The 1,153,433-nt window shown below is 45.8% G+C and overlaps 3 protein-coding genes across 8 annotated transcripts; 1 reads left to right on the plus strand and 2 right to left on the minus strand.

The window, feature by feature from the left end:
- Nucleotides 1–54,762: 54,762 nt before the first annotated feature.
- DRAP1 (DR1 associated protein 1) lies at nt 54,763–517,843 on the minus strand. 3 transcript variants are annotated; one of them, XM_085625886.1, is made up of 8 exons: nt 517,765–517,843; nt 511,973–512,059; nt 263,987–264,059; nt 246,344–246,437; nt 245,816–245,935; nt 136,854–136,947; nt 102,433–102,512; nt 54,763–55,967 (listed from the first exon to the last, which is right to left on the minus strand). In XM_085625886.1, exons 2-8 carry the CDS (start codon nt 512,012–512,014, stop codon nt 55,823–55,825), a joined length of 648 nt encoding a protein of 215 aa, XP_085482012.1. In that variant the 5' UTR covers nt 512,015–512,059; nt 517,765–517,843; the 3' UTR covers nt 54,763–55,822. The 3 variants fall into 3 exon arrangements, with proteins under 3 accessions (XP_085482012.1, XP_085482010.1, XP_085482011.1); XM_085625884.1 differs by lacking the exon at nt 517,765–517,843 and adding an exon at nt 517,390–517,497; XM_085625885.1 differs by lacking the exons at nt 511,973–512,059; nt 517,765–517,843 and adding an exon at nt 298,350–298,595.
- Nucleotides 517,844–517,930: 87 nt separating this feature from the next.
- On the plus strand, nt 517,931–562,320 carry C9H11orf68 (chromosome 9 C11orf68 homolog). The gene is made up of 2 exons (XM_085625883.1): nt 517,931–518,071; nt 561,216–562,320. Exon 2 carries the CDS (start codon nt 561,237–561,239, stop codon nt 561,975–561,977), a length of 741 nt encoding a protein of 246 aa, XP_085482009.1. The 5' UTR covers nt 517,931–518,071; nt 561,216–561,236; the 3' UTR covers nt 561,978–562,320.
- Nucleotides 562,321–701,196: 138,876 nt separating this feature from the next.
- RELA (RELA proto-oncogene, NF-kB subunit) lies at nt 701,197–1,068,480 on the minus strand. 4 transcript variants are annotated; one of them, XM_085625888.1, is made up of 12 exons: nt 1,068,345–1,068,480; nt 1,021,053–1,021,420; nt 945,387–945,425; nt 914,580–914,737; nt 913,883–914,031; nt 865,145–865,236; nt 826,519–826,653; nt 818,248–818,352; nt 737,286–737,498; nt 712,832–712,912; nt 711,486–711,557; nt 701,197–707,342 (listed from the first exon to the last, which is right to left on the minus strand). In XM_085625888.1, exons 2-12 carry the CDS (start codon nt 1,021,057–1,021,059, stop codon nt 706,690–706,692), a joined length of 1,704 nt encoding a protein of 567 aa, XP_085482014.1. In that variant the 5' UTR covers nt 1,021,060–1,021,420; nt 1,068,345–1,068,480; the 3' UTR covers nt 701,197–706,689. The 4 variants fall into 4 exon arrangements, with proteins under 4 accessions (XP_085482014.1, XP_085482016.1, XP_085482015.1 ...); XM_085625890.1 differs by having other exon boundaries at nt 705,665–707,342; nt 737,286–737,495; XM_085625889.1 differs by having other exon boundaries at nt 705,665–707,342; nt 711,486–711,560; nt 737,286–737,495.
- Between the last annotated feature and the right edge of the window lie 84,953 nt (nt 1,068,481–1,153,433).

The raw sequence follows: 1,153,433 nt of genomic DNA on the forward strand, positions 1-1,153,433 counted from the left end.
AGTCCCTTGTCCTTCTTGAGCACCAGAAAGTAGCGGGAATAGCAACCACGACCTACTTCTGGGCCAGGAACCCTTTCGATAGCTCCCTTGGCCAAGAGAGCTGAAACTTCCTGGCGGAAAAGCGCCAAATGATCCTCCGACATGCAGTCGAGAGACGGTGGCATGGAGGGAGGGGTAGTCCCGAAGGGGAGGGAGTAGCCCCTTAGGACTATCTGCAAAACCCACCTGTCTGATGTGATGAATTGCCAGTGGGGGAGGTGATGGTGAATACTGCTAAGGTCAGAAGAGGAGGGTTTGGAGGCTGCTGCAGGGAGGTAAAGGGTGGACTGGTCCGCCCGCTGGCTCCCAGACCAAATTCTGTGGCCACGCAGAGGCTGGGTAGCTTGCGTGGACCGGTGGCTAGACTCGGCCGGATGTGGTGGGGTGCCCCTTCCATAGCCACGAAAGGCAGACTATGGTGGACGGGAGGACGCCACGAGCCCTAAGGATCTGGCCGTAGCTTGAGATTCCTTAAAGCGCTGTAGCACCGAATCTGCCTTGTCACCAAAAAGGTGACGCCCATCAAGGGCATGTCCAAAAAGGTTGCTGGAACATACCTCGAAAAGCCAGATGTCCTCAACCAGGCCTAGCGCCGAAGGGCTACCGACGTGGCAATTGTTCTGCCCAGTGAGTCGTGGTATACAGTCCAGAGCGAATCGTGAATTTTACTGCGTCCCTCCCATCTGCCACGGCTTGAGAGAGAACAACCAGGGCCTCCCCCAGGCACTGAGGCAGCACTTGCGCAACCGTATCACAGATTGTATGGGATTATCAGCTCAAGAGGCACACTGTGTTCACCGACCGCAGTGCCAAGCTGGAGGAAGAGAACACGCGCTTCCCAAGATGATCCAGCTTCTTGGATTCTCTGTCTGGAGGAGTAGAAGAGAATGCGCCCTTGGAAGAAGAAGCTAGGACCACCAAGCACTCAGGGTAAGGGTGTTGGATGAGAAAAATGGGATCGCCTGGATCCAGGCAGTGTCGACAGGCAATCGTCTGTTCCACAGGTGCCCCTGTGCTGTGCTTGGACCAACTGCCCAGAAGGACATCCAAGAGGGCTTCATTGAAGGGCAAGAGGGGTTCTGAGGAAGTTTCCGTAGGTTGAAGCACCTTTGTCAGGGTTAGTCCTGACTGCCACTGTAGGGAGCTCCAGGCCCAAGGCCTCAGCTGCCCTACGCACCACCACAGCATAGGACGATGCCTCTATTCCGTAGCCATGGCAGGGGTAGAAAGCATGCCAAGGTCTGGGGAAGTGTCTAGACCACTGGCGTTACCCAATTCCTCCCTCCAGTCCAGTTCTTCCAGCTGGTCTGCCAAAGGATCAAGCAGCTGCTTCCAGTCCTCATCACCACCATCACGGCGATAGGGAACACCTGGGATGAACAAAAGTACCCCCCCCCCCCGCATCAGATCTGGGTCCATTTCGGGGGTGATGATGGGGATGGCATCGGCCGGGGGCATGGCCTTCGGATTCATGACCAGGCAGTCTGAGCACTACTTCGGGTCGTGGTCTCGCTCCATGCACCAGCCGCACACGAGGTGCAGGTCCATCACAGACATAAGCTTGTGACAGACCTCGCAGGGCTTGAAGACAGTTCGACGATGGGACATCCCTCGTGCACCAGGAGTCGATGACTTGAGAAAAGAAGTTATCAAAATTGTCAAAAAGTGACTAAGGGGCAAGCTCTCTGGATCTGCGCTAGGCTGGCACGGAAAAAGAACTGACGTCAGCGTGCAAGGGCGGTGTCTAAGTAGGCACGCGACGTCATAACGGAGACCGTGATGCCGAAGACAGACGCGGAGTTGACGCCACCTACCGACGCCCGGTTGTACTGCCAAGGAAAAAATTCCCCGGATCCAGTCTGACGCCTGGGTGTAATTTTAAGGTAAGGAATCTATAACTAATGGTCTCTTTCAGATATCTCCTTTGTTCATCACTAACTCTGTCTGTTATATAACAGACTAAATTATTTGTATGGCGTGTGCTTCATATAAATAGCATCTGTTCACCAATCTTAGGATTGTACCAGGAGAATAGTGTGTTTCTCCACCACCATTGAATGCACCGTAGGCGAAAAACCTGATGTTTAAAATAAGCATATAACTTCTAAATGAGCGCTCAACACATTATCTACACCTAGTTCTGACATTGATCAATACAGAGTCTCTCCTGTCACTGGTGTCTTGTTGCCAGCTGAGACATTACAAGACCTTGTTCTAATGTCGACTCCTGCACTGTGTTGTTAGTGTAATGGTGTTTGATTGTATTCATCCACGTCCTTTATTGTATGTGACCCTATCCATTTGATGGCAAGTAGATATCCGTTCTTGGTGAAGGGAGCTAGATGAAAACAATTACCCCCCCCCCATTCCTTGCACTGTTCAGTTTTCTCGTTAGGGTGACAGATGCTTCTAAGGTACAAGTGTAGGGTGGGGTGGTGTAGGAAAGTGCTCCTTTTTGCATGATGCACTTTGACTTGGTGTGCCCTGGGTCCCTGCCAATCAGGTTCCCAGGGTTTGTGTTATTTCCCAAAGCTGTAGCTTTGTACCCTAATTGACACATCTCTGGCCAGAGGTAGGCCCCTTGTAAAAGGGACATTGGACACGAAGGGCACTGTGACCAGAGAAGGCCTCTAAGGGCTGCAGCACCTATTGTGCCACCATTAAGGGCCCTGTTCCGTAACACTCACATACTGAAATTGCAGGCTGCTTGTTTTGGTGCAGATAAAAGTGAAGAGTCGACATGGCACACATCCCTGTGTGCCATGCTTGCAGTCCACTGCCTGTGGCCTAGGTAAGCCACTCCTCTAGCAGGGCGCACTAGACCACAGTTGAGGGTACAGTTGCATGATCACTGTACCCCTACAAGTCCATTCTTAGACATTTTAAGTGCAGTAAAGAGTTGATCGTTACAAAATCCACAGATCCATAATGACTTTATTGAAAATTGGGAAGTTTGGTAGCAAACGTCACAGCCCATTAAACCCACACTGATGCCAGGGTGGAATTTAATCTAAAATGCACACAGAGGGCATCTTAGAGATGCTGCATGAAAAAGATCAGTCTTGGTGTGGTTCCTGAATGGCTGCCTGCCATTTGCCACCACCAGACAGGTTTCAGGACCCCTGGGTAGAGATCCTCCGCTCTGGGTACAGAAACAAAGCTCATCCTTGGCAGAGGTGCCATGACTCCTCCCCAGAAAGGGTTGGGTCCACAAGAAGGGAAGCTTAAAAAATCTGCCACCTTTATAAGCTGTCAGCTCCCACCAGTTCTGACGCCCACTTTGGGCAGGAGAATCGGCTGGAAAACAGAGCTAGGAGGAGAGGAGTGCCTACCTTTGCCAACCCCACCCCTCAGGTAGGGGAGGCCAAGTGAAGCACACATCTCAGTCCCCTCCATCTTGAAAATGAGGGCACAGCCAATTAGAGAGAGGCTTAAGCCCCCCTCCCACTGGAGGGTGGCATTATGGGGGTGTACTCACCCCAAGGAAGGGACTCATTGGTCCCAACCTGCACACCCATGTAACACCCCTAAATTTAGTATTTAGGGGCAACCCCAAGCCTTGCCTCCTCAGATTCAAGGAAGAAAGCAGAAGGCCCGAAGAGCCGTGCTGACCCAGGAAGAAGAGGACACCAACTGCCTTGCTCCATGCCTATCGGCCTATTCCGACTCTGACCAGACTACAGCAAGAACCCCGGTGGTTGCAGCAGCCTCCCAGAGCCCGGAAGACCTGCCCTGCATTCAACCTAAAGACTCTGTCTCCCATGTGCACCGGATTTGTTCAAGCAAAGACTCACCCACAGAATCAGGATCCAGGCATTTCCGCGATTTTGCACCAATTTGCACCAGACGCCCACGGCCTGAGTGCGAGGGGTCCAACACCATGATGAGGTCTCTCCAGGGATCCTGACCTGGGATCTGGTGATCCCCAACCTCCCTCAAGCTTCAAGCTGACTCCTGCAGCCTCAACCTGAAGGGACCCCCCCCAACCGGAACTGGTAAGAAGACCCAGAAACCAAAAGACACCCTGGCACCAGATGCTCCGCAGCCTTGGGTGGCCCAACCAACAGTGTCCAGGCATCCCCCAAGAACCCAACGAACCTCTCTAGCTGGTAGTCGCCTTTAGGAAGCCTCCCTGCCAGAGCCTGCTGCATCTTTGCGGAACCGGAGATCTCCACTGAAATCAACAGGGTCCAGACTACGCCTTGGAACTGCACCCAGCCACCCTGTGCCGCTGGTTGTGCAGCTCCTGTACGGAATGTTGGCCCCTGTAGTGCTGATCCTAACCCCAAGAGCTTTGCATCCACAACAGAGTGGCCTGCTCGTAAGCATTCCCTGTCCGAAGTACTCCTTAGCTCCACTGGCCAACATTGGGCCCGACACTCTGCGCCCAGTCGTCCCAGTGCCACTGGTGGTGCTACTTGAGTGCCCAACTGGACCTTGGGGCAACCTTGGTCCTAACAGCCAAAACTCCCACTCGTAAATCATTTACTTACCTGAGGACCGTTAATTATTTTTCTCCCATAGGAACCAGTGTTATGAGTTTATTCCTAAATATGTTCTGTCGAGCTGAACTTTTTGTAGGAAAGAAAGTTAACTATATTCTAACTCTGAAAAAGTCTTACTTACCTTGTATTGTAGGATCCACGGTGTGGTATATAGGCATACCACCCTGCCGAGTAGTCCATGTAATCCAAAAGTAACATAAAAGTAATTTTTCTGTAATTTAAACTGTTTTTAAAGCATATACAAACCAGTGAAGACTCCATCACCAATTGCATTACCTTGTAAAGTTTTATGATTGCAAATACATTTTACCTACTTGTGCCAAGTCCTGCTTGGTTCTAGAAACAAAACAAGCATACCTTTTTTATACTTACCCCTTACCCAACTGGTCTGGATTCTGTCTGAGTGTGTGAAATCAGTCCTTGATTGAGTGAATATAATAAATGCTTAACACACCCTCCTGATGGGCTAACTGCTCGCCCACACTACCACAAAGAAAGTTGTTAGCACTTACCTAATTTAACCTCTGATATACCTCTGGGGATTCCCTGGACTCTGTGCACACTATACCTTTCTTTGGTATAGCATATTCAGAGACAGCTTCCTACAGGCAGGCGTTGGGGGTGGGGTGATCTAATTGTGTGATTGACAGTTTTTCATGACCTGCCTTAAGGTTGCTTCCTCAGTTCTACTCAGAGACACACACAAACGCACTTATACTCTGCTATGCACCTAGATCGCTGGCATTTAATTGTACCTGGCCCGTTGGCCCCTCCCTGCTCACATGTCTACGGGACCACTGTGTCTAGTGGCGCTTACATCTTCCTTTCCCCCTAATGGCGTCCTTCCATTTACTATCTTGGAATGTTATGGCCTCCTAGACCAGGTGTAGTGCACTACGGTCCTGACTTATGCTCATCGCCTTCCCTCAGCAGCCCTTCTGCTCCAGGAGACTCATCTAATGGGGAATCACTGCCCCTTCTTGACACGCAGAGGATATGATAGGGTCTTCCATGCAAGATACGCTCGGGCTATAGGGTTGTGGTGCTCCTTTCCTCACAATCACAGGAACACTTGAAGGCCAAACAGTCAATATAGTGTGTTTAGGCCCTTCCTGCATCTCAAGCTGTATTTTTCAAGACCTTACTAAGATCCTCCTAGACCTACCGCAGGGATCGACTGTAATGGGAGACTATAACGTGGTCCCTGCTTCCAGTGCAACTGGACCCTCCCTCTGGTTCACGGTGCACCGGTGCCCATAGACTGCGTGGAGGACATGGTGTCCACGAGTCCGTCAATACACATACCTCAGCTGCGCATCACTCTCACTCCCGCATAGACCTTTTTTTCTTAATGGCACCCGACTGTCATTGTATTAGTCACAATCAGATACTGGCCATTGGGATTTCCAACCATGCCCAGGTCCTTATTCATATGGGCTCCCCCAGGGAGGGTGCACAGCCTATGTAGGGTCTTAATGCCTGGTATCTATAGGATAGGGAGTTTGTACAGGTCCTAAAAGACCAACTACAAGCCTACTTTCATAACAATGAAGGGTCCGTTGCTGCAGTCGGTACTTCCCTGCTGCTAGCAAAGCTACACTGCGCGGCTTTGCAAAAGGAAGAATCAGTTTGCAGGAGCCTGCGCGTTCCTTGTGCATTATCCAATTGGAGGCACATGCCCTCCATCTATTTAGAATCCCAGACTTAGTCAGAACCAGACAATAGTTCCTCCAGACATTTGGCCCTGATCTACGAGGACATTCGCCTCCTCGCCCTGGAAGCGGCCAAGCAGCTGCGGCAGGCCACAGCAGCTAGGATTTATGGGTTGGGGGAGGGAAAAGAATGGGATATTACTTTATTGGCTGGCATCTCACCATTATGTGAATAGGATTATACAGGAGGGCAACTACTAGCACGGTGCTTCTCTTCAGTCTCTCACAGAGCTCATGCAGGCACTTGCTCGCTATTATCACTGCCTCTACGTGATTCCCCCCCGATTGGAATCCAACTCTAGCCACTTCAATTATTTCTGATGTTCCCCTTCCTCATCTTCCACAGGCCAAAGATGAGGCTCTGGAAGAACCTTTCTCGTTGGAAAAACTGGAGGAGGCCCTGTCCAGGGTCAAACCTGGGAAAACTCCAGGCCCTGATGGGTTCCCTGCCTGGCATTCCGGGACATTCTGAGCCCAAACCTCCTTGCCCTTTAAGAGGAGGAGAACTGAGTACATTCTCTGCAGACAGACACTGCCATGTGTTTGGTGATCCACAAGACACAGCCCCCATCTACTTCCTGCACTAATTATCAGCAGATTTCCTTGATTAATGGGGAGGTCAAGATCTTTGCAGCTGTTAACGGCCCGGCTCAAGAAAGTCCCCCCCACATTGGTATATTTCGACCAATGGGGTTTTATGTCGACTCGTGACACTGTCTCAGACACCTACATGTGGCCCTGGCCCACCGTCATCTTTTACACCAGAATCTAGCTTTACTTCTAATAGACATCGAAAAGGCATTCGATACGGTGGTCAGGGGATATCTCCAAATGGTGTTAGCACAGGCTGGGATTGGGCCCCGTTTCAAGGAAATGCTCTGTGCACTGTACTCTAATCCAAGGGCAAGGGTTCAGATTAACGGTGTCCTCTTTCATATCTTCTCCATAGGTCGAGTGCTATCCCCTATCCCCTATCCTTTTTCCATTGGCGATCGAGCCCCTAGCGCGTCATATTAGAGTTGACACGCTGACTACTAGCTGAAAATGGACTGTGGGTCACAAAGACCGCATTGTCTTGTACGAGTACTATCTCCTGCTTCACTGTCTTCATCTTTTACTATGTTTTGGAGATGCATCGACACTCAAGATAATCCTGGTTAAGCATGTACCGGTACCTTTGGGCCCCTCTTGGGACTGCATGGACTGGCAAGACACAATACCCAGCCTTTGCTTTATGTCCAAATACCTGGACATTTGGTTTTCACTGCACTCTGAGCTGGCCTAGACCCTTAATTGGGAGCCCCTCACTCGGAGGGCAAGGGCTGACTTGGACAAGTGGCGACACCTTCCGTCAAATGTAATGGACGGATCGCTCTTTATAAAATGATGGTCCTGCATGGTTTTATGTTTTTCAAAATGTGCCACTTTTTATCCCGCAGACCTGGTTTAGAGCACTAGATAATAGTGCAAAATACTTTCTCTGGCACAGTTCGAGGGCGCGCCTCGCATTTGCTCACTGCCAGCAGGGACCCTAGGACGGTGGCCTGGGTATGTCAATTTTATACCTCTGTCACTTAGTGCCACACTTGTTGGTCATGCATGGCTGGTTCAATGGAGTGTGGTCGGACCCGGCTCATTGCCTAGAACTCACCCAGTTGGGGTACCCTGCATCTTATCTATGTTGTACGGCTCTCCAGTTCCTAACTCAATGCCTTTGGTGACCAAGCTGGCCTTACAGGCATGGAGAGCTACTCTACGACACATTAACTGGGATGCCAAACTCACACAGCAAACACCTCTTTGGCATGGCACATGGTTGAGGGAGGTGACATCCCTGCAGGGTTTCTGGAGATGGGACCTCATTGGGGTTTCACAGCTGGGAGACGTATGGTCGCGGACCCATGTGCGCTCCTACCGGGATCTTCAAACTGCATACGCTCTGATGCACACACAATTCTATAGGTATCTCCAGTTAAAACATGCACTTTAATCACATCTCAATCCTGACACATTACTTCTGAGCTCATCCTAAGCATCCCACGGCACAACCACATCACCGGCCAACTGAGAGACTTCCACTGGATACCTGTCAACAAGAGAATCACCTTAAAGCTTCTCACACACGCCTACAAAGCCCTTCACCGCAACACCGGACCTACATACCTCAACCACCTTCTACACTCCCAGCAGATAATTCCGCTCCTCCCAAATGGCCCTGGCCACCATCCCACGGATCCGCAAGGCCACGGCTGGAGGAAGATCCTTCTCCAACCTTGCTGCGAAGACCTGGAACACCTCAGAAAATCACCATCACTGCTACCATTCAGGAAGGACCTCAAGACCTGGTTCTTTGACTGAACCGCAGACCCATACACCTTAAGATGCTTTATAAGAATATAGATAGATTGAATTTAATCCACCGGAGGCTAAACTGTTAATGGGTAGCTTGGGCAAAGGAGGAATCTTTAAAATGTGTAGCACTTTGATAATTAGCACCCCTGGTAACCTGGACCACCTTAGGACTCGGTGGGAAACATGGTTGGGTCCCCTTGAGGATGATTATTGGTGTGACACATTGATGGCACCCAGAACAATCACTGTGTGTAAGCGTTCTCTATGATTAGGGAACGTCCCTCTGGGTGTGGTTTTTGTGGATCGCGGGCGTGATTTTTACATTTTAATCCAAATATATGCGAGACGTTTAAGCGTTGTAAATGGTTTTCAACCAATTATTTATTCATGCAATAAAGGTTTCTTGACTTCATTCAACATTGAAGTGTCATCCTTATTGTTTGCAAAGTAATTCTTTTCAATGATCCCAATGCATTTCTGGCTCCGTATGAGCCCTTCATCAGGGGATCTAAACATAAATCAATGTAAGTAAAAATTAGTTCAATGAGGATCCACATCATGTGTACTTTTGCTGTTAGTATAATATAAGTGCCGGTATCTTGTTGACTAGAATAGCCATTGGAGGAATGTGACCATGCTGCTTTGGTATGGTGCCTAAAAAATGTAGATTCAAATCGAGTAAAAGTGAACTTAAAATTGTGCTAGCGTGTTATCTGAAATTTGTGGCCGATCTGCGGTATAAGATCGTGGTCCGTGCAAACGTACAGTGAAAGACGGTGCTGTTAAATAAACGGTGGTTAAAGAAATCGGTGTGCTGTGAATCCAAAAACGAAAAAATGTGAATCCAAAAACAACAAAAGGTGAATCTCTGCCCGGCAAGTGATTGGCAACAAAAGTTTAAATTCCAAATCGGGGTGAAAACTCTTACCTCCCGCTTCTGCAGTGATACGCAAGTTCGGTATCCGTGAACTGCTGTGTGGTTAGAACGTCGGTGAGACTGCTGATTCAAAATAAAAGGTGCGCGCAATAGACTACGGGCTGTGTGGAGGCCCAACACAAAGAAGGGACAAAAAGGTGTGTTTGAGGCTACATCAGAAAATAAGACAGACGCCATCTTGGCAAAGAGATTATGGTCTGAACAGTGTGCCATATTGTGATAGTGGTGCTTGTAATGTGATTATAATGATGGTGCATACAAGATAATAAAGAGCGTTATGCATCATTTTAAATCAGGTTAGTAGATCAGTTATGCAACAATGTCTCATAGGTAACAAGCGAATTCCATCCGGTCATTCAGTCCCTTTGGTTTCATTGATTCCAAGAAATTAATCCAATGGTTTTCTCTTTGTAAGAGGAACTTATTGTTGTCACTCCCTTGTTTTTTTCTCAATCGTTTCCAGGATAGTGAATTTAAGTTGTGAGATGTGGTGGTTGTTCTCATTGAAATGCAAGGCTATTACTGATTTGGTATTTTTCGTACGAATGTTGCTTTTATCTTCATGGATATGAGTTTTTATTTTCCTTTCAGTCTTGCCTAAATATACTAAACCGCAAGGGCATTTCAATAGGTAAATGACGTTGCTAGTATTGAAGGTTGCGGTTACACATAATTTTATTGGTGTGCCTCTCATGGGATGTGTTATTTTCGGCCCTTTAATAAGGTTATTGCAATTACTGCAATTATGGCAAGGAATGGTTCCTTTGTATGGATTTTTTAGAAGATTCTTAGGACAGGTTTGCTTGATTAGTTCTTGTATGTTCTTACCTCTGGTGTATGCGAACCTGGGGGCGTCACCGTAAATACCTTTGAAGTCAGGTTCTAATGACAGAATAGACCAGTGACATCTAATGGATTGTTTATAGTGGTAACTCATGGTGGAGTATTTAGATACTGCCATCATGCGTGATTGGTCTGTTTTAACAATGGGTTGTAACAACTCCGTTCTTGATTTATTGGTAGTTTTCATCTTAGCTTGTTGCAAGATCTTCATAGGATATCCTCGTTCCTGGAACCACTGTATCATGCTTTCTGTTTGAGTTTGTAAGTCTGTTGGATCAGAGACTATTCTTTTTACTCTTGGTAGTTGCGAGAAAGGTAGATGGTTTTTCAATGGGAGCTGTTGAAAGCTGATAGTGTAACATATTGTTTCTATCGGTTATCTTTCTGTACATGGTGGTTTCTAGGCAGTTTCTGTCTCTTCAATAGTATATCTAGGTATGCGATGGTGGTACTTTGAATATTGAAGGTGAATTGAATACGTTTGTTGATCAAGTTGAGATTGTTTAATGCGGATGTCAAAGATGCATGTGAACCTTTCCATAGGACAAATATGTCATCAATATAACGTAGAAACATTATGGCATGTTTTTTCCAAATGTCAAGAGAAGATGCATTTGTTTTCGAATGTATGCATGAAGATATTCGCATATGACGGCGCAGCACAGTTGCCAATCAAAGTGCCCGTGAGTTGTAAGTAACATTCTTCATTCCATTCAAAGTAGCTTTGATATAGGGTGAAATTCAATAATTCCATTAAACACACTTGCAAGTCTTGATCTAGTTGAGAGTGTAAAAGTGTTTCTTCAATGACCTCTGTGCCTAAATTGTGTGGTATCGCGGTGTAGAGCGACTTCACGTCAATCGCACACATCCAGATTTCTTCATCTTCTGGTAGTTGAATCTGGTTAATTTTGTTTAAAAAGTCTGTCGTATCCCAGATATAGGTGTTCATTTTAATAACATTGTTGTATATGTCTGTCCAAGAACTTGCCTACTGGCTCATGTATACTGCCTTTGGTAGAGATGATAGGACGGAAGGGTGGGTGCTTGAGATCCTTATGTATTTTTGGGAGCATGTATAGAGTTGGTGTTTTGGGATGAGTCTGCGTTAGGAATTTTCTGATTTTGTCGTTGACGATTCCTTGTTCTGTGGCCTTGAGTAGTATGTCATTAAGAAACTTCTGGAATTGTTCTGTAGGACTGTGTGGCAATCTGCTATAAGTCTCGGAGACATTAACGTGTTTGTTAACTTCAGTTTTGTAAAAATGTATATCCATCACAAGGGCGCCGCCTTTATCTGCTCTTTGCCAACTGATGGTTTGATTGTTAGCCAAGTTTTTAGTATTTTTCGTTCCTTGGTAGTTAGGTTTTGTAATTTAGACTGTTTACTGAAGTTGTGTGTTAATATCATTCTTTACAAGATTTTCAAAGGAATCAAGACTTTTATGGCTTATGCGTGCTTGAAATGTGCTTTTACTTCTTAGGCCTTTAAGTAATTCGTCTTCGTTGCGATTTTGAACAATATTTTCAAAAAAAAATGGCATAACCGTAAGTTGCGCATGAGCTTAAATAAGCTGATTTAGAGTTCTAATTTGGTGGTGTGACAGGTAGGTACAAATGATGTGCCTTTTTGTAAAGTTTGGAGTTCCATTTGATTTAGCTTGTATGACGAGATGTTGATCACTATGTTTTTGTCATCTAGGTTATCTTCCCCTTGTTCCGCCTGCCCGTCGTTGTTGGTACTTTCGAAGTAGTTTTTACTTGTTCGGTGTCTTTTGCCCCTCCTGGGTCGTAGTCGTCTTTTTGGTCTTCCTCTAAAAAAGGAACACCTGTGGTAGATTGAGTTGTGGACGAAGTAGAGGGTTGATCAAGTGTAATTGTGTGGTTGTTTTGGCTCTAGGTTCTTCCTCGGATGAAGAGGTGTCAGTTTCAGTGTTTTGGCTATATGGCTTGGTTTGGCGTCTTTTGGCGTATACTTCGGCCCATGAATACACCTCACCCATCTTGTAATCAATAGTGTCTCTTATATTTGCGGATTTTTCGTTCTTTGATATGAGAATATTTATCAAGTTGTCTATTGATGTCCTCCAAAGTTTTTTGCCAATCTTCAGTTTCCATTACCTCTTGTAATTCAGTTTTGGTTTGTATAAATTCTCTGATGAGTTATTCCAAGATTTTTGATAGTTCTTCAATTATGAGCAGAATAAGGTCTAGCGAAAATTTGTTGAGTATTGCTTATCATTTTTTAAACAAATTGGGGATTTTTCTTGCATAGCAGCGGTTTTGAGGGGATATTGAGACCTCTAGGAATTTGTTGCGCCCGGTGGTACTTGATCAAAATACTGGCGTGTAAACGCTGATTGATTTCGCTTTTAGTGAGATCCAAAAGTTGTCGGATGTTGTTTTCTTTGTTTCTTGCGTTGGTTATGGGTGTGGAGTCCTCATTGATGAGTGCATAAATTTGAGACGCGTCGTCATCTGCGAATGCAAATGTGTCGGCACTTAAGTCTGTAAGTCGTGAAATATATTCATAAGCCATAGTTCACTGGTTTTAAATATTGCGTGCTGTGTTCAGTTTGATCAGACTAAGTAAAATTGGATAAGGAGTTAGAACACGCACAGCCTGGTTTTTTGAATGCTGAAAAAGTTGTAACATGCCAGAACAATCACCACTTCCTCTAAATTACGCCTGATCCAAACATACTACCTTGTATGGTGCCTATCTTTCACCGGCCCCGCTCCACCGAGCGGGGCAGATCCCAGACCCTGCCTGTCCCCGGTGTGCCGATGCTCCCGCTGATTTTTTACCATGTGGTTGTATCTGGTCATTCAGGGGTTCTGGATGGCTGAATTATTTGGGGTGTTGGGATCGGAGGTCCCCTCTTGCTTTTGCTGGGGATCTTCAAGGGCTTGGATGGCACAAGGGCTGACCGAACAATCCTGGGAACAGCCCTTGTGGTCACCAAGAGGGATGTTGCAGCACGCAAGTCCCCTGCGCCTACCACTCTTTCCCAGTGGCGCGGAGGGGTAGATTGGTTCACAATGAAGGTGCGGCCTCTTTATGAAGCTAGGGGCTACCCCTGTAAACATGGTCGTGTATGAGGGAAACGGTTGGACTGGGGCAGAGGTTGTTGTCTTGGCCTGTAGCACAGAAGGCTGCAAGTCTATGGTACTATGCAGGCAAACAGTGTATGGCATACAGGTTGCCTGCACCCTTGCAAACTTTCAGGAGATGAGAGAGGGCGCTAAAGTAATCTGGCAAACATAAGGCAATATCCCACGACATATGTGAGAAGCTAGCTACTCAGGCATGAGGTACTACTAGCATGATAGGCAAAGACTTTGTCTCTAGGCATCTAGTCTCTTGGATTTTCTATCCACCGCAGCCCAAAGATGTACATTATGTTTCTATCTGGTCAAGGATGCGAAGACTAGTCTGCTGTGAGGCACATAAGATTCAAGGTAATGGTTTAATATTCCTGGCTACTAGAATTGAATGTAGGCTTTCCCATGCTATACTGATAGCACACATGTCCACCTCAGTGAATGGTACAAGGGGCTTAGAATCTTGAGGTGTGTATGATAGAAGGAATATGCTACTTACCAGTATACATCTGTTCTTGGCATGTAGAGCTGCAGATCCACACACTAACATAGTAGATCGCCATCTGGTGTTTGGCTCGGATGCTTGCACGTTGTTGTTGTCTTGGAAGAAGTCTTTGTGGTCACGAGATAGGTGACTCCTCCCTTGGACGATAGTGCGCATGGGCATCAACTCTATTGTTAGATTGTTTTTCGCCATGATGGGAAATGATGGAGTTAGAAGAGAGAGGGATGTCTTTGTGTGATATCCAAGTAAGATAAAGCTGGAACATATACAGGTCCCGGGGAGGTGGGTGGGCGTGGGTGGATCTGCAGCTCTACATGCCAAGAACAGATGCATACTGGTACAGGGATGTGGAATTCCTATAGCCCGACGCCCGGGACATATTGTTTGAGGTCATGGACAACAAGTTTTCATGTGTATTTTGTCCTTGGGACAAGTAGGCTCAACCACCTGCAGCACAAAACCCGTTGGCTGTCAGTTTGCAGTACCACATTATGGATGGGAGAGGGCACTGTCTGCAGTTGAGGTAATGTGTGTGTCTTTGTGTTCATTCTGTTAAAACTTGTATTTATGGTTCATTAATGCAAATCCTTTATTATTAGGGTGTGCACTAAAAGTAAATGTTGTAAGCTCGGCCTGCACTACTGACGGTGGTTCCAGTATAAATGTGCAAACACATTTTCAAAGTTTATTAATATGAGGCTATGTATAATGCTCCCAGAATGCTCTCTGATTATATGCAAATATTTGCAGTACCTTGATAGCAAGAGTGATGATTCTTCTTTCAAAATAAAATGTTCACAAAAAAAATGAAGAAAAAATACATTTTGCCAACTACTGTAAGATTTTAGGTACCATATCTTTGCTGCATCTTTAGTAACATGTTGATGTATGCTTGCATTTCTCAAAAATATTCATAATGGAAAATTAGTGTAACCAGTTTAAATACGATTATGGGAAACAAAAATAAGCAAGCATTGGCAAGGCCAGTAGGTCTGAAATTGGTGGTCAGCCTTTTGGTTTTGTCAAAGCGTGACTTGTTTAGGCATGGTTTTTGTAAAACCTTATCGGTGTGGGAGATGCTGGGCCCTCACCATTCAAACAAGCATTGGCAAAAGCAAAAATTGTTTTTGGTCTCAAAAAGCAGACATTGCCACAGCAGTTCCGGGAACTGAACAAAACTACTTTGTGTGCTAATATCCTCCTTGCAAAAGAGCAGAATATTGTCACTCCCAGTGAAGCGAGCTGATGGACCGAGAGAGAGAGAGACAGAATTTACTTAAACACAAAAGGTCATGATTAACGCCAAGGCTCATTTGAGGCCCAATTATTATTTATTTTTTTTGTCCTCATTACTACCATGGTTTCAGGGCCATACCAGATTACCCTACAGTCAGCTGTCTCAATTCATAAAAGAACTGGCAGGGATATATTGCCAAGGATGTGAGTAGAAAATATCCCTCAGCTTTTGCAGACTCAATCTTGGAAGGCGAAGAACCAGGCATACCCTTCTTATAAACCACCTTGATGTAAGTGGCAGTCAAGTCAGCCCGGGCTCAGACCAGGTATACAACGGATGGCTAGGGCACCATAATAGAGTAATCATCGGACCCGGGGAGAAAAAACAAAAAAAAAAACAAAAAAAAAAAACACAAACCCCGGGTACTTCAGTGTAACCATTGCAACAAATACCAAAAAGCTCTTTTACTCTGATTGCCGGCCCTAGCCAGGTCCATACGCGCTGTATATATAACGGAGGTCTGCCAATCGCCGAAGGAAGGGGGAGACTCGTCCTTCCATTTCTTGCAGATCTCCCTTCTTGCCAACAACACCGCATAGAACACTAAGTTTTTGGCTGTGCTTTGGCCTCCTTCCAAAATCCCGAAAATCACAAGAGGTAAGTCAATATTTACTTGAACACCCAATGAAGTGGTTAGAATACTGCTGATAGCTGCCCAATAGGACGCTAAACTAGGGCAGTCAAAAAACATATGGGTGTCTGGTGCGGCCAAAAGCCCACATCTAGAACAAGCTATTGAGTTGCCCTCGGAAAATTTAGATAGCCTGAGAGGGAAATAATATGCCCTATGCAGTGTAAACAGGTGATTCCTGCGTAGCCAAGATGGTTTAACTATGCTACACAAGAGGCCGCATGATTCTGACCAGAGATTTTGTAAGTTTGGACCAGAAATTGAAGGGCTCCAAAGCGAATCAGGCAGATTGAAGACACCATCCGTTTCCTCCAGAAGGAACCTATACCACTGTGCAGTCTGCTTTTTACCCAGAGGGTTATTCACCAGATTATTTATGAGCAGGCTATGTCCTCCAAGTGGAAACGTGTTTCTTTCTAGAGCTTGAGCTTTGTAGGCCTGAGTCCAACTATGTATTTGAAGGTATTTGAGCTTGGATAGGTTAGGTCCGATCTTAGCCTGAAGATGTTCCCATGAGAGCAGTTCCCCCTCAAAAAAAAGATCTCCCCAGAACTGTAAGCCTGCGTCTCTTATAGGTGCCGCTAAAGTGTCTCCAAGCCAAACGGGGTTTTCAGGAAGCCCCCATAGCGGCGTCTTATCACAATAATAGCTTTGTTTTATAGATCTTGTAACTTCGGCCCATAGTTTTGCTAATCCTTGTAATACCTTCAATTTGATCTTTTTGAAGTACTTAGCATTGCCGAATTTGAAGAGAAAGGCTGATTGACTAACTTCTTCCCCTTCTAACATGGCTGAGAACATCAGGCCCACCCCGTAGTCTGTGGGTTTTTTTAACATACGGGAGTGAGTTAACTGGAAGGCCCAGGCATATAGTTTCAAGTCTGGGGCAGCCAAGCCCCCCTTATCCCTTCGCCTTCTTAGCTTTTTCCAAGAAATCCTTGCCTGTTTATTGTTCCAAATAAAAGATGTTATGTCTGACTGTAATTTAGTTAAACAAGAATAATCAAAGTGCAAGGGAATGGTACAAAACAAAAATGAAATTTTAGGAAGGATCGATATTTTAATTAAGTTGACTCTCCCAATTAAAGATAGTGGGATATGAGACCATGAATGCAATAACCTACGGCATTCTTTAGCTACTAATGTTAAATTAATTTGAGCAATTTTTTCTATATCCTTCCCTATATGTAAACCCAGATACCTCATCGAGGACCCCGCTTGTAAGTCGTTAGCTTGCCCTTCATAATTCCAGACAAGCATCTCGGTTTTAGTATCATTAATTTCGTAACCGGAAACTTGGCCAAATACATGAGCGGTCTTTAAAATTATAGGGAGTGCAGTATCAACATCCGAAGTAAGAATAAGCACGTCATCGGCATATAGGGCTACTTTCCTTTCCCATCCTTTATACGAGAAAGGTTTAATGGAAGTCTCCTCCCTCAGTTGTTGCACAAAAGGTTTGATGTAAAAATCAAACAAAAGGGGGGGGAAGTGGGCAGCCCTGCCGTGTCCCCCTGGTGATAGTGACTGGATCAGACAGATCTCCATTGACCAAGAGGCGTGCTACAGGGTTATGATATAACAAGCCAATTGCCCTACGTAACCCAGCCCCCACGCCAAACTTAGCCAAAGCCCCCGACAGGTATACCCAGTTGACTCTGTCGAAAGCTTTGGTCGCATCCAACGTGAGGGCGGCCAGAGGGAGGGTCCGAGCCGATGCTATATCTATGGCACCTATTAGATCATAGGTTAGCTCGAATAATTGTCGCCCCTTAACGAAGCCCTTTTGGTCAGGATGGAGGACCAAAGGTGCAATCACAGCCAATCTTGAAGCCAAGATTGTGGTAAAGATCTTATTATCCACATTCAGGATTGAAATTGGCCTATAAGATCCACAGGCCGTCTTAGGTTTCCCTGGCTTCAAAATAAGGGTGATTGAGGCATTATCCCAGGAGTCTGGCGGGAGCTGACCCTCCAGTAGGATTTGATTGAAAAGAACAGTGAGAAATGGAACTAATTCTAATTCAAGGGCTCTATATATTTCTGCCGGCAGACCATCAGGTCCGGCCGCCTTCCCCTTTTTACTTTTTTTAATGGCAGACCTTACCTTATCCTCAGTGATAGCATTGTCTAAATCTTGAGATTGCTCGGCAGATAGCGAAGGAAGGTTGATGTTCCTTAACCAAACCTCAACAAGTAATCTCTGAAGGCGCCCCTGATGTCCTCATCTGAAGAGAAGGTGATGTTATCTACCATTATTGCGGCAATGTTATTCCGCACCAAATCAGTTTTGGTTTTCCAGGCCAGTAATTTCCCGGCACCTTCGGTGTATTCAAAATGGGCAAACTTACTGGCTTCCCATCTTTGTTGGAGTCGAAGATTTAATAACGAACTCAAACTACCCTTCAAAGTCACTAAATGATTATGGAGAGTGGGCAGATCTAATCCGGAAGCCATACAGTTGGAGTCTATATCATGTTGTATTTGAAGTATCTGATCTTCAATAGAAGTGACTTCCTCTCTATGTATCTTCCTACGATATGAGGCTTTCCCCATGATAACCCCTCTCAAGAAAGCTTTAAACGAATCCCAGATTATTCTAGTCGTAGCTGAGCCACTGTTGAAATTAAAGAAATTGCGGGTTTCTGATTTAAGAAAAGTAATATCCTCTGAAGATGAGAGAAGAGACTGGTCGAAGGACCATGTGATGGAACTCTTTAATTGAACTAGCAAGTTCCATTTCTACAGCTGCATGGTCCGACAAATGTGATGGGAGGTATCTAATGCACTTTACGGAGTCAACCAGCCTCAGACTTATTAGGATGAAATCTATTCTGGACTGGTGGTGATATTTGTAGTTCCGGAAAGAGACCCCTTGTTGTAGCCCCGACCTCACTCTCCAAATATCGACATACCCATATTGCTTCATAGCACTATGAAGCAGGGCCCTGGTCTTAGAAAAAACAGAGGATCGATTATTGGGTGATTTGTCCAACAAGGGATCCAGTACGATATTAAAATCACCTGCCAGGATAATGGGTTCAGGGAAGGTAAGCAAATGTGAAAATATAGACTCCAAAATGGAGGGGTCGTCCTGGTTCGGACCATAATATCCTAAAATTGTACTTTGTTTACCGGCCATAACAACTGACACTATGGCCCATCTGCCACCTGGGTCGACCGCCTGTGATATCAGCCTAGCTTTAGCTCCTTTTTTAAATACCACTGAGACCCCTCTTGTGTTAGTTGTTTGGGTAGTTGAAACTCCGAAATCTATCCAGCTATTTTTCTTAATAAGGGTGAGCATTTCAGTGTGCTTTAGGTGTGTCTCCTGGAGCACCAAGACCTGCGCATCCAAGTCCCGCAAATATTGCATGATTCTGTTAGCTCTAGGTCTGGTCATTAACATTCCAGGAGATATATTTTATACTACCCATACTTAGAAAGAAAAAAGGTAAAGAAAGCCAAGATTACCATTTGTTGCATTGATTCTTGGGTCAATATCTGCCTACTTCCGTCTTTAGTAGTGCTGCTTAGAATAATGAGGACCATTTTATATTTATACAACCCCCCCAGCCCCCCTCCACCTCCCGTGCAACCCCTCAAACCCACCACCCGCCCCATGGAGGCATATCAAGAGAGAATCACCTAGGGTACCTCAGAGTATGCATAAACTATTGATGCTCCTTGCCTAACATCATCTCAAAAGCTCATCAGCTGCCTGAACTGACCTAATGTTGTACATCCGATTATTGTGCATAACTTTGATGGCTGCCGGAAACATGAGCTGAGCTGTTGCTCCTACTCTCCTAAAGGCTTCCAGTCGCCTCCCAAACTCCCATTGTTTCTCCAATGTAATTCTGGAGAGGTCAGACCTGACTAGGAAGGTAAACCCATTCCCTGCGAGAGATTTTTGTTTTAATGCCAAATTTAGAATCTGCTCCTTCAACACATATGTATGAAAATTGACCAGAATTTTACGCGGCTTCGATCTCTGGGGGTTCCGCCGAAAGGGGTCTCTGTGAACTCGCTGTATGTCCATGGCTAACTCCTCCACTGAGTGCTCTAAGCCCAGGGACTCCTTTAACAGAACAGAAATGAAATGTTTTATATCTGATCCCTCAGTTCCTTCCGGGAAATTAAGAATCCGTATATTCCCCCGCCTGGCATTATTTTCTAACGACTCCAATCTCTCGTCTAGACTTTGCTCCTCTCTGGAAAGCTTTTTTATGTCATCCTTAACTTGCTCCAAGTTAGTTAGTAGAGAGTGCTACTGAGGTCTGTTCCAAAGCCCCTGTTCTGACGGTCAACCCCTCAATCTTATTGTCCAGAGCCTCACAATATTTCCTTATCTCTAGCTGATTTGCAGAGGATTCAGAAAACCCCTTCCTGATCTCCATCGTAAGTGCAGAAAACATCCCCGACAGGGAGGCGGCAGAAATAGAAGACTCGGCCTCACAGCTGGCAGTAATAACATCCGCGGAAGCATTCTGATACAGAGCTTTAATGTTCTCTTCATCCGCACACTCTCCACCAACTGGCCCCTCTATCCCCAATGTAGCTGCCACCTGTACGTCAGAAGTTGATCTTACCGACAATGTTGAGTTTAGTGGGGGACTCAGGAGGAGGACAGTGTTCGATTATAGACAAACTACCTGATGCCTGAATCCCCAACACCACCCCTTTATCTGCCCCGGCTTCTTCTAAATCTTTCACATGTGGGGTAAACTGTGGTGGTATACCCGACTCCTCCACTGCCGCTTCTTCTCTACCCGATATGGGGAGGGATAATGATGACCCATTATCAAATGAAAGGGGGAGGGTGTCTGGGACAATCAAAACCCCTGCCATTTTGTGATCTTCCACTAGGTTAAGAATCAGGGGAACCCCTTTAAAATAAGATCTAAGTGATGGAGTTATATTGGAGCCCAGAGATAATGCTACCTTGGGACCCTTCACTTTAGATTTAGACTTTTGTTTACTACCTCTAGCTCTCACTTCAGCATTTAAGTAGGTAGAAGGTTTCTCTCTCACCGATACCTGAGAGTTCTGGACAGTGCCTGCCCCCCCAACAGCTTGTAAAACTGCTTTACTTGCCTCTTGAATAGCCTGCTCCCCATCAATATTAGATGGCAAGTCCTCAGATCCCCCACGAATATTCACGGACCCTGGCGACAGTCCAGCCAGCGTTCCAGCACTCTCCAAACTCTCAGCGTAGGCAAAAATATCTGTCGCCAACCTTCCTTCCTCGGCTTCCCCCCCCGAGGAGGAGACAGCGACAACTCAGATTTCTGCAACCCGCCTGAGGAGGCTTTAGTAGCAGTCACTCTGGAGTTAACCCCATAGGCAGGACCACGAGGTGATTGCACCAGGCTCCGCAACTTTCTCCCCCGCCTTAGCTCCAGCGCGGCTGACCACAGACGTAGCCTCAGCTTCCCCAGGGGCTCTTGCACTGAAAAACAAACACTTTGGCCAGATACTAGCTCCAGGGGCAATTCCTTCTCCGAAAAACCCTGAGGCACTATTGCCACTGTCGAAGAAATGACACTCAGCGCAGAGACAGTGGGGGGAGAGAAAACTCGGCAACCACCATCCCGTGAGGACTCACAAGGGCGAAAGCTGTAAGCAGAATGCAGGCAGGCAAAAAAACATGGGGCGCCCGATGGAGAAACTCTGTAATGCATCCTCGCCGTTAATTAAAGGGACAGCCTTCGTTATTTAGCAAACGATAATCGAGCCGAAGATGTGTTTATCTTGTTTCAGGATAAAACAATGTAGCCCCCACCGACCTCCAATGCAGACCCCGGAGCTCCGAACACCAAGTTCCAGTCGTTGTCTTTCCCGCATAACGAAGTAGGGTTAGTTCCGACGGCAGCTCACCTTGGAGCGCCGCAGCAGCCTAACCGGCCGCCGCCATGTTTTTGAGGCCCAATTATTAAAGAAAGTCTCAAAAGTGCATCAAAGGTGTATATATACTTGCATTAAGTGCATATATACAGGTTCTGTGAATTCGCAAGAATTTACAGAAGTAGGCCTAGAAATAGTACTGCTAGAAAATATTTGTGAACTGCATTTTAGCATGAGCAAATGTGCATGTGTAGATTTGCTCATGTGAAAATTTGAATGTTTTAAGTTCAATTTTCCTCCAACCACTTTTTTCCCCTATCCTGGTAAAAGTTTTATGTCTGCCACTGTCAGGAGTTGGTGAAAACCCTTAAAACATGCAAGTTAGAAGGTTTGCACGGACTCAAAAGAGCATTCCGACCCTTGAACTATTGCTTACCACTACCTTCAGCCCCAGTATGTAGACCTGCAGAAATGTAGCAACATAAGGGAATTGCTAGTATTCAAACCCTACTATGGTACGAGCCCTGGCATAATTGGAGAGGCTATATCAGAACTCTTATATAATGAGTTTGCTGCCGTAATTTGTTGCCGCACTACATGGCACAAAAGGGACACGTGGATTTTGTTACAGGACAAGTAGATTTATGAAGCAACCTGTCCCATGGACAAGTAGATATTTTATTAAATTCCACACCCCTGATACTGGTAAGTAGCATATTCCGTCTGAGGCATATGAGCTGCAGATCACACACTAGCATAGACTATATAGCAGTATCTCCCTTAGCGGTGGTCACCTGTATCGGTTGCAGCAGTTTGAAATAAAGTTTTAAGGACAGCTTGGCCCACAGAAACTTGTTGCTTTGCTTGTACGTCAACACGATAGTGTTTAGTGAAGGTGTGTGTTGTAGACCATGTGGCTACCTTACAAATGTCTTCTAAGGGAATGTTCCCTAAGAATGCCATGGAAGCCCCTAGTTTGCGTTTGGAATGCACTCTAGGGGGAACTTTTAGTGTGCGTTAAGCTTTCTGGTAGCATATTTGGATACATTTAACTATCCACCTAGCAATCCCAGATTTGGAGATGGGGTTGCCCTTATGTGGTGGAGAGAAAGATACAATTGTTTTGCGGAATGATTTGGTTCTGTCAATGTAGTAAAGAAGGGCTCTTTTAACATCTAAGGTATGAAGAGCTCTTTCCGCTACAGAGTCTGGGTTTGGAAAGAACACTGGTAACTCTACTGATTGGTTAAGATGAAAAGGAGATATGACTTTTGGAAGGAATTTTGGATTTGTTCTAAGAACCACTTTGTTACTGTGTAATTGTAAGAATGGTTCTTGTATGGTTAAAGCCTGAATTTCACTAACCCTTCTGAGGGATGTGATTGCGATAAGGAAAGCTACTTTCCATGTGAGGAACTGTAGTTTGCATTTATGCAGAGGTTCAAACGAGGGTCCCATGAACCTAGTAAGAACAATGTTTAGATTCCACACTGGAGAGGGTGGTAATCTGAGAGGAATAATTCTTTTAAGTCCTTCCATGAAGGCTTTGACCGCAGGGACTCTAAAGAGTGACAAGTGCTGTAGATTTTCTAAGTAAGCTGCTAATGCTGCTAGGTGGAGACGTATGGAGGAGTATGCTAAATGACATCTTCGCAAGTGTATTAAGTGGCAAATGATGTTCTGGATGGACGCATCCAGTGGGTGTATATTATTGTTTGTGCAGTAAATGGCAAATCTTTTCCTTTTTGCAGCATAGCAAGCTCTAGTAGTAGGTCTTCTGGCTTCTTTTATAATGTTCATGCAGTCTGGTGGCAGGTTAAAGTAACCTAACTCTAGGACTTCAGGAGCCAGATCACCAGATTCAGTTGACCTGGATCTGGGTGTCTTATGTCTCCATGGTTCTGGGTTATTAAGGCCGGGGAGAGATGCAGTTTTTGGTGTGGAACTAGAGAGAGTTCCAGTAGTGTTGTGAACCACCGCTGGCGTGCCCATGTGGGAGCTACTAGGATCAGTTTGAGAGACGGCTGCCTGAGCTTGCGTACTACTAGTGGAATGAGTGGGAGAGACGGAAAAGCGTACGCAAATCTGACAGACCAGTTCATCCATATCGCATTGCCCTTTGACTCCGGGTGGGGAAACCTGGCTGCGAAGGTTGGCCATTTTGCGTTTTCGTGTGTGGCGAACAGATCTATGTCTGGTTGGCCCCATTTTTGGAAAAAGGGCAGTAGAACTTGGGGATGTAGTTCCCATTTGTGGATCTGTTGTGTCTGTCGACTTAACAGATCGGCAATCTGATTGTGAACCCCTGGAAGGTGTTCTGCAAGTAGGTATATGTTCTGAGGAATGGCCCATCTCCAAATGTTCTGTGCGAGCTGGGACAGCTGCAGAGAATGTGTGCCTCCTTGTTTCTGTATGTAATACATGGCTGTCATGTTGTCCGTTCGGATGAGGACAGCCTTGTTCTGTACATGTAGTTGGAAGGATTTTAGTGCTAGGAATACTGCTGGCAGTTCTAGGTAATTGATATGGAGCACTTTCTGTTGAGTGGTCCATTTGACCGAGTGGTGTGTCAGAGTAGATGGGCTCCCCATCCTGTGAGTGATGCATCTGTTATCAGCACTATCTGTGGAAGAGGCTCTAGGAACGGCTGCCCTTTGGACAAGTTTGTTGTGTTTCACCACTGTAGAGAGTGATGTGTGTGGCTGTCCACCAACACCAGATCTGTGAGTTGTCCGTGAGCCTGGTTCCACTGAAGTACTAGACATTCCTGTAAGAGATGCATTTGAAGTCTTGCATAAGGCACAATGAAGATGCAAGATGCCATCATGCCTATGAGTTGCATGAACACTGGAAGAGAGTGTTGGTTTTGAACTTTTGTGAGAAGAGCTTGTATACTGGCTATTCTGACTGGACTGGGATATGCTGTTTAGGTGTTTATGGTAGCTCCTAGATATTGGTGTATATGAGAGGGTTGGAGATGAGACTTGGGATAGTAGATAGTGAACCCCAAGTTGTGTAATAGTTGGATGGTTTGGTGAGTGTGTAGAACACATTGATGTAATGACTTGGCTTTTATTAGCCAGTCGTCTAGATACGGGAAGACATGAACTTGTTGTCTTCTGAGATGTGCTGCTACTACCGCAAGACATTTTGTGAAAATTCTGGGTGCCGTTGTTACCCCGAATGGAAGGACTGAACTGGTAGTGCTGTCCATCCACCACAAACCTTAGGTACTTCCTGTGAGCAGGATGCATGGGAATGTGGAAGTAGGCGTCCTTGAGATCTAGTGTGGCAAGGAAATCGCCTTGTTGCAGCAGTGGGAGCACTTGTTGAAGAGTGATCATATGGAAATGATCTGAGTGTATATACAAATTTAGGGGTCTGAGGTCGAGTATTGGTCTCAGAGTCCCGTCCTTTTTAGGGATTAGGAAGTAGTGAGTATACCCCTGTCCCTTGATGCTCTAAGGGAACTGGCTCTATTGCATGCTTTTGAAGCAGTGAGAGAACCTCTTGTTTGAGGAGCGCAAGATGGTCTGCGGACATTGGACGCTGTTTGGGTGGTATGTGGGGAGGGATAGCTGTAAGTTCCAGACAGTAACCATACTGGATAATTTGTCTTACCCACTTGTCTGTTGTGATGGAGTTCGAGAAAGGTAAGAACTGTGTTAGTCTGCCCCCGACTGGAGCGGAATGGTCTGGGGGGAGCGGAGGAAAGTCACTGTTTTGTGGCAGGGGAGGTGCGAGTGTTATTACCTGGACCTCGTCCCTTGTTGTTGTTCCCTCTGTATCCGCCTCTAAAATATCCTCTACTGGGGGATGTTTGTGTAGTGGCTTTGAATGTAGATGATGTGTCTGTGCCCATATTTTTGGAGGCTCCTCTGTAGAAGGAGCGCCAAAAGGAGCCACACGTTTGTGGAGCCTGTAATGCTCCCATGGATTTAGCAGTCTCGGCGTCCTTTTTCATCTTTTCAAGGGCAGTGTCTACAGCGGGCCCAAATAGCTTGTCTTGGTTGAATGGCTGACTGAGTATGGTAGTTTGAACCTCTGGCTTAAAGCCTGAAATGCGTAGCCAGGCATGTCGTCTAAGGAGCACACTGGTGTTAATTGATCTAGAGGCAGTGTCTGCCGCGTCAAGTGCATATTTAATTGACGCATTTGAAATGAACTAGCCCTCTTGGATGAGGTCATTTGCCTGGGTTTTATACTGGTCAGGCAGATGTTGTAAGAGATTTCCTAACTGGTCGTAGTGTTCCCTGTCATATCGTGCCAGTAGTGCTTGGGTGTTGGCAATACGCCAGTGTTTAGCGGCTTGTGTTGCTACTCTTTAGCCAGAAGCTTCTAGCAGTTTGGATTCTTTGTCTGGGGTGGTACATCTCCGGAGGTCTGGGAGTTGGCGCGTTTCCTAGCATTGGAAACGACCAGAGAATCCAAGGGCAACTGTCCTTTGATGCAAGTAGGATCTTCAGGGGCAGGCCTATACTTCTTTTCTATTCTAGGGTTAGGAACCCTGGCACGGACGGGGTCTTTAAATACTTCGGGGGCATGCTTTATGACTCCTTTGATCATAGGTAGTATTTGCACTGACTTTTGAGCTTGTTCAAAGGTATCTAAGAGGAAGTCTTCTTCTGGTGCGTCAGAGTGCATTGTAACACCATAATAAAGTGCTGCTCTATTTAATAATTGGCCAAACCCCAGGTGACCATCTGGGGGAGATGGTTTTGAGGGATATGGCTGTGGGTCTGGTAGGTCTGTTGGGATAGGGAATGCCCAATCATCAAGTGGTGAGGTATCTGGATCCGTGAACGGGTAATTAGGATCATCCCCACCCCCTAGGTAATCATCATCATCCGGAGGTGGTGTATGTGGTGGAGAAGTTACAGCTAAGGGTGATGAAGGGGGCATAGGCGATGTTGCAGAGTCCTTGTGTACAGGAACTGGAGCAGATGGTGTGTCCAGTTTTCGTTTCTGACATGGCACAGCCGTGACATGTCCAGTTTTTGGGTTGATATAAATCTTTTTCTGCCTTGGATCGATGGGATCTGGGAGAAAAAGTTCTTGTTCCTCGGTAACCGTTTTCTGTGCCGATATTTTCGGTTCCGAGCGAGGTTGTGGTTGATCCGTATAGGTTTTGGCTTTAGGAGGTGTATTAGAGTCCTTAGCCGTTTGTTTCGGTGCCGAGGATGTTAGTTTCGGAGCCAAAGTTGGATCTTTAGGCTTCTGTGCCGAAGGGACAATGACATGTGGTTTGCTCGGTCCCGAGCTACCGGAAGGCTTGTCATTTTTCTACGGAGCCGAGCCCGGAGGCTGGGCTTCTGAAGGATGTTTTCGGTCTCGACTGGGGCCAACAGGCGAAGTCTTGACCACTGCCTTTAGTTTTGGAGGGGTTGGTGCAGGGGCATTAGTACTCACACGTTGCCCAGGAGTGATGAGGTCATCTGAGTCCTCTGCCTCGGAGATGGTTTTCAGATCCCTGGAATCTTCTTCTGGGACATCGGGGCCTTCATCAAAGATGTCCTCTGGTTCCAGAGCTAGCCTCTGTACCATGATGTGTCTTCTAGCCCTTCGATCTTGAATGGTCTTTTTGGATCGAAAGGATGGACAGGCTGGACTCGTCGTGTTCAGGTGATAGGCACAGGTTGCAGACCTTGTGATGGTCACTGTGTGGAAATTTTGCTCCACACTGGGGGCATTTTTTGAAAGGCGTCCTTTGCATGAGCCGTAGGCCTTACGGCGTGGATAGGCCCACGTCGACATCCGGAATCGAGCCGATGAAATCGATGTTGAAGATGGAGGTGATTCGATGGTTTTTCTGTAAGTTTTGTGCTTCGAGAAGCTTGGAATTGAGATTTCCAACCGGAGCGGAAAAGTTGCATCCGACCCCAATGGCGGAAAAATAAAAATCTAACGATGGAGTTGATGCCCAAGCGCACTATCGTCCAAGGGAGGAGTCACCTATCTCGTGACCACAAAGACTTCTTCCAAGACAACAACAACGTGCAAGCATCCGAGCCCAACACCAGATGGCGATCTACTATGCTAGTGTGTGATCTGCAGCTCGAACGTTATGTTAACTCTGTATAGAGATGACTTAGCCACGCGAGTGAGAGGGCAATTATAGAGCACCAGATTCAAATATATATATATATATATATATTACCTACTGGCGGTCGCCAGTAGGTAGTTATAGTTAGGACCCTGTTTCCATAGGAAATCCGCAACATTCTATTTGGAATAACTTTGGCGCCGGTCGACGAATCCTCGCAAAAGTTTCAAAACTAATGGGGCGCTACGCTCCGCTCCTACCCTGAAAGTCTCGGGGGGATTCGTCAAGCGGGGGCTGAGAAAAAGGGGGGTCCCAAAATGCGTTTTCCCCATGCATTTTTCCATAGGACCTTTAGACACAGCTACAGCCCGAACGGCTGAACAGAATTACTTGTAATTTGGCAGAGAGGTAGCCATAAGGTCAAGGAAGTGCCTTTTGTAGGTCTGGTGTAAATCTGTTCAGTAGTTCCTGAGAAAATAGCATTTAAATCAATATATATATCTGTGGCAGCGCTCCGTGCGCTTACCGTGCGCTTACGGTAAGCTTACCGTACGCGTACGGTGCCGTGCGCGAGCGCGTTTCTGATTGGTCTAACAACCAAAGTAAACATTCAAATCGGTCGAAACCAGGAAGTATCGGCCGCCATTTTCTGTCTCTCGCACTGAGAAAAAAAGGTTGATAACACGAAAAGGGGGCCATGAAGAGAGTTGCAGACCCCCTAGCGTTCGTCAGGGGGTTCACGAAGGACCAAAAAGTATGAAAAATGAATTTAATAATTTTAAAAAAAAATCGCGGGGTGCGCGTACGGTAAGCTTACCGTACGCGTATGGTTAAAAAAAAAAAAAAAAAAAAAAAAAAAAAAAAGAACAATCACATTTAATATATAAATCTAAGGACCCCCAAGAGAGAAAAAAACAATCGATATTTTGGAAAAAATGGCGAGGCGTGCGCGCAAAAATTAAAAATAAATACATAACTTAGCATTTAAAAAACCGTACAAATTCACTGAAAAAACCATAGGTTTCACACACGTTATAGTTAGGAATTAGCATTTAAAAAACCTTGCAAATTCACTGAAAAAACCATAGGTTTCACACGTTATAGTTAGCTGTACATTTTACTCGTAAAAAACCAATGAAATTCCACGTTATAGTTAGATCAGGTAACTATAACTTGCGCGCCCGTCATCCACTGCTGATGACGTCACATAATACATCACTCATGACATGGTCAGTGGCATCACTCATGACATTACTGATGACATCATCCTTGTGATAGAGTGGCGGTCGCGCAAGTTATAGTTACCTGATCTAACTATAACGTGGAATTTCATTGGTTTTTTACGAGTAAAATGTACAGCTAACTATAACATGTGTGAAACCTATGGTTTTTTCAGTGAATATATATATATTCACTGAAAAAACCATAGGTTTCAGGGGCGTTCTAGTTAGCTGGACATTTCCCTCGTACAAAACCATAGAAATTCCCCCGTTATAGTTAATTCAGCTAACTATAACTCGCGCACCCGCAATGCACTGCTGATGACGTCACATATTACATCACTCATGACATGGTCAGTGACATCACTGATGACATCTCAAATGACATCACTGATGACGTCACTGATGTCATCCATGTGATAAATTAGTGCATCTTCTCACACCCTAATATAACCTTTGATACACGACTCAAAATTTCAGACGGCCATTTTGAAAACTATAGATACTAAAATACCAATAACTACATACCCACTCATTGACTCTTAGGTCTACATACACCTCCACTCACTCACCTGTACAGTCACTCATACTTACAGTCACTCCGTACAAGACTATCATATGCATTTATACACCTATATAGACACACACACACCGCCAATCATCCATTGAGGTACTGACACACCTAGTCAGTTGTGCACATAATTAAACGGTCCAATTTACTCACCTATACAGTTAAACACACTCAAGTTCACTTACTCATAAAAATACTAACAAATTCTGACACTTATACAATTACTAATACAAGCACACACTCATCTATACAGCCACTCCCGCAATCACACTCTCTCACATATAGTTATATACTCTTACACACATATACACTGCGTTTCACATATGTAGTTACTGACACATGTACAACTGAGATATACATTCAATCACTAACACACTCATACATACACTCACCCAACCATACAGTCCATCACAGTTGCACTGTTAAAACCATGCACCCATAGAATCACCCACTCACACATCTATGCACAGAGTCACACACAGCCTACCCACACAAACACTCAGGCACCCATACAGATAATCAGACAACCAATCAATAACCCATATAGACACTCATAGCTATTCACAAAACCATGCAGCCACTTATACACCAACACACAGACACATACATTCACACAGTTTAGTCACTAGTCTGCAGTAAGATACATTTAATGACTCACTTATAGAGTCAGTTACGCACCTAGAAAATCACCCATTCACACACTTATACACCCACTCATTCTTCCATAGGCCTTTCACTATAAATATATAAAACATATTTAAACTTTTCAGAAAAACACACATTCACTGGATGATGTCAGTGATGTCATTTGAGATGTCATCAGTGATGTAACTGACCATGTCATGAGTGATGTAATATGTGACGTCATCAGCAGTGCATTGCGGGGGCGCGAGTTATAGTTAGCTGAAACAAATATAACAGGGGAATTTCTAGGGTTTTGTACGAGGGAAATGTCCAGCTAACTATAACGCCCCTGAAACCTATGTTTTTTTCAGTGAATTTCTAAGGTTTTTTAAATGCCAATTCCTAACTATAACGCCCCTGAAACCTATGGTTTGTTCAGTGAACTTCAAAGGTTTTTTAAATGCTAATTCCTATCTATAACTTATCTCTAAAGACATCATGTTTAACGATTTTGCTTGGATTTCTATATTTTTCAAATTCAGTGTGTCAATTTCATTAATTATGTTTTTTTTAAAATACTTTATCACCATTTATTTAAACTTATTTTTTCAATTAATTCTTTTAAAAATATTTTTTTAACTATATGTTCAAAACTTTATTTTATATATATTTTTTCCATGTTTTTGGATCCGCGCACCCTATGCGCACCGTTCTCGATCCCTACGGGGTAGCATCCGCGCATGGTATGCGTTGGGTACGTGTTTTATGCGCGATCGCAATGCGACTTCCAGCCTATACGCGACACGTTTGATGTACATAAAGCGACGTTTACGCGCTTCCGCGATGCGTCATCTGCATCTATGATGCGGTAGGTGCGCGGATCCCGCGAAATATTTAACGTTTTAAAAAACATATATATGTATTTCATGTGAATATTAATTGAAGACAAACTCTGAACTAGTCTTAAAAGTAATATATTTATACATCTAAGCCTATATTTCTGTTTAATTCAATTTCGCGGATGCGCGTTGGGTGCGTGCTGCGTATGCGCACGGTGCGCGGATCCCATGTGACCTGCAAAAAAAGAGATTTGATTGGTTCATTACACTTCCTGTTCTAACTATTGAAAGACCCCACCAAATTCAATCATTCTTCTTTGACCTTCTTTGGAGGAGCATGTCTTTGCAGCGAAGAAGATTTTTTTAGACTAAGTTTACACTTAGCTCTAACTTTTTTCTACCAAAAATGGCTTCAGTGCAGCAGGCATCACCTGCATCTCCTCATACATCTGAGGATGAATTTTTGGAGGAGACACCACGCACACCACGTTTTTCTTCAGTGGTATGGACATTTTTTACTTTTCCCGAGGGGCAAACAAAGACCAATGCCACCTTGGTCACGTGCAAGATTTGCAAAAGAGTGCTGTCGCCAGGGGATCCCAACAAGAAATACTGAGGCGGCACGGCGAGTATGATGAAGCACCTAAGGACCCTTCATCCGAACAATCTTGCACGAGAAGAGTGCAAACGAATGAGAAACACTCCTGCTCCTGCGCCTTCCACCTCATCGCAGCCGAGCACTTCAAGAGTGCATTCAATATTTAAAAGTGCTCTGCACTAAGTGCAATGCGACTTTGTGTTACGGTGAGCAGTCGATCGATCTGATCTGCCGCCGGCAAGAAAGTCACATTTGCTAGTTTTTTTTTTTTATTGTTTACTGAAGTTCATTGTTTGGTTCCTCCTGTTTTTTTTTGCAGAAAAACCCAAAAAAATTTAAAAATTGTTCAGAAACCCCCCAAAAAATATCAAAGAAGAAGAAGAAAAAAAAAAGTTCTTGTAAGAACTAACTTTCCTGGTTTAAAAAAAGAGCTAAATTTCTTTGTTAGTGTGTGAAAGTTTAGATGAATGTATGTGTAGTAAGTAATTGAGTGAATTAATGCATTAGTAGCGTATGGTGAATGTATAAGTGCAGAACTATGAGGAAGTGCTGCAGCATCACACAGTAACCTCTTTAACTGCAGTGTGCTGTAGTACTTCCGAAGCACAGGGATGCAACATATGTACATAAATATGTTGCAAATCTATGCTTCTCTCTGCACGACTGCTTAAACTGCAGCCATGTGGTCACACAGGCACCCTTGCACCATAGTGCAAGGATATCTGTGTCATGAGCGGTTTGTTTTTGTGCAGGAAGACACACCTTCCTGCACAAAAACAATCAGTAAAGGCATTTTTATCCTTCAATGTATGCTGAGCATTGTAGCATGCATTGAAGATATAAAAATGTGGAGAAATGAAAACAATTCTCCTTGTTGTGCTTTCCTACACCAATTTTAGAATGGTGCAGCATTCCCACACATCGAGATTTATGATTTCTGACAAATCTAGACATGTGTCTTGTTCTATGAGTATTCAGTGCAATCATGCGCAACAACACTTATAGAACACCCTTTCAACGCAAACTGGTGTGCATAATGAGGCTGTATTTACATGGAGTATAAAAAGTGCACAGAGTGCCTTTTCCTCTCTTTGCAAATATGAAAGAGTGTCTTGCACAATCACTATGTTACAAAAAGAGACATATTTCCAGTTTAAAAATTCCTTTAGAATGATAGAAGGTAAGCACAGAGTTTTGTCTGCAAAGATGTTCAAAGAAGAATGATTGAAATAATTGCGGTTCCCCAATAGCTACAATGGGAAATATTATGAACCCCTCAAATCTCTTTTTTTGCAGGTCACATGATATCTGATTATGGTCAGATTTCAAAACTACATAGGTATAAACAGAGTGTTTTTAGAAACTTGTTTCAACTTTGTAGCTTCTTGCAGACCTCCTCATTCTGCATATTGAGACTTAGTTAAACTTACCTTCACAGTAATTTTTTCAGATTTTCATTGCAATCTAAATTCATATAAATTGCTTATTTTTAAATTTGGATCTGTGAAAGAAAAGGAAAAAAAAATTATAACATGTAATAAGACATTTTTTACAACAAAGCATAATTTCCACAAAGTAATTTGTTTGCCTTTTTTGCTGTTCTCAGAATGTATTGAATTTCACTAAAAATAGTGATTTCAATCGTACTCATCACTTAACAGCGGGCAAAAAAAAACAACAATCAAAAAGATTGTTAAAAAAACAACATGCTATTCTCAGCAAAATACCACAAGATACAAATCACAGATATATAAAATGCTTACAGCTAACAAAATTTTATAAGTTTAACTTACAAAAACTGTAAATGTTGTCGCTTTAAAATATTCACCGAATCTAAGGATGAATTTTTGGAGGACGCACCACACCCACAACGTTTTTCTTCAGTGGTGTGGAAATTTTTTACTTTTCCCGAGGGGCAAACAAAGATCAATGCCACCTTGGTCACGTGCAAGATTTGCAAAAGAGTTCTGTTGCAAGGGGATCCTAACAAGAAATACTCGTACGGCACGGCAAGTATGATGAAACATCGAAGGACCCTTCATCCAAACAATCTTGCACGAGAAGAGTGCAAACGGATGAGAAACACTCCTGTATCTGTAAAAAAGAAACACAAATAAATGTATATTAATAACTTTCAAATTTATACTATTCCATTACTGTAAAAACACATTTTATATAAAAACTGACTAAGAAACTATAGCCCTGAACCACAAGTGTGACGATGGTTAAACACTACATGCATAGTGCATACTACTTTGAAGCAGTTCATGCCCTAAAGCCTACCTCACTAAAAGACTACATGCTAACTGACTGAATGATTACAGTACTACAAGGAGACACACTGGGTGAGTGACAGGGTGTTTGCTAGAAGTGTATGAATACTGACTGGGTAATTGAAGGTGTGAAAGACAACTGTGTAGGTGGTTAGAGGACTGCATGCATAGTGAATAGGCATTTGAAGCAGTCTATGTGCTAAGGCCTGGCTCACTGCATGAGTATTTGGGAACTGACGGAATGATTAGAGTACAGCAAAGAGAGTGCCTGGGTGAATTTATAAGTGGTTGGCTTTTGACACAGTGAATGGATTAGTACTTGGCACTGAATGGGTCACTAGAGGAGTGCAAAGGGAGTGACAGGATGTTTGCTGGACTGTATGGATACTGACTAGGGAATTGAAGATGTGAAAGACAAGTGTATAGTATGTTAGAAGACTGCATGCATACTGCATAGACATTTGAAGCAGTCTATGTGGTAATGTATGGTTCACAACATGAGTACTTGGAAACTGACTAAATCATCAGACTACTGCTAGGACATTGCCTGGGTAAAACTTTTAAATTTTCAATTCGGGCACAGTGAAGAGAATAGTACATGGTACTGCACTTTAGTGTCAAGCCCTGACTCATGTTATCAATGCATAAGCAAAGAATAGCTTCTAAAGCTACTAAAACTTGACAACATGACCGATTTTAAACGTTATCTGCCAGCAAATACACAATGTTACCAAATGCTTCTATCATAATCCCTACCCAAATGTACACAGACTAACATTGTGATTCTAGACAAGCAACACTATCCTTGGAGTTCACCAAAACACATTCACTAGTCTAGAAGAGATAAGGGTACTGCACACAATCTACATATTTAAGTACAGCGCATTAGTGTCAAAGCATGACTCATTTTATTAATGCATAAGCAAAGACTGGCTTCTAATGCTACTAAAACTTGACAATATGACAGGTTTTAAAAGAGTTATCTGCCAGAAAATACACGATGTTACCAAATGCTTCTCTCACAGTGGTTCCCAAATGCACACAGACTCACGGTGTGATTCTAGACAACAACCACTATACCTAGGAGTTTACCAAAAATCATTCACTACTGTGGAAGTGATAAGGGAACTGCACACAATCTACATATTTCAGGTCTGCAATTTTGTGTCAAAACCTGACTCATTTAATCAAAGCATAAGCAAAAACTGGTTTCTAATGCTACTAAAACTTGACAACAAGACAGGTTTTAAAACAGTTATCTGTCAGCAAATACACAATGTTACCAAATGCTTCTCTCACAGTGGTTACCAAATGCACACAGACTCACAGTGTGATTCTAGACAAGCAACACTATCCCTAGCAGCTTACCAAAATTGATTCACTACTGTGCAACGGGTAAGAAGACTACACACAATCTACATATTAAAGTACAGCACATTAGTGTCAAAGCATAACTTATTTTATCAATGCATAAGCAAAGACTGGCTTCTAATGCTACTAAAACTTGACAATATGACAGGTTTTAAAACAGTTATCTGTCAGCAAATACATGATGTTACCAAATGCTTCTCTCACAGTGGTTCCCAAATGCACACATACTCACCGTGTGATTCTAGACAAACAACACTATCCCTTGCACTATACCAAAAACACATTTGTTCATCTAGAAGGAGTACTACATTTTAATATAGAAACATAACTAATTTCACAAATTCATAAACAATGACTGGTTTCTAATTCTACCAAAATATAAAAACAGCACAGTTATCTGTTCGCAAACACATGAAAAACACAAATGCTTATCACAGAATGGTTTCTACATGCACACACACTGTCAATAAGATTGTAGAGAAAAAAAGTACTCCCTACACTTTAGCAGGAGAAATACATTAGTCTGATTAAAATCAAAATAGTCTACATACAACCCCTCACAATTAAATAACTCACCTTTCAAGTTGTTTTGTAGATCAAGAAGTATATCAGTCACACACCAGATTTTCTTTTACAGAATCTCTGCACTGTGCACCTCTCAGCAAAAACAAAGAATGGAAAAGTTTCCCTTTCATTTTCCACACATATACATGTAAACATCAAATCACAATCCTTCACACAAATTCAAAAGCAAACACACATTTCTATTGGTTAAACATTTCAACCCTTTCCAAATGAAACGCATTTCAACCCTTCCCCAAATCTGCCTTCTGCCTGTTACCATAGGAACAGGTCATGGAACACTGCACTAAGCACACAGGTCACAAGTTCAGCACACAATGTTGCTAAACAAGACAGCAAGTGTGCTTGACTTTTCAACATATCAGCTTATCATATATAATGTTCCTTACAATCAGTTTTTGTTAACCAATAAGAACCATGCCTTTAAAAAACAGAAATATACACCCTACCTTTCAGTGTAGAAAGTGGTCATACAACCAATGATTTCTTGTCTTTTTTCAATTTTTTTCATTGGATATGTGCACCAAACGCGATAGGATGCGCGCACCGTGCGCGCATTTCGAGTTTTTTTTATTTTTTTTTTAAAAAGGGGGCCCCAGGGGGTCCTTCTGGGACCCCGTAAGCACCTCTAGAGTGTCAGAGTATTTCCACTCTGCCCGCTTTATATGTTTTACACAGTTATTCCCCTTGCTTCTTCAGCCTCGCTTCTACCGAGGCAGAAAATGGCCGCCAACAGTTCCTGGTTTCGAATGTAGACAGACACTCGACAGCCAATTAGCATTCAGCGCGCGATCGGGAGGGTGCGCGCTCGGTTAGAGGGTGCGCTTACAGTGCGGGTAGGGTGCGCGGATCCTCCCCGTCCAAAGATATACATGTACTTTTAACTTTAATTTTCTCAGGAACTACTGAACGGATTCACACCATTTATGCAAAAGGCACGAGTCTGAACTGAGGACTACATGTTTGCCAAATTTGGTGTCATTCCGTTCAGCGGTTCGGGCTGTAGCTGCGACAACAGATCCTATGGGAAATTGCATGGGAAAAACGCGTTTTGGGACCCCCCTTGACGAATCATCACAAAACTTTCAGGGTAGGAGCGGAGCGGAGCTGGCCAAAAGTTTGGAAAATTTCACGAGGATTCATCAACCGGCACCAGACTTATTGGGAAGAGAATGTTGCGGATTTCCTATGGAAAATAGGTCCTAACTATAACTATCTACTAGCGACCGCCAGTAGAATATATATATATATATATATATATATCCTACTGGCGGTCGCCAGTAGGTAGTTATAGTCAGGACCTATTTTCCATACATGTACTCACTTATCATATGTACTCATACACCTATACATCCTGTAACACAATGCCACTCATCCATAGAGCTACTCACACACATAGTCACTCATGCTAATAAAGAATCAAACATACATTTACTTGCATATACAGTTATACACACACCACCACACTTACTTCTACGGAAACTTACACATACTTAGTCTTTTAAACAATCACTTATGGAAATACATACTTATTCATACAGGAACTCTTTCAATCTCTCACTCTCACATATACTCACATATATAAACCAATAGTCACATATACTAGTTTTAAACATATGTAGTTACTCATAAAGACACTATTGAGACAGTCATTCACTCACTAACACACCCATACACACACTCATCCACCCATGCAGTCCTGCACACATGCTCTGTTCAACACATACAAACAGTGAGTCACTCATTCATGCACCTATGCACTACGTCATACCCCCCACCGAACCATGCAGACACTCAGACTGATACTCAAAAAACCAACTAATAACCTATATAGACACCCATGTAGCTACTCACCAACCCATGCAGCCACTTATACACAAAGTGAAAAAATGATACAGATATTTATATATTTAAACATTACTCACTAAGCCATGTATTCACTATGATACACTTAATCAGTCAGTTACATAATCAATTTTTCAAAAAGAAATCATCCATTTAGACAGTAATATACCCATTTATTCTTCCATCAACCTTGAGATATACATATATAAAACATATTTAATTTTCAGAAAAACACACATTCACTGGATGATGTCATCAGTGAGGTCATCAGTGATGTCATTTGAGATGTCATCAGTGATGTCATGAGTGATGTCACTGACCATGTCATGAGTGATGTAATATGTGACGTCATCAGCAGTTCATTGCGGGCGCGCGAGTTATAGTTAGCTGAACTAACTATAACGGGGGAATTTCATTGGTTTTTTACGAGTAAAATGTCCAGCTAACTATAACATGTGTGAAACCTATGGTTTTTTCACTGAATTTCTAAGGTTTTTTAAATGCTAATTCCTAACTATAACGTGTGTGAAACCTATGGTTTTTTCACTGAATTTCTAAGGTTTTTTAAATGCTAATTCCTAACTATAACGTGTGTGAAACCCATGGTTTTTTCAGTGAATTTGCAAGGTTTTTTAAATGCTAATTCCTAACTATAACGTGTGTGAAACCCATGGTTTTTTCAGTGAATTTGCAAGGTTTTTTAAATGCAATTTTTTTTTTTTCTTCTATTTTTTCTAACATATTTTTATTTTAATTTTCTTACCTTTTATAAAGACTATGATTAAATTTTTAAAATTCTTAAATATGTTTTTTTTATATATTTTTTAAAATAAACATGTAAAATTTATTTGCAGTACTTTTTTTCTATTTTTTTTTAAATTTTTTTAGTACGCGTACCGTAAGCTCACGGTAAGCGCACGGTTTACGCAACGTCCGTAATTTTCCTACGCTGCTTGCGTATAGTTACGCAATTTGCGTAGCCGCGCGTACTCCGCGTGGGACGCGTACGCGTGTACGCTACACGCGCACGTTACGCGGAAGTGCCGGGAGTGACTGTTATGCGCATGCGCGCAAGCGCGTGTCTTTTTTACGCGCATGCGCACTTTTGCCGTAAGCGTACCGTAAGCGTACGGTAGGTCATGTGATCATGAAACACAACTTTTGATTGGTTGAAACTACTTTCAGTTCTAGAACTCTCCTACACCACACCCATTCCCCTCATTTCTGCTTGTGATCCCTTGGGAGAAGGAGCTGGTTTGTCTTTGGGATACGATGGCAGAACAGCAGAGCTCTTCTGAGAGTGAGGCTAGCACTAGCAGCACTGTCTTGAGGCAGAGATCGAGGAAACAAAAGCCCTCTTATGTATGGGATTATTTTACTTTTCCTGAAGGCCAGCAAAAGGTAAATGCACCCTTAGTGACTTGTAAGCTGTGTAAGCGTGTACTTTCTAGAGGTAATCCTAACAGGAAGTATTCCTTTGGGAATCACACCATGAAGAGACACCTCCAGGATGTACACAGAAGGACACATGGTCATCTTTTTGGAGGTAACTCTTCAGAAAGACAAGCCAGTACATCCACAGCAGCTCAGACTGAACCATCATCTGCAGGGCTGACTCCTTCTGCAGGTCAGGTGAGCCCTTCATCTGTGGGGGGAGAATCTCCTTTTGCTGGCCCTCTGGAAATCAACCCTCGATTTCGGAAGGTTGATATTCGATGCACATTTTGTCAAGATCTAATTTGCTATAGGGAGACCAGTGTTTCCCTAGTGAACAACAAAATAGATCAACACATTTGTCGCTTTGAATAATTTTCCCATGCTTCCTTTCCTCTGTCCCTGCATGAACACAACGGTTCTTTTAAGAGCCAACCTTATCTTTCATCTTTTTTTTTACATATGTTTTTAAAAACTTTTTTTTATTTTTTTTTACCGTACGCGTACGGTGCGCGTACTTTTTTTTTTTTTAAAAAACACTAAAAATCAATAAACACATTACAAGGTCCTTGAGAGACTACAATTATTATTATTGACTTACCATACTCACTGAAAAAATATTTATTCATTTGTTTTTTTTAAAAATAGTTTTAAAAATGTTTGTAGTTTTCAAAAATTTTCTATATCTATCTGGAAAAAAAGAAAAAAGTATTACTATTTTTAAAACATTTTATAATACAGTACACATATTTACATTTTTTTCCATAAAATATTTTTGCCTTATTTTTGCTGTTTTCAGAATATATTGCATTTCACTATAAATTGTGAAAGCAATTGCATTCATCATTTTACAGCGGGCAAAAAAAAATAACAATCACAAAGATTGTATTAAAAAAGCCCTGATTCTTTTTTTACTTAAACTTAACATTATAGAAATGCATAATATTCTAAAAAAATATCATCTAATACCAATACTTATTTCTTTAAAATACCGTCTGATATGTTTGTTTCAGAAGTATAATCACAATATTATATCTCAAATAACTCCAAAATACATCTGATTTCATTTCCTTTAGACCAAATAGTAATTTTAAAATTCTTTTTTGATTAAATTTCCAATGGTAATCCAATAAAATTCTAAAGTTTTATTTGTACAGATCTCACCGATTCTCTGTAACAATTCCTTTATTGTATTTAAATATATTACTACATTTCTTTTCACAATAGTCACAAAACGAAATTTCTATGCCAATTTGAATGCACACTAACTGCTCTTTTTTTTGGGCAAGTGAAAATCACTTTTACAAACTGTCACATTATGAAACCACTTTTCAGATTTTTTTAAAAGCCCATGTCCAGACTGCTACACTACAGCAAGGGCAACCAGCCTTAGTGATGCTGAATGTATTTGCATTACAGACTGAAACCTGAAAACCCCACTCGCTTGTAAATACTGTGCATGACTATACATGGCAAGCACATGGGTGTGTGCTAAGACTCTGCTTCTTCCCCCAAAAATTCGCTCCCCCTTTCCATCTAATGCAACTGTGAAATCACCAGAGCAAGACGCAATAAATCTCTGCCTATAATTCCTCTCTGCACACAGAGTCATGTTTTCACATTAGTCCCAAAACGAAATTTCTTTGCCAATTTGAAAGCACACTTACTGCTCTTTTTTTTTTCGGGGCAAGTGAAAATCACTTTTACAGACTGACACATTATGAAACCACCATGTGTAACTACAACAAAAACAATTTCCATTTCTATTATTCATTTCTTAAGTTACCACATACATCCCCTCTCAAACTATAAACTCACCTTTAAAATTAGTTAGTTGTGAAAGAAATGTGACACTCAAACAGCAGATTATCAGAGCCAGGATCTCTGTTGTGTTCACCTCTCTCCTCTCAGCAGAACCAGATAATGGCAAACTTTCCCTCTATTTTTCCACACATATACTTGTAAGTTTCAAATCTCAGTGCTTCCCCCTTTTTTTCAAATGTAATCACACATTTCTATTGGTTGAAAACCAACCCTTTTCCAAAAGTACCCTTCCCCCAACTTGACTTCTGCCTAGTACCCTTCCCCCAACTTGACTTCTGCCTGCTACCATAGCAACAGCTCATGGAACACTGCTGTGTTGAGTTAGGTCAGAAGTTCGCCAAACAATGTTTCAATTCCACAGAGCAAGAGTGCTTGACTTTTCAAACCTAACAGCAAATCCATAGTACTGTTCTTTGGTTACACATTTTTTTTTACCAATATAAAACATGCTTCTATTAATTTACACATACAGCCTAGTTTTTATTCTAGAATGGTATGAAACAGCCAATCAGTTCTTTTTGTTTTGAAAAAAATATGTATGCCTCCATTTCCAAACTGTCTTTCTTTTCATATTGCCATTCTACTGAAAGACACCTCCTGAGTGCATCCAGTTCTCCTTTGAAGATGTTCACAGTGTGGATTGTAGGGCACAGCTATGTCTTCTGGAGTGAAAAGTTTGCAGAGAAAACAGGTATGGTGAGAGACCTTGCTTTGCCAAATGTAGACATTAAATGGATTGGTCAGAGAGGGTTAAAGTGGCACCAATTGATGCCATTGGTGAAATCCTTCATTCAAATCCAACACCCTGACCTCATAATAGTGCACTGTGGTGGCAATGACCTAGGCACTTTGACTGGGGTAGGTCTGGAAATGCTTATGAAGGACACCTTTGCACAACTGTTTACACTTTTCCCTAAAACTGCCTTTGTGTTTTCCAACATATGCCAAAGGCAAAAATGGAACTGGTCCAATCATTTCTGTCCACAGATTGACAAAGCAAGAAAGCACGTCAACAAATCTGTTTCTGCTTTCCTCCGTGACTATGGTATGGGTGCCATTTACCACAACAACTTGCGTTATGACATGCAAGACATTTATAGAGGAGATGGTGTGCACTTCAATGATGAAGGGAACAGAGTCTTCCTCTTGAACCTTAGACTCTGCATCGGTACTTACTTGTAGGTACCACTAAAAAAATGACTTCATAAACACAACAGCTCTTTTTAGAGCTCCCTAATTTCTAAACTCTTAAATCTGCTTTTCATTTATTTATTTTTATTTTTTTACCGTACGCTTACCGTAAGCTTACCGTACGCGTACCCCGTGATTTTTTTAAAAATCAATAAATGTTTTTTTTGTACTTTTCTGTCCTTCTTTGACCCCCTTACAAATGTTAGGGGGTCTGTAACTCTCCTCATTGCCCCCTTTCCTTGTTTTCACTCTTTTTTTTCAGAGTGAAATACACAAAATGGCGGCCGCCGCTTCCTGGTTTCGACCGATTCGAATGTTTACTAAGATCTAAGAGCCAATCAGAATCGCGCTCGCGCACGCCACCGTACGCTTACCGTAAGCGTACGGTAAGCGTACCGTAAGCGGGCTCAGATATATATATTGATTTAAAGGCTATTTTCTCAGAATCTACTGAACAGATTTACACCAAACCTACAAAAGGCACTTCCTTGACCTAGGGACTACCTCTCTGCCAAATTTTGAGTAATTCTGTTCAGCCGTTCGGGCTGTAGCTCGTTCTAAAGGTCCTATGGAAAAATGCATGGGAAAAACGCGTTTTGGGACCCCCCTTTTATCTCAGCCCCCGCTTGACGGATCCCCCGAGACTTTCAGGGTAGGAGCGGAGCGTAGCGCCCCACCTATTTTGAGAAATTCGCGAGGATTCGTCGACCGGCGCCAAAGTTATTCAAAATAGAATGTTGAGGTTTTCCTATGGAAACGTGGTCCTAACTATAACTACCTACTGGCGACCGCCAGTAGGTAATATATATATATATATATATATATATAGGTGATCAAGGCCGCTTGGATGGCCGAAACGCGTCCGGACATTGGGAAATAAATAAAGCAAACTGTTTTGGTATAACAGTGGTCTGTGCCCGAGATTTTCCTTCAGGAAAAGGAACTGAGAGTTGATATATATATATATATATATATATATATATATATATAGATGAGAGAGAGAGGAGAGATTTTCCTCAATTTTTATTCCATTGAAGGTGGTATGCAGAATGTTCAGGTGGGAGGAGGTTACCAGCCTCATTCAATCCTCATCATGAAAAGTGGGGATGGGCTAAGGAACCCTAAAGCTTGAGAGTATGAACCAAACAAATCCAGGAATCCCAAAAGCCTTAAATCTTGTAATGTTCCCTATTTGCATCACCTCTTCCTCCACAAGTTACTTTGACTTCTTCTTCCTAATGGTCTAAAGGCTTAAATCAGTCCTCTGTTTAAGACGAGCACCTCAAAACTGGTGCCAATCATCTCGAAGACACCATAGAACCAAATAGGCTCTTGGAATTGGGTCATTCTGACAAGTGAAATCATGTCCTATGTAGAGATGAAAAGTGCCTAGAATAGACTGGCACAGGGGCTACTGTCGGAATAGAGTAAGGTTTTACTACAGGTAGCCTTAGAGGGAAATGCAGTGGCTCTGCACCAACCAAATAATAAAAGCTTCAGCTGCAGATTAAAGATCCCAATTGTGACCTCCTGTACATCAAGCACCTCCCCTAGTGGGACGAAAACTAGTTGTGATAGCAGAAGTCCCAGCAAAGGAGTTTGGAGGTGTACCAGAGGAAGTAAGCTCTAGAGAAAAGAAAACTGAGCACACCTCTTTGGGCTCTGTGCTTAATGAGTTGCAGCCACAGTCATCTCTATGAGGATATTGTAGTGAAGATTGCTATCTATATACGTACAATGCTAAGTTAGCACAACCGCGTTAGATGTTAGAAAGCCATCTTGCCGCTTTTTGTTGCTTTTGCACACGACACCGTAGTTACATGTTATTAATTGAGAAATGCTTGCTCGACTTTGCTTCACATGAGAACTGTCTGTTGTTCACATTCCAAACAGTGAGCAGCGACCTTGGTCTGAACATTGTGTAAAGAAACAGTCTGGGTCGCTAGACGGTGCATGTTGTTGGGTTCAGGTTGATCGGCCCACTATTTAGCCATAACACGCACGCAGCTGCAAATACATGAAAGTCGGGTGCTTATAATATTGCAGTGTTGCATGTTTTACATTACATTCGGAGGAAGAGCTTTCCAAGGAGCAGAATCTAGCTGATCCTGTGATGTGATCCCACTAAGCTGATCTTTACGGTATGGGGTTCCCCATTCAAGCCTAGAGACCTTTTATTAGTCTAATAATAATAATATTAGTTTATTAGCGAAAGGAAGGTGGCTGATATCCACTGTCATTTTAGTATGATTACTCCTTTCATTCTCTATGGTATTGTAACTATGCTGATGGTTTTGATCCTAATCATTTGTCTGCTTATGTTAGCCAAAGTACTGCATCTTAGGACACGAGGTTTATAAAATAAACTCTTTAAACTTTACCGTGTCTCTGTTTATTCTGCTGTGGACTGATATGAGAATAATTACGAACAGGTATTTCTGATTCCCACCATTCCTGAGAATACCCTAAGTCGCTTGTTCTGGGTTGTCTATACATTGGGACCGCCGAGATAAAACTCGGATAACGAATGGGACACTGATGCTGGTCGGATAAGGGGTTCTGGGGTGAGTTTTTGGTACACCACAATTCACTGAGGTCCTGGTTTCCTGTGCATAAGCAGAATCCCTGCAACAATATCAGCTCTGCAAGTTGTTGGGAAGAGGGTAGTTTAATATTTTGCTTTGAACCTCTCATAGTTTCAAGAAAAAAAACCTGTGCTTTCCTCTTGTCAACTTTAGGTGCATTAGGGTAGGGCACCAGAGCTTACCTCATTGCCTTACAGTCGGGGACTAATCATTACAGGCAACACAAGTGTAGGTTAGCCACTCATTTGTATGTGACAATATTGAAAGTGCTTAAACTATTCAATTTGTGGGGAGAGCGATACTGAAAAAAAATATCTAATTCTAAAGACTTTGAAAATGGTAGAACTCAAAAAACCCTAGAGACAGTGGCTGAAAAAAATAACGTATGTAATCAGCAGCAAGTGAATATGCTTTATTTGCCATACGCATAAAAGTCCATGTTGGCTGTACAACTGCACCCCTTCATACTGTTGAACTGCCTTTGGTGAAGGACAGGATTCCAGATCCAGCCAACAATGTGGGGAGAAAGTTTATGTTGAGGTATTGGCAAGAAAATTACTGTTCCAAAATTAACATACTACAATATATTTAGAATCGTGGCACATACTACAAACTTAATGACCTTGCAGCTGCACTAACAGATGTCAATTATCCACTCATTGGTAATTTTAAAGAGTCTGGAAAGTATGAAACCCATGTAAAACCTGTAGTAAGCAGATGGCGCAGCTCTTCAAGGTGTGAAAACCTGATTAAAACACATATGTATGCAATGTAAAAAGGTTTTTTACTAAAACAGCAAACCGAACAAAATAAAATATATTGTACTTTTATTTCTGAATAGACACTACACGCACACACCATACTAAAAACACACAGTGCCACATTAAAATTACATCCCAATAGCTTTTCAAAATTAAAGCAGTGCAACAACCCAAGATATATATAAAAAAAAAAGTTTGGTCATTTTTCTTTTTTATTATAACTCACATAAGCTAAAAACGACGGACAAGTATTATGACTACTGGGAAGAAACCCAGTAGAGAAGATCCAACAGCATCTTAAATGCATACCAAGAACCCCCAATCCAAAGCACAACTCTAATCCTTCCAACTACTCCTCCCACCCACCCTCGATCCTCTCAACAAAGGAGACTTTCATTTGTGTTACAAGCAAGTAGTAAAATAACATACTTAACAATGAAATAATTCTACCACATCTGAAATTTTAACATTAACAAGCATAATTTTCCATTTCTTAATGGTACTGAAAGCATAGGTTGCCTACATGTAAGAGGGAAACAGATTATCCAAAATAAGGCACTGAATGAATACCAGTGTCCCAAAGTTTTGAAAAAACTAATCATTTTGGTTTCTACAGTGACCCATTACAATAATACAACTAGCATTTTCACACCTATGCCCATAGTTTATAGGATCTGCTCCAGCTGCAACTGCATCTCAAGAATACCAGCAGCATACTTCTCTAACGAAATGGTTACTTACCAGTAGCAGTAGTTTTGCAGCTTGAAGAGTTTTCTGGATTTGCAGGTTATGCATAATTCCACCATCTAGTGGTTGGGTCCAGCATAGACGTTGCTAGGTCCATCCCTTGTGCAACGTCAGACGGCACCCCAGTAGTTCCTGTGCGTGGTAGCAATCTTCTGATTCTTTTTTCCCCTTTTGAAGTCTCGGCTGGAGATAGCAGCGCGCATGCGCTGCTCTCGGAATCCGAGAGCTTCTTGGAATCAATACAGATTTTGAAGCTCTCGGAGGCGGAGTTGAAGCTCGGCACATCCTTTTAATTGGCTAGCGTCAGCTTCCATGCAAAACACTGGCTTTTGATTGTAAAGGAGGCTTCTTAGGCCCTCCTTGTTGCCGCCTTGTCTGCTTTTGGCCACGCCCACCAGGATTTGATCTTTTACCGGTGGCGTGACTCTCTCCTTTATTTGTCCCCACGCACTTTTTTCTTCTCTCTCTACTTTGGCAAAGGCAGCTGCGTGTTTACTTTCGCATCGCGCTTTCACTTCAGCGCGATGCAAAAGTAAACATGCAGCTGCTGTTCATACTCGTACTCTTCGACGGCTTAAGAAGATCACAGAGCTGCGCGCCATCGACCTTAAGTCCGACCTCAAGTGTCTTGGGCACATCACGGGAGTCAAGACCGTACTCATTTCTCGCCTTAAACAGGTGAGGCACTGTTACAGTCCTTATGACATTTTACAAAGGGTGAGACCGCACGTTCACCTCGAATATCGGTACCATATGTTTTTTTTTCTTTTAGAGGTGCATGCAACGTGTACTTCTTCGTGGTGCGTACTTCTTCGTGGTGCGTTCTGTGTGTGTGAGGCAGCTATAGTCTGGATTTCCATTCAAGTCCAGTTGGTACTGGAAATTTTGTTGCAGCCCTCTCACCCTCATGGTCTCTCGGGCACGACAGCCTCCGCATGTGATGACGCTGATCCTCAATGGCAACCTCGAAACTCGATCCACCGGCCGGCATGTTGTGTACGTAGACTTTATAGACTGAGGCGGTGCCCGCTGCCTAATCACGAGCTGAGATACTGGTATCTTGTTCTCGTCTGTGGAGGCATCTGGCGAGTCGTTTTTCTTGTGTGCGTTTTTAAGCACTGAGGGCTGGAGGATGCTCTGTTTTCCCGCTGCTGGAAGAGGGGGTGCTGCTGCTCGGCCCCCCGCTTCTCTCCGAAACCCCCGAAGCTGAAAGTCCCTCTGCCCGCTCCCCAGTTTGCAGGAAGGGGGTCTAACGCAGCCCTGCAGTCCCACGAAGCAGAGGAGGACACCGTCCCCTGCAGAGTCCGGTGAGTGAGAAGTCCTCTGGCTCTTCGCTGAAGTTTGCGTCAGTGGCGCTGCGTCATGTCCGCTCCTTTCTGCCCAACGCATTGAAAGGGCAAGTAGCTTGGGGAGTCTGGCTGTGCTGAAAACTCACGCAGGAGTAAGTAAGGATGCACTCGCATGACTTCCCACAGTGTTGCATCCTGTACTTCTGCTTACGTTGTGATCATGGTCCACATTCCAGAAACATTTGGACGTGGTGCTGCTTCCAGCACATTCCGTCAGCAGTTTTGGATATCTCTTGGAGTGCTGTGGCGAGGTGCCATGTATACCGCATGCATCCTTGGGGCGGGCGAGGGGAAGGCAGCCTGTTTGCTTCTGCAGACACTTGGGGGTTGCGATAGTGTTTTCAGCAGACTAAGGTGAGGCACTGCCTGTCTGTTTCTAATTTGCAGAAAGTGTTCTGGAAATGTTTAGCGTAGACGACATTCTGGCGAGTGCAGTTTTAGTGTTTTGTTTTCGCTTTCCCTCTTGCTTCCAAGATTCTTGAGGCAGCGGACTGGTGTTTTTAAACGTTAAAGGAGTTGAATGTAATGTTACTCCGGTTCCTTGGTTTCCGTCACAGAAGCAGGACAGAAGGGCTGAGAATGCAGTTTGTCGCTGAGGAAAAAAGCAGAAACGGTGGAGTTTCAGCAGACAAATGCAAATACCACAGAAAGAACTCCGCCAAGAGCCAGAGAAGTGGTTTCAAACGTGAAGAAAGCCTAGTCCAGAATCCAAGACATTTTAGTGTGCTAGTAGCAGGGCCACTGAATTATGTGATAATGCAGCAGCAGTGTTTTTGTGGATTTACCACACTTGCCCCCTAATCCGCCATCTGCTTCGTAATTTCAGATTCCAACCAAAAAAAGCATTGGAAATGCAATAGGTCTCGCCTTTGATTAAGTTAAAGCCATTTGCTTTGCTAATGGTATTGTATAGCAAAGCAAATGGCTTTAACTTAATAAAAAGCGAAACATATTGCATTTTCAATGCTTGTTTCTCTAGGGAATCCTGTTGTCTCTAGATGTTCGTTTTTTGTTTTCCGTGATATGTTGTCCCACCTGTTCGCATTCATGCACTGAGGGGAGGTGAGTGGGTCGTATGTGAATTCAGATAACTCTTCAAGCTGCCAAACTACTCCTACTGGCAAGCAACCATTTCGTTTTGCAGCAAGAATCCTTTTCTGGATTCACATGCTGTGCACTAGATTATGGAGCGTTTTGCCCCTCCTTGGGGTGGCTGTGGTAAAATTAGGAAGACTTTGCAAACAGGTGTTGAAGTACCTTTAGTCCCACGTAAGCTTCCTTAGTCATCAGTATATCCACGCAGTAATGTTTGGTGAATGTGTGTGGGGATGCCTATGTCGCCGCAGCACATAGTGTCTATTGGCACGTTGGCCATGAAGGCCAGGGTTGACCCCTTTTTCCTTGCTGAGTGGGCCTTTGGCCATGTGTTTAGAGTTGTTTCCTGCGGAGGCATAGCACACTTGAATTGCCTCTACAGTCCAACGTGCAATTGCTAACTTTGTCACAGCTGCTGCCTTGTTGGACCTTGAGTAAGAGATGAACAATTGATTGCCTTTACAGAGTTGTTTTGTCTCTTATAGATAGTATAATAAAGCCCTTCTTATGTCCAGGGTATGAAGGATTCTTTCTAGTCGTGTTTGCGGGTTTTGGAAGAAAACTGCAGCTGTATGCTTTGGTTCATGCGGAATTTGCTTACTACGTTAGGTAGGAATTGAGAATTGTCCTTAGGATAACCTTGTCCTTGCGGATGTGCATGGATGGTTACTCAATAGTTAACGCTTGTAGTTCACTTACTCGTCGTAGAGATGTTATTGCTATCAAGGAGTCTTTATGGTGATGTATTTGAGTTCGGTGTTGTGCATGGGCTCGAATGGTCCTGTCATTAGTTATGCTAGGACTGAGCTTAAGCTCCACTTCGGGCTGGAGCCTTTCTTGGGAGTGCAATCCTTTTGGACCCCTCAAGAAATATTTTGAAGATTGGTGCAGTGAAAAAACTTTTACATGAATTTCCCCTGGTGTAGGCTACAATTGCTGCCAGGTGCATCTTGAGGCTTGAGTCGTTGATGTTACTGTCAAGCAAGTGTGCCAGATATATGAGCACTGTTTTCTGTGTGGAAATTGAGCTTAGTGTATTTTTTTTTGTGCACCATATGGTGTACCATTTCCACGCTGCTGCGTAGCATTGCCTTGTGGTCTGTTTTCTTGTTAGTATTTCCATTGTTCTTTGCAGTAAGTTTAGATGTCCAAACTCTGTATTCAGGCGTCAGGCTGCTCGGCTGAGCGTCGCTGATTCTGGGTGAAAGATTTGCCCCTTTGAATTGTGAAAAGGGGCTTGCCTGTCTTGAGCCTGATCATTTGTCCCCTGGACAGTTCAAGTAGACTTGAGTACCAGGTTTGTCTTGCCCATTGAGGGGCTATGTGTATTAGAATTGTTCCTGGTTGTCTGGCTTTCCGTAGAGGAATCGGAGGAAAAGCATAGGCAAATGTCCCTGACCAGTTTAGTTACAGGGCATTCCCTTTTGATATGTGGTGTTGAAGCCTGGAGGTGAAGGATTGGTATTTCTTGTCCTCCATTGTTGTGAATAGGTCTATTTCTGGGGTTCCCCAGAGGTTGAGGACTTGTTGCAGGGTCCTTTGTTTTATCTCCCACTCATGCAAGCTGCTGTTCTGTCTGCTGAGTTGTCCGCTTCGGTGTTGTCTTTTCCTGGCAGGTGAATTATGTGTAGGCCGATTTTCCTTGATTTGGTCCATTTCCATATTTCCTGTGATAGTTTGCTTAGGGTGAATAATTTTGTTCCTCCCTGTTTGTTGAGGTAAAACATAGTTGTGTTGTTGTCCGTTTGGATTAATACGGTCTTCCTTCCTATGTGGGCTTGGAATGCCTTCAGAGCCAGGAACACAGTCTTAATTTCTAGGAAGTTGATGTGCTTTATAGAGTTTGCATCATTCCATTGACCCCTTACCCTCAAGTTTCCTGAATGTGCTCCCCAACCGTTGTGGGCCGCATTGCTCATGATGGTCACTGGGGGAGTTGGTGTTTTGAAAGGTCTGCCTAGTGTTATGTTCTTGGATGACCACCATTGTATCTTCACCTGAACCCTTTGTGTTACAACCACTAGATCTAACTCCTTGTGACCAACTGCTGCAAAGCCACTTCTGCAGAGGGGGCATGTGGAGGCATGCATGAGTGAAGAGGGTGATGCATGATGCTATTATGCCCATGAGTTTCATGACAGTCCTTGCTGTCAGAGACTGACCCTTCTGGGACAGGTGAGTTTCTTGTTTGATAGCTTGCATTCTCCTTTGGGTCTTGTATGCCCGTGCAACTTCGGAGTTTAATCTTGCTCCTAAGAAGGTTTTTCTTGTTCTGGCTCTGTAGATTATTTTTAGAGGTTTATTGAAAACCTCAATTTTTGCAGTGTTGTGATCACCTGTTGGACATGTGTGTAACATTTTTGCTTTGAATTTGCCTTCACCAGCCAGTCGTCTAGGTAGGGATAGATGTGGATTCCTCTTCTTAGGGATGCTACAACTGCTGCTAGCCACTGCAAGGTGCCGATTTTATCCTGAAAGGCAGGACTTTGAATTGGTAATGAGTGTTCGCGTGGAGGAACCGGAGGAATTTTTTGTCAGCTTGGTTCATGGGAATGTGTAGACATCTTTTACATCTATTGTTGCCATGAAGTCCCCTTTTTGCAGCTGTGGGATTACTTTCTGTAGTGTTGAAATTAAGAAATGCTGTGTGGAAATGAATTGGTTCATGAATCTGAGGTCCAGGATGGGTCTTAGCTTGAGATCTTGCTCTGGGACCAAGAAGTAAGGGGAATAGTTTCCTCTGGAGTGTTCACTTTTTGGTACCTTCTCTATTGCTTGTTTTTGCAGGAGTTCCTTTATTTCTTGTCTTAATTGTAAGACCTCTATTCCTCGGAATTTCTTTTTTGTGGGTTTGGTGGTTTTTTGTTTTAGTTCTATACAATAGTTGTGGTGTACCAAATTTGAAATCCAAATTTCTCTGGTGATGTCTTCCCATTGATGTAGGTGGTGGCAATCATGCCTCCCACTGGTATTGTGTGGGGGTCTTTTGTTCTTTATTTGTTGAAGTGATTCATCTACCACACTTCCAAACAGGGCGTCTCCTGTGAACGGTCTGTTAAGAATTGAGGTCTGGACCTCCTGCTTGAAGCTTGATATTTGGAGCTGGTTGTGCCTTCTCAACGGATGTATGATGATACAACGCGTACCATCACAACGCAGTATGTTACATCGCGGTTTTGACAACGCAAGTCGTTACATCGACTTGCGTTGGACGGCGCTGGATTTAGGAATAGTGTGAATTACTATTCCAACTCCAGTCTACGTACAGTAGGGAAGGTGTTGGAATAGTAATTCACACTATTCCTTAGTCTAGAGCGCCCTCCAGTGCAAGTCGGTGTAACGACTTTCGTTGTAAAAACCACGATGTAACCATACCGCGTTGTAATGGTTGCGTGGTAAAGGATGTTTCCCCTTCTCAACGTTGTGCCTGTGCACATTTGTCTGCTGGCTGTATTGGCTGCGTCTAGGGCTGATTTCAGGCAGGTGTTAGCTTCGTAGTCAATGATCGACAGTCTTTCCAATCGAATTCTTTGATTCTTTCGGGGATTTTGTCCAACTATTCGGAGTGTCTCCCTTTGCTTAGAGATCCAATGGTGGAAAAAATGATCTGAAGATGGCTACCACGCACAGGAACCTCCGGGGTGCCGTCGGATGTCACACAAGGGCTGGACCTAGCACCAAATGGTGGTCGACGCCCCCCCTCTCCCCCCCCCCCTCTCCCCCAAAAAACAAACACAAAGACTATTACGGACCCAAAAACTAGATGGCAATAATGTGCAGCATGTGAATCCAGAAAAGGATTCATGCTGCTAAACTTAAGTTCTGTCTTACCAAGGGGTGGGAGTGAGGGGGTGGAATTACATTTTTCAAACTATATAGTAAGCAGCACTCATCAACCAGGATTCCATTTGCTTCCTACACCGGCTAAATCAAACAAAAACTTGGTGCCCAATGCACATCAGCATAACGGAAATAAGGATGAGCAGAGGACTGAAATCCGTTCCTCCAGATCTGAGCCACCGCGCCCAGAGAAGTACAAAGCAGCAGAATAGAGCACTTATTGAAGTTTGTCCTACCAAACCTGAAGAACGTTTACAGCTTAAGAAACTGGGGTGTGCCTCCCTGTATCACATACTCTTTCATGAGGAACTGGTGTAAGAAGGATAAATAGCAACCATACATCAACCTAAATGCGCAAAGGATCCTAATGAACCTAGATTGTGCATTTAGGAGGCAGAATCAATAATTGCCATTATCAGATCACTGTGCTTCTTTAAGCTCTACCACAGACCACCCACTTTTCATAAAAGCTAGGAAACAAGCGGACTGGATAACATTCAATTAAAAATGTCTGAAGCTTGTGACTAGAGAACCAAAATATGGCATTAAGAAAATTGCTACATCACACCGCAATTTCCTTTAGATAAATCCTTCCTCATCCCTGCAAACATAAAACCGCTTCCTGATTATGCAAAATGGTGGAGCAATGGCAGAATTCTGCTATTTTGTAGCAGGCACTAGTTGTAGGGTAACATCTGTTGAATGGGTTAGCAGTTAAATAGTTGGTGTGGTACAAAAGGAATAAGACCACTATAAGACCACTATAAAAAACCTGAGAGCTCATCTGTAAACCAGCACTTCTTCCCTCACGTGTTCAACTCTTACTGGGCCCCCATTTCATAGAAAATCGACAAGCAAAGCTCCAATATCCAGACCAACTTAAGCGCTGTAAGAGACTATTAACTTTGCATCCTATGGGAATGCAGACCGTTTAGAGTTCCAGAAAAACATTTTAGGAACATTCTTGCAAGACACTTTTGTTGTGCATCTTCTTTCAAAGTTAGACTTTAACAGCTATTCAAAAACAAAATGCGATGCAGTCTCATCATTTTGCATTCATAATGACAAGATTCAGGGTAGGAGTGGTGTCCTAGTTTCAACACAAAGCTGATAAGTTACTATATGAAGCGACACGTAAGAGTCTTTAAAACATATTTGCGTCTGCCTCAAAGCACATTTTTAATGCATTTATGCCTTACTTTTTCTGAGATTAAACTACATGGTTCGTACTAGAATATTAAGTACTGGTAGTAAAAATTAAATCAAAATCATATGGTAGAAAGGCAATTTACCATTTGCCGTTCCCCTTTACGAACTCAAATTTCCTTAAAACGATGGGGGGGGGAGGGGGGGATGGGGGGGGGGTGGGAGGTCAAAATGCTGAAGGAAATGGAGGAGGGAAAACAAACAGCTTTTTCCTAGACCACTTAAGCAACTCTCCTGTCACTCTGCTCTTGTTAGTGTAAGTTGACATTCTTAGACAAGGTGATTCTGCATTTGGAGATGCAGGCGGGCGTGTCGTTTTGTGTTTGTGCTACGTCAAGTGATGTTTCTGAAAATAAAGTGACATAGAAGGACTTAGTCTAATTATATGATTTTGTTTTTTCAATTCCCTCTTATGATTTTGAAAACTCTTCTCGTCTTGCACTGTAAAACCTTAGATGATTTCTTTTTTCCTTACAATAAACTGTCTAAACACATTTATACTATAATCACTTTATCAATTGTTGGAGCGCGAGCTAACTGGGAATTTTAAAACTAAGGTATTAACAAGTCAATATTTCTAGTAGAGAAGTAAACATCGTTTTTAACATTGCTTTTTCTTTTAATAGGGGAAATTTCGTCTTATGTGGTATTGGTTTCAATACAGTGTCAGTTATCAAATGAAAATGACTTGTCCTATTTGATATTTCTGCACAACTGGGAATGCGAAGGGTTTAGAACAGTAAGGGGTGTTTCCCAGCAGTGCATGTGCTCTCCCACATAAAACGCAACTTTAAAACAAATTCGTCCAAGACAGGACATGAACTACTACCCAGAGATTCTCATAACCCAATGAGACGCTTAAATGAGGATAGAGATGAAAACAAAGCGCATGCTATATGGACCATAGAGTATCTTTCTCGTGTGGCAAACAAATTGGAGGGATTGGGGAGGGTGAGATCGCTAATGAAAACAGCAACTGATTAAACAGAGGGAGCATTCCATAAAAACGTTTATTTACACAGTTGGCATTTGTACTGGTTGGTATGATTAATGGGATGTTTTAATAACAAATCCTAGAATCAAAAAATGTGTTTCGGGTGACAAAGCATACCATGAAGTGGAATTTGTACCAAGCAATAGTTTACACTGCTAGCATCTCAAGGTAATTTCTTCTTCTTATCCTTCCATCAATCCTTCTTTCCTCCCCAACATGAGAGAAAGCAGTACATCAGACACTGCAAACCAAATGAGCCTTTCATGGTCCTCCATCTTCTACAGGAAAAAAAGCACTCATGTCCATGGCAAATGAGGTCCAAACTAAATACCTGTTACCATGTGCCAGGCATTAAATTGAAGATCATGACTCATGTCATTTAGGGACGAATGTTACCTTATTTAAAGGTCCTTAACACAACCAAGTTACTATGTTTTTCAAATACTTGGTCTGCTCATTTTTCTTTACATGTACTGCTTCATAAAAATAAAAAATGTTCCTGAGGACATCATATTTCTCTAATTTCTTAAGAAGTCTCTGCCCCATCGATCACTTCCCCTCTCACTGTTAGTATACTAACAAATGTCCCCACCACAAGAACACATTCTGGATATACACAGATTCTCCTAAAACAATCAGCTAATTTAGGCAAATCAGAAGCCTCCGACCTGTTTGTTCTGTCTCGCTCTACTCACCAAGCCCAATCGCACCAAATTAGAGAACACAAGAGACCACCAAGACCCAACCAGTTGTAAATCTACAAGACACCTTCTCCTGAAACAAGAAAGGGGGAAGTAGGTTTTAAAAGGGCATGGTAAGAAATCAAGTCTTGCAATAATGGAGTTTCCATTTCACTTCTGCACGCTGCCTCTGATCCCTAGATGAAAAATAACAAATGCATAAAAGGTAAAACACTTTTTCCTTTTATAAACCTAAGAGCTGCATTTTTCGCTTACTCCAAATGCAGTTACTTAAAACGAAATAAAAATGACGGGTTGGTTTCTTTTCCTTTTCTCCCCATATCCTGGTGGGAATTGGAGAGGGAAGAAACCCTCGGTTAAGAGTCATAGTCTTCCTCATCGTCTTGTGCTGGGACCAGTGGAACAGGTGCTGGCACAGTCGGGGTGGGTGTGGCCATGGACGCGTGAATGGGCATGGTCGCAGACGGGTGGGAGCCAAAGTGCATATATGGTGCTGGAGGGCTGAAGACCCATGAATGATGAAGCAGCAGCCATGTGAAGAGAAAGGAGAGAAAAAAAAATAAAAAACATGAGAAAATCATTTGGCCAATCACAATTGAAGTTTACTGAATTCATGCTGGGATAGATAAATGGACCAATATTTCATGTACCTTGCTGATGGCTGTTCTAGGGCAAGACAACAGGATGGCAAACAAGTACAGTCTCACACAGACCTTTTAATATAGACAGTTTGCAAGTGGAGTGCCTAGGAAATGGCAGCTTATTACTGTTTCATCCCGGGACTTGGCTCAGATCAAATTCGTTTTCGTTGTTATTTAATTTCAGGGAGGGCAGTTATGGGACACATTTGATTAGGGCGGGCGTTCCTATGAAGAAGTCGAGCTAAAAGCTCAAAGGATCCCTACCTCAGTTATGAGCAAGGTGATCTAACTGCGAGGATGAATGAGCAGACTAAATGTAAATGAACTACAATAATGATGTGTGTGTGAAGTTGGGAAAGGCAGCAGGGAGTTGTGATGCAGAAGGCCTTAAATACCATGATAACTATTTCTGACAACGAGAGCCAGTCTAGTCTCTTTGGGCAGAGGGAGGGGAATCATAAGATAAAATGGAAAAACTATTGGTTTTATTGCGATATACAAAGGTGTGTTGAGGGAGGCCTATTTTCAGGAGTGGCAATAATCTAATTTGCTTAACACCAGCATACCACAGAGCACCCATTTGGTGTTTAACACAACTACAACACTCTCACAGCCTCTGATATCACGATTATCATGTAATAGGTGACAATCAGTATGACAAACTACCACAGCACAACAATTAACATGACGCAGAGCTTATACTCCACATGGTAACTGTGTGAAGAAAAGCGTGATAAACCGTACCAAACAAATAGCATGACAGTTCGTAAACCACATGAAAATGGGCAACAGATTAAAAAACGGATTCTTTAAGCAAAACACAATTTCTAATTTTGTACACATCCCGGAGACCACGTTGCAACCCATTCATAGTCCGCTTCAGTAGCTCACTGGGTAAGTGCTATAGAGATACCCATGCCACAGCCTACCATACCCCATTGGTAAGGACTTGGTATCAGAAAAATAATTTTACTAAGGTTGTTTTTTTATGTTGAGTCATTGGACTTTGGTGGTTGAAATTATGAATAGTTTCAGCTGCATTCTGTTAAAAACAATGAAGGGAAAAATAAGGGTGAAGAGAGATCTAGGGACCAAAGAGGCAGTGACCTTCATTATTCAGTCTTTGAAGCTAAGGAACTGAAGTGTAATGCATTTCCAAACTGACAAGAGATTATTAGCTGCAGCTTAAAGCTTCTTGGTGGCTTGGAATGAGTGACAATATTTGAATTACAACTTAAGAGTGACCCCAAGTTAGGATACGAGACAACATGAGTTTTACTTCATAGTTTCTGTAAAACAAACCAAACCAATGAAACAATACAATTCCAAATAATTCAAATTTTCATTACATTTACAAACATTATATCTAAGGTAGTTACTGGCAGAGCAAGGATTTTTCAACACCCCGACAATTTTCAGATTGCTACAGCAATTATTAAACAAGAAATAATGCACTTTGTAGCAATGCATGCATTCCTGATTGATCCCAGCAATAATAACCACCACCCAGATTATTCAAGTCAACAATAGCAAGCGTTATAGAGGACTCAGGGTAGGGACTGTTCTGCCAGTCTCTTGTGATCTGGACTGACTAGTAGCCTTTCTTGTTTTTTTGGATAAGCTGTGGAAGGCCTGCATTGCTTTGGATACCACTGACCAAACGTCCGATGATGGAGTAATAGAGCTAGTATCTTTATAACTGACATCATGCTTTTAAATGCTTGATGTCATCTTCCTCTATGTGTTCCAAAGGGCTGCTAACAACGCTGTTGCAAGATTCCAAGCAATCAAGCTGTGCCTGTATCTGATTTAATACCATGAAGGGTTCTGTCTATTTTCTTAATAATTATTTCCCATTGATGGGAATATCCAAAATTGTGCTTAGCACTTTGAGTACAAAAGACATGCAGCAACACCACCACTGACTCCGTAATACAGACCGTCGAGCTAGCTGTCTGAAACCTGTGGTTGTAACATCCTATGATGCATCGAATATTTAAGCTGGCGCTCCTTGCAGAATGTTCTTGGCATCCACCTCTTTGTGCTTAGGCAGATATTCCAATATACCATATTGACCTCTTATTGCGAACAAGTTAGCTGCAAGCTAGAGGTTGCATCCAATCAAGAGATGATTTTCCAATTTTATCCAGTGTGTCTCTCGCTCACTCTCTCGGTGCAGCACAAGGAGTTGAATGACTTTTTGATCTTCTCTGTGCAGATTACATCATAATTAAATCACCTGGATACCCTCATAGGTGCCAAGAGCTGCTATACAAATCTACTGATTGATTGAATTCATGTAGTTGAGGGAACACTGTTGCCACAGTGCCAGGATTCTGCACAACTTTCAGAGCATCTTTCCAAATATGATCAATAATAGAGATTGCAGCATCTTACTTTTTAGAAGTCTTTAAATTATTAGAGGAAACAACGTCTCATAGCAACTGGCAAATCAAAGTGCTCAAATGCTTTTCCCATTATAGCATGAAAAGTTGCTTTATCATCTGGTGGCGAATCAGTGGGAACTGGAATAGGAGAATCCTGTGGTAGAGCTATGCAATCTTCCCATTCAGGGGATTTTTGCTGCTGTGAATCCCCAAGGATTTCTGTCTTGCTGGTGATCATCAGCCATGTATCCTGTCTGGGTCAGTGACACAAGAGTTTCACTTACCCGACCAACATTTATTGCAGACACTGTTGGAGAAAACAGTCTTGACCTATGAGGCATAGGATAGTTTGATGTTTGTTAGTTTGATGCTCCTGATGTTTGTACAGAAATATTTTGAAAAAGTCAGTCATCATTCTCAAATCCCTTCTTTCCAGGGCAATGGGCATTTATATCATGGATGGGTTTGAATAGTGTTCTTCCTTGTAATATGGTTCATAGCGGTCTTGTGGACACCACTAATGAGGATCTTGTTCAGATTCTTCTTGTAAGCCCACCTCTGGTCTTGTGATGGGGTGCACTTCTTCCTCATCACAGTCCTGACATTTTACCCTCAGCTGTACGGGTCTGTATGCTGGGCTAAATGGTCTTTCAACCTTTAATCCCTCTGTGGCCATCCTTGCTGGTGTGTAGAGAATGCATATTGCAGGTTGATACATGCTGCACAAATATGGATAGAACCCAGGTCGCTGAAATAAAGGCTGTGCTTTGGGGACAGCATTTCTACCAACAGTAATCTCATCAAGGAGGTCGTCGATGAAGACTTTCATGGGTGGTGATGTTGCGGACGGTTAACTGTGAATGTAGTTGCTTTTTTTGATGTCCTCGACGAGCGTTTGGCAGATGAAGACTTAGTTGTGGATATTTCCAATGAAGTAGTTGTGGATGTTCTCTTGCTCGACTGTGTTGTCGCCAACTGGGTCATTGATGCTTGAGTGAGTGACTTTGCTGTCAACTTATGTCATTTACCATTTTAATATCACTGCAGCTGAATGTAAGGCTGACTGATAATGAAAGCTTCTGTGCCACAGGATGTGGAGAATGAGTCAGATTTGGAATCTCACGATTTTCTTTTTAGTAGCGCCAGCTGTTTCATGTTATTTTTGACCAAAGTACTTGCTGCAAGGAGATGAACTGCATTGCCTGACAAAAACCCGTTTCCATTAATTTTTAAGTGACTGTTTCCAAGTATCTCATTCTCGAGCTATGGACTTTTTATTTGCCCTTTTAGACAATTCTGAAGAAGAATCAGATTCTTTATTGGAGGAAGTAGCACCCTATGATCTGGATTCATGTAGCCACTGGAGAAGTCTTCCTCTCCTGTTAGGGTTTTGTAGAACATTTACTGAAAGTTTTGCAACCCCTAAATATGTGGTATGGATACAAACAGTATATGCAGCTCTCGTGTGGGTCATCGGAGAAGTGTTTCTATCCCACATGAGCCACAAGATCTAATAAGGTTCGATTTTCGTAGACACTGACATGTTAGAAAGTTATCCTGACCAAAATAAGTGGAGGAAAGCCTGCTAGTAATCTTCAAATAGGATGAAAATATCAATATTAGGATAGGAAAAAGACTTATCTGAACTAGTGCGAGCAGAGCTCTGGCGCAACGCCCTTCACACAAGATGTGTAGGAGAAAACTATGGGATGGTGTTATCTACAGGGTTTTGCCTTCAGTCTGCTTTAATGTGATTGGCTAAAAAAATATTTTTTTTAATGATGAAGCTACTGTAGTGAGCGTTTTAAAAGCTCTGGGCTGTGTTTAACATTATACTGCTATTCTAATGGTACTGTGGGGCTCCCTGCTCGATGATAAGGAAGATTCAAGCATGTGAATCTATGAAAGATCCAATAGAGAAGCAGATATTGCAATAGCCATCAGACTCGTCACGACACACTCCACAAAATTATTTTTATTCCTGCTTGATAGCCCCACAAATAATAATTTACATTAACAAAACAAGCACAAAATAATCAAATTGCACATAATGAAAAATATCTGCTAACTTTATTATAATTAGGCCTGGGCGGTAAATTCCGTTCCGCTCGCGGAATTTGGGTAATTTCGCGTTCCGCGGAGAACGCGAAATTGCCCAAAAATCTGCTTTCCGCGACTTAGCGAAATTTTTTGCTTATTCGCGTTCTCAATATGCGTGTTCGCGAGATATTGCACCCCGAGCACGCAAACAGCGATCGCGAACAGGAAAAAAGTATCGCGAACAAGCAATTCTGCGTGTTCGCGGAGATTTTTTACCGTTTCGCGGAGATTTGCGTAACGCGATTACGCAAATTCCGCCCACCCCTAATTATAATACCTTAACTACACTTCATCATTCATGTTATTTTTTCTTTTTACTATCAATATTTAAAATTGCAGGATACGTTGACATGAACTTCGACCTCTGGGTGCTTTAATATGGGCATTAGTCCAATATGTTTTTTTAAATTACACAACTGTTAGTTAGCTTAAAGAAGCAATAGAATCTCATGTTAGCTGGTACATTACAACAGGTGCCTTAAACCTTTGAAGGCAGCTTCGGCTAGTCTTAATGTTCGATATTCTTAATCAAACAATGTTATCTTAATTTTCCATGTATCGTAAATTGATGCGTGGTACTGAAATATAACTTGCTTTACACACTGTTAACACTGCCACTCAGTCACTCGTCGCATTTTAAACTTAGTATGAAATAGTTCATGAACAAGTTACTTACCTTTGGTAACGATATATCTGTGAGAACCATTAGTTAGTGATAGATTCCTTACCTTAGAATTACCCCCAGTCATACTGGATACGGAATTTTTTGTCAGCAGTTTTCCTGTGCATCGGAAGGTGGCGTTGTGCGGCTCGGCGTCCGTCGTTGTCACAGAGATGATGTTGCGACAGCTTAGATGCTGCCCTCGCGTGCGGAGTTCGTTCTGTACACGACTTTCCACGCTAGGAACGCAGAGCCATGCAAGATACAGACCACTGGTCCATTGAAACTAGGGCCCTGAAAGGGATGACCTTTACCCTAGAAATCAATTCGCAGAACGGGGAGGATGGGTGGGGCGGTAAGGAATCTATCACTAACTAATGTTTCTTACAGATATATTGCTACCGAAGGTAAGCAACTTGTTCATCTGAAAGAAACACGTAGTGATAGATTCCTTACCTTAGAATAGATACCCCAGCAATACCAACCCCGGTAGTGGGTCTGCAAAGCAAGATCACACCAGAAAGTCGCGGAGAACAGAACGGCCAAAGAAGCAGTCTCTCTGGACTTGGCTGTCCAGGCAATAGTGCTTAGTAAAAGTGTGAAGCGAGGCCCATGTAGCTGCCTGACAGATGTCTTGTAAGGGGACACCACGTCCCAACACCGTAGTAGCAGCCGTCACCCAGGTGGAATGGACGCACAACCCCACTGGAGGCTCCTTTTTAGCCAGAGAATAACAGGCTCTAATACACAAGACGACCCATAGGGAGATAGTCCGCTTGTGTACGGCTTGACCTTTCTTGGCGCCAACGTAGCTGGTCATCCACCCAGAACTGTTGTGTACGAGTCAGGTAAAAGGAGAGTGCACATTTTGGATCCAGAAGGTGGAGCTTCTCTTCCTCTCTGGAAAGAAGGTGGGCAAAGTGATGGTCTGCCCGATGTGAAAGGCAGTGACAACCTTTGGCAGAAACAATGGACGTGTCCTGAGCACAACCTTGCCCGGATGGACAGATAAAAAAGAGGCTTGTACGAAAGAGCCTAGAACTCACTCACTCTACTAGCAGAGGTGATGGCAACCAGGAAAGCAGTCTTTAAAGTCTGTAGACGAAGAGGACAGTTGTGAAGAGGCTGAAAGGGAGCGCACGTTAAATATGTAAAAACCAGGTTCAAGTCCCACTGGGGCATTACGAAAGGAATAGGAGGGAAAAGATGAGTAATGTCTTTGAGGAATCTATTTACCACAGGGAACTTGAAAAGAGAGGGCTGATCAGGGAGCCTGAGAAAGGCCGAAATAGCAGAAAGGTAGCCCTTGACAGTGCCCAGAAAGGGGATCCACAGCCTTTGCTGTGCACCATGCCACAAATTTGTTCCACCTGCAGGTGTATACCAACTTAGTGGAGGGACGCCTGCCTGCCAGAATGACATCACAGACTTCAGGAGGCAAGTCAAAAGGAATCAGCTGCCGCCACTCAATCTCCATGCAAAGAGGTGGAGGACCGTCCCCTGCTGCTGCGACAGAAGATCCTCCCGAAGAGGCAGTCGGATCGGGAGATCGATCCTCATACAGAGTAGCTCGGGATACCAAACTCTTCGAGCGCAGTCTGGAGCCACAAGAATGGCTTGGGGATGGTCGCGCCTGACCTTCTTCAGCACTCTGGGCAGAAGTGGTATAGGCGGAATGGCGTACGACAGACCGCAACTCCACTCGCGACGAAAAGCGTTGCCTAGCTAGTGCCGCCTTGGAATTCCAACCCGCAGAATTGCTGACATTGCGCGTTCTATTCGGTGGCAAATAGATCTAATCAAGGGTCTCCCCACTGTCGAAAGAATCCTTGCGTCACGTCCGAGTGAAGATGCCATACGTGATTCATCATGGACCTGCGGCTGAGTTTGTCTGCCCTGGCATTCAGTGAACCTGCCAGGTGCTGAACCACCAGGGAAATGCCCTGCTGTTCCAGCCATGTCCAGAGGAGCAGAGCCTCCTGACATAGGGTCCACGACCCCACCCAGTTAGTTGCAGTACCACATGGCGGTGGTGTTGTTTGTGAACGCCTGCACTACCTTCCCCTTGACAGAGGGAAGGAATGCCTTCAGTGGAAGTCAGATCGCCCGAAGCTCCAGAAGGTTGATATGGAGCCTGGACTCCGCCGGAGACCATAGGCCTCTGATCTCCGCCTCTCCCATGTGGCCCACCATCCCAGGAGGGACGCGTCAGTCACTGCCGTGTGCTCCGGTTGAGGAAGGGAGAGGGATCTGCCTTGGACCCAATGGCGGTTTGCGAGCCACCACTGCAGCTGTTGTGCAGTGCCCTCCGAGATCTGGACTGAATCAAACAGGTTCCCCTGACGCTGCGCCCACTGGAACTTCAGATCCCACTGCAGAGCCCGCATATGCCATCTGGCATGAGTGAGCAGCAGGATGCAGGAGGCCATGAGGCCCAGCAGCCTCAGGGTCATCCTGACCGAAACCCAGGATAGAGGGTGAAAGATCGGAATCATAGTCTGAATACCCTCGCCGTTCGGGGGGGGGGGGGGGGGGGGGGGGGGGAATAGGCCTGCAACAGCATCGCATCCAGAACCGCTCCGATGAAGAGGAGCTCCTGAGAGGGAATCAGGTGCGACTTTGGCACATTGATGGAGAACCCCAGCAAATGCAGGAGGTCGGCCTTAGCCTGGAGGTGGGAGACAACAGCCTGGGGCGAGCCCGCATTCAACAGCCAGTCGTCAAGATTGGGGAAGACCGGAACCCCTGATCTGCGCAGATGAGCTGCGACCACCGCCATCACTTTCGTGAACACCCGAGGGGTGCTGGTAAGACCAAAAGGGGAGCACGGTAAACTGAAAGTGCTTGTGACCTACCGTGAAACACAGGTAACGCCTGTGGGCCGGCAGGACGGGAATGTGGAAATATGCGTCCTGCAGGTCCAACGCTACCATCCAGTCTCCAGTGTCCAGGGCAGACAAGACCTGAGCCAGGTTTAGCATCTTGAACCTCTTCTTCCGGAGGAAGCGAATGACGTCCCTGAGATCAAAGATAGGACGCAGGCCCTTGTCCTGCTTGGTTGTTATTCCCACTACTTTCTGGTGCCCATGTCCTACTTCTGGCGCAGGAACGCGCTTGATGCCCCCTTGGCCAAGAGGGCTGCGACTTCCTGTTGAAGAAGTGCCAAATGATCCCCCGACATGCGGTGGTACCGGGGTGGCATGGCTGGAGGGGGTAGTCTCGAAGGGGAGGGAGTAGCACCTTCGGACTATTTGTTAAAACCCACCTGTCTGAAGTGATGGTGCGCCAGTGGGGAGGTGATGGTGAATCCTGCCGCCCACTGGCATTTGATGGGCCCGAAAGACCAGACTAGGAAGGTTTTGGGGCAGTGGTGGAAGTGGACTGACGCGCCCGCTGGCCCCCTGACCCGCCTCTGCGGGTCCCGTGGCCGCCCTGAGACTGCTGCGGCCTGTGGCTCTGACGCGAACGTGTTGGGGCACCCCTTTCGTGGCCACAAAAGGAGCGAAAGGCAGAAGGCAAAGGAGGGCGAGTGGCCGAAAGGCCCAAGGACTTGGTCGTAGCCTGTGAGTCCTTAAAACGCTCCAATGCACTATCTGCCTTGTTGCCAAAAAGGCGAATGCCATCAAAGGGCATGTCCATCAGGGTGAACTGGACATCCCCCGAGAAGCCAGTAGTCCTCAGCCAGGCGTGGCGGCGGAGCGCCACTGTCGTGGAAATCGCTCTGCCCAGCAAGTCGGCGGTGTCAAAGCCACATCGTATTGTGAACTTCGCTGCATCTCTCCCCTCAGCAATAGCCTGAGAGAGCACGGTCCGCGCCTCCTCCGGACACTGAAGCAGCACGTGCGCCACCGTATCCCACACAGAGTGGGAATAATGGCCCAAGAGGCATGCAGTGTTCACAGACCGCAGCCCTTAACTGGCGAAAGAAAAAATCTTCTTCCCAAACTGTTCCAGTCTCTTGGATTCCCTGTCCGGGGGTGCGGTAGGGAATGCGCTTTGGGACGTGGAGGCTTGGACAACCAAGCTCTCATGGTGGCGTTAGGAGAGGTAAAGGGGGTCACCCGGGGCCGGGCGATGGCGTCGGGCCACGTTCCTATCCACAGTAGCCCCTGTGTTGGGCCTGGACCAGCTGCCCAAAAGATCATCAGAAAGAGCCTCATTAAAGGGCAGCAGTGGCTCCACAGAGGTAGCCACCGGCTGAAGCACTTCTGTCAGGAGGTTAGTCCTGACGGCCACCGTAGGAAGTTGGAGGTGGAGGGCCTTGGCCGCCCTATGCAACACCACTGCATAACTTGCACACCCCTCCGTAGCCACGGTAGGAGGAGTGAGCATGCCAAGGTCAGGAGAGGTGTCCAGACCACTGGCATCCCCAGTTCCTCTGTCCAGTCCGGGTCATAATCGCACTGAGCTGTGAGAGGGTCCTCAGACCCCTCCCAGTCCTCCCCTTCCTCCGTAGGCTGATGAATAGGCCTAAAATAAGGAGGCTGGAAATAGGGTTAGAAATCCCCCTTCGGCGTCGTGCAACGCCGTACCAGCTCAGTGTTCACATCGGGGCTGAGACCAAGGGTGACGTCATCCGGTGCCACGGGTGACGTCGGAGGTGGTGCTGGTGGGGTCGACGTCAGTGGAGGCGTCACGAGGTCAACCGGCGTCGACCGGGATCCAGGACTGGAAACTAGGGGGCCCTGCGGCCTAAGCCGACAGTGATGCTGGAGCCACCAACAGTAAAGGGTGAGGGCACCCAGTAGGGCCCGAAGGCACGCCGGCAGGGCCTGATGGCCCAAAGAGGCGGACCATGGCTGACAGAAATTCCTGCAGCTGGGCCAGAGTCGCCGGACCCGGGAAGGGCAGGTAGGCTACCAGCGACACAATAGGCTCCGCCGGAGCCACAGGGGAGGCACCACCCGCACCCTCAGCTGCAACGGGTGAGGGGAGGGATGATGCCTCTTCGACTTCTTGTGATGCTTCGTCGTACCTGACCCAGAGTGCGAAGACTTCGATCCCGACGAACGATGGTGATGGCTCCGTGACCGGTCCCTCGACCTCCCGCGGGACCGGGACCTTAAGCGGCACGGAGCCGACTGCCGGACTTCAAGCAACTTTTGGGACTGCTCCCTCAAAGTCTTCGGCGCCATGGCCCGGCTTTTCGGGGCACGACTTGGGGTCGGGGTCGTGCCCCAGGCAGTAGACACACACGCGGTGCGGGTCCGTCACTGACATCATACGATGACCGTCCCCGCAAGACTTGAAGCCGGGCATCCCTATGGCACCAGGAGTCGATCAACTCGAAAAAGACAAAAGGCCTTGAAAAACTCAGTCAAAAAGTGACTGGGGGTACCGCTTTCCCCGGATCTGCGCTTGCTGGAGCAAAAAAAGAAATGACTGACGTCAGCACGCAAGGGCGGCGTCATCTCGGCGACCACAATGCCAACGGACGGACGAGAAGCTGCAAGACGCCACCTTCCGACGGGCAGGGGGTACTGCTGACGAAAACTTTCCAGATCCAGTCTGACGCCTGGGGGTAATTTTAAGATAAGGAATCTATCACTAAGTGTTTCTTTCAGATACAGCAACACAAACTGTATGTTAACATTCCCCGGCCAATTCCTACAATACTGTACACAGTTTTTGTAGTTATCACATCTTATATGTTGCAACTCAGCACAAATCCAAGAAGAGAGTTTGGCAGTGAGAGTCCTGCTGAGATTAAAAACCCAGCACAGCTATCACAGAAGTCCAATCACTTTGGGCATCAAGTTAACTCACAATTTCAACCAATCTATGTGGCCTTATGCAAATAATTGTCATCAGAAAATGCCTCACACTATCTTTTTTTAAATCTTTCATTTAGTTTTATATACCACTTCAATGGAATGTATGAAGAATCAGTGAACATGTCAAAGTAATAAATTTTGCCTCACTGATCATTATTACAGGGCTTTGTGGCACCCATTGTAGGAGTATGCGATGCAAGGTGTTTGGGTGCGCACACCCTGGTGGGGATCTGTGAAGTGAAGGAACACTCTTCGCTAGATATTTGAGGCTATTGTAGAGTCATGTGTTGTCCCAGTCTCTTCATTCAGCACTGGAGCTGTTGGTCTCTGGGGTCGAGAACATTCTATCTATGTCGAGCGTTGAAGGACGGGGGTTTATTAGTGGGCCCTCCCTGTATCACTCAAATTTGTTCTGGTGTCATGTATCAGGGCTGTGAGTCTTTCATTAGCGTATCCTGACAACACCTAGGAAAAAACTGTTATGAAGTGGGGGGACAGGGGCTGTGTTCAGAACTGCATTACTGTGAAGGGAGCTGCCAAAACTGGTTGAGAAATTTACCAGTTGGTGTAGTTAGCAGGTAGTTGGAGTAGGCTCCCAGGGCTCCCATCATGAGTGGGTCCATAGGATGTTTCAGCTTTGTGATCACGTCTATCTCCTGTGACATAGATTCCAAATAGGCATGGCCATGGGGCAAGACCACCACACGTGAACTCTAGTCCCTCGTGCCCCAGTTCCTCTCCAGCAGAGGTCCGATTCAGTTGCAATTGCGTTTAATCGTAAAGGCATGAGGTACCATCTGGTTAAAATTTTGTATGCACTTTGCTCTGCACATATATAGATGATCTTGCCACTCTGGTCCAAATGTGATCCCATATATTGTCTGGCAGTTCATGATCTAGGTCCCTGTTCCATGCTGAGATGTATGTAGGGGGATGGGCGATGAGTGAGTGATTCAGAGTCACGTTTAAGAGAGATCCCCTTTATCTTCGTTTTGTAATAAAACAGCTGTTGGATCTGGGTCTTGTCTGAGCGTTTTCTTATGGAGTACAGTCTTGTAGCCAATGTAATACTTTGGTACGTCTATAGTCATCGTGTGAATGGAGGTGGAAGCATTCTATGCATGTGGTCCTATCCGCTAGTGGCCCATAAAAGAAATTGCCTAACTGTGGTGCGGGCCCCCTCGGTCCAACGTAAGTAAACAGAGTTCTGTTGCCCTGGTAGAATTTCTGGATGATCGGGGTCAAGGGGTATGGAAAGGAAGTCAGTTGGCATTTGTGGATAACAGAGTCCCATTGGTCCAGAAGTATCGCAACTGCGAGGAGCATAGTGTGTGGTTCCAGTCCATGCCTGCGTAATAGCCACAATATAGTGTCTAGTGGAGATTTTACGTAGTTTTGTTCCACTCCAATATTTAGTAGCTTGTGAAGGACAATCTAACGCTGGGCACTATTGAGCTGCTTCTATATAATAAGATATATTTGGCAGGCCCAGGCCCCACTCTGTTGGTTTCTTGAACATAGTCTGTCTAGCGACTCTTGATGATTTATTACCACAGATTAATTCCAGGAGTTTCTGGTGTATATGTGATATGACTGAGGGAGAGCATGTGAGCGGGAATGCGTGAAGGACAGAGTCTGGGTAGAAAATTTAATTTTCACATTCGCTATTCTCCCCAGTCATGAGAGTTCAGCTTCCCCCACCGATAAAGGTCCTTAAATAGTACGTTCAATAAAGGAGGGAGGTTAACCGTGTAAACGTGCTCTGTCTTTTGTTAGTATACTAGATAGCGGAGCGAGTGGTCCTCCAAGTGAAAACCCTCCCTCTGTAGGACTGGCTTGGAGTGTTCTTGGGGATCTGAGATCCCTAAAGCAAAAGATTTTGTGTAGTTAACCCTTAACCAGAGACGGTCTCAAAGCGTGCCAGCTTCCTAGCCAGTTCAGGAACAGAGTTGTCGGCCAGTAAGACAGCAAAGCACATCATCTGCGGATAAAGGCAATTTATATTCTGTCTGGCTCATCCTGATGCCTCAGACTGCATGACTGGCTTTTGTATTTTGTATTAGGGATTCCACAGTGAGGGCAAACATTAGCAGGAATAGTGGGCATCCCTGCCTAGTGCCTCTCATTAACGTTAGGGTGTGAGAGAGTTAGTCATTGATTTTGAGGCGGGTTGTTGGTTGTCAAGTTTGCCAAGATAAACTTAAGGTGGCTGGGGTCCCCCCCCTGTTTTGGCCACAGTTTTTGCTATTAACTGTCAATCCACTCTGTCAAAGGCTGTCCCTGCATCAAGCAAGAGAAGAGCGGTTTGTGTTTTTTGGGTCTGTTTGTGACATCAATTAAAGTATATCCCAGCCCTGTATTATCAGCTGCCTGTGTGTTTTATGAATCTGGATTGTTCGGGCGTAAAAAGCAGCAAGGCATCTTGGATGTGGGTCATCAAAATTGATGTGAAAATCTTCACATCTAAATTCAACAGATCAATTGGCTTGTACGAGTTGCAGGAGGTAGGGTCCTTTTTGGGTTTAAATAGTAGGGCGCGAGTTGATTGTCATTTTGGGTGCATGCTCCCCTTTTGCACGAACAAGTTGTACAAAGTAGTGAGGGGGGCTTCCAAAATAGTAGAGTATGCTTTGTAAAAGGATGCTGAAAGCCTATAGGGGCAGACACCTTATTGGGTTGAAGTCTTTCGATGGCTGCTTTAACTTGGTCACAGCTGATGGGGCCATCCACTGAAGAGCAATCAAGGGTGCCAGCTTGTCGGAAGCGAAAGGGCTCCAAACAGCGATCCTGGTCCTCTGCATTCAATGGTTGAGCTGTTTAAAGGGATAATTAATGCCAACAGAAAGCCTGCACTGTGTCAGCTGTGGTTGTGTAGGCGTGGCCCTTGTCTGTTTTTATTGCTGAAATATTTCTAGTTTCGCACTTCCGCAATTTGCAAGCCAACATCCGCATTGTAGCCTTTCCCATAGTATTTTTGGTTAGTGTAAAGAATTTTCTTTGAGGTCTCTCATGAAAATATATTGTAATCCCCCTTGGGTGGTTCTCAGCTCTCTATATGGACGTTCGGGACCAGATTATTTATGGCGAATCTCTAGAGTCCGTATCTGATTTTCTAGGTCAGTTTTCTTCTGGGCGACCTGGCGAGTGAAATAGGCTGTGTGGGAGATAAGTTCTCCTTCAATGACTGCCTTAGCTGCGTCCCATATCATGTTCCAGCCTACTTTCCAATTATCATTTTCTTGGAAGAAATTCTCCACTGTTTCGTGGATTGATTCACGCAGCGCAGGATCACAGAAGGCAATTTCATTAATCGTCCATCTGCGTGATGTTGGACTTTGGGAAAGTGTCAAGTCTAGCTGTATTGAAACCCGTGAGTGGTCCAACATGATCTTAATGCCTATGTCTACTTCAAGGGCATGGGGGGGGGAGGGGCTGTCTTCTACAAGAAAATAGTTGATATGGGAGAATGATCTATGTACGCTGGAAACAACAGTGTGATCACATTCCCGTGTGTTGTGGGTGTCCCACGTCTACCAATGCCAGATCTGCAATCCACTGACGTAGAGCTGACTGGGCGTGGGTGTGGATTTCCCCCTGGAGCTGACCTATCGAGGCTTGGATCTAGAGCTTCATTGAGATTACTGTCCCAGGATTATGGCCCCCTCTTAAACACCACAATCTGGAGGACTAGGTCGTCATAGAAGGTTGCTTATTATATTTTGGTCCGTAGATCATTAGGAGGATAAGTCTCGTAGATCCAACTGAGCAATCTAAGCCCAGGTATCTGCCCGTTTTATATTTTAGCTTTGCATGTAACTTGAACGGCAGCCCTCTTCTCACTAGGATAGCTACTCCCTTGGTGTTGGTGGGGGCTGCGGAGTGATAATGGGTAAGGAATCAATATGAGCGAAGTCTTGGGGTATCCTTCTATAAAAGGTGCATCTCTTGTAAGAATGGAAAATGCTACTTCCCAGTATGCATCTGTTCTTGGCATGTAGAGCTGCAGAATCTCACACGGTGCATAGATCGCCATATGGTGTTGGGCTCAGATGCTTGCACCTTGTTGATGTCTTGGAAGAAGTCTTTGTAGTCACGAGATAGGTGACTCCTCCCTTGGACGACAGTGCGCATGGGCATCGACTCCATCCTCAGATTGTTTTTCGCCATGAAGGGAAATGATGGAGTTTGTAAGAAACAGAAAAAATGTCCATGTGTAATGTATCTAAGTAAGTTAACACTGGAACAGATACAGGTTCCGGGGAGGTGGGTGGGCGTGTGAGATTCTGCAGCTCTAAATGCCAAGAACAGATGCATACTGGTAAGTAGCATTTTCTGTTCAAGGCATATGAGCAGCAGAATTCACACTGTGCATAGACTGTAAAGCAGTGTCTCCCCTAGCGGTGGTCACCTGTATCCATTGCAGTGGTTTGAAAAAGTGTTTTAAGAACAGCCTGGCCTACTGAAGCTTGTTGCTTCGCCTGTACATCTACACAGTAGTGTTTGGTGAAGGTGTGTGTGGTAGACCATGTTGAGGCCTTACAAATGTCTTCTAGGGGAATGTTCCCTAAGAATGCCATGGAAGCCCCTATTTTGTGTGTTGAGTGCACTCTTGGGGGAATAGTCACTGTGCGTTTAGCTTTCTGGTAGCATATTTGAATGCATTTAACTATCCACCTGGCAATTCCGGCTTTCGAGATTGGATTGCCTTTATGAGGGGGAGAGAAAACTACGAACAACTGGTTTGTTTTCCTGAAAGGTTTAGTTCTATCAATGTAATAAAGTATAGCTCTTTTGACATCAAGCGTGTGAAGAGCTCTCTGCTACAGAATCAGGGTTTTGGAAAAACACTGGTAACTCTACAGATTGATTAAGGGGAAAAGTAGAGATTACTTTGGGAAGGAATTTTAGATTTGTCCTAAGAACCACCTTGTTGCGATGTAATTGTAAGACTGGTTCTTGTATGGTAAAGCCTGGATCTCACTCACTCTCCTGAGAGAGATGATTGCGACAAGGAAAGCTACTTTCCATGTAAGGAACTGCAGTTCACATTTGTGTAGAGGTTCAAATGCGGGACCCGTGAGTCTAGTAAGGACAATGTTTAGATTCCACACCGGAGAGGGTGGCAGTGTAGGAGGGATTATTCTTTTAAGGCCTTCCATAAAGGCTTTGATAGCAGGTACTCTAAACAATGACAAATGTTGTCTGTTTTGTAGGTAGGCGGCAAGGGCAGCCAGATGTAATCTTATAGATGAGTATGCTAGATTGCATCTTTGTAGATGCAGCAAATAACAAATGATGATCTGAATTGAAGCATCTAGAGCACGGGTACTCATAGTACGACCCGCGGGCCCTGGCGGCCCGCGGACCTTGCAGACATCGTACCTACCGCCGGTTGCAGCAGCGCGGACCGGGCGGGCGATTCTTTTAAAAGCCAAGTCACTTGTTAATGAGGCTTTGTTGTATTTCACCTCTTCTTAACGCCCCTGCATCTCCCCTCTGAATGAGTGGAGATGCAGGGGCACTAAGAAGAGATGAAATACAACAAAGCCTCATTAACAAGTGACTTGGCTTTTAAAGACCTGTGAAGTACTTGGGCGCGGCGGCGGTTTGGATTCCAGGGAAGCTGACTCAGCGCGCGCCGTAGAAGTGCTGTGATATCTGAGACCGACTATCACACAGCGATTGTCAGACTCACATGGGCACCAGCCCCTCCCTGGCTTTGGGATCTGGGCACGCTGCCTCTGCCAGTATGTGAGATCTGTAGGTGTGTGCACACAACCCCTTCCAAAATGTGAAATCTATGTACACAGCATGCAAGCCCTGAGATCTGTGACTGGCTGTGAGATGTATGTCGCCAGTCCCTATCAGACTGTTAGATTTATGTACACTACACACCCATACCAGATTCTGCTAACTGTGCCTGACCGTGAGTTGTGTGCACACAGTCCCACCTATGCTTTGAGATCTGTGCCTGACTGTGAGATGTGTGCACACATCCAGCAATGCGCTGAGATATGTTCCTGACTCTGAGGCATGTGTATGCAGCCCAGCCATGCGGTGAAATCTGTGCCTGGCTGTGAAGCCCGTGTATGCAGCCCAAGCCATGCGGGGGCAACCGTGCCTGCCTGTGAGATGTGTGCACACAGCCCCAGCAACGCGCTGATATCTGTGCCTGACTGAGATGTGTGCACACAGCCCAAGTAATGCGCTGAGATCTGTGCCTGGCTTTGAGGCCCGTGCATGCAGCCCCTGCCAGGTGCTGCCAGTCTGCAGATTCCTGTGTACCTAAAAGTGACACTACCTACTGAAGGAGGAGGGGCGCTAGGATGAGGGAGTCTGTAATGCTCGGATTGTGGTCATTGAAGCAGTGTCATAGCCAGTGTATCATGACCCCTATTGCAAGGAAGGCGGTCGGCCCCCTATGTTCTCTGTTTGAACTGTAAAATACAGCAATATTCATGGTTCCGTCGACCTTTGAAGCTGGTGCGGCTGAACCTGCTGCACAAATGGAAGCTCCACCCCTGAATTAAAGAAGGATGCTTCTGGGTGATAAGCTGCACATGCATGGACTCTGAATCCTGGGGGCACAGGATGGACATGAACCTAGCAAGGGTCAGTGTCATGAAACAGGGAAAGCAGAAACACACAGTTAAGGCATGAAAAGAAGAAGAAAATGCATAGCTAGCAGAAAGAGAGTGGCGGGAGAGGTAAGATGGTGGAGAAAGGGAGAGGGGAAAGGAGACGGAAAGAAGAGGAGAAGGAGAGCGAAAGATGGTGAAACACAATTGGGATGGGCTGAGGAAGGTTTTGGGAGGAGATATGATATAACAAGCATTTGCAAGGCAATAGGTCTCGCATTTACGCAAGTTTGAGCTATTGACATTGCAAATAACAAAGCCTTTTATTTTTGTTTTAGTTTTTAAAACAGAAATAAAAGGCATTGTCGTTTACAATGCCAATAGCTTAAACTCTCGTAAATCCGAGACCTATTGCATTGCGAAGGCGTCTGCTGCAGGGGCCTGTGTTCAACCTCAAGGTCACAGTTTTTTTTGCTCTAGCCACGCCCCCTCCCCCACTGACCCCGCCCCCACCGGTGCGGCCCACACTGTAAATTTGGCCCCCGAGAGAAAGTTTGTGAGTACCCCTGATCTAGAGGGTCAATTTTGTTGTTATTGCAGTAAATGACTAATCTTTTCCATTTAGCTGCATAGCAAGCTCTAGTAGTGGGGCGTCTGGCTTCTGGCTTCTTTAATAATGTTTATACAGTCGGGTGGGAGGTTGAGGTAACCTAACTCTAGGACTTCAGGAGCCAGATTGCTAGATTCAATTGTGCTGGATCTGGGTGCCTTATCGCTCCATGGTTCTGCGTCAGCAGGGTTGGGGAGAGACGTAGTTTTTGGTGTGGAACTACTGAGAGTTAGAGGAGTGATGTTAACCATGGTTGCCATGCCCATGTGGGAGCAACTAGGATCATCTTGAGAGACTGTTTGAGCTTGCGTACTACTAGCGGAATGAGCTGAAGTGGCAGAAAAGCATATGCAAATCTGCCTGACCAGTTCATCCATATCGCATTGCCCTTGGACAACGGGTGTGGGAACCTGGCAGCGAAGTTTGGCCATTTTGCGTTTTCGTGTGTGGCAAACAGATCTATGACTGGGGGGCCCCACATCGGGAAAAAGAGCTGAAGAACTTGCGGATGAAGTTGTCATTCGTGTATCTGCGGAGTCTGACGACTTAACAGAGCTGCAATCGGATTGTTCACTCCTGGAAGATGTTCTGTGGAATGGCCCATCTCTATATGCTTTGCGCTAGATGAGACAGCTGCAAAGAAAGTGTCCCTCCTTGTTTTTGTATGTAATACATTGCTGTCATATTGTCGGTGCGGACTAGGACACTCTTGTTGAGAAGATGTGCTTGGAATGACTAACGCTAGAAATATTGCCAGTAATTCTAGGTGATTGATGTGGAGCACTTTTTGTTGAGTGGTCCATCTGCCCTGAATTGTGTGGTTTAGGAGATGGGCTCCCCTGCCGGTGAGTGATGCGTCCGCTGTTAGCACTATCTGTGGAACTGGCTCTAGGAACGGTCGCCCTCTGGAAAGGTTTTGTGTGTTCCACCACTGCAGAGAGCGATGTGTGCGGCTGTCCACCAACACCAGATCTGTAAGTTGACCTTGAGCCTGGTTCCACTGACGTGCTAAGCATTCCTGTAGAGGGTGCATCTGAAGTCTTGCGTGAGGCACAATGAAAATGCAAGAGGCCATCATTCCTATGAGCTGCATAAACACTCTAGCTGGGAGAGAGTGTTGGGGTTGAAATTTTGTGATGAGGGTTTGCATACTGGCTATCCTAGTAGGATTGGGGTATGCTAGAGCTTTGGTAGTGTCTATTGTAGCTCCTAGATACTGATGAAGGTAGGAGGGCTGAAGGTGCGACTTGGTATAGTTTACTGTGAACCCCAAGTTGTGTAGTAGCTGAATCGTTTGGCAAGTGTGGTGAACACACTGGCTATATGATTTGGCTTTTATTAGTCAGTCGTCCAGGTATGGAAACACATGGATCTGCTGCCTTTGCAGGTGTGTTGCTACTACCGCAAGACACTTTGTGAACACCATGGGTGCTGTGGGGACTCCGAATGGGAGAACCTTGAACTGATCGTGTTGGCCATCCACTGTAAACCTTAGATATTTCCTGTGAGTAGGGTGTATGGGAATATGGAAGTAGGCGTGCTTGAGGTCTAATGTGGCAAGGAAGTCGCCTTGTTGAAGCAGTGGAAGGTCTTGTTCAAGAGTGATCATGAGAAAATTATCTGACTGTATGTAGAAATTGAGAGGTCTGAGGTCCAGTATTGGTCTGAGAGTCCCATCCTTTTTGGGGATTAGGAAATACAGGGAGTAGACCCCTGTTCCTTGATGTTCTATAGGGACTGGCTCTGTTGCATGCTTTTGAAGCAAAGAGAACCTCCTGTTTGAGGAGCGTGCGATGTTCTGCGAACATCGGATGTTGTTTGGGTGGTATTGTTGGAGGGAGTTGCAGTAAGTTCCAGGCAGTAACCATACTGGATAATTTGTCTAAACCCACCTGTCTGTAGTGATGGAATTCCAGACAGGTAGGAACTGAGAGAGTCTCCCTCCAACCGGAGTGGAATGGTCTGGAGGGAGTGGAGGGAAGTCACTGTTTGTTAGTGGGAGAGGCGTGAGCGTTGTTACCTCGGCCTGTTCCGTTATTTCCCCTGTACCCTCCTCTAAAATATCCCCTGTTGGGGGATGTTTGTGTAGGATTTTTATAGGAGGAAGAAGGAGCGTCTGTACTGATGGTTTTGGATGCACCTCTATAAAATAAGCGGCGAAAAAAGCCTCGTGTAGATAGAGACTGTAATGCTCCCATGGATTTTGCAGTCTCCGTGTCTTTTTTCATTTTTTCTAAAGCTGTGTCCACAGCCGGGTCAAAAAGTTGTTCCTGATTGAACGGTTGATTCAGGATAGTAGTTTGCACTTCCTGTTTGAACCCAGAAATGCGCAACCAGGCATGCCTTCTCAATAACACACAAGTGTTGATTGATCTGGATGCAGTATCTGCTGCATCAAGGGCACATTTAATGGATGTGTTTGTGATTAACTTGCCTCCTGAATCAGATCATTGGCTTTGGCCTTGTATTGGTCAGGCAAGTGCTGCATGGGGGTCTCAAGTTAGTTATAGTGAGCCCCGTCATATCTGGCGAATCTATGCCTGTGCATTAGCTATCTTCCAGTGATTAGCTGCCTGTGAGGCAACTCGTTTGCCTGAAGCATCCAGTAATTTTGACTCTTTGTCTGGAGGAGGAGCATCACCGGAGGTTTGAGAGTTAGCACACTTCCTAGCATTGGACACTACCAGGGAATCTAAGGGGATTTGGCCTTTAATGTAGGTGGGATCATTAGGGGAGAGTTTATATTTTTTTATCAATCAGAGGATTGAGAATTCTGGTCCTGACTTGGTCTCTGAATACGTCTGGAGCATGTCTGATGACCACTTTGAGCATGGGCAGTGTTTGTACTGTCTTTTGTGACTGTGCAAAAGTGTCCACTAGGAATTATCACTCTGTGGGGTCTGAATGGATTTGAACACCATGATATTGGGTAGCCCTATCAATAAGCTGACTAACCCCAATGTTGTCATCTGCGGGAGATGGCCTAGATGCTTCTGGATCAGGAAGATCTGGAGGATCTACAGGGACATTGTAGTCGTCCCATGGATCTGGTGGTATGTCTGTCATCATCAGGATCAGTTAAGGTGTCATTATTTCGTCCCTCACCCCCTAGGTCGTCATCATCATCCTGTGGTGGTGGTGAATATGGGTGAAGTATGGGAGACTTTGGAGGAGAGAAAGGCTTAGTAGGAAGAACAGGAGAAGAGGGTCTTAAAGGTGAAGTTGTGCAGTCTCTTTTCTTTACAGGCACCTCAGGGATGTGTGGGGTGTCCAATTTCCTCTTCTGTGGAATGCTGATAATAAGGCCCGTCTTAGGGTCCACATGGAGTTTTTTGTTTCGGATCGATGGGATCCGGCAGAAATAGTTCTTCCTCTTCGATGATAGCCTTCAGCGCAGATTTTTGCGGTTCCGAACGTGGTTTAGATTTTGGATCGGGACTTGGGTGTCTTGTCCGAAATCTTTTTACGGATCCGAAGGTTTGAGGTGCCTTCGGATCCGAGGCCTTTTGTTCTTTGGGTGCCGAGGTGCTCGGTGCCAAGGCCTTTTTGGAGACCGCAGGAGTAGGATGTGCTCCCACTTTCGGTGCCGACTATGTTTTTGGGGCGCTGGCGTGGGGTTTGCTCGGTCCCGAGCTGCCGGAAGGCTTCTCCTTGGTCTACCCAGCCGGGCCTTGGGGCGGGGTTTCTGATGTTTTCTTTCGGTCGCGACTTGGACCTTCAGGTGAAGTTTTGACCGGAGCCTTTTGTTTTTCGGGTGGGGTTGGCACAGGGGCAGTTGTACTCACTCGTTGACCTGGAGCGATATGGTCATCGGAGTCGGAGTCATCTGCTTCGGATACGAAGTCGAGATCCTGCGAATCCTCTGCGTCTGGAACGTCGGGCCTTCATCGAAGTTGTCCTCTGGCACCGGAGCAGCCTGTTACGCCATAATGTGTAGTCAAGCCCGGCGATCACGGATAGTCTTCTTGGACCGCAAGGAAACGCAGGCTTGACAATTCTTCTCCTCGTGTTCGGGCGAAAGACAGAGGTTGCAGACCCTGTGTTGGAATTTAGCTCCACACCGGGGGCATTTTTAAATGGAGTCCTTTCTATTAGCCGTAGGCTCGAATGGTGTCGATGGGCCCAGTGGCCCGCGTCCACGACCGGAATCGAGTATGTGAGCTAGCTCGTCGAAAGGCACGTGAGCGAAAACAATACAGTTGAGTTTGCGATGGTTTGAAACCATGGTACCAAACCGGAGCGCTGAAGTTTCATCCGAACCCGATGGCGGAAAAAAACAATCTGAGGATGGAGTCGATGCGCATGCGCACGGTCGTCCAAGGGAGGAGTCACCTATTGCGTGATTACAAAGACTTCTTCCAAGACAACAAGGTGCAAGCATCCGAGCCCAACACCAGATGGCTATCTATGCACAATGAGAATTCTCCAGCTCATATGCCTCGAACATTACCCCTTTGTGGTGTACCTGTTTGAATATAGCTCCTCCTTGCATAGGATATTGAGTGTGACCTCTAACAACTTATTCATATGTTGGCAGTATCCTCGATTTTGCTGATGAAACGCTATGGCCATCGGGTCCCTACTGAAAAAGGTGAGCCAATCTGCATGGAAATCCAGGGAGGTTGGAACCAAGGCATCTCATCAGATGTATGTGGGGTGCAAACCGGCAACTTAGGATCTAGATGTGATGAATGGTTATCCTGTGGAAGGATGTTATGAGCAGTGTGGAAAGAAGAATAGCATCAATCTAGTGTCGAGGACTCCCGTGGGCTCTTCTGCGAGGCTGCGATACCACTCCACTCTGCTTTCTCTTTTGCCAGCGGCAGGCACCACTACCCACACCCGGCGCCTGTCTCCACACACTGGGCCTGGGCATACACTATGGGGGATGGGGGGAGGGGGGGTGTCAGTCCACACCGCTCCAGATCCCATCTTCACTTCAGATCAGCACACTGGGCCTCTGCAGCAGTGGCCCCGCTGTACACCAAGTCTCTAACTGTAGATGAGCGAAGTATGGAGAACTGCCCAGCAGCTCCAGGGCCCCGCCCGAGACTCCTCTGGGGTTTAGCTCCAGGGTAAGGCTAGCTGCTGTAGAAGATGCTTGTGTGGGAGAACGGCCGCTTCTTCAGTGGGCTACACCCGCCATCTTAGATTGGGCTAGGCTTCTGCCGCTAACTGACCCAGGTTGCCTGACACCCCTCAGGCCCGCAATCCGACTGTATCAACAACCACTGGGCTAATGGCATTCACCTCAGCCTCTGGCCTGCTGCCGCAACCTCCAGAAATGTCCTGGGCAGGAAGTTGCAGTAGGTATAGTCGCCTTTAGAGGGCTCCAAACCACCGGCTGTGCTTCCCCTTTGTCCTGGGGGTGTCCCCCTGCAGCAGGCAGTTCATATCCTCTGTAGATTGGGTCGCCGTTTCATGTCCATGGGATCGGCATTCCAGAGCTCAGCAGGGAGACATGTTTTGTCTCAGCCATGGCCATGCCTCTTTGTTATCGGCTTACACTTTATCTAATGACTGACAGACTCTAAAGAGCCAAATCTCAGTATTCAAAGACATTTATAGCTCTTCACCTCAGTAAGTTCAGTATCTTCATAATACACTACTCTTTTACAGCTTAAAAAAGAATAAGGTTTGTTTCTAGACAGAGTTTCAGGTCTCACCTACAAGCATATTTAGCCTTGTATAGTCAAAACACCTATTTTGTAGAATAGCAATACGTAGTTCGCTTTTGGTCAGTCTAATGCAGGTCATTGGTTCGCCTTCCTTCTTGTGCTTGTTCTAACCCTGAAGCACAGCTTCTTTATCAACCACTGATTGGGTGACTTGTGTCCTTCCAGTGCTTAAGAATTAGAGAATTACTTTTTACTTCTGCTGTCAGAACTCCATGGGAGCACATGCATTTTCATGCACTCCCTCATTTCTTCTCTCTTGCTACTCAACATTGCACTTGATGCACTTTTCCATTACAAACTGCTCAAACAGGTTTGTTTTCACAAAGGATTTCAATCTGGTTTTCACTGTCAAAAATGCATTCATCTGCGCTCCCAAATTGTCTTCACCAGCCTTTGTATTTTCAGCCCAGCCTGTAGTATTGTCATCTCTTCCTGTGCAAAATGCTAGTTTGTTTCAAGAGGTGTCATAAATCAATTCATGACCAATGTTTTTGCTCACTGTACACTGCAGCTTGGCTTGTGATTTTTTTTAAAATTTTAGTTACCAATTGGATCAGTAACTAAAAATATTTTTTTTAAAGTTACATCAAAAGCATTTTTTTTTTTAAAAGTATTTCTTAAGCCATGCATTGGTAAACCTAAGACCAGACCAACTGGCTCTGGCAATGCTCGTTTCCTTGTGGAATGGGCTCTACACTTTCCTTCTACTTGGACTGCATTTGCATCAAAATCTGTATTGTCTGAACTGTTCATCGGGTGATGGTGCCTTTTGTTAAGGGTGAGCCCTTATTTTCTGGTAAAAGAAGTGGTATACTGGATTTATCTAGTTTTCTCTATAAAATACATGATTGTCATACGCAAGTCAAGCATATTGAGATCCCTTTCTGCTTGTGTCTTCAGTTACATTCTTGGTTAGCGCTTGTAGCTTGCTTAACCCTCCAAAGGGATACAATTGCCACTAGTAATGCTGTTTTTTTAGTGTTTTTAACTTTTGTTCTACTTTATGCAGTGGTTCAACTGTTTTGTTTATTAACTGTGTGAGCACCAAGTTACGGTTTCACATGGGTGTTGGTGCAGATCTAGGTGGTGCAATTCTATGGCAGGACTGGGAGGCGAGAATTATGCCTTCCTTTTTCTTTATTTCAAATACCAGCCATTAACTGGACAACAATAACAAAACTTAATTTCCCATAAACCCAGGGAGAGAAGTCAACACAAATAAAGTCTGTCCAATCAGGGGTTGCCCGCCTCATTGAGGGGAGTTGTCCATCTTCTCTCTCCCTCTTTCTCCGCTGCTGCAGCAGAGTGCAGATGAGTGTCGGGACTCTGGACTCCTGTGTTTCTTTGTATTGTTAATGTGTACTGTATTTTTTTCAAGGTTTCTGTGTTGATTAGCTGTTTAGAGGTTCGCGCCTCTAAGGTTTGTGGCCGCATGACCGCTGAATCGCTCTTTTCGAAGCAATTCCGTTATTCCTTTTCCCTTGTGTGAGGGCACTGGGGCAGGCGTGCGTCAGTCTGCAGGCACTAGAGGGCGTGTGCCCCAAACATGTCTCTCCGGAGAGACACTGTCTCTTACTGGGCCGTGGAGCGCGCATCAGTTTCTGTCAATGCAGAGTGCCTCCACCCATGGCCGCAACGAATGTAAGTGTCCCTCTAGCCTGGAGCTTAACACCCTGCGGAGTAGGACCGTTTTGGGAGCTAGGTCTCCTGTTAGGCAGACACCGGCCAGGCTGCTGCGTTGACAGTGATTGAGCTCGTTTTGACTAAGTGAGATATGGTCTGCCTGCCCTCTCTAGGGGCTGTGTGCCTGTTGCAGGCCTTACTTTGCTTGGGGTCATCCGTCTACCCTCATACTCAGGCCTTGAAGGTCTGTTCGCCTATATTACTGTGCCTACAACGGCCCAGGGCTAACCAACAGCCGGTCCCTCTCCTGAGGCCCATCACTCCAATTTCAGGTGAGATATTGAGGGTTCCCCCTCTTTTATCCCTCTTACCGAATGGGTGATCACTTAAGTTACAGCCGTTCCTCACTTAGTACTTACCTCACCTCATGGAGGAATATGGCGAATATTACGAAGAGAAGGAGGATGTTTAGTATTTTCCGGTCACAGATGAATTCTGCGAAACAATGGATGCCTCCATCATTAAGGCGATCTCAGATGCAGTGGCCCCTCTAGGGAAGAAAATTATGCAGATACCTACAACCTTTCTCACCGAGGAAAGAGTTACCCGGGCCCTTGGCCCCACAATGTCTGGGCATGCCACTACTCCCCCACTGAGAACTTACATAAACGCCGACACGATTCTAGGGTAGATATGGATGCCTTTGACAAGCCTGCCTTCTGGGGGGCACCCCCCCCTGCGCCACAGGAGTTCACTCCTTCAACCAGATGGGACCCCTTCACAGCCGCCCCCCCCCCCGACAGGATCTGAGGGGGATTCTGATCATGACAGATCTTGGAGACCCTCGTTTCACCCATCAGCAGGCCTAGTGTACCTGAAGGTGATCCTTCTGACTCTCAGTCGGACCTATTAGATCCAGAGGACCTCCTCATACATCCCCGCTCTTCGGGGTGGGTTCAATGCACTGTGGTGGCTAAATAGGTCGCCAGCAGGCTCCGCAAACCCCTTGATCAAAAGGTCAGGAACCGCCTTTGGGCAGAGTGTCCCAGCCCATCTTTGGATGGTAAAGTGTCTGTCACCCCTGAGATAGACGCTTGGATGGCCACTTTCCTAGCCAAATACACCAAAGACCCCAAGAAGGGCATCGGTTTGTTATGTTCTAGGCAATACGAACTGCGCCAGCACCATGGAGAGGCACAGGTCATTGCTGATCAAAATTGACCCTAGGCTAGGGGAGTTTGCCACGTCAGAGGCGGGCGGCACAGGGTGGGCTCTTTGGTAACCTGTTCGTCAAGGAGCTTGGAAAGTTTGTCTCCACGTTGAATTCGCCGGACAAAGTCCAGTCAAGCGGAACCCCAAAGGTAGGCAGAGGTAAAGTTAGATAGCACCTCACTCTCTATTTGTAGTAATGTGGTTGAGCAGTAAGGCAGTCTCGGAGGACAGTGTTAAGCATTTGTTGTACACACTCAGTCAGCAAATGAATTCACACATGCACAGACTGAACTTCATACAAATTGTTTTTTGTATAAAAATATTCTTTTAGTTATTTTATTTTCTAGAACCAAGCAAGTCTGGCACAGGTAAGCAATGGAATATGCTACTTACCAGTAAGCATCTGTTCTTGGCATGTAGAGCTGCAGAGCCACACACAAAGGATAAGATCGCCATCTGGTGTTGGGCTCGGATGATAGCAGGTTATTGTTGTCTTCGGAAGAAGTCTTTGGTCACGAGATAGGTGACTCCTCCTCTGGACAACAGTGCGCATGGGCATCCACTCCATCCTCAGATTGTTTTTCGCCATGATGGGAAATGATGGAGTGTGTAAGAAGTAGAGAGAAAGGATGTCCATGTGTAGTGTCTAATTAAGACAATGCTGGAACAGATACAGGTCCCGGGGAGGCGGGTGGGCGTGTGTGGCTCTGCAGCTCTACATGCCAAGAACAGATGCATACTGGTAATTAGCATATTTCGTTCGAGGCATATGAGCTGCAGATCACACACTAAGGATAGACTATATAGCAGTGTCTTCCCTAGCGGTGGTCACCTGTATCCGTTGCAGCAGTTTGGAATAGTTTTTAGGACAGCCTGGCCTACTGAAGCTTGTTGTTTGGAATGCACATCGACACAGTAGTGCTTAGTGAAGGTGTGTGTAGTAGACCATGTGGCTGCTTTGCAAATGTCTTCTAAGGGGATGTTCCCTAAGAATGCCATAGAAGCCCCTATTTTACGCGTGGAATGCGCCCTAGGGGGGACTGTAAGAGTACGTTTAGCCTTTTGGTAACATATTTGGATACATTTAACTATCCACCTGGCTATACCCGATTTGGAAATGGGGTTGCCCTTATGTGGTGGTGCGATAGCAACAAACAGTTGATTGGTCTTTCGAAAGGGTTTGGTTCTGTCGATGTAATAAAGCAAGGCTCTTTTAACATCTAAGGTATGAAGTGCCCTCTCGGCGCCTGAGTCTGGATTGGGGAAGAACACTGGCAGTTCGACTGACTGGTTTAGATGAAAAGGGGAAATGACTTTAGGGAGGAATTTAGGGTTTGTCCTAAGAACCACTTTGTTGCGATGTAGTCGTAGGAAGGGTTCTTCAAGAGTTAAGGCTTGTATCTCACTTACTCTCCGTAGGGATGTGATTGCGACAAGGAAAGCTACTTTCCATGTTAGGAACTGCAGTTCGCATTTGTGCATTGGTTCAAATGGGGGACCCATGAGACTTGTTAGAACAATATTAAGGTTCCACACTGGTGAAGGTGGTAATCTTGGAGGAATAATTCTTTTTAGACCTTCCATAAATGCTTTAATGGCTGGTACCTTAAAGAGGGACAGGTGTTGCCTATTTTGCAAGTAGGCTGCCAATGCCGCTAGATGTAGGCGTATGGAGGAATAAGCTAAATTGCATCTTTGCAAGTGTAGCAAGTAGCATATGATGTTTTGGATGGACGCATCCGTTGGACGTATGTCATTGTTAGTGCAGTAAATGGCAAATCTTTTTCATTTTGCTGCATAACACGCTCTAGTAGTAGGTCTTCTGGCTTCCTTTATAATATTCATACAGTCTGGAGGGAGGTTGAGGTATCCGAACTCTAAGACTCTAGGAGCCAGATTGCCAAGTTCAGAGTTTGAGGATCTGGGTGTCTGATTTCTCCATGGTTCTGGGTTAATAGAGCCGGGGAGAGACGCAGTTTTTGATGGGGAACTAGAGATAGTTCCAGAAGTGTGGTGAACCAGGGTTGGCGTGCCCAAGTGGGAGCTACTAGGATGAGCGTTAGCGACTGTTGTTTCAGTTTGCGTACTACAAATGGAATGAGTGGGAGAGGCGGAAAAGCGTACGCAAATCTGCCTCACCAGTTCATCCATTTTGCATTGCCCTGTGACTGCGGGTGTGGGAACCTGGGGGCGAAGGTTGGGCATTTTGCGTTTTCTTGTGTGCCGAACAGGTCTATGTCTGGTTGTCCCCACTTTTGGAAGAAGGGGAGTAGGACTTTGGGGTGTAATTCCCATTCGTGTATTTGCTGTGTGTGTCGACTTAGGAGGTCGGCCACCTGGTTCTGAACCCCTGGGAGGTGTTCTGCTAGCAGGTAGATGTTTTGGGGAATTGCCCATCTCCAGATTTGTTGTGCAAGTTGGGACAGTTGTAGAGAATGTGTCCCTCCCTGCTTCTGTATGTAATACATTGTGGTCATGTTGTCTGTGCGGATGAGGACGGTTTTGTTTTTTAGGTGCACTTGGAAGGACTTCAGTGCTAGGAATACCGCTAGAAGTTCTAGGTGATTGATGTGGAGCTGTTGCTGTTGAGTAGTCCACCTGCCCTGAGTGGTGTGTTGAAGGAGGTGGGCTCCCCATCCTGTAAGAGATGCGTCGGTCATCAGCACAATCTGTGGAAGAGGCTCTAAGAACGGCCGCCCTTTGGACAGGTTGATGGTGTTCCACCACTTCAGTGAGCGAAGTGAGCGGCTGTCCACCAACACCAGATCGGTAAGTTGTCCGTGGGCCTGGTTCCACTGTTGTGCTAGACACTCCTGTAGGGGACACATTTGAAGGCGTGCATGGGGTACTATGGAGATGCATGATGCCATCATGCCTAAGAGTTGCATAAACAATCTGGCTGGAAGAGAGTGTTGTGTTTGAAATTTTCTGATGAGATTTTGTATGTTGGCTATCCTGGCTATGCTGGGGTAAGCTATGGCCTTGGATGTATCTATGGTGGCTCCCAGGTATTGGTGTACGTGGGAGGGTTGTAGTTGAGATTTGGGATAGTTGATTGTAAATCCGAGCTCGTGTAGGGTTTGAATAGTGCGGTGAGTGTGCAGAACGCACTTGTCGAGAGTCTTGGCTTTTATGAGCCAATCGTCCAGATAGGGGAAGACATGGATTTGTTGTCTCCTGAGATGCGCCGCCACCACCGCTAAGCATTTTGTGAATACCCTGGGTGCTGTTGTTACTCCGAATGGGAGAACTGTAAACTGATAGTGCTGACCGTCTACCACGAATCGTAGATACTTCCTGTGTGCAGGATGCATCGGGATGTGAAAATATGCGTTCTTGAGGTCCAAAGTGGCAAAGAAGTCGCCCTGTTGAAGTAATGGAAGGACCTGTTGGAGAGTGATCATGTGGAAGTGGTCTGATTGTATATACTGGTTTAGTAGTCTGAGGTCCAGTATGGGTCTTTAGGTTTTGTCCTTTTTGGGAATGAGGAAGTATAGAGAATATACTCCTCTGCCCTGATGTTGGAGTGGAACTGGTTCTATTGCGTGTTTCTGAAGCAAAGACTGAATTTCCTGTTTGAGGAGCGTGAGGTGGTAAGACGACATGGGACGGTGTTTGGGTGGTATGTTTGGGGGGGTGTGTATGAGTTCGAGGCAGTAGCCAGACTGGATAATTTGTCTCACCCACCTGTCTGTTGTGATTGAATTCCAGACAGGGAGGAACTGTTGAAGTCTTCCCCCGACTGAAGTGAAATGGTCTGGGGGGAGTGGTGGTAAGTCACTGTTTAGTGGCTGTAGAGGTGCGGGTGTCGTTGCTGTTGCCCCGTCCACGGCCTTTGGTATTATTTCCCCTGTAACCTCCTCTAAAATATCCTCTATTAGGGGATGTTTGACCTGATGTTTTGAAGGTGGCAGAGGTGTCTGTTTCCACATTTTTGGAGGCCCCTCTATAAAAGGAGCGACGAAAGGAGCCTCTGGCTTGAGGAGACTGTAATGCACCCATTGATTTGGCAGTCTCATTATCTTTCTTTATTTTTTCTAATGCAGTGTCTACTGCGGGTCCGAATAGTTGCTCCTGGTTAAAGGGTTGAGCAAGAATGGTGGTTTGCACTTCCGGCTTAAAGCCGGAAATGCGGAGCCATGCGTGTCGTCTGAGTAGCACGCCTGTGTTGACTGTCCTAGAGGCGGTGTCCGCTGCGTCCAATGCGCATTTGAGGGAGGCATTTGATATTAGTTTGCCCTCTTGGATAAGGTCATTGGCCTGTGATTTGTATTGATCAGGCAGGTGTTGCAAGAGGTCTTCCAGTTGATCGTAATGAGCCCTATCATAACGAGCCAACAGGGCTTGTGTATTGGCAATACGCCAGTGGTTAGCAGCTTGTGCGGCAACTCTTTTGCCGGAAGCCTCTAAGAGTTTAGACTCTTTGTCTGGGGGCAGTGTTTCTCCGGTTGTTTGGGAGTTTGCCCGCTTTCTGGCATTTGACACGACTAAAGAGTCTAAGGGGAGTTGCGCTTTGATGTACGCAGGATCCTGTGGTGCCGGTCTGTATTTTTTTTCTATCCGGGGGTTAAGAACCCTGGCCCTAACAGGGTCTTTAAAAACCTCAGTGGCGTGCTTTATCAGTCCCTTAATCATGGGAAGAATGTGAACGCTTTTTTGCGACTGCTCAAAGGTGTCGAGCAGAAAATCTTCCTCAGGTGTATCTGTGTGCATGGTGACGCCATGGAACAGTGCCGCCCTGTTTATAAGCTGACCAAACCCCAAATGGTCATCAGGCGGGGAGGGTTTTGAGGGGTATGATGTGGGATCAGGCATGTCAGGCATTGGGTAAGACCAGTCGTCTATGGGTGCTGTGTCCGGGAGTGTAAAGGGATCATTAGGAACAGTGGGATCATCCAGGAAATCCGGGTCTCCCCCTCCCCCTAAATCATCATCATCCTGTGGAGATGGTGTGTGAGAAGGAGATGGTAAAGGAGAAGGTGGTGGGGGGGATGGGATAGGAGGTAAGACGGGAGAGGAAGGACGTATGGGTGAGGTGGCACAGTCCTTCCTTGAAGGAGCTGGGGGAGGTGGTGTGTCCAGCTTCCATTTCTTATATGGCACTGCTGTGACATGTCCTGTTTTAGGATTGATGTAAATCCGTTTTTGCGTTGGATCTGGCCGAAAAAGTTCCTCAGTGTCCGAAGGTGGCCTTGGCGCTGATTGTTTGGGTTACGATCTTGGCTTTGTGAGATCGGCAGGTTCTTTGTGGGGCTTTCTTGGCACCGAGGATGTTTTAGGTGCCGAATAACTTTTCGGGTCCGATGGAGTTTTCGGTGCCGAAGAACCTTTCGGTGCCGAAGAACCTTTTGGCGCCGACGATCCTTTCGGTGCCGGTGGAAACGTCGGTGCTGAGTGATATTTTGGTGCCGATGGAGATGTCGGCCTCGGAGCCTGCTTCGGTGCCGAAGGTATTGTAGACACAATAATATGAGGTTTGCTCGAGCCTGAGCCACCTGCAGGCTTAGATGTCTTCGGAGCCGGGCCCGGGGGCGGGGCTTCTGAAGACTATTTTGGATCGCGACTGGGTCCAGCTGGCAGAGTCTTGACCAATGTCTTTTTAGGTGGGGTTGGGGTAGGGGAGCTGGTACTCACGGACTGCCCCGGATCAGAATCGTCGGCCTCGGACACGATCTGGAGGTCTTCAGAACCGTCGTCAGAGACATCCTGTGCAAAGATGTCTTCTGGTTCCGGTACCGGTTTAGCCATGATATGGCGTCGAGCTCTTCGGTCCCGTATCGTCTTCTTCGAACGGAACGCGGCGCAGGCTGGGCAGCTCGATTCGTTGTGGTCTGGTGAGAGGCACAAATTACAGACCTCGTGGTGATCACTGTGGGGGAACTTTGCTCCGCATTGGGGGCATTTTTTAAAGGGTGTCTTTCCATCAGCCGTGTCCGGATCCGGTCCGATGGTATTTCGACGTCGAATTGTAGAGTTTGGCGAGTTGTTGTGATTGCTATGAAGTTTTCTGCTGGAGCGGAAAATAGGTCATCCGAAAAACAATCTGAGGATGGAGTGGATGCCCATGCGCACTGTTGTCCAGAGGGGGAGTCACTTATCTCGTGACCAAAGACAACAACAACCTGCAATCATCCGAGCCCAACACCAGATGGCGATCTTATCCTTAGTGTGTGATCTGCAGCTCATATGCCTCGAACAAATACTTTACTGTAGTAATGCAGCTTGTAAACAGTTTGAATTGTATGTGCACTTTGTTTTTACTTGCAGTAGGTTTGCAGAAAAATGCAATACTTCGTAAATACAGTACATAGACTTGAATGGGCTTTTCAGTAAAACACCAAGTAAGTTACTTTTTAGATTACTTTTCTTACTCAGATTAGTATACCTGGATATCACTCTGACATTTCATGTAATTATGTAAGTAAAATCGTTTTGGTTAAATAAGACCATTTTAAAGAATTTCTTTAGGTTTTCAAACGCCACACTTAGAAACTTTTCCAAGAAAAACAGTCAATGTTATCCTATGGAGGAAAGGAATATGCTACTTACCAGGATGCATCTGTTCTTGGCATGTAGCGCTGCAGATCTATACACTGTGCATAGATCGCCATCTGGTGTTGGGCCCGGATGTTTGCAGTTTGTTTTTCCTCTTGGAAAGTCTTTGGAAGTCACGAGGTTGGTGACTCCTCCTTTGGTTCGTATTGCGCATGGGCTTCGGCTCCATCCTCAGATTGTTTTTCACCAGCAGGGAAAGAAACCCATGTGTGTTGTATCTAAATAAGATAGATGGAACGGATACAGGTAGCCGGGGACGCGGGTGAGCGTGTATAGATCTGCAGCTCTACATGCCAAGAACAGATGCATACTGGTAAGTAGCATATTCCGTTCGAGGCATATGAGCTGCAGATTATACACTGTACATAGACTATATAGCAGTACCCAACCCTAGCGGCGACCACCGGCATCCGTTGCAGTTGTTTGGAACAGTGTTTTTAGTACAGCCTGGCCCACACTAGCTTGTTGCTTGGTTTGTACATCTACACAGTAATGTTTTGTGAAAGTGTGTGGTGTTGACCATGTCGCTGCTTTGCAGATGTCATCTAGTGGTATGTTTCCTAGAAAAGCCATAGAAGCCCCTATCTTCCTTGTAGAGTGGGCTTTAGGGGGAACAGATAGCGTTCGTTTTGCTTTGTGGTAGCAAATCTGTATGCATTTTACAATCCACCTAGCTATCCCTGATTTAGAAATAGGGTTGCCTTTATGTGGTGGAGAGAAAGAGACAAATAGCGGTTTGGTTTTTCTGAAAGGTTGTGTTATTTGGATGTAGTAAAGTAAGGCCCTTTTAACATCCAGTGTGTGTAAAGCCCTTTCCGCAACGGTTTGAGGTTGTGAGAAAAAGACTGGTAATTCTACCGACTGGTTTAGATGGAAGGGAGAAATGACTTTGTGTAGAAATTTTGGGTTAGTGCGGAGTACAACCTTGTTCTGATGCATTTGAAGAAAAGGTTCCTGTATGGTGAGTGCTTGTATTTCACTAACCCTTCTAAGGGAAGTGATGGCCACTAGGAATGCTGTTTTCCACGTGAGAAATTGCAGCTCACATTTATGTAATGGTTCGAAAGGGGGTCCCATTAGCCTTGTGAGAACTATATTCAAGTTCCAGACAGGTGAGGGTGGTACTCTGAGTGGAATTACTCTTTTGAGGCCTTCCATAAAGGCTTTGATGGCAGGCACCCTGAAAAGTGATCGGTGCTGCCTGTTCTGTAAGTAAGCAGCAATTGCTGCGAGGTGTAACCGAATGGATGTATATGCTAGCTTACACCTTTGTAGATGGAGCAAGTAACATATGATGTGCTGTATGGACACATTTAGAGGATTGATTGTGTTGTTGTGGCAGTAAACAACAAATCTTTTCCACTTTGCAGCATAGCATGCCCTAGTAGTAGGGTGTCTAGCTTCCCTGATAATATTCATGCGATCAGGGGGAAGGTTAAGGTATCCGAATTCTAGGACCTCAGGAGCCAGATCGTAAGGTTGAGCTGAGCTGGGTCCGGGTGCCTGATCTCTCCATGGTTCTGGGTTAGGAGGCAAGGTGAGCGGTGTAGCTTTTGGTGTGGTACTACCGAGAGTTCCAGCAGTGTGGTGTACCACGGTTGTCTGGCCCATGTTGGAGCTACTAGGATCAGTGTTAGGGAATGCTGTTGTAGTTTTCGCACCACTAATGGAATTAGTGGGAGAGGTGGAAAAGAGTATGCAAATTTGTTTGACCAGTTCATCCATATCGCATTGCCTTTGGACAATGGGTGTGGATATCTGGCGGCGAAGCTTGGGCATTTTTTGTTTTCGTGGGTGGCGAATAGGTCTATGTGTGGATGCCCCCACTTCTGAAAGAACAGGTGAAGAACTTGTGGGTGAAGTTCCCATTCGTGAATCTGTTGCGTTTGTCTGCTGAGCAGATCTGCCACGGTGTTTTGGACTCCTGGGACATGTTGGGCCAGGAGAAAGATTTTCTGTGGAATTGCCCATCTCCATATGCTCTGTGCTAATTGAGAGAGCTGTGGAGAGTGTGTGCCCCCCTGTTTTTGAATGTGGTACATGGCAGTCATGTTGTCTGTGCGAATGAGGACTGCCTTGCCTGAAATCTGCGTCTGGAAGGATTTTAGGGCTAGGAAGATTGCCAGCAACTCCAAATGGTTGATGTGGAGTAACTTCTGTTGCGGTGTCCATGTGCCCTGTACTGTGAGATGTAACAGATGAGCTCCCCAGCCGGAGAGCGATGCGTCTGTTGTCAGCATTATTTGTGGAACCGGGTCCAGGAACGGTCGACCTCTGGAAAGGTTTGTGGTGTTCCACCACTGAAGAGAGCGATGGGTGCGACCGTCTACCAACACCAGATCTGTCAGTTGTCCCTGGGCCTGGTTCCACTGGCGCGCTAAGCACTCTTGGAGTGGACGCATCTGGAGTCTTGCATGGGGCACTATGAAAATGCAAGAGGCCATCATCCCTATCAGTTGCATAAACACTCTTGCTGGGAGAGAGTGTTGAAATATGAATTTCTGACGCAGAGCCGGTATGTTTGCAATCCTGGCAGGATTGGGATAGGCTATGGCTTTTGAGGTGTCTATGGTAGCACCGAGGTATTGTTTTGTGTGTGATGGTGCCAGGTGGGACTTTTGGTGGTTCACTGTGAAGCCTAGCTGGTGAAGCAGTTGGATTGTAGCGGCGGTGTGTTGCACACATTGTTCGTAGTATGTGGCTTTTATCAGCCAGTCGTCCAAATATGGGAAGACGTGAATGTGCTGTCTTCTGAGGTGTGCAGCCACTACTGCTAGGCACTTGGTGAATACCCTTGGTGCTGTTGTTACCCCGAATGGGAGCACCTTCAACTGGTAGTGTTGCCCGTCCACTACAAATCTGAGGTACTTTCTGTGAACATGGTGTACTGGGATGTGAAAGTATGCGTCTTTCAAATCCAGAGTGGTGAGAAAGTCGTTCTGGGAGAGGAGTGAAAGAACCTGTTGAAGGGTTACCATATGAAAATGGTCTGAATGTATGCAAGTATTTAGAGGTCTGAGATCTAGGATAGGTCGTAGAGTCTCGTCTCTTTGCAATCAGAAAGTACAGGGAGTAGACCCCTAAATTTTGTTAATTGATGGGGACCTGCTCTATGGCTTGTTTTTGCAGGAGGGAGATTACCTCCTGTTTTAGTAACGTAGCATGTTCTTGAGACATAGGGCGTTGCCTGGGTGGAATGTTTGGGGGGGTAGATGTTAATTCTAGGCAATACCCTGAATGAATAATTTGGGTCACCCATCTGTCTGAGGTGATTGTCTCCCAGACGTGAAGGAAATGTTGTATTCTGCCCCCGACCGGAGTGGAATGGTCTGGAGGGAACGGGGGGGGGGGGAGTCATTATTTAGGCAGTGTGGCAGAGCGGGCGGTTTTGTCTTGCCTCTGCCCTTATTATTATTGCCTCTAAATCCGCCTCTTTGATAACCCTTTGTGAAGGTAGACTGAGGAGGGGATTTGTAGGACGTGGATGCACTATCCGAGGGGTAGCCTCTACCCGTGCCCCGAAAGGAAGAGCGGCGAAAAGAGCGCCTAGGAGTGTGAGACTGTAGGGCTTCCATGGATTTCGCCGAATCAGTATCTTTTTTTCATCTTTGAGGGCTTCATCACCTTTTGGGCCAAATAAATGTTGTTGGTCGAATGGGTGATTCAGTATGGAGGCTTGTACCTCAGGTTTAAAACCTGAAACTCTTAGCCAGGCGTGGCGACGGAGAAGGACACTGGTGTTTATGGCCCTGGAGGCTGTATCTGCCGCATCTAGGGCACAGCGTATAGAGGTATTAGTTATAGTTTTCCCCTCTTGGATCAATTCATTAGCCCTATTCTTGTATTTTTCAGGGAGATGGTGCATGATGGTCTCCAACTCATCATAATGCGCCCTGTCGTATCTGGCCAATAGCGCTTGCGTGTTGGCGATATGCCATATATTGGCAGCTTGCGACGCAGTGCGCTTCCCTGACGCGTCTAGGAGCTTGGACTCTTTGTCAGGTGGTGGTGCTTCGCCTGACGCCTGAGAATTTGAGCGCTTCCTAGCTGTAGATACCACTAAAGAATCCAGTGGTGCAGGGCCTTTAATGTATGAAGGATCTGTGGGGGCGGCTTTGTATTTCTTCTCTATACGGGGGTTTGGGACCCTAGCCCTGACTGGGTCTTTCAAAACCTCTGGTGCATGTTTGATTACCCCTTTTAACATAGGCAAAATGGCAGTAGACCTATGTGCATTATCGACAGTGTCTAGGAGAAAATCTTCCTCCACTGGGTCAGTATGTAACTCCACCCCGTGATAATGTGCCGCCCTCTGTAGTAGGTGGTGAAAGCCTAACGAATCTTCTGGTGGGGATGGCCTAGATGGGTAAAGGTCATCCTGTGGGACATCTGGGATGTCCGGATTGTTATAATCATTCAATGGGTCTGGAGATCCAGTAGGGGTGGGGTCTTGTGGCACATCTGCTGGATCATAGTAAGGGTCCCCTAGATCATCGTGGTCTGGAGACAGGGTCGGAGAGCGATGAGGCGGGGTGGAGAGGGTGGAGGTGGGGAGGGTGGAGGAGGTGGGGAAGGCACTCTGAAAGGGGAGGTAGCAGTGTCCTTCCTCTTTGGAGGTGGAGGTGGAGGTGGAGCTGGTTTGTCCAAGTGTCTCTTTTTTTAAGACAGTGTCAAGTGTCCAGTTTTTGGATCCTTGGTAAGTGTCTTTTGCAGAGGATCCGGTGTGAAAAGTTCTTGCGACACTGGTTGTTTGGTCGGCGCCGAGGGTTTCGGGGCAGACGGTTTTTTAGGCTCGTCTGAGCCGTGCTTCTTCGGGACCTCCGATTTTTTGTTCGGTGCCGAGAGAGGCTTCGGCACGGGAATGTCGGTGCCGAGGGCCTTATGATGTTTGGTCGGCACAGAGAGGGCAGCTTTCGACACCGAGGGCTTTGGTCTGGGCTCGGTGTGGAGGCCGATTTTTTCTTCGGTGCCGAAGGGTGTCTTTCGGTACCGCTGGTAGGCTGGCTCGAGCCCGAGCTGCCGGAAGGCTTAATAGACTTCTATACCGGTCCCGAAGGTGGGGTGTGAGAAGCAGTATCCTTGGTCTTGCCTAGGCTCGAGGGCAAAGGTGTGACCGAAGCCTTTTTGGGTATCGGCGTGGGTGTGGGAGGGGGTATTGTACTCACGACCCTCTGCGCCGGAGTGATGTCCTCCACATCTGAGTCGTCGGCCTCGGAAGCACTGATGAGGTCATCGTCCTCTTCTTCGATATTCTGCTGTCCCGGAGCTTCAACGTCGTCTCCGAAGATGTCGACTGGAGCGGAGGTCGAGGAGTGCGCCATGTTGCGTCTAGCCCTTCGATCTCGAATAGTCTTTTTAGATCGAAAAGACTTGCAGGCGGGACAGTCTCGGGCCTTGTGTTCAGGGGAGAGGCAGAGGTTGCACAACTCATGAAGATCGGTGTGGGGAAACTTGGACCCACATCGAGGGCACTTCTTGAAGGGAGTTCTTTCCATCAGCAGAGACCGGAGCCGGAATAGGCCCGAAGGCCGCCGTCGACGACCGGAATCGAAGAAGTGCCGAAGAGAAGGTGATTAAGATGATTTATTATCTGAAGGATCTCGATGAGCGAGGATTTTTGCGTCGATCGTTGAACTGGAAAAGTTCGGAACCGGAGCGCGAAGTATTACATCCGAACCCGATGGCGGAAAAAAACAATCTGAGGATGGAGCCGAAGCCCATGCGCAATACGAACCAAAGGAGGAGTCACCAACCTCGTGACTTCCAAAGCCTTTCCAAGAGGAAAAACAAACTGCAAACATCCGGGCCCAACACCAGATGGCGATCTATGCACAGTGTATAATCTGCAGCTCATATGCCTCGAACATAGTGTTATCGGTTTTGAGGTAAGTATTTGATAGTGGGAGTTGAGGTTCTGGGGATAGACTCAGGGGTCCACCAGGGTCAAGGGTGCACTCTAGTTACACCCTCAGCAGCACTAGGGCGGCCTGTTGCAGAGTGCTGAGGCCCAATGTTATCCAATGGGGGATAGGGGGCCTCCGGTTGGTGGCTGCTGATGAGCAGGCCACTTGGTTGTGGGAGCAAAGCTCCTGGACTCTAGCTCAGGGCAAATGGGGAAACAAAGTAGCACCAAAGGTGCACCCTCAGCGGCACTAGAGCAGGCGGTTGCAGGGTGCCGATTTGACGGCGGGCTCCTTGTTTGCAATGGCACCCAGCTAGAGGGGTGACTGATCTATGCCAGGGTAGTGGGTTGTAGGCATGGCACACAGGGATGTATGCCATGTAGATTTCACTACTTTCTGCTCCAAAAAAGGCAGCCTGCAAAGGCAGTGTGTGTCTGTGTGTAAAGGTACAGGGCCTCTAAGGGTGGCACAATAAGTGCTGCAGCCCTTAGAGGTCTTCCCTGGTCACAATGCCCTGGGTACCTGTGGTACCATTTACCAGGGGATGACCTGTGCCTAGTGATGCCAATTGGGTTAGCTTTGGGGAAAGAACACAGGCCCTGGGAATCTGACTGGCAGGGACCCAAGGCACATCAAGTCAAAGTGCATCAGTAGTCTGGTAAAAAGTGGGGAGGGGTTACTGCAACAGAAACCCACTTTCCTACAGCAGTTGCCAGGCAAACAAAAAAAGATGGTTGAAAAAGAAAAAAAGCAGCTTCAGCTGACTGGCTGAGGTTTAGGTCTGTGTGTCATTTCAAGGGTACTACCAGGTCTATTCACACTTCCACAAGGCACAGTTATCTAGATTCAGCTACTTTTAAGAACACTGACAACTTGAGGGAGCAGTCCCCGATTTTCACTTCCTTATGGATGAAGCCTATTTTGCTGTATTGTTCATCCCTTCAGGTTTTGGGCTATTTCATTAAGTAGTGAAGTTAATGATTAGGCTGCAATGAACTGATGAAACCTTTTTTGTTAATTGGATAAGAAAACACAGGATAAAAAAGGCAAATGCTACTTACCAGTATGCATCTGTTCTTGGCATGTAGAGCTGCAGATCTACACACTGTGCATAGATCGCCATCTGGTGTTGGGCCCGGATGTTTGCAGTTGTTTTTCCCCTTGGAAAGTCTTTGGAAGTCACGAGGTATGAGACTCCTCCTTTGGATCGTATTGCGCATGGGCTTCGGCTCCATCCTCAGATTGTTTTTCGTCAGCAGGGAAATTATGGAGCGTAGTAGTAAGTAGTGAAGATGCCCATGTGTGCTGTATCTAAATAAGATAAACTGGAACAGATAAATGTAGCCGGGGAGGCGGGTGGGCGTGAGTAGATCTGCAGCGCTACATGCCAAGAACAGATGCATACTGGTAAGTAGCATTTGCCGTTCGAGGCATATGAGCTGCAGATTACACACTGTGCATAGATTATATAACAGTACTCGCTCCTAGCGGCGACCACCAGTATCTGTTGCAGTGGTTTGAAACAGTGCTTTGAGTACAGCCTGGCCCACACTAGCTTGTTGCTTAGTTTGCACACCTACACAATAGTGTTTAGTTGAAGTGTGCGGTGTAGGCCATGTAGCTGCTTTGCAGATATAATCTAAGGGGATGTTCCCTAAGAATGCCATGGAAGCCCCCATCTTACATGTAGAGTGGGCTTTAGGGGGAACAGATAGCGTTAGTTTTGCTTTGTGGTAGCAAATCTGTATGTATTTGACAATCCACCTAGCTATCCCAAATTTGGAGATGGGGTTGCCTTTGTGTGGTGGTGAGAAAGACACGAAAAGTTGTTTGGTCTTATGAAAGGGTGTGTTCTCTTGATGTAGTAGAGTAAGGCTCGTTTGACATCTAATGTGTGGAGAGCTCTTTCTGCAATGGTCTGTGGTTGCGAGAAGAATACGGGTAGTTCCACAGATTGGTTTAGGTGAAAGGGAGAAATGACTTTAGGGAGGAATTTTGGATTTGTGCGGAGAACAAACTTGTTATGCTGCATTTGCAGAAAAGGTTCTTGAAGGGTGAGGTCTTGTATCTCACTGACCCTTCTGAGAGAAGTGATGGCTACAAGAAAAGCAGTTTTACACGTTAGGAATAGAAGTTCACATTTGTGTAGAGGTTCAAAGGGAGGCCCCATTAGTCTTGTGAGAACGATGTTTAGGTTCCACACAGGTGAGGGTGGCAATCTGGGGGGAATTATTCTTTTGAGGCCTTCCATGAAGGCTTTTATGGCAGGTACTCTAAAGAGTGATAGATGTTGCCAGTTTTGTAGATAAGCTGCTATGCCTGCGAGGTGCAGTCTAATAGACGTGTAGGCTAGATTGCATCTTTGAAAGGTGTAGTAAATAGCCTATGATGTGTTGGATGGACACATCTAGGGGATTAAAGTTATTGTTGTGACACTAGATCACAAAGCGTTTCCACTTGGCTGCGTAGCAAGTTCTAGTGGTAGGTCGTCTAGCTTCCCTAATGACGTTTATGCAGTCTGGGGGGAGATTTAGATAACCGAATTCTAGGATTTCAGGAGCCAGATCGCAAGGTTGAGCTGAGCTGGGTCCGGGTGCCTGATCTCTCCATGGTTCTGGGTTAAGAGGCGTGGAGAGAGGTGTAACTTTTGGTGCGGTACTATAGATAGTTCCAGCAGTGTGGTGTACCACGGTTGTCTGGCCCAAGTTGGAGCTACTAGGATGAGAGTGAGGGAGTGTTGTTGTAATTTGCGCACCACTAATGGAATGAGTGGGAGAGGCGGAAAAGCGTACGCAAATTTGCCTGACCAGTTCATCCATATCGCATTGCCTTTGGACAATGGGTGTGGATACCTGGCGGCGAAGCTTGGGCATTTGGCGTTTTCGTGGGTGGCAAAGAGGTCTATCTGTGGATGCCCCCACATTTGGAAGTACGGGTGAAGAAATTGTGGATGGAGTTCCCACTCGTGGATCTGTTTTGTTTGTCTGCTCAGCAGATCGGCCATAGTGTTTTGGACTCCTGGGACATGTTGGGCTAGGAGAAAGATTTTGTGGGGTATGGCTCATCTCCATATGCTCTGTGCTAGCTGTGAGAGCTGCGGAGAGTGTGTGCCTCCTTGTTTTTGTATATAGTACATGGCTGTCATGTTGTCCGAGCGGACTAGGACGGCCTTGCCAGATATGTGTGTTTGAAAAGCCTTTAGTGCTAAGAATATGGCTAGTAACTCCAGATAGTTGATGTGGAGTAACTTTTGTTGAGGTGTCCACCTGCCCTACATGGTGTGATGTAGTAGGTGAGCTCCCCAGCCGGAGAGCAATGCGTCTGCTGTCAGTACTATCTGAGGAACAGGCTCCAGGAATGGTCGTACTTTGGAAAGGTTTTTGGGTGTCCACCACTGCAGAGAGCGATGGGCACGACCGTCCACCAACACCAGATCTGTCAATTGACCCTGGGCCTGGTTCCATTGGCGCGCTAAGCACTCTTAGAGAGGACTCATCTGTAGTCTTGCATGAGGTACTATGAATATGCAAGAGGCCATCATTCCTATAAGTTGCATGAACACTCGAGCTGGAAGAGTGTGTTCCGGCTGAAATTTGGCACGTAGCGCCTGAATGCTTGCTATCCTGGCAGGACTGGGGTAGGCTAGTGCTTTTGAGGTGTCTATAGTGGCACCTAGGTATTGTTTTATGTGGGACGGTTGCAGATGGGACTTTGTGTGGTTTGCTGTGAAGCCCAGTTCGTGAAGTAGCTGGATAGTGGCGCGAGTGTGTTGTACACACTGGTTGTATGAGCTGGCTTTTATTAGCCAGTCGTCTAGGTATGGGAAGACGTGGATGTGTTGTCTTCGCAGGTGTGCTGCCACGACCGCTAGGCACTTGGTAAACACCCGCGGTGCTGTGGTAACTCCGAATGGGAGCACTTTGAATTGATAGTGTTGACCGTCCACTACAAACCTGAGAAACTTTCTGTGAGCTTTGTGAACGGGATGTGGAAATAGGCGTCCTTGAGGTCTAGGGTGGCAAGGAAGTCGTCTTGGGAGAGCAGGGGAAGTACCTGCTGGAGTGTGACCATGTGGAAATGGTCCGAGTGTATATAGTGATTTAGGGGTCTGAGGTCCAGTATGGGCCTTAGAGTCGTCCCTTTTTGGTATGAGAAAATATAGGGAGTAAACTCCCATATTTTGTTGGCGGGCAGGAACTAGCTCTATCGCGCCTCTTTTGTAGGAGGGAGATTACCTCCTGTTTTAGAAGTGACAAATGTTCCTGTGACATTGGGCGTTGTTTGGGTGGAATGTTGGGGGGGGGGGGGGGTAGATATTAGTTCGAGGCAGTAACCTGACCGAATTATTTGTATTACCCATTTGTCTGAGGTGATAGTAGCCCAGACATGAAGGAAATTGTGGAGTCTGCCCCCGACTGGAGTGGGATGGTCTGGGGGGAGTGGAGGGAAGTCATTGGGTAGGGGTGGAGGCAGTGCAGGAGGTGTTAGTTTTGCCTCTGCCTTTATTGTTGTTACCCCTGTAGCCACCTCTCTGATAACCCCTAGTGAAGGTGGATTGGGTAGGGGCTTTATAGGAAGTGGTAGGTGCTTTATAAGAAGTGGAGGCGCTGTCTGAGTAGCCGCCTCTGGAGGTGCTTCGAAAGGAGCAGCGGCGCAAGGAGCGCCTGGGAGTGTGCAACTGTAAGGTTCCCATAGACTTTGCCGTATCTGTGTCCTTTTTCATTTTTTCCAGGGCAACGTCTACGTTTGGGCCAAACAGATGTTCCTGGTCAAAGGGGTGGTTCAGGATGGAGACCTGCACCTCGGGTTTGAAACCGGAAATACGTAGCCAGGCATGCCTACGGAGGACGACGCTGGTGTTAATTGCCCTAGCGGTGGTGTCAGCTACATCTAGGGCGCAGCGAATGGAGGTGTTGGTAATGGATTTACCCTCCTGGATTAGCTCGTGGGCTCTATTTTTATATTTGTCAGAGAGGTGTTGCATTATGGCTTCTAGTTCGTCATAATGTGCCCTGTCATATCTTGCCAAGAGCGCTTGTGTGTTTGCGATGCGCCATATGTTGGCCGCTTGGGATGCAGTGCGCTTGCCCGAGGCGTCTAGGAGTTTGGACTCCTTATCAGGTGGTGGTGCTTCGCCCGATGCCTGGGAGTTTGCTTCCTTGCAGTGGAGACTACCAGGGAGTCTAGTGGTGCAGGCCCTCTGATGTAGGTGTGGTCTGCTTTATATTTCTTCTCGATACGAGGGTTGATGACTCTGGCCCTGACTGGGTCTTTAAAGACCTCAGGCGCGTGCTTGATAACCCCTTTTAGCATTGGCCAGATTGAAGTGGTCCTGTGTGAAGTATCAAAGGTATCGAGAAGGAAGTCCTCCTCCACGGGGTCTGTGTGGAGATCAACTCCATGGTAGTGTGCTGCCCTATGGAGTAGTTGGTTAAACCCCATTGTGTCTTCAGGGGGGACGGTCTTGAAGGGTAAAGGTCGTCCTGCGGGACGTTGGGGACGTCTGGAATGTTGTAGTCGTCCCATGGGTCTGGGGACCCTGTAGGAGTGAGATCCCCTGTGGGTTGGTCATGGGGCCCGGCCCCTGTGTCCTCGTAGTCATTGTCATCATCCTCATCGGGAGAGGGTGTGGGGGAATGATGAGGTGGGGGAGAGGGAGGAGGTGGAGGAGGGGGTGAAGGTATTCTCAAAGGGGAGGTAGCAAAGTCTCTTCTCTTTGGAGGTGGAGCTGGGAAGAGCTTGTCCAGAGGTCTCTTTTTGATGCTAAGCATCAAATGTCCAGTTTTTGGGTCCTTGAACAGTGTTTTTTGCAGTGGATCGGGCCAAAATAGTTCCTCTGTGAATGGCCGATCCGTGGGTGCCGAAGGTGTCAGAGCCGTAGGTTTTTTAGCCTTGTAATCTTTTGAACTGTGTGGCTTGCGAGTCCGGTTGTTTCCTCGGTTCCGAGATGATTTTCGGCTTCGAGGTGTGGGCGTCTAGGGCTTTAGATTTTTTGCTCGGCTCCGAGGAAGGTGTCAGTGTCGAGGAACCAGTGCTGGTCTTCGACTCAGAGTGCTTCGGTGTGGAGCTCGGCGCGGAGGAGGAGGCCATTTTCTTTTTCTGCGCCGGTGCGGAGGAGTGTTTCTCGGCACCGACGGCAGGCTGGCTCGAGCCCGAGCCACCAGAAGGCTTGGTGTGCTTCTTAACCGGGCCCGAAAGCGAGGTATGGGAAGCAGTATCTTTGATCGTGCCTAGGCCCGAGGGTGAAGGCGTGACCGAAACCTTTTTTGGTGCCGAAGGTGGGGGTCAATGTCAGTACTCACGCCCCTCTGTGCCGGAGTGATGTCCTCGACATCTGAGCTGTCGGCTTCGGAGGGCCTGACGAGGCCCTCTTCGGTGTGCTGCTGTTCTGGGACATCGATGCCTTCTTCGAAGAGGTCATCGGGGATTGCTGGCGACGTGTGTGCCATGATTCTCCACGCCGTTCGGTCGCGAATGGTCTTCTTCGACCGGAAGGATTTGCACGCCGGACAGTCTCGAGCCTCGTGTTCTGGGGAGAGGTAGAGGTTGCACACCTCAAGGAGATCGGTGTGGGGAAACTTGGACTCACATCGAGGACACTTCTTAAATGGAGTCCTTTCCATGAGCCAGGACTAGAGCTCAGGTAGGCCCGAAGGCCTCCGTCGACGACCGGAATCGAAGACTTCGAGCGATGAGTCACGCCGAGTGTGGAGATCGCGATCTAAACAATACCGCGAAAAGGGAAGGGTTGCACGTCGATTAGAAGAACTTTAAAGTGTTCGGAACCGGAGCGCGAAGAAATACATCCGAGCCCGATGGCAGAAAAAAACAATCTGAGGATGGAGCCAAAGCCCATGCGCAATACGATCCAAAGGAGGAGTCACATACCTCGTGACTTCCAAAGACTTTCCAAGAGGAAAAACAACTGCAAACATCCGGGCCCAACACCAGATGGCGATCTATGCACAGTGTGTAATCTGCAGCTCATATGCCTCGAACATACCTTTTTTCTGCGCATTTGTAAAATTGCAGATTTACCCAATTAGAAATGCATTTATGTAAATAAGAAAGTGTTCAGGAGCCATACACAAGCAGGAGTATCGTACTTATTATTATGAAAGAAGATCCTATGATGCAGGAGAAAATTATTCACAATTTGTCATTAGTAACACTTGCTCACTTCACCTACACCACACCAACACATGCAGAAGCCCTTTCTACAAAGAATTACAGGTGCAACTTACCTCTGAAACCTGGCTGTCTGTTGGTTGGCAGGCAGCTGTGATGTTTCGTCCTCATCTTCCGTTTCACTGTCATCCGTCTCCTAAGTGAGGGAAAAAAAAATATGGAATGTCAGGTTGATGATATGGTCAAATGAAACTGATGCTGATAAAACTGAACTCCTTAAAAAAAGCAGACAATTCTATAACTTGACTCACATGAAACAGACATGGCCTCACGTGCACACATTGGATAAGTTAACAATATACCTGTGATCCTATAGTTAAGGTTAAGTTGGTGTTTGCATTGTCAGTTTGCCTGCCCAAAACAGTGAGGGTACAGCAAATTAAAAAGATCCCCTTTAACATAAGGTGCTTGAGCAAACCAACGGTGGTTCAGATGAAAGCATAATCTACCTGGAGGTTTCTGGGTAGAGGAGTCCAGACTAGACAGTGAACAAACCAACTCCCTGCAGACATGACAACTTATGGGTAAGGGAGTTTCTCTTCTCTCTATTCCTGCAGCAATCACTGAGCGGGCTTGATGGAGGGATAATTCAAGAGTTCATCTAGTAAATGTCAAAAGTATTGAGGAACTTCTTATACTGAGGCTAAGAATGATGCAATGATCATGGAAGACCCCATGCAATGAATGTTACTTACCTTTAGAAGGAATATGCTACTTACCAGTATGCATCTGTTCTTGGCATGTACTGATTGGTTAAGATGAAAAGGAGATTTGACTTTTGGAAGGAATTTCGGATTTGTCCTAAGAACCACTTTGTTACGGTGTAATTGTAAGAATGGTTCTTGTATGGTTAAAGCCTGGATTTCACTTAACCTTCTGAGAGATGTGATCGCGATGAGGAAAGCTACTTTCCATGTGAGGAACTGTAGTTCGCATTTATGCAGAGGTTCAAATGGGGGTCCCATGAGCCTAGTAAAAACAATGTTTAGATTCCACACTGGAGAGGGTGGTAATCTGAAAGGAATAATTCTTTTAAGTCCTTCCATGAAGGCTTTGATCGCTGGGACTTTAAAGAGTGACAAGTGTTGTCGATTTTCTAAGTATGCTAATGCTGCTAGGTGGAGACGTATGGATGAGTATGGTAAATTACATCTTTGCAAGTGTAGTAAGTAGCAAATGATGTTCTGGATGGATGCATCCAGTGGGTGTATATCATTGTTAGTGCAGTAAATGGCAAACCTTTTCCATTTTGCAGCATAGCAAGTTCTAGTGGTAGGTCTTCTGACTTCTTTTATAATGTTCATGCAGTCTGGTGGCAGGTTAAGGTAACCGAACTCTAGGACTTCAGGAGCCAGATCGCCAGATTCAGTTGACCTGGATCTGGGTGTCTGATCTTTCCATGGTTCTGGGTTAATAGGGACGGGGAGAGATGCAGTTTTTGGTGTGGAACTAGAGAGAGTTCCAGTAGTGTTGTGAACCATGGCTGGCATGCCCATGTGGGAGCTACTAGGATCAGTTTGAGAGACTGCTGCCTGAGCTTGTGTACCACTAATGGAATGAGTGGAAGAAGCGGAAAAGTGTACGCAAATCTGCCAGACCAGTTCATCCATATAGCATTGCCCTTTGACTCCGGGTGGGGAAACCTGGCGGCGAAGGTTGGACATTTTGCATTTTCGTGTGTGGCGAACAGATCTATGTATGGTTGGCCCCATTGTTTGAAAAAGGGTAGTGGGACTTGGGGACGTAGTTCCCATTTGTGGATCTGTTGTGTTTGTCGACTTAACAGATCAGCAATTTGATTGTGAACCCCTGGAAGGTGTTCTGCAAGTAGGTATATGTTCTGAAGAATGGCCCATCTCCAAATGTTCTGTGCAAGCTGGGACAGCTGCAGAGAATGTGTGCCTCCTTGTTTTTGTATGTAATACATGGCTGTCATGTTGTCCGTCCGGATGAGGACAGCCTTGTTCTGTACATGTAGTTAGAAGGATTTTAGTGCTGGGAATACTGCTAGTAGTTCTAGGTAATTGATATGGAGCACTTTCTGTTGAGTGGTCCATTTGCCCTGAGTGGTGTGTCCGAGGAGATGAGCTCCCCATCCTGTGAGTAATGCGTCTGTTGTCAGCACTATCTGTGGAAGAGGCTCTAGGAACGGCCGCCCTTTGGACAAGTTTGCTATGTTCCACCATTGTAGACAGCGATGTGTGCGGCTGTCCACCAACACCAGGTCTGTGAGTTGGCCGTGAGCCTGATTCCACTGACATGCTAGACATTCTTGCAAGGGACGCATTTAAAGTCTTGCATAGGGCACAATGAAGATGCAAGACGCCATCATGCCTATGAGTTGCATGAACACTCTTGCTGGAAGAGAGTGTTGGATTTGAAATTTTGTGATAAGAGCTTGTATATTGGCTATCCTGGCTGGGCTGGGCTGGGCTATGCTAAGGCTGTGGAGGGGTTTATGGTGGCTCCTAGATACTGGTGTATATAAGAGGGTTGGAGATGAGACTTGGGATAGTTTATTGTGAACCCCAAGTTGTGTAAGATTTGGATGGTTTGGTGAGTATGTAGAAAACATTTGTTGAATGACTTGGCTTTTACTAGCCAGTCGTCTAGATACTGGAAGACATGAATTTGTTGACTTTTGAGATGTGCTACTACTACTGCCAGACATTTTGTGAATACTCTGGGCGCGGTTGGTACCCCGAATGGAAGGACTGAACTGGTAGTGTTGTCCGTCCACCACAAACCATAGATACTTCCTGTGAGCAGGATGTATGGGAATGTGGAAGTAGGCGTCCTTGAGATCTAGTGTGGCAACGAAAATCGCCTTGTTGCAGCAGTGGGAGCACTTGTTGAAGAGTGATCATATGGAAATGATCTGAGTGTATATACAGATTTAGGGGTCTGAGGTCGAGTATTGGTCTTAGAGTCCCGTCCTTTTTTGGGGATTAGGAAGTAGAGTGAGTATACCCCTGTCCCTGGATGTTCAAAAGGGAACTGGCTCTATTGCGTGTTTTTGGAGCAGTGAGAGAACCTCTTGTTTGAGGAGCGTAAGATGGTCTGGTGATATTGAACGCTGTTTGGGTGGTGAATAGTTGGGGGGGGGGGGGGGGTAGTTGTAAGTTCCAGGCAGTAGCCATACTGGATAATTTGTCTGTTGTGATGGAGTTCCAGACAGGTAGGAACTGTGTTAGTCTGCCCTCGACTGGAGTGAAATGGTCTGGGGGGAGCAGAGGAGAGTCACTGTTTTGTGGCAGGGGAGGTGCCAGTGTTATTGCCTCGACCTCGTTCCTTGTTGTGGTTTCCTCTGTAGCCGCCTCTGAAATATCCTCTACTGGGGGATGTTTTGTGTAGTGGCTTTGACTGTAGATGAGGTGTCTGTGCCCATATTTTTGGAGGCTCCTCTGTAGAAGGAGCGCTAAAAGGAGCCACGTGCTTGTGGAGACTGTAATGCTCCTATGGACTTAGCAGTCTGTGTCCTTTTTCATTTTTTCAAGGGCAGTGTCTACGGCTGGCCCAAATAGCTGTTCCTGGTTGAATGGCTGACTAAGTATGGTAGTTTGTACCTCTGGCTTAAAGCCTGAAATGCATAGCCAGGCATGTCGTCGAAGGAGCACACTGGTGTTAATTGCTCTAGAGGCGGTGTCTGCGGCGTTAAGCGCACATTTAATTGACGCATTTGAAATAAGCTTTCCCTCTTGGATAAGGTAATTTGCCTGGGTTTTATACTGTTCAGGTAGATGTTGTAAGAGATTCTCTAACTGGTCGTAGTGCGCCCTGTCATATCGTGCTAGTAGTGCTTGAGTGTTGGCGATACGCCAATGATTAGCTGCTTGTGCTGCTACTCTTTTGCCAGAGGCTTCTAGCAGTTTGGATTCCTTATCGAGGGTGGTGCATCTCCTGTGGTTTTGGAGTTGGCGCATTTCCTAGCATTGGAAACGACCAAAGAATCCAAAGGCAACTGTCCTTTGATGTCCTTGGGATCTTCAGGGGCAGGCCTATACTTCTTTTCTATTCTACGGTTAAGAACCCTGGCACGGACGGGGTCTTTAAATACCTTGGCGGCGTGCTTAATGACTCCTTTGATCATAGGTAGGATTTGTACTGACTTTTGAGATTGTTCAAAAGTATCTAAGAGGAAGTCTTCCTCTGGTGCGTCGGAGTGCATTGTAACGCCGTGATAAAGTGCCACTCTATTTAATAATTGGCCAAACCCTAGGTGATCATCTGGAGGAGATGGTTTGGAGGGATATGGCTGCGGTTCTGGCATGTCTGTTGGGAGAGGGAATGCCTAATCATCAAGTGGTGAGGTATCTGGATCCGTGAACGGGTCATTAGGTTCACCCCCTCCCCCAAGATCATCATCAACACCATCTGGAGGTGGTGTATGTGGTGGAGAAGTTACATGTAAGGGTGGTGTAGGCAGAGGAGGAGGGTTAGAAGGCAGTATAGGAGAGGAAGGGGGCATAGGCAATGTTGCAGAGTCCTTCCTGAGTACAGGAACTGGAGCAGGTGGTGTGTCCAGTTTCCGTTTTTTACATGGCACAGCTGTGACATGTCCAGTCTTTGGGCTAATATAAATCTTTTTCTGCCTTGGATCGATGGGATCTGGGTGAAAAAGTTCTTGTTCCTCGGGAACAGTTTTTGGTGCCGATTTTTTCGGTTCCGAGCGAGGTTTTAGCTGATCCGTGTAGGTTTTGGCTTTAGAAGGTGTAGTAGAGTCCTTAGCCGCTTGTTTCGGTGCCATTGATGGTTTCGGAACCAAAGCTGGATCTTTAGGCTTGGGAACCTTCGACGCCGGTTTATCTATGGGCCTTGGCGTTTTCGGGGCCGAAGGCGTCGGAGCCGATTTCGGTGCCGAGTGGTCTTTTGGCTTCGGTGCCGAAGTGACAATGACATGCGGTTTGCTCGGTCCAGAGCTACCGGAAGGCTTGTGTTGTTTCTTCGGAGCCGAGCCCGGAGGCGGGGCTTCTGAAGGATGTTTTCGGTCTTGACTGGGGCCAACAGGCGAAGTCTTGACTACTGCCTTTGGTTTTGGGGGGGTTGGGACAGGGGCAGTAGTACTCACATGTTGCCCACGAGTGATGGGGTCGTCTGAGCTCTCAGCTTCGGAGATGATTTGGAGATCCTTTGAATCTTCTTCTGGGACATCTGGGCCTTTATCAAAGATGTCCTCTGGTTCCGGAGCTGATCTCTGTGCTATGATGTGTCTTCGAGCCCTTCGATCTCGAATAGTCTTTTTGGATCGAAAGGATGCACAGGCTGGACAGCTGGACTCGTTGTGATCAGGTGATGGGCACAGGTTGCAGACCTTGTGATGGTCACTGTGTGGAAATTTTGCTCCACACTGGGGGCTTTTTTGAAAGGCGTCCTTTCCATGAGCCGTATTATTATTATTATTTCTGAATTTGTAGAGCGCCTGGTTACACTTACCAGTGTGTCCCCGCGCTATCAAGGATTACAGCAGCACCCACTCAACAAGACCAAGCGAAGCAGAGGGGTTATCCTTTGGGGAAGAGAAGTGTCTTCAGCTCTCTTCGAAATGTCAATTCTGATGGTTCCATCCGTATTCGGGGGGGGAGGGTGTTCCATCTACGGGCAATTAGGGAGCGGAAGGATCTCCCTCCCATCCTAGCGTAACTGTCGAACAGGAGTGTAGGGAAGGAGCAAGTTGCGCAGGAAGCCCGGGCACTTCCCCTGGACTATCCTGTGGGCAATGCATAGAGCCTTGAAATCAATACGTTCCTTGATAGGGAGCCAGTGGCCTTACGGCGTGGATAGGCCCAGCAGCCCGCGTCTACGTCCGGAATCGAGCGGATGAAATCGATGTCGAAGATTAAGGTGCTTCGATGGTTTTTGTGGAAATTTTACGCTTGGAATTGAGATTTCCAACCGGAGTGGAAAAGTTGCATCCGAACCCAATGGCAGAAAAAACAATCTAACGATGGAGTTGATGCCCATGCACACTATCGTCTAAGGGAGGAGTCACCTATCTCGTGACCACAAAGACTTCTTCCAAAGACAACAACAGCGTGCAAGCATCCGAGCCCAACACCAGATGGCGATCTACTATCCTAGTGTGTGATCTGCAGCTCATATGCCTCGAACACAACATTTTGGGTTCAAATGCACATCTTAAGCACTTTGCCTTCCAGGCTTCGAACTGCTCTGGAAATGCTTTTCTCCACCAATAGTGCTTGAGCGCTGCCAGGTAAAGCCATGCTGTTCCAACAGCGACACTGCTTCCACACATGACAACACTAGAGTTTAGTAAGTGCCAAAAGGCATGCTGGCATAACTTTCTTAATTTATTGCGAGCCCTATCAAGGTGTGTGTAAAGAAACCAAGAGAATAGCAATACATGCACATAACACGTTTGCATACCCCAAGATCTAACTATCGCACTAAACCCCTCAGTGGAGGAGGAAAGGCCATTAGGAATCTGTAGCAATGGTATGTATCCACCATAAGGATTATGTTACTTACTCAGTAAGCAACTTTTCTTGGCATGTAGAGCTGTAGATTCACATGCTTTGCATACTCCTGCCAAGTCTTTCCCAGTCACAAGGTAAGGTGACTCCTCCTTCGATGATAGTGCGCATGGGCATCGACTCCATTGTTAGATTGTTTTCCCGCAAGAGGGTGAGAATGGAGTGAGTGAGTGTAGTACAGAGCTGTCCATGCATATGTAATTAAATAATGAAAACTGCAACAACTACATGTGAATGTACAGCTCTAGATGCCAAGAACAGATGCTTACTGGGAAAGTAACAATCCATTTGAGGCATGTGTGCTGTAGATAAAGCCATAGATGTTCCTACTTTACGAGTGGAATGTGGTCTAGGAGGTATAGATAAAGATCTTTTAGCTTTAGTACAACACGTTTGAATGCATTTAACAATCCATTTTGAAATACCAGACTTGGAAATAGGATTGCCTTTGTGAGGTGTAGAAAATTCAACAAACAGTTGTTTTGTCTTAAGAAAATCTTTTGTCCTTTCAATATAGTACAATAATGCTCTTCTGACATCAAGTGTGTGAAGAGTTCTTTCTGCTACAGAATCAGGCTAACGGAAGAACACAGGTAACTCAACTGACTGGTTGATATGAAAAGCAGAAACCAATTTTGGAAGGAATTTTGGGTTGGTGCGAAGTACAACTATATCTCTATGACGCTGAAAGAAGGGTATTTCTAAAGTTAATGCTTGTAGCTCACCAACTCTCATCAATGAAGTGATGGCAATGAGGAAGGCAACCTTCTATGAGAGAAACTGTAACGGACAGTTGTGTAATGGCTCAAAGGAAGGACCCATGCGTCTTATAAGCACAATGTTCAGATTCCAAACTGGTGCAGGAGGTACCCTGGGAGGTATTACTGTTTTAAAGCCCTCCATAAAGGCTTTAATTACTGGAACCATGGACAAAGACAAATGATGCCTGTTTTGCAAATATGTGGCTACTACTGCAAGATCCAATCTAACAGATCTGTAGGCTAGACTGGCACGCTGTAGATGCAAAAGGAAACAAATACTATTTAGGATAGAGGCATCTAGTGGATTAATATTGCTGTTACAATGTACAACAAATCTTTTCCATTTTGCTGCATAACATGCTCTGGTGGTAAGCTTTCTAGCTTCCTTAAGAATAGTCCTACAGTCTGGTGGCAAATTTAAGTATCCAAACTATGACTTCAGGAGCCAAATAGCTAGATAGAGCTCCTTGGGGTTTGGGTATTTGACTTCTCCATGGTTTGGAGTGAGAAGGCTGAAATTGAGTTGTAGCTTTTGATGTAGAGCTACAGATAAACCACGGTTGATGGGCCCAAGTGGGAGCTACTAGAATCAGTGCGAGGGATATTTGCCTGAGCCTTCATACCAGAAATGGAAGGAGAGGGAGAGGCAGAAAAGCGTAGGCAAATATCCCTGACCAATTCATCCATAGGGCATTGCCTTTGAATAGAGGTTGTGTGAACTTGGAGGCCAAGTCTGGCATTTTGAGTTGGCCATTGTGAACAGATCTATTTGTGGGAACCCCATTGTTGAAAGCATAAAAGGAGAACTTGAAGATGAGGTTCCCACTTGTGTATTTGTTGCCACACCCTTCTGAAGAGGTCAGCAATTTGATTGTTCACTCCTGGGAGGTGCTCTGCCAGAAGATTAATTCTGTGATGGATTGCCCAATGCCAAATGGTCTGAGAGAGGTGTGACAGTTGCAGAGTGTGTGTACCCCCCGTTTGTGTACATAGCTGTCATATTGTCCATGTGCACTAGGACAACTTTCCGTACGAGGTGAGACTTAAAAGCTTTGAGTGCTAGATGCACAGCTAGAAGCTCTAGATCACAGCTTTCCAAACTTTTCATGTTGGTGCCACACCTTTTAGACAATCGCGACCTAGTGACACGGTAATGCGAGCGAGCGAAGCGAGCCACTTAAGGGGGATTCGGGGCGGTTCCCCCCCCCCCCCCCCCGAAAAGTTTGAAAAAATAGTGTGCAAATGGTGCATTTTCAAGCAAATTCGAGAAAGCAGGAAGGTTAATAAAGAAATTGTGAATCTGTTCTAACAAAGACAGTGACTGGCAAAACTGGGTGTAAGGTTAAGTTTGTGCCTGAAACAAGAATATAATCATGCACACATTGACACATGCCCCAGGGATTTACGGCACAAAAAGGGCGGGTGCATGCACAGCCAACCCTTTAAACAAGTTGGATGAGAAATGTACACTACCAGATCTAGAACCAAAAGAAGCCTTTGGAAAACAATCTACCAGGCCAACATTGTGGCAAGTGACAATGACCACACCCAAGCCAGTTCACACTAGAAGGGGGAAAGCCCATTATGGAAAACTAAGACCAATTTATAAGATAGTTTGCTCTCATATATCAAAAATGACATATGAGAGAAAATTAGTGAAAGGAAAGGTTGAAAAAAGAGAAAAAAAGTGTCAGAAAAAGAAAGGGAGATCAGAATGAGCAAAGGAGATAGTGAAGAACCAGAAATAAGGATGGCAGGGAAAGAACAAAGAAGTGGAAGATGGAGAGAAACAAGAAGACTAGTGATGGATATGAGAGGAAGGATATAGAATGAACAGAAAGAGAAACAAAGAAGAGAGTTTAGGTTTAGGACGAGCGAGGATGGTAAAATGAGAGGGAGGGAGGCGATAAGACTGAGTGAAAGGCACGAGGGAAAGAGACATGAAGCGATAGAGAGGAGACCAGGTGAAAGAAGGACAGATGAGTGAGGATGGAGATAGGGAAAAGAGCAGTGCTTAATTTAAACCGCTGGTTTCCACCCCTTCCCCCAACCCACCCGCCCCACTGCTGCTTCCAGGCATTAGCCGCGACTGCTTCTTTGTTTACAGAGCCCTAAAATGCGATAAAAAGCAGAAATATAAAATTATGATTTCTCATATCCCAGAAACGAAACAGCTGTTTTCTTTTTATCAAGGCAAATTGCGCAGCCCACATTCCACATTTGGCAACCCCATTCTTAAAAAAAAATAACACCTGACCGCCCTTTGCCTGTCTGCGTTTCGAAGAATGAGCAAACAAAACAGACAGTTGTACAGCAGGCAGATTATTAACATTTAACACTAGAACGCTGAGCTACCACCTGTGGCTTGTTTAAAATGTAAACATGATTACAGACTACTTTGCAGAAAGCTTTCTGAAGGTCGGATACCCCTATCGATCCCTAAACCCTTTAAAACCCCTAAATACCCCTTATCCTCATCCACCCATGAACCCTAAACAGCCCTTATAACCCTTACGACACTGAAACCTTACTCGTCCCACCACCTGAACCCTTAAACCGCCCCCTTTTTAATGGCATAAATATTATGACATTGAAAAAATACCTGCTTGGTAAAGTACTGTCTGGTAAAGTCCCACGTGTTACTTTACCCTCGTAATTACGTCCTGCTGGTTAAAGACTTCAGGCTGCTTACTGACTGCTCCACTGTCGCCCTATGCATAATTGCATTGATTCTGCCACGTAATGCTCTTGTGCAGTCAGTGTTGTCTGACTGCCTGCTTTACTCAGGCCCATAGTACTCCGAAGGGGCTTTAGGCGCGGGGCATACAAAATGTGATACTCCTAAAATAAGTACGTCTGAAGTTCCTTTTTAAAGCCTATGAAGGATTAGCTAAAATGCAATTTGTAAAATAGTAGGTTCCAAAATTAGGGGAAGGGGAACTGTAGGGGAACCGAAGGAAAATGGCGATCTTAGTTTTTCTTTCTGAAACTTAAGGGGCTGTGCATGCTGGGAGGGAAAGAGGTTTCAAGTGAGGTTATGATAAGCCATACATCTGTTTCAAGAAGGCGGCTGCTGAAATAACACTTTTCCACTATCTTTAATGCTTTAATACATTTCTGATTCTCAACTTTGCTCCTATGGGTTTCAAATTAGTATTCCAATATCCGTCTTAATGTTTTTTTTACTTCGCTACAATAAATCGGCCATCTCAGAAGCTTTTGGAGGACCCAGGTTACATAGGTTCTGCAGGGCCCCTCTCTGTTTTTACGGCAGCATGCAGACCTCGTTCAAAGTAAAAAATGTAATTGGGCACATTTTGAGGCAGCTGCAGCAGATGACACAATCTTACCATCTACTTCCCGCCATTCTTCCTTGTCACCGGGCTACCACTCGTGTGAAAAACGTACCGAGCGCCGGGAATTGGGAGCGGACTGGACTGCGCATTTGAAGCCCAGAAGTGACCTGTTTCAATGCTCATTGCTTATATCCTTACAAAACATAAGCAGTATGGCTTCAAAAGACCACGGTCCATATTATCAAGGAACGGCGATAACATACGCAGAACTTACCTGGCATCTTGTCCTTGGTTGGAGACACGGACCCCGCTGCCTACTCCCGTAGCCTTGCTGCTCCAAGCTGTCCCGGTCTCCCGCCGCCGCGTCAACACCTATCGCGGTCGCGGTGGGGAGACGGGACTACACGCCCCAGCAGCCCGAGCGAGCCAAACACAGCTGAGCCCTAATTGCGCGCCAGGAGGCGCTTAAAGCAACGACGCTGCTTCGGCAGAGTGGGACTCTTCCATACGCAGAACTTACCTGGCATCTTGTCCTTGGTTAGAGACACGGACCCCGCTGCCTGCTCCCGTAGCCTTGCCGCTCCAAGCTGTCCCGGTCTCCCGCCGCCGCGTCAACACCTATCGCGGTCGCGGTGGGTAGACGGGACTACACGCCCCAGCAGCCCGAGCGAGCCAAACACAGCTGAGCCCTAATTGCGCGCCAGGAGGCGCTTAAAGCAACGACGCTGCTTCGGCAGAGTGGGACTCTTCCATACGCAGAACTTACCTGGCATCTTGTCCTTGGTTAGAGACACGGACCCCGCTGCCTGCTCCCGTAGCCTTGCCGCTCCAAGCTGTCCCGGTCTCCCGCCGCCGCGTCAACACCTATCGCGGTCGCGGTGGGTAGACGGGACTACACGCCCCAGCAGCCCGAGCGAGCCAAACACAGCTGAGCCCTAATTGCGCGCCAGGAGACGCTTAAAGCAACGACGCTGCTTCGGCAGAGTGGGACTCTTCCATACGCAGAACTTACCTGGCATCTTGTCCTTGGTTGGAGACACGGACCCCGCTGCCTGCTCCCGTAGCCTTGCTGCTCCAAGCTGTCCCGGTCTCCCGCCGCCGCCGCCGCGTCAACACCTATCGCGGTCGCGGTGGGGAGACGGGACTGCACGCCCCAGCAGCCCGAGCGAGCCAAACACAGCTGAGCCCTAATTGCGAGCCCTAATTGCGCGCCAGGAGGCGCTTAAAGCAACGACGCTGCTCCCGCGTCACGGGATCGCGCGCGGGTAGCGCCGGGAGAAGCCCGGGACAAGGGCGGGACCGTCTGTGGCCGTCCGGGGCCGACAGAGGCCGGGCCGGGCCACATCTCTTGCGGTTCTTGACTGTGGGTTAGTACGGTGTTCTCTATATTGGCTTTTAACTGGACCGCAACTATCATTGGCATCTGGATAAGTTAACTACCTATTGATGTGTAAGACGCTCCATTGATGGAATAGAGACTATCAACTGTTTGGACGGATAAATTTATTTACGGTTTGATAGTGTTAGATTCACCTCTATATTGTACTTTACTCGCCCCATTTGCTAATTGAAGAAATGATGAAACGGGGAAGGAAAGTTAAACCTCAAACCCCTGTTACACGGTCACAGACCAAGTCATTAGCTACAGATCCCCAGCCATTACCTACGCTAACTGCTATTGACAAGATGTTGCAGCAGACCATTGGGGTTGTGGCTAACTCTATCGAGAATACTGAGAGATGGCTCTCTATTACCCCATCATTATACATCTCAAGACAGGAAAGAGACACTTCAGTCACTATGACTGAAGCGTTGGAGGTCAGTTCCTATATGACATCATCTTACATAGATCTGCCCTGTAGTCAGGCGCCTACAGAAAATTCTAAAGATCTTCATGGCAGATCTATTACTCTGACCTCTCCCCTGGTTGTAGAGAAAAGGGTGGATACATGTAAGCCTTGTCCGAGAAATAAGAAAAATAGTGCCCCAACTAAATCAAATAAAAATGCTCCTATAAATCATGACCTGGTCACTCCATCTGAAAATCTACACGAATCTACGCCAGGAATACCATGTTGGGTTGCCAATATGGTTTCGGACTTACAAACTTCCCTGGAACGGACAATTATTATGCAACTTAAGCCCCTGGTATCAAAACTTGATAAACTGATTTCTATGTTGAATACCAGAGGCGGAGGGAAAATTGAGGTAGCTAACTCCCAAAGAACTCCTGTGCTGTTTGTTACAGAAGCCCAACAACATAGTCTCCTGTAACCCAGTAGTTGGGACCCATAGCCCACCTGCACAGACTGTAAATATGGGAGTAATGTCAGACACCCAAATACTTGCATCCATTCCACCCCGAGACCTCCCTAGTACTGGTTCTCAGCAAAAGAATAGTCAATTCACAAAAAATTTGGCAAATAAAGCAGATAAAGTTCTGACCAAAGCAAAAGCAGGTGAACTGAGGAATAACACTAACATGCCCACGAAAGGGAATATGATATTAGAAACTACTCCCCAGCAGTTGCCAACAATAAACCTACCCCCCGAAGCCCAACCTTTTGTCGTCGCACTTGTGGGTGTTCCACCCTTAAGTGAGGGTAAAAGAGAAAATGAGGGTGAGCTAAAAAATAAGTGTATCCAGTGGCTCACAGTAAACAGACCCCTACCAGGAGATATTTCAGGAGAAATTTTGCTGGCTAGAAGAGTGGGCTGGATTGGGAGGAATCCAAAGACTGTGGCAGGGGATGTAATAATTTTAAATTTCAGGGATACCACTGCTGTACAATATATATGTAGTAGTGACACCTACAGACAAAATACCCAAATTTCTGCTTTACATCTCTCATATTTTTATCCTACCCCTAGCTTTGAACCACACTGCCCTAGAGCCAGGTTCCCCAACAGGGGGCATTACCTTCCATCCTGTAACCCGGAAAATAGAGGAATATATAGAGAAGGCTGGTCCATTCGCACTCCCCTCTTTCCGATACAACCACATTGGAATAGATTCAGCGTTTTGGAAGAGATAGACTGACTTAGCTTAGGCGTAAAACTAGACCAACAAGTCATTAGTAAAGACCCTAGCCGGGCAAGGGCTTCAGAGGAAGAAATACCGTTAGTAGATCTTGCAAGCAACTCACAAATTGACCAGACACCTGTGGGTAGGGAAATTAATATAAGTAGCTTGGCCGCTGAAAGTTCTGATGATTTGATACAAGGTTGTATAAAATTGGTTTCATGGAATATAGCTGGCCTAAAAAATAAGTTAGATACCCCAGATTGGGTTGCATTTATGGCTAAATTTGATATTTGCCTAATGCAAGAGACCTGGGCATTGGAGGACAGCAGTAGTTCGACTTTTGCTACCTACAATATTTTTGCAACATCCACAGGTAAAGGCCGCCCCTCTGGTGGATTATCGATATGGATAGCTACACACTTGGGAATTCAGGCTGTGCAAATACCAACAAAATCTCTGGATCTCCAATGTGTTTTATTGAAACCTCCAGATAATCCCCCAGTAGCATTAATTAACGTCTATTCGAGACCAATTAGAAATGGCAAAGAATCAGCCACACTGAGTGAGTTGGCACTATTTATCTCAGGGCTAGATCCTTGTATCTCTATACTTCTTGGTGGGGACTTTAACTGTCAGTTCGAACCACTGGGTGGGGTGGATCTGTGTGAACAGGACGAGGTAGATGCGCTATGGCGCATTCCAGATCCCGATATCTCCCCAGTCAGAGCTTGGACACCTCTGGTGTTACAAGTAAAATCCCTCTCCCTCGCAACGTCCTTGCGGGCATGCAATGGGAGAACGGACTCTGACCGCCCAGCAGTAGAGACGTTCAATCGGACAGATAGGGTCTCTATAATTGACTATGTAATGATAGAAGCTAAAAATTGGGACAAGTTGGAGGACTTCAAGGTTGAAAAAAGGCAGGATAGTGACCATAACGCTTTGATTTTAACTTTGAAGCCAGGGTCTTTTGGACTAAAGAACCCTGAGACTAAACCAACTGTGGCAATTTCTCCCCTTGTATTATCTAACAACCGTAGAAGGGTGAAATGGGCCCCACTTGGCAATGTCACCTTTACAACTCGCAAAAATTTATCAAACAGCGATACCCTTGATAACCCAGATGGCTGCCGAAACAGGGCCTACACAGGCAGTGGAAATACACAAACAGCTGGTGACGGAACTGGGAGATGTCTTTTATCCAATAGCCAGAGCAAAGAGGTATGTGCCTAAAGCTTATCCTTGGTTTAACAGTGTCTGTAGAAAATTAAAAAAGAACCTTCTTACAGCAATCAAATTAAAAAATAAATCTAATATCCGAGATGCTAGACAAGCATATAAGAAGGAACTGTCCAGGAGCAGGTCGGAATGGGAAGAAGAGAGGTGGGAAACGTTGAGGGATGCCTTAGTGACAAAAGACGCTAAACTTTTCTGGGCATTAGTGAACACCACTATAGGAGGTAGCGGGGAATCTTTTCTGCCAAATATCGCTCCCTCAGTGTGGGAAATGCACTTTGCCACACTGTACTCTTCCCCTCCGGTCGCAGTTGTGGAGCGACCGAATGGGGCTTTGGCAATGCAATTAGATGATCAATTCTGTGCCCCATCGGATCTAGATCCCTCACACGAGTATTGTCCGCAGGAGTTTCCAGACTATGGCGACCAGCTTGGCCACCTAGGCACCGGGATGCGGATGAACTCCGAAAGTGTTGAGAGTATCTCAATTAAGGAAGTAGAATCCGCAATTGCTAGACAGCCCCCTAACAAAGCTCCAGGACTCGACAAAGTGCCAGGTGATCTTTTTCGTTCTCAACCTAAAATCTGGGGACCCTACTTAGCTGTATTATTTAATGCAGTTCTGTTAGGAGCAAATCTACCAGACACCTGGGCCGGGGCTGAAATTGTTCCTATCTATAAGAAAGGCTGCCCCTTAGTTCCCTCGAATTATAGGCCAATAAGTCTCCTGGATACTACACAGAAACTTATGGGCCGGATTATACTAGATAGAATACTTGGGTGGGCGGAGGAGAATAAGATATGAAGTAGCTTTCAGGCAGGGGTTAGAGCTGGGATCTCGACTCTGGACCAGCTTTTTAGATTACAGGTCCTGTTCTGGAAGATCGTAACTTTGGGGGGCGGTAGCCTTTACTTGGTTTTTGTAGACTTACGGGCTGCTTTTGACCTCGTGCCTAGAGAGAGTCTATGGAGGGTCCTGGAAGATTTAAACCTCCCGCCCTATTTACTAGATGTTTTGAAGTATTTTCACAAAGGGAATTACGCCCAGGTACGCTGTGGGAAAAACTGAGAACTTTCGGACCGCTTCCCCGTTACTAGAGGAGTACGCCAGGGCTGCGCCCTGGCTCCTACGCTTTTTAGCCTCTATATCAACGGTTTGGTGGGTGAGCTAGATAATGTCAAGAATAGCGATGTCCCTGGGCTGTCATCTGGACGGGTGCCTGCCTTGATGTTCGCAGATGACACCCTACTGCTGTCTCGAACCTCCACAGGCATCCAGAGGGTATTGGACGGCTTTGTAACATTCTGCGCTTCGCGGGGGCTTGAGATCAATTTAGAAAAGATAAAGTTTATGATCTTCGGCCCCCCGAAGCGCACCTGCCCCTGCCCAGTCCTAAATGGCATCCCATTAGAAAGGGTTGGTACTTTTGTTTACCTGGATGTTACCCTCACTGAAGACTTTGGATGGGGCCCACAGGTGGTTAAATCCGCCCTGAGGCTCGCACAGATAGCGGGGGGTATAAACAAATTCCAAAGGAAAACGCTATCCAAACCAGTCTCCCCTGGCCTCGAAATATATAAAGCCCAAGCTAGACCCGCTGCAACGTACGGTGCAGAGCTCTGGGGTCATACCCGTGTATTGACCCTTTCCAAGGTCGAACACACATTTATTAGAAACTTGATAGGGCTCCCCCAGAGCACCCCGTTGATACCTCTGAGACTAGATCTAGACCTAGAGCCTATTTCCGAACTCCTGTCGAGTAGACCCCTCCTGTATTGGAGAAGGTTGTGGACAGTACCAGAGCTCGATGATTATAGAGCCGAGTTCTCAGCAATCTGGGACCAGCTGAAGAGTAAAAATATACCTTGGCTATCTCATATTAAGGCTGTATTATATCAGATAGGTCTTCCCCAATTATGGGAGACTCCTGAGGAAAGTTGCACAGCGGTAACGAGAACGGAGTTACTAGCTCTATTCAGAAAGTATAAGTTGGATCAGCTATACCGCCTATCATCTATGGGTAGGCTGACCACGGAATTCCTGCAAATAAAATTGATACCTAGCAGGGAGGAGTTCCTAGACTTGATCCAGCCCCCCAGGGCAAAGAAATTATATATTCAATTAAGGTATGGTTGCCTTCCGATTGGGGAATTGACTTGTAAGTGGACCGGAAGAGGTGAGGGGGTTTGCCCTGTCTGTAATAAAGCCAAAGAAGACCTTGCTCATGTTCTATTTTTTTTGTACCGCCTACAACGAAATACGCAGAGCCTGGCTTGTACCATTGTGCAGAAATCTGGGTCTAAAACAGTGTGCCCAAGCCTGCAGGATTCTACGCTATGACACTTCCCCCCCCCCCCCCCCCCCCCAATTGTGTTCTCTGTTTCTCGCTTTTTATATGGTATGTGGCGAAGAAGGTCTGCCCTGATAAATTGATCAATCAATTGTTCTTAATATTGATGAAGTTTAACTGTTTTTTACTGCTACTTTGATAACTTCTGTTTAATAACTTTTTATCTTATGTGCTGAATTATTTATGTATTTTATCTGTATGTATATATTTTATCTGTGCTTTTATGGTCATCGACCAAAATAAAGCATCAAAGTGAAGTGAAGTGATAACATTATCGCCGCTTTAGTGGCAGGAAACTGCCGCTAAAGTGGCGATAATGAGCTTGATAATATGCCCTTGTGAATTCCCATAGAGGCCCAGATTCACACCAGAACCTGGGCTTATATGGGAATTCTCGAGGGCATATTATCAAGCCCATTATCGCCGGTTTAGCAGCAGTTTCCTGCTGCTAAAGCGGCGATAATGTTATCGCCGTTACTTGATAATATGGCCCCTCATTCGTGTACACATAGCCGCTGTACACATTTTGTTTTCTAGTTCACCCATAAATCTGGTATTTCAGTACCTCCAATAGTGCACATTCCCACCCAGGAAAGCAATGCTTTTCAAAGAGAGACGAGAAAACAAAAGTAGCGCTTCACTGGCAAACACTGTAAAGTGGCGCTAATGTGTGAATAAATCAATCTGGCCACCTTACAACCACTCTGTCTTGATTGAGTTAGTTATTCATATTTTGAATGTTTTATTTCTCCCCACCCCGAGGCTGCACTTAAAAACTGAACAATTTCAGAAATACGACGTTTCCAGCAAAAGTCTTTTTCTTTTTAGGATCCATTTCACAGGGGAGCAAATAAACGAAAGGTGCAAAGAGTAGGTAATACCTGTTTCTTGAAGTCTCGATTTTCACCAAATGAGGAGGCGTGAGACAGAAGGAGAGGGAAGAGGGGGAACAAAGAGAGGGGGGTGCGTGCAGCTGCCAGCAGCAGGAGAACGGGACACTTTCCTTGTCTTCTCTGCCCATTCTGCCTGTCCCCAAAGCCCATCCTTAACTATCGGCCGTGGTGATTTCTCGAGTCGGGGAGGCATGTTTAAAAAACAGAAATTTGGGGAACGGATTCTATGAAATTAAAGTACGGGCACGCCGTGCCCTGCCGATCCTGCTCACTTTGACCTCTGGTCCTCGCAGAGACAGTGTTCGGAAAGGAAACACTAACGGCCCTTAAAACAGAGGATCACAGATTAGACGGATGACGATGCTTACTCCTGAATAAACAGGTCCGTCACGCACTTACGTCACTGTAGGTCCTAGAAAGAAAGAATAGAGCTCGTCTCTTCATCGTTGCGCGACACACCCAAGCACGGCAGGCGACACAGTACTGTGTCGCGACACAGAGTTTGGAAAGCTCTGCTCTAGATAGTTGATTTGAAGACTTTAGTACTTGTCGTCCCATAGACCCTGAATTGTCAAATTGTGGAGATGGGCACCTCAACCTGTGAGAGATAAGTCTGCTGTTAGCACAATCTGTGGAACAGGGTCGATGAAGGGCCGCCCTTTTGATAAATTTTTTGTGTTCCACCACTGCAGAGAGCGATGGGTGCGGCTGTCTACCAACACTAAATCAGTTACTTGACCCTGAGGCTGGGTCCACTGACGTGCTAAGCATTCTTGTAGAGGACGCATGTGTAACTTACATGAGGCACTATTGCAATGCAATAGTGCCATCATTCCTAAGAGTTGCATGAAATTCCGGACTGAAAGTATTGATTGTTCTAAAACAGTAGTAGCAGAGTTTGAATATTTCAAATTCTGGTTGCACTGGGAAAGGCTAGAGCATTGCAAGTGTTTAGAGTCACTCCCAAATAGGACTGCATTTGTGAAGGCTGAAGATGAGACGTTTGCGCATTGACCGTGAAACCCAATTGGCAGAGTAGGTCTAATGTAGTCGGAGTGTGTTGTAAACACTTTGTGTGTGCTGGCTTTGATGAGCCAGTCATCTAAGTATGGGAATACATGAATTTGTGGTCTTCGGAGATGTGCTGCCAACACTGCTAGACATTTTGTGAAAACTCTGTGAGCAGTAGTTACTCCGCATGGGAGTATTTTGAACTGATAGTGTTTTCCTGCTATCATAAATCTGAGATATTTGCGATGTGCTGGGTGAGCCGGAATGTGAAAGTATGCGTCTTAAGTCCAGAGTGGACATAAAATCGCCTTGCTGTAGGAAGCACTTGTTGAAGCTTAACCATGTGGAAATGTTCCGACAGTACGTACAGATTTAACGTCCTTCGGTCCAAAATTGGTCTTCAGGAGCGATCCTTTTTGGGGATTAAAAAAGTAGAGAGAGTAAACCCCTGAACCTTAGAGCTGTAATGGAACTGGTTCTATGGCTTGTTTTGTTAAAAGAGCCTGTACGTCTTGTTTGAGGAGCTGCAGGTGCTCTGACACGGGTTTGTGAGTGTGAGGTGGAATATTAAGAGGATTGCTGGTGAGCACCAGGCAATAACCATGTCACATAATGTCTGGTAACCATTTGTCTGATGTTCTGGATTGTCAAATGGGGAGAAATTGTTGAAGTCTTCCCAATACAGGTGTTAAATGATCAGGGAAGTGTAGGCTAGTCACTGTTTATTGGGGGAAGGGGAGTTACACCTACCCTTGAAATTGTTTCCTCTGTACCCTCATCTATAGAAGCCTCTAGAGGGAGAGGGCTGTGTATTTGATTTCTATGAGGAAGCAATCGGGTCTGAGGATTACTTTTGGACCCTCCCGTATAAAATGAGCGGAGAAAGGAGCCTCTCTTTGATGGGGACTGAAGCGCCCCATAGATTTCGCCACGTCTGTCTTTCTTCGTCATTTCTAAGGCCTCATCTACTTGAGGTCAGAAAAAATGTTGCATGTCAAAAGGGGTATTTAAAATAGACTGCCTGACTTCAGGTTTAAAATATGAAATTCCAAGCCAAGCATCTCGATGTAGGAGAAAGTTGGTGGCAACTCCCCTCGCTGCTGTGTCCGCAGCATCCAAAGCACATCTAAAGGAAGAATTAGATACGAGTTTGCCTTCTTGAGTTAACTCTTGTGCTTTCGGTTTGTGCTCTTCTGGGAGGTATTGAAGTAGACCTTGCATCTCGTCCCGGTGGGTCCGGTCATACCTAGCTAGTAGGCCCTGCGTGTTGGCAATACACCAGTGGTTAGCGGCTTGAGTGGCTACCCTTTTACCGGATGAGTCGATCAATTTAGACTTTGTCTGTGGGAGGTGCATCTGTAGAGGTCTGTTAGTTTGTTCTCTTACGAGCATTAGGGACTGCTAGTGAGTCTAGAGGTAGCCGTCCTTTAATAAAAATAGAATCAGATGGTGGAGGGCTTGTATTTGTTGTCAACCCTAGGTGTTAAAATGCGGGCACGAACAGGGTCCTTAAAGATTTCATATGCAAGTCTTATCATGCCTTTTAACATAAGTAGACTCGGACTAGTCCTATGTGAAGACCTTAGTGTCACAAATAAAAGATCTTCATCCAAAGACTCTTATGTAATTTAACTCCATGATAAGCTGCTGCCCTTGAAATCCGCTCTTGATAAGCTACATTATCCTCTGGATGTGATGGCTTTGCAGAGTATAAATCTGGATGATTATCTATGGGTGAATAATCTGCTGGTAAATGCCATTGTCATCATCATCTCCTCCTAAATCAGCCTGTGTATGAGGAGAACCCTGAGGTGTTATGCGTAGTGGATCTGAGCCTGACAGTAGTAATGGTGAAGATGGTGGAGGTGGAGGGGATGGCAAAGTAGGGTGAAAAGGACTTGTAGCCATGTCTTTCTTCTTCTTGAGAGGAATCTTATAACCAGTGTCCTCTGAACTGATTTTCCTTTTGAAAGGGGTTTTAGCTTAATTGTGTCCAGTATCTGGATTGATGTATAGCTTCTTCTGCTTAGGGGCCAATCTTTCTTTTATAACATCCAGGATTGGTTCCGGGGGTTTTGGAGGTCTTATTTTGATTTCAGAGCCAAACTGGACTTGTCCTTCATGTGCCTGGAAGCGGAAGGTTTCGGTTCCGAACCAGCCTTGTGTTTCAAAGCGAAGGTTTCCGATCCGAAGATGATCTGTTTTGACTCGATCCCCAGCCGAAGGCTTGACTGCGTTTCGGTGCTGGGCCTGAGGACAGGGCGACGTAAATATTGTCTTGGTGCCAACCAAGGCCCGAAGGCAGAGGTGGTCCTGAAGAGAGTTTATGGGGTAAAGGGGCTTTAGTACTCACGGCACCCTGTCCAGGTGGAACGTCCTTGGACTCCAACTTGATTTCCAGCTCAGAATCCAATTTTGGGACAGAGAATACTCCTTTTTCTGTTGCTGTAGCTTCAACCTCTTACTGTTCGGATTTTTCCCTGAAGATATCCGGAGTATGTTGGATGCTTTGGTGCTGCATTTCTAGCCGTCGAGCCAGATGATCACGAAGCGTCTTCTCCGAATGGAACGACCAGACAAGCCTCACAATTTTTTCCTTGCGCTCCTGTGAGAGGCACAAGTTGCAGACTTTATGTATGTCGGTGCATGGGTACTTGAGAAGCAACGAGGACAGAATTGAACCGCAGTCCGTTCCATCGACAGAAGGCTAGACTGAGGCAGCTAGGCCCAAAGGCCGCCCGTAATGTTTTCGACCGAAGATGGACTTTCCCGAATGAATGGATACGTGGAGAGTAGGGAAACTCGTACGATAATACCGTAGAGGGTACCATCGATTACGCACCGAGAGGAACCCGAAGGATGGTTTCAAACCAAAGCGCAGCAATACACGTCCGAAACAGATGGCGGAAAGAAAACAATCCAACAATCGAGTCGATGCCCAAGCACACTATTACCGAAAGGAGGAGTCACCTTACCTCGTGACTGGGAAAAGAATCTTCAAAGAAAAACAACTTGCAAACATCCGGACCCAACACTAGATGGCAGGAGTATGCAAAGCAGTGTATCTACAGCACACATGCCTTAAAAATACTGCTACCGAAGGTAAGTAACTCTTTCCTCTGATGGCTACATCTTCCCGAAGATTACTCATCTTATGAATGGGTCCCAAAGCAATATCTCTCTGGGACCCATTCATAAGGTGAGTAATCTTCGGGAACAAAGGACATTGTAGGAATCTGGCTAGGTTTATGATCTCGCCACCAGGTGGTAATACCGTGCACAGAGTCCAGGTGTTCCCCAAAAGTGCACAGGGGTCAATATAAAACCCAAAAGTGCTCTAGTAGTAGTTGTGAGGCAAGCAGCCTCAGGTCTAACACAGAGAAGTGTAATATTTATTGCACACACATGATCAGTAAAGGAAACACGACTCAAGAAGGAGATCCAGACCAATTTTATAAAATTATACTTTGTTTTAAGACTCAGGTCTTCGTAATAAGACAAGTACGTTTTTAGTTCAAAATACTTTTGACTTTCAAAAATCAACACTCAACCTTTTTCAGAATGTCCAATGTTATCCTATGGGGAAAACAATATTGCGGGTGAACAGGTGAGCACTGAACTTACAATCTCAGTCTTTGGAGCCAAAAGTCAGCAAGGGCTAAGGGTCAGGTAGGTACCAAAACTGCACAACCAGTGGCATAGGGGTAGCTGGGTGCAAAGGTCGAAATCCGAGCTCAACCCAATGCTTTCCAATGGAGACAAGGGGTGCCTGGAGCCACACTGCTTGCAGGTAAGTAAACTAATTGCAGGGGCCATGTTTTGGGGGTTAGCACAAGCACAGGGGGTCAAAGCAGCACCAAGCATACAACATCAGCTGCACGGTGGCGCCGGGGTGCAAATTTGGCAGCCGGCACCAAGTGCTTTTCAATGAGGATTTTCCCAACAGCAAAGAGGCTGCAGGAGTGGCAGCGAAGGTTGCAGGAGGAAGACCAATGACAGCAGAGGTAAGTTGGGATGTAGGGGGTCTTAGGGGCATAGTCGGTTCAGCTCACCAAGGTCCAGGGGCTTCGGGTGCAGGGATGCCTCTGGACGTCTGAATCTTCTCACTGGATCCGGTTGCAGTGAGCCTCTGGATTCACACTGCAGGCGCCGTTGTGGAGAGAAGGAGAGATCAACCAACGCTGGACACGAGTCCGGTTTGTTGGGGAGACTTCACTGCACAGGTGAGCAACTCACTCTGACCGTGGGCGTCTGATACAGAGTGGGCTAGGATCGCAGATCCGCCTGGATCTGAAGTATTTGGAGTCAGTTTCTTCTGGACAGGTGCGCTGTCCTTAGGAGATTGGATTCTTTATTAAAGGCAACTGTCCTCCCAGCGGTTTTGGAGGTCATTGTTGCAAGACAGTTCGCAGGTTTTGTCGAAGCTGGAGACAGGCCGGTAGGGCTGGGGCCAAGGCAGTTGTCTTGTGCTGCAGAGTGTTTTCTTCCTTCTTAGGTCCTCGCAGATCTGGGGTGCAGGTCTGGGGGAAGTTACCTAAATACTAAATTTAGGAGGAGTTTTAGGGGGGTAGCAGGTAGGGCCAATGGGCACCTCACCTGCGGTGAGTACACCCTCTATAATGCCACCCTCCTGAGGGAGGGGACATAGACCAATAGACCCAGCCCTGATTGGAGGGGTCCCCCAATCCTCAAGATGGCAGGGACTGAAAAGTGTGCTTCACATCGCTTCCCTCACCTTAAGCGTGGGCTTGGCAGAGGTGAGCTCGCCTCCTATATTTTTTAATCTTCCTGCCAGTTTTACCACCTGAAGTGGGGGTGTAAACCAGGGGCTGCCATCTGCTGCTAGCAGCAGAGGCTGGGGGTTGCATTACAAAGCCAGCAGGCCTTTGAAGCTCCCCTCTTCGAGCACTGGCCCATCCTGGGGGAGGAGGCATGAGACCTCTGCCCAGGATGTTCATTCTTTCTGGTCCCAGAAAGCTGGGGCTCTCCCCCCCAAGGGTCCAGAAACATGTCTGGTGCTGGATGGCTGCCTAGAGCCCGTCAGAGACTGCACCACGGTTGGTAGGGATTCAGGGGGCACCTCTGAGGTACCCTCCAGCAACCTGGCACAATAATTCCAACACTGGACCAGTGTGGATTTATTGAAAGGAGTAGTTTGGTACCAAACACTCCTATATTCAGTGAAGCCATCATGGTGCTGTAGAACTCGAGCTCCTGGCCCATGTACTCTCTATGGCTTCACTGGTACTTACAATAATGGGAAATGGAGCCCAATATTGTAGGGGCATATCTGCTCATGCCTATATGCTCTCATCTGTAGTATAGTGCACCCTGCCTTAGTCCTGTGAGGCCTGCTAGAGAGGGGACGTACCTATGCTGCCAGACAGTATTAGCTGGCCTGGAACCCAGACAGATTGCTATGTCGACTTTATCATTTTCTTCTTCACAGGGGCATGCAGGCTGCAAGGGCAGTGGCATGGTTCCAGTGAGGAGGGGGTCCCCAGAGTCCTCCTCAGCTCTCAGGCGCTAGGTACCCAGGGTACCAGTTACTAAGGACTTACAAGGGGCAGAAGTACCAATTGGGAATTTGTTTTAGTGAGGGAGCACTCACAGGGCATCTGGCTTGCAGGGACCCTGTGCACTACATTTGAAACCAAAACAAAACCAGGCAAAAAGTGGGGGCTAACCATGCAAAAGGGGCACTTTCTCACAGACATCATGCAACACAGCTCAGGCAAAGTATGTGTCACTGCGTGCCTGAGATGTGAGGTAGCATTAGTGGGCAAAAGTATGCAACGATAACAGTGTAGCAGCTTGGCATGTCTGAACTCAGGATGCCTGTTCAGCGAGCCGCTGAGGAAGGCATGGTTCTAGTGAAACGGGTGGGCACAAATGCCCTCCAGAGGCTCTTTTTTGACCAGAGTGTAGAAAATCCTGATGCAAAGGATGACCCGAAGCAACAATGTGCGCTTGAATACCACCTTGCCCTTTTTAGCACTGTTGAAGCCCACAAAGAGCTGATCATTCACTCGTTCATGACATCTGTGATTGATATAGTAAGACGCTGCACACTTTTGGTTCGGTTTGTGCAGTTTGTACTCTTTCTTGATTGTATGTGAAGGAAGGAAATATAATAGACTTGGTCATATACAATGCAGAAAGCACTCTGGGAAAACTTATACAGGTGCAAAGAAACAAGTTATTTGGGTAGAAAACTAGGAAAGGTGGATGAAAACAGGGTATGACATTTTCCAACTTGAAGATCTTAAGTGTAGTACTATATACAAGGGACTTACAAGTAAATTAATGTACCAATCAGGTGTAGGCCAATTTTGCTATGTTTTCAAGGGGGAGCACAAGCATTTTACCACTGGTTAACAGGGAAAGCATGCACAGAGTCCTAAAAGCAAACCAAAACTGGTTCCGCAGAGGAAGGCGAACATCTAGGGTGACACTGCAGAAAGGGCTAGGTCCAACTAACCCAAAGGCATCTCCATGATTTATTTGGAGAAAGTGCATGGTACAAAATGGAGGACACTTCCTATTCTCAGCAATTGCAATGAGATTCTCTAAGGGAAACCTCTATCTGGAGAAGGTCACCTCTGACACTTCAGGGTACATCTCCCACTTTTGGTTGTCTAGTGAGAGGCAATGCAGAATCTGCCTTCACACCGAGTAATTCTGCCAGGTGAGCAACAACTGAATATTCCCTAAGCTATTCCCACTTTCACAGCTAAATTACTGCTTAAGCAACAACCTTTATGCCAAATTAATCTGTCTATTGTTAATGGATGGTGGTAGCATTGACTGACAATCTTAAAGGTGTTGGTCATGTTGCCCAGATGGGCACCGCAGCCCTGCAAGGAGGAATCTGTGACAACGGTAGCCTCAGTCTCTGGACGGCTGAAAGCCCTGCCCACCAAAAGGTTGGAGTGATCCATCCACCTGTGCAGTCGTATGAACAGAGTGGAGGATCTGCACCTCAACCATGAGATGACCCTTTAAGCACAATCCACTGGGATCTCAGATCCATAGAAGGGCACTTATCCGCCCTCTGGCATGAGGCACCAATAGAATGCACAAAGCATTAAAAAGAATTATCTCCTAGAAATCAGCAATAGTCTGAGGAGGAAACTCCTTCATTCGGTCGCATCTAGAACTATTTCTATGAAGGGGCTTAGCGATGGAATCTTGACCGTACCGTTTTTTTTTCTTAAATCTGTTTATTAGGTTTTCTTTTTCACGTGAAACAGAGCGAGATAACAGAAGTGTCTACAGCGAGAGATAACAGAGGTGTGCACAGTAGAACAATAGGAGTAGCCCCAGGTGAGTGGGGTGGTCGGAATCAGCAAGACCATACATAATGATATGGTGGGTAAGCAAAGTCGACATTCACAAGAACCAGGTGCGGACACCAGCTATGGTAGAAGTACCACCGTGCAATACATGTCAATTCATACAATGCAAGAGCATCTTAAAACACAGATCAGAAATTAAACAGGGGGAGTTAGGCATAATCAAAACAGGGACAAAGTAAATAGAAAAAAAGGGAGAGTAACTGTTAGTGGTATGTTGCCGTGTTGTCCCCGCCCAATACCTCTCCGCATGCGCACTGCCTATATTTTGTTGCTAAGGCGAGGAAGTGTCACATACATAAATGTGTTCGCTGACTGGTTAAGGAAGAGATCTACAGGGGTATTTCCCCGACTATGTAGGGATGGAAGGATGTTCCTATTCATGGCTCCACAACGGACAAGTCCCATTCTGTGGGAGAATATACTGAATCTGTGTCGTCGTTACTCTGCAGGTCCGGCAGAATAGCGTTCCAGCTGGCGGTACGTGGGAGGCTGCAGAGGCCCAGTAAGTCTTCCCTATGGAGGGCAATGTTCTACGCTTTCACCCATGTCAATAAAGAGCGACGCCATGCTACAATGTAGGGGGCTGCAGGAGATTTTCACCTCTTAGTAATTCATCGTTTAGCAGTTGCCATGCCCAGATCTAGAAAGCAGGAAGTGACCTTATATCTTTTGCCACTAAGGAGCAGATGCAGAATATATACTTCCCACCTAAAGGGACGTTGTATTCAGTGCAGGGAGCAAGGGTGTCTGCCTCAGCTGGACAGTATCCAGCGAAAGTGGGGCAGTGCCAGAGCAGGAGTAAGAAGTCTGCATGAATCAATTGACATCTGGGACAAGTAGAGTCCATGCAGTGAAAATACTTGTTAATCATTGCTGGGGTAAGGTACGCTCTGTATAAGATAAAGAATTGGATCTGGCGAAGTCGTTGATTGCGGGATATGAGAGTGTGGCTTTCCAGGGCAGCGGCCCATTCTGGGTCAGTGAAGGGGCGCTCTTCCCACTGAAGCTTTAAGGAGTCTAGTGCGATCGCAGTATGTTGCCGGAGAGAGGCGGCGAACCACCACGTTAGGTGGCCACTGTCGCCCATAATGTGTAAATATTGCATCGTATGGTGCATGGGAGGCTCTGTGGATAGACTGCCCTAGCGGGCCGAAAGGGTTGCAAAAAGGGAACGATGCAGTAAAAAGCGACCTGGATGGAGTGCCTCCTCCAAGACAAGCTTGGTGTATGGGATGAGGGTACCTTCTCGAGAGGTCTCCAGAGTCGTGTATGTCAGCAGTCCACCAGTTGTGTAATTCTGCCGCAGTGGTGATCTTCAGGCCACTAGGTGTTCACAGGAGATGGATAGCAGGATCATATGGTATTGTAGAGTGGGTGATGAATATGCTTCTACGGTAGCACTTGTGCGCTACTGCGAGCAGTAGGGAGTCTGGCTGTGGGTTTCGCACAGGAATGGAACAAATGTAAGATGGAGAGGTGGGACATGGGCGGCTGTAGAGTGGCCCTGTCGGAAAGCTGTGGAGAGGCCAGCCCTCTGGCAATCCGTTATAACTGTGCGGTTAGGTAATAAAGTCCAAAGTTAGGGGCGGCAAGGTCCCCCCGATCTGCGGGTGGGTAAAGTTTTTGGGTGGCTACTTGGTGTCTGGAGGTATCCCAAATGACATTTCTAATGGTTCTCTCAAATTTACTGAAGGAGGGGGGAATATAGAGAGGCCGGTCCGTTAAGTAGTAGAGAAGCCGGGGGAGGATTACCATTTTGGTGAGGGCGATCCTGCCAGTGGCAGACAGTGAGGCAGAGTTCCCCCAAAAAGCTAGCTGGGTATGGATTGCAGTTGTATCTTGACCGTGCCCTGTCAAAAGAACTAGTTGAAAAGCCAAATAGCCTCTTTGTTTAATAGAGCAAGGACTTCAGTTCAAAACTGAGGCATGTGCAGGAGGGCACGTCCTGGTTGAAGGACAGTCTGAAGGGAGACAGGAGAAACAGGGCACAGCCCTTGCGAATTAGTTGGGAGACCCAACTATATAGTGGTCTCCCAATTAGTGGGTAATTGGAAGACAACTAAACTTTTAATTGATGGAAAAGGACAAAAAAATGGGGATCACCCAGGGCAGGCCTATAACAACCTGAAATTTGTATGATTACTACTGGGGTCAAAAAGAGTTGACATGTTGCCATGACCGTTTCCCACTGGTCTTTTTTTAATGGACACAAGCTCTCTGCCAATAAGAAAGAGGGCTGTAAGTTCTCGATCAAAATGTTAGACGCCTCTGCAGAGGTCACAGCCAATTCACAAGCTTCACTGCTTCAACCTATACAATCACAAATGAGGAATCTCATTAAAACATGGTCAAATGCACATGGTAAGTACCCTTGTGGTGAAGAGTCTCGGCTAATCATATTTTAGTCCAAAAATAAGTCATTATATTAATTGTAAAGGAGTTAGAAGCTTAAGTGGTTCTGCCAAGGGAACATATTTAAAGTTTGCCTTACGTTTTTCCTCGCTCTGTGGAGGGATGTCGATGGTTGAAAGCAGCAACAGTCTCCATTAGGGGCAAAAACCGTGCTGAGGGTGACACGGAACACACAGGGGATATCACTATGGCTAGCTTCGAAGTCTTTTTTAGGTGCTGACATCAGAACTTGTAGCATCACACCATTAGGAAGCATCAGTGTAAGACACGCCAAAGTCACAAAGTCAACTGGTGCTTGCTCCCTCTTGGGTGACTGCCATCCTAAATGCAAGGCTTCAACCGGATTGGCGTTGCAGATGGACCGAGAAGGTCCAGACTCATTCTTTTCAAAGTCTAGACAATGAAGAAGAGATTAGCATTGAGATTCTAAAAGGTACCAGGAGGGGGGAATGTTTATTCGAGGACCAATAGGACTTACTCATCCTATGGTGATCCAAGGGCCCCACTTTTTGGGGGGAATAGGAGGGGGAGGGGGAGGGAGAGGGAGGGAGGGGGGGGGAATGGGGCGGAGACGTTTTTGGAAATCTTTTCCCAGGTGAAACAGATTGCTCAACCACATCCCTGCGTGCCTTAGCCAGAAACAACTTGGCCTCCCAGTCCACTATGGCTTTCACATGAATGGAAGTGCAAGATTCACTGGCTGCATCATCATGCACTGATCCAAATGCCACAAAGATATTTTGGTATTGTCCTGTCCAGAGGAAGTTGTGGCTGCAGCCACTTGGCAGCAGTTTAGAGCTACTGCTGGGTCATGGCAATTCCAGACCATTCTGAAGCTGGAAGGAATAATTATTAAGATCAGGAATCTGCTCGAGGATGTAGCCATCAGAATAAATGCTATGACTTCACTGCACAACAGTTCAAAACAGCTACCATGCTAGCCTCACTTATGATATCCAGTCAATTTTGTGAAAGGCTGACGTTGCCAAAATCTAAAACTACAGGAAGCAAACACAGCTTTCAATTACTTGGGAACCAGGTGTCTATCTTTGTCACGAGCACTGTCACAATCCGTTGAAGTGGCTACTGTTTCAATTGCTGTGTATCCTAAGGTCTTTACAACAAACTGTAGAAACATTGGCTCTTTATTTTACAGAGTGTAATGACATAGGCCACCTGCAATGGAAAAGTTATGGCAGAATAGTAACCCAAGTTGAATTTTGAAGTGACTGGTAGCGATGTGAATCTTTCAAAGGAGCCTGGACATAGCATTCAAAATGGATGCTTTATTGTTACAGTTTTATAGTTTGAGTTTAACTCTTTAAGGACTGTGAGAAAGTCCCTCTTCTACATTGTTAGCCACCCTCACTTTTTGCCTGGTTTTATGTGGCTTCAGATATAGTGCACAGGGTCCCTGCCAATCAGGTCCCCTGTGCCAGTGCTCCTTCCCTAAGAACAATTCCCTAACTTGCACGTCTACCCTAGTATATGGTACTCCGAGTACCTAGGGCCTGGGAGCTGGAGAGGACACCCTGGTAACCCCCTCACTGGGACTATGGCACACCCTTTGCAGCTTGCGAGGGAGGAAATGATAAAGTCGCTGTGGCACCCTGCCTGGGTGCCATTCCAACTAGCACTGCCTGAAGGCATAGGTAAGTAACCCCTCTAGCAGGCCTGACAACCCTAAGGCAGGGTGCACTATACCAGAGGGGAGGACATAGCTGAATGAAAGATAAGCCCCTACAATATTGGGGGCCATTTCCTAATACTGCAAGTGCCAGTGAGGCCATGAAGAGTACATGGGCTGGAAACTCGACAACTCTAGTTCCACAGCACCTTGATGGCTTCACTGAACACAGGAGTGTTTGGGAGCAAACTACTCCTCTCAATAAATTAGAAAATGATGACAGTGTGAGATTTATTGTACCATGTACTCAGAGGGAACCTCAGAGGAGCCCCTGACCACCTCCCAACCCCTGGTGTGGTCTCTGACCAGCTGTATGCAGCCAGCCACCACCAGACATGTTTCTGACACCTGGGTAGAGAGCCCCTGCTCCCTGGGATCAGAAACAATGCACATACTGGGCAGAGGTGGCATGCCTCCTCCCCCCGGACGGCCCTGTGCTCGAAGAGGGGAGCTTCAAAGGCCTGCAGACTTTGTAATGCGACCCCTAGCCTCTGCTGCTAGCAGATGATGGCTGCCCTGGTGTAGACCCTCACTTTGGGCAGGAAAACAGGCAGGAAAAATTAAAAGGAATAGGAGGTGAGCCCACCTCTGCTAACCCTACCCCTAAGGTGGGGGAGACTAGGCGATGCACAACTTACAGTCCCCACCATCTTGAAGTTAGGGACACCACGAAAATCAGGGCTACGGCCATGCCCCCTCCCACAGGAAGGTGGCATAATAGAGAGCGTAGTCACCCCTGGTAAGGTACCCATTGGCCCTACATGCTACTCCACTAAATTATCTCCTAAATTTAGTATTTAGGTGGTTTCCTTCGACCTAAAACCCAGATTTATGATAAACTAAGAAGAAAGACGATGACCCTGTAGAGAAGACTGAAGAAGACTACTGCCTTGGCCCCAGCCCTACTGGCCTGACTTGAGCTTCTGCGATCCTGCGACCTGTATTGCAACCAGTGACCTCTGAAACCTCTCCTTGGGATGACTGCTGCCTTCGAAAAAGACTCCAATAGTCCATGGACAGCGGACCTGTCCATAAGAAACCTACTCCAAAGACTCCGGATCCAGGCGGATCAGCATCTCGGCTTCTCCTGCACACTCTGCACCCAACACCCACGGCAAGAGTGAGTGGCTGAACTATGCAGTGGAGTCTCCTCGGCGATCCTGACCTCGTGACCAGCTTAGCTGACCTCTCCCGCTCTCCACAACGGTCCAAGAGGCTCCCTTCGACCGCGACCAGCTTCGGCAAGAAAACTCGGACGTAGAAAGTCACCCCTGCACCCAGAGTCCCTGGGCCTTGGTGAGCTGAAACAACGGTGCCCCTATGACCCCCCCCCCCATCCCAACTTACCTCTGCTGCTGTTGGTCTTCCTCTTGCAAACTCCGGTGCCATGCCTCCAACCTCTTTGCCAAAAGGAGAATCCCTATTGAAATGCATTGGGCACCGGAAGTCTAATTTGCGCCCTGCACCCGGCCGCCGCTGGCAGTGTATGTTTTGTGCTGCTATGTGGCCCCCCCTGTGCTTAACCTAACCAACCAAAGCATAGCCCCTTTAACCGATCTACTTCCCAGCAACCAGTGTGCCTGCTGGCGACCCCTGCCTCTATTGGCAAGCATTGGGTCGAACTCCGATTTTGACCTCTGCACCCGGCCGCCCTTGTGCCGCTGGTACTGCAGTTTTGGTACTTACCTGACCCCTTGCCATTGGTGACTTGTAGCTCCGAAGACTGAGATAGTAAGTTGAATACTTACCTTTTTAACCGTGATTGTTTTCCCCGTAGGATAACATTGGACTGCGTGAAAAAGTTTCTAAGTGTCGATTTTTCAAAGTGTAAAGTATTTTTAATTTAAAAGAGTACTTGCCTAATTACCAGACATGGGTCTTAAAATAAAGTACAAACTATAATTTTCTAACACTGGCCTGGATCTCCTTCTTGAGTCGTGTGTCCATTATTGATTACGGTTGTGCAATAAATATCTTACACTCCTCTGTGTTAAGCCTCAGGCTGCTCGTTCTCACCACCACTAATAGAACACTTTGGGTTTTACATTGGTCCCTGGAATCTGTGCACTATATTACCACCTAGTGGCAATATCGTATAGAATCAGCTTCCTATAAGAACCAAATTCAGAATCTTTTGTGATGTTTTGTTTTACTAAAATGCTTTTAACTTGTTTAACGTATATGAAATTAAACATTTTTGATAGTGCTGTGAATAGAACATGTTATCAGAGTAACACTGCATTGCTTGAATGCAAGTGAAATTAGTGGAATTGGTCAGCAAGTGGCCACTGATCACATTTAACCTCCAAGAAGATTGAAACACACATCGAGGTATTAACTGCAGAGGTATGCAAGTAGAACTCTGCTCTGTTGCTGGGACAGCCGGTTCCGTTTAAGAGGCAGTCAAATCAGAGGGAATATCTGCGATTCACGAGCTCAGAGTACAGTCCCTATAAGCTCAGAAAGAGCGGATTCCGGCCTGCCTTCTTTAGGAAGGATGGAATCAGCAGCAAAGGAGAAAACACATAAAGAAGGCTTCAGCCCCTCTGAAGACAGAATGCTTCTTCTATAGACCCATGGGGAAGAAACTCCAAGGCGCATTGTGGATTATAGTAGGTAATGAACACCCCTACAAAATGCATGCCTAAGAGGAAAAATGCTGTGTGCCACCTCCGGATGCAGACACCACTCATGATCAACAATATAGGGCAAAAGAGGATCCACACAATATACAGGGTTGGTCACAGAAGATAGGTCACTTGAGAGGTCTAAATACAAATGAACAGAAGTGACAGGTACTCATGAATAACAAGAGCATAGAAAAGAAAAGTAGGTGCCATCGGGTGTGTTGGCCAACCAAGCAGCGTCATTTGCAGTATGTTGCAATTCAGTTTGTTCCTTGTTGCATTTGAGGGCACAAACTTGTATGGAGGCATAACACTACACTACATTAGACAGCAACCTGTGTATGGACAAAAAGCTCCAGAGGGAGGTGTGGACTAATAAGAAGTAGGGCTTTTAACACTGCACAAAGGTTTGGTGTTAGCTCAGATGAAAGCAAAATGGAGGCAGGGTACATGCTAGACAAGAATGGCTATATCGTCTAGAAGCAATGAAAGTATCATACAAATGTGAGAGAAATACAAAAGAATTGCATTCTCAACTACAACAGACTGATGATCCCCACCCAAATTTACTTTAACTACAAAACATATATAGTTCTAAAGGGCCCGGGGATAACAGAGCTATCAATGACTTATTTAGAACAATATTTTAACAACCTACATGCCATTAAAGCTAGAGGTAAAACCAGATTCCCTTGAGGGTAGGACTATGAATGATTACAAATTTTACACATGGCCCTATCAATCGGGAAAATGGCAACATTAGTAGTACCTTAAAATGCAATAAAGTTTAGCAAAATTTGGCTCTTGGGACCCCCCCTATAAAGAAAACTACACAGACGTCCACTTTGACGGGTCATTAAATTCTACAGCGGTTAGAGCTCAACACACAAGATAAGGGGAAAGGTATTTGTTGTGTTTTTGGTGTGCTGAGGGAAATGAGGGGCACACAAGAATTCTACCCAAAGGAGTTCGGTAAAACGTGTTGATGGAACCATAATTTTCAGGATTAACATCTCAAGGTGCAAAAGCATTCTTAGGGTCCCGAAAATGGCAGAGGCAGTTTGAGGACAAGGAAAGAACTATAGTTTTGCTCAATGAAAGAGGCATTTATTGGTTTTGTTTAACACCCTGAAAGTTCTATTGGCTAAACGCCTACTAATACAATAAGTCACCATAAATTGCATTTTCACAGAACGCAGTATACAGAAGGCTTTCACAGCATGTTCGCAAATAGTCCACTCTCTCCTGTATATTTATTCTATCCCAACACTGGAAAAGCTGCACGTTACTGTCAAGTAACTTGCATAACACAGACCCCTGGGTACTTACCTCCTGCTCAGACTCAGTACCAGACTGCTTCTTATCTTTCGCCTTGACACTTGGACCACCTCCATTCCTCCTCCCACTGCCAGGCTTCCTCCCCCTTCCATGCAAAGAAGAAAACAATCAATTAGAAAACCTCCATTTATAAAAAAACAGATTTAAAAATTGCTACTTACTCTTATAGTGTGACTGGTCCTCTGAACTATAACAGTAAACACAAAAGTGCTGCAACACAGGGTTAACAATGCAGAATACAAGACTGCACACTGATCCATGAGTGCAGCAACAAAGTACCAGAATAAAATACATCAGAATTTCCTATCCCATTTGATATACCATTATCTCAGCAGAGAAACAATTTCACTGAACATTCTTTCACTGGGTATTGGAGTTAGAACAAAATACAAGCACTGGCATAGCCAATAGGTCTCGCCTTTGGGACCTTATAAGTGTTTAGCCATGCAACGGTTGGTGTTGTTGCACCAAGGATATTGTGCTGCATAACTAAATACTTATAGAGGTCCCAAAAGCAAGACCTATTGGCTAAAAAACATTCACGCCCCCACTCCTGTCCTACAGTTCCGCGTCTCATTGCCGGCGTTATCCTAGATTATTCAATTTAGCATGAACATGGGTATGAAACGCGCCCCTATCTACCCGCTGCAAGTCTCCCGGTCTGGTCTCTTTGCCAGGCATCAGCTGTCCACACAGCCACCAAAACATTCAATCTATTCACCCAGGAACCTGCAGGTAGGCTCGCTGGTTAACATGCTACACTGACAGCCGACCCCTCGAGGCCACACCTGCTCTAGATGCCCAGTCCTCCGGCCGCCATCTTTGCAGGCCTGGGCTTTTCTGTGGCAAGACACTGGTACTGGGACTGAAGGTGCAATTGGTTCATTCAATGGAAAGGAAGGAACCAAAACTTCTACTTCAAGATCACAATAGGTTATCAAGTGAAAGGTCAGGGTGGAAACAGGTGAATCATGCACACAACGTATACATTAACACTCCTGCCGCGCCAAAATCAATGTATGCAATGCTGTCAGATACAAGACAAAGCACGTCATTAACATGTGCACACAATACACTCATGCCACGATAAAAGTTCGCAATTTCAAACCTCATAATAGTAAGGCAAACTGAAGACCGTGCCTACAGCGTAGATACTAAACTAGTTAGCAGATAGCACAGTAAACAAACTAAGCCGGCAAGACGCATGACAGAGAAGGGTAACGCCAGTTCGCACCCTCAGCAGTGTGCCCTGTGGAAGAGAAGGGTGTGGGCACTGCAGCGCTCACTTGCACTTGCGGCCTCACCAAGCCGACACGCCCGGTCAAACAGCAGCATGCCCGTTGTCCAGGCTTGTGCACAGCGCTTCCTCGGCACAGGAGGTTATTTCAGGTTTGCAGGAAGTGGGCCCGGGACCTGCGGTGACCTCGCGGACAGCACCTTACCCCTGCTTGTCGCTTGGAAGTGCCCATGAGCCCTCGTGTGTCCGGAGATGTCGTCTCGTATCCAGAGGCAAGACGAAAATAAAGACAGACCTCATTTCTACTCTGAGGTGAACCGGAACAGCAGTTCTAGCTGCCACTTAGTGATAGGCGTGGAGCGCTGCCGCTCACTAATGGGCTAGCATGCGCCTTCAGGGCTCCGAGAAAGCTCAAGGCACTCGCTGCAATGTGGAGAGGGCGGGGCACGGAGTACCTAAATTCGGCAACTTTAGGTGGGCACGGGCCGTGGGTGCAAGAGGAGCCACGAGGTTGGTGCGGCCGGGTAGGGCCTGGGGCGCTGTTCTCATATTGCCAGCAGCATTGGTGGTGCTACTTGCATTGAAGGTCCGGAGCGGAGCCGGCTCAATTGGATGGGGGCCGGTGGAAAGTGTGGGGCTTGTGTTGGGGGCTCCCCCCCCTCTCATCCAGACGGTGCACAAAGCTGCCCGGGTCTTGTGGAGAGGCTTGCTGAACCTGCTACCTTCCGGTCGGCGGCGGTCCTGGATCCAGTGCAGAGACGGGAGCTGCTCTCGTGACCCCCACTGGAGGATACACTACGGAGCAGTAGACTTCAGCGTGCAGGATCAGCAGGGCCAGTGGCGGTGAGGGGGACTGAGCCCGGCGGGGGGCGCGCTGGAGTAGAAGTGGACCGCAGAGCAGCTTGCCAGGTGGGTGCGCAGGTCGTGAGGTGGTTATTGGTGGTGGCTCATTCCTAACGGTGACGTCCATTCTCTGCTTGTCTCACCTCTGCCACCCCTGTCTGCCCATGTTGAACACCTTTGCACCATCTCCGGCGATCCCTCGTTATCCCTCCGGAATTGGCTGGTTGGAGTGGGCTGGTGCGGGCCGCGATGGATCGCGTCAAGGCCACGGAACCGCGTGGATCCATGAGCACGCAATCAAACAAACTGGATCGCTACACTGTCCCTAAAGACGTACAACAGACCCGGGAGCCCAGGGACTCAGGCTCCGGGGGAACGGGTGAGGAGGAGCAAGAAATCTCTCTCAAAGATGTTATGGTAGCCATCACTGGGGTCAAGACTTCTCTGGACACTGTGGCTATAGATGTCAACCTCATTAGGGCGGATATGGGCAAGCTAAGTGAGAAGGTCAAGCAAGTGGAAATTACAACAGCTAGCTTAGTGGACGATGTCTCACAACTCCAAGGGGCGGTCAAGGAACTTCAGGACTTCCGTACCTTTGCCGCCCTCAAGGTGGACGATTATGAAGGCCGCCTGCGTTGCAACAACATACGCATTCTTGAGGTTCCGGAAAACTCGGAGGGACAAACGCCGGACCTTTTTGTCAAGGACCTAATCCTCAACCACTTGCAACCCAAAGGCCTCAGTAAGTTCTTTGATGTCGAGCGTGCCCACAGGATCCCGGGCGGCCGTCCCACGCCGGGCGCTCCCCCGCGGCCCATGTTGGCATGGGTCCTGAACTTCCGGGATAGAGATGTCATCCTTCAGAACTCCAGAGCTGGAGCCCCCCTGCGGTTTGAGAACTCAGACATATCCTTCTTTCCGGATTTTACACAGCTGGTGCAGGGATAAAGATGATCCTTCATGTCGATCAAGTGTGTCCTCAGAGATCGGGGAATGAAGTACGCCATGCTATTCCCTGCCCGTCTCCGGGTTGAGGCAGAGGGGCGAGTGTGATTTTTCAAACATCCCGAGGCAGCTGCTGATTGGATCGAGAGTAGGAGTGCGAGGAGTCTGGCCGATCGAGGTGGGGGTGACATTGACGGCTTGAGAAGAGACCTGTCCGGGGGTCGGACTCGTGCCTCTGGAAGTAAGTGGGGGGGGGGGGGGGGGGGCTTCTGGTGCCTCTGCCATTTGGTAAGTAGACTTATATGGGCCTGTATGACTTGATTAAGAAGGGTACACAGTGGGATTGCTGGGTGGGGGCAGACCACATCCTCCCCCTCCGGGGTGTTTTCTTTCTCTTTTGAACAGTTTCCTAGGGCGACAGGCACTCTGCAAGTTTTTCATGAGCAGTTCTAAGCCCAGAGGGCAGGGCAGCGGGGTTGGGGGTAGTTGGGTGGCGGTGTTTTATGTTTAGTTTGAAGTTTTGATTACATCAGCAACTGCTATTGATACAATGCTCGGGGAGTGGGGGTGAACGCAGTGAGTTTTGATATATTTCGATATGGCACCAGTGGAGGACAGTGGGGTTAAACTACTGAGTTGGAATGTCAATGGGCTGGGGGATAAAATCAAGCGTAGTGTCGTTCTTGAAGGTATTAAGCTTCACGCCCCTGACATTGTTCTGCTACATGAAACCCATTTAGTCGGCAACACATGCAGGGCACTGCACAGAGGGGGTTAAGTCTTATTGGCTCATGCAGGCTTCACCACGGGTTTCCGGTGGGGTTGGCATACTGATGAAAAGGTCCTTTCCCCTTGTAGTGCAGAATACTTGGTCGGATACTAGAGGACGGTATGTTGGGGTTTCGGGCATATGGGAGGGCCATCCTATTACCTTCCTATCAGTCTATGTACCCCCGGGCCTCCAGGCAACCACGTTCAGGGACTTGGGTACGCTGCTGTTGGAGATCCCAGAGGGTCTCTTAGTGTTGGGAGGGGACTTGAATTCAGTGGTTTCTGGGGACCCCCCCCCCCCCCCCCCCGCTTTCCCTCGCTCGCACTGCTGGCTGCCGGACTTCCTGGAACCCTTGGGGCTGGCAGACGTATGGAGGGTCTTTCACCCCGATGCTTTACACTATACCTTCCACTCCGGGGCGCATGGGAGTCTATCCCGAACTGATTATTTTCTGGTACCTGCCCATGTGCGGGAGGTACTGCATCTGTCTAGGGGCATTTCGGATCACTCGCCGGTCTGGCTCCAGGTGGCGCCAAGCCACCAACAGCCGGGGCGAGTCGCCCCCATCAACCCATGGTATCTTCGCGATCCTCATGTCCGCCGGGGGCTCTGTGGGGCCATTGATAACTATTTCAACGAGAATGAAGGCTCGGTGGAATCCCCGTAGATGCTTTGGGAGGCATCTAAGGCAGTGATACGGGTCTGGCCCTTTCCTTAATATCTGGGAAGAAGAAGGAACAACGCAAAGAGTTCATAGAGGTGGAGGTGGGAAAACTGGAAGCAGATCTAAACGTAGCGGTCACACCAGACAAGCTCCACATTCTCAAACTCAAACAGCAGGAATACAGGGTACTTGCGACTGACCAGGCAAGGGTGATGGGGAGAGCGGTTCAGGGGCGTTTGTATGAGGTGGGCAACAAGGCCGGGAAATTCTTGGCCTGGTTGGACAAGAAAGAGTGGGCAAACCAACTAGTGCCTGAACTTCGAGGACGGGAGGTTACTTACCTGTCGGACCCGCAAGCAATTGCGGACTGATTCGCGACCCACTACCAGGCGGTCTATAATTCGGTAACCCCATACCCTATCGAGGACTCCCGCCAGGTGCTCGCCGACATCACTTTGCCCAGGTTGTCGGCGGTCAACCATGATTTCATGGAAAGGGACTTGTCCAACGACGAAATATCGGCAGCCATACGATCGCTCAAGCCTGGTAAAGCCACCGGCCCTAACGGGCTACCGATTGAGCTGTACAAGCTTAAATCAGACAAGTTAGCTCCGTATCTGAGGGCCATGTACGAGGACGCGAGGCAAGCAGGAATACTGCCATTAGACCAACGTACTGCCACAATCGTTACTATTCACAAAAAGGGGAAACCCAAGAATGAATGTAGCTCCTACCGACCGATATCCGTGTTGAACGCTGAGCCCAAGATCTTGGCTAAGCTTCTTGCTCCCCGGCTCTTGATGACAATTGGGTTTCTGGTCCACCCTGACCAATCAGGGTTCATACCGCACCGTAACACGGCGCTGAACCTGCGCAGGGTCCACGGGGTTCTGGGCAGGGCGGCCACAATGTCGGAACCGGTGGTGATAGTATCCCTGGACGCCGCCATGGCCTTTGACACCATCGAATGGCCCTACCTTTGGGCGGTGTTGGAGAAATTTGGATTTGGCCCTAAAGACATACAGTGGGTGCAGTTACTATATTCCCAACCTATGGCCCAAGTGGTGGTTAATAACAAGAAGTCGACTGCCTTCGAGCTCAGCAGAGGGACCCGTCAGGGCTGACCCCTGTCCCCGCTGCTGTTTGCCCTAGCTTTGGAACCGCTGGCAGCGTGGATACGTCAGGACCTGTGTGTAAGGGGTATGCGCTGGTCCCCAGACTGGGGAGGACCGGATTTCTCTTTATGCGGACGACATCCTCTTGTACGGGTCCTCCCTAAGGAAAATCACTGATAGTGGTCTTGGATATCTTTACGACCTTTGGATGGTACTCTGGCTATTCCATAAATTGGAGCAAGTCCCTCCTGTTCGTGGTGGCGGGTGAGCCACCGATTCCACCGCGTGGGTGCCCACTGCAAATCTGCACCGAGGGGTTTACCTACCTAGGTATCTTTCTCAGTCTAGATTCCTCTCTTCGTTATTCTCGCAACCTTCAGCCCCCCCTGCTTCAGCTGCGCAAAGATATTGCCAGGTGGAAGGCGCTCCCCCTCTCTTTGCTAGGTAAAGCTGCCCTTTTTAAGATGTCTCTCCCCCGATTTCTGTATGCCCTTCAGAATTCCATGGATCTGATACCACCATCATATTTCCGAGAGGTCGAGAGCCTCCAACGGGGTCTGCTGTGGAACGGTAAACCTCGCATTGCTCTCGGCAAGCTTTCCCTAAATTGGTATGACGGAGGCATCAGCCTCCAAGACATACGATTGTATTATTGGGCGTCCCATCTGTCCTCCATTAACCACTGCACAAATGTTCAGCCATGGGACCCGGGATAGAACATGGATAGGTGGCTTCTCCCGGGGGGGGGGGGACCTTTAGTAGAGCCCTTTAATCTAGGCCTCGGCGCTATCCTCTTACAGGCCCCACTAACCATTCAGTACACGTTTGGCATGCGACCACCAATCGCTTAGGCTGGAGACGGAAGTTGACGCTCGCAACACCGCTATGGGAGTCCGAGCAACTGGGTGATCTATGGAAAAGTAAGGGATTTGACAAATGGGATCTCATAGGTATTGCATGCATAGGGGATCTGTGGGATAAATCTGATATTAAGTCTTTTGCATCGCTACAGCAGCAATATAGCCTGGCCGAATCTGAGCGCTTCCGATACACACAGGTTCGACACGCGCTTTGCACACATTTACTGTCCGGGACCACGCTGCCGGAATCTTCCCCACTGGAAGATAGGGTACTGGATGGCCATCTCCCTGACAGCACCATCTCTCTGATATGTAAAAAACTGGTAAATAACATCTCGGATCCCCTCCTGGCTCTTCGGGAGAAGTGGACCAGGGATGGCATAGAAATGGACGATGAGGAATGGCAGGAGGCAGTCTCCTCTCCCAGGGTTGTAGCAATATCAGCTCGTCTCCGTCTCGTCCAATTAAAACTCCTTCACCGTGTCTATGTAACAGGGCCCCAACTGGTACGAATGGGAAGGGCGGAAGAGGGAGCCTGCAGGCGCGGCTGTGGCCAGCTGGGGACCTTTTTTCATATACTTTGGGAATGTGCGCAGATCCAACCCTACTGGCGAGCCATTCATGACATTATCAATACTGTTCTGTCAGCGCAGCTCCAAGTGGAGGCCCGTTGGTGTCTCCTGAACATTTGGGAGCCGACTGACTTGAATGTCTGCTTGACGCAGTGGGTGACTCTGAGGTTAATGTTTGCCAAGAGGAATATTGCTCAGCGGTGGGTGGCATCGGATCCGCCCACGGCACGGGAATGGGAGAAAGACATGGATTGGGCAATGTTTAGAGAGAAGAATGTATATGTGTCACGTGGATGTCCCCAAAAATGGTCTTGTGTGTGGGGCTTTTGGAACACCTATCGAGGAGATATTTGTCAGCCCCCCTTAACCCTTGCATGTGACGATCCCCCATCGCCCTAGTCCTTCCACTATGCACGACTGTATTTTGTGTTTTACGTTCTGCACCGCTGATGCCCATTGATCTGCTCCTCCTGTATGGTCATGCAAATGCTGGTGTTTGGTTTTGTTTGTTAAATAATAAAAAATATATTTTAAAACAAAAAACCACACTGTTGATGTTCACCCTGGGTCATTCTGCCCCAAGATAAAAAAACATACATAGACAAGCAAAATATTATATAGTGCAAAAATTACTTTCAAATATAAGCATGTGGCCTTCGCAGGGTCCAAGGTAGCAATAATCACAGCAGTAGCAAACTTATGGATGCAACATGAATAGCTAATATTGCTATTGAATATTACTAGCATGCATCATGAGGCAGAGAAGCGATGCATAAAGTGCATAGGCAAGATAAAGTGTAAAGTGTAAGAGTAGTGCAAAAATACCTGATTTACAAACATATTGCCCTCGCAAATGGCAAAATTATAGTATTCACTTTGATTGTTTAAACATAATTTTTAAATAGAAACTAAGCCAGAATCATGATCCTAGAAAGAACAGACTCAGCAAATACTTTGTAGCCTGAAGTGTCAGTGTTTAATACCGTGTATGCTACTAAATGACTCTTGGTCCCTAAATTCTGGCACACAGGTCATATCCACTTGCAACGAAACCGGAGGTATGCCACAGATCAACAAAATACATTCCTCCATTTTGGAATCCACGCCGCAAGGAGGACATGAACTTAGAGTCATTCCATTGCTTCACTTTCTTACAGGAGCGTTTAGTGGTAGGTTGCCCAGTCTGAAGCGGACGTTGAAGCTTTTGGCAAAGGGAGGTGTACTGGTGTCTAAAAACAATTACAAGTATGGAATAATCTTGAACTTAAAGTATTGGTTAGTTAGGTGCCCGTTATACATATTCAAACCATTATAGTCATAGACAAATGTCTAGTAATGCAACTTTAAAACTGCAGCATCAGTCTTAAAGATGTTTTCCGCTTTTCCCACAATCTGATTAGACCCAAATTTGCAAGCCAGCTAGATCCAAACTTTAGCCAAAAAACGTTTGGTGAATTCATCAAGCTCATTAGGTCCTTTAAAAAGCTCCTACAATCAAATCACTCTGGGGTAGACCATAGTCTTACCCAGTAAACAAAAGGATTTAGTTCTGCCAGATCAAGAATTCTCTTGAGGCCTGTGTCAAAGAATTAGGGGTCAAGGTGAGTGCTAGATGGAACTGAAATAAGAGTTACTAAACCAATTCTTGTCTGTAGTTAATATGGCATATCATTATTGCTCCATGTGAGAAAGTGCCTCTGTATATACTGTTCCCAAATAGGTACAGAGTGCACAGAGTCCACAGTCCCCAGAGGTTTGGCAGAGGCAAAAGTTAGATATAACCTTACTCTCTAAAGTGGTAGCTTGGTGGAGCAGTAAGGCAGTATCAGAGGACAGTGTAAAGCATTTGTTGTACACACTCAGTCAGCAAATGGTTTCACACACTCAAGAACTGAACTCTAGGCCAATGGTTTATATAAAAAATATATGTCCGTTTTATTTTAGAACCAGCAATAGGTATTAAAATATACTTTCTCAGAATGAGATGCTTTAGGTAAATACTTTTGCAATATGCAATTGACTTTTGTAAATACTGGTTACAGGTTGTTGCAATAGGCAACACAATTTCAAACATAATAATGCATTGAGCTCAATGGAAGTTTAAAGTGATTTGCAATAGATTACTTTCAGGATTACTTTTGTAACTCAAGGACTGGATCATAGAATCAGTCCTGGGACAGTTCTTAGAAACAAGTGATAAAAGTCGACTTAGTTACTGTTGTGATTTTTAGGCAATATTTTGCTATTTTAAAAGTTGACACTTAGAAGAAATTTCATAGAAAACAGTCAATGATTCCCTATGGAAGAAAATTCAAGTTGCAGGAAAGGAATATGCTACTTACCAGTATGCATCTGTTCTTGGCATGTAGAGCTGCAGAGTTGTACACTTAGCATAGATCGCCATCTGGTGTTGGGCCCGGATGTTTGCAGTTTGTTTTTGTTCTTTGGACAGTCTTTGGAAGTCACGAGTTCGGGGACTCCTCCTTCGGTCCGTACTGCGCACGGGCTTCGGCTCCATCCTCAGATTGTTTTTCGCCAACAGGGAAATGATGGAGCGCAGTAATAACAGTGAGAAACCCATGTGTGTTGTATCTAAATAAGATGGACTGGAACGGATACAGGTAGCCGGGGAGGCGGGTGGGCCTGTACAACTCTGCAGCTCTACATGCCAAGAACAGATGCATACTGATAAGTAGCATATTCCGTTCGAGGCATATGAGCTGCAGATTGTACACTTAGCATAGATTATATAGCAGTACCCAACATAAGCGGCGACCACCGGTATCCGTTGCAGTGGTTTGAAAAAGTGTCTTTAGTACAGCCTGGCCCACACTAGCTTGCTGCTTGGAATGCACATCTACACAGTAATGTTTTGTGAAGGTGTGCGGTGTTGACCATGTGGCTGCTTTGCAGATGTCATCTAAGGGTATGTTCCCTAGAAAAGCCATAGAAGCCCCTAACTTTCTAGTAGAGTGGGCTTTAGGTGGAACAGATAATGTTCTTTTTGCCTTTTGATAGCAAATTTGTATACACTTTACAATCCACCTAGCTATCCCTGATTTAGAGATGGGGTTGCCTTTATGTGGTGGAGAGAAGGAAACGAACAATTGTTTAGTCTTCCTGAAGGGTTGCGTTCTTTGTATGTAGTACAGCAAAGCCCTTTTAACATCGAGTGTGTGTAAGGCCCTCTCTGCAACAGATTGAGGTTGCGAGAAAAAGACAGGTAATTCCACCGATTGATTGAGATGGAAGGGGGAAATGACCTTGGGCAGAAACTTCGGATTTGTACGAAGTATGACCTTGCTGTGATGTATTTGTAGGAAGGGTTCCTGTATAGTGAACGCTTGTATTTCACCAACCCTTCTAAGGGAAGTGATAGCTACGAGGAAAGCTGTTTTCCAGGTGAGGAACTGTAGCTCACATTTATGCATTGGTTCGAAGGGTGGACCCATTAGCCGTGTAAGAACTACATTTAGATTCCATACAGGGGAAGGTGGTGCCCTGGGAGGAATTACTCGTTTAAGGCCTTCCATAAAGGCTTTAATAGCGGGCACCCTGAAGAGTGATAAATGCTGTCTGTTTTGTAGATAAGCAGCGATCGCTGCTAGGTGTAGGCGTATGGATGAATATGCCAGGTTACACCTGTGAAGATGGAGCAGATAGCATATGATGTGCTGTATGGATGCATCTAAAGGGTTGATTGTATTGTTACGGCAGTAAATTACAAATCTTTTCCACTTTGCGGCATAGCATGCTCTAGTGGTAGGACGTCTGGCTTCCATGATGATGTTCATGCAATCAGGGGGAAGGTTAAGGTATCCAAATTCTAAGATTTCAGGAGCCAGATCGCAAGGTTGAGCTGAGCTGGGTCCGGGTGCCTGATTTCTCCATGGTTCTGGGTTAGGAGGCATGGGGACAGGTGCAGTTTTTGATGTGGTACCACCGATAGCTGTAGTAGTGTGGTGTACCACAGCTGCCTGGCCCATGTTGGGGCTACCAGAATGAGTGTGAGGGAGTGCTGCTGTAGCTTCCTTACCACTAATGGAATTAGCGGGAGAGGTGGAAAGGCGTATGCAAATCTGCCTGACCAGTTCATCCATATCGCATTGCCCTTGGACAATGGGTGTGGGTATCTGGCGGCAAAGCTTGGGCATTTTTTGTTTTCGTGGGTGGCGAAGAGGTCTATCTGAGGATGCCCCCACTGTTGGAAGAATGGGTGAAGAACTTGTGGATGCAGTTCCCATTCGTGTAGTTGTTGCGTTTGTCTGCTGAGCAGATCTGCCACGGTGTATTGTACGCCTGGAACGTGCTGTGCCAGGAGAAAGATGTTTTGGGGAATTGCCCATCTCCATATGCTCTGGGCTAAGCAGGAGAGCTGGGGAGAGTGTGTCCCCCCCTGTTTTTGGATATAATACATTGCAGTCATGTTGTCTGTGCGAATGAGGACTGCTTTGCCTGAAATCGGTTTTTGAAAAGATTTTAGGGCTAGAAAGATCGCCAAGAGCTCCAGATGGTTGATGTGGAGCGATTTTTGCTGTGGCGTCCATAGACCTTGCATGGTGAGGTGTAAGAGGTGCGCTCCCCAGCCGGAGAGCGATGCGTCCGCTGTTAGAATCACCTGAGGAACCGGGTCCAGGAAAGGCCGCCCTTTGGAAAGGTTTGTGGTGTTCCACCACTGCAGAGAGTGATGGGTGCGGCCGTCCACCAACACCAGATCCGTCAGCTGACCCTGGGCCTGGTTCCACTGTTGTGCTAGGCACTCTTGAAGTGGACGCATGTGAAGTCTTGCATGGGGCACTATGAAAATGCAAGAAGCCATCATTCCTATGAGCTTCATAAACACTCTTGCTGGAAGCGAGTGTTGAGGAAGGAATGTTTTGCGCAAGGCTTGTATGCTTGCGATTCTGGCTGAGTTTGGATAGGCAATACCTTTGGAGGTGTCTATAGTGGCCCCGAGATATTGCTTTGTGTGAGATGGTATGAGGTGGGACTTTTGGTAGTTCACCATGAAGCCTAGCTGGTGGAGCAGTTGGATGGTGCCGTTTGTATGTTGCCCACATTGGTGGTAGGACGCGGCTTTTATCAGCCAGTCGTCTAAGTAGGGGAAGACGTGAATCTGTTGACGTCTGAGGTGTGCTGCTACTACCGCTAGGCATTTAGTAAACACCCGTGGTGCGGTGGTGACCCCGAAGGGGAGAACCGTGAATTGGTAATGCTGACCGTCCACCACGAACCTGAGGTACTTCCTGTGAGAAGGGTGTATTGGAATGTGAAAGTATGAGTCTTTCAGATCCAAGGTAGTGAGAAAGTCTCCCTGACAGAGGAGCGGGAGGACTTGTTGTAGGGTGACCATGTGGAAATGGTCTGAATGTATGTATGCATTGAGAGGCCGGAGGTCCAGAATGGGCCTCAGGGTCCAGTCTTTCTTCGGTATCAGGAAATACAGAGAGTAGACCCCTAGATTTTGCTGATTGACGGGGACCTGCTCTATAGCGTGTTTTTGGAGGAGGGAGAGCACATCCTGTTTGAGTAGTGTGGAATGTTCTTGAGACATTGGACGGTGTCTTGGTGGGATATTGGGTGGGGTAGATGTTAGCTCGAGACAGTACCCTGACCGAATAATTTGGGTCACCCATTTGTCCGATGTTATGGACTCCCATGCGTGGATAAATTGTTGAAGTCTGCCCCCGACCGGAGTGGGATGGTCTGGGGGGAGGGAAGGGAAGTCATTGTGCAGGCGGGGTTGCGGAACGGGTGGTGTTAGTTTTGCCCCTGCCCTTATTGTTGTTGCCTCTGTAACCACCCCTTTGATTGCCCTTTGAAAAGGTATTTTGAGGAGGGGACTTGTAGGAGGTAGAGGCGCTATCGGTGGAGAAGCCTCTGCCTGTGCTACGAAAGGATGAGCGTCGAAAGGAACGTTTAGGGGCCTGTGATTGGAGTGCCCCCATAGACTTTGCTGTGTCTGTGTCCTTTTTCATCTTTTCCAACGCTTCGTCCACCTTTGGCCCAAAGAGAGTTTGTTGGTCAAAAGGGTGATTTAGTATGGACGCCTGGACTTCAGGCTTGAACCCTGAGATCCTGAGCCAGGCATGACGACGAAGCAGGACACTGGTATTTATTGCTCTAGAAGCAGTGTCGGCTGCATCGAGGGCACACTTAATGGAGGTGTTTGTAATTAGTTTACCCTCCTGTATCAGGTCATGAGCCTTGCGCTTGTGTTTTTCGGGGAGGTGCTGCATAAGAGCCTCAAGTTCGTCGTAGTGTGCTCTGTCATAGCGCGCAAGTAGCGCTTGTGTATTTGCAATGCGCCACATGTTTGCAGCTTGGGAGGCGGTGCGTTTGCCAGACGCGTCTAAAAGTTTCGATTCCTTGTCTGGCGGTGGGGCTTCCCCTGAGGACAGGGAGTTAGCCCGCTTTCTAGCTGTGGAGACAACTAGGGAATCTAAGGGAGCAGGGCCCTTAATGTATGCAGGGTCTGTGGGTGCCGCCTTGTACTTTTTTTCTATTCTAGGGTTCAGTACTCTGGCCCTGACAGGGTCTTTGAACACCTCTGCAGCATGCTTGGTCACACCTTTAAGCATGGGCAAAATAGACGTGGACTTGTCCTGAATGTCAAATGTGTCCAGTAGGAAGTCATCTTCCACTGGTTCGCTATGCATGTCCACCCCATGGTAGTGTGCTGCTCTCTGCACTAAGTGGTGAAACCCTAAGGAGTCCTCTGGAGGAGACCGCCTGGATGGGTATAGGTCGTCCTGAGGCATTTCAGGTATGTCAGGGTTGTGGTAGTCTTCCCATGGGTCTGGGGTCCCCGGTGGAGTGGGGTCCATTGGGGCGTCCGCTGGGTTATAATGTGGATCCCCAAAGTCCGGATCTGGGGACGGGGTCGGGGAGTGATAAGGTACGGGTGGCGGAGATCTGGGAGGGGGAGGGGGTGGAGGAGGTGGAGGAGGAGGTAGTGGGGAGGGCACTCTGAGAGGAGAAGTAGCAGAGTCCTTCCGTTTGGGCGGTGGAGGAGGAGCCGGTGTGTCAAGACGTCTTTTCTTGACAACTAAAGTCAATAGCCCAGTCTTTGGATCTTTAAATAGAGTCTTTTGCAAAGGGTCTGGTGTAAAGAGATCCAGTGGCGCCGAATCGTCCGCTGGCGCCGATGTTTTCGGAGCCGAGGGTTTCGATGGTTTCTGTGCGCCATGCTTTTTTGGAACCTCCGTTTTTTTCGGCGTCAAAGGAGTTTTCGGTGCCGGAGCGTCGGTGCCGACAGATTTGTGTTTGTGTTTCGTCGGCACCGAGAGTCCAGGCTTCGGCACCGGTGGCTTCGGAGTCGAGCTGGGTATCACTTTCTTCGGTGCCGGATGGTGTTTTTCAGCACCAGGCGTCGGCTGGCTCGAGCCCGAGCTGCCGTGAGACTTTTGAGGCTTCGACACCGGGCCCGAAGGTGGGGTGATGGAAGCTGTGTGCTTGGTTTTACCCAGGCCTGCAGGCGAGGGTGTAACCTGAGTCTCTTTGGTTTTGGGCGCGGGGGTGGGAGGGGGTACAGTACTCACGACCCGCTGCGCCGGTGTGATGTCCTCCACGTCGGAGTCGTCGGCCTCGGAAGCGCTGACGACGTCGTCCTCCTGCTCGGTGTGTAGTTGCCCCGAAGCTTCGGCGTAGTCTCCGAAGATGTCCGGTGGAGCCGCGGTCGAGGAGTGCGCCATGGTGCGTCGAGCTCTTCGATCCCGGATGGTCTTTTTAGATCGAAAAGACTTACAGGCGGGGCAGTCTCTAGCCTCGTGTTCTGGGGAGAGGCAAAGGTTACACACCTGATGGAGGTCGGTGTGGGGAAATTTAGACCCACATTTTGGGCACTTTTTGAACGGAGTCCTTTCCATCGGCCGGGACCGGAGTCGAGGAGGGCCCGAAGGCCGGTGCCGATGTACGGGATGGAGAAAAGTGCCGCTTCGAGAGATGAAGATTGATGAAGAAAACTCGAAGAACGAGGATTTTCCGTCGAGGCTGGAACCGTAGAAGTTCGAAGCCGGAGCACGAAGTATCACATCCGAGCCCGATGGCGGAAAAAAACAATCTGAGGATGGAGCCGAAGCCCATGCGCAGTACGGACCGAAGGAGGAGTCACCGAACTCGTGACTGTCCAAAGAACAAAAACAAACTGCAAACATCCGGGCCCAACACCAGATGGCGATCTATGCTAAGTGTACAATCTGCAGCTCATATGCCTCGAACAGTAGGTTCTCGTTACTTTTGTAATCCAGTACTGGGCTCCTAGACTCAGTACTGGGATCTCTATATAAAACAGGTAAGTAATTATGTTTTCACAGTTAGCACGATTTTTAAAGAATATTTAAAGTTTGCAAAAATCGACACTTAGAAGACATTTCAGAGAAAAACAGTCAATGATTTCCTATGGAAGAAAATTGGGTTACGGGCAAGTACGGTTGGGAATATTTTTCAGGGTCAGTGCTGGGCACCAAGATCCAGCACTGGGATCTCTCCTAAAAGCAGGTGAGTATTTTCGTTTTCGTTACTCGGCTGATTTTTGGAGAATATTTTAAATTTTAGAAACTCCATACTTAGAAGAAATTTCAGAACAAGCATTGGCATAGCCAATAGGTCTCGCTTTTGGGACCTTGTAAGTATTTAGTTATGCAACTGTTGCATGGCTAAACACTTATAAGGTCCCAAAAGCGAGACCTATTGGCTATGCCAATGCTTGTTTTTAAGCTTAAGAGCATGATGACAGATTTGCAAGTGGTGAGGGGGGGGTGGGGAGGGGGCAATTTAAGAGATGCAAGCGGGTTCCATTTAAGTGAAGTAGGGCCAGGTTGCCGTAATTGGGGTTGAAGTGTGGAGCAATAATGGAGCTGGGTGAAGGGGGGATTGTGAATTATTTTTTAAAGCGAGTTGAGGTGCCTGCGATATCCCGGGAAAAACAGTGGACGGGGCGGGGAGAGTCAGCCATTCAGTGGCACCAGCAAGGGATAGAACGTAGGGATGGTTTAAATAAATTAATTTAAAAAACATGCCAAATGGGAAGGGGATTAGGTGGGGGAAGCAACTCGGAGAGCAAGTGTAAGGGGAGAGCAACTCACAAGAAAGAGTAAACAAGCGGCCGTGAAACTGATCGCGATCAAACATCAAAGCGAAAGTAATCGTGATCAAGCGCAGCGCGCACGCCCGCGCACATGCACTGTAGCTCTAGGCTGGCCTGGTAGCACTTTTTGGAGCCCTCTCAATAAGTCTCGCCAGACCAGCACATGCGCTGGGTCAGGCGAGACCTAAAAAACCAGTCAATGTTACCCTATGGAGGAAAATTGGGTTATCGGCTTTTGGGTAAGTACTCGACTGGCAGAGTTAAGGTTCTGGGCACAGACTCAGGGGTCTCCCAGGGTCAGGTAGGTACAGTTACACCCTCAGCGGCACAGGGGCAGCCGGGTGCAGAGTGAGTTAGGCCCAATGTTATCCTATGGGAGGCAGGGAGGCCTTGGTTGGTGGCTGCTGACTAGCAGGCCACGCGGCTGTGGGAGCTGGGCTCCTGGTCACTTGCTCAGGGCAAATGGGGAAGTAGATAGGTGCAGAGGTTACACTGCCAGGGTGTGAGAAGTTGGCCTGGTATATGCTGTTCACTAGTTCTAGTGACCACCTTGTACCATGCCAAGCAACCCTTATGGTGTGGTTGTAAGTCAACCTTTTCGGACCAGCTGCCCTAGTGGTAGCGTAGGCTAAGCAGTCTTTGAGGCTAAACTCGTGATGCGTGTTAAGCCAGCTGTTTTACCAAATATAACCCCCTTTTATACCAATGAAAGGACACCACACAGATATATATTCAAAATATATATGTATTTATTTCTCAAAGTAACCCCTAGTCTCTTTATGAGCACAGGAGCACAAATCGTCAAACAAGATTATCACAGAATACACAGAAGTTGCACTTTATATGGATAGGCCCTGGTGGCCACTCGAACCATATACTAAAATAGTGGTATAAGTACCACGAACAGAAAAGGGAAAAGGCCTAGGGCCTCTAGAATCGCTGGGCCTACAAGGAGCTAACGTCAGTTAGTGACCAGGAGGTCCACGGGTGGCGTGTGCAGAGCAAATAGTCACACGCGTGCTCCCATAGGTTTCAATGGGTGCGTAAAAAGTACAAAGTTACTGCAAAAGGAATCTTCCGGATGACCTAGGAACTTAAGATTTGGAACACAGGCACTAGAGATGTATTACTACACATGGGCACCGGAGTACCAGCTTTACCTCACCCACAGGAAGCGGGTGCATAGGCCTCAAAGTGCGTCGGGTTTCTTCTATCTGTTCCGTTGAGCCTGGGACAAAGATGCTGCAGGCGGTCGGTCGGGAAGAGATGCAGTGGATCCAAGAGTGGATCGGAGATGTTGAAGACCTGTAAGCAGAGGGGACAGTGTTCACAGTCACTAGCCAGTGACCAGCGTGGCACCAGATGGGTACCAGGCGATGTCGGGTGCAAACAGGTGATGAGGGGTAGCTTGTCTCCGCAGCCACGTGGTCCCTGAAGGTCGACGACGTCCAGGAGTCGGCTCACGAGCTGTCCCACGCAGGCTCTCACTGTCGGCGGTGTCGGCGACTTGATCGAAGCAAACAAGCCTTGGCAAAAGCAATTGTAGAAGGATTCGGAAATCAGCTGTTGGTTCTGACCAGCAAGGTCAGAGGGATTGCTCCTTTGGAGGGGAGCAAGGGCCAGTCTGGAGCAACCAGACCAGCGGTGTTTGTCGTAGATTTCGTCGCCAAGATGGCCACTAGCCAGCGGGCCAGCAACCGGTTAGGCGCGTCGAGTGGCAAAATGCAGAAGGGCCCCACGCAGATCGTGGAGATGCTGGAGGGCTCACCTTTGGTGCAGATGCTGCTCGAGGGTTGGGCTTCTCAGGACCCAAAGCACAACTTGGAGGGAGCCTCGGTTGTTGCACTGGTCAGCTTGTCGTAGTCGTTTCAAGATGGCTGGCTCCACGTGTCTCGGTGCCTCCACGGGTCTCCTCTTTGCAGGGACTGTGGATCGGGCGGTGAGAGGTCTGGAGGTCCAGGTCTTGTCAGTCTCTGGGCTCGGGCTCCGGCGGGAGGCGGCGGCAAAGCAGACGTTGATTCGCTGGATGGTGCTTGCGTTAGCAAGGTGGTCACTCCCTGACCACAGGGGAGATTTTCTTCAGTCTTCTGTGCAGCAGAATGTCGAAGTTCCCGTCTTCTTCTTAGTTTCAAGTTGATTCCAGGATGTCTGAAGTCTTAGGACACAGCTCCTACCTTTAAGCGGATTCTAGGGGCCGGACTACCTGCTAGGTCCCTCCCTATGGGTGGGACCAGGAAGGGGGGTGGTTACACCCCCAATCCTTTGTCCAGCTCGCCCCAGGCCCGGGACTGGTGTGCCCCAGGACCGGTTTGAACTGGCATATGCACCGAGGCTCCTTGTGAGCCACAGGCATGTCTGGTTTCTTTCAAGCCCTACCTGACCAATACACAAAATCCTGTCTGGGGTGGTGCACGCACCTCCCCTGGCAGGAAACCCTTTGTCCACACCTCCCAAGCTGGAAGGACTCCCAGCAGCAGGAGGGCAGACTTGTGTCTGTGGTGGCAGCATCCATTTTGTGGAGCTGAGGCTATGTCTGATTTTACCCGGGTTTCAGGTACTGTACATGTCGTGTCCCTCTAGAAGGGTGGAATGCTAACCCCGTCGCCAGAATTGGCGAGGGGTTAGTATTCCAATTCGTATGACACCTTACTCGACATGTTTTGATAAAGCCAAACCAAAGATAGCATTTAACCGCGAGGTTCATAATGCACTTAAGAGTATATGGTATGACGATATCTGGAAACAGTAGAAGGAAGTTGTTCCGACCACTGCAGACAGGCTCAGCTCATGCCAGAGCACCATCTCACATGGAACCAAGCACTCTGCCTTCAGGATTGTTAAGGCCTGCCATAGGAGTGACTTATAGGTTACCAGGTGTCCCATTTAAGGTTAGGTATAGGTATACTACACCTAAGTAAGAGGTGATTACACCAACTTACCCCAGCTGAGTGATCAGCCAGTTGTGTCAAATTGTTAGGCCAAGCCTGGGGTGGCATAATACATGCTGCAGCCCTTGGCAGGCCTTGGGTACACCAATGCCCTGGGTACCTAGTGTACACTGGTACAGGGGCTGACAGGGTGATCCAACCAATTGGGTATGTACCTAGGGTACATGGAGTCCATTTTACAGAGAGAGCAGATAGCCTGAGAGCCTGAATGGCAGGATCTCAGGCCAACTAAGTCGAAAAACCAGCTAGACACTAGGCAAAAATTTGGGGGTAACCATAGTCAGATATCCACCTTCCTACACAACCCCCCCCCAAACGAAGGGAGATAAGGCTGACCTTGACCAGGTAAGCCTATATTGCCCAAGTGGCCATATAAGGAGGAACCAGCACTGGCATGGTTACCCCCTGTCTCATGGTCCACTAAGCAATCCCTCACCCTAAGGGTATCAGAGGGTCTCCACCATAGGGAATCTCTACCTGTGGTGTGTCTTGGCAAAGTAAAAGGCTGGTGTTGAGATGGAGTACTGAAGTGAGTGTCCTCAAAGTGAGGCCTCAGCTTCCTCCAATCATCCTCCACCATGGATGCCTTTCTTTCTTTAACTGAGTTGCACTGTGCTCTCAGGGTCAGCCTCTGGCTACCTAAAGCTGGAGGCTGGGTCCCTTTTGTGGGCTTACTGGAGGGACAGGTCAGGTTTGGGGCCCTAAGGTCCCATGTTTGCCTGTGCCCAACAGAATCCCCCTGGGGGAGGTCCCTAACTACCTGTAAAGGAGATCCCTCAGGAATGTTTTTACCCATCACCTGACTAGGGCTACTAGCCAGGCAATCCTCATTCTTTTGATGGGGGGGTTCTTGTGGACAGGGGCCCTCTGGGGGTCCACTGGCCTCCCTGACCTCTGCAGCCCTGGGCTGACTGAGGCAGGGTAGAGAGAGGCAGGCTACCTGCACCAGACTGGATCCCACCTTGGAAGGGGCCACTGACATCAGAGGCTCTGCCAGGCCAGGCCTGGCTACCTCTGGGGCAGTTCCTTCACAAGGGGTGAGGTCAGATCCCTGAGGAGGCTGACCTTTTCCTAATGTCTGGGGAGAGGGAGACTTTTCTTCCTCCCCACTACTCTCAGTTTGTGTGGAGTGATCCATTGTTTCAGGCTTCACTACACCTATGTCAGTCTGAGTATAGGCTGAGACCATTACAGCCTTGCCAACCTTTTCAGGGGGGCACTCAGTTTGTGTTTGAGCTGTGACTGTCACAGCTCTGCCAGTCCCTACAGGGAAGTCTGTCTGTGCCTGGGCTGTGGCTACCACTGCCCTTCCAACCTTTTCAGGGAGGAAATCTATTTGGACAGGGGTTGTGAATGGCACAACCCCCCTACCCTTTTGTGAAAGGCCTACCATTTTAGAATGGGTGTCTTGTTCAACTCCAGCCCAAGCTGAGAGTTCTAAGTCATTCCCCAGTAAGCAGTCTACAGGCAAGGTTGGGGACACTGCTACCCTTTTAGGGCCAGTGACCCCCCCCCAGCTGAGACATACCTCTGCCATGGGATGACTGTTCTGTTTGCCATCAATGTTAGTCACCTGGTAGGAGAAACCGGGCAAAAGCTGCTCAGAGGGAACTAGCCAATGGGCCACCATTGTGATGCTAGCCCCAGTGTCTCTGTAGGCCTCAGCTTTTGTACCATTGATGTAGGGCTCCTGTCTGTACCTACCCAAAGTGTTGGGACAGGCAGTGAAGTTGGCAAACCCCATGCCACCATCACAGACAAGAGTGGTTGCTGTAGGGGAATTGGCTAAGCCAGGGTCCCCCTGTGTTCCCCAAGTAAACCCACCCAGATTTCTGGGGGCACTCCCACCACCTGGGGGATTACTGCTGACAGTAATAGGTGGTGTGACAGGAGTAATTGGAGGAACAGTTTTGTTTTTAGCCCTTGGGCAACCGCTGTCAGTTTTCCAATGCCCAGGAGTTTTACACTCATGGCAGTAGGGCTTTTTAGCTGTGGTAGAGGAGGGAGCTTGGGACCCACCACCCTGTGTGGAGTTTTGGGGCCCTGAGGAAGGTTTCTCTTTTTCTTTATCCCCACCCTTCTCTTGAGGCTTGGTGGTATCTTTCTTTTGGTCACCACCCTGGTTTTTAGGCCTGATCCTGGTCCTGACCCATTTATCTGCCCTCTTTCCCAATTCTTGGGGAGAGGTCAAATCTGAGTCTACCAGGTGTTGATGGAGAAGCTGGTTTTGACAATTACTTAAAATCTGCTCTCTCATCATCAAATTGTACAATCCTGTATAATCAGACACCTTACTTCCCAGCAACCAACCCTCCAAAGCCTTAGTGGCACATTCCACATATTCAGACCAGTCCTGAGTCTGTGTCTTCTGGGTGTCTCTGAACATTAACCTGTACTGTTCAGTGGTTAAGCCTAACCCATCAACTAGGACACTCTTCAGGACTCTGTAATTTCTGACATCCTCTTCTCTAACAGTGAGGAGTCTATCTCTGCCTCTCCCCTCAAAGGAGAGCCATAAGATTGCTGCCCACTGGTCTTCAGGAACCTGCTGCACTTTGCAGGCTCTCTCAAGAGCAGTCATCCATTTGTGGATGTCATCCCCACTTTTGTAGGGGGGCACAATCTTGGACAGGTTCCTATTGTCAAAGACCCTATCTTTGTCCCTAGGGACATTGCTGCCACCAGTGGGTATAGACCCACTCTCTCTATGCTGCCTAGCCTTGCTCAGTTTTTCTTCCATCAGGGCTACTTCTAGCTCCTGCTTCCTGATCCTCAGCTGGGCTTCCTGCATTCTGGCCTCATGTTCCCTCCTCTGAGGGGTGGTCAGTCTCCTTCTGGAGTGACCTTGAGAGCCTCTAGAGCCATGGGAAGCATTGGAGTCACCTGAGCGATTCCTTTGCCTTCCAAGCCCTGTGTTAAGTCCACTGGGGAGATCCAATGGGGTGAACCCACTGTCAGTCCCCAATAGCCTTAGTTTAGCTGGGCCAAGTATAACACTTGGCACTGGGCTAGTTCTCCCTTCATCCCCACTCACATCTGTATCCCCATCACTTTCTTCCTCTGTGGTAGGCATCCCATCTAAGGGGTGACTATTGGGAAGGGGTACTTCAGTGGCATCTTCAGAAGGGGGGCCTCCTGTTCCTGTCCCTAAGGGGGCTAACTGGGAAGCTTTCTTGAGTGCTCTCTGATTCTCATCATTCTGTAAGAGCTCTCTGAGCTCAGCAGAGTTTGGGTTCTTGGGCTGTTTAAGGCCTCTAAGAGTTGCCAAATGCCTGAGCTCATTCTGATTAAGGGTAGCAAAGCTGGTTGGTGCCCTCTGGGGGTCACTCTCGACAGAGATGGGTACAGTGGACCCCTCTGCCCCGGCCATTGCTCTTAAGTGTGGGTGGATGTGTTGCAATCTACCTACACTTGGGTTTACCTACTAAACCTATCTAGTAGTTGTAGTCAGGGTGTGCTACTCCCTTTGCTCTACAACAACTAAGTTCAGTAGAACTTAAGTATATCTAATCTTGTTTTATATGTACCTACAGGTACCTATGTGATCTTTCAATTGGTAACCAAGAGATTACAATGGTAAAACACAGCAAGCTCAAATCCAACCGCTGCTCACCAATGTGAGAAGTTGGCCTGGTATATGCTGTTCACTAGTTCTAGTGACCACCTTGTACCATGCCAAGCAACCCTTATGGTGTGGTTGTAAGTCAACCTTTTCGGACCAGCTGCCCTAGTGGTAGCGTAGGCTAAGCAGTCTTTGAGGCTAAACTCGTGATGCGTGTTAAGCCAGCTGTTTTACCAAATATAACCCCCTTTTATACCAATGAAAGGACACCACACAGATATATATTCAAAATATATATGTATTTATTTCTCAAAGTAACCCCTAGTCTCTTTATGAGCACAGGAGCACAAATCGTCAAACAAGATTATCACAGAATACACAGAAGTTGCACTTTATATGGATAGGCCCTGGTGGCCACTCGAACCATATACTAAAATAGTGGTATAAGTACCACGAACAGAAAAGGGAAAAGGCCTAGGGCCTCTAGAATCGCTGGGCCTACAAGGAGCTAACGTCAGTTAGTGACCAGGAGGTCCACGGGTGGCGTGTGCAGAGCAAATAGTCACACGCGTGCTCCCATAGGTTTCAATGGGTGCGTAAAAAGTACAAAGTTACTGCAAAAGGAATCTTCCGGATGACCTAGGAACTTAAGATTTGGAACACAGGCACTAGAGATGTATTACTACACATGGGCACCGGAGTACCAGCTTTACCTCACCCACAGGAAGCGGGTGCATAGGCCTCAAAGTGCGTCGGGTTTCTTCTATCTGTTCCGTTGAGCCTGGGACAAAGATGCTGCAGGCGGTCGGTCGGGAAGAGATGCAGTGGATCCAAGAGTGGATCGGAGATGTTGAAGACCTGTAAGCAGAGGGGACAGTGTTCACAGTCACTAGCCAGTGACCAGCGTGGCACCAGATGGGTACCAGGCGATGTCGGGTGCAAACAGGTGATGAGGGGTAGCTTGTCTCCGCAGCCACGTGGTCCCTGAAGGTCGACGACGTCCAGGAGTCGGCTCACGAGCTGTCCCACGCAGGCTCTCACTGTCGGCGGTGTCGGCGACTTGATCGAAGCAAACAAGCCTTGGCAAAAGCAATTGTAGAAGGATTCGGAAATCAGCTGTTGGTTCTGACCAGCAAGGTCAGAGGGATTGCTCCTTTGGAGGGGAGCAAGGGCCAGTCTGGAGCAACCAGACCAGCGGTGTTTGTCGTAGATTTCGTCGCCAAGATGGCCACTAGCCAGCGGGCCAGCAACCGGTTAGGCGCGTCGAGTGGCAAAATGCAGAAGGGCCCCACGCAGATCGTGGAGATGCTGGAGGGCTCACCTTTGGTGCAGATGCTGCTCGAGGGTTGGGCTTCTCAGGACCCAAAGCACAACTTGGAGGGAGCCTCGGTTGTTGCACTGGTCAGCTTGTCGTAGTCGTTTCAAGATGGCTGGCTCCACGTGTCTCGGTGCCTCCACGGGTCTCCTCTTTGCAGGGACTGTGGATCGGGCGGTGAGAGGTCTGGAGGTCCAGGTCTTGTCAGTCTCTGGGCTCGGGCTCCGGCGGGAGGCGGCGGCAAAGCAGACGTTGATTCGCTGGATGGTGCTTGCGTTAGCAAGGTGGTCACTCCCTGACCACAGGGGAGATTTTCTTCAGTCTTCTGTGCAGCAGAATGTCGAAGTTCCCGTCTTCTTCTTAGTTTCAAGTTGATTCCAGGATGTCTGAAGTCTTAGGACACAGCTCCTACCTTTAAGCGGATTCTAGGGGCCGGACTACCTGCTAGGTCCCTCCCTATGGGTGGGACCAGGAAGGGGGGTGGTTACACCCCCAATCCTTTGTCCAGCTCGCCCCAGGCCCGGGACTGGTGTGCCCCAGGACCGGTTTGAACTGGCATATGCACCGAGGCTCCTTGTGAGCCACAGGCATGTCTGGTTTCTTTCAAGCCCTACCTGACCAATACACAAAATCCTGTCTGGGGTGGTGCACGCACCTCCCCTGGCAGGAAACCCTTTGTCCACACCTCCCAAGCTGGAAGGACTCCCAGCAGCAGGAGGGCAGACTTGTGTCTGTGGTGGCAGCATCCATTTTGTGGAGCTGAGGCTATGTCTGATTTTACCCGGGTTTCAGGTACTGTACATGTCGTGTCCCTCTAGAAGGGTGGAATGCTAACCCCGTCGCCAGAATTGGCGAGGGGTTAGTATTCCAATTCGTATGACACCTTACTCGACATGTTTTGATAAAGCCAAACCAAAGATAGCATTTAACCGCGAGGTTCATAATGCACTTAAGAGTATATGGTATGACGATATCTGGAAACAGTAGAAGGAAGTTGTTCCGACCACTGCAGACAGGCTCAGCTCATGCCAGAGCACCATCTCACATGGAACCAAGCACTCTGCCTTCAGGATTGTTAAGGCCTGCCATAGGAGTGACTTATAGGTTACCAGGTGTCCCATTTAAGGTTAGGTATAGGTATACTACACCTAAGTAAGAGGTGATTACACCAACTTACCCCAGCTGAGTGATCAGCCAGTTGTGTCAAATTGTTAGGCCAAGCCTGGGGTGGCATAATACATGCTGCAGCCCTTGGCAGGCCTTGGGTACACCAATGCCCTGGGTACCTAGTGTACACTGGTACAGGGGCTGACAGGGTGATCCAACCAATTGGGTATGTACCTAGGGTACATGGAGTCCATTTTACAGAGAGAGCAGATAGCCTGAGAGCCTGAATGGCAGGATCTCAGGCCAACTAAGTCGAAAAACCAGCTAGACACTAGGCAAAAATTTGGGGGTAACCATAGTCAGATATCCACCTTCCTACACAGGGCCACTCAGGCGGCTGGGTTCAGGGTGCTTTTGAGCCTTCGGGCGCTCAATTGATTTCAATGGGAAAGCTCCTGGTTGAAAAAAGGCTGCAAGTTCGGGGACGAAGATTCTTCAGGTGCCACCTCCACTTTGAGAGGTAAGTTGGGTAGTTGGAGGATAGATAGATACCCAGGAGTTGGGCACAGGGGGCCGCAGAGCGCCGGGCGAAGGGGTGTCTTTTGATGTCCAAATCTTACCCTCTGTTGATCCCGGTTGGGGGGGGGGGGGCCTGGTTCTGAGGCTGCAGGCGTCGTCAGGAGCATCGAGGGAAGTCCTTGGGTGCCGAACTCTGGGTCACAGTCGCCGGGGGGTCGTCCTCATGGTCTTTGTTCACTCCGGCACAGGCCAGGCTTGGCGGGTGCAGTGTGTGCAGGGTTCGCGGTTCCGGGCTGATGCCATGGATTAGAAGCTGATTTTGAGCAGAGCCTCTGCTCATGGGAGTCCCAGGTGCTTAGAGCCAAAAGGTAGCCAGTTCCTCCGGGGATTTGTGAGGTTACTGGCCACAAGAGGTGCTGGGATGTAGCAGGGGCAGGTTCGAGGGTCAACAGGCCAGTAGGGCTGGGGCCAAAGCAGTTGGTGTCTACCTCTTCTAAGCAGCTGCCCGGCAGGTCTTCTTTCATCTTGCTCTTCTTTGTTTTTCGGAATCTGGAATCTAAGGAAGGAAGGTTCAGGGTGCCCCTAAATACTAGATTTAGGGGCGTTACAGGTAGGTAAAGGGCAGGGACCTATGGGTCCCTGTCCTGGGGTGGGTACACCCCCTATTCTGCCACTCTCCTGTGGGAAGGGGCAGTAGCCTAGTCCTGATTGGGCAGGGCCTCCCATCTTCAAGATGGCGAGCGCCCTGAGATGTGCTTCACTTCGCCTCCCCCACCTGAGGGGTGGGGTTGGCAGGCTGGCACATCCCCTGTCCTTATTTGGGGTTTCCGGCCAGGCTTCCCGACAGAGTGGGGGAGGCTCACAGAGGCGGCATGCCTTTGAAGCTTTCCCCTGTCCATCCTGGGGGAGGAGAGCTAGCGCCTCGCCCAGGATGTGCATTGTTGCAGGCCCAGGAGAGCAGGGGCTCTCCTACCCAGGGGTCCAGCAACATGTCTGCTGTGTGGCAGCCTAGGAAGCCTCCCAGACCAGACGTGGATTGTAGGTTAGGTTTCAGGGGAAATCTCTAAGAAGCCCTCTGGGGTGCTTGGTACATTAAATCCCACACTGGCATCAGTGCGGTTTTAATGTGCTGAGAAGCTTGATACCAAACTTCTCAGTCTTCAGTGTTGCCATTATGGTGCTGTGGAGTTCGTGTTTGACGAGCTCTTAGCACCATGTACTCTTATATGGTAGCACTGCACTTACAGTGCCCAGGAATGGACCTGGGTACTGTAGGGGCACAGGGCTCATGCTCCTGTGCCCATACCACTGGCATAGGGCACCCAGTTAGAGGTGTGGCTGATGTATGCCAGGGCAGTGTAGGTGGTGGGCATGGCACACCAGGATGTGTGCCATGTCGATTCTCTGTTTTGTCTTGTACCCAGACACTCAGCCTGCAAGGGCAGTGTGTGTGTGTGTTAGGGTACAGGGCCTCTAAGGGTGGCACAATGAGTGCTGCAGCCCTTAGAGGCCTTCATTGGTCACAAGGCCCTGGGTACCTAGGGTACCACTTACCAGGGGCTGACATGTGGCCATGGTTTGCCAATTTGGGTTTGAGGTTTTTAGGGAAGGAACATAGGCCCTGGGCATCTGATTGGGAGGACTCCAGGGCACACTCAGTCAAAGTACATTCAGCAATTCAGCAAAAACTGGGGGCATACCATGCAAGAAAGATGGCACTTTCTCACACTCCACAGTTCAGCTCCGTAAACGGCAGCCTTCTGGGCCTTAGCTCCATAAACGTCCAAGGCCAGGGAGATGTAATAGGAACGATTTCTAAACTGCACACGTGAAATAGATTTGGACGTACGTTGGATGAGTAAAAGACTTATCAAGTTGAAGGTCCCAGGTGTACTTCTCTGACAGTTTTACTTCCAAATAATCAAAACCTTTGACCCGTTCCAGCACATCAGACTCCACTCTGACAATGCAATTTCTAATTGGTCTGGCCTCAAATACCATGAACTTTATTTTTGCTGCATTCAGCTCAAGGCCTCTTGATTCACAAAACTTAGTACTTTTAGCAATTACATTTTGGAGACCCGCTGGTGTCTTGGAGATAAGTAACTAATTGTCAACAAAGAGTAAGATTTGAATCTTTATGTCATATAGAGTGGGTGAATCGTTCAAACATTCCAATAACTTACTGGTCACACTTTTACGTAAAGAGAGAATAGAGTGGGCACTAGGACGCACTTCTGACTAATACCTCGCTGAATTGGCATGCAGTTAGTGAATTCTCCCTCATCTCTCCAGTGTACCTGTGCATAGTTATTTTCAGGAAGACACACAATGAGATTGATCATGTTAGCAGGGACACCCATTTCACCAAGAACACTCCATAATTCGTCCAGCAGAAAGAAATCAAACGCGACAAGTAGTTCAACAAATGCAACATACAAATTTTGTCTGTTAAGCAAAATGTATTTCAGGTACAAAACAGTAAATCTAAACATCTGATCAATGGTGCTGATTTTCACATGGAAACCAGCTTGGAGAGGAAATAACTTATGATATTCATCGGCCCAGTTTAACATCTTTTCAAGGACCTGCGTAGCAAAAATCTTCTGCAGGTTGTCTATAAGGCCGATGGGCCAATAATGTGAGTGGTTGCCATCATCACCATTCTTGTAAATTGGTATGATTTTAGCTCCCATATAGGATTCAGGGATGTATCCACTAGCCGCAACAGCGTTTGATGAGAGGTTAATGTAACTGGACCAAACTTAGGGCTCAGACTTGTACAGATCCCCTGGTATCTTGTCTGGGCCAGGTGCATTTGCTAATTTAAGCCGACTTTTAGAATCAAGCGTGTCAGATACACTAAAGCTAACATTACTAGCTACAATTGTGTATGTATTGTGAATGACTGGAATGAAGCTTCTAGAACTTGAGCCCAAAGACAGATCAGCTATGCTAGACAGCGCATTCAAAGATGAAAAATATAAAACCCACTTGGTAGGCTGAATATGATGAGAAAAAATCTAGGCTTCAATGTGAGATTATATGCCAGAAAGTTTTATTATTATTTTTCTTAGTGGCACATAGTAAATCTTGCCAGTTTGTGTAATCATAATAATTCTTAGCCTTTATAAGTGCCATTTCATAGGTGCTTCTAGCCTTACAATATCCTGGCGTGAGCACCTTTGAACAGCCATCAATAATGAACATTTGGCGAGTTTGCAATCAAACTTAAACCACAGTTTCACTTTAACATGTGGGGTCAGTGTGGGGCCTTTTGGTAAAAAAAAAGGTTCGGTAGTTTGTTCGAAATCTTTACCTGGGTAATAGGAATTTCATAATCTGGACGACCTACAAAGTCAGACAAATATTCAACATACCAGTGGGAGATCTCAGCAAGGAACTTCCAGCTGGACAATACTTGAGGCCATGTAACACGCCTGTAGTTATTAGTTATCAAAGGAAGAGGAATCTCCTTGTGATGAGAGGTTAAGACTCAACTAAAGACGTCCCCGTTTAAAAAAGTGGTCAAGAGATTGTGATTGCTATCAGAACTATTGCCAATTTTCATATCATCAATAAATGGTCATAGCCTTAAGTCAACAAGCACACAGTCAATGATACTTCTATATGTTCCCCTGCCAAAGGCGGGTGCCATCTCTTGATCTGAGCGGGTATGGCCATTACAGGCTCTTAGACCGCAACCACTACAACTAAAGCTAGCTGGAGGGTTAGGTTGAAAAAATGCCTCAATGGTTTACTATCTAAAAGCGGTATGCTTCACTGCTCATCGTCTGACTCTGTCAGAGCATTAATACAAGATGAATGCCTAAGGAAATGTAAAAATCTCCGGAAACAATGACATTAGCCTGTTTCTGATGCAATTCAATGAGCTCATCAAGGAGTTTCAAAATGGGAGGGTCCTTGTTAGCGGGTGCTGATCTCACAAATGCATTAAATAAAACTACCTTCAGCCCAGAAGAGAATTTAAGACTAATCCCCATTACATCGGGTGAGTCAACCTTTAGTAGCGAATGTGTGTAGGGGACAGTCTTTACTAGAATTAATAATCCTCCCAGGCCTCGAAAAATTCACTCAACCGCTCGCATTTGCGAGTCAGATTAATTCAGTACAAGCTATTTTTAGGTCCCACTCGCCCGTACTGGTGAGTAGGAATACAAACTGACACTTGACCTCTGCCTCTGAAAACATGGGAAATGTCACAAGATAGCAAGATTTAAAGGCGTCTTTATTGCTCAAAGTAAATGAGCAATAAAAATGCTTTTAAATCTTGTTAACTTGTCACATTTGCTCAGCTTTCAGATTAGAGGTCAAGTGCATTTCAGTTGGGTCGAGGAGATTTTGTAGGTTACTAGACCTGCAGGTCTAGTGCATTTTTTATGATTTTGAGAGCCCTGCTCCTGCAGCACGCCCGGATTTCCCAGGTAGTCTGGCTTTTACATTACAAGAAGTGAAGCCGTTGACAAATACCTTGTTTACAGCTCAGGTCTCTTGAAATGCACAGATATCAGAATCACCTATGCAAGTGCCCCGCTCAGTATCACACAGTTCAGATTTTATACCTGCGAGGTTCCAGGATATCATAGTAAGAGACGCTTTCATAATGAAACAGTCTCTATCTGCAGTGTACCCTGTTGACTGCTCAATCTGAGAAATTCTTGTGCACATAGCATTCCTGCCCCCCAGAGCAGTCTATAATTGGTTAACCCACCCCCAATTATGTCAACTCTTTCCTGCTCTGCCTGTGGGCCCACACGGTCAATAATAGGGCCCGACTGGTCATTCCGGGCATCATGTTTTTCCTTGGGAGGCTGGAAGGGTGACGGACTGTTTTGCAAAGGTATGGGCCGGTTTTGTTACTGGGGCGGTGCTGCAATATCGGCCCCCAGTAACAGAAGCAACAAGCAAGCGTCTCCATCCTCCCGGGGCCAGGCAGAGCTTCACCAGGGGCTGATCCGAGAAAACTGCCAGGGCTGCTTTGGTTTCCCAGTATGGCCCTGGTAAATATAATTAGTTCCCTCACAGCCAATCGACAGGGGTCGATTGGCTGTAAGGGAACTAATTATATTACACAGTGCTCCAGTCAGGACATTTAGTTTTAGGCTTGACTCAACCACTCCTGTAATTTTTCCTGTTACTAGAAGGAGAGGATTGTAAAGAGGTCCCGGTTGTTGAAGCCTTTCCAATTAGATAGAGGATACAATCTTATTCTGATAGAGTGGGGGGGGGGGGGGGGGGGGACGCTTCCATATGGGAGTGCAGGATTCAAGATTGATAAGCCCATTAACCAGTAGCTTATTAGTGTCAGAGATGTAGTCAGATTGCGTGGAACCCAGATGACAGCACCTAGCGTGCACAATATCAGATCTCATTACCAACAAACAATGTGGACCTAATCCAATGTATGACCTTGGTAACTACGGACTCTGTATCTTCGTGGGCATCAGGATCAAGTTTTGGGACCTGGATCAAATCCTTCTGGAACATGTACCAGCCTTTGTTGGTGTGGCTAACCCAACAGGAGGAAAACAAATACAATTCAAACGACTTCGTAAGATAAACCAGTCAAGCCCTATTGAAGGCCCAATCAGTCTGTTGGTGTTCATGAATGAATTATTATCGTCAAGATACTGGGGTATATAAGGAACTCTCCTTGAGGGATTCAGACCCTTTGTAGGCATAGCAGTGAAATCTGCAACAGATTTAGCAGCAGTGGTAATTGTAGGCTTTGTGAAAGTATGCGAACCCAGGCCAAGGTACTTTGTAGACTTTTCTGCTTCAGCGGGCTTAACATATGAACTAAAGTTCCCTGATGAAGATGTCCCACCCCATAAATACAACTACACTAAATAGTTGCATTTGATTGGATTATCACAAGTTCCTCAATTCTTTCAGCTAACTTTATATTTAAGCCTTTCATTTTCTACAGCTCGTGTCTTTAGGAACATAATTCTCCATCTTCAATGAGGACTAGTAGCAGTTATATCGGTTACTACTTGCAGAATTGGACTGGGGGCATGGGGTGCGGACCTCTAACAGAGCAAACTTATTGTGGCAGGGAATTTTTGGAAAGATGGTGATTACAGGAGTAAGGGCAGGCACTTGGGCAATGAAGTACAATTAGAATCCACTTTTTTCTTGGAGGTGTTAGGACCAGGAGCAAGTTCACAAGGGCCTCTCACATGGCAACATTTGATGCTTTCTCTCGCCTAATCATGTCAGTCACGGCTTAAGGGCCAGTCTTGACAACTGGAATCACATCTTTAGATTGCAAAATAGTCCCAATCTCCTCAATGAGGTGGTCAATATCTTCCAGAGTGCAATTTACACCAGCGCTCTCATGATGTTTTAAGATTGGGGCTTTACTCTGCTTTAGCGCGTTTCGCTTCCGCATTGCTAAAGTTATTACACCAGGGCTTGTTGTATTAGAACAACTCAAATTTAAAAGCCAGTTCGCAGTGTGGCAAAAAAGGGGAACATCAATCTGAAAGCAGTTGGCAAGAATACAACTGAAAGAGAGAAGACCTATGAACCGACTTACGCTGGCCGGGGAGTCATTCAACAGTGCGCTAGATCGATGTAATCAAAGAGGAAGGGCCCAGCCATGCCTCTTCCTGTAACTGAAGGGCACAGACTTGCCCACTCTTGACCTGGGCACATGCTTGGGTGCGTCCTACGTGACAGAGCGCGGTTTCAGGTACAGTCCCCTTCTCCTGACCATTGACTCTCTGATGCCTCCTGGGGGATGTTGTCCCACCCCAACATTTACAATGCCAGATAATGCCGGAGAAAACTGCACATGTGCCGCAGGGGACACAGATCGCTTAAGTGCGCGGTTTCAGGCATAGTCCCCGCCTCCTCACCACAGGCTCTCTGTTTACTGCTGGCAGATTGTAGTTCCACCCCAGCAGTTGCAACGCCAGCAAATGCGGGAGAAAACGGCACCCACACAAAGCCTAAATATGCGGTTTCAGGCAGAGTCCCCTCCTCCTGGCCACAGGCACTCTGAGGACTGCTGGGAGATCTAGTCCCACCCCAGTAGTTACAATGCCAGTGAAGAAAACAGCGCCCTCAGTGGCCCTCACTTGTGTGACAAACCGTCCCCTCTCACATGGATGAGCTTAGCTGAAAGGCATACTGAAGGCCTGCTTTCTTCTTTTTGCATAAATCCTTTTATTACATATTCAGGCACTGAGCAGCCAAAAAGCAAACACCCAGCCAAAACATTTGCTATCAATACAATCTGACAAAGCGTTTGGCAATTGTGAATGAACGTTCTACTCCTAAATCAAGTGGTACAAGTAATATTTCAGATTTGAATAAGCCTGGCCCACCTTTTACCCTCATCTGGTCCACCCCACCCCTTTTGCAAATCCTAATTTCAGTGTACAAACCACTGTGAAAACAGCTAAGAGCACACACCAAATATCGACATGTCACTAGAAAGGAAGAAAAGAAAGTTTTAGCATTCACATCAATTAAATAAACCCAGGGTCCTCCATTGCGGATGGAATGCCGAATTTGGTGGACCTCACTCAACTTCAAAAAAACAGGTTTGCATTTAGTTTCATATTGCAAATGAGTGCCGATCATACTGCTCATCAACCGCTCCATAGCAAGGACAGACAAGAGTCTGATACCACTGAGTGGGGGATGGTGAGACCTCTCCCAATTATGAGCAACAGTCAACTTTACGGGCCCCAAGCATTGAAGCAACATACGACGCTTGCTTTTTTTTTGCCATAGCCTTCAGTTCTGTGGGTTTTAAAAACAGAAGCATAATCTCCAGCAAGAGTGGATCCTGGTACCCCGTTTTATCTGTAAGCAGTTTTAACACTCCACCCCAGAAGGGACGGACCCATCCGGCATTCCCACCATATGTGCAGTGCCTCTCTGAACGCACCTCAGCCCCTACAATTAGGAAATGCATTGTGGTAGAAATAATATAGTTTGAGTGAGATGTAATGTCAGCTATACTACATTTTGTAATGTGTGTCAGTACCAAAGATCGATGTGGAAGATCAGCTTATGTCCCTCCCTAATTTTTCATAACGTTTCAATGCGAGTTGCTTTCCCATTCTCTATTGGGTTTCCACACAGGTGGTGTATCAGTGCATAAGTAGCATTCGATATAGGCTAGAAATTGTACCCCTATTACTTCGAACAGCGTCTTATCTCTGTTAGCCCCAAAGCGAACAGACGAATGGGTTATCCAGAGCCAGATCTGGGAACAGAGAAGGTTTTCAGTTTCCAGGAGGTTTAAAATTGCTCGCAGGAAGGTTCTAGGAGTGTAGCACTCATGCATGTGAGAAATCATCCCGCAACTACCTTCTCTCCTGTGATGAAATGCCTGGCGTTCTTGGTTGGGGGCAAAAGCTGTGTTGTAGTGCATGGGAGTGAAGGGAGATGGGTATGTCACCAAGCACCGTGAAGCTATATACCCATCCAACACATTGAATAGAGTATTCCCTGGCGTACTGATCTTAGCGTTTGTGGGAGTGTGTTTGTCCATCTAGACAAAATCTAAAAGTGGCTTTCAGACAATAGAGAGATCCATCTGGTGGTAATTTTTCTCTGAATCCAGCATGGACCAGTCCGCTACGATCCATCTCCCTTGGTTAGTTTAACAATTTCTGGTAAATCCTTGGTGGCCTTCCAATCTAGATGAAATACAGCAAATGTTGTCGCATTGGTTTCCAGTAGTTTCTATCCATCCATACTGTACGTGCCTGAGACCTATAAATGAGGCTCAGTGGGCTATTCATCTTTATTCCATTGACTGTCAAGCAATGAAAGCATCAAAAGGACACTAGATCCTTTTTTATAGCTGCCAATAGGAAGTTGGCAAGGAATAGTTCCCCTGGGGTTTTAGATACTTAATAGACTTCACAGCCCAAGGAAAAGGAAAGAGTTCAACCTTACCACTCCCGAGAGTCTGGTTCAGCAACTTAGACTTGCCATAGTTAACTTGTATCTTGAGGCGAACGCAAAGGACTTAAGTACGCCTACAGCTACAGGTAGAGAGGTGCATGGGGATCCCAGTGTCAAAAGCACATCTTCGTCACACAGGGATACCTTATAATCTTGCAATCCCCATGGGATTATAGCCACAGATTCAGTCTGTTGGATCAGTCAGGCCAAAGGTTTGATGAAAGTGGCAACTAGGAGGGAGGACAGCTGACACCATTGCTTAGTGCCTCTGTGAAGCTGAAAGAAGATCAAAGTGTGTCATTCATTCAGGGTGACCTTCAAGTGAAGTTTGCGTAGTTGGAAGAAAATCATTCCCATGAATTTGGGACCCAAACCCATTTTCTGTAGCCTAAGGAAGACCAATCCACCCGGCCAACAGCCTTCTCCACGTCTGAAGGTATTGGGATTGGAAACTTTTCTATAAAGAGACTTTCTTGACCAGGTGGGTGATCGTCAGTATGTAATAATATGTTTGGCATCCCTGAATAAATCTGCTCTGGTTGATGTGGCCCAGGGAGGAAGGCACATGGTTTAAGCATGCAGCTAAGACTTTAGTGTGAAGCTTTGCATCTACATTGAGGAGGGCTATTGGGCATTAGGACACGCACAGCTTTTCATCCTTGTTAGCTTTAGGTAGGACTGCAATAATGGCCTCGTCCATGTTGGGGGTGGCAGAGCCCATGTTAGAACAGTGATTGAATAAAGAGACACGTTTCTGGGGTAATCTGGAAGCCTGTGTTTTATAGTGTGAATCTCTGCAGCTCTACATGCCAAGAACAGATGCATACTGGTAAGTAGCATTTTCCGTTCGAGGCATATGAGCTGCAGAATTCACACTTTGTGCATAGACGGTACAGCAGTATCTCCCATAGCGGTGGTCGCCTGCATCAGTTACAGTAGTTTGAAAAAGTGTCTTAAGAACAACCTGGCCTACAGAAACCTGCTGCTTCGCTTGCACATCTACACAATAGTGTTTGGTGAAGGTGTGTGTAGTAGACCATGTTGCTGCCTTACAAATGTCTTCTAGGGGAACGTTCCCTAAGAATGCCATGGAATCCCCTAGTTTGCGAGTTGAATGCGCCCTAGGGGGAATTGTTAATGTACGTTTTGCTTTTTGGTAGCATATTTGAATGCATTGGACTATCCACCTTGCAATTCCAGCTTTGGAGATGGGGTTGCCCTAAAGAGGGGGAGAGAAAGCTACAAACAATTGTATCGTTTTTCTGAAGGCTTTAGTCCTGTCTATGTAGTGAAGCAAAGCTCTTTTGACGTCAAGCGTGTGAAGAGCTCTCCCCAATCCTGAATCAGGGTTTTGGAAAAATACTGGTAACTCTACTGATTGATAAAGATGGAAAGCAGAGATTACTTTGGGAAGGAATTTTGGATTTGTCCTAAGAACCACCTTGCTACGATATATTTGGAAGAATGGCTCTTGCATGGTTAAAGCCTGGATCTCACTTACTCTCCTGAGAGAGGTGATTGCGACAAGGAAAGCTACTTTCCATGTAAGGAATTGTAATTCGCATTTGTGTAATGGCTCGAATGGGGGACCCACGAGTCTAGTAAGAATAATAATATTTAGGTTCCACACTGGAGAGAGCGGCAGTCTTGGTGGAATTATCCTTTTAAGGCCTTCCATAAAGGCTTTGATAGCGGGTACTCTAAACAATGACAAATGTGGTCTGTTTTGTAGGTAGGCTGCAAGGGCGGCCAGATGTAGTCTTATAGATGAGTATGCCAGATTGCATCTTTGTAGATGCAGCAAATAGTAAATTATGTTTTGAACTGAAGCATCTAGCGGATCAATTGTGTTGTTAGTGCAGTAAATGACTAATCTTTTCCATTTAGCAGCATAGCAAGCTCTTGTAGTGGGGCGTCTGGCTTCTTTAATAATATTCATACATTCGAGTGGAAGGTTGACGTAACCCAACTCTAGGATTTCAGGAGCCAGATTGCTAGATTCAGTTGTGCTGGATCTGAGTGTCTTCTCTCTCCATGGTTCTGCGTGAGCAGCATTGGGGAGAGACGTACTTTTTGGTGTGGAACTACTGAGAGTACAAGTAGTGTTGTGAACCATGGCTGCCGTGCCCATGTGGGAGCAACCGGATCATCTTGAGAGACTGCTGTTTGAGCTTGCGTACTACTAGCGGAATGAGTGGGAGAAAAGCGTACGCAAATCTGCCTGACCAGTTCATCCATATTGCATTGCCCTTGGACAACGGGTGTGAGTACCTGGCAGAGAAGGTTGGGCATTTTGCGTTTGCATGTGTGGCGAACAGATCTATGTTTGGGTGGCCCCACATGTGGAAAAAGAGTTGGAGAACTTGGGGATGAAGTTCCCATTCGTGTATCTGCGGAGTCTGACGACTCAACAGATCCACAATTTGATTGTTCACTCCTGGAAGATGTTCTGCCAGAAGATATATGTTTTGTGGAATGGCCCATCTCCATATACTTTGCGCCAGTTGAGACAGCTGCAACAAGTGTGTTCCTCCTTGTTTTTGTATGTAATATATTGCTGTCATATTGTCGGTGCGGACTAGGACAGTTTTGTGGAGATGTACTTGAAATAACTTTAGCGCTAGAAATATTGCTAGTAATTCTAGGTGGTTGATGTGGAGCTGTTTTTGTTGAATGGTCCACTTGCCCTGAATTGTGTGGTTTAGGAGATGGGCTCCCCAGCCTGTGAGTGATGCGGCCGCTGTTAGCACTATCTGTGTAATTGGCTCTAGGAAAGGCCGCCCTCTGGAAAGGTTTTGTTTGGTCCACCACTGCAGAGAGCGATGTGTGCAGCTGTCCACCAACACCAGATCTGTAAGTTGACCTTGAGCCTGGTTCCACTGACGTGCTAAGCATTCCTGCAAAGGGCGCATTTGAAGTCTTGCATGAGGTACAATGAAAATGCAAGAGGCCATCATTCCTATGAGTTGCATAAACACTCGGGCTGGAAGAGTGTGTTGGGGCTGAAATTTGGTGATGAGGGTTTGCATACTGGCCATCCTGGCTGGATTGGGGTATGCTATAGCTTTGGAAGTGTCTATTGTGGCTCCTAGGTACTGATGTAGTTAGGAGGGTTGAAGGTGTGACTTGGTGTAATTCACTGAACTGTGTAGCAGCTGAATAGTTTGATAAGTGTGGTGAACACACTGGTTGTATGAACTGGCTTTTATCAGCCTGCCGTCGAGGTATGGAAATACACGGATTTGCTGCCTTCGCAAGTGCGCTGCTACTACCTCAAGGCAGTGAACACACTGGGTGCCGTGGTCACCCCGAAAGGAAGAACTTTAAACTGATAGTGTTGGCCGTCCACTGTGAACCGTCGATATTTCCTGTGAGCAGGGTGTATGGGAATATGGAAGTAGGCATCCTTGAGGTCTAGTGTGGCAAGGAAGTTGCCTTGTTGAAGCAGTGTAAGGACTTGCTGAAGAGTGATCATGTGAAAATCATCTGATTGTAGGTAAAGATTGAGAGGTCCAAGGTCCAGTATTGGGTCTTAGAGTACCGTCTTTTTGGGGGATGAGGAAATACAGGGAGTAAACTCCTGTTCCCTGATGCTGTAACTAGTTCAATTGCATGCTTTTGAAGCAGTGGGAGAACTTACTCTTTCAGGAGCGTCAAATGTTCAGCGGATATGGGACGTTGTTTGGGCGGTATGTTGGGGGGAGTTGCAGTAAGTTCCAGGCAGTAACCTTACTGCATAATTGGTCTTAACCACTTGTCTGTAATGATGGAATTCCAGACAGGTAGGAACTGTGAGAGTCTCTCTCCGACCGCAGTGGAATGGTCTGGAGGGAGTGGAGGGAAGTCACTGTTTATTAGTGGGAGAGGCGCGGGTGTTGTCGTAATCTCAGCCTCTACCTTTGTTGTTATTTCCCCTGTACCCACCTCTAAAATATCCCTTGTTGGGGGATGTGTGTGTGAGACTTTTATAGGAGGAAGAAGCAGTGTCTGTACTGATGTTTTTGGATGCTCCTCTATAAAGGAGCGTCAAAAGGAGCCGCGTGTAGATGGAAACTGTAATGCTCCCTCCCATGGGTTTAGCAGTCTCCGTGTCCTTTTTAATTTTTTCTAAAGCTGTATCCACAGCTGGGACAAAAAGTTGTTTGTGATTGAACGGCTGATTGAGGATAGTAGTCTGCACTTCTTGTTTGAACCCAGAAAAGCGCAGCCAGGCATGTCTTCTTAGTAACACACTAGTGTTGATGGATCTAGATGCGGTGTCTGCTGCATCGAGGGCACACTTAATCGATGCATTTGTTATTCATTTGACCCTCTTGGATCAAATCATTAGCTTTGGCTTTATATCGGTCAGGCAAATGCTGCATAAGGGTTTCAAGTTCGTCGTAATGAGCCCTATCGTACCTGGCAAGTAATGCCTGCGCATTAGCTATCCTCCAGTGATTAGCTGCCTGGGCGGAACCTTGTTTGCCCGAAGCGTCCAGTAATTTTGACTCTTTGTCTGGAGGTGGAGCATCACCGGAGGTCTGAGAGTTGGCACGCTTTCTAGCATTGGTCACAACCAGGGAGTCTAAGGGAAGTTGGCCCTTAATGTAGGTGGGATCATTAGGGGCGGGATTATATTTTTTATCAATCCGAGGACTGAGAATTCTAGCCCCTACAGGGTCTTTAAATATTTCTGGAGCATGTTTAATGATGTCTTTTAACATGGGTACAGTTTGTACTGTCTTTTGTGACTGTGCAAAAGTGTCTATTAGGAAGTCTTCCTCTGTGGGGTCCGAATGCATTTGAACACCATGGTACTGGTCAGCCCTATCAATGAGCTGACCAAAGCCAATATTGTCATCTGGGGAGATGGCTTGGGTGGGTATGCATCAGGAAGGTCTGGAGGATCTACTGGGTCATCATAGTCGTGTCAGGGTCAGTAAAAGGGTCATTGTTGCCTCCCCCACCCCATAAATCATCATCATCCTGTGGTGATGGTGAATATGGGGGAAGTATGGGAGATTTTGGAGGAGAGGAAGGTTTAGTAGGAAGAACAGGAGAAGAGGGTCGTAAGGGTGATGTTGCACAGTCTCTTTTCTTCACAGGCACCTCAGGGGTGTGTGGGGTGTCCAATTTACTCTTCTTGTGTGGAACGCTGACAATATAGCCTGTTTTAGGGTCCACTCAGAGTTTTTTGTTTCGGATCGATGGGATCCGGCAGAAAAAGTTCTTCCTCTTCTATAGTCTCTTTAGGCGCCAAATTTTTCGGTTCCGAGTGGGATTTAGATTTCTGCTCTGGAGCCTTTGAAGGGGTTTTTGGATCCTTCAGCTTTGTCGAGTCGGAAATCTTTTTCGGTTCTGAGTGTTTTGGTTTCGGATCAGAGGCCTTTTGTTCTTTCGGTGCCGTGGTGTTCAGTGCCGAGGCCTTTTTGGAGACTGCGGGAGAAGGATGTGCTCCCGAGTTCGGTGCCGATGGTGTTTGTGGGACACTGACATGCGGCTTGCTCGGTCCCAAGCCGCTGGAAGGCTTTTCCTTTGTCTTTGGAGCCGGGCCCGGGGGCGGGTCTTCTGAAGCTTTGTTTCGGTCGTGACTGGGGCCTGCAGGCGAAGTCTTGACCGGAGCCGCCTTTTTTCAGGTGGGGTCAGGGCAGGAGCAGTTGTACTCACTCGTAGACCTGGAGTGATGGGGTTGTCGGAGTCTTCTGCCTCGGAAACGATGTTCACGTCCTCTGAATCCTCTGCCTCCGCCACATCGGGCCTTCATCGAAGAGGTCTTCTGGCACTGGTGCAGCCTACTGCGCCATAACAGGTCTTCGGGCCCGGAGATCAAGAATAGTCTTCTTGGACCGGAAGGCGGCGCAGGCTAGGCAAGTTTTCTACTCGTGCTCGGGTGAGAGACCTTGTGTTGGTCGCTGTGTGGGGATTTAGCTCCACATTGGGGACATTTTTAGAATGGAGTCCTTTCCTTTAGCCGTAGGCCCGAAAGGCGTCTATCGGCCCAGCGGCCTGTGTCGACGACTGGAATAGAGTATTTGAGCGAGCGCGTCGAAAGGCACGCGGACAAAAACAATACCGTCGAGTTTGTGATGGTTTGCACGTCGAAAAGGTTTGGATAACACGGTACCGAACCGAAGTGCTGAAGTTACATATGAACCCGATGGCGTAAAAAAACAATCTGAGGATGGAGTTGCTGTTCATGCGCTCTATCGTCCAAGGGAGGAGTCACCTATCTCGTGACTATAAAAGACTTCTTCCAAGACAACAACAAGGTGCAAGCATCCAAGCCCACACCAGATGGCGATCTATGCAGAAAGTGTGAATTCTGCAGCTCATATGCCTCGAACATGTGGTTATCGGTTTCAAGGTAAGTACTTGGGTTTGGGAGTTGGGTTTCTGGGGTTAGAACCAGGGTTCCCACAGGGTCAAGGATGCACTCTCAATGCACCCTCAGCAGCACTAGGATGTAGCCTTACGGCTAGAGCGGTCTACCTCAAAGATGGGGGACCGGGCTCGAGTCACGGCAACGACACTCAACATCCAGTGATTCTGGGCAAATCACTTAATCTTCCTGTGCCTAACAAAAATTAATGTGACCTTCTGCAGCTAAACTGGTGCTCATGTAAAGCGCTCCGATACCAGATTTCTCAGGTCTAGTTCACGCTATATAAAATAAATAAATAAATAAAAAAGAGGGCGGCTGGGTGCAGAATGCAGAGGGCCAATGTTATCCAATGAGGAATATCAAGTTGGTGACTGCTCACAAGCAGGCCACAAGGTTGTGGGAGCAAAGCTCCTGGTGTTAGGCTCATGGCAAAGGAGGATACAAGTTAACACCCAAAGTACACAAGCAGAGGCAGCTGGATGCAGGGTGCTATTTTGGCATCGGGTGCTCTGTTGATTTAAATGAGGATTCTCCGGTTGAAAACAAGACTGCAGGCTCAGGGACAAAGATCTTCTGGAGGCGACCACCGGTTGGAGAGGTATTTTGGGATGCCTGTGGATGCTAGGACACTGTGGGTTCGGCCACCCAAGGTCGTGGGGCGGCGGGTGCAGGGGTGTCTTTACGCATCAGGTTTTCTTAGCAGCTCCGGTTGCGGTCAGGGGGATACTCCAGAAAGGGATTGCAGGCTTCGCTTGGAGATTCGAGGCAGGTCAGAGATCACCAGATCTCAGGTCAGGATCGCCGGGAAGCTCTGTCAGCCACTGGAACTCGGCCCATGGGCATCGGGGGAACAAAGGTGCTGACTCAGAGTCTGTGTGTGAGCAAATCCGGTGCTCACGGGAGATAAAGTCTTGGGTTTGGAAGGCAAGCACAACATGAGAAGGAAGTGTGCAGGGGATGGAGAGAAGTACATAATGGAGACTGCTCGAAAACACATGCACTTTCATCGAGTTCTCATCACACAAGAAAAAAGTAGTTCCTGAAAAGCAAGAAATGGAGGCCGAGATGCAAGCCAATCAATGCAATGGTGAAGAGGAAATTCTCCATGGGAGGTAAAAAAATAAATAAAAAAAAAACCCACAAGACTGACCAGCGGGTGCATGAATAAGAAGCGGGCAAATGTGTGACAAGGATATTAACCAATGGTAAGCAAAAGGCAGGGCTCTAAATCCCTCTGTTCTTGATAATTCACAATTTGCCTAGCAACACACCGTGCATGTGCTGTCTTCTATGCTCAGCCTAATAACTCCTGTGGAAGTTTTCAATATGGGTTAAAAGTCATTGTTTCAAGAAAACACAAGTTTTTTATGTTTGTTCCATAATTTGTCCAGTTGTCAAAATCTTCGTTTTCAATTAAATGCTTACTGGTCTAACCAAATTTGTCTTTCAAGCTTGAAAGAATGTTTGACATTCCGTTGAGTAGTAATGTACACATATTAGGCATACACAAACATCGTCATGTGTATGGTACAATACATAAATAGAATAATCATGTTACATTGCACTGAAAAGGTGTGCATGTTTGCTTACTTTTACAGGTATTAAGATGCACCATGCCTTGCATCAAGCGAGGCTGCTGTTTTCCTTGGTCTTCTTTTACTCGAAGGTAGATTTGCTTTCGAAAACCTTCCTATGTTATGCAAAGCACAGCAACTTGTTTTGTTTCCTCTGACGGCTTTTAGTTTAAAAGAAAGAAGTGGCAGCATGTCCAGCTCTGTGGGTGTCTGGACATCAATTGAAAGAAAACATATCTTCACAAAAGGCAATACTGGTTATCTGCCAAATGACTGATGCCTGCCTACTCTTTTTTCCATTTCATGAATCACAGATTTTTTGCTCTGAATAGCTGAAGATATGAATATTAGGGACTGCAGAGGGAGCCGGCAGAAGATGCCGGAATAAGCAATAATACATGACTCAGACACGTGACCAGTGAAAAAAACTGTTGCATTCCGCCCAGTGGATGACTTGTTATAGCAATACTATTAACTGTTCAGGAGCTGTTAGGTTTGTTTGCTCTGCCTCTGTTAAATAAGGTATCCCAAACCTGCAGTGTGGCCGATATGTGAATGGCCTCTCTGATTGCTCCAAAGGAAACACTCAAGCCTCTAATCTGGTTATCTTTTCAACATGCAATGAAGTCTCTCAGTGGCTGAGGGAGAATGAGCGATCGCAGACAGAGCTTGGCGCAAGGAAAAGATGGGCTGCGCACACCTACAGACAGCATATCTTGGCAGCCATGTAACAACCTTAATGCATAAATGGGCTTCCTCAAAACTTAACTCATTGTTTTACCCTCCTTTTTAGGTCTCGCCTGGCGTAGGCTGCGCGTATGCGCAGTCTCGCCGGCGAGATTTAATGAGATGTGGGTATTTTCTGTAAGGGGCATTAAGCCACGCCCCTCTTTTCCATAGGCTGGCGTCACCGTTTATGCTAAACGGTGGCCAGCCATTGGAAAAGAGGTGTCGGTGACGTATTTGCTTGGCTTTCTGAGCTGTCCCATTTGGACGACCTGGCCTGCTTTGCGTTGGTCGTAAAAGGTTTCTTATCTTTATGGGGCCAAACACATGGCCTCAAACACAAGAAACCTTTTCACAGGCGAGGCCGTCCAAGTGGAACGGCAGAAAAAGCCCAGCGAATACGTCATGGCATCCGCTTGTTTTAATTGGAGGCTTAAAAATCATATTGTTAGCCCAGGCCTGCGTCACAGGGACGTAAGCTGCGCTCTTCTTTTTGCAGCTCAGATCCAAGTGTAGACCCCCCACAGGCGCCACCCGGCCTGTACTGCATCACTGTACGTCAGCTCCCTCGACCCCCTCCTTCCCGCTGCTCAGGTCCAGGGATAAGTCCCACCCTATGCCGGGGCTGAGTGCACCTTGTGTGTACCGGGCTGACACCGACTCCTGTAACCAGCGCCTTGACGGCTCCACTCGCAGCTCTCCGTGGCCTAGTACGTGTGCGCGGATGTGGCCCAACCAAGGCAGTGCACGTCAGCACTCGCAGTTCTCCCGACACGCTGTCCCACCAGGTAACACAACATTACCATCACCCAGGGACAGCAACAACAAAACTGCAGTTTCTTCGCCTAGCGCCAGGAACGCAAAATTGCAGCTTCAATCCGCTTCGTATTGTCTGTGCTCCATCCCAGCTGCAGCAGCTGCTTCCATCTGTCCAAGGGAAAATCCATACTGAAACCTGGTCAGCCTTCGCTTGGACAGCCTCATCCCCCAAACCCGGTCTCCTCCTTCTTTTATCCTGTAAAAAGACCCGTCGCTGCCTCCTTCTTAGCTACCTAACTTGGTGCCCCACCCCCACTGTTTGTCCGACCCTAAGCAGCGTGTATGTGCTTGCTATAGGATTACCCGGCCTTGCCCACTATGCTCGTCCCTTCGCTCTGAAACCGCGACCCTGCTTCCACCACATCGTGCTCCCAACCCCTGCCCCCCCAGCATTCCTTCACCTCCATTGAGCCTCCCGCAGTCCCCTGTACCCATCCCCCTTGCGCCTCCTCCCCCTGCCATGCAATCCTCCCCCATCTACCCAAATTTGCACCACGACATCCCCCGCCCCCTCCTCGCTCGCGGTGCCACTAAAAGGTCCGTCAGGTGGCACCCATACTCCCCGTGGGTCCGCAAACACTCTGCCCCACGCCTTTATGTCACTTCAGACCGAATTCCTCATTTTCGATACGGTGGGTGATTAATACTCTGCCCCAGATCACCGGATGTTGTTGAGCCACGGCGAGATCTTAACATTATTCCCCCGTTCCAACGTCGGCAGTTCTGAACCCAGGGCCCCTCCGCTCCTGCATCCAACCACCAAATACACTACTACCAAGCTGAGGCTCCCGCAGCAGTCCCTCCCATCCCCTGCACTTGTATACCGCTCTTTACCCTCCAACACTCCGCACCACATCTCTGTGCGCCAGTCAATCCTGACGGCCCAGGCGCAAGCCCCCTGCATGACCAGGCTGCAGCACGCATCTCTGCCACCCCTCTAATGTTCCACGGCACCCACACCTTAAGCCACCAACATCCACCACCACACCTCAGCGGAACTGCATCTACTTACGCCCCCCCCCCCCCCCCCGGTGCCATACCCTGCTACCTTGGAAGGCGACCACTGCTCTGTGCCACCCGCACAAACAACCCTTGGCCCTCCCCGCACTTCTCCCGCCATAACACCCTTTCTGCCCTACCCCGACTGTGCTCGACAGCGCCCCCTCCCCCCCCCCCCGTGGGTACCACGGCTGACCCGGAACTGCAACCGGTCTTACGGGCCTTAGGATGAAAGGCCGAGGGCATGAAGACTGGGCCTCTAACTGCTGCACAAGGGAAACCAGCAGCTCCCTGAATTCTCTCCTTATGCGTGTGGGTTGGAGCCAAACCTGCACTCCAAGGTGATGAACCCCCCCACCCACCGGTGCCTGCCCCCCCACGTGCAAAGGAATCCCCCACCCCTGCAAGAATGGCACCCACCCCTGCTTCCTGTTGCTAATATATTTCTTAGTATTGGTGCATACCTGACTTCAATTGACAACGCCCCCCCACATTTCAATGCCACCCGATCGTGCCCACCCTGTGCAACCCCCCTTCCCCATAACACCTCATCTCGCACCTTCTTATGCACCACTCCGACTCCCGATTACCCAAAACCCACAATTCAACCCCCTTTCTTTTCCTTCTGAACGCCCGCTTCCTTCACTCTAGTAGTGCCTCTGACGCCTTGCAAATTTAGAACGCACCCTGCTAAACATTAATCCACACTCCCTGCTGGCACAAAGTGCCAATTTCACACCTTCAGCCCCTCCCCCACCCCCGCAATACCAAATAGCGCACTCCCCGCATAGTTCGTGCAGTTCGCATTCTGTGTCAATCTGGCACGTTCACACAGTCTGGAGTACATGCTGCCTTGCTCTTTGATTGTGAATCTTAAAACCCTCATGAAGGCTCTTGTTGCGGTTTCACTCTTTATATGCAACTGGCTCTCTCTGTGAATTAAGACTGGGCCTCGCACCGCTTTCCAAGGACACCAGTGTATCCTTGAATCCTCTTGTTGTGCGAGTTGCAACCCGACCACCAGTCACTTTGAGGCCGGAGGACTGACAACCTTTCCCCCCTCGTCCCACCGGCCTATCCCATCTTGAGCCTGAGTGAGGCGACAAACACCACCCCCGCCCCAATTTGATGGCACTGTGCTGTGCGCTGCCCCCCCACCCCCTCCCTGCATGCCCTCAGTACCCCTGGTCCATCAGCCTACCCTGCCAGCTGCCCCACGCATCTTCTATCCTCTCTCCCTTAACGGCACCTCATCCCTCCCAAGACCTACTGTTCCCTACCCACTTCCTCCACCCTCCCCTCCCTCACCTCACACTCTGTAGCCGCCGCACCTCTTCTCCTGACAAAATTCCCGGAGAAAGAGGGCCTTGTGCTCAGTGCCCACCTTTAAATACCTAACACTTTATAGCCTGTTAGATGGTGCGGGAGTAAAGTATCCTGGGGCACAGAGCCCCGTTTAGAAGGCGCAGGAGTAATTCATGTATTCTGATGGACAGATGCCGTTTAGATGGCGCAGGAGTAATTTCTGTAGCGAACCGTCTGGCGGCAAACACATGAAGAATCATTCTCTGTGGCTTCACCGCCCCCTTTACCTTCGCTTACAGTATCCCCACACACACACACACACACACTCTAACACCTTTTATTTTACCTCCTCTGGTTCCCTCCAAACTCACGACGTGTAAAGCCACTCTGATATTTGAGAGTTGGTTGTGTAGTCTTCAATAACCTCTGTGGTTGCCCGTTTCACCGTGCGCCTATTGCATGTGTCACCAGGAGGCGCTATAAGGCCTACGGGCCATGCTCATGAGAACACATTTATTTAATTTATTTTCTGACTGTATGTAGCGCAGACTCAGGTCGTGGGCATCAGAGCACTCTCCAATAGGGAAAACTGGATGGTAAATAAATAAATCACCTCTGTGGACGGTGAACGTGAGTATGTTTTCACACGCATCCATGTGTGCTTGTTTTCTCGTGAGAACAGGAGTTATATTGTTTTGAAGCTACACCACCGAGCCTTAAACATCTAAACTGATTTCCTACAGATGGCCGAATATTAGAACACGGTATCAGGTTGACTGCTTCGTGGCTCTTTCATGGAAGAAATATTATTTGCTACGAGAAGCCATGTTTCCATGGTTATGGGTCATGAATGTAATACTGAAAGCAAAACAACTACGTGGAGGCAAGGAAAGGTAACTGCGAAGGAAGACCTAGTTAAAGATGCTTTAGATAGTTACTAAGAAGGATAGCTCGACATTTTTCAGTTTGTGCTCTTAGCTGTCTTGTATCTGGAAGGTTACTTGTCTATCTCATAGTACATAGAGCTTTTTTAGGTCGAGCCTGAGTCAGCGCACATGCGCTGCTCTGCGAGCCATGCTGTATTGGAGTATGGACTTGAAGCCCCGCCCACACTCCGTCCATATTTATAATTGATTTGTGTCATTGTCCATCCTAAAAGCTGGCTTCTGATTTGTTAATAGGCTTGTTAGTCCCTCCTTAGTACCGCCTCGTCTTTATTTGTAACCTCCCATGAGGACTGGCCCTTTTACTTCGGTTGTTACATGATGCGTCTTATTTACTCTGTAAGCACAATTTTCTTTAATGGTTCCTCCTACTGAAGGCACTACATGCTTTCCTGCAACATTCAAGGCGCCATACGCGCTTTCACATGCCGCTTTTACAAAACAAGCATTTGGAATGCAATAGGTCTCGCATTTCCGAGAGTTTAAACTATTAGCATTGTAAATGACTGACTTTTATTTATGTTTTAAAAAGCAAAATATAAATAAAAGGCATTGTAACTTACAATACCAATAGCTCACACTTGCGTAAATGCGAGACCTATTGCATTGCAAATGCTTGTTTTACCTGATATCGGATGCACTTTGACTGAGTATGCACTGAGTCCCTGCCTATAAGGTTCCCAGTGCCTGTGTTCTTTCCCAAAACTGTACCTTTTTTCCCACGATTGGCATATCTCTGGCCCACATGCAAGTCCCTTGTAAAAAGTACCCCTGCAACTAAGGGTCTTGAGACCAGAGAGTGTCTCTAAGGGACACAGCATGTATTGTGCCATCCTCAGAGACCCCTACACATGCACACTGCCATTGCGGACAGTGTATTTTGGAGAGACAAAACTCAAGAGTCAAAGAGGAACACATTCCTGTGTGCCATACCCACAAAACCACTACCTATGCCATAAGTAAGCCACCCCTCTAACAGGCCTCACAGCCCTAAGGCAGGGTGCACTGTACCATATGTGAGGACATAGTTGCATGAGCAATGTGCCCCTACAGTGGCTGTTTCCATTCTCAGCCATTGTAGGTGCAGTGGACTATATCGAGTGCATGGGCTGGGAGTCTGTCATTATGAACTCCAGAGCTCCATGATGACTTTACTGAATGCCAAGGAGTTTAGAACCAAACTCCTCAGCATAATAAACCCACGCCGATGCCAGTGTTGGATTTATTACAAAATACACTCAGAGGGCTCTGAGAGTTGCTCCCTGAAAAACGAAAAACTCCCTATTGCCCAGCTGACTGGTCTGCACCAGTCTGCCACACACAGACATGTTTCTGACCTTCCGAGGTGGGAGCACTTGTGCTCTTGTTGGTCAGGAACAAAACCTGCTTGGGGTGGAGGTGCTTCTCCCCTACTCCCAAGCAGAAACAACATTCAGGGTGGTGAGCCTCAAAGGCTTCCTGCCCTTTGATATGCTGCTGACCCTGGCCTCTCCAGATAGTGAATATGCCCACCCGCCTGACAATAACCCACTTTTGGCGGCAAGGTCGGCTGAAAAATTAGTAGTCAGAAGAGGTGTGTCCCTTCTCTACTAGAGCCGACCCTAATGTGCCCTGGACTGAGGTGACCCCCTTAGGAAATCATCCATCATCCAAAGGATTCTACCTAATCAGGTTTGGGGATACCCACTACCCAACGAGAGGGGACATACAAAAGGTGTAGTCACCCTAAAAGGCAAGTAGCCCATTGGCTACCAGTACCTGTCAGGCCCCTAAATTCAGTGTTCAGGAGCACCCCTGAACCTTGATCCTCAGATTCCTGCAATCTACAAAGAAGGACGAAAAAGAGGCCATGCAACAAAAGCTTGAAGACGACGACTGGCTTGGTCCCAGTCCTAGTAGCCTGTCTCCAGATTGAAGAGCCTGGGAAGATGATGGCGCTTGTCCTGTGGCCAGCGACTTCCAAGAACCCCAGAAAGACTGCCACTCTTTAAAAACACAGATCTCCAGAGGAGGGCTTCCCTGTCCAGAAAACTCCAAGGACTCCAGATCCAGGCCAATCGGCGACCCCTGCCCACTCTGCACGCTACACCCATGGCCCGAGTGAGTGGCTTACCTGTCCAGTAACGTCCCCCCAGAGATCCAGACCTCAACTTCATCGATGTTTGACCTCCCCTGGTCCCCACGAGGTCATCTGCAGCCTCAACACCAAGCGGACCTTCTGACCACAACCGGCTCTGGTAACGAAAATTAGACATCAAAAGGTACCCCAACATCCTCAGCCCCCCGATCTTGGGGAGTCCAGCAGACTGTGCCCAGGCCTCGCCCTGCTATCCCAACTTACCTAGCCAGCCAGTGGTCACCTTCATCCAGCCTCCTGGCAAGAGCCTGCAGCCTCTTTGTGCGACCAAGATTCACCACTGAAATACATTGGGCACCCGACGTTGAATTGCACCCTGCCGCCCCTGTCCCACTGGTGATGTAGCTTTGGTGCTTCCTTGGGGCCACCGCCTGTGCTTATCTTAACCCCAGGGGTATGTGCACTGAAAGGATATGTTACTTATCTGTAATCCTAGTTCCTTTCCAGGGGGAATACACATCAAAGTCATAAGCACTGAATAGTCCTGCAGCTATACACACACACATATATATACACACACATATACACACACACACATATATATACACACACACATATATATACACATATACATACATATACACATATATACACACACACATACATACACACACAAACACACACACATATACATATACATATACACACACATATATATTACCTACTGGCGGTCGCCAGTACGTAGTTATAGTTAGGACCTATTTTCCATAGGAATTCCGCAACATTCTATTCCCAATAAGTCTGGCGCCGGTTGACGAATCTTCGCGAAATTTTCCAAACTTTTGCCCAGCTCCGGTCCGCTCCTATCCTGAAAGTTTCGTGGTGATTCGTCAAGCGGGTGCCGAGAAAAAAAGGGGGTCCCAAAACGCGTTTTCCCCATGCAATTTCCCATAGGACCTGTTGACGCAGCAACAGCCGAACTGCTGAACCGAATTACACCAAATTTGGCAAAGAGGTAGTCCTCAGTTCAGACTCGTGCCTTTTGCATAAATGGTGTAAATCCGTTCAGTAGTTCCTGAGAAAATTAGACTAAAAAAGATAGATATATCTATGGCCGAAGGGGATCTGCGCACCATCCCCGCACCCTCTGCGAACCAAGCATGCACCCTCCCGATCACGCGCTGAATGCTCATTGGCTGTCAAGTGTGTCTACATTCGAAACCAGGAACTGTTGGCAGCCATTTTGTGCCTCGGTAGAAGCGAGGCTGATTAAGTAATGGAAATAAGAGTGTGAAAGGTGTAAAGGGGGCAGGGTAGAAATACTCCGACCCTCTAGTGTTGCTTAGGGGGTCCCAGAAGGACACCCTGGGCCCCCCCCCCCTTTTTTTTTTTAAACAGCAAATGCGCGCAGGGTGCACGGATCCGGCCATAAAAAAAAAAAAAACCTGAATTGCGGGCTTCCGCGCTTCGTTAATAATTAGCCCCCGGGTGGGCCAAATCCCGGGGGCAAAAGTTTTACAAATTATTGGGGCAGGGGGGCTGCGTGGCCCCCCTTCTGGAGCCCTCGAGGGCCCTGGGGACCGCCACCCCCCAGGGCCGGCTCCTACAGTGTCCTGGGGTTCCCACTCCCAGGACACTGTTTGCTATGAGAGGGCGGCCATAGCAAACTTCATTAGGATTTTGAAAGAGAGAGCAGGGAAACCTACTCTCTCTTTCAAAATCCTAACGATATTGCTTTCCCACACGGGGAGCTGCATGTCAGCAGCCCCCATGTGGAAAAGCAATGCTGGCTCCCGAAGGACGCGGGCAGCCGGCTGGGGCCGTGGGGGCGTTGGGGCTGCCCCCACGATCCCCAACGTTTTTTTTCATAAGCCCCGGGGATGGGGTCCCGGGGATAATAAAAATTAGCAATAGGGGCTATTTTTTTTTTTAACTGTAAAATTAGGAGTCGCGCATCCTAACGCGTTGGGTGCACGATTTCTCTCGCGTAGGGTGCGCGGTTCCCAACACGTTGGGTGCGCGACTCCAAGGGAAAAAACCTGAAATTTTGGGGAAATAAACATCACGCATATGACGTATCGTGGAAGTGCGCAAGCGTCACGTAACGTGCTTCGTACGTGTCGCGTATAGGCTTGGAGTCGCGTACCGGTCGCATAGCAATCGCGCACGAAAATACGTACCCAACGCATACCGTACGCAGATGCTTTCGAGAAGGGAATCGAAAACAATGCGCATAGGGTGCGCATAGGGTGCGCAAATCCCAAAAAAAAAAATGAAAAAAAAATTATGTTTTGGAAGTAGTTTACAAAATATTTTTAGAAAATGTACAATTTAAAAAAAAAAAAAAAAAAAAAAAACTATATTTAATTTTTAAAAGAATTAATTGAAAAAATACGTTTAAAATATGGTGATAAAAAAGTATTTAAAAAAACAATTAAAAGAATTGACACTGAAATAGAAAAATTTAGAAATCCAATGAAATTCATTAAACATCATAGCTTTAGAGATAAGTTATAGATAGGAATTGGCATTTAAAAAACCTTTGAAATTCACTGAAAAAAGCCATAGGTTTCATGCACGTTATAGTTAGCTGGACATTTCCCTCGTACAAAATTCTAGAAATTCCCCCGTTACAGTTAGTTCAGCTAACTATAACTCGCGCCCCCGCAATGCACTGCTGATGACGTCACATATTACATCACTCATGCATGACATGGTCAGTGACATCACTGATTACATCTCAAATGACATCACGGATGACATCATCCATGTGGTAAATTAGTGCATCTTCTCACACCCCAATATAACCTTTGATACACCGACTCAACATTTCTCAAAACCATAGATACTCCAATACCAATAACTACATACCCACTCATTGACTCTTAGGTCTACACACATATCCACTCACTCACCTGTACAGTCACTCATACTTACAGTCACTTAGTACAGGACTATCATATGCATTTATACACCTATACAGACACTCACACACCGCTAATCATCAAGAGGTACTCACACACGTAGTCAGTCATGCAAATTAATCACACTCCCATTTACTCACCTATACAATTATACACACACAAGTTCACTTACACATAAAAATAGTACCACATTATTGCACTCTTATACAATTACTGATACAAGCACACACTCATCCATACAGCCACTCACAATCACACACTCTCACATATAGCCAGTTATATACTCTTACACACATATATACTGCCTTTCACATATGTCGTTACTCACACATGTACCACTGAGATATACATTCAATCACTAACACACCCATACATACACTCACCCAACCATACACTCCATTACAGATGCACTCTTAAAACCATGCACCCATAGAATCACCCACTCACACATCTATGCACAGAGTCAGACACACCCCACCCAGTCAAACACTCAGGCACCCATACAGATACTCAGACAACCAATCAATAACCCATAAAGACACTCATATAGCTATTCACAAAACCATGCAACCACTTATACACAAACAGACAGATACAGACATTCACACAGTTTAGTCACTAGTCTGTAGTAAGATATTTAATGACTCACATAGAGTCAGTCACGCACCTACAAAATCATCCATTCACATACTTATACACCCACTCATTCTTCCATAGGCCTTTCCCTATATATATTAAACATATTTAAACTTTTCAGAAACACAGACTCACTGGATGACGTCATTTGAGATGTCATCAGTGATGTCATCAGTAATGTCACAGACCATGTCATGAGTGATGTAATATGTGACGTCATCAGCAGTGCATTGCGGGGGCGCGAGTGGTAGTTAGCTGAACTAACTATAAAGGGAGAATTTCTAGGGTTTTGTACGATGGAAATGTCCAGCTAACTATAACGCCCCTGAAACCTATGGTTTTTTAGTGTATATATATATATATATATATATATATATATATATACATATATATGTCCCCACAACAAACCAATAGTGCGCTCTCAGTAACCAAAGGAGGCAAGGTCCGGGATAGTGCAAAGAAGAGGTGTTTATTCCTCACAACGCGTTTCAACTCGTTGCAGAGTCTTGTTCACGTAAGGAAACAATCATGGGTGAGTGATGGATAAAGTTTTTCCGGGGTAAACAGTAACAAAGGACAATCTCGTGAAATACACTGATCAGGTGGTCAACACGGCAGACATATTGTAGTGGCACCAAAGTAAAGGAATGTAATGCTGTTGTGTACGAGTACATATAATGTATATACATGAATAAAGTAAAATACAGGTAAATACCATCCTAGTACGCATTAGACTGTAGGTGCAACAATATGTCAGAACATAATGAATATACGGGCTAGTCCCGAAAGAAAATGTCGTTGAATAGTGTCTTCAACTGTTGCCCAGTGGCGGCCGATTATGAGTAGCCCTAAGGCAATGTGCTCCAAGTTACCCCAAAATCAAGCAAAATTAAGCATGCATAGGGCTAGGGTGTGCCAATTAGTTATATAATGTAATGGACATCTGCTATATCGAAGTGCCCTATGGAGTGAGTCTCTATCTGGGTGATGCTGTGTGAATATCAAATGTCAATGTATAAGCTCAAGTGAGCAGAAACAACAATACCCCAGACTGAAATAGGCACACATCGACACAGGAAGCAGATACATGACAGGTACTGGCAAGTGCCAAGCGACGTATAATGAAGAATCCGTTGGAAAATAGTCTGTCAGTTAAAATCACATGTGACCATACCACAGCCGGAGTGAGCTTCATCCAATCAAAGTGAAGTGACGGGGGAAAGGGTAGGAGGCCCGTGATAGTGCTCATGGGTGATTGGGCTCCTTCCTTCCCTCCTGTGAAATAGAAAGAAACAAAAACAGATCTTAGTGTCTAAAATTGGCAGATATGTAAGTTATCAACAAACCATACCTTAGTTTCTAATCAAATATGTGCATTGTATAGAGGGAGAGAATGAGGATGACAGACTGAGAATTGAGGTCAACAAACATATCTGATACAAGTATTTGCAGTTATGATCCACAGCTCAATGCATCCAGGTGAGAGTCAAACTTAATATAAGCACTGACATGCAAAGTCATGTTGTAAAATACAGTCGATAGGAACTAGGAGCTGCAGCATAGGACAAGGAAGTCGGGTACATAATGCAAGATAAACATTCATTTCAGATGTACCGCCATCTCCTCATCCTGATTCAAACCCCCAGGCTGCTTGGTCTGAAAATCCACGATGTATCTGGATTCTCTCTGTCTCAGTTTCAGAACCCTGTCACCACCTCTGGGGTTATTCTGAATTTGCTCTAAAATGAAGAATCTCAGGAGACCTGGATTGGAGAAATGTCTCTCAGTAAAGTGGCGAGCCACTGCATATTTCTCATCTCCATGGGAGATGGCACGGTAATGCTCTAATATCCGTTTTTTAGCCATAAGGGTTGTACTGCCAATGTACCATAATCGACAGGGACACTCGATCCCGTAGATCACAAATGTGGAACTACAGGTGAGGAATTGTGTGATTTCCTTGTATACCCCATTACAGCTGACCTTTTTACATAGATAACTGTTTCTACAGGCCTTACAGTGACCACATGGATAGAAGCCCTGTAGACCATGTTCCTGCCTTTGGGGGTACCTGGTGACATCGTTGTGCAGGAGTTGATCCCTGAAATTCCTCCGCTTTCTGTACGTGATACTTGGTCTGTTAGGGATGAGGTCCCCAATGATCGTGTCAGCTTTAAGAATGTCCCAGTTCTTATTGAGAATGCCCTGTATCTTGTGGGAATCTGCACTGTATGTCAGGATAATCCTAGTCTCCGTGTCTTCTACGTTCAATGTAGGGGTTGTGTTGGAGAGAATGGTATCTCTGTTAACCCTGTCAGCTCTACCCTTAGCTTTGTTCAGTACCCAATTGGGGTACCCTCTGGCTCTAAAGCGTTCCAACATGCATGTGCTCTCTCGTTGATAGGCTGTTTCAGTATTGCAGTTCCTTTTTGCTCTGAGCAGTTCACCCCTACATTGAACGTAGAAGACACGGAGACTAGGATTATCCTGACATACAGTGCAGATTCCCACAAGATACAGGGCATTCTCAATAAGAACTGGGACATTCTTAAAGCTGACACGATCATTGGGGACCTCATCCCTAACAGACCAAGTATCACGTACAGAAAGGGGAGGAATTTCAGGGATCAACTCCTGCACAACGATGTCACCAGGTACCCCCAAAGGCAGGAACATGGTCTACAGGGCTTCTATCCATGTGGTCACTGTAAGGCCTGTAGAAACAGTTATCTATGTAAAAAGGTCAGCTGTAATGGGGTATACAAGGAAATCACACAATTCCTCACCTGTAGTTCCACATTTGTGATCTACGGGATCGAGTGTCCCTGTCGATTATGGTACATTGGCAGTACAACCCTTATGGCTAAAAAACGGATATTAGAGCATTACCGTGCCATCTCCCATGGAGATGAGAAATATGCAGTGGCTCGCCACTTTACTGAGAGACATTTCTCCAATCCAGGTCTCCTGAGATTCTTCATTTTAGAGCAAATTCAGAATAACCCCAGAGGTGGTGACAGGGTTCTGAAACTGAGACAGAGAGAATCCAGATACATCGTGGATTTTCAGACCAAGCAGCCTGGGGGTTTGAATCAGGATGAGGAGATGGCGGTACATCTGAAATGAATGTTTATCTTGCATTATGTACCCGACTTCCTTGTCCTATGCTGCAGCTCCTAGTTCCTATCGACTGTATTTTACAACATGACTTTGCATGTCAGTGCTTATATTAAGTTTGACTCTCACCTGGATGCATTGAGCTGTGGATCATAACTGCAAATACTTGTATCAGATATGTTTGTTGACCTCAATTCTCAGTCTGTCATCCTCATTCTCTCCCTCTATACAATGCACATATTTGATTAGAAACTAAGGTATGGTTTGTTGATAACTTACATATCTGCCAATTTTAGACACTAAGATCTGTTTTTGTTTCTTTCTATTTCACAGGAGGGAAGGAAGGAGCCCAATCACCCATGAGCACTATCACGGGCCTCCTACCCTTTCCCCCGTCACTTCACTTTGATTGGATGAAGCTCACTCCGGCTGTGGTATGGTCACATGTGATTTTAACTGACTGAGACTATTTTCCAACGGATTCTTCATTATAAGTCGCTTGGCACTTGCCAGTACCTGTCATGTCTCTGCTTCCTGTGTCGATGTGTGCCTATTTCAGTCTGGGGTATTGTTGTTTCTGCTCACTTGAGCTTATACATTGACATTTGATATTCACACAGCATCCCCGAGATCGAGACTCACTCCATAGGGCACTTCGATATAGCAGATGTCCATTACATTATATAACAAATTGGCACACCCTAGCCCTATGCATGCTTAATTTTGCTTGATTTTGGGGTACCTTGGAGCACATTGCCTTAGGGCTACTCATAATCAGCCGCCACTGGGCAACAGTTGAAGACACTATTTAACGACATTTTCTTTCGGGACTAGCCCGTATATTCATTATGTTCTGACATATTGTTGCACCTATAGTCTAATGCGTACTAGGATGGTATTTACCTGTATTTTACTTTATTCATGTATATACATTATATGTACTCATACACAACAGCATTACATTCCTTTACTTTGGTGCCACTACAATATGTCTGCCGTGTTGACCACCTGATCAGTGTATTTCACGAGATTGTCCTTTGTTACTGTTTACCCCGGAAAAACTTTATCCATCACTCACCCATGATTGTTTCCTTACGTGAACAAGACTCTGCAACGAGTTGAAACGCGTTGTGAGGAATAAACACCTCTTCTTTGCACTATCCCGGACCTTGCCTCCTTTGGTTACTGAGAGCGCACTATTGGTTTGTTGTGGGGACATTACAAGTCGGCGTGCTCCGCCGACATTTGCGCCACCTCTCTCGGGTCAAGCAGTTCAGAAGGAGCGATTGTGGACATATATATATATATATATATATATATATATATAGTGCTTATTCAAATTGTATTTTGCTCATTCATGTCATGTTTAGACCACCTCAAATGGCCTTGATCATATAACCTACTGGCAGTCGCCAGTAGGTAGTTATAGTTAGGACCTATTTTCTATAGAAAATCCGCTACATTCTATTCCCAATAAGTCTGGCGTCGGTTGATGAATCCTCGCGAAATTTTCCAAACTTTTGGCCAGCTCTGCTCCGCTCCTACCCTGAAAGTTTCGTGGTGATTCGTCAAGCGGGGGCCGAGAAAAAAGGGGGGTCCCAAAATGCGTTTTCCCCATGCAATTTCCCATAGGATCTGTTGTTGCAGCTACAGCCCGAACTTGAAGGGTGAGTTATTTAATTGTGAGGGGCTGTATGTAGACTAATTTGATTTTAATCAGACTAATGTATTTCTCCTGCTAAAGTTTCGGGAGTACTTTTTTTCTCTACAATCTTATTGACAGTGTGTGTGCATGTAGAAACCATTCTGTGATAAGCATTTGTGTTTTTCATGTGTTTGCAGACAGATAACTGTGCTGTTTTTATATTTTGGTAGAATTAGAAACCAGTCATGGTTTATGAATTTGTGAAATGAGTTATGTTTCTATATTAAAATGAGGTACTCCTTCTAGATGAAGAAATGTGTTTTGGTATAGTGCAAGGGATAGTGTTGTTTGTTTAGAATCACACAGTGAGTATGTGTGCATTTGGGAACCACTGTGAGAGAAGCATTTGGTAACATTGTGTATCTGCTGACAGATAACTCTTTTAAAACCTGTCATGTTGTCAAGTTTTAGTAGCATTAGAAGCCAGTCTTTGGTTATGCATCGATAAAATGATTCACGCTTTGACAGTAAACTGCAGTACTGAAATATGTAGATTGTGTGCAGTACCATTACCTCTTCTAGACTAGTGAATGAGTTTTGGTAAACTGCTAGGGATAGTGTTGCTTGTCTAAAATCACACTGAGTCTGTGTACATTTGGGTAAGGATTGTGAGAGAAGCATTTGGTAACATAGTGTATTTGCTGACAGATAACTGTTTTAAAATCGGTCACGTTGTCACGTTTTAGTAGCTTTAGAAGCTATTCTTTGCTTATGCATTGATAAAATGAGTCAGGGTTTGACTCTAAAGTGCAGTACCATGTACTATTCTCTTCACTGTGCCAGAACTGAAAATTTAAAAAAGTTTTACCCAGGCACTAACCTAGCAGTAGTCTGATGATTTAGTCAGTTTCCAAGTACTCATGTTGTGAACCATACATTACAACATAGATTGCTTCAAATGTCTATGCAGTATGCATGCAGTCTTCTAACATACTATACACTTGTCTTTCGCATTTTCAATTCCCTAGTCAGTATCCATACAGTCCAGCAAACATCCTGTCACTCCCTTTGCACTCCTCTAGTGACCCATTCAGTACCAAGTACTAATCCATTCACTGTGTCAAAAGCCAACCACTTATAAATTCACCCAGGCACTCTCCTTGCAGTACTCTAATCATTCCGTCAGTTCCCAATTACTTATGCAGTGAGCCAGGCCTTAGCACATAGACTGCTTCAAATGCATATTCACTATGCATGCAGGCCTCTAATCACCTACACAGTTGTGTTTCACACCTTCAATTCCCCAATCAGTATTCATACACTTCTAGCAAACACCCTGTGACTCACCCAGTGTGTCTCCTTATAGTACTGTAATCAGTCAGTCAGTTAGCATGTAGTATTTTAGCGAGGTAGGCTTTAGGGCATGAACTGCTTCAAAGTAGTATGCACTATGCATGTAGTGTTTTAACGATCGTCACACTTGTAGTTCAGGGCTATAGTTTCTTAGTCAGTTTTTATATAAAATGTGTTTGTACAGTAATGGAATAATATAAATTTGAAAGTTATTAATATACATTTATTTGTGATTCTTTTTTACAGATACAGAACAGGAGTGTTTCTCATCTGTTTGCACTCTTCTCGTGCAAGATTGTTTGGATGAAGGGTCCTTCGGTGTTTCATCATACTTGCCGTGCCGTACGAGTATTTCTTGTTAGAATCCCCTTGCAACAGTACTCTTTTGCAAATCTTGCACGTGACCAAGGTGGCATTGGTCTTTGTTTGCCCCTCGGGAAAAGTAAAAAATGTCCACACCACTGAAGGAAAACGTTGTGGGCGTGGTGCGTCCTCCAAAAATTCATCCTTAGATTCAGTGAATATTTTAAAGCGACAACATTTACAGTTTTTGTAAGTTACACTTATACAATTTTGTTAGCTGTAAGCATTTTATATATCTGTGATTTGTATCTTGTGGTATTTTGTTGAGAATAGCATGTTGGGTTTTTTTTAACAATCTTTGTGATTGTTGTTTTTTTTTGCCCGCTGTTAAGTGAGGAGTACGATTGAAATCACTATTTTCAGTGAAATTTAATATATTCTGAGAACAGCAAAAAAGGCAAACAAATTACTTTGTGGAAATTATGCTGTGTTGTAAAAAATGTATTATTACATGTTATAATTTTTTTTCCTTTTCTTTCACAGATCCAAATTTTAAAATAAGCAATTTATATGAATTTAGATTGAAATGAAAATCTGAAAAAAATGTATAGCATTTTTTATTCCTATTACTGTGAAGGTAAGTTTAACTAAGTCTCAATATGCAGAATGAGGAGGTCTGCAAGAAGCTACAAAGTTGAAACACGTTTCTAAAAACACTGTTTATACCTATGTAGTTTTTAAATCTGACCATAATCAGATATCATGTGACCTGCAAAAAAAGAGATTTGAGGGGTTCATAATATTTCCCATTTTAGCTATTGAAGGACCGCAATTATTTCAATCATTCTTCTTTGAACATCTTTGCAGACAAAACTCTGTGCTTACCTTCTATCATTCGCAAGGAATTTTAAAAACTGAAATATGTCACTTTTTGTAATAGTTATTGTGCAAGATACTCTTTCATATTTACAAAGAGAGGAAAAGGCACTCTGAACTTTTGTATACTCCATGTAAATACAACCTCATCATGCACACCACTTTGTGTTGAAAGGGTGTTCTAGAAGTGTTGTTGTGCATGATTACACTTAATACTCATAGAACAAGACATGTCTAGATTTATCATAAATCATAAATCTCGATATGTGTGTGAATGCTGCACCATTCTAAAATTGGTGTAGGAAAGCACAACAAGGAGAATTGTTTTAATTTCTCCACATTTTTATATCTTCAATGCATGTTGAAATGTTCAGCATACACTGAAGGAGAAAAATGCTTTTTCTCATTGTTTTTGTGCAGGAGGGTGTGTCTTCCTGTAGAAAAACAAAGAGCACATGACACAGATATCCTTGCACTATGGTGCAAGGGTGCCTGTGTCACCGCATGGCTGCAGTTTAAGCAGCAGTGCAGAGAGAAGCATAGATTTGCAACATATTTATGTACATATGTTGCATCCCTGTGCTTCGGAAGTACTACAGCACACTGCAGTTAAAGAGGTTACGGTGTGATGCTGCACCACATCCTCATAGTTCTGCACTTATACATTCACCATACGCTACTAATGCATTCATTCAGTCAATTATGTACTACACATACATTCATCTAAACTTTCACACACTAACAGAAATTTAGCTCTTTTTTTTAAACCAGAAAAGTTAGTTCTTACAAGAACTTTTTTTTTTCTTCTTTTATATTTATTTGGGGGTTTTCTGAACAATTTGTAATTTTTTTTGGTTTTTCTGCAACAAAAAAAACAAAAAACAAAACAGGAGGAACTAAACAATGAACTTCAGGGAACAATAACAAAAAACAAAAAAAAAAAAACTAGCAAATGTGACTTTCTTGCCGGCGGCAGATCAGATCGATCGATCGATCGACTGCTCACCGTAGCACAAAGTCGCATTGCACTTAGTGCAGAGTATTTTTAAATATTGAAATTGAGGACGGATGTCCAAATTTTGGGCTGATGGATGCACTCTTGAGGTGCTCGGCTGCGATGAGGTGGAAGGCGCAGGAGTGTTTCTCATCCGTTTACACTCTTGTCCTGCAAGATTGTTTGGATGAAGGGTCCTCAGGAGCTTCATCATACTTGCCGTGCCGCACGAGAATTTCTTGTTAGGATCCCCTTGTGACAGCACTCTTTTGCAAATCTTGCATGTGACCAAGGTGGCATTGGTCTTATTCTGCCCCTCGGGAAAAGTAAAAAATTTCCACACCACTAAAGAAAAACGTTCTTTGGGTGGTGCCTCCACCAAAAATTCATCCTCAGATGTATGAGGAGATGCAGGTGATGCCTGCTGCCCTGAAGCCATTTTTAGGTGAAAAAAGTTAGAGCTAAGTGTAAACTTTGTCTAAAAAATCTTCTTCTCTGCAAAGAGATGCTCCTCCAAAGAAGGTCAAAGAAGAATGATTGAATTGGGTGGGGTCTTTCAATAGTTAGAAGAGGAAGTGTAATGAACCAATCAAATCTCTTTTTTTGCAGGTCACATGGGATCCGCGTACCCTGCGCTTACGCAGCACGCCCCAGCGCGCATCCGCGAAATTGAATTAAAAAAATTATGGGATTAGATGTAAAAATATATTAGTGTTAAAACTACTTTAGGGTTGGTCTTCAATTAATATTCACATGAAATACATATATATTTTTTAAAATGTTAAATATTTTGCGGGATCCGCGCACCTACCGCATCATACTCAGATGACGCATCGCGGAAGCGCGTAAACGTTGCGTTACGTACATCGAACGGGTCGCGTATAGGCTAGGAGTTGCGTACGGGTCGCATTGCGATTGCGCACTAAACACGTACCCGACGCATACCATGCGCGGATGCTATCGCGTAGGGAGCGATGCGCGGATCCAAAAACATGGGAAAACAATATATAAAATAAAGTTTTGAACATATAGTTCAAAAAATATTTTGAAAAATATAAAAAAATATGTTTGAAAAACCCATTAATTTCAAATAATATTTTTTAATTTTTAAAAGAATTAATTGAAACAATAAGTTTAAAAAATGGTGATTAAAAAAGTATTTAAAGAAAAAAATTATGAAATTGACACACTGAATTTGAAAAATATAGAAATCCAATCAAAATCATTAAAACATGATATCTTCAGAGATAAGTTAAAAATAGGAATTAGCATTTAAAAAACCTTTGAAATTCACTGAAAAATCATAGGTTTCAGGGGCGTTATAGTTAGCTGGACATTGCCCTTGTACAAAACCCTAGAAATTCCCCCATTATAGTTAGTTCAGCTAACTATAACTTGCGCCCCCGCAATACACTGCTGATGACGTCACATATTACATCACTGATGACATGGTCAGTGACATCACTTATGACATCACTGATGACATCTCATAGGACATCACTGATGACATCACTGATGACGTCATCCATGTGATAAATTAGTGCATCTTCTCACACCCTAATATAACCTTTGATACACAGACTCAAAATTTCAGACGGCCATTTTGAAAACCATAGATACTCCAATACCAATAACTACATACCCACTCATTGACTCTTAGGTCTACATACATCTCCACTCACTCACCTGTACAGTCACTCATACTTACAGTCACTCCGTACAAGGACTACCATATGCATTTATACAGCTATATAGACACTCACACACCGCCAATCATCCATTGTGGTACTGACACACCTAGTCAGTCATGCAAATAAATAATCACAGTCCAATTTACTCACCTATACAGTTAAACACACTCAAGTTCACTTACTAATAAAAATACTAATAAATTCTGACGCTCTTGAGGGAGGAGCCAAGATGGCGACCGAGACGGCAGCGTAGACTCCCGGCTCCGTGAACCTCCGCATCCCGCACGGATATCCTGCATGAGATCCTCAGCCTGTGCGATGCGATCGTGTTTGTGAATGAGAGTGGCAACCGATCGTGTGACTCCGAGGTTTCTGGCTGCGGTACCGCCTGAGAAAAGTGCATTTTAAATTTGCGGCCCGTGCAGCCCTGGAGCCTGGACCTCGAGTGGACGCCTTGGCCGAGTGGCAGTTCAACAACAGCGGCCTGTGGTGACTGGGTGGAGTCGGTCCACCGGAGCGGTGCCAACCTCGGCCTACATTTCGCCGTGGCCGTTCCTGCCGCTAAGCGAAGCGGACCGAGTGCCTGCCCGGGGGTGCAACTCTCAGATTCCCCGGTGATAGCCCCTGCCCTTGGCGGCGAGCTGTCCGGACGCCGCCCGTAACTCGCCCTGATTCTTGCAGGCAGCTCCCGGATTTTCGCGGGAACTGGTCCGTGGTGGGGACGACTGTTGCCCGTGCCCACGCAACGGATAAATTTTTGCCTGCCCCCGGACCCTGTTTCCAGCGCCGTGGGCCTCGAGGCGCTTGTTCCTGGGTCCCGGCCCCCATACGGGTCGGGCCTACCCGACGGCCATTTTGTTGCGATGAAGCCTACCATCCTGTCCACTGGGTCACAGCAGGATTGGGAGTGTGTGACTTTTGGGAGTGTGGCGGAGCGATCGCAGAGAGCTATGCTGGGGTACGGCGACCTCCTCGAGGCCCTCGGTGCCCTTCATTCCTCCCTGGTTCATGGCGTCGGGGTCTTGGGGAGTAAGCTCGATGGTGTGGCATCAGCGTTGGGACAGTGGCGGCCTTCCTGTCCTCAGGTACACAGGGAATTCCCACACTGCACACCGGAGGACAAAGTCGCGGCCACCCCTGAGATTGGTGCACAGCTGGACACTCCGGACAGTATGCTACAGTGTGATCGGCTGGCTGTGGGTCTGATCTGTTCCGGAGGTATTGGACCTGAGCGGGAGGTGGTGGCCTCGTTCCGTGCACGGCCTCCGGTGACCCAGGGACAATTCAAGCAACAGTTGTCTACTTTGGCTGCTTCCGCCTTCCTGGACCCTGTGTGCAGTGCAGACTCTGGGGCAGCACTGGGAAGGCCGTCCTTCCATGATGTGGACTGTGTTGGTACTCAGAGACTTCCACCCCACCTGTGTGTGTCGCTTCCCGGTCGTTTTTGGACACTCCTTTACCTTGGAACATCGGACATGGCGCTGGGTCGAGGGGTAGGCATGGGCAGAATTGCAAAGAGTGGTCAAGGATAAGGCTGATCCTTCAGGGGTGGTCATCTAGTAGACGGGCGGGCTCAGGGGTTGCGTGCTCTCATGGTATAGCTATTAGCATAATCGGTGCATAATGCTCCCCATCTTTCTTTGATATGGTCGATTTTGTGCTGTTCACTGTTTGCTTTGGGGAAAACTTACCGTGCGGGAGGGGGAAGCCGGGGGTATGTTCTGAAGGCCCTCCTCCAGTTTATTAATACTTTCTCTACCCCCCCGTCTGGTGGGGTTCTTTTCTTACTCCTTTTTTCCCTGTTTCTTCTATATTTCGGGTCTGGTTCCGGGGCGACAGGCACACTGCTGGGGGGAGGGGCCGTACTCATCTGCAGAGGTGCAGGGTGGGGGGTTGGGGGAAGGGGTTCTTTAGTCTTTCATCTCCTTTTTCCATGGCCTCCTTTTTCTTCTCAGATTCTTCTTGTTTTTTCTTTTCTGGGATCAGTGTGGTACACCTCCTTTGTTGTGAATCGTCGCCTTTTCATGTGTGCCACAATTTCCGGGGTGTTCCCTGGGCTTTAGGGCAGGGGACTGCAGGCGCAACTGCTCATGATATTCTTCCCCATCCTGAATTTCCTGTGTCTGCGCCATTGATCCAATAGATTGCTGATTATTGCTTATGTCATTATTCTGCCTGCCTCTTATCGCTGTTGGGAAATTGTTCGGCACCTGATCCTTCTGTTTTTTTCCATTATAAAATGAAAACCCTTTTTATCCTGGTGTCCTACCTGCGCTGTTCACTGGCCAGACTATATTAGCATGAAGATTCTGCTCCCCGAGGTGCTGCCTGTGTTCACACTTGATCTTTGTTGCTCTGATTGCTTAGCGGCCGGCCCCGGGGGGTTGTAGGCCCATACTTGTTATTGATTGAAATGTCAATGAAGGTTTTTAAAAAAAAAAAAAAAAAAAAAAAAAAAAAAATTCTGACGCTCTTATACAATTACTGATACAAGCACACACTCATCCATACAGCCACTCCCGCAATCACACACTCTCACATATAGATAGTTATATACTCTTACACACATATAGACTACGTTTCACATATGTAGTTACTGACACATGTACAACTGAGATATACATTCAATCACTAACAGACCCTTACATACAGTCACCCAACCATACAGTCCATCACAGTTGCATTCTTAAAACCATGCACCCATAGCATCACCCACTCACACATCTATGCACAGTCACACATACCCTACCCACACAAACACTCAGGCACCCATACAAATACTCAGACAACCAATCAATAACCCATATAGATACTCATATTGCTATTCACAAAACCATGCAGCCATTCATACACCAACACACAGACACATACATTCACACAGTTTAGTCACTAGTTTGCAGTAAGATACATTTAATGACTCACTTATAGAGTCAGTTACGCACCTAGAAAATCATCCATTCACACACTTATACACCCACTCATTCTTCCACAGGCCTTTCACTATAAATATATAAAACATATTTAAACTTCACAGAAACACACAGTCACTGGATGACGTCATCAGTGATGTCATTTGAGATGTCATCAGTGATGTCATCAGTGATGTCACGGACCATGTCATGAGTGATGTAATATGTGACATCATCAGCAGTGCATTGCGGGGGCGCGATTTATTATTAGCTGAACTAACTAGAACGGGGGAATTTCTAGGGTTTTGTACAAGGGAAATGTCCAGCTAACTATAACGCCCCTGAAACCTTTGGTTTTTTCAGTGAGAATATATATATATATATATATACCCACACACACACACACTCACACATATATATCCCCTAACATATAGGCCAACATGCCAAAATTGCATTGCATTTTCCCTTGAAAAGAATATTATATATATATATAGCATTTCTGTAACATGGGACATGCACACTTTCCAATTTAAAACATAGCCTTTATTTATAAAGGAAAACACAAGGTACTAGTTAACATTGTCAGCCCATTGGCTGCATAGATAAATTCCAACAGAGAAAAATTGGCACCATGCCATTAAGACCTCCCATCATACGTTTTCTACGAGTGAAATGTCCAGCTAACTAGAACGCCCCTGAAACCTATGTTTTTTTCAGTGAATTTCAAAGGTTTTTTAAATGCTAATTTTGAACTACAATGTCCCTATAACGTTTTTTAAGTAAATTTTGAAAAGACGTGTACACTTTATAGTGAAAACTAACTTAACAGTAGTCTTTTATAACTTATAATTATGGCTCCTGGTTTTATGGTATTTATTTTTTGGGCAATTCAGCCTGTATTTATCCATATTTTTATTTTTTTTTAAATAATTGTATCTGTGTTTACCCATATATATTTTGGGTTTTGTGTAAAAATGAATCTGAAATGAGTATATTTCCACATTTATTTGTCTACTAAATATGCACTCATGCCTGAAGGACTGACCGTTTTCAGTCATATAAACACTCTCAGATGATAAAATATGCACAACCTCGATATTAAAATGTGCATGTTTTCTTTTACGAGCATATATATTGCGGTTTAAGGCTCTTGACTAAAATTCTTTAATTGTTTTAACCCTTTTACTTTTAGAACAACAGACCTATTGGCCTGGTAGTCCTGATTGACAGCATTTACAAAAAAATTAGTAATTAACATATAAGTGCAGTAAAAGTGTGACGCAGCACCTGTAATACCCGACTTCGAACAACAGTGTTCACAGTTCGATTCCCGGCCCTAGGAGCATGTTAGCCCACCACTATCTCACTGTGGGCAACACCTTGCTTAATCTTCCCAACGCCCCCGAGCGCCGGCACACCTTTTCGGGGGTAGCTGTACACTTTACAAATGCTGGCATTTTTTTAAATTTAACAGCATAGTGATGACAAATATTAGAAAGTATTTTTTTTTCTTCTATTGTGAACGGTATTTTTTTTTTATGTCTTCTATTTAGATCTTTTTAATCATGAGAATGCAAATGACACAGTTTGGCGGGTAACAGTTTTTAAACACTCCAACGTATGTACATATTAAGGACCTTATACGTGTTACGATGAAAATCGAAACCTTTACAGCTTCACATTTTGTAACTTTTCCCATAACGTGCACAAGTTAAACAGTTAAAAACGTGAGGACGTGTAAACTATAAAACGTGACACCTAAATAGGTGGAGCCGCATCTTCCTTCCATAGACTACTCAATAATCAAAAAGTATATAAATCACACCCATTGTTCGATTAGTTTCGTTGTCGCGAGTTATTTATCAGTGTCCATTCTGTGATGCAGGTTCCCTTTTCTAGTGGCGTATTCTTGTTTTGCGGCAACAAAACATATCCCGGAGTTGTAAGTTGTTTGATTATGGCATAGTAGATATTTATGATACGTAGCTATTTATCAATATTTAAACATTTATATCTAGAAAAAAGTTATTGCATGTTTTTGCCTTTTTTTCCTGTAACGTCAGCAGGTTGTTTTCAGAAACAGACAGATTATAGCAAACATTGCTCCTTTTCTGGCTCCTTTCAGCTTATATATTGTGACTTTCTATATCATAATATTGACACTGTACTTCACTTCAGAGGTGTTGGGTGATCCGTCGGCGCAAACCCTAAAGATTTATAGTTAACGTCACCAGCTTCCAGTTGTTAGTCTGTTTTTCCCCGGGGATCATATACTGTCAATATGTATATTATAATATGAACAGTCATGGTGATCTCAGAGGAGTTCATGACCCGTCCGTGCAAAGAGTAAAGATATATAAGCAACGTCACCAGCTTCCGGTTTTTAGTCTGTTCCCCCCTTTTGATTATATACTGTGAATATATATATTATAATTTTCATTCATAATGATCTCAGAGGAGTTTATGACCCGTCGCCAAGAAGATCAAACATTTTGAAGTCCCGGAGAAAAGAAGCTCTGAAAATATTCACAGCTCGAAAGTATTTAGTTTTTGATCTTCTGTTGCATTCATAACTTTATTATCCTTTTCTTTTTACTGTAACAATGGTGTCACTTATATTGTAATAGACTGTACTATTGTTACAGAAGAGGAATTGGAGATTTGTCGGCGCCATCTTAAATACAGCTTACTAAACTTTATTACATACTTGAGCATATTTTATGAAATTGCAATCTACAAAAATATAGCTTTCATACATACTTTCTTACTTTAAACATTTGATAAACCCGACATTTCCGAATGTTATTTTCTAATTCCTATTTTTCTCAGTTGCGGTTCCTATTCACCTTCTCCCTATAGAATGTATAAGACCAGTACTGTATATTATAATAGTACTATCCTATATATTCTTAAATTAGTATGTGATTTGTTAGCGGAACAGTGTGTGACCTCTAAGCACTACGACAGAACGTTCCCGAATTCTACAAAATACAAACTTGAAAAAATGATAATGCATACATTTCTATGTAATATGAAGTAATTTGTGATGAACTGTTTTTTACTTATTCTTCTGACCTCAGATGATGTAGTGCGGGAGTGTTTGTTGTAGCACTTCTTTTCTACTTTATCTAAAAGTAACTGATGCCCTCTTATATTATCAAGGATATGGGGCAACACTTTTACAAACTATAGCCGAAAAAAGGAGGGTCTGGCCACGCTTAAGTGATATTTTATGAAATTCCATTTTTATTTGTCACCCCTTTGATATATACAGCGTCAATGTCAGCAGAAAGTTAATTTGTAATTGCTAAATAAAAACTGTTTGAAACCTAAACTGACATTTTTGCTACGCAACCACAACTCCCCATCAGAAAATTAAACACCACGTTATGAGTAAACAGTGCTCCTGGAAAGTATCCCACCCACACACTTTATAAAAAGAAGCCCGCAACACACTCTGTTATTTTTCTGCCATGATTTGCACACCCCACCGCAATTATATAAATGGTCCTTAAAATATATATAAAACAATTTTTACCTTCACAATCCCTCTCCACCCCTTTGTGACCACTGTACAGTTAATAGTGTTCCTACCCTCCCCTCTACTACCTTGCTTTCCAGTACTCCTTTAGAAGTGCGTCACAAAATGGATGACAACAGTGAACCGTTCCCACCCAATAAGGAGCAAACTTGTGCTCAGAACACTTTAGCCAATAAAATGTCCATGTTGTTCCGCAGAGGAGGAGGAAATGGCTGCCAACACTTCTACTTTTAATGCTTCACAGCCAATGAACATTAAGCTTGGGAAGGTCCCACGTTACCCAATGAGATGTCCCTAATACTCCGCAGAGGGGGAAGGAATCGCTTACAACACTTCTACTTTCAATGGTTTACAGCCAATCAACATTAAGCTTGGGAAAGTCCTCCTTGGAACATGTCAGCCAATCAGATGACTCTCCTACTCCACAGAGGGGAAGTGAATGGCTGCCAACACTTCTACTTTCAATAGTTCGCAAGCAATCAACATGAAGCTCTGGAAGCTCCTCCTTACAACATGTGAGGCAATTAGATGTCCTTGCTACTCTGCGGAGGGGAATTGAATGACAGGAAACACTTCTACTTTTGATGGTTCGCAGCCAATGAACATTAAGCTTGTTGTTAGAACACCACAGCCAATTAAACGTTAATTTTGTTCCGCGCACAGATACAGAACATGCCCTCCCACATATTAATAAATTTCCTGTAACAAAGTGACTATCCGTGATAACAGTGAACACTGCACAATAAGTAAACATTATTCCACATTATATTAAAGGAAGGCAGCAATAAGGCGCATTGTTGTTTTCCCGATATAATTTCCACAGCCTACTGAACCCCCCTCCCAACATAAGGGAAGCCCCAGGACTGCGGGGGCCCCAGTGAGCCCCCGCTTTTATTTCTTTAAGAAATACCCCCGGGACCTAGCCCACCCAGGGGCCTCATGAAAATAAAACGCGAGAACCAGCGACCCCAGCAGGAATTGTGCAGATTCTTTTTAACGCTTTTTTTTTTTTTTTTTTTACCTTGGGGGTCCTTCTGGGACCCCCTAAGCTGGCCAAGGGGGCCAGAGTGTTTCTACCCTGCCCTACCCTATCTTGTTTTATATCTTTGTTTCTCAGTTTTCTGGTGACTCGCTTCTACAGAGTCACAAGATGGCTGCCAACACTTCCTGGTTTGGAGTGTTGGCAGCCAATCACAGTGAAGCTTGTGCTCGGGACTTAGGCTCCGCCCAGATATCAAAACTTATTTTTAAATTCTCTCAGCAAATACTGAACGGAGTTACACCATTTAAAAAAAAAAAAAAAGTCTCTTTCTGATCCAAGCACTACCTTTCTGCCAAATTTGGGGTAATTCCGTTCAGTAGTTTCAGCTGTAGCCTTGCACAAAGTTTCCTATGGGAAATGGATTTTTTCGCTCTTATTTTTTCATTTTCTCAAAAACTACAGAACGGATTTACACCATTTAATAAAAAAAAAAAAAAGGTCGCTTTCTGAACCAAGCTCTACCTTTTGTGCCAAGTTTGGGGTAATTCCGTTCAGCAGTTCGGGCTGTAGCTCGTCACTAAATTTCCTAAGGAAATTAACATGGGGAAAACGCATTTTGGGACCCATTTTTTTCTCAGCCCCCGCTTGACGAATCACCCCAAACTTTCAAGATAGGAGCTGACCTGAATAGACTTTTTTGGGGGAGACTTTCGCAAAGATTCACCAAACGACGCCAAAGTTATTAGCAAATCAAAAAATGCTTTTCCTATGGAAACTAGGTTGCCGCCAGTAGGTTGTGTGTGTGATATATATATATATATATATATATATCACTATTTATGAACCCACTGAGTTAATAAAACTGATTTGGACTGCTAATACCAGAAGGCAATGTGATGTTGCAGTGAGTGGCTTAAAGACATGCCCATGAGGGCAGACTTTTTTTTTTTTAAATAAAGCAGGTGCTCCAGATAAGCACAGTTGTCTTGTGTCTACATTTCCTGAGGCTCGTGAACAAGGGCAGTTGACCTGAAATGAGTCGAGCCGCGTAGTGGATGGCCGTAGGAGGATTCTGCTGGGGCCCTCGTGATTATGAGAATGCAACCCTGGGCGGCCTCCTCACCTTGGGCAAACTGATTGACTTATGTTTAGCGGGCTGGCTCGGTCGCGATGCGGCCCGCCGCTAACTTGGGGATCCAGACGCCGGGACTCCAGGAGTCAAAGGAGCAGAGTTCTTCGCAAACGAGGGGGTTGCATAACCTAGCGGACTCACCTTGCTCTGTCCATTTAACCCACTTGGGATTTTAAAGTTGGGATTTTGAACTATGGCACTATTTATGAACCCACTGAGGTAATACAACTGATTTGGACTGCTAATACCAGAAGGCAATGTGATGATGTTGCACTTAGTGGCTTAAAGATACGCCCATGAGGGCAGACTTTTTTTTAAAAATAAAGCAGGTGTTACAGATCAGCACCGTTGTCTTGTGTCTACATTTCCTGAGACTCGTGAAAAAGGGCGGTTGGCCTGAAACGCGTAGTGGATGGTCATACGCGGATTCTGCTGGGGCCCTCGTGGTTATGAGAATGGAACCCTGGACGGCCTCCTCACCTTGGGCAACCTGAATATATATATATATATATATATATATATATATATATATATATATATATATATATATATATATATATATATATATATATATATATTCACTGAAAAAACCATAGGTTTCACACACGTTATAGTTAGCTGGACATTTTACTGATAAAAAACCAATGAAATTCCCCCGTTATAGTTAGTGCAGGCAACTATAACTCACGCGACCGCAATCCTCTGCTGATGACATATGTGTCTTTATGAGAAAAAAATATTTGTAATATATGTATAGCTGAAAATTTATGGAAGAAGACATAGGTAAATAAGTGTCTAAATACAGTATTAGCATCAGCAGAGGATTGCGGTCGCGTGAGTTATAGTTGCCTGCACTAACTATAACGGGGGAATTTCATTGGTTTTTTATCAGTAAAATGTCCAGCTAACTATAACATGTGTGAAACCTATGGTTTTTTCACTGAATTTGCAAGGTTTTTTAAATGCTAATTCCTAACTATAACGTGTGTGAAACCTATGGTTTTTTCAGTGAATTTGTACGTTTTTTTAAATGCTAAGTTACTTTGCGCCATTCGTGGCGTGCGCGCCCACTTAATGCAGTTCGTTCCGTGCGCGCACGGTGCGCTTCGCGCACCGTGCGCGCACAGTGAGCACGCGGTGCGCTTCGCGCACCGCGCGCCCACTTTACGCAGTTAGTGCCGTGCACGCACGGTGGGCACGCGGTGCGCTACGCGCACCGCGTGCCCACGTTACGCTAGATGGGCCATGTACGCACGATGCGCATCGCGCACCGTGTGCACATGCAGGACATATGATGCGCTTCGTTGTGAAAGGTAATATTTTAATTTTTCCCATATGTTATGAGCCATGCACAAATGGTGCGCTTCGGCACCATTTGCACATGGGGTGGGGAGAGTATGGATATTTTTTTTTTTAAATAATTTTTACCGTACGCGTACGGTAAGCGTAATCGCCGAAATTATCGAAAAAATTTAAATTCCGTTTTTGGCCTTAGGGGATCTTTGGGGACTCCCTCAACATGGCTAGGTGCTTAGGAGCTGTCTAAACAGCCCCTTTACATGTTTTTGCCCTTTGTTTTTTAACCCCCTCTCAGAGTGCGAGAGAGAAAATGGCGGCCGCCACTTCCTGGTTTCGACCGATTCGAATGTTTACTAAGATCTAACAGCCAATCAGATTCGCGCTCGTCACCGTACGCGTACGGTAAGCTTACCATAAGCGCACGGTAAGCGCACCGTAAGCTGGCTCAGATATATATATTGATTTAAAGGCTATTTTCTCAGGAACTACTGAACAGATTTACACCAGACCTACAAAAGGCACTTCCTTGACCTGAGGACTACCTCTCTGCCAAATTTCAAGTAACTCTGTTCAGCCGTTCGGGCTGTAGCTGTGTCTAAAGGTCCTATGGAAAAATGCATGGGAAAAACGCGTTTTGGGACCCCCCTTTTATCTCAGCCCCCGCTTGACGAATCCCCCCCGAGACTTTCAGGGTAGGAGCGGAGCGTAGCGCCCCACCTATTTTGAAAATTTCGCGAGGATTCGTCGACCGGTGCCAAAGTTATTCCAAATAGAATGTTGCGGTTTTCCTATGGAAACAGGGTCCTAACTATAACTACCTACTGGCGACCGCCAGTAGGATATATATATATATATATATATATATATATATATTCCAATCGAAACTGCTCCCAGTTGAAGACACCACACACAACGTTCGATTTCACCTTTTATTGCAAGGGAGGCAGCAGCAAGCTCAGATACGTCCTCACAGCACATCATAACGCCATGTTTGCCATACGCGTTTCGGATGTATTTCCTTTTTCATTGGCTGGCGTGTAAAGGGGAAAGGAGCAGCTTGCCGGTTTATCAAGGTAGTTTGAAATTGTAGTCCCGCCCCATTGGGCGCATGCTTGCTAGGCATGCTGGATGATGTAGTTCTTGGCGAATTGTTGTCCATAGTGGATGTCGCTGAACCTTTGCCTCCTCAATTAAAATCCCGTTAGGTCGCTTGCAGGGAAGGATCCTCGCTCGCTACTTCAGTGACGCCGCTCCAAGCAGGTACGTTGTTCCGTTTTTTTGGTGCTATCAGCACCCGGACCTGTTTCTCAACAGTGGGGTGTTCCTCGTGGTCAGAGCGGACCACAAAATATTCCAATCGAAACTGCTCCCAGTTGAAGACACCACACACAACGTTCGATTTCACCTTTTATTGCAAGGGAGGCAGCAGCAAGCTCAGATACGTCCTCACAGCACATCATAACGCCATGTTTGCCATACGCGTTTCGGATGTATTTCCTTTTTCATTGGCTGGCGTGTAAAGGGGAAAGGAGCAGCTTGCCGGTTTATCAAGGTAGTTTGAAATTGTAGTCCCGCCCCATTGGGCGCATGCTTGCTAGGCATGCTGGATGATGTAGTTCTTGGCGAATTGTTGTCCATAGTGGATGTCGCTGAACCTTTGCCTCCTCAATTAAAATCCCGTTAGGTCGCTTGCAGGGAAGGATCCTCGCTCGCTACTTCAGTGACGCCGCTCCAAGCAGGTACGTTGTTCCGTTTTTTTGGTGCTATCAGCACCCGGACCTGTTTCTCAACAGTGGGGTGTTCCTCGTGGTCAGAGCGGACCACAAAATATTCCAATCGAAACTGCTCCCAGTTGAAGACACCACACACAACGTTCGATTTCACCTTTTATTGCAAGGGAGGCAGCAGCAAGCTCAGATACGTCCTCACAGCACATCATAACGCCATGTTTGCCATACGCGTTTCGGATGTATTTCCTTTTTCATTGGCTGGCGTGTAAAGGGGAAAGGAGCAGCTTGCCGGTTTATCAAGGTAGTTTGAAATTGTAGTCCCGCCCCATTGGGCGCATGCTTGCTAGGCATGCTGGATGATGTAGTTCTTGGCGAATTGTTGTCCATAGTGGATGTCGCTGAACCTTTGCCTCCTCAATTAAAATCCCGTTAGGTCGCTTGCAGGGAAGGATCCTCGCTCGCTACTTCAGTGACGCCGCTCCAAGCAGGTACGTTGTTCCGTTTTTTTGGTGCTATCAGCACCCGGACCTGTTTCTCAACAGTGGGGTGTTCCTCGTGGTCAGAGCGGACCACAAAATATTCCAATCGAAACTGCTCCCAGTTGAAGACACCACACACAACGTTCGATTTCACCTTTTATTGCAAGGGAGGCAGCAGCAAGCTCAGATACGTCCTCACAGCACATCATAACGCCATGTTTGCCATACGCGTTTCGGATGTATTTCCTTTTTCATTGGCTGGCGTGTAAAGGGGAAAGGAGCAGCTTGCCGGTTTATCAAGGTAGTTTGAAATTGTAGTCCCGCCCCATTGGGCGCATGCTTGCTAGGCATGCTGGATGATGTAGTTCTTGGCGAATTGTTGTCCATAGTGGATGTCGCTGAACCTTTGCCTCCTCAATTAAAATCCCGTTAGGTCGCTTGCAGGGAAGGATCCTCGCTCGCTACTTCAGTGACGCCGCTCCAAGCAGGTACGTTGTTCCGTTTTTTTGGTGCTATCAGCACCCGGACCTGTTTCTCAACAGTGGGGTGTTCCTCGTGGTCAGAGCGGACCACAAAATATTCCAATCGAAACTGCTCCCAGTTGAAGACACCACACACAACGTTCGATTTCACCTTTTATTGCAAGGGAGGCAGCAGCAAGCTCAGATACGTCCTCACAGCACATCATAACGCCATGTTTGCCATACGCGTTTCGGATGTATTTCCTTTTTCATTGGCTGGCGTGTAAAGGGGAAAGGAGCAGCTTGCCGGTTTGTCAAGGTAGTTTGAAATTGTAGTCCCGCCCCATTGGGCGCATGCTTGCTAGGCATGCTGGATGATGTAGTTCTTGGCGAATTGTTGTCCATAGTGGATGTCGCTGAACCTTTGCCTCCTCAATTAAAATCCCGTTAGGTCGCTTGCAGGGAAGGATCCTCGCTCGCTACTTCAGTGACGCCGCTCCAAGCAGGTACGTTGTTCCGTTTTTTTGGTGCTATCAGCACCCGGACCTGTTTCTCAACAGTGGGGTGTTCCTCGTGGTCAGAGCGACCTAACGGGATTTTAATTGAGGAGGCAAAGGTTCAGCGACATCCACTATGGACAACAATTCGCCAAGAACTACATCATCCAGCATGCCTAGCAAGCATGCGCCCAATGGGGCGGGACTACAATTTCAAACTACCTTGATAAACCGGCAAGCTGCTCCTTTCCCCTTTACACGCCAGCCAATGAAAAAGGAAATACATCCGAAACGCGTATGGCAAACATGGCGTTATGATGTGCTGTGAGGACGTATCTGAGCTTGCTGCTGCCTCCCTTGCAATAAAAGGTGAAATCGAACGTTGTGTGTGGTGTCTTCAACTGGGAGCAGTTTCGATTGGAATATATATATATATATATATATATATATATATATACACATATATATACACATATATATACACATATATATACACATATATACATACACATATATATTCAATGAAAAAACCAAAGGTTTCACACATGTTATAGTTAGCTGGACATTTCACTCGTAAAAAACCAATGAAATTCCCCCGTTATAGTTAGTTCAGCTAACTATAACTCGCGCGCCCGCAATGCACTGCTGATGACGTCACATATTACATCACTCATGACATGGTCAGTGACATCACTCATGACATCACTGATGACATCTCAAATGACATCACTGATGACATCATCCTTGTGATAGAGTGGCAGACCTCCTCTTCCCCTAATATAACCTTTGATACACACATTCAAAAATAGAAATTAAAATTTTAAAAACAATGGACATACCAATACCAGTTACAACAACCTATACAGTAATTCTAAGATCCACATACACATCCACTCATTCACCAACAGTCCTATACAGTCACTCATACATGTACTCACTCATCATATGTACTCATACACCTATACATCCTGTTACACAATGCCACTCATCCATAGAGGTACTCACACACATAGTCACTCATGCTAAAAAAGAATCAAACATACATTTACTTGCATATACAGTTATACACACACCACCACACTTACTTCTACGGAAACTTACACATACTTAGTCTTTTAAACAATCACTTATAGAAACACATACTTATTCATACAGGAACTCTTTCAATCTCTCACTCTCACATATACTCGCTTATATACACCAATAGTCACATATACTAGTTTAAAACATATGTAGTTACTCATAAAGACACTATTGAGACAGTCATTCACTCACTAACACACCCATACACTCACTCATCCACCCATAGAGTCCTGCACACATGCTGTCTTCTACACATACAAAGAGTGAGTCATTCATTCATGCACCTATGCACTACGTAATACCCCCCACCGAACCATACAGACACTCAGACACTCAGACTGATACTCAAAAAACCAACTAATAATCTATATAAACACTCATGTAGCTACTCACCAACCCATGCAGCCACTTATACACAAAGTGAGAGACTGATACAGATATTTACATATTTAAACATTACTCACTAAGCCATGTATTCACTATGATACACTTAGTCAGTTACACAATCAATTTTTCAAAAACAAATCATCCATTTAGACACATATACCCATTTATTCTTCCATCGACCTTGAGATATACATATATAAAACATATTTAATTTTCAGAAACACACACATTCACTGGATGATGTCATCAGTGATGTCATCAGTGATGTCATCAGTGATGTCACTGACCATGTCATGAGTGATGTAATATGTGACGTCATCAGCAGTGCATTGCGGGCGCGCGAGTTATAGTTAGCTGAACTAACTATAACGGGGGAATTTCATTGGTTTTTTACGAGTGAAATGTCCAGCTAACTATAACATGTGTGAAACCTTTGGTTTTTTCATTGAATTTCTAAGGTTTTTTAAATGCTAATTCCTAACTATAACGTGTGTGAAACCCATGGTTTTTTCAGTGAATTAGCAAGGTTTTTTAAATGCTAATTCCTAACTATAACGTGTGTGAAACCTATGGTTTTTTTAGTGAATTTTTCATAAAGACACATATGTCATCAGCAGAGGATTACGGTCGCGTGAGTTATAGTTGCCTACAGTAACTATAACGGGGGAATTTCATTGGTTTTTTATCAGTAAAATTTCCAGCTAACTATAACATGTGTGAAACCTATGGTTTTTTAAGTGAATTAGCAAGGTTTTTTAAATGCTAATTCCTAACTATAACGTGTGTGAAACCTATGGTTTTTTTAGTGAATTTTTCATAAAGACACATATGTCATCAGCAGAGGATTACGGTCGCGTGAGTTATAGTTGCCTACAGTAACTATAACGGGGGAATTTCATTGGTTTTTTATCAGTAAAATTTCCAGCTAACTATAACATGTGTGAAACCTATGGTTTTTTCAGTGAATTTGTACGGTTTTTTAAATGCTAAGTTCGTGGCGTGCACGCCCACTTTACGCAGTTAGTGCCATACACGCAAGGTGGGCACGCAGTGCGCTACGCGCACCGCGTGCCCACGTTACGCACAGTGCGCACATGTAGGACATATTATGCGCTTCCTTGTGATAGGTAATCTGTTAAATTTAATTTGTAAGTGATGACAATAATATGCCATGCACAGAGAGTTTTTTTTTTTTATTAAAATTTTTAGCGTAAGCGCACCGTACGCGTACGGTAAGCGTAATCGGCGAAATTTTCAAAAAATAAAAATTTACCGTTTTTGGCCTTGGGGGATCTTTGAGGACTCAACTAACATGGCTATGTGCATGGGCGCTGTCTAAACAGCCCCTTTATATGTTTTTTGCCTTTGTTTACAGCCCCCCCCTCAGAGTGCGAGAGAGAAAATGGCGGCCGCCGCTTCCTGGTTTCGACCGATTCGAATGTTTACTTAGATGTAACAGCCAATCAGAATCGCGCTCGCGCACGCCACCGTACGCGTACGGTAAGCGTACCGTAAGCGCACCGTAAGCTGGCTCAGATATATATATTGATTTAAAGGCTATTTTCTCAGAATCTACTGAACAGATTTACACCAAACCTACAAAAGGCACTTCCTTGACCTGAGGACTACCTCTCTGCCAAATTTCTAGTAATTCTGTTCAGCCGTTCGGGCTGTAGCCCTGTCTAAAGGTCCTATGGAAAAATGCATGGGAAAAACGCGTTTTGGGACCCCCCTTTTATCTCAGCCCCCGCTTGACGAATCACCCCGAGACTTTCAGGGTAGGAGCGGAGCGTAGCGCCCCACCTATTTTGAAAAATTCGCGAGGATTCGTCGACCGGCGCCAAAGTTATTCAAAATAGAATGTTGCGGATTTCCTATGGAAACGTGGTCCTAACTATAACTACCTACTGGCGACCGCCAGTAGGTAATATATATGTATGTATGTGTATATATATGTATGTATGTGTATATATATATATATATATATATATATATATATATATATATATATATATATATATATATATATATATATATATATATATATACACACACACACACACACATTATCTACTGGCGGTCGCCAGTAGATAGTTAGGATCGTGTTTCCATAGGAAATCCGCAACATTCTATTTGGAAGAACTTTGGCGCCGATTGACGAATCCTCGTGAAATTTTCAAAATAGGTGGGGCGCTCCGCTCCTTCCCTGAAAGTCTCGGGGGGATTCGTTAAGCGGGGGTCCCAAAACGTGTTTTCCCCATGCATTTTTCCATAGGACCTTTAGTCCAAGCTACAGCCCGAACGGCTGAACAGAATTACTTGAAATTTGGCAGAGAGGTAGTCCTCAGGTCAGGGATGTGCTTTTTGCAGGTCTGGTGTAAATCTGTTCAGTATTTCCTGAGAAAATAGCATTTAAAAGCATATATATATCTATAGGCGCGCTCCGTGCGCGTACGGTAAAACTTACCGTACGCGCACGCTGCCGTGCGCGAGCGCGAATCTGATTGGTTGTTAGATCTTAGTAAACATTCGAATCGGTCGAAACCAGGAAGTGTCGGCCGCCATTTTGTCTCTCGCAGTCTGAGGGGGTGAAAAACAAAAAGGTGGAGAACGTGAAAAGGGGGCAGGGTGGACAGTTCCTGACCCCCTAGCCTTTGTCAGGGGGTCCCAGAAGGACCCCCAAGGGCCAAAACTTCCTTTAATTTTTTTGCGAAAAATCGCGGAGTATGCGTAGCGTGCGCGTACGGTAGAAACGGGAAAATTCCGCGAACTGCGCAACGTGCGCGTACGGTGAAAAACCTTAAAAAAAAAAAAAATACATAACTTAGCATTTAAAAAACCGTACAAATTCACTGAAAAAACCATAGGTTTCACACACGTTATAGTTAGGAATTAGCATTTAAAAAACCTTGCAAATTCACTTAAAAAACCATAGGTTTCACACACGTTATAGTTAGCTGGACATTTCACTCGTGAAAAACCATTGAAATTCCCCCGTTATAGTTAGTGCAGGCAACTATAACTCACGCGACCGCAATCCTCTGCTGATGACATCAGATATTACATCACTGATGACATATGTGTCTTTCTGGAAAAAAAATATTTGTAATATATGTATAGCTAAAAATTAATGAAAGAAGACATGGGTAAATAAGTGTCGAAATACAGTGATGTAATATCTGACGTCATCAGCAGAGGATTGCGGTCGCGTGAGTTATAGTTGCCTGCACTAAGTATAACGGGGGAATTTCAATGGTTTTTCACGAGTGAAATGTCCAGCTAACTTGAACGTGTGAAACCTATGGTTTTTTAAGTGAATATATATATACATATACACATACACATACATATACATATACATATATATATATGATAACCTACTGGTGGTCGCCAGAAGGTAGTTGGAGTTAGGACCTATTATCCATAGGAAAATTGTAACATTCTTTTCCCAATAACTTTGGTGTCGGTTGACGGATCTTCGCGGAATTTACAAAACTCGTGGGGCGCTCCGGTCAGCTCGTATCTTAAAAATTTCAGGGTGATTCAGCAAGCGGGGGCCGAGAAAAAAGGAGGGTCCCAAAACGTGTTTTCTCCATGTTAATTCTAATAGGAAACTTTAGACATGGCTACAGCCCGAACTGGTGAACGGAATTACACCAACTTTGGCAAAAAGGTAGCCCTTGGTTCAGAGAGATCCCTTTTTGTTAAATGGTGTAAATCTGTTCAGCAGTTCATGAGAAATTTGAAAAAGTTTCAATATCTGGGCAGAGCCTAACGACACATCTCATCATGAGATCTGATTGGCTGTCAGCACTTCATCCTGGAATTACTGGCAGCCATCTTGGGACCAATATACATGATAGTACCCCATTGAAATGCATTGTAGTGAATCGAAGATTTTGAGGGTTACCAAAAGGAGAACTATAAAGGGTGATAACAGACTTTAGTTACATTAGAATTCATTTGTTAATGGTACCATACTAATTTCAGGAATTGTGGTGTGTTCTAAGGTGATTTTACCCTGCGAAAAACCTTCTGCTGGGATATCATGAATCATGTTTGAGAGAAAACTGAAGCTAAAACGAGAGAATAGTTTCGGTAAATTCACATTATCTTTCTCAGTCATGTGAGAATGAAGTCTGTCATTCTCAGTAAATCATGTACATCCAACAAGGGCAGAGACTGTCAGTTGATTCCTTTGTGTTCTACTGCAGCTTCCCAGAGTGTTCTAAAGAACAACTAGAGCGCTAACAGTCTTACTTATGACAAAACTATGGCACACCTGAAGCCATCTTGATTGGAATAGACTGCTAACACTTAAAACATTTAATTTAAAAAGGAACAAAATGAGGGGGTTCATTTTGCCATGGAAATTATGGTTAGTGCTGCAGAAAGAAAATGTAGGGCATGTTTTAGGTGAGATCTCAAATCCTCTTCTATTGCATTAGAAAATTCTGACATGCAGACTGAAACAATCACTTTCAATACTAGCAGTAGACTTCCAGTTAACTCCCTGGTGAGCAATAGCTTTACTACAGTGATCTAATGAACAACTAGAGTGCTAACATACTGAATTTATGTCAAATGTGTGACATATCTGAATGCCTTCTTGATGGAATCAAAGTAAAAAACTGAAAGCATTTCCTACTGAGGAGACTGCAGTAAATGAGGCAATTAGGAAACTTCATAACAAATAAGTCTCCCAAGATGGCCACCAGAGAAAAAAAGAGCCCAAATATAGCACAAATATCACCCAGATGTAGCCCACATATAGCCCAATGACAGAAGTGTGCAAAACACTTTATTTTTAGTTTTTCTGCAGTTCTACATAGTGCAGACTGGTCAGGTATTGGAGCGTTACATCCTACTTGGACCCCTTATTGCGTATTTTTGCACGAAGTACATGAGCTTGATCTTGCGAAACATTGAACTTTACGATTCTGTTAACCTGAAGTTGCTCTGAACCGGGCTTTGTAACACCAGTTTTTACCTACTGGTTTTAAATAATTCTCACTGTATTGTATTAGGAAAGAGGATTTTCTGTTTTTATGTACACTTTTATAATCTATGTTTCTAAATCATATCAAATAAAGTTTAATGAATTCTATGGCAGGACGGAGGTGAGGATTATGCATATCTTTCCTCACTTTATTTGCATAGCAGTTCAAAGAAAACAACACAACAATCATTAAACAAAAGACTACACAACCCATGAGTCTCCAAGGCAACTATAGTCCAATCATATCACAGTCCATCGTATATAATATCATGACGTCCCTTCCACTTCCTCTTTCTTCACTGCTCGTCAGTTAAGTGCATTCCTTACATTTTTGGCTTAATCTGACGTTGTTGCTGTTTGTATAGCGGTTTCTTGCGCACGTTATTAGCATTATTGCCTTGGTATTGTTTCATATTCCCTGCGCAACAGGCTCTTGCCCGAGAGTGTTCTCCCCCTCACCGTTTCTCTCGCTGTGCGCTCTGCGCGCCGTGAGACCCTGTCAGGCGCATCTGGTCCGAGCGAGGCAGCTCCGTCGAGTGCTCCCCGCTGGTCTTTACACGCGTTTAGGAATCCAGTCATTCCTTTAGTGTCTGCTTGATTTCCGACCAACCCTCGCCTAATTTTGACACCGCTACGCGGTGATTTCCCCACACGGCCACGTTAGTGACATGCGCCACCTGGTGGTGGCAATTGGTATTGTGCCTCAGTCTATTCTTATAACAGCTTCGGGGAAAGCCCAGCTGTTGGGAGCACCAGCAAAGGGGGCTGCCTTAAGGATAAGAGCATTGGTTCTGAGCTCAAACCCTCTGCTATCATGTCTTCTCCAGAAGACCATTTTTACTCCTACTACCAGGAAGTGGAGGAGGAATGGCCCCCCAACTTCTCCCTCCAGCAGTGAACCAAGCCCCCTCTCTGGCTATTTCTAGGGCGCTGGCTCCTCTTGGGGATCAGGTTGATAAGCTGGCGAAAAGCATCCCTGGGGTGTTCAGTGACCCACATCTGGTGGTGGTGGGTCCCAGTAGCTCCCAGAAGGGAAATAAAAAGGCCGTTAAGCATAACGCGGGACACTTGGAAGGATTTGATAAACTTACGGAGACCTTCCTCAAGAGTGCGCGAATGCTAAAACATGCACCCTGCCGGGAGGAGGAGGTGTCCGGAGAAAATTGCGACGCTGTTACCACTATTGCAGACCCCGACGGCGGGTTTTCCCTTAGAGGGAGAGGGTGTATCGGCTAAACTAACTAGTACGGGGAAATTTCTATGGTTTTGTACGAGTGAAATGTCTAACTAACTATAACGCCCCTGAAACCTATGTTTTTTACCTACTGGCAGTTGCCTGTAGGTAGTTATAGTTAGGACCTATTTTCCATAGGAAATCCGCAACATTCCATTCCCAATAACTTTGGCGCCAGTTGACGAATCTTTGCAAAGTTTCAAAACTTTTGGCTAGCTCCGGTCCGCTCTGATCCTGAAAGTCTCGGGGTGGTTCGTCAAGCGAGGGCCGAGAAAAAAGGGGGGGCCCAAAACATGTTCTCCCCATGCAATTTTCCATAGGAACCTTTAGTCCCAGCTACAGCCCGAACTGCTGAACGGAATTACACCAAATTTGGCAAAAGGTAGCCCTTGGTTCAGAGTCGTGCCTTTTGGTTAAATGGTGTAAATTAGTTCAGTAGTTCCTGAGAAAATCTAAAGTAAAATCACATATCTGGGCGGTGCCTAACCACACCTCTCATCGTGAGATCCGATTGGCTGTCAGCACTTCATCCAAGAAGTGTTGGCAGCCATCTTGGGACCAATATACAGGATAGCACCTCATTAAAAAGCATTGCAGTTAATAGAAAGTTTTAAGACTTTAGTTACATTATAAATCATTTGTTGATGGTACCATACTCATTTTAGGAATTGTGGTGTGTTCGAAGGTGATTTTACCATGTGAAAAAGCCTTCTGCTGTGATATCATGAATCATGTTTGAGAGAGAACTATTTTCTCATGCTTTTCCCACAGAGGTTTGGAAGGTGATCTATAAGCTAAACGGAGAGCATATTTTCTGTAAATTCACATTATCTTTCTCAGTCATGTGAGAATGAAGTCTGACATTCTCAGAAAAATATGTACATCCAACAAGGGAAGAGACTGTCAGTTGATTCATTTGTGTTCTACTGTAGCTTCCCAGAGTGTTCTAAAGAACAACTAGAGCGCTAAAAGTCTTACTTATGACAAAAGTATGGCACACCTGAAGCCATCTTGATTGGAATAAAGTGGGAACACTTAAAACATTGAATTTGGACCAAAATGAGGGGGTTCATTTTGCCATAGACATTATGATTAGTGCTGCAGAAAGAAAAATTAGGGCACATTTGACTTCTCAAATTCTCTATTTCATTAAAAAATTCTGACATGCAGACTGAAACGTGCACTTTGAATACCAGCAGCAGACTTCCCTGGTGAGCAGTAGCTTTACTACAGTTATCTAATGAGCAACTAGAGTGCTAACATTCAGAATTTATGGCAAATATGCGACATCGGAATGCCTTCTTGATGGAACCAAAGTAAAAAACTGAAAGTATTTCCTACTGAGGAGACTGCAGTAAATGAGGAAATTAGGAAGCTTCATAACAAATAAGTCTCCCAAGATGGCCACCAGAGACAAAAGAGCCCAAATGTAGCACAAATATCACCCAGATGTAGCCCAAGTATAGCCCAATGACAGAATGTTCCAGAGTGTTCTTAAGAACAACTAGAGCGCTTACTGTCTTACTTATCACAAAAGTATGGCACATCTGAAGCCATCTTGATTGGAATAAACTGGTAACACTTAAAACATTTAATTTAAAAAGGAACACGATGAGGGGGTTCATTTTGCCATAGAAATTAGGATTAGTGCTGAAGAAAGAAAAATTAGGGCACATTTTGAGTGACTTCGCAAATCCTCTTCTATTTCATTAAAAAACTTCTGACATGCAGACTGAAACATGCACTTTTAATACCAGCAGCAGACTTCTGTGGTGAGCAGAAGCTATACTACAGTGATCTAATGAGCAACTAGAGTGCTAGCATTCAGAATTTATGGCAAATGTGTGACATATCTGAATACCTTCTTGATGGAATCAAAGTAAAAAAATGAAAGCATTTCCTACTGAGGAGACTGCAGTAAATGAAGAAATTCGGAAACTTCATAACAAATAAATCTCCCAAGATGGCCACCAGAGACAAAAGAGTCCAAATGCAGCACAAATATCACCCAGATGTAACCCACATGTAGCCCAATGACAGAAGTGTGCAAAACGCTTTTTATTTTTTGTGTTTTTGCAGTTTTATATAGTGCAGACTTGTCAGGTATTGGAGTGCTTTACATGAGCACTGGTTACATCACACAAGATCAAATTCATTTTGGTTGTAGACATGGGGAGAAGTGATTTGACCAGAATCACAGAATGTCGAGCTGAAGCAGAAACTCCAACCTGGTTCCCCAGTTGCAAAGTCTGCAGCTCTGGAAGTAACACCACATCCTCTCCCCTAAGTGCAACATTTAATCAAGTGCTCAAAAGAATAAAAAAAACATAGATAACAAATAATTTAAAAAGTGCTTTGTCGCTATTTGAAAACTCAGAAAATATATCCTCCTTTTAGTTTTTTAGAGCACTAACCATAATTTTGATGCAAATAAGACCCTCTCATATGTAATTTCTAAAAATTGCTCTAGGTATTACAGTTTTGATTACATCAAGATGAAGTCAGGCGTTCCACACTTTTGTAATAAATATAGATTGTTAGCAATCTAGTTGTTCATTAGGATACTGTTGAGAGGCAGAGGCACGGACTCTGAAAATTGAAGGCAGGTAGCAGGGTGCAGAGGCAACAATTTGACCACACTGGGCAGGCAGGAAGGGCAGTGGCAGCACAATAGACTATGGAGGGCAGTGGAAAGGGGGGCAGGGGCAACAAACCAACAATACAGGACTGGCAAGAGAGGCTGTGGCAATATATTAGACCATTGTGGGCGGAAGGAAGAGGCAGTAGTAGTACAACCGTACATGCCAACAGACCCGATTCAGCCCGGAAACGTCCAATGTTTTTAAGCTCAAATGGGCTTTAATTGATCTGTCTCCTGTCTACAATCTCCTCTTATTCAATGTAACTCAAAGGGGAAAATCAATACCACAGTTTTTTTTCAAAATCTCCCCCTTACCAAGTTCAAAATGTTCGCAAGTATGGTACATTGGATCATGGAAGGCAGGAGGAATTGGGGTAGGGACAAGGACTCGGATAACAGAGGACAGGAGGGACATGGAGAGGTGCACCAAACTGACCCTACAGGGCAGGCATCAGGGTTTGCAGCAGCACAATACACCACACAGGGCATGCGGGACGGGAGTGCAGCACAACAATCAATAGAAAGCAATAGGGAGGGGACAGGACCATGCACATGGACAACAGAACACAGAGGGGAAAGAGGCAATGGTAGCTAGCTGACCATAATGGACAGACAGGAGAGAAAGCTGCAGCATAACAGACCATAAAGGGTAGGAGGGACGGATCAGGGGCATTACAATGGAAAAGACAAGCCAGGAGGGAGGGAACAGGGGTCTGCACATGGAAACAGAGGGTTGGGGGCAAGGGGGCAGGGCAGGAGCAGCAAGATGACCATGGAGGTCAGGCAGGATGGACACTAGAAGCAAGACACACCATGGAGAGCAACAGTGAGACTATGATGGCATACACACAGACCATGGAGGGAAGGTTGGAGGGGCTCAAGGGCAGCTAGCTGACCACACAGGGAAGGTGGGAGGGGCCGTGGCAGCACGAAGACCATGTATGGCAAGCGGGAGGGTTAGTGGCAGCACAATGGCTATGATGGGCAAGAAGGAGGGTGCAGGGGCATGCACAAAGGAACATGGAGGATAGAAGGGAGGGGCAGGACCTGGGCACAGACAAGAGAGTTCAGGGGAAGGGGCCTCACAACAGACTACACGGGGCAGACAGGAGGAGCAGTTGCAGCACAACAGACCAAGGAGGGCAGAAGGGTGTGGCAGTAAAATGGACCATGGAGGACAGAAGGAAAGGGATAGGGGCATGGAATGTGGACAGGCAGGGTGGAGGTGACAGGGACAGGTTACAGTCATCTGACAATGCTAGGCAGGTGGGAGGGGAGTGGCAGCTCAACAGAACACTCAGAGTAGATAGGAGTGGCAGGTCCATGGAACATGGTGAGCAAAAAGGATGGAGCAGGGGCATGCACAAAGACATCGGAGGGAAGGAGAATAGGGGCAGCAAGCTAAGCACAGATGTCAACGATGGGGCATAGAATTGGGCAATGGAGGGCAGGAGGAGTGGACTGGTACATCATGCTAAATGGAGGGCAGTGGCAGCACATCAGACCATGCATGGCAGGAAGGAGGAGGCTAGTCCATGGATTCAGACAACAGAGGATAGGGAGGAGGTGGATGGGGCAGCAAGCTACCTGTTTAGAGAAGGCGGGAAGGCCAGTGGGAGAACAATGGCCAAACATGGCTGTAATGAGGGAGCATGGACTTGGATAATGGATAGCTAGAAGGAGGGAAGGCAGGAGCAGCAAGCTTGGGTGGGGGCAGCACAATGCCAGGCCCTGCTTCCAACCCCCCACCATCCATTGTGATATGCATCTTACTTAACGTTAAAAAAGAAAACTAGAAATTTGCTGAAAAAAAGATTAAAGGGACGGTATAGTTAGACTCAGATTTCACTCATACATAACCAGTGAAATTCAGCAGTTATAGTTACCTGAGCTAACTATAACTTACGCCCCCGCAATGTACTGCTAATGACCTCAGACATTATATCATTCATGGTATGGTCAGTTACATCACTCATGACATCACTCATGACATCTCTAATGAGCTGTGAATGGAACTATAATCGCTAGAACTTTATTTAGGGATAGTGTGTGTATATTAACACCCCTTTTTTCCTTTTCTTTCGTGTAAGAAACATTATAATACGCAACGTGCCCAGATTAATATGGCCGATAGCCTTTCACTTTAAAGTAATGTGAGGTAAATTTTTTATGTTGATGTTTGCAATTCTAAGTATGTTTATTATGAATAAGTCACGTTGGCGAACATACAGGTATGACGGTCACGGGGCAAGATATGCTGAAATGACATTGTGTGCATATTAACACTTGTTTTCTTTATTGTATCAATTCCTGAATATTCACATCGTGACCAGGCCAATATGGCCGCCAGTTTTTAGGATTAAAGTAATGCACTGCTGATGAGGTCACATATTACATCACTCAGGACATGGTCAGTGACATCACTGATGACATCATCTACGTGATCTGATGCACCTCCTCACACCCTAAAATACAGACTACCATTCTCGAAACCATAGACACACCAATACTAGTACAGCTACAATATTCTGTGCACTATGCATGCAGACCTCTAATCAGCTACAGAGCTTTGATACAGTCTTTTAAATACTCAGTTAGTACCTATGCAGTCTAGGAATCCGTCTGTCTGTCCCATGCACTTCTCCATTCAACCATCCAGCACTATCTATGTATCCTATCACTCTGCCAATACCTAAGCACTAATAAATTTAGCATGCACTCTTTGCAGCACTGAAATTACTCCAGTTATTAGTCATATACTTAAGGAATGGCCTAGCCACTAACACAAGTGCAGGTACAATATTTTGTACACTATGCAAGCACACCTCTAACCAGCTACAAACTATTGATACGCTCTTCTAAATACCCAGTTAGTACCTATGCAGTGTAGGAATCCTCCTGTCTGTCCCATGCATTCCTCCAATCACCCATCCAGCACTATCTACTTATCCTACTCCTCCACCAATACCTAAGCACTTATAAATTCACTATACACTCTGTAATACTGTAATTATTCTAGTTACTAGTCACGAACTTATGGAATGGCCTAGCTACTAACACAAGTATATCTATAATATTTTGTGCACTATCCAAGCAGACCTCTAACTAGCTACATAATATTGATACACTCTTCTAAATACCCAGTCAGTACTCATGCAGTGTAGGAATCGTCCAGTCTATCCTATGCACTTCTTTAATCACTTATCTACCACTATCTACTTATCGTAACACTCCACCAATACGTAAGCACTTATAAATCAAGTGTTCACTCTGTTTGCAGCACTGTCATCATTCCAGTTACTAGTGGTATTCTTATAAAATGACTTAGGCACCAACACAAGTACACAAAGTATTCTGTGCATAATCCCTACAAATCTCTAAGCAGATACATACTATTTGTCCACTCCATTAAATACTGAAGTAGTACCCATGCAGCGTAGGATACCTCCTGTTAGTCTCATGCAATTCTTCAATCACCCATCCAGCACTATGTTCTTATTGTATCAGTCTGCCAATACCTAAGCACTTATGGGGCAGATTTACAAGCACCTTGCGCCACCAGTACGTCACTTTTTGTAACGTAGTGATGGCGCCAGGCACTCTCATGTTTACAAGGAGAGGAAAAGCCAGCCGGCATGGTTTTTCCTCTCCTTGTAAATACGACCCCTTCATACACAGAACTTTGCGTTGAAGGGGCGTCCACATCTCCAGATTTATGAGAGATCGTAAATCTGGAGATGTGTGTGAATGCTGCGCCATCCTAGAGTTGGTGTAGCAAGGCGCAACGAGGAGAATTGTTTTAATTTTTCCTCATTTTTTCCTCTTTCAATGCATGCTGCATTCCACAGCATACATTGAAAGAGGAAAATGCCTTTACTGATTGTTTTTGTGAAGGAAGGGACACCTTCCTGCACAAAAACAATCTCCACACGACACAGACATCCTTGCACCATGGTGCAAGGGTGCCTGTGTCACCGCATGGCTGCAGTTTGTGCAGAAGTGTAGAGGGAAGCATAGAGTCGCAACATGTTCATGTACATATATCACACCCCTGTGCTTCAGAAGTGCCGCAGTGCAGTGCAGCTAAAGAGCTTGCAGTGTCACGCTGCAGTACTTCCTCATAAATCTTCACCTATAAATTCACCATACACTACTAATGCATTCTTTCAGTCAATCATGCTGTATACATATATTCAACCAAACTTTCACACATTACCTTGCAATTATAGTTCTCTCTTTAACCAGATAAGGTAGTTCTGTTAAGAACTTTTTTTTTCTTCTTTTGTATGTTTTTTGGGGTTTTTTCAAAAAATTAACACAAAAAAAAAAGAACGAATACAACAGGAAACATTTGGAATTACCTATCATTCCAAAAACAAAAAGATTAACAACGATGGTTGCGTTGTGCAGCACAAACTGCATCCACTGACTGCTCACCGAAGCATATGAGTTTTACACTTCACGCAGTGTTGCTCGAGAAAGGCGAATTCTGGCCAAATGTCCATTGCAGGTGTTCCTGAGGACGCTCCAGATGTACTTGCCACAGCAGGTGAGGGGTTCAAAGCAGCTCGCCTCATTTCCTCCCGAGCAAGATTGAGAGGATGTGTGGTCCGGAGATGCTTGTACATAGAAGCAGTGACACGAGTATTTTTTTTCACTGCCTCTTGACATGACTCACAAATTTTGCACGCCACCTTTCTCGCATTTACTTTCTTCTCTCTAGGTGGAAAAGTGAAGAATTTCCACATGACAGATTCCGGCCTCTGTGGATGTGGTGCCTCCTGCAAGAATTCTTCTTCAGAAGATACTTCCTCCTGCTGCTGCTGTCCAGATGCCATTTTGTTTGATATTTTTTGAAAAACACCAACAAAAAAACCCAGCAAAAAGGGTTCTTGTAGGAAAAGAGATGATTAAAATGGGTGGGGCCCTTCAATAGTTACAGTGGGAAATGTTATGAACCAATTACATTTTTTTTTTTTTTAGGTCACATGGGATCCGCGCACTCAGCGCTCCCGAAGCACCGCACCCGACGTGATTCCCGAAAATATATTTTTAAATAATATGTTTATTATAAGTACAAATATATTATTTTTATGAATATCAAATAGTCTCTTGTCCGAATATGTATATTAACACACATACATATCATTTTAGAACATAAATAAAATGTGCGTTAGTCGCGCACTCAGCGCGCCCCAGCACGTATATGACGTCTCGCGGGACCCGCTACCGTGCAAGCGTTGCTCACCGTAATGCGCATGTGTCGCGAATGCGCGGGAGCAGGAGTCACGGACTGATCGCATACCAATCGCGCACATCACATAATATTAAATGTATATGATGTAACTGAAAAACACGCGGCTGTCGCACACCGTACGCAGATCCTTCACGACGTTTCTAAAATGGCGGCTAGAATCCACGTGCCCACCGTGATGTGTATGCTTTAGGTGCGCGACTCCGAAAAATTTTGGGAAAAAAAAAAAATTCAAAAAGAAATGCACTGCTGATGAGGTCACATATTGCATCATTCATTACATGGTCAGTGACATCACTGATGACATCTCAAATGACATCACTGATGATATCATCCACGTGACAATTTGATACACCTCATCATACACTAGTATAACCTTTCATCACTCACTGTAAAATACAGAGTACCATATTTGAAACCATTGACACACCAATACCAGTTACTACGTACCCACTCACTGATTCCTAAGTCTACACACACAACTACCCATTCAACAACAGAATCACTTATACATGCAGTCACTAATTAATAGAACACTATCAAATGCACTTATACACATATATAGACATTGACACATCAGCAGTCATCTTAGTCGGTTATGCAGTCATCCTACTCACTCATGAAAAAAATTAATCACACTTACACACTCACTTACACAATTATCCAACAACACCTCATTTATTCAAACACATAGTAACTCCTAGTTAATATGTTAAAAAATCGCCATTACAATTATACATTCATTCATACAGTTACTCTCACAATCACTGACTCTTATATATACACCAACTCTCACATACAATGCCTTTTATTTTTAGGTCGAGCCTAGCGTAAGACTGCGCACATGCGCAGTCTCGCTGGCGAGATTTAATTATTTAGGGTCAGTATCCGTATCGGGCTTTAAGCCCCGCCCCTCTTTCCCATTGGCTGGCGTCACCGTTTATGCTAAACGGCGGCCAGCCAATGGGAAAGAGCACTTGCTGACGTACAGTTTTCTCTATTTGAGCCGTCCCACTGGGACTGGCTCACTTGACTTACCGTCGTCGCAAAAGCTTTGTTATCTTTATGGGGCCATGTGTTTCAAACACATGGCCCCATAAAGATAACAAACCTTTCACAAAGGAGGAAAGTGAAAGCGGAACGTGCTTGGATAAGCTCGTGCCGTGGCTGTGAGTGACAAGTCAATCCAAGGGCTGCACTCCGAGTCGCGCTTCTCCGGTGAAATGGATTTGTCCGCAGAGCAGACGCTGTCCCTGGCGGGTGAGCGCTGGTGCCCCCGGGGGCAGGCCGCGGCTCGAGGCAGTGCGGGCGGGGTGCTGGGGCAGGGGGCGGGAGCTGCTCCAGTGTCAGGCGCTGTCGCTGCCACTGTCGGGGTGCTAAGGCTGTGTTGCTGTTGCCATCTCTCCTTCCACTAAGCCAGGCATCGGCTGCCCTTCACGCCCGTTCTCAAAGGGCGCTGCTGGTGGCATACCTTGGGAGCAGCGTCGGCTGCGCAGGCCGCGCCTAGATAGTCGGATGCCGTAAGAACTCGAGACCGGGGTCTGGGCCTGCGCCGCCGCTGTGGCTCTGTTGCTGCAGGGGAAGTCGATGTCATGCCGGGGAAACGGAGGTGGAGGTGAGCTCTGTTCAGGGAGGGAGTGCTTCCTAGCCGTCTTTGCAGTTTTAAACCGAGCTGTGTGTTATTTTAGACGCTGTCTCAGTTTTGCTTTCTCTTACTTGTGCTACAACAATCTACTGCCCGTGTGTCCATACTGTTACACCGTGCCTCTCTTCGAAGCTGCATATTCACCCTGCTTCTCTGCAGCAAACACTAATGCTTGACCAACTATTGCCCCTTTGCAGGCAGCCTAAGGCGCCCAGTGCTCAACCTCCTCATGTACACAGCCGCACCCCCGCACATCCCTTATCTGGTCCCCGTATTCACCCTCTTCATGCCATCCTGCCCACTCTTCTTGTTTCAGGCTCATTTTGTTTCAGCCTCTTGGCCATTCTGCTTAGCCGACTGTTGTACCTCCCAGCTCATTTTACTCCCCCGACCCATTCTGCCTAGCCCGCTCTGGTGTCCCTATGCCCAGTTTCACCCGGCCCCAATCTGCCCACCCTCCTTATGTCTTTCACTGCCTCTTCTGCAGTTACATTATCCCCCAGTCTTCAATGTTAAACTGACGCTTGTAACCATCTGCCTGTATGACAGCTGTCCATTCAACTCATATTCCTCTCGGATTACAGACGTCATGCTAAGACATTACCCTTTCCGACCCCGGTGCCCACCCTCTACCAGCCCAATCTCCCCAGCCCTTCTGCTGATCTCAGCACAGCCACATGTGCCCCAGTCATCTCACATTTCTATATTAAGCCACTTCCCAGCCATCTGCATGTCTGATTTTGGTCTATTTCTTCACACTTTCCTATTTGCTTTGCCACACCACGTTCTCATGTCGCACTCTGCTCAGTGTTCTGCCCGTCCCTCGTTGCTCAACCGAGGTACTGCCTATGCTCACACACCTTCTATTCATCGGAAATAATCTGGTTGGATCTAACTCCTAGGTCCCGGATTCTCCCAAATCAAATCCAGCCTTGCTTTGTCAGTCTACCTCATGACTGTCTGGCCAAATCCTCTGTTCTTGTCACACCAGTTTTCCTCTGTTTCTGATGACCACTCAACTCCCCCTATCCCTCTTTGCCCAGCCTGTTAATGTCAGTTCCCTGCAAACCTCTTCCTGTCACTTCTTCCCATTTCCTGTCACAGCCTTTGTCACTCTCTTGCCAAACCACTTCCTGTTAGTCACTTTCTTGGTAAACCACTTGTTGTTCCTCTTTGCCCGGCCACATCATTGAACCATTCCCGTTCTGCTCTTTCTGCTCAGGCAGTCCATCTAGCCCCTTTCTGTCTATTCCCTTCACACCTTTCTGTTTCCAGCCACCTTAAAACACTCTGCCCGCTCACCTTCAGCTACTTTTGTTAATCCTTGTCGTGGTCCTGTCTTTTGGGTCACTCCTTCTCTTGGCCCATCCTTCTCCATCCACCTTTTTTTGCCATCGCAGAGCAGTCATTTATCTGCCCTGCTGCTAGCTGGAGCCTTTATTTACACAAGGCATTGGCTCTTGCCCAGCGACCCCAACCACTTTTTTCTCCCATTTGAAATCCTTAATTACCCTGCTGCGACCTCTGCCCTTTTCTGAGAAGCATTGACATCCCTCTTCGCCCATCGTCCTCAACTAATCCACCTGTTCCTGCGCCCAATCACCATTTCAGTCGTCCCCGCTTCTAGCTTCCTGTTTACCCCATCCGCTCATTATAGCACCATTCTCCACCTAATGATTTGTTTTGCCAGGTAACTAAATATTAATAAATACAAAATATTATCCTGTCGGCCCTGTGCCTTCTGTCCATTTGCAGCCTCCCTGCGTGTACCTCCTACTATCCACAACTGCTTCCTTGTGTCTAGTATATTCCTCCTGCATTTTAGGCTGCTCTTATGTATTCCTTTCTCCTCCTTTCCCACTTTTGTGTCCATACTGCCACTCCCTTAATTCTCTTGTCAGGTATCTCATTTCGACATTTAGCTGGCTCATTTCTGTAGCTCTCTATTCTAACAATTTCTGGTATGTTTGTTTTAGTGAGTTCCTTCTTTCACCTGCTCTTACACCAAATAATTTGTTTCTTGCATGCAGGTAATGCCTAGTTTTTTTCTGTGCACAGCCACCTAATTTCTCCTCTTACTACTCTGTTTAATACAATCTTGATAGACCTAACAGCATGGTGAGTGTATGCTAATCCACTGAAAACATAAGCGCACAGTATGGAATTGCACTTTGTCATTTCCGACGTTTGCTGTTTCCTCCGCCCCATTAAGTTAGCTTCACCTTTTCTACTTGTTTGTCAGGGCTGGTTAATTGTAGCCTTGTCTTCTGTTGCTGGGAGCTCGGCAGCTGCTTTACAAGCCGTGATAGTTATCTTATGTTTGCAACGTACCGGTGGTGTAAATTGCTCCTAAGATATGTATGTCATCTTTTTAATAGCTCCGAGAATTACATTTTGATCGCTCTGTATGAATCACACAGGTGTAGATATAAGTGGATCACAGCCACAGGTTTGAAAATAAATACATGTCCCCTTCTAAGAGCACGGGATTCAAGTTCTTAGTAAAAACAACACAATTGGAAAATATTAGAGTTCAGCAATGAAAATATTAAGTTAACCAACAAAATGGCAACTCTCATCCAGTAGAAGTAAGTTTTAAAAACACAGGATTGAAGTAATTTTTGTTAGTGAATAGATCTAGAAAAATCGATACAAGACCTGACAGAGCAAATTTCAGAATATGCTTAGTGACATTTTGTGGAAAACTTGTGCCTAAGTACATTACTCTCTGTAATTGGAACACACAGTGGAACTTTGGGTCAGGACGGCTAACCGGTTTGGTTCGAAGGCAATAATTGCAATGTGTCCACTCGCAAACCCTTCTTTGGATATCATTAGTTATAATATGAGTAGTGATGTGTCGTATGAGAAACTGCTACGTTTGGGGGATGTGCCTGGTGCGATAATTTTCTGTATACTCTTTTTTTTGGGCCTTTTTGACTCTGGCTCAAAATGCTTGCACTCGCTATTATCAGCCAGCAACGTACTTAATTGAAAATACAGTAATAACAGACTGATAATGAATTATGCAAAACTGTGTGCATCGCTGCAATTGTCCTGATTCAAAATCCTGTTATCCAATCTTTGTTGCTCTTGACGTTGTCTGTTTTATGCTACCTACCTTCAATTCTCTGGCGGTGCCTTTGTGAAGTCCTTCCGTGTTAGAAGTGTGTTAATTCGTGCATTATCCCACTGCCCCTTCACTCACATTTACTTACAGCTTCCAACACTTCCAGAATGTTCATGGTTTGCACACCCGCTAATTCTTGTGGGCATTCAAGAGGCACTGACATCTAGACTTTAAAAACTTGCAGTGGTTGAGCTGCTTGTTTTGCTGTAGTATGTGGCTACTGCTCTCTTTGTAAATCTTCCTGCCCTTAAAGGCCACTCGACAACTTTATGGTTTTCTCTTCAACTGGCCATTTATTTCTTATGTGCTGGATTAATCTGTAACGGGGTATTTTTTCTTTCCCATGGTTACTGTCTGCTTTCCTCAACTCTCACCCCTTTTTCGTATAACGGTCCCTAGCTTCATTATGCCTAGTTTTATTTTTTATCATCCCCCTATGCCCAGTCTCACTTTGCCTCAGTTTCTACTCTTAATCCCCCAAAAGTCACCCAATTCAATGCCATGCCATCCACTGTGTTACTGACTTTTTATTTGTACTTGGATACTGCCTTCAGTGCTCTTAAGCCCAGTTGCCCATTTTCTATTTAGGTTGCAGCGTTGCGTAGTATCCCAAGTAAACCCAGACTACAGCTGTTAAATCCGTCACTTCACATGTCTAGCACAAAACCTAAAATACACGTATACTGTCCTTCTCTCTAGGAACATGATTCATGAGTTAATTGGCACTTTTTACATCAGATGCAGCTAAGAAAACAGTATAATAGCGTGACACACCTCTGTCGCAAAATCTAATTGGAAGGATAAACAAGCATTGGCACAGCCAATAGGTCTCGCCTTTGGGACCTTATAAGTATTTAGATATGTAGCACAATATCCTTGGTGCAGCAACATTAACTGTTGCATGGTTAAACACTTATAAGGTCCAAAAGGCGAGACCTATTGGGTATGCCAATGCTTGTTTTACTTTGAAGTTGTACAACTAAAACATATATTCGCTCACCAACACACAAATAAATACTCAGTCACCCAAACACCTGTTTCCACATGCACTCTTAAACCTATACACCTAGTCAATCAACCATTCACACATCTATGAATAGTTACACACACACACCCCATCCAACCACAAACAAACTCATACAAATACTCACCCAACTAATCAATAACTAATATGCACACTCATGTAGTTAGTGACCAACTGATGCAGCATGTTATACAACAACTGAGACAGTGATGCACACATTCATGTAGTTTAGTTACTAATCCATGTATTAAGTGAGACACTTTTAATTACTCAAACAGGCAGTCAGACAGCTACTAAATCCTCCATCCAGAGTTATATATCCACTCAATCTTCAATACAGATTGGTATATATATAATACATATTTAAATTTCAAACTAAACCAGATTCACTGGATGATGTCATCAGTGATGTCATCATTGATGTCATTTGCGATATTAGTGATGTTGTGAATGATGTAATATGTGACATCATCAGCAGTGCATTGCGGGCGCGCGAGTTATAGTTAGCAGAACTAACTACAACGGAGGAATTTCGATGGTTTGTACGAGTGAAATGTCCAGCTAACCATAACACCCCTGAAACCTATGATTTTTTCTGTGAATATATATATATATATATATATATATATATATATATATATATATATATATATATATATAAATAAAGGACCCTGTTTCCATAGGAAAACCGCAACATTCTATTTTGAATAACTTTGGCGCCGGTTGACGAATCCTCGCGAATTTTTCAAAATAGGTGGGGCGCTACGCTCCGCTCCTACCCTGAAAGTCTCGGGGGGATTCGTCAAGCGGGGGCTGAGATAAAAGGGGGGTCCCAAAACGCGTTTTTCCCATGCATTTTTCCATAGGACCTTTAGACACAGCTACAGCCCGAACGGCTGAACAGAATTACTTGAAATTTGGCAGAGAGGTAGTCCTCAGGTCAAGGAAGTGCCTTTTGTAGGTTTGGTGTAAATCTGTTCAGTAGATTCAGAGAAAATAGCCTTTAAATCAATATATATATCTGAGCCAGCTTACGGTGCGCTTACGGTGCGCTTACCGTACGCGTACGGTGGCGTGCGCGATTCTGATTGGCTGTTAGATCTTAGTAAACATTCGAATCGGTCGAAACCAGGAAGCGGCGGCCGCCATTTCGTGTGTTTCACTCAGAAAAAAAAGGGTGATATCTTGAAAAGGGGGCAAGGGAGAGAGTTACAGACCCCCTAACATTTGTAAAGGGGTCAAAGAAGGACAGAAAAGTACAAAGAAAACATTTATTGATTTTAAAAAAAAATCGCGGGGTACGCGTACGGTAAGCTCAACGTACGCGTACGGTAGAAAAAAAAAAGAAAAAAAAAAGAAATGAAATTCAGATTTAAGAGTTTAGATATTAGGGGGCTCTAAAAAGAGCCGTTGTGTTTATGAAGTGATTTGATTTTTTAGTGGTACCTCCAAGTAAGTACCGATGCAGAGTCTAAGGTTCAAGAGGAAGACTCTGTTCCCTTCATCATTGAAGTGCACACCATCTCCTCTATAAATGTCTTGCATGTCGTAACGCAAGTTGTTGTGGTAAATGGAACCCATACCATAGTCTCTGAGGAAAGCAGAAACAGATTTGTTGACGTGCTTTCTTGCTTTGTCAATCTGCGGACAAAAATGATTGGACCAGTTCCATTTTTGCCTTTGGCATATGTTAGAAAAGACAAAGGCAGTTTTAGGGAAAAGTGAAAACAGTTGTGCAAAGGTGTCCTTCATAAGCATTTCCAGACCTACCCCAGTCAAAGTGCCTAGGTCATTGCCACCACAGTGCACTATTATGAGGTCAGGGTGTTGGATTTGCATGAAGGATTTCACCAATGGCATCAATTGGTGCCACTTTAACCCTCTCTGACCAATCCATTTAATGTCTACATTTGGCAAAGCAAGGTCTCTCACCATATCTGTTTTCTCTGCATACTTTTCACTCCAGAAGACATAGCTGTGCCCTACAATCCACACTGTGAACATCTTCAAAGGAGAAATGGATGCACTCAGGAGGTGAAATTCAGTAGAATGGTAAAAAGAAATGAAAGACAGTTTGGAAATGGAGGCATACATATTTTTTTTATTAAAAAAAAGAACTGATTGGCTGATCATACCATTCTAGAATAAAAACGAGGCTGTATGTGTAAATTAATAGAAGCATGTTTTGTATTGGTACAGAAAAATGTGTTACCAAAGAACAGTACTATGGATTTGCTGTTAGGTTTGAAAAGTCAAGCACTCTTGCTCTGTGGAATTGAAACATGGCAGAAGTCAAGTTGGGGGAAGGGTACTAGGCAGAAGTCAAGTTGGGGGAAGGGTACTTTTGGAAAAGGGTTGGGTTTTCAACCAATAGAAATGTGTGATTACATTTGAAAAAAAGGGGGAAGCACTGAGATTTGAAATTAACATGTATATGTGTGGAAAAAGAAAGGGAAAGTTTGCCATTATCTGGTTCTGCTGAGAGGAGAGAGGTGTAAAGAACAGAGATCCTGGCTCTGATAATCTGCTGTTTGAGTGCCACATTTCTTTCACAACTAACTAATTTTAAAGGTGAGTTTAGAGTTTGAGAGGGGATGTATATGGTAAATTAAGAAATTAATAATAGAAATGGAATTCCTTTTGTTGAAGTTGTGTTTATCATTTTCTGTTTTGGGAGAAATTTAAATGTGAGGAACATGTAAAATAATATGGACTATGTTTTCACGATAAATTAAGGTGTACTGGTAAAAATAAGGAATACTTTAAGGGTTTCAGGTTGCACTCAGTAATGCAAATACATACAGCATCAGTAAGGCTGGTTGCCCTTGCTGGAGTGTAGGCAGTCACCCAGGTTAAAAATGGTGCTGGTTTGAAAAAGCAGTTTGGACATGTGCTGTTTTCAGAATCTAAAAAGTGGATTCAAAATGTGTCAGTCTGTAAAAGTACTTATCACTTGCCAAAAAAAAGACTAGTAAGTGTGCTTTCAAATTGGCAAAGAAATTTCGTTTTGTGACTAATGTGAAAACATGACTCTGTGTGCAAAGAGGAATTACAGGCAGAGACTTATTGCGTATTGCTCTGGTGATTTCACAGTTGCATTAGATGGAAAGGGGGAGCCATTTTTTTTGTGCAGAAGCAGACTCTTAGCACACACCCAGCTGCTTATCCTGTGGAATCATGCACAGTATTCACAACCGAGTGGGGTTTGAGGTTTCAGTCAGTAATGCAAATACATTCAGCATCACTAAGGCTGGTTGCCCTTGCTGGAGTGTGGTGAGTCACCCAGGTTACATATGTTGCTGGTCTCAGAAATGGAACCAAATGTATTGTGGAGTTATTTGCGATATATTTTTGTGATTATACTTCTGAAACAAAAATGTCAGACGGTATTTTAAAGAAATAAGTATTGATATTAGATGATATTTTTTAAGAATATTATGCATTTCTATAAAGTTCTGTTTATGCAAAAAGAGATTGTGGGCTTTTTTAAAACAATCTTTGAGATTGTTAATTAATTTTTTTTTTGCCCGCTGTTAAATGATGAATGCAATTGCTTTCACAATTTATAGTGAAATGCAATATATTCTGAAAACAGCAAAAAAAAGGCAAATTTTTTTTTGAAAAATATGTAAATATGTGTACTGTATTATAAAATGTTTTATTAAATATTAATACTTTTTTCTTTTTTTTCAGATTGAGATAGAAAATTTTCGAAAACTAGAACCATTTTTAAAGCAATTCAAATTAAATTTAAATTAATAAATATTTTTTTGAGTGGGTATGGTAAGTCAAAAATTTCATGGTCCCTTTTTTCCACTTCTCCACAATCACATTTTCAGTTTTTCATTGTAGTCTCTCAAGGACCTTGTAATGTGATAATTGATTTTTAGTGTTTTTTAAAAAAAAAAAAAAAAAAAAAAAAAAAAATTACGCGTACCGTACGGTAAAAAAAAAAAACAACAAAAAAAAATCAAAAAAAAAGTTTTAAAAACATATATAAAAAATAGTTGAAAGGTAAGGTTGGCTCTTACAAGAGCCGTTGTGTTCATGCAGGGAGAATGGGAATATTAGTCGGTACGACAAATGTGCTGATCTATTTTATTGTTCACTAAGGAAACACTGGTCTCCCTATGACAAATTAGATCATGACAAGTGGCGCACCGTATTTCAACCCTCACAAACTGATGGTTTGTTTCCAGAGGAGTAGAAAAAGGAGATGCTCCCACCACAGATGAAGGGCTCACCTGACCTGCCGAAGATGGACTCGGCCCTGCAGATGATGGACCAGGCTGAGCTGCTGTGGATGTGCTTGGTTGACTTACTGAAGGGTTACCTTCAGTATGTCGAGCATGTGTCCTTCTGTGTACATCCTTAAGGTGTCTCAACATGGTGTGATTCCCGAAGGAATACTTCTTGTTTGGATTCCCTCTTGAAAGTACACGGCCACACAGCTTACCAGTCACTAAGGGTGCATTTACCTTTTTCTTGTCCTCTGGAAAAGTAAAATACTCCCATATGAAAGAGGTCTTTTCTTTCCTCCTTCTCTGCCTCAAGGTAGTGCTGCTAGCCTCACTCTCAGAAGAGCTCTGCTGTTCTGCCATCGTATCACAAAGACAACCCAGCTCCTTCTCCTAAGGGATCACAAGCAGAAATGAGGGGAATGGGTGTGGTGTAGGAGAGTTCTAGAACTGAAAGTAGTTTCAACCAATCAAAAGTTGTGTTTCATGATCACATGACCCACCGTCCGCGTACGTTACGCTTACGGTGCGCTTACGGTGCGCTTACAGCAAAAGTACGCATGCGCGTAAAAAAGACACGCGCTCGCGCGCATGCGCATAACAGTCACTCCCCAACACTTCCGCGTAACGTGCGCGTGTAGCGTACACGCCTACGCGCCCCACACGCAGTACGCGCGGCTACGCAAATTGCGTAAACCGTACGCGCACTAAAAAAAAAAATATATATATATTTTCATACTAATATATCTTACCTGTTTGGTAAAATAAAAAAAGAGAAAACTTGAAATATTGCAGATTTTTTTGAAAAAAAACAGTGTTTTAAGAGAATAAAAAGTTTTTAAAAAACTTGTTTGTTTTAAAAAAAAAAACACATTTAATATAAGAATTTATAATAAAAAAATCATAAAATAATCAAAAAAAAAAAATATGGGAATCACATATGTCATCAGTGATGTCATGAGTGATGTCACTGACCATGTCATGAGTGATGTAATATGTGACGTCATCAGCAGTGCATTGCGGGCGCGCGAGTTATAGTTAGCTTAACTAACTATAACGGGGAAATTTCATTGGTTTTTTACGAGTGAAATGTCCAGCTAACTATAACGTGTGTGAAACCTATGGTTTTTTCACTGAATTTGCAAGGTTTTTTAAATGCTAATTCCTAACTATAACGTGTGTGAAACCTATGGTTTTTTCACTGAATTTGCAAGGTTTTTTAAATGCTAATTCCTAACTATAACATGTGTGAAACCTATGTTTTTTTCAAATTTGAAATGATGCACCCGCCCCTACAGAATGCGATATAGGGTCTCTGACTCTCCCACATCGCACTGATCTCAATGGGCCGTGCTCTGAATGGGGCCGCAGAACGGTTGGGGCACGCCCCAGGTACGTCACAGAGGCTGCAGGGACTTTTGTTGCGCTCCTGTCTGGACAGCAATACAATTACCCAAATAAATGAAGGGTTCTTGTTATTTTCTCTTAATTTAAAGCATGCTACATGTGTTAAACAGTCTGCAGTTAGCATTTGGGCATCATACAACTAACATAGCTGATCATTGCTCAGTGCTTATGCCCGACACTAGAAAAATAAAACTCTCCCCATAAGTGAGGCAGCTGCAGTGTGTTTGAATGGAGTGCGCGACAGCTCAAGTGAAGGACAGATTAATTTCTCTTAAGTTTACAATGAAATGAAGGGCATGTAAAAGTAGTGATTGAAAATATTGGCTACAGCTTGGAAGGAGCTGGTGAATGCACCCTAGAGCTGCAACGGTGCCCATCAATGGAGAGTTGGGGGAAGTGTTTCACTTAAAAAACAAGCATTGGCCGCGAACAGTGCTGAAAGGACTCCCATAATTACGGCATGCTTGGCCGTGCGCGAAAGTGAAAGCAGCGCGGCGGGGGAGGGGAAGGGCGTGAAAGTGATCAGACGCGCTCTGTGGTAATCACGCGAGTGGTGCGCGCGTGCAGCAGTGATCGCGCTGGCAGGGAGGCGGCTGCGCACATGCATGCTCGCGTGAACGCAAGCGCTAGGCCGGCTGTGGCAGCACTTTGGAAACCCGTATACTAAATGTCTCTCTGAGCAGCGCATGCGAGACCTAAAAAGGTAACAAAAGTCACCTTTTACCCATCAGTTTGTTTCAAATTGACTTACTAATGAGCACACCTACCTGCAATTAATTAGCAACAAAGAATCTGAAGTAAATGCAAAGACAGCTTTCCTTCAGCGCAAACAATTAATACTACTAAATCAGTCCACTAACCTTGGGTTCCAGGCCGGAGTAGCATGCTAATCGCTGTAAGGAGCGTCAATGCCTTGTCAGAGGGTAGCAAGGCCATTATAAATGTAGTTACAACACAGGGACGTGAAATTACAAGTCTCTTATAGACTATGAACTGTAATTTAAAAGCAAGACCCAGTTGAAGAATTTGCAACTGTACAGGATCGCCCCTCCACAAATCAACATGCCAGGGTCAACATTACACTGATCACCTTTAAATCCTTGGGCTATACCTTGGAGTCTCTCTACAAGCAGCTGCTGTGATAGTATTGTCTTACGGCCGCCGATAGACAGGGAAGAACGAACAGGAAACAAAACCCAGCTTAGTTTGGCAGCACCACCAACCATCAAAATGAAGGAAAGCAAAGACTATCAATGCAGACAGGCAAACTTGTTGGCTGCCTTTGAATGGCTGCGTAGCAAATGCAGACAGGCTGTTTTACGAAACAATTTTGGAAACTAGGCAAAAATCGCCCAGCCATCTTTAATTACCAAAATAATACATGTTTCGCAAACAGTCTGTCCGTCTGCATTTGCTTCAAATCACGATACTACCGGAAGCCCATGGATGTCATCACTATGCAGTTACTCATATGGCACTGTATTAGGTTATATCATTTATTGAGCGCTCTGTTACCCGTAGGTGTCCTGGCGCTATGTGAGACTTCCTTAAGGAATGAGACCAAAGTCATGCTAGTCCGCAAACAACCAAGTTTTTAAGGCTTTTCGAAAAGCCAGGAGGTTCGACATACCTCTCAAATGCAGAGGAAGCTGATTCCAGGCTCTAGCTGCATTGACTACAAAGCTTTTGCCACCCAAAGTGGCTTTTTTTTTTACAAACCGCACATAGACCAGTTTGGCATCAGATGAACGTAATGGTCTATTTGGAGTGTACCAGTAGAGCCGCTCTTTTAGGTAGGCCGGTCCTGCTCCGTAAAGTGCCTTATGAACAAGACAACGCCTTGAACCGGTAACGCATCCTAACTGGCAGCCAGTGCAGTTTACGCATCTCTTTCGCTATTGGGGCGTATTTTGGAATGCCCAACATCAGTCTGGCAGCAGCATTCTGCAGGAGCTGCAATCTCTGCAATAATCCTTCCTGAATGTTAAAATACAGACTATTGCAGTAGTTCAGCCTCGACATGGTGAGCGAGGTGAGAACTGTTTTTCGGCATGCATTCTGTGGGTAAAGATGACAGAATTTTCTTAAAGGACCTGAGCACAAAAGATGTGGCCGAGGTCACTGCATTTATCTGGTCTTTAAAATTGAGCTTCTGGTCCACCCACACACCAGGGTTTTTAATCTTCCTGGCTGGGGGGGGGGGGGGGGGGGGGGGATTGGGGGCACCGTTTCTGGCCACCATTCCGGTGTCCGAAAATAGGATCATTGCCAAAACATAACACCTCCATCTTGCTAGAGTTTATTTTAAGGCAGTTTTGGGCCATCCAAAACCCTACGGCGTTCATACACTCTTTAGAACGGTGGGCCGTGCCTTTTGCCTCAGATGGAAGAAGAGACACCACAATTTGCGTATCATCCACATACGTAGTCAAATTAAACCCAAATGACCGAATATGAGGCGCCAGCGAGGATACATATATATTAAATAATGTCGGACTCAGTGAGGACCTCTGCGGGACCTCACATGGCAATGAAAAAGGGTCTGATAAAAATTTCCCCGGCGCCACCTGCTGACTCCGGTTCAACAGGAACGATCCTAAGAGTCTCCCTGCTGCCCCCCCGAATACCAATCTCCTGCAACCGGTCCATCAACAAATCGTGATGGACCGCGTCGAATGCTGCAGAGAGATCTAGCATAATCAGCGCTGCCTTGCCCCCTTGATCTAAAATAGTCCAAACCTCTTCGGTGGATTTCAAAAGTGCCGCTTCAGTACTGTGGCCTCCTCCTGCGTTTGGTCGAGAGCTTGTGTGAATTCCAGAAATTGGCTAAGCTGCGTATTTATAGGTCTCTCAACAATTTGCCGGTATCGGAAGTCTGGATATTGGTCTGAAATTATTAGGCTCATTAATGTCGAGGTTCGATTTCTTTAATAAGGGCAGAATTGAGGTTTTTTTTCCAGTCCAATGGGTAATAGCCTTCTCTATACATGGCATTGAAAATGGGTGTCAAGACTCGTACGACAGGCTCTGCTGCTAACTTTAAAATCGCTATCAGACATGGATCCGAAGGGAAGCCAGATTTCACCTGCATCAGGAGGTTAGCAGTTTCTGTAGTAGTAAGCTGAGCAAAATTGTCCAATGACCCTTTCTTATCTAGATACAGGTTATCTGCTTGGTCCATCATGGTTTTTGGAATTACATTGGTGAAAGCGGAAAAGATGGTTTTCAATTTCGCATAAAAGAAACTGGCCAGAGTTTCGCAGAGTGCCTGACTATGTGTAATTGTAATAGCCACTGGATTGGCCAGACTGGTGACTAGAGTTAATAGCTTTATTGATCTTCAGGGAATAAAATAGAAGCTTAGCCTGATGGATCTGCTGTTTATATATGGCGAAACCGCGTTTATATTCCGCCTTGTCGCTATCCTTGTACTCCGTTCTCCATCTTCTCTCCAGATGTTCACAACTCAATTTCTTTTCCCCGAGTTCCTGTGTGTATCAAGGAGCGGAGGGTTGCCTTCTAGTGGGATAGAACTTTTTTATAGGAGCAAGCTTGTTCCCTGCTGTTTCTAGCCAGCAACTGTAGGAACATGTAGCCTTATCTCAATTTGCGGGCTGCGTAATTATGGTCTTATGTTATTGAAGTTTATAGAGCGCACGATTACCTTACGGTGTCCTGGCGCTGAGCACTGATAACCTACGCTGAAAGAAACTAAAACTGAGAGAAGAACCATGTTTTAAGATTTTTCCTAAAAAAGCTGAAGTCAGAGGCATTTCTCAACATAAAAGGGAGTTAGTTCCAGATCTTTGACGCACCATGAACAAAACTCCTACCTCCCCAGTTTACCTTTTTGATGCAAGGTGTTTTCACTAGCTTAGCCCCGGTTGATCTGAGCATTCTAAAGGGAGTATACCAGAAAAAATTGTTTTTTAAATACTCGGGACCTGTCCCGTTCAAGGTCTAAACACTATGCACAAGGCTTTGAAACGAGCTCTCAAGTGGATAGGAAGCCAGTGCAGTTTCTTCAAATCTCCTTTGACTGACACAGTCCTGGGAGTCCGGGTCAGAAGTCTGGCAGCGGCATTTTGAATAACCTGCAACCTATTTTGATGTTGCAATTGCATATTGACATAAAGACTGTTACAATAGTCAAGACGCGATAATATAAGTGCAGTCACCACCGTACGGAGACACCCCTCAGATAGGTATGCCCTGATTTTTCTGATCATTCTGAGTACCATAGAACATCCTGATGTGACCTTGCTCACCTGGTTATTAAGTATGTCACGCAAATCCTCGGCCACTACTTGTTCCACGCTCTTTTCTCCAGTTTTCTTTTTTTAACTGGTTTTTGCGGGTGGCGCTCGGGAAGTATTAAGATTAAATACCACAGCTTTGTGGTCCGACCATGGTAACGAAATAATATCAGTCTTTCGTAAATGTGGATTATTAGTAAAAATCCCATCAAATAGTAACAAATTGAAGGTAGCTTTGATGTTTTAAATAAAGCAAGCATGATGGGTTCAGAAAAAACAGTATCATTTACTTTACACACAATTTTTGGAAGTCATATTCTGCATCATTCCAGTACAGGCTGTTTCACTGACTTCAAGTACATATAGAGCTCATGTATTACTTTGCCAATTAAAGATTGCTGGAAGATTTTCCCTAGTTTCTTAAATCATTTTGATAGACTGGCAAGAATGAACAGGAAGCAAGACCCAGCCAAGTCCGGCAGTACCACCAACCATTGATATGAAGGAAGGACAAAACTATCAACACCGACAAGCAAACTTGTCGGCAGCCTCTAGCAAAGAAGCACATCAAAGCTATGTTCAATTTGTTACTATTTGATGGGACTACTATGCCATATGAATAACTACAATGCAAGAATGTGCATGGGCCTCCGGTTGAAACACGGTGTCCGCTTCACAGCTGCCATGCTTTATGAAACATGAAGCGTGGCGGCCGTGAAGAGGGAGCCATGCTGATAAAAGGCATGCAGCCGCCATACTTAAACATGAAGCCTTTTGCCATGAAGCGGACGCCACCTGATTAAGGAAAATGCTGCGTTAGAGCTATGTGGGTGGTAGGTGGGGGTGGGAACGTAGCAAGATGTGAGATGATGGAAAGAGGAATACTCTATTAAGATGCAATCAGCTATGCACCAAAGCTGAACACAGGCGAGCTTCAACACGAGCAGGAAATAAAAATAAAATTACAAAAATAAATCCTCAAACAAACAGAACACAACCAGAGCGTAAGGATATAGAAATTGGTCCCTGCTCCATGGGAGTAAACGCAACAACTAAAAGGAGGGACAAAGAGGAAGGATTAACCACTAGTAAGCAAGGATTTTCCAAAAGACACTGAAACAAACAAATGAAAAGCAGGAGGGATGTCTTGAAGCTCACAAGAGAAGTATATATTGAAGTATATACAAGAGGTTTTGAATGCTCGACCTAAAGTCTGAACTGGAGGAAATTCCAAACTAGGTAGGGTTCTTTAGAAGAATTCTAAAAATGGGGGACATAGAATATGGTCCTTGAAGGAGGTTATGGAGCACTAGCCAGGATCCTTTCATGTAATCCAGGCAAAAATTTAGGACTGGCCGTGTTTTTAGCAATGTAATAGAACTTAATAAGGAACCAGAGGTCAGATTTTCACTAATAATCCTAAATCAAAAAGTACCTTTAATTGATTTGCTTGCGGGGCAATCATAAAAGGTTTACTTTTTCATTAAGTAGGATATCATCAGCTGTACCTCTCAGTAGGCATCCAAGTTTTTTAGGATTGCAGCAAAGTTTTATTGCTTATTTCATTTAAAAAAATCCATTTATAGCTACCTGAGACGAGCTGCCTACTTAATACTACATAAATGAATACCTGTTTAAGTATGACTGAAATATGCATTTTGGACAAATTTAATTTTGCTTTCTAATACAAGCCTGGTTTCACTTCAGAACCGAAACGTCATGGGTAAATTACATGCTGCATTGCATTCTGCATCAAGAGCCTGGACGAACACTCACCTTCGAGAAATCTTCTCACCCTCTGTGTGATTGTCTTCAGCATCCCCCTGCATGTCTGGCACGGTGGCCACAAGGTCTTTGAGAAAATCAAACTGCTGCTCCAGTTCTATGCACTGCTTTCTGTAAGAGGAAGACAGGCAGTGAGATTCGACCCGTGTGCCTCCTAGGAACAGACCATTTGTGTTATTTCTACCCAGTCCATATCATTTGGCACTCACATTCTTATTTCAGTCTACACTTTAATATAGAATGTTTAGACCTGTGCTTGCCTAGCTACTTCTATAGATCAAGCATAAACACCTGTTGTAGCGGGCCTACCACAGTCAGCATTGTAGAGTTCAAGCCTGCTAAGCACAGGTTTTATTTGTAGAATTAATACAAGAACTGCAACTCTTTCTCTAGTCCTGGTGGCTGAAAGCTCCAGGTAAGTGAAATCTGCATTCAAAGCCAGATCATGCTTTATCCTGGAAACTCAGGGAGGGGTTTCTTCAACTTACACTGGGCAATAACAGCTACAAGGTAACTCACAGGTGTGATGTTGTCATGGTTTTAGCATTCCGGGTTTGCGTCACCTGGCAGGCCTTGGTAAGGAGGGAATCCAGGAACAGCTCCAGCGCCCGAGCTAAGAGTAAAAGGGGTTAAGGCAATTATGTTTAAGCACTTCTCTTCTCCACCCATAAACGGTCTCACAAACAAGCAATAAAAGGTGCAAGTCACACAAAAAATAATTAAAAAAAAACTAGTAACTGACAGCTCGTTCTGTCAGTTCAATCATAGTAAATTTGTCCAGTCTCTTTTCTCCTGACAAAGATATTCTAAAGGCCAGCTTGGGCATGTGCTTTGCTTCAGATGCATGCACCCCGACAAACTCCAGAGATTTCAGGTTTGGTTTGCTCTCATTTAAGGATCCACCTACTGCCATTTCCTAAAAAGCTCAACTTTTACTGCACTACACATGGTTTTAGGACCCTTGTTCCACAACCTTGTTTTAGCCGTTGAGCTATGTTAAACCGTATCAGACAATAGTACCTAAGCAAAAGCTACTGCAAGCATTGTGCCAAAGGAAGACACCTCTTTCTGGGAATAGGTATACACACAGGGAGCAATCATCGGATTTTATTTAAACAAGAAAGAAATGGCAAGGAAATATAAGATCTGAATGTATTATCCAAATCAGCAAAAGGGAGGATGTTGAGGACCAGTCCAAGAGAAAAGTTACTGCGGTGTGAGAAAGTGCCTCTTTTTGCATGGTTAGCCCCCACTGTTTGCCTAGTTTTGATGTGGTTTCAATTGTAGCGCACAGGGTCCCTGCCATCCAGGTCCCCTGTGCCAGGGCTTCTTCCCTATAAACATATAGCCCCAATTGGTACTTCTGCTCCCTACAAGTCCATAATAAGAGGTACCCTGGGTAACTATGGCTTGGGAGCTGAAGAGTCTCCTGGGACCCCCTCTCACTGGGACCATGCCACTGTCCTTGTAGCCTGTATGCCTCTGTGAGAGGAAAAAAAACCACAAAGTCGACATGGTACCCTGCATGGGTGCCAATCTAGTTAGCACTGTCTGAAGCTATAGGTAGGTCACCCCTCTGGCAGGCCTCACAGCCCAAGAAAGAAAGCGATATACCACAGGTGAGGATAGATCTCCACGAGCAGATATGCTCCTACAATATTAGGGTTGATTCCTTCATATTGTAAGTGCCAGTGAAGCCATAGAGAGTACATGGGCTGGATCCTTGACAACTCAATTTTAACAGCACCATGACAGCTTCACTGAATAAAGGAGTGCTTGGTACCAAACTACTCCTCTCACTAAATTCACGTGGATGCCAGTGTGGGATTTATTGTACTATGTACTCAGAGGGCACCTTAGAGGTGCCCCCTGAAAACCTGCCAACCCTGGTGTGGTCTCTGACCCGCTGCAGGCAGGCAGCCCCCACCAGACTTGTGTCTGGTACCCTAGGAACCTCTGGGACCAGAAACAACGCTCAGCCTAGGCAGAGGTGTCCCACATCATCCCCCAGGATGGGCCAGTGTTTGAAGGGTGAAGCTTCAAAGACCTGCCGCCTTTGTAATGCGAACCCCAGCCTCTGGGGGTCGCATTACAAAGGGGGGGCCCCAGCCCTACCGGCCTGTCTCAAGCTTTTGCGAACTGTGTTGAAGCCAGCGACTTCTGAAAATACTGGGATGACTGCTCCCTTCGAACGACTCCAATATCATGTGGCAGGGGACCTGTCCAAAAGAAGTCTACTCCAAAGACCCCCTCATCCAGGTAGATTCGCATCTCCTGCCCACTCTGCACCAGACGTCCCCGGCCCGAGTCTGAGTGGCTCACTTGTGCAGTGCAGTCTCCCCAGCAATCCTGATCTTGTGTTGGCTGACCTCTCCTGAGTTCTACGGCAGTGCCTACAGTGCAAATCCAGAGGCTCCCCCTGACCACAACCAGGTCCGGTAAAAAGACTCAGATGTCGAAAGGCACCCCTGCACCAGAAGCCCTTGGGTGTGGTGAGCTGAACAGCGGGTACCTCTACATCTCTACTTACGTCTTCTGTCGTTGGTTTCCCTTCTGCAACCTTTTGTGCCACGCCTGCAGCCTGTTTGTCAAAACAAGAAACTCCATCGAAAAGCATCGGGTGCCCAACACAAATTTAATCCTACACCCGCACCCTCCCCTGTGCCGCTGGTGGTGTATGTTTGGTGCTGCTTTGTGGCACCCCCTGTGCTGGTCCTAACCCCCAAATCTTTTTGCCTTCAACAGATCCACTTACCTACAAGCAGTGTGGCTCTAGGCACCCCCAGTCTCCAATGAAAAGCATTGAGCCGACCTCAGATTTTGTCCTCTGCACCCAGCCACCCCTGGTGGTGTAGTTTTGGTACTCACCTGACCCTTGCTGACCTATGGTCCCAAAGACTGGAATAGTAAGTGCATTTCTTACCTGTTTAACCGCAATATTGTTTTCCCCATTGGATAACAATGAGCTGTTCCGAAAAGTTTGTGTGTCGATTTTTAAAAGTGAAAAGTATTTTTATTTAAAAACGTACTTACCTTATTGGGAAGATCTTGGTCTTAAAATAAAATACAAAGTATATTTTCCTAAAATTGGTCTGGATCTCCTTCTTGAGTCGCGTATCCATTATTGGTCAATGTTGTGCGATAAATATCTTACACTCCTCTGTGTTAGGCCTAAGGCTGCTCGCCTAGACTACCACTAACAGAGCACTTTGGGTTTTAACATTGAACCTTGTACACTTTTGGGGAACCCCTGGACTCTGGACACTGTAAACCACTAAGTGGCAATATCATCTAAAGATCCAGCTTCCTACACGCGCTAAAAGATCGGCATGGGGGGGAAGAAATGGGACAAGCCAATTTGTGCAGACTATGACTGGAGATAACGGTGAAAAGAGACACAACAGAGAAAGGCTAACAGAAAAACACCTATATGCTGAACCAAAGATGACTGGCCGAATCAAAGATGACTGCCAGGAAATCAAGTCACAAGACAGTCTACTAAAATCATACACCTCAGAAATAAGAGGATAGGCTGTTATAAAGGGAGGGATATATAACTGGCCACATTCCCTGGTCACTATTCTTTGTTACAGGGTTGTCCAATACTGTCACTTCACAAGCAAAATAGCATGAGGCAAATTCTGGATACTCCAAAGAGGTATTATAAAAGAACAGTACCAGTTAGAGTTTACATTCAGCATCACGCTCATATCAAGAAGAGATTCTAACACCGCCACATTAACGAAAAACAACCATTGGCAAAGCCAATAGTTGTTTTTGAAGCGGTTAGCCAACATTTTGGCCTGGCCAATGTTGAAGAAAGAAAAATCTAAAATGGCCGGCCGTAGCTTGATAATATATCCCTACACATGTCCTTACACATGCTCATCTATGCATCATGATGCTGTGGTGGACATTGCCCTGCAAGCTTTACTGTCCAACCAGAAAAATTATAATGATATATATTGAGGTTCTGGGGAGCAACAGATGATATGGGGTGGGAGCAAATCAGCAGGGAAGGACGGGGGCAACAGACATTGTGGGGCAGTTAAGGCAGGGACGCAGAGATAGAATTAACACGGGAGAGAAAGCAACATGTTCACTTGAATGGAGTGCATACAGGAAAAAAAAGTTCCTTAATTTTAACGGTGGAAGGGCCAAGTCATCCAATTAAAAAATGGTAAAGAAACTATGCTCCAGGACAGAGTCAAGAAGAAGGAAGACCATTGACTAAGAAGCAGCAAATGAGATTTACAAATACAACCAAAGAAAAGCAATGGGCTGACTCAAAGCTTACTCGAAGTAGTACTCCGACGCATTACCTCTTCATCCTCCTTTTGCTCTCCTGCTACAGTTTCTCCTACCCCTACTGACTTTCGGCATATTTCTCTAGCCTTAATACTGTGTTCTTTCTCGGTCTTTCCACCTATTTTTGTGTTCTATTCTCTTTCATCTGACAAAGTCTCTTCTTCAATGTATTGCACATATATGTCTTTCCTTGATACTTCTGCTCCTCCCAGTTGTCGTGCTTTCCAGACTCCTGGTCTACACTTTAAGCGTTTCTGGCAAAAGCCACTTCCCACTTTTCGTTTTTCTACACGATCACAGCCATGTTCTGTTCAATCTGGTTTTTGTCTAGGTCGCTCCACCAAAACAAAGGTCCTCTGTATTTTCTTATTCTTTCTCCACCCTTCACACAAACAGTCTTCCATATTGATCAATATGTGTCTGTCCTTTGCTTTTTACACAGTGGATCATTCTTTTGTTCTGTCCACTCCCCGATCTCTAGGTAACTCTAATTCTGGCTTTCTTCCTAACTTTGACTAATCTTTTTTGGTCACTTAGAAAGTATCCATGTCTGCTCTCTATCCTCTCATATATAGCAGGACCAATGCAATTATGTTGCAGGAGAGGGCCAAATTATGCTGCAGGGTTGAGTAAATTATGCATCAAGAAAAGGCAAATTATGCATCACAATACAGCACATTTTGGAATAGTATTACTTCATTTTTTCGTCATTTTTAGGTCGGGCCTAAGCAGCACACATGTGCTGTCTGCAAGACATGCTGTAATATACATTATGGGCTTAAAGCACGCCCAACGACTGTCATTCATTTTTTGTTGTACCACTCATGAATGCTGCCTTTTGACTGGTGCATCGGTTACAATTGTCCCTCCTTTGGTTGCTTCGTTCCCTCCCAGGTGATTTCACTAAGTGAGCCTTCTGGTTTGGCCATCAACACGTCCACGCTTCCTCCTGGCCCAGCGCGCAATGGCCCCTCCTCCATTCGGTTGGCCAACTGTATATCTGTTGTTCCTATCCCGGTGTTTATTTATGTTATTTATTTATAAAGTTTTATATAGCGCGAACAAGATCCCAAGGGATATCAGAGCGCTTTACAATCAAACCAGAACTAGAAGGATAATAATGTAAACAACAACAAGTTAAAAACAAAATGATCATAAGGTGCACGAAAATTCAAATGGAAGTTATGTTAAACAAAATACAGTGTAGTGACAGAGGGACACAGTATATATATATAAAAAAAAGTATTAGTAAATATCGAAACAGTGGAAGTAGGAACAATGACAATGGGGGCCAAGGGGCTAGCCCAATTACTGATGGAGTTTATTCATCAGGAATCTTTTGACTTCCAGTTTGAACACCGTTCTGGAAATTCTGCGTATTTCTGGAGGAAGAGTTCCATATCTTTGGAGCCGCGCCACAGAAGGCTCTGTGACAGGTTCTCTTTTTGTTAAGGATAGGTGGTTTAAGAGTAAGGTAGTGGCGCTTCTAGAGGCTCTTACACCACAAGATAGTTCAAGTTTTTGTGCCAGGCACCTGTGCGTCTTGAAATGGATAGCTTTGTGCGTCATAGTGGCAATTTTTAGCTGGATTCGTGCTTCGTAGGGGAGCCAATTTAGAGTTTTTAGGACTGGCGATATGCGCTCATTGCGTTTGGTGCCTGAAACCAGTCTAGCAGCAGCATTCAGTGAAGTCCTTAGCGGAGCCAGGGTGTATTTGGGCAGGCCACAGAGGGTAGCACTACCGTAATCAAGCCTCGGTAGGACAAGCGCTTGAACCACCTGCTTGAAATCCTTAAGTGGAAGGAAAGGTTTGATATTTCTGAGTGTCATATCAAGTTTTCTCCTTTACATGTATTGCTGATATGATTTTTCATATTCAGATTCTTGTCCATGGTGACTCCTAGAGATTTGGCTGAGTCTACGATGAACGGAGTGCAGTTGAAAGCAGTGAGGTGGCTCAGCCAGAGGTCAAGATTGGGGGGGTAATTCTGAGGGGAGACTAGCAGGAATTCTGTTTTTGAGGTGTTGAGCAGGAGATGGTTCTCAGTTAACCAGTTTTGAGCATACGTTAGGGTGGTGTTGAGTGATATGATGTTTTCCGAGGATGAGATTTTCAAATAGAGTTGCGTGTCGTCGGCATACATGTGGAAATGAATATCCATGGAGTTAAGTGAGTTAGCTAATGGTTCCAAGAAAAGGTTGAAGAGGATAGGAGATAAAGCAGATCCTTGGGGGACACCCATGAGAACAGACGAGGGCTGGGAGAGAGAGTGATTTGCCTGGACTCTTTGCGATCTGTGATGGAGGAAGGACGAGAACCACTGTAGCACCTGATCACCAAAACCCATCCTGTTTTGCAGAATGGCTAGGAGGTTATCATGATTGACCGTGTCAAAACCAGAGGAAAGGTCAAGGAGGATCAGGAGGCAGGATTTGTTTTGATAGAGAATCTTTAGAATGTCATCCATAACATGAATAAGGGCCGATTCAGTGCTGTGCCCCGTCCGAAAGCCGGATTGATGCTGGTCTAAGAGCTGGTAGTTCTCAATGTGAGCACAGAGTTGGGTTTGAACGCATTTTTCAAGGAGTTTCGCAAGGGTGGGGATGTTGGAGATAGGTCGGAAATTATTGAGATCTGTCCTATCAGCGTTAGTTTTTTTTAGTATAGGGGATACTTGAGCTGCTTTTAGGCAATCTGGGATTGTGCTTTGTGAAAGAGACGCATTTACAATCCTTGTCCAGGTAGGGATGAGTGCATTCTTGATTTCCTTGAAAATGGATGGGGGTAACGGGTCACTGAAGTGGTTGGAAGGGTTGATATTCAGGAGAATCTTTTTGAGGTCTTGTTCACTGAGTGGGGGAAAGGTGTCCCAGGCCGCATTGTTCTTAGGGCTCAGGGGAGTGGAGTTGGGCTTTTCAAAGAGGTCAGGTGGAGAGACTGCCCTGGAGGAGAGGAGTACAGCCTTCTTAGCAGCGAGGTCAGAGGATACGAGTTTCGATTTCTCAATGAAGAAAGAAGCAAGATCGTCACAAGAGGGTAGACTGCTTCCAGGTTCCGATAGGTTTGGACCTACAATTGATTGCTGTTTGACCAATTCGAAAAGTTTCTTGGGACGGTTACCCGATTGATCTAATTGGTGTCTGAAATAGTTAGACTTGGCGTTCCCGATTTGTTTGTAGTAGAGGCTCCTAGCGTCTCTTAGCAGTTTAAGTTGGTACGAGGAGGGATTTGATCTCCAGGAGCATTCAACTGCCCTAAGGTTGCGACGTTCTGTGTTTAGGTTAACATTATACCACGGTTTGGATATTTTTGTTGGGGCATTTTTATGTTTGAGTGGAGCAATGTCATTCATGATGTTGGAGATGGTCACATTGTAGGAGGTAGGTCCGCTTGAGAGGAGAGGGCAGATGTACAGTGGGCAGCTAGCTCAACAGGGTTTATTAGACTGAGGTCCCTTTTCCATATCTTTGACTTCATGGGTTGGGCCTTCCACAACTGTACCTCCTTGTTGATATAAAAAAGGATGCAGTGGTGGTCTGACCAGTCACATGGGGTAATAGAATCCAAGGAAACGGTCTGCCCTTTCGAAATAATGAGGTCTAGAATTTTTCCTTTATTATGGGTTGGTCACAGTGCTGGGTCAGATCCTGATCATTTAGAAAGGCTTTAAGGCTTGAAACTGTAGGGTCATAGGAGTTATCCCAGTGCACATTAAAGTCACCAAGCAAGCTTTGGGACAAAGTTTATCAATATTGCTAGAAATGATTTCAAATAATTGCTCAATGAAGGGGAGATTGTCTCCTGGGGGGTGGTAGAAGGTGTGAAGTTTACACCGGTAGGTTCTTACTTGAGATGTTGAGACAGAGATACTCACAGGAGGAGGGCGCAGAGGACTCAACGGGAGAGATCGAAAGTGTGTTTCTATGAATACAGGCTAGGCCCCCGCCCAGTTTCCCAGCTCTTTCTAACCTAATTATATCATGAGTGGGAGGTACAAGGAGGTCTAGAATCGGAGTGGAAGCGGGATTTAACCAAGTTTCAGTGACGATGATATTGTCTAAGTCCATGTGTTGTATGAGATCGAAGATATCAGTGGCGTGTTTACTGGCTGATCTGCAATTTAGAAGTACACATTTAATTCGTAGTGTCTTTGTGGTGAGAGGAGTCTGGGTGATATTCACGTGAGTGAGGTTGATCTTATTGCTGCCTCTGGGATTGATAGGCGGTCCTCTATTTGGGTTAGAAAGGATGGATTGTATTTGTCTCGGCGGGCTCATGTTGGGGTTGGACCAATTAGGGTAAGAGTTGAGCAGGTCCTGTAGATCTGAGGACGCAAGGTAGGTCTCATATCTTCTAGGGCGGGAGGTGTCATTAGGTAGGGGAATGGATTTCACGATGGAGGAAGGTAGAGGCTTGACCATTGAATATCTATCGCAAGATGGAGCATTAGACAGGTTTGCAGCGGTGAGGAAAGATCTTAGCATGGGTAAAAGGTCAATTGAGAGGGCTTTCAAGCCATGTAGCTCCGACGTTAGAAGGTGCAACTGAAGAGAAATCTCATCTAGGCGCGCAGCTAAGTCTGGGTGTTGAGCGAGAGGAGGAGGGTGTGAAAGGGAATCTATCAGTAAGGGGAGGTCTCGGTGTCTACCTACAAGGACCAAGGTGGGGAGCGGGAGATCCTGTGGAGGAAGATGGTCATTTGAGTCTAGCTGAGATCCAGGTGCTTTTGAAAGTGAGGTAGGTGTCTTAGTGAGGGGTGAGTGATCGTTAGGCTGAGGGTTAGGACCAGGACTCATCAGATTGATTGACGTTGACCGATCATGATCGGTGGTGGGCATTTGCTTGGATTCCAGCCTCTTATGAGACACCGGGTGAGGGCTGGGGGAAGATGACTCAATCATTGGAGGCATGGCGGGTATCATGGGTACTCTCTAGTCGGGTAACAGATAGGCTCGGACTGGCTAGATGTGCGTCGGGACTAGATAGTTGGGGCGCAGCAACCTGGGATGGGACCCCTCTGTGGTGAACAGGAGGTGAGGCGTGATTTAGAAGGAGATGGGGAAATGGGTTTCCTAACGCAGCGGGGAGTGGACTCGATGGGTCCTGAGAGGTGTGAGGGTGAGTCTGGGTGGCATTGGGTTTCGAGGAAGCCGCGTTTTTGAGTAACGGGAAGATGTTGGTTATCTTAAATAGATTGACATTAGACGCTTGGATTAGGATGATACCATTGTTATAGAGGGTGATGGTGGTATTAGCGTTAAGTGAGGACGAAGGAGCTGTAGTGAGCTTGATACCATGAGGTATTTTCCTAGAGCTTGTTATTCGGAGCATAGAGTAGAAGACTTTTTGCCAGCAAGCTCTTTTCCTGGTGTAGAAAATAAGGTCATTAATTCTGGTACCGTTGATAGTGGAAAAATAGACATCAGAGATGAAGGTTTCGGGCCAGGTCCTGAGAAAGTGATGCTTATATTTCTTGGCCGCATTTTTTGATAGGTTGGGTGGGTAGTTGATGATGGAAGCGTTGGAACCAGCGGGATTAGGAATCAGAACCATTCGGTTGGCCAACTGTATATCTGTTGTTCCTATCCCGGTGTTCTAGGTGCATGATACAGCGCTATGTATGGGAAATTTATACCCCAAAAATGTACTGTGTCCCGAGCTTGTTTGTAATAAGCGTAACTGATGCCATACTTCAAAAGCACGATTAATAATAAGTACCTGTTTTCCCGGCACTCACAGCCGGTCTAATCAATTACTGATATTATAAACACACACTGTTTAATTAAACAGCTACTTGACTTTCTGCGCTTTTACAATATGGCAGACAAAGTTTCTTCCGATACCATCTGACATGGTAGGCACGCCCCCTCTATTTAAGCTGGACCCTTGCCACTCTTCCATTTTCCTGTGGAATGTATTCTGTTTCTTGCCGACTTGCCCAGCCTCGAGTTAACTGACTTTTAGCTGCACAGTAAAACCTATGTGAGGCGTTCTTTTACACTTGGTGTTTCTACGGTTGCCTTTTCTATCCCCTCCTAATCAAATGCAAAACATTTGTTTTCCCTGAACCAGATTGCATTGGCTCCCTGAGAAATTTGCACGGCGTCCATGCACAGCGCACATGAGGAAAGTTTTTGATCCGACCTGGCTTTCATTACTTTCCTCCTATGAAAGTACAGCCTATCATTTAATGCTCGACTTTCGGTGTAAGTTGTCACCACCACTTATCACCCTAGCCATTATAACCTTGCATGACAGGGTTCTATTTGCCTTCATCTTTGTACCTCAATGTGTTAAGTGTATACTGTGCCTCGACCAGCCCATGGCTTTACTAGGGTGCCCAAACTGGTATTTGTTAATTAATTAGCCCTTGGTTTGCTGGAATGATTTAAAGTTTAGACCACTGCCACAGCTATACCCACTTTCACTGACCGCTTTTTCAATCCATTTCGATTTATCTAGTTTTTCTTTAGTAAAATTGTTTCCTTAAAGTCCTATCCTGCGCCGAAATACGTACTCCTGCCTTCTATGTCCCAGCGGGCGCAGCCTCAGCCAAGCAGCTGGCCCTTTGTTAATCGCGCTTTTAGTTATTTTTCCGTATGGCCTTCTCAATCTCTATGGTGCCTGCGCATCTTGTGCATCCTCTCAACAGGAACTGCTTGCTTTATTTTTATACAACACAATGTTCAGACACCAAGCCGTCCAATAGTCTACAGACGAGTAACTAGTGGCTTTTTTGAACTATGACAGATACAGACGAAGTGCCCACATTCGGTCATTATTACATGGTTGCTGGTTGGCCAGTCCAGGGAGATAGACCATCCTAGTCCTTTGAGTGGTCACAATCTGTCGTCTCTACAATGCATATGATACTAAGTATAGTTGTAATAAGTAACATTGCACACTCTACGCACGTGGCCACCTTTTCATTTACAAAAGGTATAAATAATTGGGACACAGCGGTGTCTCTCCAACCACGTTTAAATCACTATTGCACAGAGTATTAACTTACCTATAAGGGGATGCATGGACGCATGGTCCCTACTTAAACTCTGCTCGAGCACAGACCATTTTTAATTCTGTAAATTCTTTAATAAAACTTTTTGTACATCTCACGGCAAGCTCTGCATATTCTAGAGGTCCCTGAATGTCTTGAGTTCCAAGGTCCACCATAGTCTTGCCAGATGGAATGTTTGTCGCAGTTAAACCGAGCTAGAAAAAGCGTTGGTGTACTTGATGTCAAAATTAGTAGTGTTAAAAACATATTCTAGCTCACGGCTATCATACGGAGCAGTGCTTTGGCAATGCAGCTTGAACACCTGCAGATCACATGACATGAGCGAAGTAAAGTGCACCTGGTTTTCTGGGCAATCACATTTTCCTGAGCGATTTAGGGATTGTCTCCTCTTAACTCGTATGAAAAGTTTATGCCAGGCAAGGAAAGTAGGAAACCTCTTCAAGAGAAGTTTAATGTAAAATTGCTCGTATTTAAATTGATCAACATTGGGTTGTTAATTAGTTTGTACCCCTTAGGTTTGAGATCTGCTGCCCTATAAATGCATTTCTCCAATTTGATGAAATGTATAGATCATCAGTGTAGTTCAATGTTTGAGTTAATGCTGCTTAGCAGTTAACAAAACTGCCAGTCATGGGGAGCATGAGAATCTCCACATAGCACTTTCATCATCTCATTTACTAGTGCACACTGCACGGAGATGCTCACTTGCAGTAACTACCCCCAAGCCAAATTCAGGATGAACCACAATGCTTGCACTTAATGCAGCAGTTTAAAAAACAAATTAGAAGTGTTCTTCGTAACGGTTTCCATTTAAAGGCAACATTTAGCGCGGTTTCTCAGCTTTGTTGGTTTAATGGGTCACCATTACTCTGAACAAGCTTAATTGTATAGGCCTTATGTTGTAAGGCAGTAGGGATGGACTTGTAACTTTACAAGTGTGAGTTGTCTTGTTACATATTAACACGGGCTCTGATTTTGTAGCACTAAAATACATGTCACTATTCTCCACTGCACCAACCAAAATATAACTCTGTTTCCTGAAGCAAGCATGCAATCCTGAATTAGACTGCATGAACCAATGTGTAGTAATTGTATAGCTCTTCAATCCATGATGGCACAGCACCCAAGGTAATATGCTGTATGGCTAAACACATATAATTAGGTCCCAATGGTGAGACCTTTTGGTTATGCCAATGCTTGTTAAACTCGGTAACCCTGTCTGGGTATTTGCTGCAGCTCATCAGTACCAGTTTAATACCTAAATACAGAAATACGCATCAGAAAGGTGATTAGTCCAGCTTTGCAAAAGGTCTTCCACTGCAAAGCAACATGTGTCGTTTCATTTTTTGTCACTTTTGAACTGCTTGAGCTAGAAACAATTGTATTTTTTGAAAATCTGCAGATTATGCCGCAGATGATGATTTACGGGGGAAAATCTGCAGCTATGCAAAACTTGCTGCAGCCACACAATTGTATAATTAGTGACCCTAACTATTAGGTACTGCAGAGTTCTATTCTACTCTTCTCTCTGCACCATTTCTTAATTTATTTATTAGTACATTGGCTCATGGTCTGGAGATGCATTTCAACAAGACAACTTTCTGTTCTCGTCTTTTTCTGTCTCACTTCAAGAACTTATCCTTTACTCTGCCATAAAAGACCAGACAGACCCTCATTTTCTAAACTCAAACCCAGTAAGACTCAGATTCTACTTTTTCCTGTATAACTTTCATCCACTACAGTATCATTACAGTTTTCTTTTCCCCCTTAGTTTTCTTCCTCAGCACCTAATCTTGGTTACATTTTCAATTCTGCTTCTCAGATTGCTGCTGTTAAATATCCGTTAAATCAAACCCTTAATTCTTTTTCCTCACTGAATCTTCTACTTTTTACGCTTGTTCTTTTTTGCTTTAACCATTTATCTAGAACTACTGCTCCTCTTTGTATGTGGCACTGCCTAAATAGCTCATTTCTCCCACGTGGCCCATTAAGAATGTTTGTATTCCCTTCTTTCACCTATTTAGCTGTCCCTATTGTTTTTATCAATTACTCAGGTTTCATTTTCCTTCACCGTACTACTCTGGTGCTCATTTGTATTATCTTGCAGATCTATACTTCCAATCCCAACCAGCCCATGTATTGCACCCCAGCCTACCTGCTCTTCACCACAATCTCCATGTGACCATTAGTGTTTTGCTCTTTTGAATTACTGAGTTGTTGAATTACTTTGTCACTGAATCGGCTCCATGACAGATCCACTTCTAGCCATGCTAAAAGAACGTGTGTTGTGCACCTGATCCAGATCTCTTATGGCTGTCCTGGATGTAGGTTGACTGGCTTAACTTGATGATTCACTTTTTTTGCACTGTACAGCACAACAATATGGTCAAAAGTGCCATCATAAATTGGTATTGTACACAGTAAGTCATTAAACAACAGGCAAAAAAGGAGAAAAAGAAAAAATGTACCCCAATATCTCTGACACTAAGCCTCTGTAGCAAACAGTGCACGCAATGCCCAATCTTGAGGAACATCACCTGTCCATCAGAGACTTAGTTGAAACAACCAGGAACAAACAAGCTAGGGTTTCAAAAACGGGGGCATAAAAAATATACATGGAGGCTTAATGACGAATACGTGAGGGGGATTAAATTGCCTCATATCGAAGAAGAAAAGGTAAGAAACTCTGACAATGTTTTATTGTTGCAGAACAAGATTTTAAATCTGGCCTTCCCACTTGGTTAACTGATTTGAATTGCTGCTATTTTTATTTCGGTGCGCAGAAGGCAAGAAGAATTATTGTGATGTCTGATTTAATTCAGGGTTCTCAACGCTCAGTTTAAGGTCCTTAAGAGAGCTTAATGGTTTTTTGACCCACATGCTTAATGAAGTTCAAAAAGATGGCAGGATTAGCAATGATGTAGAACGCACAGGTGGAGGAAAGGTAATTAATACTACTAATTGATTATGTATGCAGAACGCCGCAGGAAATCTTTGTACTACTCTCCTGCAAAGGGGTTAGTCTTCCTTTGCATAAGAATCAGAGTCCTTCTGAAACTACAAAATGCTGACAAAATCTGCTCCAAGAGGCAAGTGGAGAGAGGTGGCAAGCCAAGCGTACACAACAACCACATTCCAGACTAAGCCATGAATCAACCAAGATCAAAACAAGTAGTAACAGTCGCATTAATCATTAAGAAACTTCTTTCAACAGTTTATTTGCATATAATAAAAACAGAGGCTATGTTATGGTGTAGGTCAGTGCAGAAGACAGAAAGGCTACTAATCTTACTTCTCCATCTTAAGCACCTTTAAATTAACACATAACATCTCCAAATAGCCAAGATCGTTGCTAAATTTTTCCAGGAAGTAATCTTACTAACAAAATACATTTGAAACCAAAGGGGGAAACACAAATACATGGAAATGCAAAAAAGTGGAACACATAAATGTTCTTGTACAGTATTACTGACTCCTAATATGAAATCAAAAACCAAAGCAAGACCATTTAATCTTGAAGCCTTAACTGACTATGGTAACATTTCAGATGAGTCCCTATAGGGTGATAATAGAGTGATAGTAAGGCAGCAGCATTTCACATGCCCTATTGAGTTGTCTTAAAAAGAGAAAAGTAGGACCAGAAAACTAGTTTGCTACTGAAACTCCTGACAGCAGCATTAGAAGCAGTAAGTAAAAATATTAATCCTTAAATATAATGTATGAAAATGCCTTAACCTAGAACCAGGAATTAAACGCAGGTCACCTCACCTCCCCCGATTCTTGTACCAATGCAGCAATAAATCAGGCTGTAAGTAGAGTTAGTTATGTGTCCTCCAAAAAACAGAACAGCAGGTCGTCTGAACTGCCAAACGCGAAAGAAAAATGCTTTCATGTTCTGCATGTAAGGAAAAAAACGGCCCCCAACCACTACGTTTTTAAAACAGGAGAAACCAAACGTGAGAGCGTCTCACTTAATCCAAAATGGCAGGCCGAAGGAATTTTTGATTTACTGCCTGATGAACACAAACGAGAAGGGCATGCAAGAAAAGGTCAGGAAATAAAACGATTTCCAAACATCATTCTTTCACTCACCATAAGTAAAAACATTAATCCTTAAATATAACGTATGGAAATGCCTTAACTTAGAACCAGGAATTAAACGTATGTCACCCCTCCTCCCCGATTCTTGTACAAATGCAGCAATAAGTATGTAAGGAAGTTAAGGAATTATGTGTCCTCCTAAAACAAAAATGCAGGCTGTCTGAACTGCCAAACAAAAAAGAAAAATGCTTCCATTTTCTTCTGCATGTAAGGGGAAAAAACTGCCCCAACCACCATGCTTTTGGCGAAACCATGGCTTCTTCAGCCGAGCATGGTCGCTGAGACAAATGAGAATCGAGCAGAAAAGCTCCACAGAGATTGACGCCCTGCCTAGAATGGAAGCAAGAGTGAGAAAGGCACGGCACTGAATGCAGCAAGGAACGGAGTAGTAAGAAGGCACATCTCCGTATTAGGACCAAGTGAGGCGTTAATCATGGAGGGTGGGGGGAGCCCGAGTCCGCCAGTCCCGGAACTCAGCCACCTTTCCAAGGGGTGCCTTCCGCTCCTTTTCCTGGAGGCCCCACAGCCCCAACTCTCCCGGTTTGGGTTCCGTCATTGTTGAAGATCCGCACTGCCTAAAAAAAAAAACAGAATACAAAAAAAAAAAAAAAAAGAAAGGAGTTGGGCGAGCAACGCAAAAGTAAACAAAGGCGTGCGGCTGGCATTGTCGAACATGCGGCACGCAGTGCGGCTTAAAAAAGCATTTAATATTGAAAAATAAAAAAAACTAGTTGGGCAGCCACACAGAAGAAAAACAAGCATTGGCATAGCCAATAGGTCTCGCTTGTGGGACATTCTAAGTATTTAGTTATGCAGCACAATATCCTTGGTGCAACCACATCAACTGTTGGGTGGCTAAACACTTATAAGGTCCCAAAGGTGAGACCTATTGACTATATCAATGCTTGGGGTGGTTATGGGTGTGCGGGTGGTTATGGGTGTGCGGGTGGTTATGGGTGTGCGGGTGGTTATGGGTGTGCGGGTGGTTATGGGTGTGCGGGTGGTTATGGGTGTGCGGGTGCAGTGGTGTGCGAGCGAGTGGGTGGTGTGCGAGCGAGTGGGTGGTGTGTGTGGTTGTGCGTGTGACTAATACTAAAAGCATATCAAAATAAAGGAACACAAACATCAAGTTTGTGGAAAGAGAAAGCACATTGTAAGTCAAACGGGCACAGCAAAGCATTAACACAACATGTTCTTTGAGGTTTGATGTTCTTAGCACGAGAACATCCAAGGGGCGCCGCGAAAAGGATCGCGGGCAAAAGTGAAAGTGATCGCGGGCGCTTAATGAGCATGATGAGGTTTGCCATATGGTGCCTCTGCTCCTAAGCGCGCGCCCGCGCACATGCACTGTAGCTCTAGGCTGGCCATGATAGCATTTTTTGAGCCCTCACTAAAAGTTTCGCACATGCGCGCCATTTAAAAACAAGAAAAATTGTGCAGCACACCCCGCTGCTTAAAAAAAAAAAAATCATACAGAGATACCATGTACACAGCTGTGTAGTGGGGCGGAGCGTGTTTAAAAGATAATGATCAGATGCCTCACTAAGCCAGGAAAATACATGCACACTGCTTTGCGGGAGAGGCTGTTGTGCCTGCAACAGCAGCTAGGAAAAGGTTACTAAGAAAATGGTGCTCACCAACTGTACATAAAACATACTGAGTAACAACACACGCAACAGGGGCAGTCCTTATGGGAGTTTACAACAGGAGAAAAGGAGGTACCAAGGAGGGACTACCAAGTCTACTGACCAATGAAAAGCCACCATTACAAAGCACAGTAACAGGAGCCAATTTAAAAGATGGGCAGGAAGTGGGAGGAGCTTAATGCACTTATCATAAACACACATGGTCTCGAAGAGACTGCGCAAGCGCTGCTTAGGCAAGACCTAAAAAAATGTTACACATGGTCTAGAGCTGCAACTTTAGTGGCAAGTACATTCTTAGAAGATAACACTGGCTCCTAAAGTTAGATTAAAACTTCAACAATTACCCACAAATTTATTGTTAGCGACTCAATAGAATATTTGACACTTACATTGCCTTATTGAATCCTGAACTGCACAGCAAATCTGCGATGCAGCACTACTTCATATTGCCAGCAGAGCCATCCGTCAATATCTGATTTCACTCCTGAAGAGGAACTACTGCAGCTATTCTGCAAGTGAAGCCCTCTCCAATGCAACCTGTTCTGTTCCTGTTGTGTGTGGGGAAACATACACTACTGCTCAGTATGCTGTACCGGTTCTAATAGACTGAAACGTGCAGTACTATTTCCCAGGGCACACATTTTTTTGTGAAATGAAAGCTTGCATTGATTTAACAGTAGACTGTACTGTATCTGCTTTCAGTAATGTTATTTCGCATGATTCACTCCTGTGGTCTGTAGTGTATCTTTTTCAATGTCACAGTGAAAACTTAAGTTGTGTCGTCGTAATAGTGACATACTTAAAATTAAAGACCAACTTCCCACTCCAGCACATATCATCCGAGACATGCATGGCTTTCCTCTGAAGGGAAAGAGTTCTTTGCAGTGAGCCAAAACTGTTGGGACTTTCCTATACCCAAACAAAGGCAACTAGCTTTCTCTCTTGCTTTTCACAGACAAACAACTCACAAAAGGTTGCTACATCATATTGCACAAAAACTGGAACTCAGTAGACTACCCTCATTTATCAGAGATTTTTAGGTGGTCCGTGAACTAGCATACTGTATGTTCTGAAATGCTTAAGGATACAGATTATGACAGGAACTGCTGCCGCCACCTTTCCGATCTCTTCATCAGTCTGCATAATCTTCTTGATTCTAGCCTGAAGAAAAATCAGTAATATACATTAGATCTTTTAACTGGGGGAGTTTAAAACGCAGGAGGCAAGTTGTGAGAAAGGGGAACTGGCCTTTATTTACTTAGGACTAACAGCATATGGAGTGCTAACCACCTCCAACACTAACATTGAAAACAAATCCTGAATGCTGGAAATAAGCAATGAATGTCAATAGTTTCAGCTTTCGTCAAGTGATGAGTCTTTATGAGCTTCATTAAAACACAGATTGACAAAACAGGCAATACTTATAGATTTCCCTCATACACAAAAACGGACTGAGTACAGACAGTATCAGTTGTATCTAGGTTCACACACACAGGACAGTCACAGGGGTGCAATAATGCCTTTAGCATCCTATAGTTCTCATTTTGGATGACTTCAGAGATAACAATATGAAAAGTCAGGGAAAGGAAGGAAAATGTTGGTTCAAAGAATAAGTGAGGAGAAAAGGCTATATTACAACTTACGCTTGATCATCCAACACACTGCTACTCGCAGGTGGTCACCATGCACGACGTGGAAACACTTCCCATTCAAGATCAAAACAGAGAATCCTTCTAACTACATTCTTACACAGTGTAGCATGCTACTCATGTAGGCAATCGCTACAACGCCCCACATAGGTGTAGTAAGCGGTATGTAAATGCTGCTATACAATGCAACACATCAGTAAGACCTTTTTGGAGAAAAAAAATTTGCAGTTCAGGAGGCATCTGTGGTTTAGCATTTCTAGTTCTGGAGGCTTCATTTAGAATATTCAGTGAAGTTATCGAGGCCTCAGCTAGATTACTAAAGAATCTGCTAGAGGGCACACTAGTGGGTTTTGACCAGTTCAGGGTTAACACCTCTTATGTATGCTGTCCAGTTCTGGAAGCTCTTCTTGGGGTTCTATACAGTTCAGGAGTAAGTACCCCATTGGGGTATTGTGTTCTGTTAACTTCAGAGGTATTCTTCCCAGTTTTAAATGTCTTCCAAGACAATTTGTGCTCAATTTTGGAAGGATGCATCTGCACGTTGTATCTGCTTTTGTGGGTCACCCATGGCACATTATGTCCAATTCTAAGGTGAATGGGTGGAATATCGGTTCTGGGGCCTGGCACCATGGAGTACTGTGCCCAATTCTGGTGTCCAATTCAGAAGCATGGTGTCCATAACAGACACAATGTGTCAGTTAGGACTAGCTACATCTGCAGCAGTGTATCCAGCCAAGAAGCTCCCGCTATGGCTCATTACGTCTAATTCAGAAAGCAATCACTGTCTCCTTGTGTACAGTTCTGGAGGTCACCCATGGTTCATTACATCAGATCTGAAGGCCACCTCTGGCTCACTGTCCATTTTTGAGGTCACCTCTGGCTTAATGTGTCGGAGGCCGACCGTCAAGTCAACTGACAGCAGTAGCATGCACAGGCAATACTTTCTCCTACAAATGTTGCCGTCTGCCAGAGTTCAGAACTCTGCGGTTAGACTTCGAGCTGCAGAAAAGGATTATTACTGAACTCAGCTTATGCAAGGAGGCATGCTGTTCCTATTGCTTAGCAGTGTGGAGCATAGCTGAACATGTTACATAAAAGAGGTGTGGTAACCGAGAATGTCAGAGGCATCACTTGGATAAGAGGTAGGGCTTCGGCGTCAATGAAAGGAGTGTTCACTCTGGTATACAGCAGTACACACTTGGGGCTTTATAGGCGTGCCTTTAATGAACCAAACCTTTTCCAGTGAAGGGAGAACTGCCAGTAAACGCCTTTTAAATTAGGCTGCGGTAAGCAGTTGCTGTAGACAATAGGACTGTGAAAAGAAAATGTGAGAAGCAAGCAGGCCTCAAGGACATCAGCAGCAAACAGGAAGCTTCCTATCTTGTCAAACTTACAGTCGTATAGGATCAATGGCTGAAAAGAGCTCCCAACACCTGGACAGATCATACTGGCAAAGAGAGGAGAAAAGGAGACATCTACCATGCAGAGCTAATAGCGACAAGTAGTACAGGTCAATCTGAGACATTGAGTACACCTTATTGTACAGAGCACACAGTAAGATGTCATATGGGTACAGAGGGCGAGAAGAAGCATGCAGCCTGGCAGACACTACAGTAACATGAGAGAGTGGAAAAAGCTCTTAGTCAGAATCACAGGTGGTGAGTGGGAGCAGCAAATGTGGAAGACTGCACACTGAAGTGGTTATTTACCACAGTGACAAATTACTATAAAAAAAAAAAAATCACAAACGCCAATCAGTGGCTCACTAAGCTTGCTAAGATAACCTAGGGCACTATACAGACACAATAGAGATGCATGGCACAGACATCTATGCTGAAGAGTTCAGACAACCAATAAAAGTTACAATCCAAAACCACTGCTGGGTCCACCGGGGTGTGCAACACTCACTCCTACCAAAACCTGGGGGAGAGCCAAACTTTCCTTTTTCCAACCACCGCAGTTACACACACTTTGAGGCGGATTATCTTTTCAAAAATCGGGGGAAATATTTTGTTATAACATACCATACTTGGTTTACATCTATTTTTAATCACTGCAACCTGTAAGTGAGTTTAAAGGAAAGAGGAGATCAAGTAGAAGACGTGTGCTTGTAGTAACAGCATTTTCTCTGTGTGTTTTCGAAGTACATCCTTCTGTTAACAAAATCATTTTGGCATAGTTGCATTATTGCTGGCTCTTGGCAGTGCCTGTAGAGTCACCCTTACATTTTGACACCTAGGGTGCTGCTCCTGAACACTATGGGTCACAGGTTTGGTTCCTAGCAGAAGCACAACTGACAGTAGACTGTTCGGTAGGAACAGTCCAACAGGTGCTGGGACTTAAACAAGATGGCAGATTAGGGCAGAGGATGGACCCGAAGCAGTGGCACAGGTAGAGAGTGTAATGCTGCCTGCTCTTTGGAAGTGAACCACCCTGAGCACTTCTTTGGAGCGCAGCAGGCATTCAGTGATGAGGCATCTGTTTTATTGGGTCTATGGCAATTCTGGAGCAGGAGAAGCTTCTGCGCTGCAAGCAAGGAAAAGGTGGTAGAGTCAGAGACGAGGTGTAGGAGGAGCAGCATTTTGCTGTTCTGCAACAAGTGAGAAATGGCACCCAGGTAGCAAAAAATGACAAATAAGAAACCTTTTGCCGAATACTCACAGAAAGGAGACCACTAAGAACAAAAGAGAAGAAAACCTGACGGTTAGTAACATGGTAAGGGATCATAGGGATATGAATGTAGGCATCATTTGAGGCACTCATTACGAAATTAGACAAAGTGGCAAAATATTCAGACACTGTGGAGTCCCGGTTGTAGATGATGGAAAGCAAACTGCTGGGCTGTGAATTGGCTGTGAAAGTGAAGAGACAAAAGAAGCACATCTGGAGAAGAAGGCAGGTAGAACAGACCTGAAGTGAAGTAGAGTTACAGAGCAAAGTACTGTATGTGCGTTTAGACCCACTGGCTCGCTCATATAAAATTCTGCTTCTGTAAGCTAACTCATAGCCTAGTGAAAACACCCCCTGTGCATGTTATGCATGCATGTGTGGCCTTTGTAGTACAAGCATTGTGTGTCTGAGATAACCAGAGTAATGGAGGACTACAGATTCCATTTGAAAGCCCCTTGCCGGTTTGTGCTGGACACCAGCCTGCTGTGAGGAGCATTACTTTACACACAGACGGTGTCTGGAGTCCAGCCTGGAAGAACATGACAAGTAAAACCACCCCAAACTGATACTGAAAGCTCAGAGAATCTACGCCTCCGGTTTGCTTTGACTGTATAAAAGCGGGTGCCACTGACCACCTTGCAATTCCAGTCCCGGGGGGGCTCTGCAGAGTACTCAGGAGACTGGTGTGTAACCAGAACTGGCATCTGCCAGACAGCCAGCTTCCCAGAGTTGAGGGGACATCATCAGGGATCTGTCCTTGCTGGAAGAAGCGGAATCACTGACCTGAAGCACCCTGAAGCCAACCTGCTGCCGAGAGAAGAAGACTGGGTCAATCTCAACTTCAGAGGCAGAGTTGACAAAGCACCTGAGTAGTTTGACCCACAGATGTATGTGGGCCTGCCGGCCAAAAGAAGACTAAGAAAAGCAATCTGCGTACCCTAAGGCATGTGTACTAAAGACTCTCCATGAGCACAATTCCTGGAGGAATCACAGACAGTGGCAGTCACCACTGTCCCCAAGAAGAACATGATGTAGGCCAGAAGCTCATGTCGAGGTGGAGTTCATCACCGTCACAAAGATGTGGCAAGGCTAAGTATTCCGTTGTCAAGAAGCCATTGTGCTCACAGCAGAGCCTGTCACTGTTCCAAAGACTAGACCCAAGTAGACCGTGTTCCCGCCATTTCAAACAACTGCACACACGGTGATGTGCCACTGCACCTGTGATCCCCACTGTGGCTGCTCCAAGGTGCGGTGACCTCGGGTCTTGGCGGCCTGCTGAGTACAACTCACAAGTGACCCAGAAGAGAACCCTCTGTGCGCTAGACAGACAGCTGCATCAGAGGATGAAAGAAGCCGGCTTCCACTGGCGTTCTGCTGTAGTTGTTCCTGGACCATGGATCAAGTCTTCACCTGGCGTATCTCACTCTACAGGACCCCGCAACTGCCGCCAAACTCGTTGAGGCCTAACTGGGAGAGACTGTAAATCTAAGATTGGCTTGAGGCACTGATAACCGAGTCTGAACGTCAGTGCAATCTGTATCAGGGACTTGCAAGATATACACTTAACACGGGGGTGAGGAGGACTGCTTAGATTCATGTGAAGGGGGAGGAACCCAAGAGAGAGCAGTGAGGTGGAGCACATTACAAGGTGCAGTAGCCTTAGCACCTAGACAAAAATTGTACGTGTTTTTCATTGCTTTGAACTAATATTTTAAATTGTGTACATTATTAACTAAATGTTCTTTTGGACCATCAGTTAATACCCTGCTGGGTGACTGTAGAGTGTTGCACTTGAGTACCCCACAAGCTACCTCCTTAAGAAGCCTATGACTGCTCACCATCGCTACCACTAGGAGTCAAATGCTGAAAGGGTTCTACTTGTCCCAGTTTACACAGTTATATTAGTGTCTTCCTAAAAAAGGACATCGAACAACAAAAGCCCATGAATGAAGTCCTGTAGCCTCTTCTAGACCCATGGCTCCTAAAAAGGGTTTGGCCAGAGTCCAATATAAGAGTAATGAGGTTCCTAGTGTACTACTAGTGAGATAAATCAGCGTTGTAAAGAAATCATTTTAGTCAAATACCTAAACCTCCCTTGCCGCAAAAGGCTTGACATAGTCAACAAGCATTGGCATAGCCAATAGGTCTCGCCTTTGGGACCTTATAAGTGTTTAGCCATGCTGCAGTATATGTTGTTGTGGTAAGGATATTGTGCCGCATAACTAAATACTCATAAGGTCCCAAAGGCGAGACCTATTGGCTATGCCAATGCTGGTTTAATTTTAAAATGTTTGCCTGTATGATCCTTTAAAGGTTTGGGGCAGATTGTTACTATTTCTAAATGTGTTGCTTTGGGAGGAACAACACACACTCGTTAAAGTACAGGGCAGACGGGAAAAAGGCGAGGGGTATGCTGGTAAGAGGTACAGTGCAGATATGCACCTCAAAGTAATGGGGGCACGGTAGGATGGCACGGAAGGATGGTAATAAAGTTGATGCCAAGCTGCAGGCAGACTAAAGTGAGAGGGAAAAGTGCAAGGCAAGCTGGCAATGCAGAGGAAAAGAGCAGGGCAGGAAATAGAGGACAGAGCCCAGGGCAAATACTGTATGGCAAGGTCGGGCAGTTTGGCAGTGCAGAGAATGAGGTGCAGGGCAGGCAGACGGGTTAAGGGAAAGTTGCGGGGCCGACTGACAGCGCTGAAGGGAAGCTGCAGAACGGACAGACAGCACACATAATGTACTGTCAGCCTGTCTTGTAACTCAAAGAGGACAAACTGACAGCGCAGAGGATGGCGTGAAGGGCGAATTGATACTGCAGAGAAGTATGGCCGCCGGGCAATGCAAAAAATGAGGCACACGGCAGGCGGTGCTGAAGAGAAGTTGCTGGGCAGTTGGGAAATATTGAGGATAAGCGGGACAAACTTGCCGTGAGAAGGATGAGAAGGAAGAAAGGGTGTTAGCTGAGGGGAGAAGCAGAAAAGATCTCTCATGTGTAGAGGCACTCAGTGCAGAGACTGGGCGTACAGCGCAGCGGATGTGGTGCAGGGCATTTATGTGGTGTGCACGGTAAAGATGTTCACGAGAGCCAAATGCATTACCACACACACAGTACAACGACCCTGCTCTGCACGGTGACCTCGGCTCATGAGTGTGCGTTTTTGGCTGTGAGGAAAACTACCACTCTTGCTAGGGAAACTTAGGAGAGCGACGTAAGTGACAGAATTATAGGCGAGGTGTCAGCGCAGGCTTTAAAGATCTCGTTCTCTGGTTAGCAGGAAACGCAACAGCGTTTGGAGGAAAACAGGAAGCGGCTGGGGGATTATCAGTAGGAAGCCGGAAATGGTTAGCGGAAGAGGATTTCAGGAAGCGGTTCGGGTTGGCAGAAGTCGCTGAAGGACAAAGCAGCACGTAGTTAGGACGACGTTGGATGGATTTAACATGAAGCAGTGAGAGATTAGGGCTGGGGTTGGCAGGAAGCGCTGTGGTTTGGAAGTTGGAAACTGAATACGCAGCACATGAGCAGATGTATACACGCGCTCGTCTGAAAACAATAGAATTGAGGGGCTATGGAGGCGGATTGAGGTAGCAACACACACTTGTTAAAGTACAGGGCAGACGGGAAAGAGGCGAGGGGTATGCTGGTAAGAGGTTCAGTGCAGATATGCACCGCAAAGTAATGGGGACACGGTAGTCTGGTAATAAAGTTGATGCCAAGCTGCAGGCAGACTAAAGTGAAAGGGAAAAGTGCAAGGCAAGCTGGCGATGCAGAGGAAAAGAGCAGCGGCGGGAAATAGAAACAGGACAGAGCCCAGGGCAAACACTGTATGGCAAGGTCGGGCAGTTTGGCAGTGCAGAGAATGAGGTGCAGGGCAGGAAAACGGGTTAAGTGAATGCCAATAGCTTAAACTTGGGTAAATGCAAGACCTATTGCATTGCAAATGCTTGTTTCTTTTCTGGTTGATTCATTATCTGGCTGATTACAGTGACAGGCATTAAAGTGGCCAACATTAAAGTGGAGTCACGTATTTATAGCACCTCCATAACTGTCCAGGGTACTCGTAGCACTGTGTGCCTGAGCAAACTGATGGCAACACGTGGTTTGCACTGCATGCGGCAATTTCAGGGGCGGGCTCAGCTGAGCTTGTAGCGCCACAATATAGCCAATTTACCCGACACACCAGTGGCACCAGCACGGACGTTAGGCGGGTCAGTTTGATTTTGCCCAATCACACAAGCACAGACTAGTGTGTAACACAGAGACACCCTTATTGGCTGGCTTTGCCGCACTAGTGGGTGGGACACTGTAGTGCAAAAGTTTTCAAACAGCAAGCAGCTCCGGCCGCAGCTCGCACCGTGCCTCCTATTGCACCCACTGGTACCCACAAGTAGTGTGCCTCAACTGATACGGAGGGTGCACTGCAGTCAGGCAGCCAGTGCAGTGCCATTATGCCACAGCGAGTCACTAGTTCTGGACTGCGTACAGGGGGAAGTCAGTCATGCAGCTGGCCGGCCCGTCCATCGAGCTCCACAGAGCAGTAAGTGTTGCTGTGAAGTGTGTGTGCAGCTCCAGCCTCAGAGTCTCTCAACTGAGGCGTGGCTTGCTCTGTGCTCCAGTCAGTCCTAATTTAATTTACTTTCGTTGTGTGTGCACTGCAGCCAGCAGCCCTGCTCCTTGGACTCTGAAATACAAGATGAGCAAGCGCCCATTGTGGTGCAGAATGTGACAGGGCTCCTCCTCTTAGGAGTGCCTGTTAATGGGACCTCCCGGAACGTGCTGACGATAGTGCCATGCTGTGTTGAATTGGGTTTGAAGTGCCGTGGGGTAATCAGGAAGGGCAAATGGCCTCAGGATGACTATCACCGATTTTTATTTAAAGGCCCCTCCCAGCCAGGCACACTGCTGTAAAAAACAAAGCATTTGCAATGCAATAGGTCTTGCAGTAACGCACGTTTAAGCTATTGGCATTGTAAATGACGATGCCTTTTATTTATGTTTTTAAAACAAAAATAAAAAGCATTGTTATTTGCAATGTCAATAGCTCAAACTCACGTAACTGCAAGACCTATTGCATTGCAAATGCTTGTTCCTCCTGTCATTCACGTGCCCTCGTTGCAGCAAAAGCAATGCATCCTCTGGTAACCGCATTTCAAATTAAATGAACGCGACTGCTGTACTGGTAATGCCCGTTTGCATTCTACAGATCTCCACGGCAGGGACCTAAGTCCCGGAGCACAGGCAGTGAAGTACTGTGGAATGTTTCTAATATGAAAAAGCAGGCCGCTGCAAACCGCATGAACAACAAAGCAGCCAAGCACGAGCCGGCAGACGGCTGACAGGAGCTCGGGCTGCCTACGAAAAGACATACATCACGTGGGCTGCGTCCCTGGAAGCAGAACACCGTGGGAGAGGTGAGGGAGCTAAACAATGCATTTATGTATTTATTAAGAACACATTTATGACTGGTTCTGCCGTGCCTTTGTTTGATGTGCGTGTCCTGTCAGTGCCTGGGAGTCAGAGCTGAGGAACATTTCAGGGCCTGGGTTTACGGAGGGATTCTAGGTGTGCACGCAAGTTGCTGCAGTCTGGAGCGTCTACGAAGAACCATCAGTTTTACCTCATTCCCTTTTGTTGTGGGCGCTGTACGTGTTAGAAGCCTTGCAGATAGCAGGACAGCTAGAAATGTAAATAGTGATTTTGGCTCGGACGGGCTGGGTGAGTAACAAGCACTTGGTCGTGCTGTGCAGTTCCTATGTTGTCTGTATGAAGACAGATACACTGTTGCTACTAGCCTGGTGCCTTTTTCCTATGTGCAAATCGAGCTTGTGCTGCTGCTCCGTAAACTTTATCTAATATGTATCTTGTCATATATGTGGGCAAAAGTGTTTAAGGAAGGATTTGTTTGCAAAGAAAGTGCTGCTGCGCATTTTTTTCAGTCTTTCAATCCTTGCGAATGCTTCGGAAACATTTCTAAACACACAAAAAACAAAACTTTTTGCTTTGTCGAGATGTGTTCGAATGCATTACAAAAACATTAACCTTACCACTCTAAGAACTTGGCATCAACTTGAAACTGAACACAATGCCTAATTACTGCGTTCCGCAAGGGTCGCTTCCGGTCTCCGTCAGGAAGAGTGCTTTGTAAATTGACAACAGTGGCTTGGGAAATGGTGAGCAGCAGCCAACAAGCAAGATCTAAGACCCACATTCCTAGCACTTAAGGTGCCGTGGAAACCTCCTGCATGTGCTCACAAATGGAGAAGTTGAAGGTCAGAGGGCTACACCACCTACTCACACAAATTTTAAGAGAAACAATGTAAACAGGAAGCATGTTACGTAGTGAGAATCTGAGGGAAGCAGGGACTTGCCACTCTGACAACATGCAGGATGTCTTGTTACGATTCCTTTTGTTTGTAAATTTCAGTTGCTCTTATTATCTCACAGCCGATCACCTCTACTTAAACATCACATTATTTCAACAGTAAAGTGATATAAACTCACAAGAGAGAGTCAGCAAGATATAACAAGCGAATGCGTGCACGTCATTTACAGGGCAGGGAGCATTGAAAAGGATGAGAAAGTATAATTGGAACAAGCGCGGCCACATTTGGAGTCATTTGTAGGATTAAAAGAAACTGCTTCAGTTGCCGCTTTGTACCTGGGGAGGGGAGAACACAGATGGCCGCGATGAGACGGAGGTAAGGGAGACAGTGTTGGTGCCCTGTTCATCGAAGGGTGGGGGGCTCCAAGGCAACGGCTGTTTACCGCGCGAAAACAGGACAGGACAGACAGGAGCAGAAGCAAGAGGAGAGGGCGTTTGGAAAAAAAAAAAGCATGCGAGTGAAAATAGAACAGGACAGACAGAAGCAGAAGCGAGAGGAGCAGGGGTGAGTGGTGTGCAGTTAAAGCAGCTGCAGCGTCACGTCTGGCGAGTGGTGTACGATGTGCGCACACCATGACCAGAAAAAGCCAGATGGTCGGCTGCGCTCGTAACCGCAAGCTCTAGGCCACAAGCAAAAGCGTGTGGTAGCATTTTTTTAAGCCCACTTACTAAAAGTCTCGCCAGAGCAGCGCATGCGCTGGCTCAGGCGAGACCTAAAAAGGGAGTCCACACTTACGCAATAACTCCATCTTGCTGGTAAGCAGATACTGGCCTTCCTGAAATTTAAGCCCACATACAATTTGAGAAGAGAGAGTGGTACGGCCTATGTAAGGCATTTTTGGATGTACTCACTAAGCCCTTCCTTTGAAGTCCTGTGAAGTTATTGGCTATTTATGATAGCAAATCCTAGAGCAACGTAATCGCAGAAGTAGCACAAAACTTTCTGGTTACCATCAATGGTGACACAAAGACAGGTCAACCAACTTTGAAACATTGATTACAATGAAGAAAATGGATCACTAAATTGCATCCTCAGTCTCCTGCATCACAAACGGCACGACATGTGGTGGATCATAGGCGATGCATTAACAGGTGACGGTTATGGGGGAAGGACATCTTTTCTAACATCGCCCCAATCTCCTTTGCCATGTTCCTCATTCTATTTCCTTTTCTTCCCTTATTTATGCTTCTAGCCCTTCCCTTATCACTCTCACTCGGATATGCCTACATTACTTCACAAGTCTTAACAAGCATTGGAATACCCAGTAGGTCTCTCTTTTGGGACCTTATAAGTGTTTAGCCAGAGCTATTGGCTTTGCCATGTCTTTAAGCTATGCTTTAGAGCAGCATGGATTCTGTGCAGCATGTTTGCCAGGCTCTCCTTCGCCACCTAAAGAATATTTTTTGGGCAACTGCGAGAAGTAGTAGTTTGAGGTCCTGTCCCCTATGGGAAAAAGGCCAGTGCCTTGGACTTCACACATTATAAGCTGAGCCCTTAAGTATGCCAGGTCTATGCAAGATTCTCACCCAGTTCACTTGTTTTGGTTTGCACTGTGGAACTTGTATTCAAATTTTTTGTCACGATCTGAGGGAGGGGGATCAGGAGTTCTTCTTGCAGCTTCGCCTCATTGGACTGGGTCAAACATGCTGATGGACTGAGCTGCATCACGAGTACTGGGTAGGGGCTGAGCATGACTTTGTGCCCTGCTTGTCATGTAAGCTATAGCACTGTATGTTGATGTGCTCACTTGTGCATCCTGAAGACCACAGATTTGACTGTATGTTTACTAAAACTCAAAAATCTGCTAAAAAAAAAAAAAAAGCATTGCCATTGCCAATAGGTCTCGCTTTTGGGACCTTATAAGTATTCAGTTATGCAGCACAATATCGTTGGTGCAACAACATCAACTGTTGCATGGCTAAACACTGATAAGGTACATGATTTAGCCATGCAACAGCTGATTTTGTTGCACCAAGGAAATTGTGCTGCAAAACTAAATACTTATAAGTTCGCAAAAGCGAGACCTATTGGCTATGCCAATGCTTGTTTAAACGGCATTAGAGGTGTCATCTATGACATAAGCAGCTAGGACAGGCCTAGGAGAGCAGGGTTGGGGGCTGTGCCTTCTCAGATCAGGCTCCAGAAATATGGATGACCCCCCCCCCCCCCCCCCCCCCCCAGATGAGGTCTCAGACAAACAGAGGTCTGCCTCACCTTCAGAAAGTCACTGACAATCAGAGATTTAGCACAAGAGGATAGGGCAGTGTACATTTTGGCAAGGGAACCCCCAAAATATCTCTAATGCTGGCCAGCTTTTATATATTTGAATGCTAGGCAAAGTGGAATCTTTTTATAGAATGTCCCCTCGCCTGCACCGAAGAGTAACAGGTTGAAGTTGCTTAAATTAAGTATCACCTTTGTTGAAAAGCTTGCTATTCAAGCCGTGCTTATGGTCTCCAGTTTTCTGATGCGAGAGCAAACGCTATGACCTTTGTTTCTGTAAGTTTACAGCACCAAGAAGCCGTTTATTGGGGCATGTGGCTCTATAGAACAAGATAAAGAAGACGACGAACTGAAGCGCAGCGTCCATTAAACGGGCACCGTGCTGTTAAAATAAAAGTCGTGTGGCCGTGTCGCGGCAGGGGAGGGGCGGAGGAGCAAGAGGAAAGACAGATGGCGCCTGATCGGGCTCTTTGGCTGGCGGCTGCGCGCGTTCACGTTCGCGTGAACACAAGTGCTAGGCCAGCCAAAGCGTGGGGTAGCACTTCGAAAACTCACCTACTAAATGTCTCGCCTGAGACAGCGCATGCGCTGGCTCAGGCGAGACCTAACGAAGGAGCTTCCCCAAAAATGTTTTGCAGCTTGCCCACAGTTTAGCAAACACTGTGATAAAACGAGCGCTGGCAAAGCAAAAAGGCTGGTGACCAATGTCAGACTTGCTTTGCAAATGCTTTTTTATGAGGACTGAAAGTCCAGAATGCAAACTCAAAACCTGGGCTGGATGGGCTACTCACTGACGAAGCTGGAGAATAGTCGATCTATGTAGAATGTGAGAGACATGACCGAGAAGGCAATAGCAGAAGCAGGACAAATAAAACAGACTAGACTTGATGCCTAGACATGATGAAAAAGTCACAGGTGACCTTTCGAGTCTGGACGGCCATGTCGAGCATTCTAACAGAATGCTTAGTCACTAGGCAGCAGTGAACAATCTATGGTCTTAGTGTTGCAGTTTGACAACTGAAACCGCAAGGCAGTTCAGACTAACACCACAATCTGTTAACCAGTGAAATTGTGGGACATGGCGAAATAGATTTCACAGGAACGGGGAATAAATTCCCCGCTATAGGGAGACTGAGTGTGCCATGGATGGCTGCGATTGGGACGGTGGGAGTAGGAGCACTGGATCCGATAGGACAGGAGTATGACACCTGAGCTCTTTGACTGGAATACTAAATCATTTATGATGAAAGTGATGCCTACAGTCATTGGATGGCATGTGCACTGTCTGAATGTTGGCGTCTGTTGATGAAGTGATAAATAAAGCTATTTAAAAAAAGCATGCTTCGGAGGGTAATACAAACATGAAGACAGGTCTTTGGAAAACGTATGGGAATGTAGAAGGGCCAGTTACCTCGTCGTCAGCAAGGAGTAGGAAACGTCTGACTAGAAAATCTTCAAGGAACGCTTGAGCGTTTTTCCAAAATTTCAAAAATATACGGTCATACCTGACCCAAAAAAGTATTGGAGGATTTTCCCTCAAGTGCCAGGCGTCCCAAGTATATACCTACTGAGATGGAAATAGTAAAAGAAATATAATGTGGTAGGAGTGCCTACTACACATGAAATGACAAAGCACAGTGTGCATCAAAGGCCCTTTACTGAGGGAGGGAGGTGCTAGAACAGAGTCAGGGAGCAGTTTCATTTGCTCTTTTATTTAGTTGAAAAAAGTGTCGTAGCTGCAACCATTTTCTAAGGATTCCTTTGTTAAAGTAGCAAAGCTGCGAAATTTGCAAAGCGAGACATTCACACTCCAATGAACAATTTTGCGAAAAGGAAACACTTGCACTGTAATATGCTGGTAATCAGGCTTACTGACCAGCACACTTAGTCACCTACAGCAGATGCGCACAAGTGGAAGCAGTGACCCCTAGAGGTGGGAGAGTCAGAAAATTAACATGCCTGCGCAGAGCTCAGAAAATGTTTGCCATCTAAATCATACAGACATTATCAATAAAGGCTCTTTAAAATTCAGAAAAGTGAATTTTTTTAACACAAAAAAGCTTTGTAACTATTATAAAGTTGAAAATGGGTGATGGTGTGTGGTCTTTGATGGATGTCCCTTAGCGCTGGACGTGCATGGAATTCCCACACAACATTTAAAGCTTCAGCGTGCCCTTGCTCCATGTTGTCCACAAATTGCACTTTGCATTATCACACAAATTGTATTGGGCTGTGCTTGATTACCCAGAGTTTTTGATGTATTTGAAGCAATGGTGCCGTTTTGAATAGGCTGCCCCTCGTGAAGTCTCCCAACCCCGCCATGTGTTCCTGCACGACACTCTTTGCTGCTGGCAGGTGGGCTGTGTGTGAAGAAACTAAACATTCTTCGAGCGGGGGATAGGGGCTTTAGACGTTTGGCTTGTTGCATGCTCAGTCGGTGATTCATTGGGGGTTTACGTGCACTGCATGTAAGCCACCCAAGATACCTCCGGGCTACAGGAATTGTGAAGGGGGAAACCAGCAGCAGTTAAGCCATATAACAGCGCAGCACTCAGCTGCAGGCAGGTCGATCTGAGCAAAAAACTAGGTTCAACTCTCGGCATCTGCTCTACCAAAAACATGCTGACCGTAACAAATAAAATTGAACTCATAACAAATAAAATTAAACAATGGCTAATCGAAACCAAATAGGAACGGAAACAAAATTATAAATGCTGATCCTATTTCAAATGCCAACCCTGCTAAGGCAATGATTGATCTCCCTTCTGAACCTGTACAACATGGGGTGAACAAACAGAGAAGGAGAAATTCAAAGAAAGAAAAAAAAGCGGTGCATAAAGTAAACAAAACACAAACACGAGCAGAGGCAGGCCAACGAAAGAGTGCTCTCAAAGTATCCTAAATAGTATGAAAAGTAAGAGCACACGTTACAGGGGCAGTCCTCATGGAAGGATACAAAAGTCCAAAATGAGAGACTACTACATATATTCACCAAACAAAAGCTGGCATTTACAAAGGACAGTAAGAGGAACCAATGAAAAAGATGGGCGATGCTTGATGACCTATTGTACCTACAGCATGTCTCAAAGAAACAGTGTGCATGCACTGCCTGAGCTAAAACTAAAATGGGTCGATATGAAAGCGCTTGCATAACGATTTTGCCTGAAAATCACATCTAAATGTAGATTACTGCACAACATACCACTGTTGCTTGAAAAACTGTGGGATACACAAATACTTTTCTTCTCGAGTCCTATGGCTCACTTTTGGATGAGGAGTCTTTGTTTTGTATATTTTACAATAGAAAGATTTCAAGCAAAATAGAGAACTGCGTGAATTAGAAAGAATATGGTGTCTAAATAACAAATCCTCTACTTCTAAAAAGAGTCACCTTTAGGAGGCTAACCTGTATAACTGCAGATGAAAATATGAAATGCCATAAGGGCCAAATAACTCATCACAAATATTTATGGAATCAACACTGCAAGATACAATTTGCAACAATCATCAAATAAATGGATATGGTAAAACTAATCAGGACTGAAGTTCAGAGCTCTCAATTGCACTACTGAGAAAGACCTTCTGCTTTCACACATCTTTAATGAGATTCAACGAAATAGTAACCACCCTTAAATATAAAACTTTATTTAAAGAGAGATACCTTCTTTATCAGCTTCAAACTAGTCATGTTTTTTTTTGGCAAGGTTGGACGTCCTTTTCTAACATCATCAACTGTGCCACAGCACATACATCAAAAGTAGCCCAATACACAACTAAAGCTGAAACTTCTAAGAAAATTCAGTCAACACAATATATTTTCCTGACTTGTAAAAACAACTGAAAGTTGTATTTGTCATTCATCGTCGAAGACAGTGAAGATCATATCCTCCTCGCTAGCCCCCAGGTTTGTTTCGGTCTAGGTCACAGCCCTGAAACAGCCACAAAAACGAATCAATAATTCTTTCTTCTCAATGTACCTATGAAACTCATGCCTTCTCAATTGGTCAAAAGCCTTCAATATTCACCAAGGGAGACTGGTCTCAATCACAGGAATGAGCATGGATTTTTAGGGCAAAGATGTAGACTTGGAGACTTCCTTCCAACGTAAAAGAGATCTGTATCACCACTCATCAGCCTGCAGATGACATCTACCTTTACCCAAGAACCTCACCTATTCATGACATTCACCTTTTGCAATCCTGCGGAGGGAAAATCCTGTGTGCAAGACAATCTCATCATGCTACACCCGAACTATGTTGCTGCCCCCATTCCCTATTAACAAAGGTAACAAACACAATAGCTGACAAAACTCCAAGTATATGGTTTCCGACTTCACTCTCCTGATTTCTTGTCAGACTCAAAAATCCCAATTCTCAGATCTAACAATTTGCGAAGTCACTGAAATTCATCCATATTTCAACTTAAGCATGTGCTTCCTCTGACTGCAAAATTAGCAAACCAGGTGAGAACCAAGGAAAAGCTTTCATCACCATGCTGAAATACAATATTAGCTACACGCGGTCCTCTTCTGTCCTTGGTCATAATTTATTTTAAGAGTTTGACTCTACTCTTGTTTTTCTTTTATCCAAGTTATTTAACATGAAGTCCTCTCACAAAAGAAGAACTATAAGCAATAACCAATTATAGCTAATAGATTGACCTGCTTCTAGCACTGGAGGTGGAAAGAGCGGCAGCATCTGACCTTTTCCTGCAGTTAGTGGGAGCAGATTTCTCGGGGTATTTGAGGGGCAATGGTCCTTTATAGGTCCCATCTACAGGCAGCTTTTAACGGTTTGTTGACAAAAGACCAACCTCAATACTTGGAGTAGGCTTTGGATTACACAGTTGCTCATGATTGGTTTCCTTGCTTGTCTACCTCATTTGCTTGTTTCATATTCCATGACTTTCCTTCTTGCATTTGTCCCTCGCTGGAGCATAACTTTCTTTATCATGCTTTTGACTGTATGAGTTATACTTATATGGCTCATGTCAGGGAACTACTGTGCTTCTATGGCTCACATAATTTTTATTAGCACTTCATGGGAGCACATGCATTTTCTTGCTTCTCTCCAAAGTGCTGCTTCCATGTTCACATGCCCCTGTGTTCTGCATTGCTCTTAACCCCCAACTTGTTAATTGAATCGCTGCCCTGCTTTTGTTGTTGTTTTGTTTTTCAACCCTCACCCCCTTCTCTGCTGGGTGTTAGTATTCACAGTACAACTGCTCCTCTGCCTGATCTGAAGACATGTCATTACTCAGTTGGAGGATCCAACTTAATTATAACCTCAAAGAGCCAATGGGGAGAGGATTGCAAGCAGGGTGGATTGAACCATCCATCTTGCATGAGAAATTGTAAATGTCCGAATGAATTCAATAAAGGATTTTCTAAAAATGAGGGTTTGCGGATATGATCAGACAAGGAAGCAGAGAAAGGGACAGTTTCAGCAAGTAGATAAAAAGTGATGCATACTCACAAAGTCATACACAGATTTCCATCTGCAAGGTAGTAACTAAAGAGAAATCAACTTAACAGTCTTTCAATATGAAGAGGGGAAGCAAGGATTTATGACACAATGGTAGTTAACGGAATGCACTTTTGTTCTACCATGCATATGTAAAAGGAGGGAAGGCATATGCCATTCAGATCAATCAAACCTCATGGAACAGCATATGTGTCAAGCTGTTTGCGATATTTTAACATCACAGAATTTTTACCATAAATCCATGGAGATCAAAGTTCTTACTTTTGCTCAAACCATTTCCGGAGTTGCAGAGTATTCAGGTGATGTAAATGTTCTCATCTTTCCTTCTATTTTGGCTATCAACCATTGACACCAGGCAATCTGTTACTGTGGTAATATTTATTCAAATACATGTTTCCTTCTATCGAAAATCTCAGTGCTGCCAATTTGTTATGTCAGAAAAAGACGTTAAGGCAACGTTCTTCCAGACTTGTTAAACTCCCTCATCACTCAAGCAATAAGAGAATCATGTTGGACTATACTTTCATTTAAAGACCTATTTTACTTTGAAGAAATTTTACTTTGATCCAACTATCTAAAAGGCTGTGGCTTAAGTTTCACCATTTGACTATCCTATCATGTATGCAGCAAATTAATTCTGCTGTCCGTCGGCCAAGGCTCAATGGAGACACAAGATACTTTAAGGGCATGCTAGGACGTATTGCAAGAAACAATATACAATTTTAGCTTCTCTATGAGTGGCCATTTTAATTTCTATGCTTTCTTCACGTCTATGCTGTGGTTTGTACCAATTCGTTTGGTGACGTTCAAATGTAACCAATTTCGCTTCCCACTGATTTCTATTACGTATTGCTAGGTTTTCTTTGGATTTATCAGCAAAGACTGCTTTTCCCCAAATGAACGTGTGAAGTGCCCAATAGGCCTCTGTATTTATCACACAAAAAGTGATTGGAGGAATGCTTGCAAACAGACTAACCACTGGAAACAGCTTGAGGCACCATTCTAACCCATTGTATTCCCTTCATGATGTCACATTAGATAAGACCATATGTAAATCACCCACGGCCCTGCTCCAATGGGAACAGCCCAGTGCAACAACCCAAGTGTGACGGATATGCGCGGACATGGGTCCTGTGCTCACTGGAATTAAGCTACACCTGTCTGAAGAGCCCAATCAGGGTGAAACCTACTTTGGTTGCTGGTGTTATGATTCAGGGAGGATCTGGCCTGGCAGTTCGGACTAGATTGTTTCTACTGGAGCAGGGTCAGGACTGGTTTGCATATGACTGGGTCCAAACTCAGGTGGCACGGTCTGCAAAAATAATGATGGACTGGGATGGGGCCCGAGTAATAACCAGTGGCTGAGATTAATTCAAGAATTGCACCCATCACCTTTTTGTACACTTCAGAGCAAATGCCTTTGTAAGCTGGGCACAACAAGAGAAGGGGACTACCTTTCTAAAGTTACATTGAAGGGAGATTCTATCCACACTGGGTTTGTCCTTCTAAATGTGTCAACTGGTCTTCATTGCCGATATTTAGTCACGTAGTGTAGACTTGGTGAGTTTTTGTCCTTCGGTTTGTTGACAATGGGGATAAATGATGTTAATTTGTCACATTTAGTTGTTTGAAAACGATATACGCAACACTGGTGGTTATTATGTTGCTCTAGGTGCATCTCCCCGTAGATTGTGTTTAAATCAATTAAGAACTTCAGGGCTCGAAAAATCCACTTTCCCACTCAAAATGGTGAGCAAGATGTATGTATTCAGGACAAGCTATTTTCAAGGACTACTAGCCCTTTCTGGTGAGCTGAAAATCCTGAAAGCCGAGCAAATGTGACAAGATAAGATTTAAAGGCATCTTTACTGCTCACAAAGTGAAAGAACAATAAACATGCTACCTTGGTACTTTTGTTGGCTTTCAGAGACAGGAGGTCAAAAGTCAGTTTGTCTTCCTACATTTAATTTTCTTTCTGTGACTGAAGTTAGAGGATTTTGTAAAGTGAACCGTGTGAAAACTGAACTGTGCAAAGCAAGTGAAATGAAAGGCTGTAAGATGTCAGGAATTGAAACACAACACTGAAATGGCCAAGTGAACTCTTTAAACATTTTAAATTTAGTTCACAGGTTATGAAGACCTATTTTTGTAATTCTGTGGTGGAAAAATATTTTTATAGGATCAAAACAAATGAAAACACTTTACTTGGTGATGTGCAAATGTAAAATATTTTTGCTGAAACCCAATTTCCACACATTGTTTACATGCTATTATCAGTAAAACTACATGTCAGTGGGAAAGTTTTGTGGCCATTTCAATGGAAAATATGCTATCTGTAAATGACAGTGCACTACCACGTCATGCTTTGATAATATTTATGAAAAGTGAGTTTTTCAACATGAACCGGGAATTATTACTGCTCCTATCCAGATGACAATGCTATTAATGAACTGAGAGGCAAGCCAGGGATCATGTGTACCATTTATATGGGCTTGAATCTTGTAATACATTGATCAAACATCTAGTCTAGTAAATAAAAAGATTTTTGTACCACAGAAATAGTGAACTTGCATATTTGAAGGTGCTCTCTTATGTGATAATAAAGAAAAAGGCGTCGCCATAAGACAAAATATTTGCCTAGGATCACACAAGTTGAGACCAGTTCACGGGTCAAGTACATTACACTTAGGTCAAGTAGGTTTAAAAAGTTACTAGATCAGCAGGTCTTGTAACGTGTTTACGATTTTTCAAGCCCTGAAGTGGTTAGTCCATCCCTGGTCTCTATCAAGTTCCATGAAATAATGCTCTGGGGTTGCTAGTGTGTTTGTCTGCAGTGCTGCAAGATAGCATCCTAACCTGTACGTGGATTATTTATGTCTTAGAGAGCCTGACAGTTAAAGAGTGTGTGTCTCTTTCCTTAATGTTACACCAGAATTTAAAGATGCACTTCTAAGCAGTGCGTTCTAGATGGTAAATAATCATCCGATATAAGCACTGTTCCCGGTTGTATATCACTATATTGAGGGATCATCACCACCTCTGCATCAAGTTTGAGTGGGAAGACAGGTTAGGTGGAGATTACAATGCACTCCCTCCTTATTTTCAAACTATGCAACTCTTACTGTAATTAATTAACCACTAACCTCTTCCCCCGGCCGTCCGACGTCACGGTGAGCGTAGGACGGCCGGGGGCCGTCCGATTTGCGCATGTGTGAAATTTACCAGCACAGCGGGGGAATGTGCTCCGCGGCAAAGCGGTCAGTCTTTACATATTTATATCCCTTTCACTAACAAAAATACAGACACTGATACAATGGATGAACAATGCTGGATGGGAATAATGTTTATGTTCACCTAACATGATTGAGGCACACATTGATTGCATTATGCAATATGTTTTTCTACCTAAGCCAGTCTCAAGTGGTTTCATGTTTAGTCTTTTGTGCCAGATGCAGCCAAAATGCCCCATGGAATTAATAAAGTAAATAAACACTCTTCTAGATCTTCTTACCTGGAATGTGAAGTTATGGTCTATGGTTCAGTGATGGTGTAGGAAACACATTTGACTCCCTTGCAAAATGTTACTGTCAAGAACATTTGTCAACTTTTAGTCAAAAAACTGCCAAACGTTTGCTTACATTATGGGTTACACAAATTGCCTTGGAGTTATATTAAGGTTGATGGCTTTCCTGCCTTTATAAATAAGTGTTAAGAGCATTCAGCCCATGCAAAGATCTGGGATGTGGCCAGTTTGTTGTCTGAGGTTAAAACATTTTACTGGTGATTTTTAATTTTGTAGGAGCTATGTGTGTTTAGTATTTTGTTCAAACTGTAAACAAACTTTATTGCATTTCAGCCCAACTGCGCTAGTGAAGCATAGTACGTGTCACAGAGAGTTACATTGCAGAGAGTGGTAAGCAATGCATACAAGGCAGAGCATCAAGTAGGCATAGAGCAATAAACGTACAAAAGAAACCCTTGCCACAAACCCACTTCTAGATAAGCCAAATGATCTAGTCATTTCCCCCACATCGGCCATGTTTCTAGGGGCAGCCACAAGCTTCAAAGACCACACGCTCCTGCTGCACGCACCAATCCACTCCCAGTCTCCATCCTGACAGGGTAGGTGAGCAAGGGGACATCCAACTTGCAGCGATATCCTGTTTCGTCACCAGAAGGGCCGTGCCCAGGAATGCTTTCTTCGCCCTCGTACCCCAATACCCTCAAACACCCTAAAAGAATCATATGGGGGAGAAAGGGGAACTGCCAATCCCAGCACCTCCGACAGCTCCAGGGTCACTCTTGTCCGATTACTGAGTAACCGCAGCGGAGGTGCATATCATATGATAGAAATCAACTTGATCGGTTCTGTATCGAGGACAAGCCTAAGTGTGTCGCAAACTTGCTCGATGCAAGTGGAGCATTGAAAATAAACTGAGTAAAGATAGTTTATCCGAATGAGTCTCAGTCTGCAAGGGGTGGTAAGCTCGTGGGGAGCCACCAGGGCATCTCGCCAATCCTCAACGGGGCCTATCCAACCCTCCCACCGAGTCTGAAGGTAGTCCAGTGAGCAGGGTGAGTTGACAACGAGCGTGCAATAAATCTAAAAAATCCCACCATGGTCCAGATGTCCCATAAGTAACTTAGCTTCTACTGGACTGAACTCCCGGAGGGTGTCGGCAGGGAGGGAATGGGTGTGGAAAGCGGCTCTGTGCTGGAGGTACTTATAGAATATAGGTGCGCGTGAGACTGCCCATCTGTTGGAGGTCTTGAAAGGAACGCATATGCATCCCGACCGCACATCCCCCAGCCGTGTAATACCAAAGAAGTCCCAGGAGTGAAAACCACTGAGGTCAGCAACCTCCCCTAGCCAAGTACCATGTAAGAGTGGCGTCTGCTGCGTACATCTTCCCACTGAACGGGGCGGAGGGTCACCCTCCATGCAAGGAACACCACCCAGGTAACCAGCTGCATCGAGAGGGAAACCAAAGACCCATAGCACTGGGCCACAAGATGGGGAAAGCCCAGTAGTGCAAGTTCAAGATGATAGGCGGGGGTCGGGGCAACACCCCCCCCCCTCCCCCATTGAACCAGTCGTGGAGGACAAGGAGATGAAAAGACGGGTCATAGAGATAGATTGGTCATGTCCAACCCTCCATCATAGGGGCCTGGTTAACAATGTGTAAATGCAATGCGTGGCCGTGAGCCCCACTATAGAAGAATCATCGTTTAGTAAAGGGCGAAGCGCCCTAGGACAATGAGCGGGAGGGTAAGCCATCTAATAAGATCTGACTTGGCTTTCCGAACTAGGGGCTGGAGGCTTAGGAGCCAGGTGAGTTTAGGGTTCACATCAACCCATATGCCAAGATACCTAAAACTAAGCCTACGGAGGGGGGGTTGTAGTTTGCAAATCGAAGCAATCCCTAGAAGATGCCAGAGGGACCAGCACCGAATTAGAAGGGTTCATCCGGGGGCCAGAAGTAAGCTCAAACTGCATCAGCAACGATAGACATTGGGGACATCGGGCAACCATGATAAAGCAGGACATCGCTCGCATTCAGTGCGATGTGGTCCTTATGTCCCCTTCCCCAGACCCAACCAGTAAAGCGAGGGTCCGCATGGATAAGCTTGGCCCGAGGCTCTATTGCCAAGGTGAAGAGGAGGGGAGACAGGGGGCAGCCCTGTCTAGTCCCTCACTCAATAGTGAATGCCTAGGAGAGGACCCCATTCACCCGAACACAAGCGGCGGGACTGGAGCAAAGAACCCTGACAATGCGCCGGAATTGTGGTTTCAGGCAGATGTGAGCCAATACCGAGTGGAGGTAGCCCCAGTCAGCTGCGCCGAAAGCCTTCTCAAAGTCATTAAGGAATAGGGCTAGGTAAGAAGGCACTTGATGACGTGAGCCAGGACCAAGTGCAAACGGCGGTTGCAATGTTGCATGGTCCGGGACAGCATAAAGCCGCACTGGTCCGGCTGTACCAGTCCAGGCAGGACCCGATTGAGCCTATTTGCCAGTTTCGCCACAAAGATTTTTACTTCACAGTTAAGGAGTGATATCACATGGTAATCCGCATATGAAGTGGAGGGGGGCTGCTTCTTGTGTACTACGACTATGATGGTTGCGTCTAACTCTCGCTGGAATGACTCAACCGGACAGCCCTCCTGGTATAGCGATAGAAGGTAAGGGGTAAGCGTCTGTCAGAACGCGGTGTAATATCCCATGGGGAAGCTGTCAGGGCCTGGGGTTTTGCCTGGCACCATACCAGACAGCGCTTCTCCGATCTCGTCTGCCATAAGAGGCTCGTGCAAGCATCACGAAGAGGCAACAAAGGAAGGGGAATAGAGTTGAGGAGGGGCAGGAGCGCAATCCCACCCCATCCACTGGCTTGGCATACGTTTGATAATACTGAGCGAAAGTTTGGGCTATCGGTGGGACTGGTCAGGTTGACCAGTGTCATCGAGGATTTCAGAAACTATCCTGTCAGCTTGCTGACGTGAAACCAGCCAGTAAAGTAGTTTCTGGTTTTATCCCCCAACCATAAATAATCCCCGTTGTTGCCCGCCAGGTGTTTGGCTGCTTCCAAGGAGTGCAGACTAATGTCTTCGCGGATGAGGCCCAGCCGTAGAGATATCAGACTGGAGGTCAGACCCTGACTGCTGCTCCAGGCAAAGGGTACATCATTCCAACTGAGCAATAAGCGCACCACGCTCCAGGTCCATGATATAGCTCTTGGCTGAGCCTCAGTGTGTTGCTTTACTCGCAACCCATAGTGTTCCTACACAGTTGACAGAGCCTTCATTATTATCAAAGTAGGCTCAGAGCGAAAACCCAAGGGAGTCAGTGAATTTCTGGCCTTGGAAGTACCAGGCGTTTAAGCGCCACATAGGGTGTTGACCTATAGGAGGGTGCCCAAGATGGAGGAGCAGTGAGAAATGGTTTGAAATGCCACTGGGTCTAATCGGAATCAACAGTTGGCAGTCAGGGGCAGGTAAGATGGTATGGTCTATCCGAGAGAGAGTGTGGTGAGCCACCGAGGTGAGTGGCAACGTTCTATACTGGGGATGCAAAAATCACCGCGCATCACAGAGGCCAAGAGGCATGGCCAATTCATTGATAAGACAGGCGCCAATCCCCTGTGATGCTGTGGGGCCACCAGAACTAACCAATTCAGGGTCCAGCACTGTGTTGAAGTCACCCACTATTATCGTGAGTCCGTGGGGTAGGCGGGTGAGATGGCGGGAGAGGTCCAGAAGACCAGAGGGCAGCGAAAAGAGTGGTACATAAACACACCTGCCTTTCCAAGGTGCCCTCCAAAGCAATGAGGCGTCCCTGTGGGTCACGGGTTTGACAACGAGAGGAAAGGAGCATTGCAAAAGGATGGCAACCCCTCTGATGCCCCAGGAGAACCCCACATGAAAGACTATCATAGCCCTTGCGAGCTAAGAAGGGCCAAAGCTACCCCATGAGAGGAGTTTCCTGCAACAGCATAACCTCTGGGTGGTGTTGCTGCACAAACAAAGACCACTGCTGCTCACTCGGTCCAACAGACCATTAACATTCCATGAAAGGACTCAAAAAGTCAAGGGGGTGTGGAGTATTAATGAGTGTGCCATGGACCGGTCGTCAAAGGATGCCACCCCAGAACTGCGTATTTGAATAGAGCAAGTGTGTGAGACAAAACCTTAAAATAAATTTTTTATGCAAAACCTGCATTCAATAGGTACCAACAGCGTATCACTGACCATGCCTTGTAATCAGTAGAGTCACATCTACCATCCAGACGTGAAGTAAACCTAGCACGGTCCTAAGTTACTAGGACACAATGCCAGTTCCGTACAGGAGTAGGGTCCAATCTGTCCTATACCATGGTGCTAAAATCTCTTCGGTCACAGGGATATGGTTTGGTACCAAAGCCGTATTCGGCCAAAGAACATGCTTCTATCAGATCCGGATCGGATCTCATCGAGTGATTTTTTTATGCCCCGATGAAGCCCTGTTGAGTGTGAAACGCGCTGCCTGCGCTGTTGTTTTCTGACTTTATACAATAAAGAAGCACACATCTTCAACACAGAAGCCTCAAGAATAATTGTTTTACTTATTGTCTTGTTGCTAAGGTTGCCTCTGTGTTTAGGAATTGTTTATCGTAGGGTATGGTCTATGAGCAGCGGACCATTGAGGTGGGCAACACTGTCAATTACTACTTGATTATACTTTAATGTGACGCTTAGGGCGGTGGAGCTTTAATTCCCTTGGCTGCTTAAGGTAATTTGAATTTGGAGGCGGAGGATAAGCAATCAACATGATGTAGGAGAGAAAAGGCAACCATCAATGCCAGAGAGAGCGCTGTCCCCAGAGTCAAGCCCCCTCTTATGGCAGAGCTCCGGGGTACAGGAAGCCCCACATTCAGATCAACAGGCGTAGAACAGGGGGAAGGGATGCGCAAACCCCAGGTTCCGCATTGTCCCCTCCAGCTGACAATGCCAAGTCCGGTGCAGACTTAGTAATACAAAGATAGCAATCACAGCATCACATTCATCCAAATGTCCTTGGGCCGTAGCAAATAAGCAGACGGGATAAGGCCAGACTCAGGAGGGTGTTCAGCGGATGTAGATCAAAGTTAATCAAATAAGAGGACTGCGAGACAAGTCAGAGTGGATGGTATTTGCATCCCAGAGTAGGGCTACCACCCGTTGATTGCCACCTTGTCTTCACCCCAGGAGGAAGGGATCGAAGCCTGTCAATGAAGCATCTCCAGATGTTGCGTGGGGGTGACGACAGGGCCGTGCAGTGGGTGTGCCTCCGTAAGCCACTGCCAGTCAGGGGTGTCAAAAAAGTGCGACTTATTGAGGTGGAGAACACGGAGAAGTGCAGGGGATAGAGCAAACTGTATTGGAGTCCAATGGCTCTCAACTTTTGCTTGACTTCTGTGTATTAGAGCAGCGCTGCTGGACCTCACAGGGTGTAATTTGGAAAAAAAAGAAGCACCCCCGTATCGGAGGTATGTATGTTGTTCGGCCTCTCGCAGAATGGCGTCCCTGTCCCGGTCATTGTGATGCGGTCTATAATGGGACGGGGTGAAGCTCCAGGTGCAGGCCTAGAGGTCCGGGCGCGATGGGCTTTTGCAATGGCAAACCATAAGGACAGGCAAGTAGTGGACATCCAGGATTTGATCCAACGTTTCACATGGGCCACAACTTATTGGGTGTCGTCCCCCTCCGCCAACTCCGGGACTCCAATCAAGCGGATGTTATTACGTCAAGAACGGTCTTCAGCGCACCTTTGGAGGTCGGCTGTCCGAGTGACTAGTGTGAAGGGAGACCTGCTTTTTGAGAGTGGCTAGGTTGTCTTCTGCCAAGGAAATCGTTTGTCTCAGCGATGTGCAGAAAGCTTTTCCTTATCCATCGCGACAGGGTGATGAGTGGAAAGACCAGCAGTGCAATGTCAAGCTGGACCACGTCAGCGAAGAAACAAGACAAGAGAGGGCAGTCCAGTCCCCCGACGATCTACCCCCAACCGCAGCCTCAAGGGTAAAGCAAAGTAAAGTAAGGCGCTCCGTTATGCCAGGAGGTGCATGGTGGTGGGTGAGTGCCTACTTTCACCTAGGATGCAGTCAGTGGGAGCCCAAGATAAAGATCCCTTGGTAGAGGGAGGCAGGAGCTGCAATTACCAGGGTGAGCCTCCGGTCAGTTTAATACTATGTCTCCAGGGGGACAACCAGCCCCGGGCAGTGCCTCAGTAGAGGAGAAAAAAGCCCCCCCCCCCCCCCCGAGAACAGCGCAAGAGGTGCGGGCCTTGATCTCCTCAGGCTGTAGCACCTCAGACCCTGCAAGGGCTCTGGTCTCCCAGGGCCGAGTGCCTAGCACAGGAAAACACAGGGCAGCAGGAGCATCTCAGCCAGCAAGCAAGGCCCATGGCTCTAGGCCGGCATGGTGATTCCCCCCCATAGAAGCGAGAGGCCCCCGGGAAGTCGCCACACAGCAGACACCAGCTTGAAGAACTGTGGAGTCTCAGCCAAGTCGGAAGGCCACACCGCCCGCCCAGGGAAGAAAGCAAGGCCGCAGCTGCATTCCAGATGGAGGGCAGGGCCTAGTCAGGAAGCCGCAACCTACCACCAGCCCGCGGTCTGCAGGGATTTACTCGGTGGGGCTCCGGCAGCCACACAGCAGGCTGCACACCTCATGGGCTTGTGCTGTCCCATAGCCCAGCACATTGGCAACAGGTCACCTCCGGCTCCAGAGGCCTCGAGTCGTTCTCCTCCACAGTAGCGGGGGTAGCCCCAGAGGGAGGGAGCCCCCGGGTCACACTTCGCCGCACACCACGCAGCAGTGGGTCCTGTCGCGGGCACATGGCTACCCAAAGTTCCAGGGTCTGCCACAGAAGCCAAGGGGAGCCGGAAAGGGTGTCGCTCCTCTCTCCGGCACCCTAAACATGTCTGGGCATACTGGATGACGGTTGGTAGTCCAGATTAATGGCGGATAAAGGGGGTTTAGCAATGAGCCATGTTACAGTGTGACCGCCATGTTGGCCACCTTGGCACACCCCTTCATGTTCTATAGAAATAAAATCTTATTACACTCACCCTGCAGAAAGACGGTACTTTCATGCTCCTATCCAATTAGAGGTTCACCAATGCCCTGTATAGAATATGGACTTAGTGAAAACCGGATGCATTGTTTTTATAATTATTATCCATGTCACCGTTGCTCTTTTCATTTTGGTTGGGAGGGGTTTGGGAAGTGTACAGGGATACTTGCACTGAAAAGCCCTCTCATCATAACAACTAAAACCTCTGTGAGTAATCGCTGATCTATCCCCTCACATCATCCATCTCACAATTTTTTGGGTTGTAGTCTTTATTTCAAGATAAAGCCTTTTCTAGTTATAGTTTAGGGCTGTCCACACAACAAATAAGATTCCAACTTGCAACTGTAAAACGCATATTCGTTGCTGTTCTGAGGCTATGGTTGGGCATGACAAAACACTGGTGTTTAATAATAAGTCATAGCAGCCCGCAAGACTCAGGCTAGAGTTCTGAAATACAAAGATACTCCCTCTTTCTTTATGCCAAGATATTGTTTTGGGGCATCTTTTCATCACTGCTACTCTGAGACTGAATTGTCAGTAGTATATAATTTACATTTTAAATAGACTTGGTAGTCTAAATATTCTAGGCTTGGCTCTGCTGGAAAGTCTCTCTTACATCCCTAGTCAAAGCCCAGCCTTGGGTGCGGAGCTGACACCAATATTGCCAGAGGATTTCCTGCCCACATCACAGTCAACCCTAGCTACCCACATAGATCAACATGCACCACAAATGCCAGTAATTTGTAGCCAAACGTAACTGATTTGTGATAGTTTCCAAAATAAAATGTCTAAATAATGAAGCTTAATGACCTATTGTTAACCGTTAACCTAATATATCAGCCAAATAAACACCAACAGATGGGGCATATTGATAACTTCGACCATCTCTAAACAACAGGCAGAGTACATGGACATTACAATCTATATTGAGAATAAACAAATTCACAGCAAGATTCACCGAAAGGACACGGTCTCCACAATTCAGTACTGCACACTAACAGCTGTCATCCAAGAAACATCATAAATAAAATCCGTAAGGGTAAATTTCAGTAAAGAAAAGATATATCAGGAAGAAGCACAAGAAAAATACGAATGACTGGCCAGTACGGATTATGCCCGAACAACTCTAGAACAAGCAGTCAAAGAAGTTTCTGACATGGATCGATTCACAATGATTCACGAAACAACAAAACAACATATTTGAGTTACTGAAGAACCCATGGATTTCATGGACAACTAAAGTAACACCCACCACTATATTTGAAAACTCCAACAGATGCATTGGAATTTATTCAGCAACAACACATCTTGCATTATCCCCAAATTTATTTTAGGAAAGCACGCAACCAGAAGCAAGAGCTGTGTTTATCTTTATTCAAGGATCAAGGTTAACAGCAAACAACATTCTTGGACAACCCAAAGGTCTACATGCCATAATTGCTCAATCTGCAAATTAGGTGAGAACATATCTACAGAACTAACGTTGTGTAATGGGTAAAGACAGAAAGTACTTTCATAGGCTCACTGCAACAGCACCTTTGTAATCGACATAACATAATACCCTTGCTAACAGATATATGTTGCAAGCAGCACCAGACTATTAAAGACTCATTCAGGAACATCCTTAAAATCAGACACCAAAAAGCCATTATTGAAACATTTCCCACGGCACCATGTAACAAATCATTCAGTCTTGTGTAATTAAAGCAAATATCAAAAAATGTTGGAGAACGTGATCAAGAACTCAAACTATGAAAAGGGAAAGCAAAATAATCCTAACAACAGACTTAGTATGCTACTGACTCAATAAAGAGGCAGAGATGCACTACTGGATTTACTAACTTCTCCAGGACAGACCCTTAGAACAACAATACATGCCAGTCTTCTTTCCCCTCACATATCACCATGGAAGACCACAACCCATTGATTTGGAACAAATCCCTTGACCAATTATTTTCTATACAGGCTCCACTAATCTTTAATTGGATCACATCATGCCTCCCCGCTCCTATGAACTAAATGAATCCTTAACATTCCCAGAAAACTACTCCGACAAGATTATCTATATGCCCTTTCAGGATTGGACTGCTTATTCAGATCTTTCTTACCTCCGATGTAATGTCTTCCCATCTATTAGGATAATGATGATTAGATCATGAAAGGTTCTATAAATTGCTTTTACCGATTTACTCTTTGTGTCCCACCTCCCCTGTCCTACGAGCCAAGCGGACCATGGGAAACTGACATTTCATCCCAAAATCAAATGCTTATGCTAGTCTATTTTACTGTGCTTCACGTGCAATTCCATTTCAAATCTATTTGCCACTAACCAGAATGTCTTTAGGCACTTTTATGAAATATCATTACATATGATATATTTTCTTCAACTAAGAATTACGGGCAAACTTAATTTATCTACAATACACCATAAACTGCTATTATTTTTGGAAACTGTCCAAATACTATTTGGTGTAATCATTCCTCATAATGCAGCACAAAGTTGGACATATTGCCGCACAAATCCGGATGTCACATCAATTAACTATCACTGACCACATTAAGCAGACTTCAATACATGAGATATGCATCTTATACAACCTACCTAAGTACTCTAGTGACTTCCTTACAAATACTGGCACAAATACGCAAACTTTATCATCCACCTAATACAACAGCATCTTTCTTCCTATTCAGTGACCTAGACTTGGACACCTATCGCTTTAGATTGGACTGACAAATCACTTGCTTTTTTTCCCTGATAAACCAACCCTACGGGGACACCTACCACCCAGAGACATGTCAGTGACCTAGTTTTCTAACTAGAGAAAATTGTCCCTGTGTGCATTTAGTTTTATGAATTATCTGACAGCTCCCCAACTACTCACATCCATTGAAGCCTGCACGGCTGGCTGTCATTCCTCTCCAAGATGGCTGCGAATAAGACAACTCACTATTTATAATAAACGTTGACAAGCCTAAGCTGTTACAAACCATATGTTAACCTTCTCAATGGCATACATTATAAACATTGATTATTCTTTATTTTTCCTGTTTTAGTGGTCATAAATACTACTGCCCCTTGGTTCCTGAACAAGCATACCATTCCCTCACTAAGACAGCCGACACCATAGGACATAATGTTACTTCCGCTATTGCACCACCCCCTCTCCCCCAACGGTGCTTCCATATTTCCAAATCCACACTGCCATTTCGCCATTTTCCTGTAACACATGCTTCCCTATATTGTCACTATCAGACTTCTAATGAGCTTGATACACAATTCGCAACCTGAAGATCCCATTTCCATCGCTCTTTCCTCACCCAAGATCGCCACCAAATTGGATGTACGGCACAACCGACCACTTCTGCAATTTTTTGCGCACCTTTTGAGCACTTAAAAATTAGGCCAGCGCCACTCGTAAATTATCCTCTTACCATAATGTACACTAGTGCATACCAACGGGGCCACAATTAATAAGAGAATGGGATCCTGCAGAAACCCCCTAAGCTTATATTACACATGGATTGGCACTTGTGTTGAATATACTGAAGACAACTGAGATATACAGTTACTTAATAGCGGTACTTAGGTCCGGATCATAGTCGGAAATGGTACCCTTCTGTCAAGAAAGATCTATACCCACAAATATCTAAAGATGGGGTGTGTGTTAGCACCATATCTTTTTCAATCTTTTTATGGTCGACCTTTGTCCAACCCTCGATACAACTAACAGCCACGCCCTTTGCCTCAGAACATCTGAATTGAATCACTTTATGCAGACAACGTGGTTTTGTGCAGTCAAACCCACGTTGTAGACCTGCAGAGGTTGATCAGCATACTGCAACTGTACGCCTGACAAAACAACATAACCATCAACAGAAATAAAACAAAGGCAATGATGGTCAGTACGGTCATTAAGAACACTTCCTGACACTTGTGCATGCACACCCTGGACACAGAAAAGAATATAAATATCAAGGTGTCCTGCTTGTCTTCAAGGAATCCGTTAAGCAACAGCTGCGAGCAATCACAAATAAGTGCAGTGTCTCAATTACAGCCTTTAACACGTTATATAAATGTTTTAAGTGCCCAATGCTTGATCTACCATTAATGGAAATGGTGGAAAGGGTCTTGCCAACCCTCACATACAGCAAAGAGGTCCTCCATGATTGTGATGCGGTCCTATTGGATAAACTTCAATAAAAAGATTAATCAGCAAGTCTTACTTAGCACAGAGTTCATCTCCCAGCCAGATACGCTTAGAGTTTGATCTTCTGAGGCAAACAAATCAGTAGGCAAAGTGCTGCTTCCAGCTAAAACACTCAGAAGCCAATACACTGAATAACATCCTGTGGTCCACAATTTCCAACATAGGCTCTGTTAACAGTAATACATTTAAAGAGTACTCAGACCAATCTTTAGCAAGCCTACTGCCAGGCAACTTGTGGGAGCTATCAGTCACATATGATTGATTTAAAACAAAACAGTTAACAATGGCAAAGCTTTCCATACTATGGGGCAAAGACGAATTTGTGAAAAGATCTCACGCCTGGACAGTGATTAACAGCTACTCCAAGCTGAAGCGTGAAAAATACTTGGAAAGCACATATCCATTACATATAAAATACAAGCTGTTACAGTCCTCCAACCCAAGCGTAAAAACTAGCATGACAGCAAACTGGAAACAGAGGCTGCCGCTTGCGTGGTTCCATCTCTGAAGATCTTCTCAATTTCATATGTATCTGCCCTGAAATTGCAGTTTACAGGAATCGTCTCCTTAAATACATATTTGAAACAAAAGGGATTAGTACATGTAGACCAGATGACCCTACACTGAACTGCCGCTTCCGAAATATCTAAACAGATTTGAACGAAAAATTAGCAAGATGGAAAAAGCGTTGAGTGCAGTCCGACAATAACCCGTAAATAAAACCTGTATCTTGTTTCCAGGGGCCAGGCTGCTAGTCTGGGAGAGGAAACTTACAGCACACCCTTGTGCTATCTTGGCTCCTATGCAGAACTCATAAGCAAGCTCCACAAAGCCTGTGTACTTTTGCATATGCCAAAAAGCAACTTGCACCACCGCACTTTAAAAGATGTCTTTTGTACCATCTGGGGCGCCAACTTTTGACTATCTTAATCTGCTATTTTAAATAGATTCTTTTAAACTCGAATGTTTTGTATATTTTTGCAAGGGTTTTAATAACTGAAGCAACTAAAGTTTACTTACTGAAGATAACTTGTATCAACCATCTTTTACCTTCACATGTCACAAATTGTTTTTTCCTCATAAAGATAATTTTTCTTCAACCAATTACACGCTAACTGACTTTCCCTGTCAAGGTAATTCCTTCATCCACTTTGGTTTGATTAAATCACATTCCATTCCCACCTTGACTCGATTCTCAGACTACTTCTGTGCCGTACTGTACACAATACAATGGAGGTACTTTGTAATTATCTAACTGGGACCTGCTTAACGTACTAGTATACCATTCTATAAAGTTTACCTTTTTTTGCTTCTTTCTCTCTACAGACAATCTTTCTTATGCACCTCTTACCTGTCTCTCATCACTATTTCATTACAAAGGAACGTGATAAATACATCAGATATATGATTACAACTGACCCTCCTACTACATCATAATATATACTCCAGTGCAAACTCCATTTAGGTTTCAATGTACTTGCCTAAAGGAAAAAACAACGAGGAAGCATATCCTGAACCCTTAACGTCCTCTGAACTCACATGTATAAATCAAGTTGGATGGACAGGTCATATGTCCAGCTTCAGATGTCCAGGGGTAATCCACTGAGTACAGGTGTATCAGTGAGAGTGCTCTGTATAGTAATCAGCACATTAAAACTGACAATTGGTGTCCTAAAATGGGACAGGGCTCGAGGTGATCAACAAAGTGGGTACGTTGTAGTGGGCTCCAGTCTCAAATATACCGTCTCAGATGGGGAAAGTATGTGGTGTGGTCGAAAGGTTTTAAAGGTAAAAGTGGTAGCAGCGGTCTCAAAAGAAGGATACCTAGAGAGTGTCGGATGCTTAGAAAACAAGATTCGACTCTTAGAGGGGATAAGCTCACAAGGAGACTGGGTGCTGAAGACAGCCGCAGGAGGGGACCAGGAAGAACCCTCGTCATAGGTGGAGACTATGCAGAGATCGGTAACTGTTCTCAAGGCACCAAGTTATTTCTACTCACAACAAAGGCGGCAGACTGAACTCAGTATATTAGGCCAATTTCCGGGCACGTCACGCTATCGCTGAGCTAACAATTTGAGGGATGGAATGGGAGATTCATTAAAATGGGGAGGGTTTTGAATAGAAGACGGGTTTGTGGGAGAGAAGCTCTTGATTTTGCAGTACCTGGTTTAAGGTGAGTGGGTTACACGGGGTTAAGACAAGTTTTTGGGAGGGGGGGGTAGGCAGAGGCTAAAGCACGGGAGCTCACCGGTGGGAAGCGCGCATTGTACTTCTTCTTCTTGCTTGGCATGGCTGTCGCTTCACACACCGTACACAAGGAGCGGCCACCAGTGCCGCTACAAGAGCCTCTGCAGCACCGCCGCCCGCTGTAGCCGGTATCCACAGGGGTCCCAGCGCCTGCTTCGCTCCGTAGAAGTAGAAAAGAGACTATCATCAGAAGCAGCGGTGGCTTGACTTCAGTCAAAACGTCGCTCCTTTTGCGTCACTTTGGCGGCCATCTTGAAAGGTGTATGTGGCTCTTGCCCACGTCTGGGGTGTCACAATGGATGCCATCTTGACTTTAGCGTTTGAAGATTGTCCCACTGTTGGCGTCACAAAGTGACTCGTCTCAAGAAGGGAATTTGGTGGGTATGCGTAAGTGTCCTTATCGCAGGCTTATGGCCCGCCCTAGGATACTAGGTTGAGATATTAACGCCTATCTTGTAAAGTGTTTATAACAACAACGAAATGAAAACAAACATTTGCAAAGCAATAGGTCTCGCAGTTACACGAGTTAAAGCTATTGGCATTGTAAATGACAATGCCAATAGGCATTGTTATTTGCAATGTCAATAGCTGAAACTCGCGTAAATGCGAGACCTAATGCATTGCAAATGCGTGTTTAGCTTAGGTGTTTTTTAAGCCACGCCCCTTTGAGAGACCCCCCCCCCCCCCCAGTTTTTTATCCCACCTAAAGCCCCGAGGTCACCAGAAGGAAATCGTCAATTTGACCAATTATAATTCAGTCAAAAGAGATAACGGAGGATAGGTCTGGGGTAAAAGCAAAACATAATGTTCTATTAGGTCAGGGTCCATAGTTAGTTCTCGAGGAAACGGCAACGCCAAGTCTCCGTGCTGCTCTGCTCCTCCTCATGGAAAGTCAGAGATTGTCTACACTCTGCAATAAACAAGAACAGTGTTCCCTTCGAGTCCTTACTGTTTGGACAGTGTACTTTGTGATACAATACCTCTTTGGGTGCTTTTGCTTGTTAAATTATGTGCTCAAATATTAATACAGCGAAAGAAAAGAAAATGCAGTGCTTAAAGGTGAATGGGTGCATCGTGTGGGGGGGAGGGGTGGTGAAGTGATGCAGGGAGCCATGTGCAGAGAAGGAAATAGAGTGTGTAGGAGGAACGAGATGAAGTATGAAATATGCATATGGATTGTTCACAAAAACTTTCGGAGAAAAATAATGCAAATGTCTCACAGGTAAGATTCAGATGTATGTGGCGTGAAGGGCGTTATTTGGATGCAATAACAGAACATTCGGAAACAGGCAATCGAAAAATAGTCAGGTGGTAGGTTGTGTGAAACACAAGATTTTTACGTTTTAAGCCACGCTCGTAGGGCCTCATGTAGGTAAATAAATTTTACCGGTTCTTAAATACCGAGCCGTACCGAATCGGTAAATTAGAATCGGTAAGTTATATGTAGGTAAAAATTCGGTAACAGTTACCGATTCGGTAACATTCGGTAAATACGAATCGGAATTCACCGATTCGGTAAATACCGAGGTGATAATTACCGAATCGGAAAATACCGAGGTGGTATCTACCGATTCGGAAAATACCGAGGTGGTATCTACCGAATCGGAAAATACCGAATCGGTATGTACGGATTCGGTAAATAACATCACATGACTTGACGAAACAGCTAATCCTGTGCAACGACAGCCCACCCAACCAGGAACTGCCCACACCCAGGCAGGTGTACACAATTAGCCGACGTGGCCACACCCAGGCAGGTGTACATAATTAGCCGACCCTGGAGAGGCTTGGAGTGCAGAGGAGAGGCAGGGAGCAGTTGCATGTGCGAGCGGGAAACGAACAGCATGTCCAGCCAGAGAACACAGAAAGACGGAGGGGAAAGGAGGAGGAAGCTCAAATTCAGCCCCAAGGAACTCCAGGTGCTGGTGGAGGAGGTGGTGAAGCAGCACCAGAAGCTGTTTGGGAGGCAATCCCTGCAAGTGCCTGAGGCCGAAAAGCGCAACATATGGCTGGCCATCCAGGCGCAGGTCAATGCTGTGGGAGTGACCCACAGGGACATTGAGGTCCTCAAAAAGCGCTGGTATGACCTGAGGATTGTGACCAAGAGGAAGATGGGCGACATCCAGAAGGAGGCCAGCCAGACCGGAGGTGGAACCAACAGGGCACCTGCCCTCACCGAACTGGAGGAGCTGGTGGCGGCCACAATCGAGCAAGAGAGCGTCGTGGGTCTTGGGGACGCCGACAGCTCTGCCAGAGCCGCAACACACCAAGGTAAGACGAAAGCACAGCAATGTAGCCTCCCCTACCCCTATCCCACATCCCCCATTGTGAAACGAGAATCACACTGCAGTCCACACGTGTCAGTGCAGACAGGCAATGCATTCCGGGAGATGTAGTCAGGGCAACACTAACCATGACGTAAATGTCACAGGGCAACAAGGCATGTCACGCACTCGAGGCACAAGGAGACAGAGGACAGATTGGAATGTGAAATGATTTATTGTGACGCTTGCAATGCAGCCCTTCGGGGACACTGAGCCAATGTTGTTTTTCTGTCCACAGATGTGACATCATGCAGCACAGGGCATGCTGCAGGGGAGACGGCACACCGGCCACAAAAATCACCTCTAGCCAGCACGAGTTCAGACCAGGGAGCAGGCCCACTGGCAGCCGAACCACCAACACAGCCAGCCTCGCCGCACACAGAGCCAGCATCACCTCACCGAGAGCCAGCATCACCACAACCACAGCCAGCATCGCTACTCATGTTCGAATCACCGGCCACATCTCCGCTTGCAGGTGTGAGAATGAGGAGGCGTCCAGCAGCCAGGCTACGAGCCTTCGACACCTCGTCAGACGACAGCATGGGCCCAGAAGACCGCACCGGGCACCAGGAAGGGAGCCATCCCACTGTGCCCCACACCTCACAGGCAGCACAGACGGGAGCAAGAGGGCGCCGCAGGTCGCGTGTCCAGAGTCCACCAGCACCCACTGACGGCCATGGTGTCTTCTTGGGGCTCGAGGGCCAAATGTTGAAGCAACAGCGCCTGCAATCAAAGGCAGTTATGTCAGTCCAGAGGCACATGCGGGTGATGAAGACAAGCTTAGTCAACATGGACACAAACATTGGCGGCATGGCTGCGGGCATTCGGGACATGTCCCAGTCAATCCAGCAGTTGTGCAGCAAATTAGATGCTGACATCGAAGCACGGCGCCGGGAACGCCAGAGAAGGGACACTACCAGCAGGGCACTCAACCGTCTGGCAACTGCGACTTCCCTACTTTGCCGGCGCTCTGTGACGATGCAGGAGGGCCTAACACAGTGCTGCAGCGACCTGTCTCGGGGGATGGTGCAGGTGACAAGTGCACTAGGGGTGCTATTGACTAGTCAGGCGTCGACAACTGCTGCAGGGGATGCTGCGGAGAGCATCGACACCAGCAGCAGCATCACACCCCCCGTCCCCGAAGCACGCAGGAGCAGCAGGCGGCTTGGGGTTGGCTCTAGTGAGGATGCACAGGCCGTGCAATCCACCACTGCAGCGCGTATGCGCAAACATTGATGTGGCCATGCTTAGCCACTTCCCATTGGGTGACGTAACCCTGGACATACTCCTTGTATAGATGGTATATTGCCAGATTGGCCTGTTCATGTGTTCATGGCGTGGTGCCACATTAAACTACGTCATGACTTCTCACAACTCGCTGTGTCCCCTCACTTACTCAGAAATAGTTGCATGTGATCTCTGCCCGTCTCTCTCTCCCATCGATTGCAGTTGGCACTCTAGCTGCGTTGCCCTGTGGCTGGCCTGACTCATCCTCGTTGTCCTCAAAATATGTTAGTTCCACATCTGTACCTTTTTTCGTGGCAAGGTTGTGCAGCATTGCACAAGTGGCAATAATCTTGCAGCAGGTGATGGGTTTGTACTGGCGTGCGCCTCCGCTCTTGTGGAGGCAGCGGAACCTGCTCTTCAGTAGTCCAAACGTGCGCTCCACCACATTGCGTGTTGTTTTGTGGGCCACGTTGTATCGTCTCTCACTCTGGGTTGCTGGGTGTAGGTAGGGAGTGAGGATGAATGAACGGCATGCATATGCACTGTCGCCTGGATGAGTAGAAGGGAACCATCAGTTACATGCCTCTATACACTCTGATTTGCAGGTTTCAAGGGGCGTCACTGTTACTTACCCAGCAGGTATCCCTCTCCGAATTCGCCGGCACTCAGTCGTGTGTAGATCCCACTATTCTGGAAGATGTAAGAGTCGTGGGTGCTCCCAGGAAACTTTGCAACAATATCTGTGATGATGTTCCCTGCATCACAGATCACCTGCACATTGATGGAGTGGGTGGACTTCCTGTTCCTGTAGATGTGCTCTGTATCAGCTGGTGGACAGATTGGGATGTGTGTACCATCAATACAGCCGATGACATGGGGGAACTGTGCCATGTGATAAAAGTCTGTTTTTGTTTTCTGCAGTGCAGCCTGTGTGTTTGGGAAGCTTATGTAGTGGTGCATTCTCTGCATCATGGCATCCAGGAACTTCCTGAAGAAACGGGACAGGCAACTCTGGGATACACCACCCACCGCAGCTATCACCACCTGATAACTGCCGGATGCCAGTAGATGTAGGCTGCAGAGCACCTGCACATGTGGTGGTATGGCGTGCGCCCTTCTTGTTGGCTGGTCCAGGAGTGGGTGCAGGTCCCTTATCAGGTCCATGATGGTTTCGGGGTGTAGCCTGTACCTCTCATGTATCTCTGCATCAGTCAGCTGTAATAGTGTGATGCGTTGTCTGTAGATTTGTTCCTCCCGTCGCCACACCCTCAGTCCTGCTGCCTGTAGACGTAGGCGCCTTGCAATGACGTACATGGCGGCCATGTTGTCCACGCTGTTGCATTTTGGGATTGCTTATGTGCATTGTTGATGGTTACCACCTGCTTTCAATCCGTGTTAATTACCGACTCTTATTTACCGATTTTCCTGGATTTCTTAATTACCGACTGCTCCTACATGTCATTTTAAATTTTTACCACTTCATATTTACCACTTCATATTTACCGATTCGTTAATTATGTATTCGGTAAATATGAATCGGTATTTTAGAATTCGGTAACTATGAATCGGTATTTACCGCCTCATATTTACCGAAAAGTGGTTTTTGGACTCCTACATCTCACTTGTCTGAATACCGGTCGGTAACGGCATATTTACCGAAAATCGGCCGTTACCGACCGGTATTTCGCTACCTACATGAGGCCCTTAATGAACTGGGCCGCTCGCTCATCGTCAGTAGAAACAGGTAAACCCCTCATTTTGCTGCAAGAAGACATTCTATTGGCGTGAATATCACAAGGAAGCATTCTTCTGAAACTGAAAAACAATCTACTAAATATTAAATTGCCTGTCTAAATGCACCCTGGGGGTAAATAGAAAAACATGTCAAGACATTGTAGATCATTTCAATCCAGAATAACAGAGGTGAGATAACCCTAGTCTCTGTGTCCTTAATATAATTAAATGTTCATGTTTCCAAATGCTATACATTATCTGATTCTGTGGCAGAACTGGAAGCTTCACATTATGCAAGTTTAACAATGTATAATCAATCATCATAATTTACTCGTTTGTATTAGAATTCCTTAAAAATTGAGTCTGAGGATCAATCTGTCATGCAGATGAAATGAAAAATTTCACGAAGGAAAGTTTCAATTCTATTAAGGACGCGGAGACGATGATTATGCATTTCTTTCTTCACTCTTTATTGACAGCAAATTCAAAGAAACGTAAACCAAAACACTACAAAACTACGACTCCCATGAACACCGGGAGTAACCATGGCCACCAACAGTCCAATCAAGGAACATTCCGACTGTCCAAATATTCTAATCAGCAGCATAGTCCTTCCTCTTTCTGAGCTGAAGAAAGTTAAGCTCATTGGTAATCAATCTGCTTTGGAATCCGATCCTAGGATGAAAGTGTAAAAAAATTACTACCTTACCCCTAAACGAATCTCAGCAAAAGGCCAGACATTCAATACCTAAGGAATTGAATTCACCTAAACACTGGTATAATAACACAGAAAAAATATCAGCATACTGAAACACAATTCAATGGTAAGAAAAAAACAAATCGGAAACAGATGACAATAGTAGAATCAATACATTATCAACACAAGGCACAGTAGAATAACTGCAGTATGAATAAAGATATATTACTCCCTAGTAAGTAGAAAATCTCAAAACGACCTCCATAATTTTTATCAACAATCCGATTCTAAAAACCCCCAAGGGCGGGAGGCAACCGAAGAGTATGCCCAGGGGGGATAATCATCGCCTCCGCGTCCTTAATAGAATTGAAACTTTCCTTCTTGTAAACTAGGACATTTTTCATTCTATGGCAGGACCGGAGGCGAGGATTATGCATGTTCAAAGCTTACTTACCACCAGAGTAGCGGCCCCATGGATTGGCTTGAAATAAAACTTTTTAAAAGTGGAATCGGACGACCAATCCGCCGCGTTCATGATATCTTCCAATCTGCCCCCCACCTGGACAGCTTTGGAAGTCATAGTCACTCTGGTAGAATGAGCCCCAAACTCGCTAGTATCGATGCCGGCCTCTGTCATAATCCATCTAACCCACCTAGCAATGGTAGGGGATGACACAGCCTTGAATGGCTTTTTAATGGCAGTCAGAAGCTGCCGTTCTCCCGGAGGCCGCACCTGCAAAGTCAGTCCTCATAGGCCTTGAGGCATCTGACCACACACTGTTGCAGGGATTCTGCTTATACACAGAACTATGCGTAGAACCCCAGGACCTCAGTGAGTTGTGGTGTACCAGAAACTCACCTCAGAACCCAGAACCCAGTATCCGGCTAGCATAAGTGTCCCATTCGTTATCCGAGATTCAGCTCGGCGGTCCCAATGAATAGACAACCCAGAACAAGCGACTCAGTACATACTCAGGAATGGTGGGAATCGGAAATACCTGTTCGTATATTATTCTCACATCAGTCCACAACAATAATCAACAGAGACACGTTGTAAATAAAAGGAGTTTATTTTTATAGACCACGTGTCCTAAGATGCAGTACTTTGGCTAATACAAGCAGACAAATGATTAATATCAAAACCAGCAACATAGTTACAATACCATAGAATATAAAAGGGGTGATCATATTATAATGACAGTGGATACTACCACCTTCCCTTTACTAAGAAGCTAATATTATTATTATGCTAATAGAAGGTCTCTTAGGCTTGAATAGGGGACCCCATACCTCAAAGATCAGCTTAGTGAAATCACATCACAGGAGCATCAGGAGTCTTCTCGCAGGAAGGCTCGTCTTCGGTCTGAATAATAAACATGATGTCTGTGATACTAAAAGCACTAATTTTCAGGCATTTGCAGCTGCGCGTGTGTTATGGCTAAATAGTGGGCCGATCAACCTAGAGTGAAAAACATGCATTGTGTAATAACCCAGACTGTTTGTCACACCATGTACAGACCAAGGTCGCTGCGCAGAGCTTGGGATGGTAACAACAGCTTGCTCTTGTGTGAGGCAAGTCTCGAGTCAGCAGTTTGTTTTAAGAAATAACATGTAAACGCAGTGCCGTGTGCAAAAGCAAAAAGATGGCGTTCTAACATCTAACGTGGTTATGCTAACTTAACAATGCCTGTACGTATTCAGAGAGAACTCACTACACGCCCCCTTGATCGAAGCACTATTTAGTAGGCAAGAAAAGAGAGAACGCAGAGTTCAGTTTCGTCAGAGCAGAACAAGGCGTAACCAATCCAAAGGTTCAGCATGAGTTAAAGTCTGAAACGAAAAAATTTTGAAAAGCAAAAAGGGGAAACTGTGGTGTCCGGAAAAAAATATAATCAATTAAAAAAACTCAAAACAACCATCAGGGAGAAAGCGAAAAAAAAAAAAAGGTAAATGCTGCGGCAGGGTGCTGTCCAGGAGCGACAGGCGCCAAGGACGATAGTTCAGTCAATCCATGAATGTATAGGCAGCATATGTGGCAACCGCTTCCAACAAAAAATCATTTGCAGGGCCAGCGAAAGTCTCAGCCATCCAATCCATCAACGAAAAGGAACACACGTGTTCTTCAATCAGTGGAGCTTCCAGCACGATCAGAGGGCACCCGGAATGTTCCTCCAAATAGCTCATAGCCAAGAAGTTGTAGGCAGCTGTAGAGATGTCCCAATTACCCAGGATCCCATGTGCTGCTCCACAAGCCATTATCCGGACACCAGAACAGGTCAACTCGTGAGACACTAAGGGCCTCATTAGTCGATCGAAATCCGGCACCGGAGACACCAGGCTGGTCAAGCACAAATCCAAAGGCCATTCAAAGGGGCAATCCAGGCAGTGAAGCACAGGCTGCACGCAGGTGAAGTAGCAATACCGGAAGGATAATCCATATGCCAGGCTTAATGTCGCCAATGGCAGAGTTCCATAAAAGTCAAGCATCCTATCCCGAAGAAGATGCAGGCGGGACAGGTGCACGTGTGGCACAGAAGGAGCAGCCATTCCGTAGTATGAAAAGGAAAAGCAGCACACCCGCCACTAGTGCCAGAAGCAGCGGAACACCTCCAAAGATGCTCGAGAAAAGGGAATGAAAAAAGCCCGGAACCACACCAAAAATAGTTTGGAAAGAGGTCACGAGACCCGAGCCCACAAGTTTAAAAAAATGAGCCAGGCCGGTCGTGGACGAGGCATTGAAAATAGTTTGGATCAAAGAGCCGAAATGCAGGGGGAGGTCAGTATTCAGAAGCGCCTGTACCTCAGTGCGCGTATTAGCCACGTGAAGGTCGAATGTTTCACGAGATGAAGTCAAAGACACCTCTTTTTGGGACAATAGGGCGCTTATTCTGCTCAACTTGTTGAACTCTGCTTTCAAGGTTGGAATCGAAGGCCAGATGGAAGCATCCAGCCGCCCATGCGGGGGTGGAAAGAGAACATTATTGCAGCAGACCACTTTCTGCGAGACAGTTACTATATACGGGATTCCCACTAACATCCCACAGCAAGCTTCACTATTCAAAATCAAATAACTACCGTTAGCAAGCAGTGTGAAAGAAGGCGTAATCACAGGCACTGGGACACCTCGTAGGATGCAGGCTAAGTTCGGTGCTTGTACATTGCATGCGCCGTGTAATTGAATGTGCCTACATACCAAGGAATGGTCTGGTGACGTGGTACATTCCTCGCCTTTCAAATAAACCTCAGTCCCGTCCCTAGTACATCGATACGTAAAGGGGAGGGACCAAACCTCATGTATGAAAGCGGTGCCCAGCGGTTCATATCTACCCAAAGCATAATGTTTCATACAAGACGTAAACTTAAAAAGCGCGAAAGGTAGTGTTATCAATCCGTGTGCTAGCCACGTAGCCGAATTGATCTCTGCTACTGAGAAGGGCAACGGTTCTAACTTTTCAATATGCAACAATGAATATGTAGCATCCTTCATGGACATAAAGCGCTGTTTGTCAGTAAGGTTAAAGGGAAGGAATAACGATGTAGTGTTCAGATAGTCCCAAGGGACCTTCCCTGCCTTCAACGTCTGCAACGTCCATGCAAACTGCATAACAGAACGCAACTGGTTTTGACCATGATATAACACAGACATATCATCATGCACAATATCAACAACCGATGAAACAATATTATCTAATGTATAAATCCTAGAAGAGAGAGTGCTAATGCTGTTATCTATAACGGCTAAAACCTTTTCCATGTTGGCTTGGTCAATAGCCCTCAATCTGGAAGCCGCCTCAATCTGTGACAACTTCCAGACTTCGTTGTAAATAGCATACGCCCACCTCTTGGTTCTGCCACCCACAGGACCCTTAACAAAATCATTCAAATCTATTTTGTCATGTAATTGTGATAAATGAACTTTGACAGACGCCAAAGTGGAATGTCGCAGCCAAGATTGACATAACTTGCCCACAGAGTATGTAGTTACTGTATGTGACGACTCAAACCGAGGGTCTACGCGTTCCTGAGAATACCCCGGTTTCAGTCCCAGAAAACGTCGTTGACAGATATCTGAACTGCTTTGCCAAATTAACCAACCCTCACTATTAACTTTCGAAATATTGAAAGATGTATTTGAAACTAAGGTGCGCAAAGCAGCAAGGGACAGATCTGTGTGATTATCCCAATTGGGATAAGCGCCCAGATCCGGCACAGAAGGTGACTTCAATTGTTTAGAAGTAGCCAATCCAAAACATGTGGTTTGGAAGATGGATGAATTTAAAAATAAAATATGATTTGGTATAAGACAGGCACGATGTAAAGCCTCTGTACCCTGTACCTGCCACGGCTTGGAACCCCAAACCGACTTTAGATCAATAGTAGCCTTCCATACATCATAACCCTTGATTGACAACTCGTCCATAAAGGACTTAGAATAAAGTAGCTTCGTGTGTGTCAGTCTAACCTTTGCGGCAGACTCAGGCAGCACCTTAAAATAAAACGCTGCCGGGTTGGAAACACTGAAATCGGTAAAATATGAATACTTGTTAACCAGTGTTTGTGAACTTCCGAATTCGGGAGTAGGACAGTGTTCCCATTGGGTAAAATTTACAAAATTTCTAAATGTATTTGCTTTATGCAGGAAATGATTGCCATAATGTTGAAAACAATACTGTTCCGCATAATTAGCCGCATTTTCGTATAAATCTTCAGCATCAAAAGCTGCATAATATTTCAAATCAGAAAACAGTGATTCAATGGCGTGTACATCCCAATCATCAGAACGTATGTTCTGCCTAACCACATCACCCATAGAAACACGAAATACATTAGGTACATTAATGACCTCTGTAGGCCCATGAATTTGGAATTTAACAGCATCCCATGCGATTCCATCCAAGACGGGCCAGGCCGTAATATTCACAAAAGTCTGGTCCCTCTTCATGATGTGGGACGAGGAGTGGGGGGCCAAAGTTCCATTGATAAGTCTAATTGTCGATCTCTCAGTCAGATAGTGGCCATCCACAAGACGGAAAAAAACTATCACGAACCCAATGGACATAAACAAAAAAATACTGAAAAGCAACAGCCAAATGTATGTCCAAGGGGCAATCAAAAAATGTCTCTTAAACCAGCTGAAAAAAACAGCAACGTTCGATGGGGGGCTTGAGGGCAACGAGTTAGTGTCAAAGGAGAAACGGGACTGTCCAAGCGCCGTAGATTGTAAAACAGGCGATGGACCACGTGTAGGATAAGCATACTCAGTCTCTTCGGGCAAACCACCAGCCGATGGTATCAACAAGGGATCAGTAACCGATTGCATCTCGATGGCAACATCAGGCAAGGTGTTAGAAGCAAGAGTCAACATTGAATTTCTTTGCATCGTCTGGCATGAAACTGCTGGAGTCATGCTAAGAAGTATCGGCCACTCGCTGAAGTTTGACATTGTCAATAGAGATGTACCTGTTTTCTTTGCGACCAGGAAGTGGAGGTAAAATGACTGTTCTTGTACCCTGCACCCCAAGCACTGGAACTGGTGCACGATAAGAGGGGCCGAACTCCTTCTTGTTCTCCACCTTCTCACGGACCAGATCTCCAACTCGGGGTAGCCAGCCGACTACCGGAACCTGAACTTCAACTTCAGATGTGGAGGGCATGTGTTCCTTCGATAGAGTGTCTCTGGCTTCTTGTAGAGTCTGTAAAACAGCACAGTGATCATCTACGTCAAAGGGTGCGGTCGACGCCGCCATGTCTAGACCATCAAGGTCTGGTACAAACATTCTGATTCCGAAGAGCATCATGTACGGGGTCCGCCCACCCAGAGACCTTCTAGGGAGATTATTAAGTGCACGTTGGACGTTATACAAATGGGCTAGCCAGTTCCGGCCTGTGCCTAAAACACGGGCTGTCAATGATTGCTTTAAGTCACGGTTCATTCGCTCCACCACACTATTACCCTCAGGTCGGTAGGGGGACGAAAATTTGACTAGGACCCCCAAATTTCTCATAGCCTCCTTGTAAGCCTTAGAGGCGAACGCAGGGCCCTGATCAGAATGGAAGGTACCACACGCAAAAGTTCCCACAAAGACACGCAAATCTCTGATGACAGTCCGCGAGTCAGCACTCCTTTGTGGCCATACCCACAGAAAACGTGTGCACGAATCCACTGCAACCAAGATGTACTTGTACGCAGTATCAGAAGAAAAAGGACCGCAGTGATCCAAATAAACACAACCAAATGGTTTATTGGATATATACAACTGTGTTTGTGATGGGCGCGCAACAGTAGAAGGTTTAATCTGTTGGCAAATGTCACAATCAAGAACATAAGCGCGCGCTTGTTTATATAAACCAAACCACCAGTAACGTTGTTGTAGCAGAGATATTGTGGCTGACACTCCGGCGTGGGCAGACGCCAACCCCTCATGAGCAGCCAGAATCAGTGCGGGTCTGCAGTCCGCGTTGGGAATAATTCTGTCACCAACGTCGTTAATCCTCACTAATGGGACATTATCAGGACTTAAATGGTAAATGTAACGAGAAGGAAAACCCTTCGGGTAATCGCCTCCCTTTTCTGTAGCAGCAATAGCTGCCAAGATGTCATCATCAATCTTACTCTTTGATCTGGTAACTGCTGCCACCAAGTATGTAGCCACTGCTGTTTTAGCTGCCTCGTCAGCCAAGCTGTTGCCGACAGCATGGACACCAAGTCGCTGGTGACCAAGAGTGTGAATAACATTCACGAGAGGGAGACGTTCTTTAAAGTCTGCCACTCGAACCCAAAGCGTTTTATGCTTAATTGTGCCACCTTTTGTGTCTCGATAGTCATTCTGAGACCAGAAGTGTAAATTGTCATTATAGGACTGGACACAGTAGAAAGAATCACTCACTATTAGAGTAGTGACTCGGGGATCAGCAAACTCCAGTGCAAGCACTAGAGCCCGAAGCTCCGCCAATTGCGCGGTACAATCGCCCAATGACTGCGTATGCACTGCATCAGATTGGAATTCACCATTTACGAAAGTACCTACGACAATTGCGCAAGCCGCTGAGTAGGCGTGCTTTGATCCAATTGCGGGCTGCGCAGACCCGTCAGTGTATATGACACAATGGTATTCTTCGAGCGGGCGCAAAGACAGAGGAGCCGGATGAACGAATTCATACTGCAAGAACTCTTGAGTCTGTAATGAGGCATCAAAGATGTAGGTGACGTCTGGCGACGTCAGTGTTGTGGCCCATTGTATCCACCGAGGATGCAAAGCTTTAGAATTTGGTACACTTGCCTTTGTCACCGCTTCTAAGGCAGGATAGGGTGTTACAACCAGAATCTGTTTCCCATGTGACAGTGCGCGTTCTTTAAGGATCGCCATCTGTACAGCAGTCAGAACTTTTTCGACCGCGGAAAAACGTAATTCAGCAGAGGTGTACAAGTGGGATTTGTACGCAATGGGGACTGTATCGCCCTCATTAAACGTCAAATACGTGAAACCCACGGCGCCTGGCACTATTCTTATTACCAGGTTGGTGCGGTTATCACGTGTCAGCAAATATTGTGAAGCAAGAAGGTCAGCCTGTAAAGACTGTAAAATTTTAGAATGTTCCAGCTGCCAGCTAGACTTCGAAAATGTGGGTTGTACCAAGGCGTAAAGCGGCTTGATACGCTGGGCATAATCAGGAATGTACGTACGGCCGAAATTCAGAAAGCCCAGCAGAGATTGTAATTTCTTTAGTGTCGTTGGCGCACTCAAGCATGCGCACTTCTCCAGAAAGTGGGGAGCTAACCCCTTACCTTCATTATTGAGCTCGTAGCCCAAAAACAACACTGTATATTCCGCGATGTGAGACTTCGCAAAATTGAATTTGTAGCCATAGTCAGCAAAACTCACTACAATATTGTCGACTCGAGACAGATGCGGCAACAGCTCGTCATCCGTGAGGTAGATATCGTCAACATAGGAGTATGCCTCGGGGTCTATTCTTTCTAAGAGAGAAACCACGCGAGCGGAAAAGACGCCAGGGCTATTTTTGTAGCCCATGGCTAATCTCGAAAACTGTTTTTGTTTACCGCCCGAAGTAAACGCTGTCCACTGGCTACTCAGTGTGGACAGGTTATGGCTAAAAAAGCCATTGGAAATGTCAAGTGTCGTTTTAAACCGTTTACGCACGAGACTGTCGACTAGAGCCGAGCTATGTGTATTTTGTACCGCGCAGGTCCGGCAATGGGAGTTTAGGTGCCGGTAATCCAAAACTAAACGGTACGAGCCGTCAGGCTTCGTTACAGTGAATAAAGGGTTATTCATAGGGGACACACAAGTTTCAATCACACCCTGATATTCCAATTGTTCAAGGATCGCCGCGACGTGAGGTCTAGCTTCACGACGCATGGGATATTGGGGCTGAGGCTGGGGCATAGACCGCAATGGAATCTCATGGCAGGGGGACAACCGGTCCCAACCCACTTGAGTACGATATACCGCTGGCGCAAGCGCCAGCGCCCACTCACCAGCGTACATTTCAGCTTGGTCCTTAGGCACCGTGTGCGCAAAGGACGGGAGGATTTTCTCCTCCCCTCTAGGAGCTTCCAAAATGAAGGCTGGGGGCCAATCTGCCTCCGCTAGGAGGATATCATAGGTGGTGGTCAGATTATCCCAAAAAATCCCTTTTATAGTACGTTGTATGTCACCCTCTATTAATAAGACTATTTCATAAAGTCTATCAGGGGGAGCCACTCTGGTGTCAGCTGTTTCAACAGTAACCAATACATCAGTTGCTGTCGCCGCCAGAAATGGACGCAGAGCTTGACGGACTATGGTAATTTCTGCTGCGCTGTCCAGTAGCGTCAGTGCCCATGTCCGGTTCTGAAGCTGTGTCCGCACTATCTGAGGCATATTTTGCCGTCAGAGCCGCCACTTTCTTCTTCTGAAACGGGTGTCTTTGTCGAGCAAACTCGTCCTGCTTGCCTTTACCCTCAGTCTGTCGGGGTTGGTCACGCTGTTGTGGAGCACCCCGACCTTTGCCACCGCCTCCGCCACCAGACTGTGTAGCCGATGTGTCCTGTGAAGAACGAGGAGAGCGCGGTTCAGAAACCTGAAATCTATCAGGAGACTTAATAGTAGCACGATCTCGCAGATCATAAGTGCGTTCACTACTTGACTGAACGGGAGAGGCAGGCCGAGAGCCCTGTTTCTGCTGCTGCTGCTTTCCCTGTTGTTTAGTCCGCCAAGGTTGTTTTGGAAAAATTGGCCGACCATCCTTACCAAAAGTTTCTGCCTTACCCTGCTGCTTAGAATCGGGATTTTTGATCACAGGCTTAACTCCTAAAGAGCTACGACCCAAATCACGATATGCTTCTGAAATTATTTTTGCAAATTCCTGCGGCTTGTCCTCTTCAGCAACTTTCTTCAGTTCATTACGAACCTGAAAGTGCAACGCATCACCCTTAAGGTTTCCCATTATCATGGTAGCCACCAGGCCAAAATCTCCGAGGAGCCGCATCCCCAATTCTATCGCAGACTCCGCTCCATGGTCCTCTTGAACCTGTTTAATTATGGAGGGCAGCTGTAACATAGACGGAGTGCCGAAGCACTGCGCGTACGTCGCAGCAAAAATCTTACCCCAGGATACACAATCATCTATATGGGGAACTAAGTCTTTAGGCAAACTAATGGTGAGGATCCTGTGTTTTTCCACAGGAGTTGTATGCGGATAAACCGCCTCTATTTGGTCAAATTTTTCAGCAAGCCAAAAAGGATAATCATCCCTTGTGAGGGGGCGCTTGCCCATAACAGAATTGACCATAACAGGACTAATGACCACCGCGTGACGATCACTAGGTTGTCCCGCACTAACAGGCGCCCCCGCCTGTACAGTGCGCGACACATACTGCACCAACGCCCTATATACTGATATAAGGGCAGTGTGTAGTACACGCAATTCAGCCACCGTCACCGTGAGGTAACGGGGATGAGGCGTAAATCCGGCTAGTACCGGCCAAGTGGCCCCTGCAATTGATAAAGGGCCCATTCTCGGCGGTATAACCACATGGGGGAGGGCGCCATTAAACCAAATCTGATGTTGCCAAGCAGATATTGGTATCTCCTGTGTCCTATACGGCGCATAGTTAGCAGGCACGGCAGTAGCAGTGTAAGAATGAAAGGTATCGTCATCCCCACTGACTGCCGGAATCGTCACCCAGGAATAGAACAACTCAAACGGGTGAGCCGCATCGGCTCCCACCACAAAGATGACGTCCATGCCCGTGTCCGGCACCCCATACTGCGTCAAATGACGTTTCAGAGCTGCACGGCTGTGCGCCGCAATGTCTACTGCCATAAGGACAAGCTATACTTCAAGTATTTAGTAGCACAAGGGTTCAATAACCTTTTTAATGATCAAGCTTGAAGGAACCTATATCAATAGAACTAGGTAGGTTTAAATCCGTCAGACTTGTTATCCGGAAACAAGAATGAGGGTGCTGTGGACTAAATGTAAGCACTACTAAGGCGTTTCAACTCATAGACCAAACGTTAGGTGCGCCATGTTGCAGGGATTCTGCTTATACACAGAACTATGCGTAGAACCCCAGGACCTCAGTGAGTTGTGGTGTACCAGAAACTCACCTCAGAACCCAGAACCCAGTATCCGGCTAGCATAAGTGTCCCATTCGTTATCCGAGATTCAGCTCGGCGGTCCCAATGAATAGACAACCCAGAACAAGCGACTCAGTACATACTCAGGAATGGTGGGAATCGGAAATACCTGTTCGTATATTATTCTCACATCAGTCCACAACAATAATCAACAGAGACACGTTGTAAATAAAAGGAGTTTATTTTTATAGACCACGTGTCCTAAGATGCAGTACTTTGGCTAATACAAGCAGACAAATGATTAATATCAAAACCAGCAACATAGTTACAATACCATAGAATATAAAAGGGGTGATCATATTATAATGACAGTGGATACTACCACCTTCCCTTTACTAAGAAGCTAATATTATTATTATGCTAATAGAAGGTCTCTTAGGCTTGAATAGGGGACCCCATACCTCAAAGATCAGCTTAGTGAAATCACATCACAGGAGCATCAGGAGTCTTCTCGCAGGAAGGCTCGTCTTCGGTCTGAATAATAAACATGATGTCTGTGATACTAAAAGCACTAATTTTCAGGCATTTGCAGCTGCGCGTGTGTTATGGCTAAATAGTGGGCCGATCAACCTAGAGTGAAAAACATGCATTGTGTAATAACCCAGACTGTTTGTCACACCATGTACAGACCAAGGTCGCTGCGCAGAGCTTGGGATGGTAACAACAGCTTGCTCTTGTGTGAGGCAAGTCTCGAGTCAGCAGTTTGTTTTAAGAAATAACATGTAAACGCAGTGCCGTGTGCAAAAGCAAAAAGATGGCGTTCTAACATCTAACGTGGTTATGCTAACTTAACAATGCCTGTACGTATTCAGAGAGAACTCACTACAACACAATTTTGGGGACTCAGAAAAAGCTGGATATGATACCGACCTGATACTCGTTTTTGTCCTCCGAGAGATGTTGAATGTAACCCCCTCTGGGGTAAAGACCCTAGCCGAGATATCCAAGGCCCTCACGTCCGACGATCTCTTACAGGAGATGAGGCAGAGGAGCATGGCAAGCTTTGCCGAAATCTCCTTCCTGGACAAATATTGGTCTCCAGCTGAAATAACGGGATAACTGGGCGTTCCATCTGGATGTAAACAAATCCACTTGACACGCACCCCAAAGCGCAGTCAGCGCTTGGAAAACTGCCCGGGTCGAGTCTCCAGTCGCTGGCATCCTTGAAGTGTCTGGAATTCCAGTCTGCCACCGAGTTCTGCGACCAGGGAAGATATTCCGCTGTCACCGATATCTGACGGTGAAGGCAATAATTCCAAAAGTCTTTGGCCAGCTCCGCTAGAGTCCTGGATCGGGTACCCTCCAGGTGGTTGATGTATTGAACCGCCGTCGTGTTGTCCATCCGGAGGAGCACACAACATGAAACCCTGTCCCTCGTCAGGGACCAAATGGCGAAGGAGCCCGCAAGCAGCTCCAGACAGCTCCTCCTCTGTCCATCTTCCTCCCATAGTGATCGGCCCACACCTGGCTCCCCAGCCCAGGCGGCTGGCATCCGACTCGATCACTAGATCCGGCTGCGACCCAAAGATCGCCCGACCGTTCCAAGCTTCCATGTGGTCGATCCACCACTGAAGCTCCGTCCTGGCCTCCTGATTCAGAATCACCAGTTCCAAATAGGTGAGCCCTCTCCGCAGATGGGATGCTTTCAGCCTCTGCAGTGCCCTGTAGTGCAATGCACCTGGAAAGATGGCCTGTACCGAGAATGACAACAAACCAACAATCTTATCCAGCTGTCAAAGGGATATCCTGTTCCTTCTGAGAACCTTCCGTAGCTCCTTCGTGATCTTGGCGATCTTCTGAACTGGTAGATTCAAGGTCGCCACGTTCGTGTCGATCTTGAAGCCCAGGAAAATCATCTGCTGGGGGACCAACTCCGACTTCTCCTGGTTGATGGTGATCCCCAAACCCTGGAGCAGAGAGATGGTGGTATTCAGATGGGAAATCAATCGCTCCCGAGACTGATCCATCAGCAAGATGTCGTCCAAGTAGATAATCAGTCGTATGCCCAAGGTGCGTAGGTGTTCCAACACTGGCTTGAGGAGCTTGGTAAAGCACCAAGGTGCTGATGAAAGGCCAAACGGCAGGGTCCGGAATTCGAAAATCTGTCTCCTCCATTCGAACTGGAGAAACCTGCAGTGAGGGGGAAAAATGGGAACTGAAAGGTAAGCGTCCTTGAGATCCAGACGCGCCAACCAGTCGTTCTGCAGTAGAAGGTCTCGCAGGAGGTGAATCCCCTCCATCTTGAAGTGGCGATAAACTAGCCACTCATTGAAAGATCTGAGGTTGATGACTGGGCGGAAATCCTTGTCCTTCTTCTCCACCAAGAACAGGTTGCTTACGAAGCCCCTGGGATGTAGCTCTGAGAGGGAAACCGCCCCTTTGTCCAGAAGATCCTGGACCTCGTGATCTATCAGGGATTCTTCCTAAGCGGAGAAAACTAGGGGCCGAGGTCTGACTGCTTGGATTGGGGTCCCGTAAAACTCTATGTGAAACCCCCTTACCGTCTCCAGAACCCAAGGATCTGAGGAAACTTCGGCCCATCTGTGTGAAAACATGCTTAACCTCCCCCCTAAACGATGAGGAGATAACAGACTGGGACTTACCACCATTTCCACCGGCGTTGTTGTGGGCCCCTCCACGGCCCCGGCTGTTCTTGCCCTTGCCACCACAGGAGGGATAGAATGTTCCTTGTTGGCCATCCTGCCAGCCGTTATTCCTTCTCGCCTGGGCTCTGTTAGGGCCTTGGTGTGACATACGGCCGGAAGAGCAACCCCTGCCTCTTCCAGCCCCTCCAAAAGCCTTTCCAGGTAACATTTTCTTTATCGACGTCTGCGCCTTGTCCAGAGCAGAGAATGTTGCAACGAACCTCCCCAGCTCCTTAACGAAGGGATCGCTGAAGAGTGTGCCATGGGCCACCGGACCAGCCTCCGAAGAAGAAAGCTCCCCTAGCTTAGGATCTATCTTCAGAAGAAGCAAACGGCGATGCTCCGCGGAAAGGGCGCAGTTAGCATTGCCCAAAAGCACATCGCTCTCTGCGCCCATCCCGCACGTCGTCTGTGGGAAATGGTTGACTGGACTCCTTGGATCGTTCTGCTAGCTCTATAATCTTAGTCAGTGGCCCAACTACATCAGGCCCTCCACGATCTATCTATCCCCTTCTTGGGATCCTTTACGTACTTACTAAAAAAGGTGCACAGCTGTGGGTCTATCTCTGGCGTAGCTGTGACCTTGTCAGGCAGGGAAGGACGAGTGCACTCTGATCTACGGCAGGCCCTCACCTCCTGAGAGAGTGGCTGCCTGATCTTATTACCAACATATTCAGCCACTTTCTTGTCTGGGACCTATTCTGTGGAACGAGGCCTGAAAATCCCCGTAGGGCCAAACATGTCAGAAGAAGCGCCCTCAGTGTTCCCGGTCTCAGAGCAGGAGGATTGTGGGTGCCAAAACCGGCCCGAATCCTGCGTCTCCTCCGAGGAGCCATCAGCATCCTCAAACTCGCCCTCGCCCATGTCAGGGAGCCCCTCTTCGGGGTCAAAATCAGTGGTGACCTCGTTGCTGGCAATCCTGGGTATCTCCTCCTCCCGGTAGGGTGATTCTTTAAGCGTTCGCGCACTTTTGAGAAAGACTTCAGTCAGTCGACTGAAGCCCTCAAGGTGCTCCGCGTCACGCTTGGGAGCCTTTCGTGGGCGTGCTGGGATCACCCCACTAGGCCCAGCCCCCCCGTCTCCCAAAATCCCCGTGCCTTTGAAGACATGGGCGGACAACGCTGTCCTGCAGGGGGGCCAAAGCTTGCGCAATGGTGTGAGAAAGAAGCTTGTCCACCCCTGCAGGAAGGCGCTAAGGGGGGGCCTTGTCCTCCTCAGAGGAATGCGAGGGCTCCTAGTCATGGTCTCTCTGAGACATCATATCTAATGGAGGGCAGGAGCACAATACAAAAACACACGCCCGTATGATACTGTGGGAAGCCCCCTCGCTCGTGCTCCTTTGGAAGGAAATATGTCCGTGACAACAGGACTAAATATCCTAGGCTGCCGGTTGCACCTAGGAAGAAAAACAATCACCGTGGGCTATGCCCTTCAACTACAACCGCAGCGCAGTGTCAAGCGAGGGTTGGGGGAGAAGGAGGCACGAGTGCAGAACGCTCACCTTCCCCAAGCGCACACGAACCACGGGAGCGCAGCGAGCAGCTCCGTGGATCGCTAAAAGCGCGATAGAGGCGCGAAATAGCGCCACCTGAAACCGATATAACTCCCATAAATGAAAGCGCTCACAGAGCGATAATCATTCACATCAAAGAGCAACCAAATATAAGCAATTTAAGCAACTACACGCCAGAAAGCCCTAAGTCAAACCCCCTGAAGAGAGGAAGAAGGCATGAAGGGACTTAACTGACGAGGCAGCAGTGAAGAAAGAGGAAGGACTAGGCTGCTGATTAGAATATATGGACTGTCGGAATGCGCCTTGATTGGACTGTTGGTGGCCATGGTTACTCCCGGTGTTCATGGGAGTCGTAGTTTTGTAGCGTTTTGTTTTACGTTTCTTTGAATTTGCTGTCAATAAAGAGTGAAGAAAGAAATGCATAATCCTCGCCTCCGGTCCTGCCATAGAATCTCCTAGACATGCTCCAACACTGAAAGATTTTGAAGCCATTGCTCCCCTGACTTAGTGGGTGCCAAAGATGGAAGTGTCAGTGCCCATCTCAAATAAGATAGATTTGACCCAACTAGCATGTGTAGGGCAAGAAACGTGCATGTGGATGCACATAAGAAATTAGCACTTGACCAGAAGAAGAATTTCTGATGGAAGAAGTGACCTCTTCATATTCTTGAAAGCAATGAACAACTCATAGCTTTTGGTCTCCTGGCAAAGCTGGAAAGGAGATTTGTTTGGTTCTTTTGGAAATCACAAAGAAGACTCCATCTGGAGTAAAGAAACAACCTGCTAAATTTAAGCCTCAAACTCTGAAACACGTTTGTAAGGATCCAGCAAAGAAGTAAAGCTAATAGAGAGAGTTGCTTCGTTGACATGGAAGAATTATCTGGCCAAGATTGAATAATTCTTAGAACCATGGAAATATCACTAGGACTAAATAACTTGGTTAAAGAGGAGCAGAAAATCTTATACTTCTTAAGCTTGGAAACTAGAAGATCTTCGCCAAAAGGCCTGTTAGCATTTGGAAGGTGACGAGCAGATATTGTCACTCTGTAAGAACTTATCATCCTGTAAGACAACCCATCATCACTGAAGATGCAAGGAAATTGGTGACACAATCTATATCTGCACAGTATCCAAACTCTATTTCATGCACCCATGTGACTGCCTGTTCCAGGCCAATTTGTACCTCTTGTGAGTTGAATGGGACCCGGCTTTGTCAATGAGCTCAATAGCCTGTTCTGAAAGTCCTGGCATTTGCCAGCATCTCCCAAAAGTTTCTATTCTACCAGTCTCAGCAGATGAAGCATGACAAGGAAGCATGACAAGCAAGTGTAATTGGCCTAGAGCGTCCAAGACAAGATTCAGACACAGTGAAAGTAAGAGGTGGGGATCATAAGACAGTGCCACAAGGGTAAAAACAATACTAAGTCCACTGATTGTTTACAGACTTGGAAAGCCACTCTTAAAACCATGGAGAACAGAGAAAAGATGTCCTTCCCATCTTTCCAAACCTGCAAGAATGCATTTGTCGCCACTGCCAGAGAATTCTGTCTCCAGCTTTAAAACAATGGTAATTGGAAAGTCAGATTAAATGCAGAGAGATCCATGTGATATGGGCCCCATTTTGCCATAATCATGGAAAACAAGGACGGTTCTAGCTTCCATTCCCTGAAATCCTTAAATTTCCGGGAATTCCAGTCTGCCACAATGTTCTGTTTGTCTGGCAAATGAAGGACTGTTAATATAGAATGTGGTTCAGGCAGCAATGCCAAAAGTCTTTGGAAATCTTTGTTAGACGGGTGGATCTCATTCCTTTCAAGACGATTGACCGATTGGACCACAGAATACATTGTCCATCTTTAGCAGTGGGTTTATTGAGGGGAGAAAGAAGGAATCGTAAAGGAACCTGCCAGTAATCTGAGGCAGTTGGTGAAGAGTCAGACCCTCTTTGCACAATCTACCTCCAATTGTCACTCCTCCACATCTCACACTCCATTCCAGATGACTCGCATCTGGCTCTATCACTACGCCCAGAAAAACACCAAAAATGGCCCTTCCATTCCATGTATCCATGTGATTAAGCCACCATTTGTAGCTCTTGACCATTTTTTTGTGTCTGAGTAAGCAAGATCTTTTTTCAAGTGTCATATCTTGAGACACTGAAGGGCACGCTAATAAAGCGGGCCAGGAAAATCCCTTGTATGGAGTTTGCCACAAGACCCACTAGTCAGGCGAGCCAGCAAAGTGTGAGTGCTTCTTTCTCTAGGACTTCCTGACTTCTTCTTGTGAAAGGTGAGAGCTATGGTAATAGAGACAGAATATATGGAGAACCATAGGAAGGCGATTTGTCTTGATGGGTTCAGGTCTGACTTGGGGTACCTAATCACAGAGCCCAAGGGATCTAAAAGAGTGATTGTCAGGTACAACCGTTGTTTAAGTAGAATGGAATCTGGTGATTACTGGCTTGAAAACTTTAGTAAAGCACCAAGGAGCTGAGGTAGAGCCAAAAATTCATAAGTAGTATGGCTCTTCTGCAATTGTAGCAAGTGTCGATGAGGTGTAAAAATCAGGATTGCTAAATAGGTGTCCTTCAGATCCAGTCTGACCATGAAGTCATCTTCTCTTAATAGGTCTGTCAACATGTGTATCCCTGCCATTTTATGATTCCTGTAAAGGAGCCATGTGCTGACAGTTTTTAGGGTGATCGCCAGGTGAAAATCTACCCCTTTCTTTTCTACAAGGCTTACATTGCTCAGTATACCTCGTAAAGGGGGAGAACAGGGAGATATAGCTTTTTTTGGGAGAAGTGAAGAGATCTCTACATCTATGAACTGTTGTTTGTGTGTTGGAAAATGTATCTGCCTATGCAGAGGGGCCTCAATGGAGATTGCATAAAACTCCAGATGGAAACCCAGGGCTGTTTGAAAAATCCATGCATCCAGCATTATTTGTGTCCAATTGTGTAAGCAAAAGTCAGGTCCTGCTCCCCAGAAAAAGTCAGGTCCTGCTCCCCAGTTCTGGAGGGAAAGAAGAGAGATGCCTTACCTTGAAGGGGAGTGTGCTGTCACACCACAGAAACCTCTGCTGTGAAAGTGCCCTATGTGACCCTGGAGGGAAGCTGGGGAATCTCCTTTGGTTGTTATTCCAAGAAGCTTGTCATCATTAATGTCCACTGAAGGATGGAGCCTGCTACAAGAAACAGCTACCTCTGCCCGTCCTGTGAAAAAGATAGGTTTGGACACCTTTTTAAGTGTAGGTTGGTCTTAGTCCATGGAAGTGTAGGAAGCTGTCTCTCTATATAGTTTACCAAAATGAGGTGCACTCTGTAGGGAGTCCAGGTATACCTTACTAGTGTACAGAGGTTTGCTTTAACAGTACCATGGTGCTCGATTTGTGGTAGTGTTGTTGAGCAGCCTTAGGCTTATCAGAGGGGAGTGTTAGGCATTTGTTGCACTTACAGAGTCAATAAATGAGACACACACTCGATAAGGAAATCCGACACCAATTTATAAAAATAACCCAGATTTTTATATTAATTTAGACACCAAATTTTTCTAGATCAGTTAAGTACTTTTCGAGACATAGAAAATAGAGCTGTCAGATTTGAGACATGAGCCTCAAACGCTGTAATGTTATCCTGCGGGAGAAACATACACTACATAGGGTCACTTGCAAATGACTTACAGGACTGTTCTTCTGGACTTAACGTAGGTAGGTGTCAAGATCCAAGAAAACACCAAGAGTTCAAGTTTACCTGCCCTGGGGTGGCCAGGTGCAGAGGTGCTTTTTGCGATGGTAGACTTGAACGCTACATTCTGCAGTCAATGGGGAGCAGAACCTGCAAAGAAAGGCTGCAAGTGGGGACTAGGGGGATCAGTCCGGCAGAACCCAAAGGGGGCTCAGCTCATGAGGGACTCAGGCCCACAGAGACAGCACCAGTTTCAATGGACTCAGGCTGGGGGTCTCAGGGGTATAGTTTTTTTTTCCCGTCAGCGAGTTTGAGGTTCTAACAGTTCTCGTGCACCTGCAGAAGAGGGAGTAGAAACACAGCAAGATGACTTCTGGCATAGAGCTGGCCTCTCTTGAAGTCCCTCGAAGTGCAGATAGGTGTGGTTGGCAGTGGTGTTCGATTTGAACACAAACAAGCCTTGGTGCTTGCAATAGCCTCTGTATCCCAGGTATTGGTGCAGGGAGTCTCCGGGGTGGATCAGCGTCTCCAAGACTGGTTGGATCAACAGGGCTGACCTCCTGGACACTTGGTGACCTCTTCCTGGGCTGCAGCTGTGTCAGTGTACCCAGTGGTCAGCAGAACGGTGAACTGTGCAGTCTGTGCATGCATGCTGTAGGGAAGGTACTCCTTCAGTTCAAGAGAGATGCTGGCTGGTTGGCAAAGTGCTGGCAGCCCTCCACGGCTTTTGGAGGATGCACAGCTGCAGGACGAGTTCGGTCTTTGCAATTGTTGTGACAGAAGCATGCTGGCAGGGTTTGGCGCCAAGTCCACAGCTAGTCCACAGTTCTTGTGTTCTTCGTTCTTTCTTGTCCTCCTTCTTCTTAGTCAAGCAGATCTGAGTTCCTGGTGTCAGGAGGCCACCTAAATACTCACTTGAGGGGGTTAAGGGGAGTGAAAGGTAGAAGTCAATGGGCTACTTACCCTTTGGGCCACTACACCCCCTATATTACTACTTTCTGTGGGGAGTGAGCATAACCCTGTACCAGAGTTACTAATTCCACCAAAACCAAGATGGTGGAATCCTTATTCCGTGGAGCACATCAGGCAGTCCACCTTGGAGGTGTGACTGGCTTGGTGGTGCAACATGCCTACTGCATTGCTAATTTCCTGCCTATCCTTCTGGAAGTGGCATCTTCCAAGTCTGGGGAAGCCGAGTCGCATATCAAAGGTGGCAGGGGCTTTGAAGCCCCTGGCCTAGTTTATGCTAAATCACTAGCCATCCTGCTGGAGGAAGTGTGAACACCTTCCTCTGGAGCAGGAATTGTTTCTGCTTCAGACAGCGTGTGCTCTCACCTCCATGGGGTCAGAAACTTGTCTGCGGTGGCAGGCTAGAAGGTACCAGTCAGTCAGCACACTAGACACTGGTAGTTCATTCAGGGGGCATCTCTAAGGTGGCCTCTGGGTGCATGTCATAATAAATCTAGTACTGGCAACAGTACAGATTTATTAAGAAAAGGTGGTTGATACCAAACATAGATTTCAGTAAACCCATCATGTAGCTAGGGAACTCGTAATGACCAGTGCCCAGTACATATACTTAAGATGGCTTCTCTGTTCACTTGCACCATCTAGTAATTGAACGAGAGAGCACAGGGGCATATCTGCTCATGCATATATATATCCTCACATGTAATATACAGCACCCTGCCATAGGGCTACAAGGCCTGCTGTAGGGGTGACTTATATATATTGAATGCAGTGACTTTGGCATGGCACATGTTTTCAGTCATGGTTTGTACCATGACATACAGTCTTCAATGGCAGTCTGTATGTAACTTGTGTGTGGGTCCCTTAGGGTGGCATTAAACATGCTGCAGTCCGTAGGAACCCTTTATAGTACACATGTCCTAGATACCAGGGATACCATTTACCAGGCCCTTATAGGGATGCTAAAGTCCATGCCACATGGGTTACAATTAGACTTTAACTTGTTTTAGGGGGAAGAGCACTGGCACTGAGGGCCGGTTACCAGGCCTCAGTGCACTGTCAGAATTGAAAACCAGCATCTAGTAGTCAACAAATGGGACAAAAAGTGGGGGCAACTGCAACACAATTCCAGTTTTCTACAAGAAGTGAATGTGTTAACATACTGTTGTACCTCCTTGACAAAAGGGTCACCAAATAAAAGACCTTCAGCCGAAAGGGCCTGCCTTATTAGTCGCAGAACTGCACAACTTAGGGTCTATTCTCAAGAGAATGAAGCAGTGACATTTCGAAGACAGGACACTGTTGACACAACCTCCCAGGACATCCGGATCAATCATGGAACCCTGCTCCTTGGCTGCAAAAGCCAAATCTAAGATATTTGAAAGAGCTGATTGGTCTAAAAGCAAATAAAGGGACCTGGATGGTCCGCGACCGTGATTACTCAAGAAGGCGAGACAAAATGGTGGTGGTGCAGAAGATTAGTAAAATATATATATACCTGATCAGCAGATACTACTAAAGGAATTAATAATAAGTAGCCACCAACCAGAAAGTCTGTGTGCCCAAAAACTAGACCTAAACAGAAAAAAGTTAAATCTTCATCAAAGAAAAAAAACCATAAAATCTAAAACGCTATATAACAAGAAATGCAAAGTAGTTCTTAACATGATTGCCTAATAGCAAAAAAGAGGTGGGTTCCATGTTTCTACTGCTGTTTATGTGACTAACAGCATTTTGATTGAGGCATAGGCTCTCTTTAATAGGCCATGTAGTTTTTTTAATCTTTCAACTATTGGTACTGTATTCTTTGTCCTACTGCAAACTTATGTTGATGTTTTGATATGTTTACATGGCTGCTAGTGTATTAAAGCAGATAAAAAAACGCATAACCTAAAGTCTCTGGTACTGTCAAAGACTCTCTTACCACTGTATTGTGTAGCTATTCACACCAATATAAAATCACCAATTTTATATCGAGCCACAGAGGCTACAACTTTGCATGTACACTTTTCTCTGCCAGCATGAAAAAATATATATACCCTAAATGAACAGAAAGAAAGAAAATATAGCAAATACACCGGGTCCTTATGTCAGAGCTCTCAAGTTTCCAAAGTTCAGATATTTACTATACATTCAGGGACTTGCAGTCCAGATTTTATAATGGGATAAACAGGACTACAAGTACCATGATGCAAAGTAAAGCCTGGCCTGTATAAGCTGCTCCCTGAGGGACCCAGCAAACTAGGGTGCTCGATCTCTAACCAGCACCTAGTGCCAGAATTCTCAGTTATATTTCCGCAGGAAAGCCATGGACATGAAGAAGGGTCCGCGACCTCCCCAAATCACCTATTGCACCGAACAAGAAGTCAAAGTGGCAATGGTAACCTGGGGAAGAAGGGAAACAAAACAAAGAGAGACAAGGATCCTCGTCCACCTCAGGCTGCAACAAAACCAGGCCAGTACGGGGCTATTTCTGCTATAGACAGAGAGAAAAAACAGAGAGGTGGTAAGTATGTAGAGTGGTGTACTGTAATTCCTATTCATCTAAAGGTGCTATCTCATACCTTAGGCTTCCCTTCTTCTTCTAAGTTATACAAAAGACTGCAATAACAGGCGTATGTCTGAGTCTGGAGGAGGACACAAAGGCTACTTAGTAAAAGGATGGTCAATAAGGCATGTAATGAAACAGAAAAAACACTTATGTTAACAAGCCCACCTTGTTACATATCTGCATAATTCGTGTGAACCCAATGAAAGTGTCAATAATAAGAAAAGAAAATAATGTCACCTTATCTTCAGGTGTAAATAACTAATGTTCTCTAAATTTCATTATAACAGGTAGCCAGCCAAACAGGAAGAGCGGAGAACCACAACCTCGGGATTGCCAAATCAGATAAGTATACTCGGGCACCAAGAACAAATAACTTTGTCAGCGCAGAGCGCTGTTACCGTATATACAGTCATGCAGCTTTCTTGTTTTTCTTCTATTTGTTGTAGGTACAAAGGAGTCCAGGACAAATAATGAACCCGAAGCGAAGGAGGACCGTAGAACACGAACACTAGCTGTCCAACGAGGTCTGGAAGAAAGGAGAACACTGTTGCCAGCAGGACGTGAACGAGGGGACTTTAACAGATCAAAGGCACCGGATCCCACGAAAAGCAAATAAGGATACCCAACACTCCGAAAATGCCTCAGGCATTGGATTCCAAAAGGTGATATTGAAGGGAACCGACGGTCCGAAACGGAAGCGGAAGGTAAGTGTGACTCCGTTGCTAGAATGCGAAGCTTCATTGCTCGGAGACTGCTGCACTTTGAGTCGGTTGATCAGCCGCTGCTCATGCGTTCCCACACGCGGCGGCCATGTTTGTAGTTCGCAGCAGCCCCCGAGATCGGCATTCGCGACAGTACACTCCCCCCATGAACCCTACCGGTTTGGGTTTCTTGGGGTACCGCCTATGAAACACACGCAACAATCGAGGAGCATGCACCTGACTAGCAGGTTCCCAGGTGCGTTCCTCAACTCCATAACCTTTCCAATGTACCAAATACTGGAGCCTGCGTCGTACCCTACGTGAATCTATGATAGCCCCAACCTCATACTCTGGTTCGTTGTCCACTATTCCAGGGGCTGGGATTGGAGGGAGACGTATGCCAGGTACTATCGGCTTCAGGAGAGACACATGAAATACTGGAAGTATTTTTAAGGAGGCCGGGAGATCAAGCTTCATGACGACAGGGTTCACCACTTTACAAATCTTGTATGGGCCTATATACCGGGGCTTGAATTTGCAAAACCCTCTCAACTTAAGATTCTGTGTTGATAGCCATACCTCGTCCCCTTGGCTGAATTTAGGCTCTGCGCGTCTGTGGAGGTCCGCTCCCCTCGTATAGCTTGCCTTGGCTTTGCCCAAATTTACTTGGGTTGTCCTGTGAATATCTTGTATCCCTTTCACAAAGTCTATGGCTGCAGGTGCAGAACTGGAGGAAGGAAGTGAGGAGAGCAGGGCTCGAGGGTGAAAACTGTAACTACAGAAAAAAGGGGGAAAAGCAGTGGAAGAGTGACAACTGTTGTTGTAACAAAACTCAGCAATCCACACCATCTCATCCCAATCAGAAAGAGAGTTTAAGACTTGGCATCTGATATACTGTTCAAAACACTGATTTACTCTCTCCGTCTGACCATTTGTCTGAGGGTGGTGGCTTGAGGACATTCGGACTTCAATCTGCAATGGGGCTCCCAACCCCCTCCAAAATCTAGAGATGAATTGAGGCCCTCTGTCAGACACCAGTACAGAGGGAAGGCCATGTAAGCGAACAATATGTTGAACAAACACAGAAGCTAACACTCTAGATGAGGGGAGAGCCTTCAACGGAATAAAATGGGCCATCTTAGTCAGTAAGTCTACTACAACAAAGAGAGTAGTGTTCCCTTGGACAGTTCTTGGTAAGTCTGTTAAAAAGTCTAAAGATATTGTATGCAAGGGACAAGGTGGAGTGGGTAACGGTTGTAACAACCCCACAGGGGCTTGGTAAGAGGCTTTTCCTTGGGCATACACATGACATGTCTGAATATAGTTCTTTGTGTCCCTCCCCATGCTAGGCCACCAGAAGTGCCTCTTTAGTAAATCCAGTGTTTTTTTGTACCCCCGGTGTCCAGCGAGATGATGAGCGTGGCTCCACTCTAAAGCTTATAACCTTAGATCGTGGGTAGGAAGTATCAAACCCCCTTGGACATAAAATAGGTCTTGAGTTTTAGTGACTTCTTGGGAACCTATTGTCTCTTTTATAGCTGCGGACCCTTGTTCCTCTTTAACTGTCTTTAGGAAGTCATCTTCAGAATACAGAGCACCAATTATTCATTCTCTGGCTATTATAGGGGGAGGCTCACTTTGAGGTTCGGTGGGTTCATACCCTAAGCGGGATAGGACATCTGCTTTCCCATTCTGTTTCCCTGCATGGAATTGTATAAGGAAATCGTAATCCCTAAAAAACTGAGTCCAACGCAGTTGTCGCATGGATAGAGCCCTTGCGGATTTCAGGAACTGCAAATTACGGTGATCCGTAAGGACTGTTATCCTGTGATTGGCCCCTAATAGATACTGCCTCCATTCTTCAAAAACCCTTTTTATGGCCAATAGTTCCTTGTCTCCTATAGTGTAATTCATTTCAGCCGTGGCCAGTTTCCGTGAATAATAAGCTACAGGATGAAGACGTCCTGTACTCGGGTCTGCCTGAGAAAGAACACTTCCAACTGCCACCTGAGATGCATCTGCTTCAACTACAAACAGCCGAGAAGGATCTGGATGTCTTAGTATGGGTGCTTGTGTGAAGGCTTCTTTCAGTTTTATAAAGGACTCGTCTGCCTCAGGGGTCCATTGAAATCTAACCCCTTTTTTTAAGAGCCTAGTTATTGGGGAGGCTAAATCAGAAAAATTACTGATAAAAGTCGGTAGAAATTGGCAAAGCCAAGGAAGCTCTGGATTTCTTTAACAGACTGTGGTGCTTGCCAACGCGTGATGGCTTCTACTTTCTGTGGATCCATGCTGATTCCCTGTGGGGACACTATGACTCCAAGGAAGCTTTCTTGTTGCGTATGGAAAAAACACTTCTCTAACTTGCAGTACAAATGGTTTTCTTGCAAACGTAGGACCTCCCTGACATGGATTTCGTGTTCTTGCATGGATGAGGAATACATCAAGAGGTCATCAATGTAAGCAATGACAAACAAATCCAGCATATCTTTTAAGACTTCATTAATAAAAAACTGGAAAGCCGAGGGGGCATTACACAGCCCGAAAGGCATCACTAGGTATTCATATAACCCATACTTGGTGCAAAAAGCCGTTATCCACTCATCTCCCTCCTTGATTCTCAAAAGATGGTAGGCCCCTTACAAATCTAACTTGGTGAATACTTGAGCGTTCTTAATTTGATCAAGGAGGGAGGATATCAGGGGCAAGGGATACCTATTCTTGATGGTAATGGTGTTTAATGCCCTATAATCTATACAGCATCGAAGACCCCCTTCTCTTTTAGGTATAAAAAAGAGAGATGACGATGTCGGTGACCTGAAGGGACGAATAAACCCAATCCTCAACATTTCATACAGGTATTCTCGCAAATACAAGTTCTCCTTTTCTGTTAAGGAGTAAACTTTACTACAGGGTATGCGAGCTCCAGGCAGCAGATCTATCCAACAGTCATAAACCCTGTGGGGTGGAAGACTAGTGGCCTTTTCCATGTCAAAAAGTTCCCTGAGGTCCTGATATATGGAAGGTAATGTAGGTTCTTCTGTACTGGTAGATGCCACAACTTTCTCCGAATTGCTTTTGGCACAAATAAAATGTTCCATACAATAGTTGGGGGTTAAAAGCTAACGTCATAGTCTTCCAATCAATAAATGGACTATGTTGACATAACCAGGTCAACTCTAATATAGCTGGAAATTGTGGGGACTGTATAAGATCAAATTCAATAAGTTCACTATGTTTCTCTTCAATGATCAATGTTAAAGCGATAGTCGCATGATTAACAGGACCAGACTTCAGGTTGCTACCGTCGATAGTTGGGACTTCCTCCCAAGACGATTTAGATACCCAAGGAATCTTTTTGTTCTTTGCCCATTGTAAATCCATGAAGTTACCTGAAGCACCAGAATTCACCATGAGTTGCACGTCAACAACTTGGTGTCCCCATATCAAACGGGAGGAGAGAAAGAAATTGTGTGGTAGAGAAGCTGGTACTTCAGTTTGCGAGACAATTAAACCTGAACTACCCGAAGTCCTTGTCTCTTGGGACTCTGGGTTCACTAGTTTTCCGAGCTCCTTGCCTGTTTTGGCTTTGCGGAACAACCTCTAAGGAAATGGCCCTGCTTTCCACAGTACAAGCACAATTTCTTGTCTCGCCTTCTCTGCTTCTCCTCCTCGCTGAAGGGCCCTCTTATACTCCCTATTTGCATTGGTTCAGGTTCTTCAACTGTTTTTTCGGGGTCAGACTTCTTTTCCCTATAGGAATAAACTCGCCCGTCTGCTCTGCCCCTTTCTCTTTTCCCCTCACTGATTCTATGGTCCAATTTGACCACTAGATCAATAAGGGCAGTAAAAGATTCAGGAGGGTCAACCACTTGTGCCAACATATCTTTTAGATCTTCTCTCAAACCCCTGTAAAACAAGGAGCTACGCTTCTCCTCGGGCCACCCAGACTCAGCTACTGGTCTATTGAAGGTGGAAATGTATGTGATTAAATCTTTAGTTCCCTGTTTTAAATTCAAAAGCTCAGTGTCTACCAACTGTGTAAATGTGTGTCTGTTGAATAACTTCCTAAGTTATCTTTTGAAGGCATTATAGTCCTGTAGCAGGGGATCGTTCCTTTCTATTAGAGGGATGGTCCAATTAGCAGCGGATCCCCCTAAATAGGATATAACAAATGCCACCTTTGCTTGGTCTGTTGGGAAGCAAGCAGCCTTACACATAAAGTGAAGCTGGCATTGACTGATGAAGGCTGCGAATTTAGTGGGGTCTCCCAAAAAACTTTCAGGGGGGGCCAAGGGAATGGACGGTGGTGCAGAGACTTGAATGACTGGGAAACTAGTACCAGGATTCTGAGTTCCTACCCCTGAGTCAGACCTCATGCCCCTCCTCTGCATTGCATCCACTCATGCTGACAAGGCTTGGGTGTCTTTCTGAAGATTACCCAGCATGTGGGTTAAATCTGCTAAGGACACCTGACTCATCTCCATGGCGCTCAGGCAAAAAAGAAAACTTTTCTTTTTTTGGCTTCGCGTTCTGTCAGAATTCTCAGTTATAGTTCCGCAGGAACATCATGGACATGAAGAAGGGTCCGCGACCTCCCCAAACCACCTATTGCACCCAACAAGAAGTCAAAGTGGCAATGGTAACCTGGGGAAGAAGGGAAACAAAACAAGGGTCCTAGTCCACCTCATGCTGCAACAAAACCAGGCCAGTACGGGGCTATTTCTGCTGTAGACAGAGAGAACAAGCATTTGCAATGTAATAGGTCTCGCAGTTGTTAAGAGTTTGAGCTATTGGCACTGTAAATGGCAATGCCTTTTATTTATGTGTGGGTTTTTAAAACCTAAATAAAAGGCATTGTCATTTACAATGCCAATAGCTCAAACTCGTATAAATGCGAGACCTATTGCATTGCAAATGCTTGTTATAAGAAGTCGTAACAAACTGCAAGTATTTGCTTTTATGACAGAACAATATTAAAAGGAAAGCATAGCAAGCAGACTGTAAATGTACGCAGCCAGGCCTGCTTTGTCTATGGGGGGGTGGTGCGTGGCTAAACCGGGGTGACAAATACAAGCATTAGCGAATACTGATCTGCGTGCTGGTGGTACGAAAACATGTTTTAAAATGTGTAATTACCTAAATAATGTAATTACTGAAAAGGCCTCAGAGGTTGAAATGTTTATAATTTGAAGAGCACCTAAACCTGTCAAGCGTTTATAAAATGCATGCTACTGCTACCGAATTTGCTATGACACTAGTTTTGAAAGTATATGGTTAAAAACTGAAGTTAATAATTTACTAAGTATTGGAGCTAACATTTTTCTAAAAAAAAAATATATATATACAGGAAACAAGTAGTTTTTGCAATAAGTGCAGACGAAGAAATGCGTGCAGATAGGAGCAGATAAACAACCCCAAAAAGTACATTTGAAATGCATGGAGACAGGAGGAGCCGAAGAACTTACAACAAATGGTGGTTAACAAGGAGGCCCTAAATGCAGAGCGATAGCGATCAGGGAAATGAGGCTACAACCAGATCAGGCTTCCCCAGGGATGAGACTCTTAGGGGCCCACAGCCAGGCGTCCTGTCCCCAATCAAAGATTGGGGACAAGATAAGAGAAATGGTGGAGGGACGAATATGGTGGAGAGATCTTCTGCAAAACTCCAGTATCTCCCTGGAGCATTGGTAGGTAGTGGATTGCTCACCTAAAGTGTCTGAACAGCAAGTAGTGGGAGGGATCGGGAATAGTACCAGAGGAAGCGGTATTTGGTAGATGTGAAAGAAGAGATAGAAAGTAGACATTGGGGTAGGGTGCTTAGGAGTGACAGCGCAAGGAAAACTGTGTTGGATTTTAGAGAGCGTAGCATAGGCACGTTTGTTGTCTCCTGTTGAGGCTCTGTGGTTGACGGTGTCGGGCGACAGGTGTTTTCTATTGTACTGTAGTTATATGCTGAATGGGACATTCATGAGAGGGGGTGGTGGGGAATAGGGAGAATGTATCGCATATTGGGTTGAAAAGGGTTGTGTGTAATATTTATGGATGAGTGTGTTACGTAGGGCTGTGCGGTACGGGCTGTTATTTGTGGTTGGAGGACGTTGTCTAGGGACGGGTAGTGGAACACCTGTATTAAGTGGTGATAGGTCGGTTTTTAGCAGGAGTTATTATGTTTGGTATTTCCTGGGTTGGGTGTTGGGTGTATACCCTGGGCTGGTGATAGGTAGGGTAGAGTTATGAGCACAGCCTGCGGTGACGAAAGATAGGGGGTTGGCGGGGTCACCTGAGTGTAATGCAGTCCTTAGCTGGGCAGCTGCGCTGACATCTGTGACAGATCAGAGTCCGTTACATTTAGACAACCTTCTGTTGCCCCCTCCGTGGAGCTGCTGAATAATGAATACCTTCTCCTCAGGAGGGGGCGCGGGCGACGTGCTTCTAGGTGAAGAGAAAGGAATGGGCCAAACCCTCGGGGGACATTCCCGGACATCTGCCCCTCGCTACAGCAGGAACATGGAGCGGGGGAGGGGAGAGCCGAGGCGGGGCGGGTGCTGTTGCTGCAGTCACTAGAGGAAATGAGCAGGAAGACTGGGGCAGGACAGTGACAGGAGAAGTGGGTGAGGAGGCGGGGAAGAGAAAGGGACATGAAGGGAGCAGGAAGTAAAATAAACTGAAGAAGAGGGGCGGAAGAGGCAACTGAGTAGAAGAGAGAAGGGGGAATGAAACGGTAGAGAAAAGGACAGCAGAGGGAATGCAGCGAGGGAGACGGAGCAGAAAAGTGGGCACGAGAAGATGGAGTGCGGGAAGGGGAGGGACGTCAAAGAGACCAGTGAAGTGGGGCAGAGGCAGGAGAGAGTGGGAAAGGGTGTGAGGAGAAGGGACAGTATAGGAAGCGAGGCTACGGAAAGAGCGCGGCAGCACAGCGAGCGAGCTGCTGGGGTAACAACAGGACTCAGGAGGGTGGCGGAAGAGTGTCAGGTGAGGGAAAGAGTGGCAAAGTAGAGCGGCAGACGAGGTAGTGCGAAACTGAGCGATCGGATCGGGGGATGGGAAGGTTGGAGAGAGGATAGAGAAAGCGAGACGGTGAAGGAGGGAGAAAAGTTAGGAGAAGCAGTGAGAAAGGGGAGATAAATAATAAGGAGCAGCGAGGTAGTGACTGTAAGGGGGAGGACAGTGTACAGAAAGTGAAGGATGAAGGCGCGGAAAGGAGCTAACTGTAAAATGAAACTAACAAAAGGAAGTCTCTGACTGGATAAACAAGCACAAGCCCGGCGGAGCGTGGCGCGCGCGCTTAGCGGGGGAGCTTGATGACAGTTAATAGCTAACTGTAAACTGAAACTAACAAAAGGAAGTCTCTGACTGGATAAACAAGCACAAGCCCGGCGGAGCGTGGCGCGCGCTTGGCGGGGCGGGGGAGCGCATTCCAGGCGGGGGAGCGGACCCTTTGAAGTGCTCCCAAAAGCGGAGTGCATGGCGGCACGATGCACGTGATTGTGCGCGTGCTAGCCATGCAATCCGCTTTTGGGAGCACTTTGAAAAGCCCTTTTACAATAGTCTCGCTTTGCGATCGCTTATGCGATAGCAAGGCGAGACCTAAAAAACAGAGAGGTGGTAAGTATGTAGAGTGGTGTACTGTAATTCCTATTCCTCTAAAGGTACTATCTCATACCTTAGGCTTTCCTTCTTCTTCTAAGTTATACAAAAGACTGCAATAACAGGCGTATGTCTGAGTCTGGAGGAGGACACAAAGGCTACTTAGTAAAAGGATGGTCAATAAGGCATGTAATGAAACAGAAGAAACACTTATGTTAACAAGCCCACCTTGTTACATATCTGCATAATTCGTGTGAACCCAATGAAAGTGTCAATAATAAGAAAAGAAAATAATGTCACCTTATCTTCAGGTGTAAATAACTAATGTTCTCTAAATTTCCTTTATAACAGGTAGCCAGCCAAACAGGAAGAGCGGAGAACCACAACGTCGGGATTGCCAAATCAGATAAGTATACTCGGGCACCAAGAACAAATAACTTTGTCAGCGCAGGGCGCTGTTACGGTATATACAGTCATGCAGCTTTCTTGTTTTTCTTCTATTTGTTGTAGGTACAAAGGAGTCCAGGACAAATAATGAACCCGAAGCGAAGGAGGACCGTAGAACACGAACACTAGCTGTCCGACGAGGTCCGGAAGAAAGGAGAACACTGTTGCCAGCAGGACGTGAACGAGGGGACTTTAACAGATCAAAGGCACCGGATCCCACGAAAAGCAAATAAGGATACCCAACACTCCGAAAATGCCTCAGGCATTGGATTCCAAAAGGTGATATTGAAGGGAACCGACGGTCCGAAACGGAAGCGGAAGGTAAGTGTGACTCCGTAGCTAGAATGCGAAGTGTTATTGCTCGGAGACTGCTGCTCTTTGAGTCGTTTGATGAGACGCCGCTCATGCGTGCCCCCACGTGGCGGCCATATATGTAGTTTGCAGCAGCCCCCGAGATCGGCAATCGCAACAGTACACTCCCCCCATGAACCCTACCGGTTTGGGTTTCTTGGGGTACCGCCTATGAAACACACGCAACAATCGAGGAGCATGCACCTGACTAGCAGGTTCCCAGGTGCGTTCCTCAACTCCATAACCTTTCCAATGTACCAAATACTGGAGCTTGCGTCGTACCCTACGTGAATCTATGATAGTCCCAACCTCATACTCTGGTTCATTGTCCACTATTCCAGGGGCTGAAATTGGAGGGAGACGTATGCCAGGTACTATCGGCTTCAGGAGAGACACATGAAATACTGGAAGTATTTTTAAGGAGGGCGGGAGATCAAGCTTCATGACGACAGGGTTCACCACTTTACAAATCTTGTATGGGCCTATATACCGGGGCTTGAATTTGCAAAACCCTCTCAACTTAAGATTCTGTGTTGATAGCCATACCTCGTCCCCTTGGCTGAATTTAGGCTCTGCGTGTCTGTGGAGGTCTGCTCCCCTCTTACAGCTTGTCTTGGCTTTGTCCAAATTTACTTGGGTTGTCCTGTGAATATCTTGTATCCCTTTTACAAAGTCTATGGCTGCAGGTGCAGAACTGGAGGAAGGAAGTGAGGAGAGCAGGGCTCGAGGGTGAAAACTGTAACTACAGAAAAAAGGGGAAAAAGCAGTGGAAGAGTGACAACTGTTGTTGTAACAAAACTCAGCAATCCACACCATCTCATCCCAATCAGAAAGAGAGTTTAAGACTTGGCATCTGATATACTGTTCAAAACACTGATTTACTCTCTCCGTCTGACCATCTGTCTGAGGGTGGTGGCTTGAGGACATCCGGACTTCAATCTGCAATGGGTCTCCCAACCCCCTCCAAAATCTAGAGATGAATTGAGGCCCTCTGTCGGACACCAGTACAGAGGGAAGGCTATGTAAGCGTACAATATGTTGAACAAACACAGAAGCTGACACTCTAGATGAGGGGAGAGCCTTCAACGGAATAAAATGGGCCATCTTAGTCAGTAAGTCTACTACAACAAGGAGAGTAGTGTTCCCTTGGGCAGTTCTTGGTAAGTCTGTTAAAAAGTCTAAAGATATTGTATGCCAGGGACAAGGTGGAATGGGTAACGGTTGTAACAACCCCACAGGGGCTTGGTAAGAGGCTTTCCCTTGGGCATACACATGACATGTCTGAATATAGTTCTTTGTGTCCCTCCCCATGCTAGGCCACCAGAAGTGTCTCTTTAGTAATCCAGTGTTTTTTTTGTACCCCCGGTGTCCAGCGAGAGGATGAGCGTGGCTCCACTCTAAAGCTTATAACCTTAGATCGTGGGTAGGAAGTACCAAACCCCCTTGGACGTAAAATAGGTCTTGAGTTTTAGTGACTTCTTGGGAACCTATTGTCTCTTTTATAGCTGCGGACCCTTGTTCCTCTTTAACTGTCTTTAGGAAGTCATCGTCAGAATACAGAGCACCAATTATTCGTTCTCTGGCTATTATAGGGGGAGGCTCACTTTGAGGTTCGGTGGGTTCATACCCTAAGCGGGATAGGACATCTGCTTTCCCATTCTGTTTCCCTGCTTGGAATTGTATAAGGAAATCGTAATCCCTAAAAAACTGAGTCCAACGCAGTTGTCGCATGGATAGAGCCCTTGCGGATTTCAGGAACTGCAAATTACGGTGATCCGTAAGGACTGTTATCCTATGATTGGCCCCTAATAGATACTGCCTCCATTCTTCAAAAACCCTTTTTATGGCCAATAGTTCCTTGTCTCCTATAGTGTAATTCATTTCAGCCGTGGCAAGTTTCCGTGAATAATAAGCTACAGGATGAAGACGTCCTGTACTCGGGTCTGCCTGAGAAAGAACACTTCCAACTGCCACCTGAGATGCATCTGCCTCAACTACAAACAGCCGAGAAGGATCTGGATGTCTTAGTATGGGTGCTTGTGTGAAGGCTTCTTTCAGTTTTGTAAAGGACTCGTCTGCCTCAGGGGTCCATTGAAATCTAACCCCTTTTTTTAAGAGCCTAGTTATTGGGGAGGCTAAATCAGAAAAATTACTGATAAAAGTCGGTAGAAATTGCCAAAGCCAAGGAAGCTCTGGATTTCTTTAACAGACTGTGGTGCTTGCCAACGCGTGATGGCTTCTACCTTCTGTGGATCCATGCTGATTCCCTGTGGGGATAGTATGACTCCAAGGAAGCTTTCTTCTTGCGTATGGAAAAAACACTTCTCTAACTTCCAGTACAAATGGTTTTCTCGCAAACGTAGGACCTCCCTGACATGGATTTCGTGTTCTTGCATGAATGAGGAATAAATCAAGAGGTCATCAATGTAAGCAATGACAAACAAATCCAGCATATCCTTTAAGACTTCATTAATAAAAAACTGGAAAGCCGAAGGGGCATTACACAGCCCGAAAGGCATCCCTAGGTATTCATATAACCCATACTTGGTGCAAAAAGCCATTATCCACTCATCTCCCTCCTTGATTCTCAAAAGATGGTAGGCCCCTCACAAATCTAACTTGGTGAATACTTGAGCGTTCTTAATTTGATCAAGGAGGGAGCATATCAGGGGCAAGGGATACCTATTCTTGATGGTAATGGTGTTTAATGCCCTATAGTCTATATAGCATCGAAGACCCCCTTCTCATTTAGGTATAAAAAAGAGAGATGACGATGCCGGTGACCTGGAGGGACGAATAAACCCAATCCTCAACATTTCATCCAGGTATTCTCGCAAATACAAGTTCTCCTTTTCTGTTAAGGGTATGCGAGCTCCAGGCAGCAGATCTATCCAACAGTCATAAACCCTGTGGGGTGGAAGACTAGTGGCCTTTTCCATGTCAAAAAGTTCCCTGAGGTCCTGATATATGGAAGGTAATGTAGGTTCTTCTGTACTGGTGGATGCCACAACTTTCTCCGAATTGCTTTTGGCACAAATAAAATGTTCCATACAATAGTTGGGGTTAAAAGCTAACGTCATAGTCTTCCAATCAATAAATGGACTATGTTGACATAACCAGGGCAACTCTAATATAGCTGGAAATTGAGGGGATTGTATAAGATCAAATTCAATAAGTTCACTATGTTTCTCTTCAATGATCAATGTTAAAGCGATAGTCGCATGATTAACAGGACCAGACTTCAGGTTGCTACCGTCGATAGTTGGGACTTCCTCCCAAGACGATTTAGATACCCAAGGAATCTTTTTGTTCTTTGCCCATTGTAAATCCATGAAGTTACCTGAAGCACCAGAATTCACCATGAGTTGCACGTCAACAACTTGGTGTCCCCATATCAAATGGGAGGAGAGAAAGAAATTATGTGGTAGAGAAGCTGGTACTTCAGTTTGCGAGACAATTAAACCTGAACTACCCGAAGTCCTTGTCTCTTGGGACTCTGGGTTCACTAGTTTTCCGAGCTCCTTGCCTGTTTTGGCTTTGCGGGACAACCTCTAAGGAAATGGCCCTGCTTTCCACAGTACAAGCACAATTTCTTGTCTCGCCTTCTCTGCTTCTCCTCCTCGCTGAAGGGCCCTCTTATATTCCCTATTTGCATTGGTTTAGGTTCTTCAACTGTTTTTTCGGGGTCAGACTTCTTTTCCCTATAGGAATAAACCCGCCCGTCTGCTCTGCCCCTTTCTCTTTTCCCCTCACTGATTCTATGGTTTAATTTGACCACTAGATCAATAAGGGCAGTAAAAGATTCAGGAGGGTCAACCACTTGTGCCAACATATCTTTTAGATCTTCTCTCAAACCCCTGTAAAACAAGGAGCTACGCTTCTCCTCGGGCCACCCAGACTCAGCTACTGGTCTATTGAAGGTGGAAACGTATGTGGTTAAATCTTTAGTTCCCTGCTTTAAATTCAAAAGCTCAGTGTCTACCAACTGTGTAAATGTGTGTCTGTCGAATAACTTCCTAAGTTCTCTTTTGAAGGCATTATAGTCCTGTAGCAGGGGATCGTTCCTTTCTATTAGAGGGATGGTCCAATTAGCAGCGGATCCCCCTAAATAGGATATAACAAATGCCACCTTGGCTTGGTCTGTTGGGAAGCAAGCAGCCTTACACATAAAGTGAAGCTGGCATTGACTGACGAAGGCTGCGAATTTAGTGGGGTCTCCCAAAAAACTTTCAGGGGGGCCAAGGGAATGGACGGTGGTGCAGAGACTTGAATGACTGGGAAACTAGTACCAGGATTCTGAGTTCCTACCCCTGAGTCAGACCTCATGCCGCTCCTCTGCATTGCATCCACCCATGCTGACAAGGCTTGGGTGTCTTTCTGAAGATTACCCAGCATGTGGGTTAAATCTGCTAAGGACACCTGACTCATCTCCATGGCGCTCAGGCAAAGAAGAAAACTTTTCTTTTTTTGGCTTCGCGTTCTGTCAGAATTCTCAGTTATAGTTCCGCAGGAACGTCATGGACATTAAGAAGGGTCCGCGACCTCCCCAAACCACATATTGCACCCAACAAGAAGTCAAAGTGGCAATGGTAACCTAGGGAAGAAGGGAAACAAAACAAGGAGAGACAAGGGTCCTAGTCAACCTCAGGCTGCAACAAAACCAGGCCAGTACGGGGCTATTTCTGCTGTAGACAGAGAGAAAAAACAGAGAGGTGGTAAGTATGTAGAGTGGTGTACTGTAATTCCTATTCCTCTAAAGGTGCTATCTCATACCTTAGGCTTCCCTTCTTCTTCTAAGTTATACAAAAGACTGCAATAACAGGCGTATGTCTGAGTCTGGAGGAGGACACAAAGGCTACTTAGTAAAAGGATGGTCAATAAGGCATGTAATGAAACAGAAAAAACACCTATGTTAACAAGCCCACCTTGTTACATATCTGCATAATTTGTGTGAACCCAATGAAAGTGTCAATAATAAGAAAAGAAAATAATGTCACCTTATCTTCAGGTGTAAATAACTAATTTTCTCTAAATTTCCTTTATGTAGGAAGAGCGGTGAACCTCAACGTCAGGATTGCGAAATCAGATAAGTATACCCGGGGCACTAAGAACAAATAACTTTGTCAGCGCAGGGCGCTGTTACTGTATATACAGTCATGCAGCTTTCTTGTTTTTCTTCTATTTGTTGTAGGTACAAAGGAGTCCAGGACAAATAATGAACCCGAAGCGAAGGAGGACCGTAGAACACGAACACTAGCAGTCCGACGAGGTCCGGAAGAAAGAAGAACCCTGTTGCCAGCAGGACGTGAACGAGGGGACTTTAACAGATCAAAAGGTAAAAGTGCCAACAAGGGATTTTTTCTGAAATGTTTAATTATATGATTTAACAAAATTAATTGGCAGGTGTATTTACAAAATTAACACCAATCAAGAATATCAATCGACTGATTCAATCATTAAATATAAAGAGCAAGACACACGGGAAGTCTTTTTTGTGAAGAAAACACAAATATTTTTATATATAGATCAAGTTAAAAGGAGTACAAAGAACATTTGTTCGGCAATGGAACATGAAAAAAGGTCAAATCATAACCACAATTCATAAGGAAAACATCTATTTCAATACATTTAAACAGAGATATATCTCTTTCCTGAGAGAATGATCTACTGTGTATAGCAGATATTGTGAAAATAGATGGTGAAGTCGACGTTTCGGTCTTGGGTGGCATCAATCCGTCAGACCATCTTCAGGACAGTAATTATTGCACATAAAAGACCCTTCAGCAATTATAGATCTCACACGATACTTGTTTTGCAAAACTTTTTTTGTCGTGGTACAAATGTTTCTTGATGTTACAGATTTTCTTTAAATTCTCTCGCAGCAGAAACATATAAACGGAAGAATCCTTCCTCCTTCGTTTTTCAAAAGTGTCCTTTTTAAGAATGAAGGAGCACAGGTCAATCCAAATCGAGAAAGCCTCAGGCTGCTGCGAGAGAATTTAAAGAAAATCTGTAACAGCAAGAAACATTTGTACCACAACAAAAAAAGTTTTTGTAAATACACCTGCCAATTAATTTTGTTAAATCATATAATTAGACATTTCAGAAAAAATCCCCTGTTGGCACTTTTACCTTTCAAAATCGTTTGCCCAAGCCCTCAAGGGTATATTGGGTCTCCCCCCTCTTTTTTGCATTTAACAGATCAAAGGCACCGGATCCCACGAGATGCAAATAAGGAGACCCGGCACTCCAAAAATGCCTCAGACCCTGGATTCCAAAAGGTGATATTGAGGGGAACCGAAGGTCCAACACGGAAGCAGAAGGTAAGTGTAACTCCGTAGCTGGAACGCGAAGCGTCATTGCTTGGAGACTGCCGCTCTTTGAGTCGTTTGATCAGCCGCCGCGCATGCGTGCCCCCGCGCGGCGGCCATGTTTGTAGTTCGCAGCAACCCCCGAGATCGGCATTCGCAACACCTAGGTGGCAGACGGCTATCATTATCTCTTTGTGAGCACAGAGACATTTGGGCTCTGATTGACTAAACATTGGGTTGTGTGAAACTGGGAGAGGTTAAAAAAATGCAGTGTGATTCAACGTAAATGCTCAACATCTTTCTCCCTGCACAATACCCCAATCAAAAGTGTAGAGGCATTCACCAGGACCAAAAATCCACTCTCAAAATAACCAAGATAGAGCTATAGGTAAATACAACCAGTGGTGGCTGAATATGAGCTTCATACACTGGTGGCTGGACCCACTTCTTGTTGGGTATATGCCTCCACCCAGCTCAGACTGCCAGCGCATGAACGGAACTCTGTTTCTGCGGCAGTCTGGTAAGAATGTAGCAAAACCAAAGGAAATGATGGACGGAGTGTTGAACATTGCAAGCACTCACCCCCAGTCAACTGATCTGGGTTTAATCCATCACCGTTCTTTAGCCCACTCTGCCACCCCAGTTCAGACATGGCCATATGCAAATCAGTCTGACCCTGTGCCTCATGGGAACAGTCCAGCTCCGAACTGCCAAGCCATGTCTTCCCTGGACCGGAAACAAGCTTCCTAGGACCGGTTTCTGGCATTTCAGCCGTCTTCAGCCAGGCTTGCTTGAATCCAGTGGCAAAGTGAGCAAGGGACTCACGTCTGAGCATACCCTGCCAACTTATGGCGAACAAAGCAAAACCAAAGGAAATGATGGACGGAGTGTTGAACATTGCAAGCACTCACCCCCAGTCAACCGATCTGGGTTTAATCCATCACCGTTCTTTAGCCCACTCTGCCACCCCAGTTCAGACATGGCCATATGCAAAACAGTCTGACCCTGTGCCTCATGGGAACAGTCCAGCCCGAACTGCCAAGCCATGTCTTCCCTGGACCGGAAACAAGCTTCCTAGGACCGGTTTCTGGCATTTCAGCCGTCTTCAGCCAGGCTTGCTTGAATCCAGTGGCAAAGTGAGCAAGGGACTCACGTCTGAGCATACCCTGCCAACTTATGGCGAACAAAGCAAAAACCAAAGGAAATGATGGACGGAGTGTTGAACATTGCAAGCACTCACCTCCAGTCAACCGATCTGGGTTTAATCCATCACCGTTCTTTAGCCCACTCTGCCACCCCAGTTCAGACATGGCCATATGCAAAACAGTCTGACCCTGTGCCTCATGGGAACAGTCCAGCCCGAACTGCCAAGCCATGTCTTCCCTGGACCGGAAACAAGCTTCCTAGGACCGGTTTCTGGCATTTCAGCCGTCTTCAGCCAGGCTTGCTTGAATCCAGTGGCAAAGTGAGCAAGGGACTCACGTCTGAGCATACCCTGCCAACTTATGGCGAACAAAGCAAAACCAAAGGAAATGATGGACGGAGTGTTGAACATTGCAAGCACTCACCCCCAGTCAACTGATCTGGGTTTAATCCATCACCGTTCTTTAGCCCACTCTGCCACCCCAGTTCAGACATGGCCATATGCAAAACAGTCTGACCCTCTGCCTCATGGGAACAGTCCAGCCCGAACTGCCAAGCCATGTCTTCCCTGGACCGGAAACAAGCTTCCTAGGACCGGTTTCTGGCATTTCAGCCGTCTTCAGCCAGGCTTGCTTGAATCCAGTGGCAAAGTGAGCAAGGGACTCACGTCTGAGCATACCTTGCCAACTTATGGCGAACAAAGCAAAAACCAAAGGAAATGATGGACGGAGTGTTGAACATTGCAAGCACTCACCCCCAGTCAACCGATCTGGGTTTAATCCATCACCGTTCTTTAGCCCACTCTGCCACCCCAGTTCAGACATGGCCATATGCAAAACGGTCTGACCCTCTGCCTCATGGGAACAGTCCAGCCCGAACTGCCAAGCCATGTCTTCCCTGGACCGGAAACAAGCTTCCTAGGACCGGTTTCTGGCATTTCAGCCGTCTTCAGCCAGGCTTGCTTGAATCCAGTGGCAAAGTGAGCAAGGGACTCACGTCTGAGCATACCCTGCCAACTTATGGCGAACAAAGCAAAAACCAAAGGAAATGGTGGACGGAGTGTTGAACATTGCAAGCACTCACCCCCAGTCAACCGATCTGGGTTTAATCCATCACCGTTCTTTAGCCCACTCTGCCACCCCAGTTCAGACATGGCCATATGCAAAACGGTCTGACCCTCTGCCTCATGGGAACAGTCCAGCCCGAACTGCCAAGCCATGTCTTCCCTGGACCGGAAACAAGCTTCCTAGGACCGGTTTCTGGCATTTCAGCCGTCTTCAGCCAGGCTTGCTTGAATCCAGTGGCAAAGTGAGCAAGGGACTCACGTCTGAGCATACCCTGCCAACTTATGGCGAACAAAGCAAAAACCAAAGGAAATGGTGGACGGAGTGTTGAACATTGCAAGCACTCACCCCCAGTCAACCGATCTGGGTTTAATCCATCACCGTTCTTTAGCCCACTCTGCCACCCCAGTTCAGACATGGCCATATGCAAAACGGTCTGACCCTCTGCCTCATGGGAACAGTCCAGCCCGAACTGCCAAGCCATGTCTTCCCTGGACCGGAAACAAGCTTCCTAGGACCGGTTTCTGGCATTTCAGCCGTCTTCAGCCAGGCTTGCTTGAATCCAGTGGCAAAGTGAGCAAGGGACTCACGTCTGAGCATACCCTGCCAACTTATGGCGAACAAAGCAAAAACCAAAGGAAATGGTGGACGGAGTGTTGAACATTGCAAGCACTCACCCCCAGTCAACCGATCTGGGTTTAATCCATCACCGTTCTTTAGCCCACTCTGCCACCCCAGTTCAGACATGGCCATATGCAAAACAGTCTGACCCTGTGCCTCATGGGAACAGTCCAGCCCGAACTGCCAAGCCATGTCTTCCCTGGACCGGAAACAAGCTTCCTAGGACCGGTTTCTGGCATTTCAGCCGTCTTCAGCCAGGCTTGCTTGAATCCAGTGGCAAAGTGAGCAAGGGACTCACGTCTGAGCATACCCTGCCAACTTATGGCGAACAAAGCAAAACCCAAAGGAAATGATGGACGGAGTGTTGAACATTGCAAGCACTCACCCCCAGTCAACCGATCTGGGTTTAATCCATCACCGTTCTTTAGCCCACTCTGCCACCCCAGTGCAGACATGGCCATATGCAAAACAGTCTGACCCTGTGCCTCATGGGAACAGTCCAGCCCGAACTGCCAAGCCATGTCTTCCCTGGACCGGAAACAAGCTTCCTAGGACCGGTTTCTGGCATTTCAGCCGTCTTCAGCCAGGCTTGCTTGAATCCAGTGGCAAAGTGAGCAAGGGACTCACGTCTGAGCATACCCTGCCAACTTATGGCGAACAAAGCAAAAACCAAAGGAAATGATGGATGGAGTGTTGAACATTGCAAGCACTCACCCCCAGTCAACCGATCTGGGTTTAATCCATCACCGTTCTTTAGCCCACTCTGCCACCCCAGTTCAGACATGGCCATATGCAAAACAGTCTGACCCTGTGCCTCATGGGAACAGTCCAGCCCGAACTGCCAAGCCATGTCTTCCCTGGACTGGAAACAAGCTTCCTAGGACCGGTTTCTGGCATTTCAGCCGTCTTCAGCCAGGCTTGCTTGAATCCAGTGGCAAAGTGAGCAAGGGACTCACGTCTGAGCATACCCTGCCAACTTATGGCGAACAAAGCAAAACCAAAGGAAATGATGGACGGAGTGTTGAACATTGCAAGCACTCACCCCCAGTCAACTGATCTGGGTTTAATCCATCACCGTTCTTTAGCCCACTCTGCCACCCCAGTTCAGACATGGCCATATGCAAATCAGTCTGACCCTGTGCCTCATGGGAACAGTCCAGCTCCGAACTGCCAAGCCATGTCTTCCCTGGACCGGAAACAAGCTTCCTAGGACCGGTTTCTGGCATTTCAGCCGTCTTCAGCCAGGCTTGCTTGAATCCAGTGGCAAAGTGAGCAAGGGACTCACGTCTGAGCATACCCTGCCAACTTATGGCGAACAAAGCAAAACCAAAGGAAATGATGGACGGAGTGTTGAACATTGCAAGCACTCACCCCCAGTCAACTGATCTGGGTTTAATCCATCACCGTTCTTTAGCCCACTCTGCCACCCCAGTTCAGACATGGCCATATGCAAATCAGTCTGACCCTGTGCCTCATGGGAACAGTCCAGCTCCGAACTGCCAAGCCATGTCTTCCCTGGACCGGAAACAAGCTTCCTAGGACCGGTTTCTGGCATTTCAGCCGTCTTCAGCCAGGCTTGCTTGAATCCAGTGGCAAAGTGAGCAAGAGACTCACGTCTGAGCATACCCTGCCAACTTATGGCGAACAAAGCAAAACCAAAGGAAATGATGGACGGAGTGTTGAACATTGCAAGCACTCACCCCCAGTCAACTGATCTGGGTTTAATCCATCACCGTTCTTTAGCCCACTCTGCCACCCCAGTTCAGACATGGCCATATGCAAATCAGTCTGACCCTGTGCCTCATGGGAACAGTCCAGCTCCGAACTGCCAAGCCATGTCTTCCCTGGACCGGAAACAAGCTTCCTAGGACCGGTTTCTGGCATTTCAGCCGTCTTCAGCCAGGGTTGCTTGAATCCAGTGGCAAAGTGAGCAAGGGACTCACGTCTGAGCATACCCTGCCAACTTATGGCGAACAAAGCAAAACCAAAGGAAATGATGGACGGAGTGTTGAACATTGCAAGCACTCACCCCCAGTCAACTGATCTGGGTTTAATCCATCACCGTTCTTTAGCCCACTCTGCCACCCCAGTTCAGACATGGCCATATGCAAATCAGTCTGACCCTGTGCCTCATGGGAACAGTCCAGCTCCGAACTGCCAAGCCATGTCTTCCCTGGACCGGAAACAAGCTTCCTAGGACCGGTTTCTGGCATTTCAGCCGTCTTCAGCCAGGCTTGCTTGAATCCAGTGGCAAAGTGAGCAAGGGACTCACGTCTGAGCAGGGTCAGACTGTTTTGCATATGGCCATGTCTGAACTGGGGTGGCAGAGTGGGCTAAAGAATGGTGATGGATTAAACCCAGATCGGTTGACTGGGGGTGAGTGCTTGCAATGTTCAACACTCCGTCCATCATTTCCTTTGGTTTTTGCTTTGTTCGCCATAAGTTGGCAGGGTATGCTCAGACGTGAGTCCCTTGCTCACTTTGCCACTGGATTCAAGCAAGCCTGGCTGAAGACGGCTGAAATGCCAGAAACCGGTCCTAGGAAGCTTGTTTCCGGTCCAGGGAAGACATGGCTTGGCAGTTCGGGCTGGACTGTTCCCATGAGGCAGAGGGTCAGACTGTTTTGCATATGGCCATGTCTGAACTGGGGTGGCAGAGTGGGCTAAAGAACGGTGATGGATTAAACCCAGATCGGTTGACTGGGGGTGAGTGCTTGCAATGTTCAACACTCCGTCCATCATTTCCTTTGGTTTTTGCTTTGTTCGCCATAAGTTGGCAGGGTATGCTCATACGTGAGTCCCTTGCTCACTTTGCCACTGGATTCAAGCAAGCCTGGCTGAAGACGGCTGAAATGCCAGAAACCGGTCCTAGGAAGCTTGTTTCCGGTCCAGGGAAGACATGGCTTGGCAGTTCGGGCTGGACTGTTCCCATGAGGCACAGGGTCAGACTGTTTTGCATATGGCCATGTCTGAACTGGGGTGGCAGAGTGGGCTAAAGAACGGTGATGGATTAAACCCAGATCAGTTGACTGGGGGTGAGTGCTTGCAATGTTCAACACTCCGTCCATCATTTCCTTTGGTTTTGGTTTGTTCGCCATAAGTTGGCAGGGTATGCTCAGACGTGAGTCCCTTGCTCACTTTGCCACTGGATTCAAGCAAGCCTGGCTGAAGACGGCTGAAATGCCAGAAACCGGTCCTAGGAAGCTTGTTTCCGGTCCAGGGAAGACATGGCTTGGCAGTTCGGGCTGGACTGTTCCCATGAGGCACAGGGTCAGACTGTTTTGCATATGGCCATGTCTGAACTGGGGTGGCAGAGTGGGCTAAAGAACGGTGATGGATTAAACCCAGATCGGTTGACTGGAGGTGAGTGCTTGCAATGTTCAACACTCCGTCCATCATTTCCTTTGGTTTTTGCTTTGTTCGCCATAAGTTGGCAGGGTATGCTCAGACGTGAGTCCCTTGCTCACTTTGCCACTGGATTCAAGCAAGCCTGGCTGAAGACGGCTGAAATGCCAGAAACCGGTCCTAGGAAGCTTGTTTCCGGTCCAGGGAAGACATGGCTTGGCAGTTCGGGCTGGACTGTTCCCATGAGGCACAGGGTCAGACTGTTTTGCATATGGCCATGTCTGAACTGGGGTGGCAGAGTGGGCTAAAGAACGGTGATGGATTAAACCCAGATCGGTTGACTGGGGGTGAGTGCTTGCAATGTTCAACACTCCGTCCATCATTTCCTTTGGTTTTTGCTTTGTTCGCCATAAGTTGGCAGGGTATGCTCAGACGTGAGTCCCTTGCTCACTTTGCCACTGGATTCAAGCAAGCCTGGCTGAAGACGGCTGAAATGCCAGAAACCGGTCCTAGGAAGCTTGTTTCCGGTCCAGGGAAGACATGGCTTGGCAGTTCGGGCTGGACTGTTCCCATGAGGCACAGGGTCAGACTGTTTTGCATATGGCCATGTCTGAACTGGGGTGGCAGAGTGGGCTAAAGAACGGTGATGGATTAAACCCAGATCGGTTGACTGGGGGTGAGTGCTTGCAATGTTCAACACTCCGTCCATCATTTCCTTTGGTTTTTGCTTTGTTCGCCATAAGTTGGCAGGGTATGCTCAGACGTGAGTCCCTTGCTCACTTTGCCACTGGATTCAAGCAAGCCTGGCTGAAGACGGCTAAAATGCCAGAAACCGGTCCTAGGAAGCTTGTTTCCGGTCCAGGGAAGACATGGCTTGGCAATTCGGGCTGGACTGTTCCCATGAGGCACAGGGTCAGACTGTTTTGCATATGGCCATGTCTGAACTGGGGTGGCAGAGTGGGCTAAAGAACGGTGATGGATTAAACCCAGATCGGTTGACTGGGGTGAGTGCTTGCAATGTTCAACACTCCGTCCATCATTTCCTTTGGTTTTTGCTTGGTAAGAATGTAGCACAGAGGAGTCTCCTCAGCTCTATAGGTATTCTGACCAGACAGCTACAGAAACAGATTTGACTGTTTATATTGATTCGGATTACATCCCAATTTTCAACCTCTACCCATAAGGAACAAGAATAAATTATTATAGATCCACCATAAGGTAGTTATTAACTTTCTTTTTTTCTATCTGCTTTCACCTTGTTGTGCACACACCCACACCTTCTACTAAGGAGGACTTCTTCTAGGCTGACTAACACTTCAAGAGCTTCTCTCTGCAGAGGTTTGTAGCCCACACCACCATCTTTTGCGATTGCAGTGTTAGGAGTAGGTTCTATGATGGAGCATTCCACCCATGTGTTGGTGAGGGATTCTGTCCTTTAAAATCAATGGACATATATTATCACATATGCAAAAAAGGTGATGGGAGGAATGCTTGCAATTTATGTAACCACTGGCAATCGTTTAGGGTAGCATTTCAACCCATCGTTCTTTTGCCCAGCATGCCATCTCAGATTAGCCCTAGCCATATGCATATCAGTCTTGTCTCTGCTCCAATTGGAATAGTCCAACCCAAAGTACAAGGTCAGGTCCTCCACAAATAAACCCAAAAGAGAGAGACCCTTCAAAACCAATCAAACTGGTTCTATTAGACACAAAACACTAAAGACTCCCCTCAGGACAAAAATACATGACCTTACAGACTATGTGCAAATTGTGCAAACATTTAGATGTACAACAGACATACAAAATTATAATATTTATTTAAATATAATGACATATAAATTGTAAATTATAAAAAGGTACAATATCAGGCAAACAGAAAACAACAAAGAAGATTTCATTAAAATACATATAATAGAATCACTAGCCTTTCATTCACAAATTGGATGTTATTGAATACATATTTTGCATATTTCAAAACCCAAATGTCACAAGCAACGAGCCATTATGCTCGTCGAGACATTCCAGTGGGTTGAAATGCTTAAAACTACCTTTTTAGGTTTAAAAAATAATGTAGTAGTTTCAATTACATATTGTAGAATGAGCAATATATTTGTCTAAAAAGAAACATAAACACAACATATTACAAAACATATTATATACCACACAAACAAATAATGAGATGAGGTACAAATTGTTCTATTTTTACATTGTTTGCATAGAAAGAAAATGGATAAAAGTGAGACAATATATCCCTGTAAACGCACACAAACAACTGTGGACCCCAAATCAAAAGCTAATGGGTGACAATATATAAAATGTATGCATCATAACAGTCCATATAGAATCACCCAAAACGGTCTGATGAAAATTTGCATCCCGGTGTTGCATAACTGATCCTCTGTTAAACAAGCATTTACAATGCAATGGTCTCGGCATTGGTAAAGTTAGAGCTATTGGCATTGCTCATGACATTATTTTTGTTTATGTTTTTTGTTTTTAAAACATTTAAAGAAACAGCATTGTCATGAGCAATGGCAATAGCTCTAACTTTAACAATGCCGAGACCGTTGCATTGTAAATGCTTGTTGTACAGTTCTATTGCAGAGAGGGTTACTGTGCCCCTAATATTCTGTGCAGTGTGCCACAGTGATGCAACGCATCAGGTGTTAGTGGGGAAGGAGGGGTTCTGGGGACACAGTGAGGAGCGGCGGGTTATAGAGTCTCCAGAAGTGTGCCCCGGGTGGTACTGTCCCTCTCGTTCCTTAGTATGCAACAGGCTGAATACTCTACACAGGGTACCGCCTATAAATAATAAGGTACCCCATACATTGGCAGAACTGTTCCGATCTCAAACTCTAAAAAAAACAAGCCGTGAGTAAACAGGCACTTTGTACTTAGTGGTTGCTTACGAGAAGCAAGGATGACCGTAACTGCTCCTGTTTTACTGCCACCCTTGCTTCTCGTAAGTAAGGACTATAAATACAAAGGGCGTGTTTAAGCACCATTTGCAGGTTTTCAAATCACATAAATAAAAGGCATTGTCCTTTACAATGCCAATAGCTCATACTCTCACAAATGTGAGATATATTGCATTGCAAATGCTTATTTTAATTAGTTCAAAGAACTCATGGACAGCATTAGTGAACTTTGTAATCCGCCTGGGAAGGTTAACAGGCCGTGCCAGCCCAGAGGGATTGTCACCAGCAGCTCTCTGAAGACCAGGTGCATACCTGGCCATTTCTCCAGGGGTTAGTTCTGATTTGAGGGAAAGGAAGTGACCAAGTAAGCTTGCACTGATAAAGCCAAGAGGTCTAGAGTTTATGTATAGTATGGACACAGATGAACAATACACATGCAGATATACTGCTACATACACACACAGAAGATGTACGTAAGCAAAGATCAAAAGGCATACACGTGTATCCCCAAGCACACAGAACAGCAGCAAACTAATAACCTGTGTTCACTCACGCACATAAACAAAAACACATACACAGGCACTCGCATATACATAAACTCAAACAGTGACCACAGACACGCAAATGGAGGAACTGACTATCAGACCGAAGAGTGGACAGACAGACAGATAGATAAACCACTAAACTGATAAGTAACGGAATGCTACAAGCAGCTTTAAGGCAACGCTAAAATATATCTTACTTTGTAGTTCTCAAATTCATTTTAAAGCATTTGAAAAGAGCGGGTCAAATGAACAAAAGCTGTAACCAGAGAGGCCGGAAGTAAGACTGTTCCTGTTCCTCTTTTTCACTAGTGATAAAGGTCCCTTTGCAGGGATGGCTTGTGGGGGCATGAAACTAGGATAACTATTACCCTGCGATGTGGTGGCTATGTTTATGTAGTGAATGTGATTAAACCGACGTGATATAATGCATACAACAATATATATATATTTTTTCCACAGTTTTATATAGCGCGAGCTCGACCCAAAGGTATTAGAGTGCTTTACAGGAGCACCAGTTGCGTTACATGACACATTCATAGTGCGGGCTATCACCTTCTCTGGCAAAGCCGGCCCAGTCACATTCAGCACCATCCTGGGTGTCAAGCTGCGCCTTTCTGGCGCACTGTGAAGCGAGGGCTTGCTTCTTGCTTGAATCTACACCAGATGCGGTGTCTCGACCTCTTGTCACGCGAGAGTTGTGGGTGGGGGCCCGCGTGCACATTGGTGTCGACACACATAACCAGGGATACCAGAAACTGCAGAGCTCTGGTGCCAAGTAATCAACTGCCCCCTCCTCCAGAAAAGCATACCATCGCTACGGTGTGATCCCTGGCCACGCGCGAAGAAAAACCCACGTGTGCCACACCTACCGGAAGGGACGCCATTACCACAGAGGGTGGACAGCATAGGGAGATATTTATAGCAGCACAGTAATTAGTGTGGACAGAGAGAGAACACACGGAAATTATACTGTACAGAGCTCTGCAATGAGGACAGGGGAAGGCAAGTGGAATAGCTTAATATTGGGTCGGAGGCATTGGTGATGAAGCTGTGGGCAGCCACCAAGCCCTTGTTGTGTGGCCATCTTAAGGGGTACGTCCGCCAAGTCGAGGCCCAACGCCTACTGGGGGTGACTGAGCTCGAAGACCAAATACAACACCTGGAGGCTGTCTCGTGTCGTAATGTTACTGACGACGCTCAGCGCTCCTTGACCATAACCCACACGGAAGGGCAACAGGTATCCCGTGGCAATGCCCCCACCTCTGCCGACGACGACCGGCAACCTGGATGCTACAGGCGTAGCTGGGGGGGGGGGGCGGTCCGCCCCAGGCGGCACTATTTTCGGGGCGGCACGGCGGCTGTAGTGCAGGCGCAATGCTTGCGAATGCTGCTGCACGCACGTGTCCAGGCCGGCCTGGAGTCTCCTGGAGAGTTGAGGCACACTGCTTCCAGCAGACTTGGGGTTTTTCGTACTTCTGATTGCGGCCACAAGCGCCCGTTAAATTGCAGCAAAAAGTAAGCGCGAGCAGGGTATTCTCCGCTTTTGTTTTCTAAGTCATAATTTAAATAGGCAGCCGCCGGCCCGGTAACTGTTAGGCTATAAATAATTCTCGTTTATTGTCAGGGCAGGCTCTCGCGGCGTGGATCCGATCACAGGGGGCGAGGCAGTGGAAGTTGTGAGAGGGTGGATGTCCTGGTGTGTGTGGTTCCTCCTCGCCAATGCCCCGCCCACTGGCGGCAGAAGCACACTCAGCATTCCCTCGTTAATCTACCGCGCCCAGCAGTAAGTTTCGTTTCTCCGCTGCTCCTCGTCTGTTTCGTTTCACTGGTGCGTTGGAGGCTCGTTTACTTCTGTTCCTTTCTGAAGAAAGAAAAATCATCAAGTCACCTCAGCGGCCAAGCACAGAGCTCCTGCCGTACAGTAGGAGATCAGGTGAGGGAGCAACGCCGGGACACCACCGCCTTTCTCCGAGGCACAGCAGAAAATGCCTCGGAGAAAGGGAGTGTCCTTTTCGGATTGGGGGCGTGTTTTGCTGTTGTCTCCTCCCTGAGACTTCTCGCAAAAAACACGCCCCCCGATCCGAAAAGGACGGGGCATAATCGGAGTGACTGGACCTCTTCTCCAGTGGCTGGCCAGCATTTAAGAGGCCAGCCAATGGAGAACAGGAGAGAAAAGGGGCGGGTGCAAGCCCCTCTTCTCAAACTCATTAAATCTCGCGAGCGAGACTGCGCAAGCGCAGCCTTCGCTAGCCGAGACCTAAAAAGGTTCATGATAAAACCAAAATTGATAAGACACCTACCAAGAAATACCTCTCCATTTTTTTTCAATCCCATATAAAATATATAGCTTTACCTTCTCAAAACAACATCAAGGGAACATAGACATCAAAAAGGACCTCCTGTATCTTTGAAGGCAGCACTTTTCATTACGACCAAACACCTGAAGGATGAATTTTTGTAAGGATTTCCTGAATAATAAATCATATTAATGCTCTTGAGCCATCCCTACATGTCTGTATATATAGCTCACCTTAAGAAGATGGATTGTTCCATAATCCTAGAATAAATCAGGAATCCGACAATAAATAAACACCAAACTTCAGCTTCAATTAAAAAATATATAGAGTATGCTACTTAATCAAAAGTCCCCTACCATGGAGAATCACAACCAATTGTGCATAGGAAGACTAGTATATAGTACATTTGTGTCAAGCTCTTTAAACAACTTACAAGCCCAGGATGGCCGGTATTCCTCTGTTTATCGTGCCACGTGTGGAAGACCTTTGTTGAACAGTGTCCAATAACAACAATATAACACTAGCATAAACCTGATCTTACTCCCGTTGCGATTTACCCCAAATATGCTTACCATATCGCTCCATCTTCTTGATACTCCAAGTTCATAAGAAAAGACCTGCACCAACTGTAACTCTTCATTTAAGTACTGAACGCCATGTGGTAAACAAGGCTCACCTGAGATGTTCCAACCTCAGTAAAAAATCTATACCAAAGACCTCACCAAATCCATATTGGGAGTATGTTAGCATAGAGTAAACATATTCCACGTTTGAACACCATTAAACTAGAACATACACAACGCAAAACCTGTTTTACACTGATTGGGGCTTATCAAGGGGTGGATGACTAGGTTAGACCATAGAGAACAGAACCATGTGGATAAGAACCAGGAAGACCAGGGTTAGGTGGACATGCACCAAACTCCATAAACACCAGGACCAGTAGAACTATATCCAGATGGACATCTTTAGGAAGAAAGTCAGGTGGACAAGGATCAGGAGCTCCAGGATGAGCAGGCCCAAGTCCATTAGGGTCGGTAAAAGTCATACCAGTGGGACAGGACAGGTGGACAAGGAGGACCTGGGCCAGGAAGACTAATGGGGCATGTCTAATGGAAACAGGAGCACAAGGGTCAACAGGGCAAGTAGTAGGTAGACATCAACTGTGAGAAGTTGGCCTGGTATATGCTGTTCACTAGTTAAAGTGGACACCTTGCACCAGTACAGTTCGACTCTTATGGTAGTAGGTTTAAGACAACCTTTAAAGAAAGCTATCCTAGTGGTAGCTATGGAGAGCAGCCTTCAGGCTAAGTCTTTAGAGGAATGTAAATCAGCTTGTTTTACCTTATAATCTCTTGAATTACTAAATGAAAGGACACCACACAGGTATAGATATCAAATATATATGTATTTATTACTAACAACTCTCTGCTAATCTCTTTATGAGATTAGAAGTCAGGAACATATGCACAAATCAACATTTCACAATAAGTTAAGCACAAATATGGCTTGGGCCCTAGGGGCGTACCAGACCATATACTAAAAAAAGAGACTTAGAGATAACGACTTGCAAGGGGACAAGACCTAGGGCCTTCAGAAGCCCTGGGGCCTCACGAAACCACCCAAGGCAGGTAAGTAAAGGACCCACGGGAGACGCATGCAGTGTGAGAACACAGCCGAGAATCCCTATTGACTTCAGTGGAGAAATGAAGAGTTTAAGGATACTTCGGGAGAGTCTACAAGCAAGTCACTTACAGGGTCTGTTGACATGGAACACCCTCAGGGGGCTCCTGAGAGTTCCAAGATTCACCAGATAGGTGACTTCTCCCTTCCGCTCAACTATTGTATGGGGGCCACTCCATTTGTCTTGGAGGGCTGCTGGGGTCACAGGCTCCAACACCCACACTTTCTGTCCTGGCTGGTACACAGTCAGCACAGCCTTTTGGTCATGCCAAGCTTTTTGTAATTCTTGGCTGACCTCCAGGTTTTTGGTTGCCTTTCTCATGTATTCGGCCATCCTGAAGCGGAGACCAAGTACATAGTCCATCACATCACATTCCAAAGTTAGCATTAACCGCAAGGTTATAATGCACTTAAGAGTATATGGTTTGACCGCATTCACAAACAGCCCCAGAGAATAGACTCTGAAAGCTGCAGAGGGGCCCTGCTCAGGCAGAGGCACCCCCTCACATGGAAACCAAGCACCCTGTCCTCAGGATTGATAGGGCCTGCCTTAGGGGTGACTGATAGGTTTAAATGTGTGTGCAGGGAGAGATATAGTGAACCTATATCTCAGTGAGGGGTGCTAGCACCACCTCACCCAGGCTGCAGTAGCAGGCCTGTGGTGTCAGATTTAGTCTGCTTCCCAGGGGTGGGATAATGCATGCTTCAGCCCCTGGTAGGCCTTTGAAGTGCCTATGCCCTTGGTACCTAGGGTACCATGTACTAGGGACTCATAAGGCACCACAGTATCCAATCACTAGTGCACCTAATATGCACTCCAAGTTGTTTAGAGAGAACAGAGAGGCTGGGGCCCTGAGTAGCAGGGTCTCAGCCAGACTATAGCCAGAAACCAGTGTAAACATCAGAAAAAAAGTGGGGGCAACATAAGAGGCAGATCCTACTCTCCTACATCAACCATGAATCAAGAAAAACATGGCAACCCTACCAGGTGTATCTTATATTATGATGGATACAATATTCTTCAAATTACCTTAATTGGAACAAATTTCCTACAGTGTCAGTGTTAAGCATATTTTAATCCAGTGAAGCTCTGAGCAACAAAATGAAATGTGCGAAATGCCACTACAAGCAACTGGAGCAACCACACTCCAGAACTTCTCTTCTTCATGGAAACACGGCTAACTCTAATCTTTGCGCCAGACATGGCTAAAGCCATCCCCACCACCTACAAGATCACCAGGCGAGACCATCAACACAAGCTCAAAGGTGAGTCGCCATCATATACAAAGATACCCTCAGCTCCTCCACCTAAATGGACACCCCTACCAGTTCCATGGAACACCTAACCTCCAAGATATGCATCAAAGTCAACTATTTCCTCAGCAGAACCCTGGTATGCAGACCACCAAGACCCTGCACCAATTTTGCCAGTGACATCCCGGAATTCATCGCACCCCCTCATTATCAACGCCAGCATCTTCATTCTCCCCAGAGACCTTACCCTTCAGCTAGAAGACTGTACCAACCCAAACTCCACAGCCTTTCTAGAAAATCTCGGCCTCACCCAGCACACTACCATACTCACCCACACCGCCAGACACCCATTGGACCTGATTTTCTCCTGATTCAAGAACATCATAGTAGACAAGCCAGCAACTTTGACCTTGACAGACTACGCCCTTGTCAGTTTCAGCATACCCATGCCATAGGACCACAGAACTACCACCACCTGAATGCTCGCCGCAGCTGGAAAAGCATGACAGAAGAGGAGTGGGCTTCTGTCCTCTCTACACAATGGCCAGAGTACTCCAAAACCTTGTCAAAAACCATCAAGACCCACAGCAGCTCGACCACAGCATGTACCGATACCCTGGATCCACTCAAGCACAATCCAACAGCAAGAACCTGAAGAACATGAATGATGTAATATGTGACATCATCAGCAGTGGATTGCTGGCGCGTGAGATGTAGTTAGTACAACTAACTATATCGGAGGAATTTCAATGGTTTTGTTCGAGTGAAATGTCCAGCTAACTATAACACCCCTAAAACCTATTGTTTTTTCAGTGAATTTCTAAGGTTTTTCAAATGCTAATTCCTATCTATATCAGGCCTGAAACCTATGGTTTTTTCAGTGAATTTCAAAGATTTTTTAAATGCTAATTCCTAACTATATCAGGCCTGAAACCTATGTTTTTTTTCAGTGAATTTCAAAGGTTTTTTAAATGCTAATTCCTAACTATATCAGGCCTGAAACCTATGGTTTTTTTAGTGAATTTCAAAGGTTTTGTAAATGACAATTTTTAATGTATTAATTGTTATACTGATTTTTTTTTATACTGATTGACTACATTTTTAAAACTATTTTTAGATATTTCTTTTAATTACATTATAATTACATTATACATCACAATACAAAATATACTTTCTCAGAATGAATTACTTTAGTTTAAATACTTTGCAAATAGGCAATAGACTTTTAAGTACAGTAGTTACAGTTGTTGCAATGGGCAACACAATTTCAAACACAATGCAACATTGAGCTCAATGCTAATTTCTAGTCAAATGCAATTAGTTACTTTATGGATTACTTTTCTAACCACAGGACTGGATCCTAGATTCAGTCCTTGGACATCTCCTGTAAACAGTTGAGTAAAAGCGTTTTGGTTACAGTAGTGTTTTTTAAGGAATATTATTGTATTTTAAAAGTTGACACTTAGAAATCTTTTCACATTGAATCACCAATGTTGTCCTATGGCAGAAAATTCACTTAGCAGGTACGTAGTGTTAATGTTACTTTTTCTTACTCAGTGGTGGATCCTGGATCCAGCACTGGTGAATCTCCTGTAAACAGTTGAAAGAATGTGTTTAAGTCATACAGACGATTTTTTAGGAATATTTTTAGTTTGTGAAAATAGACACTTAGAAACTTTTCTGCTGAAAACCACACAATGGATTCCTATGGAAGGAAATACAAGTTACTGGTAAGTGCGCTTAGAATTATTTTTCAGGGTCAGTGTAGGGCTAAAAGATGCAGCACTGGGTTCTCTCCTGATAACAGGCGAGTAAATCGGAATTCGTAGTTCGACTGATTTTAGAGGAATATTTGTACGTTTCAAAAATAGACACTTAGAAACTTTTCTGCTGAAAACCACACAATGGATTCCTATTGAAGGAAATACAAGTTACTGGCGTGTTTTAAGTTGGGGGATTAAGTCCTCTTGAATCCTGAGGTCCCCTGGCGGCCAACTAGCCCATCAGGTACCTCCAGTATGCGCCAGGGAGCTGCGTTGCAGAGAGGTGTTCAGAGGCCACGACCCTTTTTGCAACACTCTGCAATGCAGCTCCGTGGCGCTTAGTTGAGGTACCTGGTGGGCTAGTGGACCCCTAGGGGACCTATGGATTGAAGAGGAATGAATTCCCCAACTTAAAACGCGCCACAGGGCGTGTTTGCACACATATCACCTCAGGCCCCGCCCCCTACCTTCACCACTGTGCAAAAGCGCCCCGTGGCATGTTTTAAGTTGGGGGATTAAGTCCCCTTGAATCCTGAGGTCCCCTGGCCGCCAACTAGCCCACCAGGTACCTCCAGTAAGCGCCACGGAGCTGCATTGGAGAGAGGTGTGAAAAGGGGCGTGGCCTCATTACACCTCTCTGCAACTCAGCCCCCTGGCGCATACTGGAGGTTCCTGGTGGGCTAATTGGCCCCCAGGGACCCCCAGTATCCATGAGGACCCCATCCCCCAGGGCCTACCCCCAATTTGTTTGAAAAAAAAAAAAGACTGGAAGGGGGCCGCGTGGCCCCCCGCCCGTAGCCATAATTTGCCCCGGGGACCCCATCCCTCGGGGCATGGCCCTTTTATTAAACATTTTTCTTTTGGAGGGGGCTGCCTTGCCCCCCTCCTGTGGCCACTTATGGCCCCACAGACCCCATCCCCCGGGGCTGGCCCTCTTCGTTGGGGGCCGTGGGGGGGTCCCCAATCCCCCCACAGTCCCAGCCGGCTCCCCGCGTCCTGCGGGAGCCGGCATTGCTTTTCCACATGGGGAGCAGCTATCATGCTGGTGAATGGTTTTTTCAGTGAATTTTTAAGGTTTTTCAAATGCTAATTCCTAACTATAACGTGCCTGAAACCTATGGTTTTTTCAGTGAATTTCAAAGGTTTTATCAATACTAATTTCTAACTATGCCTACAGAGATAGGACATGTGAAGAAAGAAGAAAAAATGCACAGAAAGAAAAAAAAGAAATGCAGAAAGAAGCAACAGAAGTCCTCAAAGACGAAGAAAGTGCAGGAAGAAGGATAACGTGCAGAAAGAACAAACAGAAGAGCAGAAAGAAGCCTTGGTGCAAAATCATCCTGTACCCTCAACTTTTTCAGACGGATACTGGTGGTAACTGAGTCTGACTAACCAGTCCTAGAGCCAGTGCTATGTTAAAAGACACTCAGAATACAGTGAAAACACCTACATACACTAGGGAACACTATGCGTTGGGGTCCCCCTGTGATTACCATGACCTCCTCTGTAAGCCCCTAGTATATAATAGGGCAGGGTATTAAAACTACCTCTTAAAACGCGCCACAGGGCGTGTTTGCACACATCACCTCAGGCCCCGTCCCCTCCCTTCACCACTGTGTAAACGAGCCCTGTGGCCGTTCTAAGTTGAGAGATTAAGTCCCCTTGAATCCTAAGGGTCCCTAGGGTCAAACTAGCCCACTAGGTACCTCCAGTAAGCGCCACAGAGCTGCGTTGCATAGAGGTGTAAAAAGGGGCATGGCCTCAGAACACCTGTCTGCAAAGCAGCTCCCTGGCGCATACTGGAGATACCTGTTGGGCTAGTTGGCCCTCAGGGACCCTCAGTATTGAAGGGGAATTAATTCCCCAACTTACAACTGGCCAGGGGACGCATTTGCAGAGTGCTGCAAGGAGGGGGCGTGGCCTCCGGCACGATGCCGGACTTTTATTTATTCAATTGTTTTAAGAAGGAGGGCTGTGTGGCCCCCCTTCTTTTTTATAATTTTTTGGCCCTGGGGACCCCATCCCCCAGGGCCTGCACCCTAATTTCTTTTGTTGAAAAAAATTAATTTGGAAGGGGGCTGCGTGGCCCCCCTCCCAAGGCCTTAACTGGCCTTTGTTTTTTATTATTTAAAAAAATATATATATTTATAGAAACACCTAGGACATGCTGGACAAACCGTATGTACCTATCACCATGACTATTTGCGTGATATTCATTAAAAGGCGACTATGCATACAATTAATCCACGTGGAATGTATTTACACCGCTAGTGAAGCTCTGACGTGTCTGACGCCCTACCGCGCCTAATCCCGGCGCCCCCGCCGGTGGGTACTCTCCAAGTAGACACCCTTGTTGTTTATTTATACAAACATGGGTAGCTATTGACGGGCACGTTTAATACACACGCACACCAAGCCATTCAAAGGGGATTCGACAAAAATTCGACCAAACTATGCAAGAACCCCCCCTCACGGTTAATAAAACACACATCCACCGCCGGATGTGCAATACTTTTAATTTTACTCTCTGGAAAGGAGACGAACCTCACTTGAGAGTCACAGCGTGCTCCTGGCTGAGCCCAATGCTGTGTTACACCCACCAGTGTCCGCCGAGTGCCACACACCTCTGTGTTTTATTCCACCAGCTAGTGCGTATGCTATGACACTCTCTAGCCCATGTGCACTGTAACACCACCCCGTGAATATGTCATGCCACACTTGCCTTCGCACGGGTTATATTGCCCCATCTAACGTGCCTTCCTCGATGCCTATGTTATAACGCACAGCGCTATGCCATACATATTACAATCTGGGATCCATATCTTTGTCACAGTGCATATGCAATGTTACACTCCCCAGCACATATTTTATATTACAACTTTAGAGACTAGTTAGGTTACACAACACTGCCCTGTGCATATTAAACTCCAAGGCGTATATCGCATAGCACGCGCTAGTGCCTGTGCTATCTCGCGCTCTCCAATGAATCTGTCATTGCGCACAATGTATTGCATATTATATTTCACGCCCCGGTTCATCTTATATCACACTTTTTGGTGCATAGTTTATACCATATACTATATCTAGTTTTCATTTTCAATCATGCTCTCAGGACTATGTTCTATATAACACTGCGTCCACCTACCCTGTTCACGGGCATTACATTTTGCGATGGGGGGTGGAGGGTCAGGGGGTGTTTCTGCCAAGTGAGCCCGGAGTCACAGTCACAAACGTCCTCTTCTTCCTGAATAAAAGTGAGATTATGCTGCATACTTGTTCATATTTAATGTAGTTCGCACAGACACACATTTTAAAAACAATAAAGTTCCTAATACCCACCTTCTCTGAACAGTTAGCTTGCTGCCCCATCCACCTCCTCCCTATCCTCTGTTGTCTGAATCCATGGACTAGACTCCTCCCTCCTGCCATGCATGGTCTGATGTGCTGCCACTGCCCTCCATTTAGCATGATGTACCAGTCCACTCCTCCTGCCCTCCGTTGCCCAATTCTATGGCCCATCATTGACCTCCTGCTTAGCCTCTGTGCTTAGCTTGCTGCCCCTATTCTCCTTCCCCCTGCTCTCCGATGTCTTTGTGCATGCCTCTGCTCCATCCTTTTTGCCCACCATGTTCCATGGACCTGCCACTCCTATCTACTCTGAGTGTTCTGTTGAGCTGCCACTCCCCTCCCACCTGCCTAGCATTGTCAGATGACAGTAACCTGTCCCTGCCACCTCCACCCTGCCTGTCCACATGCCATGCCCCTATCCCCTTCCTCCTGTCCTCCATGGTCCATTTTACTGTCACACCCTTCTGCCCTCCCTGGTCTGTTGTGCTACAACTGCTCCTCCTGCCTACCCCGCGCGGTCTGTTGTGAGGCCCCTTCCCCTGAACTCTCTTGTCTGTGCCCAGGTCCTGACCCTCCCTTCTATCCTCCATGGTCCTTTGTGCATGCCCCTGCACCCTCCTTCTTGCCCATCATAGCCATTGTGCTGCCACTAACCCTCCCGCTTGCCATGCTTGGCGTCTGTGCTGCCATGGCCCCTCCCACCTTCCCTGTGTGGACAGCTAGCTGCCCCTGACCCCCTCCCACCTTCCCTCCATGGTCTGTGTATATGCCATCATAGTCTCACTGTTGCTCTCCATGGTGTGTCTTGTTTCTAGTGCCCATCCTGCCTGACCTCCATGGTCATCTTGCTGCTCCTGCCCTGCCCCCTTGCCCCCAGCCCTCTGTTTCCATGTGCAGACCCCTATTCCCTCCCTCCTGGCTTGTCTGTTCCATTGTAATGCCCCTGATCCGTCCCTCCTGCCCTTTATGGTCTGTTATGCTGCAGCTTTCTCTCCTGTCTGTCCATTATGGTCAGTTAGCTACCATTGCCTCTTTCCCCTCTGTTCTCTGTTGTCCACGTGCATGGTCCTGTCCACTCCCTAGTGCTTTCTTTGGATTGTTGTGCTGCACTCCTGTCCCGCATGCCCTGTGTGGTGTATTGTGCTGCTGCAAACCGTGATGCCTGCCCTGTAGGGTCAGTTTGGTGCACCTCTCCATGTCCCTCCTGTCCTCTGTTATCCGAGTCCATGTCCCTACCCCAATTCCTCCTGCCTACCATGATCCAATGTACCATACTTGCGAACATTTTGAACTTGGTAAGAGGGAGATTTTGAAAAAAAACTGGGGTATTGATTTTCCCCTTTGAGTTACATTGAAAAAGAGGCGATTGTAGACAGGAAACAGATCAAATAAAGCCCATTTGAGCTTAAAAACATTGGACTTTTCTTGGCTGAAACGGGTCTGTTGGCATGTATTGTTTTACTACCACTGCCTCTTCCTTCTGCCCACAATGGTCTATTATATTGCCACAGCCTCTCTTGCCAGTCCTGTATTGTTGGTTTGTTGCCCCAGCCCCCTTTCCACTGTCCTCCATAGTCTGTTGTGCTGCCACTGCCCTTCCTGCCTTCCCAGTGTGGTCAAATTGGTGCCTCTGCACTCTCCTACCTGCCTTCAATTTTCAGAGTCCATGCCCCTGGCCTCTACCTCTCAACAGTATCCCAATGAACAACTAGATTGATAACATTCTATATTGATTACAAAAGTGTGGAACGGCTGATGTCATCTTGATGTAATCAAAACTGTAATACCTAGAGCATTTCCTTTAGAAATTACATATATGAGAGGGTCTTATTTGCATCAAAATTATGGTTAGTGCTCTAAAAAACTAAAATGAGGACATATTTTCTGAGTTTTCAAATAGCGACAAAGAACTTTTAAATTATTTGTAATCTTTATGTTTTTTTATCCAGTTGACCACTTGATTAAATGTTGCACTTAGGGGAGAGGATGTGGTGTTACTTCCAGAGCTGCAGACTTTGCAACTGGGGAACCAGGTTGGAGTTTCTGCTTCAGCTCAACTTTCTGTGATTCTGGTCAAATCACTTAATCTCCCCATGTCTACAACCAAAATGAATTTGATCTTGTGTTTTGTAACCAATGCTCATGTAAAGCACTCCAATACCTGACAAGTCTGCACTATATAAAACTGCAAATGCACAAAAAATAAGTGTTTTGCACACTTCTGTCATTGGGCTACATGTTGGCTACATCTGAGTGATATTTGTGCTGCATTTGGGCTCTTTTGTCTCTGGTGGCCATCTTGGGAGATTTATTTGTTATGAAGTTTCCTAATTTCCTCATTTACTGCAGTCTCCTCAGTAGGAAATACTTTCAGTTTTTTACTTTGGTTCCATCAAGAAGACATTCAGATGTGTCACACATTTGCCATTAATTCTGAATGTTAGCACTCTAGTTGCTCATTAGATCACTGTAGTAAAGCTACTGCTCACCAGGGAAGTCTGCTGCTGGTATTCAAAGTGCATGTTTCAGTCTGCATGTCAGAATTTGTTTATGAAATAGAAGAGGATTTGAGAAGTCAAAATGTGCCCTAATTTTTCTTTCTGCAGCACTAATCATTATTTCTATTGCAAAATTAACCCCATCATTTTGTTCCTTTGTAAATTAAATGTTTTAAGTATTACCACTTTATTCCAATCAAGATGGCTTCAGGTGTGCCATACTTTTGTCATAAGTAAGACTGTTAGCGCTCTAGTTGTTCGTTAGAACACTCTGGGACATTCTGTCATTGGGCTATACTTGGGCTACATCTGGGTGATATTTGTGCTACATTTGGGCTCTTTTGCCTCTGGTGGCCATTTTGGGAGACTTATTTGTTATAAAGTTTCCTAATTTCCTCATTTACTACAGTCTCCTCAGTAGGAAATACTTTCAGTTTTTTTACTTTGATTCCATCAAGAAGGCATTCAGATGTGTCACACATTTGCCATAAATTCAGAATGTTAGCACTCTAGTTGCTTATTAGATCACTGTAGTAAAGCTACTGCTCACCAGGGAAGTCTGCTGCTGGTATTGAAAGTGCATGTTTCAGTCTGCATGTCAGAATTTTTTAATGAAATAGAAGAGGATTTGAGAAGTCACTCAAAATGTGCCCTAATTTTTCTTTCTGCAGCACTAATCATACTTTCTATGGCAAGATGAACCCCCTCATTGTGTTCCTTTTTAAATTAAATGTTTTAAGAGTTACCACTTTATTCCAATCACGATGGCTTCAGGTGTACAATACGTTTGTCATAAGTAGGACTGTTAGCACTCTAGTTGTTCTTTAGAACACTCTGGGAAGCTGCAGTAGAACACAAAGGAATCAACTGACAGTCTCTGCCCTTATTGGATGTACATGTTGTACTGAGAATGTCAGACTTCATTCTCACATGACTGAGAAAGATAATGTGAATTTACAGAAAATATGCTCTCAGTTTAGCTTATAGATCACCTTCCAAACCTCTGTGGGAAAAGCATGAGAAAATAGTTTTCTCTCAAACATGATTCATGATATCACAGCAGAAGGCTTTTTCACATGATAAAATCACCTTAGAATACACCACAATTCCTAAAATGAGTATGGTACCATCAACAAATGATTTATAATGTATCTAAAGTCTTAAAACCTTCTATTAACTGCAATGCTTTTTAATGAGGTGCTATCATGTATATTGGTCCCAAGATGGCTGCCAACACTTCTTGGATGAAGTACTGACAGCCAATCAGATCTCACGATGAGATGTGTGGTTAGGCTCCGCCCAGATATATCTATCTTTTTAACTCTAATTTTCTCAGTAACTACTGATCGGATTTACACCATTTAAGCAAAAGGCACGAGTCTGAACTGAGGACTACCTCTTTGCCAAATGTGATGTAATTCTGTTCAGCAGTTCGGGCTGTAGCTGCGTCAACAGGTCCTATGGGAAAATGCATGGGGAAAACGCATTTTGGGACACCCTTTTTTCTCAGCCCCCGCTTGATGAATCACCATGAAATTTTCAGGATAGGAGCTGACCGGAGCTGGCCAAAAGTTTGGAAAATTTCACTAAGATTCGTCAATTGGCGCCAACGTTATTCCAAATAGAATGTTGCGGATTTCCTATGGAAAATAGGTCCTAACTATAACTACCTACTGGCGACTGCCAGTAGGTAATACATATATATATATATATATATATATATATATATATATATATATATATATATATATACCCACTTGGGCAGCATGTGATATTATGAACTTTAACGTTATGTTTAAATAAGAGTTGTCAAACAATACTGCTCAAAAAATATATTTATCGACATTACACTCCAGCACACATCCTAATCACTTATGAAGTCATCCTACTCACTTATGCAAACAATGGATCATACTTACTTTTACTTAGCTATACACTTATAAAAACACCACTTCATCTATTCATATAGATAATAACTCATACTTAGTGTGTTATAAAAACACTATTACAAGTATACAGTTATCCATACAGTCACTCATACACACTGAGTCTTATGTATACTTATTTATATACAACAACTGACACATACACTGGCTTTTATTTTTCTAGTTTGTTGGACATGTACCATTGAGACATATATTGGCTCATCACCAAACCCATAAAGATATTCACTCACCCAAACAACTGTTATAACATGTAGTTTTAACTTCATATACCTACTGAATCAACTATTCACACATCTTTGGGCAGTCACACACCCCCCACCGAACCACACACGCATTCACTCTCCCATACAAATACTCAGTTAACTAATCAATAAATAATATAGACTTTCACGTAGCTAGTAACCAACTGGTGCAGCAGTTTACACAACAACTGACAAAGTGATACAGATATTCACACAGTTTAGTCACTATCCAATATATTTAGTGAGACACTATAAATTAGTCAAGTAAACAGTCAATCACACTGCTACTAAATCCTCCATCCAGATATTTATATATCCACTCATTCTTAAATTCAAATTGTCATATATATATAATACATATTAAAATAACGAACCAAACCACATTCACTGGATGATGTCATCAGTGATGTCATTAGTGATGTCATTTGAGATGTCATCAGTGATGTCACTGACCATGTCATGAATGATGTAATATGTGACATCATCAGCAGTGGATTGCGGGCGCGCGAGATGTAGTTAGTACAACTAACTATATCGGAGGAATTTCAATGGTTTTGTTCGAGTGAAATGTCCAGCTAACTATAACACCCCTAAAACCTATTGTTTTTTCAGTGAATTTCAAATGTTTTTTAAATGCTAATTCCTAAGTATATCAGGCCTGAAACCTATCTTTTTTTCAGTGAATTTCAAAGGTTTTGTAAATGACAATTTTTTTTTATTTTTTTAATTTATTTATTAATGTTCCACAGAATCCACAAAAAAGGAAACAATAAAACTGAATTTTACAAAAAAAAAAAAAAAAATTTTAGTCAGATAAATAATCAATAAACGGTTGCCAAATAGCAATACCAAATTTCTTTTTGCGTGGTTTTTTAAGCCTATACATACTGATTTCTAAATTATACAAATTCAATAATTTGGCCCGCCATAGATCAAAACTCGGGGCCTCAGGTTGCAACCATGCAGTTGCAATAGTAAGTCGAGTTACTGCAGCAACAATAAACAAGAAATATCGAAAATTAAATAAACATTGTCCCTCAGATAACTCTCCTCCAATTCCTAATAAAATCCAACTAGGAAAAACAGAAACCGATTTGCCTAAAATTTGAGACAAAAAACTTTCAATTTGAATGAACAAGCATCGTAAAGAGGGACAAGAATAAAAAACATGTAATATATCAGCATTATCCATTTTACATCGAAAACAAACTGCTAGATTAGGAAATTTACAGGAATTGCCCCATTTCCCAATAACCGCAGGGGTGCGATATAAATTAAACAAAGTTTTAAAATGCTGAGCTTTTAATGAGGCTGAATACAAGGTCCTATGAGCAATACTGATAGAGTCTACAACGTTGATAAGAGGAGAAGCCAACCAGGTTCTCCACTTCAAAATAATTTTGTCCAAATCATCTACTCTAGAATCCAATAGTATCTGGTAAATAGAGCCAATTCGTAACTGAGAGCTTGTAGCATCAATAATACGGATAGCGACTAATTGAGAAGTATGTTTATAAAGAAAATCCCGGATAGGGAAAAATTTGAAAAACTGATTGTTAGCTAGATCAAATTTCTTTCTAAATTCATCAAAAGAAAGACAAATTCCCCTTGCAGAAACAAAAGCCCCTAACTGCGAAATACCCTTGGAGTGCCATTGCCGACCAACTGAATCATAAAAAATAGAGGGAAGAAGATGTGGAGCGATTAAAGGAGTATAAATAGTGTATTTGGGGATATGAAACATTTTTTTAAGAGTTTTCCAAACCGAAAAAGCAGAGGTAAGTATTTTAAAATGAGTGCGTTTGTAGTAGCTACCATCAATTTCAGTTTGTAAACAATTCTTGGCATAGCTACCAAGCGCCATTTGATAGATTGAAGGCGCTTCTGCCAAATTGCTAACCTCCTCCCCCGTGAGCAAAATACGCATCTTTAGCAGTAAACAAGAAATTTGATATAACGCAAAATCGGGGATTCTCCATCCCCCGCGATCGAATGGTAGTGTCATCCATCGTGAAGCTCTCCGAATTCGCCCCGGAGCCCAAATGTATCTTTCACAAAGGGATTGCAATTGTTGGATCTGATGCTTGGAAACCAATAGGGGGACGGCACGAAAAAAATAAAGAACTCTTGGAAGGATAACCATTTTTAAAAGATTGGATCTACCTACAAGTGTAAGATATAAGCTCTGCCAGGATTCCAACGTAGATTTGGTTTTATCCAGGATATCGTTCCAATTAGCAGAAACCAGATCATCCAGGTTGGATCTGATCTTAATTCCAAGATACACCACCTCTTCGACCACCCTAGGATCGGAGACCGTGGGTGAATTCAAGCAAAAACATTGAGTCTTAGTAGAATTTAATTTGTAACCGGAATATCTACCGAAGATACCTGCAAGATGTTCAATAACTGGAAGAGCCACTTCTAAATTAGAGGTGATAACTGTAATATCATCTGCATATGCAAGGACAATATATGGCAGATTCTGAGTTACAAAAGGGGGAATTTGGGCATTCAGCTCGAGCATTTTCACAAAGGGGTTGATATAAAAAGCAAAAAGGAGAGGAGAACAAGGACATCCCTGACGCGTCCCTCTGCAGATCTTGACGACCTCCTATTTGATTCCCATTGTACAGATCCTAGCCGTGGGGGCTCGATAGAATATCTGCAGAGCACGTATAAATCCAGCACCGAATCCCATGCGCTTCATTATTTCCCAGAGAAACAGCCAAGCGACCCGGTCGAAGGCCTTCTCGGCGTCGAGCAGGGCGAGACCCAAGGGTCTGGATTCGACCTGCGCGACGTCGAGGAGAGCAACAACCCGGCCAACATGGTCAACGGTACCTCGACCCGGAACAAACCCGTGCTGTAGAGGTGAAACCAATTCCGGGACAAGCGAAGCCATTCGATTAGCGAGAAGCTTAGCGTACAACTTCCCATCACAATTGATCAAAGAGATCGGGCGGTAAGACCCCGGCTGATCTGTAGGCTTCCCTTTTTTAGGAAAAACAACGATATGTGCTTCATCCCAAGAACGGGGGGGAGATCCTTGCCTAGCAGCCTCAAAAGCACATAACATATCTTCCCGTACCTCAGAAAAAAAAACCTTATAAACCTCCATCGGGAGAGAATCTGGCCCAGCAGCCTTGCCCGAGTGCATTTTAAATAATGCAGATTCAATTTCTTCAAATGCTACAGGTCTTTCCAATCTTTTGACATCCACCGGATCCACTTGTTCCCATCTTAAAGCCGGAAGCCCGAGATCGGCGGGAAGGTCTCCGGTGTCCGGTTGAGCATACAGGTCGGAATAAAAATAATGGAAAGCCTTCATAATAGCCTGTGGTTCATGAACTAATAAACCCTGAGCATTGTACATAGCGTTAATCATTGATGCTTGATTTTTTGCTCGAATTCTTTGAGCGAGGAATCTCCCAGAGGATTCACCAAATTCATAAAGTTGTCTCCTATAAAGATGGTGCTTAAGCGCGATCTCCTGTGCCCAGACAAGGTTAATGTTAGCTTTACACTGAGCAAGTTTATCCAAACTTGCTTTAGGGTCATCTGCTTCCCGTAGCTGAATAGCCAAATCCAGCTCAGCTTTTTTCAGATGAGTAAAAAGTTCTAACATCTTTTGTTTGCATGATTTTTGAGCAAACAAACCGAAACTAAGAACCTCACCTCTGAAACAAGCCTTAAAGGCGTCCCATACCCCCGCAGGAGAGGCGGACCCACGGTTACATAGAAAAAAATCATGAATCCATTTCTTCATATGTGCCAAGAATGAGGGATCATATAACAACTTCCTATAAAAAGAAAAGGTATTAATACTTTTTGAAATGGGAACGCTAGATAAAGATATAACTACTGGGGCATGATCAGATAAAAGTCTCGTAAAAATTTTAATTTGAGTATTAGGGGCCCAAGCAGCTGGTAAAAAAAAATAATCCAATCGAAACAATTTATTGTGCGGAGGGGAAAAAAAAGTGTACCCAGGATCCTGTGGATAAATCGTGCTCCAAACATCTACCAACCCATGGTCCTGCACCAAATTCCTAAGAGCTTGAAAGTCTTTGGGTTTGCGACCTTTATATGAGCAGGGAGAATGTGCCCAGTTGCTAGAAAGATTAATGTTCAAATCCCCACAGAGAATTAAAGGTGAAGGCCAAAGAGCAAGTTCCCCGTTAAAAAAATTAAAGATGTTTGGTTCATCTAAATTGGGGCCATATATAGTACATAGCGTAAAGCTAGTCCCCTCAACTGAGCATTCAAAAGTAGCCCACCGACCTAGGGTATCCACCGAAGAGCGCCCCGGAGGGACTAAAGAGGGTCGGGCTAAAATAGCCACCCCACATTTCATATCAGATTGTTTAGATGTAGCAAGTGTGGAAAATCCTAAGTCAGTCAGCTTCTGCCTGTGAGACCAAGAAATGTGTGTTTCCTGCAGACAGATAATGTCAGGAAGAGTGATTTTCAATTCTGCTTGGATCTTTTTGCGTTTATCAAAATTGTTAAGGCCGCAGACATTATATGTACCTATTCTGATCCCCTTATCAGCCATCAACCAACGCTTTCTGAATAACCAGTGCAAATAAACCTACTCAGTAAAGCATAAAATAAGCGATAACAATAAGAATAAGAAAAAGACAAAATCAATAAATACATCATCTGTGGAACAAAGTGTTTTTTAATTTTTAATGTCCCCCTCCCACCCCCCAACCCCCACCCACCACCCACTGTACCCACCCTGTTTGAGGGCAATAGGACCACCAAGGTCCTGGTGATGGAGAGAGGGAGACGCTCCCTGTGGTGCTCCCCCAAGGATTGATATAACTACAAGAAAGAACAACAAAGTACGGAAGAAGACCGAGCAAACAGCCACATAGGCTAAACCCAGATTAGGAGCCAGACTTGAGTGAATGTAAATACTCCTTTGCTAGATTTTCAGAAGAAAAAAACTTGCTCTGGCCTTGAAACACTGTTTTTAGCTTTGCGGGATTGAGAAGAAACGCTTGACACCCTTTAGCTAAAAAGAGAGGAATCAGTTGGCGGAGCTGCCACCTCCGCACAACAGTCTTGTGGCAGAAATCAGGTGTAACAAAAAAAGGAACACCTTTGGCTGCTCTCTTCTGGTTAGGTCTTGCTAAGTTGTACACATCTTCTCGAGCAAGGAAGTTGTTGATAGAAATCAAAATAGCACGAGGATGTACAGCTGCAGGTCCAGAACGAAGAGCTTGAGGTTTATTGTAAAAAGGAAAACGGTGAGCTCTTTGGATCTCAATATCCCAGTTCCATTTGGGTAGCTCGGGAAAGGCTTCTTCAAAAAGCTGAATGATAAATTGTCTTGCATCACCCCCTTCTGTGCCCTCCGGGATACCCAGGACCCTTAAATTGTTGCGTCTCATTCGATTTTCCAACTCTGAGAGCTTCCAAGTAGCATCTTCTTTTTGAGCCTTTAGTTCATTGACCAGTCCCCTCTGTATTACAGCTTCATCTTCCAACATGGAAATGCGATTTTCAGTCTCCCCTACTCTGATGCCAATCTCTGCACAAGACTTGCTGATCCGTCTAATAGCATTCTGCAGCTTACGGCAAGCCCCCTGCATTCTGGCATTTTCGAGTCTCGCTTCAGCCCTATGTGACAACATCGTATCATAGATTGTCTCTAAAGTGATTGGTTTCATAGGGACTGAGAGATCGGCAGAGATTGAGGTTGCATCTATAACACCCACTATCTGATTATTGCCAGTTTCCAGAGAGTGAGAATGCGCGGTTGAAAACGAATAATCCCAGGCCAGGTTCTCTCCTGGAAGAGAGGGGTCTTTAAAGGACACAGGTTTTACAGAAGACGTTTGTCTACTTGAAGGCTTACACTTCCGAATTGTACCATCAAGTGGGACCGGATTCATATATCCCCCCATAAGACAGTTGTCCACCTCGCCCTGGCTAGTAGAGCCACCCTCATATTCTGCCCAGTCTCTATTGATAATATCTTCATCATCATCATCTTCATCATCTGAAGTAGATGCGTCTGACAATGAAAAAAAATTGTCCAAAGGCTCTATATCATGACTGGGCTCAATTCTCTCCGTACTATTAATTGCCAGTCCTCCCCCACGTGCCCCACTGCCCAAAAGAGTACCCGCCACCGGATCGATAACTTTGCATGAAGAAACTGCATGAGGTGGAGGTAAAGGGACTCCAGATCCCATAATGCATCCTGGCGAGATGTCTAAAGCCTGGTGAGGATTTGTTGAGGCTTCCAACAGTGTTGTGTCTTTAGACGGTAAAACGCCCTCATTTTTTGTATAACCAGCGGGATAATTCACGTCAAGCAGTGAAACTGAGGGGGACACACAGGGGGATACCGCTGTCTCATCTGATAACCCCGCATTGATAGTTTTAGAAGAAATTTGCTCCGTATTTCACAAAGATCGTTTCAAGAACAAGGGAGCGGTGTTTTTAACAGAATTAGCAACATTAGTAGAAGCAGAAGCAGGGGGGGGGGGCCTTACCGGAGGATGTCTTCGCCGGCTCCGAAAGGGCTTCTTGCGGGGTTTTATGGATCTTCGGGCCCCCCCCACCAGCAGTGTCGATGCTTCCTGTGAGCTGAATATTGCGAGGTTTATTAACCATTGCAGGGCCTTTGATAATTGACTTAGGCGGCATCTTCCCCCTGCCTGCCTGTGGTATAATGACGCCGGAGAAGAGGAGAAACGAGGAAGAATGCCGGAACCAGGAATGAAGCACTCCAATGGCTCTGGAACGCCAATGTAATCTGCGCGTCGGTAACAAGAGGAAGGCAGCCGTAAGCAAGATCATTATTTCTCTTCCGTTTTTAAAAGTCTGATTCAAGGTTCAAGCATATCGGGTCCCAATTCGGTCTTCGTCGTAGCAAAATTGAAAGGAGGAGCACCAACAGCCGGGAGTGCTCAACCCAGCTCACTCGGCCGAAGCATCGGCCGCCATCTTGCCCCGGGAGGACGCAGTGTTATATAGAGCATAGTCCTGAGAGCACGATTGAAAATGAAAACTAGATATAGTATATGGTATAAACTATGCACCAAAAAGTGTGATATAAGATGAACCGGGGCGTGAAATATAATATGCAATACATTGTGCGCAATGACAGATTCATTGGAGAGCGCGAGATAGCACAGGCACTAGCGCGTGCTATGCGATATACGCCTTGGAGTGTAATATGCACAGGGCAGTGTTGTGTAACCTAACTAGTCTCTAAAGTTGTAATGTAAAATATGTGCTGGGGAGTGTAACATTGCATATGCACTGTGACAAAGATATGGATCCCAGATTGTAATATGTATGGCATAGCGCTGTGCGTTATAACATAGGCATCGAGGAAGGCACGTTAGATGGGGCAATATAACCCGTGCGAAGGCAAGTGTGGCATGACATATCCACGGGGTGGTGTTACAGTGCACATGGGCTAGAGAGTGTCATAGCATACGCACTAGCTGGTGGAATACAACACAGAGGTGTGTGGCACTCGGCGGACACTGGTGGGTGTAACACAGCATTGGGCTCAGCCAGGAGCACGCTGTGACTCTCAAGTGAGGTTCGTCTCCTTTCCAGAGAGTAAAATAAAAAGTATTGCACATCCGGCGGTGGATGTGTGTTTTATTAACCGTGAGGGGGGTTTCTTGCATAGTTTGGTCGAATTTTTGTCGAATCCCCTTTGAATGGCTTGGTGTGTGTGTGTATTAAACGTGCCCGTCAATAGCTACCCATGTTTGCATAAATAAACAACAAGGGTGTCTACTTGGAGAGTACCCACCGGCGGGGGCGCCGGGATTAGGCACGGTAGGGCGTCAGACACGTCAGAGCTTCACTAGCGGTGTAAATACATTCCACGTGGATTAATTGTATGCATAGTCGCCTTTTAATGAATATCACGCAAATAGTCATGGTGATAGGTACATACGGTTTGTCCAGCATGTCCTAGGTGTTTCTATAAATATATATATTTTTTTAAATAATAAAAAACAAAGGCCAGTTAAGGCCTTGGGAGGGGGGCCACGCAGCCCCCTTCCAAATTAATTTTTTTCAACAAAAAAAATTAGGGTGCAGGCTCTGGGGGATAGGGTCCCCAGGGCCAATAAATTATAAAAAAGAAGGGGAGCCACACAGCCCTCCTTCTTAAAAAAATTAAATAAATAAAAGTCCGGCATCGTGCCGGAGGCCACGCCCCCTCCTTGCAGCACTCTGCAAATGCGTCCCCTGGCCAGTTGTAAGTTGGGGAATTAATTCCCCTTCAATACTGAGCTCAATGTGAATTTCTAGTCAAATGCAATTAGTTACTTTATGGATTACTTTTCTAACCACAGGACTGGATCCTAGATTCAGTCCTTGGACATCTCCTGTAAACAGTTGAGTAAAAGCGTTTTGGTTACAGTAGTGATTTTTAAGGAATATTATTGTATTTTAAAAGTTGACACTTAGAAGTATTTTCACATAGAATCACCAATGTTATCCTATGGCAGAAAATTCACTTAGCAGGTAAGTAGTGTTATCGTTACTTTTTCTTACTCAGTGGTGGATCCTGGATCCAGCACTGGTGAATCTCCTGTAAACAGTTGAAAGAATGTGTTTAAGTCATACACACGATTTTTTAGGAATATTTTTAGTTTGTGAAAATAGACACTTAAAAACTTTTCTGGTGAAAACCACACAATGGATTCCTATGGAAGGAAATACAAGTCACTGGTAAGTACACTTAGAATTACTTTCCAGAGTCATTGCTGGGCTAAAAGATGCAGCACTGGGTTCTCTCCTGATAACAGGTGAGTAAATCGGAATTCGTAGTTCGGCTGATTTTAGAGGAATATTTGTACGTTTCAAAAATAGACACTTAGAAACTTTTCTGCTGAAAACCACACAATGGATTTCTATTGAAGGAAATACAAGTTACTGGCGTGTTTTAAGTTGGGGGATTAATTCCCCTTGAATCCTGAGGTCCCCTGGCGGCCAACTAGCCCACCAGGTACCTCCAGTATGCGCCAGGAAGCTGCGTTGCAGAGAGGTGTTCAGAGGCCACGCCCCTTTTTACAACACTCTGCAATGCAGCTCCGTGGTGCTTACTAGAGGTACCTGGTGGGCTAGTTGGCCCCTAGGGGACCTCTGGATTGAAGAGGAATGAATTCCCCAACTTAAAACGTGCCACAGGGCCTGTTTGCATACATATCACCTCAGGCCCCTCCCACTACCTTCACCACTGTGCAAACGCGTCCCGTGGCGCATTTTAAGTTGGGGGATTAAGTCCCATTGAATCCTGAGGTCCCCTGGCGGCCAACTAGCCCACCAGGTACCTCCAGTAAGCGCCACGGAGCTGCGTTGCAGAGAGGTGTAAAAAGGGGCGTGGCCTCATTATACCTCTCTGCAACACAGCCCCCTGGCGCATACTGGAGGTTCCTGGTAGGCTAGTTGGCCCCCCAGTATTCAAGGGGAATTAGTTCCCCCTCTGCAAATGTGCCAGGGTGCGTGTTTGCAGAGTAGTGCAAGGAGGGGGCGTGGCCTCCGGACCGATCCCGTCTTTTAAAAAAATATTTTTTTTTAGAAAGGAGGAAGGAGGCGCGTGGCCCCCCCTCCCAAGGCCATAATTTGTCCTGGGGACCCCATCCCCCGGGGCATGGCCCCATCCCCCGGGGCCGTTTTTTTTTTGTTGCTTTTAAAAATTTTAGGATGGGGCCGCGTGTCCCCCCTCCCGGGCTACTACTAGCCCCGGAGACCCCATCCCCAGGGGCTGGCCCTCTTTGTTGGGGGCCGTGGGGGGTTCGCAATCCCCCCATGGTCTCAGCCGGCTCCCTGTGTCCTGCGGGAGCCGGCATTGCTTTTCCACATGGGGAGCAGCTAACATGCTGCTCCCCATGTGGAAAAGCAATCTACTTTGCTTCATTGAAATCCCTGCTCTCGCTTCAATGAAGCAAAGCAGTTTGCAATGACAGGGCGGGAGCCGCGAGTCCCTGAGGTGGGCAACCCAGGACACTGCAGGAGCTGGCCCTGGGGGGTGGCGGTCCCCAGGGCCTATACAAGGCTCCAGGAGGGGGGCCGTGTGGCCCCCCTCCCAGATTTTGAAGTTGCCGGGGGGGGGGGGGGGCCTGAGTGCCCCCCCAACAAATAATAATAAGCCCCGGGGGTGGCGGTCCCCAGGGCTGGGGGGGCCTGAGAGCCCTCCCAACGAATATTAAGAAGCTTCCTCAAGTGAAGTAATCAACAAGCAACTAAAGCCCAAAAGAAAAGGCGGCAATAGATCGAGATCGCGCCGGCGCTCCAAATCACATAGTGATGCTAAAAAAGACACTTCATTTCCTCTGGCGGAACCGGGTGCTGTGTAGTGACATCGGAAGGGGGCATGGTGTAAGTAAATTCTGACCGTGGGGTCACATGATACGGGGCTAGTACCACAACTGGACTGCATATAGTGAAAGGGAACGCCTGATGTTTGTGGGTTGGATCTTGGGGATTCATTGGCAGGGAAGGGTAGCATGCTAGCGTTGGGGCCCGCTCCCTCTGCCGACCGCGACAGGTACTTCATCAGTTATGAGGTCTAGGGGTGGGGGGAAGAGGGGGGGAGTTGGGAAGGGGTTACCTGTTTTATGTGCAGCAACGATCATCCTATTTACGGCTATCCATTTAGCAGTGGCATTAAAGTCAGGCACGAAGTGTCCAGGCCTCTGTAGAACCCTATGTAGGCCATGGTGTGCCCAAGACATTCAGAAAGCACTTTCCATACAAGGGGGGCAATGTGAGAGATGGCGTGGGGTAGCCGCAAACACGTAGCAGTTGACTGGTTTGTAAAGCGCGAACAAGTGCCTTCAGTGGAATAGCAGATAAGTGAGCGAATGAGGAAGGAACTGCAGCAAACCTCCTTTAAGAGCGACAATGGATTTCTGACTGCCACAACTGTATTCCTCAGTAGAATGGAGGCCATGGTTGTTGCTTCTCTGCCGAAGCAGGTCAATCTTTCCTTTTCACGGGTTCTGCCTGAAAATTTGACTGGGGCTTTCTTTTCTGCACAAATGTGTACGCGTGCTCCGTCTCGACCCCAGGCACACTTTTACCCAGAGGCTATGCAGCGGATGTATCACAGCTGCGTAGGCTCTCCACACGGTGCCGTAACCACAGCGCAAAACATGCAGGAGCTGCGCCCGGGCCGTACCTCAATGCCACGTCCTCTTAGGCTTCGCCCATTCCAGGTCCCCCTCCTTACTACAGTGCTGAGGCAGGAGCGCCTTCAGTCCTCGGGTAGTGCGATGTTGGTCTGGGGTCCACACTAGTGCCAGGGATACCTCGTGGAGGCCAGGCAATTTCCGATGCGGCCGCAGTCGGGCCCGTGATCAGCCGGCACCATTTTACCCTCAGAGCTCCGGATCTTTCAAATTGGTCGGGGTACTAGGCAGGGATGCCCCCTATCCCCTTACTTATTTGCTCTGGCAATGGAGCCCCTAGCAGCCTGGGTGAGGATAGATGCCCAAATATGGGGCTTTGAATGGTCCAGTGGGGGGGTCAGACCGCATTGCCCTCTACGCGGACGATGGCCTGTTTTTTCTGATGGATCCCAATAGGACAGGCACCAGACTGCTCCAAATCATGCAGGTATTTGGTGAATCATCGGGCATCTTCATGAATCCCAGAAAACCCACCCTCTGGCCACTGAAAGGTACAGACGAAATAGGCTCCTGGGCGTCGGAAGTGGTGACCGTAACAGAGGGGGTGAAATATTTGGGGGTCTTCTTGTTGGCTTTGCAACCCATTGCCTGGGAGAAGAATATCGCCCCAGTGTGGGCACGAGTGAAGGAGGAAATGCGGATATGGTCGCACATGCCCCTGTCTATATATGAGAGGTCGGCCATATTTAAAATGGTCTCCCTTCCTCGATTGTTGTATCAGCTACAAAACCATCAGTATCTAGTCCCACACACATGGTTCAGACAGGTGAATGTGGCATTGGGACAATTCCTATAGGCCAGGGGCAGGCCCGGGTGGCCCTGCGGACTTGCTACCAATCGACGTATTGTGCGGGATTGGCCACAGCAGACATTCAATCCTACTATATAGCGTTGCACCTTCTGGTACTCAGTGAGTGGTGGTAAGGGGACAGAGGGGACCCGGCATACGCAGTGGAGCGGTGGCTAATGGGGGATTCGACCTTGCACACTATTCTGTATTCAGGCCAGAAGCTCCGAGCTCTCCCGCCCTCATCCCAGGTAGTGTTCAGGCTATGGAAACAATCTCTCCTTAAGATAGGATGGTGGGGCAGGCTAACTGGGGAGGCCCGCTGTGGCACAATGGGAGATTACCGCAATTGGCAGGACTGGTGGGATTTTGGGGCTGGGATAACATAGGAATCTCGACTTTGGGGGATGTCATGAGAGGCTCAACACTGAAATGGTTTCAGGGCCTCCAAAAAGAATTTGCATTGCCTAGAACACAGTTCTTTAGATACCTCCGGTTTAGACACGTTATATCCCCCAGCATTGCCGAGATAGACGCCCACCCCGAATATAGTCCAATCGAAGCGAAGGTGTTCATGGTGGATTTGGGGGAACATAAGACAGCCAAAATTTATCAATCCATAGTGACGCACAGCCCCACTACCCTGGATACATTGAGAGAAGCGTGGACATGAGACCTGGGCCAGCTAGATGGGGAGGATTGGACAGAGGCATTGGGCTCCTCGCACGAGGTGGCAATAGCCACTCGGCTGCGCCTGATACAGTTTAAATACCTGCACCAGGTCTTTTATACAGGGCAGAGACTTTGGAGGGCAGGACTGGTGGCGTCACCGGAGTGCCTGCCCTGTGGCCACGCGGAGGGCTCCTTTATGCACACGATATGACACTGTCGGGTACTAACTGCCTTCTGGGATGGGGTCAGGGCGTGCTTAGCGGAGGTGCGGGGCTGGGATATCCCTGCATCACCAAATTAAACATATTACTCATTATGGAGGGAATTGGGGGAAACTTGTATAAACGTCACCTTTTATTGTTAGGATTTACCTTAGCAAAGAGGGACATTGTAAAAATGTAGAAAGCAACGGCCGCATCAAAATTATCTACTTGGAAAAAGGGGCTGGACTTTTGTATGGGTATGGAGCAACTAGTGTTCAAGGCTAGGGGGTGCCCGCAGAAACGTGAAAATTTGGAAGAAAAGGGCTGAGTACCGGGGCATATGGTTGGAGCCAACGGATCAAGGGCGAAATTATGCATTAGCATAGATATCGGACGATGCGGGACAGAGTATTGTGTGAAGAGACACTATGTGGTTATTATGTAATGGTTGGGTAGCTTAATAGAATCGGTTGCCGCACAATGGGGGGGAGGTTACAATGGGAAACGGTGATTGCTTTATATTTGTTTCATTTACCAATATTGTAAAAGAAATGTCAATATATTGTGGCTGGATATATATCGACGGCTTCCTTAGATGGGGAGCGTCGTATGGTATGTAATAATTGCCAAAATAAAATATGTTTCTGAAAAAAAAAACTACAACTCATAAAAATTAGTTAACTTCCCACACTTTACCCTTATAATCCCCACAACGCACAGCTAAAATTACTTACAAAATTAAAACTTATTTTCAATTAAAAAACTATTAGTATTTAAAACGAATTATAAAGTAATTAAAATGAATTTCCTCCCCTCCCTTTACCCCTATAAAAGTAAAACACACACATAAAAAACATAAAACATGGACCAGTGGGATGGGGGGGGGTCAGACCGCATTGCCCTCTACGCGGACGATGTCCTGTTTTTTCTGATGGATCCCAATAGGACAGGCACCAGACTGCTCCAAATCATGCAGGTATTTGGTGAATCATCGGGCATCTTCATGAATCCCAGAAAACCCACCCTCTGGCCACTGAAAGGTACAGACGAAATAGGCTCCTGGTAGTCGGAAGTGGTGACCGTAACAGAGGGGGTGAAATATTTGGGGGTCTTCTTGTTGGCTTCGCAACCCATTGCCTGGGAGAAGAAAATCGCCCCAGTGTGGGCACGAGTGAAGGAGGAAATGCGGATGTGGTCGCACATGCCCCTGTCTATATATGAGAGGTCGGCCATATTTAAAATGGTCTCCCTTCCTCGATTGTTATATCAGCTACAAAACCATCAGTATCTAGTCCCACACACATGGTTCAGACAGGTGAATGCGGCATTGGGACAATTCCTATAGGCCAGGGGCAGGCCCGGGTGGCCCTGCGGACTTGCTACCAATTGACGTATTGTGCGGGATTGGCCACAGCAGACATTCAATCCTACTATATAGCGTTGCACCTTCTGGTACTCAGTGAGTGGTGGTAAGGGGACAGAGGGGACCCGGCATACGCAGTGGAGCGGTGGCTAATGGGGGATTCGACCTTGCACACTATTCTGTATTCAGGCCAGAAGCTCCGAGCTCTCCCGCCCGGATCCCAGGTAGTGTTCAGGCTATGGAAACAATCTCTCCTTAAGATAGGATGGTGGGGCAGGCTAACTGGGGAGGCCCGCTGTGGCACAATGGGAGATTACCGCAATTGGCAGGACTGGTGGGATTTTGGGGCTGGGATAACATAGGAATCTCGACTTTGGGGGATGTCATGAGAGGCTCAACACTGAAATGGTTTCAGGGCCTCCAAAAAGAATTTGCATTGCCTAGAACACAGTTCTTTAGATACCTCCGGTTTAGACACGTTATATCCCCCAGCATTGCCGAGATAGACGCCCACCCCGAATATAGTCCAATCGAAGCGAAGGTGTTCATGGTGGATTTGGGGGAACATAAGACAGCCAAAATTTATCAATCCATAGTGACGCACAGCCCCACTACCCTGGATACATTGAGAGAGGCGTGGACATGAGACCTGGGCCAGCTAGATGGGGAGGATTGGACAGAGGCATTGGGCTCCTCGCACGAGGTGGCAATAGCCACTCGGCTGCGCCTGATACAGTTTAAATACCTGCACCAGGTCTATTATACAGGGCAGAGACTTTGGAGGGCTGGACTGGTGGCGTCACCAGAGTGCCTGCCCTGTGGCCACGCGGAGGGCTCCTTTATGCACACGATATGACACTGTCCGGTACTAACCGCCTTCTGGGATGGGGTCAGGGCGTGCTTAGCGCAGGTGCTGGAATGGGATATCCCTGCATCACCAAATTAAACATATTACTCATTATGGAGGGAATTGGGGGAAACTTGTATAAACGTCACCTTTTATTGTTAGGATTTACCTTAGCAAAGAGGGACATTGTAAAAATGTAGAAAGCAACGGCCGCATCAAAATTATCTACTTGGAAAAAGGGGCTGGACTTTTGTATGGGTATGGAGCAACTAGTGTTCAAGGCTAGGGGGTGCCTGCAGAAACATGTGAAAATTTGGAAGATGCGGGACAGAGTATTGTGTGAAGAGACACTATGTGGTTATTATGTAATGGTTGGGTAGCTTAATAGAATCGGTTGTCGCACAATGGGGGGGAGGTTACAATGGGAAACGGTGATTGCTTTATATTTGTTTCATTTACCAATATTGTAAAAGAAATGTCAATATATTGTGGCTGGATATATATCGACGGCTTCCTTAGATGGGGAGCGTCGTATGGTATGTAATAATTGCCAAAATAAAGTATGTTTCTTCTGAAAAAAAAAACTCATAAAAATTAGTTAACTTCCCACACTTTACCCTTATAATCCCCACAACGCACAGCTAAAATTACTTACAAAATTAAAACTTATTTTCAATTAAAAAACTATTAGTATTTAAAACTCATTATAAAGTAATTAAAATGAATTTCCTCCCCTCCCTTTACCCCTGTAAAAGTAAAACACACACATAAAAAACATAAACAAATACCCTAATTAAATATCAACTAATTAATTAATAATCATGATCAACTAATTATTAATTGATTAAACATAAATTACATCCCACCCTTTACCCCTATAAGCTCCACAATCCACACCTAAAATTAATTACGCATTTTTCATATTTAATATTCAATCAATTAATTAATATTAATTAACAACTAATTAATAATTAATTACAAATAAATTACTTCCCACCCTTTAACCCTATAAACCCCCACAACCCGCACCTAAAATGAATTATACAATTTACATAATTAATTTACAATCAATTAATTAATATAAATTATCAACTAGTTATTAATTATTTAAACATAAATTACTTCCCTCCCTTTACCCCTATAAACCCCACAACCCACACCTAAAATTAATTACACAATTTACATGATTAATGTTCAATACATTATTTATTATAAATTAACAACTAGTTCTTAATTAATCAAAAATTATTACCCACCCTTTATCCCTATAACCCCACAATAAGCACCTAAACAAAATTACACAATTACCATAATTAATTTTCAATTAATTAATATGAATTAACCACCAATTAATTAATTACAAATGAATTACTTCCCACAATTAACACTATAAAATCTCAATTAAATAAATATTATTAAATTAAAAAATATTCATTAATTTATTATAATTAAATTACTTCCCACCTCAATAAAATTGATTACTACAAAAAATGTAACCCATATATTAAAAAACATAAACATTACTAATACAAAAAAACATACATCACATACATTTAAAATATAAACTAAAATACATAACACTAATTAAAAAATCGACATTTTAAACAGCTATATTTTTGCAAATGATATTAATGATATTTCTTACCTTAGATTCGATATTCTTGACCACGATATTCTTGCTGTCGATATTTCTGTAAAAGAAACAATTGATGGACGGAATCCTGGACAATACAAACATTCACCCCCAGTCACAAGGATCTGGGTTTAATCCATCATTCTTTTGCTCACCACACCACCCCAGTTTGGACCCAGCCATATGCAAATCAGTCTTGACCCTGTTCCTTATGGGAACAGTCCAGCCTGAACTGCCATGCCATGTCCTCCCTGGACCGGAAACAAGCATCCTGGAACCCGTTCTCTACGCCATAGTAATATGACCTGTACACGCGTGTACGGTCCGTATTACTATGGCATACGCATACGCGAGCACTCCCATAGTGATAGGGACCGTACACACGCGTGTACGGTCCGTATTACTATGGCGTATGCATACACCAGCACTCCCATAGTGATAGGGACCCTACACACGCGTGTACGGTCCGTATTACTATGGCGTACGCACACGCGAGCACTCCCATAGTGATAGGGACCGTACACACACCTGTACGGTCCGTTTCACTGCATTTGGGGTGCCCTAGGGCCGTGGAACACACCGTACCTGTGTGTAAATATTGAAATAACATAGGGGACACATGAGGGACAAGTATAAGGGCCTAAATGCATGCTGGTTGTCATGGAGACCGAGTTTAAAGTTTAATTTTTCCATCAGGTGGCCAGCAGAAGTCGGTTGGAAATAATATACTTTGTTGCAAAGTGGTTGTTGACTTGACATCATGCTTGTTAGACCAGGCCCTCGTAACATAGTCAGACCTGACCCCTGCACCTCACACCAGCCCCGAGCCCCTGGCCTGGCCGATCCTTCCCACCAGAACACACACACCCGACCCGGACTTCCCCCGTCCGTAGGCCTTCCCCCCTTCGGCCACCCCGGGCCCGCGTGCCCACTTCATGCACCAAGATGGCCGCCCGGCCCCAGCGCGACCCTAGCCTACAGGCGCCACTCCGGCTGGAGGACATCGCGCTCCCCATGGGATGAGAAAGGGAGGAGCAGTTTCCATCACACCTCTGTGCTTCCCTGGGAAGGTGGGTTTCGATCGACCCGCCGGCCTCCCCGAGGGCTGGCTCCACGCCTGCTGGGTGTCTGGGGCTCCTCCCGACCCGGCCCTGAAAGGATCAAAGGACAATGGCAGGAAACCCCCAACAAGCGACCCCCAGGTGACAAGACCCCTGCCTGCACAGACTCCGGACATCAAAGGGGAGTCGCCCTATAACAAGGGGTGCCCTGGGACTGTCCGGCGGATTCGCCTTGGAAACACCTGAGCCCTGCTGAGTGACTCGCGGCTCCCTGAAGATCGTAAGACCTCCGAACCTGTGCTTGAGCTCTGCTGAGTGACTCGCGGCTCCCTGAAGATCGTAAGACCTCCGAACCTGTGCTTGAGCCCTGCTGAGTGACTCGCGGCTCCCTGAAGATCGTAAGACCTCCGAACTTGTGCTTGAGCCCTGCTGAGTGACTCGCGGCTCCCTGAAGATCGTAAGACCTCCGAACTTGTACCCGAGCCTGCTGAGTACCTCGCAGCGCCCCCAGACTCCCTTGGTCCCGCCGGACCCCACGACGACAAGCGCATCCCCCAGCTCGAGGATTGTGAGCTGTGCGCCGGATACGCTCCTGCATTTGATCCATTCCCCCAAAGACTGTCCCGCTACCTCCTAACCCCCCTCCAAGACTTTGTGAGCCCACGCTCTACTTGTATATATAATGCCCTGCTGATCATAAAGATCTTACCACTCCGACCTGATAAAGATTTGTTCTTAAGAACTCTCGGTGTGGTGTCTCTTTGTCGTGTGGTGCCGAGTGTACGATCCTAGATACGAGATTCCTCCCCTGAGGAGTCTCCCGCCAGTGCCCGGCTACGATACCTCGAGGGTTGGTCTCAGGACAGTCAGGGCCCCCCTCCGGGCCCCTCTGAGGTCGCCTTCTAACATTGGTGGCAAGCGACGGGATACGGGCCCATAATCTAGAGATCGTACCGTGAACGGCTGACGCACTACCGACAAAGATGGCAGAAGGAAACGCCGTGGCTCTCGTAGAAGACGACGCCAGTACCGTGTTCCAGGTGGAACAGCTGGAAGAGTACACTCACAGGGAACTAAAGCAATTCTGTAAGGAACTCAGAATCGCTACTGTAGGAAGGTGGATATCTGACTATGGTTACCCCCAACTTTTTGCCTAGTGTCTAGCTGGTTTTTCGACTTAGTTGGCCTGAGATCCTGCCATTCAGGGTCTCAGGCTGTCTGCTCTCTCTGTAAAATGGACTCCATGTACCCTAGGTACATAACCAATTGGTAAGGATCACCTTATTGGACCCTGTACAGTGTACCCTAGGTACCCAGGGCATAGGTGTACCCTAGGCCTCCCAGGGGCTGCAGCATGTATTATGCCACCCCTGGTCTGGCCTTCCAATCAGACACAACTGGCTGATCACTCAGCTGGGGCAAGGTCGTGTAATCACCCCTTGCTTAGGTGTAGTATTCCTATACCTACCTTATATATAGACACATGTGTACCTATCAGTCACTCCTATGGCAGGCCTTAACAATCCTGGAGGCAGAGTGCTTGGTAACATGTGAGATGGTGCTCTAGCATGAGCTGAGCCTGTCTGCAGCTTTCGGAACCATGTCCTTATAGCTGTTCTATGATATAGCCTACCATATACTCTTAAAGTGCCTTATAATCTTAAACGGTTATGGTAACTATGGTTGGGCTGTATCAAAACATGTCGTGTAAGGTGTCTAACACTTTGGAATAATACCCCCATACCATTTCTGGTGATGAGGATATTATTCCCCCCTTCTAGAGGGAGAGACATGTTAAAATCCTACTTTGCTGTGTAACCTCTGACCAAAGCCTCAGCATCACAAAATGGATGCTGCTGCCACAGACACAAGTCTGACCTCCTGCTGCTGGGAGTGATCCCAGCCAGGGAGGCCTGGACAATAGGTTTCCTGCTTGGGGAGGTGCTAGCACCTCCCCAGACAGCCCTTAGTGTATTGGGGCAGGGTGGGCTGAAAGGAATGAGACATGCCTGGGGCACACAAGGTGTTCCTTGCATAGTCCAGTTCAAACCGGCGCTGGGGCACTCCAGCCCCAGCTCTGGCGCGAAACTGGACAAAGGGAAGTGGGTGTAACCACCCCCTCCCAGGTCCCACCCATAAGGCGTGACCTAGCAGGTATCCCAGCCCCCTAGATTAGTATAAGAGTGGGAGTTGGGCCTCAAGACTTTAGATTATCCTGAACCTGCAAAACTGAACAGAAACTCTGGACCTTCGACATTCGACGAAAGAAGAAGACTGAAGAATCTCCCTTGTAGCCAAGGAGTGGCTACCCTGTGCAAACAGGCACCATCAAGTGACTACCCTTTGCTTTGTGAAACGTTCGACGAGGAACCGACTGCAGAGCCCGACCAGAGCCTTGATTTCCAGACTTCTCCGACCCTCATCCACATCTGCAGCAGAGCTGAGATCCGTGGAGGCGACGAGCGACGTGGGACCGGCTACCTGGGAAAAGTGGCTAGTAACTTACAGCGCAGCTTCTGAGGTACCCTCGAAGTTGTGCACCGGGGATTGAGAAGCCCCAACCCCAAGCACCATCTGCACCGAAGACCAGCCCCCCACACTCCACGAGTCCTGCGTGGGGCCCTTCAGCATTTTCCTGCTTGCCGCGTCTGTCCGGTTGCTTGCCCGCTGGCTAGTGGCCTCTGGGACGACGCTCCCTGAAATCTTCTGCGCTGGTTTGGCTCCTCCAGACTGGCTCCCGCTTCTCTGCAAAGAAGAAGCACCCCAGACCTTCCTGGTCTGCACCAGAAGCAAGTCCCTTGTTCTTCGTGGGTTCCGCTTGCCAAGGCTTGGTGAGTCCTAGTCCAACTTCGACGCCGCCGACAGCAAGAGCCTTCGTGGGACAGCTCGCCTCCTGGTCCTGGTCGTCCTCGACGCCTCCTGGTCCTCCTGGCTGCAGCGACAAGCTTCACCTTCACCTGCAACTCTTCACGACATCGCCTGGTTCCTTCCTGGTTCCACGTGGTCACTGGCTAGTGACCTTGACTCTGTCCCCTCTGCTTGCAGGTTTCTTCTCTTCTTGATCCCAGGCTTGGGATCCACCGGACACTCTCTCCTGACTGCCTGTCAGCATCTTTCTTCAGGCATCCATAGGAGTCGACGACGAAAACGACGCATCTTCACCCCTATGCACCCGCAGCCTGTGGGCTAGGTAACTTGGGTACTCCGGTGCTCATCAGGATAGTGACTATCCTAGTGTCTAGTTTTCAAGTCTCAACTTCCTAGCTACTCCGGAAGTGTCCTAAATCTATCTATTTCTAAACTGTAACATTACTATTGACTTTTACGCATTACGCGTGAGTGTTTCCACTCTGCACACGAATCCCGTGGGCCTCCCACTTCCTAACTAACGCTAGTGTAGTGTAGCCCCAGCGATTCCCTAGGCCTAGGCCTATTCTATTTCCGTGACAGTGGTTCTTATACCACTTCTTTAGTATATGGTTTGCGTGGCCCCTAGGGCCTAACTGTATTACTTACCTGTGTGACTTACTGTATGCATTAATAAGACTGTGTTGTACTTACCTCTAAACTCATAAAGAGTGCTGAGGGTTTGCTTAGAATAAATACACTTTATTTTATATATATATCTGTTGTGGTGTCCTTTCATTTGGTATTCAAGGGATTATATATGGTATCACAGCTGGCTTCACATGCCATTCAGAGTTTAGCCTAAGACTGCTCTTGTCCATGCTACCACTAGGATAGCTGGTCTATAAGGTTGACTTTACAACCAATCACCATAAGGGTATTTGGACTGATATAAGGTGTACACTATAACTAGTGACATCATACATCAGGCCAACTTCTCCCATTGGTGAGCAGCGGTTGGGATCTGAGCTTGCTGTTGTAATACCATTGTAATCTTGAGATACTAAATTGAAAGATCACACAGATATTGTCTAGGTACATATAACATAGATTATTATACTTAAGTCCTACTGGACTTTGTAGTTGTAGGTTGAAGGGAATAACACACCCTGACTACAACTACTAGAAAGGTTTAGTAGATACAACTAGTGTAGGTAGGTGCACACACCACACCCTCACTAGATCATGCCTCTGGGAGGAGATCAAGTAGATGCTCTCTCAGGAGGGGCAGGTCTGCAGAAGACCCCCTCTGGGTATGATACCTTAACATTCCAGGAGATGAGACAATTGTGTACCTCCAGAGGAATAAAACAGGGTGCAAACCCTACCCTCCTTCAGTTAAGACAACTCCTAGAGGAGTATGATGCTCAGAGGGCATCACAGGAAGGTGCCCTAGGCACAGAGGAGGGTCTACCCACCACAGAGGAGTCAGATGGGGCTTCAGATGGGGAGGTAGACAGCCAGAGCCAAGTAAAGAGACTTAGCCAGGCTAACTTAAGTTTACATGGGAGTTTGCATGGGATCCCCCCATACAGACCCACAAGTAGACATTCCCAGAGAAGCAGGAGGGACAGATCCCCTTCAAGGGAATCCATCCACTCCCATGTCTCTAGCATCTCTAATGCTTCCTCTCACAGGGGAATGACTTCACCTGAGAGAAAGGAGCATAAAGCCAGAATGAGGGAAGCTAATCTGAGGATTCAGAGGGAAGAAATTGCCCTTGCCAAAGAGAAGCTTGCTCTGGCTAGAGAGCAAAAATTGTGTGGGTCAGAACCCACTGGTGGCAGCAACATTCCTAGAGATAGGGATAGGTCTTATGACCATAGAAACCTAAGCAAGATAGTCCCCCCATATCAGAATGGGGATGACATCCACAAATGGATGACTGCTTTGGAGAGGGCCTGCAAAGTACAGCAGGTACCCCAAAGTCAGTGGGCAGCTATCTTGTGGCTCTCCTTTTCTGACAAAGGTAGAGACAAGCTCCTCACAGTCAGTGATGAGGATGCAAACAATTACAAAGTCCTGAAGAGTGCTCTGATAGATGGGTTTGGCTTAACCACTGAGCAATATAGGTTGTTGTTCAGAGATACCCAGAAGACACAGACACAGGACTGGTCTGATTTTGTGGATTGTGCCACTAAGGCTTTGGAAGGTTGGTTAACTGGCAGCAAAGTGCAGGACTATACAGGATTGTACAACTTGATTATGAGGGAGCAGATCCTTAGTAATTGTCAGAACCAGCTTCTCCATCAACACCTGGTAGACTCAGATTTGACCTCTCCCCAAGAATTGGGAAAGAGGGCAGATAAATGGGTCAGGACCAGGATTAGGCCTAAAAATCAGGGTGGTGACCAAAAGAAAGATACCACCAAGCCTCAAGAGAAGGGTGGGGATAAAGCAAAAGAGAAATCTTCCTCAGGGCCCCAAAACTCCACACAGGGTGGTGGGTCCCAAGCTCCCTCCTCTACCACAGTTAAAAAGCCTTACTGCCATGTGTGTAAAACACCTGGGCATTGGAAAACTGACAGCAGTTGTCCACAGGCTAAAAACAAAACTGTTCCTCCAACTACTCCTGTCACACCACCTATTACTGTCAGCAGTAATCCCCCAGGTGGTGGGAGTGCCCCCAAAAATTTGGTTGGGTTTTCTTGGGGAACACAGGGGGATCCTGGCTTAGCCAATTCCCCTACAGCAGCTACTCTTGTCTGTGATGGTGGCATGGGGTTTGCCAACTTCACTGCCTGTCCCAACACTTTGGGTAGGTACAGACAGGAACCCTACATCAATGGTAGAAAAGCTGAGGCCTACAGAGACACTGGAGCTAGCATCACTATGGTGGCCCATAGGCTAGTTCCCTCTGAGCAGCTTTTGCCTGGTTTCTCATACCAGGTAACTAACATTGATGGCAACCAGAACAGTCATCCCATGGCAGAGGTATGTCTCAGCTGGGGAGGTGTCACTGGCCCTAAAAGGGTGGCAGTGTCTCCAACCTTGCCTGTGGACTGCTTGCTGGGGAATGACTTAGAACTCTCAGCTTGGGCTGGAGTTGAACAAGACACCCATTCCAAAATGGTAGGCCTTTCCAAAAAGGGTAGTGGGGTTGTGCCAGTCACAACCCCTGTCCAAGTAGCTTTCCTCCCTGAAAAGGTTGGAAGGGCAGTGGTAGCCACAGCCCAGGCACAGACAGACTTCCCTGTAGGGACTGGCAGAGCTGTGACAGTCACAGCTCAAACACAAACTGAGTGCCTTCCTGAAAAGGTTGGCAAGGCTGTAATGGTCTCAGCCCACACTCAGACTGATATAGGTGTAGTGAAGCCTGAAACTATGGATCACTCCACACAAACAGAGAGTAGTGGGGAGGAAGAAAAGTCTCCCTCTCCCCAGACATTAGGAAAAGGTCAGCCTCCTCAGGGATCTGACCTCACCCCTTGTGAAGGAACTGCCCCAGAGGTAGCCAGGCCTGGCCTGGCAGAGCCTCTGATGTCAGTGGCCCCTTCCAATGTGGGACCCAGTCTGGTGCAGGTAGCCTGCCTCTCTCTACCCTGCCTCAGTCAGCCCAGGGCTGCAGAGGTCAGGGAGGCCAGTGGACCCCAAGAGGGCCCCTGGCCACAAGAACCCCCCCTTCAAAAGAATGAGGATTGCCTGGTTAGTTGCCCTAGCCAGGTGATGGGTAAAAACATTCCTGAGGGATCCCCTTCACAGGTAGTTAGGGACCTCCCCCAGAGGGATTCTGTTGGGCACAGGCAAACATGGGACCTTAGGGCCCCAAACCTGACCTGTCCCTCCAGTAAGCCCACAAAAGGGACCCAGCCTCCAGCTTTAGGTAGGCAGAGGCTGACCCTGAGAGCACAGTGCAACTCAGTTAGAGAAAGAAAGGCATCCATGGTGGAGGATGATTGGAGGAAGCTGAGGCCTCACTTTGAGGACACTCACTTCAGTACTCCATCTCAACACCAGCCTCTTACTTTGCAAAGACACACCAAAGGTAGAGATTCCCTATGGTGGAGACCCTATGATATCTTTAGGATGAGGGATTGCTTAGTGGACCATGAGACAGGGGGTAACCATGCCAGTGCTGGTTCTTCCTTATATGGCCACTCAGGCAATAGAGGCTTACCTTGTCAAGGCCAGCCTTATCTCCTTTCGTTTGGGGGGGGGGTTGTGTAGGAAGGTGGATATCTGACTATGGTTACCCCCAACTTTTTGCCTAGTGTCTAGCTGGTTTTTCGACTTAGTTGGCCTGAGATCCTGCCATTCAGGGTCTCAGGCTGTCTGCTCTCTCTGTAAAATGGACTCCATGTACCCTAGGTACATAACCAATTGGTAAGGATCACCTTATTGGACCCTGTACAGTGTACCCTAGGTACCCAGGGCATAGGTGTACCCTAGGCCTCCCAGGGGCTGCAGCATGTATTATGCCACCCCTGGTCTGGCCTTCCAATCAGACACAACTGGCTGATCACTCAGCTGGGGCAAGGTCGTGTAATCACCCCTTGCTTAGGTGTAGTATTCCTATACCTACCTTATATATAGACACATGTGTACCTATCAGTCACTCCTATGGCAGGCCTTAACAATCCTGGAGGCAGAGTGCTTGGTAACATGTGAGATGGTGCTCTAGCATGAGCTGAGCCTGTCTGCAGCTTTCGGAACCATGTCCTTATAGCTGTTCTATGATATAGCCTACCATATACTCTTAAAGTGCCTTATAATCTTAAACGGTTATGGTAACTATGGTTGGGCTGTATCAAAACATGTCGTGTAAGGTGTCTAACACTTTGGAATAATACCCCCATACCATTTCTGGTGATGAGGATATTATTCCCCCCTTCTAGAGGGAGAGACATGTTAAAATCCTACTTTGCTGTGTAACCTCTGACCAAAGCCTCAGCATCACAAAATGGATGCTGCTGCCACAGACACAAGTCTGACCTCCTGCTGCTGGGAGTGATCCCAGCCAGGGAGGCCTGGACAATAGGTTTCCTGCTTGGGGAGGTGCTAGCACCTCCCCAGACAGCCCTTAGTGTATTGGGGCAGGGTGGGCTGAAAGGAATGAGACATGCCTGGGGCACACAAGGTGTTCCTTGCATAGTCCAGTTCAAACCGGCGCTGGGGCACTCCAGCCCCAGCTCTGGCGCGAAACTGGACAAAGGGAAGTGGGTGTAACCACCCCCTCCCAGGTCCCACCCATAAGGCGTGACCTAGCAGGTATCCCAGCCCCCTAGATTAGTATAAGAGTGGGAGTTGGGCCTCAAGACTTTAGATTATCCTGAACCTGCAAAACTGAACAGAAACTCTGGACCTTCGACATTCGACGAAAGAAGAAGACTGAAGAATCTCCCTTGTAGCCAAGGAGTGGCTACCCTGTGCAAACAGGCACCATCAAGTGACTACCCTTTGCTTTGTGAAACGTTCGACGAGGAACCGACTGCAGAGCCCGACCAGAGCCTTGATTTCCAGACTTCTCCGACCCTCATCCACATCTGCAGCAGAGCTGAGATCCGTGGAGGCGACGAGCGACGTGGGACCGGCTACCTGGGAAAAGTGGCTAGTAACTTACAGCGCAGCTTCTGAGGTACCCTCGAAGTTGTGCACCGGGGATTGAGAAGCCCCAACCCCAAGCACCATCTGCACCGAAGACCAGCCCCCCACACTCCACGAGTCCTGCGTGGGGCCCTTCAGCATTTTCCTGCTTGCCGCGTCTGTCCGGTTGCTTGCCCGCTGGCTAGTGGCCTCTGGGACGACGCTCCCTGAAATCTTCTGCGCTGGTTTGGCTCCTCCAGACTGGCTCCCGCTTCTCTGCAAAGAAGAAGCACCCCAGACCTTCCTGGTCTGCACCAGAAGCAAGTCCCTTGTTCTTCGTGGGTTCCGCTTGCCAAGGCTTGGTGAGTCCTAGTCCAACTTCGACGCCGCCGACAGCAAGAGCCTTTGTGGGACAGCTCGCCTCCTGGTCCTGGTCGTCCTCGACGCCTCCTGGTCCTCCTGGCTGCAGCGACAAGCTTCACCTTCACCTGCAACTCTTCACGACATCGCCTGGTTCCTTCCTGGTTCCACGTGGTCACTGGCTAGTGACCTTGACTCTGTCCCCTCTGCTTGCAGGTTTCTTCTCTTCTTGATCCCAGGCTTGGGATCCACCGGACACTCTCTCCTGACTGCCTGTCAGCATCTTTCTTCAGGCATCCATAGGAGTCGACGACGAAAACGACGCATCTTCACCCCTATGCACCCGCAGCCTGTGGGCTAGGTAACTTGGGTACTCCGGTGCTCATCAGGATAGTGACTATCCTAGTGTCTAGTTTTCAAGTCTCAACTTCCTAGCTACTCCGGAAGTGTCCTAAATCTATCTATTTCTAAACTGTAACATTACTATTGACTTTTACGCATTACGCGTGAGTGTTTCCACTCTGCACACGAATCCCGTGGGCCTCCCACTTCCTAACTAACGCTAGTGTAGTGTAGCCCCAGCGATTCCCTAGGCCTAGGCCTATTCTATTTCCGTGACAGTGGTTCTTATACCACTTCTTTAGTATATGGTTTGCGTGGCCCCTAGGGCCTAACTGTATTACTTACCTGTGTGACTTACTGTATGCATTAATAAGACTGTGTTGTACTTACCTCTAAACTCATAAAGAGTGCTGAGGGTTTGCTTAGAATAAATACACTTTATTTTATATATATATCTGTTGTGGTGTCCTTTCATTTGGTATTCAAGGGATTATATATGGTATCACAGCTGGCTTCACATGCCATTCAGAGTTTAGCCTAAGACTGCTCTTGTCCATTCTACCACTAGGATAGCTGGTCTATAAGGTTGACTTTACAACCAATCACCATAAGGGTATTTGGACTGATATAAGGTGTACACTATAACTAGTGACATCATACATCAGGCCAACTTCTCACAGCTACCACTGGTCTCAACACCAAAGAAGATATGCAAAAGGCACTGAAAGCTTGGGTGGATTCTGGAGCCTCCCGCCCAGAAGGAGCGGTGGAGCCCCACGACGAAGCAGGACCCTCCCAAGGAGAACGCAGCAGCAACCACGTGCGAGGCTTCGTACCAGACGGGGGCCTATCCCCGGAGGAACTCGCAGACAGAGAAAAAAGTCGCCATCACGAGCTCGAATTAGCCAAACTCAAAATTGAGGGCGAGTTGAAATTAGCCGAGAAAAAGCTAGCAGTAGAACAGTTGCGAGTGCAAGGAGAACTGGAAGAGAAGAAACTCCAACGAGAACACGAGGGAAGGAGACTTCAACTAGAACATGAACGCAGTTTGAAGGAAATAGAACTGAAAGCAAGAAGCGAAGAAGCGCGGCCCCCGGGGAACCGACGGAACAGAAGGTCCACATCCCCAAGGATGTGGTCAAGGAATATTACAAGAATGATGACATTCAGCAGTGGTTTCGGGCCTACGAGGTCGCCATGACCTCCCATCGGGTCCCGCAGAAAGATTGGGGGGCTGGGTTATGGGGACGGTTCCTGAGCGAAGGAAGAGACACCCTACCCACCTCCATGCAGACCTCATATGAACACATGAAAGCGGCCCTCCTCACAAGGTACGGCCTCACCCCGGAGATGTACCGCCAGCGGTTCCGGGACTGCCGGAAGATCCCGGGTACCACCTGGGTGGAATATGTGAATTTCTTCAGCCGTGCCTTCGATGGGTGGATCAAGGGCAGCAAGGTAACCACCCTGGAAGAACTAACTGACCTTATGTTATGGGAACACCTGGCTGCCAACTGCTTTGTGGAACTACGCCAGCATCTGCTCGACAGCAAGCTCACGGACCCGAGAAAGCTGGCTGTCGAGGCGGATCGCTGGACTAACACCCGGGTCTCCCGGGGCCCTGTAGGAGAGTACCCCCGAGCCAGTCAGGGACCACCCCGCCAGAGAGGGGGGGGAAACCAGGGAGGGCAGAGAGAGCCCCAGACTAGTCCCCCGAAGTCCCAACCTCCGCCTTTCCCGGCACCCCCACCAGCTGTATCCGGCCCTCCCCTGAGACGGGGGCACCGGGTAACCATCACTTGTTTCCGTTGCCAGAAGCCCGGGCATTACGCCAACTACCCTGAATGCCCCATGGCCCCACGCACCAACCAGGCAGCACCCCCCGCTAGACAGATAGCCAATGTAGCCCTGGGGGAGGAGGTTGAGGAGGCCGAGGAGTGGGAACCCGCCGCTATGGCCCTAGTGTCCTTAGGAGATAGAGAGATGGTCCCTGGGAGCCTCCTGCCCTCGAACACAAAGAAATATGGGCAGCTCGTCACGATCAATGGCCACCAAGTAGAAGCCCTCCGTGACACCGGGGCCAGCATCACCGGTGTCCTCAGCCATTTAGTCCACGAGGACCAGGTCCTCCCCAACGTATTTTGCCCGGTCCTTTCAGCCGACAACACAGAAAGCCTATGTAAGGTAGCCCTGGTGCCTTTCGAGTGGGGAGGGGTGGTCGGTAAACTGAAGGTCGCAGTGAGAACATCCCAGCCCGTCGACTGTCTCCTGGGGAACGACCTGGAAAGTTCCCCCTGGGGGCAAGTTGAGCGCAAGACCCACCTAGGGATGATGGGCCTCCCTGAGTGGGTGTGCGCCACCACTCGATCCATGGCGGCTCGACTGACCCCCCTGAGGGACGTCGACGACGCCCCGACCCCTGAAGATGGGATGGTCCCGGCCGAGGGCCCCCACATTCCCCCACCGGAAGAGTCGCTCGCCAGTGACGAGCCGCCGCCTTCCGACTCCACCCCAGACACCGAGTTAGGCGATCTGCCCGAATTAGCACAGTGGCGCCACGAAGGGGGCCCCTCCCGAGAGGAGTTCTGCCGAGAACAGGCTACCTGTCCCTCCCTGGTCGGGCCCCGGCAACAGGCAGAGGCACAGGCCGCAGGCGACCAGACGGGGACGCACCGGGTCTATTGGGAGAATGACCTTCTGTACAGCGAACAGAAGTCGGTGGTGCTAGGGTCCGGCCGAGTGCTGGTGGTACCACTACGCTTCCGAGACCTCCTCCTGGGCTTGGCCCACGACGTCCCCCTCGCAGGCCACTTGGGTCAGGAAAAAACATACAGTCGCCTCGTGACTCACTTCTACTGGCCCCGAATGAAAGCAGATGTAGAAGCCCACTGCAAGTCCTGTCCCACGTGCCAGGCCAGTGGGAAGAGTGGAGGGAAGCGCAAGGCTCCCCTCCAGCCCTTCCCTGTCGTCAGTACCCCTTTTGAGCGGGTCGGGATCGACATTGTAGGACCTCTGGACCCCCCAACTTCCCAGGGGCACCGGTTCATCCTCGTCCTGGTGGACCATGCCACTCGTTACCCTGAGGCCATCCCTCTGCGCACCGTCACGGCCCCCGTGGTGGGCCGGGCGCTGATGGGGATCTTCTCCCGCATGGGGTTTCCCCGCGAGGTCGTGAGCGATCGCGGTACCAACTTTATCTCCCGATACATGAGGTCCTTATGGCAACAGTGCGGGGTGTCCTACAAGTTCACCACCCCGTACCACCCCCAAGGAAACGGCCTGGTAGAGCGGTTTAACCGGACTCTGAAGGGGATGATTGTGGGCCTGGAAGAGCCCCTCTGGCGTAAGTGGGACCTCCTGCTCCCCTGCCTCCTATTCGCATACCGAGAAGTTCCCCAGAAATCCTTGGGGTTCAGCCCCTTCGAGCTACTCTACGGGTACCCCGTCAGGGGGCCCCTCAGCCTGGTCAAAGAAGAGTGGGAGGCGGCGCCCCGAGGCACCCCCCGAGACGTGTTCCGTTACGTCCTGACCCTCCGCAATCAGACTAGGAGGTTCCGGGAAATGGCAGAGGCCAATCTGGAGGCGAGTCAGGAGGAGATGAAGCGCTGGTACGACCAGAATGCCGCGCTCGTCGAGTTTCAGCCGGGCCAGCTGGTGTGGGTCATGGCCCCCGTCAAACCCTGCGCTCTCCAGGATAAATGGACCGGGCCCTTCAAAGTCGTTGAGCGAAAGAGCCCGGTCACGTACTTGGTAGACGTCCAGTCACCCAGGGACCCCCTCCGGGTCCTCCACGTGAACCGCCTCAAGCCCCACTTTGTGCGGACAGAGCTGAGCCTCCTACTGGCCACTGACGACGGGTCCGAAGAAGAGTCGGATCCTCTCCCCGATCTTCTATGCACCAAGGAGAAGGACGGCTCCGTAGAAGGAGTGAACCTCTCCCCGTCCCTCACTCCCCAGCAACGTGAGGATTGCCGCCAGCTCCTAGGGCAGTTTCCGGACCTTTTCTCCCTGGTCCCCAAGGTCACCGACTGGTGTGTCCATGATGTGGATACCGGGGACAGCCCACCAGTGAGACACCGAGCCTACCGAGTCCCCGATCGGGTCCGGTCCTGTATCCAAGCCGAAGTCTCGAAAATGTTGACCCTAGGCGTGATCGAACCCTCAGACAGCCCCTGAGCCAGCCCCGTGGTCCTGGTCCCAAAAGCAGCCGCCCCCGGGGTCTCCCCGGAACTCCGCTTTTGCGTGGACTACCGGCGGCTCAATGAGGTCACCCGAGCCGATGCCCACCCCATTCCCCGAGCCGACGAGCTCATTGACCGGCTCGGAGCTGCACGGTTCCTCAGCACCTTCGATCTCACCTGCGGCTACTGGCAAATTGCGCTCACAGAGGGAGCCAAGGAGCGGTCCGCCTTCTCCACCCCGGATGGGCACTATCGCTTTCGCGTAATGCCCTTCAGGATGAAAAATGCCCCGGCCACCTTCCAGCGACTGGTAAATAGAGTCCTGGCCGGGCTGGAAAAATTCAGCGCTGCATATCTGGACGATATCGCAGTTTTTAGTTCCGAATGGAGCGAGCACCTCCAACACCTCCGGAGGGTGCTAACCGCCCTACGCCAGGCGGGCCTCACCGTGAAAGCCAGCAAATGCCAGATTGGGCAAGGTTCGGTAACCTACCTGGGGCACCAGGTCGGAAGCGGGCAGGTCGCCCCTCTACAGCCCAAAATCGACGCCATCCTAGCCTGGGAACCTCCACTACCCAAACAGAGGTCCGAGCCATGCTGGGCCTCACGGGCTACTATCGGAGATTTATCCGGAATTACGGCAGCCTGGTCGGTCCCCTCACGGGGCTCACGTCCAAGAAGCAGCCCAAGAAGGTACAGTGGTCCCCTGCCTGCCAAGAGGCGTTCAATGCCCTGAAAACGGCCATGTGTACGGCCCCCGTCCTCCAGGCCCCCGACTACTCCAAGGAGTTTGTGGTACAAACTGATGCCTCCGAGCATGGCATCGGGGCCGTCCTCTCCCAAGTAAATGACCAGGGTCTGGACCAGCCCGTGGCCTTCCTCAGCCGACGGCTGTTGCCCCAGGAACAGAGATGGAGTACCATCGAGCGCGAGGCGTTCGCAGTAGTCTGGGCCCTCAAGAAACTACGCCCTTACCTGTTCGGCACCCATTTCAGGGTCCAGACCGACCATCAGATGCGAGGAGAAAACCCCAAGCTTCTGCGGTGGTCAATCTCCCTCCAGGGGATGGATTTCACCGTGGAACATCGCCCTGGTACGGACCACGCCAACGCCGATGGCCTCTCCCGATTCTTCCGCCTCAGCGAAGAGAACCCCCAAGAAGATGGGTAGTTCTCTCCGGCTTTCAGCTGGGGGGGACGCGTGTTAGACCCGGCCCTCGTAACATAGTCAGACCTGACCCCTGCACCTCACACCAGCCCCGAGCCCCTGGCCTGGCCGATCCTTCCCACCAGAACACACACACCCGACCCGGACTTCCCCCGTCCGTAGGCCTTCCCCCCTTCGGCCACCCCGGGCCCGCGTGCCCACTTCATGCACCAAGATGGCCGCCCGGCCCCAGCGCGACCCTAGCCTACAGGCGCCACTCCGGCTGGAGGACATCGCGCTCCCCTTGGGATGAGAAAGGGAGGAGCAGTTTCCATCACACCTCTGCGCTCCCCTGGGAAGGTGGGTTTCGATCGACCCGCCGGCCTCCCCGAGGGCTGGCTCCACGCCTGCTGGGTGTCTGGGGCTCCTCCCGACCCGGCCCTGAAAGGATCAAAGGACAATGGCAGGAAACCCCCAACAAGCGACCCCCAGGTGACAAGACCCCTGCCTGCACAGACTCCGGACATCAAAGGGGAGTCGCCCTATAACAAGGGGTGCCCTGGGACTGTCCGGCGGATTCGCCTTGGAAACACCTGAGCCCTGCTGAGTGACTCGCGGCTCCCTGAAGATCGTAAGACCTCCGAACCTGTGCTTGAGCCCTGCTGAGTGACTCGCGGCTCCCTGAAGATCGTAAGACCTCCGAACCTGTGCTTGAGCCCTGCTGAGTGACTCGCGGCTCCCTGAAGATCGTAAGACCTCCGAACTTGTGCTTGAGCCCTGCTGAGTGACTCGCGGCTCCCTGAAGATCGTAAGACCTCCGAACTTGTACCCGAGCCTGCTGAGTACCTCGCAGCGCCCCCAGACTCCCTTGGTCCCGCCGGACCCCACGACGACAAGCGCATCCCCCAGCTCGAGGATTGTGAGCTGTGCGCCGGATACGCTCCTGCATTTGATCCATTCCCCCAAAGACTGTCCCGCTACCTCCTAACCCCCCTCCAAGACTTTGTGAGCCCACGCTCTACTTGTATATATAATGCCCTGCTGATCATAAAGATCTTACCACTCCGACCTGATAAAGATTTGTTCTTAAGAACTCTCGGTGTGGTGTCTCTTTGTCGTGTGGTGCCGAGTGTACGATCCTAGATACGAGATTCCTCCCCTGAGGAGTCTCCCGCCAGTGCCCGGCTACGATACCTCGAGGGTTGGTCTCAGGACAGTCAGGGCCCCCCTCCGGGCCCCTCTGAGGTCGCCTTCTAACAATGCTCAATTTTTAAACCATGCAAAGCCACTGACTGTGGTAGGTTTAAAGGGATTGGAGGAAACGTAGGATGCTAATGTGACTGACCAATCACTCTGTACTCCTGTAAATGAAACAGGCCAGCAAGGCAGATATAAGGCAACCAGGTCCCATGAGAGAGCACTTGCCTGCACATCCTTTCATTCCACAACACTGCTGCTGCTCGTGATTCCTCTGGCACCATGTCCAGGTCTGTGGAGAGGGCCCAGCCATTCACCATGGAGGAGAATATGGCGTTGGTGGATGTGATCCTCCCACAGTACACCATGCTGTATGGTCGACCAGGGGAGCAGGTGAGTGCAGACTCCACTAGCTTAACCTGTGCCCCTTTTTGTGACTGTGACTTCTGGCATTGTGTCCATGTGTGACAGACATGCAATGTTGTTTAGAGTGGGTCCCAGGGTGGGGAAGGCCTCATGTCTCCCATGCAGAGCATGCTGTAGTTCCTGTGTGCACTCCTCACTTGCATAGTGCTTACTGTGACAATCAATGCATGGTGCATGCCACATTCTGCCTGGCTACTCCTCCTGGGAATGTTGTTTCTACAGTCCTGATGTGATTCTGTGGTCCCCCCAGTGTGACAGGTGACAGTACCCATAGATGTGTGTTTGTTTAGTGTACCTGTGCTGTGAGTGTCCAAATGATGTGTTCGTCCCCTGGACATTGGTGTGTGTGTGTAAGTCCCCTGTCATGTGGGTGAGTGCATATGGGGAGTGTTGCACACCAGCTGCATGAGGGATGGATATACCCTGCCCATGTGATGTGAGCAGGGAGCAGTGCTGTGTGACTGCCGTGCTGAGCCAGCCCCACACCTGTGACACCCCCCAGTCTAGTGGCACATGGGCAGAGTGAGGTTTGTACCCGCAGTTGGCAATGGCAGGTGATTGTCCTGTGCCTGTGTGTGTCTGTGTACTCTGCTGAGGTTGCGTCAGTGGGCTGGGGCATGTGACTGCTTTGAGGTGCTGTACATAATCCTGGTGTAGCTTGTGATGCACAGTGTGATCCAGGATCATTGATTGTGTGGCACCCCTCATGCCACCTGTGTACTTTCAATGCCACGTAGTGCATTTGGCCTTCCCCAGAGGATAATGTCCCTATGACAAAGGTGCAATGAGTTGCCTGCATACCATGGCCTGTTCAAACAAGACAAATTATTAATATGTGTGTCTCTGTGTCATTGCTCAGGTGTATTAAAGTATTCTCACTTTTGCATCCTCACAGGTAGGCGTCCATGCCAAGCGGGAGATATGGAAGCAAGCCGTCAGTGCCGTGAGGAAGACGGAGGGTCGGAAGCGGCGCCCAGCCCAGGTGAGGAAACGCTGGCAGGATATCCGGTGCTGGACGAGGAGGATCACACGGGTCCTGCTGAGGGACTCACCTGAGAGCCACAAGAACCGTGGGCGCCGGCGTCTGACCCACATCCATAAGCGTGTGCTGGCGGTAGTCTTCCCCGACTTGGATAGGCGCTTACGGGAGAAGCAGCAGCAGGAAGGGGGTAGGTACATGTGTGTTTGTTGTGTGTCACCAGCTTTTGGAAGTGCGCAGTTGCATGGATACACTGCCAGGGTTTAAATGTGCAGTGCATGACCTGTTCCCCAAAGTAAACCGGTGCTGTTCTTCCTCCCTTCCCCGCCTTGCCATGTGTTCCCTGGTCTGTGTGTAGTCACTCTTGCACAAGGTTATCTAGGCTGGCAGTTAATCCAAGTGCCCAATGCTTGCAGCATCATGTGTGGGGGTGGTGTGTAACAGGTTTTGGGACCTTGCCTGTGGCCTGGCCAGTTCAGTCATTGTGGGGTCCATGTCAGTTGGCACCGATGGTGAGTCCCGACATAGGAGTGTGTCTTAAAAGTGTACTGCCTTACAGCATGCATGTCCAATATTGTGCCCTCTGGCATGATGCGCATGAGTGGGAGTAATGCATAGTGCAGGGACGGTTGCTTCAGTTGCAGTCATATCCATCCAGGACCATGGAGGAGTGTGGCCACTACTGTGCCCTGGGGCACCTTTTCCTAGGTATCATGTGTGTCATCCAACAATGTGGACATTCTCTGTGTCTTCGGCATAGGTTGGGCTCTGTGGCATTGTACCCTGGCCTCATCTGTATTTACGTAAACTGTGCTACATGTGTCCACTGTACAGTGTGACCCAATTTTGCTTGTGCATACTCACAGTGGGCAGTGCCTGTGTGTCTTGGTACGAGAATCTGATGATGGTTGATTGTCAATGATATATGTGGACAGGTGCACCAGGGGTAGTTTGTGTACAATCAGGATTTAGTGCAGGCCATGTGTTTTTATCCCAGAGTAAGAGGTGTAAGTACTTCCTCTGTCTCAATCACATTGTCTCAGGTAGGTGGTGGTTTGTGCGGGCAAGGCCTACATGTAAAAATCTGAAGTCTCCTTGCTAGGTCTGGCCTGTGTGTGATGTTTGTCTGGACATCCACTCAAGGTGCAGTGACCCAGTCATGTTGGGCATGGTTTAATGTATTAGCTTTGCAGCATGTGCAAAAAGTTAATAGACATGGTTCCTGCTCATCCCTTTTTTGGCAACGCTGTGTGGTGCAGATGCTGTGCACGATTGTCCCCAGAGCCTGGCTCCTCTGTCCAATTTGATATCAAGTAATTTGCTGTTGTGTCATGCTCTCCATTGTTTCTCAGTGGCATGGTGGGTCAACCAACTGTGTGTTGCAGGGCCTACATATGTACCTTGTATTGTAGATGTTACTCATGTTGCTTTTCAGGCTATGCACTGTGACCTATGTAGATTTGACTCATGTGACATATGTATACAGGTGTCTGATTATTTCCTGTCTCTTCACCTTGCCCACAGCATCGTCGGGGGACTCCGAGGGAGACACTGGCACGGACCGTGAGGAGGGATCGAGCACCAGTGCTGTCTTGTCTGGCGCATCGAGTGGCACGGAGGCCGAGGGGAGTGAGGCGGAGGACATGTCCAGTCCCACCACCGACTATGACGCTGACGGGTCCGAGGCTGAGCTCCCAGAGGGGGCGGAGGCTGCTCCCACAGCTGAAAGCAGCACTCAATCTCTACCCGCCCCCTCCATTCCTATCACCGGCCTCCAACTTGCTCGGGTCCCTTCCCGCCGTGCTAGGTCACCACGTGTCTCCTTGCCAGGCACCGCACCCCCTGCCCCTGTCTCCACTGCTGCCGTGAATGCCGAGTCTGTGGACATCCTGCGCCAGTTGCAGGTTGGTCAGCCTGCGATGCTTAATGTCCTCCATGGCCACACCCGAGTGCTCACCCAGATGGAGGCATACATGGAGGGCATCTCAGCTGCGCAGTCTGACCAACGCCAGTTGCTGAGGTCCATAGACTTGACACTGACTGCAGCAGTGGGTCTCCTGCAGCGCTGTGTCCCCCCCTACCCCTGCACCATCCACACTTCCCACTCCCATGCCTGTCCCAAGCACACCCAGATGTCCCCATGCACGCACCCCATCAGACACAGGCACCACACCACCAGGGAAGGCCAAGCGCACACCTCCTGTCACGCACACACAGGGTGAAGTAGGCACACCCACTGGGTCGGGGGGCAAACGGAAGACACGCAGCCACAGTGGGAGTCCACATTCCTCACAACCCACTCCCTCCAAATCCACTCCCCTCAGCTCTCCTGACCAAGATTCAAACAAAGATTTCTTCATGGCCGCTCTGTCCCTGAGCCCCAGTGTGTCACCACCCCGCAAGCGGTCAAAGGAGTCCTCGGTCAGGGTAGTTGAGTCCCCCCCTGTCCACACCCTCCCCCAGTAGCGCTGCGACCCATCCCTCCGACCCCCCTCTCCTTGGGGCCTGTGGTTCCTTCGGGTGCAGGGGAGACGCTGGGGGACCTTACAACCGTGTGCAGCGCCATTCTCACCACCACCTTTGGCGCTGCCCCACCCCCTGTGGCGGAGTCCTCCGTCCCTGCACCCACAACACCTACCCTTGCCCCTCCTGTCCGTGCGGTGCCTGGTCCTTCCCCCCCACATGATGCCCCCCCCTGTGGAAGCAAAGGAGGTATGAACTGTGCAGGCAAGCTAGGGGACACGCGTCCCTATGTGTCCCCCACCAGGAATTGGACTATGGACTGCCCTATGGGCCTTGTACATATTGAACTTTTATTAACCAATTTTTTTTCATGCTGAATAAAGCAATGTTTTTTTTCCTTTGAACACTACTGCTTTTCTGGTATTGCTGTTGTTGGTGCTGCTCCATTATTTGGGGTGGTGATAATGTGTTAGGTGTCTGGGAAATGTAGTAGTGTGCTGCTCATGGGGTGGACCCTGGTATCTGTGTGCCATCACAAGGTATTTGCGAAATATCTTTGTTCATGTAAGCTCTTACTGCATGGTGACATTGTCCCAAGGTGTGTTCCTTCCTCTGTGGCCCCTGACATCTTCCCTGCAGGGTGTTTCCTAAATGTTGTGCTGAGCTGTGTCTACATTTCCTTGGTGTGTGACGGATCCGTTCAACTTTGCCCATGCATGTTGGGCAATGTCTCCACCTGCATCATTAGTGGCATCTTTGGTGGTCTCTGTACTTGTGTATGGAGTATATTGACATGAATTCATGTGGACATGTTCCCTTTTACACACTATGCATGTGTGTACTCCCAGCCTTGCACACATGTCTTACGTGTTCTGCAGGGTCTTTGAGCACCTGACTGACAATTGTGGGCATTGTATCTGTGGGTACTGCACCCTTTTCTTTCCGTGGGCACTGCTGGGGGGACTCTGCACCCACCCCTCCTATGTCTGGGCACTGCTGGGGGGACTCTGCACCCACCCCTCCTATGTCTGGGCACTGCTGGGAGGACTCTGCACCCACCCCTCCTATGTCTGGGCACTGCTGGGAGGACTCTGCACACACCCCTCCTATGTCTGGGCACTGCTGGGAGTGATAGGCACCAACCCCTCCTATGTCTGGGCACTGCTGGGGGGACTCTGCACCCACCCCTCCTGTGTCTGGGCACTGCTGGGGGGACTCTGCACCCACCCCTCCTATGTCTGGGCACTGCTGGGAGTGATTGGCACCCACCCCTCCTGTGTCTGGGCACTGCTGGGAGGACTCTGCACCCACCCCTCCTATGTCTGGGCACTGCTGGGAGGACTCTGCACCCACCCCTCCTATGTCTGGGCACTGCTGGGAGTGATAGGCACCCACCCCTCCTGTGTCTGGGCACTGCTGGGAGGACTCTGCACCCACCCCTCCTGTGTCTGGGCACTGCTGGGGGGACTCTGCACCCACCCCTCCTATGTCTGGGCATTGCTGGGAGGACTCTGCACCCACCCCTCCTGTGTCTGGGCACTGCTGGGAGTGATAGGCACCCACCCCTCCTGTGTCTGGGCACTGCTGGGAGGACTCTGCAACCACCCCTCCTGTGTCTGGGCACTGCTGGGGGGACTCTGCACCCACCCCTCCTATGTCTGGGCACTGCTGGGAGTGATAGGCACCCACCCCTCCTGTGTCTGGGCACTGCTGGGAGGACTCTGCACCCACCCCTCCTATGTCTGGGCACTGCTGGGAGGACTCTGCACCCACCCCTCCTGTGTCTGGGCACTGCTGGGAGTGATAGGCACCCACCCCTCCTGTGTCTGGGCACTGCTGGGAGGACTCTGCACCCACCCCTCCTATGTCTGGGTACTGCTGGGAGGACTCTGCACCCACCCCTCCTATGTCTGGGCACAGCTGGGAGGACTCTGCACCCACCCCTCCTGTGTCTGGGCACTGCTGGGAGTGATAGGCACCCACCCCTCCTGTGTCTGGGCACTGCTGGGAGGACTCTGCACCCACCCCTCCTGTGTCTGGGCACTGCTGGGGGGACTCTGCACCCACCCCTCCTATGTCTGGGCACTGCTGGGAGTGATAGGCACCCACCCCTCCTGTGTCTGGGCACTGCTGGGAGGACTCTGCACCCACCCCTCCTATGTCTGGGCACTGCTGGGAGTGATAGGCACCCACCCCTCCTGTGTCTGGGCACTGCTGGGAGGACTCTGCACCCACCCCTCCTATGTCTGGGCACTGCTGGGAGGACTCTGCACCCACCCCTCCTATGTCTGGCCATGTACACTCGGGACATACACGTGTGGGGGTACGCTCCGTACATACCCGTACCCACGCTCTGCAGGCCTGGGTACGGCCCATACCCATGCCTTTGGAACGTGGGTACGGTGCGTACCCCCATCGTTGGGGTGCCGTAGGGGTCCGCATCGTACCCAGGCCTTCTGAGCGTGGGTACGGGTCGTACCACGCGTACCCCTACGTCACTCCAACAATGGCGGTACGGCCCGTACCCACGCTCTTAAGGCCTGGGTACGGTGCGGACCCCCAATGGGGTGCCGTAGAGGTACACACCGTACCCAGCCCTTCAGAGCGTGGGTACGGGTCGTACCACGCATACCCCTACATCACCCGAACAATGCTGGTACGGCCCGTACCCAGGCCTTTAGAATGTGGGTATGGGCCGTACCGCCATTGTTGGGGTGACCTAGGGGTGGGCGTGGTACGACTCGTACCCACGCTCTTAAGGCGTGGGTACGGTACGTACCAGAATTGTTGTGTTGCCGGTTCGCGTCAACATCCACTTCCGTTGTGGCGGACGCATGCGTTGCTGGACACGCCCCCACCCCCTCGAAGTGACCAGGCCCTGAAGGTCAGGTATGTCCAGGGCATGTAGGATTTGTGACTTGGGTGGGGGTTATGTGTCCTGCCCCCCCTTTGCCCCTGGGTGTTGTTCTGACCTTCTGCGGCATCTGCGTCGGTTCCTGTAGAGCAGGTGAACTGCTATGAGGGCTGGGATGACACGTAGGTTCGGGTCCATGGCTGTCCGTCGCGTACAGGTGCTCCTTGTGCGCGTCGTCCTGATTTCCCGGCAGTTTTTGGCAGCCGGAAAATATAATCCGTGCGGGGTGACGTCGGTACAGATCGTACTTCCTGGTTCGTGAAACGCAGCCTGAATGCGTCCCGACGTCACGTCGGCACTTTCCCGGATCACATTTGTATGTATATTTTCGTCGGTCGGTGTTTTGTACGATTCGTACGGAAATAGTGTTTCCATACGAATCGTGCTTGCATTTTTGTAATGTTTTTTAACCGGGTACGAGTCGGACGGAGAAAATGCTCCGTCCGACGGTTCGTACCCGGTTTCTCCAGGATCGGAATCGGCCCCATAGTTGAGAATTTTTTTTTTAAACTTTATCAAATATATACTTCTATTTTTAGGATTTTTCTTTCCACCAACTTTAACTACACCTAAAGAATCAGTATACTTTTCCAGCAACCTCAAGGGTCATGTGGAACAATGGCATTCACACTCTAAGAGTGCTGCAGAGAGTGGAGAATCTCTTAAAGCAGATAAGGTCACACAAGAGATGAAAATAGCACTAGAGGAGTAGCTCAGATGGGAACCAAGCAGTCACCCAGGAAAAGAAATACGTAAAGTTCCCCAGGGAGGGTTAGGGGGAGGGACAACACATGAGGTCAGGTGCATAGGAGGGTGGAGATTCTGGGTTTGGATCAAAAGATGGGAAAAAAAGAGAAAAAAGATTGCGTCCTCATCAGTCTTGGGTACTAAACATTGCAGGAAGAAACAAACCAGGATAGGGATATGGTAAGCCTGAATAGAGATTATTCCCTTACGATTCTGACCTGGAATGTTCTTGGTTTTAGGGTTGAGAGGAAGGAAGATTCTAGAATACTTAAGGCAGCCAAGCACTCAGATTATAATATTACAAGAAACACACTTGCTGAAAATGGAATGCATTGAACTTTTTGAGGCTCATAGGTGGATTTGCGGATATGTGTACACGGATCAAGCATGTTTTACGAAGGGGGGTTGCTATTGTAGTCAAGAAAGGAAAGTGGGTGATTCAGGGGCCCTGGTATGAAATCGTTGTTTTTTTAGAACCTAATATAGATGACCCTACCACCTTGCAGGTTTTATATTACAACCTAGTATAGGTAGAGATACCAATAATTTTAGGGGGCAATTTCAATGTCCTATTAGATCTTGTAATGGATAAATCTACAGCTAGGACAGTGATGAGAATTCCAAAATCACACTTTAAGCTTAGGCTCATGATGAACGATCTTGGCCTTAACGATGTATTGAGAGAGACAACCAGTAACAAATGAGAATTTACTTATTATAATAAAAAATAATGTCATCATTCTAGGATCAATTACTTTTTGTAGACAGTAAAATTGCCAACAAAGTCAAGAAGGTGATAAACTTACAAGAACATCTATGAAATCATTCCTCAGTCAGGTTGGAGATAGCCCCAAGGGAAGGGTGGGATGCCTCAAAATGGACAATAGACACAAACTTCCTGAGAGATCAGTCAATGGAAGACCAGCTGAAAACAGATACAGAGTGGTTCTTTGAGTTGAATGTCGGGTCTGCTCCCCTCTATATAGTTTGGGACTCATTTAAGACTTCTGTAAGGGGCATGATTAAGAGTGTAACAGTTTACAAAAACAAAGAGGCCAAAAATAAGCTTGGAAAATTAGAGGCAAGAATAGCTGTGACTCTGTAAATGGTACATGCAACTTAGGAACACTCTCTAGAGAGGGTTAAACATATGGGTAAATTGTGAGAGGCAAAAGCAGAGCTAGCTAGGCACCTGGAGGAGATCTGGCTGAGGGGATGGGAGGTGAGTATGAGGAGGGATGTGGAAATCTTCTAGCATGGAAAACGGAAGTGGGTATAGAAACCATATTAGGGAGTTAAAAGATAGCTTTACAAAAAAAATATGTTCAGATGATAGGTCCATTAAAGAGGCATTTGCCACTTTCTATCAGGAGCTGTACACGGAAGAGCTGGTGGTCCAGAATAATTTGTAGCAGGCTGGTTTGGCGAGGACCCATTTCCAAGATGAGAAACAAGATTATCAGATCTTCTGAACCAAGAGATATCTCATGAGGAGGTCAAGGAAGTCTTGAGGGAAGGTAAAAAGGGCAAGGTGGTTGGCCGAGACAGTTTCCCTAGTGAGTCATATATTGCGCTAGAGAATATGATACTTCCGGTTTGTACCAAACTGGTGTAGAGTAGCTCAGAACTACAACGCACCATCAACACCACCTTCAAAACAGGCACCTTCCCAGATGACTTGAAGTGCGCAGAAGTCAGACCCCTGCTCAAGAAGCCCATAGCTGACCACACAGACCTCAAGAACTATCGGCCCATCTCGCTCCTCCCCTTTGCAACCAAAGTTGCAGAGAAAACAGTCAACAGGAAACTGACACGATTCATTGAAGAGAACGCTGTCCTCGACCCATCCCAATCTGAATTCTGAAGCAACCACAGCACAGAGACGGCCCTACTCGCTGCCACAGACGACATCCGCACCCTCCTGGACCAAAGCCACTCCGCAGCCCTCATCCTACCCGACCTATCAGCGGCCTTCAACACCGTCACTCATGGCACACTAGTCGCCAGACTACACAACGCAGGCATACAAGGAACAGCCCTTGACTGGATCCGATCATTCCTCACCAGAAGAAGCCAAAGGATCAGACTCCCACCCTTCCTCCCAGACCCCACATTGTATAAGTGAGTGATTAAGCGTATTTTACTGAATGCATGGGTTAGTGAGTAACCTGTATAAATGTCTGTATCAGTCTGTCAGTTGGTGTATAAGCGGCTGCATGAGTTGGTGAGTAGCTACATGACTGTCTATATGGGTTATTGATTGGTTGTCTGAGTATCTGTATGGGTGCCTGAGTGTCTTTGTGAGTGGGTGGGGGTGGATGACTCTGTGCATAGATGTGCGAGTGGGTGATTCACTGGGTGTATGGGTTCAAGAGTGCATCTGTGAAGGGCTGTATGGGTGGGTGAGTGTGTGTATGGGTATGTTGGTGAGTGAATGGATGTCCAAGTGGTATATTTGTGAGTAACTACATATTTGAAAGGCAGTATATGTGAGTTTTGGGGTATATAGATGACTATACATGAGAGTGAGTGATTGTGAGAGTTGTTGTATGGATGAGTGTCTTCTTGCATGAGTGATTGTATAAGAGAGTAAGTATGTGTTAGTATTTGTATATTTAAGTGAGGTGGTCTGAGTATAACTGTATAGGTGAGTAAATGGGTGTGATTGATTCTTTGCATGACTGAGGAGGTGTGTGAGTAAGTTTATGGATGATTGGTGGTGTGTGAGCATATGTATAGGTGTATGAGTGCATATGATAGTGCTGTATTGATGAGTGACTGCATGTATGAGTTACTGTATGGGTGAATGAGTGGATGTGTGTGTAGACCTAAGAATCAGTGAGTACGTATTTAGTAACTGGTATTGGTGTGTCTATGGTTTCAAAAATGGTAGTCTGTATTTTAGAGTGGGTGTATCACAGGTTATATTAGGGTGTGAGGAGGTGCACCAGATTATCACATGGATGATGTCATCAGTGATGTCATTTGAGATCTCATCAGTGATGTCACTGACCATGTCATGACTGATGTAATATGTGACGTCATCAGCAGTGCATTGCGGGGGCGCGAGTTATAGTTAGTCAACTAACTATAATGGCCGAATTTCTCTAGTTTTGTATGAGTGAAATGTCCAACTAACTATAACGTCCCTGAAACCTGTGTTTTTTTCAGTGAATTTCTAAGATTTTTTAAATGCTAATTTCTAACTATAACGTCCCTGAAACCTGTTTTTTTTCAGTGAATTTCAAAGCTTTTTAAGTGATATCTTGTAACTCTATTATCCCAAAAATATTTTTTCTGAGGTTTTTATTTGGTATAACAATAATCAAATGTTTTCTCTTTTCTAAAATATAAATATACTTTTTTTGCAAAAAAGTCGAGTCACGTACCGATCGTGTACCTATATCGGTGGGTGCGCGGATTCAACCCGCCATATTGCTAAAGTCGTGTAGGATGCGCATTTGGTATGGGACGGGTGCGCGGTGCCCGGCCCCGCGTAACATCACATACATATTTATGGGGGTCGCGCCAGGTGCGCGACTTCTGTAAAATTTGTATGTTTTAAAAGTATATGTATATAACTTTAATATGTTAAATATCCACTCTCAGCATCTGGCCCGCGAGCAACATCGTCACACACAAGAACTTCTGCAGAAGGATGACCAGGTTGCTGGTCCAAGCACCTCGGGATCCTCTAGTTCCTCATCTCGTGGACCTGACATTCGTCCCGAATTTGCCAAGTTAGAGCAGCGCTGCATCAGATCAAAGACTGTCCTCTGTTATATAGAGCAGTCTGTTGATGCTGTGGTTTCTACTGCTAGAAATCACACTTGCTATTTTTTTTTGTTGCAATGACAATTTAATTGCAAAGTGTTATAGTTTGTTCTGTTGTTTTTCCGTTTTTTTAAAAAACATCTAAAAAATACATAAAATAGTTTTTAAAAAACACAAAAAAGTTCAACAAAAAAAAGAAGAAAAAAAACGGTTCTCATTAGAACCACCTATTCTGTTAAACAAAAGAGAAATAAGTGCATGGTAATGCCTGGGTGATTGCATGAGTACATGGGTAGAGCTTGATTGATTGAAAGAGTGCAGGGGTAGTGCCTGGGTGATTGCATGAGTGCATCAGTAGTACGTAGGTACTTGCATGAGTGCATGGGTAGTGCCTGCACGATTGGACGAGTGCATGGGTAATGCCTGGGTGATTGTATGAGTGCACCACTAATGCCTGAGTGATTACAACACTACATATATAGTGCCTGCATCATTGGAAAACTGCATGGTAAGTACTTGTCCGTTTTTATAACTGCATGAGAGTTCAGCCTACCAAAATGTAAAGCAGCAGACTATTACGTCACTCAAATACAAGTCTCTCCATATTGTAAGAAACATGTATACATATGTCTCTATGTTTTCAAACCAACATCATATCTGAAAGAAATATGTATACAACATTTCATAAGTCCATAAGTACTGCCTGCGTGATTACAGAAGTACTAAGGTAGTACCTGAGGAATTACAGGAGGGCAAACGTAGTGCTTGGGTGATTTTATATGTGCATGAGTACTGGCTGAGTGATTACAGAAGTACAAGAGTACTCCCTGCGTGATTGAAAGAGTGCAAACATAGTGCTTGGGTATAAATAGCACTTGAAAGAATAAATGACTCATTGAGTACTGCCTAGGTGAATAGATGAATGCAACAGTAGGGCCGGATGATTCTATGACTGCAAGGGTACTGTGTGGGTTATTACATGAGTTCATAGCTACACTATGACATCACTCAATCATAAGTCTCTCTATATTGTTAAAAGCATGCATACATATGTCTCTACCTTTTCAAATCATCATCATATCTTAAGGAAATATGTATACAATAGTTCTGGAAAATAGTGAAACCTAGAAACTGAGACATGTAATAGATTTGCATAACTCCATGGGTACTGCTTGGCAGATTGTATGAGTGCAAAGGTAGTCATGGTCATGGAGATGATTGATCTCATTCTCACGAATAATTTTTTCAAACATGATGAGAGGTGGTACCATCAGCTTCAAGGTACGGCTATGGGTTCCAGGTTTGCTCCCTCTTGAGCCGGCCTTTTCATGGGATGGTATGAGAGGGAGCATGCCTGGAACAGGAATGCCTCCCCCTGGACCAATCACATCGTGTTTTGGGGGAGGTATATAGATGATATTGTGTGTCTATGGTCAGGCTCAGAAATCCAGCTTATGGAATATCTAGCATACCTCAATAACAATTCCTTTAATGTACAACTGACAATGCTGCATAGTAAAGAAAGCATCGATTTCCTAGATATTCACTTTTATATCAAAGAGGGCCAAATACACAGCACGATGTTCAGAAAACAAACAGCTTGTAATAACATTTTACATGCTTCAAGCGCACATGCCAGTTCAGTCATTGCTAACATTCCATATGGGGAGATGGTTAGGACCAGACGGTTATGTAGCGAAGAAATCAGATTCAGGGAGAACATTAAGGACATCAAACAGCGTTTTACGCATAGGGGGTATGATGCCATTACTCTAAATAGAGCTGAACATAGAGTTTTGAAGCTTCCTAGAATACAGACCCTTGTGCACACTGGTACAGGGGCCCCCAGGAACTCACATACAAGCTCTAGAACCAGAGAAAAAATATGCTTTTTCACGGATTACACTGCACATAGTGATAAAATCTTTAAAGCTTTTAGGAAGCATTGGCATCTACTCTTGGACATTCCTAGACTACGTCCCATTATCAGTGGAAAACCCTCTTTGGTATATAGGAGGGGACGTACGCTTAGAAGCTCTTTATGTCCGAGTTATGTGACCACACAGAAGACATCTAAAACTTGGTTACCCACACCACCAGTTGGCTTTTACACATGTACTACTGGTAATGTATGTGTATTTGGACTTAACAAATGCAAATAATTCAGTCATAATACTGATAAGGTACATCAGATCAGGCATTTCATCAACTGCAATACTAAATATGTAATATACACACTTGAGTGCCCATGTGGGAGAGTTTATGTGGGGAGTACAGGGCGATGTCTGAAGACACGTATTCAAGAACATCGACGTGCACTTATTAACAATGACATACGATACCCCACGACTGAGTACTATAATAGAGGACATTTGGGTGATAAGTCTTTCCTCTTCTGTGGCATAGATCATATTCCCGTGAACAAACGAGGAGGGAATCGAGACCTTACATTGAGACAAACAGAATCCAAATGGATATGTAGATTACGGTCGGTTTCTAAGGGGCATAATTCTGATCACGAATTCCATTACTTCCTCACATGAGCTTTTTGCCTGTGTGATGATTGCGCATAGGTTTTGATTAATTAACAACATGGATTTTGAAATTGGGGGCCGTAGGCTTTATATCTGCCTGTTTTGTACCTACTTTGTGTCCCTATGTCGCCATATGATGCCCTGGATCTATCTTTAAACAATTATGGGCTATTCCTTTGCCTGTGTACTTCTCTAGCAAAATAGGGTAATTTGTCTTGTCATAGGACGTCTCTTTGTTTACTCTGTACCATTTGAATTAGGTCCGGATTTTTGAATCAGTAGGGCACTTTTAACCTATCCTATGCAGTGAAAAAACATTTTTTTGGATAGTTTAGCTTTCTTGTTACATATTTGTATATATCACAAGGGGAGTCCTCTTGGATGGTTTGTAACATTTATACCATCGTTATCAGGTATGGGCTATTCTCTTGCCTGTGTATTTCTCCTGTATAATAGGTTAATTTCTCTTGTCATAGGACGTCTCTTCATTTACGCTGTACCATTTGAATTAGGTACGGATCTTTGAAACAGTAGGGCACATTTAACCTATTTTATATAGTGCAAAGTGCAGCCTTTGGACAGTTTGAGTTTTTTGTTGCATGTGTTTGCGGGTCACAATGGGAGTGCTCTTGGATGGTTTACAACACCAGTACCATCGTTGTTCTCAATTTGACGTCTTGGGTTTTCTTGTCGATCGTCTGGTCCACACATGACACACGAGGGGTTGTTGCGCTTGTGCAGTGGACACATTTATTCTGTGACTTGATTGCTGCTCGGTTCTTTGTTTCACATGAGGGACTCCCTTGTGCCTCGCGTTTCCTATCGGGGATGAAGGATTCTTCGATGCCCCAGATCTGGTTCTTTTCCGAGGGGACTCCTTGCCTGTTTGCGCGCTGATGTGCACTGACTTCTGCTTTTTAACATTGTGTGTAACTGAAACCAATAACCATTATATGCTACATTTTTGTACAATAAAGTTTTCCTTTTTCGTATTCAGACTTCGTTTTCACACAAGCGCAAGTCTCCTTTCTATTTTCGTGTAGACATCCATGTTGCCCAGGAGACGCATAATGCAGGGATCACATAGGCCACTCAGAACACGCCCGCCTACAGCTTCCGGGTTTTTTGCCTGCATCAATTATTGACTATGTACGAGCATTTCCTTTAAACATCGGCGCACTTTCGGATATGGCGAACGGGATACTTTGAGGGGAGAGTATGGACCTTTGACGATACTCAGGTATGCGGTGTGAATTACGGTAGACCGTATGCCATCTGTACATAATGGATAGTGAGGCGGAGCATGGACACGTTTGCTTAGTTATATCGCTGCCTTGTTCTGTGTTAACCTAACAGTTGTAATGACGCCATTTGAATTGATTGTTGGCAACAAGGGGTGTATCAGGAGCCGAGGCGCTTAGGGTCGTGGTACGGGGTTTTTAAATGTCCCTATCCTGTATCTCGGGTCAGTTACTCTTAACATATTTGAAAGCATGGCGGATGCTTTGCTTTATTTCCTTATGTGTAGTAGCATTACAGTCAGATTTTATGTGGTTCGCCCCTAATTGACACCCTGCAATTACGATAATGGCATTGGGAATAATGTCACCGTGCATACCATGATGTAGCAGGTCATATTCTGTTTTCGAACTTTGGAATGCACTTTCCTCCCAATGCACGTGATTTGTACGTTTTGGATTTTCATTGTATTTAACTTTCAGACACTTTGAGCTGCTGTGGTAAATATTTCATTACCGGTACTATTTTTATGCGGTAAAGTCTAGTAAGAATAACTCAGTAAATATAAGAGGCAGAATCCGTGGTATTAGAGGTTCTAAAAGGCTTTATTCCTCTACAAAGGAAATACAATTCGAACTGCAGGCTTCCAATTCCATCACCATGGGGGTTCAGGAAGGAAGGCAATACATTATTGACAAGTAATGGTATTTATATGGAAAGCATTACATTAAGACAGATGCAAGAGGCGTAACAGCTGATAATACAGATAAAATATGCATACGTAACTAAAGAAGGCGGACATATAGGCGTAACTTAGAAAACGTCATTATACATGATGTCACAAGTGGGTGGATCCATAAGAGAATCCTGCAATGTCAGCAGAAATATTTGGCAGAGATGCGCGTGCAGCCGCATGACGTGTGATTGACGTGCAACTAGAGGGTGAAGGGGACTTGACATTTAGCTCTACATGTGGAGACAGAAGTCTGAGGGGTCATGTCAACCTAATCCCAAATCATATCTGATATCTTATGTTTAAAGAACTGTATTATCCAAAAGGAAAGCTCTCTCTATTCTATACTGACTGTTAGTGCGTGTACAAACGTCTAAGTGTCTACATGAGATGCGAGGGGGCAGGAATCTTCCATGGTAACAGGGGCTATGAATTACTTGCATGAGGACAGCGAGGCCTGGCCCTTAGCACGGTAGCTGGAAGAATGTTTACCTAAACTACTAGACAGGAATGCATCGGATGAGGAGCTGAGCAGATAATCTAGAAGGTGAAATACAGTTTTTGGCAGGCAACAGGCTGGATCAGGCACCGTTAGCCGTGCAGGGAGTAGGACAAAGTTCATGGATACAGATGCAGGCTCGGACTGGAGCTTTCAGAGGCAGAAGGCAGGAAAAGGCTTGATGACAGAATTCAGGGCCTACTCGCCTGAATCTGTAAAATGTGGAAAGTGAACCATATAAAGTCGGTGGCCTTTCATACTTAGGAATGGAATATCTGACCCATTCATGGCGGATCTGAAAGAGGACATGTTGACGGTGGACGCACATATATTTGCGTCTTCGAAACTGGAACTGGAGGGAACATACATGTACTTATAGCATGCACATGGAGCCGTTGGGGTCTACGATAGGGGACATAACTGATCACAAAATTCATATTTCCTCATTCCCTCCTTGTCCCCTACGAACCCTCAGGAGATATCGATCTTCATCAATCCATCGATCTGTTCATATAGCATCATTTGTTCTTCTTTCTTCTTCCGGGATTTTGAACGAAAACTTGGAGGTGGGATACACGATGTGGCACACAGGCCACAAATCGCTGGCCCACATTGTAGACATAAGCAGCAACTGAATAGTATGAGAAAGCCAATACCTAGGAAGGATAGGATCCTCCATCCCCAGGCTGACAACACGCCCCAGAACCAACCGGACCAAGTCCAGGTGCCTGGACTCTGGTGTATCTGGCTTATAATCTTATGAAGGCGGGTTATGGCTTTATATACTGACGGCGAATTTTCTGGTATGAAAATGCAGCAACTTGATCCGATGACCCTACAAGCTCCGCCCCTATCGGCCAGGATGACGTCAAGGACAAGACGATTTTGAAGCACAACAATCCGCATAGCAGACTGCTCTTCTGTTAAATTGCCTAAGGCGGAAGTAGTCTCGTTCACTACTGCTTCAAGGGTTCTAGTTAATCTACGTATCAGCTTACTATTAGTGACTGTACCTATATAGGGAAAGAAACCTTTATTGAAATCTGTGTATTGTTCCCATGCCGTTTCAGTGTAATCGACAATCGGGAGATCTCTCTGCTGTCTATTGTGTACTAAATGGGTATTTCTATGATAATCAGGAGGAGCTAGGAAAACAGGTGGCAGAAGGAATGCTATGTAACAGGTACCATCCCAATCTAGAGGTAGACGTATATATGCGGTCTGGCCACATATGAAGTAGGAATGACGGGAAGCTCTAAATGTAGACTTGCCTTGATCACTGAATTTTATTACAGTGGTGCATTTACTATGGCCCATGTGTATGGAACCATTCTTTCTTACACATAATTCCCCTTTAACTGGGAATACTGACATGGCGGGCAAGATTGGTGTAGTTTCAGATTCAACATTCAGGATCATGAGGTTAAGTGTAAAGTTACCTAATCCATATACTTCATTTTCTAGATCAGTTCCTGTTCTTTTGGGAAGTCCCTCCTTGTTAGGGTAGCAGACTTTAAGCAAAACTAGGTTCAGGTTTCCCCATACCCAGTTGTCTTGATAAACTGCGGAATTTGAATCTAGGGAATTAATCAAACTAAACCATGCTCCACAGGAGCCATTGTGTGTGAACGGATATGGAAAGAGGGGCAAAACTCCCTTATAGTTCTGATAGGGAGGGAGTCGGCCACATATCCAACAATTTGTAGCATTGCTGGTCTGATGGGAATGATGTAACATACTAATGAATGTGTTGTTGCGCAGCGCAAATCTATAGGACAACTCATGCGGGGGTAATTCACTAAAAGAATGTTCAGCAGTAACATTATAAGCACGTTTAGAAATAGGGTGATACATATGCAGCAATATACTGGAAATGATGATCAGAAGACTTAGAAAAAACAAAATTAATAATGTTACTGTGCAGTGACTACGAAGTGATTTACAATACGCATGCTTTTTAAGTTGCATCTGTCGATTTCTTTCTCTATTCCGGTCTAGAGGATACATGTCAGAGACAAATTCAACCGATTCACCTTGGAGAGGACTTAAACAATCAAATTGTCTGACTTGCTAGACCTTAATTTCAGTTTATAAAGTTCGTGTTTTGTTGGTTCAACCAAGGGGAGCTTTGAGTCTGTTTGTGAGGGCATGCAGGGCTGAGTGTTCACACTGGACGGTAGTCCATAAAATTTCTTGATATGACTCGAGTGCAACCACCCTTTACGTCCCTCGATCTTCACGGCTGTCCTTGTTGTTAGTAGAACTAGTTTAGGCGACTTCCACCTAGGCTCCAGTTGGGTCTTCCGGTCGAAATTCCGTACCAGAACCAAGTCACCTGGAACCACGTCGTGGGGCTTCACCTCAGTGTTATCGGGAAAAGCTGCAGCTACCTGTGAACGACAAGATTGTAGTGCAGACATCAAGGAAGCCAGGTAATCTGTCAGCATATTACAGTCAACATCAGTGATTTTGCGAGGTATAGGCGTCCCCCACATATTTGGTGGTCTACCGAAGATCACCTCGTACGGGGATAGCCCTGTTCGAGAATGTGCTACCATTCTCATGTAAAAGAGCGCAACTGGTAAGGCTACTATCCAATCGACACCTTTTTCTCTACATATTTTGGACAATCTAATTTTCAGAGTTTGATTATGGCGTTCCACGAGACCTGCTGCCTCAGGATGTCGGACACAGTGGAATTTCCATTGGTAGCCTAACAAAAGTGAAACGTGTTTCATTAATTCGGATGAGAATGGCTGGCCGTTATCTGAGTAGACAACACGTGGCAAACCATACCGTGGGAAGAATTCTCGGACTAACTGTTTGGCAGTAGTCGGGGCAGTGTAATCTGAAACCGGGTAGGCTTCTGTCCAACGAGAAAGAGCACTAACAACTACGAGAACATATTTGAATCCTCGACATCGTTCCATCTGGATATAATCCATCTGGAGGGCTTCAAAAGCATGATCGGGAGGTTGAAATCCACCCTGCTCTACGGGGATGCTTTTACCTGGATTAAACTGACAACATATCATACAGGTACGTACTTTCTGTTTGGCTGCTGCTCGCAAGTGTTTGTTGAACCAAATGTGTTGAATACTATCTAGCATAGCTTTTTCTCCTAGGTGCGCTGGACTATGTATTGTGTTAATGATGACTTGAACCATGGAGTCGGGAAGAAACCATATAGATTTTTCCTTCGTCATCCATCCTTGATCCGTTTGGATCCCTCCTAATTCAGTCCATTTCTTTATTTCTTCTGGTGTAGCATGTGTCTGTATGTCAATTACATCAAGGGCAGGATCCTTAACTGTCATGCAATGTGTTGGTGTCAGAACTATTGTCTTTGTCGCGTCAGTTATATGAGTCTGGCTCTGAGCAGTCTGTTTAGCTGTTCTGTCAGCTAGGTCGTTACCCTGAGAAATGATATCGGTAACTTTTGTATGGGCTTTGCATTTCATAATCGATATTGCAGTAGGTAGATGAATCGCGTCTAATAGGGCTTGAATGAGGGGTCCGTGTTGGATGTGGGCACCGTGAGAAGTTAAATAACCTCTCTCTCGCCACAGTACGCCGAAGTCATGGACGACTCCGAATGCATAACGTGAATCTGTGTATATGTTGACTTTCTTATCTTTGGCTTGAGTACAAGCTTGTGTCAGAGCGATGAGCTCTGCTGCTTGAGCTGACAAAGTGTTAATACAATTTGTTTCAATGACTTCAGTGTCTGTTGTGACTGCGTAAGCGGCCACTAACTCTCCTGTACTTGTTCTCATACATGAACCATCTACATACAATGTCAGGTCTGGATCTGATAAAGGGATGTCTGTCAAGTCTTGTCTGGGTTTCGTCGTGATAGTAATGACTTCAATACAATCATGTGCTAATGGATCTGTTCCATTTACTGGCAAAAGTGTGGCAGGATTTAACGTATTACAACGTCTGATTTCTATGTGTGGCTGAAACAATGTCAATTCGTAACCGGTGAGTCTCGCTATAGTCAAGTGTTGTGTTTGTGTGCGGTTCAAGAGAACCTCTACTGCGTGTGGTACTTGTACTGTCAATTGATGTCCTAACACTATGGCATCGCTTTGTCTGATTGCTAAAGCTGTTGCTGCCACTGATTTCAGGCACGCAGGAAGAGCCTGAGCTACTGGATCTAATGTACTAGAGAAATAAGCACATGGTTTGTGTGATCCTGCTTGTTCCTGAGTGAGTACTGACAAGGCAGTACCGTCGCGTTCTGTAACAAAGAGTGTAAACTGTTTACTGTAACATGGTGTTGCTAAAACAGGTGCTTGGCATAAAGCTTTCTTTAAGCTTTCAAAGGCATGTGTATGTTCTTGAGTCCAAGGGAGGACAGTCGATGTGGCTGCCTCCTGTGTTGTCAACTGGATGAGTGGTTTTGCTAGAAATGCATATTGAGGGATCCACTGCCTACAGTATGAAGTGAGACCTATAAAAGCCCGCACCTCCTTTTGTGTCTTGGGCGGTGGCATGTTAGCAATTAACTGGATGCGGTCGGGTGTAAGCTGTCTTCCCTCCTTGGACAGCGAGTGCCTTGGACAGCGAGTGCCCAAGGTAAACTAAGGTTGCAGCTTAGAAGGGGACACCTTGTGCCCCTTGTCGGCCAGAAATTTTAAAACCGTCAGTGACGCTGTTTCACATTCAGGTTCGCTTCGGGCGGTGATCAGCAGATCATCGACATATGGAAGCAAGGCAGTGTTGACTGGCATGTGGATACTGTCAAGTTCTCGTTTCAGTGCTTGGCTATAGATGCTGGGGCTTTCTGTAAATCCTTGAGGTGCACGTGTAAATTTAAAACTTCGTCCATTTAAACTGAATCCGAACAAATATTGACTTTCCGGATCTATTGGGACGCTAAAGAAAGCATTCTTGAGATCAATTACAGTGAAGAACGTTGCTTCTGAGTCAATAGCTGTTAGTAATGAAGAGATATCTGGGACCACAGGGTATTGTGGTACAATACATTTATTTAATTCGCGCAGATCAATAACTAATCGATATACTGGTGGTGCTTTCGGATCCGTTCTTTTAAGAATCGGAATTATTGGGGAATTACATACATTGGAGTCGGTTTCTACAACCACTCCTTGTGCAATGAGCTCGTCAATGATTTGCAGCAAAGCCACAACAGCATCTGGTGGTAACTTGTATTGTCGCATTCGTGGTAGTACTACTCCTGTTTTCAGTGTGACACGATATGGTGTAATGTTCATGCAACCAACATCAGTTGGGCCTTGTGCCCATAAATGTGTAGGTAAATTCTGCAGCCGGTGATCCATGTCTCTGGACACGTAGTGACCTTTAAAGTCACGTAAAAATAGTCGTACTCCTTCCGGAGAACAACATATTATAGCTCCTAGAGCTTTCAATGTTTTTATACCTAACAAGTTTTCTGGACATGATTTAGTAAGCAATAAATCTGTAGTACGTGTCAATGGACCAACCGTAAGTGGAAGAGGTTGCGTTACTTCATTAATTATAGGTTTTCCTGAGAATCCAAGGGAAATATTTTGTGAGCCTGAGAGGGGTGCCCCTGGAACTTCACTGCGTCGTATAGTTGTTCTGCTTGCCCCTGTATCAAGTAAAAACTTTCTGTCTTCCCCTAATAGTTCACTATGTACATAAGGTCCCTCTTGGTCTACAGGAACCTCAATAAGGGGTAAGCCAACTTCCCTCTCTAGGCTATTTCATGTGTATCGCTGATAATCGGGATAATCTGCTTGTGCATACTGATACATCTGTTGTGTTGTTGCTTGTGTGGCAGCAATAGGCTGCGCTTGTGGTGGTGCTACGGTCTGTTGTGGAGCTGCCTGTTGCGGAGCTAGTTGTTGCGGAGCTGACCTAGGTTGTGCATGCTGAGGGATTTGTTGTTGATTCTGATCCTGTCTAGGTGGACGCGGTCTTTCCTGTGTTCTACCTGTGGCAATATTATGTTTCAGGACTGGACAATCGTGTATATAATGACCTTGTTGTTTACAATAGTTGCATGTCCCTTTCGTTGGACCTGCGGGATCACCCGTTTTATGACCATCAGCTGGAACTGACTGAGCAACAAGCATTTTCATTTTCGTATCTTTCATACGTCTTTGTTCATGTTCTTGTTCTTCTCTAATTCTATTGTGGTGATATTGTAACATCTGTAACATCTGTGACGGGGTGTTACCTTGCCAGGTACTCTCAAATTTCAATACTCTATTCTTAACTTGCGGCAGGGAATTTTCAACTAATTTTGTCACAAATAGATGTGGATATGACTCGCTACTTGCCTTTATGCCACTATTAATACCAAAACATTTTTCAAATCGGGAATAGAAATCACTAGTGTCTTCATCTTGCTTTTGTTTACAGGCTGAGATTGCACCCCAGTCCTCCTTTTTCGTAGTTAATAAACGTGGCAGTACCTGCACTAGTAATCCTGGTAGTGCTGTAGTCTTTTCCCCAAGCCCTGCTCCTGCAGCCCGGGCCTTTTCTTCGTTTTCTAATGCTGTCCAATCTATCTTTTGGTCTCCCACCTCCCATTCCTTTTCTTTGAGTTTCTCGTAAACACCGGCAGGCATTAATACTTTTAATATTTTCATAATGTCGGGGTAGGTATACTCTCCCATGAGTAACATGTCTTTTATCTCACGGTGGAAACCTGCTGGATCTTTGTCATGGCTGGGTACTACTTTCTTCATTTCTAATAATTCAATTTTGGTTATAGGCGTGTACACAAACACGCGTGTAAAGTTATTACCTTCACCTCTGATTGGGAGTACTTCGCGTAACGGATTCTGTCTATCTATGTGATACATTTTTCTTCCCATAATGGGAACCGGGACGTGTACTGGGCACACGAAAGCTATATACTGGTTTCGAAATTCTAGAATTTCTTTAATCAAATCAGTACCTGACCCTCTCCATTTATTCGTGAGTAGTTCGGTCAATATGTCAGGTAAGGGTCCTGGATCGGAGTGTTGGCTTTTATATAATATAAGGAGGTGTTGAATCATGTATATACTAGCTAAACGCTGTTCGTATGGGGCAAGATTCAGAAACGTGTGTGCTAGTGCATCATCATTGTATTCGCTGGGACTGTCAGCCCATTGTACTGCTGACCTGGCTAATTCTTGTTCGTCCATGGAATCGAGCATATGGTACCCCCTTCGATCTCGGAGTAATTTATCAGCGGCTTGGAATAGGTGTTCAGGGGACCTAATATTTAACATAGGGGGTTGAAAATGTCTATTACATTCTGGACGTATCGGACGTATCGGATCATTAAAGCCTCTAGCATTATTATGGGGTCTTCCTCTACCTACGTAAGCTATCGTATCTAATTGTTCTGATTCTTGCTCCTCCTCTTCCTCTGATTCAATTCTGTCCGCTTCTCGTCTTTCTTTATGTATTCTTTCTACTTCTTTGCGGATCTTTCGATACATGGCGACTATACACGCCTGTTTATCATGTTTCTCGTCTGATATGTTCTGACCCCATTTAGCATGTTTTTGTATGGTATCATGATCTGCCCCAGGCCTGTCTTGGTTCCTAATCACGCAGTTTATGAAAAAACGTAGTAGTTGTCTTTGTACATCCACTTTCTGGTATTCCATAGCTTCGTTAATACTTTCTGGACCTCGCCCTGTTTGGACAAAGTGGTATATATTGTCTAGGTGTTCAACCATTCCTGGTATCGTCATTAAATACAATGTAGCTCGTCGTATACGTAGTGATGATATTAGCAATCTGTCCTGTTTACCTGGTACTGGATCGTATCTACAATCCACAAGCTGTTCTTTAAACATGTCGGATGTCGCTAGTTGGGGTGTACGTTGGAGTGCTAAATCTCTAAGGGTCTGTTCATTTCGCGGCGGTGTGGCAAACATGTCTGTCGTACCTCCTGTAGCACCATCTGAGGTGCTGGGCAAGAAAGGATTCGTTGGACGTAAGATAGAAATTGTAGATGCGGGAAAAACAGTAGAAACAGATGGACCTGTGGGAATGGGCGTAGGAGTTTGTTGTTGCGGGGGTACAGACGGATGCTCTTGATGTTGAACACCATCGGCAAGCGGTGTGTGTGGTATGGTATTAGCATACTCGGGAGCTACGTCATCTAAATAGGAGGAAAGGAAAACGTCCTTCGCCGTTTTAGGATGTGTTTTGGGATGTGCTTTTATCGGGAGCAATAGAGGAGTCAAGTCTTTTGGTATTTCCGGGGTAGCCTTAGGTAACCCTTCGGCCAGAAGAGGATACATACCATTCATAAGAGTGTTTCTTTGTCTATCTACTTGTTCTGATTTTACTCGGGTACCTTCCTCAATTAATAGATTTTCTCGGGCTTTATTTGAATTCTCCCTACCTTTCTCTTCCTGTCTGAGCGCTTTTCCTGTACGTCTATATGATTCTTTACGCCATAATTCAATGGCATCTTTCTGTGACTGTCTGGCTTTCTTTTTCCATAATTCTTCTTCTACTCTCATGATGCAATCTGCATCCCAGGTCCCCACTGCGGGCCATCTCTGACTTTCTGGCAAATCCTTGGTGTAGTCCACCCATAAATCAAGAAATATTACGGCATCTAGGCCATGCTTATGATACATAAAGTATCCTGGAGTGTCCCTAGGTGGAATGGGAACAGCTTCTTCGAGTACCCCTTTTCTAGTTTTGATCTGTCTTAATTTCGAAAAGAGCGGCATTTTTAGATCTGGTTACTTAATCTTAAACACACTTAATACAGTAAAACACAATGAGGAACAATCATTCACACCACAATATATAGAACGTATTTAAAACATTTAACATTTAACAGGTTTAACGAACGATAATAACTAATAGAAAACTAGTTACTGACATATTACTGACACTAGATAATACTTAATTATATGCAAGACATACTAGATATACTGCTAAACAGTACAGATACACTGCTGAAACAGTCCAGACCGGATTTGTGTACCCAAACCCGTCTTGACCGGCACAGACTATGTGCACGTTAAATGCCTCCCCGGCAATGGTACTCACCGGGTAGCTCGGAACGGAAGGCCTCGGAACTGGACTGAAACTGGACCGGACTGGACTCGACTCGACTGGACTCGGAACTTCGGAACCTGGTGGGCCTCTGTATACCTCGGATCTTGCTCTCTCAGCTAGGCTCTGGTCGGGATACTTCGCACTTCTCACCGCCTCGTCTGGGTGTTGATCGCAGCCTCAGTCACCCCCGCTTGGCCGGAGGGAGATACAGGAAATCCTGCAGGTACGCGTTTTTGTCCGTTCAGCTGTGGCAGGAGACCGGGCCTGCAACGCACCTCCGGCGCGTGAGATGAGAAAGTGTCCCTATTCGGGCGCCAATCTATGTGGTAAATATTTCATTACCGGTACTATTTTTATGCGGTAAAGTCTAGTAAGAATAACTCAGTAAATATAAGAGGCAGAATCCGTGGTATTAGAGGTTCTAAAAGGCTTTATTCCTCTACAAAGGAAATACAATTCGAACTGCAGGCTTCCAATTCCATCACCATGGGGGTTCAGGAAGGAAGGCAATACATTATTGACAAGTAATGGTATTTATATGGAAAGCATTACATTAAGACAGATGCAAGAGGCGTAACAGCTGATAATACAGATAAAATATGCATACGTAACTAAAGAAGGCGGACATATAGGCGTAACTTAGAAAACGTCATTATACATGATGTCACAAGTGGGTGGATCCATAAGAGAATCCTGCAATGTCAGCAGAAATATTTGGCAGAGATGCGCGCGCAGCCGCATGACGTGTGATTGACGTGCAACTAGAGGGTGAAGGGGACTTGACATTTAGCTCTACATGTGGAGACAGAAGTCTGAGGGGTCATGTCAACCTAATCCCAAATCATATCTGATATCTTATGTTTAAAGAACTGTATTATCCAAAAGGAAAGCTCTCTCTATTCTATACTGACTGTTAGTGCGTGTACAAACGTCTAAGTGTCTACATGAGATGCGAGGGGGCAGGAATCTTCCATGGTAACAGGGGCTATGAATTACTTGCATGAGGACAGCGAGGCCTGGCCCTTAGCACGGTAGCTGGAAGAATGTTTACCTAAACTACTAGACAGGAATGCATCGGATGAGGAGCTGAGCAGATAATCTTGAAGGTGAAATACAGTTTTTGGCAGGCAACAGGCTGGATCAGGCACCGTTAGCCGCGCAGGGAGTAGGACAAAGTTCATGGATACAGATGCAGGCTCGGACTGGAGCTTTCAGAGGCAGAAGGCAGGAAAAGGCTTGATGACAGAATTCAGGGCCTACTCGCCTGAATCTGTAAAATGTGGAAAGTGAACCATATAAAGTCGGTGGCCTTTCATACTTAGGAATGGAATATCTGACCCATTCATGGCGGATCTGAAAGAGGACATGTTGACGGTGGACGCACATATATTTGCGTCTTCGAAACTGGAACTGGAGGGAACATACATGTACTTATAGCATGCACATGGAGCCGTTGGGGTCTACGATAGGGGACATAACTGATCACAAAATTCATATTTCCTCATTGCAGAAGTCTATTTTTCGATTATTGTCGCTTCCTGTTTGCCCCAATGCTCCTTGGGTGCATACCCTTGTTTCTTTTTAAGTAGTATTTGCTCTGTTGTCTTTTTCAAATTTCATGATATATTACATGAATTTACTCGTCATTTTCTGTTTCTTTCCCTACCTTTTGCTTGACAGAATCGTGTACAGTGCTCTTATCAAGGAGGCACTGAGATTGCAATAAGGATTACTCTGGAAATACGACGCTAGTAATACTGCTCCTCTTGAGACGGATATTTATTAACACAGACGATTGCTAAATTATTCTCACCTTTACACATGGTATGTGTTTCCATTGGGGGGCTGTTACTTATTATCTGCTTTTGCCCTTTGGTAAAATAGTTGTCTTATACATGTCAAAATAGGGCAATAAGACATATCATTATGACTTGTTTTTATTATATATTATAATTGTTCTTTGGTTTGGTTTTTTTTCACCCAATAATGCAATACAATTGTATCTTATCTACTGTATTCATGTATATGACCTCAGTTAGCTGTGCTAAGCGGGCTATCATGTAGGAAGGCATACACACATATGACCCTGTCCATATGGAGTGGTTTCAATTACTTAAATACAAAAGACACAAATATCACTTCCTGATATGTTGGCCCTTTCTTTTATTCTCCCTACTGGTACATTTGGGTCCTATATTTTGTACATGGGCCCAAGAGGGTCTTCTGGATGTACATCATTTTGCTAATGTGGGCATACTTATGCCTCATGAAAATGATAAAACACAAGAACATGTACACGTGGAATTTTAATATTTATTTGTGTGTATGTAATGTTCAGTGTCAGGTTGATTATTTGTTATTAAGTTGTATATTCATTTATGTATGTAATTGTGTAGATTTTGTATGGTTGTAATTGTTTATTAATTGTTTGTAATTGTGGTCCTGTGCTTTCTTTCTTTGTATGTTTTTTTCAATGTTTTTTCAAATGACCTTATATTTATGTTGTGTTTTTCTATACTTTTCCAGCCCTGACGAAGTTCAATTTGAACGAAACGCGTTGGCTGAGACTATACTATTGTTGGACAATTAAAATAAAAACTTTTTCTATTCAAACAATTGACCACTGGGTGTGATATAAAAATAACAATCTGGTGGTGCACCGCTCCGATTCTCTCTTCAAATTTCATTGATCTGCTTGGCAGTTTGCATCTTTTAGCGGCGGATGCAGGAGCGTTTATGTGCACACCATCATTAACTATATTTTCAAATTACACCTTATGGGAACAAAGTAAGGAGGTGCAGCCTTTGGAGTCCGCCGTTAATCCCCTTCTCTCTAAAGTAGTCACTGGGTAATTGCAGAAGAAGATGGATAGTGAGTGGCTAACTGCATGAGTACAGACATATACGTTGAGTGCATGGATAAGTGTATTAAATTGCACCTGAAAGCATTAATGAGTCATTGAGTAGTGCCTAGGTGAATAGAATAATGCAACAGTAGGGTGTGGGTGATTCTATGACTACAAGGGTAGTGTGTAGGTTATTACATGACTGCATAGGTACAGCCTGCATGATAGATAGCATGACTGTAGGGGTAGTACATAACTAGTGCATGGGTGATTGCATGACTGCAGGACTAATATCTGGGAGATTACTGAAATACATAGAAACTGAGTGGGTGATTTTATAACTCCATAGGTACTGTTTGGGTGATTACAGAAGTACTAAGGTACAGCATGAGTGATTACAGGAGTGCAAAGGTAGTACCTGGGTGATTTTATAAGTGTATAAGCAAGTAGACACATATCTCAGTGACAACACCATGTACAGCTCAAAACTTAACACAGTACAATTCAATTTTCAAACAGACACTGAAAACTATGCGGTATATAAGAAATATAACTTTCTCACATGATACAAATTACTCTAATAAATAACATATCTACAAACATCTCAAAGCTCAGTTTCAGGCTGCTGCTTAACCATTCTACAACTATTTATAATATTACACCTACCCAAATACAAAGTAGGAACCCTTTACATATCTTTAGTAAAAGTGTCATCATATTCCTAAAAGCATACATGAATGTGTCTGTACCATACCACTATCCAGACCTTAAAAATGCACAGAACAAACTTCCAATTTCAGACAAACATAAATGATTATGCAGCATTTTTTAACTGTACCTCTCTAGAGACTTATAAAAAACAAGCCTATTCACGAACACCTTATGTGAACATCTTTTAAACCACACTTTGTGATGCATCTTCACCATTCTTCTAGTACTCACAGTCTTGAGTCTACCACATAAAAAACAACAACACCTCTTTATTATACATCATGCACCTTCAAATGTCTAAGACATATGAAAATACATATACGCGTAGAAACATATTTGAGACAGTAGTCCATGCACACCTTAAAACTTGACAGACTCCACTTCCAAATTTAAAGCAACAGTTAAAAATATGTAGTATACTACAAATGTATACATCCACGCACTAAAACAAACTAGCACAATCACTAATCCATCTTCCAATATACACATATTAGTATTAAAAATCTATTTCAAACAATGTTTTACTACAATAAAACAAACTACAATACACATCTGTACATTTATGAATATATTTAAAATACCACAGATTTTAAATTATTTTTAAAGTTTAAAATAAACCTAATCCATAATAGATTTGTAGAATTTAAAATATCACAAACTCATAAAAGATTTTCTTATGCATACAATCAATGTAATGCACCAGCCTCAGCAAGGTTCAACTAGTAATGGCAAAGTTTCCCTCTCTTTCTCCACACAAATACATGTAAGTAACAAATCACAAGCCTTCCTACATAATTTCAAATTTGCTTAATGCCAGTTTCCATAGCAGCAGTTCAAAGAACATTCCACTTAACTGACAGGTCACACAAGTTTAACATATTTTCAAGTTCACCACACAATGTTGCAAATGCAAACAGCAGGTGTGGTTGACCTAGCAATATATGAGCTTATCCTAACTACTGTACCTTTCATACATTTTGTACTAACCAATAAGAAACATGCTTTTTAAAGACAGAAACATGCACCCTATTTTTAAATGTACAATGTCCTTAAACACCCAATCAATTAGTTACTTTTTTTAAAACTGCATCTTGTCCACCATTTCAGGTACCTCTCATTCAATCAATTGACTACCTCATGGTTGGACAGCTAAGTGTGAAGAGAGTCTGCTGCAGAGACCATCTTTTATGGAGCAGGAAACCATGCAGCTACATCAGTTTGGCAATTTTAGACTTTAAACTACTGCTTAATTTGCGCTGGGGTCTACCAGAGCTCACATAGGCATTTAAACATTAGCACTTGCTCTTTGGGCGTGCTGTGTAACAGGCTCGTTAGGGAATATGCGGTTTCTGTTTTATAACACACAACACACAAACCAGCGTGTGTACTGATGCTAAGGCACAAGCCCACATGGACAGACAGATCAGTGTGAAGAGAGCCTGCTGCAGAGACCACGTGTTCTAGCGCTCAGCCTTTCATCTTTTAGGAGCAGGCAACCATGCTGCTACATCAGTTTGGCAATTTTAGACTTTAAACTACTGCTTAATTTGAGCCGGGGTCTACCAGTGCGTACATGGGCACTTGATCATTAGCAATTGCTCTTTGGGCGTGCTGTGTAACAGTCTCGTAAGGGAATATGCTGTTTCTGTTTTATAACACACAAACCGGCGAGTGTGATGATGCTAAGGCACAAGCCCACCGGGACGAACAGCTCAGTGTGAAGAGAACCTGCTGCAGAGACCACGTGTTCTAGCGCTCAGCCTTTCATCTTTTAGGAGCAGGCAACCATGCTGCTACATCAGTTTGGCAATTTTAGACTTTAAACTACTGCTTAATTTGAGCCGTGGTCTACTAGTGCGCACATGGGCAATTAATCATTAGCACTTGTTCTTTGGACATGCTGTGTAACAGACTTGTTAGGGAATATGCTATTTCTGTTTTGTAACACACAGCACACAAAAAGGTGAGTGTAATGATGCTAAGGCACAAGCCCACATGGACAGACAGCTCAGTTTGAAGAGAGCCTACTGCAGAGACCACATGTTCTAGCGCTCAGCCTTACATCTTTTAGGAGCAGGCAACCATGTTGCTACATCAGTTTGGCAATTTTAGACTTTAAACTACGGATTCATTTGCGCCGGGGTCTACCAGTGCGCACATGGGCACTTAATCATTAGCACTTGCTCTTTGGGTGTGCTGTGTAACAGACTCGTAAGGGTATATGCTGTTTCTGTTTTATAGCACCCAACACACAAACCGGCGAATGTGATGATGCTAAGGCACAAGCCCACATGGACGAACAGCTCAGTGTGAAGCGAGCCTGCTGCAGAGACCACGTGTCCTAGCGCTCAGCCTTTCATCTTTTAGGAGCAGGCAACCATGCTGCTACTTCAGTTTGGCAATTTTAGAATTTAAACTACTGCTTAATTTGAGCTGTGGTCTACCAGTGCGCACATGGGCACTTAATCATTAGCACTCGATCTTTCGGCGTGCTGTGTAAAAGACTCGTTAGCGATTATGCTGTTTCTCTTTTATAACAAACAACACACAAACCGGCGAGTGTGATGATGCTAAGGAACAAGCCCACATGGATGAACAGCTCAGTGTGAAGAGAGCCTGCTGCAGAGACCACGTGTTCTAGCGCTCAGGCTTTCATCTTTTAGGAGCAGGCAACCATGCTGCTACTTCAGTTTGGCAATTTTAGACTTCAAACTACTGCTTAATTTGAGCCGTGGTCCACCAGTGCGCACATGGGCACTTATTCATTAGCATTTGATCTTTGGGTGTGCTGTGTAACAGACGTGTTAGGGAATATGCTGTTTCTCTTTTATAACACACAAACCGGTGAGTATGATGATGCTAAGGCACAAGCCCACATGGACGGGCAGCTCAGTGTGAAGAGAGACTGCTGCAGAGACCACGTGTCCTAGCGCTCAGCCTTTCATCTTTTAGGAGCAGGCAACCATGCTGCTACATCAGTTTGGCAATTTTAGACTTTAAACTACTGCTTAATTTGAGCCGGGGTCTACCAGTGTGCATATGGGCACTTAATCATTAGCACTTACTCTTTGGGTGTGCTGTGTAACAGACTTGTTGGGGAAAATGCTCTTTCTCTGTTATAACACACAACTCACAAACCGGCGAGTGTAATGATGCTAAGGCACAAGCCCACATGAACGGACAGCTCAGTGTGAAGAGTGCCTGCTGCAGAGACCACGTGTTCTAGCGCTCAGACTTTTATCTTTTAGGAGCAGGCAACCATGCTGCTACATGAGTTTGGCAATTTTAGACTTTAAACTACTGCTTAATTTGCACCGGGATCTACCAGTGCACACATGGGCACTTAATCATTAGCACTTGCTCTTTGGGTGGGCTGTGTAATAGACTCGTTGGGAAGTATGCTGTTTCTCTGTTATAACACACAATACGCAAACCGGCGAGTGTAATGATGTTAAGGCACAATCCCACATGGACGGACAACTCAGTGTGAAGAGAGCATACTGCAGAGACCACGTGTTCTAATGCTCAGCCTTTCATCATTTAGGAGCAGGCAACCATGCTGCTACATCAGTTTGGCAAATTTAGACTTTAAACTACTGTGTAATTTGCGCCGGGGTCTACCAGTGCGCACATGAACACTTAATCATTAGCACTTGCTCTTTGGGGGTGCTGTGTAACAAATTTGTAAGGGAATATGCTGTTTCTGTTTTATAACACACAACACACAAACCGGCGAGTGTGATGATGCTAAGGCACAAGCCCACAGAGATGAACAGCTCAGTGTGAAGAGAGCCTGCTGCAGCGCTCAGGCTTTCATCTTTTAGGAGCAGGCAACCATGCTGCTACTTCAGTTTGGCAATTTTAGACTTTAAACTACTGCTTAATTTGAGCCGTGGTCTACCAGTGCGCACATGGGCACTTAATCATTAGCATTTGATCTTTGGGTGTGCTGTGTAACTGACTCATTAGGGAATATGCTGTTTCTCTTTTATAACACACAGCACACAAAAAGGTGAGTGTAATGATGCTAAGGCACAAGCCCACATGGACGGGCAGCTCAGTGTGAAGAGAGCCTACTGCAGAGACCACGTGTTCTAGCGCTCAGCTTTTCATCTTTTAGGAGCAGGCAACCATGCTGCTACATCAGTTTGGCAATTTTAGACTTTAAACTACTGCTTAATTTGCACCGGGATCTACCAGTGCACACATGGGCACTTAATCATTAGCACTTGCTCTTTGGGTGGGCAGTGTAACAGACTCGTTGGGGAATATGCTGTTTCTCTGTTATAACACACAACACACAAACCGGCGAGTGTAATGATGTTAAGGCACAAGCCCACATGGACGGACAGTTCAGTGTGAAAAGAGCCGGCTGCAGAGACCATGTGTTCTAGCGCTCAGCCTTTCATCTTTTAGGAGCAGGCAAGAATGCTGCTACATCAGTTAGGCAAATTTAGACTTTAAACTACTGATTAATTTGCGCCGGGGTCTACCAGTGAGCACATGGGCACCTAATCATTAGCACTTGATCTTTGGGCGTGCGGTGTAACAGACTCGTTAGGGAATATGCTATATCTGTTTTATAACACACAAACCGGCGAGTGTGATGATATTAAGGCACAAGCCCACATGGACGAACAGCTGGAGATCAACGCCTTACTCAAAAAACCCAAGGCGGATCCCAAGGACCTCAAGAACTTGCGACCCATTTCCCTGCTCCCATTGCCAGTGAAGGTCAGCGAGAAGACCGTCAACAGACAACTGACCCGCCACCTCGAGTAGAACAGCATCCTGGATCCGTCCCAGTCCTGGTTCCGCAGCAACCACAGCGCCGAAACTGCCCTCATCGCTGTCACTGATGACATCAGGATCCTACTGGACAGCGGCGAATCCGCGGTCCTCATCCTCCTGGACCTGTCAGCTGCCTTTGACGCGGTCTGCCACCGCACCCTACGCACATGCCTCCACAACGCTGGGATCTGAGACAAAGCACTGGACTGGACCACCTCCTTCCTCTCGGGCAGAACCCAGAGCGTCCGCGTCCCCCCGTTCCGATCCAAAGCCACCAAGATCATCTGCGGCGTACCCCAAGGATCATCCCTCAGCCCGACATTGTTCAACATCTACAATGCACCACTCGCTCACGTCGCCCGACTGCATAACCTCAACATCATCTCCTACGCCGACGACACCCAGGTGATCCTCTCCCTCACCAAGGACCCCCTCACCGCCAAAACCAACCTCCATGAACGAATGAAAGCCGTCGCCAAGTGGATGAAGATCAGCTGCCTGAAGCTGAACTCAGACAAGACGGAAGTACTCACCCTCGGCTCCACTCCCTCGGTGTGGGACGACTCCTGGTGGCCGACCGCACTGGGAGCAGCACCAACACTCACCGACCGTGCACACAACCTAGGGTTCATCCTTGACTCAACACTCTCCATGACCAAGCAAGTCAACGCCTTCTCGTCCTCCTGCTTCAACACCCTCTGCATGCTCCGCAAGATCTACAGGTGGATCCCCACTGAAACAAGAAGAACAGTTACCCAGGCCCTCGTCAGCAGCAGACTGGACTACGGTAACACCCTCTACGCAGGAACCTCGGCCAAACTCCTGAAACGACTACAAAGTATACAGAACGCCTCCGCACACTTGATCCTCGACATCCCTCGCCGCAGCCATATCACACACTTCCTAAAAGACCTGCATTGGCTTCCTGTCAATAAGAGGATCACCTTCAAGCTCCTCACCCACGCACACAAAGCACTCCACAACATCGGACTGACATACCTCAACAGACGACTCACCTTCTACACCCCGAACCGCCAGCTCCGCTCCGCCGACCTTGCCCTCGCCACCGTCCCCTGTATCCGAAGAGCGACCACTGGCGGCAGGTCGTTCTCCCACCTTGCCGCCAAAACCTGGAACACCATCCCCATCCTCCTACGGCAGACCCAGGACCTACTTACCTTCAGGAAGCTACTCAAGACCTGGCTATTCGAGCAGTAGCTGCACCCCTCCCACAGCGCCTTGAGACCCGCACGGGTGAGTAGGGTGCTATACAAATGTATTGATTGATTGATTGAGTGTGAAGAGAGCCTGCTGCAGAGACCACGTGTTCTAGCGCTCAGCCTTTCATCTTTTAGCAGCAGGCAACCATACATCAGTTTGACAATTTTAGACTTAAACTACTGCTTAATTTGAGCCGGGGTCTACCAGTGCGTACATGGGCACTTAATAATTAGCACTTGCTCTTTGGGTGTGCTATGTAACAGACTTGTTAGGGAATATGCTGTTTCAGTTTTATAACACAAAAAGAACTGTTGATGGACAGAATGCAGAACAATGTCATACATTCACCCCAGTATAGAGCTCTGGTCCTAAATCCATCAAGTCTGCTGCAGAGACCACATGTTCTAGCACTCAGCCTTTCATCTTTTAGGAGCAGGCAACCATGCTGCTACATCAGTTTGGCAACTTTAGACTTTAAACTACTGCAGTTCGCGTGTCTCGCACAGCATGGCCCCCATACAATTAAATAAGCCCCGGGGCTGCGGGGGCCCCCGCGGGCCCCCAAATGCTTTTGTTGGGCCTGGGGGTCCATGTGGGATCCCCTGAGCAGGCCTGGGGGGTTAGGGTGTTTTTACCTCACCCCCTTTTCTTGTTTGCAATGTATGTCTCACCTTTTTGATTTTCACTCGATGCGAGGCACAAGATGGCTGCCAACAGTTCCTGGTTTGGAGTGTTGGCCGCCAATTAGAATGAAGCTTGTGCTCGGGAGGAGATGTGTGGTTAGGCTACGCCCAGATATCTATATTTCTTTTTCCTTCAATATTTTAAAAACTACTGAACGGTTGACACTATTTGAAAACAAGCATTTGCAATTCAATAGGGCTCGCATTTACAAGAGTTTAATCTACTGGCATTGTAAATGACAATGCCTTTTATTTATATGTTTTGCTAATTAACACATAAATAAAAGGCATTGTCACTTACAATGCCAATAGCTGAAACTCTTGTAAATGCGAGATCTATTTCCTTGCAAAGAAGCGGCCGCCTTTGTCCCGGGCTACTTGGTAAGTGAAAGCGCGCATAGCGCTGAATGTTGTAGGAAAGCATGGTGTGCCTGCAGTACAAGAGACTCTTTCAAGAAAATAGTGCTTACAGACTAAATAACACATACCGTATAACAACAGAAGTAAAAGGGACAGTCCTCATGGGAGGTTACAAACGAATAATCACAATGGGGTGGCTGTTCCTAAAGGGAAGAAGATAGATTAACCTATTATGGTTGGGAAAATGTGCATCTCTCAGTAAGGTTGGAAATTTAGAATGGGTGGGGAATTCCTCCTTTTGAATATAGTGCCCTCACATGATGCAGGGGTTCCCAGTTCTTCGAAGGGGCCTCGATTGGGCTCAAGACTAATGAATATCTGTGAGATATGGGAGTCATACAGGGACCCCTAATCCCATTTTTCAGGGGGTGCCCATCATTTTGCGTTAGGCACTGGGTCGAGTGAGTGCTATATACAAAAAAGCGAAACGCACCGTGTGATGCTGGGCAAGTGGTGTTATTGTCTTATACCTACTTCCCTTATCTGCCAGAAATTGCACCTTGAGGCCATTAACAGCGCGAAGCGTGACATGTAAATAAATATCGCATCCATAGTCGTGCCTTCCAGCGTGCTAGCACTGAAATCCCCTCCAAACCCCTCTGTTGTATGAAACAGTTTTAACGTTTCTCAACTTTTTGGTGTACCAGACTGATGAATTATCTCTTTCTAATGCAGGCAACTGTAAAATTATGAATATCTGTTTCTCTTCAGCATAATCTGCCTTTTGGGGGTGGCTGAATGCCTACGTGGGATCCGGCAGAGTATGTTTTATTAAACACTTGGTTTGTACGATCCAACAAAATAGATAACTTTGAGAGGCTGTTGTGGTAAATAGTTTCAACACCATTGGCATCATATAAAGCATCACTTACATTGCAAATATATGCTAATGAAAGTTTTGAAACATTTCCGTTTGGAGAGACTGTGACCTTTTCACACTTCAGTTTACACTTGTTATCACTCATCAGACAGATCTCGTCACAGTGGAATCTTCAGCAAAGGGCAGTGAATGCAAGGATGCTGTGTGCGGCCTGTCGCTGTACAACCCATCAGCTGAGAGGGGTGCTGGGGGAGGAGAACCAGGCCGTGCCGAGCAGATGGACCGCCCTGCTGTGCTTTTGATTGGAAAGGAGAGGTAACATTTGCAGCCACGTCAAAGAGACAGTGTTCAGCTAAACAAATTGGTCTCATAAGTGCATGGGCACTGGAGCGAGCCCTGCTGCAGACGAGGCTGTATGTCACCATAATGCCACAACTCTGTGTTTTTTTTCCCTTTATGAGAGGCAAAAAAAGAAACGGGAGCAGAAATCGGTAGCCCTGACATCATGTGTGCATTGTGACCATCTAAATCCCATAAGATAGCGTTATTCCACAGATTATTTCTTCACTAGCATTTAGGCACGCAGTATCTGCTGGGACAGGTGCTGGCACGTTAACAGAACAATACCTTACCATGACTTGGAAAGGGGCCTGCAGAAAGAAGCAGTGTGTAGTTAAAAGCATTTCAATGTCGCCAGAAAGATCCGAAATGTAGCCAATGAGGAGGCGACATTGCCAGAGATGTCAATCCATTGCTCCCATGTGCAGGTCAACCAAATATCCAAAATGGCGGAGGTGTCCACGCAAAGTGAGTGAGGGGAGAGGGGGGGGGACGCTTGTCTCAGCTGGCAGCCCCATCCCACTCCAGCGAAGGCAAAGTCCAGAAACGTCCTCTGGGTGACATTCAAAACTCAATATAAATCCTCTGCTTTATGAGACTGCAGTGCCATAAATTACTTACCCTAATTGTAGATGTAATGAATTACCATAATTAGTCATGGGCTACATTAAATGAATCAGCATGGTACATTTTGATAAATTACATCTTTACCTCGCGAAGCCACCAGCGCCGCAATCAGCGCTTCTTGCGAGGGGGGCGGGGGAGCGGCGGTGTGGCGAGGAGCCTCGCAGCTCCTGGAGCAGTGACAGGTCCTGAATGTTGATGGGAGGCAGGTACGCGGAAGGCAGACATGGCGGCCCAGCCTGTGCTGCCGCCGGAGAGCGGGCCCCCGGTTGTTAATGACGCCCTGCTCCTCCTGCAGGAGAGCAACAGGCCGTGCCTCGTGAAGGCTGTGGAAGAGCCTGCCTGCTTGGGAGGAAAAACACTTAAGCGGTGCTTCTAGGCAAACAATATCGCTGACATAACAAGTCACGAAGCAGTGGGGAAGCAGAAAGATAATGTTTTTTGAAAATATTAATAGATTTAGAATGTTCTTTTAAATTGGCTGATAAAATTCATACTTACCGGGTATTTTTGTTTCATATTATTATTCAAATTATTGAATGCAAGTGAAACAAGCACGGAATCGAAACCAGTGGTGCGCGTGCACCACAGAGGAGCAGGGGTTAGGGAGAGCGGCAGCAAAGCGAACGCTTGCTAATTAGAAACACATATTTAGTATTAGGTCTCAGATGCCGCTGCTGCGCATAACAGACACCACTGGGAAATGGGCGGTTACATTTCTAAAGAAGCTGGGACATGCACACGCCTTTCACCAATGGCGTGCTGCCTTTTTTACAGAGATCCACGCTAAAGCCAATAGCAGCTGACGAAAACAAAAGCACACGCACAAGCGTGTGGTCAGCTTTCAGAACCCCCTACATGAGGTCTAAAGAGAACTAAAAAGGGTGCTTTCTGAACAAAGAGCTACCTTTTTGCCAAATTTGGTGTAATTCCGTTCAGCAGTTTGGGCTGTAGCCTGTTCCAAAATTTCCTATGGAAATGAATATGGAGAAAACGCGCTTTGGGACCCCCTTTTTTTTCTCGGCCCCCGAATCACCTCGAAACTTTCAACAGAGAAACTGAGAAGGCCGACCCAATAGTTTTAAACATTTCGCGAAGATTTGTCAAACGGCACCAAAGATATTGGCAAATCAAAAAACGCTTTTCCTATGGAAACTAGGTCCTAACTATAACTACCTACTGGCGACTGCCAGTAAGTTTTATATATATTCACTGAAAAAACCATATGTTTCATGCCCGTTATAGTTAGGAATTGGCATTTAAAAAACCTTTGAAATTCACTGAAAAAACCAAAGGTTTCAGGGGTGTTATAGTTAGGAATTGGCATTTAAACAACCATAGAAATTCACTGAAAAAAACATAGGTTTCAGGGGCATTATAGTTAGCTGGACATTTCCCTCGTACAAAACCCTAGAAATTCCCCCGTTATAGTTAGTTCAGCTAACTATAACTCGCGCCCCTGCAATGCACTGCTGATGACGTCACATATTACATCACTCATGACATGGTCAGTGACATCACTCATGACATCGCTGATGACATCTGAAATGACATCACTGATGACATTACTGATGACGTCATCCATGTGATAAATTAGTGCATCTTCTCACACCCTTCGATATACTCAATCAAAATTTCAGATGTCCATTCTCAAAACCATAGATACTCCAATACCAATAACTACATACCCACTCATTGACTCTTAGATCTACACACACATCCACTCACTCACCTGTAAAGTCACTCATACTTACAGTCACTCAGTACAGGACTATCATATGCATTTATACACCTACATAGACACTCACAAACCACCAATCATCCATAGAGGTACTCTCACACCTAGTCAGTCATGCAAATAATTAATCACACTCCCATTTACTCACCTATGCAGTTATACACACACAAGTTCACTTACTCATAAAAATAATACCACATTCTTACGCTCTTATACGAGTACTGATACAAGCACACACTCATCCATACAGCCACTCTCACAATCACACACTCTCACATATACCCACTTATATACTCTTACACACATATATACTGCCTTTCACATATGTAGTTACTCACACATGTACCACTGAGATATATGCATTCAATCACTAACACACCCATACATACACTCACCCAACCATACATTCCATCACAGATGCACTCTTAAAACTATGCACCCATAGAATCATCCACTCACTTATGTATGCACAGAGGCCCACACACCCCACCCACACAAACACTCAGGCACCCATACAGATACTCAGACAACCAATCAATAACCCATAGAGACACTCATATAGCTATTCACAAAACCATGCAGCCGCTTATACACCAACAGACAGACAGATACAGACATTCACACAGTTTAGTCACTAGTCTGCAGTAAGATACGTCTAATGGCTCACTTATAGAGTCAGTCACACACCTATTAAATCATCCATTCACACACTTGTACACCCACTCATTCTTCCATAGGTTTTTCCCCATATATAAAATTTACAGAGGAGGAGCCTAGCGCGCAACCAAGATGGCCGCGTAGGTGCGAGGCTCCCGAGGACCTCCGCAACCTCCCACGACTATCCTGAATTTATCCTGTCTCGGATGAGGGGAATGTGTTGGTGAGCCTGAGCTGAGGTGGCACCCGTTTCCCGTTGTCAAATCGGACCTCGGACACCGGAGTGAACACCGATTGAAGTCTGCGGCCTTCTCCTCGCCAGACCCCGGATTTGCGCTGAGGGGTGACCCAGTGACAAAGTGAACAACAGCGGCGGGCCGGGCCTGGCGAGTCGCGCACCCCGCGCTTTCGCTTTCGCTTTCGCACCCCCTTGCAATCACTGCGGGGTTGGGTCGCGGGGCTCCTTGTGTTGGTGTGGTCTCGCTGGGAGACTTGGCCTGCCCGCCGGCTGTGACCCACCCCGCCGATCGGGGGTGGCCCCCCCCGGAGCTTGTGGCCCTGATTGCCTGCCTTTCACGACGTGACTGGTGCGACCGGGAGACTAGTGGCCATGGCCACCAAACAAGATGGAGACCGGGCAAAGACCAAGCCGACCCGGCGTGGCACCACCCATCAGGCCAACAGTATGGACCGCTATACCCTCCAGAAGGGATCTCCCGGCGGACCGCACAAATCCCCTGGGGACCCTCCTGATGCCCCGGACCTGCCCACGGATCTGACTCTGCGGGATGTCATGGGCGCCATTGCCGAGATGAAGGCCTCGGTAGGCCAGCGGTTCGACACACTGGCACAGAAGATCGACTCGGTCCTCGTGGATGTTGGCCTGGTGAGGGCCGATCTTTCCAAGACCAACGACCGAGTTGATTCTTTGGCCCACACCGCATCGGGCCTTACTACTGATGTGGCGGCGCTACAGACAGAGGTGCGCCGGCTTAGTCAGACGAGCGCGCTTATGGATCGGCGCCTGGAGGACTCCGAGAGTTGGGCCCGGAGAAACAACATCCGCATCATCGGAGTACCCGAGGGACGGGAGGAAGCGGCGGCGGACCTATTTGTGGAGGACCTGATCGCTACCCATCTCCAGCCACGGGGACCGAGTAAATTCTTTGCGGTGGAGCGGGCCCACAGGGTTCCCGGGGGAAGGCCGAAGGTCGGAGCCCCTCCGCGGCCCCTCATTGCCCGGATTTTCAACTTTCGGGACAGAGACGCTATCCTGCAAGCCTCCAGACTGTTGGGGCCGGTTAAGCTTGACAACATGGAGGTGAACTTTTATCCGGATTTCACCCCAGCGGTCCAGAAGCAGAGACTGAGCTTCCAGGGCGTCAAGCGCCGTCTTCGGGACTTGAACCTTAAATACGCAATGCTCTTCCCAGCCAAGCTGCGAGTGGAGGTAGAGGGTCGCACGCACTTTTTTGATCGCCCCGAAGCGGCCGGAGACTGGCTGGACACTCTGTCTGGGGATCGTGATCTGGGGGGCGGGGGGGGGGGGCGGCGGGGGGAGACGGCACCCTGGATCGGGACTGAGGGGGTGATGTTGGGCTTCACTCTGGACAAAAATGTTGCCACTCTCGATTAAGCATCTGTCTGTATAATTTCCCCTCCTATGGAGGTTGTGTGGGGTCTCTTGGGGGTTCTCCCTCCTCCTCTAGGGGGCTTAGCTAGTTTTTATTATATATATGGGGCGACAGGCACACTGCACGTTGGGGGGGCTGTTCGGGCTCATGCAGGGGTGCAGGGAGGGGGGAGTTTTGTTGGGGTGGGTGGGTAGGGATGGGGGGGTGTTGTTCATTTTCACCACAAGGCAAAAGTATCATTGTGCTAGCTCTATAGTGCTCCCGGGGGGACGAATGGTGGCTCTTGTCTATGATGGGGGGTAGGGAACTAACTCTTTTGTCCTGGAACGTGAATGGACTGGGGGACAGGATTAAACGTGGGGTGGTCCTGCAGTTCTTGAAGCGAATCTCGCCCGATGTAGTTTTTCTGCAGGAGACACACCTCATTGGCAACTCCTTCTGCGCCATGAATCGGCGTGGCTATCGCCTAGTGGCCCATTCGGGCTTTACGTCTGGCTCAAGGGGTGTGGGCATCATGGTTAAGAACTCGCTTCCGCTGGAGATTGATGAGGTGCTCCATGACGACAGGGGACGTTACGCGGTCTTGGTGGGAAGGATGGAGGGCAAAGTGGTGGTTTTTGTGTCAGTATACGTCCCACCGGGGCTGCAGTCGACTACCTTTGCGGACCTGGGGCGCCTCCTCCTTGGCCTTCCGGGGGGGATTCTGGTGGTGGGGGGGGATTTCAATGCGGTGGTTTCCGGGACTGTGGATCGTCACCCCCCTAGGGACCTCCCCCGAGCCCAAGCGTGGCTCTCTGGTCTATTAGACACTTTGGGATTGGTGGATTGCTGGCGTTTAAAACATCCCACGCAGTTACAGTATACCTTCCATTCGGGGGCCCATGGTAGTCTCTCACGACTAGATTATGTCCTGGTCCCGGCGGCCTATGTTGGGAGGGTGGGGGAGGTGCGCCATTTGGCACGGGGTATCTCGGACCATTCCCCGCTCCTGTTACACCTGGACCTTTTTCCGAGGGGTGTGGGTAGGGTGGTCCCGATCAATCCCTGGTACTTGCGCGACCCCACTGTTCGCGCTGAATTGATTAAATCCCTCCGGCGCTACTTTGACGAGAATGTGGGGTCCGTGCCTTCGGCTGTCTCACTGTGGGAGGCATTCAAGACAGTACTACGAGGAGAGGCCCTGTCCCTCATTTCCCACACCCGGAGGCGCGAGCGGGAGGAGGTGACCCGGGTGGAAGTTGAGATAGCCGAGTTGGAGGGTAATCTAGAAAGTGGGGTGACGGATGCCGTATTGCATGTCCTCCAACTCAAGCAAGCGGCCTATAGGGCCCTCGTCACGGAGGCGGCCAGGGGCCTCAGTAGAGAGCAACAGGGGAGATTGTATGATGTGGGTGATAAGGCTGGTAAATTGATTGCGTGGCTGGACAAAAAGGAGAGAGTGAGTCGTGTAGTCCCGCTGATTGAGAAAACAGACGGTGTGTGTGTTACTGAGCCGGAAGAAATTGTCTCCTGCTTCGCGGACTATTTCCGTGGGGTGTATTCCCCGGTGTCTTCCTGCTCTGAAGAGGATTCCCGTACCCTGCTCAGGGATATCGCGCTGCCTTCCCTTTCGGAGGAGGACAGAGTGGCGTTAGACGCCGCTCCAACCTCCGACGAAATCGCCCTCGCCATACGTTCGGTCGCTTCCGGCAAGGCCATGGGTCCTAATGGTCTCCCCATCGAGTTGTACAAATTGAGACCAGATACGCTGGCTCCACATCTCCGATCGATGTTCCTGGAGGCCCATTCGGTGGGCTCCCTCCCGCTGGACCAGCGTCTGGCTACAATCGTGGTTATCCACAAGGAGGGGAGACCTCGGGACCGGGTTACATCCTATCGGCCCATTTCGCTACTGAACGCGGAGCCTAAAATTCTCGCCAAGGTCCTGGCCAATCGGCTGGTCGGCGTGGTGGGCGAACTGGTTCACCAGGATCAGTCCGGCTTTATTCCCCATCGTAACACAGCTCTTAACTTGCGGCGTTTGCATGGGGTGCTTGCACGTGTTCAGTACATACGGGAGCCGGCCATTTTGGCATCCCTGGACGCCACCATGGCGTTTGATACGCTTGAATGGCCATACATCTGGGTGATGCTTGCGAAGTTTGGCTTTGGCGCAGGGTTCATCAGTTGGGTCAAATTGCTGTATTCGGGCCCATTGGCGCAGGTGGTGGTGAACGGTAGAGTATCGGCTCCGTTTGAGCTGGGCCAGGGCACGCGGCAGGGCTGCCCCTTATCGCCGCTCCTTTTTGCGCTCGCCTTAGAGCCCCTGGCAGAGTGGCTGCGGTGGGAGCCTTCCATCCGTGGTCTCCGTTGGACCCCCGAGCATGAGGACCGCGTCTCCCTATACGCCGATGACATCCTCTTGTACCTAGCTTCCCCACGTAACTCACTTATAGTACTGGTTGATGTTTTGCATTCATTTGGTCGTAACTCCGGCCTTGTCATCAACTGGGCTAAATCGTGCGTGTATGTTCTCTCTGGGGAGGCGCCCATTCTCCCGCGGGGCTGTCCGATCCAGATCGCCCCGCAGAGATTTCGGTACCTGGGTGTCTTCATTACTCTGGACCCGGAGGCCCGGTATGATCGGAACTTGCTTCCCCCCCTCCAGCGCCTGAAGGAAGATGTCACGCGCTGGCGGCGCTTGCCGCTCTCGCCGCTCGGCCGGGCGGCATTGTTTAAGATGATGTCTCTGCCGCGCTTCCTCTACGCTTTGCAGAATACTATGGACCCCGTCCCAGCGCGCTACTTCCGTGAGGTGGAGAGTTTGCAGCGCCGCCTGTTCTGGGACGGGAGGCCGCGTATCGCCCTGGCGAAGCTGACGCTCCCATGGTATGACGGCGGGATTGCCCTCCCGGATATCAAACGATACTATTGGGCCTCCCAGCTGGCTGCGATTAATCACGGCCTGTATGGGCCCGCTTTAAACCCGGCATTCGAAATGGATAAGATGCTACTCCCGGGTAGGGACTATAAATCGAGCGCTCTACTCCAGCACGCCCGACGCTCGGCTGACCGGCCCCACGCGTGTCATGGTGCGAGTGTGGCACGCGGCTACTGTGGCGATGGGGTGGAAGGATCGTCTGACCCGGGCGTCACCACTCTACGCGTCCGAGCAGTTGGGCTCCCTGTGGACCTCGAAGGGCTTCGAGAAGTGGGACATGATAGGCATTAGCAAGGTGGGAGATCTCTGGACGAGGGGAGGATTTAAAACGTTCGAGATGCTGCAGACGGAGTTCCACTTGCATGGCAGGGAGTACTTTCGGTATTTGCAGATCCGTCATGCACTGGGCTCCGTCTTCCCGGACGTTGCATCCATCCCGGAGTGTTCCCCCCTTGAGGATAGAGTGCTGGATGGACACGTTCCGGACAGCACGATCTCACTGATCTACAAAAAACTGATCAATGACCGCACGGGATTGCTGATTGCCCTTCGTGAGGCTTGGGTTGCCGATGGACTGGAGCTGGACGACGAGGACTGGACCCTTGCGGTGGCCTCCCCGAAAGAGGTGGCCATACCGGCCCGCCTTCGCTTCGTCCAGCTCAAGATACTCCACAGAGTCTACATGACGGGGCCGAGGCTTCTGCGTATGGGCTATGCTGTGGACGGGTTGTGTAGGCGTGGGTGTGGCGCTTTGGGGACCTTTCTGCATATATTGTGGGAATGCCCGGAGGTGGAGCGATTCTGGCGTGGTGTGCATGAGGTCCTGCGTGTGGTTACGCATGTGGTGCTGCTACCCGAAGCGAGGAGATGCCTGTTGAATGTGTGGGAACCTACCGACTGCTCGGCGCCACAGACGTGGTGGGTGACTCTGGGATATATGGTGGCTAAGCGTGATATTGCTCAACTGTGGGGATCTCAGAGGTCCCCGACTGTCTCGGCCTGGAAGGAACATATGGATTGGTGCATGTTTCGGGAAAAGGTGGTGTATGTTGCGAGAGGTAAGCCTGGGACATGGGTGAAAGTCTGGGGCCCCTGGAACGCCTACCGCAGGGGAATCTGTACTCCACCGTTATTGCCCGATCCGTCGCCTGCCCCATCCCCGTAGCTGACCCATCTTCCCCGTTCCGGGCATTGAGTTTTACCCAGCCCTAATCCTGATCTCTTCCCCTTCTTGATACTCCTATGGATTGGTAGGGTCCCCCTCTCAGGGGAGCACATGCTGCTATTTCTGATTGTAGATTGCCTTGTGGTTTTTGTTTTTTCTGGTTGTTATTTCAGTTTAAAATGAAACCGTACAGTGGGGTCCGGATGGTGTGGCTATCAACGCTGCTAACTCCTGTGCATCTTCCTTAGCCGCAACGCGCGCTCTACAATGTGTATCATATGCTCCTTTTGTTTACTAGCGGCCGGCCGGAAGGTTGTAGGCCCATCTTTGTATATTTTTTGAGTTTTGTAATAAACGGTTTCAAAAAAAAAAAAAAGAAAAAAAAAAAAAAATTTACAGAAACACACACTCACTGGATGACGTCATTAGTGATGTCATCAGTGATGTAATTTTAGATGTCATCAGTGATGTCATCACTGATGTCACTGACCAATGACATGAGTGATGTAATATGTGACGTCATCAGCAGTGCATTGCGGGGGCGCAAGTTATAGTTAGCTGAACTAACTATAACGGGGGAATATCTAGGGTTCTGTACGAGGGAAATGTCCAGCTAACTATAACGCCCCTGAAACCTATGTTTTTTTCAGTGAATTTCTAAGGTTTTTTAAATGCCAATTACTAACTATAACGCACCTGAAACCTTTGGTTTTTTCGGTGAATTTCAAAGGTTTTTTAAATGCCAATTCCTAACTATAACGTGCATGAAACCTATGGTTTTTTCAGTAAATTTCAAAGGTTTTTTAAATGCTAATTCCTATCTATAACTTATCTCTAAAGATATCATGTTTAATGATTTTCACTGGATTTCTATATTTTTCAATTAAAGTGTGTCAATTTCATTAATTATGTTTTTTTGAAATTCTTTTTTAACACTATTTGTTTTTATTGGGTTTTTCAAACATATTTTTTTATATTTTGAAAAATATTTTTTTAACTATATGTTCAAAACTTTATTTTATATATTTTTTTCCATGTTTTTTGGGTGCCCTCACCCTATGCGCACCGTTCTCGATCCCTGCGCAAAAGCATCCACCCACGGTATGCGTTGGGTACGTGTTGAGTGCGCGATCGTAACAGGACCGGTACGTGACTATATGCGACACGTTCGATGTACGTAACACGATGTTTACGCGCTTCTGCGATGCGTCATGTGCGTGCAAGACGCGGTAGGTGCGCGGATCTCGCGAAATATTTAACATTTAAAAAAACATATATATATGTATTTCATGTGAATATTAATTGAAGACAAACTCTAAACTAGTCTTAAAAGTAATATATTTTTACATCTAATCCTATATTTCTTTTTAATTCAATTTCGCGGATGCGCGCTGGGTGCTTGCTGCGTAAGCGAAGGGTGCGCAGATCCCATGTGACCTGCAAAAAAAGAGATTTGATTGGTTCATTACACTTCCTGTTCTAACTATTGAAAGACCCCACCCATTTCAATCATTCTTCTTTCACCTTCTTTGGAAGAGCATCTCTTTGCAGAGAAGAAGATTTTTGGGACTAAGTTTACACTTAGCTCTAACTTTTTTCTCCTAAAAATGGCTTCAGGGCAGCAGGCATCACCTGCATCTCCTCATACATCTGAGGATGAATTTTTGGAGGAGCCAGCACGCACACCACGTTTTTCTTCAGTGGTGTGGACATTTTTTACTTTTCCCGAGGGGCAAACGAAGACCAATGCCACCTTGGTCACGTGCAAGATTTGTAAAAGAGTGCTGTCTCGAGGGGATCCGACAAAGAAATACTCATGCGGGACAGCCAGCATGCTGAAACACCTACGGACCCTTCATCCTGTCAATCTTGCACGAGAACAATGCCGACGGATGAGAGACACTCCTGCTCCTGCGCCTTCCACCTCGTCACAGCCAAGCATTTCAAGAGTGTATCCGTCAGCCCAAAACTTGGACATCCGTCCTCAATTTCAATTTTTAAAAGTGAGAAAGTCACCATTGCTATTTTTTTTTTTGTTCCCTGAAGTTCATTGTTTTGTTCCTCCTGTTTTTTTTTTTTGTTTTTTTTCCAGAAAAACCAACAAAATCACAAAATTGTTGGAAAACCCCCCAAAAATATATAAAAGAAGAAGAAAAAAAAAAGTTCTTCTAAGAACTAACTTTCCTGGTTTAAAAAAAGAGCGAAATTTCTTTGTTAGTGTGTGAAAGTTTAGATGAATGTATGTGTAGTACGTAATTGACTGAATGAATGCATTAGTAGCGTATGGTGAATGTAGAAGTGCAGAACTATGAGGAAGTGCTGCAGCATCACACAGTAACCTCTTTAACAGCAGTGTGCTGTAGTACTTCCGAAGCACAGGGATGCAACATATGTACATAAATATGTTGCAAATCTATGCTTCTCTCTGCACGGCTGCTTAAACTGCAGCCATGTGGTGACACAGGCACCCTTGCACCATAGTGCAAGGATATCTGTGTCATGTGCTCTTTGTTTTTCTACAGGAAGACACACCTTCCTGCACAAAAACAATGAGAAAATGCATTTTTCTCCTTCAATGTATGCTGAACGTTTTAGCATGCATTGAAGATATAAAAATGTGGAGAAATGAAAACAATTCTCCTTGTTGTGCTTTCCTACACCAATTTTAGAATGGTGCAGCATTCACACACATATCGAGATTCATGATTTCTGATAAATCTAGAGATGTGTCTTGTTCTATGAGTATTCAGTGCAATCATGCACAACAATACTTATAGAACACCCTTTCAACGCAAAGTGGTGTGTATGATGAGGTTGTATTTACGTGGAGTAGAAAAAATACACAGAGTGCCTTTTCCTCTCTTTGTAAATATGAAAGAATGTCTTGCGCAATAACTATGTTACAAAAAGTGACATATTTCCGGCTTTAAAATTCCTTGCGAATGATAGAAGGTAAGCACAGAGTTTTGTCTGCAAAGATGTTCAAAGAAGAATGATTGAAATGATTGCGGTCCTTCAATAGGTACAATGGGAAATATTGTGAACCCCTCAAATCTCTTTTTTTGCAGGTCACATGATATCTGATTATGGTCAGATTTCAAAACTACATAGGTATAAACAGAGTGTTTTTAGAAACGTGTTTCAACTTTGTAGCTTCTTGCAGACCTCCTCAGTCTGCATATTGAGACTTAGTTAAACTTACCTACACAGTAATAGGAATAAAAAATGGTATACATTGTTTACAGATTTTCATTGCAAGCTAAATTGATATGAATTGCTTATTTTAAAATTTAGATCTGTGAAAGAAAATAAAAAATAAATTATAACATGTAATAATACATTTTTTACAACACAGCATAATTTCCACAAAGTAATTTGTTTTCCTTTTTTGCTGTTCTCAGAATATATTGAATTTCACTAGAAATAGTGATTTCAATCGTACTCATCACTCAACAGCGGGCAAAAATAAACAATCAGAAAGATTGTTAAAAAAAAACCAACATGCTATTCTCAGTAAAATACCAGAAAATACAAATCACACATATATGAAATGCTTACGGCTTATACAATTTTATAACTTTAATTTATAAAAACTGTAAATATTGCCGCTTTAAAATATTCACCGAATCAATGACCACCAAAAAGTCCATAATTCAAAAATATACCTTTCCTTGAGGCCAAATGGTATTTTTGCACTCCTTCTTTATGTAAATTGTCCAATGGTAGTCCTATTAAATTATAATAATAAATTCCTCAGAGAATGAATTATCTTCCTAAAACTTTGACTTTAAAAATATTAGGTAGGAATTTTGTAATTCCCTAGGCAAACGTTGTTTAAAAACTAACTGAGAATCATTACAAACTGTCCAGCCTTTGTCACATTTAAGATAGGCAGTGTAATGTCCAGATGTGGTGGAAGGACCATCATGGAAAATTATAGCAATTGCTACAAAAGTCCTTCCTGATATTGATAGTTGTGCTGCTACAAATTGCTTTATGAAAGTATACAATATTCTTCCGTCAGCTGTACAACGTTGCATCATTAAAATTATGTATTTTCCATATTTTGTTAAGAATAATGTGGATAACATTTCTGATTTACATTGGCTGCACTCCATGTTTTGATTTGCACCCTTAACTGATTTATTGAAAGACACTGATATACAGTCTGGTAATGTTAAATACAGAAATCTCTCAGTGTCTACATTGGTGCTACATGTATACATGCAATATTCACAATGATGTTCCCATTTGTAAGAAAGGCCAAAAATATTTTCTATTTCTACACCTTCATTTTCAAAAATGGTAAGCATATACATTAAAAACTCCTGAGCATCTTGTTGGATATTTTGTGAAAATTGTGTAGAACCAGAACACACATCCAAAACACTACGAACATCTGAAACAGATTGTATTTTACTTGTATCTGTTGTCAACTTTTCATAAACAGAATGCAACAGAGAACCTTTTTTGCCGATTCTGCATAATTTGTTCTCTCAAACCTTCCAGATAAAAAACAACATTGACCACTACATTAGCATAGCAGTTGACACCTGAACTATTTTCAAACTGATAACCAACAATCTCTTCAACAGTGTCCAATTTCTTTTTAACTGCAATCACAACATTATCTTGTTCTTTTCCCTTCTTGACATCTTCAGTACAAATATTCTCAAACCTTCTTTTTTGACCAACCACACGTTTTTCAAATACAGGATATTGATCTAAATTGTGAGCATAAACCCTTCTTAAACTATTATACTCTTTTACACGGTTTGCATCTGCAGTAACCTTCGTCTCATCAAAATCAATCAAAAACAAACCAGATAATGTTCTGACTCGTGACAAAGCAACATATGCCATACCCTCTTTAAATACGGTAGATCCAATGTTCACCAATGCACTGTCTACACTTAATCCTTGAGATTTATGAATAGTCACTGCGTATATGCCAGAGAAAATGGAAATTGTTTCCTATGGACATATAAATCTTTAACAAGCAAAAAACGAACTGAACAACGACCAATTTCTTTAACTTCATCAATCTGATCAAATTTAATTTTTAAAAATTTAATTCCTTCTTTTTTCTGATAATTCACAAAATCCACCACTTTACCCATTGCACCATTAACTAAACCTTTCTCTACATCCAAATTACGCCTTAAAATTACCCCACAGTTTACACACGCATATAGTGTCTTTTCTAAACCAGCAGTTTCAGATATTTTTTTTTCTAAACAATTCAGTCTTGATCTCAACTTTCCCGTCAAAATAATAGTGATTCCTTCATGCTGTCTTTTATCGATGGCTTCCATTTTTACAATTTCTTCATTTTCCAGTTTCAATAGTTCTTCGTTGAATACGGAACACTCGCGCAGTGTTGGCATTAAACAAATCACTGATTTATTTTTAGCAATTTCCACGTACACTTTTGCAGGAACTGCATTTTCATTTGGAAAGACATTGCAAAGTAATCGACTCTCCAAAGCTTGTTTGCCTTGTTTTGAAAGAATTCCAATTCTTATATCTTGAAGAATACTTCCATATTCAGCATCATTTGCCTGTCGTATATTTGTTGTCAGTACTTTGTATTCAAAATGAGTCCAAATGTTCACATTACCAACACTGCCAAGAGACTTTCTGGTATCTTCATGGGCTAGTGCTTTAAATACCGATTGTCCTTTTACCGGAGTCAGTTGCAGTAGATATCCAAAAACTATGACGTGTTTTCCTCCAAATAACACGTCATACTCTGTTTTAAGAATTTGCTGCATTCTTAAATGCACAAAGGCAAGCATCAAGTTTGAGACCATGCTCACCTCATCAATATTGAGAAGTTTCATTTTCTTCAGGACTCTTGATACTTCACAACAAGCTTCTCGAGATAGCTTGTGGTATTCCAATTTGTTCTCATGCTCTACTGTCAGCATTAGTAAACGATGTAAAGTAATTCCTTTAATGTTATGTGCTGCCAACCCAGTTGGAGCAGTGACCACACAAGACAAATGTGAATCAGTTGTTTTCTGCAGATAACTTGTAATTACTTTAATTAAGAAACTTTTTCCTGTTCCAGCTTGACCACTCACATACATTCGGATAGGTTGAAATGATGTACATGAGCACCCTCTCTTTTCATGAAGTAATCCATGGTCAATCTGCTCTTTCACTTGCTGATATATTTGTTTCTGTTCAACATTTAGTTGTTCTTCCAAGTTTCCTAACTGTATTGCATCTTCTTGAGCTTGATACATTGCTGTTTCCACCTCATTCATTGCAATCGCTGCTTCATTTTCAACAATTGGTTGTCCTAGTGGATCTTGACTCAGTGCAGCAGAACTTTGACTGTCTTGAGAACTTTCTCTAGCAATCTCAGCTGCAATTGTAGCTTCTTGATCAATTTCATCATTCAACATTTTGACATAATTTGCGAAAGCACTGCATTGTATGCTATCTTTAGAAGCATTAAATGAATCTTCATAGCTGGGAAAATCTCCAAGTAATTCCAGTTCTGAACGCCATGGTTTGAACATTTGCAAAAGGGCTAAATAGTAAAATTCCCTTTTGTCAGTAGTGTCGCAACTCAGTTTCCTGTGATTAATTAAATTTCCTTTCCTTTGTTTCACCAGACATCCTTCGGAACCAATCACTGCATATTTTCCATCGTTGATGTTCTCTGTAGTATTCCGTTTAAAAGTGTAGTTTTGCAGTACTTCATAGAGACACATGTTCTCAAGATGATGACTTCTATTTGGGTAGTATGTGTCCAACATATTCGTTTTCAAAATATCTGTACTTTCTGGTTCATTTTCTGCTAAATATTCAATTTCTTGAACAGATTTCAGTACCCGATTTCGCATTCCTGCAAGACCTAGACTCACCCAAATGATTCTTCTACTTTTGGAATATAGACTTGCAGATGATAACCAATCTGAACATTCATATGCTCCAATTTCACGATGCGATAACATCTTCAAACTGAAACTGTATAATTTCTTACTTAGAGTCTTCTCGTGAGAAATCTCTTCCCACATTTCTTTCAATTCAGTCTTTTCTGATTTAGTAATGTAAGACGTTACATATCGAGCAACAGCAATGGAATTGTCCGCAACATACTGAATATCCATGTTAGCGTTCCACATGGATAAAATAACTGGATTGTAGTCATTTATGTAGTTCGATTCTTCGCTTCTTCTTAAGTTGTAGGTGTTTTTCAGAGACTTTCTTGTGATGGTATGTCGCATAGCTGACATAAAACTGTTCAATCTTCCTTTGGATAATACAGGACGTGGAAATCCAAAGCGACATTTGGTATAGAACTTATCCTTTGACTTGTACTTTCGTCGACAGTATTTTCCACACCTGTGGCTTTGAAATCGTAAGACTTGTTGTTTTAAGTTTTTATCTTCTCTGCTATTGGGAAGAGCACATGTAGCATAATCTTCAATGAAAGACAAAACAGTTTCATCTGAATCTGTTCCAAATTTGGGGGCGTCCTTGATCCATAACAACATATGTATGTGAGGAGCACCTCCTGCTTGATACTCCTTTCCCCAAAAGAAATCCACAACTTCTCCAAGAAGAGGATTCTTTTTATTGCAGATGAAAGACATCATAGCTTCAAATCTATGATTGAAATATCTGCATACATTGACAGGATCCAAAGAGCACAATTCTCCAGGTGTCTTGTATTCAATATTTTTTATATTGGAGTTTGCCTCTCGATGAAATTCAAGTAAATCATCCCAAGCATACTCAGCACAGCTTAGTGTAACAAACCATGTAGGAGTTCCCAAGTTCCGTAGCATACATTTCAGTTCTCCATGTCGACGGTACCAATATTCATTAGTTCCACGCTGACATGCCATCAGATTAATCAACTGAGATTCTAAATGATCATCTCTCTGATGCACTTTATCCATAAAATCCTTTGCAGTTAAATTTTGAAGATGCATTCCAGTTTTTAAAATGTGATTTACTGCATATGAAAGTCCAGACAATTCACTTTCAAACAGAAGATGAAACATATAAGGGATACATTGTCGAAATCTTGGATCTTCTGCATATAATCTTGTTGTCCGATATTCAGATGCCGGAATCTGCACAGGACGTTCATCATATCGTCCACCTTTTCCTGTTGGAAACAACTGCGGGAAAAAACGAGCTTCCAAGCTCTCTTCCCATACACTCATGGGACTTCCTGTTGCTTTTTTCATTTGAAACAACTCAATTGTATTCCCCATCACCTCTTTGGAATGAAGGGGATGTACACTGTAATGTTCATAGATCTCTTCACATCTGGACATGTCCACTTTTTCTATTTGTCCACTTATTGTTTCAGTATCTTCTGCTAAATCTATTTCTTCTTATCCAACAAACACATTTCTATAGTACTCATTATTTTTTAACAGATACAATGACGCCTTTTGTACTTTTCTAATATCCACTAACTCTTGCCAAATTTTCTTATTCTTAGTAGGAACACCATTAACTAGAATGACTAGTGGCTCATTTTCTGCATGGTCTACACCAATAGTTTCAATATTTTTCCTGAAATCTAACGGTAAATACACAACTCTTCCTTTCAATCCTCTTTGCAACTCTGATGGAGGTAATTTACCTGTTTTGGGCTCCATACGAACAATAGCCTGAAACGGGTGAACACATTGTATGGGAATAGACTCATACGTATTTAAATCTATCAGCTCTGGTGGAATAGCAACCAACTCTAGATTATTATGAACAGCTTTAGCAGGCATTTTATTCTCATCTAATTTGTTATAACAATATTTGCAAATACGCTGCTCAGATCCCAAATCAAAACAATCCTCTACCAACAAATAAGTTGCAAATTCCATCCACTTATCATTATCTTCTATTTCACTTAAAGATACAGATTGACACCCCTAGTCTGATTTTTATAGTGACTTCGCCGACAACAAATACAAGAAACATTTGGTCTTTCACCTGAAATTACCTTAAACTTTGTGATTTCATCCTCAAATTTTTCTGTAATTACGGGTTGTACATTGTCTTCAACATTTTCTTCTACTAATGGGTCACTTTCTTCACTCTCTTGCTGAGGACCAAAGTAACAAAACTCAATATCATCACAGACCTGTTTCACATCTGATACTGACCCACGCAAAAGAGCACTGTTCAACTCACTTAACTTTAGTGCTGGACTTTTTGCATAATACAACCTTCTCACTAACTTCCGCATTTGAGTATGATGTACAGCCAGCATTCTGAAATGGTGAAAAACAGTTTGACAAACTTTCCTAGAAAGACAAGCCAGAGAATGACCTTGCAAACCAGTATGTTTTCTCACTCTGCAAGGGTCTAGTCCTTGCAACAGCTTAATCTTTTGTTTTACACTTTTTTTAGTATAGGGTCGTAAGAAACGACATAATTTTTCAATAGATTCCTGTCGTACACTGCAAATACTACTGCAATCCCAAGTGTACACAGGGTTTTTAGCACGTCTCCCTAAAACTTCATCAGCTATCACTTCTTCTGCATTTCTTTCAACCATTTTCTCTTTCTCAATTGGACAACCGTCTCTAACCTCATAACCTCTACCACTGGTGTCAACTGCATACAATAATTTTTCGCTCTGTGAATAACTCTCTTCGTTAAAAAAAGGCTCTGAACTGGAACTGTGTTCCCATTCTCCCAAAAAAACATCACAATTTTTTTTTTTATTAATAACTCTTTTCCTCCTACTCTTGGCCTTCATTACATGGATTGGTTTATCTAGTGATCAAATTCTGTTTATTACTAAAATAAACAGTTTCCTTTTTATTTCAAAAGCCTTTTCCACAATGTTTTCAATATACTTCTTCTTTTTATAAAATAAAGCTCTCTTTCTATATTTCTTCACATCTTTCAGCAAATTATGCACTACTCTTGTAAAATATTTTTTTGAGTAATTCCTTATACTGATTTTGCCTTCTTTTACCATACGTTATCTCCTTTGACTGACCATTTTCTTTTTTGCTTTTCCTCTTATTTTGAATGTTTTTCTTAGTTGAAGCATTCTCAGTAGTTCCAGCATTATGTACATTCTGTTTGGTCCTACAAACATTTTTAATAAATTGCATTGTGATCTTACCAGAAGATTTTTTCCTTTTAGCCACATTATCTTGTACATTCAATACTTGTGGTTGATGTTTCTTCAAGTAATCCTCCTGTCTCTGTTCTTTTCTTTTTCAGCATGATTTCTCTATTTTAACGTTGAAAAACAGTATCTGTAAAAAAGAATCACAAATAAATGTATATTAATAACTTTCAAATTTATACTATTCTATTACTGTAGAAACACATTTTATATAAAAACTGACTAAGAAACTAAAACCCTGAAGCACAAGTGTGACAATGGTTAAAATACTACATGCATAGTGCATACTACTTTGAAGCAGTTCATGCCCTAAAGCCTACCTCACTAAAAGACTACATGCTAACTGACTGACTGATTACAGTACTATAAGGAGACAGACTGGGTGAGTGACAGGGTGTTTGCTAGAAGTGTATGAATACTGACTGGGGAATTGAAGGTGTGAAAGACAAGTGTATAGGTGGTTAGAGGACTGCATGCATAGTGGATAGGTGTTTGAAGCAGTCCATGTGCTAAGGCCTGGCTCACTGCATGAGTACTTGGGTACTGACTGAATGATTAGAGTACTGCAAGGAGAGTGCCTGGGTGAATTTATAAGTGGTTGGCTTTTGGCGCAGTGAATGGATTAGTACTTGGTACTGAATGGGTCACTAGAGGAGTGTAAAGGGAGTGACAGGGTGTTTGCTGGAGTGTATGGATACTGACTAGGGAATTGAAGTTATGAAAGAGAAGTGTATAGGTGGTTATAGGACTGCATTTATAGTGGATAGGGGTTTGAAGCAGTCCATGTGCTAAGGCCTGTGTCGCTGCATGAGTACTTGGATACAGAGTGAATGATTAGAGTACAGCAAGGAGAGTGCCTGGGTGAATTTATAAGTGGTTGGCTTTTGGCGCAGTGAATGGATTAGTACTTGGTACTGAATGGGTCACTAGAGGAGTGCAAAGAGAGTGACAGGATGTTTGCTGGACTGTATGGATACTGACTAGGGAATTGAAGGTGTGAAAGACAAGTGTGTAGGGGGTTAGAGGACTGCATGCATAGTGGATAGGGATTTGAAGCAGTCCATGTGCTAAGGCCTGGGTCGCTGAATGAGTACTTGGGTACTGACTGAATGATTACTGTACTGCAAGGAGAGTGCATGGGTGAATTTATAAGTGTTTGGGTTTTGGCGCAGTGAATGGATTAGTACATGGTACTGAATGGGTCACTAGAGAAGTGCAAGGGGAGTGACAGGGTGTTTGCTGGAGTGTATATATACTGACTGGGGAACTGAAGGTGTGAAAGACAAGAATGTACGTGGTTAGAGGACTGCATGCATAATGGATAGGCGTTTGAAGCAGTCCATGTGCTAAGGCCTGGCTCAGTGCATGAATACTTGGGCACTGACTGAATGATTTGAGTACTGCAAGGAGAGTGCCTTGGTGAATTTATAAGTGTTTGGGTTTTGGCACAGTGAATGGATTAGTACATGGTGCTGAATGGGTCACTAGAGGAGTACAAAAGGAGTGACAGGGTGTTTGCTGGAAGTGAATGAATCCTGACTGGGGAATTGAAGGTGTGAAAAACCACTGTGTAGGTGGTTAGAGGACTGCATGCATAGTGAATAGGCGTTTGAAGCAGTCTATGTGCTAAGGCCTGACTCAATGCATGAATACTTGGGTACTGACAGAATGATTAGAGTACTGCAAGGAGAGTGCCTGGGTGAATTTATAAGTGGTTGGCTTTTGGTGCAGTACATACATTAGTACATGGTGCTGAATGGGTCACTGGAGGAGTGCAAGGGGAGTGATAAGGTGTTGGCTGGAGTGTATCTATACTGATTGGGGAATTGAAGGTGTGAAAGAGAAGTGTGTAGATGGTTAGAGAACTGCATGCATAGTGCATAGGCGTTTGAAGTAGTCCATGTGCTAAGGCCTGGCTCACTGCATGAGTACTTGGGTACTGCCTGATGATTAGAGTACTGCAAGGAGAGTGCCTGGGTGAATTTATAAGTGTTTAGAATTTGGCACAGTGAATGGATTAGTACATGGTGCTGAATGGGTCACTGGAGAAGTATAAGGAGAGTGACAGAATGTTTGTGGGAACTGTATGAATACTGTCTGTAATATTGAAGGTGTGAAAGACAAGTATGTAGGTGGCTAGAGACCTACATGCATAGTAGATAGATGTTTAAAACAGTCCAAAGAGTAACACTTGGATCACTGCAAAACTACCTGAGTACTGACGGAATCATTACAGTACTACAAAAAGAGTGACTGGGTGAATCTTTTTAAGTTTTTTGGTTTTGGTGCAGTGAATAGATTAGTACTTAGTGCCATATGAGTCAGTGGATGTGTGCAATTGAAGTGACAGGGTGTTTATTGGAGTTTATAGATACTGACTGGGAAATTGAAGGCCGGAAATACAATTGTGTTGGTTCTTAGAGGCCTCCATGCATAGTGGAAACATGTTTGAATCAATCTATGTGCAAAGGCCTGTCTCATTCCATTAGTACTTGGGTACTGACTGAATGATTATACTATTGCAAGAAGAGTGCCTGGGTGAATTTATAAGTGTTTCAGTTTTGGCGCAGTTAATGCATTACTACATGGTGCTGAATGGGTCACTTTAACAGTGCAAGGGGAGTGACAGAATGTTTGCTGGAAGTACATGGATACTGACTGGGGAATTGAAGCTGTTAAAGACAAGTGTATAGTATGTTAGAAGACTGCATGCATACTGCACAGACAAATGAAGCAGTCTATGTGGTAATGCATGGTTCACAACATGAGTACTTGGAAACTGACTAAAACATTAGACTACTGCTAGGACAGTGCCTGGGTAAAACTTTTAAATTTTCTGTTCTGGTGCAGTGAAGAGAATAGTACATGGTACTGAATCAGTCACTGGATGAGTGCAAGATGACTGACAAGATGTTTATTGAAATATATACATACTGACTAGTTAATTAAAGAAGTGAAAGACAAGTGTGTAGGTGACTAGAAGCCTGTATGCATACTGTATAGGGTTTAAAGCAGTCCATGTTGAAAGGCCTGGCTCACACCATGAGTACTTAGACACTGACTGAATGATTAAAGTACTGCAAAGAGAGTGCCTGGGGGAATTTATAGGTGTTTGGATTTTTGCGCAGTGAATGGATTAGTACATGGTGCTGAATGGGTCACTAGAGGAGTACATGGGGAGTGACAAGGTGTTTGTTTGAAGTGTATGGATACTGACTGTGGAATTAAAGGTATGAAAGAGAACTATGTAGATGGTTAGAGAACTGCATGCATAGTAGATAAGCATTTGAATCAATGCATGTGCAAAGGCCTTCCTCACTCCATTACTACTTGAATATTAACTGAATATTTACAGTATTGCAAGGACAGTTCCTCGGTGAATACATAAGGAATGACTACCTTTTAATTCTACCTAAACTTCAGAACAGGACATTTTTTAAGCAGTTATGCATATTCAAAGAAATGAAGTTCTCAAATGCTTCTCTCACAGTGGTTACACAAATGCACACAGACTCACAGTGTGATTCTAGACAACAACCACTATCCCTAGGAGTTTACCAAAACTCATTCACTACTGTGCAAGGGGTAAGGGGACTACACACAATCTACATATTAAAGTACAGCACATTAGTGTCAAATCATGACTCATTTTATCAATGCATAAGCAAAGACTGGCTTCTATTGCTACTAAAATTTGACAACATGACAGATTTTAAAACAGTTATCTGTCAGCAAATACATGATGTTACCAAATGCTTCTCTCACAGTGGTTCCCAAATGCACACAGACTCACAGTGTGATTGTAGACAAGCACCCCTATCCCTTGGAGTTTACCAAAACTCATTCACTACTGTGGAAGGGGTAAGGGGACTGCACACAAGCTACATATTTCAGAACTGCACTTTAGTGTCAAAGCCTGACTCATTTAATCAAAGCATAAGCAAAAACTGCCTTCCAATACTACTAAAACTTGACAACAAGAAATGTTTTAATACAGTTATCTGTCAGCAAATACACGATGTTACCAAATGCTTCTCTCACAGTGGTTCCAAAATGCACACAGACTCACAGTGTGATTTTAGACAAGCAACACTACCCCTACCAGTTTACCAAACCTTGTTCACTACTGTGCAAGGGGTAAGGGGACTACACACAATCTACATATTAAAGTACAGCACATAAGTGTCAAAGCATGACTCATTTTATCAATGCATAAGCAAAGACTGGCTTCTAATGCTACTAAAACCTGACAGGTTTTAAAAGAGTTATCTGTCAGAAAATACATGATGGTATCAAATGCTTCTCTCACAGTGGTTCCCAAAAGCACACACACTCACAGTGTGATTCTAGACAAGCACCACTATCCCTTGGAGTTTACCAAAACTCATTCACTACTGTGGCAGGGGTAAGGGGACTGCACACAAGCTACATATTTCAGAACTGCACTTTAGTGTCAAAGCCTGACTCATTTAATCAAAGCATAAGCAAAAACTGCCTTCTAATACTACTAAAACTTGACAACAAGACAGGTTTTAAAACAGTTATCTGTCAGCAAATACACGATGTTACCAAATGCTTCTCTCACAGTGGTTCCCAAATGCACACAGACTCACAGTGTGATTCTAGACAAGCAACACTATCCCTACCAGTTTACCAAAACTCGTTTGCTACTGTGCAAGGGGTAAGTGGACTACACACAATCTACATATTAAAGTACAGCACATTAGTGTCAAAGCATGACTCATTTTATCAATGCATAAGCAAAGACTGGCTTCTAATGCTACTAAAACTTGACAACATGACAGGTTTTAAAAGAGTTATCTGTCAGAAAATACGTGATATTACCAAATGCTTCTCTCACAGTGGTTCCCAAAAGTGCACACACTCACAGTGTGATTCTAGACAAGCACCACTATCCCTTGGTGTTTACCAAAACTCATTCACTACTGTGGAAGGGGTAAGGGGACTGCACACAAGCTACATATTTCATAACTGCACTTTAGTGTCAAAGCCTGACTCATTTAATCAAAGAATAAGCATAAACTGCCTTCTAATACTACTAAAACTTGACAACAAGACAGGTTTTAAAACAGTTATCTGTCAGCAAATACACAATGTTACCAAATGCTTCTCTCACAGTGGTTCCCAAATGCACACAGACTCACAGTGTGATTCTAGACAAGCAACACTATCCCTACCAGTTTACCAAAACTCGTTCACTACTGTGCAAGGGGTAAGGGGACTGCACACAATCTAAATATTAAAGTACAGCACATTACTGTCAAAGCACGACACATTTTATCAATGCATAAGCAAAGACTGGCTTCTAATGCTACTAAAACTTCACAACATGACAGGTTTTAAAACAGTAATCTGTCAGCAAAAACACGATGTTACCAAATGGTTCTCTCACAATCCTTACCCAAATGCACACAGACTCACAGTGTGTTTCTAGACAAGCAACACTATCCCTAGCAGTTTACCAAAACTCATTCACTACTGTGCAAGGGGTAAGGGGACTACACACAATCTACATATTAAAGTACAGCACATTAGTGTCAAAGCATGACTCATTTTATCAATGCATAAGGAAGCTTCTAATGCCACTAAAACTTGACAACATGACAGGTTTTAAAAGTTATCTGTCAGAAAATACATGATGTTACCAAATGCTTCTCTCACAGTGGTTCCCAAAAGCACACACACTCACAGTGTGATTCTAGACAAGCACCACTATCCCTAGGAGTTTACTAAAACTCATTCACTACAGTGGAAGAGGTAAGGGGACTGCACACAAACTACATACTACTCTATTACTCTCTCTTACTCTCTCTACTTCTCTCTCTACTACTCACTCTCTACTACTCACACTCTACTACCCACTCTCTACTACTTACTCTCTGCTACTCGCTCTCTACTACTCTCTAGTACTCACTCTACTACTCACTCTCTACTACTCTCTACTACTCACTCTTCTACTCACTCTCTACTAACTCCCTACTACTCCACTACTCTCTACTACTCACTCTCTACTTCTCACTCTCTACTACTCTAAAACTCTCTATTACTCACTCTCTACTACCCACTCTCTACTACTCTCTGTCTACTACTCACTCTCTACTACTCACTCTCTACTACTCTCTATCTACTACTCTCTACTACTCACTTTCTACTACTCACTCTACTACTCACTCTCTACTACTCACTCTCTATTACTCTCTCTCTACTACTCAATCTCTACTACTCACTCTCTACTACTCTCTATTACTCATTCTCTACTACTCACTCTCTACTACTCACTCTCTACTACTCACTCTCTACTACTCACTCTCTACTACTCTCTCTCTACTAGTCTCTACTACTCACTCTACTACTCTCTACTACTCACTCTCTACTACTCTCTACTACTCACTCTCTACTACTCACTCTCTAATACTCACACTCTAATACTCTCTACTACTCACTCTCTACTACTCACTCTCTACTACTCACTCTACTACTCTCTGCTACTCTCTCTACTACTCTCTACTACTCACTCTCTACTCTCTATTACTCACTCTCTACTCTCTACCTCTCTACCTCTCTCTCTACTACTCTCTAGCTCTCTAACTCTCTACCTCTCTACCTCTAACTCTCTACCTCTCTACCTCTCTCTGCACGCACACATATGCACATATATATGCATATGCATTTATATATATATTCAAAGAAAAAACCATAGGTTTCACACACGTTATAGTTAGGAATTAGCATTTAAAAAACCTTGCAAATTCACTTAAAAAAACCATAGGTTTCACACATGCTATAGTTAGCTGTACATTTCACTCGTAAAAAACCAATGAAATTCCACGTTATAGTTAGATCAGGTAACTATAACTTGCGCGCCCACAATAAACTGCTGATGACGTCACATATTACATCACTCATGACATGGTCAGTGACATCACTCATCACATCAATGATGACATCTGAAATGACACATTGTGGATTGCGGTCGCGCAAGTTATAGTTACCTGATCTAACTATAACGTGGAATTTCATTGGTTTTTTACGAGTGAAATGTACAGCTAACTATAACATGTGTGAAACCTATGGTTTTTTAAGTGAATTTGCAAGGTTTTTTAAATGCTAATTCCTAACTATAACGTGTGTGAAACCTATGGTTTTTTCTTTGAATTTGTACGGTTTTTTAAATGCTAAGTTATGTATTTATTTTTAATTTTTTTTCTGATTTTTCACCGTGCGCACACCCTGCGCGCACGGAGCGCTTCGCGCAACGTGCGCGCGCTGTGGGCATTTCATACCGTGCACGCCTCGCCTTTTTTTACACAGTAACAATTTTTTTTTCTCCCTTGCGGGTCCTTCAATTTATTTAATAAATGTGATTGTTATTTAGTTTTTTATTTTTTATTTTTTTTTGCCGTGCGCGTACGGTAAGCTTACCGTACACGCACTCCGTTATTTTTTTTTAAAATTATTAAATGTATTTTTCGTACTTTTTGGTCCTTCGTGGACCCCCTGACAAACGCTAGGGGGTCTGCAACTCTCTTCGTTGCCCCCTTTTCACGTTATCCACCTTTGTTTTTCAGTGCGAGAGACAGAAAATGGCAGCCGACACTTTCTGATTTCGACCGATTCGAATGTTTACAGTCATGTAACCACCAATCAGAATTGAGCTCATGCACGGCACGGTACGCGTACGGTAAGCTTACCGTAAGCGCACGGAGCACGCTTACAGATATATATATTGATTTAAATGCTATTTTCTCAGGACCTACTGAACAGATTTACACCAGACCTGCAAAAGGCACATGTCTGACCTGAGGACTACCTCTCTGCCAAATTTCAAGTAATTCTGTTCAGCCGTTCGGGCTGTAGCTCGGACTAAAGGTCCTATGGGAAAATGCATGGGGAAAACACGTTTTGGGACCCCCCTTTTTTCTCAGCCCCTGCTTGACGAATCCCCCCGAGACTTTCAGGGTAGGAGCGGAGCGGAGCGCTCCACCTATTTTGAAAATTTCGCGAGGATTCGTCAACCGGCGCCAAAGTTATTCCAAATAGAATGTTGCGGATTTCCTATGGAAGCACGGTCCTAACTATAACTATCTACTGGCGACCGCCAGTAGATAATGTATGTGTATATATATATATATATATATATACATACATATATAAACATATATATAATCTGCATATTTATATAAATACAAATATAAATGCATGCATACATATACATATATGCATATATCTGCATGTTATGTACATGAAAGTTTGAAAAAACACTAATACAAGCAAAGCTATAAAGCCACCTAATTACAAACAGAATTGCTTTAACTTAAACGAGGTCGAGACCTATTGCATGTTCAATGCTTGTTTACTTTGGTTCCATCAAGAAGGCATTCAGATGTGTCACATATTTGCCATAAATTCTGAATGGTAGCACTCTAGTTGCTCATTAGATCACTGTAGTAAAGCCACTGCTCACCAGGGAAGTCTGTTGCTGGTATTCAAAGTGGTGCTCGTATATCCATTTGGGGAAAAACAAACGGAAAGGATCACAAACCTGCCTGGCGTGACTCAGCCTTCGGTCTTCCCTCCCGCCGTCGCAACCTGTCATCTAGCGGCCGCAGTGAGGAGGGAGACTACATCCCCCAGCCTGCCCTGCTTGCTGTGACGCTGTTCCCGCGCCCAGAGACCATTTAAAAGACCGCAAGGGCCGGTGGAGCGGGTGCTCGTATATCCATTTGGGGAAAAACAAACGGAAAGGATCACAAACCTGCCTGGCGTGACTCAGCCTTCGGTCTTCCCTCCCGCCGTCGCAACCCGTCATCTAGCGGCCGCAGTGAGGAGGGAGACTACATCCCCCAGCCTGCCCTGCTTGCTGTGACGCTGTTCCCGCGCCCAGAGACCATTTAAAAGACCGCAAGGACCCGCGTCGCGGGATCGCGCGCGGGTCGCGCCGGGCTAAGCCCGGGCAAAGGGCGGGCCCTCTGTAGCCCTCAGGAGCCGAAGGAGGCCGGGTCGGGCCCACCCCATTGACTCGTTGCTGTTGAGACACTGTATGGGCAGAACTGGTATGTGCGGTCATCATTACTAGAACTGTAACTATTGACTGGGTGGCAACGCAGAGACTATTGTGCCCTCTGCTGTTAATTGGTGAGCAGTGATATCTTCGCACCATGAATGAGCTGTTTAAAAAGGGTACCCTTGATAGCTATTTTACGAAAACCAACTCTGGCTCTGACCGGGAGGCTGCTCTTGCAGAACTTAGGGCTAGGCGTCGTTGTTCAATAGAGCATATCAAAAATATGTCATCAGCCACGGCCACTTTTTCTGAGGCTGCATGCCCGGTCAATGAGGTTTCCTCTCCTCAAGAGTCCCTGCTACCCATGGGTATTAATGACTCTACAACTTGTTTTGTTACCTCTATTGCAAGGGACCAAAGTACTGATCTGGCCTTAACTGTTCTTCCTTCCACCATTCCTTCCCCCATTGACACAAGTAATATCTTGGCTGTGCCAAATGAGTTATCGACTCAAGTTACAGAGTCGCTACCCTCTACCGACATCACATTTAGTCAGACCACATTGTCAGGTCCATTGCCCAGGAAAAGGAGGAAGATAGTTTCCGAGCTACGCAAAAACAAAAGCAATAACGTTTCTAATAGTAATTCCACTGTAGCCTGCTCTGAAAAAGGTGTTATCCCCTGCACTGTGAAACCATCTTCCACTGGTAGTATTGCCTCTTGTTTAAACCAAAATGCAACTACTGTGGAATTATTGGATAAAATTGATAAATTGCTGAAAACACTTATGCTGCCAATTGTCGAGAGCTTAAAGAATATTGAAAGAAGGTTAGAGAAAGTTGAAACTCTAGTGGGTAACAAGAGGGACCAAACTACGACCTCTGCCGGCCCCCCAATTACACTTCCCACTGCCTCGGCTTCTGTTATAGTTTCTCCTAATTCGCCCCCAGGTGAGACAGCCTCTCAGATGATCACAACTATAAGCAAGGGAGGGGTTAGCCATATAGATAGTACTACCAATACCAAACCATCTTGTACAACCACGGCTAGGAATAGTGTAGTAGTAAGTACCCCAAAGCAAGGGGGTCAATTGCCTGTTAAACCAGGTTATAATGCAGATTCCTCGACTAAATCTCGAGGTCCGTTTTCTATCAATCTACCACCAGAGGCTGTTCCTCTGGTAGTTGTGCTTGCAGGGGTTCCTACGATAAAAACAGATGATGCAGAAGGATACCAACAATTAAAAAACAAAGTTATCCACTGGCTAGGCCAAAATCGCCCTCTTCCTCCACACATCAATGGGGAAGTTTTGCATGTAAGACGCTTGCCCTGGTTGGGTAATACGCCAAAAACTATAAACGGGGATGTTATCCTAATTAATTTTAGGGACCCAAGAGCTGTTGCTCATATTTTAAATTGGCACACGCAGTATAGGAGATCCTTTATTACAACATGGGAACTTACCTATTTTTTCCCAAGACCAAAGCCAGCTGTCCTCTCTGGCTTGGGGGTCTTATCTAATACCCAACATATTCCTGTGATTCCTTTGAGAAATAGATTCGAGGTGCTAGAAAGTCTAGAGGATGTTGATTGACTCAATAATCATGAGTCTATGACAGTTCTACCTGAGGAGTCCCAGACCAATACAAATATACACCATAATGAGTCCAGCACTGTATTACTCGCAGTAGGGGTAGAACATACCTCCGAGCATCTTGTTGATCCCGTCCTGCCTACATCAGATAATGATATGGTTAATACTCAGGAATCATTGGGTAATTTATTCTCATGGAATATTGCTGGGTTGACCTCCAAAATGGAATCTACGGAGTGGGTGAGTTATGTTAATAAATTTGACCTATGCATATTCCACGAGACTTGGTCCTGTGAAGCCTGTTTTATTCAGGGATATTTGAACTACTTTGTCCCTGCGGTAAAAGGCCCTAGGGGCAGACCAATGGGGGGCCTAGCAATATGGGTCCGCCAATCTTTAAAACTGGGCATTAAAGCTGTTGATACCAAAAACAAGGATATTCAACTAATTAGATTAGATTTAGACAAGCTGGGTAGTGTAGACATCTATAATGTATATGTTCGGAGGAAGAAGAAAGGGAGGTCTGAGGTACTAGAAGCCCTGGATAGTCTTATTGACATACACTCGTCGACCAACAACATTATCATCGCGGGTGATTTTAATAGCACATTCGAACCCCTGATAAGCAATGATGAGTTGTTTGGAGACGAGGAGGATCGACTATGGGGCGTGCCTAAACTAGAGTTGCCTCCCATAGTGCGATGGTCTGCTGATGCCATTGGTCTAAATGCTTTATGCTACGAAAAAGGGTTAAGAGCGCTGAATGGCAGGACTAGTGGAGATAGGAATGGTGTAAGCACATTTGACAATGGTCGACATAACAGCAGAATCGATTATGTGCTATGCAGTCTAAAGTTATGGCCATCAATTTGTGACATGACGGTGGAAGGGAGGCTCGAAAGCGACCACAATCCCTTATGCCTGTCACATAAATGGTGGTCTCACATTAGCTTGCCTGTGGGACTTCCTGTGTTCGTCCCACCCCGGACTGTTCCTACTAACAACATGAGGAGATTACGATGGGAAAAGGTAGCAATTAATCAACAGGCTATTACTAGTATTAATAGCTATGTTGACCAAGCTATACTAGACCTAGAGTACTGTAATACACTTAGCAATGGCCTAGATAAGGTCGAAGGAATTCACAATACTCTTTTTGATACAATTAAGGGATATTTCCTTAGACCTGTGAAAAGTAGAGGTGATAGAGTTCCAAAGCCAGCTAAATGGTATAATGACGAATGTAGGGAGTGTAGACTTGCTCTGGGCAATGCTATCAAGGGAGGGCAAACAGCTTTAATTCAAGCCGCTAGGAAAAATTATAAAACTAGTATCCTCAAGGCTAAACAAGCTTGGGATGAGCAACACTGGATTGAGCTAAAGGCAGCTAGCGATAGCAGGGATTCTCGGCTGTTCTGGCACATTGTTAGGTGGGGAAAATCAGGTGGCCCTGAGTCCCCTCACAACAATGTCCCTGAAGCTGAATGGATAAAATTTTTTAAAAATCAATATGCTGCTTTTAACATCGCAGACCTGCATGAGATAATTAGTGTAGACCTTCCAAAAGAAAACCTTTTTTGCCCTAGTGAAATCATGATGGCCCTTGATGCAGTTGCTTGCGGTCGTGCCCCCGGCCTCGATGGAGTGCCAGCGGATCTATTTGCTAATGATAAGGAGCGCTGGTGCCCGTATATCCATCACCTTATTAATGCTATTGCCCTGGGTGCATCAGTACCAAAATCCTGGCAGGGTGCTGTAATTATCCCCGTTTTCAAGAAAGGAGATCGATCGTTGCCAGGTAACTACCGGCCTATAAGCCTTATAGATACCATCCAAAAGGTAGTGGGGCGTGTGATCGTCAATAGGCTCCTGGACTGGGCGGAAGAGACTAATGCCCTTTCATCCTTCCAGGCTGGCTTCCGACGATCCACAAGCACGGTGGATCAGGTCTTTCGTTTCACCATGATACAATGGAGGACGGTAGTGCTCGGCAAAGGAAGCCTGTATGCGGCCTTTGTCGATCTACGGGCTGCTTTCGATCTTGTCCCCCGACTAAAGCTATGGACGGTTCTTCAGAAGCAGGGCATCCCAAACGATTTGTTATCTATGATAATGAGGCTTCATGAATCAAATTATGCAAGAATCCAGTGGGGTGGTTTAGGTTCGGTAACCTAAGACTTCCCAGTTGAGAGGGGCGTCCGGCAGGGCTGTTCGATGGCCCCAGTTCTTTTTACACTTTATATTAATGATGTTGTAACACGTATGACTTCTGCACAAGTGGATGCTCCTTTTTTAGACGGTATTAAAATCCCTATTTTAATGTTTGCTGATGACACACTCATCCTAGCTAAAACTCCTAGCGGATTGCAGTGTGCTTTGTCCATCTTTGACCAATTTTGTAGTGAGTACGGCCTAGAGGTAAATATTGCCAAAACCAAGCTGATGACTTTCAACCCCTATCGTAGTTCTAAGACAAAAATTACCTTAAATAATCGACCGCTGGAGGTAGTGAACAATTTCATTTACTTGGGTATGCACATATCTAATGCGAAGACCTGGCGGCACCATATCGAAATTACAACAATTAAACATAGGCAATTGGCAGGTGCAATTAGCTCAGAGCATAGAAAATCCTACACCAAACCTGTGAAACCTGTTTTACAGGTCTATGAAGCAAAAGCTCTGGGTTCTGTACTGTATGGCGCAGAGCTGTGGGGGTTTGAAAAAATGCCTGCTCTTCAACTTTCAGAGAATAAATTTTTAAGGGCCATCACAGGTGTTCCCAAAAGTACTCCACTGTTGCCCCTTAAGTATGATTTGGGCAGAAGAGCCATTTTAGATTTGGCGCGGCTCCGCCCAATATTGTACTGGCGCAGGCTATGGACAACACCTGCGCTTTCTCACTATGCAGGGGGTTTCTTAGATATTATAAGAACCGATCTCCACCACAAAATAGGATGGTTAAATGCGCTTAGGGCATCCTTGCTTGAGCTTGGTTTGAGCACACTTTGGGAAGATCCTGCAGGTTCAACCTTCCCTTCTAAAAGTATGCTTAAGACCATCTACTGGGAGAGGGTTGCCCAGCGGCATTGGTGTAGCTCCAGCACTGGTAATATGACTAGAGAGTTCCTAGAGGCCAAGATGTATCCCCATCTTGAACCTTACTGGGACATTATAACTAAACCCAGAGACAGGAAGCTTCTCTTCCAATTGAGAGCTGGTGCACTCCCCCTCAGATTTTTGACATCAAAGTGGGAAGCGGGAACTAGTGCTGTCTGTTCTGTCTGTGGTATAAATAAAGAAACCATCGGTCATTTTCTGTTTTCCTGTAAAGTTTATGCTTTACCAAGGCGTATATGGCTGTCCCCGATGTGCAAAAATTTAGGAACTACCAGTAGCACTGTTGCTTTACGCATTATATGCATCAGTACATTGCCCTGGATTTCGGTTGCCACTGCAAAATATCTAGGATGGGCGTGGATGATTAGATTGAGACTGCTAGTCTTTTGACTATTCTCCCCCTTGCTAATTTTAGCATTTTACTATTTGTAATCTGTTTTTAAATTTTTTTTATCAATTAATTCTTTCTGCTTTTAATAATTAGTATCCACTGTTATTAATGCGGAATGCTTAACCCAGGGTTTCAACCATGTTTACCTGCCTGACGTTAACAAATAATACTTGTCGCTAATTGATTATAATGTCTCCCTTATGGACGTAATTCACCCAGAATTTGTTTAAGTATGTTGCATCGAATTATACTGAATTTAATAGTTTTTTAACTCATTTAATGAAATGTTTATTGTAAATTGTACTTTGCTTTTATGAATACTATTCGAATAAAGCATACTTTGACTTGACTTGGTATTCAAAGTGCATGTTTCAATCTGCATGTCAGAATTTTTTAATGAAATAGAAGAGGATTTGAGAAGTCAAAATGTGCCCTAACTTTTCTTTCTGCAGCACTAATCGTAATTTCTATGGCAAAATGACACCCCTCATTTTGTTCCTTTGCAAATTAAATGTTTTAAGTGTTACCACTTTATACCAATCAAGATGGCTTAAGGTGTGCCATACTTTTGTCATAAGTAAGACTGTTAGCGCTCTAGTTGTTCTTTAGAACACTCTGGGACATTCTGTCATTGGGCTATACTTGGGCTACATCTGGGTGGTATTTGTGCTGCATTTGGGCTCTTTTGTCTCTGGTGGCCATCTTGGGAGACTTATTTGTTATGAAGTTTCCTAATCTCCTTTTTTACTACAGTCTCCTCAGTAGGAAATACTTTCAGGTTTTTTACTTTGATTCCACCAAGAAGGCATTCAGATGTGTCACACATTTGCCATAAATTTGGAATGTTAGCACTCTAGTTGTTTATTAGATCAATGTAGTAAAGCTACTGCTCACCAGGGAAGTCTGCTGCTGGTATTGAAAGTGCAAGTGTCAGTCTGCATGTCAGAATTTTTTAATGAAATAGACGAGGATTTGAGAAGTCACACAAAATGTGCCCTAATTTTACTTTTTTCAGCACTAATCATAATTTCTATGGCAAAATAAACCCCCTCATTGTGTTCCTTTTAAATTAAACTACTCACTCTCTACTACTCACTCGCTACTACTCACTCTCTACTACTCACTCTCTACTACTCACTCTCTACTACCCACTCTACCACTCACTCCCTACTACTCTCTACTACTCACTCTCTAATACTCACGCTCTGCTACTCTCTACTACTCACTCTCTACTACTCACTCTCTACTACTCACTCTACTACTCTCTACTACTCACTCTCTGCTACTCTCTCTACTACTCTCTACAACTCTCTGCTACTCACTCTCTACTCTCTTTTACTCACTCTCTACTCTCTACCTCTCTCTACCTCTCTCTCTACTACTCTCTACCTCACTATCTCTCTACCTCTACACCTCTACCTCTCTCTACACGCACACATATGCACATATATATATGCATATGCATTTATATGTATGTGTATATTACCTACTGGCGGTCGCCAGTAGGTAGTTATAGTTAGGACCTATTTTCCATAGGAAATCCGCAAAATTCTAGTCTGGTGCCGGTTGATGAATCTTCGCGAAATTTTCCAAACTTTTGGCCAGCTCCGGTCTGCTCCTGTCCTGAAAGTTTCATGGTGATTCGTCAAGCGTGGGCTGAGAAAAAAGGGGGGTCCCAAAACGCGTTTTCCCCATGCAATTTCCCAAAGGACCTGTTGACGCAGCTACAGCCCGAACTGCTGAACGGAATTACACCAAATTTGGCAAAGAGGTAGTCCTCAGTTCAGACTCGTGCCTTTTGCATAAATGGTGTAGATCCGTTCAGTAGTTCCTGAGAAAATTAGAGTAAAAAAGATAGATATATCTATGGCCTCGGAGGATCCGTGCACCCTCTGCGCACCCTAAGCGCACCCTCTGCGAACTGAGCGCGCACCCTCCCGATCACGCGCTGAATGCTAATTGGCTGTCAAGTGTCTGTCTACATTCGAAACCAGGAACTGTTGACAGCCATTTTGTGCCTCGGTAGAAGCGAGGCTGATTAAGTAAGGGAAATAAGTGTGTGAAAGATGTAAAGGTGGAAGGGTACAAATACTTTGACCCTCTAGTGTTGCTTAGAGGGTCCCAAAAGGACCCCCTGGGGCCCCTTTTTTTTTTTTAAACGGCAAAATGCGCGCAGGGTGTGCGGATCCGGCCGAAAAAAACAAAACCCCGAAGCGCGGGCTTCCGCGCTTTGTTAATAATTAGCCCCCGGGTGGGCCAAATCCTGAGGGCAACATTTTTAAAAATTAATGGGGGAGGGGGGCTGCATGGCCCCCCTCCTGGAGCCCTCAAGGGCCCTGGGGACTGCCACCCCCCAGGGCCGGCTCCTACAGTGTCCTGGGGTGCCCACCCCCAGGGCACTGTTGTTTGCTATGAGAGGGTGGGAGTCTCCCGCCCTCCCATAGCAAACTTCGTTAGGATTTTGAAAGAGAGAGCAGGGAAACCTGCTCTCTCTTTCAAAATCCTAAAGATATTGCTTTTCCACACGGGGAGCTGCATGTCAGCAGCTCCCCACGTGGAAAAGCAATGCCGGCTCCCGAAGGACGCGGGGAGCCGGCTGGGACCGTGGGGGCGTTGGGGCTCCCCCCACGGTCCCCAATGTTTTTTTATAAGCCCCGGGGATGGGGTCCGCGGGGATAATAAAAATTAGTGATAGGGGCAATTTTTTCTTTTACGGTAAAATTAGGAGTCGCACATCCTAACGCGTTGGGTGCACGATTTCTCTCGCGTTGGGTGCGCGGATCCAAGGAAAAAAACCTGACATTTTTGTGAAATAAACATCACGCATATGACGTATCGTGGAAGCTCGCAAGCGTCATGTACCGTGCTTTGTACGTGTCGCGTATAGGCTTGGAGTCGCGTACCAGTCGCATAGCAATCGCGCACGAAAATACATACCCAAAGCACACCGTACGCGGATGCTTTCGCGCAGGGATCGAGAACGGTGTGCATAGGGTGCGCAAATCCAAAAAAAATGGAAAAAATATATAAAACAAAGTTTTGAAAATATAGTTTAAAAAATATTAAAAAAAATATTTAAAAATATTTTTTAAAACATTTACAATTTAAAAAAACCCAATAAAAACAAATTATATTTTTTAATTTTGAAAAGAATTAATTAAAAAATACGTTTAAAAAATGGTGATAAAAAAGTATTTAAAAAAACATAATTAAAGGAATTGACACACTGAAATAGAAACATTTAGAAATCCAATGAAAATCATTAAACATCATAGCTTTAGAGATAAGTTATAGATAAGAATTAGCATTTAAAAAACCTTTGAAATTCACTGAAAAAACCATAGGTTTCATGCACGTTATAGTTAGGAATTGGCACTTAAAAAACCATAGAAATTCACTAAAAAAGCCATAGGTTTCAGGGGCGTTATAGTTAGCTGGACATTTCCCTCGTACAAAACCCTAGAAATTCCCCCATTATAGTTAGTGTCACGTCCCGGCGCGCACACAGAGGACTGCGCCCTGATTAAGCCAGACATACAACCCAAAAGACCAGCACTAGGGGCAGAACAATAATAATAATGAAGCTTGTAGAGCACGACAGCTACCCCAAAGGGGTGTCCCGGCGCTAACAGTAGAGGGAGCTAGATAGCATAAGAGGGTAAAAAGGCCGGCCTCCGTGGAAACCAATTAGGCTGAACCAAAGAGCCAAGTTTTCAGGGCCTGCCGAAAACAGGGTTCTGAAATTGCCAGACGAAGATGGCTGGGCAGGTGGTTCCAAAGTGAGGTCGTATTGACCGTGAAGGATCTTCCCCCCCGACGTGACTTTCTAAACCGGGAAGGCTGAAGTAGGTTGAGTGAGTTGGAGCGTAACGACCGCTCCTGCTTGTAGGGACATAATCTGTCCTTCAGATAGCGTGGACAGTTTCCATGCAAGGCCCTGTAGGCCAAGGTCAGGGCTTTAAAGATAATTCTTTTTTCCACCGGCAGCCAGTGAAGCAGTCGGAGGTGCGGAGAGACATGATGTTGGAAAGGAATCCGTTGGACCAGTCTCGCAGCCACATTCTGAACCAACTGCAGGCGTTGGATGGCATATTTGGGGAGGCCCAAGTAAAGGCCATTTGCATAGTCCAGTCTGGATGTGACAGTCGCATGGACAACAATTTTCCTACAGTCTTCCGGGAGGAGGTGCAGAATTTTCCGCAGGTTTTTTAGATATCTAAAGCAGGTAGCGGAAACCTGTTTAATTTGGGCCAGAAGGTAGAGATCCGGCTCCCATCTTACACCCAAATTGCGAATGCAGTTGGCGGGGGAGGGAGGCGGACCCATCTCCTCTGGCCACCATAAGTCCGCAACGGGGATAGAGCCCGTGCCGAAGAACATAACTTCGGTCTTTCCTGCGTTAAGCTTTAATTTGTTGGAGTTCATCCAGAGGGCTATATCACGCAGGCAGCCTTTGAAATTTTTGAAAGCCTCACCCGATTGCTCCTTAAAGGAGAAGAACAGCTGGGTGTCGTCTGCGTAGGAGATCGCTTTCACACCCCAGTTGTTGATTAATGAGAAGAGCGGAGCCAAATAGAGATTAAAAAGTAATGGACTCAGGGCAGAGCCTTGAGGGACTCCACACCACAATGGAAGAGGAGACGACTCAAAAGGCCTGAGAGAGGCCTTCTGTGTGCGACCATTCAGGAAGGAAGAGACCCAGGCCAGCGCCTTTCCCTCAAATCCAGCACCCTGTAGTCTCTTGACCATGATAGAGTGGTCCACCGTATCAAAGGCCGCTGACAAATCCAGGAGCACAAGTAAAGAGGAGGCTCCTGAGTCCAGTGACCATCTTATTGACTCTGCTACTTCAAGGAGGGCAGTCTCTGTGCTAAAGCCTGCCCTGAAGCCTGATTGTGTGTCGTGGAGCGCTCCACTTGCTCAATAAAAGTGGCCATTTGTCGCTGAACTAATTTCTCAAGCATTTTACCCGGAGCAGGGAGAAGGGAAATGGGTCTTAGGTTGCCAAGGTCGCCCGGGTCCCCATTAGGTTTCTTTTTTAGGAGAAGAAGTGTGGCATGTTTCCAAAGGTCGGGGAAAATGCCTGTAGACAGCGAGGAATTCCATAGCTGGAGAAGCGTGTCCACTAGGGGGGGAAGAGAGACTTTTCCACAATTTGGGAGGGCATGGGTCATCTGGGGCTCCAGAATGGCAATTCTGAATCGTTGTTAAGGCTTCCTTGTATGTTATAGTCGAAAAATGACTAAAGGTTTGAGTCATAAGCTTGGAGAGGGGGGAATCTGATTTTACGGTTGATGTTTGCGGGACAAAAGAGTCATAGACCTTTAGAATTTTGCTATCGAAATGATGAGCGATCGTATTACAAATGGTGGGAGAGGGAGACAGCGGAGTCCACTGCCGTTGCGATCCATTTATGCACGGAGATAGCATCGGCATTTGGGTCTGAGGACAGGTTGGGAGGGGTAGTCTGTATAGTGTCGCATAAATCTGCAACGTTTAGATTTTTCAAATTTCTCATGAAAATTAAGTGAGGGCCTTCAGTTTGTTTAAGGACAGGTAGAGGAAGAGTAAGAGGGATCAGGTAATGATCGGACCAGATTAAAGGGGAAGGGGACGCTATAACAACATCGGCAAGGGAGGCATGAGACTACATATCCCATCATGCCTGGGAAGAGCGCGAGAACGGGACCTATATAGGCCCCGCCTTCTGGCGCCCCGGTGCTTGTCAACAGCGATCTTGCTCGGAAGCGTAGGAGAACGCTATCCGTTTCTTTTGTCTGTTTTTTGCCTCCTACGGCGTCTCCCACCTCGCCCAGCGGCAGCGGAGCCGCGGTGGGGAGACGCACTAAAGCCCAATGATCCTGGGACACGCCCGCGATATCGGAACGCGGGGCCCACCATCAGTAAATCGGAACTCCTTCTCGGAGTAAAGCCGGCTGAGCATTCAGCCGATAGAAGGCCTCACTCGCCTTGCCAGAGACCACTTCTTTTGTTCACGCTGCAGGACGCAACCCTCCATTAGGCTACAGAGCAGGGACTCCTTAAAGGACGCCGCTCTTGTCCAGGGGGGTTTGTGGTGCACATCAAGACACACGTTGGCCGTCCTCATAGTTTTGGGACCAAGCTGTTTCCCTTCCGGGCCTCAATGGCATGAGTGCCGTAGGGAGGGGGGAGCTCCAGGAACAGACCCTCCTCACTCTTGGGGCCCTCAGCTAACGATACTGCTTGGAGCAGCTTGAAAGGCTCAGAGAGCGCACCTTGACCACTTACCCATGCGCTTGGAGCCGGTTGAAAGGCTCAGAGAGCGACGTAGACGTAGGTCGTGATCAGGCGCCTATCTGCGACAAGCGAAGGGAGCCCTACCCGACTTCCGTTGGACCTACCTTACTACAGGACATCGCCCTAGGCTCATGTGAGTTGCGTTCTAGTGCATGACATTGTGCTACCTAAACTATTGGTCAGTGCTCACCCCCTGTATCTCTCCTCCCACGCTCTGCTCTTTTCTTGCAGGGTCTAAGAAGGGTACGCTGCTGGAGTGAGGTTAACTCCAGACATTAGCCTCCGAGGGTCCCGCCTTGCCTCCTTCTCCCTGGGTTCCTACTGATCCTTTTCCCCTGAAGTGGTGTACCTCCTGGACGTTCTGGTTTCTAGGGTTGGTGAGCAATACCACCAAGGGGGAGAGGGTTACCCGCATCGCTCCAAATGTATCCGGCTTACGAGGTGAGTGGTCCTCAACCCTGTGACTGACAGTTAGTTCAGCTAACTATAACTCGCGCCCCCGCAATGAACTGCTGATGACGTCACATATTACATCACTCATGACATGGTCAGTGACATCACTGATGACATCACTGATGACATCACTGATGCCATCTCAAATGACATCACTGATGACGTCATCCATGTGATAAATTAGTGAATCTTCTCACACCCTAATATTACCTTTGATACACCGACTCAAAATTTCAGACGGCCATTCTCAAAACCATAGATACTCCAATACCAATAACAACATACCCACTCATTGACTCTTAGGTCTACACACACATCCACTCACTCACCTGTACAGTCACTCATACTTACAGTCACTTAGTACAGGACTATCATATGCATTTATACACCTATATAGACACTCACACACCACTAATCATCCATAGAGGTACTCACACACCTAGTCAGTCACGCAAATAATTAATCACACTCCCATTTACTCATCTATACAATTATACACACACAAGTTCACTTACTCATAAAAATACTACCACATTCTTACGCTCTTATGCAATTACTGATACAAGTACACACTCCATACAGCCACTCTCACAATCACACACTCTCACATATAGCCAGTTATATACTCTTACACACATATATACAGCCTTTCACATATGTAGTTACTCACACATGTACCACTGAGATATATATTCAATCACTAACACACCCATACATACACTCACCCAACCATACAGTCCATCACAGATGCACTCTTAAAACCATGCACCCATACAATCACCTACTCACACATCTATGCACAGTCACACACACCCTACCCACACAAACACTCAGGCACCCATACAGATACTCAGACAACCAATCAATAACCCATATAAACACTCATATAGCTATTCACAAAACCATGCAGCCACTTAAACATCAACAGACAGACAGATACAGACATTCACACAGTTTAGTCACTAGTCTGCAGTAAGATGCGTTTAATGACTCACTTATAGAGTCAGTCACGCACCTACAAAATCATCCATTCACACACTTATACACCCACTCATTCTTCCATAGGCCTTTCTCTATATATATTAAACATATTTAAACTTTACAGAAACATACATTCACTGGATGATGTCATGAGTGATGTCATCAGTGATGTCATTTGAGATGTCATCAGTGATGTCATCAGTGATGTCACTGACCATGTCATGAGTGATGTAATATGTGGCATCATCAGCAGTGCATTGCGGGGGCGCAAGTTATAGTTAGCTGAACTAACTATAATGGGGGAATTTCTAGGGTTTTGTATGAGGGAAATGTCCAGCTAACTATAACGCCCCTGAAACCTATGTTTTTTTTTAGTGAATATATATATTTATACATATATAATCTGCATATCTATATAAATGCAAATATAAATGCATGCATACATATACATATACATATATGCATACATATGCATGTTATATACATGAAAGTTTGAAAAACACTAATACAAGCAAAGCTAAAAAGCCACCTAATTACAAACAGAATTGCTTTAACTTAAACGAGGGCGAGACCTATTGCATTTTCAATGCGTGTTTACTTTGGTTCCATCAAGAAGGCATTCAGATGTGTCACACATTTGTCATAAATTCTGAATGGTAGCACTCTAGTTGCTCATTAGATCACTGTAGTAAAGCTACTGCTCACCAGGGAACTCTGCTGCTGGTATTCAAAGTGCATGTTTCAGTCTGCATGTCAGAATCTTTTTATGAAATAGAAGAGGATTTGAGAAATTAAAATGTGCCCTAATTTTTCTTTCTGCAGCACTAATCATAATTTCTATGGCAAAATGAATCCCCTCATTTTGTTCCTTTGCAAATTAAATGTTTTAAGTGTTACCACTTTATACCAATCAAGATGGCTTAAGGTGTGCCATACTTTTGTCATAAGTAAGACTGTTAGCGCTCTAGTTGTTCTTTAGAACACTCTGGGACATTCTGTCATTGGGCTATACTTGGGCTACATCTGGGTGATATTTGTGCTACATTTGTACTCTTTTGCCTCTGGTGGCCATCATGGGAGACTTATTTGTCATGAAGTTTTCTAATTTCCTCATTTACTACAGTCTCATCAGTAGGAATACTTTCAGTTTTTTACTTTGATTCCATCAAGAAGGCATTCAGATGTGTCACACATTTGCCATAAATTCAGAATGTTAGCCTTCTAGTTGCTAAGTAGATCACTGTAGTAAAGCTACTGCTCACCAGGGAAGTCTGCTGCCGGTATTGAAAGTGCATGTTTCAGTCTGCATGTCAGAAGTTTTTAATGAAATAGAAGAGGATTTGAGAAGTCACTCAAAATGTGCCCTAATTTTTCTTTCTGCAGCACTAATCATACTTTCTATGGCAAAATGAACCCCCTCATTTTGTTCCTTTTTAAATTAAATGTTTTAAGAGTTACCACTTTATTCCAATCAAGATGGCTTCTGGTGTGCCATATGTTTATCATAAGTAGGACTGTTAACGCTCTAGTTGTTCTTTGGAACACTCTGGGAAGCTGCAGTAGAACACAAAGGAATCAACTGACAGTCTCTGCCCTTGTTGAATTTACATGTTTTACCGAGAATGTCAGACTTCATTCTCACATGACTGAGAAAGATAATGTAAATTTACAGAAAATATGCTCTCAGTTTAGCTTATAGATCACCTTCCAAACCTCTGTGGGAAAAGCATGAGAAAATAATTTTCACTCAAACATGATTCATGATATCACAGCAGAAGGCATTTTCACATGGGAAAATCACCTTAGAACATACCACAATTCCTAAAATGAGTATGGTACCATCAACAAATGATTTATAATGTAACTAAAGTCTTAAAACCTTCTATTAACTGCAATGCTTTTTAATGAGGTGCTACCATGTATATTGGTCCCAAGATGGCTGCCAACACTTCTTGGGTGAAGTACTGACAGCCAATCAGATCTCACAATGAGATGTGTGGTTAGGTTCCGCCCAGATATATCTATCTTTTTAACTCTAATTTTCTCAGGAACTACTGAACGGATTTACACCATTTAAGCAAAAGGCACAAGTCTGATCTGAGGACTACCCCTTTGCCAAATTTGTTGTAATTCCGTTCAGCAGTTCGGGCTGTAGCTGCTTCAACAGGTCCTATTTGAAAATGCATGGGGAAAACGTGTTTTGGGACCCCCCTTTTTTCTCGGCCCCTGCTTGACGAATCACCGTGACATTGTCAGGATAGGAGCGGACCGGAGCTGGCCAAAAGTTTGGAAAATTTTGCGAAGATTCGTCAATCGGCGCCAACGTTATTCCAAATAGAATGTTGCAGATTTCCTATGGAAAATAGGTCCTAACTATAACTACCTACTGGTGACTGCCAGTAGGTAATACATATATATATACCCACTTGGGCAGCATGTGATATTATGAACTTTAACGTTATGTTTAAATATTATATTTATCGACATTACACCCCAGCACACATCCTAATCACTTATGAAGTCATCCTACTCACTTATGCATACAATGGATCATACTTACTTTTACTTAGCTATACACTTATAAAAACACCACTTCATCTATTCATATAGATAATAACTCATACTTAGTGTGTTATAAAAACACTATTACAAGTATACAGTTATCCATACAGTCACTCATACAATCACGGAGTCTTATGTATACTTATTTATATACAACAACTGACACATACACTGGCTTTAATTTTCCTAGTTTGTTGGACATGTACCATTGAGACATATATATATATATTATATTATATATTATACAAACTGAAAGTATTTCCTACTGAGGAGACTGCAGTAAATGAGGAAATTAGGAAACTTCATAACAAATACATCTCTCAAGATGGCCACCAGAGACAAAAGAGCCCAATGCAGCACAAATATCACCCAGATGTAGCCCACATGTAGCCCAATGACAGAAGTGTGAAAAACACTTATTTTTTGTGTATTTGCAGTTTTATATAGTGCAGACTTGTCAGGTATTGGAGTGCTTTACATGAGCATTGGTTACATCACACAAGATCAAATTCATTTTGGTTGTAGACATGGGGAGATTAAGTGATTTGACCAGAATCACAGAATGTTGAGCTGAAGCAGAAACTCCAACCTGGTTCCCTAGTTGCAAAGTCTGCAGCTCTGGAAGTAACACCACATCCTCTCCCCTAAGTGCAACATTTAATCAAGTGGTCAACTGGATAAAAAAACATACAGATTACAAATAATTTAAAAGTTCTTTGTCGCTATTTGAAAACTCAGAAAATATGTCCTCATTTTAGTTTTTTAGAGCACTAACCATAATTTTGATGCAAATAAGACCCTCTCATATATGTAATTTATAAAGGAAATGCTCTAGGTATTACAGTTTTGATTACATCAAGATGACGTCAGGCGTTCCACACTTTTGTAATAAATATAGAATGTTAGCAATCTAGTTGTTCATTGGGATACTGTTGAGAGGCAGAGGCCAGGGGCACGAACTCTGAAAATTGAAAGCAAGTAGGAAAGTGCAGAGGCAACAATTTGACCACACTGGGCAGGCAGGAAGGGCAGTGGCAGCACAACAGACTATGGAGGGCAGTGGAAAGGGGGGCAGGGTCAACAAACCAACAATAGAGGACTCGCAAGAGAGGCTGTGGCAATATAATAGACCATTGTGGGCAGAAGGAATAGGCAGTGGTAGTACAACCATACATGCCAACAGACCCGTTTCAGCCAGGAAACGTTCAATGTTTTTAAGCTCAAATGGGCTTTATTTGATCTGTCTACAATTTTCTCTTTTTCAATGTAACTCAAAGGGGAAAATCAATACCCCAGTTTTTTTTCAAACTCTCCCTCTTACCAAGTTCAAAATGTTCGCAAGTATGGTACATTGGATCATGGTAGGCAGGAGGAATTGGGGTAGGGACATGGATTCGGATAACAGAGGACAGGAGGGACATGGAGAGGTGCACCAAACTGACCCTACAGGGCAGGCATCAGGGTTTGCAGCAGCACAATACACCACACAGGGCATGCGGGACGGGAGTGCAGCACAACAATCCATAGAAAGAAATAGGGAGGGGACAGGACCATGCACATGGACAACAGAGAACAGAGGGGAAAGAGGCAATGGTAGCTAGCTGACCATAATGGACAGACAGGAGAGAAAGCTGCAGCATAACAGACCATAAAGGGCAGGAGGGACAGATCAGGGGCATTACAATGGAACAGACAAGCCAGGAGGGAGGGAATAGGGGTCTGCACATGGAAACAGAGGGCTGGGGGCAAGGGGGCAGGGCAGGAGCAGGAAGGTGATCATGGAGGTCAGGCAGGATGGGCACTAGAAACAAGACACACCATGGAGAGCAACAGTGAGACTATGATGGCATACACACAGACCATGGAGGGAAGGTGGGAGGGGGTCAGGGGCAGCTAGCTGACCACACAAGGAAGGTGGGAGGTTCCATGGCAGCACAGAAGCCCATGCATGGCAAGCGGGAGGGTTAGTGGCAGCACAATGGCTATGATGGGCAAGAAGGAGGGTGCAGGAGCATGCACAAAGGACCATGGAGGATAGAAGGGAGGGTCAGGACCTGGGCCCAGACAAGAGAGTTCAGGGGAAGGGGCCTCACAACAGACCACGCAGGGCAGGCAGGAGAAGCAGTTGCAGCACAACAGATCAGGGAGGGCAAAAGGGTGTGGCAGTAAAATGGACCATGGAGGACAGGAGGAAGGGGATAGGGGCATGGCATGTGGACACGCAGGGTGGAGGTGGCAGGGACAGGTTATAGTCATCTGACAATGCTAGGCAGGTGGGAGGGGAGTGGCAGCTCAACAGAACACTCAGAGTAGATAAGAGTGGCAGGTCCATGGAACATGGTGGGCAAAAAGGATGGAGCAGGGGCATGCACAAAGACATCGGAGGGCAGGGGGAAGGAGAATAGGGGCAGCAAGCTAAGCACAGAGGCTAAGCAGGAGGTCAATGATGGGCCATAGAATTGGGCAATGGAGGGCAGGAGGAGTGGACTGGTACATCATGCTAAATGGAGGGCAGTGCAGCACATCAGACCATGCATGGCAGGAAGGAGGAGCCTAGTCCATGGATTCAGACAACAGAGGATAGGGAGGAGGTGGATGGGGCAGCAAGCTAACTGTTCAGAGAAGGTGGGTATTAGGAACTTTATTGTTTTTAAAATGTGTGTCTGTGCGAACTACTTAAAATATGAACAAGTATGCAGCATAAGAACAAAAGTTACTTACCTGAAACTGTGGTTCTCCAGTATTGGTGTCTTTCATAGATTCACATGCTTGAATATTCCCCGTCGTCTAAGTGGGAGTCCCACGGTACATAACATAGCAATGTAGTAATAACATAAGCCTAATAGGCATGAAAGAAAGTAAAACCATAGAGTTTTTATGGATAGACAACTTGTCACATCTATAACATATTACTGTCATTATGTTTTAGTCCAAAATCCAGCCAATCAGGCGTCCACACCCTCAGGAACCCTCGCCCCAGAGGCTCAGGCCCTCAGATTTTCGTAGCACAAGTGTGTCATAAAAGGCAAATACATGATGGGAGCCTCTGAGGGGAGGTGGGTGGGTCGCATGTGAATCTATGAAAGACACCAATACTGAAGAACCACAGTTTACAGGTAAGTAACTTTTGTTCTTCTCCAGTATTGGGGTGTCTTTCATAGATTCACATGCTTGAATAAGAGTAGTGAGCAGTGATATTATAATAATACAAGGTACATAAGAATCAACGCAATAGCAATACCCAGAGCAAAAGACTATAGGCATATAAAATATAATATATACATAAATACATAATAAATGTACCTTGTATACAGGAGGAGGGAAGCATCAGAGGCTCACCTTATTTAAAAAGATTACGAAGGACAGCCTGTCCCACAGCCATGTCCGTGTTGTCTGTAGCATCCAGACAGTAGTGTCTCGTAAAGGTGTGTCTGCTAGACCATGTTGCAGCTCTGCAGATGTATTGAAGAGGCACCCCAGCAAATAGCGCAGTAGAAGAAGAAACCTTCCTGGTGGAATGTGCTAGAACGTTTGATGTAAGTGGTTTTCCCGCTTGTTGATGGCAAAAGGCAATAGTAGAAGATATCCAGTGTGCTATGGTTTGTTTGGTGACCGGATGACCCTTTCGCATCCGTCCGTAAGCCACAAAGAGTTGGTCATTCTTACGAATAGTAGCTGTTCCCTGGAGGTAAAATTTGAGACATCTCTTGACATCCAAAGAATGAAGCGTTTTCTCTGCGGGAGTTTGAGGATTTGGAAAAAATGTTTTTAAAACAACCGGCTCATTGAGGTGGAAATCCAATTACACCTTGGGGATAAAGGCCGGATTGGTGCGAAGCAGGACAGTCTTTAGTAAATTGAAGAAAAGGTGGTTTAGTAGTAAACGCCTGCAAGTCACTAACCCGGAGGGAGGAAGTAAGAGCCAGAAGTAGAGAAACCTTCCAAGTAACATATTTGTGACTGACCTTATGGATTGGCTCAAATGGTGGTTTCATGAGCTGAGCCAATACAATGTTTAGATGCCAAGGTGGAGGTGGCCTACGTATCGGAGGAAATATTCGAAAAAGACCCTTAAAAAATTGCTGAATTACTCTTGACGAGTAAAGTGAGTTAGAGCCATCTTGTCGGAATCGTGAGATTGCTGCTAGGAAAACCTTAAGGGTAGAGTATGAGAGGCCTGATTTCGCTAGGTGCAAAAAGAAAGGCAAAAGTTGTTCTGGCTTGGAATGTATAGGATGTACTTGAGCTACATTGCACTATAGACAGAATATTTTCCATTTGAGTTTATATGTTTTCACCGTTGAAGGTGCTCTAGCCTTAGCCAAGACTTCTCTGCAATCTAAAGGAATGTCCAAATTTACAAATTCATTGTGCTCAGGTTCCAAGCCGCTAAACGTAGAGATGCAGGATCGGGATGACAAATTTGGCCGTGTTCCATGTTCACAAGATTTGGAAGAGGGCGAAGAATGATCGGGTCGCACAGAGACAGGAGCAGTAGTTCCGTGAACCAGATTTGTCGAGGCCACCGGGGAGCTATCAGAATAATGTGACAGGGTTATTTCCTCATTTTCCGCAGAACCTTGGGGACTAGAGGTATTGGTGGAAAAGCGTAAGCATATATTTTTGGCCAGTTCATCAAAAAGGCATTCCCGCATGACCTTGGTTGGGGAAGCCAACTTGTGTAGAACAGGCATTTGCGGTTCAGATGTGTTGCGAACAGATCCAGATTTGGGGGACCCCATAGTTGAAAAATGTGATCCAGAATGGGTTGGTGTAATTCCCATTCGTGATTGGTCGTGGACGATCTGCTTAGGGAATCCGCAAGATTGTTAGACGCTCCCGGAACATGAACTGCTGTGAGGACGATGTGATGTTGAATCGCCCAATTCCAAATTTGTTGAGCCTGAAGGGACAACAAGACGGACCTTGTGCCTCCCTGTTTGTTGATGTAGTGAATGCACGTTGTGTTGTCAGTACGGATCAACACCGTGCTTCCTTGAATGATGGTTCGGAAAGCTTTCAGAGCCAGAAAAATGGCCAGTAACTCTAAAAGGTTGATGTGTCTTGTCTTTTGTTTTTTGGACCACTTGCCTTTCACAGTCAGTCCTTGTAAGTCGGCGCCCCAACCCTCGAGAAATGCATTGGTCGTGAGGGTAAATAGTGGAGTGTCCATCACAAACGGACGTCCTGAGGAGATATTTTCTTCGTGAGTCCACCATAAAAGAGCTCTTTTTAGTGGATGTGTGACTCTGACTAAGTTGTTGAAAGTTCCTGAGACTTGAGCTCATTGTTTGTCTAATTCCTCCTGGACAGGTCTCATTTTCAGGCGGCAGTGAGGGACTAGAGGAATGCACGAGGACAACATCCCTAGGAAAGATTTCAACTGTCGGACAGAAACTAACTCTTTTAGATGGATAGAAGTCTCTAGATTGCGAAGACGTTGACATCTTTCGTGCGACACAAAAGCTTTCCCTTGCCTGGTATCTAGAATGGCTCCCAAGAACAGTCTGTTTTGAGCTGGGAGAAACTGAGATTTTCCCATGTTTAATGTGAGGCCCAGAGATTGGAAGAGGGACCTGCATAAAAGAGTTTGTTTGGATGCTAGTTCGAACGAAATTGCCTTCAGAAGGCAGTCGTCTAAGTATGGAAAGATTTGCACTCCTTGTAGACGAAGGTAAGCTGCCACCGGTGCAAGGACCTTGTAAACACTCGGGGAGCGGAACGAAATCCGAATGGCAGAACCTTGAATTGGAAATCCTTTCCGGCCACTCTGAATCTGAGAAATTTTCTGTGCCTCGGCAGTATGGGAAGATGAAAATAAGCATCTTGAAGATCTAAAGTGGTCATAAAATCTCCTTGGGATAGAAAAGGGAGTACTTCTTGAAGGGACAACATGCGAAAAGTTTGTGTCTTGATTTATTTGTTCAGAGCACGTAGATCCAAAATGGGACGCCATTCTCCCGACTTTTTCTGTATGAGGAAGAACCTTGAATAGAACCCCTTGCCCTTCTGTAGTTTTGGCACCACTTCGATCGTGCCCTTTATTAATACAATTTTCAGCTGATTCAAGAGTTCTTTTAGGTGAGCAGGAGGGGGACCTCTTGGTGGAGTATTGGGAGGAATCTTTACGAATTCCAATGCGTGTCCCCTGTGCACAATATCTAGAACCCATTGATCGGTAGTAATTTGTGACCATTTGGAGTAGAAGTGGGAGATTCGACCTCCAAGTTTTGAAAAAGAGGGAGGATTTTGCGACAGTGTGTGGTGAGAGTCATTGTTTCTTGGAGGAATCCTTTCCTCTATAAGAGGATTTTCCTCTGTATTGCCTGTAGGTGGAAGAATGCTGTTGCCTATATGACTGTTGATTCTAGGAGGAGTAGCGGTTTTGACTTTGTCTGTACTGATTCGAATTTCCTCGAAAGGAAGAAGAGGAACCATTACCTCTTGCGCCTCGAAAAGGCTGCCTTTTGAATTGCAAAGACCCAAGAGCACGAGCAGTGTCAGTGTCCTTTTTAACTGTTTGAAGGGCATCGTCTATATGCTGGCCAAACAATGATTCACCGTCGTAAGGCATGTCCAGTATTTTTGTCTGTACCTCCTGACGGAAAGACGTGGCCTGTAACCAGCCCTGACGCCTGAGGACTGCTGCACCAGCCAAAAGACGGAAGCCAGTAGAGGATACATCAATAGCGCAATCGATGATTTCCGAGGAAATTCTTTCCCCCTCTTGGAGAATTTTTAATGCCTCTTGCCTAGATGTTTCAGGGATAAGGTCTATAAGGGATGAAATGTCTGACCACATTTGGCGGTCGTAATGGCCCAGGATCGCTAAAGAACTGGCCACACATACTGTAGTTGCAGCCATAGTTGAAATTTTCTTTCCTATACCATCCAGGCGTCGACCTTCTCGATCTGGTGGTGCAGACAAAGGAGATGATGGGTTTCTGGATCGACGCTGAGCTGCCTGAGTAATGATGGAATCAGGCTTTGTTTGCGAAATTAGACAAGCAGGAGAATTTGGACGGGCTTTGTATTTTTTATCTATCCTAGGAAGTATAGCTGGAATGGAGTTAGGAGTTTGCATCAGCTTGAGGCCTTCTTGCCAGATAAAATCGATAATTGGAATGCAACGGACCTGTTTTTGAGGTTGATCCTTAAAATCATATAGGAAACAATCCTCCTCCCTGGTGGTCATAGGAAGGTGGAATCTTTTAGCTGCTCTTTCCATAAGCAAATGAAAACCACCAATGTCGACCGGTGGAGAATCTAAAGGAGCTGGATCAGCAGGAGATGGCGTTTGTATTTGATAGTTGTCCCATTCAGAAAGAAGGGAACCATCATCCAGCTCACCTTCTTCTTTGTCTTTGACAACGTCTTCCTCTATGATTTGAGGAACTGCAAGATGTTGAACTCTTGTCGCCGACGTAGGTGTGACCACTGTTTCCTTATTTGAAAAAGGCAGTGGAAGTATCTGCGGCGTTGGAGAAGTCTGCACAGAACGTGGAAAACGACGGTTGTAATCATCCAACATATATTGAAGGTTGGAAATAAGACTTAACAGCAGTTGTGCCATAGGAAGTTCTGGAGCCGGGTGTGTGTCACAAGTAGAGAAATTGTCCTCTTGTAAGTCGTCATCATCATCATCAGATTCCTGACACTTTATTAGAAGCTCAGAGGGACTGCGAGCAGCCCGAAATCTATCATCCTCGGATTCCTCATCGTCAGATCAAAATAGCACCTCCGGAAGCTGAGAAGGAGCTTTTATTGGCATTAGGGTATCCAAAGAGGAATGTTGTCGTTGGAGCAAAGAGCTTGAAGCCCTTACTGGTATCAGATCTTGAGATGGAGTCGTAGCCGTTGTTGCTGACGAAGAAAGTCGTCGTTGAGCCACCGTCGATGACGAAGCCACCGTCGACGAAGCCACCGTCGATGATGAAGCCACCGTCGACGACGAAGCCACCGTCGACGCCGAAGCCACCGTCGACGCCGAAGCCACCGTCGACGACGAAGCCACCGTCGACGACGAAGCCACCGTCGACGACGTATGCTTTTTTCTATGTTTGCTTGCCGTCGTCGACGAAGTTAAAGGCACTGTAGACGAAATGGGTCTCACCTTAACAGATACCAACGTCGACGGTGAAGACACCGACGACAGGATCATAGCAGGATTCATAGACATAGAGGTCGAAGTCGTCGACGTAGATGCGACGACGGCAGCTCTCGTCGACGGAGGAAGCGTTGATGAGCTCGTCGATGAGAGAGGCAGTTTCTGAGGTAAAAACTGCGCAGATGGAGTCTTTGACGCCTGAGAATCAGATCTCGGCGCGTAAAGGATTCAGGTAGACTCCTGGGGGGGGGGGAATCACCCCTTTTGAAGTTGAAGGTTGGGTAGTGGGCTTATCAACATGATGTCTCTTCACCACTTTAGGTCTTGGAGAAACCTTCTAAGAGTCACTTGTTCTCTTCAAGGAGGGAGCAGTCTTGATTGAAGACACACTCTCCACATCTGAAAGAGGATTTTCTGAAGTCTTCAACTTCTGTAGCCACAGAAGGAGATGCCCTTCTCTGTCCTTTAAAGTTTTCTGAGAAAAGGTTCTATAAATTTTACAATCCTTTACCTGATGTTCAGGATATAAGCAATAAATACATTTCTTGTGAGGGTCTTCAGAATGAAGCCTCAGTTTACCACAACTTCAACAAGGACTGAAGAGGGATTTCTTGGATGTAGACATCATAGAGGTAATCTTCTGAGGAGATATGAGAAGAAAAACTGAGCAAGCTCAGGGAGACTCCCTTCACACGACGTGCGGTAGAAAATCTGAGGGCCTGAGCCTCTGGGGAGAGGGTTCTAGACGGTGCGGACGCCTGATTGGCTGGATTTTGGACTAAAACATAATGACAGTAATATGTTATAGATGTGACAAGTTGTCTATCCATAAAAACTGTATGGGTTTACCTTCTTTTATGCCTATTAGGCTTATGTTATTACTACATTGCTATGTTATGTACCGTGGGACTCCCACTTTGACGACGGGGAATATTCTAGCATGTGAATCTATGAAAGACACCCCAATACTGGAGAATCTCACTTTGATTCAGGAAGAAGAGGACGTTTGTGATTGTGACTCCGAGCTCACTTGGCAGAAATACCCCCTGACCCTCCACCCCCATCTCAAAATGTAATGCCCGTGAAAAGGGTAGGTGGACGCAGTGTTATATAGAACATAATCCTGAGAGCACGATTGAAAATGAAAACTAGATATAGTAAATGGTATAAACTATGCACCAAAAAGTGTGATATAAGATGAACCGGGGCGTGAAATATAATATGCATACATTGTGCACAGTGACAGATTCATTGGAGAGCGCGAGATAGCACAGGCACTAGCGCGTGCTATGCGATATGCGCCATGGAGTGTAATATGCACAGGGCAGTGTTGTGTAACATAACTAGTCTCTAAAGTTGTAATATAAAATATGTGCTGGGGAGTGTGAAGTTGCATATGCACTGTGACAAAGATATGGATCCCAGATTGTAATATGTATGGCATAGCGCTGTGCGTTATAACATAGGCATCGAGGAAGGCACATTAGATGGGGCAATATAACCCGTGCGAAGGCAAGTGTGGCATGACATATTCATGGGGTGGTGTTACAGTGCACATGGGCTAGAGAGTGTCATAGCATACGCACTAGCTGGTGGAATACAACACAGAGGTGTGTGGCACTCGGCGGGCACTGGTGGGTGTAACACAGCATTGGGCTCAGCCAGGAGCACGCTGCGACTCTCAAGTGAGGTTTGTCTCCTTTCCAGAGAGTAAAATAAAAAGTATTACACATTCGGCGGTGGATGTGTGTTTTATTAACCGTGAGGGGGAGGTTCTTGCATAGTTTGGTTGAATTTTTGTCGACTCTCCTTTGAATGGCTTGGTGTGCGTGTGTATTAAATGTGCCCGTCAATAGCTACCCATGTTTGTATAAATAAATGACAAGTACCCACCGGTGGGGGCGCCGGGATTAGGTACGGTAGGGCGTCAGACACGTCAGAGCTTCACTAGCGGTGTAAATACATTCCATGTGGATTCATTGTATGCATAGTCGCCTTTTAATGAATATCACGCAAATCGTCATGGTGATAGGTACATACGGTTTGTCCAGCATATCCTAGGTGTTTCTATAAATATATTTAAAAAAATAAAAAACAAAGGCCGGCCCCGGGGGATGGGGTCCCCAGGGGATGGGGTCCCCGGGGCCATAAGTGGCCTGAGGAGGGGGGCAACGCAGCCACCCTCCTAAAGAATAAAAAAAAAAAAAGGCCATGACCTGGGGGTTGGGGTCCCCGGGGCCGATTAAGGCCTTGGGAGGGGGGCCACGTGGCCCCCTTCCAAATTGAGTTTTTTCATCAAAATAATTAGGGTGCAGGCCCTGGGGGATGGGGTCCCCAGGGCCAATAAATTAGAAAAAGAGGGGGGGCCACATAGCCCTCCTTCTTAAAAAAATAAAATAAATAAAAGACCGGCATCGCGCCGGAGGCCACGCCCCCTCCTTGCAGCACTCTGCAAACGCGCCCCCTGGCCAGTTGTAAGTTGGGGAATTAATTCCCCTTCAATACTGAGGGTCCCTGAGGGCCAACTAGCCCAACAGGTATCTCCACTATGCACCAGGGAGCTGCGTTGCAAACAGGTCTTCTGAGGCCATGCCCCTTTTTACGCCTCTATGCAACGCAGCTCTGTGGCGCTTACTGGAGGTACCTAGTGGGCTAGTTTGACCCTAGGGACCCTTAGGATTTAAGGGGACTTAATCTCTCAACTTAGAACGGCCACAGGGCACGTTTACACAGTGGTGAAGTGAGGGGACGGGGCCTGAGGTGACGTGTGCAAACACGCCCTGTGGCACGTTTTAAGTTGGGGAAATAATTCCCTTTCAATCCTGAGGGACCTTGGGGGCCAACTAGCCCACCAGGTGCTTCCAGTAAGCGCCACTGTTCTGCGTTACAGAGAGGTGGTGCAGGCCATGCCCCTTTTTACACCTCTCTGCAATGGCGCTTACTGGACATACCTAGTGGGCTATTTTGCGCCTAGGGACCCTCAGGAGTCAAGGGGACTTAATCTCCCAACTTAAAACGGCCACAGGGCGTATTTACTCAGTGGGGAAGGGAGGGGACGGGGCCTGAGGTGAAGTGTGCAATTTATTTATTTGGTTAATTTTATAAAGCGTATAACCACTAGGAACCTCAGGTAAAGGCCTGAGGAAGGAACCAGAGGCAGTAGGGCACTAGAAGACGGCCAGCCTCCAAACTAACATGTATAACACAGTGAAGACCGCTTCTAGAGTATGACCGAGTAAATGTGAAGTGAAAAGTGCTAAGGTGGGCACATTACAAAAAGTGACGGACTGGCATCACACACCACCTGGTGTCATGCTTCATCATCTGCCAGTCCTCGCCCTCCAAAAAACGCGTTTGGTGGAGGGCGGGCATACACCTAAAGATAGGGATGCACTTCTAAACTAAGTGGGGGCCCGGAGGGTAATGTGAGTTTAAAAAGCCATAATAGTGCACCTGACAACTTTTTATTCTAATTTGGTGACTAGATGGAACTAAAAACGTAAGTGCGGTGAATAGGGACCTTAATTATCCCATCGCCGCTGTGTAAGAGGTCGACATGTTTCTGCCAGTTGTCCAAAAAGGTACGTGGCATTCATCAGGACCAAATAGAAAAAGGGAGGGCTCCTAGTCTAATCAAAGACTATCCACTGGGTGTGGTGGCCTATGGTCACTCAACACTAAGAGGGTACATTAACCTGTGAAGAGAGAAAACGCACAAACAAACAATAATGAAAATGTGTAGATTTTACAAAAAACACAAACTCGGTCGAATCAATCATGAGCCATACGCATACGTAAAACTGTAGTGTGTGGCTAAAAGGTGAGCTACACAGTGTCAGACATCTGTGTCCATTCTGACAAAAATAGCATAATAAGACATTATCTATGGTCTTACCCTGCTCTTTCAACCTACTTGCCTCATGGGAGTTGGAATGAGGAGAGCCCCTGTAGTCAAACTCTAGGGGATACATAAGAGTGACTAATCAGAGGCATGCTAGTAGAAAACACTGTGGGCCATCTCAGGAAGATGTCCTGGAAAGGCCTTCTTTCTTCATACACTCACACACTTACTTCGTCAAGGTGAGCTCTCCACGGAATCACCTGTAGATTATACGTCTATCCTCCTCAGCGATGGTTTAGCACTGGGAAAGAGGAGTTTAAATAGTGTCTAGGTAGTGGGCGTGACCCAACAATCAACCTACTCATGCTCAGGTGAGGTGGCGCTGCGTGATGACATGCAGCTTCCTGTATCCCAAGCAGCAGTGCCAAGATGTGCCTGGACTTGCCTGGAGTGGGACGTGTCTAGGGTAATGGTGACCGCCTATCTCTCCACACACGGAGTGGAGAGGCGCAATAAGCCTATCTGAATAAAGGGAGGGCAGGGAATTGCGTGAGGAAACGTGAGCCTTAAGGGGGCATGACTGTAATGCCAACAAAGCTTACGCATGGAAGCGTGAGCGAACATTTTGCGAAATGAATTGCACAAAATCACGTGAATGGGAGAGCGTGCCGGTATTATGCTGATTCCCAAGGCAACCAGTAGAACATAAAGGCTTAGTGTGCAAAAAAAGGCAAGAGGTAAAAGGTCAAAAGGGGGGGTTGCCGGTGAAGAGCATGCACTCTATGCAATTTTGTGTCAAGTCAAAAGCAATGCACGGATATTGTAATGATTCAGGCCTTCAGGGGCAGAAAGGCTATTTATTCATCTGGAGCCACGGGATGTCATCATTAAGGCCATGTTTCCATGATTGTAAACGAAACACCCAGCGTTGTTCCCTAACATGAAGGGCATGGGAAAGATCCCCTTTCCTCTTTTTCATCACTTCAAGTACAGTCCATTTAAGATCACGGTCTGTATGGTTTTTCTCGAGGAAGTGTCTTGTCAGTTTTGTATTTTCCTTTTTGCAGCGGAAAGTGCTGCGATGTTCATTGATGCGTGTCTTGACCTTTCTTGTAGTCATACCCACATACATCAAATGGCAAGAGCACATCAGAAGATACACCACGTTCTCAGTGTTACAATTGCTAAAATTGCGCAATACCCAAGGTCTGTTTGTGACTATGTCGACCTCTTTCATTGTGCTGGTGAATTGACAGGCCACACATGCGCCACATGGTGAATGTCCATTTGGGCGGTCGTGGTTCCAAAGGGTGGACTGGTCGTCTCTGAACGATGAGGGACTTTTGGCATTGACTAGTTCGTCCCTAATATTGCGGCTCCTTTTGTATGCAAAAAGGGGCTGAGCCCATGTGATAGCGCCTGTATTAAGGATATGCCATTTCTTCTTGATTATGTTTTGAATTTTGTTCGAGGTTGGTGTAAAAGCCGTAACACAGACTGTCCTGTCTGTTTTTTGTTTTTGTATGTCTTCCAGGAGTGCTTCTCGATGGTTGTTTTTTGCGCGTTTCTTAGCATTGCGTACCACTTTTTTGGGGTAGTGTCTAGCCACAAGTTTCTCCTCGAGTGAGTCAGCTTGTGACAGAAAGTTAGATATATCAGAACAATTTCTGCGGATGCGCAGAAATTGTCCCACAGGGAGATTTAGCCTGAGGGATTTAGGATGGTAACTTTCGTACAGCAACAGACTGTTTTTGTCTGTTGGTTTCGTGTGGACCTTAGTTCGAACGCCCTCCTCCGTGAGCTGGATGTCTAAATCATGGAAGGTAGCGTGTTCTTTATCAATGGTGTGTGTGAATCTAAGATGTGTGTCAATACCATTCACCCATTCCACAAATTGAGTTGCTTCCTCCATTGTACCGCTCCAGACAATCAGGACGTCATCAATGAATCGTTTCCAAGTTCTTAGCTTGGTGAGAAATGGGTTATGGTCTGCAAAGATATGGTCCTCCTCAAACTGGCGGATGTAGAGGCATGCCAGACTTGGGGCAAAGGTACTGCCAATCGAAGTGCCCTTGATTTGATGGTAAATAATATCGTTGAAATCAAAGAAATTCTCAGTGAGGGCAATTTCGGCACATTCCATAATGAAGCTGATTGGTGTAACATAGTTCCATTCCTGTTCAAGGAGTATTTGCTCAACTTCTTCCAGTGTCCGTTGTTGTGGGATACTCGTGTAGAGTGCTTCTATGTCCATAGTTATCAGTATATCTTCAATGGGATTAATAGACATATCCCGAAGGTGGCATAAGACATCTTTTGTGTCACGAAGATAGGATTTAGAGGTTTGAACAATAGGTTTAAGGAACCAATCGCAAAATTGTGAAAGTGGTTCTAGCACGGATCCGATTCCCGAGGCAATTGGTCTGCCCGGTGGTGGAAATTTGTTTTTGTGTATTTTGGGCAAAATATAGAACCGTGGAGTCCTGGGATCATCGTTGCTTAAAAATTCTGCCTCGTGCTTTGTAATCCAGTCATTCGGACGGCCTCGCAGATCATTGTTTTAATGTGACTTTGAAGTCGAGCTGTAGGGTCCCTCTGGTACACTTCATAACTGATGTTGTCTGAAAGTAATCTCAAGCACTCCTTTTGGTACATTGCAGAGCTCAGAAGGACTGTAGCCCCGCCTTTGTCAGCCGGTTTTATAACAATGTTGTTGTTTTGTTTCAAATTTAGCAAGGCTGTTCTCTCCCCCTTTGTGAGGTTTTGGAATCCGTTTGTGTTATGGAAGTTGATCTTCTCTCTAATTCAATTAGGACCACCTGTTCGAAAGTGAGGACATGGCAAGGAACATTTTGTGATGGTGGCGTGAATGTTGACTTCTTCCTGAGGTCAGTATGACCATCGCTTTCCTGATCGTCCATATCTTTTTCTCCAAAAAATGCCCGCAGTCTGATTTTTCTAAAAAAACTGGGCACGTTCAACATGGAGGTTAAATGAGTCGTTGTTTGGCGTAGGAACGAATCCGAGTCCCTTCTGAAGAATGGACTCCTCGTCCTTGGAAAGTTGGTGGTTGCTCAGGTTAATGATATTAGTTATTCCCGGCTCATCGATGCAACACTGCCTCTCCCCCTGCTCCTTGTTACCGCTCCCGGTATTTCGGGTGTCTGGTCTTCCCATCGGACCCTGGTCTCTCTTCTTGGTCTTTGCTTTCCCCTTCCTCTGCCCCTGCCCCTGGATAAAAAAGGCTGGGGACCTGGAAGATAGCCATAGCCTGGTGGGTAATAAGGTTGTTGCCAGTAGTTGTATGGGGTCATAGGTGGCGCATACATCTGATGGTTCTGGAATTGTCTCTGATTCATTCCATGGACCGGTCCTCCTATGTTTTCCTCGTCACTGCTCCCTGAGGTACTTCTGTCATCTCCAGAACTAAAAGTCCAGTTTTGGGGTGTTGGTCTGAACCGTTGCTGTTTCTTCACAGCCTGTGTTTGAGGTGCCTGGTCATAATATTCATCTGTAGTATAAGGGTAGATGGTATCCCTATTGAACTTCTGTACATCCTTCTTCAGTTTAGCAATCTTCCTCTGGGTTAGGTATTCACGATATTCAGAGTGATCTTGGTTTATCTCATCAAGCTTCTTCTTGAATATCTTGATATCGACTGTTGTTTTGAGCCGTCCCTCACTCTGTTGAATCTCTATCAGAAGGGCATCTGCCAGTTCTCTCGCTGTGTTAATAATAAGGGCTAGCCAGTCCTTAGTACATTTCCATGCAATTCCAGACCAATTAATACGAAACTCTTTATTGTTTAAGAATAGTCTGGGTTCATTAGTGACAATGAGACCGCTAGGAGCTGTGTTCTTCCTGAGGTACTCTGTCCTAAAGGCCCCATGGAGAGCTGTGCGGATCTGTTCTTTCTTTTTGAGGTTAGTATTTCCCATTCCTCAGAGTTCTTGACTGTATTAGTTACTACTGCTTCTGCCAGTAGTGATGATGCTCTAAGAATTTCTGCGTACATTTCTTCGCTAAAGGCTAGTTCAGTCTCCATCATGTAGGGAATGAGAGCAAGGATAAGAAAAATTAGAATTGTGTGAGACAAATAACAGACTCCACTTGAGTACTATTATTGTAGGACCAACAACGAAGTTTAGCAGATCCTCTCTCTTGATTCGAGTAATAATGCCCTGTGTGATTGTTCCCACAGCCAAAGGCTGTACTACATATATAACAACTAGAAACCTCAGGTAAAGGCCTGAGGAAGGAACCAGAGGCAGTAGGGCACTAGAAGACGGCCAGCCTCCAAACTAACATGTATAACACAGTGAAAACCGCTTCTAGAGTATGACCGAGTAAATGTGAAGTGAAAAGTGCTAAGGTGGGCACATTACAAAAAGTGACGGACTGGCATCACACACCACCTGGTGTCATGCTTCATCATCTGCCAGTCCTCGCCCTCCAAAAACCGTGTTTGGTGGAGGGCGGGCATACACCTAAAGATAGGGATGCACTTCTAAACTAAGTGGGGGCCCGGAGGGTAATGTGAGTTTAAAAAGCCATAATAGTGCACCTGACAACTTTTTATTCTAATGTGGTGACTAGATGGAACTAAAAACGTAAGTGCGGTGAATAGGAACCTTAATTATCCCATCGCTGCTGTGTAAGAGGTCGACATGTTTCTGCCAGTTGTCCAAAAAGGTACGTGGCATTCATCAGGACCAAATAGAAAAAGGGAGGGCTCCTAGTCTAATCAAAGACTATCCACTGGGTGTGGTGGCCTATGGTCACTTAACACTAAGAGGGTACATTAACCTGTGAAGAGAGAACAAACAAACAATAATGAAAATGTGTAGATTTTACAAAAAACATAAACTCGGTCGAATCAATCATGAGCCATACGCATACGTAAAACTGTAGTGTGTGGCTAAAAGGTGAGCTATACAGTGTCAGACATCTGTGTTCATTCTGACAAAAATAGCATAATAAGACGTTATCTATGGTCTTACCCTGCTCTTTCAACCTACTTGGGAGTTGGAATGAGGAGAGCCCCTGTAGTCAAACTCTAGGGGATACAAAAGAGTGACTAATCAGAGGCATGCTAGCAGAAAACACTGTGGGCCATCTCAGGAAGATGTCCTGGAAAGGCCTTCTTGTTTCATACACTCACACACTTACTTCGTCAAGGTGCGCTCTCCACGGAATCACCTGTAGATTATACGTCCATCCTCCCCAGCGATGGTTTAGCACTGGGAAAGAGGAGTTTAAATAGTGTCTAGGTAGTGGGCGTGACCCAACAATCAACCTACTCATGCTCAGGTGAGGTGGCGCTGCGTGATGACATGCAGCTTCCTGTGTCCTGAGCGGCGGGGCCAAGATGTACCTGGACTTGCCTGGAGTGGGGCGTGCCTAGGGAAGTGGTGATAGCCTATCTCTCCACACTTAAACAGTGTCTAGGTAGTGGGCGTGACCCAACAATCAACCTAATCATGCTCAGGTGAAGTGGCGCTGCGTGATGACATGCAGCTTCCTGTGTCCCAAGCAGCAGTGCCAAGATGTGCCTGGACTTGCCTGGAGTGGGACGTGTCTAGGGTAATGGTGACCGCCTATCTCTCCACACACGGAGTGGAGAGGCGCAATAAGACTATCTGAATAAAGGGAAGGCAGGGAATTGCGTGAGGAAATGTGAGCCTTAAGGGGGCATGACTGTAATGCCAACAAAGCTTACGCATGGAAGCGTGAGCGAAAAGTTTGCGAAATGAATTGCACAAAATCACGTGAATGGGAGAGCGTGCCGGTATTATGCTGATTCCCAAGGCAACCAGTAGAACATAAAGGCTTAGTGTGCAAAAAAAGGCAAGAGGTAAAAGGTAAAAAGGGGGGGTTGCCGGTGAAGAGCATGCACTCTAAGCAATTTTTTGTCAAGTCAAAAGCAATGCACGGATATTGTAGTGATTCAGGCCTTCAGGGACAGAAAGGCTATTTATTCATCTGGAGCCACGGGATGTCATCATTAAGGCCATGTTTCCATGATTGTAAACGAAACACCCAGCGTTGTTCCCTAACATGAAGGGCACGGGAAAGATCCCCTTTCCTCTTTTTCATCACTTCAAGTACAGTCCATTTAAGATCACGGTCTGTATGGTTTTTCTCGAGGAAGTGTCTTGTCAGTTTTGTATTTTCCTTTTTGCAGCGGAAAGTGCTGCGATGTTCATTGATGCGTATCTTGACCTTTCTTGTAGTCATACCCACATACATCATATGGCAAGAGCACATCAGGAGATACACCACGTTCTCAGTGTTACAATTGCTAAAATTGCGCAATACCCAAGGTCTGTTTGTGCCTATGTCGACCTCTTTCATTGTGCTGGGGAATTGACAGGCCACACATGCGCCACATGGTGAATGTCCCGTAATGTGCCCACCTTAGCACTTTTCACTTCACATTTACTAAGTTAATTTTATAAAGCGCACAGCTACCCACCAAGGGTTTCCCAGCGCTGAAAAACCAGACAAAAGGACCCTGAAAGTACAAGAAAGAGTAAACTATTGATTAAATAGCCAGGTTTTTACAGACCTGCGAAAATTCACAAGAGAGGATTCATTGCGAAAAGCAGTTGGAAGAGAATTCCAGAGTACTGGGCCCAAATAGGCAAAAGAGCGGCCACCCACTCTAGTCAATTTGACTCTGGGCACTATAAATTTGGCCGAGCACAATACCCGAGAGGGTATATAAGGATGGACCAAAGATTGTAAGTATTTAGGTGACGAGCCACTTTTGATTTTATGCATAAAACAAAGTGCTTTGAACTTCACACGGTTAGTGATCGTAAGCCAGTGCAGTTTACGAAGAGCACTGGAAGAAGAAGAGTTTTGGGGAGGTGGCATAGAAGCCTAGCTGCTGAATTTTGAATCACTTGGAGCTTTCTGGTTACATCGCCGTGTGATCCCAAATAGAGAATGTTTCCATAGTCCATTTGTGAACTTACAAGAGCCTGGACTTCGGTTTTCTGGACAGAAACCGGAAGCATCCAGATGATTTTCCTCAACCATTTTAAAATAATGAGACTAGTTGCCGCTACCTTCACAGCCTGATGTTTCATGGAAAGATTATCATCCAACAAAACTCCCAAGTTGCGAACAAAAGCAGAGGGTTGGGGAAAGGAACCCATATCGCAAGGCCAGTGCTGAGGACTCCAAAGATTTTTATTTTTCCCAAAAATGAGGACCTCGGTCTTTTCGCCGTTTAGTTTAAGAAGATTATCATGCATCCATGATGCGATGTTTCTTAGACCGGTCTGAAGGACCGAGGGACCACCTGTCTGGCCCGAAGAAAGTGAGAAAATGATCTGGGTGTCATCCGCATAAGAAAACAAAGACAACCCAGATTCATCAGCTATCGTAGCCAAAGGTCTAACATACAAGTTAAACAGAAGGGGGCTCAGGATAGAACCATGGGGCACTCCATGGGCAGCCGGATACATTTTAGAAGAGGCACTGGATGAAAACTTGAAACGTCCGCTTAGTGAGAAAGGATGTAATCCAATCCAACGCAGTGCCCATAATGCCAAAGGATTGCAGGGAATTTAGCAATACAGGGTGGGACACCGTATCAAATGCCGCGCTCAAATCGAGCAATATCAGGGCTACGGTGTCACCACAATCCAACCGCTGCCGTAATACCTCTGATACTCCAAGTAGAGTTGTCTCAGTGGAGAAACCTGCCCTAAATCCTGACTGAGACGGGTGTAAAAGGTTAGTAGCTTCCACAAACAGATTAAGTTGTTGATTGACATGTTTCTCCAAAATTTTGGAGTAGATAGGCAGCAGAGAAATAGGTCTAAAATTAGACAGCTGGGCGGGATCCGCATTTGTCTTTTTCAACAGCGGGAGGACGATCGCATGTTTCCAATCTGCAGGGACGGTTGCCTCTAGAATAGAGGCATTTAATAGTTGCATGATGAGCGTCAGAGAGGGTTGATCCAATTGCTGAAATACAGATGGAGGAATTGAGTCGTGAGGGGAGCCAGATTTAATACTGTTAAGAATTTTTTTTAAAGAGTTAAAGTCTAACAGTGTCCATGTCGCAAGGGTATTGAAATCACTCACTCTATGCTCGGTCACAAATTTAGGAGAGGATGTAACAGATGCCACTGTTTGAGCCGTTTGCATTGCCAAATATATTTGTTCAACTTTATTTACAAAGTAACAAGCAAGGTTGTCACACTGTTGTTCATTAAGGACAGGGGGCATTGAATGTGTGTCTGACCCAGCAAGTTTTTTAACCACACTAAAAAGTGAACGTGGGCAATTTGAAGCATTAGAAATACTCGAGGATACATATTCCTTCCTAGCCCATTTACAAAGAGTTTGATATTGTTTTAAAGCTGATTTATAATTGGATTTAGATTCTTGTGAGTAGCTCCCTAAGGCACGTTTTAAGTTGGGGAAATAATTCCCCTTCAATCCTGAGGGCCCCTGGGAGCTTACTAGCCCACCAGGTGCTTCCAGTAAGCGCCACTGAGCTGCGTTGCAGAGAGGTGGTCCAGGCCGTGCCACTTTTAACACCTCTCTGCAACGCAGCTCTGTGGCGCTTACTGGAGGTACCTAGTGGTCTAGTTGGACCCTAGGGACCCTCAGGATTCAAGGGGACTTAATCTCCCAACTTATAACGGCCACAGGGTGTGTTTACACAGTGGGGAAGGGAGGGGACGGGGCCTGAGGTGACGTGTGCAAACACGCCCTGTGGCGCGTTTTAAGAGGTAGTTTTAATCCCCTGCCTTATTATATACTAGGGGCTTACAGAGGAGGTCATGCTAATCACAGGGGGACCCCAACGCATAGTGTTCCCTAGTGTATGTAGGTGTTTTCACTGTATTCTGAGTGTCTTTGAACATAGCACTGGCTCTAGGACTGGTTAATCAGACTCAGTTACCACCAGTATCCATCTGAAAAAGTTGTGGGTACAGGATGATTTTGCAACAAGGCTTCTTTCTGCTCTTCTGTTTGTTCTCTCGGCACGGTATCCTTCTTCCTGCACTTTTCTTCATCTTTGAGGACTTCTGTTGCTTCTTTCTGCATTTCTTTTTTTCCTTTCTGTGTGTTTTTTCTTCTTTATTCACATGTCCTATCTCTGTAGGCATAGTTAGAAATTAGCATTTAAAAAACCTTAGCAATTGACTGAAGAAACCATAGGTTTCAGGGGCGTTATAGTTAGCTGGACTTTTCACTCGTACAAAACTATTGAAATTCCCCCGTTATAGTTAGTTCAACTAATTATAACTCGCGTGCCCGCAATGCACTGCTGATGACATCACATATTACATCACTCATGACATGGTCAGTGACATCACTCATGACATCACTGATGACATCTCAAATGACATCACTGATGACATCATCCTTGTGATAGAGTGGCAGACCTCCTATCCCCCTAATATAACCTTTGATACACACATTCAAAAATAGAAACTACAATTTTCAAAACAATGGACATACCAATACCAGTTACAACAACCTATTCAGTAATTCTAAGATCTACATACACATCCACCAACAGTCCTATATAGTCACTCATACATGCACTCACTCATCATAGACTCATACACCTATACATCCTGTTACACAACACCACTCATCCATAGAGTTACTCACACACATAGTCACTCATGCTAATAAAGAAACAAACATCCATTTACTTGCATATACAGTTATACACACACCACCATACTTACTTCTACAGAAACTTACGCATACTTAGTCTTTTAAACAATCACTTATAGAAACACATACTTATTCATACAGGAACTCTTCCAATCTCTCACTCTCACATATACTCACTTATATACACCAATAGTCACATATACTAGTTTAAAACATATGTAGTTACTCATAAAGACACTATTGAGACAGTCATTCACTCACTAACACACCCATGTACACACTCATCCACACATACAGTCCTGCACACATGTTGTCTTCAACACATACAAACAGTGAGTCACTCATTCATGCACCTATGCACTACGTAATACCCCCCACCGAACCATACAGACACTCACACTGATACTCAAAAAACCAACTAATAACCTATATAGACACTCATGTAGCTACTCACAAACGCATGCAGCCACTTATACACAAAGTGAGAGACTGATACAGATATTTAAACATTACTCACTAAGCCATGTATTCACTAAGATACACTTAATCAGTCAGTTATACAATCAATTTTTCAAAAACAAATCATCCATTTAGACACTTATATACCCATTTATTCTTCCATCGACCTTGAGATATACATATATAACACATATGTAATTTTCAGAAAAACACACATTCACTGGATGATGTCATCAGTGATGTCATCAGTGAAGTCATTTGAGATGTCATCAGTGATGTCATCAGTGATGTCACTGACCATGTCATGAGTGATGTAATATGTGACGTCATCAACAGTGCATTGCGGGCGCGCGAGTTATAGTTAGCTGAACTAACTATAACGGGGGAATTTCAATGGTTTTGTACGAGTGAAAAGTCCAGCTAACTATAACGCCCCTGAAACCTATGGTTTCTTCAGTGAATTTCTAAGGTTTTTTTAAATGCTAATTCCTAACTATAACGTGCCTGAAACCTATGTTTTTTTCAGTGAATATATATATATATATATATATATATGATCCAACCCTCTTTATTAGAAGAACGGAGCGCAGTCACGTGTGATGTTTTCACAATTTTCTTTAATTTTCCATTAAACAATCCAGTATTACACGGGCATGAAATCACTATCAACAAGGATATGCTAAATAGCAAATTTGTTGCTTTGCAGGAAGGGATTTGAAGTGGGGTGACCCCTCATTTTGATCGTGCCGGAGGACAGGCTTTACTGCAGAGACATAATGACATGGAGCACTGGGCACGCAAAATAAGCACACTGGACAGTGTGAATCAATCAAACCCACTATTTTGATGCAGGTATGATAAAGAACTTTGATTTAAAGGCAGACGGATGTTATAAGATTCCACGCAGTAAAATGCCCTCTGAAATGCATCATGGGGACTGAAGTATTGTATAGCAAAATAAACTTCAGAGGGTCCCTGTACTACAATAGCGGGGTAAGTAAGCAGGGATTTAAACAATTCAAAATACAGAAAAAGAACCCCTATAAATAGAATGACGTCTCCATTCCACAGAAGAAAACAGAAAGAATTTTTATATAGCTTTTTTCTTGCATTTTTTTATTATAAAAATATAGAATTTAATCAATTTTTAGTTTACACATACATAATTTAAAATAATCTTGGTATTTCAAACTTGATTATTAGGAGCCAGCTATTCGTCAGGCTACAGTGAAAGAGGCAATAAAGTTTACAGAAAAAAACATATAAAATGACAGTTGGTACAAAAAATCAAACAAAGTATCATATAATTGTATAAACCATGCAAAAAGTACACAAAAAAGAAGAAAGACAAGCAGACAATTTGGCCTATCAACAGGTACGCCGACGCGCGTTTCGGAGCATTCCTTCTTCAGGGCGTTGATGGCATTTCAAAAAACAAAAAAAATATTTTTCTTATATACAACTGATCATAACATATAAACAATCATTGATAGTAAACATAAAAAAAGTGTGACTTTCTGTGCCTCGAAAGTGAAATTTCAGAATATCAGAAGACCAGACGCGATCAAAATAGACCAGGAAATCAGATGGGCAATGGATATTTCGGAACCACGGTAAACCAAAAGATTATCAATATCAGGGTGGTCGGTCAGTTCAACAGTATATGTCCGAGAAGGAACAATATAGAAGTTCAGAGGACAAAGAAAGCTTCAGTTCGTCTGGTCAGATATGGTAGACAAAGATAAGAACCGTCTTGCTCAAATATAAATCGTAGGTAAGCCTTAAAACAGGATAATATAAAACAGAATAATAATTCAGGGACACATAGGAACCTCTGCAGATCAAGTACAGGTGCTGCGGACAGATATAGAAGCCGTCTGACTCTATAATGCATGTCAGCAGCTCCCCTTGTGCAAAAGCAGTGCCGGCTCCCGCAGGAGGCGGGGAGCCAGCTGGTACCATGAGGGCATTGGGGCTCCCCCCACGATCCCCAACGGTGAGGCCAGGCCCCGGGGGTGGGGTCCCCAGGGCCAGAAGTGGCCTGGGAGGGGGGCCACTTGGCCCCCCTCCCATTTAAGAAGAAAAAAAAAGAAAGGGCCGGCCCCGGGAGATGGGGTCCCCGGGACCAATAGTGGCCTGGGGAAGGGGGGCGGCCTTCCCAATAATTAAATTTGAAAAACGAGGCCATGCCGCATGGCCCCCTTCCCGTTTTTTTCTTTAAAAAAAAAAAAAAGGGGGCTGGCCCTGGGGGATGGGGTCCCCAGGGCCACAAAAATGCTAAAAGAAGGGGGGGGGGGGGAAAGGACACAGCCGCAGTTCTAAAAAAAAATATGAAAAAGCCGGCATCTGGCCGGAGGCCCCGCCCCCTCTCTGCACAACTGTGCAAATGCACCCCCTAGCGCGTTGTAAGTTGGGGAATTAATTCTCCTTGAATACCAAGGGTCCCTGGGGGCCAACTAGCCCACCAGGTACCTCCAGTAAGCACCACAGAGCTGGATTGCAGAGAGGTGGTCCGAGGCCACGCCCCTTTTTACACCACTCTGCAAACGTGCCTTTTGGCGCACTGCTGGTGGGGTGATGGGGTCCTCTTGTGTCCTGAGGACCTCAGGACACCAGTGGACTTCATCCTTCGAGCAGCAGTGTGTCAGGAGCCGCGTTTGCAGAGTGGTGTAAAAAAGGGTGTGGCCTCAGACCAGCTCTGCAATCCAGCTCTGTGGTGCTTACTGGAGGTACCTGGTGGGCTAGTTGGCCCCCAGGGACCCTCAGGATTCAAGGGGACTCAATCCCCCAACCCAGAACGTGCCAGGAGTTGCGTCTGCAGAGTGGTGGAGAAAGGGGGCGTGGCCTGGGATGAGAAGTTAGCAATCCTGTCGTGTGGGACTTACTGGAGGTTATAGGAGGGGTAGTTGGCCCCCAAGGTTGACATTGGGGGCTAACTCCCCCCCTGTTACCTCCAGTAAATCCCACACAATAGGATTGCTAAGAGGTGTTCGGAGGCCACGCTCACCTTTTTCCACCACGCTGCAAATGCGACTGCTATGTTAGAGTTAGAAATTAGCATTTAAAAAACTTGGAAATTCACTGAAAAAACCATGGGTTTCAGGGACGTTATAGTTAGAAATTAGGATTTTAAAAACCTAAGAAATTCACTGAAAAAAACATAGGTTTCAGGGACGTTATAGTTAGTTGGACATTTCACTCGTATAAAACCAGAGAAATTCAGCCGTTATAGTTAGTAGAGCTAACTATAACTCTTGCCCCTGCAATGCACTGCTGGTGACATCACATATTACATCACTTATGACATGCTCAGTGACATCACTGATGACATCTCAAGTGACTTCACTGATGACATCACTGGTGACATCATCCACGTGATCTTCTGATGCACCTTCTCACACCCTAATAAAACCTTTGATAATACAGCCACTGATATATCCACCCATATAGACACTCACACACTGCCACTCACCCAGAGTTACTCAAAAACCTAGTCAGTCACCCAAAGAATTAATTACACTGCCATTTGCTCACCTATACAGTTATACACATACCACGTCACTTATTCATACAGATATGTACTGTCTTCAACAATTACTGACATAAGCACACACTTATCCATGCAGCCACTGTCACAATCACTCACTGTCACATATACTCACTTATATACTCCAACACTCACAAATACTGCCTTTTACATACGTAGTTACTTACACATATACCACTAAGACATCGATTCACTCACCAACACAGCTATAGGTGCACTCACTCACCCATACACTCCCTAACACACGCACTCATAAACACATATACCCAGTGAATCACCCACTCACATATCCATGGAGGGAGTCACACACCCCTCCACCCACACAGACACTCAGACACCCATACAGGTTCTCAGACAACCAATCATTCTTCGATATACCTTAGCATATATAGATATAACATTCTTGAACTTTTTAGAAACACTCAGTCACTAGATGTCATGAGTGATGTCATGAGTGATGTCATTTGAGATGTCATCAATGATGTCATCAGTGATGTCTCTGAGCATGTCATGAGTGATGTAATATGTGACGTCATCAGCAGTGCATTGCGGGGGCGCGAGTTATTGTTGGCTCTACTAACTATAACGGCCGAATTTCTCTGGTTTTATACAAGTCAAATGTCCAACTAACTATAACGTCCCTGAAACCTATGTTTTTTTCAGTGACTATATATATATATATATATATATATATATAATATATATGTATATATCTATGTTCAGCTGCTGGTTGGAAAGTTTGGGAATGATTTGTCAAGTGGGGGCTGGGAAAAAGGGGTCCCAAGACACGTCTTTCCCATGCAAGTACCCACAGGGATTTTAGACACAACTGCAGCCCAAATCGCTGTACGGAATTACACCTAATTTGGCAGAAAGCTAGTTCTTGGTTCAGAAAGCCAATTTTGTAATTCGGTGCAAATCCCTTCAGTTTGTTTTCAAGTTATTTGAGAAAAAAGAAATATAGATATTTAGGGATACGGATCATCCACGGATCCAACAGATCTCATGCTTAGATCTGATTGTCTGACAACTCTTCAACCAGGAAGTATTGGCTGCCATCTTGGGACCTTAAAAAAGGTGAAAAAACAGAAGGGGCAGGGTAGGAATACCCTGATCCCCTAGGCCTGGTGGTGGGGGTCTAAAAGCAACCTTGCCAGTGGCCAAAAACATTTATTTTTCAAGTATCCGCAATTCTGCAGTGGATACGCGAATTTGCAGCAAAATTCGAGAAAAAAAACAAGTGCGGGCTTACATGCTGGTTTTTGTATATACCCCCTTGGGGGGCAGGTTCCAGGGGGTGGATTAATTATTATAATGGGGAGGAGGACATTGCCCCCTTCCCAGGCCAATTTTGGCCCCTGGTACTGCCCACCCCAGGGCCTGGCCATGCTTAATGAGGTGGCTACGTGGCCCCCTTCAAGGGCCAATTTGTCAGCATCGGGGACTGCTACCCCCTTGAGCCCAGCCATACATAATTTGGGGAGAGGGTCCATGTAACTCCCCTCCTGGGTTGATTGCGGCTCCGGGAGCCACCACCCACAAGGCCAGCCATACATAATTGGGGCAGAGGGGCTGCGTGACCACCCTCCCAGGCTAACTTTGGCCCCAAAGACCACCACCCCCAGGGCCCAGCTGTGCAAGATAACGGGCGGGGGTCATGCGGCCCCCACCTGGAGCCATTAACAGGCCTGGGGACTCCATCCTCATGGGCCAGGCTCAGCTATGCTCCGGGGTGCCCATGCCCAGGACATAGCGGTTTCTCTGCCCACACTAGTGCGGGCAGGAATACCTCTGTTTGTTCTCACTTGGCGTGAGCAATTTGAAGATCCTGCCAATCTAGAGCAAACAGTAAGTCTGCTCCCAGTTAGCGGGAGCTTTAAAAATGCTCCAGCCAGCTGGCAGCGAACTTTCATCTGTTTCGCAGCCCGCTATGAACTGGGCAGGGAAATAGATTAAGTAATTGCTCTCGCACACAGGGAGTAGCATTTTTTCCTGCTCCTTGCCTGCTAAACAAATGCCAGCTCCCGCTGGAGGTGGGGAGCCTGGAGCTTCCCCTGTGGCCTCTAGTCTCATTGTCTTTTCTATAGTCGGATTAATGTTATCACAGATTTCTGGATAAAGAGGCACATGGAACAATCACATTGTCGAAACACACAAAACGTTGTGTAGGACATTCCCTTGTGGTATATTACACAACTGAGGTGTAGAATACACACTAGACATTTACCCAACAAGGTAGCACTTACTAAGTAACCAGTAGAAAGTACTCCAGTTGGGTAGGCATTTTGTTCAAAACTGGACTCTTGTTGGATAAACAGGCAGATGAGGTTCCGTTCTGGCCCTGATGCTCATTTGACATAAATGAAACCTCAACAGGAAGCACTTACAAATATAAACATAGCAGGTGCCCCAGTTCAAGCTCCACTCCTGTATAGGAAAAATGATACTAACTTCTTGGGTTTGGCAAAAGCAAAGCAAGTGTGTTTTCTCAGCAATTTCACAATGAAAAAAAATCTGAAATTGTTGGTAGAGGTGGATGCATCCTTGATCTATCGAAGTGCAATCAGTAGTGACTGTGACAAATAAGTTCTTTCTCATCCTCTCCTAGTGAGAGCAGAGTCCATGGTTCTCCCTTTAAATTACAACGAGTATGCAAACGTGAATATCACCTGGAAGCTCCACCCATTTGAACCCACCTCGTTCAACATAGCAATATCCAAAGGTCTTCCTGCCTTTTGCCAGGATGATGGACAGATGACCAAAAGGCCCACCAGTGCATTTCCTGTTGATTTTGGTGACACCTTCTTGATGCCAATGAAAATGAGGACATCTCCACCAAACAAAGAAGCACTTACTTCTTATAGTTATGAGAAAGTATACTTGTTTGGTGAAGATTCACCACTTTGTAGTCTTGTTGTTTTCTCTATAGGAGGATTCGTGTTATCACAGATTTCTGGAACAACACGCCTGAGGAACAATCACATTGCTGAAATTAAATACAGAGAAGGTCACTGGCGACATTCCCTCAAGGTTGCGTGGTTGCGAGCTATAGTTACCTATGGTTTTGTGTGTGTAAAATCTGAACCTAACTATAACGTCCCTGTGACCTCTGTTTCTTTAGTGAATATATATATATATATATATATATATATATCTACACGCCAGTAGCTTTCACCCTCATCACACTATATCTAGTCTCCCCTATGGGGAATTCTTGAGAATTCGTAGAGCCTGTAGTAATGATGAAAAATTAGCAATAGCCCAAGAATCCGCTAGAGACAGGTTTCTGCAAAGAGGATACCAAGCCAATAAACTAGATAAGACTTTAAGGAAGGCCAACAGCAAAGACAGACAAATGTTGTTAATGACTAAATCTGGTCCTGACTCCAATACCATGGGTTCAAGGAGTTTTAACTCCAGTGACAACAAGGGTGTCAATACAGACAAAACAACATGTAGATTTGTTTCCACCTATAGTAGGCAAGCTAATGTGATTCGAACCACCATTAGTTCACAATGGCCTATTGTCTTAACTGACACAGTGCTTTCTCAAACATTGCCAACATAGCCGAACTTCACCTACCGCAAGGCACATTCTATGCAAAGTGATTTAGTCAAAACTAGTCCCGAATTAGACACCAAAAACACATGGTTATCCCCCAAAAAGGGTTTCTACCAGTGCAGCACATGCAGGGCTTGTAAATTTAGTGTGAACACCAAATCTTACTGTACCCCTTTCTCTGATCTTTCCATCAACATCAGAGGGCACTACACGTGTCGTACGGACTATGCAGTGTATATTCTACAATGTGTTTGTGGATTACGCTATGTGGGTAGCACCAAGCTACAGGTGTATGTACGTATTTTACAGCACTTGCGTGCCATAGTAAACTGTGATCCTGCATACCCTGTGGCCCGTCACATCAAATTGGAGCATGATAACAAACTGAATGTGCTCCAATATTATGTTATAGACAATGTTCCAGCAAATAAACGAGGTGGTAACCGTGAAAAACAATTGAGGCAACTGGAAACAAAATACATAGTAGAATTGGACTCTGAAACCCCAAGGGGCCTTAATTTATGTGAAGATCTATATCATTTTCTCTGATTGTTCCCAGTTATAACAGAATCCACTAGTTGGAGTAACATCCTGCTTAGGTTAATTTTAACCTAGGTGGAGTTTTGTCTCTCAATAAAAATTTGTGGTTATTTGCTTCTTACCTATGTCCTGATCACAGCCGTTAATGCAAACATATGTATATTCATGGTTAAATGGGATGAAGATATATCCGCTGCCCTCGCTTCGATAAATTGTTTATATTTTTTTCTAGTTTATTATTTAGTTAAAAACTACGCACTAAACACTTTTGAGCACTTTAAGGTTACTCAACATTGCCTATCGCATATAGATTAGTCTGGATAGGTTCATATAAGATTGTGTACTGCTTTGCATGATTTTATGATATGTGGACTAGTAAGTGGTCAGGGACACAATATGTTACAGGTGAAGTATTTGCACTTTGAATCGAATTCCGTTTTTAATATAATGTGGGCGCTGAAAGCCTAATATAAAAAGACAGTGTTTCATGCTTTGCTATTTAAAAGCTTACAATTACAAATAGCATTAGTGCAGAGGAATTTGTCACTGTTCATTTCAGTGTTATTATTAGATGATCTAGCTTAAAGTGTGTAACATCCATTAGCGGAATCAATGTGGTATGAACTTAATGCTCGCTTTGTCTTATTTTCGTTGTTTTCCCTGTCACGAAAAAAGGGTGAAACAAATGTATTTGTACATTTATTTAAAAACATGCTAAAGACACCAATGAAAAGTATATATCTGGATGATGAATTTTTTCGGGTATTTTTACTTTATCTATTACTTAGCCACGAGATAGTAACCAATCATGATTATTGTTGAGTATCCATTTGTAAATAAATACGTCACTCTCTTGCGACACGCTCATGTGAGCAAGGCCACCCAGTTGGCCGAAACGCGTCTTCTCGACCTTTGCACCAAACAGATGAACTAATAAAACGTTACTGCGGCTGCAGTATCAGCTAAAGAAGAAGGTGTCCGTCTCTCTTTTCCAGTGCCGGAAAGCACCTAGAGTGGTATTTGGATATATATATATATATATATATATTCACCAAGATTTTGCTTCTTACTGGATACCCAGGCCCATAGACAGCTGGTGCGTGATGCCGACGAAGCCTCCGGCCGTATTAATCCCAAAGTCATAGAACAGATGACACGCACACTCAGGAGATAACGCCAAGTTACAGGTTTAATTGGTAACGCGTTTCGACAGCAACGGCTGTCTTGATCACACAATTTTCAATAAAGTTTTGAAACCATAAATTGCCAAACAATTGACACAAAAGAAAGTTGTTAGCAGCGTAATTGCTGATCCACTTTAACTAACATCGCGGCCATATTGGAATGGTGAAATATATCGTTCGCACTACTAGTATTACAATGTATATACAAAGCATTCCACTGATTAATCGTGTAGATACTCAAAAATCAACAGAGTTTAGTTCCTCAATATATGTTGTAATATGTGATCTTTGCAAACGTAAATTCTCGCACCAATAGTGGTTCATGTTTAAAGGATTAACTATCATTGATTCAAATATCTGTTCATTCTCTGCGTTGTAGTGCCTTGAGACAAAAGCTAATATATACATTCAAAACAATTTAATGTACCATAGTGGTTCGTTTTGTATAATGTATTTAAAACTTGATAAACTGAGTAAATTTAGTACACCATGGTGGTTATATGTCTTGTCAGGAAATACATATATCAGAACCACTAAAGTCTAGGATGTATAACAAAACAGTTTGCATTAAGTTTCTGATAAAAATTACTGGATATTTTTCTATAATTTGAAAATTCATTTGCTCACTAAATCATGAAACAATAATCACATTTACATATAATATATATATACTGTATGAGGTCACAGATACTCCTACGCATGGCAGATGTGGTAATAATAAGTCCAATTTGGTCAAAGTTGGGCATTTTTATCAATTTAACAATTAGTGAAATAGAGAATACTGTGAATGAAAAAGAAACAGAACAAAAAAGATGAAAAATCTTATCTTACTAAAGTGTAGACCCAAAAGTGGAAAAGAGGGTAGGGACCCATATTGGAATAGCCATCCCAGGATACCGGGAATCCCTTCCTTTCTTCCTGTGATAGAAATGAGAAAGAAAAATGAAGATTAAAAGTAATTCTACTGTGTAATGGATATTTACGCAGATAGAACCAATTAAAAAATTACACTAATATAATGGAATGATACAGTTTACGGGGGAGTATGATCTTAGTCTAGTTTAGAGAAGATGTTAATCTTCATACAAATGGGTACTTAATTCTTCATCAAGGTTATGACCTCCTGGAAATTTAGTTTCGAGGTTCAATATCCATTTGGATTCTTGTTTGCGTAGCTTGAGCACTCTGTTACCTCCTCTAGCATGGTTGTGTACCTGTTCTATGATGAAATAGCTAAGTAACAAGCTATTTGACAGGTGAAATTCCTTGAAGTGTCTAGCTATGGGGTAATGAAAATCTTTTTTGTTTATGGCGCGTAGATGTTCCTGTATCCGTTTTTTTGCCATAAATGTAGTGCTCCCCACATATCTAAGTTTGCATGGGCATTCTAAGACATATATGCTGAACGGGGTGCTACACGTGAGGAATTGATTAATGCGTTTAGGTTTGTCCTGACCAGGTATAGTGAATTCTTGTACCATGTGACTGTTGTAACAGGCTCGGCAGTGCCCACAGGGAAAGAAACCTTTCAAATTATGTTCCCCTCTGGATGGTGTCTGAGTTATGTCATTATGCACTAGAATGTCTCTAAAACTTCGGCTTTTGCGGTAGGTTATACTGGGTCTCTTCTTCATTGTTTGTCCTATAATAGGATCACTTGTGAGAATGTCCCATTTGTCAGCTAATATCTTCTGTACCTGTCTGGAACTATTGTTAAAAGTCAAGATGACTCTAGTTTCTAGATCAGTGAGATCATCATCGGTACAAGTATCTTCACGTGATGTTAGTGTAGATAACCTAGCCCCAGTATTATTTAGCCTCTGCATACAGGCACAGTGCAGTTTATTGTTTACGGCTATGCTGTTTTTTTTGTGAGGCTGTTTCAAAAGCAACAAAAAAGCGGCGCAACATCATTGAGTGATGGAATATTTGCTGCACCTTCCCATTTTTATGTTGCAGATTCTATTGATTTCGGGCATACTTTCCTTTCTGAGCACCCCTCTCTCTTCAAGACATGGATAGAAATGGCACTATAGCAAATGTTAATGTTGTTATTTTTAAACAGAGTTGAACTTGATAGCGCCAAAAATTTGGAGTTTTCTCATGCTGTGTGCTTGTAGCTCACTATGCTTGTTTCCTTATTGTGTTCTGAACGTGTATTATGTCAACATAGGAGGCACACATCTACATGAACTAGAATGCAAAGGGAAGAAAAAACTACTGGAGTACAACAGTTGGAGATGTGGCACTATTCCCCACCTCCCCTCCTCTACCCCAAAACATAGTATTCGATTCTCAGGAAATCTAGTGAAAAAATCTAGAAGTGCTGTCCTTTGTCTCTAGAAGCAATGCTGCTTGGACCTACTTCTATCAGTGTTTGCACAGTAAAACGTGAGAATACCTTCCACAGCAGTTGTAGAAATGGGAGACAAAACAGAATTATAGTACATCTGTAAATGACCATTTAGGTGTCAAACTGAGAGCTAAAAGGAATCTTCGTGAGTTTAGTGCCCGGTGAAGTGGGGTGTTGTTGGTTCATAATAGTGCCCGTTACTTTAGTGCCCAGAGACCATTGTGTGCACGCTTTAAATAGGGGGTACTGGCATTTATAGTGAGATGTAGTGTAGTGCCTTGGGAACTGGAGTCTCATACTGGCTCCTGCCTATCGTCAAACTATTGTTGGATTTTGGGTAACGCATGCAGGGTCAGTAGGAACCTCCTTAGACAGCTATTCATTACTCTGGATCATACCAGATGGCAAAGTGCGATGTGCTAACACAGAAAATAAACAAACTAACTGCATCACATAACCTACTGGAATTGGTCAACCAGAATTTACAAAAGGGAACCACGCCCTGGCAGAAATCCCCAGGTTCCTCAACATTATATATATCCTTTAGTACATGCAATGCATGCATCGAAACAGCAGCAATACTTGTAGTCTTTAAAGTGTCCCCTTTAGGTTTTGCTCAGGCGGCCTTTTCAACTTCTTGGGCAGTTTCCCCACTTAGTGGTGACATCTGAGAAAGACATCCTGGCTGAAGAAACAAAGGAAGGACTTCAACAGACGACTGCTGGCAGGACTAGAGGCGGAGGACAATCGAGCAAAGGTGATGCTGCAATAGGAGCTGTGAAATCAACACATTAAATTCAGTAGCCAAAGAGCATTAAAAAAAAGCATGGGAACTGTAGTGCTTTTACATGCTGTACCAGAGCGGAGAGGTTTGTAGCGGCTGAAGTAACAAGCATTTGCAATGCAATAGGTCTTGCAGTTACACGAGTTAAAGCTATTGGCATTGTAAATGACAATGCCAATAGGCATTGTTATTTGCAATGTCAATAACTCAAACTCGTGTAAATGCGAGACCTAATGCATTGCAAATGCTTGTTTTTGGTTGATCACATTACATCCTGCGACAGCTGCACTGTCCAGCCAGACCTAAAAAGCAAATGAGGAGAAAGCACATATCCTCCTCTCTTCCCCTTCATTCTGGGATTCCCGCAAAATTTACTCAAAGCAGCAGAAAGGTGAAACGTTAAACCAGGCACAAAGGGGGTTAATATGGTAGAGAGGCTAGCCAGCTGTCCTTTACAGGAAATATAGGAGCTAAGCATAACAGCAGTCCACTTATCAGTGGAACGGTCTTTTGACAAATCAAACGGAAACACCCCTATGTTTATAAGTTTCCTATAGGGCCTGCCACAAGAGTTAATTCCGCAGGATTTTTTAGAAGATAGAAACAGCTGAGTGCATGTCAGGACTCTACCACCGTGCCATTTGTTGGGGTGGGCTGCTGTGGCCCGAAAGCATGCTGGGCTACTGGCTCCAGTACACAAGAAAATGAATGCAGCAGTCTACAGTTCTTACACACGTCTAGGTGGACACTGAGGGCGTGGCCACAAAAATGAAGCTGATTGCTGAAGCCCAGTCTCCGTACTTGGGAGAGTGTTTATTTGATGAAATGCCTGGCGTGAGGTGCAACAACTTATAATATGCGAGTATGGGGCGATAAAGACAGGCCGAGTTATGAGATTTTCTACAAGTGACTCAAAGTTTGATTCTTTTTAGAGAATTTCAAAATGATTCCGAAATACAGCTTATTTTTATCATGATTTAACACATCAACCGAAAAAATTCTAAACATGAATTCGGCTATGCGGCTGTGCCTCAACCACGGAAGGTGTGTGTGTACACACCCGGGTAACCACGACGTTCCTGACCTGGGTGAGGTACACGTGTCTGCAACTTCGTGCACCTCACGTTGAAACTTGGTTACGAAAGGCGGGACTAGCTCTGTATGTTTGTTTTTGCTAAGGGCGTAAGTAAATTCCTAACATTTCTCTTTTTTATGCTCTTTTACCTAGGGTTTCGTTCCAGGTTACAACTGCCGCCTCAGCATGTTAACATTTCAGCCTTCACATTTCTGCACGACTTCATCAAACTTGAAACTTGAGGATGGCATAGTTTATTCTGCGTGTCTGTCCCGTAACTTGTGTCCGTCTATACGCCTTTCTGCTGTCAACCCTCGTGCGAGTTTGTCTCTTTACGCATCTTTAAGGTGAACACAGGGATTCCCAGAGTGAGAGACCGTCTGTGGCGCAGCAGTTAGAGCTGAGAACTTGAGAGCTGGGGATCCTTGTTCGAGCCTCTGCGTCGGCACATCCTGCTGATTATGGACAATCTTTCGCCCTGGTCGCCCTAAATGCACTAATTAACGGTATGTGTGTGTGTGAAAGTAATCGCGATCACATCAAAGCGGCCCGCGAAAGTGAAAGCAAACGAGTGCTTTCAGGCCTCCAAATGGTGCGCGCGCCCGGCCGACGCACATGCACTGTATTTGGAGGCCTGAAAAGCCACTGTTTGCACTTCCAAAACTCGCTTACTATAAGTCTCGCCAGAGCAGCGCTAAAGCGCTGTCTCAGCCGAGACCTAAAAAGCATGGTGACCTGCTTTCTGTGCTCAGCTCTGCCGCTCCGAGGCTCTGTAATATTAAAAGTGAAAGCTGTGTGTGATGAAGTGTAGCACAGTGAAGTGGGCGCTGTGCTGTAGCAGCAATATAAAGTGTGGTGGGGCCGCGCTGAGTTTGAAAACAAAACATGGACACTGATGGTATTGCTTGCGGTGTCGGGGAAGTTGTGCACCTACAAGAAAACAATCCTCTCCTAGTTAGAAAAGCTTTATTTCGTTGAATGTGGACGCAAGGAGCCCACGCCCTTTTGTACAGAGGGCACATTGGAAGACCTTGTACTGCGTCTGGCTGTTTAGGATTGGAGCACTTAGGTCACCACAGCCAATCCATGTGCGCTGCACAGAATCGGGACGTGCCTATTGGTTGTCAGGTCCTATGTGCCTTTGCAGTGTATAGAAAGAGAAAGAAGGTAGCGGTCTGAAAGGGTGTGGTGTAACATAAAGAGCAACTGACTTTGGGACTGGGGAACCAGGTTCGAGTTTCTGCATCAGCTCTCCTGTGCCTACAAAAAAAAAACATGCCTATCAGAACAAATACTAAGTGTATTGTATTGGGAAAAGGAAACAAAATTAAGAATGCCCATGCACATCCGTACTGGCAATTACTGAACTTGAATGATAGAAAAGCCCACATCAAAGAAAACAAAGGGGTAAAAGCAAAGATCTCGTGCACATCCGAAGAAAAGCCCACATCAAAGAAAACAAGAGAGTAAAAGTGAAGGTGCTGTGCACGTCGGAGAAAACTAAATACAAGGGTCAGATTGTAAATCCAGAACAGAACAAGTAGATAAAGCGTGCACTCGTGAAACAGGCGCAGCGTTGAGACAGAAACAACAATACATGAGCAAGCTCATTCTACAAAGAAAAAAAGAGTGCAGCATACACAAAATTCAAAAACAAAAGTGGAATCTGACAAGTCCTGTGGCAATACTCCATGGGAGTTAACTTTTGAGAAAAAGGGTGGGATATGCAACAACCATAAGCCACTTAAGGCTCCGGTTTTTTAATGACACCAACAATAACCAATCCAAAGCAGGGGGCAGGCTCCAAGCCCACAGAGTGAATACACCATGGCTCGAAGGGCGTGCGCAAGCCCTGCCTATAGCCTCGACCTAAAAAGAAAGAAAAGGGCTTGTAGTTCAGATTTAAAGATAACCTTTGACGTCACTTAGATACATTTGCGCACAAGCGTCCACCGACCTAATTATTTAGTTTCCGAACATTGACATTATTCCTTTCCATTTTACTAGTCTGCTGCTAATATTACCCCATTGTTTACCATCAACCGCAGGCCTGTCCTCTACTTTCCACCCAAAGCCGACGTTCCTACTCGAGTGCTGATAAAGCTTTCGCCCACCACCAGCCCTTCTGTTTTTCTACGTCGCCTCCTATAACCCCTCCTCTAGGCTGGCCCCTCATCCTTTCTCTCCTCCCCTTTGCCAGCCCTCACAACTCTATGCGATCTCTCAAACTGGCCCTTAACCCGTCTTTTGCTTTATTCCCTTATCATTCAATGTACTGCTCTCTGTCAAAAAGTTGTCCCTCATTTATTTCGACCGCCCTTTCACCGCTCCTCGCCAGGAACATCTCCCACTTTCGGGGCGCACTTAGTTGGTTCTGTTTCACTGCAGTGGTCGCTACCACTCCTCCTCACCTCGCCTACCCCTTTAGTCCCAAGCTTTCGCCATCTCGTGTCTCTGACTCCAGCCCTGTTTCTGTCTTGGTCGCTTTCCCTCCCCCTAGCCCAGCCCTCCAACTGCAATGTCTCTCGCCCGCCCCTTCAACTCTTTCCTCCCACCCCCGGCCCTGCCCTCCCTCTCCCGCCTTTCCTTGCACTGGACGCGGATCTTCCTCCCCGTAAAGTTGCCTTGTTGTGTGGGGCGCGTGGGACTGGGAAGCCGTGACAGCACCCGGGCAACGGCAGCGAAGCCCAGGGGGCGAGCGTCGCAGTTCACGGAGAGGTGAGGAGCTATCGGCCCAAGGGTAGATAGAGGCCTGGCGGCGCGGGGAGAAGGTGGCCCGGGAAAGGCTGAGATAAGCCGGGCCTGGTGCAAGGGAGAATATCCCTACCGGAGGATGCGGGGTAGACGATTAGAGGGAGGAACCTGGCCACGGCAGAGAGGGCGCAGGCAAAATGGAGAGGAAGATGACCATGATCTATAAGTAATAATAGAGAACGAAGTATGAGCCTGCCGGAGAGGACTGGGGTCAGGGCGTGGGGAGTGTAAGCGGAGACCATGGGAGAGAAAGGTCATGGGCGTGGAGAGAAACGCGTGATAGAAAAGGCGTATTTATTTATTAATGCAAATTTATGGAGCACAGGTAATACCGGAAGGTTGCTGTACATAAAGATTGGAACGTTGCATACGGAAATTAATTTACACAGGCATTTTATATGGAGTAGAAAAGTACAAATTTACACAGGTTTTATATAATGTAAGAGGAGAAAAACAAGCATAATCATAGCACAGTGAATCCAATTAGCATTAATCCATGGAAATCTTGTGAACAAGTGAGAGCAGAAGATGGTGCTCAAGTGAGAATTAAGTGTAAAAAATAAGATAACGAAAACAGGCAGCGAAGATCCATCAGGTTGTCATGGTGGAGCAGTAGGTCACTGGGCAGAGAAACTCGGAAAGGGCATGTGAGGAAGTAGGGAATCTCAGTCAGGTTCTGGCTTTTAGCCACAAGTTCAAAGTGCCAAGAAGAAGCAGTCCAGAAGGAATCTAGCCATAATTAGAAGTATCTTTGGAGAAGGGCTTGCAGTTCTGCCTTGAATGTAGGCAACACATTAGTAGTTCATAGGCCCGGAGGCTGAGTTTCAGACTGTGATCTCTGTACCCAACAAGCATTGGCAAAGCCAATAGGTCTTGTCAATCCGAGAGCTACAGACGTTGGCAATGTAAATGCATTTGTACAGTCCTGTGTTGTTTTTATTGAGATGCACAAATGCATTACCATTGCCAGTGCCTGGGGCTGCCACTCGCATTCACCTTGAGTGACTGTACATACGTTGCAACATTTTCAAGGTGGGAGAATCTTTAAAAAAAACGAAGGAATGTAGTTTACCCAATGGTTTATATTGAAGGATTGGAGCATTAGCGTGACTCCTGGCAGTGGACACAATGCTCGTCTAAGCTGGCGATTCCTCCATGAGCCAACATCATGGGGCAAATAATGGGGGAACATCGTGGAAGATGTCAGAGTAGACCAGGGGTAACTGAGGAAAAAAATGTGTCCCAGTCATGCATACAGAGGGCGCTGTGCACCAAGTCAATGCAAGCGATATAAATGGAAATATGGACGTTGTGGAACTTACTATTCAGAGTACCTGTGCAGGTACTAAATACCCGCTCACGTAAAGCACTGGTCAAGGCAGGGGTGGCAAACGAAGGGCCAGATGACAAGCCCTGACTGGAGGGAGCTGAGAACAGGGGGGATCGAAAACTTGAGTGGGGTACAATGGTGAGAAGTAGGTGGCTGATAGTGGGAGAACAAACTCACGACCCACCATCTATTTAAGTCCTGCTAATACAGAACGCACATATATACATAAGCATCTACTAAAACCTGTGGAGTAGTTTCAAAACTCGCTCTAGATCGTAATCCTAGAAATGATATATTCTAGCTCAGCGCACAAGAATATCAAAATATACTGTGGAAAAGAGCCTTGAGTGGCAAAGCAGAGCGGTCGTGAAAAGCACTGGAAACAACGTGAAAAGCGCTGTTAAAGAACAATAACAAGCATTGGCATAGCCAATAGGTCTCGTCTTTGGGACCTTATAAGTGTTTAGCCATGCAACAGTTGCATAACTAAATACTTATAAGGTCCCAAAAGCGAGACCTATCGGCAATGCAAAGCGGCCGTGCGGCCGCGAAAGTGCTCCCGATCGTGATCAAACATCAAAGCGGCCGCAAAAGTGAAAGTAATCGCGGTAAAGCGCGGCGCCCGCGCACATGCACTGTAGCTCTAGGCTGGCCTGGTAGCACTTTTTGGAGCCCTCTCAATAAGTCTCGCCAGACCAGCGCATGCGCTGGGTCAGGCGAGACCTAAAAAAAAAGTAGTGCAGAAATAATGTCCTAAATTGGCCTCTGTGTAGGTCCAGGAGTAGTTGAGCAGGTGGCTTGGGGAGGGCAAAACACAGAAGAGGCATGACTTATACATGCCCTTGACAAGTGCGGAGAAGGAAAAATAGAGCAGCGAGGCTTCCAGCAAATGGGAAGCCTATAGGTGAGCTGTGTGCCCAGAAGCAGATACAACATGTATTGCTTCGAGACGGCACATGTGCAGCGTGTAGACCAGAGACCAAAATAGGGCTGTTTAAATGCATGTTCCTCTCTGAAAGTCAGTTTTTTAAGAAGCAGTGTGCTGGGATTGCATGTGAACCTGAGCATGCCAGATATCTTAACTTCGATGCGAAGTGCTGTGGAATAGAGATGTGTAGGGCTTTATGAGTGATGAAGGCGTTTCATATATAGCTATTGCTGCAATGGGAAGCTATTGGAGAATTTGAAGTACTGTGGTGATGCTTTTTAACAGCAGAATCGAAGCACGCTGCAGCATGGAGCACAGCTTTCGAGGGAGAAAGGTATGTTTTGGGCAGTCCGGTCAGGAGAGTGTTGCAATACTCAATCCTAGATGGCACCAGTGATTGGGCAAGAGTCTTAAGATCTTGTTCAGGGACGAAACTGCATATGCCTAGGGCACACACCGTTGAAAGTGTGCATTCCTAGCAATAGTGTTTGTAAGAAAGTGGACTATTATTTGGGGTGGGCAGTTGCCCACCGCAAGGAATAGTGACACTAACTTTGCAGGATGAATCCCAAGGTCCCTCAATTATATCTTAAGGATTTGTGGGGCCCTGGGCAATATGTATGTTGTGGTCCTCAGTTTGGAATAACTTTAAATAATCACCCCCCTTTTGGCTCATTCAAGGCCTCATGATTTTAAACAATCTTGAATTACTTGTTAAACCTTCAGAAATGGGTTCAACGCAAAAACAGTAGAAAGAAAGTTCAAGCTTCCTGATTTCTGCCAGCCAAAAGTACCAAAAGAAATCATGAATACACCTTGAAAAAGCCTTTCCTTTTTGATTTGTATATGTGTATACAAGCGAGCCGAAACGCGTAATGGCGACTGGTAAGGGGCAATAAATCGTTTCTGCACCAATTCCAGGTCCGTGTCCGTCTTTGGGGAAGTTCCAGTAAGATACGGAAGATTGTGATATATATATCTATCTATAAATATGTGTGTGTGTATATATATATATGTGTGTGTGTGTGTGTGTGTGTGTGTGTGTGTATATATATATATATATATATATATATATATATATATATATATATATATATATATATAACATTTTTTTACTTCCAACAGTATAATGGTCTATGAAATTTAGTGTATAACCTGCTTGTTACTTCTATTTTGGGAAAACATGCTTTGGGTGACTTTTTAGATGTTAAGCGGACTAGAGGATAATATTAAAATAAGACGTGCACATAGCACTTGAAATTGTAGCTCCAGTTGCCGGATATTTGTAATCACATATATACCCTCCTTTACTACTGTGCTCTTGCTGCAACAATGAAAATCAAAAGACTGCTTTAACTATTATCACCATCCTATTAAAACTCTTAACAACTTTCTCCTAATTTCTCTTCCCCTGCCTTGTCACTTCTCTCCCATTTATATTTGTTCACCTCTCATGCTAGACAGATAGCTGTGACCATGCTGAGAGAGAGAAATGGGATGGGGCAGGATACAGAAGACGAACATAGACCTAAAAAGAACGGTATATCAAGAGACGTGAATTAGATGAAGAAAGTATGTAAATTACAAAAATTGAGGTAGCCAGAAGGAAAGATAAAGAGGTAGAAATAGGAAGATTTAGGTAGAGAAAGGCAGAGGTAAATTTTAGAGTGAGGCAGAGAGGTAGATGGAGATGGGGAGAAAGAAATGTAGAGAGAGGCAAATGAGTACAGTACTACAAGCAGTGAGGTAAAGAGGGAGGTAATGTAGAAAAAGATGAATTAGAGAGATAAAGGCAGTGAGAGTCAGAAGAGTAAAAAACAAAGATGCAAGATACAGCGAAAAATGAGACGAGGTATAGAAAAACAGGTCAATTAAAGAACGTAGTGGGGGAAAGAGAAAAGTAGAGAGAGTGGTGAAGGTTATAAAAAGAGTAAGTTGAGAGACATTCATGAAATAGAGTAGGAGAGACAACATTTATACAAAGATGAAGAGTTGTGCCAGGAAGAGATGCTGAGTGGAGAGGGTGGGTGAAAAAGAAAATAGAGAAGGAGGTCCAGAGAGAGATGTATTTGTGTGAGAGTTACTAGCAGAAAGAGAGGAGCTGACTATAGAGAATAAGGATTAAGGAAACAGTTGGCCAGAAAAGAAGTAATATATTTAGAGAGGTGAAAGAAAGGGAACATGGGTAGAGCAGGAGAAATCGGAGGTGGAAAAGGTGAGGTTATGAACTAATGGTGAAGCAAATTGTGAGATTATGTAGTGAGAGAGCGGTAGTGTAGTAAAGGAGATATGAGGTAGACGGAAACATTGGATATAGAGATGAGGGGGAGAGGTGAGGGAGAGAAAGATCTGAGAGAGGTAAGGTAGTAGAGACATGGGGAGAGAGAGGTGAAGTGTAGATGAGGTTGTTTGAGAAGTGAAGTAGATGGAGGATAGATACAAGGAGGTCAAATAGGTGAAGAGCATCCTGGGACAGAGAGATGGATGAGGAAGCGTTACATGGGTTGCAGGGTGATTTGAAATAGTCACAATGAAAAACAAGACACTGACTCCTCTTGGTAATGCATAGATAGTTCTTTACCGACTGTCGTGAATGGGAGAAAGACCCTTCTTACACACAGGCAGGCTGCTGGGCTCGCTCTCAAGTTGCTGCTTAGAGGTAGCTCTTTTTATACACAATTTGCACAATGGTTTATTACAAACTGCAAATAATAATTGCAGGTTATAGATGGAAGATGGAAAAACACTCAAAGAACTATGACCCCCTACTACCCCAAACTCTGACCTAATCCATTCTTTATTGCACTTTCAACAGTGCTGGTAATGAAGCATTCTTCTACTCGTGAATGCATGTCTATTCGTGATAAATGTAATTTTAGTGGAGTGGGTGCTGGTATCATTGTGTGCCTAAGACCTCAGTGTGCTCTAGGCTAATTGGATTTCCTGCACCCATTGTCAATCTTGAAGAAACACACCTTACTCATTTCGGATTATTCTGCCCCGTATAGGCTGTCCGCATCTACGTTCTCAGTCTTGAGAAAGACCCAACGTGACGCTTGAACTGAGCACACCTTTGGGTCAAAACGTCGATGCTCCATTAGACCATGTCCACCAGTTTACTCATTCCAAGGCCAAAACATTTGTTGTTAGGGTCTTTGAAGAGAAACGTGTGATATAGAATTGTGAAAGGACAGATCCTGATTGAATTATTGGATACATATGTGTCATTTCTATGTCTGTTCATTTCATTCTTCACTTATAATATCACTTTGTCACTTCATTTCACTTGACTCACTTAAGTCACTTTGTGTTAATATTGATGAAATTATTTTTGTGACAGCCATATATATAAATATATTTTTTCATAAAGTACAAAGTTATAAATAATTGGTTTTTCTTCTCTTGTTGGGTTTTGTCCAAAAGTAGACAAATAATTCTTTTTGTGACATTATTTGTTAATGAGATACTGAGCAATTGATCTACCTGACAGTACCGACTCCAGATTTACCTATAATCTATTTGGAAGCACGAATTGCATGTAGATGATCCCATTTGCTAAAACCATAAATATTTTCATGCTTGCTAAACACTAGTTGGCTTTTAACTGAAACCCTTTCAAGTTACTTATTCCAGTGTGTCTTCAAGTGCGCTTTTCACCGTACTCTTTTCAGCACAAAACTTGGTCCGAAACTGTTTTTTAACCACATACAGCAATGTGTGTTCTACTCTATTTTGTTGTGCTATGTTCTCTTGTTTTACAGTTTGTGTGTTTTATATTTTCTGTGGTGTGTTCATATTTTACATTTTCTACAACATTCCCCCTTCTAGTTGCTATTTCAACTACTTCATTTAGATCCTTGTCTCTGCTTGGCACTAGGTGATACAAATTGCCCTGGGAATCTATTACTTACGATGGTGTCCCAACTGGAAACATCCCTCCCACCTTAGCATTTGTTCTCCTAGTACATACTAGGATTAACTGTACAACACCATATATTAGCAATAAGACCACAATTGTTGGCAACAAGGGTCCCAAGAGTCCCGATATCCGGGACAGCAGTGATAAAAACCAACCACTAAACCAACTATTTGGGACACCTCCTTCATTTTTTTTAAACACATTTTTATTAAGCATGTCATTAGCAAGACTAACGGTTTTTACAAATATCATTTAAGTTAGGATCATACTATTTTGCAACTCGCACTCTTCTATTAACAATATTGTTACCACCTATGTCTTGACATTAGTGCTTTTGCGATCTCTCCACTACATTAAATACCCCCGCCTCCCTACTCCCTCAGTACCCCATCCTAACCCTTCTGAAAATACCATTTTGATCACATTCGCCTTGTCAAAGGCCATATTACAACCCAGCCAAACGTCTCACATAAACTATTGAACTCCACCTCTCCTCCCCACCCAGGCGTGTCATAGATTGTAGTCTTCCTATGTTCTCTAACTGTGAAGGATGCCCAGGCTCCCTACATCCGTAATGTTGTATTTCGCTCATATGGCCGTAGAAGGTAGAGAGGTCCCTGCCTCCCATTCAGTTTCTTACTGGCTCAAGACTGCAAGGTCAAGGATTATGTATTGGGGCACCTCCTTCATCTACCATTTTCTTTTGTAGGTTAGGCAATGTTTGTATAACCTCTGATAAAGTTCCATTGTCTGCATCATTTGCTGGGATAAACGTGCAGCAAGCTGTCCCAATTTTCTTGCATACCCCTCCTTGCATGGATGTAATAAGGTGAAGTACATAACCGTGCTGCAGTACTCTTTCTTTTGGCACACAGTTCTTCCTATATGGCTTTAAAACCATTATTTGTGGTGTTAAGGACTTTGAGCATTTCCCACTGTGTAAGTTGCAGCTATCGAGCTGTTGCTTTAGCTTTAACAAACGGTAGAATGCTCCCAAAGAATATTTTGGCTTCAGTGAACAGGTGGTACTCTTGGGGAACATCATTCCAAGTGTTTGTTTCATAGTACTCTCCAGTTCTCTTCTTTTGGCTATGGTATAGCAAGGTTGTTGGATTGCGCACGGGGTGCTCATGCAAAGCAGATATATTGATTCCAGGAATTACTAAAACTGGAGTGGGCAAGGTCACCGAGCAGATTCCACCCCAGTGTGGTGGTAACTGGATAGTCAGCAGTTTTCTGCACAGCCAGTAAAAATCCATGAGGCTGGAGGTGTCCCCCTGCACGTCTGAGTTGTGAATTGTGGTCTTACAGCCAATATTCTGGACTACATGAACAGTGCCATTTCCTCTGAAACCTATAGAAACAGAAATTATTCTCAAGACAGTCTGAGGACTGATTGTGCTATCTACCCAAGTGTTAAGTGAAATATTTTCATCCCAAATATGTGTACATTTTTTAATTGCATTCCTAATAACATCAGTGCCATTCCATGACGATATAGCCATACTGGAAAATTCAATATTGGGATGCCATTGATAACGGGCGAAGATTAACCCGGTGACGCTAAATCCTGGCCTATCAACACAACCTGGGGGTAAGGGATTTACGAAATTGTTGTTACACTCGTTGGGTGGGCGTGTTACTCTTAAAAATACGAAATCTAGGACCCCCGGGTCCAATCTACAGTGGTAGGACAGCCTATCTTTCTCTTATGTGATATTTCCTTCACAATGTCCTGTCTGTCTGTGAGAATGTATAACACTTCTGGTAATGACTCATTCTTAGTGGCATTCACTAAAAGCGCACTACTCTAACGTGTCAACTGCATTTGGGCCTTAATCCTACACAAGTAGAGATGTAATAAACATTGAGCTGTATTTGAGGGTACTTTTTCCCCTTGAGTGCAGCATATCTGATCCAGTTGCATGAGTAATTAGGGAACACACAAAACAGGATTTGTTAGTGTTTTCTGAACTTATTTCGGACATATGCTGATTCCACATAATATGTGACCGTATGGCATTACGGGTCACATTAGAGAGCTCTCTACGTACATGAAAAACATTAAAGCTAAAGGGTGCGTTGCTATAGAAGAGCAGAAAAGATAAAACCAAGAGACAAAAAAGCATAAAAACCAGAATGCATATCTTGTGCGCCGTCTTTTAAAAAAGTAGTCCAAAGGTTGAGGTGTATGGGGGTATTTTTATGCTGGCACTCTTCATCCGGCCTCTTGTTTCATTTAAATTCTCTATGATGTTTGGCGAGGTCCTGGATTTAGGAGAACATAGGTGTGGTGAAACCGTGGTCACTGTGTAAGGGCTGTCAAATCAACTTTCCTGCCATTTTCAGACAACGTTTTCACAAATACTTGGTCCTCTATGTGCACAGCTGAGAGTTCGACCTCAGCGGTGGCGGGCTTCTCCTTAGTTAGCTGTTAAGGAATTAATCTTGCACATTTCATCAGTTCACAAAGGTACATAAGCATCTCATCTTTCAGATTCTCCGCAGAGCGTTCTTCCTGTACATTATGTCTAGTGGCAGGGACCGAGTATTCACGGATTCTCCTGTCACTATTTGATGGGGTGTCAAGTGATGGTCAGATCTTGGTGTATTCCTAAGGGAAACAAGCATTTGCAATGCAACAGGTCTCGCATTTACCTGAGCATGAGCTATTGGCATTGTAAATAAAAAGGCCTTTTATTTATGTTTTGGTTTTTGAAATATAAATAAAACGCATTGTCATTTACAATGCTAATAGCTTAAACTCGCGTAAATGTGAGACATATTGTATTGCAAATGCTTGTTGTTACCAGTCATTGGTACATGCTTTTTCATCCTTGCCTCATCTGTCGACGTTCCATTTATAACCAAAAATTATTCCACCAGTTTATCTACTCATGTTCTGTATTTTCTGTTAACTTAGCTATCTGACACATGCTGGTGATCCAACATCCTTAAAATTATTAGCTGATTTTGCTTCAACCACAACCATAAATGTTTTCTTAATGAGCATTACTAACCCTAATGCTGCCTAGGCGAGACCTAAAAAAATATGTTTTGTGGTGCTAAGAAAGCAGTTTATATTCACTTTATGCTGTGTAAAAAGCATATTTGAGGAAGGTTGTTAGCAATGTATGGTTTACTACATTTTGGAAATCAAGCATTGGTTTTGTAGCCATAAATACAAATTAGAGACTGAATATTTTTTACATTTTGCATTTTTTCCATCAGGGAGCAATCACAAGGAGGCAGTGCCACCTATCGCACCACCATAAGTTTAAGATGTGGTTATAAATATATGTATCTCGGGAAAAAGAGTGTGTGTGTGTGTGTGTGCGAGAGAGAGAGAAAGAGCGAAAGAAAGAGAGAGGGGGAGGGAGAGAGGGAGAGAGAGAGGGACAGAAAAAGTGAGAGGGATAGAAAGAGATGGAGAGAAGAGGGAGGGAGAGAGAGAGAGGGGAGAGAGATAAAGAGAGAGAGGGGGAGAGAGAGAGTAGAGCGAGAGGGAACGAAAGAGAGAGAAAGAGAGAGGGAGAGAGATAGAGGGGGAGAGAGAAAGGGAGAGAGAGAGGGAAAGAGAGAGGGGGAAAGAAAGCTAGAGTGGGAGAGAGAAATAGAGAGAGAGAAAGAGAAACAGAATGAGAGAGGGAATGAAAGAGAGGGGAGAGAGAGGGAGAGAAAGAGAGGGAGAGGGAGGGAGAGAGGGGGAGGGAGAGAGAGAGAGAGAGAGGGACAGAGAAAGAGAAAAAGAGAGGGAGAAAGGGAGAGAGAGGGAGAGAAAGAGAGAGTGAAAGAGAGAGGGAGGGAGAGGGGAGGAGAGAGACAAAGCACAGTGGGACAGCAAGAAAGATGGAGAAAAGTCATCATGGAAGAAGCGAGGGGGGAGAGAGAGAAAGAGTGGGAGAGAGAAAGAAAGAGAGAGGGAAGGAAAGAGAGAGAGAGAGAGAAACTGACAGGGAAAGAAGAGGGAGAGAGAGAGGGGTAGAGAGAGAGCGAGAGAGAGAGGAGAGCTAGAGGGAAAGAAAGAGAGAGAAATGAAGAAAGAGAGTGAGAGAGAGAGAGGGGGAGAGAGAAAGAGAGGGAAAGAAAGAGAGAGGGAGCGAGAGAGAGAGACAGACAAAGGGAGAGAGAGAGAGACAGAGAGAGAGAGCGCAGTGGGACTGCAAGAAAGAAGGGGAAAAGTTATCATGGAAGAAGAGGCTGAGATAGGCAAAGAGAATGAAAGGTAATAAAAGTGGAGAGAGAATGGCGGGAAAAAAAGATTTGCCTATTAGCTGAAAATATAGACTAGCATGCCAAAGACATGAGACAAAAAAAAGTACTAACAAAAAAAGACAACAGTAATAATAAGTAAAATAATAACGCCAATACAATAATTATAGGACTGCAATAGTTATTATTGATATTAATAATGATAACTATAAGAAGGATTTAATGTTGATACCACTATAAGTAAAGCTATTTTATCTTTCTATTTATTATTTTACTGTTTTAGTGAAATGGTCTAATTCTTAGATATGAATGGATTCAGGTGTGATATAATTATTGAACGTGAGGGGCGCCTTAAACTATTGTGAAATCAGGCTGGTTATCTAAACAAGTGTTCATTTCTGTTTATGGCTTCATCAGTGTCACAGTAGGGTCAATATTGCATTCGTCTCGGAGCCGGTGTGCCGATGTTTAATACTGGCACTGCCCACTGTGTAAGCAGTAGTGCCATATGTGGTATCCATGGCTTTAAGGCACCGCGTCAATGTGAAATTCATATTTAAAAGCAAGTAAGAGGCTGGCACACACATCACTGCACATGCATAATCCCTTCCAGAAGCCGTGTGCCCTGCTCGGTGGGTGCGACCACCGTGCACAAAGGCCGTAGATGTCCCTCGGGCTGGGGGATGCCACGCAGGGTTGGTACAGCGCACTCTGGGCTTTGATGCTGTGCCTGCCAGCCCCCTCACATGCCAGGCCTACTCTGCGGGGGTGAGCCAGCTGCACGGGGCCTGGGGTGTGGGCAAACATATGCTCCATTTGGGAAGGCTAGGCCCCGGCCCGGGGTAGCTTGCTCTGCAAAGGGGGCTGGACTCTGATTATAGGCAAATTTGTTTACGTCTTTGATGTCCACTGCCAGTGACAGCGCTGTGCTATGTCCTGTTTTACTAGGAAACATTTAGGTCTACAGCTCGAGTAGGGGCATCTAAGTATACGTGAGTGGTTCCGGAGCGAAGATAACAAGCATTGGCAAGGTTAAGTTTCAGATTGCCGATGTCCGACATTTGTGTCTGCCAATGTGCAGTACGCCTCGGCGGGCTTCTCCCTACCTGAGCAGGGAGATGGTGGAGGCCTGCTCGCAGAATGGGCGGACCACCGGAGGACTGCTTCTGCTGTGTTTGTGTTCGGAGGGTGGAGGGCGGCTGATAATGGAACAGAAAGCCATTGATTAAAACAGCGCGTGTGGGCTTGAAGTCAAAGCAGTGCACTTCATAAATATACAAGGAAGTTAACCGCGAAGTGACAGAATCTTGCCAAATTGCATAACGGGAGCTTGTTAAAGTGCGGCCGCGAAAGTGAAAGTGATCAAACATCAAAGCGGCCGCGAAAGTGAAAGACAACGAGTGCTTTCAGGCTGCCAAATGGTGCGCGCGCCCGGAGCACATGCACTGTAGTTGGCGGCCTGAAAGCACTCGTTTGCACTTCCAAAAGTGCTTACTATAAGTCTCGCCAGAGCAGCGCTAAAGCGCTGTCTCAGGCGAGACCTAAAAAGTGCTATTGGTAGGCAATACAGCCATTTGTTGTGCAATGTAGCACAAGACTTACAGATTTTACTCTTCAAGAGATCCATTCAGACGCTCAACAATACCATTACTTTGAAGGTGGTACATAGAGGACAGTATATTTTTTTTATCCCTAACCGTGTTGTGATATGCACAAAAATTGTGTTCATCAAATTGGTGCCATTGTCAGATCTTATCACTTCTGGAATTCCCTATTGTGGAATTAATTCACGAACTAGGAATGTAGCTGCTGCTTTAGCATCATAATGGACTCATGGCCCCGCTTCAATCCAGCAGGAAAAACGGCAGACCACAATTATGAAGTACCTGTAGTTACTGCATCTATCTATCATATCTATAGAGTCCATATGAAGGCATTTAAAGGGACCTTGTGGTTGTGGAATGGTAGAATTTATTACTTTCAATGTGGGGTTAGGGGAGAATTGCTGACAGAAATGCAGTATTGAACGTACATGGTAAGTGTTTCGTGTAAATTGAGAACAAATCAGTCTTGTTTTATTTGCATAGACATATAAGTTCTTGAGGTATGGGCTGATAACCGCAGCTGGTCAAGAGCTATTGTAAGCAAAGTCTGTGGCATCATTGGTTTACCTGTGGATAGCTGTCAATACATTAGTTCATCCCTTGACTGGGTGCATCCTCTATCCTCGCATAACTGTTTTTCCTGAAGGTGCAGCCTCTTGCAGTTTTCTGAGATGTAACCGTGCTGTCTCAGCATAATGAGGTGTGTCACTGTCTGTGGTCGTATTGGACTCACTCAGGCAGTGAGTCTACTCAGGCAGTGAGTGTCATGTTCCCACTCGCTCACCTCCCGAAGACCGGCAATCAGGCATTCTCCTCACCTCCCGAAGACCGGCAATCAGGCATTCACCTCACGGAACGAGACTCCTCCCATCTGTTTCCGCCTGACAGGGTTGCAGTCTAGTCATTCGAAGACACGCAACTGATGCCCCCGGCACTTCCGGATGTTTCTGCATTTGAACGCGGAAGACGCCCACCTCGGCGCTTCGGATACTGTTCCAGAGCTTCGCAGGCACGCAGGAGCGTAAGCGAAGGCTCTACCTGCAACCGGACATTCCGTCCGGACCGCGCAAGGGCGCCTAAAGAACCTACTTTGGTGACTCGTGCGGAGGCACGGAGTCACGATTGCACTCGCCCTTCAATTCAGTGCACAAGCACTGAATACTCGCTTTCAGCGACTCGTGCGACGGCGCGAGGTCGCATTTACCTGAGCCCCGTCCCACAGTGCCGTAGCGCTGTAAACCTGCCTTGGCGACTCGTGCGACGGCACAGTCGCATTTCCTTTGCCCGCATCACAGCGCAGGAGCGCTTAACCCTTACTTTGGCGACTCGTGCGACCGCACGAAGTCGCAATCACTTTTTGCACAGCATCACAGCGCAGGAGCGCTTAACCCTTGCTTTGGCGACTCGTGCGACGGCACGAAGTCGCAATCATTTTTTGCACCGCATCACAGCGCAGGAGCGCTAACTCTTGCTTTGGCGACCCGTGCGACGGCATGAAGTCGCATTTACTTTGCCCCGCACCTAAGCACAGGAGCGCTTGAGCCCTTCCAAAGCTGCTCTTACATCAGCACGAAGTCGCACTGGTGCCATTTCTTCACCTCATCGCAGGAGCACTTACATTCAGGTAACCACTTGGGGATTCCTGTTGCCTGTTCCCTGTATCTACCCACTGTAACTGGTGCATGTGTCTGCTCCCATTGTAACCCGCGCAGTTATTACACCTGCCTCCTCTCTCACCATTAGGTGGTGTCGACACACGACCCGGAAAACCACGGAGGGTGCCCCACCACGACATCCACTATATCGCTCCCTTCCACTTCCTGGCAGCCTCTCCCGGTTCCCTCTTTGACCTGGTTAGTGTACTTGCTTCATCCAGTAGGAGAAGGGCGCAGGAGGGGGTTGTCAATGTCGTCCCCGTGGGATCTCTCCACAAACCAGAGGTAAGAATTGTGGGGACCTGACAGTGAGGCAGTTTGAACCACCAGAACAGGGACATGTTGTGAACCTGATGTCACAGGCATGGCTGTGCGCCCAGCTGCATCTTTAGCTGCCCAATCTGCTAGTGCATTACCCTGGGGCACAAAATCCTGTCCACTTGTATCTTCTGCACATTTCACAATGAAGGGTATGCTCAGATGTGAGTCCCGTGCTCTCCATGCCACTGGAATCAAGCTATCCTGGCTGACGAGGGCTGAAAGCCCGAAACCGGTCCTAGGATGCTTGTTTCCAGTCCAGGGAGGACCTGGCTTGGCAGGCAGTTCGGGCTGGACTGTTCCCATGGGGCACAGGGTCAAGACTGATTTGCATATGGCTGGGTTCAAACTGGAATGGCACGGTGAGCAAAAAAACGATGGATTTAGGCCCAGATCTCTGTACTGGGGTGAATGTATGACATTGTTCTGCATTCTGTCCATCAATTGTTGTTTTTGCAAGTGCATTACCCTGGGGCACAAAATCCTGTCCACTTGTATCTTCTGCACATTTCACAACTGCCACTGCGTTTGGTAATGCAAGTGCTTGTATTAGCACCTCTAAGAGGTTTATATGCATAACAGGATTTCCGTCTGACTTGAGGAAACCTCTCCTGGCCCACCTCATGATGCTGGAATGCACAGTGGTTGTCACATAAGCCGAAGCTGAATAAATTGTATTTACTTCTCCTAGCTTAAGAGCCGCTTTTAATTTTTTTTTAAAAAACAGATTTTATTGATCCATTTTCAAAAACATCGGAGCAGTTCATTAATGTTCAACATAGCATTCATTATGTACTTGCTTGACAGCCTATCCAACAATTACTCATCCAAGTGCTTCATAGTCGTAGCTCATGTTAGATCCATACCCCTTGTTCCCCTCACACCCCCTGAGAGTCGCTAATGTGGTGATTGTATCCTGGGTGTAGAGATGCAGCTATAGCCAGTTTAGGCGCATTCCTAGTATGCCGTCCCACTAATATGTGTATGGCTGTGAGATCTGTTTGACATGATAGTCATCCGAGCAATATTGGTTCTGGCTGTGCTCCTATATTGGGGAACGGGCCCTTCACATTTGCCCCCTCTTCGTCGTCCTGGACCCCCTACACCACGTGCTCTAGGTCATGCATGAGGGTCTCCCAGACTGTGACCACCTCGATATGCCGCAAGCCCCTTTTGGCCTCCCTCATCAATATTCGTCCTTCACATCCTGCCCATTTTAGGAGTTCTCTTCACCAGGCAATCAGATTAGTGCCTCTCGGGGCTTCCCAGTTTGTGGTTATCTCGCACTTTGCCAGCATGAAGGCCAGGTCCTGGAACGTACTGGTAACTTTTAGTTTTAGCCGTGTGGGGAAACCATCCCAATAGCAGCGAGCAGGGAATCTCTCTATCAACGACCTCCCTCACAAGCTGTACCACCCCCTCCCAGTATCCTCGCAAGCTGGTGTAGGACCAAAACATATGCATAATGTGGGCTTGTGCTTCGCCGCATCGCGAGCAAGTTGCCTTCTCCGCCTTGAAGTATCGAAGTATTCGCTCAGGCGTCAGGCTCTGTGGAAGACATAGTAATTTATCAGTTTGAAACGTGCATTTCTGGATATCTTGGGTATTCTAGCTAAGATATTGTCCCAGTCCTTCGCAGGGATTGGGATATCTAAGTCCTTTTCCCACTGGAGGCGAAGGACTTCCAGCGGGCGCAGCCCGTCCATCTGAAGCGCTCTACATAGGCAGGATATTGCTTTGATGACACCCGCCGACAGGACCATATAGTAACAGCTCTGTTGTAGTTGGGGCTCTGTGGATTCCGTCCTCTAGTGTTTGCGGATTGCCGCTGTGTAGCAAAAAGTGTCCCAGAGGCAGATCAAACTCCATTCGGAACTCGTCAAACGGCAGTAGTTCATTGTCCCTGTACAAGTCGCCCATTTTGGTCACCCCGGCATCCATCCACGCCCCCAAATCTCGCCAGTTACCTTCATGTGGGAGGGCTTTTAGCATATCCATTGGGATGTCTGGCGAATACGGTACACTCACCCCCATTCTCTGCAGCCCCCGGCACCAACATTTTGCTTGCAACTTGAGCTCCTGGGAGTCAGTACGGGACGGTCTAAGTACTCTAAGAAACACTCCAAGCAAGTCGCCCACTGAAGGCTCGGTCAGTTCCTGGGCCTCTGCTGGTTGGCACCCCCTGGCCATGTCTTGCACCAACCACTGCAGCTGGGCTGCTATATAGTAGGACTCAAAGTCCTGGGCTGCAAAACAGCCCTCCTTCACCGGACGCTGCTAAGTCGCAAGAGTAATCCTGCGTCTTCCCAAGCTCCAGATGAAGGCCCGGATTTGAGAGTTCAGATCTCTACAAAAGCCTGAAGATATCCATAGGGGAAGTGTGTTAAAATAATACAGCAGGCAGGGGAGCACTACCATTTTAAGAAGAGCGATCCTACCAGCTAATGAGAGTGGCAGAGTCTGCCAGAAATCCATGGATGCCCTCATAGATATCCGGCCAGGTATGGTATATGTGGACTACTAGGTATGGTAAGAAGTTAGGCTGCTATCGTAGTCTTGCTAAGTACCCTGGAGGGCGTCCTGTAGGTGTCACCGGGAAAAGCTGAGACTTCTCCCAGCTCACTTTTAACCCTGATATGGAGCCGAACCTCTCTAGCAGCGTGCGGGCACCTGTTAAATCTTCCTCCCTCCCCTCCAGGAACAGCAACAGATCATCAGCGTAGAGTGCTATGAGGTGGTATGTATTTCCGACATGCAGCCCTCCGTAAAACTGCTTTTTAAAAAAAAAAATTTAAACATTTTTATTGAGATTTTCTTTAAACATCGTGATATACAGGGTATAGAGATGCTCCATTCAACAGAGGATAGATACAAAGCACTGGTCATGACTACTCTTTTCCAGTCCAAGGTGGGCACGACAACAGAATTATACGCATACAACAGTTTTGGTCCTCGGGGTATCAAAATCGGGTAAAGCAGTCCTCAATTGTAGGGAGAGTTTCCAATCACTATAAATTCGTGTCCATCTAATGATCTATACTACAGGTTACTGAGAATCCAATATTGAACTAACCCCCCTCCCTCCCATTCTCTGGTCCACTAGTTTTCCCCGTGACACAACCACAAATTGTCCATCTTAGCAGTACCTTCCAATACAACAATCATTTACGGTGCATAGGAAATACAAAGCAGGGCTGATCTATCCTTATACTGTATAGCTACATTGAAGCCCAATCTCAGCAAGGGAGCCAGGGTGGAACAAAGAAATCTTAACATATCCTGCACTCATCGTACATTAAAAGTATGTTTATTCACTAACGTCTGACCCAGAGTCCTCCTGTGGGGGTTCACATATATTTCCTCGGTAGGAGTTCCATTTCCCCCATACCCTCGTCCATTTGTTGGGGCATCCTCGATGTGTGTAGACTGACTTCTCTGCCACCATTGCCAAGTCCATGTCGTTGCACCATTGACTAAGTGTCGGAGTAAGTCTGGATCCCCAACGTTGCGCTATATTGCGTTTCTCCACCGTCATGCCCAATGTCACCCATTCCTGAGTTGTATTGTTTAAGTCCGTGGGATCCCATATATTGAGAAGGCAACGTTTTGGCTCTGGGAGAATTGTGACTGTCGTGACTTGTGCGAGTGTTCGCATCACTCCTCTCCAATAGTGTGCAATCTTCGGGCATTGCCAGATAGTGTGATATAGCGTACCTGGCTGCCCACACTGTCTGAGACAAAGTGGTGTGTCAGTGCGATGTATTTTGTGTAATAGTGTCCTAGTATAATAAGTGCGATGCAGAATCTTTAGTTGCACCAGTTTTGACGTTATTGCTGCCTCCTGAGGGGATGCCAGCGCCTCCTGCCAGTCAGCTTCATCTACATCACCCAATTCTAACTCCCATCTGGCCTTCGCCACCTTGGGATCTGGGCGGTTATTCACAATTTTCCGGTAGGTTTGTGAGATTTCCTTTTTGTGGAGGTGGTCTGTGAGGAGTCTATCCTCCAATGGTGAAGATTCTGCTGGTCTTGTTTCAGGTGGGAGCAAGGATTGGAGTGTGTGCCTGACCTGCATGTAGCGGAACATTTCCATCTTTGCTAATCCGTAGGTGGCCTGCAAATGGGCAAACGTAACAATTTCCCCTTTTTTCCAGAGATCCCCCAACCTTGGATATTCCTATCAGGTCCCACCGGTCAAACCCTTTAGTGTTGCGTAGTGTGCCCAGCCTCTTTGTGTCCCATAGTGGCATAGCTAACTGCCCTGTTCTTGCTGCAATTGCAAGTGGTTCTACAGCCAGGGCGAAAAGCAAAGGGGGGAGCGGGCAATCTTGTCTGGTGCCTCACTCTCCTGGCCACCTTTGCGATATAATTCTCCCAGTCCGCACTCGAGCTGTGGGCCTAGTATATAGGAGTTTGGTCCATTTGATAAATCCTTCCCCCAGCCCCATGTGCGCCATGACTTCGTACAAGTAGGGCCATTCGAGGCTGTCGAAAGCTTTTTGTATGTTCACTGCTAGGACCGCAGCCTCTGTTTGCCTCTAAGATGGATAGGGGTCATCGTATATTCCCTGCCGTATTGCGAGAAAGAATGAATCCAGTGTGGTCATTAAAGGCAAATGACGGGTAGCGAGTATTCGGCGTAGGATTTTATAATCTATATTTAGCATTGACAGCGGACGGTATGCAGATTTGTCATGGGCCGGTATATTTGGTTTTAAGACAAGGACTATAATGGCCTCTCTAGTAGTATCTGGTAGGCAGCCGTGCCTGCTGGCCCCCTCGTATAGCGTTACCAAGTGAGGGACATAAGCTGCAGAATATGTGGAGTAAAACTCCGCAAGGAACCCGCCTATGCCCGGTGTTTTATTCCGCGCCATCTGTTTGATAGTGCCTGTTATATTTTGGGAAGTGATATCTCCCCCCAGAGCGTCTGCCTCTTCCTCCGTGATCCGCGGGATTGGGAGGCCGGTAAGCCATGCCTGCGCTTCCTGCCGGTCGTTGACGGTGGGGCTCGCATAGAGGGCCGAATAATATCATGCAAATGTGTTGTTGATCTTCTCTGGCGCCTATACTCTGGTGCCCCCTCCATCCTTGAGTTCCAGAACAGGGGAGCCGCGCTTTTCAGGGTTGGCCAGCCATGCTAGTAGCGCGCCTGATTTGTCTTGTTCAGCGTGGGTCTTGTCAGTGTACCTCAGATAGACAAAACATCGGAGCCTCTCTACTTGCGTTGCCACCACCTCCTTTGCTGCTAACAATTTGCGCTGAAGCTCAGGAGTTTCCAGTCGTTTGATTTTTACATTGCGTAGTCGAGCCTCAGCACTTTCTATATCTTTTTAAAGAGTATGTCTAATCCCTTTGGACTCTGCTATTCAATACCCTCTCATCACAACTTTAAAGGCGTCCCATTCGATTTAGGGGCTGGCTGCAGACCCAGCATTATCAGCTTAGTAGTAAGTGAGTTTGGTCCTGATCATCTCGCAGAAGACCTGGTCCTCTAACGATTCAGGCTTTAGTTTCCTTGTAGGAATGGAGGGTTTGGGGCGTGCCCACTGCAGTCGGAGTAGTACCAGGTTATGGTCCGAAATGGTGCGGGACAGGTATTCAATCTCATTAATTGAGCTATGGACATAAGGGGTACAGAGAAATAAATCTAAGCGGACGTGTAGCTCAAGAAGACTTGAAAAGTAGGAGTAATATCGATCCAGCGGGTGCCGGCGTCTCCAGGAGTCCACCAGGCCTTATTGCTGCTGCCAGTCAGAGACTACCTTGGCCGAGTGGGTGGTCTGGGAGTCCCGCAGCGGAGGGTGTGAGCGATCCAGTAGGGGGTTCGAGACGCAGTTAAAATCGCCCCCTATGAGTGGTGGTGGTGTTAGCCATGGAGCCAGGCGCCGAGACAGGTGCTCAAAAAAAGACCCTGGTCTGTATTGGGAGCATATATGCTCACCAGTGTTACCTCATTACCATCTAATTGGCCTTTTATGGCCACATACCTACCCTCAGTATCTATCATGGTGTATGTGAGTTGGAATGGGACCTCTGCTTTTATCCATATGTGTTCCTCTGGCATATGCCGAGTATGTGGTAAAGTGCGCTTGGCCTCGCCATCGCTTTTTCAGCACCTGGCTTTCTTTAGCGGTGAGTTGCGTCTCCTGCAGGAGCGCAATGTGCGCTCCCCTTCTATATAGGTAAGAGAACATTTTGTACCTTTTCGCCATGGTATGCATATCACTGACATTCCATGTCAGACATTTATATCTTGGGTCATTAGCCATGTGGAGAAGTGTGGCTCAATGGTTAGAGCGGCAGACCTCGATGCAGAGCACTGGTCCGGGACCAGGGTTCGATTCCCGTCGCGGCAGGGTCTCGGGCTATAAATTCCGCGGACTGGATATTCTCGCCTCAGTGCCTATTCTAATCATGGGTCCCACGCTGCAACTCTGGGCAATAGCTTGCTTAATCTCCACAACGGCCCCCCTGCGGCGGGATGCCTGGCTTTCACCTTGGGGATGCCCAGTACGGGTTATCTCACAGGGAAAAACCAGGACGGGTTCCCAAGGCAAGCGCCAAGATGCCCAAGGGTAGTTGAGCGCTATATAAGAACATATAATAATAATAATAATAATAATGTGCGGTGTCTGTGCAGAGAAAGGACTCCCCTCGTTCTATAGCTGCAATCCCGCTCATCTCTCGTCTTGTGACCCCACCTGCTTCGTGTGGATCGTGTGTGCGACTCGCCAAGACCCAACTTTAACAGCATCAGTCAACAACCCCAACTCCCCCTCCCCAGGGCCAGCAGCAACAGGCCACTTGCCCAAACCTTATTAATGTTTGTTAGCATTAGGAGCAGAGCCTCTGTAGTGCTCTGCGATGTGAGGGGGTGCCACGCTTCTTCTCCAGGCGGCCAGGCTCTGATCCAGCATAATTGGGAATTACTGTGGAGCCTTCCTTTGAAGTACTTATCCAAATATCATCCCAGAATCTATGGCTAAGAGGACAGTAGCAACCCGGGCTGCAGATCAGCTCTGTAAGCCAGCAGGAGGGTGTATGATTTAGATTATATTGTCTGCAGTGCATGGTGTAATCTTGGGCATCTCCAAACTTGATGTCCTAGAGGCATGAGATTCCGGGTCCGACTCAGAGTCCAGAGGGAGCAGCCACTGCTCTGATGTATCCTGCTCCGGTTGGCCCCTAATTTTTTGAGCTACTACCTCCATCGCTCTTTGTCGCCCCAGGCGAGCCTGGTAGAGTTACTTGCTATCGGCGACGTGCTCGTCTGGGATTCCTGCGCAGGCGCTCTCGCTCCCTATCCTCCGCGCAGGGTCTTGGTTCGTCCTGGATTTCTAGCCAGTCCCACGATTCCTGCGGGATCTGAAAGAACCGCACCCTGTCTGGAGTTACCATTCTCAGCTTCGCCGGGAAAAGCATGGAGCACTGGAGATCAATCTGTCGCAATTTCTTTTTAACCTTCTGGTAGGATGCCCTCTGTCGTTAGACCTCTTTAGAGAAGTCCAGGAAGATATGCACCGTCACGTTAGCGACCTTCACCTCCCCTTTCTTGCGTGCCATTGCCAGAATGGAGTCCCGATCTCTATAGTGCAGGAGCCTCGTGATCATGGGCCACGGACGAGCCCCTGGTGGTGGAGGTCTGGCTGGAACTCAATGTGCTCTCAAAAAAAGCCAAGAGGTCCTCGGGGGCCACACTGGTGTGCAACCACTGCTCCAGGTATTGCACTGCGTTTGTTCCTTCAATTTATTCCGGGAGGCCTATGATCCGAATGGTATTGCGGCGGGAGCGGTTTTCGGTGTCTTCTGCTCTTGTCTCAAGAGTCTGTACCTTGGCCGCTACGGCCTACAGCTGCTTCTTTATTGCGGCCATAGCTGGGAAGAGATCCACGAATGCGCGCTCATTGCTGGTGACCTTCTCCGCTAGCTTTCTCTGGTCATCTTTCAGTAGGCTGAGATCAGTGCAGATTGTGTCAATTTTGAGTTCATGGACCTCTCTGGAGGCCGTGATAGCCTGAAGTATATCTTGGAGTGTGGGTGCGCGTCAGCCCCTGTGGTTGTCAACGCGGTTGTTTCAATGTTGCAGGTGTCCTTGTCTCGGGCTGGTCTAAGTCTGTCGTTTGGAAGGCTTGCCCATTTTTTCTCAGGGTTCAGCTTCAGGTAAGGACTCTGGTAAGAGTCTGCCATGTCGAATGCCAGTCCCTTTGCCTACTAATACTTCCTAGGAACTAGTTCTGTCTGACGTCCCAGGGCCTAGATGTGACACAGGGTGCCGGGTGCCTCGGGTCAGGGCCTGCTCTAATTCACATGTGCAATACTGTCTGCCATCACTGCTCTTGCTGCCCGTCGGGTCTTCCTCAGGTCCAGTCCTAAAGTTGCTAGTCAGTTATGGAGCCCTGATAGCTGGCTACTACTTTTATCACACAAGGCACTCTGCAACCTCGCAGCTGGCAAGAACGTTGTTTCGCCTTATTCAGTTTTCTTCCCTATACTCTGTCTCCCACGGATCAGGGGTAGCCCAGTTCTCTAACCTTCCCCTCTTTCAGGGCAACAGGCACCGCGCTCCCCAGCCAGGCAACTCAGTCCATCCGCGCAGGCCCGCTCTTGATTCAACACTAGTTCTGTTCCCGCGCAGGGGGGGCTCTCATGCCCAGCCCCACTGTGGTGTCTTTCTCAGGCTTTATTCCGGCTTCTTTATTTAGTAATGGGTTCGACAGGGGCCAATCCATAGTGGTAGGGGTGCAGCTCTGCCAACTCCCCTCTTAGCTTCTGGGTCACGCCATCTCCGGTTACCTCGCTAGATGTGGGCATGGTTCTGCAGGTAGTCAGCAACCCAGTTCCCCTCCTCAAAGGCAGCAGTATTGCAGGCGCCTCCTCCAGTTGCATAGATCTGTAAGGCCCTATTTTCTTCCTCATATAGGCGGGGGCCCCCACTCGCAGCTCCGCTGCTATACAGTTCTCATTCCCTGCTGGGGGCTGTTAGTGCGGCAAAGCTGTGTGCAATACAGTCCTTCTCTGCAGTCAGGCCTCTTCCGGGTGTCAGTCTTTGGCCTTTTGTCAGGGCAGAGAGCAATCCTCCTCGTGCTGCAATCTGCCCCTCGTGGATGGCCCCCTGCGCTCCTACCTGTTTGGAGAGCCGGAAGTGCCGCGGTCAGGTCTAATATAGGACCAGCGCTGGCTCCTGATTCCAGTCTTCTCTTGGGGCCACACGCTGAGAGTTACCCGGTGCTAGCGCGCGTCATCAGTAGTTGGTAGGAGGCCTTCAGCCACTTCCCGGGTGCAGGGACTCCAAAGGCCCGCAGACACCTCGGTTCAGCCCACAACAGCCCTGGGCCATAATAAATCACCACTGCTGCACCCAGTCTTAATTAAGCCAAGGCCAGCCCAGGCGACCTCTCTCAGTAGCAGCGCCCCACTGTGCGGCCAGGCCGTCTCAGTTCTGCGGCTCACCTCTCTTGCTGCTCTAAGGTGACGCTGGTCTGGGTGACCCCACCCTGCCGCCGATCCGGCCTCGGTACTTTGCTGTACCGTCAGATCAGGTCAGCTCTGGTCCTTATTTAAATCCCGCCTTTGCCTTCTGCAGTACTGCGGCTCCCTCTGTCGGGCCTCCCGGGCTTCGCCATCTTGGGGCCCAGGGGCAGGGCCTCCACAGGTTCGCAGACCCCTCGGTTCAGCCCGCAACAACCCAGAGCCGTTATCAGTCACCTCTGCCGATCCTGATCTTCTTTAGGCCAAAGTCAACCCGGACGAGCTCTCCTGGCGGTCTGTGTCAGTAGCAGCGCCCCGCTGTGCTGCCAGGCTGGCTGTTTCGCAGCTCACCTCTCCCCCTTTCTCTAAGGTGAAACTGGTCCTGGTAATCTCTCCCTGCTGCCGACACGGCCTCAATACTTCGCTGTGCCGTCAGATCAGGTCCGTTCCAGGCCTAATTTCTATCCTACCTTTGCCCTCCGCAGTACTCCGGCTCCCCTCGTCGGGCACTGTCAGGTCTCCCGGGCTCCACCATCTTGGGTCCTGGGGCGATGATCGTGTCAATTTGCTGAAAGGAATTCAGGGCTACAGAGAGGGATAAGTGCCTTGTGGTGGCTCGTACCCTCTGCGGCAGTGATCAGCTCCTAATCGGAGCCCCCTCGGCCATGTGGGTGGGACAGGATGTCGCTGACTCGTGATAGCCGCAAGTAGCTCAGAGATGAGCTGCTCACTCCATCAGCATCAGGCCACGCCCCCAAGAGCCACTATTAATGTTGATCATTCTGCTGCTTGGGTGGAATAATGCGGTGGTAGTCTCAACTGCTCCACTATATGAATTGTATCAGAAGAATTGTGCTGTTGTGCTCTGACTACTGCTGCACCCGTGGGCCTAATTTCTATATCCTGGTCAGTAGTAGAAGAACCTTCAACAAAATAGACTGTTACGTGGTGTAGGATCCTCTGTTGCTTCAGGTCACTTGCCCCCTAGAAACTAATAATGGACCTCTTCCTGAGAGTTGAACGTTTTCTCCCTCCACTCTGTATCGTCCCTGTGCAAGTGTGACTAGAAGAGATATCGTGTCTCTTCTGCACTGCTGCTCAGTAGGGCTACAAATCAATATGTCATTGGCATATTGCAACAGTGTGCTATCACCCTTGACATTTGACAAGTCCATTCTTTATCATTCTGTTAAAAACACTGGGGGACTCGCATACCCTTGGGGTAAACAAGAGTACAAGTACTGAATCCCGCGATAGGAGAACGCTGTCAAATACGGGCTGTCTGGGTGGAGAGGGATGCTAAAGAAGGCGTTTTTCAAATCTATAACAGAAAAATACTTGGCATCCTGAGGGATATTCGTCAAAATGATGGAGCGTTCAGGAACAATTAGAAATTCTGGTACTACTATGTTGTCCGGGGATGCAGGTCTTAAACTATACGCCAAGTATTACCCTTAGCTTTCTTGACCAGGGTAAATTACTCCTTGCTGTAGCAAATCTGGTGTAGTAGGGGCGATGCCCTCATCTGCTTCTTCAGGCAGGGGATATTGCCGCCTTCTGAGTTGGAGAGCACCTTCCTTTAATGTAATTCGGAATTGTTGCAGTATGAAGGACGGCATCATGGGGACCCTTAGTCCACAAGGTGTTTGGTACTTGGGGCAGATCTGCTTCCCTAACCAAATCAAAAGCACTACCTAGTGTGGGAATCCTTACTTTTAACACTGTCCACTGATATGTTGTCTTAGAAAATCACAGTCGTTTTCTTGGGATCATTAAACAGTTGGTCATCTAATCTCTCCTTAACCATTTTTAGGTCTCGGCTAGCGAAGGCTGCGCTTGCGCAGTCTCGCTCGCGAGATTTAATGTTTTTTAGTACGGGGCTTGAACCCGCCCCTCTTCTCCATTGGCTGGCTTCCTAAACGGAGGCCAGCCATTGGAGGAGAGGGGCGTCTGTCCGTTTAAGCCCCGTCTTTTTCGGATTCGGGGGCGTGTCTTTTACTTTCTTTCTCTCCTCTGGAATGTAAACATTCCAGCCAATGGGAAGAGGAGAGAAAGAAAAACACGCCCCCCAATCTGAAAACGCCTCTGCGTTTCTCCGAGGCATTTCTGCTTGACCTCGGAGAAAAGCGGTGGTGTTCATGGCGTCATCCTAGTCTACACGGCCCGGCTGGTGGTCGTCCTCTCCCCCTGCTCTCGGCTCCCTCGGTGCTCCTGCGTCCAGCTGGCGCTGTTCACTCTCCTCCCCCTGAAATTGATACTGTGAACACATCTCAAAGTGAACTCGCTCTTTTTTTTATTTTTTATTAATAACTGTGCTTTTGCTGCACACGAACGTCAGATGTAGTTCTTTCTCTCATATTACGGTCATTGTAAGCTGAATTTTACCATGACAGTCACGTTACTGTACACCATACAGCGTTTTGTTTCAGAGGCATCAAAAAATCGATTGATAATAAAGTAGTTGACACGCCTATGAATTACGCTGGACGGGTCTCAAGTGCAGCAAATAGAAGCTGTGAGCCCAGGGACAGAAACGAGTATAGCCCACTAACTCATAAAGTCTGTATCGCCACAACCAGAACACTCTGGGACTGGGGAGCTGGGTTCAAGCCTCTGCTCAATATCCTGGGGGTTGGGGCAATTCACTTAATTTACCCGTTCCTGCAAAAATGAACTCTCTTTGTGTAATGTAACTGGTACACAGATGGAAGCGTTCCAATATCTTCGGGTAGAGTGAGCACTGTGTAAAACTGCACTAAAAAAAATAAATACAGAGTCGACACCGAACCCTCAAGTCATACTAAGATGGCTGCCACTTTTACCGTATGGGGCAGTAGACAGGCTTTTGTGTAAACATTAACGACGGCCAGCGAATTCAACCATTCCTAGTGACCGAAAGTCTATGTTGTGTTCCATTATAACTGCGTAGTCTAGTCGTTAATGCTTCCACCAGAATATATGTTCCCTGTCATCCATTAGTTTCCGGTTCCGGGAAATGGAGACTAGGGATTTTTGTTGTATATGAAGGGTTTTCTCAGGGTGTCTTTACTAGCTGGCTATAAGGTATTCTCAGTGGGGGATGCGGGAAGAGACTCACGGGGGAGCAAGAATTTTCTGGGTAACAGAGAGTTGGTGTTGCCTCATCTGGAAAATGCGAAAAGGACCACATTAAAAGAAAGATGCAGGGGTAAGATGTCAGATAAGAAATTAGTTCCTGTAGCGCTTGCGTAAGCCAAGAGGATATTAGAGCTCCGTTCATATAAATTCATCTGATGACTCTTGTCACGAAAGCGTGATGCTCCATTTCTGGGTCCATTTATTATGGAAGTTTTAGTACTGGTTCATTTGAGTTTATCCAACTGAAAAGCATACTTGTAAGCCATGCTTTGTAAACGAAAATCCCAAAGGTTTGATTACTGTGTCCTTGGTAATGATCAACCAAGCACCGTTAGTAGTCGAGTCTCAATATGATCAATAGGAGTCTGATGGCTTGAGAGAACGATTGATAGTTGTTTCATGGGTTGTTTTAATAAATTCTATGATTTGGGAAGTCTAGCTATACACACCTGCAAGATTTTAGCTACACAATGTAGACCAGCGATAGGACGAAAAATATTGCTGTGGTGAGGCTTAGATTTAGCGTTATTGAATAGTCGTAATCAACCTCTTTGAACAATGCCTTGGTCTATAGAAATGTGTATAGACATAAGAAGTGTTGTCCTAGGGGCAAAGTGAAAGACACGAGATCGAGACTTGTAAATACAGCCTGCAGAGCACACCACGATGAGAGTGCTGAACAGAGCTCTGGGATAGAGCAGCAGGCCTAGGGAGGAAACAGAGGAGTAAACCTGGACGCACGCTCATAGTCATGAGCAATGCCAATAGCTCTAACTTTAACAATGCAGAGACCATTGCATTGTAAATGCTTGCTTCTGGCTCAATGAAGATAATGCATGCCTATGTAACATGATTATGGTCACTGGCCATCAGAGCGCCATAGGTTGGTGTTACTTCTAAAGCCTCTGTTATTTCAGCATTGGGCAACCAAGAGTCCTGTCCTTGTCACTGAAAGAGAAATTCTTTGGGTAACGGAACCTCCCTTCCCAGTACCTCTGGTGTCTCTGCTATAATTGTACACACTACTTTAGTATATGCTTCCATATCAGCAGGTCGAGCTCTGATCTCCAGTAGACGAGTCTACTGTTACTGCCATGATCCTGGAAGGTGATATTCCAGTGGTGGAACAAATCATAGTACCATCAGATTCAAAACGAATGGTTTTATTTAATTTGGCCATCAGATCTCTCCCTAATAGATTAGCTGGGGTAGCTGGAGAAAACAGTAAACAGCCACCAATGTGCCTCCTTCCTATTTCCATCTCCAGTGGTTTGGTAAAAGGAACCCTTATCACTTCCACAGACAATTCTTGTGTGTCTATTGATCTGTTGGAAATCTGAAGGTTTCCTTCCTTTTGTCATTGATGGCTACCGTCACAGTGGGTTCCTCATCCGGCCTGTGCATCACTGACAAGACTTGACACAGAAATACTCTGTGGGCACCTTCATTATATATATCCTCCCACAGAATTCATCTGGAGAGTATTACCTCCCATCAAAACTACACCTCCTTGTCCACTTTGGGGTGGAGTCGCCATTGCAGGTGTTTGGTATCTTTACTGAGGTGGCACCTGTTCTATCTGGAGAAATACTGTTGGCTGTGTATTTTGGGGTGGTGTCTGCGGCACAGGTTTCATTTGTAGAGTTTGTTGTGGCTGTACTGCTGTGCTTCCTGGCAGATTATAAATTCCTACTCTTCCGTTTTGCTCATCCCATTTTTTTTGTTTTGCAGTCTCTAATAAAATACCCCAACATCTGACAATAATGACATGCCTGATCCCTCCTTTGAGGACCCATCCTACTTCTTCCTCCTCGCCTTTCTCTACTACTTCCCTGCATCCTTACATCATCCTGCTGTTGTGGGTACTGTTGTTGAGTGGTCCTTGGGACTGGTCCCACAGGCATTGCAGTCATCTGAGTGGCAGCTGGGAATACAGTTCCTTCCACTGCTCCTTTCTTTGCCAACGTATGCTGCACTAACTTGGCTGCTGCTTTCTCTGTCACCTCCTGTTTGTTTGTTTCTTGCTTCTGCTTTTTCTTGCAAAATGTATTATGTGTGCTTGTATTTATGTCCAGGGCTTGGTTTCTAGCTCCACTATCTAGGCTGTCCTGCATGTTCGAAGGCAACCCTTTTTCAACTACATTCTAGAATAATACGACATTGCCTCCTGTTACTTCCCAACCTTGACCTACCTCCTGGGTCCATTTTTCTTTCATTCTGTTAAGAAACTGAGTGAGATCCTCATTGGGTTCTATTGACTGAGCTATGGGAGACACAATATCTGGCCTATCAGGAAACATTATCCTCCGCTGACCCATAACTAATCTTCTAACCAAATTAAATGGAGACCTATCACATCTAGCTTCAGTGAGGATGAGTTTGCGGAAAAAAAGTCATGCATGGTCAGTTATCAATTCATTTATTAAATTGGAGCCACAATCTTATTTCCCACTTAAAACCATCTATAAGAGACACATTTTGGCTGTTATGACTTGGGAGATATCCCACCATGGAAGGAACCCACCCCCATGGGTACAAAAATGGTCCTCAAACAGTTGTAGGTTATGCGGTTTCATAGTGACTCATTATTGCATATTTTATCTATACCTGCCAGTCTTTATTCATTGGCGGCCTAGGCCTGTTGATGCCTGCACTCCAGGTCGGGCTAGCTGATGACTCGTGGTGGGGACGGTGCGTGCGGGTGTGCCGGGGCGTGGCATTTTGAAAAGAAACTACGCACGCGCTGCCTGCTGCACAGCCCTACCCCTGCAAAACCAAATCCAGCCCCCTGCCCAATCAGTGTCCCGCGGCCCTTCCATCGGCAGCAACACTGAAGGGCCCCAGCCGCCTAAAGCAAATGTGAAATGCGCATTGTCATTGGAATACATACATAAAATGAGTCGGACGCTCTGGAACAGACAGTCAGTAATCAATCATATGCGATGCGAGCGCCGACTCTGAGGTAATTTAATTTTATATACTGACTGTAGTAGTCTCTAGTCCATGCCACGTTCACATTGCCTGACATATGACGTGCAGAGTCCGAATTGCAAATGCGTGGCGTTATGTAGACCCGGCCCTGATAAATATGTGCCAGTGCTAAGCACCGGAAAGCACTGGCACAAATTAAGCACTGTGGGGGCCATGGGTAACTGCCCAGCTTTCACATGCTTTTCACATGTCTTAAAACTCCTCTGAAGTTCCTAACCATACCTGAGCTCAGCCACCTGGAAGCTAGTGGACAGAGCAATAATGGAAACCAGAGATAGGAACTTATTAATTGTTCAACTAAAAATAGCTCCACTGCACTATGCGCCAATGATAGTCTATGGAAGCAGTAGACTGGGACCTAGGTGTGATTTCAGGTTGATGGCGATAGAGCGCAGATCCGATACACCAAGCGGGTTCATCCCAGTCAAAGATTTTACCTTCTGGCTTTGGGCCTTATTACGGGTTTGGTGGTCCAGCCACTGTAGGACTGCATCTGCCCCCGCCAGCTGCCCACGGCACGGTTGATCCAAAGATCGCCGTATTAAGAGTTGACCACGGGACCAGTGGTGTGGCGGTGGGGATCTTGCAGCGGTGTTGAGTGCTTTTCCCAAATAAATCGATGCCGGTGTGTGCATTTCGACTGCAGATGTGTCAGATGCACACACATGCGTGATATATGGGGATAAATAGCATATAGCCATTACTGGGGTTCATCCCATATTTGGGCAGTCCTGGCAATGGGTATATGTCATGAAAAGAACTTGCGTGCAGATCGCTGCAAACAGGATTGTAACCTCTGCATGAAATCCTGCTGTGAAGGGGGACTTGGAGAAAGTGATCTCGGTCGGAATCTGCCTGGAAGAACAAGAAACTAGTGAGTAGGCAACCCAATTCCTTTGTCACCGCCACACCTTGAAGCAGGTGGTCAGACTGCTGCGGTTTACTCGTTGAACAGGAAACTCGTAATACGGACGGCGCTGCAGCTCACCCGTAACGCCCCCTGGCGACTGCCTTTTCCCAATCGCAAACCTGATGGTCCCAACTTGTAATGCGATGGTTGGACTGCCCAGTTCTCCACACTCTAACCTCCACCGCATCGCCAAACTTGTAATAAGGCCCTAGGTTTTTCTTTATCTTTATCTCAATATCCTTCAGCGGGGCAAGTCTGCAGCTGTATCTGAGGGAGGTGCATCAAATTTGGACATCTTTACCATGCGGTCCCCAGAAGACTCCGTATGTCTTGCAAGTCCTAAAATGTTGTACATCCACACTCATTCAGGTTTCAGGAGCAGCTCCTCTCGGAAATTTCCAAGGACCAAAAGAACATCCTTTAAGGGCCAGGACTCACTCCAGAAGAGGCCACCAGCAAGGTCTAGTCCAGGTCCAGGGGGTACTGGTCACTTCAGGAAAAGACCTGCCGGAGTTTGTTGTGTCCCAGTAGCCACAGCGCAGGGTAGCCAATTGATACTTAGAGTCCACTTCTTTGTCTTGGGTATAAGAGGGAGCACACCCAGTCTCAAATCGTGCTTGTGCCTGCCCACAAACTCTGACTCCTCAGACGACTCAGGAGTCTGTCTCCTCGTAGGACAAAGCAACAAGGAAGCCGACCCATAAGCACTGCTAGAAGCTGTGCATACCGTGTAACGATGTTGGTTATCAGGATGACATGGGCTTTTCTGCAGTAGGTGCCCTGTATTGTGCCACGCCCCTCCTGGGCCTTGCACTTCAGCTGCTTACTTTGAATCTGCCTGGCATATTCAGTACTGCAATACGCCCTCTTCTATGGCCTTGCAGAGATATCTTCGGTGTGCAGGACTCTCCCTTTTCAGAAGTCTTCTTTTGAAAGAGGAAGGAACCAGAAGGAATCAGAAAGCCGGCTAAAATTATTATTATTATTTTTTTTTTAAAATCTACAAAAGCCACCAGTTTTCCAACGGGGACTTGTCTTTTGGTTTGTGGGTGGAGGTGGCGATCACTTGCAGAGGTGAGTTGAATCTTCATATGTGTTTCTTTTTCTTTTGTGCCTGCCAGTTGGCTCATATTGCATATTTTGACTCTGCTTCCCCGTGTAGGAAGTCTGTATGCTACACGTGCTCACTCGTACTTGGAGAGACGGGGGGGGGGAATATTGTGGAGACCATGGAGCAGCTCCCCCGTCCACTTTTGTAGCCTAACTCTTTACATTTTGGTACTTTACTAACGGCTGTACTGTTTAGTAAGAATGCCCCAAGAGAGGGCACCAGGCGGCTTGAGAGGTTCTGTTATTAGGGTCACCTCCACTCTGTCCTCCCTGTGTTAATTCCTAGCCGTGGTGGAGGACTGCCAGCGTGCCCAACTCCCTTGGAGAGCCAGTAGAGTTTTGGGCTTGCAGCAGGGCAGTAAGCCCCAAGAGGTTGGTTTAGGCACCTGTGGGGGGGGTGACATCTGATGGATTAGGGGACCGCAGAAGCACCATGGGAGTGCATTGGTTTTAAACCATTTAGGACCTCTGGCCAACGTTTCATCAAGTCTGCAGGTGGCAGCAGCAACATCCAGTCGGGAGGGAGCTCCTGAGATAATTCAGCACTGCCTAAGTGCACTGTAATTTCAACCAGAAGCCTGATTACAACTGGACTATATTTGTCTAGACCTAGTGTCACTGCATCCAAGGGGCAGAGGGACAAACTCAAGATGAAGACGAGGTGACACAAACGAGCAGGAGCTTGTGCTCTGATGTCTTTAGTGTATTTGGGGGCTTGTGAAGAGAATGGTAAGGGACAGGGTGTTTGGAATAATTCTCCCTCTTGGCCGGTCAAGGTCCAAAAAAAACACAACGCTCCCCTTCATGCCTTGTTTCGGGTTGCAACCCCGGAAAAGCACTACGCTAACTCCTTCAGACGTAGGAGAACCTGCTAAGAGACAGGACCCTTTTCAACGGAAAATCAAGTTACTGCCATAGCCCAAATAAATGCCCCCCCAAAGTTGCAATTTGGCCTTCCTGTGGACTCAGATAATGAATCTGTATATGGTAGAGAGGAGTCACCAGGAAGAAATTCTTCCCCTATTTCAGTGCAAAGAACAATTTGGGTAATTAACTAGCTAACCTGAACTTAATTGACATTCCAAGTAGTTTAAATAAATGGTCAGAAGGTCCTCTAGTCACATATCCACAGCAGTTACAACAAGAGAAGACCCTGCTGAATTTACTGCCAGGTTCACAACAAGCATTGGCATAGCCAACAGGTCTCGCTTTTGGGACCTTATAAGTATTTAGTTATGCAACTGTTGCATGGCTAAACACTTATAAGGTCCCAAAAGCGAGACCTATTGGCTATGCCAATGCTTGTTTAATGTGGGAAGGGTCTATGTCTCAAGCAGCTCATGATGGCCCTTCTCCCACCTCAATTATAGTGACAAATAGCGTACTACTGGCCCAATGTTTTGCAGATATGGCGCCTACCATACAGTTTATTCATGTGCAGAAATTAATGAATTCACATTTGTAAGACGAGCACATGGTGTTGCATCCATCTAACGAGACAAAATCTCATTAAATAGGCATTGTGAGTAAGGACTCCGTAGTTTCCTGTGTAAAGTAATTGCAACATGTGTGGCAGTAAGTATTGACATTTCAAGTTGGTAAGGCTGCACTATGGTAAACATATGGAATTAGACGCTTGCATTGTAGAAATAAGTCCAAGTTCACTTGTTCTACATACCACGTTTTCTTGGGCATATATATTTGCACTGACATGCTACGATCTTTATGTTTATAGATTTATGTCTCAGGCTGTCTCCCAGCATCTATAACCAGTCACAGAACTACAGCTCAGATTAACACGATCACTACACGTTCCTTTGTAGAACTCGGAGAGCTCATCATTCAGGCACCTAGTGACACTGGCCTCAGAAACTACTAAAGAGGCAGGATGGCTCTTTTCCAGGATCCTTCAACGGATGCAGGAATAGTCTATGAAAGAAGCTCGCGCACTAGAGTAGAACTAAGAGCAAGAAGGAGAAGATGCATCACATTATGCAATGCCCTATAGATGCGCCACGCACAGGAGGAAGCAAAACCCAACAGAAATGGAACTGCAGTATCTGTTCTGCTTTTTTAGTAAACAGACTACTGAAGAAGGAAAAAATTCCCATAGACTGATATCCAGATCAGCAATTTGTAGTAGGAGTGGTGTAGGGCAACCGGATGCTTGTTTTTAACTCCTCTGTCCTTGAAATGTAGGTTACCGAGCCATTGGACGCGAGTAATGTACAATTCACAATAGGGGGGCACAAACTAAGCAAGCAAGATACTTCCCTTACTGGTTGAGACTGTGATGTCCATTCAGAGGCCTTCAAAGAGGCTTGGCCAGTGAGGTGACCTGATGCCGCATAACGCACATGAACCTATTAATAGAAGGCTACTAATGGAGAATGTTCCTTTACTGTAAGGGCTTCAATAGGGGAACGTATAACACTATACCTCTAATCACGTGCTGTCTTGATAGGCCATCTTCAGCCTGAGGAAGAATTTACAGGTAACCATTCAGTTTTCAAAGCCAGGTGAGCCAAGCCACGAGTACTATTTAGGGTGGTTGCCATGTTAAGGCTTTTGGTCTCTTGTTTAATAGGCAGTTCAATTACACAAACTACAGACGTTTATATTACAAGGTTTTGTTTTCAAATGTTCCTATATGCTGGTTCTTGCACAGCCTTCAAGTTCTAAACGAACTACAAATTTTTAACACAACCAGTCTTCAAGCATACTGGTATATATATATATGCAAGGGATACTTTGGCGGTGCTAGGAACCTGGAGAGTGCTTTTAAATCTAATTTAAACACAGTACCTTATCGCTAACGAGGTTTAGTGTCCAGGTTTAGTGTCCTTGTCACAAGGATGTGCTCCCACAAAGATTACCCAGAAAATCCCCTAACAATAAACCCGCCACCTAACTAGTGCCAATGCCACTTTGCAATAGATGTCATTTGGTTTAAAAATGCAAAAGCTTTATCGGAATGACACAGCTGGGACTGAGCTCCACTAAAAGAGCTCCAACTAGTCTATCCCTTATAGGATGACAGGAGGCTATCTAAGTTGTCCATTCCCAAAGACTAGGATGCTTCTGCTTGTGTCTGTGATGTGGCATCGCTTGCTGAGCCAAGCAGTAGGATTCCTCACTGTGACCAGTACTCATGTTTACATGCCCAACAATATTTTATTACAGCATTGAACTTCTTTTAATTAAACAACAAATTAGCAGCTAACTGTGGATTGATATCCTGAAGATCCTTTCTATTGCACTTTTAAATGCAACAACGAATAACCTCTAACAAAACCGTAATGCAGCATGGAGCTTGAGTAAGGAAAAAAGAGAATAACTTGTATTTTCAGGTATCACCAGCTCCTCCTGCGATCCGGTGTATGACCACGTGTGCCTTCACCAGACCAAGTGCACAAAATGACGAGATTATCACTGGTGTCAGCCAGGATTGTGAGGGGTTCACTGCACCCCAAGGAAGCACATGTTATACCACTCTACCAGTCAGTGGAGTCACGCAAAATGAAGGGGACTCCTGCAGAATGAGGAAATGGGCCCCTGGCACTCACTTATATTCATAAGCCTTGGGTGGAAAGAGGCCTTCTTAATGGTTTTGGCACCACAGGGGCCTGCGTTACACCCCTGCTACCAGGGGACCTTGCTACGTCACTGAGAGCGGGACATGACGAAGTAATCAAGTTTGAATGCAGTATGTGGGAAATAAGAGGAAAGGGCTTCCTGGCTAAAGGAGGAATAAATATATTTTCTTTATCTAGCTATTTCTTGCCAACTATATTTTGAATGATGCTATGAATGACTGGAATGTACAATGCGACATAGGATATGTCAGCAGCTGCGGCCTCAAGATATCAAGAACTAGGTTTGGAATTTCATATATAACAAGACAAATTGGTCCGGACGCGAGCGAGCGCCCGTCGCGCGAAAGTGAAAGCAAGCGCGCTTGGCGGGGGCGGGAGATGCGCATTCCAGGCTGGGGAGCGGACCCTTTGAATTATGATGCCGAGGGCGCCAGTGGGCTGAAGCGCTTCCCAAAACGGATTGCATGGCGGCACGATGCACGTGATTGTGCGCGTGCTCGCCATGCAATCCACTTTTGGGACTACTTTGATATGTCCCTCTTACTAGAGTCTCGTATAGCGATTGCGTAAACGCAATAGCTAGGCGAGACCTAAAAAGGCGCAGACTGTACCTTCGGGGCAAAAGCATTGCAGTACCTCCCAAACACGATGGGGACTGAAAGGGATGACTTGGTTCCCCCAGCTTACCCTGTTATAGCTGCCATGAGCGCTATTCGCAACACTTTTACTAAACTGACATAATAGGTTGATCAGTGTGCCACAGTGGTTTATCAAACTACCCTATTAAAGGAGATTCGTTCAACTTTACAATCTCAGAAATAAATTTACAACGATTGCTTAATGCAGGTGAAGCTTTTGGAGGAGTTAATGGTTAAAACACTGCAACTTTTGCATATTGATGATATCACAGACTCACTCCGATTTGTTACCATATAAATGTACAGAAATATTAGGGGGAATACCCCCAATGCAAGATGCAACTCTTAGTCCAACGTATTGCTACATGTAAATAATCTACCTATATTGGCTGTGTCGAAGTATGACCGCTCTAACACTGGAAAGACACAGAAGGTAACTGTGGCAGGGCAACGACATTTCTACATCATAATTCCATAGCTGTATCGAGACAGTCAACATCTGGTGGCTTAGAAAATATACAAGAAGATCACCTCATCTCTGCAGTATCCAGTAATACTCTGGGGCTGGAAGTTAACCCAAAGCCCTTTCAGCCTTATGTAAGTAAACTGCATTTAAATAAATTATGGACATGAAAACCTCGGAAATGAAAAATAAGCAGACAGCTCACCAGCAATCGGCTAGAGGCCAAAAGAAACCACACTAATTTAAAAAAATCATGAAACGAAAAAATCACGCCAGAAACACTAAGTAATGCAACATGGGAACAAAGCTCATTAATTTAATAACTATTGTCAGAACTGTGAATTAAATGAATCACATGAATTTATGTAAAATAACGCAAGCTCTTTAATTTGGAAATCATGTAACGATCTCCCCAGGCAAGACGGAAGTGAATATCAATGCAATTTCAAATTGTGACAGCGGAAATGGTGGGAATGACCAGGTCCATAAGGTAGGTTCAACGAATATACTTCGGGCACTCGAAGATGAGGGCAAAGAGATCATGAAAATTACGAAAGAACTTCAGAAATACTAAAAGGTTCTCTGACATTGCCAGGGAATAAAGGTGTTTAAGAACTCATCGATTGTTAAAGATAATGCCATCTCTCTGAGTAGGGATCCTCCAACTCAAGAGCAGCATGTATATGCTAATAGCACGTCCTCACTGATTATGATTTGACCAACTGAACGTGATACTCGTGGGGGGAGGGGGGGGTTAAAAATACTACAAGGTAGACTGAGGAAATACCCCAGGAGTTCTCTTGCAACAAAAGATCACACGCTAGAGAAACGGACACTGATGCAAATCAACTTCTGTTTGTGTTTTGAATTTGAAGGCCATTTGAAATTTTGAACTGCCAGATGATATTACTGTTTTACTCAGTTTCTCAGATTTGGAACACGTTAAGTCAGGGGATCTTTTGTCAGTTCAGTTTATGACTAACAGTAAGACTCAAAGGGAATGTGCACATGCAAATTGGTCCAATCGTTATGATTCTGAAAAAGTACTTGAAAAAGCATACCTGCTATCAGATTGGGGATAAACATAAAAACAGTGGAGGACTAACATCCACTTTTTTAGCTTATACGGATGATCCTGGTTATTTTGGCGACTATCAGGATAGGCCTACAAAGGCAACTGGATAGAATGCAAGCGTACAATGAAGAAATAACCTTTTAATTAACATTAATAACACCACGGTAATGTCCTTTGGTCGAAAGAGCTCTGATTTTTATTTGGATGATAGGCAATATTAAATTACAAGTGGTCCAGGAATACACATATCCGAGCATTACACTAAACAAAAAACGAAATTGAAAAAGCCATGTTGAGAAATTAAGTAGAATTTCTGAAGCACTTAAAAGGTTTTCTACAGAATATGGAGCAATGGGCCTTTTGTTCAATGTCATAAAAGCAGAGATTATTCCGGTTCTCTTAAACATTTCCTTGATTTGGCATTGTGCAATCATTCAATACTTACATACAGTCCTCTCGAACTGTATTCGAAAACTTCTATGTTTAAAACAATCTACCCCTTTGTGTTGTGTAAGGCTAGAACTAGGCTTTACCTCTCTGCCTACTATGACAGTTGTTAACTACTTTATGGATTTTTAAGAGGACGGAATTAAAAAGTCATTAGTGCATGCTTTTAAGTGTTAACTGCACTCGAGGAAAGCATATTTTTCAAAGTGCAATGATTGCAAAGTTGCTGGTGGGTAATCTCCCTACCATAGAGGCACTAGCAGGCATGTTGAGAACCGTTCGGAAGCTAGTGGTAGAAAAAGGAGTTCAAGCTTGTAGCCTGCTCAGGGATATTGAGCCTTAAGCAAGATGCATAGCAAGTACACCATTGAAACCTTTACTCCTTTAAGGCAATGTTAACTTGATTTATAATTTGCGGCCATGGGAGAAGATGGCCTTCCTGCGTTTGTAGACTTTTCTATCCTTCTTTAAAGGATTTTGATGGTGTCTGCACTTTCAAAGGGTCAAACTTACAGTATGTGCAGGATGTGTAAACTAGCCCTGCAGGATATGTAAATTAGCCCAGGAGTCAATAGCACATGTAATGTGCTTGTGTCCAGCATTACTCAATGCTCGGAAAAAACATCTAAAGCCAATTTTTAGTATTAAATCAATTTTTATTGGCAGAGCACATAGCAAGATGAATTAGGACACAGGCGCCTACAACCCAGTGGGCCGGCAAAAAGCTCATCCAATCATTGCAGCAAAGTAGCCACGGGAAACATACTGACTGATGGTTAACACAGCAAGCCGCCTACAACCTAGAGGGCTGGCCGCGTGAGAATGGAAAATGTGGCAACAAGCGCAAGTCCAGCATATAAGTGTGCAAGAGATCATGGTGGTGCGTAACATACCGGCGATGAGAGCTAGGGGCCTGTGACAGCTTGGCGCTGCAAAGTGGTGCCATTTCCGTAAAAACCAAACCAAAGAGAACCCGTGAACACCCAAACCCACCCCCCGGTGAGCAATAGCAAAGGAAAGGGGAAGGAGCTGAGCTATCGGCGATTGAGTTAGTGTGGCCTACCTACAGCTGAGGGATCAAAAGTGTGACACCACATCACCGTGGGTTGTGTGGGAGTCGTTGCCAGGGATCAGCTGCAAGAGCCGGAGGTAGGTGGGACACACCAGTTCCCGAAATTCAGTGGAGAGAATTTTGATAAATGGGGCCCAGGTCTTGACATAGGCCGCGGAGGTCACCAGTGTGGCCATAGAGAGTTGTTCCATACCCAAAAGGAACCAGAGCTGGTGCAGCCGTTGTCTATGATCTGGAGTTCTGTCAGTTTTCCAACCCGCCAGGATCACTCGATGCGCAGCGTTCAGCGCAAGCGCCATCTGTCTCCCTCTAGTAGAGCGCAGGGGAAAAGCCAGCGCGTTGGGCAGGCCCAGAATGGTATATGCCGGGAGCCTAGGTATGGTAGTGGAGAAGGCCTTGTCGATGTCATCCAAAACCCCTTCCCAGTATCTAGTAATCTTGGAACAGTGCCACAGTAGATGAAGGAGCGTACCTGGGCTGCCACAGCCCCTCCAGCAGAGGCCGTCACAGGTAGGATGCCACTTAGTAAGACAGGCTGGGGTATAGTACTAGTAGGACGCGATCTTGAAAGAGGTCTCCGCGTGACCCGTAGAGCGTGTGGTGTGGTGCACGTGATAGAAAATATCCTCCCATTCTTTGTCGGATAGCGTGCCTCCCAACTCAGCCTCCCATCGCTTCTGACCCGCAGAACAAGTTTTGGAAATACCTGCCATGAGGAAGGAATATATTTTGAAATGAGCCCTCTGTCATCTTTCTTGCGAGTGAGCCATTTCTCAAAGGGACGCATCGGTCTGTGTGACAAGGGGTGCGTCGTAACTCCTGAGATCCAGTGTGTCATCTGGGAGTGAAGGAAGAGATCTGAGCTAAGAAGGCCGTATCCCTCCTGTAGTTCTTTGAAGGGAATGAGACCATGTATGTCGAACAGGTGTCCTAAGCGCTTGCAGCCGGCCTCTGTCCAACGTGCCGCAGCCCCCGTGTCCATGCCAGGGGGAAGGCAGGATTTGAAAATATCAGGGTCATTGGCGAGGGGGAATGTGGTAAGACGAGCCCGCAGGGCGACCCTGTCCCATACTAGCATGGTAGGGCGGGTGATTGGAGAGGAGTAAAGCCCCTAGGCGCGAGCGGATCACGGAAGCCAGGCATCACGCCAAATATGATGGCCTGCCACTGTTTGGTCCAGAACGACCCAGTGTTGCTCGGTCATGGGGCGGTTCCATTCCACCAAGTACCGAAGAAGGGAGGCTTGGTAGTAGCAGGTAATATTGGGGAAAGCAAGGCCGCCTTCTTTCTTGGAGCGCTGCAGTAAGGTCTTCTGCAGACGGGGTGAAATCGGTCCCCATACAAAGCGTTCAATTGCAGTCTGAATCTGAGAAAGGACCTGTGGAGGGGGCTCCAGTGGAAGCGTTGAAACAGGTACAGTGCTCGCGGGAGGACATTCATTTTAACAGTGGACAGCCTACCAAACCATGACAAAGGTCGCCGCCAGCGGGTCAGGTCTGCCCGAATGCGAGTGAGAAGGGCCGCATAATTCACCGCTGCCGTCTGCGCGAGGCTCCAATCCAACGTCAAGCCAAGATATGCGATGCCGTCCGACACCCTAAAGCCAGTTTTTAACACTGAGGGCATAGGAACAATGTCATAGGGCCTGTTATTTTGCTTAAATGGCACTATATCAAAATCCATGGGCGACACTAAAATGTTTGAGTCTGGGCCTTAAGCTTCGGGAGAAAAATAGCCTGATCTGAGCAGCTCCGGGTTGATGTACTAGTATTAAGACATATATTGCATTTGAAATTTATTTTTCATCTAATTTATGATGAAGAAATCCTGTGTAGTGTTTTTAATATGTGCACCTGCTCTTCATCTTGTCTTAAAGCTATTTTGATCAAGTATTTATCAAACGTGTATGTATCTGTGTAAGGTAATATTGTATATAGTTTTATGTAAATATGTAAACTTAAACAATAAACTCATTCATTCACATCCAGTCTGTCATGGCTCCTCTTAGATCACAGACAGGCTGTCCAGTCTGCTTATCATTCGCAGATTCAGAAAGTGTTCTGAGGAGGGTTCCTTGGGGTGTCCCATTTATGGTTTGCACTAGCCCGTGGATGGGGTGACTCCTTGACAGTCCCTAATCAACTGGAAACAAGTTCCCAGGGACAACCCTCTCCACTTTTCCAGACCGTTTTTGCCCGACAATTCTCCAGTACATCTTGCTCCACAAATTAAATATGGGGCATCCCAATCCTGCGCCCCACCCCAACTGCCCTTCTTGGGATGGGAAGTATCAAATACACCACACCCAGTCCATCATTGTAACAGGTCTAAGCCTTTGTTCTGCTCTGGGAGCAGTTTTAATACCGCATTAAGGTCAAGCACTTTCTGGCCAACTGCTGGCAGACTAATGCAAATTAGCCTTCAAAAGATTTAGGCAGGGAAAAGGTAATTTTCTAAAAGTTATTTTTCCTAAATAGTCATTAAAAATCTAATTTTACCAGTGAATTGACCATTTAATAAATATAAAGATAGTATTTGAATGACTATTTTAGCTGTATCCTGTCTAAAGTTTCAGAGAAAAGTTTATAACATATACTTTGACATTTTCTAGGATCCAGCCCTGCCAGTGAAAATAGCTTTTGGATTGTAGTTGTCGGGAAAAATCCTTTATGTAGCTAAAATATTTAATCTCCACATCTGCAACAAAGGGAGGACAAGCCTGTTTATTGTAAATGCACAAAATGAGACAGCTGGGAGAGTGACTGCACCATAAGAGAAGCACAAGTCAGTCTCCAATTACACACACTGCAAGTCCATTCTTATAATACTATATTTATCAAACCGCCATAACTCCAATACAATTTTAACAATAGAAAAAGCTTTGTGTTTTTGTGTTTCTTACCCAGTTGGCCTACTTCATAATCACACATTTCCTCAGAGTGCAGTTTTCCTGTTTTCGTGACTAGCAGTCATGCTACCTATACAGATCTAAGTTTGGAACCTCTCCTGCTGCTCTGAATTTCCTGCAAAATATCCAAGTGACGTAGGTAACCAGAAACACACAATATGAGGAGGAAAAAACACTTAAAAGTCAGACCGTATTTAGACCTTTTTTCAAAGCATGCTGTAGATTATTGATCAGAAAAAGGTGAAAAAGCTAGTTACCATGCAGAAAAGGTGGGTTTGCTACAGTGTTGATGCAAAGATTGAATGTTTTGTTGAGACACCCAGGGATTTGGCACTGACGATGGTGGGTTTGCAATCTTTGATATGAATTGAGAAAATCCTTGACTGACCTGGTGGTAGTGAGTGGGAGGAAGAGATGAGTTGAAATTCTGTCTGAATTTAAAAGATTTAGGGTATGTGCCAAATAAAAATTTAGTTGGGAAAAGAGATCTTAACATTTTATTGTAACTACCCCTATGTGGGGTTCAGAAGCGCCTGCCCACCCGACTAGCAAGCTACTCCGTGAATTGTGTGTGGTTGGGAAGGTGGTGGTGTATTTTTGAGCCTATATGGGAAGTGTTGTCATGTTGTGCGTGATGACCATCTAAGTGTGTTATCGTATATAGGATGCGGCTCCTGGTAGTGTGATGGATGAGTGTATATGAGAAATAGGCCTGCAAATTATAATAAGGATTAGCCAATTTAGCCACAGGGGCAATGAGATGTTGTGACCTACTCAGGTTGTAACTCTGACATATTTATGGTCAAGGTCTACAATCCCTCCCATTTCTTTCTGGCATGTACGTTACGTGTTGTGCCTGCCTCTCAATCTCCTTTTGTAGAGCCACCACATCCTGTTTGCTTCCCCCTTAGACACTCCTACCTCATATAATTGGTAAGCGCATTCATTCTGGGGCCATGGTTTTCAATATTGCATTTTTTTAAACCCTTTCAAAGTACATTGAATGTTTCAGCCTCTGTTAGATTAATGATTCCATTATTGCACATTTTGATGTTTCTTACATGTTTCCTTGAATATCTGTGTTGCCCTATCACTTTTGTGAGCTCAGGTGGAATTACCAGGTACTTAATTCATACTTCTTCACTAAACAGTATGATAAATCCTGTTATATTTCAGCCTTTTTCCTCCCACTCTTGTCCTAACATCCATGGCAGTTGTATCAACTAAATCATAATGTAGCATATATAAGAACAAATAGCATTTTTAGAATGCCTAAAGTCAGGACACAACTTATCTCTGACTTTACTAATTTGTGTATTTATTTTTTCATATTTTTTTCTGCAGAGTAATCGGAGGGCATTGAAAATGGGTGACTGTGAGGAGGAAGAGATGGGGAAAAATGTCCATTTCCCAGCTGAAGATTATGCAGCTGAGTCCTTGGCTGCTGACATGGATCCCTGGCTAATTTTTGATGCCAGGAAAACCCCTAGAGCAGAATTTGAGGACTGGCTTGAAACAAACCGCCCGTCACGGGTACTGCGATATGGTGACCCTGAGCGTAGTATGGAGGCTGTGGGTTGGATCGCAGTCTATGGGCCAAATTACTGGCATGAAGCCGGACATGTGTCGGAGCTGCAGGAAGACTGGGAGCGTTTGCAGACCAGTGGTCGCCACATCACCTTTGACACTATTAAGGAACTGGCACTGAACCACAAGGTAGTGACTGGCAAGTGGCTTATGCACCTGGACACCGGCTTCAAGATTGATCATGCCTGGCGTGGCATTGCCACCTTAGTTGTTGATGGCAGGATTGGCGTTGCCAAAGTCAGCCCCTTTATGCCCAACTTGGAACGCAAACATGTCATCTGTGTCTATAATGAGGACTTCACGGATGAGGAAAGTGTGATGGATGTGGATGCTGCCATTCGCAGTGCAGGCATCAAGTGCTCCATTTCATATAAGCCTGATGTGTACACCTACCTTGGCATCTACCGCAACAACCGCTGGAGACTCTGTCCAACCATCTATGAAAGCAAATATGATCTGGAGTGCATTCCTAGGCGCTCCCGAATCATCAACAAAGTGAGCAACACTGAAGTCTCATAGGAGCTGAGAGATGGGAATTGGGACTTGTGCGTAGTGGGACTGGGCAAAACAGACACAAGTTAGGATCATTATACATTAATTTTATTTTTGGAAATATTTACGTTTTATTGTGCTGAACGTACGAACTGTGGTATTTTCAGTTTATCGCAGTAGCAGTTTTGCTGCAAAAACATGAAATCATTTCCTTTCGTTTAACTTGTACTGAATTTTACTAATGCACACAGAAGAGATGTGGTATTTCAGCAGTTGGATCTATACATCGAGTTTATAAAACCTCTCACCACCTCTTTTCTTACCTCCAACCACATTTGTAGCTCTGACTAAACTGTGCCTTCCACCATGATTTGTAGTAGTGTAGCTTTGTTCTGTCTGCGTTTTGTGCTTCCTAAAATTATTTGATTAGAGCTTAGATTAATGTATCTCTTTAAACCACAACTGTGCACATCTTTCTCTTCTTTCACATCTTAATTCTCCCATGCCATTCAGAAAGAAGTGAATGAAATGTGTATTCTAACAGTTGTAATGACTTGAATATTAGCACACAATACAAAGTCTCAGGAAGCATTTAAAGTCTTCAGTTCTTTGCGTGCCCCTTTCCGATTTTTAGGTCGAGCCTGGGCAGCGCATGCACTGCTCTGCAAGGCATGCTGTATTCAGGTATGGATTTGACGCTCTGCCCATTTTCCGCCCCATCTTTTTAATTGGCTCCTGTCACTGTACTTTTGTAAACTGTGGCTTTTCATTGGTGTATAGGATTAATAGTCCTTCTTTTGTATTGGCTTGTCGCATCTTGTAAGCTCCCATAAGGACTGACCCTCTTACGTTTGTCGTTACTCTGTAAACTTAAATTACAGCCTCAGAGCACTACTTTCTTTAATGACTTTCTCCTGCCTGCCCTTGCAGGCTGTACATGCTCTCAACTGCTTTATTTTTTTTTAACCAGTGCTGGCCTTTCTTTATGCGTCCCTTGCCATATTCATTTTCTTTTTTTTTTTTTTGCGCTGCGACGTTGTGTTTTAACTATAAATATTATTATTGCACTATTGTTTTAATGACGTTCTCCGGCCTGCCATTGTAGGCAGGACATGCTCTTAACTACCTTAAAAAAAAATATATATATATCCAGTTCGTGCCTTTCATTAGGTGGCCCTCACCAATAGTAATGCTTTTTTTTGGTTTTATTTTATTAAGCACCGCGACGTTGCGTTTTAAATATTTTTTTCAGTGCACCACACCGCACTGCATAAATCAACTTTTAAAAAGCCTTATTTTTTTCCAGCAGCAAAATGCAGTGCTTTAACTTTTACAATGGCACCTGTATGCCTATTGTGAGCAGTTCGGCGGGTGGTTTCGTGAATGTAGGTAGCTCTGTGTTCCCTAGAGCCCCAGCAGACATGACAGACCGCTTGAGAAGGTTTGTTTACTTTAGCTGATCCTTTTGCCTTCAACCGAACCTCTCTCCGAAAGCTTGTTGCTCTTGGATTGGCTCTTGTTTGAGGGTCTTATGACTGAAGTGCGTGCCATATTAATGCAATAGGTCTCGCATTTGCGAGAGTTTGAGCTATTGCCACTGTAAATGACAATGCCTTTTATTTATGTGTTGTTTTTTAAAACAGATAAATAAAAGGCATTGTCGTTTACAATGCCAGTAGCTTAAAGACTCTCACAAATGTGAGAACTCAGCGAAGTTCCACGAGTGGCGGAGTGCAGTGCTGGTATTCCTGCTGCTCGGGTAGAAACTCTACCCGAGCGGTAGCTTGCGCTTGCGCACTTACAGTTCGCGAGCGGGGGAAACACTCCGCTGCACATCGCAAAGCGGAGTTTTCTGCACTCCACGAGAACTCCGCAAACTGAGCGAAGTTCACGGGCCAGGCCTAATATTTTCCCAGATATCAATGTGGATAAGTTCAGTTTCATCTCACTTCTGCTGTTTACCCCCATATTCATGACCAGACTACTGATTCAGCCCTTTTGAAATAGCCTGCAAGCCCCAACACCCCTTCAGCAGCCAGAGCAGTTACGGACTGATGGCTCTGACTTGGTCTTGCCAATCCCTCATACCCTTCCCCGTTAGTGGTATAATCTAGCTAGAGGCACAGTGAGCTGATTTTCTGTGGGTTGGGACTAGTGCCAAGAACACAGTTAAGACTGCCGCTCAATCTGCTGCGGTCTCCTTTCTGCCTCTTATGAGGTCATGAGGAGGTAAGAGGTTGGAACTGAAACACAGGCGGCAGTCTAATAAAGTATGAGCTGCAGCATCATGGCTCATCTAAAATGGGTCCGTAGAAGCAACTTGTGGCATTATTTTATTTCTACAGGCATATTCAGTGGAACAACCCAATAATGAGAAATTACATTAGAAACCTTTTGTAGGAAAATGCCTCTATCTTTTATATTAAAGTGTTAGAGCAGTGATTATTTTCCTTTATTGGCTTTGTTACACTAGAAGCTGTGATTGCTATCAAGAAGATGTCTTGTTTAGTTTGTGGGTGGATGAAGAGGGCCTGGAAAGTATTCCTACCTGCGAGATTAGTACTTCAGCATGGGTAGCAATATTCATGCCCTCGAGACACCTTTTTCAGCTGAGTGGAAGATTCCAATACTACCTAAAGCCATGTATATTTTTAAGAATCATTGTATTGACACTTATTCACAATATCTCATGCATTGTTCATCAATAGCTAGTCTACATTAATCTGCTAGAAGTATATGTAAGGTATAGGTTATGATTTCATTATTTCGCCCCTTGGGGAAGCTGTACATGGACCAACTGCAACCTGGAATTCACCACTAAAACTCACCCAAAGTCCCTGTATGACTCCTGCCTGCTTCCCCTTTTAATCTGGGATACATTTGAGCAACCTGCATTTGCTTCCATGGACTACAGGTTCTATAACTCACTTTCAAGTATTCACTAAGACCCGCATCCCTTATGCAATACTTTTAATGGGAGTAGTCTTCAGGACTTGTGAAAAATGGAAATTGTACACACCTGTGACTAGTATTTGTGCTGCCCAGTCATGGGCTTGCTGGTACTGCTTATAAGCTGCCCAATGCTTAAAGCTCCTTGTTAATGCATTGAAGTTTTAACTTCTGTGTGTCCGGAACTGTCTGGGACACAGTCAGGGACTTGGGCAAGGACTGGTGACTGCGTAGAAAATGTAAGGAGAAATATGAGCGCAGCGCTGCCCAGGATGACACAAGAAGTCAGGAGAAAAGGGATCCAAAGGGTAAGCCTGCACAAAGGAACAAGATAGCTAGAACTCAGAAAGGATAAGCACTCAAAGTGATTTAGCATTCGGAATAACTACACCCAGGATGGATGTGCAAGACATAAAACAACATTAACAGTGTGGGGTTAAGCATTCAGGAGCGCCACATGGTAAGTTCCTTACTCACAATTGTTGTTACAGATACTGATTGCAAATACCCACATATAGGATATGTATGCAAAGGTAGGGTCTGTGGAGCAGATACCTATGGTGAGGTTATAAATGTAACTCAAAGACAATACTCACAGTGAACAGGAAACACCACCTAGGTTGTCATCTGTGCCTTCGGATCATGGCGATCACACAGGAAACAAAGGCCATAACAGCAAGGTGGTCGAACTAAACACAAGCACAATAGACCAGGAGCTAGCAAGGAGGAGTGCTTAACAGGAAAAGAAGGAAATCACAGGGCACACTTGGCAGAAAGCAAGTAACAACAGACAAGGTAATAGAAGCAAGACAGCAGAAATAGGCAGCAAACTAGGAACTGGAACAAAGGTAATGGGAAGAAAGGCAGGGTCTGGCAAAGGGTAGATACAGAAGGAGAGAGGCTCAAGACAGCACACCAGTATTAGTGGATTGGGAATCAAGGAAAAGGATTAGCACTGAAGGATGTGCTAGTTCAGGAATTAGGAATAGCAATGGCTCTGGAATCAAGTAATCTAGGAAGCACTGCAAGCAGTGCTATTTCAGAAACCATGAATAGCTATAGCTCTGGAATGTAAGTAGCACTGGCAGGCAGTGCTAGTTCTGGAAACCGGGAATAGCTACAGCTCAGGAAGCAAGGAGTCGAGAGCGCTGCAGGCTGTGCGAATCCGGAACAAGAAATTGCTGAAGCTCAAGAACAAAGAAAAACTATTGCTCAGGAAACAAGGTGGCACTGCAGGTAATGCTAATTTAGACACAAGGAATAGCTATATATCGGGAATAAAGAAATAACTAAAGTTTAGGAAACACTAACAGCAAGGGCGTAGAACTAAACACAAAAAAGGTAGCATTGAAGGCAGTGCTAGTTCAGGATCAAGGAATAGCAATAGCTCTCGAATCAAGTAATATAGGAAGCACTGCAAGCAGTGCTATTTCAGAAACAATGAATATCTACAGCTCTGGAATCTAAGTAGCACTGGCAAGCAGTGCTCGTTCTGGAAACCGAGAATAGCTACAGCTCAGGAAATAAGGAGTCAAGAGAGTGCTGTAAGCAGTGCAAATTAGGAACAAGAAATAGCTGCAGCTCAGAGACAAAGAATAACTATTGCTCAGGAAACAAGGAAGCACTGCAGGTAGTTCTAATTCAGGACCAAGGAATAGCTATAGCTCAGGAATAAAGAAATAACTAAAGCGCAGGAACACTGGAAACAAGGGTCGGTCTCACCGGTACACAGCTACAATGACCAATGCTGGACTGAAGGGAGCTGGGGATTAAAAGAGCTCACAGTAATTACATGCATCCGGTGTGAGCAGGTGAGCTGAATTCCTCGACCCTTCCTTTGCCTGCAGGGGTGGTGACGAAGCAGAGACCAGGGAATTCTAGGCAATAGTTTCAGTAATGAGCAGGCTAGCTTCCACAAAACCCGGCATGGTTTAGGAATGGATGGCGATTTCCAAGTAGCGTCCAAATGGCTGGAAGTCGGGATATGCATGACGCGGAGTGTCCAGAAGCTTATTATGACATTGGAAAGTCCCACAATTCGGTCCCCAGGTGGTGGGCACGAAAGCACAGGGAGCGAATCGTGACAGTAAACCCCCTCCAACGAACAGCTCCCAAAATCTGGAACTGGATTCAAAGCCTTTGCTCCTATGAAATAAGTCAATTTCTATCACAGATGTAATGCAAGATACAAGAGGACTGCAGAAAAACTGATGTCAGGAGGGAAGAATAATAGGCTGTAAGTTAACAGCAGTATTGAAAGCAGAACCTGAAGAGTCCAAATCCAGTAACAGGGGCTTAGAAACCTGTTTCAAAAGTGTTTAAAGTCCTGATGATAGCATGCTAGAGTAGCACTCTGAAAACAAAGGCAGATTGACTGTAGGGTCAAAAGCAGATAACGGATTGGCAGGAGGCACAGAGGTCAAAGGCAAGCCGGCTAAAGGAAGCACACTTGAAGATCTGACCCTGGAGGAAAACATACAGAAGACTCGCATGCAGGAGACCCAGGCCCTGGAGGCCTACATGTTGATGGTAAATCCCTGAGGCTGGAAGTTCAGTCTGAAAGTATATGTGCTGAGACCTTTGAAGGCTGGCACACTGGAAGCACAGGGTCAAAAAGTAGGCAAGATAGAGGCTCAAGGTCGGAAGGCAGGCAAGCTAGGAGTTTGGTGTCAGAAGGCAGGCTGGAGGCTCTGGCTCTGAAGACAGACAGGCTAGAGGCTCTCGCGACAGACGGGCCCTTTGGAAGCTCTCTGTAATCAGGCTTTTAGGAGAGTCTAGCTCTATAAGCAAATTGTTTGGAGGCTCAGTAGGCAGGCTGGCCAGAGGTTTGGGCTCAGATGGCATGCAGGCTGAAGGTAGGCCAGCTGACGACGGGCTCTGAAGACAGCAGGCTGGCTGACGACTCGGGCTGTGAAGGCAGCAGTCCGGCTGACGACTCAGGAGACTCTGCAAGAAGACGAGCTGAAGGCCGAGAGGCAGATGACAAACTTTAAATTCTGGGAATGGTGATAGCCCATGAACAGTAGATTCCGGTTGTCAGTAGTGAAATCTTCACAGTTCCTTGGCACATTAAAACACTGAAGCATTTTCTTATGGATGGCTAAGAATAGTGCTTCTCTTAGAGTCTCTGATGACCAGACGTCCTTTACCATTTGGCAGTTCGCATCTCGTAGTCAGTGGAAACAGTTCAGAGATTACTTGGTCATAGGAGATTTTTTTCAATTTCTTCTACATTACGAGGTTTTACAGATTTACCGGTGCATAGAGTACAGAGTTTTCCTGACTTTTCAATATGTGGTGTGCTTGAAGGCAAGAGCGCAAACAAGGGATCCGGATTTAGTTTCTTCTCAGCAAGGCAGGTTAGCTTCAGTCGCAGCAGTTAGATCAAGAGCGTGGTCTGAGTCACAGGATATTGTCACATCAGGGATTATGCGGGGCACTCGTTCAGGTTTTGTATTTGTTAATGGCCTGTCTGCGGGTTATCTGAGATAGAACTGACTTCACTACCAGGAAAAGAAAGCAAGGAGATATATTGTGTTTTGCCTGGCATTTCGGCTTCCTTTAAACTGGAGGGACACATCTCGGTGTAGTGCCTAGATGAAATTTAGCACTAGAAGACAAAACAGCAGAGGAGTTAGAAAATTCAGAATTCAAACAAATACTTTCCTTAACTGCACTTTGACGCGAAGTACTATGGCTATTCTGAGTGATCAGCCACAGTATTTTTAACACAATCACTGGACCAGCTCTGAGGGGGAACGCAAAAGGGAGCACAATGTTTCATTCTTCATTTATAAGGAGGCTAACATAGATTCAGAAAAGTAGTCTTGCACAGGGGTTTTAGATTCCCACTTGAACTGTGGCTTATAATGTTTTAGCAGGATCTGAAAAGTTTTATTCTCTTGGTGTAGTTCCAGAATCTTAGATTTAACTATATCTTGTGAAGATTGTAGATCATTCTCTTCAAGGACAGTAGTAGGCTTGGCAACATCACAACAAGCAACAGAACTAAACCTTGGATTTTTTTAACTGACTGTTAGCTGCCAGTGTTTAAATAGGCCTTTTCTCTCCTTTGTTAAACTGATTTATTACCTTGAATGTAGCACCAAATTTCGCCTCTTTAGTATCGGGGACTGTGATCTTCATTGGGTCACAAGACTGAGCTATATAGTTTGAATATAAAACGGAGGTTTCGAAATGAATCGGCTCTTTCTTTGTTGTTTGGGTTAAACATGCTTTAACTGGCGTCATTGAACTACCAGTTTGGTAAGATGCTGATACATACTGAGTATGGAAATGGTCTTCAATGAAAAAATTGTCTTGACAGAGGGTCTCTGAGTTACAAACATTTACCTCAACAGTACAGCTCTTTGAATGACTATTTTGTTATTCTGCTGCTAACAAGGTTTGCAGAAATTAGTTTTCATCCTGTAGGTCATTGGCTGACATCCGGTGAGGATCAGGGTTACAGATGGAATGAAAATCTAACATCGAAGGAGCAGTAAACCACAAGGAATTATACCCAGCACATAAAAGTCTGTTTTGTTCCAGGAATCTATCTCTGGAGTCAAATGTCTTTCTAATAGGTTGTACAGAACTATGTTGCCTTGGCAATGGATGTCTGCCAATACATGCACACTTTCTGAATCGAATGCTAAATATTTTGGCCAGAACTAACGTGGTGGCCTTAAAAAAAATGGTAGCTAACTGAATGCAAAGAAACCTCACAAATGACCCTGGGAATGTGGGTTGGTCATTCTGTCAGGGACTGTCTGGGACTTGGGCAAGGACTGGAGACTGCATAGAAAATGTAAGCAGAAGGTTTACCACAGCGCTGCCCAGGTTCACACACAAGAAGTCAGAGGAGAAAAGGAATTCAAAGGGGAAGCCTGCACAAAGGAACAAGATAGCTAGAACTCAGAAAGGATAAGCACTCCAGAGGTAATTTAGCTTTCAGAATAACTGCACCCAGCATAGATGTGCAAGACGTATTTATAAAACAACATTAACAATAAAGTGATTGTGGGGTAAAGCACTCGGGAGCTCCATAATAGTAAGACTGAAGCTCACAATTGCTGTTGCAGATACTGACTGCAAATACCCGAATATAGGATATGCATGCACAGTCAGGTTCTGTGGAGCTAATACCTATGGTGATGTTATAAATGTAAGTCAAAGACAATACTCACAGTAAACAAGAAACACCATCCAGGTTGTTATCTGTGCACTCTGATCCTGGCGATCAAACAGGAACACACGAGACAGTAACAGCAAGGGGGTAGAACTAAACACAAGCACGATAGACCAGGCGCTAGTAAGGAGGAGTGCGTAACAGGAAAAGAAGGCAATCACAGGATACACTTGGCAGAAAGCAAGTAACAAACATACAAGGTAATAGAAGCAAGACAGCAAACTAGAGACTGGAACAAAAGTAATGGGAAGAAAGGCAGGGTCTTGCAAAGGGTAAATATAGAAGGAGAGATTCTCAAGACAGCACTCCAGTAGTAGTGGATCAGGAATCAAGGAAAAAGAGTAGCACTGAAGGAAGTGCTAGTTCAGGAACGAGGAATAGCAATATCTCTAGGATCCAGTAATCTAGGAAGCACTGCAATCAGTGCTATTTCAGAAACAATGAATAGCCATAGCTCTGGAATGTAAGTAGCACTGGCAGGCAGTGCTAGTGCTGGAAACAACAGCTACAGCTCAGGAAACAAGGAGTCAAGAGAGCGCTGCAAGCTGTGCGAATCAGGAACAAGGAATCGCTGAAGCTCAAGAAAAAAGAATAACTATTGCTCAGGAAACAAGGTAGCACTGAAGGTAGTGCTAATTCAGGCACAAGGAATAGCTATATGTCTGGAATAAAGAAATAACTAAAGTTCAGGAAACACTGGAAACAAGGATATCAAAAGGTCAGGAAACACATTCTTTGTTTTGAGATAAATGTTGACTTAAGTGTCTTAACTGTGACATTATGACATTTCCATTTTCTTAGGAATCTCCACTGTGACTCCAACTGGACCCATAGGGGCTGTCTTGAATATGTAAGTAAAATCCTCGTGTTTGCACTAGGGTCCAGATACAGAATTGCTTCTGCTGCTGCCTTTCTATGGGGTGTGCAAGGTAACTATTTGTAGGAGTAATCTGCACAGAGATACTGATGTTCCCTGGTGCTGTGGGAAGTTTTTAGTCTTACCTGTGTACAATCCCTGTTGTAACTCGGGCTGGGCAGAATGTTACCGTCTGCCAGCGGAATTTTGGCCTCTCTGCGTTACTCTTTATCAACGATTTCTGGCCAAATTGTGCCAATAACCGCTTGGTAGAATTGTTTTCCCACAAGGCTCCAAAATATGCAGTCTGGCGAGCGAAATTGGGCAACCCCTACTGCGATTATATAACGCAGGTGGTAACTGGTGTTCGTGGTCGGAGGGCTGCCGTTTGAGTAGATCTTCTGCTTCTCTAGTAGATTTTGTTTTCTTGAGAAGCAGCAAAATCAACTTGAATTGCCTCACTCGCCTCTGTAATGCATGGTGGTGCTTACCAACACGAGCTGCATATTTTTCACCTGTTTCGGAATTCCACGGAATCTAGTGGAGTTGTTCTGCAACTCAGCGGAATTCCATGGAGTGAAACAACGCAAGTTCCGCCCATCCCTAGTGGTAACCCAGTTTGTTTGTTCATTATTGGTTCCGTTCCCTGTTTGTTCACATTAGGATTCCTTGTGTTCTCTATCCCTTTCTTGTGCTTTACCCTATTTGTGTTGGTCTTGCCTGGTGTATGCCCTTGCCTCCTCCTTTGCATTGAAACACTACTTCTGTAGGCAGAAATTCCTTGACTTTGAAGGGTGCTCTGCCCAAAGTCCTTGAAAGTATAACTTTTCTTTCAATGCCTCGATTTTACAAATAAACTAATAAAATCAACTGAACGTCTGTTACCTCCACCCCCAAGAGCATACAATATACCAGTCAGGGTTGTTCCTTAGAGTGGCTTCCGATCATAATGTTTCATTCTCAAAAACCCCGATCTCTTTATTTTTGTTTTATCTTTAGTATATACAAATGGTTATATAACGGCTGGATTGTACATAGAATCGTACATTGTCAACACAAGTTGCATTAAAACATCTCAGAATGTTAAGACGCATCCACTGTTTTAGAAGAGATTTCCTGTCTGATAATCGTGTACTGCTAGAAATGAAACCGAACCTTTTGCTTCCACCCACTTCCCTGCATCCCGAGTGTATGCACACTTAGTTGCTCACCGTCCTGAAAATCCCCAATCTAATCTAATAATCTTAGATTCTTCAGCTTTGGTGGGCAAGTTACTGCTCTCTGTCTGTACAAATGTATTCAAAATCTGTGTTCCAAGGTCTTGCAAAAGTGTATTTTTCCTTATTGGCATTAAATGATAGTCTCCCATGTTGTCCAGCACCAGGCATGCCATGTCCGGCCATTTTATCTCTTCCATCATCTAGCAAGGTGAAGCTGATAAACCACCCTCCAGCCCCTTTGTGGACCTTACACACTTTGGGACCAGGCCCAAAACCTTAACTGCTTTTCCTGCAGATACCGGGGTATATGATTATTCTTTTGATGGAAGCCAATACTTCTTTTCAATGCATATTTATCTGAGGTTAAGCCCACCTTACATGAAGGGCTGTTTCTCTCTTGCTACAACCCCTCTAGCACCCACCAATCACACTTAGAAACATCTTTGAGAGCTTATTGGGTGTTGGGTACCACCCAGTCATAATCTTTAGGGCAGGTTCGCTATGTTGCATAGACCTACTGTGTTTAAAAATATTCGCGGTACAGGACTTCCTACTAATCTCCCGGTAAGAAATGTGTGGAGATCAGTCTCCCACTTGGTCATATAGTCCCAGGGGTTCCATATTTCGGGGAGAACTGAAAAATCTATATCTTATTTATTCAACATCCAACTCTTTTTTTTAAATTTTATTTGTTTATTAAGTTTTAATTTTTTTTATACTGTTTGACAGAGTCTTATACAATTTACATGCATGCACACATATATACAATTAACCATGTTTCAAATGTAAAGTTCAACATCCATCTCTTATTACCCTGATATGATGACAGTAAGTTCTCTCCTAATCTGAGGTGTCGTAAGGCTGCTCCTTTCACCCTCCGTTGGAGCACCCAAAGGTGAATCTACTGGTAATGGAGACATTTGTTCTCATTAAGCCTATAGAGATGCATCTGCATTAAAAAAAATGATCTGATTGATTCCCCTGTGAACATATTTTTTAGCATACAAATTAAAGATAATTGTGAAAGTTTTATAAGTAACATCTATTTTTGGATAAGGATATTTACTAACCTGTGGCACTTGTTCTCCAGAATGTATATCCCCGTCTAGATCATATCTTTTAACAGTAGTTTACCCATCATCTGGGAGATACTAGAGTGTCCTGACAGAGGAGAAAGTTTTTATTTTTATAGAAAGTTTGTTGACCATAATTATAGTGATAATAAAATTACAAATATTTCCTATAAACCACATCACAAAATAAAAAAGGTCCACCACACCTAAAATAAAATGTGAACGTTAAATGTGGCTTTGGAAAAGGTAAAAATGTAATAAGGGTGCACAGGATTGCACTTTTGATTATGAAGTTATAATGTATAAACATGCATCCTGAGTGGTATCATTTCTAGATACATGAGGAATAAACTGTGGAAGACCATGTTACTGTAATGTGTTCTCTAAAATGGATATGTTCGTATTCGTGATCTTTAGCAATCTCATTTCTACTTTCAGACAGAGCTTGAAACCTTTCTATTAGTGGTGAAGGTATTAATATAAGGATATAGATATGAGAAAACATGCTACAGTAGGAAAAGTGTGTTGCCTGTAACACTAGTTCTCAAATATGGGAACCTTCTCATAGACCTAATGTTTCAAATATGTTTTGGAACTAAGCATTTCCTGTTAGACTAGACAAATGAGAAAGCAACTCGAGAGTGTTTCATGTTTGACCTCATTAAAATAGTTACTGTTATAGAGCTACATTTTTTCCGAAGTTCATATTACATTCCTCCCATTTCAAGACCTCAGTGTCTTCTCCTTGAGTGGAATACAGATTTTGGGTCCTTAAGTTCCCTCACAAAGCATGTGCCCAGAAAAATGATATATTTTGTGTGAGGGCCAAAAATAAAAATGCATGTTACTGAAAGACATTGGTAAGGGGCAACTGTCATTGTGACTTGCAAGGCAAGACTTTGTTGTACTTGCCAATCACAAAGTAAATGGAGTAGCAAAGAAAAGAGGCATTCCTCCTTTTCTTCCTACCTGCAAGGTTATTTCTTAAGGCTTAAAGCGCATCCAGTTGCAAAGCACTGAAAGGTATCCAGCTTCCTTAGTTATTCAGTAACCATTCACAAACTGGAAGCGGTTTATGAGGAACAATTAGAGGCATTGTGGGGGCAGACATTGGTTGCTGGTTACAACTAGCCCCACTCACTCTGATGTGAATTGTTTAAAGTTATTTCCCCTTGCTACAGTGAGAACACAGTGCATGTGATATTGGTGCAGGCCCCACTTCTTTTTCGGTCAGTCGTTCACTAGTTTTCCAAATGAATCCTGCCTCGTTAAAACCGATGGGACGGTTTTTCATATATTTTGTGGTACCGAAGGAAAACGTGGAAAATATTACTAGAAAAACTGTAAACAAAGTAAATAAAACAGTCATTTAGGGGAATGGGTGAGAAAAGGAAGGAAAGGGGGCTTTATTATAGAAATATAAGGAGGTCAACAACCATTTTTGAGGTCTTACCTGAGATGGAACATGCTCTGTTGCTTGTGAGACATTTTGTTATTTTACAGTAGGCTTAGAGCCCACCCATTGCTTACCATTTGTTGGCTGCATCGTCACACTCATTTTCTCGATTCACATTTTGTTAATTCTTGTGGCCTTCGCGTCCCCTTTTTAGGTCTCGCCTACGCAGCGCGCATGCGCTCCATAGGAGACCTTTAGCCGTCGTACAGCTCTTTTTCCAAGCACATACTCATGCTTGTGGCGGCATACAGCTTGCGGGAGTGCGTAGCGGCGCACCACAAGCATGAGTGTGTGCTTTGAAAAAGAGCAAACAGCTGCTGCTTAGCACGCACGTGCACTCTCCCCACCCCTCCCACTTGTTTACTTCTTAAAGCCTAAAGCCCGCCCAGCTGCAAGAGTTGTCTCCTGTGTGTGCGCGTGTGCACTCCCATCACCCCTCCCACTTGTTTACTTCTTCAAGGCTCAATCCCGCCCAGCTGCAAGAGTTGTGTCCTGTACCGATATTCCATTTTGCACCTTATATAATTGTGCTATGTGCTGCGAAATGGTTTACGCAAAATAATTAACTACACAAATATACTTAAACCGCAAGTTGTTAAGCCTTCTATTCCAGGACCAAATGGCGCAGTGCGTTTTAAAATGCACTGTTTCCCGGAAAATGACCCTCCAGGCTCGCTATTGTTCCAGTCCAGAACAGTAAAGGGAGTGCCCACGGGTAATTCTGACTAGGATCTAAAGATGCCTGTGCCCACATTCTTCGAAAGAGTATCCCAACGCCCCTTCCGCTCACCCCCCTTTCCCACCCGAAGTTTGGTTTTAGGTGCGCATCTGCTGACTTTAATTCCATTACGGAATTAAAATGCAGCTGCTTTACAACATGTAACACTTTAAAAATTTATCTATGGCGTCTTAGAGCTGAGATGATGCTCGACTGTGACTCAGCAAGGTGGTCTCCGAGAGGCGTCTTTTCTCCGATCCTCTGGTCCAACTCCACCCTGCTTTAACACTTCTCCGGCCGCATTTCTTTCTCCACCCTTCCCTTTCTTCTCCCCCTCATCTCTGCTCTCTGCTCCCCTTTAACGGGCTTCGTTTTCGTCCACCCCTTTCTTTCCCTCTTATCTTTGTTTCCCTTTTCAATACCCGTACCACTCCTCTTGCCTGCAGGGCCTTAATTAGGGCAGTTTAGGTGTTAGTGGTGTCTTCCGGGAGGTTGTGCAGTGGGCGTGACCGAGGAACAAACCAGCCCGGGTAGAGGAAGCAGACGGGCCGACTTTTGGCAACTGCAAAACATTAAACTGTTGCAGGGCTAATTGAATTTTGTTGCGCTACTTGCAGTGAGCCTATTCTCTACATAATGGCACATTCTTGATGCTCATTTGGCTTTTCCTCCTTCACGGTGGCCCATATTTACGTGCATTGAGCTTGATATGGTGAATTTGAATTCTTCCTTATTTATGGCCCATAATTAACGCATATTGATTTCACTTCCTCAATCATTAGTGGCCCTACTTATTGTGACGCGATTTCTACATGCAGTGATTCTCACATGGCGCTTCTTTACTTGTAGAATCCATTATCCATTAGTGGATCCTCCGAGCAACTACCTGGGTAGCTCACCCCTGGCACCCTTCATTTTTGCGTACTTCCAACCTCTGGGTGAGATCCTATACCATTTCCTGGACCCGTACACACACGTGCTTTCTCCAGCCTCTCTCTCTTCCTCCTCCCTCTCTCTACCTCTCTCTCTCTAGATCTCTTCCTCCACCCTCTCTTCCTCCACCCCCCTCTCTCTCTCTCTCTCTCTCTCTCTCTCTCTCTCTCTCTCTCTCTCTCTCTCTCTCTCTCTCTCTCTCTCTCTCTACCTCTCTCTCTATCTATCTCTCTCTCTCTCTACCTCTCTCTCTCTACCTCTCTCTCCCTCTCTCTCTCTACCTCTCTCTCTCTACCTCTCTCTCTACCTCTCTCTCTCTCTCTCTACCTCTCTCTCTCTCTCTACCTCTCTCTCTCTCCCTCTCTACCTCTCTCTCTCTCTACCTCTACCTCTCTCTACCTCTACCTCTCTCTCTACCTCTCTCTCTCTACCTCTACCTCTCTTCCTCTAACTCTCTACCTGTACCTCTCTCGCTCTACTGCTCTACCTCTCTCTACCTCTGCCTCTCTCTGCCTCTCTCTACCTCTCTCCCTCTCTGCCCCTCCCTCTCTGCCCCTCCCTCTCCCTCTACACCCCTCTCTCTACCTCCCTCTCTCTACCCCCCTCCCTCTCTCTACACCCACCTCTCTCTACACCCACCTCTCTCTACACCCACCTCTCTCTACACCCACCTCTCTCTACACCCACCTCTCTCTACACCCACCTCTCTACACCCACCTCTCTACACCCACCTCTCTACACCCACCTCTCTACACCCACCTCTCTCTACACCCACCTCTCTCTACACCCACCTCTCTCTACACCCACCTCTCTCTACACCCACCTCTCTCTACACCCACCTCTCTCTACACCCACCTCTCTCTACACCCACCTCTCTCTACACCCACCTCTCTCTACACCCACCTCTCTCTACACCCCTCTCTCTACACCCCTCTCTCTACACCCCTCTCTCTACACCCCTCTCTCTACACCCCTCTCTCTACACCCCTCTCTCTACACCCCTCTCTCTACACCCCTCTCTCTACACCCCTCTCTACACCCCTCGCTTTACACCCCTCGCTTTACACCCCTCGCTTTACACCCCTCGCTTTACACCCCTCGCTTTACACCCCTCGCTTTACACCCCTCGCTCTACACCCCTCGCTCTACACCCCTCGCTCTACCCACCTCTCTACCCACCTCTCTCTACCCACCTCTCTACATCTCTACCCACCTCTCTCTCTCTACCCACCTCTCTCTCTACCCACCTCTCTCTCTACCCACCTCTCTCTCTACCCACCTCTCTCTCTACCCACCTCTCTCTCTACCCACCTCTCTCTCTACCCACCTCTCTCTCTACCCACCTCTCTCTCTACCCACCTCTCTCTCTACCCACCTCTCTCTCTACCCACCTCTCTCTCTCTACACACTTCTCTCTCTCTCTACACACCCCTCTCTCTCTACACACCCCTCTCTCTCTACCCACCTATCTCTCTCTCTCTCTACACACCCCTCTCTCTCTCTACACACCCCTCTCTCTCTACACACCCCTCTCTCTATATATATATACCTCTCTCTCTACACACCCCTCTCTCTATATATATATACCTCTCTCTCTCTCTCTATACCTCTCTCTCTCTCTCTATACCTCTCTCTCTCTCTGATAGCACTGCTTGTTCTTTTAATAATAAAAAAAACAAGCATTGGCATAGCCAATAGGTCTCGCCTTTGGGGCGTTATAAGTGTTTAACCATGCAACAGTTAATGTTGTTGCACCAGGGATATTGTGCTGCATAACTAAATACTTATAAGGTTCCAAAAGCGAGACCTATTGGCTATGCCAATGCTTGTTCTCTTTGACCCTTTCCTGGCGCACCACAAAAGCACTTGTGTCTTTCCACCACTTGCGTTTTGGGATTTACTTTTTAGTTCGAAGCTTACCAGCACAGCTGTCTGGTTTGCTAAAGACATCTTGGGGACATTCCGAACGTTGACCTAGGAATGCATTCTGCTCATTGCTTACCATTGGCTTTGTGGTGTGTAACATTTGCTGGCTTTATTTGCTTTAGGCTCTACAGCTTGAGTTTGTGCCTCCCGTTGCCAAAACCTTGTTTGCCTTATTCTTCCATGAACTCTTTCTGTAATCCGGCGTTTAAATCTTGTTCTTATCTTGTCACATTTGCTGTGCATTCAAAGAGAGGTCATATGTCAGGCTTTCTCTTCCTGGGAGCTTGGTGTTTGTTTTTTTTCCTCTGACTTCAAAGTGAGAGAATTCATGACAATTCTGCTGAGTCCCCATGTAAGAGGAGAGGGTGTAGGATGTTTTTTTTTCTAGCACATACAAAAAAAACTGGTGACATTCTAGAATATATCAGACTTAGTACTCTTATTTTTTGTGATTCTAAAGTGTGTTGGAAACAAATATTTGAATACGACCAAAACACTATCATACCCTTGGTGATGACATTTGCACACATTATCGTTAGTGTGCAGTAAAACCGTATTTTGGTGCAAATGTTATGGTCATGTCAATGGAGAATGTGTTGTCTGTAATGGCAGTGTGCCTACCACATCATGCTTACACCACACAACCCCACTCTGCTTCACCAGGAGCGGTTCCTCCTCAAGAGCGTAGGGGCGTTGATCCCCTACTGAATGCAGCCACGAGGATATCCTTTTAACATTCCCCTCTGGACTCTGTAAAGGACTGAGCTTGGCCTAGCTGATGTGTTTGTTCGCCAGGGTGGGCCAGTACTGATGATTGGCAATGGCATCAGGCTGAGGTCCAAAGAGCATGTGGGTTGGACAGGGTTCTGACTGTGTTAAACCCAACATGCGCACCTTGGGCCTCTCAAATGCACTCTCTTTTAGGGAGTCTGGGAAACACATCACAGGACCCCCGTCTGTGTTGGAGCACTAGGCTCACCTACTCACACCAATCCTGACCTTGCTCTCATGCTTTTTCTATTTGAAGCTGCAGGAGAGCTAACTCTAGATTGGTTGTGGTAAAGTTAGCCTGTCCCCGTGGTCCCACGTTAGGAGGCATTGTGAGGGTTGGATGGTTAAAGAACATAACCAATCACAGTGTAGCTTTATCATCAAGCCACACAGTGATTGGTTATGTTTCTTTAAAAGTAATGCAGTGCTTTGCCCTCATACTTAGCACCAGTGAATGCATTATGCATGCTGGGACTGGTTGATTGTAATCGCGTTTTGTCACAGGTCCTCTGTGAAGTAAACGGGTTTTAGGTTAACGAGATTTTTTGAAAATGGGTATTTCTCTTTTTAGAAGTGGAGCAGATATAAAGCCTGCTAGCTCTGGGGTGAGACGACTTCGAAATGCTGCTCAGCTAGTTGAGTGCAGTAAATGACTATCGTACGGTATTTATGCTTTGACGTACGTGTTCAGCTGTAAAGAGAGGGCGAAAAAACACTTTTTCAGATCTGAAGAGAATAGAGCTAACCTCTTACAAAGTTGGGCATAAAGCTTTTTGCCGATTAAAAAAAAACCAAACTATTTTAGGCATTTAGAGTGACAAACATTGCGGAACGCATAAAAGGAGACGTCTACATCTGGCTAAAACATTCTATACTTTACTGACCAGTATATGAGCTATAGTGACTTTTAGATATTCCATCATTAGAAGCCTTCCTCATCAGAGAAATTAAAAAGCATGCTCGGCTGCCCCTCCACCTTCAATTGATCTGGCATCAGGTCGAATGTCTTTCTATCCGCTGGCAATGGCCAGTTCTTTATACAGTGCACTGCCAATCGTGTCTGAGTCATGACTCATGAATAAAAAGGTTTTAAACAGTGGCGTAGCTAGGGGGGGCGGTGCGCCCCATGGGGCGGTGCGCACCAGGTGGCACTCTTTTGGGGGCAGACGAAGGCATTCAGATAAGGCTCGGCATGCTTTCGTGGACGGGCAGAGAAGGAATAGGACTCGGGCAATGTCCTCTTCTTTTTTGTGCTGGCAGCTGCCCCCCCCCCCCCCCCTCTCTTCCTATTATTCCCTCTCTTCCTGTCTTGCTCCTCACTTACTGAATACCGTAACTTGAAGAAACGGTTCACAACCCCTTTCCTTCTTTCATTTAGTTGCTTCTCTGTGAAATTGATCCAAAAAAGAAAAACACTTGCAAGAAATGCCCTTTTTCTGACATTTTTCTATTCCAAAGTGCAGCGGGATGGAGAGAAATAAAAGGTTTTAAACATGAAAAATAAATACATAACTAAATAAAGCAAGACAGAGTGGTTGCAAAGTGGCCAGATTGGTTTTATTCACATCCAAACACATCAGCCTCACTTTACAGACTTTGCAGTTAAGCGCTACTTTTGTTTTCTCGTGTTTCTTTGAACAGCATTGTTGTCCTCAGGTGGGGAAGTGCACCATTCCTGGAGGTACTGCAATACCTGGTTGATGGGTGGATTGGAAAACAAAACGTGTACCATGGCTCTGTTTATGGATGTGGTCTTTTTTATACCATACTGCTTAGTTTATTAAGGATATAAGCAATGGACATTGAAACTGTTCCCTTCAGGGCCCTGTAGTCAGGTCCTTAACTTTTCAGGTAAAACCACTCGCTGATTTCTGAATAGTGAGTGAGAGATCGTTAAGGTAACCATGTTGTTTCTGCTTACATTTCACATGCTCTACTTAATCTTGCATTCCCTATGAATGTTTGCTTTTACTTTTTTTTTTTTTTTAGGCAGCATATTACTCTTATCAAGTGCATAATTTGAATTGAGCCACATACAAGTGTTTAGAGCGGGCACAATTAGGTTGTAGCTGAAGGCAGTGCGAGTTTCTCTCAGTGGGGCAATATGGTGTTCAGTGGTGGAGAGGATGTGGCACTATGGCCAGAGCTGTCGAATTTGGAACTGGGTTCAGCCTTCATGACCAGTCCACCAGACCACTCTACTGAGGGAGCATATTCCTATGCTAGACCTTACATGGCCCCACTAGACCTTAGAAGGCTTGATATCTTAGCACAAGCAGGTGTACCCTAGTGGTGTCAATTGTGAGTTAACCTTGAAGGCCTGTCCACCACTATCCATACTGAAGTTCATCTCCAGTCTTGCGGGCAGGCCTACGAAGTAGCACACCCTAGAGCAACAGTGATCCAGTCACTGTGACTGTCACTGAGGTCATATGAACCTTGAGCAGGTTAGGGCGGTGCAAACGGTGTGACCGCACTGGGTACCTATTTCGGGTGGGAGCGTAGTGCTTGCAAGTATATTATGGTTTAAAAAAAACTTGCTGCCTCCTTCCTGGCCTCCAGCAATTTTCAGAAACAATAAAAATGTCATGATAACTTTGGTGATTAATGTTCTTCCTAGAGAGAGATACGAGTTTTGTCTAGTGGAAGGCTTGACTCCTGGAAAGGTAGCACAGAGGGTTAATGTGCCTGCTGCAAAGAACATGTATCATGCAGATCACAAAGTGCACTGCTTTAATGGGGGGACTATGATGAATGTTCATTTAATGTCAGCTGTAGATGATGGATCCCTGAACAGTGTCATGTGTGTGCATGTTTGCATTGTGCCGAGGGAATTACCAGGTAATTGTTCACGCAGATCTCTGATGGATGTCACATGCGGTTTTTCTGAGTCCCCAGATAGATCATGCAGTCTGTGTGTTCTCTTTTGTACTGCCAGTCACCGGTGTAGTCAACTGTGTAGCCTTGGACCATGTCATGTATGTGCATGTAACTTGCATGATCAAGGTAACTATTAGCGGCGATACTACGTGTCTCTCGGTCCTCTTACAAGTGCTTGCTGTCCTTTTTTCCCAGCACATCCCCCCCCCCCCTCCCCCCTCCCGGGGCAGCAATCTGAGGGATAGCCCCGGGCGCCACAAGCTCTAGCTACGCCTCTGGTTTTAAAATTGAATTTTTAACTATGTTGTTGTAGTTCTGGCCTGAGCGCTGCTGTTCTCCAGCTGGTCTGCATATGAACCCGGGAACGACTTGGTTCTCAGCCCTAAGTTGTTTAATTCCCCACCCTTAGGTTTTTTTTCCGGGCGCCCTTCGGACCTAAGGATCAGCCTGGATGCAGTTCAGTTCTTTGTAATAGGAATCTTTCCTTCTTCTCTGGAGCCAAGGCCTGACTGGGCGTACCAGGCATCAAGCATTTCCCCGGGAGGATCGAGACGGTTTTGTTACAGTGCAGCAGTTTTGAAAGCACCCACTACAGAGTTCCTTGTATATTAAGTAATTTTCTGTCAACAATAAAAGTGTCAGATAACTTTAGTGATTAATGTACCTGCTGGAGAGAGATGGAGTTTTGTCTAGTGGCAGTTCTGACTCATCTAGGTAGCACAGAGGGTTAATATGCCTGCTGCAAAGGACATGTGCCATGCAGAGACCATTTTGTTGCTGTGCAGTTCATAAATTACAATCATAATCTAGCACAGTGAGCTACGAAGGTCATCAAACAACTGCATGCAAACTACATGGTACAGGTTAGAAGGTTATGTTTTTTCCCAAGACTTTCATTATCCCAATGTTACTAAAAAGGGTTTGTACGAGTAGAAATAAATTCTTATTTGTAAAGCCAGCCCTAACAACTGTTATGTTCTGAATTCTGAGTTTTTGTTTCTCGAGGCGAAGCACTTTAAAAATAAATGCCTACCAGTATGGAAAACATGAATCCTACACCTTGTAGTCACTTTGGTCTTAATGTAACATTTTCATTACACTGATTTGCACACGTATGATTCATTGTCTCTGTATTTATGTGTGATGTAAAGTTCTCAGACGCCATACACTAATATGAGCAGTGCAATAACACAAAAAAAATAAATATGAGTGAGGGGCTATAGAAATATGAGGGGCACTGTTGGAGGGTGATAGTAATGGGGAGGGAATCATTGAAGAGCCTCAACAAAGAATGTTGAATCTTGGTGGACTGTAAGGTCATCATTAGTATGCTTTAAAAGCTAATACAATTGAATATATAATGGAAATGTTTTGGAGAATGCGCCATCTTGCTTGTCTTGCTCCTGCCATTAGGCCTGGTATGTGACCCTCTGTGCCTGGTGTTTGTGCTACGAGGCATGCTTCCTGCCACCTGGAGGAGAATATATGACACAATCATGCATGCTTTTACAACTTATGCTATTACAATGCGGGCAATACAACAAACGCGTTGTTACCACGCAAGTCGTTAGAACGACTTGCTTTAGGGAAGTGCTGGACTTTGGAATAGTATATATTACTATTCCAACTCCAGTCTGTAGGGAAGGTGTTGGATTTAAAATCCAACAACATGTTCCCTAATGCAAGTCGTTGTTACGACTTGCATGGTAATGGAATGCGTGGTAATGGACCCTCTGGTAACAACGCGTTTGTTGTATTACCTACGTAGTAATGGTAGTTGTGGTTGCATAGTAAAGGTGTTTCCCCCTGGAGGATCATGTTTTGGTGATCGGAGTACGCTGTAGAAACAAAATAGGTGAGTCAAAAGCAGACCCTGCCAATAAAATATTATTGCTGTAACTGTTAGTGTTTGTGTACAGCTGGTGTTACCGATTTGTGGAGGGGGAGAGGAAAATTGAATCATGAAAGAAAAGTGGCCTTTCCTACTTTCGCACTCCATACAATAGCTAGAGGTCCTGCACCCCGCCATGAAGCCTACGGGCGTACGTGCGCTTTATAAGCTAAATTTAACATAACATAACATAGAAGTGCAAAAATAACAGTTGATGGACAGAATGCAGAACAATGTCATACATTCACCCCAGTACAGAGATCTGGGCCTAAATCCATCGTTTTTTTGCTCACCATGCCAATCCAGTTTGAACCCAGCCATATGCTAATCAGTCTTGACCCTGTGCCTCATGGGAACAGTCCAGCCCGAACTGCCAAGCCAGGTCCTCCCTGGACTGGAAACAAGCATCCTAGGACCGGTTTCGGGGTTTCACCCCTCTTCAGCCAGGATAGCTTGATTCCAGTGGCATGGAGAGCACGCGACTCACGTCTGAGCATACCCGTACCACTCGGGGTGACAAGTGCAAAAATAACAGTTGATGGACAGAATGCAGAGCAATGTCATACATTCACCCCAGTACAGAGATCTGGGCCTAAATCCATCGTTTTTGTGCTCACCATGCCATTCCAGTTTGAACCCAGCGATATGCAAATCAGTCTTGACCCTGTGCCTCATGGGAACAGTCCAGCCCGAACTGCCAAGCCAGGTCCTCCCTGGACTGGAAACAAGCATCCTAGGACCGGTTTCGGGGTTTCACCCCTCTTCAGCCAGGATAGCTTGATTCCAGTGGCATGGAGAGCACGGGACTCACGTCTGAGCATACCCGTCCCACTCGGGGTGACAAGTGCAAAAATAACAGTTGATGGACAGAATGCAGAGCAATGTCATACATTCACCCCAGTACAAAGATCTGGGCCTAAATCCATCGTTTTTGTGCTCACCATGCCATTCCAGTTTGAACCCAGCCATATGCAAATCAGTCTTGACCCTGTGCCTCATGGGAACAGTCCTGCCCGAACTGCCAAGCCAGGTCCTCCCTGGACTGGAAACAAGCATCCTAGGACCGGTTTCGGGGTTTCACCACTCTTCAGCCAGCATAGCTTGATTCCAGTGGCATTGAGAGCACGTGACTTGCGTCTGAGCATACCCGTCCCACTCGGGGTGACAAATGCAAAAATAACAGTTGATAGACAGAATGCAGAACAATGTCATACATTCACCCCAGTACAGAGATCTGGGCCTAAATTCATCATTTTTTTGCTCACCATGCCATTGGAGCAGCTCCATTTGTTTCTCGGCTAAGTTGATCCAAAAGTTGTGCAGGTGTTTTCCTCCCTGACGATTCTGACCGAAATATCCTCAGCCTTTCTGAAAGTCAAGCACAAAGGTATAACTGTGAGTAAATAATGTCCTGAGAACACCACTGAACTACACTTGTTCACTACAAAAAACACAAATTCCCAACTTTTACACCTCACCACTTTCAAATGTTACCTTCCGCCCCTGCTCTCCAATCCCATCCACTGTATGCCACGACACTCCACTCCACTCTATGCCCACTCACAACTTACCCCACCCCACTCTACCCCACTCCACACCAACGTACTCCAATCTACCCCACTTTGCTACAATCTACCCCACTCCACTTTACCCCACTCCACCCAATCTAAGGTAATCAAAAGGGGGTGAATATCAATAGGTTGCTCACAGTTCACGTGCTATTCATAGGAGTCCTATTGTATGCTGCGGTTCTCCAAGGGAAGGCGGAATCACCCTGCCTCCTTCAAAATCGATCCCAAAGGATCACTGTAATATTATATACATATTCCCTGAGCACCAGCTAAATAACACACATTATGTAAACAATATCATTCACAATAATTGTTCTTCTTTCTTTTTATTTTATTTTTTGCCCAGCCAACACAGGTTTTGTTGTATAGGCTGTACCCCACGACTTCTTCAGGGCTAATAGATACAAAAACAACAACACCAAAAATGGTTGCAGTGTGCACACCACTCACAGCGACAAAAACACTGTGTCATGGTGTTGCATAGTTATAAATTCGATAACAGTGAGTATGTCATAGGTGGGAACCCAAGCTCGAAAGTTAAATATTCATTTATGATCTTTCTAATTTCAATCAACCCAGTGTAACCTGTAAACATGTGATAATAAGGACCACTATGTTTCAAATTATAACTTGTGGGATGTGGTGCGATTCTGAAAGAGTAAAGTGAGCCCGCTCTGGCGGAATTAACTGGCCGTCAAACACAATTGTGTAATGTCTGTATCCAATGCAAGAATTACAAGCACAGTCTGTTTTACAGCACATACTTGTCTTCTCTTAGACTGTTTATCAAATCTTGTCTGTGATTCAAAATAAAATAAAAAAGATGTATCATTTGATATGCTGTGCTCAAACAGCAGGTCTTAATGAAAATCTATAGATCGCCTCCTACCTTAGAACCGGTTCTACTTCTGTCCCTGCAGTCCAAAATCTGCATTCCAGAGTATCATTTCTGTTTGTGTGTGTGTATATATATATATATATATATATCCACACAAATCCAATGAATCACACGCAAGTGACGAAGAAAACACTGGAGCCGCGGCCACAATTCCAAGCGTGTTTATGGCATCACTAGGCCCCGACGCGGTTCGGAGTTGCGTCACTCCTTTCTCACGGGCAAGGCTTAGTGCATCTTTGATTTCTTTTAAAGAAGCAAGTGCTCATTTCGTGCAATAGACCTAAAAAACATACTGTGTTCGTCATCTCAATCAATAAAGTTGTCCTGTGTACATAAACAATTCAAGTGAATGCAAAGCAAAATTAACAATAAAGCAAAGTAAATACTTTCATATCCCTACTCATGACAGATATAAATATCAGTGGCTGTGACATTTGCCGTGCCGCAGTGCAGTGCTTCAATTGGCAGAATTGCGTGTGCAATGTCCCATCTGGACTCAACAACCCGAAACTACAATAAAAAAGCTCCCATGACACGTACTGTAATAGTACAAATGGGAACGCTGCCGAAAATCGCGCAATGTTATTAGATTCAGCCAGTGTGTGCAACTAAAGTGTAGTTGTCAGTACCACCAAGGCCAACCATACTTAATACAAAAGAAAACTATAAAGCCCCAGTGGGCATTCAATCATAATGACTGTGGATCAGGCTGCATATCACGTCCCTTGGAACATAAAACACAGAACAAATACGCTAAATAAGTCTTGCTCCAGTGAGCAAATTCTCTTGAACAAAGTTCATACGAATGTTCAACCCAAGAAAACAAATTAACAGCTTGAGTGTCAGTAGATATTTAGAGCTCCTCTGCATTCCCAATCGACATCTGTAAAAAAACAGACAGAGGTGATCCTATTAAAATCATGTGAAAAATGTGCACAAAATAAAAATACTTAGAACAAAAAACCTTAAAATACACTGAACGAGAACTTGAGAAAATGTAAAAGCAGAGACATATTATAAATGAACTGACATTTCCTCGTCAAGTTTCAAGCCTACTGGAGATAATGTATTATACTTAACAATCATTTGCGATTCTAACCTTCTTAATTCAACAATTCTATTGCCACCTCTTGTTGTAGGTGGTACACAATCTAGGACGCAGAATCTAAGAAGGTTGGCATTTTGATTATGACTTACACTGAAGTGGCGGGCAACCGGGTATTGTTTTTCATTCTTCTTTATGGCCTGCAAGTGCTCAAATACCCTCTTTTTGCCTTTGCGGATCGTGCTCCCTATGACACATCTGTCACATGGACATTTTAATGCGTAAACCACAAATTCAGTGTTGTAATTCAGATGTTTGTTAATGAGACATGAAGTTTATCTTTGTTGAGGTTGATAGATTTACAGCTAGTACTGAATTTAAAGGCCTTACACTGATTACAGGGGAAGAACCCTTTAATATCCATACGTTTTTTCGCTTGATTCACTAGACTCCTATTCAGTGTGCCTCGTAGCGATCTGGGTTTTCTAAATGTGAGAGAAGGATTTTCTCCAACATAATCCGTCAGATCGTCGTCACTCTTAAGGACCTCCCAGATCTTTTTAAGGCTTCTCCTGATTTCCCAGGCTTGGTTGTTGTATTTGGTAATTAACCTTATAGGCTCTTTCACCGTCGTACTCTTTTTCTTTGGGAGTCGGCAATTCTTCTCTTTTGAGTTTTTCTACTTTAGCAACAGCTTGTTTAATAATAGTTTTACTATAGCCGCGTGCTAGAAATCTGAGTGATGGTGTCTTTTTCAGTTTGATAACTCTCTTCAGTACTGCAATTCCTTTTGGCCCTCAACAATTCGCCAAAAGCAATGCTCCGAATTAGGTTTTTGGGATGGCAACTGTTGGCATGGAGCAAACTGTTGCCTGCGGTGGTTTTTCTAAACAATCTGCTAGTGATTTTATCATCCTTGATCTCCAATTTGAGATCTAAGAATTCAATGGTGTTGCTGTTAGTTTCACTGGTAAAGTGCAAATTTAAAGCATTTTGGTTGAGGACACCGAAAAACTCCTGCGCCTGGTTTTCGGTACCCTTCCAGATGCAAAAGATGTCAATGTACCTGACCCAGAGGACGACGTGGTCAGCATATTGCCTGGTGATATAGACAACCTGCTTCTCCCACCAGCTGAGGTACACTCCTGCAAAACTGGGGGCGAAGCAGGTTCCCATCGCCGTTCCCTGGGTTTGTCTGAACATAATGTTATCAAACAAGAAGAAATTGTTTTTCAGGCATAGATGGATCATCTCTAAAATCTTTTCCGTGTGGAATAGGAAAGCCACAGATCTGTTTTTCATGAATAACCTACAGGCCTCGATACCTAGATTTTGTGGGATGCAAGAGTATAAACTACTTACATCTATACTCATTAGCAGATAGTTTTTCTCCCAGGTGATTTTGTTAATGAAAACGCTTGGACTAGTGGCTGTAAAAAGTAGTCCACTTATTTAGACGTATTTTCAAGTGCACTATCTCTTGACGACACAATTGGTCTACCTGGTGGAATAGTGGCATTTTTATGATTTTAGGGAGAAGATACAGTACTGGGATTTTGGGGTCTTTACATCTTAAAAACGAAAATTCATCTTGATTCAAAATCCCTCTGTCTCTCCACTCTGCCAATTTGTTCAAAACATCTTTGTTGGCTGCATCATATTCACGTTTTGAAGAAATGCAATATCTGTCTTTATCAGACAATTGTTTTTTTTACCTTCCTTGAGATACATATCAAGTGGCCAGATCACAACTTTTCCGCCCTTATCTGACTTCTTGATAACAATATCAGTATTAGCCTCTAACTCTTTAAGTGCAATAATGTGCGTTTTTTGCAAATTATCTGCTACGTTAGATTTGCTGGGAATCAAGTTTTTTAAGTTCTCTAATTGTACCTTTTTCAAAGCAGTTGATTGCCTCATTACTGATCTGCGGGATAAAAACTGATTTAGGCTTCAAGCCGGTTTTACCCCCATTTCTAAATCGGTCAGTGTTCAATAGATTCAAAATAGGATCATCAATAAAACAATCATCATCAGCTAACTCATGAACTGTATGTAAAATATGTACATCATCAATAGTAAAAGCCGAAGGGTTAGCCTGTGCTTGCCTCTGTGTTTTGGGTTTGTTAGTGGAAAAACATTTTTTCAATTTAAGCTTCCTAATGAAGCTGAACAAATATATACGAGTTTGTGTAATCATAAATGGCGGTAGGCAAAAGGATAATCCCAGCGCAAGTACTTTTAGTTGAGTGTCAATAAATGAATGATTCGAGAGATTTACCACTGTCATGTTCTCCATTACTTTTTTGCATTTCGGCCCCTTGTACGTGTTCCCACTTGGCTGTCTGTTATGTTGCTATTGATGAACCTTGCTCTGTTTCCTCCTCTTGCGCCACAACCTCTGAACGGGCTTTCGCTGTGCGTCTGTGTACTTTTTCTTTCTTTGGCCATCAGCTTGAATTCCTTTAAAATACGAGCTTTTACTGCATTAGGTTCTTTTATAAGAGAAATGTCACTTTGGCTATTATCGCTGTCCGGTGTCTCCAATGTGAAGGTTTCAGTCTCTGTTTGTTCTGTCTGGGTAGTGCACTTAGACGTAGAGAGGTTGTTCTTCATCTCTTGGTTCTTTAATTTCTTTTCTTAATTGCTCAAACTTTTTCCCAAATATGAGAATTTGACCATTGTTGTAGTCAATTTCATCACTGTGAAATTTGCTTAATTTTTTAGCCTTGATGTCTTCCTCAATTCTTTTTTCCATTTTGCCATTTCAATTTCAAATTCCTCTTTAGTGTATAGATCTTATCGATTTTTAATGATGTCCTCACTTTCCTCAGTTAATTTAGTACATTCTTTTTCCGCATACTTGATCAATATTTTTAGCATATTGAGAGAGCAAGCATGATTGTTCGTCATCCACTCTTCTATCATATCTGGATCAGGTTTTTGAAGTGTGGGAGTGATGAAAATACGAAGACTTCGCAGTATTCTATCGCACTCTACCTAATGCTGTAAAGCTGTTGCCTCCCACCACTTTGATTGTTCTTTTTTAAATATCCTCCACAAATTGTCCCATAGTTTTCTTTTGTCCGTTAACACATTCTCGCTTAATGATTGCGCAAGGTTATTGCCAAGGGGTTCTGTTGGTCTCATAAACTGCTTGCTTGCTGCATCACGTCTCCTACTGTCTCTAGTTGTTGCCATACTTAAAGTTCCCTCTCTGTCCGAGCTGAAACTGGCAGTGATCCTTTACTGCAAACACGTATTTCTCGTAAAATACAGACTCGTACTCTCTGTAATCTTAAAGCCGTATAGCTCCCTATATAGTAAAACCACAGCCGTTCAAGCCCCACAAACGTGTCTCCGCTTACCTGTTTAACACCGACGTTTGTAACAGAGGAGCCGCCCTCCGACTGCCCCTCTTCCTCCTCCGTACTCAACCCGGTAGCCTCTGACACCCTTGTCTCGTCAATATCGTCTGGATTACTGGAGCGGGCAAGGGATTCAAAATAACATCCAAAGCACAGTTTGGCTTAGCCCAAGCCACGAGGTCACGGCGGGCAACGTGGCTGGGGAAGTCACCCCCTAATATCCACACAAATCCAATGAATCACACGTAAGTGACGAAGAAAACACTGGAGCCGCGGCCACAATTCCAAGTGTGTTTATTGCAACACTAGGTCCCGACGCATTTCGGAGTTGCGTCACTCCTTTCTCACGGGCAAGGCTTAGTGCATCATTGATTTCTTTTAAAGAAGCAAGTGCTCATTTCGTGCAATAGACATAAAAAACCTACTGTGTGTTTGTCATCTCAATCAATAAAGTTGTCCTGTGTACATAGACAATTCAAGAGAATGCAAAGCAAAATTAACAGTAAGGCAAAATAAATACTTTCATATCTCTACTCGTGACAGATATAAATATAAGTGGCTGTGACATTTGCCGTGCCACAGTGCAGTGCTTCAATTGGCAGAATTGCGTGTGCAATGTCCCACTGGATTCAACAACCCGAAACCACAATAAAAAAGCCCCCATGACACATACCGTAATAGTGCAAATGGGAACGCTGCCGAAAATTGTGCAATGTTATTAGAATCGGCCAGTGTGTGTAACTAAAGTGTAGTTGTCAGTACCATCAAGGCCAATCATACTTAATACAAAAGAAAACGATAAAGCCCCAGTGGGCATTCAATCATAATGACTATGGATCAGGCTGCATATCACGTCCCTTGGAACATAAAACACAGAACAAATACGCTAAATAATGTTTCCTGGGGAGACCAGAAATCACCTTTAGAAGAGGCAGGACTTTGAAATCAAAAGTGAGTCACAAGACACTAGCACTCTGGATGGAACTACACACATTGGGGCAAATGTATACGCATTTATGTTGGAGCACTGAGAGCGAGGATTAGTGAACACCTTATAACCCTCAAACAAGAGGATGTAAGATACACAATGGCAATTCATGCAGTTGAATGTGAGGCACAAGTTCAGCAAAAACGCTTTTCATACTATGGTATAGATCACATGGACCTAGACCCCCGAGGGGGAATAGGCAACTTAATTTAAGACATAAGGAGGCAAGGTGGATTATGCGTTTTAAAACCGTAGAACTGGGTCTTAACACTGATCAAGAACTATATTATTTCCTAGGTGATTAAGGCAAACATGTTTGAATGGATGGGTGATTATTAATCCATATACCATGATAGACCAATTTGTAGAGGCACATATGTGCACGAATTGAGGAATAAAAATGGAATGCACCTTAACCTGTGACCCAATGCTGTAGTAAGAGCATCAGACATATATAGGCAAACAATATCGCCACTTATAGAAGTGGTGACGACGAATTTGAACAATAATACTGCTGACAAATTGAAGGTTGTGTGAGAGAGGTGGTGCCTTCTGGAAGGAAGAAGTGGGCCAGAGATAGCTTATTAAACACCTCAAGATGGTATTTGAATTTTAAAAAAAATTGTATTGGATGAGTGAGTAATACATTTGTGGAGTTCACTTCTATTCTATTGCACATAAGATAAATATTGGCTTTGGACATTAATGATTAGACAATACCGGCATGTGGAATAAGAAATGAACAATTTGATTAATAATATTTTGATTAGCAACTGGTGCGCTTTACTGAGTCTGTTATTTGAAAACCGTTGTAGAGCCGTTTTGACTCTACGCTGAAAGAGAACGACCTTTCCAACATGGCGTCAGACCGGGGCCAAGATCGGGGGAGACGCGCTGTAGACGTGCTAGCTGTTTTTGACAGGAAAATACTGGGGAGATCATAGGTAATGTTTCCGCTTCAGTGATTATGATCAGCGCAGACATTGAATGCCAGATGCATGCCTGAAGTGTAATCACTTTCAGGTAGGTTATTCTTGAGAGAGGTTAGAAATTTCCTTTCTGATCAATGAATGAGGGGTAATAAACAATCCTATTTATCTGATTGAGACTTCTTGCTGCGTATTCCTCATCATTGAATTTCCTAGGCGTCAGGCTGGATCCGGAAACATTTGCTGAGCAATACCCCTTGTGTGTGACGTCGGGTGGCTCTATTCGGCTCTGCGTGACATCATAATCCGCGTCGGTTATGACTTCGCACTGCCTAAATAGGTGCCACCCATGCGTGCGGACGTCAGTTCTTTTCTTTCCATGTCAGTTATGCACATATCCAGGAAGAGCTACTTGTCTGATGCTTTTTGGCAGGCTTTTTCCCCATTTTTGTCTAACTTTTTTGATCCGACTTGGTGTGCGAGGGATGTCTTCGAGGAAGACAGGTTTCAAGCCATGTGGGACTTGTTCCTGCATGACGTCGGTTACCAATCCCCACTGCGTATGTCTGTGGTTTCTCGAGCGCGACCACGATACAAAGGCCTGTTCGGACTGTCGGGCGATGGCTCTGAAGACCTTGAGGGAGCGGGCGATGAAGTTACTCACGGCCCGGCAGTCGACATCGTCAAGCGAGACTCCGAGGAGGTCGCAGTCTTGGTCCTGATCGAAGAAGAGGAGGTCGTGGGACTGCTCACGGCACTCTAAGTCCTCTTCCTCCCATTCGAGGTCCTCCGGACACTTGGGAAGAGGCATAAGAAGAAGGAGAAGTCCAAGCAGACTTCGACTTCCCCTCAGCTGGCGTACGTCCTCGAGAGAGGTAAGGAGCACTGATGCTATAGGCACGGTTCCTCAGAGCTGGAGCCAGAGTCGACTTTGTGCCCCCCCCTTTCCTGGAGCCGGTGACACTCCCTCTCAAAATAATTTTATGAGCACATGCTTCCCGTATTTGAGTGGAATGACCATGCTGGTGAGCCTTCGGCCCCTGCGGGGTCGGAAGGGGCCCCATTGGGTTTGACGCCATCGACTCCGGCCACGATGTCGTAGGGGCCTTAGGGATCCGATCCCGGATCCGGTTTGACGAAGGTCATGCCTACACGACCTTCCCCTGTGTTGAATCCGAAGTCTGTGTCTGCGACGTCACTGAGGCCCGTCTGTGGCGCAAGCCCCATCCGCATCCCCGATGGTACGGAGCTGCATCGGCATCGATCAACGCCGATTCAGACGTCGACAGAACCCAGGGGCTCTATGTTGTCACCTGAGCACTTTGAGGATATGCTAGACTCGGGAGAGAAATGGGAGGGGTCTGGGGACCCTCTTACAATCCAGGAAGTCTCTGAGGAGAATTTGGACTGGCATGGGGAACTTGGGGAGGCCAGTGGACTGGATACTTCTCCAGATACTGGCATGCTCTCTCTGCCAACAGTGGCTAAGGAGGAGGGGGCATCCTGTGCCATGGTGGTTAAGAGGGCGGCCGAGGTCCTTGTACTGGAGCTGCCCTTGGTGAAGGTCAGGACTAATCTCGTGACTGAGGTGCTTCAACGTGGGGATTCTACTTGAGAACCCTTGTTGCCCTTTAATGACCCACTTACATGCGTCTTTCTTGGAACATGGTCCAAACCTGGCACAGGGGCTCCTGTGAATAGGACGATCGCACTCCACCACTGCCCAGCACCAGACGATCCTAAGTTCTCAGCCAACGTCCCACACCAGAGAGTCTGGTGGTGCACGCCTCTACGTCCCAAGGCGCATTCCCTTCCACTCCTCCGGACAGGAAATCCAAGAGGTTGGATGCATTTGGGAAGAAGTTGTTATTTTCCTCCAGCCTGGCATTGCGGTCGGTGAATACCGCATGCTTATTGGGCCGTTTCTCCCATTCCGTTTGGGAGACAGTTTTGCAAGTGCTGCCACAAGTCTTGGATGAGGCCCGGGCTGTGTTCTCCCAAACTGTCAAGGATGGGAGAGATTCAGAAAAATTCACTATACAGTGTCGCCTAGATAAGACCGATTTGCTGGGTAGGTCTATTTCAACAACGGTGTCCTTGAGGCGCCACACCTGGCTGCGTACAACTGGTTTCTCAGGCAATGTCTAAGCCAATTTGATGGACATGTCCTTTGAGGGACCCGTCTTTTTGGGGAAAAGGCAGACTCTGCCCTGGTCAGGTTCAAGGACTCTCGAGGTACTGCCAGATCCTTGGGCCTCTCCTCCACTCCTCATGGCCAGTCTTCCTTTTGCTCCTTTTGTGGCATTGGAAGGGGTTTCCAGCTGAATCAACCCTATCCTACCCACCGTCCCGCGCAGACTGCTCAAGCTTTGCGAGGACGTAGACGCTGTGCATTCCGAGCTCAGAATGGAGGCCAGAAGTCGTCAGCCACACTACCCGCAGCAGCCACAGCCCCCAAGCACTCCTAGGTTGATTCTGCAGGACCACACTACTCCAGTTGGTGCGAGAATTCATCATCATTTTCCCCACTGGAGATCAATAACATCGGACAAGTGAATCTTGCAGATCATCCAGGAGGGCTATCTGCTGCCTTTCCTTTCCTCCTCTTATTCTGCTAAATCAGGAACAGATGACGGAGGATCATTTAAAGTTGCTCCAAGAGGAGGTTACAGCCCACTTGGCCAGGGCAGCTATAGAAAAGGTCCTGATTTCAGAAGTAGGCAATGGCTTTTATTCATGCTACTTTCTGATTCCGAAGAAGAAGAAGGAGCTACAGCCCATTTTAGATCTTCGGATTGTCAATCTTTTCCTCAAAAAGGAGAAATTCAAAATGCTTACTCTGGCTCAGGTTTTGTCTGCCCTAGACCAGGGACACTGCATGGTAGTGTTGAACCTGCAGGACGCATAGTTCCACATTCCCATCCTGCTGGGCCACAGGCGTTACCTGCGGTTTAAGGTAAGCCACAAGCACTTTCAGTTTACTGTGGTTCCCTTCGACCTTACCAGTGCCTCTGGGGTGTTCACCAAGGAGATGGCAGTGGTCGCAGCTCATCTGCACAGGTTAGGGGTGCCAGTCTTCCCCTACCGCGACAACTGGCTGTTGAAGGCATCTTCTCCCAGGCAGTTGTCTCCCATCTTCAGACTACAGCGAACCTTCTGCATTCGCTGGGGTTCTCTATAAACGTTTCGAAGTCACACCTGACTCCTTCTCAGATGCTCCCTTGCATTGGGGCTGTTTTGGAGACAGTGCGGTTTCGGGCTTATCCTCCTGAGCAGAAAGTCCAGGATATTCCGGCTAGGATTCCAATATTTCAGCTTCTATCCTGGATTTGGGTGAGATTGACTCTGAGGCTGTTGGGCCTCATGGCCTCCTGCATCCTGTTGGTGAGACACGCCAGATGGCTTATGCGGGCTCTGCAGTGGGACTTGAAGTACCAATGGGTACAGCATCGGGAAAATCTGACCGACGTGGTTCAGATCTCAGAAGGAACTGCAAAAGATTTGCAGTGGTGCTTAACGTACCGCGATTGGGTCAACGGCAGACCTCTTTTCCTTCCCCAATCAGATCTCACAGTCATGACTGATGCGTCACTGCTGGGATTGGGCAGCCATCTGGGATAGTTGGAGATCAGGGGACACTGGTCTCCGGCAGAGTCAGGGTTCCATATAAATTTAATGGAGCTCTGAGTTACTCAGTTGACATTGAAATCATTTCATACTTCTGTCAAGGGGAAGTTAGTGCAGGGGTTCACAGACAACACCACTGCCATGTGGTACTGCAATAAACAGGGCGGGTGGGGTCGTGGACCCTTTGTCGAGAGGCCCTTCGTCTCTGGACATGGCTGGAACAGCAGGGCATAACCTTGTTGGTTCAACACCTGACAGGTTTCTCTGAATGCCAGGGCGAATGAACTCCGCCATCGATGCCTAGCGGATCAAGAGTGACGTCTCCAATTGGAGGTGGCGGAAGGTCTCTTTCAGCAGTGGGGAGAACCTTGGTCAGAATGCGCAGTGTCAGCGGTACTGCACCCTGGAGTTTCCAAGGCGGCTATCGTTTGGCGACGCCTTTTGGCATGAGTGGAACTCAGGCCTGTTGAACCCCTTTTGCCCATACCACACCTGCCCAGGGTTCTGAAGAAGATCAGGAATAACCGGGCCCAAGTCCTTTTTGTGGCTTCGGACTGGACGAGGAGAGTCTGGTAATCGGAGCTTCTGAGAAGGAGTATTGATCCTCCGATCAGGCTGCCCCTTCGGGAGGATCTTCTGTCGCAGCAGCAGGGGAGGGTTCACCACCCGAACCTGTCAACTCTGCGTCTCCATGCGTGGAGATTGAGCGGCGACAGTTGATAGTTTCTGACTTTCCTCCCGAAGTCTGCAACATTATTTTGGTGGTCAGGCGTGGCTCCCCTAAGATGGTATATGCCTCCCGTTAGCAGAAATTTGTGTTATAATGAACAGAAAGGTCTATTGACCTTCTTTCTGCTTCTCTTTCCACTGTCCTTTTTTTCATTCTAACTCTTGCCCAGCAGGGCTCTGCCTTGGGAACTCTCAAGGGTTACCTTTCTGCTCTGTCTGCTTTTTTGCAGCTGCCAGACCAGCCATCTCTCTTCAAATTTTCTGTTGTAAAAAGGTTTCTAAAAGGGCTGGATCACTTATTTCCACCCATGCCAATTATTATGCCGCAGTGGGACCTTAATTTGGTCCTTACCTATCTTATGTGTGCTCTCTTTGAGCCTTTGCACAATTGTCCCATCCGGCTGTTGGCCATCAAAACAGCCTTCTTAGTGGCGATTACATCTGCCCAGAGGGTGAGTGAGTTGCAGGTGTTATCTTGTTCGCCTCCTCACCAGGCTTCCTTTTTGGCAAAGGTTGTTACCTTATTCCATTTGAGTCAGTCCATCACTTTGCCCACCTTCTTTGCTCTCCTGCACCCCTCTGCAGAAGAGGAGCGTCTCCACCGACTGGACCCAAAAAGAACATTGTCGTTCTACCGTGACCACACAAAAGAGTTCCGGGTGGATTACCAACTCTTTGTGGAGTACATGGAAGGGAAGGGCAGTGCAGAAAAGGACCCTCTCGGTGGGTTGTTCTCTGCATCAAAATCTGTTATGCCTTGGCAAAGAAGCAGCCCCCTGAAGGATTAAGAGCCCATTCCACCAGGAAAAAGGCTGCGACTACGACCTTGGCTAGGGGTGTCCCAGTCCAAGACATCTGTCGGGCAGTGATGTTGGCTTCCATGCACACGTTCGCGAAACATTACTGCCTTGATGGGCAAGTTCGCAGGGACAGGCCTTTTGCCTGTTCTGTCCTGCAAGACTTCTTAGTCTAGGATGTGAGTCTGTAACCCACCGCCTGGATGGTTTGGCTTGGGTATATAATTATATAAAAGGTAAGGAATCTGCAGCTAGAAGTCTCAGTCAGATGAACAAATTACTTACCTTCGGTAACGCATTAACTGTTGTTTCCTGGGGAGCCTGTCGTCAAGGGCTAAGCGCTTCCTGCTTGCCCCAACGAGTGTGAAACTGCTGCCTGACTGCTCCAGTGTTGAGGGAGCCGTTGCGGGGGATCCCATTACCGCCGGGGGACTGCATGTCCCACAACGCCCTGCGGCCAACACTGGTGGAGCTGCCAACCCACGCCTCATAAGGCGCTCTGCACGCGCATCATAGCCTGGAAGAGGCAGTGCAGGGTCAACCCCCTTGGCTTCGGATTACGGTGATCACTGCAACAAAACTGTCAGTTGTTTCTCTCCCACGGCCTTTGTCTCTATCTTCGGCTTCCCAATTAAAACCCAACCAGCACCCACTGAACTCGGTCTCAGTCCAAGGGCCTGTTTGAATCGATTGACTATTGACACAAACTATATGTTTGTTCCTATTCTGTCTTTGAGTTCTAGTAAGGTCATCTCTTGATTAAGTTGGTGCTGCCTCATTTCACGGATATTTATCCTAAGCTGCTGCCGGCATCAGCCACATCACACATCACCCTGGCGGGGGACTACTAGTCCCAGGGTGTAATGATCATCTAACCCGGTGCCGCTACTGAGGGGGAGGCTCCAAATTTAACTTTGCGCATAAAGCATAGCCTCACCCCACGCCTGTCAGCGACAGGAAGAGACAGGGCAGGGTCATCCCCCTTTGCTTTGATCTGCCTAGCCTGGACTCTGCTGCCGCACCGTTTGGGGACGCAGCCACTGGCCCCCAGCACTTGAACTGGTATAGTCTTCTTTTTTATCCACACTTGGATGTTTATATAGTGTACATATAGCGAGTTCACTGGAAACTAAGGACCTGGCTGCTGAAATTAACAACTAAGGGACTGTTTATCATTGATGTAATCCTGGACTAATTTTTCGCTGCTTTGTTCCCTTGATTTACTGTTGTCATCTGGTGAAAATGGGCAAAGGGAAATCATGCGAGGGCGATATGGGTGAGGGAAGAAAGAAGAAGTTGAAGAGGGGCAAAAGGAAAAGTTTGGTTGCGACTATCTAGCTGCAGATTCCTTACAGTCACACCCATGCTTCCCCGCTTTGCGGACTGATTGTAGGACTGGGGTGGTTTCCCCTTTCAGGGCCCTAGTTTTGCACACAACTACATAAGTTAAGTCCTATGGGGCTATTTGCTAGTATGACGAGCGGTGTGCGACCCACTTCGCTTTTTGTATTTAAAGCTCCCTGAGCTATTGGGTTGACGAGCCCGGATCCCGCACCCGCGCGCCTTGAGAGGTACTATACCTGATTTTATTTTTTGGCAGTCTACTTGGCACCCCGCATACGGTCCTGCTCCCTGCTGACGAGAGGCAATTACCTCGAAACACGTGTCCAGGGATGGCATTTTAAACTTTACACTCGTGGCATAGGTGTACCCGCCGCTGTCACTACATTCTCCAGAATCCTATGGGGCTATTTGCTAGTATGACGAGCGGTGTGCGACCCACTTCGCATTTTCAACTACATAAGTTACTTCGTGGCTCTGCGCTTCAGACTTGGAAAAAACAAAAAGTACTGACGTCCGTGTACCTGGGTGGCACTTATATAGGCACTGCGACATCATAACCGACGCTGACAACGCCAATTAGGTCACGTGGAGCTGAATGGAGCCACCGGACGTCATGCGCAAGGGGTATTGCTCAGCAAAGGTTTCCGAATCCAGCCTGACACCTGGGAAATTCAAAGGTAAGGAATCTGCAGCTAGATAGAGTCTCTACCAGATAATGCATTACCGAAGGTAAGTAACTTGTTCTACAGGTTGTGAATGAATGAAGGAATTATTCTGGCGGGGTAATTGACCCAATATTGGGAGTGATGAATTAAAAGACACAACCTTGTTGCACAGGATACAGGTGAGATTAATGCCATTCAATTGACTGTATAGTTTGAATAATGATACTTACTGCATATGACGTGTTATGTAAATACACTGTATATATGTATATATATATATATATATATATATATATAAATTCACTGAAAAAACCAAAGGTTTCAGGGGCGTTATAGTTAGCTGGACATTTCCCTCGTACAAAACCCTACAAATTCCCCCGTTATAGTTAGTTCAGTTAACTATAACTCGCGCCCCCGCAATGCACTGCTGATGACGTCACATATTACATCACTCATGACATGGTCAGTGACATCACTCATGACATCTCAAATTACATCACTGATGACGTCATCCATGTGATAAATTAGTGCATCTTCTCACACCCTTTGATATACTCAATCAAAATTTCAGACGTCCATTCTCAAAACCATAGATACTCTAATAGCAATAACTACATACCCACTCATTGACTCTTAGATCTACACACACATCCACTCACTCACCTGTACAGTCACTCGTACTTACAGTCACTCAGTACAGGACTATCATATGCATTTATTCACCTACATAGATGCTCACACACCACCAATCATCCATAGAGGTACTTTCACACCTAGTCAGTCATGCAAATAATTAATCACACTCCCATTTACTCACCTATGCAGTAATACACACACAAGTTCACTTACTCATAAAAATAGTACCACATTCTTACGCTCTTATACAATCACTGATACAAACACTCTCATCCATACAGCTACTCTCACAATCACACACTCTCACATATACCCACTTATATACTCTTACACACATATATACTGCCTTTCACATATGTAGTTAGTCACACATGTACCACTGATATATACATTCAATCACTAACACACCCATACATACACTCACCCAACCATACAGTCCATCACAGATGCACTCTTAAAACCATGCACCCATAGAATCACCCACTCACACATGTATGCACAGAGTCACACACACCCCACCCACACAAACACTCAGGGACCCATACAGATACTCAGACTACCAATCAATAACCCATAGAGACACTCATATAGCTATTCACAAAACCATGCAGCAGCTTATACACCAACAGACAGACACAGACATTCACACAGTTTACTCACTAGTCTGCAGTAAGATACGTTTAATGACTCACTTATAGAGTCAGTCACGCACCTACTAAATCATCCATTCACACACTTATACACCCACTCATTCTTCCATAGGTTTTTCCCTATATATATATTAAACATATTTAAAATTTACAGAAACACACACTCACTGGATGACGTCATCAGTGCTGTCATCTGAGATGTCATCAGTGATGTCATTGAGTGATGTCACTGACCATGTCATGAGTGATGTAATATGTGACGTCATCAGCAGTGCATTGCGGGGGCGCGAGTTAGAGTTAGCTGAACTAACTATAACGGGGGAATTTCTAGGATTTTGTACGAGGGAAATGTCCAGCTAACTATAACGCCCCTGAAACCTATGGTTTTTTCAGTGAATTTCTAAGGTTTTTTAAATGCCAATTCCTAACTATAACGCCCCTGAAACCTTTGGTTTTTTCAGTGAATTTCAAAGGTTTTTTAAATGCCAATTCCTAACTATAACGCCCCTGAAACCTATGATTTTTTCAGTGAATTTCAAAGGTTTTTTAAATGCTAATTCCTAACTATATCAGGCCTGAAACCTATAGTTTTTTCAGTGAATTTCAAAGATTTTTCAATGCTAATTCCTATCTTTAACTTATCTCTGAAGATATCATGTTTAATGATTTTGATTGGATTTCTATATTTTTTCAAATTCAGTGTGTCAATTTCATTAATTTGTTTTTAAAAAAAATACTTTTTTATCACCTTTTTTTAAACTTATTTTTTCAATTAATTCTTTTAAAAATTAAAAAATAATATTTTAATTTAATGGGTTTTTCAAACCTATTTTTTCATATTTTTCAAAATATTTTTTTAACTATATGTTCAAAACTTATTTTTATATATTTTTTTTCCATGTTTTTGGATCCGCGCACCCTATGCGTACCGTTCTCGATCGCTACGCGTTAGCATTCGCGCATGGTATGCGTTGGGTACGTGTTTAGTGCGCGATCGCAATGCGACCAGTACGCGACTCCCAGCCTATACGCGACACGTTCGATGTCCGTAATGCGACGTTTAGGCACTTCCGCGATGCGTCATCTGCGTCTATGACGCGGTAGGTGAGCGGATCCCGCGAAATATTTAACATTTTAAAAGACATATATATATGTATTTCATGTGAATATTAATTGAAGACAAACTCTAAAGTAGTCTTAAAACTAATATATTTTTACATCTAATCCTATAATTTTTTTTAATTCAATTTCGCGGATGCGCGCTGGGTGCGTGCTGCGTCAGCGCAGGGTGCGCGGATCTCATGTGACCTGCAAAAAAAGAGATTTGATTGGTTCATTACACTTCCTATTCTAACTATTGAAAGACCCCACCCATTTCAATCATTCTTTGAGCTTCTTTGGAGGAACATCTCACACCTTAGAACTAGAAGAAACTTTTTGGGGAAGATTTCCACAGCTGCAATTTTTCTGAAGACAATGGCTTCTGCACAGCAGCCATCATCAGAATCAGACCATTCGTCCGATGAGGAATTTGTTGTGGAACCTCCACGCCCAGAAAGATACACCTCTGTGGTGTGCAAATTTTTTTCCTTCCCAGAAGGACAAAATAAAACTAATTCAACTAAAGTGACATGTACAATATGTCAAAGAGTGCTTTCCAGAGGAGATCCATCAAAAAAATACTCTTGTGGAACTGCAAGTATGTTAAAACACCTGAAGACTCTGCATCCCTTGAACCTCGCCAAGCAGGAATGCAGAAGACTCCGACAGCAGCCTCAGCCAGCAGTGGCAAGCACTTCTGCAGCATCACCGTCAAGCACTCACCCGGACATACGTCCAGAATTTGGAAAACTAAAAATTAGTTGCATTAAATGCAACAAACTACTATGTTACGGCGAGCAGTCAATTGAACTAATCTGCCGAGCGCAGCAAAACCACAAGTGCTAAACTTGTGTTTATTTTATTTTTTGCAGAAGTTGACTGTTTTGTTCCTCCTGTTGTCTTTTTTTCCTTTTGAAAAAAACAAAAAAATAACAAAATTGTTCCAAAAAGTACAAAAAAATTAAAAAAACAAAAAAGAAGAAAAAAAACAGTTCTTGTAAGAACTAACTTTTCTGGTTTAAATAAGAGCTACATTTCTTTGTTAGTGTGTGAAAGTTTAGATGAATATATGTGTAATACGTAATTGACTGAATGACTGCATTAGTAGCGTATGGTGAATGTATAAGTGCAGAACTATGAGGAAGTGCTGCAGCATCACACAGTAACCTCTTAAACTGCAGTGTGCTGCAGTACTTCCGAAGCACAGGGATGCAACACATGTACATAAATATATTGCAAATCTATGCTTCTCTCTTCATGGCTGCTTAAACTGCAGCCATGTGGTGACACAGGCACCCTTGCACCATAGTGCAAGGATATCTGTGTCATGTGCTGTTTGTTTTTCTACAGGAAGACACACCTTCCTGCACAAAGACAATGAGAAAATGCATTTTTCTCCTTCAATGTATGCTGAACATTTCAGCATGCATTGAAGATATAAAAATGTGGAGAAATTAAAATTCTCCTTGTTGTGCTTTCCTACACCAATTTTAGAATGGTGCACCATTCACACACATATCGAGATTTATGATTTCTGATAAATCTAGACATGTGTCTTGTTCTATGAGTATTAAGTGCAATCATGCACAACAACACTTATAGAACACCCTTTCAACACAAAGTGGTCTGCATGATGAGGTTGTATTTACATGGACTATAAAAAGTGCACAGAGTGCCTTTTCCTCTCTTTGTAAATATGAGAGAGTATCTTACACAATAACTATGTTACAAAAAGTGACATTTCCGTTTTTAAAATTCCTTGCGAATGATAAAAGGTAAGCACAGAGTTTTGTCTGCAAAGATGTTCAAAGAAGAATGATTGAAATAATTGCGGTCCTTCGATAGCTAAAATGGGAAATATTATGAACCCCTCAAATCTCTTTTTTTGCAGGTTACATGATATCTGATTATGGTCAGATTTCAAAACTACATAGGTATAAACAGAGTGTTTTTAGAAACATGTTTCAACTTTGTAGCTTCTTGCAGACCTCCTCATTCTGCATATTGAGACTTAGTTAAACTTACCTTCACAGTAATACAAATAAAACATGGTATACATTTTTTTCACATTTTCATTCCACTCTAATTTCATAAAAATTGCTTATTTTAAAATTTGGATCTGTGAAAGAAAAGGAAAAAAAATAATAACATGTAATAATACATTTTTTACAACACAGCATAATTTCCACAAAGTAATTTTTTTGCCTTTTTTGCTGTTCTCAGAATATATTAAATTTCACTAAAAATAGTGATTTCCATCGTACTCATCACTTAACAGCAGGCAAAAAAAAAACAATCTCAAAGATTGTTAAAAAAACACACATGCTATTCTCAACAAAATAAAACAAGATAAAAATCACAGATATATAAAATGCATACAGCTAACAACATTTTATAAGTTTAACTTACAAAAACTGTAAATGTTGTAGCTTTAAAATATTCACCGAATCTAAGGATGAATTTTTGGAGGATGCACCACGCCCACAACATTTTCCTTCAGTGGTGTGGAATTTTTTTACTTTTCTCGAGGGGCAAAGAAAGACCAATGCCACCTTCGTCAAGTGCAAGATTTGCAAAAGAGTTCTGTTGCGAGGGGATCCTAACAAAAAAATACTCGTGCGGCACGGCAAGTATGATGAAACACTTAATCCAAACAATCTTGCACGAGAAGAGTGCAAACAGATGAGACACACTTTCAAATTTATACTATTCCATTACTGTACAAACACATTTTATATAAAAACTGACGAAGAAACTATAGCCCTGAACCACAAGTGTGACGATCGTTAAAACACTACATGCATAGTGCATACTACTTTGAAGCAGTTCATGCCCTAAAGCTTATCTCACTTAAAGACTACATGCTAACTGACTAAATGATTACAGTACTATAAGGAGACACACTGGGTGAGTGACAGGGTGTTTGCTAGAAGTGTATGAATACTATCTAGGGAATTGAAGGTGTGAAAGACAACTGTGTAGGTGATTAGAGGACTGCATCCATACTGGATAGGCATTTAAAGCAGTCCATGTGCTAAGGCCTGGCTCACTGCATGAGTACTTGGGTACTGACTGAATGATTAGAGTACAGCAAGGAGAGTGCCTAGGTGAATTTATAAGTGGTAGGCTTTTCGCACAGGGAATGGATTAGTACTTGGTACTGAATGGGTCACTAGAGGAGTGCAAAGGGAGTGACAGGATGTTTGCTGGACTGTATGGATACTGACTAGGGAATTGAAATTGTGAAAGACAAGTGTCTAGGTGGTTAGAAGACTGCATACATAGTGGATAGGGGTTTGAAGCAGTCCATGTGCTAAGGCCTGGCTCAGTGCATGAGTACTTGGGTACTGACTGAGTGATTAGAGTACTGCAAAGATAGTATCTTGATGAATTTATAAGTGTTTGGGTTTTGGCACAGTGAATGGATTAGTACATGGTGCTGAATGGGTCACTAGAGGACTGCAAAGGGAGTTACAGGGTGTTTCCCGGAAGTGTATGGATACTGACTAGCGAATTGAAAATGTGAAAGACAAGTGTATAGTATGTTAGAAGACTGCATGCATACTGCATAGACATTTGAAGCAATCTATGTGGTAATGTATGGTTCACAACATGAGTACTTGGAAACTGACTAAATCATCAGACTACTGCTAGGTTAGTGCCTGCGTAAAACTTTTACATTTTCAGTTCTGGCACAGTGAAGAGAATAGTAAATGATATTGTACTTTAGTGTCAAACCCTGACTCATTTTATCAATGCATAAGCAAAGAATAGCTTCTAAAGCTACTAAAACTTCACAACATGACCGATTTTAAAACAGTTATCTGTCATCAAATACACTATGTTACCAAATGCTTCTCTCACAATCCTTACCCAAATGTACACAGACTCACAGTGTGATTTTAGACAAGCAACACTATCCCTAGCAGTTTACCAAAACTCATTCACTAGTCTAGAAGAGGTAATGGTACTGCACACAATCTACATATTTAAGTACAGCACATTAGTGTCAAAGCATGACTCATTTAATCAACGCATAAGCAAAGACTGGGTTCTAATGCTACTAAAACTTGACAACATGACAGGTTTTAAAAGAGTTATCTGCTAAAAAATACATGATGTTACCAAATGCTTCTCTCACAGTGGTTCCCAAATGGACACAGACTCACAGTGTGATTCTAGACAACAACCACTATACTTTGGAGTTTACCAAAAATCATTCACTACTGTGGAACTGATAAGGGAACTGCACACAATCTACATATTTCAGGACTGCACTTTTGTGTCAAAGCCTGACTCATTTAATCAAAGCATAAGCAAAAACTGGCTTCTAATTCTACTAAAACTTGACAACATGACAGGTTTTAAAACAATTATCTGTCAGCAAATACACAACGTTACCAAATGCTTCTCTCACAGTGGTTCCCAAATGCACACAGACTCACAGTGTGATTCTAGACAAGCAACACTATCCCTAGCAGCTTACCAAAACTCATTCACTACTGTGGAAGGGGTAAGGGGACTGCACACAATCTACATATTTCAGTACTGCACTTTAGTGTCAATGCCTGACTCATTTTATCAATGCATAAGCAAAGACTGGCTTCTAATGCTACTAAAACTTGACAACATGACAGGTTTTAAAAGAGTTATCTGTCAGCAAATACATGATGTTACCATATGCTTCTCTCACAGTGGTTCCCAAATGCACACTAACTCACAGTGTGATTCTAGACAAGCACCACTATCCCTAGGAGTTTACCAAAACTCATTCACTACAGTGCAAGTGGTAAGGGAACTGCACACAATCTACATATTTCAGGACTGCACTTTAGTGTCAATGCCTGACTCATTTAATCAAAGCATAAGCCATAACTGTCTTCTAATGCTACTAAAACTTGACAACATGACATGTTTTAAAACAGTTATCTGTCAGCAAATACACGATATTACCACATACTTCTCTCACAGTGCTTCCCAAATGCACACAGACTCACAGTGTGATTCTAGACAAGCAACACTATCCCTAGCAGCTTACCAAAACTAATTCACTACTGTGCAAGGGGTAAGGAGACTACACACAATCTACATATTAAAGTACAGCACATTAGTGTCAAAGCATGACTTATTTTATCAATGCATATGCAAAGACTGGCTTCTAATTCTACTAAAACTTGACAACATGACAGGTTTTAAAACAGTTATCTGTCAGCAAATACACGATGTTACCAAATGCTTCTCTCACAGTGGTTCCCAAATGCACACATACTCACTGTGTGGTTCTAGACAAACAACACTATCCCTTCCACTATACCAAAACACATTTCTTCATCTAGAAGGAGTACTACATTTTAGTATAGAAACATAACTCATTTCACAAATTCATAGACAATGACTGGTTTCTAATTCTACCAAAATATAAAAACAGCACAGTTATCTGTCTGCAAACACATGAAAAACACAAATGCTTATCACAGAATGGTTTCTACATGCACACACACTGTCAATAAGATTGTAGAGAAAAAAAGTACTCCCTACACTTTAGCAGCAGAAATACATTAGTCTGATTAAAATCAAAATAGTCTACATACATCCCCTCACAATTAAATAACTCACCTTTCAAGTTGTTTTGTAGATTTATAAGTATATCAGTCACACACCAGATTTTCTTTTACAGAATCTCTGCACTGTGCACCTCTCAGCAAAAACAAAGAATGGAAAAGTTTTCCTTTCATTTTCCACACATATACATGTAAACATCAAATCACAATCCTTCACACATAAACTCAAAAGCAAACACACATTTCTATTGGTTAAACATTTCAACCCTTTCCAACTGAAATACATTTCAACCCTTCCCCAATCTGCCTTCTGCCTGTTACCATAGAAACAGGTCATGAAACACTGCACTGAGCACACAGGCCACAAGTTCAGCACACAATGTTGCTAAACAAGACAGGAAGTGTGCTTGACTTTTCAACATATCAGCTTATCATATATAATGTTCCTTACAATCTGTTTTTCTTAACCAATAAGAATCATACCTTTAAAATACTGAAATATACACCCTAGCTTTCAGTGTAGAAAGTAGTCATACAACCAATGATTTCTTGTCTTTTTTCAAAAAACATTTCCGTGGATCCGCGCACCCAACGCGAGAGAATTCGAGCACCCAACGCGATAGGATGCACGCACCGTGCGCGCATTTCGTAGTTTTTTTTTTTTTTTTAAAAGGGGGCCCCAGGGGGTCCTTCTAGGACCCCCTAAGCACCTCTAGTGGGTCAGAGTATTTCCACTCTGCCCCCTTTATATGTTTTACACACTTATTCCCCTTGCTTCTTCAGCCTCGCTTCTACCGAGGCAGAAAATGTCCGCCAACAGTTCCTGGTTTCGAATGTAGACAGACACTCGACAACCAATTAGCATTCAGCGCGCGATCGGGAGGCTGCGCGCTCGGTTCGTGGAGGGTGCGCTTACGGTGCGGGTAGGGTCCGCGGATCCTCCCCGGCCATAGATATTTATGTACTTTTAACTCTAATTTTCTCAGGAACTACTGAACGGATTCACACCATTTATGCCAAAGGCACGAGTCTGAACTGAGGACTACCTCTTTGCCAAATTTGGTGTCATTCCATTCAGCAGTTCGGGCTGTAGCTGCGTCAACAGGTCCTATGGGAAATTGCATGGGGAAAACGCGTTTTGGGACCTCCTTTTTTCTCGGCCCCCGCTTTATGAATCACAACGAAACTTTCGGGGTAGGAGCGGAGCAGAGCTGGCCAAAAGTTTGGAAAATTTCGCGAGGATTCATCAACCAGCACCAGACTTATTGGGAATAGAATGTTGCGGATTTCCTATGGAAAATAGGTCCTAACTATAACTATCTACTGGCGACCGCCAGTAGATAATATATATCAATATCAACATTCCTCGCTCCTCGTTCCCACTTTCTGGAACACAATGGACACGGACCACAATAACTTGGTGCAATTATGTTTTATTCATAACAGTCCACCATTACGCGTTTCAGCCTGTACAGGCCTTGATCACATGACGCCACTGCATAGTGGGACAAAGATATTTAAACTGGCAAGTGCTCAATTGTGGCATAGGTACTGAAAACAGACTACTCAATCATTTCAATCTGAAGATTATAAATACTGTCTCCATAAAAAAACATCATTATAAATACGGTTTCAATAAAATGCCTAAATGCATATCATATAAAAATTATACATGATTGTTGCCTTATGTTGTAATTCATGAGCAGGCATAGGACATCTTTGACTTTTTTTTCCCCACAACATATTTTATTGTTGACAGACACAAGAGTCCTAGATAACCCAGGGTTACAAATAGCATAGTAAATTTATTAATTAAATTGATGTCAATGTTTCCAATAATCAATTGTGGCAATTTGAAATATTCAAATATCTTAAGTAGAACAAAAACGAAAATTATAACAATAAACATCCGAGCCACAACATCTTTGACATTGTCCCTAACTTTATTTAATATAACTAGATGTTTTGTGTTGTGTAGAGAGAACCTCCTTGTCCGCTAAGGCTGATGTAGGAGTTTATAAAAAGAAGGAAATCATGAAAACCCTCTATGTGTAAGCTTAAAATGCATTTGTAGACATTTTACTGTGACTTCCAAAAATATTAATTCCTTCAATCTTTTGCTCGTTTTTAATTACTGGTTAATCCAATACATTTTCATATGGCTTTCATAGTATATACTCTTACTGATTTCCTTCGAATGAATCCTACAATGCCAAATTCTTGGATAGTCTGTTAAAGTACATAAACGACAAAAGAGTGAAGCCAAAGAATCGTGAGCCAATAAAAGAGGTAAAAGAAGTCACTCTTATTGTGTAAAAGAACCCTCACTCACCAACCTAGTTGGTGACATGCTTCATCATAGGGTTCCCACCAGAGAGGCCGAATGCCCCTCTGGTGTGCTACAACGCCTGGTTACAGCGGAGCATTTTTTTTTCGTGAGTGTGAAAAAGTGATGGTGCAAAACATTTTGTGTATTAAAATTACCTTTATTCGCCCATTAGAAATTTAATGATAGGGGAATAAGGTAAAGGATAAAAGCAGTGTAGTGGATGTTGTAGACTGGGTAAATTGGCCAGTTACATCCTATGGTATATCAAAAAACAATGGTCTACATGTTTAAGCCTCCTTGTCCCAATCGCGAGGCTTTAGTCAGGACCAATCTGCCATGGTGGTATGCGCACGCTACAGGGGGCCTGACAGCACTACGGCAGGGTCCTGAAAATTACATATGAGGGCATACCTACATGAGCAGATATGAACCTGTGCTGATCAGTCCGATTACTGGCAGTACAAGTGACCAGGGAAGCCATTTTAGCATTATATCGTTTTTTATTATCTTAAGAAATAACCATTTTTCAAATGGAAGCATTGGTCTGCCTGCCAGAGGACGGGTGGTGGAGCCCAGAACCCAGTGTGACATTTTCGTGTGGAGAAAGTGGTCAGAGGGAGAGAGGTTGTAGTCAACCGCGAGTTGTGTGAAGGGGATAAAGGCGTTATGGTCAAAAAGGCAGCCTAGTCTCGTACATCCTCCCTTCACCCAGTGTGTGTGTCTACCCTCTTGGTCATATCAGGTGGGAAGTCAGGATTGGAGACTATTGGGGACGTAGGGAACGGAGTCCGATTACTGGCAGTACAAGTGACCAGGGAAGCCATTTTAGCATTAAATCGGTTTTTATGAGCAGAACATATGTTAAAACATTACACCTTATCAATGCCTACAAAAATGGGCCGACTGCGTTAATTGTCATCATGTGAAAACTAAGAAAGCAATTAATATGGCATTCCTTTTGCAAATTAAATACACTGCAAGTCACCTACAACCCATCTTGGGCCGACCGCGTCAACAAAGGGAAAAGAAAAACCAGAAAGTGCCAAATCCATATAAACTGAAATACTTGAGCGACCAATCGTGGCCAATGTAACATGCCACAATAAAAGACCTGAATCGGAAGTAGCAAGTACTGAATTGAGAAATCTGCATTTTCGTAAACAAATAACAAAAAAAACCAACAAAAGAAACACTATTGGGTCCACAAAAGAGGGACCAAACAACCCCTCTCCCACCCCATCCCCTCCCCTCCCATCCCCTCTCCAGGTGAGCCCAAGTTCAATAACACAAGCACGGTACAGCTATTCCCAGGGGCTGGAGTCTCGGTCTCTCCATTCAAGTCGGGTATTATTCTCAAAATGTGTAGGTAAATGGGACACGTTAGTTCTCGAGACTCCGAAGAAAGTATACTTATAAAGGGGGCCCAGATCTTTGCAGAGTCAGATTCATCCCCCAGGATGGCCATAGATAATCTTTCCATCCCTAAGACAAACCAAAATTGATGGAGCCACTGTGTGTGCTACGGGATTCTATCAGTCTTCCAACAAGCTAAGAGCACTTGGTGGGCAATGTTAAGTGCGAGGGCCATCTGTCTACCTTTGAGTGAACGCAAGGTAAAGGTCAGAGTGTTAGGGAGGCCAAGTGTAGTATATGGCGGGAATCTAGGGATAGAAGTGTTGAAGGACCTGTCTATATCATCCAAAAGTTTCTCCCAATATCTGGTGAGTTTTGGGCAGTTCCAAAGCAAATGAAGGAGAGTGCCAGGGCTCCCACTACCCCACCAGCATAGAACATCACATTGGGAGTTCCATTTCCTTAAACGGGAGGGAGTATAATACCAGTATGAAATGATCTTGTATGCAGTTTCGGTATGCCCCATGGAGTGTGCAGTGTGGTGAGCCCTATAATATATGTCCTCCCACTCCTTGTCTGACAGCGACCGGCCAATTTACATCTCCCACCACCGCTGCCCAGTAGTTCTAATCTTGCGGATGCCCTGGGAGAGGAGCGAATTCATTTCAGAAATTCGTTTTTGGGCATCTTTCTTAAGAAATAAAAATTTTTCAAATGGAAGCATTGATCTGCCTGCCAGAGGACGGGTGGTGGAGCCCAGAACCCAGTGTGACATTTGCTTGTGGAGAGAGGTTGTAGTCAACCGCAAGTTGTGTGAAGGGGATCAAGGCGTTATGGTAAAAAAGGCAGCCTAGTCTCTTACATCCTCCCTTCACCCAGTGTGTGTCTACTCCCTTGGTCATACCAGGCGGGAAGTCAGGATTGGAGACTATTGGGGACATAGGGAACGGGAACGTTGTGAGACTCGCTGACTGGGACACCCTATCCCAAACCTGCAATGTTGGCCGCGTGATTGGAGAAGAGTACAACCCCCAAGCATGGGAGGCTCTAGGCAACCACGCCTTCTTCCAGATATGCCGGCGAGCTACTGTCTGATCCATAAATACCGAGTGCTTCTCCATCAGTGTACCGTTCTGTTCAACCAAGTATCGTAGTATTGACGCCTCAAGTAGTGGTTCATATTTGGCAGAGCAAGGCCGCTGTCTTTTTTTGGGCGCTGCAACAGAGTCTTCTGCAACCTGGGGGAGATCGGGCCCCAGATGAAGCGCTCAATCTCTTTTTGGATGTTGGCAATCACTCTTGGGGATGGGAGGAGGGAAAGAATCTGGAAAATGTATAGCACCCTTGGTAAGACATTCCTTTTAACCGCAGTGACCCTGCCTAACACAACAGCGGCAACTGCTGCCATTGTGCCAAGTCTTTCCTTATGCGGGCGAGCAAATTAGAGTAGGTTACCTTGGATTTTTTTGCTAGGTTTTTGTTAAGGGCCAACCCCAAGTAGGTTATTTCCTCCGGTACCCAGTCAAAATCAAACTTGGTCCGTAGAGCATCTTCAATATCTGAGACTTCTGCAGATTGATTTTAAAACCTGAATCTCAGACAAAGGTCTGCACTTCCGCAACTATAGCTGGGAGGGAAGTCAGGGGGTGTGCCCTTTGCTTTGGGGTTGTCTCGGAGTCTCTGAGTGAAGGGTTCCATATAGAGAGCAAAAAGCAACGGTGAGAGGGGACAGCCTTGCCTTGTCCCTCTCCTGACTGCAAAACTCCAGATCGTACTCCATTAACCTTGACCGAGGCGCAAGGGGAGCTATATCTGCTCGCAATCCAATTGCGGAAAGGTAAGCCCAACCCAAAGTGTTCTAAGGTAGCAAACAAGTAAGGCCAGTGTACCCGGTCGAAAGCCTTTTCAGCATCGACCGCTAATAACAAGGCCTCCTCTCAGGACCGCTATACCTTATCAATTAAATTACAGATCAGCTTAGTGTTGTCCCCACATTGTCCACCAGGGATAAAGCCAGCCTGGTCTGGGTTAACCAGGCAGGCATCAGAGGGTTCAGACGCTGGGCGAGGATACTAGAAAATAACTTTGCATCTACATTTAACAATGAGATCATACGGTAAGAACTGCAATTTGTGGGATCCTTACTGGCTTGGGTATTACGATAACCGATGCTTGGAGCCTCGATTCAGTAAGTTTTCCGATGTCTGCGAACGAGTTGAACAAAAGGGTGAGCAGGGGAGCAAATTCAGCACAAAAGGTCCCATAAAAGACCACGTAAACCCATCGGGCCTGGAGCCTTCAGGGGCTTCAGTCGGGCAATAGCGGCTATTACTTCCTCGATACGGATGGGAACATCTAGGCTTTCAGCCCCGGTAGGCGGTAGAGGGGTAACTGACGACCCGTTAACATAGGCGTGAGGATCTGAGGGGAGCATATTCGACCCGACGAAATACTTGTGCTTCAATCGCACCACAGCATGTTCAGCTCTGTCCAGATCTAAACACCGGAGGTGGAGCCACTCCTTCTCAACCTGCCTCCAAATCCGGGGGGGCTCAGGAGCATTTATAAATGACCTCAAGTTCCTTCACTTTCGATTCCAGCTCTTCCCTGTTATCCCTCCTTGTTTTCATGTGTGGCTTTGGCAATTAAAGCCCCACGAGCAACCAATTTAAGTGCCTGCCAAACTGAAGATAATGCAGTGGAACCATCATCATTAAATGTGATATAGTCCATCAAGGTAGTTCGTATCGCCTTAGCAACTGTTGGAGATGACAGTAAAGAGTGCCTCAATCGCCACTGTGGAGGGGAAGGGGCCGGGGAGGGTGTACGCAAAGTCAGAGTAATGTGTGCATGATCTGAAAGTGATCGGGCTTCGATAGAAGAGGCCTGAATACGTTCACAAACGTATGAAGTGACAAGAAAGTGGTCCAAGCAGGCATAGGAGTTGTGAGCTGCAGAGTAATGTGTCTAGTCCTGGTCACTAGGGTGCAAGCCTCGCCAGACGTCTTTAAGCCCGCAATCCTCAAGCCACTCCCTACCTGACATAGATAAAGCCCCCGCACTCCCGGTCCTAGAGGCAGAGCTGTCCAGCTCTGGGTCCATTACTAAATTTAAATCCCCACCTAGTACTACTGCAGGTTCCGGTGAGTGAAGTACTTTGGGCGTAGCTTCAATCAAAAACTCTTCCTGGTGCTCAGTAGGAGAGTAGAGTGAAGCTACTGTGTAGTGAAAAGAGCCGATCCATACCCTCAAGGCCAACAGACACACCTTGATCTCTGCCACGGAGTCCAGCACTGTTCCCTTGAAATGCTTGGAAACCAAAATGGCAATCCCACCCCTCTTACCCTTCCAGGAGGACCAATACTGATTGGGAAATTCTCTAGATTGCATCATATGTGTGTTCTTAGAGTTTAAATGCGTCTCCTGAAGCAGACACATATCCCCCCCCCCCCGATTGATCAAGTAGGGAGAATATCGCCTTCCACATAACAGGATTGTTAAGACCGCAAAAATTTAGACTAACTATTTTATTCTCCATGTGCCCAAGGGGTATAGCGACTCCATGTACACTTGGCTATAAAACCACTGAAAAAGAGCGGGCCGGGGAAAGTACTGAAGATTTGGAAACACCCATATAAACCATTTTGGAGGGAACATTCGGAGAGGCTCACCAGAGAGGGATCCCTACCCACCTTAAAACATTTCAAACCAAACATTAAACTACAATCAAACAAGAATATTAAGTACGAAATGTCCATCCTGAAGTGGGGCCAAGGAATAAGGGGGCAGCCAAGTGAGCAAGAGACAATATCCATCATACAATGAAGCCTGCCCCATGCCCGATCAAATGAAACAGCGGACCCCACTCACAGTACCTCAATCATTAGAGTCCGGAGAGACCCCATCTGTGCCAGTGACTGTCCGAAGCACCACTGATCGCTCATTGATCATTGTTGCGGGTTCAGGGCGTAGTCGGTCCAACCTTGATCTGAAACGTGGACCTCGCTGGCGTGTTGCTGACATGCCACATGCCATTCATATCTACCCCACTCCAGTCCATTCTAACCCACTCCACCCCAATCAAACCCATTCCAATCTACCCTACCTCACTCCACCCCAATCTACCCCATTCAACCCGCCTCACTCCAATCTACCCCATTCCAATCTAGCACACCTCACTCAAAACTACTCCACTCCAACCCATTAAACTTCAGTCTACCAAACTCTAACCTACCACACCTCAGTCTACCCCACTCCAGTCTACCCCTATCTACTCCCATCTACCCCATTTCACCCCACTCAACCCCAACCCATTGCAATCTAATAACCCCACTGTACCCCATCCAACTCCAGTCATCCCTCTTCATTCTACCCTACTCTAATCCACCCAGTCTACCCCAGTCCACCCTAATCTACCCCACTACACTTCTGTCTACCCCACTACACTCTTTCCCAATCTCTTGCTCCAATCTCTACTCCACTCCAATCTATCCCACTCCAATCCACCCAGTCTACCCTACGCCACTCCACTCCACCACACTTCATTCTACTCTACCGAATCTACCTAACTCCTCTGCATACTACCACATGCCACTCAAATCTACCCTACTCTACCCCACCCCACTCCCATTTCCCACCCCCAAACGACCCCACTCCAACTTACCCTCTCCAATCCACACAATCGACACTATGCCACTACCCTACCAGACCACCATAACCCAATCTACCCCACCCAAATCTACCACACATAACCACTCTAACCTACCCCACTCCAATCACTCATTCCAATTTAACCCACTCCAGCCAATCTACCCTACCATAATCCACCCAATCTACCCCCACTCCACCTTCATCTACACCACTCCTCTCCAATCTACCCTGCTCCAATCTACCCCACACCACACTACCCCAATATATGCCAGTCCAATCTACCCCACTCCCCCAATCTATGCCACTTCCCCAATCTACTCCACTCCATCCCAATCTACCCCACTCCATACCAGTCTACCCTACTATAATTCACCAGATCTACCTCACTCAAATCTACTGACTCCAGTCTAGGCTACCCAACTGTAATCCAATCTACCCCACTCACCCCAATATATCCCACTCCACTGTCCCACAATGAATCCCGATCTACCCTATTCCTATCTACCCCACTCTAATCTACTGTATTCCAACCCAATTCAATCTACCTTACGCCAATCTCCCACGCTAACCTACCCCTAACTCCCTAACTCCTTTACTCCAATCTACTCCACCCACTCTACCCAACCAACTTTTAGCCATGCTGAACCACAGCCACACTGGTGTACAACATGGCTAAAACATATTGCCAAAGCCAACTTCTCTGGCATAGGCGCGATCTATTAGCTTTGCCAATGCTTGTTTATTTTTGTTGGCGCACTCTGTGATAGTGCATGTGTTTGGGAGCTGGCACCGTTGTACTTCATTCTCCCACTTCCTTGGTGTTGTTGCTTGCTCCCTACCGGCTGTGTTGTTGCTTGCTCATGCTCTCTGTCTGTGTTGTTGCCTGACCCTGTCAGCTGTCCATGTTTTTGCTTGCTCCCTCCTCCTGTCTGTGTTGCTGTTTACCCCCTCCTGCTGTCTGAGTTGTTGGTTGCTCCAACCTGCTACTTTAAAAAAAATCTGTTTAAACACTTTACAAGAGTGTGGTTTTCAGCTGTCTCTCTTGTGTACTTCTGCCCCCTATGTTTTGCCTCTTGCTCCCCACTTCTCCTGCGTGTTGCCTCCTGACCTGCAGTACAAATGGAAACAAAGTGCTGTAACATGACTAGTGCTGGCTGTGGCATAGAGTTTTTTTTCCAAGAGGCTTTCGCATGGTCAGGATAGGCCTAGTAAGGAACAGCACCATTTACATGCTTGTGTTTCTTAAGTTGCCTTCTCTTTACACATGATGACTTTTGACATACATCTGCTTGCATGACAATGCAAGATAACATTCTCCGAATCAGCATTGCTTACATTTTTGCTTCGTAGGCACACTGTGACGACGCCTTGAATAATCAGTGCAAGGGATGAAGTTCACTGCTCAACTGTCATTACTGTTATTGACCGCTAGGTGACAATGCTGTCCAACTAGGATAAACAATTGCAGCCGAGCGGGGATTGTTAGATGGCCACATGGGTGCTGTTTATTATATAAACAGAACCATTTTCTTGTTTAGGGAGAGGAGCACTCAGATGACACTGCGAGGTCACTGCATGCTGGAATTACAGCTCATCTGATTCCTGTTTACTGACATGAGGGATGTCCTGCTCTGCAACAAAATGGACAGCCTAATGACACTACCTGCAGGCAATGGGGAGTTAGTCCACCCGGCAGGGATTTGGCAGATCACCCACCTTAGGCAAGACTAGGTTAGGAAGCACTACATAAGAGTTCACTCTACACAGCATGTATATGCCCACATATATTCACTGTCTGGACAGAATGGTGAAATTGTTAATCCTTTTCATTGTCCTTATATTGCTGATCTGTTTCATTCTATTAATTATTGCAACACACGTATTGTACACAAGAATCACCATGCTTCAATAAATATTGAAACGCCTTGCTGAGTATTTCTTGTGTATTTCTTTGGGTATGCATGTGAGTCCAAACAAAAAGGTTATAGATCTGCTACCATGATTTCTTTGGCTAATCAGAATTGTCATGTTCTAAGGTTGCATATACATTTGTCACCCTCTAAGGTTAGAGGTGAGAATGGAGCGCTGTGGGCTAGCAGGACTACAGGCCAACATATCCTGTGGGTGTGCACAGAATCAGTCTAGCACAATCCTGACGTTTATGTTGTCCAGCAAACACACAGTTTTACTGATGAAGTAGAAGCTGTATGACTTGGCGCTGCCAACATTTTAGCTTGGTCTCTTATTAAATGGATCACCTGAGTAGTTTTCTTTTGTATACCCAAACATCCCTACTCATCCATTAACAGGCGACGTCCTTGGTGTTAGGGAAGAATCCTCTTCCGCTGGATAGGCTAACCCTGTGTATTGGCAGTAAATTGTTCAAGCTTGAACCTTTCAAAGGATTACCCCATAGTATTACCCACTCTGAATTCCACATTTTCTTATGGCATGGAACATACCTGAAAACTGCAGTTACTCAGAAACTGCTACAACATGATCGCACAATTGTGAGTTGGGACGTTACGTGGTTGAGGCTCACAAACATTTAGGATAGAAGTATTCATTTATGGGTTGCATTACCAGAAGCAGACAAGAGAACAAAACTGTTTCATACTTACACTGCAGCTGACGTTCCAAATCACTATACAGCTTACGAAGCACTAGAGATACCATTAACATACCAAGAACACAGAAATTGGTTTGAAGGTGACCTACTACACACTATATCAAAAGTCAGATTAGGTTCTCTTAGTAATGAGGGAGCCACTTGGCTAGTCTTAGCTGGTTACACATCACATCCAAACATTGCTAAACAACAGCAAAGGTACGAAGACTATATGGGCTTAGTTAAAATATGTAGAAGCCTGACCCAGTTCGTTATGCGGTCGATGACTGTCAATCCCGCGAGTACTGCTCAAGCTGCACATCCACAATTGGCTACAGGCATTAGTCCACAGACTATAATACTAATATTGCTACAATTCCCACCAAACGGAAGGAAATTCTGTTCTAGATTGCACAAGAAACAAGCCAACTTGAAGCAGTGTTTCCCCATATGGGACCCCAGGAAAAACACGCAATTCTTAGAATATGCTTGCCAATGGGGATGGCTCCTCCCAGCAGGGGACATACCGAGATACATTAATGTTCTCTTTTGGGTGAATTTGTCATTTGGCTATGATATTAACTTGGCTGAAAAGGACTGTCCCCCTGAATTTGTGATGGATTACCTAGAGGGAGAAATGGTAATGTTACGTGCTTTTTCCGACCTTGTTCCAGAATCAAACATTCATACGCCAAGTAGTGGGTGCTAGCTCCTGCATTATCCCGCAACCATGTGAGGTGGGATGATGGTTCCCCTTATCCTGTAATACCAATGAAGTCGACCCCACAACCTCAGACAATACCTTATTAAAAAGGACGTTAAGAAACAAGTTAGGGAGATTCTCACGCAACTTGAATACCAAGGTATAATAGAAAATTGCACCTCTCCTATGAATTATCCTTTGTTTCCAGTAATGAACCCAGACCACTCATATTGTCTAGTAGTAGATTACAGACACCTAAACACGGCTACATGTGTATTCGCTTCACAACACTAAATATCTCGAATGGATTTGTCTGCCAAAATATAGCACCTGAAAGCAGGCATTTGACCGCATTTAGCGTACTGGGTTCTCAAAAGCAGTTCTGTTGTTTGCTTTATGGGTTATAAGACCAGCTCAGGGTTGTTTTCAGCCCGAGTCACAGAATTTCTGCAAGAATTTGACGACCAGGCATTGTCCTATTTTAACAACATATTTGACGAATGATGACGTTTCTACACACTTGAGAAGAGAAGATCGCATACTTATGGGATTTGCTCACATGGCCTACAAAGTCAACGTAATTTTTTTTTAAAAAGCCCAGCTCAATGTCCAATTTGTGGGATTTGAGCTGTCAAGTCGAGGCAAAAGCATGTGTGCTCTTACAACCACTAAACATATTGAAAAAACTTCAGTCCATATTGGGATTTCTAAATTTTGGCAGAATTTACATTCCAGATTAGGCAGAACCGGTTAAACTGTTCTACTACTTGATACATCCAGACTTTTGAAGCACATATTGGACAACTGAACACACACAAATTTTAAGTTCAGTACAAGCTGACATGCTGGCTTCAAAACACTTACACACATGTGTAAACACAACAAACTTGGTGATCAGAATAATCGCAGGGGCATCAGGATACAGAACAAGTTACTTACCTTCGGTAACGATGTATCTGTAAGAAACATTAGTTAGTTAGATTCCTCACCTTAGAATATCCCCAGGCGTCAGACTGGATCAGGAAGATTTTTCGTCAGCAATACCCCTTGCGCGTCGCTAGGCGTCGTCTGCGGCTCCGCGTCCATCGTCGGCGTCGTGCGCCAGAATGACGTCGGAGTACTTAGACGCCGCCCTCGCGCGCTGACGTCAGTTCTTGTACATAGCTTTCCGCGCCAGGAACACAGAGCCATGCAAAGACCGACACTGGTGCCAAAAATAAAATCTAGGGCCCTGAAAAGGATAACCTTAACCCTAGATGTCAGTTCGCAGAACGGGGAGGATGGGTGGGTTGGTGAGGAATCTAACTAACTAATGTTTCTTACAGATACACCGTTACCGAAGGTAAGTAACTTGTTCATCTGAAAGAAACACGTTAGTTAGATTCCTCACCTTAGAATAGATACCCAAGCAATACCATCCCCGGTGGTGGGTCTGCGAACCAAGATCACACCAGAAAGTCCTGGAGGACAGAACGGCCAAAGAAGCCATCCCTCCGGACTTGGCTGTCAAGGCAATAATGCCTGGCAAACGTGTGTAGCGAAGCCCACGTCGCCGCCTGACAGATGTCCTGCAAAGGGACACCCCGTCCCAAAGCAGTAGTAGCCGCTGTGGCCCGAGTAGAATGGGCGCGCAGCCCAACAGGAGGGTCCTTTTTTGCCAAGGAATAACAAATTTTGTTGCACAAAACGACCCACCGAGAGATGGTCCGTTTGTGCACAGCTTTGCCCTTCTTAGCACCCATGTATCCAACGAAAAGTTGGTCGTCCACCCGGAACTGCTTAGTGCGGTCCAGATAAAAGGAGAGCGCACGTTTTGGGTCCAGACGGTGGAGCCTCTCTTCCTCTTTGGAAGGATGCGGAGGCGGAAAGAAGGTGGGCAAGGTGACAGACTGCCCAAGATGAAATGGAGTCACCACTTTCGGAAGAAAGGAGGGACGAGGCCGAAGGACAACCTTGTCCGGATGAACAGAGAGAAAAGGAGGCTTTGAAGATAAAGCCTGGAGCTCACTCACCCGTCTAGCCGAGGTGATGGCTACCAGAAAAGCAGTCTTAAGCGTCAGCAGACGAAGAGGACAATTATGAAGAGGCTCAAAGGGAGCGCACATTAGAAATGTGAGAACAAGATTCAAGTCCCACTGAGGCATTACAAAAGGGACAGGAGGGAACGTGTGAGTAATGCCCTTTAGAAAGCGTGTAACTACAGGGGACTTGAAAAGAGAAGGCTGATCAGGAAGCCGCAAGAAGGCAGAGATGGCAGCAGGATAACCTTTCAGGGTGCCCAGGGCAGAGCCCTGCCGGGCCAAAGAAAGAAGAAACAGTAGAACCTCAGAAAGAGGGGCGGAAAGGGGATCCACAGCCTTTGCTGTGCACCATGCCACAAATTTGTTCCACCGGCAGGCGTATACCGTCTTTGTGGAGGGACGCCTGGCTGCCAGAATGATATCACAGACTTCAGGAGGCAAGTCAAATGGCATCAACTGCTGCCGCTCAATCTCCACGCATGGAGGTGGAGGCTGGACAGGTTCGGGTGGAGGACCGTCCCCTGCTGCTGCGACAGAAGATCCTCCCGAAGGGGCAGACGTATCGGAGGATCGGTCAACATACTGAGTAGCTCGGGATACCAGTACCTTCGTGCCCAATCCGGAGCCACCAAGATGACTTGGGCCCGGTCGTGCCTGATCTTCTTCAGCACTCTTGGCAGAAGTGGTATAGGCGGAAAGGCGTACAACAGACCGCAACTCCACTCGTGACGAAAAGCGTCGCCGAGCGAGTGCCGCCTTGGAAATTCCAACGCGCAGAACTGCTGACATTGCGCGTTCTCTTCGGTGGCGAATAGATCTAACCAAGGCTCTCCCCACTGCTGAAAGAGACCTTGCGCCACTTCGGAGTTCAGACGCCATTCGTGATCCATCATGCACCGGCGGCTGAGTTCGTCTGCTCTGGCGTTCAGAGAGCCCGCCAGATGTTGAACCACTAGGGTGGCGCCCTGGTGTTCCAGCCACGTCCAGAGGCGCAGAGCCTCCTGACAAAGGGTCCACGACCCCACCCCGCCCTGTTTGTTGCAATACCACATGGCGGTGGTGTTGTCCGTGAACACCTGCACGACACTTCCCCTGACAGAGGGAAGGAAGGCTTTCAGTGCAAGTCGGATCGCTCTCAACTCCAACAGGTTGATGTGGAGACGAGACTCCGCCGGAGACCAGAGGCCTCTGATCTCCGCCTCTCCCACATGGCCACCCCATCCCAGGAGGGACGCATCCGTCACTACGACATGCTCCGGTTGGGGAAGGGAGAGGCTCTTGCCCTTGACACAATCGCGGTCCGTGAGCCACCACTGCAACTGCTGTGCAGTGCCCTCCGAGATCAAGACATGGTCGGACAGGTTGCCGTGATGCTGGGCCCACTGAAACTTCAGGTCCCACTGCAGAGCCCGCATGCGCCGCCTGGCGTGATGCACTAGTAGGATGCAGGAGGCCATCAGCCCCAGAAGCCGCAACACTAGCCTGACCGAAACCCAGGATAGAGGCCGAAAGATGGGAATCAGGGCCTGAATATCCCGGACCCGCTGTTCCGGCGGATAGACCCGGAACTGCGCCGAATCGAGAACCGCTCCGATGAAGAGGAGCTTCTGAGAGGGGCTCAGGTGTGACTTCGGCACGTTGATGGAAAACCCTAGCAAATGCAGGAGATCTGCCGTAGTCTGGAGGTGGGAGACGACTGACTGGGGCGAGCCCGCCTTCAACAACCAGTCGTCGAGATAGGGGAAGACTGGAACCCCTGATCTGCGCAGATGAGCTGCGACCACCGCCATCACTTTCGTGAACACCCGAGGGGCACTGGTGAGGCCGAAGGGGAGCACGGTAAACTGAAAGTGCTCTGGGCCCACCGTGAACCGCAGGTAACGCCGGTGGGCCGGCAGGACGGGGATGTGGAAATATGCGTCCTGCAAGTCCAACGCTACCATCCAGTCTCCAGGGTCTAGGGCAGCTAGAACCTGAGCCAAAGTCAACATCTTGAACCTTTCCTTCCGGAGGAAGGCATTGACGTTCCGGAGGTCCAAGATAGGGCGTAGGCCCCCTTTGCTACAAACACATACTACAAACACAAGCATATCTGTAGTACGAAAATGAATACCCTCTGCCTAATCAAGTTATGCCTCTCGATCGGTAGGATTACATCATCTATACTGATGGTTCTACCCACTCTGCCTTAGGGACAAAGCACAAATACTCGGCTGCGTGCACCGCCATAAATGGTCGAAAGTAGAATGGAGAATTCCACCCTGGAAGACCTACATGCAGTCACTAGGTGACTGCACAGCGCAGCTGGCTGAGCTAAGAGCTCTAATTCTGGCACTTGAGAATACAGATCCCGGTTTTCCCCGCACTCATAGTGTGTGATTTGTATTATTGTGTTCAGTCTTTCAACGAGTACTTACACTATTGGAGCCAGAATGGATTCAGGGATTCCAAAGGGTACACTATCAGGCATAGAACGCTTTAGGGAGAAGTGGTGACTAAGCTGAAAGAGTGCTTGCCACGGACTCATGTGATTCATACCTTGAGTCATCAACATGTAGGAATACACGTTGCAGGGAATTCCATGGCTGACGAAGTTGCAAAAGCAACAGTGCAAACTGCTGCTGTCTCTGCGATTACTCGTTCCAGTAGGAGGATAGACAGAGATATCATGGTGGCTGTCAACACTGAGCGCGATGACACCCTCCTGCTGAAAGGCTTTCCAGCAAAGTACTCCAACCAGTTAAGTGCCCAAAACATACCGTTTGCTCACATTCCCGGAGTGGTGGATAAAGTAATACCAAATTCAGAACACAGGTTAGGTTTAATCCTAGCAGCACATGAGGGTGTAGCATCTGCCCAAGCAGGGGTGGCAGCTACAGTCTTACTATTGCAGCAGCTCTATTGGTGCCTAGGTCTATATAAATAGACTAGGGTCTTTGTCCTTAAATGTGACATCTGCCAGCAGAAGAAAGGTTCCATCGTAGGATGCCCACGCAGACACCTCTATTAATATCAAAGTAGCATCTCACCTATATTTACTTGGACCACTGCGGCCCCTTAATATCAGATGGGGCTTACAAGTACATCTTGTTTGCAGTGGATTCCTGCGGGTCTGACCACAGCGGTCTACTAACTCCCGAACTGTTATAAAAGATCTGCAAGTCTTCATTGGGACATATGCAGTTGGCACATTCCATTCAGACCAGGGTCCAGCATTCACCTCCAAGGTTTACAAAAAACACCATGGGAAGATTGGGTGTGACCATGCGCTTCTCCTCCTCCTACCATCCTGAGTGAAATTTGGTAGTGGAAAGAAAAAAACGGGATTTAGAGTAGTCTTTAACGGCAAGAGTATTAGGCTCAGGACGAAGTTGGGTCCATCACCTATATGGGGTCAAAAGAGACCTCAATAATCTGACTAGAAAATCCCTGTGTGGTTGAACTCTATATGAGGTCCTGTTTGGGGTTAAGAAGTGGGCACCTGATCTCGACAGTCTCAGCACAGTGGCAGCAGAAACACCATTTGATATCAATGTTTGGCTGTTTTAAATGAATTGAACAGCTTTCGGAATGCACAAAACAATGTTCAAGTAAAATGCACTGCCACTGGAGAAGTGAAGGCAGCACCAGCACCTCCTGTTTGGATCCCCAAGATCGGTGAACTGATGCGGGAGAAAATAGTGGAGAAGAAAGAAGCGCCTGTACATGTCCTGGCCGTTGAAGGTACCTGAACTTTGATTTACCACCTCTTGCTGGGAAGACGCAGCGCCCAGCACCGGGACCAGCTGAGCAGAGCAGGGTGGCGGGTTGAAGCAGCGCGAGAGGCACCAGTGCTACCCGGCCCCACCCCCTCCCACCGGGCACCTGAAAAACGCTTCGCGGGAGACGCAGCGTCCAGCAACGGGACCAGCTGAGCAGAGCAGGGCAGCGGGTTGAAGCAGCGCGAGAGGCACCAGCGCTACCTGGCCCCGCCCCCTCCCACCGGGCACCTGAAAAACACCTCGCGCCTCCCGCTTCGCGGGAGACGCAGCGTCCAGCACCGGGACCAGCTGAGCAGAGCAGGGCGGTGGGTTGAAGCAGTGCGAGAGGCACCAGCGCTACCCGGCCCCGCCCCCTCCTACCGGATATTGCCAGCAGCCTTCTCTGGCCCGCGGGACGTGCGCGGGCAGCGCCGGGCAAAGCCCAGGCCATCTACGGCCGTCAGAGGCCGAAAGAGGTCGGGCCGGGCCACCCCCCCAAGGTGTCCCTATGGGTAAGCGCAAACAAGCAGTTAATGGGGAGGAGGAGGGGAAGAAAAAGAAAGCGAAGGTTGCCAGAAAATCGGAAAGTATAATCTCCTATCTGTCCACCGCAGTAGGGGTTCTAACTAAAGAAATTGCAAATGCAGAGCAGGAACTAGGTCTGGTACTTTCCTCTCTACCTCATGAACCTACTGACTGTTTGGTAGTGCCTAGTATACCCCTGGAGCCCGTGGTGGTTGTGTCAAACCCACCCATCGTGAGCGACTCTGTTAACTTTACCCAGGATGGCTCTGATCAATTGGGGCCACACGCCCATGGTAATGTGGGGCCTGTAAGGGTCTGTAAGAAGAAGATCGCCAAAAGCTCCAAATCCCCAAAAGCTCCGCAGACTACTGAAGGTCAAATAGGGAACTTCTCGGTGCAATTACTGGATGAATTATTTACCTCACGTATAGAACCGCTACTTGTGGGCATTGCTAAAGATATTGTCGAGACTTTGAACGCTTGTGTTGCTGACGTGCTTAAAAAATGCTCCAAAATTATTGCCGCCATCAATGACTTTAGCTCACAACAAAAGGGGGATAGTCAGGCTAAGCATAGCTCACAAATACCAGAGGGGAGCATGGGAGTGCCTTTTGGGCCAACTAATCATCTAAGTCCCCGGGTGAATTGTAGTACCCTAGGTGGGTTTCAGAGCGTGGGCCAATCTCCTTCTGTCGTGCAGCCGCCATTAGGCAGGCATACCTCAGGTAACATGCCGCGTGCGGCTAGCCATGATGTAGCCCAGCCCTCAGGTCGCAGTGTGAGGCAGGCAAGGGGTTGTTCGGTTACCCTTGACCTCAGCCCCGGAAGCGGCCCCGCTGGTGGCTGTATTTGTAGGGGTCCCAACGCTCCGTCTGGGAGTGATGGAATCAACCTATGATTTGTTGAGGGAGTCTAAATCATGGTGCACTGCCTCCAGTTGTGGGGGCCTGGACATATCTTCTAATATCATCATGGCGAGAAGGGTGGGGTGGGTTGGGCGGAGGCCCAAGCGGCACGCGGGTGACTGCGTAATAGTCAACTTTAACAGCCCTGATATAGCAGACAGACTGTTTTGGGATGGGTCAGAGGTAGCGCAAATAGGACTTAGACCAGTCCCCCCAGGGTATTTCTATCCTCCACCAGCTCAATTGTCATGTGGTATTCATAGTCATTTTGAAGCTGCCCCCGTTGTTAAAAATATTCCTCCCCTACCCCCCTGGCCACAATCTATCTGCCAACAGCAAACCACAGTGGGGAGTCAAAGTTCTGGGGAGATTTTAAGGTCTGGAGACTGGCAGCTACCCACCAATGTTCCTTTGCCCCACCCCACTAACCCGATTTTGAATAATCGCTATACCCCACTGTCTAATTTGGAGACAAATTATTGACTGACAGTGTCGGACCAGCCACTCGTACCCAGTTACGCTAACCCTGTTGTAGGGGCTATCTGTAAATTAATTAGCTGGAATGTTGCTGGGATTAGATCTAAGAGAGCGGATGCAATTTGGCTTGATTTTTTAGGTAAACACGATATTATTGCCATGCAGGAACCATGGGACCCCTTAAGCAACTTCTGTATGGATGGCTATTCTAGCTTTGCGGTACCGGCTGTCACGGGTGGGGCGGGATGAGCGAAAGGGGGTCTAATACTCCTTTTTGCATTACACTTGAAGGGCACATTTACTCGGCTGGTCTCTGGTTCAAATAATTTTCTCTGTGTTGAATGGTCGGTCTCCCACTCTTTGAAAATTCTACTGATCAATTTTTATAACTCTAGAGACTGTGTCGATTTTAATCAACATGTGGCCGCTCTGCAATGTTTTATTTTAGAATATAGTCAAAAACAAAACACTGGTTTCTAGATCGTCCTCATGGGCGATTTTAATGTTCATCCCTGTGATGCTGAGTGTCATGCTAGGGCCCAGGAGGCTCATGAGGGGCCAATAGGTGCTGCAGCCTCCCATTTTGAGCACCCCAAGCATGGGGAGGCTCTAGAGGAATTCCTTGCCATTACCAATATCTATGAGTCCAATCTTATAGAGGTTGGGGGCAGGGTTGTCACATATAAAGGCTCTATTTCAGGGACAGTGATCGATTATATTTTTATGTCCACTGGCGCCCTAGCGAGGGCCAGAGCTTACAAAGCCGTCCCGTCCGCTCTTAGTGACCACAATCCGGTGTACTTGGAGCTGGATATGGCCGAGAGCATGGGCGACGTGTGCCATGTTTACCATAGTGATCCTCCCCTGATCACGAAAGATCAGGGTCGTAGGATCAAATGGGTTTAGGTGGTCCCCTGCAACCTTTTTGGAGGATCTCTGTGCAAAAACTGATGGGCCTTGGGCCACTTGCCTTAATGATAATTCACCCGCAGCGGAGGTAATCAACGCCTTCGAGGCAATCTGTTTACAGATCTCTAGGGACCTGACTTCCACCAATACCCGTAGATGTAGCAATTCTTTAAAATGGTTTGATGGAATTGCTCTAGGGCCCGTAGGGTCTTGCTCCACGCGCTGAAAAGTAGCCCCAGGGACAAGGCGGCAATTGCCGTAGCTAGAGGGGCTTACAAAGAGGCTATTGCCTTACGGAAAAAGGTGATAAAATCGGATGCCTGGGATAATCTCCTATCAATCGACGTCCTACGGGACAGCGGAAAGTTTTGGGCAACAATTAATCACCCATTCTTTTCGGGCATTGAGGGCACAGAGCTGGATTGTGTGATCCCAGACGACCAATGGTTTGACCATTTTAGTAATATGTATGGTGCGGGTGATCTAAGTCCCCCAAGCAGTAGTATTTCCCTCGAACCCCACTCTCCGCCTCGCTTATCCTTTGACATTTTGGATGTGGAGAGAGCCATAAAGGAATCCTCTAGAAACAAGGCGCCGGGCCCCGACGGCGTACCGGTGGATTTATACGTTTCATCCCCCAAACTGTGGGCAAGGATCTTAACAAATGTTTTTAATGCCGTCCCAGGTAACAGGTTTCCTGCATCATGGGCTACTGCGGTCATTATACCAATTTTTTAAAAGGGTCAGCGTCGAGACCCCTCTTGTTACAGATCCATTTCCCTGTTAGACTCGGCAGTGAAGATCTTGGGCAGGGTCTTACTCCATAAACTTAGGGTTGTTTTAGACAGTCGGGGTGTTTTGTCTAATTTGCAATATGGGTTTAGAGAGAATAGGGGGACCCTGGATCAATGCTTATATCTTCAGCTTTTAATTAGTAAATACACGGTGGCGAAGGACGGGTCCCTTTTTATGGCTTTTATGGACCTGTCCTCAGCTTTTGATTTAGTCAATCGGTCGAAGTTATGGCATATCTTGCTGGAAATAGGCATTGACCCCCCCACCCCCTAGTGACTTTTTTGGCAGCACTTCATCAGGATCTTTCCGCCTCTGTAAGGGTCACCCAGGATGGAAAATGCACGAAGCATTTTAGGTCAGAGAGGGGGGTGAGGCAAGGGTGTATCCTGGCCCCACTCCTCTTTACCATCTATATTAATGGCCTGGAAAAGTCCCTGGGGAACCTGCGGGTAGACGTACCTCGTGTAGGAGACTCAGTTATACCGGTTCTTCTATACGCGGACGATGCTGTTCTGTTGGCTCGCACTGGCGTGGGGCTTCAGAGGCTGCTGGATGCGTTTGGCGCCTTTATGGTCGCTTTAGACCTTAAGGGGATTATAAACAAATCCCATTTTATGGTAGTGGGGAAACAGTGCAAAAAACCTAAATCTAGGTCCTTTTTCTGTAATGGGGAAGAGATCTCGAGAGTAAAGGCCTTTTGCTATCTGGGGGTCCTCTTTGATGAGAGAGGCACCTGGGGCCCGCAAATTTAGCTTAAAAGTAACTCGGCAGCTAGGTCCACTTCAGCGCTGATGAGCTTTGCCAAAAGACTAGGGGCACGGCCGATGGAGGCCCTGCTGAAAGTTTATACCTCGAAATGCCTGGCTATTGCCACATATGGCGCCACATTGTGGGGCTATGTCGCCCAGGACAAGATCCAAGTGGTAGAAAATAGATTTCTGAGACATTTGCTCTCAGTTCCTCAATCTACCCCTACTTTTTCTATCCACTCGGAGGTCGGCCTGGGATATGTTACTGACAAACTGAAGATGGCCCCTTTACTGTGCTGGGTGAAAACCTGGTTACATCAGGAAATCACTCTCAATCATATGATCCTTAATGACATCCTAGCTATGGACAATGTTAAAAGAATACCCTGGCTGGAGTACGTTACAGCGGCGTTCTCCCATCTTGGGCGTCCTGAGCTTTTCTCATCCCCATTACATATTGTAAAGGCAGACGTAGCGAGGATTAAGCAGTCCTTTACAGACAGGGCAAAATTGGATCGGGAAGAGAGGGAACTCACAAAACCGAATGTTAGAGCGCATTACATGCTTCTCTTATCTCTCTCACTGGAACCCTATTTAAGTATTGTCTCTAATCCACACCATAGATTTCTACTGCTGAGATTTAGATTTAACCTGATCCATTACTCATTAAGCTTTTATCCATCCTGGGGTAAACCTGAATGCAGCAGGCCGTGCCAATGTGATAATTTTTCATATCAAGATACATTGCACTTCATCATGTTTTGCGAGTTTTATTCTGCTAGCCGAAAAACATATTTATTCCCAGTTCTGAAGGAAGCCGTTTTTTTACAAGTTAGTCCTGCTTTGTTATTTCTTCAGCAGCTGAGCAGTACCCGCATTGTGTTTAGCGTGGCAAATTTCTTGGTGGCAGCCGTGCGCTGCAAACCAAAAATTCTACACCAGTTTGTGTAATCCTGACTGACTTTTTAACGATTGTTCTTCGGCATGGTATTTTTAACTTTGAAGATATGTTTTTAATATTGATGGCATACATTATGATTTTTTGATTGCATTATCTATTGTATGAAATCTGTCCTTTTTATGATTTTTAATTAGTCGAATAAAGTGTTTTTGATGATGATGATGATGATGACCTCTTGCTGGTTGCAAGAACAAGAGATTTGTGTCAACAGATCTCATTAAACAGCATTATGTGGCCGATCCTACACAGTAGGCCACATGGGATCCTAAGTAGTTACCTGTCTCCTCTCACTACCTGCCATTAAAAAATGTGTAATCAGTTTTCCCATGTGAAAGTACATTGAATAGGTTCTATGTTCACCTGGGTGATCAGGCAATATCACAACAGGGCATAGGTCTTCAAATTTTTTTCCTCTGAGCCTCCTCAAGCAAGATGTCTTGAAGTCGGCCCCCTCCAGAATTTTATGGCGAGGATTGAGGGAGCGGGAAAGACTGTGCTAAGTGCAGTGGGCTGGGCTTAGGAGATCGTTTCAGGTGTAATTTTTCTGCAGCTCATAGTCCACACTTAATACAAGCCTTATAAAACAGAAAATACATCAAACTAAGCCAGCAATTGACCCAAAAACACGGCTCCCCATAATTGGGGGTTGTGAGACCCTCACACTCCTGCGTCCCAATGCAACTGCATCTGCTGCACTAATGGTAACAGAGGCCCTGAGTAGCAGCTTATCATCTCTGCCTCTTTCACCCCATCCCACCGTGCCTGACCATCACTCCAGTCTTGCAACATGCCCTTTGCCACTTTCAGGGAAAAGAAGTTCTGTATCTCCCCCCACCTGCTTTTTTTAAGTGTGCCATTTGCCCTAGTGCTAGATAGGAAAATAAGCACCCGTGCCCCTTTTTCAAAGTGAGACAGTCATAATTGTGATGCAGTGTTGCTGGACCTCCTTCACTAACGATAGCTTGATTTTAAAGGCAGTAGCTATCAGACATTTATTAAAAACAGGGCTCCCATCTAGCCACATCCTCCTCCTGCTCTGAGGCTAAACTAGGGTGTCTCTTCTGCTTCAATTTTCCACACCCTTGAGTCAATGCTCTGAAGCTGAAAGCAACACTCACTTAGTGAAAGCAAGCAAAGAAGGATAGTAAAACAGCCATGATTGGGGCTTAGTTGCCCCTTTGTGTTAAAAATAAATAAAGAAATAAAATCAGCTAGGGTGACTTGGGCTGTAATGCTAGCAAGGACAATGGGCCACCACTCCACTTTTTCGTGGTAAGACAGACATAATTGGGTTAGAGTGGCCACTTACACCCTTGGCCATAGTACTTGTTGCACTTATGAAAGTGATGTCCCTTTAAAAAACAAATAAAAGCCCCTGTGTATTGCCCCCTTCCTGTGGGGGGGACCTCTCTGAGGAAGTTATCTTTGTTCATTTGTAAACATGAAAATGAGCCCCCATGTAGTGCCCCCTCTTCTGGGCCACATCTTTAACACTATCCATGGATCTTACTCCTTTCCTATATCTCCTGGTCCATTACTCTAAATCCATAACGGTCCAGAGTTTCAGGGCTCGGCATCTGAATGCAAACTTGTTTGCCTCCTCCCTGCCACCAACTGGACTAATGCTTTACAAAAACAGCTGTCCCTGAATGGTTAATGCTGACCTTGATGTGCCTTTGACTGGAAGTGAAGGGCCTGGTGGGCGCTGAGAGCTAAAGAAGACAAGCATTGGCAAAGCCAATAGGTCTTTCCTCTGCGAGATCGAATGTTTTTTTCTAGCCTTACAGAACATTTGTTCAATTTAGCCACATCTTTAATCCTGCCCACCATACTCATTGACCCCAACCCAATGGCACTCTAGATCACAGTTCTCATACTTGTGTATGCACTTCAAGGTCTGTTTGTAAATAAAGACAGCCTAGAAGACTCTCAATAAAGAAGGTTGCACTTTTAGGTGATCTTCATTTAAGCTTGTTTGCTATGGCATTTGCACCCACCTCCCCCTTGGAATGCAGCCACCTGACACCAAGAGGGGCACGCCGCACAGTTTGAAGACCTCTGCAAAAGGGTCTAATGGTGTGTGGTATACCTGTGATATCCATTGTGAGGCGCACCATGATGCCCAAAGGGATGGGTCTGGGGACAGGGCCATCAAAACTGCACCATTGTGCCTTTCATCTAACAATCGCTCATGCACCCGGTGGAAACCCCCTAACATGGTACTGAGTCTGGCAAGGATTAGGTAGGAGTACCGCCAGGTCAGAACCTTGTAGGAATTCTCCTGATGCAAACTGAAATTCTGGAAATCCTCGACTAGATATCCTCCCAATCTTCAGTGTCCAGGCTCCTTTCAAGCTCTGCTTTATATTTTGCCATGTAGGTATGTCGATTCTGTATAGGTCTAAACAAAAGAGAGGAAGTAAAATGGGTGGGCTATATTTAATGAGGTCCAGCGTACATGCCCTGGAAAGACATACAAAGAAAGAGTATGCTGTTCCTCCTGGTCAAGGGTGATTCTGTGAAGTACACAATCTACCCCGGGTGGAGATAAAGTGAAAAATGAAAAATGATGTCAAAAAATGAAAAGGGAGCGGGGGACCCACAAGGGTGGAACTAAAACCCTCACACACCCAGCAAGCTAGGTGTCATGCTTCATCATCTGGGTTTTGCTCCTCGTCGAGTCGGCGCTGCAATACCCAACGGGCACCCTGTAAGGGGCTCTTTATCGGAGATCTTTTGTTCCTTGCCGTAAGATGAGTGCAAGTAAGGGCCAGGTAGGTGTAGATGTTGGTGGGTGTATTAAAAAGGGTTGATTTGTCTGAATAACGTAATTTATTAGGTCAGTAAACCACCCTATTTAAAAACAGTGTGAGTGGCGGTAGTCTGGACTCATTAAGTCAAGGACTAACAACGCTCAGCTCGGATGGTCAAAATGTTTCTCGCCTAATGGTCAGGAGGATCCAGCGGCAATTCATCAGGACCAGTGTGGTGCAAACTATCTACAATCGTGAGGGTGTATGACAGGGTCTCACATATATGTGTATGTACCTAGTCAAGTCTGCCCTAGGAAAGTGTGAATTAATCTATCACTTTCGCAATGGAGTGGCCTAGAAGAAAGGGAAGAAGCATAGAAGGCCAACAAAAATCAATTAAAATCACTTTATCATAAATGTACATTAGTGTGATGGAGCTGAAGACTCCTCGTGTGCATGCACTATATAGGAAGCAAATGCGCTCGGATATAGTGATCATGCACTAGTGGATGCAGTATGTGACACAGTGTCAAGGCAGTCTTTAAAAACTTTGTTCAGGTAAAACCTAAATCGCTGTGATGATGTCATATAACTCACCCAAAAGCTAAACTAGTACCGCTCCAATCGGTGCGTGGCAAGCCTTTTGGGATGGCGTGGTAGCCTCCTGTAATGTACAGTAAAAATAATCTCAACTCGGAGAGTATATGAACAATGTACACAAGGTGCAGCTAGGGACATGCAGACTATGGTCCCCAAGCCCGCAGGCAGCAAGGAACACCGTCCGAGGAGAGCCCCACCCCAAGTGCCTGACTGGCCACCCACGAGAGCAGGCAGCCCATGTCAGCGTCAGAGTCAGCTCACCCCAAAACAGCGCTCACCTGTCCACCCACGCGTCCAGAGACCACAGTTCGTCCGACAATGGCTACGCGGTCCAAGCAGTTACTCACGTTTCTGATGCCCAAGGTGGTCGTAGGACCTACCCGCTCCGCCGAAACCGGGAAATTATGTTCACTTTCCAGCGCTCCATTATAAACCGGCTGAGACAGGTGAGAATGTGTTACTTAATTGGGCGTCCAGTGTCATGTGATTAGAGTATGAAGACCCGCCCAGGTTCTACGTGACTGTGGGCGCCATCTTGGAATGGGGTACTTAATAAGAACTGGATAGAGTAGAGACAGTATCGGTATCCTTTAAGCAGTGACAGTGGCCCAGTTGGAATCTAGTCACTCTCTTGAGAAGGAGCTATAATGTACAAGGCCCTGTGTTAGTTAATTCTTGATGTGCGGGTTGCACAGCAGAAGGAGACATGTTTGTTGTGGGCGTCGCACAGAAGGATGAGAAATGTGAATTGGAAACAGGGTGTGTCTAGAGATTCTGTATAGGTGTCATATTTAATGCCAGATGCAACCGGAAAATATCTCTTCCGGGTTAAGGCCTGCAAAAAAATAGTTTCCGAAGTGGTCTCCTCTGAGCCCCCTTAAACTAGTCTCTCACCTGTCCCAGCCCAGTGTCTGGATTAGTTGGAATTTAAATCTTTGGCGAATCTGGTACAACTCATCGCATTTCTTTTTTTTTTTTTTTTTTTTTTTATTGAAGTTCTTGTATCACAATTTCAATGTGACAATAACATAAATTGGCAGCCAAAAATAAAAGTACATAAGAAAAATTATTCACAGAATACAAGAGTCCAACATTACTCAAAGTAAGAACTCCAAATTTTGTCAAACTTCTTCGTCCCACCAATTCGCTGTGCATATCGCAGTTCACTCTTTCTGACATTCCTCATTTTTTGAAGCCAAACATTAAACAAAGGAACTTGAATTGACTTCCAGTTCTGGAGCACCAGAGACCTTGCCACTGCCATTGCAATAAATAATAGTTTAACCATCTGTTCTGTCAAACCGAAATCAGAGTCATATCCATACAATACTAATTTAACGTTGTAAGTGATCTGGATCCCACAGAACTTCTGCAAATATTCGAAAATCTCATTCCAAAAAGGCACAATTTTAAAACAGTGAGCTATAATATGAGACCAGTTAGCAGGAGTATAGTGCTGACATCTAAAACAGGTGGCACTAGTATTAGCGTACATTTTAGCGATGGCAGCAGGAGTGCGATACAGGAGCCATTTACTAAAGAATAACATTCTTCTCCAATTAGATCCTCGAAGAACAATAAAATTCAGCTTATTTAAGGTTTTCCAGGTATTAATAGTAAGTGCGTGATTCTCCTGTTCTTGCCATTTTTTAATGGCTTTCTGACTCAGATCTACCTCATTATGTTGGGCTAAGCAACGTTTCCATGCCCCTGGCTTCCTCATCCGAGGAATCAAAAACAGATCGTCCCATAACTGACTAGAGGAATCAATAAGTCTTGGCTCCACTTGTTCCAGCGTCTTAAAGATTGAAACATAGGAACCTAATAGCAAAAAATTTCCCGAGATTAGTAACTGCATCTCTCCTGGTAACAACCATACCCCATCCCTTAAAAAATCTGAGAGAGTGTAAAACCCAAATCGTTCCCATTATAGTACTGTATCAACTCCAATTTCCATCCCCAAAAAGTTCTAATATTAAACTGAGGGAGAGAATATCTTTTCAGAAAGACGTCACAACGCTTAAAAAACCAGAACATCATCTTGTATCGACTAAGTTTCGGTGATTTAGGAATATGCAGCGGAAATGGGGTCTGAGCTACATGACAAATTTGGTTAAAAAAAAAGTTAATAAAGACTTTTGGACTCTGCATTCCAGATTTAAACCGCTCTAAATATTGAGCAAAATATGCGCTATAATAATCTCTATATTAGGTACGGATAAACCGCCCAATTCAGTTTCTGCATAAAGAGTCCCCATTGCTATCCTGGGACTTTTTTTTGCCCATATAAACCCTGAAAATAACGATTCTACCTTTGAAAAAAAGCCACTGGGCAAAAAACAAGGAATAACAGAAAATACTAAATTAAAGAGCGGGAGAATAGACATTTTTATAAGTGCCACCTGCCCCAAAATGGAGAATGGCAATGAATCCCATTTAGTAAACAAAGATTGAACCTTACGTAAAAGAGGATCAAAGTTCAGCATAACTAAATCGGAAACGCGAGTGGAAAACATAACTCCCAGATACCTCTTCGGTCTTGAATTAATACAGCCAAATAAATCAACATGTAAATCCACCTCCCCCCCCACCACAAACTAGTATTTCCGTTTTTTTTAATTAATTCTGTAACCTCCCAAAGCTTCGAATTCTTCAAAAAGCTGTAAAACACGAGTTTGAGATTGAATATCCGTCTTAATCAACAACATAATATCATCGGCATACAATTTAATTTTTGCTATAGAAGGGATCGGAGGAGGAATATTCCCAGACTGACGAATTGCTGTAGCTAACGGTTCAATGAAAAAAGCAAAAAGAATAAGGGACAAGGGGCAACCCTGCCTGGTGCCCCGTTGGACCGCTACTGTGCCCACCATAACAGAATTAATAACTATATTGGCTTTAGCACCCGTGTACAAATTCTGAATTAAACTAATAATTTGTGAAGGAATTCCAAAGTGCTTTAAGATAACAAATAAAGTTGTCCATACCACCAAATCAAAGGCTTTCTCCGCATCTATTAATAGGATCAAAGCAGAGATTTTTTTGTCTGAAAATAATCTAAAGCCTCAGTAAGAAAATGTGTATTGGTAGCTAATTGCCGTCCGGCCACAAAGCCATTTTGATCCAGATGAATAAGATCCTTTGAAATGAAATTAAAACGTATTGATAATAATTTAGTAAGGATCTTATAATCAGTATTCAATAACGTAATAGGCCTATATGAGTTAGGGTCTTTAGGATCTTTACCTTTTTTCGGAAAGCTAACAACTGCCCCACCCCAAAAGAGTCTGGAACTTGCCCGCCCACTAACATGTAATTAACTAATTGTAATAGTAAATCAGAGAAAGCGCTGAAAAAAACCTTAAAACTACTAATTCTAATTCTGACTTAGAAAATAAACGCATCATTGCACCACTGTCTGCCTGAGATAAAGAGGGCATATCATATCTAGCTAAAAAATTTGAGAGCCTAGAATGATCTATCTCGTAATGTTGGCTGTATATCTGTTTATAATGGGAGAGCATTATAGTGCCTATTACGTCGGACTGTGATGTTTCTATCTGAGTAGCAGGGCATTTCAGAGTATTAATCCGATTGGCGGCGGCTTGTTCTTTGACCTGCCACGCAAGAAGTTTACCAGAGAAGTGACTTTCCTCATAAATCCTCTGAGATTGTGTCAGCAATTGCTGTTCACTCTGTGTAAAAAAGAGCGTACTGAGTTCACGTTTGGCCTCATTTAATTTATTTTGCACAACACTAGAAAAGTTGGATTGTCGAAGCAGAGTAAGCATACAAATTTTTAGATAGAGTGCAGTCCTAACTTGTTTAATAGTGCGCCATTCGTCTGCGTCTTTACCGATTATGATACCACGAATAAAGGCTTTTAATGAGTCCCAAATAATGTGAAGCGGAGCTGTATCTGAATTACGAACGATAAACTCAGCAATCTCCGATTTTAAAAAAGAAACCCAGCTACTATCTTGTAAATATACTTTATTGAATATCCATCTCTTAGGGGGCCTAATTTCTTTCCCTACTTCAAATTCGATTACCAACATTGCGTGGTCTGAGAATCCATTATGCAAAAATTTCAAATGAGAGAATTTTAATAACCTAGAAGCTAAAAAAAAATCTATACGAGAAAAGGATCTATGTCTACCCGACCAACAAGTAAATTCTTTGTTTTGTGGGAATTTTAATCGCCATGGGTCACAAAGATCCAATAAGGCTATATTCTTCATCATAGACCTTCTTGACTTTGGTTTACATTGTTTCTTCAAGGCACCAGTAGAGTCTAGTTTTATATCCACAAGAATATTAAAATCTCCGCCTATAACTATTTCCCCCCGAACCATTAACAATGATTGGAATAACTCCTCATAGATGGGGGCACGATCCTCCACTGGGGCATAAAAAGTAACAAAAGTAATTGGTCTATTCCTATCTTTTATTACACACGTGACCCAACACCACCGCCCTACCCCCCCGTCTTCAGACTGAATGATCTCTGCGTCTAAGTTTCGATCTAAAAAAAGGGCGACCCCCCTTTGAGATTCTTGTGCGCAAGAAAACCCATGATATAAGGACCAAGTTTTAAACATAGAAAAGGAGTTCGATTTATCCGCGGGAATATGAGTTTCTTGCAACATCACAACTGCTGGGTGGTCTGTTTTAATCCATAGCTCGATAGCTCGCATTTTTTTCTTATTATTCAGCCCATTAACATTAAAGGAAATCACTCTCAGCCCCCCAATTTAAATCATTGAAAAACAAAATCTTGCCAACATATTTTTCCATCACATTCAACAAGAACTCCAATTTCCCATTTCCCCCCCCCCAACCCATCCCAATCCCCCACCCAGGTGCTCTCCCCTTGCACCTAACCCCGTGGCCCTGTACTCCACCTTCACCTCCCTCCCACGCTGGCCACATGGCACTAACCCCTCTCATAAGGGCGCCTTGATGTTGCGCCCCTGTTCCCATGACCCCCCCCCAGTTCCTCACCTGTCCCTCCCCCCTACGCAATAATCTCCAGAACTGCAGCAGCAAAAAAGACGGAAAAGAAAAGAAAAGAGAGGAAGGGAAGAACCTCCAATAACCATCTGACCAAATCAAATCAAATTCCAAAACCATCCCAGCCCTACACCAACTGGTCAAGCATCTCCCGTGCCTCATCCACATCCGTAAACACATGAAATTTGCCCTTAATCAAGACTTTTAGTTTTGATTGCTGTGCAATCGATGCTTGAGCGCCTTTATCCTTGAATAACTGAAGAATCTTTACAAAGTCTTTTCTCCATCTAGCAGCAGCAGCCGACATCTCAGAAAAAATCCGGCACTTAGTAGTAGGATTAACTTGGAATTGTCTTTGCTTGAAAGCTTGTGATAGAATTATTTCTTTGACGCGAACATCAGCAAAATTAACAATAATAGTCCGAGGAAACGGAGAATTAGGAAAAGGGCGAGCAGGAACTCGATGCGCCCGCGTAATTGTTAAGTCTACCTTAAACTCAGGGACGACCTCTCTAGAAAAAAAAGCTGTAATCCATTGCCGCATGTCCGACCCCTCAATGTTCTCTGGTACACCCACTATTCGAAGGTTTGATCTCCTATTATAATTTTCTATCTCATCCAGTTTAAATTCAAAAGCCTTCGAAAATTTGGATACTCTGGCCATCTCTTTCTGCATAATAGTCAAATTGTCCTCCACCCCCTAAATTCTAATCTCAGCTTCTTGAAGTCGAATTGGAAATGAAGCCATCGAGTCTTCAATTTTGTCCAAACGCTTACTAATCACCTCCAATTCCATCTTTTGAAATTGCTTCATCTCTCTTATTTCTTGCAAAATCAAATTCAACATATCTTTCACTGAAATTTGAAAATCCCCAGTAGTCTCAGTATCCACCCCCGCAATCGGGCTCTGAGGCGTAATAGGACCAATGGAATCTAGTTTAGATTGCAGGAATACCGTAGAGACACCTGTAGAGGCAATCATAGAATTACTGGAAGGCAAGATAGAGAGTTCTTTATCACTGTGAGAAGTAGCTCTTATATTTGAAGGTGGGGATGCTATTAACTCGCCTGAGTCATTAGACGGCATCGTTGATCCTAAATTCTCGGAGTCTCTCAAATGAGAAATAGTTATTGAAGGAATTGGAAGGGTTGGAAGAGTTGGAGCCCCCGATAATGCCCCACCAATACCAACTGCATTAGCAGAGACATGTGTTACGCCCTTCCGCTCAAATAACGGGAATTGTTTAGAGACTTTAAGAGCACAGACTGTCGTAGCCTCTTTAGACGCCGGTAATTCAAGTGAGGCCGTTGGATTCAAGCACTGAGCTGTTTCAGGTAATTTATCTTCTGAGCCCAACGGGGCCATGTCCATTCCCTTCACGGGTAACTCCAATACCTCCTGCCCCTCACCAATGACGGATTTTCCAGGGTTCTGTTGATGAGCCTGTATCGGGCTACCACTCGGAAGATCGTCCTCGCCTTCCCCAGAACTCTCCGAATTCTCAACAGAAGAGGTTACTTTCTCCGCAACTGACCCAGCCCGTTTAGCCCTTCCTGAATTCTCTTTCAGTTGCTGGCGTCGTAGTATCGCCTTGGCCCTGGCCATCAGTTGCTTGCCCATTATTAGAACCAGTTACAGTGTCCCAAAAAAAAAAAAAAAACGAAAATAGGAGGATGATCTCCTCTCACCTCTAGATCAGGAATGCTGAGATCGGGAGTCTAACCCACACAGCGGCTGCAATGCAAATTTATAAGGCTGCTGCGGCGGGGCAGACAGCTCCCCTCATAATGAGCAATTCCAATTCCGATTCCGCTGTCCCTTACCAAGATTTCTGGGACATGTAGTCCTGTCACAATATCCACAGTGCATTCATCCACAGACTGCGATGGCCTCCTTAATTTCAAATCCAGTCTATATAGCCGCTATACAGTAAAGGGAGGCACCAACTACTGCAGGAAAAATGGCAATTCACTACTGACTCTGCCCCTTTCTCGGACAGCGGTGTAGCTGGAACTCCGCTGGAAATCCGCCGAAATCCACCTATTCCGCTTAACCCAACGACTCTCCCAGACTCTCCCAGTCAGCCAGTCCAACGTAATCCAGCACACAGTCGAGGCGCCGAAGTTACCAGGACACGCCGACAATCGTGCAAAAGCCGTTTTAATTAACAGCTCAGATTTCCCTCGAGTGCAGGGGCAGACCACAGAAAGACCAAGCAACCCGCAATGCTGCAGCCGAGAGTCCGTCGAAAAGCACGGTCCTTCAGAACACCGCCAGAACGCGTCCTTCAGCTACCGCCATCAGCCGCATGAAGGAAGCGGGAGGGGCAAGGAAACCAGGCACAGGTGCTACGTGGAGGCGTGGAACTCCACCATCCCGACTGTTTCAGAGTATCCCAAACTGCAACTCATCGCATTCCTAACTAGTTTTTAGCTCCTTATTCTCAAAGAAATCGTGCAGCCTTTGGGGGTATAGGTCTCCTCCTTCTACGAGGCAGGGTTTGTTTGTACGTTTCTAATGTGATGGATTGGTACAATCAGCAGCGGTAAAAAACCTGACCAGTTTCTTTTTGCTTAATTAACAAAGAGTTGAGCTGTGATTCATCATGTTTGTATATCAAAATCAATTAATTTTGCTAAACTAGGTGGGATACAGTTTTCATGCCTCTTTTCTTCCTTTATTCTACTACCTAGGCACATAATCAGTGGAACAGGTCCAGGATTTATAGCAACTGGCTAGGTCTTCTGTATTCCCTGTCTGCACCGGGACCTCGTTCATAGTAGTGAGAAAAGTGCCTAAATAGAAAAGGCAGAAACCAGGTAGCTGTTTTTGGGGCTGGACCAAAGTTCATGAGCGACCTTCAGGTCCCAGCTACTTGAAATTCCCAAGCAGCACAGTGCAGTGGTCTTCAGAGTACATGTGTGTTTCTGTATTTAAGGGGTGTGTTTGGTCAATGCAGGTACTGTCTTCTTCAGGATTCAGCAATACATCATTTAGCAAGCATTGGCAATGCCAGTAGGTCTTGGCCTTAAAGTAATATTGTATGTTAATGCGAAACATTACAAATAAACAGCAGAGAATTGCTATGTATTTGTGTGGAAACAAAGGACAATAGAATAATATTCGTGTAGGTTAAAAGGTCAGGTGATAGTTGCACTTTCAAACCAGACCGAAACATCTATGTAGGTTAATAACTTCCTTCTTAACATCTGTGCTGCTGCCAAAAAAGAACACCATAAATTATCTAGTTATCTAATACACTTTAATAGCATTATAATGTAATGTGTGTCAAACTAAGGCAGCCGAATAAACAGACAAAATAATCATAGCTGTGTGGAAGGCAAGCACTTTTTTTTGTGGAAACACGGCTTCTGCCCAATCAAAACATGCACGCCTGACTACCAACACGTGGGCAGGCATAGCGCAGCTCTAGTGATCCTAACAATTGCTGTCAAGCCAGACCATAAAAATGTGTATAGCAGAATAACTAAAACGAATCAATTTCTCTTATTTACCATGTCCTATTTCATATTCTCGTATCACTGCACGCCCATTGTTTAAACGCAAGTCATATATATATATATATATATATATATATATATATATATATATATATATATATATATATATATTATTATCTACTGGCGGTCGCCAGTAGATAGTTATAGTTAGGACCCTCTTACCATAGGAAATCCGCAACATTCTATTTGGAATAACTTTGGCGCCGGTCGACGAATCCTCGCGAAATTTTCAAAACTAATGGGGCGCTACGCTCCGCTCCTACCCTGAAAATCTCGGGGGGATTCGTCAAGCAGGGGCAAAAAACATGTAAAGGGGCTGTGTAGTCTGCTCCTAACCACCTAGCCTTGATGAAGTTGTCCCCAAGGCCAAAAATTCAATTTTAATTTTTTGGGGAAAATCGCCGATTACGCTTACGCGTACGGTAAAAATTATTTAAAAAAAAAAATTATCCTCACTCTCCCCACCCCGTGTGCAAATGTTGCCCGAAGGGCACCATTTGTGCATTGGATATTTTACCACTGAACATTTAAAAGATTACCTCTCACAACGAAGCGCATAATATGTCCTCCATGTGCGCACGGTGCGCGAAGCGCATCGTGCGTACATGGCCCATCCAGCGTAACGTGGGCACGCGGTGCGCGTGCCCACCGTGCGTGCACGGCACTAACTGCGTAAAGTGGGCGCGCAGTGCACGAAGCGCACCGCGTGCTCACTGTGCGCGCACGGTGCGCGAAGCGCACCGTGCGCGCACGGAACGAACTGCGTTAAGTGGGCACGCACGCCACGAATGGCGTAAAGTAACTTAGCATTTAAAAAAACGTACAAATTCACTGAAAAAAACATAGGTTTCACACACGTTATAGTTAGGAATTAGCATTTAAAAAACCTTGCAAATTCACTGAAAAAACCATAGGTTTCACACATGTTATAGTTAGCTGGACATTTTACTGATAAAAAACCAATGAAATTCCCCCGTTATAGTTAGTGCAGGCAACTATAACTCACGCGACCGCAATCCTCTGCTGATGACATATGTGTCTTTATGAAAAAAAAATATTTGTAATATATGTATAGCTAAAATTTAATGGAAGAAGACATGGGCAAATAAGTGTCTAAATACAGTATTAGCATCAGCAGAGGATTGCAGTCGCGTGAGTTATAGTTGCCTGCACTAACTATAACGGGGGAATTTCATTGGTTTTTTATCAGTAAAATGTCCAGCTAACTATAACATGTGTGAAACCTATGGTTTTTTCAGTGAATATATATATATATATATATATATATATATATATATATAACTCAAGCTGGAAAGTTACTGGGTCTTTAGCAACATTCAAATAAAAATAAGATTTACCAAAATCTCCATAATTTTTTTACCTCTTTGATATTTATATTGATACATGCAATTCAGAGCCTCACCATTCATAAGCACCCGATTCCCTATCTCTCGTTGGTGGTTCAAATGACATGCACATTCCATACATTGATTAGCAGAAGTGGGATATTCACTTCCGTTTGCTAAATGTGGGCATGACAAATCTAGACCATTAGTTGTACTGTAGCATTATATAGCTCTTACCACACCTGTGTGGGGATCTGAAGTGCTTTCTCACATGGGGAACATGATACACTGGGCAGGGTGTACTGTTGGATCTGTGTTGTCTTTGTTTTCAACCTATGTGGGAAGTGTTTTCGTGCCATGCTTAGTTGACCAAACATAAGCTTTTATTTTTTTTTACTTTAAAATCTTTTAATTTTAGACATAAGTGGTTAGCAACCGTAGGCAGACAGCAATGAAAAACGAAGAATTATAAGACAAAGATTGACAAGCATCTAAGATCATGTTAGTGGAGAACACACATGTAATCTGTACCATCATCCAGTACAAAACAAAGGGATTGCATCTTCTTCACTATGATAATTCTTGTAACTCATCAGCAATTCCATGAGAATACAGAGGCTTTAGATGGTCACAGACCATCCGGTTCTTCTAACAGGATGCATGCCCAGCTGACATTAGAGGGGAATCATCGCTGGTCTCCATCATCTGTTCTATGTATTCTCGAAACAGACCCCAAAGGTTTTTTGGTTTCATTTGGGGGGTGGGGGCTGTAAGGATGCATAGGTCTCAGTTTGCACAAGTTATTGAAGGTAGCTCTCTTAGGGATAAGATAAAACGGGACTCATCTGATAACACTAGCTTAGCCATCAGAGGGTTTAATTTGTTGGCCAACACCCACACAAAATGTTGTTGTCAGCGTTCGATAGAGATAATGGCCTATAGGAAATAGTGTCTCTGGGGTCTGTGTTTGGCTTTAGGATAATAGCACTCAGGACCTCCCCTGTGGTGGGTGGGAGAGTCCCAATCTCAAGGGCCTCCTGATAAAACTCCAACAGTCAGGACAAAAATCTCTATAAATTCTTTGAAGACCTTTATTGTTAGGCTGACAAGCCATTGGCAAAGTTATCTGTGGGTAGTCGTTTCTCATTTAGCAATATCGCGGCTAATAAAGTCTACATACTTGCCTCCACCCATGCCAGTGCAATGTCATCTATAAAAATGGCCATCTAGTCCTGTGTAGTGTTTAGTAAGAGTGACAACTTTTAATGATCAACTAATTTCCAAGTATAGGCTCATCCATACTTGAGCGTAGAGACTGCACCACCATCTTTGGATGGGACCTTTTTAGCACCCAAGAAAATGTCTTAATGTGTCGCTCTCCTTTTCTGTAGGTGTGAGCCTGCGCATGCCTACCTTGATATGCAACTTCACAGTCCACCATCACCTTGAATTGAGGTAGCAAACCGTCCATTCCGGCTAATGTGGCCATTTTGTAGATATCCTGCCCAAGTGTACATAACTGATCCTGAAGAGACACAAGGATCTTAGCCTGCTTTGAAATCCAGACTGTCAGGAAAGAAGAGACTGACCCACACCAGAATTTTATGTATTTCTCAAAACCAGCTGTAATAACTGCTCTCAAGCCCGCATCATACAAGAAGCTCTATGGTTATGGAGGGGGTCTGGAAGCATTCTAGGGAAATACTTAATAGACTAGAACCATAGGCTAGTCTCAACAGATGACATCCTGTGGCCTATCCTTGAATGCTTGATTGAATAAAATGATTATGCTGTTGTATTGTCTTTTATCGTGCACCATCTGTCCACTAAACGACCAGAGTCCATCGGTTGGGTGAGAGTGTGCACTATGTTAGTTACTAATTTTGCAGGATTGGTACAGTCGAGCGCAGGGTCAAGTACTAGGTTGAAAACTGCCTCCCCAGATATTAGTTGTTGTGTACGGTAATGCTGTGTAAGTATACCATCCAATTGGGATCTAGGTAAGTGTAGTTAACTGTAAAGCATATTGAACACCCAAATAGTCAGTTTATTTACCTCCCATTTCCCTGAGACAACTAGATTTGTGCTTATCACAAAAGGATTCCGTACCAGGGGCAACTACCCCAGTTCACAGACTAAGGATTAAGCACATTGAAACTAAGCAACCAAATGTAGTAAATTCCATTCCAAATATACTGTTATAGATTATCTGTAGTTACCATACAGAGATAAGACTGATCTAGCCAGGACTAACGCTGCTGTACCCAGCTACCTGGAGCTGGGTATTAAGAGTAATATGGTCCAAGCAAGAATTAACACTTAAAAGAAACTGAGGGGGAGAGGCCTCGCCCATTATAAGGAACAGGGATTCAACTGTATCATTCCACATCACTAAATAGGTTCTAGGAGGCTGTGTCCATATCTGCTAATAGTCGATGCATGCCATGATATTGTCTATTGTGGGTGTGAAGGTGCTCCTTATCGTGTTTTAGAGTATCTTTAGGAAATGTAAAGAACACAGTGCAGGTTTTGGTCTAAAAGCGTAATTTGGGCTGGGTACATTACAGCATATGGAATCCAACTGCGGCCCATGCAGGGAAGAGCAGTGGGGCTGGCTGGCAGAGGGGGTGGAGGAGGGGGGTCATTCCATGGACGATGACAAGGGAAAATTAAATAAATAATTAATTTCCCTCGTCAATGTCCATTGAAATCCACCCCCACCCAGCCCAACCGGTCTTTACTGCACGGGCCGCGGCCGATGGAATCTCATTTATTCTGAGGAGTTTCTTAACATCGGCAAAGACTCTTCTGGCCTCCTGCACCACCAATGTAAAGCCTGGGTAAACAGAACCCTCTGCACCTTGATATGTCAGTCATTCCTCCTCCCTGGATAGGTGCAATGCAGGGTCTGTATTTCAAGAGTTAGGTAGAAGAATGTGTGTCGACCACTGGAGGAGGTCCCGGGCTCAAGGATGTGTGGGTCCTCTCTTCTATGAAACATTGTGAAAAGGTTTCTCTGCCCAGCACCTGTGCCAGTGATTGTTCAATGAATGCTCCATCTTACCTGTATTCACAGTTTCCACAAGCCAAACAACGCATAAGTTATTGTGCCTGGAGGGAGATTCTAAATTCTCATTTTTCACTGTCTATTTTAACATTTCAATTGCTCTTTTCACTATGGAGGCCCTGTGCGCCACCTCACCCAGTCGGTCATCGTGCTCATCTAATCTCACCTTCATGTGATCAAGGCGCACATTGAGGTCATCAATCTGGTGGAGGCTCTTGCGCATTTGAAGAGGTAAGGTTCATATATCCACCTCCTTTTTCTTCACTGGGACATTGGTATTGCACTCTTGCGGGCCAACTCTGTGGCCTCATTAGCCCCATAGTTCTGCTGTGAAAGGGCTTTCAGCCTGGGTTAGTAAAATGTCACTTTGGGGGCTTGCAGCACTTCACTCAGGCAGCCAGATACATAAGTTGTGATCAGCAGTCAGGGGTTCTATGTCCGTAGTCTTGGGCAGTTGCGTTTCTAAAATTTGAGCCGGTTGTTTGTAGGAATTCATAGTCTTTATCTGCAGTGGCAATGCAGTGCTTTCTAAGCAAACCTAATGTGTACTACTGTGATGCAAGGATGAAACTGCTACCACTGACTGGTTGGGGGAGGGGGCACACCCATCGTCATAGGAGTCAGGCTGAGGAGCAATGTGCATTCAGAAGCAGTGATTTTAGGGGGGGTTCAGGGGGCCTGAGCAGGTTCCTCTTCAAATGTAATTTCTGGGCTGCAGTGTAGACAGTCTTTGTGCAAAATGATAGCTCCACAGAAGGTAGCAATGCTGCTGGCTCCAAGGAGTATTCAAAACATAGGCAACATGAAGTTTGAAGCCTCTGCACCTGGCTGTCATCAGCCTTCCTGAAATAGCAGTGGGGAAAGGACCCCCCCCCACCACCGAAAAAAAACCAGGACTAGCCCAGAAACATCCTCAGCCTTCACAACAGAATCTGAAGACTCACCCATTTTCTTTTACCATCCACTTATCGGCAGCCTTCAGAAACATCTAATCCAGAATCCCTTGCTAAAAGGTCTTTATAGAATTTCTAAGAGCGGTCCTGTCTCCATCATCTCTCCCTTCAGTGTCTTCTTGGTCTCCACCCTCTAGACATAGGAATGCAGACAATATTTTTCCACTGTCTGAGAAACTGTATCCACCCTCCATCCTGTGCCATGATAAACTAGATGCCTCTCAAAATGGATCCAACTGGTTCCAGCAGTCAGTTTCTTATCGCACAGTCTTGCTATCATACATGTCACACATCCATCATGCATGTACGCTCTCAACAAGCACACAGAATATCAACACAAAAGGTCTGGGTGTTACATGAGTGGGGATGGCAGGTCAGGCTCCCACCTAGTACAGAACAAGCATTGGCAAAGCCAGTCTGTCTTGTCTTTGGAGCCCTATTGGTTTTGCCAATGCCTTTTGGCAATGCTAAATTCTAAAAATATTGTTTTCTTCTCTGGAGATCAATGGCATAGGAATGAACCACACATTTTTCAGAAGGGAGATGAATTCTATCTGATAGCCATGTTCCATGATTTCCACAACCAAAGCATCAGTCGTAGATTTTCTCCAATTTTTCAGAAAAGGTGTGTGCTTCCTTTAACTTGGAAAGCAAGCCCAACCATTTCCTTGTAACCGGCGTAGTCAGGAACATTGATCTTTGTTGTTTCCGCCCTGACCTGGTTTTTTAGAATATTTTTTAAAGGAAGACTTAAATTACTTCTGATTATAGTTCTGTTTTCGTGTAGGCTGATGGAAAGAGACTTTACGGTCTGTAAGATGAAGAACCAGCATTCTTGGCTTGATGCTTCCTGAAGAAAAAAAGAATGCTTATTCTCCTTGAATATCTTGTGCAATATTTTCTTCCAAGCTGACTGCAAATAATATTCTTCCATCAAATGAGATTCTTAAAGCAGTTTCCCTTTGTTCTGCATCGGTGTTCCAATGCTAAAAAAAAATAGGTTGCAAAGAGCTGCAATAGAGGACCCACCACCCAGGGCTGATGCTCTTACTGTGCCAAAAGAAATGTTCAATAAGAATTCTACATGACAGTCATTTTCATCAAAAAGGTCTGAGGAATCTTGACCTTCCTGAATTGAATTGAGATTTCAAATCGGATGACAGAAATTAACACATATAAGTAGATTTCCCTCAGAGAGGCATCAACTTTCTATTCCACAGGGTCCTTTAAATCAACACGGAAGACATGCCAATCAAGCTTGCAATTCCACATGTATATAATCGAGGACATTGTCCTCCATTTTCTCCAGAGGAAACAGCTTCGCCATGAGTCTTGGGAGATTTATTCTATCAGTATCTTTACACTCCTCATTATTTAATTTATTTTTATTAAAGTCCTTGCCATAATCATGAAATGGCATGGTGATGCCTTGTGATTTATTTTCTTTAAACAGCAGGAAAATGAAATCCTTAGAGGTACCAGGAATCTCCACCACTGGAAACCCCAAGTTTCTGGTTGCTCTTGCCTTGAAACATATTTCCCGTTTACAATTTTCAGGGGCTAAAGACATCAGAATACCTAGATAGGGACATATCAGAATATAAAGTAGTGCTAAACGAGTCCCTTCCCACAATCCTTTTTCTCTTGACAGTGGCCAGTTTCTTAAACATAATTATCTTTTCATCATTCATTGGTTCCCTTTCTCTTTTGGCCCCTTTTGGAAATTGAGAATACAATGATTATATCCATGATGATAACGAAGACAAAGAGGAGGAAGAGACATGCCTCCTCTAGAGGTATGCTTTCCCATCGCCACAGTGATAAAGTTTTTATTTTTTATTTAGAATTAATATATTGAGAGAGGATAGGAAATTGTGGTAGCTAGGTGAGTTAATCTTCCAATTTAATAAAACACAAAGGGTGGATCTGAATGTGTTTAGTGATCAACTTTTTCCTTCAATATAGGGGAGCAATGATTACAACGGTTTATAGATTATAGACTGTACTGGAATGTATGTATTGAATTTTCACTATTAAGGATAGGATGTATAATCAATATATTTGAGATAGTATGTTAGTAGTTATGGTAGCTAGGTGAGCAAATAATTAAAATGAGTAAGACAGGAAGGATGAATGTGTTTGGTGAACCTTTTTAAATTTCAAAATTGGGGAGCAACAATAAAAACAGTTTATAGAGTATAAACTGTACTGGAAATTTATCTATTGAATTTTCACTACTATGGATGTTATGTTTTTCTTTGTGCTATGTATTTATGATTAGGGTAGGACATATGTTGAACGTTATGTTTCACCTAAATTGTATGACTCAAATTTAATAACTTCATGTCACTTGAGGATTCCTTATGTTTATAAAAGCTTTTTATCTTTATTTTGATATCAGCCCCGATAAAGGGATAGGATTCATGAAACACGTGTCGGCTGGTATTATTTATGTTGTATGCTTGTAGCGACTCAACAGAATTAAAGTCTTTATTACTGGTTATTTTCACCTGTGAATTTCACCTAATGAGGACGCAGTTTTTGGCATTTCTATATGTTGCTGGTATAATTCTGATACAATGTTTATCTGTAATCTATGTTTATGTATTGGATTTGGCTGTGAATGAATTATGCTCGGATCAAATTGAATTTAATATGTTCTGCCAAAAATATGATGATATATGTAGATTATCCATACTATTTAAGTAGATGATTAATAAATCTGAGCTTTAGTATTACAAGATCCTGCATTTGACGAATTATTTGGGGTGCTCCCCCCATTAGGAAATGTTGTTGTTTACACTAGGAAACAACTTTACTCAACCTCCCCAACACAATCACCATACCACTCCACGGAGAATCCTCTCAAACTCACCAACTAGGGCTCATTACAATCCAAAAACCGGGTACAGAAGATATGTGTTGGGTTATGAGTGTCACCCTGTCTGGGCTTAGTTTCATGTTCTGTCTTATCAGAGACAGGGCTCCTATATGCCCTAACGAATGCCCTTTACCTGTTTGTATTTGCAGGTACATGTGCCTACAAGGGATTTATTAAGCCACATATTCACATTAATTTCTGCGCTCAATGTTGACAAGCTATATCCAGTAGCTTACAATTCAGTTTCTTCAGATGCAATTTCAATTATTTCCATATGAAAAAATCTTTTAAATCTTGAAATCACGTCCCGCTGACTCCACAGTGGAGTCAGCGGGACGTCTTTTCAATTGAGCCTCGTCGGAATACAGATTAATGCGTGTTTTGCACATGACCACATTTAAGGTTGCTGCTCTTTAACTGCCCGCATTTATTGCTGGCACAAGTGAGAGGCCATTGAACCACCACGTTCTTGGATTATGGACTACAGAACAAAGTTTAAATTTTATTCACATCACTCCTGAAGGGTCATTTATCTGTATATCAAATGTCCTGAAGATGGACTAGCAGATTCATACTACATTAGACCGAAACATCGACTACCACACCTATTTTCTGTTTCATTGGATTTAAGGACATGTCTGTTTACTCAGTCACAATTTCCTATAAATGTATTGAAAAGGTGCTCACAACTGCAACAATGAGATGTCTGTAACATCAAAACATTGTAACTTCTGGTTGCATTGTGCTTTTCATGGAATATTTCTTATCATTTTGGTACCCTTTACAATTGTTTGCCAATATAAATGTATCTTTTGAATACATATACCCGTGTTAAAAATTCTTTTGAAGATTTGTTCATATGGAAATAATTGAAATTGCATCTGAAGAAATTAAATTGTAAGCTACTGGATAGAGCTTGTCAACCTTGAATGCAGAAATTAATGTGAATATGTGGCTTAATAAATCCCTTGTAGGGACATGTACCTGCTACTACTTGAATTGTCCAAGCTTCCAAGGGTGTATTGGGTTTACCACCCCTTCCTAACACTTTTTACCCGTTTGTGGCATTAGAGGGGCCATAAACATGTTTGCTTGAAACATATGAACAGGTTATTTAATTCAATCATTATCCACCTGTTTCCCTTTCTAAATATATCTGAAGTACCTATAATTAAATTTATTTCCTGGGGTTTACCTCAATATATTCTTAATTCATCTGGATCCCTTTTGTATCCAGTACACTTCTGATAAAAAACTCCCTCTCACTGAGGTTGCATTATATTACCATGGATGCAAAGGATAAAGCATGCCACAAGATGCGAGTGATGCTTTCTCATCCAGTAGGACTGGTATATGTACGTTTTGTATTTTTCAGCTGTTAGCCCAAGGGGGCCCTATAGACATCACCAATGGTTTTGGTGTTTATGCCTGAATGAGGCATAACAAATGTTACCATCACTTCTTTTTGTGTTCGCTTTTGTATTTTGGAGGATGTGCAATTGTATTTTTTCCGACTCTCCTTATGAGATTGAAGATGTATTCTGATACAGATTTGCATTATTCACCAACCCCTTCAAGAACAACAACAAAAAAACAATCTATCAGGGCAAAACAAAATTGACTAGCTTCAGGGGTGTGTGGAGAGGGCACACTGAAGATCCAACAACCCTTGAAACACCTCCCTGCCAAAGAAAAAGAACCCTCAAGCCCTCTCATGATGTGGCCCCAGGCTGTGGAACAACTTTACCCTTCAATCAGAGCCAAACCATCTTTCAAAGTCTTCACCATCTCCTTTTAAAGTCTGTTACCTCCTCCTATTAACTTACTATCATAGGAAATCCAAACTATATTAAATGTTAAGTAACAACTGCAAGGCTGTAAATAGAATTCCAATCCTATATCCCTGTTGCCCGAGGGAGACGTCACTGATCTGATTATTCCTTGCATTTAAACTGGCCCCTACATTGGCAAAGACACGGCTTTCAAGTCCATAAGGAAGACTCATACCAGTCAATGTTTTTTAATCTGCACTTCCGTTGACCAGCACTCTTGATGTTGCCGACTGTGTAGTGGATATATAAGTACAAGGCATGCTTCTATATACCTAACAAAATCTGTTGTGTAAACTGCTCTGTAAAGTGATCTTTGACCTCTGGTGTGGTAAAGTTTGTGCTATACAAAAACCCTTAATAAATAGTGGACAGTGCAGCTTGCTATCAGACAGGCATCAATTCCCAACACATGAATTTAATGGACTTTCCCCCCAAATGATAAGGAAAGACAGCATACAACTAGGTGTATGACATGTAAAACAACAAATACTAAGGTATTTACTGATTATTATAGGAGCAAAATGACCTGTATATGGATTGTTTCAGGCAGAGAAAGTCTCAGGCACGGTGGTCATGTTGACATGTTACTCATTGCCTCATTCTGGTGTAACTATTGTACAAAAGACCCATTTCACAAGATCCATGACAAGTGCAATGCATATTTTGGTCTGCTGACACGAGGTGGGAGACACTTGCTGGACTATGGTAAAATCCACATGGTACTCCTATTTTATTTGGTGTCTTCTGTCCCCGTGGGCAGCTGACTAACAGTTGTGAGGGTACAGACCTTTTTATGAGCAGCTTAGTTGGGATACCGCCTACCAACTCTGCCGGTGTAATTCTGCGTAATCCAGTATGACTGGGCCTCATTTCTCCCGGTTATATGTCGAGGATTGTTGTGTAGTTCCTATCAATCTGTAGGATCTGCGGGTTGTTTGAACAGCATAAACTAAAAGCTTGGTGTCTAGACTGATTTCGTACACTCCAGCAGGATATTTTGGCCTAGAGACCAGCTAGCTCACAGTGTCACTGTGAGCCCCCTCCCCCCCCCCCGGTCAACCTATCAGGGAGCAAAGGGTTTTCTGGCAACCACTGAACATGACAACCCTGACCCCTCAGGGATCGCGGAAACAGTACAGAACTTTTTGCTCAGTCACTCATGCTAACTTTTTCTCAGAGAAATATACAAAGTGTAAATAATAGCTATAGTTCTACCATGGTGCTAAAACAATATATATATACAGGAATATATAAAAAACAGTAATCAAGAGTACTCCTACTATGTGAACCCTACTCTAAGTGTAGCTAGTGTGGGCGTGGGTGTAGAGCCAAGAGTCCCCCCAAGGGACAATCTAACCCCGTTACCTGATGGGATAGAGTGAAGGACCTCGTCTTGGCCACAAACAGGACACCCCTCACAAGATGTCAGACCGCTGTGTGGTGATTTCTCAGCATGCATGGACCTTGGTGTCAGTAGAAGTGCCTCCTCTGCTAATCTATCGGGATGCTCATCTTTGATAATAGAAAGCAGCCTTGTGATGTGCGTATAGATTAATGATGTTATGGATACATAGATAGCCCTGTGGCCCCGTGGATGAAGATAGTGATGACATTTGTAGATAGTGCATAACGAGTCCTTGTACATGATGTTTAGGGCGTTGAGATAATGTTGCGCGAAGCAAGATGCTTCAGGGAAACAAATTCAAAATTGTCGTGCATGCAAATATTTGCAAAAGGTCACAGCTGAAAATGTTATTTGTGAGGACAATGTAAGAAATAAGCTGCTTCACTACACTTGCCTAACTTGGGAATAGAACGGTATGTGAGAAGTGCTTGTGCCCATGATAGGTAAAATACTCTTACGTTCCCCTTCCCCCTTGAACGTATGCAGTCCATAATGGTGTTGGTTGTTTCATACTGTTTAGTAGTAGAGAAGATACTTCCCCTTTTGGTCTTCTTTCTGCACTGACCTCTACCATTCGCCTCTCCTGGCTGACTCCATTGTCAAGCCAAGTGTATATGTCTGGGTAGAAAGGAAAAAGTAACTTACCTTTGATAATGCTTTCTGTTAAATACTCTATATAGCTACAGATTCCTCACCTTATAATACACTCCAGGAGCAAGACTGTATTCGGAAACTTTCTCAGCAATGCGCCTGCATTCCTCTTGGTGTTGCGGAGTGTCTCTCTACTGGCTACTTATCACCCCTGAAGCAATGAAGCGTGCTGCTTGTAAGCCCGATCTGTGTGCACTGAGGTCAAGGAAGTAGTTCTTCTTGAATGTGTCCACTGACTCCCATGTTGAGGCCTTAGAGATGTCAAGAGCAGGCCCTCCACATGCCAATGTAGTGATAGCAGCTTTGGCCCTAGTAGAGTGAGCCCACTGTCATTCTGGAGGCTGCTTCTAGCCAGTGCATAGCAGATGTTATTACAGAGAACATTCCATCAGGATATGGTTCATTTCTGCTCCGCCTTGCTCTTTACAACAGAGAACCCCATAAAAAGCTGATAATTGAAGTAACAGCTCAGCGCTCTGTTGCGCTCAAAGTGATGGAGTCTCTTGTCCTCTTTCAAAGGATGAGGTGGCACAAACAAGGTTGGAAGAGCGATAGCTTGTCCAACCTGAAAAGGCATCAACAACTTTGGTAGGAACGTTGCTTGAGGTTGTAACATCCCTTTTTCTGGAAAAAATGTAGTATAAGGAGACTGGACCAAAAGCTCAGTCACACGGCATGCTGTCATCACAACCACAAAATCTGTTTTTAATGTGAAGATATCCAATGGATGACTGTGCACTGGCTAGAAAGGGATACATATGAGGACCAAATTCAAGTCCTAAAGTGCCGTTAGAAAGAGCTTCGAGAGAAACCTATTGTATGCCTTTGAGAAAACATACCACAGTAGGTAATTTGAACAAGGAGGCTGGTCTGACAAATGTAAACAGGCCGAAACAGCTAACAAATAACCTTTTACAGTGCCCACAACAAGTCCTTGCTGGGTCAACAACAAAACAAACAGCAGTGCAACCGATAGATTGGCCTGCAATGGGTCCATCTGGTGGGTGCCGCACCAAGCCACAAATTGATCCCAGTGTTCAGCATACACTGATTTCATGATCAGATGTCTGGCTGTCAGGGCCCCATCAACCACTTCAAGAGGAAGGTCAAACGAGATCAATTTCCACTGCTCAATTTCCACACACGGAGGTACAGATTGCACAAGCCCAGGTGGAAGACCCTGTCCTGTTGCTAAAGCAGGATATCCTCCCAAAGAGGAAGCATGATCGGAGGACAGATGTTCCGACCCAGAAGTTCCGGGTACCACACTGTTCTGGCCCAATCCAGAGCCACTAGAAGGACTTGGACCTGGTCATTCCTAATATTTTTTGGAATTCCGGGTAGAAGAGGCAGCTTTGGGAAGGCGTACATGAATCTGGTGCTCGCTGCATGCTAAATATGTCTCAGACAAAGAGTCTTCTTGGGAACTCCAATGCGCAAAGTGTTGACTGCAAGTTCTCGGCGACGGCGAAGAGATCAAGCCAGGGTTCTCCCCATTGCTAGAAGATGCCCTGTACCAGTTAGACGAGTGATAGTCTACCCAACATGGAAAGGTTATACTACCTTCAGTAGCAATGCAGCTCCAGTTCTCAACACCAGCTCACTTGGGAAGAACATTGTAGAAGGCAGCTGGACCGAAAGGGCCTGCAGCACACTCAGGTGACAAGATGACATGATTGCGACAAGAAACAAAACATCCAGGATCAGCAGACTTAGTGGACAGCTGTGCATTTACTCAAAAGTGAGAACCAAATTCACGTTCAACAGTGGAGTCAAAAAGGGCTTCAGTGGAAACATGCTGTAAACCTTTCAGAAATCATATCCCAACAGGTGATTTAAACAAAGAAGGCTGATCTGGCAACATCAATAAAGCCAGAAGAACAGACAAATAACTGTTAACAGTACCTAGGCAAAACCTTGCTGAATTAACGACAAAACAAACAAGACTTCAAACAAATAGGCTGGTAGTGGGTCAATCCGACAGTGGTTGCACCAAACTACAAATTTCTCCTAGTACCCAGCGTGCACCGTTTTGTAGATGGATGCCTAGCTGCTGCAATTACACCCACAACTTTTGAAGGGTGATCAAAATAGACTAGCTGCCGCCACTGAATCCACACACTTGAAAATGCAGGGGGCAGAGGACTGGATGCAGAATCCTGCCCTCCTGCTGTGACAGTAAATCATCCTAAACTGGCTGCTAGACTGGAGACAAATGCTCATGCCGAGGAGTTCTGGATACCACACCCTACTCGCCCAATCTGGAGCCACCAAGATGACTTGGACCCATTCGGTCTTGATCTCCTTCAGCGGTTGAGACAAGAGGGACCGAGGTGGACAAAGGCATACATGAATCTCCAGTTCCACTTTAGAGATAATGTGTCTCCGGGAGAGAGCCTTCCTGGGAACTCCAGCATGCAAAAGTGCGGACAATGCGCATTCCCGGCAGCGGTGAAAAGATAGAGCCGTGGTTCGCCTCGTTGCTGGAAAATGCCTGCACCACCTCTGGGTGTAGCTGCCATTCATAATGTGCTAGATACCGTTGGCTAAGTTAGTCTGCCCTGGCGTTTAGAGATCTGCCAGGTGGTTTGTGAACAGAGAAGTACCCTTGCGTCTTAACCACTTCCAGAGGCGCAGAGCCTCCTGGCACAGGACCCAAGACCCCACTCCACCCTGCTTATTGTAGTACCACATGGCAGTGGCGTTGTCTGCAAGTATCTGCACTAGGCTCCCCTTTGATGGACGGTATGAAGGCTTTAAACGCTAAACAATTCACCCGCAACTCCAATAGACTGGAGTAGAGACTGGTTTCCTCTGGAGTTCACTGACCGCCACCTCTTCCAGATGGCCTCCTCAATCCAGTAGTGTCGCATCTGCAACCACCATGCGCTCCGAGTGGAGTAAAGAGAGGGGTCTGTGACTGGCCCAATCGTGATCAGGCTGCCACCACTGCATATCCTTTTCAGACATCTCCGAAACCTGAAGGTACTGTGAAAGGCTCCCCTGGTGTTGCCACCGGGGACTTTAAATTCCACTTGTGCCATCTGGTGTGTTGGACTGCAGGTACATAAAAAATACAAGTCCTGCCGGTCCAAGGCTACCATCCAGTCACCCAAATCAAAGGCAGACAGAACTTGGACCAGCATGAGCATTTTGAGTTTGTCCTTCCATAGAAAGGCAGTTAAGGGTGAAGATCTAAGATAGGACTAAGTGCTCCATACTTCTTCGGCACAAAGAAATAACAAGAGTAGTATCTCGCCCCTTTTTTAGAGTTTTTTTTTTTAAACCAATACTGCACAATATCACATTACATGTTAACCTTGCAATTTACAGTGCATCAGAGATAGGCTAAGTATCAGTACATTGTGTCACAGCAGTCTGCCTGGGTGTCCATATGCTCCGCTCAGTAGCTTAATTGCTGGGCGCATGGTAACTGTATGGTGTACAGAGCAGTTCCCGCAAAGGAGAAATATGTGCAGCATTAACTAATATTATAACTTGCAATAAAAGAGAATATGAATAAAAACGAAAAGAACCTTGGCAGCGATTGGTGGCAGGAACCCATCTCAATAGGAAAAAAACAAGAAACCTAAAGTAGGATTATTGAGCAGCAGACAGAGATTTCAGAATATATAGAGCAAGCCCTTCAGACCTCCGATGAAGGTCACTACAGCACGTGAAGGTGTTTCCTCATCCCTCCACCCAAACAGGTACTACCAGGGCGGCAGACCACAATAGTGAAGTCTGTTGGGATAATGATACCAGTCTGCTACTATGCCAGAGCCCCAGTAGTGATTTCATTTATCCCCTGACGAAGGGTTAGGCATTAACCCGAAATGCATTGGGACTCTTTATGTAACATTGGATGCTTATTTGTTTTCATAGTTTTGAAATTCATATAATGTATCAGATGACTAGTGATGTTAACAGTACATCTATACTGAATGGCTTTAAATACAAAGTGAACAGCAATTAACCTTCTGAACTCTTTTTTCATTTTGATTAAGAACTACACTGTGTAACTCTCTCTTTCAATTTAAGTTCAAAACATTTTATACATTTGTCTACATATATTGAGACCTCCGGGTCCCAGCTGTGATTCACGCAGGTTTTGGTTTGTCCAGAACCTCTCTCTATTTATGTTATACCCAGGGATGTAGACTCACATCCCTCTACGTGAAAGCACGCTCAAAACAGAACAAGATTTATGTGAACTTCACAATTTTTACATTTCGATATATGATAGGTGTGCAGGCCCACTCAACCACTGTAGAGCCCCAGTAGTAGCACATGTGGGAAGCCGGCACGACCATCGTTTGCCAGGCCTACAGCCCAAGTCATCAGTCCACCCCACTGTTAACTTAGTCTTCAATACTATGGTTTACTCATTCCATCCCAGTATAGATTTTACTAGACACGAGTCAGTCCAGCGAGGAGTCATCCTCCAGGGTCTGTGTAGGGGTGGCATGTCCTGTCATCTGTGTTGAAACCTCCTCCCTCTCACCCTGACCCTCAGCCGACTGTATACTTTCCAGCATATTCCCTCACTCTTCCAGATCACTCTCTGCATTCTCATCTGTACGTACAGTTCAAAGGCGGAACTCCACAGCCACACCCCAATCATGTATATCCGCCCTCCATCTATCCAGTCGGGAGGATAGTTCGAGTCCAATGTATTGCAAAATGATGCTTAGCCAAGACAAGGCCCAGAAGAGAGAATTTGTATACGGATTTCCTTTTTGGGACCTGAAGCACACCTAGTAAACACTGCTTAACTGACAACTCTATTTGCACAGCTGTAGTCGTTCGCAGCACGTGGAGCACTCCTTGCCAATATAATTGTAGGCAGACACAGGTCCAAGTCATGTGTATGAATGTCACCTGGGTCCACACCGCATTGGGGGTACACCGATGAGTGCCCTGGATTGAAGTGTGCTAATCTCTGAGGCGTTAAGTTTGTGCGATGTAGGTAGAAAAACTGGGCGAGTTGAAACCTTGCGTCACTAGCTACCTCACAGACCTGTGCAAATGCCCTCTTCCATTCGCCCTCGGTGAGCAGAGACAGCAGGTCTGCCATCAGTTTGTCCTTTATTGTGGACACCTCAATCATACGATCTGCTTTCAAGGCTTTATATATGCGAGAGATTAGTCCTCTAGTGGAACCCAGGTCAAGCAACAATGCTAAAGTGTGTGTATCTCCTCCTGCTCATCTGGAGACGAGGTCCATATTTTGTGAACTGTGCACGAAACTTTAGCATATTGTAGGTAATAACCATCTGGCACTTGGAACCACTCCCTTGCCTCGTCGAAGGATAAAAAGGTCCCGTTCATGTACATGTCTCCAGCTGTTGTGCAACCCCCATCATACCATTTAGAAAGATCCATAACGAACTGGATCTGATGGAAACCCTGTAGCCACTGGAGAGGGAGTGATCAAGTGTAATGAGCCCTGAAGAAAACCAGGGCAACAGCTTGCCCTCAGGCCTCTGCAACCAGACGGGTTATGTACGGGCATTCCGCAGGGATCTGGGAACCCCTTTATAAGGTACCTCGGCAGTTCTGTCCCGTTACACCAATACCCAGCAGTGCCTTCTCTACATTGCAGCGCTCAGATCACCACTGCACCGCATACTGCAGCAGCCCTGCCAAATATTAGTCTAAACCCTGGGAGACCTGGACCCCCCAAATCTGCATCCAACTTGAGTATCTTGAGTTTTACCGTACCAAGTCCTCTGTCCTACACGGAGACCAGGAGGATGTTCAAGGTGTTGAAAGTATATTTCGGGCTACAGCAGAATTAATTCTGGAGGGCGTAAAGACAACGGGGAAACATAACCATCCTTGCCATTGTGAGATGTCCCGCAACCGAGAGGGGAAGTCTGTTCTAGAACTGGATGCATTCCCTCAAGCCAGTAATAACTGCTCCCATATTAGGGCGTATTGAGCATCTGGCGAATGAGTCACCAGTATGCCAAGGTAGCAAAAATGGTCACTCGCCCACCCAAACTCCACATTGGAGAGATCCAATGCATCCCCCAGTGTTAGTGCCTCCAGTGGGAATATGACTGACTTCCAGCAATTAATATGTAGGCCCGGTACCGATCCGAAAGAAGCTAATATGTCCAGGAGTGCAGGCACAGCCTCCTCCGGTTGGCAAATGTAGTGAAGCAGATCATCTGCATACAATAAACTTACATGGGTGTGACCATCAATGGGGATACCCCACTGGTCCATATCCAGCCGCATCGCCAATGGCTCCATCGTCAAGGGGAAAAGAAGCGGAGAAAATGGGCACCCCTGCCTTGTGCCCCTCTCAATGGACAAATTCACCAATATCAGACTGCCACTGCGGACCCAAGTCCTCGGCTGACAGTAAAGGAGTCAGACACAGGCTATGAACTCCCAACCCAATCCCATTCTCCTCAGGACCTCCCATGGATCCTCCCATCGCAGGGTGTCAAATGCTTTCTCGATATCCAGGGCAACAACTGCCACCCGGGTATCGCTATCTGCCACAGAGTGTAATACGTGTGAGAGGCGACGTATATTCATGTGCCTCCCTCTCCCAGCATGAACCAGCATTGGTCCTCGTGGACCAGGTGTGTTAGCACCCTATCTAGACATGTTGCAATACTTTGGCGAACAATTTGAAATCGACCTCCAACATTGACATAGCTCTGTATGAGCCAGGGTTGCATACGTCTCTACCCGGATTAGGGAGTATAATAATCTTTGCCTCTCTCATGGACTGTGGCAAAACTCCTGATCGTTTGGCCTCTTGTAAGGTTTCCAATAGTCGGGGGAGTAATAGGTCAGCATAAGTCTGGTAAAACTCTACTGGGAGACCATCAGATCCTCGGGATTTACAGTAGGCCATACTCTGCACTGCCTTTTGCAGTTCATCAAGTTGGATCACAGCGCCCACGTCTACCACTTGCTCCTTAGTGAGGCAGGGGAGGGGCACATTGTTCAGAAACCTTGGAACCACAGTCGGAGCAGCCTCAGGGCCCTCCTGATATACCATGGCCAGATGGTCTCACAACAGGGAGTTACCTCCGACATGTGTAATGGCAGTGGTACCATCTGAATGCCTAAGCGTCAGTCTAGGCACGGGAGCCACGCCAACAATCTCCCCGATATGTTGCCTTCCCTATGCAATAGCTGGCGGTATTCTTGTCTAATGTAGCAGTCTGACCTGTCCCACACCTACCCAACTCGACGCACCCGCAGAAGGGATTCATTGTGCGGCTCCGGCTCTCATCCCCTGTGCTGCAGCCTGACCAACACATCTTCCGCCTCGGTAAGCTAACGTTCCAGACGTCTTCTTGTACTTCCAACTTTAGACAAACATTCTTCTCGGGTTACCACCTTTAGCATGTCCCACTCCGATCCTCTACTGGTAGTGTACAATCAATTAGTGTAAAATTCCTACAGTGGCTTCCCAAATCTCCTCTCGAAACACCACATCTTGGAGGGTCTATGAACGCAGGTGCCACAATGGTATCTTCGGCCAACTGCGGTCCAACCTCCATTCCATTAATACCGAGGCATGGTTTGACAGAAAGCGGGCCAGTAAGTGGGTCTACGTCACAGCCTCAGAGAGTAAGAAACTGTCAAGTCTGCTAGAAATGGCACAGGAGGGCATATAGCAGGTATACCCTCGTACTTCAGGGTGTGTCTCGCGCCAGATGCCGACGCAGTGCAAGCGGTTCATCACTTCCCACAGAGTTGCCGACATATTGGGTTTGGTATGCAGCTTCAGGGGATGTCTATCTAAGTGACTGTTTTTATAAACACTAAGAATCTACCCTATAAACAGTTTTTTGGTTTGGGAAGGGGTGCGTTAGTGATCCCTGAAAAAATCATGGGAAAGCACTAAGTGTTTTTAAAATACCCCTCACACACTAAGAATCCCTTAGTGTCATGCTTCATCATAGGGGTCTTCCTGTCCCTCTACAGGGCGGGGAGTGCTACAACCTGCGAATACGTGAGAGCACTTTTGTTGTGAAATAGGCTATGTGTAGTGTGGGGGTGAGAGTGGCAGGGTCAGTGATGAGAATGTGATGAGTAATAAAAATTCCCTGGCTAGTGGAAAAAACAAATTGTATTCACTTCCCTAGCTGGAAATATTAAAAAATTGGGGATGCGTAGGGGGTATATTATAATAAAATGCCCCCTACTGGATCAACATGTTTCGTAAGCCGTCCCCACGGCCTACTCATCGGGACCTAATATGATCCCTACTGCACTCAAAATATATCTTACTTATTATATATTGTATGTGTAACGCCCTGAACGTCTCAGGATCGTTTAACAGACACGACAATGAGGACGCAACCACTAGTGAAGGGTTAGTTGTTTTAATGAAGGCAAATATAATACAAAGAATAAACAAGTTATAGTCACTGGAATCCTCCAGGCTAAGTACGTTACCAGCCCACAGCACGGATGGTCCTAACCGTCCTCTGCATATACGCCGGTCCCGGCGTATGCCAACAGAGGGCAGAAATGAAATGGCCGACAATGCCAATCGGTAGGCTGTGAGGGGCACGAAGAGTGTTGGGGAGAATCGAGGAGTCAGGGAAACACCCAGCCGGGGTCTCTACCTGAAGGGAGCAGCCGCTCAACCTCTTCCTCAGACTGCACCGGGACGCGGAGTCACCTCCTGGTGATGCGTCACCGATACCCCAATCACAAGCAAGAAGACTGAACCGAGAGCAGCCGCTCGATCGATCCTGTGGACTTCCGAGTCTGTAACGCGGCAAACACCTCCTGGTGTGCGTTACAGCTGGCAGTCCCTGTGTCTCTGGTCGGGCTGGGAGTTACGACTCCAACCAGCAAAAGCGCCACTGCGCTTGGACTCAGCCGAGTCAAAAAGCGAAGCTCAATGGTTGACCGGTAGAGCTTCCGGGTCCTTCACAGGTGACGATGGGGCAAGACACGGCCCAGGGAGTAACGACTCGACCTACCTCCGTTCTTGCCTTACTGGAGCACCACTCCGGAACACTGCTCTTCACGAAGCAGGTACGTCGGTGTGAACACAATATCCGACAGCGTTGTACCTCCCGGTTCCTCCCTTTATAGGGCGTGTTTTCCTTGAGTTATGTAACAGCTCTCCTGTTTACATAAGGGCGTGTTTCCCTTGAGTTATGTAACAGCTCTCCTGTTTACATAAGGGCGTGTTTCCCTTGAGTTATGTAACAGCTCTCCTGTTTACATAAGGGCGTGTTTTCCTTGAGTTATGTAACAGCTCTCCTGTTTACATAAGGGCGTGTTTCCCTTGTATGACAGGAATTCTTGACAGTACATCCTCCCTCTCAGCGGCTCCCCACGGGTCCAGCGCTGGCAGGAAAACGCCGATGGAACAAGGAGACCAAGCGCGGAGCATGAACCCCTTCAGCCGGTTCCCATGAATGCTCCTCCGGGCCATAGCCTTTCCACGCAACCAGGTACCACAGCTTCCCCCTGCGCCATTTGGACGCCCGTATGCCCGACACTTCATACTCCACCTCCGACTCCACGCATACCGGCCGAGGTGTCCCAGACGGCTTGGAGGGTGCTGGTTTGAGCAATGATACATGAAAGACAGGGTGTATCCGCAATGACTGGGGCAAGCACACCTTCACGTTCACGGGACCCATACACTTGGTAATTCGATAGGGGCCCATGTACTTGGGATGGAACACACTGTTCTTTCGAAACCTCATGTTTCTTGTGGATATCCAGACGTAGTCTCCAGTGCGGTACAGTGGCCCGGGCCTTCTCTTCCTATCTGCCGCAGCCTTGTATCTTCTCTTGGCCTCTATTAGGACAGCCCTTGAGCGCATCAATGTGTCTTTTATGTGTGCCACCCTGTCCGCTGTGGCGGGAATCCTGTCCTCTCTGAACGGATGTAGAAATGGCAAGAACCTGGGATGTTGGCCATAGTTGCTATAGAACGGAGATGACTGTGTGGAGCTGTGAGTGGCGTTGTTATAGGCTATCTCTGCAACCCATAGCAAGTCGACCCATTCTTCCCTGCCCTGGTCCACAAAACATCGCAGATACTGTTTGAGCGTTTGGTTCAGGCGCTCGGTTTGGCCGTCCGTTTGAGGGTGGTAGCTGGTGGACAGGGCGGTCTTAACATGCAGCGCAGTGCACCAAGTCTTCCAGAATTGCGCAGTAAACTGCGACCCCCGGTCCGACACGATCACCCCAGGTAATCCATGCAGTCGTACCACATTCTTTAGGAGTAGTGACGCCAATTCCCCGGCCGTAGGGACTCTCTTGCAGGGGATGAAGTGCCCCATTTTCGTCAAGTAATCCACCACCACCAGTATTGCCGTCATCCCCTGGTCTACCGGTAGGCCCACCACGAAGTCCAGTGATATGCTATCCCATGGTCTATCCGGGGTTGGAAGTGGATGTAAGAGCCCTTGGGTTCGGCCATGGTCGGCCTTCATGGTAGCACACGTAGGACACTCCTGTCCCCACCTCCTGACATCCACTCTCATGGTTGGCCACCAGAAATGCCGTCCCATGCTAGCCACCGTTTTTTCAAAGCCCAAATGACCTGCGCATGGGGAGTCATGGCACCAGATGAATGCTTGTTTCCTTAGCCTAGGCGTGGGTATCAATAGGCACCTGCCCTTCAGGGGTATCCCGTCCTTCAGCTGCCATTCTCTGTGACTGAGGAGCCACCCCCGCCATGCGAATGACCTGATCCCTCTCTTTATTCCCCTCAGGAAAGTATCCGGTTGGATAACCCCCAATACCATCCTCGGGGAAATGATGGAACGCTCGGTCGCAGGCAATGGTTCCTTAACTGCAGATTGACGGGACAGGGCGTCCGCCTTTCGGTTTTCCGTCCCCGGCCGATATGTGATGCGGAAGTTGAACCCCGCAAAGAAGATCATCCACCGCAGCTGCCTGGGAGAAAGGTGTCTAGTGGCAGTCATGAACTGTAGGTTCCGATGGTCCGTGTACACCGATACCACATGTCTTGCCCCCATCAACCAATGCCTCCATTCGGTGAAGGCGTCCTTGATTGCGAGAAGCTCCTTCTCCGCAATATGGTAGTTGCGTTCGGCGTCGTTGAGTTTGCGGGACATGTACGCAACGGGATGAAGCACCCCTGTGTCGTGGTTGCGTTGGGACAAGATAGCCCCCAGCGCCACATCCGACGCGTCCGCTTCCACCACGTAGGGGAGATCCGGATCGGGGTGAGCCAACACCGGCGCCTTACCAAAGGCGCTTTTCAGGGCCTCAAAGGCTTTGTTCGCTTCAGGGGACCAGACAAACTCCTTGGACTTCCTCAGTAGCTGTGTGATTGGGGCCACCACTCCTGAAAATCCATCTATGAACCGCCTGTAAAAGTTGGCGAAGCCAATGAAACTTTGGACGTCCTTCACGCTTTGGGGCACCGGCCATTCTTTCACCGCCTTGATCTTTCGTTCTGCCATCTCCTGTCCCTCTGGACTTAGCATCACTCCGAGGAATTCCACGGATGTGACGTGGAAGTCACACTTGCTGAGTTTACAAAACAGCATGTTTTCCCTCAGCTTTTGGAGCACAGCTTTGACGTGGTGTACGTGCTCCTCCACACTGGACGAATAGATGAGGATGTCGTCGATATATACGACCACGTAGATATCCAACTCCTCTCTGAATACCTCATTCAAAAAGTACTGAAAGGCTGCCGGGGCGTTGCACAGACCGAACGGCATGACGAGATACTCAAAAAGGCCGAACCTGGTCTTAAAGGCGGTCTTCCACTCGTCTCCGTCCCTCATGCGCACCAGATGGTATGCCCCTTTCAAATCCAACTTGGTGTAGATACAAGCTTTCTTGACCTGTTCCAGAAGTACACTGATGAGAGGCAAGGGGTACCGATTTTTTATGGTTATCGCATTCAATGCCCTAAAGTCCACACAGGCTCTCAGCTCCCCATTAGCCTTCGGGATGAAGAAGAGTGGCGAGGCGGCCGGAGACTTGGACGGGCGGATGAATCCTAGCTTGAGGAGTTTATCCAGGTACCCCCGGAGATGCACGTTTTCAGGCTCCGTCAGGGCATACAGCCTGCCGCTGGGAACGCTGGCCCCTGGCACCAGGTCGATCTGGCAGTCAAACTGTCTATGTGGTGGTAGCACTTCCGCCTTCACCTCATCAAATACATCCTCAAAACTGTGATAAGCCTGGGGGAGAGCCACATCTTTTTCTGCCGCTGTAGCCACCGTCTGACTCCCGCTCTCATCTGCGTCAAGGGATTCCGTTCTTATTCCACAATGCAGGATGCAATACGGTGACGTCATTTCGATGCGATGTGTTGGCCAATCCACAAAGGGGTTGTGTTTCTGTAGCCACGGCAATCCCAATATGACGCCATATTGGGGCGCTCGGATGATGTTAAAATCGATTTGTTCCAAATGGTTCCACCCATATCTCATCGGAAGGACCCCCGTGTGCTGCCCGATGGGCCCCGTCACCAATCGCCTTCCGTCTACAGCATAGACGTCTTCGGGTACAGCTTTGGGAAGAAGCACTAGCCCTAGCCTGCATGCCTCGTTGTGGTCCATAAACATGCCAGTGGCCCCTGAATCCACCATGGCCACAACGGGTATCCACTGGTCATGCACTCCCACGTGCACCGTGATAAACAGGTGTCGTTGTCCCTTAGTGACCGAGTTGGAAAGTGAAGGGATGGATGAGTGACTCCGAGACGCCCCTTCTCTGGTCTTGGAGTCCTCTAGTTTTCCGCCGGTATGTCCACCACGGCTGTTACCGACCGGTTGGCCCGATAACGTGACGTCTTCGGTTTGGCAGGGCATTCACGTACGTAGTGGCCTTTTTTGCCACAATATAGGCACAATCCTTGTTTACGGCGTGACTCTTTCTCCGTGGCTGTGAGGCTCGCTCGTATTGCGCCGATGTCCATGGGTTCTCCCTTGGATGCAGTGGAAGTTTCAGGACTTCCCACCGTCACATAGGATGGAAGGGATTTTCCTTTTCTCCCATGATCCCCCTTTCTTTCACTTAGCCTATGTTCCAGCCGTAATACCAGGTTGATAAGGCCCTCACATGTCTTGGGTTGAGGGTCAATATGAGCCACGGCGTCCTTGAGCTCATCGCACAGCCCTTGATGGAAGAGCGCCGTCTGTTTAGCAACAGGCCACTTGGTTTCCGCAACCAGCCTTCGGAACGCGTTGAGATACTGCACCAGGTCGTTGGATCCCTGTCTCAACTCAAGCATTTCACGGTCCGCCGTGTACGAGTCAGCCCTTCTGTCGAATACCTTCAGGAATTCCTCGCGAAAAGCACCCCAATCACATAAGAGGGGGTCGTCCCTGCTCACCAGAGGTACGGCCCATTGTGCCGCGTTTCCAGCCAAATAGGATATAAGGAAAGCCACACGAGCCTGACTCGTGGGGAACGCCTTTGGTTTGCACGATAAATGTAGCGCCACTTGTGTGAGGAATACCTGCACTGTGTTAGGATCCCCACTGTACCTCTCTGGTGTCGCCAAGGGGATGGCTACCGGCATTTCCACTACTACCGCAGGGGTCTGATTCGTGAGGGAGGTGCTGGGCGTGAGCGGGTCCAATTGGATAGCATCCAGTCTGGCTTTTACATCGGCTGTTTCTTGCCTAGAGGCAGCCACTTCAACTTGCATGGCCGCTAAAGCAGCCAGCACATCATCAAGTGTTGCCATGTCTGTTATCGACCGGGAGACAGTTAGTGTTATTAAGGTCGGATATTTTGTAACGCCCTGAACGTCTCAGGATCGTTTAACAGACACGACAATGAGGACGCAACCACTAGTGAAGGGTTAGTTGTTTTAATGAAGGCAAATATAATACAAAGAATAAACAAGTTATAGTCACTGGAATCCTCCAGGCTAAGTACGTTACCAGCCCACAGCACGGATGGTCCTAACCGTCCTCTGCATATACGCCGGTCCCGGCGTATGCCAACAGAGGGCAGAAATGAAATGGCCGACAATGCCAATCGGTAGGCTGTGAGGGGCACGAAGAGTGTTGGGGAGAATCGAGGAGTCAGGGAAACACCCAGCCGGGGTCTCTACCTGAAGGGAGCAGCCGCTCAACCTCTTCCTCAGACTGCACCGGGACACGGAGTCACCTCCTGGTGATGCGTCACCGATACCCCAATCACAAGCAAGAAGACTGAACCGAGAGCAGCCGCTCGATCGATCCTGTGGACTTCCGAGTCTGTAACGCGGCAAACACCTCCTGGTGTGCGTTACAGCTGGCAGTCCCTGTGTCTCTGGTCGGGCTGGGAGTTACGACTCCAACCAGCAAAAGCGCCACTGCGCTTGGACTCAGCCGAGTCAAAAAGCGAAGCTCAATGGTTGACCGGTAGAGCTTCCGGGTCCTTCACAGGTGACGATGGGGCAAGACACGGCCCAGGGAGTAACGACTCGACCTACCTCCGTTCTTGCCTTACTGGAGCACCACTCCGGAACACTGCTCTTCACGAAGCAGGTACGTCGGTGTGAACACAATATCCGACAGCGTTGTACCTCCCGGTTCCTCCCTTTATAGGGCGTGTTTTCCTTGAGTTATGTAACAGCTCTCCTGTTTACATAAGGGCGTGTTTCCTTGAGTTATGTAACAGCTCTCCTGTTTACATAAGGGCGTGTTTCCCTTGAGTTATGTAACAGCTCTCCTGTTTACATAAGGGCGTGTTTCCCTTGAGTTATGTAACAGCTCTCCTGTTTACATAAGGGCGTGTTTTCCTTGAGTTATGTAACAGCTCTCCTGTTTACATAAGGGCGTGTTTCCCTTGTATGACAGGAATTCTTGACAGTATGCCTACTTTTCAAAAAATGACATGCAAAAATTTTGCATATCAGAGAAAAGGGAAATGGTCCCTTGTAGTCTCAAAACCAATTTGGTATCTGTTAGAATAAAAAACACATAGTAAACAACACCATTGTTTGTTTTGTTGAACACATCACCATAACGTGGAACTACACTTTCTGGCAATTTTGCCGTGATATATTTTTCTAGTAGTTCATGTGCACTGTACTTGTGCATTGAAAATGGGTTTGTGCTGCCCGATTGGTGGAAACTCCTGGTTATTGGTAAAACAAATACGTGAAGACATAGAAACATTTTCACAAACACGTTTGTTTTTTATAGTTTTTTTCAGAGGTACCACTTACAGGGAATAGGACACACAACCGCTCATACAAACGCGCAAATAAACCACATATGCTTATCGTTTATAAATTGAACTATATACGTTCATTAACAAAACTTTGGGTGTAAGGGGAAAAAACCTAGCGCTCCAACAGGAATCCACAATATAAATAACTAGATTCCTTAAAAGTATCTGCGGTGCTACCAAACTAGGGAATAACACCCCATTCCCTCAAAAGCTCAATCATTGATTGATTAACTAACTATTAATGTTGATGCACACGCAATTATTAAACACAAAGTGAGAAAATTAAAGAAAAAAACACTATTCGTTTTAGGCTTCCGTTCTTCTTTAATCTTCATAAAGTCTTCCACTCCCAACGCGTTTCGTCGCAATAGGGATTAACCCAAACGACTTCCTCAGGGCTGGAAGTAATGCAGAATTACAAAAATTGAATCTTCCATATTTTAACATAAATTAGCTTAAGTAAGCCCAATATACAAGCTCGTGTATAGGAAAGATTAAAGTGCATATAGAAAGACATGCAATCCTTGTACATTAGCTCCATATTACACATGTTAACAGATCAAAATTATATCATTTACATGCAGTAATACCTAAGAAACCAATCATTTTGTGTGTGGGGCCAAAGTGCCCAGTAGGCTTCAATTATAACTCCGTAGTTATTTCATCATGAATCCATATTGGTAATAACACCTGAAACTTGTGAATTGCATGCTATGTAAGTTATCTCTTAATAATTTCATACCTTGAGTTCTTTTAGTCCAATACTTCCTATAGTGATCAACATTAAGTTTGTGTTAACAACTGCGAGACACATAAGGCACAGATAAGTCAATCACAAAGCGGTTCGTCCGCTATCTAACCCGTTTCCTCTTACCTCCTTATATTTCCAAAATGAGTCAAATTCCTTCCAAGTTCTCAATATTTAAGCCACTTTATAATGCTGCCATATAATTCCTAAGAAAAACAATCACGAAAACTAATAAAAGATCAATGATGACAATAGCTAAATCCAGTGATCAGAATTACTGACACTTATGCTTCTGAACACCTCTCACCTCACATAATCCGAGAGATCGGCCACTCCAATTCCAATGTAGATCAAAACAAATAGGCTCATAAGTTACCACTAGGGAATCAGGACTGTAGTCTTCAGTAACCTACGAACAGTGTAAATGCATTGAAACAGTCGTATATACTAAAAACCGTTTAAACTTGACACAAACCACTGATCCTGAAATCCACCTTACCCCAGACTCGCGTATTAATATGCACACAATGACGTTCCAATCTTCGGTCTAATCGCTCCAAATTAAATTTCAAGTAGGTACATTGAAGTACCGGGACCTACGGGATAAATATAATATTCAAATCTAACTGCCTACTTGCTTGGTAATCCTAAGTTATTACGGGAGATTTCAAACCCGCTTACCTCTCCAAACTTCTGCCCCCGAATACAGGTACGCATAGGCAATCACGTGACACCGCCGTCGTGTTATGTAGGCATAAGAATCAACGAGGTGACTAACTCTGGTCGCCATCTTAGAAAAGTATTAGCTTTCAAAACTAAAGCGTGTTCGTCCTGCTCCCAGTACTATCTCCGTTCCAATATTATGATTGGATACGACTCAAAATCGGACCATATATGCGCCCAGTATTAAAATAAAGATTGAAGTGACCTGTATGGCTAAGTTTTAGGAATGCGTGTGTGCAATTACCATAAATCAAAAACAAGTATAAACATCAAATGGATGATTCCCACACAGTTTAGCATGGTCACCATCTTGGAAAAGTATTAACTTTCAAAACCAAAGCGTGCTCGTACTGTTCCCAGTACTATCTTCGTACCAATATATAATTAGATACGACTCTATATCGGACCATATATGCGCCCACACATTCTTATTAACCTACATCAAAGAATATAAAAGCACTTCTAATGTAGATCACACTACAAGAGAAAGAGGGGTTCTATTGAACCAACATAATTTAAACTCTTTACCTATAGGCATCTGGTTACTAAAATATATTCAGAAGTGAGTTTTTTGTAAGAAACACCTAATGATATTAGCTATATTATTAATTATTACTGCTACAAGTGTAATATGACCTCATATGTCTCAAAGCTACCAACATCATGAAACATGTTTTGCTGACAACTGCACACGAAAGATTAATTTACATCCCTATAATGCCTAATCGCCCAGAAAATATTGTAGCTCATGGTCATAATTAAGACCAGCTTCAACTGCCCTCAAGCGCATGATCCACCTAGCCTCATTTCTCCGCAGCTGGAGCTCCCTATTCCCACCTCGTGGGTCTGACTTAACATGTTCAATACCAAAAAATTGAAAAGACTTAGATGGACCTTGTGCCAAGCAGTTGTGAACATGTTCTGCAATCGGATATCTAGAATCATTGTGTTTTACTGCTCTCATATGCTCACTGACACGATCTTTTAATGCCCTAATGCTGCCCACGTAAATTTTTTGACATTTACAAATAATAACATACACCACATATTTGGTACTACAATTGATGTTAGTTAGAATATCGTATGTTTGACCCTTTTCGTCCATAAATTGTTTTGTTTTGTCTTTTGCAAACTTACACATACCACAATGACCACATTTGTAGAATCCCTTACTGAATTGTGACAACCATAACTCCTGTTGTTTGTCAATAGGGTAACTGGGACTCAATAATGTACCCAACGTCTTACCTCTACGAAAGGTAATTTGAGGTTAATCACCCAAAAATTCTTTTAATGTCATGTCTGCTTTCAAAATGTGCCAGTGCTTATTCAACCTCTTATATAAAGTTCTACTGATAGGATTATAATCAGCAATCATCCTAATAATAGGTACTTCCAGTGTCTTAATGCGGGTCGGTTTCAGTGTAGATGCTCTATTGATTTTTAAAGCTCTAAAATTAGAATTGCAGCCATTTCGACCTAGAGGTTTTTTTTCTCCTTTCGCTCGATTTCAGCCCATTGTTATTCGTGTTGATCAACATCGATTTTATTTTCAACGTCGAGGTTTCCTTCAGTGTAACGCTCACCACCTTTTTTGGCATCTCCAGACTTCATTCTTCTCTCGACATCGAAACCTCTCGACTTGGATCATCTTTAGACACCGTTGTCTTTTCGGGTGTTCGGCCGCTTGCCATGTCCTTGCTGTGGGACCCAAGGGAGTTTCTTTGTGTTTGCTTGCCTTTGGTCAGTGATTTTTGCGATGCAGAGGCAGCTCCCTGTGTTTTTGAGTCTGATGTTCCAGAGTCTCTGTCTGAATGCTTTCTCTGTGTTACCTGAGCTCTCTTATCTTTGGGCTTGTGATGATCCCTGTGGACACTAACTATTCTCATCTCGGTGTCCAGGCCTTCTCCTTCAGCTCCTTCGGAGAGGTTAAGCTTGTCGTCGCTAGACGGTCTTTAAGAGATGGAGTTTGCTTCTGGCCCTGCATAGCAAAGTGTGCCTGCCTCTGTTTGTCCCTTATACTCATCATCTACAGCTTAAAATCCGAGCAGCAGACATCGCTCTTGAAGTTGAGTAGGAGGAAAAGGTTACACACCTGATGGTTGTCCTTCTGGGTTAATTTGTGGTGATACTACGGGCACAGTTGCAAAGGTTCTTCTCCATGTCACGCAGAACAGGGGGCTCCCTCAACAGGCACACTGATATGGTCTTGACATATACGATCAAACTAATCTTCTTTGGTATCTCTTTTCGGCAGTCTTCTTCCTTTGATGAAACTTAATCCAAATTTCTTATTTTTGCAGATTAGAGAGCTTTCAGCTGTGCTTCCAGACTGAACAGCAGAAATAAATAATCCGAAGATTGCGACTGTAGGAAAATGACTTTTCTTCGCAGACGTCCCCACCCCACATTTTATGCCCCCATTTTTTACCGGTGGGCGCTGGTTTCCGACTCCGACAGTGCACTGAAGCCTGCTAAGCAGTCTCCAATGACCGTATTCTTTCCCCTGAACTGACATGTTAATTGTAACCCAATTGACAAGGACTTTAACACCCTTGTAAGTCCCTGGTAAATAGTACCCCTGGTACCCAAGGCATGAGTACCAAAGGGGGTCCCTCAGGGCTGCAGAATGTATAATGCCACTCTAAGAGATCCACACACAAACTGCATGCAGACTGCCATTGCCAGATGTGTGAAATGATGCAAACGATTCCAAAAACACAACATTGCCCACCCCTGTGAGCAATGCCAACATATACTGCTTGTCCTAGAAGTCAGTCACCCCTACAGCAGGCCTTTAAAGCCCTAATCCAGGGTGCATTATAATACATGTAAGGGCACATCTACATGAGCAGATATGCGCCTGTGATGCATAATTCCATTGCTGGGCAAGTGATCAAGAAGCCATTGTAAAGGTATGTACTGGGCACTGGAGTTACCCAGCTACATAATGGGGTCACTGAAAATAATGGTGTTTGGTATCAAACATCTGGCTTTAATAAATCCATAATGATGCCAGCATCGTACTTATGAATACACGCACCGAAGGAGCACCTTGGAGGTGCCCCCTGTAAGCTTGCTAGTCACCTCGTGTGTTGGCTGACTGGTATCTTCCAGCCTGCCACAAAAGAAGGGTTTCCCTGAAAGGGAGAGACAATGCTCTCAGAGGTCAGGAACGATGATTCTTCGGCAGGTTTTCTCACCTTCTCCAGCAAGATGGCTAGCAAATTTGCATATCAAGGCCAGAGGATTCAAAGTCTCTGCCACCTTTGATATGAGACCCCAGCTTCCCTCCAGACTTGGGGAAACCTACCCCCCTGCCTGGGGCCCATTTGATACCAGACCAGGTGGGAAATTAGATATTCAAGAGGTGTGTTTCACTCACATGCTAGTCACACCCCTAAGATGGGCTACTTGAAGTGGACAGCCAAAGAAGGGTTTCACCATCGTGTTTTTTGTGTGAAATACAAACTTCTGGGTCAGGGTTATGCCCACTCCTCACAGGAAGTGGTCATATAGGCGGTGTAGTCACCCCTAAACACCGTAAATTGAGTATTTTGGAGTCCCCCCTCCAACAACAGACCGACAGATTCGACTACCTGGTGAGCCGACCCTGCGAGAACTAAGGACCAGCACCAAACCCTGCCTGGTTGCTTGTGTCTTGACAGTTGCAAACATCCGACTCGTGCTGTAGCTGTGCATCTTCCCCCTCACTTGGAGGTCTGCAAAACACTTTGACAACCATCTAGCATCTCCCTTGCAGTGAATGATCCATACCCCTGCATCTGCAGGCACCTACCACATCTGCTCGATCCACAGTTTTGCTGGCCATCGGGGACACCGCGGGAGCATCACATCAGGAAGAGGTCTTTATGGCTCTAGGAGGTCAATCACATCTCACTGCTGGGTTTCCATAAACTAGACCCCCAGGCGCACCTCAGCATCAATACCATGAGTACTGGAGCACTTGCACCAGCCAAGGCATGTTTGGGTCCAGCCGGGACACCACTGCGATGGAAAACCTTCCTGCACAATTAGGGACTTCAGGACTGACTAAATCCACAACCAGAGTGGCCCGTTGTCTTGTTTTTCCCTCCTCTGCAGAAGCGAACAACAACCATGAGAGCCTCGACCTCCAGTGGCCAGCAGGCCAAGACCCTCTGCACCCAACACAGCCCGGGCTGTGACTCCTGGCTGCATCCCCTAGGCCTAGTGGTCCTCATGACCCGAGACTCCCTTTGCGTTTACTCGGACTTGCCCCAAAGTCCCTCCTTGTAGCCATTGTTTTTAGGTCCCCATTTACTTACACGGTGTAGCACTAGAGGCTATCATCCCTAGGGCAGGTAACCTGTAACTGCTGTTAGTTCTTTGGACCTTGGAACACTAGCATCTTAAGTCCAAAAGGGCACCATTGAGCTTCGACTGCAACTATTTATGCTGTGTTTGTTTTTCCTCCTGTAGGATACCATAACATCGTTTGAGGCTCATACCACACATTCCGTTATTGTAGTATTTTTGCTATTTATTTGTAAAATCAATATCTTTGAAAGTTATTCTAAAGATCTTGGTGTCAAAATTTAAATAAAAATTGTGTTATTTTTATAAATTGGTCTTGGAACTAGTTTTGAGTGTGTGCATCATTTATTATGTGTGTGCAACAAATGCTTTACAACAGTGGTTCCCAAACTTTTGACTCCTGAGAACCCCCATTGAGTCACCACTGGAAGCCAGGGTCCCAAAGCAATTTGTCGGATTTAAATTTCAAACATTAAAACAGTAATCCGAAAAAAATAAACACGTGTGCACACAAAACAAAAACTCGAATTACTAAGGATTATAGGGGCATATTTACAAGTCCCTATCGCCATGGGAATGTCACTTTTTGAGATGTTCCTGTGGCGATAGGGGCTTCGCCTTATTTACAAGGCAGCGTTAAGCCACTTATTGTGGGGCCTAAATAAGGCCCCCTTTCACGCAATGCTTAGCGTGAAAGAGGTGGGCAGTGGGAGTTGCAGTGGGCGTTCCACCCCAACACCCATTGATTTTGATGCTGCCCTCTATTTACAAGGGCAGCTTACATAGGAGACAGCACCTAAATTAAGACCATGAAAAACCTGGTCTTAACTTGGCGAAACAAGGAGAAATGCCTTATTTCTCCTCGTTTTTGCTTTTTCCCACGGAAAAAGCAAAACACCTTGGATTGTTTATGTTCAGGAAGGTGACCCTTCTTGCACATAAACAATCTTTAATAAAAAATGACGTTATGTAAATTCATTAGGCAGCACACACAGAAGTGACAAAACGGCATTTCAAAATTGTTCATGTGCAGGAAGTGGGAACTTCCTGCACATAAACAATCCTCCCCTGTACGCAGACACCCTTGCACTATGGTGCAAGGGTGCCTGCGTTGGCTCTACACTGCTAGTTGTAGTGCCAGCGCAGTTCGGAAACGCAAGGCTGCACCATATTCTTGTAAATATGGTGCAGCCCTGCATTTCTGAAGTGGCGGAGTGTGTTGTTAAGCCAAGGAGACTAATGACACGCTCCGCCAATTCTGTTGTAAATATCCCCCTTCGTATTTTATATTGAAAGAATTTGCAAAGAAACGGAAATTTTCAATGGGACGGTTGGTGCTGCATCTCCGTGACTACCTTCTGAATGGTTGGTTTTATTTCGCAGTACGAGGCTCCTGCCCCTGCCAGGGCCTGACTGGAAACCCAAAGCAGCCCTGGCAAATGTTTTCAGACCAGTCCCCATACGGTGCACATGAAGTGCAGTGAATGAGCCTGACCACTACAAAGGGGGCTTTGGGAGGCTCTCCCCCCAAAACAATTTAGGAAACAATGGTTTTCCATATTGTGCCCTTACATTGGCAACACTACATAACAAGCACTGAAAATGCAATAGGTCTCACCTTTGATTAAGTTAAAGCCATTTGCTTTGCTAATGGTATTGTATAGCAAATCAAATTACTTTAACTTAATGAAAGGCGAGACCTATTGCATTTTTAATGCTTGTTTTTGAAGGCGGCCGCACTGCTGCTGTGCGCCTGCAACACATGTGGCAGACAATTTGTAACTGACAGCTCTCCTGCAAGGCTTCCGGTGCGGCCTTACTGGCGACAGTGTCAGCGCCACACAAAAATGTGTGCACCGCCAGCACCACACAACTTGAGCACTCCTGCAATCTGAGGCAGTTAACTCACTCCACAACGTGTGCCTGCAGCAACATGCGACCAGAGCTCTGGCAGCACCATTCACAATGTGTGCACAGCCCTAGGCCACACAATGTACATTGCAGACAGCATCACCCAAAATTAACGTGCGACTACACAATCAGACAGTCAGACCCTTCACAATCTGGGGGGGGGGAGGTGAACTAATGCAGTGTAAGGAGGTAAAGGAAGGTAGTATGTATGAGTAGGAAGTATAGAGAGGAGAGAGTTGGTGAGGGAGGGGTGAGAGAGGACGGTGGTATTGGGAGTTGAGTGTGTACAGTGGGAGTGTAGGAGAGAAGAGAGGGGAAGTGGGTGGAGCAACAATCGGCCAGCCTGGAGTGTAGCTCACAAAGATTTGTAAAATTATTTAAAGCACTTGCTGAGTGCAATTGCTGAAGCACGGTGTAAGAGAAAGAGAAGAGTGCGCTAGAAATACCTTGTAGTCTAGCAGTGGTCAATGTCTGTAGACCGCACTGGGAGAAGCCATCCCCATGCCTCCTTCCTCTTCCCGAGCTGGGTTCTCAGGCAGCTGCAATGTAATGCTGGGAGCGAGACAGCAGCAGAGAAACATGGAAGAGTAACAGGATTCCCTTCCTACCATTTTTAGGTCGAGCCTAGAGCAGCGCATGCGCTGCTTGCTCGACTTTTAAAAAGGGGGTTTTCTAAAGTGCTACCAGAGGCTTTAGATGGCCTCAAGCTTGCGTGCATGTGCGCGTGAACGCGCGCAGCCGCCGTCTGTCTTTTCTCCATCACGGGAAATTAAGTGCATCGCGATCAAGCCGCGACGATCGCGATCACTTTAACTCAGGCGCCATCTGCCTTCCACCCTTACACTCGCAGCGGCTTTCATCGCTCCCGATCACTTTCACTTTCGGGGCAGCGCGGCCATGTCACTTTCACGGCCGCGCGGCCAATGCTTGTTTACATAATGATGGATTGGTCGCATTTTCCCCATAATCTGCAGATTTTTAACAAAAAACGTTACGTTTTTATCTCAAACGGATCAAAAGTTTTAAATTAATGGTTTAATTAATTTACTATTATACAAAATGTGTCGCATAATTTCCCCCTCCTGTCGCATGGTATCAGTGGCTTCACTTCGCTAAATGCTTGTTTCTGACTTAGCTATTTTACGCTGGTCACCAGTTCATGCCCCAAGCTTGGTCAGCTTAGTTTGCAATCCTTCCGGAATAAGTTATTGAGTTCTATGAAATTGGATAATAGTAACGCACCTCTAATTAGAAACGGCAGGAGAGCGGTATCAAGCTCTACATAAAACCATCTTACAATGCAAGGGGTTTTAATAAACACTGTTCAAAATTGAATGGCATGGCATTTATGTGGCCTGCTGCCTGTGGTTCTAGGGGTCCCCGGTGGGTTGCCTATATGGGTCTGCGCTCAGTCAACCCCATACAAAGTTGTCTTACATTGTGGGACCTAGGATGTCTAACCATCGTGGTTTTGTTGCATACCCTTTATGCGCGTTACCTCTTAAATACATTATAGGGCTTCTTTTTTTTACATCCCACTGTTTCGTCACCGAACCCATATTGAGAACTGACTGTCCTTTTGAATTCCAATGTTAACGTTTTTAAAATGAACTCCTCGGGAATCATGTACACTCGCGTCGTACTTGTGTATTAAATAATAGATTTGCTTGAGGTTATTATTGAATTTGTGCAACGTTACTAAGGTGGTAAAAACGCATCGCAAATGTTCCTATAATAATGTCCTTCTCCGCGAATAATAAGACTGATTCAGACAGAAAGATGATGTAAGCATACCATTAAACAGTACTGGCATAGATGCAGTTATATTTATTTAAAGCAGTCGACATGTAGCAGATGGCCAACGTACATTTTGGGTTCCATTTTCTTCATGAGTCGACATCCGTTTGGTGCACAGTATGTACCATGAGATTGGTGGGTCATGTTTTTTTTTTTTTACTTGAGTGTCGTCTTTGTTGTTTCTGCGATGTATTGACGTGTCACATTTTGTTATGTATATTGTCGTTACGGCAGAGGAACTAGCCTCAGTATGATCACGGTTGTACATGTTTTCTTTTCAGCTCATGGTGCGATTGCTGCATGGGGCGTTTTGTGAATTATTGATCAACAGATCCGTTTTCAGAATGTGTTTTGTTACCGTATTCGTAGCTCAAAGGGGTTTCCTACCGATATTTGGAATTAAAAGCGGTTAAATGTTAAATACTGGTATGTGAGAGCAGGAATAAACGCGTTGTTATTCCTTTGTGTGCTTTCATGATTTGGTTGTTTTTAAAGTACTTTTCTTCAACATGCCTCACAATTTCACGTTTGCTGCTACAAGTCTTGTGAGAAAGTGCCATCTTTCTTGCATGGTATGCCCCCACGTTATGCTGAATGTACTTTGACTGAGTGTGCCCTGGACTCCTGCCAATCAGGTGCCCAGGGCCTATGTTCCTCCCCTAAACAAAAATCTCAAAACCAATTTGGCAAACCCTGGCCACATGTCAGCCCCTGGTAAATGGTACCCTAGGTACCCAGGGCTTTGTGACCAGGGAAGGCCTCTAAGGGCTGCAGCACTCATTGTGCCACCCTTAGAGGCCCTGTACCCTAACACCCACACAATGCCCTGGAAGGCTGAGTGTCTGGGTACAAGACAAAACAGAGAGTCGACATGGCACACATCCCTGTGTGCCATGCCCACAAACTACACTGCCCTGGCATACATCAGCCACCCCTCTAGCTGGGTGCCCTATGCCAGTGGTGTGGGCACAGAGGCAGGAGCCCTGTGCTCCTACAGTACCCAGGTCCATTCCTGGGCCCTGTAAGTGCAGTGCTGCCATTTAAGAGTACATGGTGCTGGGAGCTTGTCAAACACGAACTTCACAGCACCATAATGGCAGCACTGAAGCCTGAGAAGTTTGGTATCAAACTGCTCAGCACATTAAATCCACACTGATGCCAGTGTGGGATTTAATGTACCAAGCACTACAGAGGGCATCTTAGAGAGGGCCCCTGAAACCTAACCCACAATCCACGTCTGTTCTGAGGCTGCCTAGGCTGCCACACAGCAGATGTTGCTGGATCCCTGGGTAGTAGAGCCCCTGCTCTCCTGGGCCTGCAACAATGCACATCCTGGGCGAGGTGCTAAATCTCCTCCCCCAGGATGGGCAGGGGGAAGCTTCAAAGGCACGCCACCTCTGTGAGCTTCCCCAGGCCACTGCAACCCCCCACTCTGGTGGGAAGCTTGGCCGGAAACCCCAAATAAGGACAGGGGATGTGCCAGCCTGCCAACCCCATCCCTCAGGTGGGGGAGGCGTGGTGAAGCACATCCCCGGGCTCTCGCCATCTTAAAGATGGGAAGCCCTACCCAATCAGGACTAGGCTACTGCCCCCCTACCACAGGAGAGAGGCAGGATAGGGGGTGTACCCACCCCAGGTCAGGGACCCTTTTGGTCCCTGCCCTTCACCTACCTGTAACGCCCCTAAATCTAGTATTTAGGGGCACCCTGAACCTTCCTTCCCCAGATTCCAGATTCCAAAATCTGAAGAAGAGCTAGAAGAAAGAAGACCTACCCTGCAGCTGCTAAGAAGAGGAAGACACAAACTGCTTTGGCCCCAGCCCTACCGGCCTGTCGACCCTCGAACCTGCTCCTGCTTCAACCCGGCATCTCTTGTGGCCAGCAACCTCACAAACCCCGGAGGACCTGGCTACCTTTTGACTCTAAGCCCCTGGGACTCCCATGAGTAGAGTCTCTACTCAAAATCTACTTCTAATCCCTGGCAGCAGCCCGGAACCACGAAGCCAGCACCCTCTGCACCAGCCAAGCCTGGCCTGTGCCGGAGTGAACAAAGAACACGAGGACGACCCCACAGCGACTGTGACCCCGAGTCCGGCACCCAAGAACCTCCCTCGACACTCCTGAAGAGGCCTGCAGCCTCAGAACAAGGTGCCCCCCCCAACCGCGATAAACAGAGGGTATGATTTCCCGACACCAAAAGGCACCCATGCACCCGGCGCCCCGCGGCCCCCTGTGCCCAATCCCGGGGTACCTACCTATCCTCCAACTACCCAACTTACCTCTTGAAGTGGTGGTGACACCTGAAGAATCCTCGTCCCCGAGCTTGCAGTCTTTTTCTAAACCGGAGATTTCCCATTGAAATCAATTGAGCGCTCGAAAGCTCAAAAGCACCCTGCAGCCAGCCGCCCGAGTGGCCCTGGCAGTGTAACCTCTACACCCATCTACTTCCCCACTTGCCCTGAGTAAGTGACCAGGAGCCCAGCTCCCACAGCCGCGTGGCCTGCTAGTCAGCAGCCACCAACCAAGGCCCCCCCTACCTCTCATAGGATAACATTGGGCCTAACTCTCTCTGCACCTTGTGCCGCTGGGGGTGAACAAACTGAACCTAGCTGACCCTGGGAGACCCATGAGTCTATGCCCAGAACCTTAACTCTGCCAGTCGAGTACTTACCTTTAAACCAACAACTCAATTTTCTCCATAGGGTAACTGACTGGCTTTTTCTGAAATTTCTTCAAAGTGTGGACTTTTCAAAACTAAAAATATGGGGGCGTGGCTAGGCACCCGTGGGAGATGGCGGCGTTCGGGTAGAGGCTCCGTCCACGCCAGAGTGTATCGGCGGTTCGCGCACCTATTTTCAGCAACGGAGGGAAGCCCTTCGTGTCGGAACATGCCAGGCTCACTCCTATTCCTTTTCCGGCGCTGAGGCACGGCTATTTTGGGTTTTACAGCCCATTTTACCGCGACCGCCATTTTGTTTATTTTTGCCCGCAAATGCTGCACCAGCGCGTTTTACCGCGCTTGGGATCTCTGGATGCCTCGTTTGTATTGAAGTGACCCCAGCACCCCTCGAGTCACAGATGTTGCAGACCAGCACTCTAAGGTGACTTTTCTTTTTTTCTTTTCTTTTTTATCTTCTCTTTTTTCATGGATTTGACTGGAATTTTTGGCTCTCCTCATACACGGCGGCCATTTTATGACTTCAGCTTCTGATACTTATGACTCCAGTTTTTTACCTGGCACACCTCTAACTTAATCTGATTTCTGGAGCTTTTTTTAGTCGGGCACTGAGATATTAACCACCTTATGCTCCACAGACGTGCTGATGGCGGATTGCTCAAGTAAAGTTCAGAAGCGCAATTATATCAAAAATTCCAAGTTATTCACGGCATTGGCACATTTAGAAGCTTCTCAATCTCTCCCTCCAACTGACATGACGTCAATTATGGAAGCCTCCTCACAATCTTCAGTAAAAGCGAATTCTAAGAGGTTAAAAAAAGACCCACCTTCACCTCCTAAGTCCTCTTCGGTCATTTCTATGGAACTACTCCTTGAAGAGATTCGGGCCCTGCGCCCTTACATGGAAGAGACTAATGCTAAACTACAGATTCTCACTGACAATTGGGCTTTGATGGATGAGAGAGTGTCGTCGGTAGAGCGAGATGTCTCATCTCTTCAGGATTCTGCAACCAAAGTCTCTCATATGCAAGCGCAGATTTCTTCTCTTCAGAAGCAGGTGGAGGACCTTGAAAATCGTAACAGACGCAATAATCTTCGTCTTTACGGCCTGGTGGAAGGTTGTGAGGGGAGTGACCCCATTAATTTCTTCAAGTCCTTTCTTCCTAAGCTTCTGCACTTGCCTGATGATACCTCACTCAATATCCAGCGTGCTCACAGGCTTGGTCGGGCGTCCTCCTCTCTTTCCGCGCCAAAGAAGCCTAGAGGTGTAATAATGTATTTTCTAGAATACACAGACTTGTTGAAAGTTCTCTCAGCTGCCAGAGCCTCTCCTCGTCTTACATGGTCGGGCTCCACTTTGTTCTTTGCACAGGATTATGCTAGGACCACTGCAAACCGTCGCAAGGCCTTCCTAGACATGAGACCTGACCTTCGCTCCATTGGTGCCAGATATGGTCTTTTTCATCCCTGCCTATTTAAAGTCACTCACAATAACAAGACTACAACATATGAGGACCCGGTGCGACTTCGGAGCTTCCTGAATTCCTGTGGTCATGCGGACATAGAGCTGTCTGGTCCTTCCTCTTCTCTCCCACCATGACTTTTTCTGTAGTTGCATTTTGATTCCCCAGTTTGTTATGCTTTGCTGCTTTCCATTTTCACAGGTTCCTCAGCTTGCATGTTTTCTGGTCAAGCTTACGTTTTCTATTTTAGCCTCCGATATTGCAGTTTTGGTTCTTCAGTTGGTCATATGCTTGTTTTATGCCTTTATTGTTTGTGGTCGCCTAACCTTGTTATTTTTCTCCCTCCACAGATAATTATTTTGCGTTCCGTCTTGTTTCTCTGGTTGGACGTCCCACTCACCCCGAGTGCCCTGCCTCTCCCAGTTGGCCCTACCTCCCTCCCCTCGTCTCTACGTACGCTTTCGCTTGTCCTAGTTCCTGATTGTATTTTTCCCATGCTACCCCCCGTAAGTACCCTTCATCCCTTTTTTACCGTGTGTCTCTTTGTTCTATATTTTCCTATTTTGCCCTCTCCCTTAATGCTTTCAGGTTTATTGGTGTCATTACCTTCTTCACTGCTCTTCTCCTCTTCTCTTTCCTTCTTCTTTCCTCTCCTCATCATATATTGGATCTCTTGGTTGTGCTTATTTCTTCTTACATATCTTATTCCCCCTTGGCCCTTCTCTACCATTATCTCTGAGCTCTGCCCTATCTTCTTATCTTTCTTAGTATTTTCTTGGCCTTTTTCTACTTACATGGCTTCTCTGGTTCTTCTTTCACTTCTTTTTCTTTTGCTCGCGCTACATCATCTTTATTCTTACTTCATTTTCTCTTTTTCTTGTGTCCTTACTTGGTGTGAGGCTCTTTCTTGCTGTCCTCTTCTCTATTTAGATTACTCTTCTATTAACCCTTGATGTCTGTCCGAATTGTTTCTTGGAATGTTAAAGGTCTTCATTCTCCTATCAAGAGACAAAAAATTATCTCTCACTTAGCCAAATTAAATGTAGACATCGCCTTTTTGCAAGAAACCCATTTGTCTGATATTGAAGCTGCTAAGCTCAAAAGAGGATGGGTAGGCGCTGTATTTTCGTCTCCTGGTGATGGTAAGAGGAACGGTGTGGCTGTATTAGTTCTCAAATCTCTCGCTCATTTGCTCTTGGTTTCTGAGTCAGATGCTGAAGGTAGATGGTTGTATGTCAAACTTTCCTCGAAGGGCGTCCCCATCTCCCTTCTTAATATTTACGCCCCTACTGGTGGTGATCCCGTCTTTTGGCGCACAATGGCCTCTCGTATTACTGAATACATTGATGATAATTTTATCTTGGCAGGAGATTGCAATTTACCCTTTGATCCATTTTTAGACAGACATTCCAAAGCATCTTTTGTCCCTAATAAGTCTCATAAGCTCTTTGCTCAAGCGATATCCCAACACAAACTCATTGATGCTTGGCGTCTCTGCAATCCTACTTCTAAAGAGTTTACCTTTTATTCCCTGACTCATCACTCGCAATCACGTATCGATTACATTTTTCTTTCTCATCATATGTCTCAATCCCTCACCCATGCTGACATTGGCCCCATCTTATTTTCTGATCATGCCCCCGTTTTGATTAACATTGACATCCTACCTAAATCCACTGGGCCAAAAAGATGGCGCTTTAATAATGCTTTACTTCTTGATCCCAAATTCACCGCCTCCTTTGTTGATTTCACCACAGAATTTTTTACCATTAATGATTCACCCACCATGCCCAAACACGTTACTTGGGACGCCTATAAGGTGGCAGCCAGGGGCTTCATCATTAGCTTTGTGGCTAGTAAACGCAAGAATGCTCGCAAACGCACTAGTGATCTCCTTTTTACGATTAAAAAATTAGAGCATTCTTTCTACACGTCTCATTCGCAGGAAAGTTTGACTACTCTCATTGAAGCCAAGATGCAATTCAATAAACAATCCACCGAAGATGCTTCATTGTATTTGTTGAAATCCAGTTCAAAGTTTTATGGGGGTAGGAATAAAGCGGGGAAGATTTTAGCCAATTACTTAAAAGTCAAGCAAAACAAGTTGAATATTGAGTCTGTTTACGATGTTAATTCTGTTTTAAAGCATACGGATGTTGACATTTTAGAGCAATTTTCTCAGTTCTATTCCGCACTCTACTCTTCTGAAACGCACCCCACTGCTCAGTCTCTTGCTACTTTCTTTTCCAGCATTCAGGCACCTTCCAATTTTCCTGCTGATTTGTCTCCCCTTGAATCACCCATTTCTAGCTGTGAATTGCTTACCGCACTTCAGTCGCTCAAGAAGGACAAAGCCCCTGGCCCAGACGGATTCACAGTTGAATTTTATTTGCACTTTTCTAAATTGCTATTACCCAGGCTGCATTCCCTTATTGACTCTTTCATAATTAGTGGCTCTTCCTCTGGTACATTTTCAGACGCTCACATCTGTGTTATACCCAAAGAAGGGAAAGATACCCAGTATTGTAAGAATTATAGACCAATCTCTTTGGTTAACATCGATAACAAACTATATGCCAAATCTCTCGCCATAAGACTGGACCCCTTTCTTCCTGAATTGCTAGGCCCTGAACAGTCTGGTTTCGTTAAGGGTCGTTTCATCACAATAACACCAGACTTTTGTTTAATGTCCTCCCCAAATCCCCACAGTTCCAAGACTCACTAGCAGCAATTGCCCTAGACGCGGAAAAAGCGTTTGATAGAGTAGAGTGGACTTTCCTTTTTTCCGCCCTAAAATGGTTTGGGTCCGGTCCGAATTTCATTTCCTTTATCTCCTTCCTTTATTCAAGTCCCAGAGCGGCGGTTTGCGCCAATGGTCTAGTCACCTCTTTTTTCAATTTAGGTAGAGGTGTTCGTCAGGGTTGCCCTCTCTCCCCCTTCCTTTTTAATCTGGCCTTGGAACCTTTTCTTTCAAAACTCCGTCAGAACCCTAACGTGCATGGCTTCCAAATTTCCCAAACAAATATTAAACTTGCTGCTTATGCAGATGATATTCTACTCTTCACGTCAAATCCCGCCACTTCTATTCCCGCATTCCTGGCTGAAGTCCATGATTACTCCCAGATTTCTGGTTATAAGCTGAACAATGACAAATGTGAAATTTTACCCCTTACTAAATTCACTTTTAAACCGGATTTTGCGGCGTCCAATTTTACTTGGAGCCCTTCACACATCAAATACCTTGGTTTGCACATTATCCCCTCCCTTCCCGACACTGTTTCGTTATGCCTTAATAAATGTATCCAGAAATTATCTGACCTCACTTCTAGATGGCACCCGTTATACCTTTCCTGGTGGGGGCGTCTTGACACGATTAAAATGATGCTCTCCCCGTTAGTCCTCTACACCGTTTCCAACATTCCAGTTCCTATCCCTGCTAAGTTTTTTAGGAAAATCAACACTATTCTTTCTTTATTCCTTTGGTCCCGCAAAAAAGCTCGTATGTCCTTGCTCAGATTGCAACTCCCCAAATCAGAGGGTGGGGTTAATTTTCCGGATTTTCCCGCTTACCACAAGGCATTCCTTTTGCGACAAGCCTCTCTTTGGTTGCAAGATTCTGCTGAGCCATCCCCCTTATGGGCTGTCATTGAACGTCTTTCTTTATCCCCTTTTACTTTTGCTGAATACCTTTCATTTTCTCGTAAGCCCCAGTTTACCTCCATTCCTATCCACAAGTTTACTACCAAATTGCTTCTTTCCACTTCTCCAAGCCCCCCCTCCTCTGTAGCCGAATTTCTCAATTCCACTATTTGGTATAATAACAGTATCTCCATCAACCGCAAGCCCTTTTATTGGAAAACCTGGAGACAAAGGGGGTTGATCTGGGTAACTCAACTCTTTTCTAAGTCTGATTTCTTATCCTTCTCTGTTCTTAGCCAAAACTTTCATCTCCCTCATTCTTTTGCTTGCAAATATCTTTCGCTTAAGAATGCAGTTATGTCCACTTATGCCCTTCTTTCTAATTCCCCCATCCATCCTCACCCTCCCAATCCTACCTTGCAGCTTCATTCCTTGCTGCGTACCCATCCCACAGCCTCCTCAATATACCACTCATTTCACACGATCCTCACTCCTAGGCCAAAATCCAAGGTTGAGGAACAATGGGAATCTGATTTTGCCATCTCCTGGCCCGCCTCTCTTTGGGATAAACTCTGGACCAAACTTCGCAAGACATCTAGGGCTGCTTCTCTCACACAAACCATTTTCTTTATTTATAACAGACTTCTCTTTTCACCCCAGGTGTTGAATAAGAGGTTTTCTTCTATCCCGGATCTCTGTTGGTCCTGTTCGACACCTAAGGCCATTCTTTTTCACATGCTTTTTTCTTGCACTCTTACGCACAACTTTTGGAAACAAGTTTGGGCCCAAATCAACGCCATATTCCCCACTACATCCCCCTTCTCCTATGTCAATATTTTTTTAGGGAGCCTCTCTCCTTGCTGGGATGACACTGACCTTAATACACAGATTGTTGATTTGTTGTTAGCTGTCGCATTCCAGCAAATCACTGTTAATTGGAAAAATGTTACTAACATTTCTTTCAGAGCATGGTGGTACAATGTTTGCCACAATCACAGGCTAGATACTGTTTTTGTGTACCCCCTTAGTTTAGCTGCTAAACGACATGATCTATGGCTTCCTGTAACCCTGTACCTAGATATTTGTGCTAAACGTTCCTCTCATATGTCTCCTTTTCAGCAAGAGGTCTCTAAGCCTCCTTGATTGACCTTGTTGTTCATTTGCATTTCTCTGTTTATACATTCTATTTCATTGCTCATTATTTTCAGCGCTGTTTTTTGTTATATAGCCTCAAATCTTTGTTACCCTCTGATTAATTGTATATTTTCCTCACCATGTCTTACTATTTCTCTCATACTGAAGTTATGTTTTTATTTTTTCTTATGTACTGACACCTTTACTTATCCAATAAAAATCTTTTGAACTGAAAAAAACTTAAAATATTCACCAAAAATCAGCCGAGTAACAAAAACGAAAATACTCACCTGCTCTTAGGTAAGCTCCCAGTGCTGGATCTTGGTGCCCAGCACTGACTCTGAAAACTACTTACAACTGTACTTACCAGTAACCCAATTTTCTTCCATAGGAAATCATTGACTGTTTTTCTGTGAAATTTCTTCTAAGTGTCAATTTCTGCAATCTTTAAATATTCTTTAAAAAACGTATAATATCTGAAAACGTAATTACTTACCTGTTTTGGATAAAGGTCCCAGTACTGAGTCTAGGCACCCAGTACTTGATTACAAAAGTAACGAGAACATACTATACCTGCAAATTGAATTTTCTGCCATAGGGAATCATTGACTGTTTTTTATGAAATATTTTCTAAGTGTCAACTTTTAAAATAGCAAAATATTGTCTAAAAATCATCACAGTAATTAAGTCGACTTTTATCACTTGATTCCAAGTACTGACCCAGGACTGAATCTAGGATCCAGTCCTGGAATTCCAAAAGTAATCCTAAAAGTAATCTGTGGCAAATAACATGAAACTTCCATTGAACTCAATGCATTATTGTGTTTAAAATAGTGTTGCCTATTGCAACCACTTGTAACTGTTTACAAAAGTCAATTGCATATTGCAAAAGTATTTATATAAAGCATCTCATTCTGAGAAAGTATATTTTAATTCCAATTGTTGGTTCTAAAATAAAACGAGCATATATTTTTTATATATAAACCATTGGCCAAGAGTTCAGTTATTGAGTGTGTGAGACCATTTGCTGACTGAGTGTGTACAACAAATGCTTTACACTGTCCTCTGATACTGCCTTACTGCTCGACCAAGCTACCACTTTAGAGAGTAAGGTTATATCTAACTTTAGCCTCTGCCAAACCTCTGGGGACTGTGGACTCTGTACACCCTGTACCTATTTGGGAACAGTATATACAGAGCCACTTTCTCACAAGCCTGCCTTAATTAATAGGCCGTGTTGGAAGTGGATCATTCAATGTTGAAAATATATCCGCATACACCTATTTTTGGATACTGATGTGATTGATCCCTATCAACATTATAAGACAATCAGTGTTTTGCTGGCTAACATCTACGGAAATATTTTACGTTTGTTTTCAATTAGATAAGGTTGACATTCTTATCCTAACCATCATGCGGACACCCCCATTATTTCCTCTGGTTTGTTATCCAACCACACAATGTGAGCCTAACATTTTTTTGGGGATTTATTAAGCACATGAAAGGGCCTGTTTAATCATGTCTTTATTAATATTTGTATTCAAACCCTATCAGTTTTGCACATTAAGGCATTCTAAGCTGTGATGTCTCTGCATCGAAAAATGTGTCATCTGGGCTTTAAAGTTCCTCTTTTTAGGAGACTTTATCTTTCTGACCCCAATGCTAATGCTGAAATTGAGACTTCTCTGTTGCTCCAGCCAGACACTTTTGCATCGTCCCAGTAGTCTTTTGTGATAATGTGCTTGTTGTGTGGGAAATAAACTAACTGACCAGATACCTGCAGATGTTGGACACTTTTGCATACTTTTCTTGCTTGTTCCAGCTAGTGAGCAGAGGCGCTCAAACTAGTGTGCTCAAATTGGAACAGCGTTAGGAGCAGTCCTCTGTAACGACTGAAGGATGTACTTTCACAGAATTAATTGCAGTTGTGTTCATGACACGAGGTACCCCGCCTCCATGTTGTTGCACTCACTCGTGCCCTCCCCTGTTGAGCTTTTGCCCGTGTGCTTATCCCCCACGTACTCCACATTGCTCACTCGCCCCCTGCTTCTCTTTCCCACCACCGCTCTGTTTGTCACCCTGCCCTTCATGTTGCTTACCCTCACCCTTGCCCTCCTTTGTTGTCATTTGTTGCTTCCCCCACCTGCACTCTGTGTTGCCACACCAACTCCTGCCACCTGCACTTCAAAAAAAAAAAAAACACTTCCATGCATTTTCTTCTTTTAACTTGCTGATCCAACTCGGATCAGTAATAAAAAGAACAACAAAGAAGCATTGGCATAGCCAATAGGTCTCGCCTTTGGGACCTTATAAGTGTTTAGCCATGCAACAGTTGATGTTGTTGCACCAAGTATATTGTGCTGCATAACTAAATACTTATAAGGTCCCAAAAGCAAGACCTATTGGCTATGCCAATGCTTGTTTTAAAATCAAAATAAAACCAAAAAACACACATGGAGGGGGTTGTGGGGAGAGAGGAGGGAGGAGTGAGTTAATTAAGCGCTTTTCTATTGTGGTAAATAATGGACTTTGTTATGCTGAATGCTATCACCACCTATGGCAGTTTCCATACAGACAGGCTGAGGGAGAGGCGACACGAAAGCTGAAGAATTCTAACGATGGATAATGTTAATGTCCGTTTATCGCAGCACTCCCGGGTCTTCCCCCACCCTCTCGTGCTCCAGGGTGAGGTTAGAGCCAAGCCTAAAGTTCCAGAATAAGGCATTACATTGCTTAACTACAAACCGAAGGTGACAAGGGCAGCGCCTGCATAACGGGTTCCATGGATAAGGAGGAACACTTAAAATGAGCAGGAGTACGGAAGCTTGTGGTTTCTGGGTAAAGGGGAAGTAACGATCTGAGCAGCTAGTGGGAGAGATGGGGACCGCAGCAGAGCATTCTCGGAGGGTAACAGCAGAGGTTGCCCAGCACTGGGAGCTAACAAGAGTGTTCAGGGGGAGGCACAGATCGGGATGGTAGAGTACCTGTGCACGGGCGGAGCGACTGAGGTAGGGAGCAGAGAGGAGCAGGTGACTCTGGAACGGGCCGTGTGACGCCTGGGCTGCACCACGGAGGCTGTTGTGCGACAGGGTCTAGCCGACTTAGCCTGTGGTGTTAACGAATCTACTCACCTACACAAATCCCATTCCAATCAATGAGGGCTAAGCCCCCACCGTTGTGTCAGGCCCTATTATTAACAGACTGCAGCTGGACACAGACTGACTGCGCTTGTGAGGACGCCATGACACCAGCATTCCTCGCCACCTAAGCTCCGGTACAAAGTAAAGGTAGACACGCGGGCACCATAATTAAATGTAAAAAAACCAAGCCATTGCGCAAAGGCAGCCGCTTGTTTATATTTGCATAGCGCTTTCACTTTAAGTAAAAGCACGATGCAAAAATAAACACACGGCTGCCGTTGCCAAAGGCGACTGGAAAAAAAAATAATGCCGACATGATTAATCAACAAGAGAGTACCGCCGCAAGTAAAGTATTCAGTCCCAGGGGCGGGACCAAAATCAGGACAGGGCAGCAACAAGGAGGGACTAAGAAGCCTCGTTTTCAATCGTGAGCCAGCGTTTTGCATGGAGGATGACACCAGTGAATGAAAAAGATTGGCGGGGCTTCAAGTCTGCCTCTGAAAGCTTTGGAATCCATAGTGATTCCAAGAAGCCCTCGCATGGTGAGTGCAGCGCATGCGCGCTGCTAACGCCAGGCAAGACCTAAAAAGCCAGCTTCTTACAGTGACCATGCGTGCGAACTTCCAGGGAGGGCGTATGACATCAGGAGAGGCTGGATGAGACATCGAATGGTGGGCTCGTCAACACGCCAAAACAAAAAAAAAACAACAAAAAAGACAAAAAGAAAAGAGATGGACTACTAGTATACTTAAGAATTCTGGATATGGCAGAATAATTAACAGCATGGCAATCCAGAAAAGATTCACGCTGCATAAATGCATGTTTCACTAGTATCGCTGTATCAAATATCAATAACCAAACTACAACTGAAGACTAAGAAACTAATATATACATATTTATTGTACGACTAATTCAAATCATTACAAACTATCATAAGTGAACATAGATGCTACATATATTGAACATGATTGAAGGGGTAAAAGAAAAGTGATTTTGCTTATTGTAAAACATTGGTAACTCATTAAAAACGTGTTCAAGTTGCACCTTCCATTTAAAAAGTTGTTAAAAAAGAATGGACACTCAACATTTCTTCAATTCTCGTGGTCACTTGTGGTGGCGTTTAGCGGAGATGGGCTCTTCTCACATCAGGTCTTTGATGGCCTGTTCGATGTATTTTAGGAAATGTACAGTCAGTTGGCAAGAAGACCTATTCAGAATAACTCGCAATAGCCTCCCTCATTGCCAGATCTTATATTTAAAGCACGAAAGCTTGGACGCAGCCAATATTTCCTGAGTAGGAACAACTTTTTGCAAATGCAGGTGATGAGGCGAAACGTTTCAGAACCTTCACAATTGGTTGGTTTTATTGCACATCCTCACATATCAATGCCCCATGAGAGGTAGGAATTCTATCTGCATAATGATTAGTTGCCTTTTATATTATAATGGTAGCGGTTGCTCTAAGAAAGTCGACCAGTTCTGGGTGGATCATAGAGCTTAGCCAAAAGAATTGTATTTGCCTTATTGCTCACTTCTTCTTGGTCCATCATAATAGATAAGTTTGATTTGCTCCACCAACACCCTTACCAGGCATTTGCTTCGGAGCTCAGCTTCCCATAGTTCATTTGCTTCAAGGAGATTTGCTCCACAAAGACTCATTAGGGCTCGCCTAGGCAACTCATGCGCTATCTTTTCGAAACATGCTGTGTGTAGTATAGGAGCTTTAATTCTGCCCCTCGCTGCCGATTTGTTAAACAGTGTTGTTCTGAAAAGCATGTTGCTCTTTGGCTCGTATATATATATATATATATATATATATATATATATATATATATATATATATATCCCTCCTTCTCGTGTTAAGTTCCCTCCCCTGGTGAATTGGCCTATTAAGGGTATCCTTTCCCCCTAGTGCTGTAGCCTTTGTGTTGGGCACTCTTGTTTTTAAATTGCAGAGTGCATGCTGCTCGTGTTACACTGTCCATACCCGCCCATAGACCTCCTGCTCCATTTGTTCCACCCCCGGCGTCTCTTCTGCCGTGCTTTCACATACTCCCAATCCCAGGGCACATGAGACGCTGCGTTTCATGTGATGTTCTTTCAATTATTATAGACATCAAACACTTTTTAGAAGTTCCTGTGCCTTTAAGTCCAGGCTGGTGTGTAGCTGCTTTGCTTTCACCCCCCTTGTTCCCCTCTCCCATGCTGGATGCGTCCAGGCCCCTGGGAGCAGCAGCTCCTCATCCTCCGGGTGGCCGATGAACATGGGTGAACTACTGGTTTAGACAATGGGGCTGGAGGGGGCTCAGAGTGTGTTTGAACTGCTGAAACCTCTTGAGCCCTTCTAGCATTCGCCAAGTCATCCCTCCAGTGTGCAAGTCCAAGACACAGACCCCGGCAAAGCACGGACCGGTTCCCCGCCCCCAGATCACTCTTGCTGTAGTTATATTTCCATTTGAGCCCCCCTTACTTAATTCAGTGACGTACTGTACCTGAACGGAAGCCTACTTCTCATAAGATGGCCCCTCTGCATGCTCGTAGCCTCCAGTCCGCCCTTCCTGATGTTTCGATTCCACTTTCTTCGCCGTACCAGTTCTTTTTCTATGTCGGCACTGTGTTCAAGCACGCAGTCAGTGGCTGGATCTGACGTCACCTCCCCAGACGCCACAAGTTGCAGTGTTGGTGTGAGCAACAGGGCAGGGTCACGAAGTTGATGCCACATCAGGGCTAAAGCTAGGGCAGCAGGACACCAACATGAAGCCACCACACAACGAACAGATAAGATGACCAGATAAGGTCAATACTGACTAACTGCTTACTTGTCTCTAAACAAATCATATTCAAATAAAACATTTAAAATGTCATTTTTCTTCCAAAATGTCAGTCCTGAGCAGTTTATCCAATCCTAATAACACCCAATGCTCCTGGAGGGGGTATCACACAGCACTGCACCAAGATGCATATCACATCAACAATCGGGCACAATCCAATTCAAAATCCGATCCTTTCACTGTTAAAACAGTCAACAACTATTGGAAGGTCCTAAATGCTGGTTTCATTTGAAAGAACCTGAACGTACACATCAGTTATGCATGTAACAACTCCATCTCCTATCACCAGATATTTATCTAAGAGTTGGCCATTGTTGCACTGTTTAAATATTAAATGTGTTAATTTGAGAAAGAAAGTTAACATTAGACAACATAAGTAAAAAAACATTGTCATTTACAATGCCAATAGCTCTAACTTTCACAAATGCGAGACCGATTGCATTGCAAATGCTTGTTAGGTTTCGCTTGCACAGCGCTTGTGCTATCTCTTGTATTTAATATATAAGGGGGCTCTTATCAGTTTCCATCACTGAATTACGGTCTTCATTCACTTTTGTGTTGAGCTTTTTTTTGTTGGCAACTCCTGGCTGCACACATTTATGATACATTTACTAAAGCTGTTCGCACTGTTTAAGCCCCATTCACTGTCAAGATAAGATCTCTTCCCACGTATAAGGCCAGCAAGTATTCCAAGCTAGAATGCTTTCTTTTTATTATTTAGCTGTGTAAAGTACATGCTTTAGCCTTTCATGCCTCAGTACCTTTCTTTGCACTTTGAACGCATTATCAGATTAATTTTTTTCAACTTAATTTGGTCATTATGATCAAATTGTAAATGCTGTAATAAGCACTTCATGTAACAAAAAGAAGTTATTATACAAGAGCTATGCTATATTTTATTACTAAACAGGCAGCCACAAGTGCCCTTACCTTGCAGACAACAGAGTCATGATTTGAATTGAGCAGCAGGTGCAGAGGCTCCGGGTCCAAAAGTTGTCAGAACTCCTCTAAACACTATGTTTTGTTTTTTTGTTAGAGTTTTATACAGCGCAAACTAGACCTGAGAAATCGGGTATCAGAGCGCTTTACATGAGCACCAGTTTCGTTACAGATACACATTAATTTTTGATAGGCACGAGGCAATAATTGATTTGCCCAGAATAACAGGATGCTGAGAGTCGTTGCCGAGACTCGAACCCGGTTCCCCAGCTTTGAGGTCGACCACTCTAGCCGTATGGCTACATCCTATGCCATAATAATATTGCTATTATTAATTCTATTATTTCCTTCTTTCAGTTTTCTACATTTTGCTACTATTTACCCACACTATACCACTAGTAATGGCACAATATGTTGCTTTTTTGTACATAAACAAGTCATAACACTTTAACAGCCTGTCTGTAACTTACATAGCACAACTACTCAGCAAGCTACAACTTACAACAAAAAACTGCTTATTAATCACATAGGCGAAACCTAATGCATTTACCAATGCTGGTTTTTAATAACCTGCCACATTAGGGATTTCAGTGAGTCCAGGCCTACTTCCTTTAATTTTGCACACTAAAAGATAAGCCTGGCACACCATATCAGCTCTTACCTTGTTAAATTTTATTCAAGGTGTATTTACTAATGCCGTACAATCGCAAAGGGGGAAAGGTGGTGGTGGCAGCTGCACTGCGCTCTCTAGAGCAAGCTAATAAACTGGTTCATGAACGCAATTGTTCAATATGCCAGAGTTGTGATTAGTTTGCTGGCTATGATCTTACAAAATATTGTTGTGTCTTGGCCTGTCATGTTGTTAAGCAGTTTTTGGATAGCAGTGTTTAATGCCTGGGCAGAGTTTTGCAGTGCTTTCAAATACGCCTCTTTGAGCCCTCAATCCATATACCTAGGGATTTATAGCTTACCCGTTCCAACTTTTTTTTTCAAAGACCAAGTAGCCCTTTTTTTTTTGTAAACAAATTTTATTAGCCAAATACACATTTAGCGGAGCTCTGTAACCCAGAGACTTCCGTAGCATCAATAAACAAAATCCTGGCTTTGCCATTTTACTCATGAAATACCAAAAGAAAATTACATAAGGGACGTGCAGAAAAAAAGCAACCCCACTAAACAAATGAACATAGAACACCCCCCACCCCATCGCCAATCCAGCCAGAGCAGATCTGTTCGTAGCTACAATTCTACCCTCGCTATGGACCATGTCCGTGAGACACAACTGTGCCCAATACACAAATGTTACTTGCCCCCCAACACAAAGGAGAGAAAGACTGCCACACACACAATTATTCCGCTGGAGTGGGTTCCAATTCCAGTCCCCTGTAATCTACCCATCGTTTCCAAATTTTATAATGTTTACGCGGGCAACCCCGTGCCACAAAAATGGGGGCCTCTAGGCCCATGCAGAAATCTAGCCCAGCCTTCCAAACTGATACGGAGGGTGCGGCCGTCGCCTTCCAAGCCCTCGCCATGTCCCGCTTAGCAAGAGTGAAGCCCAGGAGCATCAGGTGGCGCTTATAAACATTGCCCCCTATATCGTCCATAACCTGCAGGAGCACTAGTTTAGGAGACCGAGGGAGATCCCAAACCAGAACCTCTGAGAGGCATGTCAGTACACCCCGCCAGAACCTATTTAGTGCAGAACAATCCCATATAGTATGCAGCAGCGTCCATTCTTCATGCAAGCAGCGAAGGCAATTCGGGGATGCCACCAGACCCGCCCTATACAGTCTAACTCTGGTAAAATACTCTCTATGGAGGTATTTAAACTGGATGAGTCGAAGGCTCATGGTGATGGCCGCCCCACGTGGAGAGGCAAGGGCCTCCGTCCAGTCCTCCTCCTCAAGCGGGCCCACATCCTCCTCCCATACCCCACGGAGACGCTGCAGAGACGGGGAGCAGTGTGTCACAAGGGACTGGTATATTTTCGATATCTTATGGTCCCGCAAGTCTCCCATGAAGACTTTCGCCTCTATTGGACTAAAATCGTCCAACTCCTCCAGACCCGCCAAGTTGGGAGAGAGAGCATGCAGGAACTGCAAATATTTAAAGAATTGGGTGCGCGGCATTTGAAAGTCGTTCTGCAAATCTTGGAAGGATTTCAGGATAGGACCCCTCATGACATCCCCCAGAGTGGAGATCCCAATCGCATCCCAGTCCTGGAAGCCAGGCAAGGTCGCCAACTGCGGCAGGCCACCATTTCGCCATAGTGGCGTCTCTCCAGTTAGGCGATTCCACCAGCCCATCCTCCGCAACGCCTGTCTCCAAACCTGAAATACCAATTGTGTCACACTCGGCAAAGAGCGCCGCAAGGGCGCAGAATAAAGGAGTGTATGCAGTGAATGATCTCCCATTAAGTGGCGCTCAAGGCTATACGCCGGATCCGACCGGTTACCATACCACCATTCATTAAGGACCAGCAAGTGGGAGGCCATATAGTATGAGAGAATGTTGGAGGTAGCGAGTCCCCCGCAATATGTGGATTTAAAGCAAGTACGGAGAGCCACCCTCACAACCCCCCGCCCCAGAGAAACTGACCCAGCATCGCATTCACCTGACAGAACCAACCCGCGGATGGTTTTGCAGCTGATACAGCAATCGAGGAAGGGCAACCATCTTGAAAATGGCCGAGCAGCCATATATAGATAGGGGCATGTGGGACCAAATTCTGAGATCGTCACGCATCCTGTTCCATACCGGCACCAAGTTCTTTTCCCAAGAAGTCGACCGAGCGTCCGAGAGGAACACGCCCAAATATTTCAGCCCCCCACGCACCACCTGCACCGCGGAGGCCCAGGCACCAGGGTCGGCCCCTCCCCCCAGGACCCACAGGGTAGACTTACGCTCGTTCATATACAAGCCGGTAGTCTCCCCAAACACCTGCACCAAGTAGCCCTTTTGTTTAATTTCTAGCCAAAAATTATGACCTTAGGTTTGTAGCGGTTAATTTTAATACTTTTGGTGTTGCAGAAAGAGGCGAACGCATCTAGTGATCTTAGAAGCCCAATGGCCGCCTGGTCTAACATTTTTGTGTCATCTGCAAACTGCAGCACGTGGATCCTAGTCCCAGCCACAGTCAGAGGAAAGGCTCTTGCCTTAGCCAGGGCTTGATTTAAATCAGAAAGATATGCGTTGAAGAGGAGAGGGGCTAAAATACAGTGCTGTTTTAAACCTCTGTTAGTATATATTCTTCTCAACATTACCCATTGCGAAAAGACTTTAATTTGGCCCCAGGTATCTGTGTAGAGGTGCTGATAATAAGGGAGCAGGAATACCCCAATTGCCCAGTTTTGTTCAAAGTCTGCTTTTGTCCACATTGTTAAAGGCAGATGCAAAATCGATAAAGGCGGCATATAAGGACTGTCTCTTGCTTGACATTCTTTGCTCCACTAAGTGTCTAGGCATAGCCGGTTCTCTTCAATGCTACTTCCTCACTTGAACCCTGATTGATCTAGTGTGGTCAGTCGTCTCTCAAAAGTCAACCTTCAATATCAAGAAGTGCAATTAAACAAAGGTTCTCAGGAGAATGAAAGGAAAAACTTTAATGTATTGGACATAACAGAGAGCCTCTCCAGCTATCTGGAATAGAGGTAGTGGCCAAGCATTTCTTAAAAAGAGGGACTGAGGGGGGTCCTTCAGTCGGCCTACACATACTTGAACATCACACATGGAATTCCATTAAACGTGTGGGCTCCGGAATTACCTATGGCTTTTAGAATGCTCTCCACCCCCTGGGTTGTGATCATGTCCTCAGTCCTAGAGCAATTAGCGGCAGTCTAGACATCTATTACTGTTCCTTATGGTTTCGTGGCACAGTTATTCACATAGTTTTTTAAATATGTCTTATTCAGTTCGATTGCGTTATATTTTTGAGAGATTAATTAAGTTTTCTTGTTGCCAATTTATTTACTGTGAACCAAATTTCCTTGAGTCTTTGGATTTTACCATTTCCAGTAGTCTGGTCCACTGCCTCTCTTCTGCTAATGTCTATTCATCCCACAGTGCCTTGCTATACCGCTTTCTGATTTCTCTAATTTCTTCTTTTAGTTGTAGGTCCAATTTGATGCCATTTCAGCTGCTAAGAGCCTTGTTCAACTTATCTTTCAATTCCCTTCCCATATGTTGGTCTGTTTACAGGCCTCATTTTCTGTCGGTTGGAATCTCTAACCCTGCTGGATGCCTCTAAAATGTGGACAAGAACTACAACCATCCACTGGCTGTACATATCCCCATGTTTTCATTACATGCATTCACAGCTAGTAGTTCTTTCATAAGATTGATGCAGAAATCAGGGCACAAGAGTTGCCGCCTCACTTACTTAATAGGATCCAGATCAGTTTGTGTGCCCAGTAATTTGTGTTGTTCCGGAAGTGGGCATCACACTACTAAGCATGGCAGGTTCATTGGCTATACTCGGGGAGATTGTGAATTCTCGAATGTAGAAATCTACATGTAATCCAAAGTTGCAAGCTTTTGATTAGAAGTGCATGTACAAGCAGAAGGCTGATCACTTGGTATTCTACCATTCAGAAGACACAGACCAATTTTTTTTTTAAACTCATTAGATATAAGTTTGTCCTTAAGGCCCTTTTTCTGAGTCTATGTTTTGATTGCAGAACTTCCCAGAAGGAAACAGAGGGGTCTCTCTTTTGTAGGAAATTCACATTAAAAATGTCCCATTAGTAGACAGGTCGCTCCTTGGTAGATTAGGGAAGAGAGTCTCTTTAGTATTTCATGATAGATTTCGGATTTATATACAGGTTCCCAATTACTAACAGTGGGAAGGGTCAATTTTCCACAGAACTGGTGTTCACTTTGACAAAGATGAAGGAGTTTCCAATCATACCTGATGTCACCCACCATTCTTCTTTTATTATTTTACCAAAGACTACATTGATAGTCACCTGTACACTACATTTTTTTTAATTAGAGAATTACTTCTTAATCTCTGGATCCACAGTAGAAACTTTAAACTAACCTCGTATCTAATCTTCTGATTTTTCCTATGTACAAGTCCCATAGACACCTCACACATTCTTCAGATTCACGATTCACCATGCCCTGGTTTCCTTCATGTGTCGTCATGCGTGCTGTGCCACAGAGTGAAAATGTTCTACCACCTCACAACTGGGTTTTAAGTAATCACAATGTTTTTAGGAAGTCAATAATCTGAATAAGTATAGCCTGAAAAAATATATTATTTGTACTTTCAGCCTTGAAAAAGCCCACAACTGCCAGACAATTAGTGGTAGCGCAGGATCTGCAGGTCCTTTTTTGTACATTACAGTATGCCTCACCATATGTCTCATGGTGTTGCTATAGTAATAGAATGAGACATCTGGTGACCTCACAGTGAATACCAGAAAAAATGGGATTCTACTGCAGGGGATACAAGACTGAGCAAGAGCGAGACTGGAAAGCGTAAACTGGTAGGAAGGCAAAATACTAGGAGCTGTAGGCCGTGACCCAAAGCCTCTCCTCGTGATTCTGCTGGTAGGCAGTAAGCGTCTGCAGTAATACGGAAAGTGCCACTGAGGTTATTTTGAGAAATGTGTTTGAAAACATTGATATACTTGCCCAGTAAATGTATGTTTGAATGTAACTGCATCACTGTAGGATGTTACTGGGAGAATGGTTCCAAATTTAATAAAATATATATTAAAAAAGAAGTCGGTGGCAATCTGTCTGCCTTAGTCTTTCACAAGGTGGAACACTGGTCTCCAGACTATGGTTATCTGTACATATATGCACACAAACTAAGCTCAATTCTCTAGTTATCCACACTCAATTTCAACAAGGCGATGCCAAACAAGTCACTGTGATGACAGAAGCAGAAATGCAGCCATCAATTCAGCTAAATTTGGAGTTTAGGACTACAATTCTTCTTCTCTAAGCTCAGTAGCAGGGCTGATTTGTTTAGGACCGTGCCTCAAAATCAAAGGTAAGACGTCTGGTCTTATGAGATTTGGTAGGCATGACAGCACTGTGAAGTACACCCTCCCACAAAAAAAGATCCTTCAACTAGTCCTCACAAGATTCCAGAATAAATGCTGTTGCTGGCACTGTCAAGGATATGGGTGGCTCTAATGGGTCTGCTTATGTGGGGTATGTGCCTCTGGGATTCAGAAGGGCATCAATTCATGCATTCCCATTGATGCAAGTCACAGGCATGATCAGGTTTTCCAAAACAACAAAGGTTGATTTACAGATATTTTTAATACACAGTTTAAAAAATAATACAACTACTTTGGATTAAACCTGATCCCACAGCTGGCGGCAGTCTGCAACACACATGAATCGAAAACTGATTCATGCTGGCAAATACACATTAAACATTAGAAAAAGAGCATGTTACTCCATTAATGATTAAATTACCATGTCAACGAGACCTCGATTAGACCAAAAACTGTTCTGCACAAGTCAGAGAGCAAAAGACCCATTCTAGAACAATCCCAGCAAATGGTGATGTGCAAAACATGTAAATAAAAAACATGGCCACACGCTTGGCCTCAAAACTAATATTTAGTAAGGAAGATCAGAGTTTAACGATCCTAATGAAAAGCAAGGTGCATTAATAGTAGCAAGAAATAGTCTTGATTTCCTGAAAGTTTGCTTTCATGACTTAAGAAGACTTCTCACACATAGGGCTTATTATCATACATTGAGGCCAAGTACGTGTAGCTGGTAAAAAAAATTACATTTAACAAATGGAAATACACCAGGCGACTGGTCGAGCATTGTTTTTTTCTTTTTTTATAGCAAAGTCAAACTGTTTGTACATTTTCTTCACTGCATAAAAAAGGTGCATAAAGATAGTATATTTCGAATATCAAAAGGATTAAAATGTCTAAGCATTTTAAAGTAATTACGGAAAAATACAAAGGCTACTTGCAGAGAATATATTGTGATTAAAGCTGTCATTTCCACAAGAGCTTAACACATTTCATACATGCAACTGAGACAGGGGTCGCTTTTAGCATTTAACAGTCAGTCTATGTTGATATGGGAGGTACTGGTTTGAAAACTAAACAGTTCAGGTTGCCTTGGACGCCAGACCATTCTATATTTTAAATAGAAAATATATATATATATAGCTATAATTCTAATAATGCATCTTGGATATTTTCTCTGGTTCCTAAACTGCAGAATTCCCCAGAACAAATTTTCATCATTTTTTGAGTCAAAGCCAGATGAGACTAAATTATCTTTTTTAACTTGAAGACTATTGCATCAAATCAATAACTACGAAGTACAAGCAACTAAAAACAGCACTCCAGAAATATATTTTACAACGAGGTGGTAAGAAAAGAATGGTAATCCCAAGTTCAGTCTTTAAAATGAGTGAATCATGGAAGTGTAACTTATGAAGGTGAAGTGGACCGATTACTTGAAGCATGCTCTGTGAGGCAGTTAATTTTTTTATGGTCAAAAACAAAGTGTCTATAACTGTCACCAAACACTATGTTCCTGGTCCAACAGAATTAGGGAGGGATGTTTATGAATTCTGAAAAAAAATACCTCGAAAATGTCAACTCTCTCCCTAGTACAAAGCATTCAACACTTGGAAAAGCCTTGGAAATGAAGTATTTCCTTCAAGAGACGGGCTATCTTCGACACAGAACAAATGAAAGTGACTCAAGAAGATCTCACCGAGCAGACAAGTCAAATTAATGTCAAGAATGTATACTGTCTAATGCAGGCCCTGAATCACATACCGACTCCTGACCTTGATCACCCTATCGTCTAAGTATGAATATACTAAATGCCTGTGTGTCAGAAGTAAGTTCCTACTTTTTGCAGTGCATAAGGCACAGCACTGTATTAATAGTGCTTGAAGCTGATCTGGAAACGTGGAGGCAACTTGTTTCTGGATGACTAGGATATGGCCTTCCAAATCTATGATTTCATTCCAATCCCATTATTAAAATTGATGGAAGATCTGTTGCCACACTAAATGAGTGAATTTGTCTAGTGATCCATTTCTTCCAGTTTTCAAAGACTAGAATTAGACAGGCTTCATTTTTTAGCCATTTCTTTTATTAAGGAGAGCTAGGAGTACAAGACCTTGGCTAATTGGTGGCGAGGCTACCTCCTACCTTAGAGGTAGATGGCAGAAACTAAATGATGGCAGTCAATTACACTAGTAGATGAAACCTTCCCCGGGCTTAGAATGGCTGTCTCCCTTCCTCTTCCTGCCTTCTTGTACTACTACCATTGCTTCTATTGCGGATGCAATTGCCTTTGCCAATAAGATATCTGAATTGAGTGCTGCTGCACCCTACCATGCCTTCTGAGATAGAAATCTTTGAAAAATCTTTATTTTCCTCCAGGGCATCTGACTTGAGTGTCTGTTTATTTTCTTTTTTGCTTTCTGGCTTTCATCAGCAGTGTACAAAGTGAATAGATTGGACCCATAGACCTGGAGAACAAAGATCCTCTCCTGAGCTTGTCGGGTCAGGGAATAAGTCAAGGCCAAGATGCACACCTACAAACAATGCCAAATAACCATGGGCAGACAGGTTAATCATGTCGTTTGCTATGCTGATCACAGGTAACAATTCTATCTTTGTGACTTTCCTTTATGTCCTCCCTTTTCTTACAAGGCAGATGTTTTACACATTGGTCTAGAAAATCCCAAAGGACATAGTCAGATCATCTTAGGAGAATGGATAACAGACACAAAGGCAGTAGGTGATGTTTGGCACACCTCCATCATAAAGGAGGAGATTCTTCCACTTTCTCTCTCTGGTGGAACACATAATGTTCTTGTAGCATTATAGCTATTTCTGGACGCTGAAAGAACAAACAAATCAGAAGGTGTTTTCCCTTAGAAATAAACAGATCAGATTCATGGCACTTCTACTTTCAAAAAGATGTGTACAGTAAGTGCAAGAAGCCCCTGTAAGCAACTAAAACACTGCCATTGCTCGTGGCACCTTGAAGATGACAGATGTGTGTGTAAATGAGGTGGATTGACCTTAATGTTCAGCTTCTTATAAGACCCATTTGTCATTGTGTGGAACCTACTAATGTCAACTGGGGATATATGTGAATGGATAGATTTATGTGACAAAGGACAATACTCACTACATTCTGAGATAGAGTCTGTATCTAGTGTATTGCGCCTTCATAGGGACTATTATTCTCCAGTGTTTCCTACCTTAAACTATCTTCTCTAGGATGGTCTTCTGTAGAGCGTTCATCCTTAACAAGCTAACTTTAGGACAACTCTTTGGTGCAATGGTCCTTAGTTCATTTTCTCAGCCATTTAGGTTTGTGTTTTCCTGCACTTAATCTCTCTTCCTCTTGTGCTACTTATGAAGGAGCCACCCACAAGGCACTAACCTTGGGACCACAGGAGTGTCAAACACGGGTTGTGGTTGCTGTGCTTAACAGCAGTAGCATCCAAGAGATCAGGAGCCAAAGGTGTTACCAGTTTGGAAGAATGCACATTTTTTATGTTCCTCTTCTTGGAGCGCTCTATAGTTGAATCAGTTTGAACACAACGTCAAAACCCCGATAGTTGATTTTGTTAAAGATCTTGATGATAAAAGATGCCTCAACTTTGGATAATGCTGCATCAAGTGTCTCAAACATGATAGCATGCATGTCAAACTTTGTCAGATGAACCCTATATGGTGTTAAGTCTAATGCCCTCTCCCCATTCCGCAAGTAGCGAGATAAAGAAATAATCTCCTCAGTGACACTGCTTTAAAACTCTAGCTTCCCACAATCCTTAAACTGTCAGAGTGCACTCATTTTGACAGCAAAAAGAGCAAAGTTTCTATTCTCTATGGTTTTTTATTTTTAAATGCAGAATGGTGTATTCAATCAAACATACTTGTAAAGACTATGCTGATTTATTTGGCTTTCATTTAAAAAGAAAAATGTTGCTTCCTATGTATGTTCTCTTTCTAAAATTTTCAAATTTGAACATATATATATTTTAAATGTATTCTGCGATATGCATATTTAAGTTGATATTCAACTGTTTTTGAACGTAAGAGAAATACAGACAATCAAGAACCAGTGCTTCACAAACAAGGTTTCTCATACTCAGTTCTGACAGTCTTGAATGATAAAGTGCACTTCCGGAAGTACTTTGTCGAAAACTATCAAAACTGTCTGTCCAACAACCAACAGTTACATATTTGCACATCCGAACCATACAATCCATACGACCATTAACAGGTTCCCAAAATAACACATTTGTCACCACCATTCTCTCCCAGAGACATGCGAAAACCTGTTCTATAGTTCCCAATGCTCATTGAGACAGGTATTTGTTACTCAATCATAGAGGCAGGCAACAAAGGCTGTTACTCACATCCAAGTGCTTAACACTGGGTGCCCCCTCCTTTATGCAGAGTTTATACCTTCATCAGAAAGTGGATAGAGAAAGGGCTGTCATGACACTTTCACTTAAACTTTTATGCAAATGCTTGCAATTTTACGCTCTGGCTGGGGCTCAGATGATAAAGGCTGTTTGATGCTATGAATGAGTTGACCAGCTCGTCTTGGAATGTGCTCCTGGTCCAAACATCAGAACATATTTAACATCATAACGGTCACCTTTATATTAACACCATTATCAGACAATTGTGCTGCTATTTCAAGACAACAAATAAATATGATTTCAAAAGAGGCTCCAGGTATTGGCCCTAGTTGGAGGTTGTAAAATCTTTAGAAGCTTTATTGCATTTTGTTGGATTTTTATTTAGCTTTCCTTCAGATGCACACACAATTTGCCCAAAAACATAGCATGGGTTTCCTTCCTAGGTGAGGATACCGGATGTGACTAACACTAGATCTGCAGGTTAAATTATTCTTCCAATGATGCCTGTATGCAGCAATTGGTAATACAAAACCAAATAAAAATGTATCTAGAAAGCTGGCAAGATATCAAATGCAGGAGCCACTTGCATAAGGAATGCATTATTTGAAGGAGCCCAAAGTTTATAAGTGGTAGGTGAAATATATTTTTTCTAAACATGTTTACAAATGGGGGATGAAGTTTTAGTGTTTGCAATAAATCTCAGCTTTCTGCAGTCCTCCGCACATCACAAGATGCACGCCGAAGAGCAGTGCAAGCTTTCTCATTCCACAGCTCCAGGCTTCTCAACGATCGCCTCTGAAGGACATGCATAAAATCAAACAATAACTTAGTCCTATTGCCATTCAAATGCTGAGACGTCCACTAAGACCACTATTTTTTGTTCAGGCCAACAACCTGCCACCAAGTACATGGTTGGGATTGAGTGAGTTGATAACCCAACAGATAAGATGCAAGCATTACACAAAAATACTCTCACAGCCACTTTTGAGACAGAACAGGGGAGCAAGAGGAGAAGCCCCAAAACGATCTACCAGACTCCCTACCTTTCTGCCCAAGTCCTAAATACTTAGCAATATAGAAAATGTTGCCCAAATAAATGAATGCAAAACAGCAAACAAAGTTCATATGTGCAGCTGGTTAGGGCAGTTAAGCCTGAAGGTTGTCATTGCTTTGTAGTTATTACAGCCCATGTAACATTCTGGTTCCTGACACTGTTAGGCAGGTAACTGACACTATGTGTCCAGTAGTCTGTGCTAATATCGTTCTCCCGCCTCTTGGGCACAGTCCTTTAAAGACTGTACCCAATTTCATCGTCACGTGTTTCTGTATATATGGCAGTATTGGCTATGTCGACTCACGATAGGTGGTTTAGGAAACTGTTCAGGTCCATGTCCACCATCGATGTAAGGTTGTCATCTCCAGGTATAGAACTCATGATTCCATTAAGCAGACTGCCGACACTATCTAGTTGTTGGCCGTTCTCCTCATCTGACCTTCCACCCATTAGTCGCGTGATTGAATCTGGGTAGGTCATGAGAGTGGACTGACTCCCGGAGCATGCAGGGTTGGAACCAGAGGCGTCTACTGGCTGTACCTCGACTTGTTGTGTCTGAAGATTGGCCATGGATTCACTCAGCATCTTGCAGAAGTCCGAGTTCTCAATAGAGTTCAGGCTGGCATACTGGTCACCGTCACCTAGGATGTTACCCAGCTCCTCCTGGCAATGCATATTTAGGAGGGTTGCCAGGTTATTATCGTCTGCTGTTGCAGTGCCCAGACCAACCATTGGGGACTGCTGCTGCTGAAAATTACTTCCAAATCCCAGGCTGCTGAAATCCACAGTGGAAAACATCTGATGGGAGAGCTGTTGGGTTGCTGAAGAGGATGCAGTAGGCTGGCTTGATGCAACCTGACTGTTGAAGTTAAAGGGCACAGAGGACTGTGTTGGCTGAACCACCGACTTCATGGACACTTGAGGCATTAGGATTGGCACCATCTCTGGGACTTCTATGGGGAAAAAAGACGTGGCTTAAAAACACTGTACACAAAGTTTATATACCATTCAATTAATATTGCAGGAAATTATATGATGAAACTAGAGGATATTCAGTAGTAAAACAGAAAAGTAAGAATGGCAGAGCTAAACGTTTGCTTCATTTGAAAAAGCTTTAGGACAGTTAGAAATTGTGTGCACTACTACTCAGATTGAATGGTCCTCCTGCTTGTCTTTCCATCAGTTAAAATGTGATGTTAGTTTGCCACTTTGAGTTTTCTAGAATATTGAAATACAAAATTCCTCCTTTGTGACTAATGCATTAAAATGAGAGTGAGAGTTATTTCTCTGTGATGTCCACTTCAGGCAACTCTGATAGAACATAACACCCGTTCAGCCATTGCTGGGAAGTAGTCTGCTAATGTGACTATCTGTGGCTGCTATGTGAGTATGTGACAGTCCTTTCCACATTAATCAAAAGCACAAAGATACCTCTGTAAGGCTGCGCTGTTGGAATGAGGCCCTCAAATTTCCTTTGTGTATGATTCCCCTGGGGAAATTCAATAATTAAATAATTGCAAGGAAAACTAAAAATCGGTTGTTAAACCCATCATCACCATCAGGTAGCTCTTCTTTTCTGGATTGGGATAACTGGTGGACTGAGGAGATATTTATGACCGATTGGTCTACCTTGAGCACTGGTCCAGGATCCGTGGGCAAGAATCATTCAGAACACAAAAACAGGCATTCAGAGAGATGCTCTGAATATTTCACGGTAGTAATGGAAAGGGTATTTTGGCTTATATGATTACTTAAATGCAGAGGAAGCCAACTGTAAAAGAATACCAGAGGCAAAATATTTTTAAAGTGTATGGATCCCTATGTCCACTAACTGATTTCCTCGCAAAAGATAAAGGTGGTTTCTGGGGAAAACTAAATGGATTTAATATTCATTGGTGCAAAGCCATACTGATATCAAATAATGTAGTATAGAAATGTTAAACGATACCAGTAACAAATAGATGGGTGGATAGTGTTGCACATGATGGTAATCTACAATGAATCCTCGATACTGACTAGCTCCGTCTGCAGGGCATTTCCGGAACACTCTACAAAGATAAAACTGCTCTTCCTTTTTAGACCGCAGACTACCAGACAGCGCAACTGTCTGGATTGCTAAACATCTTGGGAACATTCAGAAAGTTGACCTAGGAATGCATTCCGCCCGTTGCTTACCATTGGCTTTGTGATTTGTAACTCACATTTTCTGTCTTTCTATTTGCTGGCTGATTTGCTTTAGGTTGTCCAGCTCGAGTTCGTCCCTTCCGTTGCCCTAACTTTGTTTACTGCATTCTTCCGCACACTCCCTTTCTGTAAACAGGCCTTTAAATCTTCTTCCCATCTTATCGTGTTTGTGACAAAGGTCAAATGTCAGGCTGTGTCTTCCAGGGACCTTGGTGTTCATTTTTCTTTCTCGGACTTCAAAGTGAGAGGGTTTATGTGACAATCACACAGTCTAGTGGGGATCTGCTTGAGGAAGGCTGTACAGATTTTTTATTTTTTTCCTAACAAAAAAATGTAATGTCTTCAAACGAACTGTGCTGAAGATCAAATCAATACATTGGGTGATGACATTTCCACACATTATCTTTTGTGCGCTGTAAACTTTTATCAGTAAAACTGTATGTGAGGGCAAATATAATGGTCATTTCAATTGAAGATGTGTTGACTGTAATGGCAGTATGCTACCATACAATTCGTACTCCACGTTACCTCACTCCACTCTACTCTACTCTGCACCATTCCACGCCACACTGCGTCTCTGCACCATTCCACTCTATGCCAATGCACTGTACCAGGCTCCACTGAACTCTACACCACTCTGCGCCACTCCACTCTATGCCACCCTACACTGCACTCTACACCACTTTACTCAAAACCAATGCACTCTACACCAATCTATTCTGCACCAACTCAATCTAGGCCACTATACTTTACGCCACTCTACTGTACTCTACTCTACTCTGCATCACTGCACTCTATGTCACTCTATTCTACTCTGCACCGCTGTACTCCATACCACTCTACTATACACCAGTGCACTCAACGACAGTATACTCTGCAACACTGCACTCCGCCACTCCACTTTATGCCATTGAACACTACACCACTCTAATATACTCTGCACTATTGCATTCAATGACTCTCTACTCTTTACCAATGCACTCTACGCCACATCCCCTTTAAAATCATCTCGTACTATGTGACATCCCAGCTGTAATGGCGCCTAGAAATCCCCTCGGGATGATTCGTGCACCAAATAAATGAATACATAAATAAATAATAAATAAATACTCTGCCACTGTAGTCTACACCACTCTATTGCACTTTGCGCCACTCCACACCATGCCACTGCACTCCACTTTACTCAAAAACAATACAGTCTAAGCCACTGCACTCTACAACACTATAATCTTTGCCACTGCATGCCACTCTACACCACTGCACTCTATGTCACTTTACTCTGCACCACTGTATACCACTCTACTTTACAGCACTGTAATTTACGCCACTCTACTCTGCGCCACCGTTCTGCCCTTTATGCCACTCTAATCTACGGTGTACCACTTCACTCTATGCCTCTACTCTACATCAATCTATTCTGTCAGTGCAGACTACCATACATAACTGCCCTCTTCACCACTGCACTCTACATCACTCCACTCCACAACCCTGTACTCTACGCCACTACTCTATACAGGTCCACTGCATCCGGAACCACTAAAATAATTTGCTTCACGCAACTGCAGTCTACCCTGCACAGCTATACTCTACCCTGCTCGACTCCATTAAAGTCTGCTCCACTGACACTCTACTCCACATCACTTGTTTCCACTTTATGCTATTCCATGAACACTACTCCATTCTATGATGCTCTATGCAACTCCCTCTATGCCACTCCATGCCACTTTACTTCACTCTATTCTATTACACACTACTCCACTCTTGACAACCTACTATGCTGTACACCACTCTACAACACTTTATGCAAGACCCTCTACACAACTCCACTCTGCTCTACAACACTCCACCACACACTATGCTACTGCACTCTATGACACTCTACTCAGCTGACACTGTGCTCCACTCTGCCACTCAACTCTACGACACGCTACTCCCTCCACAACACTGTATGCTACTCCATGACAATCCACTTCACTCCACTCCACTCAACTCTACTAAACACCATTCCACTGTACTACACTTTACAACACATCACGCCACTCTCCTTTACCCTAATAACTTTTAGCCATGGTGAACAGCAGCCACGCTGGTGTACAACTTCTGACTGGGAGAAATTTAAAGACCTCTAAAACAAATATCTAAATCAATCAAATACTACAGATCTCCAGTCACTCTTTCAAGCCCATGCTTCAAATCATAGCCCACAAATGTTCCCCAAAGCTGCAAATTAGTATCTTAAATAACTCTGCTGAGATTCCATGTGGGCTTCATTATTTCCCGATCCGCCCTATGGCTGGCTCATGTCCTATGATTTCTATCATTATTTCAGACTTTTCCAAGTTTGATGAGCTCTGTAGCCAGATGTCCCTTCAGAAGCCTTCTAAAATGTGAAAATCCCCCCGTGTCTTAGATCAATAAAATGACTAGAAGTAACCTGTGAATACTTGTACTATGGCAATGTCTCCCTTCACCTTCCAGAGTGTTCTCCAACTGTCCCATACTCAGCGAGTCGTGTTTGCTCAACCACCCTATAGGTCTGCTCATCTTGTTCCCCACACTGAATAGTATCCTTTGCACATTCCCATGACAAGTCTTCGGGGTCAGATGGATAGTCAAACATTCGCTGAGTTGTGGTGAACTATTAATTCCTTCTCCATTTTTAAAGAAGTAATTTCCCTTACTTCTGGTTTTGTCCCATATGTTGATAATATTGGGTTTTATTTTTCAGTGCGATCTCTCATTCAAGGCATGAAATATTCTATGGTATTACCTTCAACTTGCTAATGTGTAAATATGCTTCTTCAAATACATTCTAAATGATGCTTTATGCTAAATGTATTAATTTCAAACATACACAACAAACAGCAGATGAATGTGGGCTTATAAATTATAGTCAATATTACTTGACTGACCTTGCTTTGGTGTTGGTTTCATAGTCCGAAAGGGAGTAGCTATTCTGCGAGGCATTTTTGGATCAGTGGATGCTGCTAAAGAAAGTAAGCATTAGTGAACCGAACAACAAATGGGCACAATAAGTGAGGAATGACTAGTATAATGTGCTACAAAATGAAGGATGAGTTTAGTTTTGAGAGTTAAAAAACAGCCAGGCACGACAGCCTGACCACATAGTCTAGAAATGCAGGACACATTTATTAGTATCAATTTAATGGCTGGAGTACCCATAGTGGAATCATCATCAAGGCACAAACTGGTTTGTGTTCTTAAAATAAGCCTCTGGAACTTCGCCCCCAATTTGTTACATCTTAATTTGCTGTGAGTCTGACTTTATTTCAATAAACCATGTCTCTATTTCTGCGTTTCTCAACCCTTTCAGGTACCATCGAAAAAATTCTTTGTCACTCAGCTGACCTGTGAAGGTGATCCCAATTTTTGAAAAAGTAACTGATGGATTTCTCCTCGTTGTTGAACTCTGGTGCACCATATTCCTTAACTCGCCTAGCATGAAAAATGGAGGGCTTCAATTTCGTCTCACAGCTTGTTAAATCATTCCCAGGTTACAATTCCTGATGTACATGGTGTCTATTCAAGGTGTATGCGGCTATTGAGGAATACCTTGCCATTCCACCAAACTGACTCTTTTTTATCTTCCTACCGATATATCCTCTTCTGTGTGTATGCCTATTCGTTTCCTCAATGAATTGTGTGAAAAGATCTTCCTCCTTTCGGTTATGGTATCCGCAAAACTTGATTCGACTTCTCAACCTTCTGCATCCACAAATGAGCCCTCCCCATTTTTAAGAACCAGCAATGGGTTAGACTGTGCCTGAATCTACTAACCTATTCCATGACAATTCAGTTAAATGTAATTCTACTTCTCTCTTCTACATTTGGCGTCTACCTTTCTTCCCAGACCCACCTGCACAGACACTTTCAAGTGAAAGGGTCACCAATACTTTATGATAGGCTCACCTGTCCTTTTGTTGGTAATGATGCCTACATCACATCCATACTCTTCAAACAGAGGTGGAGTCCTGAGCACCACACGAGCGACCACTTCATAAATCCTTTCTGACTCCATACCTTCCACTTTGAACACCACAGTCCTCTTATTTGAAGTTTTTGCTTCCTCTTCATACCACTTACCCACCTACAGTTGTGATGGTCCTGCTTTGTTCTTTCTAAATTAAACCTCTGTAGGAAGAGTGTCTTAAACCCAACATCCTTTCTATGTCTTTTATCCACCCTTGTAACTGTGTCCCGTAAAGAGGTTCTTGTTCAGCCCCCACACCAGTGATACCTGTAAATGGGATGCTCTTAGCCATGCTTTTAAAGTGCTCCATTGTCCTCTTGCGCTTCTCCTCAATTCGATGAAGGTCCCCTGGAAAGATATTAGAATTTTAAGATGAGCCTAGGAAATCAGTTAATATTGCCAACTGTGAAATGATCTGAGATTATAGTTTAGATACAATGGTGAGATAATTAAGAAAAAACTTAATGAACTTAAACAAAAGCAGGCAAAATGCCACGCAGAATTATAAGGTCCATTCTACCACTGCCACTTGATATTTCAAAGGTGGTAGGAACTATTAAGTAGAAACACTATTTTACAGAGTTTGTAAGAATATTGGCAGATAAAACATATTGTGTATCGATGAATCCTTGTGTTTTCCTTTACCTATGTTGTGATACTGTGAACCTATGCCTTGTTTTCGAAGTCTTTATAATAAAAAGAATGTTTAAAAAAAGAATATTGGCATGGATTCTTGTGCTAAAGTCTCCTTGTAAGGGTCTCTTCATAATAAAATTGTAGTGTCCAGATGCATTTGTAAATCTGCTGCTGCCAATAACAGTGTTCGTCACCATAAGCCAGGTCTGCTGGTTTATGTAAGGCTCCAGACAGCTTATCAGTATGTGGTGCGAGCAACGCTGTAAGTATGTAAATATAAATGCAGGGTACTGCCTAGCATCAGATTTTTATGGTTTCAAAGTGAATCTCCTATGTTCTTAGGAAACTGTAGTGTTTCTCGAAGGACTGCGAAAGAGGAACTGGTGAAATCATAAAATGGCACCCCCGGGGCCACAAACTTTCTGCACCAACCCATGATCGGAATCCTAGGGAAGGTGAAACTACAATTATGGCCAACCAGAATTCTCAGTACGTAAGTAGACGGCCTGAACTAGAGAGAAGCTAACAGATCAGTTACTGTTATTTACATGTGCACCCTGCATGTGTACTTCGAGTAGATAACCAGCTGTCATCCTGCATCGGCATGCTCAATGCGGATAAGCTGGCACAGGCAAAATAGCAGCAAAATCACTTATGTGTAAAGAGGGTGCTGAATGGGGTGCTGAATGTTCACTTTCTCAATACAAGTACAGAGGTACCCAAGTATGCACCCCCACCTCCTATCATTGACTGCAACCTATCACCTAAAAGGCTCACTGAACTTGTGGGGAGAAGGGGGGATCAGAGAGAGTGATTTAGCCACTCTTTGCTCCTGACAACTCCCCAGAACTCACAGCCTCCAACAACTCCCTTTGTTGGCCATGGTGATGTTCTAGGCTTTTATGGTTGCTCCTTCGATAGAGTACTGTAGCTCTATAGGCACAATCTGCATGCAGGTCCAATGCCACAGACTAAAAATAAATATTGCTGAGGAAAACGCTGTCCTTTAAAAAACACAGTTTCACCCATTTGCAATGAAAGGCCTGTTTTTGAAAATACCAGTCCACTGTTTTCAATAGCATTGACTTCCTACAAGGTCATCGATTGTACTCAAAATGTCCCCAAAGAGCCAGGGAAGGCTTCTTGGACATTAGCGATAGGTTCAAGCAAGACAAAAGATTTTGCCCACTTCCAGTCAGGCAAACATCAATACTACACTTATCTTGCTAATTTCACTCTAGAAGGATAGATCTAGTTCTTTCTCTCATTTCCTCCTCTCTCCAAATCAAAGGAGAAGTATTCCTTATTATAAGATCTGGACCATTAGCCTTGTGTGCCAGTTTGCCTGCCCTGCATTGCAGCTTTCCAGTTCCAGAGAGTCAAAGTAAGATTGAAGAACTGCATTTACATTTCTTTTCAAGACACAAAAGAATTCTTCCAGCATATGGCAGACGGATTTGGCTCTTTTTCTGTTCCTGTCCGCTTTGTGCCACAATAGTGGTAGTAGCATTTTATACATGGTTAAGTATAAAGTAATAGAAACATTTTCCTAAGTGAGTCACTTCACAATTATTGCACAGTCTCCAACTTCCTTTCTCAGGACTTTGATCCAGTACGTTTTTCAAAGCTAACAAAAGGGCAAATGTAAGCTAACAATGCTATGTTGTTCCAGTTTTTCTAAGCAAAAGAACTAAGCTTGGTTTAAGCTTCCCTCTCTACCTCTCATGATTATTACCACATTATTACCCCAGCATACTCCCATGGCGGCTTTAGGATAAAAGCACTACACACAACACTTATGGTTGCATATACCTCCACCACCCGTGAGTCTGTAAAACCTCCGCCCTTCACAGAAGCAAGTGTCAGCAACTTCCCTTCACCAATGGCTGTTAAAATAGAAGGGGAGTGCCAGGCAGGAAAGCGTTGCCTAGGAAAGACTTCCTGAATGAGAGTCAAACTTCTCTCTTTCGAGGAGAGTTAAGAGTGAAAGACAGATAAATAATCAATAGCCCTGTGAGTTGTTCACTACAAGATTATGTTTAATGCCAACTGGACAAACTAAGGCATGAAGATGACAACTTCACAAAAGTGACTTTTGCAACCTGCAAAATAAAGATCATAAAATAAAACTTGTAAAACAAAATTCTGGGTCACTAATTTTTTTGTCAACAATTGTACCTATGCAGACATGGCTTTTCTACAAACCTTCAAACTTGAGGTTTGTGGAACTGCACAAATGTAAGGCAGAGGGATCACTTGTAACATGATACCTTTCACTCATATAGCTCCTTATAAATAAATAAATAAATATCTATCTATATATTACCTACTGGCGGTCGCCAGTAGGTAGTTATAGTTAGGACCACGTTTCCATAGGAAATCCGCAACATTCTATTTTGAATAACTTTGGCGCCGGTCGACGAATCCTCGCGAATTTTTCAAAATAGGTGGGGAGCTACGCTCCGCTCCTACCCTGAAAGTCTCGGGGGGATTCGTCAAGCGGGGGCTGAGATAAAAGGGGGGTCCCAAAACGCGTTTTTCCCATGCATTTTTCCATAGGACCTTTAGACACAGCTACAGCCCGAACGGCTGAACAGAATTACTTGAAATTTGGCAGAGAGGTAGTCCTCAGGTCAAGGAAGTGCCTTTTGTAGGTTTGGTGTAAATCTGTTCAGTAGATTCAGAGAAAATAGCCTTTAAATCAATATATATATCTGAGCCAGCTTACGGTGCGCTTACGGTGCGCTTACCGTACGCGTACGGTGGCGTGCGCGAGCGCGATTTTGATTGGCTGTTAGATCTTAGTAAACATTCGAATCGGTCGAAACCAGGAAGCGGCGGCCGCCATTTTCTCTCTCGCTCTCTGAGTTGGGCAGCAAAAACGATGCCAAAAAATGTCTAAAGAGGCAGTTTCTTGAGATCCTAACCACCCAGCATTGATATAGGGGTCCCCAAACAACCCCCAAGCCCAAAAAAAAAATATTTTTTTTTCGGAAAATCGCCGATTACGCTTACCGTACGCGTACGGTAATTTTTTTTTTAAAAAACAAATTATCCACACCCTCCCCACCCCGTGTGCAAATGGTGCCCGAAGGACACCATTTGTGCATGGCTTATTACAGGTAAGAAATAAACAAAGAATAAATTTCACAAAGATGCGCATAATATGTCCCCCATGTGCGCACGGTGCGCGAAGCGCATCGTGCGTACATGGCCCATCCCGCATAACGTGGGCACGCGGTGCGCGCAGCGCACCGCGTGACCACCGTGCGTGCACGGCACTAACTGCGTAAAGTGGGCGCGCGGTGCGCAAAGCGCACCGCATGCTCACTGTGCGCGCACAGTGCGCGAAGCGCACCGTGCGCGCACGGAACGAACTGCGTTAACTGGGCGCGGACGCCATGAATGGCGTAAAGTAACTTAGCATTTAAAAAACCGTACAAATTCACTGAAAAACCATAGGTTTCACACACGTTATAGTTAGCTGGACATTTTATTGATAAAAAACCAATGAAATTCCCCCGTTATAGTTAGTGCAGGCAACTATAACTCACGCGACCGCAATCTTCTGCTGATGACATATGTGTCTTTATGAAAAAAAAATATTTGTAATATATGTATAGCTAAAATTTAATGGAAGAAGACATGGGCAAATAAGTGTCTAAATACAGTATTAGCATCAGCAGAGGATTGCGGTCGCGTGAGTTATAGTTGCCTGCACCAACTATAACGGGGGAATTTCATTGGTTTTTTATCAATAAATTGTCCAGCTAACTATAACATGTGTGAAACCTATGGTTTTTTCAGTGAATAGATATATAAATATAACCTTTGACTGTCAAACCACATTTTTTTGTTTTGTAAGTAGATTTGCATGGAACCATATCCTTTCAAACTTTTACAGTAAGTGTTGGAAATGGTTCTTTTTGCAGGGTTATCCCCAAACTTTTTGCTCCTTCCTCCTATTTTTTCTTGACCGGTTTGTGTTGGTTTTAGGACTCTGGGCACTTTACCACTGCTAATCAGTGCTAAAGTGCATAAGCTCTCTGTGTAAATTGTGTTATGGATTGGTGTTTCCATGATTGGATATTTGATTTCCTTGTTAGTCCCTAGTAAAGTGCATTGAGTGTGCCACGGCCTGTAAATCAAATGCTACTAGTGGCCATGAGGCACTGATTGTGCCACCTACGTCATTAACCTTAAAAAGGTAACTCAGACCTGCCATTGTAGAGTCTGCACTCAGTTGGTAACTAACATGTCGACTTGGCCAGTGCACACACTTGCCAGTCCATAACCTTCCCCTTCCTTAGATGTCAGGTACCGCTAAGGAAGGCCCAAGATACCCCTGTGGGCAGGGTGCAGTGTATGTTAAATGTAGGACATGCCCTGGTATGTGTGGCATGTCATGATCGTGAATTACAGCCCATTTAGTTTTTCACTATTGCAAGGCTACCTGTTCCCCATAGGACAGAATGGGAAGTTTGTTTATAACATCGTATAAACATAACTGGCCCTGGGAACTAGGTGGGTAAATAAAGTTTAGTATGCCTGAACTCAGAATCTAAAGATGCATCTTTTAGTGAAGGTGATTTTTACATTCTGTGTTTGAAAATACCACTTTTAAAAAGTAGGTATGTTCTTGCTCAGTTATCCCGTGTGCCTCTGCTGGAATGTGGATTGCCTGTCTGGGTTTTGGATGACAGAAGGCTGGGGAGCAGGAGTGGCTCCAGAGAGTCTAGGTAGGGTCAGGAAAGGGCTGAATAGACCTGGGCTGCAATGGGGAAAGGGGAGGAGATTTCCTTGCACCTAAAAGGGCCTGGTCTGCCTCTGACAATGCCGCCTCCACCTCCTGCCCGGAAATCACACCAGAGAAGGCAGAACTGGTTCTCGCTGGGCACAGACACACTCTGCCTAAGCGATCAAAGGATTTTGGGATATTAATATTGGGGACCAGACCCCTGAATTTTAGAACTCTTTTGGATCAAGACTGCCAAGAAGAAGAGCTGGAGAAGATGTGAGGAGGACCTATCACTTTGCTGTGTTGGCCTGCAGTGGCTGCTTCTGTCTTGGGCAGTGAAAGGACTGGACTGGAATTCCTGCAATCTGCTTTGTGAGTTTCTCCAAGGGCTTGAGGTAGAGCTTGCCCTCTGTTCAAGACTTCTCAGGAACAACAAAGACTTCAAGCTCTTCTGCCCTCAGCACTGGGGAATGTGTGTTTTGTGCTGCAACAGAAGGAAAGCAACTCGACAACATCTACGATGCCGCTGCCGACTCCTGTAGTGGAGGTGGAACTACAGGTGCACACATTGCTATGTTAGCATAAGCGTCTTAGAAATTAAAACACCATCTTGCCACTTTTGCTGCTTTTGCACACAACACTGTAGATAGATGTTATTATATGAAAACTGCTTGCTTGCCTTTTCTTCACATGAGAACGGTTTGTTGTTCACATCCCTAGACGTGCACCGCGAACCTTGGTCTGAATATTGTGTGCAGAAGCAGTCAGGGCCAACAAACAATGAATGCTTTTGAATTCAGGTTGATCAGCCCACGCTCTAGCCATAACACGCACACAGCTGCAAATATCTGAAACTTGAGCGCCTTTAATATTCCAGTTTGCATGCATGACAGAGACACTTTGGAGAAGACTTTTTCCAGACAAAGAGCAAAGCTGATCCTGTGATGTGATTCACCTAAGCTGATAATTACGGTATGGGGTTCCCCATTCAAGCCTAGAGACCTTCTATTAGTTTAATAATACTAGCTTACTAGTGAAGGCAGGGTGGTTGTATTCCACTATCATTTGTAATACGATTTCTCCCTTCATTTTCTATGGTATTGTAACAATGCTGATGGTTTTATTCTTAATCATTTGTCTGCTTATGTTAGCCAAAGTACTGCATCTTAGGACACGTAGTTTATAAAATAAACATTTTAAACTGTACTGTGTTTCAGATTACTCTTGTTGTGGACTGATATGAGAATAATACCGAACAGGTATTTCTAATTCCCACCATTCCTGAGAGTACTCTAAGTCGCTTGTTCTGAGTTGTCTAATCATTGGTAGCTTCGAGATGATACGCAGAACGAATGAGACACTGATGCTAGTCGGATAGGGGTTCTGGGTACTGAGGAGAGTTTTTGGTACACCGCAATTCACCGAGGTCCTGGTTTCCTGTGCATAGTTCTGTGCAGGAGCAGAATCCCTGCAACACTCCGTGTCTTGAAGGCACTGCAGAGGGCACCGCCGCACCGCGACCCTGGTCTCACCGGCGCTGCCTGCTGATGCGGCCACCGAGCCGCTGCTCGCGCTGCGACCTGTCGGCATAGCACTCCACACCGCCTCGCTGCACGACGACGCCTTGGCACCGCCATCCTGGTCTCTCTGACGAAGCCTGCTGACGCCGCCACCGAGCCGCTGCTCGCACCACAACCTGCCGAAATAGATGCCGCTGCTTGCACCGTGGTTTGAGGGCACTACTCGTAAAGTTACACGAGGCACCGCCATCATCCCGCACCACAGCCTTGGCCTACCGACGCCAGCGCCATCGACTGCAGTTCATCAGCTGACGACAGCGCTTCTGCAACGACGACGCCACTGCCGGCACCGTGACCTGCCAGCACCATGACGAGCACCGCCTTCATCTCGCACCACAACCCTGGTCTCACCGACAACGCCACCTGACGCCGCCACCGAGCCGCAACTCGCACCGCGACCTGAAGGCACCGCACGCCGTACCGCTGCACTTTGCACCGCAGCACACGACACCCGACGCCGCCAGCGCTCCTGACTCCAACAGAGAGGAGATCGACCTGCAACGCGTGTGACTTCAAGGGCCCCGACGTCTCCTGCACCGACCTCCGGAACCGCCGTGTTTTCGGGAGCGCAACGAGAGGTCGCCGACGACCTTCATTTCTGAAAGGTACTGTTTGCGGGTCTTCCCGACACCGTAGCTGGCCCGCGACGCCGCGGTCAGACAGAACTGTTTGGATTTGTTTGTTCACGACACCGTGATAGCCCCGGACCCAGCTATCGACATCCAGGAACTGTTTTTAAAGCGTATTTTGATAACTGTGGATTTTTAATGACTGTATTGCGGTTTTGTATTGTTTTTGGTCTTGTCTTAAGTATATAAAAATATTGGATGTTTTTCTAAACTGGTGTGGTTTCCTTGTGTAGTGCTTACACTGTATTACTGTTGGTTATGTGCAGATGCTTTACACACTGCCTCTAAGATAAGCCTGACTGCTCGTGCCAAAATGCCAAGAGGGTGAGCAGGAGTTATTTTAGGAGTGTAACTCCCTTATCCTGACTAGAGTGGTGATTTCTGCCTGGCTTTGGCACATGCCCTAGCCTGCCAAAAATCCAATTTCTAACAGTAAGCTACTACACTTCCTATGTGTAGCCTACCTTTAGATTATCTTGTACTCTGTGCGAGTGTGCGAGACATGGATGTATATGCATTGTACAACTGCTTATGGGTGTGCTTGTATTTCGGCTCCGAAGGCTGTTTTTCCCCTGAATGCCTTTTGACTGTGGGAGTGTTAAATGTCAAAAGTTGTCTATTGGACTTCAAGGTGATCAGACACATCTTTCAAAGCCAATGTCATGCTTTTTGATCTTTGAGTTTGTTTTGCATCCAACGTCCTGCCGTACCAAAGTATTGTTGTCCTAGGCTTTGGGATGTGTGTGTGTGTGTATATATAATATATAATATAATATATCTATACACATATACACACACATATATACACACACACACACACATATATATATATATATTATATATACATATACATTACCTACTGGCGGTCGCCAGTAGGTAGTTATAGTTAGGACCTATTATCCATAGGAAAATCGTAACATTCTTTTCCCAATAACTTAGGCGTCGGTTGACGAATCTTCGCGAATTTTTCAAAACTCGTGGGGGCGCTTTGGTGTGCTCCTATCTTAAAAGTTTCAGGGTGATTCGGCAAGCGGGGGCCGAGAAAAAAGGGGGGTCCCAAAATGTGTTTTCTCCATGTTAATTCCCATAGGAAACTTTAGACACAGCTACAGCCCGAACTGCTGAACGTAATTACACCAAATCTGGCGAAAAGGTAGCCCTTGGTTCAGAAAGATTCCTTTTTGTTAAATGGAGTAAATCCATTCAGGAGTGCATGAGAAATTTGAAAAAGAAAAAGTTTCAATATCTGGGCGTGAGATCTGATTGGCTGTCAGCACTTCATCCTGGAATTGCTGGCAGCCATCTTGGGACCAATATACATGATAGTACCCCAATGAAATGCATTGTAGTGAATCGAACATTTTGAGGGTTACCAAAAGGAGAACTATAAAGGGTGATAACAGACTTTAGTTACATTAGAATTCATTTGTTGATGGTACCATACTAATTTCCGGAATTGTGGTGTGTTCTAAGGTGATTTTACCCTGTGAAAAACCTTCTGCTGGGATATCATGAATAATGTTTGAGAGAAAACTGAAGCTAAAATGAGAGCATATTTTCTGTAAATTCACATTATCTTTCTCAGTCATGTGAGAATAAAGTCTGTCATTCTCAGTAAATCATGTACATCCAACAAGGGCAGAGACTGTCAGTTGATGCCTTTGTGTTCTACTGCAGCTTCCCAGAGTGTTCTGAAGAACAACTAGAGCGCTAACAGTCTTACTTATTTCAAAATATGGCACACCTGAAACCATGTTGATTGGAATAGACTGGTAACACTTAAAACATTTAATTTGCAAAGGAACAAAATTAGGGGGTTCATTTTGCCATAGAAAGTATGATTAGTGCTGCAGAAAGAAAAATTAGGGCATGTTTTAAGTGAGATCTCAAATCCTCTTCTATTTCATTAGAAAATTCTGACATGCAGACTAAAACAATCACTTTCAATACCAGCAGTAGACTTCCAGTTAACTCCCTGGTGAACAGTAGCTTTACTACAGTTATCTAATGAACAACTAGAGTGCTAACATTCTGAATTTATGGCAAATGTGTGACACATCTGAATGCCTTCTTGATGGAATCAAAGTAAAAAACTGAAAGCATTTCCTACTGAGGAGACTGCAGTAAATGAGGAAATTAGGAAACTTCATAACAAATAAGTCTCCCAAGACGGCCACCAGAGAAAGAAGAGCCCAAATATCACCCAGATGTAGCCCACATATAGCCCAATGACAGAAGTGTGCAAAACACTTTTTATTTTTAGTTTTTCTGCAGTTTTATATAGTGCAGATTGGTCAGGTATTGGAGCGTTACATCTTACTTGGACCCCTTATTGCGTATTTTGCACGAAGTACATGAGATTGATCTTGCAAAACATTGAACTTTACGATTCTGTTAAACTGAAGTTGCTCTAAACCGGGCTTTATAACACCCGTTTTTACCTACTGGTTTTAATTAATTCTCACTGTATTGTATTAGGAAAGAGGATTTACTGTTTTTATGTACACTTTTATGATCTATGTTTCTAAATCAGATCAAATAAAGTTTAATGAATTCTATGGTAGGACGGAGGCGAGGATTATGCACATCTTTCCTCACTTTATTTGCATAGCAGTTCAAAGAAAACATAACACAACAATCATTAAACAAAAGACTACACAACCCATGAACCATTAGGGAGGTAGTCTCCAAGGTAACTATAGTCCAATCATATCACAGTCCATCGTATATAATATTGTGACGTCCCTTCCGCTTTCTTCACTGCTCGTCAGTTAAGTGCATTCCTTACAATCTTGGCTTAATCTGACGTTGTTGCTGTTTGTATAGCGGTTTCTTGTGCACGTTATTAGCATTATTGCCTTGGTATGGTTTCATATTCCCTGCGCAGTAGGCTCTTGCCCGAGAGCGTTCTCCCCCTTGCAGTTTCTCCCGCTGTGCGCTCTGCGCGCGGTGAGATCCTGTCAGGCGCGTCTGGTCCGAGCAAGGCAGCTCCGTCGAGTGCTCCCGCTGGTCTTTACGCGTGTTTGGGAATCCGGTCACTCCTTTAGTGTCCGCTTGATTCCTGACCAACTCTCACCTAAATTTGACACTACTACGCAGTGATTTCCCCACACGGCCACGTAATTGGTATTGCGCCTCAGTCTATTCTTATAACAGCTTCGGGGAAAGCCTAGCTGTTGGAGCACCGGCGAGGGGGCTGCCTTAAGGATTTTAAGCGCATTTGTTCTGTGCTCACACCCTCTACTATCATGTCTTCTCCAGAAGAACATTTTTACTACTCCTACCAGGAAGTGGAGGAGGAATGGCCACCCAACTTCTCCCTCCAGCAGTGGACCAAGCCCTCTCTCTGGCTACTTCTAGGGCGCTGGCTCCTCTTAGGGATCAGGTTGATAAGCTGGCGAAAAGCATCCCTGGGGTGTTCAGTGACCCAGATCTGGTGACGGCGGGTCCCAGTAGCTCCCAGATGGGGAATAAAAGGGCCGGTAAGCATAACGCGGGGCACTGGGAAGGATTTGATAAACTTTATTAGGAGACCTTCCTCAAGAATGCCGGTCTTTTTTTTTGTTTTTTTTAAGAAGGAGGGCTGTGTGGCCCCCCTTCTTTTTCTAATTTATTCACCCCGGGGACCCCATCCCCCGGGGCCGGCCTTTGTTTTTTATTATTTAAAAAAATATATATATATATATTTATAGAAACACATAGGACATGCTGGACAAACCGTATGTACCAATCACCATGACTATTTGCGTGATATTCATTAAAAGGCGACTATGCATACAATGAATCCACGTGAAATTCATTTACACCGCTAGTGAAGCTCTGACGGGCACATTTAATACACACGCACACCAAGCCATTCAAAGGGGATTAGACAAAAATTCGACCAAACTATGCAAGAAACCCCCCTCACGGTTAATAAAACACACATCCACCGCCGGATGTGTAATACTTTTAATTTTACTCTCTGGACCTCACTTGAGTCACAGCGTGCTCCTGGCTGAGCCCAATGCTGTGTTACACCCACCAGTGCTCGCCGAGTGCCACACACCTCTGTGTTGTATTCCACCAGCTAGTGCGTATGCTAAGACACTCTCTAGCCCATGTGTACTGTAACACCACCCTGTGAATATGTCATGCCACACTTGCCTTCGCATGGGTTATATTGCCCCATCTAACATGCCTTCCTCGATGTCTATGTTATAATGCACAGCGCTATGCCATACATATTACAATCTGGGATCCATATCTTTGTCACAGTGCATATGCAACGTTACACTCCCCAGCACATATTTTATATTACAACTTTAGAGACTAGTTAGGTTACACAACACTGCCCTGTGCATATTACACTCCAAGGCGCATATCGCATAGCACGCGCTAGTGCCTGTGCTATCTCGCGCTCTCCAATGAATCTGTCATTGCGCACAATGTATTGCATATTATATTTCACGCCCGGTTCATCTTATATCACACTTTTTGGTGCATAGTTTATACCATATACTATATCTAGTTTTCATTTTCAATCGTGCTCTCAGGACTATGTTCTACATAACACTGCGTCCACCTACCCTTTTCACGGGCATTACATTTTGCGATGGGGGGTGGAGGGTCAGGGGGTGTTACTGCCAAGTGAGCCCGGAGTCAGTTACAAACGTCCTCTTCTTCCTGGATAAAAGTGAGAATATGCTGCATACTTGTTCATATTTTAAGTAGTTCGCACAGACACACATTTTAAAAACAATAAATTTCCTAATACCCACTTTCTCTGAACAGTTAGCTTGCTGCCCCATCCACCTCCTCCCTATCCTCTGTTGTCTGAATCCATGGACTAGCCTCCTCCCTCCTGCCATGCATGGTCTGATGTGCTGCCACTGCCCTCCATTTATCATGATGTACCAGTCCACTCCTCCTGCCCTCCATTGCCCAATTCTATGGCCCATCATTGACCTCCTGCTTAGCCTCTGTGCTTAGCTTGCTGCCCCTATTCTCCTTCCCCCTGCCCTCCGATGTTCTTGTGCATGCCCATGCTCCATCCTATTTGCCCACCATGTTCCATGGACCTGCCACTCCTATCTACTCTGAGTGTTCTGTTGAGCTGCCACTCCCCTCCCACCTGCCTAGCATTGTCAGATGACTGTAACCTGTCCCTGCCACCTCCGCCCTGCCTGTCCACATGCCATGCCCCTATTCCCTTCCTCCTGTCCTCCATGGTCCATTTTACTGCCACACCCTTCTGCCCTCCCTGGTCTGTTGTGCTGCAACTGCTCCTCCTGCCTGCCCTGTGTGGTCTGTTGTGAGGCCCCTTCCCCTGAACTCTCTTGTCTGTGCCCAGGTCCCGACCCTCCCTTCTATCCTCCATGGTCCTTTGTGCATGCCCCTGCACCCTCCTTCTTGCCCATCATAGCCATTGTGCTGCCACTAACCCTCCCGCTTGCCATGCATGGTCTTCTGTGCTGCCATGGCCCCTCCCACCTTCCCTGTGTGGTCAACTAGCTGCCCGACGAACCCTCCCACCTTCCCTCCATGGTCTGTGTGTATGCCATCATAGTCTCACTGTTGCTCTCCATGGTGTGTCTTGTTTCTAGTGCCCATCCTGCCTGACCTCCATGGTCATCTTGCTGCTCCTGCCCTGCCCCCTTGCCCCCAGTCCTCTGTTTGCATGTGCAGACCCCTATTCCCTCCCTCTTGGCTTGTCGGTTCCATTGTAATGCCCCTGATCCGTCCCTCCTGCCCTTTATGGTCTGTTATGGTGCAGCTTTCTCTCCTGTCTGTCCATTATGGTCAGCTAGCTACCATTGCCTCTTTCCCCTCTGTTCTCTGTTGTCCATGTGCATGGTACGGTCCCCTCCCTATTGCTTTCTATGGATTGTTGTGCTGCACTCCCGTCCCGCATGCCCTGTGTGGTGTATTGTGCTGCTGCAAACCCTGATGCCTGCCCTGTAGGGTCAGTTTGGTGCACCTCTCCATGTCCCTCCTGTCCTCTGTTATCCAAGTCCATGTCCCTACCCCAATTCCTCCTGCCTACCATGATACAATGTTCCATACTTGCGAACATTTTGAACTTGGTAAGAGGGAGATTTTGAAAAAAAACTGGGGTATTGATTTTCCCCTTTGAGTTACATTGAAAAAGAGGAGATTGTAGACAGGAGACAGATCAAATAAAGCCCATTTGAGCTTAAAAACATTGTCCGTTTCCTGGCTGAAACGGGTCTGTTGGCATGTATGGTTGTACTACCACTGCCTTTTCCTTCTGCCCACAATGGTCTATTATATTGCCACAGCCTCTCTTGCCAGTCCTGTATTGTTGGTTTGTTGCCCCTGCCCCCCTTTCCACTGCCCTCCATTATCTGTTGTGCTGCCACTGCCCTTCCTGCCTGCCCAGTGTGGTCAAATTGTTGCCTCTGCACTCTCCTACCTTCCTTCAATTTTCAGAGTCCGTGCCCCTGGCCTCTGCCTCTCAACAGTATCCCAATGAACAACTAGATTGCTAACATTCTATATTTATAACAAAAGTGTGAAACGCCTGACGTCATCTTGCTGTAATCAAAACTGTAATACCTAGATCATTTCCTTTAGAAATTACATATATGAGAGGGACTTATTTGCATTACAATTATGGTTAGTGCTCTAAAAAACTAAAATGAGGACATATTTTCTGAGTTTTCAAATAGCGTCAAAGAACTTTTAAATTATTTGTAATCTTTATGTTTTTTTATCCAGTTGACCACTTGATTAAATGTTGCACCTAGGGGAGAGGATGTGGTGTTACTTCCAGAGCTGCAGACTTTGCAACTGGGGAACCATGTTGGAGTTTCTGCTTCAGCTCAACATTCTGTGATTCTGGTCAAATCACTTAATCTCCCCATGTCTACAACCAAAATGAATTTGATCTTGTGTGATGTAACCAATGCTCATGTAAAGCACTCCAATACCTGACAAGTCTGCACTATATAAAACTGCAAATACACAAAAAATAAGTGTTTTGCACACTTCTGTCATTGGGCTTCATCTGGGTGATATTTGGGCTACATTTGGGCTCTTTTGTCTCTGGTGGCCATCTTGGGAGATTTATTTGTTATTAAGTTTCCTAATTTCCTCATTTACTTCAGTCTCCTCAGTAGGAAATACTTTGTTTTTTATTTTGGTTCCATCAAGAAGGCATTTAGATGTGTCACACATTTGCCATAAATTCTGAATGTTAGCACTCTAGTTGCTCATTAGATCACTGTAGTAAAGCTACTGCTCACCAGGGAAGTCTGCTGCCGGTATTGAAAGTGCATGTTTCAGTCTGCATGTCAGAATCTTTTTATGAAATAGGAGAGGATTTGAGAAGTCAAATGTGCCCTAATTTTTCTTTCTGCAGCACTAATCATAATTTCTATGGCAAAATGAACCCCCTCATTTTGTTCCTTTGCAAATTAAATGTTTTAAGTGTTACCACTTTATTCCAATCAAGATGGCTTCAGGTGTGCCATACTTCTGTCATAAGTAAGACTGTTAGCGCTCTAGTTGTTCTTTAGAACACCCTGGGAAGCTGCAGTAGAACACAAAGGAATCAACTGACAGTCTCTGCCCTTGTAGGATGTACATGGTTTACTGAGACTGTCAGACTTCATTCTCACATGACTGAGAAAGATAATGTGAATTTACAGAAAATATGCTCTCAGTTTAGCTTATAGATCACCTTCCAAACCTATGTGGGAAAAGCATGAGAAAATAGTTTTCTCTCAAACATGATTCATGATATCCCAGCAGAAGGCTTTTTCACATGGTAAAATCACCTTAGAATATACCACAATTCCTAAAAGGAGTATGGTACCATCAACAAATGATTTAAAATGTAACTTAAGTCTTAAAACCTTGTATTAACTGCAATGCTTTTTAGGTCTCGCTAGCGTAAGACTGCGCGCATGCGCAGTCTCGCTGGCGAGATTTAATGAGATGTGGGTATTTTCTGTAAGGGGCATTAAGCTCCGCCCCTCTTTTCCATTGGCTGGCAATACAGTTTATGCTAAACGGTGGCAAGCCATTGGAAAAGAGGTGTCGGTGACGTATTTGCTTGCCTTTCTGAGCCTTCCCATTTGGACGGCCTGGCCTGCTTTGCGTTCGTCGCAAAAGGTTTCTTATCTTTATGGGGCCAAACACATGGCCCCATAAAGACAAGAAACCTTTTGGCAGGCGAGAAAGCCGAGCAAATACGTCACCCCCTCCCTTTTCAGGTTGAGCAAGGAGGAGGGTGAGTGTGTGACATGTGCAGCGTTCACTGGCAATGTACCTCCTCTTCTCCGTAACAATGCCGGTGGAATGCTCTCGACGCGCAGGCATGATGTGGTAAATTCTCCTCCAAAAATCTGCTACTTGTGGCTTGTATTTTCGGAAGATGGCTGTGTGGCATGTTATGTGCGCAGCAAAACATTGAAAACGTATATTGTTACCCGCCAGGCTGTTTGAAACCAGTACCCTGCTTACAAATAGGCTGGCGTCTCGTAGGTACAGATTTAGGTGCCATTCCTTCGGAGCGGCTTGCATAAACTCGCATTCATTTGGGGTTGAATGTATTCGATGGAATACTCAAAGTACGCGTGTACTTTCACCGCAACAGAAAGGATGGGTCTCAAGAGTAGATCTCAAATTATTTTCCGAGGAGACCATGGTGACATATGGTAAACATACCGCGACGTGCAAAGGAAGGTTTTGCACAGTTTGTGGCTAGGGATGCGGCAGCCGAGTTGCCATATTTTAGTGCTTGGAGACTTGTTGATTCGGCTGCCTGCTCCTAATAGGTTTCCCTCATGCACCCTTTTCCCTCCCACAGCTACTCTTCTCCCACTCAGCGCACAGTTTCATTGTAATAAATTTTAGCATGCCTCAGGCTGTAAGCGCACTGTCACACACTCTGGAGTTATTGAGTCACTGTGCCAGTGAGTTCCCACATTGCCCCCCTATCCACTCTTCGGGTCATCCACAGACACCCCTAAACACCGCCCACAGGGTTTGTTGCTCCTAAAGCCACTTGCTTTCTCTGACCACTCTTTCTAAGTCAGACGTGAGCAATCAATCCATCCTACGCTGTGTTCTCAGAACCAAACGCACTGAGGACATAGCCAGCCAGGCTCTTCTTAGAGCCCTAATCAACAAGCATTTGCATTACAATAGGGCTTGCTTTCGCAAGAATTTAAGCTATTAGCATTGTAAATGACTATGCCTTTTATTTGTGTTTTAAAAACCAAAACATAAATAAAAGGCATTGTCATTTATAATGCCAATAACTCAAACCCACGTAAATGCGAGACCTATTGCATTGCAAGTGCTTGTTAATGAGGTGCTATCATGTATATTGGTCCCAAGATGGCTACCAACACTTCTTGGATGAAGTGCTGACAGCCAATCAGATCTCACGATGAGATGTGTGGTTAGGCTCCGCCCAGATATATATGTGATTTTACTTTTGATTTTCTCAGGAACTACTGAACGGATTTACACCATTTAAGCAAAAGGCACGACTCTGAACCAAGGTCTACCTTTCTGCCAAATTTGGTGCAATTCCGTTCAGCAGTTCGGGCTGTAGTGCGACTAAAGGTCCTTATGGAAAATTGCATGGGGAAAACACGTTTTGGGACCCCCCCTTTTTTCTCGGCCCCCGCTTGACGTATCACCACGAGACTTTCAGGATAGGAGCGGACCGGAGTGGGCCATGAGTTTTGAAAATTTCGCGAAGATTTGTGAACCGGCGCCAAAGTTATTCCAAATAGAATGTTGCGGATTTCCTATGGATAATAGGTCCTAACTATAACTACCTACTGGCGACCGCCAGTAGGTAATATATCTATATATATCTCCTGCAGTTTATTTTTGTATTTATTTGCAAGATGTGAGCATGCGACTTTGAATACACTGTTAACTCTTACTGCAATGGGACCCGTTACACAGGACGTGCACTATGGCACCTTCTCCTTTGTTATGACAGAATGCCTTGTATGTATTTATGTAACACCCTATGGTGTGTTTGTCAGTGACTTCTAGGTAGTGGCAATGTTCTGTATGACTCTGAATGAAGTTGGATCAGTTGCATCGGGACTTGCAGGGCACGCAAATTTGTTCGAGGTTGTGTAGGAGTCAATTCGGAGTCGGACAGAACAATCTGGTCCTTCTCTAGCAAATTCAGATACAGCATTGATGTGGCAGAATCCAGTGTGGATCTTGATGCCTTTGGGTCGGCTCAAGAGTCAGGGCAGACCCTGCTACAGGGTTGAGGACGGATCCACCGATGCTAATGTGACTGAAGTCCTCCTCGGATCCATTGGGCCTGAAGGGAGGCCAGAAGGGGCTGAAGGGTCCTGAATAGTTACAATATAGCGTCTTTGAAAGTCTCAATCTTCTGCAATGTTGAAGACAGCCCCAGAGGAAAAAGTTACTTACCTGAGGTAACTTGCTACCTGCAGATTCTTCACCTCTAGAATAATCCCCAGGCATCATACTGGAGCAGCAAAACTTCAAAGCAATGAGGTCACCGGTAGAGGGTGCTGGACTCAGTTGGTGCCGGAAGAGATGTTAGGCGGTACCACTTAGGTCATAAAGCACATGCCATAGGCATCAATGTCAGCTTCCCTCTATTTTTTCAAAGTCCTCAAGTGTGAAGGGGAAGATTGACACAGAATCAGGAATCCAGTACAAAAATATTCCAATATTGAGGTGTCTATGTCAAACCAAAGATTGACATCAATGAAGAAATGCAGTACCAAAATATTGCATTTCTGAGGCGTTGATGTCAACCAAAAGGTAGTATCGAAAATTGGTAGTGTGTAGAACCCACCACAAATCGCAAGTACTTGCAATGAGACCGCAAGATAGGGATGTAGAAGTATGCATCCTATAGATCAGAGAACACCATCAAGTCCCCAAGCTATGCCAGTAGAATTTGAGCTAGGGTCAGGGACATGTTATAAAATTATTAGGGGGATGTCTCACAATACATGGTTGTAGAGGACGAGAACGCATTTTTAATTGAGGGATTTTAAGGCCATACTCCCTGCAGAAAAGGCCTTCTTGTCCCAAGCTTCCAGGCTTTTATAAATTCCCTGCAAGAGGGAGCTGTAGGAAAAACACCACAAGATTGAGCCTCAGAACAGAACTAGGCTCTCAGGTGAAGGGTGTGCTGAGAGGAAGGCTGGATCACCAGGGGTAGGCCACAAATCTATTGACTGCCGACATAGAGCAGGGTTTCTCGCATGCTGCCAAACATGGGTTCTAGCAGAACATCATTGGAAGGAGAAGAGGTTCAGAGTAGGCAGACACGTGTAGGAGGACTTTAGTGAGATCATTAGTCTTTTTATCAGCTGATGGTAGCTGCAAGTCAAAACTTCGGCAGCTTTTAACATGCCCTAATGTAGTGGCACAAGTTCAGGCGCTGGTGGTCCAGAGGGGAATTCCTTAGCTTGCTCTGGAGAAGTATCCAAAACACTTGCCAAAGAGAGGCCCTGAAACTCGCAGGGATCCCGAGCCGGATCATCACATGGAAGGTACTTCCAAGGCTCAAAATCAGCCCCAAATATTTAATGGAAGCATTCTCTACAAGGCTCTTCTTCCAGCAAACTCAGAGCCTCTCTGGGGAATGGATTAGGGGCTAAGCGTCGGTCTCTATAAGAGAAGTAGCTGCTAAATTATCAGGCAGATTAATTTTGGACTGAGCGGAGCCTTTCTAATGAAGATTTTATACTGTGACAGTGTATAACTAAATATTGTTTTTGCTTACATCTTTTTATTATGCAATACGTCTTATTTAAAAAGACGCACTATTGCTGCCTTTTGTGGACCCAAAATAACTCACTGATTCTTTAGACACAGCAGTGACAGTACAGCAAACAGCAAAATTTGCTGAGTAGAAACTCTGTAAGAGTCTTGCAAGTGCAGGTGTTCAGTACATTGACATATTCACCCAGACTGTATTTAATCTATAGCTGAATGGTCGCCCCGCTTTCTAGTTATAGCTGAATGTTGATTGTAGGAAGCTGGCTCTGTATATACTATACCAAAGTAAGGTATAGTGTGCTCAGAGTCCAGTGGAACCCCAAAGGTAGGCAGAGGTAAAGTAGATAGCACCGTACTCTCTATTTGTGGTAGTTGTAAGCGAACAGTAAGGCTTTACCACAGGGTAGTGTTAAGCATTTATCGTCCAAATTCAGGCAAGAAATGATGACACACACTCAAAGACTGAAGTCAAACCAATTTGTTTGTATACAAATATTTAATTTTACTTCTAGAACCAAGGCAGGCCTGGTGCAGGCAAGTGAAATAATACTTTGCAATATTTATGCAATGAATTACAGTTGAATACTGGTTCAAATGCAGTTGGTTGATTCACAGATAAGTCAATCAGAATTACTTTTTAGTTACTTTGTAGATTACAATATTCATTATTTCTTTAATTACTTTTTAACTTAATTTTGCCAATGAGTGTGAGATGCCTAGATATCACACTGAGACATTTCCTAGACAAAAGGCAAGTAATTCACGTTTGATACATTTGCAGGTTTTCAAGTTTTCATACAAACCAACTCCACACTTTGAAGAATTTTCAAAAACCAGCAGTCAATGCAATCCTATGAGAGGAAATTAAGTTATCGGTTTACAGGTAAGTACTGGTTTGTGGGAGTTGGTATTCTGGGGTTAGAATCTGGGTTCCCCTAGGGTCGAGGATGTACTCTCAGAACAACCTCAGTGGCTCTAGTGTGGCCAGGTGCAGTGTGATGAGGTCCGATGTTATCTAATGTGGGTTGGGGCCTCCGGTTGGTGGCTGCTTAGGAGCAGGCAACAAGGTTGAGGGAGCAAAGCTCCTGGACTTAAGATCAGGGCAACGGGGATCTGAGTTAGCAGACAAGGTGCACCGACAGCGGCAGCCGGGTGCAAGGTGCTGTTTTGGCATTGGGTGCCCTGTTTTCAATGGGGATTGCCGGTTGTGGTTTTTAGCTGCAGGCTCAGTCCAGGAAGTCTTACAGAAGGAACCAATACGTGGGCAGGTATGTTGGAGGGGTCAGGGACGTAGGTTCACCTTCGGTTCTCTTCTCCAGGGAGCAGGATGCAGGAGTGTGTTTTTTGAGGTCGAATTTTACCTTACAGGGCCACTCGAGGTTGGGGTGGGGGGGGGGGGGGGGGGGGGGGGGGGTTTGGTCTCCGTGCAGAGGCTGCAGGCAATGTCAGGGAGTCCTGGAGGGGTCAACCCACGGTGGACTCGGACTCTCGAGTGCAGGAGGACCTCGCTGGGACCAGTGGACCACCCGGATTCATGCCGTAGGCGTGGAGTGCACTGGTGGTTCCAGGCGTCCAGTTTCTTTGTCCTCAGCAGGCTCAGAGTCTGTCTTGGGAGTTTCTTTTGAACAGAGCCGCTGTGCACAGGAGATCCATTCTTTGTTGAAGAAAGTCAGTCCTCCCAGAGTTCTGGAGGTCGCTGGCTGCAGGACAAGGAGACCTTTGGCGCAGCATCTCTGGAAACTGCAGATGGGCCGGTAGGGCTGGGGCCAAGTCAGTTCTTCTCTGCAGTCTCCTCTGCTGGGAGTCTTCTTTCATCCTTCTTCGTAGGTTGCAGGAATATCTCTTCTTGGTTCAGGGCTGCCCTCTAAATACTGTATTTAGGGGGCATTTTAGGGGTCTTGAGGTCAGTAGCCAATGGGCTACTGACCTTAGGGTGAGTACACCCTTGGTGTGCTCACCCCAGGTGGGAGAGTGGGCACAATCCCTAATGATGATTGGAGAGTGCCTGCCATCTGCAAGATGGCGGGTACTAAAGAGTGAGCTTCACCTCGCCTCTCCTACCTGAGGGGTGGGGTTGGCAGAGGGGGGCACACCTTCTGGGCTGTGCTGATTTTTCCCGCCTGCCTTCCTGCTGAAAAGGAGGGGAGACAAGAAGGGGGCCTGCTCCTGATAACAGGAGAGGCTGGGGGTCGTATTACAAAGGTGACAAGGCCTTTGAAGCTCCCCTGCCACAGATGTGACCACCTCCGCCCAGGAAAGGTATTGCTTCTGTGCTCAGGGAGCGAAGGCTTCCACCCCAGGGGTCCAGAAACATGTTTGGTGGTGGCAGGCTGGTGTGTACCAGTCAGTGAACCCACCAGAGGTTGGTCGTTTTTCAGGGGCATCTCTAAGATGCCCTCTGCAGTGGTGGTTCCAGGCATCCAGTTTCTTTGTCCTCAGCAGGCTCAGAGTCTGTCTTGGGAGTTTCTTTTGAACAGAGCCGCTGTGCACAGGAGATCCATTCTTTGATGAAGGCAGTCAGTCCTCCCAGGGTTCTGGAGGTCGCTGGCTGCAGGACAAGGAGACCTTTGGCGCAGGATCTCTGGAAACTGCAGATGGGCCGGTAGGGCTGGGGCCAAGTCAGTTCTTCTCTGCAGTCTCCTCTGCTGGGAGTCTGCTTTCATCCTTCTTCGTAGGTTGCAGGAATATCTCTTCTTGGTTCAGGGCTGCCCTCTAAATACTGTATTTAGGGGGCATTTTAGGGTTCTTGAGGTCAGGAGCCAATGGGCTACTGGCCTTAGGGTGAGTACACCCTTGGTGTGCTCACCCCAGGTGGGAGAGTGGGCACAATCCCTAATGCTGATTAGAGAGTGCCTGCCATCTGCAAGATGGCAGACACTAAAGAGTGGGCTTCACCTCGCCTCTCCTACCTGAGGGGTGGGGTTGGCAGAGGTGGACACACCTTCTGGGCTGTGCTGATTTTTCCCGCCTGCCTTCCTGCTGAAAAGGAGGGGAGACAAGAAGGGGGCCTGCTCCTGATAACAGGAGAGGCTGGGGGTCGTATTACAAAGGTGACAAGACCTTTGAAGCTCCCCTGCCACAGATGTGACCACCTCCGCCCAGGAAAGGTATTGCTTCTGTGCTCAGGGAGCGAAGGCTCCCACCCCAGGGGTCCAGAAACATGTTTGGTGGTGGCAGGCTGGTGTGTACCAGTCAGTGAACCCACCAGAGGTTGGTCGTTTTTCAGGGGCATCTCGAAGATGCCATCTGAGTGCATTTTTCACTAAATCCCACATGGTCACGAGTGTGGGTTTAATGTGCTGAGAAGTTTGATACCAAACTTCCCAGTTTTCAGTAAAGCCATTATGGTGCTGTGGAGTTCATAATGACAAATACGCAGCACCATATACTCTTAATGGCATTACTGCACTTACAATGTCTAAGAATTGGTCTAGACACTGTAGCGGCACAGGGCTCATGCACCTGTACCCTCATCACTGGTATAGTACACCAAGCTAGAGAGGTGGCTGAACTATGCCAGGGCAGTGGGTTGTAGGCATGGCACACAGGGATGTGTGCCATGTTGACTTTACTTTGTCCTGCACCAAAACACGCAACCTGCAATGGCAGTGTGTGTAAAGTCACAGGGCCTCTAAGGGTGGCACAATAATTGTGCTGCAGCCTTTACTGGCTTTCTCTGGCCAGTGTCCTTGGTACCCATGGTACCTTTTACAAGGGACTGACATTTGGCCAGAGAGGTGCCAATTGGGGGTACAAGGTACAGATCTGGTAAAGAACACAGGCCCTGGGAACCCGATTGGCCGGGACCCAGGGCACATCAAGTCAAAGTGCATCAGTAGTCTAGCAAAAAAGTGGGTGGGTTACTGCAACAGAAACCCTGCTTCCTACATTGATTCTGATTGAAATGTGGCATACTCATTTGTATCATTTGAAGATGCAAACTTGCTACCCTAATACAAAGGGACCATCGATCACTCTTATAAGTTGTTGTGGACTACTCCAAGGGAACATGTACTGTTAATTAATAGGGGGATATCACTAGCAGGTCAATTTATGTTTGGTTTTAAAATTTTAAAAATATCTTTTGTTATTGGAACTTGAATAAAATTGAAGCCAATTAGGCTGAGACATTTTGCCTCAATGGTGGGCAGAGCTCCTTTTACAAACAGAGCAAGGTGTGTGCTGGATCATTGTGCATTAATTAGAGAGGGACATCCTCTGCTTTCCTAATCACTGCACACCTTCATATGGGCCTCTTTTTTTTCAGGCAAGACATTGGAATGTAACCAATGTGTGTTTCAAAGCATGGCCCAACACCCAGTTTCAAACCTCCCCTTTTGTTTTAGCACTTATCCTATAATATAGCAAACTATACATTTACTTTTTTAGACGTTACTTTCTTCACAGTCCTTGGATCAGGTAAGGCTCCCTCTTACCTTCATAATGTTGTTATGTTATGTTAACCATAATCATGTTGAAATGTGTTTGGAGAAACGAGTGTGACTGTCACAATATCTGCTAACCTCTTCGTGGCTACATTTATTTTATGCCATGGCAGTGGAAATAAATGAGGCCCAATAACTCGTGCTTTTTAAAGCAATGGTACTAAGAAATGCACATTCGCACACTTATTACTACAGTGCAGAGGTCAGTCTACGGTTGATTACAACAGCAGTGTCAAAGTCACTGGAGAAAAATCATCGCTCAAAGGCTCACAGATTGCACGTTATAATTGCTTTAGTCATGGAATGGAATGTCCTTATTAGCCACAAGGCCTCTTCAATGTAGTTTTACGTGACTGCGCAAATGTAACCGCCTGCATCCTAGTTCTGTCTAAATATATTTTGGTAAAACAAACGCACCTGAAAAAATTCCAAGTCATACATCATATATGCAAATGCACAGAGTACAATAAGATATTTATTACCATTGTAGAGGGAGGGTAGGGACATCATGGCCTAAACTGAAAAGAGTTACCGAGTGTCGCTGTTACTTGGGTCTTTTTATTTAGCTGATTAAATAAATCAGTTGAAACTGCCTTACAGTCTCCCGAGTGCTGGTGAATGCTATAGATATATATTTTAACAGGTGTTCAGTGATCCCACACTTCAAAACTGATAAAACAAATAGGCTTTCGAGCCATTTTGTTGAAATATTGTCCTTTAAAGTGCCCCATTAAGCCCTGAGTGCCACCATAGCAGGTTCCTGTGTTAGAGGTTGCTGGGGCCACCCAGAAGCAATTGTGCACTTTGAGCGAGGTATATATACATTAATTTATGAACATTCACCAGCTATCACTGAAGAGATAAGCCGACTGTTGACTTGCATGAAAACCCCAAAACCCGATTTTCAAAATGCTTAAAACAAGAGAAAATGTTCCTAGCTCATACCTTCATCTGGCAAATATTGGAACTCCATGGCTTCGCTGACTTCCTTATCCGAAGGGCGTCGAAGTTGCATCTGCACGCGCACCGGCTCTCGGATTGCCTGGTTTTGGTACGCAGGCGTGCGGAAGACTATTGCCACCTGCCGGTGGACATCAGCCTGCGAAAAGGTCCCTTTGGCTTCCCAGGAACCCAGGAAGAAACGCACTTCAATATCTTCTGCGTAAGAAATGAAAGAACATGAAGGGCAGTTAAAATCCACATAAGGGAGAGGACAATCTGATGCCAAGGGTCATCACCACAGAATAAAAGGCGTTAGTCTAGTGACCGAGTCAGCTAGGGTCACATTCACACAACATTATTTATGCAAAACTGAAACTATTTAGACCTAACAAGATTTTAGTACGTTTTAAGACTTTAAAAGAGGACTCCGACTCCTAAAAAGAAATACAAGGCGAAGGTATACAAGGAAACCTTATGTTCCAGGAATCTGCTAATTACATGTATACCTAGAATGTGTACATACACTTAAAAATACAATTTTGCGATGTATTAGCCACCACCATTCCTAATCATGCTTAGTTCGGTTAATATTATGCTACACCCCTTCCTGACAGCTAATACCCTTTTATAATACCATATTACACGGCACAATTCTTCACTTATAAGTGATGTCCTTAAGTAAACAAATAAAAAATGACGACAAAAATGAGACCGAACAGAAAGCAAGGTGCATAAAATAGTAGAGTCAACATGAGGTTAAAATTAAGATAACGGACGGAAAATCATAGAAATATGAAGTAAAGTAAAAGCACAAAAAACAAGCTGCAGTTTCGAGCAGGAAGAGGCAAAAGCAAGCATGGCAAAAAATAAAGGAACAAATGGTAAAATTACTAGCGGTAATAAAATCATCTACACGCGTTAATAGCACCGACTCTCAACAGTTGTCACTAGTCTGTGTTTTCTTGCATGTACTTCATCCGACAACTTTATATAGTCTGTGCTAAATAGAAGGGGCAGTCCTATAACCCTGGTAACCAGGGCAAATCAGTAATAAAACAAAAAGACTAGTGTCTTCGGGGAAAGTGTAGGCCTCAACCTTCTGGGTAAATCTAAAAAGCCCTCAATTGATTGATTTTATAAGGAGTCAAATCAAATTTATTTTTATATATGAACATGTTGCATTACAAAAAAGTGCTCAAACAAAAACGACGCAGTGAAATGAGTTAGTTAAATAAATAAAGTGTGGAGGTGAAGTATGCAAAGCATATATTCAGAACTAGGGGCTGATATGTATATACGTTTCAATAACAACTCTGAATCAGAGTATGATGTACCATATAATAATTAAAATCAGTCCCCCAGTATATTTGTCAACTTTTTCGACCCTGTACAACTTATTTTGTGAGGGTCATCATCAAGATCAAAAATCAAGGTAAGACCTAGAAAAAGAAAATGATACAATGTTTTCGATTAGCTAATGGAGAAGATGATTGCAACATACCAATATGAAGCGATAAATCCAGTTGAATGGATTTCGAAACCCTTTTACATTGATTCTTCTGTGATTCACTAAGGAGTTAAATCAGTTCAGTTCATACTTTATTAATGTTTAGACCCAGTCCTTAAAACATACAATTGAAAACCAGATAAGATTTTGTTTTTAAAAGGGATAGAAGAAAAGAGGGAACCCCCCCCCCCTCTCTCCACTACTTGTAACCAGGTAAATACCCAATGCACCGTCATTTGGAGCATATCCTCTCCATTCCCCGATACCAGAGTGCACTGCATCACTAATCCAGACATTTTTTGCCAGTGCGCATGCAACATCAAAAATTCCATATTTAACGCAAGTGCATCATTGCGACAATTTATTCCTTATCTTTCAAAAAGCGGTTTTAAAATCAAACAATGAAGCCTATTAAAATGACGGCAATCAATTAATACATGGATGTTAACATTTTGAAAACGTGCAATCATTCTCTGAATTTAACCCCTTCGCTGCGGCGCGAATTCCGCCGCAGGGCTGGGGGGGTTCAGGGTGAGGGCGGCGCCGCCATGCTCGTGACGGAACCACGCCGTCATGAGTCACGGGCGAGCTGTGCTCATGACGGCGTGGTTCCGTCACGACTCCGCCCACTCAGTACTTCGCCCGCACAGGCGGGGAATTAGTGCTGCATGGGCGGAGCGGCCGCAGCATGACGGAACCACGCCGTCATGAGCACACGCCGCCCGTGACTCATGACGGCGTGGTTCCGTCATGAGCGTGGAAGGGGTTAAGAAAACGTCAAATTTTTCAGCTCTTGTATATAGCACATTTAATGCTACCCAATATTTTAATAGTGCTTAATGTAACGGGGCGCCTGGAAGTGCCGATAAATACGGAAATGCATTCCTATTTTTCCCAAGAATCAACCATATTCTTTGCAGATGGTCTATTCGTTACATACTCAATGTCAGCCAACCTGGACTCTTTTTTTACTGGCCATTTTTAATTCTGCTTTAGAAAGGTGGAGGCCTCAGTTATTTTCAATTCCATTTTTAAGGTGCCTGCGATGGCGTGTAGCCTTTTCCTGACTTTCTGGTCCCACTTTAGTTCACTCTTTCCTATTTCAGCAGCACATAAGGCTAGCGACAGTGGGAGGAATGCTTGTGAGGAAAACTACACGAGAGAAACAAGCATTTGCAATGCAATAGGTCTCGCATTTATGCAAGTTTAAGCTATTGGCATTGTAAATGACAATGCCTTTTATTTATGTTCTGAAAACAAAAATAAAAGGCATTGTTATTTGCAATGTCAATAGCTCAAAACTAGCGTAAATGCGAGACCTATTGCATTGCAAATGCTTGTTTGGTTTTGTGAACCCTGTGTGCAATAGATAGAAAGAAAAAAGTTAATTTACATAAAGCACAGGACGGTTAATCAATCTTAAAACTCAAACTTAGTTCACCAATTCCAAAGTCAGCTTCTTTACCCGTTATGTTACACCACTGCAAACAAAAACACCTAAGTAAAAAACACAATTTACAATGCCAATAGCTCTACCTTTCACAAATGCAAGACCAATTGCATTACAAGTGCTTGTTATTGATGCATTTCTGATTACGTTTTACCACCTAATTATTGACTTAATGTTTTTGAGGTCGTTGTTTGTACTGCACATGGGCTTTACAGTACAGATAATACAAGTGCGATTTTCTAGTCAATTCTTGTAACTTTTATTTGGTTTCAAGAATGGCTACGAGCTCCGATGTACAACGTGTCTGTTCAAGAGGAATGGAGTGTGTGCGTGCGCCCAAGTGAAAATGGCAGTCACTGTGTGTTTACTGCAATACGCATATGGCTGTTGCATGTACATATACTGCATCTCAAAGCCATCAGTGCCGATATCTGGTCTCCAGTGACAGTAGAAATCATTTACTTAAGTTAGTATATGGATGTGCGTCGCAATGTAAACAAACCCAGAATGTTTGACCCTCCCTCAGCCAAAACATACACACTGCTTACAACCACTCACCCCAAACACACACAAGCGATAACTTTAACCAATGAGAGGCTGCAGAGGGCGGAGACTATATTTGCAAGGGACAGATCAGGGAAACATGAAACGACTTGTAGTAGGCTTGACAGCAGCACTGCTCCAAGATAGTTTGAATGTGTCTCGTCAACGCCAACAAAGCAATTGTGTGTTGTGTCGAAAAGGCATAAACAGCCATCTGGACACATTAGCATGTGCTGCAGACATATGGCAGTGACATCTCCACACAGGCGAGCGAGCAAGCAAGTGCTGAGTGCTCCGAACGAACACAGCCTTAAACAAGTGTGTGGTGGGAGCGTGTGAGGCGGCGAGGAGACGCCATGGGCGTGCACATCGCCTGTCCGTCCGCGCACATGGTTTGTCTCCCTTCGCGCACCAAACCGACAATAGTCTCGCCAAGGTGAAGCAGCGCATGCGCTGAGTTTGTTAGGCGAGACCTAAAAATAGGAGGAAGAGCGAGTACATTGTGAAGATTATTCATACTTTAAGAACACATGCACACAGCAAATGTGCAAAAAAGTGTTATTTGGCCAATACCTCACTCGCAGAACTTTTTTTCCAATACAAGTTGCAATGCCAGGAATGGGGAACAAATGTTAGAATCCACGTTTCCACTTTGCATCACACTATCACACTACGACCCATTTTCCCAAACATATTTCAGCAGGTTTTCCTGAGGAAAAAGCTAAGCGGTATTCCAGTACAACTTGTACTACTGAAGCCAGGTGTAAATGGCTCGAACTCTAATAAAACGAGGGCATTTCTTGAACGCCCACATTCTTGAAGCAAAGGTCTGCTTCAGAAATAGTCAAACATACACATGTGCACAGGCAGGTACAGATGTGTGCACACATCATGCACGGATGCACACAGACAAAAATATGCTAGTGACGTACAAGTAACTTACCTTCGTAATGTAATATATGGTAGAGACACAGTCTAGCTACAGATCCCTTAAGTTTTGGGTTCTCTTCAGGCGTTGGACTGGATCCGGAATTTTCTTCAACCGCACCTCTGCGTGCCGGGCGATGGCGCAGTACAGCTGCGCAATGATGTAGCCTACGGATGTGACATCAGTGGAGCCATTTAAGTCCTCTCTGGCACACATACGTCAGTTTCTCCTTTTCCACTCTGCAACACGGATCCGGAGAACCAGTTCCTTGGGCTGTTTGTATTTTTGGCCTACTTCAATGCCTTTTTGTGTCAGGGAACAGTGTGCCCATGTCCCGCTCGGAGGTTCCTGCCTGGGGTCGTTCAAGGAGCAAAATCTAAATTTACGGATCAAGTTTGCTGCCTGGGCATAATTAAAAAATTAAGGAATCTGTGGCAAGATGTCTCTATCAGATAGGATAAATCCAGGAAGATTTATATTTACTTACTGCACTTTTGTGTGAAACGTCGAATTCTTGAGATTTAGGGGTGGCTCGGAAAATAAGTCCTTCTAATGGTTTCCTTATTCCACCACTGATTATAAGAACAAATATGCCAGTCTCTTTTTAGAAGTTTTTCAAAATGTCTTTTAATCAGTCGTGTTCAGGCAGAGCTTGTAGCAGCAAAGACCCGTCCCATATTTCAAAATAGGAGTGTCAATTAGACGGAAAGAAAGAAACAAGCAGTCCCTCCAATTCTTGGAAAATCACTGCACTCTCTGAGCAGAACAAACCACACGAGGAAGGTGCGGGAGAGGGAGCAGAATGGACAGCAGGGGAGGGTGGAAAGAAGGGTTGGGTTGCTGAACACAAGGGAGCAACAACATACAGTGGGGGGAGTTGGGGGGCAATTGAGAGTGCACCAACAAGTGGACAGTGGGAGGAGGGGTGGGCAAAACAGCACAAGTGAGCCAGAGGAGGGTAGGGAGAGTGCAAGGAAAAACACAGCGATTTGGTGCAGAAAGGTTGACAGGGGCATAAGTAGAAAGTGGAGACTGAGAAGAAACACATGCGCTTGTATGGAGTGCATAGTAGAATTTTTAAAAAAGCACCTCAAAAACACGCGGCCAGCGGAAGAACACTTGCCACCAGCCGGAAATGGTAGTTGGTCCAAGCTCCAGGGAACAACCGAGGAAAGAGGAAGTAAAACCAGATCATGTGACCCTGATGCTGCTGATCAGTGAGAAGCAAGAAAATGAGTGTGACCGTGAAGCCTACGAAGGGGAAGCAATGGGCAGACTGTAAGCCCCTCTGAGATAATGTTTTTGTTTTTAATCACAAGATTTCGCAAGCACAGTGCAAGACCTATGCAGGCGAAATCTAAAGTGGATTGGAAAAAAACAAAAATAATGAGGCTTTATTAAAAAATGACTCACAAATCCAAGGCAGAACAAAGCATTAATTAAAATGTTTGACAACACGGTCAATGGATCGGCAATATGTAGCTTGCAAGGATCTCCAAATGGGACATTTATATCACAAACAAATTGTATTAAAAAAATAATAATAAGAGGAACACAATTAAAAAAAAAAACGCAGAATGTAAGGCTTTATATATAAACACTCAGCAACCAAGAACAAATCAGAGAATGTACTTTTAAACTGTCACAAGGTTGGTATTGAGTAGCTCGCAAGCCAGGGCTCAAGTCAAAGGTACACACGGATGCAGTCTACCCTGCAAAGAAGCTGGGGCCCACAAAAATATGCTAAACTGTCCTGGTGTCATTTTCAAACACCAGGACACATTCATGAGCAGCAACGTGTAGGCAAAGAAGGGGCTTATCAGATTCCAGCTGGGCCCATAACAAAGCACGAAGTTAAGGGGCAATCAGGCCTCCTTTTGTTGGTGTATCCTGCCTGGGAGCTATTGGGGCCTAATACCTAAATGCAATGGAGGGAAAACAATGGCCCAGAGTATTACTTCACAGGTACTTAAGAAAGACATTCTTTTGACTTTCTTCAATTCCTGTATATAAGAGATATGAATGTACTGTAAAAATGTCAGCTGTCTTGGTTTGTCCTGGTATTACACAAATATTTTAAATACCACTATTTTATTTATTTCTTTAATAGCGCTACTCATCTCAATGCAGGGTGTTGGAGTGCTTTACATCACACACACACAAATTATTCATTGAGAATAAATTGTGTGTAAATCAATGTAGAGGAAGTGTTACATGATTAAGATCTAAGAACTGCAAGTAACGAATGGTTCTCTCTGTTAAAAGCAGCAACCCACATACATAAAATAAAACAAATTCACCTGTGTGCTACATAATATGCTTTGCAGGAGACATCTTAACCCTCTATGCTACTCTGATTCAAAACTAGGGCTAGACAAATCACAGATCTCTCCAGCAAATACCTAAGACTCCAGAGATATCTTACCATTATTATTTCCTGAGATTTAGTTGGCACACAAAAATCTTTGCAGCAGGTGACTTAACACCATAAGATATTAGATATTTTAAAATGTAGACTTTGCAACCAATCAAGCAGAACAGATTTACTGCCACGTTGCTAAGTGTTGCCAATTTCAACGTAGCAGGGTTTAAAAAAATAAATCTATAAGTTGAGGCCCAGATTTTGCATTGGGGTTGCGTCACTTTTTTCGGCTCAACCCCAACACAAATTCTAATTTGTAAAACACTGTAATGCGCTCAAATGTACTCATGATAGACCGGCTAAACATGTGAGGTTTTAAGATCTGATGTCACTTCTTATGATGTCACTTCCTGCGAGGTCATGGGTTATGATGCTATTTCAAGTGATGCCACGTGCAATTTCACACGCTGTGATCATGCGCCATGATGTCTCTTGTATACTGTCTAACTTGATTGTCCACCCCACTTTTTGTTTAGGACTTGTGCCCTGTTACAAGGATCTACAAATGCAAAATACCAGGTTAGAAACCAGAACACAGAATGAAAAATTGAGAGAATCCTAGTGCCTGTGAAAAATAACAGCATTCTACCGTCAAGTGGATACAAAAAGGTTGGTTTGCGCCTGCCCAGTTATTCAATAAATAGACTAATGCTGGTGTCCAGCACACACCTTGTGCGATGAATAAACACAAAAGCAGGGTGGGGGGCGGTTCAAAATACCAAATCAGAATGATAAGTGAAGCTGTAAAAAGTTTTTGTTCCCATGATAGATATGGAACACAAAGGAAAGACAAAATACTGAAAAACAATGCCAGCATTCAACGTGCACAGAGCACAATCAATAAACAAAAAAACACAAGGGTAGGGGGGACTCAAAAATGTAAAGATGGATGGGTATGAGTTTGTAATGAAATGAAATGAAATAAAAGAGAAATAATCACAATTTAAGCGGTATAAAGTTGTAGTTTCCATTAGAGAAGTGGATTACAAAGGAAATCAACATAATACTGAAAAACACATTGGTCAGTATAGAAATAACTACATTTAACAAAATTCAAGCCAAGATGAATCTAAAGTTAACATAGCAATTAACTTAAAGTGTTAAAAAAACAGCACATCATGAGTACCTAAACTATATCAATCCAATAAGAGATGGAAACAAGCCTTTGCAATGCAATAGGTCTCGCATTTGCGAGAGCTATTGGCATTGTAAATGACGATGCCATTTATTTATGCTTTAAAAACCAACACATAAGTAAAAGGCATTGTCATTTACAATGCTAATAGCTCAAACTCTTGCAAATGTGAGACCTATTGCATTGCAAATGCTGTTTTATATGATCAGCTTCATAGTGTAGAATTGCGGCAAATAGGACAAAGGGTTGAGAGGTGCAAGTGAAAAGGAGAGAGGTACTGAAGAAAGAAGATTTGTTTGGGATCTGCGCAAGAAAGTAATAAGAGGACCCAAGCAGCTCTCAAATCATTCATGGAGATTTTAATAAATGGCATTCAGAAAAGCTTTGAAAACTCATCTGTTCGCAAAATCGTGTTACCCACCCTGTAGCCCGCCACAGTAATCAGTCAAAGCGCTGCGAGGCCTCCGGGTAGTTACACGCTATACAAATATAATTTTTCATTTCAATAAAACTGAGTGGGTGATTTTAATCCCCAGGCTAGAGCTCAAATACTCCCAAAACTGAACACTTGTAAGCAAGTGCCACTGTAGGAGAGTAGGATCTGCTTCACATGGGTACCCCCACTTTTTGCTGGGTTTTCACTGTTTTCCGACCTTAGTCTGGCTGTGGCCCTGCTAATCAGGACACCAGCCTAGCTGCTTCCTCTCTAAAATAGTTTCCATGTACATCTCTAATTGGATTCTGGAGTGCCTTATAAGCCCCTAGTATATGGTATTGAATATGCTACTTACCAGTATGCATCTGTTCTTGGCATGTAGGGCTGCTGACATTCATATCTGTGCATAGATCGCCGCCTAGTGTTGGGTCCGGATGTTTGCACGTTGTTGTCCTGGAAGAGTCTTCGAAGTATCCTGAGATAGGTGACTCCTCCCCTGGACCACAGTGCGCATGGGCATCCTCTCCATCCTCAGATTGTTTTTCGCCATTGTGGCAGTGATTGAGTAGATACAGAAAGTGATGACCATGCTTACAGTAATTCTGAGAGCTGCAGCTGCTACAGGCGCCGGGGAGGATGGTGGGCGATATGAATGTCAGCAGCCCTACATGCCAAGAACAGATGCATACTGGTAAGTAGCATATTCAGTTTGAGGCAAGTGGGCTGCTGAATTCATATCTGTGCATAGAATACATAGCAGTACCTCCCATTAGCGGCGGCTACCAGTGCCAGCTGCAGCGGTCTGAAAAAGAGTTTTGAGAACAGCCTGTCCTACAGCTGCCTGCTATTTTGATTGCACATCTACACAATAGTGTTTGGTAAAGGTATGTGTAGTGGACCAGGTGGCTGCTCTACATATATCATGCAAAGGAATGTTTCCCAGGAAAGCCATGGAGGCCCCTAACTTACGTGTTGAGTGGGCTCGTGGGGGAAATCGTTAATGTGCGTTTAGCTTTTTGATAGCAAATTTGAATACATTTAACGATCCATCTGGCTATACCTGCTTTGGAGATGGCGTTACCTTTGTGGTGTGGGGCACAGGCAACGAAAAGTTGTTTTGTTTTCCTAAAGACTTTAGTCCTGTCTATATAGTACATGAGGGCTCTCTTTACATCTAGTGTATGGAGTGCTCTTTCTGCGACAGTTTGTGGGTTTTGAAAGAAAACAGGCAGTTCAATGGTTTGATTCATGTGGAACTGCGATATCACCTTGGGCATGAATTTGGGGTTGGTACGTAGTACGACCCTGTTGGCGTGAACCTGTATGAATGGCTCTTGAGCGGTTAGTGCCTGGAGTTCACTAACTCTCCTCAAAGAAGTGATTGCTACTAGGAAAGCTACTTTCCAGGTGAGGAATTGAATCTCACATGAGTGTAGAGGTTCAAAGGGTGGACCCATCAGGCGTGTGAGGACCAAGTTGAGGTTCCACATTGGAGCTGGTGGGTGGCTTGGAGGAATTACTCGTTTGAGTCCTTCCAAGAATGCTTTGATGGCAGGCACTCTGAATAAAGAGAGGTGCTGCCTGTTCTGGAGATAGGCTGATATTGCGGTCAAATGGACACGTATTGAGGTGTACGCCAGATTGCATCGGTATAGGTGTAAGAGGTAACAAATTATGTTTTGGATGGATGCGTCTAGCGGGTTAATGTCATTATTATTGAAATAAATGACAAACCTTTTCCATTTGGCTGCATAGCAAGCTCTGGTAGTGGGTCTTCTAGCTTCCTTAATGATGTCCATACAGTCAGGTGGCAGGTTTAGGTAGCCAAACTCTAGGACTTCAGGAGCCAGATTGCCAGGTTCAGCTGTTGCGGATCTGGGTGCTGAATCTCTCTATGGATCTGCGTCAAATGCGCGGGTTTGATCCGCAGCCTTTGATGCGGCACCACGGAAAGTTCGAGAAAGGTGATGTACCATGGTTGGCGTGCCCATGTTGGAGCAACTAGGACGAGTGTCAGTGAGTGTTGTCTGAGTTTGCGTGCCACCAGCGGTATCAATGGTGCTGGGGGAAAAGCGTACGCAAATCTGCCGGACCAGTTCATCCATATCGCATTGCCCTGCGACTGCGGATGTGGGAACCTGGCGGCAAAGCTTTGGCATTTTGCGTTTTCGCTTGTGGCGAATAGGTCTATCTCTGGATGACCCCACTGTTGGAAGTACGGTTGGAGTACTGACGGATGTAGCTCCCACTCGTGCATCTGGTGGCTGTGTCTGCTGAGCAGGTCCGCCATCTGGTTGTCCTTGCCGGGGAGGTGTTTCGCCATGAGGAATATGTTCCTCTGAATGGCCCACTTCCACATGCTCTGAGCCAGATGAGACAACTGTGGAGAGTGTGTTCCTCCCTGCTTCTGTATGTAGTACATGGCGGTCATGTTGTCCGTCCGGATCAACACGACTTTGTTGCACAAGTGTACTTTGAATGCTTTCATTGCCAGGAAGATTGCCATCAGTTCTAGAAGGTTGATGTGCATCTTCTTTTGCTGTATTGTCCATAGTCCCTGCACTGTGTAATTGAGTACATGAGCTCCCCATCCCTGGAGAGACGCGTCCGCTGTCAGTATTATTTGTGGAACAGGCTCTTGGAACGGTCGGCCCTTGCAAAGGTTTTGTGGATTCCACCAATGCAGAGAGTTGTATGCCCGACCGCTCACCAACACTAGGTCTTTTAGTTGTCCTTGAGCCTGATTCCATTGACGTGCTAAGCACTCCTGAAGCGGGCGCATATGTAGTCTCGCGTGTGGGACTATGAAAATGCAGGAGGCCATCATGCCTATCAGCTGCATGAACACTCGCGCGGGAAGGGAGTGTTGGGGTTTGAACTTGGAAATCAGCATTTGCATGCTGTTGATTCTCACTAAATTTGGCTGAGCTGTGGCTGCCAGAGTGTCTATGGTCGCACCTAGGTACTGTTGTACGTGTGCGGGTTGGAGATGTGATTTCGGGTAATTTAGTGAGAAACCCAGACTGTGAAGGAGGTGAATGGTGCGGGACATGTGGCTGGCACATTGCTGGGCTGACTTTGCCTGAACAAGCCAGTCGTCCAGGTAAGGGTAGACGTGTATGTGTTGCCTCCTTAGATGTGCACCCACAGTAGCTAGGCACTTTGTGAAAACTCTGGGTGCGGTTGTCACGCCGAAGGGAAGGACTTTGAATTGGTAGTGCTGCCCCTGAATAGTAAACCTGAGATATTTTCTGTGTGAGGGGTGAATGGGTATGTGGAAATATGCATCTGAGGTCCAGTGTGGCCAGGAAGTGTCCCTGTTGGAGCAGCGGGAGGACTTGTTGTAGGGTGAGCATGTGGAAATGCTCGGAGAGAATGTAGCGGTTGAGGGGTCTCAGGTCTAGTATAGGTCTGAGTGACCCGTCCTTCTTTGGGATTAAGAAGTACAGGGAGTACACCCCCGTACCTTGCTCGCGGACGGGCACGACCTCTATTGCGCCTTTTTCCAGCATACTTAGCACTTCCTGCTGTAATAGCGCTAAGTGCTCTGAGGACATAGAACGGTGTTTTGGTGGTATGGTGGGTGGAGTGGAGGTTAATTCTAGGCAGTAACCGTGTTTGATAATATCTTTGACCCACCTGTCCGTGGTGATGGAGTTCCACGTGGACAGGAACCTTTGTAGCCTTCCCCCGACAGGTGTTGTGTGGTCGGGAGGAAGGGAGAGGGCGTCACTGTTTGTTCTTGGGGGAGGACCTGGTATTGCCGTATCCGCGTCCTCTACCCTTTGTGCTGGAGCCACGATATCCACCCCGGGTGTTTTTATCGTAAGTACTTTGTGTGTTGCCCTTGTTGAAGGTTTGCTGTGACCCCTGTCCTCTACCTGCTCCTCTATTTCCGGGGCGACGAAAGGAGCCACTCCGAAAGGACTGTGTTTGGAGAGCCCCCATGGACTTTGCAGTGTCTGTGTCCTTTTTAATTTTTTCTAGGGTGGTGTCAACCTCCGGTCCGAACAAGTAGTCGGGGTTGACCGGCTGATTGAGGATGTTATTTTGAACCTCAGGTTTAAATCCGGAGATTCGTAGCCAGGCGTGTCGTCGTAACATGACGCTGGTATTTATTGCTCTAGCAGCTGTATCTGCGGCATCCAGTGCACACTTAATGGATGCGTTTGTGAGGAGTTGTCCCTCCCTGATGAGGATCTCTGCTCCCTCTTTGTATTGGTCAGGGAGATGTTGGAGTAGGGTTTCTAATGTGTCATAGTGGGCGCGATCGTAGCGAGCTAGGAGCGCCTGGGTATTGGCAATACGCCATATTTGATTTGATTTTTGATTTGAGATTGTATTTGTATAGCGCACTATCACTCCGCGAGGAGTATCTTGGCGCTGGCGTCATACAGTAGTGATAGCACGGATTATTGAATTGCTAAGAGTAATTAAATCAAAGCAAAGCAGCAGTCGTCCGAGATACCATAAATCCAAGTTTTGAGATCTTTCCTAAATGAAAGTTCAGTATTACAGAGTTTAATCTGGGCTGGCAGCTTATTCCATGCTCTGGCACCCAAAAAGGCTAGGGTTTTTGCGCCTTTTCGTTTATATCTGTAATTGGGTAATTTTAGAAGATTTGCCGAGGAGGATCTGAGTGGCCTGGTGGTAGTATAAGGAGAGACACGTGCCGACAAAAATTTAGGACCAGTCTTCGTCTTTGCCCTAAACGTGATGAGGAGGATTTTAAAGAGAATTCTTTTGTGGACCGGGAGCCAATGAAGTTTATTTAAGGCGGCAGACGCTGAGGAACTTCTGGGGAGTTTAAGTACCAGGCGGGCTGCAGCATGTTGTACCACCTGAAACTTCTTTAGGACTGATCTATTGGCTCCAGCCAGTAGCCCGTTGCAGTAGTCCATACGAGAAAGTATCAGGGCCACTGCTACGGACTTTCTAGCTGACAAAGGAAGGAACCGAAAGAATTTTTTTAGAGTTTTAATTAGGCCGAAACACGTTCCTGCAACTGCTTTAGTATGAGGAAGAAAGGAGAGGGAGTTATCAAATTGGACTCCTAAGTTTTTGGCGACCTTGACCACCTCAGGGGGTGGGGTAGCCCCGTCAGGCCACCACATCGACGGGTGAAAGGAGGTGCCAGTCCCTATGGGGAGAATCTCTGTTTTATCGGTGTTGCACTTCAAATGATTAATCGACATCCATTGGAGAACCGCAGTTAGGCAAGCTTTAAAATTCATTTCAGCTTGCGTGGAGTCGTTCTCCAAGGAGATAATCATTTGAGTGTCATCTGCGTATGACAGAACCTCAATCCCGAAGGAACTAATCAAAGTAATCAGAGGGGCCATATAGACATTAAAAAGTAATGGACTTAGGGAAGATCCCTGAGGGACTCCTGCTGAAATGGGTCGTTCAGAAGAGAGGAAAGAACCAAGGGTAATGACCTGTCTCCGTGAGGACAGGAAGGATCTGATCCATTTCAGCACCGTGCCTGAGATGCCGCTGCATTCGAGACGTCTCAAGAGGATGTCATGAGAGATCGTATCGAATGCAGCTGACAAATCGAGCAGAATCAGTACCCCCTTCCTACCTCTATCTGCAATCATCTTCAGGGCATCAGAAACTTCAATGAGGGCTGATTCCGTAGAATGTTTGGGACGGAATCCTGCTTGGCGAGGGTGAAGAATCTGTTGATCTTCCAGGAATTTTGTGAGCTCCTTTAAGACAAAGGTTTCTGTGATTTTTCCCAAAGTTGGAAGAAGTGAGATAGGGCGGAGATTGGAGAGCACAGTTGAGTCAATGTGTTGTTTTTTTTTTAATGGTTTAACCAGTGCCAACTTCCAGTCTGCTGGAACAACGCCCAGACTAAGGGACGAATTAACAATCTGATTAATCAAAGGGTTTGCTATCTCTGACAGCTTGTGAAGAACCGATGGAGGACAGGCATCCAAGGGCGACCCCGATTTGCATTTTTGTGTGGCCATAAGGGTCAAATCTAACGATACAGGTGAGAATGCCACCGGAGAGGCAGAGCTATTCGTCGGAGAGGGGTCAAGGGAGCAATTGGCATCTGGGAAATTTTTCTGAATTGCGAGGATTTTCTCCTCAAAAAACAAGGAGATCTGGTCGCATAGTAACTGAGAGGCGGGCAACTCTCTTTGCTCCGCCGTCGGTGTTGTGAAGGATTTTACAATTTGAAAAATCGTCTTCTGATTGTCTTGAGCTAAGTTGATTTTATTTGTGAAGAATTCCTTTTTTGCCAGTTGAATTTGGGAAAGATATGCTTTCCTACCTTCCCTAAAAATTGTTTTTTGTTTCTCCGTGTATCCCTTTCTCCACTGCCGCTCCAATTGCCTGCAATGCAATCTAGCAAGAGCCAGTGTGGGCGTAAACCAGGGGGTATTTACGTTTTTTGGTTTTAGCGGCTTGCTTGTTATGTGTGAGGGCGTTATGGCCTTGCTGATGTTAGTGAGCCAGGACTGAAAAAGGTGAGAGTCAGTATCTGTATTGCCTGTTAAAGATGGGACTAGACTTTTGGCCACTGTGGTTAAATTAGGATTTTTAACAATCTGCGACCATGAGGGTCCCAGCTGAGGATTATTAAAGGTTTTCACAATCTGTGTCATTGGAGGCATAGTAATTCTAAGGGGGATAAAGGAATGGTCGGACCAGATTAGGGGAACGGGGGTATCTGCAGCAAGGTGCAATAGATTAGAGCAGACCCCATCAAGGGTGTGACCTGCTGAATGGGTGGGGCCATTCACTATTTGCTGTAGTGAAAACAAATCTAAAGTTTGAAGAAAATTATTTGTTCCAGAATCAGAGTGATCCTCTAAATGTAGATTAAAATCACCTAAAAGCGTAAAATTGGCATATTTGAGCATAAAATAACTTAATGGGTCATTAAGTGAGTTAATAAATTTTGCACTTTGACCAGGAGGCCTATACATAAGAGCACCAGAGAAACAGAGTGGCATTCAAAGAAAGACAGAAGCCCAAGCTCTCAACATCCAGCAACGCATCTAACTCAAAGAAAGTACAGACCAATGAATCACGAAATATAATAGCCAGTCCTCCACCTCTACCCACTGGCCGGTCCTTCCTCTGTATAAGATAGCCTGAAGGGATCGCATCGGCAATATCTGGGCTGCTCCAGTCCTTGAGCCAGGTCTCTGTTACAAAAAGGATATCAAGTTGGGAGTCTAGAATTAGGTCCCTAATGTCATGACAATGTTTACCCATAGATCGTGCGTTGATAAGGCCTCCAACAAGTAGGCCCCTGTTCCTAGCAGTGCCAGCCCGAGAGTAGACATTCTGATGAGAGACTCCAGTTGAGAGTACAAATGGAAGGTCTGACAGACATCTACCACAGACACAGGCTCCATATATGCAGTCAGGATGTATAGGATGTTGACAAAGGGAGGTCGAATTTAAACTCTTTAGGACCTCAGCATTGTAGGTTAATCTAACTGGAGGAGCAGTATATCCCGTCTTTGTCACGTCCTTGGCGCGGACGGGCGCAGACGGGCTTACCTTTGGCGCGCCGCCGGCGCGCCCGCTGCGCGCGTCCGCTGCGCGTCCGGCCCAGCTTGAAGTTAAATAGCTGCCCGGCTCGAGGACTCTCGTCTCCGCCTTCCCTAGAGGAGCGAACAACAGAGGCCCTGATAGGTCAAGGCGTGGGAGGGGAATATCCGCTTCCCTCCAATCAAACGGCCACAAAGGCCGGCGTTGGACCGGGGAAGCGGAGAGATGCTAGAATAGACGGGGGCTGACAGAAGCTTCGTGAATATCAGCACATCAGAGCGTCAACAAATGTAGAACGTTTTTAAGAACATTTAAAAGGTGATAATTCATTTATAAAATACAGTACAACTTTACAGGTTAAAGCTAAAAAAGTGCAAATGTGCCAAGTGCAGAATAGCAGAGTAAGTGCAAATAGCGCAAGGAACGAAAATTTCGTCACAATTATGATTCCCCCCTAGTCTCTATAAGCATGAGTCACCAGTGAGCTATTTTTAGAATTATGTCAAATGAGGGATTGCCTCACCAAGTACGACGCTGCGCGTCCGGCCCAGCTTGAAGTTAAATAGCTGCCCGGCTCGAGGACTCTCGTCTCCGCCTTCCCTAGAGGAGCGAACAACAGAGGCCCTGATAGGTCAAGGCGTGGGAGGGGAATATCCGCTTCCCTCCAATCAAACGGCCACAAAGGCCGGCGTTGGACCGGGGAAGCGGAGAGATGCTAGAATAGACGGGGGCTGACAGAAGCTTCGTGAATATCAGCACATCAGAGCGTCAACAAATGTAGAACGTTTTTAAGAACATTTAAAAGGTGATAATTCATTTATAAAATACAGTACAACTTTACAGGTTAAAGCTAAAAAAGTGTAAATGTGCCAAGTGCAGAATAGCAGAGTAAGTGCAAATAGCGCAAGGAACGAAAATTTCGTCACAATTATGATTCCCCCCTAGTCTCTATAAGCATGAGTCACCAGTGAGCTATTTTTAGAATTATGTCAAATGAGGGATTGCCTCACCAAGTACGACGCTGCGCGTCCGGCCCAGCTTGAAGTTAAATAGCTGCCCGGCTCGAGGACTCTCGTCTCCGCCTTCCCTAGAGGAGCGAACAACAGAGGCCCTGATAGGTCAAGGCGTGGGAGGGGAATATCCGCTTCCCTCCAATCAAACGGCCACAAAGGCCGGCGTTGGACCGGGGAAGCGGAGAGATGCTAGAATAGACGGGGGCTGACAGAAGCTTCGTGAATATCAGCACATCAGAGCGTCAACAAATGTAGAACGTTTTTAAGAACATTTAAAAGGTGATAATTCATTTATAAAATACAGTACAACTTTACAGGTTAAAGCTAAAAAAGTGCAAATGTGCCAAGTGCAGAATAGCAGAGTAAGTGCAAATATCGCAAGGAACGAAAATTTCGTCACAATTATGATTCCCCCCTAGTCTCTATAAGCATGAGTCACCAGTGAGCTATTTTTAGAATTATGTCAAATGAGGGATTGCCTCACCAAGTACGACATATATTAGCTGCCTGTGCTGCAACCCGTTTGCCGGAGGTCTCTAGCACCTTGGACTCCTTGTCCGGGGGAGGAGCTTCGCCAGTAGTCTGTGAGTGCGCCCTTTTGCGAGCATTGGCGACTACAATGGAATCTAGAGGCAACTGTCCTCTAATGTACGTAGGGTCCACAGGCGCCGACCTATATTTTTTGTCGATCCTGGGGTTTATTACTCTTGCCCTAGTGGGTTCTTTGAAAATGTCCTTTGCTGGTTTAAGGACACCTTTCAGCATGGGTAGAGTTTTGATATTCCTTTCTGAGGATGCGAAAGTATCCATTAGAAAATCGTCCTCGATTGTGTCAGAGTGGAGTGGCACACCATGATTGGCCGCAGCACGTTCAATGAGGGCGTTGAATGCGGCAGTGTCCTCTGTGGGAGACGTTTTTGCGCCATATAGCTGCGTGTCCTGTGTATCCATAGGCGCACCCGGGTCTACAGGGTCATCCCAAGCCTGGTCAGGGTCCTGTTGGCCTTCCGGGTCCATCTCTCTGGGGTAGGGGACATCGTCACCCATGTAGTCCTCCAAAGCATCTGTTTCGGAGGGTGTCGGAGAGAAGGACTGTGGATCTAGGTAGGAGGTATGGAGACGTTCGTAAAGAACTGGTTCCGAATCCGCTGGCAGCTTTTTCTTTAACGGGATCCGGTAGGAGTCCAAAGGCTGCTCGGAAGATATTCTCCGCTTCTGGAGCATAAGTCTGCCGGTGTCGGCATCGATGATGTGGGACGGTGACGTCTCCGTAGGAGAACGTTCAGCAGGTGTGATCCTAGTTTGGGTGACACGTGTCCTGATCTCAAACAATTTGGGTGCCGTGGATGGTGGCAGTCCAAAAGTGATATTGGGTATTGCTGGAGAAGCTTTGTGAGCTTTTTTCGGCTCGGAGCCCGACGTGTCCTGGAGGGTTGTTTTTTCCTTGATGCGTTGCAAGGACGCTGCAACTTGTCGACCCTGGAACGTTGACGGTTCTTTGGCGCCGAGCGGTTCTGCAGAGGCAGGCGTGGACTTCTTCGGGGCCACGGGGTCATCGAGTCGAGGAGAGGTAGTAGCTGTCGACGACGTCGATGATTGGGCCTTCGGTGCTGCTTTCGGAGCGATGTGCGACGCAGCGGCCATTTTGACCTTTGTGGCCGGAGCCGAGTGTTTCGATGCCGGGGGCCGAGGCGGCTTGGCGGTACCGATGGCCTTTTTCCGTGCGTTGGCGCCGACGTCGGCTGCTGCGAGTTCTGCACCGAAGTCCCGTTTGGTGCGGTCGGTGCCAACGGGTTTGGCTGGCGTCGAAGGTGTAGAGGGCTTCGATCCGACCAGTGTCACTTTCAGTTTCGGTTTCTGTGGAACCGATACGACTTTCGGTTTCGTTCTCGAGGAAGGGAAACCAGTCATTTTGGGCACTAATGGCTGTCGCTGAATGTCCGAGGCCGGGCCAGATGGCGGGGCCGAAGAACTGCGGGATAGGTCTTGGGTAAGGCCCGAAGGCGATCCCTCGACCGGAGCCATTGACTGACGCACTGGGGCATCCTCCGTCTGTACGGGTAGGCCTTGCTCGTCACCGGAGCTACTTTCTTCGGCCCCTAAGGCCTCATCGTAGTCTCCTACCTCGGTGTCGGCTTCTTCTCTGTGAAAGAGTTGTTCTTCGACGTCTTCCGATCTGGAATCGTGTTCGGAAGCAGGGCTGGAGGGTAGGTTCTCCACGCCTTCCACATCTTCGTCCTCGGCGCTGAAGATGTTGGTCGGGCCGGTGCCGCTTGCTGCGCTTCAAGTCTCGCCGCTCGTCGATTCCGGAGAGTCTTCTTGGATCGGAATCGGGCACAGGCCATACATGTGGATTCGTCGTGATCCGGTGAAAGGCATTTGTTGCACACCGGGTGGACGTCGACATGGGGATATTTCGCATTGCAAACAGGACACCGCTTGAATGGTGTCCTCGATTCCATCGTCGATGTAGGGTCGATGGTCGGATACGATGCGAAAAAGTTGTTGCTGAAGTCAGTAAACTAACAAGTAACTGTCGATACCGATCGGGAACAGTACCGACGCGAACTAAAGGCCTTTTGGCCTGAAAAAAGTTTTTCCTAACTTGAGTCAAGATAAGCACATCCGAACCCAATGGCGGAAAAAAACAATCTGAGGATGGAGAGGATGCCCATGCGCACTGTGGTCCAGGGGAGGAGTCACCTATCTCAGGATACTTCGAAGACTCTTCCAGGACAACAACGTGCAAACATCCGGACCCAACACTAGGCGGCGATCTATGCACAGATATGAATTCAGCAGCCCACATGCCTCGAACACTATGTACCTAGGGCATAGGTACCTCAGATGCCTACCAGAGGCTGAAGCATGTATTATGTATTATGGCCTCCACTCCACGAGTGACCAGTGGGCCAGTTTCAAGTGCGACTGCTCGAGGCTCCTTTGCGATCGCTAGTCCGTTGGCTAGTGGGTCCCCACGAAGTCAACTCCTCTTCTGATTCGGCTTTCCTGGTTGCTCCAGACGTGTCCCGACTTACACTCGGTGGGTGAGTCCCCCAGACCATGCTGGTCTGCACAGACGTCCTTTTTCTATTTTCACGTGACTTGCCGTCGCCAAGGCTTGTTGGGTCCAATCTGGTTGCCGACACCGCAGCACTCGACAGACTTCGTGGGACAGCTTGAATCCAGCTCCTGGTCGTCGTCTACGCCTCCTGGACCTCGTGGCTGAAGAATCAAGACTCCCGTCAACTCACCTGAAGCACCCAACATCTGTGGGCATTGGACTATAGTGCCCCTGGTCACTGGTAAGTGACCCAGACTCTGTCCCCTCTGCTTTCAGGTTCCCTCCATCCTCGATCCAGGCTTGGATCTCTCCGGACACTTCTCTTCACGGCATCAGCACTTCTTTGCCAGTTTCCATTGAAAACAGCGATGCGACCGGACACCAAAAGACACCTATGCACCCGGCTTCCCTGGGTGAGGTAACTCAAGTACTCCGGTGCTCCCGTGGGTGTTGGCCCTAGACACCTCTAAGTCCAAAAGGGTTCGCTCGTAGCCATCCTCTAAGTGTCCTTAAACTCTTAATTTCCAACCGCGACTTTCCTCATCGAAGTTAACGGCGATTTGCGGCTGTGTTCTCATACTGCACGCGTCCCCCGTGGGTCCCCTGTGTCACTACCTTGGGTGGTTCCTTGTGGTCCAAGCACTTCTACAGGCTCTAGGCCTTGTGTCTATTTCAGTCATGTTTCTTATACCACTTTATTGGTATGTGGTTTGGTACGCCCCTAGGTCTCAAACGTGTATTTTTGCTTTTACTGTTGAATACTGACTTGTAACTTAAGTACTTCGAACTCCAGCCTCATAAAGAGTCTAGAGGGGTGTGTTTTATCTTAAATACATATATTTTAAATATATACATGGTGTGGTTGTCCTTTCATTTGGTCATTTAAGAGATTATAGACTGGTAAAACAAGCTGCTTTACATTCCTTCAAGACTTAGCCTGAAGGCTGCTTTCCATAGCTATCACTAGGATAGCTTTCAATAAAGGTTGTCTTTAACCTATCACCATATGGGGTTTGTTTGGACTGGTACAGGGTGCCCACTTTAGCTAGTGGACAGCATATACCAGGCCAACTTTCTCACATTGGTGTGCAGCGTGTGGGATTCCAGCTTGCTATTGTTATACCAGATAATCTTAATTGAATTGACCAACTGAAAACCACTAAAGGCACCTTAGGTACATATATTATCAAACTTAGTATACAGTAAGTTCTACTGAACTTAAGAGTTGTGTGTTAAGAGATAGCACACCCTTTGTACAACTCGAGTTTAGTAGACTGCACTAGTGTAGGTACTGCAATACACCACACCACACTAGTAATGTATAATCAGCCAGGAACCAGTGGGTCCCTGCCAGAAGCCAGTGGGCTTCTTCCCTATAAATATGAGGATCTCCCCTTTGCACAGCTTCGGGCCGTATGTTCCATTGGGAAGCTGAAGACAGGCAAAAGCCCAACCACCCAGCATCTTTTAAAGATACTCAGGCTGGATGATCTTTCAGGGACTAGTGGGTCTGAAGGGGTAGGCAGAGTGGGTGGGGCAGCAGTTGAGGGTGGATCTGGGGGTGGAACTTCCCCTGGCCCAAACTCTGCTGCTGACCAGACTGATGACAATGATCAGGATCTGGTGACTACAGCTCAACTGGATGAGGTTGATGAGGAGGTGCTCCCCTCTTTGTCCCTCCAGGAAGAGTTGAAAGTAGGGTTAGAAGGAATAGAGGAATAGATCTCTCAAGGGAGTCTGTCCAGTCTACCTCATCTGTAGGGACCTCTGTTTCTTCTCACTGAGGGAGGGAAACCTCTCAGGGAGGAGAGAGAGACTGCTGAAGTATGAGCAAGATAAGTTTAACCTCAGAAAGCAGCAGCTGGCCCTATATAGGGATGCCCTAGAGCTCTACAGAGCCAGCAAAAAGGAGGGACTAGAGTCCCTTGGTGGCAGCAATTTCCCTAGAGATAGGGAGAGGTCTTATGACCATAGAAACTGAAGTAAGAATTTCCCTCCCTACCAGAGTGGGGATGACATCCACAAATGGATAACTGCCTTGGAGAGGGACTGTAAAGTACAGAGGGTCCCCCAAGGGCAGTGGGCAGCAATCACATGGCTCTCCTTTGCAGACAAAGGTAGGGACAAGCTCCTCACTGTAAGAGAAGAGGATGCTGATGATTACCAAGTCTTGAAAAGTGCACTGATAGATGGGTTTGGCCTAACCACTGAACAATACAAGTTAAAGGTATGGGATACCCAAAAAGCACAAAATCAAGACTGAGTGGACTTTGTTGACTGTGCTGCTAAGGCTCTGGAAGGTTGGTTATTGGGCAGTAAAGTGTGTGTCTTCATAGGATTGTACAATCTGATAATGAGGGAGCAGATTCTTAATAACTGTCAAAATCAGCTGTTGCACCAGTACCTGGTAGACTCTGATCTGACCTCTCCCCAAGAATTGGGAAAGAAGGCAGACAAATGGGTCAGAACCAGGGTGAGGCAGAAGGTACAGAACCAAGGTCGTGACCCAAAGAAGCAAGATTCTAAGAACGCTGACAAGGGTGGGGACAAGGGTAAAGACCAGAAGTCTTCACAAGGGACCCAAAAATCTTCTTCAGGTGGTGATTCATAGGCCAACAAAGGGAAAGGCCAAAAGAAACCATGGTGCACAGTCTGTAAGCAAAAGACACACTGGACTAGTGATTGCACCAAGTCCAAAGAGAATACTCCAGCACCCACCAATGCCCCTAAGGCACATGCTCCCCCGAGTGCAGTTACAATTGGTGGTGGAAATACACAAGCCAAGGGTTTAGTAGGGTTGACCCTGGGTACTGAGTTGGGCTCTGGCCTAGTCAGAGAAACCACTCAGGCTGTGCTTGTCTGTGATGGGAACATAGATATGACCCCATCTGTGAGTCCCAGTATGGGCAAGTACAGGCAACAGCCTTTAATCAATGGAATACAGGCTTTGGCATTCAGGGACACAAGAGCAAGTGTCACTATGGTGACAAATGATCTTGTGGATCCTGGGCAGATTATACTTGGTGAAATGTACCGAGTGACCAATGCTAGCAATGTCAGAACAGACCATTCTCTGGCAGTTGTTAACTTGTCCTGGGGAGGGGTAACTTGCCTTAAGAAGGTTGTGGCGAGTGCAGACCTACCAGTCGAATACTTGCTTGGCAATGATCTAGAGACTTCAGCTTGGGCAGAAGTAGAGCTCAGGACTCATGCAGAAATGCTGGGCATCCCTGCAGATGTGTTTGCTGTGACCAGGTCACAGGCCAAAATGTCTGAAACTGAACAGGCCTTGGATTCTGGAACAATGGACCAAGTGCGATCCAAGAGGAGGAGCAGAAGGGTTAAGGCAGAACCTTCCCCCTGACTCAGAAGGAGGATCAGTCTCTTGAGGGAAGTGATCACAGTCCTGAAGAAGGAACTGTCCCAGAGGAGCTTGAGCCTGATCAGGTTGAGTTCTTGGGGACAGGGGAACCTTCCTGGGCAGATCTGAGCCAGAAGCAGCAGAGCTGCCCCTCTCTTGAACCCCTCAGACAGCAAGCTGCTGATGAGGCTGCTGGGAGTGCTAGTAGTCCCCATAAGGTGTATTGGGATGATGGACTCCTGTACTCAGAGCCTAGAGACCCCAATCCTGGTGCCACCAGGAGGTTGGTTATACCTCTGAAGTTCAGGGGCTTCCTACTGACCCTAGCCCATGATATCCCTTTAGCAGGTTACCTGGGCCAGAACAAGACTTGGGACAGACTTGTCCCTCACTTTCACTGGCCCCACATGTCTGAAGACACAAAGGAGTTTTGTCGCTCCTGTGTAACCAGCAAGCCAGTGGCAAAGCAGGTGGCTCTACAAAGACCCCCCTTATACCACTACCTGTGGTGGGGGTGCCCTTTGAAAAGGTGGGGATTGACATTGTTGGTCCCATGGATCCCCAAACAGCATCTGGTCACTGAATTATCCTGGTGGTAGTGGATCATGCTGCCAGGTACCCAGAAGCTATTCCTCTTAGGACCGCTCAGCCCTCCACAGGGCTTGGTCGCCCCACTCACTGCTGCCGCTCCTGCCTGCCTTTGCCGCCTCCTGCCTGCAGATTCCTTCGCTCGCTGCCCGCTGCTTCTTGGAATTTCCCGCCGCTGCCTCCCTGCGGCCCCGCCCCCCTGTGATTCCATTCGCCGCCCCGCTCCCGCCACCCAGCTGCTCCTCCCTCCCGGCTCCTTACTTATGACGCCCCCAGAGCGACCGCGCAGCGGACGCGCGCAGCAGGAGCGCCGATTGAGTGCCGAAGGTGCGCCAAAGGTAAGCCCGTCTGCGCCCGTCCACGCCTGGACCGTGCCCAGCGCCAGACCCCCTGGTCCTCGCCCTCGCCAGCACACCCTGCACATCTACGACGCCAAAACCCTCCACGCACTCAACGCCGGCAGAAACACCGCCTGCTACCGAGCCAACCCGAGACGCACCCACGGACCCTTCACCTGCCTGACCTGCCGCTTCACCGGCCTCCGACCCAACACCGCACCTGCTAAACCGAGCTCCAGCAACAAACACCTGATGTGCATCCTGCTCAACACCCGCTCCGTTCACAGGCATGCCGTCGAACTCTGGAACCTCCTCAGACTCGACAGCACCAGACATCGCCTTCCTCACGGAAACCTGGATGAACGCCTCCTCAGCGCCCGACGTCGCCATCACCGTCCCAGAAGGCTACAAAATCACCAGGAAGGACCGCGTCAACCAGACAGGAGGAGGCATCGCCATCATCCACAAGAACACCATCCGCATCACGACCAACTCCGATGACACCTTCACCTCCGCCGAACACCTCCACTTCCAGATACACACCGACCCCAAGACCACGCTCAGAGGCACCCTAGTCTACAGACCACCGGGACCACGCACACAGTTCAGCGAAGACATCACAGACTTCGTCAGCCCGCACGCCATCAATTCCACCGACTACATCCTCCTGGGGGACCTCAACTTCCACCTGGAGGACAACAAGGACCGCAACACCACTGCTCTGCTGGACAACCTGGCCAACCTCGGACTCAAGCAACTGGTAACCACCCCCACCCACTACGCCGGCCACACGCTTGACCCAGTCTTCTCATCCAGCAAATACGTCACCTTCAGCCACTCCACCAATCTCCAGTGGACTGACCACAGCTGCGTCCACTTCAGCTTCAGTAAAACGACGACCCACCACCACCCTTAACATGCCCCCCGCAGGAGCTGGAACAAGATCACCGGCGACCAGCTCACCACCTTCCTCAGCCAGAACCCCCCCCACCAGCTCAACGTATCCCAACGAAGCCACCAACAACCTCACACAGTGGATCACCAACTGCGCAGACGCACTCGCACCACTGAAGAAGAACCCCCCCCAGCAGACGCGGCAGCAAGAAAGCCTCCTGGTTCACCGACGAGCTCATCACCTCCAAGAAGAACTGCCGCTCCCTGGAGAACACCTGGCGCACCAACCAGACCACAGACAACATGACGGCCCTCAAACACGCCACCCGCAAACACCACCAACTGATCCGCGCCACAAAGAAGACAGCCTTCAAGGAACGACTGGACAACAACACCCACAACAGCAAGGAACTCTTCAGCATCGTCAAAGAGCTCTCCAACCCCGACGCCGGAAACAATGACATCACTCCCTCTCAAGACCTCTGCGACTCCCTCGCAGCCTTCTTCCACAACAAGATCGCCAACATTCACAACCGCTTCGGCCCACCAACCACGAACCCCACCACCGAACCGATGCCCCCCACCGCCACCCTCCGCACCTGGACCTCAGTCAGCACCGAAGACACAACACGCACAATGAACACCATCCACTCCGGATCCCTGCCCACACCACATCTTCAACACGGCCGACCACATCATCGCACCCCACCTCCGCGACATCAACGCCTCCTTCAACACCGCCACCTTCCCGGAGTGCTGGAAACACGCCGAGATCAGTGCCCTGCTGAAGAAACCAACTGCAGACCCCTCCGGCCTCAAGAACTACCGCCCCATCTCGCTCCTCCCAATCCTGCCAAAGTCATCGAGAAGACCGTCAACAGACAGCTAGCCGCATTCCTCGAGACCAACGGATCCCTCGACCACTCGCAATCCAGCTTCCGAGCCAACCACAGCACGGAGACCGCCCTCATCGCAGCCACAGACGACATCAGATCCCTAATGGACAACGGGGAAACTGCGGCCCTCATCCTCCTGGACCTCTCCGCAGCGTTCGACACTGTCTGCCACCGCACCCTGGTACAGCGCCTGAACAACACCGACATCCAGGAGAAGGCCCTGGAGTGGATCATCTCATTCCTTGCCGGAAGAACCCAGAGAGAGTCCACCTCCCCCCGTTCCGGACAGCGGCCACCGAAGTCATCTGCGGCGTTCCACAAGGGTCATCGCTCAGCCCCACCCTCTTCAACGTCTACATGAGGCCCCTCGCAACCATCGCACGTCAACACAACCTCAAGATCATCACCTACGCCGACGACACCCAGCTGATCCTCTCCCTCACCAGCGACCCGGACGCCGCCAGAGCCAGCCTACACGAAGGGATGAAAGATGTCGCCGAATGGATGAAGAACAGCCGCCTGAAACTGAACTCAGACAAGACGGAGGTCCTCATCCTGGGATCATCACCCTCCGCCTGGGACGACTCCTGGTGGCCCCCCCACCCTGGGAGACACCCCCAAGCCAACGGACCACGCACGCAACCTAGGCTTCATCCTGGACTCCTCCCTCTCGATGACCAGACAAGTCAACGCCATCTCGTCTTCATGCTTCAACACCCTGCGCATGCTTCGAAAGATCTTCCGGTGGATCCCCACCGAGACCAGGAAGACGGTCACCCAGGCCCTCGTCACCAGTCGGCTGGACTACGGGAACGCCCTCTACGCCGGCACCGCCGCCAAACTCCAGAAGAAACTCCAACGGATCCAGAACGCCTCAGCACGACTCATCCTGGACATCCCCCGACACAGCCACATCTCCGGACACCTGAGAGACCTGCACTGGCTCCCCGTCAACAAAAGAATCACGTTCCGACTCCTCACCCACGCGCACAAGGCCCTCCACGACCTGGGCCCCAAGTTCCTCAACAGCCGCCTGACCTTCCACAAGCCCACCCGCCAGCTCCGCTCCGCCAGCCTCGCTCTCGCCACCGTCCCCCGCATCCGCAGAGCCACCGCCGGAGGAAGATCCTTCTCCTACCTGGCAGCCAAGACATGGAACTCCCTTCCCATCCACCTCCGGACAACGCAAGACCATCTCGCCTTCAGGAAGCAACTCAAGAACTGGCTGTTCGAGCAGTAGCATTCTCCCCCCCGCCCGCCCCCCCCCCCCCCCCCCCCCCGCACCTTGAGACCCTCCGGGTGAGCAGTGCGCTATACAAATGCCTATGATTGATTGATTGATTGAGCACCTGTAGTGGCAAGAGCCCTCTTGGGAATTTTCTCAAGAGTGGGTTTTCCTAAGGAGGTGGTATCAGACAGAGGTACCAACTTCATGTCTGGTTACTTAAGAGCAATGTGGAAGTTGTGTGGAGTGACTTACAAGTGCACCACACCCTATCACCCACAAAGTAATGGTTAGGTTGAAAGGTTCAACAAAACCTTAAAGGGCATGATTAAAGGGCTCCCAGAAAAGCTCAGGCGAAGATGGGACATTCTCTTGCCCTGCCTTTGTTTGCATACAGGGAGGTACCACAAAAGGGGGTTGGCTACAGCGCTTTTGAACTTTGGTTTGGTCACCCTGTCAGGGGTCCATTGTGTTTGGTGAAGGAAGGATGGGAGTTACCTTTCAAGCCCCCAAAGCAAGACATAGAGGACTATGTACTTGGACTCCGCTCCAGGATGGCGGAGTACACGAAAAAGGCAACTAAAAACCTTGAGGCTATCCAGGAACTGCGAAAAGTCTGGCATGACCAAAAGGCTGTACTGACTGTTTACCAGCCAGGACAGAAAGTGTGGGTGTTGGAGCCTGTGGCCCCAGCAGCTCTCCAAGACAAGTGGAGTGGACCCCACACTATTGTTGAACAGAAGGGAGAGGTTACTTACTTAGTAGACCTAGGAACTCCCAGGAGTCCCCACAGGGTTCTCCGTGTCAACAGGCTAAAGCCATATGTAGACAGGGCTGACATGGGCTTGCTCATGGCTACTGACGAGGGACAGTAGAAAGAGAGTGACCCACTCCCTGACCTCCTCTCACAGAACCCTGATGATGGGTCAGTTGATGGTGTGGCCTTGGCAGGCAGCCTCACTGCCCAGCAGCAAACTGACTGCAGACAGGTACTCAATCAGTTCAGAAACATGTTTTCTCTGACTTCAAGTCAGACTGCCTGGTGCACTCATGAAGTGGACACTGGGGACAGTCTGCCTAAGATTTATAGGCAACCTGACCATGTCAGGGACTGTATCAGGACAGAAGTCCAAAAAATGTTGGATTTGGGAGTTATTGAACCCTCAGATAGCCCTTGGGCTAGTCCAGTGGTCCTTGTGCCAAAACCTCACATCAGTGGTGGGAAAAGAGAGAAGAGGTTTTGTGTGGGCTACAGGGGACTCAATGCAGTCACTAGGACTGATGCCCATCCAATTCCAAGGGCAGATGAGCTTATAGATACTTTGGCCTCAGCCAAGTACCTTAGCACGTTTGACTTGACAGCTGGCTACTGGCAGATCAGACTAACTGATGATGCAAAGCCAAAAACAGCATTTTCGACCCCAAGTGGGCACTACCAATTTGTGGTGATGCCCTTTGGTTTGAAGAATGCACCTTCCACTTTCCAAAGGTTGGTGAATACAGTTCTCACAGGTCTGGAAGTCTACAGTGCAGCTTATCTAGATGATATTGCAGTCTTTAGCTCCACCTGGGAGGATCACCTGGTCCACCTAAGGAATGTTTTGGAGGTCCTGCAAAAGGCAGGCCTCACTATCACGGCCACCAAGTGTCAGATAGGGCAGAGTAAGGTTGTGTACCTGGGCCACATTGTAGGTGGAGGCCAGGTTCAACCACTGCAGAGCAAAATCCAGACCATCATGGACTGGGTTGCTCCAACCACCCAGACTCAGGTGAGAGCCTTCTTAGGCCTGACTGGGTACTATAGGAGATTTGTCAAGGAGTATGGATCAATAGGGACACCCCTGAATGACTTAACTTCTAAAAAGATGCCCAAAAAGTTTCAGTGGACAGCTAGCTGTCAAAAGGCATTTGATGACCTGAAGCAGGCCATGTGCACTGCTCCCATTCTACAGAGTCCTGATTACTCCAAGAAGTTCATTGTCCAAACAGATGCATCTGAGTTGGGGGTAGGGGCTGTACTGTCACAATTGAATGATGAAGGTCAGGATCAGCCAGTAGCTTTCATAAGCAGAAAGCTGACCCCCTAGAGAGAAACGTTGGCCAGCCATTGAGAGGTAGGCCTTTGCTGTGGTTTGGTCTCTGAAGAAGTTCAGGCCATACTTGTTTGGTACTCACTTCCTTGTTCAGACAGACCATAAGCCCCTCTTATGGCTAAAACAAACGAAGGGTGAAAACCCCAAACTGCTTAGGTGGTCCATTTCCCTACATGGGATGGACTTTACAGTGGAACATAGACCTGGGAGTAACCATGCCAATGCAGATGGACTCTCTAGGTATTTCCACTTAGAACATGAAGACTCAACTGGTCATGGTTAGTTTAATGTCCCTGCGTTTGGGGGGGTTGTTTAGGAAAGTAGGATCTGCTTCACTTGGGTACCCCCACCTTTTGCTGGTGTTTCACTGTTTTTCGACCTTACTCTGGCTGTGGCCCTGCTAATCAGGACCCCAGCCTAGCTGCTTCCTTTCTAAAATGGTTTCCATGTACATTAGGTACATCTCCAATTGGATTCTGGAGTGCCTTATAAGCCCCTAGTATATGGTATACTATGTACCTAGGGCATAGGTCCCTCGGAGGCATACCAGAGGCTGAAGAATGTATTATGCCACCCCTGGGAAGCACTCCAAAATGACACCACAGGTCTGCTACTGCAGCCTGGGTAAGGTGGTGCCTGCACCCCTTACTGTGGTATAGGCTACCTATATCACTACCACTGCACACACATATAAAACCTATAAGTCACTCCTATGGCAGGCCTTAACAATCCTGAAGGCAGAGTGCTTGGTTTTTATGTGAGAGGGTGCCCCTGCATGAGCAGAGCCCCTCTGCAGCGTCCGGAGTACCTTCTCTGATGCGGTTTGTGGTGCAGCCTGACCATATACTCTTAAGTGCATTATAACCTCGCGGTAAATGCTAACTTTGGACTGGCTGTACAGAAACATGTTGTGTTTGGTGTCGAACACTCTGGAATAATACCCCCCCCCCCCCACCAGTTCTGGAGGCGGGGGTAGCATTCCACCCTTCTAGAGGGAGAGACATGTTCACACTGGTCTACCCGGTAAAGACTTCCTAAAGCCCTGGCATCACAAAATGGATGCCACTGCCACAGACACGGGTCTGGCCTCCTTTTGCTGATAGAAACTCCGACAGGGGAGGCCTGGACAATAGGTTTCCTGTCCCAGGGAGGTGTAACCACCTCCCCAGCCAGGCAGATGTGTATTGGGGCTGGGCGGGGGCACTCTCTAGTGCTTTGAAGTCCTGCACTGGGGGCACACTTGGTGTCCCTGTGCATAGTCCAGTTCAAACCGGTTGCAGGGGCTACCTGCCCCTGCTCTGGCGCGAAACTGGACAAAGGGAATGGGTGTAACCATCCCTCTTTCCAAACCCTCCCGTAGGTGGGTCCCTAGAGTATGTCCAACCCCCAAACTTTGTATAAGTATGGGAACCCAGTCCTTGAGACTTTAGATTACCCTGGACGAAACTCTGCAACATGTATCCTGGACCTTTGACTTTCTATTTCCGCTAGAAGACTGAAGAAATCTCCCTTGGGGTCAAGGAGCGACTCCCCTGCTTGGCAGGCACCAAAGAAGCAACTGTCCGGTCTGCAACTCTGAAGCTCCCGCCGGACGCTGAAGTCTTTGCATCACCAGAGGTGGATGTCCAGACTTCCCGTGGCTATCGTGGGTGACGTGGAACCGTGACCCCTGGACACCGTGATCTTTTGCCGATCTATTATCTTCCTGGTCTTCTTCGAAGTTGTGCTTTGGGCTCCGAGTAGCCCCAGCCTTGAGCACCTCCTGCATCGAAGATCTCTGGCCTCCACTCCACGAGTGACCCGTGGGCCAGTTTTAAGTGCGACCTCTCTAGGCTCCTTCGCGATCGCTAGCCCGTTGGCTAGTGGGTCCCCACGAAGGCAACTCCTCTTCTGATTGGACTTTCCTGGTTGTCCAGACGTGCCCCGACTTACCCTTGCTGGGTGAGTCCCCCAGACCATGCTGGTCTGCACAGACGTCCTTTTTCTATTTTCACGTGACTTGCCGTTGCCAAGGCTTGTTGGGTCCAATCTGGTCACCGACACTGCAGCACTCGACAGACTTCGTGGGACAGCTCGAATCCAGCTCCTGGTCATCGTTGATGCCTCCTGGACCTTGTGGCTGAAGAATCAAGACATCCGTCAACTCACCTGAAGCACCCGACATCTGTGGGCATTGGACTATCGTGCCCCTGGTCACTGGTAAGTGACCCAGACTCTGTCCCCTCTGCTTTCAGGTTCCTTCCATCCTCGATCCAGGCTTGGATCTCTCCGGACACTTCTCCTTTTCACGGCAGCAGCACTTCTTTGCCAGCTTCCATTAAAAACAGCGATGCGACCCGACACCAAAAGACACCTATGCACCCGGCTTCCCTGTGTGAGGTAACTCAAGTACTCCAGTGCTCCCGTGGGTGTTGGCCCTAGACACCTCTAAGTCCAAAAGGGTTCACTCGTAGCCATCCTCTAAGTGTCCTTAAACTCTTAATTTCCAACCGCGACTTTCCTCATCGAAGTTAACGGCGATTCGCAGCTGTGTTCTCATACTGCACGCGTCCCCCGTGGGACCCCTGTCTCACTACCTTGGGTGGTTCCTTGTGGTCCAAGCACTTCTACAAGCTCTAGGCCTTGTGTCTAGTTCAGTCGTGGTTCTTATACCACTTTATTGGTATATGATTTGGTACGCCCCTAGGGCCCAAACGTGTATTTGTGCTTTTACTGTTGAATACTGACTTGTAATTTAAGTACTTCGAACTCCAGCCTCATGAAGAGACTAGAGGGGTGTGTTTTATCTTAAATATGCACGACCGTATTTGGTTCTTGTTACTCAGACCTATTTTTAACAAGAACCAAATACTGTCGTGCAGACAAGCAGTGCTTGCAAGCTTCTCTGGTGAAGACATTCAACTAAGCTGCTGCCTGGTAAAATGTGTAACTGCAGCTGATCTCCGCTTAAAACAGTTACTGCCAGATCATCAAAGAAGTTGATTGGAACTGAGCTAGAGACGTCCTTTTCACCCTTTGCGTAATAACTGGAACAGCGCTTTAAGTACATAATTTCAAGCATTTTTGCACATGCAAGCCTCAAGGAAAAGCATCAATTGGCTAACCATAGGATGTCTTTGAACAAATTAACGGATGTTGATGCGGTACTATGCACTTTAAACTTGCACCTATTTGCCTGCCCTCACTTTGTAGTTAAGACTCTGATAAGGGGGGGGGGGGGGGGGGGGGGGGGGGTCATTTTTATCTCACAAACTGCTGCTAATCTCTGCAAACAAAAATGAGGAAACAGGACTATGGACCATCAAGGCCGGGGTGGGGATCTTTTCCGCAATTTTAATGTGTGTTTGTAAAAGTGGCTATCAGCCTTTTAACCCCTTCGCCGCGGCACGAATTCCGCCGCGGCGCTGGGGGGGTTCGGGGTCAGCGCGGCGCCGCCATGCTCGTGACGGAACCACGCCGTCATGAGTCACAGGCGAGCTGTGCTCATCACGGCGTGGTTCCGTCACGACTCCGCCCACTTGCATTGTTCGCCCGCACAGGCGGGGAATCAGTGCCGCGTGGGCGGAGCGGACGCCAACGGCCGCAGCATGACGGAACCACTCCGTCATGAGCACACGGCGCCCGTGGCTCATGACGGAGTGGTTCCGTCATGAGCAGGCAAGGGGTTAAATTGATGTTTTATTGTTTATAAGAGGCCAACTTTTTTGTAATGGTTTTAATTAACTGCACAATAAACATATTATTACTTATCTTAAATACATATATTTTAAATATATACCTGGTGTGGTTGTCCTTTCATTTGGTCATTCAAGAGATTATAGACTGGTAAAACAAGCTGCTTTACATTCCTTCAAGACTTAGCCTGAAGGTTGCTCTCCATAGCTATCACTAGGATAGCTTTCTATAAAGGTTGTCTTTAACCTATCACCATATGGGGTTTGTTTGGACTGGTACAGGGTGCCCACTTTAGCTAGTGGACAGCATATACCAGGCCAACTTCTCACAGCCACATACTTGAAATATTTCCCAAAGCCCACACCGCTTGCTCAAAATGTCAGGAAAAAATGTGATGTGGCAGCTGAGTGAGGGAAGGCATAATATGCTGGTTGTTTGTTTAGCTTCACTGCTGCAACCAAGCAAAAGGCAAGCTTCGCAAAGATGACGTTATGCACTGGTCATCGCCTATAACAAAAAAAGGGCCTAAATGTTGCCCCTCTGACATAACGAAACAGATGGTGCCTCACTCCAATAACATGGAAAGGGTAGGGGCAGGAAAACTAGGAGTTTGTGTTCAGGATGGGGGGGTCTCAAAGCGAATCGGGAGGCTAAAAGCAATATTTAATGACAGCCGCCAACTTTGAAGCTTTCAGGTGGGCTCCTGTGATGGCAATAAAAGTTAAGCAGCACATGCTGAACAAAAGGAAACGCAGCCATTAGCTGAGCTCTAAGGCTACGGAAATCGCAAGGTGCGCTAGGAAAAGTGTGAGGGGGGGGGAAGAGGGTGGTCGCCACAATAACACCTGCTTTAAAGAGGCAGAGCTGAGTATTTAAAGAAAATAGTGCTCACCGACTAGATAAAGCAGACCGTGTAAAAACACAAGTAAAAAGTCCAGTCCTCTTGGGAGGTTACAAATGCAGACAAGGCGGTACCAAGGATGGACTACTAAGCTTATTCATAAATTAAAAGAAAAGGATTTAGAAAGGACAGTAACAGAAGCTAATTGAAAAGATGGGTGGCAAATGGGCGGCGCATCAAGTCAATAACTGAATACAGCATGCATCACAGAGCAGCACGTGTGCTGCCCAGGCTCGACATAAAAGGGACATCAAGAAAAACAATGACACATCCAAATGTCAAATAAATGCAGCTTGTTGCCAGTCCTCTAATGGATTGAGCCCATTTATGATGGAGTCCAATTTTTCAATCCACTGTAGATCTTTCCGTGATAGTAAATTCGACTTGTCCCAGCATAACGGACCCATTGTCCCGTGATAAATCACCTGCCAGTGTATGCTCTCCGCTATGTGAGCTGAAAATGTTCGACCAATAAACCTAGCTCTCATATGTTTGTACCGTCGGATATCCATATATCTATAAAGAGGATAGATAGATAGATAGAGAGAGACACAGATATAGATATATATATATATATATATATTATCTACTGGCGGTCGCCAGTAGATAATTATAGTTAGGACCGTGTTTCCATAGGAAATCTGAAAATTCTATTTTGAATAACTTTGGCGCCGGTTGACGAATCCTCGCGAAATTTTCAAAACTAATGGGGCGCTCAGCTCCTACCCTGAAAGTCTCGGGGGAATTCGTCAAGCAGGGGCCGAGAAAAATGGGGGTCCCAAAACGCGTTTTCCCCATTCATTTTCCCATAGGACCTTTAGTCGAAGGTACAGCCCGAATGGCTGAACAGGATTACTTGAAATTTAGCAGAGAGGTAGTCCTCAGGTCAGGGATGTGCCTTTTGCATATATGGAGTCAATCTGTTCAGTAGTTCCTGAGAAAATTGCAGTTAAAAGCACATACATATCTATAGCCGCGCACCGTGCGAGCACCGTGCGAGCACCCTAACATGCGCGAGCGTAATTCTGATTGGTGGTTACATGTTAGTCAACGTTTGAATCGGTCGAAATCAGGAAGTGTCGGCCGCCATTTAGTTGGTTTTCAGTGCAAGAGTGAAAAAGGAAGGTGGCAAACGTGAAAAGGGGGCAGGGTAGAGAGTTCCTGACCCCCTAGCCTTTGTCAGGGGGTCCCTGAAGGACCCCGAAGGCAGACAATTTTTTTAAAAAACAATTTTTTTAAAAAAATCGCGGGGGTGCACACACCGTGAAAACCCCCCAAAAAATGTAAATATATAAAAAAAATTATAATACATACATAAATAACTTGGCATTTAAAAAAACGTACAAATTCACTGAAAAAACCATAGGTTTCACACACGTTATAATTAGGAATTAGCATTTAAAAAACCTTGCAAATTCACTTAAAAAACCATAGGTTTCACACGTTATAGTTAGGTGGATATTTCACTCGTAAAAAACCAATGAAATTCCCCCATTATAGTTAGTTAGTTAGTTAGTTCAGATAACTATAACTCGCGCGACCGCCACTCTATCACAAGGATGATGTCATCAGTGATGTCATGAGTGATGCCACTGACCATGTCATGAGTGATGTAATATGTGACGTCATGAGCAGGATTGCGGGCGCGCGAGTTATAGTTATCTGAACTGCTAATTCCTAACTATAACGTGTGTGAAACCTATGTTTTTTTCAGTGAATATATATATATATATATATATATATATATATATATATATATATATATATATATATATATATATATATATATATATATATATATATATATATATATATACATACATATACATATACATATATACACACACAGCTATAAAAGTCACATGGGCACCAAACTGCATATAAGACCTCTTGAGTGTTGCATGAAAGGTGTACAGATTGGTTTTAACATTGCGATGCGAAAACACTTTAGTATTGACACAGTACTTGCATGCCACACACTGTCCACATTTAAAATGACCTAAAAGGGGAGCTAAACCCCACTGTGAATTCAAGGTAGATTTGGGTGGAGGGTGTAAGGTAGCTCTAATCAAGTAATCTTTCAAATTAGTACCTCTCTTAAATGAGAATAGAAAGCCTCCTTACCAGACAAGTGGTCTTCAACCAGCTTCCAATACTTTAGTACAATCTTTTTAACCTCATTGCTTGCAGGACAGAATGTACTCACAGATGGTGCGATCAAGGTTGCTGTCTCATATGTGAGGTTCGAGCAAATTCCTCTCTCTGGTTATACCAAACCCTCTTTCTTGCTTGCTTCACTAGCCGTTTAGGATAGCCCCTTTTAATTAGTATCTTAATGAGAGTATCCGATTCCTTAAAATAATCAGCCCTTTTGGTACAACTCTGAAGGGTGCGCAAAAACGGACAGGGTAGATTATCCCTCAAGTTCCTTGGATGACTACTGTTATATTGTAACAGGGAGATTCTTTTAGTAGGTTTTCTGCAGAGTGACGTATATATTTTATTGTCCTCTTCTTTCACCCATACATCTAAAAATTAAAAAGCTGTAGAATCATAGTTCATAGTAAACTGAAATTCACTTGATAGGGCAATGAGCCATGTATGGAACTCACACAATCTGGGTTTTGTCCCACTTCAAATGAGGAAAATATCGTTGATGTAACTAGCCCAATGTCTCATGTTTTCCTGGAAGAGATTATTGCATTAAAAAAAAACATATGCTTCCCTACAAAATCAGCCATGAAAAGGTTAGCTAAATCTGGAGCAAACCCTGCTCCCATGGCCACACCCTTTCTCTGGAAAAAAAAAAAAAAAAAGATTAATCTGACATTTTGATATACAATTATTTTTCTTGATATTCATTTTTCCATCTCAAATTGGATTAATATGGTTTAGGCACCAATGACATGGCTTTTTCATTTAACATTAAGTTATTTGCAATCTTAACCGTCAATTATTCTGTGCTTGAATTTTATTAATTTTAGTTATTTCTCAACTCACCAACTTGATTTTTTCAGCATTTTTCGATTTCCTTTGAAGTCCACTTTTCTTATCGGAACTACAACTTTTTACAGCTTCACTAATTCACTACATCCACTAATTCACCAAGTCAGACCCCAGCCCGATGTGCGGATTCCAAAGGAGAAGTGCGAGTTGAGTCTCTGCAAGATGAGTGTCAGAAAGTTCGGTCTGAACCAACCCAAGAGCTACAGGAGAAAGACCCAAGAACGAATACTCATGAGTCAAAGCTCGAAAAAGAAACAGATTGAGATTAGAGCTCCGTATCTCCGGAACCCATAGCGAGTTTTGGTTTACTGTGAGGGGTGTAGATGTTCATATCAAAAAAAATCCTCATCATGTGGCAAATAAAGTAAAGTTGCCAGCAGTGGTTGATAAGGATCTGAAGGTAATCACTATGAATAGGAGCTAGTTGTAAGCAAAGGTGTATCGTGAAGAAATGGGCAGTGCAGACCTATTCACTAATCCAGCTAATAGGAGTACTCAGGAAAAAGTACTTGTCAAGGAACGGTTTGTTAAGTACTCTATGAGGGCGAGGGAAACAGAGTTCATCGAGCCTTCGGTGAGAGAATATTTGGTAGTTATGTCTACAGAGGGTATTGAACATTATTTGTCTCTTATATGCAGGGCTCATGCTAGATTTTTAATAACACGTTTTAGGCTAAATCTTTTTCAGCACCTATAGTGGTACTGGCAGGCTTTACAGCGACCACAGAACAGAAAGGACCCTGTGGCTGCGACAGTAGGTCTCTGCAGGATCCACTACATTTTGTTCTGCTTTGCCCGTATTACGCATTCCCAAGAAAATATTTTCTGAAGGGTCTTTTAAAGAAAGCTAGATTTAGGCAGGCACGCGTCGCTCTGGCATTTTTAAAACTGGCACCAGATCCTTTCACTCTTTTTAGTATTACAAATGTTTTAAGATCTGCTCTCAGACTAAGGGTTTCGAGGGACGATTGAGCTCAATGTATGACTGTTTTGCCTTTTACACCTCGCCGTTTTGAAATAAGTATTTTACAGGATTTTAAACTTATTGTGTGACACATGAATTATTGCCTTGCCTTCATACCTTGCCGTTTTGAATTAATATTTTATAGTATCTGAATTTATTGTGTGATATATGTTTATTGGGTTTAAAACTTAGTCAGGGCTCCTGTTTTCCGTAATTTTCTGAGGAACAAGATAGGATGTTTATGATGAAATTGCACCCTGTAAGAATTTTCCCAAAAGCTGTATACTTCAATGATATGTTTTTTTTTTTATATTTTATATGAATTGTATCTTTTATGGTATTTTTATATGCCGAATAAAGATTTTCACAAATTCTGGTGGAGATATCAATATTCATAGTTGACTTTCTAGTGGGATTTAGCACCCCATTTGGACATGCCTCACCTAAAATAAAAATGAATCAACTAAAAATAATAGGTTAGAGAAGAAAATTGGATAACAAACTGTTGCACAGACCTAACTGCGTACGTAATTTTAGGGAAAATGTATACTTTAGGTTGTTTGATGGATATTCAAAACTTCGGGAACTACGTAATTGTTACATTTATACCATTCTGCCAGCCTCTGCTGCAGAGGAGATTACATATAATCACCTCCCCCACCCCTATCCTTCATCTTGCGTTGTGTTTCTAAATCTATCCTATCAACAGGATTTTCTTGAATTATATCTTTCAAACTATGACGTTTCTATGGAGACTGTCTATTATTAGAGCCCTGCACTCTTATTATGAAAGTAAAAAGCATGGAGACTGTGTCTAGATACAGAGCACACATTATGGAAATTAACAAACCTAACAATGTTGTTAATCAAATTGTACGCAGATTAAATAGCGATCATGAGTTTGTGAAAGAACTCAATGAACAGAAGGCAAGATTCAGTGGAAAGTTGGAGGAGGAGAAAGAGGATGAGTTAGAAAGGGAAGACGACAAGCTCAGAAATCCAAAGGTACACCCAAGACTCGAGTCTTGACCAGGTACAAAAGGGTCAAATGTGTATAGTACATGAAAAGAAACAGAACAAAACAGTGAAGTAATGGATTAGGGTGACTGTTAGTAAAGTTTTGTGTCAAATAAAATGATTTTACTTGACGAGAGTTCATTATCAAAGGAATTAATTATGTGTGTGGTGAACAAGTTACTTACCTTCGGTAACGCTTTTTCTGGTGGATACAGTATCTGCCTGTGGATTCCTCACCTTGTGAATATCCCCTGCGCCAGCAACATTCAGAAACTTTTGTAGCAGTCCACGCCGATGGGGGTCGAAGACGACGTCACAGAGACACGGCTCCGCTCGCGACTCCGCTGACATCACCGGCTCCATAAGAAGACCTCGTTGGCGTGATGACGTCAGTTCCGCCCTTTTTTCCGTGCCTTCGAGGCACACGGACGGACTGACAGCAATATATACACAGTATACACAGTACATAATATATAAAGCAACACACAGTGTGGAGAATAAGTAGAAAGGCAAAAGAAACAACACAATGCCTTTGATAGTAATAAATATAACTTGAAACACCATCATATACTAAAGGTATACAAGGGTGGACAATAGGGAGGCGGGTGGGTCAGTGAGGAATCTACAGGCAGATACTGTATCCACCAGAAAAAGCGTTACCGAAGGTAAGTAACTTGTTCTTCTGATGGATACATCTGCCAGTGGATTCCTCACCTTGTGAATAGATTCCCACAGCAGTCCCACTCCCGGAGGAGGGTGTCCACCCTTCTATACCAGAAAGTCCTGAAGGACGGAACGAGCAAAGTGTCCGTCCCTCCTCACCTCGGTGTCCAAGCAATAATGTTTTGCAAAGGTGTGAAGGGAGGCCCAAGTTGCCGACCTACAAATGTCCTCCACAGGAACGCCCCTAGACAAAGCAGAAGTGGAAGACTTTGCTCTAGTGGAATGAGCCCTTAAACCCTCTGGAGGTTCCTTACCAGCCAGGGAGTAGCATATCTTGATGCACAAGACAATCCATCTGGAAAGGGTGCGCTTGTGTACCGCTCGACCTTTCCTGCAACCAACAAAGCCCACGAAGAGCTGGTCATCAACTTTTAAGTCTTTTGTCCTGTGCAGGTAGAAGCTCACCGCCCTCTTAGGGTCCAAGCGGTGAAGTCTCTCCTCCTCCTTGGAAGGGTTAGGGGGAGGATAGAAGGTAGGAACGGTAATGGACTGCCTCAGATGGAAGGGAGTTACCATCTTAGGCAGAAATGCAGCCCTGGTCCTGAGTACCATTATTTCAGCATGAATGGCCAAGAACGGGGGTTTTGAACTAAGAGCTTGAAGCTCACTTACCCTCCCTGCCGAGGTGATTGCAATGAGAAAAACCGTCTTAAAAGACAACAGTCTCAAGGGACACTTGTGTAAGGGCTCGACAATTAATTGTTTGTATTCTCTGCGTTTGTCTGATTAAAGCCTTGTTGTTATTAGACTTAACGGCTTCAAGAAGTTGTGTTTTGGCTTTCCTGCAAGCAGAGTTATACCACGTTGGTGTGGGGAATCTCTTCCTATCCATAGGGGTTAAGGGATTAAGCACATTGGCCAAAATGGTGTTTAACTCCAAGTTTAAGTCCTCAAAATTTTTATACAATTCCATAGTGGGAGCTTGCAGCAGTAGAGAGCCTACAGCTTCCAGTAACGGAATTAGCTTCCCGTAAAGTTCAGGGATCGCACCGGGGAGGTTAACAAGTTTTTCCCACCTCACCCTGCGTCTATTGCTGGATAGATGATAACCAGTATCAGAAACCGTCATTCCAGTATCCGGGGTAGTGCAAATCCCCGGTAACAGGAACTGAAGGAACAATGGGTTATGGTCACTGTCATCCCCTGACAGAACCATAAAATCCAGCACCTTGTCCCAGGAGCGAGTCTCAACAAAAATATAATCCAACAAAGACTCTTTGCCAGGTTTGTTAAAAGTACACTTAGCAGGGACATCAGATTTGGTACGGCCGTTACATGCCCTAATAGAAAATTGTAGAGTTAGGGCCGTAATCTGCACAACCAAAGGGGTCCATGACCTGGGAGAATTTCCCGCAACTGGGGGTATTATCCAATAGTCATCCTCCTGCTGGATATCATCGTCTATCAAGCCCGGGAGGGGCTCAAAATGACAATTGAAGTCTCCCCCAATTAACAGGATTGGGCCCTGATGGAGAGTGTTTAAAAATGTCGCAAGCTGGTCAATAGTAGTTGACTCCGCTGTGATGTTCACTGGTCTAGAGTAGACATTTACCAAGGTAAGCCGGACATCATTTGGCCATACTAAACTCACACACTGCACGTCTAAAGATGCCGTGTCCACCACATTCACCTTACAGCCCAGATGGGTACGGACCCAAATAGTCAGGCCCCCGGATGGTCTATCCCGCCCCCCCCCACTGAGCTGGAATCGAAAATGAGGCAAAACCAGTCCGATAATGTGGATCCCTTGCCCAGGTTTCTTGGAAGAGGCAAATATCATTACTATCTATAAACTGCCCCCAATCGGGGCACCTTAATTTATTGCCAATGCCAGCTAAATTCCAAGATATGATTTCAACTGTGGAAGGGAAGATGGAACTTCTGAAATTAGGTTGGCAGTATCCACAGTGGTTGTATGACTAACTGGCCGTGAGCCGTTTGTATTGGTCACGGTCAGTTGAGCTAGGGGTGAATTGACACAAGAAGGCCTGGGTGATATACTTTTAGCTGCACCCGCCCCGACCGTCCCCTCCAAAGTCGCTTCAGTGGTTGTAGGTTCAATGCAGAAAATTTCCATCCTATCCCGAGGAGCAACAATCTGCTGGCCCACTATATTAGAATTAGTAGTTAGTCAGTCTATCTCGCTCAAACACCTAAACCTATTGTGGTCCCTCGGGTACAGTGTGGTGCTTGAGGGGTGGTAGATATTCAGGGGCCTAGTATAGCGGCTTCTATGACCCACCCGCGTCCACCCCGGTTCCTGAATCTGTACCTGAATTCTATTAAGTGGAGGTGAATCTCTACCTGAATTCTGAGGTCCAATATCGGACGCAATCTGCCGTCCTTTTTCGGAATCAGGAAATACCAGGAGTAGCATCCCTGACCCCTCTCCTGCTCTGGAACCACCTCTATCGCACCTTTTTGAAACAACTTCAGAACTTCCTCCTGCAGGAGAAGACGGCGGTCCTCCGAGCAAGCCCCTTGACAAGGAGGGTAATTTGGAGGGAATTCCCGAAAGGGAAGGGCGTACCCATTTTCTACAAGATTCAGAACCCAGAGATCTGTAGTTACAGATTCCCAATCTTGTAGAAAATGGGTAAGCCGGCCCCCCACAGGACCAGCATGATCCAGAATGGCGGATCTAGGACTGCTTTGCGGTGGTGGGAGGGGCTGAGGAGGAGGAAGAGGAGAGTTGACGGCCACGTGAGCGACCCCTGATTCTACCTCTGTAACCTTTGGACACAGAGCTTTGCTGCTGTTGCTGCTGCGTCTGTCTGTAAGAACGAAAGGATGCCCTTCCGAAGCCTCTGTATCTTTTAAAAGACCCCTTGACTGGGATTGAAGGCCCAAAGACCTAGCGGCAGCCTTGCTCTCCTTAAAGCGTTCAAGAGCAGCATCTGCCTTCTTACCAAACAAACCAGATCCATCAAATGGCAGGTCCAACAAAGTCGACTGTACATCCGGGGAGAACTCAGAAGACTTCAGCCACGCACCTCTCCTGGTGGCAACAGAAGACCCCATGACTCTCGCTACTGAGTCTGCCGTGTCCAGCCCACTTTGTATCACTTGGCGTGCTGTCGCCTGGGCATCAGTCAAAACTTAATTGAAGCCTACTTTATCCTCCTCAGAAAGCTTTGGTGCCAATTTCTTCGCTGAGTCCATGAGCGCATGGATATAGCGTCCCAACAGGCAAGTTGCATTTGTCGACTTAAGGGCCAAGACCTTCTTGGCCGACTGGTCTATCTTTTTAGCTTCTCTGTCCCCTGGAACCTGAGGGAAAGCACCCTTGGATTTACCTGAGCAAGCCGCCTGAACCACCAGGCTCTCAGGCGATGGGTGCGACGTTAAAAACTCAGGTTCCCCTGGAGCCGCCCTATACCTTCTTGCGACCGTCTTAGAGACTGCGGGAGCAGAAAAAGGCTTACGCCATACCTCCAATACAGGGTCAATAATGGCCTCATTAAAGGGCAACAAAGGCTCCGAAACTGTAGTGGGCGAATGCAACACCTCAGTCAGAATATTTGATCTGAACTCCATAGTTGGCAACTGAAGATCTAGCAGCTCCGCAGCTTTCCTGATGACCGCATGATACGGAGCCACATCTTTTGAGGGTTCATCTGAAGGTGGAGTGATTTCCCACTCAGGAGACAATTCCAGTCCACTAGCCTCCTTAAGCTCCTCAAACACCTCATCAGACTCAACCAGCTCTCCCTCTTCAGCTTCCTCCATAAGGTACCTCCTTTCATCCACCACTCTCTGTGCTTCCCTTCTGGATCGAATCCGCACAAGCGGCGTCGGCGGCGCCGTGATCGAATCAGACGGCGCCGAACGTGGATCCGCAGGAGCAGCCGGCGTCGAACGAGGTCGAGCCGGCGCCGTCGAAGATGGAAGCGGTGTCGACGTCCTCGGCGCCGGTAGATGCAAAGACGGCGTCGCTGGAAAAAACGGCATGAAAGGGGCCTGCGGATAGACTTGCGGCACCCCCAAATTAAACGCCACTGGACCCATCGGACCCGCAGGTGCACCAGTGGAGTACATGGCTCTAGCGAATACCCCGTACATAGCAGTTAAATAATGCGAGGGGTCCTGACCTGGTCCAGGGAACGCAGGGTACTGGTCAGGCATCACCAGACTCGGGCCAACCGGCGCCGACGGTGGAATAAGCGGCGTCGCAGGCTCACCCGGGACTTGAAGATCCTCAACCGGGGCCGGAGATGAAACCGGAGCCGGAGATGGAACCGGCGTCGGGGATGGCATCGGAACCGGAGATGTAGCCGGAGAAGTCACTAGAGAAGAAGGACCAGGAGAATCCGGGACTGGTGAAGGAGACACGGATTCTTTTCGGCGTCGAGCCGGCGACTTCGACTTCGGAGCCAAACTCTTATCAGAGTGATGATGAGAAGAATGCCTCCTCTTCTTCTTATGCTTCTTGGTTCGCGAAGCATGCCCCGAAGTCGACTTCCACGCCGACCTCGATCGTGACCTCGATCTCGACTTCCTTCTTCCCCTCTTTTCCTTTTTCATCTTAGCGATGAAGAGCTTCGCCTCCCTTTCTTTTAGAGCTTTGGAGCTCATCTTGCAACAGCAAGAGCAACCATCCACATCGTGGTCGGATGAGAGACACCAAACACAGTTGTCATGAGGATCTGTGATCGACATGTGTTTGCCACATTCCCGACAGGGCTTGAAACCAGACTTCTTCGTCGACATCTTCTTCGAAGAGAAACGGGGAAACCCAGAAGAAAAACAAAGTAACAGTAAAGCTACCAACAGCAATTCCCGAAATCCGTTGGCGTCGATGGCGCGGAAAAAAGGGAACTGACATCATCATGTCGACGAGGTCTTCTTATGGAGCCGGTGACATCAGCGGAGTCGCGAGCGGAGCCGTGTCTCTGTGACGTCGTCTTCGACCCCATCGGCGTGGACTGCTACAAAGGTTTCCGAATGTTGCTGGCGCAGGGGATATTCACAAGGTGAGGAATCCACTGGCAGATGTATCCATCAGAAAGGACATCCTATTTTAAACTTCCTCTTAATAGGGTAGGTAGTAGCTATTTAGGTTTAGTTTCCCCCCTGTGTTTATCACATGGATGAATTTAGTGAGAGATGATACAACTGTAAAGAGAAACAAATGTAGCTTTGATCAAATGTGAGGGGGCACATTTGGTTTAATGATTCCATTAGTTGGTATAGCTTTGAATGACAGGAAGATTACAAAGCCATCTACCTGTACCTGAGAGGGATGAACCCCCCCCCCCCCCCCAACCCCAACTGATGCCAGGATGAACCACCAAAGTCTCTAAATTAACCTGCACTTACCCTTCTGGTAGTTCGGCAAGACGCAGTCAAGCTTGAATTACAGGCAATGTGTGAAGTATTTATGCAGCACAAAAACAATAATGAAGTGAAAACACAACATGATAAACATCCCAAACTAATTTAGAAAGATAGAGTACATTCAAATTCATAAAATGACACTCAAACAACAAAAACCAAATCAGTAGAACCGGAGATATCAATTTTGAAAGTTTTAGGTAAAAATAGCACCAAGAAGCAGTAAACACCACTCGCAGTTATCTGTTCCTGCTAAACTCGATGAAAGTCACAAGTTCAGGCCAACCGCAATGGAGTGTAGCTCGAATACAGGTCCAGGTGATTATAACTGAAGAGTTGTCATCTCAAGTTCAATGTGAAGAGTTCCATTTGCAAGTGTACTAAGGTGCCGGCTACATTGCAAATTGCAGTGATCGAGGGTAGGGCGGTGTTTTGTTTTATCAGCCATGCTAGCAGCGCACCAGCTCTATTGTCCTTGTGCATCCTCGTTGTGTGCACCCTAAAATTATATTTGCGGAGGTTCTTTCAGTGCCTCTGCATACGCTGTTTTGGCGTCAGTTATTTGAGTCAATGTGGCTTCCCCCTATTAGCTGCTTGCGTTAATGTGGCCGGTTCGTGCTCCTTTACAGCTATGCGGCGTTCTTGGGTTTTGCGTACCCCAGAGATATGTTGTATGCATGTGCCCCAGATCACTACTTTGAATGCGTTCCACTCCGTTGCTCACATAGATGCTGTGTGCTCATTCTCTGTGAAGTAGTCCCATACGTGTGTCGCCTGCGTTTGTCTAAATACTGGGTCCTCTAGGCCATCTTTGGGCAGGCGACAGGTGGGTGCGATCTGCGCTCTCTGCCGCTTTATATATGCATACACTGCGTAGCGTTTGCGCGTCGTGTGCATTCCTCGTATATTCAAGGTGAGGATGGTGACATTTCCCTTATGTGCCATGTTGCGGTGAAGGGGATCTAAGGAGGTGTGGAGTTTCTGGATGCCGTGTCGTAGCCTACTACCATGGCTAAGTCTGATCTCCTGATTTAAATGTGCCTGCAGTGCCTCAACTTCGCGCAGTTGCATGTATAGTGCAGTGAGGAGTAACTTTCTATGGGAGAACGTTGGGGATGGGGAACTATTCCAATTCTGGGGACCTATCGCAAACGGCGATACGTCCAAACTCATGCTAGCGCTCTAAGAGAACTGTGTAATATTTGGGGGGCGGCAACGCACTGCTGTTAGGCGTCACTCACCAGTGGCCTTTGTAGGATTATTTTGCACCTGGTGGTCGAGGAATAAGTGAGCTATCACTTGTTAGGCTGCTCGGCTTGCCACATATCTTGAGTTTTTATTGTAGGTGATATACTGGGTTACCATGCGTGTGTGATCTGCTGGTTACAAGTCATATCAGTGTATCTGCCGTCTGTGGAGTGACCAACTGCAGGGTCGACTCCACTCGGCATGGTGTTCCGACACTGCCCTTCTCCTCCCCCGATGAGAAGATAGGAGGACCTCCGACCGTGTTTGTAGTAGGCGAGGATGGTCGAAGCTCCGCAGCAGCCTATAGGGCCTTCCGTCGCTTGGCAGTGATTTGTTCCAGATCTGGAGATCCCGTGGACTGGACTTTCCTGGCAGGTGTGGTCCTTCTATTCTGCCGCTTCGGGGAGCGCCTGTTGCCCCGCTGTGTCTTTGGACGACTGTCGACCTTTTCATACCCGCTAGGATGCTTCCAACAGTGTTGATCCGCACAGTCGCGGGCTACTTCTGCGCTTGTAAAAAATACGGTGGACGCTTCATACATGACTAAGTCGGGCCGGGAACTGTAAAGAGTATTGTATTTCTTCCATTAGCAGGCGGCGCTTGACATTGAGGAATGAGGCCCTTTGGCGCTGCACCGCTCGGGCATAGTCCGGGATGAACATTATTTGTTTGTTCTCTATGGGGATGGGGCCATGCTGTCTGGCTGCTCTAAGCACCGCATTCCCTGAAATGCTGAAATTTCGCCAGCAGCGATCGAGGCGGGGCTCCCAGTGGGGGTTTTCGTGCCGGTACTCAAAACGCCCTTTCGATGGAAAAGAATGCGGTCTGATCTGCGGCTGGCGTAAAGGACTTGATCCATGCCTCCATATATTCGATGGGGTCCGTGCCTTAAATGCACCGTTTTGAGTGACTCTCAAGGTCATCCATGCGTTCCTCCATGGTTGTCACGCGTCCTAGTAGGGTCTTTATAGACTCTTGATGTGTTTTAACGGAGGGCTGCATTGAGGTAATTACTTTCTCACCCTCTGACACTTTGTCCGCGAGTTTGCAATGGTCGACCCTGAGCAAGGAGATATATGTAGTGATGGTCCCAAGCCTCTCTTCCATTGATGCCCTTGAATGTTCGATGGCTGCCAATACTTTGTCCATCTTTTCAGAGAGGGTCAGTTCTTGCGGGGTCATGGTGTCTTTGAGAGATGGTTTAGCGCCCGTAGAGGAATCACGTACCACTCCCGGGGGTGTCGTGCCGTGGCTGTTCGTTGTCTGCCCATGCTGTTGGTCTGAAGGAACGTTGGGCCTGACTGGGGAGTCAAGTCACACCTCTGCTGGGGACGGTCACTGAGCAATGGGATTCTGCCCTGTATAACGTGCTATAGGGTGTCTCACGTGTGATCCTGGTCTTGCTCTGTTTACCTTGTCACTGGCCCCATTTCCCGTCCCAGACTGTATGGTTTTACGTGTCGTCGCTGGGGGGCAGCCTTCTGGTCAGGAGACAGACTTGATGTTTGGTGGCCACCAGCTAACCGCACGTTGTGACTGGATTCAGCTCCAGCTCCGTGACCGGGGTAAGGGCGCTGCTGGTGCTCTTTCTCTGGTCCTCCCATACCTCCTGTTGATTTTCCGCTGTGCAGCTTTGTCTGATCTCACCAGAGCTTTTGCGGGCTGCAACAGGCACACTCCGAGGGACTAGCTATTCAGTTCCTTACTCTTCTCGCCACTGCATTGGGGACAGACTGTGCCAGAGAGGGAGGGTTCCTGTCAGGACACTGGGCTTTCCGCGTCTAGGATGCTGTTAGGGCCTAGTGTGGATCTGACGCCACTTGGGGATTGGCCGCCATCTTCACTCCAGGCACGACTGGATGCCAAGTTTTCAGCCTGTTTCACAGCCGTAGCTCACACTCCATCAGCGGTCGCCGTGTGTTTCAGGGACCCGGCAGGGGCCGCCTCTGCTGTCAGCTTCCAGGTAACTCACCCAGAAATCCTCTTCCTGTTTCCGCATCTACTGGCAGCCGATGCGGGGGGTTGGGGGGGCACCAATGCTTCGGCAGTCGTGCTAATGATCGTGCCCCATGTCTCCTCCTCCTCACCTCAATAAGGGGGGCAGTGTTGGGCACCATGGGAGGGCGTCGCTGGAGTCGCGACCTCAGACGGCTCACGCGGCGGGTGTCAGTCCTGGAGCCTGGCAGTCGCCATTTTGCATTTAGGGGGCGTTGGTGTTTGGAGCTTGTAATCTCTGCTCCGCCCGGTCGTCAGCAGACATGTGGCCTGGTGTCAGGCACCCATAGTGTTGCGATGGCTGTAGGGCCGATTTTTAGAACACCAGGCGCGCCGTTGCAGGCAGGATGCATGCACTGGTGGTGGAGCTCTAACTCAGCATGTCCGCCATGATAGCCGGCTTGGCCACGCCCCCCTGTAGCGTCCACAGGGTGAGGATGACAGCCTACTGACCTATGGACAGCCTGGGATCAAGGCAAAGAGGTCCAATCTTCCTTCTTCAGACAGCAAGGCAGTCCATCCGGCAGCAGGACACTCCTGAATCATCCACAGGTCCAGGAGTGTTCTGATGAGCGGTTCTGAAGGTCATATTTTTATATCTGCTGTCAGGCTTTGTGCTGGGAATTCTCTAACCTACCCCCAAAACTTTTCTTGGTCAATTCTTCCCCTTCCCCTGTTCCTGGCTCCGAATTGTCCAGGGTGACAACAGCCTGGTGTCAAGTTCCATTGTGTGGGTTGAAGGCAGAGCTCTTTGAAGTATAATCAGGGCAGGATTATCAGGACGACCCTTACTCTCACAAACAGGCTTCCTTTGTCGCCATGTCTGGAAGCAATACCAAAACCCCAACAGTAGAGCCATTGACTGTCATGTGATCCAGGTCAATAGCAGAAATGCACAAATGGTTTAGACAAGAAAATGTCAACTTTCTAATACTGACATTTTTTCAAAATTGTCACTTAAACTCCAAAATCACCATTATAAAGGACTTTACATTACAATTAATTTGAGCGAAAACAGCAACTCTCTATTTACTCCCAATCTGAAGTTAACACTTATTAAATGTAATAAGGTAACTCTGTGTTAGCCTATGAGAGAGATAGGCCTTGCAACAGTGAAAAACGACTTCAGGAGCTTTTCACTGTTAGGACATGTAAAACTTAACCACACATGTCCAACTACTTCTATACCATGTATCTTGACTGAGGGGTGGTTAGGACCACCTTAGGGATGAATTATAAGTATTAAAAAGGAAGCTCTTGGCCTGGCAAAAAGTTTATTTTGGCTTGTCAAAATTGCAGTTCGAAACTACATCTCCACATGTTTTAAAAGGCTACCTTAGTGGGTGGCACAATAAGTGAAGTAGCCCACTAGAAGCATTTCTTTACACACCCCGGGTATATATAGTACCATTTACTAGGAATTTACAAGTAAACTGAATGTGCTAATAAGCTTTATCCCAATCTTACCATATTTTAAGGAGAGTGTACAAGCACTTTAGTATTGGTTAGCAGAGGTAAAGTGTAGAAAATCCGGAAGCCAACAAAAACCAGGGAGTGCAGACACAATGTTTTGGGGGAATACCATGCCAAGGATGTCAAGTCTAACAGCTACTAATACTGCTGGAGTCTTAAAACAAGTTTTAAAAAAAAAGCTAATGGTTATGCAAGCTATGGCTATACAAACAAGTTAGGTTTAAATTATGAGCAAAAAGGAAATGAGTTTGTCACAAATTGCTCGTATAGCAAAGCTGCAGACATGTGCCTGATTACAGTAACAAAGTTAATATTTATGTTTCAAACATCATGCATGAGGCAAAGATTCCTGAAGAACCAGGTGCATGGGAGGGAGTTAGTTTGGTGTTTAGGGCAATTGGGAAAGGGTTTTCAAAGATTGAAAGTTAGGGAAAAGTGTCCTTAGTATTATACTAATGCTTACAATTGTCTTAAACTGTGTAATGAGTTTTGGATACTTTTAATCAAAGAAAAGTAACACAAGTGTATTAAGAAACTGTCAGCAATGAGTAGAACAATGGAAACCAGGACGATCGCGAGTTAGAGGAAATCTGTTCTAAAGTTCATGATGAGATTAAGGAGTTGGATGGCACCGGACGCAAGAAACTAAAATCATGATTAATGTTGCGGAAAGCTGGCTTTTTATCTAGGTAGCAAAACAAGGTACCCTATATGGAAATATCACATGACCCTTATTGGCTTACAGGGCTTAAATTAACAATCCTAAATTCTCTTTCTGCTAGCAGTTTGAGCTCATCAGAGAGCAGTGTTAAGCATTTGTTGAACACACAGTCAATAAATGAGAGATCCACAAAAAAAAAACGTGAGACAAATTTAGAAAAAATACTGCCAATTTTATATATTTCTTAAATACCAAGAACTTCGTACTTGGGTAAGTACTTTTCGAGTTATCAATTACTACAGGCAAGTAAAAGTATCGCACAAATGTGTTTTAACGCGGTAATGCTTTCCTATGGAGAAAGAAACATATACTGCATACAGGTACTTGCAATCTTATTCCAGGGGTCCCCTTTAAGATCCACTAGCAGTTCGACTTAACCCGCCCTGGGGTGTCAAATGCAAAAAAAACAGTTGATGGACAGAATGCAGAACAATGTCATACATTCACCCCAGTACAGAGATCTGGGCCTAAATCCATCATTTTTTTGCTCACCATGCCATTCCAGTTTGAACCCAGCAATATGCAAATCAGTCTTGACCCTGTACCTCATGGGAACAGTCCAGCCCGAACTGCCAAGCCAGGTCCTCCCTGGACTGGAAACAAGCATCCTAGGACTGGTTTCGGGGTTTCACCCCTCTTCAGCCAGGATAGCTTGATTCCAGTGGCATGGAGAGCACGGGGGTGAGTGTTTGATTTGCTCAAACGCTCCATCCATTATCCCCTTTGGTATTGCTTTGTTCGCCCTAAATTGGCAGGGTATGCCCAGACGTGGGTCCCTTGCTCACTTTGCCACTGGATTTAAGATAGCCTGGCTGATGAGGGTTATGAACCCGAAACCGGTCCCAGGATGCTTGTTTCCAGTCCAGGGATGACATGGCTTGGCAGTTCGGGCTGGACTGTTCCCATGCTTCTCAGGAGCCATCTTGAGGGGGTGGTTTCTCTACGCAAGCCACCTCTGAACTGTATAGCCCCCACTGATCTTGTTGTCCTTCTTTAATTGATTGAGGGTGTCGCCTACCACGCTTCCAAACAGCTGTTCCACATTGAATGGTGCATTCAGAATATTGTTATGCACTTCTGGCTTGAATCCTGAGAGGTGTAGCTGTGCACATCTTCTCTCAGTGATACGAGTCATCATTTGGCTGCTTGATGTCTGGCTATGTTCTTCCCCTCTTCTACCATATGTGTTGCCTTTTTTTGGTATTGTTCTGGCAGCTGCTTCAGCAGGTCTCCTATTTGCTCCCAGTGGTGATATGCGTGGTGGTTGAGCAGAGCATTCAAATTTGCAAAGCGCCAATGGTCCACCACACTTCTCTCGACCTTTCTGCCCTTAAGGTCCATTCTTTTGCTTTCTTTATCTGGGGGAGCTCCAGTTGTACCTGGCACATTTGCATTCTTCCTGGCAATCTGCAGGCACTTCCCATTTGATGTATCTTGGGTCCTTGGCGGGGTGTTTCTATTTTTTCTCCCCTCTACATGTAACTGCTTTGCATGTGGCAGGCTCCTTGAAAGCATCCTTCCCCTGATCTAGCACACTTGGTAACAAAGGGAGGAATTGGTTCCTAGATTGTGTAGGCAGTAGAGTTTCTAATAAGATGCATCACTGAGGTCTTTCCTCCTCAAGTTGGACTCCATATGCATCTGCTGCTTTTTAATGACTCGGTTGTACATACCAATATAGTCTGGTGTAGAAGGCCTCGAGAGATAGGTGTCGATGGCCTACTCTGGGGAATCTGTGCAGAGGTCTTGCCATTGTACCTTGTGTAACTCTGAGCTTTCTAACACTATGTATGTTTGTTGTTCTCCTTCTCCGAAAAAGAACTCATCTTCCCCCTGAGGTTCGGGGGTTAAGCAAGGCTCCATGTCTTCGATGTTTTTCTCAAGTGCTGCCCAGCTTTTGGAAGGTATTTTACATTGTTTCAGGCATCTGTCAAAATCATTCTTTCTTTGTAAAATATTTGCCGTTTTGGCTTCGAGCTTCTTCCTTTTCGATCTCCGATGCTAGTCGTTCGACGTCGAGAACTTCCAGCTTTCTTTTCGAGGTTGAAGGCTCTTTTGTGGAAGGTGCCGGTGGCAGGCCATGCTGTTTGGATTTTGACCTCTCTTGCTTTGAAGTCGATGCGTACTTTCCTTGACCGTCTTTCGACACCTTTGATCTTTCGAGGGTCTTTCCCGCTACGGAGTCCTTTTCAAAGGATCCTACAGTATGTTTATCTCAGGATGCGGATGTGGTCGTTGAATGCTTGGACGCAGAGGCTCCCTTCGAGGCCCTTGAGTCTGTTTTTCGAGACTAGTCTAGTTTCTTTGAGATCGATGGGTCTATACCCTCTCTAGAAGACTTTTTAGACCTCCATCACTTGAACGTCGGTCTCAGTCTCTCCTTCTGGACCTTCTGCAACATTGTCCTCTTACTCACTCGAGAGGCCCAGGTCTCGAAACGATGGTGCTACACTCTGGTCCTGAATGTTGTGGTTGGCTCTTCTCTGCCTCTCCCTCAAACTAAGGGTCTTCAGGCTGAACGGCGAACACGCGTTGCAGTCCTCACTTCGGCGGTCTCCAGGTAAGCAGAGGTTTCAGACTGGATATTTATCCTTCTGGGCGAATTTGTGATGGTAGTCTGGCAGAACTTTAACGGTGTTTCTTCCATCACCACGCACAGGGAGCCCCCTGCATGCATATTGTTTTCCAGTCGGTGAGGTAGTTCCTTCCCCTCTCTACGCTCTCTGGTACCTTGATCTGATGTCCTGTCGATTTTTCCTGATATTTTTCCTGTTTTTTCACCAATTCTTCCCGCCAAAACTTGGAGCTCCTTCCGCATTGATCCAGACCCAATAGTGGAAAAAAAAGAGTCTAAAGATACCAACCAAAAGGTGGAAGCTTCAGATGGAAGCACGGCGATGTCACAAGGGCAAACCAAATGGAGGCACGTCAAAGCCCACTAACAGAAACAAGCCTTTGCAATGCAATAGGTCTTTCATTTACGTGAGACCTATTGCATTTAAAATAATTGGCATCACGACAACGGAAGGGCGGGCAAGGGGATTAGGATTGGACAAAGGGAGGGCGGGCGGGGGGGGGGACAAGGCATGGCAACAGGTGAGGGTGGGGGTGATTTTGGAGGCACGGACAACGGGGTGGGTTGGGGGGGGGGGGGGGGGTCGAAGGCACAGACAATGGGGTGGAGAAGGCACTAAAGTACGTCGTGCCCGCAGATGGTGAATCTCATTAACGAAAATAGTGCGGACGAATAAGTTACTTACCTTCGGTAACGATCTATCTGTAAGAAACATTAGTTAGTTAGATTCCTCACCTTAGAATATCCCCAGGCGTCAGGCTGGATCCGGAAAGATTTTTCGTCAGCAATACCCTTTGCGCGTCGCTAGGCGTCGTCTGCGGCTCCGCGTCCATCGTCGGCGTTGTGTGCCGGAATGACATCTGAGTACTTAGATGCCGCCCTCATGCGCTGATGTTAGTTCTTGTACATAGCTTTCCGCGCCAGGAACGCAGAGCCATGCAAGAGACCGACACTGGTGCCAAAAAAGTCTAGGGCCCTGAAATGGATAACCTTAACCCTAGATGTCGGTTCGCAGAACGGGGAGGATGGGTGTGTCTGTGAGGAATCTAACTAACTAATGTTTCTTACAGATATATCGTTACCGAAGGCAAGTAACTTCTTCATCTGAAAGAAACACGTCAGTTAGATTCCTCACCTTAGAATAGATACCCCAGCAATACCAACCCTGGAGGTGGGTCTGCGAACCAAGATCACACCAGAAAGTCCTGGAGAACAGAACGACCAAAGAAGCCGTCTCCCCGGACTTGGCTGGCCAGGCAATAATGCTTGGCAAACGTGTGCAGCGAGGCCCACGTTGCTGCCTGACAGATGTCCTGCAAGGGGACTCCCCGACCCAGGTCAGTTGTCGCCGCCGTGGCCCGAGTGGAATAGGCCCTCAGCCCTACAGGAGGTTCCTTTTTAGCCAAGGAATAACAAGCTTTGATACACAATACGACCCACCTCGTATTGTGGTTCGCTTGTGTACCGCCCTCCCCTTCTTGACGCCCACGTAGCCCACAAAGAGCTGGTCATCCACCCGGACCTGCTTGGTGCGGTCCAAATAAAAGCACAGCGCCCGTTTTGGGTCCAGACGGTGGAGCCTCTCCTTCTCTTTCGAAGGATGCCGAGGCGGAAAGAAGGTGGGCAACATGACAGACTGCCCGATGTGGAAGGCAGTCACCACCTTAGGAAGAAAGGAAGGACGAGTCCGGAGAACAACTTTGTCCGGATGGACAGAAAGGAAAGGAGGCTTAGAAGATAGAGCCTGGAGCTCACTCACCCTTCTAGCAGAGGTGATGGCAACCAGGAAAGCAGTCTTAAGAGTCAGAAGACGAAGGGGACAATTATGAAGTGGCTCAAAGGCAGCGCACATCAGATATGTCAATACCAGGTTCAAATCCCACTGAGGCATTATGAAAGGGACAGGAGGAAACATGTGAGTAATGCCCTTGAAGAAGCGAGAAACAACAGGGGATTTGAAAAGAGAAGGCTGATCAGGAAGCCGTAAGAAAACAGAGATAGCTGAAAGATAACCTTTAAGAGTGCCCAGAGCAGAGCCCTGCTGGGCCATGGAAAGAAGATAGAGGAGAACCTCAGAAAGAGGGGCGGAAAGGGGATCCACAGCCTTTGCTGTGCACCATGCCACAAATTTGTTCCACCTGCAGGCATATATCGATTTTGTGGAGGGACGCCTGGCTGCCAGAATCACATCGCAGACTTCAGGAGGCAAGTCAAATGGCATCAACTGTTGCCGCTCAATCTCATCGCATGGAGGTGGACATGTTCGGGAGGAGGACCGTCCCCTGCTGCTGCGACAGAAGGTCCTCCCGAAGAGGCAGTCGTATCGGGGATCGATCGACAGACTGAGTAGCTCGGGATACCAGTACCTTCGTGCCCAATCCGGAGTCACCAAGATGACTTGGGCCCGGTCGCGCCTGATGTTCTTCAACACTCTGGGCAGAAGTGGTATAGGCGGAAAGGCGTACAACAGACCGCAACTCCACTCGCGACGAAAGGTGTCCCCGAACGATTGCCGCCTTGGAAATTCCAACGCGTAGAACTGCGGACATTGCGCGTTTTCTTCGGTGGCGAATAGATCTAACCAAGACTCTCCCCACTGCCGAAAGAGGCCTTGCGCCATGTCCGAGTTGAGACGCCATTCGTGATCCATCATGCACCGGCGGTTGAGTTTGTCTGCTCTAGCGTTCCGAGAGCCCACCAGATGTTGAACCACGAGGGTGATGCCCTGATGTTCCACCCATGTCCAGAGGCGCAGAGCCTCCTGACAAAGGGTCCACGACCCCACCCCGCCCTGTTTGTTGCAATACCATATGGCGGTGGTGTTGTCCATGAACACCTGCACTACACTTCCCCGGACAACGGGAAGGAATGCCTTCAGTGCAAGTCGGATCGCTCTCAGGTCCAAAAGGTTGATATGGAGACGGACCGCTGAGCCACCATTGCAACTGTCTTGCAGTGCCCTCCGAGATCAAGACATGGTCGGACAGGTTGCCCCGATGCTGGGCCCACTGAAACTTCAGGTCCCACTGCAGAGCCCGCATTCGCCACCTGGCGTGATGCACTAACAGGATGCAGGAGGCCATCAGACCCAGAAGCCGCAGCACCAACCTGACCGAAACCCGGGATAGAGGCCGAAAGATGGGAAGCAGAGCCTGAATATCCCGGACCCGCTGTTCCGGAGGTTAAGCCCGGAACTGCGCCGAGTCCAGAACCGCCCCGATAAAGAGGAGCGTTTGGGAGGGACTCAGATGTGACTTCAGCACATTGATGGAGAACCCCAGCAAATGCAGGAGGTCGGCCGAAGTCTAGAGGTGGGAGAAGACTTGCTGGGGCGAGCCCGCCTTCAACAACCAGTCGTCTAGATAGGGGAAGACTGGAACCCCTGATCTGCGCAGATGAGCTGCGACCACCGCCATCACTTTCGTGAACACCCGAGGGGCACTGGTGAGGCCGAAGGGGAGCACGGTAAACTGAAAATGCTCCTGACCCACCGTGAACCGGAGGTAACGCCGGTGGGCCGGCAGGACGGGGATGTGGACATAAGCGTCCTGCAAGTCCAACGCTACCATCCAGTCTCCAGGGTCTAGGGCAGCCAGAACCTGAGCTAAGGTGAGCATCTTGAACCTCTCCTTCCGGAGGAAGGCGTTGACGCTCCTGAGGTCCAAGATAGGGCGTAGGCCCCCTTTGTCCTTCTTGGGAACCAGAAAGTAGTGGGAATAACAACCACGGCCTACTTCTGGACCAGGAACACGCTCGGCGGCCCCTTTGGCCAAGAGGGCCGCAATCTCCTCCTGTAGAAGATTCAAGTGATCCCCCGACATGCGGTGGCAAGGCTGGAAGGGTCGTCTCGAAGGTGAGGGAGTAGCCCCTTCGCACGATTTGCAGCACCCTCCTGTCCGAAGTGATGGAACGCCAGTGGAGCAGGTAATGGCGAACTCTGCCTCCCACTGGCGTGGAATGAGCCTGAAAGCACGGACTAAGAGGGCTTTGAGGCAGATGCTGCTGGCGTGGATGTGGATGGACCGGCACGCTGTCCCCCTGTATTGCCTCGGCGGAATCCACGTCCGCGACCGCGTGGGGGTTGGTTCTGCAGCCTGTGGCTAGGGGGACGTGAGGGGGCGCCCCTTCCTTGGCCACGAAAGGGGTGAAAAGCGGAAGTTTGCGGGCGCGGGCCGAGAGACCCAATGACTTGGCCGTAGCCCTAGAGTCCATAAAGCGCTCCAGCGCACTGTCCTCTTTGTCGCCAAAGAGGCGACTGCCATCAAAGGGCATGTCCATGAGGGTGCTCTGGACATCCCCGGAAAAAGTTGTAGACCGCAGCCAGGCGTGACGACGAAGCACCACTGTGGACGACATTGCCCTGCCTACCGAGTCAGTCGTGTCCAAACCACATCAGATGGTATACCGCGCCGCGTCCCGCCACTCGGCAAGAGCCTGGGCGAGTCTTGTCCGGGCCTCCTCCGGACACTGGGGCAGCACGTCCTCCACCGTATCCCACAGAGAGTGGGAGTAACAGTCCAAGAGACAAGCGGTGTTAATAGACCGCAGCCCTAAACTAAGGGAGGAAAACAGCTTTTTACCAAACTGCTCCAGTCTCTTGGATTCCCGATCCGGGGGAGCGGACGGGAAGGAGGTCTGGGAAGTAGAGGCCTGGATAACCAGGCTCTCAGGCGTGGGGTGTTGGGACAGGAAACTGGGGTCGCCCGGTGCAGGGTGGTGGCGCCAGGCCACGTTCCGGTCCACAGGAGGTACTGTGGAGGGCTTGGACCAGGTGCCCTTCAGAACGTCCATCAGTGCTTCGCTAAACGGCAGCAGAGGCTCCGAGGAGCTTGCTGACGGTTGGAACACTTCAGTGAGGAGGTTAGTTCTCACGGCCACAGTAGGTAGCTCCAGCCCCAGGGCTTCGGCCACCTTATGCAACGCCACTGAAAAAGTAGCACCTTCCTCCGAAGCCACGGTCAGAGGAGAGATGAAGCCAGTGTCAGGGGAGGTGTCAAAGCCACTGGCATCCCCCAGCTCATCTGCCCAGTCCTGTGATAACTGACCCTGGCGGGCCAGAGGGTCATCAGACCCCTCCCAGTCGCCACCGTCATCCGATTCCTGGTAAACAGGTGGAATGATCGGAGCCGGGCGGAAGATGAAATGGTCACCCATCGGCGTCGGATGCGGCGCCAGATGGTGCCGCACCGGCGTCAGGCCCGGACCGGGACTGAACTCGTGTCGGCGCCGGCGGAGGAGTGGTCGTGAGGTCGACCGGCACCGACTGAGATCCAGGCCTGCATCCCGCAGGGACCTGCGGTGTCGGGACCGGAGTCGACGACAGCGCCGGAGCCGCTGGCTCGCTAGGCCTCCCAGCCGAGCCCGCGGGGCCCAAAGGCGCGCCGGCAGGCGCCGACGGCGGAGCCAGGCCCCTCATGGGCGAGAGGAAGGCACTGATCTCCGCCGGAGTCGCGTCAGTCCCATGGACCGGCGGGTATGGGGACGGATGTGGCTCCTGCAGCTCCGACAGAGCCGAGGGGGTGGTACCACCCGGACCCTCGACCGAGTCACGCGAGGGGAGTCCGAAGAGCAATGTCGTCTCTTGGACTTTTTACTATGCTTCGACTTACCCGAAGACTTGGAACCCGACGAGCGGTGAAGATGGCTGCGGCTCCGCGACCGGTCCCTCGACCTCCTCCTCGACCGGGAACGGCGCGGAGCCGAGTGCCGGAGCTCGAGGAGCTTGCGGGACCGCTGCCGCCTAGCCTTCGAGGTCAAGGCCCGGCAGTCGAGGCACGACTCCGCATCGTGGTCGGCCCCAAGGCAGTAAATGTAAATGTAAATGTGTTTGTACTTATATAGCGCACAGCTACCCCATTCCGGGGTTTCCCGGCGCTGTACTCATACCGCTAGGGAACCCTTCCTGGCTTTTTCCCTGTGAAATGTCCACTCCTGGGCATCCCCAGGGTGAAGCCAGGCATCCCAGTGCTGTTGGGGCCGTTGCGGAGATTAAGCAAGCTATTGCCCAGAGTTGCAGCGTGGGACCGATGATTAGAATAGGCACCGAGGCGAGAAGTCAGGTCCAAGGAATTATGATCCCAAGACCCGCCAAGACCCGCCAAGGCGAGAATTGAACCCTAGTCCCGGGCCAGACCTCTGCATCAGGGTCTGCCGCTCTAACCATTGAGCCACACTTCTCCACGAGTAAAGGCACCGGCGGTGGTGGTCCGTTACCGACAGTCGGTGACAGGAATCGCAGGCTTTGAAACCAGGCATCCTACCGGCACCAGATCGAGTCGACAAGATTAGACAAAATAGTCCAAAAAGTTTAGTCAAAAAGTGACTAAAAGGTTAAGCTCTACCCGGATCGGCACTGTCTGGCGTGGAAAAAAGAAGAACTGACGTCAGCACGCGAGGGCGCCGTCTAAGTACTCCGACGACGTCATTCCGGCGCACGACGCCAGACGCGGAGCCGCAGACGACGCCTAGCGACGCGCAAGGGTATTGCTGATGAAAAATCTTTACGGATCCAGCCTGACGCCTGGGGATATTCTAAGGTGAGGAATCTAACTAACGTGTTTCTTTCAGATAGTCTAAATAACAGCACTGTGTAACACTCAAAGTAAAGGGGCCAGTCGCCGTGGAAGGTGCCAAATGAAGAAGGGGCGGTACTAAGGAAGGACTAACAAGCCTATCGAGAAATCAGCATTTAGGACAGACAAGCCAATCGCTAATATGTGCGGAGAGTGGGCAGACATAAAAAAGGAAGGACAACAAACAATTCCGGACTCAACCACTAGACGGTGGAATAATGTATCCAGAAAAGATTCACGCTGCAAAACCAGCACTGTTTTTTTTTTTTTTACCTCTGCTTCACTGGCATGTAGGTATTAAGCTACAAATAACTCACAGCTAGAAAGAGGCTGAATAGGAGAACTGATGGCCCTTTAAAATCAGGCCTTTGTTTTGGGCCCAGCTGGGAGTAAAAATAAGAAAGGGCCTTCATGATCTGCAGGTTGCTGCTTGGAACAGAAAGCAGACAATGAGAAGGTGCAGCCAGATTCAAGCTAGCTTGACTGATGAGGGATGATGCCCCGAAACTGGTCCCAGGATGCTTGTTTCTTGTCCAGGGAGTACCTGGCCTGGCAACTCGGGACTGACTGTTCCCAAGGGGAGCAGGGTTAAGACTGATATGCACATGGCTGGGTCTAAACTGGCATGGCGTGCAAAAAAATATTGATGTAATCCAGATCTGTGATTGGGGTGAAGCTTTGATTGATTAAGCATTCCGTCTACCATCTGTTCTTTTTGCATTTGTCACCCCAAGTGGGAAGGTTATGGCAGATGTGGCTACCGTGCTCACTACGCCACAGGATTCAAGCTAGCCTGGCTGATAAGGGGAGATATCCCGAAGGGGGGGGGCGTGGCTAGCCAACCAAGATGGCGAGGCTCTGTCACAGGCCTGATTATCCGCTGTTTCACCTGTGTACAGGAATGCCATCATAACGTCAGGACAAGTTAGTTGGACTCGTGGTGCCGGCGGGCACGGACGCAGCAAGTTTGGAGGCGACAGCAGCTCCACAAGCCGAGCTATGGCTGACTGCACAGAGGAGATGCCACAACCCTGATTTGGGAGCCGTGCCACGGTGCAGGCTCCGTGTAGTCAAGGCCACAACCAAGCAGCAGTGACCTGAGGCGAGGCACGGCGGATTGCCAGTCCAAGCTGTAACCCAGTGAAGCCAGACTCAAACTTTGCCAGGGCCCTGGGTGTGGAGGCGGACCCTGCATGGCTGGATCGACCGCAGGTAACTGCTTGAAGCGGACAAAGTGTGCGGCCCCTCACCGACTGCCGGACGAGATTGGCCACCCGAGTTTGGGGTGACGTGAGGGGAGGGACTGCAATCACTTTTCCTGCAGCCCTCATCCTGCCTATTTCCTCCTCCACTGCAGAGACTGGATAAGAGCGGAGTGAGCCCCCTTCTCCTTATCGGACCACACGGAGGGCATTGTGAAAACGTAGGTGGAATAGCAAGCTGCGTTAGCGGTACAAGGTCGTGCTAAGAAACCTGCGCTGCGTCTGTGGGCCAGGATCGGGTTCTTAAGTGCAACAAAAGCAACTGCAATAGTGAATTAGAGCCCTAATTGTGTAGACAGATACCGGTGAAAGCCTGCGGCGCATGGAGAGCCAGATTGCGGTGCCATGCAACGGAAGCTGCGCACTGCCTGATTGTTCGCTCTGGCCGTTCAGTGAGTGGTAGCCGGCCCAGTGAGCGATTAGCAAACTCAATGTGTGGCGAATAACCTCTGCCACCCACGCATGCTGCCCAGCGGGGGACACTGCCCTCTCCCTGGTAAAAAGCCATCCTCCACTTAAAAACCAGGTGCCTACCACAGCACTGCACACCGAAAGTGTGTAATCAATAACGCATCAGAAGCACCAGGGGGCCTCTTCGCGCACTGCCACTGTGACGCAGGTTGGAGAGTTGGGAAAGCTTTGTGCACGTGGCACAGCTCGGCTAACAGTGACACTAGACAGCCCCATTGAGATTGGACGAGGTAGTAGTGGCACTCCCAAGAAACCACAACACGACCTAGTGGCTCCAGACTGCAGCGTCAAGGTGCTTAAGAGACCGCTGCATTCCTGGTGCGTACCTGCCCAATAAACTGGACGTGTAGAACTCCTAGAGGGGGTTGGCAGACGCTGGGGGCTACAGTACCCTATTCGATCTCCGAACGCGGCGACCTCACTGCTTTGGCGAGATGTGTAGACAGCGTGCAGCCACGGGATCAGCACCTACACGATCAGCGAGGAGCTCAGCTCACTCAGACCACGAATCAGGACCTGCGGGCGACTCCAGATCCTCCAGTCTGGAGCCAAAATTAGACTTGTGCTACAAGCGGTAACGTAGATCAGCGAAGCGCTAACGCAGACTCGCACGTCGCTTGAAGGCCAAATAGATAAGGTCACTGCAGACTTTACGCTACTTCATGCTGACCATTGGCAACTGGCAGGGAGAGTCAACAAACTAACTGCTCAGGTAAAGGAGATCGCCCCGATAGCCAAAGAAGTGACCACAGACTTTCCCCTCTAGACTGCAGCTTCTGGAACGTAGGATGGACGATGCAGAGGGCCGCTGCCACAGGAATAATGTGCGCATGGTGGGTCTGCCGGAAGGTGCAGAGGGAGAAGACACGGTGACCTACACTGAGTCCTGGTTACGATCCCCGATGCCGGAGGGCACACTATCCACTTCCTTTGCAGTGGAGAGAGCACACAGAGTACCATTGAAACATCCGCCGCCGGGTGCAGGGCCGAGGCTTTTCCCGTTTCATCTCATGAACTTTAAGGACAGGGATGCAATACTCCGTGAAGCCAGGAAAATATGGACAAAGGTATTTTTTGGCACACACTGACAGATCTTCTGTCGCGTTGGTGCGACGCTTCCTGGCTGCTGGAGGGTGACTTTAATTCGGTCTTAGACACAACACTTGACAGATCACTCCCACCGCTACCGCAAGCAGTAACAACCTCCAACACTAGACATCTGTGGGAATGGTTGTGCAACTGGGACCGGGCGGATGTTTGCAGAATCCTCAACCTGCAAACACGATTATACTCACATTACTCACACCCACACAGGCTACATGTCCGCATTGACCCCTTTGTTGCAAGCGCACCACTGCTACCGCAATGTCTCAGTGCAGATTATATGGGCAAAATGCATTCAGATCACAACCCACATATCATGACACTGCAAGGGGAAGATAGTGGTACCGGCAGGCATTTATGGAGACTCCAGTCTCTAGCATTGGAAGACCCCCCACATTCAGAGCAGCAGTAGGCGCGGCGCCACAGGAGTACTTTGCAAACAATGAAGGGTGCGTTGTGGACATGGGCATGGGCATCCTGTGGGATGCAGGCAAAGCAGTGGTCAGGGGACAATGCATGGGGTTGAATAGGTGAATCAAGAAGCAGCTAGACAATGAGATAAAGCGCATCAAAGAAGACCTGACCAGACTTGAAGCTGATTTGGCACAGGGTGATGCAGTGCAATCAAGCACAGATGAACGGCGCCAACAACACGCTGTGGTATTAGAACAGCTGTGTTGTTTGAATTATGCGTCTCACGCCGCACGCACTCATGCAACAGCAGACAGAGCAGGCAGATTGCTAGCACGCATGATATGGCAAGAGCAAACGCACACACCATTACTGAGGCTATGGCCTGCGACTGGGCCGGTGCTCACTACACAGCGGTATATTCACAGCGAATTCACCATGCATTACACAAGAGTTTACTGGTCAACTTACTGTGCCACAGCAGTAGACACAGACACCTTCCTCACTCCTCTGGCTCTGCGTCACATCACAGCAGACCAGCGAGCTGAACTGAACGAGCCGCTTACATTAATGGAAGTACATGCTCCCATCAGCTTGCATGCTACAGGCAAGGCGTCGGATGGGCATCCAGCTGAATTTTAAAAAGCATATCAGCAGACCTTGGCACCGCGACTCCTTGCGGTTTATCAGAGCGCACAAGAAATGGGCATATTGCCGGGTACGATTCGCGAGTCCCTACTGGTGTCCTTGCCTAAACCCAAAAGAGAGGTAGTACTGATTGGTTCTTACCGGTCGTTGGCATTGCTTAACACCAACAAGGAGCTAGCAAACATTTTGGCAAACAGATTGGCCCCTTTGGTACCGCAGCTAGTACACACCAACCAAAATGGCTACGTGCCAGCCCGCAACACGTCAAACTTGCGTTGGTTCTTCCAGGTAGCACATTACTCAGGGGACCATTGGCCACATGCTAGATGCCTGGTCTTAGACCTAGAAAAGCCACTTGACACCTTAGAATAGGGGTTTTTATTTGCTGTGTTGCATAAATACGATTTGGGAGAAGTCTTCTTAGGCCTTTTCCAGCTATTATATACGCGTCCATTAGCCAAGATTAAGACGGGCTTTTACATGTCGGAACAGGTCCCCATTGAACGAGACACCAGGCATGGCTGCCCGCTCTCCCCACTCTTATTCGCGTTAGCTGTTGAACCACTGGCGGAGGTGCTGCGCAGCACTCAAGACGAGTGGGGAATCCCCTTGTGAGATGGCACACATGCGGTTTTGCTCGATGCAGATCTCCTAATATACCTCAGAGATGTCGGGAAATCCTGTGAGGTAATTGAGAATTTATTGGCTGAATTGACTTCAGTGTCTGAGTCTACTCCAGACCTGCACTTAGTCATTAGTGGTACGCCTGTACACCGGCAGCTCACAGCATTCCGATACCTCAGAATTCATATTTACAGGGACAGCAGGACCTCCTGAAGGGTAACCTGACACGCGCCATCACAGCAGTAAGGGTGCAAATGTCCTTCTGGAGCACCCTGCCACTGGCGGTCGTGGGCATTGCTAAAGATGGTACTCCTGCCACGGTTGCTTAACCATTTCACAAACCTGCCACTTCACATCCGGCCACCACTGTTTAGAGAACTGGAATCAAACATGCGACAGTTCATTTGGCATGAATCGCAGAGCAGACTAGCGATGGCTAAAATGTACCCACCGAGCACTCCGAGGAGGCCTTTCGCTGCCCAACATGGAGCACTATTACTTGGCAGCGCAGCTCCAATGGGCGGCACGCTGGCTAAGTGCACGACACTTTGAAGACACAGCTAAACCTGTTCCCGGATACACATAACCTCAGATAGTGGAGTTGTTTCACCCCAATAGAAAAGGGAGCATACCCATACAGCTATTGGTGCGAGTGGCATATCAATGTTACCCTCGCTGTCCTTGTACCACAAGCACCATCTCTCCCTCTGCTGGGTACCACCAAAAGGCATTGGGCAATATACAGTGCAGAACTCACGCAGTGGGAAGAAGCAGACATATCAACAGTAAGGGATCTGTTTAATGAAGGGCAACTTATCCTGTTCGAGAACCTGGTAGAAAACTCAGATCTGTCGCAAGGCCAATTTCTACTCCACGCTGCAGTGACCGGCGCGCTAAGCACTTTATGGGGGAATATAGCACAGGAGCCCACCACTCATTTAACTGTACAATACTTACACAAAGTGGGCATGGGTCGAAATCTCACCAAATAGCTCTAGAATCGTTTAGGATACATACAATACCTCAATTATCCGCTTTGCAGGCCCACTGGAACACAGACCTACAGAGACCTACTACAGACCAAGAATGGGGGCACATACTTGAAAGTCCAACAAGGATTCTGGCAGACCAGATTGTCCAGATAATAGTGCTTCACAAACGTATGTGGGGATGCTCACATAGCTGCCTGGCAAATGTCTAGGACAGGGACTCCACGTGCAAGTGCAATGGTAGCAGCTTAGGCCTAGGTTTAATGAGCATGTAGTCCTTTTGGAGGCAGATTTTTAGCCAGTGCATAGCAGATCTTAAATTAGAGCTCGATCCAGTGGAAGATGGTTCTCTTCTGCACAGCTTTGCATTTTCTTGCAATTGCGAACCCCAGAAAATTGTTCATTCACCCAGTGTGTTTATGTATGATCTATGTAGAAGCTGAGTGGTCCAGACGATGGAGTCTCTCCTCTATACAGGTGTGAGTCAGAGCACAGAACTCCAGCGAGTAACGATTTGACCGATGTGCAATGGCGTCACAACTATAGTAAGATAAGATGCCAGAGTCCAAAACACCAGTTTGTCTTGTGCAAAGATGGTATTTGGTGGATTAACACAAAGAGCCTGAAGCTCACTATCAGGCCATGCTGAGGATATGGGGATGATGAACACAGTCTTAATTGTAAGGAGCTGCAAGGGGCAGCGGTGAAGCTGTTAAAATGGAGAGCATATCAAGTAAGGACCAGATTAAGCTCTCACTGGGGCATCACAAAAGGAGAAGGGGAAAGGGGAAACGTGTGTTGAAGCCCTTTCAAAAACACCATCACAATCAGGGACGCTTTGCTGCACTGTCCTGTCAGTGGGAGGGACGAACCTACAACTTAGTCGCAGTATACATACCGCCCGCACTTCATGTCATGGCCCTCGCTGCTCTGGGTGAGTTCCTGCTCACCCTGCCTCCCGGGGAACTCGTTATAAGGTGAGGGGGGGGCGACAGATTTCAACGCAGTCCTTGACGCCTCTCAGGATAGGTTACCAGCACGAGATCAAGGGAAGCCCCCTACACATTTGCGGGATTTTGTGAAAGCGATGGGCCTCATAGACGTCTGGCGTACACTGCATCCAGAGGCGGGTCACTACACATACCATTCAGGTGCCCATAACAGTCTGTCCAGGATAGACTACGTCCTCTCATCCCCGACAAACCTAGCAGCTGTTTCGGAGATAAAGCACCTTCCCAGAGGGATATCAGATCACTCCCCCTTGTTAGTGACATATGCATCACAGCACGAGGGACGTAAACACATTTATCCGATTCACCCAGGGTACCTCAAAGTCCTAACTATTAAGCAACAGCTGCGCAAAACCACAGAACAATACTTCCACGAAAATACACACTCCGTTGACTCCCCTAGTATTCTATGGGAGGCATATACGACAGTCCTACGAGGGCAAGCAATAACTAGAATACCAGCGCACAAATGTGACAGGGCCCGCCAAGTGCTAGAACTAGAGAGAACGGTTAGCCTGGCTGAAGAAGAACACACCAAAACACAGACTACTGAGACTACACATAGACTAGATTTGGCCAAACAAGCGTTTAAGGACTGCGCATGGGAGGAAGCTAAGGAGAGAGTCCGGAAAACACAACATACAATCTATGAGACGGGGGACAAGGCCAGTAAGCTACTGGCCTGGCTTGACAAGAAAGAACGCGCCAGTCGGTGGGTGGCCCACCTTCACCTACCCTCCGGGGAGGAAGTACCGGACCCACAAGATATAGTGAATGCCTTTGCAAACCACTACGAGGCAGTTTACACACCCTCCACTAACGCCACAGTGGCGGAGAATCTAGAATTTCTCAGAGACATTCGGTTACCCACTTTGACACCCAGAGAAGCCGAACCATTAGAAGAGCCGTTTACGGCGGACAAAATCATAGTCGCAATTCGGGGTCTCCAATCAGGCAAGGCCCCCGGTCCCAACGGCATTCCCGTAGAAATTTATAAAACGGATGCAGAAAGACTGGGACCCCATTTACCGAAAATGTATGAAGATAGCCTAGATAGGGGAATACTGCCCAAAGACCATAGATAGGGGAATACTGCCCAAAGACCAAAGGACAGCGACCCTAGTGACGATCCCAAAACCCGGCAAGCCCCCTCTAGAGTGTGCCTCGTACCGTCCCATCTCACTCCTCAACGCAGAGGCGAAAATCTTAGCAAAAGTGCTGACCACTAGGCTCCAGCCACACCTCGCGTCCCTTATCCACCCCGATCAGTCTGGGTTTATGCCCGGCCGCAACACGGCAATGAACTTACGAAGGCTCCACGGGGTAATGGCTCGAATGTCTACTATCCGAGAGGATGCAGTCATTCTCTCACTAGATGCCAGCATGGCTTTTGATCGGGTGGAATGGCCCTACATGTTCGCGGTGCTCCAGCGCTTAGGCTTTGGGACAAACTTCCGTGCGTGGATCCAATTACTATACACACAACCCCTGGCGCATGTTGTGGTCAATGGGCGCATCTCAGAGGACTTCCCGCTGGGGCGCGGGACCAGACCGGGATGTCCTCTGTCCCCGCTCTTATTCGCCCTGGTACTCGAGCCCCTGGCGGCTTGGATACGGAGCGGATACGAGGGCGGCAGAGGACCGCATATCGCTGTACGCAGATGATATACTACTATGTATGTCCTCCCCGGCCGCTCCATCAACTGCCTGCTAGACATATATGCTGCCTATGGCAAGTGTTCGGGTTACAACGATTAACTGGTTCGGTTTATTCTCCACTGTTCCCCTCCACATCTACCAAGGGGAGTGTCGATACAACTGGGGAAAGACGGCTTTAAATACCTGGGTATCCATGTTACTCCAGATCCCACTCACTTTTATGAGCAAAATCTCCCCCCCCCCCCCCCCCCCCCCCTCCGGAGGCTCAAAGACGACGTAAAGCATTGGAATACACTACCCCTTACCCTATTGGGCCGTGCAGCCCTATTCAAAATCATGGCTCTTCCGAGATTCCTATACGCCCTGCAAAATACACCCGCCCCGGTCCCTGATTCCCATTTTAAGGCAGTCGAGGCGGAGGTGGGTCTGCTCCTCTGGGGGGGGGCACCCCCCGCACAGCTCTGGCCAATCTTACTAGGAGCTGGTACGATGGAGGAATAGCCTTGACCAATATACGACAGTACTACTGGGCCTCACAACTTATTATAGTAAACCAATGGCTTCATGCCCCTTAGGACGAGCCGGCTCTCCGGCTCGACCGGCATGCTTTTGGGACTGGGGGACCTCTGGGGGCGCTGTATCACAAGCATAAAAAAGACGTATGGGTGGATCCCACCCCACACACAAAACGCACATGGTTCATAGCGCAGCGAGCGCTGGGATGGGAGGGAGTCATGACACAACTCACACCATTGTGGGACACATCAAAACTTGGTACACTCCACAAAATCAAAGGGTTCGCGCAATGGGACTTGATTGGTATCTCTAGAGTTGGGGATCTGTGGAAAAAGGGAGACGTAGTGGGTTTTGCTCACCTACAAACAACATACCAAATGGCTGACACCGAATTATTCCGTTACACGCAAATCAAACATGCACTTACAAGGGCAATACCCAGAGGCACGGCTCTTCCCGAATCGACCCCACTTGAGGACCGTCTCCTTACAGATCAACTCACTAAGAGGGCCATTTCCCTACCGTAAACTTATTAAAAATCAAAAAGACCCCACACTAGCTCTGCGGGACAAATAGCGGGCAGACCTTGGAGACATAGATGAACAGGACTGGCAAGAAGCACTAGCGTCCCCGAAGGAGGTGGCGATCCCGTCCCGGCTACGGTTGGTGCAGCTGAAGGTCTTACACAGGACATACTACACTAGGGCTATGCTCCACAAGATCTGCCGAGCTGCGACACCTCTCTGTCTGCGGGGATGTGGGGCACGAGGCACATTCTACCATACATTCTGGGAATGCCCACACAACACTCTACTGGGAAGAGGTGATGGACACCATTACCCAGGTGTGTGGTTTTCCGGTCCCACCCGACCCACAACGGTGCCTCCTCAATATATGGGAACCAACAGACCTAAATCATGTATCACAAGACTGGGCAACTCTGGGGATCATGTTGGCAAAACGCAATATAGCACAACACTGGGGTGTACAGGCAGCCCCCCAGCAGAGACGATGGTGTCAAGACATGGACAGCTCAATGGTGGCCGAAAGAGCAGTTTTTATACACAGATGGTGTCCCAAAAAATGGGAACGGGTATGGGGTAGGTGGAATTCATTTTGTGGTAACATCTGTGCCCCTCCACCACCAGACTCGGATCCTGACATGAGCGATTAATCGGATATGCCCAATAAGGGGACATAGCAGTGGCCGGGACCAATGTTCAGGGAATTTCATTTTGATACATCCCACTATGTAAGTTACGGCGTTTTGTGACTTTGCTTTGCCTGTGTGAATGACATGCAACGGACTAATGCGACAAATGCAATATCTAATGTACCAAGCCATTTTCTTTGTATTGTTTTATTTGAGTATTGATAATAAAATGTTTAAAAAAAAACAACAACAAAAAAAACACCATCACAACTGGTGACTTAAACAAGGACAGCTGATTCGGCAACTGTAAGAAGGCTGAAACATAACAGTTAACTGTGCCCAAAGCACATTGTCGAGCAAGAGATAAAACAAACAAGAGAACAGCAGATAAACCGGCCTCAACAGGATCCATCTGGCATGTGCCGCATGAAACTACAAATTTGTCCCAACAACAGGCATGGATTATGTTAATTACCCTGAACCATCTGTTTTTGTTATATAGTGCTGGAGATTAACATGTCTGGCATACTCCTGCCATCTAGGGTCCGTATGTGTGAAAGTTGTTGATCTTCTGAGAAGTCTTTCGACTCACAAGGTAAAGTGACTACTCCTCTTGGTGATAATGCGCATGGGCACTTTTAGATTGTTTTCACACAGGTGGGTGAGAAAGGAGTGCAAGTAAGTGTCGGTAATGAGATGTCAACCAATATGAAAAAGGTAAAAGGAACTGCAAGGTCCAACAGTGTCCGGGGAGGAAGGCGTGTGCAGGTGAAACCATAGCACTACATGCCAAAAAAAGATGCTTACAGGGTAAGTAACAATCCATTCGAGGCATTTGTGGCTGTAGATACACATGCTTTGCACAGACTGTAAAACAGTGCCCTCCAAAAGCGGTGGCTAACCTGTGGGGGTTGCAGTTGTACGTAGCACTGCCTGACCCACATTAGCTTGATGCTAGAACATCCACACAATGCTTAGTGAAAGTGTGTGGCATAGACAGTAGCTTCCTTACGTATGTCAGCTGTTGGGATATTTCCTACAAAAGCTATGGAAGCCCCATTTTATGAATAGTGTGTGTCGTAGGGGGTGTAGGTAAAGTCCTTTTAGCTTTGATGCAACATGTCTGAATGCATTTAATTATCCATCTAAAACACGCCGGATTTATGAGGGGGCCAAAAAGTAAAAGAGTAGTTTGGTTTTACAGAATTCTTTGGGTCTGTCAATATAAATACAGTAGAACTCTTAACAACTAGTGTATTAGGCGCCCTTTATGCAACGATTTGAGGAAAGAAAACCGGTGACTCAACTGATTCGTTAAGGTGGAAAGGGTATACCACCATTGGAAGGAATTCTGGGTTGGTGTGAAGGACACCCTATCCCTGTGTAGTTAGAAGAACGGTTCTTCTAAGGTTAGTGCCTGGAGCTCACTGACTAATTTATCTGAAGTAATGGCAATTAAAAAGGCAAACTTTTAAGATAGAAATTGGAGGGAACAATTATGTAATGGTTCAAATGATGGACCCATAAGTCTGGTGAGAACAATATTGAGATTCCATGTGGGTGCGAGTAGAACTCTGGGTGGAATAACTCTTAACTCCTTCTATAAAGGCCTGAATTACTGCCAGTTTGAACAAAGATAAGTGTTGCATGTTTTGGACATAGGCAGCCACTGCCACTAGATGGAAGCGTATTGAAGTAAAGGCAAGGCCAGAGGGCTGTAAATGCAGAAGGTAGCAAACAATGTTGTTAACAGTGGAATTTAATGGATCTATGTGCTTTTTACAGTATTAAAAGACACATTGTTTCCTTTCAGCTGCATAGCAAGCTCTAGTAGTAGGTCTACAAGCTTCTTTGAGAATGGTCATACACTCAGGTGGGAGAATCAGGTAACCGAATACTATGACCTTAGGAGTCAAATCGCAAGGTTGAGTTCCCTTGGATTTAGGTGCCTGATTTCTCAATGGTTCTGAGGGAGAAGGTCAGGGTTTAGGTGAAGCTAGGTCAACAGCTTGAAGCTCAAGGAAGCTGATGTGGAGAACCTGGTGTTTCGTGTCCCAGAGACCCTGAACTGTGAGATCCTATAGGTGAGCATGCCATCCTGTAAGGGATGCGTCTGTAGTCAGAACGATTTGTGGAAAATGGTCATGGAACGGCCGCCTTTTTAACAGGTTTGTCATGTTTCACCACTGCAGAGAGCATTCAGTGCGGCTGTCCATCAACACTAGATCCTCTAACTGACCCTGTGGCTGAGACAACTAGCGTGCAATCATGTATGTGGCACTATGGCGATGCATGAGGCCATCATACCAAACGCATAACTGTTCTTACTGCCAGTTGTTGGTTGGTTTCAAAGTGTGGTAGCAGTGTTTGAATTTTTTTTATCCTTCCTGCATTGGGATAGGCTAATCCCACCTGTGTGTTGACAATAGCCCCCAAGTACGCCTGAACCTGAAAAGGTTGAAGATGGGAATTTTGAACATTGATGGTGAATTCTAGTTGATGGAGCCGGTCTATGGAGACTTGAGTGTGTTGATGGCACAGAGGAAGGGTATTGGCTTTGATTAGCCAGTCGTCTAGATACAGGAAGACATGAATGTTTTGTCTATGTAAAATTGCTACCATTGCTTAGCATTTGATGCAGTAGTCACCTTGAATGGCAGGACTTTGATTTAGTAATGTTTGCCAGCTATGATAAATCTGGGGTATTTGGGGTGTGCTGGATGGATTGGGACGTGAAAATAGGCTTCCTTTAAGTCTAGAGAGACAAAGTCGCCTTGCTGAAGAAGTGGGATAACGCCTTGGAGCATGACTATGTGGAAATGCTCTGCTCGGATGTAATGAATTAAGGGCCTGAGATCCAAGATGGTCCGTAATGAACTGTCCTTTTTGGGGATGAGAAAGTACAGGGAGTATACCCCTGAAATTAGAGGTATGGGTTCAATAGCTCCTTTAAGCAAGAGAGCTTGACCTTGCCGTTAGCAGTGGTTGATGTTCCAGAGAGAGTTTTTGAGTGTGAGGTGGAATGTTCGGAGGTGTGGTGATGAGCTCCAGACAATAAACAAGTTGGATAATATCCAACACCCACTGATCCAATTTTATGGATTGCCACATGGGGAGAAACTGTTTAATTGACCTAGACAGGTGTTAAATGATCGGGAGGAGAAGAAGGGGGTCACTGCTTTGTAGTGGGTGCAGCATCATGTGTGGAAGCACATATGTCACGACCTTTGGAGTTGTTACCCCTATACGCTCCCCTGAAATAGCCTCATAAAGGGGAGTGGTGACTTTGCACGCAATATGATGAAGAAGAAGCATTGGAGTGGTTAAAGGAGCCACGGGGAGAGAGTGTTTGGAGTGCACCCATGGACTTAGCAACCTCGGTGTTCTTCTTGATCCTCTCTAAAGCTTGGTCAACTTGTGGACCATACAGAGAAGTTACTTACCTTCGGTAATGCCTTATCTGGTAGAGACAGGATCTAGACGCAGATTCCTTATCTTAGAATCCTCCCCAGGAGCCAGACTTGAAATGGAAATTTTTCCAGCAGTACTTCCGCACATCGGCAGAGGGTGCTGAGCGACTCCGCAGTGACATAGTCTCCCCAATATTACGTCAACGAAGTCCACATAAATCTTCCCCTGAGGTCAGTATCTTTTGTGACTATTTCCGTGCCAACCACACAGAGCCACATAGAGAAACAGTCTCTGGAAAAAGCGTGACAAAAAGGGAAAAATCGTATATCAACATGAACAGATTGAAAGAACGGAAGTAGTATGCAAATAATGGATCTTGGAGACAACAGGACCCTCAGTTCACAGAGCAGGGAGGATGGATGGGCCAATAAGGAATCTGCGGCTAGATCCTGTCTCTACCAGATAAAGGGTTACTGAAGGAAAGTAAATTGTCTATCCAACAGACATCTAGCTGCAGATTCCTTATCTTAGAATCAGATTCCCATGCAATATCATCCATGAAGAAGAAGATGCGAACTGACGTCACAAAAGATCCCCAAATAGGAGAAGCCAGCCCGAAAGATAGAAAGGGGAGAGACTATACAAAAAATGATAGGTGAAGCAAGATGCCCACACAAAGGACTGCTCTCCAAGAAGGACTATGTGAGCCCGTAGGGAGTAAAAAGCTACAAGACCGTGAGAAACACGGTACATAACCAGTAAAAGAGGCCACCCCAATAGGGGATGCAACCTATGATGGGGGAATGCAAAGGGTCCAAGGACAATAGTCCATAGAGTTAAGGCTCAAAACCAAATGGAAGGAGCATTCACAGCATGCTCAGCTGCAGCGAACACAGACAACGAATAAAGAGCATCCATCGATAGTCAAGGAAACTAGCTTTAGAAACAGATTTTGAAAAAAGGGACCTCCAAACATAGAATGATGGGGAAAAAAAGAAGAAGAAAAAAAAAAAAAAAAAAACGAACAATGAATGCTGTAGAGCATAGCTATAAAAACAAGAAAGGTAAAAAGAAACCGCTCTCATGCTGAGAAGCTTGATAGATTTATACGGCGTCCTCCATAATAATTTACTAGAGATGTTCATTGAAGAGAAAGAAAGAAACCGACAAGTACAACCAAGAACGTTGAACCAGGTCACCAAGGGTCTATACAGCAAAATACTCCGTATAGAAGGCCAGACGACCATACGTGCAAAACACACACATATACCTGAAGTAAATGACATCTACAAGAGATAGGTATATACATACAACCATATCCAAAGATTAATGTATATAAGGATAAATATGCATATAAAAACATATCAATCCCCATAGACACACAAGTCATACAGAGTACAGCAAAAGTATATCTACTTCTCAGAAGGCAACACACGTCCTCCGCCAGTGAGTGAGAAGTAGAGGAGTGAGAGGATAAGAAGTGGAGAACAAAGGACACTCCAAGAACATGGGTAACCAAAGAAGGGTAGAGGGTAGGAAGGAGGAGAGGATGAGGAGAAAGAGCAAATAAAAAAGGGAGGGATCGCAAAACGGGCTTGAAATCCAATGTATTTTACATAGACTGTTGTATTTCGCATAGTGCGAAAACGGATGGTTGGAATTTGATGAAATTTGGCAGCATTAGATATTAGGGTGTGCAGACTATTCTTTTGGGTACTGCAGGTAAGTAGAGTAAGTATTTTGTAAGTCCTTAGGTTTTTTAACTTAGTGATATCTTGTAGCACAATCCTGCAAGGAAGCCAAAAAACAAAACTAGACTGCATATGTAAAGTTTCAGATTTACTACATGAACAACTAAAAGGATCATTTATGGTCACATGCTAATGGAAACCTATAAACAAATACATATCAAATATAATGAATCTTAATCTATGTAAATTTTCTTTGCATGCTCTCTGGCTCACAATATAAAACTGGCCCAAGAGGCCAAACAAAAAACATCTTTCTTATGCACCTCTGTGCAACAAAATGAAAAACTTACCTAGCAGTCAGACACCCAAACTACTATTTGGAGGATATGATAATTAGCCACTTGGGAAAATAATAATCTCAATTTTTATAACAATAACAATGATTGCCTTGCATTCACTTTGGCCTTCATATGTAGTACACTCCTACTAAAAGTAGCAAGGACGCCAAAAAACATAAACTAAACTGCATATGTAAAGTTTCAGATTTACAACATGAACAACTAAGGACACATTTATGGCCACATGCGTATGTGAACCAATAAACAAATACATAAAAAATACAATAGTCTATTGCCACTCTGTAGGTATAGTTAGCATTCCCAAAGACACATTTCCCTACCTATTACAACTTTAATGAAGTGGTAATAAGTAGAGACCTACTACTCAACTATATCTAAGGCCCTAAAATGGTGAAGTCAAAGTGTAGTAAAAACAATATGGCTGCCTTTTAATTCTCTAAAAAAGGAAAATGCTACTTACCAGTATTCATCTGTTCTATGGTTCTGAGTGAGAAGCTTGGGTGAGAGGCGTAGCTTTTGATGAGGAACTACTGATAATTTCAAGAGGGTTGTGAAGCATGGCTGTCGGGCCTATGTTGGAGAAATCAGGATCATTGTGAGGGAATGCGGTTTGAGCTTCCGAACCACTGGTGGAATGAGCGGGTGAGGCGGCAAAGCGTAGGCAAATTTGCCTGACCAATTCATCCATTGCGCATTGCCTTTGGACAATGGGCGTGGATACTTGGATCCGAAGCTTGGGCATTTTGCGTTTTGGTGTGTGGCGAACAGGTCTATTTCTGGGTGGCCCCACATTTGAAAGAATTGAAGCAGAACTTTAGGATGAAGTTCTCATTCGTGGATCGGCTGTATCTGGCAACTGAGTAGATCTGCAATTTGATTGTGTACTCCTGGGAGGTGTTCTGCAAGGAGATATATGTTTTGAGGAATGTCCCATCTCCATATGCTTTGAGCTAGGTGTGAAAGCTGGAGAGAGTGTGTCCTCCCCTGTTTTTGTATGTAATACACTGTCATGTTGTCTGTACGGACTAGGACAGCTTTGCTTACGAGGTGGAGTTGAAAAGATTTTAACGCTAGGAAGATTGCCAACAATTCCAGGTAATTTATGTGGAATTGTTTTTGTCGAGGGGTCCATATGCCCTGAATGGTATGGGTTTGAAGATGAGCTCTCCAGCCGGTGAGCGATGCGTCAGCTGTTAGCACTATCTGTGGAATCGGGTTGAGGAACGGCCGCCCTTTGGAAAGGTTTTGTGTGTTCCACCAATGCAGAGAGCGATCAATGGGTGCGGTCGTCTACCAACACCAGATCTGTTAGCTGACCTTGAGCCTGGTTCCACCGACATGCCAAACACTCCTGTAGGGGGCGCATTTGGAGTCATACATAAGGGACGATGAGAATCGAAGATGACATCATCCCGATTAGCTGCATGAACACTTGCGCTAGTAGTGAGTGTTGAGGCTGAAATTTAGCTATTAGAGCTTGTAGGGCGCTTATCCTTACTGGGTTGGGGTATGCTAGAGCTTTTGAAGTGTCTATTGTAGCCCCTAGATATTGTTGTATGCTGGACGGTTGGAGGTGGGATTTGGTGAGGTTTACCGTGAATCCCAAGTCATGAAGAAGTTGGATTGTTTTGTGTGGGTGTTGCACACAGCTGCTGTGTGACTTGGCTTTTATGAGCCAGTAGTCCAGATAAGGGAAGACATGAATGTGCGGTCTTCTTAAGTGGGATGCAACTACTGCGAGGCACTTGGTGAAGACTCTGGGTGCTGTAGTCATCCCGAATGGGAGGACCTTGAATTGGTATTGTTGACCATCTACCATGAACCTGAGATATTTCCTGTTAGCGGGGTGAATGGGAATATGAAAGTAGGCGTCCTTTAAATCCAAAGTGTAGCGAAAGTCGCCCTGTTGAAGCAGTGGGAGCACCTGTTGGAGAGTGACCATGTGGAAGTGATCAGACTGAATGTAGAGGTTTAGCGGTCTGAGGTCCAATATGGGCCTGAGAGAGCCATCCTTTTTTGGAATTAGGAAATAGAGGGAGTAAACCCCTGTGCCTTGAGGAGGCAAGGGGACTGATTCTATTGCATGTTTTTGTAATAGAGAGAGAACCTCTTATTTGAGAAGTGTTAGATGTTCCGAGGACATTAGACGTTGTCTGGAAGGACTATTTGGCAAGCCTGCCTGTGCTACAAAACGCTAGTGTTAATGGCGCGAGATGCGGTATTAGCCGCGTCAAGCACACATTTAATTGAGGTATATGTGATCACTTTACCCTCTTGTATAAGGTCGGTGGCCTTTTGTTTGTACTGGTCATTAAGGTGTTGCATGAGGTTTTCAAGCTCTTCATAGTGAGTCCTGTTGTACCTGGCCAATAAAGCTTGGCCATTGGCAATCCGCCAATGATTTGCAGCCTGTGACGCAATATGTTTACCAGATGCGTCTATTAATTTGGACTCCTTATCAGGAGGGGAGGGTGTCGCCTGTATTCTGAGAGTTTGCCCTCTTGCGTGCATTAGACACCACAAGAGAATCCAAAGAGACCTGACCTTTAATGTAAATTGGGTCGGCGTCGAGGCTGTCTTTGGTGTCGACGAAGAAGTGCGTGACACGTCTTTGGTCTGGTGCTTCGGTACCGAAGGTGAGTTTTCGGCACCGGAATGGGGTTTGCTCGAGGTTTCATAGCCAGGCCTGAGGGCGGGGCGTCAGACATGTTGCCGGTGTTGACCAGAGGGCGAAGGTGTTACCGGAGCCTTAGGTTTGGTTTTTGGGAGAAGGGTTTTGGTACTCAAAGACCGCTGAGCCGGGGTAACTGTCTCCTCTTCAACTTCTGAGTCGTCGGCCTCGGAGACAGAGATGTCTTCTTCATCACCTTGTTGCTCCGGCTGGACATTGGGATCTGCTCCGAAGATGTCCGGAATCAAGCTGCTTTCACAAGACATTTCGTGACGTCGAGCCAGACGATCACGGATGGTTTTCTTTGACCTGAACGATGCACAGGCCTTGCAGTTTTTGTCTTCCTGCTCCGGGGAGTGGCAGAGATTACAAACCTCGTGCAAGTCTGTGGTTGGGAAGTTAGCAACACACCCGGGACATCTTTTTAAAGGAGTCCTTTCCACTGACTGCAGGCGTGGTCGGCGCGGATAGGCCCTACGGCCCGCGTCGAAGACAGAGGTCAAGGAGTTTGTTTTAAAGATGCACGTCGAAAGGGAAACGCGATCAAGACAATACCGTCGAGTGGAGAGGAATTGCGTGTCGACGGGGGGTTTGAGACCGACACCGACCCAGAGCGCAGCAAATCCCATCCGAACCTGATGGCGGAAAAAACAATCTGGAGATGGAGTCGATGCCCAAGCGCACTATCGTCCTAAGGAGGAGTCACCTACCTTGTGACTACAAAAGACTTCTTCCAAGACAAAAACAAAGTGCAAATATCCGAGCCCAACACCAGATGGCGATCTATGCACAAGTATGCGATCTACAGCTCATATGCCTCGAACCAGCCATTACATCATTTTATACTGGCTTGTCATCGCCATGTACCATGGTATACTGCAAAGTTATCACGGCATACCATGGCCCAAAAAGACACTGAGGCCTAGCTGTATTATTTGATTGAGGTACTTTATTTACAAAGAAACACAAGGCCACCATGTGCGGCTCTGCGTTGATTGGCTTATGTGTGACATTTTCATAATTTCAGTGTAATTATGAGTACCATACAACAACTTTGAGTGACACCTTCTTGCGAGTAAAACTCAAGCAATGAACAGATATCAGAATTTACACCCATTTGAGCAACGAGAAACTCTAGGAAGATCTTAAAACTGTTGCAAAGCACCAGAAATGAAAGGGCACTAACAAGAAGTCCAGGCTCTCCATGTGGGACCAACTGTAATGAAACTGAAACAGTATGGGAGAGATACCCCAGCGCGGATCTCAGGTGCCTCAGCCTGCTAATAATACTAATTACGACAGCTGACCGACTTGGAACACGGCTGAAGCAACGGGCTAGACTTAGAAGAGTGAGAGGCTGAGACTGCACACAAAAGTAAATTAAATTAAGAAATGCAGACCGACTCAAAGCGCCGCTGCTTAGCCCACCACAGCACCATGCAAGCGGCACCTCAGGAGGGAGGCAGAATGAGAGGTAGAGGCTAGACACTCAAAAGTAAATTGAGGAGAAAATGCCAGTGAGTTGACAGTTACACTTACTAGTCTGTGTCTCTTCTAGCGAGCGCCATGCATGGGCCGGTAAGCCGCGACGACGTACCTCCAGGTCGGCAAAAAGATGTAGTAATGTAGTCCAGACAGGTTGAGGTATTTCAAGAGGATTTATTGTAAGATGTTAAGTATCCTGGAATAAGCCCCACCAGGAGCAGCCAGCAGGCAGCTCAGCCCCATCATAACTGTGGCTTATCTTCAATCAGCACCCAACATTCCGTAGTACATCACAGTGCTGAAGCATTCCACTAGAAAGGCATTGAGTGGGTAAAGACAGACATAGAAATATGCAATAGATAGAATACAACAGCAGCCCAGGACTTGTGCGGCATGCATTCATGGCTGTGCACTGCCCGGCTGCAGTGCACTCAGGCTCAGCTGAGGCACCATTCCTGTGGCAGCCGGGTTGATCCAAAAGTAGTATCATTTACGCTGTGCCGCACAACGCAGTGCAAGCAGTGGCAGGTGGTGCACTGCTTGAAACTTAAACTGTGCACTGCAGCGGACAGCCTATAGGTGTGTGTGTGTGACATGAGTGTCTGGCCTAATTGTCAACGGGCAAAATCAGACTGACTCTCAGAATAGAATCTAGTTTACTGATGATTGAGTATAGTTTGTGAACAGTGTAAAGAGTTTTTGAAAGGGTAAATGGGATCTGTAGGACAGCTCTAAAAGTTCTCAGCTTAGAAAATGAGTGAGGGGATAGTGTCTGGGGTTGGAGGAGACTCTACTTTTGGGGCAAGAGTTGAGTGTGTGGGTTCTTGGACAGGGAGGGTCTGACAGGAGATATTCTCCAGGAGTAAATACACTCAGGAGGGAAGTAGGGAGTGTATGGGGTAATGCTGGAAGGAGACGCAATTGGGAGCAAGGTCAAAATAGGATGGACAATTAGCAGTAAGGGATTAATGAAAATCTGAAGACTGTCTATAGATTGTGACATTCATGTGTGTGAGGTTCTAATCTAATGAATCTGTGTTGAGGAGTACAAACTGTGGAAGGGAAGACTGGGGAGGACGGAATAAGGCTGAGGTCATTAGTAGGTGAGAAGGGTGCCTTCCAAGAGCGAAGGAGTTTCCTGAACCGGTAATCAAATTGGACCAGAGCATCATTTGTTGAATCACAATCTTGACATTTTTAAAAAGGTGATTGATTGCTTTCCATCCAAGGGAGATGAAGAGAGTATCACTAGTTTCTTTCCATGAGTGTGTTTTCTAGACACCTCCCATTTCAGTTCATTTGAAAGGATTTATTCCCTGAGTGATGGACTAAGAGAAGAAAAGGTCAATTTTTAGGCATACCTTATTGCCACAATGGTATTGTTAATTAAAGTTCTCTCATAAACTTAGTCTGAGGTTCTTTGAGATACTTTTGTGAAAGATCAGATTTGGATAGCTTTTCAAGAATATATTAGCTAGTCTGATCCATGGGATATTGAAAATATGCAAACAGAGCATCTCTTGAGAATATGTTTTATGCACTGCCTGTAGGACATGCAGTCACAATTGTGATGGAGACAGAACAATAGCTAAAAGAAGACAAAAAATAAGGACAAGCTAGACATGATGAGGAGAGAAGTCAGATGCAGGATATATAAACCATATAAAAAGTAGCATGCAATGAAGAAGCTCTTCCATTAAGATACAAGATTAAAATAGACAAGTCAAAGGACATAACAGTCAATAGTAGCACATTGAAGTTCATCCCTCAGAAAACGTTTAAACGCTACAAACGGTCTTGCAGATGCATGCAAAACTATATTAACAACCAGAATCACAAAGACATACTTATTAGAACTCAGGAACCTACATTGTCGCTTTACTTACCTTTTTGGACTTTATCACAGAGCAAAAAGATTTCATCACCACCCTGACAACTGCCTGAGTTTTTGTTTACTCTGCAGATCTTCAGCTCAGCAGTGTTCGGAGCTCCTGTTAGAAGTACAAATAATACAAGCCTTTGACAAACTTGACTGCAAAATTCTGGTCCACGATGATTGCAAGTGACATTTTATTTGCAGATGTCTATTTCAGAATTAATTTGGTAGAGGCAACACAAAGCTATAAAGGCTTTTTAGGGTGGGTGTGAATAAGAAAAAAAACTCACAAGTTTGACAAATGGTCCTTACTGAGTCTTAATAATATTTCCATGTCTGAACTTATAATGTGACTCTCAAAGCAAGAAGGTCTCCCACCTTTGTAAGGTATACAAGTCAAGATGGGGGAACAGAAAGGTTAGTGACATGATCTTCCCTAGCCCTCACATATCTAACAGACAAGGTAAAATGTGAGGGGTGAAAGTTTATAACCAAATGAAAAGTTGACAAGTTATGGGTTTTGTAGGAGAAGTGACCTTGAGAGTGCTAGATCAAGTTTGGTCACACCAGACAATGGTTCAGTCTTGGCCAGACCAATCAACAGTAACTGAAAGTGAGGGACACAGTAGCATTTGATGGTTGGTTCTGGAAAATAAAGTGAAGGTTTGAGTACAGTCCCCAAAATGCAGGGCAGCAGGTACGCATTAGCTAAAATCCCCTTCAGAATTCCTTCCCATACCAACTATGGGAAATATCAAGGCATAACTGGGAATGGATTACACGCTGCCTTCTGAAGGTGCGGTTTCAAATGGAGTATCAAATAATAATAAGGTGTACAAGCGTCACAATTCACGTCACTACAAGCTACACACTCCAAACCACTCTTAGACCATTGATAATCTCTGTTCATAGACAATAATTGGGGCATGGGTGTGGATCTTCTCACCAATATTATCCTTCCAAAAATTAAATAAGCATCAATAAAGTAGTACTATTTTATAAATGAGATTCCTCTTCAAAGGACAATCTATTCTATTTCATTTTCAAATTAAACTGTGCATTCACAGATATGAATGCCTCTTGCAGATGTAATGTGAAAGAGGTGACAGTAGCAACAGATCATGAAAGAATGTAGTGGTATCATGAGACTGTTTTTGTTCGCATGAAATTTCGAAAATATTCATTTTGGCAATGGGAGAACAGACACCTAAAATGGGGAGTTCTAATTAAAGACCTGGTAGAGTTGGACCAGAAACCAACCTACGTAAGTGGTTTTATCTTGGTCTCTTAGAGACAAGATAGGAGCCCTTTTTGCTTACTTACGCCCTGATGAATGCCATGGACCCTCCAGGCCGCAACGGCAGAATCATGTTGGCAACACATATGGAGATGGGGTACTAGACCCCCTAGTCTCCACCATTTCTTTTAATATCGAGCACACTCTGCACCATTAAATTTCACGCAGGATTATGCATCGATTTTTAGACATCACCCACTTATTTTCAGCACAGGCCCCCACTTAGTTTAGAAGTGCCTCCCTATCTCCAAGTGTAGGCCCGCCATTTATCAAACGTGGTTTTAAAGGGCGAGGATAGTCGATGATGAAGCATGACACTGGTGGTGTGTGAGGCCAGTCCATGCATTTTTTTGAGATGTCCAACACCACCTGAACCACAGGCACAAATGTGCGCTAACCTTCACTGAGGATCAGACATTGAGCCAGGGTAGCGTCTCGTTCTGTTATACATGTTGGTTGGAGGCCAGCTTACCCTGTTTTCCCCGTAGCCTCCTGTTCCCTACCCTTATGACCAAAAAGGGTGTCTGTGTGTCTAGAAAAGACACCTAAACAGATGGCCCCACCAATGTCAGGTGGAGATTGTAAAAGTATAAATAGAAAAATAAAAACAAGCATTCAAGCTTTTGCAATGCCAATAGGTCTGGGGTTAATGAATTAATGAATGCTGCAGCTGTACATTAGAGCAAGATACAGGGAAGGGAACCAGCAGGAGCAGACAGAGGGATAAAGTTGTAAAGTAGCAACTTCTAGAGTTCAACTCAGGGAATCAAGCCGAAGCAGGAGGATACACCCAAACAGACAGGTGAAAGATGAATGATGGGACGCGTCTTCTGCCACAGCTTGTGTGCCGGCAGTGGGGACATCAAGCCCCAGAGTGCTTCGCTCCCAGGAGGGAGGGGCCAGCATTGCCTTCGCGCTGAAAAAGCGCCACCGGTCACCGCGGCGCGGGACGCGCCTTCTGCCACAGCTTGTTTGCCTGCAGTGCGGACTTCAAGCCCCAGAGTGCTTCGCTCCCAGGAGGGAGGGGCCAGCATTGCCCTCGCGCTGAAAAAGCGCCACAGGTCACCGCGGCGCGAGATGCGCGCGGGCCAAGGGCGGGCCCGTCCTTGCCAGTCATTGACCGGAGGAGGCTGGGCTGGGCTGGGCCACGACTCTTGGTTTAGCACTGTAACCTGCCTGCAAGAAGGTACTGTGTCCCTATTTATATTTGTGAAAGCATAAGGGCATTATCAGAACTTGACGTTCTGGAAGGACTATACCACAGGCCTATGATTCATTAATAGATACATGGACATTTTAGAGACATCGCTCAGTGTTGTCTGTAAGACATTGTGTATGACTCTAGTAACCTGTAAATAAGGGCCCTACACTGAATTATATTGGTTTACAGATACCTTAAAGGGAACACAAATCAGAGTTATTATGGGGAAGAGGAAAACATCTACTACTGCACATAAGAAGAAACAGAGTATAGAGGGGGGAGGGCCCGGTTTATCTTTACTGAATTATTTGACAGGTGCCATGGGCGTGATAGAAAACCAAATCTTAACGTTAGAAGAGGCAATGAAACCAGATAAAATGGTATTGATGAGGGTCTTGCTCTACCGGTTAATGACAAAGGATCAACGGACCCATTGGTGGATAAGCATAAGAAAACCGGTATAAAGAGTATGGCAAATCGGTGTACAACGCAAAAAAGGGCACCAAAAAAGGGTAAGGTTTCTGCAGTGAATAAACAAAATGGGGGGGGGGGGGGGGGGGGGGTGGAGAAGGTGATAGACAGTTATGATGCAGCAATGCAGAATGAAGTATTAGAATTGAAAAATAAATCCGATGCCCTAGATGGTTTTCTAAGGGAATCTTTAAATAACTTAATTGGAAGGGTGGGGGCAATGGAAAAAGTACTGTCGAAATGTTATAACAAATGTGAGCTTTTATCTGAATCTAATGACGCCCAGAACACCAGTAGAATAAATACTAACCCCTTTACTCAGTCAAATATTCCTACCTTGAGTGAACATCTGCCAGTCTGTGAAAGCGGTACGAGGATTCATCATAAGCCAACTGTCCAGAGTAACATTATAATTAACCAAGAGGAGGGGTTTACGGAGATGAAAGAAAGGAGATCTATGGCCGACACGTTATGTGAGAACTCGATCACACCCATAGACCTACCCCCAGCGTCAACCCCGTATACAGTAGTACTAGCCAATGTCCCCAGATTGCAACAGGGGAATACTGAAACCTGCGAGAGCCTGAGAAACAAATCGTTATCCTGGCTAGGGAACAGGATAGGGCTAACTGATAGACTCTTTCAAGAGTTTAAAATGGCAAGAAGGGTGAGGTGGGTAGGGAGAGGGATTAAGGATTTGGCTGGTGATTGTGTCATATTAAACTTTAAAACCCCGCAATTAATTGATGTGATCCTAAACAGGGCTGGAAGCAGTTTGATCTCTGCACAAGACACCAATATTGTCCCGTTAGGATTTTTCTATAAACCCAGCTACTATGGATATAACAGTCAAAGCAGGGAAGTGCCACTGGTAACACAGAACTTAAGGGCTGGCGTATCTACATATAATCGCTTTAATGTATTAGCAAATACAAGTAGCCCCTGATACATGCGGTAGGAATAATACATTTAGGATCCATATGGATGAGAACATTATTGGGGGAAGAGATATATTTGGCTTACATGATTACGCGGGGCAATGTGACATACCGAATTCAATCCCGGTGCATACTTCTGATGAAATGGTCTCCTCAGCTGCCTATGTTAAAATATCCATTCCCTCTCTACCTATAAGTGAGGCTGCCCCAATACTATGTCTTACGCAGGAGGATAGTCATTTGATATCTAATAGTGGGGATAGCTTAGATATCTATGAAAATGATATAGGCACTGGTAACTGTAAATTCATGTTTTGGAATGTAGCTGGTTTAAAATCAAAGGTAAGGAATATGGTATGGAATAACTTTGTGCAGAAGTTTGAACTCATCAGCTTACGGGAGACATGGGCAGTGGAGCCTATACATATAAATGGCTACAAAACCTTACATACGCCAGCAATACCTTCATCGCACGGAAGAGCTAAAGGGGGTTTATGTACCTATGTTTCGAATCTGATAAATTTTGGTAATATTGATATGGTAGCAGAGGATTCTTTCTATCAGATCATTAGTTTACCTGTGGATAAAACCTGCACAGTAATATTAGTAAACTACTATAAAAACGCTCCCCATGATCAAACAGAGAGGATTATTAAAGCCATATATTGTCATCTTCGGAAGATACAGGAATCTTTAAGTAGGGATCTATTGGTAGTTTGGGGAGGAGATTTTAATTCTGGGTTATGTCACCATTGAGAAATCAGGAACTGTGGTATGGTATATGATATGGACACGACCCTCCCCCATTTCCCCCACTCAAGGTATAGCGAAAGCTTAAATGATATAGTTTCCAACTTGATTTAGGTTTTGCTAATATTCTAAGTTCCCCTCCTGTTATTTTTGGTCCTACTTTTAATGGCTGTGGAATTTTTTCCACAATAGATTTTATTTTGGTCTCTAACAGGCACTGCTCAAGAATTACTAGTTTTCGTACCCATAAGATCGCTATAAGCGATCATTTTCCTCAGAGTCAGGGTATTTTATTATGCAGAAAAGAGGAAATGAGAGCTAAAAGCCCTAATTCCATACTGGGAGATATCATTCTTTCCAGGCAAAACGGATATGTTTTACGATGGGATAAAATAGATCCAAATGAAGTAATGAGTAGGGTCGTAACGAAATGCAATGACAAGATTATGGTCTGTTTGGATGAGAATTCCACAAGCAAGGAAATCATTAACGGTTTTATTGCTATTACAGACCATATTAAGGAGGCCCTTACTGGTAAAATCAATAATAGGAATGGAAACCAGAAGAAAGAAGGGTGGTTTGATTCTAACTGTACAAGAGCCTATAGTAATCTTAAAAATGCCCTGCATATGGAAGATAAAAATAAGGATAGGATCAGAGAAGCCCGCAAAGAGTATAATTGTGCCTTAAGAGAGAGAAGAAATGTATTAAAAGCCGAGGCATGGTTAGCTCTACGCGAAGCCTCTGTCAGCAGAGACTCTAGCGCCTTTTGGAAGGCTGTTAATGCCCCTTTTTTGATAGTTAGAGATATAGCCACTATAGAGGCGGCAATAACGGAGCAGGCGTGGATAGAGCACTTCTCTGCCCTGTATAACGATCCACACTTAGGACCTCAAATTATTACAGAAAATGAGGTTGGGCAAGTATAACCTCCAGAGGTCCAAGGGGCACAACTGCATTTTCACCTCAGTGAGGTAAATCTGGCTATTGCTAAAAGCCTGGGGGGAAAGGCCGCTGGCCCGGATGGTGTCCCTGTTGATATCTTCAAAGCTAATATAGAATTATGGGCCCCATTGCTAACAAGTTTTTAATGCCTGTGGCTCCGCTGGTTTTCTATCTACATGGTATGAATCCATTTTGGTACCTATTTTTAAAAAAGGTGACAGGGCTGACCCGGTTTGTTACCGACCAATATCCCTGCTGGATTCTACCGTGAAAATTGTGGGCCGAGTAATATTGAACAGATTACAAGACTGGGCGGAGGAACAGGCAGTCGTAAGTGACCTGCAATATGGTTTTCGCAAGAAGCTAGGCACAATTGAGCAGGGCCTTAATCATAATATTTTAATAAATAAGTACATTAAAGCTAAAAAAGGACCCTTATACATGGCATTCGTCGATTTATCATCAGCGTTTAACTGTGTAATCCATAACAAATTATGGTTGATTTTAGAGGAGATGGGTGTGGAAGTAGTTTTGATTTCTTATTTAAGGCAGCTATATCAAGGGGCAAAGGCGCGGGTTCGTTTTGGGGCAGAGGGGGAATGCACTAGACACTTTAAAGTGAGGCATGGTGCGAGACAAGGCTGTGTTCTTGCACCATTTCTTTTTACATTGTACATAAATAGTTTAGATAGGGTTTTAGTACAGGAATGCAGGGATTTACCAGAAGCTGATAAACGACCTATCCCTGCATTACTTTATGCAGATGATGTGGTTCTTATGGCTCGTACATCACAGGGACTTCAAAGGGTTGTAAATAGATTTGCAAATTTTATGGCGGAGAGGGGCTTGACTATTAATTCATCTAAAACATTTATAATGAATTGCCGGCCAGGGTGTATAAAGCCTAGGACAATTTTTATCGATAAAAAGCGGATTGAAAGCACCAAGACTTTTTCCTACCTCGGAATTTTATTTGAACGTATGGGATCATGGGTGGAGGCAGTTAAAATAAGAAGACTATTGTTTATAAGGACTCTGACAGCCCTATTTAATTTTAGTAGGAAATTGGGCAGACGCCCGACGGTGGAATTACTAAACATATATAAAGTGAAATGTGTCACTGTAGCTTCATATGGAGCCGGTATATGGGGGTATGTGGATGTTAACTCCATCCAGGTAGCTGAAAATAATTTTCTGAGGTTTTTACTAATGGTCCCAAACAGTACCTCCTCTTTCATATGCCACGCAGAACTAGGGTTGCTATATCTGGAAGACATTATAAAGATCCAACCGGTCCTGTTGTGGCATAGGGTATGGACAATAGAGGAAATGAAGTTTAATCGGCTGATTCTTACAGATTGCATGGGTCTGGATTGGGTGAAACAAGTCAGATGGTTGGTATATGTCAAATCGTTTTTATATAATCTTGGCCACCAAGATTTTTATGGTGATCCCCTTTCCATGCACAGGATAACAAGGAAAGATCTTAAAAAGAATGTTTGTTTTTTGAGTGAACAGAGGTTATTTGTGGAAATGAATAAAACAACAGTGCAGTCACATAACCTCATTAACAACTTTTACACTGCAACCGTACCTAGACCTGATAACACGCGACTATGATTCATTTTTATTGATGCGTTTTCGTCTGGGTATTTTGCACAGATCGATAAGCTTCCCAGATGTAAATGACTGGTCGAAAGAACTGTGCAATTGCCCATGCGATGGTACCTCTGGGCAATCAACTATACATGCGGTATTCTTTTGTAAATTTTATTCAGTACAGAGGAAATTATGGATTACCAGTTGAAAAAAAATTTGGTATAAGGCAATGCCGCCCAGCATTCATGGCCCTACAACAGCTAGAGACAGAATTTGTGATAGCTTCAGTAATAACTTTTCCCAAAAATATTTTTAAGTGTAGGAAATCGATCATGATGTAATGAGAAATGAAATAGTGTTTTTTGAATTCGGTCCATTATTCTACTGATAATATAATTATATGTTTTTAACAATTTTAATATGTTTTTTAATCTATTTTTATGTACTTTTATGGTTATTTCTGTAACCGAATAAAGTGTTATTGATTGATTGATTGATTGATTGAATGATGGCTGATAGAAAAAAAACAAGGTTGAAAGGATTAACCAAATGTTTGCTCTATATACATTAATAGCTATAGCGGGAGACAGGTGCTTTCACTTCTGGACTGAATCTTTCATACAAAGTAGTACGGTAGCAGTTGGTACTAGAATTGCTAGTGTGCTTCAGCTCTGAAGAAAAGCTGGATCTCTTTACAGATTCCAGCACTGACTAATAGTAATGGTTTGCTTTCACAATTAAGTGCATGTAGACAGACCAGTGCTTGGAAGTGGGAAATCAAAAACACCCTTGGTGGGATGAAAGTTCTAATGACAGCTAGCAAGGATGAACAAAGACTGGTTCTTCTTAGGCCCGCTAAATCAATCCACAGGAGTGAAACATAGATAAGGTTCATAGGTGATCTAAACAAGCCTAAAGTGAGCATACTGCTTGAAGCTATAGATTAGCAGTGATGCAAATGAAGCAGTGCTATCTCGAATGCCTGATTTAATCAGGCATAAATATTACAGCTATACTTATGGAGTGGCAATTTCTAACAAACAAATCTAGTAAAGAATTCAAAATGTGACTGTTCCTTACGGTTATCAAAGATGGGTTGTGACACCACCATGGGCAGAGGCATAAACTGGCCACTTGTTGGATCTTGGATAAAGAGCTGGAAGCAGAGACGGACTGCATTGAGATCGTAGTCTCCTTTGAGGTCGGCTATGGGAACTGGAACAAAGCAAGAGGTACATCTTTAACACATGAGGGTAACAGACTAGAAGATGCAACAAGTAAGCCATTTAAGAGCATACAAAAGGGAGGAAGAAAAGTAGATTAATATGACCGTTCCATCATTCAGTTTTTAACAAAACTGTACCACTGAGAATAATAAAATACAAATGAGGTCTTTTCTTGAGGTTTGTGGGTGGTCAGAGAATATTGTCGAGTATCTTGTTTACCAATGATGTCCCCCAAACTGGCAATAATATTACAATCCAGTTGGACAACCAAGTTAGCCCGCTTGAACACTTTTTTTTTCTTTCAAGTTTATTTTTATTAGCATTTCTTATACTGTAGTTCAATACACAAACATTGAATACATTTACAGGTTGCATCTTCCTTAAAGTCAACACATTTCTACAAAATATATATTCCCAAATAAGCTCTGAACAGCGGCTCATATATTGATCGCTGTCCTGTAACTTAATAATCAGGTGAGTAATGTCCTCAATATCTCAATGTGAAATGACATCTAGTATTAAATATACGTTACATCAGAGTCTTTCACATGGGTAGCCAGTGGTTTGGCATCAAGGTATGACCAAATGGCTCAACACAAATAAATTGAATTTTTTTATTTTTTTTTTAAAGGAAAAGAAAGGAGAAGAAAAGCAAACAACTTCTATAACAAACTTTAAACTTAAACCTATGCAGTAGAGCGGTGTAAATTAGTAATAAGCCATTCATATCTGGGGGAATCTGAGCCTAGGGGGTACGGGTTCACCAGCGCATAACCAATGAAAGTGGGGAGCTCCCCCTCCCAGTATTATTATCCAGCATTTTCTCAGCTCTTATCTCCACAGCCATAGGTTGAGGTAAGTGACCTATAGACCCTTGCCCCTACAAGGAAGGGGGACAACCATAAGGGCTCAGTGTCCTCATTCGAGTTATCACGTTCTTCTTACCCTTCCTCCTAACTAGAGGTCACCGGCTGTTCCCATTACATCAACATTTCTTTCCATAAATCAGCTATGGTGCGTCTCTGCACTCCTCTAGCTTCCTCCCAACTCAATGCTCTACCCTCAGCTCCTGCCCAATTGATCACATCCTGATTACAGTGTTCAACTGTAGGTCCCTCTGCTGACTTCCAAACTAATGCTATTCTAGGCTTAGCCAGACCCAAGGATAAGTCAATTATTCTATTACTAACCTTATATTTCTGTGGTTGAGGAAAAAGCCCCAGCAAGCACAACCGGACCGTGGACGGCAGCTCCCTCCCCAGAACCTCTTTAAGTTTAGAGACAATGGCGTCCCGATAAGGGCGTATCGTTTGGAAGTCCCAAAGCATATGCACGAAATCAGCATCAGGGTGGGCGCACCTCAGACAATTTCTGATATCCCCCCATAGGTGATGTTGAGCCGATGAGGGGTCATTTAGGTCATATGAAGGACATTAAATTGTATATATTTAAGGCGCTGGTGTTACGGGAAATCCTCTTGGGGGACTGCAGAGTTTTACACCATTCAGCATCAGTGAGTACGTTGCCCAATATCTTTTCCCATCTCCCTCGCAAGGCACTCAGTGGGTCCAGGGAACCTGTAAGCAAGGTAGCATAAAATCACTTCACCTGATGCCCAGCTGTGCCCAGGGCTATCAGTGCATGCAGGATTGGGTGGGTCTCAGGCTCTCCCCTTCCCTCCCCCCACAACTGCCCAAAAGTGTGTACCAGGGCTTCATAATGCAAAAACTGCCTAGGGGAAGATCACTACTATCCACCAGTTTTTCGAAGGGAAGAAGGTTTTTTTCCCCGATAACAGTCAGCTACATTTTCCAATCCTACCTGCGTCCAGGACACCAGATGGTCTCCGGCAAATAATGTCATGGGGGTGCTATGCGGCAGACCCACAAGGTGGGACCATAGGAATATATCTTGTTTTTTTTTTACTCTGTCCATTGACCTCTTCCAGGCCTGTAACGCAGTGGGTTGTAATACAGATCGAAACGGGGTGGGGGTACTTGGGACCAGCAATTTAGCCAACAGCAAGCGTGGCTGACCATTAGGTTTTAGCAAACATGCACCGTCCTCTTTCACCTCTTCTAACCACTGCGCTAACGATTACAGTTGGGCAGCCAACATATAAAACTCAAAATTTGGTAGTCCTAGTCAACCCTTCATCATGGGGCACTGTACTTGGACACTTAACTCTCTAGAAGGAGAAATGCCAAGTGGACCAGGCTTACTTACAGTCAAAAGCATCAAACATTGCATCCAGGAAGGAGGTAGTAACAAGATAATACCTCTGGAATTCAACATTCATTCTGTGCTCGACTGTGAGATGCCCACAGCTAAGAATCAGGGAAGAGCCTGCTCTAGGCCTCGCTAGTTCTGAAACTTCATGGCCAACTATGGGACCGGAGTTGCGCCCACTAACAGTCCTGAACTCAGAGAAGCCACTCAAAAAAGTTGTCTGGTCTGCTAAGTGACAGAAGGCCTTCAAAGACTTTAAGCAGAAATTGTGCAAGGTTTCCATTCTGGTATAGCTAATGGTTTTGTTTTAGGGGCTGGTTTCACTCTAGCAAGAGAAACCTACAGTCACGCAGTTCTGGAAGGCTCAATCTCCAGCAGGCCATCATCTGCAAGTCACTTAGATTTGACACTGTCAGGATCAGGCACCTTTACATTCTGCACTGGGAAGTCACTCTAGTTATTGGATTATGAACAGGATCCTTTTTAGGCGTCTACTACATGGTAGTTGATTGCATTTTCACTCACTGGGTGTTATGTTGATCATCCCTGTGAGGTCTTTGCTTAGATTCCCACAGCAGACATTGTTACATTAATTATAACAGTTAACGTCATTTACCAGAAGGTGTTGTGGGGCCACAATACTTTTGCACTCCTACTGGGGCTAATGCAAGGATTTCAAATAAGGACGCACATAACTGAATATAGGTACCCTATCTAATTCCTGTTTCTGCACAACTTCTACAAGACACAGCATAGAGATTTGAAAACCAACATGTAAGGAATTGCCATAGTCCACTGACAACCCATTCATAGCTGAAATAGCCCATCTAATGTCATCTCAGTAAAAAAAAACACAAAAGAAAACCAGCATGATTTCCCTGAAATTTGACATTGATTTGAATTGAGTCACAACTGGCTTCATATAGTAGGACAACGGAGGAAAATAAGCCTGAGAGATGACGGTTCTCTGGAATAAATGAGCTTAGCGAATCGCACAATGCAGAAGTTACAGATATGGTAAGAAGGCAACACTATCAGCACTCTACATTGTATTGGAAACTCTGTGGCTAAGAAGGTTAAGAGACACACAGATTGGATACATCCTGTAAGATATGGATCAAACCACACCATGGCAGGGTTAAAATAAACTCTGCCTTACTAAGGCATCCACCAGGGTGGTGTGGTCTAAAGATACCATGTTTTGACTATGCAGAAATCAGGTACCCTTCTTAGGACAGCAACAAATCAGTACTACGCGCCACACCATGGCTTGCCTGAGTAGCACTGAGGATTTAAGCATTTTACATTTAATCATATAGTTATTAGCAATATGGCGTTAAGTATTTTGCAGCTGTAGGATCAACATCCGTTTTTTTTCTCAAAACTGCTTTTAAAAAAAGAAAAACAGTCTTTAAGGATCAAAGAATGGATACTTGAACCTGTTTTAGATTTGGTACAAACACGGATCTTTGTGGGCACTCAAATTAAGACTATTCAAGGGTTAATGGAAGGGTAATATGGTGAGAGGAAAACATTTATTTTATGCATTGAGAATTCGGTATCAATATTTACTGATGGGAACTACTCTTGTTTAATGTGTTGCCTTGTGGAAGAGATGTGTAGGTCCTGGAAATCCAGAACTAAAGGAGAAATACTAGAAAGATCAGCGAGCTCTTTTATTGTCTGAAAAGACATTGTGGGTGGTGGGCAACGGCAATAATGTTAGATAAAAAGCTTGCTTACTGGTCTTAATTATTGCTTTGTATTCTTTCACTTCAGCTTTAAAATACAACTTGAAGTCATTGCCAGAACAGTCCACTATCTCCAATCTTTGTTAGATGAGTTTAACACCATTATGACTAATCTGGGCCTTAGCACAAATGGAACTGAGTCCTTTATAATGAAGTGCGGCCCGAAGCTTACTAACACGAGAGAATTACTGCCTGGCGACTTAGAGATTATATAGGTTCCCCATTTTACATATGCAAGTGTGCCTCTGGATGTTGCTTTTAACTGGAATTTGTGTTTAAGTGTTAGAGCCCTACAATTCCAAAGGCCCATTGATGCCCTTTTTAGGTCTTGCCTACGCAGAGACCTCTTGAAATCGATTCGCTTTTTCTGCCAAAAACGTGCACGCATTGCATTACTTTCACTGGCAACGCGTGCATGTTTGGCGATTCCCTTGCAGGAGTGAGCTTTGAAACCATCTGTTTGTAATTGACTTCCAAACAGATGGTGCCCAAGGCTCACTCCCGCAAGGGAAATGCTGTGTGTGCTCTCGGCCGCACTCCCCCCACCCCTCCCCGCTCAGCTGCATTCCTCGCATTGCACAGCGTTTTGCCTGCAGGAGCGAGCAGTGCCTCCTTGTTTTATAGGAAGAAGGGGCGAAAAGCTCTGCTTTTTGGCACCGGACCTCACCCAGAGAGCCCTCGCCTGCACTACAAGTATGGCGAGTGAATATATCAATGGGGAAAGGGGTCAGTGGTTTTACACGCTTGCCGCTGACATCTTCCGTCCGTTAGTTTGTAAAGAAAGAAGTATAGAAAGGCCGTGCACACAGACACCTGCACGAATAAACAGAAACCATGGCAGCAGTTCTCCCTCACCCTGCGGCATCTCTTGGGTGGACCTGGCTCGTAAAAATGTCAGCAAACTGAACGGGCTTTTGGGAGACGTATGCCACGATTCAGCAAAGACGAGGGATTCCTCTCACGGGGCTTAAGACAGACTGGAAAATGTTAAGCAAAGTTATTTACGAATGTTTAGATGCGTCACACCTGTGGGAACAGTCGTAGATGAGAAAAAGTTGTTGGAAACCGCGGGGGTGAGGGGCAGGTTAGTCGGGTGTCAGACCAACAACAAAGCGGCCGGGGCCGGCCTGTGACAAGATGGCGTCCCCTGAGAGTAGGGCGCCGTTTGCGTGATAATATTTCTGCACCGTCGGCAGCCCGGCCTCCCGCCTGACCCCGGATTAGACTCGGCTGAGGGCTGCCCTGGTGTTTTCATTGCCACGTCTCTGGTGCTGGCGACGGAGTGGTGACACTGTTCCCGCCAAGCATTCCTCCTGCAGAAGGGCGGGTTCAGCAGGCATGTCTGAGCGAGGGGTGGCAGCTTCAGGGCAGGTGCCCCAAACGCATACTTTGATGAAAGACTTATAAAAATAAAAGGGGCATCCAGTTATCCTTTATAATATTTTCTCTTTTGCAATTCCCCAACTATGAAAGTGGACACCCCCTCTGCTTTATTGAGCGTACAGTGCAACAATTATTTTTCCTAAGCGCTCTATCATTGACATAGTAAACTACTGCAAGTTTAGGAAACCGCCACATAAAGAGAACGACCCTGACTGACGTGGGTTAATGTCCTCGCTGCAGGAATCAGAGTGAACCCCCCGTTCCAGGGCTTCGTATTATTCTGGCATTGTTAAATTAGTACTTTCCACGGGGGAACTATGGACGCCAGTGAGTTGCAGCAGAAGGACGGCACAATATTGGGAAAGTATAGGGGGCAAGCTTCTTTTACTTTACTAAAAAGTTTAAACTTCTAAAATGCCACCCGATTTGTTTACCCGTTAAAGAACTGAACACCTTTTCGTCCCCTCCTTATTTTTTTTTTCTTTGAGTGCCTAGTAATTCATAGACATATGGCTACAGCCGGTGGCAGTCCACGGGACACTTGGCCACAGAGCAGTTACTTTGACTTTTTTTTAACATCTGGGATAAACTTTTATGATCAGTCCTTTGGCAGACCGATCAATATGCACCAACTGTATTATACTCGTACTGACTATATTATGTTGTATGGGCACAGGAAATTTGCTGGCTAGTCTGTACTATACACTGACTCTTGTACGATTGGAAAACACAAAATGTCAATATCACAACGTCCTTGATGAGACGGTTGGTCGTCATGATGTAATACTCCATAATGTTTGTTTAAAAAAACAAAACTTTTATGATCAGTCTGTCCCGAAAAACCATTATCTTGTGTAGGGTGGCGATGACGGATTGGAGAAACACCGCATCTAGAGCTGAGATTGGGAAAACCTGCAGGTTTCGTGGTTAACATTAAGTAGGCATGTCTAAAACAGGTAACTTCTGAGTTTAATGGCAGTTTTAAATGATTTGAATGGATTATTAAGCACGGGTAGGCACAGAACAGCGTGTGGCATTTGTCTACTGCTAATCCAACGGTCGCCTCCTGTGAGCGCTAGTGCACACTGACCAAGCTGTCGCATTGTCACCTTAATATTTTAATTTTGCCTGCTGAGATTGTAGGCCCGGGACTTGTGACGTCACCCTTTTTGATATACTCCAATCTTGTCGCCCTCTCCTCATCCTGTTGGGATGTCACTCTGCAGGTGACTGCCTAATGCCAGAGGGGAGTGTAAACAGGGCGAGGAGGCGTCACCCTTCCCACTCTAGCCTTGATCCCTTTCCACTTAAACTTACTACGGCTCTAAAATCCGTTAGCTTCTAGGAAACCTCCTAATTTTAAGAAAAATATTGTATTAAATGCCTTTATTATGCAAAAAGCTATCATTATGAAAGCATATGGGAGGAAAACAAGGTGGTGCCTATGAAAGTTTGGTCGCACTCCAGAGTCACCCCTTAAAACATGAATTAAACTTCCTTAAAGAAGACATTTTACATGTTCATCTGTTAGATGCAAAATATACACTACACCTCTAACATGTTAAATGCTATAGTAAAACAAGCATTGGCATAGCCAATAGGTCTCGCTTTTGGGACCTTATAAGTATTTAGTTATGCAGCACAGTATCCTTGGTGCAACATCATCAACTGTTGCATGGCTAAACACTTAGAAGGTCCCAAAGGCGAGACCCATTGGCTATGCCAATGCTTGTTAGATTTTCCAAAAGGTTGGGACACAAACCAATGAAAGAACTTTTATGTTTTTTATAGAAGTGCTATTCTATTACTGCATTTGGGGCTGGTGTATGGAGACGTTCGAACATTAGTTGTTCACAGACAATAGAAAATAAATTCTTGAAAAGGCTTCTCAGTTCCCTTGTCAGCATCCACACATTTCTGTCACAAAGAAGTTGATCTACGATTTAAAGAAGACCACATCCAATTGCAGCCTTTGTTACTCAGGCTCAGAGTATGAAACAACCCAGAGGCTCATTTTTTTTTTAGATCCGCTCTGGCAGACTGTTTATCCCTGGATAGGGCTTGAGATATTCCATGGCTCAAATACATCAGAGATACTTTTGCAATGTTACGTATTCCAGATAATTTTTCACCCGTCAGATGCCTTCACAGTTCGAGTCACACACAAGGTGAAAGAGCCACTAACACCATCTGTGCAACAAATAGGATAATCGAGACAGCAGTGGATCTATAAGAACCCTTGTATGCCACATCAAATCTTGCACTATATCTCAAAATAATTCCAAAACAGCGATATAAATTTCTACTGACCCGATTCTGTCTAAATACCATAAATTTTCTGGCAGCATTCCCAATTCAGGGTACTTTGTTCTCCTCACTCGCCCTGCAATGGGATTACAACCTGAAGCACAAAGCACTTAACCCTTCTCTGCACTCTGTATATGATACAGAGGAGGCAGTTTCTTTTCCCAGTTTTGAAACCATCAGGAAACCAACCACAAACTAGCTTTTGGTTACCTGCATAATTTGGGAAGAGAAGAGGTCATTTACGCAGTGCTGAATTTTATTTTTGGATGCCTTTCAGGTCCGTAGGAACTACTGGCCGAGAGGGTTACTTTATTTTATCAGGTCCGCCCCGTTTCTTAAGAACGCTGCAAATCTGTTCCAGGGCTTTATAAGCCCCCACTAGCTCAGCCCCTCAAATGGCAGACCCTTTTTAACCCAAATATTATGACTTTGAGGTTTTTGCTGTTTTATAGTCTTTGTTATTAGCAGGCAATGTCTTAAAAATGTATATTTTTTTATGCATATCTTTTTTTGATGTTCTTTTTGTCAATATTTGTACTGTACACTTTTATGGTTCATTTGAACCAAAATAGAAGTTATTTATTGATTGGAAATCACCGTATAAGATACACCAACGAAAAAGAAGGTCTTCGCCTGGAGGCAACACTTTCTACAAATCCCCCCTCAAAGAGTCTTTAATGACTACAAAAGTGCGGAAGGATCTCTGTCTCTGGCTTGTTCTGTATGCTGTAATCAGTTCTTGATGTACCTTGATGAAAATTTTTAATTTACACAGATGGAGGAGAGCTTTAGAATAACTTATTTTTCTTGGAAGGTGATAAGATCAAAGTCCTGCTGTTCACATTAAAAGGAAAACCTTTTACATTTTAAGGAAAAAGCCATCCTAGTAGCATCATTCTCAGCTTTTTTAAGATGTCCGTGGACTGCAAGGTACAGCCAGATTGACCATTCTCCACAGCATCAAGAACAATGCAGCAAAGCTCAAAATTAACAACCTGGGTGGAACACCCGCACAGAAGTCTGTTCAACAAATAGGGGCTTCATGGAAGCCTATGTGGTTTTACTGCTATGTGGAGCAGGCACACATATCACTATGGTCAGTGCAATATGGGAGCTATAAAGATTAGCATGATCTACGAGTGCTTCTCAACAACGGATGGAATTAAGGTAATAGGAGAAAGGAATGAGGCACTTACCTGTAAAAATTGTTTTCCAGTATTGGCATCATCATAGATTAACATGTTTTAATCAACCCAGTCATTGCGCTGGGAATCTCACTGTATATTTCAGAAGCAATACAAAGAAAACCATAGCCTGGTAAGGATCCAAATACTACCCCTTTAATATCCTACTCACCTTTTTGAAAAAAGACCCAAACTCCAACCAATAGGCTGAGAGCTGAACCTCCACCACTCCCCCAGGGCACCATATCTCGAATTTCAAACCACAAGTGTGAAATAATAAAAGGTAGGTATTGCCTTGTGTGCGGGGAGGGTGGGCTGCATGTGAATCTACGAAAGATACCAACACTGGAGAACTGCTGCAGGTATATATATTTTTTCTTCTGTCATGGATTCACATGCTTAATAAAAGGTGGTGTGTTTTGGGGGGGGGGGGGGGCTGGTGGGTGGTTGTGTGTCTCTGTCTGTGTGTGTGAGTGTGTGTGTAGGTAAGTAAAAGTGTCCATCATTAAATGTCAAGGAAACAGTGGCTGGTGGGTAACAAAACAGTGTCTCGCTTGATACAAAAAGATGTTAAAGAACTGTTTTCCCACTGTAGTGCATCTCTCTACTGTTACTTTCAGGCAGAAGTGCTATATAAACGTATGTCTGTTTTCAGGTCGAGCCTGGGCAGCGCATGTACTGCTCTGCGGCATGCTGTATTGGAGTATGGAATAGAAGCCCCACCCACTCTCCGCCCAGATTTGTCATTGGCTTGTGCCCTTTGTAAATGCTGGCTTCCGATTCATTATTGGGCTTGTTAGTCCCTCCTTAGTACCGCCTTGTCTTCATTTGTAACCTCCCATGAGGACTGGCCCTTTTACTTCGGTTGTTACACAGTACCTCTTTTATAGTCTGTGAGCACTATTTTCTTTAATGAGTTCCTCCTTCTGCAGGGACAACATACTTTCCAGCAACATTCGGCATGCTCGCTTTCATTTTCAGAGCAGACTGGCACAACGGCGGCCGCTTCTTTGAATAGGTTTTGCATTTACAAGAGTTTGAGCTATTGGCATTGTAAATGACAATGGCTTTTATTTATGTGTTAACTAGCATAACAGATAAATAAAAGACATTGTTATTTACAATGCCAATAGCTTAAACTCTTGCAAATTTGAGACCTATTGCATTGCAAAAGATTGTTCTAGTTGCCGCCCTTCAATGGTCCATTATCAGGACACCCACAAAGAGCCAGTCGGCATCGAGATACTTTTCGTTAAAGGTGCTAAAAATTGGACATTGGAACAGGCAATCGGCGTTCGCAAGAAATAGTGAAATAGCTACTGCCACCCAACAAGCTTCCCCTTGTTTTGATAATAATCGCCCTTTCTGAGGAAGCCCAAAGGCAACCAGCAACCAGTCTGGATAACAAAAGTCCTCTGTTCTGTTTATGTAGAACTTGAGGCATCTTAGGGTATCCAAGGAATTTACAGCACTTTCGGTTGCACCACTGAGGTTTGAAAACAGCAGATCTATAAGATCAGACTTACTAAGATGAAAATCCGTGGACTGGGATTTGTTCTCAAAATAACTCTTTCCAAAACTATAGAAAAGGTTTTTGTGTAGTAAAAACCAGAATATCGCCGACTCTTCTAGCTGATGTTATTGGCAGGAGGATTTTTTACAAGGTTCCAAACCACTGTTATCAACTGTGATAAAACAGTATATGGTTGTCGCAACACTACTAGGCGTCTAACAAGAGAAAAGCCCTAAAAATTCCTCTGATCATCTCCGTAATGATTCTATTAGTTCACAGGGAAGGCAGGTCTGTTGATCGTCTGAAGGAAAATAGCTGCGAGATGCACCTTAATAGAGGTGTGCTACACACTTGCATTTGCTAACTGCAGAATTAGATGTGAAAAAACTGAGTAGATCAAGATTTTGTTTTCTGCCTCAGACATAAAATAGTTGTTTTGCTTTGTGGGTCTTGTTGGTGGAAATTTTCCTGCCCTGATAAAGCGTTTTTACAGTCCTGAGGAAGGTAGACCTTGTGCTCAAAATCCTTGCTGACAAGCTCAGTGAAACTTTAGTGTTGCAGGACTTTGTGTTTGAAATGACAAGGATTTCTGTTACTGTAGATAAAAATGATTAGGTAGAACGTCTGAGAGGATATACATCTCCTTGTATCAAACTTATCTGGGCCATGACAGAGCTATCATAAATATTCAGCGAGAAACTTTCCATCCTGTTAAGCATTCTTGAGACAATGGGAAGTGGCAGAAAAGTGTAGGCAAAGGTACATATGATAAAAACGCATTCCCCAAAACACGGGTGCATGCTTGCTGGCTTACTAATGGCATGGCATTTTGGGTTCAGACTGGTTACAAAAAAATGTAGGTTCAAGCCTACCACTGCATTGAAACACTTTTTCCAGATGTTTTTGTCCAATTCTTATTTGTTGCATTCCCTGGACAATCTTCTGAGGGAGCCTGCCCATTGATTGTCTTCTACTGCTTGGTGCTCTGCTGAAAGAACTTTTTGAGAAGACTTGCGATTCTACTGAGAGAAGCTTGACCTTATTCCTCTTTACTTGTTGATGCAAAATATCAAGGTTGTATTGTCAAATAGGAGTCCCTGGCGTATAGTGCCAGGCTTTGTCAGGACAGAGGTATGACGTTCTGCAGGCTTATCATATGGAAATGTTCTGAGATGATGTTCGGACAAGATTTATTTGTTAACTAGTCCAAGGTCCTCGATAGGACTGAGGGTGCCGTCCCTTGAGAATGAGGAAGTAAAGAGGAAGTCGTCTTTTACCAATTGATGTTAAAGCATTCTCTCGACTGCTCCTTTCTGTGGGAGCACTTGTATCTCTTCCTCGAGAATATGTCTCCGCTGAGGATGTGTCTATGGGAAGTAGGGAAGGATTGTGAGAAGTTCTAGGCAGTAGCCGTGGCAAATTCACTGATCTGATGTGATTTGTGAAACAGGTGGTGGAGTTGGTGGCCAAGGTGGAGTAATAAATGGAATATATCGAATTAATATACATAAAAGGAAACTGAAATTATACAACACTAATAATATTAGTGGCTCTCAATGGGTTTCATTAATCATAAGCAGCTCTCGGTATAGAAAAGGTTGGAGACCCCTGAAATATAGCTTGTGCCACTCTGTCCCAGTGCATTTTTTTAATTGCAGTAACGAAGAGGCCTTAAGGGAGTGTTCTTCTTCTAAGGCAAGCCTTCTCTTGTGAGGAGTGGTTTGTGAAAGCTTTGATGGACGTTCTTTTCACTGAGTTGTTTTCGGTGACTGGGTGAATAAAGAGATGCTTTTACCAGGTGTCGAACTCCTCCTGAAGTCATTAAAGAATCTGTGCATCCAAATCTTCAGATCCAGCTTTTGACAAAACTTTCAGCATCTACAGAATATTCAGAGCTGGCTTTGGTGGGATTTAACCAATATCTGTGACTGGGGGGTGAATGTTTGATTAATTCAGCATTCCATCCATCATCTGTTATTTTTGCATTTGTCATCCTGAGTGGGAAGGGTATGCCCAGACATGGGTCCCGTGCTCACTGCGCCACCAGATTCAAGCTAGCCTGGCTGATGAGGGGTGTTACTCCGAAACCAGTCCCAAGATGCTTGTTTCTGGTTCAGGGAAGACCAGGCCTGGCAGTTCGAGCTGGACTGTTCCCATGGGGAACAGGGTTAAGACTGATTTGCATATGGCTGGATCTAAACTAGAATGGCGTGGCGTGCAAAAAAAACAATGGATTTAACCCTGATCTGTGAGTGGGGGTGTGTGAATGTTTGATTAATTCAGCATTCTGTTCATCTGTTCTTTTTGTATTTTTCTTTTGACTTTAGTGGGATCTTGGGCACCGGCTTTGAAGAGGCTTCCTGCACATATTTCAGTTGTGACTGGGGTGCTAGACTGGCCAGTGAGGGTTGACTGCCTTGGACAAAGCCTCAGTCGACTCCGAAGCCTCTCAGTGCTGACCAGTACCTAAAGGCAGCAGTCTTAGGTCTCTGTTCAGAGCTCTATGCCAGTCTCTTACAGGTGCTCTACTTCAGCCTTGGACTTTTTGTGTGATCCTGACTTGGTTGCATGACACACTGAGACTGATGTGGTACATATACACTGGAAGGGGGTGTTGTTTTACTCGCCTTGTTTCAGGGGCAAGTCATTTTTAGTTATGGCTCAATGTCCTCCTCTCCTTTGCACTCCCTCATTTGAAGGTTCTGTCTCAAGGCTGCCAGGAATCTGGATGGATCTGCATCTTCACCTTGATAGGTGCCAAACAGATCTTGTTCTCCAAAAACAATTCGTAGTATTAAAGGAAGCCTGTTCGTGCATTTTGCAGTTTTCCCAGCAACCCCACTATGGGAACTTAAAGTCTTCTTCAAGCGAAACGTGAGGCAGGACTCTCAGAAGCCTTTATCATGGTCCAGGTAGTGGCGCAAATTGGTAATGACGCAATGATCTGCCTACAGATTCTTTGAGCTGCACCAAAAGCAATGTCGGAAGTTCGTGCCATCACTTGCTTCCAGTTTGCATTCTCCAGTGTAGATGGTAGAGGAGGACACACCATCTGGGAAGGAAGCAGTGAGTCCCTCAGAATATGAAGTACAGAAGGTTGGTGGTCCTCCAAAAGTGTTGAGTGCAGTAGTGAGACGTGGAGTCGTCTGGAAGCAGACTGTTCTTCAGAAAGGTCAGTGCTGAAGTTGGATAATGTGAGCCCATAAAAGTGTAAGGAACACAACAAATTTGAAGAGCTGACAATATATTTACGAACTCAATGGTGGAAAAGAAAAATCGTAGCTAGAGTTTGTGCAGGTTACAAACACCATTTTCCTGCAAGCAATTTGAGAAGATTTCGTCCTGTAGATGGAGGTGCCCAACGTCCAAAAGCCTGAGACAAGCTTTTTTAGAGCTTTTAGTGGATTTGAAGGACTGCGTCTGTAACAGGCAATCGACAAATTATAGAAAATACTCTGTGCCTTATTTCCTCAAACAAGCTGTAATTTGAGCCATACACTTTGTAAATGTTTGCGGGATGATTTTAGGCTGAATGGAAGAATCTTAAATTGTTAATGGCAGCCGGCCACCTCGGGCTCAGATCATTTTATAGTTTAGGGTGGATGGACATGTGAAAATGAGCATCCTGTAGGTCTAAAAGGTCATGTATTCTAATTCGATCAGAGTTGAAGAACCTCCTGCATGTACACCATGTGGGACTATTTTTGAGATATTTGTTTAATTGCCATTGATCTGTCATCTGCTTCCGCTTCTGCTTGCCTGACCTTTTCTTGGCAGGAAAAAAAGAAATAATTAAATTCAACATTGCACAGGCATTTGGGAGCAATTCTAGGTCTTTCTTGTTTAACAGAGAATAGCAGTTTGCTGCAGATGTGGATGTCACTGTGTGGAGTATAGTCTCTTCCAAATGGAAGATGACTTGTGATGAAATGGTGTTGGGGTCAGTACTAAATGTGGTTGTGTGCTTTCTTGACAGAGCTCCTCCTTGGTAGTATGGTGTTTGCTTTTAGTAAGCAGATGGTGGTGGAGGCCTATATTGCCTGTGGGGATATGAATGTTAACAGGACTGTATTGGCGCTCTGGTGTTTTTAAGATTGGTATCCTCCTCTATAGGATTGCCCTTTTCAAGAGCACCTCAAAAAGGCTGCCATCACCTATGCTGCAAGCCTCCCAGTGACAGATATATCAGTGTCTAAATTAATCAAATGTAGAGTTTTGGCCACATGGTTTCCAAATTATGATTCCCCACCGAAGGGCATGCCTAGAATCATACACTGAACTTCAGATCTAAAAGAAGTTGAGCATAGCCAGACTTGCCGTAAAACAGCTGCTCCTGCTAGTTGCCAGAACCTGTGGTGGTCACATCCATTGCAGAGTTGATAATGAGCAAATATTCCCCCATCCTAAAAAAGTGCTCTGGTCTCTGCCAACTTATCCTAAAGTAGATACAGAAAGAGAGCCGCATCAGACCATATCTACCTGTCATACCTCCCAACGATAGCCAAGGCATTGGCTTCTCTTTTACTATGTTATCCAACCTTCTTCCTTCCCATTCTGTATGCATGGTACAGGGTGGTACAAGGTGTTGTTGGGTTTTGTGAAATTCAACAAAGTTACAGAATCAGCCACAGAATAGCCAACCATGCATGCAGGGGTATTCTCTGGGGTCTTATACTTCTTGCCAAGATGTGGCATGTTATCCAAAATTGTAGCAGAAATTTGCATCACCTTCAGTCTCTCATTCCAAATGTGGTCAATTAATGGAATGGCTCGGACCATTTTCTTTGGCAGCACTCAAAATCATAATGGAAATGGTCAGTTTCTTTATTTGATATAGGTAATTCAAATCCTTGAGACTCTTTCAACTAGAAAGTGAAAACCTCCAATGCTGTCATGAAGAATCTATCGGAGGTGGCATGGATGGTCAGGCTGCTGGAAGAACATAAGCGGCCACCAGTAACAAAACCAGCCCTCATAGGTCAAAAACCGGCCCCCACCCTTCCGGCCCACCAGGAAAAACGTCTAGTACCCAATGAGGGGCAGTCCGGCCCCGTTTATGTTCATCATCAAAGATAATCTATATTCTTGAGGCAAAAGGTTGTAATCCCCAAACATTGGACCAGATGTAGAGGATAAAAAGTATCTTATCTTCGTTAACTCGGAGGCATCTTTGACTGCAGCTTGGAAAGAGGAACAGCCCTCGACTGATTTGGAAAAAGTGAACAAAAATACAAATACAAAAAGTATATATTGTAAATCCTTAAGCAGGGAAATAGAAACTGGCGTCGTGGATGAAGTACTAATCTGATCAGGCTCTTCATATGGGTCATAGCCATTTTGCTACTGGTCGTCATCTTGGTGCTCATGAAAAAGTTGATCTGGCATATGACCCTCATCCTGGATTTTAGAGCTTGTTTGTGGTGCAGGCTCTACATGGTCATCATGGTGCAGGCTCTACATAGTCATCACTATCCGAGACTTGATACCTTAAGTTGTATAGGGCTGTGGGCTGAGAGGGCCACCATCAGACTATTCTATGTCAAGAGGTCTCCGATGTGATAGATGTAAAGGTCAGTTTGAGGTAGTGTGCCTTTTTAAAGCAGTCTCTACAGATCTCATTTTGGCACACACTAATGATTTTCTTATTGGAAAAAACGTATTTGACAATGGCACTGTCGATTATACTATTGGCTTTTGGGAGTTCTCAATGGTAAATCACCATTGACGATATGGTCGGTGATGGTGTTACCACCAGTGTTGTTAATGGATTTGTTATTGACAGGGATAATAGCCGATACAGTCAACAGTTGTCGTCAATGACAGGGTCGTCATTGATGAGGTCATTAGAGATTTCATTGACAGGGCCATTTTTTTTTTAAAACAAGCTTTATGTCTTTCTTGCTGAAAGCATAGCAGCTGTAAGTCCTGAAATTCTAACGCTACCATCCAGTGTCCTGGGTCCAGGTCAGACAAGATCTGAGCTAATGTGAGCATCTTGAGCGAGAGGCCCAAGGAATTGACAGTCGCTCGCGAGTCCTTAAACCACTTCAGTGCCGAGCATGCCTCGTAATCAAAGAGATGGGTGCCATTAAAGGGAATATTTATGAGGGATGCCTGGGCATCCCCTGAAAAGGCATATGTTCTTAGCTAGGCATGGTGTCGGAGGGCCACCATCGACGAAACTGCTCTGCCCAGCGAGTAGGTCATGTCCAAGCCACAGCATATAGTGAACTTTGCCGCCTCTCTCATCTGCAACTGCTTGGGAGAGAATGGCCGGGCCACCTCCAGAACCTGTGGCAGCACTTGTGCAACTGTTTACCACAGCGTGTGGGAAAAGGGGCCCAATAACTTGCTGTGTTCACTGACCGCAATGCAAGGATTGTGGAAGAAAACCTTTTCTTTCCTAAGCTGTCTAGCCTCTTGGATTCCCTGTCCGAGGGAGTGGCAGGGAACAAGCCATGAGAAGTGAATGCTTGGACCACCAAGTTCTCCAGGGTAGAGTAGGGAAATTTGGGTTGCCTGGAGCAGGGCAATCGTCACAGGAGCCGCTGTGCTGGGTTTCGTTGAACAGGAGTAGGGGTTCAGAGAAGGAGACTCCCATTTGCCACATCTCCGTCAAGATGTTGGTCTTGACTGCCACCGAGGGCAACAAAGTCGAGGACCTCAGCCACCCTTCACACCACCATTGTGTAAGAAGTTCCCTCCTCTGTAGCCAGGGTAGGGGGAGAAAACATGCAATATCTGGAGACATACCCAGTCTGCTGGCATCACCCAGTTCACCCACCAGTCCTTATCCTGATCATACTGGTATTCTAAAGGGTCCAGCAACCCCTCCCAATCCTCCCCGAGGCTGAACCCTTCAGAATAGGCTCTGACCTAGGACACAGGTCCTGTCTGCCCCAGAATCTGCATCAGTTGTTGCCGCTCAGCGGAACCAGATGGGGTCCCATCGATGCAGCAGGGCATGAAGGCGGGGAGGGAGGGTTTGGGTCGCTCAAAAATGAGACTCATAGCCTCGTAGAACTCTTTGATTTGAGCCGGGGTCACTCCAACTCCCGGAAAAATTGGGAGGCTCGGAGTTGGCAAAACGCAGGTTTCGAGGAACCATGCCTTGAAAGGTTCCTTTGGAGCATAGGCTGACAGTTGAGTATAAGTGTGAGCGCACTTCAAGTTCTTGTATTTTTTGTGCCTCTTACCCGAGTACTACAATGATTCTGACTGGGAAGAAGAGGACTTCAGACTCCTGGAATGGACCCGAAAGCTTCCATTCAGGCGAGACTGTGACTTCCACAGAGGCGCATGCAGGGCTGCTAGCAGCTTCAGTGAGTCTCTCCCCCACAGCCTTCGTCACCATGGCCCAGCAGTCGGCGCACAACTTGGAGATGCGGTTGTGCCCAAGGCCCCACAAACACACGAAGGTGTGAGTCTGTCCTCGACATGGCACAGTGACAGGCACCTCAGGGTTTAAAACCCGTCTTCCTCGATGACATCCTTGACAATAGGAGGAAAAAATCTCAAAAAAAAGTGGACAAAATCTTGCAAAAATCCTGTCAAAAACTGACAGAGGGGGTAGCTCTTCTCTGGGAACAGAGTTGGCTGGAGTGGAAAGAAAACAACAGATGTGAGCGTGTCAAGGTAGTGTCTAAATAGGTAATGTGGACGTCACTTCTGGCGCAGACGTCATTACTGGCACGGATGCCACGTGGAGCCAACCGATGCCACCTAACAGCACGCAGAGCTCGCAAAATAGCTTCCGGATCCAGTCTGAAGCCCGGAGAATTCCAAGGTAAGGAATCTGCAGCTAGAAGTTTCTATCACCCACCCCCAACCCAAGGCTGAGGCATCCGTTGTTAAATATATGTGTGGTTTGATTTCATATAGGTCAAAACCCATACAGATGTTGCTTTTGTCTTTCCACCAAACTATCGCCTGTCTAATCTGTTCTGCTATCTTGCAATCTGAATGCCACTGATCCAGTTTCGGATACTTGTTTCCCTTGGCTATCTAACACTTATGGAGGGGCCTCATTCTGAGGTGGCACTGTGGAAGGAAATGGACAAAATAAGAATGTTCTGAGAAGTTGCTTGAATTTTCTGATATTATTAAAGTTTTTCAATTCAAGTGTTGAATTTGAAACCAAAATGTATCCCCCCTTTCTTTTGTTTGATATGTTTGTCTGTCTGTCCATATATTTGCCCCCCAAAATAATATCCTTCTTGATGGTTCTGGAATCTATTTCCCGTCATTAAGAGTGCGGCCTAAGTGTCCCAACTAATGTATCTTATGAGAGAAGGCACTTGACGGTTGTTGAAATGAATAGGCCATTATCAGTTAGTCATTGAGGTAAACATATACCCTTATCCTCGGACTGCATACATAAGCTACCACTTCAGGCATTTTGGGGCTACTATGGGTGCGGATTAGCGGCCAAAAGTGCTTTGAACTGGTAGAGTAGTTCGTTCACCATAAAATGGAGGTACATGAGATGCCTGTGATGTATTGGCAGATTAAAATATGCATCCTCCAGATCTATTGAACTCAAAGAGTGGTGATTGTTTATGGATTACTGGACAGCCAGTACTGTCAACATTCTGAAAATGTGTTTCTTTATGCATTTGTTCAGAGCACTTGGGTCTAAAACGGGCCTTCATTAACCATTCTTCTTTTGGATCAGGACAAAATATTGATTATAAACCAGTGTTCTTTTCATTATTAACTAACGGCTCCCTGTCACTCTCATGCTAGGTTTCTTTTGCCTTAAGGCTTCCAGATTATGTTTTTCTATTTTGGGGGAGTATTTGGTGGTAATGTAGTGAACTCGATCACATATTGTTGTTGAACTATATCTAGGACCTAGCGATCCAATGTTATTTTTTAATATGCTGGTAAATAGTTCTGCACTTTTCTCCCACTGGCATGGATAGTGAAGGAATCCGAACAGCCACCTGGAAGTCAGGTGTGTCTGCTTCTGTCTTCCCCCTTGTTGATGGAAGGGCCCCATACCAGTCATTGTTGTCTTCCTCCTGCTTTTCGTCTATTGTAAGGTGTCCCTACAAGCAATAACCTCGTCTGTAGGGACACAAGGATCTGTATTCTCTCGAATGAAAAGATCCTTGGCCACACTGCTGCCTCTGGTAATGCAAGTATGATGGACTTCTCTGCAGGATACTTAAGGGTTGAGCAGTATTGTGTTTGTGCTTATTGTCTGTAAGGTTTCATCAATATGTTTGTCGAAGAGATGTTGCCTGTCAAAGGGCATATCAACAACTCTTGTTTGCAGGGGGTTACTGAGGAGCTAACCACACTATCTTAAAACGTCTCTGGTAGCCATCTGTCTAAAAGCAGTTTTGGAAGAATCCAATGAGCAGTTTATGAGGGCTGATGAAGTTATTTCACTGCCTTGTAAAATAGATTTTGATTGTCTCTTGCTGTCCTCTGGTAAGAAGTTGCTGTAAAGATGCCATTTCTTTTACGAATTGTGTCTAGAGTAAAAACACAGCAGCTGTGTCTGGAACCTTATTTATTCTCTAGTATGGAGATGAAAGTTGAGCCTGGGGCAGTATTCCTCATACAAGACAGAGTCTCCAACCACTAATAATCAAGAAGATGAATGGTACGAATGGACCTCTTATTCTGTCCTTTAAGTCAGAGATTTATTTTTCCCACCACAATGGATTTAGGAAGGTTGAGTTTCTGGGAAGTTATAGCTATTTTCATATGAAAAGTATATATTACTTGGCAGGAGTCTCTAGGGGCTCAGGGCTTGATTGCTTTGCCAGAACAAACTCAGCTCAATTGTCTTGCGAATTTTTGAGAGACCTGACTGATTCATTACTAGTTTCTTTATTTCCTTGAGGACTATCATCTCCATCTGCAGGTTAATCACAAATTGCAACTTTGGGTTGTACCTAAGGGTGATGAATCAAAGGGATTGGGCGTGGTTTCAGGTCTTCCAGATGTGCCAGAGGCAAAAGTAGCAGCTGTGGTAGTAGTGGTCTTCTTTAAAAAGCTTACATAATTCGTTTCACTGAGCAAACAAAATCCATGCGTACGTGAACCATCTAGGACTATGAAGGCTGAAGCACATTACAGTCTGTTGGTTGATCATAATAGTATGGTACAGGATAACCATAAGGTTCAGGGTCTTCGTCTGATCCTTAATTTACAAACTGAATATAGGGATCATGTGGGTCCTTGGCCTGAGAGGCTACATCGCAGTGGTTACCATCTTCGCCATCACTGTATAATTGCTCTTTATCTGAACACTGCCAGAAAATATCTACCTATGTGAAAATTCTGAAGGAACTATCTAGTAACTGTACTGGTGGTTCTGGAGTAATGGGGGCTGGTGATACCAGCTTCAATAATGGCAGTGTTGAAGTGACAGGCAGATGTGGTAAGGCTGTGTTTATAGTAGTTATCAGGCGCAGTGGTAGTAATTGTTGCAATAGTAGTTGGTGTGTCTTTGGGGCCAAAAGGTTAAAATACAGTTTTAGCTGTTGACAGATTTGCTTATTGATGGGTTTTCATGAAAGACAAGGATGACTATTTTGCTGTTTTTGCATCAGGGTTAATATTTTTGTGTATGACTTCGATGGCAGCTTTGAGGATGAATCGTGCTTGACAAGTGATGAACGTGTTGTCGACTGTGTGGTATGAGGATGTTGGCTTATTGAGGGTAGATCTCTGGATATCAACTGAGCATCTGCTTAGAACTGGATTTCATCAACAATGACAAAATTGTTATCAATGTTGAACTTGTGAACACTATTTTAGTATTTTATGTTGTACTAGTCGTTGGCAGCTTTGTCAGTGGTTTTTCAGCAGATATACCACCATGTGTTTTGGAATATTTCATTTTCTTCAACAAAATCTTCTGAAGTGGGAGCCTTTGCCATTCCTTGGCCAGAAGTCTGTCCCGTCAGAGCAGTGGTAGAAGGCCTCTTGGTGGATGTTACAGAGGGCTACCATGTAGTTTTAGAGGCCATGTATTTCAATGGGGCAATTCCAATTTGCGCTTTAGCAGGTAAAACATTTTTCTCTAAGGAAGCCCCCAGAGGCCCAGCAGTCTATCCACTCTTTTCCTGTGCATCGTAAGACTAAAGGTTGCAGTTTCCACAATCTTTCAGTTTCTGGCCCGATGTAGATAAAAAATATATTTTGTATGAAGGACATAATTATAGTCCTTCATGGCCCCACAGACCTCACTTGATTAACCCCTTCCACACTATGCATCAGGGCTGATTTTTTTTTTTATGGCTATAGGGGTGGTATAGGTTTTGTTTTCAAAGCCAGTTGCTGTATTGAAACACTTATGATAGCATTGATAGTATGGCAAGAATAATACCGTAACAATTGAGTGCACTGAGAGTCTTGAATACCATCAGAAAACACACGTCAACTTGCAGAATCGTCAAAAGAAAAAAAACCTCTTTAAAGCACTCCTCATCTGCAAGTAACTTTTTTTTTTTTATAACTCTTTATTTGCATAAATAAACTCGTTGGGTCATTCCACATTTACATTCACAGATATTACAGCGTTGCATCCACAGATTCTCATACAAATATACCACTTCTGATGTCGTAGTACACAAGAAGGTATCAGTACATAAATCATTACGGCGTTAATGGTTCATCAAGGGAAGGGATCATGGGAGGTTCACACAGGTTTCTGCGGTACTCATTCCATTTTGACCAAACTGCCACCCATTTCCGGGGACAACCACGGGCCACATAGACTGTCTTCTCTTGCAGTATGCACTAGTCCATGTCTTTCTTCCATGCACTGAGCGTGGAGGTGTTCCCGTTCCCCATAGGCGTGCTATATTGCGTTTTGCAATTACCTGTCCAAGCGTTGCCCACATTCTGCCTTTTACGGACAAGTCTGTGGGCTTCCAGATGTTCAAGAGGCACCTTTTAATTTCGGGTCGCAAGTCAACCCCCCAGATAGTACGCATACAGTCGTGCACCCGCTTCCAGTAGGCTTGTATTGGAGGGCACTCCCATAGTATGTGAAGAAACATCCCTACTGCCCCACACCGTCTCCTACAAAGCCCGTCCTCACTCCTACCCATCAATACTAGTCGTGTACCCGAGATGTAAACTCGGTGTAGTATTTTTAGTTGCATCAGCCTCAATTTTCCAGATATCACTACTTCTTGGGGGAGGAAAGTGCCTCTCTCCATTCCTCGTCATCAATCTCAAGACCGTCAGTCTCCCATTTTCTCCTAAGTGCAAGCAATGGGTCAGGGATGTGATGTATGATTTTTTTTTTATATGTGAGGGAGATAGCCCTCTCCGGTAAATGGCCGTCAAGCAGTCTGTCCTCTAGGGGGAGGACACCGGGAGTGTCATTCCGGGTGGAATGTTCAACTGGAGTGAGTGTCTGATCTGTATGTATCGGAAGTACTCCGTTTGCGCTAATTTGTATGTTTGCTGTAGTGAGGCAAAAGTCACCACGCCATTGGGCCCCCATAGGTCCTTTATACGGGAGATCCCTATCAGGTCCCAGTTACGAAACCCTTTGGTGCGACCCAGTGTACCTAGCCTTTCGGAGATCCAGAGCGGGGTTAGCCTTTCGGAGACCCAGAGCGGGGTTGCCAATGTGAGTTTGTCAGCCCATCCCAGTTTGTGGCTCACAATATGCCAGAGTTGGACAGAGTGCCTTGTAGGTCCTGTGAGGTGATACTTGTTAGGTTTAGAGTAGAGCGCAGTCTCAAAGTTCCCCCCTGGGAGGAGCCACCTGTCCATCCCATACCCGGGATCATCCCCACTCCTATACATGCCCTGGTTTATGGCCGAGAGGTGTGCAGCCCAGTAGTATTTGCGGATGTCCGGAAGTGCTATACCCCCATCGTATCACCCTAGTGTAATTTTCTGGAGCGATATGCGTGGCGTTACGGCCCACAACAGGTCTCTTTGAGTGGCCTTAATATCTGCAAAGTACTTCTGTGGGACTAAATCGGGGTAGTTTTGGAGGGAGTACAAAAAATGCAGTAGCGCCATCATCTTGAATAGAGCTGCCCGACCCAGTAGGGACAGCGGAAGCCTATTCCAAATGGCAGTGTCCCTTTTGAAGCTTTGCAGCGGTGGTAAGAGATTCCTCTCGTAACGGGTCGTCACATTGCTGGAGATAAAGATTCCAAGTTACTTGAAGCCCTCCGTGGCTATCTTGATCGGGCAGTCATGCGGTATTGAAAGGGGGGGGGGGGCGCCATATAAGACGTATAGTAATGATTTCCCCCAGTTGATGCTGTAACCAGAGTTTTTCCCAAAAATGGTGAAAATGTCTAAGGCAACTCTGAGGGATTTGGAGGGGCAGGCGAAGTACAAGAGTATGTCATCCGCATAAAGCGAAATCCGGTCCTCCCACCCATCCGTCCATCTGAGCCCTCGTAATGAGCCATATCCAGTAACCAACTCCCCTAAACCTCTACTTAAGAACAATGCCTCCTTGCTCAACTTTCTCCCCATCACTGAGCTTGAAGTCCTCAATATAATTGGCAATCTAAAACCGCCCTCCCACACAAAAGACCCAATACCCTCCAACCTTGTCCCTGCCCTTAAGCACATCATCCCATTCTGGACCAACATCATCTCTCTCCACGGGTTGTGTCCCCTCCTCCCTTCAGCTTGGTCAAAACTCGCCCATAATCAAAAACCCCAATGCTGACCCCAATGACCTAAATAATCTCCTCCCCATCACTAACCTCCCCCTTCTCTCAAAGGTACTTAAAAAATGTGTCCTACTACAACTAGACAAACACATAGAAAATTTCAACCTTCTCGACCCCTTTCAATCTGGCTTCAGGAAAGGCTGCAGTACCGAAACGACAATGCTCAATATCATAGATGACATTCATCAATCACTTGACAATGGCGAGACCTGCCTTCTTATCCTTCTTGATCTCTCTGCAGCATTCGATACAGTCAACCATTCAGCCCTACTTAATGTGCTTAGGAACCGTTTCGGCCTTAATGGCACCGCCTACAAATGGTTCATCTCTTATCTACAACACCGTACTCAGCAAATCAAAATTCAAAACTGTCTCTCTACCCCCACTCCTGTCTCCCTTGGAGTCCCCCAAGGATCTATTCTCTCTCCCTCCCTCTTTAACCTCTTTATGGAACCTCTCACCTTCATTCTTAACCAAGCAGGCATAAATTACCACCTCAACGCCGATGGCACCCAAATCTATTACAAGATTAAAACTCATGCTGACATCTTACACCTGAACAACACCCTTACCAAGATCCAAACCTGGTTCCATTCCAATCATCTCAAACTCAACCCTAACAAAACAGAAATCATTCTCTTCTCCAACTCCGTCAAATCTCTTGGCATCACTATCGACAACACCCTAACCCTTAATGTTCACATCAAAAACTCTGCCAAAAGGAGCCCTCTTCACACTCCGTCACCTCAATTAAACCATTCATACCCACCGATGATTTCAAACTCGTAGTTCAGTCGCTTGTTCGGTCACGTATTGATTATGGTAATGCCATCCTTAATGGAATCCCCAAAGTACACCTAGCTCCCATCAAAGCTGTGCTCAACCTTGCTGCCAGGCTCATCACGGACTGCAAACGCTTCGATCACATATCACCGGCTCTCAAATCTCTTAAATGGCTCCCTATCGAAGGCAGATCTGCCTACAAAACCGCCTGCATTACTCAAAGTCCTCCACCAAAACACTTTGCATTACCTCTCAAAGAAACTCCACACTGCGGGCTCCACTCGACCTCTGAGAAGCACTAACACCCTACTCCTAATCCCACCTCTGCATAAAAAGAAAGCTACACAATCTCGCTCCTTCTCTGGCAAAGTCCCTATTATCTGGAATGCCCTCCCAAAAAACCTGCGCTGTAATCCCTCCTATTCTAGTTTCAAAAAAGACCTCAAAACCCACCTCCTCAATTATTATTGGGGTTCCTAACCTCTGTCCTACTCCTGATTTCTTATCTATCACACGATATTTGTTCAGTAATTTTATACCCTGTTCTCCTGTTTCACCATTTACCCAGTTACTTAAATGTATAGCTCCTGCCCCGGTTTTATTTATCTGGTTTTGTATAATGCTCATGTTGTCTGTACTTTGTAAATTTTTCTTGCACTACCTTTCATATGCTTTTATACCCTATGTGCCTTATACTATCTTGTAAAGCGCTCTGATACCTCTGGGTCTAGCCAGTGCTATATAAAACCTTCACAATAAAATAAAATAAAAAATAATGAGAGGTCTTGTCGTATCCAGGCCGCAAGAGGCTTCAGGGAGAGGGTGAAAAGCAGGGATGAGAGGGGGCAGCCCTGTCGCGTCCCTCTCTCCAGTGTGAAAATCTCTGAGATTTTGTTCTTCACCACAACCTGGGCTAATGGCTCAGTGTAGAGGAGGCACACCCACCCGATAAAGTTAGGACCGAAGCCCATCTTTTTGAGGACCGCCATCATATAAGGCCATTCGAGCATGTCGAATGCCATAGCGGCATCCAACGATACCACAACTGCGTCTTCCTGGATCATGTGGCAGCGTCCTAACACTCCGTGGAGTCGTCACAGGTTGAGCGCGGTGTTGCGGTGCGGCATGAAGCCCGATTGGTCTGGGTGGATCAGTTTGGTAATTATCGGCTTGATCCTATTTGCGAGGAGCTTCGCGAGGATTTTGGGTTCAGCATTTAATAAGGATATTAGCCTGTAAGAAGTGCACAGCTCTCTGGGTTTCCCTTCTTTAGGGATGGCTACCAGAGTGGCAATACGCTGGTCTCTCGGTAGCTTCCCCAAAACTTTACTGTCGTCAAACATATTTTTAAGGTGTTGACCCAGGCAATCAGGTTTGAGCTTGTACAGCTCAATAGGGAGGTCGTTTGGTCCTAGAGCTTTCGCAGGCCGGAGTTCATTGATTGCCTTGGCCAGCTCTGCTGCGGTGAGTTCACCGTCCAAAGTCTCTCAGTTGTCGTCAGAAAGGATAGGCAGCTTAATGCCAGCCAAAAGCATGGAGGAATCCTCCTCCGATCGCTCCGCCCCCTGCTGTATACTCTTTTTAAATGTGCTGCAAACTCACAGATTATCTCCTGAGGTTCAGTAAGGGGGGCGCCCCCCTCAGCCTGAAGCTCGGACACCACCCTCTGCGCTTTCTGCTTTTTGTACAGCCAGGCTATTAATTTGCCTGCTTTTTCCCCTGGGTCATACAATCGGCCGTCTCGGTCTCTTGCTAGGTTTTTAGCGGCATCGGTGGCTAGTTCCTTATATTCAGCAACTTTGAGCTGCATCTGATGCAGAGCCCCCGGATTCCCGTCAACTTGTGCTGCCCCCTCCAGAACGAGAAGATCACGCTGGATGGTAAGCATTTGTGCCTCCTTTTCTTTGCGCTGTCCGGCAGTTATGGAGAGGGCTTCACCCCTCAGTACGGTCTTAAATACTTCCCAGAGGACAGCAGGGGATTCCACCGTCCCAACGTTTTCTCGGAAGTATTGGTGTATCGAATGGGTGATCTCCCTCTTGATCCCAGGATTGCGTAAGAACCAGGGGTTTAGGGGTGCAACACAGCCTACCTTTTGTTCCCCAATAGCAAGGTGTGCCCATAACGGGGAATGGTCAGATACACCCCGTGCCAGATGTTTGATCTCTCGAATGGTAGTGTCTTGCTGCAGAAGTGTAAGGATATAGTCTATCCTAGAAAAAGTGTGGTGTGGTCCCGAGGAGAATGTGTAGTGCTGTAGGTTTGGGTGGCGCATACGCTAGAGGTCAACTAATCCGAATGCCTCCAGGAGATTGGAGAGCCACATGTGCCCCGTCGCAATGTCTTGGGGCGGGTGCCTATCCAGTCCTCCCGACACTACTGCGTTGAAGTCCCCACCAATTAGAAGCTGCCCCTCAGGAAGGGAAAGGAGAAGTTAACCCAGATCATGGTAGGAATGAGTTTGGAGACCCGGTGGGATATAAACCATCACCAAGTTAAGTATGCGTCCTTCCCACTTCCCCGAGAGTACCGCATAGCGCCCCAGCAGGTCTGTCTCCGAGTGCTCAATGGCAAATGGAAAGTTACGGTGCAACAGAATGCCCACCCCGCGGAATCCCGAAGTGAAGCTGGCATGTGTCGCCAGTGTAAAGTCCCATCTGTTGAGTGCTTGACATGTGTTGCCGATGAGGTGCGTTTCTTGCAAGAGGTCAATATCTGGGAGGTGCCATTTAACAAATTGAAGTACTATACTCCTCTTGACCTTGTCTCCCAACCCGTTAACGTTCCAACTAAGGATTTAAGACTTTTATCCCACCTTGTAGCCATCACTGAAAGCTATCCCAGTACGCAATCTGTAGCTCCTGCAACAACGCACCATCCCACCCAGGCATCACCAACCATCCAGAGATAACAATGAAACTGTCGCCCCCCCAGCCGTCCCCCCACCCTGCTACCCTGCCAGGTAGGTTTACAACGACCCACATCCCCAAATAGCAGAGCGCCTTTCACCCCAAAAAAGGAGAGAGAGAAAAGCCCTCCCCCGACAAACTGTTAGGTGGGAAGTACGCTGGCACCAACTCCAGCCGCTGAGCGCCTTTCCCCATACCTTTAGTAGCTGTTCAAGCATATGCACACATATTACGAACAGACCCAGACGGCACCATCAATTCCATCCCGCTCCCCACCAAATGCATTGATCAATGTCCCATGGCCGGCGGGCATTCTGCCAGTGACGTGCAAATAATTAAGTCAGGAAGTGTCTCCGGCCCTACCCATGTAGATCAAGCCCGTTCCGGGCATGGAGAATACAGCGCCCTCCCGGTTGGCACCACCCCAGGAAAACCATCCCCCCCAATAACCTAGAAAACATTATACATTACACTACGACTTCTGAGAACGTAGTCTCTCCAATCAACGCAAGTCCACTAGCGTCTCTGAGTAGCCCCCATGTCAGGGCTGCGGGATCTCGATCGCCATGAGCGCTGACTCGTTCTGTCGGTGTCAGACCTGTCATCCAGTGATCCCGGTGACTTGGCCCGGGTGTCTCTACACTAATCACCTGTAGCAGTTGCCGACGTCTGCGATGCGCCTCTGTCTAGCCAGTCCTGCAGCTCTGAAGGCGTAGTGAAGAAGAGGGATTTGCCGCCATCGATTATTTTGAGCTTTGCAGGGAAGAACCTCATGTATTTAATACGTTTTCCCCGAAGCGCCGCTTTCACCCCATCAAATAAGCGCCGCTTCCGTTGCACCTTGAGCGTAAAATCAGGGAAGAACCGGACTGTTGCGTTCTCATATTGTAGGTCTCCCATCTGTCTGGCGGCTTGCAAGATGGAGTCATGGTCCCTATAGTTGAGGATTATCGCAATGATGGACCGCGGTGCGCCCTCTCGACGGAGAACATAGTAGAGAGCCGTTTCGGTTTCAAGCAGTTGAGGATCAAATCTTCAAGGAAGAGGTCCATACTAGGCCCTTCTGAACCTTCTGGAACGCCCACCATGCGAATGTTTTTCCGCCAGGCCCTCCCTTCTTGGTCTTCGAGCATCAAGGCTATCTGGCGGTGTTGGTGTACAAGTTCGTTAACCCTCTGCTCGAGCTTCTTGGAGGAGGCCTGGAGCTCCCTGATATCGGTCTCATTGGTTCTAGCCTTGTCCGACGTCTTGTTGAGATCGGCACGTATAAGATTCATCTCAATGGACATCTTGTCGATTTTCATCTCGAGGGTGGTCCCTAGATTTTGTATGGCTGCCATTATGGAAGCCAAGGAGGATTCAGCCGGCGCCGGTTGGCCCCCCGCTGCCCCTTTGGTCTGAGGGGCCGACATCGGGACTGCATATTTGTCGAGCTTGTTCGTTTGGGCAGTCGCAGTCCCCTTAGATTTCATGTTGCTGTCTCCCTCGTCTAGGCCGCCAGCAGCTGGGGTGTACAGAGGTCGTGTAACGCCTTCCCGTGAACGTTCTGTAGGCTGGTACAGATATTACTCTTCTGGTCGTCTTGTCACCCCTTGGTGTCGCTGTGCCGCACCCTTCCGCGGTCCCCACCGCCACTCAACAGGGTCTTCGTCCGCCGGTACTGGCGGGCCTCCACTCCCCAGTCACGAGCGTGCGTCACGTGCCAGCAGGGTCTACTTTTTCTGACACTAGCCCCCAGGCAAGCCAGAAGGGGATAATGGATGTGCTCTCTTTGGGCCCCTTCCCTCCACGAGGGCTGTGCCCCATGATCTCTAGGCAGCCAGCAATGTTCTTATCCGGGCAGGGCCTAGTCCCCTCGCCGCGTCGCAGGCAGCCCCAAACTCTTTCCCGCCTCCGTACCTGGATCTTTCGGCGTAAGGGCAGTAGAGACCAACCTCCGGCTGTTCCTCACAATGTCTTGGTTATTCAGGGGCGTTTCTTCCGCCCTCGAGAAGGGCCCGTCATGGCATAGGCTGCCGGAGCACAGGGAGAGGTTCACGTGCAGGCGGGGTCCGTCGCAAACCAGTTGTGTCCAAGGTGTAATGTAGCAGAGCCCACACGTGGTCTCCAACACGGCCTTCCCTCAACAGCAGTCCTCAGACCCCGCAGGGCCACGCAGCAAGCTGTTAATATCCCCCACTGCTGCACTCAGGGCCGCGGTTTACCACGCGATCCCTTTGCGGTATTGTGATGGGGTTGGTGGGGGCGCCGAGGCTCGGCCCTCCTCCCGAGAGCAGGCGCCCCCGCTGGTCTTGATTCCGGGCTGTCGCCTAGGTGGCAGAGAGGAATGCCTCTCACCGGCTCACCAGGCCGCCGCTGTGGGCACCAGGCACGTCGTAATGACGGAGGCGTCTCCAAGCCTCCTTGCGTCAACACCAATTGCCGGTCCACATAGGGGACGCGGCTCGACGCGCGGCCCCCTTCAGGCACTGTGATGGAGTTGGTGGGGGCGCCGAGGCCCGGCCGCACCCCCGATGGCAGGCGCCGCTGCAAGCCTCAACGCCGGGATGTTGCGTATGCGGCAGACGGGAGCGCCCGCCATCCGCCTCCCAGGCTCTCCCGTCTGCCACCACCAGCACCGGGCACGCCGCGGCAACGGAGGCGTCCCAGAGCCTCCGCGTTGCAGAATCCGGTGCCGCTTACTTTCTCGAGGTCATCCCCACCTCTCTGATGTGCAGCCTACAGGATTATAACCGGATTTTTAGGGGAATTAAGGCTTCGCTCCGGCGGAGCTCTCTACTAGGCGGCCATCTTTGCTGGCCCCAAGCCATGCCCCAAGAAACAACTTTTACACCACTGTTTCTTAAACTAGTGACTTCTGTGGACCCCCATACATTACTGGAGCCTGGGAATCCACACTGAATCATTAGTTGCATCCTGGCACCCTCACTGAGTCATTACTGGAACCGGGGACCACAGCCTGAGTAAGCAATATTGATCATTTAAACCGTAAAACAATATTAAAAATACAGAAGCAGGCATACAACCACATACAGTAATGATTACATTTTTTATTTAATTCTCACACACATAAAAATTAATGGGAATGCTGGAGCTTTTAAAAATTCAAGTAAGGCCACCCATTGTCCATAATATATTCTGTTGATACACCTGCACTGCTCATGAATGAATCTGAGGCTTCCAATTTAATTTTAACTTCCAATTTCAAACTCCTCATATTTACCAAACATTTTTCATTTTTCAAATTTACATTAGGTTTTTTTATTTACATTTTATTAGTTTGTCAATATTATTTCAATTTCTAAGCAGTTGTGTAGCCCCCCTAAAAATAAAAATAGGCTTCGCTGACCCCTAGGGTCCCCGGACCACAGGTTAAATCACTCTTTTACACTATTCACCACAGGGTCACCATTGAAGGGAACCTCTTCTTATCTGCAACCTAGCTGTACTTATGTACCCAAAAGAAATGTACCCTTTCTACTCTCTTTAAAACACTCTCCTTAACTACAGTTAGGTTGTGCACTTTATATTTAAGATTTTTATATAATCACATTTATGTTGAGACACACAGATCTAATTGTTTACTGATAGAATGGGTCATACCTCTGTTTAATTCCAATAAACATATTTGAAATATGAAAGGAGTTTCACAAGAAACTGAAATTACAAAACATATTGTAGGAAACTGCCTCCTATTTACAAATTTGTCTTCACTATTACTACTACTGGATGAGGCTCTAAGCTCAGTGGGCATCGCAAAAACTATTACAGGTATACTTGAAGCCAGGTGGCCGTGATGGAAGCAAATAAAAAGTCAGATACAGGTAAATGTATAATCTGAGCTTTCTGGCAGAAGTAGGTGCATAATGCCCAGAAGTCCTAATTTTGAGACTGCACTGCTACCCACATTTCTGCAGGTTTGTTTGAATTGCACAGCAAGCACTACATCAGGTACGGTCTGAGCTTGGTGGTTTCTTGGGAGTGTATTACAACCATTGACTCTTCTCTAACCTAGGAGTAACATACCACTACCGACATGGCTTTGTACAGGGACCTCTGAACAAACAAGTTACTTACCTTCAGTAACACTTTTTCGGGTAGAGACTATCTACCCGCAGATGCCTCACCTTTTGAGTACTCCCCAGGCATCAGACTGCGTCAGGAAACGTTCTTCATAGAACCTCTGCGTGCCAGAAGGCGGCGCCATGCGGATAAGCACGGATGACGTTCAGCCTTGGAAGGGAAGCTCATAAAAGGTGCTACTCCAGCAATATTACATCAGTTACTTTTGAGACTGTCTGCACCTCCAGACATGGAGCCCCAAAGCAAAGTATATCAGTATGCAGATTGCTACAATTAGAATCTTATTAAGGGGTATAGCCTAATCACAGAACGTGGAGGAAGGGAAGTTGGGAGCGGAATCTGCGACTAGATAGTCTTTACCAGAAAGTGTCACAGAAGGTAAGTAACTTGTTCTTCTGACAGCGACTTCTAGCCACAGATTCCTCACCATTTGAATAGACACCGAAGCAGCACCTATGAGAGGTGGGCTGTGAATGGACTCAAACCAGAAAAAGTCCTGCAGAAGTGAGTGGGCAAAGTGCACTTGGCTGTCCAGAGAATAGTGCTTTGTGAATGTATGGAAGGACGCCCAAATAGCTGCCTGACAGATGTCTAGGGCAGGGACTCCTCATGCTAACTTAGTAGTAGCAGCAGCTTAGCTTTGGCCGCGGTGGAGAACGATCACAAGCTTTCTGGAGGCTGCTTCCTTGCCAAAGCATAGCCGATCTTAATACAACGCACGATCCACTTCAAGAGGATATGCTTCTGCACAGCCTTACCTTTTTTTCGCTCCAGTGAACCCCACAAAGAGCTGATCATCCACCTGGTGTTGTTTGGATCGATCAATGTAGAAACTAACTACTCTCTTTAGGTCAAAGCGGAGTTGGCCTAACGGCTAGGGCGGTTGACCTCGAATCTGGGGAACTGGGTTTGAATATCAGCAATGATGCTCAACATCCTGTGATTCTGGGCAAATCACTTAATCTCCCCGTGCCTAACAAAAATGAATATGTGTACTCAGGTAACGTAACTTGTGCTATGTAAAGCGCTCTGATACCCGATTTGGGTCAAGTTTGAGCTATAGAAAACTCTGCACAAAAAAAAGCGATGGAGCCTCTCCTGAGGGGTGAGGGGGAGCACAGAACACCAGCAGTGTGATGGTTTGAACAATGTGGAATAGCGTCACATCTTTCTAGTTTGCAGAGTCAGTTAATCGGGAAGGTGGTGGTGGATGAACACACAGCTTGAAGCTCACTCACGCTGTGCAGAGGTGATGGCAATAAGGAACACATGTTAAATGGTGAGAAGCCGCAAAGGACAACTGTGGAGCATCATGAATGGATTACACTTTAAATAAGTAAGGAAAAGATTGCGGTCCCACTGGGGCATCACAGATGGACAAAGGGGATTTAAACAAGGAGGGCTGCTCAGGCAACCGTAAGAATGCAGAGAGGTCCCAAAGATAACTCATAACTGTGCCTAGGGCAAGGCCTTGCTGGGTGAGAGACAGGACTAAGAAATTTCGCACAGTTTGCCCTGGCAGGGGTCAACCTGGTGAGTGCTGTACTGAAACCACAAATTTGGCCCTACAACATGTGTATACAGGGATGTCTGGCTGTTAAGGTGACATCAAACATCACCAGCAGAAGGCCAAAGATGTTCAGCTGGGGATACCAAACGTTTCATGTCCAATTTGGAGCCATTAGGATGACTTGGGCTGGTCTGTCCCAATCTTCTCAGGAACTCAGTGCAGGAGTGGTATCAGAGGGAAGGCATGCAGGAGTCCCAAGGTCCACTCGATGTGAAACCAGTCTCTAAATGAGAGACGCCTTGGAAACTCCAGCTTTCAGAAGTGCTAACATTGCACGTTCTCAGCGGTGAGAAATCGATCTAGCCAAGTTTCTTCCTATTTGCGGAATAGGACTGGTGCCACCCCCGGGTGTAACTGCCACTTGTGATCTGCTAGGTGCTGATGGCTGGGTTTGTCTGCCCTGACATTCAGGGAGCCACCAGGTGGACCAGCCATTTCTGGAGACACAATGCCTCCTTGATCTCGTCTCTGCCTGGTTTGCTGCAGTACCATATGGCAGTGGTGTTGTCCATGAGCAGCTGTACCAGTCTCACCCTGATGGATGGCAGTGACGCTTTCAGAGCCAAGCAGATGGCCCTCAGCTCCAGAAGACCGATATGCAGTCGGGATTCTGCAGGAGACCAAAGGCCGCTGATCTCCACATCTCTCAGGTGGCAGCTCCAGCCCAGAAGCAACACATTGGTCACCACTGTCAACTCTGGGCAGGGAAAGAAGAGGGGTCTGCCGCTGATGCAATAACGGTCCAGCAACCACCACTGCAGATCTTTTGAAATGTCCTCTAAAATCTGAACATGTTCGAAGAGGTCCCCTTGATGTTGAGCTCACTGGGGCTTCAAATTCAACTGCAGAGCTCGCATATGCAACCTCACATGCTCGACCAGTAGGATGCAGGAGGCTATCAGGCAGAGCAGCCTCAGAGTCAACCTCACTGAAATCCAGGGCTAAGGCTGAAAAATCGATATTGCAGTCTGAATGTCTTGGACTCTTTCCAGGGGTAAGGCACAAAACTGAGTAGTGTCCCGAATGGCTCAACTGAAGGGGAGCATCTGAGAAGGAGTCAGGGTTGACTTCGGTACATTGATAGTAAACCCCAAAGATTACAGGAGGTTGTCGTACTCTGGAGGTAGTCAATGACTGCTTAGGCGACCCCACCTTCAACAGTCAGTCATCGAGGAAGGGAAAGACTGAGACCCCCTGAGATCCGAAGAAGTGCTGCCACCAATGTCATTTTCATGAATACCTAAGGGGCACTGGTGAGACCGAAGGGGGGCACAGCAAACTGATAATTCTCTTCTCCCACCATGAACCTCAGGTAGCTCTGTCTGGCCAGCAGGATGGGAATCTGGAAATAAAAATCCTCCAAATCCAACATCATCATCCAGTCTTGAGAAAATTCGATTTTCGATCGTGATCGAATCGACCTGCCATTTTGTGCTCCGCCGCCATTTTGTGTTGCCCTCACTCAGGCAGCACGGCGAGCAAAGTCTTTTCTGCTTTTCCTGCAGCATCGCGTCGAAAAAAGCCTTCTGCCTCTATTTGCAAAGATGGTGTTCTGCTCGTATTCTCTCGTTTCACAACTGTCCTCCAAAACACACACACACACGTATCTCGTCACCTGCGAGTCGGTCACAAACCTGTTAATGAATTAGTTCGTGGGGAGGGGTGACAAACACAGTTGGAGGAAAGGCCTCTTCGAGTTACTTGATACTTTGTTTTCAAACCTTTCCTATTGGTTCTGTTCTGTTTTCCAACCTTTCTTATTGGCTCTTTTTATATGTTTTAGGTGTGTCTTTGGTTAATGTATATTTCACGTATGTACTATATAAGACTGTGCGCCACGGAGTGAAGTGGCAGTCTCCTGAGAACATACCGTGTGTACTTCTAGGACAACTGTACTAGCTGCAGCTAATAAAATCTAACCTTTTACGCCGAAAGAGTGTCCCCGTGTCTCTGTGTAGCTGAGCAGGAGAACCCAGGAGATTAAGGCGTACCCTGCGCCGCCAGGCCCAAAAGGTTCTGGTTCTTCAGTCTCCAGGGTTGAAAGCAGACATGACCTGTGCTGGGGTGAGCATTTTGAACTTCTTCTGGAGGAAGGCATTGAAAGGGCACAAGTCTAGAATAGCCCAAAGACCAGAGTCCTTCGTGGGCACAAAAAATTAGCAGGAACAACCACATCCTTCTTTCATCACAGGAACCCTTTCAACAGCCCCTTTGGTAAAAAGGGCCTGAACTTCCTGCCACACAATTTAGAAATGGTACTCCATCAGTAACTGGGTGGAAGGTGCAGCGGCGAAGAAAGGAAGGCTACGGCATAACCTTTGTAGACAATCTGCAGAACCCACCTGTCTGACGTGATCTCTCACCAAACTGGATAGAATCAGTGGATTCTGCCTCCCACAGGGTGTTTGTGACCCGGTAAGGGTAAACTAAAGAGGCTTGGCAGGTCGGCCTGCAGGGAGGTGGTGGATTGAGCAGCACGCTGAACTTGGCGGCAGGGGCAGTGGGCACCAAGGCCTTCCCTGCTCAACTGTTGGGTTTCCTGCTGGGGAGGGACATGCTGGCGGTGAGGAATGCTTAACTTGAAGCCATGAAAGGAATGCTAAAATTGCTGCTGGCGAAGTTGGGTAGAAAGGCCCAGAGAGCGAGAGGTAGTCCTACTCTCATTAAAATGTTCCAGAGCAGAATCAGCCTTGTACCCCAAATATGCGAGTTCCATCGAACGACATGTCCATCAGGGAGGACTGAATGTCACCCAAGAACCTAGTTAATCGTAGCCACGCATGGCAACAAATGGCAGCAATGGTGCCAATAGCCCGTGCGATGGAGTAGGCGGTGTCCAAGCCACAACAAATTGTGAACTTGGCCATATCACCACCATCTTGAATGGCTAGTGACAGGACAGATCGAAGGTCTTCAGGAACACCTGGGTGTACTTGCGCCACTAAGTCCTAGAGAACATGGAGTATAGTGGCCCAGCAAACTGGCTGAGGAGAAGAGGTATTTTCCATAGGTCTCCACTTGTTTCGATGCCCTGTCAGGGTGAGTGGTAGGAAAATTGTTAAGGACTGTCTGGCTGATGGAGGCTTGCACTACGAGGCTCTCAGCAGAAGGGTGCTGGAACAAAAAGGCTGATGCCAGGAGTAGAGCAAAGGAATCTGTCAATTTTCTGGTTAATCGGAGCACCAGTAAAAGGCTTAGCCCAAGCCTTAGCAGGGCATCTGTCAAGACCTGATTAAAAGGTAGGAGAGGCAGGTAAGCAGTCTGGCCAGGCTACAGGACTTCTGTCAGGACATTTGTTTTCCCCTCCATGGTGGAGAGGTACAGGTGGAGGGCTTTGACCACCCTATGCCCAACGGTGGCATAGGATATAGATTCGTCCATGGCTAGGCCACGAGGAGAGAAAATGGCCAACATTGAGGAAATGTCCAGCCCACTAGCACCTTGCAAGTCTGCATAGCAATTTTCATTGGCATATGAATGAGTGAACTGACCAACCTGGTCAAGATCATTATCTGAGTCTGTTTCAAAAAGAGGGTGTAAACAGTGTTGCCTTCCTTGTGGTAGGTAGGGCAAGTGCAGAAACCTCAGTCAGATTAGTTTGGGGCACTGGTCAAATTTACACGTGCGTCAAGACAGCGTTTGAATGGACAAGCGGGCCACCTCTTCGGGCGGTGAAGATGCCATCGGTGTCGATGGAGCCAGGCCCAGAGTGGGTATGGGCACCAGGGCGATACTGGAGCCAAGGGTAGAAGGGGCTTAGAGGGTTCAGCTGGCAACAAGGGCGAACCCTCCAGCAGTAATCAAGTTGGTAGACCCCTGGGCCCTATGTGGCCCGAAGGGGCACCAGAGGGAGTCTGTAGGAATCCAAGGAGACAGAACATAGTTCAGAAAAACACTTCGGTCCAGCGAGGTGTGGCCGAAGGTCCTAAAAACTCAGGTTGTGCCGATCCAGCTGTGGAATCGACTCCAAAGTTGGTGGACTTCGGAAACTGGACCACTGGCGTAACCCAAGTGCTTTATCAGGGAAGTGGGAATGGCATGAAGAAGCGAAACTCTGCTTTGACTTTCCAAGTTTCTTACTTACCTGAACAAGCTTTGGACCTGGCATGGCATCTTCTTCTGCTTGGTGATGTAAAGTTTTGCCTTGCATCACCTGAAGGCCTTCGCGTTCATCGATGTGAAGTCTATGTAGGCCTTAGAGTCGTGACTCAACCCTAGACACCACAGGCAAAGCTGGTGGGGATCTATCACAGACACCTGTTAGTGAAAATCCTTATAGGGCTTAAATCCTGTCTTGGGGTGGGATACCCCTTGCACACTATTGAAAATTTGCTGATAAGAATTGAAAAAGTAGAGAAGTTCCACATCCATGTCTAGAGGGATGGAAAGAAAGGAACTGACGTCAGCGTGTCAGAGTTGTGCATTTAAAGGCTCCACACAACACTTTTGGATCAGAACAATGTCACTGCAGTGCCACACATGCCACCGTCTGGAGCGGAGAGGTACTAGAAAATTTTCCAGATCCAATCAGATGCCTGGGCAATTTTCAAAAGGTGATGAATCTGTGATTAGCAAATCTTTATGAAAAACTACAGTACACACTAGCATCTGGACACCAAACTACTAAATTTGATTATTCACTGTGCAAATTTATACGTAACAGGTTCTCAATTCAGGCAACCAGTACATTTTACAATCTGGTAAAACCTCTTCAACCTCATGACTACACTACCTGCCAATAGACAGCACTTCAAATCCTTTAGTGGTTCACAACTGTGAGCTACGGTGACCACTTCAGAATGCTTCTGCCATTAGTAACTGTGTAGAGAAGGTATGTCGACCAGTTACTAACTGCGTCTATCTGCAAAATTTAGAGAATAGGTACTACATCTGATTTTCTGAGAAGCAAGAGATGTTTGTTATGAATAACTACAAGCTGTCACTTCGCTGGACCTGAACAATGTTCACTGTAGGCGAAATGTACAACTTTCTCTGTTCTTCCAGCTTTTCAAGTTTTATAGATACATTTAATTTTAATTTTCAAAATATAAGAAAATGTTAACTAGACTGATTACGTTCAATGGAAAGTTACCGTTGAAGGGGTTGTTGTTGGTACGGATACGGTCAGCAACCGCACCATCAAGTTCACGTTTTTTCACACACTGAATACCCAAATTCTGGAAGCTGTGAAAGAAAGGAGAAAGGAAACAAAGAAAACGTAAATCATTTTATTTTAAACTTCAGCCCTCATTCATCAGGGACTCACGTAGCAGAAATGTGAAATATTACCTTCTTAGCGATTGTTACTCTTAGTCAGTATATTTCAAAACTACAAACCTAAATGATAGGACAAGAAAGAAAATAAAAATCTAAAAGAGGCTGTCAATTCAAAATATTGTGCTGAAAGCAAGAGCCCACCTCTTTCCAGTCAGGTATCATGACTGTCCATGCAGTACCAATCTCAACATCCTATGCCCCACACTTATATGCGTTGAGTGGCTGGAGCCTAGCAAATGATTAAAGAAGGTGATGAATGAGTACAGAAACACCATGAGGGTACTTATTCTTTACAAGATAGTGCTGCTCTGCCTCAAGCACACAGTTGATAATCTGATTTCACAGTCTCGAAAGGGGAAAATTCAGATTCAAATAGGCATATAGCCAAAAACAACAACTTTGCAGAAATAGGTTTTCAAAGGGCATGCAGATTAACATGCATGGCTGCAATTCAAATATCTGCTACGAGTACATGTATCCGAAAAGCCTCAGCTTTAGTTCCGGTAGACTGACAATGATTTCTTGGTGGAGGTATAACCCTATCCCATTGGTTTCATAATCTTTGCACGTAAGCAAGACTAACACACCTGGAAAAACTGAGGTAGAGTTTAAACCATCACAGGAGACTACCCTATGGAAACAGTTATTTATTGACTATTTCAAGTTTCTCAAATACTACTTTTAGTGTAAAGTATTCTTAAGTTAGGGAAGAAGAAAAAAAAGTAATGACTAGAAAACTGATTGATTTCCTGGTTCAGATGACATTTTGGCAGAACCTTTGGAATAATAACATAGGGAACTGTTCTCAACACCACTTTGTCTATACCGAAAATAAAATATGTCTCACACGAAGACAAGCTTCAAGCTCTCAAATCCTTATTTCCGAAATCGATCATGAAGGTAATTGCCTTAGTCAAGAGGCCACTGTCACAAGTTATTATTCATTAAAGTAAGAAAATTAAACTCCAGTCCCGTGTATATACCGATCTTGTTTTGTATTCTTTCAATGTAAAGTACAAATGTGGCAGATGTTACTTCAGAACAACAGATGGGAGATAAACCACTATTAAGCAATCCATTGATGCCAAATTCTCTGTAGAATTGATGGTCTTACAGTTTAAGGGGGGCTCAAATATCTGCTTTGGGCAAAGGAACTAGTCGGGACAGTACTGACCTGTCCCCATACAGTTTGTACCTCATTGTAATCATTCACACAGTATTGGGAAGCCAGACTTAGGTGCCTGGTTGGATGGTAAAGTGTGAAAAATGTGAAGCAGTATGGAGCTGTGGCATGCTGTGCCTTGTGGGCAAGTCAGAGTTTTACATTAAGGAAAAATACAAATGCTCCCTAACTGCTTCACTGTTTAAAGAGAAGACATCCGCATATGTGTGCAGGACTTTACAAGGGTTCCTGAATTGCTAAAGGCGTTATAAATCCTAGGATAGCATCTTGAGCAGTCTGGTTTAGGCATAAGGTGTGAACAACTCAAGGACAACAGCAAACTATTCTACTGAAATCTACTGCAGCGTTCTTGGTAGCACACAAGAGCAATGCTATAAAATATTGCACGGGCACAGAGGGCAAGGGTACCTCAACACAAAGTTTTGACTCCATGCATTCTTTTGCGAGACAAACAGGTCGATTAGTGGTATGTACCAATGGTGGAAACCGTGATTGAACCCTTGTGGGAACTACCACTAGGTCATTTTCAGGGGATTCCTGCTGAGATCATCTGCAAAGCCGGTGAACATCCCTGGGAGATTTTGACAGTAAGGAGACTGGATGTGTATAGCCCAATGCCAAATCTGCTGCATGAGCTCTTATTGTTTCAGCCAGTGCATTCAATCTGTTTCTGTTTGCAAAACATTGCCATTCTGGAGAATATGGGCAGAAAAGCTCAACGAGCTAGCTGATCGCCATGGGTTCCAACATACTGACCTAGAGGAACCACGGATCATGAGGAGTAACATTTGAGAACACCAACCGAGAAGTGGGGCATCTATATTGATGGTCCCTTGTCACTGTGGGTTGAAAACGACAGGCCCAGTTATAGGTTCTTTGTATTACGCCTTTGAAGTTTGTGTTAAACACTCGAATTCACCAACAATAGACCTTTCCAATCCTCAGCCGCTTGTGATCACTGTCTTGATCGATGTTCTTGTAGCAGCTACATGTGTTAGCTGGTGTGTGAAACAAAATCAATGCTACTCAGGTAGATGCAACAAGAGGCCATGGGGAAGCAGTCTTTAAATAAATGGACTCTCTCTGGGCTAGTGTAGGCATTATCTGCCACTGGACTGAGTGTGGCTCATAGGAAAATTTTTGTTTTTTGGAGACAAATATGTGATTTTTTCACACCGACTGTGAACCCTAACTGTGGAAGGAAATCTTTTGCTGAGGGTGAGCAAAGAATTTTGCCACAGTGCTCCCCTTTAAAATCATTTGTCCAAGTATGGGAACTCATGAATGCAACTGCACCGGATTATACATTGCCACAAACGCCAGGTGCTTGGTGAACACCAAGGGGCAGTTGAGACCTCAAATGGTAGGACTCCAATTGCTAATAAACTCCATTTAACACAAATCAAAGGTAATGGTTGTGAGCAGAATCAATATCATTATGAAAATATGCATCCTTGAAAATTATGGTTACCATCTAACCCCCGTGTAGGAGAGAGGAACGACCTCTTGGAGGGTAGTCATTCTGAAGTAACTGGATGTGGTGCAGCGCTTGAGCACTCCAAGACATAGGATGGATCGATTTGGAATTAGAAAGTACATTGAGTGTACTCCAGGCTTTTCATGTTTTGGCACAATCTCAATGGCCTCCTCCTTTGTCTGTACTTCTTCCATCCTAAACCTTTATGTTCTGGTTTCATGCTTTATGGAAGGGGTTGTATGTTGGGTGGTAAGGTGTAGAATTATGGGCAATGTCCGTAAGCACTGATGGATAGCACTAAGTGATCTGCGGTTGTACTCTATCACTGGGGAAAGTAAAACTTCAGTTGTCCCCCCACAAGTGTTTGAGATAGGAGAGTGATGGGATGGTCACTGTTTGGTGGCACAGATGCCTTTAATTTGGGCATCTCCAGCCTTGCCTCACCTACTATCACAAAAACCACTTTGCTGGTATTGTCCCCATTTGGAAAGCTTACTGTCCTGAATAGATGGCTGCCATTGCAGATCCTGGGTTCTGGGAGTAGTTGCTGCTGCCCTGGATACAGCGCAACACTGTGGGTGACAAAACCCAGTTTTGGGCTGGTGGTGCTGTACAGACCACACAGCTTTCACTATGGCGGTGTCATTTTTCTTTTTTTTTAGTACTTTATCTACCCGAGTCAAAGGGATGCACACGGTCAAAAGCCAAATCGGCGAGGTGCTGTTATATTTCTGGGGAAAACCAGAGACCCTCAGGAAACAATTGCAGTGGAGTAGAATAGTGTTATAGATCTGCCAAAAGGCTCAATCCACTGCATCTAACACACTTCGACAGCTACCAGAAAAGAATGGCAGAAATTGTTAAGGGTTGGAGGTTACTTCTAACAAAAACATTCAGAGGTACTTAAACAGCTCCTTGATTTTGTCTCGTGCATCCATGCTGTACCTGGCCAGCAACATCATGGATATGTCAATATGCCACTGTGCAGCAGCTCCTAAGCGACTCTTCACAGTTCAATCTTTTTATTCTTCTTATTAGGAGGAGTATCCGCTGCATGCCCCTCTTGCATGCAGAACCAGAGTCCAGTGGAACATTTCCAATAATGAAGATAGGGTCCTGCTGTTCCGGCGTAATTTTCTTTTTCAGCCTGGAAGTGACCATCCAAAGAACTCAAACATTGTCCTTCAAGCGCTTTAGTATTGTTTTATGCATAAGAAGAAACCGAGTATAGTGTTCAGTTTGAGAGGGTTTCCCGCTTCATACTTTTCCACATGCACAGGTACCTAGTGATATTCTCTCTATGACAGAATGGCATGCATAGGTGTTATTTGGTGATGAAGCTTTCACAGGGATTGGTTCTCAAGACGTGTCACCCTGAGGATCTGTCCCAAAGTCATGCCAGGACTTGTCCATCAGTGGCTCTTGGTTCCTGATAAGCTGGTAAAGGGTCAGAGGAAGGGTTTGGTCTGAATAAGAGTGTGGGTGCATGTGCTGGAGGTAGAGGCAAGACTATGTCAGTCTTTCTCTATTTTTTGGAATGGGGTAAGCCCATGGAGGACTGTAAATAGACTCCTCAAATGTCAGCTTCCACTTTTTATGTGGACCATGGATAAAGAAAGGGGCAGTGCAAGACTAGGCTTATCCTCGGGGTAGATAGCATGCTATTCACCCTCTTCCAATGTAGTGGTGGGCATCAAGGGAGTAGTTAACTTTGTTTGTTTTGTCACTGAAAGTAACTTGGCAGATTCTTGGACTCAAGCCAGTGGATTGTAACCACAGGCAGTTTCGGCATCAAAACAGCGTTTTGCAGTTGAATATCCTTGACAATAGTGTGCAGAGCAGATTGTCAGACTTTTTTCAAAGGCAGTTTCAAGACATGCCGCTCTTGTGGGCCTTTCCTTCGTATGGAGGAGAGGTTTGGGTCTGCGATGACCCCCATAGGGAGGGTCCTCAGTGGCTGGAGGATCATTTGCTATCCAAGGCCATGGGTGGTTTTCTCCACTCTTGGCAGCCAAAACCAGAGATGTGGTCTTAGTCCTGGGTATGGGTTTCGTCGAAGGCCCCAGAGATTTTTCGCTAAAGTTGGAGTCATAATAGGAAACGTATGTGTGCTCAACTCCTTTGTAGCTTCCAAACTACTAGACGAGCCTTCCTTGTCGCCTTCGAAGTGGACTTCTTTGTCATTTTCAGTGAATGCAGCAGATGGGTACTCCGTATAACCTGGTCGCTAAATTGTTGGATAGTGCACCCACCTCAAATTGCATGATGATTTTTTTTTTCTGATTGAAAGGCCAACACACTTTTGTTGTGGTCCCTGAGTAGCCAGAGCTTACAGGCACAATGCTGGTCTGATCATGTGAATTTAATAATGCAAAAAAGGACAGAATTTAAAAAAGAGGATTCTCCATATCACTCTCCAAATTAGTAAATTTTATATAATATAGCATCAGACTCCTCAGTCAATCTGGTACAGATGCGGTTAATGGTTGCGAGATGCACTTGAAATTTTGCCAACAATGCCACAGTCCTTCAGTACCCAAAACTCCTCATTCAAAGGAAGACATCTTTTAAAGTTCCAAGTCCAACACTAGGTTGCCGCAGTGAGCAAAGGATGTAATTTACAGCTACACCTGCTCAATCAATCAAACAGCATTTGTAAAGCACAGCACTGTCATCCCTGGGGATTTCTGGGCGCTGTGTCTCCATTGGAGAGCCAAGTCCTAAGTCTCTTTCTGAAGTCTGCCAGCAAGGAGGATGGAGCAGAGCTATAGGGCCAAGTCATTCAAGGTCTTGGCAGCAATGTAGGAGAAGGAGCGGTCACAGCTGTGACAGATGCTGGGAGTGTGCACAAAGGTAAGTGAAGAGGAGCGCAGGTGTCTGGAGGGTATGTGGAGGTTCAGTCGATGGTTGATGTAGGCAGGTTAGAGGTCGAGGAGGGCTTTGTAAACATGCAGATCTTGAACAGGCATCTATTCTGGATGTGGAGCCAGTGGAGGTCTCCCAGGTGGGGGGCAATGTGGGTTCATTTGGGGAGGTCCAGGATGAGCCTGGCTGCAGTGTTCTGTATGGACTGGAGTCTTCTGAAGAGCTGGGTGGAGATGCTGACGTAGAGGGCCATTGCAGCAGTCGAGGAGGGTGGTGACCAGGGCCTGAGTAGCTGTCTTTCTTGTGTTGTTTGGGATCAATCTGAACATTCTGGGGAGCAGGAGGCTGCTAATGCGTTGACTTGTAGTTTCATGGTCAGTCGGCCATCGAGGATGATGTTGAGGTTGCGTGCATGGTTGGTCAGTGAGGGTGTGGGTTAGAGTTCTGCAGGCCACCAGCTGTGGTCCCATGCAGAGGCGTTCTCCCCGAAGATCAATACTTCACTCTAGTGGGAGTTGAGGTCAGTTCTCTCTCATCCATTTGGCTACGTTGGTCATGCCGGTGCAGAAGTTGGATTTGGCACTGGAGGAGTCTTCGGTGAGTGAGAGGATCAGCACAGAGTGTCGTCTGCATAGGAGATTATAATGATTCTGTGTTATCGGACATCTGGGAGGTCATGTAGATGTTGAACAGGGTGGGGCTGACGTATGATCCTTGTGGAACACCACATATGTCGTCTTTGGGTGCGGAGGTGAAGGGAGGCAGTCGGATGCTCCATGTGCATCCTGTAAAGAAAGAGGTGATCCACTTGAGGCCATCTTGCTGTATGCCTATGTTGTAGAGTCTGTTGATGAGTGTGTTGTGGGAGACGGTGTTGAACATGGCAGAGACGGTCGAGGAGCATCAGGGCGACATTATTTCAGCAGTTGAGGTGTGCTCTGATGTCGTCTGGGGCTGCAATCAGAGCAGTCTCAGCGATGTGGTTGGCACGGAATCCCGATTGTGAAGCATGCAGTAGGTGGTTTTGTTCAGTAATTTGGTGAGATGCTAGTTGATGGCTTTCTCAAGTACTTTGGCCAGGTAGGGGAGCAGGGAGATTGGACGATACATTTTTAGATCACTCGGGTCAGAGGAGGCAGTCTTTAGGAGGGGTCTGACGTCTGTATGTTTCCATCAGTGCGGGAACGTTGCTGTGGAGATGGAGGTGTTGAGGATGCTGGTGAGTTGCGTGCTGGTTGGGTTCGTTGCAAGGTTGCAGAGATGGTGGGGTCAAGGGGAGCCTCTGAATGTATGGAAGACATGATGGCTGAGATGGCCAGGGCAGTGAGTGGGGACCAGGTGGTAACGGTATGGCTGATATTCACTGGTTGGTTGAGGTTGGTGGGGTTGAGGGTGGCAGGTTGGAGTTTGAAATTGTTGATGTTGGTGATCTTTCTATAGACAGTCTGAGGGAGGTGGGGTTGCAGAGTTCTTGGGAGGGGTGGACGGTGTTCTCTGTAGCTGTTGGGTTGGAGAATTCTTTGAATATTTTGAACTGTTCCTTTGTGTGGTTGGCTGCGGAGTCGGTGCAGAAGGTGATGGCTGCTTTCTTGGCGTCCTTGATGTGACGGTGATCGTTGCTGAAGGCTGTTTTGTGAGCTGCTCTGTTGGCGGGGTGTTCGTAGTGGTGCTCCATTGTTTCTCCAGTTGGTGGCAGTTGGGCTTGGTGGTCCTGAGTTATGGGGTGTACCAGCTGGCATGTTTGGAGGTCTTGCTGGATTTTGTATGTTTCAGTGAGTTGACTGTTGGAGCAGTCTGTGATCCAGGCAGCGAAGTTCTGAATAGCCTGGTCGAGGTCTGTTGAGGCCTCTGGTTGAGAGATGGCGAGGGCCTGTGACCACTGAGTTTCGGTGACCTTTCTCCAGCTTCGGTGGGAGGAGGTCTGATGAAGGTGTGCTGGGCGTCTGAGATGGTGATGTGTACGATGGAGTGGTCAGTCCAGGTGAGTTCTGTGGCAGAATTGGATTCTGTTACTGGAGGTGAAAATGGGTTTGAGAGTGTGTCCGGCTTTGTGCGTTGATTTGGTGACCAGTTCGGCATAGTCAATCTTGTTAAGGTTCTCCAGGAGAGTGGTGAAGTTGGCATTGTTGGGGTCGTCGATGTAGAAGTGGAGGTTGCTGAGTAAGACGTAGTAGTGAGTCGATTTCTAGAGGGGCAGTAAGGTTAGGGATGGTGTCGCAGAAAGAAGCTCGGGGTACCAGGTTTGAAGGCGACGGTGCCTCTTATTTTGGTCTTATTGTCAGTTTGTAGTAAGAAATGGAGGTGTTCTATGAGAGGTGTGAAGGAGTTGATGGTGCATCTGATAGTTTCCTTCAAGGTGATGCCTCCTTATTGTTTGTTGGCGCGATCTCAGTGTACCATCTTGTAGCCAAGGGAAGTGGTGTGGTGATGTCAGGGTTCAAGGAGGGGTTACGCCACTGTTCCTGATGAAGGCAACGTCCGTGGAGAGGGTGGTGATGGTGTCCCAGATTTCTGTTCCATGTTTGCAAACTGAGCGCGCATTGAGCAAGATACAATGGAGTGGTTGCGGGGTGTTATTGGTCTTGTAGGCAGGAGTGGTGCAGGATCTTTCGTAGGTTGTGTTGCAGGAGAAATGGCAGTGCTCGCAGGTGAAGGGTCCTTCGGAGGAATGTGGGGAGGAGGAGACGCAGTGGTTTCTGAGTCCAGGCTCCAGTTTCAGGAGTTCCTTGGCGGTGTACAGTCCGGTGGTGGGAGAGCCAGGAGTTCTGGTATTAGACGTTGTCTAACTGATGGTGCGTTCATGGCATGCCCTTTTGCACCTGTCCACTGCGTGGCCATGTGGTGGGCGCCATTAGAGATCATGGTGGTAGTCCTAGAAGCTGGGCAAGGACCTGGAATGGGCAGTGTGGGGACCGGGACAGCGGGCTGCGAAGTTACCGGGTAGGGGGAGCAGCAACGCAGGGACAGCAGACAGCCCAGTGACCGGGCAGGAAAAGCAACAGCACAGGGGCAGAAGAAGCAACAGCGCTGGTGTGGGGGGGCGTGCAAGGTAGCTTAGCTGGGTGTCAGGCGTAAGATGGGTGGCCCAGCCCAGGAACTGACGGGCCTGCCCTTGGCTCAGAGCTTAGCACGCAATGCAGGAGACGACATCTAGACTGGCAGGGGCAGAACTAGCAAAAACCAGCTGCGGTTATATTTGCATAAGCGGAGGCTGCTGAGAGATGTATTTCAACAGAAGATCAGCTAGAACTGCTGTAGTGCAGGAGACTGTGTCCGGATAGGAGGGTGGAGGGGCAGGGGCAGAACCAGCAAGAACCAGTATCAGCGGTCTTTCCAGAAACAAAGGCTGCTGTGAGCTGTAGTTTGGCAGAGGGTCAGCTATATGTCCCATGCTGTACATTATATTCTCAGGAAACAGGCTCTAAAAATCAGCAATTGGAGGGAGGGATAGAGATTATATCTAGAACCTGATGATGTTCTAGGAAGCAACTGTTATGCTTAAATAAGGCTTGAGAAACAAATACCTCCAGGCCAGGAAAGGGCTATATGGTGTAGGAGGAAATGCATGGAGGAATTTTCCTGACCACTTATTTGGGAAGCATCCTCTAGAGAAATAATACTCACTTCAAGGTTGGATGCAAAGAATAAGAAAAATGTCCGCATGCGGAAATCTTCCCTTGAAGAACAACAGAGGATAACTTGATTGGAGAGCAGTGCGACCTGCGCAGACCATCAGTGTGGGCAGTCTTTTTCCCTTCTGAAAGGCTTGAATAGTGATCAACAAGTTACTTACCTTTAGTAACGCTCCTTCTAGAGGAGATTCTAGCTGCAAATTCCTCACATTTTGAATATTCCCCAGGTGTCTGACTAGATCTGGAAACCTTTCCATACTAACTCTGTGTTCAGGATGGTGGCACCTTGAAGCTTTGCACTGATGCGGTTTCGCTCCGGAAATGACAAGTGGGGCCTATATAGGTGCCACTCTCACGTGTGAAAGTCAATTGCTTTCAAGGTCAGACGCAGAGCCACAGTGTGCAGATTACTAGACTTGGGATCTTATTAAAGGTAAGGTCCACTAAAATAACAAGGTGGATAGAGGATCGTGAGGAATCTGCAGCCAAATAGTGTCTACCATAAAGAGCTTTTGAACAGATGCCATAATAATACTCAACGGGAGGAAGGCTGTGAATGGACTCAAAACAGAAAAGGCTACAAGACTGAGCGGGCAAAGTGCCCTTCTCGGCAGACTTGCACAGCCTTGCCTTTTTTTGTTACAGTGATCCCCATTAAGAGCTGATCGTCCACCCAGTGGTCCTTAGTGCGATCGATGTAGAGGCTGAGTGCTCTCTTGGAGTCCAAACGATGGAGCCTCTCCTACTCCTTAAAGGAGTGAGGTGGAGCATAGAATGCAGGCAGAGGGATGGTTTGTATGACGTGGAACTGTGTATCAACTTTTGGCAGACAAGATGCCCTAGTAAGCAGGCCAGCTTGTTGGAAAAGAAGGTGTGAGATGGTTTAACACTGATACTGAACATCACGCACACAAGCCGTGCTGAGGTAATGGCAATAAGAAACTCAGTTTTGATGGTGAGGAGCCTTAGAGACAACTGCAGAGTTGCTTGAATGTAGTACACATCAGATAAGTTGGGACGAGGATAAGGTCCTATTTGGGCATCACAAAAGGAGAAGGGGCAACATATGTTGCAACCCATTCAAAAAACAAAAAAAAACTCACAATAGGTGAATTAAATAAAAAAGACCTGATCTGGAAACCGTAAGAAGGCTGAGAGGCCGAAGGGTAACCTTGAACTGCACCCAGAGCAAGGCCTTGCCGGGCAAGAGACTGAACAAATATTAGGAAACCAGAAGGCTGGGCTTGTAGAGGGTCAATCTGGCAAGTGCCACACTAAACCACAAATGTATCCCAACGACAGGCATATACAGTTCTCTTCAAGGGATGCCTGCTCTCCAAGATGACATCAACCACCTGAGGAGGAAGGTTGAAGGTGTTCAGCCTTCACCACACACTTTCCACGAATGCAGGTGGAAGTTGCTAAGGCAGAGAGAGAGAACCCAACCGTTCTGCTGCGACCGTGGAAACCTCCGGGAGAGCGGACTGATCAGAAGACAGATGCTGAAACCAAGGAGTTTTGGATACCATACTCTCCATGCCTAGTCCAGAGTCACTAGGATGACTTGGGCCCTGTTTGCCCTGATCTTCTTGAGAACTCAGGGCAGGAGTGGTATTGGCGAAAAAGCACACAGAAGCCGGAAGCAAGAAACCCCTTGGAAACTCCAAAGAGCAGACGTACTGCCATTGTGTGTTCTCGGCAGAGGCGAAAAGACAGAGCTAAGGTTCTCCCTATTCACAGAAGAGACCTTGCGCCATCTCCTGATGTAGCTGCCCTTCATTATCTGCTAGGCACCAATGACTGAACTCGTCTAGCCTGGCATTCAACCATCCTGCCAATGGTTCACTAACAGGAAGTTACCTTGGTGGTCAAGCCATTTCCAGAGGCGCCAGGCCTACTGGCACAGGGTCCATGACTCCACCCCACCAGGTCTGTTGCATTACTACTAAGGTGTTGTCCATAAGTACCTGTATTCCTACCCTTGGTGGATGGCAGGAACACTTTCAGCGGCAAGCAGATGGCTCTCAGCTCCAGAAGGTTAATATGGGGCCGGGACTCAGCTGGAGATCAGCGGCCTCTGATCGCCACCTCTCTCAGATGGTCTCCGCAACCCAGAAATGACCACTGTCCACTCTGGGTGAGGAAAGGAGTGGGGCTGACGCAGACCTAACTACGGTCCAGGAGCCATCATTGCAGACCTTTCGCAGTCTCCTCTCAAATCTAGACATGGTCGGAGAGGTTTCCCTGATGGTGGGCCCACTGGAATTTCAGATCTCAATGCAGAGTTTGCATGTGCCACCCGGAGTGCTCGATCAGCAGGAAGCAATCAGTCCCAGTGGCCTCAGAGTCCACATCACTGAAATCCAGGGGACCAAGACTGAAAGATCGGGATCGTAGGTTGAATGCCCTGGATTTTCTTTCCCCAGAGAAAGGCATGAAACCGAACCATGTACAGAATGGCTCAGATTAATGCAAGCATCTGAGAAGAAGTCAGATGTGACTTCGGCACGTTGATAGTGAACCCCAAAGACGACACAAGGCTCACCATAGTCTGGAGGTCATTGATGACTGCCTAGAGGGAGCACGCCTTCCACACCCAGTCGTTGAGGTAGTGGAAGACTGGCACCCCCAACCTCCGAAGGTGAGCTGCCACCACCATCACTTTTGTGAACTCCCATGGGGCACTAGTGAGTCCAAATGAGACTACAGCCAACTAGAAATGCTCCTCTCTCACCACAAACTGCAGTAGCAGTGATGAGTCGGCAGGATGTGAACATGGAAATAGGTGACCGGAAGGTCCAACGCCACCATCCAGTCCCGATGGTCAGGGGTAGACAAGACCTGGGTATGGGTGAGCATCGTGAATTTTTCCTTTTGAGGGAAGTGATAGAGAAGGTGCAGATCTAAAAAGAGTTTAAGAACGCTATCCTTCTTGGACACCAGAAAGTAGCAGAAACAGCAACCACGTCCTACTTCTGGTGCTGGCACCTTCTCTATAGCCTCTTTGGCCAGAAGAGCTAGAACTTCCTGCTGCAAAATGGAGAGATGGTCCTCTGTCAGTTGTTGGGTAGAAGGAAGAATGTGTAGCGAGGGATGAAAGAAAGGTCAAGACATAATCCTTGTAGAACACTTTGAAGGACCCACCTGTCCGATGCGATTGCATGCAGTAGATTCTGCCTCCAACCAGGTGGCTGTGAGGGTAAACTTAAGAGGATTGGCAGGTGGGGCAACTGGGGGAGGGGGAGAGAGGGACACCATGGTGTCTTCTGTAAAATTGCTGGGTTCCCTGCTGAGGTGGTATAGCAGACGGTAGGGTATGCCTCTACCGAAGCCACAAATGGACCAGTGGAAGTGCTGTTGCTGTAGGTGCTTGGTAGAGAGATCCTTGAAACACTCCAAGGCAGAGTAAGCCTTTCACCAAACAAGTGAGTGCCATCGAACGGCATATCCTTCAGCAAGAACCCAATAGATTGAAGCCATGCATGGCAGCGAAAGGCAACACTGCGCCTATGACCTGCCCTAAAGTGTCAGTGGTGTCCAAGCCACAACGAATTGTGAATTTGGCTGCATCACAACCATGTTGAATTGCCTGTGAGAGGACAGGTCGAAGGTCTTCTGACACGCCGGGGAGGACTTGTGCCACTGAGTTTGAAAGGGCGTGGGTATAGCAGCCTAGGAGACAGGAGGCAATTGATTGGAGGTTCAAGCTGGCTGTGGAGAATAACCTTCTCCTGAACAGCTCCCCTCTTTAACATTCCCAATCTGGAGGAGCGGTAGGGAAATTGTTGGGGTTAGTCCGTCTAGTGGAACCTTGCACCACAAGACTCTGGAGAGGGGTGCTGGAACAAAAAGGCTGCGTTGACCGGAGCAGGATGGTGGCACCTGGCAATTGGACAGTTCACAGGAGGACTGGAACAAGGCTTAGGCCAAGCCTCTTAGGAAAGATGGAGGTCAAGCATGTTGTTAAGTGCCCTTTCTGGATGGTCATCCCCACACTTTTTGCTGCTATATCCTGAGGTACTTCAGCAGAGTGTGCCCTGGCTCCTGCTAACCAGACCCCAGCATCAGTGCTCTTTCCCTCAAACGGTACATGTGTTGGTACACCAAATTGGCAAGTACTTTTACACCCTGTCAGGCCCTAGTATATGGTACCAGTGATACCCAGGGCAGGGATGTAAAAGGGGCACCAGGGCTGCAGCACTTATTGTGCCACTTTCAGTGACCCATGTGAAACCAAAGGCTGCAGGTCTGCCATGTCAGTCCTGCACGAGCAGCTTGCCTGCTAGGGTTCAAACCTGCACACACCATGTGTGACAGGGTCACCTCACTGCATTTAATATATGTCAGGCCCCCTAAGGTATGCCTCTATAGCCCAGTAGATAGGGTGCATTATGTTACATATGTGGAAATATTTGTGCAAGCATATATTGCCCTGTGGTAGCATTCTTAACGTAATTTTACCACAAATGACCGACCCTCCATAAAATAACATGGGATGGACACTGGACAACCCCATTTGTCCAGCTCCATAATAGAACGGTCGATTTTCTTCGTGTTTGGTGTCAAACACCATGCTTTTTAACCTCTGACACAATGGTGCTGTCGAGGTATAACCAGCATGCAACTAGGTTGCACAAAACCTTCCCCTGCCCCAGGCACCGTTTTCGCAGGCAGGCAGGAAAATGAGTTATTCAGGAGACATGCACTTCCACAAGGCTCACCACACCTCTAGGGTGCAGCAGCTAAAATGTACAGTCGAGGATGGTTGTGGCGATCTTGAATTTAGTCTAAGAAGTAGGTTCTGACAAGTTTAGTGACATACACCCACCGGATGTGGTCACTACTGGGGTAGATTGGCCGCATTGGCTACTAGTTCTCCTACTCACTAACACCCCCTAAATCCAGGATTCAAGTGGCAGCTTGGACACCAGAATCTGAGATTCGACGTGATACAAAGAAGAGACCAGTTTCCACAACAAAGCAGTACTCAACGAAGAGAGGAACTTAGCTCTGCACCAGTGGCAGTCACCCTGCACCCACTGGATTTCGACTCGACCAAGGCAAGAGGCCGGTTCCAAAAGTAAGGTGAACCTCTTTGCATACTCCAGACTTTGCAAGAACTCCCTTGGGCTAGAGGAACTAGTCCCCTGCAATCTGCTGGCAAAACCGCTAAATCCACAACCTTGAAGTACTGTCCACCGAGCCGCCGGCATGGCTGCTCAAAAGTCGCTCGGCAGGTGGCTTCTGGAAACTGTAGTCCCGACCCTCAGCGAGGCTCAGCTTTCTACAACATTCCCCTGCTCCTCTGGAAGATTTCCTCAACCACAGTGCTTGCAAGTACCCAGAATTGATGGTGGTCAGTACAACTACTACCTGCTTCATTCGACGCTTCACAAGAAAAGAAATCCACCTGCCCAAATGACCAACTACTCCTGTGGCTCCATTGTAAAGACAGTGCACTTTTTTTCACCCCTTCCTGGCAGTACCAGTAGCCGTGGATTCTGTTCAGCACCACATATGCACCAGAGTCCTCCTATCCAGGTAGATTCCATCTGCTTGGAGACTCCGGATCCAAGGCCAGCTCCTTGCTTAGGTTCCAAAGGGTTTTGCTCAAAACGCCCAGCAAGTACCTTTTTGCTAAGATAGCTATTTAAATACAGCAAGCCTGATTGACAGCTCCATTTGTCAGCTAAATGGCTGTTTACTGAGAGGTGTCCAGCCACCTACGTCTTGCAAGTCCTCATAGCAATTATCATCCGTATAGGGCTGAGCGTTCTCATCACCCTATTCACCATCATTCTCTGAATCTGCTCCAAAAAGGGAGTGGAGACAATGTGGTCTAACTTGAAGTAAAGTCAAAGCAGAGACCTCAGTAGGATTCAGTTTTGACGTGCCAAAGTCGGACCTGTGTAGAAAAGGACTACGGGAGCCACCAATTCAGATGGCGAAGTCAGGGTCAACATATCCATGCGTGGCATGATGGTTGGTGACAGGGATGGCTTTGTCATAAGTGAAACAGAGGGCAGAAGCGGCTTGGTAGGGTCTGTTGCCACTGAGGGGGAGCCCACCGGCAGTAATTCAGGAGGATGGGCCTCTCTGCTCCGTGGGGGCCCAAAGGCACACCAAAGGGAGTCAGTAGAGATCCGAGCTGCTGGAGGCCCTGGAAGTTCGGGCTGTGCCAGAACCAGAATTGGCTCAGAAGACGGACGACTTTGGAAGCGGGAAAGACTGTTGGTATCATCCACACGCTTTGTCAGATGAGTGGGAATGGCGAGAAGGAGTTGTAGTCCACTTCAACTTCTTAGGTTTCTTGTACTTACCTGAAGATTTGGAGCACAACAAAGACTGGCCTCTAGAGCGGCTCTAGAAACGGGAGCAGGTAGGGCATTTAGCCTTGGAGCAGGACTTGGAAAAGTCCAGAAACTGCAAACTGCGTTGTCTTCTGCTTGGCAACGTAAAGCTTTGCCTCACGTTCCCTAATGGCTTTGGGTTCATTGACGCACAATCGCCTCAGGATCGACCCCAGACACCAAAGTCACACCTGGCGGGGGATCAGTCACAGACATCTATTTGCAACAATTCACATAGGGCTTAAAACGTGCCATTTAAAGAGGTAAAATCCCTTGCACACTGAGAAAATTTGATCAAATAATATTTGGCAATAGTGTCTCTGAGAAACACGAGAGGAAGCTCCAGATCTGCGTCTGATGGCGCAGAGCAAAAAAGGAATGGACATCAGTAAGCAGGAGTGGCTCATTTCTGGAGTGCAATAGTGTAAGTGCGCAGCCACAAGGCACCACCTTCTAGTAAGCAAAGGTACTATGGAAATAATTTCGATCCAGTCTGACATCTGGGGCATATTAAAAAGGTGAGGAATTGGAGGGTAGAATTCTCTATCAGAAGTTCGAAATCTTCAAACAGACTGTGGTACCATGTAGAATGGATACATATTTGCTTTGAAAAAGATGAAGAAATGGCATTAATGCTTTGAACGTTGCCTTTAGCTTTAAATGACACGGTTTCATTTCCTGTCATTTCTCTGCCAGCACACCCTTTCATGATGGTTATAAATCAGTTGGTATAGGGATTGTGTTTCCAAATTCGTTTTGTCAACATAAATTAATATAACGAAATGTAAATTTAATTTTTTGATTGAATTTATGACAGAATTTCATAAAGGATACAAGTACAAAGCTTCTGTTTCTAAGGCCTCTGGTGGAGAGTTGTCATTGTGCTTTGTTTACGATTTAACCTTAACATCATTCCTTTACAGATGTGTAATTTAGGAACTTGCATTAAGAGCTCTCAGAACAAGCATTGCCATAGCCAATAGGTCTCGCTTTTGGGACCTTATAAGTATTTAGTTATGCAGCACAATATCCTTGCTGCAACAACATCAACTGTTGCATGACTAAACACTTATAAGGTCCCAAAGGCGAGACCTAGTGGCTACGCCAATGCTTGTTGTTCTTGGAAGTAGAAAGCTTGTCATGCCCACATGATCGACCAGTTCACACAGTCAGGGGTATGGTCCGGAATGCGATTTTGGTGCACAGGATGAAAGTTCCCTATTATGGGTGCCTCCTGAGAGGTATACAGGCTTGAGATTGGTTGACAACTCTTCCTTGGCTGCACCTTTCTGCAATGGATATTCTAGTGTCTTACTTTGACTGAGTCTACAGGGTTTCCAGAGGGGACACTTTTGCACACCATACAGCAGTTTGTAACACCTTGCACTAGGTATTTAGACACAGAACTGATATGCTCTCCTATTCACGATTTGTATATACCCAGATCAATTGAGTGGCCTGTATGTCATTTGAAAAGAACCTGTTCACTGCCATGAAATGTATCTGAGGGGACCTGGGAAATTGATGGAGGGCAATAAAAAGTAACTTTACAACCATAAGTTGAGATAGTATGGGAGGCTTTATTCCTTCTTCATGGGTCTTCATGCGCCCCCATGGCCTGTTATTTTGAAGGACTCTTCTATGTATCGCTGTGTCACTGCATACCCTTGTGGCCTCCGTCTTCACCGGCCTGCTGCTATGGATCACTACTTGCTTTCCCCTGGTAGACAAGGTTGAGGTTAATTGGTGGCTTCCATCCTTTACTCATTTCGTTCTGCAGTGGGGGAAGTTGTCAGAGCCTGCTTCCCTTGCCAAAATGTTTTGTTATATTACATTATGTTATGAAAACCTTTATAGATCGCACTATCATCTGGAGGCCTGCTGGCAGTAATGGGACCCTTGTGTTACGAAGTTATCAGATAAATTATCCAAAGATTTGACCGAAAAACAGAGTTAAAATGCGTCTTAAGAGCAAGTGTGAAAGAATAGATGTGAGATGAAGAGGGAGACCTTGTAGAAACCTCAGAACCAAGGTAGAAGAATGGAATTAATTTATACGTGGGCGAGTGATAGGTTCTAGACCTTGCTTCATTTGAGCCAGTGGGTGAGGGGGTGGGCACCGGCATTCATTTTTGGGGACCAGTACTTATATTTCTTTGTCAGACTTTTATCCAAAGCAAGAGTGGAAAACACACAAGGAGCAAAGGAGGATGAAAAAGGCCGAAAAAAGTAACGAAGGTTCAAAGCAAGAACATGCAAGAGTGAGAGAACAGGACAGGAGGTTGTGGAACAAGGAAACAGGCAGCGGAATCAAGACTATGCAGCCATGGCTTTCAGCGTGCTGACATACAGCAGCTCCTTCTGAGCAAAACTGTGAGCCCCAGGGGTTCTACTTACAAATTAAGCACCAGTCCTAGAGGAGTGTAGGTTCTTACATAATGAGAAACAAACGTGGGAACAGTCAGTGGTGCTGGAACTGTGGATGCGGGAATTGATGAACCAATCCATTAAAACTTGAAAGATTTTAGTAGGAAAATTAACAATAGAACCCCTTCATATGTTTTTCGTTTGTCATCATTTAGTATGTTTTCCGACACAGACTGTAAAATATCAGGTAACGTTTCTGGAAAACTGCTGTAATTATTTTAACATGATGACCTCTGTTTTAGTTACCTTTCTGTGACTGCCAAGTGAGGAAATGTTCTAATGTGAACCGAATCTCCCCGCGTAGAGGTGTATGAAAGGGGAACATTATATCCAGTTCGGAGATTAATTTGTAAAAAAGAAAAAAAGTCCCAGTCCCCAAACGTTTGTTAGTGGCCAGTTGGCCACTACCACCACTTGCGTGGGCTGTTGGTTCATAAGGACCTTCAGATATTGTAACTGTAGCTCTACTTTGGTGGTGGCTGACGATCATGGTGTTGTTTCTCTATTCAAATATTTAATGTTGTCAATCATAGGAGTTAATCTGTTTTCTGAGTCAGAAGGGAACACCTAGATTTTTTTTTTGCCTGCTCCCCTCAGCAGCAAAAATGGTGACATTCTGTGTCTGTGAGCTTCGAACACAACCAAAAAACGAAATCGTTAATCGTCCATTGTGTGGCCAGAGACGTGCCATCAGGCTTTGGTGTGTGTGAATGATGCCTTTAGAATTGCCATGACCTGTGGCATAAGGACGGGTAATGACCAGATCCGTCCAACGTTGTTTGGCACATTCATGTACCATAAGTATTGCTGCTCCTAGGGAAAATCAGACACAGGCCCTGCTGCACTGAACAAAGAAACCCAAGTAAAATCTCTTCCCTGATAAAATAACATAAGAGGAAATGCAAGCTTGTCTCTCTGCTTGAAGTTCTTCCTGCCTGCGGTTTGATTAGACGCCTCCTTACTATAATGAGGCCCTTGAGAGGTTAAGAAACTAATTTGCATCTTTCACTTTTGGGTAACGGGGCCCAACCCGGGCAGGGTTCCAGAATCCACCCCCAGACGACAAAAGTGCTAGAGTCCGTGTGCACCTGAAAGAACCTCATATGAGAGAGCTGACATTAAAAAAAACAAGCATTGGCCGCGCGGCCGTGAAAGTAAAAAGTAAAAAGCGAAAGTGATCGTGGGGACGCGCTTTGTGGTGGGGGAGGGGCGGAGCGAGGCGCTTGGGAGAGCAAGCGAAAGGAAAGGGTGCCACGAGGAATGAGCCATGACAAAAACCCAGATTTCGGCTGCACGCGTGCGTAACCGCAAGTTTGAGGCCAGGAAAAGCGAGCGACAGGACTTGCAAAAACCCACTTACAAAATGTTTCGCCAGAGCAGCGCATGCGTGGCTCAGGCAAGACCTAAAAATGGAACAAATGACTGCAACAAGTTTGTTTGAATATATAAATTAGAAGAAGATGCTACGGCCTGGTATGGCATGTTCACAGAGGGCCATGCAGGGGAGGGCCTTATCTCACAAGTGACTGTAGAATTAAACAACAGAGATGACTATACCGGGAGACGACAAGTCCACGGGCCTCTCATGCCCTGAGCGCAGTGCAGATTTGCCTGCATACCTGTACTACAAGTAGCGGATTAGACCTTTCCTTATGTGACTCGGGGGGTGGGGGGAGGGGCAAGTTAAAGTTATATGTTTTTTCTTGATAAGACTTATCTATTATGTTCCAGCACAATACTGTATGTACTGATACAAATGTTGCAGATATGTATTCATCTCTTGACAGATTGGTATTATATCCTTGAGGGGTTTACTCTTCTATATATTTTGTTTACGAAATGTAACACTGATTCAAAGTATTGTGCTGTTTGAATGGCTATAAATCAATAAAAACATTTTTTTTAAAACAACTTTGTTTGAATATATCATAAGGTCTCATCTGTGTTTTAGCTTCCTGAAGAGACAAAGTTAAATGTTTTCCCAGATGGGATATTCTATAGATTTATGCTCTGAACTTCTTCTAGCTTCAATCCTCTTCATTCACGCTTCACAATGCCTCTTCGTGCTGTTTTTCGTCAAATAAAATCATAAGACATCTCAGTGCCTGATTCCCCCCCCGCCCCTTAACTGTATCACAGACACTGCACATCAGCATTTTCAAGTAATGCATCAGTAGCAACATACCATTCGCTTACATGCGCAAACCCTTTGCCATCTGGTTGGGGAACATTCCACCTGGTGACTACTAGTCTTTACTTAACATAGTACTTGCCATGTTACGTGCATTTGCAGAGTGTGCAACTCACCTGGGAGGGTAACCTGTAGCTGATAACAGGAGTAGAATGGGCCAAGGCTGGTCGAAAACCCAGATCTTCAGTGTTTTGCGGAATGGAAGACGTGAAGAAGGGACTCTGGTGTGCATTGACAGGTTGTTCCAGGTTTTAGGAGCAAGTAAGGCAAAGGCACGACCACCAAATCACGTTCTCCGTATGTGGGTAGTGTGTGTGAGTAGGAGTATGGCTGAGTGGAAGTATCTGGTAGGTTTGTGGAAGTTAAATCATTTGGGATGGGGTTCCAGGGCCCCTACTTACCAGATCTGCCTTTTGCTTTCAAAGGGGATCTATCGCGGACGGAGCCTGCATGAAAAAGTAGGTCTCACCTATCTCAAAATACCCAAGTACTAACACAATACCAAAGTGAAGCTCCAAAATTGTTCACCATTTGCCAGTTTGAAATTCTTCTCATTTGTGTTGGCCAGTAAGACATATACTTCGCAAACTCTGAATACAGGAACTCTCTTTCATGCGGTAGCTCTGATCATTGGTTCGCTCTGTGCAAGACCCCAATCACAGCCTTCTATTTTAAGTACCTATTTGTCCATATAACCACAAACATGAGACACAGAACGTAGGGAGCATAATTCAGCCCCTTTGCTAATTAAGCTGGAATGAGGCCTTATTTCTTGAAAGAACTTACCTATAAACACCTTAGGCACAATAGCGCTTTTTAAAATGATTACTCTGCACAGGTTTTAAAATTATACGTGATGCAGAAATATCTTTTTTCCATCCGAGCCAGATTCTTCATCAAGAAAAAATCGTTATCTGGGCCCTTTGTAGGGGGAAGACAAAACGCCACTTATATTCTGGCACAAATGCATACAGCCCTCCTACAAAGAAGGTGTGCGTGTGGTGGATGCAACTAGGCCTCTCAATGATTACAATTTTGTTCAGTACATAAATATGTTTGAGACGTATCGTTTAAGCCATAAATAGCAAATCAATAGAACATAATATTGCAAAACACATTGAAATTGAATGACAACATCTACAATAATTATAAAATCACATATCAAAGGCATAAAATATTTTAAAGCCATTAAACGTCTGGCCAATGCAGAGTTACATATATAAGAAGCCAAAGTTCTTGCTGCTGATCTTGCTCTTATTTTATATTTTTGAAAAACAGGTTTTAACATTTTCAGACGAACATTTGAAAAATAAAGACAATCCAATACAACATGTAAGGTTGTTACATGCATATTTAACCCGCAGCTAAATAAACCTTCTTCATTCTTAAAAACTGCTATCCCAGCTGGGTGCGATTGCAGCGGAAGCAGATCAATTCTAAACCTTAAGGTTGCAATCCCCATTGCAGGTTTGGGCAACTTATACAGACAGAGAAAGGAGATATTGGTCTCCCAAATGTGTCAAGAATCTGCAGAGGCCTTTTTTCGTCTTTCTTATTCCATATCTTTTTCTCTCCCAAACTTGTTACCCCACTTCTTTAATTTATTATTTGATAGAGTTGTAGGGAGAGTAATACTATAATTGCTTATTTGGAATATATTGGCTATATCAAGAAACCACTTTTTAACCTCGCCTGCACAGCTTAACTCACTTTTCTTTAGTTCATCACCACATAAGAATGCTACCCTTGTTTGCTCAGACAGTAATAATTTATCCCAAAATCTCAAGGAGCGCATAACAGCAATTGTTGACCATGATTCCAAAGCAGACTCCATCCTATTGCCTGGGATGTAGAATATTTTGGAAGGGACAGCAAATTCTTTACACACAAACCCTGTATCTAAGCCAGCCACAATACAAACTCAGACCTCGAACCTCCAGTTCATACAAAAATGCTGGGACGATCACAGCTTTAAATGCGGTCAGAACAGGACTACCAGTCACTTTAAAAATTTTCAATCCAGCGATAGTTGAAACAGCTTTACAGCTCAACATATCAGTATGCTGACTGCAGGAGAGGGATTTAGTGAAAATCCAAACACTGATTACTATTCATTGGCTTTTCAACAAACGGGATGACCTCTTCAATCAGCGATAAAGTAGAGCTATTCCACAACTCAACATTCATTATCTATTTGGCACTTGCCCCTAAACCACCTATTGTCACCCATCAGAACTACACTTGGGAACTGGCAGAAGGTGTGGAAAGCAAACTAATCCGCAAGACACCACTATGGGTAGGTAAGATGTGGATTCGGATGACACAGCTTTAGGGGTTTTTCCAATGGGACTTAACAGGCATCTCAACTGCAGCAGGTTTGGAGACCCTAAATAAATAAATAAATAAATAAATATATATAAATATATATATATATATATATATATATATATATATATATATATATATATATATATATATATATATATATATATATATTTATTTTTCACTGCATTAAAATCCCAATGAGAAAGGAATGTGGGTCATTTGTAAGATGAGAAGTGGGTGGAGGCCAGAAGTTGCAATACCACCTTGCCTAGGACTCATCCAGTTTAAAAATCTTCATAGGTTTTATCATTTGCCTAAACAATTGTAGAGCATGGGGAGGTGAACCCCCTCAACTTGACAAAGATACAACAACACAGCATGGATTGGTTTTATATGGTGTGGATGTAAGCAGTGCTTAAAAAATGTTGGAAGGATATCACCCAGGATCTACATCAGCCAGCTATCTCAAGATCCAAGAGTAAAAAGTGTGCATAATGTACAACCATATTTACTTGGGACCGGTGGGAATTAGGATGGATCCAGGAATATGTGGACATGACTATACATGGGCTATGTCGTAGCCAAGTGTGACACTGTAAAACTTTGGAGGTTTGACAAAGTCCTATTATGGCCGAAAAGATGAGGAGAATGGATCATTGTGCAATGACGAAGAACATGGTCTATTTAGCTAGGGGATACACAAAGACACATGACATAATTTGGGTTCAATAGGGAGAATGCTTTGGTTTAGACATGAGGAACACTACACACTATCTTTGCCTGAGATGGAGAGGGCGTGTATGGCCAGTGATATAATGTAGGCTACTAGGTGCGAACACATATCACATAAGTTTCAATTAAAATTTTAATGTGCTGTCCAAAGGACTGGACTTCTGCTCTCTACAGTTTAAAAGTATAATAATGTGTGATTATTAAAAAAAAAAAAAGTCCTGATGCCAATGCTTAACATTCTGGTCATCTGGGCTAGATTACTGGTTGCACTATTAAGATTCAAAGAGATCTAGGAATTAGCCCCCAAGACGTCATCTCTCAGAAACAGATACAAATGATGTTTAAGGTCATCATCGCAGGTAAAGTGTAGATCTGCCACATCTCTTCCCAGCCACTGCATTATTGTCCAAAAGTTCCCCTCTTGGTCTGATCCAAGTACTAAAGTAATAGTGTAGCGCTTGAAACCCTCATATTGGTGTATGCTACCCTCCTGTGATCTGAGCTGCTACTGACTTATGCGGCAGGGCCTTTCTAACAGTACATACCAACAGCCCTTATTGTATGATAACTTTAGCATATGTATGCATAAGGCACGAGGCCTAGAAAACTGATATTTTAAATGGCAATGGTAGCTAACAGTGTGTGCAAGGTCACCATTTTTTAGTAGCAGGGTTAGCATAGAAGTAACGTCAACAACAATAACAGAAACACACCAAATAGGAATCTATGTTCTGCTGTCTGGAGAACTACATCTAATAACAACAAAAGTGGTTACTGTTGCTTGCTTTCCAAACATGTCTCTGACAGAGACACTATTTGTGCTTTACAGTGGAGAGACAAACAACTGCACAGCACCACCCACTACTTTCTCCACAGAGAATAAATGGGAACAAAGGTATAAAGAGACGAAGGAATGTAGCTTGGCATAAAATAGTTAGGGAGGTTATTAATTGTTTGGCCATTACAATAACCATGAGGCTGAATATATATCTCAAGAGGGGCGTTTTAGGTATAGAGAAGCTCCTTCTTATGGAACACTCTAAAACTGCTCACATCAAATGTCTACTCCTATGCTTAAACACTCTACTAGAAAAAAAAGACATCGCAGGTGAGCAGTTTTAAAGTACCTGTGGTGTTGCAGAGTCTTTTATATAAATGAGCTGCTCTCCACCTAAAGCGGTGGAATTAACCAGGGTTCTTTGCTTTCTTTTATGCATTATTTGTGTTGAACTCTACATCTGAAAGGGCTATGTTTTTATATGAATAAATATATGTAGCATGCTACCTACCCTGTAGCCATCAGCTCATAGCCACATTCGATGCATACTCCTGCCATCTAGTGTTGGATCTAAATGTTTACAACAGAGTGTAAGTGGAGTGCTGTGTCGAAAACAGTAAAGTATGCATACCAAAGGAAGGTAAGGTACATGGCAAACATGTGTAAACATTGCTTGCTTTTCGGTGAGGAGGGGGAACACGTGAATCTATAGCACTACAGGCTACAAATAGAAGGTTACTGCTTAACCCCTTCCATGCTCATGACGGAACGGTTCCGTCATGAGCCACGGTTGAGCTGTGCTCATGACGGAACCGTTCCGTCATGAGCCCGCCCGCGCTCGAACCCTTCAGCACCGCGGCGGAATTCGCCCAGCGCTGAAGGGGTTAACATTCCCTGATCATAGCTTGAGTGGCTGTAGATAAACATTCTCTGCATAGACTATAAAGAAGTCCCTCTCTAAAGAGGTGGATAGTGAGCAGATAATGCAGATGTTTGAAAGACAGCTTGGCCAATGAAAACCTGTTGATGTTGAATGTTATGTTATTTGGGAACTTATATAAGCGCACGTATACCAACAGGTCTCTTGGCGCTAGTGAGACTAAGCAGAAAAGAAGAGAATATAAGAGAGAAAACCTAATTATAAGCTAGGGAGAACAGTCAAGTTTTCAAAGCCTTCCTAAACCGCATATAGTCAGTCTCCAGTCTGATAGAGTTGGGCAGTGAATTCCAAAACTTCGGACCCAGATAAGAGAGCCGGGTCCCACCCATTTGTTTCCGTTTGATTCTGGGCACCTCCAAAAGGTTCAGATACCTTGAATAACAGTGATATAGTAATGCCTAGTTAAGGCATGTGGTGTTGACCAAGTAGTAGCCGTACAGATATCTGTTAACAGAATGCTACTCAGAAAAGCTAATGTTGCACCCTTTATGAGTGCTGAATAAGCTCTAGAGAGAAAGGTGAGTGTATGCTTAGCCTTGCCATAGCAAGTTTGAATACTTGAACACCAGCTTCATAGATAACTGAGTCCCTGTGGGGTTTGGCAAAGACCACAAAAAGTTGAGTAGACTTTCTAAATGGCTGCGTCTGATCAATTTAGTACATAACCATTCTCTTAACATCTAAACGAGTGTATTGTAATTGCATTTATTTAGCGCTTACTAACCCGGACGAGGCGTCAAAGCGCTTTTTCGGCGAGTAGCATGCTACTCCAGAACCCATAAAGGATTAGTGTTGAATTAGTATACTGAAATATGAAAGTAATTTGAGTGGTGGATAGGTTAGTCAGTTATTTGGATTCAGAAGGATAGTGGAAGGCTAGAAGAGGGGGAAAAAGGTTGGCATTTATATAGCGCTTGTTACACCTGATGAGGTGTTGATGTGCTTTTTTGGGCAAGAAGCACGCTACTCCGGAAACCCATAAAGGATTAGTAGTGTATTAGTATAGTGAAATATGAAAGTAATTTGAGTGGTGGATATTAGTCATTTATTTGGATTCAGAAGGGAAGGGGAGGGGAGGGATGGAAGAGGGAAAAAGGTTTGAATTTCTATAGCACTTGTTACCCCCGATCGGGTGTTGATGCGCTTTTTTGGCAAGTAGCACGCTACTCCAGAACCCATAAAGGATTAGTGTTGAAAATTAGTATAGTGAAATATGAAAGTAATTTGAGTGGTGGATATGTTATTCAGTTATTTGGATAGAGTAGGGTAGTGGCAGGATAGAAGAGGGAAAGAGGTTTGCATTTATATAGCGCTTGCTACCCCTGATGGTGTGTTGAAGTGCTTTTTTGGCTAGTAGCACACTATTCTGGAACCCACAAAGGATTAGTGTTGAATTAGTATAGTGAAATATGAAAGTAATTTGAGTGGTGGATAGGTTAGTCAGTCAGTGTGTTAAGTATCTGTTCTGCCGCAGACTATGATTGTGGGAAAAAGACAGACTGGTCAATGATTTGATTCAAATGGAATGGTACAAGAAAATTGGGCATACATTTAGGGTTGGTTCTAACAACTACCCTCTCGCTAAGGACCTGAATAAATAAAGCTTACATTGTAACAGCCTGAAGTTCACCAATATATCTCAGAGATCGGACTGTAAAAAAAAAAAAAACAGAAGGCACTCTTCAGAGAAGACCCATGAGTCAAAATGAGAACAACATTAATGTTCAAAGCAGGTGCTGGGCGTGTCTTTGGAGGCATTACTCTCTTTAGGCCCTCTATCAAGGCTTTAATGACTGGTATTCTAAACAGGGAAGAACATGGTCTGTTTTGGATGTACGCTGCAACTGCTGTCAAGCGCAGGCATATAGAGGTGTAGGCAAGGCTTGCCTTGCATTAAGTGTAGGTGATCGAAAACAATGTGGTGCACAGAAACTGTAAAAGGATCTCACTGATTGGAAATGCGGTAATACAAAAACCTTTTCCATTTTGTGGCATAACAGGTGCAGGTGGTAGGGTTGCAAGCTTCAAGAATAGAAATACATTTCTCTGGAAGGTTGAGATAACCAAACTTTAAGAATTCAGGTGCCAAAATAGCGTGGTTGAGCTGTATGGGATATGGGTGTCTGAGCTGACTCCGATGGTGAGTGAGAAGGTCTGGTATATGCGCTGGAGGTCCTCGTCAGGTTTGACTGACATCTCCAAGAGCATAGAATATTAGGACTGTGTGGTCCAGGTAGATGCGACAGAGATGAGGGTCATAAGACACCTGCCTCATCTTACTCACCACACAAGGGATAAGGGCGAGCGGCAGAAAAGTATAGGCAAATATCTCGGACCTGTTCATCCACTGCACACACACACACACACACACACATATAGGCCAGGCTACAGTCCATTCAACATGTTTTACTCCACTGGACTGACCCGGACTCCAAAAAAAGCTCAAAACAATTGTATTAAAGTTACATATCCACCATAGCGCGTTTTGGCTGCTTCATACAGCCTTGATCACATAAATGTAGCGCTACCATTTTGGTCAACATATACTCCCACATTGCATGAAAAGCAAGATCAGATGCACATTTTTAAATACTTTCATTTACAATTCATTTTGCCAATAGATTCTGCTCTCCACACATTATAAATTGGATACATTGTCTTAACTTTTCTTTCAAGTGGAATTCATTCAATATTTTCCTAATCACTTATGAACACTCACATTTATAAAGTAATACTGTGTTATTTCATCACTCGAGTAAAAATATAATTTCTATCATATTTCATCCAAATCAGAAGGAATATCTAAGTAGACCATTAATTAATTCTGCCACTTAGTACGAGGCTTACATTTATCAACTTTATTTTACATATGTGTGTATGTTCTAATGTTTTCGATATATGATATATCTCTCTAATACAACTGAGCCCACAGTGGGCTTACTTCTCCTCCATGTAACTGTCTTGGTTTTTCAACTCAAAGAATCAGGGAATGTAGGCAGTTTCGAATTTTTCAACTGTAATCAAATGTATTACTCAATTTAACAATATCTAAATCTAAAGAAAATTATAAACAAGATGCAGTGCATACTAATGCCAAATTTATAAAACTTTACTTAAGTCCTCTTCGCTGTTGAATCCATTTGGCAGCTTGGAATCTAGATTCAAGATACACAGTCTCAAATTGCCTCAACTGTTTTAACTCTTGCCCCCCCCCCCTTATTTTTAGGTTGAGCCTAGCGGCAGCGCGCATGCGCTGCTCACTCTGCGAGGCATGTAGTAGTAGAGTATGCTGTGTAAGCATCGCCCACTCTCCACCCATACGTTTCATTGGCTGGTGTCATCGTCTTTTATAAAGGCTGGCTTCTGATTCATTATGAGGCTTGTTAGTCCCTCCTTGTTACCGCCCTGTCTCCATTTATTACCGCCCAGGAGGATTCGATCTTTTACTGTGTCCTAACGCAGGAGCTTTCATTACCAGTCCTGAGAACTATTTACTTCATTAAGGGACACAGCATATACGGGGTTCCAGCTTCGGTAATGGCGACCGCTTCCTAACCTAATTTGCATTTAGTTTTCTGTTTTTGTCTTTTAATTTAAATTTTATTTTTTTAATGTTTTTAATTTTTTTACAGAGTGTAGCGCCCGCTTCCGGGACACTGCCCTCAATTTATTATTATTTTTCCTCCCTCCCCTGCACTCTGTTGTCCGTCCCTTCTCTCCCCTCCCCCAGCCCGCACTTTAGGTGTCCGAGACAATACTGCCGTACTTTTGGTTGCAATGTGACATGCATTTAGCCTGTTTTTACGCACGACGATGCAGTCATAACTTCATGGTTGTGATGTTGCACTGGGTACCAATAAGTATGGATCTGTTGTTTCTGTCAATAATTGTGAGAAGTGGATTGTACAGTTGATAAATATTTCCAGCTAGGACTCACATTTTTTAAACAGAAAAATTGTATTTAATGATAATTTACATCCAAACAGGAAGAGTCCATTGGATGTGTTGTTAGGAACCCCCGCCGTCACTGTAAGCACGTTACAATGTGATCGCCACTTCAGCAGGGTGAACCTTATTTTAGGTTCACTCCTAATTGTATTGATACAATTTTACTCTAGTTATTGTTTATATAGGCTAATAAGCTGCCCATAAAAATGTACTTGCCATGAAATATAGCTAGCACTGCTAAAGTTCTGAATTGATTTTGCACCTCCATAGTCTACTTTTCAGCACACTGAACCTGGGTGCAGAAGTAGTCGTCTATGCTTGCATTGTCTGAATTTCTCGTTTGCTGAATGAGGTTCGACAGATACCTACTGCTGCAAGTGGATTTTAGAATTTGGAACAACAGTCATTCCAATGGTCCAGCAGATGTGCAGCAGAACTAGATGTAGGTGGAGCAGAGTCTCTCATGCAGCAGATGTTCAGCAGAACTGAATGCGGTGTGAGGGGAAAAGGCACAGCCATGTGTAGTGGTCATACGGAATGTATTAAGCAGCAACAGGCTTTAACTTTTGGGAGGCTACAGAAATATTTAACATAAGGGTTCCACTCTGAAACACTTGCAAAACTGGTCCTGCAAAGTGCATAAGATATATTTTTCATGGTAGTAATTAAAAGGACACTCTCACACACTCACCTTCCACCCCCCCATTCTTCTACTCTTCCTCCTACATAACTCTTGACCACTTTTTTCCTTTTTGTTTTACTATTCCGCTCCACCGTCCTACAAATCTCTCATTTGAGTGCTTCAGCTTAATGTCTGCATACTCGAATGGGGACTGGAAAAAACAATTGCTGATAGCTTAGATATTTGGAATAGTAGTTTGAGCCATTCTCCAAATGTTCTACACAGGAGCTTACCCTCTAAACGTTCAAGAATGGGATCGTCAAGCACAAGCCCCGAGGATCGAATTTAAGGTTTTTCAGGTCTACAAACCTGCTGAGAGTAGACTGCGCACAGTTCAGGTTTATAGAAGCTCTGAAAACCGGCAGATTGTGCTTCACATTTCACTCTGCAAGCAATATAACCTGACGCAAAGGCCAATTACTCATTGGTCATTTACTACAGCTTATGGAAATGTCACTCAGTAAGCCGTTAAGTAATTTCTTAGCAATATGTCGTGATGGGATGCAACTAGCCTGCTGCACTGCAAATATCATAAGTACACATTTCTGTGTGCTTTTCCTCTGTTTCTTTCGCTTCTCTGAGACGTGAACATGCATCTTTATTTAGCATGTAAGCAATGTCTAGGAAACTGGTGAGTTGTTTGTATATAACCTCACACCCTTCTGAAATCAGGGCTGCCACATATTGTCACTGTTGAAGAGGCAAGCACTACTGGCATACAAGTATAGATGGTTGTCGAGTGGGCAACATTTTCAGTATGTGGCATTAAGTCAACAGATTAGGGGTCTGTATTGAAGAAGTCTAGATGGCTCAGGGAGTTAATGCCTGACACTAACAGTTTCAGTGAGCTGAAGGTTATGAACATGAATCTCAGCAAAGGAAACTCAGTCTACAGACCGCCTGAGGTTCATAAATTATCATTAGGTTTGTGAGATAAACATCCAGTTATTTACAGTGCTTAGAAAATGTGTGATGCACCGTAAACAAAAATTCAAGTTATTTCACACGCATATTAGATTGTGCATGTCTGCTATATGTATCAGGGAGGAGTCATCTATATTAAACTCATATTTTCTGTTAAACTAAGCAAAGCACAATATTAGGGATTTTATGCTGCTTCTCTGCATTTTCATGGGAACAGCATCAATTCAAGATGCTGTTACTCAAGCCCGATAGTGACTGCTGCATAAGTCTTGCAGTAAGGATTAGTCTTTGCCATCAGGTCGTCTGAATAAAACTTCGTCCTGGTTGCTGGTGACCCTTCATATTGAATGTTTTCCGTATTTAATGCATTTCAAATTAAGTTGTGACTAGCTGTGTTTTTTTTTTTTTTTTTTTAAATTTTCAAAACCTTTATTTGAGAGAGTACATCAACAATACAGCCTCACGCCTACAACCCCTCGGGCCGGCCGCTGTCCATCACATTTCTAGCCATCATCTGTAAGGTACACAGCCATTTAGCCGACAGCCCGGAGGCCCGGTGGCGAGAAGCAGTCACTCATCTCACGCCTCAGTTCAGTCCTGTGCCTACTGAGCTCGGGGTCGTACCGGTGCATTTATCTTTAATCTCGCATGTCTACCCTGTGCAGAGCCGGCAGAGTCCTTCTCATGGAAATCCGATCAGTAGTCCACTGGCATCTGGAAGGCACCTTCGTCATAGTTATGCAGGATACATAGCAGCGCTCTCCCCCTAGCCCGAGTGAACATGTCCTGCGGCAATATACTCTTCCGCAGCTCCCGCCACAGCGACCCCAGTATTGAGTCGCAAGGAAATACCTCCCTGCAAGCTGTGCGTCCACAATCACCAGCCCCCAACCAGTCTCCCTCACATACCGGACCATCATGCTAGCGTTCCTCCTGCCACAGCCGCGTAAGGAGGCCTCCCCTCCTCCACTCCTAGGGCGTCTCCGTACTGGTCAGCACACCAAGCCATCTCCGCAGCAGTGTCTCCCATCCCACGGCTGTAAGGTCTTCCGTTAGAGGCATAGCCCACTCCGTCAACAGTCGCCCTACATCCAAGCCGGTCATCCCATCGAATCCAAATCACACTATCTCGCCCCGCACACAGCAGTCCCCAGGCTTACCCCGCCCACCTCCCGAGTTCCGTCCAGCCCTGAAGTGTCCTCAGCCACTAAATATGCTCTGAGCGGGTCCCAAATATCCTTGGCCCTATTACGCGTTGGTTGTGTTTCTGCATATAGTAGGTTCTGTTCCTGACAGTGTAGTAAGTCGGCGATCCACTCCTTAAACTTCGGGGCACGGCCCCTCCCCCACCGACAAGCGACTCTCCATTTCGCCATCAAAAGTGCGATATCCCCAAACTTCCGATGCGCCTTGGGTAGCCTCATGGTATAGCCCAACAGCATCATGAGCGGGTCACAGTCAACCGTGTCTCCTATCATGGTCGTCAGCGCTTTGTGGACCTGTGTCCAGTATTCCGCCACCGCCGGACAAAGCCAGGACAAGTGTAAAAAATCCGCCCCCTCCATGTGACAACGCTCACACCTGTCATCCTCTGCCAAGCGAAACCGCAGCTTCCTCGCAGGCGTGTAATACATTCGCTGCAGGAACTTATAATGGATCATTCGTAGCCTGCGAGGTCATCCCGCAGCAGTACGCCCATTGCGCTTCCGTTATGTCCCTCCCTAGATCCGCACTCCACTGCCGGAGCGCTCTGCATTCCCCGTCACCACTATGCATTCCCCGTCACCATATGCTCTCGAATACTTCGGTACAGGTGGGAGACCAGATGTTTGCCATCCTCTGACGTGAGAACTAATTGTAGAGGCAACACCACCGCAGGTTCCTCTGGGAAGTGCGGAAGGATGGCCCTCAGTCCCTGCCTCAGCCGAAGATAATAAAAGACCTCCAACGGGGTATGCTGAACCCCATGGAACCACTGCTCCCTCGTCTTAAACCGCCCATCCAGGAAAAGGTCTCCCCAGGATCTAACCCCCAGACCAGCGCACATCTCCTGGAACCCCTTCTCCCGCAACAGGGATAGCTCTGGGTGATAAGCTAGTGGCAATTTTGGCACGTATGAAAACGGGAGCGCAAGTTTGCGGAGGATCCGCTGCCACGCATCCACCGTGCTCGTGACAGTTGCAGCCGGGGTGTCGAGCACCCCGGCCGGGCCGTAAATAATGCCCTTTAGTGGCAGCGGCCGAACAATCCAGTCCTCCACAGCCAGCTGCGGCATAAATGGCGTAGGCGCAAACCAGTGGTACGCAAAGTGGGCCTGAGCGCTAATGTAGTATGCCAGAAAATCAGGGACATCGAACCCCCCTGTCCCATAGGGCTGGGTAATAATGGACCATGCTAATCGAGGCTGCTTTCCAGCCCAGAACAATCTTATCAATTCTGTGCGGAGTGTACGGAAGAAAAAAGCGCCCGGATAGTAAGGGATATTCTGGAACAGATATAAAAACCGAGGCAACACCACCATTTTAATAAGTGAGGCCCTCCCAGCCATGGTGAAAGGCAGGGAAATCCATCGTGTCACATCCTCGGTTAGCTTCGCGACAGCCGTACCATAATTTAAACGCACAGTCTCTTCCCTATTCTGAGATATCTGTATCCCCAAATACCGCAGATCAGTATCACACCAATCGAGTGGATAATCCAGTGGGAAGCGGCGCACCGCAGGGGTCAGGGGAAAGAACTGCGATTTCTGCCAGTTAATTTGTACCCCGGATATCCGGCCGAAAACCAAGAATTCCCGAAGCAATGGGTTGAGATGCGCCAGCGGATCCACCACATACAACGTCAAATCATCAGCATACAATGACACGTCTATCTGACGTTTACAATGGGCACCCCTGTCTCGTGCCTCTGGTCAATGAAATCGGGCGCGACATTTCCCCATTGATTAAGACTCTCGCTTTCGGGTCCGTATACAACAATCGCACCGAGGCAACAAATATTTTCGGAAACCCCATCCTATACAGAATAGCAAATAGATAGTTCCACTCCACGGAGTCAAATGCTTTGGTAGCATCGAGGAATATAGCAGCCACCGGCAACTCCGGCGCTATAGTATGCATCAGGGAGAAAAGAGTACGTAAGCTATTGGCCGTGGATCGCCCTGGGATAAACCCGGATTGGTCTGGGAGGGCTATTTTGGGCATCAGTAGCGATAATCTATTGGCGAGCACCTTCGCCAATATTTTAGCGTCGCAGTTAAACAGTGAGAGCGGTCTATACGCACCGCAGTCGGTAGGGTCTTTGCCCGGTTTCAACAACGAGGTGATCAACACCTCTCTCATGGACCCAGGCAACACTCCTACTTCCAGAGACTCCTCGTAGACCTCCTTGAGAACAGGGGCCATAATATCCACGTAGCTTTTATAAAATTCCGCCGGCAGCCCATCCAGGCCCGACGCCTTACCGTTGCTAAGAGACATAATGGCTTCCCGAATTTCGTCCAATTCGAACGGTGCCCCTAGAAACTGTCTGTGGTCATCACTCAACCAGCACAGTGCAATATTATCGAGAAACCCCCCAAAATCCACCTCGCCCACACTGCGTGCCGTGTATAGATCTTTATAATGTGCAGTGAATTGCTCCAAAATGCCCTTGGTATCCCGACTTATATCCCCTTCCGACGTGCGTAACTCCAATATGTGTGTATTGTGACGCGGCGGCCGAGTGATTTCCGCTAGCGCGCGCACTGGTCGCTCCCCCTCGCAGAACCTGCGAGCCTGCCAATATTTGCCACAAAATCGAGCCTCCCTATCCGCCTCTTTTTCATACTGTGTAAGACGTTCCCTGAATTCCGCATGGAGGGGGCCCATCGGCCCCTGACTCATCCTGGGCTCCAACCCTTTAAGTTCCCCTTCTAGTTTCGCAAGCGTTTTTCGTATGTTTTTCAAGACCCCAAAGCTCTTCGCAATATAGTAGCCCCTAACCGTCACTTTAAATGCCTCCCAGATGGTTTCCACACTATCCACCGAATCTTTATTGCGGGGAAAGAACTCTGCAATCTCCTCCCCCTGCTCCGCTTGAAATAAAGGGTCCAAAAGGGCCGTGGGCTGCATACGCCATCTTGCGGTCACCCTCCCATACCCCGGAAGTGCTATCTGGCCAAGGACCGGGCAATGATCCGAGTACGTCCGAGGTAGGTGCACAACCTTCCCCAAGTCCACCGCTAAGCCCCGGGACACAAAACAATAATCCAGTCTAGCCCAGGAGTTAGCAAACGCTGTAAAATGCGTGCCCTCCCGCAACCCACCGTGTACGAAACGCCAGCTATCTATTAAGTGGCCTTCCTCTAAGATACCCGCCAGCGCATCTCGCGCTTTCTTATTGTAGTGAACACTACTATCCGATCTGTCTAATCCAGGGGCCAGCGCCACATTAAAATCGCCTCCCCATAAAATGTGCATAGAGCCAATGTGGAGCATCTGTCCCCATAACTGCGCGAAAAACATCGGCGAGTCGACATTGGGGCCGTAGCAGTTCACAATCGTGATGGTGTCAGTGCCCAGCCTACCCCAGAGCATCACAAATCTTTCCTCCGTGTCCACGCGCTCACCAAGCTTCACAAAAGGTACATTCTTTTTGATCCAAATCGCAACCCCCCTAGCATACCCTGAGTAGGACGAAAAACTGCGTACCCCCTCCCATCTACCAGCCAGCGTATAGTGCGATCGGGGGGCAAGATGTGTCTCCTGCAACAGTGCGATCTGTACATGGTGCTGTTCTAGATAAGCCAACACTTTTCTGCATTTTCTAGCGTCATTTAGGCCCCGAACATTCCACGATAGCACCGTGAGCCGTTCTCTCCTGGTCGTCTCAGTCATCGCTCGGTCCACACCCATTCTCCCGGCAGCATCTCGACTCCCAGCCCCTCACCTTCACATGCATTTGTGTAATCAGCCAATCACCCCCCCGCAGCATCAGCAGCAGCCCCAAAAGGGCAAGCAGCACAGGTATCCTCAACCACTCCGTCCCAAGTCGGGACTGGCGGCGCTTCCGAAAGGTTTAGACCCCTTTTTGCCGGTCTCAAACGACAGCTTGGGCTGTCTCACGTCCGTCTTACCCATCACGATCTGCCGGCAGGACAGGCCGCCACCCCGGCCACTCAACAGTCCCCTCCGCCTCAGGTCCAGGCCCGCCTCGATCAGAAGACTCGTGCAAGGGGAAGACGGGGGTAGCTCATCAGCGCCGGAACCAACCCCCCGATGTGTCTCCGCGTCTGGCCTCAGCTTTCCCCCGACGACAGCAACACCAGTGCCCAGGCCGGTCCAGTCGATGGCCCCCACCAGTGACCTCGCACGTAGCGCAGTTTCCTCTCCCGAGGCAGGGTATGTGATCCGCCACTGCTGCTCCCCCTCACGCTAATACCCAGCTCCAGCTGGTAGGCAGTCTCAGGCAGCGGGATACGCCGTGCAGGCGGCCTCCAAGGGCCCACAGCCCTCCTGTCCCAGCAAGCGGCTCCCCCTCACCGGCCGTCCAGCCCGGGTAGAGACGTCCCGTAGGCGGCCAGCGCTGCTCCCCGATCCCCCCCCGGCAGCGAAGCGGACGTCAGCGGTACCTTCCACCGCCTACTCGGACTCCGTCTTGGCCTCTGTGCGACGCTGCAGGCCCGCCCGATGGGTGAGCCGGAGTGGGGCCACTTCGCAGCCCACCCGGTCCTGCTGCCAGCGTCCGCGTCTCCCCCGCCGCTCGCAGTCAGCCGAGGAGCTCTCAGCCGCCACCTCCAGCTAGTCCTCCGCTGCTATGTCTCCGATGGGGGGGGGGGGGGGGAACAGGGTCACCGCCCGTCTCTCCAGCAGTGCCTCTGACCCCGGGGGGGGGGGGGGGGGGGACTTGCGCCGTTCTCCTCACCAGCGCCGGCTTTCGGAGTCCGCTTCGCGCCTCTCGTCCGTCAGCGGCCTGCGGCAGTTATTGCAGCCCCGATCTCGCCTAGTAGGCGTCCCCCAGCAGGCCGGTTCCTGTCCTCCAGCCGCACAGGTCGCCGGGGCTTCTGAAGCTCGTATCTTCCCCGCTGTAGTGGCTAGCAAGCCAGGACTTGGACATCCAGCACCGGACCTCTCAGGGAAGCGATGGGTGTGATTGCAGCCGTCTGGGTCGCCATTTAAGGAGTTTATAAAGGATAAATGTCGCCGGACTGCGGGAGCCTTACACGAAGGCGACCATTCGCTAGTGCGCCACCTAGCGTCCCCCCTTGTGACTAGCTGTGGTTAAACTGATTTTTAGGTCGTGCCTAGCAGCAGTGCGCATGCGTTGCTCGCTTTGCAAGACATGCAGTAGTAGAGTATGCTGTGTAAGCCTCGCCCACTATCCGCCCATAATTTTCATTGGCTGGTGTCATCGTCTTTCAAAAAGGCTGGCTTCCGATTCATTATGAGGCTTGTTAGTCCCTCCTTCTTACCGCCCTGTTTCCATTGGTTACCGCCCATTCGGACTTCAGCGTTTACTGTGTCCTAACTCAGGAGCTTTCATTAACAGTTCCAAGAACTATTTACTTCATTAAGGGATACAGCACGCACAGGGTGCCGGCTTCGGTAATCGCGCCCACTTCCTAACCTAATTTGCATTTTGTTTTCTGCTTTTCAATTTAAAACTTTTTTTTTTTTTTTTAACGGAGCATGGCACCCACTTCAGGGACACAGCGCTCAGTTTATTATTATTTTTTTCTTCTCCCCCTGCACGTAATCCATGGTCTGTGCCTTCTCACCCCCCCGCCTGCACTCCGTTGTCCGTGCTTTCTCGACCCTCCTCCCCCCGCACTCAAGTTGTCCGAGACATTACTGCCTTAGTTTTGGTTGCAATGTGACACGCATTTTGCTGGTTTTTACGGACGACCGATGCAGTCATAATGCCATGACACCATCTATTATAGGCAAAATCCCAGTCTCCCATAACGGGGGAACCGTCACTCCCACAAGTGCACTGTTTGAGGAGGTTAGCACTCCAGTGCACTTAGCACTCTCCTTTGTACATGCGTGTCTTTGACTAATCAGCTGATTCCTTTTAACTTCACCTCATGGAATGGTGCTAGAGCAGGCGCCAGCGAGTCGAACTACTGAACGGACCACTATGGCAATTCACAGTAGGCAGACACGTCACTGGCTTGAAGTGACTAATTGCACCACTTTTTTGCCATTATTGATTTCCCCAGGCTCATAGTTCCGTCTACATTTCATTTGAATGTAGTTTATTGGATTGCGGCATATGCATTAGTAAAAAAATGTCATGACTGATTTTGTTTGAGAAGTTTTCAGTGGTTTGAATGTATGTGTGTCCCTTTTTTGCTCCACCCAAAATGCAAAACAAATATCATTTTTACACAAACCTCACAATATCGGAAGTGCAAACCACATAACCAGTGTATTCAAGCATTTGCAATGCAATAGAGATCGCATTTACGCGAGTTTGAGCTATTGGCCTTGTAAATGACAATGCCTTTTATTTATATTTTAAAAACCAAAACATAAATAAAAAGCATTGTTATTTACAATGCCAATAGCTCCAACTCGTGTAAATGCGAGACCTACTGCACCGCAAATGCTTGTTTTTAGAGCGATTGAGTCTATCACAAATTATGGCAAAAGGGATATTTCCCTGTTGTGTATCAATGCGCCATGTCTCGCCACTGAGTAGGAATAGTCTACTTCTTAGATGGCTTGCATGTGCCGTAGTATGCGTTCATGCACCTGCATCACTGTACTGCCCGCATAACCCAGATTACAGCTGCAAGTCAGGACATAAATCGGATGATCAGTTTTGTAAGTGTACATGCCCTCAATTTTCCTTGCATCATTACTAAAGAATGTTAGGTATTCTTTTGTATTTATGCCTGTGGTGCAAGCTTTGCACCTTGTGCATTTATGTAACCCTTGTCCCCTCGCTCTTTCTGATAACCAACTACATAAACTGCTTATTTCCGGGCCAGTTTTGACCAATTTGTCTCATTGATACTACTCAGCGTTATGCAATTTGGGGATTTGTGGGCACCAATGCCCCTATTACTGGGTCAGATTGAATGATGTGCCAATTGTCTCATTAATTGTCTTATTTCTCGGCCTTGATTGCTGTAAGTGTTAATCATTCTCATCATTCCTTTCCTTTGCTGTTTCGTTTTGGGGGTTAAAAAGGATTTTTTCTCTAGTTAACGTGTTGGCTTTTTCTTGTGATGCCCTCAGGGTCCTTTCATTGTAACCTCTAGATTTAAATCTGTTGATTATTTCTTCCATATACATACATACATATATACATATTCGTTTTACACTACCACCAGGCCTACCTCTCGCATAGGATAACATTGGGTTACCTTATTACAATTAATACATTATAACTTGTGTAGGTGCCAATAGGAATGCCATGTTTACCATTAAAGAAGGTTTTAAATTGCAATTCCTCCGATACTAAAGTCACAATGCTGAAAATGCAGTTTTTAGAAAATTGGCATTATGTTGTCCAAACCATTTGGTTATAGGCAAACGAAGAACTCCGCTCCGCCAGTGGAGTGAGTGGGGATTTCCCTACTCTGCGCTCTGCTGAGACAGCGTAGTAAAGGGCAAAACACCCGACTGAGGAGCGGAGCTAGCCAGCCACTCCCCCCTGCTAAATTGGCTCCCCGCCTCAACCCCCTCTAATAAAATACTTACAAAGTAATTTAAAAGAAAAAAGGAAAATGCTACTTACCCAGTATGCATATGTTCTTGGCATATAGAGCTGTAGAGCCATATGATTTAGCATAGATCGCCATCTGGTGTTGGGTCCGAATGTTTGCACTTTGTTTTTGTTCGAAGAAGTCTTTGCAGTCATGGAGTAGGTGACTCATCCTTTCGGTGATAGTGTGCTTGGGCATCAACTCAATCCCCAGATTGTTTTGCCGTAAGGGTGATGATGGAGTTAATAAGAGTAGAAAAAGATGTCCATGTATAGTGTATCCAAGTAAGATAATACTGCAACAGATAAAGGTATCCGGGGAGGCGGGTGGGCGCATATGGCTCTACAGCTCTATATGTCGAGAACTGGGTAAGTAGCATTTTCTGTTTGAGGCATATGAGCTATAGATCATATGCTTTAGCATAGACTGTATAGCAGTTACTCCCAAGCGGTGGCTAACCTGTATCTGTTGCAGTGGTCTGAAATAGTGTTCTTAAAACAGCCTGGCCCACACTAGCTTGTTGTCTCGCTAACACATCTACACAGTAGTGTTTGGTGAATGTGTGTGATGTAGACTATGTTGCAGCTTTGCAAATATCATCTACGGGTTTGTTCCCTGAGAATGCCATGGAAGCCCCTAGTTTGCATGTAGGGTGTGCTCTAGGGGAAATTGTTAATGTGCGTTTAGCTTTAATGTAGCATATTTGTATGGACTTAACTATCCACCATGCACTACCTGCTTTTGATAGAGGATTGATTCTATGCTGTGGTGAAAAAGCAACAAAGAGTTGTTTGGTTTCCTAACAGATTTAGTTCTTTCAATGTACTAAAGTAATGCTCTCTTAACATCTAATGTATGAAGATCACGTTCTGCAATGGAGTCTGGCTGGGGAAAAAAACACGGGTAACTAAACAGACTTGTTGAGATGAAAGGCAGAAACAACTTTGGGTGAAAATGTGGGGTTAGTCCTAAGAACCACTTTATTTTGGTGAGTTTGTAAAAACGGTTCTTGTATGGTTAGTGCCTGGAGCTCACCAACTCTCCTACGAGATGTGATGGCTATGAGGAAGGCTACTTTCCAGGTCAGAAATTGTAGTTCACATTTGTGCAACGGCTCAAATGGTGGGCCCACAAGTCTTATAAGGACTATATTAAGATTCCACACAGGAGAAGGTGGAAGTCTAGGAGGAATGATTCTCTTGAGTCTTTCCATAAAGGCTTTGATAGCAGGTACACAAAACAAGGACAAGTGTTGTTTGTTTTGAAGGTAAGCTGCTTTTGCAGCAAGATGCAGTCTTATTGCTGTTTATGCTAAGTTAGCCCACTGTAGCTGTAACAGATAGCAAATGATGTTTTGAATTTAAGCATCAAGCGGATTGATTTAATTGTTATTACAATAAATTACAAATCGTTTCCATGCTCTTGTGGTAGGGCGTCTAGCCTCTTTAATGACGTTCATGCAGTCTGGCGGGAGATTAAGGTAGCCAAACTCTATGATTTCAGGTGACAGATCGCACAGTTGATTTGACTGGGATCTGGATGCCTTATCTCTCAAGGGTTCCGAGCGAGAAGCTTGGGGGAGAGGTATAGTTTTTGATGAGGAACTACTGATGGTTCCAACAGGGTTGAGAACCAGGGTTGTCGAGCCCATGTGGGAACAACTAGGATCATTGTGAGGGAATGTTGCTTGAACTTCCGAACCAGTAATGGAATTAGCGGGAGAGGTGGAAAAGCATAAGCAAATTTCCCTGACCAATTGATCAATAGCGCATTGCCTTTGGACAATGGGTGTGGATACCTGGACGCGAAGTTTGGGTATTTTGCGTTGAGGTGTGTGGAAAACAGATCTATGACTGGGTAGCCACACATTTGAAAAAAATGTGAGAAGAACTTGAGGGTGAAGTTCCCATTCGTGTATCCATTGTCTTTGACAACTGAACAGATCTGCAATTTGATTGTTTACTCCTGGGAGATGTTCTGCAAGGAGATATATTTTTTTTTAGGTATGGCCCATCTCCATATGGTTTGAGCTAGGTGTAAAAGCTGTAGAGAGTGCATACCCCCCTGTTTTTGTATGTAGTACATCTCTGTCATGTTGTCTGTACGAACTAGGACAGCTTTGCCTACTAGGTGCATCTGAAAAGCTTTCAATGCTAGAAAAATTGCTAGCAGCTCCAGATGGTTTATGTGGAGTTGTTTTTGTTGTAGCGTCCACATGCCCTGAATGGTATGTTTGTGAAGGTGAGCTCCCCAACCAGTGAGGGATGCGTCTGCTGTGAGCACTATCTGTGGAACCGGGTCGATGAATGGCAGCCCTTTGAAAAGGTTTTGTGTATTCCACCACTGCAGAGAGCGGTGAGTGCGGCCGTCCACCAACACCAGACTGGTTAACTGACCTTTAGCCTGGTTCCACTGACGTGCTAAGCATTCCTGTAGGGGACACATTTGGAGTCTTGCGTAAGGAACAATTAGAATGCAAGACGCCATCATTACGATCAACTGCATAAACACTTGGGCTGGAAGTGAGTGCTGCGGTTGAAATTGTTACAACAAACAAATGATGGACGGAATGCTGACAATGCAGACATTCTCCCCCAGTCAAGAGATCTGGGTTAAATCCATCGTTCTTTTGCCCACTACGCCACCCCAGTTCAGACATGGCCATATGCAAATCAGTCTTCACCCTGTGCCTCATGGGAACAGTCCAGCCCGAACTGCCAAGCCATGTCTTCCCTGGACCGGAATCAAGCATCCTAGGACCGGTTTCTGGCTATCAGCCGTCATCAGCCAGGATAGCTTGACTCCAGTGGCGTAGTGAGCACGGGTCCCACGTCTGGGAATACCCATCCCACTTAGGGCGAAAAGCGTTACAACAAACAAATGATGGACGGAATGCTGACAATGCAGACATTCTCCCCCAGTCAAGAGATCTGGGTTAAATCCATCGTTCTTTTGCCCACTACGCCACCCCAGTTCAGACATGGCCATATGCAAATCAGTCTTGACCCTGTGCCTCATGGGAACAGTCCAGCCCGAACTGCCAAGCCATGTCTTCCCTGGACCGGAATCAAGCATCCTAGGACCGGTTTCTGGCTATCAGCCGTCATCAGCCAGGATAGCTTGACTCCAGTGGCGTAGTGAGCACGGGTCCCACGTCTGGGAATACCCATCCCACTTAGGGCGAAAAGCTTTACAACAAACAAATGATGGACGGAATGCTGACAATGCAGACATTCTCCCCCAGTCAAGAGATCTGGTTTAAATCCATCGTTCTTTTGCCCACTACGCCACCCCAGTTCAGACATGGCCATATGCAAATCAGTCTTGACCCTGTGCCTCATGGGAACAGTCCAGCCCGAACTGCCAAGCCATGTCTTCCCTGGACCGGAATCAAGCATCCTAGGACCGGTTTCTGGCTATCAGCCGTCATCAGCCAGGATAGCTTGACTCCAGTGGCGTAGTGAGCACGGGTCCCACGTCTGGGAATACCCATCCCACTTAGGGCGAAAAGCGTTACAACAAACAAATGATGGACGGAATGCTAACAATGCAGACATTCTCCCCCAGTCAAGACTTGGCGAGGTTGACAGTGAATACCAAATCATGAAGCAGCTGAACTGTTTTGTGAGTGTGGTCTATGCAGCTGTGTTGCGACTTGGCTTTTATTAGCCAGTCGTCTAAGTAAGGGAAGATGTGAATGTGTTGTCTTCTTAAATAAGCTGCGACTACTGCTAGACACTTGGTGAAGACTCTTGGTGCTGTAGTTACCCCGAATGGGAGGACTTTGAATTGGTAATGTTGTATGTCCACCATGAACCGGAGATATTTCCTGCGAGCTGGGTGAACGAGAATACGGAAGTAGGAATCCTTTAAATCTAGAGTGGAAAGGAAGTTGCCTTGCTGAACCAATGAGAGCACTTGTTGAAGGGTGACCATGTGGAAGTGGTCCGATCGAATGTAGAGGTTTAGTTGTCTGAGGTCCAGTATGGGCCTGAGGGAGCGGTCTTTTTTTGGGAATCAAAAAGTATAAGGAGTACACTCTGTCCCTTGATGACGTAATGGGACCAGTTCTATTGCATGTTTGCCGAACAGAGAGAGGACCTCTTGTTTTAACATGGTGAGAAGTTCTGGTGACATTGCACGCTGTCTCAGAAGGATTGTCGGTGGAGTTCTGGTAAGTTACAGGCAAAAACCATGTTGGATAATTTGATTTGCCCACTTGTCTGAGGTGATTGACTCCCAGACAGGTAGGAACTGTGAGAGACGTCCCCCAACAAAGTGGAATGATAGAGGGGGTAGTGGAGGGAAGTCACGGTTTATTGGCAGGGGAGGTGCGGGCGAGTTACCTCTACCTCTTCTCTTGTTATTATTTCCTCTGTAACCTCCTCCAAAATATCCTCTGGAGGCGTTAGATTGGTTGTTCCCTTTGTAAGAGGAGGGGGAATTTTCTGACAAGTATTTTTGAGCCCCCCCTGTAAAAGGATTGATGAAAGGAACCCCTGTTTGAAGGTAATTGTAGGGCTTCCCATGGATTTAGCAGTTTAGGTGTCTTTCTTCATTTTTTTTAATGAAGTATCTACTGTTGGCCCGAAAAGATGCTCTTTATCAAAGGGCTGATTAAGTATGGAGGATTGTACCTCCTGCTTGAATCTAGAGATTAGAAGCCAAGCGTGTCTCCGCAACAGTATGCTACTGTTGATAGCACGAGAGGCTATGTCCGCTGCATCTAGGGCGCATTTTATGGAAGTGTTGGTGATAAGCTTCCCTTCCTGAATGAGGTCGTTCGCTTTAGTTTTATACTCCTCTGGCAAATGTTTCATGAGTTTTTCCAACTCATCATAGTGGGCCCTGTCATAGCGTGCTAACAGAGCCTGAGCATTGGCAATACGCCGGTAATTAACAGCCTGTGAAGCTACTCTCTTGCCAAAGGCATCAATAAGTTAAGCCTCCTTATCAGGAGGAGGGGCGTCGCCTTTAGTTTGAGAGTTAGCTCTCTTACGGGCATTAGATACAACAAGAGAGTCTAAAGGTAACTGACCTTTTATGTACACAGGGTCTGTAGGAACAGGCTTGTATTTTTTTTATCCACCCTAGGTGTCAGTATATTTTAACATGCCCTTCAACATGGGTAAAGTGTTAGTAGACCTTTGTGAGTGTGTGAGTGTTTCTACAAGGAAATCCTCTTCTAGAGGGTCTGAATGTAGCTCCACTCTGTGATATTGGCCAGTCCTGTTGATGACCTGTGCAAAGTCAATGTGGTCATCAGATGGGGAAGGTCTGGAGGGATACGGGTCAGGGTTTTTAGGTTGATGTGGATCCTTATTATAATCATCCCAGGGATCAGTGTCATGTGGTATGTCCGGATCTTGTGGGGTGTGATGATAGTCATCCCCATTTCCATCCCCAAAATCGTCATCCTGTGAGTCAGGTGACATTGGAGATGGTGTAATGTGTTAATTGGATATAGGTGGAGGAGAGGGAGGTATGTAAAGGGGGAGAAGGGTAAGTACCCATATCTTTTTTCCTTCAGATATATAGGGGCATCTCCTGAGAGGTCTAACTTCTGTTTTTTAGGAAGAGTAGTTAGAAGGTGTCCAGTTTCCGGATCAATACGAAGTCTTTTTTGTTTTGGATCCAGAGGTGTGTCTTCGGATGGAAGTTGCTTGGAAGGAGTATCTTTTCCTTTAGGAGTGGATTTCGGTACGAAGATTTGGGCTCAGTGTCTTTGGGTGCCGAGTGTTTGGAATCCGAATGCTTAGTTTTAGCCGGTTTAGGCTGTGGAGTCTTCAGAGTGGCATGTTTCGGCTTGGAACTTTCGGAGCGGAGGGTGTTGGCTCCGAGCTTTCAGGTGTGGAGCGTTTCGGCTCCGAGGCTTTAGGTTTGGACAATTTAGGTTCGGAGTCTTTTGTTTTGGAGGGTTTCGGCTCCAAAGTTTTCGGTGTCTAAGGTGTTTTTGTTACAGACGGCGTGGGAAGTGGCACATGTTTCTCCTTATGTTTCGGTGCAGAAGGGGTTGGTTCGGCACCGGAATGGGGCCAGCTCGAACCCGAGCCGGAAGGCTTGTGTTTATGTTTAAGAGCTGGGGCGGGGCATCTGAAACATTTTCTCGGTGTCGACGGAGCCAGAGGGTGAAGGTGATACCGGAGCCTTATCTTTTGTTTGAGTGGGCACATGGGGATCTGTACTCATGGTACGCTGACCCGGAGTGACGTTCAGGTCTTTCTCCATGTCGGAGTCGGCTTTGGACACAGAGACCAGTTCTTCTTCCTCCTCCTCGGCTTCTGCGGCAGGACGTGGTGTTCTAGGTCTTCGCCGAGGATACCTGGAGCGCAGCAATACACATCTGAACCCGATGGCAGAAAAAATCAATCTGGGGATGGAGTCGATGCCCATGTGCGCTATCACTGAAAGGAGAAGTCACATACCTCATGACTGCAAAGACTTTTTCAAACAAAAACAAAGTGTTACCATCCGACCCAACACCAGATGGTGATCTATGCTAAAGCATATGATCTACAGCTCATATGCCTCGAACATTAATTTACCTGTATTGTGGCGTCCCAGGGCTTTCTTCTTCTCCTCGCCGTACATTCTGCGAGAACTGCGCATTTCCACGAGAACTATGCGTGCGCATGCACAGTTCTCGCAAGATGTACGGCGAGGAGGAGGAGGGCAGCCCGGGAACAGGTGTGGAACTCTGCGTAGTTGCACTCCGCCAGCTACGCCCAGGGTTACATTTGGTGCCAGTCGCTTGTTCCTGGGTCACATGACTAGGTGTAGTTGGCAGCTAACCTCTGTGTTTTCTTCCCAGGCAGTGTCACAAGAGGGTTTGGGTGTTGGCAGGATGCGCCATCCTGGCTTAATTCTTTTTTGGGTGGGGGAAGAAGCTCTCCCTACCACACTTGCACTTTAAAGCACTAACCCACAGAGGACTTCACACTAGCCTACTGTGTGCCCATACCGATTAGGACCCTGCCAGGGAGGCAATAAATTCCACACACCTCTGTAGGGGAAACTGCAGAAGCTTCTCCCACTTCAAAGTGGGCACCAGGTATAAAAAGAGGACCCTAAGACACACTCTTCAATACACTCCTGGACATGTGGATACTACAGAAGGACGCACTGCTACCTTGCTGCTTGAGGCCTGCTCCGCTTGCCGAGAAGGAAGACTGGACCTGCACAGTTCATCCTAGGGGGGCTTAAGTGATTTCAAGGTGTCAGCAGACTGACTTCTTGTTATGAGCTACAGGGACACCACAAGCTCCAGAGGCCTCTATGCAACTGCCCAGCTGACCTGCTGCAACTGGTCTGCCTGAGGCCTGCTGGTCTCTGCTGGAGTGAGTTCCTGATCCCCAAGAGGCCTCAGTTGAGCTTCGCCTTGAGGAAAAGGAGAAATCCTGAAATTGTGGGTTCTTCATGGTCATGAACAGGCCTGTTTGCGCCAAGATCTCACTGTATGTGGCGCTTTGTGCTTGAAGGCGCCATACTTACCTTAAATCTTAAAGTGCTTTAGTGGTAAAAGAATTATTCATTTTATTTTCCTAAATTGGCGTGGGAGTTTTCTTGCGTTACGCCTTTATTACTGTTTCTGTGCTGCATAAATTCTTAACACATTGCCTCCAAGTTCATTCTGACAGCTTTTTGTTCCAAACCTACCAGACGGTTAGCACAGGTTAATTTAGTGACGTTCTGTAGTTCACCCTGACCAGGATAGTGGCTGCTGTTTGGGAAGAGTTCAGCCCCTCCCCCTCCCAAACCAACAACCTGATTACACACACACATATATATATATATATATATATACAAATTATATAATTACCCTGTAACAATTAGTTTGTAGTGTGTAGTGCTGTAGATTCACACACCTGCTTTGCATACTCTTGCCATCTTGTGCTGAACCCGGATGTTTGCAGTTTGTTTTTCCTTTGATGAAGTTAGAATCAGGAGACCTGACTTCATGCATGGTGCACATAACATCAGCACAACGGCTACAACTCTGATTGCTTTCCACTCAGTGGATGAGTACTGTAAGTGGAGTGCAGTGACAAAGACAGACGTGATGATTACACATTGAGGTGTTATTTATCGCCCCTGATAAACAATGATACCACACGTTATTAATTGGGTACGATAAATAACACCAATTATGAGTTTATGGGGAATAACAAGTGGATTTTGGTGTTTAATGCACAAAAATATGCATGATACAGTAAATACTAAATGCTTTCCTCTGTTAAATTTCAGCAGGTTTTACCTGCCGAAATGTCACAAATCTTGGGTTATTTAACACATCTGTTAATAATAAGATGTGTAACAAAAAAACAAACTAGTAATTCCGGCTCGTGAGTAAACAGGGGTTTTATGCATGGGAAGGAATTTAATGAGCTGTTCATAATTAGGCCCAAAGTGTACTGTGCGTAGCAAAGGGAGCACAGGACATAGAAATTAATAAATGCGTTCATAGCTGTTGTTCAGGGAATAAAGTGTGTGCATTTGAATCTACATCACTACACATTACAAATGGTTATAGGGTAACTAATGCTTTCCATTCGTAGCATGTATGCTTTGTTACAGATGCGATGCACAGATTATAAATCAATCCATGCCCAAAGCTGTTGCTAGCGAGCAGATGATGCAGATCTTTAAAACAGAGTTATTACAAATTAGCAAACTTATTTTGCCGAAGTGCAAGAAAAAAACCTACAATAATGCTTGGTGAGTGTACGTGGTGTTGACCAAGTGGCAGTTTTGCATTTATCCATTAATAGAGGCATACATGTAAGGGATTGGATTGCACCCTTTTATGTGCAGAGTGGGGTATGGAGGCAAGAGGAGTGTATGCTTAGTATAGCCAATTAATTGGTCATGGCCAATGAAGGAATAAGCACTGAGGAAATGAACACGAAGGATGTTAATATTTAGGCACTCTCGACAAGGCAGTCGTAATGACAGGTGGAGCCGCACAAATAGTGCTCACGCCCACTGGACAGAGGTATGTCTAGGGGAATTATGAAGGGCCCTAGTATGGGTAGAGAAAAAATATATACACATTAGCCTTGATATAAAAACATTAAGCTACATTACAATAAGATTTTTCAGCCCCCTGCGAAAAGGAAACGATCCAAATGAAGTGTATTGGCTACAATGTAAACTATTATTTAAAATTTAGCAAGGATCCCTAGCCCAATAATGGGAAATATTGAAAGCAGATATATCTTTGATAGAGGTAATGCTGAACATACTATATGACCCCACAAACAGCATTACTCATGCTTCTGTATGGAATAATCAGACTGCTGAACTGATCAAGAGACTTCGAAGAAATTTTGTTTGAAGCTAGAACAATTCATAGAAAATCTGCACTTAACAGACCCAATACATAAAAAAATTAAATTCACACTTACGTATGGATGGAGCGTTCTGGTGGCAAATCAGTTTCGAAATAGCCATCCTTGCAGTCCTTGCCAACTAGCTCATGTGGGTGAGGCCGATATGGCTGTTCCTTGGTGACCAGTGAAATGCGTACTTTAGCAGAGCCACTGTAGTTGTTAATCTAAGAAAAAAGATAAGAAAGGGCAGTCATTTCTGGATACATGATAAGAAAAGTGCTTATACAGCCTGAAATCCCTCTGCACATAAAACCCTGTCTGGAACTCGTTGTTCGAAACCTTTTCCCGTGCTGAGGCCTATAATAAACAGCATGTATAAGTATAAATACTGTAAATAACGCTTTCATTAATTTAGGATTATACTGAAACTATAACCCCTTAAAGAACCCCGTCCTATACGTATATTGAGCATTCCACATAAGTGTAACTCAATTTGAGGAGCCATACCATCTACCACTTTGGTGCAATGCTATAGTGGAAAGGTTTAACACCTGCATAGGCCTTGAACGTATTCTAGTCATTTACAAAGATCTACCTTAAATTTTGTGCTGTGTGCAAGAAGATGAGGAGAAAAGAAGGCTGAACTGCATGACTAGGCACTATTCTTGGAGGATTCAGCTGAGACAAGAATGGATTAAGACACCAAGCCGTAATCCACAGTCTTAGACAGTGAAGGTTTAGGTCCCAGGGTCCACAAGGCAGTATTACACACCTTAATGGTAGGATGAGTCTTGTTGGTGTCTGTACTCCTTTCGCCTGGAATACTACCAGCTGATCTTCCTTCACATTTGTAGCGAAAACGCATGCCTCGCTGCTTCGGTTGCTCGATGATCTCCACATATGGTGTCTGGTTAGCTGGAGGAGAGGCATCTGAGAACGAAGATGATGTTGCAAGAGAAAATGAGAGATTGCTTTAGAACACTAAAAGGCATTGGCTATTGAGAAGGAATGAAAAGTAGTAGTTAGAAGCTAAACTAAGAAAAGACAAACCAAGTTATATTTACAACTTCGTTTGGTAACCTGAGATGGAGCAGGTACTACACTCAGAAAAGGTGGTTGAATCATCTGACAATTTAATCCCACAAATTGCACCAAGACAGAGAAATTTCACATCTCATTTAAATGCCACCTTTTTCAAAACAAATATTCTCCTCTGCTCCCACCATTTACCAACCACTCGGACTAATAACTGGAGAAAAACCCCAGGGACATGATGGCCATTAAAAATGAACTCCAAACAATTCACCAGCAACAATGGTTTAAGATACTTTTTTGGGTGAGCTACGGAAGTATATCTACAGTGTGTACAAATACATACGTATTAAACACAGAAATAGCTGGATCAGCAATCATTACTAAATACTACTTCTGTAGCTTGAATACTATAATTTTACTCATGGGCACAATTTCCCCACTTATATGTATGATCTTAGAACACTTCTTGAGACAAGGTTTAAACCCACAATGTATAGGCAGCAGTCTTTAAACTTTGAGATGCTCATCTGAGGAAAACTATGGAAAGTAAATACTGCTTCTCAGAGATCCCGCTCAGACTGAAAAATGTATTCTGTTGTATTAATCACATGCCCATAAGCTCAACTTCAAAAAGCGTAGAAAATTAATGCAGACTTATTTTACAAGCTCTATGAAGCAGAACTAGAAGCCCTCATGTAAACACAACCATGTGTCTGCTCCCGCATACTCCGCACCCTTATCACACACAAAAACACGTTCACATCTTCAACCTCTAACATCCCACTCCCCATTAACCTTAGCCCATGTATATGCTAAAACTCTTTGATTATTTGATGCTCATTTTGCAGTAAGCTACACATCACAATTGCAGGCACTATCAACATACAGTGAAATCCGTTCTTCGGCACAAAAACAAGGCTCAACTCCACATCCTTTCGTACTTGGCATCATCATCATCATCCCAGTGGGATTAAGAACAAAAACAGTGATCGAACAAACCAAATGGGAGGAGACTTTGTAGGCATCCACAAATCCTCTTCTGCCATACACGCTAGAGGAACCAACTGCCCTTAGCTTCATGGAGGTCATTTGCTTGTCACACGCTCTTCTGAGCATCTCGCCAGAAAGCCACCTTCCAAATGATCTATAGGGCTCTCCGAGGTAGTACAATTTGCAGTGAAGAAACCAAAGAACTCGCCATCACACACATCAACTATTCCTCCAACAAGAGCTTCAAGGAATTATTTATTAACAAAACATCAAGCATAATGTAAACAAGCCTCCATAAAAGTAACACTCCATACCTAGTTCTCATCTCTATCCCAATCCTTCAATGCAACCCTTTGTTGTCAGAAGAAGAATTCCACACTATGGGCAACAAAACCATCTAATGCCAGTGACACTTGGTCAAGGTCTTCTAAATAGATCTCACCACCCATGTAAGTACAACCCAGCCAACAGACAACTTTAAATCTGTACTAGAAAACCTGGACTAACCCCAAAAAACTACGCTGACACCTAGGCTTCCCGGAACCCATGCAACATGAACAAAAAGCCATCCGCTGTACACCGTAGAGACCCTCAAAAACACACTGATCATTCAGGCAAGAATTATAGAAAATGGGGAAAAACAACTCCAAGAAAACTTCACCCATCACAAAGCTTCAAACAGATTCAATACCCTCACCAAAAATCAACAAACACTGCATCACTTCTACCCTAGATCTAACAATATCTTATTTAACAGAGAAAAGCAACATTAAATTCACTTGCAAATAAAATCAGTCCCACACAATCATACATATCTAAAAGAAGGTCTTCAAAGACCCCATACCACCTGACCTCAACACTTTCAAAGGTCTCAAAAAGACAAATGAAGATGATATTTTCCTTCTCATGATTAAGAAAGCTATCCCCAGTGAATGTAACAAACCCTATATTTAGCCAATGTCTCACTAGAACCAAGTATCTTTCTTGAAGCATTCAAGAAGGATACAATCATCTCATAAGTGAAACATGCACTAGCAAACCCCATAGGTCTCACTAACAAAGTATGCAATGTTTTAACACAATTGGTGCAATATGCAAAAAAACAGGAAAAATACAAAAAAATAAAGGACTAGCCTAGCAGCCTAGGCTCACCAGCTTCGACACTGAAGGGCACTCCTTTTCATGCAACTGTGCAGATATCATATGGCAACATGCCATCAATCACAGTGCAAGACAGCCAATGGAGGACGTGGGCTGATCCACAACTCCATGTAAAGTTTATGAGTCAGCAGGAAGCAAAATGTTGATGACACGTAAAACAGATCAAATGATGATGGGAGCTATCCGAAAGTCTGTGTATATGTAGGTATGTATTTATATTGTGAATTTTTGGGGATAACATGAAGCTGCAATCACTAGGCTAGACTATAAAAAGCACTACATTGGGTTACAATGGAAGCAGGATTCAAGTGAGAGGTTCTCTGAAATGTAATCTGGGGTTGTTCATGTCAATTAATTGATGCTAGACTGACTGATATTAACTATCAAAATCGACTTGTAGAAGAGTCATCTCCAGTGCAACTTTATTAATAATTTGAATGGAGTAATTCCCATTGCTTTGAAAAAAGATTTTCAGTGGAACAGATAAAACTGAGCACAGAACAGTTTGAGATAATAAAAGCAACAAAGGGCAAGTCAGTTCTGCTGTTACCTGGAACAAAACAGCAGCATTAATCTATGCATTGTCTTTAGGAGTCACTAGGCGCAAGCTTGTGGACTGTATTCACTTTCAAGACATCTTTGAACCCACTGTAAACCTCAGAAAAGCTAGCTTTCTTTAGGATGCTAAACTTGATCTCAACATATCACGTCATACTGCATCCTGTAACAAGGGTTTTAACAACATTTAGGAAGCCTGATGCAGTTTTCCAATTTCTCAGCATGCTGTCTGTCAAGAGGATTATATATTGGCTTTTTGGTAATGACCATGGTGGCATTTTCTTTAGGATAACATCCTGATCTTTGTATCATCTGAAGATCACAAGGAATGCTTCAAGAGCAGGTTACGGTACTTTGGGCACCCAAGTAACAGAGATTGGGTAGGACCAAAAGAAAGAGTTTGAACAGGAGAGGTTGTTCTGCGTATACAAGCTCCCTTTTAAATGTATAAAATTGCTTATAAAACACTAGACTAAAGTCCTTTCTGATTATTGTAAATGAGGAGGTTTTAATGTAACGAGCTGGAAAGCTATGACTAGGACAGTGAAGTAGGACATAGTTGAATAGAGGCCCTTGTGATTGCAAGTGCTGGTCCATGGGTGAGTATCCAGGTCAAGCTCTCCCATGCAAAATCGCCGGAGAGGAAGCTGCCTCAGAAATTAATATACCTGTACCCCCAGCTGAAGTTGATAACATTGCAACTGACAGAAGACTCAGTTCTGTCATTGACAGGGAGCTTAGTGATAAGGTTTTATAAGATGACCTGGGTACTGGTCAAAGTTCCATCAGAGAACAGAAGCTGCACTGCGACACAGTAGAAGAATCATGGGAAATTCATACGCCTTCTGTTTTGAACTCGGTGCACACATGGAGTCCAAGCTGAAGATTGATGCCAATTAGGAGTCAAACCCTGCACTTCGGTCTCAGGGGAGCATGAATGTGTTCTGCAACTGCTGATCCAGCAGTTCCTGATACGAATGATCAGAAGAATGCACTCTTTAAATTAACCTACCACTTAAAGAAGGATGGCATATTATGGCTGCTGTATTTAGCAGTTGAGGATTGAAAGCAAAGAAGAAGACAGCTGCCACTGACGTCTCTGCTGAATTAGAGACAATAAGGTATAAATGACAGAAAATGAGAGTTGCATTTTGTGTTTGGTTGGCACATCTCCGCTCAAGCACTAAGCGACAAGAAGGTGTGTACACTGAATCCTTTAAGAATTAGTCCAGACAGCACTCGAGAAGGTGTGTGTTTAAACAGGGAGACAAAGTATATTCACCGCTGCAGCTTACAGCATCCAGGTATTTTTTCTAAATTAAAGTGGAGTAACATTGAGCTGTTCTCCTCCCTATTTCTATTTGGAAAAAAAGATCTACTGATATCTAAAGTTCTCCGGTATTGGTACCTTTCAGAGTCACATTTCAGTGAATAGTAACATTCACATAGGCAACACAAAAGGTTTTGTTAAGCAGCATATTAACCTCATTTAAACAGCCCAAAACCTCGTTTAGTGGGCTCCATTGGTCGGAACTGACGGCGGTGACTGTAGCACTATGACCAGGGACAGGCCCGGCAGTGGCTAGACTAAGCAGAGCACAATGGATACGTTTACAGCCCAGGGAGCCTAGGCGGTGACGCCGGGGGGGGGGGGGGGGGGGGTTTGGGGGGAAATCGCAAAATGCTATACCAGACAATGCAGCCCTTATGGCGGCTATTACCCAATCCAGAGACGCTTTGGAGGCCAAGATCGGGGCGGTCGGCTCTGATGTAATGCTCCTGCGCCAAGACCTGAGGAATGCAGTTGCCCGCATCACAGAGGCGGAGACGAGGGTCTCGGGGGTGAAAGCTGCGGTCGCCACTTTGCAGCAGAAGGTATCCTCCCTTGAGACTTCACGGTGCTTGGCAGCAAGGGTGGAGGATGCGGAGGGGAGGGCGCGCCGCAACAACCTGCAGCTTGTTGGCTTCCCGGAGGGTTGCGAATCTGGGAATATGGAGAGATTTCTTACAAATTGGCTGGAAAGCTGGCTCCCCCCCATGGGAGCTTTCAACTTGCTTTGTGGTGAAATGGGTACAGAGGGCTCTGATGCAGAAACCCCCCCTGGGGCCTGCCCGAGGTTGGTTATTGCTAAACTCCTCAACTACCACGACAGAGACATCATCCTGAAGCAGGCCCGGGCTAAGGAGCCGCTGCCGTTTGACAATTCGCGAATTTTGATTTTTCCGGACTACACTAAACTGGTCCAGCAACGGCGGCAGTCATTCCTGGCCGCCAAGGCCCACCTCCGGGAGCTCAAGTTTCCCTATGCCCTGCTCTACCCGGCCAGGTTGTGAGTGGTATACTGATCTTTTACCCATTTCTTTGACTCACCGGAGTAAGTGTTTCAATGGACAGATGAGAAGGTGCAGCTGCGTCCTCATTCTCCCCCAGGGAGAGAATCAGATTCATCTTCGAGTGGACCGGCTCGGAACCAACAGGGTCTGAGGGGGAGGGGGGGTAAGCGCTCCAAATCCAGGCGGCGATCTCAATCCTGTGATGCCGCATCGCGGTGGGGAGTCCACTTCCTGACCATCCGCGGCGGTGGACTGAACCCTAATTGACCATTTACACTTCTGGATTGTTATTTCTTGTGCTGTCCGGAGAAGCAAATGAGACAACCTATCCTCATGGGGAATAAGGTGTTATGTTTTCAGCGCTTTGGCTATACTCAAGTCTTTCATTCTGGGGTTGAGAGGGGCTCGCCATCTTAATTCATCGCCGAGTTGCATACACACACGTGAGGGCCTGGGGAGACACACAGGGCCGGTAACTGTTTGTATGGTGAGTGGAGAGGTATTAGTTCTAGGGAGTATCTATGCGCCTCCGCCTTTCTCTTGGCGGCAGGCGGAGAGAATTATGGCCCTGTGGGCAATGTTACCCGAGGGCTCAGCGGTGGTCGCAGAGGATTGGAACAACGTTATGGACGAGGCCAGGGACCGATGGAGATCGAGGGGGGTCAGCCGGGAGCCCCCCCCACCCTACTAAATTGTATTCTTTGACTTGGAGTCTTGACTGGGTTGCCCCTGGCGTAGATTGCATGGCCCTACGCAGGGATACACGTTTCTTTCGGCGGTACATGGTTCCTTTTCCCGCCTAGACTACCTCTTTATCCCAAGGGTCTTTGATAGCCGGGTGGTGGCTGCGGACAATCTCCCGGGGGGCTCTCCGATCATTCTCCAATGACCCTTACTAAACGTGCTGGAGGGGCTTGTGGGCCGTTCCGATGGCGCTTATCCACAAGGAACCTCCAGAAGGAGGATTACAGAGAGCGGATGGAGGACGCCATCGATCTATATTTGACCACTAACGTAGGATTGGTCCGGGAGGCCGGGACGCTTTGGGAGGCATTGAAGCCCACGATTCGGGGGGCAGACATATCCTTCTGCGTGGCATCTCGAAAGTCACGCAGAGAGGCCCTGGTCTGAGCAGAGGCTACCATTGTTGAACTGGAGGCACGCGGTCGGGAAGAGGGGGGGGGGGGGGGGGCTGGCTCAACAGGAATATTCTCATATCCTTTTAGACGAAGCTCGCCAGGCTTGGCTGGCCACCCGCAGTAGGATCTGCCAATGGGGTGACAAACTGGGCAAGATGTTGCATAGATTGTGTCAGGGCTCTCTTCGCCCCCAGGTCCTTTCTGGCATTGTGCGATCGGATGGGTCACCTGTCTTGGGCGCGCCGGCCATCGCTAGTAGTTTTGCGGAGTATTATGAGCGATTGTATGCCCCCCGCGAAGTGTCTGTCGGCGGATACCATTGGCAGTTTTCTTGATCTTCTGCCGAGGGCCCTCCCGAACGACATCCGGGATGAGCTAGACACACCGCTGACGGAAGAAGAATTGGGGACAGCACTGGGCGACCTGAATTCTGGCAAGGCTCCGGGTCCAAATGGCTTGCCTTGTGAGTTTTTAAAAAATATTTCCTGCAGTTGGGCCCCCACTTTCACAGGGTGGTGGAGGAGACCAGGGGAGGTTGCCCAGCGATTGGAGACATGGGGAAATAGTAGTATTCCACAAACCCGGTAGGCTGCCCGATCATCATGCCTCGTATCGGCCCATCTCTCTTCTGAACGTTGAGGCCAAGATTGTAGCCAAGGCGCTGACTAATCGCCTTCGACCTCATATTAGCTCGCTTGTCCATCCGGACCAGGCTGCGTTTATGCCCAAACGTGCTACACGCCATAATATTAGACAAGCACATGTAGCGGTCGCGACGGTTCAGGGACTTGGGGAATGGGCAGCGCTCTTGTTAGCAGATATGGACAGGGCGTTTGATTCCTTGAGTTGGGTATATTTGTTCGCACTCCTGCGGAGACTACATTTTGGGCCACGCTTCCTGTCCTATCCGACCTTGTTGTATACAGGTCTGATGGCATCTGTGCGAACTGCGGGCTTCGCGTCCCCTGCTTTAGCTATTGGGCGGGGCACCAGGCAGGGGTGTCCGTTATCCCCTCATCTTTTCGCCTTAGCAATGGAGCCCTTGACCGCATGGGTGCGAATGGAGGCTCAAATATCCGGGTTTGAGTGGACAAACGAATTGTCCGACTGCATCGCCCTTTACGCCGACGATGTATTGTTCTTCCTCAGTAATCTGGACAGAACGGGCCCCCGGCTACTGCGTATTATGCAGGTTTTTGGAGAAACATCGGGGCTGTATATGAATCCCCATAAGTCCTCCTTGTGGGTGTTGAGAGGTGGAGAAACACTTGGTTCTTGGGCGTCGTCGGTCCAGGTGGTGCATGGGGGCTTGAAGTACTTAGGGGTCTATTTGTCTGTTTCTCCCAGTACGGCATGGGAGCGGGTACGTGAGGACATCAAGATTTGGTCTCACATGCCTTTGTCCATCTATGGACGGTCAGCAATATTTAAAATGGTATCGCTCCCGCGCTTATTGTATCAACTACAAAACCATCCGTATCCTGTTCCCCCCACGGTGGTTTCGCCAGGTGAATTCTGCCCTGTGCAGTTTCTATGGGGTGGCGGTTCGGACCCGTTTCTTGTCGACGTATTGCGGAGGGCTAGCCACCTCTGATATTTGGTCCTATTACGTAGCCTCACATCTGCTTATTCTTAATGAATGGTGGTATGGAGACAGGGCTGACCCGGCCTATGCTGTGGAGCGGCGCTGTATGGGAGACCAGTCCCTACATACCATTCTTTATTCTGCCCCGCTGCGACCCTCACTGCCGGCTGCCACGAGGCTGGTCTTTCAGATTTGGAGGCAGGCGCTCCGTAGAATGGGCTGGTGGAACAGATTGACCAGGGAGACCCCTTTATGGCATAAGGGCCACCTTCCGCAGCTGGTGTGGCTTTCTGGATTCCAGGACTAGGACCACATTGGAATATCCACTCTGGGGGACGTTATGCAGGGCTTGGTCTTGAAGTCCTTTCAGGATATTCAAAGGGACGTCCAGATGCCGAAGACTCAATGTTTTAAATACCTGCAGTTTAGGCATGCCCTTTCCCCTAGCTTGGAGAGTCTGGATTCTTTGCTGGAGTTCCGTCCGGTGGAGGCCAAGGTGTTTATGGGAGACCTCATTGATCATAAGATTTCAAAAATTGACCAATCCTTGGTTACGCATTGCTCCCCATCCCTGCAGCGCTTGAGGGAGGCATGGGAAGGGGATGTGGGTCAAATGGATGAGGAGGATTGGACGGACGCTTTGGCCTCCCCACACGGGGCGGCTATTGCAATGAGGTTGCGGATTATTCAATTTAAATATCTTCATCGAGTATACTTTACCAGAGTTCGGCTATGGAGGGCAGGTTTGGTGGCTTCCCCGGTGGGTCTCGTTGCAGACATGACTAGGGGACCCTGTTGTACACTATATGGCTTTGCAATGCATTAGCACGATTCTGGAGGGGAGTTCTGGTTTGCCTCTCTGAGGTCCTGGGATGGGAACTTCCTAGCTCACCGAAGTTAATTCTCCTGCATTTGATGGAAGGGATCCGGGGCAATATCTACAAGCGTCATCTCATGCTCTTAGGTTTTATCCTGGCAAAGAGGGACATAGCGAAAACTTGGAAAGCGGCAGTGGCTCCCTCAGTTTCGACTTGGAAAAATAGCTTGGACTTTTGCATGGGGTTGGAGCTCCCTATTTTTGAAGCTAGAGGGTGTCCCTGGAAGCATTATAAGATCTGGAGGCGTTGGGCAGATTATCGTGGACTGGAGATTGAACCGCCGCGGGGGGGATCGGGTTTGTGATCCGGGGTGACCCCCAGGGTCCCTTGCTTCAGGGTTCCCCTATTAGTGACATAACGTGCTGGGTTGCCCTTGTTTTTTTGGTGGGATACAGTTTTGAGGAAGGTGGGCCATTGTGTGGACTGTTGGCAGCTTATATTGGTATTATGTTGCTTCGAAATATGGGGATGGTGCATTGGCGGGGGGGAAGGGTGGGGGAGGGGGTTTGTTTGGACAGTTTGATTTTATTTGTATTGCTCTGTATATTCTCCTTGTTTTAAAAATGCAAAATGGTCAAAGTCAATTTTTTTATCTTTATGCGGCAGTTGTCTCTAGGGTCCAGAGATCTGCGCCATATGTGTAATTTTGACAAATAAAATCTGTTAAAAAAAAAAAACCCAATGAGGTTCACGTTCCGAGTCCTGCACACCTACTTAGAGAACACCACACATTTTATAGCATATTGTATTGTAATTGCATTGATATAGCGCTTGCTACCCCTGATGAGGTGTTGAAGTGCTTTTTCGGCGAGTAGCACACTACTCCGGAACCCAAAAAGGATTAGTGGTTAATTAGTATAGTGAAATATGAAATTAATTTGAGAGGTGGACGTTAGTCTGTTATTTTGATTGAAAGGGATAGAAGAGGGAAGGATTTAGACTTTTTTTGTTTTGGAGGTCATAGCAGTAGGAGGAGACTTGGGATAAGTAAAATGGATGTGGAGGGGTAAAACGTCAGAGGGAAGGGTTTAGAAAGGCTTGTTTTGGAAGATCTGAATAATAAAGGAGGTATGCGATGATGCAAGGAGGGGTAGAGTAGGGAAGAGTCTAGAAAGGTTTTTTTGGGGGATCATAGTAGTGGTATGGGGTGTTGGATGAAAGTGGAGGTGGAGGATATATTGAGAGAGGGCATAGGGTGAGAAATAGGGTAGTGCATTGGATATGCTGAATTGAAAGAAAATGAATAAATATATAGATCCAGAAGTACATGGAACGTATATAGAATCATAAAAGGTAGTGTTGCACTTAAAATTAACGTTGTTTTATATATACATAATGGTTTTTCTTTTTTTGTAATTCAATAGTGAAGCAACTGTAGATAAACAGTTAAGATAAAAGATTTACTTATTCATGCAGTCACTTATATACTTTGTAACCATCACTAATATGTACATTTGTTCTGCAAACCTAATGAATATCTATATTTTTTATGTTTTTTTAAAAAACAATTATTCTATCCGTTTATACAAATCAATACACATATACAAGTACATATATAGGTACATATCTATAGTACAAATAAATGCTTATATACGGAGGGATATGCTGTATTTTTCTGTTTGCGTATGGTGCTTATGTGGGGGAAGAGCCAATTCTTGAGTAGCTTTCTGAAGATAAGGTGGTTATCCGTGGATCTTATTTTGGTGGTAAAGAGTTCCATAGTTTGGCTGTTTGAACAGAGAAGGATGTGCCACCCATGAATTTTTTTCCTTGTATCTTGGGATTTTGAGGCGAGGTTCCACTCTAGAGCAAAGGTTATTTTGTTGAATGGGTTTGGTGATTTTATTCCTGATGAAGAGGGGTCCCGTTGCATGTATCGCTTTGTGGGTGATGCAAAGCAGCTTGAACATGGGTCTTCTGGCAACCGGTAACCGATGCAGGGCTTTCATGGCAAGGAGATGGGGTCTTGCGGTTTTATATGTAAGAGTAGTCTGGCAGCCGAGTTCTGAATTTGTTGTAGTCTTTTCATAGTCGTTAAAGGTGATCTGTGGTAGAGGCTATTGGTGTAATCGAGTTTGGACAGAACAAGGGACATGGTAGCTTGGACCTTGTGAGGAAATCCCAAATGGGGGCAGATTTCTCGCATAGTTTTTATAGTAACAAAGCTTGATCTTGCTAGTTTGTCCACTTGGGCATTCATTGAGTCCATGGTCATTCCGAGGTTTCTTACATCCTTCGATACTTTAGCCGGTGTTCCCAGATCATCAGGCCAGGTGGCGAGCGGGAAATAACGTTTCCAACTGCCACACATGAGTATTTCTGTTTTGGAAGCATTCAATTTGAGATGGCTCCACATCATCCATTGATCCACGGCTCTGAGACAACTGAAAACTGGCTAGTTTCCAATGTCTTTGGGCTATTCCAGTTGAAGGAGTATTTGCGTGTCATCTGCATAGTTATAGCACGTGAGGTGAAATTGATTTATGGGTGCCTGTAATGACTTCATGTAGATGTTGAAAAGCATGGGCGAGATGAGAGCCTTGAGGGACCTCTGCTTTTGTGAAGTACGGTTTGGACGAGAAAGGGGAGGTGGGGTATGGATGACATTAGTTCTGTTGCGAAGGTAGGATTCGATCCAGTCTACAACAGTCCCCTCTATGCTGGCTTCTCAGAGTCTTTGTATCAGAGTGTCATGGTCAACCGTGTCAAAGGCAGCCAAGAGGTCAAACAGAAGTAGCACAGCAACCCCGTTGCGTTCAACTGTGTTCTTCCGGTCATCCCAGATGGCGAGGATGGCAGATTCTGAGCCTCTTCTTGGACGGAATCCCGCTTGGAAGTCTGAAAGTATGGCATTGTCTTAAATTAATTGTGACATCTGGGTGAATGTTATCAGTTTGCCCAGAAAAGGTAAATTTGTAATCGGTCCGGAGTTGTTAGGGTTCAGCAGGTCCAAGTTTGTTTCCTTCAGTAATAGGCGTATGTATGACTTTTTGAGTTCTTCTGGAAATATTCTGGTAGTTAAAGAGTTGTTGATGATTCTTCTTACTGGAGTTGCAGCAGAGGTTTTTAGAAGAATGGTCTTGAAGGTTTGAGGTGGACACGGGTCAGAAGGGCAGCTGGCAGGCCTGCTTACTTTGACCAGGTCTATAAATTAATTGTGTGAAATGTGTTGGGAGGAACGGAGAGGCTGGGTTAGAGTATTCATGGATTGTTGTTTTGTTAAAGTGTCAGTGATGGTGCTTTGTCATTATTTTAAATAGGAGTCCAACGTGTCTGCTTTGTCAGTGTAATAATTTGCCAGTTTGTCTCTCAGAAATCTTGAGTAACGGGATAAGCTCCATCCAGGCAATTTGGTTTACGAAATTCATTGAGTATTTTATAGAATTCTTTATTTGCACATTTAGCATTTTGAACTCTGTCTGACAAGTATTTTTTCTTAGCTTTTTTGATAGTGGACTTGTAGAATCTGTTAATTTTCTGTAGGCAAAGTTTGTCTTGGTTGGCGTGTGTTTTGAGCCAGGCACGTTGCAGCTTTCTAATTTGTTGTTTTATATCTTTTATCTCTGTATTTCTCCAAGGTGCTTTTGTTTTCTTTTGTTCCGTTGTGTGGTTTTTAGTCGCATCAGGATTTAAAAGCTTCCTCTAGCCACTCAGTTTTTTTAACAGAATTTATTGTTTCTAGCTCTGTACTGGATGGTGGTTGTGTTTTTAAGTGTTCGAAATTGAGCTTGTTCCACAGTCAATAGGTGGATGCCAGTATGTAGGTTTTAGGTGTGTCTCTTAGTTTTGCTTTATGTTGGACAGCAAGCAAATGGTGGTCTGACCATGTTACCGGAGTTTTAGTTTGAAAGATAACTAGTTCTGTATTTGTGCGGAGTAGTGAAAAGAGGGGCTGACGTGTTTGTTTCATGTGATGGATTTGTTTGTATAGATTGTTTGTGAGTGGAAGTTGTAAGGTAAAGGGGATGGTGATGTGTTTGTGAGTTCAGTGTAGGTTGTGTGCAAGAAGGGGTGAAGTAGAGTTGAGTGTTAGTGATGAGTGGATTGGGTAGTGGTATAGGAGAGAGAAATGATACTCAAATATAATACCCATTTCCCTCAAAAAGTAAACACAGTTAGACTTCTGGAAAACACCATCAATAAGTAATAGTGAGATAGTTCATTTCTGAGAACTCATCTGTAGAACAAGAGTTACAAACTGATTTAGAATATTCGAATTAACGTTTTATCGATATTTAACAGCCATTATCTCACAATTGCAATGACTTTAAAGTGCAAGCAACATGATACACAGCTCTATATTTGACAACACACTAATTCCCACTCTGTATGCCACTCTTCATCACACTATGTTGAGTAGCTCCGGATTCAGAACATCGCACAAGATCGGCCTCGTCTTCAGTGAAGTCAAGAACTCTTTGGTAGTGACATAACCGGATATTTCAGTTAATCCTACACTTTAAGGGGCATGTATTTTTAAAACCCCATACATATGGATGACTGGGAATAGGTAACTTTTACATGGCTATCTGTTTTTCACACTGGTCCAAGAATCTGGGATGCAGCCAACTTCATTAACATACTCTGGCAAGGAAATCTGCAACAGGGTCATTGTTATGATGAACAGAAATGATGGGACTACCTAAAGTGAAGATCTTAAAGCCAGCAGACACCCATTTTAATACAGCTCCCCAAGCAAAAGAATGGCATGAGATTCAATGATGTGCAGGGTCAGTGAGTCAACCCAGGCATGCTGTATATGAGCTGGAACCAACATAGGATCCATTGTGGCTATTCTGGACTTGCTCCAGTGAAGATTCCGACTCTAAGGCAAGGCATGCTCTTTCCAGCACCAAAAGCATGTCAAACTCAAAGTGAGTAAGAGGCATGAGAGGTCTTCAACCAGTGCACATAGGCTGTGTTGCCATCTCTGTAGGCAGTCGACACGACTGCCATGGTTGGCTTAGGAGGCCAGCGGCAGCATGTCAACTTATGGATCGCCATCATGAACTACACTGAGAAGATAAGTCACTCCTATGCAAGTGTACTAGTGTCAGTCTCCATTGTGGCGGTTTATTTGATCATGAGGGTGCAGATTTCGTGATTTTAGAGTGACCTACTCGATTACCACAGAATCTGCTACGAAGGCTTTGTAGAGTGACAGCTCTATAATCATGGTGTAAAAGCGTATAAGCAGTTTTACCCCAAATGCTGCCAGCTCCAAAGGTCAAGTCTATTGTAGCTAACCCTGTGGCTTGGAATAGTAGTTAGGACCATGGTCACCAATCCTCAGTCAGCTATTTCACCAATACTGGACAGTGACTTTAAAATCCTTTATGCAAGCTCTCCAGCGAAGTGATGCAACAGTGACATATTGACCACTGGATCAACTTCTTGTAAGTATATGAATTATTTCTCAAACCACAAAAGTTAAAATGAGTCTTATTGGTGGCCTGGTAAGTTGGCCGATCGGACGCATTGAGGCAGAGCTCCGCCGCCCAAACGCATAATCCTACACAATCCCCATAATGAAATAGATATTCTGCTGTGAAAATAGAATATTACCTTCGAAACATCATGCACCCCCCGGCCGAATCGGAACGGGCTCTGGGCCCTACAGCAGGGAGATGGGAACAGTGAGACGGCGGCCAGGCCGCGGAAACGCGGCAAGCAGTGAGGTGATCGAGAGCGGCGGCCTGCGGAGAACACCGCCGAAACAGGTGAAGAACGACCGACTAGGAGAATAAGCAGTGTGGCGGTTACGAGGATCGGGGCTGAGCACCCAGGAGACGTTACCCGGGAGACGTTACGTGCCTGGAGAGATCCTCCTTCCCGACCTGCCTCCCGCTCGCTCACAGGGGCGGGAGCGTAGGCCTTATGACTGGGGACTGGGCTGCTGAGGCGCCACAAAAAGAGGGGCGGCCCGACGCGCCGACCTGAGGAGAATGCCCCAGTGTGAGGAAGAGCAGACTGACAGCAGACAGCGCGAGGAGCCGGCAGCGAGGGAGCAGCAAGGGTAGTGTCCTCTGGAGGATTGCCAGACCCGGGGATATCTCACCACCTGGTCCACCACCCCACTGGTAACGACAGAAGAGGAGGCGGTGGAGGAAGGCATGGGGAACATCGCCTTGGGGAAGGAAAAGACCCCCAGGTGAGATACTACGGTTCTGAGACGGGGGGGGGGGGGGGGGGGAAGGCTGCTGTCCCCCCCCCCCCCTTCCTCCCCACCCCCAGAATTGAGGCCTGCAGGTAACGACTGAACAAGAGGACCGGCCACCTGCAGGGACCGGCCGCACAGGAGGCAGCGATAGGAGGAGTGTGAGGACCTGTAGCGGGGGCGCACCAAGAAAGGACGCAGAGGCCTGGTGAGCGGAGAGACACACCTAGGGGACAACAGCCAACATGCGGCGGAGCCGCAGAAGGGTCGGAACATGAAGTCCTGAGGGCGCGGGTGCCCTGGGGCCTACCCTGTTTTTGTGCCTCCAGGCCAGAGCAGGAGACTGTTGCGCTGACAATGATAAGTACTAATGCGGAGTACAGCACATGGGCCATCGGCACACGTTGAGGACAGCAAGTAGCACAGAACGGCCATTGAGACTAGCGATGGACTGGGAAAACAACTGAGGAGTGAAAATAATTGTGAGAAGCTCTGGGAAAAAGGCTGGACACGGACAACAATTGCAGGAAGAATAGAGAATTGTAGCCTCCTGAGAGTATACAGAGCCCTACCACGGGCTGCACAAGACACAATCATCAAAAATAGAGAAGCCCCTCCTGCGGCGCCAGAAATCCCGAATTAGGAGGATAAGAAGGGCACCAATCCCCAAGGACACACGATGGGGGAAGGACAAAACAAACATGGGTAAGCACAGCAACACCATAACGCAATATGCGCAACCGCGGGCACGTAGCAGAGAATCACAAGACAAACCCAGGAGGCAGAGAGTGCCCAAAAACGCTCGAGGGGGGGAACTTATAGCAGCACTACAGGGCAAACGCAGCGCAGGTCCTGCAGAATATGAGCTTTGGGGCAAAATGTTGTCACTGGTTCAGGGTATTATACACTTCCCCTAGAGTACGGGTACGTAGCAGAGGTATCTTGTCAGAGCACTGGGGGGTGAGGAGGGGCACGAGGCAGGGGTGTCCACTCTCGCCATTGTTATGTGCTCTAGCAATAGAGCCCCTCGCTGCATCGCTGCGGAAGGAGGCTGAGACGATGGGAATAAGGGTGGTAGAGAAGATACACCTAAGGTCTCTATACACGGATGACCGCGAACTAAGGGAGCCAGCAGCAACAGTCCCACAGCTCCTGCAACACCTGGACCAGTTTGGTAGAATTACTGGACTATGTGTAAATAAACAGAAAACGTTGATGTTCCCCCTGGGTGGGCTGGAAGGAAAATGGTAACACAGTTCCCACAGGTGGGTCTGCGTTGGGAGGTGTCGTCCTTCAGATACCTGGGGATAACAGTAGGCCATAGTCTTGAGGACCAGGAGCGCTTAGCGGTGAGATCAATGATATCGGGCTTCAATCAATCAATCATATCATTTGTAAAGCGCACTATTTACCCGTGAGGGTCTCAATGCGCTGGGGGTGGGGAATGCTGCTACTGCTCGAAAAGCCAGGTCTTGACGAGTCTTCTGAAGTTCAGCAGGTCTTGGGTCTGCCGTAAGTGGGTGGGGAGGGTGTTCCAGGTCTTGGCGGCGAGGTGGGAGAAAGATCTGCCGCCGGAGGTTGTTCTTCAGATGCGGGGACTGTAGCGAGGGCGGCGGAGAAGAGGTGGCGGGTGGGGGTGTAGCAGCTGAGTCGTCTGTTGAGGTACGCTGCTCTGGTGTTGTGGAGTGCCTTGTGTGCGTGGGTGAGGAGCTTGAAGGTTATTCTCTTGTCGACGGGGAGCCAGTGCAGGTCTCTCAGGTGGGGTGTGATGTGGCTGCGGCGAGGGATGTCGAGGATCAGGCGTGCTGAGGCGTTCTGGATGCATTGTAGCAGTCTCAGGAGTTTGGCCGAGGCTCCTGCGTACAGGGCATTTCCGTAGTCCAACCTGTTGCTGACGAGGGCCTGGGTGACCGTTCTTCTCGTTTTGGTGGGGATCCACTTGTAGATCCTGCGGAGCATGCAGAAGGTGTTGAAGCAGGAGGAAGAGATGGCATTGACCTACTTAGACATGGAGAGGGTGGAGTCGAGGATGACCCCTAGGTTGCGTGCGTGGTCGTGAGTGTTGGAGCTGTTCCCAGTGCAGTCTGCCACCAGGAGTCGTCCCAGGCCGAAGGAGTGGATCCGAGGATGAGGACCTCCGTCTAGTCTGAGTTCAGCTTCAGTCAGCTGTTCCTCATCCATTCGGCGACGGCCTTCATTCCTTCGTGGAGGTTGTTTTTGGCGGTATGGGGGTCTTTGGTGAGGGAGAGGATCAGCTGGGTGTCATCGGCATAGGAGATGATGTTGAGGTCGTGCAGTCGGGTGACGTAGGCGAGAGGTGCCATGTAGATGTTAAACAGCGTTGGGCTGAGGGTTGAGCCCCGGGGTACGCTGCAGATGATCCAAGCGACTTCAGAGCGGAAGGGGGGTGGGGGGGGGGGGGAAGGCGGATGCTCTGTGTTCTGCCGGAGAGGAAGGAGGTGGTCCAGTCCAGGGCCTTCTCTTGGATCCCAGCGTCGCGATCGTAGTGTGCGGTGGCAGACCGTGTCGAAGGCGGCTGACAGGTCCAGGTGAGGGCCGCTGTTTCTCCGTTGTCTAGCAAGGTCCTGATGTCATCGGTGGTGGCGATAAGGGCAGTTTCGGTGCTGTGGTTGCTGCAGATTCCGGACTGGGAAGGGTCCAGGATGCTGTTCTCCTCGAGGCAGCGGGTCAGTGGTTTGTTGATGGTCTTCTCGACGACCGTCGGGAACGGAAGCAGGGAGATGGGCCGGAAGTTCTTGAGGTCCTTGGGGTCCGCCTTGGGTATTCTGGAACACACTGCCGCTCTTCACTATGGGGAGGGTGGCGGTAGCCACGATGGTGTTCCTCCCGAGGTGTCTGTATACTGTTCGGAATGTATTGTACACTCTTCCCCTGTAGCGTATTCTGAAAACTGGATAGCCTCTTGACCCTACTGGCCTGGGAGGGAAAAAGGAGTAGGGTAGCACTATTACAGCCTAAACACGATACACAAGAAAGGGAGATGGGTCTCCCAGATTTGGAGCCATTTTATTATGCCTCCAAACTACAATATGTGGCACGATGGGCAACGGAAGGGGATAATGCTGAAAAGCGAATGCCTAGGGAACACATGGAATGGTCTCAATGATGGAATTACTAATACTAGGAAACGGGGTACCTGAGGGAACCCCTTATCTCATACGTCAAACAGCGGAGATATGGGAATGAGTGTTTAAGAGGGTGTTTAAGAAACCACCATTTGCCAGAGATCTCGATACTTGGACGCTACTACCATTTTGTCGTATAGACCAAGACATGACGATGGCCCGAGGGAGGGAGGGAGGCTGCATCACTTTAGGTGACCTATTCCCGGGAGAGACAGGACTGACATTCGAAGAGGTACAGGAGACATTCAGGGTAACAAGGGGCCAGCTCCTTCAATATGCTAAAACAACACATACGGTGAGAGAAATATAGACGGACTTCCCGAATGCCCCAAGTGAGAATGCCACCTTACAGCTCATGGCAACAGCGGGCGCTACAAGACATATGGTAACCTGTCTATACAGCACGCTGAGGGAGGACAGAGGAGTGAGGGAAATACCTGCCCGAAGGGCATGGGAGGAAGACTTAAGAGGCCCCTTAGAAGACAATAAATGGAGTGTGGCATGTGAATTAGTGCGGAGGATGTCCTGTAATTCACGCTTCAGACTGACGCACTTTAATTACTTGCATCGAACGTACCGAACACTGATCAAGCTTAGCAGAATATATGTAGGGAGGCAGGAATCCTTTCTCAAACGCAGGGTGTATGGGGCCTCGGTCTTTCACATGTCATGGGAATGCCAGGCAATTCTACAATACTGGCAGGAAGTGGCAGAATGAATGAGGGTATGACCAGGCTAATCTAGGAGGCAGTCCAGAGGGTTCGCCTGTTGGGTTTAGTTAAGAAACTCAGAGAGGGCAGGATAGGCTGGAAATTCCTGCAGTTGGCGTTGGTGCAGGCAAAAAGGATGGTGGCTATAGGATGGATGAGTTCAAGTACGCCCTCCATAGACCTATGGCGCAAGGACGTGATGGAATGGGCATGAGCGGAGGAAATGCAAATAAAAAAGACCTGCAGAGATGATAAACTGGAGGAAGACATAATTGAGTGGGCAGCATTAAGTTAGGGTTGGGTGGGGGGATTGTTATGTCTTTCTTCGTTTGGTGGTGTTATGTAAACACATGTGTATATAAGGCAAGGGGCTCATAAATAGAATTGTGATGCACAAAAGGACACAAATTTGACCAATGTAACCCAAATAATATGACATATCTGTGTGAAATAAAGTTCGATAAAAAGATTTTTTTTTTTTTTTTTTTTTAATGAGTATTATTGGAGTTTGCTGCTTCGTGGAAGATAATTTGGGGCTATGGAAACACAAAACGGTGAAAAAGATGTCCCTAATCGTGAAAAATTGAGTTGGTTAGGGATTGCTAGGGGTGGAGTGGAATAACTCTAATGCTTATAAAAATTACTTGTTGGCAGACAGTATGGTCTTTAAAAAAATAGCAAATGTAGTGCTGTTACTAATTGGTGGTATTTTACAAAGGCCTGGAGATGCCCTTTCTCTCCTGTTTCGGCCTAAATCATGAAATAACTACCACGACGTGGAGTGGCTAGGGAGTTAACAGCAGTGCCTTTATCATGCTCAGTGGAGCAGCAGGAAGCAGCGCCTAGTGCGGACATGTGGGAATGGACACAGCAAGAAGCCCTCCAGCGCAGGGTCCAAGTCCCTGACATGGTGAGGATCAGACCCCTGTCAGGGAGGCTGGGCAGTACCACGGAATCCAGGGCTACGGGTGCTGCATCTGGCCATTTTCTGAAAATCACCAGTACATGGCTGAGGAATGTCGGCAACTTCACTCCAGAGAATCAAACAAAGTTAAGTATGGCGCATCGGAGGAACTCGGAGAATGTTCCCTGTCCAGCGCCACAGCTGGTGAGGGTCACGTAAAGTTGGGAAGTAGAACTCAATCTGGAATCTTTTGAAACAAGTTCGAAGCGAACAAACGTTTCCCAAGAGACGGGTGAGCAGAATGCACGCCACACTGAACTCATCCTGTGTCCCCGGGCCTTGTCTCACTGTAGGCTGTCTGTCTCCGTCATTAAACTTCATGAACACCTTTGAGGGGAGGGAAGGGACAAGGTACGGCCGTAGGGCAGGACGGTAAACTGGAAGTGCTCCTACCTCACTACAAACCAGAGAAAATGCCTGTGGGACTGCAGCATTGGCTCATGAAAGAATGCATCCTTCAAGTCCAAGGACATCATTCAGTCTCCAGGATTCAAGGCCACCAGGACATGAGCCAACATCAGCAACTTTAACTTGGTTGACTGGGGAAGAATGGTTGAATCATTCAGCATTCCGTCCATCATTTGTTGTAGTTACACTTTTCGCCCTAAGTTGGCAGGGAATGCCCAGACGTGGGTCCCTTGCTCACTTTGCTACTGGATTCAAGCTAGCCTGGCTGATGAATGGTGTTACCCAGAAACCGGTCACAGGATGCTTCTTTCCGGTTCAGAGACGACCTGGCTCCGCAGTTCAGGTTGGACTGTTCCCATGAGGCAAAGGGTCAAGACTGATTTGCATATAGCTGGGCGAGGCGAAGTCAGCTAAAGAAGGATGATGGATTCAACCCAGATCTGTGACTGGGGTGAGGGTCTGAAAAGTTTCAGCGCTCCGTCCATCATCTCCTTGTGTGTACTTTGTCTCACCTGAGCTTCCTTGGTCATCTGTATATCCACACAGTAATGCTTGGTGAAGGTGTGTGAAGATGCCCATGTTGCCGCTGCACATAGTTGCCATTCGGCACATTGGCCATAAACTACCTTGTTGCGTGAGCTTTTGGCCGGGAGTTTAGTCTCTTTCACGCTGAGGAATAGCATACCTGAATTGCTTCGGAAATCCAACAGGCAATTGCCCACTTTGTTGAACTTAGAGTCGAAGACTAACAATTGATTCCCCTTGCAGAATTGTTTTGTCTCCTCTAGATAGTATAGTAAAGCTCTTCCTACATCAAGGTTATTAAGGCTTCTTTCATGGTCGAGTTTGTGGGTTTTTGAAGAAAACTGCAAGCTGAATGCTTGGATTCATGTGGAATTTGCTTACTACCTTGGGTACGAACTGAGGGTTGGTCCTTAGAACAATCTTGTACTTGTGGATTTACATGTATGGTTCCTCAATAGTTAATGCCTGTAGTTCACTTACTCTCCGCAGATGTTATAGATATTAAGAAGGCAGTCTTTATTGTGAAGTATCGGAGTTCTGCTTTGTGCAGGGGTTCAAATGTTCTGTCATTGGCTGTGTTAGAACTGTGATTTAAGCTACATATCGCGGCTGGAGCCTTTCTTGGGGGTGCAATTCTTTTGGAACCTTCCAGGAATCTTTTGATGACTGGTGATGTGAAAAAACTTTTACATGAAGCTCCCCTGATATAAGCTACAAAGCTGTCAAGTGCAAATGGAGGCTTGAGTAGTTCATCTTACTGTCTAGAAGTGTGTAAGATATATCAGCATTGTTTCTTGTGTGGATATTGAATTAAGGGCATTGTTCTCCATACGCCATAAAATGTACAATTTCCACTTAGCTGCATAGCATTGTCTTGTCATTTGTTTTCTTGCCTCCATTAGTATCTCAATTGTTCTTTGCAGTATGTTTAGCTGTCCGAACTCTATGTACTCAGGCGCCAGGCTGAGTGTTGCTGGTTCCGGGTGAAATTTGTGAGAATGTACTCCTCTGCTTTGAATTTGATCATCTGTCCCTTGGACAGTTTGAGTAGGCTTGAGTACCAGGTTTGCCTTGCCCATTGCAGGGCTTTGAGAATTAGATCTGTTCCTGGTTGTCTGACTTTCTCCAGTACCTTTTGTAGTTGAGAGAATGGAGGAAAAGTGGATGCAAATGTCCCAGACCAGTTTAGTGACAAGGCATTCCCTTATGATAGGAGGGGTTGAATCATGGAGGCGAGGAATTGCCATTTCTTGCTCTCCACTGTTGTGAATAGGTCTAATTCTGGTCTTTCCCAGAGGCTGAAGAGCCATTGCAGGCCCCTTTACTTTATCTCCTATCCATGTGAGCTTCTGTTATTACTGCTGAGCCGATCTGCTTATGTGCTGTCCTTTTCTGGCAGGTGAATTGTCTGCAGGTTGATTCTCCTTGGTATGGCCCATAGTCCTATTTCCGGAGCTAGCTTGCTTAGGGTAAATGATTTTGTTCCCCCATGTTTGTTGAGGTAAAACATTGTTGTGGTGTTATCCCTCTGGATCAATACTGTCTTCCCCATATGTGGGCTTCGAATGCCTTTAGTGCCAGAAAAACAATCTTCATCTCTAGTAAGTTGAAATGTTTTATGGAGTCTGCACTGTTGCATTAAACCCGTACACTCAGGTTTCCTGAATATGCTCTACAGCCTTTGTAGGGTGCATCTGTTGTGATGGTCACTGAATGAGTAGATGATTTTTGGTCTGCCTAGTGTTATGTTCTAGGATGCCCAGCATTGTATTTCCTTCTGTACCTTCTCTGTTACAACCACCAGATCCTCCTAACTCCCTATGGTTTGTGACCAACTGTTGCACAGCCATTCCTGTAGAAGGCATATGTGTAAACAAGCATAGGTAATGAGGGGGAATGCATGATGCTATCATGCCCATCAGTTTCATTACTGTCCTTACTGTTCGAGGCTGACCCTTCTGGTAGAGGCAAGTTTGCTGTTTGATAGCGTGTACTCTCCTTTATTTTTGTTTGCAATGCACTTGCCCTCTTGGAGTTTAATCTTGCCGCTAGGAAGGTCTTATCTTGATTCAGTCTGGGTGAGGATTTCTGGTGGTTTATGGAAAATCCCAACCCTTGTAGCATTGAGATACCCGATGAACATGTGTTTAACATTGTAACATCTTTGCTATGACCTTGCCTTTACCAACCAGTTGTCTAGAGGGATAGATGTGGATTCCTCTCCTTCTTAAAGATGTTGCTACTGCTGATAGGCACTTAGTGAAAACTCTTGGTGCCGATTTTATTCCAAAGGGCAAGACCTTAAAATTGGTAGTTATTGCCCTCGCGGATGAACCAGAGGTATTTTTTGTGTGCGTGGTTCATGGGGATGTGTAGGTAGGCGTCTTAAGTCTATTGTAGCCATTACGTCCCCTTTATGTAGTTGTGAGATTACTTCTTGTAGAGTTGACATCTTGAAATGCTGTGTACAAATGAATTTGTGTATGAACTGGAGGTCTAGGATAGATCTTAGTGAAAGATCTTGCTTTGGCACCAAGAAATAAGGCGAGTACTTTCCTTTCTTGTGCTCCCTTGCTGGTTCCCTCTCTCCATTACTTGTTTTTCTAGGAGTTTCTTCATTTCCTCCCTCAATTGTAAGAGTTCAGTTCTTCTGAATCTTTTCTTCCTTGGTGGAGGTTTCTTTGTAAGTTCTATACAATAGCTGTGGCATAACACATTTAAAATCCAACTTTCTGTAGTTATGTTTTCCCACTGAAGTGGGTAATGCGCTATTTCTTCCTCCCACTGGTGGTGTGTGTGGGTCCTCCTTTGTGTGCAAGTCACTTGGAGTTTGCTCCTCCCCCTCTTGTGGGTTGTCCTCTGACTCTTACTCTGCCACAAAAGGACTGCTTTGGTTGCTGCTGCCAGGCTTGGTATCTGGACTGCTGTCCATTCTCTGACTTTCCCTCTCTGGAGGGGGGCAGGGGAGGAATGGGTGTTGCTCCTCCTTTTTGCTGTGGTGACAATTATGGAGTCAGCCACTGTTTTCCCTTGGATGTATTTAGGGTCACTTGTTGAGGGTTTTTACTTCTTCTCCACCCTTGGGGTTACTCCCTTTGGTGAGGCAGACTCCTTGAAAGCCTCCTTGCCCTGGTCCAAAATGATTGGCAGCATCGGAACCTTTTGTGGATGGTGCTAAGGTTTCTAGGCGGAAACAGGAGTCTTCGTTCTCCTCTGAAGGGACCGTGAAAGAATCAGTTGCTCTCTTGATAAGGCTGTTGGTAAAAGGCTATGTTGTCAGGTGGCGAAGCCTTTGAGTGATAACTACAAACCTCTTCTTCAGGGCTTTCTGTGTTGAGGTCCTTCCACTCTTCCTTGAAAGTTCCTGTCACTTCCTCCTTCTCCTCTGAAACGTGGAGTTCCTCTTAGATGTCCTCTTTGTGAGGTACAGAGGCTGCCAGAGCTTCAAGGGTATCCTCTTCTTCCCCGGCCTCTGCAGTAGTGGAGAGTTTAACGGCAATCCTGAACTATTTTAGCGCCTCGAACTCCTTCTTTTGTTGGAGTGCCGCCATTTCTGCTTCTAGGCGTCTTCTTCTTTTACACCTGGAGGGCACTTTCGGCGTCTGAAGTCGGGGAGATCCTTTTCTTGGGTGTGGTGGATTCTGCCTCCAACGGTATTGTCTTGTCCTTTGCAGCCTCTTGTCCGGCACCTGTTTTTGTCGATTGCAACATTTTCCTTTATCGGTATCCCTGAAATGGGATCCGTGGGATTCTTTAGGCTGCGGCTGACCCACGGTTGTTGCTTTCTTTGGCTTCTGGACTGTCTTTTGCACCCCCTTTTTGAGGCCCTTGGTATCAGACGGGCAAGGGTTTTTTCTTACCTGATCTGTTTTCACCTTGAAGTCCTTGGCCATCTTTTTCATGGTACGTCTCCTCTCAGCATTCTCTTTGAGGTACTCTACGTCCGATTCTCTGTGTGTTGAGTCTGCAGTCACCCAGTTAGTCTTCGTCGCTTGAGAGATCCAAGTCCCTCAGCGATACCCGTTTCTGATCGACGAGCATGGCTGCCTAGTGGTCCGCCCTCTGCTTTCGAATGGCCTAGAGGGTTTTCGATGAGTACCGCACAGGCCTCGCAGTACTTATCCTTGTGATCCCTCAGCAGGCAGAGACTACAGACGCTGTGTGGATCGCATTGCGCAAATCTGTGGTGGCAATTAGTGCAAAATTTGAAAAGGGTATTTTCCCTGGCCCCTACTTTGCCTCATTTTAGTCCATCAGAGTTGTTGTTGCTCCGTTGGGGTACCCCGACAGGAAAATGTGTCTGGAGGTCTCTTTCTCTCTCAGGTGTCTTCTTAATCGATGTACGATGGTTTTTCCTCTTGAGTTCCAAGGTTTTTTCCGGGATTTTATCCAAAACTTCAGAGTCTCTTCTCTTGCTTCCAGACCCAACAGCGGAAAAAAAGAACCTGAAAATGGCTGCTACCACTTACAGGAACTTCCGGGACCCTGTCTGACGTCATCAAGGAATGGACCCATCACCAAATAGTGGTCGATGACACCCAATGAAGAAAAAAGAAAAAAACCGAGACAATTATAGACCCAACCACTAGTTGGTGGAAAAATGCACAGCTTGTGAATCCAGAAAAGGATTCATGCTGCAAATCTTTAGTTACAAGTTAATGAGAGCTTTTACAGCACTGCATCTTTCAATGAATCATGTTTGAATCCTAGTAGCAATTATATGAGAGACAGCTTTAAGTCATCTCACCTTTTGAAACTTGTGATTCAGAAGTGCCCTGCCCACAAAAGAATATGCCACCATATGTAGGCCCCAGTGCTGGGTAAACGTAGGCCTGTTCTTCAATAGGATAGTTCAGCAGATATGTTGAACAGGCACATCAGCATTCAACACCATTGCTGAGGACATGTTTCTTGTGGTGGTGTCAGCAGACACTTTACTTGATTGGACAATTTGCATTTCTGTAGCAAACGGTAATGCTGCAGAGATGCGTGTTGCTACGCACCCCTTGCAAGATTTCAGAAGAAGATGAAGAGTGGCTCTGAGACTCTTATGTGTTTGTCCTGCCAATATAGAATTTCAAAAACCTGCAAACATCAAGAATTATGGGTTGATCGACTAGAAAAGAACAAACAGAAGACTAATAGCTTGTTCAGATGGCCTTTGTGGTCTGAGTTTGAATTTGAGTTAAATGGGATCTTGTCCTTAGTGAAAAGCAAAAATGGGATGATAAACAGGAGAATCTTGCAGAAACATCTTGTGGACATTAAATCCATTTTACAAACTAGGAATTTTAACTATGAGCTGCAAGTAACTTCAAAACAATGAAGGGACTTGAGCGACACACCATTGAGCTCCAACGAAAAATGCGGGCAGCAGACTAAAAGGCTCTTGCGTGTTGTTTTGGTCCTTTTCTACATGAAAGCAGTGAAACCATTAAAAAGTGTCCGTAACCACAGAGGTTTGTGTCCTTCAACTACATGGACAGGAGTACTCACTCATTTAGATAAACATTGGTAAAGCCAATAGGTCTTGTCTATGTGAGAGCCAATGGCTTTGGCAATGCATTTTAGCCATGTGGTTCACCAGTGTGGCTGCTGCTCACCATGGCTAAAAGTGAATGGAGTGGGGTAGATTTTTGGTACCTGGGGTGGGTACACTGGGTAAGATTGTGGTGTGGTAGGTTGGGGAAGATTGTGTTGTGGTAGAATAGGATGAGGAGATGGGGTGAGGGAGATTGTGGTGGGATGGACAGGGTAGATTGGGACAGACTGAGGTGGGGTATGTTGGGGCAGGGTACATTGGTGTGGGTCAACTGGAGTGGGGTAGGTGAAGGTAAATTGGAGTGGGGAAGACTGCAGTAGTTGGAGTGGGGCAGATTAGGTGGGTTAGATTGGGGTAGGATGGGTGGTGTAGATTGAGGTGGGGTAGATTGGAATAGGGATAGATTGGGTTAAATATGAGTGGGGTAGATTGGAGTGTGGTGCACTGTGGTTGATTGTAGTGTGGTGCATTGGCATGGACTGGAGTGGGATAGATGGGGTACATTGGAGTGGGTTTGATTGTGGTAGATTAGGAGTAGTAGATTGGGTTGATGTAGCTAGGGAAGAGGTAGACTGGGGTAGATTGGGACACGGTACATTTGGATAGACTGGGGTAGGGGTGATTGGTAGACTGGAGTGAGGCAGGTTGTGTACATTGGGGTGAGGTAGTTTGGGTACACTGTAGTGTGGTAGGTTGGGGTAGATGAGATTGGGTGTGGTAGATTGGGGTGGACAGATTGGTGTGGGGTAAACTGAAATGGGCAGATTGAGGTAGATTTGGGTGGGGTAGATTCGGGTGGTTTAGATTTGGGCACATTGGGGCAGACTGGGGTAGGCTGGAGAGGGGTAGATTGTGGACGATTGGGTTGGGGTGGATTGTGGTCAATTGGGGTGGGGTAGATTGTGGACAATTGGGGTGGGGTCGATTGTGGTCAATCGGGGTGGGGTCGATTGTGGTCAATTGGGGTGGGGTCGATTGTGGTCAATTGGGGTGGGGTAGATTGTGGACAAGTGGGGTGGGGTTGATTGTGGACAATTGGGGTGGGGTCGATTGTGGACAATTGGGGTGGGGTATACTGGGGAGATTAGAGTGGGGTCGGGAGGGATAGAGTGAGGTATACTTGAGTGGGTTAGATTGGGTGGGGTAGCTTGGAGTAGCCTAGATTGGAGAGGGACAGACGGCATAAAGTGGAGTAGATTGTGTAGGTTGGGTGGAGTAGATTGGAGTGGGGTAGTCTGGGGTAAATTGGAGTGGGGTAGATTGGAGTTGGACAGGTGGGGTGGATTGGAATGGAGCAGATTGAAGTGGGGTGGAACAGGGAAGACTGACCTGGGGTGGAGTGCGATGAAGAAGGGGAACAGTAGCACATGGAGGAAAGGGACGAAGCAGTGCCATGAAGATGGAGGAGCAGTAGTGTGATGATGATGGAGGGGCAGCAGTGCCATGAGGGAGTCGGGCGATTAAGTGCTCATTCCTCTATTTAATCAATAGCTGTGTAGGCAATTTATTTTTTAAAGTGGGGGTAAAAAAAAAGACTTCCAGCCCAGGTCACATTTATCCCATTGCAGATATACGAAGATAAACACAACTATCCAGTTTCAAATGTTTGGAAGGGTTTTAAATGTAGGTATTTTGTTACTAAAACGTATTAATTTTAAGCTATTTTTTTGTCTTTGTATAGCATTTGTGTAGATCCAGGCGAACAAGTGCAATATTGAAAAATGTCGTTTCACTGCATACCAGGTTACTTTTTTACTAGTCTGTAACTGCAATGTTGAGAAAGTCGTTCCAGGTTCAGCTGCATGCCCATAATGCCATGGGCTCAAATTGCCAGTTTAAGCTGCTTCCATCTTTTTGTCATTTAGTCACACCAGCAATATGTTTAAAAGCTGCCAGTAGACAATGCAGAGTGCATGAGTAATGGGCCCTAGTTTTGAAAATCACTCTCACTTAAAAAATCTTTTCAGATTAGGGCTTTATATACTGTTCTGTACAATTTTGCTGTTGTACAAGTTCTGCCTGCAAACCATTTGCTTCCAAAAGCAAAGGGGTAGCAACAATAGCTATTGAGACGGAGGGTGTGGGGCGTTGGGGGAAGCAACATAGAATACCAAGTTAGTGGCATTTGCTGGTTTGCTATTGTAAAAGAAATAGGATCGTAAGAAGCTTAAACACCGAATGGGGAAAGGAGCGAGTGCAAACACAAGCACTCGTATGGAGTGCGTAAACACAAATTAAAAAGTAGCTCCAAAGAAAGGGAGTAGTGGACAGACACAGTACTTGGTCCATGTTCTAGGAGAGAGCCAAACGTAAGAGATGGCATGACACATGCATGACATGGCAAATTGCAACGAAGGATAAGAGAGTGACGTTGCAACAAACAATTGATAATCCTGTGGTTGGGATATAGCTCACTAACGGGGAACAACAGGTCTCAAAAAGACAGCGCATGCGCTGTCTAGCCGAGACCTAAACAACTAATCTCTCATTCACATGAAGTGGGTATTACAAAAAGGAACTGGTTTTAAACAAGCACATTTTTGAATAGTTAAAAATATAGGAGAACCCGGTCAGTGGACTTAACCTTTTCTCCATAAGGCTGAATAAATGTAACATTTCTCTCTCATTCATGTGAAAACTAAAAGTATTCCGACCTCGAAGTCCTTACAAATTACAATGTGGCCACATCAGACAATAGATTCCGAAATCTTAACTTTTAAAAAGTCCTTACGTGTGTATATGCATTAACAGTGTACACTCACAGACAAAATAAATGTGCCAAGGAGATCATAAAATTGAACAGGACAGAAGGATCATTCCCAATTCAATTATTTTGGCCAACATACACGTTTGAACACTAAATCTGCCTTCCAATCTGAAGCAATGAGGAGCACAGTTAATAATGATGGTCCCTTAGTGCAATTAGACTTCTTTTCAATTTAGTTTTGCACAGCATCCATCCGCTGCAGAAGAGGTAATGAGCACATTATCTCAAATTGCCTTGAAGACGGAAGACAAGGTACCCCCAAGCATGAGGGCACAATAGCAAGTCATAGCTAGAGCATAGAGAGGGTAAAAACCTTTTAAAGGTGTCAGGTTGAATATGCTCTCGAAAAATGTGAGCTTTGTCCCATCTGGTTACAGAAGGAGTTAAACCCTACGAGATCTAAAACAGGAGCTATGCTATCAGGAGGAGAGCCTAAGTAAATTCAATTAATGAGATCGAAATTTGCAGGCAAAATTGATATGCTTATTTACTGATGTCCACAGCCCTAGACTGTCTAAATGATAGCGGGGCAGCACATGAATGTCTCTCTCTCTCTCTCATCCCTCCGCCCCAAAAGTTCTGTGTTGTGAGCTCACTCCCATTTTAATATAACAGTGGCATTCTCTGCAGAGGGGTTCAAGACAGACTATGGGTGAATTATAAATTTGGAAATCCTGGTGACACTAGCTGTTAACCACTTTAGCTGTGCAATTCTTGGCTTCTTCTTTGAACTGGAGATGTGCAGGAAACAAGAATTAGATGTGTCATCAGGAGGCAGACCTGTGCTCAGAGGTTTGAAACAGCATCTCAGCAAAATGTTAGTATGTTCCTAGTCAGAAAGCAGGGTCAAGGGTATGACAGCAACCACCAAACATATCCTTCAAAAAAGAAGGACCCTAGGAGCCTAATGTCATGAATTAAGTAAGGTGGTGCATGGAGGTTCCACCAAGATTTATTGAATTTTATCCTCTTCCTTGACGTGTTCCATGTCTACAAGTTGTTAGGTGGATAATTAGACACCAAAGAAAACAGTTAATGGGACTCTCACTTACACAGAGGGAATATCTGTAGAAATTATAGGATTACATTTTCAGATATTAGGGCTAACAGCATGGATGCTACTCAGAATGACACTAAGCATAAATTCAGTCAATGGTTACTCAAGATGGGATCCCTATATGTATGGATGAAAGTGCATGAGACCAGTTCTTCACTGCACGGCTCACTGCTTTATCTGGAGCAGAATGGCAGGGACAGATTTACCCAAAATGAACTGTTGAGTAACGAAAGTACTAAGTTATTTCCACCCATATATTGTAGCTGAAAACTTTTTGATACGCAACAAGTCAGATACTAATTCAGGAAGCAGTCCCTTTCATGAGACTGCCATCAAAGAGAATGCATCAACATACATGATACAGAAGATGTAAGGTTAGCTCCAATGATTGAAAATGGGAATTCCACATAAGATTCACACCTTAGCCACCAACGTTCCCTTTGAAGGAGACTGCGCAGACACAACATTTGAAGAAAGGCTTACTTCCATGTTCAAGATAACTATCACAGGAACAGATATGCACATCTTTCTAATTCTATAACTTACCAATTATGACCACTACATTGGACCAGTAAGGATTTAAACAACATTGATAACAGATAAACAAAATAATATATCAATACCTGAAAGCCCCCAGTCCTGACCAAGGAATGGAAGGTAGTCTGGAAGAAAGAAGAAAACAATTATCACACTGTGGATCTTACAATATAATAGTCACTAAATAAATTACATGTTCTCTCTCCTACTCCTCGCAACTCATTCCACCATCCATCAGGCCTCTTAGTCTTGCATCTCTTAACCATGTCCCACTATTTCACTGCAAGCTCCATGTTCCTCAGCTTCACTTTCGCTTTTTCCCTTTAGGTATCACAGGCTCCTTGCATCTATCACAGCATCTATGCTTCGCAAGCTTTTGGTCCTGTTCTCTCCACACCCGGCTTCAAATCGCATAACTCACAGCAGCACTGATTGAGGTCCAGTATTATACTTTCATCTCCTCACTCACTCTGCCTTGACTCTCCATAATTAGAATTCTGATTTTTCCAAGTTTAAGTCAATATTCTCAAACTTAGACTTGGTGTTAAGGTGGTGGTGTGAGGACACAGGGGACCCAAAACACGGAGTGCATCTGCCCCAAGGTAAGGATATTATGGGAATCTGCCATTACCACGAAAGTATTGCAACATGTGCCATTACATAGCATGCCATTACAACGCAAGTGGCATTACATCGTATGCAATCACAGCACATGCCACTACAACGCATATGCTTTTACCATACATGCCTTTACAAGGAATTTCGTTGTAAAGGCATGAATAGTAAAGGCATATATCTTTTTTACATGTAAGTATACATTAATTTTAGGGTTTACAGTGGGTTTGGGGCGGGAAAGGTAATTAAGGGTGGATATGGGTTTTGGGGTGGGAAAGGTAATTTTAGGGTTCAGGTTATGTATGGGTTTTGGAGTGCCAAGGGTATTTTTAGGGTTCAGGGTGGGTATGGGTTTTGGGGTGCCAAGGGTAATTTTATGGAACCATTATTTTTATTAAAAAGATCCATAGCTTATCACACAGCTGAGCATCAACAATCATTGCCCGGCAGCATATATTTACGGATGAGGTCTTCCACAGCTCAGGGCCTACAACCCGGAGGCTGGCAGCGATATTAGGATCATATTATACCAACTCAAAACAAAACAACCAAGGGTAACAAAAGGACAGCATAACAATCATCCCCGCCTCTCTCCCTGACCCCCACACCAGTCACCTAATCGTCTAAGCCACATGAAGCGTGCGGGTTAATTAAGACGTGTTGTTCTACGGCCTCCGTCCGGGAGGTCAATTTCGGATTGGTCCCATCCCCAGGGAGAAGTTGCAGTATTTGTAAGTATTTGGGGCATGTGATCACTCGTAATTCTATCGAGAGGATCTGGAGGAAAGGAGCCCAGAGCTCAGCATAAGTCTCCCCTTTATGTTCCACCACTAAGAACATGCGTTCCATTGTAAGTGTCAGACAAAGTTTATGTAGCCATGCAGTATGGTCTAAAATATTCGGGGTGCACCATTGAGCCAAAATTACTTGGCACGCTGCCAACAACGCTAGTGCAATCTGTCTACCCTTCAAAGAGTAAAGGGGTAAAGTCAAAGGGTTTAGCAGCCCCAAGATAACATGTGCTGGGAAATGTGGGAGTGTTGTGTCAAATGCCTTGTCTATCTCCTCCAGAACTTGCTCCCAGAAGCGGACCAGGCTCGGGCAATGCCACAGCAAGTGCACAAGGGAACCTGGTAAGCCACAGCCCCTCCAGCATCTAACTGAGCATCGCTTATCCTAGCTATGAATGCGGGTCGGAGTAAGATACCAGTATGTTATCACTTTGTAAGTCGATTCTGTCCCTGCGGTGCTATGGGCCGTGTGGTGTGTTCTGTAGTGTATGTCTGCCCATTCTTATCAGAGAGCGCTGGACCCAACTCCTCCTCCCATCCTTTGGTTCGCCCTCCTTCCTTTCTTTTGGAGAGCATTGCGTAAAGCTCAGAGATGAAGTGTTCATCGTCATTTTTGCACATTAGCCACTTTTGGAACACCTAAGTGGTCGTGAGGCTGCTGCATGATATTGTGGGGAGGTGACCCAATTGGAGGTAATGAAATAAATCGGTCTGTGTAAGAGCATAGTCCTGCCTCAGTTGTTCGAAAGGAATAATCCCATTGGGGTCAAACAGAGAGCCCGCTCGTTTACAACCTTGTTCTCTCCATCTCTGGAATACTGAGCTCTGTCCCGGGAGGGAAGTCGGGGTTGTCTACGATTAGAGACATTGAGGACGGGAATGTTGTTACCAACTACTGTATCCCACACTTTTAGAGTCGATTTGGTTACTGGGGAGGAGGCCAGCCGGTCCAGAGATCCAGAGAGAGAGTTAATTACCACTTTACTTTCTTTCGCTACAGTCTCAGAATCTGGTTTAAGGGTGGATGAGGGCTTCCCAATCTTACACCAGTGAGGATATTTGTTTCTGGAGCCCTCCAGGGGTCTACTCTACACTTCCTGCGCTGTAGATTCCGTGAAACCCAGGACCTTCTGGACTTCCCTCAGGGAACAGAGCTGTCTTACTTTTCCCTCGTAGGGAAAGATGATCCAGATGGGGTGCCCCCCGGAGTACGAAATCACTTTTTCTTTAAGGTGGGATGTAGTGTGGTCATGGAGAGGTCCTGAAAAAAGGTTGGCGAGTGCCCTCAAAACTGCCCAGGATGGGCATATCGAGCACACCGTATAATTGTTTCTTTTGAGTTGAAATTAATGTACACATGCTAATGGTGGAGCGGGCGTTGCAAATTCTTGGCTGGCCTACTCGTATACCCGGTCTATCTGGATATCAGAGCTGTGTTCTGTGCCTAGTAGAGGACGGAAGAGGGCCAGGACAGACACCAAGATCTTCTCCTTCTGCCTTCATCGGCACACCCCTAATGCAGACATTGTTTCTTCTGGAGCAATTTTCCAGGTCCTCTGTCTGGGCTTTCAGTTCAATATGCTGGTCCTTCATTCTAATGATTTCTTGCTGCATCATTTTGATCTCCTCATCTCTACCGGGGCCGCGCACCTCTAAGACCGTTACTTGGTCTCCTACCTCTTCCAGATCACGCCTCATTTCCTTCAGGTCGGCCGAGAGTTGTTACTTCATTTCTTGCAGGTCCTCACGGAGGGACGCCATCAGCGCTGTCATAAACCCTTTTGTGGCGGGGGGATCTGCGCCCTCCAATTCCTCCTGCTGCCCTTCTCCATCTTGAGCTGCCCCAGACGGGGTGACTGGCATGGGCTGGTTCAGCCGCATCTCTTTCACTGAGCTCTCCTTTTTTGTCCGAGCCGTCACCATGGTGTCTGTCCCTTGATTAGTTTCAGATGGAGGAGCCCTCAACGCTGTTGTCAGCAGGTAACCACTCTTCTGGGTTCTCTTGTGTGCTTCTCACAGATGCCTGGAACGCCTAAATTGAGAGGTTCTCTTTGCTCCCAGGTGCGGGTCGCCAAGGCCCACAACTGCCCAAGATAGCCACTGTGTCCTGGTTTTCGCCAATACCGCCCCACTCCAGCGGGTGGCTATGTATGGCGTGGCTTCCGGCCCTTGCGCCGGTCCTCCCAGGCTGTGGTCAAGCTCTCTTGCAACTTGAATCGCTTTTTCCCCTCCTGCACTGTGACATCTCCTACATCACTGATGTGCAGCGGGCCACGAAACACATGTACCGCTGCGCTTTACTTAGGGGAGGCATAACGTGTCCAGCAGACGCAGGGAGTCTTGATTATATGCTAGCACCCCAGTGGGGGAAACTTCTCCTCTGAAAGCACACTTCCTATATTGATCCTGTTGATAATGTTATGAATGTGAGGCTTTCTTGGCTCTATTGGGGGGGGGGGAGCCTGCTTGGCCATCGACCGGGATCAGCGCGCCTCAACACCCTTGGAGAGGGAATCCGGTATCAGTACGGGGGGGGGGAGGGGGGAGGGGGGGGAACAGAGAGCGCCTGCCCTCTATTGTGGAGTCAAGCCTCTCCTTAAGTTCTGGTGCAGGTTACGTGGAGTCAAAAAAAAAAATTTGCTTTATTCGGTTTTCATTTGGATTACAAAACCATAAAAGCACAATAACACGGTAAACATTACACTAATTCCAATCCAACAGATTTAAAAACATTTTTTTTCCTTTAAAAAGAAAATCAAAATAGATTTTTATCATTTTCATATATTTTCGTGGAGTCAATAATGCACTTCTTCCGACAGCGGGTTGTGGACCGTGAGCATCTGCTAGTTAAGGGCACTGTAAAAATCCTAGTACCCGGGCTCGATCCTGTTTATGCAATTCTTCCTGCAGGGCTGCTTCAGGAGGTAAAGCTCATCACTAGGGGGCCTCTCTACCCCACGCTGTGCGACAGTCTCTGGGGCTGAGCAGTTTGGGCATCCACCTTTACTCCGATGTTCATCACCCCCTGGGGTGCTCCATGCTTTAGAGCAACACCTACCGTGTTGTGAGCAGAGGCTCCTAAGGCTCTGAGCCACTCCCCAGGTGATCCTGTCCTTGTCGCAGGCCCAGCTGGACCTGGCCTGGCCGGGCGGGCAAGACCCACCGATCTGCCAACCGTGGCTTGAAGTTTCAGTTTTGCTTCTTCAGTGGGGCGCGAGCCTGCGTCACTCCTCTGGACTGGACGCAACCCTGTACCTCCAGGGGCTCTCTGTTCCAGCGGTGATTCGTCCAGCAAGGGATGAGAGGCCGGAACTCCCTGCCCCAATGCACGGGGTTGAAAGCCCCCAAGCTCCACACTACCTCTCCTTGGCACGCGCCCAGGCCGCACCTCTCTCTGCAGCCGATGCCTGGCGTACAAAAACAGCACACTTCTGTTCTCCGGTGGGCTTCGCTACCACAGCAGAGGCTTCAGGATCGGACCTGTGAGTTCCACCGTCCGTAGAGCTCTGTGGGAGGGAGCTATGTTTGCGCTATGAATCGGCGGAGTCGGAGAGACACAAAGACATGCCTTATCTGACCGCCATCTTGGCCACACCTCCCAAGGGAAATTTTAGGGTTCAGGGTGGGTATGGGTTTTGGAGTGGCAAGGGTAATTTTAGGGTTCAGGGTGTGTATGGGTTTTGGGGCGCCGTCTTTTAAAATTGCCCGTGTACAAGTGTGAGTATTTTGGTTATATTGCGTTCTGAGCGCTTACCTTCTGATCACTTCAAATACACGTCAGGCAGACATAGTGGGTGGGGTGTTTGGTCAGCGCGCTAGTCGCTCGACTCTGTTCGGGATAAATGGTGGTGACTGCGCGTGCGCGCAGCGGACGCGCGCAGCGGGCGTGCAGACAGCGCGACGAGGGTGCGCTAAAGGCAAGCCCGTCTGCGCCCGTCCGCGTCCAGCCGTGTCCAGGTACAGGAGGGGACATAACACCCCCGGTAAGTGATGGCGGCAGCCGCATCACCTTTTCGGTGGCCTCTTTATGGGCGATATGATTATGGCTCTGTTGGATCCAGGCGTCTCGTATCACTTGCTTTCAAGTCTTCCCTGGGACATTAGAAGCCCCTGTTGCATGTTTGACTTGCCGGTTTCACACGAGAACCTGTGCAGGAGACCCGATCCTAAAGAAAGTGCCTACTGATCATACTATGATTGGACCAAAAAATGTATTGTGTAATGTGAGATCCCTTGCTAAACATCCTTTTGAAATTTGGGATCTTATCAACACTAATAGCCCTACCTTATGCTTCCTTACAGAAACATGGCTTAATTCCACTAACCATCCCCAGATTTATCTGGCTATTCCAGATAACTACCAATTTATCCACCTTAATAGGGAAGGAAAAATAGGGGGTGGCATTGCCATTGCCTTCCAGAAACATCTTAAAGTGAACTGGGTGTTTTCAATTCAAAATAAATGGCTAGAATTAGGAATCTTTAAGGTGATCGAATCCCCTACCAGTACTTGGCAGGGCGCCTTACTGTATCGACCTCCCGGTACGAAAGCCAACTTTGCAGATCTCTTGGTTGAACTCATAGCTCTGCATGTAGTGGCCTCTAATACCTTCCTCCTTCTTGGAGAATTTAATTTTCACGCTAAAGATCTCTCCAACCCCGAAGTGGATAAGCTGTTTATGGCATTGAACTCAATAGGACTAACTCAGCGGGTGGTGGGCCCCACTCATCAAGCCGTCCATCTTTTAGACCTAGTATTTTCTAATGATGATCACCTGAAATGTATCCCTCCCCTCCCCTTGACCTGGTCGGACCATTCTCTGATCTCTTTCTCCTCCAATAAGGTTTGGGGAAAAAAAGGGGATTTTCAAAAGAAGGTACCCTTGGGACAATATAGAATGTGGCGAAATTTATCCATAGAGGCTTTTAACAACGCCTTCTCGCCTCCTGGGGAATCTAACTCCTGTGACCCCTCCAAAAAATTGGATGATCTAAATACTGCCCTTCATAGTGCGTTTGATTAAGTTATTCCATCCAAACAAAACTTAGGTATAAGGCATCCCTCCAGCCCCTGGTATACAGAGGAGCATAGAAAGGAAAAAGCTAACTGCAGGCGTCTGGAGAGACTTTGGAGGACTAATAAGGAATATCAATCGAGACTTTTATTTAGACAATCCCTGGCCATCTACCATTTAAATATGAAGGAAGCGAGACGTGCCTCAATTATAAACCAAATAGAACAAGCCAGTAATTCTTCAAAAGTTCTGTTCACTATAGTCAAAGATTTTACATCACCCAGAGTTTGCGCACAATCTTCTATTGAATCACAAGACCTCTGTGACTCGTTAGCATTATTCTTTAGGGATAAAATATCGACAATTTATAACAACTTCCCTCCAGAGATTTCCTCAGCCTCAGATCTGTTGTCCGAACACTTGGGTGAAGCATCAACAGTTAAGGAAGCCTGCTTGGAGCACTTTGAATTGACCACTAATGAAGAGGTTATAAATGGCCTGTCAAAAGCAAAATCAGGCTCCCCCAATGACTTGTGCCCTCCAAAAACGATGGCACTCCTAGCCACTAGCTGTGCTCCAGCTGTTACAGATATTTTCAATTCCTCCTTAATCACGGGAATTATCCCTATGGCTTGGAAAGAGGCAATTGTCCGGCCTATCCTAAAGAAACCTTTAGCTGACCCGTCCGTTCTTTCTAATTACCGCCTCATCTCTTTATTACCACTACTGGGGAAACAATTAGAAAGCATTGTAAACAAACAACTGTGCACCTATCTTGAAAAGAATGGTATCTTAGACCCCTCACAATCAGGCTTTCGGAAGGGCTTCAGCACAGAAACAGCGGTATTAGCAGTAACTGACTCACTTAGACAAATAGTCGACGCAGGGGGTTCAGTAATACTGATTCTCCTAGATCTCTCCGCGGCTTTCGATACCATCTCGCATAAAAACCTGGCGGAGAGATTAGTCGCGGGGAACTTAAAGGGAATGGCCCTGAAATGGTTAAAGCACTTCCTGTCTGAAAGATCTCAGACAGTTACGGTGGGGCCCTACTCCTCGCCAAAAATGTCCTGAAGAGAGGTGTTCCGCAGGGGTCTTGCTTAAGCCCGATCCTTTTTAATATCTATCTGTCTCCTTTGGCGAAGATAGTTGAACCGCTGGGCTTTGATATCATCTCATATGCAGATGATACGCAGCTCATGTTCTCCATTGGAGATAATTTAGAGAAGGAAAAAATCAGTTTTGCCAGTGGCCTAAAGGTGATCTACGACTGGATGACGACCAACTATCTCCAACTAAATCCAGATAAATCTGAGATCATGTTACTCGGCAGAGCTATTGAGGTTTGGACCAATGATTGGTGGCCCACCCAATTAGGTGTTGCCCCCACCCCCAAGCTCTCAGTCAATAACCTGGGAATAAAAATTGACAGGGTTCTGTCAATGAAAGAACATATCATCAACACATCAGCCGCATGCTATTATAGCTTACGGCTGCTGAGGAAAATTCTTCCGTTTATGCCTACTAACCATCGTAGGACCCTGGTCCAGGCTTTGGTCACGAGCCGTTTAGACTATGGTAATGCCTTGATGGCAGAAGTAGGTGAGACCCTCCTAGCCAAGCTGCAGGTAGTTCAGAACACCGCTGCAAGGATGATTTTAAATCGCCCAGCAGGAACTCCATCTCTACCGCTGCTTAGTCAACTTCATTGGCTTACGGTGAAAAAGAGGTCTTTTTTTAAGATCTGTTGTTTCACCTACAATGCCTACAACAATAGGGGCCCCCTCTACCTACAAAAAAATTGTTTAAACACTCCCCTTCAAGGAATGTCAGATCAAGCTCTCAGGGTCTACTGTCAGTCCCCCGCTTTCGTCTCTCACGTACGGGAGGTAGATCCTTCTCACATCTGGCTCCAAAATATTGGAATCAGCTGCCTTCTGCCCTACGATCTATTCCTAGCTTCGAATTATTTAAAAAAAAATTGAAAACTTTTTTATTTTGATCCATGAGTTCCTCTCGCGGGCTTTCTGTCTCTAGGGATTATTAGTCTATTATGCAGCGCCGAGATGCCCCAGGGTGATTTGAGCGCTTTACAAATCAATTAACATAACATAACATAACAAGGGAAATGTTAGCAAAAGACACAATTAATGGACAGAATGCAGAACAAATCCAAACATTCACCACCAGTCAAGAGATCTGGGTTAAATGCATCATTCTTTTGCTCACCATGCCACCCTAGTTTAGACCTGGCCATATGCAAATCAGTCTTGACCCTGTGCCTCATGGGAACAGTCCAGCCTGAACTGCCAGCCAGGATAGCTTGATTCCAGTGGCACAGTGAGCCCAGAACCCACGTCTGGGCATTCCTGGCACACTTAGGGCGAGAAAGCAAAAGACACACAATTGATGGATGGAATGCAGAACAAATCAAAACTGGGTTCAAAAGCTAGCCTGGCTGATGAAGGGTGATACCCTGAATCCGGTCCCAGGATGCTTGTTTCCAGTCCAGGGAGGACCTGGCTTGGCAGTTCGGGCTGGACTGTTCCCACAAGGAACAGGGTCAAGATTGATTTGCATATGGCTGGGTCCAAACTGGGCTGGTGTGGTGAGCAAAAGAATGATGGAATAAATCCAGATCCTTGTGACTGGGGGTGAATGCTTGCATTGTCCAGCATTCCATCCATCAATTGTTTCTTTTGCATAAGGGTAATTTTAGGGTTCAGGATGGGTATGGGTTAAACCTAGTCGGATATTATGGATTTTAATGTCACCAAATAAGCAGTGGGCTACATGATCCCAGACAGTGGCGTAGCGGGGTACATCCCAGGCAACACGAGTTTTGATGTGCCCCGTTCAATGAGTTTGCCAAAAATACCCACCAGCACCCCCCACCCCACTCTCCACTGCGGCGGCCGCGGGGCAGCAAATGCAGAGACCGCCACGGGCGACCATAGGGCGAGCTACGCCACTGATCCTAGAAGGAAAAGTTTCTTCCAGTCTGCAAAATACATCTCTAAAAAGGAATTCACACAATGACTGCACTTTACTATTCTAGCTCGTTAAGGCAGAGACCCAAGTAACAGCACCAAACTGGAAGGAAACAAACATACCCAACTTTGCACGGATACATAAACAATTTAAGCTGTCAAACATCTTACTCCTTGAACATGACCTGGTGAAATGTGTTTCCAAAAGACAACTACTGGATTATGAAACTGCATTGCTGGGTTTTATTAGATTGCAGGTGCATAACTATTGATATCCCAAACAACAATGTGCTAGTGCAATGCTTCAATTATTCTCAGCCACAGGTGTTCGCGCAGGTCACTTTCTAGCCCATTGTTTGCCCACTACGTCATTCTATAAAGAAACCTGCCACATGTAAATCAGTCTTGCTCCTGCTCCAATAGGAACATTCCACTATGGCCTGCCAGGCCAGAACTCCTCCAGAGAGGAGGACAAGCAACCCTGAGCAATGCCAACCTACTTGGGCCTCGTCAATTAAGTATGGCTTGAATCTTGGGGCACAGTGAGCAAAAGACCTCTGTGTGGGCCTAGCAGTCTTCTGCAGCTGGGAATGGACTGTTACTGTTGGAAAGGACTAATTTGTACATTACTCTTTTATGTCTGCGGTGGCAGCATGGGTAAAAATAAATGAAGGACTGGAATGCAGGCACAGTAAATAAAAGTGGATGAGATTATTCCTTTCCTTTGATAACTTTATTTCGGCCGGAGACCATAAAAGTGCAAATAAAATACATACATACAAGGCACGTCAAATAAAATGATAAAAATAGAAACATTTCTTTAAAAAAAGAATTAAACAATTGGTTATCAAAGATGTTTCAGTAGTTTAAAATGATTTTAGACTTAACCAGCGGCGCCACATGCCATAAAGAAAGCGGGAAACAGCAAATACAATGGGCGGAGAAGTGTCGTGCTTGAGAACTCTACACGCCTGTACACAATGTCTAAAACCCAAGTTTCTACAGATTGGGATGAGCCAATATTTACGGCCCTGTTGATTGCCTTTAAAGGCGTGGTACGGCACATTTGTGGCGCATAGTTCAGATAAACACAATTGTTTGAGGGACACATTCAGATATTTATAGCATTCCGACTGCTGATCACTTTGAAGAGCTGAACATAATGCCCTACTTAGTGTGGAATCTTGGGCTCGCCTGATCTCGCACGGGCTTTTCATCGCTGTTAATCATCTGGCTAGATCTTGCTTTAAGTCCAAATTTGAAGCGGATTTCTGCTGGAGATGAGCTTTGAGACAAATTAAAAGCTTGCGCAAAGGCGTGAATCTGCATTTTATCGACTATTGCAGCATTCTGCCCTATCATCGCCACATTGGCATATGTGATAGCGGTACTAACTTGTCAAAGATAACTGTTAAGAGTGGTTGAGATGACGGCAGATACAGGTTTTTTTTGTCAGGGTGTAAAAGGCGTGAATTAATGCGATCGCCTTCTTCTCCAAGTATTGTTTTTGCCAGAAGAAGTTTCCTCTAAAATCGAGGTATAGCCCCAGGTATTTATAGTTGGATACTGTCTACAATCTCCAATCGAACATCCTTTAAGACCAAGGAGGTGGCTAGTTCTTGTCGATTTCAGAGAGACATTTACCTCCAGGTGGTCGGTTCTTGCGCACTGTGCAAGGTCATTCTATGATCTTTGTAGGCCTTCTTTAATTGAACTAAATAGTACACTGTCATCGGTGTATGACAGAGGGGTAAGGCGGAGAGGACCCAGCCTGGGGGTAGGGAGGTGGTTAATGGGAATTTTACTGATCCAGGGATGGTGATAGATCAGTCATAAATAGGTTAAAGAGGTGGGGAGCTAGCGCACGTCCCTGCTTTAAATCTTGGTAAGTTGAAATCCTCCTGGATATTCTAGTACCATCCCCAATTTCTATTTAAATCCATGTTTCAGAATATAATGCTTGGATTTCTTGTAGCAGTGAGTTGGGTAGGCTCTGGCTCTTCAGCTTACTCCACAATAACATCCTGTTTGCATAGTTAAAAGCTGCTTTAAAATCTATTAATCAGAGGTGTACTTTTTTTGGGGCCCGCCTACAGTGGTCAATCAGAAAGGCGGTAGCTAATATGTTAACTGTGGTGCCTACACCTTTTCTAAATCTGGTCTTGTGGTATTAGGTTGTTTTTGTTTGACCAACCCGTTAAATCTGCGAGTAGCAGGAGCAACGCGTAGTGCTTCGCTTTTGAGTCAAAGAGGACTGTCACTTCCTTTAAATATTGGATTTATGATGGAGCCTCACTAACTCTCTGGTACGGTGTAGCTAAGCTGACCTTCCTTCAACAGAATTTTGGGCAGGGGTACTGGTCACATTATGTTTACTTTTTTAAAGTGGCATGTGGTAGGCTATTCGTCCCTGGCACACCTTTACGACAGCCCTAGAGCAGAGTGTTTTTGACTAGTGTTCCGGAATAGACATTTTTGTCACTGGTTGGAGATGTAGGTTCTAAAGAAATTGTTGATTTATTGCAGAAGTGCTTGCCAGGTAGGTCACCGATGCCTGCTCTATAATATTTTAGTTTATCATTTTTCTTTTTATATTGAGATTATTTTCTAGTTTCAAACGAACATTTGCATCTCCTAGTGAGGAAATGTCCCCCTGTGCACTGCGTAAGGTCCCGCGTGGTGGGTAATAATTGTATGAATAAAGTTATCCAAATGATGAAAAAATGGTTGTAGAAAGATGTTTCATTCACATCAGACTACTGCATCAAATTCTCTTGTAGTATGCTTCAGTGCATATGAATCAGTCCATAGGAATGTATGCAATATAATAAATTTATCCCGAACAACTGGGATGTGAAGTGTGTGCTTTTAATCATAACTGTATTTACACAACGCTTAGTACTCCTGGAGGAGTTGAAGGAAGAGGTATGCAAAAATAAAAAGTATTACTTATGGTCTTATATTACTCAAATCTACAGGTTGGAAGCTTCATTTGATCCTAAAACTATTTACACAGTTTGCAGCAGTCTATATTATAAGGTGTGTAATGCAAGTATAAAATAACGACTTACATATTCACAGTGCTTTCTGTCACAGGCTGTGACCTCATAGCACTAAAAATATACAAGTCACTATTCTCCACTGCACCAACCAAATTTTATTATTTGGCTATCTGGTTACACACAGACCTCTGCAGTGCATTAAATAATAAAGGTTTCATAACGTACTACAGTGCATTTCTGATGGCGTGAATTTATTTTTCATTCAAGCTGCCCATTATTTTATATGTAGCTACCTGATGGTGAAAGACCTAAAAAACACCAGCAAAATATTTTGGGGATGATTTATGAGAAGCTTGGGCTGAGGAGCGTCACTTTTTTTGAAGCTTTGACGGCACAGGTGTCTCAATCATATCTATGATGCGATGCAAAGTCACCCTGCGTGGCTTTACATGGCCTCATAGGTATGGAGTAAGACAAAGCAGCGCAAGTCGCTGCGTTGCCTTACTCTGCGTCAAGGAGGTGTTCCATAGGCGTTGGATGGGTGTTCCAACGCAACACCCATGGATTTTGAAACTGCCCCATATATGGCCAGCGCCATAACCTTAAGCCTCCCCACAGCAGGTGTAATGAGGAGAAATGTTTTCATTTCTCCTCGTTTTCCCTCTTTCTACGTGTGCTTCTGCAGCACACACAGAAAGAGGAAAATCCCTCTCAGGATTCTTCTTATTTTTTTTTACAGGAAGGTGCCCCTTCCTGCACAAAAGCAATCCTGCCTATGTTGGCGTTAGGCAGCAATTTGTGCGCCAACGCAGGGGGAAAGGACAGGAATGCACCATATTTCCTAAATAAGGTGCATTCCTGCCCTTTAAAAATAGCATAGGACAGCGCAGCAAGAAGACTTGCGGCACTGCCCTACGCCAATGCCATAAATAAGGCACGTTGTTTTTAGCCACACCTTTGACCATGCCCCCAAACTCTCTGACCTTCGGTTTGCTAAACAATGTTTAATTTATTTCCCCGATGTAAAAATGACTTGCTGTGGGAATTGGGGGCATGTATAGTTCTCGATAGTTGGCAATGATGGGGACCATGTTAGAGAATTTTTTGTCGGGAGGGGGTCCTTTTTTTTTATTTTTTTTTAACTTATTTTTATTGCCATTTTTACATTAGACACATTGTACATCATATGGATCTTTCAGATAGTTATAACAGATTGTACATTCAATAGTGGTACACATCAACTGCATATATCAGTGATACGTCATTGGAGAACTTAACCCACGTACAGACTTGATATGAGGTGTATACCCCGTTGTCTCAGGTTCCAGATATGGCACAGAAACTAGGGTAAAACGAAGGAGTAAACTAGGGGGGGGGGGGGGGGGAGGCATGAACAGGCACAACCAATGACACCGGCGAGGGTTTGTAGCGTCGTAGGGGTAAGGCACCTCTGTGTCTCATGAGTGCCTATCCTATTGGGGGGGTCGACCTAGAATTACGTTAGCATAACCGATATTGGGGTATGTAATGAGATCATGTGGGCGGAATGTCGAGAGATTGGTTGGGCGGGGTCTGTGACTGCGCGTGCAGGGCCGACGGTGTGAGTTGGCTGTCTGCTGGATCTGCACCCGGGGATAGCTGCTTGAACGGATAGAATAGCATGGCCCATTCCATTGATATGTGGTGTTTGCGGACCCCTCTCACCTCCTCCTCCCGCAACGTCTCCTCCTCTGCCGCCGCCCACTTGTGTGTAGCTCCCACCCACGCCGCCAGCGGTGGACCTGTGGGGGAGCGCCAGTGCATAGCGATGCTGCGTTTGGCCAAAAGCACCGCAAGGGAGAGGAAGCGAGTCCGCACCCTGTGTTGCTTACCCGCGCGAAAGATTCCTATGGCGGTGGCCTCCCATGTGGTCATGCAGGTTAGCCCCGTGAGGGTACCTAATGCTGTGTGAATGTGGTGCCAGAAAGTTTTGATGATGGAGCAATTCCAAAACATATGTTGGAAATCTGCATTTCGTTCTTGGCATCTGGGACAGAGGAACTGAGTGTCAGGGTAGAACCGTTGGAGGCGTGCGGGTGTTAAATAGGCCCTATGCAGGATGTAGTATTGAATGTTCTTAAAGCGTGCGTTTCTAGAGACCTTCTTAGGGTACTCCAAGGCTCTCCCCCACTCCCCCTCGTGGAACGCACGCCCAATTTCGGCCTCCCAAGTGGCTCGCAGGGTCTCCAGTGGTTTGTTAGTCAGTTCCCGGATGGCTTTATAAAGCCAGGTAGTGAGATGGCGCCCCACGCCCATGCGTAAGATCGCGTGGAGAACCGGATGTGTGTGTGGCTCCCCTTTGATTAGGTCCTGATACGGTCGGTAGCTATCTAGGAGTTGGCGGTGGAGCAAGAATTGTCCCGGGGGAAGATCATACTCTTCTACTAGGCTATGGAATGGTCTTAGTTGCCCCTCCTCGAATAGGGACTCCACCTCTGTTAAGCCGCATGATGTCCACGTGCGGAGCTCGCTATTGGTGTAGTAGTGTTCCTGTTTGGGCCACCCCACCAGGGTGAGTAGAGGGGAGTACAACGGAGCCCCCAGGGACATACAGTGTATCCTCATCATGCAATTACGCGCCATCGACACTTGTAAAGGGAATTTGAGCTTTGGTTTAGTGCCAGGGAAGAGTAGGCGACGGATCTCCGGAACGGATATCCGTCCTGCGACAGTGTGAGTTTCCACAGTGTATCTGTCTGCCGTCCAGTGAGACAGCCATTGCAGTTGTGCTGCCAAGAAGTAGGCCTCAAATGAGGGGGCTCCCAAGCCACCCTGTGTGGTGGGTAGCTGCAGCTTTTTCAGGGCTATCCTGCGTCTAGTGGATCCCCAAATGAGTGCGCTAAGGAGGGAGTCTAGGTCCCGGAAAAAGGCCCTGGGCGGGATCACTGGCAAATTGGTAAAAAAATACAACAATCTTGGGACTATGATCATCTTGGCTAGCGCCACTCTCCCAATGGAGCCAGTGGAAGACTCTTCCAGAATCCGATCGCAGCCCCAATACTAGCCAGTGCCCTGTTATGGTTACCCTCAAACATATCTGTGGAGGAGTGGTAGAGACGGACCCCGAGGTATCGAGGGGCCTCCGCACTCCAGGGCACTCTCTGAGCACCCAGTCGAACCTCCCGCGGGGGCAGATCCGGGTGCAGCGGGTATATCGTGGACTTGTCCCAATTCACCCGTAGTCCCGAGGCCGCTGTAAACTCCGTCAAGGTTTCCCAGAGGGGGGTCAGGTCGACCGTGATGTCCCGCACATAGATCAGCAAATCATCAGCGTATAAGGAAACACTATGCACTGTGCCTGCCACCGGGACGCCCCAACTCTCCCCTTCCTGTCGAAGGCATATGGCGAGCGGCTCCACCGCCAGAGCAAAAAGTAGAGGGAACAGTGGGTAGCCCTGTCGCGTGCCCCTCCGAACCGCGAACTCCGTCGATATGTACCGACCTAGGCGCATCCGCGAGGTCAGCCCAGTGTACAGTAGGCGCGTGTAGGCGAGGAGGGTGGGCCCAATGCCCGCTCGCTGCAGTACCGAGAACAGAAATTGCCATGTGAGGGAATCAAAGGCCTTCTAAAGATCCAGGATGAGACAGGCCGCTCAGGGGTATATTCCCCTTACCTGATCCTGGATGTGGAAAACCCGACGTATATTCTGGGACGTGCGTCTGCCGGGAATAAATCCGCACTGATCCGGGTGGACCAGGGAGCGTATGATTTGTACGTATCTGTCCGCGAGTGTTTTCCCGAGGAGTTTGCAATCGGCGGACAACAGCGATATCGGGCGATAGGAGGCCATGTGTTGCGGGTCCCTATGGGGTTTCAGGAACGTCACAATTACGGATTCTCGCATGGATTTCGGTAACTCCCCCTTCTTCAGTGCCGCCGCAAACATTTCCACCAATCGAGGGACTAGGTGCACCGCGAATGTCGTGTAATATTCTAAGGGGAACCCATCTAGCCCCGGAGCCTTATTGCGGGCCAGGGCCTGCAGGGCCCGCTTCACCTCTGCCGCGGTTATGACGGCGTCTAGAGTCTCCCTCTCTGTCCTCGTAATGGTTGGGATAGGGAGAGGATCGAGGAATCAATCCACTACAGTTTGCGGGGTGGGGGCAGGGTCGCTGTAGTAGTCACGGAAAGCCCCCAGAATCTCCGCCTGGGAGCGCACCAACACCCCCCCCACGGTCTAGTACCTCGGTGATGGGCTTGATGTCCGTGTCCTGCCTGGCCAACCACGCCAAGAGAGTGCCTGTTTTGTCCCTCTCTTTATGCATCCGTGTAGCATACGACCGGAAGTTGTACTTTCGTAGGTCCGCGGAGGCAGCCTGATAGGCCGCTTTTGCCTCGGCTACACATCGCGCCTCCTCCTCGGATGTGACATCCCGTTTGGTGAGAGCAGCCAAGCGTTGCTCCGTCGTTGTGAGAGCCTGTTCTAGCACGCGCTTAGCCCCCGTTATTTGCTTCAAGCATTCTCCCCGGGCTACCACCTTGAATGCATCCCATTCCACTAATCTAGAGGATGCCGTGCCCGAGTTGCGCGTGAAATAGTCTTGGATGCTACTCTCCTGATCGTGCCGGAAGACCTGGTCCGCCAGGTAGTCCCGCGGTAAGCGCCAGGTGGGGACCGGTGGGCGTGGGGGCCGCCAGTGTAACTGGAGGATGTGAGCATCGTGATCGGATATGATCCTGCCCAGGTAGTCCGAGTTGACCACCTTAGGTAATATAGCCGCCGAGCATAAAAAGCGGTCAAGTCGAACGCGCAGATTGTGGGGGATAGAGTGGAAGGAATACACTCTGATCAAGGGGTGGCGCATTCGCCAAGCATCGGCGAGCGACCAGTGATTAATCCAAGCCCGGAATCTATCAGTTTGCTTATGTGCCGGGGAGTGCAGTGGAGGGGGGTGCGAGCGGTCAAGGTGCAGGTCGATCGTGCAATTATAGTCTCCTCCCAGGACCCAGGGTATGAAGGCAATCGGGGCAAGGACCCCTGTGAGATGGTCCCAAAACTTGTCTTGATCCACATTAGGAGCGTAAATGCTACCGAGAAGTACCACCTGCCCATCCAATAGACCCTCCAGCAGTGTATATCTACCTTCTTTGTCAACCACCCTCCGAAGCTCCTGAAAGGAGGTTCCTGGCCGTACCCAGATCAACGCCCCGCGTGCATACGCAGAATAAGTCGTGGCGCATATGAGACCCCTCCATTTTGACTATAGTTTCACGACCTCTTTCGCGATGAGATGCGTCTCTCGTAAAAACACTATCGGGGCATTGTGACGCTTTGCGTAAGAGTACGCCGCGTATCGTTTGCGCGGAGTGTGCAGCCCCCGAACATTAAGGGTGAGGATTGTAACGTCGTTATGTGGCGCGTGAGGTGTCATGTCAGTGTGCCTACTCGCCATGCGTGAGGACTGAGCCTATCGAGGAGTGTAAAACTCCGTCGCACGAGCTGGCTAAGGGTGCCGGTGTCCCCCGACGCTGCGCGGTCATAGGTAGTGGATGTTTGGATCTTTGTCATGCCATGCGGGAGGTGAGGGAAGTACTGAACTGGGATAAGCAACAGAACCATCGGGGTCGGGGAACATTCCCAATGCGTAGGGCCCATCGTCGGCAACGATGCGTCCAAACCTGTTAACCCAATTAAGGGGGGTACAACAATATAAGAAGGGGCGGCGGTGCATGCGTACTGGGCCAGAAACTATTCGGGCCATTAGTAGGGAAAATGAACGTTGCTCCTGCTGTAGCAAATAGTGGGTCTGATGTCTAAATACAACGGGTGGGAGGAAAGTATACTTAGCTCCATGTCAGTTTCTGGAGTCCCATCTCATTTCGCTCAAGAGCCAGATTGTTCGTCCAGAATGTGGTCCGCCGTCTGTGGAGTGACCATGGGGGCGTCACAGAGTCCTCCCCCGACAGTGTTCCGTCACTTTCATTCTCCCCTTCCGAGGTAAAGATATGCGGCGGTCTATCTATGTCGTCCGGCAGGGGGGATGCTTGCAGATCAATCACAGCTTGCAGGGCCTCCCTCCTTTCTTTCACAATCTGCTTTAAATCCGGAGAGTCCTGGGTGCGTGCCCGATCTCTGCCACCCACTCCGCCACGTGGGCGCCGCTGTGAACGCCTTCCAGATCGTGAAGGCTTGGGGTGGGGGTCTCTTGTGCTCTCCGCTCTAGACTGCCGCGTGCAATGTAAGTCTGCCCAATCCAGAGCCTCTGTGGCATTAGTAAAGAATACAGTGGAATCGGCGTGGACCACTCTGAGGCGAGCCGGAAATAGTAGGGAGTATTGGATGTTGTTCTCGCGCAGCCGGCGTTTGACATGCAGAAAGGAGGCCAGTTGTTGTTGAACCGCTCTGGCATAGTCTGGGAACGCCATAACCCGTTGATTGTCCACCTGCAGGGCGCCTGCCACTCGTGCCGCGCGTAATACTGCATCCCTGTCCCGGAAATGGAGGAACTTCGCTATCATCGGCCTTGGGGGCGCTCCCGGCGGCGGTCTGCGGGCCGGGACCCTGTGGGCTCTTTCCAGAGAGAACGCCGAGCGCTCCTTTTCCGGAGTGAAGGATTTCACCCACATCTCCAAGAAGTGCAGGGGGCTTGCGCCTTCAATTCCCTCGGGTAACCCCACGACACGAATGTTGAGCGTCCTTCCAAATCGTCTGCACGTTCTTCCATGATCGTCAGGCGATGCAGTACCTCCTGAAGAGTCTGCTGGTGCTTATCGATCGTTGGCTGCATGTCCGCCATCTTCTGCTCTCCGTCTTTCACTCTATCTGCCAGTTTCCGATGGTCGTCGCGGATAAGACTGATGTCTGTCGCTAGTGTCCCGAGCCTCTCCTCCATCGAGACTCTGGAATGCTCAATGGCGGCTAGAACTTGGTCCAACTTGACGGAGACCGAGGCGTCGGGCTGTGTCTCCACCACGCCCACCCATGTCCGGGCCCTGGGCATCTTCTCCGGGGCCGTCTCCGGAAGCGCCGTCTGTTGGGTCCCCCGGTGCTTTCCCATCGCTGCGACCAGGGCACCTCAGCGCTTCGTGCTCATCTGCCGGGGGCGCGGGATCCCTCGTCCCCCAGGGAGGTAAAGGAGTCGCCTCGTCGTCAGGCCCGCACTCACCAGTGAATTGCGCCCTCACCGAACGCTTCCACCCTTTGCTGCAGGTCACCACGGGTCCAGAAGGCACCCCGTTACTCGTCCCCCGTCCGTGCACCACAAGGGGGGCTACCATGCATCGGCTCCAGGAATTAGAGATCAGAGCGGGTGATGTGTACTGTCCAACCTCGTGGCCCCCAGCCAGGTGAGGCCCCAGGTCCAGAGGACACTCCGCCGCTTGGCGTCCCACAGCGGATCTCCAATGGGACTGCCCTCCGCTGACTCGCAGGACACTTTAGGGGGGGTGATGTCAGGCGTCCTCCAGACTCGCTGCCCCCCGCAGGGTGGGGCGCCCCAGGCCCGATATGAGGAGAGCGCAGGTCGTTCACTGTTGCTGCCGGCAGTCTCAGTCCTCCGGGTCACACTCCAGATACTACTAAAGCAATGTCCCGACGGGCGCCATCTTGGAGTCAGGCGTCCCGATGTTGCGCCGGGACACACCAGGGCTCCCCTCCCGTGCCGCTCTCACCGCTAACGCCGCCTCCGGTAAGCACACTGCAGGGGATGTGTCGTCTCTCCCCAACACCGTTCTGCCGCTTCACACACTGCGCTGGTCACTGTGTCGGGTGCGCGCCGCAGGCAACATGGCGTCCCGTCCTATGCGCGCCAATTCCGGCACGATGTCACTCTGTTGCCCAGGAAGCCTCCGGGGCTTCGCCAGCGCTACTCGGCCGTTGTTGCCGCTTCACGCGCGTGCCGCGAGGGGGGTCCGTCAGTCTTATGTGTGCCCTGCAGCTGGGAGCGCTATCTCTGTTCTCTGTGGGCGCCCGCCGCCATCTTGGGCCACCGGGACTCAGTCTGACACTGCCTTCCGCCACCGTGATGGTTCTCCCCCTCCATGCGCCGAGTCAGCGCAGCCACAGACTCCGGGAGCGGTCCGGTGCCCAGGGTTGCATTTGTCAGCAGGAGCAACGCCTGGAAACGGTCATTCTGCTGGCCCGGTCTCGGAGCCCTAGCAAGCTGCAGCCGCCATGGCCACACCCCCGTCGGGAGGGGGTCCTTATGCTTAAAATGATTTTACGGGGGGTCTCGCATCAAAAAGTTTGAAGATCTCTGGGGTAGACTCTACAAAAAGAGGAACCAGGAGCTTATACAGGTCCAGCACACTTGCTCCTTGTATAAGTAATCTATAGGTAAAAGGGGTGTGCAGTTCCTCAAGGTTAAGAGATATATTAGTGTTCCAGTTCACGGAATGTGCTCGAATAGAAGCAAGTGCCCTTACACACACAGAAGGGTGTTATGGTTCATCATTGGGCTAGCGCCTTGTTGGGCCGGCGCTGCAATGCTAGACGGGCACCCACTAGGGGCTCTTTGCTGGAGAACTTTTTATAGTCATACGGTGAAGTGGGGTTGTGTGGGCTATAATGGTGTGGGTAGACTGGTATCAGGCAGGGAGTTTAAATAGGTCTAGTGATGTCCAGTATCAGATTATTTATTGATTGAGCTCACTAACCTATTTAAAAATATATATGGTGCTTATAAAGGATATAATAGTCCTAATAAGCAGGGAAAGTGAGTTGTTCTAAAATAAGGTCAACAGGTTTCTAGCCTGTGTCTGTCCGGATGAATCAAGTGGCAATTCTTCAGGACTTAACATAAAAAACCTACACTACATAATGACTAGATTCAATAATTAGTGTATTGTGTTAAAGTAATCATTCATACATCATGTCACAAAGTTAAATTGTACCTTGACCTCGATACAAAAAATACTAGAACACAAAAAGGGGCCAGACATCACAAATAGATCATGCATTTAGATTTCCAGCGCTTCATTATAGATCCAGTGGCATGCGTATAACTTTCTGGCTGCATGCCCAAAGTGATACACAGACACACACAAATTCACCAACATTCAAATTATAGTGCTGTGGGCTTGCTAAAAGAACAGAGTAGACTTAAGGAAGTATTTCAAAACTCACCCTAAGAGGGATGCAATGTGACCTCTTGAGGAGATGGCAGAGGGAAACTCCTGTTAGCGTCCTGCACGAGGTAAGGATAAAAGGCTTAGTGAAAATGGAATCGTCTTAACCTGGCTCAGGTGCAGAAAACACAAGCATTAAAAATGCAATAGGTCTCGCCTTTCATTAAGTTAAAGCCATTTGCTTTGCTATACAATACCATTAGCAAAGCAAATGGCTTTACCTTAAAGGCGAGACTTATTGCATTTTCAATGCTTGTTTTTTCTGATGTCACTTTGCAGAGCAGAAACATTTGATACTGTCTTATGCTATTACTATTTCCGAATATAGTTAATTCACTTTTAGCAACGGGAAATATCTCGTACTGTATGTAGGCTGCCAAATGAATGATAGAAGAATTTGTTTGCGTTCTCTGTCCAAGTTCGAATGGTAGTTCCATATTATACGTTTACTTACTTCCGTTCCTATGTTGGGTTTCTATTAGAGAAATAAGTTTTCAATCAGATTCAGCCCTTTCGGAATCTCTCTGATTTTGTCAGTAGGCACTTTAGCCTCAGTACGTTAAAGAAAACACTTTTGGTCAGATTATATTTCATAAAATAACAGTGTTTCTACTTGTAATTTTTTATTTAAACTTAGAAGTGTCAGGGTTAGTGGTTACTCCCTGCCAGCCATAAGCCGGTCTGGTCTTTAAAACTACTTTGCAGCTACTTAAGTAAAGTTATTAGGGGTGTTTATGTTTAGTAGCTGACAGGCACTCGGTGCCCACTCTCCCTCAGTAACCAGGTACTGATGCAGCCTGGTGGCAAATTACATCTCTGCGGACATTGATATTAATGGGTTACTCGCATATGAGACACAGGCCCTTTGTCAATTTATTACAGTAAAATACAGCAATTTATGTCGGGTAAAACCAAACTATTTTCCCAAATATTTGTTGTTTTTTACTCATGCCATCCTTTGAGTCTGAACTATTTAGATCCTCGCATAACATTAGGATCCTAGTTGTTGTAAAGGGGTTAGTTAAATTCTTTTATTAGTATAGGTCTAACTTTATTTGCAGCGTTTCTTTCATGTTTATCCATCCATTAAAGTTCCACATTCTATCTTATTGTAACGCTGTTGGAGAGTGTATCTTCAAACATGTTTAGGTTTGAAGATGCATCTCTCGTGCTGCAGTTTCTCAGCGGAGCGAACAGCTGTTGAACACACACTCAGTCTTGCTTCACGGGGAACAGCAGCACTCCCGTGTTATGCTGATTCAAGGATTAAATCTCATTTTTGGATCTAACCACTTCACCGTGTTCGTCTGGATTTGTACCCTTTTATACTTCTTTACAGTTGTCACAACAAAATGGGTTCAAAAAGCAGGCATACATTTTCTTCTTTGGTATGTTATGCTGGTTGTATATAGCGGGCCTGCCTTATTGGTTCTTTAGGTTCTCGTGGGCAGAGAGATGTTTTCGGTGCAGTCACCTCCAGCAGAGGCCTGTTCCGCACCATCCATCCTCACCAGAGCCAGGAGGCAGTTTCTGGTGGGCACAGAGATGTATTCGGTACAGTTACCTCCAGCAGAGGCCTGTCCTACACCACCTAGCCTCACCCCAGCCAGGAGGCAGTTTCCGGTGGGCAAAGAGATGTATTTGGTGCAGCTACCTCCAGCAGAGTCTCTCCTGCACCACCCAGCCTCACCCCAGTCGGGAGGCAGTTTCTCGTGGGCAGAGAGATGTATTTGGTGCAGCTACCTCCAGCAGAGGCTCTCCTGCACCACCCAGCCTCACCCAGTCGGGAGGCAGTTTCTCGTGGGCAGAGAGATATATTCGGTGCGGTTACCTCCAGGAGAGATCTCTCCTGCACCATCTAGCCTCCCGTCAGTCGGGGCAGGCAGCTCGTCGCAGGGTTTGCATTTCGAACTGTTGTGTATGGCAAGGAAATGTGAGGCACAAGCTACGCCTGTTGGGAGCGGAAGGTTGCACCCCTGCTGGCAGTTCTGTCGAGTTATGTGTGCAACTGTTTTCTGTCTACCAGCACAGCCTCCACAGCTGAGGTGCCCTGTAGAAACAAGTGAAGCTTTCCTTTCTAATGCACAAGTGGTCCCCACTCTGCATGCGAACAAGACCCTCTCTGTCCAGGTCTGTCATGACTTTTCTATGACTTTGTGTAGATTGTGAAATCCTATTCACCAAACACAGATCAATGTAGTTGACATTCTTTTTACTTGCACACTCTGTGCTGCAAACATCTTGTTATCCGTTATTCATTTTTGTCCATAGTCAGCAGTAAAATGTTAAGAATCAAAAGGATTTTAAATGGAAGATTAGAATGTAGCAGCCGAGCACATCAAGCTTCTTCCAGGCAAACGCGCCGTACACGCGGTCACCATCTCTAACTCCTCTTCTTGCTGCGTTTGTTGCACAATTTCTGTCCCAGCCTGTTTAGGCTTCAACAGTCTGGCGATGAAGTAACTGCTAACAGCTTCCTACAAGGTCACGACGCTTTGAAGAGGGATTTCAAAGACATGCACAGCATTGCTTGGTTATCTGTAGTGTCCTAGCATGGACACGTTCTAGTGTTCAGCAGTGTGTCCTACACTGTACACCCACCCACCACAGAAGTCACTGAGTCAGGTGACGCTGCTAATAAAAGGGCCGAGCGCACGTGCTCGTGGCCAGTTAACCCACCATATAACCATGTGTCTGCGTCAGTGCTTCCTAGCATGAGGGCCTAGGGCCCCCAACACCACAATGGCGACGAGGCGGGTAATCTACCCCGCGTGTGCAGCCCCCGATCGGCGCACCTTTGATGGTTGAGGGGGAAAGAGGACTGCCCGGTGAGCACACCCCCGGGTGACGGCGCCACGCGCCGTGAAGCCAGCCAGGCGAGCGGAGCCCGCAGCAGGCCCTGCGGTGACCGGGTGCCCACCCCGCACCGCCACGAAGACTGGTAGGCGTCGCTGTGCCCCAGGGAGGAAGCGTCGCAGTCGGGTGCCCACCCCGACCTGCCGCGGTGCCCAGAAGCGCCCAGAAGGAGAAGTGCCGACCGTGCGGAGCCCACCCGCGTCGGCCGCGACCTGCCCGGTGAAGGAGAGGAAGTGCGGACCGTGCGGAGCCCACCCGCATCGGCCGCGACCCACCAAGGGGCAGCGATCCACGCGGAGCCCACCCGCGGGAGACAAGAGGCCCGCCGGCCAAACGTAGAGGAGCCGCACCAGAAGTAACGGCCACGCGTACTGAAGTCCGTGCGAGGAAGCCGGTCGAGAGCCCACCCCGCCGACTGAAGGTATGCAGTGACTCTCTACCCCCCCCACCCGCAGCGTGTAAGCTTTGTGCCGCTGCTGCTGCGGTGGGGGGCGCGATTAGCATAAAGCGACAGCGGGAGCCAACCCCGTTCTGCCCCGGCGAAGAGAAGCGAGCGGCACCGGCAAGACCCCCCCCCGCATGGTCCGTGAAGGGAAGGGACCTGCTGCGGGGGTGGGAGAATTGGAAAGCAAAAGCGGAGCCCACCCGCGAAGGAGCGCCGAGACAAATGGAGCCCGCGGGTGCCTACCCCGCATAGGGACAAGCATGTCGACACCCCCCCCCTGCCGCGCGAGGACTGCAGGAAGCTGCCGCGGGCAGGGAGGGCGATTCGAGGATAAGGAATGGCCGCTGCCGGCCACGAAGACATGCCCCCACACCTCACAGGACCCCCAGCGGCACTACAAAAAGAAAGGTACTACCAGCGGGTGCCTACCCCGCATGAGGATGCTTGCAAAAGTGAAGAATGGCCGCCGCCGGCCATGCAGTCAAGGCCCACCTCGCAGGACCCCCAGCAGTGCTCGCAGCGCCAAGAGTACACCAAAGCTGGGCGCATGATGCCACAGACTGCCCTTGTGCCCCAGTGATGCCTCCCCCTGCTGAGCAGCCCACTGACAAAGCTGGTGCCCTCCTGCCCCCGGAAAAAAAAAAATGAAGGAAAAAGACTTACCTGCTGCCACGTGTCCTGGACTCCACTGCTCTGCTCCAACTCCAGCCCCATCTGGACTCCACTGGTCTGCCTGGCTCCAGCTTCCCTCCGGCTCTCCTACTCACGAGTGAAGCCTGGAGCACTGGAAAAGAAAACAAGGGATAGAGTTCTGGCAGTCCAGAAGGTTGCTGCTGGAGCCAAAGAAAAGCAACACTGCCACCCAGTGGCCACTGGTGGTACTGCAGCAAGAGGAAGATCAACAAGCCTACAGCAAGCCAAGGAAGTCCAGCAGCTACAGGAGACCGACGGAAAGGGAGAAGAGGCAGCAAGGCAAGTACCGCAAGGTCTGACGGAGGCGCGATGGTGAGCGCACGGGAAGTGCGACGGAGGCGCACAGGAATGTGCCAGAAGCGCAGGAACGCGACAGAAGCACAGGAAGAAGAGACGGTGGGCCACAGGGATGCAGCGCCATCCCGCAGCAACAAGGAGGAAGAAAGAAGAACGGTGTCGAGCCACATCCACCCCAGCGAGGACTGCGCTGTCGCCGCATCAAGTGGAGCGAACCCTCGAGAGAGAGAACAAACGGACTCAGCGCAGAGGTACCCCGGACGCGGACAGTACACTGCAGCGCCTACACAAGAGGAACCCACTGAAGAGGATGGGCGCAGCAAGTATCCAACACTGGCGGGCAAGGATGCCGAGCCCCACCCAGTGGCGCCAAGAAGACACCACATCAAGGAATCATGATACTAGGAGCAACGCTACACTGAAGATGTACCACGACGGTACGAAGAGTAGCACGCACCAGCGCCTGACAAGGCAGCGGACAAAGGTAGTCACACGGTCGCAACGCAAAGGTCAAGCCGACCAGCAAAATGGTCGCACCACAAAGGCCAAGCCGACCAGCCAAATGGTCGCACCACAAAGGTCAAGCCGACCAGCCAAATGGTCGCACCACAAAGGCCAAGCCGACCTGCCAAACGGTCGCCCCACAAAAGTCAAGCCGACCAGCCAAATGGTCGCACCACAAAGGCCCAGCCGACCTGCCACATGGTCGCACCAAAGAAGCCGACTCGCCAGGAGTCGCACAAAGAGGTCTGACGCAAGACCAAAGGTATCCTGCCAGTGATCGGCAGCGCGGACCGTCAAGTGGTCCAAGAAGCTCAAGAAGAACCAAAGCAACTGGTGAAAGGGAGAAGACCGAAGCGGACCATGAGCATGGCCCCACGAACTTCAACCGAAGTAACTGGTGACAAGGTGAAGATGAAGAGAAGGTCACGACCCGAACTCGGAATGCTGAAGAAGATGAAGAAAGTGTTCTCGGACGAGGACAAGACCAGGGGGAACACGTGCAGAGTGCGCGCGCTGCATGGAGAAGCCTGGCCAGATAAGAGGAGAACAGAAACGGTCCAGAGTAGGTCGTGAAGCGAAGAGATGAAGAGACCAGAGTGGCACGTCCGCCACTAAGAAAAAAGAAGAAATCGCAGTGGCACGTTTGCCACTACAAGAAAAGAAGATGTCTGAGTGGCACGTTTGCCACTACAAGAAAAGAAGATGTCTGAGTGGCACGTTTGCCACTACAAGAAGGAAGATGATATCAGAGTGGCACGTCTGCCACTTAAAGGAAAAAGGGGAAAGAAAGATCTGAGTGGCACGGTTGCCACTGTAAGAAGGAGAAGAAGTCAGAGGGACATGACAGCCTCACGGAGAAAGAAATAGAGGACAAGGAGAAGAGTGTGGCAAGACTACTCACACCTCAAAGACAAGGAAGGTGACAAGCGTCAGAACACAGTGCGCAAGTCCTAAAGAACACCCGTGGCACGGAGAAAAGACCATCTGTTTGATGATGCTTTCAGCACACCTGGGATCTGCAGAGGTGAGCAGGCCGGACCATTCGAAACACCCACCTTTGGGGTTACACGGACACTGGTCAATGCCAGCCGTGGTGACTCAGGGGCAAAGGCCTCAGGGATGCCGGTGAGAGAGAGTATCCCCGCGACGAGAGATGGTCATCACCCGCCCTTCAGCAAAGGTCTCAGGAGGATGAAGACTTCGCGTGCTAAAGACAGGAGCCAACAGCCACCCTCCAGGTCTGACTGCGGCATCTGAGGTGAGACCTGCCGTCTCCTCCGCACCCGTACTTATCGGCATGGGAGTAACACGATACAGGACACTGAACCCAGGCCAGATCTGAGGAAGAGGGCCTCAAGGATATCCCGTGGCAGGGGAACACCTGTGAGAGGGGCATCCTGGTGAGAGGGGTGTCTTGCGGATAACCCGTCTTTCTGCAAAACAGAACACACGCCACAGATAAAGAAAAGGACTGGACTAAAAAGATAAATGGCAACATCTAGCGCTGAACCAAAAGAACTCAACAACTGCGTTTGTCGCCAAGAAAGTAAAGCGAAGAAAGACTGTGAGAGCAACTTCAAGGCAGAGCCGTCAAACAGACTAACTCCATCGAGCACCCATGACTGGTGCCACAGTGAACTGGTGATCGCCCGCGACAGGAAGAACATCGTCCGCGACAGAAAGAACATCGTCTGTGACTCCAGGCTGCTGAAGCGTGAGCGACTCTGCAGAAGTTTAGTCACTGTATTACATCTGTATATATATGTCTTTTCTCCCCTAGGTTGGACATTTGACTCCGGGTTTTTGTTATTAAAAATTGGGAGGAATGTAGTGTCCTAGCATGGACACGTTCTAGTGTTCAGCAGTGTGTCCTACACTGTACACCCACCCACCACAGACGTCACTGAGTCAGGTGACGCTGCTAATAAAAGGGCCGAGCGCACGTGCTCGTGGCCAGTTAACCCACCATATAACCATGTGTCTGCGTCAGTGCTTCCTAGCATGAGGGCCTAGGGCCCCCAACACCACAGTTATCCGTGTTCAATATTAACCGTCTTTGTAATCAACCTCTTTCGCCACCAGAGGGTGCCAAGGCACTGTATTTGAATGTTTAAATTAAAGGGCAGATTTCATTTACTTGTATAGGCTTAGACAATTATTGTAAGTTGATATCTCGTAAAACATGCACGGCCCGTCATGGGACGACAGAAGATGTGCAATCGACAGAAGATGTGCAATCGGGGACTGCCTTTACAGGCGGCGGAAAAAAAAGTCCCCAGTGTATCACGCTGCCAGTAAAGCATCCAATCCCCGCATGCACATCATCTGTCTCGTTTGTCTCCCCGCGTGCACGCTGGAATCGTTTCGATTCCAAAAGGGCTCTGCATGGCGCTGCTTTCGCCAGGCTGAGACCTAAAAACTGATGCGTCATACTCACTTGGACGCGAAGCAGCGTCCGCCGTGAGACCTACCCCGGCTCTGCGTCCTTGGAGGGAGGGGAGGGCCAGGGTCTATTTCAACATGGCTATTGGGTGCCTGCGTACGGGTGCGACTGGTTAATGAATGAAGCGTTAACCTCACACGACATATTAGGTGGGGAAAAATGCCTATTGGGATAATAAACTAAGCTTAAACGGTCAATTTGGTTAATAAGAAAAAAGGAAGGAATGTTACAGGGACACATCATGGTGGAGGGGTGGCGGCTAATTAAAAAATAAATATGGACATTGTACTCATCTCGGCGGGCTTGGGGTGCCAAGTTGATCTGTTCAGTGTGAATCCACTAAGCTGAGGCAGTCTCAAACACTGGTTCATGTTGAAGTGTCAACTTCTGAAGCATTATCTGCCAATGGGTACTGTTACTGGTGATCAGACACCTGTGATGGTTGTGTTGCCATAGTTGCACCTGTACTGAGAATGCCAAAGTACTTAATCGCACTTATCTGGCCCGCTAGATATCCTTGGGAGTCACCGTTTGTTATGAAGTGACTTAACCAATGAATAACAGGGGGAAGTCAAATCATGTTTATTGACCAATTGTTATACTGTGTAGTGTACTCCTGTGTAATGAAATTGTCTCTCATTAACCCAAGTTATGAGGTTTTCTGTTCAATACTGCCCACCGGATGTCATCGTTCATGCCCTCCCTATGTGTGGATAAACGAAAAATCCAGTGCTGTTCTTTTCTGAATAGGGCTTTCTGTCTTATACAGGTGTGTGTTTCATAGACAGTCCATCTCAAGTTGCCTGGGATGACTTCAGAGGGTGTGCTTCAAGTCGCCTGCAGACTTTTTTTTGTTCCCTTTTCAGCTTAATGCAAAGCTGTAAAAGGCTGATATTGTTCTTTGCTTGACTGATGAAGCCGGTGTCTTTCTTTGCATAGTTGGCAGGCCTGATGTCATTGAGGACGTTTGCGTTAGTAAGGCAGCACCAAAGCATAGTCAAGCATTCAGTTGATGATCCGTGATGTTTATACTATGAATCATGAAGTCTTTAGGCAGAGATGCAAGAACTGTTATTGATTCAATGGACCATCGCAATCATTTAAAGTTAGTGCTGTTTGTCATACCAGTTTCTAATGGGGCCAGTGTGTGCATAAGTGGGTTATTCCTAGTGATAAAAGCTGGCATGAGTGATCACTGTCTGTTGTGTATTTTATTGAGAAATACTTGATCAGTGGAATCCATGGCAGGGAGACTATTGTGTTGTCGATGTTGGATCGAGAATTGGGACTATAATATGTAAAGTTTGGTGGGGAGTCCTCTGCGGATTTTCTGTTTAGGACCCTCATTCAATGATCACAGAGTTTGGCTATTGAGTTTGCCTGGGATGGTAAATTCCAAAATAGGTTGTCAGTGCTGAGTCATCTTAAACGGCATGGATTAGGTTCAAGTTAAAATCTCCCATCAGTATTATGTCCCATGTCTGTTGACCATGTTTGCAGCTGATTATGGTGGATGTTATTTTTTCTATTAGAGCTTTTATCTTGGTTAAATTTTTGTAGAAGTAGATGTTAAATAATAGAACTGGAGGTCTACTGTCTTGCGCCCAGTTGCTACGTTTGATCATTTGGAGGCCGGGGTCTAAATGGCGAAGTTCTTCCACGATGATGTTTAAACTAAGCAATATGCAGACAGCTTGGCCCACATTTAGGTCTTCCATAGTTTGGATTTTCTGGTGGCCATGATTTGAGTCTTCAACAGGTGTAGGGCCCATGTATGTGGATGACGAGAACAGTGGTAAGCTTACCAAGAGATACCTCACAACAGGGCCCCATATAGAAAATCTTTTTTCTTTGCAGTTTTTTATTGCACAAACTTTACATGAGCACCAGTTGCATTACAGATGGACACATTCATTTTAGACACAGGGAGATTAAGTTAGCTTCCCATAATCACTGGATGTGTGAGCCTCCCACCAGACTCGAACCTGGTTTCCCAGCTACAAAGTCAACCACCCTAGCCGTTAAGCCACACCCTTTAACCCTTTCAAGATTCTGTGAGTTTGTCAGTTAGACATTCCATGGTAAGACTTTGCCTCAGACTAGCATGCCACTTGGACAGAGAGGGGGCTGACTGTTTCTTCCATGCGGCTACCAATGCATCTTGGCTGTACCCAAACATAGCCACATTATGGATCTTTCTCACATAGTTTGATGCTTTAGAGAGGGGTTGCTCAATCCAAACAGGACAAAATCAGGCGTATGGAGCAAGGGGTATCCCAAAATATCCTTCATTTGGGCCAAAATCTCATTCCAATAGGGTCTAATCTTGGGGCAGTCCCACCATATGTGTTTGAAGTCTCCCAGTAGCCCACAACCCCTTCAGCACTGATCAGATGTATCTGGATTTATCTTACGGAGGTTTGCGAGGTGAAGATACCAACCATACAGAACTTTATAATGGGCCTCTCATAAGCCTAATGATCGATTGAATGTAGAGATATTGCTCCATAATTTACTCTGTTGTGCTGTGGTAACTGTGTCCACTAGGATCTGGTCCCCATAGGCCCCTGTGTCTCAGTATGGGAGCTGTGGATGTTGTGTTAAGAAGAGAATATAGGAATAAAATATGCCCCTAGCATCCCCGATGAAGGCACACAAATTTCTCAATAGATAGTAAGTCCCTAGTGGCTGTTTCTCCGTACTCGGGCTGTGTCACCCAGTGTAATGAAACGTCTCTGTGATAGGTAGATTAAAGTCTTTACAGCATTTGTCAAATGTACGAATATCCCATCCATGATAGAGATCAAATATAGTAAGGGACCCTCCCTCTCGCATTAGATCAAAGGGCCCATGTGTAAGGGCCGGTGGGAAGGTCGTTAGCCCATTTCGGCAAGTCACCTCATCCAACACTTTCAATGAAGTTCTGGTAGGCTTATTTAAATAAGCCTTAGGGGAGCAAGATTCTTTAGGTTTCGATATAACATTCCATATTGTCCTTCAAGTGGCTGCCCTGCCCTTATTAAGCCAATGTTTAATGAATTTCCTCATGGACGTTTCCAAAATCACTATGTTGTGCCGCCTTGTAAAAAATAAAAAATTCAGAAGAGCAAGCCTTTCCACACTTCTAGGAAGCATCAATAATTTATTAGAAAGATGGGCTCTACAGTTCTGCCAAATGGAAGTCGTGAGCTGGGAATGCAGGAGGATGAAAGATTGTCTGTTCACTTCCACAGGGAGGCCCTGTAAGAGATGGCAACTGTTATCTTAATAGCAAATTAAGAAGGAAGGACTTGGTCAAGTTTATCTTCAATCCCACCAGCGGGTCGAACTCCTGAAGTTCTTGTTGTAAAGCAAGTAATGAAGTCTGTGGGGAGGTAAGCGTCAGGAGTACACCACACACGGATATAGAGAACTTCTGATTGTCCAAACCAAAAGGAAACTCCTCTATCTTGCTGCTGAAGGTTCACTACTTAAGGCAAAGAGTAGAGGAGAGAGGCGAAAGAGGCGAAACCCCTGTCGTGTACACCTCTCCAACGAGAAAAAAAAAAATCAGAAGTCGTTCCATTAACCATAACTCTCGAATGAGGGTTAGCATAATTAGCCTGGATCTGCACAATAAATGTGTTGCCAAACCAAGAGTGTCAGAGCAAAGAAGAGAAACTACCAATCTACTGTCAAATGCCTGGCTGGTAAATTTGACGTAATACCCCAACTTTCAAAGGCTTTACAGCAGTGAGGAGCATTCCTACTATTTTGTTGGAACTCCAGGTTGGTAAGTTCTGGTCCTGCGGGATTGTCATTGGTAAGGAAATCTACTGCTAGCAAAGTAGTTGAAGTTATATCTTTTAGTTCGATGATCTCTCCAAGAAGCCTTAACATATTTTCACTATTGAGGATATCATGTTTATCTGGAGTGCTATATTCTGATTTAAATAAGAGTTTGTTTTGCCTACCTTTGATTTTGAAAGAAGTTTCCTGCAGACAAGGGGTTTTTAGAGTGTTCCTCGTTGATACGGTGGCTGATCTGGCAGCCTCCGGGATTATTGAATGGGCCAATATTTCTCCTAGATTTCTTGGTCAAGGTGGTGGGGCGCATCATTCTTAATAGACTCCAGGATTGGGCCGAATATAATAACATCCTATCTGAACTACAATTCGGCTTTCGGCAGGGCCTAGGTACAGTGGAGCAGGGACTAAATTTAAACAGCTTACCGGGGAAGTATACTCTGGCTAAACAGGGCAAACTATACCTGGCATTCGTAAATTTAACTGCAGCCTTTGACTGCGTAGTACACGGCAAACTATGCAAGATACTAGTTGATATAGGTGTGGAGCTCCACTTGTACACTTCCTGAGACAGCGTTACTGTGATGCGAAAGCAAGGGTCCGCTATAGGGTTAGGGGTGAATGCACGGCATCGTTCAATGTAAGGTGGGGGGTAAGACAGGGCTGTGTCCTGGCACCCATGTTATTCACGCTTTACACTAATGGACTGGTTCAAGCATTGGTGGATCAGTGCCAGGACCTGCAGCAAATCGATAATCGGCCTATACCAATCCTTCTGTATGCGGACAATGCCGTACTGGCTAGGAAGCTATTATTATTATTCTTGAAAGCCACTGCCTGCCTAGTTAATTTTGCAAGAAAACTGGGTAAAAGACGCCCCCGTAGAATCGCTACATATATAACAGGCAAAATGTGCTACCACTGCCATATATGGTGCAGTTGTGTGGGGATTTTGTGACCCTCAGCCCCTACAGCTGGTTGAGAATGCCTTTCTATCCCCTGTATGGTGCATTGAAAACTGTGCTGTCGAATCACGAAGGCAGCAAATTAGCCCCATAGAAGGAACAACGCCCTGGGGATACTGGAAGCACCGCAATCTCGTTTAAGTGAGCTGCACAGTGATGCTTGACAGCAGCACTCTGATCACTACACTGGGGGAAACTGCTGCTAAAACTCACCCCCGCCCCCCCCCCCCCCCCCCGCCCTCCATCCAGAGATATCGACGACCCCGGGGTAGAAAACACACAAGGGCGGCCCGATCTGGGGGAGAAAAAGGGGTGCCCCAGGGGCCTGACAATTGAAACCCTGGCCCACCTTGGACTCTGACCGGCATAGAAATTGCACCAACTGAGACAATACCCTACGGGGCTGAGTAAGACAGCAGCCCAGACTCAATTCAGATGAGGAACTAACCTGGTGGCAAAGAGAACAGCGGCCGGGAGATAACATCCCCTCCCCCAGGAAGATAGCGGTCAGAGGCAAAAGGGAGGGGGGGGGGCAGAGGTGGACGCCCTAATACTCCCAAGGCTGCCCTAACAGAAACTGGAAGCAGTAGCAAACACTAGATGAGACTTTAAAAAACAGGAGAAGCATCAAAAGTCTGATCCCATCAAAAAAAGGACACAACTCTCCGAGCAATGGGCAAAGATAAGGAACCCAAGCCCCCAAGACAAGGGAAGATGGATCGCTACACTAAGCTGGTCACCCCACCTCCGGAGGGACCGCCACCGCCTCTCTCAGATAACGAGACAGTGCTACAAGCTATTCAAGCATCCAGAACCGCACTTGAAGAAAAAATAGGAACAGTGGGCTGAGAAGTTACGCTACTGAGACAAGACCGTCGCAATTTATCTGAAAGTGTTACGGAATCAGAAACCAGAGTAACAGGAGCAGAAGATGCAATAAAGGACCTCCTGAAAGGGGTAGTTGACCTACAAACATCCAGTAAAGACATCCTATGGCGTATCGAAGACACTGAAAACAGAGCACGAAAAAATAATCTACGCTTCGTGGGCTTTCAGGAAGGGGTCGATGGGACGAGTGTCACAGAATTTCTACACACCTGCCTCAAAAATATCATCCCGTGGACACATTCTCTACATGCTTTGTGATTGAGAGAGCACACAGAGCACTGGTGGCTAAACTGCCCCCAGGTGCGCCTCCAAGGCCCATCATAGCAAGATTCTTAAACTTCCTTGATAGAGACTGGATACTAAAAGAAGCTAAGCAAGTGGGCGAAGAAGGCACGAAAATTCACAAATCAGGATATTCCCAGACTACAGAAGGGAGGCTCAACGGCAGAGAAGAACCTCTGACTATTAAAGCAAATCTCAGATCACACCAAATTCAATATATGTTGTTATTCCCTGAGAAACTAAAGGTGATTTACATGGGTAAAACTCATTTCTTCCAGACCCCAGAAGAGGCATGACATTGGACGGAAGAGCGACCAAACGTCCGAAGGTCGGGAGGGCCGCAACAATGTAGAGAAAGGGCACATGCAATGGATCTGAGAACCACGGGGCCCCCAAAGAAGATAAGGAGTTCGAACACAGGAAAACACTTATACTGGGGGCAATTCCATACACCCTCAGAAAAACAGGAAGATATAGAAGGAGGACACCGGCCCCAAAATAATCCACAAAAGAGAAAGACTCCCAAAGTACGCACATAGCCAGCGAGAATCCCAGAAAGATTCGGATAGCAGGTAATTATCAGAAGAAGAGAACAAGCATTTACAATGCAATGGTCTCGGCATTGTTAAAGTTAGAGCTATTGGCATTGCTCATGACATTATTTTTGTTTTTGTTTTTCAAACATTTAAAGAAACGGCATTGTCATTTACAATGTCAACAGCTTAATCCCTCTCAAATGCGAGACCTATTGCATTTGCACCCACACACAGAGCCACACACACAAAGCCACCCACACACACACAGAGCCACCCACACAGAGTCACTCACATAGAGCAACCCACACACAAATAGAGCCACCCACAGAGCCACCTACACACACACAGTTACCCACACACAGACAGAGCCACCACGCATATAGCCACCTACAAAAAAAGCCACCCACAGAGCCACAGACACACAGAGCCAGACACACACACAGAGCCTCCCACACACACACACAGAGCCTCCCACACACAGAGCCTCCCACACACACACAGAGCCAGCCACACACACACACACACACACACACACACACACACAGAGCCAGCCACACACACACAGCCACACACACACAGCCACCCACACACACACACTTCAATGAAAGACAGCTACGATTTCTAATACAGCATTATTTAAATAATTATTATTGGCTCCGTTACGGAGCTCTAAACACAAACTAAATTGTTGCTGATAAAGATCAGGAATTTAGTTGCTGACTCACCTGGGCATCCTCCAAAATAAATTGACGCCGGGACCCCGAGGGTCTCACTTAACCCAGGCAGGAGCGTAGGGTGCGGGGGGGGGGGGGGGGGGGAAGGAAGAGTCCAGGAGAAGGGAGGGGCTGAGAGTTGATCTCTTAGCACAGCCCACCGGACACAGCCTGATTACCCCATAGTAATCAGAAACGGGGCAGTAAAGTATGTATATACACGCGTTTGCCTGGGAATCATTCGAAGAGTTTTTAGGACGATGGGTCAACATAAGTGAAAAACAATGCCAGCGCAAAAGTTTTTATTGGAATATCTCCTCCAGCCTCGGGTGGGAAGGCTCTCTGGCTGCCTTCAGGTGGGTCTTGGGTGGTCTCTGGCGAAGCCGTCTGGGGGGCTGGGGATGGTCTCTGCTGGGGGGCGGTGGGGGGGAATTCCCCCCGAGTGCGGCTTGGTGGCGGCATGGGCTTTTGGAAGAAGAGGGGCCCCCCTGTAAATGCCCTGTCTCATTACCACCCCACCTCCAGAGAAGCAGCAGCAGCCGCCCCTACCTCTGCGGCTGGTATTCTGCAGAGCCCCGGGGCGCTCTGTTCCAGCGAGTCTCACAAAGGACTTGATTTACAAGCGTGCAGGTTGCAACACGAAATGCTTGGGAGGCGTTTTTTTTGTTAATAGTCATCAGTTGTGCAGAACTCCAGCTTATGCTTAAATCTGCTTTAAAGCTCCGAACCCTTTCATTTTTTTGCCTTTTAACTCCAGACTGCAGTGCCCTCCCCTGTTTGGCTCCCTCACACACCACCCCCTTGCTCATCTTCCCCAGTGATGACGGTCCGGCAGGAATGTCCCGGTGCAGCGGCGTGACGTTTATTTTGGGGGTTGGGATCGTGTGGCGCTGCGATGCGAGAGGTGCCGGCTATTTGCAGTGCTCTTAGTAGTGCAGGAGGGAGCGAGGATGGGGGAGGGCCGTGCAGTTGTGTCGCGTTGTTTTGGGAGAGAGTTGTATAGTGGTGCTCAACAAAGGCAAACTGATTAATGCATCACTGCAGGTGCCTCAGGGCGTCAGTCGCGTTTGAATGAGACCCCGGCTTGGGACTGGGCTGGATGGAGGTGGACACATCGCTGCTGAGCGCGGGGGGCCGCCGGTGCCCAGGGCTCGGCTTTGGAGGCGATGTGCCGGTTTTACAGCTCCTCTTCCGTGTTTGGCAGCTGCCTGGGACGGAAACGCCGCGTCTGATCGCACGTCGGGCAGGGGTAGCCAGCTCGTCGGTGGCTGGCAGGCTGCAGGGCCGTGTCCTTACTTGCCAGGCCGCCCTGATACTGCAGCCGGGGGGCTAAAGGAAGTCGTAGAGCGACAGGAGAAAGAAGCAGTTATTCTGACCTCAAGTATCCACCTATTGTTAAAATGTTAAGAGCTGGGACGTGTCAAGCTTCAATCCACCGCCAGCGGTATGGCGGTCCCCTGGAACACAGAGCGCATGCGAACCCTGCGAGCACAACACTGGCATGAGCGCCCCGGGGGCGGCCTTTAGAGCATTAATTTTGGCAAACGACACCAGAGCTGCTCAGTATGCCATTACTCTTTTGGAAATGTCTGAGGCAGGAGCTTCTGTGCACATTAAACTGGCTGCAGTGACGCCCTTGACCGGACGATGCCAAGCGAATTCTTGTGATGTGTTTTTTTTTTCCAGTTAAACCATACAACTCTACTGCAAAATGTGGAAGGCCTAGTTCTTGAGAGGGCTCAAACAGTGTTAATGCATAAAACCATAGTTATAGAAACCAGCTTACCTGTTTGAAGATTTAGATCTAACACAACTCTCCCGTCAATCAATTTAAGGTGAGGGAGCAACGCCGGGACACCACCGCCTTTCTCCGAGGCAGAGAAGAACTGCCTCAGAGAAACGCAGCCTCGGTTTCGGATTCGGGGGCGTGTTTCTTTTTCTCTCCTCTTGCCATTGGCTGGAGGAGAGAAAAACACGCCCTGCGAAAAGCAACGAAAAAACACGCCCCCCGATCCGAAAAAGACGGGGCTTCAACGGAGTGACTGGACCTCTTCTCCAGTGGCTGGCCAGCATTTAAGAGGCCAGCCAATGGAGAACAGGATAGAAGAGGGGCGGGTGCAAGCCCCTCTTCTCAAAGTCACTCCAACTCATTAAATCTCGGAGCGAGACTGCGCAAGCGCAGCCTTTCGCAGCCGAGACCTAAAAATCAACACCTGTTAGTAACAGGAATAACGGCCCTGAAACAAGACATGGAAACAGGAAAACACCCAACAGAAGATGCACCTGATTCAAGTTAAAAGAAATAAGGAACTGCGACAGAATTCGTCCACAGGAGTGAGGACCATGAAGTCGCCCCCCACCGCTTTCTTGGAACTGTACTGGGACAGGTGGCCAGAGTCCAAGTGAAGGTGACAGGCCTGAAACATTTTTCTTCTCTTTCTTTGCTGCTTTTTATCTTAGTTTCCTAACTGTAAGTTTTAACGCTGTGGGAGTTTGAACTCATAGTGTAGGTTTACACTAGGACAGGCGACAGACCTCCCTTTTCCCATGAACACAGGAACTGGAAAAGGAACATGGGGAAGAGTGTGAAAAGGGGGAGGCGGGGGGGTCCAGTTGAGAGGGAACTAGACTAGTGGAGTTGAGGTTTCATTTTAGCCACAGGACTCGTGCAGGATGCTCACCTCGACAAAGACATCGAGCCAGGGTGCAACGCTATACATACCCCGGACGAATACACCCCAAACCAAGATGATAATGCTAGATAACGACCCTCTATCCGTATTAACATGGAATGTTAATGGCCTCGGGGACAAGATTAAAAGGGGTTAAGTAACCAGATACATTAAATAAATTCATTCAGACATCGAGGTATTACAAGAAACATGCCTGAAGGGCACGAAATGCAGATTCCTCAGCAGAGGAGCATACAGGGTTCGGGCCCATGCAGGATACACCTCCGTTTCTAGAGGAGTGGCGATCCGGATTAAACAAAAAATAAATCACCCCCTTTCCAACTTACATGGATATAGACAGATCCACAAGGCACCAATGTTGGGGTGACATGGAAGTGGGGCAGACTCAAACTGACCCTCAACTGCGTATATGCCCCTCCAAAACTACAAGCAAATTACATAAACTGATAATCTTATTGGACTCCCCAGCTTCGTTCCACGCAATAGGAGGTGACCTTAATGATGTCATGCACACAACCATGAATCGCATGGGGGGAGCAAAACCCCACCACCACACCGCTGGCACGTTTCACAGACACTTTGGGATTAGTAGATGTATGGAGACATTAATCCAAGGTCAAGGTAGTACTCCTACTACTCGGGGGCCCATAAAGTCTACTCAAGACGAGACTACATCTTCCTCCCCAAAGGAGAAGTGGGTGTGATAAGTAAAGCAGAATATCTTGCTAGAGGTCTGTCAGATCATTCTCTATTACATGAACAAATAGTAGGCAGACACCGAGTCCGCGCGCACACTGGAGACTAAACGCATGGGACCTACAGAATAGGACTGTATTAGGAGGCTTATGAGCAGACACGGAAGGCTTCTTCACAGAAAATCAAGACTCGGTATAATCAGGAATCATAATGTGGGAAACAAAGAATGGTTTTAAGAGACAGAGCCCAAAATCGCATAGCGTGGGAGAAAAAGAAGGAACAGGAAGACCTAATAAACTTAGAAAAACGAATCTTAGCCCTAGAGAAACAGAACATTGCGCAGAAAGATCCCTTGGTACTTAGGCAACTAGTGGGCGTACAGCAAACATTTATAAAGACATGGCATGCCAGGCGGCCAAAGCACAAGCCTTAGCAAAACTTCACAGGCTATATGACATAGGGGACAAGTCAGGGAAACTCCTAGCCTGGCTTATTAGAAAACAAGTAAAAGCCAGATGGGTAGAGCATATTACTGATGCACAAGGAGTGACATGTAAAGGACGATCAGATAATGCAGAACTTTGCAATTTACTATGGGGACTTCTATGAAGCCCGCCCCTTGGGAAATTCGCTTGATATTGAAGAATACCTGGCAGAGGTGCACAGTCCGACACTAGACGATATTCATAGAGCGGTAATGGAGGGAGACCTTTCCATTGAGGAAGTCAAGGCTGCCTTAGCTAAACAACGCCCAGAGGAGACCCCAGGACCTAACGGCCTACCAGCTGAGTTTTATTAGAAATGCGCGGACCTCCTCAGCCCACATCTATTGACTCTTTTTAAAGACGTGTAAGATGAGGGTATACTTCCGCTGGATCTTTGAATGGCCACAATAGTGCCAATTTACAAACGGGGGAAAACAAAAAACAAGTGTAAGTCTCATAGCCCAATATTCCTCCTTAACACAGAGGTAAAGATTATTGGCGGCTATCCTATCCGTAAGACTATGGCAGATTATAACAACCCTGGTACACTATGATCAATCGGGATTCATGCCGGGCTGGGCTATCAGATGGAACCTATGTAGAACTCATAATTGGATAATGAAGGTTAAAAATTGTGACACCCCAAATTTACTATTGTCATTAGGTGCAGAAAAGGTGTTTGACGCCGTTCACTGGCCCTTTCTAGAGGCAGTCTTGACAAAATTCAGCCTGGGACCAAAATTCAGGAAATGGGTGGGATTACTATACTAGGCCCCCAGGGCGAATGTTCACGTGAATGAGCGAACGTCTCGAGATTTCCCCATAGGGCATGTGACATGGCAGGGATGCCCCCTGTCCCCCCTACTCTTCGCCTTGGCGGTGGAGACACTGGCCTGTTTCGTCCGCCAACATCCAGAGAAACATTGTTTCCAAATTAATCCAGAAGACACCATGGAAGAAAAGATCTCTTTATATGCGGACGATATTCTTTTATATGTCACACAACCTGGCACGATTCCCATCTAATTCTACATAATCGATACATACGGACAAAATGTGCGCTATAAAAGAAATTGGCACAAATCAGTGATCTACAGCCCTGGCAAGGTGATGACGTGGCCCCTACTCCACAAGGATCTACAAGTAGCTCACAATGGATTTACATACTTAGGAATTTTCCTTGCCACCGAGACCTCTGCTGCCTAAACAACATTAAACGTATACTCACAAAATTCAGGGAGGACACACAATGATGGAAACCGCTACCGCTCACAATACTAGGACGGGTGGCCATGTTTAAAATTATAACCATCCCGCAATTTCTTTATGCCTTGCAAAACACATACCACTTCCACCCATGAATGATATTTCGTAAAATCAAGACTGAATTACGCCTGCTCCTGTGGTTAGGGAAACAACAGAGAATCGCACTACACACACTGCAACAAAACCAGTACAATGGGGGATATCACTGCCTGACATGGAAGCCTACTATTGGGCTCAACATTTAACACCAAAAATTGCTGGACACACACATGGGGCGAACACCCAACATACAGACTTGAGAGAAAGAAAACATGCAACAGCTAACATTCCTCCATTACCTATACGGTGGTAAGGGCGTCGGAGAACTGCTCCCAGTCACACAAGTTACTACCGAGGCCTGGGGGAGGGCAACTAAAACAATGGGTTGGGATCATAAAATTCACAATGATACACCTCTGTGGCACGGAAACTGGGTGAAGGAACAGAAAAAACTGAAAGGGTTCAAAGAATGGGACACCATAAGATAGGAGACATTACAGGCAAAAGTAATTTTAAACGTTTTAATGCCCTAAAGAATGAATTCTCACTTCAACCAACCCAGTTCTTGAAATATGCCCAGCTAAAACATGCATGGCATGCAGAAAACATAGAAGGCTCCTTCCTCCCGAACTATGCACCACTGGAAGGGAGACTACTACAGGAACATCTCACGACAAAGGCAGTATCCGCCACCTACAAGACCCTAAATAGCAATGCCTCAGACAGACTAGGCAAGTTGAGGACCACATGGGGAAAATATGTAGGCACATTGGAGGATGTGGACTGGGAGGTAGCCCTAATGCACCCCAAAGAGGTTGCAATCAAGTCCCATCTCCATCTTATTCAATACAAAATACTACATAGGGCTTACTATGATTGCACCAGACTACACAAGATAGGGTGAGCAAGGGATCCAATATGTCATAGATGTGGACAGGATGAGGGAAACTTTTATCATACTATCTGGGCTTGCACAACTATACAGATTTAAGTAAGGAAGAAGTACTGAAGACTGATATACCCCCAGAACCAAAATTTATATTGCTAGGATTCCTGAACGACAGACGTGGACAGATCACAACTGCTATTTAGCACACTAGGATTAGCGGTGGCAAAATGAGACATAAGACGATTGGGAGGGTAGGGGGGGGAGAACTACAAGCATGCCAACGATCCAAGAATGGACAGTGGGAATGGATAGGTACATGGCAATAGAGAGGGCCACATATAAGGCCAGAGACTGCTCGACAAAAATACCACGAGGTGTGGAGCGGTTGGAGAAATTATTATAGATTGGATGTGATGGATGATACAGACTAGATATGTTCTGAATGAAACATAACAGATACTAGCATACAAATTATCCTGAGGAGAAATATTGTTTTGAATACGGGGGGGGGGGGGGGGGGGGAGGTAAACACTGTACTGTGTGAGGGGAAAGGAGGGGAACCACATCGTCACATCCTAAATGTCCCTGGCTGAAAAAGTAAATGCCACCTTGTATGCATCATGGATATAATGATCTTTTCTAAGATGGCCCTGTGTGTTACCATGCGACTGTTTAAGATAATAAAAATATTTTCCCCCCAAAAAAGAGAATGGCTTTCTAAGATTTCTGCTGGCTGTCCCAAGCAGTACCTCTACCTAAAAGTCATTCAGAATTGGGGATTCTGTATATATCGGACCTAATAAAAATCCAACCAGTCCTTCTGTGGCATAAGCAAGGGACTACTACAAGAACAACTTTTAACCGGGACAATATAAAAAATAGTCTCAAGCGTCAGTGGGCCTCTAATATCCCATGGCTAAAATATATAAAAGATTTAATAAATTACCTTGGGCGCCTAGAATATTATGAAGACCCTGGCTCCATAATTTCAGTTACCAGAAGAGATTTTAAAAGAAACTGTAAGACACTTCTTGAGACAAATAGGTTTTCTGTAGAAATATTGAGACCAATGGTACAGTCCAACCAAATGAGACTGACCACTTACGGTAACCAGCCGTAACTTAAAAACATTCTAGGTGGACATGAAAGATTTGTACTGACTCACTTTCGACTTGGGATCTTCCATCAATCAATACCTTTTCCACTATAAATGACTGGTCTAAAACATTGAGTAATTGCCCATGTGATGATATGTATCAGAAATTGACAATGCATGTACTCTCATTTTGTAAATTTGATGAAATACAAGAAAGGAAGTGGATCTTAACAATATTAAGGTTACTTGGTCTAAGACAATGTCGTCCTGCATTTTTATCACTGCAATTTCCAGATAACAAATATTTTACTAGGTCAATGGTATCCAAAAAAATGTAACTAAATGTAGAAAAACTTAATATGAAATTTTCGAACATGCTTGAATGACGTTGTAGCAAGCTTTTTAGCTCTGCAACGATAAACATATTTTAGTAATGGTATTCAAAACTGCCTCGGACTATGAAAATATCATGTAATTTTCTTGTATGTGCTATTATTTTCTTGTAAAAAAAAAAAAATTAAAAAAATAAATAAATTGAATAAAGCTTTATTGATTTTCAATAGTAAATTTCGATTTCCTGCGGTATTATAGTCATCTATCACCTTGAATAGATCGGTTGTTAGACCGACAGAGTGGGCACCTTTTTGGGAGCTTGATCTCTCCCTTGATTCTACTGGGGGTTTTAGGGAGAGGGCTCGTTCATGGCTATTGGTTATGATGGACATTAAATGTGGCTTCACTCTATATTGTTTTCGGATGTTTTTTAACTCTCGATGCGTATTGGCTCTTAATTTGGGGGGTTTGAAAGGGTCCACCAATTGAATGGGGAGATGATCTGAATTTTGCTTTCGATTTGATGAGCTGCCTCCTGATTTGTTCCCTTGATTTGTGTTTCCTCCGGCTGAATTGCCCCTACCTTTCACTCCCCTGGGCAACAATAATCTTGTAGAGACACATGTGACACGTTATTGGATCCTGCAAGAGTGTTGATTCATAGCAGTAATTGCTATTATTTGCTGATTGGGTTTTCTCCTTTCGAATTGTTTGGCTTTCAATGTTATGGTTCCACTAGGGTGTTTTGTCAAAAGAGGCTACTGAGGCCAAGTCAGAGTATCTTGTAACATCCATATGACAGATGGATGCGTTAGAGGAGCACTGCTTCCTCCTATTTTGTTTTGCACGAATATGGGGTAAATTCTTTTGAGACCTACTTCCTTAGATTGGTGATTTTTATGTGTCGCCTTCCTAGTTCGTTTCAGCTGCCTTTTAGTTAGTTTGGGGGATGAGAATCTTTTCTCAGTCACAATACTGAATTGCATCTGGCTTATTGGAGGTGATTTGGCACCCTTTAGTTCCTCTATGTTCGCGGTGTTTAACCATTCGTGTTGCTCGAGGGGATTCCGCCCTTGGAATTTCCTGTGTTGGGCTCTTAGCCTTCTATTTGGTTAGTATTGACTGAATCGCTTCTAAAAGCTATTGTTTCTGATGTCAAAATACTTGATAAAGCTTCTGGGAGAGAGGACAATTTGTCTATTATCAGACCACACATGCACTTTGGCAAAGGTGAATAGACTGCTTGTATCCTTGAGATTAAGGATGTTAGGGATTCCAGATTTAGTTTAATGCCCAAGAAGTGTGAGGCAATCAGGTTCATTAGAGCGCTTTGTACGTCTAATTTAGCGGACTTGAAATTCAGAGCTTTAATTGACATTTGTAACACTGTTAGTAGAGTTTTCCAAAAGCACAGGGCATTTTGAGATTGGTTGCCTATAATTTCTCTTCGCTCCCCATTGGGGACCTAGTGGTGTAGGTAGGGGACAGGGTAGAGAGTTGTGTTTCGGCTGCTTTATTTTTTGTGTGGCATTGATTCTTGTATCTTGATTGTCCTGGATGGTGATGGCGACTCAGGGTTCTGGTTATCATCCAAGCTTAGTGTTTTAACTTCCAGCACCTGCAGGAGATCTGTATTAAGATTGAAATTGTGCAAGACCATGAACCATCAGCCCAGTGTTATAAGTGTTGAGCCCAGTGTTGCTTTCGCTTCCTTGTTTGAGCAATAGGCACTTGTTTTGTTTAAGGTGGATTGAGGTGTGGACCCGCGCGGGAACCTGTATGTTTTTTTAGATTGGAATTAAACGCTGGTGCAGGGATCCTTCCACTGGAATCCATTGCCTGAAGAATCAACTGTTTTAGTGAGCTTGTGTTGAGTGCTGTCAGTTGTTTTGGAGGGCAGGAAGAATGGCATTCAATCCCTTTGTCGGATTTTTGAGGTGTTACAGGACAAGCCAGCCCAGGTACTTCCTCTGGTGAGGTGCAAATTACAGCCATGGAATCTTTTAGAAAGGAAAAATTCGGAGTGGACTTTATTTTTCCAAAGTAGTACACTACTGCATCTGAGGGGGGAAGGGGCTCAGTAATCAAACTTTCATTCGAAGTTTTGATTTGTCTGGTGTGTTTGGTCGATGTCCTTCAGTGTTTCACACTTCCAAGATTTGAATATCTTGGATTTTCCTGATCTCTCTTTGTAGGCATTCTTTCCGTTGGAGTGGTCTTTGCTGTGCATTTTTGGTCTTTATCTTTTTCTCGTATGAAGTTGGGTGAAATTCTCACTTATATTTTTACTTTTAGCTTATGGTAATAATTTGATGATTTTCCAGATTTAGATATGAATTTCTAGGAGGCGTCTACCGCTGTCTTCTCACCAGCCCTCCAATTTGGTCTAGATAGACTGCTTGGGTTTAGGCTGGGAGGGTACGAGCACTTTTGCCTCACTTCAGCAGAGCAAAGTTAGTATTTTTGCGATTGACTCGCTGCAAGCGGGTCAAAGTTTATTGCACTTATTATCCAACTTTCTCTTTTTTTTTTATATGGAGTGGCTTCTTGGTGGGTGCTGTGTCTGAGCTGAAACTCACGCCAGCCACTAGTCGCTGCGTCTTTTTTTACAAAGCGCAGGGTACGATGACGTAGGATCAACTGTCTCTGCGCAAACCTGCAGGAGACCGGTAGCCCTTGGCTTCCTTACATCCTCATTTGATTTGAGACTGTCTCACTCTTCATGAAGCCGGGGAAATAGTCCGGTCTCAGAGTACACTTGAACTCGCCCCCAGAGAGGATAGGAAGGGCTCCCGACACCGGCATCGAGCATGTAGCATGTGTTTATTTAGGAGCGTGGCATGCGATGCGTGGTGCTGCGGGAGAGAGCTTTCATGGGCGCAAACCCCAATGGGACATGTGTGGGCCGCTTCGTCAGATACGGGGTTTAACCAGAACAGTGGTGCCCAAACCGACTGCACCCTTGTAGCAAACCCACCAGTGACCGTGGGCACAGTGTGATCAGCACAACCAGCTGGATAATGGAAGAAGCCTGAGGCACACTACAAATCGGTCTTTTCTGGTGGGCCCGGCTCCTACCTCCGGGCCTTGGGTTGGGGGGTCGGGGGAGGGGGGAGAGGGGCGAGAGGGGCAGGAGGGCTGAGTAGAGCCAAGTTGTAGGTGTGAGAGAAGCATAAGAGAGGTGCTGGAAAGGTGTACTGCTTTGGCTGCATGTTGCCATGACATCCGCTTCTTGACCGCTATCCCTGGTGATGGTCCTTTAATCAGTAGTGTGATTTTTATAGCTGGCGCTGCGTGTCCTGAGATGGTTAACAGCTGCAGACGATGTGAGGCACACAGGGGAAGTAGGGAGGGGAGAGAGGGAGATGCGAGAGAGTGACTGGTGGGGGAAATGAGTAGCATGTAAGAGGAAGGAGGGAGTGATGGGAGGGATCATGGATGGTGGATAGGAGCTCAATCAAGGAAAATGGGGCCACAGTGTTTCAGCAGGGACCTACTGGTTTGGGGTTCTACGTGCCAAGAAATCTACAGATGGGTACTAACTTGCCTCACCACTATTAGTTGGCCAAGCGACCACACAGAAAACGTTGGCTTTCGAAATTTCAAAAGAAAATGGCATTGTCCTGCAGACCTCCTCATTCCCGTGCAAGTGCTGGGCTAGAGATAACGTATCTGTTCTTTTATACCTCTGTAGCGAGAATTACTGTAGATGCATAGGCACACACGATAACTGTCCCGCAACTCTGCAGAAGTGCTGCCTTCTGTTAAGATCATTTTGGACAGGAGAAAAACTCATGCTTGTATAGAAGCTTGATAACTGCAGGGATGTCAAATGTTCTGGTGGGTCAAGGAGGCAAAACTTTTCGGGCTTCTTTTATGTTTCTGAACAAAGCAGCAGCGGTAATGATAAATTAATCTACGCTAGGCAAAATGGAAACATGATATTTGGCATTATCTAGTGTTGTTGCTGCATTAGCTTGTTAATACCAACAAGTTAGACTTTGTTTTATTAATTAAATATATGTTATTGATAGGAGAGAGGACCCCTCTTTCACCGTGCAGGGTTTTGGGCAAAAAAAGACCACACTGCCGTTCCTTGTAATGACCCTTGCAATCTACATATTAGTGTACAATATAGTTATTATTACCACCCTAGCTAATCTACAACTGTGAGACATTATAGGTTGCCTATAAACTTATGAATTTCAGGAAATTTCAGACAAAAATGAATCGTACTCTCCAAACATTCTAGCAACGGAATAAAGAGCTATGTTCTCTCTCCGTCCGTCGATGGGGTCCCTTAGTGTGACAGAATCAAAAATATAAAACGTAGCTTGCTTCTGTACAGTTCTCGGGTACTTGCACAACCCAACAGGCCTACAGTATACACAGCATAACGATAATGTGAACGTCGGGCAGAATCTCGAAGTGTACAAAAGTAGGTAATTTATACCCGCGCATCCCAATTGAAACATGCATATTGGGTCCCAGAAATATCTGCATCCTTTTCCTAGATTATGAAAGATCACAAAAAACTTAATTTCTTTGGAGGTTTCATGCAAAAACCGAGAACAATTAATTTAGGCCTGGACTCCTGCCAGGATAACAGAGAGCAACAAGTTTAGTTGCACACTGTTACACTCCTTGGTATAGGCAGATTAAAAAGGGACAGAGTTTAGTAAGATTTCCAAAAATCCTTTGGCTAATTCCCAGATGGCATCAAGAGCTTCAGCATAATTATAATCAACGGCTCAATTATGCGCAGGTGAAACAAGAGCCACTGAGTGCACCAGTCCATGTCTGGATCCCTAAACGTGGGAGACTCGCATCAATAAATAGAACGGTACTGGGTCACAAATGCATGCTGATGTGCTACTGGCAAAAGAGAATAATTCCCTGCATTTTCAGCATACAATACTTAAAATATAATATTTCTCTTCTGCAGCGCAAGCAATGGCAGCTCCTCCACTGAGGCGGAGGAGTGTCGCCCCACTGCTTTTTGTAAGGGAAGAAAAAAGGAAAAATTCAATAATAGCTCGACGTTATTATCATTTAATTTGTTCCTGCTGTGGTGTCCTGGGTGGGGCGGGGCAGATCTGATCTGCTCCGCTCTCGGGGGTGAGGGAGGAGCGGTGGCCACTATGTAAGTGCATACATTCATGAGCACTTTACATGTTCTTTATCCAGGCTGCATTATAGCCGGGGTGGAGAACATGCACAGGTTCCTATTACATGGCCGAGCGCCGAACCACGGAGCTCAGACCAATTACAACACTGCATTGCAGCGTTGTGATTGGCTATGGGCAGCCGGGTGCTTCCTGCTTGCGGACAAGAAGCGGACAGAGGAGAGGCGACGGCTGGCAGGTAAGTGATTTTTAGGTCTCGCCTGACCCAGCGCATGCGCTGGTCTGGCGAGACTTATTGAGAGGGCTCCAAAAAGTGCTACCAGGCCAGCCTAGAGCTACAGTGCATGTGCGCAGGCGTGCACGCCGCGCTTTACCGCGAATACTTTCACTTTCGTGGCCGCTTTGATGTGTGATCGTGAAAGCGATCACTTTCGCGGCCGCACAGCCACTTTGCATAGCCAATAGGTCTCGGGACAGGCCAGACATAAAAGTAAGGCTAAAGAACTCAGTCCTATTTGTGTCTGATCTATTCCTATTTTTCTTCTCAAACCCTAGGCATAGTTCAACTACTGATGAGCGAGGGGGGTGGCGCATATGCTAAATCTTCGCATGTTCTGGAAGACTTGAAGTCCTCCCTAACTTACATGTTCTGCATGCTAATGGACTTTGTCCCTTTTCAGGCGCTATCTACACAGATGCAACTGTCATGTTTTCACATGGGTCTGTCTCCCTTGAAGTGCAGCCCCGAAGATGGGCTCGCGCCGGGTTACTTAACGCCCGCCGTACTCTTTCCGATTAGTCATTCCTTTGCTAGAGGCCGTTCGTCTAATTGGTCCCTTCCTACAAAGGTCCGGGGCATGCGCAGAACACGTAGGTCCATGGCAGATGTTTGTAGAGCTGTTTCTGGCATCAGTTTTTAGGTAGCGCGGACTTGACCCGAAGTATTACCTGAGCACCAGTTACTTTACACAAGGACACTAATATTTGGGCAGGCGCGGGTCGATTACGTGATTTGCCTAGAATCGCAGGACGTTTGAGCTGGCGCCGAGACTCGAATCCCCACATCTTCTCACCCCCACCAAGAACGCAGTCCTCCACCACAGAGTACTTGTTTTATTAGCACATGCGTTCTATTAAATGTAGTCATCTCCGTGCGTGAATGAAGTTTGGATTACGTCGCAAGCTAAAAGGTTTGATTTAAAAACTCAATCGCCCAGGGTTGGTTACCTGTGTACTGGTGACTCGAGTCGCCTGCCCTTCATAGCACGGGCGTCCCTCCAAGTTTGCCCCGTTATCCTTTGGCATTGGCACCGCCTGCCGCGGGCTGCGTCCTCACTTGGGTGCAGCAGAGCAATCCGCCCAGGCAGGGAGTCGCCACGCAGTCTGCATCGGAGATTTCTCTCAGCTATGCCTACTGCTCCAAGTTAGTTTTGTGACTGAATTGCTTCGTAAACGCACAGGAGGATTTTACTGAGGAAGTTTCTAGCATAATCTCTGGGAATTTACCCGTTGCCCTTCTTTCTGTTTAATCACTCTAACCCCGTATCCTCTCAGTATTCGCTTTAACTTTGTCACCCTACTCGCCCAGAACACTCCAAGCCATCTTCGGCTATCACACCACTGTCACTACCTATCCCTCATTTTCCGTCAAGCCGGCTGCCACTACCCCGTACCCTACCTTCACCCCACTGTGACTGCCCCGTCACCCTCACTCCTGGCAGTCAGACCCGCTTTCGTCACACCCACTGCTGTTACCTTCGCTTCCCCCTGGTCATCATCCTCTACTTTCTTCACCCTGTCAGCCACTTAACACTTCTGGAAGCCACTTTCCTGGCAGGTTTCATATTTTTCCTATTCATCTCTGGAGGCCCTGACGGGATCTGCTCCAAGGGATGCAGAAAGGAGGCTGGGGTTTCCATTCCAACACTATTCTCTCCCACCCTCATTTGGAGCGGATCCAAGTGCCTCTCTGAGATGCATGCTGCTGTGGACTGAAGCAAGGTATCTAGTGGGATGGGGGCACGGAGCTGCAGCCAAGGTCTCTCCCGCCACGGTCTGAGGCTGTCTGCCCGCAGGTGGTCAGTGTGGCTACTCACCCACTCTGCCCTCCCCCCTTCTACATAGAACTTCATTCCTATGAGGCGCAGCACTCTTCTATAACCCGCAGCTGGAATAGTGCCACCACAGGGAATTAGTGCAAAGGTCCATGTGTCATAAAGTGGGCAATCTGGAACCCAAACTGCTCGTGCCCAGTGAAGCGCATGGCAAACTTGAGGACAATTAGACTGGTTTTATTTGTGCGGGTTATTGCAGGGAGGTATTGTGACATCAGGCCTTGAGTGCTGGATGTCTTCCCACTGACTATTTACTTAGGAGTTTTGTATATTTATGTATCTTTATATAGTGCAGACATGGCCCGAAGGCATCAGTGCTTTACAACAAGCAGGACACAAGGGTTACCGGGGGTTATACTAATAGTTATTAAACTCTGACATTCCCTTCGGTGGGTGTGCAGAAGTAATCATAAGCTGTTGCAGTGAATGCGCAGGGAAAATGCAATTAAAGCATTTATTTAGACGGTGGGGTCATAAGGGCAGGTCAGACCGCAGTGGGGAGAGTACTTAATTCAGGTCAAGGGAGAATTAACCAAGATATCTGTCAAGAGGCGCTTAAGGTCCTTTGTTGAAGGTTACAAGGCAGGTGTTAAGACGGAGGGAGGCACTTCCAGAGACTGGTGGCACTACCAGAGACTGGTTCATGTACTGTTCTCGACTTAAGGTGCAGGGTTTCCAGTAGCAGGGATTGGTCATTTCTGGAACCCCTATCTGCTATGGTGATTCAGTTTCTCGTTTAAATAAGAGGGCGAGGAGTGCAGCGCTCTGTGCCTAATGCATGCTATTGTGAATTGGGCCCACGCGTCAATGGGGAGCCACTGGAGGGATAGGAGGGAGGTATTACTGTTGCATTTGAAGTGTTGTATCTGCACGCTCACCTATTGGGCTCTATAACCCTCACAGAACAAGCATTGGCGTAGCCAATAGGTCTCGCTTTTGGGACCTTCTAAGCATTTAGTTATGCTGCACAATATCCTTGGTGCAACCACAGCAACTGTTGCGTGGCTAAACACTTATAAGGTCCCAAAGACGAGACCTATTGGCTATGCCAATGCTTGTTTATTTATGTTTAAAAGCAAATTTACAGCCCCGATCCTCTCCTCCCCATCTTTCCCCCTCCCCACTGCTGCGTCCCAGGGGCAGCCGCCACTGAGCACAAGCACATGGATGTGTTGGCGAGGATGTTAGCGCATGCATTTGTTTTGATGGATCTCCAGACTTTAGCGTTAACTATTGTGGTTAGGGGCTTAGGCCTCACACTGACCAGACTGTTTTTTAGGAGCAGTGTGAGGCCAATTGTCATACATTTTTTAACGCTTCCCACCCCAATGAATCTAAAAGGGGAGCAGAAGTGTGTGTGAAAGTTGACGTATATATGGTAGTGTAGTGTTTTGAAAATGTTGCAGCTTCTTGTAGTTAGAACAGGATTGTCATACAAAACTCTGGATGCACTCAGGTAGGAGTGAAGAGCTTAATTTCACGTTAGACCTTTAGGTTACAGCAAATGTAGGTGGTCCAGTCAGGGCTCGACCCTCCCTCCAACTGTCTCCATCTCCTAGCTTCCACTCCAGATCAAACAACATTCTATTACATTTCTCACTCTTGGTATTCCAGACACCAGCTCAAACAAACGGGAATAAGGACACACCTCCCTTCCTTACAAACAACGAACAGCTGTTCCCTTACATACAATGTTTAGGGGCAGTAATTCACAATCACTCACTTTCCAAGAGGTCTAGCTTACACATTACTCCCCCACAGTAAACTACTAAACTTTCAAGTACAACTACTCCCCTACAACACCCTAGAGCAACATCAAACACTTCCATTCATACTCCATATTGAATAACTCCATTATATGCAAACTTAATGTAGAATGATGAATGGTCCCAGAACACATTACAGGCAAAACGTGTGGCCATCAGCCACAACACCACTACATTTCTACACATTTTTACTACATGGGGTACCTCCTCTTGCAACCTTTCAGAACATAGTACTACTCTTCCCCAACTTAACACAGTAAGGGTTACTCCACCAAGCAACTTCACACAACAGAGTACTACACTTCTGCTGTATTGTGGGTTTTTGTGTACTTTAAGTGTTACTGCATTTAGTTTGATGCCATTTCTTTATGTTGGACACTTGTATTCTTTCAAGTGTCATGCCGTTTGTTCTGTTACCGTGGTTGCAGCGGTTGTTCAGTTGGGCATTCGACTTGGACTGCTCAGCTGAAGGACAGTTGTGTCTACGGTTCCTGCCAACACTTTGTGTGCCTTTATATTGGACTTGATTTATTTGCCAATAAATCTCTTTCGATTATCAACAGAGCTTCCTGCTTCTTTATTTGTGGATTACATAATTTGGCAACAAGCGGAGTATTCATGTGTTCAGCCCACCGAAGATAAGATTTTGACAGGAGTTTGCTACGCTACCTTTGTACTTTTGTGCGGTTTAAATTTTTTATGAGGGTTTGCTTGCACCCGAGGATATGGCTTCAGCGCGTTAACCGAATAAAGGCAATTACACCTACGACTTCAGCAAAAGGGGGCACCGCAAACTTTTCATTGTACTGTTTTTGAATTATACTTTTAACATAGTCTTGCCTCTTTTGCTCAAAATGCTCAAAATATCATCCAATGCAGTATCATGCTCAGTGATACTCTTACCATGAATTAGGATATCATCTTGAAACTCCTGTACACCCATGACGCCATTAAATAATGAGTCCATTTATTTCTGGAAAACACTAGCAGCAGATGCAAGACCAAAGGGTAAACTCAAGAAATTAAAGGTGCATAAGGGTGTAACAAACTTAGTCCGTTCTTGTGACCTTTCAGACAAGGCCACTTGGTGGTATGCTGATCTAAGGTCAATGGTGGAAAAGCAAGTAGCTCCACCAATTGCCATAAGCATCTCCTGAATTTTAGGCAATGGATAGCACTCCACAACTAAGTTTTTATTAAGTGACCTTAAATTAACACAAAACGCAAATTGCCATTTTTCTTCTTGGCGAAAACTTTGCCCGAAACCCATTCAGATGAATCAAGAGGCTGTATAATGCCATCTTTACACAAATCATCCAACAAGATTTTAAAATCTTCTTTGACACCGAGCGGAACTGATCTGACTTAATGCCTCATAACCACAGCATTAGACTTAAGTTTAATATCATGAATGACACCCTTGACACTGCTCACTTTAGCATCAAAACCATTGGAGTATTTAACCAGAAATACACTCATGTCACATGTAGACTTGTCATCCATCAATTCAACAGATGCAACTGGCAATCTACACAGGAATTGGTTGATGGCTTCCAGGTTTGAGCACAATACCCATTTTAGTTAAATCATGCATATCAGCTATATCATGTTTTTTCACTGCCACATATACTTTTGTAGTGATCTTATGCCCCATCACACTGACTCTGAGAGGGCACCCCGGTCGGCGCATTTTACATTTCCTGTAATCGCAACCCTCTATTCCATCAGAATCGTTCCTTTTGTGGACCACGAGTAATGAGAACTTCCCGTTCTCTCTGTTTCATTCCCCCAGGATTATATGTGATCTGCTCCCTCGTTTGCAAGACATTCATGCTGCAATATTTAAGACACCACTAAGTGATCTCATGTTCCTGTTCGACATTAACGCTCCTTTTGCTGGAATTAGTTCACCAGCTTACATGTAACGCCTTTCCCTCTCCCTTTCAAACGTAGGAGCTTCATCAAGCCCACACTCAACATCCACTTGGCGGAGATCTCCCGTCTTTTCAAAGTGAGTAGGTAATCTCCTAACCTCTCACATTCATATCATATCAATCATATCAAAGGAAATTTATATAGCGCAACATATCACTCAAGAGTCTCATGGCGCTGCAGACTGCTCAAGAGGGCAAAGACCAGACTAAATAACATATAGCCAGGTTTTCAACTGTTTACGAAAACTACCATGTTCTTTTATGGTGCGTAGATGGAGAGGTAGTTTATTCCAGAGAGCCGGTGCAAGAAAGGAAAATGAACGGCCTCCTTGTCTAGCGGTGTTTATTCAGTAGCCAACACCATTAATGAGCAGTTGCCCTTACACCGACATTTTCCAATCTATCCACCAGGTGCTCCTCCCAGTCCTGAAGAAGACCCCGCTGCAAGGACTACAACCAGTCCTGCCTACAGGGGTCGAAACGTCGACACCGCATACCACACAAACTCCAGCGACGTCATTTCAAAATAATTGGTTGTCCATTTGAGTTATGTGTACCTTCCGGAACAGTTGATCTCGTCGAGACTGGAAAAATGTTGATGTATTTATGTCACTAATACCTTTCCCCAGTCCCTTACCCTCACGTTACCACTGAACCCTTACCTTTCCCCTTCTCTTCTACTTTCACACTGAGAGCACTGCAGCATATTGTACTTTAATTACAATGAATATCAGCATTGTCTTTGAATGTTAATGCTTGGAATACAACTGCAAATGGGATTTCTTCCCTTTTTTCTAAAATTAAAATAATTGGATTTATACTAGAACAATTAATGTTGTGTTTTGCTACTACCAATTCGCTCTGTTCAAAATAGTACGCTACCTTGACCCTATGTTATATAATGGCCATCACACTGACAGCATCAATAAAATAGCCCAACATTTCAATATCTTGACCACCAAATGGCTTTTGTTGAACATTAGTGTGTGTAAGGATTTTTTTTAAACGTTTTAGCACAAACCTTTATCAGAAAGAATGGTTATAAGTGACCCAGAATCAGCCATTATCTCTAGACTTATGTCTCCAATCTGTGCAATACCCAGAGGAGCTCTGAAAGAAGAACGGATTAAGTTAATATCTATTGTCAACACCAGATTGTTAATCATGCCCTCAAACTCATCACTAGCTAATTCCAAGGCGTTAACCCTCAGTGGCATATTACTTGTTCTAATGTTGGATCTACACACACTTTAAAAGTGCCCTCGTTTTTTAGGTCTCGCCTAGCGTTGCAGCGCATGCGCTGCTCGCTTGCGAGAGCTATTTTCATTGGTTTTCTGGAGTTTGCTTTGGAAGTGGGGTGGAAGCTCCAACCATGCTTTTAATTGGCGCGCGTCATAAACGCTCGCTTTCCATTGCAAGGGAGACTTGTTTGTTCCCTCCCTGTCTCCTGTTTTCCTTGCCCAACCGGACTGGAGACTGTGCACGCGCACAGCGTCTCTTTTGCTCCCGGCGTCTATTCCGCCTTGGTGTGCGGTCCTAGTGGCCTCGCCGGGGCTTGGTTAATTAGCCATGTAGCACCATGTGCTCCAAATGATTAGCTGCTCATCACGCAGACCTTCCTGCTAAAGTGTGCAGGGAATAAGATAAGCATACTTTATACCGGGAGCAGGCCGGGCATGCTGGCGTGTGTCATTCCTCTCCCTGTTGTCACCGCGCACGCACATCTCGCTTAGGTACCTGCAGATAACGGGGCCACCGTGATTGCAGAGCCGTCTGCAGGCGAGTCTGCGCCGCTTCCAGCCAGAGGAGTTTACTGCTGCGGAGGGTGCGGTGCCGGAGCAATTATCCTCAGATCAGGTGGGAATAGGCCCCTCTCTGCTCCATCCGGCTTAAGAACCTTCACTATGTGTTTTCGACTATTGGACATACTGACTGTTGGATGTTGTCACCACATGGGTGGAGCATTTCGGAAATGGCCCAAAACATAGATCTCACCAGTTGCAGGAGTAGGGCGATTGGGGAGGGGCCTCAGCTGGCATCGAGATCAGAAAGCAGCCGGCTTCTCTGTCTGTGATCTTGTTGTGTCTGCGCCTTTGTGCGGCACGGTGTGGTGGGTGCGGGCTGTGCGGTGGTGGAAAAACACATTGGCAGCAATTGTGCAAATCTGCAATGGAGCCGATGGAGAAAGGGGTTTTGATATAGCAACACTTCCTTGAATCGTGAGGGCACTGCCAGACTTGTAAGGAGGCATTGTCAGGCTCAAGGAGTCAAGCCGGCTCAAGCAGCAGCCGCGTTGCAGAGCCCCCTGGCACCATGCTGAAGCTGAATGCCTTCTATCTGGGTTACTGGCAGTTCCTCTGTTTGCAGCCTCTTCACAGATTCTATAAGAGGTAAGCCAGGCTCTGCCATGAAATGCTTCCTTTTATGAAAAGGGTTACTGGAGACATTGCAAATAGATGAAATGCCATGTGAGCATCATTAGATCAATTTGTGTTATGCAGGGGTTTTACTTCCAGCGTTTGTGGCTTTCTTCTGCTTTTGGTGCTTTCCGTTTTAGGTCTGGTGTTAACCAAGATCTTTTGATTTTTTAGGTCAGGCTTTAGCCAAGACCTTTTGATATTAGTAATATTATATGTGTGATATGCTTACTAATGGGATTTTCAGCCAGTCATCTTAATCCTATACTCTGTTGTTGTGCCCGTTGCATTTTCTTAAGCCCTCTGCAGCATGCAACATGGGTCATTTGGGCCAGCCCACCTGGGCCATTGGTTAACTTCAATGTGAATCTCCACTTTCACAAGGAGCACAACTGCACACAAAGTAGTCCCCTTCAGTGCTACGGTCTGATGTGCCATGGCGTGCTTTTTCAGGCCCCAGAAATATTTTTGCTTCTAACATTTATTAAATATTTATGAGGATAAGTCAGATCCCCAACAATAAAGTTTAACTGAAATCATGGCAAAGCTAGTGTACCGGCAGCGGGCACAGCTCGAGGTAGTAGTCGCGGCTCATGCTCGCAGCCTCTGGAGTTGCCTCTGGGCAAAGCATATCAGAAAAAGCGCGTGCCCAGAGACACCTGCAGGGGCTGGTGTTGGCACTGGCAGGGCGGTGTCAGTGCCAGCGTCCGCATCTGTCCCTCTTCTACGTCTATGCCCAGGCACTGATTGAAGCATGTGACGTTTTGGTCCCTCCTCTCCGTTTACTGTCTAGCAGCAGATATCATTGACGACTGGGAAGACCGTGTCTTTTTAGGTCTCGTCAGTTATAAATCCACATACTTACTCCACAAATACATGCAGCTCTTTATCTGTCAAATACATTCACTACACTACAAACAAAAACATTACGAAAGATTGTAATTACAATACCAATAACTCTAACTCTAACTGATGCGAGACCTGTTGCATTGCAAATGCTTGTTTGGCACTTGGTGCACTTCCTATTGGCAGCTGGACAATTCAGACTATTTCCAAGATGTTGTTTGAATCCACATCTGTAATATGCAAAATATTTTAATTGATTACTAGCATTAAGCTTCCCTTTAGATCGGTCATGCTGCCAATTCCTACTAGAAATCTCACATACAGGATCATTGCTGAGGTCAGTGCCAGTGATTGCCTTAGTGGATATGGAAAAGCGTGCTATGCTTTTGACAATGTCCAGTGCTTCACTCAGCGTGGGGTTTCTGCAAGAAAGTAAACGTTCTTGTATCTTTTTTCTGGAATCTTGAGTGCACAAATTGGAAATATACTCCTTTACTGTTTCATCAATAAGCTGTTTTCTATTAAAGAAACCATGCCTCTCAATCATATTATTAGGTTGCTTGCAAAAATCTCTTTTCCAGTCTTTTGATCGCCTCAATGTAAACATCCAAAAGAATGAATTGCACAGGAGGAGGCTCTGCCTACCGAAGAGGATCAAAAATGTCTTGTCCAACGTCTCCAAGCAATCCAAATAACAAGGCTTTCTTTCATTTGAAAGATTCTTCCCATCAGTATCAACAATGTAATTCCCAAAGAATCTACACCATTGCCGACAGTTTAGTAGAGGTTTGCCTGTGTTTTGCAAGAAAGGACGCATTTGTAAGGGATGCAAAGCAAGTGAGATGCCATTGTCTAAAATAATGCACGTAAAGTTTTCCAATGAAAGACAAACAAACCCCTATAAATGGAGAACACACTGAAGTGTCACTACAGGAATTAGAAACGGGCAATAATAAGTCAAACTTGTTTTAAAATGCCTTATACGCTATCCAACAACAAAAGATGCCTGGGGCATGCAACTCTTGTTCTGTTGCCAACAGGGTACGGAAAAACATTGTATTACCTGCAAGATACAAGGATTATCGATTGTTTTAATTGTTCATGTAGCATTTCTCTTTTTCTTCCTTTTTTTAATGGAAGGGAGATGTTGTGTTGTGGGTTTTTATTTACTTTAAGTGTTACTGCATTTAGTTTGTTGCTTAATTGTACACATTATTTCTTACGTTGGACAGTTGTATTCTTTCAAGTGTCACGGCGTGTGTTCTCTTACCATGGTTGCAGCTGTTGTTCAGCTGGGCATTCGACTTGGACTGCTCAGATGAACGACAGCGGTGTCTGCGGGTCCTGCCTACACTTTGTGGGTCTTTATATCGGACTTCCTTTATTTTCCAATAAATCTCTTTGGATTATCAATAAAGCTTCCTGCTTCTTTTATTGTGGATTACAACAACCCCCCCCCCCCATTTTCACCTCACAGTCTACTTCCCCATGCAACCTTAGAGACTAGTCTTCCCTAACTAGGACCACTACAAGGTACTGCCTGCATACTACCTAGCGACAGAGCACTGCTCTTAACCTGGTCTGCACCATCCCACAAACATTTACTGCAATCATATCTCTCACAACAGGGTATTGCTCTTCCACACATCCATGAACCTTGGACAAGCACAACCAACATGTATTTACACAAACGGCTGTTGGGTACTACACCCTCTTCCCCACACTGCTAACTAGACTGCATCATACCAAAACATATGGAGTAGAAAGGAAGTGCCCACACTGCGTTCCCAAAACAACCTACAGGTGGGACTATTTAAACTTTCTAACCGGTCTTGCAATACTAAGCACTCAGCATACGACCACCATTTACAAACTGCAATTCCCAGCAACAGTAATCAGCTTGCAAGGAAACTTACTAACCCAACACATGCATTACCAATAAGATGTGTATGGGAAGTGTCAATACACAAAAATCACCAACTAAACAGTTTCACAACTCAATGAATTGCGGGAAACAAGGCACATTTCTTAAAAGTAGCTCATAGAATAAAACAAATTGTATGAATGTCAAATAACCCCGCTGATTAATTCACTGAATGTCAGATTTTAACTTTGCAAATAGACAACTGCCAGGCAGGTGATGTTTCGAATTTCCAAGACTTCAGGATTTAGTATATCCTCAAACAACATGGTCTCATTTCGATCTCCAATCTCCTTGGAGATGGCCCTACTTCTCTTTCTAAACTAACCAGGAGACCTTTAGCAGTCTACCTTCAACGTCCCCAGACCATTCCCAAACAAACAGCTTACTACTCTCCTTCATGATGTCAAGGTCTACATAACAATAGCCCCTACTAAGACATGCAGGTCTAGAATCCAATACACTGGTGAAGCTCTTGCTTGAGCTAGTTGCGCTTGCATGTCCCCAATTCCAAACCCTCTTTTTCTAGTGCGGACTGGCTCAAATCAGAAAGGAAGGTCACCATTTACCTGGTGCTGCCATGGTCACAAGACCTGTCAATCACAGCCACAGTGCTAGCATGAGCCTTACCATCTCCTCTGGTCATTTAATGCCATGCACAATAAAATAGGCAGAATGCATACAGGACCCTCCAAAGCAATGGAATAGCCTGTGCCCAAGTGAACGTAATTGAGAATTATACTGCGCACACCCATCTCTGCTCCTTAGGTCACTGTTGCCATTGAATATAGTACTTTCTGGATCTCTATGGGGCATTTCAGTCATTCTGCTGTAAGGGAGATTTCCTGGCTCTTTTTACTGTCTCCACAGCGCACTCTTCACAGCACTGCCTTCACAGTGTTGTTCTTATTACAGTGTCTCTAAAGCATTTTCCTTAAGCTTAGGATTATACATACCTAGGTCTATAACTGCCCTCAGCTAGTTCCTTGTCTTGCCAGGACCCGACGACCCTCCTAACTAGGCTCTTATAGCCCAGCAGCCAAACCCAACACCACTTATTTTTATGGTGAGTGCCCCAAATTAGTCCTCTAGGGTCACAGGACCATCCTCTACTCACAGCAGGCCTCATCCTCTGCCAGAAACGCCTCCCAACTGCCACCGAAATCTTGCTGCATTTTTACATAGGTAACGCCTCATCACAAAAATGTAGTAGTTAGAGGACAAGATTTTTTACCTCCTGCCTAAGTGCCTAAAGACTTTAGTAAGTTCTTCATTTCATTTTGGGCCTTCAGCTGAAGGCAACAGCAGGTAGGTCCCGTCAGAGCACCACATCCCTCCAACTATCTCCAAGCTTCCACTCCAGGCCAACACTCTAATACATAATTTACTATCGGAATTCCAGACACCAGCTGAAATATACAGGGAATGGGGAAACACAAGATACTACACAGTCTCTGTGTATTCCCCAAAACTCAAGTAATATAATGTGTGTAAGGGGGAAATCAAAGGGGAACTGTGTAATCCCATGTTGAGATAGTGAGGCATATTGCCATGTTGGATGTGTGTTCTTCACCGTATCTGTGGGGATTGTGTGCTTCGACACAGTGTTCGTTCTGAGTGTACCTAATAATTTGCCAGCTGCATAGCAAGACTACTGTTCATCCCCATCAGGGCCCTTCAGTGAGGGTTTGAGAGACAGGGCAACAGGAGTATCTCAGCCCTCCAACAGATGTAGAGATGTGTTGCTGGAAGGGAGGAAGGGAGAAAGTGCGGCACAGGCCCTCCAATAATGCACCCTCACCCCAGGCTCAGACCCAGGGCCGGGAGGGAAGACGAGAGTGAACAGCTAAAGCAATCTCTAATTATTTAGCTTCCCGACGTATCTTGCAGCGTTAGCTTTTGTGACTTGTGTGTGAGGGGGGTGCCCGGCACTACAACCCCTCTACACTCAAATTTCAACAACATCAAACCAAGAAGCTAGCTGGTGGGCTTAGTTCCAGTCCTTTCACTTCCAATTCAAAGTTCTCATAGTTATGGTGGATGATGTAGCAATCTGCGACAGCAGATAGGTTAGGGTGAACAGCCTCTACTGCCTTCCTTTCAGACCCATCCTCAGGAGCGCTGGAGAGGCACAGTCAAGAGTTAAATCTTCCTGAACAGGTATACAACTGGACAAACTTACACGTTCCATAGTAGAAATTCGGATTTTTGAACCCACACATGCATTATCCCTATGTCTATCTAGTCTTAAAACCTCATATTTAGTCATATTGATCAAATAAGCCTTCACATGCATATGGAGTGCAAAGAGTTACCTCCCAATGGAAGACTCCAGACACCCAGTTTTACGCATGCACAGGTCAATCAGAGACTGTTATTTATACAAGATTAGCTCTCTCAAGACAAAACTTTGACAGGCAACCTAAACACGGACTGCGTCAAGTCTAGGCAACAGGACGTCAATACAAAGACTCAACTGCCACCAAACTTTCAATACAACAGGTACCTCTGAAGTAGTAGTATTAAAATCTCTCTGAACTGTCCAGAAACATACTTTGCCAGAACAGTTGAACTGCCCATCTTGAAAACACAGCTTCCATTCAATTAACAAACACTTAACACCCACTTCATGTTCTGCACCAAGCATACTGCTCGTTGCCCTCATCATGGACACAATCTGTGTATGAAGCCACTTGAACAAACTAGCTCATTACGCACCATTCTCTAATCTGCTTTACATAACCAAGTCTTGTTATTACTTCATTGGCCCCCTTTTTGCAGTTGGTATTTATTTTCTCTCTCTTAAAAATCGACAATGAAAGCTTAAACTAAGAAAACAGAGAAAGAAATTCAATGACATTCAAACTTCATTGTAAGGTATAGTGGTAAAACGAAGTGTTTTGACCTTTTGTTAGAATCTTTATCACTGAAAGGTGGGTGCTCGTGCACACCCATGGTTTCCTTCTTTCTGGGGTGAGATAACAAAGGGATACAAGGTTTTGTGTGGGATGCAGACTGTTCTGGGGAATGCATTTCTCTACTGGAATAAATAGATTAGAGGCACACTATGCAAGTTTACGTCATACACACAAAAATGGGCACAAACCCTTCCCTCCCATGCACATACAACATACAGTATTTCAAGCTTACCTATATTCAAATCAGTGACAGCACAAACCGCAGCAGTTCAAGCTTTCCTTCCACACAGAGAATAGTTACATATGTAGACTCCTAGCACACACCAACAAATAATGTTAAAGTAAACAGAAATGAACAGAAGTCTTCTTTTTTTCTTATTCTTTATCGATCCTCTGTCCAATTGTAAATCTCTTTAGCCTCAACAAGCCAACATGTGTTTTGTCGCTCTGGGGGAGTTATCCCGAGACTTCTTCAGGGCTCCAATCCTCTCTCAAAAATTCCTTGCAGTGGTTTGTAAATCCGTCCTATACTATCCTTATTACAAGTTATAATCTTTTAATTCTGCCCATCCTAATCCTGATGCAAGTTATCAAAGGCATCGCTATAATATTGGAAGAGGGCTCCATGGAATGGAAACCCCTCCAAACTCCCACCCATCCCGGTATGTCGATTCAGTTTCAAATAAAATATCGATAACTGTAAGGGTCAGTCTTTATACACTGGGCCCTGCCATCCAGAGCCTAGTGTATGAAGTCTATCTCTTAAAAGAAAATGTAAAGAATTGCATATTTAACACTCCTTTAATGTCACAGTATAAAGTATAGAAACTACGCCCATGGAATGTTAAATGTCACCTATAGACTGCAGCACTTATTATGCCATATACTAGTGCGACAAGGAAACAAGGCTTCAGGACTACCAAAACAGCCTAACTGCGGCAGTTTATAACCTGCAGTCCAATCAGTCATAATAACCTCTTTGATAAGGGAAAACCTTCCTATTAAATAATAAAACGTCACCCCTATGGTAGGCCCTGTAGCCCACAGGAGCGCACTGAATTTAGAAGTAGGACATTTAGAAGCTATGGCTTTTCTATGAGGTCAACTAAGGCACAGATTAATATATTAATATTCCTAGCTCAGGTTTGGGATAATCTAGATAAATGGTTGAAACACTTTTTAATATTTATAAAAAATCCAATTCAAAGGTAACATTACATTTTGTAATAAAAATGTAGTTAAGATTACATTTAGAAAGTTACCTTTTTCCTGCCTGGAGCTTTGGGAGGCTAATTAGCATTAGCCCACCAGCTGCAGCCCTGTCAATGTTTTACCTTAGTGAGGGATGAAAACGTCCCCCAGCGCAGGGAAACAGCTTAGACCTGCAAACAGGATGGGCTAGGTGTGGGCATGTCATCCCTATCAGGAACCTCATTACTTTACTGCCCATTCATAATTTAGTTTAAGAAGAGACAAGGGATGGGAGAAAATGTTTGATCCCGGGCCACATGGAAGCCTGCCTTGCTCAGTCCCAGCTGAATGGCGAGCTGGTTCGGGAACGAGTCTGGTGTAGATTAGAAGGAGGGAACTGCTTGCTTCCTTAACCATACCCATGCCTGGCAACTAAGTTCCTGCAAGGACAGAAGGCCTGTGCCTCTTGGAATCCTCCTGGACTAGTTAAATTTTTACAATAAGGTACACAGGATGTGCTGCGTAAGTGGGCAGGGTTGCCAGTGGGACCCCCCCCCCCTGGGTTAGGGGGTGTTCAGGAGACACCCATTTATCCTTATTCAAAATACCAGTCATTTATACGATATTTCATGAGGAAAATGTCAAAGCTGGTATGTTGTATCTTGCTATGGTTGAAGTCTCTGGGCCACAGAGCTTCGCTGAATTTGTCTTTGACGAATACAATTTGTTTACAAAATACCAGTCATTAAAGCATTCATGGAGGGACATAAGAGTAATTTCCCCTAAACTCCTGCCAACATGTAGTTTTAACATTGTACTAACAAGGCTCATGTGGCCACCATTTTAGCCACTACATTCATGCCAACTCCAATACTTATCTTAGAAAGTAAAATTTTTAATAGCTATCCCTTCACTCAGACAGGTCAGTGAGATTCAGGCACCAACTTTGGAAGAACTATTCTTCCAACTCCATACAAAGTCGTGCTCAGAACAAACCCACAATTTCTTCCCAACATGGTCTCTCCTTTCCATATTATTCAATCAATAAAATTACCAGTCTTCTTTCTGCAGCCCGATTCAGGTGCAGAACAAGCACTACACACTCTCGATGTTAAGAGGTTTAATGTACTATATTGATAGAACAAACACATTTGGAAAAACTAAGAAATTATTTGTTTTCTCACCGCCTCATACTGGAAATCCAACTTCAAAGAATTGAATTTTTAGGTGGATAGTTAAATGCATTCAAGCTTGTTATGCTAAAGCTTTTTAGGGAACATTCCTATTGCTGACATTTGCAAAAAAGCAACATGGTCCACACCTCACACTTTCAAAAAAGATTACTGTGTGAATGTCTTAGCAGGTCAACAAGCTAATGTTGGACACAGAGTTCTACATACTATCTTTCAAACAACTGTGACCCCCACAGCCACGCCACCACTTAGGGAGAAGGACTGCTTAACAGCCTATACACAGCATGTGTATCTACAGCCACACATGCCTCGAACGGATTATGTTACTTACCCTATAAGCATGTATTCTTGGTGTGTAGTGATGTAGATTAAACCTGCACCCTCCCTCCTCCCCAGATGCCTGTGCAGGTCACAGTTTGCTTTAATTCACTTTAATTCATATTACTAGTATGGACATCACATTACTGATATTCACTGTAACTTCATTCTCAACTGCCTTTGACAAAATAATCTAATAATGGAGTCGATGGGCATGCGCAGTATCACTGAGAGGGTGAGTCACACATCCTTGTGACTCGAAAACATTCTTCAAAGAAAAACAACTTGCAATCAATTTAGCCCAATACAAGATGGCGGACTTATGCACAGATTGTGACTCTACAGCACTACATGCCAAGAAAAGATGCTTACAGGGTAAGTAACATAATTTTCCTTTATGTAACAGTTTCATTCCGACACCGCATGGTGCAGGTCTGTGTGCCCTGCACTGGGCCCTGGATTGCTTTAAGTACCTCTGCAGAAAGGTGTATCACTCGGACGCAGATAATATTGATCGGAACCTGGGAGTGGCGGTCAACTCGTTGAAAGCGCAGGTAAAATCTGGATTACTCTGCCCCTATCACTGGAGGGCAAAGCGGCAATAGCTAACAAGCATTTGCAATGCAATAGGTCTCGCATTTATAAGAGTTTGAGCTATTGGCATTGTAAAAATACAATGCCTTTTATTTATGTTTTGGTTTTAAAACAAATAAAAGGCATTGTCATTTACAATGTCCGTAGCATAAACTCGCATAAAAGCAGTGTGCTGCATGCAGTAGTGTGCTGCGTGCAGCAGTGAGTAATGCAGCAGTGTGCAGCAGTGTGCAGCGTGCAGCAGTGTGCCGGTTGCATCAGTGTGTGCCGTGCAGCAGAGTGTGCCGTGCAGCAGAGTGTGCCGTGCAGCAGAGTGTGCCGTGCAGCAGAGTGTGCCGTGCAGCAGAGTGTGCCGTGCAGCAGAGTGTGCCGTGCAGCAGAGTGTGGCGTGCAGCAATGTTTCGTGTGGCGTGCAGCAGTGTGTGGCGTGCGGCAGTGTGCGGCGTGCGGCAGTGTGCGGCGTGCGGCAGTGTGCGGCGTGCGGCAGTGTGCGGCAGTGTGCGGCAGTGTGCGGCAGTGTGCGGCAGTGTGCGGCAGTGTGCGGCAGTGTGCGGCAGTGTGTGGCGTGCAGCAGTGTGAGGAGAGACACGTGGAGGGTGAGGAGAGACACGTGGAGGGTGAGGAGAGACACGTGGAGGGTGAGGAGAGACACGTGGAGGGTGAGGAGAGACACGTGGAGGGTGAGGAGGAAAGACATACGTGGAGGGTGAGGAGAGACGTGTGGAGGGTGAGGAGAGACGTGTGGAGGGTGAGGAGAGACGTGTGGAGGGTGAGGAGAGACGTGTGGAGGGTGAGGAGAGACGTGTGGAGGGTGAGGAGAGACGTGTGGAGGGTGAGGAGAGACACACGTGGAGGGTGAGGAGAGACACACGTGGAGGGTGAGGAGAGACACACGTGGAGGGTGAGGAGAGACACACGTGGAGGGTGAGGAGAGACACACGTGGAGGGTGAGGAGAGACACACGTGGAGGGTGAGGAGAGACATACGTGGAGGGTGAGGAGAGACATACGTGGAGGGTGAGGAGAGACATACGTGGAGGGTGAGGAGAGACATACGTGGAGGGTGAGGAGGAGAGACATACGTGGAGGGTGAGGAGGAGAGACATACGTGGAGGGTGAGGAGGAGAGACATACGTGGAGGGTGAGGAGGAGAGACATACGTGGAGGGTGAGGAGGAGAGACATACGTGGAGGGTGAGGAGGAGAGACATACGTGGAGGGTGAGGAGGAGAGACACGTGTGGAGGGTGAGGAGAGACACGTGTGGAGGGTGAGGAGAGACGTGTGGAGGGTGAGGAGAGACGTGTGGAGGGTGAGGAGAGACACGTGTGGAGGGTGAGGAGAGACACGTGTGGAGGGTGAGGAGAGACACGTGTGGAGGGTGAGGAGAGACACGTGTGGAGGGTGAGGAGAGACACGTGTGGAGGGTGAGGAGAGACACGTGTGGAGGGTGAGGAGAGACACGTGTGGAGGGTGAGGAGAGACACGTGTGGAGGGTGAGGAGAGGAGAGACACGTGTGGAGGGTGAGGAGAGGAGAGACACGTGTGGAGGGTGAGGAGAGGAGAGACACGTGTGGAGGGTGAGGTGAGGAGAGACACGTGTGGAGGGTGAGGAGAGACACGTGTGGAGGGTGAGGAGAGACGTGTGGAGGGTGAGGAGAGACGTGTGGAGGGTGAGGAGAGACATGTGTGGAGGGTGAGGAGAGACACGTGTGGAGGGTGAGGAGAGACACGTGTGGAGGGTGAGGAGAGACACGTGTGGAGGGTGAGGAGAGACACGTGTGGAGGGTGAGGAGAGACACGTGTGGAGGGTGAGGAGAGACACGTGTGGAGGGTGAGGAGAGACACGTGTGGAGGGTGAGGAGAGACACGTGTGGAGGGTGAGGAGAGACACGTGTGGAGGGTGAGGAGAGACACGTGTGGAGGGTGAGGAGAGACACGTGTGGAGGGTGAGGAGAGACACGTGTGGAGGGTGAGGAGAGACACGTGTGGAGGGTGAGGAGAGACACGTGCGGAGGGTGAGGAGAGACATGCGGAGGGTGAGGAGAAACAGAGTTGGAGGGTGAGGAGAAACAGAGTTGGAGGGTGAGGAGAGACCGAGGTGGAGGGTGAGGAGAGACCGAGGTGGAGGGTGAGGAGAGACCGAGGTGGAGGGTGAGGAGAGACCGAGGTGGAGGGTGAGGAGAGACCGAGGTGGAGGGTGAGGAGAGACCGAGGTGGAGGGTGAGGAGAGACCGAGGTGGAGGGTGAGGAGAGACCGAGGTGGAGGGTGAGGAGAGACCGAGGTGGAGGGTGAGGAGAGACCGAGGTGGAGGGTAAGGCGAGACCGAGGTGGAGGGTAAGGCGAGACCGAGGTGGAGGGTAAGGCGAGACCGAGGTGGAGGGTAAGGCGAGACCGAGGTGGAGGGTAAGGCGAGACCGAGGTGGAGGGTAAGGCGAGACCGAGGTGGAGGGTAAGGCGAGACCGAGGTGGAGGGTAAGGCGAGACCGAGGTGGAGGGTAAGGCGAGACCGAGGTGGAGGGTAAGGCGAGACCGAGGTGGAGGGTAAGGCGAGACCGAGGTGGAGGGTAAGGCGAGACCGAGGTGGAGGGTAAGGCGAGACCGAGGTGGAGGGTAAGGCGAGACCGAGGTGGAGGGTAAGGCGAGACCGAGGTGGAGGGTAAGGCGAGACCGAGGTGGAGGGTAAGGCGAGACCGAGGTGGAGGGTAAGGCGAGACCGAGGTGGAGGGTAAGGCGAGACCGAGGTGGAGGGTAAGGCGAGACCGAGGTGGAGGGTAAGGCGAGACCGAGGTGGAGGGTAAGGCGAGACCGAGGTGGAGGGTAAGGCGAGACCGAGGTGGAGGGTAAGGCGAGACCGAGGTGGAGGGTAAGGCGAGACCGAGGTGGAGGGTAAGGCGAGACCGAGGTGGAGGGTAAGGCGAGACCGAGGTGGAGGGTAAGGCGAGACCGAGGTGGAGGGTAAGGCGAGACCGAGGTGGAGGGTAAGGAGAGACCGAGGTGGAGGGTAAGGAGAGACCGAGTTGGAAGGGAATCAGAAGTGGAGGAGAGAGAGAGGTGGAGGGTGAGGAGAGACAGTGGTGGAGTGGGGGGGAGGGGAGGATATCACTTTTACTTCATCTCCTAGTGTAAGGTAACGCCCCCACCCCACAGGCCCTGCCGGGGCCGAGAGCAGATCACTGTTCGCATCAGCAGTCACCCGAGACCGCTCCGTACTTGTTGGTAAATAGAGGTTCACTATCTGTTGATAGTGGGATTCACTTGGGGGGCTGACTTACCTCCTCCACCCCCAGGGCCAACACTGAGAAGGCATCAGAGACCTGGTGCTGCCTATGCTGCAGTACTGCGAGAGAGAGGGGTGGGGGGGGGCAGAGGAAGAGGAGTGGGGTTAGAGAAGGGACAGGTGGGGAGAGAAAGAGGAGAGAAGGGACAGAGACAGAAAAGGAGCAAAAAAAGAATTAGAGAGAGTAAAGAGGAGAGTTGGGGAAAATGAAAACATTACGAGAGAACATGTAGCAAAGAGGTGGAGAGAGAAGATGGGAGAGAGTAAGGACGCAGCCAAGAGATAGGGCAGAGACAAAAAGAATCGAAACAATACAAAAGTATTGTTGGAGTGCTTATTATTTGTGCAAAGACTGTTTTTTGCTTACCTTGCCCTTGAAATGTTTTTGGTGCTTGTGGTACTGTGACGGCAGCTCTGGGCTTAAGTTATTTAAGTGTTTGAAGAGTTGCAGAGGGGTTTTTAGTCGCTTCTCTGATCGTTTCATAGTCATTCTTAGGAATAAGTTATCCTATATACTTTTAGTGTATTTTATACGGTTACAGCTTTTATGCAAGAGTAATGTATCCTTGCGATAGACACCTTTTGTCATTCACTCTGGGTATGGAGGCCTCTCAATCGGTGGTTCTAAATTAGTAAAATTGCTGCCACAGTTTTCAGATTGCTGCAGCTTAATAGGTTTGCATGTGACAGCAGGTAATATCTTTTCATATATGTGGACCCCCCTCACCCCCGATGATATAAACAACCTACCTCTTCAAGCTTTAAGAAGGTGTTGCTAGGTAGCTGATGCTAGTTTTTTAGTTGTGGAATTTGTTTTAATGAAAAAATGAAATTAAGGTGCCATTTATGTAAAGTTTGTCGGAGCTTATTATTGGTTTTTTTCAAGGTATGTGAAGGTAATGCATACTTTGTGAGGTCAACTTTATTTTCTCACCCTGCACTGTTGCAGAGGATTGTTTGTTTCTCACCAGATGCAACCAATGAATGTTATTCATAGTGTTTCTGCTTTGAACAAGAAGTTGTTAAAATAGCGGGCTCAGTGAGCTGAACATCAATGGCGGAGATCTGTGTATAACCTGTAGTTCGCAAGTTTAAATGCTGACTGTCAGCCCAAATGAAGTTGATAAAAGGACATCTTTGAGTTGGATAATTAAGGCTCATTTGATTTCAGCATGGACAGACAATTTGGTTTATGGCCGTATAATCCAAATGGCTCTATTTCTTTCCCAAAAGAATAATACATATTTTTTTTGTAGTCTGTTCCGCACAAATCAAATCCTAACAAGTAGTTACAGCTTGTTTAGTAGCTATGTATTGAGCTTTGTAAATGATTGACGAATATTGATTATATCATAGGAGATACCTGTTAAAGTCTTGCTTCAAATGTGCATTTTCAGACTTGTGAAATGTTATCTTTCAGCACAGAATACTACAGAAGGATGGCGAGAGGAACAGTCTGGGTCATAGAGTGGACTCTTAAGTGGCTTGCAAATGTAACATAACCCAGCCCCCATATTAAAGTAACCTCACCTGTTTTAGTCAGATGCACCCAAATCTGATGTAGGCAATGAACAGTTCCGTGGTCACTCTTCCTTAATATTCTCACCGAAAGCATTAGCCCATTACATAAAGTTGTCTCCAATCCGTGAAGTAAACGCAGTGTAACATAGCGTTGTGCTTAACATCAGTGCCTGCAAAGTAGCTTAATTCTTATTTTATCCAAACATCAAAGCGCGAAAGTAATGGAGCAGAGCATCAAAGGGCTGGGTGAGAAGGGAGGGGGGAATGCAAGGGTCAAAGCGGCTAAAGTGAAAGTAATCGAGCAGAGCATCAAAGGGCTGGGTGAGAAGGGAGGGGGGAATGCAAGGAGCAGCTGTGCACGTGCACGCCATTGTGCACTCAAGCCCTAGGCCAGCAAAACCATGTGGGTAGAACTTTTGAAAGCCCACTTACAAAATGTCTCAAAGAGACAGCTTTCGCTGTCTCAGCGAGACCTAAAAATGGTCACGATTGTCACACTGCTTTATTATTTCATCAATATTCCGGTGGTGCTGCCTAGAACCTTTTTAAGAGGGCTAGATCAACTGCTACAGGAAACACTGTGGGGCACAGGTGAAGAAGTGTAGCTTTATCTAAACTCCATGTACCCACGGATAGAAGAGGGTTGGGAATTCCAAACTTTGAGCAATAGTAAGTGGTTTTGCAGCTGCAATGGCCTACAGCAGTGAAATTACAGGTATCATTATTACCAAACATATGTCAAATTAAGAGCACCACGAAGGATTTGGCGGTTGCTATCACTGTACTAAGACAGAGATTGTTGCTCAGCCGTCACCATGTCCCCTATGCCACAGTGGTACCACGGTTAGGTTTCTCCTTGCAGCACACTTGGTGACAAAGCACCCAAATGAGGGGGCAAGAACAGAAGAGGGGAGTAGCTAGCTGGTCTATAGTAACACGAGAACCAGGACAAGGGATTATAAGGCACTACAACGGCTCAACCAGGAATTTGGGGGAATAAGCACAACACATCTATAGCCAAAGAAGAAAGTCCATATGAAGGTCATAACTCAAAAATTTGAGACAAAAAAAACTCAACTAAATATCGGCTAACCAATCGGCTATGCTTGTTCAGCCAAAACAAACACCCATATGTTGACGGACCACACCAGCCTCACAAAAGAAGACCAAGATAGGTGAAGAAGCCAAATTGGCCTTACGTCGCGAATCCTTTGGCTCATAGCATTAACCGTGGACAGACTAATAACAAAAGTAAGACTTCAGTGCCGTCTTTCTTTTCAGTCACTTTAGTTTTCTGCCCCACCTATAACTCCCAAGGCTCTTGGGATATATTAAATAGCTCAAACATACTTAAAGTTTGTTCAGCCTATTCAGGCCTCGACAAAATAAACAGTAAAGACTTGGCCTTGGAGACAAGAATGCTGCATAACCAAAGTGAGAAAAGTAAGTTCACTGAAATAAGGTTTCAAGACGCAAACTTCATAGGTTTCATACTCTGGCACAGCGCTCTGCTGGAAGAATGGGGAACCAACTTGCGTTGTTTGGTGCCAGAGAAAGATCCTCATTTGCTAAATCCGTAGTCAACTGCCCATATTCAGGATGATCAGTGGATCCCAGACAAAAAGGCATTCTCTGTTAATAAGTGAGAAAGGTGCTTCAGATGATCTATAGCAAACCTGACACAATTTAAAAATGATCATACCATCAGTGCATGGAGCCAGGCGCTTTGGCCTGATAACGCCCAGTAACTTAACCACTGACTGGCTAATGGAAGCTTTTGACAAGCAATCTTAGCATCCACTTATTAACTAGAGGTCCCACTGTATGCCCCCACAGTAAGACTGCTCTGATATCATGGAACATCAGATCCTCAAAGGAGCAGGTAAAATTGCATTAGATCCTGAACTAGAAACCCAATTAAGATCATTTGATATAATATGCCTCCAGGAGACCTGGAGCCTTGGAGAAAGATCATCCACGGGTTACTCTCAGGAATGAGAGGAGGCAGAATGTAAAGTCCCATTTAAGTTTGTATTAAAAACAATAGATTTCTCAAGCATAGCGCAAGCACTGTTCAGGCGAAACCTAGAAAAGGCCCCAATACGGACCCAGAGAGCTACAGAATTATTACGCTATCAGACATTAACTCAAAGATCTTGGTCGGCCTCTTATTACAAGACTTTGAATGCTGGGTAGAAGGTGCAGGCTTGTTTCCAAGAAATCAAATGAGCTTCCGACCAAAGTCAAGTACAATCTTGTGGCTCTCTCCATGCTCGGAGAGAAATACACTTAGAAAAAACAAATCTCTACATACTTTTTATTGGTTTCTCAAAAGCTTTCGGTCATGTGGACAGGAATCTGCTGAGGTTTAAACTGGCATTAGGGAATAGCAGAAACTTGGGCAAAGGTGAGCCTTGGTGCAAACAAGGGCTTATCCTCTGCAATAAAAACTGGGCAAGATCTTAAAGTGTTTGTACTCGTCCCAACTCTGTTCAATCTATTTATTTCTGACTCGAGCAAATCGCTGGACAAGGCACACTCACAACCCCCAAAATTGCTGAATCCCTGCAATATCCAGATGACATATACCAATTGGTCTGCAAGACTTGCTGATTGCTCTGGCCCTTTACTTCACACAAAAAACATGACCGTGAACTTAGAAACACCAAAAAAGTAATCTTTGGAGGCAGTTATAAGAAGGTAAAATGGTACCCGGGAGGCAACTAGGTGGGAAAATGTTCTAGCTGCAAATACTTAGGGGTATGGCTCCAAGACAGTCATTCCTCAAGACTCCACCTAAACACATTAAAGCCTTACTTGGCTTCTCATTGCCGCATTCCAAAAACTACTTAGAAAACTACCCATGCCAACCTGAAAACCAATCTGGCAGGCAATCAAAGAGAAGCTGATCCCAATGTTGACCGATGGGTCAGAAGCCTTCCCAGGGAAGTTAAACTTATTTCTGAACACAGTGTAATGTTTTACATCTTATATTCCATTTACAGCAGCACACCTCACCCGCACATATCCGTTTATAGAGTTCAGACTACAAGACCAAGGGCTAGTACAGCAAGGCGCTCTCCTAAAGTATATGTCATCATTAAGAAAGGCCATACTGAACACATCAAGATCATTTTCCCTGGAAAGAGATTCAAGTAGACAGTAAAACGAACTGTTGAGCCCATATCAGAAGTGAAGCTGTAGAGATGCTGGAGACACATCGCTGGGAAGAAAACATCACCCACAAAGCTTTTAAAATCACAATAAACAAACAAATAAAACTACTATTGTGGGTGAGAGAGAAGGAATGCTTCAAAAAGCTCAAGCCTCCGTGGGAGCGTATAAACATGTATAAAATCCCCGAACCCACAGAGCTATTGGTTTGAAATAATCAAAGGCTTACACAAATCAGGTTTTTAGCCCTGAAGTTGGCTTATCACCAACAAGTTTTAAAACAAATAATAGAACGCACACCGGGTTTTCCTGGATTAACCATTGTTTAATTGCGCTCAAAGGCAAAGGTATAAGCGTGCTGGCTAATCTTTGTGCTCTGTCCTAAAAGCACATAGAAGAATGCAAAACTGCCTGTTGCGCCGTTGCGCTCCAGTGATTAGCCGCACAGCAATGTAGGTGAAAGCCATAGAACTTTATTCACTTGAAACGTTTTTCATCCGCGTAGTCCATTTTAATCCATGGTTAGTCCAGGTTTGTTTTTTGTCAGTACTTCCTGAGTATACATGAAAACAAAGGGATTTGTAAACTTAAAATGCCCAAGAAATGCCCATCCGGGCCTTTTTCAACAGCATTTCATTCCATTTCAACATTTGATTTGCCAAGAGAGACACTAATCCACCGTTAAAATCAGACCTGCAATGGAATATCAACTCCAGGACAGGGAAATCTCAACAGTCTTAGAAGCACTTGCATCAAGTTTTCACAGACAAACTGGTTACAAGGATATTGCCATCTTGTAACCAGTAACACAAAGTCAATTGACTATTGGAAACGAGAGTGAACTGACCTTTCATTAGTTTAACGCAGGGAGGTGGCTTCTCCAACCTTCTCTACATTAAGAGCTACTTTTTATCAATGGAAAGATCCTTCAGCTATTAACCAATATTATCAGTTGTACAATACAGACACCTTCGGATGAGATTACAATGGCAACTATCACTTAGAAGATTATTAATTGATGCTATGCCTCTACATAGGGCAAGGTTACTAAAACAAATGGCAAATGTTTTATGAGCATGAAATGCCTCCATCAGCAATTAAATAAAGCTTACAGAATAACTGCCTTCTGGCATCAATAAATATAACTTGAACTGAAATTCAACCGAATAGATCATTCCTCTACTTCAAACACTTTGAAGTGCAATAATATCAGCTACTATGTTTCGGAAAATTTCACATTTACATTTAAAATACAGGCTTTCCATTTTGATTAAATAAATTCAATTTGATTAAAGAAGAAGTTACTTTCTACAAAAAAAAAAACCTTTCCCCCTAAAATTACAAGTTTAAATTTTTAGTAAACCAATGTTTAATCGCCAAACATCAGTTTTTCATTGCCATCAAGTACTAGCATCAATAATTGGCATACAAATGCATTTTGCCTCTTATACGTTATCATCCCAAAGCACTTTATTTATTTTGTTACACTGCAAATAATATTGCTTCACACTACAGAAAGACTAAGAAATTACTAGAGATGACGGAGGACCCTACCGCTAATATTTTCTACTGGAGGACTGATCTTGTGGCATCCCTACCAACCACATTCACGCCTCATGCCAGACAGTTCCCTGCAACTGCCATTGGGCAGCTGCTGAAATTCAAATTCACCACTCATGGCAGCTTTGTAAGAGCCTACTGGTCTCGCTTAACATTAAAAAGAAAAGCAAGAACTATTGTCTTTGGCAATGCTGTTTTTTTCTGATATGTTCAACCAAACAAAGTGTTATTGGGAAATATGGGAAATCAAAGGTTGTCTGAATCAACGTGCTTAGACAAGATGAACTTTTGTCAACCAACAGAAAACAGTTTGCAGCCATCATAACCGAGATGCTGAGAGAGTAATGCAGACTTATTAACAGTAATAGGTAGGACACAGGTGAATGGTGCATACAAAACAGATATGAAGAAGAGGAAATTAACAAGTCAAACTTATTTAGCTCAAATATATGCTCACCGTCCATCTGTGCAATTGAAGGAGGAGGTCAAAATCCAAATGCCAATGTCTGGATCTTTACAGCCTTTTGTCACTTCAAATACTTTTTTAGAGGGGACAGTCTGTTCCTGTGGCAGTCTTCACTTTCCACTCTCTGTTGAAGTGCTACTAGGTTCACGTTGTTGGTACCAAATTGTTGGAAACCAAGAGGTGCCTGTTCAAATTTCTTCTTAAGTTCCCTTTTGCAGCTGATCCGCATCTAAACGGCACGAGAGAAATAAAGACTGAAATTTCCTCCTTTCAGTGTGACGTAGAGTGCCTCCAGATCTGGATTGCGTGATCTCCTGATATTAAGGGTTTTTCAATCATTGGCGAGTAGTCCTCTTGCCCTGTGGAAAGAATATGAAGTTCAGTCTCATGCTTCAACAGTCTGCTTTACCGTTTAGCCCACCTCAGAGAATATTTAGATGTGAAACTCCCTCAGTTTACATCCTTCATTCCTCCTCCTATTAGACTCAGGCGGCACACACTCCCAGTCTTCTTCAAGCTCTTCCATAGTTAGGGTATATTCTTGCAACCTGTTTCCTTGACTTGTGCACTAACGCATTGTGCCACTGGCTTTTACCATATCTCTAAAGTAAGCTTGGTATCATAACACTGTTTTGCCTCATTTCCCTCTAGAGAAAGTAGGCTGCAATTACTCATGTATAATTTTGGAAACTAAGCACATTTCATTTAGATTTAAGAGTGGATTAAGAGGTCTTCCTTGAGACTCTGGACCCTCCTCCCCAATAAGCAACTATAGGTGTGACCCAGTCTAAAGGTTATGTTATTTTTAAACTTAAAACCCTTCTTTTCTATATAGGTCCAGAACTGTGCCCCTTCAGCTATCTGCATGAGATCTTGTTAATGCACTGCTTTAGATCGCCCACCAAATCCCTGCAGCCCACTGGCTGGGCTCTTCTTGTTCACATAGTTATAATTTACAAGGTCAGAAAACTGTTTATGTTCCTGTCTTTTCAAACTTAAAGATTTTGTTATCACCCTTTCCATATCCTACCAACTCCCTCAAAATGTCGGTATACCAAGGGTTATGTGGATGTATTATTTTTCTTCCAAATGTCTACTCCCTGGTTCTTCTGGCACTCGCAGTTATACAAATGCATAATTTATTATGTTCCAAGCCCACTGTCTGGCACCACTCTTTAGGTCCTCAACGTTCTAACATAAAGATCGTTGTCCTTTCGGTTGTCCACCATATTCTCTCTCTCTGTAGGTCCTGGTCCTTGGGGTTTTTCCAACTATATGTGAGAATATATATTAGTCTTTCCCAAGGCCTCCTACCACCAGTACTCTTGCTCACCCTTGTGTACCAGGAGTTACTCTATGGCATGGGTACTCACAACCTTTCTCTCAGGGGCCAAATTTACAGTGTGGTTTGTGGCTAAGGGCTGCACCGGTGGGGGCGGGGTCAGTGGGGGAGGGAAGCGGGGTTAGAGCAAAAAAAAAAAAAAAATCTGTCCATGAGGTTGAACACAGGCCCCTGCAGTGGACGCCTTCGTCCACTGAGCCACCAGACCCCGGCCTACACACATCTCTCTCTCTGTCCCTCTCCGGCTCCCTCCCTCCCTTCGTCCGTCTCCCTGTCTCTCTCCCTCTCTCCGTCTCCCTCTTCTCCCTCCCTCTCCCTCCATCTCCCCGTTTCCCTCTCTCCATCCCTCCCTCCGTCTCCTTCTGTCTCCCTCCCTCCGTCTCCATCTCTCCCGCCCTCTGTCTCCTGCATCGCCCTTCCTCCGTCTCCCTCTCCCTATCTCCCTCCCTCCGTCTCCCTGTCTTCCTCCCTCCCCCTCCCTACCCGTCCCTCCCTCTCCCTCCCTCCCTCCGTCCGTCTCCTTCCCTCCGTCTCCTTCCCTCCGTCTCCTTCCCTCCGTCTCCTTCCCTCCGTCTCCTTCCCTCCGTCTCCTTCCCTCCGTCTCCTTCCCTCCGTCTCCCTCCCTCGGTCGGTCTCCTTCCCTCCGTCTCCCTCCTTCCCTCCGTCTCCCTCCCTCCCTCCCTCCCTCCCTCCCTCCCTCCCTCCGTCTCCCTCCCTCCCTCCCTCCGTCTCCCTCCCTCCCTCCCTCCCTCCCTCCCTCCGTCTCCCTCCCTCCCTCTCCCTCCGTCTTCCTCCCTCCCTCTCCCTCCGTCTTCCTCCCTCCCTCTCCCTCCGTCTTCCTCCCTCTCTCCGTCTTCCTCCCTCTCTCCGTCTTCCTCCCTCTCTCCGTCTTCCTCCCTCTCTCTCTCCGTCTTCCTCCCTCTCTCTCTCAGTCTTCCTCCCTCTCTCTCTCCGTCTTCCTCCCTCTCTCCGTCTTCCTCCCTCTCTCCGTCTTCCTCCCTCTCTCCGTCTTCCTCCCTCTCTCCGTCTTCCTCCCTCTCTCCGTCTTCCTCCCTCTCTCCCTGTCTCCCCCTCCCTCTCCCCTCTGTCTCCCTCTCTCCCTCTGTCTCCCTCCCTCCCTCTGTCTCCCTCCCTCCCCCTCCCTCTGTCTCCCTCCCTCCCTCTCCTTCCGACGTCTTCCTCCCTCTCCCCGTCTGTCTCCCTCTCTCCATCTGCCTCTCTCTGTGCCTGTCTCCTACCTCTGTCAGTTTGTCCCTGTCTATCTCGATCACGATCTGTCTCTGTCTCTGTCTCTGTGCCCCGGGCAGTGCACACTACTGTGTTTACAAGTCCCCGACACCAGTCCATAAACAGCCTCTCCCCACTCCCCCCTCTCCCTGTGTAATGTAAAAGCCAGCTCTCAGTCCCTGCTGCCCTCCGTCACCACACCTAGCTCTTACTCCCTGCTGCCCCCTGTCAACCTCTGCCATTTCACCCGGCTCTCACTCCCTGCTGGCTCTCACTCCCTGCTGCCCTCCGTCACCTCACTGGGCTCTCACACCCTGCTGTCCTCTGACACCTCACCCCCCATGTGCGGCAGCCCAGGCTGAGACAGCTTCCCGGGCTGACACACAGCCTCACCAGAGTACTTCACAGGTCTTTAAAAGACCATTTACTTGCTAATGAGGCTTTGTTGTATTTCACCTCTCCTTAGTGCCCCTGCATCTCCACTCTATCCTGGAATCTCCCGGCCCCCATAGAGCAGTCTCTCTCGGAGTCTGGAGGTGTTTGCTGACACACTTAAAAAACAAAACAAAAAAAAACCCAGGTACAATGTCTACATGGTCCGCGGGCCGCCAAGGAAGGCTTGACGGGCCGCTGGCGGCCCGCGGGCCGTACTATGAGTACCCGTGCTCTATAGTCTTACACTGCCTCTCTTAGCCCGGCTCCCTAGAACCTAGATGTGTTCCTAGTCTCTGCTGTGTAGGATTTGCTTGTTTTCATATCTTTTTAAGAGACACACTCCTCCTGTAGGTCTCTGTACATCTGTGGCCACTTGAGAAGAGGGTTGAATCCTGTCTAACGCCATGATCACTAACAGAGTTTGCGTTAACTATTGTGAGTGAGCTACTTCTTTACAGCTTCAACCATGTGGTACCCATCATACCCAATCTTTCCGGGACACGGCAATATAGATTCATTGGCAAAGATGCATCTTACCTCCTGTTAGCACCCTTAAAAAAAAACAAGGTATTCAAGAGCAAAATGAAGAAACAAACTTAATACTCCGAAAGCTCCATGGACATCCAAAGCAGAGCAACTCTGGCGGGGAAGGGGGGTTGGTGATTCTGCCTTGATGCTCTTACTCCTTAAGGTGTTTCAATTAACTTCCTGTAGTCTTAGAGAGCTGCCCATTCGACAGCTCGTAACAGGGACTTCTGAATTATCAAGCAACTATAAAAGAAGCTCCCTATAGCATGACTGTTCAAGAAAGGTATCAAAGGTATCAAAGCATAAGTTTAAGATTGCTAGTTACCTGCTAGTTACCTAGCAACCATCTATACAGTGTAACCTCAGCAGCCCCAAGACTGCTTCCATTTCCGTTGTGGAGTCAAAGGTCCGTTGAACACAAGGGACGTGTTGACGCACTGACACTTAATGTGCTTTACCTCAGAGCTGCATGCTGCCTCAACTAAACACTACTGATATCAGAACCCATGATTAAAAGCAAAAGAGAATTTGTGCAGCACACCTAGGGGAGAGGGAGGACAACAAAGAGGCAAAGCCTCCTCAAGTAAGCAAGCACTGAGAGGGCAAATACCCACAAGAGGAAATGAAGCTTGGTTGATAAACCTCTTCACTAGGACATACAGGGGGTTGTTACTGCCCCACCCATATAATCCCATCCGTTGTCTTTCTGTACATCCAGAATGTTCTTCTCATTTGCATTGTTCATATGTATGTCATATTACAACCAACAAAACAATAGTGGCATTTTTCTGACATATTCAGACAGCAGAGAATAGTGGACACCAAGCATATTGAAAACTAAGCAGATGAGGACAATTCCAGGTGCAGATGATACTATAGAATATCTATTAGGAGAATCTATCTTACGTAATGGACAGCAGAGAGCATATACCCTGAATATTAATTCACACACACACACAAAACATTCATACACACACCGATTTATATTTAATATGCCAGTTTAATGTGTCATAAGAGTCAGCCATCAGATCCTATTTCTAGTTAAATCGGAAAATTCCGTAATAGACTCCAGGTGTGCCTCAGACCTGAAGTGATCAGAACGAGAGTAGCATAAATCTCAGCAATGTCATTACAGACTGTAATATCTTATATCCAAAAGGATATGGTCAACGGTAGCCCACACATGGAAGACTCTCGCTTTAGCCAATAACAAGAACAGATCTGCAAATCAACCAACTTCTACGTCCATGTGAGAGGCTGACACAATTTTCAGCTCTAATATTATGGCCACTGTATCAAATACCAACAGTTAGTGGTTGCTGACCTCAGACAAACTCAAGCAATATGTTTAAACCGATTGTTGCAGAGGATGGCCTGGAGCCATCATCAGCCACAGTGCGTGTTTGTTGAGGACAGTTCAAGGTCGTCCAGGCACCCACCCTTATTGGGAGCACTGTTGCTCCCCCCAAGGGGGGTGGCAGCAGAAGAGCTTCAAAACTTACCAGATGCCAGGAAATTATTTTGCTTATTATATTATGAGGAGCAATACCATGCGCAAATTATTCAGCAAATTCCCCCTATTCCCCCTGGGAGGGTGTCAGTGTCTTTCGATTGATATTTTGTTCTAATTTTTGTGTTTTAATTTTTTTTTTTTTTTTTTTTATTGCAGAGTCACTCGTTTCATGTGTGGTGAACCCTGTTTGTGGGTGCAGCTATGGCACATCTGTAGTTTGTAGAGTTGTGGTTGATAAGCAACTCATTTTGTAATATTTGCATCTAATGTGTATTCTTGGCCTGTTAGTATTTTTTTTTTTTTACTGCTGTACTAATATTTGAATCCTCTGCTTTTTGTGTGATTATCTTTCAAAGTAACGTATTTATTTGTGCACATACTATACTGCCTTCTGGTATGTGCAATTTCTTTTTCGCTTTCCGGTGGGACTTCTTTAGTGCTTGCTGTATCTATGCAGAGTAGGTACAGTTTATCCTCAGTCTTGCCGCCTCTGGCAAGTGAGTGGTATTCTTTTTGAGTATATAGGTCTTTCAAATGTGATGGCAGTGTGCGCAGACTGGCGCTTGGCTGGCAGTGTCCGTGGACTGGTGTTTGGCTGCCTGTGTGTGTTTTGACCAGCAGCAAGTGTGTATTATTTTCTCTCTCTCTCTCTTTATGGGGTCTAAGCTGGCATCTGAATAATGGGGTTTGCCCTAGTATGTGTGGTTAACCTCCAGTTGGCAGTGTGTTAGAGCTGGCATTTGTCTGGCAGTGTGTGTGGTGACTTTCTGGTCACTACATACACATTGCCAACCAAACACCAGTCCACACACTTTGTTAGCTGCCAGGCAGTAAGATTGCTGTGTCAGTCCTGTGGGCATATGAAAGTGATGAGCCCTTGAATGCCACTGTTTGTTGCTGGGAGTGTTGAAATGTGTTGGACTTGCGGCTGGCAGTTTGAATGGTTTTTTGTGTGGCGCATAACAATGTTTGAATGGCCTGTAAATTGGATGGTACCTTGTTGTTGCTTTTCAGCTCCCGTACTGTGAACCATTGGTTCAGTACTCCGAACTTTCAATTATATTACTAACAGTGAATTTCATTTTTGTGAAATATTTTGGTAACAAAATTTAAATTTTTAACTTTTCACTCACCCACGTGCCAAATCCAAACAGTATGTGGTGTACTTGAGGAGTAGATGGTTGTGCAGTATTATTTGTCTTTTCTGTCTTTCTCTACCAGGCTGTACATTGTCTCTAGAGAAAGACTACAAACTCTAGATATTTTCATAAACTAGACACCAGGGAACTCAAGGGTGAATCCCTAACTGTAATGGAATCTGCTGGGAGCCTCAAATGTCCTGCAACCGAGAGTTCCCACATATCTCTGGATAACAAATGGTACCTCAATTGAGTGGGTGGGCCTAGTGCCCAAAAAAGGGTGGGTTCCAAGACACAATGTGGCAACTTCAACAAAAGTAGTAGCTAACATTTTTGGGCCTGGGTTTGGCAGTACTCTGAAAAACCTACCACACCCAGGCATTTTTGAAAACTAGATACCCAGAGGAGTATACAGGGTAGTTTGCCTCTCACGGATCCCACAAAGTTTTGTTAACCACAATACCCAGCAAACCTCAAATTGACAAAAAATGCTTGTTGACCTTGCATTTCTGTGACATATTACTGCAGAATCAGAAGGAAACCACAACATTTCCATCACTCAGCAATTCCCCAATTGTCCCAGTGAAAATGCTGGCACACTGGTGTTACTGGGCCTCTTGCCCGCAACAGGAACGGCTCAAACTAACATCAACTAAAAGGGACACTCATTGACCCTGGTTTGAGCTGTCCTATCATGGGCACTAGTCCCAGCCACAAAAGTGTGACAGCATGCTTGTTGGGATAAGTGGGAGATGCTGGATGGAAGGAATTTTGTTGATTCCAGATGTTTACAGAAAACGCGCCACATCAGTCAAAGTCTGAGGTTTGCAAGGGCTTCTGGGTAGGAAAACCTAGCAGAAAAAAAGTTCAAATCTATTTTCTGGTACTTGCAGTCGGTGTGCTCAAAATCTAGTAAAAGAATCCAACTTGATAAACATCACAAGGCTGTGATCAGTTTGGTGAAGGGATTAATGCGGTTTATCTTTACGTTTGTTGTTAATCAAAAACAGTACAATCTCAGAGCAGCAGAATTTCCACTAGTCCTCGTTTAGTATGGACTTATGGTTTGCATTTCAGTAGCCCACAAAGCACTTACCTGGAATATCTTTCGGTCTAAAGCAGCAGCAGCATAGAGTCAAGACTATCAAATTGCATGGGCCATGAGACTGTATAATGTGGGTTAATTAAGTGTATGGGGGAAGCAGAGACTCTTACAGAAATGTCTCAGAGACCACCTGGATAATGTTAAGTTAAGAATAAAACTGTGTTGAGTGAGGAGTTCTTTTCATTGCCTTTGAATTATTGTAGCATTATCATCTGACTCGCTTTAAACAGGTTGCCAGACATTTCATCACCAGTCGCGCTAGTAGATTTGTCAGGCTGCTTGTGCACAAAAGGTGCGTTAAATGTGTCTTGATGGCAATAAACAATTCCTTACCTAATGATATGGGTAAACTGATTAACAAATACAGACATTTATAGGTTCTTTTTGACTTTGTAAAGGGAAACAATTTGGAACATCGACTATCAATGCTCAGGTAGCAAAAAGGCCAAATGTATTAAATTCCCTAATTATAGGGGCTAAATTCACATCGGATTCCCTGGCAAAGAGCAACATATTGTCAACCTATAGCGACATCCGTATTTACTAAAGGGGGAATGGAAGGTGCAAAAAACGCAGATCAAAGCCTAAATTCAAAGCAAATAAAAGTGGTGAAATTTGGCACCCATGATTGAGTTGGGAATCACATAGTCCCCAGTTCACTCTCATTTGGCCAGCAGAGTACATATAAAGTACAATAACCTGCAATATTTTATTTCCAACTCCTTCTCATCACAGTACCACCAATAAAATGTTTCATCTTCATCCCAGACCTGGATGCTGCTGCAGCTTTCTCTCAGTGAACAAAAAACTCTATGGCCTCTGCGGGATCAATCTGCCCGCAACCGGTCCCCCAAGTACAACCAGCCATTCGGCAGTGATAAGGAGAAGGCCTTGCGCAGCCTTGATGACTGTTTCTATCCGAATAAAGCCATTTTTTCATCTGTGAAGTAACAAACTTTTCAGATTCACAATCTATCTCACTCATGAGAATGAGCTCCTCTAAAGTGGGGTTCAGGAGGAAAGCCCTCCGTGAAGCACATTTCTCAGACCACGGATATAAATGGCTTTAAATAAGACATTACACAGAAGTGAACTAGGCACACCAAACTGCTTAGCTTAAGCACACCCGATCTAGGAAACGAGTTCACTTGGGGGGGCCAGCTTGAGAGACAGCTTAAAAGAGTGATGCAATTCTTCAAGGCAATTCAAGGGAGAAAAGTATGGAACCGCTGTAACAATCTGTGCTAACAAAGAGGCCTAATCAGGATGGAGAAGGCACTTTATCAACTGGTAGCACAGAGTGCTCTGCCGTTGGCAACGGCACAAATATCAGCCTGATCAATATTGGAAGCTGCTATGATGTGACAGTGAAGCACCCCTACCTTCACCGCAGTGGAGGGATGAGTAAGGCTGTGGGAAAAGAATCGGAGTCTGGGAAGACACATATGCCCTTCCCTCTTAGCATGGGACTGAGGCAAATAGATACGCCAGATAAGTCAGGTGCATCAATGAACTGTAAAACGGCAGAGCTTTTTCCCATTTTTCTAAGCAGGACAAATACTTCTGACAATGTAGAAGACTATATAGTTGAATCAATCTCCCTCATAAGAGTTAGGTCCAATGGTGCACCGGATGGGGCAGCGCAGATGAACAGAGAGCTAAGGATTGGCAATAATGTTGTGAAGGCTCATGTACCAGCAGAACCACAATTTGCGGGAAACTACCAGAGTGTAACCACAAAGGGAGCTGTAGCAGACAATAAATTATGAGCTGCCGTGCAACAGATTTTGTATCAGAACTTGGAAGAAATAAAAATAAGAATGCGCAAAATAGACAGCTGACCGCCTATCCCAGTTTAGATGGGGATAGCTCCCCGGCTCCTGACCGAATGGATGAAATGAAGCATCGAATATCAGGCTGCGGAGATAGACTCTTACAGACCTCTAGGGCTGTGGAGAAAATGGAAAAGCAATTGAAGCTCCTGTGGACTATGCAGGAGGAATTGGAAAAAAAACCCAGAAAGTACAACTTAAGAATTTTTGGGATACCAGAGCATAAAGAGGACGCCGCAGGACCCATTACCTACATGAACAACTTCATTAGAAAATTTGCCCTCCCGGGTGGTACACTAAATTTGACCATTGTATACGCCCACCGTGTACCTTCTCACACGCAAAGTTTCCCTGCACTTTTTTTAATCACCTTTGCAGATTTTCGAGTCAAAGAAAGGATTTTGAGTAAAGCTATTTATCAGAAAGTATTTGATATGAATAACAAATTTTCAATCAAAATCTTTTCGGACATGACAGTAGGCTCTGCACACCGGCGCAGGGATTTCAAGATTTTGCATTGATCTTTCCAACAGTTAGGGGTGCAAGCAACTATCAATAGCCAGCAAAGTTTAAAGTACTACATTAGGGATAGTTCAATGTGTAGCCGTTGAGGAGGCAGGGGAATCTTGAAAAAAAAATATCAAAGTCAATGGATGTAAATAAATCACTTTCTCTTAAATAATACACTAGGAGAAGGGGGCACCTTGGAAGAGGCGGGCATGAAACGATGATGGGGGGGGTGGGGGGGGGGGGGGTTGAATGAAGTGAAGGGGAAAGAGCAGATTTCAAATGGAAGTGTTTTCTTTGTGTGTTGCAAAAAATCCCAAAATTACAGTATGGATATGTTCAGATGTTGAGCCGCAGAATTTCATACACTGAGCATTTCCGGAAGCAGCAGCCTAGGTGTGGTTAAATGACATGGGACTCTTTAGCTCGCAGACATTGGCATGCAACACTTTAGGCCATTAAGGGAAAATGCACTTTATCAACACTTTAGAACCATTTTTGAAGAAAGGACGTAGGGATACACCAACTCAAGTTATATCCTAATGGTTCAAGAGTGGGGTTCTGGCACAGTGGCACTTTAAAGACTAATACTTAAAACTGACCATTGGGATAGAGAAATTTATTTGCTTCGATGTCTGTTATTTCAGGGCTCAGCAAGAAGCGACACGATCGAAACAAAAATGATTTTTACCCAAGTTTTATACCCTATGCTGCATTTTATTGAATCAATTTGCATCGTTATGAGCGGTAACTGAGCTAAAAGAGAATGAGCAAGATGAGTCAGGCGCTCAGAGTAACGCATTGAACGATATATCGTTAATGCTAATGGTCTAAACAACAAGCAGGAAGCAAAAGTATTTGCAGACTTGATAAAAATGCACTATCCAGATATAGCTCTAATTCAAGAGATTAATTTCAGAGAAGATATAAAACAAAATTTGGAATGTTCAAAAACTAGGCCAGGAATAAACGCACATCACGAGCTAAGGCAGCCTATAAATAAATACTTAAACTATGTCGTCAGCGCTTTTCAAACAGATGGGAAAGGCAGATGGAAATTGGCTAGTGGGCAAATTTACGGCGCTAGAGTGGCATTTGCAGCCATTTACCCTCATCACCGATGACCCGGTCCCACTTATAGACCATCTCACGTAAAATAGTTGTTTGAGGGGATTTTAACTTCCTTCAGAATCCAGAGTTGGATTCATCAACAAACACTAAAATAAGTCCTGAACTGCAAATCTAATATTTAAATATATGCAGGCACTGAATCTGGCTAATTTAGGGAGAAATAAATACCCGACTTAGCATGAATATACGTGCATCTCAGAAAGATTTATATCAGCCACCAGGCAAGATTTAAAAAAAAAATTTTTTTATAACTACTACAGATCTATGTTTAAGTAAATATGGCCATATAACAAATGGTTCCTCTGAACATTCTCTACACAAACTTTCTGTGACGGGGATAGACTTTGATAGTACTTGTAGATGGCCCTTTAATAGGGATAATTGGAAAGCATGGGCAGACATAGAACCCAGTATCAGATATGCAAAAGTACCAATTCAATGGTCTTTTATCCAAATTGCACATTTCCTAAAGGGGCTGGACCCTAAAATAATTAAGGAGAGTCTGGGTTTATTGGAAGACTTAAACGAGACCAGAACCTGTAGATCTGTTAAGTATTGGAAGGCCATGCTTCTAAGCTGTAAAAAAGTGGATGTCTTTAGCAGAGTAAAACAGAGATGGCAGTCAAGGGAGGATGCTTGGAATAAGATAAACTTATACAACTTCTCCCTGTTAAAGGGGGCACATTTTCACTGTATTCAATTCTTTACAAAGTGGTTGCTGTATACGACGCCAGCTTCACTGCATGAGATTAATTCTCAGATACTGAAAAGGTGCTTTAGTTGGTCGATGAACACTGCTGGCAATTAGACTCGTATTATTTGGAAATGTCCAAAGATAGCAGAATTGTGGACCTCCATACAGGATTGTTGCAGGCATACGATAAACATTGGACATTGCCAAATGATCCGCAGTAATACTACTGAGCTATTTACAAAATATTACATTTAATGCGGACCACCAGAAAAAACCTTTTCTTGATCACTCTTATTGTGAGGTCCATAATTCTGCGAAATTGGGAAACCAAGTTAGTAACTAGATTTGAGCATTGGTGGTTTATAATGTTAAGGATAAACTGATTACAATGATGCTAAGTGTTAAGGTCAGGCTCGTATAGCAAATTTCTGAAGCTATGGGAAGGTATCGAATAGATTAAAGACTAACAAGAAGTTGCATTGGTGGTTAGAATTTATAATTAACTACGAGATCTCTTCACTCTATATAGCAATACTGTACATGCACCTGCAGCACAAAACAGAGAAGGTTAAGAGTTTAAGGCTCAACTGCACTGCCATATTTGATAATCCTGTATCGGTGCCGCCGCTGGGGTCAGACTACATAACCCCCTGCTCTATCCAACCCCTTAGGCTACTGAAGTGACCCTGTATTCCCAATGCCCCTTCTGACATTGCTGCACCAGGGGTGAACTTTGTCTTTTTGTATGCCCTTGGAGGGCCAACGTCTGATGGCTACTCATCGGGGTCGCCAGGACCTGCCATCTGTGTGGGGGTGAGCCGCGGCACGTATCAATGTTGCTGCTGGGGACAGACTACAGGTCCCACCTGGGCTCGTTTTACAGGGGAAGGGGTGTTTGCCCTCTGGGTCAGACTTACAAATATTGATCTCTTGTAGGGGTCCTGATCCTGAGGGGCTGTGCTCTTCCCTCATCTTGGACATTTTGGACTTGGTTGCTTGTACAAGGACTAAGCCATTATCCTTGGCCCAAAGACCTGGATTCTCTTTCAAGACTGTTTGTACAGGCCTTTTGAGGATTATATCCTGGGGGCTGTTATAGGGGCGTTTGGTTTGTTGTTTATTCTCGTCTTTGAGGGTTTATTCTTTTTCTGGGAGGTGGGTGGAGTGGGAGTTTTGAGGGTCGACCTATGGGTTTATAAACATGGTTAAGAAAAAGGTACTACCTGTTAAGGCACCACCCCGACGATTGCCCCCTGTGTTTCCTCCATGGAGGTTTTGATTTATTTTTCAAATCATCTGGTGGTTGTGGTATCGAAAGAAATCGAATTGGCAGAATAAAGGCTGTCCTCATCAAGGGACAGTCCTCCTACTGGTCACCCTTTTGTAGTTTGGCCTCTGCCCGGAGACTAGCATGCTGAATGAATTATGCAATTTGGCATGCCAGGGTAGAAGAGCCAGGAGGTTAGTGAGGGGAATCATAATCAGAGCCCTATTTCCAGGTATCCCATGGCGAGCCCAAGACGCAAGCGGAACCGGCGCAGACCTACTGCGCCTCAGTGTACTGTCCAGGGTAGCTCCCAGGTCAATATGGCAGCACACACCAACCCTATAATTTCTTCCTCACAGGGAGGCCACCTTCTTTTTAGGGATCTCCTATCTGAGTTTAAGGTAATATATTGAAGGCTAAACTAGATCCAACCATATGTAGGCTCACCCATTTTGAATTAAGAGTCTGATATTTTGGTTTTTATTAACCTGGCCAGGGCATCAGAGCAGGGGCACAGCAACCAAACTGTTTCTATGAATCATGTTAACCCTGTTACCTCCCACTTACTAGCTCTCTGCCTCTCAGACTGTAAGCCTTCTGCTGTATCACGTACCTCTCGGAGTGTGTCCGACCCCGCGAGCTCCAACAAAGAAGCCCGGTGGCCCCACTAATCCAAGCTACCTCAGGTAAAAGGCCTAGCCCATGCCCCCTGTGTACCCACCTCTTATTAACTCTGGGGGGGATGTACTTAACTTGCCTCTGGAGGAGACTCCTTATGTAGTGTTCCTAGAGAATGTTTCATCCCAAACCAACCCTGAATCCCATCAGGAATAAAAAAAAAAACACAAGGAAGTACACTAGTTTAGTCTGCACTCCCATGTTGGTCAGGGGCTAGCTGAGTCCATCATAATGGCACTGGCACGGAGAGTCAGCTGGGTGGAAAGGGACACCAAGAGGCCAGCAGGAGACGGTTTGGTGGTAAATATTCATAACCCCTCGACTGCGGTTCATGTTTTTTTGCCCTATCTTTGAGGAGGATATCTAATCCATCTGGTATAGTCGCCCCCCCCCCCCCCCCCGGGTTTATTTCATAAGCCCGAAAGGGTTTGTCCACCCAAGTCCCACTTGGATCAACGACAGCCTCCCCTTTTGAGAACATCAAATAGGTTTACCCCCTCCCTCCCCCCCCCCCCCCCCCCCCGAGTGGTCTGGAGTTGTATGACTGACGGCCTTCCCAGAGCTCTCCCCCACCTCTTGCGTCCCCTTTACAAACAGAGGTCACCACAAAGTCTTTTACGGGTTGGAACCTTTTGTCTCTGAATGTCACAGGTCTTTCTGCCAAGTACACCGCCCCTGACTGGCAGCAGTAGGTTAACTCTATCAGATAACTTACCTCCAGGAAACGTCGGCGATAAAGAACACATTTTTCTTGGAAGGCTTTAAGACTTATTTTCTCCCTGCTGTTCCTTCGGGGGCTGGGGGGTTTGATTACTTTTACAGCAGTTAAATTGAATGGGTATGTCTATGACATGCAATGGGAAGCTTGGATGCTGCAAGGCGTTTTTGATCTCAGTACAAGGTATACCCCCCCCCCCCCCCCATAGCTCTCTTTAATTTCAATAATGCCAGGATGGGACGGAGTCTAGAGTATTTCACTCCTTAACTCTGCCCTGAATGCCCAGTGAAAACCACAGGAAATGGACGGAGTGTTGAACAATGCAAGCACTCACCCCCAGTCAACTGATCTGGGTTTAATCCATCACCGTTCTTTAGCCCACTCTGCCACCCCAGTTCAGACATGGTCATATGCAAATCAGTCTGACCCTGTGCCTCATGGGAACAGTCCAGCCCGAACTGCCAAGCCATGTCTTCCCTGGACCGGAAACAAGCTTCCTAGGACCGGTTTCTGGCATTTCAGCCGTCTTCAGCCAGGCTTGCTTGAATCCAGTGGCAAAGTGAGCAAGGGACTCACGTCTGAGCATACCCTGCCAAATTATGGCGAACAAAGCAAAAACCAAAGGAAATGATGGACGGAGTGTTGAACAATGCAAGCACTCACCCCCAGTCAACTGATCTGGGTTTAATCCATCACCGTTCTTTAGCCCACTCTGCCACCCCAGTTCAGACATGGTCATATGCAAATCAGTCTGACCCTGTGCCTCATGGGAACAGTCCAGCCCGAACTGCCAAGCCATGTCTTCCCTGGACCGGAAACAAGCTTCCTAGGACCGGTTTCTGGCATTTCAGCCGTCTTCAGCCAGGCTTGCTTGAATCCAGTGGCAAAGTGAGCAAGGGACTCATGTCTGAGCATACCCTGCCAACTTATGGCGAACAAAGCAAAAACCAAAGGAAATGATGGACGGAGTGTTGAACAATGCAAGCACTCACCCCCAGTCAACTGATCTGGGTTTAATCCATCACCGTTCTTTAGCCCACTCTGCCACCCCAGTTCAGACATGGTCATATGTAAATCAGTCTGACCCTGTGCCTCATGGGAACAGTTCAGCCCGAACTGCCAAGCCATGTCTTCCCTGGACCGGAAACAAGCTTCCTAGGACCGGTTTCTGGCATTTCAGCCGTCTTCAGCCAGGCTTGCTTGAATCCAGTGGCAAAGTGAGCAAGGGACTCACGTCTGAGCATACCCTGCCAACTTATGGCGAACAAAGCAAAAACCAAAGGAAATGATGGACGGAGTGTTGAACCATGCAAGCACTCACCCCCAGTCAACTGATCTGGGTTTAATCCATCACCGCCCAGTGGCCAACTAGCACAGAGAAGGAACTATTAGTTCCTGTAGGGGATTTTGAATGTCATATGTGATTGTCCCTTAGCATCCGATGCCTTAAAACCAAAATGCACATGCCTAAAGAATCTTCATTTTATCCATTCCAAGGAAGGTGTTGAGCTTGGTGCCATTTGAGGTTCCAAGAATCTGGTTTTTGCCCTAGACAAACTAGTAAATGCACTGAACATCGCATCTATCCAACCTTCAAGGGGAGGGGCTGCACATCGATTATGGATTTTATTTTAGTATCTGCTCATCTCTAAATTTGATATCATAGTAAGAGTTTTTAGTGATCATAATCCCCGTCCTTGGCCCGTGAGGCTTTAACTATCCTATGTGGGCAACGTGAGGGGCTTGAAAAGGGGTATTTCTTTGGTGGACCAGGGTAGGAGACTTAAATGGGTGCAGGTGGACCCCACTGTACTCAAGGGTTCCCTCTTTGCCAAGTGTTCCCAGGAGTTTGCCATTTGCCTGGACAGACTCAGCTGGGCGGGATATCCTGCAAGCCTTTGGAGGGATTGCTCATGTAGAACACAATCTACTGATAACATTGACCCCTGGTAAGGGCTCTCTGGACCCAAAGTGGCTTGATAAGGACTGTGCAAGGTGCCTTCGGCAATTGAGGGCAGCACTCAAACAATCACCCAGGGACAGGAACCTTGTTGCCAGTTGTAGGCTGGCTTACAAGCAGGCTCTTGCTAACCGTGGATGTACCTTTAGGGAGATGGCCTGGGAGGATCTGTGTCAGGCTTGTGAGAGTGGGGATAGTTCGCTTTTTTGGAAAGTGGTAAACAGTGGAGATGTCAGGACCGACAATATGTCATCATATATCCAAACAACAATGGGTCGACCATTTTAAAAGTTTCTATAAGCAGAGTGAGGATGGGCAGGGTGTGGAAAGTACTGTAGTGGTGCCTGGGTGCTCCCCCATGGTCTTTGCCCTGGAGGAGGTCACCCAGGACATTTAGGCATTATCGAGCAACAAAACCCCAGGTCAGGATGGAATTCCCCCAAAATTATTTTAGTCCAAGGTGGAGATCTGGTGGCCCCTTTTGACTCGGGTTCTAAACTCGACCGCACAGGATCGTGCACCTGCCTCATGGTCTACAATGGAAGTTGTGCTTGTATTTAAGAAGGGGGATAAGGACAATTACCAATGTTACCGTCCCATATCATTAATAGACTCAGCAGTGAAGGTCATGGGGATTGTCATCCTCAATAGGCTACTAGAACAGTCTAATGAGAACAGTACACTATGGCTTCAGGCGGGTAGGTCTACTTCGGACCAATGTCTGACTCTTCATCTCATAATATGCAAACACACAGTTGCCCGGTCTGAATCCCTTCATTTAATTTTTTATGGACCTCCCGTCCGCCTTTAATAGAGTCAATCGTTTAAAACTCTGGGCTTTGCTCTTACAGATGCGGGTGGATCCAGACAGTGTGGCCTTTTTACCTTCATGCGGTTTTGACAGGGTGTAGCTCGCACACAGTCCTTTTCTACATCAAGAGGTGTACAACAGGGGTGCATTCTTGTGCAGTTTTTGTTCACCCTGTATGTAAATAGGCTGGGGCTTGTCCTATCTGCTCAGGCTGATTGCCTGAAGCTGGGTACCAAATCAAATCAAATCAGGGACATTTGTATCGCGCACAAATCACTCAAAGTCTCATGGCGCTTGCAGACAGCTCTGAAAAGAAACGGACTTGCACTAATTACCAAAAAGCCAGGTCTTCAACTTTTTGCGGAAGCTGCTGTGATCTGGCATACTACGAAGATAGTAAGGCATTTTATTCCAAGACGCGGGAGCCAAAGACGAAAACGCGCCGCCCCCTTGCCTAGCAGTGTGAATTCTAAGGGAGGTCAGCAGGGCCGAATCACTGGAGCGCAGTGTCCTGGATGGTTGATACCAACGTAACTTTGACAGCCAATATTTTGGGCCGATTCCATACATATGATTATGAGTTAAACATAGTATTTTAAAAAGGGTTAGTTTTTTCACTGGAAGCCAGTGAAGAGTATTTAGACATGTTGCCGACGGGAATCTGTATGGGCGATCAAGGACCAATCTAGCAGCCGTGTTCTGAAGAATCTGAAGTCGGTTTATGAGATCTACATTTATTGACAGCAATAAGGCATTGCCGTAATCCATTCTGTTAATGATCAGTCCTTGTATTAGAGGTCTTCGTGCCTCTAAGGGAAGCCATTTAAAAACCTTTCGTAGGCTACGCATAACACAGAAGCAGGTGCAGACGACATGATTAACATAGCCCCTCATGGATAAACAATTGTCCATGTAAAATCCTAAATTACGGACCACGTTCTTATGGGCAGGACACGGCCACCAGTCCTGCGTCCAATGGTAAATAGCTTTGCCAAAGAGCACGATCTCAGACTTGCCCCCGTTTAGCTGGAGATGGTTAAATCTCATCCATTTATCAACATGGATCAAGCAGTTTTTAAAACGTTGCTTAGTATCGCTAGGGTTTGGACCTAAAGTGAGCAGAATCTGCGCATCATCTGCGTAGGATATGACATCGAAGCCATATAGTCTGATCACTGCAGCTAAAGGGGTCATGTAAAGATTAAAGAGAGTGGGGCTCAAGATAGAGCCCTGTGGGACACCCATCTTTACTGGTCTCTCACAGGAGGTGCTGTTTCCCATCTGGACGGTGGTTTTGCGCTCTGACAGGTAGCTGCTGAACCATTTAAAAGCCTCCCCTCTGACACCAACCTCCCAGAGTCGTTCAAGAATCTTATGGGAGATGGTGTCGAAGGCAGCCGACAGATCGAGCAAAATGAGGATAACTGACTGATGTTTATCTAGAGCTAGTCTAATATTGTCAGTAACCTCGATCAGCGCAGTTTCTGTACTATGCGCTGTTCTAAAGCCGGATTGAGAGGAATCTAAAAGTCCATGGCTTTCAAGATGGTTCACCAGCTGTTGATTCACAAGAGACTCCAGCATTTTCCCGAAATAGGGCAGTAGGGAAATGGGCCGATAGTTTAATAGTACCTTAGGGTCGGCCGATGGCTTCTTTAAAATTGGCCTGATTCTAGCGGCCTTCCAAATTGAGGGAAAGTCAGCTTCTGCAAAGGACTTATTAAATAAGTCAATCAGTCCATCTAAGACTGTAGGTGCCATGATAGAGAAAGATTTTGAAGGGAAAGGGTCAAAGGGAGAGCCTGATTTTATTTTTATCATGACCGAGGTAACAGACGTGCGGTCACATTCCATAAATTCATTTAAAATACAGGGAGGGTCAGGTAAGGGGCAAGAAAATTATTCAATGTAGGTGCGGTCAGATATGGAAGGGAAGGTCCGATGAATATTCATAATTTTTTCCTCAAAGAATTCAGATATAGAATCAGTGCAATCTTGAGAAACTGACACTATGGGCTGATTTATAGGAGTGGTGAATTCTTTGAGAATATGATGGAGTTCCCTAGAGGAATTTTCTGCCATTTTTATCCGGTTAATCAGATAAGATTTTTGGGCCAATTTTATTTCGTTCATGTAGCCATGGTGCCGTTTCTTATAATTTTCGCGATCTACAGAGTTTTTAGTTTTCCGCCATAGTTTACCAGACGCCTTCCTGTGCGGTTATATGCTGATGACACGGTCCTCATGACTAGTATGGCCTACTTCTGGACAAGTTTGTCTTTTTCATGGAGAGTTTGGACTTATCCGTTAATTTTTTTATTTTTTTAATTTTTTTTTAAAGTCCCATGTTTTGGTTGTTGGCCTACGTCATACCATGTCTAAAACCTTTAAAGTGGCCGGTCATACCCTTGGCAAAATCTCTGTCTTCCCATTCAAGGGGTGCTATTTGATGCAAAGAATAACTAGAATCCCCTCAGAGGGAAAGAGATCAGAGGTTCTTAAATCCACTGGGACAGTTTTTAGTTTTGTACGTCAACTAGGATCTTGGTCCCAGAGTGCCTTACTAAACACTTGTCAGGCACAAGGTCTGTCCCTGTTAAGTTATGGATCAAGGTTTGGGAGGGGGAGGTGGGGGGGCTTGTAAAGACTGAAAAATTACAAGAAGCAGAAAAACAGTTCTTACGACAAATAGAGCAGTTTCTGCAAAGCACCCCTACATTCTCACTGCACGTGTAGTTTAGACCTATAACAGACATAGTGGCTCTTGGCCCTCTATCGTGTTGGATTAAGACCTGGTCAAGGCAGGAGCTATAGATCAATTGATTATGTCCGATTGCATGGCCCTTGACCAGGCGTATGGAATCCCCTGGCTACTGTATGCTAAGGTGGCCTTTACTTCGTTTGGGAGATCAGAGATTTTTACTGCACCACATTCATGGTCTTCTCAGGATATGAATGGTATCAAAAGATTGTTTCTTGAGCAGGGTCAGCTAGCAAGAGAACAGATTGAGCTGCAAAAACACTTGGTGTGGAAGCATATGTTCCTAAACACGGTTTAGGGTTTAGAGCCACACTTACTGCAGGTGCATTATCAGCGCGACAAGCGTTTACTGTCCAGGTTTAGGTTTAACAAGTTACACCACTTATTGGCCTCTCCAAAGAGTTGGGTTCATTCTGAGATCAGAGTGCCCTACGGCTGCAACAATAGGTTGCCGCGGGACACCCTACACTTTGTAATGTTTTGTCATTATTTTAGCAGGCCCAGTAAGCACTTTAGTACCACTGTTGAAATCCCTCAACGTTTCACAAGTACGCCCAGCTCTGGTTGATCAGCAGATGTTTCCTAATGAATTTCTATTGTTTACTGTGCTGTACTTTTTATGGGCAGAGATCCAGACCGGATTGACTTCCTTGTTCTGTATTTTATGACTGTTTTTTTTATTTAAGATGTATTTTATGTTTGAGAGTTTTGAGATAATGTTGTATTATATTTATTCTGCGAAAAATTATCAGTTCACTTAAGGGAAGTGAGAAATATGTTTGTTGAGGTGCTTAAAACTGTGCTGCATATGGTTTTGAAAAAGATGCAATGTATGTAAATCTGCTGCTATGTTACAAGACGAACCGAAAATGTTTGTAAACTTTTCCCCCCAAAAATACAAATCTCACCAATTTTCGTCCATCAGCATTTAGCCGCTCAACTGTTAACGAACATACAGCCTTACCGATCCATAATTAGGTTCTATAAAATACAATTCTGGCAACAAAACCAGAGAACAACAAAACCCAAAGTGCTCTCCACTTAACTTGTGTGCCCACACTGAAACCACCAACTGCCAGCCTCAGCAACAGGCCAGGCTAGTGATAACTTCAGTCATGCTGTAATCTCTGCCAATAGTCAGTAGCCCACTCTCCACCTCTGCAGTTATTGCCAGACTGACATAGCAGATCAGAAACGACTTGCACCTGCAAGCTCACTGGCAGACCTGGTTGGCTCCAGGCCTCTGTGTGTAAGACGTGTTGTTCAGGAAGGGCTGTATGAACTTTAGAGGCAATCTTCAGGTCAACTTTTCAAACATGCGTAGTCCCATGGATAGTTCAAGTGTGTCTGCATTTCTTGATTATTCCAGGACTGTAGACTGGGAGGGAAAACCACTTACTGTACAGAGTAGCCATTTTACTGGCCCTCACTTTAAGCCCCTCCACCTTAAGCCACCTGAAGTAATCAGGGGCAAAGAAGAATGACAGGACATCACTCGATTAAAATGGATTAAGTAAAACGGGATCAGTCCACGTATAGGTCCTTAGCCAGCAACTGACTCAAGTCTTTTGAAAGATCACAATCATTCAGACTGCCAGTTTCGTTGACAATAGTAACAAGCATTGGCATGGCCAATAGGTCTTGCTTTTGGGACCTTAGCCATGCAACAGTTGATGTTGTTGCACCAAGGATATTGTGCTGCATAACTAAATACTTGTAAGGTCCCAAAAGGGAGACCTATTGGCCAAGTCAAGTTACTGGGGTCAGCCAAGTTTCAGCAACTCCATCAAATGGCCACAAAGTTATATGATATACAAAATTACAATGCTCTTTGGACCGACAAACAAAACCATAAGTTCACCGTCAACATCACCATTTTAAAACATATGTATAGAATCACTGAATCAAAGCACTGAGTGACAGTAAACAGGTGGCTGGTCATGGCACACTGGTCTACTAAAATATGGCCCGTAAAGGAAAAAGCAAATTGCCTGGCTCCAATAAAACAAAACCAAAAAGAAACATCGGGCCTTAATTGGAAGGTGCAGCGCTATGTTAAACTCGCCGCAAAAAAATACACACACACACACTCTGGCTCTCTGTATAAACTAGGGCCAAGTTTTAAGTGAAGTGTACCATTCATAAAAGCATTCAGTGTCAAAGGCCTAGAGTACATACAGAAGCATGCCACCCACTACATTTAAATAGGGTATTTCCACTCAGGCAAGGCACAAATGACTTAGCAATCAAAATATAGAAAAGACTGAAGGGTGGGAGCTGAACCAGGGAAATACAGTGAGACCATTCGCGATAGATCAGTGAGTTGAAAGCATGCCACTGAAGCATGTAGTGATCTGCAGGTCACAAAGTTTGAATTCCACCAAACACATTCAGGATACCCTCCTTCAAAAGGTCATAATAACACATACTTAATCATGCAGATTTTCCAGAAAGTGCAAAAGCCACGAGGGTTGGCAGTTTGACAATTCCCATTTCTCCATCTACACTTCTATTAAATACAGGAGAGCCCCATTCCCACCCCTGAAAGGTCCATCATTGATGTAAAACTTTGAGTATTTCCTGGGCAAGAGATGTGCGGATACCTACAAACGTGTGTTTGAAGAGTAGTATTCTACTTCTAGAGGGTATCCCACGCTTAAATCCAAAAATGCTGCCAACCATCTAAATTTATGCTGTCATTCTGGCTGAATTTCCAACTAAGTGGGCTTTACCATCAACAGATTTCAAATCCTGATTCTCTGAATTAGAATGTGATGTATCCATAAGAGTGAGCAGGGTGGGACTAGAAGAGGCATGGAACAGAGGAGGCAGTGTGTGAGTAGAAGGATCAACATGTGAGCAGAAGAAACGGGGAGCAATGAAGGTGCTGAGTTTTCAGAGGGGACAGTGATCAGAAAAGCAGTCAATGTTAGAGGGGGCAGGAAGCAGAGAATCCGAGTGTGAGCAGCGTGTTAGCTGAAAGGGTGGTGAGCATGAGAGAGCAGTGTATGAGCAGAAAGAACAGTTAGTGCTCACGGGAGACAAGAAGGATAGGAAATCAGCAAATGTTCAGAGAGAGCAGATGGTCACTGTGGAAGCAGAAGGCAACGGCAGCAAAATATCAATTTATGAAGAGAAAGGAGCAGAGAAGACAGTGGGTTCTCAGAGGAACAGGTAGCAGAGAGGGCTATGTATGATCAGAGGAGGCAGCAAGATCAGTAAGTGCTTAAAGGAGGCATGGAGGAAAGGGATCAATCAGTGTGTCTTCAGACAGGGCAGTGAGTGTTCAGAGCGGACAGGAATCACAGAAGGGCATTCTGTGAGCACAAGAGGAGGGAACAGAGGACAGTAGCGTGTACATAAGGAAGCAGAGCAGAGATGTGGCAATGAAATTAAAAGCATTGCTCAGTCTTAAAATGGATCAAACTGCATTTGAGTAAGTGGCTATGCCCTGCTCTCCAGTATCACCTGCATCTCTTCCTACCTAGACTAAACAAGCATTGGCCACGCAGCCGTGAAAGTGATGCGGCTGTGGCTGCGAAAGTGAAAATGATTGCGAGCGCTGCGCTTAATGAGCAGGACAAGGAAAGCCAGATGGCACCTCTGCTCGTAAGCACGTGCCCGCGCGCGTAACCACAAGCTCTAGGCCGGCCATGGTAGCATTTTCTGAGCCCACTTACTAAAAGTCTTGCCAGAGCAGCCCATGCGCTGGCTCAGGCGAGACCTAATAATGGTTAGATTTGCTCCAGCTTCCATTTCTGGGCATTAAAGATCAAAGTTTGCTAATAAGATAGAAATGGAAGGGGAAATGTATTTGGTCTTCGCAAAAACCTTTTTAAAAAAAGGGAAGTCTGCGGGCCAGATGGTATTCCGAGGGAAATGTATAAGCCTGTAGCTAAATAAATGTGTTCAGTATAGAGGATGTTATTTAATGATATTCTACATAAAGCTCAATCCCCCCAACCCATCACCGTGGAGTAAAACTACCCCACTAGTCCTTTTAAATCAAAATTAAAATCCCAGAAGGTGTCAATCATTGTGCCTAATCTCCCTCCTAAATACAGATACGGTCATTGTGGGAATATCAGAAAGAAGATTGAAATTAATGAAGTAAAACTGGATTAGTCCACATACACAGCTCCTTAGCCAGAAACTGACTCAAGTCTTTTGAAAGAGCTCATTCATTCAGACTGCCAGTTTCACTGACAATAGTAATAATGGTTAGACTTGCTCCAGTTTCTATCACTGGGCATCAAAGATCAAAGGATGCCAACACAAGACAGAAAGGAATGAGAAAATTTTCTGTGTCTGCAAAAACTACAAAAAAAGGGAAGGCTGCAGTACCAGATGGTTTTCTGGGGGAAATGTATGTCTGTAACTAAAGAAATGTGTCCAGTATGGAGGGTGTTATTTGATAATATTTGACATAACCGTCAAATCACCCCCTCACCATAGGCTTAAACTACCAGAGAAGTCATTTTAAAATAAAATAAAAATCCCAGAAGGTGTGAATCCTAGTGCACGATCTCCTTGCTAAATGCAGAAAAGGTAATTGTGGGATTACCAGGAAGGAGATTGTCAAATGTAATGCGGAAAGTTATCCACAAAGAACAGCAGGATTTTATTCACGAAAGATAACTACAGGACTTAGTACACCTTTTAATTGGTTCTATAGGCATAGCAACAACAAGTCAACTCTGGCAATAAAAACCTACGATGCAAGCAAAACATTAGTGCAGTTTTACTTGCAGTATCGATGGGCCTGCCTACAAAAGTTCAGAATACCTGTATGTTGGGATGGAAAAGTGCCATACATGGTTACGACGTGTCTCTTTGCAGTGGTAAGATTTTTGGTCATGAGCAAACAAGGACTATGCATGTATGCTATGAACTAGACCTGCCTTGTGGATTGTGGCTTACGGTTTACTTAGATCAGGGAGGAGGGGCCCAAAAAGTTATCCTCAGGAGGTGCAAAGATACTATCTTCACCTGGAGTGAAGTAGCACAAGCATGTGGTGTCTGCATACAGTGTTTTTCCTGGCCCAGACCAATGCAGTTAAGTTGCTGTGTACTTAACTTTACCTCCGGCCTGCACTGGGTTGTATGTAGCGGGAGGATGTACGTATGCCTAAGAGATGTTACAGTGCGGGATGAATAGCGCTAGCAATTACGTATGCGCTAGAATGTATGTGTATCTGCGGAAAAGAACATCACATAAGAGACAGTGAGTAATGTTGCATGAGTACCCTAGAATATATTTGTGCCCGGGGAGAGGTACAGTAACTGAAAACTGCACACATTGGAATACGTGTGTATGCAGGAGTATGTGTGTGCTGGCTGAGGGCACAATACACAAAAGACACTGGGTTTCATTTTGGGAGAGTCAGGCCTTGTTTGTGAAGTAGGGAGAGGTGGAGGTTTCGCCCAGAAGGATTTGTGGATTGCTGCTCCTCTGAGAGCCGACTGGGACACACACAAGAGGAAATAAGAGCCAGGCATTTCAGTGCACTTTAATAGGAGCTCTTGGATTCTAAAAGTTGGTTACTGGTCAAAGGGCCTCCTACTGCTCAAACTGAAGCTGTACATCAGTTTGAAGAAACTCTGAATGAGATCTGCCTGTTGTGATAAACTCCCACATCCGGGAGCACCGGAGCCATGCCCTAGTCCGCAGGTGAGAATAGCCGCAGTAAAGGAGCACCCAGGACATCGGCTGCTACGTTTCTAGCTTCCAGCCATCTGGACACTGCCTGGTGGCAGAGAGCAGTTAAGACTGCAACACAGGCTGTCGGGCTTAACTGGGAATTTGCTCTGAATTAATGCATTCCAGCGCAGGGGCTCTGCAATCTTGCCATAAGAGCCTCCACAGAACTTCCAAGACTTGAATTAATTAGCAAGGCATACCTTGGATGTCACCACATGTGAATGGGAAATAACCGTCAGCCACAAGCTGGGAAGTGGGACTGGAACGCTGACCCAGCTAATACGAGTGCCTTCCTCAAGAAGGCTGTGTATACTTTTTGCAGTGTGTTGTATTGTACTTTGTGAAAGTAATACTCTCTTTTCACATTCAAACAAGTATTTGACTGGACCGTCATTTATGGAGACTGCTGGATGTGTTTTGAGTTCGGAGTCTGCGCTCGCATTACGCCTACCTCCTTCCTGAGAAGCCTTGGACTGCTCAACCCAAATTACCACTGAAAGTCAAGTGCTGAAGGGATACTTGGGCCCAGTTGCTCAGAGCCCATAGTAAGTTGGGTCCCGGAGATCAGGAGTAAAAGGCCTCACAAATAACTTATTTTCCAAATACACTCGACCGTCACATGATCGGCAAAGTATTCTTGAACTCTCTTTCTGGCTAATAATGTGCTCTTTACTTGCATCTCACAATACAAACTCAAGCATACTCACAAAGGTGCCAAAATCTCCTTCCCCCATGCTGGCTATGAGTAATCGTCACAAACAATCTGCACAAAGTGATTTGCTTCAAGTTCAGCTTCTCAACATGGTATGCTTAAACTCCAAACAAATTCATCACAACAAAATATATAATCTATTTTTTTTTTTTTAGTACACAGAGTCACAATCCTTAAAACAACGTATTTCTTGTTCTGACTGCACTATTAAAATAAAATTGCCCATAAGCATACACATACGATAACTAGACAGATCAAATTTAAGGGTTTAAGTAAAGGGATAGAACATTTTCTTGTACTCATAAAAAAATAACAAAACAGGGTAAACTGAAAAGTGGACTGAGCAAACACTTAATCACACGGCATAATGTAAGATAATCAGATGGTGGCTATACTTTGGAAAGATCACCAAAAAGTGAATAATAACTAATTAAAACATGTCAATAAAAGCCTATGCTTTGCTTTAATCATAAAGGAAAGATAAGGTTCCAAGTTGCGAACTGTCTTCACTAGAACCCATGATCTTTCTGATGATTTTGAAAACTCCTTGTCCTCTCTTGAGACGCGGTAAAAATTAAGGAATGCAGTTTTAGTCCACATCTTATGTTTTAAAATAGATAATTTGATAATAAATTCAGTGTATCTTATGAACATTACCCAATGCCAAACACTTTAAACTAACATCCCTATTCAAATAAGTCTATGGTGCAAAGGACAGGGTTAAAAAAAACATCTAGAATATGAAGCAAACGGAATACATCTTGGCATAAATAAAAAAAAACTGTAGGGAGAAACAGCAAGCACACATTTCAAAAATCCATTATTTTCTAGTTTAAAGTTATTAACTTCGGCATTCCCTATTATCCCTACCCTACCCTACAACTGGCAATAGACAAGCATTTCCCATTATAGACGACTAAATATATATTTTAAGGGTATAGATATCAATGTAGTGGAGAAATCAAGAGATAGTGCCATTTCCCAGAACAATTAAATGGAACTTCCAGGTTTACGAAGGATTGGACTTTGTGTATTACCTTATTCTTGATTGCACATGAGCTGAACTTTGTGGACTTCATGCTGATAACCATCGTAAAGGTTTAAGAAACCCTGAACTTACCTATATGTTTTATTTTTCCAGAATCGAAGTGTCACATTTCTAATATGCCTTAAAGAGCTCTTTGCTTGTCAGCTGTTCAATTCCATTATCTTAGCTCCAGCTGGAATAGTAATTCTATTAAATCTATTTAGCCCTCTATCTTTTATGTTCTGTTTTTATTCCGATTTGCTTATATAAAACTTATTTGAACAAAAAAGAAACATTAGTACACAAATCAAGTTGGTATATAATTAAAACAAAAAAAGAGTCCAATAATTTCTTTAGGCCATTAGCAGTCTGAGCCATGAGCACAGCATCATCTCAATAAGATAATGTTGAAATAGAATGGGCACCATAAGGCTTCTGGTCTTGGCCATCAATAAAGTCTTTTCAAGCTTATTTACATACAAGATGAAAAGAAGGGGCGCGAAAATGTAACATTGGTGCACAACCCTGTCCGTATTAATCAAATCAGTATAATTTCCTTCAACCACAAATCTGACCTTAGTGGTCAGACGCCCACCATGAAGGAACTGGAGCAAGGTTACTGACGAGCAACTTAACTCCACCCTCACCCGAGACAACCACACCTGGGCACCCAATGCAAACAACGCAGCCAGAGAACTCCACACCTGGTTCCCCAACTGCACAGACGAGCTCGCCCCACTACGCAACCCCGACAGACAACGCCCCATGAAAGCCGCCTGGATCACCACCGCTCTCCAAGAAGCTAGACACACCTGCAGACGCCTGGAGAAGAACTGGAGAAACACCAAGACAACTGAAAACCACACCACCTACAAGGACGCCATGACGGACTACTACAACCAGGTCAGAGCCACCAAGAGGAACTTCATCTACAACAAAATCCTGGCCAACTCCAAGGAACTTTTCACTGTCATTCAAGAATTCCCCAACTCATGCAGCGAAGCCACAGACATCACCCCATCCCAAGACCTCTGTGCGAGCTTGGAACCTATTTCCACCTCAAGATCAAAAACCTCTACGACAACTTCATCGACCATCCACCAGGCGCCACAGACAATCACCCTGCCCCCCCCAGAAACACCAGCCAGCCCACCATCTCCAACTGGACACCGATCACGGCAGAAGAAACCACCTCAACCATGAAAAGCATCCACTCTGGGGGCCCCCACCGACCCCTGCCTCCCTCAAATCTACCACAGAGCTGCGGCCGCCATCGCACCCAAACTACAACACACCATCAACACCCCCTTCAAAACAGGCACCTTCTCAGACGACTAGAAGCGTGCAGAAGTCAGACCCCTGCTCAAGAAGCCCACAGCTGACCCCACCGACCTCAAGAACTATCGGCCCATCTCGCTCCTCCCCTTCGCAGCCAAAGTTGCAGAGAAAACAGTCAACGGGAAACTGACACGATTCATTGAAGAGAACGCCGTCCTCGACCCGTCCCAATCCGGATTCCGAAGCAACCACAGCACAGAGACCGCCCTACTCGCCGCCACAGATGACATTCGCACCCTCCTGAACCAAGGCCACTCTGCAGCCCTCATCCTGCTCGACCTATCAGCGGCCTTCGACACGGTCTCCCACCGCACACTAGTTGCCAGACTACACGACGCAGGCATACAAGGAACAGCCCTGGACTGGATCCGATCATTCCTCACCGGAAGAAGCCAAAGGATCAGACTCCCACCCTTCCTCTCAGACCCCACAAAAATCACCTGTGAAGTCCCACAGGGTTCATCACGGAGTACCACAGGGTTCATCACTGAGCCCCACCCTCTTCAACATCTACATGGCCCCCCTCGCAGCCATCGTCCAACAACACAGCCTCAACATCGTATCCTACGCCGACGACACCAAGCTCATCCTCTCCCTCACCAAAGACCCCACCACTGCCAAACTTAACTTCCAGAAAAGAATGCAAGTCGTCGCAGTCTGGATGACCAACAGCTGCCTTAAAGCTCAACGCAGAGAAGACAGAAGTCCTCGGTACCACCCCTTCTGCATGGGACAGCACCTGGTGGCTGACCACCCTCGGATGCCCACCTACCCCCTCAGACCACGCCAAGAACCTCGGTATCGTACTCAACTCATCACTCACCATGAACAGACAGGTCAACGTCGTCCCCTCCAGCTGCTTCAACACCCTCCTTAAGACCTTCAAGTAATCCCCCCTGAGTCAAGGAAGACAGTCACCCACGCACTCATCACCAGCAGACTGGACTATGGAAAGGCACTCTACACCTGCATCAACAAGTCCCTACTCCGCAAACTCCAGACAATACAGAACACCGCCGCCAGACTGGTCATCGGCCTCCCCCGACATGAACACATCAGCCAACACCTACGAAGTCTCCACTGGCTCCCCGTGGAGAAAAGAGTCACTTTCAAAATCCTCACTCATGCCTACAAAACAACGGACCCAATACCTCAATGACAGAATCAACTTCCACATTCCCAAAAGAAACCTCCGATCTTCCAACCTCGCAATGGCCGAAACCCTACGCATCCACAGAGTCGGAGCAAGCAGAAGATCCTTCTCTCACATTGCAGCCAAGAACACCTTCAGGAAGACTCTCAAGACCTGGCTCTTCAGCTAAAATGATCTATGGACTCCCCCACCCCCTTAGCGCCTTGAGGCCCTCAGGGGTGAGTAGCACGCTTACAATTCCCCTGATTGATTGAGACTCACATAACATTGTCAAAAAGAACAATAGAAAGCTCTACCCCCATGGAAACCATCATAGACCACAATTTAGGATTTACATACATGGTCAAAGGCAGTGCATAAATCCATAAGACCAGATGTATAGATCCCTTTCGACATAGGTATATTCTTTGGTCAGAAGGTGCTAGTTAAGACCCTGTCCAACAGTTCTAAAACCTGATCTAAAACCAAACTGGCTGTCCTGAGATTATATTGTTTTCATTTGCCATGTAATAACCTTCCCGTAAGAACTCTTGCTGTAAAGATGACAGTAGTCTTAACAGCAAAATCAAGAGATAACTGCTTGGATGAAAGTTATCACATTTTTTTAACACCGGACTATTCGGAATTGGGACCATGGCAGATGTAATGAGGTGCTAGTTGCTTTATTTAGGATGTTGGTAAAAGACTGGGGCCCACAAATCAATGCTACTTTTAAAGAATTCCAAAAGGCACCCCACCCCATCTGGGCCTACACTTGGGACTGTTGCTAATTGGATCAGACACTTCTTGGATCAAGAACACTATTGGTAGTGTATGGTCCATAGCACGGATAGGGACCTAATGATGACACAGGGTTAGGAACAGAGTGTAGGGTACTAAATTCAGAGGCTCAGACAGCTGTCTCAATTAAAACTTCCAAGCACGGAGTTGCAGAATCACTAATCAAAGGAGAATTGATACTATTCCAAAATCTATGGTTATACATCAATTCTATTGCTCTTCTGAAACTACACTAAGCCTCTTTTACTCAAGGCAACCTTCCTATCTCACAAGGCTTTTTTGTTTGATACATAAACTGTTCTGCAGGTCAGGACCTGTGCTCCCTCTATCATGCGTGCTTTGGCGCCCGCTGAGCCAAAGTCTACTTGCCACGCACAGAGAGCATAACAGCATGCAGACAGAGCGATTGGGGCAACGACAACAATTATCACTCTTAAGAAGAGGAATTTGCACTATTGTCTTGTGCCAGTATGGAACCCCATATGAAAGCAAAGACTAGATCCCTGCCTAATAAGGTTTCTCCTTATTAGCATCTGTGAAAAACATACACACCTTACTGCTGTAGATCCTGCTCCCTACCTCCAATACAGAAAAGCGCTAGGTACTCAAATAAAGAAAATGCAACTGATTTTCAAGGTAGTAAGAGCTGAAAATGTATAAATATAGTTTTTATAGAGCGCTTAAGAGTAGTATATGTTTTGGTACTCCTAAGTTTAATAGATAGAGATCCAAGACAGTTGGATATTAACATTTTTCTGGATCACATCATTAGTGAAGTCAGAAACAGGTATTGGAAAACAGGACTCCTAGTACTAACAGCAGCAATAAAGCTTCTACAACACATTTGCTCCCTAAAGATTAACTATTATGGTACCATGTTGCTTTGAAGGACAGAATGATGAAACTGGTATGTTTTGTTGGCACTTTTCCCGCTTCTAACATTGATATTTTCCCAAGATTAATGTTTTGTTGCCTGTAAATGGTGCACTAAAATGGCAAGGCAGGGTTGTGTCGATTATTAAGTTCATCTATCAATGATTGAGGGGCGGGTCATTTTTTCCTTTCGGTACAAGAAATCTTTTTATAATGAAAAATGTTTGATTTTTAAGATATCCCTAGAAAACATGAAATATTGGTCTCGTGGGTGGGTTCTCTTCAGAAGCAAAGCTGCCAGGTGACACCACATCATTTGTGACACGTTCAGCTATTCTTTGTTTTTAAGCCAGCAGTAAGTTGCATTCTGGAACTTGTGGTTTTGATTCAGGCATAGTAAATAGGAAATTGTAATACCCAACACGAATGTGCCATTGGCAAAATGTTCAGGATTCGCAGAACATAGGCATCTTACAGAAGGGGAGGTAACTACTGCGTACATTATTAGTGTCAGCTTCCTAAATTTTTTTACATGATTCTCTATTTTTACCACAAAAACAGCGAGGGTCACAGACTATGGACCTCATAATACTGGTCTCAAGAAACGTGACTGTATTATCAAAGTTATGAGATCACAGCAGCAGAACCTCCTGTCCCCAGGTAAACCACTTTAAAATGAAAATGATTTCACACCTTGTAGTAAAAAGGATCACCTCTTATTTAGCACATCCCACTTATGTTCTAAAACCCATCTTTAGTTTCAAGTTTACCATGGGTTCATACTACATGGCTTCTGGTAGCACGTCTCTCCATCAATTAAAAATCCAGCAATCTGTAGAATTTAGATATTATAGGCAGGCCTTACTAGTCACGTACTTTGGTGTTAAAGATATTGGACTTTAAAAAGTGATGTTTGGGATTCTTCTGGATCGAGAAAATGCTACCAAAGTTCACCCAAGGTGTAATTACTATTAATTTAACAGATTTATTGCCAACAGTGGGACTCATTAGTTTAATATACAGAGCAAATACCGAAAGGTGCTGGGTGTTATTTTTGTTTGCGCATTTAACTATTAGTGGGATGAGGTAAACCAACCACTTAATAACAGAGAAGAAAAAAAAAACGAAAAAAAAACAAAAACACAGAACTCTCAGCATATCAACACATACAATTGTATTAGTCACAGTGCAGGTAGGCCTTGACTGCAAACTTTTTCACAGTGAAGTAATTTTAGCCAGAATAAGTATCCAAATGATATCACTGGACTGTTTAAAATCAGCAGAAGATGTATGTTAAAGGGCACATTTTTATATGGATCTTGGCTGCAGCCTCATACCTCCATATCTGTAGCCTCATGCCTTCAACACCCAGCCCAACGATTGCCAGGATTCGTTTGACAAAATATTTTGCCCACATATTTGCTTTTATAGCGGCTCATCTCTACTGACAGAAGTGCACATATTTAAAAACAAATGTGTGCCTGCAAACATATTGTTGTAATAATTAGAGGGAACCATTTCCGACAGCACGAGGCTTACGCCAAGGTTGCGTATTAGCCCCATTCTTGTTTAATCTTTATCTTAATAGTCTAGCTGACACTCTTGCAACTAAGTGCACTGATCTAGCACAAATAGGACAACGCCCAATCCCTGCATTGTTCTATGCCGATGACATGGTACTAATGGCCCGTACCTCACTAGGTTTACAGCGAGTACTGAGTGAATTTGTCCAGTTGATGCACGGTCTGGGTTTAAAAATAAATATTAGTAAAACTTTCAATATGAAGCTCAGGAACAGGTCCTCACACTGTAGAGACATTTTTATAAATGGCTCAAATACTTTTTACACCTACATTTTCCTATCTAGGTATTTTATTCAGTAAAGATGAGAGCTGGTCTAATGCAATTAAATCAAGGAGGCTCCAATTTGTTAAAAGTACCACAGCTCTGCTGGACTTTGCCAGGAAATTGAGCATAAAGCATCCGAGGGAAATGTCTACAACGCCAAATGTAGACCGACTGCTGCATACGGGTCGGAGCTTTGGGGTTGCGCTAATGTCAAACAATTACATCGTGTAGAAAATTATTTTTTTAAGGAATCTTCTCGCCCTCTCAAAAAGTAGTTCTACCTACGTGTGTCACTCTGAATTGGGAGTTGTATACCTGACCGATATGATTAAGGTCCAGACAGTTTTGCTCAGGCATTAGATCTGGTCCTCAAAACATACTATGCTTAATCGCTCTATAATAGAGGACTGTTTAAGATCTACGTCGGCATTGAAAATCCCTTGGCCATCAGAAACATGCGTGACTTTCTGGTCGACATAGGCAACTTCAAATTATTTGACCATCGGAGCTTAATAGTAGTATCCAAAGAAAAGCCCTAACATTTAAATGTTTCTCCTTACTAGAGGATATTAAGTTATCTTCTGAGATCATGACACCCTCTGTGTGGAAAAACCAGCTAATTTTGACAAGTTATGATATGCAACCTTACCCAGTTAACGTAATTAACCATCGGGACAGATTTGTCCCGACTAGGTTCCGGCTGGATGTTTATCATCACTTAACGACTTTTCCAAATACTAATAATTGGGCCTTTGATCTTTCGCTATGCCCATGTGCCAATGTTTCTAAGCAAAGCACTATACATATTCTGGTTTTTTGCTTGTTTTATACAGTTGAGAAAATGTTTTATAAAGCTATTGTTAAAACAACTTGGATTTGTCCAATGTCGCCCAGCTTTTACTTATTTGCAAATGCTACTGAGTCTGTACATGTGTTGTGTTGTCACGATATCTATCAGCTGTGATAAGACGTAGGAAGCAGCTGTAGGAATTCTACTGTCTGCTGGGGAGGATTATGCATGCTTTAATTCATCATGTTTTTACTTTCTCATTTTAGCAACCTGTTTTTCTATTTTAACAAGATATTTTTAAACTAGAGATGTAGTTTTATACAGCTTTTACGATAAACGTGTTTTCAAATAAAGCTTACTTTGACTTGACTAGAGGGAACCTTGGTCAAGATCACGTCTCGCCTAGCGTTGCACTGCTCGCTTTGCGAGGCATGCAGTATACACTATAGCATGGAAGCTTTGCGAAAGCTCTGCCCACTCTCCGCCCATTATTTTCATTGGCTTGTGTCTTAAATCCTGCCTTCCGATTGGTTCTAGGCTTGATCGTCCCTCCTTATGGCAGCCATGTCGTCATTAGTGTCCTTCCATGGCTACTGGCCCATTTACTGCACAGACTACTTTCTTCCCTTGACCACCCCCCCCGCAGTCCGATGTCTTCTCGCCCACCCCCTTCGTGCCTTGTCGCCCGCACTCTCTCGTTTGCAATGCAATTGGTCTCACGTAAATGCGAATCCTATTGTATTGCAAATGCTTGTTTAAAAATGGTAGCTAATATATTGCTGTACGCTAATATTTAAGACAATTCAAACCAATTCCGTGGTTAAATGTATCTTTGATGATGTGAGCCTGTATGCAGCCTATTAACTCTGACAAGTTCAATTAAAAGATGCCAGAATGAGCTGGCCTTCACCGAACGTATTAAACGGTTACATTCCTCTCACAAATTACAAGCCATTATCTACTAAGAACGGTAGAACGATCCATAGTCCCATTTTAGTCTACGCCAGTTATCCCTAGTAGACCAGACAGTGGGATAAGAGTTTATGATTATTTTTACATTTTCACCAAGGATAAAGAAATTCAAATTGCTCAAAATTGCTGTAAAAACAGTTACTAATCTGATTAGATCCTTTGTTAAGAAAATGTTATAAATTATAATTTGAGACCCACTTCCTCTGAAAGTTGGAGTACCAAGGGGAGCTGTAGTAAGACCTTCAAAAGCAACTTGTTTTTGTAAATCATAACGGAGTGCTTTGTCTTACAGATCATGCCTAAAATGCAATAGGGGAGGGGCCTTCCTTAAATTCAGAAACATCACATACAATAGCATCAGACAGGTCTGCATTGAAATCGCAAGCAAGTTCAACTGAGATAAAATGATCCACTGAGTTTATATAAACTCTCCAGAAAATGGATTGACATTGCTATTGGGTTTTAGGGTGACATTGTCATTATAAAAATGAACTAAATTGTATAATAGCTGCTTTATGGAGACTAATGTTAAAAGCCTGTGTCTGGCCCGCCATGAATTAGAAGGAGCTGCAGGTGCAATGTAGAAACTTTAACCACCTAAATAATAATGCTCAACTGCCCAAGTTTCATGCAGGCCCACACTATTCCAAGATATAAAATATAAATTAAAAGGATATTCATGACCACATGCTTGTATTTATACCAACATTCACATTATCATTCTTGCTAATATCAAAATTAGCCTAAGTGAGTCATTGTTGTCAAGCGTTTCTTAAGAGGCACATCTATTTTTGGAGGTAGGAATGGTAAAGAAACCTGGTGAGTGAGTGAGAGTGTGTGTGTATATATATATATATATATATATATATATATATATATATATATATATATATATATATATATTACGTAAAAAAAAATGTAGCCAAGAGAAGCCCATTTATCCTAATGAAAGCCAATTCCCTGCCACTTCCGCCTGTTTAAAATTTAGAACAATGGAGTTGCCTGCCTCTATTTTATGAAATTGCCAAACTAAGACTTGTCTAGCCTTGATTACGTTCTCATTATAACAAACACCACACAACTGGGAAACCAAGTGTTTTACCTTTTTCAATTTGTGCATAATTTGCAGACACGTCTGACTCAAGTGAAGGTACATTTGCCAGGACAAAATAGGGGGTGGCCTCAGGAGGAAGTTGTTAGGGAAAAGTCGCTGTGTCTCCAGTAAGTAGCATGAGGATTAACTGAACATTGTGGGCATTACCAGACTATACAACATCATGAATGCAAAAAGCACTCTTTTAATGTAGAGTGGGCGGGCAAAATACGTGTGGCAGGTAAAACAGAGCACTGGGGCAGATTCACCTCACTCATCTCAAAATAATATCCTAAGCTGAGGTAAATTGTGTAGGGGTTTGGCTGGAAGCCCAATGAAACTTGGCTAACTACATAACTGTGGTTTCAAGTGCTGTAAATTTCTCAAGAACATTCCTTGATCACAGACCATAAACTGAACAATGAATTAACAAATGTAGCAAATGTGGGGGGATGAGGTTGCTTCGTAGATTTAGGAAGTTTAACACCACAATACACATCACAGTTCACGGCTGCAGAATATTGCCATGGGTGACAAGATTTCCACAAAGCTGTTCATTTTTTTCTTCTGAGGAAGGTGGAAAACAGTGGGGGGAGAGGGGGGTGGACAGTATAGATATCTGAAGATGTATTATGAATTTAAGCTTCAATCACTAAATGTTTAGTTTTAATACAAGAGCTGGTATTGAATGTAGCAGATTAACAATGTCCCTCAAGCAATTATTGCCAATGTCATTGTTATTTAGTTCAGAGAGCAGTCTTCTGGCGCTCAGTCTCTGCTCAGCTGGAACAATTTCAATATTTAACGTGCACATAGCACTAGTAAAAAAATAAGTTGCCAGCAGAAGAGTTAGGCAGGCGAAAGATCCTTTTCAGAGCCAGTTGCAAACCTTCTCTATCCCATAGCGGTTTAAACAAGGACCAAGAGAGGGGGCCTGGAGTGCTGTCTTCCAGTCACAGCACAAGAGCATCTCACTCTGCGAGGTGTGAAAGCCATATATAACCCTATCTAGCTTCCCCCTCCACCGCTTCTTCTCCTCCCAACATGGATTCAAGTGCAGCCTGAGAGGTGTAGTCTCTCCCTCCCAGATGTGAAGGGAGAGTTTAAGCAGCTTGGCATCCTGTGTTGTGATGTGAATGTGCTTTATAGAGCAGGGGAGTTTCCCTCTTCCGCACCTCTTCTCGGACACATGTCCAGGTGCAGCCTGGGAGTTGTATTCCCTCAATCTCAGGAGTGGATGAAAACGTCAATCAGCTTGGCTTCCTTATTTCTCCAAGTAATGGTATATCAACAACTAGCTGGTGGGTTGTTTCACCATGTGAAGCCTCATATAAATGTCCAAAAATGCTCCTCTACCATGTAAATCATTTCAAATCAATGTAAATATTCCACTTTAGTAACAAAAAGATTTCTTTCTGCTGCTCAGAGGATATATAGGATCTAAAAGTAATCTCTGGTTTCATTTTCTTGAAATACTTAGCCATCTCTATGTAGAAGCTGTACTCTATGTTGCCCACCGATAACACATTTCTTACACAATAAATGATTTTAAATGCAGAGATTTTGTTGTGGTTTTTTTTGTTCCTTTAACGCTACAAAAGGTATTACGCCATCTTGATCCTCAAACTTCATACCTTTCCGTAACAATTTATTTTCGGCTGCAAAATGCTCCTTACTTTTCATATACATTTTTGCGACACACATGCTGCTCACCTTTCCCATGGACCATCTCAACAGATTCAACTTGCAAGTAATGTTTTGAATGGCAGAGCAGAAATGGTATAGTTCAGGTATTAAACCACTTGCTGCCCAAACACACATTTCTGCAGTCTTAATGTTGAACTCATGCGGTTTCAAAATACTTACCAAAGTCCCTAATGTGACACTGTGATCCTTCTTCACTAATCACTGTGGCATCCAGAAACGCCACTATTTCTCATTAGCCCGTAACCAGGTTGAATATAATTTTTTTTTAAAAACACGATGCAACACTAGCAAACCCGAAAAGCATGCACACATTAAAAAATATGCAACTGGATGTAATAAACATGGGTACCTTTTGTATTCCTCGCATAAAACGTAATATAAGTGCTTCGCAAATCAAATGTAATAAACACTGAAGCATTTTACAACATGACTATGATGAGGAGATTTGAGAGGGGAGTAACTGTTCACCCATGCGCAAGGATTTAAACTATAGATTACTATGAAGAACCTTAAAAAAAATTGACTTACGAGGTAGGATAGATTGAGCCAACAAGCTACACAACCTTACTTTTTCTAATATGCTTTGGTCACTTAATTCAAGCAACATCTCTCATTTTCCGATGATGTGTGATAGACCTGTTCATGCACAGGGGTCGTACCTGTACTCAACACAGAACAGCTTTTAAGATCCTTCAAGTTTACTCATGTAGCTTGTGAACACATCGCTGTCCAGTTCCTCCTAATCCCAAACTGGCAAATTACTACTGTCGCCAACTTTCTCATTTGCCAATCCCACTGGTGGTGTACAATCAGATGACAGATCCAATTCAATTCATAAAACTGCTTGTTGCTGCTACACAAGAACTTCCAAAAACATTTTGTCATTGAAGCTCTTCGCTGAAAAACATCTGCTCAACAGCCCTGTAGACTTTAAGGCATGTGCATACAGTTAACCGACCAAAACTTTCTAGTTGAATCTTTGGTCATACAGGTCCTTGGCTATAAGTACTATTTTACAACTTGGAAGTCTAACTTAAACCTCTTTCTCCTCGGAGTATAAACAAAACTAAACTAAAAATGAACAACAAGTTAAAATATGCTGAAACGACCTGCACATCATTATATGTACACGAGTAATGTTCTTGAACAGTAAGGGTTAGGGCAACAATAAAGGCTGCAAACGAAGCTAAATACTCATCCACTAAGAGTATTGAACGTGTCTTTGCTAAAGACTCAAAGACTTAAGTCTGATAAACAAGCCACGTTGCACACCACCGTAGTCTAATGTATATGTGGGAAAATCTACATAGGAAGTACCATCAGACCGCTTAAGGAACGGATACAGGAGCATATTAGGGCAATAAGAAATAATAACGCCTAATACCCTTTAGCTTCCCACTTTAATACTATGCATAATCATACAGAGTTGATCAAAATAGGTTTTCATAGCCTAGAAGTAATATTGCCAAACTTGAGAGGTGGCAATAGAGTGACCAAACTACGACAGAATGAAAGTAAATGGATCATCTCTCTAAGAGCTGTTGAACACGGAATTAACATTGACAAAGAAATGTTTGAATTTTTATCAATGTAATAACCCTCGTAGTATCTTTGATTTTTGTTTCAGATACTAGGAATGATCATTGTTAAATAGCAAATTCTATTAGTACTCTGTGAAATGCTGTTATTAAGTGTTATTTCCCTGTTAATCCTTAATGAGTATAACATTTAATGTATAAACTAAGGGGTCTTCAATCTCTTTCCCTACCAATCACTCTTAGGTGCCTATCCTTCTCTATTCTTCTAATGCTCAATACTCATTACACAAAAAGGACGGTACATTAATGAAATCACCACGGTGTAGGTCGAATAACGAATGAGGGACATGTGTTTTCTATTCGGGACTAGCTTACATGACTTTTACACTCTACTCACTACTGAATATGCATCTGATGGTACTATTGTTTAATTGCAGGGTTCGTATAAAATACTTTCTCAACGGGTTAATACCTAGTATAACATAAGAATAGCTCTTTGATATATCTACCATGGTGCGAGCTAAATAATTAATGAGTGACACCCGTACGAATCAATCGGGACTATATTTCATAACATACGATACTCTATGCATTGCTAAATACGTGTCTGATGGCACCTTATTGTTTATAGGGTTCGGAAGCCCAGTACTATTATAAATTATAGTAACGAACCATGTTACTATGTTAAGATGGCTGCCATCCTTTCAGCGTACACCATTTACGAGTGGTTGAGTCCACTTTCTATTGCACTTATGCTTCCCCGTACTCATATTGGCGGGAATCTTTCAGTACACAGACGCGGAGCAACCGGACGGAAGGATTGGATACATACGGATAAGGTTAGACTAAGATTTGGATATTATTATTAATGAAGATTGTGTTTACTTTCAGGGGCTTGATTTATAAATAATTAGGGTTTTTCTTACTTTGATTTGGATACAATCACATCGATATGTGTATTACTTAATCCTACATGGTTTTGGCTTTTTGTTGGTACTATTTGTACACTTTGCGAATGCCGTTAATAGAATTGGCATTACGTGGGAATTATAAATTTGACCGGTCAATACTTACGTTTGTTGATTAGTGAGTCGCATATATCCAGATTGCGAACGTTATCGTTTATTTAATCATTAATGGTCCATCTAAAGTTACAGCCTATTATTGAGGACCATTACACACGTTCGTTATACGCATTGGACAACCTATAATATATTATTTTACTTATTTCACTCTAACAGCAAGTACGGATACTGGTCCTTACACTTTTCTTCTTCATGAATACCTTCGATCTAAGAGCTGTCTAACACAGGCTTTGATGTATGAACATACTATTGCCTGATGGAAACATTTAGATGGGGTAAGAATATTACTTGCATACATACAAGAAGAACCATGAAAATCGCAGTTTCTTCCTAACCATTATCGTTTCTGGTGCTCTAAATGACCGTATATTTTGTTATTTTAATTATGGATACGTCTCATTTACATATATATGCATTATACATATATCAATATATATGTTCTCCACCTACAGATTCTACAACACGAGATCTAATACGAACAGGAAAATGTATTTAGAACAGTGGTCGGTTTGAATATTGGAAGGTGAGACAGTGACCGTGCTCATTAGTTAATTCTTCATAACACCGTGGGGCTCTATAAATTAGTCATATTATTTCTCAATACTATACAACAATCATGCGTGTATTATGATTGTTGAACTTTAAAACATGTCTTCATCGGGTGAAACGACTATTCACTATATACTTACTTTCTGGACTTCGATTCTCACCAACTATGGGACTATTCTTGGTGGTGGTATCATTTGGATATATGCCTTCTCTTTCATAATCTGAACACGGGTGCGCCAGTACATTTTTCTTTCCCTTCCCCTTGTATATACGGTTTAGGATAAAATTATGATGTGTTTAATATACTTATCTTTGTGGTCAAGGAGACCTTATATTTTGCTTTCTTCTTTATATATATATACAGCCTTGAAAAAGCCCTGTGGGCGAAACGCGCGTCGGCTGTGCTTGAAGTTGAATATACATTTGGTGAATAAAATATTCAATATAATAGTGTCTTCAAAACCGGATATTTGTTTACTTGTTTATATGAACTTTACAACTTATGGACAATCCTTAAAGAAATGAACAGAAGAGAACATTAGACTACGGTGGTGTGCAACGTGGCTTGTTTATCAGACTTAAGTCTTTGAGTCTTTAGCAAAGACACGTTCAATAATCTTAGTGGATGAGTATTTAGCTTTGTTTTGCACCCTTTATTGTTGCCCTAACCCTTACTGTTCAACAACATTACTCGTGTACATATAATGATGTGCAGGTCGTTTCAGCATATCCACTGAGATTTCTAATGGATGTATTTTGATTTTGCTGATCTAGCACTCATTCTACAGGTTACTATTTTGACTGTACATTATCTGAACTGTATCTAATTTTCTATATTGAACACTTGGTTGGTTTTGAAGTATTTGCAAACCAAATTGTACAATGGCAAATTTTGATGACAATAGAGATGCACTATTGGAAGATCTATTCAAAAATGAGACAACTCCAGGACAGACTAGCACTAAAGTACCACACAAGGAAGGGATGAGACAGAAGTTCATTAGACTGGAGAGATTAAAACGCCAGGAACTCTCCAGATGGTGGGATGCAACAGTATTGCGCAAATACATTGAGAAGGGACAGGTACCTAGGGGTCTTCGCATCCTAATTTTCCCATCATTTGAGGATCTAGACTTAGGTCATCTCAAAGAATGGGAAAAATTATTATCCAATTCCTCAGTAGGAATGATGGAAATTTTAATCAAGGATGCGGAACTTAAGCGTAGTAAAATTCTGACAGAAATCACCAAATTAGAAGAAGAAATACATGAACTCAACTTACTGGAAATAATTAATACAAATTTGGTAATCCTTAAGGAGGAATTACGTAAACACCAACTATATCTCAAAGACAAAAAATAAGGAGAGATGAAAGGGATTATAAAAATGGTAGAGTTTATACCTTTGCCAAGAAATTTGACAACATCAATACAACAACTTTGGCACATCCTTCCAAACCTACTGACATAGTTAGTACTCCAGATACATCCAGCATTAGCAGTGCTACTAGTAGTGATTCAATCAACATGCAAGTACAAATGGAGGGTACATTATCCGACCCCTTTTTTTTAGAATTACATCGCTTCAGGAAAGGGAACAAACAGGCCTACAAGAGAGATATGGGCCAGAAAAGACAAGAAGGGGAAAATCCAGGTCAAGGCGTACAAGAAAAACTGGGTGTTACAACGAGGTCAGGTTCACGCAACCTAAAGAACTGAGTTGTGAAAAAGACATGGCATATACAGATGACGTGAATGTTGTTAATCTATCAAACCATGTTCTAAACAATCATGAAATAAATGTATTGAGCAAGGGATTAAACTTTTGTCCTAGTGCTTTGCCTAATTTCACATCCTTACATGTCAGTTGTTTTAAATTTGTCAGAAAAGTTAAACTTTTCAAATTCTTTCAAGACAAACACAAATTGTCCAACACAGCAAATGTTGACATCAACAGAGAAGATATGCCCTCAATCAGGGATATTAAAAATGTACAATTATTGCTGTCTATAGGTGAATGTGATGAAATTCCGACTATACAAGATGTAGCATTAGATCTTGATTTGAATACATTCGCCAGTACTGACAGTGGTCTAAGACACAAATCTAGATTCACTCCACAAATGGCAGGCTATAACTTGATTGACAAATTTCAACGAAATGTCTTTGATGATTTATACAAATTGGAAGACAAAACACTGACCAAGAGAATACATCGGGTACAGAATCTGTCGATGGAAGAGAAACAGGCATTACACAATCTTAAAAATTATCACTCCCTTGTCATCCGAAAGGCTGACAAGGGGGGTAACGTGGTACTTATGAATAAAGTTGACTACATGGCAGAAATAGATAGACAACTTGGTGACGCTACTACCTACATTCACATAGATCATAACCCACTTGCTAGCACCAAGGAAACAATATACAATAAACTATTATATTGGAAAGATAGATGTCTTATTTCAGATACTGAATTTAGATATCTGTACAATGACACGCCAACCATACCATGCATATATTGCTTACCTAAGATTCATAAAGCAGGGCTATTCCCCCCAGGCAGGCCCATTATCTCGGGGATTGGTTCCCCAACAGAGAGAATCTCGGAATACATGGACACCTATTTACAGCCACTTGTGGTTAATTTACCATCATTTATTAAAGACACAACAGATGTGTTAAGTAAAATTGCGGATGTAGATTGGGTGGAGGGACACTACTTGGTTACACTTGATGTTTGTTCCCTCTACACAAGTATACCTAGCGACAAGGGGATGCAGGCAGTTGAATACTTCCTGGAATCAAGACCAATACAACTATTGGAACATACAGTTATGTTACTAGAACTAATCAAATTGGTTCTCAACAATAACATTTTTATACACAATGACTAATGGTATTGTCAAGTTAGAGGCGTAGCGATGGGGGCTAAATTTTCCCCCTCGTTTGCAAATCTCTACATGGGATATTTTGAGCTCATTCACCTTTGGAAAAAGGGGCCCAACATACTCATGGAAAATGTACTATTTCTAGGTAGATACATTGATGATATTTTAATGTTTTGGGCCGGGACTCAGGAGATGCTAGAGGAATTCTTTCCTTTCATAAATGACAATCCCTTCAATCTAACCTTTACTAAGACACAAAGTACCTCGCATATAAATTTTCTAGACATTACGATTGTAGTAGATAAGGATAAACTACTTTCTAGACCCTTTAGAAAGGAAACAGCATGCAATGCAGTGCTTCATGCCAACAGTGCCCATCCCCCATCTCAGATTAAATCGATTCCCTTGGGGGAGATGATTAGAACCAAAAGGAACTGTAGTGATTTGGAAATATTAGATGAGGAACTCAACGCGGTTGAAAGGAGATTCGTGGCCAGAGGCTACAACCATACTGTGATTAAGAAGGCACGTAATACCGTCAACAAGATCAACAGAACACATTTACTTACAGGCCATGCAAAGACTAAGAAATTGACACATAAGAAAAGATTCATTAGATTTATCACACCTTATTCTACCGCTAGTTCGGACATATTCAGAGTACTGAATAAACATTGGCATCTGTTAATAGATGACAGGAAAATTCTAGAAGTAGTAGGACATAAACCTAATATCACATTTACAAGAGGAAACACTCTTCGACAATCATTATGACCTAGTTTTATTCCAACAACAACTAACAAATCGTGGCTATCAACTAAACCCAAAGGATTTTTCAAATGTGGGACTTGTAATGTCTGTCCCTTTGCATTGAATAAGACTAAAACATTAATACAACTCGGAAAGAATTTACACAGTTAATGATTTCATTAACTGTAACACGAAGTTTGTTATTTATTGTATTGTATGTATATGTGGGAAAATCTACATAGGAAGTACCATCAGACCGCTTAAGGAACGGATACAGGAGCATATTAGGGAAATAAGAAATAATAACGCCCAATACCCTTTAGGTTCCCACTTTAATACTATGCATAATCATACAGAGTTGATCAAAATAGGTTTTCATGGCCTAGAAGTAATATTGCCAAACTTGAGAGGTGGCAATAGAGTGACCAAAATACGACAGAATGAAAGTAAATGGATCATCTCTCTAAGAGCTGTTGAACACGGAATTAACATTGACAAAGAAATGTTTGAATTTTTATCAATGTAAAATATATTGACTTGCATATCCAAGGCACATTTTTTGCTGTCATCTCATTTTATAAAACGTCTCATCCATTTCAATCTTCTGATCTACACGAACCATCCCCCCTAAACAATCTCATGAACATCTTTCCCTCACATTCTTTCAATCCATTTCTGGTTTCTCAGTGCCTTTAGCTAAAATAGTGGGTGCACCTGGTGCAATTCTTAACCACCGTATAATCTTTCATGAACTCATCCAATTATGGTATTCATCAATATCTGATCTTTAAGAAATGGATTACATTAAATATTCTGAAACTCACAAGAAGTGGTCACTGTTCTGAAATGTGCCACACTGGTCGAAGCTTTCAACTGCAGCTTTCCTTTATACGTAAAACATATCTCCCCCAAATAAATATTTCTGTACCATACCTTTCTTCAACCCACTTACTTGTCCCCTCGGCAATTCTGGCATGTGTTTGAATTTCTCTAGTCTTTCTGACACCCAACATCCTATGTCTTAAAAACATTAGCTTCCTCTAGGCTGCAAACTCTACCCAGTATAACTAACACTTCGATCCAAGCTGAAACCCTACCAAGCTACAGCAACCTTTCAATTGGTGGTGGACAGAAACTTTGAATAGAATTGATTCCTCGCAATATTCTTCAATGTATTGAAACACTTGTCCTACATCACAATAAAAAAATAAAAATTAAAAAAAAAAAAAAAAAGGTGGAACTTAACTAAAACATAAGGAAAAATAACCCAACTGAACGTGTGTGATGCTCACAAACAAATACCACTTTAGGTTTCCTTGTTCAAAGTTGTATTGAAAAGTTTTTCTAACTTTTGTCTGACAACATAGTGATATCTGGAAGTTGTAGTGTGTTTCTTCAAGTAAATCATCTGGACTGACTATATAATGAATTGAAAAGAGTTGTAGTACAGACGATGATGCTTCGTTAGCAACACATTTACTTTTAGTTATTTTAACTCACAGGAACGAGAGCACTTAATGTTAAGTGGCTCAAACAAAATCAACCTGATTGAGCGAAAATAAGTGGCTAGATGAACTGCACAAAAAGAGCAGGTTTTGAGCAAGTTCAAATAATTTGGTAAACGAGGAAAAATGCAAAGCAACGACAATGCTCATCTCAAGGCCAGCAACTGTCCCACTAGAGTAGTACATAAGACTGGGTGCTATTTAACGATGAGTACTATTCAACGTGTACTGAGTTTAATCCATTAATTTCCTCATACGTGTACCATCAGCATTTAATATACTTCCAATCTTTACGAAAAGGAGCACAGAATAATTTGAAATGAAATTGCGCAAGATAACACAAGCTGGCTGCATGGAGAGGCTAAGATTAAAAACAAAACGTTGTCCAAATTTCCCCGTTTTCAACTTGGACAGTGCACCACAAGTAGGGTGATTGGCAGGGAGCTGCCCAAGTAATGTACCGGGAAAGGGTCTAGTGTATTAGAAGGCTTGTCCAGTTTTTTTGATGCTGTATTTATCACCAGCATGTTTTGGGATATTGTGAAGCATAGATTAGATGTCACGTCTCAAAGATCCACAGATAAACGCTACCCACTGGTGCTGCATGTTCCCTTATTTGACGTCCTATCCAGGTTTTCTAGCACCAGTATGAAAGGTCATAATGCTTACTGATAAGGGAATTATGGCGGAACGAAATTGGAAAGCATGTACTTTAGGTCCAAGAACATGAGTTTACTAGCCAGTGTAAGTGGTGGACGCTGTTCTTTACGACTGGCGTACAAAAGCCTATGGTACAATTCACTACAATGCAAATATCACAGCTCGCTTTGGATTCTTTTCACCCTTAAAGTAGTCGTTGTTTGAAACCAATGCTAACTCCACGGTGTGATAGGGCCGGTTGGAGCTCAAGTACACTGTGACAAATTTTTGGCTCTCGATAAACTCAAAGTTAGGGCTGGCCAGACATTTAATGTGAACAGCTGTCAGATTTAGAGAAAGGAAGTTCGAAATAATTACACTAATATGCTGATCAGGTTACGAACCCCACGCCAAAACAGCCAGAATAAATTGACACATTACTGACTCCTCGCCTGTAGGTTCCCTATAAGCAATGTGAAGCTGACCACTCTTCTTTATAAAGGCCTATTGTTGGCCCCGAAGTCTTTGCTCAGTGTACACAGCGGCTGCCATACCACTCCACGAAAGTTTGTTACTGTACTTAGTCCCACCAGGCACTGGCTCAGCTCCTCCTCCGTAATCGTATTACTGTCCACAAGACTCACCCACCAATACCACATGCCCATATCAGAGGCCCGCTACTTACAGGGACAATTCGTAACTTCAGCCTAAAGGCCGTTGCCCATAGCTGATCGTTTCACGGATAAATGTTGTTCCTAATTGTAGCACTTCCGGGTCGAATAGCAACCAGTCCCACTTCTGAAGTCGTCTGGGAGTGGGAGGCAATGCTAAAGTGTAAAGTGGCCTATAATTGGCGCACTCTGTCTAACTCAGCCAATCCTAATGCGTCACACAACATTCGGAAAAGCTGATTGGCTCTGCCTCTGGAGTCAAATATGCCTGTGTCCGAACTCCGAATCCGGCGACCTCCTCCGACTGTCTGAGGGTGCCACCCCAGTGTAGACTGGTGTTTGTTGACTGGGGCGTATTTTTAATTTGTGCGTTTTTATAGCGCGAACATTACCGGAAGGTGTCAGAGCGCTATACAGTAGAACCAGCTACATTACATATGGATTTAAGATTACATGAATAGCATAACAGAACAAACATAAACTCTAAAATCACATAAGAATGGTAGTAGGTACGTAAATCTACAGATACTAGTGGTTAGAGTGACATATATACAAGTTTAAATTTCACTCAAGATTACATTTTAAGAAGAGCTGAAGCGATTAGGGTTGGACAATTATATATTATATATTTACAGAGCATGATCTTGCCTTTGCTGGGGTTCTTGTTGTGCTCTTTCAGTCAGGCCTCCTGGGTGCTGTTGCAATCCTGGGCAGTGATCTTGGGCCTGGAGGGATCCCAGAGCTGATGATGGCTGTATTTTGTTTTTTTTGGCAGATTTGTATAGCGCAAACTCGACCCGAAGGTATTGGAGCGCTTTATACAAGCGCCGTATTTACATTACACATTCAGGCACAGGGAGATTAAGTGATTTGCCCAGAATCACAGGATGTGGACGCAACCCCGAGGCTCGAACCCTGGTTTCCAGCACCAAAGTCGGCAGTCTAGCCGACGGACCACATCCTCTCCCCAATGGCTGTAGGGATAGAAGGCTGGGTGGTGGTCGTGATCCAGCGAAAGGCAGGATAAACTTTTCACATGTAACGTATCAGTTACAGTTGGCCCATATACACATTTAGATTTCCTGACTGTTTCGCTGGGGGTCAAGTTTTATTTTCTTTGATCTGAATTAGTCTATGCCTAACTAATCTTCACAGATCAACACTCTTCCTTTGGTCAATGGACCATTAGTCGAGTAGTCAGGGCCGGCTTTAGGGCAATGCGACTTGTGCGGCCGCACCAGGCGCTGGCCTCTGGAGGGGGCGCTGACCTCAGGGAGAGCGCTATGTTTAGGAATAACTTATGATTGGAGAGATGAGGGGCACTTTTGCCCGGTGGTAGAGAGAGAATCCAAGGAGGAGATCATGGGGGTGGGGGCGCCAAAAAAGAGTGTTGCACCGGGCACCAACAGTACTAAAGCCGGCCCTGCGAGTAGTTGATGGTGATATCAACAAATTAATTAATTTATCCTATAACTTCACAGTAAAAATAATCACAGACTCCAGGTAAGATTCAATAAATTTTATCTAGTAATTCAATCAAAAATGAATGCTCATTTGTACAGATTCACAGTGCAAACTCCATCAACTTTCATGGGTGAGAAAAATTAATTTAACATACACAAATGCATTCAACAATCTCAAAGCATTAGGAGTGATAGATGAAGAGACAAAAGGACATGATATCTCATACTTTGCAATGAAAATTTAAATTCACCTAAAAGTGGAATGGAAAACCCAACCCCTGGCCAGAAGGGTTAGTGGAGGTCACCTGATAAAGTCAGTAGACAAATACTGTAGGACAAGTGCAGGATAGGTTTATACTTACTACACTTCTCTAGAACCCGAGCACACCGGAGCACATCCCTCTCTTACACTCTCTCCCTCCTCGATATTCTTCCGCAAATCTTCAATCTAATCAGGCTGTCTTTCAGTATTGAATCTTCCCAGTCTGTTCTTTTCAGTAGCAGTTCTCGCCTACTCCTCACTCAGCATCAACGATTCTTCTTAGCAGCAGCATCTCTATCTTAATCTTAAATCGCTCAAATTATGCCCTTTAATTTTGCATGTCCCACACTCAAAGGTTGCAAATGTTTGTGAATCCTGAACTGTGATTGGGCCGGGGAAGGGAGTTGTCATCACTTCATGCGGTCATCCCAAAATTCGTAACTAATTCTATGTTTAGTAAACCCTTCCCACTTCATTTATTAAATTCTTATGACACTTCCTTTTCACGTACATCTCACAAAATTGATAGATACAATTTTTATATAATTTCTTCAGTTGAGGATCTTTTCCCAAGCACTCGTTCTTGGGTCTTGGCAGACGACCAATGTCCCGGTCAGCAGGTCATTCCAGTATTCTAATGCGCAGACTCAACTTGTGTTACGTTTCACCCGCAAACTTTTCTTTCTGCTTAGCATATCAGGCCCAAATTGTTTACTATTGACGAAAGAATCATAAACAGATGTTAATTTCTCAAATATGTTATTATCACTGTTTACCTCCCCCTTCTACCCTATCCCATGTTATTTTCTTCTTTGTTAGGCAAAGCTTTAGTAGCAAGATCCAGTCAAGCATATGCCAGGTATGCAGTACTTCGAGACCTACAGTTAGCAACTCTCTGCGCATGTGTGAGAGTTTTCCTCGCATGTGGGTTAATCACGTGGTTACCTACGCAGGACGGGTTCGCACATGCGCAAAATGATTTAAGCCAGCAGAAAGCCTTTTTTCCCTTTGTATGAATGTCGTATGTCTGTTAATTTTCTTTCAAATCTATATTCCTACTTGTTAGTTCATGTTAACGAGAGGTTGATTCGAGCGAGTTCCTTTTCTTTGAATCCTTGCTCCATCAATCCTCCCTCTGATGGCATTGTTGAGCCATCATAAAATACCCATCATTACCAATTGCCAATTAGATTTTAGTATCTACATTTGTTTTAATACTTTCTTTATGTCTTTTCTTTATATTCATCCCTTTCATTCTACCATACCAATTGTCTTTCATTTCTTCTAATTCAATCTCTTCCCATTCCCTCTTTCTTCCCATTCTTTTGTTCTTCATTTCAATCATTGATTTTGTCTTTAATTTTCTCTTGCAACATTTATAGGTCATTGTGAGAAGTTGGCCTGATATATGCTGTCCACTAGTTCTAGTGGGCACTTTGTATCAGTCCAAACAGCCCCTTATGGTGAATAGGTTAAAGACAACCTTTATTGAAAGCTATCCTAGTGGTAGCTATGGAGAGCAGCCCTCAGGCTAAGCCTTGAAGGAATGTAAAGCAGCTTGTTTTACCAGGCTATCATCTCTTGAATGGCCAAATGAAAGGACAACCACACCAGGTATATTTAAAATATATGTATTTAAGATAAAACACACCCCTCTAGTCTCTTTATGAGACTGGAGTTCGAAGTACTTAATTTACAAGTTAGCAATCAACAGTAATAGCACAAATACACGTTTGGGCCCTAGGGGCGTACCAAACCATATACCAATAAAGTGGTATAAAAACCACGACTGAACTAGACACAAGGCCTAGAGCCTGTAGAATCGCTGGGACCCCAAGGAACCGCCCACGGTAGTGACACAGGGCACCCACGGGGGCCGTGTGCAGTGTGTAAACACAACCGTGGGTTCCCGTTAGCTTCTATGGGCAATGTCGCGGTTGGAAATTTAAAGATTAGGGACACTTAGAATCGAGTTAGGACCAAACCCTTTTGGACTTAGGAAGTTCTAGGGCTAGCACCCACGGGAGCACCAGAGTTCTCGTGTTACCTCACCCAGGGAAGCCGGGTGCATAGGTGTCTTTTGGTGTCGGGTCGCGTCGTCGAATTCAGTGGCAGCTGGCGAAGAAGTGCTGCTGCCGTGAAGAGAAGTGTCCGAAGAGATCCAAGCCTGGATCTAGGATGGAAGGAACCTGGAAACAGAGGGGACAGAGTCTGGGTCACTTACCAGTGACCGAGGGCAGGATGGATCAATGCCCACAGATGTCGGGTGCTTCAGGTGACTTGACGGGTGTCTTGACTCTTCAGCCACGAGGTCCAGGAGGTGCCAATGACAACCAGGAGCTGGATTCGAGCTGTCCCATGAAGTCTGTCGAGTGCTGCGGTGTCGGTGACCAGATTGGACCCAACAAGCCTTGGCAACGACAAGTCTTGTGGAAAGAGAAGAAGGACGTCGGTGCAGATCAGCAACGTCTGGAGCAACCAGGAAAGCTCAAGCAGAAGAGGAGTTGCCTTCGTGGGGACCCACTAGCCAATGGGCTAGCGATCGCGAAGGCGCCTTCGAGCGGTCACACTGGAACCCGGCCCACGGGTCACTCGTGGAGTGGAGGCCAGAGATCTTCAGTGCAGTCAGTGCACAAGGCTGGGGCGACTCAGAGCCCAAAGCAGAACTTCAAGGATAAACAGGAAGTTGATGTACCAGCAATAGTACGCTGTGACCAGGGGTCACGGTTCCTCGTCACCCACGATAGCCACGGGCCTCAGCTTTGCTGTGGACTCAAGGTAGCCTCGGGGAAGTCAGGAAATCTACCTCTGGTGATGCAGAGACTTCGGCGTCCAGCGGAAGCTTCGGAATTGCAGACCGAACAGTTGCTTCTTTGGTGCCTGCCAAGTAGGGAAGTCACTCCTTGACCCCAAGGGAGATTTCTTCCATTTTCTAGTCGAGATAGAAAGTCGAAGGTCCAGGATATATGTTGCAGAGTTTCGTCCAGGGTAATCTAAAGTCGCAAGGACTGGGTTCCCATACTTATACTAAGTTTGGGGGTTGGACATACTCTACTGACCCACCTATGGGAGGGTTTGGAAAGAGGGGTGGTTACACCCATTTCCTTTGTCCAGTTTCATGCCAGAGCAGGGGCAGGTAGCCCCTGCAACCGGTTTGAACTGGACTATGCACAGGGACACCAAGTGTGCCCCCAGTGCAGAACTTCAAAGCACCAGAGAGTGCTCCCGCCCAGCCCCAATACACATCTGCCTGTCTCGGGAGGTAGTTACACCTCCCTGGGACAGGAAACCTATATTCCAGGCCTCCCCTGCCGGAGTTTCAGTCAGCAGCAGGAGGCCAGACCCGTGTCTGTGGCAGAGGCATCCATTTTGTGATGCCAGGGCTGTAGAATGTCCTACCGGGTTAGACCAGTGTGAACATGTCTCTCCCTCTAGAAGGGTGGAATGCTACCCCCGCCGCGTGAAAAGGTGGGGAGGGTAGTATTCCAAGGCGTTTGACACCAAACACAACATGTTTCCGTGCAGCCATCCCAAAGTTAGCATTTACCGTGAGGTTATAATGCACTTAAGAGTATATGGTCAGGCTGCACCACAAACAGTATCAGAGGAGGTACTCCGAACGCTGCAGAGGGGATCTGCTCATGCAGGGGCACCCTCTCGCATAAAAACCAAGCACTCTGCCTTCAGGATTGTTAAGGCCTGCCATAGGAGTGACTTATAGGTTTTATATGTGTGTGCAATGATAGTGACATAGGTAGTCTATACCACTGTAAGGGGTGCAAGCACACCCTTACCCAGGCTGCAGTAGCAGACCTGTGGTGCCATTTTGGAGTGCTTCCCAGGGTGGCATAATGCATGCTTCAACCCCTGGTAGGCCTCTGAGGTACCTATGCCCTAGGTACATAGTATACCATATACTAGGGGCTTATAAGGCACTCCAGAATCCAATTAGATATGTACCTAATATACATGGAAACCATTTTAGAGAGGGAGCAGCTTTGCTGGGGTCCTGATTAGCAGGGCCACAGCCAGACTAAGATCGAAAAACAGTGAAACACCAGCAAAAAGTGGGGGTACCCATGTGAAGCAGATCCTACTCTCCTACAGTCATTACTATCATTAATATCACTAATGCTATTGAAATCATCGGTATTACTATTTTCCTTAATAAACTATTTCCAAAGGTGGAAAACCAATTACCTAATTTAGAAAGACGTTTACTAAAATCTTTCCCATGCACCATCAACCTCCAGTTGGGTCAAATTATTATGAATCTTTGAAATATTCTTGATATATCCCGCAATACCTTTACTTTTATCCGGTGATATATGTACAACAGTGTTGAACTTTCAACATGCCACAGTCTCCACCTTCTTTGGCCAAAAGAATATCAAGGGCAAGTCTATTTGGTAGAACCATAGATCTGATCGCAACCATTTCAGTATTGATCATTAAGAATCTTCCAGCAGTATCAGTTGATAATCGGTCAACTACAGCGGACAACAAACTTATTTTATGAGAATTTAATGTGACTCCAACGGACGGTAGCAATGCACCAAATATATCACCTACTATTTCGGTAAAATTTGCTCTCTTATTTCTTGTTAGTCCTTTTCTTATATCACTCATTTCATTGTTCTTATTAATGTGATACACCTTCAAGAATACGATGGCAATATAACAACTGCCATACCATCTTGCAGGTAACGTGTAATAGGCATTCTTCCCGCATACAAAATAAATACCTGGAAATACAGGATCAGTTCCTTCTTTTAGTCCCCATCCCCACATTATTAGGAAGGTATGTTCACATTCACTAGTACCAATGAATATATTATTATACTCAGTTCTCACTCTATGAAGACAGAATTTCCCCATTTTTGCCAAGTCCAGGGACATTGCAGCATGAGCCTGGCCTTTTTTATATTCTTCTTCTAAAGCAGCCCATGGAGGTATATGGGACCTTTGCTCAACCGATTTCTTTTGAAAATCCTGCCTTCTTTCTTCCACTAAATTCAGAAAATATTTTTCTTCATCTCGCAAAAGGCATGTTAAATTATTTCTATGTGCGTATGTTATGTCTATAGGGTTCGTTGTTAGAAAAAATTCCCCCATAAACTCTGCATTTATAGCACTTAGTACTGGATTCATATTTCTTCTAATGGGAATTTCAGAAAAGACCAAATCCATGTAACTATAAAAATATTGCAACTTACCAGTAACATAAAACAAACTTGTTACGACACTACAAGACACACCATAAGTTAACGGAAGGTGGTGATAGGTTACACCTTCCGAGACAGAGGTAGGAAGTTTCATGCAAACATAACAATCACTCACATCCATTGTCTCTACATCGTGATAGAGGAGTTTAGTATATACATTTAATGACAAATCACTATTTGATTTATCATGATAATACATGCTTTTATCCACTTGTGTTAATTCTGTAATAGTAGCTTTCTTAGTAATCACATTCACTTTCTCACTTACATTTGTGTTATTTTTAATATTAATTATCATTAGAACAGGTATTACAAGTGTTAATAACAACCACATCAATATTAATATTGTAACACTACATAGGCAACATTTAACACATCATTGTTTTAGGTTAGATTTTGTAGGTTAAGTTACTTTTACTTCTGCCAATTCAAATTTCTAAAGCTAATTCTAAATTTATTTTCTTTATAATAAGCACGTAAATACTTCGTGTGATCCCACACTTCAAAAGCTTTCTGCCTTTGCCTTTCTTTTAGAGTCCTTATTCACTGTCTTTAGTAGAATTCACCTTTTTGTTTTTAAAGAAATAAGTCTTTAAGGTGGTCTTAATTCCCTTTCATCAGACCCTTCAAAATGTCCACTTTTTGGTTCTTCATTTAGATCTAGATTTTTAAAATCTTCAAGAATTATGTACAACCACTCTGGAGCCTTATATTTTCTATTTGGAACCTTCATTCTTTTTGATGACCCTAATCTCCTTCTTCTTGTATGTTCTTGCTCGGACTGACTTGACATCTCATCTACTTGTTCTAGTTCTTTCCATGACTTTCTTCTTAGAATGTGTCTCAGTCTTTTCACTCCTCTTGGCCAGCAATCTTCTTTTCTAACTCTCTTTGTATGTACTGCCCTTTCACCTTCTTCGCCTATTTCAAGTGTCCTTTAATTTTCTCTTTCATTTTGTTTGGTTTGCTCTCAATTCCCTACCCTTTCATCTTCTTTCGTTTGTTCTTTTTCTTGACTTTCTACTCTCCATTTTTCTTCTTCTGACTCTGATCTAAATTTTCTTCAGTGAATTCTTTCCCATTTTCTAACTTTGCTGAATTTGAATTTTCAGTAGTAATCTTCCCTACTTTTTCTTCTTGTAACTGAACCTGATCTAAGTCTCCTGCAATGTGTTCTTCTTCTATTTCTGGCTGGGCTGAATCTGTGATTTCTGCAACGGATTCTTCAGAATTTTGCTCACTTAGTTCTGGTCTTTCAAGTTCAAGCTCTCTTCTAGTCTTAACAGCAGTCTCTTTAGTCCCAGAAACTGGTGCTCACTCTACTTGACTCGTACTTGGTTGTTCATCGTCACTGCGTTCTTCAGAGTCTGATTCTCTGATCTCTGCGACTTCACAACTCTCAGCTTTTTTTTTTTTCTTTGTTGTACCAGTTGCTGCTTTGGTCGATCAGGTGGACTTTGGACTCTTTGAGTATGAGTTGCGTGGATTCAATTCGGAATCCCAGCACGCTTTACTGCTGTTGTCGTGACCAGTATGACTTGATGAGGTCCTTTCCACCTGGGTTCCAAGCACAATTTCCTCGTATGCTTCTTTATCACGACTCAGTCTCCAGGACAGAAATCATGAGCTTGATTTGTCTGTGCAGCTTTTGGCTCTTCTCCAACCTGGTGAGACACAGAACGTACCAGATCAGCCAGCCCTTTGCAATAGTCCAATATTAAATCATCAGTTATATTCATCAATTTGTTTCCCAGTATAAATGCTTGTCTCATTGCTCTTCCCATAAGGATTTTGTGAGGACTCAATCCTGTGCTTCGATCAGGAATGCTTCTAAGGCTCATCAATACAATAGGCAAAGCATCAGGCCATTTCAGTGAAGTGGATGCACACACGTTTCCTAACCTGGATTTTATTGTGCCATTGAGCTGCTCAACCACTCCAGAGGCTTCTGGTCGATAGGCACAATGTAACTTCTGCTCAATTTTGAAAGCTTCACAAATTAGTTTAATTATCTCATTATTAAAATGAGGTCCTCTATCTGATTCTAAAGTAACTGGATATCCGAACCGTGGTATAAGCTCTCTTAACACTATTTCAGCAACTGTTAGGCTGTCATCTCTTCTCGTTGGATATGCTTCCACCCATCGAGAAAACAGACAAACAATGACAAGGACATACTTCAACCCATTGCAAGGTGGCAACTCGATGAAGTCTAGTTGCAATCTTGTGAATGGTCCTTCTGCTTTCCCAATTTTACCCCAACTAGCCACAGTTTTACTTCCTGGGTTTTGCAATTGACAAGTCAAGCACCTTTAGTAGAGGCTCTCTGCAACTATCCTGAATTTGGGATTAAACCACATTTGTCTGAACTGTCTGATCATGGCATCCCTCCCAACGTGTGCAACCCCATGATACACCCTAGTCATTTGTGACAACAAGCTATCTGGCATTATTGGTCTACCATCTGGACACACCCATACTTCATCAACAGCCCTTCTTGTACAGTCTGTTTTGATCCATCATTCCTTCTCTTTCATGTCTGCTTCATCCTGTAATTGTCTAACTTCATCCCATGTTTCAAAAGCAGAGAAAACATTTGTTGGCAATTGGTAACTTCCTTTTCCATCCCTCTGTTCAACAACATTGTATTTCTTGCACAAAATTGTGCCACTTGGTCTGCGTACCGATTACCCATTGTCACATAATCATTTCCTGATTTATGTGCGGCACATTTGACCACTGCAATTTCTTTTGGCAATTGTAGTGCTTCCAATAGTTCTTTAACATCTTTGCCATTTCGTATAGGCGATCCTGAAGAAGACAGAAATCCCCTTTTGTAGACACAATTAACCAAAATCATGTAACACCCCAAAACCATATTGACTGTCCGTAAATATGGGTACTCTCAATTTTTTCCCAACTTTGCATGCCCTCGTCAATGCAAAAAACACAGCAATTTGGGCGGACTTGGCTCCTTTTAGACATGAAGCCTCTGAGTACATGCAGCATAACCGGACATCAGTTCTCCATTTTCTCTTCTCAAACATGATCCATCAACAAACAGCACAAACTCTGATTCTTCTAGGGGAACGTCAAGGAGGTCAAGCCTGGGCTTGGTACACATCTCTGTCACATCCAGACAATCATGATCCATTACTTCTTTCACCTCTTCACAATAAAAATCATCAGGCAACAATGTTGCTGGATTTACAATGGTACATCTTATCACACTTACATTCTCAGCACCCAAGATTACTCTTTCATACTTAGTCAGCCGACTAGGGGTCAAATGTTGAGTACGAGTCCTTGTTAAAAGGATCTCAACTGAATGTGGTACATACACTTTGACGGGATGTCCCATCACAATCGATTCACTTTGCTCCAAGCTCACACAAGTAGCAGCTACTGCTTTTAAACAGCCAGGTAATGCTGCATCCACTGGGTCAAGGGTAGCAGAAAAGTATGCTATGGGATGTCGCGACAATCCATGTCTCTGAGTTAACACTGAGAGTGCACACCCTTCTCTTTCACAGCAAAATAATGCAAATTCCTTTGTGTAGTCTGACATTCCTAAGGCTGGGGCCTGACATAAACAACTTTTCAGTTTTATGAATGCCTCTTCACTTTCATCATCCCACTCAATCGGATCTGTCATCTCTTTTCGTGTTAACCTTATTAAAGGTTTCCCCAGCAATGAAAATCCACTTATCTATTGGCGTCAATATCCAATATCCAACCACTCCCAAAACATTCTTAGTTTTAGGCATACTCATTTGTCAAATCACTTTTATTCTTTCTGGTGTCACTTTTCTGACTCCCTTCTCTATCGTATGTCCAAGATATTGAACTTCTTGTTCACAAAATTGTAATTTGTCTGGGGACACCTTGTGTCCTCCTTCTGCCAAATGGTTCAGTAAAGCTATTGTGTCAGTGACACAAGCTTCTCTGGTCTTTGATGCCACCAATAGGTCATCAATGTACTGAACCAAAACTGAATTTCCTGGCATCACCAACGTCTCTAACCACTTTTTCAAAATTTGATTGAATATCGACTGACTTTTTGTGTACCCTTGAGGAACTCGGCACTATGCCAAAACACGAGCCTCAAACTGGAAAGCAAAAAGATATTGGCTATCCGGGTGCAGTGGAATTGAGAAGAATGCGTGACACAAATCAATCACAGTATACCAATGAGCATACCATGGTATCTGATAAAGAATCACTGCTGGGTTTCGTACTACAGGACAACAAGGTATCACTATTTTATTCATTTTCCTCAAATCTAGTACTATTCTATATTTTCCACTAGGCTTTTTAAGTCCCATTCTTTTTGGATTCCTTGTTCAATCATCTGATCAATTACTTGAGCTACTCCTGCTTTCACTTCAGGGCTCATTTTATATTGTGGGGTGTTTGGATACATTGCATCTTCCTTTACCATAACTTTGACAGGGTCTACCTCAGCCATTAGACCGATTTCTTTCCCTGTAAAATCCCATACATCTGACCTCACTGTATCTCTCAGCTCATCAGGCAAGTCTCTTTCAGTAAAAAGTGTAAACATCTCATCCACTTCTGTTCTCTATTTAGCTAGTATCATTTTACATGCTACATCCTCATCCGGTGTTTGAAAAGCTACACCATCAGGCCTACAAAAGATGGTGTGTAGGAAGGTGGAATCTGACTAATGGTTGCCCCCAACATTTTGCCTGGTATTTGAGTGGTTTTTGACTAGTCTGGCTGGGATCCTGCTATCCAGGACCCCAGCCTATCTGCTTTCTCCTTAAAACTGATGTGAGTACCCTAGGTACAAACCCAATTGGATGCTGAGGATGCCCTGACAGTCCCTTGTAGATGGTACCCTAGGTACCCATGGCATGGGTCCCTCAGTAGGCCTACCAGGGCTGCAGCACTTATTGTGCCACCCTGGGACAGCCATACAAACTGACACCACCAGACCACTACTGTAGTCTGGGTAAGGTGGTGCTAGCACCCCTTACAGAGATATAGGTACCCTATATACCACCCCATTACAACACATATACTCTCATAGGTCACCCCTATAGCAGGCCTTGCTAATCCTACAAGGCAGGGTGCTGAGGTATGTGTGAGGGGGGACCCCTACATGAGTAGGGCCTCTCTGCAACCATCGTAAAATCATTGCTGGGTTGTTTGTAGTGTAGCCATACCATATACTCTTAACCGCATTATAAGTCTATTGCGATAGCGTGATAACTTGAGAATGGCTACACAGAACCATATCGTGTTTGGTGTCAAACATGTAGGAATCCTACCCCCAGTCCAGCCATGGGCATGAGGGCACGATTCCCCCCTGCTAGAGGGGCGATATGGGAAAAGCGGCAGAATTCGGACACCAATTTAAAAGTGCACACGTAGTACAAAATGGCTACTACCCGCCACCCACACGACTCTGGCTGGCTGTTGCTGGGGAAAACCCCAGCCTCGCCACCTGGACAATAGGGCTCCTGTGGCAGGGAGGTGCTAGCATCTCCCCAGACAGGATATGTGGATTGGAACAGGGTGGGTGCACCAAAGTTGCCTTTCAGAGTTGCACGTAGGCAGCTACAGCGCCTACATTCTGCATACACCGCCTGGAACCGGTTCAGGGGCATCCTGCCCATCACCCAGGTGGGAAACACACAAAGGGGAGAGGGTGTAGCCACCCTTTCCCGCCTCACCTCTCATTGGTGGACACTACTCTGGACACTCCCCAAATCTTGGGGATAAAGGTGAATAACTTGGCCCCAGAGCCTCAGATTAATCTTGGACTTTACGGACTTGACCTTCGACGAGCTGCTGCCCAGCTGACGGAAGAAATCTCCCTTGGGGTAAAGGAGTTACCCCCCTGCTTGGCAGGCACCTGAAACACTGCAAGTGACCCGGTTGGAACTTTGCTGCTCTCACGAACTTTGTCGACTTCCAGCACCCTCAAGGTGGGTTTCCTAAGCATCTCCGAGGCCAGTGAGTGTGCACAGCAAACCTGAGCACCGTGGACCACGTGGGTGCCGAGATTCCCAATACCCCAGGACACCGGCCACCTCTTGCATATCACACGACCCTGACCAGTGGGGAAGTTGTGCTTTAGCCCATTATTGAGCCAACCACCAAGCAGCATTTGTGCCAAAGATCAGCGCCCTAGCCGCCTCCGGTGGCCCGTGGGCTCCCTTTTACGCACTCTATTTTGCTGCCTTCCGCGGTCCCTTGTCTCTCGACTTGTGGGCCCGGGCGGAGGACAATCTCGACATCTAAGAGTTTCCCTGGTTGCTCCAGGCCTGCTCTATAGTCTCTCCAAAGGAGACCTCTCACAGACCTCGTGGGTCTGCACCAGTAGCTGATTTGTTCATCTTGCATGGGTTGCGGTTGCCAAGGCTTATTTATTTATTATTTATTTTATTTATTTATTTGTGTATTTTGTAAAGCGCACAGCTGCCCCAACGGGGCGTCCCGGCGCTGAGAACTCTGGAAACAGAGAGTATAGGATCAGAAAGCCTGTTTAAGAAGAGAAGAGATGGGCCTTCAGGGATTTACGGAATGCTGATTCTGTTTGGCAGGTGCGTAAGGCTAGCGGGAGCTTGTTCCAACGCTGAGTGGCACAGACCTCAAAGGTTTTTCCATCTGCACGAGATCGTTTAAATCGTGGAGTTTCCAGGAAAAATAGGGAATTGGAGCGTAATGTCCTGGAGTTAACATACGGTCGCAAGGTGTTTTTCAAATGGACCGACCCATTGCCTTTTGACGCTCGGAAGGCCAGCGTCATGGCTTTGAAAACACATCTTTTAGCAATGGGTAGCCAGTGCAGTTTACGAAGGTGTGGAGAAATATGATGTCTAGCAGGGATTCTCTCCACCAGCCGGGCGGCGGCGTTTTGGACCGTCTGAAGTTTATGACAAAGGCCTGCTGTGATACCAAGGTAAAGGGCATTGGCATAGTCAATATGGGAAGTTGTCAATGCCTGGATCACAGTCTTACGGCAGTCCGCCGGCAAGTATTTAATAAGCTGTTTAATAGTCCTGATCTTTGCGAAGCAGGAGGCTGCTACTGTTTGTACCTGAGTGTTGAAACTGAGGTGGTTATCCCAACGTACTCCTAGGTTTCTCACCGAGTCTTTGGGGGTGGGGACTTGGCTCAGATCTTCTGGCCACCACAGACTAGAATCCAGAGGGGATGGTGAGTTGAAAAACAAGATCTCAGTTTTTCCGGCATTAAGTCGGAGGGAGTTAGCATCCATCCGACTAGAAATGTCCCTAAGGCAGGATTTCAGCGGATCAAAGGCTGAAACGGAGGGGGTATCGAAGGTGAAGAGTCGCTGAATGTCATCGGCATAGGAGGTGGATTTAATCCCAGTCTGGGCGATCAGCTTGGCCAAGGGGGTGAAATAAACATTAAATAGGAGCGGGCTCAGGGAAGAACCCTGTGGGACTCCCCATTTGAGTGGTCTGGCGGGGGAAGTGTAGGGAGGGGTGAAAACCTGCTGTGTGCAGTTCGAGAGATAAGATGAGAACCATTTCAACACAGCGCCGCCCAAACCTAAGTCCTCCAGCCTTCTCAGCAAGATCTTATGAGAGACGGTGTCGAATGCTGCTGAAAGATCCAGCAGCACTAACACCGCTCTCGACCCCCGGTCAAGCGTCCACCTCACCGAGTCAGCCATTTCAATAAGGGCTGACTCCGTGCTGTGGCCCGACCTGAAGCCAACTGAGAGTGTACCAGCTTTTCCAGAATCTTATCTGGGGCAGGCAGGAGAGAAATAGGCCGATAGTTGCTGGGGTGGTCCGGATCCAGATTGGGCTTCTTAAGGATGGGGACCAGAGAAGCATGTTTCCATTTAGCAGGGAAACTGCCCGTTCTGAGGGAGTCATTCCAAAAGTGGTTCAGGTAGGGATTAAGTAGGGGTGCTAGTTTTTTATATTGCTTGGCTGGCCAAGGGTCATTTGGAGAGCCTGATTTGCATTTAAGTAGTTTGGCCATGGAGTCGGCTTCTGAGACGGCTGCAAATTCGAATAGGGTGGACAGCGGTGACGAGAGAATAGTGGGTTCCTCTTCCCGTCCTTCTGTGTTGGGGGTGGGGAAGGAGGAATAGATAGTCTCGATTTTGTCCTCGAAAAATTGTGAGAGTTTATCGCATAGCGACTGTGAGGCGGGCTGAGTTCGAGTCAACGCGTTGGGGGTCTGTGAAGGATCTAACTATATTGAAAATCTCCCTGACGCCATTGCTGGCGAGTTTGATTCTAGAGGCCAGAAAATCCCGTTTGTGCTCCTCGATCATTCTCCGGTATTCTTTGAGGGCTGTTTTGTTGGTGATTTTGCTATCCGGGGAATAATTCTGTCTCCAGAGGCGTTCAAGAGATTTACAGGAGGCCTTTTTCTGCCGGAGCTCGTCAGAGTACCAAGGTGCTGAAGGTACAGCCCTGTGGGTTTTGATGGGTTTAAGAGGGGCCAAAGCATCTAAGGCCTGACCGATCCATGCGTCCAAGTGGTCAATCTGTAGGTCAGGATCAGACGACAGGCAAGGTTGGGTATTTTTTGGGTATTCCAGGATCGTTTCAGGGGTGATGCGACTCCAGTTTCTGCCTGATGATTTGGGGGTGATAACGGATCTAATGTGGCAGGGAATGCCAATCTCAAAAGGGATGAGGAAATGGTCCGACCAAATAACCGGGGTAGGGGGAGTCGCCCGAATAGATGGTAAGTTGGAACAGATCAGATCCAGTGTGTGACCCGCTTTATGCGTGAGTAGGGTTATTATTTGGACTAGGTTGCAGGCCGCTAGCATAGAGATGAAGTCGTTGCTGTGCAAACAGGAATCGTTGTTAACATGGAGGTTGAAGTCTCCTAAAGCGGTGAAGTTAGCATAACGTGTGCTAAGCTGAATAACATAATCCGCCAGAGCCGGTAAGTGAGAAGTATTGGAATGAAGGGGGCGGTAGATAAGAATTCCCGAACAAGAGGAGGACGGGGAGATTTGAACACTGAAAGGCAGGCCTTCTATACATTCAATTTGGTCAAATGGAGGGAGGGTAACCGTCCATTTGGAATTGTGGATTAAGGCGACACCACCTCCCGGTTTACCATTGGGTCTGTTGGCACAGATAATACTGTAACCCTCCGGTAAGGCAAGGGTGATAGCGGGGTTCGTGGTGTCGTTCAGCCACGTTTCAGTTAGGAAGAGCAGATCCCAGTTGTTGTCCCGAAGGGACTGCCAGATGTCAATGGCATGTTTGCTCAGTGATCTACAGTTGATCAGCGCAGCTCTGAGGGTCAGGGAGGACTGAGCTCCGCGGGTGGAGGCAGGGTTCAGAGCGTACACCGTACTGATAGTGTGATCTGAAGCAGGAAGGCTTAGTGGATCCAATCCGGACACTAACACCGCAGCAACCCTCAACCGATATGGGACAGTCGCCCTCCTGAAGCTGGCCTTCCTTGAAGCCTCCCGGAGCCCGTGGCTGCAGATCCAAGCTACACCTCTTTCCACTTGAAGCACCCGACATTGAAGGGCTCTTTGCTTTGAGCTCCCTGGTCACTGTGCCGTGACCCAGGCTCTGTCCCCTCTGCTTTCAGGTTCTTCTCTACAAGATCTACAACTTCAATCTTCACGGCATCATCGATGCTTTTGGCTAGCAGCACTTTTGAACATTTTCCCATTGAAAATCAGCCCGCGACCCGACATCGAAAACGACTTATGCACCCGGCTTCCCTGGGGCAGGTAACAGTGGTACCTCGGTACTCTCGTGGTAGTGGGCTCCTCAAAAGCTTAACTCTAAAGTTTTAACTTTGTACTCCTGCTAGAAGTGACTTTAATCTGTTTAAATCAAACCGCGACTTCTCCATAGGCTTTAATAGAGATCCCGATAGCAGCTACTTCCACTGCACGCGCCTCCCGTGGGTCCCCTTCCTCATAACCTGGGGTGGATTCTTAAGGGGCCAGCGATCCTAAATGCCCTAGGCATTGTCTGTAGAATTGTCGTGGTTCTTATACCACTTTTTTAATATATGGTTTGGTCCCCCCCTGGGGCCCTACGATTCCAGTGCTATTTTATTGTATCTATCAATGCTTGTTTGAATTGTAACTTTGCCTCAGCCTCATAAAGAGACTTGTGGGATTCTGTTTAGAATAAATACATATATTGTATATATATACCTGTGTGGACTACTCTTTAATTTGCTCATTCAAGAGGTTATCTATGGTAAAACAATAAGCTTAACACTCCTTCAAGACTTAGCCTGAAGGCTGCTCTCCACAGCTACCACTAGGATAGCTTTCTTTAAAGGTTGTCTTAAACCTATCATCAATAAGAGTCGAATTGGACTGGTGCAAGGTGTCCCCTATAACAAGGAGACAGCATATGCCAGGCCAACTTCTCACATGGTGCAATTCATTTTGCACAATAAGTCCCTACCTAATAGGTTTACTGGACTCGAATCACATACCACAAATCGATGCATGTCTCTGAAATTTCCAATATTCACTTCTATTGGTTTTGTGATCGGGGTCCTAATCTGCTTATTTGAAACTCCTACAACTTGGATAGTTTCTCCCGAGAGGGGTAGGTTTGGGATTTCTGCTGTTTTCACAGTAGAACAGGTAGCACCAGTGTCCACTAAGAAATTGATATCATTGCCCACGACCTTCCCATCAATAATTGGACTTGACTGATCTACTGCCAAGGATGCGCCAAGCACTCACTCCTCCTGCCCCCTCAGGCGCTGTCATTGCGCCATTCCCAATTCATCCGCATTACTCTGCATCCAAAACTGTTGAACAGTCTGTGTATTCTTACCACTTTCTCCTTGGAATCCGGTGTTCACACTGTATCTCTGCACCTGAGCATTCACATTGTTGGGCAAAGGGGCTTAAGGCACCTGTAACTGAGGAGTATTTATCTGCTGCTGTTGCTGTTGCTGTTGCTGTTGCTGTTGGTTCACAACCACCCCATTCTGTATCTGTGGATTTACAATTTGGTTTTCCCCATTATTCTGTTGAAGGTTTCAACACTCCTTCTTCCAATGTCCAAGCTTTCCACACCCATGACAAGGATATTTCTTTCTCGCTTCTTCTCTATTATTCATTCTTCCTTTTCCTTTACTTTCATTCAAATTTTGCCCACTTTGATTCTGTCCGTTCATCTGATTATCAATCTGGGAATTTGAATTTGCTTCTTGGCGTTCTGCCATCTTCACTTGTGCCCACATAATTTTCCCCTTTAACTTTTTATGCTTTGATTCAATGTCATCACTGCAGTATTTTGCATACTTCAGAATGTCATCGATCAGCTTGCTTTGCCAACAAAGCATATGCTGCTGAATCATCTGACTTATTTCTGATATTAATCCATAGATCAATCTATATACAAAATGTCCCTTATGTTTATCACCGATGTTCTCAAATCCACTATACTGTTTAAACACCTGTAGTAACCTTTCGTAATATGCATGTACTGACTCTTTAGGTTCTTGAGTTGTTCTGTCTATTTTAACCCAATCTGTTTCCTTTGGGGGAATTTTCCCTTTCAGAAAATTAATTACCTGATTGGACTTTTTCATTACTTCCTCTGAAGGTGCTCCTGTTCTCGCATCTCTAGGATATTCTTCGTTTGGCCAATCAACTGTAATCTTACATTCCGTCCACAAATCTGTTGGTACCACTATATCAAACAAACCATGCAAATCTTTTAACAAAACCTTTGATACCTTAACAAATCTCTCCACCTCGGGAAATCATTTGTAAAAGACAAAATATCCTGTCTGCTCCATGGAACATGAACATATCCACCACCTGGAACTTCTCTCATCGGACACTTCTTTTCAACCTGTTCCACATCTCTCATCGGAAATACAGATAACTCCTCAGCAATCGCCTCCTCTCTTTTCTTAGTCCATCTACTTCTCAAATGATCTACATCTCCCCATTTCTTCAAAAGGTGTATCAATTCCTTTATTTGCACTCTCCTTCCTGATGCATTCAAGCTTTCTAAATCTTTTTCAGTAAATTCTGCTCCATAGTGCTTCTGTAGTACTTTTGATTTTTCTATATTTATTCCAAATTCTAAGGCCACTTCCGCTATTTTCTTATGCAAATTCTTTGCCCTACAGGTTATACTCTTGCTTAGAAATAACAACTCTTCATCTTCATAGGAACCCAATCTATCAAGACCTATTGTCCCAAAGATCATGTCTTCCAAGTCCACCCTTAACTTACTTACATCTATATTTTTTTGTTTCTTCTTTTCTAATCCTTGCACCCATTCCTCTAGATCTGCAGGGGAAAATCCAGGGGAACCCCCTGCCAATTGAGTGACAGTTGATACTTTTCCTTTCACAATTGTATGCAAAATCCTTTTTGGGGTTTCTGTCGCAGCCTCAATATTTGGGAGATCCATCAGTGAAACACTAGACTCACACTCACTAATTTGATTGTCTATCATAACTAACTCCTTTTTGGCCCTATTCTGTGATGATGCTGCAGTTTGGGATTTTGGTGTACCTCGTTTGTCTCCATGCAATGGAATCACAGGACCAATTGTTACTGGTAATGTCAGTGCTTCTGCATTTAAGCCTAACTAATTTATCTTCTGAATTATCTCCGCTTTGGTTTTGTTCAATGCATCCCTTTCTTTTTCTTGCGATGCTTGAATTACTGTTGGATCAGATAGGACTTGTGGAGCCAAAGGGGTTCCCATCATTGGGGCACTTGGAGTGGTATCTCTAGCACTTTCCTGATAAGGCGGAGGTCTCTTTATCAAGATGTCCTCTAATAAATCATCACCAGATTCATTACACCCTAACCCTATCGTACCCATATGTTTTGTTTTCGCCTTGGATTTACTCCCTTCCTGATCCTCAGCCACTAATACGGGATATAAACCCTTGGTTACTACAGCCCTTCTCCATCTGATCTCCTCGAGTGTCAAATGGGTATCTAGGCAAAAATCCTCTATTGAGTCTCAAACCTCCTCTATATTTCTCGCGCTCAAATGCCTCAACTTCCCATTCTTCCAAAGCCTCATACTGTGTTAACCTAGGATTTGGTTCCAATGAATTCATCCTGTTTCTCAAATTCTGAAGAACTCTTACATTAAATGTACCATGTTCAGGAAAAGCTAAAACACCATCATCTTTCATATACTCCACCCAATTTTCCAACCATACATACGTATGATATCCACTTTCCATCATCATATAGGAAGCCGGTGTATTAGGAGGTGGCATAAGAATTCCCTCCCTAGTTATTATGCGCTGTCCTTCTTAAAGAAATTCTTAATCTTATTAATCAACTTAATTTTTTCTTTGTTCTCTTATTTTATTCACTCGCCAAAATCGGAAAACTCTTCCGTATTTCACTAAACCTATTATTCAACACTCGTCCAATGCCTGCGCTACTCACACCGACAACCCAATCAGAACTTTCTACGTATTTTCTTCTTCGCCCAATACCAAAACTCTGCCGATCTATTGACCAATCAGACCTTTCAACACACCCTCTTGTCTGACCAATGCCAGCGTGGCTCTTGTGATGTCAGTATTACTCCTTCCACTGACCCTCCGTTTACAATCTGCAATTTTCTCATGCTGCTGCTTCAACCAATACCAGCGCGGCTCTTTGTGACGTCAGTACAGCTCCTGCTACTGACCCTCCCTTCACAAGGTAATACAACAATGTCTGTTTTCATCCTTCGTTATAACATTTTTGTTAGTAACGACATAAAAACAGCGGTACTCTGTCTGCTCCACTAAATCAAGATAGTTTCTTCATTCGCTACACAGAGACATTTCCTTCCTGTCACTACAAGTAAAACCCCTGTTTACTCTTCACTCAAGTTTGGGGAGGACCTGTTACTCCTCTAGGGATACTCCTCCTTCGGGAAGGCCAAAGCTTCACAGGCTATCAATCACACTCTACTTTTATACAATATAGTCCTACTGTAATACTGCCAGCCCTCTGTAGCTTCTCAGTATTACGACAACAGACGACTAACCTTCTGCAGTGTGATTTCCATTTACCACACTCTTCCAAATTCCGTTCCTGGGATTCCAAGGTATCTCTGTACCTGTGCTTCCAGACAACATAAAACGCGACACTAACTCTTTATGTTATAACATATAGTCAATTTGTCATAACAATAGTCAATAATCACCAAACTAATCGATAATAACCATCATTCTGCTACCAGAAAAAGAATCCAGCGAAAGGCCAGGATAAACTTTTCACACGTCAACGTATCACTTACAATGGGCCCATGCACAAATTTAGATTTCCTGACTGTTTCGCTGGGGGTCAAGTTTTATTTTCTTTGATCTGAATTAGGTTATGCCTAACTAATCTTCACAGATCAACACTCTTCCTTTGGTCAATGGACCATTAGTCGAGTAGTTGATGGTGATATTAACAAATTCATAAATTTATCTTATAACTTCACAGTAAAAATAATCACAGACTCCAGGTAAGATTCAATAGATTTTATCTAATAATTCAATCAAAAATGAACGCTCATTTGAACAGATTCACAGTGCAAACTCCATCAACTTTCATGGGAGAGAAAAATTAATTAAACATACACAAATGCATTCAACAATCTCAATGCATTAGGACTGATAGATGAAGAGACAAAAGGAGATGAAATCTCATACTTTGCAATGAAAATTTAAATTCACAACAGAATTCTATTTACCTAATAGTGGAATGGGAAACCCAACCCCTGGCCAGAAGGGTTAGTGGAGGTCACCTGATAAAGTCAGGAGACAAAGACTGTAGGACAGGTGCAGAATAGGTTTATACTTATTATACTTCTCTAAAACCCGACGCACCCGAGCACATCCCTCTCTTACACTCTCTCCCTCCTCGATATTCCTCTGCAAATCTACAATCTAATTAGGCTGTCTTTCAGTATTGAATCTTCCCAGTCTGTTCTTCTCAGTAGCAGTTGTCGCCTACTTCTCACTTAGAATCAACAATTCTTAGCAGCAGCAGATCTCTCTATCTTAATCTCAAATCGCTCAAAATATACCCTTTAATTTTGCATGTCCCACCCTCAAAGGTTGCAAATGTCTGTGGATCCTGAACAGTGATTGGGCCGGGGCAGGGAAGTTGTAATCACCTCATGCGGTCATCCCAAAACTCTTAACTAATTCTTTGTTTAGTAAACCCTTCCCACTTAATTTATTCAATTCTCATGACACTTCCTTCTTACAAACATCTCACAAAATAGATAGATAACATTTTTATATAATTTCTTCAGTTGAGGATCTTTTCCCAAGCACTCATCCTTGGGTCTTGGCAGACGACCAATATCCTGGTCAGCAGGTCATTCCAGGACTCTAATGCGCAGACTCAACTTGCGTTACATTTCACCCGCCATCTTTACTTTTGGCTTAGCATATCAGGCCCAAATTGTTTACTATTGACGAAAGAATCATAAACAGATGTTAATTTCTCAAATATGTTATTATCACTGTTTACCTCCACCTTCTACTCTATCCCATGTTATTTTCTTCTTTGTTAAACAAAGCGTTAGTAGCGAAAAACTTCTTTTAAGATCCAGGCAAGCATATGCCAGGCATGCGGTAATTCGAGACCTACCGTTAGCAACTATCTGCGCATGTGTGAGAGTTTTCCTCTCACATGTGTTAATCACGTGGTTACCTACACAGGACGTGTTCACACATGCGCAAAACAATTTTCGGTTTCAAGCGGGATTTCAGTTACGTAGCAAATTATTCTTTGTTATTTAAGCCAGACAAAGCCTTTTTCCCCGTGTATGAATGTCGTATGTTTGTTCATTTTCTTTAAAATCTCTATTCCTACTTGTTAGTACATGTTAACAAGAGGTTGATTCAAGCACATTTCTTTTTTTGAATCCTTGCTCCATCAGTGGGAGGAGGCGGCATGCTGGATCCCTGGGCTGTTCTTATTCTGGCATCACAGTTAGTCATGGCACGGATGGGCTGTAACCTCCTGTGTCATTCCGTCTGGCAGAACTAGCGTATCGAGCTAGGCTTGAATGTCTGCAGTTCTGGATTATGCTTCTCTTTCCTTATTGAGAAATTCACAGCAGCCAATCAAAACTTTAAACTGCATCCCATGAGCCCCAACAGCCCAATGTCCCATCCAATCATAGAGGTCATACCTTTCTCTCTCTCCTCCCCCCTCTCTCTCTACAAATATATATGTATATATATATGTATATATATGGATATATATATATATTCACTGAAAAAACCATAGGTTTCAGAGACGTTATAGTTAGAAATTATCATTTAAAAAACCTTAGAAATTCACAGAAAAAAACATAGGTTTCAGGGGTGTTATAGTTAGCTAGCCATTTCACTCGTACAAAACCGAAGAAATTCCTCCGTTATAGTTAGTTCTGCTAACTATAACTCGCGCGCCCGCAATGCACTGCTGATGATGTCACATATTGCATCATTCATGACAAGGTCAGTGACATCACTGAGGACATCTCTGATCCAGGGCACCCACAGTGAACCAGGTCAGCAGAGCTGCCCAAGAGTCAGAGAACCAGGTCACCAGAGCTGCTCTCGAGCCAGAGAACCAGGCCAGCAGAACTGCTCTAGAGCTTAAGAGCCAGGTCAGCAGAGCTGCTTTATAGCCAGAGAACCAGGTCAGCAGAGCTGCTGTAGAGCCAGAGAACCAGGACCACAGAGCTGCTGAAGAGCCAGAGAACCAGGTCAACAGAGCTGCTCTAGAGCCAGAGAACCAGGTCAGCAGAGCTGCTTCAAAGCCAGAGAATCCGGTCAGCAGAGCTGCTCTAGAGCCAGAGAACCAGGTCAGCAGAGCTGCTTTAGAGCCAGAGAACTACGGTCAGCAGAGCCATTGTAGAGCCACAGAACAAGGTCAGCAAAGCTGCTTTAGAGACAGAGAAACAGGTCAGCAGAGCAGTTGTAGAGCCAGAGAACCAGGTCAACAAAGCTGTGTTAGAGCCAGAGAACCAGGTCATCAGAGCTGCTCTAGAGCCAAAGAACTAGGTTAGCAGAGCTGCTGTAGAGCCAGAGAACCAGTTCAGCAGCGCCACTCTAGAGCCAGACAACCAGGTCAGCAGAGCTTCTTTAGAGCCAGAGAGGCAGTTCAGCAGAGCCGCTGTAGAGCCAGAGAACCAGGTCAGCAGAGCCACTTTAGAGCCAGAGAACTAGGTCAGCAGAGCTGCTCTAAAGACTGAGAACCAGGTCAGCAGAGCTGCTGTAGAGCCAGAGAACCAGGTCAGCAAAGCTGCTATAGAGCCAGTGAACCAGGTCAGCAGAGCTGCTGTAGAGCCAGAGAACCAGGTCAGCAGAGCTGCTCAATCGTCAGCGAACCAAGTCACCAGAGCTGCTCTAGAGCCAGAGAACCAGGCCAGCAGAGCTGCTCTAGAGCCTAAGAACCAGGTCAGCAGAGCTGCTTTAGAACCAGAGAACCAGGTCAGCAGCGCTTCTTTAGAGCCAGAGAGGCAGTTCAGCAGAGCCGCTGTAGAGCCAGAGAACCAGGTCAGCAGAGCCACTTTAGAGCCAGAGAACTAGGTCAGCAGAGCTGCTCTAAAGACTGAGAACCAGGTCAGCAGAGCTGCTGTAGAGCCAGAGAACCAGGTCAGCAAAGCTGCTATAGAGCCAGTGAACCAGGTCAGCAGAGCTGCTGTAGAGCCAGAGAACCAGGTCAGCGGAGCTGCTCAATTTTCAGCGAACCAAGTCACCAGAGCTGCTCTAGAGCCAGAGAACAAGGCCAGCAGAGCTGCTCTAGAGCCTAAGAACCAGGTCAGCAGAGCTGTTTTAGAATCAGAGAACCAGGTCAGCAGAGCTGCTGTAGTGCCAGAGAACCAGGTCAGCAGAGCTGCTGTAGAGCCAGAGAACCAGGTCAGCAGAGCTGCTCTAGAGCCAGAGAACCAGGTCAGCAGAGCTGCTTCAAAGACAGAGAATCTGTTCCGCAGAGCTGCTCTAGAGCCAGAGAACCAGGTCAGCAGAGCTGCTTTAGAGCCAGAGAACCAGGTCAGCAGAGCCGTTGTAGAGCCACAGAACCAGGTCAGCAAAGCTGCTTTAGAGACAGAGAAACAGGTCAGCAGAGCAGTTGTAGAGCCAGAGAACCAGGTCCGCAGAGCTGCTGTAGAGCCAGAGCACCAGGTCAGCAAAGCCGTTGTAGAGCCAGAGAACCAGGTCATCAGAGCTGCTCTAGAGCCAAAGAACTAGGTCAGCAGAGCTGCTGAAAAGCCAGAGAACCAGGTCAGCAGAGCCACTCTAGAGACAGAGAACCAGGTCAGCAAAGCTTCTTTAGAGCCAGAGAAACAGTTCAGCAGAGCCGCTGTAGAGCCAGAGAACCAGGTCAGCAGAGCCGCTTTAGAGCCAGAGAACTAGGTCAGCAGAGCTGCTCTAGAAACTGAAAGCCAGGTCAGCAGAGCTGTTGTAGAGTCAAAGAACCAGGTCAGCAGAGCTGCTGTAGAGCCAGAGAACCAGGTCAGCAGAGCAGCTGTACAGCCAGAGAACCAGGTCAGCAGAGCTGCTTTAGAGCCACAGAACCAGGTCAGCACAGCTGCTGTAGAGCCAGAGAAGCAGGTCAGCAGAGCTACTCTACAGCCAACGAACCAAGTCAGCAGATCCGTTGTACAGCCTGAGAACCAGGTCAGCAAAGCTGCTCTAGAGCCAAAGAACCAGGTCAGTAGAGCTGCTTCAAAGCCAGAGAACCAGGTCAGCAGAGCTGCTCTAGAGCCCAAGAACCAGGTCAGCAGAGCTGCTCTAGAGTCAGAGATCCAGGTGAGCAGAGCTGCTCTAGAGCCTAAAAACCAGCTAAGCAGAGCTGCTTTAGAGCCAGAGAACCAGGTCAGCAGAGCTGCTGTAGAGCCAGAGAACAAGATCAGCAGAGCTGCTATAGAGCCAAAGAACCAGGTCAGTAAAGCTGCGATAGAGCCAGTGAACCAGGTCAGCAGAGCCACTCTAGAGCCACAGACCAGGTCAGCAACGCCTTTGTAGAGCCAGAGAACCAGGTCAGCAGAGCTGCTCTAGAGCAAGAGAACCAGGTCAGCAGAGCTGCTCTAGAGTCTGAGAACCAGGTCAGCAGAGCCATTGTAGAGCCAGAGAACTAGGTCAGTAGAGCCGTTGTATAGCCAGAAAACCAGGTCAGCAGAGCTGCTGTAGAGCCAGAGAACCAGGTCAGAAGAGCTGCTGTACAGCCAGAGAACTAGGTCAACAGAGCTTCTTTAGAGCCAGAGAACCAGGTCAGCAGAGCCGCTTTAGAGCAAGAGAACCAGGTCAGCAGAGCTGCTCTAGAGACTGAGAACCAGGTCAGCAGAGCCATTGTAGAGCCACAGAACCAGGTCAGCAAAGCCGTTGTCGAGCCAGAGATCCAGGTCAGCAGAGCTGTTGCAGAGCCAGAGAACCAGGTCCGCAGAGCTGCTGTAGAGCCAGAGAACCCGGTCAGAAAGCCATTGTAGAGCCAGAGAACAAGGTCAGCAGAGCTGCTCTTGAGGCAAAGAACTAGGTCAACAGAGCTGCTGTAGAGCCAGAGAACCCGGTCAGCAGAGCCGCTCTAGAGCCAGAGAACCAGGTCAACGGAGCTTCTTTAGAGCCAGAGAACCAGGTCAGCAGAGCTGCTATAGAGCCAGAGAACCAAGTCACTAAAGCTGCTATAGAGCCAGAGAACCAGGTCAGCAGAGCTGCCATAGAGACAGTGAACCAGGTCAGCAGAGCTGCTTTAGAGCCAGAGAACTAAGTCAGCAGAGTCGCTGTAGAGCTAGAGAACCAGGTCATTAGAGCCACTGTAGACCCAGGAAACCAGGTCAGCAGAGCCGCTGTAGAGGCAGAGAACCTGGTCAGCAGAGCTGCTATAGAGCAAGAGAACAAGTTCAGCAGAGCTGCCCTACAGCCAAAGACCCCGGTCAGCAGAGCCGTTGTAGAGGCTGAGAACCAGGTCAGCAAAGCTGCTCTAGAGCCAGAGAACCAGGTCAGCAGAGCTGCTTTAGAGCCAGAGAACCAGGTCAGCAGAGCTGCTCTACGGGTCAGAGACCCAGGCAAGCAGAGCTGCATTAGAGCCAGAGAACCAGGTCAGCAGAGCCGCTGTAGAGCCAGAGAACCAGGTCAGCAGAGCTGTTGTACAGCCAGAGAATAAGTTCAGCAGAGCTGCTCTACAGCCAAAGACCAGGTCAGCAGAGCCGTTGTAGAGCCTGAGAACCAGGTCAGCAAAGCTGCTCTAGAGCCAGAGAACCAGGTCAGCAGAGCTGCTTTAGAGCCCGAAAACCAGGTCAGCAGAGCTGCTCTACAGCCAGAGAACCAGGCCAGCAGAGCTGCTTTAGAGCCAGAGAACCAGGTCAGCAGAGCTGCTGCAGAGCCAGAGAACCAGGTCAGTAGAGCCGCTCTAGAGCCAGAGAACCAGGTCAGCAGAGCTGCTTTAGAACCAGAGAACATGGTCAATAGAGCCACTGTAGAGCCAGAGAACCAGGTCAGCAGAGGTGCTGTAGAGCCAGAGGACCAGGTCATCAGAGCCGCTCTAGAGCCAGAGAACTAGGTCAGCAGAGCTGCTTTAGAGTCAGAGAACCACGTAAACAGAGCTGCTGTAGAGCCAGAGAACCAGGTCAACAGAGCTGCATTAGAGCCACAGAACCAGGCTAGCAGAGCCGTTGTAGAGCCTGAGAACCAGGTCAGCAAAGCTGCTCTAGAGCCAGAGAACCAGGTCAGCCGAGCTGCTTTAGAGCCAGAGAACCAGGTCAGCAGAGCTGCTCTACAGCCAGAGAACCAGGCCAGCAGAGCTGCTTTGGAGCCAGAGAACCAGGTCAGCAGGGCTGCTGCAGAGCCAGAGAACCAGGTCAGCAGAGCCGCTCTAGAGCCAGAGAACGAGGTCAACAGAGCTGCTTTAGAGCCAGAGAACATGGTCAGCAGAGCCGTTGTAGAGCCAGAGAACCAGGTCAGCAAAGCTGCTGTAGAGCCAGAGAACCAGGTCAGCAAAGCTGTTGTAGAGCCAGAGAAACAGTTCAGCAAAGCCATTGTAGAGCCAGAGAACCAGGTCAGCAGAGCCGTTGTAGAGCCAGAGAACCAGGTCAGCAGAGCTGCTCTAGAGCCAGAGAACCAGGAGAACCAGGTCAACAGAGCGACTGTAGAGCCAGAGAACCAGGTCAGCAGAGCTGCTGAAGAGCCATAGAACCAGGTCAGTAGAGCCGCTCTAGAGCCAGAGAACCAGGTCAGGAGAGCTGCTTTAGAGCCAGAGAAGCAGGTCAGCAGAGCCACTGAACAACCAGAGAACCAGGTCAGCAGAGCTGCTTTAGAGCCAGACAACCAGGTCAGCAGAGCTGCTCTAGAGTCTGATAACCAGGTCAGCTGAGCCGTTGTAGAGCCAGAGAACCAGGCCAGCAGAGCTGCTGTAAAGCCAGAGAGCAAGGTCAGCAGAATTGATCTACAGCCAAAGAACCAGGTCAGCGGAGCCGTTGTACAGCCTGAGAACCAGGTCAGCAGAGCCGCTCTAGAGCCAGAGAACCAGGTCAACAGAGCTGCTTTAGAGCCAGAGAACATGGTCAGCAGAGCCGTTGTAGAGCCAGAGAACCAGGTCAGCAAAGCTGCTGTAGAGCCAGAGAAACAGGTCAGCAAAGCCATTGTAGAGCCAGAGAACCAGGTCAGCAGAGCCGTTGTAGAGCCAGAGAACCAGGTGTGCAGAGCTACTCTAGAGCCAGAGAACCAGGAGAACCAGGTCAACAGAGCGACTGTAGAGCCAGAGAACGAGGTCAGTAGAGCTGCTGTAAAGCCATAGAACCAGGTCAGCAGAGCCGCTCTAGAGCCAGAGAACCAGGTCAGGAGAGCTGCTTTAGAGCCAGACAACCAGGTCAGCAGAGCTGCTCTAGAGTCTGATAACCAGGTCAGCAGAGCCGTTGTAGAGCCAGAGAACCAGGTCAGCAGAGCCGCTATAGAGCCAGAGAACCAGGTCAGCAGAGCTGCTGTAAAGCCAGAGAGCAAGGTCAGCAGAATTGCTCTACAGCCAAAGAACCAGGTCAGCGGAGCCGTTGTACAGCCTGAGAACCAGGTCAGCAAAGCTGCTCTAGAGCCAGAGAACCAGGTCAGCAAAGCTGTTTCAAAGCCAGAAAGCCAGGTCAGCAGAGCTGCTCTAGAGCCTTAGAACCAGGTCAGCAGAGCTGCTCTAGAGCCAGAGAACCAGGTCAGCAGAGCTGCTGTAGAGCCAGAGAACCTGGTCAGCAGAGCAGCTCTAGAGCCTAAGAACCAGGTCAGCAGAGCTGCCTTAGAGCCAGAGAACCAGGTCAGCAGAGCTGCTGTAGAGCCAGAGAAGCAGGTCAGCAGAACTGCTATAGAGCCAGAGAACAGGCAAGTAAAGCTGCTATAGAGCCAACGAACCAGGTCAGCAGAGCTGCTTTAGAGCCAGAGAACCAGGTCAGCAGAGCTGCTATAGAGCCAGTGAACCAGGTCAGCAGAGCTGCTCTAGAGCCAGAGAACCAGGTCAGCAGAGCTGCTTCAAAGCCAGAGAATCCGGTCAGCAGAGCTGTTCTAGAGCCAGCGAACCAGGTCAGCAGAGCTTCTTTAGAGCCAGAGAAGCAGTTCAGCAGAGCCGCTGTAGAGCCAAAGAATCAGGTCAGCAGAGCCGCTTTAGAGCCAGAGAACCAGGTCAGCAGAGCTGGTCTAAAGACTGAGAGCCAGGTCAGTAGAGCCGTTGTAGAGCCAGAAAACCAGGTCAGCAGAGCTGCTGTACAGCCAGAGAACCAGGTCAGCAGAGCAGCTGTACAGCCAGAGAACCAGGTCAGCAAAGCTGCTTTAGAGCCAGAGAAGCAGGTTAGCAGAGCTGCTGTAGAGCCAGAGAAGCAGGTCAGCAGAGCTACTCTACAGCCAAAGAACCAGGTCAGCATATCCGTTGTAGAGCCTGAGAACCAGGTCAGCAAAGTTGCTCTAGAGCCAGAGAACCAGTTCAGCAGAGCTGCTGTAGAGCCAGAGAACCAGGTCAGCAAAGCTGTTGTAGAGCCAGAGAACCAGGTCAGGAGAGCTGCTCTAGAGCCAGAGAACTAGGTCAGCAGAACTGCCGTAGAGCCGGAGAACCAGGAGAACTAGGTCAACAGAGCTGCTGTAGAGCCAGAGAACCAGGTCAGCAGAGCTGCTGTAGAGCCATAGAACAAGGTCAGCAGAGCCACTCAAGAGCCAGAGAACCAGGTCAGCAGAGCTGCTTTAGAGCCAGAGAACCAGGTCAGCAGAGCCACTGTACAGCCAGAGAACCAGGTCAGCAGAGCTGCTTTAGAGCCAGAGAACCAGGTCAGCAGAGCTGCTTTAAAGACTGAGAACCAGGTCAGCTGAGCTGTTGAAGAGCCAAAGAACCGGAACAGCAGAGCCGCTATAGAGCCAGAGAACCAGGTCAGCAGAGCTGCTGTAAAGCCAGAGAACAAGGTCAGTAGAACAGCTCTACAGCCAAAGACGGCGGTCAGAAGAGCCATTGTATAGCCTGAGAACCAGGTCAGCAAAGCTGCTCTAGAGCCAAAGAACCAGGTCAGTAGTGCTACTTCAAAGCCAGAGAACCAGGTCAGCAGAGCTGCTCTAGAGCCTAAGAACCAGGTCAGCAGAGCTGCTCTAGAGTTAGAAAGCAGGTCAGCAGAGCTGCTGTAGAGCCAGAGAGCCAGGGCAGCAGAGCTGCTCTAGAGCCAGAGAACCAGGTCAGCAGAGCTGCTTTAGAGCCAGAGAACCAGGTCAGCAGAGCTTCTGTGGAACCAGAGAACCAGGTCAGCAGAGCTGCTATAGAGCCAGAGAACCAAGTCAGGAAAGCTGCTATAGAGCCAGAGAACCAAGTCACTAAAGCTGTTATAGAGTCAGAGAACCAGGTCAGCAGAGTCGCTGTAGAGCCAGAGAACCAGGTCATTAGAGCCACTGTAGACCCAGGAAACCAGGTCAGCAGAGCCGCTGTAGAGGCAGAGAACCTGGTCAGCAGAGCTGCTATAGAGCCAGAGAACAAGTTCAGCAGAGCTGCTCTACAGCCAAAGACCCCGGTCAGCAGAGCCGTTGTAGAGCCTGAGAACCAGGTCAGCAAAGTTGCTCTAGAGCCAGAGAACCAGGTCAGCAGAGCTGCTTTAAAGCCAGAGAACCATGTCAGCAGAGCTGCTCTATGGGTCAGAGACCCAGGCCATCAAAAGGTATACCCAAGCACACGCAAAGTATCAGTTAGCATAAATGCAAGATCATTTACGGTATGAAACAAAATAAGTGAGTCTTTTGCTCCTTTCTTTGTGGTTTCTTTTCTTTAATATTCCTCTTTAACAGTAGTTCATCAAGCCAACACGTGTTTCCTCACCTCCGTAAGCTAGTACATGCGACTTGTTCACAGCTGAATACTGTTCTCAATAACGGTATAAAGTGTGACGATAATTCCAGGTCACACTATCCTGTGACGTAAGGAGGTACCCTGTTGAGGGTTTGGCACGTTGTTCAGTTAAGCTTCGGTTTCCAAGTTTAGACCGATATAATCTTCTTTTAACTTTCGTCGTAATCTTGACTGGGGGGGTTTCTGTATCGCTACCTCCTCGTGCCGGACTCCATATACGATTTAGAGCCAGAGAACCAGGTCAGCAGAGCCGCTGCAGAGCCAGAGAACCAGGTCAGCAGAGCTGCTGTACAGCCAGAGAATAAGTTCAGCAGAGCTGCTCTACAGCCAAAGAACCAGGTCAGCAGAGCCGTTGTAGAGCCTGAGAACCAGGTCAGCAAAGCTGCTCTAGAGCCAGAGAGCCAGGTCAGCAGAGCTGCTTTAGAGCCCAAGAACCAGGTCAGCAGAGCTTCTCTACAGCCAGGCCAGCAGAGCTGTTTTAGAGCCAGAGAACCAGATCAGCAGAGCTGCTGTAGAGCCAGAGAACCAGGTCAACAGAGCCGCCCTAGAGCCAGAGAACCAGGTCAGCAGAGCTGCTTTAGAGCCAGAGAACATGGTCAATAGAGCCACTGTAGAGCCAGAGAACCAGGTCAGGAGAGGTGCTGTAGAGCCAGAGGACCAGGTCATCAGAGCTGCTCTAGAGCCAGAGAACCAGGTCAGCAGAGCTGCTTTAGAGTCAGAGAACCACGTCAACAGAGCCGCTGTAGAGCCAGAGAACCAGGTCAACAGCGCTGCTTTAGAGCCACAGAACCAGGCCAGCAGAGACGCTGTAGAGCCTGAGAACCAGGTAAGCAAAGCTGCTCTAGAGCCAGAGAAGCAGGTCAGCAGAGCTGCTTTAGAGCCAGAGAACCAGGTCAGCAGAGCTGCTCTACAGCCAGAGTACCAGGCCAGCAGAGCTGCTTTAGAGCCAGAGAACCAGGTCAGCAGAGCTGCTGTAGAGCCAGAGAACCAGGTCAGCAGAGCCGCTCTAGAGCCAGAGAACCAGGTCAACAGAGCTGCTTTAGAGCCAGAGAACATGGTCAGCAGAGCCGTTGTAGATCCAGAGAACCAGGTCAGCAAAGCTGCTGTAGAGCCAGAGAAACAGGTCAGCAAAGCCATTGTAGAGCCAGAGAACCAGGTCAGCAGAGCCGTTGTAGAGCCAGAGAACCAGGTGTGCAGACCTACTCTAGAGCCAGAGAACCAGGAGAACCAGGTCAACAGAGCGACTGTAGAGCCAGAGAACCAGGTCAGTAGAGCTGCTGTAAAGCCATAGGACCAGGTCAGCAGAGCCGCTCTAGAGCCAGAGAACCAGGTCAGGAGAGCTGCTTTAGAGCCAGACAACCAGGTCAGCAGAGCTGCTCTAGAGTCTGATAACCAGGTCAGCAGAGCCGTTGTAGAGCCAGAGAACCAGGTCAGCAGAGCCGCTATAGAGCCAGAGAACCAGGTCAGCAGAGCTGCTGTAAAGCCAGAGAGCAAGGTCAGCAGAATTGCTCTACAGCCAAAGAACCAGGTCAGCGGAGCCGTTGTACAGCCTGAGAACCAGGTCAGTAAAGCTGCTCTAGAGCCAGAGAACCAGGTCAGCAAAGCTGTTTCAAAGCCAGAGAGCCAGGTCAGCAGAGCTGCTCTAGAGCCTTAGAACCAGGTCAGCAGAGCTGCTCTAGAGCCAGAGAACCAGGTCAGCAGAGCTGCTGTAGAGCCAGAGAACCTGGTCAGCAGAGCAGCTCTAGAGCCTAAGAACCAGGTCAGGAGAGCTGCCTTAGAGCCAGAGAACCAGGTCAGCAGAGCTGCTGTAGAGCCAGAGAAGCAGGTCAGCAGAGCTGCTATAGAGCCAGAGAACAGGTGAGCAAAGCTGCTATAGAGCCAGAGAACCAGGTCAGCAGAGCTGCTTTAGAGCCAGAGATCCTGGTCAGCAGAGCTGCTCAAGAGCCTGAGAACCAGGTCAGCAGAGCTGCTGTAGAGCCAGAGAACCAGGTCAGCAGAGCTGCTATAGAGCCAGAGAACCCTGGTTGTAATTAAGTACTAGATGCCGTATACACATTCACACTAGGATGTTTTACTTTTCTTCTCTTTCTTTTGTTTTTCTTTTTTCTCTACCTTTCATAAACTTAGATGCCATATCACTGGCAGTTAGCATGAATTTAGTTGAATTAATGCGGCATTGTGGTGTGGTCTGGATGTTTAAGATCACTTCCCAACTGTGTATATGTCTTGATTGTGCTACTTCTCAGCTACATTCTGATGAGGCTCTGAGGGTATTTATACACCTTGGCTTTAAACTGTTTGCCAACAACGTATGTGCCCTGACTGAAGGATTTCCACTGCCAAAGGACATTTAGGCCCAGGGGGATTTTTTAATGATGTATTAAATTCCTTGCTAATACCAGATGTTTCTGGCTGTAGGTTCAGGTGTCTGGCGGGTTCAGCTGCTCCTGGTTTCACAACCGTTTTTCAGTTGGAAGTATTCAAGCTTCACTGGACACCAAAAGGTGGCAACACTGCATAAGAGCAGGATTTTCTCTGGGATATATGTGTGCGCATAGAGTGAGCGGCAATCGATTGGCATCTTTAAAGCATTTTGCCATAGACACTGGGGCTTATTTACAAGCCCCTTGTACCGCTGCTGCATCACTTTTTCCCACACAAAAAGTGAAACACCACCGGTGCAAGGGACTTGTAAATAAGCCCCATTGTGCCCATTTGAACGCAATAAAACCGTTACGTAACCTTCACACCACGAAAAAGGTGAAATAAAGCACCGGTTTCTAAAGTTATTGCTCTTTCAACCGTTACTGGTAACTCAAGTCTCCTGCCTGAGGTCTACTACATTTATTGTAATTTAAAACTTCAGGTATCAAAATGCAAAGTTGTGTGAGCTATTAGCCTTACACTGGCTGAACAACTGCCTCCTACCATAGGACTGTTACGAGTGTCTACAAATCTAAGATTGTATCTTGGGAAGTAGATGATGCACCTCATGCCTGCAACATAAACCGAGCATTATCAATGCAATAGGGTTTGGCATTACTAAAAGTTTGAGCTATTGGCGTTGCAAATGATAATGTTTGGTAGTTTTTGTATTTTTTGTTGTTAAAAAATATTCCAGCAGTAGCATAAGTAATGAAATAAAATCCACATAGACCATCAGTACCACCACCACTAACACCACCAGTACCACCACCACCATTACCAATACCACCACCACTACCACCACCACTACAACCACCACAAGTACCAAAACCACCACTACAATAATTACTATTACTACTCTGTGGTGATAGTAATAATAATAGTGATAGTTATGGTACTGATGGAAAATTACTATTATAAATTACAATACCTGTTAATTTTTCAAAAAGCATTGCCATTTACAATACCAACAGCTCTAAAACTTGCAGTTGCGAGACCTATTGCATTGTAAATCCTTGTTATTAGGTCTCGCCAAGTGACGTAGCGCATGCGTTGCTCGCCTTGACGAGACCTATTGTCGCCGGTTTTGCTAGCGAAGGGGGACAGATGTGCACGCGCCCGGACAGTAGTGCACGCACACGCCCAGACAGGTGATGTGCATGCTTTCACTTCCCCACTTTCATCTCCTATCCCTCCCTGTCTCCTGCTCGCTGTGCCTGTGCAGACAGGAGATGTGCACGCGGAGACAGCTTGTGGTGTCCGGTCTCTGGACTGTGCAGCAGCAGCCACGGGGGAAAGAGGCAGGCTCCGGGAGAGAGGCGGACACTCCGGTCCGGCTATGACAGCCGAGCTGCAAGACAAGGACAGTGCACCCGAGCCCGGAGGCACGGTTGTAAGTGAGGGGTCAAGAGAGGGAGTCACGGGCAGTAAAGCTACGGGAGGCAGGGGTGGCGAGATAGGGAAAGAGGGCCTGGGTAGTAGAGACAGGGTGCAGTAGAATGTGAAGTGCTTGGAGACAAATTGGCTAGTGACATCAATAGGCACAGTAACTCAGATCCCTAGCTGCTGTATTATTAAAACACGTATTTTTCATGTTCGTGACATGTACCTCCGGCAGTAGGCTCCCATGGCACAGATGACATCTGCTGCGTAGCCCGTGGCACTCCCGACTCTCACCCCTGTCAACTCTCTCCCTGTAAACCATCGCCCGCCGTAAGGGGTACTGTTAGAAATGGGATTTCTGGTTGGCTAAGGCTTGCGCCAAAGTCAGGCAGAAACCACCACTCTAGTCAGGGCAAGGAAGTTACACGCCAAAGATAACCCCTGCTCACCCCCTTGGTAGCTTGGCACGAGCAGACAGGCTTATCCCTGAGGCGATGTGTAAAGCGTTTGCGCACGCACCCAGCAACAACACCCAAGGCCCACCACAAAGGAAACTCCACACAAGGTATTATATAAAAATAACCTTTGTATTATACACAACACATTAGATAAAAACACACACTTTACAATGTGCCAACAGGCACGGGCAGAATTTACAAGGGATTATATATACAGGGGACAGGGCCACATGGACCACTGTCAGGAATTAGCACTCTTTAGAAATAGCACTTAGAACGTAGGAATAATATTTTAGAACATAGCACATACAATCACTGTAGCACTAAATTACACCTAGCACACAACCAGTCACTACTGGTATCAGGTAAGTACCACCTACGCAACCCTAACCACCTTAGGAAAATATTGCGCAGGGAATCAGGACCTCACTGGCACCACCTGTACTAGGGAGAAAACAACCACCTAAGTATCACTATACCTGTAGGGGTCTAAGCACATAAACACATGATGCATAACATTCAGAGGTGTAAAGCAAAGCACATGACGCATAAACACATTCAGAGGTGCAGGAAAGGTACCATGGCGCAAAAACTCACATTAGCCACTATCTGTGGCAATCCCTGGGCCAACTGGCCTAGTAGGGGCAAGGACGCCCTGCGTCCAGAAAAGTCAGGGCGCGCCGGCGCAGGCTGCGCAAGCCAGAACACCGAGGCCACAACCTAAACGTTGCAGTTGCCCACTACGTGCTGGGCAACTGGAGAGATGCTGTGGCACCACTGTGCCTTGTTAAACCAATATGGCGGGGGGGGTTGGAGCCTCTCCTGGGCTCTAATATGTCACACTTGGGGCCCCCTGAGCCTCGCAGGCTCTAAACAACTTTGAGGGGCAAGGTGGGAGTGGCCCGCTGCCACCTGGGGCCACTCAATCCCAAAAGAAGTGCCCCCAACGTTGGGGAAATGCCCCCTGAGCCTCGCAGGCTCTAAACAACAATGGGCCCCGCTTTGGAGCGACCTCGCGCTCCCAACAACGCTCTGCCCGCGTTGGAGCCTCTCGGGGGCTCCCGGACACTGCCCCCGATGTCAGAGCCTCAACCGGGCTCTGGCTCAATCACCGCCCGTGGGGGACCGAGGAGAGACCGGCGGGAACGCCCCCACTCACCGGCTCTCCGCGGCGTCGTCCCTTCTCTTCCCGGGGCCGGAGATCTTCAGTAAATGCGGAGCCTACGGGCCCCGGACACGACGGCAGCTCGTCCCAGTGCGGGGTGGGCTCCCGCCTGGGTAGGACGCTTCTCCTCCGGGTCAAGGGCACCGGGCGCAGGGTAGGCTCCTGCCTGCTCCGGGGCCCCCAAAACCAGCCGCGATGCTTCGGTAGGAGGCGGGGTAGGCTCCCGCCCTCCTACTTCCTTTTCCGGTTGTCCCGGAGGCCCGCCCCCGGCCTGCCTGACTTCCTGGTCGGGCGCCGGAGGGCGATTCACGGGGCAAATGCCGGGGGTGCACCGGCGCTATTCTAATCTAATAAATCGAGGTGGGCACTCGATATTGCGGCAATGTCCCTGGCAGGGTGGGCACCTGCCAGGGGACTTTAGGATTTGCAGAGAACGGGGCACACGCCGGGTGGGCACCGGCTTTTTAGAAATAAAAGCGCTCCTGAGCGCTAAAGGAAAAGGAAAGCGCTTCCAGGCGCTAGAGGTGAAAAATAAAGCGCTCCCAGCGCTTCAGGGCACACAATCAGCAAAAGTCCAGGCCAGTTCTCTCCTGCATGCAGCAGGGCAGGGGTGGGGGCAAGGCTGGACCCAGAGCCAGCTCACTGGGCCTCCAGGCAGGGAGGTAGTCCAGGTGGCGGTCCTCTGGTCCAGCAGCAGCAGCAGCAGCCCCCCTCAGGCAGGATCCTGGCAAAGAACAGTTTCTGTGGGGACACAGCCCCATTTTTATACAGGCAAACCCTTTGTTCTGGGTTCAGGGTGAGGGGGAAAACCAGTCGCAGCTGGTTGGGGAGCACCCTTGATGTGCTCAGCCCCTCACTCTATTCACTGGCAGGGCTAGGGTCGTCAGTCGCACCACAGGGGGCGGGGCCAGCATTGTGTTTGGAAAACCCTGTCCTATTCAGGACCCAGGTGGACTCCTCCCACCCATCTAGCTGCTGATCTCCCCATTCACCACTGGGTGACTCATCCTGACACTGGGGAATCCCTAGCCCGTCACATGACACGACCAGCCAATCACGCGACAGACACACCGCACACAGAAGTGCCCACTTCTAGAAGTGGCACTTCCACACTAGGTACATGCACGCCGCACACATCATCGCGCAGCATTCACTCCCACGAGTCCGCACATACCAAACTCGGGCCTGCACACCCCACGCATCAGGAACTACTAGGGACACATACATTCCCCATGCATTCCTATGGGAGGGCAGGCCTATCTCACCACATGCACTCAGAGCACGCACCTTACCCTGGGACACAGGGAAAGTGCGCAGAGACCAAACAATCACCAATAAAAAGCCAAAAAGTCCAGGGGTGAACCTGCCAGAAGGGCCAAGTCCAACACAACCCCCTTCCAGCCAAAACGCAGGGCAGACCAATCACCACCGTGATGGACTTCCCTGCTTGGGGCGATAGAACACGGACGCGGGCCCGCAACTGCATGGACACCCTCCGGTTCTACGCCACGGTGAACCCATGGAATTCTTTTTAACACCACTGTCTGGACCAACTGGGCTACCCCACTGGTACTCCCAAGCTGTCCGCGGCCAAGACCAGGCCCTAGGCCACCCAGGTGCCACTGGTCTTTGCCTAACCACAGAGTGGGGGGTAGTAACCCCTGGCACATAGCGGCCATTCTCCACTCTTCCTCTCGGAAAGACAGGACTAGACTGCCACTGGTTCTCCAGCCTAGGGTCTACACCCTCAGGCGGACCAGGAGTCTCAGGGAAGGCTCTCCTCCCCCTACCTCTTCTCCTAGGGTTCCTCCTCCTCTGGCGAGGGGTACACCTAGAACGCCATCCCAACCCAGGGTTTAACCCCTCAGGTTGTACCGGGGGCAGAGGTGGGCTCTCCCACCCTCTGCACCCCCTTCCAGAGCCCTGCTCCCTACCAACTGGGGCGGTACCTCTGGAAGAAGAACTGGTCGGGACGCTGGTTACAGACGTCCCACCCTTCAGGTCAGGCTGATCCCGAACCTGGCCTTCCAACCTCCGGCCTAGAACCTTTGGTGGAATAATTGCCTGGCACTCCAGGACTTCTGGGGATTTCCACTCCATCCCCCTGAGGCTATCAAAGGACACATACGTCAAGCGACTGTCTGTCTGGCGCTGATCTCCCGTCCCCTGTCCACCTGACAGTGCGCGGAGATCCCCCAGAACAGAAGTGGTGCCACCCTGGTCACTACACGGGATCCTAGCCCAACTGGGTAGTCCCTGACCCACAGGCTCTTCCACTGGGAAACTCATCCCCCAATCACTCCTCACACTGGACTCCTGTACCCTCCCTACCGGAGCGGTACTGCCAGACTCTAGAACCACCGGAGCCCTGGTTACAGGTGCTCCAGGTCCTCTACTCACCAGGAGATCTTCCTCAAATGGGCTAACAGGACAGCCTAGGTCCCCAACTTGGTGTTCCCTCATGGAACCATCCAAGTCCTGAGGCAGGGTTTCGTACGTCCGGGGACCCTCGGTCACCCTCTCACTCCTGCTCCACTGAGCCAGGCCGTGAGCCCCTACACCCTCCTCGCTATCCTGGGACCTAGCTGGGCTACACTGAGCCTCTTCCACCACGCTGGGCTGGAAGATACCTGACCCACTACTTTTGGAGTCACTCCCTAATGACTCTAGAGAACCTCTAGCCCTTTCCCAGCGCTCTGCTTCCTCCGCAAGCTCAAGGGGCTCAGACAATCCACACCCCAACAGGTGTTGGCGCAACCCTGGCACACAACAACTGAGCAGGTGTTCTTTGAGAACCAGATTACACAGTATATCAAAATCACTTGCTGTGGAAATCCAATCAAACATTGCATCCTCACATCCATCCACAAACTCCTCCCAAGTCTGGTGAGACAGTTTCCTACTGCCCCTGAATTTCAACCTTAACTCCTCCTCCTGGGGAACAGGTACCAGACTGGGGGAACTGGGACTGGGATTTCCTACACTGGAATCTACATCGCTACTACCACTGGACTCAACCCTCCCTGGGGAGCCCAAAAAATTAAAACTGCGCACAGGGGATAGTCTACCCTCCAGAGCTACTTTGCCTCTGGTGGAGGCCCTCTCAGCCTCCTCTACCCTCTCCCGCGCCAAGACCCACTCAGTCTCTCGCTGTTGCTTCCTGGCCTCCAGCTGCGCCATAGCCTGAGCATGCTCTAACCTGAGCTTCTCTAACGCCAGCTGGTGCTCCCTTTCTTTCCTCCTATCTTCCCACTCCTCTGGGGACAGGGAAAGGGATGAGGCGCTGCCTCCTACGCTGGACCCAGCACGGGACGCCCTACCTATGGGGTCCTCACTCTCTACTGGCGTCCAGGTATTGTCATCCTCTACCTCCTCTTCTGACTCTTCCTCTGTACAGTACCTTTCTAACTCCTGCCTCTGGCGCCAAGCTAGCTCATAGGGATCACAAGCAGGCTCCATTCTGGCGGACGTTATGGTAACAATTATACAGGGAACCTAGGGGTCTGAGTTTCACACAGGAGCACACAATTCACAAAAAGATTCAGCAAGCTCTCTAACCCAGAGAACTCACACTCACTTGCCTAGTGCCACACACCATTTATCCACACACACAACCCTCCCCTCGGACTGGTAAGGCAGTTTCTACCACCCCTGATTCCTCAACCTGACCACCACGTGACACAGGTACCAACTCTGGGCGCAGGGCGGGGGACAAATGTACAGGACACTATTACGCTGCCACCACTGGATCCCACCCTCTGGTGAATCCAGAAACACAATGCACTAAGGGGGATGATCTACCCTCCCGAGCTAGGGACACCTAACTCACAGTGCACAAAACCACATTTCCAAAGAAATGACAATTAAAAACAAACTTAGAACAATAATCCCTATACCATGTGATTTATCTAAATGCAGAGTTTTGTAGTGCGGCCAGTTGCCGCTGCGGTACAGCGCAAACGCAAGTCCAAATCCCACCGCTGATCACCAATGTTAGAAATGGGATTTCTGGTTGGCTAAGGCTTGCGCCAAAGTCAGGCAGAAACCACCACTCTAGTCAGGGCAAGGAAGTTACACGCCAAAGATAACCCCTGCTCACCCCCTTGGTAGCTTGGCACGAGCAGACAGGCTTATCCCTGAGGCGATGTGTAAAGCGTTTGCGCACGCACCCAGCAACAACACCCAAGGCCCACCACAAAGGAAACTCCACACAAGGTATTATATAAAAATAACCTTTGTATTATACACAACACATTAGATAAAAACACACACTTTACAATGTGCCAACAGGCACGGGCAGAATTTACAAGGGATTATATATACAGGGGACAGGGCCACATGGACCACTGTCAGGAATTAGCACTCTTTAGAAATAGCACTTAGAACGTAGGAATAATATTTTAGAACATAGCACATACAATCACTGTAGCACTAAATTACACCTAGCACACAACCAGTCACTACTGGTATCAGGTAAGTACCACCTACGCAACCCTAACCACCTTAGGAAAATATTGCGCAGGGAATCAGGACCTCACTGGCACCACCTGTACTAGGGAGAAAACAACCACCTAAGTATCACTATACCTGTAGGGGTCTAAGCACATAAACACATGATGCATAACATTCAGAGGTGTAAAGCAAAGCACATGACGCATAAACACATTCAGAGGTGCAGGAAAGGTACCATGGCGCAAAAACTCACATTAGCCACTATCTGTGGCAATCCCTGGGCCAACTGGCCTAGTAGGGGCAAGGACGCCCTGCGTCCAGAAAAGTCAGGGCGCGCCGGCGCAGGCTGCGCAAGCCAGAACACCGAGGCCACAACCTAAACGTTGCAGTTGCCCACTACGTGCTGGGCAACTGGAGAGATGCTGTGGCACCACTGTGCCTTGTTAAACCAATATGGCGGGGGGGGTTGGAGCCTCTCCTGGGCTCTAATATGTCACACTTGGGGCCCCCTGAGCCTCGCAGGCTCTAAACAACTTTGAGGGGCAAGGTGGGAGTGGCCCGCTGCCACCTGGGGCCACTCAATCCCAAAAGAAGTGCCCCCAACGTTGGGGAAATGCCCCCTGAGCCTCGCAGGCTCTAAACAACAATGGGCCCCGCTTTGGAGCGACCTCGCGCTCCCAACAACGCTCTGCCCGCGTTGGAGCCTCTCGGGGGCTCCCGGACACTGCCCCCGATGTCAGAGCCTCAACCGGGCTCTGGCTCAATCACCGCCCGTGGGGGACCGAGGAGAGACCGGCGGGAACGCCCCCACTCACCGGCTCTCCGCGGCGTCGTCCCTTCTCTTCCCGGGGCCGGAGATCTTCAGTAAATGCGGAGCCTACGGGCCCCGGACACGACGGCAGATCGTCCCAGTGCGGGTTGGGCTCCCGCCTGGGTAGGACGCTTCTCCTCCGGGTCAAGGGCACCGGGCGCAGGGTAGGCTCCTGCCTGCTCCGGGGCCCCCAAAACCAGCCGCGATGCTTCGGTAGGAGGCGGGGTAGGCTCCCGCCCTCCTACTTCCTTTTCCGGTTGTCCCGGAGGCCCGCCCCCGGCCTGCCTGACTTCCTGGTCGGGCGCCGGAGGGCGATTCACGGGGCAAATGCCGGGGGTGCACCGGCGCTATTCTAATCTAATAAATCGAGGTGGGCACTCGATATTGCGGCAATGTCCCTGGCAGGGTGGGCACCTGCCAGGGGACTTTAGGATTTGCAGAGAACGGGGCACACGCCGGGTGGGCACCGGCTTTTTAGAAATAAAAGCGCTCCTGAGCGCTAAAGGAAAAGGAAAGCGCTTCCAGGCGCTAGAGGTGAAAAATAAAGCGCTCCCAGCGCTTCAGGGCACACAATCAGCAAAAGTCCAGGCCAGTTCTCTCCTGCATGCAGCAGGGCAGGGGTGGGGGCAAGGCTGGACCCAGAGCCAGCTCACTGGGCCTCCAGGCAGGGAGGTAGTCCAGGTGGCGGTCCTCTGGTCCAGCAGCAGCAGCAGCAGCCCCCCTCAGGCAGGATCCTGGCAAAGAACAGTTTCTGTGGGGACACAGCCCCATTTTTATACAGGCAAACCCTTTGTTCTGGGTTCAGGGTGAGGGGGAAAACCAGTCGCAGCTGGTTGGGGAGCACCCTTGATGTGCTCAGCCCCTCACTCTATTCACTGGCAGGGCTAGGGTCGTCAGTCGCACCACAGGGGGCGGGGCCAGCATTGTGTTTGGAAAACCCTGTCCTATTCAGGACCCAGGTGGACTCCTCCCACCCATCTAGCTGCTGATCTCCCCATTCACCACTGGGTGACTCATCCTGACACTGGGGAATCCCTAGCCCGTCACATGACACGACCAGCCAATCACGCGACAGACACACCGCACACAGAAGTGCCCACTTCTAGAAGTGGCACTTCCACACTAGGTACATGCACGCCGCACACATCATCGCGCAGCATTCACTCCCACGAGTCCGCACATACCAAACTCGGGCCTGCACACCCCACGCATCAGGAACTACTAGGGACACATACATTCCCCATGCATTCCTATGGGAGGGCAGGCCTATCTCACCACATGCACTCAGAGCACGCACCTTACCCTGGGACACAGGGAAAGTGCGCAGAGACCAAACAATCACCAATAAAAAGCCAAAAAGTCCAGGGGTGAACGTGCCAGAAGGGCCAAGTCCAACAGGTACCAACCAAATTAAAGGTGTACACTCCAAACAAAAGGTTGCTTGACTAGCACCAATCCCCTAGAATGGAGCACATCTGGTGTCATTCTCCTACAATGTGTGTCACCTCTTTCTTTCACGATGAGTGGCACTTGTGGCTCCAGTCCAAGAGTCGGTAGCAAATCTGGAACCTGTTTCCCATAAGTGATACACTCATACTAACTTCACAATAGGTCCCGAAGATGGCGATACATTTTGAACATTGCCCTTAAGGTTCTGCAGCATTAGGGCAATCGTTACATCTTATGTGCTCCTTATACCTAACCCACAAAAAAATGGTACTCTTGCTCTCAAGGTAAGTGCCACCCTATTTAACCACACCATGGTAAGTCAAGCCACTCCTCTCAGCCCCACGAAAAGTCATCTCGTGCCCTAAACCCTCAAGCACTATTTCCCCTCCTAGTAACTGACACTTCACCTGTAGCACTCAGTGCCAAATTCATACTACAGATTAACAATAATTCATCCAAGAGTCTTTCCACCATTTTCTACATCCATCCACAAATAATCTTCCCAACAAATTCTTACCTGAGATCGGTGTCAAATGCTCTCTTCCTTGCTTTTGCAATGACGTATGAAATATCCCAATAACTGGCATCTACCACATCTTCCATAGTACCGGTAACAACACCCTCAATAACAGACACCAAACTCCCTTTCTCTGACAGTCCTACCCATAAAATTACTGCTTAGTAATGAGCAAAGGCTGATTGGTGACCTTCATACGGTACCCCCATTTCTCCCATTAATAGTTGGTTGGTATCCACCCACATTGGAACATCTCTCAGTTTTTCCCAGTCTCCCACCCTTTCACTGTGGTTCTAGTCATTGTTGGTTTCTTCATTCTCACAGAAGCTGTTTCTTCTATAACTCCAATCACTTTTTCAGTTACTAATGAGCATATAGTGCCATCCCATTGCTTGCTACTACACCTTGTCCAGAGATCATTGCATCCCTTGTGTACGCCTAAATTGCCAGTCCGTCTTCATTGATTTTTATTTTAGAACGCCACTGCTGGACCCACTGTGACACACACAGTGCACTTTGATTATCTTTTTGCTGTTTAACCAGCTCCACGTTCTGCGTCATTAAGGTATTGTTTATTGCTTGTCTTTGTAATGATATTCTAGCTCCAGGTGGTTACTCAACCAAAAACCACATTGTCAAGCAGCAGACTTCTGAAGTATCTAAGACAGAAAAATTAAGCCCTTGGATACCAAACCTTTTAGGAGTGTTATGGATTCTGCTACTGCACCTATGCTTCTTCTGATGCTTGGAATTTTGAAGTGTCCCAGTTTGTGTAGGTCTCAAATTTGTATTCAAACACATATAACATGGTATTATTTGAGCAATGACATGTGACGTTATAATAGTCTCTTTAAATTGTGATTTGTATTTTTGACAGTTTCTTTTTTTACGGGTATATATTTGCAAGGCTTTAAGTGGGCCGGGTGTCAGGAAGACACTAGCCAGGATGAGGGGAGACCAGAAATGGACGGAAAAGACTGTATTCTGGCTCATCTTTCCCCCTCCTTTATTTGCAGCCCATATGGAGTGAAGCGACAGACGTACCTTCAGGCGGCACGAGAGACCAGAGTGAAGACTGCGGGCCCTTTAAGAGTAATGCTATTACCGGCCACGAGGGAGGTCACATGGGGAAGGAGGAGGCACTACTACCGGAGGAAGAACAAAGAAAGGAGAAACGAGAGGCGGGACAGAAAACGCCGGTGGGTCGAGGAAACGACGGAGAGGTGATTCCTGCATGAGACGAATTCTATGTCAGTCCACGGAGGCTCCGATTATGCTTCCCAATCTTTACTGACAAAATACAGCAGCCAATAAACAAACTTTAAACTTGCATGACACCCGGAAGGTTAACCCCCTCCAGTGTCTACACCAATCACCATCAAGTCCTTCACATAAGTGTCCATGTAAACGCCGTGACGTCCTCTTTCTTTGCTGCTGCAGCAGCAGATAAGTGCCTTTCCTTTCTTCTCTCTGTGGGATATATGTTAGGGGAGGTTGGTTAACGGTATTTTAACGTTATTTTAATGATTTATATTGACTTGTTGAGAATGATGTGTTGTTGGCACCGGCTCGTTCACGAGCGCTGACGAGTGTCGGGTGTTTCCCAGCGCATTAGCGGGTATCGGGTCGCCGCGACGCACGCATTCTAACGTTAGGGGGCGGTGGAGCAGGAGGAGGCAGACGCAAGACTCTCGCGCACAGGGAGCAGTCAAGTTGTGGCCCAAATATTGCGCGCGAACGTGAGGGGCAGTTTCTGTTTGAAATTCAGTGGCTGACTCTTCGTTTCTAAACGCGTGTGAAATCGAGTGACTGACTCACCGTTTTTAAACGCGTGCAGGACTGCATAAATCCCTGGCCTTGTGAACGCCTACCGGGGCAGTACCCGGATGAGAGCTTTGCTCTGGTGGAGTGTAGGGGTCTCCTTCCACCATTAGATTTCGCCTCAAAGACCATCTTTATATTGTTTTTTGCTTACAATTGTGACTGCAGAAGGGTCTGAGGTGCCCCAGGGTTGCTCCCCCCTTTTGGAAAGTTCCTCCAAATCCTCTCTGCTCGTGGCAATGGCGTAGTACGCCGAAGAGGAAGATCAGTGGGTTGAGTGTAACCAGTTTGAGGAGTATCAGGAGCCTGATGAGGAGGAAAATCTGGTAGAAGTCTTGGACACCCACGTTCAAGGTTCGGTAAATAAAGCCCTGATCAAGGCTTTGAAGCCTTTTACTAAACCCCTTCATAGCTCTGGTAAAAGGAAGGTAAAATCTTCTCATAGCAGCGCGGGCCACTCACAGTCATCGGCCAAAATTTTAGCGCGCATGGCTAAGAATGTTATGAAGGACCATGGCTCCATGGCTCATTATACTACTGAGGAGTCTTCCCAGTCTACGTCGGCTACCTCAGATTCCGAGGTTGAATCGGTGTTACCTAAAAAGAAATCCCAGAAAACTAAACATACAGCTTATAAAGCAGATGACAGTCAAGCGCCCAAGAACCTCTTATTTGACCCTCAAAGTTTGGTTCATCCTCGGTCTACCGAGTGGGTACCGGGTCCCGAAGTGGCTCAATATGTCGCTAATAATTTGCGCCAGGGTTTTGAGAAAGAAGTTCGGGCCACCTTACGTTCGGAATGCCTGAGGCCGTCTTTGATAGGGAAGGTGGCGGATACGCATGAACTAGACCCCAATATGGCGACGTTCATGAGGAAGTTTGCGAAAGACCCTAAGAAAGGTTTAGATAGGGCTTGGAGGGGATGCCAGGATAAGTTATTGGACGTCTCTGGACCCCTCACAAAAATTCTTGAGGCGGCAGTTAATGCAAAGGATCAGAACACCCCACTGAATACATCGGATATCATGGAATGGGCCCAACGGGCTCTATGCTTTCTGGGAAATGCCAATGTGCCTCTCTCTACGGAGAGGCGAAGATCCTTCTTCATGCGGATTGACTCCCAGTTAGCGGAGATGGCCACTACCGAACCAGGTTCCCTCGCCAATGGCATGCTGTTTGGGGACAAGTTCGTTAAAGAGATGGGGAAGTATGTGGCCACCTTTTCGGCGTTGGACAAGGCTCAAGCAAACATTAAAAAAGTGTTTCACACGGGTGTTTTTGACAAGGCCGGCCGTTCAAGAGGTCGAGGGTTCGGCCGAGGTTTTAGTCAGACCTCACGAGGAGCAGAGCAACGAGGCAGAGGTTATCAGAGACCACAATTCTACCCCTCACGTAATAGAGGAGGAAGAGGCAGAGGCCAGAGAGGGGTCTATCGAGGACAACAGCACACAACAGGAGATGCCTCCTATTCAGGTACGAGTCCTAAGTCCCAGGGAGTGCATGGTGGGTGGTCGGATAACTTTGTTTTTCCACAGATGGCAAAGTCTCACAACCGACCCCTGGATTTTACAGACTGTGCAGGGCTTTCACATAGAGTTTTATGCCTCTCCACAGCAGACACGCGTGCCCAGCCCTCTTCATTTTTCCCTACTAGAGCAGAATTTCATCGACAAAGAGGTGGAGGCATTGCGCCAGAAAGGGGCTATAGTGGAGACCGTTCCTCACACGCGGGGTTTTGTAAGTACCATCTTCTTGGTCCCCAAAAAAGAGCGGGGATTTTGCCTGGTGTTAAATCTCAAGGAGTTCAACGCTTGAGTCGTGTAACGGCACTTCAAAATGGAAGGCATACACCTCCTGCGGGACATCCTTCTAGAGGGCGAGTGGCTGGTTCGCTTGGACCTAAAAGATGCCTATCTCGCAGTTCCTATATTCCCTCCACACAGGCGTTTCCTTCAATTTCGTTGGCGAGAGCAATGGTTCGAGTTTTCCGCCATGCCGTTCGGCCTTTCGTCCGCTCCTTGGTGTTTCACCAAGTTGATGAAGCCGGTGGTACAATGGTTAAGAGAAAGGGGAGTACGCCTGATCATTTACCTCGACGACATTTTGATCATGGCACAGTCCAGAGACCTTCTGTTAGTCCACCTAGCATGGACGATTCAACTCTTGCAGGAATTGGGATTCATCCTGAATCTGGACAAGTCCATTCTGGTACCTGCACAGGTGATGGATTTTCTGGGTTTCCAGATCAACTCCCTTACGGCGCAGTTACTTCTTCCTCTCAAGAAGAGAGTAGTGATCAGGAAGGAGTTGAGGAGAGCGCTTGCCTCTCCGACTATATCATTGAGGACTTTGGCTCGACTGGTTGGACTTTTGGCGTCTTCCATTCAAGCGATTTTTCCGGGCCGTTTACATTACAGGGACCTTCAGAGACTGAATATCTTACATCTGCGCAAGGGTCTTTCATACGCGCAGCAGATCGTACTGTCGGTAGAGGCACGTACGGAGATGAATTGGTGGTTAGAACATATGGACGCCTGGAATGGCAGAGCCATTTTCTCAACCAGTCCGGATGTGGTAATAGAGTCAGACGGCAGTCGTTGGGGCTGGGGAGCTCGTTGTGGGACTCTGGAGACAGGAGGGCGATGGTCCCGGGAGGAGTTGAATCTGCATATCAATTGCTTGGAGCTTCTAGCAGGCTCATTTGCGATTAGTACGCTAGCTCCTCAAAAGGTCTCTTGCTGCATTCTCCTCCGCATGGACAATGTGTCCGCGGTCCGTTATATCAATCGCCTGGGAGGCACCAGATCTCGCCTTTTGGCGGAAATAGCAAAGGACTTCCGGCATTATTGTCTCGACCATCACATTGTGGTGACAGCGGAGTATATTCGCCGGTCGACCAATGTGGTAGCCGACTGGAACTCTCGATATTTGAGGGACGCCAGCGATTGGAGACTCCACCCCAGAGTCTTCAGGGCCTTAGACCTCAAGTGGGGTCCTTGTACGATGGACCTTTTTGCGTCCAGACTCAATCGTCAGGTTCCCCTGTTTTACAGCTGGCGCCCGGACCCTCTAGCGCTCAGCTCGGATGCATTCCTTCAATCATGGACGATGGGCATTCTATATGCATTCCCACCATTTGTCATGATACCCAGAGTGTTGGCGCAAATCCGCAGACAGAAGGCGGAGGTTATTCTGGTATCACCGTGTTGGAAAGCACAAGCGTGGTTTCCGAGCGCGCTGGAGTTGACTTGCGCGCCTCCGGTTCGAATTCAGTCATTTCCGGATCTCCTGATGGACCCTCAAGGGCTTCAACATCTTTTGATCCTACAACACCAGTTAGTCCTCATGGCCTGGAGACTTTCAGGTGTCGTTGGCAAGTGCCGGGAGTTTCACAGGACACTCTCTTCTTTCTATCCCAGGCCTGGGCACCCTCCACTCACAAGCGGTACGAATCCGCTTGGAGACGATGGGTTAGTTGGTGTACTGAAAGACAGAGCGATCCTATGGGATCCGACATACATATGATTGTAAATTTCTTGTCGGAGCTCGCCAGATCGGGGCTAGCGTATAGGACTGTGTACAATTTCAGATCTGCGATCTCAGCGGGACATCCGCATGTGGAAGGCAAACCGGTGGGAGAGCTTCCTCTGGTTTGCAAGGTGGTGAGAGGTATTCGGTTGGTGAATCCTCCCCAGCCTAAGTGTTCGACTCTCTGGGATGTTACTGTGGTCCTACGTTTTTTGATGAACTGGCCCAATAACGAAGGTCTGTCAAGGAAACAATTATTGGCAAAATTTACGATTTTACTGTGCCTGATCTCATGCAGACGAGTGTCTGACATATGGGCCTTGGATTTGGCAGGTAGAGTATTTACTCCTTCTGGAGTTTCATTCACGATTTCAAGACGTACAAAAATACATTCTCACTGTATTTCTTACCCTGCTTTTCCTCATCACAGCAAATTATGTGTGGTCAAATGCTTAAAAGTTTATAAGGATTGTACTAGAGAATTTAGAAATTATTTGTTGGGACAATTGTTGATTGCTCTTCAGAAATCTTTTCGCCCAGTCACGTCTGCGACTCTGGCCAGGTGGGTCATTTGGTTACTGGGTCTTGCAGGTGTGGATACCTCTAAATTTGGAGCTCATTCAGTTAGAGGGGCCATGGCTTCCAAGTCTTTTGGTGCCGGCTCTTGGCTGCAGGACATCATGACTGTGGCGGATTGGTCTACTGATTCTACGTTTAAGACCTTTTATTATAAACCTATTGTGGATGTGGCTTCGGTAGTGGTGGAACAACTTTAAACTAGCATAATCGGAGTCTCCGTGGACTGACATAGAATGAAAAATTGTCTAGAAATCACGACAAAGAATTTTCAATTCTATTAAGGACACGGAGGCGAGGATTATCCCACCCAGGCTACAATGTCAGTGAATATGTTTTGGTGGATTGTTATACTTTTCTTATACCTTTACTATTCAGGTTACAGTGCAATGATAATATTGTGTATATTATAATGCATTATACCCACCCTAGCCTTAATTCATGGTTGTGGCATGTCCATCGTTTTGGGATGGAATTTACTGTGTTCCTTTCTATTTCAGGTGACCAGAGCAAGCAGACCTGAATCTGAAAGAGTAATACACATGTAGTGCGGAGTTCACTGGATGTTGCGCACAGCTTCAGTTGTGACAAGGTTCTACGTCACTTGGTATTTCCAGTTATGGTTGGACTGTTAAAAAGGGATCGCAAAGAAAGAGGAAGTCACGGCGTTTACATGGACACTTATGTGAAGGACTTGATGGTGATTGGTGCAGACACTGGAGGGGGTTGACCTTCCGGGGGTCATGCAAGTTTAAAGTTTGTTTATTGGCTGCTGTATTTTGTCAGTAAAGATTGGGAAGCATAATCCTCGCCTCCGTGTCCTTAATAGAATTGAAAATTCTTGGTCGCGATTGCTAGAAAATTTTTCATTCCCGATGTGGAGAAAAGAAGACGGCAGGAGGTGAATGAATGTCGTGCCGAGTGAAGCACACGAAGTTCAGCTGTCACAGAGCTGAGCCGAAGATTCCTGCCATGGCCCCAGAGGGTCGTGGCTCTCACAGGTGCGTGGTCACCTACGATTTACTGGCAAAGAGGGAGAGAAGTCGGGAGAGACAGGAAAAGCAAGGGGGAAGAGTAGAAAGAAAACGATTATGAAAGCATACTTAAACGTTCATTTTCGTGCCTATGCGTGACTGCACCTTCCTCTTTTGGTTCCTGTCACAGTTCCCTCCCTTCTCACTGTTTATATAATTTTTTTGGGCTAACTTTATTTCTTTCTAAAATATTTTTTTTGGGTGTTGGTGGTCCCCCACACCCTTCCCTACATTATAACTGATAAGTAACAACCAGAAATACTTACCTGAGATTTTCTTCTCTCCGAGGGAGATTGTTGGCCAGGAAGACGTCATCCAGGAGACCACCATTGAAGACCTTGAAAGAAAGAGAGACAAAGAGACTAAGAGAAGGATAAATCCATCAAGAAACTGTTTTCTTTCTTTTTGTGTACAAATATTCTTAAATAAAGGAATAACATACTCATTCCCAGGCTGTAGAAATCTTTGCGCACCCCCACGAAATTACAATTTATCACACCGGGTCTCACTGGTGCTGAGCACCGGCAGTTTTTTTAAGGGGGGCCTCGAAACTGGTCTCTATCGGGCTCTGGGCAGTCAGTTTCTTTCCGGACTGCAGTGACAGCAGGCACATCGATGTGCCCATTCTTTCACTTCTCTCTAGTTGAGAAATCACAGCATGACGTCATGCCAGGTGAGCGTTGTAGGGGAAGGGAAATCCTTTGAAGAGAGTCATTTTCTCTCTGGATTTCCCTTCTCTTTTTGAAACTCAGGAGCAGCAACATTGTCATGGTGTCACCAGCTCGTTAAGTGGAAACATTTTCAATATTATATACAAGCCATAATTGCTTCTTATTTATCTTATGCAACTAACAACCATTCACAAAGCCAATTGCCCTGACTTGTTGTAGGTATGATGTTACTTGTTGTATCATATATCTGTATGTAATGACAGACACAGCAAAATACAAGTCGGGCGGCACACTATGCTAAGCACAGATTTTTAGATTGCGTCTTTTAAGCTACACCCATAATTGCATTGGCCATGCCCCTTTGAGGGACCCCCCCCAGTTTTTTCATCCCACTTAAACCCCTGTATATTTGTACTTTAACATTGTGGTATATGTACCTACAAAATACAGCAACCAACAAACCACGGCAGTGATTTGCAACTTGCCCTATATAGATGGGTTTATGGATTAGGCACATGCCATCACTTTTCATTAAAATAGTACTTGAACTCCTCCGGTAGTATAATTCCTTCTCATTAACCATCACTGTATGTTGACGTAAGTTATTGGAAAGCTGTCAGACTTTCTGGACCATTCTTTGACATCATTTAGTAGCGCAAGCTGCTATTTCAGATCTCTTGCAGTAGTTCATTTCCTTCCTGTATGCCTTATCCGGAAACACTGCTCTCTTCCACTTGGCTGCAAATGTTTCACTTTGATACAAGACCAAACTCTACAAAGGCTTCTTACATCAGTTAAACATTTTTTTCCAGTATTCCACAGGATGCTACTGTCAGTTCCTGTCTGAGACATCAAACTGCCAACACCAATAGCATCGCCTTCAACTTGTATAGCCAGAAGATCTCCAGGCAAAATGGAATGTTCAAATATTTAGCCAGAAGCTCTTCACCTCCAGGCAACAATGGAATGTACAATATTTTGATCAGTGGCTCCACATCTAATGTGATATGTGACTGACAACCAGTTTTAAAGGGAATTTACCTTGTGCATTCTCCTGCCTGTTAAACAATACTTGTTGCTCCTTGCCCGATGCTGTCTGGTTTGCAATGCCCTGGTGGAATGATTCGAGTTGTACCTTAAATCATTATATTTTTATTTTGTTCTGGGATATTGTATTGAATTATAAGCTAAAGAGTCCCTACTTTGTACTGGCCTGGGTCAGATTGTAATAGTGCTAGAGCCGGTTTTATATTGCTGACAGAGAGTACTGTTGTTGCAGTTCAGACGTTGCCAGTAGCTGTAAGCTCCATTCATTTAGAGCTAATACATCAACATTTCTGCCACTGCCTCTCTATTGAATGGAGTGACTAGAGCACGTCTTTTGGTGGGATAAAGAGCATAGTTGTCCTCAAGGCATAATCCTGTTTCTCAAAATGTGAGGAACAGAAAAGTGAATCCGTTTGTAAGTAAACACCTAGTTTTATCTCACACACACACACATTTTGTCCCTTTTTGAATTTTTCTTGACAATTGAAGATTCTCAAGCACTAAGAAGCATATTTTTCTGCAGCCTACTGACTAGTTTATTTGAGAGATTTTCAGAAGAACGTCAGCTCTAGAGTCATTGGTCATGCAGAAAACCAGACCTCTAAGATCTTGGCATAAGAAAGTTTAATGTGCAACCAGAGGTTTTAGCTTTACTCTATCTGTATTGTGTTTGTAGCATTCAAAGGAACATAACTTCTTTAATTTATCTCAACCATATTCGTAAAGGTTGTTGATGCCCGGTATTGGGATTGTAACTTCTAGTTTTAGTCAGTAAGATGTCAGAATTTATATCAACCTGTAATAAGTTGTTTACATCTTTATTTGACAAGTAAGATAGTGTCTGCAAGACTTCAGTTCCCAGATATGTTTATTAAAAAATCATTGTTTTAAATGCCATTTTGAAGTGATTTTGACTCAAATCTAGGAAGTTGTCAGCCTACATTTTGTAAAACTAACTTGATGTGCATTGTAACTTGTTCTTCTAAAACACAGTAATTGGTGAATGCATCTGTCTGCTCCAATGCAGTAAAGTGAATTCTGCTTTTCATCTCATTTGGGTACCCTGTGTGCAGTGGAACATGTTGTGGAATCTTCCACTCTTGTAATGCTTTGCACATTGTAATGGAAGTCCAGCAGACGCATCTACATTTGTCCGATCACAACGTAAGCTCTTAGGTCATTAGCCTGTCACAATTGTGTTTTTGGAGCAGTGAACGAGCTCAACTCTTTTTTGGTTTCAATATCGCTTCATCATGGTCTCAGTTTAGAAACGTATGTGAAACCAGGTAGTACTGCATGAATCCTCGGACTGTTTCCTTTAGACTCTTACCAGTTGGAACCTATGACGCAGCTGTCCAGTGTAGTGAATGGTGGTCTGTGGAAAGGCATCCTCACATGTGACAAAGTTTTATCTTGTTTAAACGGTCCAATTGGGTTGTACTGAACTTAAGCTAAACATTTAAGAATACCGTTGAGTTACTGTTAGAACTGATCAGAAGTCAGTTTATTTCTGATTGTAACCTGAAGCTATCCTATAACTTTACTGTACAAAATGCATAATTTCTGTAAAGACATATCTTCGAAGTAGAACCAGAATTTGAGGTGGAAGTGCTCATCCAAATTATATTGTCTAAAAGCATTCATGGTTCACCCGGTGTTGCAAACATATAACCAGCTGTGCAACAAAACCAATGTTCTTTGTCATGAAATGTCAAACTCTACATGTCACGTAATGGTGTAGAGTTGCCAAATTTCTCTGAGACAAATACCAGCCATTTTTTCATGTTCTGAGATTCTTGACAGTTCTAGATCTAGAGCCTGCATAAGATTTTGTATAAAATCCTTTTTGTTTTTTTTTGTTTTGTTTTTTTGTTCACCACACCAGTTCTGACTTTTGTTGCTTTTAAAACCGGTTAGGAATAGTGTAGACAAATCATTTTGAGGTGGTTTCTATTTGCATTTACTGTTGCAAGTTTACATTTCAAAGGAGGGAAATTTCTGAGCATCTTGTGTGTGTATTTTTACTGATCATGTCATACAAATACGGGCCATACTGATAAAATGCTGTTGGCATTGGTGGCAGTCCTAGATACCAAATACATGAATGGGATTTCAGAATGCACTCTCTCCATGTCAAGCATTAACCAGATCTCATAAATTCAGGGACTCCTCATTCTGAAGCTTTGGTATATGGGTATATACGTTTTGAGAGTGAGAGGATGAAATGCAGAAACTACTTACTTGCACCTTCGCAGTAAACAAAAAGTGAATGGTTGCAGTTTGTGAAAATATTAGTACAAAACTTATGGCCTTTAACCTAATTAATTCAGATTTCAAAATCCGAGCTGAATGTTACTGCTTAAGTAGTGGTAAAAATGGCTGGTTGTTCTGTTGCTTTCTGAAAGCCATTATGCAACACTGGGCCATTATGCAACACTGGTTTGAGAGGCTGATCAGGAGTTTGTTAACCAGAGTCGGGGTATTTCCTCAATTAGCTTATGTGATGCAGGCCTGAAGATTTACAGAGTTTGAGTATATTTGTGCTGGAACATAAGTTGATATGTATTAGGTGTTTAAAAGGATCCTCTTACAGTAAGTCTACTATGTAGTGGACTTGGCTTTGTGTGGTTAGAAGTTTGAGAGTGGTGAGTATGTTGACTGGCTGCTGTTGCAGTGTTTTCAACATTAGGAGATGTGGGTTGCTGTTTTGGTTTTGGAGGTTACTTTAGATTTTCCCCTTTGAACTCTTTTACAGTCGTGTAAGTTGTTTCATTTTCAGGTATTGGAATATCAAATTGGAGGGTTTCCCGTGATAGTGCTGAATTCTGTGCCATGTTAGTTTTCAAACAAGGACAGATGTTGGCCTCTTTGGTTTTGTTTAAAAGTTGCCAAATTTTGAGATGATGAATGACATTGGTTTCTGAGCATATCACGTCACTTTCTTAGTCTTTGACATTTACTCCTTGCTTGTTGGTAGCTTATGACCTTGAACAGGTTTTTTGAGTTGTGTGTGATAAACTGTGCTATAGCTGTCTTGGCAGCAGCCACTTCTGGCAATTGCCTGTAGGACACACCAAGAATGTTTTGCAAAAGAGGCAAAATATTAATGTTAAATATTTTAATGACTTCTTAATGGTGCCAAGTTCACCACCCCCCACTGTGGTTGTTGCTGCCTCAGGTTGGAAATTTTGTTGACTTCGCTGCAGTGGACTAAAACCTAACTTAACCTGAAAATGTTTTATCCTGCTTTTATTAATTATTTCCTCGCATGTTTTTTCACTTACAAAGTATTTCACTTTTTCACAGAGACACCATTTCAGGATATAATGGCATGCCGTACAATGTTTTACTGTTGTGAAGTCTAATGAAAACTGTTGGCTTACGTAAGTCTGAGGGAGACAACTTCGTACTGTTTCATAGTTTATAAATATTGTTATCGTTATTCAACTGTTGGCCTTGGAGAATGGGAGTACTAAAGCTCCAAAGTAAGGAGTTCAGCTTTCTGGTCATGTGTCAATGGCAGTTAATGAGCCGGAGATGCTTAAACTGTGTTCTGTTTGTGTTTTTTTATATTCAAGGGTTATGACCGGAATGCAAACATCCCATGGTCTTCCACCTTATTCATTTTTAGGTCGAGCCTAGACAGCACGCATGCGCTGTCTGCAAGACCTGTTGTTATCTCCTCTGTCAGCTTTTGGCATGCCCATGAATTGCCATTTGTTTGTTGCTGTGCCATTTAAATATACAGGGTTTTTATTGGAGCACTGGGTCTGATTCTCCTGCCTTTGCGTGCTTGGGTCACGCCCAGGCGATTTCACCCATTGTTTGCTTGCCTTGGCGATCCCAATACATCCACGGTTCCTCCTGGTCATTCTGATCTGCCTTTTTATTTTGTAGGCTATCAACTTCGTTTTCGGCTTTCAGACCGTTTCACGGAGCAATGCTCTGATGGGTACCTGCAAAGTGTCAATTTCTGTCGGTAGCTGTTGAACTATGCCAATAGCTCTAACTCAAAAAAATGCGAGACCTATTGCATTTCTAATGCTAGCTTAAACTCAGGAGCCGCAACATTGTCAGGTGTCACCTGGGATTTAAGTGGAAGCTTTTTCAAAATTATATACAAGCCGTAGTTGCTGCCTATTTATTTCATGCAACTAAGAACCAATGACTAAGCCAATAGTCCTGACTTGTTGTAGGTATGATGTTACTTGTTGTATCATATATCTGGATGCAATGACAGAAACGCAAAAAGAACTATTGATGGACAGAATGCAGAACAATGTCATACATTCACCCCAGTACAGAGATCTGGGCCTAAATCCATATTTTTTTTGCTCACCATGCCGTTCCAGTTTGAACCCAGCCATATGCAAATCAGTCTTGACCCTGTGCCTCATGGGAACAGTCCAGCCCGAACTGCCAAGCCATGTCTTCCCTGGACCGGAAACAAGCATCCTGGGACCGGTTTCGGGTTCATAACCCTCATCAGCCAGGCTATCTTGAATCCAGTGGCAAAGTGAGCAAGGGACCCACGTCTCGGCATACTGCCAACATTCAAGATAGCCTGGCTGATGAGGGTTATGAACCCGAAACCGGTCCCAGGATGCTTGTTTCCGGTCCAGGGAAGACATAGCTTGGCAGTTCGGGCCGGACTGTTCCCATGAGGCACGGGGTCAGACTGATTTGCATATGGCCATGTCTGAACTGGGGTGGTGGAGTGAGCTAAAGAATGATGATGGATTAAACCCAGATCAGTTGACTGGGGGTGAGTGTTTGATTTGCTCAAACGCTCCGTCCATCATCCCCTTTGGTATCGCTTTGTTCGACCTAAGTTGGCTGGGTATACCCAGACGTGGTTCCCTTGCTCACGTTGCCACTGGATTCAAGATAGCCTGGCTGATGAGGGTTATGAACCCGAAATCGGTTCCAGGATGCTTGTTTCCGGTCCAGGGAAGACATGGCTTGGCAGTTCGGGCTGGACTGTTCCCATGAGGCACGGGGTCAGACTGATTTGCATATGGCCATGTCTGAACTGGGGTGGTGGAGTGAGCTAAAGAATGACAATGGATTAAACCCAGATCAGTTGACTGGGGGTGAGTGTTTGATTTGCTCAAACGCTCCGTCCATCATCCCTGTTGGTATCACTTTGTTCGCCCTAAGTTGGCAGGGTATGCCCAGACGTGGGTCCCTTGCTCACTTTGCCACTGGATTCAAGATAGCCTGGCTGATGAGGGTTATGAACCCGAAACCGGTCCCAGGATGCTTGTTTCCGGTCCAGGAATGACATGGCTTGGCAGTTCGGGCTGGACTGTTCCCATGAGGCACGGGGTCAGACTGATTTGCATATGGCCATGTCTGAACTGGGGTGGTGGAGTGAGCTAAAGAATGAAGATGGATTAAACCCAGATCAGTTGACTGGGGGTGAGTGTTTGATTTGCTCAAACGCTCCGTCCATCATCCCCTTTGGTATCGCTTTGTTCGACCTAAGTTGGCTGGGTATACCCAGACGTGGTTCCCTTGCTCACGTTGCCACTGGATTCAAGATAGCCTGGCTGATGAGGGTTATGAACCCGAAACCGGTTCCAGGATGCTTGTTTCCGGTCCAGGGAAGACATGGCTTGGCAGTTCGGGCTGGACTGTTCCCATGAGGCACGGGGTCAGACTGATTTGCATATGGCCATGTCTGAACTGGGGTGGTGGAGTGAGCTAAAGAATGACAATGGATTAAACCCAGATCAGTTGACTGGGGGTGAGTGTTTGATTTGCTCAAACGCTCCGTCCATCATCCCTGTTGGTATCACTTTGTTCGCCCTAAGTTGGCAGGGTATGCCCAGACGTGGGTCCCTTGCTCACTTTGCCACTGGATTCAAGATAGCCTGGCTGATGAGGGTTATGAACCCGAAACCGGTCCCAGGATGCTTGTTTCCGGTCCAGGAATGACATGGCTTGGCAGTTCGGGCTGGACTGTTCCCATGAGGCACGGGGTCAGACTGATTTGCATATGGCCATGTCTGAACTGGGGTGGTGGAGTGAGCTAAAGAATGAAGATGGATTAAACCCAGATCAGTTGACTGGGGGTGAGTGTTTGATTTGCTCAAACGCTCCGTCCATCATCCCCTTTGGTATCGCAATGACAGAAACAGCAAAATACAAGTCAGGGCTCCTTTTAGAAATATTGCCCAGTCGCCTTTTCCAGCATGGAGCGGGAATGGGGAGTTGAAGCGGTCTATCCGCTGGGAGCATGGACTCTGTCCTCATTCTGTTCTTGTGCATGCGTGTGAAGCCGATATGGGTTCTCTGATTCTATGGCAGGACCGGAGGCTCTGATTATGCTTTCTCATTTCTTTACTACTCAAAACAGCAGCCAATAGGAAAAAAGTAAACATTGTATAAAACTACATTTCCCATCAGGCTTTGAACCACGCCTCTCTACACAACCAATAACATTAGAGCATATCCAACAAAATAATGAGGCACCATCTTGGCTTCCTCTTTCTTTGCTGCTCCGTAGTCAAGATAAGTGCCTCATTCTTTTGCTGATGCTTTATATGGGCTTTTGACTAAAGATTTTCATTAAATGTTGATTACTTGCAATTGTTTCAGGTAATTCCTTCTACAGCACTGTGTTTTCAGGCATCGGTTGCGCTCTCGCGCTGCGTGGGTTGGAGCCGGCGCGATCGCGTTACCGCTTGTTCTCCCCCTTCAGCACGTGTTGCGCTGCAACGATTAGGCCGAAATTATTGTTCGCTTGTGTTTTGTTTTAGCGGTCGAGCCCACTGGCTCTTAGTGCGCTTCTCTTTAGCGCATGTGCCCTTATCGGACGCGCGGCGAAGGCTGACGGAGTTTGGCCCTCCCCCCTCAGAACGGAGCGTGATGCACGTCGGCTCCCGATCGGGAAGCCTGCGTGCGTCTCGGGAGCCTGCACGCATCTGTGCACGCATGCAGCCCCGCGACTACACACGCTGGAAAGATGCCTCGCCCGGGCTGGCTCTTGGGTTAAGACGCAGCAGGCAGTCGTCTGAGCTGGTACCGGGCCCCCTTTGATATGCTAGGCAGCGTCTCTTTGCACTGCTTGTGCCTCATTAAGCTCTGCTAGCCCGGTTCTGGGTTTTGATAATTTTTGGAAACCTTGGGTTTTTCCCTTCACCAAGCCCTAGGAGGAGGGTATTATTGGGTACCTTACAGCTCTCACTTCCCCAGCTTTTGCTCCCGACCAATGCCCGTTCTCTGTGAGATTCCTGGGTTGTAAAATTTGGCTTCTCTCTGGAAATTTGAATTGATTTGTATCTTTTGGACAGATATCTTGCTGTAGAATATCAGACTGAGGTCTATGAGGAGGAAGTGTCTGCGTATGATGCCCAGGATGATCATTAGTATTATTATGAGAACTCTATGGAGGATATTATTGATAAAAAGCTTGATTCTAAATTGAATAAAGTCTTCTCCTCCGCCCTTATGCCGATTTCACAGCGGCTTGAGCAACTAGTGGGCAATACCCCTACCCCACCTGACAATCAGACGCCCGCCCCCCTCCCCGCGCCTGAGCCTTCTGGCCTCCCCTAGCCTCACGTTAAAGTCTATTCCAAACTGCATACTTCCCAAGAACAAGCACTAGGTGCTTTCCCTGCCCCTCCCTCTCCCTCCCATACTTTATCCATTGTCCCTACCACTGCCACGGAGTCTTCCCAGGAATCCCAGCCTCGTAAGCGCACAAAGAAGCGCAAACATGCCTCCTCCCCCGTCCAGCCTTCCCCCTTTTCCTTTGATCCTGCAGACATCATTCACCCCCGCTCTTCTGACTGGGCCACAGCGCCTGCAGTGGCCGACTATATGCAAGCACACTTACGCAAAGGATTTGATATAGATGTAAGAGCCCGACTTAAATCCGAATGCCCCCGTCCTGATTTGGCACATAAGGTGGCTGTTCTCCCCGACATTGACTCGTCCATGACAACCTATTTGAAAAAGTACAAAAAAGACCGAAGAAGGGCATTGATCGTGCCCTCAGGGCATGCCAGGATAAGTTGTTGGATGTTTCTGGCCCCCTGGCTAAAATCTTTGAGCTGGCGCTTCAGGCGCAAGAGACTGCGGCGGCCATCCCTCCAGAGGTCTTGACTGGGTGGACCCAACGGGCGATTTGTCTCCTGGGCAACGCCAATTGCGCCCTTTCATCCGAAAGACGTAAATCTGTCTTGTCGCGCATTGACCTGCAGTTGGTTGAGCTGGCTACAGCTGAGCCAGGCCCTCTGGCAGAGGGGCAACTTTTCGGAGAGAAATTTGTCAAGGATATTGCTAAGTTCGTCAGTACCTTCACATCCCTAGACAAGTCACAATCTTCGCTAAAAAGGGTGTTCCATCCAGTCTCTGGCAGGGCCGGTCGTGGCAGGGGATGCTCGATCGGCCGGTACTCCAATCCCAGTCCCCATAGAGGTTTTGCACCCCGTCGACGAAGGTACACTCAGGAGGCAGACCAAGCGGGCGAGGATTTCGTGGACGCTTCAACAGAGGTGTTACCAGAGGATACAAAAACTTCGACAACCAATCTTCAGGTATGTCCTCCTGTCCTTCCTCGGATACCCCTAGGGGGCAGACTGTTGATTTTTGTGATCAATTGGACACGTCTAACAGCAGATGCGTGGGTTCTCTACAGTGTTCAAGGCTATCAGATAGAGTTGATCGACTTCCCCTGCCAGGTGAACCCTCCTCCACCACTCCTTTTTTCCCTACAAGAGCAAAGTTTTATAGACTCTGAACTGTACGATCTTTTGGCCAAGTAAACCATTGCCGTAGGACCTTTCATAACCAACGGGTTCTGCAGCAACGTTTTCCTGGTGCAAAAGAAAGGAGGAGGTCAGAGGTTGGTTTTGAATCTCAGGGAGTACAACCCCTTTGTAGTCTACATGCATTTCAAGATGGAGGGCATCCATCTGTTGAGAGACCTCCTCTTGGAGATCGACTGGATGGTCAGGTTGGACCTAAAAGTCGCATACCTTACGGTTCCGATTTGCCCTTCTCATCAGAAATTTCTCCAGTTCTTCTGGAAGGGGCAATGGTACTGTTATCGCTCCCTTCCATTCGGCCTTTCATCTGCGTCATGGGTCTTTACCAAACTGTTAAAACCAGTAGTCACACGCTTGAGAGAAATGGGGGTTCGCATGATTGTCTATCTCGACGGCATGCTAATCCTGGCCCAGGATCGGAATCTTCTACTCACTCACCTGGAGTGGACGATCTCCTTATTACAGAACCTAGGATTCGTGATAAATCACAAAAAGTCAATAACCACCCCGAGTCAACAGACAGATTTTCTGGGGTTTCAGGTAAATTCACTTACAGCTCAGTTACTCCTCCCCATAACAAAAATCAAATCCATCAAGAGGGAGATCGGATCCACTCTACTGAAGCAACGGATCTCACCGAGGGTGTTAGCGAGGCTATTGGGTCTGTTAGCCTCGTCCATCCAAGCCATATATCCGGGTCCTCTTCATTACAGGCACTTAAGTGCCTCAAAATTCACTATCTTCAGAAGAGGTATTCTTACGATCATCTCATTCCCTTGTCCCCGAAAGCACAAGAGGAGCTTCGGTGGTGGCTAGACCACATGGAAGCATGGAATGACCGAGCCATTTTCGGAGCTTCCCTGGACGTCATTATAGAGTCCGACGCCAGCCGTTGGGGCTGGGGCGCACGTTGTGGAGACTTTGGCACCGGCGGACGATGGTCCGCCGACAAGTTACAGTTGCACATCAATTGTCTGGAGCTGCTAGCGGGCTCCTTTGCCATAAAGTCAATCTCGCCTCTGAAGAGCAACTGTTGCATTCTGCTCTGAATGGACAATGTGTCCGCAGTGCGTTATTTCAATCGCCTGGGAGGGACGAAATCCCGTCTTCTGGCTGTCATAGTGAAGGAATGTTGGCATTTTTGCCTGGACCAGGAAATCAGTGTGATTGCGGAATATCTGCCAGGCAAGTTAAACCAGGTGGCCGATTGGAACTCCAGGTTCCTACGGAACTTCAGCGATTGGAGATTCCACCTTTCGGTATTTGCAGAGATCATGACTATGCGAGAGCCTTGCATGATAGATCTGTTTGCCTCTCGCCTCAATGCTCATCTCCCCCTGTTCTTCAGTTGGAGACCGGACCCAATGGCAATGGGAACAGATGTGTTCCTGCAGCATTGGGTGTCACAACGGAACTATGCGTTCCCGCCTTTTGCACTGATTCCGAGAGTGGCGGCCCAGGTCCGTTGACTGAGAACCTCCCTAGTGTTAGTCACACCTTTGTGGAAGACTCAGTCATGGTTTCCGATACTGTTGGAATTATCAGTGGATTTTCCCTTTCAGTTACCTATGTTTCCGATGCTTCTCCAGGACCCAGTGGGATCCCCTCACCCACTGGTCCTGCAGAACCAGATCATCCTCATGGTGTGGACGATCTCAGGAGACATGAGAGAATTGAAGGTCTTTCATCGGCGGCTGCCGACTGTATACACAAGGTGTGGGCTCCTTCCACCCGCAAACGATATTCAGCTTCCTGGAAGCGATGGGTGGGTTGGTGCCTTCAACGGCAGGTGGATCCCATGGGATCAGATGTGAAAGCCATCTTACATTTTTTATCTGAATGTGCAGAGTCTGGTCTTGCCTGCAGGTCCGTGAATAATTTCAGGTCAGACCTTTCTGCCGGGCATAACCATATAGATGGTAAACCGCTAGGTATGCATCCCTTAGTGTGTAAGTTGTTGAAAGGTATCAGAGTGGCTTGCCCGCCTCGCCCCAGGTACCCTTCCTTGTGGGATGTTTCTAAAGTTTTGTCGTTACTAGAGTCTTGGCCTCATAATAAAGATTGATCTTTAAAACAACTGTCCGCCAAACTCACTATGTTGTTGTGTTTAATCTCCTGCAGACGTGTGTCCGGTGTTCATGCATTAGATTTAGCAGGAAGAATTTTTACCCCTCAGGGCGTTTCTTTCCTCATCTCAAGGAGAACGAAGACCATGTCAGGTTCGGTTGAGTATCCTGCCTTTCCTCCGTTATGTGTTTTGCAATGTTTAAAGGTTTATGAAGAACGCACTTTAACTCATAGGACAGATCCTTTGGGTCAACTGTTGTTAGTGATAAAAAAACTGTTCCGTCCAGTTTCCACTGCCACCTTAGCCCGCTGGGTCAGGTGGGTAATTTCTGAGGCAGGGATTGATGTTTCTGTTCATGGTGCACATTCCACGAGGGGTGCTATGGCCTCTAAAGCATACCTGTTAGGTTCTCGATTAAAAGATATCTTGAGAGCAGCAGATTGGTCATCAGATTCAATGTTTAAAACGTTTTATTATAAACCTATTGCACACGCTTCTTCTCTTGTTGTTGGCCAGCTTTGAACCAGCATAATCTGAGCCTCCTGTTCTGCCATAGAATACATTTTTTTCCAGCTGTCACGACAATAATTTTGTATTCTATTAAGGACACGGAGGCGAGGATTATCCCACCCATTGGGAAAGGTAAGATGTCAGCTGTCATGTTGCAATGATGTTTTCATTCAATGCTCTGTTTTTTCCCACCCTTAATTTTCACACCTTGTGGGTTCCATATTTTAAAACTTGTTTCTATTTCAGGAACAGAGTCTAAACAAAGTTAAATCGATGATGATCGGTAGCCTGTATCGCCTCGCCGTTGGAGGATGAGAATTGTTTCAAGACACGGACGCGTGCTATCCGTTGAGAGTTTAAGTGATGTTACTATTCTCCGTTGAGAATAAAGACTTTTTTCCACTTTGGACACTTTTACAGACTGGTTTTGCAAAGAAAGAGGACGCCAAGATGGCGCCTCATTATTTTGTTGGATAAGCTCTAATGTTATTGGTTGTGTAGAGAGACGTGGTTCAAAGCCTCATGGGAAATGTAGTTTTATACAATGTTTAGTTTTTTCCTATTGGCTGCTGTTTTCATTAGTAAATAAATGAGAATCATAATCCTCGCCTCCGTGTCCTTAATAGAATCAAAAATTCTTGTCTCGATAGCTGGAAAATGTTGTATTCTCTGATCAGGTTTACACGTTACTCATGGTCGTTTTCAGTGCTACTGTCCCCTGAGAATGTCTGGCGGAATAAATAAATGCTGATTTAGGGCTCTGCCGTAGGGATAAGAGTAGGTTGCTCCCTTCACATTGATTTTGCCTGGTTGCGGCAGTTTTTGCCCGGTTTGTTCCTGTTTGGCTCTGACACATTTGCTTTGGGGCTAATATCCCCATCTCAACGTCTTCTAGTCCTTCGCTGCATTTTCCCTGAAAACAGCATGGCATACTACGCTGAAGAGGAGGAAGGCTATGTGGAGTACACAGAAGTGCATTACGAGCACCAGGTGGAAGAGAGGTTGGTGAAAGCACCAGATACCCATGCAGGATGCCTTTAATCAAGCCCTGATTAGGGCTTTGAGGCCTTTTACGCAACACCTGATCCTGTATGAAAGGTGAGAGTTGGTGGGAACTCCTGTGGATTCCTTCTTCAACAATGTTGCGACCAATGATGCAGACTTTTCCCAGAGAGCCTTAGGTGGTGGTTCTTCTATATCTTCTGCAGACATCCTCTCTCAGATTGCTGCTTCGGTCCTTCGAGACCATGAATATGGGAGTGCACCATTCCAGAATCCTTTGGGGATCTCGATGGGTTCAACTCCCCACCTGAAAAACTTGTCTTCTGCGTCCTCTTGCCCACCATTGATTTCAGACCCCCACAGGATGATCCACAGTTGTGGTCAAAACGCACCTCACCACTGTGGATTTACCACCAAAAGGTCATAAATATCTGCTGTTTGAACCTGAAAATATTTTAAACCCATGCTCCACAGAATGGGTGCCTTTTATGGAGGTAGCTCACTATATTCAAGTCAGGCTGTGCAAGGGCTTTGATTGCAAGGTGAACAACACCCTAAAGTCAGAATGTCCTAGACGATCTCTCCTCGGCAAAGTGGCAGAAACACCGGAATTAGATCCCAACATGGTGATCTTCCTCAAGAAGTTCGTGGAGGAGCCCAAAAAAGGTCTAGACAGGGCTTAGCTTGGTTGCCAAGATAAGTTGTTAGACATTTCTGGACTACTTACTAAAATTCTAGAATTGCCCATTCAGACGAAGGAGGCAAATTCCCAATTGGATCCGGGAGAGATCCTCAAATGGGCCCAAAGAGCGTTGTGCCTCCTCGGAAACACTAACTGCGCTATGTCGACTGAACGTCGGAAATTGTTCCTAATTAGGATTGATCTGAAGCTGGCAGAGTTGACCTCTATGGAGGTGGGAACTTTGGTGAATGGATTGTTATTTCTAGAAAAATGTGTCAAAGACCTAGGGAAGTATGTCACCACGTTCTCGCCTTGGACAAGGTCCAAATGTCTATGAAGAAGGTGTTCCACTGTGGCCTTTTTGCCAGGGCCATGTGCTTTCGAGGCCAGACAGCAGGCAGTGAATTCAATCAGGCTTCCAGAGGGTACAATCAGAGCGGAAGAGGTGATCCCTCCTGATCAGCCAACTTCTACCCCACCCATAAAAGAAGAGGTCCTGGCCGCGCTCAATGAGGTGGTTATCGAGTTGGTAACAATGTCGCCAATGCCACTTATTCGGATAAAGTAAAAGTAATTTCGGGCTCGGAAGCCTTGATGGGGAGAAGGATACAGTCATACCTGCACAATTGGGAGGTTATCACTCAGGACCATGTGTGTTGCAGACGGTTCAGGGGTTCAAATTGGAGTTTTACTCCACCCCCCAGCAGGGGAGGCATCCCATCGCTCTTCTTTTTTCCCAAGGAGAGAGCCATTTTATAGCCAAAAAAAGTAGGTGTTCCTTGCATGAAGGGCGGTAGTGCAGACCATTCCTCATCCACAGGGCTTCATCAGTACAATCTTCTTGGTTCAGAAAAAAGACCACAGCTTTCGGCTGGTCTTGAACCTCAAGCAGTTCAACTCTTGGATAGTGTATCGCCACTTAAAGATGGAGGGCATATACTTGCTTCGTGATCTTTTACAGGAGGGAGATTGAATGGTCGGTCTAGACCCCAAGGTCGCCTATTTGGCAGTCCCCATCCTTGCCCCCATCAGAGTTTTCTCCAATTTAGTTGGGGCCATCATTGGTGAGCATTTGCAGTCATACCATTTGGTCTGTCCTCGGCTCCCTGGTGTTTTACAAAGTTACTTTGACTGGTTTTCCAAAAACCTGCTTACCTTTCCGGCACACGCACTAAAATTCTACAATTGGCTGTCCAGGCGAAGGAGATGAATTGCCAATTAGATCCGAAGGGATCCTTGAATGGGCCCAAAGAGCATGGTGTCTCCTCGCCAACGCTATCTGTGCTATGTCCATTGAATGCTGTAAATCGTTTCTAATGAGGAGTGACCCAAAGCTGGTGGAGTTGGAATTTGTGGAGGCAGGCATTATCGCGAATGGATTGTTATTTGGAGACAAATTTGTTAAAAACCTAGGGAGGTATGTTGCCACATTCTTTGCCTTGGACAAGGCCCAAACATCTATCAAAAAGGTGTTCCACAATGGCCTTTTTGCCAGGGCCGGGCGCTTTTGAGGCCGGGTGCCACGCTGTGGATTCAATCAGACTACCAGAGCCTACTATGAGAGAGACAGAGGTGCTCCCTCCGGATCTTACAACTTCTGTCCCACCCATAACAAAAGAGGTTGTGACAGTGCCCAGCAAGACAGATATCTGAGTGGTAACAATACCTTCGATGCCACTTATTCAGATAAGAGCTATCACATCTTCACAAGGCTTGGTGAGGGGAAGGATACAACTGTACCTGTGCAACTGGGGGATAATCACTCAGGATCTGGGTATTGCAAATGGTGCAGGGGTTTAAATTGGAGTTTTACTCCACCCCTCAGCAGGAGAGGCACCCCACTTCGCTTCTTTTTTCCCAAGCAGAGCGAAGTTTCATAGAAAGAGAAATTTTGGCGCTCCTCTCAAAAAGAGTGTTAGTGCTGACTTTACCTCAACCACAGGATTTTGTCAGCACAATCTTCTTGGTTCAGAAGAAGGACCGAGGCTTTAGGCTGGTCCTGTATCTCAAACATTTCAACTCTTGGATAGTGTACCACCACTTCAAGATGGAGGGCATACACTTACTCCAAATTTTTTACAAGAAGAAGATTGGATGGTTCATCTCAACCTCAAGGATGCTTACTTGGTGGTCCCCATCTTTGGCCCCCATCGGAGATTCCTCCAATTGCATTGGCGCTATCAATGGTATGAGTTTCACATCATGCCCTTTGGTCTGTCCTCTGCTCCATGGTGCTTCTCCAAGTTGCTTTGACCTGTAGTCCAATATCTCAGGGAGCGGGCAATAAGATTGATTATATATCTAGATGATATTCTTGTCATGGTGCAAAGCAGGGTCAAGGTTCTTCTTCATTTCTCTTGGGTTTTCCAGCTCCTTCAGGACCTGGGATTTGTCATCAATTTGGTGAAATCCATCATTGTTCCTTCCCAGACTCTGGAATTTCTGGGTTTTCAAGTAGATTATATCAAGGCTCAACTCAAGTTAACGATGATGAAACAGGTGTCTATCAATAAAGAGTTTGAGTGAGCGCTTGTCTCTCTGACTATATTATTGAGGAGCTTGGCTCGCCTAGTAGGTCTATTGGCGTTATCCACCAAAGCAATATTTCTGGGTCCCCTTCATATTGGGCCCTTCAAAGATTAAAAATCTTACATCTTCGGAAGGGGCTGGCCTATTCGGAATGAATAGTGCTTTTAGAGGAAGCCAGGACAGAGGTGCCCTGGTGGTTGGATCACATGGATGCCTTGAACTGCAACGATATCTATGCGATGGGTCTGGAGGAGATCATAGAATTCGATGCCAGCAATTGGGGTTGGGGGCCCGGTGTGGCCTGGTGGAGACAGGGGAGCAGGTGGTCCCCGGACAAGCTTCATCTCCACATCAATTACCTCAAACTGTTGGTGGGGTCCTTTGCAATTCGTACCCTAGCCCCATGCAAGATTAGTTGTTGCATTCTTCTAAGAATGGACAATGTATCAGCGGTTTTATACATCAACCGACTGGGCGGGAAGGGATCCCGTCTTTTGGTGGAGGTTGCCAAGGATTTCTGGCATTATTGTCTTTAGCATCAAATCTCGGTGATGGTGGAATATATTCATGGTTAGTCCAATGTGATTGTGGACTGAACTCTTGATTCCTATGCGATTCCAGCATTTGGAGTCTCCATCCCAGTTGAACTGGTTTTGGGGTCCATGCATGATCGATCTATTTGCATCCCACCTGAATGCCCAGCTCCCAATCTAACTTTCTCCAGATGGTCAGAAATGGTAATTTTGTAATGTTATAACTTTTGACTGTAAATAAAAATGCTTTTTTCCGCACGCCAGCAGCTGTACTCGCATCTGCCATATTTTTATGGCCAAACATAGCCCATTTCCCGACCGCCATGATGCAACGCGTAGCGCCATCAAAGTGCGCCCGCCACAGCGGCGGTGGGAGCCAATGGAGACTCACCGCCTTGTGGAATGACGTCCGCCCCGCTCCACAAATTAGATGCCCCAAACATGCAGACGCAGCGCAGCGCAGAAACCGCCCAAACAGAGACGTGGAAGCTCGACAGCGGCACGCGAAACCAGAGTCCCGGTCCACACCACCCGATCACGACCGCCATGGATCCAGCTCTACACGTTTTCCCAGTGCTGTACCTGCTACATCACCAGCAACTCATGGACTGCCACGGACGCTGCCGCAGGTACGCAATAACACAACACACAACACATGGGCTGACACAGGGTCCAAATACACATCAGACACCCTGGTGGGGACCGGGACACATCCACAAGAGCACCCACACATCACCCACCTGCCACCAAGTCACCCCTCTGCATCCTGGACACTCATTCTTCTGCCACCATGCAGCAATGTCCCAGTCACGTCACCGCAGCGGTGAACACAAGGAAACACATGCGCACAATGCAGAAGGCAGGGACAGTGCCAGGCATGGGCAGGGCACAAAGACCACAGGGCCACACCACCTCCCACCACACACTAGCACACCCCATGAAGGCACATGCCATGGGCCCCTCCTGTGAACCCCCATGCACAACAACAAGCCACACAACAAACAACCAGGGAGACAAACCCTGCAGGAGTGGCTGCACAGGAACACACAACATATAGGACAGTAGCACAGGGCTAGGGTAACACACACACCACCACAACACCACACTCAGGGAACCAAAAATGAGTACAAGCACTAATGAACACATACAAGGAACAAACTTTCAAATGGACACACAGCCTGCATAGTCACACATACATACCACAGACTGACACACAGACACATACACAACCCACATGCCAACAGTAATGGAGCACAACAAATAGGAAAACCAAAGTGGGCTGCACACAAATGGAAGACCATGGAGACACACAACAATCAATCAATCAATCAACCAATCAATCCATTTGTAAAGCGCGCTACTCACCCGTGAGGGTCTCAAGGCGCTGGGGGGGAGGGGTGCTGCTACTGCTCGAATAGCCAGGTCTTGAGAAGCCTCCTGAAGGTTAGTAGGTCCTGGGTCTGCCATAGGAGGATGGGGAGGGTGTTCCAGGTCTTGGCGGCGAGGTGGGAGAACGATCTGCCACCGGTGGTCGCTCTTCGGATGTGGGGGACGGTGGCGAGGGCGAGGTTGGGGGAGTGGAGCTGTCGGTTCGGGATGTAGAAGGTGAGTAGTCTGTTGAGGTATGCCGGTCCGGTGTTGTGGAGCGCCTTGTGTGCGTGGGTGAGGAGCTTGAAGGTGATCCTCTTGTTGATGGGAAGCCAGTGCAGGTCTCTCAGGTGTGGTGTGATGTGGCTGTGGCGTGGGATGTCGAGGATCAGGCGAGCAGAGGCATTCTGTATGCGTTGTAGTCATTTCAGGAGTGTGGCCGAGGATCCTGCATAGAGGGCGTTTCCATAGCCCAGCCTGCTGCTGATGAGGGCCTGGGTGACTGTTCTTCTTGTTTCAGTGGGGATCCACCTGTAGATCTTGTGGAGCATGCGGAGTTGAAGCAGGGGGACGAGACTGCGTTGACTTGCTTGGTCATGGAGAGTGTTGATTCGAGGATAAACCCCAGGTTGCGTGTGTGGTCGGTGGATGTAGGTGCTGCTCCCAGTGCGGATGGCCAGTAGGAGTTGTCCCAGGCTAAGGGGGTGGAGCCGAGGATGAGGACCTCTGTCTTGTCTGAGTTCAGCTTCAGGCGGCTGTTCTTCATCCACTCGGCGACGGCTTACATTCCTTCCTGGAGGTTGGTTTTGGCGGTGAGGGGGTCCTTGGTGAGGGAGAGGACCAGCTGGGTGTCGTCAGAGTAGGAGATGATGTTGAGGTTGTGCAGTCGGGCGATATGGGCGAGCGGAGCCATGTAGACGTTGAACAGTGTCGGACTGAGGGATGATCCTTGGGGTACACCTCAGATGATCTCGGAGGCTTCGGAGCAGAAAGGGGGAGGCGGATGCTCTGGGTTCTGCTGTAGAGGAAGGAGGTGGTCCATTCCAGGGCCTTGTCTCGGATCCCTGCGTTGTGGAGGCGAGTGCGTAGGGTGTGGTGGCAGACAGTGTCGAAGGCAGCTGGTAGGTCCAGCAGGATAAGGGCCGCGGTTTCGCCGTTGTCCAGCAGGGCCCTGATGTCATCGGTGGCGGTGATGAGGGCAGTCTCGGTACTGTGGTTGCTGTGGAACCCGGACTGGGACGGGTCCAAGGTGCTGTTCTCAACAAGCATGTGTACATCACATGCAAGACTAGGAACAGAGAACAACACCCTCAGATCATCAAAGCACACATGGATGGTACAGTCAGTGATGTCAAACCACAGACATGTTCAATTATCAAGGAGAGAGAGAGGAATAGATAGCTAGTCCGTATCCCCAAGTTTTATATGTAATCAAGAAAGGGCTATCCAAGTAGTATGTGATACAGGACTCAGGACTGTATGGGAAGAGACGGGGGAAATGATTAGTTTCCTTACACACTCAGTAAAATACCTGCTCTGCTGTAATACAGACGTTGTAGCACACCCGGGACACATTCGGTGTCACTGGGTGGGCCCGATGATGAAGCATGCCTCTAACTAGGTTGGTGGGTGAGGGCTTCAGAAGGAAACTAATAGTTTCCCCGTCTCTTCCCATACAGTCCTGAGTCCTGTATCACATACTAATAGGTTAAACCACAGACATCACAGTGCAACAACACAGGATGACAGCAAGGCAAACCATGTATAGGCACAAGGATGAAAGGAAGGCCCTGAAGTCAAACTGTGAACAGTCACACATCTATACAACTACTTTCAGGAGTACACCAGCAGCACTACACACAGGGTCCATTGACACACTCCATGACTGACAAACACCAGTAGGAATCTACACACATACCCCCCTCCCACCAGCAGCACACAACACCAGTGTCAAACACACTGAAGGCTGCCAATACTTGCCAGTCAATACACACACAAACAATCACACACCCTGGGGGTAGCCACAAACATCACACACACACAGGGATGCCAGAACAAATGTCTGCACAAAAACAACAGACAAACACATAACCCAACAGAAACACACACAGAACCACAACAAGAACAGACATGCCCTGTGCAGCTAAACTGTGGAAAGGCAATGGGAGCACAGACACAACAGGAGTGCACAACCTCATCACTCAGGAACAATGCACAGACAACATACCACAACACACACAAGAAGTGCACCATCACAGAACAACACAGCCACATCAAACAAACAACAGATGCACAGGCAGAAAAATCACATAGCAAACACAGCAGGACATCAGGGGCTGCACACCAGGCAATGACAAGGCAACATACACACACAGACCTGCATGCACAACAAGCAGTGTGTGCACACCAAGCATACCAGCCACACACAGACAGCAGTGACATAACATCAACCCACACATCACCGATCAGCACAGCACAAAGACAACAGCACAGCCAGGAAGGAAAGCAATACCAAGAACACAGATACATCCAACACAACACCAACAGATGCACAAGTCTGGGACACAAAGGTGGACACAACTTGACCAGAGGACTGGGCAGCACACACAGTTGAACTGCATAGGAGCAACCATGACTGAAAAACAGCACAAGAACATCACATACAACCCATTGGTGAAATGCCCTGAGTGATACATTGATCCTGGCCAAAGAATTGCACCACAAAGCACAGTGTCACAAATTAAGCGATGGGGAGGCACACACACATGTAAAGCAAGGTGACAGCTGACACTCCTGCCATGTCAGTAGGGGACATGGCAGGAGTGTACCATACACTAGGAGAGGGGGAGTGCAGACCCACAATGGGTAGGCATCTGAAGAACAGATAGGGGATGGTATGACAACACACACACCATGCCATAACGGAGGCAAGAAGGCACCATGTGACAGCAATGCATGAGAAAACACAACCACAATGGCAGTTTGGAGCAGCAGGTCTGCACAGTCTCCACTCTCCACAAACGGTAACAAGACACATGGATGATCAACAAAACACAACACTGACTTGCCAGTCACACACTCTGCATACTCACACGTGACAAAAACAAGTAGGAGCCAGACAGAACTACAAGAACACACCAACACACTGCACAGTGCACAACATACAACTCACACATGTGCATACAACCACATCCACAGGGCTGAACAATCAAATCAACAGGCATACAACTCCTGGGTGACACATGTGTGCAGTTGACAAAGCAGGGGCATGCACACATCCACACTCCCGACAAACTCACCCCTTCACACTGCACACTTCCTGACCATCCAAGAGCACACATGGAAAGTAAGCCATGGGACTAGGATGACTGGCCATCACAAGATGACCACACACATACACCACTGGGCACACATAAAGGAAGAATACACATACAGGATGACCATGGCCAGCCTGCCTGCAATACTGTGTGCAGAAACCCACTCTGTGCTGGCAGTGCCCCCCAACCTGACATGTGTACAATAAAGCCAACATGAAGAAATTAAGAAAATGACAACTGCTTCCCATTTAAAACTGACATCATTGTCCTCACAAGTATCTGGGTCAGGAAGAACTGAAGACCCTGTCACCCCTGAAACAAATAGAGTAAGTGAGCCCAAACATTGACTATGTTGAAGTGGCACACAGACCATGTGGCACAGTAAACCATATACACACAGCAAAAGAACTTTATTCAGTAAGGACACTGACAAAATAGACAACAGGAGCAACTGTCTTTATTCACATATTGCACCGATAGGCACCATGAGAAGAGAAGACCAAGGCACAAAATGCAGCTCATGTCCATGAAAAGCTGCACAGGCAAGGGCAAAACAGCAGTGAACAACAAGGCCAGTGGCCAGGGCCAAGTGCAGGGTATGACCATGAGAATCTGCACAGGCAAGGGCACAACAGCAGTGAACAACAAGGCCAGTGGCCAGGGCTAAGTGCAGAGCATGTCCATGAGAAGCTGCACAGGCAAGGGGCACACAAGGCCAGTGGCCAGTCCAGGGTGCAGAGTATGTCCATGAGAAGCTGCATAGGCAAGGGCAAAACAGCAGTGAACAATAGGGCAAGGCCAGTGGCCAGGGCTAAGTGCAGAGCATGTCCATGAGAAGCTGCACAGGGAATGTGTGCAACTGTACCTTTCCATGGTCAGCAACACAGTCAGTGGGTAACAATGAACAGTACAGGCCTATGTGTGTGAGATACAGGTGTGTGAGGGTGACTGACACTCAGACTTGGCTGTCAGGCGGACTGGGCGCTGGCTGTGTCTTGGGGACTGTCGGGGCACTTGACCGGGGAGAGAGCGAACCAGCTGAGGTAGAGATATCAGTGGCTTGGCAAGCCTGAGGGCTCCTTGGACCAGGCGGTGTAGTGGCAATTGGAGGTGATCCAGACGGGAGACACGGTGTGGCTAGGAGAATGTGGAGGGGTGCCTTTCCACTTCTTGGGGATCCTAAATGGCTTGCCTGACGTTGGATCAATGGGAGGTGGTGTGGACACAACAGGCACACTCACCACCAAAGCTGCATCAGGTGCAGATGCTGGCACCCCCTCTGGTGATGTGTTGGACCCAGCAGAACGCTTTGCCTGGCTTTGCCTCTGCCACACTTTCCCCTGTTTACTAGGTGTCACCCCTACAGTGCACTCCTTCCCCTGCTTCACTGGGCTTGGAATGGGAGTTGAGGTGGTGGGTGAATCTGCCTTTGAGCCCTTCCTAGGTGTACCCTTGGCATGCACCACCTCCTTTGGTGGGCACAGAAACTGTATGCTTCTCTTTGCGAGATGCTTTAGGGACAGGAGAGTCCTTGGATGGGGATGCCTCTGAGGCATGTGCGCCTGAGGTCTGCTGCTTTCCTTTTTGTCCCCTGGTGTTGCCTGATGGGCTTTTCTTTCTACGCTCTAGGGTGGCTTTGGTCTTCTGTGGGGATGGTGTCTGCGCCCGGGACTGCTTGGGTTGCTGCTGCTGTGTGCTTCGTGTGCTGTATTGTGACTTTTATGTATGTGGACTGTGGTCACTATCGTCAGACATGGCCACTGCCAGGGGGGTGGATAAAGGGACCGGAGCTGGACTGTGAGTATGTGCCTGTTGAAGGGCAGACATCACTGTGTAGGACAAAGCCTGGATAGTCCGGTGCAGCCCACCCACGTCTGAATGTATGCCCTCCATGAAAGCAACCACCTGTGCCAATTTTTTGTCGTGGTCTATGATGGCATTGAGGAGACTTTTATTGGCCTACACACAGCTGGCGCACAAGGTCCACAGACCCAGTACTGATGGCAGCAGGGGGGACAGAGGCAGGGGCAGTGGTGCCAGGGGTGAAGGACACTCTTTCCCTCTTATGGAGGCAGACACGGGCAGCACCAGAGGAAGTGGCTGGGAGGGTGGGCACTGGCCGCTGTGTGGTGGAAGATGATGCAGAGTCCCTGTTCCCTGTGCCCGCCAACATGGATGCATCCCCGCTGGCATCAGATGATGTGGTGCTTTACGTCTCAGGCTGGGATTCGTCCAGCAGACTCCTGTCCCCCTCTGAGGCGCTGGTGACATCTGTGTCACTGGGCTCCTGTGCAGCTGTTGTGCTAGTTTCACCCCCACTGCTGTCCATCTCCTGTCCCTCCGTAACCACAGGAGATGCTGCATGAGAGAGAGAGAGATGTAGGGTAAGGTCAGTGGCATCAACAGAACAAACATATGCAAGCAATGCATAACAAAAGATGACCAAATCTACATGTTGCACACCACCCTGTGCAATCACATCGTGCCAACTCACTATATTGACTCAAACAGTGCGTGGAAACTGGAAATTCAGGCATGAGTGAGCCATGTGATGACCACACAGCACAACACTCTGCTTGTGGCTCTGTTCAACCAGACACACAACTAGGTCTGAGCACACCTAGGGACATGATGGGGGCACACTACTTGTTGCCACTGACAGATCTAAATGGAACAGGAGGGGGCAACACAGACACAGACTACAACATGACAGTCCACAATGGCCATTAGCCCATGCCACCCACCATGTCGTACTTTATGGCCCAAAGACTGTTGCACATTGTTTTCAGATGTCTAGGCCTCTCCAATCTGGGTGCATGCAATGGACGCATTGATGAAGGCACAGTCAGATCGGGCACACTGCCGTTCCCTCCCATGGGATTCCCAAGACTACCCCAATGCAGAAGAAACCTGAAGAGCACAACTCAGAATGCAATTGAAATGCACAGCATTCAAACCACCTTTGTAAGTACAGGTATGGCAAATGCATGACAACGGCACCCAGCCTAGCAGCCACTTACATGCCACTGCATCACAATACCAACATCACATAGGCCAGTGCTGGCACAGACTCTGTACACATGCAGCCACTCCCAGCCAAAGTCACCCTCCCCAAATGCTCACCCCTGGCTTGCTGCTGATGCTCCTTCAAACGTGCATCCAGCTAAGCCTGTGTCACTGCCAAGATGTGCCCCATTAGTGGTATCATGCCGCGCCTTGCCAAACGCCCAGTGCGAGGAAGCAGCCCTAAGGTCATCTCCGCCATGTTCTTTGCCAGCCGGCTGATGTCATCCCACCTCTTGTGGCAGTGGGTGCGCCATCGGTTTGAGACCCCCAGAGCTCACACCTTCGCTGCAACGGCCCTCCACACGGCCTTACGCTGGTGTACCTTGAGCTGCAGGCATGGGAGACACGAGGGGGAAATGATCAGTGACACAGTGTTATGTACCGACATCTCTCAGTATAGCAGCAAGATACAAACTCATCACATATCCAACGATATGTCTATCAGAGACTAGAGTACATCTCACATGGTACATTTGCATGGGAAAACTGATGTAAATGCATGCACGTGTGAGGGGGAACACAGTCCCTGCACATCTCACACACATGCAGGATGCCAGCACTGAAACACCTATGTAGCTTGCCCACATCTCCAGTCCATTGTTGGGTTGAGCAACACATACATCACATATCAACCTGTGTTTAGAGGTAGACTCACTGTGTCCAAGACTGCGCAGCCCTCAATGTCCCTGCCCTGTGAATAGATAACTGTGTTATGGATGTCACATTGAGGGACATGATCTCACAAATGCAAAATCCTCTTCACAAGGCCGGTCGTGTGCAATCTACAGTGCTGAGATGGCCCATAGCTAGAGTGCAATGTGAAAAGACTGATGTAATACTCTGTAAGTGAAGTGATGTGTCCTTGTCTTTGTGGGCGGGGACTGTGCTGGCCAGGTGGGCTCACACTGAGATGGACTACAGGGGCACACACAGCCATTCAGCCAAGCAATCACTGTCCTGACTCCTGCATGAACAACCTTCTGCGTCACTGTATGGCTGACAACACAACACAGATCACTCATACATACATGTGCAGACAGGGAAACCTGTGGCATTGGGTACACACACCTTCACCCAAGAGACAGCATGTTAGGCAGTGCATGACACAACACCACACTCCCAGGCACATACTGCATCAGTCCAACTACATGTGTGCCCCCTACCCTACCCCCCCTCTGTTGAGGACTTACCACGACATTTGGGGCACCATATAGCCTTGGGTACTGTGTGACCACCTCATCCACCAGGACCTCCAGCTCCTCGCTCGTTAAGGGACTGGCACGGATCTTTTCTGTCCTTCCCATCACTGTGGACATGAGACAACAGCGGCGGGATTGGGCGGTGAGGGGTCTCAGGCAGCAGTACCTGGAGGCAGCAGCAGGTGAGGGGTCTTAGGCAGCAGTCCCTGGAGGCAGCAGCAGGTGAGGGGTCTCAGGCAGCAGTCCCTGGAGGCAGCAGCAGGTGAGGGGTCTCAGGCAGCAGTCGCTGGAGGGTGAGGGGTCTCTGGCAGCAGTCCCTGGAGGCAGCAGCAGGTGAGGGGTCTCTGGCAGCAGGCTCTGGGAGCAGTGGAAATGTGAGGCTCACTCCCACACATATATAGCCCCCTGGGGTCATTTCAAAGGTGCCAAGCTGCAGCAATTGGTGGTCCAGATCTGCCTCTTTCAAATGTATCCAATGACAGCCTCCGCGGTGTCAGAGAACGCCTACCACGATCTTCAAAATTGCATCATGCCACCGCAATCAAGGTTCTCATTGGCTCTAGGGCAAGCTCCATGGTGGTGATACACCGCAGGGGCCCGTTGTGCACTAGCGCGATGGTGAATCTTTCAAATGTATCCAATGACCGCCTCCGCGGTGGCAGAGCACGGCTACTGCGATCTTCAATATTGCATCATGCCACCTCAATCAAGGTTCCCATTGGCTCTAGGGCAAGCTCCATGGCGGTGGCACACCACAGGGGCCCGGTGTGTGCTAGCGCAATGGTACATCTTTCAAATGCATCCAATGACCACCTCCGCGGTGGCGGAGCATGCCTACCGTGGTCTTCAAAATTGCATCATGCCACCGCAATCAAGGTTCCCATTGGCTCTAGGGCAAGCTCCATGGCGGTGACACACCGCAGGGACCCGATGTGCGCTTCCGCAACTTTTTTAGCAGAGCATGCGAACCGCCATTTCCCCATGTCTCCATGCCTATCACTACCGCACTTGTGTGAATGGGGGTGCTGGTGACACACCGCTGGGGCCAGGCGGTAGCTACCGCGATATGGGTGCCATACAATGGCAATGGCCATCTGGCAAACATCAACAGTGATAACACATATCAACGTGGGGGAGGTCTAAGGGAAAGTTTAAACAAAACAGTAGACCAGCAGGTTGTGTTTCCCCAAAAGATTTGCTACGTATCCTGGATGGAATGCCATTTGATGTCACTCAAGACATTCTAGTGAGTTTTGACGTCGAGTCATTATACACGTGCATCCCGCAGGATGAGACTTTATCTACTGTCAAAATGCTCCTGGAAGGTGCTTCACTGCAGAGCCCTACACCAGTGGATCTTATTATGACATGTGCAACCATAGCCATGAAAGAGAATTTCTTCAAATTTGAAGAAGATCTCTTTTTACAGATCTCAGGGACGTCTATGGGGAGCATTTTCGCACCATCTTTAGCGAATCTGTACGTCCATCAGATTGAACAGTCTGAGATCCTCTCCGGTACGAATCCGTTTCTAGGTCACATCCTGACCTGGAAGCGGTATATTGATGACGTTTTCGTCATCTGGAGGGGATCCTTTGAGACTATCAAGGAATTTCACACTTGGTTGAACAACCAGAACAGGTTTCTCAAATTCACCTGCGAGTATTCAAAGGAAAGTATCTCCTTCCTGGACTTACGGATTGAACCGAAGAATGGCAACCTCAGTACTGAACTTTACAGGAAGCCAATGGCACGGAACTCCCTTTTGCATTTCAAGAGCTATCATCCTAAGGCTCTTAGGGAGAACCTCCCATTTGGACAATTCCTTCGCATTCGTCGGAATTGTTCTGAGGTGACCAAATATCATGAACATGCTACCCTCCTATCCATACAATTGCAGGAGAGACAGTATCCCAAGAAAATTATAAAAACATCCATGAAGAGAGCCAGAAACAACCACAGAGAAGCTCTGCTCGAGAAGAGGATACAGAATCCCATGGAAGAGAACAAAAGGATTACCTGTGTCAACACCTTCTGCAATTATTCCAATGCACTTAAGAAGAGTATCCTAAAGAACTGGAGGTTTCTTAAAATAGAGGGTAGTCCCTTACCCCCTCCCCTTTTTGCCTTTAAAAGGAGCTCCAATCTGAAAGATCGATTAGTGCATACACGCCCGAGGATGCTGAGAAACCCAGATACGAGCACACTTTGGGGGTTACCACCAGTTGTAGGTCACTTTCCATGCGGAAATTGTGCGGTATGCCCCCAGACTCGACACACCACTGAGGTAGAGATAGGGACGAATAGGCCTTGGTCCCTCAAAACCCATACAAACTGTAACAGTGAACGAGTGATTTACTTGATAAAATGCCCCTGCAATAAAAACTACGTGGGCATGACATCACGAAAGGTCAAAGTGAGGATATCGGAACACAAGAGCACTATCCGATGTAAAAAGAGTGCTACCAAACTCACCAATCACTTCGTCTCAGTGGGACACAAAGAGACCGAGCTTCAGTGGGTGGTTCTAGAACAACCACACATTCCAGCTCATATTACGGACATTCAGAAATTCCTTCTAGTAAGAGAGCAGAGATGGGTGCACAGACTTCATTCAGACATTGCCGGTCTGAATGATGAAATTCCTTGGCTGTTGTTGTAAAATCTAACAATAAAAGACCCCCTCTTCCTTTTTTATGATATTGTTGTGCATGGGTACGCTTGTTATGGAGGGTACTACGACGACAAGTTGGCTACTATATTGCTGCATCTCCACACTGGAGAGGGGCTATTTCTATGTATGTCCTTCCTGGATGCACACACATTGATGACCTTCTCTGTTGTTGTTTTGTTGTATAACAAGTAGGAGTGTTAGAGTATAGATCGGGTAGATCATGCACCTGCGCGTTGCTGGCGTGAGAGAACGAGTTAGTGCCCTCTCAGTCACGCACGCGCCTTACCCGATCACAGACACCTCTGTGCCGCACATGCGCGGTAGTTGTCTATACGCATGCGCATCTTTTCGCCGCGCTTTGGGGTTTCTAATATACTGTTACACTCTCTGAGTAATATCACATTTGCATTATGGGAGTGGTTTGTGTATTGCTTTACAAAGTAAGAGTGTTATGATGCATATCGGGCAGATCGTGATTCTGCACGTTACTGACGTAGGAGAAAGAGTTAGTGCCCTCTCCGCCACGCACGCTCCTTGCCCGTTCACAAACACCACTTTTTCCGCACATGCGTGGTAGTTGCTTACACGCATGCGCGGTAATCTATCAGAAGTATTTGTTTGCCGCACATGCGCGGTACGCCTTTACAGGCAGCGCCTTGGGCACCTCAATCGGCCCGCCTCACCTGCAGGCATTTGAACTAAGGCAGGTTCACAAACACCACTTTTTCCGCACGTGCGTGGTAGTTGCTTACACGCATGCGCGGTAATCTATCAGAAGTATTTGTTTGCCGCACATGCGCGGTACGCCTTTACAGGCAGCGCCTTGGGCACCTCAATCGGCCCGCCTCACCTGCAGGCATTTGAACTAAGGCAGGTTAAATAGACTTCCACGACGCGTCCGTCGGCACCTCCGGTCTTACTCAAAGACCGTCCCGGGGTACCGACGGATAGGTGAGTGTTCATTTGGCTAATTTTAGTTTATTAGGTGGTTACTATACTTCATTATGTCTGTCCAGGCTCATTTTTGTATTAGTTTGAGTGCCTGGGTTCATGAGACCTTAGGGAGTTCTTAGTGATTACTTTGTTTCCCTTGCCTTGCATACCAGTACATTTGGTACACGTGACCTTATATCTAATTTTGACAATTTCTTTTAGAGTTTGAGTGCCTGGGTTCATAAGACCTGAGGGAGTTCTTAATGATTACTTTGTTTCCCTTACTTTGTACACCAGTACATTGGGTACACATGAGCTTATATCTAATTTTGACAATTTCTTTTAGAGTTATGTAACTAGTGTTAACAGTGTGTGTCTTTCTCTATGTTTCACGTCCACTGGCATGGTTCAATAACCACCTAGTATGATAGTGAACATTTAAATGTGTCTGCAGCTGTGGCACAGTTCTAATATCTCTTTCTATAAAGACTTTCATGTACCATATATGCCTTTGCATTCTGGGATTGGTTGGTGCTGTTCTCAGGTTTTTAAACTATGCTTCCAAAGAGGAGGGTTTCTTCAGGTATTACCTGTTTTCTCTTTCTCCTACTAATTTGTCCTTTTAGAGCGGGGCCCCTTTTCCCTGAGTCGAGACCAGGTTGAGGTGAGGGCTGTACCCACTGTTTATGGGTAAGTGCAATTCAAAACGAACAGTATTGAATGCCATACAGCATTAGTGAATGCTAGTTTTGGTCATTGAGTTTGTTTGACCTTTAGTTGAGCTTGTTTTACACATTGAGTCTTTGTTTCTTTTCCAATTTTTCCACAGGTATCCGGTTTTGATTGCCGATAAAACTTGACCGGTGCGGTAGGAATTTTTATCTGCACCCCACTTTTGTATAATTTACACACACGTTTTTCTCACAAAGAAAACCACAGCAGTAATTTAGGTCCTGACGAAAGCCCAGATACTATTGATCGATTGAGGGCAGAAACATGTTGACCGTACTTGCTATGGACAATAGCATAATGCCAATTTAATTTATGCAATATTGCCATCTTGCTTTTTAAATATGACAGGGGTTCCCTACTATTAAAGAACTTTTGAGCACCCTTAGCCATTTTTAACTCACACTATTATGATTTTACTGCTGACCTTTAGGATTTCCCACCTTGATCTATGGGTAGTACCTCATCCAAGACAATATTCGTGAGAGATCAGGTGACAATCCTCCTTTGTTGCTCCTTCTATGCTAGCGACCGGGTCACTGTTTCATGAACTGGTCCTGCTGGTTGGAGTACACAGACCCAGATGATAATAACAATTAACCACCTTAAGTGATTGATGGGTCCTGTTGAAGGGAGTGCTCTCATATAGAGTCGTCACATTGAGAATGGGGTTCACTTAGACTTGTTTGTGTAATTTTTTGGCTCAATTACTGACCCAGGTTGTATTAGTGTTTTGAAACATCAACAGTGAACAGTGCCCACATGGTCAATGGCACATCATTGTGCACACGATGCCAATGTTCCATTTACTCCACTGGTGACTACACATGCCATGTTTGTGTATGTGATTTCTGTACCTGTACTCCCTCACATGTCACTTATAAATTTGATGATCGTGTAGGCAGGGCAGTGTTGTCCTGGACTCTACAATGTGTACACATGTCAATGTGTTGAGGTGTAGTGACAATCACAGCAATGCTCGTCTCAATGAATGATGATCTTTTTTGCATGGCCTCTTATGTCTGCTCATGCACACATTCGTCATTTCTGCGCCGACTGTGGTCATTGTGTTGTGGATGTGTGCCAGGTTGAAATGACGCATGAAGGTGTGACAGGTACAGCAGCTAGGTATGAGACAGTGGGTTTGATTTGTTACACATATGCTGGATGCTATACTGCCAGGCGTGCCCATGTGAAATGTGGCTATATCCCTATGTGCATTCACATTGACCAAGGTGGTGTTTGAGGTACTTGTTTTGTGTAAGTTGACAGGTGTGCCCTTTGTGTAGCTGAAGGTGTCCCTACATGTAAGCTGGTCTGTAACTCAATTTTGATGTCAGTCATTGTTGTCGTTGTGTCATCCAGAATGTGAGATGCTGAGCCCATCTCATGATGTATTGCATTGACATGCTTCCACTTTCATTTCAACTAGGAGGAGGCCAAATCTGATTCGTCACTTGACGGTGCTGGAGGACATGGAGGATGTGGCGATCATCCGGAAATGCCATCTGGATACAGACACCCTAAAAACCCTTATCTGTTGGAGCCCCACCTGCAGCCTCGCCGGACATATCCAACAGCTTTCACCCCAACTTATAAGGTGATGGTGGCCCTGCATTTTTTTGCCACTGTATTATTCCAAAAGACAGTGGCCAGTGCTGGTGGGATGTCACAACAGATGGTCAGCATGGTGCTGCGTGATGTTCTGTCCACCATGATGATATACAAGGACAGATACATCCATTTCCCCAGGGGGGCTAAATTGCCAGCTGTGAAGGGAGACTTCTATCCCCTTGGACACATCCCCCATGTTTTTGGTGCCATTGATTGCACCCATGTCGGGCTTGTGCCACCACAGGCAAGTGAGCACATTTACAGGAATCGCAAACATTACCACTCCATAAATGTGCAAGTGGTGTGCCTGGCAGGTATGATCATCTCCCACGTGTGTGCCAAATTCCCAGTCTCGGCCCATGACTCCTACATCCTGCGAAACAGCATTATGCCCCAGGCGTGCATGAATTGTGGGTGAGTATGCCTAGTCGTATGGCGTGCTGGGTGTGTGACCTGCCGCCCTCTGCCTCAGCGACATTGCAATGTCTATTTGTATTTGTCATACCTAGGTGATTCTGCATATCCCAACCGTCCCTGGTTGCTGAGCCCACTGCGGAATCCCAGGACCCCGGCTGAAGTCCGCTCCAATGAGGCCCATGGGAGGACACGTTGTGTGGTGGAGCGTCATTTGGTCTGCTCAAGTCACGTTTCCGCTGCCTGGACAAGACCGGAGGTGCACCGGCATACTCGCCCGGGAAGGTATGTCAGATTATAGTGGCATGCTGCATGCTCCACAACCTAGCCATTCACAAGGAGAATCCCCTGCTCCTGGATGATGATGAGGACCCAAGACCCCAGCCTGCAAACCAACCCGTGTCCAGTGATGAGGACAGTGGAGAGGAGGAAGGTGTTGACCTGCGTGAACAGCTCATCACCCGCTTCTTCACTTGAAGGTGGGTGACAATGTACAACATACCCATTGTCGGCTGATATTGCTGTTGTCGTGAAGGGGTGTGTGACAATTGTAACAGCAGCCAGTTGTAGACTCAGCAGTGGTTGGCAATGTTTCTGGGACAGGTCATTTGGGAACATCTACAGGACATGTATGTTGACACTTGTTGCCAATTGTGATGTGTGCATGTTGGGTTATCTTAATGGCAGGTGTTGTGTGATGTCTGTGATGCCACACCCAGACCAGTGATTGTTGTTCTGTTGTGTTTCCCTAGGTGCCTTCAACTTCTCCTTGCCTACATACAGTCCATACTCCTGGTACATTGGGATCATGTTGAAGACTGTACATCCTGCAATAAAGACGGAGCAGACACAACAACATGTGTGTAAGGATTTTATATTTACAATGGTGACATGTGAGGGGGGTGTACATTTCCATTGAGGTGGTGGTAAAGCAGTGAGTTGACAGTTATGGTAAATGAGATAATCGAGTAGTCACCACATTGATGTGGTGACCCAGTCCAACAGACAGATGCCATTCACAAGGCAGTGTGGGGAAGGACAGTCCAAAAAGTCAATGCAGTGGTGAAGAGGGTTGCCATCAGGGCTGGCTCCATGACTGGCGTTGGCAGGTAC

This window comes from Triturus cristatus, chromosome 9 (genome assembly GCF_964204655.1).
Source record: "Triturus cristatus chromosome 9, aTriCri1.1, whole genome shotgun sequence".
Lineage (NCBI taxonomy): Eukaryota > Metazoa > Chordata > Amphibia > Caudata > Salamandridae > Triturus > Triturus cristatus.

Coding starts and splice junctions, on each gene's coding strand:
- RELA (XM_085625887.1), bottom strand. Junction 914,032..914,579: donor AGACTCATCCTACCATTAAG/GTGTGTAATACT, acceptor CTTTTTTCTTAG/ATTAACAACTACAGTGGCTC. Junction 707,343..711,485: donor GAAACCAACACCAAAGCAAG/GTCAGTCAAGTA, acceptor TTTTCCCCATAG/AAGTCCCAGAGATGGTGCCA.
- C9H11orf68 (XM_085625883.1), top strand. CDS start 561,237: ATGGGTGACTGTGAGGAGGAAGAGATGGGGAAAAATGTCCATTTCCCA.
- DRAP1 (XM_085625885.1), bottom strand. CDS start 298,535: ATGATAGTCTCTTTTCTACTTCTACGGAGCGAAGCAGGCGCTGGGACC. Junction 264,060..298,349: donor ACAATGCGCGCTTCCCACCG/GTGAGCTCCCGT, acceptor ATTTTTCTTCAG/GCTAGAATCAAGAAGATTAT. Junction 245,936..246,343: donor ACCATGACAACATCACACCT/GTGAGTTACCTT, acceptor TTCCTCTTACAG/AAAGCAGTGCATAGAACTGG.